Below are 1153433 nucleotides of genomic sequence, written 5' to 3' on the forward strand. Positions count from 1 at the left end.
GTCCCCTCAGAGGGCCTGTAAGTTTCCTGCCAGGATCCTTCCAGCCGACATACTTCTACCAGGGTCGCTTGCAACAAATTTCAGCACCAGTCAGTCACGGTCTGACTCTTCCCTCACTCAGGGTGAGTCTCTGAAAGGTAGTGCCCTCTGAAAGTTCCCTGCCCTCTGAAAGGTAGTGCGAGGCTTGTGTATTTGGCAAGAAGTGCCAAGGAATTAGTGCCCGAGGAGTGATCTGCCACCCACATGGTCTCACTTCGGGTTGAGTCCCAGTTACCCACCATATTGGCTCTTTAGTGAGGCCACTTAAAAAAAGGAAGTGACTTTCCTCCCTTTCCTGTTTCACTGCCCTCCTCCCATGTTGTGCTTCCTGAGGTCACCTCTCAGTAAACTCCCTGCATACAGATCCTCATCTCAAGGTCTGTTTGCCGGAAAGCTGAACTACCCCACCTCACTCTTCCTCTTGGCGCCATCTTCATACTGTACTGAGAGTATCTGTAGCAGGACCCTCCATAGCCTTGGCCCTGCCTCCATAACCGAGCAGCCCCACCGCCCTCACACCTCACACGCCCTTCTACCGAGTGTTAATAACATCGCCTTTTGAAAACTACTTATTTAATAACTATTTATTCTAGTTTTTTAGAAATCTAGCATGTCTTTTTAACTATGCTGTATTTTTTAGAACACCTTTATTTATTGTGACTTGTGTTTATTAATGCTCTGGTTCCAAAATTGCCTAGGTTGTGTATTTGTTTGTTCATTTTTGGCGGCGCTGGGTCTTCATTGCTGCCTGCGGGCTTTCCCTGGTTGTAGTGAGTGGGGGCAGTTCTCTAGTTGCAGAGCGTGGGCTTCTCATTGCAGTGGCATCTCTTGCTGTGGACATGGGCTCCAGGGCACGTGGGCTTCACTAGTTGCAGCACTCGGGCATAGTTACCCCCCAAAATTAGTTGCCCCATGACATGTGGGGTCTTCCTGAAGCAGGGATCAAACCTGTACTGGCAGGCAGATTCTTAACCACTGGACAACCAGGAAAGTTTCCAAATCACCTAGGTCTTGAGTGGTCTGTTCTAACTTTATTTTACCTCCAAGTTCTATTTTTTTTTAACAGAATATGAGTCTTTTTTAGGAATACGTGTATTATGTTACAGCATAACCATCTGTGTTTAGCAAGGTGCCTGGCATTCATAAGTTGGTCAATAAATGGTGAATAAATAAATAGACAAATGGCTGCATGAGCATTCTAGTTGTCCCACCTAACTTTGGAGAAACTACAATTTTCCTTGTGACAGAGCCTTCCATTTATTCTTTTTTTCCATTTATTTTTATTAGTTGGAGGCTAATTACTTTACATCATTGCAGTAGTTTTTGTCATACATTGAAATGAATTAGCCATGGATTTACATGTATTCCCCATCCCGATCCCCCCTCCCACCTCCCTCTCCACCCAATCCCTCTGGGTCTTCCCAGTGCACCAGGCCCGAGCACTTGTCTCATGCACCCAACCTGGGCTGGTGATCTGTTTCACCCTAGATAATATACATGTTTCAATGCTGTTCTCTTGAAACATCCCACCCTCGCCCTCTCCCAGAGTCCACAAGTCTGTTCTATACATCTGAGTCTCCCCTTCTGTCCTGCATACAGGGTTATCGTTACCATCTTTCTAAATTCCACATATATGTGTTAGTATACTGTAATGGTCTTTATCTTTCTGGCTTACTTCGCTCTGCATAATGGGCTCCAGTTTCATCCATCTCATTAGAACTGATTCAAATGAATTCTTTTTAATGGCTGAGTAATATTCCATGGTGTATATGTACCACAGCTTCCTCATCCATTCGTCTGCTGATGGGCATCTGGGTTGCTTCCATGTCCTGGCTATTATAAACAGTGCTGCGATGAACATTGGGGTGCACGTGTCTCTTTCAGATCTGGTTTCCTTGGTGTGTATGCCCAGAAGTGGGATTGCTGAGTCATATGAGAGCCTTCCATTTAAAACTAAGATGCCAATTCATGTGTCCATCAGAATTTTTGGCAATATTTTCATTATAATGATTACCTATCTTATTGGATTTAATTACTTATCATTAAGGTATAAGAAAAAACTTTTAAATGCTTAAACAAGGAGTATATTCAGATGAAAAGACCCTCTCAGAATTTAGATGTGTATAATTCACTGTGTCTAGCTACATATTTATTTCTACAGAAGCACCACAACCTATAAATTGGATGGCAGCTATTTTGCTGTCTGAATGTAGGTTGCTCTTATTCCTACTATTTCTAAGTTTTAAAAAATATTTTTCACTGACAACATGCTATTATAAAGACTAAGTCAATTTATGCAATTTAAATAAATATATTTCAGCAACAAGATTAAAATGATCCACTTAACTCCATATAGCAGTCAATTAATCAGCATGTATGGAATTGATTAAACATATTTTACTTGGAAGAAATATACTATGAATTATGGGAGGATATACAAAAGTATAAAATGATCATAATTTAGGTTTTTCATGATTGGATTTCAGATATTCTACCCTCTTTTGCCCAGGAGTACATGAGCTGCATTTTGGGATTTGAGTCAGGTGGTACCCATAATAATCATTATCTTCCATCTTCAAGGGGCTTTTATTTACTTAGGAAGATAGACAGTTGTGGGAAGGAGAACAAATAGAGACAGCAGTGCAAGTAACACAGATCCATTTCCTTCAAAAATATGTTCCCCATGTGTCCCAAGTATTCTTTGGGAAATGAGGGGGGAGCTGAGTATGGAAGCCCTAGGATATTTCAGAACTCCACTTTTTTCACATGGGGCTTGTACATAATATTTATTGTATTTTTTAAAAAGATTCTACTGCTGAGGGGAAAGTTCAGATCCACAAACATAATCAATTAAGAACAAAGAACTGGGAGGAGGGGCTGGAGCTAAGGCTCCCTGTGAACTCCGATTGTGGAGAAGGCCTTTTGAGGGATAAAGGGTCTTAGGAGGGCCTTGAAGGAAGGGTAAAATTAAGATAAATGAACAGAAGGGAAAATGTTAGGCTAGTAATGAGGCCATCAATATACATACACACAAGGATGTATAGTTGAAATGAACAAGTTAATGCTGCCCTCTTCCCGAATACCAAACCCAAACCTGAAAAACCTGCCCCCTGACATATCTAAATATCCAAAGCTGAATATGTTTAACCTTAATTTTCCATTTTTTAAAAAATTTAAAAAAAAATTCACCTTGTTTACAATTATCTGAAAGTGATGAGCAAAAAGCATAGTTTGGGGGGATCAGATGTTCCTGGGTTAAAAACCTGCCTTTGAAACTTGTAAGTACTCAACATCTTAAGATCTTAGCTTCCTCATTTGTAAAATGTAGAAACACCACCTAATAGGCGGTAAAATTATTTACTCTGCAGAGGGTACAACACAGTGCACACTACATAATAACTTTTCATGTACTTTTTGAACATGAGTGAAAATAATTTAGCTTAATTTTAATGTTTTAACTAAGTTTTATGTCTAAAAATTTTTCACTATTCATCATCTGCTAAGTAAGAATAATATGGGCCCTCATGCTTCCTATAATGGAGAGGAGAAGAAAAATATCTCTGCAAAAAATAAAGTGCAAGATAGCATTAAGGCTAGGACTTCTCTGGTGAGCCAGTGGTTAAGAATCTACCTTCCAGTGCAGAGGAGTTCAGGTTCAATCCCAGGTCAGGGAACTAGGAGCCCACATGCCATTGGACAACTAAGCCTGGGTGCCATGGCTACTGAGCCCCTGCATTCCAGAGCTTACAAGCTGTAGTGAAAGATCCTGCATGATGCAACAAAGACTACAGGTATATACCTAAGATCCATCACAGCCAGATAGGTAGATAGCCTTAAGGCTGTGTGTAGAGGATCAAACAAATGACTAATTTTCCGTGCAGAAACCACCACGCTATTTTAGGTGTCTGTGCATTTGCTCATGCCATTTATTTATTTATTTTGTACTTTCTTACCTTCTACTCCTTCTTGCCCAGACCAGAGATTCTCAAATGTTAATGTGTTGCCAGGAATCTAGTTAAAATGCAGATTCTGATTCCCAAGACCTGGAGTTATGCCTGGGATTTGGCATTTCCAAAAGTTTCCAAGTAATGTTTTGTTGCTGGTCTATAGATGACACTTGGAAATAACTAAGACCTAGGTACTAGTTTTCAGTCTTCAAAACCCTGCCCTCAGATGAGACCTCCCTTGAGGAAGCCTTTCTACCTTGACATTGTCTCAGTGTTTGGTGAAATGCTAAGCAATGAAAGGTTCAAGACAAGTCCTGTGCCGTTAGTGTTGCCAGCTAAAATCCAAGGTTCTCAGTTAAATTTGAATTTCAGATAAATAACCCCCCAAATTTAGTATATTGCATGGGACATACTTATGCTAAAAAAGTATTTGTTGTTTATTTGAAATTCAAATATACCTTGGTGTTCTTTATTTTTATTTTCTAAATCTGGCAGCCCTACCTACCTCCTACTGCTCCCACCTACTCCCAGCGCCTGCAATTATATTGCTGCTCCTCAGAGTCTTAAACAGACATCCCAGAGCAGGTACAGCCTTTTGTCCACTGCAACATGCTAACATGGGGACACTCCTCTGATTTCTCGTTTAGCCCCCAAGAGGAGCTCGTTGTTCACTGGGCATCTGTCTCCCTGTGAGCTCCTTGAGTGTAAGGACAGCATCTTCACCTGTGGCTCCCCAGTTTCTAGTAGCACGAAAGATGCGCAAGAAACGCTTTCCAAATTGAAGTGAGTTAAAAGAACTCATTTTCCAACTCAGCTCCCTTGGGTGATGGCAGAAAATGACTTTGAGCAGAGAATGGAAGGCCCTGAAGCTTTGGGTTCAGAGACAGGGCTGGGGTCTGAGAAAAACACTATAATCCTCCTTTCAGCAAAGATCTTTGTTCTAAAAAGCATATATGTTTTGATTAACCCAATCATGGATTGTTTGTCTACAGATCAGAACCAAGCTCTCTCTTAATTCCAGCTAGGCTAGATGTATACTCTACCACCCCCAGGATAAACTGTCCCCACCTCACCCCTCAGCATCTCTCCCAGAGGATCCTCTGTTCATTATCTCTATCTCCCTCTTTACTTGCCCAAGGACTAAACTCACCTTTACTCCAGATGATATTATGTGACCCCTATTTTTTGCCTCTTCAGTGATCTGTAGGGGTGACTGTCCAGATATTATAGAATCAAAGCAAATTTAAGGACATGGGGACTTTAAATACTTTTGAGGGGTTTGGATAAAGTGGCCTTTACCAGTTCCATTCCATTTATGTGTTTGAAAGCTAAACATTAAATAGCCCTGAGTGTGTCCTGAGACATGTAACCCTTTCCCATCTGTGCAACATTCAGCAGCTGTGTGTCATAGATCTGAGAGCAACTCTGAAGAACCTGTCCTATGAGTTTCTGGCACCTAAGTATGAAGATTTAGACAGCTTATATTTGCAGTCAGGGGAATAAAGAAAGAGCCTCTGCTTATCTCTAGAACTTTCTCCATCTTTCAGCCAAATGGAGCACTGACCAGGTTGTTTCATGTGACATCTCTGATGTTCAAGGAGGCTGATTGCCTCCAAAACCACACAAAGTCATGGAAGGCCCGTCACAAGCAGCAATTTCATTTTAATTCATTATTCAACATTTACTCAAGCTTAGGTTCATTTGGTATATGTAATCACTAGCAAGCCAAGTTTCTTTTATGAAAACTGAGAGTCCAAACACAGAGTAATTACTCTGCAGAGGGAAAAACCACCTTCGGTCAAATAGTGCAACTCTAAATATTGACACTGTATACTTTCTGCCCTGGGTTAACCATGTGGATCCCACTGGCCTCCCTGTGTCATGCTATCTCTGCATACAAAGAAGCAAGGTGTTAGATATAGGAAAGTGATAAGGGGAGGTTGAAAGTCAAAGCAGCAGTCCAGGAGGCAGGAGTAGAATGGTCAGTACAGTAAGAGGCAAAAAATAGAAGTTGTGGATCACATTTACAAGTTACAGTAGCCAGAGCTACTGTAATCCCCTATGCTTATCAACCCCTATGCTCGATGGACATGAGTTTGAGCAAGCTCCAGGAGCTGGTAATGGACAGGGAAACCTGGGGTGCTGCAGTTCATGGGGTCTGAAAGAGTTGGACATGACTGAGTGACTGAACTGACCTGACTGAAGTGCTTTATATATATATATATATATATATATATATAAAGATAGAGAGAGAGTACTCACAAAAAGTCCTCTAGAAAGTTGCACGATACCCATTTCACCCCATCATCCCTGAGGTCTACCTGAGCAGACCATGCATATCTACAGAACAGAGATCTTCCAATCCCAGGAAGTCGACCTTCAACATCCTCTTGCTCCGGATATCTCTATCACCTGACCTCCCAAAGTGAATCTCTGTTAGAAATTTGCTTTGTATTTTTTTCCCCTCATAACAATATACGCTGAACATCCTTTCATATCAAGAATGTTTCTGTGAGAACTCTGGATCTCTGGCTGAGCTCAGGGTGGAAGTAGAGGATCCCTTTGTCCCCAGGGCAGGAGTGCCCCTCAGATCATAGACAGGCAGTGACTTTGGGTGAGAACTGTCAGAGGTCTTCAAAACCAATCAGTTCGGCCTTTCTTGTTTTAAGAGGTCAAACCCCAAGGGGATTTCACTGTGGCAAGAGAATCCCACAACATTTATTATTCCAAGGAAAAATTTAGTGATCATGTGCTTCAGTCTCCTTATTTTTCCAGGGAAGAAATAGTCTCGGGGATACACAAGGCATACCCAAGCCCACATAGCCAGTTAACCTTCCATCTAATCTGTGCCTGGGCTCCACCAGTCTGCCACCTGGCTTATCAGGATCGTCCCCACCTGAGTCTCCCTCACTGCAGGCAGATTTTTTACTGACAGCCACCAGGGAAGCCCTCTCTCATGAACTCAGTGGTAACAAGTGCCAAGCTAGTCTGAGTCTCAAAACTGCCCTGACCAAGAACCTAAAACTATGAACACCCAGCACTCACTGTCATACAGATATGAAAATTCAACTGGTAAACTCACAGCTTGAGTACTATTTGCTCATTACTGAACAGAAGCTCCCTCTTTCCCCTTAATATCAAGTTTCCATGATACCAGCAACAGTGCTTCTCCAGTCTAGAAAGATGTAGATGCCTCTATTTCCAGGCATGTGGGGCTGTTGAAATGTATGGCTGATAAGGGAAATGGCTTCTAGTAGCATAAACACGTACATATTAGAAGACATGCATGGTTGGCTCAGTGGTAAAGAATCTGTCTGCCAATGCAGGAGATGTGGGTTGGATCTCTGGGTTGGGAAGATCCCCTGGAGAGGGAAATGACAACCTACTCCAGTATTCTTGCCTGGGAAGAATTCTTGCCTGGGGTCTCAACGAGTCGAACACAACTTAGCAACTAAACAACAATGACAATGGTTATTATCAATTAAGAAGATAAAGATAATGAAATCAAACTTAAGGACATCTGAAGTCTCATTGCCCAGATATAAACACTGCCAACATTTTGTCTAGGTATTCTTCTAGGATGTATGTGTGTATATGTGCTTCTCTGTACTTAAATGTATTTCTCTTGCAAAAGGAAGATAGAATATGTTATTGATGTTGTTTAGTCACTAAATCATGTCCAGCTCTTTGCAATTCCATGAACTGTAGCCAGGCTTCTCTGTCCATGGGATTTCCCAAGCAAGAATACTAGAGTGGGTTGCGATTTCCTTCTTCAGGGGATCTTCCTAACCCAGGGATCCAACCCACATCTCCTGCATTGGCAGACAGATTCTTTACCACTGAGCCACCAAGGAAGCTCAAGATAGTATCATACTTACTGCTTAATCATTTTTCGATTAATAATAATAGCAGATTTCTCCTTATGTCTCTAAATGCATTTTTAACCTGTTTTGGTGAATGCAGAGCATTGTATTATTACATATTCAGTAGCAAACATATGTTGAGCACCTGTTTTGCCCCACAAAGTAATGCTTGGTACCAAGGATACAGAGTTGAATAAGACACTCAGCATCCCAAACTTCATGGAGTCACACCACAATGCAGTATACTCAGTCTGCTTCCCAGAACCACTCTGGGGCTCTGAAGATTGAACTTCTAGGCCTGTGTAGCAGGAGCAGTAGCTGTCACCCAAGATGTTGAGATAGCAGCCTGAGGACACAGGTGCCAAAGGCCAGGAGATCTTTAGAACTGGTTTTGGAAAATATGACTTTCTCATGTCTCTCCTCTTCTCACCTTCTGACCCTATTCTTACTATAGAGTCTGATGCATATAAAAAATAAATTCTTATTTATTTATACCCAATTTGTACCCAATAAATAAATTCTTGTAGAACTTAGTGATGCAAATTATTGTTATGTGGTATATGAATGTGTTCTCTGCTTTTAAAATATACATTTTAAGATAATTTACTCCCCCACAATGTAATGTTAGCAAGCAGAGAACAGTGCACAGAAGGTACCTTGCTGTTCTTTATACTGTACTATACTAGTATTTAATACATACTATACTCATCTGTTCTGTACTATATGTACTAGTATTTGATACATACTATACTCACCTGTTCTGTACCATACTATGCTAGTATTTAATTTGAACTATACTCACCTGTTCTGTATATACTATGCTAATATTTAATATATCAGAGGGATTGGGTAGAGAGGGAGGTGGGAGGGGGGATCGTGATGGGGAATACATGTAAATCCATGGCTGATTCATGTGAATGTATGACAAAACCCACTACAATATTGTAAAGTAATTAGCCTCCAACTAATAAAAATAAATGGAAAAAGTATATATATATATACTGTACTTGTCCTGTACTGTACTATGCTATTATTTAATATGTGCTGTACTCACCTGTTCTATACCATACTATGCTAGTATTTAATATGTACTATATTTGTCTGTTCTTTATACTGTACTATACTAGTATTAAAAATGTACTATACTCGTCTGTTCTTATACTGTACTATAATAGTATTAAATACGTACTATACTCATCTGTTATTTATGCTGTACTGTATTAGTATTTTATACTTATTATTATACTGTTCTGTACTGTACTATATTAGTATTTAACACATACTATACTCATCTATTCTGTACTAATACGTACTATTCTCATCTGTTCTGTACTATACTATATTAGTATTTAATACATACTATACTCATCTATTCTATTCTATACTATGCTGTGCTATAATTAGTACCATGTGAATAACTTGTCACATAATTGTACTTTTGACCTAGCAATGAGTCTGCAAAAAAAAACAAGAATGCTTTTTCATTCACTACCGTAGGTGGGAAGGATATTAGTGCCTTTAAAATATGGAAAAGTGCAGCCTGGAAACATTAGGTAAGTCACTGAATTTCCTAAACTAGGAGCTATTGGAACCCGAGCCAGAATACAGACTATTGCCTTGCCTGTTAGTTTAGCTGCAAAGCATCAGTAACAAAGCAATTAAGGTCGAGCAAAAGCAAGGCCAACATGCTGAAGTGGAGGATGGGAGACAGCAGAACCTCCTCAGTCTATGATAGCAGAAAGAGTGAGACTTTTAGAATCACAGAGAAGTGGGTTCAGATCCCAGTGCCGGCACTTACCAGCTCTGATACCATAACAAATTTCTCAATTTCTGGGACTCAGTTTTGTCATCTTTAAGTAGGAACTTGCAGAGGTATGATGAGGATTAAGGATAATGTGTACAGAAGTGTCTTACATGGGGCCTGTATGTCATAATGCTCAATGTGTACGTGCATGCTAAGTCGCTTCAGTTGTGTCCTACTCTTTGTGACCCTATGGACTGCAGCCCACCAAGCGCCTCTGTCCATGGGATTCTCCAGGCAAGAATATGGGAGTGGGTTGCCATTTTCTACTCCAGGGGATCTTTCCAACCCAGGGATTGAACCTGTGTCTCTTATGTCTCTTGCATTGGCAGGCAGGTTCTTAACCACTAGCACCACCTGAGAAGCCCCATAATGCTCAATAAGAAGATGCTATTGTGGAGAGCATCATCATCATTATTACTATTAATATTATTATGGCTTCTCTAAGAGGGAGGATATTCCCTTCTCCGGTCCTTTATTAGAATATTCAGAAGCTGAAGAAGTTTGGAACTGCTCATCTGCCATGGGGCTCTGTTTACATCTTGAATTACTCAAATGAAATGTAAAAACAGCTTCACTGCTTCGGAAAGTGCTCATTACTTTAATTCAAACAGCACAGAGTTCCCCTCAAAATAAATGACTCTGTCCATCTGTTTATTTCCCTCTGCTAAACTGATTTCCTGCTTTTCTTGGGCTGGTGAGAAACACTTCAAAGACAGCTGATGTAAACTAAGTAAGGAAGTCCCTGGCCCACATTACCAGTCTCTGGAGGGTCTCAGACAGCCTTGGCAGAAAGGCAGTCATACAACATCCAGCCTATATGTTGTGATGTCCATGGTCCATAGGCATTGTCACTCAGAGGTCCACTGCAGTGAAGGATTTGTTGGGATGCCATTTTTTACATAGATTGCATTTTGTATGATCAAATATAATTTTATCTTTGTAATCCTCTAGATCATGACTGTCATAGGACACCATTTCAATCAAAATCTTGATGATAACATATCATAACTAAATGATTTTGTGTATAAAGACCAGAAAAATAAATTATATGGAATTGATACCTAATTTATTAAATGTATGTGTTAGTATCTTATTAATCTTCTAAGCACCGAAAACTCATCAAAAGACCACTCAGGCATAAGCAATTATTAAATTATCTTCAGTAATTTTCTTATTTTTAGTCAGACAAAACCCATAAATTTTCACATATTTTTCAGTTCTGTCATTATTTGTCAAAACATAATTGATTAAACTGTTCATTAGACAACTGATGCCTTTAAATATTTGGACTTGTTATATGTGGGCCTCCACTTGCATTCATGCCGCAGACCCAGCAAATGTTAGAGACAGGCCTATTCCTGAAGCATAGTGACCACAGTGATTATGTGAGTCCACATGTCTGATGGTACAAGTGTTAGACTAACCAGGAAGACCAAGAGACTTTGACACAATAATTGCTTCTTTTATGATTTCTACAAAGAATTGACCCTTCTAATCTTTTTTAAAACTTGAAGAATAATTGATTAAAAATATTCTATTAATTTCAGGTGTAGAAACTTATATTGCCTTTCCCTCTTCCTCTGCCCACTGAAAACCACTAGCTTGTTCTCTGTATGTGTGAGTCTGTTTCTGTTTTTATTATATCCACTACTTTACTGAATTTATATCATTTCCACATATAAATGATAACATACACTATTTGTCTTTCTCTGCCTGACTTATTTCACTAAGAATAATTCCCTCCCGGTCCATCCATGTTGTTGCAAATGGCATAATTTTATTCTTTTTAATGAATTACTAGTATTTCACTGTATATATATTTATACACAACATCTTCTTTGTCCATTTACCTGTCAATGGACACAGTCATTTTCATATATTGGCCATTGTAAATAATGCTACTATAAACATTGGGATGCATGTCTTTTTTAATTAATGATTTCATTTTCTTTGTATATATATATGCAAGAGTGAAATTGCTAGATCATGTGGTAGTTCTTTTCTATTTTTTGAGGAACATCCACACTGTTTATTTGTGGTCTTTTTGATGATAGCCATTCTGATAGGTGTAAGGTGATATCCCATTGGTTTTGACTTGCGTTTCTGTCATGATTAGCAGTATTGAGCTTGTTTTTATATGCCTGTTGGCCATCTGTAAGTCTTCTTTGGGAAAACGTCCATTCAGGTTGTCTGCCCATTTTATAATCAGGTTGTTTGTTTTTATGATACTGAGTTGTATGAGCTATTTATATATTCTGTGGTCATATCATTTGCAAATATTTTCTTTCATTTAGTATGCTGTCTTTCCATTTTGCTGGTGGTTATCTTTGCTGTGCAAAAACTTCTAAGTTGAATCTAAACAATAGAATTTAATAAAATCATGGAAAAGATCCATGAAACTAAGAGCTGGTTCTTTGAAAAGATAAATAAAATTGATAAACCTTTAGCCAGACTCATCAAAAAAAGATAGAGATGGCCCAAATCAATAAAATCATAAATGAAAAAAAGTTACAGTTGACACCAAAGAAACACAAAAATCATAAGATTTTACTATAAACAACTATATTAATAAAATGGACAACATAGAAGAAATGAGCAAATTTCTAGAATATACAATCTCCCAAGACTAAATGAGGAAGAAATAAAAAATATGTACAGACTAATTATGAGTAATGAAATTGAATCAGTAATGAAAAACAAAAACCTCCCCAAAAGCAAAAACCCAGGCTCAGATAGCTTCACAGGTAAATTCTACGAAACATTTAGAGAAGTTCGTTTCAGTTCAGTGACTCAGTTGTCTCTGACTCTTTGAGACCCCATGGACTGCAGCACACCAGACTTCCCTGTCCATCACCAATACCTGGAGCTTGCTCAAACTCATGTCCATTGAGTTGGTGATGCCATCCAACCATCTCATCCTCTGTCGTCCCTTTCTCCTCCTGCCTTCAATCTTTCCCAGCATCAGGGTCTTTTCCATTGAGTCAGTTCTTCGCATCAGGTGGCCAAAGTATTGGAGTTTCAGCTTCAGCATCAGTCTTTCTAATGAATATTCAGGACTGATTTCCTTGAGGATTGACTCACTTAATCTCCTTGCAGTCCAAGAGACTCTTAAGAATCCTGTCCAACACCACAGTTCAAAAGCATCAATTCTTCATACTCAGCTTTCTTTATAGTCCAATACATGACTGCTGGAAAAACCATAGTTTTGACTGGACAGACCTTTGTTGGCAAAGTAAAGTCTCTGCTTTTTAATATGCTATCTAGGTTGGTCATAGCTTTTCTTCCAAGGAGAAAGCATCTTTTAATTTCATGGCTGAAGTCACCATTTGCAGTGATTTTGGAGCACCAAAACATAAAGTCTGCCACTGTTTTCACTATTTCTCCATCTATTTGCTATGAAGTGATGGGACCAGATGCTATGATCTTTGTTTTCTGAATGTTGAGCTTTAAGCCAACTTTTTCACTCTCCTCTTTCACTTTCATCAAGAGGCTCTTTAGTTCTTCTTCACATTCTGCCATAAGGGTGGCGTCATCTGCATATCTGAGGTTATTGATATTTCTCCCAGCAATCTTGATTCCAGCTTGTGCTTCCTCCAGGCCAGCATTTCTCATGATGTATTCTGCATATAAATTAAATAAGCAGGGTGACAATATACAGCCTTGACGTACTCCTTTTCCTATTTGGAACCAGTCTGCTGTTCCCTGTCCAGTTCTAACTGTTGCTTCCTGACCTGCATACAGGTTTCTCAAGAGGCAGGTCAGGTGGTCTGGTATTCCATCTCTTTCAGAATTTTCCACAGTTTATTGTGATCCACACAGACAAGGGCTTTGGCATAGTCAATAAAGCAGAAATAGATGTTTTTCTGAAACTCTCTTGCTTTTTCGATGATCCATTGGATATTGCCAATTTGATCTCTGGTTCCTCTGCCTTTTCTAAAACCAGCTTGAACATCTGGAAGTTCACGGTTCACATATTGTTGAAGCCTGGCTTGGAGAATTTTGAGCATTACTTTGCTAGTGTGTGAGAAGAGTACAGAGCTAGTGTGGTTGTTTGAACATTCTTTGGCATTGCCTTTCTTAGGAATTGGAATGAAAATGGACCTTTTCCAGTTCTGTGGCCACTGTTGAGTTTTCCAAATTTGCTGGCATATTGAATGTAGCACTTTCACAGCATCATCTTTTAGGATTTGAAATAGCTCAACTGGAATTCCATCACCTCCACTAGGTTTGTTCGTAGTGATGCTTCCTAAAGCCCACTTGACTTCACATTCCAGGATATCTGGCCTTAGGTGAATTCTCACACCATTGTGATTATCTGGGTCATGAAGATCTTTTTTGTATAGTTCTTCTGTGTATTCTTGCCACCTCTTCTTAATATCTTCTGCTTCTGTATTAGGTCCATACCATTTCTGTCCTTTATTGAGCCCATCTTTGCATGAAATGTTCCCTTGGTATCTCGAATTTTCTTGAAGAGATCTCTAGTCTTTACCATTCTATTGTTTTCCTCTATTTCTTTGCACTGACCCCTGAGGAAGGCTTTCTGATCTCTCCTTGCTATTCTTTGCAACTCTGCATTGAAACTGGTATGTGTTTCCTTTTCTCCTTTGCTTTTGGCTTCTCTTCTTTTCACAGCTATTTGTAAGGCCTCCTCAGACAGTCATTTTGCTTTTTTGCATGTCTTTTTCTTGGGGATGGTCTTGCTCCCTGTCTTCTGTACAATGTCACAAACCTCCATCCATAGTTCATCAGGCACTCTGTCTATCAGATCTAGTCCCATAAATCTATTTCTCACTTCCACTGTATAATTGTTAGGGATTTGATTTAGGTCATACCTGAATGGTCTGATGGTTTTCCCTACTTTCTTCAATTCAAGTCTGAATTTGGCAATAAGAAGTTCATGATCTGAGCCACACAGTCAGCTCCTGCTCTTGTTTTTGCTGACTGTATAGAGCTTCTCCATCTATGGCTGCAAGTAATATAATCAATCTGATTTCAGTGTTGACCATCTGGTGATGTCCATGTATAGAGTCTTCTCTTGTGTTGTTGGAAGAGGATGTTTGCTATGACCAGTGCGTTCTCTTGACAGAACTCTATTAGCCTTTGCCCTGCTTCGTTCCGTACTCTGAGGCCAAATTTGCCTGTTGCTCCAGGTGTTTCTTGACTTCCTACTTTTGCAGTCCAGTCCCCTATAAAGAAAAGGACATCTTTTCGGGGTGTTAATTCTAGAAGGTCTTGTAGGTCTTCATAGAATCATTCAACTTCAGCTTCTTCAACATTATTGGTCGGGGCATAGACTTGGATTACCGTGATATTGAATGGTTTGCCTTGGAGACGAGCAGAGATCATTCTGTTGTTTTTGAGATTGCATCCAAGTACTGCATTTCGGACTCTTTCATTGACCGTGATGGCTACTCCATTTCTTCTAAGGGATTCTTCCCCACGGTAGTAGATATAATGGTCATCTGAGTTAAATTCACCCATTCCAGGTCATTTTAGTTTGCTGATTCCTAAAATATCTACGTTCCCTCTTGCCATCTCCTGTTTGACCACTTGCAATTTGCCTTGATTCATGGACCTAACATTCTAGGTTCCTATGCAATATTGCTCTTTACAGCATTAGATCTTGCTTCCATCACCAGTCACTTCTACAACTGGGTGTTGTTTTTGCTTTGGCTCCATCTCTTCATTCTTTCTGGAGTTATTTCTCCACTGATCTCCAGTAGCATATTGGGCACCTACTGTCCTGGGGAGTTCATCTTTCAGTGTCCTATCATTTTGCCTTTTCATACTGCTCATGGGGTTCTCAAGGCAGGAATACTGAAGTGGTTTGCCGTTCCCTTCTCCCGTGGACCATATTTTGTCAGAACTCTCCACCATGACCCATCCATCTTGACTTTCAGGCAACCTTAAATTCAGTGTCATCCTGATATTTCCTAAATAGTTTAATAGCATGCAGATTTTCTTGTTTAAATTAGGAAAATAATTACCTAAAATCTTACTATTTACCCAAGTCACTTGTTTTTGTTCCTATATATGTCCCCTTAATCCATAACATTTGCACTACCAAAAAGAGCAGTATATTTTAAATTCTGACCTGTAAAGACTTTTATATCCTATTTTTTTCTGCTTAACATTGTAGTATAAGTATTTTTCTTTATTGTTACAGAATCATCATAAATAACTACAGAAATTTTATCAATTTAGTAGACTGTATTTTATGTAATTGTTTTTCTACTGCAAGTTTTAGTTTATTTTCAGTTCTTCACTATTAAAAAAATATTGGCAATATATTATTCTCCCTTTCTCTGACTAGTTTTATTTGGGGGACTTCTTAGCAAAACTCATAGTAATGATGGTAGTAGAATGCTATAATCCATTATGGAAAGCCCTTGGGGAAATTATGTTTTGGAATTCATAATCATTCAGACTTTAGAAAAATCATGTGATGAATATGCTGTGTATCATATAAAGTTTCCAGCAGTGTCTGAAAGCAACACCTCATAGTCAGTCTCATTGGTAATTCAGTATTGAGATATATGAGTATTCACTATTTTTTTCGAAATCCTTTTTATTTTTTAGATTTTAGTATTAAGTATTACACCTGATCTATTGTTTTAGGTTTAGTCTTCAGACCACAATTATATTTATGTAGAATCTCCTTTGCCTGACTTCCATTTCAACCAGTTTCTCCCTAACCTGTTTTACTTCTTACTTAATCTTGCTTTCATTCTCTTGGTAGTTTACCTGCCTACCTTAGTACTCTTAAATTACATTTGTATTTTGATATTGTTTTGTCTTTTTCTTCTATTTCATTCCTGAGTTCCATTAGCTTGTATTTAATATTTCCTTTTTCTGTCCATTTGGGTTCTTAGCTTTTGTATTTCTGATTCAAGGTTCCCCCCTACCCATAATCTTGACTGAGGGTATTTAATTCCATTTAGAACGCTGTGTTAAAGTTTTATTCAGATTTGCGTTTCACTGGAGTAGGGGGGATTTTTTAGCAGCAGAAGAATTTTATTCACATCCTTTGACTTTTTGTAGTAACTTTGTATAGAAAGAGTATTTTTTTTATTAGTCCTACTGATTTCATGGATAGATTTTCTAGTTAGAGAACAGCTTTTTCTATCAGCTTCATCTTCTTTGGAAAGGTTTTTTCAATGATGATTTTGTTGATGGACAGAGAAGTTCACATTTAGTTTCTGTTTCATTTCTTAAGAATCCTTAATTTTTCTCATAATTCCTTCTTTTTTCATCACTGCATCGTCACTAAGGGATAACACCTTCTCTATATTTACCTATTCTCCCTCCAGAAGCACTATTTCTCCAAGGCTGATACTTCTGATTCTATAACACTCTTAAGCCCCTTCTTCACAGCCTGGGCTTTGAATGACCAGGCCCTTATCTATGTTCAAATTTTGGCATTTGTTGCTATGCTTTCCTTTTTTAAAATATGTTTTTATTTCTCTTTCTACTTTTTAAAAATTTTGTTTATTATTTATTTTTGGTTGTGCTGGGTCTTTGTTGCTGCAAGCATGCTTTGTCTTGTTGTGGTGAGTGCGAGTTACTCTTCATTTCAGTGCAGGAGCTTCTCATTGCAGTGGCTTCTCTTTTGCAGAACACAGGTTCTAGGTGCACAGGCTTCTGTAGCTGCAGCATGCAGGCTCAATAGTTGTGGTGTATAGGCTCAGTAGCTGTGGATCATGGGCCCCAGAGGAGTCTTCATCAGTTGTGATGCATCAGCTTAGTTGCTCCATGACATGTGAAATCTTCCTGGACCAGGGATCAAACCTGTGTCCCTGCACTGGCAGGAGGATTCTTATTCACTGTACTACCAGGGAAGTCCTGTACATTCTTTCTTGTAGGTGATTTTGTCAGAGCTTCCTCTAAGTCATCCACTCTTGTCTGCTTTTTTATCACTGAATCTTTTAAGCCTTTCCTCATCCAGTCTTTGCATCTACAGGCTTCAGCAGTGGATCAACAGCAAGATCTCTTGGATATTATTTTCCCACTCATAGTTAATTTGAAGGCAGTAGAGTTTTCTTTCTCCTAGCAATGCAGAAGGTGTGTTTTCTTTGGGAGTAGTTTTATTTGTTCTCTTTGTTGATTTTATGTTTTGGGGAGAAGGAGGAAAAGAAGATTTATAATCAGATTACCATTGTTCTGCAAACCTGAATGTCCCACCCTATTCTTTATTTCACACTTTTGAAAGTATATCTTTTTATTTTTTATTGACCCAACAAAGAAGCCTGGTATGCTTTTTAAAGATACAATTTCACATCTCCTGAGCTCATAGCTACACCATGGAGATTGTTTAAATATTCACTCCTGAGGTTAGGAAACACCTGCTAGTCAACACTGTTTTCCTTTATACAGAAGCTCCTGGCATGATTGAACATAAATTGTTTCAAAATATAATAAGGTGTTACATAGAGAGTTATTGTTTGCTTTTGTTATTCAGTTATAATTCATTATTATTTCTAATTTACTAGCCTTATAAGACTTGTCAGCTTTCAATACTTGAATACATTCGTACAAGTCATAAAATCTCCAAATGTTATCCCAGGCATTTCTGCCCTTCCTCAGCCCAGAAAGGGCAAACAATCTGATGGGGATGCCTCAAGGCTCATAGGCTCCAATTTTCTCTCCTCCTTCACTAAGAATTAATGATATTAATGATTGATTTTTATTAATTTTTATATTAATGATAGTAAGTATTCCTGTTATAAATTTATTACCAGGAAAAGAGGGACATTCAATTATTATGATCAATGAACATTTCAGCTCTCGAGTATATCCCTGAGAAAAGGAGATTTAGGACCACTGAGGCTCTCAAGGGGAAGGCACTGAAGGGGCTAAAAGCAAAAGCAAAAACAATAACAGCAAAAGTAATAGCAATAGCAACAGCAGTAGTATTGTCTACCATGTTACTGTTCTAATCACAGAATTCCATCCTTTTGACAATCCTATGATTTTTAGTTTAGTATAATTATTCCTGTTTTATACATAAGAATATAAGACTGTAAAGAAGAGTCACTTTTCCAAGATACTAAAGAAGTATAGACATGATGGGTATAAATTATCTTACTTAATCCTCTAATACTGTTATGAAGGATTTAGTGTGTTTTCTACTATTTAACAGGTTCCTCAGTGTCTCACCGATAAAGAATCCACCTGTAATACAGGAGAAATGGGAGACCTGGGTTTGATCCCTGGGAGATGGTGATCCATTCCAATATTCTTGCCTGGGAAATCCCATGGATAGAAGAGCCTGAGGAGCTAAAGAGCGTAGGGTTCTGAAGAGTCAGACACAACTGAGTGACTCAGCCTGTTACTATTTTACAGATAAGAAAATACACACTCAGATAACAAGCTGTCCAACTTAAGAAAGTTTAGAGTTAGTTAAAAACAAAAATAACACAGAGACAAGTTTAAAAAGAGAGAAAAATTAAATGACTCATATTTTCACACTTTTGTAGTTAGTATTCTCAATGTTTTGCTGTATTCCCTTTCAGCAAATATATGGATGTATACATGGGATCCTACTAAATTAATTGTTTGTAAACTGTTTTAATAACTGCATGAAAATTCCTTATGTGCAAGCATTGTTCCTACAGTTTTCTATTGTTGATCATTTAGGTTTTCTTTTGTTTGTTGGTTTGTAAATATTACTGTGATGAGTATCACAAAGGGCAAAATTTTTGCATATGCCTAATTATTTCCTTTGATTTTGATCCTAAGCATTCATTTCATATTTAAAAGTATTGCATCTTTAAAAGATTTAATACTTAAATCACAATTCTAATAATCTAACATGTTGCCATTTTATGTCACAGTTTTGAACTTCACTCAATACATTGAGTTGTGTGATCACAGAACTCTATACATACTTGTGCATTCATACTAGAAATGTGTAACCATGCCTAATAATATATTTCCATTGAAATAATTTTAAAAGACCTATCACTGAAAAAAGTAGGCAAACATTTATGTAGATCAGAAATACCCAAAGGCAAATGGCATCTAAAACCTTGATCTTCTATTCTGCTTCCTGAATAGAAGCAGGAAAAAGGCAGTCAGAGTTCATTCCAGGAGAAAGGAATCAAACACAGCTATTCATGGTTACAGATCATATTTAGTCACTATGTGAGAAAGGTTCTAGGGTAGGGCTCTCCTAGTGAACTGAGGTTGAAAATGTTTAAGCTCTTATTACCTGGGTCTGCTGAATGACTGTGTAATTAAAGATCTAGTCCCATGGGACCAGAATTTAGGGGTTCCAAATACGAAACCTATTTCTGAATGAGGGACTGTACATTGAGGGCCTCTATGAAGACAACCAAAAAGTAAAAATTAAAAAAACCACCCAATGGATAAGACTGAAATCAGAGAGAAAAACATAATGAAACTTTCACACAAATGAACTTGCATGTAAAAATTTCAAAGTTAATGTGGGAATTTGAGTTGTGAAGGATACCCCATCAACCAAAATAATTTGATTTTGAGGAGATGGATATAAAAAAGGACTCTGAAAGCAATTTCAAAATATATATGTTTGAGATCTATGAAGAGATTAATGAATCAATGACAATCATACATATAGTAAAGAAGTTACAGAAAACAAAGCAGCCAAATAAAAATCCTAGATGTGAAAAATATAGCCATGGAAAGGAATAACTCGTAAGACTTAGAATAAACATCTTTTGACCAACAGAGTTGAAAATAGATTTGATGATTGAAAAGATAATACTGAAGAATTTATCCAGATTGCAGAATGTAGAGATAAAGAAAATAAAAAATTTGAAAGAGAATTTAGGAATTATAGATAATAGAATAAGAAATTGTAATGTATATTAGAAGTTCAAGAAACAAAGGACAGAACTGCAGAAAGGTAGTGTTGAAGAGATATTAGCTCAAAATTTGCAGAATTAAACAAAGATTTCAGTTATCAGAGAAAAAGAACATTGAATTGCACACAGGAAAAAAAAATAAAAATGTGAATAAAACTAATGAACCACAAGTTTTCTATTATGGAGTATTTCTATTATTATACATTTACATGCTTTATTTTGTTATATTGGTCACTGTTATTGGTTTTCTTCCTCTTGAAACAGTTATAAAGTACACATTACTAAGTAATCAAAAAATACCTTGTGATATTCACAACCCAGGGATCAAACCCAGGTCTCCCGCATTGCAGGCAGACACTTTAACCTCTGAGCCACCAGGGAAGTCCTGATACTCATAATACAGTGAACTAAATGACATGAATTTTTCCATACTGAACATGAAAGACTTCAGTATATAGCTGAATTTCTCCAATATTTGGCCACCAAGTACCACTTAAATGCTATTCTTTAAATCTACATAAAGCCTAGTCTTTACATCTCCATAGAGACAACTAAGTTTAGGTTAATTTTCAAAAGATTCATCATAGATTTTATAATAAAATATTGACATTTTCAAACTAAAGCATTAATGGTATTTTTATGTCAGTCTCTTGTATGTCAAGTGTATATTGATTGCAGTCTATCACCAGCTTATCTGTACCATGGCCACTATGAACTTCCCCAGATCTACCCAATCCCACTTAAAGAGGTGACTTGCCTTACTTCCTGGCCAGAGTTGCTCTAGCCACAGTTTACTCCATTCCCCAGATTATAAAGCCTAGCTGCTGCCAGCAAGTGCATGGTTAGGGAGCACCTGTGTATGCTGTCAGTGGACAAGAGGACTCCACACCTGTGTACTGGTTGGAGGGGACCCATGCAGGCTTTGGCCAAAGTAGAGTTGCCACTTTTTAGGTGGACCTCAGACTGGAAGAGAAAAGGCAAAAGGGAACTAGTAGATAAACCTGTCAACCCTTCTCCCACTTCCAACCCACTTTACCTCCCCTACCCGGGGTTGTTCTGAGACATGCATGTTGCATATGGCCCCAGTGAACACTGGAGATACTTCCCTAAGAATGAACAACTGAGCTGTGTTATGGAATTTAGCCACTTCAGTAACGCACTCCCTTGTATCTGCTCTCTCCCCTTCCCTTAGTTCCCTTTTTCCCTCACTCTTAATTCCCTGGAATTGTATTTCCTAGTGAAGTGTGAACAGATTATCTTTTTGCCTTAGGCTCTGTTTTCTAGAGAACCTGGTCTAAGAATGTATTAATATCTTGACAGATAACCTGAGCCATAGGCCGTGTTCTGTATCCAGTCAATTTCTCTTTTTGCTCTTTCTGTTCACTATATTAGAAAATCCAAATTTACAGTCGCAGGTTGTCAGGAATGGCAGCAGGTTTTTGGTGGCTCTGACAAATGGTTCTGGATTGAATATGGACATAGAAATTATGAAGAGATTTCCCACTGAAGACTACTTTCATCATTCAGTCAGATGCTAAATCAATGAGCATATCACATTCAAAAGCCAGAAGGTTGAATATTTCAACTTGAGAGATGGCAGCAAATGGATTCCCAATTTTGCTCTCATTGTATTTGATTTTGGAAAGTATGTCTGCATATCCTTATGGTTCACATTCTTTGATGAGTGTAGAAAACCAAGTGATAGAAAATGTCAAATTCTTGGTGGTAATGTTATTTGCACCACACTCTCTTCTTTGTAATACATCCTAACTTTTATCCTTGATATTAAAAAGCATTTTTTTTAAACCTGAAATAATAGGTTTATCTTATTCAAAAGGTTTAAATTATTGCTAGGAATCACTATATGATTAAAAACATAAATTCATAAAAATGGTCTTTATGAAAACTATGAGAATCATTATTTTATTTACTTTTATTAGATACATTTAATATGTTATTATGAAAATTCTTCAGACATAGAGAAAAGTTGAAAGATTTGTACTATGAGAACTCATATATTATCCAGATTCTACAGTTAACATTTTACCTTATTTGCTTTGTTATATATGTCTCTCTCTATTCACATTTCTATCCATTCCTTAATTCAACTCATTTTTGATACATTTCAAAGTAAATTGCAGCAGCATGTTATTAAATGGAGTTCAAATTTTTGTATAGTTCCTTATAAAAATAAGTTTTATTGTATATAATGAATATACAAATCTTTAGTATACTCTTCTATGAGTTTTGACAAATCTAAGCATCTATATTATCCAAAGCTCTATTGATATGTAGAAAAGTACCATCACTCCTGGACATTCTTCATGCCTCTTCCCAGACAGACAGTTTCTACCTCTTTCATTCAGAGACAATCACGTTCTGACTTTTTTCTCTACAGATTAATTTTGCCAGTTTTAGAGCTTCGTATAAGTGAAACTATTAAGTATGCACTATGAACTGTTTTTTCCTAAGAACTTTTCCATTCAGCATAATCTTTTAAAGATTCACCCAAGCCATTGGGTACATCAGTAGTCTATTATTTTATATTGTTGTGTTCTGTTGTATTGTATGAATATACCATGGTTTTTGTAACCATTTTCTTGTTAATGAACGAACATCTGAGCCATTTCTAGTTAGGCAATCTTATGACTAAAGCTCCTATGAACATTCTTGTATCAATCTTCTTGTAGATATATGTTATAATTTTTCTTAGGTAAATATCTAGGAGTAAAATTTCTGGGATATTAGGTCAGTGTGTATTTACTTTGATAAGAAACTACCAGACTATTTTCACAAAATGATTGAAGCACTTTTTACAGGCTACCGACACCATGTGAGAGCCTCTGCTGCTTCAAAGCCTTGCTAACATTCGATGGCATCCATCTTTTTAGTTTTGCCATGTTAGCCAGTATGTAGTGGTGGTATCTTATTATGGTTTTAACTTGTATTTTCTTGATGATGTTAACACATTCCCATGTGCTCATAGCCATTTCTGTCTCATCTTCTGTAGAATATGTGTTCAAATATTTTACTCATATTGGGTGAATTTGTTTATTATTGGCTTATAGATGTTCTTTATGTATCCCAATGCCAGTTTTCTGTTGGACACATATTTCTGTGATGTTTTATTCTGTTCTATGTCCTGTCCATTTTCTTAATTGTGTCTACTGATGAAACAGAAGTTTTTTATTGCAATCACATCTAAGATACCTTTTTCTTTAAGTTTATAGTTATCGTGTTCTGTGACCTAAGAAATTTTTGCTTACCCCCCAAAATCACACAAAAGATATTGTTTTCTGTTTTCTGTTGTAAGTTCTAAAATTTTACATTAAACTTATTATCTTGAATTAATTTTAAGGTACTTTTTAAGGGAAGAGTAGAGATTCATTTTTTTCTGAATGAACATCCAGTTTTCCTTCACCATGTATTGAAAATACTTTGCTTTCTCTACTGGATTGCTTTTTCCATTTGTAAAGGAATCAGTTGATCCTCTATAGAACACTCTACCCAACAACAGCAAAATGTGCATCTTTCTCTGGTGCACAAGGAACATTTTCCAGAGTAGACCATATGCTAGGCCACAAAACTAATTTCAACAAATTTTAAAATGTTGAAATCATGCAAAGTTATATCCTCAAACCACAATGGAATGATATTATAAATCAATTTAAAATGGAATTTGGAGTTTTCAGAAATCTGTGGAAATTAAACAACAGAATTCTGAATAATCAATGGGTTAGGGAGAAGAAACTGCAAGAAAAAATTAGAAAATATTTGAGATAAATCAAAACAGAAACATAGCTTTCCAAAACTTATGAGATACAGTGAAATCAGTGCTCAGTCAGAAATTTATAGCTAGAAATGCATACATTAAAATAAGAGAAACCTCATTTCAGTAGTCAGACTTTCCACTTTAAGGAACTAGAAAAAGAAGAGCAAGCTAAACTCAAACAAAAAAATAGAAATGAAATAATAGAAATTAGAGTGGGGATAAACACTGTAGGGTTGGACATGACTGAAGTGACTTAGCAGCAGCAGCAACAAACACTGTAGAGAATAGAAAAGCTATTCAGGAAATCTGTAAAGCCAGAAGTTGATTCTTTGAAAAAATCAACAAAATTGGCAAACCTTTATACAGGCTGAACAAGAAAGAAATTACTAAAATTAGAAATGAAACAGGGGCTCTTACTACTGAATTTACATAAATAAAAGGATTCAGAAAATTATGTCAATAAATTAATAATCTAATAAAGTAGATAAATGAAATGGACAAATTTCTTGGAATATACAAACTGCCCAAACTTACTCAAACAGAAATACAAAACCTGAATAGACCAACATCAAAGGATTGACATAGGAAAAAAAACAAACAACACATCTCCAACAAAGCTATGACCAGGTGATTTCACTGGTAAATTCAACCAAACCTTCAAGAAAGAACTAGCAGCAATCCTCATCAAACTTTTCTAAAAAAAAATAGAAGAGAATACATCCTAACTTATTTTATGAGGCCAGTGCTGTCCTAATACCAAAGACAGACAAACACAACATATAAAAAGAAAACTAAAGGCCATTATCCCTTGTTAATATATATGGAAAAATTCTCCACAAAATACTAGCAAATTGAATTCAGCAGCATATTAAAAGGATCTACACCATGACCATGTGAGATTTATTTCAGGAAATCAAGACTGGTTCAACATACAAAAGTGAATCAATATAATATGCGTCATATTGGTAGAAACCAACACAATATTGTAAAGCAATTATTCTTCAATTGAAAATAAATAAATTTTTTAAAACAGAAATTAAAGGGAAAAAAAGTGATCATCTCAATAGATTCATAAAATGTATTTGAGAAAATCCAACACCTCTTCATGATAAAAACACTAACAAACTTGGAAATTCCTCAACTTAATGAAAGGTATCTATGAAAATCCCACAGCGAACATCATATTTAATAATGAAAGACTTCAAGCATTCCTTCCAATACTACAAACAAGTAAAAAAAAATGTCAGCTCTTAACACTTCTATTCAAAATTATACTGAAGTTCTAGCCAAGGAAGTTAGGCAATAAAAATATATAAAAGACACCTATTGGAAAGGAAGAAATAAAAACCATTCCTGTTTGTAGATTGCATAGTCTTATATTTAGAAAATTACAAGAAATCCCGGGGGGAAATGTATTAACACTAATAAATAACTTAAGCAAAGTTGCAAGACACAAAATCCATGTAGAAAATCAGTTGTATTTCTGTATATTAGCAGGAAACCATTAAAAAATGAAGTCAAAGAAACAATTCGATTTATAATGCTATCAGAAAGAATAACCTACTTAGGTATAAGTCTAACCTTTACAGTGGAGACTATAAAATATTGCTGAAAGAAGTTATAGAAGACCTAAATAAATGAAATAATACCCATGAATTGAAAGGCATAGATTATTAAGATGGAAACGTTCCTCAAATTCAGTGCATTCCCGTTCAAAATTCCAACTGCATTTTTTGCATAAATGAACAGGCCAATTTTAAAATTTATTTGGAAATATAAGGAATCCCAAGTAGCCAAAATTGTTTTGAAAAAGATTAGCAGATTCATGAAAGGGTTCTCACTCCCTGATTTCCAAATTGATTATAAAGACACAGTGTTAATAATAAAGACAGTGTACTATTGGCAGAAGGATAGATTTATAGAATGAATATAAGAATAAAATGAAACAGAATTTTTCATTGGAATAGAATTCCAATGAAATAGAAGAGTCTAAAAATAAACCCAGACATCTATGGCCAGTTTATTTTTGACAGTGCCAAAATCATACAGTGGACGAAAAAATAGTCTTTTCAACAGTATTCAGACAACTGAATATCCACACACAAAGGATGAATTTGGAGCCCAATCTCACACCATATGCAAAAATTATCTTAAAATATTGAAGAAAAAAGTAAAACTACAAAACTTTCAAAAGAAAATATGGATGTGATGCTTCATAATGTTAAATTAGGCATTGATTTCTTAAGTGGGATACTAACAACACAATCAAAATAAAAATTAGTAAGTTGGACTTCATCAGAATTTAAAACTTTGTGCAACAAAGGTCACTATCAAGAAAATAAAAGACAAGCCATAGAACAAGAGAAAATACTTGCAAATCATGTGTGTTAAGGGTCAATCTAACATCCAGAGTATAAAAAGAACTCTTACAATTTAACAATAAAAAGATAAAGTGAAGTGAAATCTCTCAGTCATGTCCGACTCTTTGCGACCCCATGGACTGTAGCCTACCAGGCTCCTCCGTCCATGGGATTCTCCAGGCAAGAGTACTGGAGTGGGTTACCATTTCCTTCTCCAGGGGATCTTCCCAACTCAGGGATCGAACCAGCGTCTCCCTCATTCCAGGCAGACACTTTAACCTCTAAGCCACCAGGAAATCCCTGACCAGCTAGTTAAAAATTGCTCAAATAATTTGAACAGACATTTCTTCAAAGGAGGTATACAAATGGCCAATAGGCACATGAAAATATTCTCAACATCATTAGCTGTTATGGAAATGCATAGCAAAGCTATAATGAGATACCATTTCATGTCCACTAGAATGGCTGTCATCATAGTAATTTTTTAATGGAAAAATAAGAAGTATCAGCAAGAATTTGTTGAAACTAGAACTTGCATACACTGTTGCTGGAAATATAAAATGGTATAGCCATTTCCAAATGGAAAACAATTTGGTCGTTTCTCAGACAGTGAGAGATTCCGTATGATGCAAGAATTCTTCTCTTTAATTACAATGCAAGAGAATTGAAAATATTTGTTCATATAACAGTAAATGTTTATAGCACCATTATTCATAACGGACAAGCAATAGGAAAAAAACAAAATGTTCGTCACTGGATGAAAGGATTAATGAAATGTTGTATAGATGTACAGTGGAATATTATTAGCCATAAAGAAAGAAATAAAGTACTACTATATTCTACCACATGGATGAACCTGGAAGATATTACACTAAGAGAAGCCAGGTCACTAAAGTCCATATTTCATATGATTACATTTATATAAACATGCAGAATAGGCTACTCCACAGAGACAGAAACTAGATTAGTGATTCCTGGGGGATAAGGGAGATGGGGACCAGGAGTGTGTGTTAACAAGTACAGGTTTTGTTTTGGAAGACTGAAAATGTTCTGCAATTAGGTATTGGTGATAGTTGCCCAATGTTGCAAAGATACCTTAAAAACCCACACAATTTAAAATTATATATTTTAAAATAAGAAATTATATGTCATGAATTTTCAGTTCAATTCAATCGCTCAGTCGTGTCCGACTGACTCTTTGTGACCCCATGGACTGCAGCACACCAGGGTTCCCTGTCCATCACCAACTCCTGGAGCTTCCTCAAACTTATGTCCATGGAGTCAGTGATGCCATCCAACCATCACATCCTTTGTCATCCCCTTCTCCTGCCTTCAATCTTTCCCAGCATCAGGGTCTTTTCCAATGAGTTGTTCTTCCCATCAGGTGGCCAAAGGATTGGAGCTTCAGCTTCAGCATCAGCCCTTCCAATAAAATTATATGTCATGAATTTTATCTCGATACAAAAAAAAAGGTTGTGAAAATAAAGAAAATCAGCGAAGATGTAAGTGTGGGTCTATTTCTGGGCTTTCTGGTCTGTTCCATTGATCTGTTTGTTTCTTATACCAACACCACCTTATCTTGATTATTGTAGCTTTATTGTAAGCTTTTAAGTTAAAGTAAGTTTTCCAACTTTATTCTTCTTTTTCAAGATGACGTTGGATAGTTTGTGTAACCCTTGCTTTTAGTAACCCAGGTGCATGCCTTTCCATTTCACGGCAAGCATGCATCAGCACAGCACATTCTTGTACCTGCTGTCCATTTCTTAGCATAGCAAATTGAAAAAAAAAATGTGCTTTTGTGGCTCTGATTTGCTTATATTCACAGAAGTCAATAGTTCCTTCAATATTTTATCAAAGTCAAAAGGAACATCATTCACTCCCAATTGCCTTTTTTGAATAATCAGTCTGTGGACTGGCGTTCAGATAAAAACCTTTGAGTGTCTGTGGTAATACATTTTCTTTTTAAAATTTTTGTTCATTTATTACAATTTATTTATTCATTGTTGGCTGTGCTGGGTCTTCATTGCTGCATTCAGGCTTTCTCTAGTCGCGAGCAGAGATGACTTTCTAGTGATGGTGTGCAGGCTTCTCATTATCACGGCGCGTGGGCTCTAGGCACAGGGGCTTCAGTAGTTGTGACTTATGAGCTCTAGAGCATGTGGGGTCAGTAGTTGTGGTGTGAGGGCTTAGTTATCCCTCACATAGAAGTTCTTCCTGGACCAGGGATCAAACCTGTGTCCCTATATTGGTAGGTGGACTCACACCACTGGACCACCAGGCAAGTCCAAGCTAGTACAATTTCTTTTTTGAGTACATGCCTGGTGTTCCATCAGTATTTATTACAATGTACCTTTTCCAGTTTTATCTTAGTTCAGAAAATGCTATTACCTAAACTTTTGTACCTGAATTTGTTAGTGATTCACAAACAAAAGTTTATGTCATAATATGTCAGGGCCTGATTTGTACACTTTAGATGGCTGGGTTTTTCCCCCAATTGTGAGCCTTTGCTATGTGAGAAAATAATTTTTTTTACATCGTATGCCACTGTTGTCTTGCCATGTCCATCTTTATCCCTTGATAAAGGAATTTTTCCAATAGCTTATTCTAAGTATAATATTTGTTATATTGGGGATCACTTTTTAAGCTTTTCAGGAGTGACACTTGCTCCCTGTTATGCTATAAAGAATATGACTTTGAAGGACACTTCTGTAGTTTTGCTTTCTTCTTTGCCTTTAGCAACAACAAACATCCGTTTTGTGCTGGAAAACATTATTTTGTGTTTATTATGGAAAATCTAAATGTGTTTACTAGAGAAGTTAGTATGTTTAGAGTTTTTTAATGTGTTTTCTATCACTATTTGAAAATTTCACATCAGACGAGACATTCAGAATTGAGAGTGAACGGCTGGCTGGCTCAACAAAATCTAATTTTCGGATTCATCACACTTCTCTCTATTATCTTTTTCTTTTTTTGAATGTGTGTGAAAAACCATCACACTTTTAGCTATATGAGACTAAAATTTATTGTGTATTTAACATACAGACTCACAGTGTCTGTTTGCACTGGGACTGTTCACTGTTCATGTTTTAGATGTTATTTGAATTCTGTTTTTTCTTTTGTCACCACTCATGTGCTTCAGTCAGTGACTTCTGAATTAGTGATCATTTTAATTTACTGGAAATATAATAATAGACTAACAATAATAAATGCATATTTCATAAACAAATATAATGACATATAAGAGACACAAAAATGTTTTAGCCAATAGTAACTGTGGGTCGAGAAGATCGCCTGGAAGAAGAAATGGCAACTCACTCCAGTATTCTTGCCTGGGAAATCCTATGGACAGAGGAGCCTGGTGGGCTTCAGTCTATGGGGTTGCAAAGAGTTGGACATCACTGAGCACACACACACACACACACACACCTGTACCAGTTACCTGAAATTAGCTACAACAGAATAATATAATTCTATTAGTGCATAACCAACATTTAAGAATATAGTGATTCAGATTATAACTCAATTTCTAGAAAATCATAATTAAGCTCATATTTCAAATGTATATAAACAGAATGTTTAAAACCTTTTTCTCTGAAACTGCAAAAGATCTGGAGAAGATTTGAGAGATTACCAGAGACCAAGATGTCCAAGACCCACCTGAGAATACTGGTTTATAGGCTGACTTCTCTATTGAGATACATAAAGTGTTTAAATGTGGTGAACTCACAAGCCTGTCTTTTTTAAATGCTTCACTAATTTGTTACCCAACTTTCCTAACAATCTGTCCCCTTGCTTGTTGAACAAGCTATAGTTCTTAAATACCTCCCAGGCTGCTGAACTTCATGCGTGGCTAAACTCCTGTCCAGAAAGCTTCTATAAACTTATATTTCCTACCAGATACGTGTGAAGAGTCTGTCTCCCCAATTTTTCACCAGCTCTGGGTAAAGAGAAGTTGCCTTTCATATTCTAAAGATAACACTTAACACAAAAAATCAGATGCAGCCCAAATGACTCTTGAAGACCTTTTACATTGTTCATGAAACATGGAGAGATAGGGCCATATCTCCTTTCTCCAGTGCAATGGAGAGCTCAGGCTTATTGAGTAGAATATGGGTTAAAAAAAAATAGCTTTCATTGTGATGTTTTTCTCTCTTTATATCTGTTTGTTTTTGACTATATTATTGTTTTGTGCATTGCCCTTTGTCATGTTTTAATTTGAAACTGTCATCTTTTCCTTATATTAAGGATGTGATTACCTTTGTATTATGTCTGTAGTTTGGATATGTTTCCTAATATGCCATCTCTGTGCATGGTGTAGCAAGTGTGTTATACATATGTATGTGTGTGTATGTGTGTTCTGTTCATGACCCTTTCCACTTGTAGATTAAGTATGTAACATCCTAAGTGTAATCATAGAACACTTCTATTTTTCATATTTGAATCTTTAATCTTTATGAAATCCCTTTTTATATGTATAGCATGAGGTAAGCATCAAAGTTTACTTTTCCTCAAGAACTTAAACTGTTATCTCCCGGAGGGATATCCTTAAAAGTTCTCTGATATTTTTATATTTTCCTGTTCGGGTTTTCATACAAGACTTTCAGCTGTTAGTAATCTAAAAGATAGGGAAAAAATCAAGACATATTTTTTTCTGTAACACACTTGTGCCCAGGGCTTTTCCTTCCTCTTGGAGGAGAGTGGTGCTACTTCAATGATTTGATTACAAATAAGACAATGGAGAAAAGAAAGCAAGCTCTTTAATCCTGTGACAAAAGATTTTATTTATCCCTCAAAATCAGTTCTTGCCTTCCTCCTTAGTAGCAGAACTCCCAATTCTTAGCTGACTACATGACCAATCAGAATAAAGACTATTTAATTACAAACTTCCTGGAAGCTGGGCACTATCTGGTTTTTCTGAAATGTCTTTAAAGGTAGGAAGCATGACCTGTCTTCCCTCTACTTCTTTGTTGCTGGCTAGGATGTGGACATGATGGAAGGAGCTAAAGCAGTAATGTTGAACTCTATGGCATCATGTTAGAAGAGTCCAGAGCAACCAGACAAAATTAGCCTGAGTCCCTGAATTTGTTGAGCTGGTATTTTAGTCCTGGACTGCCTGCTCCTTCTCTCCGAAACAAAATTAATGTCTAACTAGGGTAAAACATCATTTTTCTGGATTAGATTTCTTTTATATATAGCAGAACTTAATCCTAAAGGACATAGAAACATAGAAGAAAGCTCATGTTTCATTCACAGGGAGCAACGCTGGGGCTGGAACATAGTAAACGCTCAATAAGTGCTTGTAGGAGGCACATATGTCCATTTACGGGCAAGATAATAGCGATTCTGAGAATTTCAGGAGGTTGACATATATACATATTGCATCTTTCACATTTGGGCATGTGACTTTGAGAACTTAAAGGAAATATTATATCCTCCTAGCCATGTTTTGCACAATAATCACCTTTCATTGGCAACTCTTTAGAAGGCCCTCTTTTGTTTGACTTTTATTTTCTAAGAATGGGTGAATCTGGGAGTGCTTGCACCATTTTGATACATTTTTCCCTTGGCTCATACTATAAATGGGGGATGGTGAGTTATCTAGAATAGAGCCCAGCCAAGCTCTGGCCCTGTGGTGACAGCTCTTTGCTAGGTTTATGCACCTATTTAATTGCAGTTACATCCTTCTCCGTTCCCTGGGGGCCCATCTTTATGGAGAAACAGGCAGTTGGCCGAGGATGTTGGAAGTGAACATTCTTTGCTAATTATTTAATTTTCGTCTGGCACAAACTAAAGCCTCTTAAGTTTAGTGAGAAATGTAAGTCAATTACCTCCTTTTGCTACCAAGGAGCCTACCACTTAGAACTCAAAAAAACACACAGCTCTATTTTTGCCCTTGTCCTCCACCTCAGCCAGTGAAACTGCTTTTTTCTTTTACCTGCTGCTCATGGAATAATGAGAGTGAGCATCTCCAGGTTTCTGCTGTAGATTTGAGGCATCTGTAAAAATGGAGGGTAGACAAAAGTACTGGCATCTCACACCACCATTCTTGCATGTACTCACTCCTTCCTTTATTTCATCTCCAGTTTACCAAGCACTGGCTGGGAATATAATACCCACAATAACTCAGCAAGGAAGATGTCAGGAAAGTGGGACTTAGAGAGCTGAAGTTACTCACCCAACCCCACACAGCTAACAAGTGGCAAAGTTAGGGTTTGCAGACAGTTTGCCCAGGTTCTGATGTTGGCCCCAGACCATGGTTATGTTACCTTTACTGTTAAGAAGGTCTTTACCTTCCTTCTTTTCTTAACAAACTCCTATTCACCTTTAAACACATAGCACAGGTGCTGCTTTCTCAGAAAAAAGTGAAAGGGAAAGTGTTAATTGCTCAGTCATGTCCAACTCTTTGCAACCCCATGGACTGTAGCCCACCAGGCTCCTCTGTCTGTGGGATTCCCCAGGCAAGAACACTGGAGTGGGTTGCCATCGCCTCTCCAGGGGATCTTCCCAACCCAGGGATTGAACCCATATCTCCTATATTGCGGGCAGATTCTTTATCATCTGAGCCACCAAGGAACGTGATCCCCAATGCTAGCACGGAGGCTCTCCGTGCTCCTGCAACGATCAGCACCTTTATCCAAATAAAATGTTTATTTTAAACACTGCATTTACTGTGCATCATAAATGTTTACGTGGATTACCTACTTTAGTTCTCACAAGTCTTCTCAAGGAGGTTACTATGTCTGTGGGCAATTTCTGAAGAGGAAACTTGAATAAACAGAACTAAGGGTGCAAATCCAGGTCTTTTTGATTCTGGAGCCTGTGCATCATGGTGTACTGTACTACAATGAACTTATTTATTCAGATGTCCCTCACAACTCTACGTTCTGTAAGACCAGAGACAGTTTGTATTCACTCTGTGCTCTCAGCAGGTAGCAAAGGATAACACAGAACAAGCACTAACTTACCTGATTTAAATCTCCCTCCCTCTCTGCTGGCCCTTGACTGGGTTACTATTGTAGGAGGTGGGAATTAATTTGTGGGAATAGACATAGTTCCCCCAAAAGTGCACATACCATAAAAAAGAGAGACCTGTAGATTCATCTTCCTAGGCATATACATACTCACAACTTGGCTGAACCCTTCTCCAGGTACTCCTAGATATATGACCAAAAATATCTTTCAAGGAAGTTCTCGCACAGGATTGCCCCCTATAGTCTGCTCATCATTAGCTGGTTTACCAAATATTTCCAGTGCTTCCTTCTGAGAATGTGTTAGGATCTCCCTCCATTGCCCCCTGAGTAAGGCGAGCCCATGTGACTTGCCCACGTGGTATAGATGGAGAGCCACATGTCACTTCAGGTGAAAGTTTGAAGGGCCCTGACCTGATTTCTCACTGGTCCAGTGACCAGCAGTATTTGAAATGGTATTATGAGGGGTAGCTTCTTACTTCTGACAGTCAATGAACAATAGGATGAGCAAGACACAGTTCTTGGTTATTATAAGCTGTTAAGACTGGACAGTTGATTGTATTCACTGTATAACAGTCTATCCTGGTAGAGATACTCTTAAAAGTCTTTGGTAAGTGGTTCTTGGCATTTTTATCTTACATTGAGGAATTAGAAAGAGTCATTAAGTTGAGGCCTAACCCCCAAAATTTAGACCTACAAGTTTAATGACAGTCATAAAGCTGCAGAAAGTTCTGATTCGGAGAGTATGCCAGTCATCCTTTCTCATCACCACTGGAGGCAGAGAAGTTTGTAATGAGCCCCATCTGATAGGGTCTAAATTAGATAAGCAGAAATATTCTGAAGGTCAATGGGTGGAAAGATCTTCTGGAACCTCCTTCCTTGTGCTCTTTTGAAATCAACAAACATGACACCATTGCCTGAGACGGGGTGGTAACAGTGTGCTGGGAGGGTGGGGAGAAGCTGCTGCCCTTGAGAGCCTTCTGGCTTTATGATTTCATATCTTCCATCTTGGCTGCTTAGAAGATTCATTTATACATTTAACCAGATTTTTCCCAGGGAGTAAGTTCCCCCCAGAGATAAATTAAATGCTTTTAGGGATACAGTCAGTCTGTGAGGCCACTAGGGTACCATTTGGTGCTTTGCAGCAGCAATTTACCAAATGGTACCCTGGTGACTTGAGGAGTGAGAGCGCATCTTCACATCCAGGGATGCACTCTCAGAATCCTCCCTGAAATGCATGCACAGCCTAGAGTGGGAAATGGGAAGAGCAAGGCCCCCTGGTTGCTCTTCTGTTTCCATCACACTCTCATGCTGGGCTGCTGTGTCAGTGGGAAATAAGCCAAGGTGAATGAGTGAAGGAGGGAACTCAGCTGAGTATGTGCTGGTTAGAGACACCTCCCTGGGGATCATCTCTCCCTGAGGGGCCTGCTGTACTGCCCAGGACCCCAGATATCAAGGGTTTTTCCTGGACCATGGTCCCAGAGAGATGTCTCCAGTGCCCATCAACATATAACCCTGTTACTTTTCCTTCTTTGAGGATATGAAATTCATTTATTCATTCATTCAACAGTTACCCACTACTTATTATATTCAGCATAAAATCTTAGCTAATTGAAATGAATTAGCCATGGATTTACATGTATTCCCCATCCCGGTCCCCCCTCCCACCTCCCTCTCCACCCCATCCCTCTGGGTCTTCCCAGTGCACCAGGCCTGAGCACTTGTCTCATGCATCCAACCTGGGCTGGTGATCTGTTTCACCCTAGATAATATATATGTTTCGATGCTGTTCTCTTGAAACATCCCACCCTCGCCTTCTCCCCCAGAGTCCACAAGTCTGTTCTTTCTATATATCTGAGTCTCTTTTTCTGTTGCCATCTTTCTAAATTCCATATATATGTGTTAGTATACTGTAATGGTCTTTATCTTTCTGGCTTACTTCGCTCTGTATAATGGGCTCCAGTTTCATCCATCTCATTAGAACTGATTCAAATGAATTCTTTTTAATGGCTGAGTAATATTCCATGGTGTATATGTACCACAGCTTCCTCATCCATTCGTCTGCTGATGGGCATCTAGGTTGCTTCCATGTCCTGGCTATTATAAACAGTAATTGCACAGTTTCTTGATTGAGATGGATCTGTGTTTAAATCTTGGCTCTACTACATATTAGCCTCCTGCCTCTATGCCTCACTTTGAAGTGAAAGTCACTCAGTTGTGTCCAACTCTTTGTGACCCCACAAACTATACAGCCCATGGAATTCTCCAAGCCACAATACTGGAGTGGGTAGCCTTTTCCTTCTCCAGGGGATCGTCCCAACCCAGGGATCAAACCCAAGTCTCCTGCATTGCAGGAGGATTCTTTAGCAGCTGAGTCACAAAGAAAGCCCAAGAATACTGGAGTGGGTAGCCTGGCCCTTCTCCAGCAGATCTTCCTGAGCCAGGAATCGAACCAGGGTCTCCTGCTTTGCAGGTAGATTCTTTACCAACTGAGCTATCTGGGAACTTTACCCATCTGTAAAATAGGGGTAATAAAATTGCTGCCTTCAGGGCATTACAGTAAGGATTAAATGAATAAATTTATGTAAAAGGTTTAATAGTGTTGAGCACAGAATAAATATTAATTCTTCTTACTTACCATCTTACCAGTTATTACCAGTATATGCCAGGCTCCCCTGGTGGCTCAGTGATAAAGAATCTGCCTGCCAATGCAGGAATGAATTGGTTCAATCCCTGGGTCAAGAAGATGCCCTGGAGAAGGAAATAGCAACTCACTCCAGTATTCTTGCTGGGAAATCCCATGGACAGAGGAGCCTGGCAGTCTATAGTCCATGGGGTTGCTGAGAGTTGGATATGACTGAATGATTAAACAATACCTGTATGTGCCAGACACTGAAGTACTAGGGATATAAATATAATAAGATCCTGGTTCTTACAGTCAAGACACTCACAGTCTAGAGCTGTGCTTCTTGAAGTGTGGTCTGGGACCGCCAGCAGCAGCATCGCCTGGGAACTTGTTAGATGAATTCTCAGACCCCCACCCAGACTTACTGAATCAGAAACTCCAGAGCCCAACAGTCTGTTTTAACAAGCCCTCCAGGGAGCTCTGACCCTCACTCAGTGTGAGGGCCTCTGCTTTATATTAGAGGAATACAAGTATCTTCTATCTCCAGAGTACTTAAACTATAGGAAATGTTGTTACATGCTTTTAATGTAACAGTCCTGTGAAGGAGCAATGGTCATTTCCCCCATTTCCAATTGAGGAGTGGAAGGTTCTGTAGCAGAAATAGCTGGCTCACTAAGCATTTGTGCTTGAGTGTCCCTCCCTCAGGAGTCGTGACCTTCCAACAATTTAGGATGACTCTCATTTAGCCTTAGCCAGTTCTGATACTCCCATTCCCTTTTTCAGTGATTGGTTTAGGAGTGGGCTTGTGATTCAGTCTAGCCAAGAGTCATGAGTGAAAATCTATTCAGAAGTTTCTGAGGGTTGTTCTCTCTTTAAACAAACAAACAAATAAAAAACTCAGAGGACACGATGGCTTTCTTCTCCCAACTGGACATGATGCCTGGAGTAACCATAATGTCATTAAGAGGTAGGTTGCCTGAGGCTCAAGTTGACATTCAGAAAATGCAGAGTTGGGAGATGGAAAAGCCCTTCTTGATACCACTGAGGGTGGAATTAGCCAAGCCCAGGACCATCCTATCATAGGACCTCTTGTATTATGATACATTTTTATTCTTAAGACATTTCAAGTGTGTTTTCCAGGTTTTGAATTGGAACACAACATGAAGGACCAGAGCAGGAAGTAGTGGGATGTTGGGAATTGTAGGGAGGGAGATGCCACCACTCCCCCATCTACTCCCTACCTCACCCTCCTCCAGTCCTTCTGCTTCCCCTTCCCCTCAAGCAATTTGTCCAGGAAATCTGAACCATTCTAGTGGGCAGTGAAGGAAAGTCTGCTGTCATCTAAAGTTGGAAAGGGGGTCAGGGTTGTCACACATCAGCTCTGCCACCCATGTGTTGTATGATCTTGATCATGTTACTTATCTTCTCTCTGTGCTTCAGTTTCCTCAAGTATTACAGGGAATGATAGCAGTAGCTATTCATTGCATCATTATCTGAGAAATATGTATAAAGTACAGCAAATCTGTTTAAAGAACTTCAAGGCTTAGTGCTCAGTAGCTCTTAGTTGTATAATAATATCCAATATGTGCTGATGAGGTGGATAGGGTGATGATCAAGAAGAAAGACTGGAACCTGGACCCAGATTTTTAAGTTCTTGTTTATGTCAATGAATCCACCCATCTTCCCCCTTTTCTTCTTCATCCTCCCTAGCTCAATATTTAAGGTTGGTTTTTATTTTTCATTTTATTACTGTTTGCATTAGAAAGAAAATATCGTGTAAAGAACATGGCATTGCAATTAAACAAACCTAGACTAAGAGTCTGTGCTTGCTGAATATTAACTATGGAGCTTCTGGTCAACCCCTCTAAGAATCAGGGCTAAATTTCTCTGGAAAACAGGGATTCTATCACCCAGGTGTTGGCACTGTGATAACATAAGAGATACTCCTTGTGTGGTTCAAAACATGTTGACTTTTCCGTGAAGCCACAGCCTAGCACACATGCAGGTAAGGAGTCCAAGTTGCAACTGTGTCTTTTCTGGGACACCCCTGAGATTGAAGAGTGGCTCTATTTGCCCAAATGGGCCACGTTCAAATTAACTCAAATCCAGTGTGATCGTTTGGTTAAAGTTGAGGCCGTCTGCTGACCTTATAGGATCCTATGGTTAATGGGTGGTTGACAATGAATGTAAAATATTGGCCCCATTTGGGGCCACACTCATTGGGATCACATTGTGACCCATCTTAAAGGCTCTGTCTGCCCTCAAAGATCCTTCTTGCTCACAGTGAAACCCATGGTGCTCTCAAGTGAGCTGTCAGCCAAATGAGAACTTGTCAGCCAGTAAAGTCTGACTTGTTGAACATGGGCCCATGAGGCAGCCTGGGGCAAAGGGGAAGGGGTGCTAAACAGGGAGATAGAGGTCCTGGATCCTTCTTGCTTTTGACCACCAACTCTGTGAGTGACTTTGGCCAAGTCCACACTGACCTCTCTAGTTTCCTTGCTGACAATTAAGAACTCGTCCTGTTCTCTGGGTCCACAGTGTTATTTCTCCATTTGATGAACTTCCCTAGCACCAGAACATTCCACCAGTAACATCTTCCATATTGAACATCTGCTTGTTTCTATCTCTTGTAACATAGCTCCCTCCAACACTGTCTTTTGTAGTGCCAAGAATTCTTTAAGCAATTAAATTAAATTGCAGAGGGCCCTTGGATATCATCTAGTTCATCTGATGAGAAAACTGAAACCCAGAGATGTTGGGCAACTTCTCCAAAGCCACACAGACTTTTGGCAGCTGTTTTTTGACTCCTACCTTCATCCTCCTGCAGTGACAGAGTGGTTTGTGCATGATGATGTATACTTTTGGGTCATTATCCTCACGGAATAAGTGCGAAAGGTAACAGCTGGTAGACCCAAGGCTTTATTTTCTTTATTATGACAACATGTCCCTGGGAAGAAAATATTTGTGGATCTAACTTTTGGATGTGAAGTAAGTGTCAAATTGAAATGTTATTGACTCTATAGTGCTTCCTACTCTGATAAATGTATCCAATATGTTTCCAGTGACTCATCTCCAGGGCGGATGTATCTTTTTTTTCTTCCTTGACACTGACATTTTTGTAGTTTAACACAGCACTCCCCACCCCAAATCTGCACACGCATCCACAATTAGCCACAGCATTATGGAATTTCATCCAAAAATTAATAATTTGATTGGTTATTCAAAATCTCAAGTATCTTGACAGCCAGCATTCAATTGAGGGAGAAAATAATATGCAAACTGATTATTTATCTTCTTTTTCCAACAAATGAGCCCATCTATGAGCCAGACAACATATTGAGAAATTATGGGAGGATGCTTTGCTTGATCACTATTTCTAGATGATCTCTGAAAGATATGAAGAGTTTTCTAAAACTCAGGTTGGTCCTTAAAATATTAGCTTTCTTACACACAGTAAAAGAAAAAAAATTCAGGAAGGGGAGTAACATTGCCATATTTTTCTTTTCAGAGTGTCATAAAGAGGTTTAGAAAGATCCCAAAATGAAAACTGTGAAATAAAATTAGTGATGAAATAAATGACATGAGTGCTTTAAGAGTAAATATACGCTGAGACCCTTAAGTGGCTAAAACTCTACTGGGAAGAAGCATAGTTTACAGAAGAGTAAACCTGCTGCTTTTAATTAGCCCCAGGTATCCTCTTTCCAAAATATATGGCAGAAAACAACTCCCTTAGAACAGATCTTTATAAGATCAGTTATAGGGTCCTTTATAACTTCCATGCATTTATAGAACTTTGAATGCCAGAAGGCACAAGAAGAAAGAAAGCAACAAAGAGAAGAGGGAGTGAAGGAGGTAGGGAGGAAGAGAGGAAGAAAGAAAGAAAACGTAAAACTCTCAATGTACATACGTACTGAAAATATGAACATACATGAAAAGTGGGCCTCCCTCGTGGCTCAGATGGTAAAGAATATGCTTGCACTACAGGAAATGCAGGTTCAGTCCCTGGGTCTGGAAGATCTGCTGAAGAAGAGAATGGCAACCCACTCCAGTATTCTTGCCTGGAGAATTCCATGGATAGAGGAGCCTGGTGGGCTACAGTCCATGGGGTCGCAAAGAGTCAGACACGACTGAGCAACTAACACACACACAGACACAGACACAGACACATGAAAAGCAAAATGTGTGTGTTATCTATGGAAGCATCCTATGCCTTGAGACTGTACATCCTGCCTTCTGATAAGAGCAGTATTCTATACACCTATACACAACTTCTCCAGAAATACAGACATTAACAACTAGCACCCACACCAGTGTTTTCACTTTAATGATAGCTAAGTGAGAAACAGACTCACCAGCAATTCATTAGAATTCAATGCTAAGAAAACCTTTTTATGAATTTGACCTGAGGCTGCTCACTGGAGGGAACAGAAGTTGCATCTGATACAATAAATGTGCTTTAACTGTAAAAGGTCTTAAAAGACAGGGAGTTCCCAAAATGAATAGGAAAGTGACCTCTCCAAAACAGTGGTCAAATTTTTTTCATTTGTTTTATTGATAGCATTTGGTTTAACACCAGTCTTCTCAGACTTGGCTGAGCAGAGTGGGCTGTTCTTTAGAGTCACCTGAGGAGCTTTTACCACTCCCAGCCTGAGCTGCACCCCAAACCTATTAAATCAGAATCTCTGAGGATGGGACCCAGGCAGAAGTAATTTTTAAAACTCCCAAGTGATTACAGTGTCCAGCTAAGCTTGAGAACTTCTAGTCTACAGATAAGCCATCTCTGATTATTGAATTATTGGTCCCTGTTGTTCAGTCTGCTACAGTAAGTAGTGCTATACATTTTAGATCCTTGCTCTCACCTCTTGGTGGGCTGAGGATACTTCTTCACCCCTTGACTTTGGATTTGGTCATATGACTTGTTTTAGCCAACGGACTGTTAGCCCATGTGATGCATGCATGTTAGACTTATGCTCGGTTGGGAGGCTTGGTCTGTGCACTTGGCTTCGAGCAGAGCAGGTCTCAGTCAACTGTCCCAAGAGCAATGAGAGACGTGTAGAACAAACCTAAACCCAGCCAGCCACCAGAAGCCAAGCCCAGTTGAACCCCGACATGCCCGCAGACATAAAAAGGAGAAAGAAATGTTTGTGTCGGTAAGCCACTGAGTTGCCGGGTGCTTTGTTATCCGGCATTGTTGTGAAGTAACAGATATATGCAAAATTGAAAAAATTATTTAGTGAGATGGCTAGCTAAATTTGGGGGGACAACTACATTTCTTTTGACATGAAAGAGAGGATCAACTTAGAACTATTTTTAAAGGAAAGTTTGACCCATAATATCTACTATGATGTAGCTTTTTGAAACAGTGCTCCTGTCTTTGTCACCCTTCTGATCTGTTAAGCAGAAAATATTTCCTGCTGATTTCTTACTTAGTTTCACACAGGCTCTCCATCTAAACATCTATCTTCACCAGGACAGAACTGGCATTCTGAATCATCAGTGCCCCAGGCTACTTTAACAGGTTTTTATTTTTTTTCCCCCTTTTTCTTTTTAATTTTAAAATTTAAGCTCTATCCAAGTTTTTGTGGAAAAATGGGGAAAAAGCCCTCTCTGTATAACTATGACCAACATAATGAGCCTGGTATAGATTTAGTTATGGTAAGATTCCTTATGGGGAGCAGGTAGGGGGTTCTGTGGTTGTGTTGGAGACATAGGCCAAGTTAAGCCCACAGAGGCATGGATGTATTCTGTCACAAGAAGAGCCCTTCTTTAGAATTCATAGTTATTTATGCATGTGCATTTACCAGTTAGGTGGTCTTTGTTTATATATTTTGGAGATTAATTATTTGTCAATCACATCATTTGCAAAGGTTTTCTCCTATTCTGTGGGTTTCCTTTGCTATGCAAAAGCTTTTGAGTGTAGAAAGTTCCTACTTCTAACAAATTTCCAGGTGGTGATGATGCTGCTGGCCTGGGGACCATCTTTCGAGAACCACTGACTGGAATGCACAGTATATATGTTTGAGATATATTCTGTTTGGGACATTGCCTTGTACAGAAAAAGATTCTTACATAGTTCCTCAATGGAAAAATACCTGTATATAACATTGAGTGGGTCCACCTGGAGAACAAAAATGTAGTCAGCGGTTTCAATTCTCCTTGCAAAAAGCTCATCTATTCCCACAACCACTTCCTAAATGTGTATTTTTAGTCCTGACTCCAGGAAAAATAACTCATGGAAAGCTCCTTTTTCAAAGAAGCCTTCCTTGATTTCTCCAACAGGGGACATTGTCTCTTTCTTTAAAATCCTAGCACTTGATCTGAACCTGTCCCATGGCATTTAATACTACATAGCTTAGAATTCAGGTGCTGACTGACTTGTCTTGGTTTCTCATAGAGGATATAAAATCTACCTGATTCATCTTAGAATCTCTTACAGCATCTTTCTGCAGTAGGTGTAAAATAAATATTTATGGAACCTAAAACCTATTAGTGGCTATCCATGTGAAGGTGGCTCAGCAGTTCAAAAGATTAAAACTTGAAATGAAAGGCCTGCACCATCCTTGCCTTGGTGCACCATCCTCCACCATCACTACAATGACCACTAGCTACATATGGCTATTTCAATTTAATTGGCATAAAATAAAATTTAAAAAATCCACTTCCAAGCTACAGTAATCAAGACAGTGTGGTATTGGTGAAAGAATAGACAAACAGACCAAGAGAACATAAACAGAGAGCCCAGAAAAAGACCCACATAAATTAAGTCAGCTGATTTTTAAAAGAGGAGTAAAGACAATACACTGGAGAAAACAGAGTCTTTTTAATAAATGGTGCTTGAACATTTGGACATTTACATGCAAAAATAGAACCTAGACACAGACCTTACAACCTTTCATAAATATTAACTCAAAATGCATCGTATTCCTAAATGCATCACACAAAACTATAAAATTCTTAGAAGGTATCAAAGGAGAAAATCTAGATGACCTTGGACACAGTGATAACTTTTTAGATATAACATCACAAGTATGATCCATGAAAGGAAGAACTGATAAACTGGATTTCATTAAAATTAATATTGAAAGATAGTGTCAAGAGAATGAGAAGACTAGCCATAGACTGGGAGGAAATACAGTATTTTTAAAAGACATATCTGATAAGAATGGTATTTAAAATATACAAATAACTTAAAAATCAACATCAAGAAAACAAACAGCCCACTTAAAAATGGGCAAAAGATCTGAACTGATGCCTCATTAAAGAAAGTATACAGATGGCAAATAAGCATATGAAAAGATGCTCTACATCATATGTCATTAGGGACATGCAAAGTAAAACAACAAGATACCACTACAAGCCTCTTAGAATGGTCAAACTCCAGAATACCAAATACTGGAGAGGGTACAGAGAAACAAGAACTCGAATTCATTGCTGGTGGAAATGTAAAATGGTATAACACTTTGGGAGACACTCTGGTAATTCCTTACAAAATTCAACATACTCATACCATGCATGCATACTCAGTTGCTTCAGTCGTGTCCGACTCTGTGCAACACTTGGACTGTAGGTTCAGCCTGCCAGGTTCCTCTGTCCACGGGATTCTCCAGGCAAGAATATTGGAGTGGGTTGCCATTCCCTCCTACAGGGAATCTTCCTTACCCAGGGATTGAACTCACGGAGTCTCCCACATCTTCTGCATGGCAGGTTAATTCTTTACTTCTCAGCCACCCGGGAAGTCCCACTCTTACCATATGGCCCAGCAGTTGGGCCCCTTGGTATTTACACAAAGGAACTGAAAACTCAAGTCCAAGCAAAAATGTCCACGTGAATGTTGAAAGCAGCTTTATTCATAATTGCCATGACTTGGAAGCAACCAAAATGTCCTTCAGTTGGTGAATGGATAAATGAAAGTATCCACTGACAGTCACTCAGTCGTGTCCAACTCTTTGTGACCCCATAGACTATACAGTCCATGGAATCCTCCAGGCCAGAATACTGGAGTGGGTAGCCTTTCCCTTCTCCAGGGGATCTTCCCAACCTAGGGATTGAACTGGGGTCTCCTGCATTGCAGGCGGATTCTTTACCAACTGAGCTATGAGGGAAGCCCGTGATATATCCAGACATGGAATGCAATTTGGTGCTAAACAGAAATCAGCTGTTAAACCATGAAATCACATGGAAGAAACTTAAATGCATATTACCAAGTGATAGAAGCCCATCTGAAAAGGCTGCATACTGTGTGACATTTTGGAAAAGGCGAAACTATGGAGACAATAAAAAGATCAATAGTTGCTAGAGGTTGGGAGGAGAGAAGGATGAATAATAAGTGGAGCACAGAGGATTTTTAGGGCAGTGAAACTACTCTGTATGATACTATAATGATGGATACATATCATTAGACATTTGTCAAAACCCATGGAGTGTACAACACTAATGTAAACTAAGGACTCTGGGTGATAATGATTTGTCAATATAAAAGTTCATTGATTATAACAAATGTACCACTTTGGTGCGGGATGTTATTGTGGGAGAGGCAGTGAGTGTGTGGGAGCAGGAAGTATATGGAAAATCTCTGCACTTCTTGCTTAATTTTGCTGATCCTAAAACTTCTCTGAAAAAAAATAATATATTTGAAAGGAAAAAAAATATTAGTTCACATTAACCATGTCTCAAGTGCTCAATAGCCACATGTGGCTAGTGCCAATCATATTGGGTAACACAAATACAGTTCTACTGGAGGGACTCCGCTAAGAATTCCCAAGTCACTTTCATCTATCTTATCTGACCCTCACCAACTCTGCTTTAAGTGGTCAAAACAAAAAAAGGTAATCAAATTCATTTTATAGAAAGAAAGATGGATCTTTAGAGAAGTTAAATAAATTGCTTCATGACAAAGTAGAGGAACCCAATCTATAAAGTATATATGAAACATAAAAGGGTGTTTAGAATCTAATATTAAATAGGTATTCAATAAATTGTACTCCTATATTTGTTGATATATTCACAGCTTCTTTATAAAAAAAACAAAAATACCTCATCCACTCACTCAGTCAACAAATACTGCAATCACCAATGTGCTAGACGCAGGGCAGCACTGAGAATGTACCGGGCAACAAGTGAGCCACAACGCCTGCCTTCAAGGAGCTTACAGTCTAGGCTTCTTTCCCCTCGTGTTTTCCAAAGCCAGTCAAAGAGGGTAGTGAGCTCAGTACCAGTGGGCTCCTGGTGGTTCTTTCTCAAACACTGACCCAATACATCACCCCACCTCACCCCACCCAGGGGAAGCTTAGGTGTTTCAGGTTGGAAGCGTCAGACGGCAGGATACCTGGCAATTGCATGTGGTCAAGTACCTTTTTTTCTTATCAAAGTCCACAGCCTCAGTCTCAGAAGCGAGAAAAGGGAACATTAGCTGCTCAGGGCAGAACCCTTACTATTTCATTCCCTGAGGGAGATTATTAGCTCTTTTTGCGGTGGTTTCTAGGGCAGCTAGAGCCTTCTCACTGAATGCCAGTTAGTTTTGGTGAGCACATTACTTTCCCTGTAAAACACACTAGTTTTGCTTCTGTTTTGCTTAGCACTCAGCTTAATGCCCTGTGAAAAGCAGGAGCACAGTTAACATTTTGTAAAATGACAAGATGGATGCTAACTCTTGGCCCAACGGTACCCTCAGATGAAACCTAGCAATTAGTCTAGTTAAATCATTAGAATGCCTACTATGTACCATATGTTGATATATTCCATACCACCCCTGCCCAGTAGATATATAATGTGAACCACATAGTAATTTTATGTTTTTAGTATGTTTTTAAAAGTTAAAATAGATGAAATAATTTAAATAATATATTTTATTTAACCCAGTATATCCAAACTATTGTCATTTCAACATGCAATCAATATAAAATTATTAATGAGACACTACCTTTTTTGTACTCAGTTCAGTCACTCAGTCATGTCCGACTCTTTGAGACCTCATGGACTGCAGCATTCCAGGCTTCCCTGTCCATCACCAACTCCCCGAGCTTGCTCAAACTCACGTCTATCAAGTCAGTGATGCCATCCAACCATCTCATCTTCTGTCATCCCCTTCTCCTACTGCCTTCAATATTTCGAGCATCAGGGTCTTTTCCAATGAGTTAGCTCTTGGCATCAGGTGGCCAAAGTATTAGAGCTTCAGCTTCAGCATCAGTCCTTCCAATGAATATTCAGGACTGATCTCCTTTAGGATTGACTGGTTGGATCTCCTTGCAGTCCAAGGGACACTCAAGAGTCTTCTCCAGCACCACAGTTCAAAAGAATCAATTCTTTGGCACTCAGCTTTCTTTATAGCTCAACTCTCACATCCATACATGACTACTGGAAAAACCGTAGTTTTGACTAGACGTACCTTTGTTGGCAAAGTAATGTCTCTGTTTTTTAATATCCTGTCTAGGTTGATCATAGCTTTTCTTCCAAAGAGCAAGCATCTTTTAATTTCAAGGCTGCTGTCACCATCTGCAGTGATTTTGGAACCCAAGAAAATAGTCTGTCCCTGTTTCCATTGTTTCCCCATCTATTTGCCATGAAGTGATGGGACCAGATCCTATGATCTTAGTTTTTTGAATGTTTGTACTGTCTCCAAAATCCAATGTAGATTTGTAACATTTATCATATATTACAGTTTGAATTAGCCACATTTCAAGTTCTCAGTACCCACATGCAGCCAGTGGTTACTGCATTGAATAGTGAAGTTTTATATCGTTTTTTAAATTAAAGATGTGCAATCAGGGCTTCCCTGGTGGCTCAGATGGTAATCTGCTTGTGATGTAGGAGACCTGGGTTCAATCCCTGGGTTGGGAAGATCCCCTGGAGAAGGGAATGGCTACCTACTCCAGTATGCTGGCCTGGAGAATTCCATGGACAGAGGAGCCTGGTAAGGTACAGTCCATGGGGTCACAAAGAGTTGGACATGACTGAGTGACTAACACTAAAAAGAACAATAGCAACATTTTGAGTGGCAAGCATTTTGGAAGGATTTAGAAGGATTGTTTTATCTAACTCTCCTAATAACCCTCATCTATAGCTGAGGAAATATCATTATAAAAATGGTGAGTGACATCCTTGTCCACAGTGCTAGTACGTGGCAGATTTGGGTCTTGAATTCAGGTAATCAGAGGATTCCACATCCATGGCAGGATGGATTAACTGGGTGGTCTTGAGCAAGTCACTTCCCTGCATTTCGGTTTCCTCTTGTACAAAATAGGAAGAGAGGTGGAGAGGATTATCCAGAGTGGGGGCTGCAGGCCTTCGTCTTCCTTTTTATTTGCAAGCATCTGGCAAGACTGGCTCTCCTCTTCCCCTCTAAGGGGACTTGAGATTTACATTGTTCCTTCTCCAGGTTGAACAAAGGGGTCTTCATAATCTGGACTTTTCTAGTTGGGATGGCTCTGACTATAAACCTACAAACCTTGCAGCAGGATGGGGGAGCCCCTCCAATCAATGCCGAAGAGCTGCTACATTTTCTTTTGACTTTCTTCTATTTTGAGCATCATGTCCAGCTTCAGTTTCTTGATGCTTTGCTGAAAGGAAGGAAACTTGTTGCCTGGGCACTTGGTTTTAATTTTCTGTCTCCTTTGTTCTTAGGCATGTTGTAGAAAGCTCCCCTCTCCCGAGGAAATTCTATATATTTCCATAATTTTCCTTCTCTTTCTCTCCAAGAAACGCAAAGAAAATAACTGTCAACAATTTTTTTGCATATATAAATTTTAACAGCCCATACATGTCAACTAATCTTTTACCCAGGAAAGAAAAGCTTATTTCAAGTGATTGAAAATTGAAACACTTAGGTTTTCATTCATGTTGTGTAATGGAATCACTGTGTGGACATGCTACCTTATGATTAAGACCATTTCTCAAATCCACTAACTCTAATGTGTGCCTACTGTGTGCAAGGGTAAACCCCTGTTTTCTAGGACAGGGAGGGTAAGGCAGATATTCAACCAGCCACAGCACAAGGTGGACCAGGGGCCTTAAGAGGGGTGCAAAGAACTAAGACAGTTCAAATATATAGTTTGGAGTAAATAAAAGTTGTATAGAAGAGTCCCCTCATGGACAAAGGCATGACAATCCACTCTGGAATCGACATTTTGGCTAACCCAATAGAACAGACCTTTAAAGAAATGTAGGGATTCAGTTAACAGAGAAGGCAGAAGGGACATTTCAGGAGAAGGTGTTTTGTTGCTGTTGTTTAGTCTCTAAGTCATGTCTGACTCTTTGTGACCCACTAGGCTCCTCTCTCCATGGAATTTTCCAGGCAAGAATGCTGGAGTGGGTTGCCATTCCCTTTTCCAAGGGATCTTCCAGACCAAGGGATTGAACCTGCATCTCCTGCATTGGCAGGCGGTTTCTTTACCACTGAGCCACCAGTGAAGAGGCAGAAGCAAATGTCTCTGCATGTACCCTGCATCACAAGTAGAAGGAGAGGGAAGCGGCACATGGTCTGGTCTGAGAATGACACATGGATTGCAGGAAGTATGTAAGGATGCTAGGCAGTTTGGCAGACTCCTGGTACCAGTATCCTGCTCCTAGAACTCCACCCAAGGGAGACAGCGTTCCTCATTCACAGCCCACACCTTTTCAACTGACCTCGGGAGTGCCTCATGAGATGAGATCAATTTGCCATCCCTGGTGCGGGGTAAGTGAGGTAGAGTCTTGAATACCTTGTTGACTAGTTAGTGGTTAATTGGATAGGCAATAGGGAGCCATTAAAGTCTTGTAAGCAGGGGAGTGACATGGTGGGAAATGAGAGCTGTAGTTCAGGATAATGAACTTGGCACTGCTTTCTGGGATGGATTAGAATAGTTATAAGAATGAAGGCCAGTTATTTGGAAGGTTATGGTTTAGGCAAGCTATAATGTCTGGAACTGGAGTGATAATGGTAGCCAAAGATAGGAAGGGCAGATATCACAGTTAGAATTGAAAGCATCTGGCAAGTCTGCTGGGCTGTGGAAAGTGAAGGGCAGAAGTGAGAGAGGGGAGTCATAGCCAACCCTCCAGTTTCCCCGTAATGACCCTGGAATAAGAAAAACATAGAATCATCATGGTGGGGGGAGCCTGTGATTGAAACGGAGGTAGGGGAGTTGCGGTGAGTTTGGTGAGGGCAAGAGGAGTCTGCAAAGAATGGGTTTTAGGCTTCTCTCTTCTACAAAGCATAGATTTTTCTAAGCCATTGCCTCAACTCAGTAGTGCAAAGTAAAATAACCATTTTTACGCAAACAGTACTGCCCTTTCTCAATGAACAGAGTCTAAGGAAACCTGCCATCTTTCCAAATATTTGGAAAATTGGAAAGCCTTAATTAGTAATCAGGGAAGGGACATGAGGGAAGGAAAGAAATATATTCCTAATCACTGCTTCCCCAATCCAAGTAATTTACACTTTAGTAACAATGATTGACAGCCAAGCAATGTATCTAACTCACTTTTATTTTTCCCTTGAGGAAAGCACTTGAGTTCCCAATTGTTTTAAATTGCAGAAGCAGTAATTGTTTTAGGAAGGCAGGAGAAGCGGCTTTTGGGAGCTGCAATTTACCGCTGAGGGGAATATGGACTCTATCTTTAACTAAGGTCACTAGGGCCATATTCAGGACAGTCTTTCCTGGGTAAACAGATACCAATCTAGTTAAAGAAGAATAGCAAAGGAATCAATTAAAGGCCCAAGGGAATAGATTTCACCCAAAATGTTAATAAGCTGCTACTGGTAGCTAAAATGAGCCATAGATATTTTTTAAGCTGCTTGCATCCCAAATATAATCATTAGTGAAATTTAACAGGAAAAGTTTTTTTTCCTCCCAAATATTTAAAAATCAATATGGGGCTATGCATGTGTTTTGACATATTTACTGTCCCAGAGGAACGTGTTCATTAAACTATGCACTTTGATATATTTGTTTACTTAGAAAAGTCAAATGTGACAAGCTGGGTCAAGTGCATCAAGAACTTTCTTAACAGGCTAATGCTAACCTGTTATAAAAGGTGTGAACACTGCTCTGGAAATCTGTGCTTTGATGTATTGGGAAACCCACACATCTGATTTGGGGGGCAGGGAGAAGACAATCATTGCATTGTTTGTAGGCGCCAACAGACAGGCAAAAGCCAGGGTTCCTTGCAGAGACTGGATTAAGGTATCAAAACTGTTCACATCTCATTTACATCACTCCGAAGAGTGGACCACAGGTTTTGCTGATTAACACACAGACCATGGCAAATAGCATTGTGTATCTGAAATCAGACCAAGATCAGTAACGGTAACACAAACCATGTGTGAAGTTGGGCATATGGAGGTTCCTCTTAGGCTATTATCTAACTAGGTTTTTTTTCTCTTATTTTTGAAAAGTCTTTTTTTCCAAACCAGGAAGTTAGCAAAAAGCAAAATGTTCCCTGATTCCCTCCCCATCCCACCCCCTAAATACACATATTTATGCCACCTTCTGGTATATAACAATATTTTTTGTTGTCAAAATTTGCAAATCTTCCGAAAGAAAGGTGGGGGTATGTGTTAAAAGTGTACTGATTTCATCATTGTCTCTGCAGGCAATAGGAAATGGTAGATTGAGTACTGAGACAAGAAAATCAAGCTACTACCACCTGAATATTTTCCACTCATCCAATGTGTACTGTTCCTTCATACTGGAGTTTGGGATCAAAGTAACACTGCTGCAGTTCTTTGCCACCCTTGGGTTTCATTCAGCACCTACTATGTGCTGGGGAGTTTCAGTGAAAGCTGGGTGTGCAGAATGATGCCTACAATGATGTGACTTATTAAAAGCTGTTAATTATCTGAATGTTATCATCCAGATGTTATTAACGCCTCTCTAGTATATCTTTTATGGATGAGACTGTACATTTAATAGCAGTAGTACCATGGGAATTGACAATTAGCAGCTACGCATGAGCGAGATGCAGTGTGGCATATTTCATCCAGCTTAGATAGCCATCGACCAAACAGGCCAAAGTTTTCTCCAGTAGAAATTGCCCTGCCAAGTGGTTTCTGGACCCTTCTCGGAGAAAACAGCGAAGAAGCTGAAAGCGATCTCTTCCAACCATACCAGAAATTGGCTCTCCGTGGCAGTTCTAAACTCACACAGTTACATCAAAGCGATACGGGAAACCCACTGGACGTCCCATCCCAAAGTAAGAAGTGCCACACCCTCAGTTCCCCCACCCTCTGCCTTCCTGGGGATGTCAGCGCAGGTCGAATTCCTTTTCAGTATCTCCTCAGTCCTGGACTGGGCTGGCGGGGAGCTACCTGCGAGTCCCCAACGTGGATAACCGGATTTGTCTCTTCCCAGGCTGGCTGCTGATGGGGACGAGTTCTGCTCCCGAGAGAGTCCCAGAAGTAGGTACAGAATCAATCTCACCAATCTTAATTGCTGTCCCTGGGCCGAGGAGAGAGGAGGATTGGGGCACCGGAGGCTCTCCCTTCCTCCTCCACTCTTTTCCCCACCTCCCAAAATTGGCAGCCAGTCCTCGCCTCTCGGTCTGGGGTCTGGAGGGTGGGGAATGTGGGTGTGGGGGCCGGCTGGAGAAGCTCTCGCTAGCGCTGCCTGTGGCCAGACCCGCCTCCCATCCCCTCTCGGGCGCACACTCACGTCCACCCAGACACACTCCGCGCACTCCCTTGCGCTCTCGCTCGCCCGCCCGCCGCCGCCTGCTCTCTCCCTTTTGCTCTCCCCGGTCTCCTTCTCCCTTTTTTTTTTTTTTTTTTTTTTTTGGTACCATAGAGTTGCTCTGAAAACAGAAGATAGAGGGAGTCTCGGAGCTCGCCATCTCCAGCGATCTCTACATTGGGAAAAAACATGGAGTCAGCTCCGGCAGCCCCCGACCCCGCCGCCAGCGAGCCGGGCAGCAGCGGCTCGGACGCGGCCGCCGGCTCCAGGGAGACCCCGCTGAACCAGGAATCCGCCCGCAAGAGCGAGCCGCCCGCCCCGGTGCGCAGACAGAGCTATTCCAGCACCAGCAGAGGTAGGAGGCTGTGAGAGGGGCTGAGGAGGGGGCGGCGGGAGCCCCGGCGCGGAGCGGGGGGCGGCCGGGAGCGGGCGCCTGGGGCGCAGGGTCGGGGGCCGCGCGCGAGCCGGCCGCGGCGCCCCGAGCTCGGAGCACCCCCTTCCCCTCCCCCCTCCGCCCCCCAGAAATGTTGCAAACTTTTGCAGCCCGTTGTCGGGTTGCGGGAGGAGAGGGGGGCGGGGGAGGCGGCAGGAGGGTTGACAGCCGGCGGGCTCACCCCCTGGCTTTGATTTTTTTCTGCAAAGCGAGGAAGAAAGCCGCGTCGCTCAAATTAAATACTCTCCCCCAAAATACGGAGGACCGGAGAGTGGGGGCCCGGGAAAGAAACTTTTAAAGCGGCAGTGTCCTTTTAAGAAGGGGGAGAAAAAAAATCCTTTTGATGGCCCTCCTCCTCCCCTTTTACCTTTTCTCCTCTTGACAGTTTCGGCCCGGGCAGCCTGCGACGTGGTGGGTTTTCGGCCCCCCGCAGAGGTGAAAGGGGCTTTAGAAGTGAGAGATCAGGGCAGCCCCCCCCCCCCCGGGGGGGACGGTGGAAAGGGAGCGCTTCTGGACTTGGGGCGGGGAGCGTCGTGGGTACCTTCCCTGGAGCACAGCCATGGATTTGGGATTTGGAGATAGGGCTGGGGGAAGCGGGGTGCGGGCGTGTGAGGTGCTCGCTAAGTTGTCTGGCGGGCGCGGCGAGGGGAGGTGCGCAAGTTTGCAGACCCGGGGTTCGCAGCCCGGCGCCCAGGCTGGCGGGGGGCGTGTGCGCGTCAGCGCGCCCGGGGCGGCGGCGGCGGCGGTCCTGTGGGGCGCTCCACGCGCATTCGGAGTGAGCGTCTGCAAAGGCAAACAAGCAGAAAAAGAAAGATCGCAAGGCACCCAAACTTATTTCTGCCCTGGGAAATCCTTCCCTCGCTAAGCGTTTCTTCAAGAACATGGGAATGGTCAGTGCGAGTTGAATGCTTGTTGGATAGTGCGATCGATGTCCCCCGCCCCGCCCCGGGCAATTTTTTACACACTTCATTTGTAGGATCTGTGTGCGTGTGTCTGTGTTTGTTTGGTGGGGGGGGGGGGGGTGGCTCCATGACCCCTCCTTGGTTTTTTTTCTAATTAAAGTGGAGTATTGGGAAAAGCTCACCCTCTTTCCTCTTTCTTAAAGGTATGGGAACCTGATGTGGGGTTTTTCTCGGGGGTGGGTGATTATTTGAAAACGCCCAGAGTTTATAAAGAACAGGAGGAAGCTACGGCTTTAATTACTGTTGTAAATAATGTATAAATCACGCCTGTCACTCTGGAGGAAGCCAGCTCGCACGAGCTGCCCAGGGCTGGGGGACAGAGAAGATCTCCAACCCTGGTTGGGCACTGGCCCAGCGGGCCCCCTCCTCTTGTCACTCAGCTTCAGGTAGAGATGGGGAGAGCTGGGAGAGGCAAGTGGGGGCCCCAGAGCCCTCCTTTCCTCTCAGTGTTAGAGTTGGAGGTAGGAATATGGCTGATCATGTGCTGGCTGTTTTACAGTATTCCCCCCCGCCCCCCCGCCCCACCTTAGCCACACCCCCTGTCCAGGCGCTTTCCCATTCACGGAATTCGAGTACAGTAAAAGCCATCAGGATGACACACGCGAAAAACATTTAATTAAAGGCGATTTCGGAAGAGCGAACACATCAAACCGCGATTTAAGGGAGAGGGAGGGGGCAGCGAGGGTCGGGAGTACAGGAAGGGGGGGTGGGGCGGGGGGCCGGGACCTGCCGCTAGCTCTGTGAGTTTGTGTGTAGAGAGCTTTTGGCTGCAAAGAGTATATTTAGACCTGAGACGGTGGATTTGGAATGCGAGCGGGTTATGTAACAGGGTTAATCAGAAACACTGGAGAAAATCCCCTTCATGTGTTTCTGAGGCTTATTTTTTTTTTTGGAAGAGGGGGACATAGTATGTAGGAAGCCACACTAATTTCTGGTTTGTGCTGCCACCCCCTCTGTCTTAGCCATCCCCCTCCCGTGTGTTATTAGCATCTTCAGGTGTCATTCTTGCCAGAAGGTGTTCTTGCAAGAGATCAGGGTGGCAGGCTGCAGAACCGACTAGCAAATCCGTAACTTGCTGTTCTTGCAAATTATATAACCAATGGGGCTTTCTCGGTACCACCAGCCCCGGAGGCTCAGGAACAAGGGAAGAGGGACGAAGTGCAGATAGGATGCATCTTGTGCAACTGACCTGCTGACCCACATCCCCTTGCCCCCTAGTGGGCCACCCCCAACTCCCTCTTCTTTGAACCCACCTCTTGTCCATCCCTCCAGAGAGTTAATGGGGGGAGGGAGAGGAGGTAAGGCCCAAACACTCAACTCACATCCTGCACGCAGGCACTCTGTTATATAACAGTCTGAATGGAAAAGGAAGGTCAGAGATGGAGGCATCCTTTAGCTAACACAGCAGTAGTAATAGCTTCCAGAAATTATGTGCATTTGCAGACTTTAACCTCAGATGTACTCTCTGCTCCTCGGGGGTACCAATCTTTGTGCATGTGAGCTAGGGAGAAAAAGAGGGAATGTGTAAGTATGCTCAGTAGATGAGAGTGATTTGAAAATGGGAAATGTTTGGGTTTTCAGATGATGTAATGGAATTGGCAGAATATGCAAGTCGGCTCCCAGAGTGTAAGCAGCAAGAAAATTGGAGCTGGCATCCAGTATTAATGTTGCATAAATTACAATATCGGAAAGAAATTAACCTACACACTAGGTGATTACGCCTTTTTAACACTTAAAGCATACAGGCACACAATGCAAAAGGAAAAGCAAACACCATCACCTTAAAATCAGCATTTTCAACCTCTAGGAGGGTTGAGTGGAGTCCTTGGCCTTGAGTGAAGAGAGCCGCTTTCTGATGTGGGGGATGCTTTCTGGGGAGGTAGCAGGGTTAGCTTCCAGGCAGCCAGTGTTTGCAGTCTGCAGAGATTGTGGTCAGGATTCTCATGACATTGAGGTGACCTCATGAGACATTACCTAGGTAGACTTGAAGCTATTGCTGGATTCCAAACTCCTGGGAATCCACGGGTGAATGGACTGTGCACCGTTAGTGCCTGCACTTCCAAAATCAAATATGTGACTTTATAATCTGAAAGATGGCCTCCCCTTCTTTTTACAACGGGGCAGGGTATGTTAGCATTTTCAGCAGAATTGTTTTGTTTTCTGGGTGCTTTTAATGATGGCTTTTGTTGTTCAGCCCCATCTTTTCAGCCCAGTGAAAGGGAAGAAAGGCAGGAGACAACATGGGAAGTAAGAATGAAGCGGCTGAACCACAGCGAATCTTTAATTTAACAAGGCTTTCAGGGACTTCAGGGAGCCCTGAGCATTGTGACATAACTGTTGTTAAAAACCCTCTTTCAGAATCTCGTTAGTATATGCATGCCAGAAGCTTACACATTCTACCTCCCTAAAGTTATCCTCAGGGGGCTGTGTGCCACACCGCTGGTCTGGAACACCGGTGCTGCAGGTGGATGGCTGTTAGGGCAGGGTGACCTAAGGGAAAAATCGAAGCCAAAAGATGGTATTAACACTGAAAAGCTCAGTTGGGTTGAGATCGAACCCCCTGGAAGCTGAGCTTAGATTGACTTAAAATCAGTTAACAAGTTTAGTTGTAGCCCTGAGGACTTCTAGACCCACAGGAATCTTTGCCTCTCAAAGTACTTCTCCACAATTCACTTCAGTCTTGGCTGATTCACTTTCTGGTCGGTGCTCTTGCCTGGCAATTTCGAGCGTTTTCTAGAGATTGATTCTCAGATGAGCTTTTCTTATGTGGACCTGGCTCTCCGCGGTGAACAAATGATGCCCTGTAGTTTGAAAGAGCTACTGGCTGGGATAAAATTCTGTGTCAGGGGGATGGAATAATTATTTTTGAAACGAAGGGACTTTCATTTTCCAGTAAATTGCTCATAAAAACATTTATAATTATACCCTTTAAAAATGTAATAGAATAATTTTAGAAAATACATTTGAGGATGATTATGAAAACCTTTTCTGTTGCTTCCCCCTTCTTTCTTAAAAAGAATTGAATTATTAATCCAGAAGTCAAATCCTGAGTGCCTAAAAACATTTACAGCAGACTTTTTTTTGTTGTTGTTAGTCACCTGCTGGAATTTTCCAAAATCTTCTGGTGTTAAGAGGAGCCCTTGGCTTTAGAAAATGTCTCTGTTTCTGAAACTGAAATATGAAGGCTGCAGGGACGGACCGCCCCCCCCCCCCCAACCAAGAGACATTAAGCTCGTGTTTTCAAGTCGGTAGAGCTGGGGGCGTATAGTCTATACTGCTGTTTCTACACCAGACTCCTAAGAGGGATGTAGGGAAGTGCGGGATTGTTAATTGCAATAGATAATGCCTCCAGATGCAGATGTTCTGAAGGTCTTTGGTGACAGCTGAATCATTTTTGAAAGCAAACTGACTCCTGTCCAGAGCTAGCCTTTGGACTGTGAATCAGGCAAGCCCAGGTGTTCTTCTTCACGCGCCATACTCTTTGTCACTTCTGAGTTAAGATGCACAGTTTTCTCTTGAGTCTTCCTTTCTTACCTTGAGGAAGTTGTGGTGTGAGGTCGGAAGACTAAGTTGGGTGTTGCTTAGAACCCTGTTGATGGAGTGTGGTCCATTATAGCATGTACCACTTTTTCTGAGGGTGGTCTCCCCAACCCTCACCATTTTTCCAGTCTCCTTCTAAGCTCATCTATGCATTTCTGTCTGTGGAAGCAAAATCCTTAACTACATTTCAGGTATCTGGGGAGTGAGTTGCAATGTGATCGCCTCACATGCAAAATTTTTTATAGAAAATGTCACTGTTCTCAAATGTCGTATCCTCTTTGTCTTGTACAAGCCAGTGTGCAGAGACTCTGAGGTAGACAGCTTCCTTCCTCCTGGAGGGGACCCCTGACCCATTCATCCCAGATTAGAGATAGGTACCTGTAGAGCAAGAGGAGTCTGCTTTGAAAGGCCTTCAGGTGCCAGAGCGAATACCAAGCTAGAATGTGCAGTACCTTTCTGCAAATGAAGACTGTCTTCTTTGCTGGGAATTTAAGAACAACCTCCTCTCTGCTTCTCTCTGTCTCTCCAAGATGTTCTCCCTTCCATCATTTAAAATAAAATGTTTTTTTTTAAATGAGGATTTGTTTTATTTTTCCCTTGGTATCTCATTCAGAAGGGCAAGTGTTGATTTGAAATGGGCTGTTAAAATGTTCACCCATCTTATTAAGCTGTATGTTAAGAAAAATAGAGTTGAATCCTTGTGAATTAATGCTTGCCCAGAACTCTCCAGATAGAGTGTTCAAGCATTGATTAAGATACAATAAACCATGATTTTCCTATAAGAGTACCAAGGCATCACTGATGAATTTGTTTTTCTGGCACAGTGAGCAGAAACATTTTTTGTCTTTTCCTTGTCAAATGTGTTTTGAAAGTGTGCTTGTCCCCTTTCCTGCCCTGGGAAGAACACTGAGGATGTAATTGAATCTTTCTTAGAGATTTGGGGATCCTTAGGGTACTGCAGTGGAGAAGGCAATGGCAACCCACTCCAGTACTCCTGCCTGGAAAATCCCATGGGCAGAGGAGCCTGGTGGGCTGCAGTCCGTGGGGTCTCGAAGAGTTGGACACGACTGAGCGACTTCACTTTCACTTTTCCCTTTCATGCATTAGAGAAGGAAATGGCAGCTCACTCCAGTGTTCTTGCCTGGAGAATCCCAGGGACGGCGGAGCCTGGTGGGCTGTCGTTTATGGGGTCGCACAGGGTTGGACACGACTGAAGTGACGCAGCAGCAGCGGCAGCAGGGTACCGCAGGGTCACTGTTCTGAGGATGAGTTCTGATTGTATATTATAGAGCTGTAAATGGAGACGGTGTTAGAGATTGGGCTAAATCTGTCCTGATTGGAGCTTGGGAAACTTTTTTTGGGGGGGTTAAATCCTCAATATCTGTCTGTTTTGTTATTTGCCTCCCTTGCTCTCTGAGTTGCAAGTGGCAGAATAGAAATTCATGTCAGTTAGTTGATTCTGGTTAGTTGAGGTTTTTACTTTAAAATTTCAATCCAAGTCTGGACTCTAATTCTTTCTCTAGAAGATGTAAACTCATTCTCAAAAATTTAGGAAAGCTATTGTATTTACAAATAAGTTATGTGCTATATTACCATAACATGCAGTTTTCCCCTGTGTAATGGGACACAGAAATATCAACTACTTTTGCTTCTTCCTTATATGTATTGATAGGGTTTCGTCAAGTTAGGAAATTCTAGAGTTAGAAGGAAGAGTTTCAAAAATGACAATAAGGAGCATGTAGATTTCCCCAAAGGAAGCTCTCTGTCCAAGCTTAGGCCTTTGTTCACTGGACCAGTGTGGTACCGTATCATCAAGAGCTGACTTTCTCAGGGCTGTCCCACCTGTGGTCATCTGTAGTTATCTTGTGATATCTTTAATATCCTACTGTTGAAAATTCAGCTTGGGAGTCTTGGTGTTCTTTTGTGACAGCCTTGTTGTTGTTATTACTTTGCTTTTGGAGTAAAGACATCAAGGAGATAGTCTCAAGAAATGGCTAGAAAAGTGGAGTGAGGCATAAAGAAGTATAAATGTACCATAGCCCGTGGGTTAGGCAGGCTCCATTCCAGGTCTGGCTCTTACGTACGTGCTAATGTTAAAAGGAATTATAGGTAGCAATTCCCTTGTGTTGGTGGAAGAACATATTTTTTTCCCTAACATAACGTTTATGGCCTCCGCTGACACATCATTATTACAAACTGTCTCATCACTTTATGTGCTGTGGCACATTGGCAGTGGTGTGGCCCTGCAGTCTCCTGGTGATTGTCTTGTCCACAGAATGCAGCCTCCGAGGTACTGTCTGTAGGGCCCACAGCAATGGAGAGGATAGGTTTCACAGTCTGAGAAGTGCTGGAGGCCTCCAGGCCCTCCCAGGTAGTTGCTACACCCATGCTGCTTTCCCTGAGAGCTCAGTCTGAGGCTGAAAATAAAGAGGAATAATCAAGGTGTTGAGGATTTATAATCACCAGCCTCCAGTCATCTCTAACAAAGTGATTGGGCACTGGAGTTTTGATCATCAATGATCATGAAGTTTTTGAAAACAATTAGGAAGCGCCTGCATCCGTGAGCAGACCATGATAAATGAGGTCCTTCCTGGGTACCAGGAAGGGTACCACCCAGTACAGGATTCTCACGCCTGTGAAAGAGGCAGCACACTGTTAAAAATACCTAGCTTACTTCGGGGGAGGATTTGGCTGAATACTGATGAAGTTTATGAAATATGAATGTTGTGAAGTTGCTGTACGTAAGTGGTAGGCGTGTGTGAAAGAAGTAAGAAGCAATAAAATAGTGTATAAATGACACTCTGAAACTTGATGGACTTGTGTACGTGACAAGAATGGTGATGTTTGGTTCTGTGCCTAATGGGGGAGAATAAACTGGCTTAAAATCTGTATGTCAAACTCGATGTGGTACTAAAAATTAATACATACAGAGTCATTTGACTTATAAGTGAAGGGTGCTACTGAGGAGAAACTGGCAGGTTGAAAAGAATAGAGGTGAAACAGAATGGGGGAAAAACAGGAGGGACCAACAATTGAATTTATAATAAAGTATGGTAATCACTGTTTTAAATAATCCAGACTATTAATGACTAGGTAGAGAATTGCTGCTAGGTAGAGAATTCGTTATAGCCCAACAAAAAGGTATCGCTGCGAACTTTAGGTTGTGCGCAGAAATCCTCTTGATCCCCAGAGCATAAATGCATGTACCAAGAAGCAGAAACGCACACATTGTAATTTTTTCTGTCTTATCCTGATTAATTGACAGCCAACTGTATGCCTCTTTCCTGAAGGTGACTTTACAATCTCCAGACACAGACATTTCTCTCAGAAGTGGTGTGAAGGAAGGAGAACCACATACTAAAGTGTGTTTCACTGGGTGAAGTATTTGGGAGGAGGGAAGATGAGAGTGGTGAAACAGGGGAAGGGGGTCGTGGCTACAGAGATTAAGGATGCTGGCTTTGGGGGGCTGGGGAGTGGGGGCTGCGAACCAAGGAAGGGAATCTCTAGAGGGAAGGAGACTTACGTGCAAAAGAGAATGAAATTAGCATTGACTCTGTAATGGCTGGGAACGTGCCTTTCTAATTTTAAATTATCTTGAACAAGGACGATGAACAGAGGAAAAGTTGACACTTTGAGAAGTTATGACGAACTTGTCGAGAATGCCAATTGACAAAGGCAGGTAAGGGAATACTTGGAGCAACAGAACAAGAAACAGGTCTGAAGGGCAGGCCGATGTGCTTCCGAGTGTGTTAAGGGAATTGGCGGGCATGTTTATTGACTCTTCTAATTAGTTTTAAAGAAACCTGAAGAAATGGACAGAGATGGAGAAGAGATGCCCTGATGGGATGCCGCCCTTCCAGGAGCAAAGAGACCTGTATCATCCCTTATGATCGATGCCAGTCATGGGGAAGAGTGACTGCTTAAAAGTTAATGGATTTCTGAGAGTCAAATCAGAGAATAAACAAGGGTATATTTCACAAGTGTAAAAACTTTTCAATAAACTGCATTGCTTTTCATTTTCATGGTACAATCATAAAGCCAGTGGATGATGGTAAGAAGGCCATGGGGACAATACAACATGTAGTCCAAGGAACGTTTGCATGACAAGGATAATATATCTGAAAGGACAGGGCACCTGGAAGGGTGAACTGCCCATAACTCTCAATTGTGCAGGTAATGAAGCAGGGGGAAAGCAAGGCAAATGAAATACTTTGATAATCAAAGACGATGCTCCTTTCAGTGATCATATTGGTTGACTGATGCTGACAAGGGTGAAATTGCCAGAATTGTATTTTACCATTTCTGGCACTCATGACCCACTTTGGATAAGCACATTTCTACAGAAAGTGCCTCAAGATTGGTGAGCTGCTAAACTTTCTTGAGACCCCCAGGAGAATCAGTAGAATAAATGGGGTACTCCTGAGAGGACTCTAGAAAATTCTGAAGCTTGATTTCTAATGTTGAGCGTGAGGGTGCATGTTCACATATATGTAGGGCTCACTCACGAGACTGCCATCGGTCATGTTTTATTAGACTAAAGCCTGTTAGATCCAGGAGTGGTCTTATGAATCATCTCATCTACCCTCTCCTCCCATTTAAACTGGTTCTCACAGAAGTCAGAATATGCCTGAGGCCCCATTCCTAGTAGGTAACAAGGCTGTGACTAGAATGCAGATCTTCTTCCTCCCTAACACTGTTCCTTCCACTTGCATGCTGTGTCAAGATGCTCAGAAGTTCCTTTCCCCCAGGAGATGCCCCCCTCCGAGGCTATTACAATAGGTATGCAGGTTAACCCAGCCTTAGGTGGAGATACGTTTGAAGATCAGCACACTTTGTCTTGGCTGTGCATCAATAGCAGAACATTCTCAGTATTATTATTTTTTAATCCCATCGGGCATTTTTATTGTTCTTTAAAAATTAGCTAGTGAACTTGTGGCTCTGCCAGTAAAACCATTCAGGAGCATAGTGAAAATTGTGTCTGCATCTCCTGCTCTGACTTAATAGTAAGTAAAATAAGGGACATAGAGTGGGGCATCCTGTTCTTGGAGCCCTTAAACTCTCTGGAGCTGGAAGCAGCCAGCCCTAGCTGTGCAGTGGGGGAGGGCATCTCTCAGCAGCTGTCATCTTTCCTCAAGGCAGAGGGTTTGTCTGGACCTTTTATGGGGATGCTCCTGAGCAAGTCTGTAAATGGAATACTATGTAGTCAGTAAAACTCACATTGTAGTGGAAGATGCTTGGGATCCTGTGCTTAGTGAAAAGTGACAGCTTTCATAGTAGTGTGCATGGAATGGGATCATTTTTACAAAAACTCGTGTGTATGTGTATTAACATGTGCCCAAATGTACCTAAATGATGAAATGATAAAGTGATCATCTCTGGATAGTGGGGTTATCTATGAGTTTCTCTGTGCTCTTCTCTATTTTCTGAGTTTCCTGAATTATTGTGTGTATTGTTTTTGTAACTGGAAAAAAAATAAATTCATTTTTTTCAAAAAGACTGTGTGTTCTGAAACTGATGCTACTTTGAGGGAACTGATTCTGAACGTAGTATATTGCAGAGAATTTCATGATGTTTCAGGATGGAGCAAGTTTTCTGGCCCAAAGAGCAGCACCTTTGATGGTTGTATTTAGCTAGGAAAACAAAGGTCATTCAGCTTGAATATGAAAACAAGTGCCCTTGTATTTGTTTTGTCCCTCTAGTACAGTGTCCTTCATGTATTTATTATGAGAAAAACACAGTATATTGAAAGCCAGTACACAGATATATCACATACATCAGTAAACTTTTCATATAAATTATCCATTACCTGCAGTGCTCTGTTATTTTTCCTCTGTTATTTAAAAACAAAATACAAGTCATGAGCCACCAGATTGGTTTCACAATCTATATGGGTGGCTCCATGAAGTTGAAAACCCATGTCCTTGGCATGAGGCTGAAGCAGCCTTTCTGTGGGCCGTGGCCGGACTGTGGGAGGGAAGAAGGGACGGAGGGAAGGGAGGAAGGAGGGAGGGAGGTCTTCCATAGTCACTGATGTGGGACTCCAAGTGTTACTTTATTATAATTTCAAGGAAGAGTTAAGGGAGGGAAAATAAGGTAAATACTCGTTATTTGTAATCATTCAAGATCTTTATGCCCTTTTAGTACATGCTCATTAGCATCCTATTTCATTTAGACATGCATCTGTCTAGTCTGGTTCAGCATATAGATTCTGGGAACCTCTTTGCTTGCAGTTTGACATCACTGTGTACAGGCGCAAGGGTGGTATTCTTTCAGTCGACAAAAATTTACTGAGCACCTTCTCTGTGCCAGGCACTGTGCTAAGTAAGCTCTGGGGAGAAAGCAATAGACAAGGGAAGTCAGACTCGCTGCCTTGCTTGATCTTAAGTCCTCCTGGTGACATCATGGTGTAGCCCTTTGTCTGGGTCGCCTTTGACCAAAGACTTCTAAGGTTTCTCCTGCACATCTGTCTTGACCTCAGCCTCTATTACCTCTACTCCTAGCATGGGCTGGGGCTAAAGAATCTGCCAGAAATGCAGGAGAGCCAGGTTCGATCCCTGGGTTGGGAAGATCCCCTGGAGAAGGGAATGGCAACCCACTCCAGTGTTCTTGCCTGGAGAATCCCATGGACAGAGGAGCCTGGCGTGCTACAGTCCATGGGGTTGCAAAGAGGCAGACACGACTGAGGAACTAACACTTTCACTTTCTTTTTTTGCTAGTATAGGCCCTCCTCCTCCTCTTCCTCTTCTTCCCCATCTGAGTTCCCACTTTTGATCCAATCTCCTTGCTTCCTGAGATCCTACAGTCATTCTAGCTCCTGATAAGACTCACCCTCTCCCTCTTATAGTTCTCCTTTACAGTGTTCAGACACATAGATGACCTTGCTCGTTCAGTCATCATGTCAGCTCTTCCTTTGCCAGGTTTCTTTACAGTGCCTTCTAGTATTATTTCCTGGGCAAGAGTCAGGTCCTCCCAAGAAGATGAGCTCCATGGTGTATTCTTTCACACCTGCTCAATACATTGCAAAAAGTAGGTGCGCATGAATTGTGCAGATTGTCTCCCACATTGCCCTGGAGAGCTGTTTGTCATCTCAGAAGATTCAGGTCTGCACTTCCAGCTCTACAAGCACAGCTTCTACTTGCTCCTACCTCCAACAGGGTCTTGGGTTTGGACCCAGCCACACTAATTTGTCCCACTTCTGTCTCTCTTGGATCCACCAATACTGCCCTCTGTTGTGGCAGGTCCAGGCCTGCTCCAGTCTAGAGCAACTCAGACCGTGATGAATAGCTTACATGGTTGTTACAAGCCTGCTGGGAATGGGGCCCAGGTGTGCTAACTGTGTGGCCTTTGGTAAGTTCACTCACCACTCAGTCTTTTCCTTATGTCACCTGAAAACTGGGGATGTTAATGATGCCGGCATCCCAAGGTGCTTGAGAAGCTCACCTGTGAGGATGCCCATACAGCTTCTGGCGGGATGCCTGGCTCACCCCCAGTGTCACTCTGGTGATGGTGTTGACGGCAGAGTACACCCAGAAGAAGGCCCCTCCGGCTACCTTTCTCCGTCTCCTCCGAAGGTCTGCAGCTCCTTTTGCTTCCTGTTTCTGATTGGTTGCTCTGTGAAATTAATGAGTCCCAGGACATCAAGGGCCTTTCATTTAACTACCAGTCCTCTCTCCTGGACTGGATCCTATGCCAGTCCTTCAGTTCAGCTGCCATAGGCCAGATCCTGCCAAGTTCAGACGAATCACTTAAGTTGAAGCCCATCAGCCACTTGTTTGGTTTCCCAGAGGTTACACGCCATACCTGCAACTGAACAAGAGGAGAGTCCCACTTCTGCCTGCTTTCCTCGCCTTTGCCCTCCCTATTCCTGTGGTCCTGCTGGCTGCCCCCTCCAACCATCGAGACTGGGGGAGCACCCTCCACCCCACTGTGCTCGGGGTTCTCTCATGTCTCATTTCTCAGCACCCCATCCTTGCCTGCCCTCCCTTCCCCCGTAGTCACTTTCTCCTCCCTGCCAAAAAAAATCACATTGGAGAAGCCTGTCTGCAAGGGTTCCATTCAACTTGCTCTACATTAATGCTCCACTATGGTGACCCACTGCTGAGTCTTTCACTTGTAATGTAATCTAATAATTTACATGCACTTTGCAAGCAATACTCTCTGAGACTCACAACCTGCTTGAAATCACTCTGCTGTTACAGTATTTGAGCTGATGAGAGAGCAGCGTGAGAAAGAGTAGTTATTGGTACTACAATGATGTTGGGTAAATCTGGGAAAATAATGTTAGCACAAGATGAGGGTGTGCTGATGGATTATAATATCCTTTTTTAGAGAATCAATTAAGCTTGCTAAGGGTCTTTGATTGATTTTTGCCTTGTAATTGGACTAGGTTAGGTCAAAGTATGGTGGGGTAGAAGCGTAGGAAGCTAGAGGAAGTGAGTCAGGCATGGAATCCTGTCTTCCTGGGATGCTGTGAAAATGTTTTCGTTTTGATATACTACATGACTTTTACAGAATTAATTGGCACTGTGATTAGGTTGTTTTATTTCTTCACTCAAACATGTTGGAAGCTGATTCTAATATGCAGTAGTAATGAAAATAGAGTAATGCTGTAATAATAGTGCCATTGTAAAGTGAATTACACCATTAAGCATCTATTTTGTCTAATCTGTATTGTGATGGTGTGGGTGATACACACACATACAGACTTAGAGTAGCTGGTCCTTAAGAAGCAGACTCTAGCAGAGAAGCCCCGATCCTATAATACTGAACAGTCAGGGAATGGAAATAAACCGTTGTTCAGTGAAAAAGTAAATTTTTATATCTTCAAATATACATACATATTTACATACACATATACACACACAGGCACATACATATTGTACCAGTCAGGCAGATCAAAAAGAAAATGCATGATTAGCATTAAAGTGCTTGCTTGTGTTGGCTTTTTAACAACTTGGTTGGCTTGCCTGGGGACAGGTATCAGTTATGGCTGACCAAGTCAATTATAGTATCAAGGATAGCATTTGTAAACAAGGCTTCGTGTATTCGTTGCAACCTTTTCATCCTTATTATCATGTCTGAGAGCCTCTATTAATGGACATGTCTCAAGCTGGGGAGAAAGCATTAAGGACCCAAGAACCACAGTCATTTTATTCTGTCATTCATCTCCCAAGAAAGAACATTGGCCAAACAGCTTCTGCCACAGCAGAAAGATAAAGACATATTTTTATGCCTTAAGTCATAAGCTAACCCTTGAGCAGAAATGAGATCTGTGAAGGCAGCCTCAGATATGGCTGCTCCCAGTGGGGCATGTGAATTTAAAAGTCCCAGGGTGAATTACTCTTCACTTTGGTTCCAGAGACTTTAGCCCTGAACCTGCAGGAGGACTGGCATCACCGGGGAAGTTTGGCAGTAAATGAGCATGGATTTCCAACCGTGTCCGGGGAGGTCCTGAAGACTTACTTGGTTCATCTCCGGACTTGGTTTCTGACTCCATGACCTCCTCTCCATGTTTTCGTGCAGAGGCCATCTGGAAGGGATTTTGCTGGTGCTCTGCATTTCTCACCTGCCCTCACTCCATTGTTGTGCATCGGCAGCATTGTCAGTCAGCACCCCCACCTGGTAATCTGAAACCCCAGAAACTCCTCATCCGAAGAGTTGAGATTTTATGTGAGCATGCTCAGTTGCTTCAGTTGTGTCCAGCTCTGAGACCCCATGGACTGTAGCCCACCAGGCTCCTCTGTCCATGGAATTCTCCAGGCAAGAATACTGGAGTGGGTAGCTAGTCCCTTCTCAAGGGGATCTACCTGACTCAGGGACTGAACCCAGGTCTCCTGCATTTGCAGGCAGATTCTTACCATCTGAACCACCAGGGAATCTGAGATTTTATATGGTTTAAGATATATTTACCTTTCACTATATATTGCTTACTCTGATGATCTAACCAGTCCATCCTAAAGGAGATCAGTCCTGGGTGTTCATTGGAAGGACTGATGTTGAAGCTGAAACTCCAGTACTTTGGCCACTTGATGCAAAGAGCTGACTCATTTGAAAAGACCCTGATGCTGGGAAAGATTGAGGGCAGGAGGAGAAGGGGACAACAGAGGATGAGATGGTTGGATGGCATCACCAACACAATGGACATGGGTTTGGGTGGACTCCGGGAGTTGGTGATGGACAGGGAGGCCTGGCATGCTGCAGTTCATGGGGTCGCAAAGAGTCAGACATGACTGAGCGACTAAACTGAACTGAACTGAACTGATGATCAAAATATTGAAAGCAAATTTTCTTCGTAAATAACTGAGCATTTTCTATATCTCAGATCAACTGTGTTGATTTTTAAACTCCATGAGCATTTGAGGAAAAACTACATAGCATCCATGGTTGGCATCTGGATTAAGAAAATAGTAGAGAAAGTTTACTGCAGACTTTGGTAAAAAACAATATCAGTATCATATTGTTCCCAGTAAAATATTACAATGAAAATTACCATGGTGTTTGACAACATGTTGGTATTAATTGGTCTTGTCCGTTACTATTTCTTAGTAGCAAACACACTCTGGTTTTAGCGTTAATTAGTTACAGTCTTTATTGAAGTCACATTTTGCTGCATCAGCTCAGTTTATCTTCTCATGGGTCTCAGTACCTGGAGGGCAGTGTTGTATACTGTCTTGAGTCTTCTGTACATCTCTGTCTCTTATTTGGGGATTCAGTGACTGCCCTCAGGATTCTAGTGATGGTACAGTTTAGAATCAATATGTGAAAAATGAGCCAGCCAAGGCAAAACTGGGATGAGACAAGAAAATCTGATATTCTTCGAAAGCTTCAGATGTTTAAAGGTGATGCAATAAATTGCCTTCTTTCATTGATGCATCAAGTATTAATTGACCACTTACTATGTGCCAGATCCCCTCTTGGTCAGTGGAGGTACAGAGTTGAATGAAAGGAATTGATGAGCAGGAAAGACACATTAACTAGTAATTAAAAAAAAAATACAGAGTGCTATAATATTAAAAAAATTATAATGCACATAAGAGGGCAAAAAGACTTCAAAAAGAATCAGGGAAAGCTCACTGTATGGGTTCATCTGCCTAATTTTTTGAAAAATGGCAAGTGATTAGCCTAGAGGGCAAAATGTGAGCATGCATTTGGGGCCAAGTTTCATGAAGTGCAGGTTCATGGGACATTTAGGTTGGGTGAGTGCAGCTGAGCCTTGCTGAAGCAAGGACCAGGAGATGAAGAAGGAGAAAGAAGGTAGGGACCCAGCTAAACTTTTTGGACCTTTTTCTAGGGCAAAATTTTGAGCAAATGAAAAATACCTCGTTTCTTTTTGATAAAGTACTTAAGGGCTTCCCTGATGGCTCAATCTGTAAAGAACCTGCCTGCCAATGCAGGAGACTCGGGTTTGATGCCTAGATCAAGAAGATCCCCAGGAGAAGGAAATGGCTACCCACTCTAGTATTCTTGCCTGGAAAATCCCATGGATGGAGCCTGGTGGGCCAGTCCATGGGGTTGCAAAGGGTTGGACATGACTGAGAGACTGTACACACACACACACACACACACACACACACACACACGAGTACTTAACTCTAATTATGTTGAAGTTGGGGTAGAGGATTGATGGTGAGAAGGAGCCCAGTTAGGGGATCTCTGTGGTGATTCTGGAGAGACATACTGCAGCCTGGGGCTGGAATGGGGCTCAGAGGTGGGCTCGGAGGTGAAATTGGAGGTGCATGATAGAAGTAATGACAGCAGTGAGTCAGCCCCAGAGTTGGGTGTGATTATTGGCTGGGATGGCTTGACGATAGAGGTTCCATTTTGGATGACTGAGTTGGAGGTGCCGGGGACGTGTCTTCTGGGCAGCTGGAAATGTGGGTCTGGCAGGGAGTATGAGACAACATGTCAGCTGTGGAATTAAACAAACAAGCAATCATTTAACCAGGAGGGATAGCTGGGGTGGAGATGTTATGAAGCAGCATTTTTGAAGGTGAAATTTTTACACCAGGTTTTGTTGCTGGATTTTGAAATGCAATACTGAGAAAATAAGCCTAAGGTTCAGGTGGGTATGGTTGAGAAAGTAAAGAGGAGGGATTGGTACAGTGACAGAGAAAAGTATCATAAAAAAACTGGCTTTAGACTCAGAAATCCTACACAAGGCATGCATGTACACACACACACACACACACACACACACACACCCAAACCAAGAATGTCTTTAATTCAGAGTGAGGTTTTAATGTATATTGATGCTCCGGATTGCATTTGAGTTTTATCTGCTTGGGTGGTGGTCTCTTTCCCAACATGTCTAACTGATGATTGTAGAGCTGTTGCCCTTTACCCCCACCTTTTAAAAACTTTCTGCACAGCCCAGGATTGATTTATCCTGTCTCTAAAGGGAATCTGCCTCACGCTTGGCAGAACCTCAAGGTTGGGAGAAATAGAATGAATAATCACTGTGGAGAGGTCTCCACACTGCCCTGGGAGAAAGACTTCATGGGAGAAAAACTTGAAAGAAGGTCTTGAGAAAGAGCATGAGATCTTCAAAGGATGGGTCTAGTCATGGGAAACTTAAGGGAAGATAAGGGAAGAATTTTTATTTTTAAATTGACCATTAAGAGACAGAGAAATGCACAACACAAGTGTTTGTTGGTAAGGAGGTGGTGACAATGTTGATGATTCTAGTGGATTTGCTGGTCTGCACATTGATGGCACTTAGTTTGCAGGTGCCTTTCACATATTCAGTAGCCTCTGAAGGCCTTGGAAAGAAGTTGATAATGTCGCAGACCTTGGACGGACTAAAGAATAAAGAAAGTGAAAGTGAAGCTGCTCAGTTGTCTCCGACTCTTAATGACCCCATGGACTGCAGCCTACCAGGCTCCTCCCATGGGATTTTCCAAGCAAGAGTACTGGAGTGGGTTGCCATTGCCTTCTCCAAAATTATAAAAGTGTTGTGTAATTAGGGAGACCTGTTGACTTGGAACAACTCCAAGGAGTGAGACAGGAGGGGGCTTAGCCTGTTGGAAGGGCCCCCTCTTCACCTTCTGATGTGGTGGCCGAGCTCCTATTGTTTTCAATGAGCTCTAACAAAACACTTTCCCCACAGATACTCTGCTAATATGTCACATGAATTATTTGTGTTATCTCCAAGCTGTGAAATTAGAGTCCTTTCCCCACCGTGCGGTAAGTAGATTAACACGAAAGCCTGTTTTGTATGGTACGGGGGAAACCAAGCCCGTATCAGGAACTGTTTTGTGTGTGTTTGATCTGACAGTGGGGAGGCCTTAGGACGCCGGTGTCTTCTAAGACCTGAAAGCTGATCTCTGGCTGGACTTTTCTTCAAAGAGGTTTAAATTTTATCCATTGGCACTTATGTGGGGGAAGGAAGGTTTGGAGTGGGTGATTTCTTGGATGAATCTTTTCTTGCTGCTGTTTTCTTCTCAGTCTTTTTAACTTTGCAAGAAAGCCCTTCCAGTTCTACGGGCAGACCCCGTTCAGCACGTTGGTGGCCAAACAGTTCCCTTTTGTTCAGCGAGCGTCCTATTTTGGTTTCTCTTGAAAGGTGCCCTTCGAGACAGCGGAGCCTTTCTTCCGGCTGTTTAGAATCAAGGCCTGAAGAAACCTAAACAGAAATCATTCTCAGCCCAAGCCAAGTGCCTCCTTGGCTTAGCGAGGCTAAACTCACCCACGCAAGATAAAATCTAACCAGCTGGTTACCTGAGACCCACCTTGGGGAGTTCTCCAGCTTGACTTTTCACTTGGCCACCATCCCAAGAGCCAGGGAAAGCTGAGGGTCATGGCCTTTCTGTGCAGAGATGCAGGAAGAGAGTTATGGCTCCTGCTGAAGAAGCATAAGTTTGGATTATGTTTTAAAGCAAGGGTCCGTTACCTCTGGGATCTATTGCCTGATGATCTGAGATGGAGCTGATGTAATAATAATAGAAATAAAGTGCACAATAAATGTAATGTGCTTGAATCATCCCCAAACCACACACCCCCCACCCCCGCCCCGCCCTGGTCCTTAGAATTGTCTTCTACAAAGTCTGTCCCTGGTGCCAAAATGGTTGCTGAAAGGGTCCAATGTCAGCTTTTAAATAGTTGAGGCTCTATAAGCATCCTGAGAAGAAATGGCTCAGAGGAGATTTTTATGACCATAAAACTAGTTGTCTTAGAGTGGTGTAATCTTTCCTCTTTATTACTCAAGATTTCAGTGAGTTCATTTTATTCCTTTTACTTTTAATTTTTTTCTCAAAGAACAAGATATCCATAACTTTAGCCCACCTTACATATTTCTATTATTTCCAGTTCTGTCTTTTTCTTTCACAAATTAAGTAAACTGTGTCACCTGAGAAAATTAGGGTGTACATAGGATTTGATAGTTTAGAGATTGTGCTGTTTGAGGTTATTTTATTTGCTCCTGTTGTAACAGGTATGGTATTGGGCTCTGTAACAGAGAATATTGTTCCTTCCCCAAAGATTCTCTGCTTTAGGGCTCACAGACCTACTTGTACAAGTACTGCCTTCAGTTTTGGAATTTTTCTTTCTACTTTAGGTATCGCCTGGGTCAGTCAGGTGGAATAGGGGAATACTTTGGGGCTTTGTTAGACAAAGACTGGCTAGACAAGTTTGATCCCTTGGGCCAGTTTGGATCCTTCTTGAGTCTGAGGTCATTGGTATATTTAAATTCTGAGCTTCCACTCATACTGGTCAGCACAGTTCTGTCCCTCCTCATTAACTGCATATTTTCACCTGTATTTTCAGAGAAGGAGATACCTGCCTCTCGGGGGAACCCCCAGCATCCTGGGCACATCCATCCAGCTGGCCCCAGTGAATACAGACAACTGAAAAGTGAAGTAGTTTGGAGATGGGCATCGTTTTAAGGCTAAAGTCATACATTTTAGAAAGTTAAGGACTGGTTCTGTGACAGGGAAGTTGAGCTAAATATGCAGTTCTATTTTAATTTTCACTTTATGCCAAGGCGAAAGCATTGGGAGATAGGCTATAAATGTATAAGTAAGTCACTGCAAGAATAGCCCCTTGCAAAATGCAAATTTAGGAAGGCTAAATATTTTCTCACGTACTTTAATGCACATGGATAACTAACCTCTGGTCGAGTTCCTGAAAAAGGGGTGTTGTATAATCACTTCACCTTGATCACTGTAGTGAACTGTACAGAGGTCTGCACAACTGTAGGAAGTAGTTGGTTGTCTTAGCTCAGGCTACAGTGACAAAATACCATAGACTGGGTGGCTTAAACCATGTTTATTTTCTCATGGTTCTGGGGCTAAGAAGTTCAGACCCAGGTGCTGGCAGAGTTGGTTTTTAATGAGGGCCTTCTTCCTAGATTATAGAGGGGGCATCTTTTTACAGTATCCTCACATGATGGAGAGAGAAAGTTCTGGTGTCTCTTCCTCTTCTTATAAGGGCACTAATCCCATTGAGGACGCCACCCACATAACCTCATCTAAACCTGATTACCTCCCAGAGATCTCACTCCTAACATTATCATAGGGGGCAGCGGTTATGGCTTCAACACTTGAATTTGGAGGAGGGGGGGCACATACCTATAGCCTATAATATTGGTTGACACTTAAAGCTTTCTAATAATTTCCAGGGTGGTCAATTTGTCTCCAAAAGTTGTTTAAAATTCTTAACTTGCTCATTTGTTTGTTTAAGCAGAATCCTATTTTTCTGTGTATGTTTTATCACAGACTGTGTCTCATCCTATTCCTGTACTGTTTGAAAGCTACATTAGTAAAGCCCAAGGTAATTAAGGCTGTGGCATCATTGTTTTAAATTAGTGTGGGTGATTTTTTTTAAATGTAATTCAACAACAAGTCCCTTCCTATTCTGCATAATTGGATCACATTTTAATTTTGTGGCAAATAAAGATCTATTTTACATTTCTATTAGAAAGACAAGTCCCTGTGGCTAGGTCTGAATTAGGATGTTTGCTGTTGGTGGTACTGAAGCAGTGAGAACTTTAGAGTGGATTCAGCTTCTAAGACACACATCTGTTACTCTTTTGGGTTAGGAAAGAATCTTCCTTCTGAAGGTCAGACACCGGCATATAAACACATATAAACACATATAAACAAATATTGAGAAGACGAGAAAATGAAATATACAAGCACTGAAGCAAGCAGAGGATAACTAATTCATAGGTTGTCCAATATTCTCTACATTTCCCAAAATGTTGACCTTTGACTCAAAGCACATCAGTCTGACTGGTTATCTGTATGGTTAATGCCTTGGGAGTTTGCATGAAGCAAAATAATGAAGATAAGTCGGGAATAGTATACTAGACCAGTCATCAAGAGGCCTGGGTTCTCATTTTAGCTTGACTAGTAATTATGTAAGCAACCAGTCTTCACCACCACTACCACTTCTCACCCTCCCTAGAGCCCCAGCCCCACCTTCTTCAGGTGAGCTCTGAATGTATCTCAGGGAGGCACGAAGCTACATGTTCCTGCCAGCGCTGACATTCTGCAGTATGACCTTGTGACTAAGACCCAAGTTTTAAAGAAATCCAACAACAAATGTATTTTCCCTACTTTTTCCTCCCTTTTACAAAAAGTTGAGGCATAATCTACATATCATAAAATTTATCCTTAAGGGTAGTTGAATGACTTTTAGTAAATTTATACAGTTGTATAACCACCTTCACAATTCAGTTGTGGAACACTTCTATCACCCCTAAAACATCCCTCATGCCCATGTGTTGTTACTACCCCTTCCTATGGCCCAGGCTAAGGGTCTTTTACCTACTTTCTAGAGTTTGTTTTTCCTGGATGTTTATTTAAATGCACTCATATACTATGCGGTCTTTTGTGTCTAACTTACTTGACTTAGTATCATGGTTTTGGAGTTCATCTATGTTGTAGGAGATGTTGGTATGTGGGTCCTTTTTATTGCTGAATCCTATCTCATTGTATGGATGCACCACATTTTGTTATCCACTCATCAGTTTGGTAGTTTACTTTTTCTTCCGTTTTCGTCCTGTGGAACACATATTCTCAGTGTGCCTTCTCACTGTAGCCTGCGCTGTATGGGGAACTAACAGATCTCCCTTAGCAGAATGCTCATTCTGTATCTCATGTCTTCTTTAGTAGCTGCTGCTGCTGCTAAGTCGCTTCAGTCGTGTGCCACTCTGTGAGACCCCAAAGACGGCAGCCTACCAGGCTCTTCCGTCCCTGGGATTCTCCAGGCAAGAACACTGGAGTGGGTTGCCATTTCCTTCTCCAATGCATGAAAGTGAAAAGTGAAAGTGAAGTCGCTCAGTTGTGTCCTACTCTTCATGACCCCATGGACCGCACTTACCAGGCTCCTCCGTCCATGGGATTTTCCAGGCAAGGGTACTGGAGTGGGTTGCTGTTGCCTTCTCTGCTTCTTTAGTAGAAGAGGCCAGAATTTTGTGTTTTAAACCCCTTAAAACCTTCCAAGTCAGTGGACTGATCCTGCTGGGTCCACTGTGATTAAACAACCACATAGTGGTTTAATCACTGTGAAACTGTGATTAAACAACCACATAGTAACTATCAGTAAATGGAAAGCACTAGACCCTTCTTTGTGGTATACAACTAATATAAAGGTACGATGTCCCATTAGGGAACTTGACTCAAATGCTTTCCCAATGACAGTCTGCTTGTTGTTTTACATGCAGGGTGATGAAATACTTGGAAACAAGAGATAAGAACACTGGACACTGTGTCACTTTCAGCATTTTTCTCTGAAAATCATCAGAATTATTATGAGCAACAAATCCAGAGAGGGGAAATACTTGCAGATAAATTCATGCTTTATTCTTTAGCTATGAATCACAAAGACAACTAAGTATAATTGGAAAGGAAAGGTAGATAGAATGAGAAGATACTTGAGTTCAGTATTCAGGCTCTTAATTTCGAGAAAAAAAAATGCCATAGGCTAGACAGCTCTAGAGATTTCAATATTTGGTGTTCTTTTTGTGTTGTGAGTGAAGATGGGATGTGTAGGCCATTTGATAGCCTCTAGCTAATGAAGGGTAAGCAACTTAGTATTCTGGATGCTTCTGAAATGATTCTCCAGTTTGGAGTTTAGTTCTTGAAACGTGGTTAATCTGTATTTCCATCTTTAGCTGTTCCCAGGTCCATTCAGTTTCATGGACTCCATCTTTGGCCAGGGTGCCATGGAGGGTGGAGGGGAGAGCTACTCCCTCTGCCCTTCCCACTTCCAGCGGGGTGAGTGTGTTTTGTAGCCATACTTTAATCTGTTTCAGAAGCTGGACCCATGAGTAGTATGTGTGTATTTGTGTGCACACCTGTGCATGTGTGTCTGTATTCATATGTGTATATATACACACACATAGATTCACACACACATTTATTCTTCCAACTGCATAATACTGCTCAGCCTCTGAAAGCCAGCAATCTGATTCTGTTTTATTTAGCATGCTAATTATAAACAGTATCAGTAATATCTTTTGGAATTTAGATGTTAGACTGTTTATTATTCCCAGAGGTGGAAATATGTTTAGAGCATCACACCCTGCCTCTTGGGTCCTGGGAAAGCTTTGCTTTGGTTGAATTCATATGGTAGGTTGGTGCTGAGAAAGATAAACCAGGACGTTCTTTAGTAGACCTTAGAACCTCCCTTGTGCCGGGTCTGAGCTGTGGTAGCTGTGTGGGCAGAGAAGCCTGCCCAGGGCTGGGTGCTTCCAGACTTTCCTGAGGATGAGCAGGCCCTGGGTATATTGAGCTCGGCCCTTAAACTTCTCTCTGACTCCCTCGGAGACAAGTATTGTGATCCCCCATCTTGCAGATGAGAAGACTGAGGCCTCTGCCAGTGGCTTAGTCAGAGCCCAGAACGTGGACTCTGCCGACCACAGCTCGCCTCCCTTTCCGCTGACTGTGATAACTGTGTCTAGACCGCAGCCCTGGGACCCCGGGGCCCCTCCATCTCTGTTTACGCTCCTCTCCATCTGCAAAAGCAGGAGGCTGCAGTCTGGGCCGGCCGAGCTCCTTGAGTTGTGCAGTGTTCAGCCGAGTCAGCTGACCAGAGCTGCCCCTAGAAATGGCTCTTTACTCTCTCTTGCCCTCTGGCTGTTCCTTCCTCTGGCAGCTTCTTCATCCTTGTGGTTGCAGGTTTTCCTTTCATTCCTTAGTATCCCATTGCCCTTCCCAGGCCCAAAGTGGTCCTCCCAGAGAACTTGCAATTTAACTCTTCCTCACTGTCCTGGCTGACTTCTGGCTGACTGGACGGAATGAAGCCCCGGTCTTGATGGAGGAATTCCTGCTTGTGATCTTGACAAATAACTTTAACGGATCGTTGCGAGCAACCTGATTGTGGCTTGGCAGCCGCATGTGCCGTGGGCTGTGAATATTAAGGATGCTGAGTGTACCACGTGCCAGGACCCGTGAACACATCCTCAGAACCTCCCCTGCTCCTTCAGCGCTTTGCAGTCCCAACAGGAGCTTCCAGCAGAGAAGCTGCTGAACTTGGCATTGGCTGGGGCATGGTTTTATTCAGCTAGGCTCTTTTGGGCTTGCCACCCCTGTTATGGAAGCTGTTCATACAAGGAAAAGTCATAATTATTACCATAGACCCTTCTCTGGTTCACTGCTTTTGCAAGAAGAGGAAAAACCCAGACTTCATAAAGTTAGTAAGACTTGCCTGGACTCATATGTGATATGTTGGTATTTTGGGGCAGGGTTTGGCCCAGTGCAGGGCAAACAACATGAGAACAGCAACGGTACCGACCGGCACATTGAAGTTTTTAGATTGAAAAGCCTGAACAGAATGTTCAGCTGGAGATGGGGACATATTCTTTTCCTATTTTATCTCTGCCATAAGCCTCAGGGCTGATCGGAAAACACACCCACTGCAGGATGTGGATAGCCAGAATTTTATGTGTATTTCTTAGACCTGTTCACGCACAATCTCTGGGTCTCTCCTTCCTTTTCCTGCTCCACCTCACTGCCCCTCTCCCCTGCCTTCCTTCTTCCCTTTCTCTTCTTCCCTCCCTTCTTCTCTCTCAGGCTCTTTTGGGTGGAAATCTGAAAGCTGCTCCTCACATTGCTGGTGAGGAAATAGTCTTTCTCCTTATAGAACAGTGCTAACTTCCCTGACATTGACACTAGGGACTTGAGTGATTTTGCAAATGCAAATCTAATATACCACTCCCTTGCTTAAAACCTTTCCTTGAATTCCTATTGCTTTTAAAATAAAATCCAAACCCTTTACCATATCTTAAAAGGGTTCCTGTCTAGCTTTCGAGCTCATCTTGCACCTGTCTCCCCATCATCCCATTCTCCCCACACTCACCTCCATACTCTATTCTCTAGCCGTACTGAACTTTAGGGTTCAAACATACAGTGTTTCCTGCCTCTACCTTCTTTCCCTTATACCTGTATTCTGGCCATTCTATTGGTTTGCCCACTCATTCATTCATTCAGTAAGTAATTATAGAACCCCTTTTGGATGCCAGGTACTATTCTGAATCCTAGGGATACAACATTGCAGGCAATCTTCCCTTGTTCTCACAGAGTTTAATGTCCTCCCTTGCTACATTCATCTGCTAGATCTCAGCTTGGATGTGCTTCTTCCTGGAAACTTTCCCTGACCTCTCTCTTCTGGGTTAGATATACTTCCTTGTCCTTTTAGAGCATCTGTATTTCTCCTGTCAAAGCATTTATCACTCACCTGAATCCAGAGTTTTGAGCGCTTAGAGAACAGGGAAGTTCCTTGACCAGGCTGGCACATAGTAGGTGCTCAGTAAAAACCTGTTGAAGAAATGAATGAAGGATGCATTTAACATGGAATGTTCTTAGAGAGAAAAATGTTCTAGATGGAACATTTAATGTTAATGTTTAATTTATTAAACATTAATAAAATGTTAATAGACAGAAGCCCACCAAGGCTCCCCGTCCCTGGGATTCTCCAGGCAAGAACACTAGAGTGGGTTGCCATTTCCTTCTCCAACCATAGGAGGCACCTATTGTGTGGAGGATATATTGGCTGTCAGTCAAATTGTTGCTCTTTTATAGGTAATTTGTCTTACTGGTTGCTATTAATATTTTCTCTGTCTGTTCAACAGGGTCACCATGATATGTTTAGGCATATATTCATGAATTCTTTCTGCTCAGGATTTGGTGTGCTTATTCATTCTGATAATTCTCTCCTTCCCTTCAGGAAAATTCTCAGACTTTTCTCTTTTCTCTCTTTCTGAAACTCATTTCAGATGTGTGTGAGATCTCGTTTTATCTTCTGTTTCTCGTCTCTCTCAACTTTTATCTCTGTTTCTCTCTGTTCAGTGTTCTGGGCTGTCTCCTTGCTTTTTTTCTCTGAGTTCACTTATCTTCTTTGTTCAGTTTGTGTCTAAACTACCCATTGAATGTGGTTGTTTAACATGCATGCAAGGAAGTAATTATGGTATTACCTGTGAATACTCGTCTGTGACCATCATCCAGGTCAGGAGAGAAGTCATTGCCTGCTCCCTTGAACAGCCTCTCAGGCAGCACTCTCCCAAGGGTCAATGAATGTTCTTTCAACTTTCATCATCATAGATCAGTTTTGCTTGTACTGAGTTTTGTATGAATGGAAACATACCAGACATACCAAACACATCTTTTTGTCTCACATTCTTTGAGTTTTTAATTTTAAATGACTAATATCTGTCCCTTGAGGAAATGTTTTTGAATTTTGTCTATTTTTTGCCATAGTGGCCTGTCGCTTCATTATTTATCCTCTTTCTTCTTTTTTAACCTCTAGTAAATTCAGAATTGCTTATTTTATAGAACCTGCTATAACATTCTGTTAAGTTCATATGGTGCTAGTTTTTTTAATTTGTGTCTTATGTATAATAGATTTTTTTCGTTATGTACTTGTTGTTTGCAAATTCATCTTCAATCAGAATTTTTCATCAGTGAGTCCTGAATATATGGAGCTATAGAAGTGTTCCTATCTTAACAGCACAAGAGTAGTATAAATTCAGAACCTGGATACATTTGCATATTGCATTGGTGTAAGATTTGCAACTTCTTATAGGAGACTTTTTTTTTGACCCACCTGGAATTCTCAGTAGGTGGCAAGTTTCTTTTTCACTTCCCTGGGTCAGGGGTAGAGTCTTTGTAGTGCTTATTTCACGAGTGGGAAGCATTTTATGGATCTCTGTTTTGGTAGAGATCTCGGTTCTAGCTTTTGTTCTGTCACGGGCACAAGGTGACGTCTCCTGTCCCTGTGAGGGTGTTAGGACCCCGGCCTCTCTGCCCTTCCCCAGGGCGTGTGTATACAGAGCATGTGTCCCCCCACAACCCAGGCCATTATTGGATCTTGTTACCATTGCTTTTCTGCCTCTAACGTCTTTGCTTTGTGTCTGGCCTCTGTGTCTTACCCGAAGTTTTAGTCTCTGGTAAACGTGCCAAACAGAAGAGATTATTGAGACCTAGCCCAGACTCCTGAATCTAAATCTTTAGGAGGAGGATCTAAAAACCCTATGTGTTTATCAAATGCTTCAGGTGGCTATTAAAACCAGGCAAGTAGTAGAAATATTACATATGGTAATCTCTCAGGTTCTGTTTAGTCTGTGATGTTATGGGGACCTAGTAGTCCTTTCTCTGCTTCTGTCCATCTTCCTTTCTCTTCCCTCTCATATCAGTTCTCTACAAAAGTGGACCCTAAAATGTCTAATCTGGATATTCAGGCAAAAATGAGTTGGTCTCATTCTATTTTGAGTTACATTAATCTTTCCTGGTCCGTGGCTGGAGGAGGCCCTGTGAGACAGTGGTTCACTATTTTCTGTCTCTGTCTCATCAAAGATGTAAGGATAACCAAGTGCTGTGCAAACTTCTGAAGAATAGTAGAATTACTAAATACTTTCGTTAATTCAGAAATATTTCCTGGGAAATTTTGAGTTAATATGCAAGGTTTGAAAATCCTTGTGCAGTGAAGTACCCAGAGGACTGAATCTGACTAGAGGCAAATCACCCAATTACTGGCAGGGAATGAAATCATGTTTACAGAGAAACCTTCAGAATCCTATGTGCTCGATTCGTCTCTTTACCTCCTTTTTTCTTTTTGGCTTGCAGCATGATTGCATTATTTTGGGGGCCTGGTTCCAGATTTATCACTTAGTGCGTTATTTTACCTGCCTCTTTCCCTGAGCTTTTCCAGCCACCGTGGCTACTGTGGGGTATATATTTTTTTTAAAAAAGTCGATAATTCTTTTCCTTTATTTTGGAGAAGTAGCAGGTTCGTGGACGTGCCAACAAATTCACTGAGACTTTGACATTCACGACATTTAATAAGACTGGTCAACCTGGTCTGACCTTGCTTGGAACCTGGGTCTGAAGACAATAGCTACCCATCCTTGGAGTTTGCACTTGGTGCTTGCAAGAAAATGCCTCAGCTTCCAAAACAAAAACCCGAATGTAAATGACGAGGGTGGCATGGAAGATAATAATTGTTGTGAAGCCTTATTTAGAAAAATCATTTATTGTGCTGCTCTATCACTGTGAAAAAATATGTAGCTTCTTGTATTTGTTAAAACCAGCCAGTTTCTCCTTTCTGGTCTCAAAACATACTTTGCATTGTTTTTTTTTTTTTTCCCTGGGACCGTCAATTTAATTCAGGAATGATCTAATTATGAGGCAGTGAATCTAGTCCTCTGGATGATAAGTGTTGACTACCATGGGAGAAGCCCTGGCAGATGGTTAGTTCAGAGTGAATTTACCTTGGGATCGGGGCTTTAGACTGACAGCTTTTTTCACTCAATTAAGTGCAACAACTGCCAAAAGGACAGCATTGAACTTGATGCAAATCACGACTGTCAAAGGCCTTGATAAAGTTTAAGCTGGTGCCCTGAGTCAGCCAAACTTCTTAGGGTGTTTCAAGACACCACACTGTGAATGGAAAACAAAGCTGGGTGAAGCACAGAGTACGACCCCCCTCCTTTAAAATGCAGGTATTTATTTCCTTTTCCAGGTCAGCTGCTTTATTTAGGGCCTCTATTTTGGTGTCCTGTCAGTGATTCATTAGGTATCTCCTGCAGTTGGCTTTTGCTCTGGGCCCCGCGGATCCTGCAGTGACTCTGTGTTCCCCAGAGTTAACTTATTACTATTTGGGATGCACAGTGACCCCACTCTCCACAGCCTGCCTGCCCTGGATGGCTCTCTGAACCCCTGAGAGGTGGGGTCCCCAAAGGAGAGAGACCTCAGTGTGTGGGATGCTTCCATCCATTGAGAAGGCCTACGTAGCTTTCTAGGCCATTCCTCAGTAAGTCAGCTTAGGCCAGAAACCTTGCTTTCCTCCCTGCCTTCTGCCGGGTGGCACTCAGCAGTCGCCAGTCGTCAACCACAATGGACAACTTTGCCTTCTGTCTGTCTCTTTCCGGCTCCCCAAAGAGTCCCCTGACTTAGTGCTGTATTTTCTGTGGTGTCCAAGGTCAGGACCCATTAAGATGTTTTTGAGTAGTGCAGTGAGAAATTGCTTCCTGCAAACCACGGTCTTGGAGGTGAGCCTTTCAGAAGGGCTTCTTTGCCCGTTCCCACTGCCAGCACCAGGTGCTTGCTCACCTCCCAGCGTCGGCCCAGAGGTGCCCAGGTGCCCGACAGTGCTGCACAGCTTGTTCTGTGTTGTTATTTCTGTTTTACAAGCCTGGGGAATCTGAGCCTGAAGTTCCTCAGTCAGGTAGATGCCGTTGTCAGCCTGTTATCAGTTTCCTGATTTACTGTGTAAGCAGTTTTGATCATCCCTGTCATATGTGATTACATTCCCCCCCACTTCCCATAACATCTTGGCGTAATTGGTTTGATAAACCCAACCTCAGTCCAGTAGTTTGGTTGGAATATACTTTCACCTTCTATCTATGTGACTAAGATGGTTTGGAATTGCTCTGCTCAGAGAAAATCAGGCTTTGAGCACCAGGCCCTTAGCTGCAGGAGCAAAATCACCCCAGACAGGCGGTGCAGGCCTGGGAGAGCTGAGGGCTTCAGTTGAGCTTCAGGACTCGAAATGGAATTCTTCTTTCCTCCCCGGCTTGGGCTAAGAGTGGTATGTGTTTCAGTGTGTGTGTGTGTGTGTGTGTGTGTGTTCTTCAGCATCCCCAGAGAATATCCCTGTTGTATCTGTATCTGGGACTACTGGACAGATCTTTTTTTCCATATTTCATCTTTCCTAGAAGTTGGATGTGTTTGTTTTTTCATTGATTGGATACTTCCTTTGTTCTAGGACGAATCAATGAGGAAAAGGAGCTTTATTTTTCTTTTTTCTTTTCTCCCCTTCAGTGGTGTTGCTCCTGGGGGCAAAGAAGGAAAAATCAGTATGCTTTGATAGTGGGGGCACTTTGGGTTAATTAAGTGCCTTGGTTAATTTGGGGTTAAACTGAAACACAGAAGGTACTTGGAGCTCTTTCTTACTAAAGTTAATTCATCCTATAGTTTAGCACCCAGCAGAGCTCTAAGGCTTCATGGAGAAGGCAGTTGTAGAATTGAGATGGGAAGAATGAGTAAGATTTGGAGGAGAGGTGACCAGGCAGATGAAAGAAGGGTTTTTCTGATTCTAGGGGGCACAGCAGAGCCAGGAGGACTGGAAAACCAGAGTAGGGAAAAGGACAGGCCTGCTGGCATGTGGGTGGAGGAAAAAAGAATAAAGCTGAATCATAGGAATTTGTGTAGAGAGTAAAACTTTTGATTACTTTGGGCTTTGGGCTTTGTGTTTAAGTCTGTAGGCACTTGGGAGCCATGGAAGGTTCTTGAGTGAGGAGTGACATCCTCAGAATTATGTTTCCAGCGAAGTAAAATATACAGCTACAGAGAGAGTCATCTTTTCCTTTTAGAGGAAAACATAATGCAGGCCAAAGCTTTATCAATGCTTAAATAGTAATTATTTTGAAGAGTTGTTATTTTAGAATATACCTTTTTTGGGGAGAATATTTCCTTCCAGGACACAAACTTTCCTGGGAGTCATCTTTGAGGGTTTTTGCACAGTCCAGTCTTAGCAGTAGAAGCCAGGTCCCCCTCACTGGCATCTCCCACGAGCATGATTCTGCAGAATCATACTCATTCCTGAATATCCATGATCAGAATGTGTAGCCTATGCAGATGTGCATGGGACAGGGATGGGAACGTGGATCATTCATCAGTGGTCATTTGCCCAGTTATTTTCTTAGATCTAAATTTAAAACGGAATGGGAAGATGTTATGATGGTTTATTTCACACAAACTAGACTTAGTGCTTTTAGAAGAATCTGGCTGTGTGCTTTTTCCTGAACTGCTTGTCTCTTTATTTAAGATTCTGATATGTTGCTCATCATGATTTTTTTTTCATGACATTAAATTTTAAAGTATTATATTAAAATACTATTTATCTTGATCACTAAGTTTTTTGGCTCCCTTTAAATTTTGTGCCTGAGGTGAGTCTCTTGCTTGCCCTGGCCCTGTTGACTTTACAAAACAGAATGGAAAATCTTCTCCATGCTATGAGTTTTTTCAGCATCTCTTCCAGTCTACTCTGTCCTTGTAAAATATGCCCCTCACACCATGTGAAACAAACAATAAATAAACCGACACATCTCTCCAGCCTCCCTTGAACTCCCGGGGGGTGTCTTGTGGCCATGGGGTCTTTCCTGGCCGTAGCCCTCAGCATCAGGTTTTGAGCTGTGCAGGACGAGAACTTCTTATCAGTGGGCACCTCTTTGTCTGGATGGTGTTCACCAAGGCTCTTTGGATGGGGTCCAGGGCAAACCCACTTCATAATAAGTTCTGCTGGGGAGTGAAGAGGCTTGCCAGCATGGTCCAGTGGATTTATCTTTTTTGACATCTTGACAGTTCCCAGTGAATGTCCTTCTCTTGGCCTCACCTGACACAGCCCAGTTTAGAATGAGAGGTTCCCTGCAGAGTTATTCCTTGTCTGTAATGAATAAAGATCTGCTGATTTAACCAGAGGGAGAAATGATAGATTTGGAAGGACCTCCCAGAGAGTTAACCCTCATTCTTATTTTGCATTTGACAAACATGTGGTTCAGGGAGATGGCCCAGCTCCTCCTGAGCCCCATGGCTGGCCTCTTCGGGCCCAGCCTAGAACCCAGGCCACAGTGCCACCCCCTTCAACCTGGGCCATGCCAGGGCCATGGTGGAGCTCTCGCCTGGGGATGGGGATCCACTTTGTTGTCACTGCAAAGCAACCTGTTATTAAAGCCTCCCCCTGATGCTGGGTTTCAGTGTCTTTCCTTCTGAACTACATCAGGCCCCCTAAGTGCCTTTATTGCCATGTAGGGGGAGAAAAAATGCAAACAGCTTGGTAATTGAACAACCATGCTCTTGTCAGCCCTCATTGCTTTCCAAGCAGCTATTACAGGGAGCTAGCACCCTGGCATGGCACAGGCTGCCTAGGGTGGCCTTCTCCAGCTGCTCCTAATCAGCCCTCCGCGGCCCACAGGGCAGTGTGGCTTTAAATTTTTGTTGTTTCCTAAGTTCTGCTCTGGCAAGCCAGCTCTGCCTTAAACCTGCAGAGTTAAATTTACCCAGACTGACAACTGTATATGCAGGGTTTAGTTACATAACAGCAGTTGCTGCCTTTCACATCGTGGTAATCCAAACACGGGGCTCAAAGAGACCATGAAAAAGCAACCTTCCGTTTGGTGTGCTCCGTGGGTGACCGGCTTATATGTCTTTAAATTTTTTTAAGCACTGTAACAATTATCCCATTATCCTGACTTGGGTGCCATTAGGTGACTTTTTGTAATATCTTAATTATTAGGTTAGCAGATGCTGTGTGCACATGTGCAATTTGTTAATTTATGCTGTTTGAAGTGAAATCCAGTTGTTTGCAGCGTCTTTCATAATATTATGGCTAACCGAACCAGAGTGCTGCTGGAATTGTAAAGCTCCTCGCAGGGAAAATGTGCGTGTGAAGCTCCGTGTACTCTTTGATCATCGCCTCATGTGCTCCTGTGTCACTTCCCTGTGGCTCTCACCTCCCCAGCTTTCATCTGGGAAGATCATTAGGGCCCTTGCAACCTGGAGTGGGCTGGTGGACCAGGCATGGGGTCTTCAGGGCTGCTCCAGCCGGAGAAGGAGGCTTTTCCATCTTTAAGCAGCCTTGGCTCGTTGGGGGACTGCTGGGCTGCTTGAGTTGTCACACAGAGACTCAGGGGTACTCAGGACTGTGACACATGTTACTGCTTGGTTGATGGTCTGATCTTGCCAGATATTCAACACAAGCTGCTCCTTAACTATTCAAGTAAGCCCTAAATATTCATTGAAGAAGTACTGCTTGCGATGCTAAATAGATGTGATTTAATGGGCAAAAATGCATGACTTTTGGGGGTCATATTTACCTTTGAATTCTGGCTTTTGGCTTACCTACAGTGTGGTCTTGAACAAGTAATTTTATGTCCTTAAGGCTCAATTTCTACAAAGGCAATAGAAATATCCATCTGATAGGCATGCTGATTGGGCTTCCCCAGTGGCTCAGCTGGTAAAGAATCCACCTGCAATGCCGGAGACCCCAGTTCAATTCCTGGGTCAGGAAGATCCCCTGGTGAAGGGATGGGCTACTCATTCCAGTTTTCTTGGGCTCCCCTGGTGGCTCAGTTGGTAAAGAATCTGCCTGCAATGCAGGAGACCTAGGTTCAATCTCTGGATCAGGACGATCTCCTGGAGAAGGGCATAGCAACACCCCAGTATCCTTGCCTGGAGAATTCCATGGACACAGGAGCCTGGTGGGCTAATCCATGGGGTCCCAAAGAGTCGGACACAACTGAGTGACTAAGCACAGCACAGGCATTGTGATCAAGATTATAAAATGGCCAGCAATGTGCTTAGTACATATGAGATGCTCACTAATGGTCAGACTTTTAGTTGCTCTTGGACACTCATACAGCGTATAAAAGACCTCTGGGGCCTTAGGAGATTAGTCTTATTGGAGAGGCAGAGCATGAATGTGTACTGATTTAAATCAAGGTACCAAGTAATTGTTTGAAATCTGTCACAAATAGTCCAGGACTCATTGGCTAAGGATTGATACAGACCTGAAGTTCACTGAGTTCAAAGGAGGGACTAGATCACTAGTAAGTTGACATGCAGATGTACCTTGACGAGTCTTTTAAGGATGAAAAAAATTTGGGTAGATGGAAAGACCAGTGGAGAACGTGTGGATGTGGGTGTGGGTGTGGGTGTGGGTGTGGTGGGTGTCATTTGACTATCAGTGGGGGCAAAGAGTGTGTGTAAATGTGCAAAGATGAAGAGGCCCAAGGCTGATATGGGCGACAGAAGAATATGCTTTGTCTGGGGCTGATGATTTGAATATGGTTAATAGTGGACTAGAAGATTAGAAATATAGATCTGAACCCCACTGTGCAGAGCTCTGAATACCAAGTTAAGGAAATCACTGCACTATCTAATGTGGTTTGGTCTGTTTAAACAGGAAAGTCAGGAGACCCCAGCACACCTCTGGGAAGCCCAACAGAGCAGTGAACCTCTAAATAGCAGGTAGACCTCTAGTGGCCGAGAAAGTTACTGCAGAACCTAATGTTAAGAATCTTAAGTTTGACACCTAATTTTCACAAGCTTGGCTATATGGTGAATCGGCAGCAGAATGTAAATAATGTCCAGGCTGACAGCAGTGATGGCTCACAGTCTGAAAACTTGCAGAGTCAAAAGACCTATAGAAAGCAGAGAAAAAAATTATAAAGCATCCTGGGGATCATGTAGGGATAGCATAAACCCACCTATATACCACTGCAGATCCTAACAAAATCACTGTTTTACCAGAAAAATAATACTTGATGACATAAAATAACAACATTAACAATTTTATTACTTATAATGACAAAAAAAGACTAATTTTTTTTGACTGGCATAGGGCTAAGCATTATACTTATTTAATTCTCTTGACACTTAAATGAGAATTATCCTGTTATTATCCTTGTGTTACAGATGTGGAGAATGGAGCTTAGAGAGGTTAATTAACTTGCCCAAGGTCACAACAGTTGGAAAATTGTTATAACCAGAATACAAACCTAGACAGTATGGCTTTACCTACGCTTTTAACAGATACTCTCTACTTCCTAATAACCTCTAAACCTGAAGTCATGATAAAATAATATTCGGGAAACTCTTTTAATAGCACACTGAAATGTCCAGCGTTTCATCCAAAAATACTAATGGTGAAAAACTAGACTGAGTTTCCGTTATCTATAAAATCACTTTTGTTGCTTTCTCCAACAATACGGTCTGAGAGATTATTATACGTTTTAAGTCATTGTAAGAAGTATGTGTTGCTTTGCACCTGTTCTCCCCATCCCCTACCCATGTGTATTTTCCTTTCTTCTCTGGGAACTTGGAAGGGCACAGGGTTGTACATCTCTGAACTGTATTCAACTTACCTTCTGCTCTAGAACTTGAAGCAATTTCATTAGTGCTCTCATTGATTCATGTTGGACTTCAGTGTACTTCTCACTGGCCATTCATTATGAGTCTGGCCTGGCTGCCAGGGTGAGTGAAGGGCAGCGGGAGGTGAGCTTTGTAACAGTGCACTCCTCGGGGCTGTGGAGAATTGCTATGAGGGCCCTTTCAACTAAGGCAGTTCTTGAAAACAGGGCATTAGAAGACAGGCAACCCTTCCTATGCCTCAAAGCCGTCCATTTCGGTCAGTGGCTCCAATGACTGATGGTGGTAGTGGAGTGTTAAGCTGCACGTCTTGGCATTTGACACTGGCACTACTGTGCAACCTTCGGAAAATTATCAAGCCTCTCTGGTTCTTAGCATATCCACAACTGTAAAAGTGGAGAATTAAAAGATATACATGTAAAGAAATTAACAAAATGTTTTTCACATTCAAATAGAGCTACTGTTCATATTGATATTGATCACAATTCTTCTGAGTTCAAAGGAGAAAAAACAAACTCAGGCTAGCCAAAAAAGGAAATTAATGGGCTCATGTAACTAGAAAGTTTAAAGGGAAGATCAGGACAGCCAAAGAGTTTCTGAGTTGGCCTTTCTCTGTTCTCAGGCATTTCCTCTCCAGCAGGAGATCCAAGGAGAAAAGTACAGCTTCGTCTCCCCTGGGACTTAGTGAAATCCTTAAAACCATGCTCATTGACTCAGGCTGGGTCACGTGACCCCAACCTGCACCCTCAACAGCCTCAAATGGGGGCTGTATGACCTTCAGCAGCCGTCCTGAGTCCTGTATCTAGCCTTGTGAGCACACAGCAGAGTCTACAAATATGTTATTGTGTGATGAAAGGATAGAATTTAGATAGGCTGAGCTGGGAGGAAGACAGGTCTATTTCAGGATGATACGAACAAAAATGAAAGGGGTGGGGATTGGCATCATGTGTTTTAAGATTAATCAAAAGACTTATGTTTGGAATACTTGGTTCATCCTGAGAAGGATGGAAATATAAGGTGGGGGGGAGAGAGAATATGCTGTGGTGGGTCTTGACAGCTGGGGTTTTTGTTAATTGTCTTGGTGATAGAGAGTTGCTGAAAGTTTCGACACTAAGGAGTTGTGACAGTAATAGCAACAACTAATATTTGCAGGCAATTCTGTACTGGCCAGTTGCTGCCATAGATACCTTGTCTGTTGGACCTCACAGCAGCCCTGGGAGGAAGGTGTAGCTCTCTTTTACAGATGAGAAAATATGTACTCTGAGATTTTAAGGGGCTTGTTAGAGCTCTGTGAGAGCCAGAGACTTGGAGCTGGGTGGTGATCTGCTCACCAACTCAATCACATATGATGGGTGAGGACAGGGGGTCGGTTTGAATGGAACTGGGAGTCCCATGTGCCAATCATTCCCTGACTCACTGTTGAGTGCTAAACAGAGAAAAGTATTAGTTGCTCGGTTGTGTTGGACTCTTGGTGATCCCATGGACTATAGCCCACCAGTCACCTCTGTTCATGGAATTCTTCAGGCAAGAATACTGGAGTGGGTAGACATTCGCTTCTCCAGGGGATCTTCCCCCGTGTTGGAACCTGAGTCTCCCGCATTGCAGGCAGATTCTTTACCATATGAGCCACCAGGAAAGCCACAGACTAACTCACTGTCCAACTGACTTTGAGTCTCAGCGAAGTGAGGAGCCACCTTGGGTCCTGCGGGCACCTGTACTTGGGATGCTTCCAGGTAGATAAGACCAGGCTCAGCACTGCGCTGCAGATGAGCCCCGGTTACTGAGCACAGTCCCCTCTATTTTGTAGCAGGTCTGCCTTTGCAGATGCATGGAGCACCTGGGGGCCCCAGGTAGGGGTAGTAGACCTGTCATCCTTTGCCTCCCATTTGGATTTTCTCTTGGACCAGGGGGTCGAGTGGGCTGGAACCCTTGTAGTCTGGCTGGGAAACCGGCAATCCAGAGCAATTTTCCTGGAAGCACAAGCCAGTACAACATGACACTTTTGAAATAAAACACATTAATTTACAGGATGACTATTTTATGATGAAGAGCAGCCTGTCTAAATGAGAGGAATTAAGGGCCAGTGGTCAGGTCCTCTGTATTATTGACACCACCCTTCTCAATAAATCACAATGGCTGAAACCACAGGTTAGCACTCACTTAAATAGCCATGTGTTGGTTAAGGATGACCCATGCTGATCTGACCTCTGTCTGCACACAATATGCTCTCTGGAGAGCTACCCCCTAAAAGCTGTGCATCTCCCTCAGCTATCACCTCAGTACCTTGTGCGCCAATAAGCAAGGCTAAAATTGAGCCTGGCCTGCAGTTGTGATCTTCATTCCAGGCAGCCTCTTCTATGAGAAGTGAAGCTTGAATGGCAATAGTCGTTGGCATTCAGACCTGATAACACTTTGCAGACCTGATTTTTAAATATTCCTATCACCACCAGGCTTCCAGAACAGAAGCCAGACTCACAGAACACGGGGAAGCAGAATTCATGGATGAGCCCATTGGCAGCATGGGTCTTGCTGAAGCTGCCTTCATGGACAGAGCTGTATTTGGGGTTACGAGGGTGTGTCCTTGTGTTGGTGAATGAGTCGTGGCTGCCTCAGTGTCACTTTATTGTGTTTATTGTTTAGAGAGAGAGAGCCTAGATCAGCAGTTACTCTCTCCATTCCACTGGAAGGGAGGGTAGAAAGGGAAGATGAATATTTTAAAGCTTGACAGCGTGTTCATCTGCACAGCTCTGGTTTTGACTAAAGTGGTTTGGACACAGTCTGAGAAATCCAGTAGCCAGCCTTTTAGTGTCCTGGTACATATCAGTGTGAGCCTGAAAGAGGCTGGGGGGTGGTGTCAAGTACCCGTTCCACTTTTCAGAGCCCTAGATCAGAGTGAATCTCTCTTTTTTCTTTCTGATGATATCACAAATTTGTGAAACAGTCATGTAGGTAACAATTAAGGAGTGTGTGCTCTAGGCCAGGAGTGGTACTAGAGGCTTCCTATGTAGTGTTTCCATTCTGCTAAGGGAAGGGCTTCTGTTTCTATTTTTAGGTGAGGAAACAGAGTTTCAGGCTTTGCCCAAAGCCACAGCAGTGGGGCCAGCATTTCAACAAAGGTCTCTTCGACTCTTAAGATTATGTTCCTTCCACTGCACAAAACTGCTTCCCCAGTGAAAACCCAAATATACAAAATATCTCCCTGACTCATTTAGTCGTTGTTTATAGGCCATTAATTTCTCAACTGAAAGGCCAGAAACTCTAAAAATTACACTGTTATGAGCTACTGAAGATCAACTGAGTGTTCATTTTTCTAAAGAAAGTCAATAGGAAAATAGTATTCTTATATATAATATGAAAGCATTTATGCTTTATGTAAAAGATATATGAAATTATGCATACACACACACATATACCCAAGCATTCTTTAATATACCCATTGGGTCATATATAGGTTCTTCCTTGAATTCTTTATGTAACCTATCTTTCATGGTTTAATTTTTTAGCAAAAGCATCTTCTGATATTTAAAGGTGGGCTTTACCTTATGCAGAAAATCTCTGTAAAGTTTAATCTATTTAGTTTCGCGAGACATTATGCTTTCCATGTACCCTGGGAAATGCTCCATTTTAGAAAACCTAGTGAGGTTCCCTTTGTTAGTGGCCACCCTTCGCAAGGTGGGGAGGTGTGTTTCCTCAGTTTAGGTCTGAGCACACTGATGTTCTTAAAGCATGACACGCTGATTTTTTTTCTTAGCCAAAGTACTAATTGATGGAGAAAATAATTTTTATTTATATACATGAGAATGTGCTTCAACAGGCTTTTGGAGTGAGGAGCAGATAAACTTCAAAATGTATTATGGCCTACAAGACAACATGTATAAATCTAATTTATTCTTTTTATTAAGAATTGCAAAATTTCCCATAGTATAGATACATGTTAATTTATTCATCCTTGTGGATGAATATGTATATTGTTTGCAGTGCTTTTCTTTTTTTTTTTTTTTCTTTTTTCCTCTCATTGCAAACAATGCTGGAATAATTACAGATAATAGTTCTATGTTTAGCATTTGCAGCCCCTTTTGGCTGTATCTCTCCTTCTTACTGGGACCTGGACATTGTGCTAGCCTCATGTGGCTCCTTCTTCTACTATCCTTTGAATCATATACTATGGATCTACTAGGAGCTGGGAAGCTAGATAAGAAGGCTAGAGTATATTCTTTCTAAGACAGGACCCAAAGATGCTGAGTGAGAACCTGCAAACACAGCACCTACATATAGATGCTGTGTATTATTTATGTCTACATCCTTTTAAATTCTCTGTTATTAGACCATTAACCCTGGGAAGACAAAGTTCATCTCACATTCACTTTTGAATCTTTTATAACATCAAGCATGGATGTAAAAATCTATTCATTTAAGAAACATATAAGTATGACAGAAACCAATACAACATGGTAAATCAATTAACCTCCAATTAAAAATAAATTAAAAAAAGAAACATTTATGTACTGTGTTAACACTGAAGAGTCAAAGAGGAATAAGATGTGTTTTTTATCCTCAGTTATCACTCAGTAAGTCATCAAGAGAAGCAGAGCCTCCTTACTTGTTTTCCTTCCCCAGAGCTGTGTATTTTTTTCATTTTCTATTCAGTTCTAGAAAATCTGTGCCTTGGTTGGTAGTGCCTTTTGGTTCTGGAAAGGCTTGTAAAATATTTCCTTTCTCAATAAGTCCTCCAGATATTCCTTCTTAATATTGGTAATGATGATAAGGCATTTTCATACTGACCTATGTTACTAGTATGTTAGGAGATGATGTCCTCCTTCATTAAAACCGTTTTGAGCTGCTTGAGGGAATCTTGTAGAGAAGCATGCGCTGAGATGCCCTGTTTGCATATAAGCAGTAGGACCACTTTTACTATCTGCCCTCTTCCCATTGTGGACCCTGTGCTTTGAAAGATTTTGATCATCTAACTGAATTTAGTGATCACTTCCCAATATTTGTTAATCAGACAATGGGAGGCATATATTATCAAACTAAGTAGTTGATATGGTTCCAGCCAGGAGATCTGGGTGAATCTGAGCTATTATGGCCAATGCAAATGCCCCTTTTCTAGCAGCATTTTGGAAACTTTCCATCCAGTTTTGTAGAACTCATTAGAACCTGGATTCCTGGATCAGGCCCTGCTGTTCTAGAGGAAGAGCCAGCTAACTGCAACCCACAGGTCATACCCAGCCCACCCTCTGCCCTGTAAGGAATAAAGTTTTATTGACACACAGCCATGCCCATTTATTTATATATTGTCTACAAATGCTTTCAAGCTACCAGGGCAGAGTTGAATAGTTGCCACAGACACCCCAGGGTCTGCAAAGACTGAAATATCGGGATGAGTGGAGGGATAAATTAGGATCTTGGGATTAACATACACATACTATTGTATATAAAATAGGCAGCCAACAAGAATCTGCTGTATACCACAGAGAACTCTGAGTATTCTGTAATAACCTAGGTGGGAAAGAATCTGAAAAAGAATGGATAGATGTATAACTGAATCACTTAGCTATACACCTGAAATTAACACAACATTGTAAGTCAACTATATTTTTAATAAAATTAAAAAACTGTATCTGTGCTAAATTTAAAGCAACAACACTAAAATATTCATTATCTGGCACTGGACAGAAAAAGTTCTGCCATCTCTGGCCTGGTCTAGAGGAAGGCTACTGAGGCGGGTGGTATGGGAAACCTCTGAAAGCATAGGGGACTTAGGGTTGGGTTACAGGGCAATTGGGGGACCACTGGGAATGTGTAGGATGCTTAAAGAACAGGCATGTGGGAGAATGCACTGCCCAGAGTCTGCGAGGAACCCCTTCACGAGGCAAAGGAGGAAGGTCTGGAAGGCCTGGGGCAAAGAGCTCTGCTGTGTTAGGTGCTATCTCTGGGAGAAGCTGTTTGGGGACTGTCTTTAAATTCCTGCCTTCAGACCAGCGCAGAGCAAACTAGAAACCCTGACAGAGTGAGACGCTGGGCAGTTCTGCCTTCTCCCTCACAGGATGTTCTCCAGAGCCCCCCAGGGGGCTTCTGGGGAAGCGACCGGATAAACAGCAGCTCTTGCCAAGAGTGCAGGCTTGTAAACTTTTTCTCCTTCCTTTTTATGCCTGCGGTGATAAACATATGCTTTGAAGCATGAGATTTGATTATCCTGTCTTAGTGCTTATAAATACAAATGTGATTAATGGTCATAAAAAGCAGGTTGACAGTGTAAGACTAATTCTCCACAAAGTAGCCCCGCTCTGCTCTCTGGAAACGCTCATTTCTCGCAGGGGAACTTGGAGCAGCATGGATGGCGCAGGTCTACCCCCGTCTTGTCCCCACCACAGCCCCTCCTCCTGCTCCTGGGGTTCCCCTCAGATGCCCCCATCCTCTCCCTCTTCCTCCTCGATTGTTGAAATTGTGGATTTTCCCCTAGAGAGCTACCTGAGGTAAGAACCCGAGCCTCTTTGTCACGCCATTAATAGTCCGGAACTCTGCAGAAAGGCATTTGGCTGCGTCCTCTGTTCCCCACTTGGGCCTGGCTGGCCGCCTGTACATGTTGGGGAACAACACAACCTAAATCCGGACAATTTGTATTTTAGTAGCGACGGGGATCTTCGCGCTCTCCCTCTGTCATTTTGCATTAAAGACCTGCCACTAATAAAACTAATTAATAACTGCTGGCTCGGTGTGGAATAGTTGGACTTCTTAAACCTGGCAGGCTGCCACCGCTGCTTTTGAAAGAAGCACTTCATCTCTGTCATGGACAGGATGAATATTTCTCCACACTTCTAATTGGACAAAGTGCCTTTCAAACTCACTGGCATTTTGGAGAGAGCAGAGAAGTAGCTTGTGTGCTCTCTAGATACGATCACCTCTCTCGGCTGCTGCTTAGAAAAGGTGAGGAGGCAGTTCCTGAGGGAAGCTGACACGGAGGGGCCTGGACGTTCCCTCAGTGACTCCTTCTGACATCACCTCTGACCCCTGACCCCAGGGGGAGGAAGCTTGAAGGGCAAGCAGGTGACTCAAGCTCCTCAAACCTGATGGGTGAAGGAGTGGGCAGTTCTTACATTTGGGGAGCAGCACAGTTTCCTCGGCTGGTAAAGAATCGGCTGGTGTGGCTCAGCTGGTAAAGAGTCCTCCTGCAATGCAGGAGGCTTTTGGGTTTGATTCCTGAGTTGAGAAGATCCCCTGGAGAAGGGAAAGGCTACCCACTCCAGTATTCTGGCCTGGAGAATCCCTTGAACTGTATAGTCCCTGGAGTCGCAAAGAGTCAGACACAACTGAGCGACTTGCACTTTCACAGTTAACTCACAGGCGTGGAGGACCTTGTGGAAAATACTGATTTCTAGAACCCTCCCTAATCCTCTGAGTCCGAATCTGCAGAGGCCTTGCTAAAGCACTTCCATTTTTAACAAGCTTCCTGGCTGTTTCTGATTCACACAGGGGCTGAGGACCACAGGTATAATCCCGGATGCTTTCATCTGCTGGTAAAAGATGGTTTTTCGGTCATTCCCCACCCCAGCACATCTTTTTAAATGACCCCCGTAGGCAGAGCGCTGTGCTGGGAGATATGAGGGAGGGAAGAGCTTACCATCTAGTCAGAGACACAACACATATGCATGTGAAAACTTCAGTGACAAGGGTTAAACAATTACATGAAACAGAAAAATTGTACCCTGGAGACAATTCATAGATGGGCCGTTCTTCATTATGTGGTGGTGGGCCAGCCACGGAGAGAGCTTTAATGTGGAGTCCTGAGTGATTCTGTGTGTTCGTGTTTTCTCCAGGGTGAAGGTTAACCAGGTGCTTTTGAACTGGGCCGCACAGGGTGTTTAGGAGCTTATCGCTGAGAGAAAGAGAGTGGAACGTCCCGGGAGAGGCGAGTGGAGGCAGAGCAGGTCTCAGCCTGAGCCTTCCAAGGAGCTTGTAACGTAAGACACCAGAGGGAGGAGGAACTGCGGACCGTCCTCTGGTGGGGCGCTCAGAGCTGGGGGAGGAGTGGACACTTCTGCTGTGCCTGAGTCTCAGGTGGGGTGGTCTATAGGGAAACCAGTGAGGCCCCGTCCCAGGCTGAGCAGGAGATAACAAAGGATGGGATTTGAGCCTTGTCCCTGGATGGAGGGGCGTGTTCATTCAGGTTATTGCAGTGTTTGATCGATAAGGTGAGGTTTTTGCCTGGTCGTGGGGGTCAAGGGAGAGAGACACAATGAAGAATGGAAGATTTCTCGCTGAGGAGACCAGTGAGATGGCCGAGCAGCTGGCCTAACGACGAGGAGCCTTAAGAAGGCACGAGTGAGAGGACAAACAGAGGAAGCCCATTCACTCTGTATTCTGGGCTGGCTGAGATGAAGTTTCTGATGAGGAAATTCTGGGTAGATTTATATACTTTTTCTTTATACTGTGGTGACCCTGGCATCACTGGACACCCTTTGGGTCTGGTTGCCCAAATCCATTTCCTATCCCTCTTACTGAGCGTGAAGACTCACAGGGAAATAAGAAAAGCTTGGATTGACAGGTCTGGAGGCCAAGTATCAGTGAGTTGGCTGTGGAGGCTCAGCCAGATCAGAGTCAGCAGATCATCCGTTCATGTCTCACACCTGTGCTGATGTCTCCAACCTGCCAGCTTGCTGTGGTCATGAAAAAGACCCTTGGAATGTCTTTGTAGCCCTCGTCCCCTTGTTTTGGGTAGCGCCTGCATGGCCTGTGTGTCTGCCATCACAGTAAATTCCTGGGCAAGAGTCAAGAAATGGGAACAACAGTGACTGTTTGATTCAGCAAGCATTTATTGTATCGCTGACTACATACCAAGTACGGTCCTCAGAGTTGAGGGTACACGATAAATAAAGCCAAGTTACTGCTCTCAAGGAGCTCCTGTTATAGTTGGGGAGATGGATGTGTAAATAGGTAATTAACAGATTGTTATGAGTACTAAAGCAAAATTATGTACCAGGTACCTAAGTACCACAGGTGAAAGTGATTACTTCTGAGGAGGAAGGGGTTAGTCTACAGGAAAGGCTGAGGGGTGGCCAGAGGAGGCTTACTGGAGAAGGTGATGCAACGCACAAAGTTTGGGAGGATGACTCAACACATTTCCAAACTGAGAAGGAGGTGAAAGGCAGTCTTGTCAAAGAGCAAAGGGGATTTTGAATAGCATTTGCTTTTTAAACATTTAGTGGGTGAGGGCAGTGTGCTGTATTAGATGCTGTGAAGCAAGAAGTGTGGTTTTAAATGCAGCTTGTGCATTTTAACTCATGGGATGGGGAAGACTGGGCACAATCATAAAATACAGCAAAATGTGTGTCTCATCTCATCCAGGAGAAGCAGGTGCATTCACTCATTCATTCCTCTAGCCGACTTTCTGAGCATTTACTTTGTGAAAAACATAGGACATGGGAATGCTCTTAGCTCTGCTCTTAAAACATCATCATTTTTTGAAGATATACAAATAACCCAGAATAAAGGAGAAGGAAAAACTTGTGCCACGTTCTTTCCAAACAAAGAGGAGAGAGTGATTGATTCTAACAAGCGGTTGAGAGGAGGGACCAGAAAGTCATCAGCTATGTCTCCTACCCAGCCATGAGCCACTTTTTTTTTCTTTAACTTTTAATATTTGAAATAATGTTAGATTTGCAGAACTGTTACAAAGATAGTACAAAGAGCTCCTGCCCGCTCCTCAACCAAAGTTAGCAACCTCCACAGCATTCCCATGCTACAGTTACCAAAACTCAGAAATGAGCATTGGCATGATGCCACCATCTAAACGACAGACTTTATTTAGATTTCACCCGGCTTTCCACCAATCCTTTTTTCTGTTCCAAAATCTAATCCAGGATCCCTCATTGCATTTTATTGTCTTGTCTCCTTAGTTTCCTCCAGCAAGGACAGTTCCTTGGTTTTTCCTTATTTTTCATAATGTTGGCCCTCATGAAGAACACTAGTCAGGTACTTTTTAGGATGACGAACCCCAGGTTGGGTGATCTGATGTTTCCTTCTGGCTAAGTGGAGGCTAGGGCTCTGGGGAAGCCAATAGTGGGGCAGTGCCCTTCCTGACACATCAGGGGAACAGGATACCACTTTGCTCCATTTCAGGGAATGTAGATCTTTGTCCCCTAGAGAAGATGAGGTCTACCGTATTCTCCACTGTAAAGTCACTCTTTTCCCCTTTGAACAGTAGACACTTCAGGGAGATACTTTGGGGCTAGACAAACAGTCCATCTTCCTAAACATCCAGAAGTGTGGCAGCTCTTCAGCCTGGTCTTGGGCTCCCTCTCGCTGCCTCCTCGTAGGAGGAGTGCTTCACGGTCATGGTCTGTCTTCCATCATCCCGCAGTCAGCTTGAGGGAATAAACACACATGCTATGGATGTTCCCAGGGTAGCGGTGGCAGGTGGAAAGCATTGCTTTTATTTATGTAGGGAGGAAATGGTGCTTGGGGCTAGCGATTTGTCCAAACACACATTTCCAAATGAGCATCTATACTTCTTTGCTTTGGTATGATGAAATAGTACTGTGTTGCAGGAAGGGCTGTGTTGAGGCCCTGTTTCTGACAGTCCTTAGCTGTGTGACCCCAGGGTAAGGGTTCTCTGGGCCTCAGTTTTCCCAAAGTGGATGGGTTAGATTAGTCACTTTCTGTGATGACTTTCCGCTCTAGCACTCTGGGGTTCCATAGTGAGAGTTCCCCTGGGCTAAAACTCGTAACTCTAATGAGGAATAAAGAAAACAGATATGGAGAGGGTCCAGTTGTTAGTTAACGTTGGAGTCTCAGATAATTGAGATATCCAGTAAGGGTGGTTTGAAATCAGACTGATGAATGAGAAAGGGCTAATTTCAAAGTCCAGCACAAGGATACATACACAATTATAGAAGGGTGGTTATGAGGATGAATTACGGAGAATGGCACCCCACTCCAGTACTCTTGCCTGGAAAATCCCTTGGATGGAGGAGCCTGGTGGGCTGCAGTCCATGGGGTCGCTAAGAGTTGGACACGACTGAGCAACTTCACTCTTACTTTTCACTTTCATGCATTGGAGAAGGAAATGGCAACCCACTCCAGTGTTCTTGCCTGGAGAATCTCAGGGACGGCGGAGCCTGGTGGGCTGCCGTCTATGGGGTCACACAGGGTCGGACACGACTGAAGTGACTTAGCACCAGCAGCGGCAGCAGCATGAGGATGAATAGGCTCTTTGTGTTTCAAGACCTTTACTCTCTGTAGCTTTTCATAAGATTAGATGGCCATTAGTTACCCAATCTCAAGTTTCCGCTTAAGTGCTACTGGTTTTGCCCTCACCTTTTGGAGGCATGGAGACATCTCTTCCATATTAGATTCTGGGCAGCATCTTAATTCTTACCACACGGCCACATTCTTAAAGGTAAACATGGAAACAACCTACTTGACCCATTTCTTTGCCAATGCTAACCATAGGCATACAAATACAAATTCTTTCTTTGCTGTACTAATGAAAATGTGTGTTCTTGTGTTCTTTGCTGATGAGTATGCCACTTAAAAGGTGGTGATGAAGCCTGGTTGATTTTAGAGCATGACTTTCCAGCTTTCTTTGATGTCATATAAACATTCAAATAGTTAGATTTCCCCTCTTCTCCAGTCCTTTCCTGTTAATTGACTGTTAGTCACTTTAGCACATCTATGCCTTGTGAGTTTTTACCTTGGTTTGATTTATCTTTTGCAATACTTGCCTATGCCATTTGCAGTTTGTCTCCTTTCAGAAGGGATGAAAAGTTACACTTCCTTCCAGGAGACAGATTTTTAGGAGATGGCTTTCTTTCAGTGGGCACCTGTTCATTCTCAAACATGGCAAGACTAAGCCACCATCACTAAGACACCCATGCTGGATTTCTAGTTGGCTGGAAACAAGTGAAATTTCGAGTAATAACTTCCTTATTATTCTTTTGCCTTGTACTTAATTCTGGTAGTTGTCTTCTGCATCTGTAAGGTGACTGACTAGGGCTTATGTTGGTTTTTAAAGCGTCTACAATGTTTTGGCACCGATAGGTACTGGAACACAAAGGTCGACTGTACATGAGCTAAGGAGACAGTGAAAATGAGGAATTTCAATAGTATGTGCTACATGCTGCCAGAGACATATGTGCACGGTACAGAGGTTAGGCAGAGGAAGGAATTTTTAATTTGTTCTGGGAAAGAAGGAAAGGAAAACTTTTGGAGGAGGTGTTGTCTGAAGTGGATTTTGCAAGATGAAGAAGACATTTCCAGGAATAAAAATTGGGAGAGGCACATGAACACTATGGAACCCAAGAAAGTTAACTAATTGGTCCACACAGATGACCCTGTGACCTTGTGAGATCTTAGCACTTGAACCATTCAGAATGTTACATAGTTTAATTAGTGTGTGTATGAAGTCCCCATAAACCCCTTTGGAAGGACATTGTCTCTGAATTAATAGATGATATTTTTTCCCCTGAAATGAAGAATAGGTGATGAGAGGATGGATAAAGGAAACCCACTGATTGTCAGAACCCATCCCCACCAATACCTGTTCTCCTTTCCTTTGTTTGCCTTAACCTGTCTTTGAGCCATGTTTACTAGGGATATTCTGTCTTTGTTTTGGCTCTACACTTTTGTGTTCTTATCATCTTTTTTAAAAAAAAAATCATGTTGTAAGCTGGTGCAGAGGCCTGAACATGGTCATCCCAGGGTCTTTACTGGCCATATTCATATTCGGAACTCTGGAGTCTGTTGCACATTGAAAAATATTCAGAGCCCTTTAATCAGTAAATTTGCCACACATTTGTGTATTGAGAATTTACTATAAGTCAAGAATTGTGCTACTGAATCACTGTCAAACTTGTTGGTTTCAGAATTATTGAGGACCTTCAAGAACTCTTAAAGATTATTGAGGACCTTCAAGAACTTTTGTTTATGTGAATGCTACTTGATATTTGCCATATTAGAACTGGAAATGGAGAAAATTTTAACAGTATATTTATTTTTAAAAAATAAACCCATTGCATCCTACCTTAAAAAACATAATAAAGAATAACTGTTTTCCAAAACCAAAACAGAAGAATGGCATTCTTTTGTGTTTTTGTAAATAATCTCTTTTATGTCTGGCTTAATAGAAGACAGCTGGATTGTCAACTCTGCTTCTGAATTCAGTCTGTGGCCATTCGCATCATGTAGCCTGTGGAAAACTCTACTTCTGGTGACAAGTATTATGATAAAAATAGTTTTGACCTCATGCGTTTCCTTGAAAGAGTCTTGGGGACCTACAAGGATCCAAGGACCACACCTGTGGGAACTGCTATGCTAAATGATGCCCTTATTCTCCCTAGAGGGGAGATGCTGAAAACTGGAGGTATTTGAAAAGAATAAGAGGAAGCTAACTACAGACTAGTGGTCTCCCATCTACCCTACGCTCCAAAAGAGAAGTCCACGGATAATTCACGAGACTGTTTTTATGGGTTTAAGTCCACATAAGAAAAGAGACCTCCTGTATTTATGTTTTCTTCATGCCAAAGTGTATGAATGAGGGATAGTTATGGAAAAACATTAAATAATGTGCCGGGTGTATGAAAATGTTTCATCCCATCAAAAGACATTTCGAAAGTTGCATATATTCTAGGCAGTTAGCTACTCAAGGGCAGTGCCATTTGTGTGATGTTTCTGCTTATCCGATGTCTCTTGGCAGTTTTCTGTTTGTCAGTTATATGTGGGGTTATTTTCCATTTAAACTAATTCATAAATCATTTTTTTCCCTGTCTGGTGGTGGTGTGTTTATTGGTAAGAGGGGTTTCATAATTTGTAGTTTGTTCCTAGAGAGTATCTTTTATCTTTAGGAGTATTTTGGGGGTGATGGTTTATTTTAGATGGATGGTTTAAATTAATCAAAATATCAAAAAGCTTTCCAATGTACTCTAAAAGCATTTGAATAGACACAGTACTATCAGTATTTTTCAATACTTGTGGAAGAAATGGGTATACATATTCCAGATAAAATTGACATATTTATCTGTACTGTTCAACTCATATAATGGAATTTGATCACTTTTGGATTATATTCGGAAATATTTAGGGCAGAGTATTTAAAATGTTTTAAAAGTTAACTAGAGAGAAAAGATGAAAGACTTAATTTTCTTGGACCTGAATAATTCAAGTTGAAAGCTTCTGTATTCAATTTTCCTTGACTTCTGTTGGTTGGTTTGGGATTTTTCTTGGCCTAGGATTGAATATTTTGTGTCACTTTAGGAAAGGCAGGATGTATCTAGCTTTTGAAGTAAGAACCCAGATTTATAGTTGAATGGCTTTAGAATCAAAGGATTTTGAAAAACACACATTAGGTCCATTGCTCTATCTCTTTTTTAAAAATACCATTAACAGAGAATCAGAATATTCTAACACACTTTCCAGCGGAGCTCTTGGAAGTTTTTCTTGAGAATAAAGAAATGGAAGGAAAAATTTTTTCTCTCTCTCTTGCTCTTTCCTTCCTCTTCTTCTTTTTTTTTTTTTCACTTTCTATTTCTTCCTACTTTCTGCTTTTAAAAAATTTCTTTATTCTTTTCTCCTCAGATTTGCAACATTCAGAGGCCCATTAAATTGTAAAACAGTGATGTGATGGAAACTGGGCCCTGGTGCTGACAGCAGTATTTTTCACATGGTTGTGAACATGTGTGCAACCACAAATTAGTCTTTGGTTTAATTATTTGTAGTAATAATGCAGTGATTTAAAAGTTCTCCTTGCAAAACAAAATCTGGAGTGTGCAGATCACACAAATTGCAAACATATTCAAAGATGTAAAATTTTCTCTAGGGTGAAAAACCCAAGGCTATTAGTATTTTACAAACAGATTTCTGGAAACACAAGTCCCCACTTACCTGCTTTCCTAATTACATTCTCCACGAAGCCCTCTTCGTGCTCTCCCGGATGCTCTAACCTTAACCCAGAGCAGCAATTTCTCTTCCGTCCTGCTACAGGTAGCATTATTCATGGGTGCAGAAGTGTTCTAGACTCAAACTTGAGAACTCCTTCTGTCATTTCACTGCAGGCCTGTTATACACGCTGAATGGCTGTGTGGGGATTAAATCTCTTCAGTGTCTTAACCTTCAACCACCAGCATCCATCTGAGGCCAACTCACTCTGGTCCTTTCTTGTTCACACCTATGGGAAAAGGTCTTCCACAAACATGTGTAACATAGAGGTCAAGACAAAGAAAGCAAAAACATTCATAACTTGTGTCCCTCTTTTGATCATATGTGAATGTCCACCAGAAGTTCAACAGCAACCATAATAGTGTAACCTTTTTTTTTGCCACACTATTCAGCATGTGGGATCTTAGTTTTCTGAGCAAGAATTGAACCCATGGCCCAAGGAATCTTAACCACTGGGCTGCCAGGAAGTCCCATGTTAACTATTTTTGTTAAGTGCTTATTGTGTGCCAGGCGTCATATTGGGCACTCCATATGTATTATCTCATTTGATTTTGAAAGCATAGCTTCTATAGGGTAAGTACTATCATTTTCCCATTTTGCAGATGCAGAAATATCAGTTCATCCAATTTCATGCCACTCAGTAAGTAGATTTTTAAATAGTAAAAATATTTTATTTTCATAGACTGCTTTACTAACACTGCTAGCCATCAGATGTGCCAGGAAATGGAATCTCTCTGAAAACTCAGTGAGATCAGGTGAGTTCAGGGGAGTGTAGTCATAGACTCCATATAGACCAGGTTTTCATTTTGATCCATGTAAAACTAAATGAATTAGAACTAGCCCTGACCCCATACTGGCAGAGTTCATTACTTCAATGGCAGTGGGATGGCCTGCAGAAGGCACACCCCATGATCAGACTGTCCACCAGTAACAGGCTGTCTGAATGTACTGTGCCCCCTCCTCACAGTGGAGTGATGTGCATCACTGAGTAAGGAGGAACTAAATCTTGTTGACCCGGGACTATAGTCAACACATTTGCTGTGCTCACTTGCTCAGTCATGTCCAGACTCTTCATGACCCTATAGACTGCAGTCTGCCACGCCCCTCAGTCCATGGGATTCTCCAAGCAAGAATACTGGAGTGGGTTGCCATTTCTACTTCCGGGGGATCGTCCCAACCCAGGGATCAAACCTGGGTCTCCTGCATTGCAGGTGGACTCTTTACCATCTGAGCCACCAGGGAAGCCCCCTAGTTAGCTCTATGAGCTGGGCAAATGCCTAACTTCCACGGACCTCAGTTTCCCCCTCTACAAAATGAGAAGGTGAGACTGAGGATGTCTAGAATCTCCCTGGCCCTTCCGTTATGTGAAACCTTGTGAGACTCAGTGCTGAACAAGGTTTCAGGTCCCCTTGAGTCCAGGGTTCTCAGCACTGAGGGCATGGCCCTTGCAGCATCTTTAGTTAGAAGAGTGCCTGAGCAGACTCAAACCTTTGCCTGATGAGTCTGTGACCCTGGCTGGTGAGGTCCCATGATGAAGCTATGTCCATTGAAAGAGTGTTTTCTAGCCTAGATCCAGAGCCATTTCTTCCACTAGTATTTTGATGTCACAACTTAATACTCTGAAAAATCGAAAGGATGTTTTTATTTAAAAATTAGTAGAGTAGCTAAGAATATGGGCTTTGCAGTAAGGCATATTTGAGCTCAACCTGCAGCATTGCTAACTATGCAGCTGTGGGCAAGTTATTTAACCTCCTGAATTCAGATTTCTCATCTAGAAAATGGTGATCACAATATCTCACAGGGCTCTGATGAGGATTAGATATTATGTATATAAATAGAGGCTTTGGTTCCTGGAACACAGTAGGTGCTCAATAAACGTTAGCTAGAAATCAGTAAATTCTGGCCCCCTAGGGGACAGATGCCAAGTGAAAATGTGGAGTTGGATGGCTGATGCTTCCTGGGGTCTGGGAAGGTGCAGCTGGGCTCAGGAGACGTTTGCTCTATTTTGGGTGTGAATGAAGTGGTTGATAATGATGACAAATGCAAACATTAAAACTTTATGTCAGAGTTTATTACAGGAAGTTTTGATCACAGTGAAATACTAGTTCCTGAGACCATTTGTACATTATTAATCCTGGCTCACATTCTTAAGGGAAAAAATGAACCATTATTTTTTTTTCTCTTTGTTTAATTCCTGTGTGAGCCCCTCTCCCTTCTCTTTTCTCCTTCGTCCTGTTCCTAGTATAGTAGCTACTCCTGATCTCTGGTGACAAATCAGACCTGCTAATCTTTATTAAGAACCTTCTTTGGTCGCTGCCTGTGCTAAGAGCAGGGGGCAGCAAAGAAGGTTAGTGAGAACCAGCTCTGTGCTTAAAGAGCTTACTGTCCACTGGGTCAGACTAGGCGGCAGCTCTCTACTAGAAGGCAGAATGTGAGCAGGGTGCTGTGGGGGCAGATGGGACCTGACAGCTTCTAACAGGAGACAACAGGCAAGGTTCCCAGAGGAGGCTTGGGAGCTGAGCCTAGGAAGAAAGGGTGGGACAGGCTGGAGAATGGTCCAGAGCAAAGAACAAAGCTGAGAGAGTAGGCAGTGTGCCTTTTATTAATATATGGTGAGTTGCCCTGGAAGATGAGAGTTACCATGTCTGTGTAAAGTCATGATCAGGATGGAGATGCTGCCCAACCTTACCTGCCTGTAAAGATCTCCTGGTTCTGCTTCACATTCTCACTCCTCTCACTTCTCGTTCCAGACTCTGGATAACACGGTTCTAGAAGATGGATTTGAAGAGATAGCGAGGGCCAGGTTAAGAAGAGCCTTGAACGTCATTCAGAGTTTGGACTTGATTTGTCATAGATCCCAGGGAAGCAAGCAGTATTTTAAACTAGCTCTTTGTGTGCAAACATAGAAGATGCATGTGGCAAATGATATGTGAATGGTTCCAGGTTAGGGATCCCTCATGGGAGGTCTGGGAGAGCTAGGGGTCCACAAAGACTTCACTGGGATCTTCAAACTGTGTTAAAATGTTTCAAAAAATCTAAATCAATTTCTGCATTTATCTTTCCTAAGTTTGTAACTAGTTTATCTAGCCCTTACTTTGGTCTGTGTTAACTTTGGAACTGTGTTAACAAGGTGTGGCAGCTTGTAAGGTAAGGCCACACTGTGCAGTGGTTAAAAGCATGGAGTTTGGAGACAGAGCTGAGTTTCAGACATGTTCCACCGCCTTCCAGCTGCACGATCTCAAGCAAATTACTTCTATGTGATTTTATTCCCTGCATGTAAAAAGGGAAAAACAGTAGTGCCCAGCTCAGAGTCATGGAGAGGATTCCATAGAGAATGCATGTGCAGGACCTGACATAAAGAATTTTTTTTAATTTTTTCTTTCTAAGCTCAAAACTGTTATTCATATTAATCTGTCTCATGGAAAGATAATTATATATGACGATCTGTAATTTGTCTAGTAGCAAAACTCGAGGGAAATAAAAATAACAAAGGAGCCTAGAAGGTGAAAAGCCTGGAAAGCTTCTCAAAGGGCTTGTTTGGACACAGCCTCTAGAGTGGAGAGCAAAGATGTAGCTTTTCTGAGCTCCCTGGTTTAGGATGGAGGCTCCTTAGAGGACTCTCACACTCAGGCTCACACTGGAGCATGATTTATCCTGGAAATGGTTCTAACGGAAAATAATAGAAAATTACTCGCCGGGAGAAGAATCAAGGGAGAGTGTGTATTTACTTTGGGCGATTTTCCCATTGCACGGGGTTAGCCTGCCAGGAAGTTAAAAATAGTGGTGATAAGCAGTCTGCGAATTGGTCCCTCTTGGGGTGGCAGGGGTCAACAGAAAGTGGACTTGTTCCTCCGGGCTCATGAGAGCTCCACTGTACCCCCCTCCAAGTCTGTTTTGAGAGCCCCTCTTGCAGCTTCTTTTGGCTGATCTCCTGCCATGTGCAGACCCTGCCTGACTTCCCCTGCCTGTCTTATCAATTCCTTGGACTCGTTCTCGGCAGCCTATGTTAAACCAGCCCGTTCTGGATGGCCTCATGCTTTAAATATGCTATTTATAACCAGTAATTTATGTTTTCATGATATTTCATGTAGCAGCTGGTCTTTGTGCCACTGTAATAAGGGAATAATGAAATACATGGTATTTATATGGGTGGCTGTAGTGTTTGGTGTTTTGTGTATGGATTGCTGTTGTAGGAAGCATGTCAAATTGCAAAGGGTCTTTTTTTCCCCCGTAAAGATAAGCCCTAGCATGTTAAATATTCATCTGCCATGTAAGAAAATGACACCATCTTTTCGTTTCCTTCATCCTTATTTTCTCATGGAAATATATTCAGATGTCTGTGATATGTATTGTTCTCATAAAAAGCTCCTCCTTGCAACTGGTCCCCCGAGCAAAGCATAAAAAATTCTTCATCAACAGCTATTCCAAAATAGGCTGATGTGCATGACCTTCAGCCTGGAGGGTCATATCTAAATACCACCATGTATTTGCAAAGCAGAAATAGAGACACAGACACAGAGACTGTTTGTGGGGGGAGGAGGAGGGATTGGGAGATTGGGATGACATATATACACTATTGATACTATGTATAAAATATATAACTAATAAGAACCTACTGTATAGAACGGGGAACTCTACTTGGTGCTCTGTGGTGACCAGAATGAAAAGGAAATCCAAAAAAAGGGGGACAGATGTATACGTATAGCCGACTCACTTTGTTATACAGCAGAAATTAACACAATGTTGCAAAGCAACTGTACTCCAATGAAAATTAATAAGAAAAATAAACTAGAGGGCTGGGATGGGGTGGGAGGGGGAAGGAGGTTCAAGAAGGAGGGACATACGTATACCTATGGCTGATGCATGTTGATATATGGCAGAAGCCGACACAATATTGTAAAGTGATTATCCTCCAATTAAAAATAAATTAATTAAAATGGAGCACACTGGAGAACTTGGCTCCCAAATTCTTCAAGCGCTGGCAAACTTGTGACTTTGAGCTGTGGGTAAGGTGTTGAGGATCTGTGACCCCAAGAACTTCTGCCCTTTTAAGGGCATCTTCCCACTCCCCTACTGACTTAATTCTCAAAGCTTATCCTTGGTATCAGGTTTCATTGTTTGGCTGAGCGGCAGACTGTGAGGACCTGCCCAGGCCTCTCTTCTGAAGATGTTACAAACCTAAGGCTTTCAGTCAGGGCCACCTGGAGAAGTGGGGGTGGGGAGGCTGCTGATGGAGTGAGCAAGCAGTGTGCTGTGGGTCCCATCCCTTCTGCGGGATGTCTTAGTCAGGTGGCTCTAGCAGGCCTGTGAAAATAAAAAAGTGGGAAGAGTGAATGGGGTTCAGGGAGCCTGGATCCCACAGACCTGAGCCACTTGTTCTCTCCTAAATTTACCTCCATACCTTCCAGAACAGTGTTTCTCAAAGTGTCTGCCCGGACCACCAGCAGCAGCAGCAGGAGCAGCACCTGAGCGTTTATTTGAAATGCAAATTCAGACCTATTGAAGTCTGGGGGTGGGGCCTACAGTCTGGCTTCCCAGCCCCTCCAGGTGATTTTGATGCCTGTTCCTGGGAAAGAGGCGATTGTCCATCTCATCAGAATCACCTGCTCCTCAAAAAAATAACCAAGGCGCCACAGCCCACACCCCCGTGTGCTCATCGCTGGGTGGAGGGCCAGGAGGACACGGGAGAAGCACAGACCTGCTCTCTGCCCTGAAAGAGCGTGCTGGTTGCCAGCCTGGTCGGCCTTGCAGCGTTCCCAGGACCAGACTGCCAGTGAGCCAGCGAGTTACTGGGTCCTGGTGTCTGTGAAAAGGACGGGCTCTGTCTTTTCAGGGTTGGACCAAAAGGGGTTCAAAGCCTCTCCTTGCCAGTCACCAGCTGAATAACCTAAGCAAACTGTGCAGGCAAGTACTACTACGAGGAGTGAAAAATAGTGATATTTAGTGGGTGCCTAGTAAACTTTTTTTTTTTTTCCAAAAAATGAAGGATGAGGGTGTGAAACCAAAGGGAGGTCTCTGGGGCCCCAGTGGTACTTACTGTGGCTTGCATTAAAAGTTGACCACATGGTTCCAGTTTACCTATGTAAGAATGAACAAGGGTTTCCCTCACTCCTGTCGAAGCTACTGTTGCTTTATAGCGATAACCGTGGCTGACATCATGGAAGTTCTTTCAGGGAGCCTGGCAGTGTGCAGGGTACTAGACATGTATTCTCTTCTTACATTTTCATAACATCCTTCTCTTACATAGAGAGGCACAATAATGACCCTGTGACAATGTTCACCTCCCAATCCCCTGGACACGTGAGTACATTACTTCACGGATGTAGTAAGTTAAGCACCTTGAGGGGGGAATTCTCCTGGACGATGTGGGTGGGCCCAGTATAATCACGTGGATCTTGTAAGATGGAGGTGAGAGGTCAGAGTTAGAGAAGGAGACTGATGTGGGAATTAGAGGGGAGGGGTGAGGAGACACAGCATGCCCGAACACATGAGCAAGAGGGAGGCAAAAATTTGAAGATGCTACACTGTTGGCTTTGAAGATGACAGGAGCGGGCATGAGACACACACTGCAGGTGGCCTCTTAGAAGCTGGAAAAGGGAAGAAAATGAACTGTCCCCAGTGCTTCCAGAAGGAACACAGCCTGTCAACGCCTTGCTTTGAGGACTTCTGAGCTCCAGAACTGTAAGTGATACATTTATTATGTTATTTAAGCCACTAAGTGTGTGGTCGTTTGTTCCAGCAGCCGTATGAAAATAATGTAGGTAGTCTCACTACTGCGTGCATTTGACAGATGAGGAAACTGGGGATCAAAAAGACAAAGCAGCTCTCCCTGGGTCACTCAGCCAGGGAAGTGGTACGCTGGGCAGTCGTGCTGAAATCAGGCTCCAGAGCCCATGCTTGCTGCCCTCGTGGTACACAAGGCCTCTCTGCAGGAGGGGCCTCCGGCACAGTCTGACTGCCTTCTGGGCCCTCTTTTCTATTTCATTTGCTTAGTGGAGTTGGCAGGAAGGTCCACAGCAGACTCAACGCTGGGGTGAAATGAGAGGAATTTTTCTTCCCAAGTATGTTGTACCGTGAATGTGAGCCATCTCTCTTTTCTAAGGTGGTTTGTAAGGAAGGCAGTTTCTGGGGGTGGTGTTGAGAGGAAAACAGGAAGAGCCTTCAGCATCCAGTGCAGATCTCTCAGATGACTCAAAAAAGAGCTCCCCCAAAGTGCTTTTTTATAAAAGTGGGGACAGGGGAATATAACACTTAAGATGAAGTGAAGAGAGCCTTGTAAGACTGGAGCAAGCCTGTATGGTGCAGTTCACAGCTGAAGGGTGTTGTTCATCTCCCAAATGGAGGGGGGCGGAGGGAAGACGCTGCCTGTCCTCTCACTTAGTAAGTTTATCCTCTGGGATCAAAGACTCAGGAGCCTGGAGAAGAGGCAGCAAAACTGCCAACCAGGAGAGAAGCTCTGGCTGGAGGAGCCTCTGGTGGAGGATGCCAAGAATAGAGGCATCGTCAGGACCCCCAAGACCCAAGCTCCAGACTGAATTTATATATATATATATTTCAATTTATTTATTTTAAATGAAGGACAGTCACTTCACAACACTGTGGTGGCCCCTGCCACACATAATGTTCTTAATATCGAAGGCAAGGGAAAGCCTGAAAGAAGCCCAGACTGTGTTTGAAGCTGTGAACAAGGATGCAGAAGGGAAAAGGCCAGAATGGCAGTGGTTAAGGTAGAAGGCAGTGAACACTGGTGGACCAATTCTGTGTTGACAGCTACAGGACCTAGTTACTGGAGTCAGGCCAGCTTCTTCTTTAAGGGTCTTCTGAGGCCCTGAGAGGAAGAATACAGCATTTGCACACATTTCTCTCAGGGAAGAACTAGCAGGATAGAGTCAGGGAGGCCCAGAGAAGAATGGGGGTTGGGAGGAGAAAGAAACCAGTGACTGAGGTGGACAGGAAAGAAATGACTGGTTATAGAGGCTAACTCTGAGGCAGGTTCCGTGCTAGACGTCATCACTTAAATTCTCTCGTTTAGGCAGTCAGAGATGCTGAGGTGGGTGTTACACTGTTTTGTAGAATGAGGCTCACAGAGGTTCAATCATTTGCCCAAACCCAGCGAGTCCATGCCAGAACCAGGAGTGAAACTTGGTTTTGGTTTTGAGCCCAGTATATTTTCCACCACACTGCGTTGACTCCTGGGGGGAATCATAAAATGCCTCATGAGTTATTTAATGACGTGGAAAGCTGTTCAAGAGATATAGCTAAGTGGATAAAGCAGGTTATGTGAGCCAGCTCATATTAACACACATTTATCCTAAAAAGATTGAGATGGATATGTAACATAGCCTAATGTCGTCAAGTGGATACCTCAGAGTATTGAAGTTGGGGGGGGGGTGATTTGTTAAAATTCTTCTTGTTGAGTCTATTTTACAAATTTTCCATGGGAAACATTTAATGTATTGATAAATACTAACAGCTCTGGGCTTCAGTTGAAAGAATTTGGTCTGAGCAAAGGTTTCCAAGTATTTTAGAGGTACCTGAAAGGGGATGACCTTTGGGGAATTTCCAAGCATATAAGAAGAGCAAGAGCAAATGTCGAGAAGCAGGGCATGTTAGGACTGTTTTTGTGTCTGTGTGACTGTGCAGGAAACAAGGAATCACATGCGGCTGTAGTAATATGTGATATATATGTGTAGGACAATAGTGGGGTTGAGTATGGGTTGTGGAATTAGTGCCACCTTGCAGGGCCTTGAATGCCAGGTTAAGATTTGAAATGCTTTGCTGAAAATAACAGTTAAACTGTGGCAAGGAATTAAGAGAAGACTTTGTTTTGGAGGTTGCTTTTTTGGTAGAGGAAACCTGGGGAGAGCCCCCTGATCCCAGCACTGCTGGTTCTGGGTTGTGGCACACTATCACCACCTAGTGGTGGCACAGCCAAATTGCAGGGCTAGTGGTCTTAAGAGTCCTGATTGTAGAAAAACTGCATCAGAAGTCAAAAATCCTAGTCAAGGTACCTGTATCTCCAAAGAATTCCAAAGGTTTATAAATATCTGTATAAGGCATGGAATATTTTAGTCTTAACCTGGGTATCTCTAATGATGTGGGCACTGCTTCTTTGAGTAATTCAAAATTGTTCAAATCCAGCAGATAAAGAACATTTATATCCTCTGGAATATATGAGTATCTGGGTTCAGCTGGAAGTTGAGAACACTTGATAGTTTTGAGACTTGTTATGAAGAATAAGGAACTTTAATTCCTACCAGGTTGACATTTAAGAGACTTAACTGCTGAGTACCAAATGAGCAGTGATTTTCACAGAAGCCCTCATTTCAGCTGATTCCATTGCCTGATTAGATGTCATTGCAACAAGGACTGGATTTTGAAGAGAAGAAGAGTTGGAGATGTAGCTGATGTAGTGATTTTTTTTTTAATCAGTATAACCAATTTGAGACATCTTCTGGCAACTAGGACTTTTTCATTCTCTGTTGTAATTCTAAGGAAGGCTGAGCTGAAAGAGTGAGCATAGCTTGGCTCAGATAGTTGTTGTTTCAGTAAGGATGTTAGGGAAGGTGGTCGGGGAGGCATACATGTGATCAAGAAGATGTAGTAAGGAAAAAGTCTTTAGAAAGAAAAAAAAAAAACAACAGAAGACAACTGTGTTGGCTTTTAGCCGGCAGAGTAGCTGTGGACAAATGCACACAGAATCTGTCTGCTTTCCATGGAGGCCTCTTTGTGTTGGGATGAGTACTTTGCAAAGAGTCCTGAAGTCTGGGTGCCAGCTCTGGCTCCACCCCTAATTAGCTCTGTAACTGGGCAAGGTGACTTAAGGCCACGTGTTCCTTAGCTGTAAAGCTTGGTTTTTTAATCCATCTCTCTCTTTTTTAATCTCATACAGTGGTGCTGTGAAGTTCAGTCAAACAACTCTTACAAGGTGATGTAATAGTTATCCGGGATGTGCAGTTTCTTTGAAAAGTCCAAATGCTGTGTAAAGTTTACCTCTGATTCCCTCCCCATTCCTCTTCCTTTCTGCTGCTCCTGCTCCCAGTCTATGTCAGTTCTTATTTCTGCCTCTGGCCCCAGCCCTTTTCTCTAGTCAGATTCAGAAGGTGGTCAGGGGAACGTTTTTCTGGCATTCCAAGTTGTCTTATTTCACCTCTTGTCCACCAATGCCTGGTCCTGTGGTGTATATCTAGTAGGTGACTGGCCAGTTTACCAGGTCCTGAATACTCTCAGTATTAACCTTGTCTCTCTTCATCAGCTTCCTCAGTAACTTCTTAAAGGAAATGGTTCTTTGAAAAGGTTGGTAGGGCCCCAGCCCTTACTTAGCTCTAATCAGGCAGCCCGCCTTTGGTCTGTCTGACATTGGAATTTGGAATGGGATTTCTTTGGGGTAAAGATTCTTTGGAAAAAAGAGTCTGAAAATATCAGCATTGGCCTTGGTCTAGGATAAAGGTGTTGGATCATAACAAAGAGATAAAGGACTAGACTCTGAAGAGGTGGAACAGCTATAAAATGCCACAAATACCTTGGGAATAAACAGTGGACCTGGGTAGATGTAGCTACTTTAGAACGGTTGAAGGTGGGGCTGTCATTCCAGCAAGAAATAACCCCAAAGGATGAAGGCTGGAGTTGTATATATGATCAGTTTTTCAGTTGATGGTCTTTTTCTAAAGTTGGTGAAAAACTGACTTCTGTCACTGGGTCCTTGGTGTGATGTTGACCTGGAGATGCTCCTCTCCAGGTTGGAGTAGCAAGAAGGTGAAAAGAATGAAACTGCGTTCTTCCTACAAGACACAAATGCTGTATTCACAATGAAAGCAGTTGATTCTTTGGGGTTTGAGAATAGAGCCTGGGAAGAGAAACAGGATGCCTATGCCAAAGTAGGAGCTTCAGGAGTGGGGTAGGTAGTATCGGGTGCAGGCTGACTGGGGGCAGAATACCTAGTCTGGCTTGTGAAAGATTCTCTGTTTTAAAACAGCACTGTATTCATTAGTACACATGAGCACTTGGAATTGAGCGGGACTTCTTTGGGGAGCACTCCTGTTATTTGCAGCAGTCTAATTTTTCTGTTATACCTCCATACCTCTCTTTTAATAATTTAAAAAATAAAAACGTGCAGCTTTCAGAGCTTTTGAGCTCATAAAATGAGAACCTTCTTTAGAATCTGCAGATCTGGGGCAGAGGAATAACTATTCGTTTAGGCCTGATAGATTCAGAATTTGGGATTACTATGTCAGAGGTGGAGCAAAAGTGGTTCCAGTTCTGCTCAGGAGGAGAGAGCTGTCCAGCGCAAGTTCACGGGAGCAAGGGGCTTGTAGGTATTTGAGAGAGTGCCAGGTAATGTCATGATTGTAAATCCTTCTTGCCTTTTCATTAAAGCAGAACCTTTCAAGGCAAGGCTGTGTTATCTAGGCTTCTGTTGTTGTTCTTGATAAAAAAGAATGATACCTAATTGTTCAGGAAAAAACAAACATTTTTCCTTTTATTCTGATGGTCCTCCACCCCCCACCCCCTTCTCCCTAATTAGTCTGAAAGAGAGCAGCTTTACCACATAGAAAAATTAGTAGCCTGGCAGTTTTGGGGTTTGAGGACTGCCGAAAGGCAACAAATATGGGAAATATCTTTAAAAGTGCTGGTGAAACCTTTTCCTCAAAGTCAGAAAAAAGCACACATGAATACATAGTTAAGAATGGCCTCCCCACATGTTTTTGATCTGAGAAGTCACTGCGCCACCTGGCTTAACATTGGCTGTTCCAGGGATAGACACACTGCAGGAAGAGATGAAGTCTCTGATTTTGAGAGCTTGTCGGGGTTTTCCCTTGTTGTTTATTTTGGGCAGACATGTGATTACATTATCCAGAAGTTTATTGAGCCTCAGTAATCTGACTAATTTAGATCAAATTAGTCTGTGTTACGCTGGGCAAGTCACATGATTTCAGCCAAGCCTTAGCTTCTCCATGTGAATCAGGGAGGTAACAGCCTCTTTTTGAAAGGAAACAATACCTAAAGAGCTTAGGGCAATCCTTTGCCTATGAAACGCTCTCTGAAGGATATTGAATATGATGGTCAGCGGGCTGTGCATTGGTTCGAGGTGAGAAGGTGACACCAGATTTCCTGCAAGAATTCTATATAAGTCATCTTTGCTCCAGAGCTAACCTGCAGCTCTAATTTCTCTCCTCCCTAACCAGCTACCACTGAGTTTTAGCTCAACGTGTACCAACATTTCCACACATCTGGACTCAATTTTCTCTCTTCCTTCCACATCCCCGCTGCTCTGGGAGGAAGTATTGAGCACAAATTGTTCTTACTTTGAAGGTTAGGCTCATGTCTGAGTGTTAGTTGCTGGTGCTTTCTTGCCTTGTCTAATTGTCAGTTTCTAGAACCTTCTACATGCTCTGCCCTGAGGCCTTGATGATTTTTGGAATGATGACTTGCCCCGGAGAAGATCATAGTAGATGCTCTGGTCTGTGGATTTTGACTTAACCCGGTGCGAACTGGAACACGAATGCTCTTGGTTTCTCCTCCAGGACCTAGGACCCTTGCCTGCTTAATTCCCATGTAACCATCTGTGCTTTGGTAAACTGATACTGAAACAACTGATATGTACAAGCATAGACATACAAATAAATGGAGGTCCAGATACCTGCAGAAGAGGAAGCAGAATTTGGTAACCCCTCCCCCGCCAGTCCGCCTGCCCCTCTCCCCGGGAATAGATAGAAAGAAGCCGTCATGTGCAGCTATACTGGATGTGATTCTTTGGCTACCTGCGGCCACTGACATTGATTCACTGATGTGTTGACTTACCTGGGCTGTATCGGGTCTCAGCACCTTGTGAGCTGTTCTGCCGTGTGCAGCAGGTGACACAGATTAGACGGCCCGTTCCAACCCTATTAAATGGAGCATAACACGGTTCTACACTCTGCCAGATTCCTCAGTGATCATGCGCTTTTGTCTAGTTTTATATTGAAGAAGTATAATGAGGATTGAGTAGTTAGAGAGTGGTCACAAAGTAGCTTGTATGCAGCTGAAGGAGCACCGGGTTGTGTGTCTGGAGACCTTGTTAGTGGTCTCAGCTTGTGACTGATGGAGCCTGTGGATAAAACACTTAACCTTCGTCTTGGACTTTGGCTTCTTTAGCTCTAAGATGAAGCTGCTGGTCTTGGTGAGCCAGCCCTTGAACTCTAATAATTTAAAAAAAATTAATTTGAAATGTCAGGGCTAAAAGAACCCTGGATTGCTCTCGTCTTGCCCTTACGTTGCTCAGATTTGGTGGAGTCCGTTACCAAGACTATTGCTTATGAGCCTGGTGTGGAAGTGCCCTTGTGACTCGAGCAGCAGAAATGCTGCTGCCGGAAGGATCTCCTTCATGAACGGTCCTACACCTGTAGCTGGTCTTCAGGGTGTAGCCGGACAGGCCTCTTGCCAAGACTGGTTTCTATAAAAATACACGCAAATGTGTTCCTTTTCTTTTGGCGTTACCATTTTTTCACTTCGTTTGGTATAAACACCAAAGTTAGCTGTTATAAATTATCACCATTGTAATGTGACCTAGATTCAGAGAGTCCACAGAGTGGTCACTGAACACATCTTTTTCTGGGTCTTCTGATGACCCTGGGCACATTGACATGGGGAAAACTGCATGTCCATTTCAGAGCAAGTTCATTCAAGCTGTGGAAACTTGTTGTTACACTGTAGAATATTGGCATGTGTACATATGGGGGAAAAGTATATGTCCATTTCAGAACAAGTTCATTATAGTTATAGAAACTCGTTATTACACTATAGAATATTTTGAAAACCATCCTTAATTTCTTATTATAGGCAAAATATTTGCATATTTTGCAATAGAAAGCACTAAAGTATCCTAGAAATGGCATATTAGTATATGTATACATTTCTGTTTTGTATCTATGTTCAACCTTTTATGTTAAATATTAGAGCTTATCCATTTCCCATATGATTAAAAGTAGTTCAAAAACATAATTTTCAATGGCTGCATATATCGTCCGTAATAGTTTCATAATTCATTAACTGTTGCCACAATGTATCAAAACAGCTTTTTACTTTAGACCTTGCAAAGTTTTTGTTCTAAAGTGGCCTCTGTAGGTAGGAAGACAAATGGTCTTCAGACTAATAGATTTAAGTTCATGTTGTGAGAAGAAATTGCAGGTAATTAACATCTTAAAATTTTATATTCTAGCCACAATCTAAGATGTTTAAGAATTCATAAGAACTTCTTTTGAACATTCTATTTTTATCCTTATGTGTGACTAAACACAATAATAGAGTCAAAACAATAAAACATGAAGGAAAGATAGGAAGGAATGAAAAGTGACATTAATGGAATACAGGCTATATGGAGGCACATACGTCATCTCATAAGGTTGTCACTACCAGTGAGATAAACGGTACCTTACTTCAAAGAGACAAAACTGAGCTCGAAAAGTTTTGCGTTGGCCCAGGTTTATCCAGCTGGAAAATGGCAAAACCAACGTTTGAACCTAGGTCTGTCAAATCCAAAATAACAAATTCTCCAGACTTTCTTGGCAGTCCAGTGGTTACGACTCCGTGCTTCCACGGCAGGGAATGTGGGTTTGATCCCTGGTTTGGGAACTTAAGATTCCACATGTCAGGCAGCGTGACCAAACCACCCCTGCCCCAGAAAACAAACTAAAATCCCCTATAAAGAAACAAAAATACCAAATTCTCCTAAAATGTATTAATGTGAAAGCCTGACTTGAGGTAACTGCTACCTGCTTCGGGGCCCCACATCACTGCAAATCTGTTGGAGAAACTCAGAAAGACAACCCCTGTTCTTGAGGATTCTTGGCTCCTGAGACCCACTGGGACCTGGGAGGGTGGGGTTCACATGGGATCCAAGTAGATGCTCAGGTTCCAGCATCTCCCCTCCTTTAGCTTCAGTTGGAGCAACCCAGCTTTTCCTAGTATTGCAGACCTGGCTTCTGAGTCAGATGTCCCACCCCCTGCCCCACTTGTGCATCTGGGCCCTCCTCAAAGCAGCAGAATTCCTGTCCTGGTGTTGGGTGAGGATGTGATTGGCTTTTCAAGCGAACTTGGCTTGAAGCAGATCTGTGCTCCCCCAGTGCAAAGTGGGCATGTTAGAGTGGTACGTCCCCTGAAACATCTTCCCCAGATTTCTAATGGAAACTCCCTTCATTGAGCAGATTATTGGTTGGGACTCAGTGAAAAAATTTTCTCTTTGTACTAACTCTGTATTTGTGACTTTCACATCTTCATTTATGAAGACAGTTGTCTTCTTAACCCCCTAAGAGTTCCCACTCAGAGATTTGTCTGTCTTGGCTATGATCAATCATGATGGCTCTAAAATAGCATGCAAGTCTGAAATGCTTCTCTTGCCACTTTGTCTTATCACCTCTGCAGTGTACTTACTTCTCCATTTATTCATCAAGCAGGTACTAAAGACCACCTCAGGACCAGGCCTGGAGCCTGACTGCCTCCTCACCACTGTCTCTTTTCTTACCATTTGTAGAATGCGGTTTTATGAGGGATTTTTTTTTTTTTAATTTCATTGAAAGTACTAATAAGGATAAACTTATTTACTGAGTATTAAAGTTCAATAGTAAGACGCCATAGTGTGAAATGTTTCAACATTAAAACAACAGTGCTGTGAAAATAAATTTTAACATAGCATGAACTTGTAAATTATGAAAAAAAAAAGCATCTTTCTCACTTCAGTTACTTTACATATGTTACCTTAAGCTAAAGACCTAGCAAGCTAATATCTATAAACAGGGAACTGCTTTTACTAATATCGGTAATTAGAGGCAGGTTTATGCAGCTTTGCGGTTTTTTGTTTTAACTTGGTCTTGTCAATTCTCGTATTAGTGCTCCCTGTCACTACCATGAAAGCTTATGTGGTGTGTTGCTTTAAGTTTATAAAACTCTCCTGTTTAAAAAATCCATCACAACAGCTTTTGAGGTACGTACATACTAGTGTTCCCACTTTACAGACAAGGAAACTGAGGTCACCTCGCCGGTGATCACAGAGAAGGAAATGAATCATTTTCTCAGGGTCCGCTACATCCTAGTTTGATTTTTCAGAATTGGATAGGAATGGTGTTTGTTGTTGTTGGGGTATACTTGTCCCTAGAGCCTCACAAATGAAAATCTCAGTAAACAAGTATTCCCGCTTGAATGCACAAATGTTTTTCATTTACAGTAGAGAGCTAAACCTCAAAAAATGAATATGGTGATAGCTAGTATTCTTTATGGGCAACTGCCCAAACTAGTGAAATATACATAATATGTCATGCCACTGTCCGTTCAAAATACAGTGTGATTGATGTGAAGGTACATTATTACCCTCAGACAGTATGTTGCCGGAATGGATGAATGCAATGCTGAGGGGTATTTTGAAACACAATGTGAGGTTTCCTGATTAGAAATGTTCTTGAACTAAAATATCCTCTCAGTGAAAAGCTTTTCTGTGGTTACAAAAAAAGATCAGCATCTCGCAGGTTACCCGATTTGCTAATTACTTAAAATTCAGATCAGGCATTTGTGGTGAAATTAGTATGCAAAAACCATCATTTTTTGACAAGGACTTCTGATGGAAGAAAGAGAGAGCTGTAGGTGATAACGTGGTAAGAAAAAAACGGGGAGTAGATTTTCAGGATTAAATTTTGTCGTCTAGGTTAGATGATGGCTTAATGTTTTAATCATGGTTTGCCAGAGTAGATGGATACATAGGAAAGGCAAAGCCATTTCTTTACGAGAAGGGTCCCAAAGGCTGGGACTTTTCCTTCTAAAAGACTAGTAACTGAAACTCTCGATATGGGATGAGTTACCCCCTTGCATTTCATGTAGGGAATTTGCCAGAGCTGGTTAGTTTCTAATTAACAAAGGGTAGGAGGTAGCTCTTAATATATTGACTCAGAGGCCCTGCTTTTGTCTATATCGATTTATATATATATATCTCCTGTCTGTATACTTATATGTGAGTTACTCTGTTTTCTTAAGTCTAGTTCTCAAATGGCTGAGGCTGAATCCAAGGGAAAAGCCTATGATATTTGGGTCATGTGCTTCCCTTTGTAGCCTCTGTCCTTGGCTACAGGTGCTAATACAAATGTGAGTGCAGTGTTAATAGTATGCTTTTTTATTGTGGTCCTTGCTGCTTCATCACTGGTCCCATCCTTTAAATACAAGAGACTTTTCGCTTCAGAATGACTCACTCCTAAGAAGGAATGGAGCTCTTTTATTCTCAAGTCTTTCATCAAATATTGTTTTACCTGACATGACAGTTCTTGCAATTACCCAGATGGTGAGCTATTTCTTAGCTTCTTGGAGCCTCGGTTACTACATCTGTAAACTGGGTAGTGGGGGGAAGGGGAATAATGGCACCAACCCCAAAGGCTTAGATGAGAAGTGAATCAGTAACATTTGCAAAGCACTAGAAAGGTGGCTGCTATTAATATATAGCAAGGGCCCAAAGACTTGATTCAAAAAAGGCAAAGATTGCTGCCCAGAAAGTAATGAGCTTCCTACCTATGTAGACATAGAATAGGTTAAAATAATGTGACTGTGTGCGATATTATCTACCCTGGAGGGGGAATGGAAGGTTAATATCCAATGAATGTTCCAGCTTGCCCATCCCCTACCAGTTCTCCGTAGTTGAGAATGCAGGACTTAGAAAAACATCCTGGCTGACTTCCAGGAGAGATGACCCTGCCAGGGAGGAGACTGTCAGACTTTCCTTTAAGCCACGTCAGATGAGCACGTATTCCCCTGCTGTCTGGAGGAGCGGAAAACTCCGCACTGTCACTGCAGGCACTCTGGAGATCAAGTCTGTCAGGATAGAATTGCTCATCCCCAACTCTGGATGAGAGCTTGGTCTCCTAGTCTGCCATGTGATCAGCACTCTGTTGGGGATAGTGGTCCTGCAGCTTCTCCTGAAAGGGAATTGGGGAAGTTCTACGCATCCACATGCAGCTGGAATTGGGTCTTGGCACATTCTCTCATGGATAGTCAGTGGCTCTCATGCTCTCCAGAGGTTGGGGTTTGGCTTCAACCAAGGAACATACACATACCTCCAAGGCCTGATGTTGTAGCTCTCTGCAGCTCCGTGAATTATGGGATTTTACTGACGTGGGTCTGTAGCGTGTGGTGGCTGGCTGGTGCTGCTTTCATTTTTATCCATTCATCCTTCCATGCGTGCATTTACCCATCCATTTACTCAACAGTCCTTTAGTAATAGCCTACTTTGTGGCAGTCACTAGTCTTGGGCTAGTCACTATAAACACTAGTGGGACAGATCTATGTAAAATGAATCACAAGGATTTTATTTCAGCTGTGTGTGCCAGTTACTTTTCATAGTGCCTGGCTCCTGAGGGTGGGTATGTCCCTTAAATCTTGGCTATTTGAGAGCAGTTGGATAAGTATTATAATCAAGCTGCCTGCAAGGTGCTCTGAGAACCAAATATATGGTATTTGTATAGCACAAATACCTGATTTTGCCCAGTATTTAACTTTACACTTTGGTTTCATATTCACTACTTTATTCGCTCTACTCAGTAACTCTTAGATTAAAAAGTGTGTTTTTTTTCCTTGATAGATGAAATACCAGGAGCTAACTGAGCTTTCCAGTATCAGACAGTGTTGGTTACTGTGACCAGGATGACCTGTCTCTTGTTTGAAGTCCCTTTTTTGCATTCATGGCATTGCTTATATCAAGCTAAAGAGCTATTTTCCCTCACAAGAGGTGGTAAGACCCAATGTTTCCAGTGATATCATCTGTTCCCATTTGGCCAAAGTATTTGGTTTTGATCATTTATTAATCCCATAAACATACTGAATATCTTCCATATGCCAGGAGCTAACATAAGTCTTGTGTTTTAAGATTTACTCCATGTACCAATGTGGGGTTTGTGTGTGTGTGTGGTTTGTTTTGTTTTGTTTTTTTTTTTTTGGTTTCCTGAAGGTGGGAAAAGAATTCTGCCTTGAAAATTTTATTAATCTTATTTACATATAGTCGATTTACAATATTAGAATGTTGTGTTCATTTCTACTGTACAGCAATGATGAGTTAACCATTACTTTGAAAATGTATTAATTGTACTGTTGCTGGGGTGATTGGGAAGGGACTTGGGGCTCCGACAGTCCCCAGGTTCTTCATTAAGAACACCCTTCTTTCTTCCCATTCATTCCAGAAGACAGAGGGTGTTGAGCCGAATCTGCACAGGTTGTGGTTTACATTCTGGAAGATTGTTTTCAAAAGCAAAGCCTTGTTAGGGGTGACTCCTCAGTCATAGACGTGGTGATCTAGAACAAGCTCATTAAGCTCTCCTCACTCAGCTTTCTCATAATCTGTAAAGTGGAGGGGTCTGGAGGAGTCTCCAGCTCCATGGTCCGCTACAGTTCCAAGCCTTGGCTGCATTTCATGGCCCTAACCTAGAGGATGGTACGTAGAATGCCGTCATTCCCCAAATTTTCCTCCTTCCCAAACTGCCCCTACCTCCTAAGGTCTCAGGCTTCCTGTTTGCTTTTCACTCCCACAGATTCCTGCTGGGCTGTTCTCTGGCGCCATCTCTCCCCGTCTCTGGGGAACATAATAGACAAGACTCCATGGAGCAGCCTCTTCCATGAGCTCATTTATGACTCATGTGCTGTAGGGGGTTCAGGCCTCAGGGGGGAGAAGGGAGACTTCCCTTTGTTTCTTCCTTTTGCTGGTAAGAAACAACTCAAGGAACCTACTGTCTCTGGCAGACTCCTCTTCTACATAATATTGGACCCTTTGCAAAAATTGCAAAACAGCAACAACAACAAAAAACTCTAGAATTATCCTAAACATGGTAACAAGAACAGCTATTTAAACATTTAATACCTCTCTTGTGACTACCCCCCTTTCTTTTTTAAATCCTCTTTGCTTTGCTTTATACTCTTAAAAAAAAAAAAAAGACAAGCAACTGGCTTGTCACCCAGTAAAGAGTAGGAACAGCCCTTGACTTTGAGCAGCTCATGAGATTTTTCGTCTGCAAAAGTTTTCTTCCAGAAAAGTCATGTGGCGGGTAAATGGTTGCAGCTGGATTAATACCCCCCCTGTTGGATTCCGAGGCATCAGTGGCATCTGTCTCTCTCTAATTGATCCCATTTTCCAGAACACAAAGCCTGGAAGACATCCTTGCCCATTCCTGCCTTGAAAATGCTAGGGTCACCCTTCTACCTTGAGTGTGAGGAGGAGAAAGTCACTCTTTTGAAGTGTCAGAATCTCTGGAACTGCACCAAGTGATTGACCACATTTGCTATATCTAGACGAATCATCAGCCTTTGTCAAGTTTCTGCTGTAGTTGGATAATTAACGCTATTGGAGGAAACAATGAATTTTATCCCCCTCTCACAGCTGACTAGAGTTTGTCAAGCATCACACACAAGTGTATTTTGCTTTATCTTTCCCATTTGAATGATGTCTATTGCCCAAGAGCCTGAGGTTGTAACTCTCCAAACAGCCAGAATCCATTTAAAGAGGAAAAACCAAGCAACTGTTCTAGCTTTGCTCTTTAACTTTTCTCCCTTCTCTCTTTCATTAGAACGGAAACACTTTTGGTACCTTAAATTGAGTCTGGCTGTGTTTACAGTTTACATGTCTAAAGAAGTGTTGGTTCCAATATTGTGAACCAGGAAAATGATAATGTGTGTATCATTGATTAGCCCAAAGATCTCGCCCCAGTTGACATCCCCTCTGTAACGGAGGAAGCAGAACCATCATTTTTCATATTTCTCAGTTCACTCTTTACTGTTGGACCAGTGTGTATCTTCTGCTGGAATACATGGCAGACATAATGGATGACATAACCAATGACATTTCCATGCAGGAGACACACCCATGTGGAGGCATAGATAAAGTGGGAATTTTAGCTCCCACATCACTGTATTCTTTCTCATTTGAGAATCCATATCAGAATATAGGGCTGCAAGAGGAGCTTTATTAAGTGATAGCCTTTAGTTCCTTTTTGTAGGAAACCTTAATTGAATGAAAACTTGAGAAGGTGTCCTGTTCTTAGCTACAAATAGTGAATGACACATCTGGAATGACAGGTCATCTAGAGTCACTGAGAACTATTTCTTTCCATTCCAGAGATTTTCCATGGACCTTTTGCCCAGAAGTTTGGTTGGTAATGGATCACTGTAGCTTGGTTTCTTAGTAATGGTATTTTTCACTTTGAAAACCAGGGCATGAAAAAGCTTATGGGCCTGAGAGTCAGTGCAGCCTGCCTGGTATATATTATATTAGCGATATATTAGTACCTGGCAGATGGCCTCAAGGAAGTTTGGTGTAAGCATCAAGTCAGTTTATCTGTGGCTCCTTCCTGTGTTGCCCTAGGTACTGCATGAATGTGTACTCAGTCACATCCAACTCTTTGCGACCCCATGGACTATAGTCTACCAGGCTCCTCTGTCCATGGAATTTTTCAGGCAACAATACTGTAGGGGGTTACCATTTCTTCCTCCAGGGGAAGCAATTCCCAGGTGACACAGTGGTAAAGAATCTGCCTGCCAATGCAGGAGACACAAGAGACTCGGATTCCATCCCTGGGTCAAGAAGATCCCCTGAGTCTAATGGCTGAGAATGGCTCTCCAGCCTGGGCCTCCATGTCATTGTGTGTCCTTGCATAACACTCTGCTCCTTAGGGTTCTGAGCAATTGAAGAGGGAGCCCATGCATGAAACTCATGATCCAGAATGCACAAGGTCATCACCGATGCACGTAGCCATAGAGAAGAGTCATGGAGTTTTAGAGCCAGAAGAAAATTTAGAGCTTGTCATGCCCAAATCCCCTCATGCAAATCAATTAACAAAAATCATATAGCCAAACATTCACATCTATGCCCTGTAATTAGTAACTGGAGTTTGAGGTACTCAACAAGGTAATAAAGCCCATTAACAGTCATCAGACCCATGGAGTCTCTTTGGCACAGCTAGTGGATTAGCAGCTGCTCACTGGATGAAGTGGTTGAAAGGAAGAAAATACTATCTCTCTGGGTGTGTTGAGCCCCATCCAGCCTGGGCCGGTCATGCCAACATGTCCTTTCCTGGTAAGAATCAGCAGAATTTCCCTCATTTGTCTGGAGGCTGGAGAAGATCAATATCTTGAGAGACAAACCATCCCATCCCACTTAAGGAGTATACAGAGTAAGCTTATTGAAACAGGATATTAACCAGAAATGGGTTTATCATGTGATTTTCCCTGGTTCAAGGACAAACTCCTGGATTTGGTATTAAGACCCAGCCCCCTGGGGCTCCAGCTTGCCCTTCCAGAATCCTTTCCCACCCTACATGCCTGCTTCAGGCTGCAGGACTTCTTGTGGATCTTCCAGCCTTCTCTGCCCTCTCACGATGCTCTTTCTGACGGAACTGTTAGGAAGCCTTTCCTCCCATAGTTGACTCGGCTTACTCCTGTTCCTCCTTGAAAGGCCAGTCCAGCTGTGGTTTGTCTTCCCCTAAAATGTCAGGGACATCGATGACTCCTCTGTCTGTAGTGCTTTGTCCACACCCGCCTCGTTGTTGTTTAGTGGCTCAAGTCACGTCCGATTCTTTTGAAACTTCATGGACAGTAGCCCACCAGGTTCCTCTCTCCATAGGATTTCCTGGGCAAGAATACTGGAGTGGGTAAGCTTTTCCTTTTCCAGGGGATCTTTCTGACCCAGGGATTGAACCCACGTCTCCTGCATTGGCAGGCAGATTCTTTACCACTGAGCCACTTGGGAAGCCCTGTTACTTCCCCTGACCGTCGCCCATTATCCTGTAGTTGATTGTTCTGAGCTGATTGTTCATTTGAAACAAAAGATCAGAGAATCTTTTTCTTCTCCTAGCTTAACCTAGCAAGGCATGTAGGTCCCTAAGAAATACCTATGAGTGTGCAGGACAGATGAATAGACACAGGAACTGCTTTCCTGGTTTATCTTTTATATAAGTGTAAACTCTGTAAGAGCAGCGAAGTCTGTCTGGTTTTTCACTGCTGAATGATGGCCCAGCTTCTCGAATAGTAGTTAGCACATAGTAGACTTGAATACATATTTGTTGAATGAATGAAACACAATGGAATTTTTTTTCAAAATTTTAACTGAAAAGATAGTAGATTTCTGTTCAAAAGTATGGTCGATTTAGAAGAAAATATGTTAGACCTATAGCGATTCTTTTTTTCACAGTGGGTTCACATCTTTGTCATCTTTTTCAAGGACTGCCACTTACTTCTGGTAGCTTCTTGTCATTCATAGTCGGGCAGGAGCTGATCTGTTTCTCTGTGGTAGGAACTGGGGAATCTTTGAGGGAAGGGGAGTTAGGGTCACAGACTTTAGAAAAATGCCCATTTAAAAAATGTTTTTAAAAACTTTATATTGAAGTATAGTTGATTAACAATGTTGTATTAGTTTCGGGTATGCAGCAAAGTGATTCAGTTATCCATATACATGTATCTATTCTTTTTCAAATCCTTTTCCCATTTAGGTTATTGCAGAGCACTGAGCTGAGTTCTCTGTGCTACTTGTAGGTTTTTGTTGATGATCTGTTTTAAATATAGCAGAGTGTACCTGTCAATCCCAAGCTCCCCAAAAGGTTAATTTAAAATGTGTTTATAACACTGACTTCTCTACCATGGCCTTTCCTGGTTTCATTCCCTACTAGGACATTTGAGGGAGCAGACAGCAGGTATGTGCAGATGTGTTTAGTTTAGGTATAGAGGAGAGAAGCTACTGAGTTGCAGAAAGTGTTTGACATAGCACTAGGGTTTTCCCCAAGCTACTATGACTGACAGCTTGATGGAGAAAGATGAACAGCTATTTTCACCACCTCTAAAGCAAACTGGGCCTTCTTTGCAACATGAATATGGCAAGTGGCAAAACAAGTGCAAGGCACATGGCAAGGCAAGGCAAGGCAAGAGCAAGTTAGTTGCTCATTCCTGTCCGACTCTGGGACCCCTGGACCGTAGACTGCCAGGTTCCTCTGTCCATGGGATTCTCAGGCAAGAATACTGGAGTGGGTTGCTGTTTCCTTCTCCAAAAATCTTCCCCATCCAGGGATCAAACTCAGGTCTCCTGCATCACAGACAGATTCCTTATGGTCTGAGCCACCAGGGAAGCCCAGCTGTCTGCTAATAGCAGACACACAGATTGGAGGGCAGTATCCTGTTTTGTTGGTTGATTTTTGCCTTGCACCAGTCATAGCGCTCTGCTTACACTAAGCTATGAACAAATAGGTGTTGTATTTAAAGGAAATGCTTGTTTCATCATCAAAAAGGTGTTAGACGTCAGATCTTGAAAACTTTCCATTTAAAAATGAAAACGATTTTGCCCAGGAAAGGGAATATTCAGTTCAAGGTGTCACAGATCTCTAGTGGCAGAATCAGAACAGGTATGCAGTACTTAGGCCTTCCCCGATGGGTCAGCAGTAAAGAATCTGCCTGCAATGCAGGAGATGCAGATTTGATCCCTGGGTGGGGAAGATCCCCTGGAGGAGGGCATGGCAACCCACTCCATTATTCTTGCCTTGGAGAATCCCATGGACAGAGGAGGAGCCTGACCTGGCTACAGTCCATAGGGTTGCAAAGAGTCAGACATGATTGAATTAACACACACACATGCAGTACTTATCCTGCGGGATTTAACTAGTGGTGTACTTGGATTGGCAGTCGTGAGATGTGTAGTCATGGGATGCTCTGTATTTTTGAATAGCTTCTTTTGGTATCCAAATATTATGACTTGATAATGATTAGGAGCACTGTTCCATATCAGTCTTCCCAAAAGAAAGCAAAAGGCATTAATGAACACAAGGGAAATGTTTATATATTCACTTATCCCGTTTGATGATGACTTACTAGGTCTACAACACTGTCTTTGGTGTCTAGTGAAAGAGCAGTGAAAGAGCACTGAATCAGGAGTATAGAGATCAGGGTGTAGTCCTGACTAAGGCTTAACCACTGTGCATCTTAACCAGCTTGGAGTTTGGTGTTTTCTTGTGGTTCACGGGTTCGCAAAGAGTCAGACACAGCTGAGCGACTGAACTGAACTGTCAACATCAGACTTGTTGACATCACAAATGCTGAAAGTTTCACCTCATGTGTTGTCAATTGGTATTAAGTGCCTACAGTGCTGGGTTGAAAGGAAATCTGAGTCCACATTTGGATGTGGAGTAAATGAATGCTATCCATGTTTGGCCAGTGATGTCTGCTGTGGACAGTGGATAGGAAGTTACAGCATGTGTGCAAATTAATTGTCATCCTGGGTCATGTAATCTGTCAAGTTCTAATGCCTCTATGTTGTGTCTCCATAAGGTTGTCATTGCCTTCCAAGAACTAAAAACCTCTGCAGATAAGTATAGTTGTTTACTTTAATTGAAAAGAAAACCACCAAAGGGCACCTGAAGCAATGTAATGATTACAAATTCCTAAAATTCCTACTTAAAAGTAGAAAAACAACATTTTTTTTTTTTACAAGCACTTTTTTTTTTTCCTTCAGACCATTGGCCTTAAATAGAACAAACGAAAGTGTAGTTTGCCCTGGCCAATCCTGTTTCCGTGTGTTTTGCTGAAGAGTATTGAAACTAATCCAAATGCATCAGTAGAATTCTTCCTGAGTTACTGTTTACCCTAAATGAAAGTTTAGTCATCTCTGCGTCATTTCAGTGAAAACCTTGAATCTTTAAATAAGTCACATGAAGTTTAAAAATATAAGCAAGAACCTTTTGTATATTTTGGTCTAGGAGACAGATTTTAACTCTAATTTGAAAGTGTGTTTCATTAGGGCTGTTTTCTTTTGACTGTAGGTTTAAATTAAGGTTGTTATACATAACAGTGTTAGCATGGGGATGGCTGAAGAAGGTCATTAAATATGGACCAAATTTGAGATGATCTGTTGTTATGTACATGCTCTCTATGTATGTTCATCTCTGTGCAAGTAACTCCAAAAGAATTATTTTTTTTATTTTAAAAATGTATTTTTTTAAATTGAAGGATAATTGCTTTGCAATATAGGCTTGATTTATTTTTGGAAGCCTGGGGTCTTCTGCTGTCATATAGAAGTTTCTCTGTAGAAGTTGTTCCTTATTTTGATGAGTTTTTGATGCATTTGTGGGGAGGCAGGCAATCTCCCTGTCTTACTCTTCTGCCATCTTCTTCCACTCTCCAAAAAAATTATTTTAATTTGTACATCCCATTTAGAAGATGGGCAGTTAATATAGATAAGCTTGAAAAGCCCAAGCAGGATCAATCATGAGGCTGGTAAATACTTCACATGTGATTTTCTAATAGTGTATTTCTTTTACTTCTAAGAAATATGGTAGAATGCCCACCATCAGGTGTGGCTTATTGCTGCATAAATTGTAGACTGCCATATGATTTCTCCAAAAATGTAAACTTCAGAGTTAATAATTTAGAAGGAAGGTTTAGTCCTGTTTCTTCAGATAAAAAGTTCTACCATGTGTGATGCTTCTAAACTCTTCAAAAGGAGTGATGGTCATCTTAAAAGCCATGTAATGTTGGCATTAGAAGGACTGTCTTGATTCTTGTCTCTTAGTTTCCTGCAAAGGTGAGGCTCTTTGCCTAAGGCTCCCTGGCTAGTTACGGCAGAGCTAGGCATCACACGAGGACTTCCTGTGCAGTATCTGTTCTTAAGTCAAATAGTTAAGAAAATAAAGAGGGTATAAAATAGAGCAAGTCACGTGGATATTATAGAGACGAAATGGGAGTTCTTAGTCAATGACTCAGCCTTCCCAAGTCGATGCTTTGAAAGCTGCCCTGAAGCTCTCTCCTCTGGGGTATTAGTATGTTTGATCATTTCTGATACTAAGAAATAGACAACTTTGCACTAACAGTTGTTTCACTTTTGTTGTGGCTCCTTGGAAGCCCCTGGCTAATGTTTGTCTTAAATCTCAACAGTTACTAATCATTTTAAAAACAGTATGTTGACTTCTTCCTTGTGTGGAACTGATTTTCTTTATGGCATATCTTCCCTTTGCTCTAAGCTGCTTCAAACCCTCTCTGGGAGGAAATGAAAAATAAAAAAATAATTAAAAAAGGAAATAATTTAGAGAGAAGGGTTTTTTTTAGCAGCTTGAATAACTTTTAGTCATTGGTGGTGGGGTTCTTTTGATGAGACACTTATCTCAGTGAGCTCTGTGTAGGAGAGAAGGAAGCCTTTGGGGCACCCAGCCTTTAAACCAAAGATAAGTTCCCTCTGTAGGTGAAGAGGGACAAGAGGGACCATGGATGGGCAAGCTGGGCACAGCAAGATGTGGAAGAAGACTGTCCAGTGGAGACTCGGCCTTACAGCCCCGCAGGTCTTGAGTAACATGCACAGTCACCATAGCCGGGAATGGGTGAGTTTCTCATGGAAGCTGGTGAAGGGGTTATCACTGCTGTGAGTGGTAGCACAGTCACCCAACTAGATGAAGTCCTTAACGCCTGAGTTACATTAGCTTCTGTAAACTTTAGCATCTGGAATCCCCAAATGTAGCTTCTGTCCATTTGTCAGAAGTATCACCAAAGGGAACAGAGCAAGTTGCCTGATTGGAAGCCACGGCAGAGCCGGCAAGCGAATCCCATCTGACAGGCACAAGGGAAGGGGTCTCAAATGGGTGCATCTAGATCGAATGCATTGTACTCAGGGTTTTTGAGCTTCCTTTGTTTCATCAGCTTTCAAAAGGGATCATGTAGGTAGATTTTTGACCCATGTAGAAGATTACCCAGTCCTCCTTTCCTCTTGGACTACTAAGACTTCCTGATTTCATTATGAGTATGTAACTTTAAAGTACATAAGTACTGAGGAGGCTTACAAGGACCTTGTAATAATATGGAACATTTGATCAGGGTGTTACCTGCTCTACTTTTTGACCTGAATGAATTGGCCATGAAATTGCAAGAATGCTATAAACATTATTAGGCAGTTCCTCCCACTCTTCTTTTGTTATGGGGGTGGGAGGGGTGGTTTGAATTAATTAGGTCTTTTATTAATACTTCAGAGCAGTAGATCAATTGTATTTCATGCCTAGGCTCTGTTCCTGGAGACAAAGGGGATCTTTTTGATAGTGAGTGAGGTGATGCAGTGACCGAGGTAGCAGGTCACCCTTTCCACGCCTTTGTAGTCTAGCAGACTGTTTTTAATATCTGGGGAAGTGAAACTGCAGGCCAGAAGTCCAGTGTTGGCTTCTGAAACCTTCAGTTGGGTGTACCTTAGGCATCAATAAGTGAACATGCGCAAAGCAGTGCTTGCCATTCACCTCCTCTTCCTCCTCTTGTTTACCTTTATCCCTGAGAGAGTAGCATCACCTTCTACCTCCCTATGCTGGTCTGATATTCAGAAATGTGATGCTGCCTCTCTAAGCCTATACTGCCGCCCACCTCTCTGTCCCCGACAGCTGTACCTTGGTCCTCATCTTTAGTCCCCTTCTCCCTGGATTGCTATGACAGCCTCCTCGCTGATCTCTGTATCCCCTTCACATCACTTGTCACCTTATTGCCACAGTGATGGCTCTAGGAAACAAATCAGAGAACCTGTCTCTCTTGGTTTAAAATGCTCTGGAAGAAAAAAAAATAATTAAAAAAATAAAATCCCCTTGTGGCTCTCTATAACCTTCCTAATAGTGCATATTTCTTAAGGTGTTTCTGAATGAGCTGTTCTTGTTCCTGCTTCTGTTCTATTTCTCACCATTTCCTCCATATGATATCTAGGCTTTAAGCAGCTTGAGCTTATACAGTGAAGCAAGGAGGTCAGAACTCTGGAAATTGGGGGCACACACATACACGCACACGCATACCCGTGCACACACACCACACACACACTCTTGCCCACTGACTGATGGCTCCTGAGTTTGAACTGAGATCAGTGTGCCTCCACTCAGGTTACCTGGTCTTAGAAACCTGAAAGCAGTGTCACCTGGTTAAGAGAACATACCTGTGTACTCTTCTTACCCTCCTTTGTAGTTTGAGTTACTGATGGAGGGCCCATGTTTCTCTTCAGTTTCATCTTTTTGTCTTTGGTCTCCAAGTCTTCTGTTTTCTGGGAGGGCTGGAGTCAGGACTTCCTGAACCAAAATCAGCCAGCACCTAGCAAGAGCTGGAAATGCCCAGACTCCTCCGTCAGTGTCCTTTTGTACCCGTTAGGTGACCCTCCTTTTACTTTCCTGAGGGCTGGGGAGGGCGGCTGGGACTTGCTGTGCCCTGGGGACTTGGCTTCCATCAGGAGCTGGAGGAGCCAAGCCCAAGTGGACTGGCCAAGTCCCAGGGAAGGCCACATCATGGCTTCCCAGCCTAGAGGTTCCTTCAGTACTCTTCTGCCTTCCCGCCACCGCCATCCTCACCGTCCCCTTGGATGGTGACAGTGTCTGCGGCTCAGGCCATGGCTTTGTGGGTGACTCATGTGAAAGTTCTGGGAAATAAAAGAAGACAGCCTGAAAAGGGCCAGAATGCACGAGGCATCTGCCAAAATTGGACCTGCTTTGATGCTTGGCCTGCTCACTGCTCTCCAAGCACTCAGGGGTGGCAGAGGAAATGGAATCCATTTCGTTCCCCCGTGACTGCCCCCTACCACGAATTGCCTGGAGAGGGCTTTCTTGTGAAAACGTCTGCTTCAGCCTTCTGTTTCTGGCCTGTGTTTTATGGTCTCCCCCTACTCGGCTGCTTTTTTACTGCCTCTGCCCTGACAAAGCACCAGGTTTATTCTCTTGCTCTGTGTGTCTGCCCGCTTGGGTGTCTAACCAATGTATCAGCTTCAGCTAATACATTAGAATTTGAATAAATGTATAACAGCAGGTAGCAAGTGACTGGTGACAGGGTGACATATTGACTTAATATCTTGTGTAATGTGAGATGAAGGATGTGCCTTTTGGTGTGTATTTTCATTTTAATTATTTTTTGTTGCTTTTCTTAGGCAGACACTTGTAGGCAGTTTTGAGTAATTGTCTGAAATCATTAACATGTTTATTAAATAAGGAAGCAGAGTGCATTATCTAGCGAATCAATTATGTAAATGCACAAAAAGCATAAGGAATCAGTCTTTAACTGTTGCCGAGCTGCATCCATTTTCTAAATTATAGCTGAAAGTTGCTGGGTGTATGTGTACATGTATTGGGAAGAGTGGGAGTGTTTAAATCCGCCCCCTCCCCCACCCTGAAAGCAGCAGCAATTAATTTATGTTTTTCTTTGGGAGGGGGCATTTCTGAGGTGCAGAAACTAGTAGGGATTTATGTAGATCCTTCGTTTCAATGACAACAGATGGTCGGCAGTGAGAAACAGCAATGTCTATTGAAGGGTCTGGGTGAAATGATAAAAAAGTGTCACTGCAGCAGAAGTGATAGTATTCCTCCTCTGGAAACAACACTATATAGGTTCAAAATCCTCAGTATATACATTGAAACCAACCCATTATTCACTCTGATTGCTTATGATTAGAATCCTAAAAAGATGTGTCATTGGTTCAAGTCTGATTTTCGGTAGCATTGGCTATTTTCATTTGGGAAGCAGTTGCTTCCAGCATTCAGGAACTCAGAGTACCCACCATCCCCGAACTCTTTAAATGATCTTGACATGTAAGAATCATCCTTCATTTTGTGCCCTTCTTGTTTTGTTTTGTCTCAGAATTTGGTTCATCTCCCTTGTCTCCTCAGATTGAAATAGCTCACCCAAACATACATGGGTTTCCCTTGTTCAACCTTGAATTTAGTGACTAACAGGAAAACAATGGTGTTGGACCCCTGCCCTTTCTCTTGGCAGAACACACTTCCTCTAACCCTTCGTCTAATAGCAGTCTGGACAGGAAGACGGGCAGAGATCCACCTACTGTGAATTCTCTTCTAGGGAAAGGTTTAGGAGCAGATGAAAGTGTACTCAAAGGAGACAGTAGGAAGATGAAGACTTGCATTCTAGAATGTGAAATTTTAGCTTCCTCAGCTAGAGAGAGATACTTACCTATTACTCTTTCTCAATTTTGTTCAAGATGAAAATCATACCACTTAAAATCATACCAACCACTTAGGACACCAGTGATTGCTTCTAAAATATTTTAAGCGGCAAAAGAAAAATACTGTGGGAGATAGAAGGATTTCATGGAAAGAGGTGAATAGCTAGATGTCAACCGGACCTGGCCATTTTGAGTCATTGCCTCTTTGTGTGCTCTGCATATCGGTAATGTGGACATGATGAGACGTAACTCATAGTGTTGTAAGAATTAAATTAGAATATATATTAGAGTGCCTATTAGCATAATTAGTGCATAGTATTTCAGTAGCTCAGGTTTGCTTTCCGAAAGTGTTATGAACGATCAGGATTTGCATTCAGATAGTGTAGTTTCTTATGAGAAAGTAAATAAAGCTAAAAATTCTAAACGGATTCCCTGCATATAGAAGTAAGTTTACCACAGTGATAGTAAGAGAATCCAGGTGATGTCTGACTATAGTAGTATGGAAACAAAAAGAGGGTACTTTTAAAGGTAGAAATATTTTAATATATAACAATATCTCTTTAGGTAGATACTTAAATTTCATGTTCAGATTTTCTTTTATATCATTACTTTAAAAGTAATACATATACAGGGGGGGAAAATCAGCATAGTATCAAAAGGTATACAGTGAAACACATCTCCTCTCCTTTTGTTTCTGGATTGAATCCCCAGAAGTAACTAGGGTTCATAGACTTTGTTCATACTTGAGATATACATATGAATCAATTGGTAAGAGCAGTTGCTAGAAGTGGAGATGCTGGGGCAAAGGATGTGTACATTTTGAATTTAGCAAGTTAGGCCGGATTTTCCTCCAAAGAAGTTTCTCGTCAGTTCAGTTCAATTGCTCAGTCGTGTCTGACTCTTAGCCACCCCATGGACTGCAGCATGCCAGGTTTCCCTGTCCATCACCAACTCCCGGAGCTTACTCAAACTCATGTCCATTGAGATGGTGATGCCATCCAACCATCACATCCTCTGTTGTACCCTTCTCCTCCCACCTTCAATCTTTCCCATCATCAGGGTCTTTTCCAATGAGTCAGTTCTTTGCATCAGGGTGGCCAAAGTATTTTAGTTTCACCTTCAGCATCAGTCCTTCCAATGAATATTCAGGACTGATTTCCTTGAGGATTGACTGGGTTGATCTCCTTGCTGTCCAAGGGACTCTTAAGAATCTTTTCCAACACCACAGCTCAAAAACATCAATTCTTCAGCACTCAGCTTTCTTTATGGTCCAGCTCTCACATCCATACATGACTACTGGAAAAACTATAGCTTTGACTATTTGGACTTTTGTCAGCAAAGTAGTATCTCTGCTTTTTAATATGCTATCTAGGTTGGCCATAGCTTTTCTTTCAAGGAACAAGCATCTTTTGATTTCATGGCTGCAGTCACCATCTGCAGTGATTTTGGAGCCCCAGAAAATAAAGTCTGTCACTGTTTCCATTGTTTCCCCATCTATTTGCCATGAAATGATGGGACCGGATGTCATGATCTTAGTTTTTTGAATGTTGAGTTTTAAGCCAGCTTTTTCACTCTCCTCTTTTATCAAGAGGCTCTTTAGTTCTTTTTCACTGTCTGCCATAAGGCTGGTGTCACCTGCATATCTGAGTTTCTTGATATTTCACCTGGCAACCTTGATTCCAGCTTGTGCTTCATCCAGCCCAGCATTTTGCATGATGTACTCTGCATATAAGCTAAATAAGCAGAGTGACAATATACAGCTTTGATGTACTCCTTTCCCAATTTGGAACCAGTCTGTTGTTCCATGCCCAGTTCTAACTGTTGCTTCTTGACCTGCATACAGGTTTCTTAGGAGGCAGATCAGGTGGTCTGGTGTTCCATCTCTTTAAGAATTTTCCACAATTTGTTGTGATCCACACTGTCAAAGGCTTTGGCATAGTCAATAAAGCAGAAATAGATTTTTTTTTGGAATTCTCCTGCTTTTTTGATGATTGGCAATTTGATCTCAATAAAGCAGAAATAGATTTTTTTTTTTGGAATTCTCCTGCTTTTTTGATGATTGGCAATTTGATCTCTGGTTTCTTTGCCTTTTCTAAATCCAGCTTGAACATCTGGAAGTTCACAGTTCATGGACTTTTGAAGCCTGGCTTGGAGAATTTTGAGCATTACTTTGTTAGCATGTGAGATGAGTGCAATTGTGCAGTAGTTTGAGCATTGTTCAGCATGGCCTTTCTTTGGGATTGGAATGAAAAATGACCTTTTTCAGTCCTGTGGCCACTGCTGAGTTTTCCAAATTTGCTGGCATATTAAATGCAGCACTTTCACAGCATCATCTTCTAGGATTTGAAATAGCTCAGCTGGAATTTCATCACCTCCACTAGCTTTGTTCGTGTGATGCTCCCTAAGGCCCACTCGATATCGAATTCCAGGATGTCTGGCTCCAGGTGGGTGGTCACACCATCGTGGTTATCTGGGTCATAGAGATCTTTTTTGTATAGTTCTTCTGTGTATTCTTTCCACCTCTTCTTAATATCTTCAGCTTCTGTTAGGTCCATACCATTTCTGTCATTTCTGTGCTCATCTCTGCACAAGAGGTCTTGGGGTTTCCGTTCCTCTCACCAGTGTTGTAAGGCTATCAATACTGACCACTCTGCGTTGGCTGCCATCTACTCTTTGCCTCTCTGATAGGAAAAATGGTACTAATTTTAACCTTTTCTTAGTTGTGAATGAAGTGGAGTATCTTCTAGTATGTTTATTAGCCACGTTCTTTGCTTTTGGGGAACTGCATCAGCTGATGAGATCCCCCTAAGACAGAGGTCTCTCTCCCCTGCCCTGGAATATCCATATTCCGCTCTTAGTCAATAAGACTGGAGAGGCCTATCTCCTTTGCTGCCAGTTTGGTATTCCCAGCCCCTGAGCCGTGCGTGGAACTAGTTGACGTCTTTGTTGGGATGTCATCACTGCCCAACTTCTTTTGCGTGGCTGTGGTTCCTTCCCTTCCCCAATGGGTGTTGATCCTCAGAACACTTTCCAGTGAGCCTCCTGCACCCTATTCTCCATCTCTATCTGCTTCCTAGAGCACCCAAAATGCAATATAATACTAACTTTATTCCATGGTCTGGGTCCTTTTCTAAAAGATTTGAAGATACTCTATTTAGGAGAAATGAGACACTTGTCTCACTTAAGAGTTTTAAGTATTTTTACTTCTTTGTCATTTGCTTCTTTGTTTCTTGTTGCTGCTCTTTGCTTTTTGAACATTTCAAATGCTGATGCAAATTCATCAATTTTCTTTCCCTTTATTTTTAAATTTATGGCATTTGTTTTTTTGTCCCTTGCCTAGGAAGGCCTTCTTATGCTAAGAATATTTTTTTAATGTTCTTTTTTTGTTCTAACAACTTTATTTTTTACATTTACATTTTTGAGCCATCTGGGATTTATTTTGATGTAAGACATGAGAATGGAACCAGCAAAGTTTTTCCCCCTAGGAACTGGCTACTTGTACCCAGGATATTTATTGGGTAATCCATCATTCTCCCACATCTTTAATGCCAACTTTATTATACAATTCTATATGTATTGTCTATTCTGAACTATTCTTATCCCATTTTTCTGATTTTATTTTCTAGCAACAAACTGTTTTAATTACCTTAGCTTCATAGTATGTTTTAATACCCAGTGAGGTTAATAATGATATATTTCATGACAGTTCTTACAGGTGAGTTTTTTATGTGCATTTTAGTATTAACTTGCCAAATTTCAAAAATATTCTTACTAGCATATTTACTGGGGTTGCTTTAAATTTATAAAGTAACTTAGGAAATAACATCTTTATAGTGAGTTTAACATTTGTAAACAGTTTGTCTATTTGTCATGTTACATCTTGCTGTGGGAATTTGATGTTTTTTCTTAGGAATTCTGCACACTTTGAAATTTCTTGAAATCCTGTGTTCTCTTGTACATACTATCTTTCTTTACATTTAATTGACTTCTGTTTTTATAAGAAAAGCTGTTACTTGCTATATAATTTAATAATCATCTAGCTTAATTGTCTTTCAATGGTTTTATTCATTTTTGGTTGATTTTCTTTGATTTTCTAGATTTGTAAATGTATCATCTGCAAAAATAATATTTTTGCCTCTATTCAACTTTAAGTGTTCATGACTGTGTTACTCTGCTTGGACTGCCATACAAAATACTGTAGACAAAGGAGCTTAGAAAACAAATTTATATTTCTCAGTACTTGCAGCTGGGAAATCCAAGGTGAGAATGAGAAGAGGAAAAGCAGAGCTCATGAGGATCTCTGTGTGAGGACTAATCTGACTGCATGAGAGCTCCACCAATAGGACCTCATTTTACTTCACCTAAAGCCACACCTGGGGGTTTAGGGCTTTATATGACTTCAGGTAGTGGCACAAACATTCTGCTCACAACAATGACTTTCTCCTAATTGCACTGGCTGGTGCTAATTGGAAAGTATAAAATTATTAATATGAGGTATTGGTAGTGGTGATTCTTGTCTCAATGAGAGTGCTGTTTATGTGTCACTGTTAAGCTTTGTTCTGGCTTTTAAAATATTTTTGTTTGCTTCTTTTTCACATTAAGTAGTGTTTTTAGGGGTGGAAGGGGTAAATTAGGAGCTTGGGATGAATAGATATACACTACTATATATGAAATAAACAACAAGACCAACTGTATAGCACAAGACCTATTGTATAGTATAGAGAAGTACATTCAATACCTTGTAATCCACAATGGAAAAGAATCTGAAAAAGAATAAATATATGAAAAATGCATAACGAAACCACCTTGCTACACACCTAAAGCTAATACAACATTATGAATCAACTATACTTCAGTTTAAAAAAAATTATGAAGTGTTTATAGATTCCTAGTCTGTTAACACATTGATGACTATGAGTCTTTCAGATGCATTTTTAGCATCTGTAGAGATGATTATATGGTTTTCTCCTTTAACTTCTTGAATTAAATACTATGAATTATCAAAGTAGTTTTCCTGTTCTTGAAAGAGCTTGGTATCCTTATACTTAGTCCTATTGGGTCATGGTATGTTATTCTTTCATTGTGCTGGTAGATTCTGTTTGCTAATATTTGAGTTAATATTTTTACAGAATTACTTATAAGTTGGATTTGAATTTTCATTTTTTGGAGTATTTTGTCAGGTTTGAAATCAGTGTTTTGAAAAGATACATCAAGAGTTTTCCTGAATATATATTTGAGTATTTTAATGTGAATCAGCATGAAACAGTTCATTGTTAGTGTCTTTTTCAGTGCATCCCTAAATATGTTTTGGGAGGAGAGTATTTGACAAGTTACAGTTAATAATTTTCAAGAAGACCCATCCTATTCAAGCTGAAGAAGCAAGATGGAAGGCTAACAGATAGGTCCCTCAGTTAGCGAGAGATGCCAGAGGAGATGAGAAGTGTGTGTGTGAGTTCTGTGAGAAGGTGGGGAGCTGGGGAAATCAGCCAGAACACTCTGGAAACCCACTGAAAAATCTTGGAGATATTTAGGGTAACAACACTCAAAAAAAGCCTTTGTAAATTGGTCTGCATTGTGTGCAGTCTGAAATCATAACTCTTTATTCATGTAGTTATCCTGTAGGGAAATGAAGGGTAAATGGTGTCAGAGTTCCTTTGGGCACCCTGCTTGACAGACCCCATACCCTAGCCTCCTGCCCCTCCGCCATGTAGCCCAGGACCCACCTGGCAGTACTCACCAGCCAGATGCCACGACTGTCATTTCTCTTCCCCACAAAAACGTGACCTTCGTGCGACAGCTCCTAACTAAGGATCTATTAGGCCAATCCAAACTCAAGTGCAGATTGGTCATGGTTTGGTTCTGTGTCTACCAAACATGACCTGTTTGTATTTGACAGGGTGATCTGATAACATTTAAACCCAAGAGCAGGCAGTGACCTCCCAGGTGGGCTTGCTGGGTCTTTTTGTATGTCTGATGTGACCATCTTCCCAACCTCTGACTGACTGTTAGCGGTAGGGTTGATCTTAGAAAGTCAAGTCATCATACCATCTGATTCAGCCTCAGCAATCTTTGCTCTCCTCCAATAGATTTCTAAAATTAAAATTTTTTTCAAAAATGGCAATTTTTTTCCCAGTGTTTTTTCCCCCTCTTTTTCATGCAGGACAGTGGGATTAAACTAGATCATTTTGCTGGTTTTTCAGATTTTTCTTTTGCTCTATGCTAATTCTGAGAAATTGCGTTAGACTTTATAACAGGGCAGAAGATTGCTTAATGACAGGTATATTGGTTTAAACCTGTTCCAGTCACACATAGTTCTGATAAATTCATTCCAAATTCTACATTAATTCCAAATTTAACTGATCATAAAAATTTACTTATAAATTGAAGGACATCATACATAAGACAAATCTATGCATGTGGTTTCAACACCAGAAATCAATATGTATGCCTTTCTAAATTATGCATCTCTATCTATATATCTGAAATGTGAATACAGTCTTTTGAGATGTGGACAGAACTCTTTGATCAGTTTTTGGCTTTAACAATGAAGAGGATTTTTTTTTTTTTAAGGGTCCAATTTGCACTTTTCCGTTGTGATACTAACAGATAAGGGTACTGCAAATAGAATGAGAGTTTAGGATTTAGGGTTCTGAAAGGAGGTTTCTTGTGTGAAAAACAGCTTTTCTTGACAGGCTGCTTGTCAAGGTTTTCAGCAGCCTCTCTTTTCATTTATTTATTTGGTTTGAGGGAGTTAGGAAGGTGTTTGGTGTATTTTGTGCTGGCAGCTCACACGTCAAAAACACAAGACTAAAAATATTCCCCAAATATGAATATATAGTAGGGTTTGGGGTTTTTTTTTTTTTTTTGGTACAGTAGTTTCTTCTTCCTTTTCTCTCTTCCCCCAGAGAGCCAGTGTTAAAACCCTGACCCCTGTGGAAATGCCCCTGAGGTGAACTCCTGTGTCTCTGCTCTGAATTTCCTGGGTCCCCTACCCCTGGCCCCACATTGGCTATTTTTTTTTAAATAAAGGTTTCAGGGTTCTCTATCTGACCAGCTCCACCCCTTCCCCCATGGTTTGAACAATTGCTCATCTTTCCATCTACCACTGCAACTTAGCTTCCCTGGTTCTACTGCTTTCTATTAAAAGATAAACTGAGGCCTATTAAATTTGAGTTGATTTGGTTAGATGTATAAAATTTGAGTTGATTGATTTGACTGAAAAATAGATTGGAATTTGGTAGTGCCAAACCAGAAGTGGAGAGAAGGAAAGCCTGCCTGCAGGAGCCAAGGGTATGAGAAGTACAGAAGCCACATGACTGGCTAGAGCCTCAAGCCTAGTTGGCTGTTTGTAATTGGTCAGCCTTAGCATTTTGTTTTTGTAACTTTGAGACATTTACAGGCTCAGGTTTGATTTGCTTATGTAGGCTCTTAGGGAATTAGAGCCACTTCAGTCTGAGGCCTTCTTGTTTAATTACCACTATGTAAGTCAGACAGCAAAAGACAAGTATCATATGATACTCCTTATATATGAAATCTAAAAAGAAAAAAAAAGGATATGAATGAACTTATTTACAAAGCAGAAATAGACTTATAGACGTAGAAAACAAATTTATGGCTGTCAAAGGAGAAAGGGATAGGAAAGGATAAATTAAGAGTTTGAAATTAAAAAATACACACTACTGTGTATAAAATAGATAACCAGTAAGGCCCTATGGTATAGCTCAGGGAATACTGCTCAATAACCAAATGGAAAAGAGTCTAGAAAAGAAACGTATGTGTGCATATATGTGTATGAACTGAATTACTTTCCTGTACAACAGAAACTAACACAACACTGTAAATCAACTCAATTTCAATAAAAAAACATTAAAAACCAACACTCTCAAGGCATTGTCTGAGAGTTCTGGCAGATCACCATTAATGACTGAGGGAGAACTCACATCCAGGTGGAAACATCGTAGAATGTTTGTTGAAGATGACATTTAAACTGAATCTTTACCATGAGTAGCATTTGGACAGAGAGTTGTCAGTGAGGCACAATTATTCGAGCCGGTCTGTTAAATACCCCTACCCGGCAACATAATTCCTAGCTTAGTTGAAAAGCACCCAGAACACAGAGGCCTTGAAGGAATCACGGTACTGCTGAAAATTTTAGGGACTCTGCTAGACCTTCTGCCTAAACATGAGACGAGTGAACTCAGAACCAAGTTTTCTTCCTCTGTCTTTGCATTTTTTGAAAGTGAGCAGATTCTGGTCAAATGAGATAATTGACATGTAGAGGAGCAATTTTCTCTCTCAAAAAATAAGTTTGGCATTGTACATTCAGTGTACCGTGAATGTATATGCATACTGGTGGTTACATTTATAGCAGTACAACTGAGAATGTGCAAATGAAGTCTTGGGAGGTGCCAAATGGTGTCCTCCAGCATAGAGCAGAACTTTCCTGGGATGAGAGGAACTTCATTCAGGTAGCAATGCCTTTCAGTCCAGTTTTTTGAAAATAGTATTTTTAAAGAGAGCCTAGAAAAAAAGCTAGAATTTGTGGGGAGGGGAAAGCTTTTGGGGAGCATTGTTTTTCTTGTGATTTTTTTTTTTTAGGTTGTTTTAGGTTTTCTCCCTTCAGCTATTATGGCAGAACAGCTGGATTTCATCAAGAGAAAAGTGAGCCAGGGGTTTACCTGAAGATCTTGCAGAATCATACTGCTAGGCTTTTTCAAGGGGATCTGCTTCCCTGGGTGAGACTATAGTCCCTTAAAGCTACAGGGCTACCACTGGGCTGCTGACTCAGGTGGTCCCTGCCTTGGTTGCCTTGATGACTTTTTCTCACCTTCAAATCAAAAATCTTTCTATTAATTTATTCATAAGTTGAGATGTTAAAATCCTCTTCTTCCTTTTTCCCTAGTCTGATTCCTTGAATAGGAATATTTTGTGTTCCTTTATTTGTTGGTGTGTTTGTGTTTTTATTTTGTGAGGAAGTAAAGAAGACTTGCTCTTTGTTTTTTTTTTTTCCCCAGGCAAATTGACCAATTCTTCTCATCTATTAGGTTAAACAAGTGTTACCCTAACTGCATTCTATGAAACACTGGTAATCAGTGAGGGCATTAGTGTTATCCTGTGGATAATATATCCGAGTTCAGTTTAGTTTGGGGAAACACTACCTGCCTTATCTCCCCTTGGTTGCTCCTCATTGCATATTAGCATGTGAAAGCCTGACATGTTTGCAGTTAAAAGAAACAATTTGTAAAATTTGTGGAGTCCAGTATTTGCAGAACTTTTTTTTCCCCCCTCAGCATGTTTTTTTCACTTATAGTACATCTTAATATCCAGGGCACACAAGTGTTCCACACAATAGTCTAGACTGTGCAGAGTAAGACCTTCCCCACATCTTGTGGGAGCTTTTCTATGTGTGGTTCACAAGTTTTTTGCTGGTGTAGTAGTTTGATTTTAAGGCATGAAGGGACTTGGATTCCTTGCAATATAAAAGCTCACACATTTTGCAAAAGATTTCCAAAGATCTGTGCTTAAAACAGGCAGCCATTGAAATTTGAACATTTTCAGAGTGGTCTTCTTTGCCCCAGGGAAGTAGTGACAGCCAACCCGAAGCAGTAAGTTTTCATACTGTGTAAAGTCTGCTTGCTCTGAATATTTTTATTCAGACATCATTCAGCTTACACAGAACCATCTAGCTTCATCCCACGTCTATGTGTCATTTTTTTAAAAAGTACTTCTGAAAAAAGTGTCGCAGGCACATAGATAATTAGTAAAAAAAAAAAAAAAGTAAAAATAAATCACATTTAATTAAAAAACCCAAATGAACCTTAAGCACCAAATACATAGGTTTCTCACTTTCTTGGATTGCCAATAATTATCGCCTTTGCTCTTATCCTAATCCAAGCATGCAAATTATCATTTCTTAACCATAAAGATGAATGATACTGCAACAACATGTCAAAATAGAGATGATACTGTATTGAATTCTCCAATATAAACCAAACCCAGAAAACTCCATTATAACCATATGCTCAGGTTAGCAGCTCCTTGTATTTCTCTTTGCAGAAGAAAATTATGTTGTCCTAATGGACAATAACTTTGCAATTTATTTGTTGCTCTTTCAATATTGTTTCCCAGGAAATGGGATATTGAAAGTTATTCATTACTGTTGAGTGGATTTACTCATTGTGTGATATTTATGTCAGAATTGTAACCTGTTACTACCTATTATTTCATCATTAAATTCAGTGCATGAAAAGTATAATTTTATAGCTGTCTATTACTGTGTTAATTTAACTTAATGCAAATTGATTGTTCAGCAAGAGTGGCATTCATTTCAGACACGTTTTAAATTTAAAAAATGGTAAATATATTTGAGCTCTGTTCTGAGCGTGGAGAGGAGCTGTGCTGTGTGGTGCTGGAGAATGTCTGCATTTAGAAGGCCTGGTGTGCTGACAGGAGCAGGGTGGCTCAGCCCTGCAGTCTGATGCCTTTCAGCTGTGAGCTCAGCCAGGCTACAGGCACATGTGTCCGACTCTGTGCGACTCCATGAACCATAGCCTCTTAGACTCCTCTGTCTATGGGATTCTCCAGGCAAGGATACTGGAGTGGGTTCCCATTTCCTTCTCCAGGGGATCTTTCCCACCCAGGGATTGAACCCGGGTCTCCTGCTGTGCAGGCAGATTCTTTAGTATCTGAGCCACCAGGCAAGTCCAAGAAAGGAGATATTTAATAAATGAGAACAAGTGTGTGTGTGAGAGAGAGATGAATTTTGTGTGTTTCTTTAGGAAAGATCTTAAAGAAAGATCTTGAAGTGTGTTCCTTTAAGACAGTTACTATTCACAAACACAAAAGGCAGTTGGACCTCATTGTCCAGAGGGACCTCATTGGCCCCTTTCCTTCATTGAGAGAAAACACCTTTGAATGTTAGACCAGCAGCTACTATTGCTTCTGCATTGTATATGCTGTGGATCAAATGAGTGATCAAGAGCCTGCAGAGAAATACAACTGAACAAGTTGGTAGTATTCAGATGACAGTTTTAGTGTAAATCTAGGTTTTGTTCAGGGCTTCCCTGGTAGGTCAGTGGTAAAGAATCTGCCTGCCAATGCAGGAGACACAGGTTTGATCCCTGGGTCAAGAAGATTCCCTGGAGAAGGAGACAGCTACCCACTCCAGTGTTCTTGACTGGAAATCCTATGGACAGAGGAACCTGGCAGGCTACAGTCCTTGAAAGGGGTCACGAAAGAGTCAGACACAACTTAGCGACTAAACAACAACAGGTTTTGTTCAAACCTTGTTTTTCATTTATACTGAGAAATGTGGATCATGTTTATCTGGGTCTGAAGAGATACATGCTCCTCCTTTTCACTAGCTTTGGTCTCTGCTCATTGGATGTTAGACCATGCCTGCTTGGCATGGGTGGATGCCTACATGACAAATCCCAAGAAATAATCTATATGTGAAAGTGCGGCCATCTTGACTTTGGCTAAAGTAAATATGACAGCTCTGAACCTGATTTTAAGAGCATAAACTTGGGGAAGAGATAATATCCAGTACATGAAAGCACTGTGAATGAAGTTTCAAGTGCTTCACAAGGGCTTTGTGTTATAATAGCCACTGTTGTTGTGACCATCATACTTAATGCCAGTCTCATGTTGGTTGATCAGTACTGGTGTCTCTGAACTGTTTTCAGTTCAGTTCAGTTGCTTAGTCATGTCCAACTCTTTGCGACCCCATGAGAACCACAGCACGCCAGGCCTCCCTGTCCATTACCAACTTTTGGAGTCCACCCAAACCCATGTCCATTGAGTCGGTGATACCATCCAACCATCTCATCCTCTGTCATCCCCTTCTCCTCCTGCCCCCAATCCCTCCCAGCATCAGGGTCTTTTACAATGAGTCAGCTCTTTGCATCAGGTGGCCAAAGTACTGGAGTTTCAGCTTCAACATCAGTCCTTCCAGTGAACACCCAGGACTGATCTCCTTTAGGATGGACTGGATGGATCTTCTTGCAGTCCAAGGGACTCTCAAGAGTCTTCTCCAACACCACAGTTCAAAAGCATCAATTCTTCGGCGCTCAGCTTTCTTTATAGTCCAACTCTCACATCCATACCTGACCACTAGAAAAACTATAGCCTTGACTAGACGGGCCTTTGTTGGCAAAGTAATGCCTCTGCTTGGTGTCCCTTAGATTATCCAGTTGTCACTTTCACCTGTCTCTGCGTTCACCACCCGTGATTCCAATCGTCCTGCTTTACACTTACCTGGTCAAGTACTTGTGCATAAGGATATGTTGGTGTGTTGTAGCTACATGGTTTTAGTATTTGGTGGTAGGTTTTATTTGACTTTTTGAAATGTAGAAATAAAAGTCTGACGCTACAAATGTGAGAATAGCATCAAAGTGTGAGAAAAGCTCTCACACTTAGATATTATTCTCACACTTTGGGGAAAAAATAAGGCTTTATTGGTAGGTTGTGTCTGCACTTGCTGTAAGTGGAATGTATCATATTATTCCTCCAAAGTTATGATATAAACAGATAACAACACAAAAGTTTTGTTAAAGCAAACATTTAACTAGTACACATGCTAGAAACAAAACAATATAAAGAAGAACAAGAACTGGTTACTGTTAGAAAAAAGGGAAGGGAGCCTACTTTCTGTGGTTTGTAAGGATTCTTGATCTTCAAGAATGGTTCTACCCTCAAGAAATGTACAGCTAAAGTGAGTTCTTCTACTGCTTAAGCACCGAAAGTCTGTATTAGATTCTGATTGAACTATTAAAATCATGGTGCCTCTGACTGTATTCATTCCCTATTAAAAGGAAGGAAGATACTAATTTTTTAAATTATTTTTTTAACCCCTGGGTAAAGATGCTTGCTCCTTAGAAGAAAAGCTATGACCAATCTAGATAGCATGTTAAAAAGCAGAGGCATTACTTTGCCAACAAAGGTCTGTATAATCAAAGCTATGGTTTTGCCAGTAGTCATGTATGGATGTGAGAATTGGACCATAAAGAAAGCTGAGCACTAAAGAACTGATGCTTTTGAACTGTGGTATTGGAGAAGTCCCTTGAGAGTCCCTTGGACTACAAGGAGATCCAACCAATCCTTCCTAAAGGAAATCAGTCCTGAATATTCATTGGAAGGACTGATGCTGAACCTGAAACTCCAATACTTTGGCTACCTGATGCAAAGGGCTGACTCATTGGAAAAGACCCTGATGCTGAGAAAGATGGAAGGCAGGAGGAGAAAGGCACAACAGAGGATAAGAAGGTTCAATGGCATCACTGACTTGATGGACATGAGTTTAGCAACCTCCGGAAATTGCTGATGGACAGGGAAGCCTGGAATGCTGCAGTGCGTGGGATAGAAAACAGTCAGACATGACTGAGCAACTGAACTGAACTGATTGAGTTTGAACAAAAAAACTTTAAACTGGTTTCATAAATAGATGTGTTCTACCTCTGTTTGGGAATTAATGTAAATAAATCACCCATCTTCTCATGTATTTATAATATCTGGTCTGAGTACCAGCTCTGATATCCTTTGACTTTATTTCTGTTCCTAAAAGTGTCCCCATCTTTAATGGGAAGCTAATTATTGACTGTGATATTGGGAAAGATTGAGTGCAGGAGGAGCAGGGACCAGCAGAGGATGAGATGATTAGATAGCATCATTGACTCAGTGGTCATGAGTTTGAGCAAACTCTGGAAGATCAGGAAGGACAGGGGAGTCTGGCGTGCTGCAATTCATGGGGTCACAAAGAGTTGGACATGACTTAGTGACTGACAACAGCAATTATTGTTGTGACTTAGTGACTGACAAAAACAACAGTTATTAACCAGGATTATTAACTTTTGTACACAGTTTCCAAAACCAAGGAAAGAATGGAATGATTATCTTGATACTGAAGAATAAAAACATGTTCCCCTTGATTAAACAGGTAGTTAAGGTCAAAAGAAGAATTCTTATGTGCTTTCCCTAATAGACCAAATAATTGTTTAAATTTTCAACTCTATCACTCTAGGAAAAAATAAACTTACATGATAAGTTCTCTTAATCTCTCAGAACATGGGATGTTGGAAGGGGCCATGTTTCTGGAGGTGATAATCAGTGAAGGATGGGAGCTGTCGAAGTGATATATTGATGAAGGAAATTGCCTGCTCTCCTGAAGGACCGTCAAAACATAGATAGAAGCACTCCAGGTGTGATCACACCAGTCAGACACGTAGTTATGTTACCTTTCTTGGGCCAAGGACAACCAGAACAGGTCTGAGTGAGGTTTGAAAACTGTATTTGGTTATCTAAAAATGAGATGCACATTTGCCTTTTTTTAGAAATCAAACTTGAATCGTTGCATACTTGTGTATTTTTCCTACTCAAGGGACTGAGAACAGGAATTCTTGCTCAATTCCTTATGGGTTAATTATCAAGGCTAATAATTGCTTAGTTCCCGCTCTGTTCCTGGTACTCTTCTAAGTGACTTATGTGTGTTCTTTTGATGCTGCCGTACGAAGCTGTCCTCTGGCCTCATCAATGAAAAAGCAGGGTGCAGTGTTACCAGGGACCTGGTTTTCAAGCACTGTTGGTAGCTGCAGGGCCCATACTCTCTGCTAACCCTAGACTAGCTGTTCTTGATGGGAGAAGTCTTTTTTAGGCCAGCCTGACTAAGAAACTTTTATATTAACACTATTAACTGTCAATAAGCCCTGAAAGTCCAGCAGACCATTCAGCACTTTGAGAGTGGCCTGGCCAAGCCTGTTCTCAGACTGGAAGATTTCCGAGGGAGGGAAGTAAAGTTTCAATGAGCCGTAAATGTCTAAATGAGGGTGCTAAATGTGGGTGTGAACTGAGAGTTCTAATGCTGAAGAAAAAATCTCAGGGCTGCTCACTTAGTCAACTGTGATTCCAGAAATCCATGATCTCCCTGCCTGAGCCTGCTAGGAGTCAGGCATATCATAAAAGAAACTGGCCAGTGCTTTCGACAAACAAACTGGGCTTCCTGTTTCAGTTGGGATTTGGTAAGATGTTCACAAGAATTTGCCTTCCTTGGGGAAAATGTCACTGTATTGTGCTGCCCTTAGAATCATTTTCATTGAACCTAGTGATAGAGTAGAAAGAAGGGTAGGTGTTAGAAAATGTAGGACCAAGGGTTTGTGGCATGAAGGCAAGTGTTCCCAAATTCTTGGAACTTGCAAGGAACCATTAGTAGGATTCTGTAGAAAACCAGTCCATTTCAACAAATGGCTGATTGATTTCAAGTTGCAGGAGAGCAGAGAAGGTAGGTTTACCTTCTCTGTGTCCATAGATGTAGTCTATAAATGTGACCATAGATGTAGTCGTTATCTGAGAGTCCTTCCCTGGGAGCCAATGGACCTTGGGTCTGTCAGGGCTTCCTCTGGCCACTCTGACTTCTGACTCCGCCCTTTTCCTGGCTTGCGTGACATCACAGTGCCTGCTGAACTTCCTCTCCCATCAGTCTGTGGCCCCTTCCTGGGTTTCTTGCTTGTTACATATGCTTGTCCATATTCTTCTTGCTTTGAATCATTTTTGCTTTAGTTTTGTTTTCACAGTAAGATCGTTATGTAAACCTGCTGAAAGGGTAAATTTAACTCATTGTACTGTTACTATAATTATTACTGAAGTGAGAGTTAGGCAGTGCCAATTTGTGTTGCTGTCCCATAGTAAAAAGTTTCAGGAAGGTGTTCAAAACTGCTTTCTCTTTATACTCCCAGAGGGCATTAGCAGTTACGGTGCAGAACCTGATATATTATTTGATTGACAGTATTTTGCATACATACTAATAATTTGGAAAGTACTTCAAAAAAAGACAATGTGGGTTTGGGGATAGGAAACAAAACTGTTTCTTTTATATATTTCCTAATATTTTCAGTTTTGACGAGTTTGCCTTTTGAAGCATGCTTAGTTACTATCAAACTATTGTGTTCCCATAGTTGGAAAAAATCTAATGAAAAGTAGGCTATTTTTATTAACTGCCAGATTTCACAACAGTGGAGTGTTCCATTTTGATCCAAAGAGATATATAGCAGGATTTATTCAGTGAGTTCTTGATATTTATAAAAGTGTCACCAGTGAAAACAGCACACATTTATACAGGTCAGTCATATAACTGTACCCGGCACATGACGGTACCAAACGTATGGACTATGTTTCCCCCGCCAGCAGTGCAATTTGACTTTATTTATAGAACAGTAGGTAAAGTCGATGTTTGTGTTCTTTCAGTTGTTTGCATTTCTGACAGCAGTACTGTTACAGGCGAATGTATCCAAAAGTCAGAGGAAATTCTATTTATGTTTATAATCACTAAAGAACAAGTTCTTAAGTATTGCACTTCATTTTCAAAGAATTATAGCACATTGCAATTTACTTTTTATCATTCATCTTTCAACATTACTTATTGCAGTACCATGAGATTATTAAAGATAATATTAGGAAGAAGGAAAAGCCTGAACTGGAATGTTTGATGCCTATAAAACAGGAACAAAGATGATTATACTTTACTATGGGAGACAATATTTTTTAAACAGCAGCACCAGTCTAACATAGGAGACACTTTGCTGAATTGATTTTGTTTTGCCATGATGGAGGTCATGGTTTATTGATCATTCAAACATCCGTTAAGATATAAAAAAATTAATAGTTTTCTTGTTGACATGTATGTATGCTAGATTTAATGTGATTATACGTTGGGGAAATTAAGATGAATTGAATTTCTTTTTCTGGAATGGCGTGGTTTCTGTAAACCACTCTGAATTATGCATTTCACTGAATTTCTACTTCCATTTTATACAGAGAATAGACAGATGAGTGAGCAAAGTACTTCTTTTTTAAAGGCTTGAATGCAAATCTGATTTCTCTTTTGTAAAAAGAGGGAGGGCAGGAAGGGGAGAGAGAGAGAGAGGCGATGGGGAATGCCCAGAGGGACATGAAGTCTGCCCATATGTTCCAGATCCTCTAGTAATCAGGATCTCAGCACCCACCCCCCAGTTCCAGTTCAGTGCTGTTTTTCCAAATGAAAACTTCTCCCTTTGCCAATGATGACATTTTACAGAACAGTAATGACACTTAGAACCATTCGGTGGCAGGAATCAGGAGTCGGGTCTGCGTTCTCTCAATAATCCCGTGCTCCTTCATTCTGACTCTGCTGTGAGCACTGGGACTTCGGCTCAGGCTGTTAGTACACTGTCCAAAAGTGGGACTCGGATTTTCAAATGTTGACTTTCATTGTGTATTTAATGTATTTATATATCAAAAGTCTTTGGACACCATCTAACAGATGGTAAAGAGTATAGCAACATTGGCTATTAATGCTATTATTTTTGTAGCATTAGTAATTTGACTCTGGTTTCTGGATTTTCCAATGAATGATCAAAGCCACCCCCATGGCACCCAACACTAAACTGGCTTCCGAAGAGATTGCAGCTGTGTTCCCTCCAGAGAAGCTGGAGTCACTGCCCCTGCTGGTGCTGCTTCAGTCTGCTAGAAGTTTCCTTAACAAAGAGTCTAGATTGACTTCTCCCACATGCGGATCCAAAACTTCAAAGACAATTGTATTAACAGATAAATACACAAATAGCGGAAACATTTGCTGAGACATGAACAGGATCTGGTCCACTGGAAAGTTATTGAAATAGGCCCAAGTAAAAGCAAAGTGGGAATGTTTGAGACTGTCATGTTCACACCTAATGTTCAAAAGTGGTCTGACCTTGCCACTCAAGCAGAGCATGCTAATTCTTCCCCTAAAACACACTGGTGAGGTAGCTCTGAGATGATTTCTGTTGTGTGTCACTGAATACTGTAGAGGGTTTAGGTAGTGGGTGCATCCTGGGAAATATGTATATGAGCTAAAATTATTTATATGCATGGAGTATTGGGAAATCTTTTATACTGGAGACAAGAGACCTGGGTTTCATCCACTGTTGATGAGCTGGGTCTTATTAATACCAGAACTACAGATGTCAGCCTGTTTTCTTTGTTGCTTCTTGAAGCCCTCACTTAGTTTTTTTTGTTTGTTTGTTTGTTTTCAATTCGTTTCCTAACACTTTATCATGAATATGTTGAAATATACATAAAGTTGAAAGAAATTTATAGGGAAAAGCCACTGCACAGTGGATTTCAATAGTTGCCATGTCACCAACAACTAGTGTATTGAAGATGTATGTTCCAAGTCCTGGGCTAACCCTTGATCTGTATTTTCCTCACCTAATCCTATTGGTGACATTAAAAATAAATTAAATTCCATTTTATAGATGAGAAATCAGACTGAGAGAGATGAAATTATTTACTCAGAGTACTTTTAGGTATTAAGTGGCAAAATGCACAGTTTGAACCCAAGTCTGTTAATTCTAAATTTTGCATTTAACCACCACCCTACTGCCAAAACATCTCACACTGCTAATGACAAAGTTTTCACTTTATTCTTTGATTTTCATAGTCTTGATCTTCAAAGGCATCGTAAGACATTGTCCTGGTAGGTCTCCAGGTACCTTCTTTCACCTACTTGGACCTCTTTTCCCATGTGTAAGATGAGGGGATTGTAGAGGATTTCGAAGCCTCTTCCAGCCTCTTCAGAGATCATGTGGAGACAATTACCATTCCCAATCATCAGATATTTATGTGTATATCATCACTTCCCAGATACATCTGACTTGCTACCATCGAATGGATGAAGAAACTGTAAAATACCACGCCAACATTATTGTAAACTAGGATTATTATGCCTCTTCTTCAGATCCATGGAAAAATAGAATTAAGCACTCAGGGGTCAAGAGAAGGTTTCTACAGATACTGTCATCTCTCCTTCTTCATCTTCTACTCTTCATCTTCTTTCTGCTTCCTTTCCTTCCTTCTTGATAAGGGAGCTATGATCAGGTCGTAAACTGTCAGAGCATTTTGGAGTTGATGAGCAGACATCTTCAACTTCCTGTTGTTTGCAAACAATATTAAGAAATTTAAAACATCTGAAACTTTGTTAGCTGGCTATGGTTTGGTTACCTGCTTAGCTGGACTCTGAGGACTTTTCAACAAAGAAGGGAGGGAGAGATGGTGGTCTTTTGTCCTTACTGTCTTCTCTGTCTTGAATCTCTGAGCTTCAGACAGATAGGATAAGAAGGTTGAATTAGGAAAGAAGGTCGATGGAGGCATTTCTTTCTCTAATCCTTCAGGAAGCCAGTGGGGTAATCAGGTACCCAGAGTTTTTGATCCTTTGATTCATTTGCCATTCATTTTAACCCAAACTTTGCACTTTACCATTTAAAACTCTATCATGGTTTTTTTTTTTCTTTTTTCTTTTCTACATGGAGGGAAGTAGAAGGAGGAGAGAACTGAGAAGGTAGCATTGACTATATACCCTATAAACACTATTGAGAGAGTGGCATTGAGTATATGTGTTATACACGCTATTGACTATGTATACACCAGGGAACCCCCAACTATATACACTACCATGTGTAAAGGGGCTTCCTATAGCGCAGATGGTAGAGAATCTGTCTGCAATTCAGGAGACCCAGGTTCAATCCCTGGGTCAGGAAGATCTCCTGGAGAAGGAAATGGCAGCCCACTCCAGTACTCTTTCCTGGAGACTTCCATGGACAAAGGAGCCTGGCAGACTACAGTCCATGAAGAGTCCGTGAAGAGTCGGATACAGCTGAAGCGACCTTGCATGCACACACACATGGCTGATTCATATCATTGTACAGCAGAAACTAACACAATACTGTAAAACAATTATGCTCCAATTAAAAAAGAAATGAAAAAAAAAAACCTTGTCTCATTTTAATTGTGATAAAATAAGCACACGTAAAACTGACCATTTTAGCTGCTAAAAAATTTGCAGTGCAGTGGCATTAAGTACTTTCACAGTGTTGTGCAAACATCACCACTCTAGTTCCAGAACCTTTGCACCCACCCAAATTGAAACCCTGTTCCCTTTGCAGTCACTCCCAGCACTCCCATAATTCCCTCCCTCCAGCCCCTGGCAACCACTAATCTGCTTTCTCTGTGTGTTTGCTTATTCTGAACATTTCATATAAATGGAATTATATAATAAGTGGCCTTTTGTGTCTGGCTTCTTTCACTTGTCATTATTTTCTTAAAAACATGTTATCTTAAATTCCCAGGTAGTTTACTTTTTTCTTAATTTGCCCTCAGATCACACATGGTGCTTGATTTTTTAAAGCCTCTTCAGATACTTGCAGTAATCCACAGAAGAGAAAAATATCTGGGAGTGAAGACCATATCTAGAAATAGGAGATCAAATAAAGAGTAGACATATTTCCATAATGACTTGTAAAACTGCCAAATGCAGATTTTGATTTTCTGCCCAGCTGGAAAGTCATTTAGTGTTAACGAGACATGTGAATTCTTAAATTATTTAAAAAAATATTTTCAGCTATTTTAATTCAGGACACTAAATTGTTATTGTCCAAAGGATTGGGGGCATTCAAAGAAGGGAATGGGACATCAACACATGCCTGTGGTGGCCTGTGTTTCTTTGTGGGTGGCATAGAAGTTAGTGTGTAGGACTGAATGGGTGAGTCTCTTTTCCCGGCCACAGTCTGCTCATGCCCTTGGACTTCACTTATCATTTGGTGTTCTTTCTCTCAGGATGCTTTGCCAATGTTGGCTTTTGCCCTGAGAGAATATATCCCTTGTGATCTGCTTTTATTCCCCTGGAGGAAATTCAGAAAGCATTCTCCTCTCCCCTTTTCAGACAGTTACCACAGCATTCATATGTGTTCCTGGCAGTTGAGAACCACAGAAAGAACACCTCAGCCCTTCTGTAAAGCTGCAAAGACCTAGGGAGTATATGCAACAAAATTCATTGCACACCCCAGGTTTTCTCTCTCCCAGCATCCCTGAGTTACCTAATGTAATCCACAGCCTCAGAGGCCCGTGCTCATGATATCTGTAATTAAATTCATTTGTATGGGTACCCGGGGAATTCTAGTGATGAGCCCTGTGAGTGGTTAACTACAAACAGAAGCCTGTTGGAATAACAGCATCATTTGGGGTCTTGCATGTTTCACTGAATTGATCTGGAGTTTGTGTGCTATTTGGATTTTTTTCTTTATTTGGAAAAAAATAAAGATTAACTGGCCATCCTCAGGTCAGTTTACCATTTTTTTTCCTTAGTGTTTTTTAGGTGTACACCTGGAAGAGGAAAAAAAAAAGCTACACAGCAATCATGATATAGTTCAGAGAAATAAAAAATCAATCTAACTAAAGTAGAAATGACAAGGAAGCTGACTCCTGAAATTGTTTCGGTGTGAAACCAAAAGCATTTTTACTCCCTTTCCCCTTCCTTTTCTTTTTTTTTTTTCCTTCTGAGTTAGAATCCTATGGGTAAGCCTCTTCCACTGACTACATAATTAGGTAGATTAATTAGCACCTGTCCTGTAGTGTAAGAAGGTGCATATAGTGTAGACCTAGAGTCTATGCCAGACCACTTAAAAAGGAACTGTGGGGGTTCAACTTCTGGCCTTTAGACATTTTCATAAATTAAAAATTTTGAGAGCCAGCCTTAGTGTTCTGTCCTCACTAGAGAGCCGGACAGCTGAATGGAGTTTTGCTGGGTGATTTTCTGGATGGCCCATGTTAACGATGACAAATGAACTTGAAGACAACTGTTGAAAAATACTGGAAGCCTGAGTTCTGTAGTTGTAATGTCCTGTCAAATTAAAGAAAATCAGCCTAAATGCCAGCAGTGCAAATCTTCTAGAAGGCCACCGGAAGGAAATTATTACATCTTCAGCTAGACTCTTTATTTGTTATTGCCATTAATTGGGTATGTAAATCAAGTGATGGGAGAAGAAAATCTTGGGAGGTGGAGAAATGACCTTCTATTTCTTGGGATAGGTATTTGCTGAACATTTTAAGTTATTGAAATGACAAGTTGTTGAAACAAAGGGTGTAGAGGATGTCAAGTCACACAAGGGACATTTTCTTGTGACCCTGATTTTCCTGACTGCACACAAGCTCCATCTCTTGATTCCCACCAGTTGAAATGCTGTGTTTAATTTTTTTAATAATATACATGAGGAAGACTTAATATTCCTCCTATGTCATCCTCTGAGGTGAATTGGTAATGGTGTTATTAAAGTTACTCTATCATGAGAAATAAACCAAGTCCTTTTGCTATTGGAGAAAGGCTGCCAGGCATTGTTTACCACATGCTTGGGGTCAGAGGGCAGAGTCAGAAGCACACTTGGAAGCAGTTTGAAGACTGTGACATGCTGCCTTCCAGAGAAGGTCCCTGCTGAATCTTTCCTGGGTAGGTGTCTAATATTGTAATATAATATAATTGGATTTTAATTGCATTCTGATTTTAGTGTGTGTGCTTCTGTTTGCTGCTGCAGAAGGATGATCCTCCAAATGAAATTATACAATACCTCTCCCAGGGCAGTTTGTTCTCCACCAAACATATACTGGGAGAATAAAATGCATGCTGTGTTGTTTGCCTTAGTTTATTGACTTAACATCCTAAGTCACTTTATTGTTGTGTATTTCATCTTGTTTTGTGGTTCACTCCAGCTGTATAGGGCTTCCCTAGTAGCTCAGACAGTAAAGAATCTGCCTCCAATGCAGTAAACCTTGGTTGGATCCCTGGGTCAGGAAGATCCCCTGGAGAAGGGAGTGGCAACCCACTCCAGTATTCCTGCCTGGAGAATTCCATGGACAGAGGAGCCTGGTGGGCTATAGTCTGTGGGGATCGTGAAGAATCGGACACAAATGAGTGACTAACACGTTCACTTTCCAGCCCTACAGCCTGGTGAAGAGAGCATGGGCTTCATTGTGGTCTGTTGAGTTCCAACAGTAATTCTGCTTCTTCCCAGTCTTGAGTCCCTGGACGCAATACTTAGCTTCTTAAAATTTCAGTTTTCTTTTTTTAAACCTGTAAAATGAAGATAAGCAGTTTTTTATCAGGTCTGTGTACATGTCTGTGTGTGTGGGGGGGGTGGGGGGGGCAGGTATGATGATTAAATGAAGTAAATCATGAAGCTTATGTACTTGGAATCTGGAATAGAAAGTGATTTCTATTAACAAGTAGTAACTTATTAATTACAACTCTCTGGATAATGGTAATTTTCCCATTTAAGCATTCTTCACTGTCTCCATATAGTAATTACAAAAAAAAAGAAAAGGAGGGCCTTTAGTTGATTCAAAGATAGGGAAAATCAAGGTCTGACTGTTGACTGGAGGTGTGGTTAATGACAATGAAGATTAATTCCTCATAGCTTTTGAAGAGGGAGTTTCTAAAGAAAAGTGACCAGAAATCTTCCCAGAGCTCATTTCACAGCTGCAAAGCTATAACTTAATGTAATATAAGACCTCAAAAAATGACACTAATACTGGTGTCAACTGGTATTACAGTATGGTTTCTTAATAGGAAATTTTGCTTTTTTGGTTTCTGTGCTACAGTTCTGTGGCTATTACAATACTGCTCACAGTAAATGAGACAATTTCTCACTACCTTTTAACTAACTGAATTTTTTAAATGTGCTAATGGCACTGATTTTATTCAAATCAAAAGCATTTGATAGCAGAGCTTGATGGAAAACAAATTTTAGGTTCATCCTTGTTGGTAGTTGTGATTCAACTAGGAGGAGAAATGGGGAAGCACAGAAAAAGAAGCAAAAATTTAGCAGTATTTGCTAAAGGAGTCAGAAGCATTGTCAATTAAAAAAACTGCTCATAGAATAATTTGAACTAGTATAATAAAGCTATGTTATTCTAATCTAGTTTTTATGAAAGGGAATACTTGGGATCAAGTAATAACATATCCATTGTAATCTAATAAATGGAGTAGTTTGATATATAATTGAAATAAGCATGAATTCTAACAAAACTAATAGACTATGCCCACTTGTTTGAACACCATTCAGAATAGTGGAATGTACATATCTTGTGATCTAAACTGCTCTGCAGAAAAACAATATCAGCAGTCTTGAATTTTGTAATTTGACAATACCTCTCTACTTGTAATACCAAGAATATTACAAAACTCCATTACTTTACATATAGATGTAGAGTATTTAATAACGTCTTGGCATTTCCTCATCCTTTTTGCTCTCAAAAGGTGTGCTTTTTGCAACTATGTAATAACTGGCTTTTGATAAGAATACTAATGTTAATAAATGTAAAATATGACATTTAGTGGAGAAAAAGAAGTTTTATATTTTATAGCCAATTAATTTTCATACCACCCGTGCTATAATAATAGGAAGAGTTGATAAAGACTTTTAAAAATTTTAAGTATTTTGATTCTCCACCCTCTGGAGGAGGAAATGGCAACCCACTCCAGTGTTCTTACCTGGGAAATCCCAGGTGAGCTGTAGTGAGCTGTAGTCCATGGAGTGGCAAAGAGTTGGACACCACTGAGCGACTGACTTCGCACGCAGCTCCTCTGCCAACCGAAACACACCCTTTTAGAGATGGACTGCACAAGGAAAGATAACAGTGTCAGCTCCTGCTGTAGATTAGATGCTGGAAAGAAGACCTAAAGATGATAATGGAATAGAAAGGGATTACAGTCTCAGAGTCCTGTGAGGTCAGCGTGGAAGATTAGCAGTCACCTAGTGAAGTGTGATCTCCTTATCCGATGGGGGAAACTGAGGCTCATTCACTGCAGTACCTGGGTTATGATTAGAGGTTTTTTACTACTTCTAGGCCAGATTTGAAAAATAATTAGGGAAGAGTGATGCTGATTTTTTTTTTTTTTTAATAAAGAAAGTTAAAAACTGGTTGAACAAGTGCAGAGAATAGGTCACTTGTAGTGACCTATGTCAGGAACTCCAGGATTTTTCCCTTTTGTGATTCTCTGGCTAGAAAGCCATGGTCAAGTTCGGCCTTCTGCTGTTAGTCTTACTGAGCTGCTTTATGAAAAGCTGGCCGTGTGCAGCCCCTCCAACCTTCACTCTTCAGGGGGCAGAGAGGGTGCTGAATCGGCATTTGAGGCAGGCAGGAGCCTCCCCCACTGCCTCCAACGTGCATGCATTTTGTTCCTGCCTGGAGGTAGACTGCAGTCAGGATCCGCATATATGGGAAACAAAACCTACCAGCATGAATTATTATAAGCTGTACCCACTGGAATATAAAAATAGTATTTTCCTAGTGTTGGCATTATCTCTGAGCCCTGATAAGGGAATGGCTTTAAGGAAAAGGAGCTGATACCTTAATGGCAGGGGTTGCCAGGCTGCATAATTGGCCAAGAGGTGGGAGCCTGGCCTTGGGGAACAGGGAGAGAAATGTGCTTTGAAGGGAATCAGCAGAGCCACGTGGTCCTGGCTGCCGAAGGGTAAGGAACCTTGCATGGGCTGCCAAGGGCTGTTCATGTGTACTTAAGGAAGTCTGAGGCCTGATAAGCATTTTATTTAGTAGGAAAAGAAACTTAAAGGACTCAGAAGCAGTCAGTGAATTGCCCCTGCCTTCTCCCCAGCATCCTACCTGGAGATGGCAAGTGGCTGGAAAGGTTGGCCTGGGCATGGAGGGTGTAGACAGCTTTCTCTCTTCCTGGGTAGAGGTGGGCAGGGGGTAGGGAACATTTGATGTCAGAGGCATGCTTCAAAGTTTCACCTAGGCCAGAGCGTGGGTGCATGCTAAGTCGCTTCAGTCATGTCCGACTCTGCAACCCCATGGAGTGCAGCCCACCAGGTTCCTCTGTCCATGGAATTCTCTAGGCAAGAATACTGGAGTGGGTTGCCATTCTCTTTTCCAGAGGATCTTCCCGACCCAGGGATTGAACCAGCGTCTCTTAGGTCTCCTGCATTGGCAGGTGGGCTCTTTACCACTAGCGCCACCTGGGAAGCCCCTAGGCCAGAGTAGTGCTCCTCAGACTTGCTGGCTTATTACAGTTACCCTGGGAGGAGGGGAAGGGGTGGTTTAAAAACCCCGTTGCTTAATGCTGCACCCCTAGCCAGTTAGGAGGGACTAGAGAAGCTGAAGGATCAGCAGTTTTTAAAGACCACCTGGGTCCTTCCTTTCCATACCCATCTAAGTTTTAAGAGCCAGGGGACAGGAACATTCCTAATCTGTAGACAGTTTTATTTATCTGAGGCATTTGGGGGGCAGAGTGGGAATCTGCTGTTTTGAGCCCTAGGAAACTCTTCAGAGGCTCTTCACCTGCATCCTAAAGTGGATTAGACACACTGGTCTACCTCAGGGGAAGGGAGAGGAGGAAGACGACCCAGACACAGCGGCTCCTACCTCCACTATTTCGGCCACTATTTCGGTCGGATGGTGCTTTAGCTACTGTTTTGAGGTATAGTTGTCAGTGAGTCAGTAGAAGCTCTGTCCCCAGCGCATGTGTGTGCACACCCACACAGGCAGTAGCTGAGCCTTTGGTGTATTAAGAAAAATTCTCACTACCTATATAGGATGCACCCTGCCTCCCCCCCCATAGTAAAGCAGAGCCAGACAGGGGAGTGGAGCCCCAGGAAAGAAGTTTCATCATGAGTCGATTAAAACTCCAGCCTCCTGACCTGCAATCGTAAGTTCCTAGCCCTGGGAAATAGCTCTCTAATGGGCTTTAGGCAATAAAGCAACAAGGTTGAAATTGAGGTTACATTAAAGCCTAATTTTCTTATGAGGAAAAATGTGCAAATGAATATGAAAGTGATGTACCTTTGTAATACAGCTTCTTGCCTCTGCCCAAACACCCTTAGCCTTTTGTCTAAGTTTTCTCAGTACAGCATGTGCCTGAAGCAACCCGAATATATTTTACACAGTAATGTGGTCTCCCTTAGCCGAGATGTGGACAGAGAGGGATGCCTTAGTTCCACTTGGGATGAATTGGACTAATGAAGACTGATGCAGGTAGGGACGTCTGTCTACCAGCCACACACCTAACCTAAGTCCTTTTCTGGATACCAGAGGAGGATTCCAGATACCTGGCTTTAAGATCCACCCCTAACTAGCTTAGGAAAAAAAGTCACACTGTCTGTGTGAGAGATACCCTCGGTACGGTATTTATAAGATAGCTGGGAAGGATAGAACCACATGGAAAGTGTAAATTATGACTTTATTAGATCCAGTTCTGGCCGGGAAGCCAGTCTTGTAATCTTAGGCAACTCATTCCACTGCCCTGAGCCTAGTTTCCTCAGTTTTAAAGTCAGGACTTTGGAATGGATGCTTTTCAGTATGTTCTAACTTTCTCTATGTAGTCCTTATGTCTGGATTCTACGGAGATGGTGGGTGTATAGGTTTCCACACGTGTCCTTTTTCAAGTGCATCTTAGTTCTTGATGCCCCTCCTCCCTGTCTCTGTTATCCATTGCGAATTGTAGAAATAGAATGGGAAGTGAAGGAATAAGATAGAATGAAGGCAGCCAGAACATTTCAGCTCAAACAGCAGAGCTGGGCTTGAGAAAGAAGGAAGTTGTGTGAATGCAGGGAACTACTGAGATGTCATCTGGAAACACTGTTTATTCTCCTGCAAGCACCAGGAAAAGTGATCCAGAAATACCAAGTGAATATTTTTTCTCTTGCATGTGCTTCTTATTTCCCTGGTGTTTCCAGACTCTGTTAGCCTTTATGCTTAAGCAACCTGTCTTATATTGTCCAGGATTTCATATACACTAGGTAATATTACACTCATCACTTTAAATGCTGCAGTAATGTTTATAACCTGTGGTATGTATATGGATCCTTATTATAACTTGGGCCTTTGTGTGTGTGTGTGTAAGAAGTCTTTTTTTTTTTTTTTCTTTTCTTTTGGCAGCTACATTGCTAGGGGCTTTGAGGATTTCCTTAATGCCATCACTCCATGGGTGTACGTTATAAATTGTCATTTTCTGCTTTTGTGCAGTTTTTCCTGTTCCTGTGAGCTTCGTTAGCTGCTTTTGCAGAATATGACTCTTTGAAAGTCTAGATTGCAGGCAGCCCTAGTGTTGCCCAGAGTCTTGTTAGGAGGGTATTTCTTCTTGCCCTTGGCATGGCAGATTGGATATTCTGGTAATAGACTGAAGATGAAGTGAACTGCAGAGATGAGACCCCCCCCCCACCCCACCCCCGACCAAAAACAAAGAGGCATGCAAGTGGCTATGGGCTTCAAGGAGCAATTTAAGCATTGCTGACTTCAGATTTACTGGTTTGCAGAAATAATTCCTATAAGCAGCAAAAAGCTCCTGTTTTAAGTTGTTAGAGCTTGAGTCAGAGAGGGTGATAGGCTCCCTGTCATTTGATGTGTATGTCACTTGATGGTATTTTCTAAATTCCCTTCAGAATAGATGCATGGATCCTTCAGAAAAATTACTCACCCCTGCACCACACAGAGTCTCCCGGTTCTGCTTCTTAATGGCTGTGTGCCCTTTGACAAGAAGGTAACCGCTCTGAGCCTCAGTTTCCTCATCTGTAAAAGGGGACTCAACCTATTTATTTTACAAGGTGGTATGAAAGGATTGAAGCTAATGCTTGTTTAAAAAAGATCACTGAAAGGACTCTCAATATATTTTATTTTTGTTAATTTCTCCCTAGCAGATAGTGAAATATCACTTTTTAATTCCTGTTAAAAAAGATTTGTGACCTTAAAATGAGGAGACTTAAAAAAAAGAAAAAAAATTCTCCCCCAGGACAAGGATCTTCAATCCTGCTTTTGCGTATTCCACTGTGACTTCACTGGGACGTGGGGATTTTAATTGTTTAGGGAGGTGTGATTTGAGACAGTATAGTACACAAATCTTTAGGGCATGGCTTGAAGTTTTACATATGAACACAACCATGTGCTACCACCCATAACACCACATCGGACATTTGACATCTGTATTTTTTTCTCCTGTTGAGTCTAACGGGCGGTCAGGGCTGAGAACCACAGCCCAAGCAGATGGCCACCCACACTGGATCTGACACTAGCTTTTCCTTCCTCCTCAAAATGCCCTGTGTGTTTTCACACCCCTGGGCCCAGGCTCTTTCCTCTCATCATCTGTTTCACAAAACTCTTCTTCTTCCCTGACTGGGTGCCCCCAGCAGCCACACCCTCCTCCCCTGTTGCCCCCAGCTCTTTGTGCTACGGAGCGTGTGGGTGGCTCTGGGAGCTGGGAGCTTCTTTAGCACAAAGACTGGATTTCTCTGGCTCTTCATCTCCCCAGGGCAAGCACAGCAGAGCATGCGTGGAATACATGCATCAACTCTGGTACTCTCTTCTCATCCTGACCATTCGCTTCTCAACACAAGAATTAGATGTGATGGAGGGGGTTCAGGGGACAGGGGCAGTTAAGTCTAACTCTTCTATGTGGAAGCAGCAGTGGGGCAAGCCCTGGTCACGGGCGACTCCTGATGACATCTCTGGGAGCTGTCTTGTCTCTGGATGAGGCTATCGCTGGTCCCTGCGCTTTGGTTCATTCTGCCCAGTGGCTGCCCCTCCATCTGTGTTCACTGAATCTCCCCAGTTCGTGTTGATATCTTGTCTTTACAGTGTCTTCCAAGAATCCCAACCCTCCCAGGTTTCTTCTTTCTTTTCATTTTATTTCCTCTTGTATTTCAAATCCGTATTGGGGCGCTTATGACAAGCTTGTCAGGGCCACCTTCATCTCAAGTGAAAGATGAACCGAGTCTTAATACCTGCTGTGTTCTGTCTGCCTTGGAAAGAGGTGGAGAAAAGTGTTTCACAGGTATTTGGGATCTTTATAATGTGGATTTTGTTTACTTTCTGATGTGTTTTTATGAATCAAAAAAAAGAGAAAATCACTCTTCCCATTTTTGGCAGGAGTGTCATCCTTGAGAAGAATATGTTATTTAAGGGACTTCCCTGATGGTCCAGTGGTTAAGGCTTCGCCTTCTAATGCAGGGAGTGTGGGTTTGAACCAAGACTGCGAGGCTAAGATTCCACATGCGTCAGGGCCAAAAAACAGAAACATAAAGCAGAGGCGATATTGTATCAAATTTAATGAAGACTTTAAAAATGGTCTGGTCTACATTTAAAAAAAAAAATCTTCTAAAAAAGGAATATGATTTAAGAAAAATGCCATCTCCCACCATCATCACCCCTTGGGCCTGAGCGGCTTACCTTTTCTCCTTTGCAGTCTTCCCCAGTTCTTGGGGCTCTTTGCTGAAATTTCTTCATCTGTGAAATGGAGACGTATAGTCCTTTCATTTTAAGTCCTCTCTAAATACAGATAAAATTGAGAAAATCGGCTGAAACTGGGTTTTTAAAAACCCTATTGCAAATCATATTTGGATGTTTTCCTTAACAGCCAGAGATGCCAAAGAACTCATTTATTATGCTGCTGCTTGCTATTTCTCACCATGGAAAATAATCCCAGTCCCGCTCTTTTGTGCTTTAGTTCACAAGGCCCTTTCCCAGGCTTTATCTTACAAGAGCCTCACAACTGGCCTGGGAAGCCAAGACAGGGCAGATCTTAAGGCTCCGTGGAGGCATCCCCTTCTTTAAAATACCATGAAACCCTGACATTCTGCCCTCATCACACCCACTTTTCTTCCTTATACTCTCTGCAGGTCTTGATCAACATACCCACCACATTGTAGCATTATCTGTTTGTGTGTCGCTTTCTCCCCCAGACTGTGGGCTCTTTGAAAGCAGAGACTATCTTCTTGTCATCACCAATGTCCAGAGCAGGGTCTTGCTGTCAAATTTAGTATGTCTTAGTTGAATGAAATAATGAAATAATGAATGAATAAGGTTACAGAGTTATCAAGTGGAAGAGAAACTAGAATCTTGGTATCCTGAGACCAAGCAGTTTGAAGACATCTAACCTATTTCTTTCATATGATTTTGTGGGTATTTTAGTGCAGAATTTTGAAAAATTTGTGGTTACAATTTGTTTATTGTTGTATTTTGTAGAATCAGTAATTTAGAAGACCTTGATTTAGAAGATTTTGATGGTTCACAATCTGGAATTTCAAAAGCATCAGTTCAGTAGCTAAACTGAAATTGACTCTTTTGTCAGAAAATGAGTTTGAAAGATTCGAGTGATTTCAAAATCCATCTTCTTAATGTCTGAGAGAACCTTCCTCAAACACACTTAGCAGTCAGAGCAATTCTATAGGGTATAAACGATGAAGGGATGGCATTTCTATTTCAAATTAAAGTTTGCTAATTCTATAAATGAGAAAGGTTGAAGACTGGATGGCAAAATATTTTTAGCAGGAAAGAATTTACTCTGGTGGCACTCAGGCATATTAGACATGTTAGACTAATGTACAACAAATTCAGCAACTGATAGGAATAGAAAGAACCTGGAGTAAGATAATGAACTCTTTCTCTGTTAGTATTTACACACGAACATGGAGAAAGGTGTGTGAATATGAACTTAACGAAATTATGGTAGATGCACAGGAGAACAGAACTATGAATGGTTTTATTTTGGATTTACTTACTGCCATTAACAGAGTCTTTGTGCCTGCAACCTAGTGGGGTTTGATTTTGTTTTAATCCGATTTGTTGGCTGAGGCAGTTATGTTGTTTAAAAAAAAATGTAACTTTTAGCATCCAGCTGCTCTTCTAAGAATTACCCATCTATGAAGGGAAAAAGTGGAACCATTAACATTTATGAGAAGCAGACTTAACATTATCATAAATTATACAGTAAACTATCTTGGCCTTGGATTGAAAGGTGTGTGTTTGTCTTTGAAGCTGATGTATTTTGACAGCACTCCAGGAGGCAGCTCACTCTGAATAATGGGCAAGATGAGAGCCTCAGAGGGAAGAAATCACTCCCTTTTGTGAGCGTAAGCCAGATAGGGGGTAAATGAACTTCCCCACCTGGACACAGCCCAATTTCAGAAGCACTGATCACACGAGAAGTTAGTGCTCGCAGGGACCTAGGAGCCATTTAGTTATATCTCTTCTGTTTACAAATACAGAATCTCGAGGCTCAGAAAAATCATTCTTTCAGCTTTATCCGGTGTGACAGTGGCAGAGGCCGAAACGGGGCTCACCCAGCGCCACAGAGCCCAATTCTAAATTCCCCAGGGAAACTCTATCCTCACGGGCCTTCAGGGCCTCCTTCATAGAGTGAGTGCTTTGTTTGAGCTTCACTTCCCTCCAGCTGGAAAGGTCACATTGCAGTGATGCTTGTCATCAACTGGGTGACTTCTCTGTTTTACTACATCATCGTTATCAATTCACCTCAAAGGAATGGCCGCTTGGCATGGGGTATCTAAGAATGGGGTGTTAAGGGATGGTGCTGGTGCTGGGAGGGTTTCAAGAGAAGAGACAAAATGGGGATCCTTTTATTCTGTGGTTATCCTAGAGTTTTCTTTTCTTTAGGCCAGTGGGTGCATATGGCCAACCCCTATCCTATCGTGTCTACACCTAAAATGCTACAGTCAGATCCACAGTTGGGCAGTAAGTCTGATGTCTTGCTTGGAGGGGGAAGGCATCTCTCTGGGGTTCCATATTAATTCACATTTCTGTATCCACCATCTTCATTCCAAAGCCATCTTATATCACACTTGAGTGATGACTGCAGACTTATCCCTAGTCATCTTGCCTTTCCAATTTATCTGGCCCATTACTGCTAAAATGGTTCATTCTCCATCAAGACAGTGTTTTTGAGAAAGTGTTGAAGGACCAGCAGTGGGTTGCCTACAGAGGCATTTCACTAGTGGTAGGTCTGTATTTTACACTGAGCCACTCAACCAGTTTACCTACACATGGCTCACTCTTCTTCACCCTGTCCAAGTATCTTTCTTCTCTGCCAGCACAGAAGTGAGCTCATGATTCCCCCATCAAGGAAGCCCCTTCATGGATAACTTCATGTCCTTTTGGTTTGTGGGTGGTCCTTGTGGAATAATCACTGCATAATTCAGTTCTGGAGTCCATGTTCCTTTGGCTTCAGAAAAGTTGTGGTGCTGAAATTGCTTCTTCCTTCCCAGGGTTCTTGGGAGCCCACTTGTCTCCCAAACCATGTGGCGCCTGAATCATGTGGTATTTTTCTTCCTATTGCACTTCTCTTGGGAGGCTGGCTTGCAGAGACTGGTACCCTCTGAGGGAAAACCAGTCCATGCATATAGCAATGCCATCTCTCTCTAATAAAGAGAAACCTCACTTCACTCCGTAGCCACAAAAATGTGCTCTTGGCTTTGTTGGAGGGTGTCTGTTTTGGAAATTGCATGGTCAGAACCAGCAGAGCCGTGGCAGGAAGCCGGGTGGTGCAGTGCATCCAGGATCAAGTATCCTGTCTTTCAAGTCAGCCAGGCTCCCTTTAAAGCCAGTGGTTTGCCCAGAGATCTTGTGTGGGTTTTCATTTTAAATGGCGCCCTTGAATGTGGCTCATATTTGCATTTCATTGGAATATCCGTTACAAAGCCTTCATAGTGGAGCACATCCCAGTTAAAGGAGCAAAATTAAAAGACTTGAAAGCCAGCTCCTTCCTTCACTCTGGAGATATGAAAGAGAGCAGTGTCTTCATGCAGCCAAGCCCGAGATGCCAAACCTGTGGGTGCTGGATCCCCATGGACCTCAGAGTCTTCACCAGGGATGTGGGAATCTGTGTACCTCCCACTACAAACAGCACCTCCCCACTCACTGCACACACATCTTCTATAGTCTTCTTTGGGAAATAAATGTAGATGGCCTTGCAATTTATAAATATTTGAAGCACGGCTAAATAATTTATGAGCGTTCTCAATTAATGGGCTAAGATAATAACTTTAATGATTTGGAAGTCAACATCATATTTTGATGTCATGAAGGAGTCCTCACACCCTTTGGGAAAAAAGCCAATGTCCAGAGACCCTGGGGAGCTGTCTGTGGCCATGTCCCAGTGGACGTACATTGTCCAGGACTGTAAATCAGAAGGAGTGAACCTGCTAAGTGGGCTTCCTCAGTGGCTCAGTGATAAAGAATCAGCCTGCCAATGCAGGAAACACGGGTTCAATCCCTGGGTCAGGGAGATCCCTTGGAGGAGGAAATGGCAACCCACTCCAGTGTTCTTGCCTGGAGAAGCCCGTGGACAGAGGAGTCTAGCAAGTTATGGTGCATGGGATCGCAAAAGAGGTTAGACATGACTTAGCAACTAAGTAACAGCAAAACCTACTTAGGCTAATTGCTGTAACTGGAGCAAGGTGTAGGGATAGTTGTCCTCACAGAAAATCCATTTATTTATATAACCAACTTCCTCCTGGGCAGTGAGGGCGGGGGTGGTTCATGGACCAGCACCTATTCCACCCTTTTTTAGGTATAGCATTCTATAGAATTTTTCCTGGAGGAATCACCAGTAAGTTCTTTCAGGTGTTAGAGGTATGTGTTAATGGCTTTTTCTTCTTTTTAATCATGGCAACAACCATTATAGTAAATATGGCTGTAGTAAAGAAATTGGAGAACCCTGCCTAACAGCAGTGCATTTTTCTGCTGAAAATCATATTAATAGTGTTGTCCCCCTCCTATGACACAGACACCAGTGGAGTCAACTATCTAGTCTTTATCCTCACCTTGTTTTTTAAAGCTGAGACTTATCTGAGCACTAAATGAGTTTGGAAATACATGCCAGCCATGGGATAAAACTGAAATCTCAGGTCTTTGTCACGTTCTCCAGAGCTCACTTGGGTTTTGGGAAGTGGTGACATTGGAGAGGCAGAACCGTGACATCAGTCTCCAGGCGTTTCAAAAAATAAAGGTCTCTCGTTGCTTCTGCGGTGAGACAGATTTTCAGTCTCTGCAGTGAAGTTTAAACCTAGAGCTCTGTTGGCCGCAATGAGAATTCTGTGGAGTGACATTTCTGTTTTAAGGGCTTCTGTGGAGACTGTCTTGCTGGCGTAGGAATTTAGCTTCATGGGGCAGGAAACGGTTTCAGGCCCTGGTGAGTAATGTTCCCCTCTTTTGGATGGAAAAACATTGAAAATCATGATTCTTGGCCATTCAAGAACAGCTATTCGTGGCTACAACGGTTAACTCTCTGTAGTTTTGCTTTGGCAATGAAGGCCAATTTACCACAATAACAGGAACTTTGATTTTATGGTACTTGACATCTTAAAAGTTGCTGAAGTGTCTCCCAAATTGGTAACTGGAACAGACAGACCTTCTTGCGTGCAAGGGTCTCAAGAAAAGGTGGAGGTGTATATATGTGTGTGTATATGAATATATATATGTGTGTGGATATTTTGATACTATAAATTTTAATTTTAAATGTTATGTTTGGTATTTTAATATATATAAAAATTTAAAGCAGACTCAAGAATTCCCTAGCTAGACATTTTAAGTCTCTGTCTGCAAAGTGCAGACTTGGGAATGTCTGAGCATCATAGGAACCTGCTTTAGGAAGAGCTGACTGTGTTATTTCAGCCCAGTTTTCTTCCCCCAAGATGACTGTGACCTAGGGCCACATGAGTAGCTTGGTCATTTTCACAGTATTGTTCTGTTGTGCCAAAGAATGTTCTTTGTGGAAGCAAAGAGCTACCCATAGGATTCTTATGCTCTGCATTAACTCCTTCCTGTCTTCAGGCTCCAAGTCCACATCCTGGATACAGAAATCAGGGCCTCCATCCATCTCCTGGTCCCTACCTGCTGTGCCCGGATCTCTTCTTACCTCTCGGGAGGCCATTGGGCTTAAGATCAAATCATCTATACACATTACATCACACTTAAATAAAAGCAAGTACAGCATTTCTGTACTAACTGGTAGGTTGCTGTTTTTGTTCAGTTGCTAAGTTCTGTCCGGCTCTTTGCGACTCCATGGACTGTAGCCCTCCAGACTCCTCTGTCCATGGGATTCTCCAGGCAAGAATACTGGAGTGGGTTGCCATTTCCTTCTCCAGGGGATCTTCTGACCCAGGTCTCCTGCATTGGCAGGCAGATTCTTTACCACTGTGCCACCAGGGAAGCCCAACTGGTAGATAGCAGAGTATGTATATTTTAAGATTAGAAGAATATCTATGTTTAAATAGCTGTTGGCACAACATCTCACCAGCACGAGGTGGCTACTCCGAGCGGGAGCCAGATGCAGCCAGCTCACTGGAGCTTTCAGCATGGCACTAAGAAGAGGTAGGCTGCAATGGGAATCTTCCTAGACCTGGAGAAACCCATGTTTATTGCTCATCTGTTCATTCATCCTTGGGCTTACCTTACCCTTTCAAAAGAACCCCCAGGATAACTTTCTGTCCTTCATTGGAAGAGATTATTGAGTAACCCGACTCCGTCCCAGTGAGGCCCCAGCCTCATCCAGTCGGAGGCACAGACTGGGGCCCACCCGTCCCTGGGTGGCGTGTCTCCTGCCTGCCCACGCTGCACCCTTGCCTCCTCCATCTATCTGGGAACCATTTTCACAAGTCAGTGTCCCTGGGGGTCACTGGAAGGAACCAAGAAGATAATTCCCACCATATTCTCAACACAGAGCCCATGTCACAGTACATGTTCTATACATATTTGCCGTGATTATAATTATTATTCTCCTCTTTGCTTTACAGAAGCTTCAGTACTTGTTGTACCCTATGTAAACCCTGTACTTCCAAACCTCAACCTTTCACTTGGCCTCAAAAGGTCTTTTCTCCCAGGTTTGGCCCTGTTCTGTCAGACTTTCCTCGAATGCCACTACCTCCAGGAAGCCTTTAAGGACTGCTCATTGCTTTCTTGTTCCAGCTGAATGTGTGCCCCCTTTCTTGCTTACTCTCTGTCCTGTTGTCACTTTCTCCTGGGTTCTATGCCAGTTTTCCTTCCCTCAGGCAAGGTTCTCGGTCTCTCTTTGCCTTTAGTCTATAGTGGATTGATAACTTTAATAGGATAAAATTAAAAACAAAGACAATTAAAAAAACACAAGCCCCCATTAACTGTTAGAGTTATCAAAGGTAAAATTACACTGTCAGATCTATGTGAAAGGTTATAAAGGCTTACTCTCAGATTTTGTACTTTTCCTGCTCCAGACTGGTAATGCCCAGTTTGAGGACCTGTGTGGTTCCTGGTACCCAAGTGCTCTGAAAAGTGAAGGGTGACATCATCATGCAAGCGCTCTGAAAAGTGCACGGTGACGTCATCTCTGTCTCTGGTGACGCTCGTTACTCAGCTGCACGTTGAATCCAGTGACCCCAACCTCCCACACCCAACAGTAGCTGTCCATAAAGGGTACTTGGTAAATTAGTTGAATTGAATGAATGAATAAATGAATGCACAACATACATTAGTTGAATGAATGAATGGATTGTTCAGAGCATGTTTAAAACTCATAATCCTCAGGAAGAATTTGCTTAATGGCATGCCAAAGGGATTATAATTTTTTTATCTTTGCCTATTATAAAATTCACTCATTTGCATTGCATATTAAGACTCATTCTTTTTGCTTAGTTTTTAAAATCTTCCATCTCTGATAGCTAAGTGGAGATAAGGTTTGTACTTTCCCTAGAATATGGACATACTTGATAATATCCTGAGAAACAAGGCATAGATGAGAATCTTAGTAGAATACTTACCTTGTGCTTTAGTGACAGAATTTCTGAGTTTTTAATGAGTGCTAATTAGAGAACAGAAGGAAGAGATTTTTATATATGTGTATATGTCTGTGTGTGTATACATATACATATATATTTAATATATGTAACAGACTTGACATGAATAGTCACAACTCAAGAACCATATTGAGTTAACAGAGTAAAAAATTACTTTGTATTATAGTATTGCCTTCGATGACCAAATTAATGTTGAATGGAAAAATCTCCCTCCCAAGGTTTTCTCCCTCCTTGAGGAATGCACTCTGGTAATTTTCAGAGATGTGTAAAGGAACCTGTGCACCAGCTGGCATGGATGTTCTCTGAAAATCTCACTTTCGTCTCAAAAGAAGAGACCCGGCTCAGTCGTTTCCATTAACTACCTAAAGGAACCTCTGAGATTGAGGATGAGTTTGTATACATTCTTCTCAAGAAATGACATACTGCTGCTGTTTCTTACCTTAAAAAAAAAAACAAAAACTTAAGACCTGCAAACCAGTCAACTTTCTTCATTTCTTCATTTTGCTCTCTTAACTAACCCCAGTTTCACCTCCCCATAGACTCTTTAAGCCCACAATGCTCTCTGCTTCCTTCAGGTTCCATACTACACACTCATTCAGTCCACTAAAGTTTATGGAGGTTTCCTGTGTGTGAAGATGAGACACACAGAAACCAATAGCTTCATACATGCTGTTGACAGTCTGTTGCACAAGTATTTTCAGCAGTGCTGTCTCTACAGGAAGGAAGTGCAGGGTGCAAAGAGGATGGGGACCATACGGTGGATATTGGTCCAATCGGAAAATGGATTGGTCAGGGAAGGTTGCTCCAGAGAAATGACATTGAACGTCAGACTTAACAATGGGTGGAAATTAACCAAGGAATGTGTTAGGGGAAGAGCATTCCAGGACTTAGAAAGGATTCTGTCCTCTAACTATAAACCCTACCAACACATGGAATTTCAAAATTATGAATGATAAGTTATTGCTCACTAATTGCCTCAGTTGCAGGTTTGTTATTTTCCCATAGAAAATAAATATCAAAGAAATATAATAAGCCCAGGAGACTATAGAAGAATAAAAGGAAGTAATTCTATTTAAAAAAAAAAGGTATAGTAAGCCACTCATTAATATAAGTGTATTTTAACTACTTACTATATGACAGGCACTGTAACTGTGCAACAACCCTTAGTTAGATATTATAATTGTTCCCATTTATAGATGGAGAAACAGAGGCTTGGGCAGTTGGATAATGTGCCCAAAGTCCCATAACAAATGGATGGAGCCAGGATGGGAAGGTTGGGCAGTTTTTTTTTTTTTCAGAGTTGAGGCTTTTAATAGCTTTACTGTTCTGCATGTGCTGTAGGCAAAAAACATCTCGTGTTTCTTTTTAGTTTGTAGTTTCTAATGCAGTACTAAGTAAATCAACCCCCAATAAATGCTTACCATTTAATCAGGTTAGATTTAGTTATCCCATTGCCAAGGGGTCTTTATTTAATTGAAAACAAGATGGGCTAGAAGAGGGCTTGCTGATTGAACCACGTATTGGCACAGGCAGTGAGCTATTGAGAGATTGAAACCATGGGGTTTCACATCTCCGCTTGGCCACTTTGCCTAATGCCAGAATGAGCTCTGTGGCATTTTTGTGAGAATTCTCACTTATTTCTCAAGCATTCTTTGAGTACCGGGCTTCCCAGGTGGTTCAGTGGCAAAGAATCTGCCTGACAATGCAGGAGTCGGAAGAGATGCTGGTTCGATCTCTGGATCAGTAAGATCCCTGGAGTAGGAAATGGCAACCTGCTCCAGTATCCTTGTCTGGGAAATCCCATGGACAGAGGAGCCTATCAGGCTTCATGGGGTTATAAACAGTCAGACACGACTGAGCGACTGAGCATACACACATTTGTTGGATAACTACAATATGCTACTCACTGTTCTAAAGTACCGAGAAGTCTACAGTGAATACAGCCAGCAAACCTGCCCTTATGGAGCTTATATCCTGATGACCTGATGATGTATCATGTGTGTACTGCCTCTGATTGGTTGTCTATTTCTGTCGTTATGGTGCTGCTGTTCAGTGTTTTTTACAGGCAGTAGTGGTACATTCCCAATTTTTTGATAAGTCAAATGAAAGGGGCAAAAGTGGGTTTGCAGATGCTGATGGTAAATTGGATCATATGAGAAGGTGACCATGTTGGTTCTTTCCTGGTCTTCATCATTATCACTGTTGCATTCAATATGCATCAGTTGGCCTTGGTTTTTAAGATAGCCAAAGGGTTCTCCTTGGGCCTTAGACTAGTATTTTGAAACTGTGCATTTTGGTGGTAACAAAGGACTGCATACTTTTCCTGTAAATAGCCAGATAGTGAACATTTTGGGATCTGTGGGCAGTGGGGTCTTTGTTACAATTCTGTCCTTCACTGTAGCAAGAAAGCAGTTATAGATAATACATGAACAAATGAGCACAGCTGTGTCCCAAGAAAACTTGATTTATAAAAGCAGGCATTCAGCCCACAGTTCATATTTTGACAACCCCTATTCCAGAAGAAAGTAAAAATTCTGATAGTGATGGCATCTTGGATGCCATTAGTTTTTTAAGAGAAAAGAAAATGTGAGCTTATAATGAAGTAACATCGACTGAGTTCAAATCCACAGGATACTCCTTGGATACTTTTAGGTTTGGATTTATTCAACTTTTGATGGTCTCAGTTTCGTACTCTGCCTGACCTTTCCTGATTGGTTTGAGAATAAGACCAGTACAAGGAAGATGTTTCAAGAACCCGGAAAGGGCATCTTTCCTGGAATAGAATCAGAGTTAAACTGTCCCGGGGGATTTATGTTGGTTATGAGGAAGAATTTTCAGCAGTGAAGGCTTTGCAATAGATTGAAATAGATTACTGAAGTGGGTTATTGCTGAAAAGGCTTTTCCTTCTCTAGATATTTGCAATTCTAGATAGGGCCCACTCTGGCAGCTAGTCAACACAATTGTTAATCACTCAATGGTGAAAAAGTCTGACTTTCTTCTTATCTGAGATGATTGGTTCCTTATCTGGGCAGAAGGCTGATGGTGGATGAACTTAATGGGTTGTGGCGATGAACTTTATAATGTTAACATCCTAGTCAGATGAGGTCTCACTAAAGTATATTAAGGGAGAGGAAGCCACTCTGAAATAGAGTAAAGGAAGCATTTTCTAATGACTTTCAAGAAATGAAATTTTATTCAAGAGGCCGAAAAGTGCCACAGGGTAATGGGACCATGACCAGCAAACACCTATCCTAGATAAAAGTAAATTTAATTAGCATATCAATAGTTCCTAGATCTTAGGTGCTTCCAAAGTGCTGGAGGGTGTTTGACAACTTTTTTCTTCCCTTAAGCTTTTTTGCTTTCTCTTTGAAGAACTATTTTAAACAAAGAGAACCCCTGTTCCAATCTATTTTGATCTCAAGGATGTCTGATTTAATATAATTTTCTCACGTTCCTACCAACTTGCCCAAGGTGAGGAATAATTTATTTTGTTAGAGCAAAAGAACAAAGAACTTTTGGGGAGATGGAGAATAGTGGACTTCCTTAAAAGAATACTGTAGTTCTGTACATATTGGCAAAACTGCCACTTATCATTTTTAAGCCTCTATATTCTTATGGTCTTACTGGCACTCAGAGGCCTTTTTGAATTTGTTCAAATAGGCAGTCATGCAAAAATAGCTCATGCTCTATCACTGGTCTCCTGTGTGTTTAGATTTGGTTGATGGGTGTATTAGGAAGAGCAGAGCAGAGGTGATTCCAGCCCATTGGATACAGCAAGTAATTACTTTAGTGATTTTGGAAACAGGGAAATACACGCCCACTTTAGAAATAAATGTAGCCAGGGCCAAGGCGGACAAATGCTGGCTGTTCAGTGACCATGCTCAGAAGATGTGTGTAGGAGGAGAGCAAGTCTTCTATGAAGACTCAGTACCTTCTTCTGGGATTATTAAGACTTAAATGAGTCTGAGGAAAGTACCTAGTGCATAGCTGCTTTTCTATAATTTTCCATCCTTATCCTGTCTTTCTGCTTTTAGTTGCTCTTAGGAAGTCTTGTTGGTCAGTAGCTAAGTTGGGTCCGACTCTTTGCAACCCCGTGGACTGCAGCACTCCAGGTTCCTCTGTCCTTCCCATCTCCCGAAGCTTGCTCAAATTCATGTCCATTGAGTCGGTGATGCCATCCAACCATCACATCCTCTATTGCTCCCTTCTCCTCCTGCCCTCAATCTTTCCCAGCATCAGGGTCTTTTCAACTGAGTCAGGTCTTTGCATCAGGTGGCCAAAGTATTGGAGCTTCAGCATCAGTCCTTCCAATGACTATCCAGGGTCAATTTCCTTTAGGATTGACTGGTTTAATTTCCTTGCTGAGTCTTGATAGAAGCTAGGATTTTGTTGGGCACTTTGGGAAAGAAATCTTTGTAACATGAATTGCTTTGCTACCACAGACAGCATACCTACCTCTAGGCTCTGTATGACCTCAGTGGAAATGAGCCCATATACCTGTGATGAGGGTTTCCATGTCAGCTAGTGACAATAACCCTTGATTTTCCTGGCAATGAGTTTTGTGTGTGAACTTGACTCATGTTGCTTCTATAGTATGTCAACTTTTAGTCATATGGACTTTGGTTTATGATGGTCTAACCTGAAAAACGAAGGCATTTTTTCACATTGTATAAGGGGGCTGGTAGTTAGATAGTATCTACTATGTGCCAGGAACTGTGTTGAGTGCTTGAAAAAATGTCATTTATCTCTCACAGGGGTATGTTGGTATGACATTTTCCATTTTATAAGAGAGAAGTTCAGGGCATGGAAGTGCCATGTCCATGGTCACAAAAAATAGTGAAGGCTGGATTTCAATCTAGGACTCTAATCCAGAGTGACGCTCTTCCCACTGGGTTAACCACCTCCTATGTAATTACATTTTTATGGGTTGATTAGGTTTGAACAGGCAGAGGGGGAGAAAGAGATCAATTCAGATGAGGTACAATGACCTTGGCAGGAGAAGGATATTCAAGTGATAAGAAATCCACTTGAATTCCTGTGATTTGGTGAGATTACTTCAGACTTTGTGAAATGTCATGGGAGCTACTGGAAAATTTTTAACTACAAGAATAACATGATAAAATAATTAAATACTTACTGAGCACATACTATATGCCAAATTCTGTGTTAGAGCAAATTGTACATTGTTCCTGCTCTCAAGAAACTTATATTCTGATAGGGAAGATAGAGTTTTATTTAAATAATCTTATAAATGCTGTGTATAGTTACCAGCTATAGAACACACTTTAAAATAAATATATAAAACCTATGACATGGTAAATGTGAGTCGTCCCCTGGTCTGAGGAAGTGATTTTTGAGTTGATACCCAAAGGGGTGAGAAAGGGTTAAGTAAGTGAGAAGAGGGCCCCAGGCGGAGGACTGGTCTGTGCAAAGGCCCTGGGGCAGATGGAACTGGAACTATTTGAAGAAGTGAGGAAGCAACCTTTTGAGTATGGGTGGAAAGGAGATTGCAATAAGATATGGAGGGAGAGATGAATAAGACCTCCGTCAGACCTTACAGACAATCGTAAGGCATCAGTTTTTATCCAGTTAGGTGGTTGTGTGCCCCATAGGTGGCAGTGGGTGATGAGCAAGGAGATGGAGGGTGAAGATAAAGGTGAAATCTGCTAGTGACTGGACCCTGATACTTCCTCTATTTCAAAAGAGAAGACTGAATGCAGAGGTGCCATCCTCCTGTTGTGTTTGCAAGCTGTTGACACAACCTGGAAAGGTTAAGAGTTTTCAACAGACTTGTCAGAGTTTGTGTTCTATGGAAACTGACAGAGCCTACAGGCTGAGGGGCTAATTTTAATAGAAATAACCTAGGTGGGTTTGTTAATTTTCTGCATTCCCTCGATGACCTGTCTGCATAGCGTGAAGGTGCTTTGATGTGACTAGGAGAACAGAAGGATATTTTGTGCATAGCCAACCGTGAGAGGAATGCTGGTTTTGCAATGGAGAAGAACAGAAAGGTGGCAGGTGAGTGGTGAGAAAGGGGGAGGGGAGGATAAGAACAGGTGTGGCTTTTCCCACCTTCCCAAATGCAGCCTTGTTCTTATGAGATACATCTTCCTTCCTGCACAGAATTCACTTTTATGAACTCAGGGTGTTCAGAGTTTTAAGGAAATTAAATAAGCTGGTGAACTATTTTGTAATTGGCATAGTGTGAACAACATGGGAGGGGAAGAAATCCTCTTTTATGTCCTCTGGATTCGTTGAGTTGGTTATTGTTCCCCTTTCATTCTGCAAAACTTGTGGTGCTTGCAGAGGGCTTTTTAGGTCCAAGTCCCCGGGCACATTCTGCCCATGTAAATGGACGGGATGGGGCATGGCCTCTCCCCAGCATGCAAATGAACTTGGTGTTGCCTTCGTCCAGTTCTTTGCTGGCCGCAGTGTCTGGGATCTGTTCTGGGGGTGAGTTGCCAGGAAAGTGTAAGCGCCATGGGAATTAGAATGGATCCCTGAGCTGCCTGCACCCACTGCCTTCGGGTCCGTGAGCTCCCCTGCAGTGGCCCACAGAGGCTCCCTGGAGGAGGCAGAGCTGGACACCGGGGAGGCATGGGTCAGTGCCTTAGCGGTCCTTTCTGTGTTTCTGGTGTCTTGCCATTGTGTTGTAGTCAGCTGGATGTGAGGGAGGACTCTGCTTCTGAGCGTCCCACCCACCCTGCGAGGGCTTGGAGAAAGCCCCCAACCTGTGGTTGACATCATGTGAGGGGAAGTCATTACTCTCAGCCCTCAATGTAGGGGGGTGGGATGGGCAAAAACTCCCCTGCTCCAAGTTCTCATCCAGTTAGCTCTCAATTATCCGGCAGCTGATAACCCATGCAACCGTGATTCTGACTTCCCTCTCCTTTCTCCCGTGCTCATTGCCGGTCCTCCCCACCCGGCGATGCGGCCCCGCCCCCGTGGGGACTGGACCGCGTGCCCCATTCTGCCTTCCTGTGTTTAGCCAGCACGCTGTTTGGTCTTCCTCGTCCTCCCGCTCCGGAGCACCCTATCTCCAGTTATCCACCTAAAATTAGTGCAGGGACTTAGAAGTGAGAAAAATGTGAGGGTATTTGAATAGAAATAGCATTGATACCCTATGCCAAATACACAGTAGACACTCCATAATTTTTGTCAAGCTTTAGCTCAACTGAACATTCAAAGTTAAGAGACATTGTAAGTCAGAGATCAAGTTGATTCTGAGATAGCGGAATTGGAGTGGGATTCGTGGCTTTCTGGGGCTTTTATCTGGTGGTCCCTTTTAGGAAAGCACCCAGTTCTTTATTGGGAGGAATCTGGTTTTGTAAAAAATACTGTCACAGAGGAAAGAGCAGTCAAGCAAGGGAAAGGTAAAAGGACTGTTTGATATTAACAGAAGGAAAAGTGGGGGGCATCTTTCAGAGGAGGAGGTGGCGCCGGAGAAGAGCGGGCTGGGGGCTTGTGAGGACGACCAGTCTGGCGTGAGGATGGAAGAGCACAGCTAGGAAGTGGTGGGTGCGCAGCAGAAAAATTTGGATCAGTCCTCCAGCGAGAAAACAAAACCGTGCTTTTGACAGTAGGGGCCGTATGAAAGGGAAACTGGATATCAAAGGATGTTTTAAGAAGAGCTTTGGATGTCAGGGGAATGGAGCAGAGGGAATAAAGAGCAGCCACTAAAAGCTTGGAAGGCCAGAGGTCCTCAGCTGTAGCCCTGACCGTGGGGGCAGCCAAGGCCAGAACTCACAGTGGGAAGCAGGGCTTTTATTTTGTTATTTTAAAGGAAGGATGTTTACAGGCCACTCCAGGAAGAGGAGAGATTAGGTTTCACTGTCCATGTGACATTGTGTAGTCAGTCATCGGCAGCACTGAGCATGTCGAGTTGGTAGGGCTGAGGAGGGGGCTCCTTACCTGGAAACCCCAAGACCACTGTTGACGAGGATGAGCCCAGCTACTTTCTTTAGGGCAGCCAGAACCTGGACCAAGTTATGAGAACTTGTGACGAGGGCTGGAAGAAATGTACGTACTGCTTGTGTAGAACTAAGATCCAGACCTCGGGCTGTTACCATGCATTCCAACAAACCTCCAATCCCAGGTGTGTGCTTGGAGGGTGGTTTGGGAGTTGGGCCTACTGCCATTGCCCCTGGTGGTCTAAGGTAGCTTTGAGAATGAATAAACCCACAGACACACAATGTCTACTTCACCTCCATATCGAATCCATCCCCCAGGACCTTGGAAGTTACTTCTTCCGACATTCATACCAAACCCACACCCCCCTCCCCACTCTGGTCCAGGCCTGGTCCCCACTGATTCCCAGGGCCCTCTGGCTGAACTCCCACGTTTGCTCTTACTCCCCACCTTTCCCTCCACCAAGACAGAGAAGGGAGAATGTTGTTTCTGAAATGCAGGTCTGGTTCTGTCCCTCTTCTGTTTGGGAGACTTTCTTTAACCTGAGGACAAAATTAGAAACCCTTCAACAGGTTTACAGAAGCCTTGCATAGATTTTGTTTTGTAATTTTGAAGGAACCTTGTGTTAGTCACTCAGTCATGTCCAACTCTTTGTGGTCCCCATAGACTGTAACCCACCAGGCTCCTCTGTCCATGATATTCTCCAGGCAAGAATACTGGAGTAGGTAGCCATTTCTTTCTCCAGTGGATCTTCCTGACCCCGCGATCGAACCCAAGTCTCCTGCATTGCAGGCAGATTCTTTACCATCTGAGCCACTGGGGAAGCCCAATTTTTTTTTTAAAGGAAGGAAGGTTATTTACTTGGGAAAAAGGAGGAGAGAATAGATTTCCACAGTCATTCCTGCTTCACTGTCCTGCTGTTAAATTATAGTCATCCTTACTTATCAGTTTGTAGAATGGGTCAAGCTTTTTCCACCTCAGGCCCTCTGGACATGTTGTTGCCAATGCCCAGAAAACTTTTTTCTTATCCTCTCTCCATTTTCTCTCCCCCTGCTGAATTCCTGCTCTTTCTTCCAGTCTCTGAATGAATAGTCTTTTCCTCAAGTGTCTCAAGGTTTCTTACTACCTCTACATACCCCTGCTTTTTCCTTCATATGCTTTGTCAAAGTTTGCAGTTGGATTATCATTTGTGTGATTGTTCAGTGTCTTTCTTCTCCATTGACTGTCAACATCCTAAGAGCAGGGGCCGTATCTGTTTCATTCATCTTAGTGTTTCCAGTCCACTTTCAGTGTTGATTACATCAAAGAATGAAGGATTGAATGGATACACTATAGTGGGTTGATCTGTTCCTGTTGGTAATTCCATGTAGATAAATTTAAACAGTTATTAGCTTTTAAATTTGTTCATTCTGCAAATATTTAATGAGTGGTGAGCATGTGCAAGCAAGAATAAGACCTGCCTGCTTTTTCAAGAGGATTTGGGTGGAAGCAACTATAATAAGCTAATATTCCACACAGTAGGAGAACTGTTTCAGTAGAGTAACAGACAAAACGGCCTGAGAGTGGTCTCCTGTGCCGGGCTTCCAGGTAGAGTATTAAGTATATTTTTCTGAAATTAAAGCTGCTAAGAATCCGTGTACCAGGAAAGTGATTAACCATTCCCAAATCTCATCAGACAGACATTAACCTAAACTGTAAGGAGTGTAAGATAAGCTGTGATCTAGTTAATTGTAACATGAGGGCACATGTTGGTGACAGATACTGTGGTGGCTGATAAGTAACATTGAGAACGAGGGTTTGGAAGTGCAGGAGTGTGCCATCGCCCTTCACCTTCTGGGGAAGTGGGGACCCTCATTCCAAATGAATGCCTGCTCTCTGGGTACTGGGAGCCCTGCCATGGAGCAAGGGCAAGCCATTCTGCTGCTTTCGTGTGGAACCCCCATTCTGCCAGCTTTTCAAAAATGCTCTTTCCAGTTGGGAGACATTTAAAAACTGACCCTCTTATAACTAGATGTGGCAAGGAGAGGAAAGGGCTGACTTCTGCCTCTTTTAAAACTTTTTTTAACTTTTTGAATTGTATGCACCAGCTGTTTTGAATTATGTTTTATAATTTAGGGTGATTGACCACTTTATTGAGTATATTAAATGTGTTCTCTCCTTTATAGATTATGTATGACAGGAAATAATAGTACGGACTCCAAGTCCATCACTACTAGAACTCTCTTTACTAACTCTAGAAAATGACCTTTAGATAGTTACTCTGAGATTGTCCTGCAAACGGTTCCCTTCACCTAAGGGCAGAAGGCTTTGAACTTTATTTCCTGACTTGATGAGTATTTCATGATAAACCAGTTCTGGCCCATTAACTTCATTTCTCAAAACGCAGGTTTTGAGTGTTTCCTTAAGGAGTTGCCACTAAAAATGGAATGAATTCAACTTGCTGGAAATAAAAATAGATCTGAACAGGGTACACAAACTTGATGAAAATAGTTTTGGAGATTTTTTTTTTCTTTTGATAGGGGATATATGTATGTTTTACTTTTGAAGTCCTAAGTGACATTTTAATAAATAGCAACCAACATATGTGTGATTAACAACAGCCTCATGTCTGATAACTATTAAGAATGCCTGTGAAATATGAGGCTACATCTCTCATTCTCCTTCGGTCTTCCCTAATTTATGTAGAAAATTAAACAAGGGAGGCAATGTTCCAAGGAAGCTGTTCTCTCTCCTGTGGGGGATCCAGTGGAGGACAAGATAGACTGTATTTTTGTAAATAATCGAATGAATTCGCCATAGCAGGTTGTTGTGTCCCTGCTGCTGCTTCCATATAGATAAATGTAAGCAGTTGTTACCTATTAAATTTGTTCACTCTACAGACAATTAATGAGTGGTATGAACAAGCCAAGAATAAGGCACTTTTCCTGTATATCTATACATAGATTACTGTTGTTGCTTAGTCACTAAGTCGTGTCCAACTCTTTTGTCATCCCATGGGCTGTAACCCACCAGGCTCCATGGATTTTCCCAGGCAACAGTATTGGAGTGGGTTGCCATTTCCTTCTCCAGGGGATCTGTCTGACCCAGAGGTTGAACCCATTTCTCCTGCATGGGCAGGAGGCTTCTTTACCATTGAGCCACCAGGGGAGCCTATATGTAAATAGATGGATGCAAAATGAATCTGCCCAAACCTGCCTGTGCTGGGAGTTTGAGAACCAGAAGCACATTGTAGAATTCCATACTGGAAGGAATGCTATCTCAGTCAAGAAAAATCTGCAACTCCTACTTCAATTTGAATAAATAGGCAGATAGGAATGATCACTGGGGTGCACAGTATTTAGGTGTGTTCTTGAGGTTTTTAGAATGATTCTTTCATACCTTTTTAAAATCGAGAGTATATGAAAGATAAACTTTCCCAGATGTTTCAGCTAATTGCTCCTTCTAGGTAAAGAATGGCCCCATTTCTTGATCTGTCTGATGATGACTTTTCATTTAGCCCTTTCTGCCATAAACCAACCTAATTTGAAATGAAAAATTTCACTGAAGCATACATAGCCTGCAAACAAATCACAGCCGTGCACCTTTGGAAGGGTTTGGTAGAACCCGTGATTGCATTTTAAACAAAAGACTTGTGATCTTAATTCACAGTTGAAATAACAATTGCTCCTAAGTGGTACTTATTATTTTAAAAAGTTTAGACATTCCAATAACAGTAATCAAGAGGACTTATGTTTGCTTTTTAAAGCAAACACTTGCTTGGTTTAACACCTGCCTTGTTCTTTCCTGACTGTACCAGGAGGGAGGTTTTCCTCCAGTCTTCACCACATTCCCTTGTTGATACGGTTCACTGATGGTCTTTCTAGATAATCAGAGACTTAGAAGTCCCCATGGCTTGGTGTTAAGCACATATGTGCTAAGTCACTTTAGTCGAGTCTGACTCTTTGTGAACCAATGGACTGTAGCCCCCCAGGCTCCTCTGCCCGTGGAATTCTCCAGGCAAGAATACTGGAGTGGCTTGCCATGCCCTTCTCCAGGGGATCTTCCTGACCCAGGGGTCAAACCCACGTCTCTTACATCTCCCTCATTGGCAGGTGGGTTGTTAAGCATTGGAGGAGTAATTCTCTTCCAAGACCAACATATCAGCTGGGGGTTAGTATAAGCAAATAGGATTTAAACCAGGCACAGGACTTTGAAGCTTAGTTCCTGGCTGCTCAGGAGACTGTTTGCCTTGGGTATCAGTTTTCTAAACTGTGAAGTAAGAATGAAAATGCCCAGGCATTTTGCACATAGATGACCCTGTATTCGAGAGCTACATCAGTACCCTGGGAATGGAAGGCCAGTAGTGTGTCAGGCTTAATACTTAGTATAGTGCCTTGTGGTTTATGGTAGGTGAAGTGATTGATAGCCCACATAGAGCTTTAAATGCATATATGTATGCGTGTGTGCATATATATATCCAGGTGAGTTACTCAAGGAAAGCTTTTGTTTTGTCTGTTCTTTCCTACTCTAGTTTAGAACTGTACTTTATCCATTTATTCTAAAGATACTTACTGAGCTCCTACTGTGTGCTCGGCACTGAGGATAAAATTGTCAACAAGACAAAGGCCCTGTCTGATGGTGTTAATCCTCCAGGCAGAGGGGAAGCATCAGTGAAAAGTCCTGGAGGCCGGATGAGCCTGGGGAGCAGGGTGGCTGCAGTGAGGGTAGGGAAGAGGGGGCAGCTGGCACTGAGCTTGGAGAAGGAAGTAAGTTGTGGGACATGCAGGCCTGGGAATTTGGGGGTGAGGGTGTGGATTATATTCCAAGTTGGTGGCAATGTCTTGCATTGACTTTGCATGCAGAAAGTCCTTGAAAGTTGGGATTTTCTAAATATCCCAACTGGACTGGCCAGAAGTCCATAGTGCCAGGACAGCAAAATAGCAGGACAAGGCAGACACCTCTCTAATTCCCCCCCATCCCTGGCTGGTCAGTCTAAACTTTCTGCACCCTCTTTCCATCTTGTTCTTCCCCAAGATCTTCCAGTCATCCTGTTGAAACTATTCCCCCTCCCATTTGCTTGTTCCTTGGCATGGTGTTCCTCCTGTTCTGCTTTGTTTGAAAGGCGTGGTGTTGGTCTCCCCTGGGAGAGGAGGAGCCTGGAGATGCTAGACTCTGTGTCCTTCACTTTTTCTCTTGCATCCATTGCCGTGCATGTGTGCCTTCTTTATGGGAAATGCCCAGTAGATATCCATTGAGTTGAAATAAATCTGCATATCAGGCCAGCAGGGGCTAGTTTTCCAAAGCATTGTTTGTGCCAGAGAGAAGCAGATCTAAAACATGAGGGAAAATGTCCTGAGCCCTCACAGAATGGTTCCACTGTTTTGTCTTTGTATTTTAAGGAACTTGTTGGGTCCATAACAGAGTGTTTCATCTACTAGATGGATTTGATTGTGAGGATTGTTAACCTGGACACCTCTATTAAATTTCACTTACAGAATGAGTAAAATAAAAAGGTCTTACTCTATAGCACAGGGAACTATATTCAATATCCTGGAATGAACCATGATGGAAAAGTATATGTAGATGTATAACTGAACCACTTTTACTGTGCACTGGAAATGAATACAACATTGTAAATCAACTGTACTTCATTTTTAAAAAAATTCAACTTAATAGAAATTTTGAAATCCTTTTTAAAATTTGTCAAAAATTTTAAAAAATATCCATTTAGAAAGTTCCAAGCATAATACATATTTGTAAAAATTCAAACTTTTAAGAAAATGCATAGGATGGAAAAATTAGAATTAACCTCTCAAATCTGCAGTATCATTTATTATTCCAGGATAATTATAGCTAAGACTTCTCTATTTATTTTTCCATTATTTTCCACACGCTATTCCATTTCCTTTGTCCGTGTCAGTAACATAGACCTGCCTCTATCAATAGACTCTATCGGTGATTGCAGAGTCTTCCCTAATGTGGGCAGATTATTTACACTTCATCCTATTGAGGGCTGTTTAGATGGTTGCCAATTTCTTGCTATTGCAATGAACTCTTCACACATCCGACTATGTCACTCAAACGGTCTGTTTTGCTGAATCAAGCTAGGAGTACAGTCTCCATTTTTTTTCAGCATACATTTTCTGACTACCTGCTGTGTGTCTGGCACTTTGCTTCCAGAGTTTTCCAGACCACACAAAGATAAATTAGACATTGACTGTGCTGTCAAGAAACTCATCGCCTGGTGGGGAGAGCTGACTCTCCACAAGTAATTGTACATGGTGAATGGGAGTGGAGACTAGAGGGACTTGTGAGGTGTGTGGTTCCCTGCATGGAGAACAGTCAGACCTGCTAGTGGGTTTCAGGAAAGGCTTTGCCAAGGAGGGGCTGGGCTTTTAAATCAGGTGAGGGGGGTGGAGGTCTGGAGAAGGGCATTTTAGGACAAAGGATAAAACAGTGGTGCAGTTGGGTTGTAGGATGTTGGGGGGGAATCTTGGGGGGATGGGGAAGAGGAGAATATGGGGGCTGAAGAGATGACCCGGGACCAAATTGCAGAGCGAATACCCTTACGCTAAGGGGTTTGGAGGAAACCTCTGAATCAGAAAGAATTTGGAGTTTGTTGAGCTTCTTTCTCATTCTACTGTATTCAATGCAAGTATGAAAGACGTTGCTGCATATTCAAATCCATGTTTTAGAAAGTATACTCAGCTGCTAAGTCATGTCTGGCTCTTTGCAACCCCATGGACTGGAGCCCACCAGGCTCCTCTGTCCATGGGACTTCCCAGGCAAGAATACTGGAGTGGGTCACCATTTCCTTCTCCAGGGGAATATTCCTCATCCAGGAATCGAACCCACATCTCCTGCTTGGCAGGCAGATTCTTTACCACTGAGCTCCCAAGAAAGACCCCTTTTAGAAAATAGTTCCCCGCTATTTCAAAGAAGCCTTGATAATAGGCCAGTTTAGGAGTAGACTTGCTGTTACCGTGGGCACTGCTTTTCAGTAGGACAGCCCTGGATTCTGGTAACCCTGCTGTCTCTCTTGCTATCCGCCACTCCCTCTTTCCTCTCCATCAGCTTAGAGTCTGTGTGCAGAGAGGGCGAGCATCTTCTCTGAATCCTACACGTAAATGGATAAGACTGGTCCCTGAGGATGTCAGCCTGCAACCTTTAGAGTGTGAAATCCATTTAAAAAGGAATCAGGAAAAGAAAATCAGAAAGAATGGGGAAAGACTGTTTAGATGGGGTGGTTTATACAATTAGTGGCCTTAATTTTTATTTCCTGGAAAGGGTTTGCGAGAAAGACATGAAAGGTAAATTCTCCTGTGAAGTGCTTAGAGAATTGCCACTCTATCAGTAGGGAAAGCGCAGACCAGGGCAGAAGTACTGTGAATTTAAAGCACCCTTGGATTAAATTCCTCAGGTAAGCCCGCTAGTCATGTCTCCCCAGTGCGTGTTTATCCAGATGTCCTTTTGGGATGCGACAGGACTGATTTTTAATGACTCCGAACTGCCTTCCCTAGGCACCCAGAGGCTGCATTTCGCTGACTGTGGAAGCCCTTTGTGTTTGCTCCAGGGCTGCTGTGCAGGAGGAAGATCCGGCATTCGTTCCCTGTCTTGAAGCCTGCCCTTGTCAGTTTCTCCATCTCTGAAATGGGGATTATAACCTGTCTCATAGGTCCGTCTCTGCTGTAACAGATAATTTTTCTTTTATTAAGAAAAATACAGATTTATGGTGTTAAAATATGCACGTCCAAAATAGCTTTCAGCGCTGTTTGGCTGCCTTTGCCTGAATTTCACCATGTCTATAAGTGAGATTCAGCATTTTCTGGTGGACTGTGAATGGATGCTACTAAATGAGCTTGTCAGTCTCTGCTAAAGATCCAAACGTCCTTGGATTCACCCCACAATGCATTGCTTCGCATTGCATGCAGATGCCAGGGTGCTAGATACAGGATATGCCCAGTTTCAGTTTTTCCCTTGAAAGCAGCAGCTCCATAAGGGACCCTGGCAGACACAGCCACCATGCCTCAGAGCCCTGTCGAAGTCCTGGGGCCTTGGGCTCTGGCTCGGCTGCAGCCTTCCCCCATGTGTGTGAGTACCTGGGCACGTGCTGCCCCAGGGCTCTCAGCGTCTCACCTGCAGAACCCCAGCTCCAGGACTCATCAAGAGGAGCCACCTGGTGCCACTCTCACTTCTCCCACGTGTGGACAGATTTGGGGAGTTTTCCTTTGTCGTCCGTGATTCATATTTCCAGACCTACTGGTGGTTATACAAGCAGCAGCCGGAAGTCTGATCCAGATGGCTTTGGAGTACATCTTGTCATTCTGAGGACCCAGATCTCTGGTGTGGAAGCTGGGCCAGTTGGGAAGTCTTCCTGAATTGAGGAGAGTACTTGGTGTCCCAGGGGGACTTCAGGGTGGGTGCATTCAGGGTCTCGGTGGGCTGCCTCCAGGGCTGAGAGAGGACAGAAGATGATGCCCCCTAGGGTCCCCCAGCCCCTACTCTGCCGTCTCAAACGAACGTTCTTGTTGCATATCTGATTTGCCTGCCGGTTATGGCCTATGATTTTAAGGTAAGGGTTCTGCTGCTTTAAAAAATAGTGTTTAAAACCTCCAGTTTTTGTACTCTGCGATTTTGTATCCTTGCACAACCTTGGCGCTGTCTTATCTCATTCTCCATGAAATTGGAAAATGCATTTGTCACCAGGGCCCAGCCCCCAGACTGAGTTGATATTTACAAAGTTGCCAGGATTCCTCAGATGGGTAGCCACTGACCTTGTTTAGTTGTATCAAAGTCTTTTGGTTTTGTATATAGCTTATTTTTAAATCATTAGTATGTGTTATGAAAAGCTCTTTATTTCCAGAAAATAAGTCTTTTAAAAGGTAATGCCTTTAAAAAAGAGAGAGAGACAAATACCCTGAAAAGTATCTTTTTGGTAATAAATCCCTGTATTTAGCATCTGAAAAATTTCTGGAAACTGCCTTCTATGATCATCTCTGCACATCCCGGTCTTCCCGACCCTTCAGACCATGTATAGCATTCTGCTACCCGACCCTTCTAGTTTCTCCCTGATGGAGCCAGCTCACTCCCACGCTCTAGACTGCTGGAAGCATTTTTCAAAAACAAGAATCTTTGCAGTGACTCCCCTGATTACAGTTTTGCCCCCAAAGGGTATTCTGTCCATCTGTGTCCTAATTCTCTGACTCATTCAATAACCTTGATTGAGCATCCATGATGTTTCAGGCAGTGCTGGACCCTCAAGAATCAAGGCTGGTAGGGAAGGAAAAATATAAAAAGAGCCCTCGTGGAGATGTAGTGCCTACTCCCTGGAATTCTTTTCTCTTTTCTGCTTGGTGAAGTGTGGGTTTACCTTTTCAGTAACCAGCTCAGATAGCATCTCTAGTGAATTCATCTCTTCACTTCGGTAGAAGAGCTCCTCTTTCTCATTCCTCAGGCACTTTCACATATGTCCATTCTCAGTCTTCTACATCACGGCTATTGTAGACAGTTGTCTATTGGATGCACTACACCCCTCAGAGTGCAGCGCATGACTTATATGTGTCACTGTATCCCCAGCATCTTGTCCAACTGGATACCTACTAGTTGTTCAAAGCATACTTCCCATTTCTTCCTGATCTTTCCTATCTAAGCTGAAAATAACTTATTCCTCCCCTTTATGACATGTATCTTTCTCCATGTTTACAAGTTATTTGTGTAAACTGTTCTCTATTCCCTACTAAAACATAAGCACCAGAGGGCTGGTCACTTGTCTAGTGCATCATTGCATTCCTAATGGAGCCAACAAATAAGATGTGCTTGGTGCATTTGTGGATCTTATCACAGCTTGTTGGAGAGAGCTGAGGCCGTCACTGAGGAACTCCCTTTCTGAGAATGTGAGCTGCCTTCCTTGGTTTGCCATCTAGCCAGAGGGTCATCACCTAGGGATGAGGCCTAGAACAGGCTGGGCTCTGTACTGTTATCTATTCAAATAGACCAGACAAGGGAGTGTATGTTACATGGATTCTGCTTATACCTTGTAGTCACTTGATTAATTAGAGTGTGAGGGATTAAAATATCACTCTAAACTCAATTTGATGGTCTAGATCTTCTTGTGACTTGAAGGTGAATCTCTGCCACATAAATTTACAGGTTTGTTTCTAGGGGCAAGAGTTTACAGTACTTAGAGATCTCCTTGGAAGATATAGAAATCTCAGCATTTTGGCTCACTCACCTAAAGGAGGAGTCACCCCTTTTTCTTAGAGAAATGAAAGCCTCTTCATCCTCTGTCCTTAAGAGAAAAGTCTGGGTCTTTCCAATGAATATTGCACCTTGAACCTGCCAAGTTCATCAGTGTTAGGTTCTCTCCTGGGCTCAAGTCCTACAGTTGGGGCTTTGGTGAAGTCAAAGCCCTGGGCCATGTTGAGCTTTGGTGAAGATCTCAGGCCATGATGGGCCTCATGGGACTTGGCAATGGAAACAGGTAAGTCTGTAGTTCACCCATCACCCCACCCACCGCCACAATCATCTCTGTTCTCTTCTGGTCTGTGAGTGTGATGGACAGTGTTTTACTTTCATTCATCTCTTGCCCTGCTCAAACCCTGTTTCATGGAGCTCTAGACCTCTGTTGATGGTGAGTGATTGTTGACGGCACATAGGCTACTTGGAGACCTTGTGGGGCAAGAGAGCAGTCATGCCTTGCATGTTCTTCCCCTTCTCAGTTTGTTAGCTTTGGAGATGGCTGTCAAGTTGTCAGTCATGATGAGGACAGCTTTGTGACAGTCACCCGCCATACACACCCCCCGCCCACCCCCAGGGGTTGATGTGAAATCTGCTTTCCTCAAGAAGAGCTACAACCCTGCATGTCCAGATGATCATTCTTGCTTACTTTTGTCCTACCTGCAGTCACCACTCTACCAAGAAATGTACTGTGGGTAGGCCACTCTCAGCTGCCTGTGAACCAACAGCTCAGCCATTGGTGATAGAGACAGAACTGTGTTGCTTGGCCATATCTCCAGGCTTAGGGGATAATGCCCAGATAAGCTGTGTGCCTTTGGGCTCACATCATTTGCTTGACTCATGCCCTTGATAGACCCATACCTGATGACCTCCTAGTGCTCAACCTTGCTCTGTGTCTTGGGGAAACTGAGTCCAGGATGGTCTCTAATGGCACCTAATGTATTCAAATTAAAAAGAAAGCCCAGTAGGGCTTCCCTGATGGTCCAGTGGCTAAGAGTTGGCCTTGTAATGCAGAGGACACTGGTTTAATCCCTTGTCCAAGAAGATCCCAATGCCGAGGAGCAACTAAGGCCGTGAGCCATAACTGTGGAGCCCATGTGCTGCAACTGCTGAAGCCCGTGCCCTGGAGCCCTTGCTTCACAACCAGAGAAGCCACTGCAGTGAGAAAGTGGACGCTGCAGCTAGACAGTAGCCATCACTTGCTGCAACTAGAGAAAGCTGCATGTCTCAGTGGAGGCCCAGCACAGCCATAAGCAAACCAATCACTAACATTACAAAATAAGAACAAAAGCCAGTCCTTTATTTAAAAGAAAAAAAGAACAGTTGTAGGAAAGAAAGTTTTTCTCTCTCGTTAAGATTTAGAAAACTACTAGAGATGGAAAAATATTGTCTTTTTTTTTTTTTGTACACTTACCTGTTTGTAGGAAAATAGAGAAAATATTGTAACCTCAGTCACAGGAGAGAGCGCTCAGCCATCAGTCTGACCAGAGAGTCCAAGAAAATGAAGGTAGTTCTACTTCAGAAAAGAAGTCCAGGAGAACTAGGCAGCACTGTTCACAGTGAGTAAAGATGGCAGTAGGAGACTGGGTCTGGCGGTAGGGGGTGTTTTAAAGGGCAAGAGGACTGGGGGTTAAAAGTCACAGTAGGTCTGCACCTACATCATCATTCCCCTACACAATTGCCTGGCTCCCTCTGGGATGTATCTGGAGAGAAGAGCTGGGGAGAAGCCCCTGAGTCTCCAGTTTGAACTCCCTTAGCACAGTGCTTTGAAACCTCAGATGGTATCTGCCAACTGGAGGGAGAGAGATTCTGACTGTGGTTAGTACTCACCATTCCTTCCACAATGCCAGCACCACCCAGAGCAGTTCAGAACATTTTAATTTCCTCCTAAAATGTGATTTTGTTTTGCACTGTGTAAGCCCATCAGATTGTAGAGATTTAAATAAGTGGAGAATGTTATTTAAGTGGAATCTCGTGGAAGACACACCCAGGGATCATTCTCATTCATATTTTTCCATTTCTTTTGGCAGCAGTGATGCGGTATTTCTAGTTTTCATTATTATGTAGTGTTCTGGGGCATATCCTTTGTGGGTTTAGATTCCAGAGTAGCATATCTGATTTATACTTGATAAAGCAGTATTTGCCAAGTAATTTTGCTGAAAAGCAGCCACTTCAGTGAAAAGGAAAGAGCATGCTATAAAAAAAGAGAGCATGTTATGGAGCTGCAGTCAAGTTCATTGGAATCAAACGAAGTTGGCTACCAAGAAGTCTGGAGACTGATAATTTGTTTGATTAGACTTAAATTTCTATTTTATTTCAGATTTTTTGGATAGTCTGCCAGCCTTTAAGTAAATTGAGTTCCATATTTGCTTATCACCAAGACCCTTAATCATTTTTTCCTATAGGACTGATCAAGCTTGATCACACCAAGCTAAACAATATAGGTGACTATACATCTGTTGTAACCATGGAAACAATAGTCGATGATTTATTAAACATTCTTTCTCCTAACCCCAAACAATACATTGTGTTGGCACAGGTTCCCTGGAGGATTGGCTTTTGCCTTATCTTACAGACCAACAGTAGCCTTATTTGTCTCTTGGTTTGTTTGATTGTTTGACTCTTGTGTTGACTTCTTGAAACGTAAAAGCCCATCCTTGGGATCACCAGGAAGTATTTAAAAGTGTTTCTAACAAGTATTTCAAATATAATTTTAACCTGTGCCCTTGTATTACAAATAATGAAAAAGTGAACCTTTCATTCTCCTTTTGCTTCTGTTGGGTATGGAGCCATAGAAACAGTGCTTGTGGTATTAGCAATGGATGGATCAACAGTACCTAGCTAGGTACTCAGCAAAGGTGTGTTGACTCTGCTTTCCTTGAAACAGTTCTCTTTATGTGAAGTTGCATGTGAGTCAGTAGAGACCATCATGTGAACGCTCCCTAGTGTTAACCTGTTAGGCTTGTCAGACCACGGGGGCTGGGTGGGATCGATAACTCAATCCCAGAACTCTCATCCCAGAGGGCTCTGTGGTGCCCTTTGTCTGGGCACCATTGCTGAGGCCTGCCTCCGGGAAGTAGGAGCCTATGCACCAAGCCCCGGAGCAGCCTGGGCTTCCTTCATTAAACGAGCTCTTGAATCACGCCCAGGCAAGTGGCGGTTGTAGCAGCGCTGACGGACGCCCATTTTGATGGCAATTTGGCAGGAAGTCAAACTTTGGCCCTAAAGCAGAGGTGGTGCAATTAGACAGCTGAGATGCATTCTCTAAACACACACTTTTAATTGATTTCAGCTTGTTCAGTTCACAAAGATAGAGCTCTGACACATAGCAGCCTTCTTAGAGGGGCTTATTTTTACTTTTCCTTTATTCAGCAGCGTAATTCAGCAGCAACAGAAGCAACAATAATACAGAACTCTAAAGAGCGCGTATTTGGCATGGCTTGGATACAAAAAGTATTATTAAGAACTAATGAGTGAGATAGTTAGATGTTAACCGGAAAAGCATTAATGAGCAGAAGAGAATTCTGGCATAAACATCTGTTTCTGAAGCAGATGTTACCTTGTCAATCTGCTGAAGAAAAGGCTATGGAAATGGAACAGTGGATCATTTTAGGTACGAGGAGGGACAGAGCTATGTTGGAAGGCTTTCAGACTCTGTTTTTGGCTGTTCTGAAACTCACAAATGCTGGTGTGTGTTGAGGCAGTGAATTTGGGGGGTCATTTTGGGAGTGACAGAAGGTATCAAACAGAGGCATGTTATGTATAGAGGCAGATGACAGTGAGTTGGAGGCCGCTGATGTCTGCTTCACACTGAGAGATTGAGAATTCACATTAATTCAGTAGCCGGTCTCCTGTTCCATCTTGTGTAGTGTACCACAGTCATTCTGATATACACATACTTGGACTCGTGGCTACTGTCGTTTTCCTGGGCTGCAGACTTAAGATCTCTTCTGCCCACCTTCCCCCCTCCACCACGACCACAATTACCTAACTTTCGGCTGACTTGCTGGATAGCTTACTTCTGTAAATGACGAATTGACTGGTAATGGTAACACTTTCTGAGAGGAAGCAATGAGTGCATTTCAGCAGCTTTCAGTCTTTCATCCAAGAGTCAATAAATGGCAAGATTTTCAAGGATGCCCAGTGAAGACCTGTTTCCACCCCCACCCCCCAGAGCCTTATAAGTGACACTGAGCTGGCAACTGACTCATTCACATCCACCAAGAGTCAACTTGATTTGCATTACTTTCACTTAGTATCATGGAACAAATTTAGAGCTGGCACGTACTTTTAGTATCATCTCTTGGTCCAAACAGTTGAATAGAATGAAAAATAATAGAGGTCCTGAAGGTAATTCACTCAGCATTACCCTGGTGAAAAAGTTAGTCCCCAGAACCCAGGCTGAGGTCTGAAGCTATCCCCACTTCACCCCATTCTAAGGCAAAACTTCATCCTTTTCTTGCCTATTGAAAGTCAAGAATGGGGAATCTTCTCTTGAGGGAAAAGTAAGTCTTTGGGGAGAAGACCCTGGACTTGCCCTATCTGGTGCTCTGTACTGGGAAGTAGGGACCAGGGCTAGTGCGAATTCTGGCCTCTGGGCAATATAATTAGAGGTTGCCTTTGCATGGTTCATTTGTTTATTTCGATCTGCCCTCAAAATGGTCATAGGCATGATAATTGGGGATTTTTTTTTTAAGCATTCATCTTTGGAAAGCTGTGTTTACCACCAGAGTGACGTGGTGTGGCTCCCCCAGTGGCATACTAGGACCTTGCTGCTTGTTATTGCTGACGGGCTTCAGAGAAACCCCGCAAATCAATCCTGAGTCTAGGGACCTGGAGTCTGCAGTGACGGTTTTTACTGCAGTTGGATGGGCCTTCCTTCCTTTAAAAAAAAAAAAAAAAAAAAAGATGGTCACTCTAAGCCTTTGAAGGATAATTTCTTGATTAGGGGGATCTTCTCCATTTGTGGTTATGCCACAGCTTTCTTCCTGGGCTCCACGGGCTTCTGCCTGGAGACTGTTTAGAAGACGTCCCCAAGGATGGTCTGCGTATTTAGACATCCCTTCCACCTTGCATGATGTTTATAAAAGATAGAGGTCTCAACCCTGCAGACATGATGATTCATCCCCTTTTCTCCATGTGTGTGTGTATGTGTGCGTGCGTGCGTGTTGTTCATGCAAGAAAGAGCATGAACAAAGCCGTAGCTGCAGGAGACAGGATGATTTCCCAAGTTAGCAAGGGCTGTATTCTTCTGCAGACTTCCCTCTCACACAGAATTAAGGAAGGCCTTGGTGAAGAGTAGCCGCTCATCTTTAATGTTTCCCCAGAGCACAGGCATTTACTCATCATCATTAGGGGCTTTTTATCCTCCCTAAGAGAAACTGGCAAAGCTCATCTTAACAGAAAGTTCTAAATTAATTCCTCTCCCCCCCGCCTTTTTTTTTTTAAATGCTTGAGGTGCTGATTCATTTGCTTGAAAGAACCTCTGCATCTGTCACATAGCTCCTGGCGAGTCAGAAGTGGGCTTTATGTTGCGTTGAGGGGAGGGTTCTTTCACACCCCGTCAGTGTTCGTGCAGGGCCAAGTACTGGGCTCACAGTGGATGCACCTGGAGCTCGTGTTGGGTCTTAGGCGCTGGGGAGGTCCCCCTAAGGCTGGCATTTTAAAGGTGTCACTTGTGTTCATGATTCATCGTCTCCCTGATGGCCTTTCACCTGCCTGACAATGACACAGGAAAATAGGAGATTCAAGCAATGTTGCCATGCCTTTGGGTTTTCTTTCTTAAATGACTCCTTCCATCATTATTCAGTGTTGATGGAAGAAGCTATGGCTGGAATTCCAAAAAAAAAAAAAAATCTTCTTTCTTGCTTTACAGGGTGGGTGTATGTCCTCCCTGGTGGCTGTGTTGGCCTTTTATAGTTTACTAGCCCATTTTGCTCTCAGGACCCAGCCGTCACCTCCCTTGACCCTTATACCAACTCCCAGAGGTATATGTTACTAACCAGACTTTGAAGGTTATGGAAATTCTAGAAGTTACTCACGGTCACACTGTTAGTGGGTGATGAAACTAGAGCTTGAACTGAGATCTTTTTCACTGCCAAGGCCATAGTCTTCCCACATGACGCATCTGTTTTCCCCCAAACCCCTGCCCCTTCATGCTACACCAGTGCTGAACTCCATGGATACTCTGGAGCACACCAGCATGGTTCTTGCACCTGGGGCTTTGTTCCTGCCTTTCTTTCATGGATAGCACTGGCACATGCACGCGCACACACAGAGCTCTCTTTGTTTATGCTGCTGAAGCTGCTCTCTCAAGTCTTGGCTCAGACATGACCTCCTGTGAGCAGTGTTGCGCAGCTCTTGTCTTGGCCCCTGCTCTTGTCCGTGCAGAGCCCCCATGACACTCTGCCTTGCTCTCTGGCGGTTACAGCACTTTGCATACCATGCTATTGCCTGTTCATGTGAGCGCCTTTGAGATCAAGAACCTTGTCTCAGGACCTAGTCCAGAACCTGGCACCTACGGGCCTTGCTAACTCACTGCAGATCTGAACTGAAGCAAGTTGATAATGGGAGATTGCAAACCTGTGTGGCATTGATAATTCAGATGGCCTGAACTTGAGGAGCTGACATAGGCTGCATCCTTGAGTGGGTCTGGAAATGGCCCACTAACACAAGACATCTGTGTCTTTCTCCTTTTCAATCACTGTGACAATCTCCACAAGCAAAAGGTTTGAAGAACTATAACATTTATGGCTCCCTGACCATAAATTCACTGCAGAACACATAAAAAATGCCATTCCCACAGGGTTATGGCAGAGATTCAGTATAGCAAACATCTGCATGTGAGCAGTAAACCTAACCTCTGGTGTGCGGCGCTCGACTCTTATCGACATATATTAACATTAGTGACAATCAAATGTGATTATCTGAGATGGCATTTTATCTGCCAAGTGAAGACTTATGGCTTTAAAAACCCCATTTGCCTTCCTTCTCGTATGTTGTTTTTATATGACTCGAATCACATGAAGAAATTCATGTTGAGTGTGGCTGTGCTTTATTTTTTGGTGTATCTGGCATAAGTATAAATTTTCAGTCATTAGACTGATTTAGTCTTTCAAAAGTTTGTTCAACAGCTGAGTGAATTTCAAAGCGTGGTTACTTTACATTTGAAGACGCTCCTAGGAATCAGGAAGAAGTTGTAGACTCTAATAATGGTGGATAGTTTTTTGATTGAACAGGTTTGTAATTAATTTATAAGATAGTTGGAGTATAAATTGCTGTCATTATTATTATTTTTCTATTATTTGGAGTTGGCAGAATTTTTTCTGTAAAGGGCTAAATAGTTAATATTTTAGGCTCTTCAGGTCATTATGCTCTCTCAAGTGTGCACTTGTAGACTGACAATAGACAATCCATAAATAAGAGAATTTGTGTTCCAATAAAACTTGATTTACAAAAGTAGGCAGCAGGCTATAGCTAACCCCTGATTCAAACAAATACAGATTTTTCAAAAAGCTTTTGAGTAGTTGTGGAAACCTTTTCAGACCTTTTGGGAATGGACCTCTTATCTGACTCCCATTCTACTTGGCAATTTCTAAAGTGGCCAAATCAAGTTGTAAGTTACAGTATTAAAAGGTAATTCAAAATTTTATTCTTTATCATAGTGTCCTGGTTCTTTTTTTTTTCCCCGTGATTCTTAAGATTTATTTGATTTTAGTTCATCAGTTGCATAGGATGCACTCCTCATAACAGCTGCTCACTACAGCGAAAAATTGAAGAAAGGAGAGGACAAACACTGATCTGGTGGGCATTACCCTGAGTTCTTTAAGTTATCTTTTAAAGTTTTGTCTTAGCATGAGCTCTTGTATTTGAATAAGTAGAGTTTCAGATGAGCAGAAATGTTTAGGCGTCTGAATGCAGGAGCTTAGAATCAGAATTCCTCTTAGACTTAATCCCAGCATCTCTATGCAGTGCTTTCTCCATTTCACACCAGGCTACATAATTGTAAAAATGGACATCCTCTAGCAGGACGTTACAGAGACCTCATGGGTGATGGTTAGGTTGCTGTATGGCAGAAAGGTTTCTGGTTTCACCATATGAAAAGGATTGTAGAGCTAAGAGCAAGGTAAATATCTGGGAGTGTACCTTGTAATACTACTTTTTATATTGCTTTGGAGTTATTTTTTATGTGTCTCCAAACAGTGAGTGAGACCACTGCATTTGCATTGTACCCTTCCAGGTGACTTATGCAGCTGGCAAAAAATATGACCCAGGATAACAACTTGGCAAGTGGAGCCTATGTAATGTATTCTTATGCCTCCTCCTTTGCTATTTTAAGTTGTTCCCATCTTGTAATTTCACATGGATTTCAAGTTGCCCTCCCAGGTGTAGTAGCCGCTGCCAGCTAAACGCTAAGCCAGTGACACTCCTCATCCATATCTTTGCTGCTTATCTTTGCAAATAAGTGATCAAAAGTTGGGACTAAGAGAAAAATGCTAAATGTGGAAGAGGCGTGTGACTTTCATCACAGGACCAAGTATTCTGACTTTTCATGTGCCAGTGCCTGTGGTGATAGACCAGTAGAACAGTTGGAAGATAGCTTGGGCCGGTGATTCCCAAAGTGTGGTCCTCAGATCTTCTATATCAGTATCACTAGTAAGCATGTTAGAAATGCAAAATTTCAGGCCCTATGGCCAAACTACTACCTTAGAACCTTTGCATGTTGTCCAAGGAATCTGTCTTAATAAGGCCTCCAGCTGATTATTCGGCACGGTCAAGTTTGAGAAGTACTTGATTCACAAATCAGCTCTATGTAGTCTTTTTTTTTTTTTTTAAACCGTGCCACCTGGCATGCAGGATCTTGGTTTCCTGGTCAGGAATTGAATCTGTGCCCCCTGAAGTGGAAGCATGGAGTCTTAACCACTGGACCACCAAGGAGGTCCCATCTCGTCCATTCTTATGTTTATGGAAATCGAGGGCAGCAAATGTGCCACTATAAACCAGCTAGCTGGGCATGGGGATCTGGTGATCTGATTTCTAGTCCAGCACTCTGTTCAGTGACAGTGCCAGTCTAGATGAACTATGAGGAGGCAAAGGGTCCTAAAAAGAGTGATGACATGAGGCCAACATTTATGCCATGGCAGAGGGGTGCTGGAGGCGGGAAGAAATGGGAGATTCGTGACTGTGAGCTCTAGCTCTCCTCCTTCCCTGGGCAGCCTCAGTCCACTTAAAAGCCTGGTGACCCTGCTGTCAAACTTCATCCTGTAAATAAACAGTTCCCTGGAACATCCTCGCTGAGCTTAGCAACAAGGGAGGAGGGAGTGAGGTGGGGCGGGAGGAGCCTGGGCTCTCCCGTTACCATCATGTCAGTGCGATCACTGGGAATTACTGTTGAGGATTAAGAGTCACTTGGGGATAATTCAGCCAGGCTGGAGAGGGAAACACACACAGGCGTGCGCGCACACACACACACACACACACACACACAACATAAACAGATTGCTAAAACTCATGGCAGAAAACAAACAGCACAGAGGAAAAAAAATGAGTGGAACTAAAAGGGCCTGAATTTTGAATAGGTGGTAGAGTCTCCCGAATGATCTGTTTCCTAAACACTTTGGGTGAAGTTGTATACACAGTGACTAGAGCAGAGCAGCTGCTTCCCCAACTCGGTGCATTGCTCTGTTGCAGAACTCCTAGCTTCCTTCTCCTCCAGGCATCTGTTACTGAGAACACTTGAAGGTTCTGCCAAGAGAACTCAAACTGGCAAGAGACTACTTGAAATTTAGAAAATCTCTCTCTCTCTCTCTCTCTCTCTCACACACACACACACACACACACACACTTATAAAAAGATACAGCAAGTCCCAGAGAAAAGTGTGGGATGTTTCCCAATATCCAGACCTCTCTAAGAAAGGTCAAATACATTATCCTTCTCCGGTGATGACCCTTGACCTTGAAGAAGGGACCTCAGCAAGTCTGTGCGGTGCTTTTCCCAGAGGCTTTGTGATTTTTCTCTCATTTTTTGACTTTGGATCTGTACGGTTGGTCCCTAGAAGGTCTTGTCTTGCCACATGGGGTGAAACCAGCCTGATGGGCTTCTTGCAAGCATGGTTAATGGAGTCTAGAAGAATCTTGTGCTTTCCCAATGAACCTGAAAAGAGCTAAATAGACCACAGCTTTCTAAAGTAGAGGAGGGAAATAATTTGTTTGCCATTACAGAGAGTCTTAGCAGAAAATTCGAGTGGAGAAGTGGCCTAGACAATCCCTCTTGGGCCCCATCTGGGTGCGAGAGCTCCCTGAACCCTTGGGTGCCCCTCATTTCAAGTGGCCACAGGGAATCCTCTCCGTGGTGGAAAACCTCTTGCCCACTTCCATCCAGCTGAGTTCCTGGCTTTGAACACTAGTAAAACCAGGAAGGGGCTGTCTGTACAGGTGACTTGGAGGCTTGTGCTGTTAATATCACTCTGAGCCAAACAGAAATGACTCTTGAATTATCCTGTAATTTTGTGTTCTTTATTATGCAGCTTTTGGATTTGATCTAGAGGTCTGTGTACTCCATCTTCTCTCTGTCCTGTTTGTTAAGGCTGATGCATTTTATTTCCTGGAGGTGAGCAATCCCCATAAGGGAGAATATGCTTGGGGCGGGGGGAACTTGGCCAAGGTGTCTTTTCTTTTTTCTCCCAATTTCCCCTTTAGCATTTGAGTGCTATAGATTCCTTTTCCAGATGAACAAACACTGCAACAGATGTGCCGTCCACAGCGTATTTGGGGGTTATTTGGGTCTGTTCAAATCGGGCTTTTCCTGCACCAGAGGATTTTGTGAAATGCATGGGGTTTTTGAATACGGAGAGATTTCCAGCCTCAGACTTAGAGAGGCTGAGAAATGTACTACCCCATTCCAGAATGTCCGTGAGTGTGCACAGCTGTGTTTTGGGGAACAGCTTCAGGCCCAAGTGAAGATGAGGAACAGAGCTCCTCTTTTATCTGGTACCTTCTGGAACTAGACATTTCATAATCTTGATCTTTCTCTTTGGATTCTGCCTGGGATTTATTTTTAATTTATTTGTTTTTTAATTGGAGGAAAATTCTTTACCATGTTGTGTTGGTTTCTGCCGTAAAACAAGGCAAATCAGCCATAATTATACATATAGCCCCTCCCTTTTAAGCCTCCCTCCCTCCCCCATCCCACCCCTCTAGGTCATGACAGAGCACCGAGCTGGGCTCTCTGTATTATATACCAACTTGTCAGCAGCTGTCTGTTTTACACATGATAGTGTGTATATGGGAGAAGGCAATGGCAACCCACTCCAGTACTCTTGCCTGGAGAATCCTAGGGACAGGGACAGGGAAGCCTGGTGGGCTGCCGTCTACGGGGTCACACAGAGTCGGACACGACTGAAGTGACTCAGCAGCAGCAGCAGTGTGTATATGTTGATGCTACTTTCTCCATTTGTCCCACTCTCTCCTTCCCCTGCTGTGCCCACAAGTCCGTCTCTACATCTGTGTCTCCGTTCCTTCCCAGAAAATAGGTTCATCAATACCATTTTTCTAGATTCCATATATATGCATTAATATGCAACATTTGTTTTTCTCTGACTTACTTCACTCTGTATAATAGGCTCTAGGTTCATACACCTCCCTAGAACTGACACAAGTTCATTTTTTTATGAAAGCCACCTCGATGTCCATCTACAGATGAATGGATAAAGCAGATGTGGCACATATATACAATGGAATATTACTCTGCCTGGGATTTTGACAACATGGTCACTATGGTTGAAGCTGATTTGACCCATTGAGATGTGGAGGGGATGGGGAGAGAAGCCAGGTCAGGCCTCAGGGAGGGGGTGTGAGTCCTGTCTGCCCGTTTTGGACATACAGAGAAAGGATCCCACAGTGAGCCCTCGGATACCATGAGCAACCTTCAAACTCAGCTTTCACAGCGATTCCATACCTTTTTGAGAGGGCTGCTTTGTGGCCTCAGATGCCGGCTTCATGTGGAAAGCTGAAAAGGAAGGTTTTGTTAAGCAAGAGCACTGACGATGGGACACATGGCAGGAGTCAGGAGCCCTCCCGTCTAAACCTGGCTCCATGATTCTCTATGTCATCTTGGGGAATTTATTCAGCCTCCCTTCACCTCCCTTTTCATGCTGGTCAAATGAAGAGGTTGGATTAGAATAGGTTGTTTTCTAAACTTCTTCTAATGATAATACTTTCTGACTCTTTGAGTCAGTATTAAACTGACCAAGTCAATGATTTGTGTTGAGTCATTTCCCTTAGGATTCTAGAATGTCCTAGCCAAAAGAAACCTAAAGAAATCATTGATGGAGATTTATTTATAAGTATGATTTAACATTTTCAAAAAATACCTTGCTGTAACTTTCTCTGAAAGAGCAACCCCATTGACATTTGCCCTTCAATCACGATGAGGAACTGGAAAGATCTCCGTTACTACTGAGACATACAGCACTTTATAAAATTCTGTTACGTCTGATTATCACAGAGCTCTGTGAAGGGACTGTTTGTTATGCCCATGTTTCAGGAATGATTAGTAGGTGGTAAAGCTGAAATCTAAATATGGATCTTCTGGCTCCCAATTCTCTAGAATTTTAGTTATTATTCCCCAGGCTAATTCTAACTAATTATGGATTATAAATTCTGGCTACTCTGTTAATCAAGTCAGTTTTTAGCACCTGCTATGGGCCCCTCTCAGTTTTCTTTGGAAAGTAAAATATAATCAACAAAGGTATGGTACACTGAGAAATGATGGAACAAATCAGTTCATCATATTCAATATCTGCAAATATATATGTATTTTTCCATCCCAAATTTGTAAATAATTTGAAAAATGACTCACCTTCCTGCCCCTTTTTTTTTATAAGCTGTATCTAGTTCATTTCCTTTTTCCAAATATAAATCCCTAAAGGTTAAGAGTATTCTTATTTTTAAGGCAATATGGAACAGACAAAGTTAGCCTTTTCAGGTATTTTCATGTAGTCAGGGAAGCTCACCAAGGGAGTGGGGACAAGATGGCCCAGTGCCCTTGGGCCTTTAAAAAACATCTCATGGGGGGTAAATGCTTTGATTCCCAGCAGAGCAGGAGGTAACAAATGTGAGGCTCTCCATGGTGCTTGCCAGAAATATGTATGTTCTGTGGGACAGAACAAGGTACTTTGAAGATTGGAGAATTCATTGGCCCTGTGTTCACTTTATTGCTTTCTTCCTGTGCAAAATGTCTCTGGATCCAGAGGGAGAGGCACCGGCCAGACAGTGAGGCAAATGACAAGTTGACAAAATGGTTGTAATTCTAGAAGCTGCAGTCCTCTCCGGGTCTCTCTATGTAGGGGTGGGGATGCAGCCGAAATCTGAAACAGCTCCCAGGAGAGCAAGAAGATACTGTTACTAATGGTTGGACTGACCTGAATTCTTTCCACATTTATTTGTGCCCCACGTTGGCATAAACATCTTAACTGCATCCACATGAACACCTCTGTTGACCAATGGAGAACTGACTAAGAGAAAGTTGGCCAAACCTCCTAACTCTGCCCACCATGTGCAGGAAAAGCAGCTGATGTCGTCTCAGAAAGGCCTCAGAGTGACACCTGTAAGTGTCTCTACTTATCCAGAGATGTAATGACACCAGGTGTGAGACAGGACAGCAGAATTTGATGCCACACTTGAGCCATGTACTTTTTATTACGGGCAGATTTGTGCAGGTTTAAACATGGTGTCTATTTGCGTTCATTCATGCGTCTTCTAAACAAATGGTTGCCGAGCACCTGCTACTGTCCATTATCACACGAGGAGCTGGGAGAGAGCCCCGTGCGTGTGGTCCTGCCTTCCAGTTTCATCCACTCTGGGAGGGGATGTGGGCAGGCACGCAGGGACTCTGAGCGACAGCTGCTGAGTTACGGGTAAGCTCAGGTGCTTGGAGAGCATCAGGGATGACTCATGCCTCTTGTGATGGAGTGGGAGTTTCAGTGAGAAATGGAAAGGGAGGTTCAGGTTGGGCTGAAGGATGAATACAGGTTCACCAAGTGAAGTTTGCACGAGGTTCAGGGATAGGGAAGGGGGAGTTGAAACCAAGCCAGAGGTCTGAACCCTGGAGAAGTGAGAGAGGGAAGCTTTCAGGAGCTAAGTGGCTTCCTGAGCTACCTGCGATGGGACAGGACCAGCCAGCTCCCTTCTTGCCAACTTTGTGCTGCCCTTAACTTTAATAGTCCTGGCCATGTGCTGGTCATGTGCTGACCCCTTTCTACAAGACTGGCTTCCTCCTTCCTGCCCTGTTATAAGTACTGGCGTCTCCATTTACAAATATGGACACTGATTCAGCAAGAGTTCAAGCAACCTGCTCACAGATGCACAGGAAAGAAAGCAACAGAGCCAGGTTTTAGATCAAGTCTGACTCCAAACATGAGCTCTTTAGCACCTCCGTCCAGAAGTGCCCCAGCCAGAGAGAGGGAAGTCCATGAACCCGATAACCCTGAGCCAGCTCTTTGAGGATGAGAAGCAGAGTGATTCTTCAGGTAGCCCTCCTGTGCCTAGGATGGAGCAGGCACATTTACACCTTCTCAATCAATGCTTGCTAACTGAGGGGCTGCTCTATCTCTTACCCCCTTTTCTGTCCTTCTTGTATGAGTTTGGAAGGAATTCAACAATGACATTTACACTTGGGCCTTTTTTACATAGCTCTTCTGAAACTGGGTACATGACTCAGTAGTAGATGAACGAGTGAATGTATGAGAAATTTAGCCACTGTTAAGAGACCCTTGAAATCTTCATAAACTACTTAGTAATGCAAGTGGCAACATAATTGCTCGAGAGGGAGAGAGTGTATCCTGCCATCAGGGAGTTAAAGTCAGGCTTATGTCAGGAAAAAAGTTAGACAAACTAGATGAACAATGTAGAACTACATCTGAGATCTGGTAATGAAATAAGTGACTTACGTCTCTTTAATTGATCTATTAATAAATTTCCATTTTATTGCTTTTTTAAAAGGTGAGTACCTTTTATATGAAAATTTGAAGACACCATCTAAATGAATTGGTGGCATCATTTTTGATGTGTAGAATTCAGAAGATCCTTCAAGGTTATTGTCTTAAAATAGTCCTGGATTATAGTTAGTTTTTTTTTTTTTGTACTAGTCAGGAGGATGATGGTAATACATATGCAGTGAGTTAATAAAGCACATGGGATTTTTAATTTCATATTCTGTCCCTACCACCGGAGGAACTTAGGTGAGTTATTGTCACATGGACTCAGGGTTTTCTTGTTTGCTAAATGAGGATAAAACAGCTCACCTTTTAGAATTGTGAAGTGTACAGGTAAGATATAAAGGGCATCAAGTTCTTTGCCCAACATGTAGTAGGTATGTAAGTGTTTGACTCTATGAGATAGGTGAGAACACATACCCTCCTGATTGTCATATTGTCCCCGGGCAGCACGTGCCCCATTTATGGTCATAAATAGATTATAAAAGCTTGGACGCTGAACTCAGAGATGTGGATTCACATCACAAGCTTACAGCTATCACTATGACTTCTGTAAACTTATTTACTCTCTCTGCACATCAGTTTTCTTCTCTTTAAAATGGGGGTCATGGTTGGAGAGTTACTGTTGGGATTGATTGAGAGAAAGTGTTTAAAGCCCTTAATATGGACTCCATGCATAGTAAGTAATCAATGCTAATTTTTATCTCCTACTCTTCTGATTATCCAGGGGTTGCTTTTCTAGGAAGTCAGTATCCCTCACTTGCTCTCGCCACTGAGGCTTATTTGCAAACAGGGTTGTACTTGAGTGTTATGAGGCTGTGACCTAGCCACTCTGTGCGGAGCAGGAGTGGGCCCCTCCATCTAACCTCCCCCAGCTCAGGGGATGTAGGTGCAGTGAGTGGGCTGGTTTCCATGGAAGGGTAGAGGAATGGAGGAGCTACCCAGCAGGGGGTGCAAAAGGCCTTTATGGAAAAAAAGAGATCTCTGGATGGAGTGGGATGAGAGGCTTCAGAGAAGTATTAGGCATTACTGTTTATTTAAGGGGCCTAACGGCACAGAGAAGTTAGAAAAGCACATTTTGGAAAAGGAGAGTTCCTTGGAAGGTCCGCTTTCTTCCTAGATGAGCATGTAGGCATGTAGTTGGCAGGAGGTTTCTCAGTTGCTGGCACCCCTTTCCTAGTCCCTGTTGCCATGACCTTGAATGGAATGGCTGGCAAACTGGACAGTATGGGCAGAGAGTCGCCGCCTAAGTCTATAACCCTTCCTAGGTTGATGCATTGCAGGAGGGAAATGATTCAGACTCCTTCAGATGTCATGTATACCTGGGATGTGGATGTAGAGAGATAGGTAAAGAGTAAACAACTGAATTCAGAATTCAATTTCCTTAAACAGTGTCGTCTTCTTTAAGGAATCTGAATTTGCTAGGTCATCTGTAATGGGGATATCCTTCTAATATGACTTCTATTCCATTTTCTTCCCTCTCTTTCTCTCTCTCACCCCCTCCCCACTTAAAAAAATACATCTCCCTTGACCACACTGGTATCATCTACAATGAAAGTTGGCTTTGACTGCTGACCGTATATATACCAAGCGGTTCTCAATTCTACCTAGCAGTGTCCTGTGCGTGGTGAGCTCTCTGCAGCATCTTCTGTGTTTAAGACATTGCCTCAACAAAATCCGTTTTAGACTTTTCCTTGCCTCTCGGCTGAATTACAGTCACAGTCAATGGCCCACTTGTGTGTAGTTCAAGAAGCAATTAAGGGCTCTTTTCTTTGAACAAGCGAGGGAGGGGGTAGAGAGAAATGATCATTATTCTGATGATTCCTCTGTGTAGCTCAACAGTTCACAGATCTTTGATGCCATGAGTCTCAGCATTTAAACCCATTTCTATCACTGCCTTCTGCAGCCACTTCTGCCTGTCAGAGCGACTCCGTGGAGGCCAAGGACTCGCATGTCAGTAGGTCAGAGCCACTCAATATGACGGTAGGATTGTGATTAAACACAGCTGTAACAGCTGCTTAATGATCCTCGGGATCATGATGGTATCACTGAAAATTAGGAAGCACAGTCTTTGGAGACCCCCCCAAGGAAACTTGCGGTCACCACTGTGAGCCTTTTGTTTTATTCTGGGAGAGTTATAGTCAGGACGTGGTAGTATTATCTTTCAACGCCTGTCCACATGAACTTTGTCCATGTCTAGCTTCTATGTTTCTAAAGGGCAGAGACTTTTATCTAACTTCTATTGCACTGGGTCTAAAACAAAGCTGAAGAGAGAAGCTGCTTAAATGATTTTGTTAAGATGATCAGTGAATGCCCTCCTGGATGTGTCTCAAGAAGCATTTGGTGTGTGTGGCCCAATAAACCAGGCCCTTGGGAGAGACAACTCACTACATGTCAGTGGTTCTCAGGGTGGTCCTTCGACTAACAGCCTCTGCATCACTTGGGAACATGTTAGATGCACATTCTTCTGCCCTACACTGGGAAACTCTGAGGCTCGGGCCTAGCAACCTGTGCACTAACCAGCTTTCCTGTAATTCTGATGCGTGCTCATGGATGAGAAGCACAGGTCTACACCCTACCTGGCCCTTAAATGCCTCTGCAGACTTTCTTCTGTGCAAAGGAGACTTAGAATACCAGCAAGACTAGAAAGGTGAGAACTGAGCTTCCTAGAGACGAGGACCAACTTTGATATAGCCTTCCAGGGTGTCAACATGATGAATTCTGCCTTTGGATGTTTTAGGGCTGCCTGGAAGCCCAGTATAGTTCCACAGAACCATATGGGTGAAACTGGATGTTTCTTGCCTTGAAGAGAATGTCTTCTTGCTTCTCCACTGGGTATGCATGTTGAGGTAGAGAAGGGCACTGATTTCTTGTTCAAAACCAAAGCAGCAGTGGTGTGAAGAGAGAGGGAGGTTTAGACGTGAAAGACTTGGGTCAAGGAACTGCCCTGCTCTGGGAGCTTGGGGACCCTGGGAAAATCCATTAACCTCACTAAATTCAGGTGGACCTGAGTTTGCTCATCTCAAAGCCAAAGCTAATTATATCTGCCCTATCTGTTTCATAGGACGTTCTGCTCAATTGAGAGACAGGTCAAGATGGGATTTCGCCCAAACTCACTCATTTCACTCAAACAGACTCCAAGATGAAGGTGCCCTGCCAACAAAAATCAGAGCTCAGTGGGGACAGGGCACTTTGTTAGTTTATTATACAGATATATTTACATATACACATACACACACTGTAGGGCTTTTCTGGTAAGGGGTGATAAAGACAAGGCTGAATCATGTTAATCTAAGTGAGTCTTCCCATCTCCATTTTGTGGTCAGACTCCCCATCCCAATGCCTACCCACCCAGCTCAGGCATGAGCAGCTGCAGCCCCAAGCCTGTGACCAGTGTCAGGGTGTGAATACCAGATATAGGCAGGAACCTGAGTTGAGTCTTCTCCATAGATGCCAGTAAAAGAGTGGGAGGTGAGCCTAGTAGGCTGTGTGAGAGGACAACAGTTTTGCTATTGTGATCATGTCCAGTGACAGCCAGGCTCTAACCCATCACACTGGGCATGCCCCCATTACAGAACCAAGTTTGAATCTGCTTCTCCAACAGGCAGCAAAGCCAAGCTACTGTTGCCACGTTGTGGTGAAGGATAACATACTATTTATTACAGGACATCAAGCAAGGAGAATGGGTAGCTCATGCTCAAATGACCCAAACTCCCTGGTGGAAGGATTTTTAATGGAAAAGAATGTGTGTGTTTATATATATGTATGTGTGTGTGTGTGTGTGTATATATATATATATATATATATATAAAATGTATATATATTACATGCCAGGCACATACATGTTTGAAGAACATCTTAAGACTTCTTCTAGCTATGATTCCACAGGACCATCTCTTTTTACTAAATCAGAAGTGACATGTTACACAGTGATAGTCTATTAAGTCTCTCTTAGAACCTCCCTTCAAGGTGACTTTGAAGAGTAGAGACATTCTTAAACCTGCTATCTGAGGTTATTGTGATATGATGGAGAGAATCTCCACCCCCCACCCCCAACCTGCTGCCCAATTCCTAAGGTTCTCAGACATTCTCAGCTCATGGTGTCTTTGTGTCTCAGTAAATTTTTCACTCTCTGGACCAAGAGAAACAGCAACAGTTCTATATATTAATAGTTTCAACTTACTAGTAGCAGTGTCTGCTACTGACAGAGACTACCCTTGACTTTTAAAAATATCCCATGGCTTTCCTGTGAGTTAGTTGTAGGCCACAGCTTGGGAACCATAGCCTCTACCTCACCTGAAGCAAAGGAGAAAGGACTTCAACACTGAGAAGCATCCAAGGACTCTACCACCTTTATGACATTTATCTGAAATAGTCCAGTAGATAATGAGAATTTTTACCCATTCCTCATGAGAAGAAAGTTTGGTGGAAAGGTGATTTTGATAAATTGTAAGCAACTGGTAGACACGATCTGTTTTTTTAAAGATATTTCAATATCAGAATCAATTCCAGGTCAAGAATTCCTTTGGACCCATTTGTAGATGTGCTGCCTTTAGTTTAGTTTAGAAGCAGTGGTTTCTTTTTGGAGTAACAGAATAATTGCCTATGTTTCATGTCTATTTCCACATCCATATCACTGATTTACACCTTTGACTACTTCAGGGCAGAGTCTGGAAAGAGTAGGTGCTTGGTGTATATTTTCAAATTACATTACTCTTTTTATGAATGACTTTTAGATCAAAGTGTGTTGGCATGACTGTGGAGGTCCTGGTGGAGCTTGCTTTGCTTCCCATGATAATAGCAAGCAAGGGGAATGCAGAGTCTTAGCCACTGGACCGCCAGGTCTGGTGTGAAGTTGCTCAGTCATGTCTGATTCTTTGTGACCCCAGGGACTGTAGCCCGCCAGGCTCTTCTATCCATGGAATTCTCCAGGCAATAATACTTCAGTGGGTTGCCATTCCCTTCTCTAAGTCCCTTAATATTTGCTTTAAGTTGGATACCTGACAAATTGGGATGAGAGCTTTTCTTGGGGCTCTCCATATGTCCGTTTCCCTTTATCCCCTAGGCCCAGTATCCTTGAAACTCCTTTGGGTTAAGAGAAGTTACTAGCCCTACAACATAAACAGTGGTGCCATTTATAGGCAGTTCATGCCAGTTGAGAAGTTTGAAGCACTGACCTGTGCCCAACAGTTCTGCAAGGTGGTTGCAGCTGCAAGGCTGTGCCTAGACAACATACAATATCCATTCCAACCCTGAGAGAGTTTAGGCATCTGAGATGGGAGCTGTTCATAATCCTACAGGGTCAGTGAATATCTTGGTTTTAAATAACAGGAGCATTGAGGAAGCTTGTTGTGATAAACGGTGCACCTGCACACTGCCTTCAGCCTTGCCTTAGAATCAAACAAGAGTCTTTTAGCATATGAATCCAAGAAAGCTGTTCAGAGGGCCATTTATAGCATAGACGCCCGTTTCCAGGTCTCTGCCAGTTGTGGTTCAGAGCACAGGTGATCTGCCTACTTGGATTCAACTCCTTTTCTGCAGTGAGTTAAGAAAAGATGCCTTCAATGGTGGACAGAGTGGATAGGAAGCCATACCTTTATAAAAGTCTTCCATTCATTTGCTGCAGAACTACTTTGGGCCTGCCCAGATATAGATTCCTGGAACTCCAATGGAATGAAAACACTGAACATGTAACATTATTCCAAGACTTTTACTATGGTCCATGCCCTGTTTTGAGGACTTTATGTGTATTAACTCATTTAATCCTCAAAATAGTGTTAGAACTAAAAAGAAAGATGCTGCTTCTGTGATCTTTCAGTCCTCTTTAAGGTCATATGGTAGCCTGAGGTAGATATATAACTTGACCCTATGTTAGTTCACAAAAATACTATTTCCAGGAGCAGAGCACACTTTATAAAGTAGATACTATTGATAAGAAAGTAAAAACAATATCACTTACTTTTTATTAATAGAAATGTGCAGAGAAAAGACCCCATCTTGTACAAAACTTCATTCAGGTTCTTTTAAGATTCAGTTCTTTATGTTAAATGGTCAGCCTTTTAGGAGGGATTTATTTAAAGGTCCTAAATGTATGTAGTTCTTGGGATGGATGATTTCTTCATCCAGCACTTAAAGTTAAAATCTTTCCACTCTAATGAGTCATAGAGTAGTTTGAAATATGGAAATGTGAGTGATTTCACTCCTATCACTGGGGTATTACCCTATGTTCTAAAATCATACCATAAAAACATAAACTCACTACTCTAATCTTGTAGGGTTATCCATGCCAGTGTCCAGTGAGGGAAGTGAGAGAAGGCGGCATGATCCAGGTAACGATATTTTTTCATGAAAAGCAAGAAATGGAAATGTTTTGGCTTTCTTTCAATAACATGTAATTTGTAATGTTCTTCCCCTCATTTATAATCCTATCTGTGTATAAATAGTAATTTGCTCTTATAAACATGTACTGTAGTAAGAGTTCTGTGGGGAGCAGTTGGTGTTCGTTATCTGTGACATCATGAGCATTTAAAAAACAATAATTATAAATATTCTCTAGAGTGAAAAAAATAGTGGAAAGAATTGGAGAGTCTGTCTAGAGACTTTCTTATTGCTCTGTTTCGTCCTGCCTCCACCCCAATTACTTTGAGTTTGGGCTTGCTTAAATCGTACAAAACTCAATGTAGATGTTACCTACTGCAAAGGTCAGAGAATGTTATGGTTTGAAGAACAGTATTTAGTAATATGACTTCTTTATATCTGAAATAAGTTGCTGTTGTTTATGTTGGCCTTCCAATTCTGAAATCCAAAGAATAAGCCGAGGTTCCTTTGCCTGACACAGTAAATTGTGGTTTGTTTGTTTGCTTTCCTTTGTTTTTTAAATCCAAGGATATACCAATGGAATGAAGGTTTGTATTTCTCTGAAAGGTCCCAGTTACAGGGAAACAGTTAATTCTAGTAATAGAGATTAGTCTATGAAACACAAGCAAAAGGATCCATGTATCAAAGGCATACTTCAGTTTCATAAAATTTACAGAGTGGCATTTCAACCATTAGATTATTAATGGGATGCTTAGAAAGGAAAGGAGCAAAGTTAGAGTGGAATCTGAATATATGAACTGCTTATGTTCTTAAAGTCCTATTTGTACCCAGTTTTTTGTAACTTGGAATGCATTCCCCTATAGGAACTATATTTTGCTTGCTTTGGGGCTCCCTAGCTAGCTTATGAAAATCTATGTTAAACATAATGTAGTAACATGGTTTTTTAGAAAGTGAACCAAATTAGATATCAGGTGGCCTTGGGTTTGAGTGCAGACTGGAGCAAACTCTTTCTATGGCCTTAGGCAGGTCCCTAAACCGTTTAGTGCTTTTGCACATAGATAAAACTCTAATGCTGAAACCCAGTATTGGATATGGGGTAAACATTCAACAAATGTTTGCTGAATGAGTGAACAAATGAGTAAGCCTATATTTTATTTCTGTGGGGAAAAAAATCCATCCAAAGGATGTCAGACTTTCATAGCTTCTGTGGTATCACTGTGGAGATTGCAGACCAAGTACAAAATTGGAAACTTCTTAAGGCCTTTCGTAGCCACTTATGTAGTGTCGAGATCGCCTCTGTGTGCCTGGTGGCTGGATATCTAGCCCTGCCAGCTCCAGAGGCAAGGCCAAAGCTTCATGAAAACCTTAATAGGCTCCCATACAAGCAGAGGAGGCATGGCAGGGGTTGTGGTGGCCATTTGTATATTTGACTCATGAACAAGTTGCATGTTTGCAAATCAAGGACTTTGTGTTTACTTCTCCCTTTGTGAAATGTGACAAAAGTATTAAAAATGTCTTGATTAGAAAATATATTAAATATATATTTTGATGGGAGCAATGCATTTAAAATAATGAGAAGGAAGAAGAACACTTAAGAAAAATGAAATGCGTAGTGTTATACCCAAACAGGAGCAAAAAGACACAAGGTACTCTAGACTTGGAGGCAGCTCATTCTGATTTTGGGAATGGACTTTCGGTTTATTTTAATGTAACCCCTGCTTTTCGAATTATAGTCGTTCGTTCTCAAACAGGCACTGGTAGAAGCAGTTTTAAATCTGTTTTCTATTTCAGTAGGCATACCTTCTGAAAAACCCCTAAAATTTCAAGAGGAGCTTTTTCTTCCTTTCTTTTTCTTAAGCAATTGCTGTTTGTTTGTTTGTTTGTTTCTTTTTTTTTTTTTGAGCTCCAAGGGCTGACAGCTGTTCTTGTCTTGCTTGGGGATTTTTTCACAATGTGGATTAATCAATGTTATGAACTGGGTCGTGGGGTTTTGGGAATGTAATTGGTTTCAGATGACACTTTGCTAGTCAATCTGTGAAACAGCCGAATGTTGACACAGCTGAACAATTCCAGCTGTTTCCACTCGCCCCTTCCTCTTTCCTTGGACGCTGCATGCATCCTCTGCCTTTATTTGTGTCTGCCCTCTCTCATTGTGACTTTGCTAAACTAATTTGTTATCCTTTCTGAAATTTCTTTTTGCTTTTCTCTTCTTTGGGATATCAGGGCTCCCCCTTTATTATAGCCTCCACCCAATTTTATTTTGCAAAACTTCTTTCTTGGCTTGCATAGTTTTTTAAGGAAATAATAGTTTTACCACTTAAGTTCGTTCTCTTTTATTTGTGGTGATCCCCTAGTTTGTTTATATAAAGGTGCAGAGCACCAATTTAGGCTTTGCACAAGTGCTTGGATTCTGTGAATATTTGGTTTCACAATTGCTTGATCAACCTTTATTTTTAATTACAAGAGACATTTCCATTGAATAAACAATACAAACCATTAGCTTCATTCAATGCATAGTGATATTTGCTACTGTATATCCTTCTGAAACTATGAGAAAAGATTCAGGTGTCGGTATTGCTGCTAGAAAGATGCATGATTAGAAAGGAGGAATCAAAAAAGGACCGACCCTGAATTATGTACATTATATTAACAGTTTATATACTGTCAGGGGAAATGGTTTGTAAATTGCTTTCAGTGGTTTTTCATTATCAGACTAATTTCTCTTTGTTTTTTCAAGAGTACTTGTTTCTGCATCTTAGTCAGTAGGGAAAAGGCTTTAACTATTTGGGTGCCCAATATAGTTTCGTTACTTTATATAATTTTTGTTACAGTGGGCTGTAAATCCAGGGCTAAGTGAGCTAAACCGAAGAATAGGGCTGCACAGATAGGTACATATTTGAGTGTGGTCATTCCCAAAAGCTAAGACTCTTGATGTGGGTGAGGTAATCTCATTTTTCCCAGAAAGGTCTGTATTGACTGAATGAATGACTCAGGCTTACAGGACAATGGGCAGTACCTACTCTGCCTTCCTTGCAGACTTAAATGCACAGCACAATTAAATACTCCTAAGTCGGAGTCAAGTCTAAGATGTCAAAGAACTTGGAACAATTGAGCAACTGTCATGAGAATTTGGTGAATAAATGCAATTGACATAGCACATTTTTCCAGATACGCCCTCCTCTTACAATTGTTAATGAACATGGTATCAGAGGAAAGAGTCTCAAGGGTGGAGATTATCTCAGAGACAGGAAACAATGGATAGATAGAGAATGTCATTTCTTTGAATGAAGACTATAAACAGTACAGGCCTCTAGACGCTGGTCCATTTTTCGCTTTTATGTAATCTTGTGTCTAGTGAAACTTCTGGATGTAATAGTGAAATACTGATCTGACATGAGCCACGTGTGCAGAAAAGAAGAAAAAGAGCATCTGTATAAACAAAGCACATGGAAAAAGTAACTCAAATTGCACTTGGAAGTGAGAAGCCAGAATTATAGATGATAACCCAGCAAATGGGTTTATATGTTACTGGGGTTACATTACATGGGGTTACATGTAATGGGTTCACATGAACAGTTCTCTGAAGACTGACAAAATTGTGGTTATTGTCCAAAAGGCAGGCTGGGTGTAATTGTGGAGGGTGTTGGAATCAAAATCAAAAGCATGTCTCAGGCCATTTATACTGTGATCTTCAGCTGGACCAATATACCTTAAGAACAACCTAATGAATCCAAGAAAGGTTTGGGAAGGGATAAAGGAGCTAAGGGATTTTAGATATACTGCAAGAGCAAACAGATGTATCTGGTACCCTTCATCTAAGAAGTTGAGAATGGATAGGATGAAGGTTTTTAAAATGGTAGAGGTTCAGGCACTGCTCCCAAGTTGGTTTAAATATTAGAAATTTCTACAGTTCCACTTCTCTGCCAGGAAAGGGGATGGACAGATGGTGTTTTAGTTTTTCTTGCTACCTGATGATGAGGGGAAGTGCAGAAGCCTCAATTTCTGGTGGTGATGGTTGCTCAGGCACTCACATGGTCTCCCCAAAGCTACTCAAAATGAATCTTAGAGTGCTTTTCACAGAGGGCATCACTGATGTCAAGAATCTGGGGAGGCTGTGAAAATGGCACATCACCGGGCTCCACAGTAGACCTGCAGAATCAGTATGAAGGGAGAGGGTCTGCATTTTTAACAAGCCCCCTAGGTGAATCTTGAATCCTCCAAAGTTTAAAAACCATAAAGTCTACACTAGGATTTTAGGCTAAGTGGGAAGTACCAGGTTACAGCACAGGTGTAATGGGATATAGCTCCCCAGTTTAATATAAAGCCAATAAGAACGGGCAATGTAAATGTGCCCTTTGTATTGCCAGGTATTACAAAAATAAAGAGCTGTTCAAATATTTGGTGCTAAGAAGGTGCAGACTCAAATTACCTGGACAGCATTCCTAGGTGGAAACTGGGACTCCAAGGAATGAGAGTTGTTTTTCTTTGTGATTTGATGTGCCTTAGTGCCTTTCCTTTCGGAATGTGATTGCATAATTGTACACAGGCACTCCCTCCCTTGAGGCAGAGGGCTAATTACATAACACAGCCAATAGGCCCCATCACACTGTCCTCTAATTATGGTTTATGAAATGTACTGAGTTGACCTTTGCCATCACAGCTGCCCTGAAGGTTGACTCCAGGATATTATGGCTGGAAGGGGTTTGAGACATTATCCAGCAATAACTCTACCAAAGCTTATTCTGAAGCTAGTGGAAGGCCCAATACAGAAAGGCAGTTCAGGACCAGGACCAGAAGCTGACTTTCCCAGTGTTTTCCATAGTTTAACATCTAGACCAACATGTTCTTACTTTATTTTGCAATTTCATTGTTGTTTTGTTGTTGTTTAGGCACTAAATCGTGTCCAGTTCTTTTGCCATCCCATGGACTGTGGCCCACCAGGCTCCTCTGTCCATGGGACTTCCCAGGCAAGAATACTGGGGTGGGTTGCCATTTCCTTCTCCAGGGGATTTTCACAGACCAGGGATCGAACCTACGCCTCCTGAATTGACAGGTGTATTCTTTACCACTAAGCAACCAAAGAAGCAATACTGGCTTATTTTTACTGTTCTCATAGGAAACTCAGTTTGGAATCACCTAGGAGTCTTAAGTTGAAAAGGTATCATTTAATGTTCCTACTCTTTTATACTCATAATAGTTAATATTTATTGATCTCATGCCATGTGCCAGACAGTGCATTAAACACTTGATATACATTAACCATCTCAGCCTCTCAGCAGGCCCATGAGGGTGAAGATCCCCATGTTAAAGATGAGGCTTTTGAAATATTGAAGATTTTCCAAGGACATACAACTGGTAAATAGGAGACCAAAGATTTCAATCAGGCCAATCTGATTCCAGGTTATTATTTTATTTTACCAAGTATTAGTTGACTATGTTGATGTACAAAAATTCTCTTTTGTGCAGATACAAGCCCAGGGAACATTATCTGAATTACTCTTTACATTTAGATAATACAATATAAAGTGTGCTCAACATTTACACCAGGTTCTGAATGACACAACTTTTGCATTATCAGGTTACACTGATAGAGTGTTAATACTCTAGTGTTGTCTCATGGGACTATGTCTGTCTTCTCCCTGCCTCCTTCCATGCCCATCTTTCTTAACAAGCTTCCTTTTTGTGAAATAAGATAACCCATGATGAAGGGAGTCTTTTTTTCTGTGGAACTTGAATTTCTATTTAGGGACAATAGCAGCTCCACACATGAAGGCATTGGATACTATACTCGTTCGTCTCTAAGGGGAGCATTGTTGTTGGCAGCACTATTGAATGGTGTGTCATGATTGGTGGGCTTTGTGTGGCCATCCTGGTGCTCGCAGATGTGTCCCATGGGTCAGCAAGCACACCGGTGAACATGTTTGATCTGAGTGCCCACTCCTGACCTTTTTACATTACAGTCTGTTTGTGGATCTTTGTCTCGGGTGAGATACCCAAGCTTTGTAAATTCTGTTGCATTCAGCTGATTGTGATAAATCAGAAGAGTCCAGTATGGAAGGAGAACTCACTCGAAGTGGGATGCCTTGTTTTACTTTATCACAGGCTTTTCGAAGGGAGCGTGTCCTTGGACCTTGGTAGTCAGCGTAGAAACACTCACCCTCAAGGATGGAGACTATTTCCCTGTAGACACAGAACTCCTATCCCTGCCCTACATATGAGGGAGATGAAAGGGGATGCCGCTGTCATCACTCCAGGTGCAATGCCATGGGGACACCAAATGCACAACTACACACGTGAAATGCACCTACTGCCTGCAAATGCCTGAAGGCTGCTCATCAAAGCAGCAGTGGTCACAAACATGCAGAGCCTTTATCCAGGCTGTTCCCTCTGCCTGAAGTGCCCTCTTGGATCTTCTCTATTGGGTTTACTCCTTTTTTCAGCACTCTGCGCCAGGTCTCCTCCTCTGAGACCTCTCCCCTGCCTCCATACCGGCCAGCGCAGCCCCTCCCCACTGCTCTGTGCTGACCTTGGTCAGCTTCTGCAGCATGCTGGTTTAGAGTGGTTCATATTCTTAAGCATACCTGATTTTCAGGACTCCCAGAGGCCTCTCCAGGGGAACACCAGTCCAGAAAAATGCCCCTTTCCAGCCAAGGGAGCAGAAGTAATGACTTTTCTTTTCTTTCATTGGTATCTGGGCCACTCAGTTGGGTATAGAGATGGGGATCATCAGCATGACTGGCTGGGAGCCACTGCGTGTCTCTCCTGAGGCTTTATCACTCAAACCTCACACCTTTTCTCCGAAAGTAAAAAGGGGTGCTTATTCTGATTTGTAAGTTCCGCATGAGGTGAATCAACTGTGCTGTGCCATCGAGAAGTGGGAAGTCCCTAGGAACATGAGGCCTTAGGGAAATAGCACTGGATCTTGAGGAAAGGATTGAGAAAGACACAAGAAGTGGGAAGCATGGCCCGAGGTTTGGCCAAACACAACAGCGGAAGTGCTGTGTGGGCAAGTGACTTTGTCCCTGTTGTTGCGTGGCGTTACCCTGGTGCCATGTCAGGATTTGGGAACTAAGACCTAGTGAAGAGGGGACAGTGCCCTTGGTGCAGGGTGCTGGCTTCACTTCTAGTATTTCTATGTAACTCATTAACATGTATTTATTTAGTGTCGGACTTCCCTGATAGCTCAGTTGGTAAAGAATCTGCCTGTAGTGCAGGAGACCTGGGTTCGGTTCCTGGGTCAGGAAGATCCCCTGCAGAAGGAAATGGCAACCCACTCCAATATTCTTGCCTGGCCTGGATAATCCTATGGACAGAGGAGCCTGGTGGGCTACAGTCCATGGAGTCACAGGAGTCAGACATGACTTAGCGACTAAACCACCACCAACAACATTTATTGAGCACGTACTGTATGCAAGGTGCTGATGCAGTGATGTATAATGCCTTACTCTTTGCAGTCCCCTTCTGCCCAGCAGCTAAAGCAGTAGCTTAAATTTCCTTTAAACTCTTGAAATTTAGAGAAAGGCTATGTAAATTTGAATTATTTTCAATATAAGTGGGATGAATAAATCATAAAGGGCTTGTGCATAGGAAGGAACCTTAGTCAGAGAACTACACGTTAGAGTGAGGAATGAGACAAGAAGGCTGTGTACCAGGTGCCACCCACACCCAATAACATCAAGCATGCCACCTATCTCACACGAGAGATATGCCTGCTACCCGCACCTTGACTTCACTTCTTGCCTTGTCCTTCAATGCCAAATTCTGGGTTGGGGGCAGAAAATAGCACCTCGTTCCTCATAAAGACTTTGGGGATACCTGCCTTTAAATTCAGGCTGGATATTTAAATTGTCTAGGATGCTGGATTTTAGCCATTTTGCTTATTTTAATAAAAAGAGTTAGGTGATATGACCACTGATGCATCCTGTTTCTCCCACAGGCTGTTGGGATGGAAAAGTGGAAACTCCAGAGACAGAGTCCCCACTTTCCCTGAGTAGCTGAGCAGTCTCTGACCGAGGGAGGTGATAGCCACTGGGGATAGGACTTCCCCATTTCCTCCCCTGCCGTGGGTCTCAGGGTCTCCACACTGCCTCCTGTCCTGAGGAGTAGGGGAAGGCCCTTCTCAAGTGCCTGCTGTTAGGGTGGGTTGTCACGGCAACCACTTGGGACTGGGCCAAGGAGAAGGGGCTCCTACAGTGCATTGACGTAGACAGAGCACCATGGGGAGGGGAAGTGGGCCAGGAGAACAGTGAGACAGGGTTCTGGATGCCAGAGGACCAGCGAACATGATTATCACGTGCTCACTTGACACAGCATGATGCCAGCTATGGTGGGGGGCGAGCCTGGGAAAGGTGAAATTTGCCTCTCCCTGCAAGGAATTAGTTTACAGTCTCTTCACTCACCAAGTATTTATGGGATACCTTTCTGGAGCTATACTCTGCAATAGGTGATTCGGATTAATCAGATAATAATAGAGACATCTGCCTCCTTCTGCCTCCATGGAACTAATCATTGGGTGGCACTTATCAGAAGGGCATTGTTTTTTTTTTTTTCAAATGCAGAAAGGTTTTTGATCCATCTTGTATATTTTATGGACTGAGTTACTGAATGTAACCAAATCCCCTTCTCTTGATTAGAGTTATTGGCTGCTCAAACAGGAGCTTTGTGTCTACTTTAATTTTTCTCTTTGATACCATCTGTCCTTGGCTCAGCTTTTCGACTGATCTCTATTAAGTTAAGTTAAGTGAAAATTGCTCAGTCGTGCCTGACTCTTTGCGACCCTGTGGACTATACCGTCCATGGAATTCTCCAGGCCAGAATACTGGAGTGGGTAGCCTTTCCCTTCTCCAGGGGATCTTCCCAACTCAGGGACTGAACCCAGGTTTCCCGCATTGCAGGAGGATTCTTTTATCAGCTGAGCCACAAGGGAAGCCTTATTACGGAGGGGACAGGTAAAGAAAATTGCGATGAATAATCTTTTATTATATGCCATAGGTAGTAGAAAATCCTGAGCTCTGATTTTCCTATGAAGGAAAGGTTTCTGTTGATAGAAATAAGAATAACATATCTCAAAGCAGATATTGAATGGAGTAAGGAAGGTAACTGCAAACTTCTGTTCCTCCAGACACAAACATGTAATTGCTCATACAATGGTCTTGTAGTAAGCTGGCACATTTGAATAACTCTTTGGTGGGTTTCTGTGGTAGCTCAGTGGTAAAGAATCCGCCTGCCAATGCAGGAGTCATAGGTTCAATTCCTGATCTGGGAAGATTCCACATGCTGGGAAAAACTAAGCCTGTGAACCACAACTACTGAGCCTGTGCTCTAGAGCCCAGGAGCCACAACTACTAAGCCCACATGCTGCCCTCGAGCCTGTGCTCTGAATCGAGAGAAGCCACCACAAGGGGAAGCCCACACACAGCTAGAGAGTAGCCCCCTGCTTGCTGCAACTAGAGAAAGCCTGCACAGCAATGAAGGCCCACCACAGCCAAAAATAAATGAATAAAAATGAATAACTCTTTGGCAGGCAGGGAATCAGAAAGTGAACTATCCTTCAAAGCGTGAGAAATAGGAATTATAGCTGAGTCAGCGTCACTCTGAGGTATGCAGTGAACATCTTCTGAGGTCCAGGGGTTCAGGGGGCCTGCATGTTAAGTATTTCCTTCCATAGGCATGAATCTTGGTGGTTCTGACTTCCTTAAAAGAACTAGATTACCTATCTTTTCCTGCTGCCAAGGTGGAGGCACCCTTGAGGTTCAGTTACTGGCTTTTTCATCTCCTCTGTGTTCCTCCAGGAGAGGGGTGTGTCCTGATAGCCAGAACATTCATCTGTACCTTAGAAAACAAAGGATGCCCCTGATAGACATTAGGAAGGAAGATGCAGGAGTAACTGGATATTTCTCATCAGGAGAAGGCCCACAGTTATGAAAGAAGTCAGAGACAGCCTCTCTATCCCCAGTGTCACCATTAGTCATGTCTATGGAGATGCTTCATCACCAGAAACTCACCTAATTTTGACAACTTCATCATTCTCCACAACAGAGCCTCCCCGTACTTGCTAATATTTTTTGAACATCTGAACTCTTTTGTGTCAGATGCTGTGCTTCCAAAACTTGGAACAGATGAAGGCAAGTAAGATGCAGGCCTTGTCCTTGTCTAGATTATTGTCTAATGGACAACACTGACTAATGATAATGCAAGGTGATTTATCTGGTTAAAATACAAAGTGATAGACCCTGAAGTCAGGGCCCAGTGACCATGAACTCTGTGCTTCAGTGCTGTCATTATTCTTCTGGTCTCCTCAACGTAGCCACCCAGTTATCCACAATTTTGTCCTCTCTTCCCAGTCTCACCCTTTGATATTCTATTCGTCTGCAACCTTCCCGACTTTCCTAAGATCACCCACCTGTCTCTCTTCCGTGACTGCCTGGACCAGGGCCTTTCTCCCACTTCCCTGCATCCTGTTCCTTGATTCCTGCCCGTGGACCAACTCCCTTCACATCCATCCCAGACTTGGCAGCAAGAGTAATGTGCCTTCAGATATGTCCTTCCTCCTGAACTTTGGTCCTGCACATTTAGCCATTTAGCTAACGGTTAAGAGGTCCTTAGAAGCCCTGGAAGCTCCCTGTGGCTTTGGGGATGAACTCTGAACCTTAGCCTAACCTCCTGTCTGGCCGCACCATGCCTGTCTGACCTTCATCTCCCCTCTCTACAAACGGACCCTCCAGGCAATGCTTTTTCCTTCTTCAGACCTTGTCCTCTCCTCCTGGGTTCTTGCTCTGTTTCCCACCAGGGCACCAGATCCGCGCCCCTACTCCCCCCACTGCCACAGCCTACCCATCCCCCCCCCCCCCCCCCAGTATGGTCCAGTTGAAGTTCTCCTCTGTGAGGCCTCCCTGCCTGCTCCAGTCATAAGGGGGCAGAACTGAAAAACAGAAAACACACTATCCAGTCAGGAACAGACCACCTTCATATAAGAAGTGCCCATGAAACCCTTAGTACCTAAATCTGTGACTGAACCTCTCCTTAAACTTTCTTCAGAACTAATCAAGCATCCTCTAAGTTTCCCCATCCATGGTGGTCTATTTTAACTAGTGTTTTGGTTCAATCCATGAATGAAGAGAGAAATTTTCAGAACTGTAGAGTCCCAAATGTCTATTATTAGCCTAATGACTGCTCTGTCAGTGATGGATCCTGAAGGTGACCTTGAACAAAGATCAATGTCTTTTGTGTGGTTTCTTCTGTGTTTCTGGTATTAAGGAAAGTGAAAGGGAAGAAAAACTGGAGGTTTCTACATGTGTGTGACTCACTGTGGCCCTTAGACACTAACTATGGGGATGCAAGAACACGGGTGTCTTAGAGATGAGCATAATTATTTGTTCTTTCATTATTATATGACTGTTATGAGCTGATTCCAGATTTCATGTGCTTTCATTTTTCAAATGCTTCTTGACATCTGAAGAAATGCTGAAGGCACTTGCCTTCCCAACAGAAAATACTAAACATGATCATTCTGAAAACTGCCAGCAGAAAGATTAAGGTGGAGTGTGTAGGGGTTCGAAGTCACGTGTCCATGTATTTCTGCGTTTGGGGGCTTGGCAGTCAGAAATAATGTTCTTTGTCTTTCATCCTGTCTTTCCCTTTTTTACCTAAATGTTAAAAAGCCAGGCATAATGAAGTGCATAAGATTGAAGTAGAAGCGGGTTGAAATACCTTGCTTTTGTGTGGAGGATCCGGCGAACTTGCTTAGGTTTCCTTCCTCTTTGCTTCGCGCCTGTCGAGACTAAGGAGACCTGGCAGCTAGAGGTACCCTTGGGTGTTCAGGGAGATGGTTGGAGGCAGGCGCCTTTGATGTGCTCACCTACCAAAAATGTCACATCACCACTGCTTCTGTTGTTTCACATTCAATGTGAAAGACTCACTAAAAGGTTAATTTCCAGTCTTGTCAAGTATAGATTATTAAAGGCATTTTTGCTTTTTTGTGACATACCTGGAAAAGTCAGGGGGCACAAGGGAAGGCAGATGGAAAGGTGGAGCAGGCCAAGTGCTGTCAGAAGCCCTTTGGATGCCCACGTCAGGGGACCTTTATCTCCACACAGCAGAAGTAGTGACTGATGACTCTCTTGCAGGAGGAAACTGGAGGGGTGACTGCCTTTCTTCATGGTTGTTGTTCGTTGTTCAAACACTAAGTCGTGTCCAACTCTTTGCAGTCATCTGGACTGCAGCGCACTGGTCTTCCCAGTCCTTCACTGTCTCCTGGAGTTTGTTCAAACTCATGTCCATTGAAGCGGTGATGTCATCTGACCATCGCATCCTCTGTTACCCCCTTCTCGTCCTGCCCTTAATCTTTCCCAGCTTCAGGGTCTTTTCCAGTGAGTCAGCTCTTTGCATCAGCAAAATATTGGAGCGTCAGCATCAGTCCTTTCAATGAGTATTCAGGATTGATTTCCTTTTAGATTGACTGGTTTGATCCCACCTTGCTGTCCAAGGGACTCTCAAAAGTCTTCTCCGGCACCACAATTCAAAAGCATCAATTCTTCGCCGTTCAGCCTTCTTTATGGTCCAACTCTCACACCCATAAATGACTACTGGAAAAACCATAGCTTGACTAGACAGACCTTTGCTGGAAAAGTGATGTCTCTGCTTTTTAATACACTGTCTAGGTTCATCATAGATTTAGGCCTAATCTCTTATGGGACTGGTTTTGGTAACTATTTGTCATTCTTTGTCTTTACTCTGGGGTACAGATTGCCCATATTTTTTTAAAAAAAGATTTTTATGTTTCTATTTGTTTTGATTTCTAGGACCGTGTTTAAATGACAAAAACACCAGATTGAAAGACGGTCCATCTGGTATCTTTGGCTTTCAGAAAAGCCAGTTTGAATCACATCATAGTTGATCCAATGGCTGGAAAACACATATTTACTCAAAATATGGTTAATTCAATGTCTCTGAGTAATCCTAGAGTTTGTTGTCTTGGATGGATCAGGCTTTAATTTCTCCCCTTCTTGTCTTCAGTTTGAGAGTCATTGTGAATGATGAAAGGAACATGGAATTCAGAGAGACCCAGATAGAAGTTCTGGCTTTTCTATGTGAGATCTTTTACCCTTGGGCAAGACACTTATTCTCTCTGAACCTTGTTTTCTTCATTTGATACAAGGCTGTTGATACCTACTATAGGATTTAGGCTAAATCAGAAAACTATATAAAACTGTCTAATGTAGGAGCCAGCAAGTTAGTAGCTTACTGTCCAAAACTGGCCTCCATTTTCTTGATTAGTTCTTTTATTTTTCTGTTTTCCTTCTTAGTATTTTTCTTTTCCTTTACTTTTTTCCCAAAGGTAGTAAGAGTGTATGAATCTTTTAATGCAATTAAGTTGGTAACATTAATTGAATATTTGTTCTTTGTTATAAACAGTATGTTTTTCTGAGACATTGCATTTGAAGTACACTTTTTAATAACAGTGCTGTTAGCTTGAACTTGAAGTTTGGAGTTAGGGCTTCCATAAAGGAATACTCCCTATCAAGAGGCATTTACTTTACTAGATACAGAAGGGAGGAAGAATGCCCTGGTGTTAATTATTTAAAGCCACTTTTTCTAAAAAACATTTCCCAAACCCTAATGATTCTATTTGTTGCCTATAGACATTAGCAGTGCTATTCTACACTGTCATTGACGTGGTTCTAAAAATACAGGAGGGGATGTTTTGATGGGTGGTAATATTTCAGGATGATCCAACTTTTCTGCCTGCGTACTTTATTTAAATATTGTTTTTAAACACCAGCTAGAATCTTTAAAGCAGCCTTTTTCTTTCTGAATTTATTTTTTATGGTGGACCTAATAGTGGCCTAGCAGATGACCTGAATATCTGAAGGTACCGTAAGAAGCTGAAACACCTGCATGTATTGCCAGGGACGAGGTAGGGGAGTAAGTAGGCAAAGATGTGTTCTTCGGGAAATGAAGCGATTTTCTGTTGAATAGTGTTAGGTCCTCTATAAAGAGAAGCTGCAAAATAAATATTAGTCCTCACAGTGGCCCTGGTCACTCAGGGAAGCCGTGCTTGCTTCAGGAACTGCTCTGAGGAACAATGAAGGGAAATTTGAATGAAAACCAACCCAGAAAACATACTAAAACCCACCATATTAAACTTTACTACAGAAAGGGTAAATTCAGATTTCCAATCTTTAAGTTTTTTTTGCTTTGTTTTTAATTAATTTTTATTGGATCATAGTTGCTTTTACAACGCTGTGTTAGTTTCTACTATACAGCAAAATGAATCAGCTGTCTGTATACATATATCCACTCTTTTTTGACTTCCAATTTTTTAAAAAGAGAACTGGGAAGGAGAAGAGAAAGTTTAGGATGATGAGGGTGGCATAGATAACTGAATGAACTCAGATAAAGTGCAAGACCATGAAGACTGTGTCTTTGTGTGTGTGTGTGTGTGTGTTTTCAAAATTGAAATATAGTTGATTTCTCAAAGAGTTGGACACAACTGAAGTAACTTAGCACAGTGCACATAGTTGATTTACAGTGCCTCACATATACAGCAAAGTTTTTCAGTTATATGTAAGAATCTGAAAAAAAAAATTTATGTATTATTTCTCAGATTTTTTTTCCATTTTAGGTTATTACAAGATATGGACTATACAGTTCCCTGTGCCAAGGACCATAACTTATATGGAAGAAAGTTCATGGGCAAGTCAGCCATTACTTAACAGTACAGCCCAGAGACTTTGGCCTTTTTCATAAACAGTGCGTTGTTTGATGGTATCATTTTCCCATACTTGTGCCTCAAGTTTCTCAAAAATAGATTATTTAAAATAATTACTAAGAAATATATAAACACTCAGTGGAGGGACTCTATTGGAACACTGAGTATTGATTGGAGCCTAATTCAGAAGGGCAGCTGTTTGTTCCTTTGTTTTTAAGATTTGATTGAACGTGTTACAGTGTCGCTTTTGTTTTACGTTTCGGTTTTTTTGACCATGAAGCATGTGGGATCTTGGCTTCCCTGCTGGGTATGGAACCCATACCCTCTGCTTTGGAAGGCAAAGTCTTTACCACTGGACCGCCAGGGAAGTCCCAGGGCAGCTGTTTCTTAAGTCTCGGTGGGATGAGAAAGACAAGGTCTGGGCGTTCTCATCGTGATCCCGGGCCCCTAGCCTTGTCCGCATTACCCTTCGTCTCCCTCTCTGTGAGGAGATGCTAGATATCGTTGGAGGCATTTCAGAAATAGAATATGGCTGTGCCAGGTGATGAAGGTGGACTCTTCTGCGTCTAAGGGAGGATAGTTGTTTAGAAAGCAGAAGTTCTTTTCAGTTGTTTTCAGGGACTCCAAGGAGACAACCCACTCCAGTATTTTTGTCCGGAAAATTCCATGGACGGAGGAGCCTGGTAGGCTGCCGTCCATAGGGTCGCAAAGAGTCGTGCACAAGTGAGCACACACGCGTGCACACACAAGGAGACAACATAGCTCATGGTTATTTTTTGCTTCCTGTGTTACTCTTTCTATTCCTCACCTGATAATAATACATGTCCTCTTGTCTTCAGGGGAAACTATATACATGTAAAAGCAGCAATTAACTATGAAGATGCTAAGTCCATCCTAAACCTTGCCATTTGTTCATCACCATCCCTTTTGCCTTTTTTTTTTTTTGCCTTCATGCTCAACCCAAGTGGGTTTGCTTGCAACAAACTGCAGATTTCCAAGTCACACCTACCACCCAGCAGCTCTGGGATAAAAATGTCATGTCGTCTATTTTACTTTGAAAGGATTCCTTTTAAAGAAATAATTTTGCAGGAAGCAGAACAACTCAAGCAGGCTGTTCCCTACTCTCCCTTTTCTATAAGTTTTGAAATTTTTTGTAGAAGGAAACCTTCCCCAAGGATGCAGTAGGTATATTATGCTCTGGGAGTATTGAGGGCACAAATGGGATTTAAGCAGACTCCACTGCCGTGCAGATTGAGGAGTGCCTTGAAGGAGCACATTTGTCTGAACACATGCCCGACTCTTATTCTACTTGTTCTCTGGCTGCAAAAATAACCATCAGCTGTGTTGTCTCCCCATAGCCCTTCCAAAAGGGAGAAGCAAGAATTTTGTTTCCGAGAGCCATTCTCAAAGGCGGTACATCCAGCTTTGTTGTGGGGGTTCTTCCCCAGACTCAAACTTCAGAGCCACCTGTGATGGGAGGTCCAGGACAGCCGTCCATGGGTCTGTCCATGTATGACTGCTCAGGGTCTGCGTGGTGGCCATCATGAAGCTGTGTTCCCAGCGATGACGCCTCTCGCTGAGCTTTCTCTGAAGCAGAGGGGTCACCTGCGCACAGGGAATCTGTGTCCTTTTTGTCAGCGTGAGTCAGTAGGCCACCGTCGAGTCTTGGGGGGGAAGGGGGCAAAAGTCAGATTTTTGTGTCCAAAAAAGAATGTTTTCACAGCTGACAGCTGTATGCAGAGAGTAACAGTCTACTTCGATGAGCATTTTAAAATATGAGGATTTGAGATTATTGGCTTTGGATGAAAACCAAGTGATCTGGGACCAAGTGATTGAGTAGTTCCAATTGTGTGTCTCTTCCTGACAACACAGGTATGATGATTCCAAGGACAAAAGCAGGGCTGATACACCTGGATAAACCTTTGATCGTATAAAGGAAATGAATGAGCATGCATATTAAAGTTATTTTTCTCTAGGATGCTTTATTTATACCATGCTACCATTTATTCCGCAAAAGACACTTTGGAAGGGGAATTAGACAAAAAGATGTTCCTTCTGTAATCCTGGACCAGGTTCACAACTAGGTAAGTGGGATACAAACTGAGCATTTTTGTGCATGGCACAGCATAGCCAGCCACACATGGCATACTGCCTGGAGCTTTCATCTCTCTCCCCTATTGAGCTTTATGTACATCTTTTGTGCTTTTGTGTTGATGAACTGTACAGAGACCATCAAGAATGTCCCAGAGTAGAAACAATCAGAAAGAGAATCAGCTACCCTGTCTCAAAACACACGCCTAGAGTGTCTGCGATGGTTCCCACAGAATTGATGATGATGTGTAGAAATGGGCTGTCTTTGATCTACTGAAGCAAATCCGTTTTCAGGAACTGCAATCTGATAAATGTCATTCATCCTTCATTTCTCTCCTGGACTGATGTTTTCCTTCCTTATGGAAAACACACAGTCATAGCTTATTATCTCAGCATCATATGATACTAGAACCACTATTTGAAAGCTGTGTTAGTGCTACTGCTGCAGTTCACTGTATTTTGCAGGATGAAAAACATGCATGAAGCTTGGCCATCCAGATTTCGAGAATTCTAGCTGTGTGGTAGACTTCTTACAAGGAATCTGAAATGAAAGGGAGAGAAAAAGTATGGTTTGGCCAGAGTTTCTTCTAAACCTTAATGAGGCTCAAAAGATCTTCCCCTCTGCCACTAGGTTTGGTGGAGGAGTGGTCTCATTTTATGAAAACACTGATACTTCTCTGTATGTGAAAGCTACATGCACATGGAACTAATAACCAGGACCTCTGACTCTTGCCAGTCTGGAACGGTGGTCAAATCCTCACCACCTATCCTGTGTCTTTTCTCTTTCTGACTGCAAATGATAGCATTTTTGTGTAGTTTAGAAAGCAAATGCTGTATACATAAGACTTTGAGGCTGTACAATCAGGAAAACAGGGTATTGCAGCCAAATTCATATACAGGAGATGTATCTTCCTTCTCCGTTGAAGGGCAGGATGGGAGTGTGTGTATGTGTGTGTGCTGTAAATTCCTTGGTAATTTGTGCTGCAAAACTGGGCTGCTCCTTGTTAGCAAGAAGTCAATCATATCCTCTGAGCTTTGCAGGGAATGGCTAATGCAGCCACCAGGAATGTTTCAAAGTTAAGATGAGGCTTCGGACTCCTTTGCATGTGGAAGTGTTGGCCAGAAATAGCAAATGCCAGGCCTCCCAGAAGCTTTTCCAGCTCTGTTCAGGATGAGAACAGTACATGCAAGCATCACTAGGTGGCATAGCTGCCCTGGTGTATTATTCTCGTGGAGCCTAGCTTGTAACTGCGGTGGGATGCTTCGATGCTATACCTGATAGGATACCTATCCGGAGGCATCAATACAATTCATTCGGGTCAAGCAGAAGATTCCATTAGCAGCGGATCACTGGATTGACTCCAAGTCAAAGAGAAGCTATGGGTTAGGAATCCTAAGTGTAAGCCTCTGCACACCACCATTCATCCTGCTCAGGCTGCTGCTGAAACAAAGTCGCTGCGAGAGCTCAGGCTTTCAAGTTCATGATCAGTATGCCCCCCAAGACCATGTCTCTGCTTCATCCTTGCCAGCTCACACCTCACCCCCACACATACCGTATGTATGCATTCATACATATATCCTCCACTTTGAAGTGATCAGGGAGATTTTAGGAAAAACTACACGTATACATACATACGTATACACATGTGGGCTTCCCTGGTGGCCCAGACGGGAAAGAGTCCACCTGCAGTGCAAGAGACACAGGTTCGGTCCTAGAGTTGGGAAGATCCTCTGGAGAAGGGAATGGCAACCCACTCCAGTGTTCTTGCCTGGGAAATCCCATGGACAGAGGAGCCTGGCAGGCTATAGTCCATGGGGTTGCAAAGAGTTGGACACAACTGAGCGACAAACACTTTCATTTCACATTTGTACACTCAGGTGTATTTAGATATGGTAATGAGCATTATGACATTGAAAGACTCAAATCAGTATACAGCAAACCCATTTGATTTGACCACTAACCCATTTCCCTGAACCACACTTTTTACCATCCTTATAGTTGGGGTCAGAAAACTGCCACCACCCATGGGTCAAACCTGGCCACTGCCTGTTAAGTGGTACTGGGACAGAGCCAGCCTCGTTGTTCTGTTCATTGTCAGTGGCTCCATTCACAGAAGGGCAGAGCTGAGCCCTGACACAGGCACACCTGATTCACAAAGCCTAAAATGTTTTCGCTCCGGTCCTTGACTGAAAGCATAGCCAACTCCTGCCCTCTAGGTAACAGTTCGGGAAACCCACTTCATTCCTAGGATCAATATTTCTAACAAATTTCTTTTTTTTTTCCATTTATTTTTATTAGTTGGAGGCTAATTACTTAACAATATTGTAGTGGTTTTTGCCATATATTGACATGAATCAGCCATGGATTTACATGTGTTCCCCATCCTGAACCCCCCTCCCACCTTCTAACAAATTTCTTAAGTCAACATTGAGACACTTCCCGTGGCTAGTAAAATTTGTTTAATGACTATAGTAAATAACTTCTTTGTTGACAATGAAAGCATTTTGACAATAACATGGGAAGGCACTCGGCCATTGTATATGGCCTCTGTCTTTAAGGAGCTCACACACTAGGTTGGAGGGCATATATGTGAGAAAGAGCGCAAGGCACAGACCAGTGGGTACCAGTGGGTGTTCTCAACAGTAAGAGGAGGCAACCTGGCATAGTGGAAAGAATGCAGGAGAGTGAATCAGGGAAATGATCACAGAATTTAAGCCAAAAGTTTGGAGTTTAGTTTGAGCTGTAACACTTTAGCCTGTGATAACAATGCTGCTAAGTGGCTTCAGTCGTGTCCGACTCTGTGCGACCCCATAAGACGGCAGGCCACCAGGCTCCACTGTCCCTTGGATTCTCCAGGCAAGAACACCAGAGTGTTGCTATTTCCTTCTCTGTGATAACAATAAAACCTACTTTTTATCAAGCACTTGTTATGTGCCAGGAACTCTCCCAACTGATTGACATTGTTTAAATTTCCTTTGATATTTATCACAGTGGTATAGTGATCCCAGGTTATCATTGAGGAAACAAGGTTTCAGGTTAACTAGCTTATGAAAACAAAGCGTATACCTAGGAAGTGATGAACAAGGACCAAATCAGGAATGTGTGACAAGTGACCACTCTCTTAGAGTGCTACCCCATACAGATATTGCTTAATTAACCTCAGCACTTCCCTGGGGTGGCAAGGTGTCCCAACACACCTTGCTCACACACATGCTGCAGCATTTCATGTGCTTAAAGCTCCGACACTCTGCTCTGAACAACCACAAAGCAGACACCACGGCCCCTCAGGTGGTAGGAAGGTTACTGAGCAGTTAATGCAGATGGACTGCCTCTGAGTTGGGTATTAAAGGATAAAGGAAGGAAGGGAGGAATGAGGTATTTAGGGTGGGTAGAAAGTGATGGTGCCATGCATCAACTTTGAAGGCATTAGGAAGGTTTGGGGGGGGAAACGATACATATTAGTAGTATTATGCTACATACACACAGTATATACATATATATACTGATTCAAGTCTTTTAAACATCAAAACACCTACTACCATATTAAGAGCTCTGAAGAGTCCTGTAGTTAAACACTATTCACTGTGATAACCTCCAGCTTCCCTTCTTCTGTGAGCACAGAATGCCTTTTTCATAGGATGTCACTTAATTAACCTCATATCTACCAATATGTCCTGCATGACCAGTTGGAAATACTGGATTTCTTGGTGTTGACTCACTACAGTCAAACCCACTGTATCTTTTATTGGTAGAGTATTTGCCTTTACAGAAGTGTTACTTTCATTGGAGGCCTTGGACCTGTATGATAACTGATTTCTACAATTCCGTATTTGTCCACCAAAAGAAGTTAGCATCTCATCCAAGACGGGCCAGATGCACTAAATCCGAATGGGAGGATGCCGGAGTAGGGGATATGGCTGTACACTCCCTGTGTTGAGCTCCAACATTAAGTGGGAGTTCTTAGAAGCTGTGTGGCTTGATACATCTGTCTCCTTGGCTGCTATGCCAGCTTTTCATGACAGTGCTCTTCATCATCTGAAACACGTAATTGCTTTTGACGACAACAAGAGAATTGTGGCAAGAGAACTCTCCGTAGTCTCCAAAATCACCACGTTGCCAGTATTTCAGGTCCAGTCAACTTCAGCAGATGTGGTGTTTCATACCCAAAGGAGTATGCAAGGGGCCACCTTGGAGTGGCTGCCTCCATGGGCATCTCTTTTCCTAGTAAGGATTTGTAGATGGAGATTGATCCACCATACAAAAACATAATGGAAACTGGAAGGGGAAGTTGATGTGGAGAAAGGGGTTCAAAAGTGATTCTGTTTTGCAGCAGATGACCCTTGGCTGCACCTGCGGCTAGAAAAGGGTCTGGTCTCCCGTTAAGCTTCAGGATACGGTATGTGCTCTGAGTCTTAAGTAGAAGAAACTGTAAATAGTAAGGCCAAAACTCACTCTCACCACCAGCCACTATTTAAAACCCGCGTTAGGCCTCCCACACAGATGAGAATTGTTTGAGGGGACTGTATGGGTTTTGCTGCAATTGACGTCAAAATCTCCTTGTGTCCTGAGCTGATGAAATTTCTAAAACTGTGCATGCCAGCAGATCGACTCTGTTGAGGAGAATAACCAGAAACAGGCAGGCTGCTCAGCCCTAATGCTCCCAGGGCTTTTGGGGCAAAGGCCACTATGAGGTCTGGGGTGTGGGCAAGAGGGAAGCAGCTCCCCCAAAGAAAGGGATCTCATCCTCCTCTCTGTGTGACCCTTCACAGAAGGCAGAGACCCCGTGTCAGAAGATGTCTCCGCCTTCCTCTGTTCCCAGGTCTGGCTGAGCTAGAGACCTCCCTGGAGGCCTGGCTGATGGGAAGGCGGAAACCAGGCTTAAGTCTTCAGCTCTCATTTGCTAGGGGAACATGTACACTCAGATCAATGGAACTGGGTGACTTCGGAGCAAGTTCTCACAGTCTTATGGATGACAACAAGCGGAACAGACCTGCATATGATTTAACCAGTGATACCATCGTAATCTGACTTTAAAGTGCTCTTGGTGCTATTTATTTTTTAATACAGTTTACAAGGAAGACTTCATGAAGGATGCCGATTTTAAATGCACTATGTCAGATGAAGCTCAGCTCCATTTTGAACACATAGATCACACATTCTATTTGGATGTTGGTATCCTCTTTTAGGCCAGTGCTCATTTCCAAAGCCATGTCTACATCTCTGGTTACATAAACACATGTATCAGTTCTACTGCTTGGAGAATTTTAAAGTCCCACATTTTGTTACCTTGAGAATAAGCATTTTGGTTAAGATGGTCCATCCTGGCAAATAGGTCTGCAAGAAATGCCAAATTAATAACTCTATTCTGTATTTATAGTTGGGGAAACCACAGCAGAAAGTTGTGGCCAACTTTACTTTTCTTTCCAAGTCTATTCAGGATACAGACAGTTATGGGGCAACAATGGAGTGGGATATTTTGTGTACTATCAGACATACAAAAAAGGAAAAATATAACACTGTCATTCTTAGCAAAGAGCAATGCAGTGAAAGGAAAGCGATGCCTGTGAATTTGTCACTGGATTTTTCCTTGAGCACTTTGAACACCCTCATTCTGATTTATTTCTCAAGGACACAGTGAGAGACACTCCACGGAGAGGTTCCAGTTGCCCTTTGGAGAAGGTGGGGAATGCATTGGAGGCTGTATTACAGGCTCTCTAGAGGCACTTCTGTGATCTTACTGCGTTTTATTCCTTCTTACTTGGAGAAACCCAAGCCTTGCTATTTTCCTCTTCAGAAGTGAGTATAGAGTGAGAAAAGTGGTCTTCCTCTGGAAATCCTTCAGAAGTCAGGGGGCAGAAGTCTATCCCCTGATCATCCTGGGTTATTTCCTAGTCCTGTGGAGGGCGGATTCTGGAGGGGGACCCAGGCCATGGCCACATGCCTCTCTGTGAAGAGAGGGTTCAGATTGTGGACATGAGAATATAGAGAACCCCTTGATGCCTGGCATCATAGAAGATCCTCCCTGCTGCCAGGTCAAGGTCACATGGTGCCACTTTACAGCAGTCTGGAGACCACTCCTTCTAGAATCTAAAGAGAAAATCCTGACAACTTCATACCGCAGGTGGCTACAGTATGGCTGGCTGCCCTACTGAAGGAAGAAATCAAGGACTTTGTGTCTTCTGGGTGTGCGTGTATGTGTGTGTATGCTCAGCCATGTCCTTCCTTTGTAACCCCGTGGACTGTAGCCCACCAGACTCGTCTGTCCATGGAATTTTCCAGGCAAGAATACTGGAGTGAGCCACCTAAACTGAGTCTCATCAGACCCAGATACCGTTTGAAGTAAAAGATGCCCTCAAAGAAGAGAGGTCCTTGAACTGGAAAATGCCGACTCCACCTTGATAAGATGCGCTGTCTGGCAAGAAGCTGGCTCTGAATGCCCCAGAGGGTCTTTGTTTCTCATCAGAGCAGCCTCAAAGTCAGAGGAACCCAGAAGCATTCACACTGATGAGGCTGTTCCTTCCTTCCTTGCTCAGAGTACACGGATCCTGCTGGAGTCCTTGCTAGGAGCAATTCTGGCTGCTTTTCTGCGGTGCCAGTACTGGAGCCTGGTACATAGTACTGCACCCAGGCCAAGTGGGGTTGGTTGGTTTTCTTAAAAAGATATTGAAACATGAAACACGACTGGCAAAGGATTCCTGCTGCTTGGTGTTGGGAGGTGGGGAACACCTTCCTTTCACCATGAACACCTTGGCTGCACCTCTCTGGCTTCCTCTGGCTTGGGCAGGCTGAACTCCAAGCTGCACTAGTGTGGTGGCAGGCAAGCTGGCTATGATGTACGTTCTGTGTGCCCAAATCCGCCTTCCCCCTCACACGAGGCTTATCTCTAACCGAAACCTACAGGCTGTATCCCACCACCTGCTCTGGGGAGCCCATCCCCTAGGACAGTTGTCAGAGCTAAGAAAGAGCAGATGATGCTTTACAGGAAAGGGAGGCAAGAAAGGTGAGACTGCAGGAGTGCTGGCCCTATTTGTATGCCCTCTGGCCACACACAGACTGCTCTTCCTCCTCTGGCTCACTTACAGGGAGATATTTTTAAAAGACACTCCTTTATATTGCCCCACCTCCATTTTCTCTGTGTCTCCCCATCATCTATTTGCAGCTTCTGATGGCATTTTCAGGACCTCATTTTTTTTTCTCTCAAGGTCTCTTTTTCTTCATCTTTTGCCTTGTTCCCCGATTTCTTAGTCTCTGCTATTTTTTCTGTCTACCCACCACCTGCCCCAGACCTCTGTTTTTCTGGCCTGAGGGTGGCTGGGTGGGGAGTTGTGGATGTCTGGGAGTGAATGCCAGGAGACAGAGACAATAGTTGTGACTTTTGTTCTCCGCAGGCCATGACGTCCCTTTCCCTGAGCATTTGCTTCTGATTTAGAAAGATCAGCTTTACGAGTGTATGTTTTTATAGCTAATGTGATCAGACATTCCAGTTGTGTTGAGGATTTTAGGTCTAGGAAAGGAATGAAGTGCCGAGTTGGGATGCAGAGCAATCCTTTGTCAGTTCTCTGCTTGGCCAAATGCTGTCGTGTGCCCTGTGCCGTGGGGTCTGCCTTGCCCTGTCCTCTTACTCTGCTCCATCTCCCCTCTCTAAGGCCTTCTCCTCTGTGCTTCCCCTTGGATGCTCTGGGTACCTTGAGAGGCCCAGAGAAGCAACCTGCACTGTTTGGTTCCTTTAAGTCCTCCTCTTCTGATCTCTGCTTTCTTGCTTCTGTGAAGTTATTGAGAGCTGGCCCTTAGCTTCTCAGTACTGTGCTTACCATTTACCTAGGAGGTCTGTTTACAGTCTTGATGCCAAACCAGAGAGTTTGGTGAGAGATCCAGGATCCTGAATTTCTGACCGGCTCCTTGGACCTAGGGATGTAGAGACAACAGTTTTTCTCAAGACCTGATACTATGCGCCTGCTAAAAAGAAAGGTGATTAATCTGACAAGGGTATCAATATTAATGAGCTAAAGAGAAAGCCAGGAGAGGACCTTCCCTTCTCCCCTGAGTGTTCTCTGTGCAGCTACTTCCTAGAGATAGCTCATTTCCTCATTTAACAAATATTTCCAAGTGCCTACTGAGCTCCAAGCAATGTTCTAGGCCCTAGGGCACTGCTTCTCAAACTCTAAAGTTCATGCAAATTACCTGGGAATCTTGTTAAAATGCAGATTCTGATTCAATAAGTCAGTTGTTGTTGTTCTGTCGCTCAATCATGTCTGACTCTTTACGACCCCATGGACTGCAGCACGCCAGGCTTCCCTGTCTTTCACCCAGAGCTTGTTCAAACTCATGTCCATTGAGTTGGTGATGTCATCCAACCATCTAGTGCTCTGTCATCACATGGATCACAGTCTTGTCTAACTCATGAGCCATGCCGTGTAGGGCCACCCAAGATGGATGGGTCATGGTGGAGAGTTCTGACAAAATGTGGTCCACTGGAGAAGGGAATGGCAAACCACCTCAGCATTCTTGCCTGGAGAACCCCATGGATGAAGAGGCAGTAGGTCAAGAGGTGGGACTTAAGATTCTTTGTTTCTGACAAGCTCCCAGTTGATGTTGCTGTTCCATGGAGCACATCACAGCTGATAAGGGTCTAGACCAGTGCTTTTCATAGGAAACATAGCCTGAGCTACAAATATTAGCAACATGTTGTTGTTTAGTAGCTAAGTTGTGTCCAACTCTTTTTACCCAATGAATTGTAGCCTGCAAGGCTCTTCTGTTCATGGGATTTCCCAAGCAAGAATACTGGAGGGGATTGCCATTCCCTTCTCCAGGGGATCTTCCTGACTCAGGGATCAAACCCATGTTTCCTACCTTGCCAGTGAATTCTTTACTGCTGAGTCCTCAGGGAGCCTGATTAGCCACATAGGCAATTTAAAATGTTTTCATGGCCATGTTTTTAAAAAAAAGGTGAAGTGGATTTTGAAGAACTGTGTTGCTTAACCCAGTGTGTTCAAAATACTGTCATTTCAGCAAGTAATTAACATAAACGTTGTTGAGAGACACACATGAAGCCTTCAAAAGCAGCTGTGGGTTTTGCACATCTTGGGCACATTTCAGGTGGAAGTAGCCACATTCCAGGTACTTGAGTTCACGTGCGGCATTTGGCTCTTGTGTGACCCAGGGCAGGTCCAGGCACTGCCCTCGTCACTGGGAAGCACAGCACAGTGACTCTGAGAAAGGCAGATGGTGTCACCATTGGGCCAGAACTCCACTTCCAGGGCTATGTGATCTCCTTTCATGAGGAGCAGCCTCAGTGGTATGAATCACAGACCAGCTCATTTCCCATCCCCATGTGAATAAGTGAAATAGAAATCCCAGTGCGCAAGCCTTGTCTTCCTATCAGAGAATACTCACTGTTCGTGGGTGGATGGGATTTCCTTCCCTCTCACCTGGTAAGCCCATCCTGCTCCATTAAAATGGACTCTCCTCAAACCGCTGCTGAGTTAAGGGATGGGAGAAGCTGGGGCCGCATTCTGACTCTGTCCAGGTTTGTGTCTGATGTCCAGTTTTTTAAAATTTATTATTTTTTTATTTTTTATTTTATTTGGGTGTGTTGGATCTTAGTTGCAGCACATGGGATCTTCGTTGCATTGGGCAGGATCTTTCGCTGCAGTGCATGGACTCTCTAGTTGTGATAAATAGGCTCAGAAGTTGTAGCTTGAGAGCTTAGTTGCTTCCTGGCATGTGGAGTCTTAGTTCCCTGACTAGGGATCAAACCTGTGTACCCTGCATTGCAAAGCAGATTCTTAACCACTGGACCACCAGGGAAGTTCCTGCTGTCCAATTTTTTGAACACAGATTTACTCTGGGTACCGGATCCTACCTTGTGCACCACTGTAGGTTGTCTTGACGCCCTGGCCCGTGTGGTAAAAACATGAGATGAGAACACAATGCACAGTGCTCATGAGTCCCCACTTCACCTCCTGGTTCCACCAGTCAGAGCAAAAGGAGCAGGTTGGAGGACATTTAAATAGAATCTTTACCTTGCTCAACTCCTGCTCTCTCCTATATTCCCCATACCCAGTGCGCTGCTTCTATAGTGTTTTGAAGGAACTTTATCCTTGGTGACAATGCCCTGGGATGTGGCCAGTATGGCTGCTCTGGGAAACACCTGTGTTACAGGCATGAACCTAGAACATGATGCATTTCCAGTTTTCTCAGACCCTGTACCTGGTGCTTGACTTTAAATGCCTCTATTTGATTAAAATAAATTCTGAAATCAGGTTTAAGGGCTGGTGCAATGATAGCAATTAGCGTTTATATAGCACTTTTTGATTTATGTAACTTTTTAAACTTCTCTCATTTTTACAAAGTTCTTGACAGGTAAGTGTATACCTTGATTATGTGTGTTAAGTCACTTCAGTTGTGTCTGACTCTTTGTGACCCTATGGACTGTAAGCGGCCAGCTCCTCTGTCCGTGGCATTTCCCAGGCAAGAATACTGGAGTGGGTTGCCATTTCCTTCTCCAATACCTTGTTTATAGTTGTAAATAGCATGAAAGAGATGAAAAGTCTACGTAACCTTGCTCTTGCTTAGTTCTATATTTTCCTGCTCGTTATGCATACCAATTGCCTGGTTCTTTCTTGCATTGTTTTAGAGAGGGAGAATCTGGGTGTCTTCGCCTGGTGTTTTCATTTTTAAAATGGCCCATGAGAAAATTGAAACCTACACATCAGAATTCATTCAGGCAGGCAAAAATGAGGTAGTAAAAGGCTTGGCTGATAACTTCCACAGAGGCAGGCTTGGGAGGGATGGTGAAGGGTGAAGAGCTGGTGGGAAGGCTTCTAAAGAGCAGCCTCAGGTCCGTGCACCGGCACCATCCGCTATTGAGTTATCACGGCGTCTGTTCAGCCAGCTAAGTACAAATTAATCTCTCGTGGCTGACCAATTACGCACAGCCTTTTGTGAGCAAACAAGTTAAAAGAAACGCGTTAGGTAAAGCAAGGGCTAGCAGTTCTTGTAGTGAGAGAATGGGTGGGCCTGTAGTGTCAGAAGGCATTTGATTTCACAGCTGTCATCCAGCTAAGCTTATCAGAAGGTCTGAAATTGACTATATCACATCACGTTTGTGGACACATATTCATTACTTGGGTAAACACACACCCTTGTGCACGTGGGACGTTGCCAGATTACAACTGTAGTCCTTGGATAATTATTAATAGCACACCCTTTCACTCTCAGATGCGTCTTGGATTGGACAATGAATTATATGGTTCCTTTAATTACAACTACACAGGATGTCTCTATGTATAATAAAGAACACATGATTTATAATATTGGCAGAGTCTTACTAGGGCTCTGGTTAAGCTATGCCTTTTGTTTGTTTTCTCCAGAAATATAAATCAATGTTGTATCCTGGAAAAAATCTGGCCTTTGGAAAAAGCCAATCTAGACCCTATTATAGAGAGTGATGGTGTGTGGTAGTTAAGGCACAGGGTCCAAAGCTGACCATCTGGATTCCAATCCCAGCTCTGTCACTTACCAGCTGTGACTACTTGGGCAAGTTACTTAACCTCTCTGTGTTTATTCTCTGACCCATAAAAAGGATATAGAGGTACCTACCTTATAAGGTTGAAAAGAGGATCAGAGGAGTTAATATTTAATGTACATGAAACAATGACTGATGTTAACTAAGCCCTTAGTAAATATTTGCTATTACTTTAGTCTCAGCTTTACTGTTCTTCAGCAGTTTGGCCATGGGGATGGGGCTCTCTGAGCCATGGTTCCCTGTAAAGTGAGCTTACTGATTTCTACCTCTTGGAAACACAGTGAGAATCTACTGGGATCGGGTGTGTGAAGAGTCTAATGTGGTACCCAGTTTTCAATGGAGTCTCAACCAATGTTGAGACATCCTTTTCCTGAAGTTCAGGGATCTTTCCCGCCTGAGGCGAATGTGATAACCACTAGACTACGGAAACAGGACGACATCCTTTTCCCTAATGGGATGAGAAGAATCTCTGATAGCTCATGGAGCTCATCTCTCCTCTAGTTTGCTTGTTTCTTGCAAAATTTAAAGTTGTTTTCAGTGACGTCAGACTGTGAAGCACATAAGTAAATTTCCCAAGGGTTGTCTCTGTTATCTGAATGATGTAGAGAGAGCATGAACCTGGGAGTGATTGCAATGGAGGCAATAAAGAGAGTTTTGAAAGTTACCTGAATTTTTACAGGCTTTTTAGATCACCAACTGCTAAATACCCTTTGGAGTTTCAGCTTTAGCATTAATCCTTTCAATGAACATTCAGGACTGATTTCCTTTAAGATGGACTGGCTGAATCTCCTTGCTGTCCAAGGGAATCTCAAGAATCTTCTTCAACATTACAATTCAAAAGCATCCATTCTTTGGCGCTCAGCTTTCTTTATAGTCCAATTCACACATCCATTCATGACTAGTGGAAAGACCATAGCTTTGACTAGATAAATATTTGTTGGCAAAGTAATGTCTCTGCTCTTTAATATGCTGTCTAGGTTGGTTGTAACTTTTCTTCCAAGGAGCAGGAACCTTTTAATTTCATGGCTGCAATCACCATCTGCAGTGATTTTGGAGCCCCAAAAAATAAAGTCTGTCACTGTGTCCATTGTTTCCCCATCTATTTGCCATGAAGTGATGGGACCAGATGCCATGAATTTTTCAGTTCAGAAAATATTCAGTTTTCTGAATGTTGAGTTTTAAGCCAACTTTTTCACTCTCTTTCACTTTCATCAAGAGGCTCTTTAGTTCTTCTTCGCTTTCTACCATAAGGGTGGTGTCATCTGCATCTCTGAGGTTATGATATTTCTCCCAGCAATCGTGATTCCAGCTTTTGTTTCATCCAGCCCAGTATTTCTCATGATGTACTCTGCATATAAGTTAAATAAGCAGGGTGACAATATACAGCCTTGACATGCTCCTTTTCCTGTTTGGAACAGTCTGTTGTTTCATGTCCAGTTCTAACTGTTGCTTCTTGACCTGTATACAGATTTCTCAGGAGGCAGGTAAGGCAGTGTGGTATTCCCATCTCTTTAAGACTTTTCCAGAGTTTGTTGTGATCCACACAGTCAAAGGCTTTGGCGTAGTCAGTAAAGCAAAAGTAGATGTTTTTCTGGAACTCTCTTGCTTTTTTGATGATCCAATTTGATCTCTGGCTATTTGATCTCTAGTTCCTCTGCCTTTTCTAAATCCAGCTTGAACATCTGGAAGTTCACGGTTCACATACTGTTGAAACCTGGCTTGGAGAATTTTGAGCATCACTTTACTAATGTATGAGATGAGTGCAATTGTACAGTAGTTTGAACATTTGAACATTGGCATTGCCTTTCTTTGGGATTGGAATGAAAACTGACCTTTTCCAGTCCTGTGACCACTGCTGAGTTTTCCAAATGTGCTGGCATTTTGAGTGCAGCACTTTCACAGCATCGTCTTCTAGGATTTGAAATAGCTCAGCTGGAATTCCATCACCTTCACTAGCTTTGTTCATAGTGATGCTTCCTAAGGCCCACTTGACTTCACATTCCAGGATATCTGGCTCTAGGTGAATGATCACACCATCGTGGTTATCAGGGTCATGAAGATCTTTTTTGTATAGTTCTTCCATGTATTCTTGCCACCTCTTCTTAATATCTTCTGCTTCTATTATGTCCATACCCTTTCTGTCGTTTATTGTGTCCATATTTGCATGAAATGTTTCCTTGGTATCTCCAATTTTCTTGAGGAGAACTCTAGTCTTTCCCATTCTATTGTTTTCCTCTATTTCTTTGCACTGATCACTGAGGAAGGCTTTCTTATCTCTCCTTGCTGTTCTTTGGAACTCTGCATTCAAATGGGAATATCTTTCCTTTTCTCCTTTGCCTTTCACTTCTCTTCTTTTCACAGCTATTTGTAAGGCCTCTTCAGACAACAATTTTGCCTTTTTGCATTTCTTTCTCTTGGGGGTAGTCTTGATCCCTGCCTCCTGTACAATGTCACAAATCTCCCTCCATAGTTCTTCAGGCATTCTATCAGATCTAATTCCTTGAATCTACTTGTCACTTCCACTGTATAATTGTAAGGGATTTGATTTAGGTCATAGCTGAATGGTCTAGTGGTTATCCCTACTCTCTTCAATTTAAGTCTGAATTTGGCAATAAGGAGTTCATTATCTGAGCCACAGTCAGCTCCCAGTCTTGTTTTTGCTGACTGTCTTGGGCTTCTCCATATTTGACTGCAAAGAATATAATCAGTCTGATTTTGGTATTGACCATCTGGTGATGTGCATGTGTAGTAGTCTTCTCTTGTGTTGTTGGAAGAGGGTGTTTGCTATGACCAGTGCATTCTCTTGGCAAAAGTCTGTTAGCCTTTGCCCTGTTTCATTCACTCCAAGGCCAAGTTTGCCTGTTAGTCCATGTATTTCTTGAGTTCCTTGCATTCCAGTCCCTAAAATGAAAAGGACATCTTTTTTGATGTTAGTTCTAGAAGGTCTTGTAGGTCTTCATAGAACCATTCAACTTCAGCTTCTTCAGTGTTACTGGTCGGGGCATAGACTTGGATTACTGTGATACTGAATGGTTTGCCTTGGAAACGAACAGAGATCATTCTGTCGTTTTTGAGATGGCATCCAAGTACTGCATTTTGGACTCTTTTGTTGACTATGATGGCTACTCCATTTCATTGAAGGGATTCTTGCCCACAGTAGTAGATATAGTGGTCTTCTGAGTTTAATCCACCCATTTCAGTCCATTTTAATTTGCTATTTCCTAAAATGTTGATATCAACTCTTGCCATCTCCTGTTTGACCACTTCCAATTTACCTTGATTCATGGACCTAACATTCCAGGTTCTATGCAATATTGCTCTTTACAGCATCAGAATTTACTTCCTTCACTGGATCCATCCACAACTGGATGTTGTTTTTTCTTTGGCTCCATCTCTTCATTCTTTCTGGAGTTATTTCTCCACTGATCACCAGTAGCTTATTGGGCACCTACCGACCTGGGGAGTCCTATCTTTTTTGCCTTTTCACATTGTTCATGTGGTTCTCAAGGCAAGAATACTGAAGTGGTTTGCCATTCCCTTCTCTAGGGGACCAAGTTTTGTCAGAACTCTCCACCATGACCTGTCTGTCTTGGGTGGCCCTACAGGGCATGGCTCATAGTTTCATTGCATTAGCCAAGGCTGTGGTCCATGTGATCAAATTGGTTAGTTTTCTGTGATTGTGGTTTCCATTCTATCTCCCTTATGATGGAGAAGGATAAGAGGCTTATGGAAGCTTCCTGATGGGAGAGACTTACTGAGGGGGAAACTGGGTCTTGTTCTGATGGGCAGGGCCATGCTCAGTAAGTCTTTAATCCAATTTTCTGTTGATGGGTGAGGCTGTGTTCTCTCCCTGTTATTTGACCTGAGGACAAAAATGGTGGAAGTAATGAAGATAACGGTGACCTCCTTCAAAAGGTCCCATGCATGCACTGCTACACTCAGTGCCCCAAACCCTGCAGCAGGCCACCACCAACCCATGTGTCTGCCAGAGACTCCTGGACACTCATGGGCAATTCTGGGTCAGTCTCTTGTGGGGTCATTGCTCCTTTCTCCTGGGTCCTGGTGCACACAAGGTTTTGTTTGTGCCCTCCAAGAGTCTGTTTCCCAGTCCTGTGTAAGTTCTGGGGGCTCTATGGTGGTGTTAATGGTGACCTCTTCCAGGAGGGTTTATGGCATACCCAGGTCTACTGCACCCAGAGCCCCTGCCCCTGCAGCAGTCCAGTGCTGACCCATACCTCCACAGGAGACACTCAAACACAGTTAAGTCATAACAAAAATGAAACAAGCTCAAGACTGCAAAGAACAATCTATATGATAACTTGCATTACAAAGGAGGGCATGTTTAAAATATTGCATTTCCTTTTGGTTTCTGTGGGATAACCTAACTAAGAGTTTCATCAGTCAGAACAACCTTTGAGAAAATGAGTAGTCATTGATTGATATAATAAACTTGATATTTAAAACTAACTTTATTCACTCAATATCCAGACAAGTGACTTTTTACTTACTGCACACCATCCAGTCATCTTTCGTTTGATTTATTTATTCAACAAAGACTTATTGAGTGTTTACTCTGTGCCAGGCAGTCTGCCATGTTCAGAGGGTGCAAGTGTGAAAAAAAGCTGCGTCTGTCCTCACAGGGTGTACCATCTACCTAGTGTACACACAACATACTTGTCATTGGCACACACTCCTGAAACATGAACTGTCTTGAAACACACACTTGAAAGACAAAGACTGAACTAAGAAGGAAATTCAGGGAAGGAATCAGTATTACTGATCTAGAAATAAACAAAAACCTTATATCAGTTTTGCAAGAAGATAAAGCAGGAATTTTGAGACCAGATCAGGCAGACAGACTAAAGAAATGCAACAGCCCTTTCACGTTAAAGTTACCACATGACTCTTGTTCTAATTAGTGGTCTCATATTTAGCCTGAACCCATATCTGCGTTGCTTTTCCACCTCATTTGACTTAGATTTTGATGGGATGAATTAGTGCCTCGTATACCATCTACCTAGTTAAGAGAATGCCTGTGTGTGTGTGTGTGTGTGCGCATGTGTGTGCTCAGTCATGTGAGTCTCTTTGTGACACCACAGACAATAGCCTGTCAGGCTCCTCAGTCCATGGGATTTTCCCAGCAAGAATACTGGAGTGGGTTGCCATTTCCTCCTCAGGGGCTCTTCCCAACTCAGGGATTGTACCCACATCTCCTGCATTGTGGACAGATTCTTTACCATCTGAGCCACCAGGGAAGCCCAAGATAGTGCCTACTTACAACAAATAGAAAATGGTTATAGATGTATAAAAGCTTGTGATCAGAGGCCATTAAAATTGTGTTCTTCTGATACAAGTGATACAAGTCATGAAGTTGAAAATGTCTGGGGAGAAATGTGCATGAAAAGTCTTCATCAAAATAATCACCCAAATCTGCTGCCAGATATCATTAGTTACTGACATTTTCCAGGATGGTTGAAGAGGAAGTTCATTGGTATTACCTGTCCCCTTGATGAAAAGGTGGTTCCTGGACCCAGCCCCTTCCCCCTCCAACTAAATGAGGATTTCTAGAGGAAGGGTCTGGGGATCTTTAGTTTTAACAACTTTGGTGGATTCCCATGCATATTGAAGCTTGAGAACCATTAAGTTAATCCATTTTACCAAGAAAGAATGTAAGCATAAACCTCAGAAAATTGTCTCCCTAAGGAATGGGCACAGCAATAATACAGTAGGAAAGAAAAAAAGAAAACTAATAAAGCATCTCTTTGAGAAAATACAGAGGAATCTTGGAATATTTGAGATTTTCATGATGAAATCTATATTTACAAAGAATCCCTGAACCAAATATCTTGCAGGTTTTTGAGAAGTCCAAGATAACTTTGCTGTTTGAGGTTGACAAGAGCCCAAATATATTTGCCGGAAGCAGACTGGGCCCCTCAAATTTAACCCAGCATTTTTAAGGAAATGCAACCCATGTGTTCATGATAGTCCTGCCTGAAATTCATCAAAATGTCATTTTTGTAACAATGATTTGGTAGCCCTGTAGTATTTCAACATCTTTTGTTCCCTGCTTAGAAACTGGAAGTAGCCTTTGGCCAAGAACTAACTAACCCCAAACAGAGAGGCTTGAGATGATTCCAAAACACAAGCCCCACAAGTATCCTGTGAGCCTCCTGCAGGCTCTGGGCACTCTATTTAGAGCTGGAAGCTCACCTTCAAATATCCCACTTGCCTTACCAAAGAAGGCATTTAATAATAGCAGCCTGACATCCTGAAAGAGCGTTGGGCTGGGAAAAAGCACATGTTTTCTCTCTGGGGTTTTCCACCAATTAGCTGTGTGGCTTTGGGCAGATATTTTAACCTCTCTGGTCCTCTGTCTTTTCAGGTTTTAAATGAGGGGATTAAACTCTATGACCTTTGGGGCTAAAGTACTTTTCTGTCTTAAGTATTATAACCATTACTGAAACTGCTGCCTAGAAGCTTCCACCATCAGTGTATTTTGGTTGCCCTATCTGTTTATTGCCTTTGCAAACACAATGCATCGCTGTGTCTTTGGCTTCCTGCCAGGGAAGACAAGCCAATTTGATCGTGTTGCTCCTGGATGTCAAAACATTCTCGTCTGACCACGGCACAGAAGAAGTTTGTCGAAAGTGTGACTGACTGACATGATGACTGATTGGTTGATAACGGCAGCTGACAGTGATTGATTGAGTGTAAAATTATCTGCTCTCATTACTTCTGAAATTGAATTCAGATTGGTTCTATTGGAGGGTTTCCATGGAGACCATAACCTGCTGTAGCAGTTGTTTGTGGATGTAGTGGCTTATTGTGATCAATACCTGTTTCCTGTGCTGGTCTGAAGAAATTATTAGTGATTGTAGTCAGGTAGAAAGAAGCAACCATCTACAAGGGGAAAAAAAAAAGTCAGGTTTTATTGCTACATAAAATGCGGGCTTTGTTTAGAGTTATGCTTTGGCAAACTAGTAGGTGATACCTTCACTAATTCACTGCTCTTGAATTGTTATTAGAGGATTTGCTTTTGAAAAAGAATTATAGGATTTTTTTCCCTTTGAAGAAGATGGAATAGTAGATAAGTGTTCATTTTCGTTTTTTAAACTGTGATGTAGTAACAACAAACATTTAATCAAATCACACTCATGTGACTACAGAGACAGGACTGGTCCCTCAGGCTTTTCCTGGGTTGTTTCTGTGAATGAAAAAGTCATTAAACTGTTTCATAGACTTGCCTTATTGATCTCTTAGAATGGCATGCTACGTCTGCTCTTAAGGAAAGCCTTTCCTAATTGCCCCCATCAGAGTTAATTACTGCTTCCTCTCTGCTCATATGGCATTCTTCTATCTTGTGTTACAGTGTTCATCTTGAACCTTACGACTACATCCCCTTCACACTCTAGGTTATGATTTCCTTGAGGACAGGTTCATTTTCTTTTTTCTCTTTATATCATCCTCAGCATCTCGTGGAGTTCCTGATACATCACAGGGGCTCAATAAATGCTGGTTGAGCTGAATGAACTGGGTTTGCTTTGCAAGCTCATCTCTTTTGAGACCAGTGTTTAACAGGATTTCCATACAGTGACGTGGTGGAGCCTGTGCCTGGTGGTTCGGTGGCTTTGTTTCCTATCCCATAGCTGTGTCTGTGCCAGGGAAGGTTGCTAGGAAATCTTGTGTTGTAAGAGGTTCATGTTATACCTAAAGCTTTCCATATACATGAGTAGTTTTGTTTTGTTTTGTTTTGTTTTTTGGCTGTGTTAGGTCTTAGCCGCCATGTGAGGGCTTCTATCTAGTTGTGGCACATGGCCTCCAGAGTGCAGTCTCTGTGGTTGGGGCCTGCAGACTAGTTGCCCTAAGGCGTTTGGATCTTAATTCCACAACTCGGGATAGAACCTGTGTCCCCTGCATGGGAAGGCAGGTTCTTAACCAATGGGCCACAAGGAAAGTTCCCATGAATAATTTAATGATTTGCTACAGCTTGTAGAACACCACTGATCATACTGAGATGATAATGGGAGGATACCTAATAAGGATCAAACTTTATGCTTAGCCATATTTGTTTATTGTTTTTACTGGACTCTGCTTCGACTTACCCTCTCCCCCCACATTTGGCTCATTAGTTGAATGTACCTTTGGAGGAATCCACTATTAAGAGCAACTAAGGTATTGGAACATTTACCTCATGCCTGGGGTTACGCTTAGTCCTTGACATCTTTTCCATTTATTTCTCACAGCTATCATTGTCCCATTTTGAAGAGAAAAGAACTAAAACACAGAATGATTAAGTAATTTTTCTAAGGTTACACAGCCTGGAAGTGGTAAAGCCTAGGGTCTGGCTCCAAACCCTGCTCTTGAAATTTACCATGTTGTGTCTTGGTAAAAGAGCTTCAGCATTTAGTTTCTCAACCACCTGCATCAAAATATGCAGAATCACATAGAGTAATCCTACCAAGGTCAAAATCACCTCCCATGTTTGTTTAAAATACAGATAACTCCAGATCTGCTGATTCAGACTCTTTTGACTAAGGCCAGTGAATCTGCACTAAGATGTTTTATTCTGTTCTGAACTTTAGGAGCTTCGATACTAGTTTGTGTTCTTGTTTTGAGAGGAGGAAGGATTTCAATACCACAACTTTATGAATCTCTGCTCTAAGGTAGATACACTCCTTGAGACTTGGAAATGAAAGACAAGACTCTAGGGGTTTTTGTTTCTTTGTACTGCTTAACTCTAGAAATAACCATCAGTGATAACATGAAAACATTTTTAAAGAGAATTACCAGACTTTTCTGATAAAATGAGTTTTTAATGGAACAGTCTGAGAACTCATTCAAGGCATTCATTAAAAGTCATGTCCTAGTTAAGACTTGACTAGTTAAGGACTAGTTAAAGACTTGTCCTAGTTAAGGGCTCAGCCAATGGCGTTAGCACTGCAGGGAGTATCAAGGGGCACATTCCACAAGAATCCTTAGGCAATATGCCCATGACTTACCCTTGAACTTGATGGCCTTCCCGTAGATCTTTCTGAAGTATACATCCAGTTTTGTACTCTTTCCCTCACTGTAGTAAATGCAAATGGAGAAGGAAATGGCAACCCACTCCAGTATTCTTGCCTGGAGAATCCCAGGGACAGAGGAGCCTGGTGGGCTGCCGTCTACGAGGTCACACAGACACGACTGAGCGACTTAGCAGCAGCAGCAGTAAATGCAAACCAACGGCAGTATGTCGCATCCAGTAGTAGCAAGACAAAGCTCTACCTCTTCTAGAGGTCTCTTGATCTTTGCTTTATTTCTGCTGATGCTCTTCTGTGTCTCACCCGTGTCAAGCTATCTTTCCTATCTTTCTAGCAGAGTTCTGCCCTCTTAGCAAGAATTCTCCCTGCCAGGTGCTGCATCCAAGGAGAAAGCATCCCTACCTGAAAGTTTTAAGAGGCTTATATCTCTGGGATTAATTCAGTCCCTGCTTTCTGTTGCTAGTTACCTTTCTGTGCCTGATTTCATAAACTGCTCTGAAGGGGAGAGACTGTTTCTTTTAGGTTCTTCTATTTTTCACCCTGTCCCTCACCCCAGGAACAGGCACTGCCGTCACCACATGCCAAGGCTGCCATAACCTCTTGTTTCTTTCTTCTCCCATGCCCCCATTTTATTGAGATTTAAGTGACACACACACTGTGTAAGTTTAAAGTATACAACTCAATAATTTGAGAGAGAGATATATATATATATTTATATTGCTGAAGGAAATGGCAACCCATTCCAGTATTCTTGCTTGGGAAATGCTATGGGCAGAGGAGCCATGGGTTGCAAAGAGTTGGACATGACTGAGTGAACACACCGATATAACTGAATGACCACCACAGTGGGTGTAGTTGACATCAATTACCTCATATACTTAGTAGCATTTCCTTTTTTTTTTTTTTCTTTTGCAGGTTGGAGGTATTTTCTGCCTTCTACTATTAGAATATTTATAAGACAAATGAATGCTTATAGGTTAATGGATTTTCTCCATCTCTCCTTCGCCAACTTTTGTTTCCCCGGTCTCTTAGAAATGCTTCTGTTCTTGTATGTGTAGCCACCTTCTGTGGGTAAAGTCTTAATCCTATCTTGATGCACTCAGTATGGGAATTTTGTATGTTATCTAAACTATTTTTTAATGATGTCTTCTAGTGATTCAGACAGCTGTCATTCAGCTTACCTTCTGTGGCCTTTCAAGGTGACCAGGAGACCTCTGTTTTGTTCCAGGAGCTAGTCATAGTTGAAAAGCCTCCAGGTGGTTGGCCACAGGGGTCCACCGACCTCCTCGTTGTCCAGGGAGGCTTTTGGCGACCTCAGCTGTGTGATTCAGGCTGGATTCTTAGGACTCTTAAGTGAAATGGTCAGAAAATGACTTAAAAATGTATTTTGCCACATGAAGCACATTTAACCGCCACTTGATTCTTTGTACTGTTTGGCTTAAGAACTCGCCTACCATTGTGTGGGGAAGTAAAAAATCCTTTTTTATTTTATTCAGTTTAAAAAAAAAAAAAGGAAAGTAGAGAAAAAAGTCTAGGCACTGTCAAAATATTTGCTTAATCTTGCAGATTTGGGAAGTTGTGTAGCTGCTTGCTCTGACAGACCAGAACAATGGTCATTAAATGAAAAGCAGATGCAATAAAGTGCGCAGTAAAAGCCTTCTATTATGGGCTGTAAGGGAAAAAAAAAGAGTTGTTAACAGAACACAGTAAGCGTTATGGAATAAATCAGAACAAAACCATTCCCAATTACTGTACAAAGATAATTAAAGTCTACAACGCTAATTAAGGTCTGTTTATATCTATTTCTGTTTGTGTACAAACATATGCACATAGTTAAATATTTTCGATTGTTTTTTATGCGATACTAACTTCAGAGTTGAATCGCTCTGAATTTAACTTTTGTTTTCATATCACCAGGAAGTACAGTCCCCAGAAATTGAAACTACAGCTTTCCTTCCTTGATTTTACTTTATTTTTCTTGACTAACTTAAGAAAATTCTTCAAATATATAACACTACTTCCTTGAGTGTGTTTTTTTGGGTCTGCTCTGTTTTAGGTGGGATCAGCTAGGTTTCCCCACCACTATCACCACCATTTTTCAAAGAAAATGAATTTTTCTTTGAACTTGACCCATATGCCAAATTATATTCACACGTTAGCGTTCCATAAGATTACAAAATGTCCTTTGGATATGAATCTCAAGAAGACTCAAACTTGAAGAATGAGAAATTGATAAATAATCCTCCCTACTGGCAGTTCCCCAGGGTTTTCTTCACAGGCTATAAATATCACATAAATATTCCCTGAACTGTAAGCTGTAATTTTTTGGATGGATGTCAATGCTTTTTAAGAGGGAACAACAATGAGCTATAATTATCATTCAAAAGTGATCAGCTAAACAATTGGAAAGGCAGTAGCTTTCAACGAAGGTCCAGGAATAGCCTCTGTATATACTGTACTTGACTCAACCTTGGGAATTAGGAAGAAACTTAATTCCAACTGGATGTTGCTATTTTTTTGAAAATCACCTGATACCAACCAACAGATCACCAATCATGTTTTTTAAAGAAAACAGTTCCTTTTTCCCTTTCTCTTTCCCTTTCTTTCACTCCTTACAAATTCACCTACTTTATGTTTTTTCCCCCTAAGTTGCAGTCCACCCAAGATTTAATATAGTTGCAATCTTAGTACAGTTCTTCCTTTTAAGACTAAACAAAACAAGGACTTGTCAGTGTCTCAGAACTGTACCAGTCTTTAAAGAGCAGTGGCCAGCCTTCATTCTCGACCAACACTGTCCAACAGAATTATTTTACAAGTGACATAGATAACTTTACACTTTCTAGTAGTCATATTTTAAGAAAGCAAAAAGAAGCAGAGGAAATTAATTTTGATAATATGTTTTAACAATATATTTTACATTTTTTTTTCATACTTAGTCTTTGAAGTCCAGTGTGTATTTCACACTTGGAGCATATCTCAGTTTGGACTTGCCTCATCTCACAAGTTTATTAGCTCTATGGATTAATGGTGAGCACATTGAACAGCTCAACTGTAAATGATGCTTGGAGAGGACCCGGTGTTAAATTTACAGAGTCTGGAACTTTGAGTGTCTTATTTAGGTGGAGCTACTTCTTTAAGTCAGTTTGAAGATAATGGAAGAATCAACCCCTGCTTCTCCCTTGGCTGACGATGGAGTTGGAGAAAAGTATATGGCAGGAGGTCTTGTAGATTTGGAGGGCCCAACTGGTAGCATAACTTGTTTTTGTTGGAGTATAAAGCTATCCATTTGGGGCTGTAGAGTTCTACTTGTATGAGAGTCTTCTCTTATTGGGCTTATGTTCTGATTAGGAATGAGCTAGGTCTTAACTGGAAGGATCACGTTGGGAAGAATTACTTCTCGCCAAACAATCTGAGAACAGAAGGAACATGAGAATTACAGGAAAGTTCAGCAGTCCTCTCTCCTATTTTCCTGAGGCTAGTCCTGCTGTATCAGAGACTCTGGTTGCCTTGTCTTGAACCCATAGCCTAGAGCCTAAACCTATTCCCAGCTTAGTGATAAACACACACGGAGCCCTTGTGGTGGAGCCAACAGAGTGAGGACTTGGAAAATTGAAGAGTCCTCTGTTTGAACAGCTGGGTGACTTGAAGCAAATTGCAGATCTGAATCTGTTTCCAACTCTATAAAACAGCAAAGAGAGTGCCTACCTTGCAGAGTTTTTGAGGAGTAAATACTACAAAGTGTATAAACACCTGGCTGAGTGTCTGACACATAGTAGGCAGTCAATAAATGATAGCTATCATTGCACTATATTGTATAACTATGAAGTGTTTGTGTGGACATTATAAATGGTCCCATATTGAGTTACTGTCCCAAGCTGCCGCTGTGACCCTGTGCAGGAAGATTCCTTGTATGGCTCTATAGCCCATGAATGAAAACTAGGTTCTCTAGTTTATGATCTGTATGAAGGTACTTCTTGCTGAAGCTAGGGCAGGAATCTGTAGATATCTGGACTATGTTAGAAAACTAAATGTTAAACTCCTATCTCTCTTCATTTTTCAGAATGATTTCAAACTGTGAATGTAAAATGTCTCAAACGTGTATACTTGGTCAAGCCTGAGTGTATTACTCTGTGATTAAGCTCCTTGTGGTCGTCATCTGAAAAGATAGGACAGGCATGCTTTGGTCTACTCTTGTTTACCAAATATAGATGAAATTCTGGGTTTTTACTTTTTAGGAGCTTGGGGTTTACTTGAAAACAACTTTTAATTTTTTGTATTCTCTAAAGGTTGCAAATTAGCAAAATCTTCCACAGACTCCTCCTCTGGGCTGGAGAGACATGATTTGCAGGACTCTCTTTCATTTGCTGGGAGAGGGAGATGAGGGTCTTTATCATTCTGATCAAAACTCTTTTCTTTAGATGACTTTGGTGCTACATTTTATAGCTTCTTTTATGATCCATAAAAGTGGTGACCGCAACTGGGTAAATGTGATGTGAGCCACTTGGAAAGCTTCTCTTTGTAATTCCTCTAGCTTCAAGTGCCCTGCATGTAATTTTGCAGACCAGTAAATTTACTGAAGTGTTCTTCATGGGCAGAGCATACGCTGAATTTGACGTACGTTGCTTACGTAAAATGTAATCCCTTTCATGGTGTACTTCTCTTGTGACACAAAAAGACACTGTTTCAAAGACAAACCTTTTCTGATAATTGGTGATTAAATGACTGTTCTTGGCAGGATGAATGGGAGGGACAAATCTCCTTGAACTCTTCAGAAAGGAGGACACTAATATTGAGAACAAAATTGTGAACATTTTTATCTGTTATACAGAAACATCTGTATGTAATACTTTACATAAGAAGGTTCTATATCTATTTCTGCTCTCACACCCTGGATCATGATGGAACAGTAATAGTAAACTGTTGTCTAAACCTTTTTCTCCTTGCTGACATATGTGGACATATGCATGGATATAACTTACGGAGGTATCTCTGGGAATTTTTTTGATATGGAAATAGAATCATACAACACATAGTTTTTGTTTTTTCAATTTCATAGTACATCATGTACACACCTAAAATTCAGTAGATCCAGTTCTAATTCTATCCTTCACCTCTAATATGTTAAGATCTTTAACAGCCTCCTATATGTAAATTTAAAGCATACAACTACATTATGTTCCCAGTCTTGATAGTAGTTAGGGGGTTGCTAACTCCAAGTCAAGTATTAGTTCAAAAAATGTATCGAAGCTGAAACAAAAAGAGAATAGAAATAGACCATTCTGTAGACCAGAAAGGAAGTAACTGAAATAAACTAATTGGATGCATTGTGTTTTGCGAACATTATAGATCTTAGGTGAAGATGTTTCAAAGTAAAGTTACACTTTACCTGAAGGCTAGTGAGATCTGGAGAAGGAAGAATATAAATTACACTGTTATAACCATCTCGTTTCAATGAATTTGATATTTAGAGAAAATTTATTTATATCATAGTTTCAGCTGGCTAAACAACTTGGGATTTCATGTTTTTATGCAACTGTTTTTCCTGACCATTCTTTCCCATTGCCCAAAAACTGTCAAGAGATTAATAATTGGTAAATAGACCTGGTTTGGTTTAGAAACTATTTATTGAATAGTTTCTAAATCAAACAGTTTTGGTTTTGAAGTAAGTGTTTGGATAATGTTTTACACAACCTGTGGAATAATTTGTTAAAATGAAATACATGTGTATATACATGAATACATACATATGTATATACTCTTATTGAATTTTACTGCTTTGTGAGTTTTAAACTGTCTTTCCTAACATCTTTTATAATTGTTAGTTTGAGTTTCCCTCAAAACTGAAGAAGAGACAGCTTAAAATATAGTTTGTTGTTAGAAATAAATGTGTTTTCTAAGTTGTATATACATGTCACTTAAGGCAGGGGTCCCCAAACTCTGGGGTCTAATGCCTGATGATCTGAGGTGGAGCTGATGAAATAATAATAGAAATAAAGTGCACAATAAATGTAATGTGCTTGAATCATCCCGAAATATCCCCCCACCCCCACCACCCACCGCTCTTATTCATGGAAAAACAGTCTTCCTTGAAACTGGTCCCTGGTGCCAAAAAGGTTGGGGACCATTAGCTTAAGGAATCAGTTTAAAATGATTTATTTTCAGAGTCCTTGAATGTGGTTCAAAGGTATGTTGCTTTGTCGATAATCACCATTTTGATAATGAGCCCCAAACCTGCCTAGCAGTCTCATTCTCCTGCTTATCAAGTCTTCTCAAATTTCCTTCCCAGGATCCATACACCACTGATTGTCCCTTCTCTTCTGTAATCTTGTCCCAAATGCACCATGCCCACTGGCATATAAGAAAGCAGCAAGACTAGTACAAAGAACTTAATTTTCCTCTGAATCATTTGAAAAGTTTCCAACCTCTTGCCCTACTACCTTGGAATACTTTAGTATATATAATCCCTGTATTACAAGGGACTGCATATCTATGATAATAACCATCAAAACCAGGAAATTAGCACTGATACAGTACAATCTTCAAGTCCATCAACCCCATTAAGTTTCACCAGTTATTCCAATCCTTTCAATATATGTAAATATATGTGTATGTAAATAAAATATAAATAGTATAATAAATTGTCTCTTTATAGCAAAAGTTTGTACTACCGAATCATTTATTACATTTAGTTGTTATGTGTCTCTGGTTTCCTTTTGTGTGGAACAGTTTCTCAATCTTTCTTGACTTTCATGACCTTAACACAGTTGGAGATTATAGGTTGGTTGGGGCTTCCCTGGTAGCTCTTTACAGTTGGTGAAGAATCTGCCTGCAATGCAGGAGACCCCGGTTCGATTCCTGGGTCAGGAAGATCCACTGAAGAAGGGATAGGCTACTCACTCCAGTATTCTTCCCTTGTGGCTCAGTTGGTAAAGAATCCACCTGCAGTGCAGGAGACTTGGGTTCGATCCCTGGGTTGGGGAGATTCCCTGGAGAAGGGAAAGGCTACTCACTCCAATATTCTGGCCTGGAGAATTCCATGGACTGTATAGTCCATGGGGTGGCAAAGGGTTGGACACAACTGAGTGACTTTACAAAAAAGATCTTCATGACCCAGATAACCACGATGGTGGGATCACTCACCTAGAGCCAGACATCCTGGAATGCTAAGTCAAGTGGGCCTCAGAAAGCATCACTATGAGCAGAGCTAGAGGAGGTGATGGTATTCCAGTTGAGCTATTTCAAATCCTAAAAGATGATGCTGTGAAAGTGCTGCACTAAATATGTCAGCAAATTTGGAAAACTCAGCAGTGGCCACAGGACTGGAAAATGTCAGTTTTCATTCTAATCCCAAAGAAAGGCAATGCCAAAGAATGCTGAAACTACTGCACAATTGCACTCATCTCACATGCTAGCAAAGTAATGCTCAAAATTCTCAAAGCCAGCCTTCAACAGTATGTGAACCACGAATTTGCAGATGTTCAAGCTGGATTTAGAAAAGGCAGAGGAACCTGCCAGAGATCAAATTGCCAACATCCATCGGATCATCAAAAAAGCAAGAGAGTTCTAGAAAAACATCTACTTCTGCTTTATTGACTATGCCAAAGCCTTTGACTGTGTGGATCACAACAAACTCTGGAAAAGTCTTAAAGAGATGGGAATACTAGACCACCTGACCTGCCTCCTGAGAAATCTGTATGCAGGTCAAGAAGCAACAATTAGAACTGGACTTGGAACAACAGACTGGTTCCAAATTGGGAAAGGAGTACATCAAGGCTGTATATTGTCACCCTGCTTGTTTAACTTACAGGCAGAGTACATCATGAGAAATGCTGGACTGGATGAAGCACAAGCTGGAATCATGATTACTGGGATAAATATCAATAACCTCAGATACACAGATGATAGCACCCTCATGGCAGAAAGCAAAGAAGAACTAAAGAACCTCTTGATGAAAGTGAAAGAGGAGAGTGAAAAAGTTGGCTTAAAACTCAACATTCAGAAAAGATCATGGCATCTGGTCCCATCACTTCATGGCAAATAGATGGGGAAACAATGGAAACAGTGTCAGACTTTACTTTTTTGGGCTCCAAAATCACTGCAGATGGTGACTGCAGCCATGATGCTTGCTCCTTGGAAGAAAAGTTATGACAAACCTAGACAGCACATCAAAAAGCAGAGATATTACTTTACCAACTAAGTTCTGTCTAGTCAAAGCTATGGTTTTTCCAGTAGTCATATGTGGATGTGAGAGTTGGACTATAAAGAAAGCTGAGCACCAAAGAATTGATGCTTTTGAACTGTGGTGTTGGAGAAGACTCTTGAGAAGTCCCTTGGACTGCAAGGAGATCCAACCAGCCCATCCTAAAGGAAATCAGTCCTGAATATTCATTGGAAGAACTGATGCTGAAGCTGAAACTCCAATACTTTGGCCACCTGATGAGAAGAACTGACTCATTGGAAAAGACCCTGATTCTGGGAAAGATGGAAGGCAGGAGGAGAAGGGGATGACAGAGGATGAGATGGTTGAATGGACTCAACCGACTCAATGGACATGAGTTTGAGTAAGCTCCAGGTGTTAGTGATGGACAGGGAAGCCTGGTGTGCTGTGGTCCATGGGGTCACAAAAATTCAGACGTGACTGAACTGAACTGGACTAAGCAACTGAACTGAACGTGACTTTCACTTCACTTACTTCACTAGTTCATAGAATGACACTTACCTTGGGTTTGTCTTACAATTAGATTCCAGTTATGTGGGAAGTATCAGCCTATTAAGTGTTGAAATTCCTCAAAGCTCAGTTTCAGGCCTTCTCATCTTTTCCCTGAGCCATGTTCGTACACATGCATTGTTCTACTTATCCCTCTCTTATGTTGCTCACAAATGCACATCTCAAGCTTAACATTCTCCAGTGAGTTGTGGAATCTTAGAACCACTCTCTCCCTAGTTTCTTCTCTTGGTTATTAAATACCAATCTACCACCTTGTCCTTTTGATTGACTGTCTTAAACATCTTGCTAATCTGTTCATTGCATCCTTCAGTACCCTCTCTACTTGCCATGGACACTTAACAGCCTCTTAACTGGTTTGTGTGTATGTACCATACTTACTCCTGTCTGGCCCCCTGCAGTGTATTCTCCTTACTTTAGCTCAAGTGATCTTTTAAGAATGTGAATTTGATTGTGTCATACCCCTTGCTCTATTTAAAACCTTCTAATGGTATCCCAATGTGCTTAGGACAGGCTAAGATGAACTTGGCTGTTGGATCCTGTGTGGACTGGTCATGTCTGCCCTGCTCTGGTCACACTGGCCTTCTTCCTGTTTTTCTGAGCATGCTTTCCATGCTTCCACCAAATGCAGCCCCTTTGCTTCCCCACTCATCATCTTCTCAGCCTTCCAATATTTTAAAATAGCTTTATTGAGATAAAATTCACATACTATACAGCAAACACACTTGAAGTGTAAAATTCTGTGGGTTTTTTTGGTATATTCTCAGAGTTCTGCAACCATCACCACTGTCTAATTTCAGAATATTTTCATCACCCTTCAAAATAAATCTTATACCTGTTAGTAAGTACTCCTCCTTCATACCCACTCAGACTTACTCTTTACTCTGCCCACTGATCTATTTTTGTCACTTTAGATGTTCCATTCTGGACATTTGAATTAAGTGGAATTCTACAGCACATTATGTTTTATGACTGGCCTCTTCCACTTAGTATAAAGTTCATCCATGTTGTAGTATGAAGCACTTCTTTATTCCTTCATACAACTGAATAATATTCTAGTAGGTGGATGCATGGGGCTTCCCTGGTGGCTCAGCATTAAAGAATCCACCCATCAATTCAGGGGACTTGGGCTCGATCCATGGGTCAGAAAGATCCCCTGGAGAAGAAAATGGCAACCCACTCCAGTATTCTTTCCTGAAAAATCCTATGGAGAGAGGAGCTTACTGCCTACAGTCCATGGGATCGCAAAGAGTCTAACATATTTTATCCATCAATTGATGGACACTGGGGCCATTCCTCAAACCTTGAATTGAGCATCCCTTTTTCAAAGAATTTCCCTGATCTGTGGAGGCAGGCTGATCATGCTGGATTGGATTTCACTGCACTGTTTCTGTCTTCTTGCTGGTGTCTCTCATAGCTCCAGCTTTACATTTGTTTGCACACTTCTTGGCCTAATGGGATGCTGTTCTTTTCACTATAAACTAGAGGAGCTAGGGATCATATCTGTTCGGGCTCACCAAGGTTTCCCAACCGCTAACACAGGGCCGTGCACACAGTAGGAGCTCATTAGATACTTGTTCAATAAATAAATCCTAGTTCTGCTCATTGAAACAAGATTGCATCTGGCAGTGGAGATATTTGAGCCATTTGTATGAATTTCCCTGGCATGGCCTCTATTGTGCTTTAGATGAGAAGGGCCCGCCATAAACCATTCTGTTCTTCTTCTTGCCTCCAGCAGGCCTTTACTCAATTGTATTTCTTAATAGAATTCAGCATTTATTGTATGTATTTATTTGAATTAAGTTGCAAAAATATGGAAGTAACCATGACAGGCAGAAGCAGAGAAGCGTGCAGAAGTTAATGCATTGCTAGGCACTCATAGAGCTGGAGTGGCCTAGGTAACTAGCAGATGGGAAGAGAAAAGAAATTATTACTGGGGCAGGCTTCTGTCAGTTGTCTGGGGGATTTTTTTTTTTTTTTTATAGTGAGTGTCCTCTTTGTCACTAGAATGTGGGAAATAGTTTATGGTCAATGTTTTGCTTGAATGGCACTTTGCTGGAATGACAGTAGCTACCCCCTTTCCCAAATTGCTTCCTGAATTCCTGGGTTAGGTGCTGTGAGCTTCAGGTGTGAATGTTAATTTCATTGTCTTAACCACCTTGTGAGACAGGCACTACAGTTAACCATTTTACAGACGAGTAAACTGAGGCTTTGAGAGAAAAAGTAATTTGGGCTTTATCCCACAGTTCTTCTAATATCAAATCTCATGTTAACTTACACAATTTTAGATACTGCCTGTTCATTTTGGCAGATTTGGGGTCTCCTTTTAACTATAGATTTTCAAGTAGAGAATTAAAGTTGAATATTGAAAATTATTAAGGATTATGTGTTAGTCGCTCAGTCATGTTTGATTCTTTGTGATCCGATGCCATCTGAAGTCCGCCAGATCCTCTGTCCATGGGATTCTCTGGGCAAGAATAATGGAGTGGGTTGCCTTTTCCTTCTCCAGCGGATCTTCCAGTCCCAGGGATCAAACCTGGGTCTCCTGCATTGCAAATTCTTTGCTGTCTGAGTTACCAGGGAAGTCCCATTAAGGATTATGGCTGAATCTAAGAACCTTTGTTGTAACAAAGGAAATAACTTGCACTCTGGAGTTACATGGATCTGGATTTAACTTCCACTTCTACCCTTTTTTAGTTTTATATGACATTTACTTTCCTTGAACCCCAGTTTCCTAATTTTAAAAGTGAGAATAATTATTATCAATTGCAATAGGATACTTAGGGATTAAACAAAACAAACAAAACTCCAAGCCAATGCCTAACACAAAGTAGGTACTTAAAAAGAAAAAGGAAAAAAAAAAGGCCACTTCTTCTTTTATTTCTTTTACTACTTCTATATTTACATACAAATGTATTCCTTTAGCATAAGATTTTCCCAGCCCTTCCAGTTAATACTTTTTCATGCCAAGACAACAAAGAAATTATCTGCTGAACAGTTAATATGTTTATTAGAAACTTTCATTCTCATCTTAAATATTTCTTCTCCTTCATTTCGCCCTGAATATCAATTCAACTAATGCTGTTTGAGCACAGAAGTGCGTGTGGTAGTAATGGTGCTTTGCCCACACTGGACTCATATTCCAACAAAGGATACACACACACACACAAACACACACAAAGGCATTTGTAGTTTAACCAAATACAGCTCAGTTACTATGACAAATGCCTTTGAAGCTGCATGGGGACATTTGACAACAGTTTTTTGTTCACCGGCGGCTTAGACGGTAAAGAATCTGCCTACAATGCAGGAGACCTGGGTTCGGTTCCTGGGTCAGGAAGATTCCCTGGAGAAGGGAATGGCAACCCACTCCGGTATTCTTGCCTGGAGAATCCCATGGACAGAGGATCCTGGGAGACTACCATCCATGGGGTCACAAAGAGTCTGACTCGACTGAGCAACTAACACTTTGTAGGCCAGAAGGCTTTCTAAGCTTACTTCTGATGGAGTTAAAACTCAAAGGTTTCTGGGAGCCAGTGAAAATCCTCACCTCTTACTTAAATGTAATTTCAAGGGAGAGGAAGTGCCACGTGTTTTGTGAGGCCAAGTCTTTATTGGGTGTAAAGGACAGCATTGCTCAGATGTACCCCCTAGCAATTCCTATAGAAACACAAAGTCATCAGTCATAGGTACTTCCTGTGTCTGGTTTTTAAGAGTTGAAAACAGAAGTGGACTAAGGACAAATTTAGAAGCCAGCTAGAAAATTTTAGTTCTATTGATAGACATTTCTCACTACTTTGTTGTGAAATAGAATTTGCAAGGCTGTCAACTGACTTATTTCATGACTTATTTCACTCTTCATAGGGCAAGCATATTAAATATTACATAAACCAACTGGCTTCATGGATGGTAATTCATGGAATAGTGTCAAATATTGAGGGCGAGAGAGACAGGGAGATGAAGTATACTCGATTTTCTTAGGAGTCAGTTTGCTCTTAAATATCCAAATACCCAAAGCATAAACACATTTTCACAATTCCTTTGTATAAAAATCTAACAGAATGGCTACTGTTGTAATTGTGCTGCTTCTAGCAATTTGCCAGCAGAATACATCCCGAAATAGCAGATACACAATGCAGCATATGCTTTAGTGAATCTCGTAATCTCATGAACTCCTTCGCTGCTGGGTTGGTAAATGACACAGCTTTCATGGTGAACTTTATAAAATTTGGAGCCTCATGAATCAGACAGGAAAAAAAACAAAAGTGGACACTTTGAACAATGATGGATGAGTTGCTCGGGAGTAAAATTAAATGGTTGATAATAATTGTGGTAGCTCACAAAGACTGATGTTATTTACAAAAGCTACATTTTGCATGTAATCAGATGTCTATTCCCATGAGCTGGGTCATAATTCATATTCCACTTTAATGTTCGTGGAAAATGTGCTTCTCTCTGTGTATGTATTATTTTTAGGATGTTATGTTTCCTTGGTGCATACACAATGAGCCTGAAATCCTTTAGGAATGTGTTTAATTTGAAAGTTTTATCCTCTGGGTCTGGTTAATTCAAATACACGGCAAGGAGCATTACTGTGGGGCCTGAAAGAACGTGGGCATGGTGAACTGTGCGCACAAAGACAGCCCCATCCAGTCTTGCTGCCGCTCCTCCGGTAAAAGGCGACCCCCCTCCATGTTGCCCACACTCCTTTGATAAACGGTAGTAGGGAGAGTTTTTTTCCCTCAAACTTTTTTCTGCATCTATTCATTTAATTTTTGTGCACTAATTCTTTATCTTAATAAGCTTCGTTTACGCTGGACCAGATTTCTCTGCCTTTAAACTCAGAGCTGTTCTCTGGCGGCTCTTTTGAGTTTAAAACGTTCAGCCCAGGGACTTCTCATAAATGTGTGTCTTCTGCTCCATAGCTCTGGGCTGTCCTGTGGTCTCCGCTATATGCTTTAGTCACAGAGATGATGTGAACCACATTTTCCTGTCTAGAAGTTGTGAAGAATGCTAAGACTCAAGGGCTCTTGCTCTCAGAAATGAGCAGGGCTTGCCCCACCACCTCAGAGATGGTGAGCCTGCATCATGTCATCACAGAACTGTGCGGCCTGGGAATCTGGCCTGGCTGCCCTGCAAGAGGATGAGTGGGAGCTGAAAGGTCTCTCAGGTGACACATTTCCACAGGGCTCAGTGATACCCTGCCTGACATATGGACAGAGACGCGTCTTATGAGAAGTCTGAGGAGAAACCAGGTCTTGTGGTGCTATGCTGAGGAAGTGATTAGAACGTTCCAGAGGAACCACAGTCCAGCGTGGGCTCGTCATCTTGTACACGACGGGGCTTTAGCATCACAGAAACCTGGCTCTGAGTCCTGGCTGCTGGAATTATGAGATGGGTAATCTGGGCCTGGACCAAGACTTTGGAGATTTTAAACACCAAAAAGGTGATAATACAAAAACACAGAGTGTGAAAAAGCAAAACAAAACAAAACGTTCAACCAGAATCTATCAGGAAATGAAGCAGATTTCTGCTTTTTCCCAAGGTGATTGCCACTTGAATGATTTTTTTTCAGAATATGAAGTTATTTTCCCCCAAATTTTGCCTGTGACTCTGCTAGGCTGGTGTCCTCAACTGGGATCCAAACACGTGGGATTACTGCCTTCCTCTCTAGGGGTTGTGTGTATTAAAAAATCAGGAGTATGTTATGAACTTTGTGCAGTGCCAGGCATGCACACAATCAGTTTTCTTTCTCATGCCTCTACCTTTTCCCCCCATAACTCTTTAGAGACCAGTTTAATGGGCCCCCAGTGCAGTGTAACTGGGCCTTGAACTGAACTTAGGTAGGAGAGTACCATGACTGTACACATCCATGTATTCACACTGGCTGCTTTCATTTTCTTCTCCAGCACCTGGGAGTTACCTACTGATGAAGTGTGGTGAGCTCTCCCATCCTGTGTACAGTCTTGAAACTTCCCTGGCAGTCTAGTGAAAGACTCCATACTTCCAATGTAGGGGGCATGGATTCAATCCCTGGTCAGGGAACTAAGCTTCCACATGCCGCTCAGTGCAACCAAAATAATAATTAATAATAATAATACTTCCCCAGTGGCTCAGTGGTAAACAATCTTCCTGTGATGCAGGAGTCCCAGGTTTCGATCCCTGGGTTGGGAAGATCCCCTGGAGAAGGGAATGGCAACTCACTCCAGTATTCTTGCCTGGAGAATTCCATGGACAAAGGAACCTGACGGACTATAGTTCATGGGGTCACAAAGAGTCGGACACGACTGAGCAACTAACACTACTTTCACTTTTCACCAATTCTTAGTGCTGGACATCAATTTAAATGTGGCTTTTGTTCAGTTCACTTTTAAGGCCTTGTGAAATGGAATTCTCTAAGTGCACTGTTTGTTTTACAGACGTCTTGCTGAGTCTACAGCAGATATCAGCCCAATGTGTCTGTGTGAGTACCATTGACGATAGTGGCATGAAAACAGAGATGGTCCTCTGAAACTTGAGCTCATCAAAGCACTGGGGAAATAGTATTGCCCTTCAGCTCAAGCCCAGTGGCCCCATAGCCAATCTTAACTTATCTTGTTACAGTATCTTAGCATGTGACACGATTACCACTCACATTTCTACTGAAATACATGTGTTCACACAGATTAATTAATGTGTCTGTGAATTAATGGTTGCCAAAGTTTTTAGGATATCTGCATCAGGCATTTTATATACACTAGTTTATATAAAATGCCTTAGTTCATGCAGTGCTTGTCAACACCCTGTAGGGTAAGTGTCTTCGTGTTACCATGATTTTATAGAAAGGGACACTGAGGCAACAAACTGGTGAAGTAAGTTATTCCAAGTCTTAGATCCCACAGGTGGTCAACATGGTATCTGAATACAGGCAATCTGATTATAGAGCCTATACCTCACCCTCTCCTCTTAGCTGCCACCCTGTGGCCCTTTGCGTAAGCAAATCCTGCCAGCATTCCAAGGTTCCCTCAGATCAGCACATGGCTGATGAACCAAGAGCACTTTCTCTGAACAGAACATCATATAAAGCCTACCAGGTGGGATGCACACACCATGCGCATCTAGCCCCTGCCCACAGACCTCACTGCACAAGTAAGATATCAGGTATTAAGTCCACAGGCATGCTTCTGGAGGTTAAAACCCCTGGGTGGGGGGAGATGTTCGCATACCCTGGTTTGCCCAGAACAGCATGACTTCCTGGTGTCATTGTTCCTTGTGCTTCCATTTGCTTTCACACATGCCCTGCTCTGAATGACATCATTGCCTCAGCCATCAGAAATACCTCTGAGAGCTGAAGGAGGGAAAGTGTGTAGCTGGTGAGGAGGACTGCGTGCAGAATAGTCTCGATGGAGAAGGTTGTCTTTAAGCTGTCCTTGCAGGGCGGCCAGGAGTATGGAATCTGGAATCAACCTGCCTGCTTTAAATACCTCTGCCTCAGTGTCCTCACCTGTGAGCTGGGTGTAATAATACTGTTATGGTGACTGTGAAAACTTAAAGCTAATACTATAAAGTGTTTGAACCAGGGTTAAAGCCTAGCTTACTAAATATTCTTACTGGAGCCAGGGCTTACTAAATATTCACTGTAACTGTTGTAGACAGGTTCAGGCAGGAAGATTTTTTGAGTTAGGCAGTGACATCTAGAGTGCATTTAGGGAACTCTACTGATTGGCTGCTCAAAGCCATTCACAAAGCTCCTTCTCCCTTTCCAGCCCCCTGCTATCGAGGCTCCACAATAGAATTCACCTTCCCAGCCTCTTCTGTAACTGTGTGACTCAGTTATTGCCAATGAGGCAAGAGAGGAGACTGCCTGTGCAGATCTTTCCTGCTTTGGACCATGAGTGTGGACTTGATGCTTGAAGCTGCAGCTGTCATTTCTTCTCCGTGAGAGAAAGACCACGGGAATTACTGCCTATGGCCTAGAGCCCTGACATTGTGGAACCTCTGACACAAAGTATAAAGCTTTCTGCCTCAAGACTTCATCAAGTGAAAAACAAAAATAAATGCTAATTTGTTTAGGTCACTGTCAATTGGATTTTTATACTTACAACTAAGTTCATCATGATGGATAGTGACCAAGAAATAACCTAATTTGTAACAAGAATCAGTTACCATTGGGTAGCTAGAGAAGATGGGGAGGGGCACATAAATGTCCTCAGAAAATTACAGAGCACTTGAAGGTTTCTTAACTTGAGAATAGTGTGACTTGAGTTATGTTTTAGGAAGGTAATTCTGACTCCATGGTCTATGATGGATTAGAACAGAGCCTCCAAAATCAAATTGTGCACCAAGATGCCCTGAGAAACTTTTCAAAATGTAGACTGAGGGGGCTTTTGTTGACATTGTGAATCAGAAGCTCTAAGGGTGAAGGTTTGGGAAATACCTTACTTGGAGGAGGGAGACTTTGGTGGTGGTATAGCAGGATGGCATCGTTATTTTCTATAAGTCAAAAGAAAAGTGCCAGGTTCCTATTTTAGAGATGGAAGAATAGAGACTGAATGGCGTGGAGACAGCGTCCGAAGCCAAATCGTGAAGAGGCAGCAGCTTGGAATGGGGATCCTGGTTCATCTTTGTCCGGGGCTTGTGCACGTCCCACTGGTACGGGGCTCACTTCTGAGTCAGAGGGCTCTTTCATCGTGGCCTCAGGTGGGAAGGTCTGCATGTGAATGGTGGGAGAGAGGATGTGTTGTAAGTGACACATGAGAGGAGATCCACGGAGGTGATACTTGCAAGCTGACCTAATGCGGGAGCCCAAAGAAGAGAGAACCAAAAAGGCTTTGTGAGGCATTTTGCACTCACACATCTCAGGGAGTGGTAGCCCCGAAGGGATCTGGAAGGAAGAGGCAGCATTCAGAGCTGATTTCACAGGCTCTTCACAGAAGGATGTTCTCTGGGGGTGTTCAGCTGATGCCTGGAAATGTGCCTAGGGAACTCCTGAGAGAAGTTAGCCATTCCTCTTGATGGCTAAAGGCATCAGAGAGATGGTGAAGGATGCAGGGGAAGGAGGAGAGGGCAGAGGTCAGGAAGTTGGCCACGGATGTGTACTTGGAGCCAAGCAGGAATCAGGAGATGTTTGAGAAGTGAGAGAGGACCCTGGAGGGTGCTGTGCTATGGAAGTGGCGGGGATGAAGGAGGGGATGGAGGCACAAGGCGATTGACAGGCTGCTGGAGAGGACGCCTTTGGGAACCTCCTGAAGAAGGTAGCTCATCATCAGAGTGAAGAGCATGAGCGCATCTTGCTTCATGGGGGAGGGGTGGGACACCGGATCACTCAGTTCCCAGCTCCTCCCCGTGGCTCATCCCAGAACGGCCTCTGTGTCTTCTGAGCATCCAGAGCAGTTGTCATTTGAACCAAGCCATTCAGCACAAAGACTGAATCTTCCATTGGTCTCTTATCTTGTCTCTTAAAATCTCACAGATTGTTAGGACAGTAATATTTACTACATACTTGATAACTGAGTGATAAAAGCAACCGGAAATTAGTCCACCAAATGGCAGAGGAACCCAGGGGAAGACGTTTTTCCTCTTTAAAGAAAGGGCATGATGAAGGACGGACATGGGGAAATTTCTGTTCCTTTAAAATGTGAGCGGCACAGCCTGAGAACAAATGGGGTTATCATGACAATGTTAGAAATTTGGGGCGAGTGATGCCGGCAATATCAATTTCAGAAGAGCCGTGCTGGAGCGAGCGGTGTGTAATGTATTCCGCTGGGCATGTTCCGTGGAGCTATGAAGCCAGTGCAATTCTTGTGCCTCGCAGCAACTGGGTCCTTTTGTATTAGAGAGCTTTGGAGATGTTAAGAGCATTTGGGGATCTTAGCAGAACTAAAAAAGATCTTTCCTTTCAGAGGGTGTATTAGATAAGATGGAAGAAAACTCAGAGGGGAATAGAGCAGGATAAGCTCTGCTTGCTTTAAGCCCTTCAGTCTGGGCACAGAGGTCTAGATTCAGTCCTGAGCCATTTCAGGTCCCTCTGATGCCAAGGGCACAGGTTAATCAGCTCAGATACATGCACATGTGATGTGTGAATTGGCACATATAGGCATATATATGTACTAATGAGCAGTAAGTATATGAGTAGATCTGTGATAGTACATCATATACATATATGTTCGTATGTCTTATAAACATCTTTACTTTGAGGTTAGTATATTCATCTGTATATCTGTATTTGCCCATAGGTATGCATGTGTATATACATGTGTAGCTGTACGCATACACAGGCATGATATGAGCTTGGTATATACATGCGTGAGGATCAATAAATACTCATGGATGAAAATACATATATGTGTATACAAGTAATATATGTTATGTATTTTCTTCACTACACACACACAAGTCCATTCACAGTTTGGAGCCCTGTGACATCTTACATTTATGAGGTACTTTCAATTCGTTTTCATTTTAGCATCTCTTTTCCCCTCTTTGAATTCCTAAAGCAATCCTGGAAGTCAATGGGAAGAGAAAAGTCCCTTAAAAGAGAGAATAACCTCTCAGATGCTATGTGGCTCCGGAGCCATTGGAGTACAAAGAAGAAGTTACAGTCAGAATGCATCAGGGAACCCAGGAAGCTGTGACTTTAACCCCAATCCACATGGCTGAGGAATCAGAAGAGGGACCCCTCTGAGTTTGTGAGCAGCCTGGATTCAGAGACAAATATAAACACATTCAATTGTATCACTTTCCTACTATGCACTGAGAATTATAAGGGGTTCACAGAGTATCATAGAGGAGAGTTTTAGGGGGAGGGATCCATTGTAATGAATGGAAAAGGAAGTTGAATAGTTTAACCACTTTTCTGTAACAACATTTGCAGAGGCTGGAGAAAGGCTTATTCCCTCCAAAATGGAATATGTGAGCTTCAGTACAATGTTTATTTCCTTTACCAACCCTCTTCCCCCATAGGTAAAAGGTCAGCTCCTGCCCCACCCCAGTCGGAATGCTCAACATAGAGAATAAGCAGAGCTGAAATTCATAAGGTTTTACTGTACCAGCAATTAGGAAGGAATGCACACGTGTTTGTCTCTGGGAAGGTTAGAAATGGAAATAAATGCAAAAATATGCTTTTCTGGCAAGTCATCATTTTTAATATGAAGACGGAAAGCACAGACAGCTTTGTTTTGCTTTTTTGGGGGGGAGGGTGTTGCTATTGATTTTCTGTTTCCTGGTTTTTGCTAGAAAGTTATTCCTTTCCCACCCACTCCACACCCCCTCTCCCAAGCTGAAATGTCTGTCCAAAATCATCCTTTTAAGTGCTCAGTCTTAGAAAAGGGAGAAAAAGAATTGTGGTTTAAAATATATATGTACATCTTTTTTCTAAGCTTGCAAACTGGGATTTCTAGACTCAATTTGTGTTCTTGAGACATTGGAGTCAAGTTTATATATAGTTTTTGATGTAGGACCTAATTAGGCTCTCAGCATATCTTAATACTTTCTGCTACATCTGCATTAAAGATAACATTGCATACATTTGCATTTCATTTACATTAAAAAGTTAGCCATGCTGTATGTAACAATCACTTTAACCAAGTACCATTGACAGCAAATATTTTGAATAAGCATGTGAAAATAAACATGTGAAAATCCGTGTCTACCCAAAGCCTGTCCTGGATTCTGTCACATCTCTCTTATTTGGAACTTGTTTGTGTGTAACGCATTCCAACAGAGCCCTTGAGGTTAAGCCAGCAAATAAGGACATGGGAATCAAAAGGATCCAGTGTATGTGATCTACTCAAATAGGAAAAGAAAGGCTCTGCTGTTACTCTTTTTGTTGCTATTTATAATTTTATCAGTGGTAATAATAATGGTGTGACTTTTTTTATATGCTTTAAAAGAAAGGGGATAACCTTGAAATAAAAGTGTTCATTCATTTCTTTTTTCATTCATGTGTGTTTGGATGAGTCTATATGGGGCAACCTTATTTTCAGGCCTCACTTAATGAATCTCAGGTTTATCTGGGCCATTTTACTTTAAAAAATATCTTTTACCAGGGGACTGCTCTGCCAGTTTCTTCCAAATGAGCTGCTTCTTGACTTATGTCCTGGGCTCCCAGGCACATTTCCTGTGTTTCAACCTGCCCAGTGGTGCACCTTCCAAATATGTCATACTGGGCCCTTCTTTCCCTCTTATGGGTCCCGAAGCCTCTGGGCAGACTCTCTGGAGTGTGGGTTATCGACATCAAGTGATGATGTGCATAGCTTCTGATGTGTAGGCTCTTCTGTAATGAGGGGACCCAGAGCTTGTCCTGCAGAACACACACTTTCCAGGGAATGTTCTTCAAAAATGGTTCTAACCAAACATGTCTGAGAATTGTTACCTGCTTTTACCTCTTCTTGGAGAGCCACAATGCCTAGAGTAAAAATCTTGCTGAATATTCCTTAATTTGATATTTCCCAAATCTTTGGGACCATGGAAGCCTTTGTTGACATGTCACCTATTCACCCTGGGAACCCAGTTTCCTGCAGTGATTTTGGAAATTGCGTATATATTTCTTATATGATTGGATTGGCCAAAAAGTTCATTTGGGTTTTTCTATAACATAGGGGCTTCTTGGTGGTTCAGATGGTAAAGAATCTGCCTGCAGTGAGGGAGACCTGGATTTGATCCCTGGGTGGGGAAGATCCCCTGGAGAAGGGAACAGCAACCCGCTCCAGTATTCTTGCCTGGAGAATTCCATGGACAGAGGAGCCTGGCCAGCTATAGTCCATGGGGTCGCAAAGAGTCAGACATGACTGAGCAACTAACACTTTCCACTTTCATAAAATTGTTATAGAAATATCCAAATGAACTTTTTGCTCAACCCAATATCACATCTGATTCCCTCAAGAACCCTCTGAGCTAAAGTGCCATGGTTGTATCATCTTAAGAGGCGAGAACGCTGAGACCTAGAGAGCTTAAATAACGTACTTCACATTATGCTGCTAATAAGAGAGAGAGGTGAGACTTAAAACCAAGTCAGTGCTCTTACTTACTACCCTGTCTGTGATCTCTCACTAAGCCTAGCCCTGTTCTTTGTCCAAGCGACCACTGCTAGTTCCTGCAGTCATTTCTCAGGTATCATGACTCAAGTCTCATTATCTCAGCCCATCAGCCCATAGTTTATCCATATCCCATGTATTTAATAACTGTGTTCACACTCCTGAACACAGGTACCCAGATGGATGCTGAGGTCTTAGGAGTTAGGAAAGACATCACCTCCTTGGTCTTGGACCCTTTAATTCAAATAATGCAGCCTAAGACTGCAATGACTCTGTTGTTGTTATTCAGTTGTTCAGTCGTCTCCGACTCTTTGTGACCCCATGGACTGTAGTCCACCAAGCTCCTCTGTCCGTGGGATTTTCCAGGCAAGAATCCTAGAGTAGTGGGTTGCCATTTCCTTTTCCAATGGCTCTATCACAAGTGTATAATTATTTTGTGTCATTTGGCACATATTCTCAGAACTGGATAGTATCTGCCCATGTATGTGGCTGATTTTAAAAAGCTGCTGTTTGTGATCTGCAGCAAGTCTGTCAACCTCTTTAAGCCTCAGTTTTCTGATGAGTAAAGTGTGAATAATGATAGAACGGGCCTCTTGGAGCTGTGGGGGCGAGAGATGAGCAGGTGAAGTTCTCACACGTGTGCCTTGTACTTGATAACTATTCAATCAGTATTGACCAGCGTAATCATTATTGTTGTTATTAGAAAATTAGAAGTTGCAATTGAGCAAAAAGACTTCCTTCCAAACATTTTTCTGTGCATTTCAACAAAATTAATGTTTCTTAAAATTTTTTGCATTAATATCACTTTATAGGAGCGGCTTTGTCAACACCTTTAAAATGATTCCCACAATGCTGATTTAGGCATTTTCATAGGCGTTTTTAGCTGGTTTTCAAAGTTGCAAAACTCTGAGGGGAAAAGAAAAAAACACAACTAATCCTCAGTTGGCAGGCAAGTCCCCCTCCTCAAATCCTCAGATTAAAATAGAATCTGCCGCCAGGGCTTTCCTTGTCTGCTGTGATTGAGATCTGTCTCAGGCGGTGAGGCATCCAGTACCTGGGCATGGCAAATACATTCTTTAGAGATAGAATTTGCAACTTTAATATTTATCGATAGGCTCACTAATTCTCTTGATGATGGTAATTAATGAGGTGCTTATATCTTATTTTGCGGTAGTTTAACAAGCTCCAGGCTAGTGGGGGAGATCTGGTGCTGGCTGTAAATGCCGGGAATCAAAGATACTGGAGGAAAATGCAGAAAATGGAGCAGAAAAATTAAGGTTTTAGTAGATAAAATGTCTCAGATTAAAAAAATCCCAAAACAAACCTTAGAAAGGCAGCAGCATTTAAAAACTTGTGAGAGTTTCTGGAGAAAAAAGTCACATGTTTCCCATTCATTTCTCCCCCCAATCCTACTGCTCATTTTGGCCACCCACATGTCCTTCTGCCCCTTCTGGTCTGTGTTAGCAGTGTGAAGTGGAAAATTGAGAGGAAAACATATTTTACTTCTTAAGGCTCTGTTAGAGCCAAACTGTTTTGTCATATTGGGTTTTGAATAATTGTACCAAATCTACACTTAACTTTTACCTTAGACAGCTAGCCTTATAACCCTAGTTAACCTGTGTTTTCTCTTGTTCTTTCATCCTTTGGAAATAAGGTTCACAGAACACAAATTCCAAAAGGCATAAATTCTAACTCCTCAGAAGACAGAAAGAGAAGTCAGAGTGACCTCAATAAATCAAAAGCAAGTTGAAGTTCAATAGGAACAAATGTAAGGCAGGATTCTTATGTCCAATAAATGGACTCACAAATTTAAAATTGTGTGAATGCTACTGTGGCAGAGAGGTCAGGGATGTGTTGAAGACATTCATAGTCTTGTCCTGGAACCTACTATGTGCCAGGCATTCTTCATAAGTCAGTTTTGTTTACAAATACACTGTTATCATCTCTATAATAAGTCTCCAAGCCCATATAATTTTGTTCTCTCATTTTCTAGCTGTGGAAGCTAAGGTTGAGAGAGGTTAAATCATTTGCTGAAGTGTTCGCAGTTCATGAATGACTTAACAGGTTTTGAACTGTGCTCTTTCTACTCGACCAAGAGTGCTTCATTACAGAGCAGTTATTTAAAAAGCCAACCCAGTTCTTGACTGTATTAACTTGAATTTCACTTGAGAACCAGATAATAACCTTTCCAGTATACTATACATTAATTAAAATTTATAAGAAAAATGAACACGGGAAACTGGAGCAAGTCCAAAAATACCCCACCCAGGAACAAAGGCAGGGAAAGAAATTTAAACTTGACCTAATAGGAAAAGACTGGAGGTGGCTGGGACTGCTTAGCTTGGAAGAATGCAGCCACAGGATGAATGGCACAGTAATTGCCTATAAACACTGAAAAGGCAGTAATAAAAGATTTACATTTTACATAAATATCACAGTTTACAAAGCTCTTCCAGATCAGTCATTTTATTGGTTTTTCACAGCAGTCTTCCAGGGCAGGAGTCGGCACACTTCTTCTGTAAAAACAAAGGTCAGATGGTTAAATATGTTTGGCTTTGCAGACCGTGTGATCTCTGTCACACCTTGTCACCTCTGCTATAATAGCACAGGGAAGCAGCCATGGGCAGTTGCTAAACACATGGTCATGACTGTGAGCCAATAAAACTTTATTTATAAAAAGAGGTGGCACAGCAGATTTAGCTCCCAGGCTATATAGTTCCCTATATCACGGGGATGTATTATTGTTCCCATCAAAGAGATGAGAAAATTGAGGCCTGCAAATGACTTGTCTAACACAACTCAGTGAGTAAACAATGGTCCTGGAAAGAGAATTCCATTTCCTTGGCTCATAGTTTGGTGTCCAATGCTCTAAATTGAAGATGTGATCCCAGCAAGATTTCAGAGAGGTTTGTTATCCCGAGATACTGTTTCTTATGATGGCGATTAACATTTGGAACCAACTCATCGGGATGTTCGGTGACTACCTGGTGTAGTGAAAGTTTTTGCTGAGTTCTTGAGAAGCAGTATCTCGTTAAAAAACATTTTCTGGCTTTACCTGAACTTTTCATTAAAGCATTCCCTTAAGGATCTTCCTGAGACATGTGAATTTTATTTGAATTATAGCATTCCTGTATCTGTGAGAGGAAATATATCAGGTGGCTTACAAATTCCTTTGGTTATCACGTTGGCACTGAATCTTAGCTAGTTAAGGGGCGGATTGAGAGAGAAAAAGTTAGTATTTTAGTTTTGGGATTCAGGGTGGGGAGGATGATTGTCAACAGAAATTCTTATCCTGGGACTTCCCTGATGGATCTGGGGTTGAGAATCTTCCTTGCAACGCAGGGGACGTGGATTTGAGCCCTGGTTAGGGAGCTGAGGTCCCACATGCTGCTGAACTGCTAAGCCAGTGCACCGCAACTACTGAGACCCAGCTCCATAACTAGAGAGAGTCTGTGTGCTGCAGTAAAAGATCCACATGACTCAGTGAAGATCCTGCATGGCACAACTAGACCCAACTAAATAAATAAATACCCAAATAAGTAAATTTTTTTAAAGAAATTCTTAATACCAATATGGGTGTCTGATAGGAATGAATGGAGAAAGCATTAATATCTGCTAAAGCATGGGATACTAATACCATCGTCCAGTACATGTTCTAAGGGCTGCGCTTGAATGAATTCATTTAATCCTCCAAACAGTTCTGTGACATAGATGCTGTCTTATGTCCATTTTAGAGGTAGGGAAGCTGAGGCCCAGAGGCTCACAATAAGTATGGTGGAGGTATCACATTACAGCCAAGTTTTCTCTAATTGTCTAGTGGGGAATCAGCAGCTTTTCACTGAGAAGCTTGGACTGCCTACCTGTGCTTTCCATGCAGTTGGCTGGATGAGGTCATCTTTCAGCCTTTCTGTAGCTTTGATAGAGATGTAAATTGAGGTAAGCTGTGGAGAAAATGGAGGGCACATTCTCTAGAAGTTAATGCATCATTCCTGGCAAGGCCTGAACTTTAGCTTAAGAATGTTTCCTCTTGTTTGCTGAAAGAATCCTTAAGTGGGCACTTGTAGCAGGCTTGGTTAAACCTACCCTGCTCGGGGTTAAACCCTCATAAATCAGAATAGCTCAAGTGACCTGGGTAAATGCAAGGTACCCAGCACTGGCTGGAGTAATTCAATCTACTTTATAAGTGTCAGGTCGCTAATACTTCTTTAAAACCTTTTTGGGGGGTATGTATGGGAGAGCTTTCGCAGATACACTTTCAGTAAAAGTATTTTCCCAATATCTCCCTCAAGAAAATAGAAGGGAATGTCACTTCTGTCTCCTCTTTAGATTGGAGTTTCTATTTGAAACCACTCGTCTAGCACACAATGTAGAAAAGATTTATATATTTAAAAATAAACAACAAATGCAAAATGTCTTATTATTATCTTAGTCTTGACATCGTTAGTTTTGGGATGTCATTATTATTAGAATTTCTTTTCAAATTGCCATGCTTCTCTTAGGATCCTGGAACTTTGATACCTGTACAAAGTGAGAGAAACAGTTGAATAATGAGATAATGGATGCTAATAAAGGAAGAGATAAAGCTCTGAATGGTGAGAAGACAAGTAAGTAAATAGGAAATGGAGAGAGAAAAGAAAGGCTAAGAAGCCAGATGTGTATGCAGTGGAATCAGGCAAGAGGAAGAATGCCATACTTGGAAATCAGAAGATCTGTTTCTGATTCCCAGATCTGCCCCTTCCTTGGCTGCATGACCTTTGACTTGTCTCTTGACCTTCATCAAACTCCTTTTCCTTCACATGGGAATCATCATGCAAGCCTCAGAGTGTTGAAGTGACATGATGGGGTGGAGGTGCTTGGTTTAATCAAGAAGGTGAATGAAATCTAAGTCAGGGTCTTGAAATAATAGCAAATAATAGCAAATCAGAGCCAGGCTCATAATGTAAACATCTCAAGGAATCAATTCATTTCATTGCTCCCAGTCAGCAGTCCTCATTTCCCAGCTCTGAAAAGTCATGGATCATTCTTTTTGTTTGCTGCGCGTTACACAGTAGCCGTGTGCAACTGGGTCCTAGTATTACCAGGTCACTAGTTTTCACCAGGATTTTACAAGCCAGGAATACAGTCTAGAGTGTTAACCAGCTTATAGATGGACACTAAAGGGAACATTTCAGTGCTTCAAGAACCTTTTCAATGGGGCTCAAGATGACTCTACTCAAAACAGAACCTCTCCATGATAGGATTAGATTCAGGCTCTAGTGTGCCTTAAAAAATTCTCTATAGAAGTGATCCAAAATTCTTTCAACCCTCAGCTCTTCCTCCCCAAAGCTAGGGATTTTCATAAGCTAGATATAAATTTAATTCTTCTCTCCCAGTGTCTTTTCATTTTAACTCACCATCTGACAGGGAATAGTTAGTATATAACCCAAAGCATATGTGGTAAGCTTGTTCCTCTCTGGCTAAATATGAGTTTAATAAAAAATAGCAGTTAAACATATGTTAAAAATGAAGCAGTGCAGTTGGGGGCAAAGACTAAAAGGCGACACAACTGTTTATTAGTTGTGTTTTTCATTTTCATGTTCAGAGAATTTTAAACCCTGATCTTTTTCAAGCTGTGGCCAGATCTGTATAGTTATGGTTTTTGTCTTTATTTCCTACTAATAAATACTAGACTGTCAGTGTTGAAGTCCATGTCCAAAACTTTGAATGTCGATTACTAAATTAATGAATTAGGATACTTTTATGTGCCAATTGTCTGAGTTAACTCAGACAATAATTTCAGGACTTATAGTGTTTACCTCAAGGGGAGCTTTGGCATTATGTATAGAAATCAAGTAAAGAAAGTGTTAAGTGATCCTGGCTCCTGCACTGCAGTTGAAGATTGGTAAGATCGAAACATAGTCAGGACAAATCAGATGTTTCTGTTTCTCATTGTTGTTAACACTTTTATTAAGACAATCCATCTGACTTGAAATCAGTGTTTAGTCTTGACCTGAAAAGGGAAAACTCATTTGCCAGGTTTTCTTTTCTGTGTCATCAGGATGAATCAAGGCAGAAATGTCTTTTATCGTGATGTATCCATCTACACAAAGTATGCCTGTTTAAGAAGAGGACTGTGCTCATGTCGTGGCTGTTTCTTTCATTGTAGTGAAATGAGGGCTTCAAGCTTTAGCCTTTCATTGTGGTATGATTTTTCCCTATAGTAAATTTTTGGTCTGTGTTTATGACATCAGCAGCACCTCTCTGTATCCATCCTTCCATCCTGATGGACTGCTTTATAGAGAATGAGGTGATAGCAGGACAGAGAAGGGAATGGAGAATACTGAGTTAAGGTTGTTCTTCCAAAAATGTTGGCATAGAAAAGCATTTAAGACTCAGTCATGGTGTATGCTATTCTTTTGGATTGTACTCTAATTTGCTATTCAGAGCAGTTATGCACAGCAGTAGACAGGTGTCCTTTTGAACTCCAGTTTAGAGATGGGAAAACCAAGACTCTGAGAGGCTAAGATGGTGAGAGATAGGACCTGATTCTCTCACACACACCCCATCTCTTTAATTGTGTTGAGTGAGTAATTTCCTATTGCAGAAGTTTCCCCTAGTCATAGTTGGCAGAGAGTAGGAAAGGCCATGTGTGCATCCCGCTAAATGTTCTATGTTGTTTATCTCCATGTCTTCTTGAGGGTAGGTGCATGCATACAACTTCCTAAATAACGTAGTATGCTTTTGTGGAATTTTTGCCTAATAAAGTCAAGGATAAAGCATATGAGCAAAAGAGAATTCCATGTGCATGCTGATTTTTTCCATAGGATTTTTTCCATTCCCCCAAATGATAAATACTAATTACTTGACTATTACTTTAAGTCACAGGTGGGAAACCTTCATTCTATGAATCAGATTTATCCCACCATCAAGGAGCTCCCCAGTGTTAGATGTCGCCCTTGGCCTCAGAGCTGCCTCATGCTTGTTTATGTACTCTAAACACGCTTCATGGGAGAGGAAATCAACATGTGGCCTGTGGCAGCAGGGTAAGGCCAGATCTCTTGAGAGGACAAAATCGAGTGTCTTCTTTAGCCCCTAAAACCCGGTAAAATGAATGACGTTCTCTTGGGTCTCATAGAGGAAAAGGGATAGCCGTAGAATGAAGTAGACTGAATTTCACTTCTTTTTCAGTCATTTACCCCTAATAAAGAATTTTGAAACTTACAAATAGCTGAGAAGAGAAGAGAAGCTAAAGGCAAAGGAGAAAAGGAAAGATATACCCATTTGAATTCAGAGTTCCAAAGAAGAGCAAACAGAGATAAGAAAGCCTTCCTCAATGATCAATGCAAAGAAGTAGAGGAAAACGATAGAATGGGAAAGACTAGAGATCTCTTCAAGAAAATTAGAGATCCCAAGGGAACATTTCATGCAAATATGGGCACAATAAAGGACAGAAATGGTATGGGCCTCACAGAAAGTGACAGTGAAGTCGCTCAGTCCTGTCCGACTCTTTGCAACCCCGTGGACTGTAGGCCACCAGGCTCCTCTGTCCATGGGATTTCCCAGCCAAGAATGCTGGAGTGGGTGCCATTTCCTTCTCCAGGGGATCTTCCCAACCCAGGGATCGAACCCGGGTCTCCTGCATTCCAGGCAGATGCTTTAACCTCTGAGCCATCAGGGAAGCCAACATTTGTTGGATCATCGAAAAAGCAAGAGAATTCTGGAAAAACATCTAATTCTGCTTTATTGACTGTGCCAGAGCCTTTGATTGTGTGGATCACAACAAACTGTGGAACAGTCTTAAAGAGATGGGATACCAGACCAGCTCATCTGCCTCCTGAGAAATGTGTATGCAGGTCAAGAAACAACAGTTAGAACTGAACCTGAAACAACAGACTGGTTCCAAATTGGGAAAGGAGTACATCAAGGCTGTACATTGTCACCCTGCTTATTTAACTTACATGCAGAGTACATCATGAGAAACCCTGGGCTGGATGAAGCACAAGCTGGAATCAAGATTGCCAGGAGAAATATAAATAATCTCAGATATAGAGATGATACCACCCTTATGGCAGAAAGTGAAGAAGAACTAAAGAGCCTCTTGATGAAAGTGAAAGAGGAGAGTGAAAAAGTTGGCTTAAAACTCAACATTCAGAAAAGATCATGGCATCTGGTCCCATCACTTCATGGCAAATAGATGGGGAAACAGTGGAAACAGTGAAAACAGTGAGAGACTTTATTTTGGGGGGCTCCAAAATCCCTGCAGATGGTGACTGCAGCCATGAAATTAAAAGACGCTTGCTCCTTGGAAGAAAAGCTATGACCAACTTAGACAGCACATTAAAAAGCAGAGACATTACTTTGCCAAGAAAGGTCCATCTAGTCAAAGCTATGGTTTTTCCAGTAGTTATATATGGATGTGAGATTTGGACTATAAAGAAAGCTGAGCACTGAAGAACTGATGCTTTTGAACTGTGGTGTTGGAAAAGACTCTTGAGAGACCCTTGGACTGCAAGGAGATCCAACCAGTCCATCCTAAAGGAAATCAGTCCTGAATATTTGTTGAAAGGACTGATGCTGAACCTGAAACTCCAATACTTTGGCCACATGATGCGAAGAACCTACTCCTTGGAAAAGACCCTGATGCTGGGAAAGATTGAAGGCAGGAGGAAAAGGGGATGACAGAGGATGAGATGGTTGGATGGCATCACTAACTTGATGGACATGAGTTTGAGTAAGCTCTGGGAGTCAGCGATGGACAGGGAAGCCTGGCGTGCTGCAGTCCATGGGGTCACAAAGAGTCGGACATGACTGAGTGACTGAACTGAACTGATCTGAAACTTACCATTAACATTTTTTTCATCTTAGATTTAAATAGTTGAAAAGGATATAATTATAAATATTGACTTTTTTTCAGTAAAGTGGTTTGATCATCTTCGAAAATCATTCAGTGAAATCTAAATAATGTTTATAGTGAATATTCACCATCATTCATTTTTATTTTTTTTTATTTTTATTTTTTACTTTCTTTTTTTTTTTCCATTTATTTTTATTAGTTGGAGGCTAATTACTTTACAACATTGCAGTGGTTTTTGTCATACATTGAAATGAATTAGCCATGGATTTACACGTATTCCCCATCCCGGTCCTCCCTCCCACCTCCCTCTCTACCCGCTCCCTCTGGGTCTTCCCAGTGCACCAGGCCCGAGCACTTGTCTCATGCATCCAACCTGGGCTGGTGATCTGTTTCACCCTAGATAATATACATGTTTCGATGCTGTTCTCTATCATTCATTTTTTAAAATACACAAATAAGCTATTCTTTAAAGGCAAAAATTTCATATCTTTTTTAAAACTTGTATTTCTACTATATTTCCCCTGTGATATTTTATCCTGTTATATATTTTTATGCTTAAAAGTCTTTTATTGATACTGCCATTATAATCCTCTGCAATAAGCATGTGTAAAAATAAATTTAAATTTAGAAGTTCTATGATCAAAAGCTCTAAGTAATTAAACGTATTCCAGACTGATTATTGCAATGACTTTTAGTACCAAGTTGATGAAAACAACATAAGTGTATTCAATATTTTGATAATTATTAAATACACAGAGTAAAAATTTATTGAAAATGTCTTTCTTAATTAATGAGATGAATGAGGCTTTACTTCCAATTAGTTTATCCTATGGATGAATATTGGGCTTCCTTGGTGGCTCAGATGGATTAATATTATTTATTGCTTAAAAGGCTCAACATCAGTTCTATTCCTAGTTTTGGTTTTTATGATGTAAGTTGTGAGAAACATTGTCTACATATTATGTGATGGCACAGATGGAATTCTGTGAGACCAATATCATTTCTATCTTTAACCCCTAAATTAGCCCAAACCAAACCCAAAACAAACCTTCCCCAGCAGTGACATTTAGTCATCTCTCAGTTGGATAGCTCTTGTTTGATTTTTGTTAAAAACAAAGAATTAGTGGGCACCTGGCTTCAAAAAGCATTTGTTAAATGTTAAACTTTCTCAGTGTATACCCCAAAATGTTATTAGAAAGGTGTTACTACGACATTAAATAACTAAAAATTGTATTCTTTAATTACTCTTTCACCTAGTAATACGCTGCTTAACTTTATCTACTTAGAAACTGTTGGTAGTTTTAAAATGTTGCTAATTTCAATAAACCTTGGCCTGACAAACAATATTTTTATATAATTATGGTAAAAAATGCTTTTTATCACATTCTATAAATACACATTCATCAAACCTTGGATCAGCAGATTTACTTCATTCAATGCATAGATAATATACCCTAATTATCTGTCCTCATTATTTAATCAGCCAGCCAAGTCAGATTTATTTTGTGTCAGAAAAAATCTGACTTCATTTTTCAATGAATGTGTTTCTCGATACATTAATAGGCATCTCTGTGATAACCACACCTCTTCTGAACTCAGATTTTGACAGAATTTGACTAAAATGTAGCTCTGTGAGGATAGGGTTTTTTTTAAAAAATATTTTTTATTGGAGTATAGTTGACTTACAATGTGTGTCCCTTTCTGCTCTATGGCAGAGTGATTCAGTTATGCATATATACACGTATATACATATAACACACATATACTTGTTTTAGATTCTTTTCCCATAAAAATCATTACAGAGTATTGAATAGAGTGTACTATAAAGTAAGTCCTGTACTATAAAGTAAGTCCTTATTCTTATATTTTTGAGGGAATAATTATTTGTAACACTTCTTTTGTGTACATTTCCTAGTTTGAAGACCAGTGTAAAACAGAAAGAAATAATCTTTAAAACACCAAGGACTATAATTCACAGAAGGCTGGAATTTTGGAGGAGAAAATAGGTCAGTTGAATCTAACTGACTTTGATAATCAGGCATTTTTCAGGCAGGGTGTACTTCCCTTTGATTTTGAGTCAGTGGTCTTCCATAGGACAATGACAATTATGTATTAGGCATAACTTGGAGAATACCACTTCTAGAATTGGTATGTTGCAGTCAGGCTAGAGAAAGGGGAAATAGTGTTTATTGAACCGATATTATGTGGGATGCCTGAGCACATTTATTTCTTACTTTACATTAGAGGGCTAAGTGACCTTGCCCAGGGCACATGGTCAGTAAGTGGCTGCCTGGCTCCAGAGTCCATCTGGAAAAGAGTCTGTTTGCTATTTCCTGGCTCTTCTTGAGTCTTCCTGAATCTCAAGGAGTCAGACAATTATAGTCAGAATATCATCTCGGAAGGAGAGCTCATTTCATTTTTTTTTCCTGGTTGCAAAAGAAATACATGCTCATTGTAGAAATCATGAAAACTGCAGAAAAGCACAAAGCAGTAATCAAAAATCCTACCTCTCAGAGATGACTGTGGATATTTTAGAGTGGATGTATTCCCAAGGAAGGTCACATGTTCCCAAACTTACACATGGGCGTTGTCATGGCAGAGAGTACACTTGTGTGGTTGAGATCAGCCCCCACTTGAGTTTAAGCTTCCCTTTCCTGTTTACCAGTTTCTTTATCTATGAAAAGGAGATAATAGTACATACATACTCCATGGGATTGTTGGAAGTGTTACAGGAGGTAATGCAGCTGTCCTTAGCTAAATGCTTAGCACTCAGTAAGCAGGATGGTTGGTAGGATGGGTGCATAGATAGGTAGATAGCTTTCTTTTAGACTTTTTCCCACTTTGGTTAGTAACATTTCCTGAACAGTTTTTTTGTTTCATTTGTTATTATTGCTCTAAGTATGACTCTTAATCACGTCCATTGTACACATATAACACAATTGACTTAACCGGTTCTCAGCCGTTGGTGTCTTGGATTATTTCCAACCATTTTCTATTCTAAACAATGATGGGATGAACAATTTACAGAATATGACTGATGCAATTACCTGCTAAAAGTGTGATTGCTACACTGAAATCCATACATTTAAGGCATTTCCAACATGTTGCCTAATTTAACTTCAGAAAATTCCACTAATTTATATTCCTACTCTAAATAGACATGAGAGTGTCTGTTTGTATAAACTCTCACCAACATCAATATTATCTTTCTTTTTCATCTTTGCTAATTGGATAAGTTTTAAAAAGTGTAACATATTTTAGTTTGCATTTCTTTGATTGTAAGTGAGGTTTGACATTCTTTTTTTATTTTTTTGGAATTAAAAGACAAATTTGACACCGAGAATGCATGCAGGTGTTTGTTCTTATGATGCTTACTGTTATTTCCTCCCAAGTTGTATCATCTCTTTCCTGCAGGAGGCATAAAATTAAAGTTCAGCTTTCCTGGAGCGGGTGTGTATGCATAAGAGGTTTAATCAATAACTGACAGAGAAAGTTGGGTTCAGAGTGCCCCCCCCAACCAGGTCTCTGTGGATTCTTTCTCTTGATTCTGGCTGCTGCTTCTCTGACAGGTGTACTTCTAGCTCCGGGGACCTGGACCAGACAGCCCTCAGCTCTCACACTGCCTGGTGTATCTTGGGACTCTGGATGTTGCAAAAATACATATGGTCTGGAGAATGCAAAAGGTCATAGGCTTATTTTTAGATAGGAAGAATAGATTCCATTTTAAGCATAAAGAATCCTTTAATAGGACATGCCCTCTCACTGTGTTGTTTGAATTCTGGTATTAGTCTCTGTCTTCGTCTCTCCCCCTTCCCAGCCTGCCTGCCCCTCCCTCTCTTCTCCCCGTTTCCCTTTCTCTGCCTTTCTTTCCAGCAAATTACACTTACCCATGACAAGAAGTGCTGTCAGTAAAGAAAGCAAACACATACCAAGGAATTTAAATAATAGACAAAAAAAGTCCTAAACCTGGAAAGATCTTCTTCTTTGCAAATTGACAGGGTAAGAAGGGTTTTTCTTGCTTTGCAGAGTTGAAACCTCATCTCCTCTGAGCTCCCTTCACTCTGGGAGCTGAAACCTGTGAGAGAATTCCCTCTTGCTTCAGACCCTCCATGTTGGGATATTGGTTTCTTTCCCCCCTCCCCTCAAAAACTTTTATTTTTGACCTCAAGAAAACATGTCTCATCTTTTGAGAGGTTATGAGAGAGAGCCAGAGACAGAGAGATGGGGAGACGGAGAAACCTCAGCCCGAGCAAGGCCTGGGCCTTTCTCCTACCAACTCCTCTGTTCATTTCCTTCCCACCAGGGACAGAGGCTGGACCTTGTTAGCCACTGCTGGGGTGAACTGAAACTATTTTCTGTACCTTTTCTCACATTTCAGCCATTGCTTTCTTCCTCTGAAAGCAATCTGGGATAAGGATAAAGTCTTCCTCAGTGCTGGCTCTTTTCTCCTCCACCTCCCATGGTGACCTTGTTTTGCATTTTGTAGTTGAAAGGACATGAAATAAACTTTAAAACTTGCCTGATTCTATAATAATCAGGGGCCTCATAGATACACACCAGCCCACATGGTCAGTAGGACCACGCTCAGCATATGAAGGCACCAAAGATAAATCTAGTTTGTCTTTGAATTTCAAAAGTTTGCATCTCCCAGATGGAACCCTCAAGTGGGCCTGCCTTCATATATATTCAATACCAGCACCAACAGGATCCTAATTAATGAGTTTGTTAATTCTCCTTGCCAGCTGGGGACAAAAACTATTGTCTGGTCTCTAGCCATTGTGTATGTGTGAGTGAATATGGAATCTCCAGATTTCAAATCACAGTATCAGCAGATTATATAGTCGTTTCTATCCCTTAAGATATTTTTGTAAGGGTAGCTATTCTTTCTTATAATGGTTAATCATCAGAAACAACCTTTTTTAAAGGCTACCTGCTATATAGCTTTTCACAATGGACATGCAATGATAGATGTTAGATAGTTACGTCCTTGTATTTTCAAGCGACTTACAGAAAACCCATTTTGTGACATTGGTAAGCACAAGATATTTATATTCTCTGGCTGGGTGCATCCAATAACTCCTTTTCAAATTGGAGCATCAGCTCCAAGGATGAAAGGATCTCTTCTCAGAGTTTAAACCCTACAGTGACATCATTCATGAGAATGATTTGCTTGCAGAGATTACCTCTCTGACTAGATGATGCTTTGGATAAAGTAAGAAGTGGGCTGACTAGTTCCTAAATTACAGATGGGCTGTGCTCAGAAACTCTAAGGTATTTTTTCAATATGATACAAGTCCTTTAATCTCTCTGCATGGCATTGTTTTAGCACTGAGCAAGGCTCCTCAAAGCCCAAGATTAAATTAGGAGAAACCCCCCTGCTGCTTCTATTGAATTGAGTTAATATAATGAGTTTATTGTTAAATTAAACAAAATGAAACTTGCCATGTGGAAGAAATACAGCTGAGATCGCAGTGGGATGTTTTTCCTTCCTACCTTGCTTTTGTGTTACTTAGGGGTGGTTTATAGGATCAGAGGCTACAACTCCAACACACTGATGCACCTTTCCCTGGGAGATGAAAGCTGAGAGATGAAGTTGGCACATGAAGCAGAATGCAGCTTTAAGCTTTCAGGATGCTAAAATGTGGTACCCAGGCTTCCTACACTGAACTCCTCCTTTGTAGGTGCAGCTGCCCCTGTAATGTGGACATGGCTTCTGTGTCCCTCCCCTTGCTTCTATTAAAAATCAAGGGTGAAACCAGATGCCCCACCTCAGCAGCCCAGCAGACAGAGGACCTTCTTAATCAGCAGCCACCTTCCCAGCTGCCTCTCCTGCCCATTGGCTGCCTCTTCCGGCTACCTTCTGTTTGATGTTTGCTGTCTCCGTCATATAACCCATGCCCTTTTCTCTTGTTCATTTGATCTGACTCTTGCCTGGCTCTATGCATGGCTGGTCCTTCTTGTCATTCTGCTCTTGATTAAATGTCACCTCTGCAAAGAGCTATTTTTCCCTTTACTATGTAGAAGTTGCCCCTCAGTCACACTCTGTCGTATTCCCTGGGCTTATTTATGTCATGTCTTATGCTACCGAGTGTATCTTCATGGTTAGCTAGTGTGTTCACAGCTGTTCACTCCTCCTGTCTCCCCTAGTAGGATGAAAACTCTTATCAGGTACAGGCCATGGAGGCACCACCCACTGTACCCACTGTACTCGCTAGATACTTAAGGAGAGGGTGACTTCTCAGTCTGTTTATGTGGCCCAGGACAGGCTTCTTGACCTCTGAACTTTAGATCCCTCACTTAAGATGTGGAGATAATAAATGCCCATCTCCCCATGGTACTATGAGATTAAATCCATTCCAAGCAAACTGGCCCAGGACAACAACTGATACATTCTAGTGTCATTCTTTGGGCTCTAAAATTTCAGCTCCAAATGCTTTTTCTTGGAGAAAGAGAAACAGAAACCCCCCTTTCTCTTGCCTCTTGGAGACCAATCCTTATTCAGCCAGCAATCATATTGTTAACTGGTTGCTGTTCCCAAATGGGAAGTTGACTCCAAGTTGAGTTATTAATGACTTTTCTATTGCACACTCTTCTTTTCCCACAAGGATTTGTAATTCATTTTTCAAAAGCATCATTTCCTCAAACAGATCGTGGATTAGAATGTATCATCTTAATCACAACAATGATGGAGTGATGGGTGGGCAGTGAAAAGGCAGCCCAGAATCAGAATGATGGGAGGATATTCAAGAAACTATTGGCTCAGACACCTGTTATTTAGTAAGGAAATTTAAAATGAAGAATCATCAGCAACCTACTTGATAGTCTTTATTAACCTTCTCATTTGAGACAAGGTTTTTTTATTTTCATTTTTAGGTTATTTTTAATTAAACAATTCTCTTGAATCTCAACCTGAAAAAGAATATATATGGATAATTGAATCACTTGTTGTACTCTTGAAACTAACACAACATTGCAATTACACTTAAATTTTCTTAAAAATAATGATCAAATTGTACACTGTGAATATATATGCTGTTATAACAATTAACCCTCAAAGCTGTAGGAAACCATTTTTTAAGATATCTATTACAAGTTATTGCAGCAATCAATGCAAAGAAATAGAGAAAAACAGTAGAATGGGAAAGACTAGAGATCTCTTCAAGAAAATTAGAGATACCAAGGGAACATTTCATGCAAAGATAAACACAATAAAGGACAGATATGGTATGGGCCTCACAGAAGCAGAAGATATTAAGAAGAGGTGGCAAGAATACACAGAAGAATTATACAAAAAAGATCTTCATGATCCTGATAAACGTGATGGTGTGATCACTCACCTGGAGTCAGATATCCTGGAATGTGAAGTCAAATGGGCCTTAGGAAGCATCACTATGAACAAAGCTAGTGGAGGTGATGGAATTCCAGATGAGTTATTCCAAATCCTAAAAGATGATGCTGTGAAAGTGCTGTACTCAATATTCCAGCAAATCTGGAAAACTCAGCAGTGGCCAGAGGACTGGAAAAGGTCAGTTTTCATTCCAGTCCCAAAGAAAGGCAATGCCAAAGAATGATCAAACTACCACACAATTGCAGTCATCTCACATGCTTGCAAAGTGATGCTCAAAATTCTCCAAGCCAGGCTTCAACAGTATGTTCAAGCTGGATTTAGAAAAGGCAGAGGAACCAGAGATCAAACTGCCAACATTTGTTGGATCATCAAAAAAGCAAGGGAATTCTGGAAAAACATCTAATTCTGCTTTATTGACTGTGCCAAAGCCTTTGACTGTGAGGATCACAACAAACTCTGGAAAAGTCTTAAAGAGATGGGAATACCAGACCACCTAACCTGCCTCCTGAGAAAACTGCATGCAGATCAAGAAACAACAATTAGAACTGGACTTGGAACAACAGACTGGTTCCAAATTGGGAAAGGAGTACATCAAGGCTGTACATTGTCACCCTACTTATTTAACTTATATGCAGGGTATAGCATGTGAAATGCTGGGCTGGATAAAGCACACGCTGGAATCAAGATTGCCGGGAGAAATATCAATAACCTCAGATATGTAGATGACATCACCCTATGGCAGAAAGTAAAGAAGAACTAAAGAGCCTCTTGATGAAAGTGAAAGAGGAGAGTGAAAAAGCTGTCTTAAACTCAACATTCAGAAAACTAAGATCATGGCATCTGGTCCCATCACTTCATGGCAAATAAATGGGGACACAGTGAGAGAATTTATTTTGGGGGGCTCCAAAATCACTGTAGTCATGAAATTAAAAGACTTGCTTGCTCCTTGGAAGAAAAGTTATGACCAATCTAGACAGTATATTAAAGAGCAGTGACATTACTTTGCCAACAGAGGTCCGTCTAGTCAAAGCTATGGTTTTTCCAGTGGTCATGTGTGGATGTGAGAGAGTTGGACTATAAAGAAAGCTGAATGCTGAAGAATTGATGCTTTTGAACTGTGGTGTTGGAGAAGCCTCTTGAGAGTCTCTTGGACTTCAAGGAGATCCAACCTGTCAATCCTAAAGGAAATCGGTCCTGAATAGTCATTGGAAGGATTGATGTTGAAGCCTAAACTCCAATACTTTGGCCACCTGATGCGAAGAACTGACTCCTTGGAAAAGACCGTGATTGAAGGTAGGGGAGAAGGGGATGACAGAGGATGAGATGGTTGGATGGCATCACCAACGTGATGGACATGACTTTGAGTAGACTCTGGGAGTTAGTGATGGAGAGAGAGGCCTGGCATGCTGCAGTCCATGGGGTCACAAAGAGTTGGACACAACTAAGTAACTGAACTGATTACAAGTTAAATAAATAAAATATTCTCTTAAACTGGTAGGGATCTTAGAAACCATTTGCTGCAAGCTTCATGCCTTACAGATGAGGAAACTGAGGCCTGTAGAGAGCAAGCTGTTTATCTGCAGTGTCCTCACTTATTTGTGACCAATGGAGCCAGCCAGACCTCCTAATTGCATGACTCACCACTTTCCTGTTGGCTGGCTTTCTTCCCCAAATGCCCATCTGAATTTCTCTTGATTTCACTTAATTTTCCAAAAGTCTCTTAAGAAGTCAGTCATGTACATGATGATAGTCAAGTAGCCTGTTTTTTAAAAAATTATTTTTAATTGAAGGATAATTGCTTTAGAATAATGTGTTAGTTTCTGCCACACATCAGCATGAATCAGTCATAGGTATACATATGTCCCCTCCCTTTTGAACCTCCCTCCCACCCCTTGCCATACCATCCCACCTCTCTACATTGTCACAGAGCTCTAGTTTGAGTTCCCTGAGTCATATCGCAAATTCCCACTGGCTGTTTGACATATGGTAGTGTATATGTGTCCTTGCTACTCTCTCCATTCTTTTCTTCTGAAAACCACCCTAATTCCACTAATCTGTTCTCACTGGATCTGTTTTCCGCCTAGTTAGCCATCTAACTCTGCCTGCCAGTATATCCTCTCTTCTCCCTCTGCCCCTCCTGTTCCCAAAATTCAGCCTCTACACCAGTGCTGAATAGAAATGCAGAGACAGAGTTTTGGGTGAAGTAGAAAAAAATAGCTTTGTTGCTTTGCCAGGCAAAGAGGGCCACAGCAGGCTAATGCCCTGAAAACTCTATGCCCCACCTGGAGGGTGTAGTAAAGAGTCTTACAGTGTTCAAGGAGCAGGGTGTGATCAACTTGTGGACATTCTTCTGATTGGTTGGTGGTGAGGTTAATCGTAAGTCAGCCTCATCAACCTTCTGGTTCCAAAGGGTCTGATGTCTATGTGCTTGTGGGCAGCAAATAGTTAACTTCTTCAACCTGGTGGGAGTTTGTCTCTGCAAAACAGTTCAAAGGACTTGGCTCAAAATATTATCTATAGACCTCGAGGAAGAACTAAATGTTCTTGACTTTGTTTAATGGCCAAAGTATTATTATTTTGTCTTGCTCAACTGTTTTCCTTTCCACAGTCTCTCACTTCTCTGATTTAAATCTATTCTCTGACTAAAGTTTTCCTATAGACAAAAGTCAAGCAGAGAACATGGGTGTGGGGGCCTGTTCTGGAAAGGCCTCATAGGGTCCTGCTCAGTTACACTCCTTAGAGGGCAGTGGCCAGCCATCACCTCCCCCTGATCTCCTGAGTGTTCTCCTTTAAGCCTCTGATCCTGGACATCTCTTATCTTCAGACTTCTCTCACCAGCGTGATTGTCAGTTTCGGTCATAGAACATTTACTTTGCGTCCGATGGCATTTCTAGCCTCGCTGCCTCTCATCTTTTACTAGTTGGCTGGTCAGTAAGATGGTCTCTTCTCAAACTTAAAATTTGTGTATTTATTGCCTTAAAATGTTAATCTTGAGTAAACATGTATAAAACACATGTAAAACTGACTGAAATATGATTTAGTAGAATGAACATTTTTATTTAATGTAACGAACATTTAAAAAAAATTCTTGCCATCATCATCAAGAAGGACTAAACATCAAATGTATTTTCCAAAAAGATCTTCTTTAGCTAATAATAAAAAAAAAAGCCCTAAATGCTAAGTATATCCTATAATTTTACATCTGTTAAGTGATTCGAACTGTGAAACATTCATGCTAAAAAAGTTTGCCTTTCCAGCTGTTGCTCTGCTCTAAACATTGAACGTTACTGAACAGGAAGTCTTCCTTGTGGCCTCAAAGTAGATCTCACTGTTAGGATGCCTTTGAGAAGGGATGAGGAGCAGATTCTTTTTTTTTTTTTTTTTTTTTTTGCCTGAAGTTCAGCTGTTTTCATTTTCTTTTAACATATTAAGTCTGTTTAGAATTTGTCCCCAGAGTCTGATGTAATTCTAAATGGCCACAAGCTGGTTTTCACGATCCTCTGTTGAGAAAGGGTGAACTCCACTTTGAAGCTAGCAGAAGAAACAAGAAGCCAGCAGCAAAATCCCTTCCTCCTCCTCTTGTCACATCCCCAGTCAAAGGCTCCTTGGGTCTTTTTGAAAGCTGAGCCCCCAGCCTACACAAATAGTTGAAGCCACCATAGGACTGGGGCCAAGGAGAGGTGGGGAGCAGAGGTGGTTTGAGCATGGGCAGCTTGTGTGAGGACAGGTGTGTACACAGCCTCCTGTATTATGGAGAGCATGTCTAAGATACAACACATCTGCTCCTTTTGAATATGTGAAGATTTTCCCCTGTGAAATGGGGATTTTAAAAATTTGGCCTCAAAGGTAAACTAATATCCATGAATTAAGAGCTAGCAGGGGAAAGATTTCAGCTCTGTGTTGTGGAAGGAATCCTCAGAGAGTCTGGGTTGCCAGTGGTGGGAAGGACCTTAGCAGTTGAAGCTCCCCATTACTTTTAGAAGAATTCCCACATTTAAGTGCTCCAGGAAACCTCCCACAGCAGTGTTTTAAGGTCCCACCAACAGGAAGATGAATCTTTCCATCCAACAGTGTGGATTTTTAACTACCCTACAAACAGCTATTACTCAAATTTGTTTTCTATGTCAGATGTCCAAGTAAGATTTAATTTCAAAAGAAATTCTGCTAGGAAAAAAAAAAAAAGAACTGCTCAGAATCCACCGTGCCTTGTGATTACTCAGCTCCCTTCTTGTTCTGTGTTGCTGTCACTACAGTATTATCCAGGATAGTTGGACATTGGATTCTAGGTCCCCAAAACAAGTACTGTCTCTGGTGGGTTCACTTTTGTGTATGGGTAGCAAGTTACCCATCTTCATTGTGGCTAGTGGGGATCTGACCATCTTATCGGTATCTGTTCATTGTGACTCATTCTCATGAAGACATGAGCAAGAGTATTTTTTTTCCTATTAAACATAACTGTTGACTTCCATGAGATTATGATTATTTTACCTTATCATGGGCATTTCTTAGAGCTACAGAGAAAAGGATGACTTGGCAATCAGTGAAGTAAAGTTAAAGGATAACACTGGGCTCCAAACAGGAGAAAAATGTGGGTATACGGTGATAAAATTGCTCTTGGGAATCATTGTTCTAGAGATGGGATATCAGCAAACATGAACTAGAGCTTTAAAAAGCTCTAACTATTATAGAGAAGGTATACATGGGTGCTTTCTAAGAAGGATAAATGTGAGTAGTTGAGTATAGCACTAGACTCTCTTAATTTTAAGAACGTAGTTTATTTGAGAAACAACCTCTCTCAGGGGAAAAATATTTTTCTGAAGATATTTTAAAATATTAGTACAAATATTATGTTTTGGAGAGTTGATAGATATAAATATCATACTTGCTTTAAAATGTTATTAAAGGACAGCATTTAAAACAGGAATCATGAAAAACTAGACAGAGAAACAGACTTGAGAGTCAGAAGATCCGTGTTTGGCAGAAAATGATGATGTGTTCTTGGGAAAATTGCTTTCCTTCTCTGAGCCTCAATTTCTATGTTGATTAATGAGGGAATCAGACCATATAACATACTGCCTTTTCACCTCTTTTTTTAAAGTTTCTTTTTAATTGGAGGATAATTGCTTTACAATGTTGTGTTGGTTTCTGAAATACATCAACATGAATCAGCTATTGATATACACATGTCCCTCCGTCTCGAACCTTCCTCCCACCTCCCACCCCATCCCACCCCTCAAGGTCGTCATAGAGCCCCAGGCCAAGCTCCCTACTCTATAGGGCAACTTCCCATTAGTATCTATTTTACATATAGTAATGTACTTCACCTCTTAAATTTGTTTATTCTCTTACTGGATTAAACAAATGTTCTCATTTCATCTAAAAATCAATAATAATTCAAACAGACACATTTTGTTTTTCTGTCCTCCACACTACTAGCCAGTGTTCCCTACATCAAGGTTTTTGAGACCAACCCAGTCAACCTTCACTTTCAGGTTATAAGAAGAGCAGTAACTAGTCAGTTCATATGTAACATGTGACATAATCATTTCTCCCTCTAAAAATAAATACTCTGGATTATTACAAGCTCCTAAAAAGTATTTAAGGATCGTATAGGAATTATTTTTGTTTCTTTTGGAAGTATTCCATTATATAAAGGATAACTGATGAAGTGACACAGTGTATGTTTTACCCCTGCAGTTTTGTACAGTGGCAGCTGCTTCAGTAGGCTGGTATAGCTGTAGACACAGAACTGGAATGTGAGCCCTTACGTTTTAAATTTTTATGTGGGTATAATTAAAACAAAATGCACAGATCTTAATTATTCAGTTCAGTGAGTTTTGACAGTTATTTACACTCATGTAACCACCACTCAAAATAAGATCTAGAACATTTCCATCCCTCTAGAAACTTCACTTAGGTGAGCACTTCTTTTAGTATCCTAGTTCCTAATTTTTGACCTTTTTTTTTAAATTATCAAATAGACCATGAGTAAGAATCACAGGAAAAATGGACAGCTTAATAAGGAACTTGGACTGCTCCTTACAATAATACTCTTTTTGTCTTGAACTTGATTCAAAGTAGTAATTGCTTTTCTTGAGCTGAACGGTCAGATGTATTTTCATGTTCATATTCCACGTGGGGACATAATGTATACATCAATGTGTGTGGCATACTCTTTGGTCTCAGTGACCGTTCCCAGAGCGGACTTCACTATCCTGTGGGGAAACCCCAGGGTGTTCTGCCTGGGTGTCCACAGATTGCAGTTTGATGTGGTGATCTGAAAAGGAATAGGGGCTTCTTTGGTGGCTCAGATGGAGAAGGCAATGGCACCCCACTCCAGTACTCTTGCCTGGAAAGTCCCATGGACAGAGGAGCTTGATAGGCTGCAGTCCATGGGGTAGCGAAGAGTCGGACACGACTGAGCGACTTCACTTTCACTTTTCACTTTCATGCATTGGAGAAGGCAATGGCAACCCACTCCAGTGTTTTTGCCTGGAGAATCCCAGGGACGGGGGAGCCTGGTGGGCTGCCGTCTATGGGGTCGCACAGAGTCAGACACGACTGACGTGACTTAGCAGCAGCAGCAGCAATGGTGGCTCAGAGAGTAAAGAATCCGCATGCAATACAGGAGACCTGGGGTCGATCTCTTGGTGGGGAAGGTTCCCTGGAGAATGGAATGACTACCTGCTCCAGTGTTCTTGCCTGGAGAATCCCATGGACAGAGGAGCATCAGGCATTTTTCTGGAGGCCTTGAGTTGTGTCATCAGATGTGCACTCAGATGCCTTGGGACAAGAGTCCTGGTGTTGCAGGCTTTTCGCTGAATGAGCTGGAAGAAACCTCTGCAGGTTGAAAGAGGTTGTCAGTTAGGGGAGGATGTTGAAGGCAGGGCAGGGTAACAAACAGAGGAAGAGCCCTCCCTCAACGTCACCTTGGCCAGAACCTGGAGCCCAGAGGTGGAAGGGGGTGCTGCTGAGTTCCTGGAGTCCCGGAGGACAGGCTCTGGCCAAGAATCTCCCAGCAGTGTCTCCAGGAGACCCACCACACCTAAGGCAGCCCCTTATGTATCTGAGCCTCTGCCCGATGGCTAACAACCAGCTCAGATTGGCTGATTTTTCCACATTTGTCAGGGAGCCAGCTGTACTGGCTCAGCTGAGCATCTGCAGAAAGGAAGCAGAGAACCAGGGAAAAAAAAGCTTTTAAGTCATTATTCTTATTCATTTCCCTATTCTCTGCCCCACCCCCTCACAGTCTCTACTGCCATGCCTCTTTCTTCTTCTTCTTCTTTTTTTAAAAATCTTTTTATAACAATCTTTCCCTTTATGTGGCGAGAGCCCTTGGCATCCGTCCAGTGACCTGTCTGTAGAGAGATACTCCTCCCTTATAATTAGGCCTTTGTTACACCACTTCCTGATTTCCTTCTCTTTCTTTCCTTTTTAAAGCTTCTGGCCCTTGACACCCCAATGCCCCAGTGGAATAACCACACTTGTTAAAACGAAGGGTCTTCAAAAGGGTGATAAAGTTGGCTTCCTCCAGGAGGCCTGTGAGTTCATTCAGGCCCGTGGTTACAATAGACAAGGGCATGGAAGGACCCAAAGTAAGACGTGTGTTGAGATGTCTTCATTTCCGTCCCCACCTCACCTGCAGAGCTCGCCCTGCATCCCAGGCCCTATTCTTGAGCCTATTCATTTCTGGATAGCAGTTTCTCTATTTCATCAATCCTGGGTTAAAATCATACAGCTTTCTGGGAAGGAGGATGGGATTTCTTGTTGTCAAATACTCCTGAAAAGATGCGGGCGTGTGTGCTCAGGCGCTTCAGTCGTGTTGACTCTATGTGACCCTGTGGACTGTAGCATGCCAGGCTCCTCCATCCATAGGATTCTCTAGGCAAGAATACTGGAGTGGGTTGCCATTGCCCACCTCCAGGGGATCTTCCCAACTCAGAAAGAAAGGATTAAACCCCAAAGAGGTAGAGAAAGCCAGTGATGGAGGACACAGGTGAACGCAGCTAGACCCCATTGTCCTGTGGCTCATGGTCAGAGGAGAAGGGACACACTTTGATTAAACTCAAGAAGAGGGGTGTAGATCTGATTATTTACACAAAGACTTGGTTGCATTCCATTAAGTCCTTTTAGAGAAAATTGTATTAGGGTATGTGTAATAATAGCTGCCACATTTGAGGGGACTTAGAGTGTAAAAGCCTGGAAATCTGACATTGACTGAAGTCTCCAGAATATAAAGAAGAAATTATGAGAGGTTTTAGTCCTTTTGCATCAGGATTGGTGGTGTTCCATTCTGTTTCCTTTGTTTTGAAATCTGTGGCTCAAAAGCAAGTAAATGCCAAACAGCCTAGACAGCCACACTTGGTGATCACTCTTTCTTAAAGGTGGCTTTTATAAATGAAAAGCTTGGACATGATATTGGATTTTTGTTTGTCCTCAGATTGATTTCCTCATTAACCCAAAGTGTTAGCAAATAACACTTGGTGGGCTTAAATCCAGTGAAAGATAAAACTAAGGTCTTATTTCCCCTTTTATGGATTTTAGAGTTTTGGGGTATGGATTGTATTTCATTTTCCTTTGAAAATTGTATGTCTAGTGGAACATTATAGGAAAAAGTGGATTTTTTTTTTTTTTTTGGTGGAGGGGGGTGTGGTGAACAGAGATCCACCCCCCACCAAGTTGTCTTTATAACCAGCCTCCTAGTAGAATTGTTTATAGATGTGCAGTTAAAGAATACCAAATACTCTACTTGATGGCTTAAGAGATTGAAGTTACGTCTCTTGGACAAGCTTGGATTGGGCTGATTGAAAGTTAAATGGGGTATTGATTGTAAAGGCATGTCTAAAACATGGAAGCTAGATCCCAGGTTTGTAACTTGCTTTGTAAGTTAGTTAGCCAGTCTTTGAAAGGGTATCATTAATACTTTCCTTACAATAATTTGGTGACGATTAATGAGATTCTGTGTATGAAGTTCCTGGTGGGATGCTAGAAGAATGCACAAATGAGCTATTTTTCAAAGACTTGCAGTGTGCTTTCTCAAGTTAGAAAACTTACCACTTACCACTTATCCAAGTAACAGCTGAGCTTAACAATGAGAAACTATAGGTAACCAACTTCTATCTACATTGTTAGATATCCAGTGCCACAGACAGGTAAGTTGTGTAGAAGAGTGTGCCCATTCCTTCCATCTCAGAAGGACTGAAGTCATTCTGGTGACTAATGAAGAGGGTGTGGGTGGGTGAGATACCTTCGGTCTATGGACTACTTGTTTTCTGCTGAAGTACTTGGAAGTTTTGAGTCCAAGAGAGCCTTCTATAAGCACAGTGAAATGGTATTTTAAGTATCGGCTAAGTACCCAAACCAGCCCAAAGTAAACTTTCTTATAGTCCAGACTGATTTTTGACTTGCTTACCATCTCTAGTATTTCTTTCTGTGAAACAGGGCATTCTGATTTCTAAACAGAAATTGTTTACCTGCATCTCCACAACCTATGGGGGTGGTTCGCTGACAAGTTCCATGGTGACACGGGCTCTCATTGTGAAGTTTGAAGTTACACATGAAGTTTGACAACAGATGGATAGGTGCTCATGGGAATAAACTTGAACCTTCTCAACAATAGAGGCTGCAGGAGAGAGGAGTCATCCCACTGTAGTTGCCCAACAAGATCTAGACTGAATCCTACTCTCTAACTGGGGGACAAAGGATTTCTAACTATCTTTGTTCCTATTCTTGAAAAAAAAAAATAGAGCTTAAATTTTTACTTTAAAGTATGTTTTTTTAAAAAATGTTAAAAATTCAGGCTGTGCTGTTGCAACATGCAACATCTTAGTTCCCTGACCAGGGATCGAACCCAGGCCCCCTGCGTTGGGAGCACAGAGTCTTAACCACCAAATCACCAGGGAGGTTCCTGTTCCTATTCTTTTACATGAGTTATTCATTAGTTGAAAGTGTGTTGTGTCAGTTAGGACCCACCCTATGTGAGTTGTAGCGGCAGACTTTTAATGCACAGGTAATGGAGATCTTTAATCCTCTGGAAAATGAAGGAAATGCAGGTACCTAGATTCCCCTCCATGAATGCCAGTGCTGCTTCAACTATGATCCCTGGGTGGTCAACATCTCTTGAAACTTGTTAGAAATGCAAATTCTAGAGCTTCCTGCCAGACCCCCTAAATCAGAAACTGGTGATAGGACCCAATCTGCTAAGGGAGTCTAGTGGATATTTGATTTTGAGGGTTACTGGTTTAAGAATTCAATTGAATTCTTGTCTCTACTGCAGTCTTTGTGGCAAGGGATTTCTCTGGAAAGTAGGGTAAGGAGAGTTCTATGGCAAGGTGAGGGGCTTAAACATTTATGATTTTTATTAGGAATTTATTTCTAAATGTGGGGATGCCAGATAAAATCTAAGATGCCCTGGTTAAATTTGAACTAAAAATAAATAAATTTTTAGTATACATATGTCCCATTTAATGTCCTGTGTTTTCATTTGTTAAATCTGACAACTCTGAAAGTAAAGTTAGGTTGTGTAGGAGCTTGACAGACCCCATCTCAAACAAGTGATCAAGGTTAACTTTACCACTGGTAAATCATGTTAATATTATGTGTTCCCTGATAAGTCGCGATTAGAAGGGCACTTTGCCCCTTGAACTATTTTTCTTCAAGCTTTATTACTTCAATTTAATCATTAGAAAACATCAGACACACCCAAATTGAGAGACTCATCAAAAGTATCAAAGTCATGAAAAACAACAATTGAGAGACTGTCAATAATTGAGGGGAAAAAAAAAAGAAAAAGGCATGGATGATTCAATTCAATGTGGGATTCTGGAAAGAAAAAAAAAGACATTAATGGAAAAACTGGCAAAATGTGAATGAAGTCCGAAGCTTAGCTAATAGTAATATACTAATATTGATTTCTTAATTTTGAGAAACGTGCTGTGGTTATATATGAGGTTAACACTAGGTGAAGCTGGGTGAAGGGTTTATGGGGTTTCTCTGTACAGTGGGTCCTCCTTACTCAAGGGTCCCACCTCCATAGACTCAAGTCTGAATCTATGGATGTGGAACCTATGGCTATAGATGGCCACCTGTGCTGTTCCATTTTATTTAAAGGACTTGAGTGTCTGGGGAGTTTTGTATCCATAGGGGGTTCTTCAATGAATCCTCTATGGATACCAAGAGACAACTAAGCTATTTTTGCAATTCTTCTGTAGATCTAACATTACTTCAAACTGAAAGTTTTGTGCGTTGTTTTTTTTTTTTTTTTAATTGGGTTGGGTATACATTAAACAGCCTTGTGAATACCACCTTCCCTTTTTATTTTTCTTATGGAAACAAATATTTTACTTAAATGTTGAACTATGTGGGAACATTTAGATGAATTACTAACACATGGGACATGGCTCATCCAACACCCTTGGGGCCAAAAATGTTACAGTGGTTTTAAATCTGCCAGAGCAAATGTAGTCTTTTCCATGAATGTCCAATGTGTTTTTTCCTGGACATTCATGGGCATCCATATCTACTGTTGTGGTTTACTCACCCAGAGTGACTGAGATGGATTGTTGGGCAGGAGGAGAGGGACAGTGGGGGTGACTTTATAAGAGGATATTGCAAAAGGATGGCTACTCAGGTATCTTGATTGTTCTGGAAAATTCTGTTTATTTCCCCAGTTTAGAATTATATCTGCAAAGTTTAGTCTGTGTAAGCCCCTGAGCTTGGGGATGAGACAGTAAATTTTTCAGTTGAAGAGAAACCTTGCAAGAAATCAGCGCCATCTTACAAATTGTTTACCAGTTTGTCCTGGAATTAGTGGTTTCAAATAAAAGCCTTCTGGTGGTAGTGCCTCTACTTGTAGGCATTTGAAATCAGTCTGTGAATTTAGTTTATTCTCTGCCTCATCCACCCCATCTCCCTGCCAAGTAGTTACTGCCTTTCCTTGCATGGGGAGGTACATGATATGGTAAGTCCCCAAACCATAAGGACTGTGGTATCTTCTTCCTAGAAGCTGAGATGCTCATAGCCCTGCCCACAACAAAAGGCCTAAGGACTGCAGTTAGCATCTCTGTGGAAGTTTAGGTTAACTTCATCCCTAGCTCAGTTCTTAAGCAGAAATGAGTATGGCCTAAGTCCTACCATTGATTAGAATGCTGTCCCAAGACAAGTCTCATTTTCAAACTCTTCACCATCATTCCAAACCCATGGGCTTTCTCAGTGCCATTTCCTCCAGCAAGAATCCACTTTTCTTCCCTGTTTGAAACTCTTGTGCTTCTTAGTAAAATATTTAGAAGCATATATTATATTAATAATAGTTAGATTGGTATATGATCTTTTTAACTTAACATTGGTTCATATCTGCCTCTCCAAGGACTTAATTTTATTTACTCACTTATCATAATTCTCTAATTTTATAATGTTAGACAATAATTTATCAATAATTTATTAATATTAAATGTTTAATATTTCTTAGTAATGTATTCCAGTTCTTGTTTGTTTCAACCTTTTTATCATTTTAAATAACACTGGGGACTTCTATTTTTAAAACAGTACTATTAATACTTCTAATTTTTTTTTTCATCTTTTGAGTCACTTTTATTAGGAAAAACTCTTAGGTTTAATATTATTGGACACAAAATTCTTAAAACTTTTAGGATTTTTTTATGTATATTGCCTGTCAGTTTAATCTTTGCACGACTAAAATGACCTGGAATGTCCTCTTTTATTGTCAGTAATCCACACCCATCACTTCCCTGACCACCCACACTGAGACTCCCCTCACCCAGTCTCTAGTTTCCTAATAAGTTCTACCTACTTCTTGGTTCTGTCTGTAGTGTTTCTTTCCTTCATTTATTCATTCATTCAACAAATAGTCCTACTTGCTTTAATGTTATACTTTGATCTTTGGTTTTTGTCTGTCTAGAAGTCAACTTGATACTGGAAGTTTGGCTCTCTTCCCACTTGCTTCTAGGAAGAAGAATGAGATGGTTATTTATTTTCTCCTAGGTATAATTGATGTCTTCTCAACAGGGTCTACATTTGTTTTTAAATGTTTTATTTTTGCAGTAAGCATCCAGTAGTTACTGAAAAAATGAAAGTGAATAAAATTTGTTCTTCCTAATCTGAAGGAAACAGTTTTCTGTTGTTTTAGTTAATATATAGATAAGGATGACATGGGATTTGAAGACACAGAACTGGACATGGAACACAGATTGGTTCCAGATTGGGAAAGGAGTACATCAAGGCTGTATATTGTCACCCTGCTTATTTAACTTACATGCAGAGTACATCATGAGAAACCCTGGGCTGGATGAAGTACAAGCTGGAATCAAGATTTTAGGGAGAAATATCTATAACCTCAGATATGCAGATGACACCACCCTATGGCAGAAAGCAAAGAACTTGATGAAAGTGAAAGAGAAGAGTGAAAAAGCTGGCTTAAAACTCAACATTCAGAAAGCTAAGCTCATGGCATCCAGTCCCATCACTTCATGGCAAATAGATGGGGAAACAGTGGAAACAGTAAAAGACTTTTTTTGGGGGGGGCTCCAAAATCACTGCAGATGGTGACTGCAGCCATGAAATTAAAAGATGCTTGCTCCTTGGAAGAAAAGCTATGACCAATCTAGACAGCATATTAGAAAGCAGAGACATTACTTTGCCAACAAAGGTCCATCTATTCAAAGCTATGGTTTTTTCAGTAGTCATATATGGATGTGGGATTTGGACTATAAAGAAAGCTGAGCATTGAAGAATTGATGCTTTTGAACTGTGGTGTTGGAAAAGACTCTTGAGAGACCCTTGGACTTCAAGGAGATCCAACCAGTCCAACCTGAAGGAAATCAGTCCTGAATATTCATTGGAAGAACTGATGCTGAAGCTGCAACTCCAATACTTTGGCCACCTGATGGGAAGAACTGATTCCTTGGAAAAGACCCTGATGCTGGGAAAGATTGAAGGCAGGAGGAAAAGGGGATGACAGAGGATGAGATGAGATGGTTGGATGGCATCACCGACTCAATGGACTTGAGTTTGAGTGAACTCCGGGAGTTGGTGGTGGACAGGGAGGCCTGGCATGCTGTAGTCCATGAAGTCACAAGAGTTGGACACAACTGAGCAACTGAACTGAACTGAACTCCCTTTTTTGTTGTTGTTCAATTGCTCGATCCTGTCTGACTTTTTGTGACCCTACGGACTTCAGCATGCCAGGCTTCCCTGTCCTTCACCATCTCCTAGATAGCCTCACTTTAGCTAAGTAGATCTAAGGTTTATAATTGATTTCTGCCTGTGCTGAATTTTGAGATTCCATTTACTTTAACTCCTTTACAACATCTAGTGCTTGGTACTCTCAAGTGTTGAACTGGTGCCTGTTAAAATAATGGTCCAAGTTAGAAGTGTTTGCTTTGTTGGAAGCCTAGGAAACTTTCTTGTGCTCTTGGTGGGTGTCCAGGTGCAGGTGCTGTATGTTCGCACATCGGAGGGTATAACTTTGTAATTATATACATGGGTATATTACACATAGCTTCCCTGGTGACTCAGTGATAAAGAATTCACCTGCAATGCAGGAGACCCGGTTTCAATCCCTAGGTCAGGAAGATCCCCTGGAGAAGGAAATGGCAACCTACTTCAGTATTCTTGCCTGGGAAATCTCAGGGAGAGAGGAGTCTGACAGGCTACAGTTCATGGGGTTGCAAAAGAGTCGGACATGACTTAGTGACTAAACAACAGTTATTAGTACACATTTTAAACTGTTTGTTGCTTCATTAAGAGAACCCAAAAATCTTCCAGAGTTCACTGTCTTACAAGTTTTTCTCAGAAATGGTCAGGATAAACGTGTTTACTGTTTGATCAGCCTTTTCTTATCCAGGAATAATAGGCTTTGAAGGAGTTACTCTATTTCTTGACACTGTATACAACTCTACATTGTATTTTGTTTTTTATTGTTTCCTCAATTTACTACCAACAACACCAGAGTAGAAATTTTACTCATTTTCTACCTCTTAATGACTGAGTTACTGCCCAGTCATAATGTGAGACAAGTGTAGTTATACCTTAAAACAATGGCTAATAAAAATAAAAATCACATGCAAAGCTTCCTAATTCCAAACTATCTTAATACTTTTATACTATTAATTGTCAAATTAAGATTTTATTTATTGTCTCCTGAAGCCCTCTGAGTACCTAAAGGCTGCATTAGGGTATAATGGTGGCTTTTTAAAATAAAGGTTATATTTGATCTAATAAGATAAAGTATATTGCTATTGATTTGCCTAGGAAACAAAAAGCTCAAATCTCAGCGAGAACTGAATGAAACTACTAGTTCTATGAGTTCAAGTTAGTGTTATTAATCATATGACTTCAGGGTGTTTTGAGTTGAGGTTAAAAGTTAGTCATAGTCTACAAAATAACTCTTCAGTAAATTTTTAGCCCAAGAAATCCTAGATTTAGTGGATGGACTATAGAGTTGACAACCAGGTTGACCTGGGTCCTGGTCCTGGTTTTGCCAATAATGAGTTGAATGACCCTGGGCAGGGTACCTATTTTCTCTCAGACTCAGTCTCGCCATCTTATAGTGGCTTCAGAAACAGTTCTACTCCTAGATACACTCAAGATCAACAAAAACATATGTCCTCCTGCAGTATTATATGTGAATATCTATGGCAGCATCATTTATAGTAGTCAGAAAGTTGAAACAATCTAAATGTCAATCTATCATCTGATAAATGGATAACAAATGTGCAACTTAGTATGTATATATATATATTAATATGATATAATATATGCTCATTCACTCAGTCGTGTCTGACCCTTTGTAACCTCATAGACTGTAACCCACTGGGATCCTCTGTCTGTGGAATTTTTCAGGCAAGAATACTGGAGTGGGTTGCCATTTCCTCCTCCAGGGGTTCTTCCTGACCCAGGGATTGAACCCATACCCCCTCAGCTCTTGCATTGGCAGCTAGATTCTTTACCACTGTGCCACCTGAGAAGCCCTCAATAATATACATACACACACACACACACACATGTTTTATACATATACACACACACACACATATATATATACACACACACACACGCAATGGAAAATTATTCCATATAAAAGAATGAATTACATGCTGCAACTTGAATTAACCTCAAACGCTCCACCAAAGAAAGAAGCCATACCCATAAGTTTACAAATGATATGATTTATTTTTTATGAATTTCCAGGATAAACCAGTCCATAAAAATAGAAAGCAGATTAGTGATGAGGAGAGAGAAGAGTGGCAATGATTGCCTAATATGTTTTGGGGTATTTTTCAGGAGTGATGAAAATGTTTTAAAACTATAGAGAGGGACGGTTGCCCAACATTGTGAGTATACTAAATGCCACTGAATTGTACACTGTTAAGTGCTTAATTGTATGCTGTGTGGATTGCAACTCTAAAAATAACGCCATAAGGATACCTCTCACTCTGAAGGTTATTAGAATTTAAGTGGGGTGACATGCGCACGTAAGCACTCAAAAAATACCCTGTTCTTTATTCTACCTTTATTGTTGTCCATCCCTCCCTCTTTCTGGGTGATGATTCATTCTTTGGTGGAAAAGAAGAATGAGATGATAGTATTTTCAACTGAGAGTGAGTAGAAATGATGAGGGGGGGATGCAAATACCGGTCTCTGCGCACTTGGAGTAGGTCAATAGAGGTCAGCCCTTTTCGATGTTGTGTCTATTAAAACACATGTGTACCTTATCTAGAGTGTTTCAGGTGGCCTTTAAGCACCACCCCATAGAGAGATGGGGAAGGATGCAGACAGCTGCAGTGTTAACACTTCATCTCAGGCAGGCATTTGCCAAAGAAGCAGAGAGTCATAGTTCTAATAGTTTAGCAACAGGATTTGCAATGGTCGATAGGCTGTTTGTCAGCGAGGCAAGTGTTCTGCCTTTGGCTATGACTTTTATATATTCTTTCCAACAGAGGCAGAACAACAGAACAACAAAAATCCCCAAACAGTACACTTACTTATCGAAAAATAGGCATTTCCTGAGCCGAATGAAGGTAATTGCCTTTTGACCCATGAGGTTATGGGTCCGTTTCTAGAAGCATCAAATGTAACTCCCCTGCCATTAACATGCTGTGACTGATGGCAGGTATGTTTGCTCCTGGTTTTTCCACCCCAAGGGAAATTAATATTTCCATCTGATCTAGAAATAGGTGATCTATCATTTGCCATCAGTATCTGCTCTCTCCTAAGCACTGTTTTGACCCTACCAGACCTGCTTAGGGGTTCTGCCTGCAACCTTGATCTTGCTCTTCTCAGTTAGTTGCCCCATGAAATGTGGTTTGCTAACTGCCTGGGTCTTTAGCATTGTACATCTTTGTGCTGATGTTCCATGCAGTGGCAGGAGTGAAAATAGAGCTGGATTGGGTATGCACTTCTCAACAACAAGAAGGACAGCAAATAAAGATGCCATGAAGAGAAGAATGCAACTGGGCTAGGGGAATGAATGCAGTCCAGCTCATCAGTCATTCAGAATTTGTACTTGAACATCTACTGTATGTAAAACACTTGCTATGATTAAAGAGGACTTGAGCTCAAGGCCAGAGAGGCTCACTACGATCTGCATGACCTCCAAGAGGCCTGCACTCTGGGCCTCAGTTTCCTCATCTGTAAACAAGGGGTAAAAATCTATTCCTTTTAGGACTCTTTGGAGAATTAAATGAAAGCAGTCCAGTTCAGTTCAGTTCAGTTACTCAGTCGTGTCTGACTCTTTGCAACCCCATCGACTGCAGCAGGCCAGGCCTCCCTGTCCATCACCGACTCCCAGAGCTTGCTCAAACTCATGTCCATTGAGTCAGTGATGCCATCCAATCATCTCATCCTCTGTCGTCCCCTTCTCCTCCTGCCCTCAATCTTTCCCAGCATCAGGGTCTTTTCCAGTGAGTCAGCTCTTCGCATCAGGTGGTTAATGTGTTGGAGTTTCAGCTTCAACATCAGTCCTTCCAAAGAATACCCAGGACTGATCTCCTTTAGGATGGACTGGTTGGATCTCCTTGCAGTCCCAAGGGACTCTCAAGAGTTTTCTCCAACACCACAGTTCAAAAGCATCAATTCTTCGGCACTCAGCTTTTGTAACAGTCCAACTCTCACATCCATACATGACTACTGAAAAAACCATAGCTTTGACTAGACAGACCTTTGTTGGCAAAGTAATGTCTCTGCTTTTTAATATGCTGTCTAGGTCGGTCATAGCTTTTCTTCCAAGGAGCAAGTGTCTTTTAATTTCATGGCTGCAATCACCATCTGCAGTGATTTTGGAGCCTAAAAAAATAAAGTCTTTCACTGTTTCCATTTTTTCCCCATCTGTTTGCCATGAAGTGATAGGATTGGATGCCATGATCTTAGTTTTCTGAATGTTGAGTTTTAAGCCTACTTTTTCACTCTCCTCTATCACTTTCATCAAGAGTTTCTTTAGTTCTGCTTCACTTTCTGCCATAAGAGTGGTGTCATCTACATACCTGAGATTATTGATATTTCTCCCAGTAATCTTGATTCCAGCTTGTGCTTCATCCAGTACAGCATTTCACATGATGTATTCTGCATTTGAGTTAAGTAAGCAAGGTGAAAACAGTTCAGTACCTATCAAAAGCAAGCATCCCATTAAGTGGATACTCAGCATAACGGACTCTCTGCTTCAATGCTGTCACGGTCCTCAAGGATTCTTAGGGAGCTAAGGGCCAAACTGCTTAACTATTGCACCATTGTGTAAGTGTGAAGGATGTGGCTCTGATTGTTGTGTTTGAGCGTTCATGAGAAAAGACCATCAGCCAAGTAGATGGCTGGAATAATAAGTTATAATACACACCATATTTTGCACCTCAAATCCTTGTACCTCACAATGATCCAGAATTTTATAGTTATGAGTCTGTCACTCAGATTAAGTAATTTGCCCACTTCTGACCTGGCTAACCTCAAAGCCCATGGTTTTCTTACCACCAGTAGTGTTTTAGAAAGAAACCTTTGTAGACGAGGTCGAGCATGAGTTGAACCTGGAAGAATGAACACACTTGTGTAGATTGTGAGTGTATCTTGGGTAACCATGACGGGAAAGACCATCCTCAGGCAAGGAGGAACAGCTAGGATAAAGGCCTGGAGAGGAGAATGACATCACCAACAATAAAGATAAAATCCATGTGGAGTGGGAGGAAAGAATGAGGCCTTGCAACGCCAAGTCTTCAGTCTTATAATGTGTTCTGAGCATCAATTTTCCCAGCTGACCACAGCATGTTGCCAGCATCATCCCATCCGTTTCATGTGATTATAGTCTTTCCATAAAGAGCCTTGTTTAACTTCTGCCAAAGAAACATTTGACCTCTCTAAACATCAGAAATAACCTGGTCCAAAGTGCTTCAATCCCCCAATCTGAGGATTGTGTTAAATGCAAGTGTCAACGACTTTAGGTACTTCTCTATGTCCCCTAAATGGAGACAGAGTCAATATTTCAAGGAAAAAAATGGAAATTGGTGTGGGCTTATGCCTCAACCAGACCCTTGTGCCAATAGCTTGGAAAACAGCCACCCTGTGTTCAGAGACAAATATACATCAATAATAATTACAATGTGTGATGGACTTTATGATCTAAGCCCTTTCAGAGCCTTTTGAAGACTTAAGGTTTATGTATTGCTGGGCAAAGTGAACCTGAACAGAAGATTTCACCCTACCCCTAACAGCCTTGTATTGCCACCTGGTGATCCCAGGTCTGAAGTTCCATTATCCAGTGACAATTGCCAGCTTCTTGTCATCAGCCTTGACTAGTTGATGAGAAGACCTTAAATTGTTCAGGAATGTGAAAAAGCAAGTAGCTGGAAACAGATGATTTGCAATGTTGAGTTTTAGTGAGAGAAGCCTACACAAGGAACTGTCATGGGTTAGAAATTTGGTGATCTCAGTGCCTTTAAGTCCCAATCCAGGGTCCTGTGTCCTAGTCCTGCCTACGTCTGTCTTACACTGGGCCCCCTGGGAAGTCTTAGCTTCTCATGGACTGGAACTCTTCATCTCTAAGTGACTTGGTTTGGCTTAGCCATGGTACAGTCCTGTTCCAATAGGCTTCATGTGCTGTAGAGGTTTTAATTTAAAGTTTTATGTAAATTCTTGATTTTGAATAACTCCTTGATTTAAGAAAACATATCAGGCTGAGCCCCTTGTCTAGCTTTTAGCACAAGATTAATTTTTCATACATGAGCCCAAACACTGTCTTTATACATTTTCAAATAGAAGGATGACTTTTGAAAATAAAGGTACCGAAGTTTAAGATGGGTTTAGTTTTTCTTAATTTGATCAAATATTCTGATTACTTTCAGTGCCAAACATTTTAATTTAGTTTTTCTTTCTCTTAGTCAGAAGCAAGCTCTTCTATTTAATTTTGAAAATGAGAAGACATTTAATTCACGTTTTCTCCTTCACTCAAAGATTCTACCAATCATACTATTTATATTCTAAATCCCTTCTTTAAGGAACTTCAAAGCCAAGGAGGAAATGAAAAGATTTTAATCCACTTCCTGATCTTAGTCATCATAATGGAAAGGGGTGCCTTTATTAAGAAAAGAGAGATGCAAAACCTTAGGAGAATTTATAGGCCTTTTTTTCCTAATTTTAGGCAACTCAATCCTGGGATTTTCTCCTATTCTTCACCTATAATTTGTTACAGTTTAAAGTGCTGCTTGCTCCATAAATCCTGCTCAAACCACTAGAGTCCATAGTGATCACTCTGTTCCTCCAACATGAACAGAGTTCCTCCACTCTGTTCCTCCAATCTACTATTTACATATACTATGTACTATGTAGTACCTTTGCTATATAGATTTGCTATATAGTGTTATGTACTATATAGCAGATGTCACTCAAACTTTTCATTTCCCAAACCAAGTAATATAGATTGTCTAAATTAGTATTTCTTAAGCTTTCTATAGTGAAGGATTTGTTTCTCCCTTCCTCTAATTTATTGCAGAGAATTAGTTTTTCTTTTTTTTTAAACTCCCCAGTTGCTACCTAAAGCACTTCTGTTGGGCCCTGAACTATTTATAAATGTGGCTTTATACACTCACACACATCTTGGCCTCAGTTTTCTCCCCAGTGACAACCTCTTGTGTTTGAGGTTTTAAAATCCTTCTCTGACTCTTTGAGATCAACCATCTCTGTCTAGGAGTAAGTGTAGACATAGGAATTTCATTTAACAAAATTTTGGTTTACATTTTGGGTCCTTATTAAAGTTATCTCCTGCATTTATGACTCAAAAAATTACACTATAACAATGAATTACCAGAAAAATGAAATAAAAAGACATGTAAAATATAAAAACCTAGATTTATTATTACCAAATTCCTTAATCAACACTTTTCATTTTTGAAGGAATCTATCACATTCTCAAAATGTTGTAAGTTTCTAAACAATTCTCTCAAGTTCTAAGTTTATCTTACCTTGAACTGGTAGTGACAAGCTTATAGATAAGCTCTGAACCATGAACTATACTTTGTATGAGTAGCCCTGGTTATTGCATGCAACATCTTATTATTTTTGCATGTCTTACATTCTGCACTGTGTAAATTACTTTGTGGACAAACCTTACACGGTACATACTTCTCCAGTAAGACTTGTAAGTAGATAATTGTTAGTAGTAATTATAAAAATGAGGGTGGTGATAACTCAAATTCTTAAAAATAATTAAAATAATTAGTAATACTATCAGTAATATCAGTGAATTGCTATTATTATCATTGTTCTTTTTTAAAACAAAAATCTTTTTAGAACTGTTTTCAACCTCTATTTTTAATATTATACTCCAGATGTTCAATTGTTTAAAGCTAGATTTTCTCATTAAAAAATAGGAAAACCTTTCTTTTCATTGGAAAATATTTTAAGTGAGTATGAATAAACATTTGGTTTTAACACAATACTGTTAAATACAGGGTGCTTTGTTATGCTGACAACTGACATTTGTTTTTAGAAAAGGCTATGGAATACCATTCTTGCTTAAAATCTTATAATACTAAGTTGTATTTAATATTCCTCCCCCATCTATTCTGTGAACCTAAATATATAATAACGTCTACGGGCAAAAACTTACAGTCTTTCTGATTTTGGAAAATAGTCTTAGAGTTTAATCATCAATGGTTCTCTACCCTCTTTTGCTTCCCTCTAACAAACTTTGAAAACAACTCAGTGGAGCCTGTAATCACCCTAGTTATTGTCCATAAGGGATGCTTGTAGAACAGGCATAGACCACAGTGTCCTGGGCAAGCTGGATATATGGCCATCTAAGCAGAGATGACATTTACTTCCGGGCACAGGCTGGATACTCAAAACATACTTGAGTGGAAAGGAAGATTGCTTCCAAGGTAATAACGGTGCTGCTGGTGCTGCTTCTGCAGCAGGTGGTGGTACTGACCCGTGTGGCTTCCTCTCCCCAGCAGCAAGAATGACTGGCTTCTGTGGAGCCCCTTGTCATCCCAGCTTACTGGGCCAGGATTTCCGTGGATGCCAGGGAGAGTGGGGGTCTTCTAAGGGCTGCAGTGTGCCTGTTGAGAGTCTCCTATGATGGTTACCTCTTTTCCTGTTCTGCATCTAAATGGGTCTTTGGGCTTCGCCTGGGCTGCTTTGCTAACGTTTCTCTCTCCATCATCAGCTGTCATGCGTGTGAGCATCCATGTGGTCAGATCAAACTGGCAAATTTGAACTGTGCCTGTAGATGTGGGCCTGGGCTGCTCAGACACAAGCAGAATGGTTGGGTATGAAAAATCTGTCTTCATTTAGCTCTATGCTGATCTGCATTTGTCTGGAGACTCTGGGATTATTTCATCTGACTCCCTCATTTTATAAATGAGGAAACTGAGGCTCAGAAATGGTCAAGGTTTTTCCATTTGATAGCCCTTCTACTGGAGTAGGAATTGATCTCTATCTTTTCAGCTTCCATTTTACTGGGGTTGGAGAGTTGGATTCTTAAAAGGAGAAGAATTTGCAGAAGTGTTGGGTGAAGATCCAGAGGGTCCAAGGCATGGAGTCCTTTAAGGGGATTTTGCTGTCCTGGGAGTCAGGTAGCTGAGGATGCTAATCTCCCTGCACATCCACCACCCTCCCCCTCCATGCCACCCAAGCTCCCACCTGGCCCATCCCAGGCTTAGAGCCACAGCTCAGCAACCTCATTAGTGGAATGGCAATCCGCTCTGGCCTCCCTGGGCTGGGTGGTGGATTAATTGCTCAGTGATCAGAAGGTACCTTAAAGAAGGAAGGGATTACATGAATCCTTCCAACTGATCCCATCACCCTGGCTAACCCCTGCTCAGGGGTGGAGAAGGGGCGGGCAGGCATTGTGGGAGTCAAGGCCTCTGAAAAGGCCCCACCCCAGAAAACCTCTCAGACTGTAGGCCCCAACTGTTGACTGAAAGTGGGAAGTGAAATAGGTTTGTGTGTGTGTCTGTCAGTGGTGGCAGAAACTGTGAATTAAGAGGGGACACATGCCAGCCATGTAACCATCAGGGAACTATGTTGGAGGCCACATATTTGGCACCCTGCCTGGCACCGTCTTTGTTATTTACAACCATTCCCTTTTTTAATCCTCTGAGTTTTTAGACATAGGCATTCTCCTCCCTGCTTCCTAGATGAGAGAAAGTTTGCCCCAGAAACCAGCTTAGCCTGGCTGCAAAGGTGTTTCATCACGGGTGACCCATGTTCCATACACTCCTCGTACCCAGAATGTGGCCCCACATGTTTGTTTCACTGCTGTTCATAGTGCGTTGTGGGACCAGCTTTTCTTAATTGTCATTTGAGTACAGCGAACTGGGAATGAGCTCCTTTGGGAAGTTCTGTAAGAATTTGTTGAAAGGGATTTCCTGGTGGTCCAGTGGCTAAGACTCTATGCTCCCAATGCAGGGGACCCAAGTTTGATCCCCGGTCAGGGAACTAGATCCCACATGCCACACTAAGATCTGGTACAGCTAAGTAAATAAATAAGCTATTAAAAAATGGTTTATTGACAAGCCCAGGAAGATGCTATGACCATGGCAAAACTTAGCCTGGGAAGAGACTTGACAGGCCAGGTGATATAGGAACAGGAATCCACTGCTTGGTTTCTCACTTCCTCTTTCCTGACCTGACTTAACGTCTGCCTGTCTTTGCTACTCTATGCTGTGATGAGTTGCATTATCGAGGCCTCGTTGCTCCTTGCCCAGATCAGGGTAGCAGCTTCCAAGAGGCACCCACAGGCAGTATGTACACTCACCCTGCCCTATCCCCTTCCTCCCTCCCCTATCCCCACAGAGTGACACTCCCCTTGTTGAAATCCCGCTGGTCTCCCCCTCCCCACACTCTCCCCCACAGGTGGATTCAGGGCTGTCTGCAGGCTCTGGCTCACCTCTCTGACCTGCTCTCTCCAGGCCCAATACCCATTCAGCCAGCCCAGCCTCACACCGCCACCTGCACCTGGCCCCGACAGGTCGGCCTTTCCTGTCCTCTTCCTAATGTCTAGGGGAGCCACCTCCCCTTATCCACAGGCTGAATCCTGGCAAATCTCAAATTACCTTCGAGATTCCCTTCCTCCAGGAAAATGTTCCCAGTGCCTTGGTCCTCTCAGCCCTGGTCCAAGAGGGGTTGTCCATATGATGAGACATTCTATTTAAGTCACATAATACTGCTGTTAATCCAAGGCTCCTTGGAGGTCTGGTTTGTGATTTCTTCCCACCTATGTCCTTGCACAGAACCTGAACCTGGGACAGAGACCAGGCTCAATGCATGTGGAGTAAATGAGGTCTTTGCATGCAAGCATGCTAAGTCGCTTCAGTTGTGTCTGACTCTGTGTGACCCTATGGACAGCAGCCCAACAGCCTCCTCTGTCCACAGGATTGTGTAGGCAAGAATACTGGAGTGAGTTGCCATTTCCTTCTCCAAATGAGGTCTTTAGAACGCTAAGTTTCTCACATATTTTGACTCTCAAGGGTCTTGATAACTCAGAAACCACAAAGGTAAAGCACAGAGTGAATAACTTCCCTGCTACCCAAGGGGGGCAGTAACATTTCCCTTAGTAGCACATAGCCTTCTGTCCCCAATCTCCTGGTGGCTGTGTAAAGAGGAGAGGTTTGAGATTTGTCTGGTGGTCCAGTGGTTAAGAATCCATGTTCCAGCGCAGGAGACACAGGTTCAGTCCTGGTCAGGGGACTAAGATCCCACGCACCACAACTCGAGAAAGGCCATGCGCCACAACAAAAACCCAGTGCAACCTAAAAATGGGGAGGGGGTGGAGAGAGATGAATAAGGCAGACATTTTCCCTAGTTTATAGACAAGGAAGTCGAGAGGTGAAGCAGGTTGATCCACATAAGCTGGCAAAGGGGAGCTGGTGAGAAAGCTGATCTGGGGTTTTCAGGTATGGATTCTGTTGGCACACTTCCCACCATACTTCCCTAATAGCCTGAAAGGATGTGAAACCCAAGCTCATTCAAGGTTTCCGAGGTGAGTCATGGGGACCTGATGCTCCTTCCATGGGGGATCAGGCCATGGGCGTCATCCTCCCAGGCTGTCCACAGACTTTCTCCAAAAGGATCTTCATCTGGGTCACTTAGTGCTGTGACTCAAGGAGCAGCCTGTTAGCTAAAGGAAATCAATGAAAGGAAGTGTGAAATGCAGGGTTCTGCAGGTAGGGATGGGAGGAGTAAGTCCCCAGTACCATGGCTCCTGTTGCTGATTGCTGAGATTGATTCCATACAAAAGGGTCTCTCTTGATTGGCCAGAGGCAGCATCTCATATCTGTAAGGCACAGGTACAGGATGGAGAGGAGGCAGGAAGCTGGACTGAGCGGCCAGTGGTTCCCAGTCCCTCAGAGCCAAGGTGACTTTGCTCTCTGTTCTTCCTGAGGCCTGGCCCTGACAGGGTCGCCCCCTCTCCAGGGCTGGCTACAAGGGTCTTAAGGGCAGCTTCTGTTGTAAGCAGAAGAATGTTAACAGCTGGGACGTGCCGGTCTGTCAGAGGTCACTGCTGTTACAAGTTTCAGAGTGAACTTTATTTAGTAGAAGGTGAGACAGAAGGACTGCAGGCTGTGCTTTGAGGCTGCACACTTGAAAAATCAGAGCATTTTCAGAGCAGCAGGCTAAGGCTGCCCACCCTCTGCCGCTCGTCCCTTATAGGCAGTGGCAGTTCACAGAGATACCACTCTGAGTAAAACTGGGCAGGTGGCCAGGAAAAGTCAGTGGCCCATGAATCTGGAGGTAGGAGCTTTTATCCTGTTCTTCTACCAATGAGCTGTGTCACCTTAGGCAAGTAACTAAACCTCTCTGGGCCATACTGTCCTATGGACGGAGGGAGGGCTCTCACAGATCTCCCTTTGACATTCAGTAAACCTGTGATTCTGGAATTCTCTCATGTTTCGCCATCTTCCACATTCCTTTCCAGAACGTTCCTGATGGCTCTCTCACATCTCCACCCACTGAGACGAGGCGGCTAGGGCTTTAATTTATGTCCTCCCCTTGCCCAGCTGCTCAGACTGCCTCTTCTTTTGAGTTCTAATCCCAGATTTCCTATGAGTCATGTGATGATTTTAGCAAAGCTGCCTCCATTTTTAATTCTTTTTAATCTATGAAAACAGGGCCTCATCTATTATCTGAAGAAAGATGAGGATTCTTGAGAAAGCTGGTTAGATATGGCAGAGAATCCTCAGGTCAGAGGATAATGATCATGATCATAATAACAATAATGGCAAGAACAACAAATATTAAGAGAACTTACCTAGTGCCTGGCCCTAGGCTGCTGAGGTGTTAATGTGTTTTACCACATTTACACCTCCACAAAAAACCCTCGTAAATTAGGTGATGTTATTTCTGCTTTACAGATGAGGAAACTGGGTTGAGAGAGGTTAAATGATTTTTCTGGAGTCACACAACTCATAACTTTCGGAGCAGCATTTGAACCCAGGCTAAACACTCTGGCCTTCTTCCCCCAAAGCCTATCTAGAGAAATTCTGAACTGTGATTTTAAAGTAGTGAGACTAAATACACACACACACAGCCATACTCATGGCCAATAGGAAAATTTATGTAAGTGCATGCATTCTAAACAACACTATCACCTTATTGGGTCAGTTTATGTACTTGTTCCAACAATGTCACACATGATTGGTTAGGATTCTTTCTCCTAGAGGGATAGGATACTTCATGTGCTGCACACATGTACAGTGTTTTCATATCATGGCCACAGTCTGCTTTTTTATTCCTTGTGCTCACATCTTTTCACCAGTTTTGACTCCAAGTGATCTTTGGCTGTTTCCAACAGGCAAATTCCATCTACTTTTAAAGGAAAGATGTGCCACCATTCAACCAATCTATCTGGCTATATGCTTTCCCACTCTTCCAGTGGCTTGCAAAATATTTTAGCAGTAAAACTATTTTTTATTTCCAATGGAATCTTAAAAAAAAAAAAAAACAATAATTTTTGAGGCAGATAAAAGCAGAGCATCTGTGTTTGAAGCATCAATAGGAGGCATGATCCCTGTCCACTCTTCTCTCCTGCCCTTCTACTTCTCATTCTTGGCCTAGAGGGTACCATCAAGGAGGTTTCAGGTTCCAGAGAACCCAGTTTGTAAACCACTGCCCTGGCACAGGCTGTCCAGTGGTGGGAAGGACAATGCCAAGAGCTCCAAGCCTCCTTGCTGGCCCAGTGTGAGCAAGTCCTGTCTATGAACTGAAATAGCATACAGGTCTCTCCTGAAAATTCTTACCTAAGGCTGCAAGAAAGGAGAATGTGACTCCTTGGTGAAAGACTCTTCAGAGTCCGTTCATATTTGTGGAAGAGGTTTCAGAGGTTTGCAGAAATGCTTTAAAGAAGGAAGAAGAGGGAGCTTGCTGGCTATAAATAGAAAAGCTAGTTCTGAGGTCAAGAATGATAAAAGAGGAGAGAAAATTGAAGAATTGCAATGGAACAGGGAAAAGAATCACAAAGATACTGAGAAAAAGCATAGAGAGTGGGGATTTCCAGCAGAAAGCGGAAAGCCCAGTGTGTCTCAACCCCAGACTGAATGGTGGATGTCTGCTGCCCCTGGCAATGTATCCAACCTCCCACTGAAGTTAGGGGCTCTCAAAGTCGGGAGGGTGAAGTACAGACCTGCTTCATGCTGGGCCTCGGGGGGCACCAACAGGGATCCCTTTCATCAGGACAGATCTAAATAGGGCTTATACTCAAAACTCTCAGTCCTGGAGGAAATCGGGAATCAATGGTAAGATACACACACACACGGAGTATTACAGATTGGAAGAGCAGCCTTGCATGAAAATAACCTGAGCCAAAGCTAGAAAGTCTAACGCGTGACTTCCTTTTAATGCTTAAATATGAACTTCGGGCAAAATTTTGCACTCTAAAGATTTTTATCTCATCAAACTTTATTTTGACTCCTTCATCTCAACTTAGTTCAACTAAAAAAAAAAAAAAATTGAAAGTTACTTCTTTGTTTATACCCCCAGAGGACATATAAAGTTATAACCATGGTTTTTCTAACATGAGTCACTTGCTGTAAGTCATGTTTGCTTGCGGCTCAGGAATTTTTCTGTCCTCCCATCTGAATGTCAGTGTAGCCCAGCAAGGCGTTTCTACTTTTGCTTAGTTGGTTTAAAGTTGCTTTCACTTTACAATGTCATTATCTAGTATCTCAGACCAGCACACAGGGGGAATAAAGTTCTCTTTAACAGGCAAGGCAAAAAAAAAAAAAAGACCTCTATTAGTTTGCAGGCCTTGAACTAGTTACTAGGAAGCTGGGGGAGGACTTTGTAACCATATGAATATAAGAAAACCGAGGAAGTGTATGGAAGGTTGTCTCATCATATGATTTACTCTCTTTCTCCTTAGGCCAAAGCCTTGAGACAGGTTTCAAACCATGGTGAATCAGATCCTTTACTATGGATGGAATTTGTAACAACTCCTGACCTAGGGCAGCAGTGGGCAGCCTTTCACTCTTGGATTTGGACCTGAGGCAGTGCTTTGCTGTATTCTGTATCGCTGGGCCTAGTACATTGCTGGCACACAGTAGGGGCCTGCTCAGACAGTGTTTGTGGGACTGACCTGATTGTAGACAAAGGCAGGGGAGTGGGAATTTGCCAGGTGTGTCTGAGGATGAGTCAAGGAATACAGATAACTCAAAGGCAGTACTGTGCTAAGTACTTGATGTTTTCTTCTTATTTAAACCTCATCAGACCTCCAGGAGGTAGGACCATTAGTATCTTTTTTTTTTTTTTTTTAAGGTGGGAAACAGACTTAGGTCAGATAAGTTTGCTGGGGCTACCAAAACAAAACACCATAGAATGGGTGACTTAACAGGAATTTATTTTCTCACATTTCGGGAGGCTTAGCATCCAAGATCAAGGTGCCATCAGGGTAGATTTCATTCGGAGGCTCCTTCTGTGGCTCACAGATGGCAGTCATCTTATTGAATGCTCACATGGCCTTCTTTTTGTGCAGGAGCATGGTTTGGAGTGGGCAGGTGGGAGACAGCAAGGTCTGTTCCTGTAAGCATACTGTCTCCTAAGATCAGGGTCCCACCCCGGGACTGCATTTAACTTTACTTCCTTGGAGGCTCCATGTCTAAATACAGCTACCCTGCAGGTGGAGGCTTCAACATAAGAATCTGGGGTCAGTGTGGGGACCATTCAGTCCATAGTAATGAGCTCAAGATTGTGTCGTTAAGATGTATCAGAGCAGGAACTCAGACCCCTTTGCCTAAAGTCTGTGCTCTTAACTGCAAGGCAGCACTTCCATGATGTATGGGCTTACAGCCTCATGTACACAGAGGGATAGAACATCACTGGATTTTTTTATTGTTGTTTTAATGAGACTTTTATCTATTTACTTATTTATTTTGGCCACGCTGCAGCGTGCAGGATCCTAGTTCCTCAACCAAGGATCGAACCTGCATCAGAAGCACAGAGTCTTAACCACTAGACACCCAGGGAAGTCCTAGGATCTCACTGTTGGAAAGGATGATGATGGGATAGTCTGGGCTCAAATGAACCCTAAATCTCTTGCCACTCCACCCCATCTCCATCCTGCCCACCAGTCACGCTGAAACCTTGCAGTTCCCTGAAGCTGTGTTCCTTCTCTTTGGTTCTCTGAATATGAAACTTTGCTCTATCTACAGAAGTGGTTCTCAACCTTGGCCGCACATTAGAACTGACTGGCAAGATTTAGAAAAACCAGGAATCAGAGCCAGATTAAAATGTTCCCACTGGCCTCAAACAAATAATGACAGGAACAGTATAACCTTCAAAACAAAATAAGAAACCATGGGTTCATGATGATGTAAATTACCTTAATGAGTACATTAAAAGTTTAATGATAAATAGGATATTTGCATAATTCGCTGATGAATTACAAAAGGAAAATGAGTAAATTGACAGAGGAGAAGCCTAGCAGTCACCCCCTTAAGCAAGAGACAAAAGTGAACATTATCAATATTGGGGCAAAGACAAGCCAGGTACTACCTTGTAGGTTACAATAAGAAGGCACCGCATCATGACTGTGATTGCCCTGTCAAAGGTATATAACCTGGGTCGCATCATGAGAAAACATCAGACAAACCAAAGCTAAGTGATATTTCTACAAAATAACTGGCTTGTCATCTTTAAAAGTGTCAAAGGTTTGAATGTTCAGGAAAGACTGAGAACTTTTGGCAGAATAAAGGCGACTAAATAGAAACATGACAACTAAAGGCAACATGTAATCTGAACTAGATTCTTTTGCAATTAAAAATTTGGGGGGTGGGGAACTTTCCTTATGTTCCAGTGGTTAAGAATTCCCCTTGCAGTACAGGGAACACTGGTTCAATTCCTGATCTGGAGCTGGTATGCCACAACTAGCGAGCCTGGAAGCCACAACTACATAGTACGTGCCCTGCAACTAAAGATCCCTCATGCTGCTACTAAGGCCCTGAGGCAGCCAAATAAGTAAATATTAAAACATTTATTTTGAACATTTGGCAAAGCTTGAATGATCATAATATATCCATGGCACCAGCCCAGGTTGGATGCATGAGACAAGTGCTCGGGTCTGGTGCATTGGGAAGACCCAGAGGGATTGGGTAGAGAGGGAGGTGGGAGGAAGGATCGGGATCGGGATGGGGAATACATGTAAATCCATGGCTGATTCATGTCAGTGTATGACACAACCCACTACAATATTGTAAAGTAACTAGCCTCCAACTAATAAAAATAAATGGAAAAAAAAAGATATATATATATATATATATATATATTTATATATATATATATTGATTTGTAAGTATGTAGGAGAATGTTCTTGTTTGGAAGAAAATATGCACTCTATAGAAGGGGAGATGGGACACCAAATCAACAATTCCTTCCAAATTGTTCAGTAAAAAAAAAAAAAAAAAAAAGCTATTTGTACCAAATTGTAACTTTTCTGTAAGTTTGAAATTCTTAAAATACAAATGCTCAAAATCCCTGATGTCCAATTTGGATACCAAACCGATTAGGATACTCTCTAGAGAAGAGACCCAAGCGTTCAGTAGTTGTTGAAATTCCTGGTGGTTCCACTGTGAACCCAGGCTGAGAACTGCTGGCTTTTCCCAAAGTAAAGTTCCTGAACTGACAGAATTAGAGTCAGTGGGAAGCTTGTTAGAAACACAGACTCTTTGGTCCCACTCCAGACCTCCTAAATTCAAAAATCCAAGGGTAGGGCCCAGCAATCTCTACCTCAACAAGCTCTCCAAGTGGATTTGGTTCATGGTTAAGTTTGAGAACTGTTGGCTAGGAATCTTCCTCACTCTCCTGTGCATACTTGCTGCCAGTTATTTGTCCAGAGTCAGGTCAAATCTTCATCAGGTCCCACGCCTGGGGCTACCTCCTTATTCTAGTGTGCAATTAGAAATCATCTGTTGACACATTGTCACCCCCGCCAGAGCTGGTCCAAGCCTCATTCACACAGTCGCTGGCATAGAGTAGGCACCAATGCATGCTTAATTAATTGATGCTGATCAACTAAACGGAGGGACCAGCCGTGATGGTTCATGGGGTTCCCGTGGGCCACATTTACTTCCATTGGCATGCCCTTTAGAAGCATGCTGTGTTGTGTCTCAAGTTGTCCGGTGATGGGAATTTGATAAGGGGCTTTATGGAGGCAGGGAACATGGGAAGCATTTGAAACCACATTCAGAAGCACCTCTGCCTTTAAGGGAGCTGGTTCTGAAGCCTTTTACTAAAAAGGTGCCTGTGAGCTGCTGGACTCGCTAATTAAACCAGATGGACTGCATGATAGCTGATTAGATTCCTGACTTACCGATCTTCCTCCTATTTACTCGAATAAATATGTTCATGAGCCAGAAACCATCTCATTCAGGAAAAGCACCTCACTGAATATTTTTAGAAAATTAAACTTTTATGGATGACCCAGTCTGTGAGCAGCTAAAATGCCAAAGTCTGTTTCCTGTGGCACTCGGATGGTTGAGCTTTCAGCAGGGGAACCGTGAACGAGTTTGTTTCTGCAAATGTGTGCCAGAATAACAGCAACAACAAATTACAGACCTATCCATCACATGGATGGAGCTGGGAGCATGTCACAGTGATCGACATAACCAGGGACTCGGGTCCTTCTTTGCTGTGACTGCCGCTGACTCTTCTAGCTCCATGTGGTGGTGTCACATCTTGTGGATGCTGATTCCCAATTCCCTTGGCTCTCTTGATGGGAAATTTTGGGGTAGGGGTGATGAAGTAGATGCTGCAATGAACACATGATACATTAAAGCATGTATTTACAAATACATGCATATAAATATAGCTACATCTGCCCATGCATAAAAACGTGTGCATATTTATATCAATAATTACATGTTATTTTGAAAAACCTACTCAAAATATACTCACGTAGCAAGGACCTTAAGTAATGATGGGGCTAATTCTTCACTTGAATTCCTGCTATGGATTGGGATCCATCTGCATGTGTAGGTGGCCAAAATTGGACCCATGGAAGGTCATTTTGTGTAATCTATTGCTTTCGAGTATTTCCAGGATAATTCTGCTGAGATGACAGAAGAGTGAGTGGAATATTCTGAAGATATGACCTGGGATATATGGACCTGAAGAACATCATGGTGGCTGAGAGGACAGACCTTAGTTCTAAGTGCCCAGTTTGACCTTAATGCAGTGAAAATTGGTGCTAAGCTGAGCTGACTTCCTTGGTGAACTATATAATCAGAATGTTATTCACTCACACTCAAAGCATATTTTTGCCTGCCTGATGGAGTGCTAGTATGTGTTTACTTCCATGGCTGAGGCAACATATTTACAAGTTTTCAGGCTTAACAACCATACAGAAGCATTTCCTCTTATACCGAAAACAAACATTAAAGTTGTTTTGTAAAGGCAAGATGAGTTTCAGGGAGGTCAGAGGAATGTAATTCCCAGCGTGGAACTTTCTGGTCCTTGTCTCGTATTTAATACATTCTTATTGTGTGGCAGATACTGTTATAGGGGTAAATAGTGATTAATAAGACAGTCACAATCTCTTCTCTCATGAAACTTACAAAATTTTTTTGTTTAATTTTTATTTTGTATTGGAATATAGTTGATTTATTGTGTTGTGTTTCAGGTGTATAGCAAAGTGATTCAGTTATGTTGTTTAGTTGCTAAGTTGTGTCCATCTATTTTGCCACCCCATGGATTATAGCACACCAGTCTCTTTTGTCTATGGGATTTCCCAGGCAAGAATGTTGGTGTGGGTAGTCATTTCCTTCTGCAGGGGATCTTCCCAACCCAGGAATCGAACCTACGTCCCCTGCATTGCAGGTGAATTCTTTACCACTAAGCCCCCAGGGAAGTCCCAATTCAGTTATACGTATACATACATCTGTTTTGTTCAGATTCTTTTACCATATAGGTTATTGCAGAGTACTGAGTAGAGTTTCCTTGTGCTGTACAGTAGGTCCTTGTTGATAATCTATTTTATATGTAGTTGTGTGTGTATGTTAACCCCAGACTCCCAGTTTATCTATCCGCTCCCACCTTTCCCTTTAATAACCATACTTGTTTTCTATGTCTTTGAGTCTGTTTCTGTCTTGTAAATAAGTTCATTTGTGTAATTTTTTAGATTCCACTTGTAAGTGATATCACATGACATTTGTCTTTCTCTGACTTCACTTACTATGATAATCTCTAGGTCCTTCCATGTTGATGCAAAAGCCATCATTTCATTCTTTGTATGTCTGAGTAATAGTCTATTGTATATATGTACCACATCTTCTTTATCCATTCATCTGTTGATGGACATTTAGGTTGCTTCCTTGTCTAAGCTGTTGTAAACAGTGATGCATTGAACATTGGGGTGCATATATCTTTTCAAATTGTGGTTTTCCTGGAGCTTATAATTTTTGCTAACTCACTGTTAAGTTTTGTGGAAACGGAAATGAATGATGTTGGTAGAATTTGCAAACTAACTAAGGAACTAAATACTGTCCTCCAGAAACCCATCAGAAAACCATCTCTACAGAAGATTGTTATGGGTCAAATTGTGTTACCTTCCCACCTCAAAAAAATCCATATGTTGAAATGATCCCCAGTACTTCAGAATGAGATATTACTTGGAGATAGGGTCTTTAAAGAAGTACTGAAGTTAAAAAGAGATGATTATAATGGGCTCTCATCCAGCATGACTGGTATCCTTATAAGAAGAAATGTGGACGCGGATAACATAGCAGGAAGACAATGTGGAAACAAAGAAGATGGCCATCTGCAAGCCAGGGAGAAAGGCCTGGAACAGTTCCATACTTCACAGCTCTCAGGCAGAACCATCGCTGCCAACACCTTGATAGCAGATAGTTCTTCTAGCCTCCAGATAGTAAATATCTATTGTTCAAACTGCCCAGTCTGCAGTACTTTGTTACAGCAGCTCTAACAAGCTAGTACAAATATATTAACTGCTAAAATGTGGACAAGGAATGGACCAGCCTGCTCAAGCAGCACCGAATAAGGTTTTTAGTAAGAAGGGAGGATAATGTTTCGGGGGGATAAAAAGAGAAATCAGTTCTTGAAAAAAAAATAAAAAGCTCTTGCAAACAGAGAAATCAAGATGCAACTCTCGTTGCATCCTGATAACATCATCAATGTGAAAGAGGCTTCTTTTGCCTTCTCCAGAGGGCACCTTCCCCTGATGTCATGTTTATTGAATTGTCTTGTTTTACAACAAAGGGAAATGGCTTTGTGTTAGGCTTGCTCCTTCTTTCGTTCAGACATGTTCAATTCGTGCCGGATAAGGCTGGCTTTGTCTCTTGTGATTACGCACTTAGATGTTTCCTTAATGCTTGGACTTAAGAGTTTAAGCCCAGTGGGCAGAGACCATTGCTGATTCTGCGTTTGGATTTGTGCCTGACCACTCAGGACAATATCAAGACACATACTCAGTGGTGAGAAAGCAGTACAACTGAGAAGAGGGTGGTATGCTGCCATGCTTTTTTCTATTATCGGGATGCTGTGAGACAAGGTGTTGAAAATTAAAGCTGGGAAGGAAGGGTGGAGCATGTGCTCAAAGATGTGAAGTCAAACACTGCAAATACTTGTGGACATGGTACTGCGCTGATGCTCAAAGGACACAGAAATTGGTGCAGTTACAAGAGGTCCCTGTGTCGGTCCTGCTGGCCTGGAAAGCTGACTTCATGGAGATCTTTCAGGCATCCATGTGAAAGGTTCTGATTGCCTTTAGCACTATCTGAGAAGTCCATTGTCTCTCACTGAATAATAACATGGCTCATCTTCCTTCATGTCTTGAACCGCCGTCCCAGTGGTCATCAGGAAGTCCCATGCAAAGGTGCAAGGAGTTGTTCTGTTCTGAGAGGGGTGGATGCCAACATGACCATGCCATCACCACTTGCTCTCCTGAGTTACATTTGCTAATTAATTACTTCACTGTCTCCCCCCAGATGGCAAACACTCACTTAAGGGACCCTCCCTTCGCTCTTTCAGTATCTTTAGAGTCTAGTCTATGCACAGTTCCTAGTTGGTGCTCAAATGTGGGCTACAAGGAGAGGAGGAGGAAGAGAAGCTTTCTCTGTTTGGTCTGAAGAACACGCTTGCAGCATAATTAACATGGTTTAAATCTGTGTAATTTATGGTTCCCAAGAGCCTCCTCCAAGACCTTGACCTGCTCCCCCACCCTCTTGTAAGTGCTCCACCCAGAGGTGACTCAGGTGTGTTTCCGAAGCTAGTTCTCCCACAACAGCACCTTCACTACCCTTCGCCTCTAGGGCTGCAGCGCGTGGAGGCAGAGACCAGTGTTCCCCCCTCGTTTCTTCTGCTTCACTCGGAAACTGGCCCGGCACTCGGGGCATTTTATTCTGTGCCAGCAGGACCCCACACTCCAACTCCTGGTGGCTGTACTGACCCGGTTTGCCAAAAGACACCACTGCCTTCCTTTCACTCTTCAGGCCCCAGCAGTTTTTCTTAGCTCTTTTATTGTAGTATCAGGACTCAGGGCTCACATTTGAGGCCACAGGGAATGGAGCTAGATGAAAGCTCTGAATGATGTCTTTCCCCTTGGGCCCTGGCCCTGGCCCTTAGCACTGTGGCTGTCAAGGCTCGTTCCCTCAGGAAACTCCCAGGGCCTTCTGCACACACAGGCCCCCACCCTCCCTTCCACCTGCTAAACCTGCGTCCTGGGATCAGTGCCAGTGGGACTCAAGCTGGGATCCCTGTTCCCAGAAGAAAGCAGACCAGTCTTCCTCAGCTAGAAGCTATACCTCTTCTTGCCCAGGAGGGCATATTGATGCCACAGTTACCAAAAACAATCCATATGAGTTCCAGAAGGGCTTCAGCAGGGTAGGAAGGCCATGTCGGCTGGGAACCTGATAGACTTCTATTTGAAACTAGATGGTACCACTTCCAAACTTTGTAACCAGGACTCATTACTAGGATTTTATGGGCAGCGTTTCCCAGTCTATTAAATGGGGTCATTCCCACCCCGTGGGGCTCTAAGAGGTTACTAGGAGTGAAAATGTGAGATGAGGGTATGATGTTGCCGGCAAATAAGAGGTGCTAAATTCATCTTGCTTTTCTTGTCTTTCCATTCCCTCAAGTCAGGAGTGAGGGATAATTTATATATATATATATATATATATATATATATGCCATACCAAGTGGCATGAGTGATTTTAGTTCCCTGATCAGGGGTTGAATGCCTCCTGCATTGGGAGCATGGAGGCTTAACCACTGGACCAGCAGGGAACTTTCTGTTATAAATCTTTGATTTTAAACCACCCACTGATGAACCTCCCCTTGAATATCCTAGCAGCAGGGTTGGGAAAGGATCCCCATCCCCCAGCAGCTGAGACACATATGTGTCTGAGCTTCTTAGTGGTAACCAGGACTGAGGTCCACACCCGCCCATCAGAACCTCCCAGAATGTGCTGGCAGAGCTAACTGGGCCATTCCTGCTGAGTTCTGTAGTGTTCAGAAGAACTCTTTCATTAAGATGCTCAGAAAGATTTTGGATGAAGCTGAGGGAAGCACCATGAGCACAGTGGGCTGAGCAGGGAGAAGAGGGATGGGAGGAGATACTTACAAGTAAATGCAACCTCTTCTTCATCAGTTGACCACCGCCAGGAGGCCAAGGGGCTGAAAAGCAGAGGAAGCCAGTTTCCTGTCCACCACCAGCCAGAAACAATGAATAGCTTTACATCTAAGGGAAATTGATGGAAACTTCTTGAGCTTCCCTCCCAACTTGTTCTTTTTTCTTTTTTAATTATTTTATTTTGGCTGTGCCCTGCCACATGTGGGATCTTAGTTCCCTGACCATTGGAAGCATGGAGTCTTAACCACTAGACCACAGGGGAAGTCCCCTATCTTGGCCCCTTTCAACCATTTGCTCCCACTGTCCTCATCACTGCTACTCCTGCAGAGGGAACAGGGCCTCCGACCCCACGCCCCTCACCTGCACTCTGAAGCTCCCATGTCCTGTGTCAGACAAGCAGAGTAGACCCTTCTAACTGCTGTGCATTAGGGCACAAAGAGCACAGCCTTTAGAATCAGAGCTGACCACTTTTATCGGCTCTTCTATTACCCTCTGAAAGCTTCCATTTCTTCCAAGTTTAAACAGAGATAGTCACATCCACCTTACAAATTTGGGAGTGAAATGAGATGGTGTATGTATGGCATCTGAGTATATGGCATGTAGTACAATGGCTATTTCTAGGTGTTGTGGTGCTGGAATGTATGGCAGTTGTTAGATGCATTTATTCATACCAAGAATACTGTCTCCCTAGCTTTCAAAACTATCTTTTTCATGACCACAGATGGCATTACCTCCATACCATCTTCCTCATCTTCTCTAACCATTTCATTTCTTCTGAATTCACACTTACTTTCTACCACTTCTTTGGCCTTTATCTCTTGCTTCCAGTTATTCTGAGCAAGTCTTATATTTTCCCTGTTTGACTGCAAGCACCTCCAGACAGAGACCCTTCTAATAAGTCACCCTTTTAATAAATGTTAGAGTATAGGCCTCCTGGCAGCTGTGAATATCAGTGAATAGCAACAGCCCTATTTGGACAGTTGGACGTCTTAAGGCTGCCGAGTGTTCATTTCATGATGTACAAGACATGGTACTAGTGTGTCCAGGACCATTCACAAATGGCTAAGATAAAGTCCAATAGTGGGAGAGCCTCAAAGAGAACTCCAAGGGCTGGATTTCCCTGGTGGTCCAGTGGTTAAGAGTCCACCTGCCAATGCAGGGGACACAGGTTCGATCCCTGCTCCAGGAAGATCCCACGTGTCAAGGAGCAACTAAGCCTGTGCGTGCACTACAGCTACTGGGCTTGCGTGCCCTAGAGCCCATGCTCCGCAACTAGAGAAGCCGCCGTATTGAGAAGCTTGCACCACTAGAGAGTAGCCCCCACTCACTGCAAGTAGAAAAAGTCATGAAGACCTAGCACAGCCAAAGGCAAATTAAAAAAAAAAAAATCCTCCAAGGGCCCTGTCAAGGGACTACTCTCAAAAAAAGGCCTCCTTCTTTGATCTGTTTCTTTGGAGACCAGGTGATTATAATTTAAGATGGGTTTGGGAATTTCCATGCTGCCGGAGACACCATCTGAGAACCTTCCCAGTATTTGGTTCTGACAGCAAATGCTGAAGCGGAAAAAATATTTCCATCCATCTGCAGTAATCTCTTGTTTCTCTAGCAGTTAGAGAGAGGGGGTGGGGGGAAATAAATTAAAGGCTACATCAGAAAGGAAAAAAAGAAAAAATGGAGCTGAAAAGCCAGGCTGCTGCCAGGCCATTTTTTAAGCAGGTACAGGAAATGCCAAACTTTTGTGGCTATTGGGTGGAGGTGCTGGGAATATAATCATTTGAACTGTGATAATTGAAGGCATTAAAGAAGAAAAGCCCAACTGAAAAACTTCCAGAAAAGCAAAGGCTCTCAGAATTCAAAGCAAGCCACTCACACCCTCCTGCCTCACAGCCGCAGCCGCAGTCAAAGAAAAAGCTGCACCAGGTCCAGATTGGGGCCACTTTCCAGGTCCCAAAAGAATCCACACATCTGTGGCCGTGCTCTGTGCCAAACAAAATTCTAGCTCCACCACCTTTCCCCATCCTTATGTGCAGACCTTCCATGTTTGTGTGTCTAAGCTGGTCCACGTGGTGCCTGTATCACTTACTGCTTTCAGGCTGGGACCCCAGGGAGCAGAAACCTGCTGAGGGCTTTGCGCTTTCCTTAGGTTATACAATCTGTGTCTTGTTACCCTGCCTGTCAACTTAGCTGGAGCTTGTGTTGGCTTGAGCTGGCGGTTCTCAGTGCTCCGGGAGGTAGGCCAGGCTGACAACATATATCTGAGGATTAAACCATTAAAACCATAATGGCTTCTTCCCCCTCCGGCCTTCTCCTTGCCTTTGGACCATTCAGAGCCAGAGACGTCTCAGAAAGGGAAGAGGCTCCTGCCCATTCATATCCTAGGCCAGATCTAAAGTAGCAGCTCAGATGCATCATGGTGACACAGAAGTGTTTGCTTTAGAGGATTGGCACTCGACTTTGAAGTGTCTGTCATGTATATCGTCGAGTGATAAACATCTTGTTAGCTTCTGTTTCTTTGCTGTGGATGTTGGCTCACAGGACCTGGTATGTCTATGTTGTGGGAATGGGGAGATTGAGCAAGGTGGTTTAGTGCCTCCAAAAGGCCATCACAGAACTCACCTGTGAACAGGTTTCTTTTAGAGCGTGATATACCCTGTACCGCTTTCTGTACAGGGCTTTATAGCAGATGTAGACCTAATACTTTGCCTGATTCCTGACTTCAGAAGGCTCACGGTCAGATCAGGAGCCATTCACACACACGGCTCAGCATGACAACAGCAGGAGTCAGAGATGGTGAGTGAGAGTGTAGCAAATCCGAGGAAGACAGACTGAACTCTGTGAGTGTGCTTCATGAAGGAGGTGGATCTGTGCTTGATCTTAAAGGATTGGTCAGATTTGGAGAAAATGACAAGATAGGCCTAGTCTCTTCACTTAAGAGTGATGACTGGAGAGAGATTGCTTGGTCTTTAATTCCAGCTGTACATCTGCCTAACAGTGTGACCTCAGGCAAGTTACTTGCTCTCTTCATCCCTCAGTTTCCCTAACTGTAAAAAATGATAATAATATTGGGTTGGCCAAAAAGTTCGTTGGGATTTTCACAGAAGATATTATGGAGAGACTCGATCGAATTTTTTGGCCAACCCAATAGTAACTGTCTCAAAGGATGCCTTTGAGGATTGCCTGAATTAACACCTAGAAAGCACAGAACTTCACAGCAGTGATAATGATAGTGAGATAAAGCTTGTTTGAGAGCAAAGAGCAGAACTGTGGAGAGTGAGGGGAATGCATTTCAAGCAGAAGGAATCAAGTGAAGCCAGCCTTTGGCGGGGGGCGGGGGGGGGCGGCATCAGAGTCACCCAGAGGAGTGAGCACTTTGTGCAATAGGAAAGGAGAAAGTGTTTTTAGATGCTGTGTGTGCGTGTGTGTGCACGCCAGGGTGTGGCAGGGTGGTAATGGATTTTAAGGGAAAGCTAGAGTGCCCGCAGTTTATCTTCCCTGGCCATTTAAACCTCCAGTCCCTGCCCTCATCATTAGATCCCTGGACAGGCCTCTAGTCAGACGTCCAGTGACTCAAACCTTCAACCAGACCATTTTCGGAATGGTGCTTTATTTTTAATCAGGTGCATAAATGTGTGAGTTAAATCAGTACATACTTAAAGTGCTACATCATCTCTAGCCCTGCTTCCGACAAGAGTCACCCAGCATTGAGGATGGCTTCAGGAGGACAGGGAAAATGAAAATGAAAAGCACTTTTGCTTCCAGAGGCTCCCTTGGCCATGGGAATTTTATAAGAGTAATATTTTTGTTAAATATATCAGCCATAGGCTGACGATGTTATGATAAAGTCTATCTACTCATCTGTATGGAATCATCATCTTGGAGTGGGAGGGGGGTCCCAAAACTAGTCTCTGTAGCGGTGAGCAGGGGATATAAAACCAGGTGGATCCATCAGCTGGGAAGAAGTGACTAAAACCTCAAGTCTTAGTTTCAGGAAATGTTTTCCTCATTCCACAGAAAGTCCTGCTTCCATGTAGTGTGGGGACTTCAGAGGACAGTTTTACAGCCCCTCTGGGCTGCTGGAGAGTCTAGAAGCACTGAACTTTTTCTCCTGTGCCGAGCTCCCTGCCTCCCATTGCCAATCCGAGTCATGGGCAATGCTGAGGTCTTAGGTATAAGATGGAAGAAGAACTGAAAGAGATGTTCACAAATCATGTGTCTCTACCATAAACCTCCATGGCAAAAATGAAACCTTCTCTGGAGGATCATGGGATCCAGTGTCACAGGGAACCTCCAGGAGCATTTAATCCAATATTTCTAAAAATGTGTCCCACCAGTTTCCCAAGATGTTTAAAGGTGTCACGTATCACGGTCCACTAAATTTGGACATGGTGACTTGAAGAGCAATAACAGGTCTGTTTGCATCTGGAATTTCAGAATCTTCAATAAACTACCATTAGCATTGTGATGGGCTTCCCAGGTGGCGCTAGTGGTAAAGAACCCACCTGCCAATGCAGGAGACATAAGAGACCTGGGTTTGATCCCTAGGTTGGGAAGATCCCCTGGAGGAGGGCATGGCAGCCCACTCCAGTATTCTTGCCTGGAGAATCTCAAGAAGAGAGGAGACTGGCAGACTACAATCCATGAGGTCACAAAGAGTCAGATACGACTGAAGCGACTTGACACTGGTACTGGCCTTAGCACTGTGATACTCTTAGAAAGGGATGTAAATATTAGCCCTATTTATGGGGTTTTGTTGTTGTTGTGTGTGTGTGTATGTGTGTGTTTTTGGTAAAGAAACCCTTTTTGTCAAGTCTCCCAGAAATATCTCCCAGCATTTGTGTTCTGTGGCGCTTAGGGACACTCTGAGTTTGTTGAAAACTTTTTGTTGACAGATGAAGAAATGGAAGCAAAGTCACTATCAAGTTTTTGGTCGAAGTAAGACTCAAGCCCAGCTCTCCTAAGCCTCTCCTTCAGAGTTCCAAAATTCAAATTAGGCAGGCTAAGCCACCCACTTTAACTGCCATTGTCTGAATGTTTCAGGGAAACAATGTTTTTTAAAAATATTTTCTTTGACCTCTTTGGGGTTTTTTCTATTTCTGTTTGTCTCTGTGTGTGTCACACAGAGACAGTCACAGAATAGCTAATAGAGTCCTCTGTCCAACAGACATAAAGGGAAAGAGGAGGAACACTGAATTACTATTCCTTCTGCACAATAGTGCCCAATAGGAATGGCTGTAGTATGCAGGCTAGTAACCCTGGTGTTTGAAGTTTCCAAAATATGGCACATAATTAGCTTTGGAACGTGTCCATGGGATCTATTAGCAGGTACAGGTCTAGTAGATGTGCCAATATGCAGACTTTGGCAGTGTCTGAAGACTTGTGATAATTTGTTTTGTTGGGAGAGAATCTAGTCCACATGACCCAGAAAGTGAGAGCCGTTCCCTGTCTTGGGTCTTGCCAACCCCTCAAGAGTGTGCCTGCACCAAGTTGCTATGCAAACCAGTCGAGCAGACGTCAAGCATTGTGTCACACCCTGACCAACAATCAGGAAGCTTATTCCCACATGGTACATTTTCCAAGGGATACATATTTGTGGACATAAGTTAAGTTAGATTTTCTTAATGATGACAGTGGCCAACATTATTGCTTAGTTATCCATCACCGTACTGAGCATTTAACATGTTTTATCTCATTTACTCTCCCAACAACCATTACAAAATCCTAGCTATGTGACCTTGAATAAGATGTGTATTCCTCTGTGGTTCAGTTTTCTCTGGGGGGAGGTGGGTTTGGGAAAAATAAGTACTCTAAGGTATCACTGAATGAACATCTGTGTTACGCTAAGCGTATACTAGGCAATTAATAAATAGTTGTATATTGGGGCAGAATTTATATCATGTAGGTTATTATAAAATCCCACTTCCTTCTTTCGCCACCTCTTGCCAAGGCAATTAGGCCACAGTAATATTTTCGACAGTCATATATTTTGGTAAAGAGGCCGTGGACCACATTAGCCTGCTAAATCCAGAATGACTCCCCAGGGCCGCTTCTTATCAGAATGAAATGGAATTTGATCTCCATACATGTGAAGGTTCAGGTAATTTGAGTCTGATGTTTAATCCAGGATGAACATTCTTTGTGTGAAAGCTCTGCCAGCACCACTTTCAGAAAATTAATATTTATATCAAACATCTTCTATAATGAGAGAGGAACCTTTGACCACCAATATTCTAGCTCAGATTTTAGATTTGTATGCTCCCATAGTCAGGTTTCTGAATAATTTATTTATGCAACTGGAGAAATAAAGCAGATGAATGTTTTCAAAGGAGACATTGAATCAAAGTGGATCAGTAATTCTTCCCTTCTGGTTCAGGAAAATAAAAAGACGATTCTGATATCAAACATACCTCACAGGTAATTTTGACTATTAGTTATGTTTACAAAGCTCCTTATGAGACAAACCATGAAAAGTAGGTGACATAATGTGTTTATATTTTGAGACCAGGTATTTATATTTGAGGGAAAAAATGTAGCAGTTCACTGGGCTAAGTGGTTTTCTTTTGCAGAATAGTTTTTACCTTTTGTTTGCATCCTTCCCTTTTCTGTCCTACCAGCCCCCCCTCATCATTTCCTTTCCATCTACCTAACTTTTAAAACTAAGATGAGATATCACCTCCTCCAGGAAGTTTTCTCTTCTCCATTTGGGCCAAGGGGCCTTTCACCATTTTAACACTGAGCACTTTGCTTACCTGTATCTCATCCATGAGTAGAATAATTAATATCTGAGTGTGCCTGCCCCACTGAACTGCAGTCCCCTTGGGGTCTGAGCAAGTTGTCCTTTCCATCTCTATTTATCAGACACAAAGGCTAGCACATAGTATATCTTCCATAAGTGTCTACTTGAACTACAACAAATCCTGGGACATCAGGTCTCACCACTGCACTGATGGGAGAAAGAGCTGAGGAATCACATGGTGTTATAGACCTGATGGGACTCTAGGTACAGAGGCCCTCTGCCTCCTAGAGCTTCTTCCCTCTTCCCGGAAGAAAGGTAACAGGCACAATGGTGTCTTCACCTGCCTTTCTTGGCAAAGTTCCTAAATGGGGGTGTTATGAGAATGTTAATCTTTCCAACAAGATTGCAGTCTGCCTTCACATTTTTAAAGTGATCTTGGAGTCCCCAAGGTGTCTACTTCAGCCATAGGCACATTGTAATAATACCTTATTTGAATTCATATCCTAGTGTAATCGTTTGTCATTTTACATGTCTGTCTCCTCTGCACCCTTAGGGTTTTTAGATCACCAATGTTCAGCACGGAGCTTGGCACTCAGCAGACGTGCTGCCACAAGCTGTGAATGAATGAATGAATGTATTTGCATCACACCTGATAGACTGTGTAGTACATTCCCTTCAAATGTCACTTGACTTCACATAGCAACACTATGATTGTGACAGGACTAGAGTTACTGTCCTGTTTCATAGCAGAAGGCCACCCCAAAGGTGAGAGAAGTTCTCATATCTTGTCAATGGTAGAGGGCAGAACCAGGACTCACACCCAGGCCTTCAGAGGCTTGAGCCATAGACTGCACCCTGAACTCACAGTGTATGTGTATGTGTGTGTGCGTGTGCTCATTCATGTCCAACTCTGTGGACTGTAGCCTGCCACCCCAGTGGACTGTAGCCCGCCAGGCCCCTCTGGCCATGGGATTCTCCAGATAAGAATACTGGGGCAGGTTGCCATGCCCTCCTCCAGGGCATCTTCCCAACCCAGGGATTGAACCCGTATCCTTTTCATCTCCTGCACTGGCAAATGAGTTCTTTATCACTTGCACCACCTGGGAAGCCCCCTAACTCACAACCTGCTCTACTATTTATAGCAGACTAGATGTGATGATATTGAATACATGTCTTTGAAAATAGACTAGTAGTTATAATTTGCTTAATCCAGGCTCTCAGTTGGGGATGCTGGGTAGTGGTGATGGTTGCACAACAGTGTACTTAATGCCACTGAACTGTTTACTTAAATATAGGTAAAATATTAAATATTGTTTTGTATATTCTGCCACAAAACTTTTTTAAAATAAATAAGCTGAAGCAGTTGGAGTTCATAGCCCAAACTCTTTTTTTTTTTTAAAGATTTATTTTTGCCTGTGTTCAGTCTGCTTTGCTTTTCTGTAGTTGGTGCGAGCTGGAACTCCTCCAGTCTTCTTTGCTTTTCTGTAGTTGCAGTGAGCTGGGACTACTCTCTAGTTTCAGTGCATGGGCTTCTCTTGTTGCAGAGCGCAGGCTCTTGGGTGTGCGGGCTTCAGCAGTTGTGGTTCCTAGGCTCTAGAGTGCAGGTTCAGTGGTTGTGGTACATAGGCTTACCTGTTCCACGGAGTGTGGCATCATCCCAGACCAGGGATTGGACCCGTGCCCCTGGCATTGGCAGGTGGATTCTTTACCACTTGAGGCACCAGGAAAGCCTCCAAAGCCCAAACTCTCAATCACTCTGCCATACTGTCTCCCCTGAAAGACCTTTTTCTTTTTTCCTAAATTGTCATTGTGTCCTAACAAATCAACACCTTGTGAACAGTTATGACCTTGAGCAAATGATCTAACTTACCTAGGCCTCTGCTTCTTGATTTGTAAAAAGAAGAAATTAATATCTACCTTTTGGAATTGCTATGAGAATAAAATGGTAATACATGAAAAATATGCTTTGTAAGCGGGAAAGCATTATACAAATGAAAGTTATTATTGCCCAGTGGAAAAAAGCAACAAGCTATTGTAATAATAATTCGATTGAATAAGCATTTATCGAGTTCATACTGTGGGCAAGGCATGATCAAAATGAGAGAAATACTTCTATTCATCCCTGCACATAATGCTATTAAATTTCTAGTGAGAGACACTACTTTCTCTGCTTCTTTTTGTTACAAACCTGCTGGTGAAATTATCTAACAGGAAAGAAAACAAAACTAGGTAAAGCAATCTTGTTTGAAATTGTGCCAGCGATTACAACGTTGTTTATGATTTTCTGTTTTCAGTAATACACCATCCCGCTTAAAAGCTTGCCTACCATTATTGCAATTTCAGACATCATCTGGCCCCTCCAGAGAGCGTACATATGTAAACTGTCCTTTACTCAGTGGAATAAACAAAAACGGATAACTAAAGACATGTTAGAACGCTGCAGACAAGAACCAAAGAGGCTTTGGGACATCAGGATTGGAAGTCAGACTGCTTTGCTGCCTCTGATTCTTCCTTTGGTTCCATCCTGGCTCTATGGCCTTGAGGGACACACTTCACTGGTTGAGCCTCCATTTCTTTACCAGCAAAACCCAGCAGTTGAAACTTTATAAAAAACAGCTCATACATTTTTTTATACTGTACACATCTGAATTTGTGTTCACTGTTGAATTCCTGAAAATATTTAGCAGCTTTTTGAAAATATTTGCATGATATATATGTTCTGAATATCAAAATTCCAATACTTTGGCCACCTAATGTGAAGAGCTGACTCATTGGAACAGATGCTGATGCTGGGAAAGACTGAAGGCGGGAGGAGAAGGGGACAACAGCGGATGAGATGGTTGGATGGCATCTCTGACTCAATGGACATGAGTTTGAGCAAATCCTGGAAGATGGTGAAAGACAGGGAAGCATGGCATTCTTCATTCCATGGGGTTGCAAAGAGTTGGACATGACTTAGTGGATGAACAACAACAACGAAGTATGTTATATATGGTAACAATACAACTAACAGTTAATATGTATTAAGCACCTACTTTGTAGCCACAGTATGCTGAAGGTTTTACATGTAAAATACTATAATGTTCGTAGTTCTTCATCTGAAATTTCAATAATCTAAAATAATACATGTAAGTGAAATCACCTTTAGAGAAACAGAAAACCCACATAAATGTCAACACAAGAAATAGCTAGAGTAAAATACCCAGTTTTCTTTCATAACTACCTTGAATTAAACTCTGCCAATTCCTGGATGGGTGGTGAGAGAAAGGGTGGCCCTGTACTCAAGGAGCTCACCGTCCAGCTCAGAGTGTGATGAGAGCTGATTAATACCCACACAGTGTTTGAGGGACTCCAGAGAAATAATTAGTTCTGCCTGGGCTCGTAGAATGTGTTCAAGAAAAAGTGATGTTTCTCCTTCCACATGGAGGTTGAATAGGATTTCCCCTTGAAGTTTTTGGCTGCAGGCTGTTTCCACTCTTGTTAAATCCAGCAGAAACCCCATATAAGCCCATAGGTGATGGATACCAGATTCACTGGGGACCAAATCAGAACCTTCCTCCCAAAACATATTTCAACCGAACAAAAGCCTTCACCATCCACATCTAAGGAGAATGGGAGTCCTGCCCTTACGTTTATGGAAAGTTTCCCTTTGAGTATATCCAGAGACTCTTTAAGATTTAACCTCTAGCCTGCAGAGCTTGAAACTATTCAGAAAGTTTCCATAGCCTTAAAAGATTCTTTTCATCCCTTTTGCAAAACCAGTGTTTGTGACACATAACAGATGGTATGAAATTGAAGCTTTATCAGTTGACTTCACTTAGAAACCAAGTGCAGATAAAGATGTAAGGAGGCTGCAGAGTGGAAAATGTAATGCTGGTGATTTGTAGGAGTGTGTCAATGCCTTTTCTAACACCCCAATATGGGGTCTGCAGCCAGACTCCAGGTACTGAGGAGAGGGTTAGAAAGCATCCCCTTCCCCTGTCCCCAGAGTCCTGCAGGGAGAATTCAACTCCAGGATTCAGACAAGGTCTCAGCGATGAGAACAGGAGTGGAGCCATCTCTGCATTGATGCCCCATGTTCTCATTCAGAGCAGCTGCTCTAGTGATCAGGTTGCGAGCTATGTGGCCTTCTCCTGAGTGGGATGATTGTTGTTTTTTAGCTGCTGAGTCTTGTCCAACTGTTTGTGATCCCATGGGCTGTAGCCTGCCAGGCTCCTCGGACCGTGGAATCCTCCAGGCGAGAATGCTGGAGTGGATTAGCTTTTCCTCCTCCAGAGGATCTTCCCAACACGGGGATTGAGCCCATGTCTCCTGTACTGGCAGGCAGATTCTCTACCACTGAGCCATCTAGGAAGCCGTGGCGCTGAAGTGAAGCTGTGAGGAAATGCTGTTTGGGCAGTTTGTTTTTGCAGGTCGAGTTTTTTCCCCTTTAGCTCTAGACTGAGAGGTTTTATCTCTGTGAGGCAGTGCTGATAAGCAGCCTGACTTGAGAAGCCAAGCAAGATTTGGACTGAGAACTGACAACATTTTCATTGTGGATAGGAAAGACAATTTGGCTGGCCTGGGAATCACGTGGGGTTCAACTGCCTCCCCACATGAGGCTCAACTGCCTCCTCACATGAGGCTGTGAGCTTTTTGGAGAGAGAAACCATGGCTTAGGTGGATGTGTACTCCCGGACATAGCAGAGGGCCTGGCACATGCTAGTGGCTTTGGAGCTGTCTGTGAAGGAGAGAATGAGTGGCGGGCCACACCGTCGTGTTGTACGCCGTCACTCTGGTTCACCTTAGGAAGAATATTCCTATTTCTTCTCCTCATTCACGGCTTGCGCCCAGTCACACAGACATGTCCGATTCTTTGCAACCCCATGGACTGCAGCCCACCAGGCTACTCTGTTCATGGGATTCTCCCAGCAAGAATACTGGAGTGCGTTGCCATTTTCCTCCTTCAGGGGATCTTCTTGACCCAGGAATCAAACCCACATCTCCTGCATTGGCAGGCGTATTCTTTACCACTGAGCCACCAGGGAAGCCCTGAATCAGTAATACTTATTGGCTAGGTTCCCTGTGCTAAACAGTAAATTCTCATCAGTTATCTAATTTATACATAATATCAATAGTGTCTATATATCAATTTCAATCTCCAGTTCATCCTACCCTCTGTTTTCCCTAGTAGTATCCATATGTTTGATCTCTACCTCTGTCCCTATTTCTGCTTTGTCTCATGTCTCACTAAAAGCTTGGAATAGGGCCATATTTTTGTACTCCACATGGGGGTTACTTAGGGGTGGAGGGATGGCAAAAATCTGCATCTAGAATTGGAAAATCCAAGTATGTGACCTGGTTCTGGCCCCTTGATGTTTTGTTTTATTTTGTTTTCTTTTCATTTATTTTTATTAGTTGGAGGCTAATTACTTTACAATATTGTAGTGGGTTTTGTCATACATTGACATGAATCAGCCATGGATTTACATATATTCCCCATCCCAATCCCCCCTCCCACCTCCCTCTCTACCCGATCCCTCTGGGTCTTCCCAGTGCACCAGGCCTGAGCACTTGTCTCATGCATCCAACCTGGGCTGGTGATCTGTTTCACCCTAGATAATATACATGTTTCGATGCTATTCTTTCGAAACACCCCACCCTCGCCTTCTCCCACAGAGTCCAAAAGTCTGTTCTGTACATCTGTGTCTCTTTTTCTGTTTTGCATATAGGGTTATCATTACCATCTTTCTAAATCCCATATATATGTGTTAGTATGCTGTAATGTTCTTTATCTTTCTGGCTTACTTCACTCTGTATAATGGGCTCCAGTTTCATCCATCTCATTAGAACTGATTCAAATGAATTCTTTTTAATGGCTGAGTAAGATTCCATGGTGTATATGTACCACAGCTTCCTTATCCATTCGTCTGCTGTTGGGCATCTAGGTTGCTTCCATGTCCTGGCTATTATAAACAGTGCTGCGATGAACATTGGGGTGCATGTATCTCTTTCAGATCTGGTTTCCTCGGTGTGTATGCCCAGGAGTGGGATTGCTGGGTCATATGGCAGTTCCAATTCCAGTTTTTTAAGGAATCCTCACACTGTTCTCCATAGCTGGCCCCTTGATGTCTGTATGATCTTGGTGAAGCCACTTAACTTCTCTCTTCCTCAGTTTTCCCAGCTTTAAAATAGATAAACAATGCTTGTCACAGTGTGGTCATAAGGAGAAAATGCAGTTGCATGTGCTAAAATGTCTGGCATGAATTACGTGTTGTGTTTTGTTGTTCTTATTTATCCCCGTCAGAGGCTGGCACTAGCTGGGAGCTTCATCTCTTTTTACTTACTCTTTGTTGAGTGACTGAGGAAATGAACCATGGAGAACGTTTTTCCTTCCAGAAGTAAGCTCTATAACTCATTTATAAATGTTGGCATCTTGGAGGGGGAGAGAGAAAAAAAAAAGATTTTGTTTCTTTGGAATAGATGTGTGCTAGGTTGCTTCAGTCGTGTCTGACTCTGCGATCCTATGGACTACAGCCCGCCAGGCCCCTCTGTCTACAGGATTCTGCAGAAAAGAATACGGGAGTGGGTTGCCATGTCCTCCTCCAGCGAATCTTCCCAACCCAGGGATCAAATTCACATCTCTTATGTGATAGATGATGCCTTGCATTTGCATCACCAGAAAAAGAAAAATTTCCATTCAATTTTCTTTTCCTTCTTTAACTCCTGTATCTTGTATTTTTTGGGTCATGTTTGCCTGGGAATAAAAAATAGGGTCACCAAATCATTGTGTTCCCACCGATTCTGGAAAGAGCTTTAATCCCTCCCCTTCCTAAATGATCTTTTAAGTAAGTTGGGAGTCTCCGGATATATCTCAGGTGACCTAGTCATCTTGGCTGCCTTCATGTTCCTTGTGGTCTTTCAGTGGTGACACCTTCTGAATCTACTGATGCTAAAAATAGCAGATTAGTTGAAAGCATCATCTACTGCCAGAGATGCCCATGAGTGGCCAAGGGGATGGATAGCTGCTCCCTATTGAGATCATTGATGACACTTCCAATGCCCACAGAAAGCTTCCCCAGGGTCCCCGAGACCCTGTGTCCTGTCTGTTCAAGGTGCCGTCAGTGCTGCAGCTCCCCCAGTACCCTCACCTAGGTACCAACTCCCTCTGCTGAGGTGGACGCAGCAAAGCAGCCAGAATGCCCTTGTGCCAAGAGGCCCTGCCCGTGGGTGGTCTTTGCTCGTTTTTGTTTCATTTTGTTTTTCCTCACTCATGCAATTGTGGCCATTATCCCATGAAGCACAGGACAGTTGGGGCCAGAGATGCTGTGGTCCACTCAGAGTCACCCCTCCCTCAGATCCTGGCCCATTCTCTGACTCAGATACATGCACTTTGATTCACTCTCTCCTTAGAATGCATGTTCTTCCTGGAGGCTCCTTGGTCTTGCTTGTGCAGACCTCACACTGAATGTCATAGTGTGGGAGAGTCCAGACTTACCTGAAGCTTAGGGTAAACCTGGTGGCTGGAGGTGGGAACCCTGCCACACCCCTACCTTCAAAGTGCCCAGCTTCCTGGAGAACCCATTACCACCATTCAGTTCAGTTCAGTCGCTCAGTTGTGTCCAACTCTTTGCGACCCCATGAACCACAGCATGCTAGGCCTCCCTGTCCATCAGCAACTCCCGGAGTCCACCCAAACCCATGTCCATCGAGTCGGTGATGCCACCCAACCATCTCATCCTCCGTCATCCCCTTCTCCTACTGACCTCAATCTTTCCCAGCATCAGGGTCTTTTCAAATGAGTTAGCTCTTCGCATCAGGTGACCAAAGTATTGGAGTTTCAGCTTCAACATCAGTCCTTCCAATGAACACCCAGGACTGATCTCCTTTAGGATGGACTGGTTGGATCTCCTTGCAATCCAAGGGACTCTCAAGAGTCTTCTCCAACACCACAGTTCAAAAGCATCTCTTTGGCGCTCAGCTTTCTTTATAGTCCAACTCTCACATCCATACATGACCACTGGAGAAACCATAGCCTTGACTAGACTGACCTTTGTTGGCAAAGTAATGTCTCTGCTTTTTAATATGCTATCTAGGTTGGTCATAACTTTCCTTCCAAGGAGTAACCATCTTTAATTTCATGGCTGCAGTCACCATCTGCAGTGATTTTGGAGCCCAGAAAAATAAAGTCAGCCACTGTTTCCACTGTTTCCCCATCTATTTGCCATGAAGTGATGGAACCGGATGCCATGATCTTAGTTTTCTGAATGTTGAGCTTCAAGCCAACTTTTTCACTCTCCTCTTTCACTTTCATCAAGAAGCTCTTTAGTTCTTCTTCACTTTCTACCATAAGGGTGGTGTCATCTGCATATCTGAGGTTATTGATATTTCTCCTGGCAATCTTGATTCCAGCTTGTGCTTCCTCCAGCCCAGCATTTCTCATGATGTACTCTGCACCATTACCTGGGGAAAAGTGCAGGTAGCAGACCCCGTTCATCTCATGAGTTGAGAGTTGAGTTGAGAGCCTGATTTGCTTCTGGCTTTTCAGGCCAGTTGGGTGATTTAGATGGTCCTAGGCTTTCCCAAAAGTGTGGGCGACCTCATTATTTCAGATATTACCATTTGTTCTATAATAGACAAGCATATACCCTGATGTGAGCTGTCTTGGGTTTGCCAAGGTGGTGCCCCTTGCCTGAACCAATTATTTTCCCTTTTCCAAAACATAGTTGTGACTCTATTCCTTATTTCTAATACCACTTCTTAATGGAATGTCTTTTTTGCATGTTGGGACGTTAGTGAATGGAAGGAGTTTGGAGAAAGAATCCTTTCTTTCCCCTATCATTGAGAAGCCTTATTCCTTCTAACAAGCTCTGTTTTTGGCAGATGTAGAGTTGTAGCCTGGAGAGCTTCCTCCTTCCCCTCACCTTCTTGTCTGCAGCAGCCACCATATAACAGTGGTATTTCTTGCTACACGAGTTCAAGCAAGCTCTGTCTCCTGGATGTGAGCCAGGCACCTATGCTGGCCAGTTAGTACCACCCACCTGCTTGCAAGAAGCCTGCATTCTGCTCTGTCCCCATGTCAGCCTGGCAGCACCTAGCTCCTTTCAGCAGGAACCTTGGACTCCAGATATTTCCCTTACAAAAGAGACATGAGAGTTCCTGCCCACCACCTCCACCCCCGCATGACATCAGTGGTTGATAAGATCATGAATTTGGATCTTCAAAGATAATGGGGAGGGAAATGATCTTTTATAGACTGTCTGTCCATTGCAACCCCAAATTTCTGAATTTGCTGGGAATGTTCAGGCATAGCCCCCCTCCCCCCACCCTCTGCTCTTAAGGCAAGCAGCTCCTGGCTTGTTCCATTCTAAAAACAAAGTGAGCTGTTGGCTTTTGTTGTTGTCATTAAGTCCTCTTGGTTTTGCTCATCTCTAGCACCTATTATATCTTCTCGCTTTGGACCCTGTAGACACTCTGATATGACTGTATCCTCTGCCTGCTGCTAAACCCAGGTCACTGTTGGAGGGAATTTAGACTCTGCCGGTCCTGTGGCATCTGGGCCACAGGCCCAGTGTTCAGTTTTAACTGTCACTCTTGTTGCTGACGTGTATCAGGTCTCCTTCGGAAGCAATCACTGGAAGGGGTTTCCTGCCCTCTGGGACTACAGGAAGAAGCAGTGAGGAATTTGGGATGCTGCTGCTTACCATTCACACACTGGGGACTTTTCTTCATGCAACCGTGTCCATTAAGCAGTTTGTGCAATGTATCTAGTGCCAGGTTCACTCAGGCGCTGGATTTTGAGCAGGCGCTCTGGACCTAGATGCACGTGAGAATCACCTGGGGACTTTGAAATAATTCTGAGCCCTAAGCCCCATTTCAGACCAGTTAAGTCAGACTCCCAGGGTCCAGGAGTGGGATAGGCTGGGCTTCAGGAGTTTGTAAAGCTCCCCAAGTACTTCTCATGTTCAGCCCGTGTTGCACTTCTTCAGTTTATAGGATTTCTCTCACGGTTGGATGACCTTGTGTGAGTGTGTGTGGTTTTCCCTTCACAGTGATGGTCAGCTGACAGAACGTGGCAAAGGCCAGTTTTATGCTTTGTTTAGCTAACAGGGGTGATGTATTTATCCTCATGTTACAGACCTTCTTACCTAGCCCCCTAGATGGCCAGCTGAGGTTGAAAGATATCCTACTTGGAGAAGAGGACTCATGCAGGTCCTCCCTGGCCTGAGACTCTTGGTCTTTTTTATTTTGTATTGGAGTATGGCTGATTAACAATGTTGTGATAGTTTCAGGTGAACATCGAAGGGGGTCATCCATACATATACATGTATCTCCTCTCCCCCCTTCCCATCCAGGCTACCACACAGCATTGAGCAAAGTTCTATGTGCTATAGAGTAGGGCCTTATTGGTTATCCATCTTGAATATAGCAGTGTGTATATATCCATCCCAAACTCCCTAGCTATCCCTTCCCCCCAACAATCATAAGTTTGTTCTCTAAGTTGAGACCCTCAGTCTTACCCTCATATAAGTCCAGTCCTCTAAAACAGTAGCTGAACCTTTACACTGAAAACATTACCATCCCAGAACTCCAATCAAATAAAATCCCTTTTTAAGTGTGACCTTGATTACAGCGAAGAGCATGAGCATCTCAGAAGAGTGACTGCAAGAGCCAGAATAAGATAGAATAGAACCACAAATGAAGTTCTTAAGTTAATTTAATGGGTGAAAAATAGAAGAAGAAAAAAAGTGAAAAATGAAACTCTAAGCCTAGCAGTCCACTTTTAAAGTGTCCTGCAGAACTTGGCAGCCTGGGTTTCCCTACAACATCATTGCAAAATCACCTCTCTGAACTACTAACCAGTCTCAAAATAAGAAGATGCATAGCTTCTTGGACATAGACTTGAACTTGATGCCAGCAAAGATGGATACAAGTACCCTTTCTCAGTTTTCTTGGTTTAGATGAAGGAATTGCAGAAGAGAGTGCATGGTAAAAATTGGAAGTTTTTCTTCAACCATCCTGCAAGGTTAAAAAGGAGAATCTAATAAATTTGACCTTCAGTGAGCTGCTGTTTCAACTGTAACAGAGTTTTGTGGGCTCCGTGATATCACTAGCCTTATTTGTTCCATAATGGGTAAGAGCAGCAAGGGCTAGGCTTGAAGGAGTGAGATTTTACCTCTTTTTCTCTCTTGTGATGCTCAGCTGCCTATGTCCTCCCCATCCCCATCCCCATCCTAGGGTCTGTCTGTCTTTGCATTTTTGCACATAAACCTAAAGGTGAAAGATAATGTTTCAGGGGAAGATAGGGAGATCCAAGTTAAAGAGAAAACAGAATGTTGGTAGATATATGCACATAACAGTCACACAGTGTTCTAGTAGCTGGGTTTCAAGCATCATTGGTAACAGGAAATTTCTTTTACACAATCATCTTATGAACTGATTACAGGTCACTCATGAATGGATGCTCACAGGAACACATGCCTGAGGCTACATCGTTAATGGGAAATAAAGTGCAAGACATGAGAAGCCTAAACACACACCTTTTTATCCATGGACAAATAATTGCAAAATATCTTGCTTAACACACACAATGAGACTTGTAAATAGAAATGTAAACAGAATCTTGGTTCTCAAATTTGAAAATAAGCAGAGAGAAGAGCATTGAATTTGGATTTGGTCTGACATGGGTGTAAGCTTTGCTGCTTACCAACTGAGTTGCTTTTGACTTGGGACATGAACTCACTAGGACTCAGTGTCCAAATTAGTTGTATGGTTTGAAATATCTACTGTATTTAGAGTATCGAACATTAATGGGGAAGGGGGCACTTCCCAGGTATCTCAGACAGTAAAGAATCCACTTGCAATGCAGGAGATGCAGGTTGGATCCCTGAGTCAGGACAATACCCTGGAGAAGGAAATGGCAACCCTCTCCAGTATTCTTGCCTAAAAAATCCCATGGGCAGAGGAGCCTGGTGGGTCACAGTCCAAGGGGTTGCAAAAGAGATGGACTCAATTTAGCAACTAAAGCAATAGGAACAGATTACTTTTACAGTTAGCTATGGATTTTGCTAATATGTTAGTTTGTGGCCAGATCTATTAAGTGGGGGAAAAAAAAACATTTTCAGAAAATTAAGAAGAATCTTCTCAAGATATTATGGATTAAGTTTCAGTCAACTCTATAGAAAGGAGGGCTTGCTTGAAAACTTAGCAGGTTTTATGACAAAGGAGATTTGTCTGCTCCCTGAACTGGTGGATGAAGCAAAGACCAGCAATGAACTTTGTAAAAGCTGTGCTTTTGAAAACCATTTTCTTGCAAATAACTGCAATCAGGTTCTCCTGTCTTTTCAAGGGCAAATATTTAAAGCCCTTCCTTACCTGCAGAATCTTTGAAGAAATGAAAAAGTGATAAGAGGGGGATCTTGGGTTTCTGATGCTAATGTGCTTAATGACTCATAATTTCATAAAAAGTGAGATTAAAAAAAATATTCCTTGTCTTGAGACCTAGAAGATTTCTTGAACTGAAAAGTAAGCACTCACCCAGGAACTAAAAATAAGGGAGATAAGTCACTGGAGATCTTATACGAACCCCTCTTGGTAAGAACATAATAGAAACTGGCCACAGGAGGGAAGTCAGACCGGGAGTGTCTCATTTTTAGGGTCCACTGTGGACTAAAGCACTGATAATCATCCTTCCAACCTCTGTAGGCTATCTACTCTATTCGACAAAATGCCCACATTGAAACCAGCCAGATTTAGTTAAGGGGCAAGGAGGGGAGTATTACAAGAGCTAGATGACACAACTCTACCATTTTTAAGTTTTAACGCCATTATGTCCAAAACGTCATTTTTGAAGACAAGGAACCTGAGGTCCAGGAAGATTAAACCCCAACCACTGGTTATTAATCACTCCATCATTTTAGTGCCTTTTATTGTTTTTTAACTTTTAATTTTATATTGAAGTATAGCTGATTAACAATGTTGTGTTATTTTCAGGTGGACATCAAAGGGATACAGCCATGCATATACATGTATCCATTCTCCAACAAATTCCCATTCTATCCAGGCTGCCAAATAACATTGAACAAAGTTCCCTGTGCTGTACAGAAGGTCCTTATTAGCTCATTTCAGTTGCTCAGTCATATCTGATTCTGTGACCCCATGAACTGCAACATGCCAGGTCTCCCTGTCCATCATCAACTCCTGGAGTTTATTCAAGCTCAAGCCCATTGAGTTGGTGTTGCCATCCAACCACCTCATCCACTGTCATCCCCTTCACCCACTGCCTTCAATCTTTTCCAGCATCAGGGTCTTTTCCAATGAGTAAGTTCTTCCCAACAGGTGGCCAAAGTATTGGAGTTTCAGCTTCAGCATCAGTCCTTCCAATGAATATTCAGGACTGATCTCCTTTAGAATGGACTGGTTGGATCTCCTTGATCCACTCTCAAGAGTCTTCTTCAACACCACAGTTCAAAAGCATCAATTCTTTGGTGCTCACCTTTCTTTATAGTCAAACTCTCACATCCATACATGACCACTGGAAAAACCATAGCTTTGACTAGATGGACATTTGTTGGCAAAGTAATGTCTCTGCTGTTTGATATGCTATCTAGGTTGGTCATAACTTTTCTTCCAAGGAGCAAGCATCTTTTAATATCATGGCTGCAGTCACCATCTGCAGTGATTTTGGAGCTCCAAAAACTGAAGTCTGTAACTTTTTCCACTGTTTCCCCATCTATTCATCATGAAGTGATGGGGCCAGATGCCATGATCTTAGTTTTCTGAATGTTGAGCTTTAAGCCAATTTTTTTACTCTCTGCTTTCACTGTCATCAAGAGGCTCTTTTTTTCTTCTTCACTTTCTGCCATCAGGGTGGTATTATCTAAAATGATATTTCTCCCAGCAATCTTGATTCCAGCTTGTGCTTCATCCAGCCCAGTGTTTCTCATGATGTACTCTGCATATAAGTTAAATAAGCAGGGTGACAATACACAGCCTTGAAGTACTCCTTTTTCTATTTGGAGCCAGTCTGTTGTTCCATGTCCAGTTCTAACTGTTGCTCCCTGACCTACCTACAGATTTCTTAAGAGGCAAGTCAGGTGGTCTGGTATTCCCATCTCTTTAAGACTTTTCCAGAGTTTGTTGTGACCCACACAGTCAAAGGCTTTGGCATAGTCAATACAGCAGAAATAGATGTTTTTCTGGAACTCTCTTGCTTTTTCAATGATCCAACAGATGTAGGCAATTTGGTCTCTGTTTCCTCTGCCTTTTCTAAATCCAGCTTGAACATCTGGAAGTTCACAGTTCATGTACTGTTGAAGCCTGACTTGGAGAATATTGAGAATTACTTTACTAGTGTGTGAGATGAGTGCAATTGTGCGGTAGTTTGAGCATTCTTTGGCATTGCCTTTCTTTGGGATTGGAATGAAAACTGACCTTTTCCAGTCCTGTGACCACTGCTGAGTTTTCCAAATTTGCTGGAATATTGAGTGTGGCACTTTCACAGCATCATCTTTCAGGATTTGAAATAGCTCAACTGGAATTCCATCACCTCCACTAGCTTTGTTCGTAGTGATGCTTCCTAAGGCCCACTTGACTTCTCATTCCAAGATGTCTGGCTCTAGGTTGGTGATCACACCATCGTGATTATCTGGGTCATGAAGAACTTTATTGTATAGTTCTTCTGTGTATTCTTGCCATCTCTTCTTAATATCTTCTGCTTCTGTTAGGTCCATACCCTTTCTGCCATTTATTGTGCCCATCTTTGCATGAAATATTCCCTTGGTATCAATAATTTTTTTTTAAGAGATCTCTAGACTTTCCCATTCTGTTTTTCCCCTCTATTTCTTTGCACTGATCACTGAGGAAGGCTTTCTTATCTCTCCTTGCTATTCTTTGGAACTCTGCATTCAGATGGGTATATCTTTCCTTTTCTCCTTTGCCTTTCACTTCTCTTCTTTTCACAGCTATTTGTAAGGCCTCCTCAGACAGCCATTTTGCCTTTTTGCATTTCTTTTCCTAGGCGATGGTCTTGATTCCTGCCTCCTATACAGTGTCAGGAACCTCTGTCCATAGTTCTTCAGGTAATTTATCAGATCTAATCCCTTGAATCTATTTGTCACTTCCACTGTATAATCATAAGGGATTTGATTTAGGTCATACCTGAATGATCTAATGGTTTTTATTACTTTCTTCAATTTAAGTCTGAATTTGGCAATAAGGAGTTCATGGTCTTTGCCACAGTCAGTTCCCAGTCTTGTTTTTGCTGACTGTATAGAGCTCCATCTCTGGCTGCAAAGAATATAATCAATCAGATTTTGGTATTGACCATCTGGTGATGTCCATGTGTAGAGTCTTGTGTTGTTGTAAGAGGATGTTTGGTATGACCAGCGCTTTCTTTTGGCAAAACTCTGTTAGTCTTTGCCCTGTTTCATTCTGTACTCCAAGGCCAAATTTGCCTGCTACTCCAGGTATTTCTTGACTTCCTACTTTGTGTTCCATTCCTCTATAATAAAAGGAACATCTTTTGAGGGTGTTAGTTCTGGAAGGTTCTTGTAGGTCTTCACAGAACTGTTCAACTTCAGCTTCTTCAGCATTACTGGTCGGGGCATAGACTTGAATTACTGTAATATTGAATGGTTTGCCTTGGAAACGAACAGAGATCATTCTGTGATTTTTGATATTGCATCCAAGTACTGCATTTTGGACTCTTTTGTTGACTATGATGGCTACTCCATTTCTTCTTCTATATCTACACTTCTTGCCCACAGTAGTAGATATATAATGGTCATCTGAGTTAAATTCACCCATTCCTTGTTGGTTACCCATTTAAAATATAGCAGTGTGTATGTGTCCATCCCAAACTTCCTAACTATCCCTTCCCCCCATCCTTCCCCGCTGGCAGTCATAAGTTTGTTCTCTAAGTCTGTGAATCTGTTTCTGTTTAGTGTCTTTTAGACCCAGCTTGAATTAACCAGAAGTTGAGCTGAAACTTACCAAACTTTGCTGTCACAGTGGTGGTCTATGTAGTTTATCATCATACAATAGAGATTATGGAGTGCTTGTTCTTTACAATGTTCAGGCCCACAAGTTGACTTATTCATTTCTGCCTAGTGAGTATAACTCACTTCCCTATACAATACCAATGCTTGCTTCTTGCTTTTTTTTTTTTGAAGTATAGTTGATTTACAATGTTACAGTAGTTTCAGATGTACAGTGTAATGATTTAATATTTTTGTAGATTGTACTTTCATGGCTTCCCTTGTAGTTCAGCTGGTAAAAAAATCTGCCTGCAATGTGGGAAACCTGGGTTTGACCTCTGGGTTGGGAAGACCCCCTGGAGGAGGGAACGGCTACCCACTCCAGTATTCTGGCCTGGAGAATTCCATGGACTGTATGGTCCATGGGGTTGCAAGAAGTCAGACACGACTGAGCGACTTTCACTTTCACTTTCATACTCCTTTTAAAGGTATCATAAAATATTGGCTATATCCCCTTGCGGTCCTTGTTGCATATTTATTTTATACATATTTATCAGTACTTCTTAATGCCTTTTCCTATCTTGTCTCTTCCTGCTTCCTTTTCCCCATTAGTAACCATTGGTTTGTTCTCTGTATCTGTGAGTCTCTATTAAATTCATTCATTTTATTTTTTAGATTCCACATATAAGTGATAACATACAGTGTTTGTCTTCATTTGTCTGACATTTCACTTAGCATAATACCCTCTAAGTCTATTCATATTTTTGCAAACTGAAACATTTCAGACTTCTTGATGGCTGAGTAATATTGCATCCTGTATGTGTACCACATCTTCTTTATCTATTATTCTGTTGATGGATACTTAGTTGTATCTGTGTCTTGGCAATTGTAAATAATGTTGCTGTGAACATTGGTACATAATTTTTGAATTAGTGATTTTGTTTTCTCCAGATATATAGCCAGGGGTGAAATTCTTGGATCATATGATAGTTCTATTTTTAGTTTTTTTGAGAAACCTCTATAATATTTTCTCTAGTGGCTGCACCAATTTACATTTTCACCAATGGTGTACTAGGATTCCCTTTTTTAAACACCCTTTTGCCATTTATTATTTGTGGTCTTTTCAGTAATGGACATTCTGATAGGTGTGAGGTGATATCTCACTGTGGTTTTGATTTGCGTTTCTCTGATGATTTAGTGATGTTGAAAATTTTTTCGTGTACCTATTGGCTATCTGTATGTCTTCTTTGGAAAAAAAAAATGTCTCTTCAGGTCTTCTGCCCATATCTTAATTGGATTTTTTTTTATTGAGTTGAATGAGCTGTTTATTTTGGATATTTATCCCTTATCAAATACCACTTCTCTCTTGTTGGGCTTCTGTCACATAGGAAGAAAAGTCAGTGCCCTTTCTCTTATTCAGCAATGTTTGCTTGTGGGTTTTGTTTTGCCATATTTCCATTTATTAAGGTCCTATTTATATACAATATAATTCACCAATTTGAAGTGTATAATTTGATGAGTTTCTGTAATTGTATATAGTCTTGTAACTGCCACCAAAATCAATATAGAGAACAGTTCTCTTATCCTAAAAAAGCTCCCTTGGGCCCACTTTCTCTTAAGTCCCTCTCCCTACCTCTGGCCACTGGCAACCACAGATCTGCTTTCTCTCACTATGGTTTTGGTTTTTTTGTAGAATTTCTTAGAAGTGAAGTCCTATAGAATATAGTCTTTTGTGTTCAATTTCTCTCTCTTAGAATAATGTTTATGAGATTCATCCATGTCATTTTGTGCATTTATATTTCATTTCTTTTGATTCCTAGAATGGTATTCCATCTCATACAGTATATAAGGTATACAATTGGTTCTTTTCTTCACCAGTTGATGGCCATTTGGATTGCTTCCAGTTGGAGGCTAGGCGGAATAATCTTTGTCAACAGTTTTATTCTTGACTTCTCCTAGTCACTTAATACTTGACCCAGTTTCTAATTTTTATGATCCTAGATTGTTTGCCTTTAGTATCACAGTCAAAGATTTTCAAAAAATGCTGATGGGGTGGAGGTGTTGCCCCTGATGCTCCAACCTGCCACTTGGGAAGTGATCTTCTACTCATCTCAAAGCACCAGTGCCAAGGCCCAAAATTGACACAATGGCCTATTTAGTGAGCTATAATGCAATTTACCATCGTGACAGGCCTTTGGGGACATGACAGAGTGCAACAAAATGTGGTATTCAATATTTATAGTAGATAGAGTTGAGTGGGTTTTTACCTTGCCTTGTAGAAAAATGCACACACTTTGTTTTTCACTCATTTTAAGTGCCAGGGAGGGGGAAGTGGGAAAACCAGTGGGCGATACCGTCCCAGGCTGGTGTAGCCGACTTGGAACAAGCTGGGATGAGTTAGTGCTTAGACCTAACAGGAGAGACTCTTCTGAAAAATGTGCTGTCCCCCTGTTATAATTCACTGTAATGAGCAGGGAACAAAAGGTTGTGAAGGAGAGAGGTGACTGATGGCCGACACGGCCGCCCCGTGCTGCAGCTGGCACGGCTCCCGCTGGTGAAAAGCATAATATATTATTGCTCCAGGTCGCAGAGTGGTAAATGAACACTTACAGCCGCTGTGGCAACTGGATTGATTATCACAGCTACCCCAGGACCAGCCTGGCCCGGCGTTACAAGTGAGCACGTGCACTCCTGCCAGGCTGCAGTCAGAAGAGCGCCTCAAAGGCCGTTTGTACAAACTGAAATCTCTGATTGTTGCAAATCCCTCCTTTCTTGCACCCCTGTCCAGTGGGGAATTGGGGTCACGCTGGCCCAGATGGGTGGGCCCCTCAGACCAGAGAGATGCAGGACTGCCTTGTCCAGAGAGTGCCTGTTTTATTGTGAGTATAGGGTCACTGTTGGATACAATCAAGTCAATGAGATCAATGAACCTGTGAGTGGAATACCAGGTCAGGGGAAAGATGGGAAGTGAGGATGGGGAGACCAATGATGGGTATCATCGGCAGCCGGGATGCCTAGGCAGGATGTCAGAAAGAAGGAAAGGAGGAGAGCGGGATATAGTAGGTTAACTCAGAGACACTTGATTCGCCATTGACAGTGACTGGACTTTTACCTGTTGCTGAGAGCATGTTTCATGAGTAAGCTTTGTGTGTTTAATGATCAGGGGATGGACCAGTTCCTTTTCTCTTAATCTACAGATACTGGTAGGAATTTACACATAAATCTCCAGTTTTTCCAATAGCAAAGGAAAGGGAGAAATCCATCGCCCCACTGGCAGATCTAGTCAGAATCGTAATAACCTTCTAAATTATTTTTTCCCAGTGTTTCATTGGGGGGAAATTTGGTTAGCCAATAAGTTCTTTCATTTTTTTACCATCCAGTGGCTTTGGTAGCTCTTAGTTGTCTTTATCGTCATTCAAAACAATTTTGTTAAGTTGTGTTCTGATAGTTGTCATATCAGCATACATTTTAAAGGAAACATCAAAATTGGTAAATTTTTGTGTAGCCATTTAAATGTTGAAGATGGAAGATAAAAGCAACATTTTGGGCATACTATATTTTATTATTGCCAGAAAGGTAAAAACGTAACTGAATGGAAAAAAAAAAAAGTGTGTGGTGTATGGAGAAGGTGCTGTGACTGACTGAATGTGACAAAAGTGGTTTGCAGAGTTGCATGCTAGAAATTTCTTGTTGGATGATGTTCCATGGTTAGGTAGACCAGTTGAAGTTGATAATGATTAAGTTAAGACTAGAGATCTCTTCAAGAAAATTAGAGATATCAAGGGAATATTTCACACAAAGATGGGTTCGATAAAGGACAGAAATGGTATGAATCTAACAGAAGCAGAAGATATCAAGAAGAGGTGGCAAAAATACACAGAACTGTACAAAAGATCTTCATGACCCAGATAATCACAATGGTGTGATCACTCACCTAGAACCAGACATCCTGGAGTGTGAAGTCAAGTGGACCTTAGAAAGCATCACTACGAACAAAGGTAGTGGATGTGATGGAATTCCAGTTGAGCTATTTCAAATCCTGAAAGATGATGCTGTCAAAGTGCTGCACTCAATATGCCAGCAAATTTGGAAAACTCAGCAGTGGCCACAGGACTGGAAAAGGTCAGTTTTCATTCCAATCCCAAAGAAAGGCAGTGCCAAAGAATGCTCAAACTACCACACAATTGCACTCATCTCACACACTAGTAAAGTAATGCTCAAAATTCTCCAAGCCAGGCTTCAGCAATACATGAACTGAGAACTTCCAGATGTTCAGGCTGGTTTTAGAAAAGGCAGAGGAACCAGAGATCAAATTGCCAACATCCGCTGGATCATCGCAAAAGCAAGAGAGTTCTAGAAAACTGCAGAAGTTCTACTTCTGCTTTATTGACTATGCCAAAGCCTTTGACTGTGTGGATCACAATAAACTGTGGAAAATTCTGAAAGAGACTGGGAATACCAGACCACCTGACCTGCCTCTTGAGAAACCTGTATGCAGGTCAGGAAGCAACAGTTAGAACTGGACATGGAACAACAGACTGGTTCCAAATACGAAAAGGAGTACGTCAAGCCTATATATTGTCACCCTGCTTATTTAACTTATATGCAGAGTACATCATGAGAAATGCTGGGCTGGATGAAGCACAAGCTGGAATCAAGATTGCTGGGAGAAATATCAATAACCTCAGATATGCAGATGACACTACCCATATGGCAGAGAGTGAAGAGGAACTAAAAAGCCTCTTGATGAAAGTGAAAGAGGAGAGTGAAAAAGTTGGCTTAAAGCTCAACATTCAGAAAACTAAGATCATGGCATCTAGTCCCATCACTTCATGGGAAATAGATGGGGAAACAGTGGAAACAGTGTCAGACTTTTATTTTGTTGGGCTCCAAAATCACTGCAGATGGTGACTGCAGCCATGAAATTAAAAGACACTTACTCCTTAGAAGGAAAGTGATGACCAACCTATATAGCATATTAAAAAGCAGAGACATTACTTTGCCAACAAAGGTCCATCTGGTCAAGGCTATGGTTTTTCCAGTGGTCATGTATGGATGTGAGAGTTGGACTGTGAAGAAAGCTGAGAGCCAAAAAATTGATGCTTTTGAACTGTGGTGTTGGAGAAGACTCTTGAGAGTCCCTTGGACTGCAAGGAGATCCAACCAGTCCTTCCTAAAGGAGATCAGTCCTGAGTGTTCATTGGAAGGACTGATGCTGAAGGTGAAACTCCAGTACTTTGGCCACCTCATGCGAAGAGTTGACTCATTGGAAAAAGCCCTGATGCTGGGAGGGATTGGGAGCAGGAGGAGAAGGGGATGACAGAGGATGAGATGGTTGGATGGCATCAACAACACGATGGACATGGGTTTGAGTAAACTCCGGGAGTTGGTGATGGACTGGGAGGCCTGGCGTGCTGCGATTCATGGGGTCACAAAGTGTTGGACACGACTGAGTGACTGAACTGAACTGAACTGAAGTTTAGACATTAATTGAGATCAATCAACGTTATACCATGCAGGAGATAGCTGGCATGCTCAAAATATCCTAAACAAGCATTGAGAATCATTTGCACCAGCTTGGTCATGTTAATCGCTTTGATGTTTGGGTTCTGCATAAGTTAAGCTAAACATAATGAAATGTTCCCTCTTTAAAATTAATCATGCAGGTAATGAAAAGTGGATATTGTACAATAATGTGGAACAGAAGAGATTGTGGGGTAAGTGAAATGAGCCACCACCAACCACACCAAAGCCAGTCTTCATTCAAAGAAGGTGACGTTTATATGGTGGCGTTGGAAGGTAGTTCTTTATTATGAGCTCCTTCCAGAAAACCAAACGATTAATTCCAACAAGTACTGCTCCCAATTAGACCAACTGAAGGCAGCACTTGACAAAAAGTGTCTGAAATTAATCAACAGACCACAGATTATTTTCCATCATGATAACACAGGACTGCATGTTTCTCTGTTGACCAGGCAAAAACTATTACAGCTTGGCTGGGAAGTTCTGATTCCTCCACCATATTCACCAGACACTGCCCCTTCAGATTTCCATTTATTTCAGTTTTTATAAGATTCTCTTAATGGAAAAAAAAACTTCAATTTCCTGGAAATCTGTAAAAGGCACCTGAAACAATTCTTTGCTCAGAAAGATAAAAAGTTTTGGGAAGGTGGATTTATGAAATTGCTTCAAAAATGACAGAAGGTGATGGAACAAAACGGTGAATATGTTGTTCAATAAAGTTCTTGGTAAAAATGAAAACAAAATTTTTTTATTTTTACTTAAAAACCAAAGGAAGTTTTTGGCCAATCCAAATATTTAAAGTGAATTATTCCCTCTTTTGGTCTGTGTAAATTAATCTAAATAGGTACCGTTGATGAGGGAAGATGGGATACATTAACTTTCTCTTTTGAATGGCAGAAGATTTACCCTTTGGAATTTAAATGTAAAGATTTTTTAATTCTTTGCACATGACCTCCAACCTGGACCATCCACAATGCCCACCACCTTCTCTAGCACCATGTTTGAACCTAGCTTCTGAGCTTCCATTGTAGGAGCCTAATAGCATACTAATAATGATCTTTATTAGTTATGGGAGATGGCATGATGTAGTTAAATTAGACAAGTATTTCTCAAATTTTTCTTCATTATTACCTCCCAAGGACCCTTTTTAGAGATTGTTTTTCCTAATTGCCTTCCCCATGGAATGTTAATACTACAGATACACAGTATTTTTCTTTACATGTTGTATGTATATCTGTGCTGAATACATTGAAAAATAAGATTATTTTTTTGCCCTTAAGAACCAATTTTTCAACCCTGCTAAAAATGCATGAGTTAGAAAAACCTGGGTTCTTATTTCACTTCTGCCAGTTCTTTTCCTCTAAGCCTCACCTTCTTCCTCACCAGCAATGGAGATATCAGTGTCTACTTAATTGGAGTTTTTGGCACATAAGAGGAGATCAAGAAATGTTAGTTATCATCACTGCTATTATTATTTTTGCTCATATGTTTTCACATATAGTATCTTCATTGATTCTGATTGTAAACTTCTTGAGATTTGTGGATTTATATCAATTATAGCTATCATCTCTACTTTGCTGATAATAAATAGCACAGATGGATGGTCAGAGTGCTTTGTTGACCAGCTCGAGGTCATGAAGATAGTAACACTGGTTGGGAGTGGTGGGGGAGGCTGAGACTTGAGCCCCGGTGTCCTGGTTCACGCCTCTCTGGTTCAGGAATCTCTCTGCTGCCCCTTGCTGACTGTGGTGCTGGTGGACTCGACTGTGTTATGAAGACCCAGGTTGAAGTTCAGGGGATTGAAGGAATCACCCCTAAGAATAGGCTCTAAGGACCAGTCATACATTTTTAAGTGTAGAAAACTATTACCAAGGCTTTGAACCAACTGGTCATACCCAGTTTCAGGAAATCTGCAATAAGCTTTTCCTGTACTGCCTGGTAACACATGGCTTTAATGAGGCAGGATTTCCTCTAGCTTGGAAGAACTTGGCTCTCCAACTGGATGAGGGTGAGTCCTTTCTCCCCAAGATGAAAGCTTTATGAAATGAACAGTGAGAATCACCTGGAGAGAAAATACTCTTGAGCATCTCCCATGTTAAAGCTCTGTGCTGACCATCAGAGAATGCCTACACTGGGCCTGGTGAGCTTCTGAGCTCAGCCAAAGGCTTTGTAGCAGAAGGAGGCAGTCAGTTATGGTGTCAGATCTTGGGTTTTCATCCCAGCCTGGCCACTTGCCATGGGTGTGCCTCAGTTTCCATATCCATAATTCAACAAAAAGAACTCCATACACTGCCTGGAACACAGTAGTAGGTAAATGCTCACGATAACAATCCGAAAAATAATAAAAGACATACAACCCTCCCATCACAGAATGTAAAGTCTAATGCTCCTTTTATCTGATAATCATGCCTCATCTCAACCCGGTGCTTTCTGTTTGTTAAAGTGATATCACTTGAGTGGTTTCAGAAAAAGAGTCCTTGGCATCTGGAAATTCCCCCCATCTTCTCCTGCCCCATCAAAATGCCTGTCTCATACATTTCACCAGCCCAATTTTTCTACCTAGCTAAGAGGTATTTAATTCTCTGCACTAGAAAAAGAGGACATAATGAAGACAAGGGCTTGTTTCTTGACTGCTGCCACCACCCTGGTCGAGGGCAGAGCAGTCCGTATCGGTTCCTCCACACAGTTGCTCTTGGGGCTGGGTAGAGCAGCTGTGATCTGTATTTGAGATGCTTGATTGTAGCGAGGGTGACCTGGAGGATGCTGAGGCAAACGTTCCCACTTCTAAAGCTGTGGAGGCTCAATGCCTGAAGGGTATATTAGGATGCCCTCTGCTTCCTCATCCAGGATGTCTCTGGAAATGTACCTCTGTTCTGCTCATCACACCAGATCTCTGCAGACAAGCCATTCTACACACCAGGCTACCCTGAGAATGGGGTGAGAGTAAAACCTAGTTTGTTCCAGCTCAGGGAGGGCTGTTGGGAGAAGCCAGAGGAAATGCAAGGCAAGTGATGTTGCTCCCAGAGATGTGTTTTCCCTTTCCTCAGAAGGTCTTCCTCCAATGCCATAGATCCCACAGGGACATCCATTAGGCTTGAAACAGGCATAGGTGTCTTTCTGCTGGAACTTCACATGGAGACTCTGATGACTTCTCTCATGTATGGACTTCCCCATGGCTCTGTTAACCCTGGTGAACTCTGAGGCTGGATGACTGCAGGGAAGGCCAGTGGGGAAAGCTTTGGAAGGGATCCAGAAACTTCAGCTGGTGATGAATTCAACATCAAGCTCAGTTCATTCAACTCAAGGAGATTTGGGTTCAGACTCACTTTGCAATGATCGTCTTCCATCCACAGCCAACAGGAATGTTGTCCAGAAAGTCAAAGCTGAATATCCTTGGAGAAGAAGACATACCTTAGGAATGACCTGCCTGCGCTCATAGGATTGCATTTTGCTGGTCATTTGTATATCTAGCTGCTGAAGGCCACCCCCTCCAAGGCAGTGAGGGCTGAAGCTACCAGTGTGAGTCTGATGTTTTATTTATCTATACTGGTAGCTTTATGTATGGTGTTTTTTTCTGTTTGGGCCTGAAGGCTGGTTAAGCAAAAGGCGGGAAACATAAATAAGTAATAGACAGAGAGGGCTGTCCATTTATAGACTTTCAAAGATGACCTGGTTTTCTGTTCCGATGCAGGCATTAGGCTGCATTAGAGTAATATGCATCTGTGGATGTTTTGCCGGTGCACTTGGTGGTGATAATCAGGAGAGACATATTCATGTTCTATTTTTGCAATAAAAATTAAGAAACCTCAGGCCCCACTAGGGGCCCTTGCTGGCAGGATGGGCACTGGGGGTCTGAATGGTCCATTTTCCTCAGATTGTGTGGGATCATTGTGTTCCTTTCTGCTCTTCTCCAGTTTCTGGTTATTATTAAACAACCCTTTGTGAGGGATTAACTCTGGCTTTCCTCCCAGCCAGGAGATGTCTACACAAAGCCAGAATATCCAGCCAATGGCAGGCAAACGGGTTATTTGGTGGAATGCAGGAACAAATAACTAGTTGGCAAGCCAGTTCTTCACTTTCTGCTGGCTTCCCTTGGCATGGAAACAGCCTCCTGTAGTACATGGTGTCAATGCTTATGCGTGTCCCTTTATCCATTCATTCAGAAAATATTTCCTGAGGGCTCACTGTGGGATTCATTATTTCTAAAATGGGGATAATAATAGTACCTATTGCATAGAATTATGTGGATTAAATGAATTAATATGGGCAAAGGGTGTAGAACAGTGCCTGGCACACAGTTAGAGCTTTGTCAGTAGAAGCTTGGCTGCGAAGTTGGAGTTTTATTTATAAGGAAGAGGCAGTGAAGCCAATGGTCTCAGCAGGTGTGGGCTTCCAAAAGGTGGTTTCTGAGGCAGAGGAGGTGGCCCATCATCATGGGGCAGAACCTGGAAGCAGAGTTGTTTAGTCACGAACTCATGTCCAACTCTTTTACGACCCCAGTCTGTAGCCCGCCAGGCTCCTCTGTTCATGGAATTTCCCAGGCAAGAATACTGGAGTGGGTTGCCATTTCCTTCTCCAGGGGATCGTCCCAACCCAGGGATCAAACCCATATCTCCCGCATTGGCAGACAGACTGTTATATAACTCTTGTCCAACCTCTGATATCTGTCACTTGCCTTTCTGGGCCTAGAGCAATGGTTCTCAAAGCGTGGTCCCTGCACCTTCAACGTCAGCATCACCTAGGAACTGGTTAGAAATGCAGAGTCCAGGCACCAATCCACAGCCACTGAATCAGAGGTTCTAGAGTTTTGGTCCAGCAGCCTATTTTTAGCAACACCCACCCAGTGACTCTGACTTTTGCTGAAGTTTGGGAACATTGATCTTTTGAGGGCAAGTGGAAAGGAGACCTTTAGAAATTCTTTCTTCCCTCACCTGTCCCCACCACACACACAAATTTGGATGCCCTTGGGCCAAGTGTACAAGCTTTGGAGAGGGTCTCCACGCAAGAAGCAGGCCAGTCTCCTTGTTAACTGGTCACTCAGAAGCAGGAGCCTTGTTTAACGCAGATCAAGGCCACCCAGGAACACAGCAAAACCAAGCCTCTGATCACTAGCTGGCTTGCTGCCAGGAGGGCACTGTGACCCCTGTTGATCCATGCAGTGTGGAGGTGGAGTGGGGCTCTGCTAAGTAGGTATTTCTTTACCAGGAAGACTGTCATCTCCAAGACTCCAGTGTACTTCTCATCATATTGAGAAACGAGGGAGTCCAGGTGCTCTGGGCCATTTCAGAGCAGATGCGGCTTCTGGCTCTCAGGAGTCTGTGTGCACACACCCAAAGGCACCGCAAAGCCAACAGAATGGATCGCACCAAGGCTTCTGCTTTTCCCATATGAAAAGCACGTGACTGGGTATGCCTTCTATTATGGGTGTATGGCTACCTATGGAACAACCTACCACAGTGTAGATAATTTTAGAACCCTCATCTGCATCTTCTAAATTCATTCATTTGCTAATTAGTACAAATTGTAAATGTGGGCATAATGGGAAATAGGAATAGGGTATCCTCCCTCCTGGGCTTTCCAGGTGGCTCAGTGGTAAAAAAAATCCACCTACCATGCAGGAGACATAAGAGACACAGGTCCGGAAGATATCCCTTGGAGAAGGAAATAGCAACCCACGCCAGTATTCTTGCCTGGGAAATCCCATGGACTCAGGAGCCTGGTGAGCTACAGTCCATGGGGTCACAATGAGTTGGACATAACTGAGCGACTCAGCAACAACAATAATTTCCTGCCTCCTCACTCCCATCATTTCCTAAGGATCATATGCCATACAAGAGGAGATGTAAGTCATTCATACAAAGGCTGGCAGTTCAGGACTAGGTGCTGTGGGCCGATGGGAAAGTACCAACACTGTGTGGTGTGAGATCAAAGGGGCTGCATGAAAAATGATGGGGAAAGGTGTGTGGGGGAGGAAGTGGCCTTTGACCTCAGCCTTGAAGGGTGGGCAGAATTTCAAGAGGCAGAGAGAAGACATTTCAAGTTAAAGGACCTGCACAGCATGATGGATGGGAAAGCCAGTTGCTTGAGAGAAGAGTGAGTGTCCAGTTTTCCCAAAACATAGGTTACAGGTAGACTCAGAGAGAAAGAGGAGATGTGAAGGATAGATGGGAAATTGAATATTGAGCCAGGAAGTTTGGACATGATTCCATTGGTAATCTGTGGAAAGTTTGAGTTGGATATTGGTGTGATTGTCATGGTGCTGGAGAACAATTGAACTGATGATTAAATTCAGATGGGCAGAACTTGAGGCCTCCAATGAGTGTCTTGCTCAGGGTCCTCACCCTAGGAACTTAGAACTAAGTATTTTGTGTCCACCAGTTCATGACTTTAGGAGGCAACCTGGAAGCCCTTGGTAAGAAGGAAAATTGAACTTTTATCTGTCTGTCTATTTACTTATTTAGGCTGCATCACTTGACATGTGGGATCTTAGTTCCCAGACTAAAGATCAAACCCTCAGCCACTGCATTTGAAGCACAGTCTTAGCCACTGAACCTCCAGGGGAGTCCCTAGAGTGAGCTTTTAAAGTAAAAGGTCACCTGATGTAGAAAGCCATCAAAACTCAAGTTGGGCTTGATATAGAAAGCCCAACTCTCCAAGAGAAGGGCCACTGAATGATGTCAGCGGCCGTCCTGGTCACTTGTCAGAAAGAGAGTCCATCCTTCTGTAGGTGAACACCAGAGGTCCTCAGTATTTCAGCCAAGCCCAGAGCATCTCAACCGTGACAGGGAGCCTTGGCACAGGGACCATGGGCTTGGTTCTGACTCAGAGGAGTCGAACCACCTATTGAGTCATTTACAGGAGCTGTGGTTTCCTGGGAGGCTTCCCAGCCAGGTATCACCCCGCCAAATGACTGGTAGCTTGTGAGATCAGAAAGGAGCCGCATGTCACTGTGCCATGGCTTCAGGCAAACACACGTTGCATCTCTTGAGCTGTTGCATGGAAATTGTTCCTTGTGCTTCATAGAGAAACTTGGCACTTGGCAATGACAGATAAACAGATGGGAACTTCTTTACATACTTATTCACCTGTTGGGTGTTTATTCTTAAGGTGGTCTCAGTTTCCCCAACCATGACTGAACAATTCCCAATGAACAGTTGTGACTACAGAAAGAATTGATGGTTCCTAATGGTTTCTCTTTAGGAAGATCCAGAATGCCCCGCGTTTTACAAAGATCTGCCTTCCTCTGCATGCCACATGGCTGAGGCTCCTGGTAGGGATAGAATTGGGTCCAAGTCTGCTCATGGCCTCTCTGTTTCTTACATCTGTATTTACTGCCTCTCAAGACTCTGCCTTTTCCAGTTTCCTTTTAGTTATAACCTTAAAGTTTCAAATACTGGGTTGACCAAAAAGTTCATTCAGGTTTTCCCATAAGAATTTATGAAAAACCCAAACAAACATTTTGGCCAACCCAGTACTGTGAAATCTTGCCATTCAGAGGGCCACCATGATTTGTTTTTCAGGGTGATTTCAAAGACATTGGTACTGCTGTCTTATTCTAAAGACGAGATGTCCATCTGCTGTTGGATCTTTGTTTTTTTGGAAAATATCTCTTGATTCAATATCGTTCTACAGATTGCTTTTAGGATTCAGGATGAGAACAGGTACCAGGGGCTAATTCTTGATCCTAGTTGCCAGCAGGTATTAAGCTGGGGTGCCAAGCCAATACAGTGGCTTTACACTGAGCTGATGTTGATCAAGTGAGTATTTAGCTGGAGATCTCAGCCAGATGTTTGGGCTCTAATTTGTTACCCTCACAAGGCAGCAGGGCTCTTACAAGGGAGAAGGCTGAGAGTTTCCCCTTCTTTTCCTGCCATTTCATTTGGTGGCCTGGGGCCTCTAGGGAGCTCTCCTGTAGGAAACCCTCTCTCTCCCCTGGAGGGAGAGGCAGTTTTAACCTAGCACAAGCTACTCGGGAGCCCAAAGTGTTGGCATCAGGTACACACTCTTGCTACCAGTGCCTGTTTTCTGGAGGCAAAGTAAAGTCACTCGATGAAAAGAAAGGAGAATTGAATGCCGGAGACTTGAAAGACTCCAGGAGCCTGGGAGCTTGGCAGAGCAAGACCTTAGCCAGCTAGAGCCAGGCATCTCCTCTCCCCAGCTCTTGCCCTGCAGCTACAAGCCTGGGTGCTGCCTTCCCAGGGAGACAGGTGTGAGTTAGGAAAAGCGCTTGAGCAGGGAGGGAATGTCTAGTCGTGGTCTATGGGTTACCCTTTCCCCCCCTTGTGGAAAGGGAGCCCTGTGCCTCTGGCCAGCGGGCAGCCCACCTCTGGAGGCCTCCTCCCTGATGGGACCTGGCTGGCCCCACTTACTGTAAGGCCTGAACCCTTTCTGCAGCGGCAGTCAGATACACCCTTCACTCTCCCAGGTGGGGTTTTCTCATGGGTTCACAGTTCCTCCTCACACCCTTGACCTCTCTCCCCTCCATACGGCTTTTACTGAAAGTGAGTGTTAGTCACTCAGTTGTGTCCGACTCTTTATGACCCCCATAGACTGTAACCCACCAGGCTCCTCTGTCCATGGAAATCTCCAGATAAGAATACTGGAGTGCATTGCCATTTCTTTCTTCGAGGGATCTTCCTGACCCAGGGATCAAATCCAGGTCTCCTGCATTAGCAGGCAGATTCTTCACTGTCTGAGACACCAGGGGAGCCTATATGGCTTTTATACCCCTCTCCTTTACATACACACACACACACACACATACACACAGGGTGCATCCCTCTCACGTCCCTATAAAGGGAGAACGCCTGTATTCTTTCACCATCAGGAATCAGACCAGTTTCTGCTTTTCAGGGACCATTTGTCTATCGACGGGCATCCTTAAGGAAGACGCAGGGAACCTCACTTCAGTCAGTATGAGGCTCTTTCATTTCAGTCCATCCTGGCTGTGTCACCACCAGCATCAGCTGCTGGGCGAGGCCCTGGGACTTAGAGAGGACCCTCTCTCTCCATAGGTCACCCAGTCTTGACAGGCTTGCAGGGAACAGGTGAGGACAGTCACTTAGGCTGGTGTGACTGTATAGGTGGGACCCATCTTATCATGGCAGAGACAGTAAGCGCCCTGCCTTGGACACTTCAAGGAGGGAATTTAGTCTGAGTTCTCTCTGTGAATTGGGCACCATTGCCTGATAGGTGTCTGGTTCATCCCATCGTGGAAAAGGCAGCGCTCCTGTCCAAGTGCTTACAACATGAACCAGCGGGGAGCTAGACTCCTGGCCCCATGCTTCTGTCAGTGTTTTCTGTTACAACCCCAGGGCTGTTCAGAGCATTGATCACTGTGCCATCTGCTGTTGGGTCACTTGCGTATTTATCTTCTCTCCTGCATTGGGAAGGGAAGGACCTGGTGCTAAGAGACCAAGACTGTCTCATCTAAAAGGCTTCCCCCTCACCCCCACATAGCAAGTGCCTAAGGGATTGGATTGCTCTGACCCTCCATCTGTGTAGACTTCGGGAATGGAGGATGGAGGAGCTTAAGTGACTACGTGGGACACCCCCAGGAGTTTGCAGTATGTTATTAGCTGGCAAATCAGGAGGAGTGGGAGGAAACTGGTATAGTGGGTCTTGTATGAATGGTGAGTTTTCAGTTTGTACCTGCTCTTCAGAATTCAAATATGCAGAGTGATGGACTGGAGCCATTCTGTCCAATATGGGGGCCACTGGCCACGTGTGGCCACTTAAATGTCAAATAAGTAAAATGAAGTAATTCTCCTCTCACACTCACCATGTTTCAGGTGCTTGGGAGCCACAAGTTGACTCTTGGCTACAGTATTAGCACAGACAATGAACAGTCCTGTCACTGCAGAACTTTCAAATGGATGGCCCTGGAGATGCCGAGCCACATTTCCTGATCCAACGTGTACACCAAACATCATATGCATCTGAGTTATGCGAAGGCAAAAGGAGAGGAGAGTTTATCAAAATATAAATTCCTGGACTCCTCCCTAGACTTCCTGAGTCAGGATCTCTAGAAGATGGGGACACTGGGGGTCTGTATTTTAACAAGCACCCCCAGACAGCTCTTCTGCAAACTCGCATTTCCACGCTCTGAGCGAAGCCGGAAGTTGACTAGCGAAGGCGGGAAGCTTCCTGGCGGGGGCATTCTGAGATCTGAGATGTCTCACAGTGCTTTGCACTCCCTTGTCAGATTTCCTTGCCCAAGACTTCCCAGCGTTTGTGACCAGAGCTTCCAGGCTGGCAGCTAAGGGTGCCCTCTCAGAAAAGTCCTGGCTCTGCTTCCTCAAAACAGTAAATAATGAAGAAAGAGGCTGTCCAAGAATTATCTCCTTCGCTCCTCTTGCAGAACCAGGACGATGGAAATAACCTCAGTGTTCCCCTTGAGCATGTTTGAATCACAAGTATTACCTTCTCTCTCAAATAAATTTATTTCCTACTGCCTTCATCCCAACAAAGACCAGCCCGTGATGAATACCAGACTTCATAGCTTATTTGTCAAAGCAGTACACCTGTGAGGATTCCCGTGGAAGATAAATTTTGGTCGGGGGGAGGTGGCGGGCTGGAGGAGGAGGGACCTGGCCAGGAATAAATCTTAACATGTTGCACCAGACGGGTGAATGAGCGTTTGCCTAGCCAGGCTCGCCCTCCTGACAAGGTGTGATAAATTACCCTCTTTGTTGACACCTTCATTGGGTTATTTATGGCTCATTAATTGAACCGAAAAGGGGCCTTGTAGACCCAGCAGGGGCACCTTACAATACTCCTCCCGTGGACCCAGCTCAAAGCGGAGAACAAAGGAGAAAAGAGGGGGAGGGCTGTACTAATGTTTCTGCTCCTTGGCTAGAGAGGCTCTTCACCAAAGAATTCAAGATTTGTTTTTGAGAGCTCAGGTGAACCTCTCTGGGGATAGTTAGCTGGGTACCTCATGCTCAGACTCTGCTGTTGTCTGGCAACTTCGAGAAAAGAGAAAGTCTGTGCTGACAGCTCTGTGCATGGTGGCCCACCTTGCTCGTCTGGGATGACCATACAGGGGAGACCCTTAGAGGAGCTGGACACTGGCCTCGTTCATTCATGAACTTGCTGCGCCACCTTGGGAAGGTCACTCAGTTTCTCTGGCTTCAGATTCGTCCCTTGTGAAGTGAGGGTATCAGATGGCATGATCTCAGAGTTTTTCTTTCAGTTCTAAGAAAACAAAGAACAGTTTGCCCTTCACTTCCTTTGGTATTGGTTTAACCCCTCCATGTCTGGTTATTAATTAGTTTATCCATTTGGCAAATCATTTTTGCTGGGATCCTGCCATGTATTTTGTTCCGAGGGGGATGTGGGCATACTGGGTATGTATGGTTGTGCTATCGGCCTCCATGGGTTTTCAGTCTAGAATTTTGTTTGTGTGTTCAACAACTGGTTAGCACGTAAACACTAATTTAATCCCTAAGTGAAGTACTTACTGGGCTTCCCTTGTTGCTCAGCTGGTAAAGAATCCACCTGCAATGCGGGAGATCTGGGTTAAATCCCTGGGTTGGGAAGATCCCCTGGAAAAGGGAAAGGCCACCCACTCCAGTATTCTGGCTGGAGAATTCCATGGACTGTATAGTCTATGGGGTCGAAGAGTAGAACACGACTGAGCGACTTTCACTACACCACACTACTACACTAAAGTACTTACTGGACAGTCCCTTGTCATAAACCCTCCTCTATGTGACAATAGGGGGCCTGCAGGGTCTCTAGCTGTTTCTCCAGGGGCCACTGTGGTCCATGAGTAAGCTGTAAAAGCCTGTCTTTTTAAAGTGCCTGGTATTTTCCCTGTTGCCTTCTAGAAGGCTCCACCCAGTGGAAAGTACTTGTCAATGAAAGGAATGATAGCATCATTTCATTCATTTCTCCATCCATTCATCCATTGAGTCATTCCTTTATTCCATAAAATCTTACTGAATATGTATTCCCATCTTTGTGTCAAGACCTGTGTTCATAAGATGAATGACTGAGCTAAAACTCAAGAATTCAAGGAAATTACACTCCATTGGGAAGGTAAATGCACGCCACAATCATGAATGCTATCATAGAGTCATTCCCAGGAATCTGCAGGACCATGAGGGAGGGAGTTTGACTGTGTCCGGGAGCTTTGGGAAGGCTTCCAGGATATTTAAGTTGGGTTTTAAAGGAAGGCTAGGAGTTCTTTGGGCAAACAAATTGTTGTTGTTGTTCAGTTACTAAGACGTGTCCAACTCTTTGCAACCCCATGGAATGCAACAGGCCAGGCTTCCCTGTCCTTCACTATCTCCTGGAGTTTATTCAAACTCATATCCATTGGGTCAGTCATGCTATCCAACCATCTCATCCTCTGCCATCCCCTTCTCTTCCTGCCTTGAGTCTTGCACAGCATCTGGGTCTTTTCCAGTGAGTCAGCTCTTCACATCAGGTGGCTGAAGTATTGGAGCTTCAGCATCAGTCCTTCCAGTGAATATTCAGGGTTGACTTCCTTTGGGATTGACTGGTTTGATCTCGCTGTCCAAGGGACTCTCACGAGTCTCGCACCACAGTCCAAAAGCATCAGTTCTTTGGCACTCAGCCTTCTTTATGGTCCAGCTCTCACATCCATACACGACTACTGGCAAAACAAATTGTAGAAGGCTATTTTAGATTGGGCAAAGGGTGTCTGTAAAATTGCAAATAGTCACCTTAGCTGTTTGAGAAATTATAGATGGTTCCATCTAAATTGTAATATAGGTGTGTTAACGGGGAAGTTGGTACAGGACCAGATCTTGAAGAGGCTCCTGTGAAATGTTGAGGAGCCTGCACTTTGTCCTGAAGGCCAGGAGGAACATTTGTAGAGATTTATTCAGAGGAGAGAGATGATCAAATCAGTATTTTATGGAGATCCTCTGGTGCCAGGACGCAGAAGTCTGGGCGAGGAAAAACCTGCTAGATGACTATTGCAATACTGCCAGCAAGAGGAAATATGGGCTTGAAGCAAAGGCCTGACTGTAAGGGAGGTGAGAGAGCATAGATAGGAGTAGGAGCTAGAAGACCTGAGTTCTAATCCAGTCTCTGTCAACATCCACCTTGAGTTCTTTTCTCCAAAATGTGTGTACTGCTCTGTAACATGAGGACATTGGACTGGATGGTCTCTCATGGATCTGACATTCTGTAAGGAATGGGTTTTCTGTATGTTAGAAGTGGAGAGGGGGTGAAGGTGCAGGGTCAGTATTAACAATTGATAGAAGTACTTTTCATAATAATGGTTGGAATATTCATCAGCTGCATCCTGCTGAGAATGTAGATGGACCATGATAAATGCACATTGCAGTGGATAGATGAGTAGGTTCTTTGCCTCTATTCCACAATTCAGAAGGCTTCCTTAGGACCTGTACAAAATTAGGGGTTTGTAAAACCCTTGTTCAGCTTCAGGAATTGATAAGCGGGCAGCTGGAAGGGGAAGGCCTTGGAAGAACTGATGCATACCTGCCCAGTACTTTAGTTAAGTGAGAAGGATGAGCGTGACTAATGCCTACAGCTTTAGAAATCCATGTCAACTGTTTGGAGAGAGATCTCCACTCTTTCTTTTTCTTTTTTTTTTTTTTTTAATTTTTTATTAGTTGGAGGCTAATTACTTTACATCATTACAGTAGTTTTTGTTATACATTGATATGAATTAGCCATGGATTTACATGTATTCCCCATCCCAGTCCCCCCTCCCACCTCCCTCTCCACCCGATCCCTCTGGGTCTTCCCAGTGCACCAGGCCCGAGCACTTGTCTCATGCACCCAACCTAGGCTGGTGATCTGTTTCACCCTAGATAATATACATGTTTCAATGCTGTTCTCCTGAAACATCCCACCCTCACCTTCTCCCAGAGTCCACAAGTCTGTTCCATACATCTGAGTCTCTTTTTCTGTTTTGCATATAGGGTTATCGTTTCTTTTTCTTTTCCAAGGTTGCCAGTGAAATTCTTTCTTATTCCAAAATGAAAATTATTATTTTTCTAGTATTAAGAAAGAACATGTTCATAGTAAAGAGTTCAAGCAGTTGGAAGGAAGGAAGGGAGGAGAAAAGGACAAAGAAGTACAGTGTAAGATTTTTTTGAAGATGCTTACTTCAATTTTTATTTATTTATTTATTTTTGGCAGTGCCACAGGGCATGTGGGATCTTAATTCCCCAACCAGGAATCTAACTCGTGCCCCCTGCAGTGGGAGCATGGATTCTTAACCGCTAGACTGATAGGGAAGTCCCACAGAGTAAACTTTAGTGCAAATCTCAAGATCTAGGTGATTAGTTAACATTTCTGAGAGAATCTTTTTAGTTATCTCTCCATGTGTAATAATCTAGATGTCTTTATATGTATGAGCTCTATCACATAAACTCTTTTATTCAGTCATTATATCTTATACACTTCTTTTATGGTGTATTTTTGCATCATCCTTCTAGGATGCATAGTATTTTCATCAGTAAATTATAATGTATTCAACTGACATATCAGTATTAATGGACACTTTGGTTGCTTTCAATTTTTCTTTTATAAATAAGACTAAGGAGCAGCCATGTACATGTACTTTTGTGCACTTGTAAAAATTTCTCCTACAAATGAAGCCAGAAAGCAAAGTATATGCACATTTTGAAGTTTTTACATAGTTTTGCTATGTATTGCCAAACACACTCTCTGCAAAGATTTATCAATGCACTTTAAATGTAATTTAGTGTTTTGTGTTACTGGCAAACCAGGGTGCCAAGGGTTGGGTTGGGGCAGGATAGAGTCAGGGAGAAGTATGTGGTTTGCCCAGTAAGTTTTCTGAGCACTGCCAAATCCATAAGCCTGATGGGAATCTGAGACTTTGCCAAGGGCTCATGGAAGGTTCTAGAGAGTCAGGGCAACAACTGATACCAGGCCAGGTAGGGTGCTTTCTCAATTCTTCTCCAAGCTAGCTAACCCTGGATCTTGGGATATTTGGTCTTTGAATAGCCATGTGTCACTACACACAGAAGCTATAAGAGATGCATATGTAGAGAGGCCTCCAACAGCAAAATGTGTACCTGTCTGAAATACTCCCTCTTCTGAGCCCTTGTGCAATGTTTACTGGTCCCTGATCGGACAGCCCTCTGTCCTGGGTGCTCAAAGCAGTCCTGGTTAAATACATTCCATCTTGCTGCCTTCGGGGTGCCCCCATGTATGGCACAGCATGCAGGCCAGATTTGGCTTCAGTATGTCTGGTCATCCCTTGACACCACGTGATGAGCTACAGCAGAATTCCCCAAACACTGTTGCCATTTGTGATGAGCACGGAATTTCTGTTTATTCATGGCTTGTTCATCCAACAAATATCACTAAGAACTCAGGTTATTACAGGCACTGAACAGAACACAAAAGCAAGCAAGAACCTACAGGTCCGTGGTGTTTTGAGTGAGGAGGAATCCTGACATGTATCAGGCCCACCCCCCGCATAGTCCTCCTGAGGAAACTGAGGCCCAGAAAAAGGAAGTGCTCCACTTCCAATGGCCCGTCTGCTAGCTACTGCCCCAGTTGGTGTGAAGGGCTGCTCCTAAGGTGTGGAGGGGCTGGGCCAAAATTCCACGTGGGCCCCTCTGGGGCAAGGATGGCCTGACTCCCCTGTGAGGCTAACCAGTCCTACAGGGCCAGAGTCTTTATGACTAAGCCCTGTAGACACGGTGGTGTTGTTCTGTGGGATCTGGGAGGTGCGGGGGCAACAGAGAAGTGCTCTGTGGCTCCTGACAATGTGTGTAACTTGACCTCTCTCCACTGGCCTTGCTGGGCCAGCCGTCTACTGTAGGCTTGAGTGTGGGAGCATTTAAAATACTCATTTGGAAGTTGATCCTATTTAGAGAGGCTGCATAGCCTGAAGGTGACTCAGTTTGAGCTGGGAGATGCTCCATCACTGAGCAAATGACAACTTTCAAAAGAATGCTACTGAAGGAGCATGCTACAATTAAGGCTGCAGCTAGGATCAACCTGCCAAGATGCGATACAGAAGTGCTTTCTCAATGGCGAGATTACCTTTCAGTTCTGTTCAGTCACTCAGTTGTGTCTGACTCTTTGCAACCCCATGGACTGCAGCATGCCAGGCTTCCCTGTCCATCACCAACTCCCAGAGTCTACTCAAACTCATGTCCATCGAGTCGGTGATGCCATCCAACCATCTCATCCTCTGTCATCCCCTTCTCCTCCCTCCTTCAATCTTTCCCAGCATCAGGATCTTTTCAAATGAGTCAACACTTCGCATCAGGTGGCCAAAGTACTGTAGTTTCAGCTTCAGCATCAGTCCTTCCAATGAATATTCAGGACTGATTTCCTTTAGGATGGATTGGTTGGATCTAATCTAACTGGTTCAATTACCTTTGAATCCTTGAAAACAGTAACCTGTCTTTCCAAGAATCACTCCTCATATCTCTGTGATCATTAGTTTCCAAGGTATTTTCCCCACAATAGCTGGTTCCTTCTTTACACTGCCCTGTGTATTAGCAATTCACTAATTTATTTCATTGTGTATTGGTGCTTTTAGGACTCTGAATGAATCAGTGAGTGACTTGTTCAAGAGCTAACGAGACACAGTGTTGAATTGGAGACTAGGTTTTCTTTTTTCCAATTCTTTTCTTTTTGCAGAACTGCCCTTGGTGTTTCCTGGGTTGGTACACAGACCAGTTAGGTGAATGGACCAGTTAGGTGAATGGTTAGTTGAGAGGGTCAGCAGGGAAAGAGGCCTCTCTACCTGGAGATCTGAAGGTGGGCTAGGAAAGACCTTTTGCCTTCAAAATTTGTCTTTACCATGAAACAGTCAATCCTTTGTATCTTAGATGCTTTCTATTATTAAGAATTCCTTTTTAAAATGTAACTCTCCACTTCAGCAAATTAAAAATGCAACCATATAATAGAACTGCATGCCTTCTATTCTATTGGAATTAGAATGAAACAGAATAGAATAGAATTTGTATTCCATTAGAAATAAAATAGAATTGAGTAAAACACAGTAGGTAAAATATGATTATGGGCATGTAAGAAATATACACACTTAAAAATGTATAAAAAATAAGAGGCTCTCATTTCAAAGGCCTCTGTGTGTGGACAGTATATGGCAGCTTTAGTGTTCTTCTTTATTCTAATCTTCATTTTTATGTTTTTATAGCAAGAGCCTATATTAATAGTAGTGTCATAATAGTTTTTAAAAATTAGGAGAAGACTACTTCCAGTTGTATGTTTAATTTTCAACAAGTAGAAAAGACTGGAATAAAGATAACTGAATACCTCCCTTTCATTCTCCCAGGACCCATTTTGGTCACACCCTAAGCCTCAGAGAAGTTATCAGCTAACACTTTCAGGAGATGACTAGTTGGCCAGCTAAGAGCCAGAGTTATCTTGTGGAATGGGATAGTACACAGAAGGTCTGGGATGGATGGCAGGAGAGGAAAGTTAGTACCTAAGTGGGTTTCATCACTTGGTAAGATTTCAATGGGCTGACCTTCCTGTGCTCACTTCCGCCTGTGCTCACCTCCTGAAACTCAGTGGCCTGTGCCTGCACCTACAGATGGCTAGGCCTCACAGTTCTGTGACACAGAGCCAGACATGCACTAAGCAGGGGAAAGGAGGCTTCTTAGTCCCTACTCAGCGCAGCATCCAGAGCAGCTTGGTTAAAGCCCGATGAGTACACAGCATGCCGTGAGTGAGTTAGGTGGGATGGTTCCTCCTGGCCATCCTGGATGAGCTTGTTCGTGTATCATCTGTGCTGGGAACACAACCAGGACAGAAGCTCTAGGGTGACCAGCAAACAGAGTTGGGCTGCTATGGGGGTATCTGAAAAGCATCAGAGTTTTGCCCAGCAATTAGGCCTCAGATATAAATTAATAAATGGGTCAACACAGCACAATAGTAATTAAGTAAGTACATTCTAGAACTGGAGACTCTTTTAGAGTTGGAAGAGATCCTAGGAATTGCTGAAAGTCCATGAAAGTTAGTAGTTTGCTCTGGGTCACCAAAAGGGTCAGAGGCAGAGATAAGGCTAGACTGCAGGCCTCCAGCTCCCGGTACAGAGCCTGTCCCATGGACTCTGCTCATTCCTGTTCACTCATTTATCTCGCACACATTTGTTTGGGGGACTCTGTTGTGCTGGACACTGTACTGGGGTAGGGAATCCACAGGTGGATGAAATGGGGGTCTTTTCCTCAGTGCACTCATGATTTAGTGGGAGGAGACATAAACATGAGCTGGTGATTTCATAAAATGCAATAAAATGCCTCCGTGAAATGAAGGACCTTCAGATGCATGCAGTCCAGGGGACAATCTTTTTTTTTTAAGGAATCATCTTGAGACTTCACCTTCCAATGCAGAAGGTGCAGATTTGATCCCTGATTGGGGAGCTAAGATTTCACATGCCTCGTGGCCAAATAAATTAATTAAGCAGAAGCAGTATTGTAACAAATTTAATAAAGACTTCAAAAATGATCTACATCAAAAAAAAAAAATCAAGAAATATTTAGTTGAGACCAGATGACACACCTGCTTGTCTTCCAGGGAACGTCCTGTACAGTGTATTGTGTGACGGTGAGAGCTGCTCTCCCAATTGTTGTCACAGTCTTGTGTTAGAGGGTCTTTCCTTTGCTTCAGTGTTAGATCTGGTTCTGACAGTGACAGCATCCATTCGTGGTTTTAAAAAATCCAGAAGAGTGCTATAGACAGAAACTAGGGCTGTTTTTAGGAGCTTTCATCCTATTTTTCCCCCCACAAAAGACTTCTGTGATTGGTGGGCACGTGTCAGAGACATTGCTCTTGTGATTTGTTAAGAGATTGAATGAAACAATGAAAAAAAAACTACACATCACTATATCTCATTTTTTGAAGAAGGAAATGGCAACCCACTCCAGTATCCTTGCCTGGAAAATCCCATGGACTGAGGATCCTGGTAGGCTACAGTCCATGGGGTCGCAAAGAGTCAGACACGACTGGGCGACTTCACTTCATATCTCATTTGGGTTGAGCTGATCGAATCAGTTATCAATGGTTATATGGTTAGGTACAGTGGTAGTAGCAGTACTTAGTGATAATAATATCATGGTGATATTTTTAAAAAGTTATTTTTAGAGGTACAAAGTGATGTATACATGTTGTTCAGTCGCCAAGTAATGTCCGATTCTTTGTGACCCCATGGACTGCAGCATGCCAGGCTTCCCAGCCCCCCACCATCTCCTGGAGTTTGCCCAGGTTCAAGTCCAATGCCTTGGTGATGGCATCCAGCCATCTCATCCTCTGACGCCCTCTTCTCCTCCTACCGTCAATCATTCCCAGCATCAGGGTCTTTTCCAATGACTTAGCTCTTGGCATCAGGTGGCCAAAGTATTGGAGTTTCAGCTTCAGCATCAGTCCTTCCAGTGAGTATTCAGGGTTGATTTCCTTTAAGATTGACTGGTTTGATGTCCTTGCTGTCCAAAGGACTCTCAAGAGTATCCAGTACCACAGTTGGAAAACAGCAATTCTTCAGCACTCTGCTCTTTTTATGGTCCAGTTCTCACAACCATATGTGACTACTGGAAAGACTATAGTCTTGACTATGCGGACCTTTGTCAGCAAAGCGATGCCTTTGGTTTTCAACACACTGTCTAGGTTTCTTATAGTTTTCCTATCAAGAAGCAATTGTCTTCTGATTTCATGGCTGCAGTCACCATCTGCAGTGATTTTAAGAGCCCAAGAAGAGGAAATCTGTCACTGCTTCCTCCTTTTCACCTTCTATCTGCCATGAAGTGATGGGTCTGGATGTCATGACATTATTTTTTTTTTAATATTTAGTTTTAAGCTGGCTTTTCACTCTCCTCCTTCACCTTTATCAAGAGGTTCTTTAATTCCTCTTTACTTTCTGCCGTTAGAGTGGTGTCATGCACGTATCTGAAGTTGTTGGTATTTCTCCTGGCAATCTTGATTCCAGCTTGTAACTCATCCAGCCCAGCATTTCTCTTGATATTCTCTGCATATAAGTTAAATAAACAGGGTGACAGTAAACAGCCTTGTGGTACTCCTTTCTCAGTCCTGAACAAGTCAGTTGTTCCATGCAAGGTTCTAACTGTTGCTTCTTGACCAGCATACAGGTTTCTCAGGAGACAGGTAAGATGGTCTGGTATTCCCATCTCTTTTAAGAGTTTTCCACAGTTTGTTATGATCCGTGCAAAGGCTTTCAGTTCAGTTCAGTTCACTCACTCAGTCATGTCCAACTCTTTGCGACCCCATGAACGGCAGCACGCCAGGCCTCCCTGTACATCACCAACTCCCGGAGTCCACACAAATCCATGTCAATTGAGTCGGTGATGCCATCCAACCATCTTATCCTCTGTTCTCCCCTTCTCCTCCTGCCCTCAATATTTCCCAGCATCAGGGTCTTTCAAATGAGTCAGCTCTTCGTATCAGGTGGCCAAAGTATTGGAGTTTCAGCTTCAACATCAGTCCTTTCAATGAACACCCAGGACTGATCTCCTTTAGGATGGACTGGTTGGATCTCCTTGCGGTCCAAGGGACTCTCAAGAGTCTTCTCCAACACCACAGTTCAAAAGCATCAATTCTTTTGCGCTCAGCTTTGTAGTCCAACTCTCACATCCAAACATGACTTCTGGAAAAACCATAGCCTTGACTAGACGGACCTTTGTTGACAAAGTAATGTCTCTGCTTTTTAATATGCTGTCTAGGTTGGTCATAACTTTCCTTCCAAGGAGTAAGCGTCTTTTATTTCATGGCTGCAATCACCATCTGCAGTGATTTTGGAGCCCAGAAAAATAAAGTCAGCCACTGTTTCCACTGTTTCCCCATCTATTTGCCATGAAGTGATGGGACTGAATGCCATGATCTTAGATTTCTGAATGTTGAGCTTTAAGCCAACTTTTTCACTCTCCTCTTTCACTTTCATCAAGAGGTTCTTTAGTTCTTCTTCACTTTCTGCCATAAGGGTGGTGTTATCTGCATACCTGAGGTTATTGATATTTCTCCTGGCAATCTTGATTCCAGCTTGTGCTTCCTCCAGCCCGGCTTTTCTCATGATGTACTCTGCACATAAGTTAAATAAGCAGGGTGACAATATACAGCCTTGACATATTCCTTTTCCTATTTGGAACCAGTCTATTATTCCATGTCCAGTTCTAACTGTTGCTTCCTGACCTGCATACAGGTTTCTCAAGAGGCAGGTCAGGTGGTCTGGTATTCCCCGTCTCTTTCAGAATTTTCCACAGTTTATTGTGATCCACACAGTCAAAGGCTTTGGCATAGTCAATAAAGCAGAAGTAGATGTTTTTCTAGAACTCTCTTGCTTTTTTGATGATCCAGCAGATGTTGGCAATTTGATCTCTGGTTCCTCTGCCTTTTCTAAAACCTGCTTGAACATCTGGAAGTTTACGGTTCACATATTGCTGAAGCCTGGCTTGGAGAATTTTGAGCATTACTTTACTAGTGTGTGAGATATTGTGTGGTAGTCTGAGCATTCTTTGGCATTGCCTTTCCTTGGGATTAGAATGAAAACTGACCTTTTCCAGTCCTGTGGTCACTGCTGAGTTTTCCAAATTTGCTGACATATTCAGTGCAGCACTTTCACAGCATCGTCTTTCAGGAATTGATTGGCTCAACTGGAATTCTATCACATCCACTAGCTTTGTTCATAGTGATGCTTCCTAAGGCCCACTTGACTTCGCATTCCAGGATATCTGGCCCTAGGTGAATTGTCACACCATTGTGATTATCTGGGTCATGAAGATCTTTTTTGTATAGTTCTTCTGTGTATTCTTGCCACCTTTTCTTAATATCTTCTGCTTCTGTTAGGTCCCTACCATTTCTGTCCTTTACTGAGCCCATCTTTGCATGAAATGTTCCCTTGGTATCTCTAATTTTCTTGAAGAGATCTTTAGTCTTTCCCATTCTATTGTTTTCCTCTATTTCTTCACAATGATCACTGAGGAAGGCTTTCTTATCATAGTGAATTTAACAGATGTTTTTCTAGAATTCCCTTGTTTTTTCTACATCCAGCAAATGTTGGCAATTTGATCTCTGGTTTTTCTGCCTTTTCTAACCCCAGCTTGGACATCTGTTAAGTTTTTGGTTCACATAATGGTAAAGCCTAACAGGCAGGATTTTGAGCATAACCTTTGTAGCATGGAAAATGAGTACAATTGTCTGGTGTTTTGAACATTCTTTAGTACTGCTGTTCTTGGGAACTGGGAAGAAAATTGACCTTTTCCAGTCCTGTGGCCACAGCTGGGTTTTCCAAATTTGCTGGCATATTGAGTGCAACACTTTGACAGCATCATCTTTTAGAATTTTAAATAGCTCTGCTGGAATTCCATTGCTGTTGGAGTATATTTATTTAAAATACACTTTGAGTTTTTAATGGCTGGGAAGACACATTTAGGTAAAACAAAATTGGCCATAAGTTGATAAACATTAAGGTTGGATGATGAGTCCATAGGGGGTTGTTATATTATTCTCTTTAGATTTCTGTGTATTCAATAATTTTCTGTTAAAAAGCATTTAAATAGTGAATGTAATTGAGCAGCTACCATTTGTCAAGTTCAGGGCTGGTTGTTTCATATGCAGCCTCTTATTATATTCTTACATCTCTGTAAGTGGGTTGTATTACGCTGATTTCTCAGATGAAAAAGCTGTAGCATAAAGGAAAAGTGAATTCCACAAGTCACACAGCACGTGGCAGAGCTGGGAATTGAACCCTGATCTTTTTCTTTAACTTTTATTTGAAGTATAACACAGAGAGAGAGATGTGCACAAATCATATTTGTACATCTCAATGACTTTTTATTTGACCACATCAAATAACCTAGACCAACATGAAAAAAGTGAAATAGCAGCAGCATCCCCAAAGCCACCTGGTGACCTTGCCCATCACAATCCCTCCTCGGAGGTCACCACTGTCTTGACTTCTAGCACCCTTGATGAGTTTTGCATGCATTTTGAACTTGATGTGAGTGGAATCGTGCTCTTTTATGTGTGACTCCTTTTTCCTAACAGTATGTGGGTTAAATTTATCCGTGGTGATGCCTAAAATGGGTCTTTCCCTTTCATTGCTATATATTTCATGGTAGAAATATGTCAGAATTCATCTGTTCCATTATTGATGGAATTGGGAGTATTTCCACTTTGGAGTTATCATGAGTAGTGGATTTATGAACATTGTGATGTATGTCCCTGGGTGGATAGAAGGATAGATTTTTGTTGGGTGGATTTTTTCCTTAAATGAAAAGGGGAATGACAGGAGCACAGGGACACACATGTGAACCAGGAGCTCTAGTTTTTTCTATCACCCATTTCTGTCTAAATAGACAAAGAAATTAGCTATTTTATATATATATATATAATTAGTTCCATAAGACTGGGGATTAACATGAGGTCCTGAAAGGCTCTGAAGGAGAACCAGGATTGAGCTTTGAGCCTGAAATATTGTGGTCCAGCATTGCTGAATCCCAAGTCCCAATTCAGGCCTTCAGGGCTTCATGAATCTTCCTTGAAATAAGTTTAATGCAAAAGAAGCACTGCTCTGAAGTGCCCTGCATCTGTGATTTAACATAGTTCCTGTCATTCTATAATAGGGTACCAAAAATCATATAACAGAAATATGGATACCCCTATCTAAATCATCAACAAAAGAAACAAATTTTTCATAAGATAAAAATTTTAATAAAACCCATCTTGATGGTAACGATAACCCTATATGCAAAACAGAAAAAGAGACTCAGATGTAAAGAACAGACTTGTGGACTCTGGGAGAAGGCGAGGGTGGGATGTTTCAAGAGAACAGCATTGAAACATGTATATTATCTAGGGTGAAACAGATCACCAGCCCAGGTTGGGTGCATGAGACAAGTGCTCGGGCCTACTGCACTGGGAAGACCCAGAGGGATCGGGTGGAGAGGGAGGTGGGAGGGGGGACTGGGATGGGGAATACATGTAAATCCATGGCTAATTCATTTCAATGTATAACAAAAACCACTGTAATGATGTAAAGTAATTAGCCTCCAACTAATAAAAAAATAAATAAAAAAATAAAATAAAACCCATCTTGACATTCTGCATACTTGAAGATTTGCCAATATTCTAACAATGGTTAGAATGATTAGAATATTATTTTAGCAGTAATATTCTATTTCATTTGGAAGGATGAAAAATAGCTATTGTATTAATAATAGCCCGTGGTTAACTATGAACCCCAGAAACAGGCTTTTCCCCTTGGTTTGCTGGGTCATCCTTATCTTTCACATCTGTAGCTCCCAAACTGTTCTTCCCGGGAGTCCAGTTTGGGTACTGGGAAAGCTTGGTGACCTTAGGCCTGAGAGAGATCTAAAATGGGTGCCTACTATTGACAATTTCTAGGTGACAGTGATTATCTGAGGATGAGTGATGCAGTAGAAATTGAATGTCATATACACATGAGGATGGGTTTCAGACCCTACGTCTATTTATTCTTTGACCTTGAAAATATTAGTTCCAAATCTCTGCTTCCTTATCTGTCAAAGTATGGATGAAGATGTCAATTTTAGAGAAAAATAAAGCTCCAATACTTTGGCCACCTGATGTGAAGAGTCAACTCACTGGAAAAACTCTGATGGGAAGGGTTGAGGGCAGGAGGAGAAGGGGGCAGCTGAGGATGAGATGGTTGGATGGTATCACCAACTCAATGGAGATGAGTTTGAGTAAACTCTGGGAGATGGTAAAGGACAGCGAAGTCTAGTGTGTGCTGCTATATACAGGGTCACAAAGAGTCGAACATAACTTAGCAACTGGACAACAACAACAAACTAGAAAGGTGATAGAGGGGGATGATAAAAGGATACATATTGATAGTTGGATAGCTAGATCCCACATATAGCACCAGGCATGCTGCAGCCATCCAGGAAATGTCAGCTGCTTTTCTTTGCTGTTAGTAAAGTATGTTTCAGGTTATTATAGGTCTGTCTTCAAACTGCACACCTCCAAGGTCTCCAGGATATAATGTTCTCAGTATAATGGTTAGTGGGGCAAGATGGTGCTTCTGGCTGAGAAAGGGAACTAGCCTCTTCCGCCTAATGTTCCTTTTCATGAAAACTGAGCTTTCCTCCTCTTGCACGTTGTATATCCATGGCGCTAGAGTAGGTGCAGTCCTTTGCAACATGGTTGTAAATTCTGTAAGATTTAGTTCTTTCAGCATTAAACTCCAAGGTTTAAGATTATTGCTTGTTTATTTATATTTATGATTGGTTAATAGCTGCACCTCCATCTGGAAATTTTATATAATGAAAACACAGGTACAGAAAGATCAAAACAATTTACCTGATGTAAAAGCAGGTATCAAGTGAAAGAGAAGCAGAGAAAAGGATCATGAAAACTCCTTCCTGAGGAAAATTTGAGCAAATGAGCCCAAAGTATAGCCTTCAGCCTTCTAACAGCGGGGAGAAAAGGGGGCATTGTTGTGGACTGTGGAGTTCTGTTATCTTGATTATCTCAGGGTGGGAGGCATTTCACATCAAGAGGAATAAATGTCTCTCTGCTCTTGGCCCCTGGAAGGATTTGATCCAGGAGTCTTTATGTAGGGTTATTTTAAAAGGCAAGAGAAAAAAAAAAGATCCCAGAGCAGCTTTTAGGATGGCTGCGGAGACACACCCCATCCGGCCATTATTTATATTAGTCTAAGAATATTCGACAACATCCACAGCTCCTCCCTCACAACAGAGTTGCATTATGGAAGATCATTTGGCGGGTGACACATGTGCATTCCAGGCCTGGCTCTTCCATTCATCTGCTGGGTGACTTGGGCCCTTAAGTTCACCCCTTTGGGGGCCTAGGTTTCTCTCCCATTCAGTGAACTCCCCTTGCAGTTCTAAGGGCCAGTGTTTATCTTATTCTACATGTGCTGAGCGGAGAACCATCTGAAGAGCAGAGAATCATCACATTGCGTGGGTTTCTCCTCCCCTTGCCCCCACCTTACAAACAATAAGCACAGCCTCAGAACTACCAGGGAATATAGAGGAAGAGAAAGGGGAACACTGGTCGAGAAAACCAGCCCTGGGATCATTTTTGTTTTCTGCGGGAGAGGAGAGGGGTGATACATGCACAGTAGAGTTTATATAAGCTGCATGCTTTCTCGTAGCATCTCGTGTATATGGAATCCACTATCTCCTCTCCATCTGGCCTCCTTTCTCCAGCTTTCATTCTGCTCGTGGAGCAGATGACCAGGACTTCTGTGCCCCTTAGCCCAAGCCTAGGTTCTCTGACTTTCCTCACTCACTCCTTCACAAGTCACAAATCGGTATTTCCTCCCCATGCCCAGGTTCAACAGAAGCAGAGACGGACCTGGTACAGTTCAGCGCTTGCACCCTTCACTAAAGCTCACACATCTCTTTCTGCTCCCTCCCTGTCACCAGAGCACCCCAGACATGCCCACAAACAGGATGAACCTGCAGAACTGCAGAAGTCTACCAGAAGAAGAAGAAGAAGAAAATAGTTCTGGTATCTCTGAGGTTCCTGCTTTTTCTGTCATTTGGGAATGCAAACATAAAGTCCCTTCCAATTAACAACCTTTTTTATGAGGGCTCAACTACTCATGTCATGAGTGGGTAATTCCAAGGTAGCGAGTTGTTGATAAACACACACCTCCAAAGTGCCTAGTTTCTACCTGGCAATTCCGATCATAATTACCTTGAAATTATATAACTGCAAATTATCCTGCCATGTGAGTGGTGTAAATAAGTATGTTCCTGCTCTGCAATAATAAATTTGAATGACATAGCTAGTTAATTAATAGCCATTGGAAATTCACTGATGGCCTACCAAAACAATAAATTTCTCCTCAAGGCGGGGTAGAAGGTATTTGGAGTTTGTTCCATTTGGTTTAATGAAGGCCTTCATGCAGGCATGGATTGTCCCTGCTCTTTCTTTTCTCCTGGTCCCTGCTCTTTGAATTGGGAAAGTGAACTTCTGTTGAGTTGGCAGCAAGGGTTCCTTAGACTGAAAGCAGAACTCTGACCCTAAAGGTGATGAGGCCAGGCTTTGTCATGGCCTTTGTGATCTGGGGAGAGTGCTTAATCCCTCTGAGCCTCAGTTTCCTCCTCTATGAAATGAGAGGGAGGCCAGATGATGGGGACCTTGTGCGGTTGTCACGAGGATTAGATGGTTACACACACAGAGGGTGCTATAAGCCCACAAACCTCTCCAGGGTTAGCTGCTATCCCTGACCAAGACAAGGAGGAGAGCCCTGCTTCACAGGCTATATGTCTTCGTCCTCCCAGGGCCGAGTCTGATTCAGCTGGGTGTGAAGCGCTGTCACAGCAGAGACTCGGTCACGCTTTGTCACTTGAAGGTGGCAGATTGAACCCAGCTCTGAACTTTTGCCATTTTCCAAAAGGAGATTTTAACTCCATTCCCATCAGGAAATAAGGGGCGTGGCTTGAGATGCGTGAGAGGAACGGATTACACCTAAAGAAATTTAACTCTGGAGAGATTACGTTCTCAGCCTTGCCTTTAGCTGAGAAATCAGCCAAGAGTGAACAGTCTAATAACAACTCTGGCTGGCTGTGCAATAGGAGGGCTCCTGCCTAGCAGCCGGAGCTGCCCTGTTGCCAACTTTTCTGAATCTCTCTCAGCTCACTCTTCCTATGGGTGCCTCACTCAGGCAGGAAAATCCCCTGGGGGAGAAAGGGGGATGGCACCCAGCAATTTCCAAGGAGTGTCCACACTAGACTCAGAGGACTTTCAAATACAATTTGGCCAAGAAAGGCCACTTTTCCTTAGGACAGAAAATGAATGCCACTGCTTGGCTTGCTCTCTGATGCGTGTGAGGGCTGCACCTTGACAAATAGAAAGCTGCTTTTGGGAGATGATAGATTTATATTCCAAAGTACTGCCTAACTTGTAACCATAGTAACAAACAAAGCTATTACATAAAATGGCTTCACCATGTGAAAGCAATAATTATATTAACCAGATGGGAGGAAAAAGGAGAAGGAAGTCTGATCAATGTGGAAGGCACCAGTAAATTGGATTGAAAATGCATGACATTTTCCTAAATTACATCTCTTTGGGGGAGGGGGCGGGAGCCCAAGAATGAGGAGCCACGATCAAGTTGGGAGCAGGCCCCACCAGGTGGCAGCATGCAGAAGTTGTTGAAGCAACTCCTCTGTTGATGGTTTTTGGGCTCCGGAAGCCAGCTTAATACTTCTGCACGGCTTGATTTTGAAGCACCAACCCCTCCCATCACCAATTCCGTGGGGAATTTCCCTGTCAACGCTAACAATATGGAAATGGCCCAAATTAGACTTTATTAAAGAGCATGTTGGTTGAGAAATATGCTAGTTGCAGTAAGCAATGTGAGCTAAATAGAATATCAGCGTGATCTGATGAGGCCTGGAGTCTGTGATATAGATCAGGGCTCCCCGTGGACTTAACTCCTGAGTTTCTACTCAGATCACTCCCTCTAAATGCCTGATGCTCAAATGAAGCTGTATATTAGAATCATTCAGGACACTTTAAAAAGGACTGGTACCTGGGTCCCACCCTCACCCTTTCTGATTTCATTGTATGTGGTATATCTTAGGCATTGGGATTTTTAAAAATCCTCCAACTGATTTAAATGAGGTTTGTATGAGTCAGATGGATAGGAAGCTATTTATTGAGATAGAGGTGATGCTAACTCGTCACAGCTGGCAACTTTGGGAGCAAAAGAAGTCGGAAACTTTCTCATGAAGTGCTTTCACTTTAGCCAACTGGGTAGGCCTCTGTTTAATTATTCTTGCTAGAAAACACCAGTTAAAGAGCACAGAAAGTGTCATCCTGATGTATCAGACTGTTTGCAGGTTTGCTGTAGACTGTCAAGGACCCTCCCCTTGTTTGCCAGAAATCTCAGTGAAGGTGTCTCCTGTAAAATCCCTGGCCAGTCAAAGCTGTTCCTTTTCAGGGGTGGGAAGATTACACAACACAGGTACATCTCAGGGAATCGAAATATCTAGCGAGATCTTGTGTAACTGGACCCAGTCCGTCACACAACACATACAGGACAGCCCTGGGAAAAAATGTGAAATAGGCAAAACTGCCTTTTCTTCCCGGGCTCCTCCCTCCCCTATCCCTTCCCCTCCCCTAGGGTCTCACCCAGGGGATTTTGAACCTTCTCTCTTTTCACTCAATTTTCGATGTGACCTTTTGGTGAATGAAATAATGGATTAATCAGAGAAAGAAACTCCCCCACCCCTTCATGTGTAGAGCCCTCGTGTGATAGACGGCACACTTAGAGCTCTATCTCATTCAGTTTTCACACAAGTGTATAGAAGCCAGTATTAGCTCCATTTTATAAAAGAAGAAACCAAGGCTTAAAGAGGTTAAATACCTTGGACTGGGTCCCATCGCTAGCAAGTGTTAGAACGGGGCTTGAATCCACATCTGTGTGAGCTGGAACATTTAATCCTACCTTAAGCTGCTTCCTTCTCTGCTTCTCAGAGCTGGAGGTTTCTTCTTGCTTCCCTGTCCAATAGGGAGCCACTAGCCATGTGTGGCTATTTAAATTTAAATCTAAATTAGTTAAGATTGTATAAATTGAATATTAGTTAAAATTATATAAATTATATAAAATTAAAATGTCAGCTCCCAGACTTGTGGACACAGTTGGGGAAGGAGAAGGTGTGGCAAATTGAGAGAGTACCATTGAAACATATACTTTGACCTTTGTAAAACAGATAGCCAGTGGGGATTTGCTGGGTAACACAGGAAGTTCAAACCAGGGGCTCTGTGATAACCTAGAGGAGTGGGTTGGAATGGGAGGTGGGAAGGAGGTTCAAGAGGGAGGAGACATATGTATACCTGTGGCTGATTCATGTTGATGTATGGAAGAAACCAACACACTATTGTAAAGCAATTATCCTCCAATTCAAAATAAATAAAATGTCAGTTCCTGAATCACACCGACCACATTCAAGTACTTAGTATGTATGTACAGATAGATAAATAGATATAGATAACCAGTGACTACTATATTGAGCAGTGCAGAAAGCAGAGTATTTGTGTCACCATAGAAAATTCTACAATGCTTAGGAATTACCTGTCAAGTCTTTTCAATTGACCGATGAGGAACTAAGGGCCAGGGAGTAAAAGTGACTTGCCTCAGCCCTCCCTTGCCTCAACCCTGCTCCTACCAGTGGTCAAGCAGCAGCTAGAACCTAGCTTCCTGATGCTCAGCCCTTGCAGTCTTCACACTAGACTTAAACATGCTACTCAAAGCCAGTCTTGAACGTTGAATAGAGGAAGTCAGCACAACCTGGGAGGCTGTGTGTTGGCTGTGCTGGGTGGCCAGGGTAACCACAGGGAGGAGATTTTGCACCCTGCCTTTTGAAAGTGGAGAAGGATCTCCTGAAGCCCCCAGTGTTATTGCTGCTAAGGTTGAATCACAAGGGTCTGTGTAAATAGACAGGAAACATCTCTGCACTCCGTGATCCGTCAGTGAAACTAGTGCTGCCTAAGCACTTCCTCCAGGGCCAGTGCTGGGTCGGTGTGTGTCTTCCCTCGGATGTCTGGGCTATAGTCAGACAACTTCTCTGTCAAGTGTCAATGCTGGGACTTACCTGGAGATCCAGTGGTTTAGACTCTGAACTTCCAATGCCAGGGACACAGGTTCAATCCCTGCTCAGGGAACTAAAATCCTATATGCTACATGGCAAAAAATTAATAAAAGATCATCATAGATCACTCATATTTTTTTTAAATGAATAAGAATCTAAAAAGAAAAGAAGAATATTAATGCTTGTGATCTGCGGTGCAGCTCAGGAAACGTGTGGTATTGCTTCTCATGGTCCAAACTGAGGAGGACGGGCTCCAATTATGAGTAGGACATGTCCCTGTCCTGTGGGTCCAGATCTAGAGGAACTTTAGGGCCTGGATACATGGTGAACTGGAGAGAGCCTCAGCTTTAGAGTCAACGAACCTGTGTGCAAATTCTAACATGGCCACTTTCTAGTGGATGACCTTGGGTAGGATATATAGTCTCTGACCTTTCCCTTCTCATTGATATAGGCACGATGGCCATAACCAGGCAGTAGTTTCTATTATTAGAACTGACATGAGAAATGGGGTCTGTGGCCAGATACCTGTCTCAAAGTAGGTGCCAAAGAAGCCTTAGTTCCCTTCCCTCCTCTTCATTCCTGCTTCTTTCTGGCTATCCCGCTAGCCCCCAGAATCCTCTGACATTTCTTCATTCAAAAGGTGGATACTCACTTTAGGATGTCTGAGATTTTACTGCATTTTTTTTTCTAAATGGTGGTACTCCCAGGCCTTGGTTTGCATGGATTTGCTAATTTCCCATTTGTTAGCATATTCGTGGATTGCTTCCTAGACAAGTGAGATGGTCAATGGAAAATTCATTCCATCACACTTATGTTTTTAGAGCACGGAGGAGCAAAATATACACATTTTGTGGGGAAGGAAGCCAGCCAGACTATAAAATATTCTTTCATATCTCCAGTACCTACTAAGTGCTTTCTGTGTCCTGGGTACTGTGCCAAGCATGCGGGGTGCGATAACTGGACATGAGAGACAAAATTAAAATCGCGAAGGCGATTCCACAAGACACAGATGGAAAGCTCACCTTTATATTGCTTGTTGTGGATAAAACTCTGACTGTAGATGTTTGTAAGGAGGTGTGTTTGCCTTATTCTTCCAAATCTGGGAAGACTGTAAATGTCTTCTCTTTCACTAGGAGTCTGCACACCCTGACTTTCCCAATGGACAAGTACTTCTGGAAAGCTCCTTTCCCAGAGCCTGCAGCCCTTTTTCTTGGAATCTAACACTGCCCTTTATGTTTAATGCTTCTTGGGTCCAAAAAAATTTCTTAATTCACAAAATTATCACACACTATTCCCTGGCATGTAAAGTCTGGCAGATTAGCACAGCTGCCTGAAGAAGGAAATAATTACTTGGCATGTGAGCCCCTGTTTGTCTTCATGATCCTTTCCTCGTCAGTTGAGTGCAGAACATCTTTGGAGTGTCTTTTATGTACCAGATACAGTATTAGACACCAGGGTTGAAAAGGACGTGGTCCTCTTCCTGTAAGATTCACCATGTGGAAGGATAACAGACACCAAATAGAAACACTTGATCCATCAGCCCAAGTTCTACAGGAAGGATGACACTGGGGAAAGAAGTGGTCAGTTGTTAGGGCTTGCAGAACAGTGAGATGGAAGGACAGACAAGAGGAAGAAAGAAGACTCTCAAAAGAGAGAATAGCATGTATAAAGGCTATATATAGCTTTTGTTCAGACTCTCTTAAACAGACTCCCACTCCACAACTGTAACTTTGAACCTAAACAGTCAGTCTAAAAGTGTTTAAGTAGGTTCTATACTTAACCAAATTCACACTCACACTCATTCTTTACCCATGTCTGCTGCTAACCAATGGCAGCAAAACAGAGCGGTATCTTCGTTCTAGCATTTGCCTTAAAACAGGGCTACCTTTCTGTCTTGCTCCTGACTCACAGTGAAACAGAAAGACCTGGAATGAGGTAGGTCATTGATTCGGTCTCCTGAGAGAAAGGACAGTGTGACCTGTCACGTTGTGGGCAGGAGAGGGGGGTGGTGTGTAGTTGGGCTGATACTCTCTAAGAAGTGTAGAAACAACCAGAGGACCTGGCAACCAGAAGGGAATGCCATGATGGCAGCCAGTTTCCTCCATGCCTTCCCAGGACAGGTTGGTGTAGGAAGCTGGGGTGGAGGGGCTGACCACGTGCTTGTTCCCCTGCTTCTGGAAACCAGAGATGTGACCAAGAGCTCCCTGTAACTTTCCAAGGAGTGGGTGTGGAGGCTGTGGAAGTGATGGTGGGCCAGGAATACCTCCTTGAGTCTGAGTACTGAGTGGCTGGGCCCTGAGCTCACCTCAAATCCCAATGCATAGGAACCACAAAAAGAGGGCAGATTTTTTAAAGCCTTGATGCAGTGTTCCAGTGAGACCTAACTGAAACAGTTGTTCATAAGAATAAATCCTTGAGTTCACAGGACAAAAGGAAATACTCTTTGTTATGGGAAAGAAGTAGACATTTTCAAAGCACAATTTCTTCAAACTTGTTTCTAAAACTAGATTCTGGTGATGGTTATACTAATGATTTACTAAAAATCACTGGACACTCGCAGTATGTGGGATTTATGGTATGTAGTTTTATCTCAGTAAATCTGCTTAATTTTTTAAAAAAGATCTAACAAATTTTAACAAATCCAACCTGTTAATAGATCCTCCAACCAGTTCTCTAGTGCCTAGAACATTCAATAGGCATTGTCTTAAGCAAAATAATGCAGTCAGTGGACTGTCTTGAGTGTTCCTAGGACCCTTGTTCTGCCCCATTCCCACCCCTGTGATCTCTCCCCACATCAGTTGACTGAGACCCTCTTCTTGGATCTCCGCACCTCTTGTTTCCACGCCCCCTCCCCCACCCCCACCAAATTGCTAAGTATTTTACTTATTCATTAGTGAATGAGTCCATTGCCCTGAATTGATTCTTTAATATATTTGTACTTCATGCCTGTCTCTCATTGTAGAATGATTATTTTTAGATCCCCATTCGAGGGATTTAAAGCCTTAGGGGAAGGGCTAGAAGAGAGTTAAAGAAGAGGTTGTTTCTCATAAGAACCTGGAAACTACACCAGGAAGGCAGCCTTGTGTTTTGTCTACAAATAAAATCAACAGACCAAGTGTGATGAAAGACTGGGTTGGTGCGATGTTCTTGGACTTGGCCATGTAAGTGGCCTTGGGAGTAGAGGGTAGGCTGCAGGACTGGTCCAGCCATTTCATCCATCCATCAGTGAAGCAGAAACAGCCAGCTACTGCCATAGCTAGCTGTAGTCATACGGGGTGATTTATGTTGGTGGAGAGGGGCTTGGACTGCTAAATAGTGACATGACTAACAGGATGGGGATGCCTTTAATTAGTTATTATGGTATCACACTTTTTAACCTTTAAAAGCATCACATGTGTACCAAGGTAGAAGCGTTGTGATTCCCTGCAGAGAAAATCAGTTGTGGAACTAGCCAATCTAGGTTTGTCCCGCCTTTGTTGTTCTCTATCTGTGTAACTTAGATGGGCCACCTAACCCCTCTGAGTCTCAGCACTCTCATCTCTAAAATGCAGCTGTACCCCCAAATACACAGGGCTGTTTTGAGGCAGGTGGCATTCACCTGTTTACAGATATTACAAGGAGTAATTGAAGTCAAAAAACAGCATTTCTACAAGTTAAAACGCTCTACAAGTAGAGAATATTATTGTTTACTCAATCTTTCCGATCAGTTTCAGAAAAAGATAATGTAGATGAGTGAGTGAGTGAGTGAAGTCGCTCAGTTGTGTCCGACTGTTTGCGACCCCATGGATTGTAGCCCACCAGGCTCCTCCATCCATGGAATTTTCTAGGCAAGAATACTGGAGTGGGTTGCCATTTCCTTCTCCAGGGGATCTTTATTACCAATCTCTCTGATGGCAAAGCAGGATATTCATAGCTAAGTGATTTGTCTACCCAGGATTAATAGTCACATCTCTTGCTAGAAACATGAGCCTTTCTGGATGGCAACATTTTTAAGATTCAGGGTTAGTTTCCACTCTGATTCAGGGAATCTAGACAGGGGACGTCAACACTGACATTTCGGAACCCTTCCAATTAGTCTCAAGAGTTCAAATAGCGCTCTGTTCAATACAACCCGGAGTGTAATCGTTTGTTGGTAATAACCTAGCCCTTGTTTAGCTTCATAGATCCGACTTTGAACCTGGACATCCCATGGACAAAAACATCAGTTGCTTTTTATTGGCATGTTGGGTGGAATGGCTCCACACAGCTAGGAAACAATTTTATTTTCCCCTTTGCAACTCAATTATAAGGCTGAAGGGCACATATAGATTTTTCTGTGGGAAGCAAAGGGCTTTCAGGCTTACTTTATTGGTAGATTTCTGCATCACCTCCATGGTGAAGGGTTAGCTGCTTTTAAGAGGCAGAAATGCCCGGACTGAAACAAAGAAGGGAAAAATAGTGATATATTCCAGTTCGCCTTGTGAAAAAGAGGGAGGTATTCTAAATCTTGGCCTTTCACTCCTGAGGCCCTTTTCTTTCCTGAGGTTCCATGAATGAAAGCAGAAACCCTGCCCAGGGCCTGGGATGGTGGTAAGAACTCTGAATTAGGAGCCAGAGCCCTGGCCAGAGCACTCTCCTAGCTCCAACACATGCTGAATTCAGAACCTTCAACTTCTGTTCCTCGGTTTCTGCCTCTATGAAATGCAGGAAGTGGACCAGCTGCTTTATACATGCCCCCCTGATAAGTATCCTGTGACTCTATTTTCTACAGATTTTCTAAGAGTACCTCTGTTTTTATGTGTGAGAGAATTAAATACTGTGATAAAGTTTTCAAGAAGATGGAAAAGCAGGAATAAATTTTGGCCCTGGGATTGCTGCTCATGTGGACTTTGTCTACTAGGCCACTGTAGGTACAAGGGAGCTGCTCTCCAGTGCCTTGACTCCTGAGGCTTAGGGCTTGGTGAGAGACTCTTCTTCTCTTTCTGATATATATATTTTTTAATTATTCAAATCCCAGAAATGCCCAGATGCCTGAGTACAGGTCAGCTGAGAGTCCACGGCTGAGGCTGGCAGATGCGTCCAGCATGGTGTCTGGAACACACAGAGCAGGTGGAATATTGGGAACCAGTGTCCTTGCAGTGATAATATTTGCAGTCAGCTTTCCAGCCCAGTAGAACTGTCGATGGCAGGCATGACTTCTCGGGACATGTTTCGACCTGCCCTGAGAACAGTGGTGTGAGTGGACCCGTCCCCCACCCCTCCCGGAGGTCAGGATGTCAGGCACCTCATCCACCGCGGGCAGAACAGACTGAAAAGGCCATCCAGTCCAAGGGGGACATCCTTTCTCCCCTGCACTGGGTTGTTTGTCTACAGCAACCTTAGAACTCTCTGTAAAACATAAAATAAAGGAAAATAATTCTCATCTCCAACACCAAGCAGAGCATAATGGCCCCAGTACTGTGGCATTTGGCACAATATTCATTTGGCAGAACCACATGGTCTTGTGTGGGTAATAAGCTTGATAATCAGTCTGCATTGCTGGGGCAGTGATGAGGGGAGGGTCGAGAGGGGGATAGAATGGGAGAGAGACCACTCTGGAAATGAATGTTTAATCCAAAGTATTATTGTTGGAATCTCTGGAGAAAATGGCTTCTGAATATACAGAGTTTTCAATGCAGTTTAAAAACGGAATGACTTCTGGTTTTTCCATTTATTGTCGCTTCCCCAAGCTTATTTTTAGTAGCGCTAATAGTGCCGCCTACCCCTGTACTCATTTGCTACAGATTTTAAAATTTGGTATTATCCTGTCTCTCTAGAGGTGCCTTCTATTTCTAAAACATTAGTACCATGGAGGGGGGAAAATAGGGCATTTCTGAGAAAAAGGAGCCTGGGATAGTTACATTCCATTTTGATTAGTATTTTTGCTTCTCGCAGTTCATTCTGAATCAAGGGAAAGCATATTTAAATGGAGATAAATTGATGCCAAGGATCTCTGGACACCAAAGTCCCCTCTACGCCTGACACACGAACAACACAGTTAACTCAGGCATGAGTGTCCCCTCAGAGCTGGGCTGATGGTGTCTCTGATGCAGGGGCTTCACTGAGATGGAACAGGGTGAGCTTTGGGCCAGAAAAAACCACAGGAGCATGTGGCCTGTGTGCTCCTGGGTGGAAATGAGGAGTACAGGCTTAGAGGCCAGCACCAGGCATTTCTAAATGGACGAAGTCAAGAAACTGCTATCATAGCAGGACCCTCGATACATATTGTGCTCCCAGGAATAGGATTCTGACAATAGAGTCTGCTGCTGAAAAATTACAAGACTTCCAGTCGTAGTTGCAGACCTCAGTGGCTTTGTGAAGACCTCTTCACAAACTGGGCAGTTTTGCCCAGTTACACATGGGAACTAGAGGGAGTGCAGCCTATATTCTCTCTCCCTGTTGGCTCCTGGAGTGGTTGATTATTTCTCAAAGTTACCTATCAATGTGCATCCTCAGCTCAGCATGCCCCCTTTTATAAAGCAATGGTTTTGTGACCACATGGTTATCTGGGTTCTTACAGGGACAGTACAGGGCAAGTTTTGAGAAAATAATGCTGTTAGATTTCTGTGTATGGCCTCTCCTAGCTCAAGGAATTCACCATTAGCCTAAAATGATAGATCTGGAAGGGACCAAGAGAGCTTTTATCTAATTCATTGTTATGAGCTTCCGAAGTGGCTCAGTGGTAAAGAATCTGTCTGCCAAGGCAAGAGAGGAAGGTTGGATCCCTGGGTCGGGAAGATCCCCTGGGGAAGAAAACCCACTCCAGTATTCTTGCCTGGAGAATTCCATGGATAGAGGAGCTTGGCAGGCTGTAGTTGATGGGGTTGCAAAGCATCAAACATGACTGTATGACTGAGCATATTACGTAGTTAAGGTCCCTGAGCCCAGAGAGAGGACCTCTGCCTGAAAGTCTTGTACAGATGTCCTGCATGGGTTAATCGGCTATGTTTCTGGGCTCTTCAATTACTGAGCTGAGTGATAAGTCACATGGATCCTGTTCAGGCCCTAGCCCAATGAAGCTCTCTGCCTTGGAGTGGGAAGGTTCCTTTTGTTTTAGGGTTGGAGTAGGCAAATAATGAAACCAAAGCTGATATTGACATAGCACAAGCTTTTTTTGGTGGCCAAAGAAGGGAGAAGCAGAAATAAGTTCACAGATCAACACCTCACCCACCCAGCAAGAGGGATTTAATTTTAAAGAGAAAAGACAAAGCAGGAGGAGTGAGGCCAAGGATGGGGAGGTGTCTGCCTTAGTCTACCGGGAAGGGGCAGGGTTTTTTCTGACCAATCCTTCTTTGGTCCTTAATGTCTTATCATGGCCACTGGTAGGTGTGTCATATTTAATATGCTAATGTAGTCAAATCAATGAGACTGAGGGTTTGTGGAAGTTCCTTGCCATCTTGGTCCCAGCTGGTTCCATCTAGGCTTTTGTTGTTGTTTATAGCTTCCTATATTATCTCTGGACCCTTTAACTTGAAGATTGATGTTAACTGTTACTTGAAGTTGAGTGGGGTGGCAGGTTTTGAGCAAGGACACTCCTGCTAAAGGTAGGGGTGGGAGGAGAGTTGATGGTTTTTTAGCAAAGACGTGGAGGAGCTCTGGCAACGCCTCCCCTGGTTCTTGAAGAAGACAGAAAGGCTGCTGTGATGTGCATTTAGAGAGTCAGAGATTCCACTAACCCCCCATGACTGGGTCTTCTCTCTCCTTTGAAACTCTGACATGCTGAGTATCCCCGAGTCAGTTGCTTTACCTCTCTCTGCTTCATTTACCAAGTGTGTAAAACGCGGGCGTTGCTGGTGATAGTGATGATTATCAGTCCCTTCCATAGTGGTTAAAGAAGGACCTTTAGACTCAGAAACTGGGGTTCAAATTCTGGCACTTCATTATTCCAGATGCTTGGAGCATTTGGAGTCATGCTCTCTGAACCTCAATTTCCTTGATTTTAAAATAGAGGTAATAATTCCTAATTCATAAAGTTGTTGTGAGAATTAAATTATAAAATATATATATAAAGCTTTTAGCCTGTGCTCAATAAATGGCACCAATAACAATAATACATTTAGAAGATGTAGGTAGAAGTCCTTAAAAAATCCTAATGAGTGGTAGAAATATTAGTTATTATTAACCAAAGTGACCATAGCATCCATCCCAAGCTCCTGTCAAGTAAGATTTCTGCATATCTAGCAGCTAGATCAGCCCAAAGCTAAGACAGCTTAAACCACTTGTTTGCCTCTGACACAGTCTGGCTATTTCTGACATGGCCAAGGAGACCACAGAGGGCATTAAGCTGCAGAAGAGAAACTACAAACAAGATTTCCAAGAGGAAGAGATTTCCTATAATGGTTGGGACCACCTCCCCGCCAGTTTGATTTCCTGCGCAGATGAGTATGTTGAAAAGATTGATGTGGGCATGACCTTCAGACCCTGTTTGGAAATTACACGTACAAATGATACTTTAATGGTACATGTGGCAGTCGGGGGGGGTTGTGTTAATTACATTTGAATAGCGAGCTGGTGATAACTCACTAGCTCAGCCCCTGGTAGTTAATTCTGTTACATCCAGGGGAAAATTCTGTTGGGGTCTATGAGTAGCTGTGGTGCAATTAGGCGTCCAGAAGGTTTTTGTCGGCACAGTTGCTATTGATTAGTATTTACTTTTAAAAGAGTAAAAGCTATTCCCTCACGCCAGAGCTGCCTAATCTGTCAGGGACGAAGCTACACATTTCAGACTTGCATTCACAGGCTTTTTCATATATTATGAGCCCTCCCCCCACTCCAAAAGAGTCCAGTATAAAAATTTTCCCAACTGGTGTTAATGATTCACAAATAAAAGACATATACCACAGCCAAGATCTCATTAAAAGAGGGAAGTCTTTTTGTAGATTTGCTTATTTATTTATGAAACACCTCTGAAATATTTATAAATGCTTCCCTGATATTTGTCTGAAAAGTTTTAGGGCTTCTTTCGGTGGAAGGCAGGGGGAAGGGGAGAAGAGAGGAGAGGATGTAGGTGGAAGAAAGAGAGGTGATTTGGCCCAGTTCCTTTCTGTAGCAACGGATGCGCCAGGGTATACAAATGTGTCACTAGGGGGTGCCCCAGGAACCAGCAGACTAACCGGCTCAGCACAGGTGACCCACTCGCTTGGATCTCTTAAACAGAAGCAATGACAATCACGAGCACTGTGTTTAATTTTCCTGACAGAACCGGGGCAGATACGGACGCTCCGGAGGCCTTTATCACTTCCTTCACTTTTAGAGCTATTTATTAATTGAAATAATAGTTATGCTACCCCTTGCCTCAGACCTACTTTCATCTGTTTAGCAGTTGCTTTCTACGAAATACAAAAGAGCTCAGCGATGACACCGGTGTCTTAATTAACCATTGAACACCTTCTAGAGCAGCTGTCACAATTCTTGTCACTTGAAAGAAAGCACAGTGGTTCCTGTTTAAACACACACACACACACATACAGCGGTGGTGGTGGGGCGGGGGTGGGGGGGAGTTGATCTAATGAGCTGTCTTTGACGTGCGTGAAGAATTACATTTTTTATCATCATGCTTTGCACTCACAGAGCAATGCAAATTAGGGAATCTCAGGCCACTCTGAAAGAAACCTGTGAATTTACTTTTCTCCCTGCCTTTCAGAAAAAGATCATGTTGCACAGTGGCTCAGGGAAGTGGTCCAAGATCAGAGATGATAACAGGGCTAAGATTTTGTGTCAGTTAAAAAAAGAGGAGGGGCTGATGTAAACTTATGTAACCACAATGTTTCCAAGCCTTTCCAGCCCTGGGGTGTGAATGAATCTCATTAACGTCAAGATCAGAGCCTCAAGCCCTCACCTGTTAGCGCAGGTAATACAATCCCTTACAAAACTCATCCCAACCTCAGCATTTCTTTGAGTTCCCAAAGGGGTGTTTTATGTCTGTTGAGGAATTAGCCTAGGCTTCCACAGTTGACTAGACTGCTTGCTATTCCAAGTTCCACTAGTGTCATCACCATTGTCTTAGCCCACCCGAAACCACACCACTCTTATTTTTCTTGAATGTTACTTATGGGCTTCTGTTTCATCTCATGATTAACTGCTGGCCCAGGCTACTAACCTGTTCAGATCTTTCATTACCGTGACAATTAAATAGCAATTTGTGTTGAAGTGAGGAATATTTCTGTCTCTGGGCTCATGTAGGAGCACATCACCTTAGTAAAGTAGTTTGAGCCCCTGAGTGTTCTGGAAATTGATGAGAGAATTCTTTCAGTTCATACACATAGCCCTTTTCTCTTCAAAGTATGTACAACTCCTGGGAAGCAGGGCTGGGTGGGTTTAAACACCAGCCACCATCATGAAGGGCTTCCCTAATAGCTCAGTTGATAAAGAATCTGCCTGCAATGCAGGCGACCCCGATTCGATTCCTGGGTCAGGAAGATCCACTGGAGAAGGGACAGGCTACCCACTCAAGTTTTCTTGGGCTTCCCTTGTGGCTCAGCTGGTAAAGAATCCCCCAGCAATGCAGGAGACCTGGGTTCGATCCTGGGTTGGGAAGATCCCCTGGAGAAGGGAAAGGCTACCCACTCCAGTATTCTGGCCTGGAGAATTCCATGGACTATATGGAATCACAAAGAGTTGGACATGACTGAATGACTTTCACTTTCACTTTTCACCATCATGGAGTGGGGAGCATCTTCCCATCTGACTCTCAGAACTGTGGCTGAGTCTAATTGACCCTGTCAGATTTTCCCATGATGACCCTTGTTTTTCATCCCCATCTCCTGACCTTCATCCCTGCTCTCTTCTTCAAGCCATCATATTTGTAGGTACACATCTGAATCTCCAGTGTTCCTAAAGATCAAGTATGCCTCCCCTCTTGAGGAAGCTCCTTAACCCTCATGCAAATTAATACTTACAGGAAAGACTTGTCTGACACCACATACCATGTATCTGCAACTCCATCCTGTCCCAGCAAGGACCTCCAGATCATAAAGGTAAACCTAGTAAGAGAGGAAGCTCTTGGGAAAATCCAGAGTGAATCTTGGGATGGGTAAATGTGCAAATGGCATAATGATTGAGTCATTTCAAATATATTACTACAAGTTACGTAGGTAGCCAGGAGATGGACACCAAGTAACTGGTCTGAAAATTCCTCAAGAGCCAAACAAATGCTGTTCCTGACACTGGGCTTCAAGTCCAGACTTGGCACATAAGCTGAGAATGCCAGGAACATCATGGCAACCCAAGGGTTATTATTGGCCTCTTGTTTTTCAAAACAAGCAAGATACTTGATTAACACTATATGTGAATGCCAAATGCACCTCTGCAGGCTTATTGAATCAATGGACCAGGAAAGCGTTTTATAGCAGGAGTTTGCCCTGGAAATGCTAACATGTTACAAGGTAGTGTATTTGATTCTACCTCGTATAAATCACCTTAGTTGAACTTGGAGGCTGGTCCTGTTCTATTTTTCCTACTTCCAAATTCAGGGTCCCTGGGAAGATCATCACCTCTGTAATAACAGCCGCATTTCTGTTTCCTTCTTTCTATGTGTCCTTGTCTGTGAATTCACATTGGGATAACATGGTGCATTCTGAACGGCGAGCCTCTGATTTTTCCACCTTGAGTTGCACAGTGCTTGGAGAAGGAGTTGGTGGAATGGAATAGTTTTTGCCAGTTGAATTTCAAAATGAAACAGAGCTTTGACAGTGGGTACCAAGTCCCATGCCTGGGGCCTCGGGCACCTGAGGAGGTCTTGGTCCTAGCTCTAGTATACAGAGCTAGGACTCTGAGGCCCCTGATGCTCACTGGGCAGGATGATTCCAGAAGGCATTTATATATATATATATATATAATTTATATATATATATCTTATAGGCAAATAGGCCAATAGGGTCCCACACATGTGTTCATCACTAGGAGCAGTGGGTCCTGGTCGTCTCTGCCAAGGGTATCCCCAGGAAGACAGTGTTGCTTAATTTCCTTTAAAGTTGCAGGAAGGAGAGTCTGGAGGTGGGTTTTTCTTGCTTCTTGTGTAATAAGCCTCTGGTTCCAGTGACCTGGTCCACTCCTCAGGACAGAGTCTATGCTGTCTTCTCCTGGGGCCCTCCAGAACAGCAAAGAGACCTCTGGGCCTCCGCTTGGTGCCTCATGAACAGTGGTCCCCTTGGCTCTCCCCTGGACTGCAGGGATCAGCCAGCAAGGTCAGGATGGTTCCCCGCACACACCTTAGGAGGACCAGGACTCACCCCCTCTGTGCAATGCTTCGGGTTAGCCTACTTCCTCACCACAGTACTCTTTTTAGCGTTTTCTATTTTATTTTATTTTATTTTATTTTATGTGTCTAAGAGAGATCTTTTACTAGCAGCTAATAAATTTGGACATTTGGATCTCTCCCTTTCAGCAGAGAGCACGTCCCTCCATTCAGAGCTTTCTGGAAGCAGGTGTAGAAGGGAAGGAAACCCCTCTGCCTGGGAGTGAGCTGATAACTCTCCCCTCCCTGAACTCAAGGACCTCACCCCTCCCCATGGGGGTCCTGCTAACAGGGAAATCAGCCAGCACTGCGATGCAGGGTCTTTCCTCTTAGCCTTCCCTGAGCACATGCAGCATATACGTTCGCCCCACCGCACCTCTCCTTACCACTGTCTCCCTGAACAGGTTTCTAAGCCATCATTCAACTCTGTAGACATGCCTACATAACACAACATTGGAGAGAGTCTAAATGGGAGCAGGGCTAGCCCTGTTGCTTCCTGAGGCCTGGATTCTAGATGCTGAAGCATGTAGGTGCCAGCAGAGTTGTTGGGTATTGAGCTGTTTCCACATGTGAAAGGAGATTCTCTTCCTTCACCTCGAATGACCTTACAGGAAGCTGATCCACAGAGCCCACAAATTCCCACTAGTGGGGAGGATCATCTGGTAAACTTTGCGTTGCTCTGTTTTTTAAGGTAAGTCAACATTTGAGATCAAGATTTTGCTGTTGTCATTTAGTCACTCAGTCATGTCCAACTCTCTGTGATCCTGTGGCCTGCCAGGCTCCTCTGTCCATGGGATTTTCCAGCCAAGAATACTGGAGTAGGTTGCCATTCCTTCTCCAGGGAATCTTCCCCACCCAGGGATCAAACTTGCATCTCTTGTATTGGCAGGTGGATTCTTTACCACTGAGGCACCAGGGAAGCCCCAAGATAAGTAGATGTTTATCCTGTTCAAAGGCCCAGAACCTTCTGGAACTGCACAATCTGGTGACCATATGACACAAGTCAGATATCTTTGAATAGGTGAAATATTAGAGGCTAAAATGTGCAATAGAAATACAGAACTCCATTGTAACAAGTCTTATTACTGTTTATTTATAATGTTGTCTGATTTGTGTTTCTTATAGTACAGCAGCAGACGAGAAGAATCTGATTTGATGTAATTGATTACTTTTTTGGTTCCCAGACAATGAGCCAAGGCACCCCAGGCATAGCAGCAAACTTGAAAGAGTGCTGGGAAATGCTTTAAATAGTTGAGGAAAATATATCAATTCCTGACATCTGTCAGACAGCGTGTGAACTACTAGCTCAAGGTGGTTCATAGTTTCACTATTGGAATGCATGACATTCTTCTCAGTGATGTCATACCTTTGCAAAGCTAGCGTTTGGGCAGTTGTGCTGTCATGTAAAGCAGCACCACATGGTACAGTGTGGAGCAGGAAATGAGGGCGGGGGTTTCCAGGCTAGTGCCCATGTTTGAGAATTTGTCAAGTGTCCACCAGGCACATGTGTCTCCTTAGTATTAATAGATATTTGTGATTATTTCACAATGAAATGAAATATTATTTCCTTTACATTTATTGGATTTATTATTTTTCTGAAAAACTACTGAATTGTTAGGACGTAAATACTTGTTAACTTATTTGGATCTAATTAGTTAATAAACTCCACTGTTGGGCCTTTCTTTTTAACTTGGGGTGTTATAAAAAATTCTGATCCATTAATCATGAAACAAGAATGTTTCGGGGGACTTCTGGGTCAGGCAGTACAAAAGGTAAATAATCAATGTTTGTTATTGAGTAAATGACAAGAAGTATTTAATATATATCCATTATGTGACCTCAAAGCTAAATGCATGACTTCAAAGCTAAATGTATACACACACACACGAGATCTCTCTGCTCAAAGGATTTGGGGGGACAGGGATAATTTTATAGTTGTAGTGTGTGCCATGGCCAGGTACTATACATGTAATCCTATTGTATTTGTATGAAAACCTATGAGGAGGGCCATATGGTCTGCATTTTATGGCTTGTAAGATAGTTTCAAGAATAAGATTCTTTTCCCAAATCAAATGTTGGTAAGTGAATGTCGCCTGGTATCTGACTTAGCTCTATTTGATTTTGAAGAGTATCCAGTCTGTTGTACAAGTGTTCTGGACTATATGACGGCAGTAATGAAATATTCCATGTGTTTCCACGTAGATGAAAAAGATGACATTTTTAATAATTTTAATTTTATATTGGAGCTTGGTTGATTAACAATGTTAGTTTCTGGTGTACAGCGTGATTCAGTTATACATATACATGTCCATTTTTAAGACTTCCTTGACAATCCAAGTGACTCTGTACTTTTGAACTGCTGTTGTTTATATTTTCCTGTGTTGATCATTTTATGAGCATACTTAATTCTGTACGTGAGTATACATTTTAATTCTTTCTTCTTTTCTTCATGATGTGAATTAACCATTTCACTTTGAAACTTTCCATTTGGCAGACCATAAATGACCCTTTTAATCTTGGACTTTGTAAGTTATACCCAACAAAGTTAAAAAGCACCAAATGATCCCAGTTGTATTGTGGTTGTGAAGTTGTGTGATGTTCAAGCTTAACCCACATCAAGCTTAAACCAGCGCAGAGAAGAATTCCATTCAGGCTGATGAGAAAGGGCATCTTGCTCTTTCCAGGAAACAGTGAGAATAACTCTGTGGAAAATTTGCTTCCCTGATCTTTACATGAAGAGAGTCAGGCTAGAAGGTGGAGGCTAGCAGACCCTAGGCCTCCCCTGCTATCCTCTGTTGGGTGGACTATTGTGTTAGTCACTCAGTCATGTCCAACTCTTTGTGACCCTATGGACTGTAGCCCGCTAGGCTCCTCCATCCATGGGATTCTCCAGGCAAGAAAACTGGAGTGGGTTACCATTCCCTTCTCCATATTGGCTGGATTAGGGAGCCCTTAATAGCATCTCAAAAAAAGAGTTTGACTTTGTGGCCTGACATTTGTATAATGGATATTCTGTACACACATTTCCCAGACTTTGTTGATTCAGAGATTACACAAACTCCTCCTGATAAAGCTGTATATAATCTAGGTTTACTTAGTCGTTTGTTTAGTTTGAAGTGTGGAGGGTTGTTTTGGAAAGTGGGTCGCTACTTGCGCTGAAATGACTTTTTGCTGACGTCGCTACCTGGTGAAATGGCAAGAGGTGGTTTGAGTAGATGGTCAAGCACTGGGTCAGATATCTATCAACTGAAGTAGAGAAGAGCTCCATCAGAGTAGCATGGCTAAAACTGCCAGGGTATGCTTGCTCAGGAAACTCCCTGTCTGGGTGACTTACCTTTCATTACTAACTTTTTACCCAGTCACTCTACTGGATTTCCCCTTTTTCCCCCTCAGAGAGTTAGTGATCATGTCATTTCTAATCCACATTTGTGCACTGCAATCAGATAAGAACTGTGAAGGTACCATGTCCATATTGGGACATATGCTTTGAGTGACTGCGTGATGATCTGCTTTCAACCAGCCCAGGTGGCTGAATGCAGAGTTCTCTATTTTCTGTGTTGAGGACTTCTGAATATGATGTGTTTGTATTCACATCTCCATGATCTTGTCTGTGAGATCCTAAAGCTGGATAGATGAACATGAGGTGGGAAAATAGCGTTTTTGAAACATGTTTGCATTTGGCTGACCTCTCAAGTCCAGGCAGGGTTTCTGTTGTACTGTGGACAACCCATGATAGCCTGGAGATGAAATGCTGCTTATTGTTCTCCTAAGTAGGATGTGGGTCACCCCCGATCCTTGTATTGTTAACAGTGGTGTAAGGATAAGTCGCTGCCCATGGGGACTCTTTGCTAAATGTTTCTAGGGCATTTCTACCATGGTCTTGTCCATCAGTAAGCCAATGATCATGGCTTGTCCTCCCCCTCCCAATCTCTTATACCCTCCTATCAGATCCCTGAAAACTATATGCTGCGTAAAACTTCTTCACATTAATTTTGAATAGTTGTTTTAGTAGCACTTCCCCATCCAAACCCATGTGATATTTCTCAAAATGTATTATTGCCTTGTTTTCTGAGGAATTCTGCCCTGACTGCTTCCATTTTAACCACAGAGGACCTGAGCCACACAGAGATTCACCAGTTCTGTCTACTCCTATTCCTTAAGCCCAAGTTTCCAGGAAACAATCCCTCCAAAGCCTAAAGACCATCTGGGCCCTCTCCCACATATGTTTTGGAGTCACTGGAACTCAATTTGAATGCATTCTGTCACTTACTAATATGAACAAGAAATAGAGCTTCCTTTTCTAATCTTATAGTTTCTTGACTCCTACTTAAGATCCATCTTCAACATTGTTCATCCAGGATAAGAAGGATGTAGGGGTGGAGGGGAAACATCAAATCCTTTCTCTAACTTAGTAAGAGATAAGTATCTCTAACTCCAGAGATAGAGATAAGTATCTCTATCATCTAACTTAGTAGAGATACTTTGGCTACCTGATGCAAAGAATTGACTCATTTGAAAAGATCCTGATGCTGGAAAAGATTGAAGGTGGGAGGAGAAGGGGCAACAGAGGATGAGATGGTTGGATGGCATCACCAACTCAAAGGACATGAGTTTGAGTAAACTCTGGGAGTTGGTGATGGACAGGGAGGCCTGGCGTGCTGCAGTCTATGGGATCACAAAGAGTCGGACACGACTGAATGACTGAACTGAACTGAACTTAGTATGGGCCTTGTCTGTTCTTTTCACAGAGAGATCTTCATCTCTCTCTTATGGGCAGTTTTGCTTTCCCAGATGCATGACTTTGTGATTAAGATGAGACTCAAGAATATTGAGGTTAATGAATCAAGATGTGAGACTAACAATTGTCAGCTCTTATGGGGTGGAGGTGGTTCCATGGTAAAGAATCCTCCTGCCAATGCAGGAGCCTTAGGACTTGTAGGTTCGACCCTTGGGTTGGGAAGATTCCCTGGAGGGGGAAATGGCAATCCACTCCAGCATTCTTGCCTGGAGAATTCCATGGACAGAGGAGCCTGGTGGGCTAAAGTCCATAGGATTGCAGAGAGTCGGACATGACTGAGTGACTGAGCATACACATACACAAGCATTATCTGTGTACATACACATTATCTGTAGACAGGCGTGGTGATATTTCCAGGTGCATCTCTATCATTTAAACTTTGTCTTTTCAATAAACGTGCAATTTCATAGTGACATAATGAAAACAATCACGTAAATAAAGTTCATAAGTCATTTGGAAAACAAGTGCTTCAATTCAGGGCTCAGAAATATGTATTTAACTACAGCAGATCTACCCACTGGGTGAGGAGCATAAAAACAGATTCTTCCCTGAAGAATGGTATATCAGGCTGCCGGAAACTCATCCTCACCCACCCCATCCACCCCCCCACCTCACTCCCCAACTCAGCCAGCATAGGCATTCATGGTCTCTGGACATGTGACCAAGATTATTGAGTCAGGCTTTCCATTTAGCAGTCATGCCCCCTCCGCACAAGAGAAAGATCTGCTCACCAGCCCAGGTTGGATGCATGAGACAAGTGCTCGGGCCTGGTGCACTGGGAAGACCCAGAGGGATCGGGTGGAGAGGGAGGTGGGAGGGGGGATAGGGATGGGGAATACATGTAAATCCATGGCTAATTCATTTCAATGTATGACAAAAACCACTGCAATGTTGTAAAGTAATTAGCCTCCAACTAATAAAAATAAATGGAACAAAAAAGAGAGAGAAAGATCTGCGGCAACTCTTTAGTTTGATCGTTAGTGAAGAGCAGATGGATGTGTACATCCTGATTACTCATTAATCCCAAAGGCAAAGATCTCGCGATGTCATTTTTGAGATAACATATGCAAAACCCTTGTATGTAATCAAGTTAGGGCAGAACTGGAGTGAAACTTGTAAAACTGAGGATAGTGCTGGCAATCAGCTGAGAACGGGGTAGGCAGAAGGCTGTCTTCTCTCCTCTGCGGCTGTTTACTCAGCTCTGAAGTCTGCTCTCTCAAGTGACTAAGACTCTTCCTGTGTCCACTGCTGTTGGTGAGTTAAACAACTCACACACACACACACCAGAGTGGCCCCCTCCTGGAGCTCCCATTCCAGAATGTGCCCTGTTTCTCTTGCCGCTGGTCAACCTCAGGAGGATAACCTACCCTGACCTCACTCTCCGCACCCAACTGGCCCCTGGAATTCACATTAGTGAGCACTGTCCAGGGGGCAGACCCCACGCAAAGTGCTCTTCCTGTCTGTTTATTCCTGGCCGTAGGTATTATTATTCCCCTTTTATAAATGATAAAACTGAGCTTCTTAGAGATGAAGTAATTTGCCCAAGACTCCTGGATGCCACCTCAGGTCTGTATAATCCCAAGCCTAAATTCTCTTGGCTTTGCCACCAAAATAAAAGACTTGCTAAATTCTCTATAGTCTTACTGATTCGATAGATTAAATAGGTTCTCTTGGAATAATTTAATATGAAAAGGATAGTCCCGGCACTAAAAATTGTAAAGGATTTCAGTGGCAAAATTTTAGGTATAAGGTGGATTGGGACAGGAACAATCTGGGGACTATTTTTGGTCACCTCCTTACATACACTGCTGAGGGATGGCCGAGTCTGTTAATGCCTCAAAACAGGTTTGTAACTAAGATTTGTGTTTGGATGTCAGGAAAAGTATTTTTGCATGGCAGATGGATGTTTTTAAGGGATCCAATGGTAGAAATGAGAAATTCGAAACATAGTCTGTATCCAAAGGAGTGAAATGAGTCCTCCTGACTCACACAGGGAGCATTTTGCAAGTGTGTTAGCTTTCCATTGATTGGTACCAGTGACATCTAGATGCATTAGCTCTGAGAGCTGATATGAGAACAAAGATTTGGTCAGAAAAAATGGAGAATAACCATCTAAGAGGCAGATAGGAAAATGGCTTTGCCTGGTCCCCCTCTTGTGGGGATAAATGCCAGTGTTTCTAAGAGCTTATGGTGTAAGTACATCCTTTCTACACACTAGCTTAATGAAAGAGACAGACCTCCATAATCCAGTGACAGGAGCTCCAGCGCAGACTGTTCCGAAATAGAACACAAGTCCTGGTGATGGTTTAGAGAGAGTGAATAAGAAGACCCTTTACTGATAGAATTAAAATGTGTGCTCTTCATAGGCTACCATTGGAAAACATATAGTGTTATTAGGGTTTGCCTTTTTCTAATTAAAAAAATAAGTAATCAGCTACCCATGTTCAAAAATGAAATTTAAATTTCAGCTCTTGCCCTTACCAAACAAATTGAGCAGTTAAACCTTAAGGAAAGAGTCCAAAATGAAAAGAAAAAAAAAAAGATAAAAAAGATAAAGTAGGAGTATTAGCTTCTAACAGCCCTATATTAATTTTTCTCAGGGAAATTGCCAAGAAAAGAAAAGACTGTACTTGAACATGTGTGTTGTATGGGCAAGCCTCTGAAATACAGTGCCTGTAATGATTTATTTCCAGCCACTGACTCTGCCATGAATGACAGAGTTATTTTATTTTATTTTTTAAAGAAGAAGTCTCAGCCTTAGGAAACACCGTGCTTCTAGAAGATGCCAAACTATTGAAAGAGCCGTTCTGAGAGGAGGGTGGGGGCAGGGGAAGTATATTTTCTAAGATTTTCCGATACTAAAACCCATTTACGACTGTTGAGAAAAATCTCTCTGACGGAGGATTTAGCTCTCACTAATCCTTAAGTGACTTGTTTTGACAGAGCCTTTATAGGAGATTTTCTCAGTAACTTTGGTTTGCTCTGAAGGAGCAATTACTGATTTGTCCTCCAGCACCATTTTTTTTTTTCCTCTACCTTTTCCTGTTTAATGTGTGCCAGTTAATGAACTTCATGTATGTTCCAAAATAGCAAGAGGATCCGATCAGAAGTGTTTACTGTAGAAATTCAGGAACGTTTGGATTTTCTCGGATCTTCCGTTCCCTTTCTGGCCTCTGGGTATCAAGGACCTGGGTTTCATTTCGTGTATCATGTGGCCTCCTCAGCAGATTCTTTGACTCGGGCTGGTGGAAATCAAGCCCTGCTTTCTATTTACACTGCACTTTCTTGACATAAATATATTTTCTGCTGGCTTGAGAAGCAGGCACGGGGACCCCAGGTTTTTAAGCCTCCTGGTGTTTGCTTTTGCTAAGAGGGGCATTATCTTTTTAGAGGTTACTCACGAAGCTGGAGTGCTCACCTCCTGTAAGAGGGACTGCTGGATGCTGATGCTAAGACAGTGGGACCCTCACACCCATGTGCTGAGGTTTCTCACCCGCCTGCTGCACCTGTGAATGGATTTTTAAATTCCACCTCGAATCCTATCTTCCACTTTGTAATGAAGTCCGGCCCCAGTGGAGGCCTGAGGGGGTCTTTCCAGCCCAGAGGTTCTCTGAGTGTGGTCTCAGACCAGCAGCAGCAGGGTATCCTAAGAACTTGTTAGCAGTGCAGATTCTCAGGCCCCACCCCAGACCTGAATCAGAAAGGCAAGGGGCGAGGGGCTTGGCAATCTGACTTTTAACACACTCCCTTGGTGATTCTGATGTAGACTGACAATGAAAGGCAATATTTTCCAGTCCCATTCCCATCTTATTTTTCGGGAAAAAACTACTAAGGCAGAGGTCCCCAACCTTTTTGGCACCAGGGACCAATTTGTAGAAGACAGTTTTTCCATGGACCAGGGAGAAGGGATAGCTTTGGGATGATTCAGGTGTAGCACATTTACTGTGCACTGGGCTTCTCTTGTGGCTCAGCTGGTAAAGACTCCACCTGCAATGCGGGAGACCTGGGTTCAATCCCTGGGTTGGGAAGATCCCCTGGAGAAGGGAAAGGCTACCCACTCCAGTATTCTGGCCAGGAGAATTCCATGCACTGTATAGTCCATGGGGTCACAAAGAGTCAGACATGACTGAGTAACTTTCACTTTCACTTTATTTGTATTATTATTATATCAGCTCTACCTCAGCTCATCAGATATTAGATCCTGGAGGTTGGGGACACCTGCACTAAGGAACCATGCTCCACCTTCTGCCTCAGAAACCCCCAGATTTATGACCCCACACTCCATTTTGGCTTATAACTTCCAAAACTTCCTCTTGCACAGTTAGGTGCCTGGTCCTGATTTTTGACTGGGTTCACTCTAATTTTTTTTTCCTCTTAATTTCTGTAAACCACACCAGTGATGGGATCGCTGATTGGGTGTGGCAGGTGAGATTTATGTTTTCGCGCAAGTGTACAAAACTCCAGACAAGGATTAACATACAGAGTTTAAATTACTCTTGATACTTTTTGGAAAGTTGCCAGCTTTAATCCTCTTGTCAAGGAGCTTCTGTGCTAGAAAAAATGATGACCAAAATGGCTTTGCCAGCTTTACAGTAGAAGTCAGCCATGAGAGCTCTTTACAGGGAGAGCTGTCTCTGTGTCCATGTGGTCGACAGACAGAGAGAGAGTTTTTATGGAAAGTGGGCAGCCTTGACATTGTTTTTTGAGGAGAAAAGCATGGTGGGCCACCTCTTGGAGTTGGACATAAGAGTCCTCCTATAAGACCCAGGTGTGGACAATGGGACCCATAATCCATTTGGGTGGCTTATGGGAAAGACCCTGGATGGGGACCTAGGAGAGCTAGATCCGGATCCCGCTTCTCTCTTCACAAATTGTGTAACCTTGGGCAAATCCCTTGGCATGTCTGACTTTTAGTTTTCTCTGTTGTAAAATGCTTGTGTGCTAAGTCGCTTCAGCCGTGTACAACTCTTTGTGACCCTATAAACTGTAGCCCATCAGGTTCCTCTGTCCATGGGCTTCTCTAGGCAAAAATACTAGAGTTACCGTGTCCTCCTCCAGGGGATCTTCCCCACCCAGGGATCAAATCCATGTCTCTTATGTCTCCTGCATTGGCAGGTAGGTTCTTTACCACTAGCACCACCTGGGAAGCCCCATTTGTAAAATAGAGGGGGTTATAGCAGGTGACCTCTGAGGTCCTTTCATCCTTAGTATTTATGACTTGGGGATCTCATCTCCCACCTGCCTCCTTGCGCCTTCCTTCCGCTGAGGCACAGGTACAGTTGAATGTATTGATCGTTCACAAATTCTCTTGCTCTCTTTTCCTTCCTCCAAGCCCCCCTTCCCTTCTGAGCCTCTTTCTTACAGGACCTGAAAAAAAAAAAGAGAGAGAGAGATTCAAAAGCATCTTCTCTTTTCAGCCAAATTTAACTGCAGACTGGCTGTTTTGATTTCTTGTACAGAAGTAAGGTGGGCACCCAGAGGTAATAGCGCCTGAGTCAGGGAAGGGGATTAGTTGTCCAGAAACCCTTCAGAGAAACCTGAAATGAGAACGTGTAATGCCCTCTTCCCTCTGAAAAAATCAGGGCTCCCAGCTTAATCCCATTTCCTCTTGCCCTGTCCTCTGAGGAAACTGAGTTGCTAAAAACACAGCAAAGTGAGACAGAGGACACAGTTGCTGATTGCTGGTGAGATCCCTGGATAGGGGGTCAAGGAGGATGTCCTGCCATCATCTCTCACTTGCCATCATCTCTCACTTGCTTTCAGTACTGGGAATTCACCCATCTTTGCTCAGAGCCATGTCCTCAGGTAACCTGGTGAAGCAGGTCATTGATGTTAAAGCGTGTCGCGGTGGGACACCCTGGCGATTTCTCTCTAGCCTAGTTTGCCAAAATGAAGTTGAAAGGTTAGATGATCCTTTGCCAAGTTGAGTCATGCTGGGAGAGTTCATCTCTAATCACAGACCCTCACGGAAGCAGGGATGGTGGGAGAGGGGATGGGCAGGTGAGCAACTAGCATTTCTCACCATTTAACATCTCAGTAAAGTGAATTATTGAATCACGAGATGGTCCAGCTAAATTTAAGTACAGTGGTAACATGAAAACCCCTTGTCAGACTGAGAGCGTGCCAGCTTTCCTTCCCTTGTGCCTTGTAACCTCCTGAAACTGGAACCCGCTGGAAAATTCCTTCCGTGGTAAGACAGGGAAGGAGTTTATCAAATGAAACCATTCCAAGTATATTTCTTTCTCAGGAAAAGTTTCGGGTTGCAGAGTGAGGAGTGAAAGATGAAGTTGAAAAGGTGACTTCAGCTTTCTCCACTTTCTTGCCTGACACCGGGGACTGCATCATTTTGATGGTGTATTTATGTTATCGGGAGAGTCAGCTCAGAAGTCTTCATTTTAACTTGGGTAACAGGCACTGGCAGTGCCAACAGCACTGATTAGAGAAGAGCATGAAGAAAGGGACTTGCGGAGGATTAGGCAGGAGAAAGCATTGTAAGACACAGAGGTTCAGGTGAGGGGTGTCTAAGCAAAACTGCCAAACCTCTAAGCTTTGCCTCATGGCTCCATCACTATGTAATCCTCGTCCTCTGGGAATAGCTAAGGATCTGTTCAGAGTTTCAATATCCCAGCTTTAGAATTTGGGGGAACCTTATCACTTAAAAGAAGTACTTGGTAAGGAATCACAAGACTTTGTGTTAACTAAGCAGATATTTCACATCTTTCAGACTCAGGAGACTTCATCTGGCAAATGAGATGCTGCTGTAGATCAGGAACGACAAACTGTGGCCCATGCTCCTAAGTGGCAGTCATCCTTGAGTAAGTGCAGTGTTCTTTCCAAATGGGTCCAGATGAAGCTCACAGTCCTTCCGAACACAGTGCTCAAGTCAGCCATGACCCTTTCAGAATTTACAGTTTTCACATGAAAGCTCTTTGCCGTCTTCCTTAGGCAGAAGCTGGGAAATTAGCATGATGTCATCAGAGCCTTGAGGGTGTGGTACTTAACCCAACCTAAAATTTGGGGGACCAAGGAAGGCTTCCAGGAGGAGGCAACTCTGCAGCTAAATCTTCAAGAATGAGAGAGATTATTAGGAGAAGGGAGCAAGAGCTGCCTAGGTGCCGAGTACGGAAGGAACACAGGCAAGAATGGAGATGAGCACAGAGACTGCTGCATTTTTAATGTGGTGGCGTATAAAATGTCACACAGGGGACGGCAAGAGATGAGGCTGGAAAAGCAGGCAGACAGTGGTTTACGGGGGGTCTTGGAGGCCAGGCTTTGGTGGTGTGCTTTCACTGACCTGCTCCTCTAGTCCTTCACCCTCCTGCCTTGCCCCCCACTTGGCCGCTGCTAGTTTCTGAGCCTGTGTCTCTCTGCACCTGTTTCTTGTTGCCCGTCATTCATCCCTGACTACGACTCTCTGTGGCTAACTTTGTTCCTCTTATGACCTTCACCCATGTGGCCCAACCAGGTGCTGACCTCTTGACCCGAGGCGTGCCCCGGACGCTTGTTTGTTCTTCCACACTCTGGGCAGCTCCCCATCCAGTTTCTCTGCTTTGTATGTGCATCTTATTCTCTGCTGCCCCCTCACACTCTCCTGCTGTGCACACACATGCACGCACACACACTCAGACCCCAGATCTGAAGCTTACATCAAGGGTGCCTGGGAAATATTACATAATGACCGCTTCCTTCAGATAGAGTTTGGGCTGGTTAGAAAAGGAAAAATGGGCTCATTTGCAGGATCGTATCAGCTCACCCATGGAAAAGGGTCTTTTGAGGCTCTAATGGGCAGGCGGCTGATTCTGACAGCAGAATTCTGGGTCCTTGATCTTCCCAAGACATCGCCCCCCTGTTTTGAACATTAGCGGTGGTGTGGGTTCTTCCCATGGAGAACTGTGAATCCTATTCAGCCGCCTCCTTATGATTTGGACACGAACAGGGAGCTTTCTCTGTCTACTTAATTCCCTTTGAAAGCTTTCTCGTCCCACTATTGGGCACTTCAGAGAGAGCACTGCATTAATATCTTCTGCTCTGGTTTCAACTTGGTATGGTTTTGTGATCTTAAAATAGATGGAATTACCACGGCAAGCATTGTTCTGCCTTGAACTTAAAGTCTCAAGAGCAAGTCCTTCTAAAAAAGTTAATCCTTTTCTTATTTGCAAGGATTCTGGACTGCAGTTTACAAAGAAATATGCTAAATTATTTATAATCCAGGATTATTGCAATGCCCAAGATTTCCTGTGCATAACATCACGACTCCACTAAACTGGCACAAGCAGAACAACCCTTGGCCCCACCTTATGACAGCTGCTCTCTGCAGTCCCCATGAAGGGGGCCCGGAGCATGCGAGGTGGCCTTGGAAACACATGTTGTTTGAACGTTACCTTCCGTGGCTCACACGCTCAGGATTCTGCAGCTGAGGCCTCTGGGGCAAAGAGAAAAGCTGAAATGGTGTGGACAAGTGATATTCCAAGTGTAATTTCTTTCTTGTTTAAGATCTGTACCCTGTGTCCTTCTGAGAGGAGTTAGGACAGTCGACATTTAAAGAGTGACATTAGATTAGACATATTTTAGAAGCATGCGGTGTTCTAGGCCAACTTCTACTAAAACTTGGAGAAAACTCCTTGAGCTCCCAATTTTCCCAAATATCAACTAAGGGGGTTAAGATAACTCATCACAAACGGGCCTTCCCTCTAGCATCAGATGACTTAAAACAAGTGCCGAGGGACTTCCCTGGTGGTCCAGGGATTAAAAATCCACCTTGCTTTGCAGGGAATGAGGTTCCCTCCCTGGTCAGGGAACTAAGGTCCCACATGCCACGGAGCAGCTAAGCCCATGCGCTGCAACTATTGAGCCTGTGTGTGCACCTTAATGAAAGCTCCATATGACACAACAAAGACCTTGTGTGCCACGACTAAGACCCAACACAGCCAAATAAATAAACACATATTTCAAAAGCAACGAGTATTGATCTGATACAGAAACACTTAACACGTATGGCACAGACAACCGGAAAATAAGACAATGACCTCTGAATTTCTTATTAGAGAAATATGGAGCCTGAGAACTAGAAAGGAGGCTGCTGTGAGCAGTGAGCCTTCTGGAGTATCTCTTCCCTCTCTTTTCAAAATTGGGAAATACTTAATGCTCTTTTAGAATCTCTTTGTAACTTGCCCCCAGCTTGCAGAAGTAATCTGACATTTTGAAGGCATTCTTACATCTGTTGCCATGCGCAGGGTTGTCGAGCTTCCCATTTCCAGCAGTAGAGCATTTCGGATTCGACATAGGAGTTCCACCTGGTATAAATTTAACTCTGCCAACGGGCAAAGGTGAAGGGGGGCAAAGTAGAAGCTGGGCGTTCCCCAGTTTGGGTCTGTTGCCCTTTAACATTTTAAATCCAAGGATTCTGCATCTTTGCCTGCAAGGCAGGCCACATGTAAATTCCAGGGAGGACTTGGTGTCTCTCAAACTTCTTCCCCTGCAAAGCCCTGCTCTCATTCCAGCTCACCGTGAGGCTTGTGACTCTGGTCTCTCCCGTGGTCACTGTCCCAAACTGTTCAGCCTTTCCCTTTATGCACCCTTGCATATTGTTCGCTCCCAAGTAAATGGGTGTCCCAGTGCCCATAAGGAAGTCTGCAGAGCAAGGAGACCTAGTTCACTGGGATTCTGGGAGAAACTGAACCAAGGAATGTCAGATGCCTAAGATGCTGTCTGTCCTGTGAGTTTTTCAGAAAAGTTGGCTTCTTTCCGTTCCTCCTCCCCTCCTTTTCTCTCTCTCTAAGCACTAGCTTCCTTCTCAGCAAAAGGATGCTCTAGAAAACTATCTTTCCTTTTTTTAACAGTCTGCCATTCAACAAACATTTAGGGAGCATCTCTCTCTGTTGGAACCGTGCAGAATGCTGGCAGCACAGTCCTGGGGGACCTAGTCCTACCATCAGGAGTTGCTAGTCTGGTGGGAAGTAGGGTCAGGATGATGGCTGGGGAAATACAGGATGCTTGTGGGGCTCTGGGAGCAGACCCAGCTCCAAACCAGGTGCTGGGGCATGGCAATGAAGAGTCAGAAAGGCGCCTCAGAGGCGGCCTCCTTCATCTTAGACTTCCCTCACGGTGGCAGCATCTTCTAGGCTCCAGGGATTCTCAGAGCACTGGAGACACACTTTCTTCCGGTAGTGAAGGCCCATTCTCTGCTCCCACCCTCCTGCCTCTTGGAGCAGAAGGCACGTGATAGTCCAATCCAGTCTCTCTGCCCGTCCCCCAGTAGGAGGCCTGCTGCCAAGTCAGGAAAGACTTGCAAAGTTGCATGCTCATATCACAGGAGCTAGGACAGCTTTTGCCTCTCTGCTCCTGGAACTGACAGGCACCCGCCTGGAATCTTAAAGGGGAAGAGAGTCTGCGGGGAGCCAGAGACAGCAGTGCTGGATGGAGTTGCAGGCAAAAGATGCCACCGACTACCCTGTGCCTAGAAATGCCATGTGTAGGTGGGGCTGGCGGTTTCTGTTACCTGGGGGACTGGTCTGATTTTCTTCAGTAGAGGAAAATTGACCATGAGCTGCTGACCCCAAGAAGATCATTGTGTTTGAGTGTGCCCATGTACACCTGGCCACATGCCTTTCTCTGCCTGCCTGCCCTGGCTCCCACCCCACGTAACACGTGATGTTCTCTCCTCCACACTGAAAGAACTTACTAGTAAACCTACTCCAGAGGTCAGTGCCATCGGGACCAGATCCAGTGTCCTGCTGGCCTTGTGTCAGCTCAGTCCAGTGCCCCTGGGCAGGGGGTGGCATCCTTGGGGCTGAAATGCCCACCTCTAGTGAATGGAGCAAGAGTCACATGAAACAGCAACAGCAAAACCAGACCCGCATGCTCAGATGAAAGGCTGTGCATCCAGGCAGTGAAGCAACCATGTGCGCGAGGCTGGGAGAGGAACAGCAGAGAGGGCTAGAGAGAAGTGATCCTGGGTTCCTTCCCATCCGCAGGTTGGGTTATCTCAGGATACCTTTTGTTGGCTGAGTATGGCCAATTTTCAGTTTATCTTTGTTTTGGTTCTCACTAGCCTTCTTTTCAGATGTCCATGATTAGACTATACGAAGTACTAAGTGAAGGGCTTCACTGGTGGCTCAGATGGTAAACAATCTGCCAGCAATGCAGGAGACCTGGGTTTGATCCCTCGGTCTGGAAGATCCCCGAAAGAAAGAAAGGGCAACTCACTCCAACATTCTTTCCTGGCGAATCCTATGGACTGCAGAACCTGGCGGGCTACAGTCCATGGGGTTGCAAAGAGTTGGACACGACTGAGTGACTAAACACATGCACGTGTGAAGGGAGAGGTGAGGAATCTGGTTGTTCTTGGGTGAAACGCAGCATCATCGCTGGGACCTTGGTGTCATCTCTTACCCATCACTACAGACAGACCCAGGTCGTGGTGTGGTACCTCTTTGAAGACAGCCCATACTAGTAGTTTGGAACAGCCAATGTTTCATGCTAGTACTGTGTCTTATGTCAGAGAGAGTGGGCTCTTTTTCAAAATGTCTTTGCTACCCAAATGACAAATAACCACAAATGTATAACATGAAAAATAATAGATGTCCCCAGAGTTCCATCGACTGTGAATAAAAAGGTGCTTTTTTCCCCTACCCATCTTGTAATCCTGCTTCTTGGCCTTTTCATTCTCTTTCTGCTTACTCTTCTCCTCTTGTCTCTCATATGTAGAACACTTTGGTTTACCGGACTCAGGTTTCATCCTGGTATGGGTCTCTGGTAATACTGAGACTTCTGAAATTCCTGTAAAGACCCAGTTTGGTTTCCTTTTATCATGAACCAGCCATGCACCCTAGTGACAGAATGAAGTCAGAGTAGGAACAAGAGAATGTCTTCACAACTGACCAAATAACTAGATCCCTTCAGGCCAGGAAGGGTTGCAAATCTGATATACTTTACATCTCTCTTAAAAGATCACAGACGTCAGAGAGGTACTTGAAACCTTTTTTTCTCTAATTCCAGCAATTGGTCTCTCTCAGCTCCGGCAAAAGAAAGTGTCTTGCTAACACAGAAGCCAGCTCTCTTCTGACCTGTCTTGGTTTTCATTCGTGATAACCTGATGAAAAGCAAATCACTTCCAGAAGCAATTAAAAAAAAAACTATCAAGGAAGGCAATCTTGTGGTCCAGGAGAAAAAGAGAGTCACAGATGATGCTATTTTAATGGGCTGTTAGGTTTAAATATGGTGACCGCAAATCTTGTCTTTACAATTGCAAGCATTTTAATGTTTTTAGTTGTCACCCAAGTCTGTGCCACAAACACTTAGCGGGTGTGCCAAACTGTTTCAGAAATAGACCTGGTTGTCTAGGAAGAAGTCGTAGCTATAAAATGTATTCATTGCTCAACCCAGATAAGGACACAGTCATTTCAGTAACATCTTAAGTTCTTTTTTAAGGTTTTTCATCTTTTCATCATACTTATAATTGTTTATGCAGAGAGGGTTGCTTTTTTCATTACTGTTGACCCACCTCAGATGGAGATCAAAGCTGTGTAGATTGATTAAGCCAATGGGTTGACATTTTTGCAGGAGAAATAGAAATCCATGGTTGTAACTGGGTGGCCCTTGGCAAGCAGACTCTATAAGGAGTTTAACATAAGCAAGTGTAAGGGAAAGCACCACAGGAACCACCCAGGCATGGCATTGGGGCCTTTCATGTGGAATATTTCTACACTTGGTCATTTGGCAAAAGACATTCCACATTGCCTTTGAGACCTAGTTTTACCTTAACCCTCCTGTGTTGTGGAATGAAATGCAATAATATATACAGAGGGGTGCTGATTTGCTCATTTTTGTCTAATCTCTTACTAAAACCCCCTATCAGGACCTTCTAGTTCTTTTTCTTAATATCTCAATTCTCAGGTCTCCTCTGCATCTTTTTTTTTTCTTTTTCTTTTTTTTTTTTATTTTCTGCTGTCTCTGCATCTGATTTGGTTTTTAGATGCTCTGCCTTCTATTAGAAAATTATGTTGTCTGATTTTGTTGGGGAAATGCCTATATAACCAGATCTTGTCTCTTTCACTTTAAGGACCTTCTATGTACCAGAGGGGGTTCTTTGAAAGATCCCCTAGGTTTGCTAGTATTCTAACAGTGAGTCAGGCTGAGATATAAACAAGACAAAAAGCCAGGCAGTCAGTCATCAGGAAAAATCAGAATGTCCAGGAAATGAGGTGGCAGAAAACCTAGTTGAGATTTGGAGAACGGAGGCAAGGGGAGGCAAGATGGTGCAGAGGTCTCAGCCTCTGGAAACTTCTGCCGTGAGTAAGCTGCTGTGCTTCGTGTGTTATAGTTGCTTTCTTATATAACAGCATAATGACAAGTGGGTGTAATCATTCCTGTTTTACAGATGAGGAAGTTGAAGATTAAAATGGTAAATGATTTGCCTGAGTCATACTACCAGGCAAGTAAGAATGCTAAAACTTAAGCCGAGGCAGACACTATTTGCACCGCATCACATTCAGTAAAGAGCACAGATATGTTTTATCTTTTATTTCAGATAGGTAGGTAGGTAGATAAATAAATACAGTGATTTCTTTTTGAAGCAAAGCTAACATTGAAGGTGGATAAACAGGACCACCCATTTGCCTGGACCAGACTATCTCTCACTGTATACATGCTACCTCAAATCTTTGGACTTATAAACATAACCATTTTATAAATAAGATATACATATATATCATATGAAATATTACTCAGTCATTTAAAAAATGAAATAATGCCACTTGCAGCAAGTGGATCGACCTAGAAATTATCATACTAAGCAAAATAAGAAAGAGAAAGACAAATACCATACAATAGTGCTTATATGTGGAATCTAAAATATGATACAAATGAACTTATCTACAAAACAGAAACAGACTTAAGAGACATAGAGAACAGACTTGTGGTTGCCAAGGGGGCTGGTGGTGGGAGAGGGATAGATTGGGAGCTTGGGATTAGCAGAGGCAAACTATTATGTATAGAATGGATAATCAACAAGGTCCTATCATATAGCATAGAGAACTATATTCAATATCCTGTGTAAGCCATAATGGAAAAGAATATGAAAAAGAGTCACTTTGCTGTGCTGCAGAAATTAAAACAACATTGTTAATCAACTGTGTTTCAAAAATTCTTTAAAAAAAAAATCACAACCATTTTATCCCACCTCACAATTTTGGGAGGGTGGGTGGGTTAGGAATTCAAGCAATACTCGGCTGTTACTCTTCTGTTCCACATGACATCTATTGGAGTCATTGGTTGGTTTTCACCTGAAGCCAGGCTTGTCTGAAGAGTCCAAAGTAGATTTACTTGTGTGTCCAGTAACTTGGAAGGGACAGCTGGAAGCCATGGGCTTAGCTGACCCCCCTCAACCCTTTTCATGTGTTCTTAGGTCATCTCCATATGGTCCTACCACAGAGTACCAGGGACTTCTTACATGGCAGCCCAGGGCTCTGAGACGGCATGGTGAAAACTACTATCCTCTTATAGGCTGACCCCAAGCAGGTATCAATAGCATCACTTTGCTGTAATCTGTCAATAAGACCATCACAAGCCAGCCCAAATTCAAGGAGAGAGGAAATTGAGCCCACTTGTTACTGGATAAAATGCCAAAGAATATACTGCCATCTTTAATCTAGGGAGTAGTCAAACATGTCCCTTTCCCTGGAGTCTAGTGAAAAGCCTCCTTCTTAAGACAGAGCTTGCTGTGGGTCAAACTATAAAGAAAATAGTACTCGTTTTTGTAGCCTATTATCCTTTCTGTGGCTCCATGCTTTCTCTCACCCTTCCACCATGTCCCTAAAATGTGCACTTAAGAAAGATGAGACACCCATGACCCACATGCCCTTTTGGGGGCCATTTTCATCCTGAGTTGTATCTCTAATAGGAGAATGAAAGGAGTTTTCTCTTGTTAAAGAAATGCATTGCTTCTCAAAGTTTTGGGGGGAAAAAGAAGACAAGAGAGAACAGGTTTGTGCAAAGGGCCTTTGACAGAGCCAGTGACTGCAGACCACTCCGATAATTGCTGATTCTACCCTAAGACAGTGGTGGCTGTGTCCACTCAGTTTTGTAAGCTTTGCACATTCTCCTTGTCTCTCTCTCTTTCTCTCTGTATCCCTCTTTCTTCACTCTTATTTTTTTACTCCATCACCACACACACATGTGGGTTTATATTTTAAGATTTGTTTATTTTCTTCAGTCACCCCACCAGGAGAATCACAAGTAGTCAAATACATAACATCACCATGATTTTTTCTACCTAGGTGACATAAGGATCCAGCCATCCCAATAAAGGGGCAGATGACATTTTTCAGGGTTGCAGTCCCAATGAGGCATTTGTGAAAAGGAAAAAAAAAAAAAAAAAAAAAACTTCTACAAAAGATGTGAGAATTATATTCATGGGTCTGGGTTAATGTTGGTCTTTTTAGGTTGTCCCAGAAGCTAGCCTCTCATGTCTGTGTCATTTTCTTCTTCTTCTCTCTCTCTCTTTGGGATACTTTTTTCTGTTCTATTTTGAGCCCCACAGCACAGCTCTTTTATTCCATTTGTCAGCCACAGACGCACATCCAGTTGAAAAGCATTCCCGGCCTCCACCACCACAATGCCTCTGATCCTGTGGCCACTGGAGCCTCTGACCACACGAGTCTGTTGATTTGTGGCTTCTCTGTTGTTTTAGTTCTTGGTGTTACCAGTGGGAGAAGAGCTCAAATAAGGGAGGAATGCTGGAAGAGTAAACCAGTGCTGACCAAGGGGTGCTGCCCATCTAGTCGGGTACACACAATCCCCATATTTTGAATTCATGGTGGCTGTATCATGGCTTCCCTCAGGTGCGTCATGGGCTCGGCTTCCCAACTGCTGAATGGTCTTTCCAACGACCTTTTCTACTGCCTACTTTTTTCCCCCTTTTGTCCCTAAGTTTTACTACATTCTTTTACTTTGTGTATAAACAAAACAATCTAAATACTATAGGGATGTACTATCCAATATGATAAAGATAATTAACATTGCTGTACATTATATGTGAAAGTTGTTAAGAGAGTAAATGCTCAGAGTTCTCATCACAAGGAAACAAATATTTCTATTTCTTTAATGTGTCTATAATGAGATGATGGATATTCACTAAACCTATTGTGGTAATCACCTCATGATGTGTATAAGTCAAATCATTATGCTGTATATCTTCAACTTGTACAGTGCTATTTCAATCATATCCCAATAAAACTGGGGGGAAAAGAGAAAAAGTAAAATAAGACATTATTTTTATATTTTACTAAACAGTCTCTCTCTGTCTATATATATATACACATATTTCTGTTTGTAAAAGTAGCACAGGCTCATTGGAGAATCTTTGAAAAATATAAAAACATTAAAAGATGCTGATCATCTTTAATACTGTCATTGACTGGTAATCATATTCATTGATGCATTGCAATGATTCCACAATAATGATTACTTACCTATTATATGAATTGCTTTGGATACCAGTAATGCAGAAGGAATCAAAAGGGCAGGATCCTTGGACTCACAGACTTCAGTTTTTTTAAGTTTATTTATTTATTTTTGGCTGTGCTGGATCTTTGTTGCTGCATAGACTTTTCTCTAGGTGCAGTGAGCGGGGGCTACCCCAGTGCGTTGCCCAGGCTTCTCATTGTGGTGGTTTCTCTTGTCGCGGAGCAGAGGCTCTAGGACATGCAGGCTTCAGTAGCTGCAGTTTCCAGGCTCTCGAGCACAGGCTCAATAGTTGTGATGCATGGGCTTGGTTGAGACCCTACAGTATGTGGCTCTCAGTTCAGGAATCAAACCAGTGTCTCCTGCATTGATGGGCAGATTCTTTACCACTTTACCATCAGGGGAGCCCCCAGACTTTAGTTTATGGAAATACCAACACTGAAGTAATAACCTGATTTTTAGCAACTGTGTGACATTTCATAATTTTCATATCTTTAGTTAGTTCAGTCACTCAGTTGTGTCCGACTCTGTGACCCCGTGGACTGCAGCACACCAGGCCTCCCTGTCCATGCCAACTCCCGGAGTTTACTCATATCTTTGGGGTCAGATTAACACTTTTTTAGTAATTTATATATTTTGTTAAGCCCAAATAGAATTTATTAATCATGTTATTAGATATTTGGATTATCCCCAGTGTTTTGTTATTAATATTATAAATAAAACTTCATTTCGCATTCTTGTACATAAAATATTTGAAACTCTTTCTTTCCTTGGCATACATTTCTTAAGAGATGATCCCTAGGTGAAAGACTGACATTTTAAAAGACTGAACACATGTTATCAGTTTGTCTTCCAGAAGAGTCACCACTTGACAATCTTGTAATGTTGGTCTTGCCATATCCTTGCCAGCAATAAACATTAAACAATGGAGTGAAATCTGCATTTCATATAGTTTTTCAAAATGAAAACAGTTTCTCATTCTCTTGACTTATAAAAGCAGTTAATACTTGTAAAAGCAAAAAAAAACAAAATGGAAAAAAAAACAACAAATAAATCCAAGCTGGACATATCAGAACAAAGAAGAAAAATCAGTACAGTCCTAATCAGAGGTAATCCCAGATTGCATTTCGGTATGTGTCCTTCCAGATTTTCTTTTTTTATTTTCCTGAGATTACTGGCCGTTTTAAGAGTAAGTCCTTTTAGAATAAACATATTCTAGGGAAAACAGAGAATCCCTGACCTGGGTACCATGCTCGGCTGTGCTACTTAGCTGGCTGAGTTCTGGGAAGATCCCAACACCCTTCCCCTTCCTTGAGCTTCAGCATCTTTGTCTGTGAAATGAGAGATTGGCCTCACAGATTTTTATTGCTATGTTTCTTTTAGGCCGGGGATTCTCAACTTCAGCGATGTTGACATTTTAGGCAGGATAGTCGTTTGTTGTAGGGGCCGCCCTGTGCCTTTTGGGCTGTTAAGCAGCATTGTGCCTCTCCTCGCTAGACGCCAGTGGCTACTACCACCCCCCCACCCCGCCTCCCCGGTCATATCAACTGTCTCCAGGCAATGCCAAGTGCACCCTGGGGAACAAAGCTGCTCCCGATAGAGAAGCTGAAAACTACTGTGACTCCATAATTACTGCATTTTAATGGCTACTACAAACAAAACTTTGAGTGAGAGCCAGGCTGCTTTGTAGGGGGAGACAGAAAAGATGGTAGATACGGAAACAGCAGGGCTGATGGAGGAGGAAGCACCGCTGGGTACTGGCCCCGACAGCGTGCTGGGGACAGTTCCAGAACACGTACACATGAGGACAATGCTCTGAGCCACATTTGAAGTCTCAGGTGCCCACTCATGGTCAGCAGGTAGGAAAACAAATTTCTTTTGGAGTCCTTATATTATACGCCAACAAGGTGATAAATTATTGAATGGGTCCTTTTTCTGTAAACATAGTTATCATCTTTCTTCTTCATCCATCCCGTGGTGAACAAGGGGAGGCAGAAATGGGGAAGCATTTTGCAAAGAGCTTCGAATGTTCCCTCCCTTTGTGAATGGCTCCCTGGTTTGAGGTGTTATTTCCTTCCCGAGTGGTCTCTGCCTCAAGGACGACTTTTAATGCCGCTATTGTTCAAAAGAAGAGTCACCCTGTTTTCTAACACTTTCTCTTTCACTGGCTGTCTTTTTTATTTTGATGGTAAAAGGAAGCCCAGGGGTTTATTAAAAGGTGGGAGCACAGTGGCTTTGAAATATGCTTTGAGCCTCAGCTGTAATGGCCAACCTAGTAGTGGAAATAGCATCCTGCTTTTCGAAGTAATGGTGTTGAGTTTACTGAATGTTAGAGCAGTGTTTCGTCCAGTGGGTGGAACTTGAGGAGAGTGGAATGTGTTGAGAACAGCCTTCCGGAGCAATGATGGGGCAGCGGTGGGTCCTGCCGGGACTAGTGAGCCTGCGTCTGTCTGGACCACAGACGGTCGAGTGAGGGACCTCTCTCCAGCAGAGATAGCCCCAGTTGGTATGCCCAGGAGGGGCACCATGTCGGAGACCCCAGGAGTTCAGGATCTCAGGTGCGTCAGAGGCAAGTGCAGCCGAAAAGGCAGAGGCCAGGCTGACAGGGATAAAGTTGCTCCACGAGTCTGAAGGTCATAATGAAGAGTCTGTAAGACTCATTGTGAGAAAGGCAGGATACAGGGAGGACAAGGTTCATGACTCGGTCTCGTAATTAATGTTGTCTGTTGTGGTTATTTGTTTAGATCACTATTCAGAGTGTGCTCTGAAAAAACTTTAGGGGGTTCACAGAACAAACCTCAAGGTTGAAACAGGATTGGAAGATGGTGGCTGAGGCATTGAATGGTCAGGGGAATGGCAGCATGTTTTGTGTATTAGTACTTGCCTCAATTTTCATTTAAAGAAAGAAATCCTATAATAAAGGTTAAAAAGTTAAGCCCATTGGCAGATTTTTATATTTCTGGTTTTCTCAAAGTAGACACATATTAAGTTAATCATTTTATTCCAGAATGTTAATGTCTTTAAAAACCAAACCATTTGTTTATACCTTATCCCCTTTTACAGAGCCTTTGAGCTAGTCTACCACATTTCTATAAACTAAAAAGGGTAAAAGTGGGTTGAATCAAATGAAATTGTTAAATTCATTGACTTTTGACCTACAAAAGTGATGGTAGCTTTAACCTAATAGAAGTAATTGTTGAGAGATGAGGGTCAAGGAAATGTGAAGAGAAGGATACCAAACGGATGCCAAGGAGAGGAGGGAGAGGGAGACAGACCTGCAAGCTTGCTAGTCTTTGAGCCTTAAATGCTCCTGGAAACCAAGGAGTAAAATGAGATGTAGTTGGTTAGGTGAAAGTATTTTAGTCTCGGAGGGTGGCAGACCTGCTCCTTATACTCTTATGTAAAAGAAATTTTATGTACAAGCCCTCTCAGGGGACCCATGGCTTAATGAAGTAGATTATTTCTTCAAAGCATGCTAACAGGAAACACAAATGCACTTTTCATACATCTCCTTCTTCTAATGACTCAGATGATACCACATTCATGATGCTAGCTTCATATTTGTCTTTAAAGGAAATAGGATTCTAGAATAGCACATAGAGGTGAAAGGTTTATGTTTGTGTCTTTTTTGGCAAGTGGTGAAAAAGGAGAATTTTTTTGCTTCGTTAAACAACATTTAAGAGCATTTCCTCTTAGTATATGAGGGCTTTCAATAACCCTGACTCCAAGTCCCACTTGTATCAGTCTGTCAGAGAAACATTTTTTGTTGTCCTCTTATGTCTAGTAACCAATCACTGATGTCACTTCATGTTGTCTTAAAGCAAGTGCTTACAATTTGTTTCTATATTCCAAATAATTGATTGTGGAAACTAAATGCTATTTTGTAGGAAAATGCTTCAAGTTATATAAACAATGTATTTATATGATGATCAGGTTGTGACTAAGTAGATGCTTGGTGTGTCATCTATTGACTTTGGATAATTGTCTGCTTTTTCTTCTCAAATAACACTAATGGCTAGTATTTCTGAGCATTCACTGTGTGGCAGACTCTGTTGTAATGGTTTTACATTCATCATCTCTTGAACTCTACCTGACATTCCCATGTAGAAGGTACTAAAATTCTTCCCATGCTATTAATAAACAAACTGAAGTTCCAGAAGCCTGAAAAAAAAAACAAAACAAAACAAACAGGCAAAGACCTTCCCAAGGCTCCCTAGCAACTAGCAAAGCCAGACTGTATACTCAGCACTGTGGTCCACACAACTCTTGCTCACCATCGTATACTCCAGGACATAGAGGACTGTTCTTTGCGGCTGCTTGTGGCTCAGTTGGTAAAGAATCCACCTACAATGCAAGAAACTGGGTTCGACCCCTGGATCAGGAAGATCCCTTGGAGAAGGGAATGGCTACTGACTCCAATATTCTTGCCTGGAAAATCCCATGGACAGAGGAGCCTGGTGGGCTACAGTCCATGGGGTTACGAGAGAGTCGGACCCGACTGAGCGACTGAATCACCACCACTGGAGGTTACGCATGCATTTCTAACATGTGGGAACAGCTTGACCATGTCACACAGAACCTTGAGCAGTAGAGGGACTGAAGGATCCCGCAGAGCATGACTCTAAAAGCCAGAAGGATCATTGGAGGTGTTTGGGTCCTTCTCTGAAACCAACTCCAGCTGATGGGTGGCTGAGTTGGGGCTTGAAGAGCAGGTAGGTCCATGGTGGAGGTCTGGGGGGTGTGGAATCCCAGGAGCTCAAATGAAGGAAAGGAAGACTAATGATGGTAGGACAAGGCCCCAGTTATGGATACCTAGAGGGAGGACTGCAGAGTGGAAATTTTCCTTTAACCAACCCACTGCAGAAACTTGTGGAAAAGGACCTCACTTCTGGGCATGAGTTACTTCATCTGGAAAGATAAGCAGAGTAGGTCACTATAGTGATGCTGCTTGTGATAGCCGATGCTTCTTTGGGGCCAGGATTTCAGACAGAGGAACTCGGGGGTTTAACCACAAAGCTAAATGAACAGGGTACACATGGAAGGAAGAACAGAGCTGCCTACCAAAGCAGCTTTCAGGAATCAGGACTGGCCTCAGCAAGTGGCCAGGACTCAGACGCCGGAGGCCAAGCAGGCAGACCCACGAAGGAGCAAGGCAGTTCTAACACATCTTGAGTTTCCAAGCTCTGAATTTCCTCCCTTCTGAGTCACACCAGCCACCAGCACGGACATGCTGAATCTGCAGCTCTAGCCATGTCCCGAGAGGGTGAGTGCTAGACAGAAAGTCACTTTGTCCTCCTTAAAATGGGAAATTTTTCTTAGCTTAATTTAGGCTCCACGCTAGATTCTTCACCAGCCCAAACTTACTTCAGCGGATTCTGTTTTGAAAGTTTGTGTACTGTGGTGAGCTATTAGATATTTCTAGCATTTTAGACATTTAGTTTGCATTGACTAGAAATGAATCTAAATCAGGTCTCATTAGAGCATGACTAGTGTATGATTTAGGCAGTTTACCATTATCCACAAAGAGAAGAAATTGTGGGTACACTCAGGCATAATTCTGTAGCATAAACGTGGAGTCTCTCTTTTAGCGGTTTGACTGCTGGATTTTATTTATCTTACTCACACTTCTGAAATAGTAAGCATCAGGAACCAGGCAGTAGGACTGGTTCAAATTGTTAATGAATTTTTAGACCTCAGAATGAATAAATGACTTTAAATGTGAACTTTTGTATTTTTATTTAAAAAATTCTTGGTTATTTCTTGGATTCAGAAGAGACACTGGCTTTTTGATAATATATTGTCAGAAAATATTTACTGAATTCTACTCTGGGCCCAGGCCTGGGCAAGGCACTGGGGAAAGATACCAAAGAGATAGAATATATGGGCTGCTCTAAAACAAAGTTCCCGTGGGCTCAAGTTTCAAAAGAGAAATCTAATCAGTAGTTATTTTGTGAAGCCATCTGCTAGCAGGAAGTCACTGTCCAGTGACATTTGATACAGTAATGGTAACAGTGATGGTAATGATGAAGGATAACATCTACCATGATTTTTTTAAACTAACAGCTTTATATAGATATAAATCACATATCATAAATTTTCATCCTAACAAATTCTGCAATTCAGTGATATAGTCAGAGTGCAATTATGCTATCAAATGAGTTCAAAATGCTTGCATCACCCCCAAAAGGAAGCCCAGTATCTACTAGCAGTCACTCCCCATGTTCTCTCTCTCTAGCTCCTAGCAGCCACTCTCATCTACTTTTTGCCTGAATGGATTTACCTATTCTAAACATTTCATGTGAGTGAATTAAGAGGACATCCCTAGAGGGATGGGAATGGGAGCAGGAGAGGCTCAAGGGGGAACCTTGACTCTTTTCTCTCAGTAGCCTGTTTATGAGGCTTATCTGTGATACATGTGCATTCTTTTTTATTGCCTAATAATATTCCATTGGATGGATATGCCACATTTTGTTTATCCACTCATCAGTTGATGGGCATTTGGGTTTTATTCCCATTTTTTTACTATTATGAATAAAATTGCTATAAATATGGACATAAAGCCTTTTGTATGGACATGTGTTTTCAGTTCTCTTGGTTTGACTCCTAGCAGTGGAAATGCTGGATCACACGGTAACTAACATCTTGAGAAACCGCCATACTGTTTTCCAAAGTAGATGCACTGTTTTATAATCTTGCCAGAAATGTTTGAGAGTTTCAGTTTCTCCATATCCCCTCCAACAGTTATTACTATCTGTCATTTTGATTTTAGTCTCTCTTAGTGAATGCGAAAGATATATCTCATTGTGGTTCTGATTTACATAATCATTAATGAAGCTGAGTGTCTTTTTATGTGCTTATTGGCCTTTAGTGCATCTCCTTTGGAGAAATGTATGTTTAAATCCTTTGCCCATTTTCATCTTTTTATATATTTTTTAATTTTTTAAATGTATTGACTCTGCTAGGTCTTCATTGCTGCGAGTAGGCTTTCTCTAGTTGCAGCGACTCTGTGGTTGCTGGGTGTGGGCTTCTCACTGTGGTGACTTCTCTAGTTGCAAAGCACAGGCTCTAGGACATGCGGGCTTCCATAGTTGCAGCCTGAGGGCTCAGTAGTTGTGGCTCCTGGGCCCCAGAGTACAGGCTCAGTAGTTGTGGTATACAGGCTTAGTTGTGGCATGCTGGCTTAGTTGTGGCACGCAGGCTTAGTTGCCCCATGGCACATGGGGTCTTCCCAGACCAGGGATCGAACCCGTGTCTCCTGCATTGGCAGGCAGAGTCTTTACCACTGAGCCAAAATGGGAAGCCCTTTTGCCCATTTTTAAATCGAGTTGTTTGGTTTTTTACTGTAGAGTTGTCAGAGTTCTTTATACATTGTGGATACAAATCCCTTTCTGATATATGACTTTCCAAAATTCTCTCCCATTCAGTGAATTATCTTTTCACTTTCTTGACTGTGTCCTTTGAAGCACATATACTTGCAGTTTTGATGGAGTCCCATTTTGTCTGTTTTGTTTTGTTTTTATTTTTCCTTTGTCATTTGGGCTTTTTGTATCAAATTTAAGGAACCATTGCTTAATCCAAGATCACAAAGATTTACTCTCATATTTTCTTCTAAAAGTTTTATAATTTTAGCTTTTATAGTTAGGTCTGTGATTTATTTTGAGTTAATTTTTATACACAGCATGGTAGAGGTCTAGCTTAATTCTTTTATATGTAGATACCCAGTTGATTTAGAATTGTTGTTGACAAGACAGTTCTTTGTTGAATTGGCTTAGAATTCTTGTCTAAAATCTTGATTGTTTTTTACTCATCAACTAGGTATCTTAGATCACATCAAAAGAATCCCATTCCCTGTCTTTGGAGAACTTGTTATCTCCAGGGGAGAAGGCCTGCAAAAAAAAGTCATAACACTCATTCATTCTGCATCATAACAGTATTCTTACAAAATAGCAGCCCTATGCTGGACCCTGGGGAGACTTGGATATATAAGATAGATAAGTGTACCACAATGAAGCAGGTGAAGAAAAACACAAGGTTGAAGTTCATAGGGCCACCTTAGGTCCCAAGAGGTTCTAGAATCTGTATTGGTGTTTATGCATACTTAGCCTGGCAGGTGCTTGCCTGTTTTCTTGCCCTAATGAACTACTTCTCACCCTCGGATTCAGATGCCATTTCTTCTAAAAGGTTTTCATCAATATCCTGAGAGTTATAGCTACCTCTTTAATAGCACTTAGCAAATAGAATTGTACCAAGGCATCTATCAGTCTCACTCATCCTTGAGGAAAGAAACATGTTTTTACAACATCATTGACCTGATAATTCTCAAGAAGATGTCTCATATGTATATATTAAACAAATGAATATTTGAATCCCAAATGCTAGATGGAGTTCCTCTTTTGAAACTTCCTAGAAATAGTAATTTATGGATCTTCCAGGTGATCTCAGAAAAGGAAGTAACAAAAATCTCAACAAGTACAATATATTGTGTCACTAGTAGACTGAAATCATGTGACTCTCTGACATTGCCTTGATCTGATAACAAATGTTTTAAAAACAGGTGAGAGGATGGTATGCAGGGGCACCAGGGCAGTGATGGAGAGGACTTCCAAACAGAACATTGTCTTTGGCCTGGGAAGAAAGACTTTAAAATCAAATAAAACCCAATATGGCCCGGATATCTCAAGTCAGCAAAATCATTTGTCAAAAGGATCATTCTACCAACTCTAAAAGTGTTGTGGTCTTCTAGCCCTTCTACTTCCTGTCAGAACCCACAAATGATAGATCCCAGAAAGCAGCAACCTCAGAAAAAACACTTTTTTTTTGGTACACCAACCTCAGGAAGTTAATTTTCTGTACTCTAACTGTCACATTCACAATTAATTAGTTTAAGGTTCCTTGAGAGAATATTTATGCTGTTGTGGCTGATTTATTTGAAATAGTAGAAATACGTGGGCCTTCAGAAGAGTATAGTGGTACAAAAACCTTGGCTCTCAGAGCTCTAGATTTTTTTTCTTTCCCTGAGGATAACTTACATTAAATACACTGAACAACTGTGGTCTTCAAAGGAGCTTTTGGAGAATCTAATCCTTAAATGAAACAAGCAAAAGGTTGAAAATAATTATCATGAAAAGTAATATTTTGAAGGGCTCATTGGGTGGTCTCCTCTAGCATGCCACCAGGTGGAAGAAGCCAAAACATTTAACCTCATCCAGGCATTCTGGTCCACAGTGAGTCTGCTGAAGGCCTGGCTTCATTCATGAAATTCAAGGAATTGGGTTCTCTTGCCCACCTGAGGCCTCTACTGCAGAGTTTATCCTCTGAATGACCATGGGTAATTTCCACTGGTAGTGTCACCATTGGATGTATTGATGGCAGCATTGATTTTCTAACACACAGGTTTGGATTGGGCCTATTTCCCCCAAAATCCTTCTCTATATATCAGAGGGAAGGTCTAAAATTAAATGAAAATTGACCTGAGTGAGTCCTGCTACCATTTGTAGCATTTCCAGTTTTCATTACTCATGGATAGTGTGGTTTTAGGTAGGGTCTTGACTTTGGAGAAATAGTGCCTGGATTTCCACTGGGACTGTGATACTCACTATGGGACCTTTTGCAAGTCATGTCACCAGCCTGAACTTAGTGTTTCTGTTTCTATCATTATTGCCATTGTTGTTCTGTTGAATAACTAGACTTTGTTGTTAGTTTCTTGTGAGTCATGTGCTCATATGAATGTTTACCTGGATCATCTCAAGAGCCTCCTGAGATGTAGGTGTTATTCTCCTTTTCCTTTTATCAGTGAGAAAAAATGAGGCCCAGAGGCATTAAATCACCTCTGGTAAATGGAAAAGACAAGATTTGAACACTACCAGGCTGACCCCAAAGACCCCACACTTAACCATGGTGCTACCACATGAGAGGAAATGAGGCTTAAAATAAGTGAATATCGTTTTTGAACTCTAAATTTCTATAATTCTATAAATCATTCCATAGAGTCTGTAATGCTGTTTAGTTTCAGTGATTTATAAGCAATTTCACAAACTGCAACAAAAGTTGTGAACTATAGCCCACAGGTCAAACCAGGCCCCCTGCCTGTCTGTGTTAAAAAAATTTTATCGGAGCACATCCACATTCACTCATTTACATATTGTGTATGGCCGCTTGGGTACTTCTGTGGCATGTATTTGAGTATTACAAAAGACAGTCTGGGTACAAATTCAAAATATTTACCCTTCTGGCCCTTTACAGAGAATTTGGCTGAACCTTATACTGGAATGCAAGTCTATAAAGCTGGGGACTTTCTTATGTTTACTGCTGTATTCCCAGCAGCTAGAACAATGCTTGATACATAGTAGGTGCTTGATAAATAGTTTTGAAAAAAATAAGGTAAAATCTTTTGTTTGTAACTTCTTCTACTTTGCCCTAGACACAGCGTCAGTCGGCAAATAAACAGAATTTTCATATAAGCTATCCCCTAAAGACTAAAGCCTATAAAATTTAATATTCAAATATATGAATTTTATGAGTAGTGAACTCATAAGATGAGATTTTTTATCAATTTTCCTGAGTATTTACTGAAGGCTGGGAAACTCTAGATGTAAAATAAGCGGTTGATTTAGGTTTTTCTACCACCTCCACTTCAGGACCTGATGCTTTGGCTTGCTAAAATTAGCATCGATTAACACTGACATTGAAAACTAGTTTGTTTTAGGTGGAATCCCTGTAAAGCTAATTGGTAAGTAATATGTCTAGAATAGACAAACTTCTTTACATTTGATATTTACCCCTTCTTTTGTGAATTACTCTGCAAAAGATAAATTCCCTGGTATTTTACACTTGTCAGTTACCTGCAAAATTTGTTTGTTTGTTTGTATTATGTGGGGATGTTACGAACAGCAGTTGGTATCTCTAGTTGGAGGTTTAATAGAGCTAATACAGCTAATTGAAGGTGGGAGTTGTTCAGAGGAAGGTACTTTACATTCCAGAGCAAGCTTAGAAACATAATAGCTACAGTGGCTTTCTTCCCTGCCCCCCTGCCCAGTCCTTACAGTCATTTATCTTTGCAGTGAGTTAATTAATTTCCTTTCATTATCAGGTACTTAGTCATAAAATGTTGTCATTCTCATGTCATTCTGCGAAATGCTCTGAACATAGTGTTAGTATATCTGAACCATATCAGCTCATTTCTGGTCGCAGGAGCATATTTGGAAATTATTCCAGTAGAAATAACATGTAACATTCAATACCAAGTTCTCCTGGCCTCAGAAGTATGTGGAATTTTTCTAGAGAATAGATCTAAGTGACTGGACCATTTTATTCACTGATATATTTATCCCTATAACCTAGTTTGTGCTGAATATGTGGCTAAATGATTAGGATACTGGAAACACACAGATCCTTTACCCATAGAAGGTTGCACATGGTGTGAAAGATGGTTGGAAGACAGTGAGAAAATTGGATGAGTAGTTTAATCAAAGATTAGGAGGAGGTACCAGCAGATGTTGGAGGAGGGGAAAAATCAGAGAAGAAACTTTTAGGACTGGACACTTGATGTGAAACCTGAAAACCAAGAAAGAAAAATGGAAAAGCCTATGAGATCACAAATAAAGGATTATGAAAGATGGGAAAGAAAGAAAAGATGAAAGGTGCTCTTAAGAGAAAGTGGAGAAGGGCATTCCAGGGAAAAGGATAGCCGGTGAAGGGCACCTAGCATTGAACACTTGAGAAACAAGCAAATGGGAGATAATGGCTGACGGAGAGAACAGGAGATGAGCAGGGGAAGGACCTTTGGGTCTTGTGAAGCAGTTGCGCTCGACAGTCTAGGTGGGGGGCACCCTGAAAGAATGACTGGATGTCCGGCCAGAGGGAAAGAACTGACTTGTTGGAATGACAATTCAACAAGCAGTGCTGCTAGAGTTTGGGGCAGCAGAAGTCCCTCTGCCTGGGAAGGAGCCACCTCTTTCATCACTAGATAGTGGGGTGGTTTCACTGGAGTCTCAGAGCTTCTAGGAGCTGGTAAAGAAAACCTTTGCTGCTGTCACTGTCCTGCTTTGCCCTTGGCCGCTGAATCCCCTCTGTGCGCCTTGAAGCTGCTCTGGTGTCTTCTCTTGGGGACCATTTGAAAACTTGCTCATGTACAGCTTCCAGAGTTGAGATCAAACAGTTTCCTCTCTACACATTTTCCCATCGTGTCTCTAAATGTTGCACAGTGGCTTGTTCAGACTACCTTTCCAGTCTGTTGTGTTTTTAGGTTTTCAGTGAATTCTCTGAAGCATCTTTGCATTTGGTCCTCATGATGCCTCTGTGACAGATGCAGAACCTCTCAGAGGTGACTGCTACAGGAGATTACGTGGCTGCTCCCGGGTCATCACTCCAATTATAGGTATTCCTGAGCCTTTGACACAGAGTCCCTGTCTCCCAAGCTGGGGTTCTGTCTGCTCTGTCACACTTGCCTGAGAGATTCCCTCAGAGCCACTGACTTATTCTCCAAAGTATAGATTCATCCTTCACATTTTCTAACAAACTGTTCATTTTAGAATAATTTTAGATTTACACAGAGCAGCAGAGAGTTCCTGTATACCCTTCACCCAGTTTCCTCTATTGTTAGCATCATAATAATGATTCACTTGTTAAAATTCAGAAATTAACACTGGCATATTACTATTAACCAAAGTCCAGACTTGATTTGAATTTCTTTGGTTTATATGTTAATGTTCTTTTTCTATTCCATGATCCAATATAGGGTATCTCATTGCACTTACACATTTATTTACTTCATTGCATCCTTAATATTTTTAATTATATGTGATTGTGGTTTATGGAAACTGACTATTCTGCATACGAGGCTTTAAACCTGGTGAGACTGGAGAGAGACATTTCTATAGAAGGAAGAGGTTTTCCTTTTTAAGTAGTAATACCTTTGTGATATAAGTGCTACATTTCCTTCATGAACTTTCCTAGGGTGAACGGTTTTAGCAAGGCAAACAAAAATTGAGTGAGTCAAAATCTGACATAGTGATAGGGCAGGTATTATAGGTTTGGCTAGCCATGACCTCTTGAAACAGATGGTGCTCATAAAATACTTCAAACCTCACATAGATGTAGTCTTCTAGTCCCACAAGCAATGCTTTGCTTGCTAGGTCACGTAGTACACCTTGAGCTTGTAAGCTGAACTCCAAATTTAACAGGAAAGTTACCAAATACTTCTAAAGTGCCTTGAAGAGTTTGGCCTCCAAACGTATGCTTTGGTGTGGTTGATAAAAAAAAAATCTTTGATCTGCAGCAGGAATGTAATTTGGGAAAATGTGCACAACGTCTGTTGCCTGAATCTCTCCAACCACCTTCTTCCCTAGACCTGTTGTGCACTGGAGCCCCTTCTAATTACCACCTCCCAGACTTCTTCTGATGTGCCACTTCCAAAAGTTCTCACTTTGAAGTAGAAAGGGTCTGGCTATGTTTCCACAGACTAGTAAAGCCTCTGCATCTCAAATTTTCTGATAAATGTGTCAGGTATGTCTTATGACAGGACTAGTGGAGTAACTGAAAGTGTTAACAAGTTATTCAAAAAATGCTTCTTGGCAGAAGAGCACATTGATTGTCTTAGAAAAGAGTGACATAAGGCTGTGTCTCCCACGAGGGTCAGAGTCCGGCCTGTTCTACTGTCACAGGGACAGATAACCTGCTGTATCGATGATGCATCTCTGACTAGTGAAGATGAGGACTGAGCTAGCACAGTATGCAGGGAGCCACTGAGAACCTCTGGTTCTCAGTGAGGAGGAAGAAACTCAGGTCATTGCCAGGTCTTGTGCTTTTGTGACAACAGGCAGGTCTCTAAGCAAAAGTGTTGGAGCATTACCACACACATAGTCATCAACTGCCTGCCTCCTGCAGCAGTAAAGAATATTTTTTGCCTTTGGGACATTGGTATCTCCTGGCAGAAGATCCCTCTGCCACTGCACCACCACCACCACCTTCCCATGTCCCATGTCCAGGTTCTTTTGATTCATCAAGAACCAGCATCTGAGCTCCCTCCTTTATGCAAGCTGGGGATCCCTGTAAAGAATAAACTCATCATTGCCTCCTCTAACATCCCCCAAATCTCTGCCTGTGGCTCTTAGATGCACTTCTCTCTCCAGTTATATAAGTAGGCAGCTAATTCCTCCTCATTTAGTACAATTAATTTGCGCACAGGATTTATGTTTAACTCACCTTTGTATATCCCCACAGCACTTAGCATACTGCTTGGCACATAACAGCCATTCAATAAATATCTCACTAAATAGCACCTGGTTTCTGTAGCCAGTTCTGCTGATAACAGAATAACCCTAGCCTTACTCATCACCTTATGAGTGAAATCATAAATAAGAAGAAATCCTGGCCAGAGGTCTGATTGAATTCTAATGCCATGGTTGCAAAAATCACTTCATAGAGATCTTTTCTTTGGCCTAATCAACCATGATGAATTTTCAGCAGCAGGTGAGAAAAGATAAATAGGCAGAGGAAGAATGATAGAGTGTCCTAAAGTCATTTTGTCTTGCCATGACTGGGAGCTCTGAGTCCATCACTGTGTCCTAGCTTAGTTGTCTCCACTCTCCTGCTTGTGGGGAGGGGAGCACGGAAGGATGGGGTGGAAAGATAACACACTCAAAAGCCAGAGGGGCCCAAAGGAGGATGATACACTGTCAGGACCAGTGTTTTCCATGGTTCAATGTCACCTATGCCATTTCTTATCCATTTTGTGGTTTTTCAAGAAGAGGGGTAACTAAGAGTTTCCTGCTTATCCTTTGAGATTTATTCCCACCCTCTCTTACCTCCATCTGAAGACTGGAGAATCTCCTTTATAAGAGCTTTTGGAGAGCCCTAACCTGGATTACCTGGAGAAGGAAATGGCAACCCACTCCAGTATTCTTGCCTGGAAAATCCCATGGATGGAGAAGCCTGGTAGGCTACAGTCCACGGGGTCGCAAAGAGTCGGACACAACTGAGTGATTTCATTTACTTACTAACCTAGATTAGGTGAGGTAGTTTGAGACTTTTAACAAATATTTATAGCACCTATCATGTAACTGGACAAGGTTTGTCATCAGACCTGCCCATTCATATTTCAAGAAGCTTTACCGACAAGAAATTGCCGGTCCTGTTTCCAACCAAAGGACTGACTGAGCGAGGAGTATGAAATTCAAAGCCTTCCTTCATGACTGGGATTGCCATTTCTTGTCCATTTAGATGCATGTACACTTGGACCATCTACATTGTATACTACTGGGATGACCCCTATAGTTCCAGCCTCTAAAACAGACACTCCTTCTGGGGTTTTCACGGAAAAGAAAAGTCTATCTTTAAAATCATGAAGTCAGTGCCTGGCTTTTGCATCTCTGGAGAATTCCCCATCAATTCATTCTCCCCATTCAGGTACCTGACAACTTCTTAGACAAAGGTCAATGGGAAATGGTTACCATGGTTGCATTGGATCCTGCCATTTTCATGGTCATTTCAGCCAAAATGCTGGGAACTGAGCATTTGAGTTCTTTTTCTTAGATGTGGTACATTTTCTGAAGGACACCACCATCAAAATCCAGGTATCCCCTGCTTTTCAAAAGTTCAGCTTCTGCCAGTGAATTTTTACATAAGACCTGTATCCACTAGCCAGAAGAAATCAAAGAGGATTTTCACTATTATAGAAAAGGGTGAAAAGTGAAAAAATATGTACATGTTTGTTTTGCAGTGGATCTTACAGAGGTAGTGTGTACCCCTGAGCACCAAGGGTGTCCCCGCCAAGCTCCTTCCCCAGGACTATACTCAACATCTTGGGCTTCCTCTGGTGACTCAGCTGGTAAAGAACCCACCTGCCAATGCAAGAGACACAAGAGATGTGGGTTCAATCCCAGGGTTGGGAAGATCCCCTAGAGAAGGAAATGGCAACCTGCTCCAGTATTCTTGCCTGGAAAATTACATGGACAGGGGAGCCTGGTGGGCTACACAGGCCATAACACATAACTGAGTATACACACATGCATACTCAGCATCTTAGCATCAGGTTGCCATAGCTTCTCACTGTGAGCGTCTGTGCTTTCCCTCAATTTATTTTCCCTACCCATTACCAAGATGCGTCCTAAGGCGATTGCTTCTTCGCTTTACATCATTTCAGTTTTCTAAAGGTTTCATAGGAACACTACTTTCAAATAGTGGGGGAAACCTTGACGGTACAATAACGGGGTTACATAATGGGGTGATGCAGTGTGAAGTTGGCAGTAATGAAATCGGAACGTCCATCATGCTCGGCATGCATCCAGACAGCTTCATAGGTTGAAGTGTGGGGTCTGTGCCTTCCCAGAAATAATCGGGTTACCAGACTGTGTGTGGCAGGCCACGGAGAAAACAGCTCTTCCCTTACAGTTAGACAGCAAGGCATGAAGCACTGTCCGATATTTCCTCCACTTTTTTCTTCCCGGGTACTTTTCCCTGGAAGATGCTTTCATATCCAATTGATAAGGTCACAAATGAAATTTACACATGAAAGAAGAAAGAATGCCTTATAAAATGACCCCAGAATCTTTTTTTTCTTTTCCCAATGCCCTTACACTGCCTCTGAATGAACAGATTTGAAATCCGAGTATCATGAACTTTGGATTGGAAAGAAGCCTAAAAGTTACCTCATCCAGCCCCTCATCTGCTGTGGAAATCCTCACAGTAGCCACACTGGCAGGGTTGGTCCACGGCTCCACGTCTGAGCTTCTTCTGATGACTGCAAGCTTGCTAACCCAACAGAACGGTTGAGTTTGGAAGTGAACGTAGGCTAATAAAACGGCTTTCTGTGCATGAGTAGTCTTTAATAATAACTGCTGCTTTTTTCAAGGGCTCGCTGTATGTGTCAGACGCTGTGCTAAGAGCCAGAGTGCTTGACATGCGCTAACTCGTACGCTATTCACAACAACCTCAAAGGGAGATACTATTATTCCCACTTTATAGATAGATACTGGAGCTCAGTAAGCTGGCTAAAGCACTTACCCAGTTTTTTCACAGATACTTCCCGTGACAGGAACCATGCATCTCTTCTCTAAGCAGCTCTGACTCTCAGAAAGTCCTTTTTTATGAGCTGTGTCTCCCCATAAATCAAGCAGTATGTATTTACTGCATATTTGCTGAATTTCAGGCATGATGCCCCCATTTCAGAGTTAAAGAAGCAGCAGGTTTTATTTATGTATTTATTTATATTTTACTTCATTTTAGGGAATATTGGAGAAAAAGGAAAAGGAAACACCTGATATACAGCTGTGGCAAAACGTAAAAGAAATCAGAGCTAGTACAAATAAAATTGAAAGCTATCATGACCAAGTTAAGAATATACTATACAGATCACATGGAACAAAAAAGATGATTCCAGTTCATTTCCTGTTTGACCTGGACTTCTTGGCAACCAAAACAAAAGGAGAGACACTCTTGTCAATTCACAACTTTTATTAACAAAATAATCATTGAATTGGGATAGTTGTATTCCTGAAATTAAATAGTGAAAGAAAGCTAGCTCCTAGGATTTCACATAGGAAGCATTGAGAGAACTGGTTTAACTTCTCAGCAGAATTTCTATAGGATATGCATTAATATACTTCATGTGGTCATTTTTGCAGCATCCTCTGTTAAAAAACAAGAGTAGAATATTAAAATAAAAGTGGCAAACAGGGCAATAAAGGTCATGTGTGTAGCCTGTGGCCTTCTGTCCATTTCACCTCACCCCTCCCCTCACCCCCAGCCAAGAACATGAAATATTGTCTCTGTCAAAAGGATCTTCATTATAAATCTCAGATTTTGAAACATATAGACATGTCTAAGTCCTAGACTATAAATGTTTAGAGTGTAGAGAGCCAGAACTCTCTTAAGGTTCAGAAAGACAACTTATCACTGAGGGCTGAGCCTTAAAGGGATGCAATGGATTGGCCTTTGCCCTGAGCTGGTCTGAACAAGCATTGGGAAGAAGATGGATGAAAGATGAGTCAGCCTGAACGTGGCTGATTTGATTTATTTCTTTTACTTAAACTGTGTTGTGCTTCACTTTCATGTGTCCGTGGAGGATACTCTTCCTTGGCACCAACTGGGAAGTGAAACTGCAGGGCATTCATAGGCTGTGGCCAAGGAGCCATCAGCAATCCCATTACCAATGCTTAGAGTGAGTCTCCTAAGGCAAATTTGGCTCCAAGCAGCAATCACAGCTCTGTTTTCATAAAGTAATTTCACTTGTTTGCCCCAGTTAATATTCATAAGCCCAGGGCTACCAGCTCCTACTTATCAGAGCACAAAGATAATAGAATAATGGGATATTCCAGCTGAAAGAGACCTTGAAAACCATCTCATTCAACCTCCTCACTTGACAGGTGAGGAAACAGAAGTGTGAGGAGGTGGAGGGCAAGGTTGCACCTTGACAGACTGGCTGCAACCCAGTTTCTCTGACAGCGAGCCCTGTACAGGGTTCATCAGGTCTGCCTGACATCTTCCTTCCTCTGAGAACCAAAGTGTGGCGGAAAAAGCACCGGACTAGGCAGTAGGAAAACTAAGATTGAAACATACCTCCACTCATTTTATCCTGAGTTTCTCTAGCCTCTTATTTTCTCCCCACAACAGCAAGTTCATTGTGAAAGTGGATGCCTCATATTGTTCCCAAAGGAAGAGATGAGATAAGGCAAAGTGTCCACAGTAACGGTAGCATCACGGTCCTTTTTAAAAATAATTTATTTTATTGAAGTATAGTTGATTTATGATGTGTTAATTTCGGATGTACAGCAGAGTGACTCAGTTATACACATATACTTTCTTTTTCATATTCTTTTCCATTGTAGTTTATCATAGTATTTTTTTAAAATACTTTATTTATTTAGTTACTTTTGGCTGTGCTGGGTCTTCATTGCTGTGAGGGTTTTTCTCTAGCTATGGCGAGTAGGGGTTACTCTCTGGTCAGGGTATGCGGTCTTCTCATTGCCGTGGCTTCTCTTGTTGCAAAGCACAGGCTCTAGGGCATGTGGGCTCAGTGGTTGCTGCTCCTGGGCTCTAGAGCACAGGCTGAATAAATGTGGTAAACGGGCTCAGTTGCTCTGCGGCATGTGGGCTCGTCCTGGATCAGGGGTCGAACCCATCTCTCCTACTTTGGCAGCTGGATTCTTCACCACTCAGCCACCAAGGAGGCTCTTATCATAGAATATTGAATACAATTCCTTGTGCTATACAGCAGGGCCTTGTTGTTTATCCATTCTATATACAATGGTTTGCACTGCTAATTCCAAAATCCTAATCCACCCCTCCGCTATTCCCACCCCGTTTGGCAACCACAAATCTGTTCTCTGTCTGTGGGTCTGCATCTATTTCCTAGATAAGTTCATTTGTGTCCTACTTTAGATTCTACATTTAAGAGATATCATATGATATTTGTTGTTCTTTTTCTATCTCCATTTAGTATAATGGTCATTTTGAATGAGCCCAAATTTGGGACAGACCCTATGCTGGCGGTACTTCATGGTCTGTGACTTTGCACACATGTTCTAGCCTCAGTAACCCTAGGCTTCACTAGACTGTTGCAATTACTGAGTGAGTAAATGTATACCAAGTACAAGGCCTAGCACCAGGATGCTCTTATTGTTCCCCTGCTTCCCTCCTTCCTGATAGATCACATGTAAGTCCATGTGTATCTTCAAGGTACATGGATCATTCAGAACTCCATGTAGTCAGAATGTGGAGTGGTCTGATGTTCCTAAGTTACTTACCTCTTTCCACTGAGTAAATCAACCTCTGGGTCTGAATTCCATTTCTCTTCGACTATCCAAACATCCATTTTCACCTACATGGAACCTTCTACTGGCCCAGGGACAAATTAATCACATTTTGAGTGGTCCCAGGACAGTTCAGCTTTATAGCAAAAGAAAGGTTGGCAACATGAAGGACATTTGCTGTGTTGGGCTGTCACTGGGTCCCCATTGGAACCATGAAAAATTATGGCCAATAAAATAACATTTTTCAAAATGTGGCACTATCCTTCAATTTATCTTGGGCAATAAATGGATTTTGAAGAGAATATTTGAGAGAAATTCATTCTTCAAGCACTGAATAACACATCATAAATGAATTGCTTTATTAATTTATAATAGGATCATTGTTTTTTCTCAACAGTCATCTTCACAAACTCTGGTGTAAATTTTTTTTCCTTTTAAATCATCTAAAAATACTACCACATGTACCACCCCTGGCTTGCCACCCAATTCTCTCTACCTCCTCCTACAAATACAAAACTGATTCTGATTGGTTGGCATGCCAAATCTTCTGGCTATCCTTTTGTGATGATGAAAAGAAGAAAACAAAAGGGGCTCACATTGATTGTGACTGAGTGCCAGGTAGTATTTTAAACAGTTTAACTATATTATTTTATTTAATCTTCCCAGTAATCCAGTAGTGAAGTTGCCGTTATTATGCCAGTTTTACATTTAAGGAAACTGAGGCAGGACTCCTTTCCTAAAACAACAACAAAAAAAAAACCTCATCCCCATCTGTGAAGTTTAATGAGTACAAATTTCATAGACCATATTTGCTTAAATCAGCATATGTTTCAGTGCTTCTTCTTTTGTTTAACTCAAAATGTAACCATCCTCTTTAACTGTTCTCAAGTCTAAGTAGTGAAGAGGAGAGAAAAATTCAGTATTGACACCTATTGAATTGAGACCAACAAAACGTCATCTTTGGAAGGGAATTCTTCTGCTCTTTTTTTTTTTTTTTTTGATAAATTATCCCTTTGGGTTACTTGCCTATATTGTAGCCGTAAGATGACCTCACTGTAATGCGTACCTGTGTTTTGATTGTTTTGCTCATGGCAAGTCAGAACACTGGGATACCAGCCCTGGCTCTGTCAGTCTGTACCATATCAGGGAGGTCACTTGATCTTTCTGAATCAGTTTTCTCAATTATGAGAAATTCACCCCATGATCCAACTTTTCCAGAGGTTTCCATTGACCAAAGGGTAGATCCAAGGAGCTCTTGACAAACTCACCATGAAGATGATGAGGGGAAAGCTAACCATCGTTAATGCATAGTCATCGACCTACAAAAACTTAGCCTTGCATTGAAAGCTGTCTGAAGGGAGAAGCAGTATAATTGGACTGCAGAGTGGAAAAAGCCTGTATGAAAGCTTAATAATAACAATAACCAAAAAAAAAAAAAAAAAAGGCAGTCTTGAGGCATCATGACACTAGAAGCTCATTAAGATCTCTGTCCCAGCTATTACACTCCTAATTGAACAGTTACACAAATAGATGTATAATATAGTCATGACTCTAATTAAGGCTCCGACCTCAGAATCTAGTAACAAACCCATACAGTTCATGCACCCCCCTTTAAAAAGTTGTTCTGGGCAAGCTTGCAGAAGAGAAACTGTCCTGTTGTGACTTCACTAAAATAACATGAAAATTCATACAAGCGCCTCTTTTTGTTTCTTCTGCTACTGCAAAACACACCTGTCACTCTCCACTTCATTCCTTTCAGTGGCTTGTGTTTCTTTAGCAGGAGAGGATGCAGTTTCAACTCTGGTGCCTTGGTGCCTGCCATTTCGCTTTCAACAGTTTTCTACAGTGCCCTCCTCCCACAGTGTGTTGGTCCTTAAGACTGTGGGTCTGAGAGATCCTTGTCCTCTGAAGCAAATCTCTCTCCTTATTGGATAATTGACTTTCTTGTCTGTTATTAGTTTTGCTTTCTCTTGCCCACTTTTCTTTGCCAATGTATACGTCCCATTGTTAATGTTAACAGATAAACAGTTTCGAGGTTGTTCTGTTTGTTCTGTTTTGGCTGTGCCATGTGGCATGTGGAATCTTAGTTCCTTGACTAGGAATTTAACCCATGCCCCCTGCAGTGGAAGTGAGAAGTCCTAACCACTGGACTGCCAGTGAAGTCCCAGGTAAACAGTTTTGAATGTTTCTTTACTTTTCCCTCTTCCCTCTTATCCTGACCTTTACAAGGAAGAGGAATGCCAGGACCCATAGGAGGGAACCTCGGGGAGAGTAAAAATCAAATGCTGCCTTTGAATAATGGAGAGTCCACAGGCTTAGAAAATTCCCAAAGAGGTTAAATATTTGTACACAAAAGATATTCATAAAATGCTCAGTTCCTGTCTTTCTGGGTTGGTCACTTTCCATGTTAATGGAAGCTGGGATAGTCACCAGCTGGAACCAAGATAAAATCTAGAGTGAAAATAATTTAAAATTAACCACCTCCATGAATTATTATCTTTCCCATCCTAAAACTATGGAACTATTTTTAGGGCAGCATAGGGTACCTGTTGAGGAGAGCTCAGAGACCTAGAATTCCTCTAGACCCTTCTGTCCTCTTAAATCTGAGTGCCATTTCCTTCTGCAGGGTTGCTAGACTGTGGAGGGTCTAATACTCCAGGATGCATGCTGTCAAATTATATAAAACAGAAGGCAGTTTAGAAAGATGATCCATTCCTAGGAATTAAAAAAAAAAAAAAAAGATCTCCAACACTTTTTAAGTGAGAAATAGCTGCCTTTTGTTGCCTGGGAGCATGGTATAAGAGAGTTCTCATCTCAACCCTGCACATAGTAGCCAGGTCACATTATAGCAAGCCATCAGCTACTCAGGGTGACTCTGAGAGCAAGATGAATAAACACTTATAGAAAGTGCTCTTCACTAGAAAGGTGGCTTACCAATGAAGGTGGTTGAGTCTACAAACATACCCGTTTCCTCTACTGGGAGTTGATTTACAAACATTAAGAGGGAAATTGGGGCTTCCTTGGTTGCTCAGTCCGTAAAGAATCTGACTGTCTGCAATGCAGGAGGCACAGATTATACCCATGGGTCAGGAAGATCCCCTGGAGGAGGGCATGGCAACCCACTTTGGTATTCTTGCCTGGGAAAAACCATGGACAGAGGAACCTGGCGGGCTACAGTCCATGGGGTCACAAGAGTCAGACATGACTTAGTGACTAAACCACCACCACCACATATTTCTGAGCTGTGTGATTGGCATTAAGCTACCTTTGTTATGAATAGTTGGCCTCTTTATCAGCTCTGATGTGCATGTGATATCCTCGCAAATTTTCAATTCCATAACTTAGCAGCAGCAGCAGCAACAAGCATGCAGCATTGTGGAATGGTGTCTTTGGGATCTAGTTTTATTGTTGGCATTCTTGGTTACAACTGAAAGTCTTTTTTCAGGGACTCAAGCTGGAGCATGATTGTTAAGGATATCCCTAAAGACTGCACTCATCATTCTTAAAGGACTTTTCCCTCTACATTATTGGCTGATGAATCTGTTTCACTCCCAGGTGGGACATGAGGGGCTCAAGGAGGATTTCCTGCCCCAAACCTAGCACAATTTTTGGTACCTGGTCACTGGATGTTTGAAAAGAGAAAGGCAGTGATGGATAAAAAAGGGCGGGGAGTCCTGGACTGAATCTTAAATGCCCGAAACTTCCCCTAGAACACAGGGAGTGCCCCCAAAATGTACATTGAATTGATAGCTTTGATAAATGTAGCAGATATTTTAGAATTTTTGTAGTTAAATAATCCTTAGTAAGGGCTTCCCTGGTGGCTCCATTGGTAAAGAATCTACATGCCAAGCAGGAGATGCAGGTTCAATCCCTGGGAGGGGGAAGATCCTCTGGAGAAGGGAAATGGCAACCCACTCCAGTATTCTTGCCTGGGAAACCCCATGGACAGAGGAGCCTGGTGGGCTACAATCCATGGGGTCCCAAGAGTCAGACACAACTTAACGACTGAACAACAGCAATCCTTAGTAGCATGCCACGGTTAGGGGAATTTAAGAGATAAAGCTAAAGACTTTGGCTTTAACTTTTCGGATTTCGTCAATATCTCCATATTTCATGGAGCCATAGCTAGGGGTTGCCATATCTTGAACCATAGGTGGGCTATCATCTCCTGGGGCAGAAGACACTGCTTAGGCTGTTAATAGCCTGTCAAACAGTCCCACTATTTTTGAGGGACAGTATAATTCATGTGTATTTATGCTGGACTTTGGGTCAAATAGCCTCTATTTTCCTCACATAGTTTGACTTGAAAGCGAGTATTATTGAAAGCTTGAGGTTTGGCATAGTCTCAAAGGTGTCAAGTTTCTCTCGCAACTTTTGACTTTTGATGCTACAATTAGATTTTCCATTGATGACCAAATAATGCTGTTAGAGAAATCACTATATTCTCTTGGACTGGGTTGTACAGCAGACTCTAACCGGTGATCAACACGTTTAGAATGGTTTGAGAACACAGATTTGGTTTCAGTCCCCAGCTAAAGGTTTGGATGGTCCTCTGACTCATCTGATCTCGATCCGGACCATTGAATTTGCAACTCAAAAGCTCGAAACCCCAAGAGCAAAGACTCTTAACATTTCTGGTCATGCCAGCTTCCCATAAGGCCAGCCACAGTTCAACGAAATGTCCTCAGGCTTTTTGGCACATCCAGTTCTGTTCCAGGTCCAGGTTGTGGTTTCTTTGAAAGTAGTAGGTGTAGGTGGTAGGTACATGGAAACTGGCCACTGAGTTCTACAGAGTTCACGGCAGGGAGCCACTGCAAGGCTAGGAGAAAGGGCTGGAGGGTTTGCTTTCCCTTAACTGTTGGTTGTATCCTCTTGGAAGAGAGAGAACTTCATCAGGAATAATTGATTGCCTCAAGTAAATTCCAGGATCACTGATTAAGTGTTCCCCACCCCATTCCATTCAGCGTCTCAAACTTGAACATGGCCATGTATTAGTATTACCCAGGTATCTTGTTCAGTGGAAGATTCTGATTTCCCTGGTCTGGGTGGAGCCTGAGACTCCTCTTCTCACAAGGTCCAGGTAACGCTGATTCTGCTGGACCATAACCATTTTGAGAAGCTAAGCCCCACCTGTGAAGCTCTATGCCACATGTAGAGAATACAGACGTGACTAGAAGAGGAAGACAACGCTATTACCTTTAGGCAACCTCATGGTGGCTGAAGACTGGCGGGTGAACAGTACTCATTCAGCAGGTACTCAGCACAGAAGCTGAGTTGAATGGAGTCCAGGGAGGCTCTAAACTTGGCCTTGGAGGTGAGCAGAAGATGAACAGGTAGGGAAGCCAGAAGAGAGTATCTCAGGGAGAAATAAGAGCCTGGGTAAGAGGAGAGACCTAATACGAGCTTGTCATCTGCCTGCAAAGAAGACATCTAAAATAGTGCCCAGTTCATTCCCAGGCCCGGTGCAGGGGAGGCGGGGCGAGGGGCCAGGGAATGAAGCCTATGAAAGCATAGAGCATTCCTGTGGCAAGTAAGCAATCACTCACATCTACGAGCACCAGGCCGTCTTTTTGCTGCACAGTATAATTAGAGTATATGAGACGTGGAGCCGGGAGAAGCACCAAGCTGAGGGGATTGTGAGCCAGCCAAAGCTATGAAAAACGTCCTGCAGTCCCATTCTCAGCACTGTTTACAACCTTGCTGTTATTTCTTGTGTATTGACCAAACTGAGGTTTTGCTTTTTTTTTTTTTTTTTTGGTGTTTTTATTCCTTCCTTCCTTCCTAACCTCTCACCTGCCTCCCTTCCATCCTCATCTGAAAACTCAGAGGGAAGCTCAGGCAGAGTGTACCATTTCCCCAGGATTTTCCCTCTGCTTTCTGCTGCCCATCTCTGCTTCACTCCAGTCCCACTCTGGAATTCCTCCCAGAAATGAGAACCATTTTTATTGCACGTATTTGCAGGTCTCTTCTCATACATGAACTCCTATCAAACTCTCTGATCTGATGGGGAGAGACCAAGCATTGCAATCCCACAATTTTTTGCTCAGAAAAAAATCTCACCTGATCTTTCTCTTTCAAGACATATGTCTGGCGTTCCTGTCCACTAACCAGCAGGGCGGCCCAGAACGTACCTTGCCATACAAGTAACAGCAACAGTTTGCTTAGAAATGTACACAAGTCTCATTTTCAAGCCTTGCACTGGCAAGTAATTAGTGAAAGAACTAGCGTTCTCATCCCCATTTAATAGGTGAAAAAACTGAGGCCCAGGAAGCCACAGTTCCTAACTGGTGATTCCTAAGAAGCTAAGGTGAGCTTCTTAGATCATTCTGCAATCCATCCTGTCTTCACTTCATTTCCCTGGGCCTTATTTTCTCTCTTGTGAAATAGATAACACTGTGTGAGATCTGTGAGACCCCTTCCCAGCTGTAATAGGCTGTGATCTTGCCACTGAGTTTCAGAAACTGGAGTTCTTCACTGCCAGCTTCTATTTAGTGCTAATCATTTTGTTTAATTATGTTTAACTCCAAGTGTGTTTTACTGCAGCTGTCAACACACTTCAGTTGTCGCACTGATGAAGTCGCTAGCTGCATGATAGCACCTGTGTGCCATTTTGTAGGGCGTATTCAGCAGCCAGGCAGGCCTTCTCCTTGGCTACATGCTACCATGTTCTGTCCTGATGCCAGCTTAGTTTCTCTGTTTACACTGGAAAACAACAGGCTTACCTTCAGCTACAAATTCCCGGAAAGCATCGTGGGTAACCTTTGGCTGAATGTAAACTGCTGGTTTTATTCCAAAGCCTGGCAGGTTGTGTCGATGGGATGCTCAAGGTGAAGAGAGCAAAGACATATATGGCATATTACTTCCATGTTGCGGGCATGAGCAGAGAGAATTTCAGTCTCCGACTTCTCCATGATCACCCCTCCCCCTATGGTTGAAATCTCTGCTCATTCTTTCCCTTCAAGCCTCATGGGTGCCACCTTATCTAGAAAGCTTTCCCCAACATGTTCTGTCTGCAGTCACACTTCCTCTGTATGTCCTTGAATTTCCATTTGCCAGAGCCCTTGCCCCACTGTAATGAAAATGTATTTCATTATTTTTCTGACTGAGAGCACCAGCCATATGTCATTTACCCCTGGGTGTTTTCCCACAAAATGTTTATTGAGTGAAGAGTGAACGAATGGATGAAATCATCACATTCTCAGTGTTCACCCCTCTAGTGTTCAGGTAAGGAATATGATTTTTCTTTGTCTTTCTGATGCCCTTCCATTATTCCTCCTCCTGTCTCTTCTGGCAGATTTGCAAAATTTTTATCCAGTCACTCGATCTCTGCTCTGAGCTTTCTCCCAAGCTTCTCTATGGCCAGAACAGCATCTCTTTTCCCTCTGTTTTCTTACCCCGTACACTCCTCTGATGGGCCAGGCTCTCTGTCCTCCACCTCTAAAATGATACCTCAGTCTCTGTCATTTCACCACATGTTCTCTGATTGGCCAGACAAGAGACAATGCTTTCTCTGTTACCCTGTTTGAAGTAAAACATACAATTTCCAGGACTAGTCTGTCTTCACACTCTACAGAATACTCTGTTCTTTCCCATTGATCCATCCACAATGTACAATTCTATACATGTGTATTTTTCAAGCTGTTAAAATTACCAATTTATTTTCATCCATGGCTTTTCTAAAATTTGGCTTTTTTCAATTAACATTTTGGTATAGTCTAGGGACATTTTCAGTTCTGGAACACAAATTTTAAAGTCAATGGCTCTGCAAATCAGGGATGGGTCTCCATTTAAGGGATCTGCTACCAGAGCTTCTATTTTAACAGGTGACTTGGTCAAAGGGAGACCTGGTCAATGTGAATAGGTAGGGTGTTGTTGCTGGAGAGAGAGAGTTGAAAGAGAAATAAAATAGCAGTGAGAGGTACCTGGAGTTCTTCCTCCTTAAGATACAAAACCTATCAGGCCACTTAATTGTGGCCTCAAGTGTGCCAAGAAGAGAATCATACCGAGTTTTTCTCATTATCTCCCCTAATTTCCTCCTCAACTTGATGGGCTTCTTGGATTGGTGGTGATGATCTTCAGACCTGTTAAGGGCTGTGGTTGACAAGGAGGGATCAAGTAGCCATATTTACCTTCAGTGAGTTTAAGGATCTCTTGATGTTGCTAAAAAATTTAGATTCCCAGGCCCTTCATCAGGATTCCTGATTCAGTATACTTGGAATAAGGCCAGAAATATGCAGTTTAGTTTTTGCACTTCAAATTTAATATAGGAACCATTTTTTAATTTATTTTTTAATTGAAGGATAATTGCTTTACAGAATTTTGTTGTTTTCTGTCAAACCTCAGCATGAATCAGCCATAGTTATGCATATGTCCCCTCCCGATTGAACCTCTGTCCCATCTCCTTCCCTACCCCACCCCTCTAGGTTGATACGGAGCCCCTGTTTGAGTTCCCTGAGACATACTGCAAATTCCCATTGGCTATTTATTTTACATATGATAATTAAGTTTCCATGTTACTCTCCCCATGCATCTCACCCTGTCTTCCCCTCTCCCAGTGTCCGTTAAGTCTGTTCTCTATAGATGTTTCTCCATTGCTGCCCTGCAAATAAGTTCTTTGGTATTATCCTCCTAGATTCCCTATATATGTCTTAGTATACGATATTTCTCTTCCTCTTTAAGACTTACTTCACTCTGTATAATAGTCTCCAGGTTCATCCACCCATTAGAACTGACTCAAATGCGTTCCTTTTTATGGCTGAGTAATATTCCATTGTGTATATGTACCACAGCTTCTTTATCCATTCATCTGTCCATGGACATCCAGGTTGCTTCCATGTTCTAGCTATTGGAAATAGTGCTTCAGTGAATATTGGAGTACATGTGTCTTTTCAATTTTGATTTCCTGAAGGTATGTGCCTAGGAGTGGGATTGCTGTGTCATATAGTGGTTTTATTCCTAGTTTTTTCGGGAATCTCCATAAGGAATCTTCCATAGTGGCTGTATCAATTGACAGTCCCACCAACAATACAAGAGGGTTCCCTTTTCTCCACACCCTCTCCAGAATTTATTGTTTGTTGACTTTTTGATGATGGCCACTCTGACCAGTGTGAGGTGATATCTCACTGTTGTTTTGATTTGCATTTCTCTAATAATGAGCAACGTTGAGTATCTTTTCATGTGTTTGTTAGCCATCTATATGTCTACTTTGGAGAAATGTCTGTTTAGGTATTTTTCCCAGTTTTTGCTTGGGTTAGGAACCAATTTTTTAATGAGCCAGCATTTCAGAAGAATGAGCAGTAAAAGGTAAGACAGCATGTTTGTTCCCAAAACTAGAGTTACATTGCACCTGCGTGGCGGGAGAACCATGGCACCATCAACTCAAACGTAATTCAGCATCACTTTCTGCTGGTGCCCCCTTCATAATTATATCACTGAGTCTAACCACTTCCCCCAGGGGGAATTCCACTGCACTGATTCTTAACTTCTGGGGGGATGAGAAAGATAAGGGATCCATACATGTCGAGTAAAAAGTCTTGCCCATGATAAGCACTATTTATCTCCTCCATATGGCTTCCTGTAGCTATAGACAGAAGAAGCACCAAGGAATGAATCAGAAGTAAAGGAGGCGCCTGGACAATCTGTCATGTGGTTTCCATATTACCATAAAGTTGATCCTAAATTTTCACAGCCTGGCTAGACTGTCTCTGTCTCTCTAGTTGGCAACTTGAAAGGCCAGGAGACATCTCATTCCTTTGATACCCAGTGCTCCAGGGAGCTTGAAAGAATAGACTTTTCCCACATGTTACCAAATAGCTTGTTTCTACCAGTGAGTTATATGCAGGTCAATAAAGCAGCGTTGTCAATGTGGTCAGTCACACAGATGAACGTGATCTGAAGCTCTGCCCCGCTCAAGCCTGAGTCAGCTACTTTTGGATTACTATGCTAGGCTCAAAACTTCTACAAGCATCTTTTTCAGATGTATTTACCAGTGTCAGGCTCAGAACTTTAGAAAGAAAATCCTGGTTTCTATGTTGGGTAATTCTCTATGTTTGTGAGTGTCGCTGATACTACAATTGATTTCCTTCTGGTAAGAAAGGGGGAAGATTATTTTAAATGACCCCACTCTTGTTCCTGCTTTATTCTGACTACTTTGCAGCTTTGAACATCAGATTCTTCACTACAGGATGAGTTGAAAAATGCCAAACATCTTTAGCTAGGGCATATTTGGAGGGACGAGTATCAGATCCTAATGTTACTGTGTTTTTATGGATAAGCATCAGTGTTTGTTATTTGTATGTTTCTGTTGCTAGGAAGCTTAGCTGAAGGGCTGCAGGTTGCTAATTTTGTTTATGATACCCATCCACCAAAGGCCACATTAAGTCACATCTCAGATACCTGTTATGTGCCTTGATTTATTTTTCTTCTTGTGTTTTATGTATCATCCCACCTAAATAGTTGTGTGTGTAGCATTTCCTAGATTCCATTTAATCATCAACAACAGAAAATTCCTCTCTCCTAATTTATGTCTAATATAGAAAAGCAGCCTTACGTCAGAGTGTATATGAATTACCTCAGCATGGACATTATCACTAGCTAATAATAATGACAACTATTATTTGTATTTGTATTGTACCTGATAATGTATAAAGGACATTTCCATCATTGAATCTTCACTAGGGCCTTAAGCTGAAGATATTTAGATCATTCCAACTTTCCAGATGCAAAAACTGGATTCACAGGAATGATAAAAGATTATATAAATTTCCTATCAAATGTGGACAGTAGTTGAGATTTCAATATCTGTCTGACTCCAAGTCCAGTGTCCTTCCAGTTCATTCTGCATTTAAGTTCCTGGAATTTTTCCAATGGGATAGGGGTATCGTTGCCCATTCTGGGCCACAGTGATTGGACTCTTGCTGGAAGCACATGGCAAACGCCCTGCACTATTGTATCAAAACCTATCCAGACACATTGTGAACTTGTTGCCACACCAACGTGCCCTTGCAAGATGTGTTAATCATTACTTCCTCCTCCTTTTTTGACATCTTCTTGTTGGCAATCTTTAGCCATTTGCTACACTACCCAATTAAGTCGGCAGTCTTGTAGTCTTTTGTAGAATGTGGAAACTTCTCGTTTTATGCCTTGTGACTCTGCTTCATGGAACTGACTAGAGAGATGGTGGAAAAGGTTACAGTCACTCCATTTCTCTATTATCATCTTCTCCTCAGAGTTTATCACTAATTTTGGTGTCAGAACTGTAGTCATTTTGAGGGCTTATGAAAGCCAACACACTCCCCAGAAATGCAGACAGCCCCCCTGACCTTTGCGGCTGGAGATGATGGCCAAGGCGGAGGCACAGTGACCTTTAGGCCACGAGTGGGTGGCAGCACTTTCTTTTCTGTGACATTCGTGCTGCTTTTTCCTCTTAGTGCTGGTTTTAATTGGAAGCATGTACAGTGTGAATCTGCCTGGTTCCCTCCACGCACACACCCTGAGTGCTGAGAGACTGTGTGGGGCTGGCTCTTGTCATAAAGGAGTGCTCTCAGTGCTAAGTTGGGGACATTACTGATTGCCACCATTAGAGACATAGAAGATATCATGGACAACCTTTCAGGGGGAAATGCTGTTTGTAGAACAGGGCCTTTGTACCACCTGGCCCAGTCCACACTTCTTTCTCATATTCTTTTTACCATTATGGTCCCAGGAGATGAATCTGACACTGGGATTTTTTTCTTTTACTATTAATTAATTAACTAGGCTGCACTGTGTCTTAATTGTGCATGTGGGATCATTGATCTTCATTGTAGCACGTGGGACTTTTTAGTTGCATCACATGGGAACTTTTAGTTGCGGCATATAGGACCTAGTTCCCTGACCAGGAATCGAACCCAGGCCCCCTGCACTGGGAATGTGGCAGCTTAGCCCCTGGATCACTAAGGAAGTCTCGGATAATTTTTTCAATCAGCATATATTTTTGGCCTTCAACTCTTATTATTCAAGGGGAGCCACGGTTACTTTAGCCTCTTTTTCAAGTCCCATCTCAGTTTTGTGTCCTCCACAAAGCTGGTTGCTCATCCAGCACCATCATTCCTGCTCTGGGCTCCAGACAGCTCAGTCCACACCAAACATCCTGTCATCTCTTCCATTTAGTTTTTTATGACTTTCTGATTCTGTCATGTTCCCAAATGACTTTCTGCATGCTCGTCTTGTTTCCTGATTTTTTTATTTTTTATTTTTCTTTTTTTACTATTTATCAAAGAGAAGCTGGCAACCAGAATTTTCTAAGCAACTACTATGGGCTGATCCCATGTTTGGTACTTTATACATGGCTTCATTGAGTCCTCACAGCACTCCTGGGAGTTGAGTGCTGAGTATTTTATAAATGAGAGACTGGAAGTTATACACAGTATGCATGTTATAAACTTGTCAGGGGTCCCACCCTGCTTGTCAGCAGGGGAGCCAGGCTGCTGACAGCTCTAGGTACCAAACACCAGAGCCTGCGTGGGGATGGGTGGGGGAAGCTCAAAGCGTAAAACAGTTGGCTCCTAGAGGACCCGAAACATGAGTTACATTACCCTTGTATCATGGACTCCACAGTGCCAGGCACATGGTGGGTGTTCTGTAAGGATGGTATTCTTTTATTATTATTATTATTTTATTATTTTTAATTGGAGGATAATTGCATTACAATGTTGTGCTGGTTTCTGCTGTATAACAAAGTGAGTCAGCTATAAGTGTACATATTCCCTCCCTCTTGAGTCTCCCACCCCACCATCCCACCCCTCTAGGTGATCACAGAGGCCGAGCTGAGGTCCCTGTGCTATGCAGCAGGCCCCCACTAATAATACATCTTACGCACGGTAGTGTATGTATGCCAATACTATCTTCCAGTCTGTCCCACCTTCTCCTTCCCCTACTGTGTCCACAAGTCCATTCTCTACTACTGCGTCTCTTTTCCTGCCCTGGGAATAGGTTCTTAAAGGTGATTTTATGGCTGAATGACATAGAGACAGGCTGCCCACTGAGCTTCAAGTAGCTGGGCTGGGGGTTCCTCTGACAGGGCCTCACAGAGACTGAAATCAGAAAAATGCCACCATGAGGCCATGATGTTGATCTTTCAGCAGTTCACTCAGCAAACACAGTGTTGGCCCAGGCTGGACTCTGGGGAGACCTAATGGGAAATGTGGCAGAGACTGGCCCTCAGGGAGCTGAGACATTATCAAGGGAAAAATAAATGGGGAAAAAAAAGTAAGAACCACTTCCCTTTCTTCAGAACTGTCCAGTGATCCAGTAGAGAGGTTCTCAGAACTTCTATCTGGTTGGCACAGTGACTATTTTGAAAACAGTTCAAAGGAGAGAGGAAAACTGTTGTGGGGAGGAAAAATTACTCGCTCACTCTCTCTCTCTCTCTCACACACACACACACACCCAGAGCTATCAGCCAAAGCCACTGAATTGTCTTTCATAAAGGAAAGCTTGCAGAATGCCAACTCCACGAGGTGGTGAAGGACAGGGTAGTTTGGCATGCTGTAGTCCATGGAGTCATAAAGAGTCGGACACGACCTAGCAACTGAACAACAACAGCACCAAAAGGAAAACCTGCAGAATGCCAAAATCTGCTTCCTCCCCCTACTGGATCTTGCTTTTTATTTTCAGAAAACTCTGAGTAGGAAACAGTAGTTCTCTCTTGAGTTGTGTGATTGGACACTGGGACCAAAACTCCCTAATACCCAGGTACCTTAAACATGCCCCCCCACCCAGCCCTCGTCTCCAAGGACAGGGCTGCTAACTCTCCCACCTGCTCACCCTCATGCCCAGAGACCCCTCTGCATCAGGAACCGAGCAATCCTGCCTCCTTCCTCGGGGGCAAGAGGAGCAGCATTTCCCAAGTGGCTGGATTGACGCTTAAAATTGTCAAAGGGAATGACAAGTTGCGAACATTTTGGGAGAACACTGTGCTTTTATATTCTGCCGACTTTTGAAATCCAGCTCCTGCTCATAAATCGTCATGTAACCGTGTCAAGGATTAGGTAGGGTTTTTATATTTATATGTGTGTGTGCACTGTTTTTCCTGATGATTCAAGCAGTGGGGCTGGCAGGGAGGCTTGGTCCACCTCACAGAGCACTGAACAAGAGACCTGACAACAGCAATATGTTACTTCTTTTGTTTGTATGGCATCTTCACACCCACTCCCTGGGCAACAGTCTGAATGAAGTGGGCCCTGGTGCTTTGTGTGGGGGAGAAAGAATGAAAATAATGGCCATTCAGGCAAAAGAAAGCTTTTCAGTGCTTTTCAGAAAGCAGTCTTGTTTTCATTGTTGCCCCTGTGTTCACATAACGGCCTCATCCTTGTCCTTCATTGAAACACACCCAAAGCCAGGAAAACATCTCCCCTGCACACAACAAATGTGTGCTCTTAAAGTAATCAACAAGGAAGGCGTGGGCCTGGGAGGGTGTCAGACTGGGTGTCTAGAGGGGTGTGAAGACGGCCTTCCTTCTCAGGGTGAAGGCAGTGGACGGGTGACTCTGGATGGCCTGCAAAGCTTATTTGGAAACTAACTTCTGTCTGGCAGGACCTAGAGAAAGAAATACATGACTTTTACATCTTATTGCCTATTGGCCAGGCCGTTACTATGCCCCAAGCATGGTGCTGCATGTATTTTATGCATCTTATAATCCTCACAAAACTGTATGAGAAAGATATTATTACTAGCATTTTCCATATGAGGAACCTAAAAGCCTAGTTCCACTTCTCTGGTAAGTGGCAGAACCAGGATTTGAATCTGGATATCACCTGACCCTGTGTTTCCCAGATGGTGCTAGTGGTGAAGAATCTGCTTGCCATTGCAGTAGACATGGGTTCAATCCCTGGGTCGGGAAGATCCCCTGGAAAAGCAACCCACTCCAGTATTCTTGCCTGGAGAATCCCAGGGACAGAGGAGCCTGGTGGGCTACAGTGCACGGGGTCACAAAGAGTGAGACATGACTGAAGCAACTTAGCACACAGACGTACCATCTGGCCCTATACAGTAACCTCTTCAACACCACACTAGTATTCTCAGAACCATTTCTCCCAGCCTTACAAATTACAGAGGATGAGGCCTGGATGACAGTGGAGATTTTAGAAAGGGTTACTTTGAGAACCTTGCGCGGACTGTGCCAAATTCACTTGACAGCTCGTCTTTAGGCTAGGAATGTGGGGAACTGCATACAGTGGTATCAATCCATCAAGTATACGAGAGGCAGAATGAGTGAGGACATCAGCCTAGTTCAGATCTGGGTATTGTATAACCAGACCACTGAACACAGGCTTTTTTCACTGTGCATCCCTCAGCACTGGTGTTCTGAAATCTTAGCTCTCCCCCGTGCTCATTCTCATTAAATTAGTGCTGGACTGAAATACCATCCGAGTCCTCCTGGAAGTATGGTTCTCTGCTCCTGCATCTTTCCAGGAAGTCCTCTTCTGCGTGAGTTCTGGTAGATGCTTTTTTTCTGTTTGTCTCAATGACAGGAAACCCACTGGAGCCACAGGGACTGTTAAGACCCCACTTTGCAGCCCTGAAGAGATTCTTGCATTTGTGTGCATCAAGCCTCATGCCCCCTCCTGAGAACATCATCAGTCTACGAATATTTTCATATCCAGCTGGAATCCCACCTCCTCAACAAGGCTCTGCTTGTGTATAGCCGCATTCCGGGACATTGTGATGTTGTTCAGTTGCTAAGTCACGTCGGACTCTGTAACCCCATGCACTGCAGCATGCCAGGCTTCCCTGTCCTTCACTATCTCTCAGAGTTTGCTCAAGCTTGAGTCCATTGAGTCGGTGATGGCATCCAACCATCTCATCCTCTGTCACCCCCTTTCCTTTCAGTGGAAATTACCCTGATGCTGGAAAAGATTGACAGCAGGAGGAAAAGGGGGCGACAGAGGACATTACAATTATAGCTTGAAATTGGTCATAGTAAGAGCCTTTACACCACAGAAATTGGCAAGCACTACAGACCAGGACTTTGTTGTTGTCATGATTATTGTTTTGATAGCTGATTTGCCAGCACACTGCTGTACATACCTAATACCTCACCAGTCATTTGACCCCAACAGTTCAGCATCTCCCTGCTGGTCATTACTTTATCATGTGCCCATGTGTGTCTCTTACAGAGACTGTAGGGAAAATAGGATCATTAGGTTCTTTGTGTCTCTGCAGTACCATCGTGATACCATGTGAAAGGTAAACACTCTTCAGTGTCTATTGATATTCTTCATTTCACCTGCTTGGGTACAATTTTCCTCTACAAATTTTCAGATGTTATCCATTTGGTTGAAAAAAAAATCTTCCCTGTAGCCAGTGTCTGTCATTTATTGACTGATTCATCCATCAACCATTTATGCACACCAAGGAGCAGAGACTGTGTGTCAGGCACTAGTTCACAAGGCAGAATCATAGAAAAAGCAAGAGAATTCCAGAAGAACGTGTGCTTTGCTTCATTGGCTACACTAAAGACTTTGACTGTGTGGATCACAACAAACTGTAGAAAATTCTTAAAGAAGTGGTAATATCAGACCACTTTACCTGTCTCCTAGAAAATCTGTATGCAGGTCAAGAAGCAACAGTTAGAACCAGGCATGGAACAACGGACTGGTTCCAAATTGGGAAAGGAGTATGTCAAGGTTGTGTATTGTGACCTTGCTTATTTAACTCAATATGCAGAGTACACTATGCTAATGCTGGGCTGGATGAAGCACAAGCTGGAATCAAGTTTGCAGGGAGAAATATCAATAACCTCAGATATGCAGATGACAACACCCTGATGCCAGAAAGCAAAGAGGAACTAAAGAGCCTCTTGATGAAAGTGAAAGAGGAGAATGAAAAAGCTGTCTTAGAACTCAGCATTCAAAAACAAAGATAATGGCATCCAGTCCCATCACTTCATGGCAAATAGATGGGGAAACAATGGAAATGGTGAGAGACTGTATTTTCTTGGGCTCCAAAATCGCTGCAGGTGGTAACCGCAACCATGAAATTAAAAGACACTTGCTCCTTGGAAGAAAACCTATGACAAACCTAGACAACATATTAAAAAGCAGAGACATTAATTTACCAACAAAGGTCTGTATAGTCAATGCTATGGTTTTTCCAGTAGTCATGTATGGATGTGAGAGTTGGACCACAAAGAAAGCTGAGCACTGAAGAATTGATGCTTTTGAACTGTGGTGTTGGAGAAGACTCTTGAGAGTTCCTTGGACAGCAAGGAGATCAAACCAGTCAATCCTAAAAGAAATAAGTCCTGAATATTCTTTGGAAGGACTGATGCTGAAGCTGAAGCTCCAATACTTTGGCCACCTGATGTGAAGAACTGACTTATTTGAAAAGACCCTGATGCTGGCTGGGAAAGATTGAAGGCAGGAGGAGAAGGGCACGACAAAGGATGAGATGGTTGGATGGCATCACCGACTCGATGGACATGAGTTTGAGCAAGCTCCGGGAGTTGGTGATAGACAGGGAAGCCTGGTGTGCTGCAGTCCATAGGGTCACAAAGAGTTGGATATGGCTGAGTGACTGACTGAACTGAAATGGTATGTAAAGAATAACCTAGAAGGGTGGAATGGAGGAGCTGCGGGCTGGGTAGTGCACAGTCTCAGATGAGGATATGTATTAGTTTCCTGTTGCTACTGTAACCAATTACCATAATTATTTTGGCTTTAAGCAGTGGAAATTCACTGTCTTATTATTCTAGAGGTCAGAGGTCCAAAGTGGGTTGGCAGGTCTGCGTTCCTTCTGGCTACTCTAGGGAGGACTCCATTTCTGGCTTTTTCCATCTTCTGGAGGCTGCCCGCATTCCTTGGCTCCAGACCTGCAAGTCTCTGACCTCTTTTGTGTCATCACATTGCCTTCCTTGACTCTCTATTTTGCCTTCTTCTTTTCCTTGTAAGGACCCCTGTGATGATTTTGGGTCTGCTCAGATAATCTGGGATATCTGATTAACTTAATTATATCTGGAAATTCTCTCTTGCCTTGTAAGATAGCATAACAGCAGGTTCCAGGGAGTGGGACATGGACCTCTTTGGGGAGCCATTATCCTGCCTACCACAGGAAGGAAGGGAAGGCCTCTCTGAGGAGGTGACATTTGAGATGAGGCCCAGATGAGAAAAACATATGAGGGAAAGGATCTCAGATAGAGAGAACAGCCTGCAAAGCCCTTGAGCCTGGTGAAAGCCTGGAGAGTCTTGAGAAGGACAGCCTGGCTGAAGGCAGCCCCCAGAGAGAAGCTGGAGAGGTAGGCAGAGCCCATGTAGCTTAGCATCATCCACCTCATAGGTCGGAGTATGGTCTGCCTTCTCAGTGTGATGAGGAGCTGAGAGCTGTGTTTTTCACTGGGTGAATATGTACTTGAATGGAAACAAGTTTTTTGGTAATTGTCTAGAGTGGTGCTGTCCAGGAGAAATATAAGGCAAGCCACATTTGTAATTTTGAATATTCTCATAACTATTTTAAAAAGTGAAAAGAAACAGAGGAGATTAATCTTAATAATCTTAATAAAACATTTAATCCAATACAACCAAAATATTAACATCCCCCACATGTAAGCAATATAAAAAAAAATACATATTTTACATTGTTTTTTTTTAAGTACTATGTGATCAACATCCGGTGTGTGTTTTATGTTTACAACACTGCTCAGTTTGGACTAGCCACATTGTAACTGCTCAGCAGCCATCTGTCATGACCATTTTTGGCCGTACACATCCAGACGGGGTCTTCAGGGTCCTGTGCAAAGTCTACTCCAGCACTGTTTGAAAGAGTGGTCGACAGTGAAGTGTCACAGAAATTATAGGGCCTGTGTCATGCCTGCTAACCATCCCGAACTTCAGGGGCTCTGAGTAGACCTTGGGAAGCAAAGGATGGATTTGCAGATTCTGGAAAGGAGTATGTCTCTTGGTGGGGCTGGCAGGGCAGTGTCCCAGACCTGAAGTGAGCTCCTGCCTCTTGGAGCCTCCAAGGAACACCTGTCTGTATCCATATGATCGGTGTTAAAGTTCACCTTGCTACCCACACCTCATATGTTTAATACCTTGAAGAGTTTTAGCAAAAGTCAGACCTCTCCAATTTCATTATAGACAGAGCCATTTATTCATCTTACTATACCAATATTACTAGGAACAAGGGCAGAGGTCAAGAACAGGAAGAAAATCAATGGAGCAAAGAGAGGATGTCAGCTGTGAGGGCAAGAACTCTCTTAGGCACTTCCAAGCTATGACCCATGCTCTCTTGTGCTCCTCTGGCCACCACCCCCCCACCCCCCCCGCCCCCGCCAATACTAACTATAAAAGTCTAGTCTGAAAGGTTTAGTACCAACAGAACGTCATGTACATTCATTTAGATTTTTGCAGTGATGTTAAATTAAGCAGGTTTGTGAAACAGAAAATAAAGATCTGAATTAAACATATAGGTCATGGTGGTTTATGTATCAGCCAACTTATGAGAAACATTCAGTACGGTACAAGACAATAAAAATAACAGCAGCGTTTATTAGAATATCCTATGTATAGCCAGCTATCTGTACAACACGCTGGGCTTTCAGAAGGGCTGGTGCTGAGTTCCCTTCAGATGATGGATTTGGTGGACTAGCATCTGGACCCTCACATCTGGTCTATGGAAAGGCAGACCCATCAGAAAGCAGCTTGGCCATTTTGACATGGAGTGACAAAAGCCCTAATGTGCAAGGACAAAGGTGGCTTCAGTAAGTGCTTTGGGGCTTTAGAGCATCAGTCAAATTATCAGTGTCTCTAATTATTGTGCCTGCAATCTGGAGCAAGCTTTAGCTGCCTTCCAAAACAGGGTGGAATGTTTCCCTCTGACGCACGTTAGTACAAGTCCTCCTTGGATGAGTTTTCCAAAATGATGAGGACATAGTGCTGTGGGGGAGAAACGTGTTGCCTTGAAAATCAGTTGTGATCTTTGCAAACAATCAGCTGGCTAACAAGCACATATGATGTGTGCTCTCTGGAGAAATTTCAGAAGTAGAAGGTCCCTACTTTCCACAGGCTAAAGACCTGGTTGGAAGAAAGTGACCACTCAATGAGAAATTCAACAGTACGTGGTGCCAGTGTGGTGCATAGGTTCAGGCTCTGGCCTGTGAATCAGTAGATCCGAGTTCTGGCCCTGACTCAGCCACTTACAAGTGTTACTACCTTAGTCTGGTCATCATGTAGCTGGGGCAATAACTACTGGATCACTCAAGAGTAATTGCCTGGGAATAAATCACCAACTCTGGACCTACAGATCCTCTTCTCGACATCAGAAGAGTTTGAATGGATTATAATGATGGTGATAATATTAATAGCTCTGTTTAATAAGGTCTAACTTTGTGCTCATGAAAAAAAGAAAAGTTAAAGTGCTATGTACTTTTCAGGAATTAACTCATATTTCGTAAAGGAGACTTAACTGGGAGAAAGTTTCTGTTTATTCCCATTTATATATGAGAAAGCTGAGATGTGGGCTAAGTAACTTATCCCAAAGGACTGATGCAGAGCTGGGATTCAGTAGCGACTCTTTGAGCCTGTAAAGCTTGGGGTCTAAATACCCTGAAGCCCATCCCAGCTGGCACATTCTTTAGTTGTGGGAGCCTTCCCAATCATTCAAAGATTACTTAGGGAACTGGGGAAGAGTGAAGTCTGGTAAAGGAAACCATGTTGCCATAAAACACGGACCAAGTATTAGTAGAGCTTCAAAGAGGAGAAAGACCATCGTCATCTGTTCCTCGGAGAATTCAGACTTAACTACGTCAGTATCCCAGGATATCAGCATCCTGATCCGTCCACACTGGTATCTCAGTTTGCATTCATGGGCCACTGGCCATTCAACAGGCATGTCACACACCAGAAAGGGACTTCGAGGCTGCTGCATGAAAACAACCTCACCTTTGCAACCTTCTCCTTTTACACCCATCTCAGCCACAGGTGGGGGAGCTGTGAATTTCACTTCAGCCATCATGTGTAGTGAGGACACACACACGCACACAGATTGTCACCCACAAAGTCTTCACTTTGAGACAAGGGTGGGTTCAGCTTCCTCTGCTTACACAACCCATGCCGCCTGAGGACACTTGGGTTTAGATGGCGTGTTGGCCGCAAGCTGTTTCGTTATGTGTTGCCTGGTCCCCTCGGCTTCCTGCACCTTCTCTTGAACAGATAGTTCATCTCCTTATCTCCGAGAGTTGTTTCCCCAAGTGTAGCCCGAGTCAGTAGCTTTGATACCATCGAGGCAAGAAGGTATTAAACCACCTTTTGTGTAATCGTTTTAGTTGTATTTTTTTCATATCTGCTTCATGAAAAGATGATGTGGTTAGATTTGAGCTAGGCCTTGCCGAGGATATCGTGTGTGCTTGGGGTTACCCACATCATCATGTGACTCACCTTCTTCTGCAGCGTGGTGATCTTATCTTCTTTTCTGCACTTTGCCACCAAGCACCAGCTTCTCTCAGCTTCTGTGTGTGTATGTGTTTGTATACACATGTGCATTCATGTGTGCATGTATATATGCTCATGACAGCAACTTGTAAAATGATGCTTTACCATTCCTTTGTAATAAGGCTTTTACTATACTCATAGCAGGGGGGTGGGGGGAAGACACCTTCATTGGCTTTTCCACTTAGGAATTTGAAGCAAAATTTTGCTTAAGCAGACACATTTCTATTTAATTTAAATTGGTAATTCTGCTGTTCCTTCTGTGTGCTAGGAACTGAACTGGCTACTTAAGGTACAAAAATACGTATGACTGTCCTTGCAAGATCATCTGTGTATCTACAGAAAGAGAATGCATTATCAAACAGCTAAAATTTGACCCAGCAGGGGCCAGGGAGGTGCCAAGAATGGCGTCATGAGGGAAGACAGTTGAGGGGAATGAGAGGGAAAGGACCAGGTGTCTCTGTGAAAAGGAGTGGGGGGATTCACTCAGTGGCCCTGTGAGGACGCCCCTCCCTCCACCTCCCTGGGGCAGAACAACAGGGGGTGGGAGTCAGAACCCCACCTCCTGCCCGAGTGATCCTTGAGTTTGGAAATTTGGGGAGCACACCCAGGGAATGGAGCTTCCTAAAAGAAGCAGGAGATGAACAAAGAGGGCGGAGTGAGAAGGAGGTGGCAGCCCCAGGACTGTGTGGAGGACGGGTACATGAGAAGCTGAACCTAGCTGAAGGGACGTGGTGAGAGGTGGTTATGAGTGGGGGTTTTAATATCATTGTGCGCTAAGTTGCTTCAGTCATGTCTAACTTTTTGAAACCCCAGGAACTGTAGCCCCTAAAGCTCCTCTGTCCATCGGATTCTCCAGGCAGGAATCCTGGAGTGGGTTGCCATACCTTCCTCCAAGAGATCTTCCCAACCCAGGAATTGAACCTGCGTCTCTTATGTCTCTGGAATTGGCAGGCGAGTTCTTTACCATTAGCACCACCTGGGAAGCCCCTTTGGTATCATAAGACCTGGGTTGAAATACTGAAGCCGCCACTGGCTCAATGTATAGCCTTCTGTAGTTCCTTCATCTCTGCCGGCCTCATTCTCTCATCTGTGAAGTGAATGTAAAAGGGCTTCGTAGGACTCTCCTGAGAACAAACTCAGATGAAGTGCTTAATGCCGTTTCGGGAGTGTAGAAGTGTCCCATAAACGGTAGCTTAAACAACAACAACAACCAAAAAAACCTCTTGTTTTTAGTGCCTAGAAAAGTTAAGTTCGGGCCAGAATGTAGAATCTCCTGTCTGCCAAGGCAAGGAATTTGGACACTGTCCTGCAGCCTATGGGTAGCTAGTGAAGGTCCTCCCAGCAGGCAATGGCATTAAAAGAAGCTGGTGTTTGGGGAACTCTCCACTCGTCATCAATGTGGGGTGGATTGGAAGAAGGAAGGAATGTTGGTAAGGAGGCTCTGTCAGTGGCCAGGCACCGTGGATGAGGGCCCAGGGAGGTGGTAGGGGGAATGGAATGGAAAAAGCAGAAACAAGCGCTTTAAAAAGGAAGGTGAAATGTGGGATGGAGGTTCAAGAGGGAGAGGACACGTGTACCTGTGGCTGTAAGGCAGAAGCCAGCACAACACTGTGAAGCAATTTTGTTGTTTTTCAGTCGCTAAGTCGTGTCCGACTCTTTCCTACCCATGGACTGCAGCACTCAGGCTTCCTTTTCCTTCACTGTCTCCTGGAGCTTGCTCAAACTCATGTCCATTGAGTCGGTGATGCCATCCAACCATCTCATCCTCTGTCACCCCCTTCTCCTCTTGCCCTTAATCTTTCCCAGCATCAGGGTCTTTTCCAATGAGTTGGCTCTTTGCATCAGGTGGCCAAAGTATTGGAGCTTCAGCTTCAGCTTGAGTCCTTCCAATGAATATTCAGGATTAATTTCCTTTAAGATGGACTGGTTTGATCTCCTTGCTATCCAAGGGACTCTCAGGAGTCTTTTCCAGCACTGCATTTCTAAAGAATCAATTCTTCGGTGCCCAGCCAAAGAATTATGGTCCAACTCTCACATCTATACATAACTTCTGGAAAAACATAGCTTTGACTATACAGACTTTTGTTGGCAAAGTGATGTCTCTGCTTTTTTAATACACTGTCTAGGTTTGTCATAGCTATTCTTCCAAGGAGCAAGCATCTTTTTATATCATGGCTACAATCACTGTCTGCATTGATTTTAGAGCCCGAGAAAATGACATCTGACATTGTTTTCATATTTTCCCCATTTATTTACCATGAAGTGATAGGACCGGATGCCATGATCTTAGTTTTTGAAAGTTGAGTTTTATGCCAGCTTCTTCATTCTCCTCTTTCACCTTCAACAAGAGGCTCTTTAGTTCCTCTTCACTTTCTGCCATTAAAGTGGTATCATCTGCATACCTGAAGTTGTTGATATTTCTTCTGGCAGTCTTGATTCCAGCTTGTGATTTATCCAGTCTGGCATTTCCCATGATGTAATCTGCATATAAGTTAAATAAGCAGGGTGACAGTATACAGCCTTGATGTACTCTTTTCCCAATTTTGAACCTGTCCATTGTATGTTCAGTTATCCTCCAATTAAAACTTAAAGAACAAAGGAAGGTGGCTTAGAAGTGAGGGATGGGAGTTCAGCCTTCAGACAGTAGAGCAGGATAAAGGAGGGATCCAAGTTTGTTTTAAGGATGTAGCTTTGTTACATCCACCCAAACCGAGGTGTGAAGGGAAGAAGGATGACACTTTGCTGTCCTGGAGCAGGGCTGCTATGGGCGCAGGGGAAAAGGGACCCTGGTCTTGGAGCCCCGAGGGCATCTTTGGCACCTTGATTGGCTTGTACATTTGTGTCCTGCTTGTCCAGAAAGAGGTTGAGATGGTTTTATACCCTGAGGGAGTAGGTGGTTTACACTATCCTCATAAGTAAAATGGAGAAGGAAATGGCAACCCACTCCAGTACTCTTGCCTGGAGAATCCCATGGAGGGAGGAGCCTGGTAGGCTACAGTCCATGGGGTCGCAAAGAGTCGGACACGACTGAGCGACTTCACTTTCTTTCTTTCATAAGTAAAAAGGAACTGAATCACCAGGGGGAAAAGGACATAGAAAATAGAGGGGAATGATGGGACATGGAGAATGAGATAGAAATGACTGACAAGTGAGGGGTAGTGTTGAGTCCCAAAATGTTGACTCTTTGGCCTTAGAATTAAGATTTCAGCATTTCTCATCTCCCTTTCTGAGGGAAGAGTCCCTCCCAAAAGGGACAGAAAAACCAGGTCCTTTGACCTCTTTTCTGACTTCCAGAGTAACAGTGGGATATCTCTCAACCACATTTTAAATCTTCCTTTTCTTTGCAAGGGAGGAAGCAACAGCAGGTGATTCTTCTGCAGCGCCAGTACAGCTCCCAGGACAGGATGAGAGGGAGGGAGGGAGGGAAGGAAGAGACGAGAAAGAGCCTCAAAAAGGAAAAAAGAGGAAGATCATGACCCATCACCGGTAGGCACTGCCAGCTGACCTGCTGGTTGGACGGCGGTGACCGCCGCAGAGCCATCCAGCCTGTGACTTTGCTTCCTCTTTCTCTCTCTCTTTAGTAGCACAGAATCACTCAGCCCTCGATTCCTCGGGGTTTCACAACCTAAGAGGTCTGGGAGGGCACCTTGCACTGCCTGAGTCTCCGCGAGTGTTCAGAGCAGACACAAAATATATGGAGTCTCTAGACAAGCGGCCTTTCTGTGGATGGGATCCGCCTCTGGGAGGCCAGGGGAAAAAACAAAAACAAGTTGTTTCCTGCAGTTTTCTGCTGCAGTTGCTAACAGAGAGTCACTCGACACTTGGTAAGTGCCGTGAATGTTTTTACTTTCAGTGCCCAAATTTCTCTGGCTTCCGGGAGCTATTGTTGTCGAGGAAGGAGGTGGTAAGATCATCCCCTCCCTCCCTATGTGGTGTGACAGTGCAGAGATGGTTATCTGCACACCCAAGTTGGTGTTGCTTTTTTGGGGGGTGACAGCTTTCGAAAAACCATCCACTAGGCTCCAGCCGGCCAGGCTTCAAGATCAGTTACCACGGTGTGAAAAGGCAGGTGGCTTTGTCAGGCAGGATGCGGGCCGCCAATGCAGGCTTCGGGAGGTGGTGAACGCATCCTCTCCCATTACAGACCAGAGTCCAGACCCACTGATTCCCGGGATGTGAAGAGAGAAGGGCTGGGTGAGGAGCTGTGCTGGTTAACATAGACTTCCTTACTGTCTCTGCTCTGTCAGTCTGGCCGTGGCTGGACTTGTGTAGAGCCCCTTTCTAGAGAGGAAAGAGCTTAGCCATCATCTAGCTCTCATGATCCTCTTCTTAATGGGACCCCTGAGGCTCAGAGTAGGGAACTAGCTTTGCCAAGGTTAAGCCATGGCCACCTAGAGCTGGGAAAGGATGTAAGGTACTGTGGCTCCAAATCCAGTGTTCAGAGACTTCTCAGTTAAGTGCAGAGAGTCAGGCTTTGCAGCCAGGTGCACCGAGACCAAATCCAGCCTCAGAACCTGGGAGATTTTGTCTTTTCCCAGCACCATACTGAGCCCTCTGCACCCCTCCCCCCAAACAAGAGACCACGAGATGCCGAGGACATCTGGACAGGAGGACAAGACACCTGGAGCCAGTGAGTCACAGGAAAGAGGACTCCCTCTTCCCTCTCCCCCCATGAACAGACCCTCCTAGGCTCAAATGGACCACCCCAGAATTGGGCAGCCTAAAGAAACCAAGGTGGACCCCAGGTTAAGGTAGCAGTTGGCATCATGAATGCTCAGCAAAGTAGGGCTCAACCTGCAAGCAGTTCTCACTACTGCTGCAGACCCAGGCCTTCCTCTGCCCACTGAGAGCTGTCTCAGGGCAGCTCCACAGGCTGAGCCCCCTGCCCATCATCACAGCTCCCATCTCTTGGGTGATCCTTCTGTGAGGAGGTCCTTCTGGCCTGACCCTGCTCCAGCGTGCTAAGCACAGTAGAATGTGACTCTCAGTTCTCCTTCCGGTCTAGGCATCCTCCGCCTCCATTTACCTTTTCAAATGCATTCATTGAATTCTGCACACAGCAAAAATGTGACAACACCTCTTAGTTGCCAGCCTCCATATTAGAGATGATTGGTGATACAGAGACTTACATAGCCACCCCCATATAGCATGTTTTCTCCAGCACTTCTAAAGCTTCTACATGAGCCAGGATGGGTCTGCTTTGTCTCACAGCTTGCAGCAAGGTGGCGGGAGGCAGGGGTCATTTTCCTCATATGCTGTAGAGCACTTGACTCTTGTAGGTGGCAATCTCATGGAACACCATGCATGGTGCTTCCCAGAGTTGAGAAACTGTACTGATTCAGGGTCCTCTATGCCGCATGTGCTGTGCGGATGTGTGATGATGGTGCAGTGGTTGAGTGTGTGGTCCCCAGAGGCAAGCTGATCTAGATTTTCTACCCTCTATAAACTGTGTGGCCTTGGATCAGTTACTTAATCTGAGTTCCAAGAAGATAATAACTGTATATTTCAGCATAATCTGATGAATTCAATGAAAAATACAAATAAAGAGATTATTATTCAGTGAGACACATAAAGAGTAGAGTTTCCCTGGTGGCTCAGTGGTAAAGAATCTGGCTGCCAGTGCAGGAGATGCAGGTTCAATCCCTGGGTCAGGGAGCTCCCTTGGAGAAGAAAATGGCAACCCACTCCAGAATTCTTGACTGGAAAACACTGTGGACAGAGGAGGCTGGTGGGCTACAGTTCTTGGGGTCACAAAGACTCGGATACAACTTAGCAAGTGAGCACATATGCACACACATAAAGGGTCCATGCCTAATAGCAATTATTACTGTCATTACCATTAATGTAATTACTGCTTGGTCTTATTGTCATTATGTTCATTAAAGGTAGGCTATACTATGCTGGCAATGCCCAGTACATAAGCACTTAATAAATATGTGTTGAATGGATGTTTTTCAAGGATGATCAGGTGGAAATCCAAATGTCCTCTTGTGTGAAAAAGAAAATTATTCAGGGGAACTGAATCAGAAACAGAAGACACTCAGCTTTTTAATGTGGTTTTGGTTAAACTGTGCTCCCTGGGAACTGAAAGCAGAAAGAGAAATCTTGACCTGGTCATACTTGGGGCACCTACAAATATGAGACAGCTGTATCTGGTTGGGTGGGTTGGTTTTGACTGCCAGCATGCTTCTTTACTAAAGGAATCTTCCAGAAGGAAAGGCTTTTGGTCTGTGGTATTTAGACTGGATTCCGCCCTGCTCAGAGACAGGGCAGCAGCCCTGGACCACAGGAGTCTGACTCCACAGTCAACATGGGGCTCCTGTCAGCCCTCCTGCTTGGAGAGCATACCATGGTTAGTGGGATAGATGCCAGGATATTCCTTGTCCCCATGCCAGACATCAGTATGTTTAGGAAGAGCTGGTTAGTTTTTTTCCATTTTGTTGCAGATATTTGGTGTGCTGCAGACACAGCCAAGGTCAAAATCCCACATCCAGAGAGAGCCTTGGTCAATCTTTCGGGGGCAAAATCAGGATGAGAATCTTGGCCGCTTACTGGCCAGGCCAGGCTTAAATCAGCTGGCAGGCATCAGGCCTGAGCTTGTGGGGTGGACTGCACCTGTTTCCTAGGGCTGTTGGTAGATGAAACTTACTGAGTGTGGTTTCAGAGGAGCAGCATGCTAAGGGAAAGGATGGCATTAGGGTAGTCAGGTAGGTAGAGGGCCCAGGTTATCCATAGCCTATGAAGGCTCGAGAGGACCTCAAAGATCAATATAGGCAAGAATGGAATCTCTGTTCAAAGAAGAGCTGGGACACCAAACCTTGAAAGTTCTGGAGAACCAGCAGTGCTCCACCCCACAGCATATGGCTGAGTTTCTTGATTTATAAGGTCCCTTCCAAAGTATTCATGGGCACTTCCTCAGCCAACCTGCATGCCAGGGAACAGAGATGCAAAGATGAGGAAGATAGCCCATCCATGAGGGAGATAGCCCATCCTTCAAGATACACCTTTACAATACCAAGTGCCCGCATGCAAAATGAACAGGTAGCTTCTCCAGAGGCTTCCAGATATCCAGGATTTGGGCACCATGAGAAGAAGCAATCAGATGCTAACTTGATAGGTGGGGCCCTTTGTGATTTCAAAGAAAATGGAGATAATGAAGACTTTGCCCCCACTTGACTCTTTAGACTAGTAGATGGTACGCTGTCTCCAACTTTGTGGTTCACATGGAAACCAAAGGTAAGGCTCCAGACTGTCATGAGACTTGACTTGGAGCAGGTGCATCTCTGCACTCCAGACTGCTTCCCATGGAAGGAGGTGGATCATCCCTTTTGTTTTTCACATGTTGAACTTGTAGTACCTGCTACCAAGCCTGTATTGATGTGAACAGGGAGGGGTGGGGTTGGCTGTGTGTAGTGCCCATTGATAGATATACATGCATCCTCCTCATTGCATAATTATCAGAGCCCCACCTTTGGATGAGCTTGCATTAGCCAAGCTCCATCCTGTATCTAAAATTTCCTCAGTCAAATAGTCTTTACTTTTTTTTCTTCTAATCACTTTCTTTTCCTATTATAATGCAATGATCAAAAAATAGAAAATATGAAATAGAAAACAAACAAGAAAGAAATGGGCTTTGTGACATAGAAGATGGGAAGATAAGACTTCTGGGCTTTAGCCCAGGATCTACCTCTAACCAACCAGTCCTTTCACTGTTGTGGTCCCCATTCAGGGAGGCTAGGGAGAGGGGAAAAGATAAGGTTGAGCTGAGTCATTGAGAAAGCAAGAGAGTGCCAGAAAAACATCTATTTCAGCTTTATCGACTATGCCAAAGCCTTTGACTGTGTGGATCACAATAAACTGTGGAAAATTCTGAAAGAGATGGGAATACCAGACCACCTGACCTGCCTCTTGAGAAACCTGTATGCAGGTCAGGAAGCAACAGTTAGAACTGGACATGGAACAACAGACTGGTTCCAAATACGAAAAAGAGTACGTCAAGCCTGTATATTGTCACCCTGCTTATTTAACTTATATGCAGAGTACATCGTGAGAAACACTGGTCTGGAAGAAGCACAAGCTGGAATCAAGATTGCCAGGAGAAATATCAGTAACCTCAGATGACACCACCCTTATGGCAGAAAGTGAAGAGGAACTAAAAAGCCTCTTGATGAAAGTGAAAGAGGAGCGGGAAAAAGTTGGCTTAAATCTCAGCATTCAAGAAATTAAGATCATGGCATCCAGTCCCATCACTATGTGGCAAATAGATGGGGAAACAATGGAACAGTGAGAGGCTTTATTTTCTTCGGCTCCAAAATCACTGTAGATGGTGATTGCAGCTGTGAAATTAAAAGACACTTGCTCCTTGGAAGAAAACCTGTGACCAACCTACACAGCATATTAAAAAGTGGAGACATTACTAACAAAGGTCCATCTTGTCAAAGCTATGGTTTTTCCAGTAGTCATGTATGGATGTTGGACCATAAAGAAAGCTGAACACTGAAGAATTGATGGTTTTAAACTGTAATGTTGGAGAAGACTCTTGAGAGTCCCTTGGACAGCAAGGAGATCAAACCAGTCAATCCCAAAGGAAATCAACCTTGAGTATACATTGGAAGGACTGATGCTGAAGCTGAAGCTCCAATACTTTGGCCACCTGATGCAAAGAGCTGACTCATTAGAAAAGACCCTGAGGCTGGGAAAGATTGAAGGCAGGAGGAGATGGGGATGACGGAGGATGAGATGATTGGATGGCATCACCGACTCAAATGGCATGAGCTTGGGCAAGCTCCGGGAGAGAGTGAAGGACAAGGAACCCTGAGTGCTGCAGTTCATGGGGTTGCACACGATTGAGTGACTGAACAAAAGCATATATGTATGACTGAATCACTTTGGTGTATACCTGAAACTAACACAAAATTGAAAATTAACTATATACTTCAATTTAAAAAACAATTAAAGAAGAAATAAAGTAAAAAAGAAAGAAGAAAAGAAATATACCCATGGATGGACATAACTGAAATAGAGCATTATAGTAATTAAACAGACAGTCCAAGTTTAAAATGCAAATACACCACTGAGGAATTAGCGAAAGAAGGTAGGAGTCAGAAGACCTGGGATCGGGTTCCACCCCATCACCACTGCCTCTCTGACCCTCAGACTCCTCATCTGTAAAATAGGGATGATAATAAAAATCACAGGTTTTCATAATTAAATGTGTGAAAATGTTTTCTTGTGTGAAGTGTATTGGACACAGGTTTCTTTTATGGGTAACTTATCTTTCGGGGGAAGACTTCACTTTCAGGTGTGTTTCAGGCCCCTGGAGGACCAATCAGAGAGCTGATGATCTTCCTGCAGGTTATGTTTTTGAAACCTTATTTGGTCCACAAGGTTGTTGCTTACCCTCTCCACTTTACAAACATCAGAAACATTATATGATTGACTGACAGAACACCAGCAACCCTTAGAGATATTGTACCACAGCCCAGGGCTATACTTTCCATTTTTATTAAAATTCTTATTAACTCATAGCCCAAGAGCTTTTAAGCCAAGCCTGATCCCCTTTAGGGCCCCTTGATTTGATCAGAGCAATTTGTGTGCAGTGTTCTGGTCCTGCTTTGTGGAAAGACAGTGCAGACAGCAGTCAGGTGATGTTATTCTGAAGATACTGGAGTCTTCTGTCCATCCGAAACCACCTTCCCTTACAGGGCTACTCCCACCCTATCCATAGAGACATACTTGAGCTCCATGATGACAAGTCTACCCCGAGTTTAAGACCTCCTCTCTCTTTGAAATTCTAAATATTTCTAGGAAAAAGAACTATCAGTCATTTATAGCTTAGTGATGCTGAGTTCGTTGGCTTCTGTTTTGAATGCCAAGAGAGCTCTGTGGAGGGGGGAATCATGCAAAAATAAGGATCCCTGTGGAAAACATGCCTTGACAAAGTACAAGAGGAAAGGGGGATCAAGAAGGAGAACTTGCACCATTGGATCAGCTCATAGCCTCATTGAGAGGGAGTTATGTCTAGGATGCACTTGTCCATCTTTGTGGCCAACAGATGGCTTTCTCTCATGAGCTGAAGCTCTGTATGTGTCTGTGATGGGGTGAGGTCCATCTTCTGAGCTGTTGGAAGAAGCAGCATCTCTCTTCTTCTGCCTCAGGCTTTGTGGTGATTTTTATCCTTCAGTTGTTGTTTGCTGAAGAGGCCTCCCTGAATTACTCACATTTATCTTTCCATTAATAGGTAGTCTTAAACTTAATGTCATCACCTTGGTAATCTGCAAAGCTGTACAGCACCTGAAAATAGCAGCTCGTTTTTGCAGCTTGCTGAGTAGAAATCATTTCTTTTCTGACATAAAATGTGCCTGGGCCCCATTTGATTTTTTCTCGTGTCATGTTGAGGTAAGGGACACAGAATTGAGGCTGAGAAGGGAGGTGTCATTGTTCATAGACACTAACCTCTTATCACTAGATTGTGCACTGTATTGCCATGAACTAATTAGTAATGCGGCTTTTTAAAACCTCTCACAATGGCAGACTTGGTCTGACGTCTCAGTTTGATATATGCCAAACATTTCATGACTTCTTTGCATTTGAGGGAGTAGATGACCAGGAAAAGCCTTATTTTGTAATATTTAAGGAACTGTTACATTTACCTTTTTCCCCCTTTATTGATTTTGTGCAGATTCATGGAGTTGTCATTTACTCTGTCCCTGGCACTATGATAAGTGTGTTAGGGATATCTGGTGAATATTAGAGAGAGGGCCAGTTCTCAAGAACAGTTACCGTGGTTATGGTGCTTGATGATTGATGAACGATTCTCACAGTATTTAATCTCAAAACAACATAGTATAATAGGAAGAGGAGGTATTATAATCACTGTCACCTTACAATGAGGAAACTGTCACTCAAGATCTCCTATGTAGCAGTGCTGGAACTCAAATTTGAACCTAGATCTTCTAAACCCTAAGCCATGTTCTCAACCATATTGCCTCTCTGGATATTAGAATCTTCCCAAGAGATAGAACCTAAACATGTAAATAAGATAAATGACTATTCAAAGAAGCCTGTGGTTAATTATCATTGACGTGGTAATGACAGGTGTTGCCAGAATCCACAAAAAGGACAAAATCATCATGGTAGCCCAAAATGGTAGAAGAGATGGATGGGGCTTGGTGGGTTAGATGAGCTGGAGAGAAAGTAATAGAGACCTTTAGCAAGATAGAAGCAGGTTGTCTTTCACATAAAAATCTGAGCTGGTATGGCAGTTGTGCTCCATGAGGTTGACAGAGACCCAGCTCCTTCTGCCATTCCAAGGGTTTCCCTTCTTCTCCATGTCCAAGATGGCTCACCACCTGGTTCATGCTCCAGGAATTAGGCTGAAAGAAGTGGTCATGGGGAGATAATGGTCAAATATTCCACTTTTTCCAGGAACTAAATTTTTCAGGATTTTCAGTGCTAAAACCAGGAAGTCCCTGGAAAATGAGAGGAGCTGTCCTGCTAGTTTGAGGGCCCTACCTGAAAGTCACAAGCTTCAGCCTTGGTTACATACCATTGGCTAGAACTTAGTCACATAGTCACACCTAGCTGCAAGTGAGGCTGTGAAATAAAAATTTTTATTTGGGGTGACCCTGTGCCCAGGTAAAGTCTTCATACCTACAAAGCAAGGGGATTGTTGATATTTGAGCCATAACTAGCTCTATGTGCCATTAACAAAGAAAAATTTTTATTGGCAGAAGAGAATAGTGTTAATAAAGATCAACAAGCATTTGTGTGACTTCTGGTGCTGTATCCATAATGGTAGTTTGGCAAGTACTGTCCCAGGAGTCAGGCTGTGAGCTTTATGTACATCCTACCATATTAGCTGGAACTTTTTTTCTATTCCCAATCCAGGAGCCATAGCTGTGAGTGATGTTTTATAGGGATAACTTTGGACTTTATTCATTTATTTTAAGTATTAATAGATCACAAATGTTTCTTGTAATATCCTCACATTGATTGCAACACACAATGTGGCCGGACGTGGAAATTCAGATGCACTCTGGCATGTCCTCAGGATGGTTTTGAGTTCAGGAGTCATGAAATGACATGATGAGAAAGTACTGGAGAAGGATTCATCTGCAGGGATGGTGTGTCTCTTTCCTTAATCCCTAGATAACTAAATGAGGTGAGGACAAGCACATGGATCTAGAGTTTTGTATTTAAATGTTATCAGAGATATGTAACTGCATGTTTCCAGAAGACTCCACTGTAGGAAATGGAGTGCTTGCCTCAACCCTGCCCTCTGGAGAGGACTATCCCTTTAGAAAAAGGTGTGCCCAACACTATTTGGAGATGGATATCAGTCCTAAAGCCGATGTGTCGGGGATAGGATGGGGACTATGGTTCACAGGTGCGGCCAATGAATGGGGAGGTCACTTACTTCCACCCTGCCAGACATGTCATCTAGCTTTGTCCCGGCTATATTGGGGTTGGTTTTCCACATAAAACCCTCCTAATTAGAGTTTCAGATTCGCTTTACAAAAGCTCAAACTACAAGCCAAGGAAGATTGGATTGGGGTGAGATGGGACCTAAGGAATGAAAACACCTATGACCACATTAGGAAGCCAGTCATTCAGTGAAAGAGAACCCAGGACAGAACTTATTCAGGACTTCCTTGAATAAGGGAAGTCAAGGCCCTTGACTAAGTCTGGTCAAGGCCCTTCATTCTCTCTTCCATCCTCATAGCCTCACCTGTATTCCCAGTCTCACACTGATGATACAAGCCTATGATGAACTGTGTGAACTGTGTGTCAACTTAAAATTATGTTTTTCTCTTCTTGATACCTTAAGATAACTTTTTAAAGCAAAATCACTTTGTGGTAGAAAACAAAAATATTTCTGTGCCTAAAATGAGGTGTGGTCCCTCCTGCCCAAGTAAATCTTGAGTGCTTGAGTATTTTGTGAACCAACTAGACTATTGCCATGTGTTTCTCATCATGCTCTATGCCTATTTTCTTGTGTACCCTGGAGCCTCTAACTTGAAGAGAATAAACATTCCAAAGGCCTTAGCGTGCTGGTATAAATTAGTAACTTTGAGGAGGGAAAAGCTGAAGATGAGATCCAGCCATACTTGCAACAGCTTTACTTGCCTGGAAGTATTTGTCATTTTGTAAAGATTTTCAATCCACATCAGCTGCTAAAATGGTTACAGAAGCCTGGGAACAATTTTGATTGTGCAGTGATTCAGGGAGTTATTAAGGACAATAAATCTGTATTAGTTAAGAATTGAAGAGCTGTAATGTAATATTATGTAGCCATTAAGTGTAACATTTTCAAAGAATATTTAATGGTGTGGTAAAATGCTCATGATAGAACATTCAGTGGAAAAAATCAAGATCTAAAACTGCATCTGCAGCATGATTCCAATTTCATTGATTTGCACATATAGAAAAAAAGACTAGAAGGAAATTCTTCACAGTGTTACCATATTGGTGAGATTATCGACAACTTGTTTTGTCCTTGAAAGGATCGATCTTTTCCACGTTGTCTAAGTAAGCAGCTATTCTTTGTGTTTTAGCGCAATACATACCACATTTGTAACTATAAAAAGCTATTTATTTTTTTAAAGAATAAAGGCAAAAATGCCATTGAATAAATATGTGAAAATATTTGTGAAAGTAGATAATTTTCTGCAGAAATCCTGGGTGAATATTTGACTCTGCTTTTGAATGAGTTCTAACACAAAACTCATGTGCTCAGTGGAATACTTTAATTTTTTTCATTCATTCTCTTATTCATTCATCTGTTTGTAAACTGTTTATTATGCTCCCACTATATGCCAGGCACAGTGCTAAACTAGTCAGGTCTTGGTCCCACCCTTGAGAAGCCAAACATATGGTCAGGACATGTTAACCACTATTAATACAGAGATAGCATGTGCCTTGTCTTACAGTGTTGTGCGTAAGGTATGAGTTTGCTGAATGAATTAATTGGGAAGCCAATTGGGAATTAACTGATGGTTCAGTTAATAAACAGAGCAAGAGTTTGTCTCCAGCGCTGACCTTTCCTTCAGGAATTTTCTGAAACTTTGTGAACTTTCTCCCATCTCCTTGTAGGAATCTCAAGTGTCTGGCCCTACCCTTTCTGTTAATTGCTTCATAAAATGACAAAGTCTTATGGAAGAACTGACCAGTTCTTTCCATGTGCTGTCCTGGCAAGCTTATACTGATTAAAGAATGGATGACTCTGGAAGGAGTCAGAGCTGGAGGCCTCCAGATGCAGTTTCTCCCCAGTTATTGCAGGGTTCCTCTCTGGTGAAAAGTCAAGCCAGAGACAGGAGTGGACCATGATTTTTGGCAGAATTGGGCCCCGCAGGGGATAGAAGTTAGTATCCTTCCAATGTGATGGTGGAAGCTCTTGAAAATGCCCTTCTGTTACCCCCACTGTCTCCTGATCACTGATGCAACAACCAAGGACAGCATCTTCCACTCCAGTGAGGGATAGAGTTTAACAGGTCAGTGCCCCAGGAAGCAGCGACCCACTGAATTCCATCAGCCCTAAGGTTTAAAGAAATGCCAAGGGAGACTAACACGTCCTGCTGTGAAACTCCCTGAGGCGTATCCTGTCTCCGGCCTGGCAATAATCCAAGTAAGCAAAAGTGAGGCCTGAACCAGGTTGGGACAGAAGAACAACATCCCCTCCCTGCACCATTCTCACTAATTGCTCTGCCTGACTGGCTCTCTTGCTCAGTGGGACACCACACCCCCACCCCGCCACCCCAGGGAGACACCGCCACCCCCCCTCCCTCTTCACCACCCCCTCTCAGGGCTTTCAATTCTACAGAAAGTCTTAGCGGGAGGGGGATTCCTAATACTGTCTTTGCATGACTCCTGGAAAATCCTTAAATGATCTAAGTAAATGAGTAACTCTTTGGATATCACAAGATGAAAGTAAATGAGTTGCCCAGGGACCATAATGAATGCAGATGAATTCTGTACCTTTGCACAGGTTTGAGAGAGACGAGAGGAGCTTCCGGTGGCAAGACGTTGTCTGAAGATGAGAGAGAATCAAAATCAATGGGAATCAGGAAGAAGAGAGGAAAGGAGAGTGTAAAGTCGTAGTCCTTGGAGAAGCTATTAACCAAGACTTGACTTTTATTACTTTATTCCTAAGGTTATAAAAAATATATATCCTGGGTGATTTCTGCCAAGTGCCTCCCAAGAGCTTTCTCTTCAAGGGTCCTATGTCTCCTGTGGTTCTGGACCAGGGTAGGGAGTGCATCCATTTGCTATGCAGGAGGATGTAGGTACCAGAATAGACACCCCCTGCCCCCCACCTACTATGGTTGATTCCAGATTTGACAATCACTGGAGAGTGTCTCCACCTCCCCTTCCACTGTCGACCTCTTAGACTCTGTTTCCTTCTGGGACCCCAACCCAAGCTTTCCCTTCCCAGAATTGACCACCACATCCGCAGGACCACCTTCCTATCCTACCTGCCTCTTCCTCTTCTGTCTCCAGGCTGAGGTCTGGAGTCAAGGCTTCGAGGGCAGGGGAGTGAATCTCTGCCCATCTGTGCTCCCTGCTCCTCACACTGCGCATGCTCCCCTCTGACTGTCTGCTCTGTTCTCAGCTCCCTCTCCATCTGCTTCTCCTCCTCCGGGAAGCCTTGCACTCTGTTCCTTTCCCCACCGCTCTTGATGTCCCCTATGCTTCACCCTCATGCTGCCCTACAAGGACATGCCCACATAGTTGGTAGTCGCTTGTCTCTGAAATGTACACACTTCTTTCTCACTTCATCCAGTTCTTCCTGAGCACCTAACACCTGGCATCCAGTGTATCATGGATTCCAAACCTGAAGGAGAGGTTGTGTGTGTCTGGCTGCTTATAACACATCGGCTACTATGGAGTATTCTGACTGCTATAATACTACTGACTGCTATAAAGAAGGCTTTAAGAATCCTGTCCGGAAACAGCAGTCATAAGAAACAGTCCATATCTGGGGAGCAGACAACCACGGATGAAACTGGCCTGTTCTCCGGGACCCATGCAGGCATTTTCTTCCTCCACCTGGATTCCTTCAAGACCCCTGTCTCCCAGGAGGCAGCTCGGTGTCCCCCACATCATTTTAGTGGGAAGATGGAGTCTTGGCCTCCAAACTGGTCCCTGAACACACTTTGCTGTGGAAGCCTCACCAGGAAAGTTGGCTTGGGGAGACCTTCAGGATTGCACTCCAAGTGCCTTATGGTTGAAACATACTTTTTTAGACTGACTTTGGGGAATATAACCACCCTTCACAATTTTGCATTTCTGGGGAAAAGCTTCCTTCCAAATAATAAATGAACAAATGAGTTCTTCTGGGATTTTATATACACCAGACATTTTCTTACCAGCCCTAGATCCTTCAAACTCTCAGTCTCTCAAGGCTCCCTTTCTGTAACCTAACTCATCTTTCAAAGTCATTTATGTCAAGGTGTTATTGGGTTAAAATGTTCCTTTCTTAAGTAATAAGCTTTTTAGCAGAGACTTCTGGTAGACTAATGCCTTAACTCTAGAAAAGATTTCTTCACTCTGTAATGAAGGGGAGCTCAGACAGACAGTAAGGCAAGTTGGTAATAGAAACATTTAAGGCACTCTGAAATATATTTTGAGTCTGGTGCCCAGTGTATGTAAGCACATTACTACTGTTTTCCAGTTAGGTTCACTGTTACACCTTATAGGATCCTTGACATTATATCTCTACCACAGGTAGGGGAGGGGAGGGCATTGGTCTACCCAATAAGATCCATCTAATTCCAAAATATAATTGGAAGTTGTAAAGATTCTGAACTGAGATTGCACACCTTTCCTTTCTGTGGTTGGTCAGGGCTTGGGAACTAAAGCTAAACACAATAAATAATCTTCAGTTTGAAATTTGATAGGAAGAAAAAAAAAGAAAGTGTGTCTTTAAAAAAGAGTGAGCAGGTAAAATAATGTCCCCGGGCCAGGAAAGTACCAGTCATTTTCAGATAAATTATACCCTCCTCCTCCTCCATGGGAAAAAAAAAAAAATCATACTCAGACTTAACTGTCCCTTTGGCACTTTTGTCAAATGAGTTTTAGTAGCAGGAGCTGCTAAAAATATAAGCCAATTTCTTTCTTCATTTAAATCAAGTGCTTAAAAAAAGTGTAGCACCTAGAACTGGTGCAGGGCTCAGCATAGCAGCAGCTGGTCTGCCAGAGTCCCTGAATAGTCCTCAGTGACAGCCAGCACCCTCTCAGAGATCAGGGGAGGCAGTGGCCGGGCTGGACATTGCCCCTCGATGTGGGGGCTGTGAGCACATGGGATCCAAGTTGGAATGGTGCCTTTGGGTACATACTGATGAGGGTTGATACGGGAGGTACTCTCAAGAATACTTTGTTGTTTGGACATTCATAAGTCCTTTCCCCAAACTGCTCTCCCTCTCTCCTTCCCTCCCCACCACCTCGATCCCTCCCTGTCTTTATCTCTCCCTTCCTTCCCTTTCTTCTTTCCTTCCTTCCATTCTTCCTTCTAAAAATACAAGAACATTTACAGATATCAAGCATGTGCCAGTACTCGTATAGAGAGAGGATAGGACTTTGAATGAATGAATGAGACTGAGTCCCTACTCTCAGGGAGGGTGGGACCCACCACATCCCCAAGCAGTGTTCTGTTCCCATAGGGCTTTTATTTTAGTTGTGTTTGGAAAAGCATCTAATCAACTGGCCCTGCCTATAAGGTGAGAACTAGTAGAGGCTTAAATTGCTTTCAGCGTTATTTGCCTTTAAGAGAAGGCTCTTAACAATGCAAGCCTTTGAAGACCAGAGTAATACATGTATCGTGGTAAAATATCAGTAATTGCATTAGGGAGGAGGGGTGTGTTTTTCAGTGGGGAGACTCTTCATATTATCTTTTGTGGCGGTTGCTATGCCCAAGAATCATATAAATTAGATCTAGAGGACTTCCCTGGTGGTCCAGTGGTTAAGACATCACCTTCCAATGGAAGCGGTGCAGGTTAGAGAGCTGGTTGGGGAGCTAAGATCCCACATGCCTCGCAGCCAAAAAAACAAACCATAAAACAGAAGCAGTATAGTAAAAAATTCAACAAAGACTAAAACTGGTCCATATTAAAAAAAAAATCTTAAAACAATAAAATAAATTATATCTAAATTATGCATATCAAAGATCATCTTAAATTCACATTTTGGGGCGGGAGGGGGTGACTGGAGCTATAGGGTGAGGAAGAAGGCCTACTCGGAGCTGGCTGTGGATTATGCTAGGAGTTCTCCAGCCTTAGGACTTATAAACGAGGCCACCTTGAATCAGACCCCTTATGGAGTTCCAGTGATTTGAACAAACCTCCTGAATGAGCTCTGAGATAGTTTGTCATAGTTCAAATTCTGGTGTCTAATGAATAATGAACATAGTTATTAGTGTCACAGTGACTTCCGTAGAAAAGCTTCATTTTACTACTCTTATCCAAGCCGACTTTCCTATGCAGTCATTGCATTAACACCTTCCGTGTATATGGAGGGTGCAGATTTAGAAGTACCTACATGTGTGCTAGAAGCAGTGATGGATTGTGGTAAGCCATCCCTGCTATGCTTTCTTCCAGTTCTACTTGGTAACATGGCACAGAAATTTAGAAAGCTACCCAGCTATCCCTATTATCATGGCACCAGTGGGTAGGGGGTGGATAAGGAAAGCGAGAGAGGAAGTCAACTGATTCCAATTAGGAGTAACTCTGTAACCTTGGAGAAGGAAATGGCAACTCACTCCAGTATTCTTGCCTAGAGAATCCTGTGGATGGAGAAGCCTGGTGGGCTGCTGTCCATAGCGTCACACAGAGTCGGACACAACTGAAGCGACTTAGCATGCATACATGCATTGGAGAAGTAAATGGCAACCCACTCCAGTATTCTTGCCTGGAGAATCCCAGGGACAGAGGAGCCTTGGTGGGCTGCCGTCTATGGGGTCACACGGAGTTGGACACGACTGAAGCAACTTAGCAGGAGCAGCAGGAGCTGTAACATTTTGTTCCTTACAATGAAGCCCTAGGCCCCTGAAATCATCCCCAAGTATCAGCACAGACAGTTCTAAAAGTTCTGGGCTATCTTGTCCTATTTTAATCTATTCAGACCTTCTTTATTGGCGTTGTCGTAAGATTTTGTTTATTTATTTATTCTTGGCTGTGCTGGGTCTTCATTGCTATACAGACTTTAGTTGCAGTGAGTGGGAGCTGCTCTCTAGCTGGCAGTACACAAGCTTCTCATTGTGGTAGTTTCTTTCTTGCAGAGCATAGGCTCTAGGGCAAGCGGGCTTCAGTATGGTGATATTTTGTATTCCATCACTGAAGATACCTCTGTGACCTTTTCCATAAGTATCAGGTTATTTTGTCCTTAACCAGCTGCTCTCGTGTCCCTTAGCTGAGTTGCAGTTCATTTTGAATGGTCCTTTGGTTAAGTATATAGATCTAAACAACAGATTACATGGGTTTGAAATTGAATAGCAATTCTTATATGTCAGGCACAGTCTGAAATTTTATATAAACTACCTCAGTTCATCTTCACAGTAACAAGTAAGGTACTATTATTATTATCACAGTACAAGCAAGGTACTATTATTTTCTCCATTTTTACAGATGGGGAAACTGAGGCAATGGGAAGTTATGTAATTTTTCCAAGGTCATACCTCTATTAAGTGGCAGAGCTGAGATTTGAATCCAGCCAGTCTGCTGGATCCAGCCAGTGAGATCCAGCCAGTGGATTCTCACTACTAGTTCACTGAGATTTGAAAAACTGATTTTATTATTAAATGTAATACCCCAGTTACCAGAACTTTAGGATCCCTTTTACAAAGGATTATGTGTCTGAAAAGAGCCAGTTGGCCTCTGTCAGCAAAATGGTATTTAATGCTCATAGAGATAATTGTTCCTCCTCACTTGAACCCCCAAACCCATTCAAGAACAAAGTTTGTCTTGACCTCATAGATTAAGCCTGTTCTCCATGCAATGCTAGGGAGAAATGCTGACTAGGTTAACTTCCAAAAGCCTGGTGGAGTCAAGAATGTTTCCACATCCCAGACCTCTTCCTCCTCCCCAACGTACCCCTGATTATGCCAGCAGGTCCTGTGTCCTCTCTCTCTGTATCTCTTTTCTTGGATCTTCCCTGAACCTGAATTGGGACAGCTGATCGGACCAGCACTCATATTTATCAGCATTCGACAGGTCTGAATATTGGAAATCACACTTCACTACTTACTAACTTGTATTATCCTCTTTATAATTCCACATCAATAAACTCTGCTTTCATAACAGTTTAAAGGCCTTGAACCATGTCTTAAATGTAGCTTTTTTCACAAAGGGCTTATTAATATACTGGATGCCCCGAAGCTACAGTTAATAAATAGCCAGGCACCTGACCTGAAGCAGCAGTAGTGATTAAGGCAAAGCTAGTGTCTTTCGGCCAAGACACTTTTGCCAAGATAGTGTCTTTTGGCCAAAGTTTTTACATCAGTTTCTTTTTTTTTTTTCTTGTCAATATCAGTTCTTTACATTTTTTTGTCGTTTCATTTTCATGGTAGATGTTTAAAAAAAAGCCTGCTCCTTGAGTTGAACTCGCTTGCTTGTTTCTGGAGGAGATAACCATGTTACACATGATTTTGTTCACCCAATAAGGCTAGAGCAATTAAACCTGAAATAATGAAAAAAATCAATAGTACCTCTGTCTTACCTATATATACTCAACATTCATTCACTCACTGAATCTGTATTTGTTGGGTTCTCCTGCTGTGTGCCAGGCACTCTGAGTAATGCAACAGGCATGGCTAGAACCTCCATTCATCAAGGCCACTGTCTGGAGTAGAGGAGGGTAGGCAAAGACATTAAATGAATGAAAGCATGACTTCACATCATGCTGAATGGCATGAAAGCTAACAGTAGAGTATGATGAGAGAAAATAATGGAAGGCACCTAATGAAGAATCCAGATTTTTAACAAGTCACCAAGTGATATTGCTGGTTTGGGGCCTACCCTCTAAGAGTCACTACCCTAGTATTATATATTATGGGTGGATTACCTTATGGATTAGCTCAGAATGTATTAGAATCACCTGGAAGCCTTTAAAAAATAATCATGCCTGATCTCTTGTCTATGTCTCCATTGTTGCCCTGAAAAACAGGTTCAGTAGTACCATCTTTCTAGTTTCCATATATATGCCTTAATATATGACATTTGTTTTTCTCTTTCTGACTTCCTTCACTCTTATAATCACCTCTAGGTTCACAGCAATGGAGACACAGACCTAGAGAACAAACTTACAGACATGGGTGGAGGGTGATGAGGAGGGAGAGGGTGGAACGGATGGAGAGAGTAATATGAAGCATATATACCACCATGTGTAAAAGAAATAACCTATGGGGGAAAAAAATAATGATGCCTGGCCCCATCCCAAGAGATTTTGTTATCATTGATCTGGGTTGGGATCTGGGTATCTGCCTTTTCCAAAGCACCTAATGTACATGAGGATGAAGAACCACTGATGCTAGATGGCCTCAGGGAGGGTGAGTGTTGCTTGCCGAGTGCTGGCTAGGGTACACATCCTCAGTTACTTGCAGCACAAATGCTGACTCACTCAGTCACCGGTCAGTCTACTGGTAGGGAGTTCCGCCTTCTTCCAGTGTAGCTTTCACAAATCCCCAGTTGCAATGTGATTCAGTAATCCTACCCACCTGTCATATGAAAGAACTGGAGCTTGATGGACTTGCTTGCCGTGAATTTGAGCTCCAGCATGGAGTGTTTCTAATAAACTTGAGTCATGGACAGTTGGGCTGACTGTCCCTGCACTGAGAAGCCCAGGCCAGGCGGGTGGTGGGGAATGGGCTGACTCGCCGGCAGTTCTGTAACCGTGCAGCTAGAGTCAGGAGACCCAGGTTCACTTCCAGCTCTGCCTTGACGAGGGGGAGACTTTGGCAAGTCATCTGACTCCTTGGGATACAGCGTCTTCGTTTGCAAAATGAGGGCATTAAACTAGGGGGTCACCGGGCATTTTTTTTTTTTTTAATGAGCAGATTCTAGCAGTGCTAGTTGTGAAAGGAAACGTGAAACTGAAGCTTCATTTCCTCCTCGATAAAATCAAAGTTGGACTTGTGACTTCAAAGACTATTGTCAGTTTGAGTGTGGCAATTCTAATAATGACAATAGCTGACATTGAAAGAGCGCTTTTTTTCTATGAATTTATTTTTTATTTATTTTTGATTGAAGGATAATTGCTTTACAATATTGTGTTTGTTTCTTCCATACATCAACATGAATCAGACATAGGTATGCATGTGTCCCCTCCCTCTTGATCTTCCCTCCCACCTCCCACCCCATCCCGCCCCTCTAGGTTGTCACAGAGCACCAGTTTGAGCTCCCTGAGTCATGCAACTAACCCCCACTGGCCATCTATTTTACATATAGTTGTTGTTACTCAGTTGTGTCCGACTCTTTGCAACCCCATGGGCTGCAGCACGCCAGACTTCCCTGTCCTTCATATAGTAGTGTATATATTTTCATGCTACTCTCTCCATTCGTCTCACCCTCTCCACCACCCCCATGTACACAAGTCTATTCTCTTTGTCTGTGTCTCCTTGCTGCCCTGCAAATAGGTCCATCAGTACCATCTTTCTGGAGTCCATATATATGCTTTAATATACACCATTTGCTTTTCTCTTTCTGACTTACTTTGGTCTGTATAATAGGCTCTAGTTTCATCACTGCGTTAAACTGACTCATATGTGTTCCTTTTTATGGCTAAATAATATTCCATTGTATATATGTACCACAGCTTCTTTATCAATTCATCTGTCGATGGACATCTAGATTGCTTCCACGTCCTAGTTATTGTAAATAGTACTGCAGTGAACACTGAGGTACATGTGTCTTTTTCAATTATGGTTTCCTCAGGGTATATGCCCAGTAGTGGGATTGTTGGATCATATGGTAGCTTTATTCCTAGTTTTTTAAGGAATCTCCACACTATTCTCCATAGTGGTTTTATCAATTTACATTCCCACCAGCAGTGCAAAAGGGTTCAGTTTTCTCCATACTCTCCCCAGCATTTATTGTTTGTAGACTTTTTGATGATAGCCATTCTAACTAGTGTGAGGTGATCTCATTGTAGTTTTGATTTGCATTTCTCTACTAATGAGTGATGTTGAGCATCTTTTCCTGTGTTTATTAGAAAGAGCATTTTTTTATACCAGTTGTAAGAAATTTGCATTATCTCATTTAATCCTTATAACCAAACAATGAGATAAATTCTGGTGTTACCATCCCCACTTCATAGATGAAGAAACTGAGGAATGGGAAAGCTAGGTAACTGGCCCAGGCTCACACGGAGAGTAGGCAATAAGAGTCATACCCTGCCCCCAGCCATCTCATCCACAGCTGGCAGACCCTCATCACCACACTGCTCTGACCCTCAGTTTTTCCAGCATAAAATCAGAGTTTGGACTAAATGGCTTCAAAGTTCCTTTTAGCTCCAAATACAGTGCTTCTGCGGCTGCTTCCTCTTCCTCGCTTTTTTTAATTTACTCAGCAGACTTTGGATGAACTCTTACTATGAAACTCAGGAGTCAGACTGTTGGCATTCTGATCCTAACCTGACCACTTACTACCTGTCTTACTTGGGTCAAGTTACCTAAATTCTTTGGCCTTGCTGGCTCATTTGTTCATGTGGAATTCATGAAAGTGCTGCTCTTGGAGAGTTGTTCTGAGGATAAGGTGGCATATCGCCTGAAAGTACCTAGCACAGAGCCTGCCTGGTAGTAAGCCCTCAGTAAATGTTGCTCTCAATATCAAGAGATCCCATACTCATGCAACGATGAGTAAGCTACAGTACTGGGCATCAGAGAGCTCACAGCCTATGTAGAGATAGATAATTGAAGTATGATATGAAGTGATAGAAGTTTGTCCCAAGCCTTTGGGGAATGCCGTAGAGGGAGCTATTATTTCTAGGTCTGGGGTAAATGTGGTGAGTTGCCAGTCACAGGAACCTATTCAGGACACTTTCTTGATGAGAGAAAGACTAGTGAGCCCCACTTTTCTGGGGGGCCAAAGGTTTTGGGAACCCCAGGCACTAGGATCTGGGTAGCTCAAGAAATGAAGCACAAAGGCTAGGAGTTTCTGATCCAAGGAGATTCAGACCATGCTGATCAGAGGAGTAAGTTAGGAGTCAGCCTGAAGGTGATGGGCAGGCTGCCGGAAGCAGGGAGACAGAAGGAAGTTGCAGCAAGGTGGGGCGTTGCCTAGAAGTGGAGCACATACCACCTCCAATAACTGGAAAGCTTGGAGGCATTGTGGGCGTCTTCAGTGGAAGGTAGATCCCTTGGATAGCCAACCGGCCAGCTTCTGGAATCTTCTTTGGGGCTGGTGGGAGGAGCCAATCTTGGCCAAGGCTGGAGGCACTGCAGAGGGGACTATGTAACTGGAACACCTGGCTGAAGTGAGATGTACCCGGATAATGGGGTAGCTGCCGATCTGGTCGTGCTAATGTCCAGGAAGTCTAAACTCTCCAGGCAGCAGAGCTGGGGTGGGCTGGAATGGGGGGTGGAGACTAGAAATCAGCTGTCTCCTTTCCAGATCTCTGGACCACATCCAGCATCCTTCAGAGCAAGGCCTGGGAATGTGCCTTTTCATAAGCTTCCCTCACCATCATTCTCACGTCTGTAAACTACATCTTTGCTTTGAGACACACATGGTGGAGGGAAGCTCAGAAAGGAAAAACTGAGACAAGGCCGGCGGGTAGTGGAGTTGGGACCTCCAGACGTGCCGTTCTCACAGCTTAGGGGAAACCTGTGTTGTTCTCCTCTGCGTTTCCTGTAAGACCTGTACACCTGCCCCCCTCGGCCCCTCCCCCCCATGCTCATTCTCAGTGTGAAAGCTCCAGGCCAGAAGAATCACATTTAGCTCAAAAATCATTAAAAAAAACATTTAACAGGAAAGAGAGTGCACCTTCTTGACCTCAAATCTTAAACTCCCTTCAAGCAACGTAGGCCTCATTCTCACCAGCTCTTTTCCTGAGTGTGAAGCATTTAATCAAGGGTTTGCCTTCTGTGAGACCTCTGGCTCGCTCAGAGCTGGGGCGGGCTGGGGGGCGGGGGTGGGTTCTGTCTTTCCTCAGCTCTTCTCAGCCCCTGGAAGGCCAGCTCCTAATACTGTCTGGTCTTTTATAACTTAAGGGAGCTAGCATATAGTTTTGATGGGCAATGTTTACCTATCTCTGGGAAGGGGAAAAAAAAAGGCCACTGAAAGAACACATGCTGGAACCTGTGTGAGCAAAGAGAAAGCCTATAAATTCCCTGAGCCACCCTCAAGTCCCTGGAAGGCAGAGGGCAGCGTCCTGACTTGTAGCATCACTTGTCAGCTTGTCCCAAATGACAAGCTTCCCAATTGCAAGATAGCAGGATAGCTTCAGACTTCTGTGGCCCAGGAGAGGACGGAGCTGTGTGAAATGGTGCGTGCGCATGTGCGTGCACACACACACACACACACACACTTTTTAAGTTGTCAGGAAGTGGAGGGCTTGTGTAAGAGAGTTTTCCTTCCAGGTTACCCTGGAGTGTTTGCAGGAGTGGAATCACCATCCCAGAGGCAGGCAGGACGCTTCTAGCCCATCCTCTCCACAGAGAACCTCCCCCTTGCCTCATTTGGGGTACAGGGTCCTCACTCTGAGGAGATAGAGAGGCATGATGTGAGCTGCACCTGCAAAAAGATGAGCGTTTCCTGGGTGCATCCTGCATGACCCCAGTCCCTGGATGATAGTGTTCCCAAAGCTCTCAGAGGTCCTTTACTGGAATTCAGCGTCCAGCTGTCCCGCGCTCCTAGGGAAGACGGAGGCGGCTTGCACTGCCTGCCTTTCACTCCACAGACAAGCCCCAGCCTCCGAAGGGCACCGGCAGCCGCCCAGACGCTGTGGAAATTTCTCTAGGGAAATCTCACAAGCCTGTAAGAAACTTGACCTCATTTGCATTTTCTGATTGAATCACAGATAGGTTTTGGTTCTCGTTCTTCCCTTTACAAAGACAGGCCCAGGAATGAAGAAAGGCAAAGTTACCTGGTATTTTCAGGAGAAACGTGTTATTATTGATGATCAGCTTGGTTCTCTTATGCAAGGTATTTCTAAGCCTCAGCTCACTTCATAGCAGATATGTATCTGTATCATGTTATTTAAAATAATCTTTCTTTCTTTTGCATTATTGTTTCATGAAAAGTTCAACAGCATCAGAGCAGTCTCTTGAAGGATTTATTAGTTAACTGCATCTCCGTCCTCAAGACGGTAGTGATGGAGTTTCTTTCAAGGACCACAGTTCCTGTAATAGCATAAATCAAAGACAAGACAGTTGCTTGTTCTATGCAAGACTTTTGTTTTTAATCTTGTTCCCTAAAGGGAGGGGAAATTTAGACCTCGAAAACCAGAGACTGCAACCAAGTTATTTAGATGTCAGTAAGCAAATGGACTTCCAGCATCTATTAATTGGTGTCACAGAGCCTTTCAAAAGGCAAACAGTGGTGAAGGGTATATTCTGTTGGGCTTTGTTGAGCTAGCTTTGCAGAAGTGCATAAGCATGGTTGTGTCTGCCAGGCCCAAACCGTGGCAGAAAATAGTGCTGTGATGAGGAATTAACAACGTGCTTATTGGGCCTAGGTATGCAAAGGGACTCAGAGACATGTACCTAATAAAAGCAGAGACAAACCAAGAGCCAAGGAAAATCAGTTCAACTCATTTTCCTTCTGATGAAAGAAACTAGAATTCTTTTATTCTTTTTTGTTTTCATGCTAACATAAGAAATCACTCTTCAAAGTGTAGCATTTAACATGTAACTGGATGCTAAGTTTTGGTGTTTTTTTTTTTCTTTTTGGTTATGTTACCCCTTTCTCTTTTGCATCGCAAAGAGAACGGACACTTGCGGGTCCCAGAGTCCCAGAGAAAAAATGCTCTATCAGTGGAGTGGGCATCTTGCTCTTTTAAGTGGATGGGATTCACTCACATTTGGGTTTCATGCTGGGCTTTGCCACTTATTAAGCTGTGTGACCTTGAGCAGGGCACTCTACCTCTCTGAATGTTTCTGCCTTCTTCTGTTACCTTTGGCAATCATTGCTGTCTAATAGCGTGAGTGAAATAATAAAGGAGATAATGTACATTAAGTATGCTAGCAGGTTGCCCCTTCCCTCCCCATTCTCTTGTATGGAGAGTTATTCCTGAAAAAGGAAGTTTAAGGATGGTTATCACCTAATCTTGGCAGATTAGAATCCATGTGCTGGTCCCTACTTTCACGTCAGATCGTCCCCTCCCAGATAGTCCTCTTCCTTGTTCCTCATCCTTCCCGCTTGCAATAAGTCTCTTCTTTAAGGAAGTTACTCCTCCTTTCCTTTTCTCCCTTTTTTACCCATTTTCCTTACCCGTGATTGGGGAAGAGTAGGAAAGGAGAAGGGTAGAGTCAGAGCATTAAATGTAAGTGAACAGAAGAGGAAAGAGAGTGACACTCTATTCTTTCACACATTCAGCAAATACTGATGAAGCACCTACTGTGCGCAGACTCCAAGCACAAGGTCAGCATGCTTTGTGCTCCCACTCAGTTTCGTGGGCAAACCTGGAATTCAACAGGAAAGTGCGATCCTCACTGCCAAGCACTTTGACCCAGGAAACAAAGGCTGCGGTGGGACACTGGGGAGAACTGGGGAAGGAGGACCCCTCCACCTGAGAGTCGGAAGTAAGGACAGGGAAGAAGGAGTTGGCAGAGGCTGCAGAATAGCTTGTTAAAGGACCGGAGAGAGAGAGAGAGAGATCCTGCTGTGTTTGGAGAAAGAAAACATCAGGATGGAGGTGCTGAGCACGCAAGGGAGGATGTCTAGAGATGAAGTCGGGGCGCAATCAGGGTACCACTTGAAAGGAGGGCATGCCTTAGGGAGGCGTTTAGGTTGGACTCTGAGAGCGGGGGGAAATCGTGGAAATAAGTTGGGGGGGCAGCAATGATTGGATTTGTGATACGGGAACCTTGCTCTGGCTGCTGGGGTAGGCCGGGCCTGCTGATCTGGGCTCTGCGCCTATCTTTTCAGTGCTGGGTTGGGCCCTCGGAGTTGCCAAGCCCTCACTTTGAAAGCCGGCTGCCTTGTGAAAGTTAAGTGCTTTCAGGGGTCCAACGAATTGAAATCAAAAAAGGTCCCCCTTGGCCAGGCTCTTTTAAGGACTCTTCTGAGGGTTTGAACTGTCTAGTTTTGAAATGTGAGACAAACCATAATCACTGGGCAATGCTCCCTTGTTTTGCCAGGGAGAGACATTTATAGGTATTAAACTAGATCCAGAAGGCCTCTAATACAGTTCCTTAAATGCAATAATAACACAGAATTATTAGGGGGAACTATTATTATTATTCCAAGTAATAACATAATTTTGTACCCATGGAGGGCATCCAAAGTGCTGAAAGAAATGAGCATTGGTTAATTAAGCCTCGCCACTCCTTCATGAGTTGGGCGAAGTATCATTAGATTCCTTTATAGAGGAGTCAACTGAAACTCTGTTGGCTTAGTTGACTTCCTTGAAGTTAAACTGTGGGGAGAGAAGTTGGGAAATTTTACATTTTAGCAACCCCTTTCTCTCTACATGACCCACTTCTGCACACAGAGTCAGAATTTCCCAGTGCCTAAGCAAAGCATACCCCTTAAGGGTTGGGAGAAGCTTTGGGGAGAAGCACTCAGATCCCATCCTGCTAACTGTACCCCCTGCTCCTCCACATTCATGGGCTCTCTGCACACAGAGAAACAGATTCATTGCCATGCCAAAGGCAGCACTTTGCAAGAGATTCACAGTGTGGGTCAGGTCAGAATTGGTGAACAAAGGACTTCCCCGGTGGTCCAGTGGTTAAGAATCTGCCTGGCAATGCAGGGAATGCAAATTCAGTCCCTCCTCGGGGAACTAAGACCCCACATGCAGAGGGGCAGTCAAACTCAACTGCTGAGCCCTCGAGGTAAAACTAAGACCCATTGCAACCAGATCAATTAATTAAAAAGAAATGGTGTACAAAGTCCAAAAGCATAGAGAGGGGGTGGGAGAATAGAAGGGTCATGCGTGGGGGCTCTGTGTTCTGGTGACAGGAGTATTTGTTGTTCAGTCCCTCAATTGTGTCCGACTCTTTATGACTCCATGGGCTGCAGCATGCCAGGCTTCCCTGTCCTTCACTATCTCCCAGAGTTTGCTTAAACTCAAGTCCTTTGAGTTAGTGATGTCATCTAACCATCTCATCATCTATTGCCCCCTCTCCTCCTGCCCTCAATCTTTCCCAGCGTCACGGTCTTTTTTAGTGAACTGGCTCTTCACTTCAGATGGCCAAAGTATTAGAGCTTCAGTATCAGTCCTTCCAGTAAATATTCAGGGTTGATTTTCTTTAGGATTGACTGATTTGATCTCCTTGCTGTCCAAGGGACTCTCAAGAGTCTTCTCCAGAACCACAGTTCAAAAGCATCAATTCTTTGGCGCTCAGCCTTCTTTATGGCCCAACTCTCACATCCGTACATGACTACTAGAAAAACCATAGCTTTGATTATACTCAACTTTGTTGGCAAAGTGATGTCTCTGCTTTTAATATACTATCTAGGTTTGTTGTAACTTTCCTTTCAAGGAGCAAGCATCTTTTAATTTCATGGCTGAAGTCACAAACTCCAGAAATTTGTAAGTGTCTACTAATGCAGCCTCTTTCTACTCTTCCACCCATTTTCTTCAGCTCTGGTCCCCTGCCTCCAAAATTCTAGAATTCAAGCTTAGGAAAAACACCTAATGGGACTATACTGAGCACCTTAGGAAGCTCTGTCCTCTCTTCCAGATTGTTTATTTTTTCGTTCCATGAACCTTTCACTCATGTCAGCAAATACACTGGACCCTAGAGATGCAAAGCCAGGAAAAGGCTTGATTCCTACCTTCAGAAAATCAAAGACTTAACTAAAGGAGAAAAAGATGCCATACACCCTCTCTGTCCTACCCACCTCCACCCAAAATCAACAATATGAATATATATGTGGTTTGCGCTCAGGACAGAAGAGGCATGTGCAAGGTGCCTTGGAGAAGGCAGACTGACTGACTCTGCCTGGGGAGCTTGGGGAAGGGAGTAGCGTGTGAGCCAGCAGTAGCTAGATGAGAGTATTGGGCTAAGAACCAAGAGAAGGTCCTCAGTACGGAAGGAGCACTGGACAAGGACATGAAGACATGAGACTGTGTGGGATGTGGGGACCATTTCAATACTTCAGTCTTTGTTGCGCAAAATGATCCCTTTGGACCGGAAGAATTCAATTAATCCCTAATTATATAGTCTCTCCTAATTTTTTATAGATTGTTTTATGAAATGCAGTAGGCCTCTTTATCCAGATGACTTCTGAATTACTTAAGTTCAAAGACCTTATTTACCTCTGTAGCACAGAATAAGGTTTGTCCAGCATCTAAGACACAGAAAGGAAGAGTCAAAGTTAGACATGAGTGAGAAGACCCAGGCACCAAAATCACTTCCAGCAGCAATTTATGGAGTGACCTTGAATGTGGTGCTTCCATTCTGTTTCACTTTCTGATATGTAAAATTATGATAATTCTGCTACTTAGTTCTCAGATGATTTTGATGATAAAATGAGGCATCAGAGATAAAACTACTTTGTGTAAACTATGATACGTTATACAAAATATTGTTTTCCTTAGGTCTGACCTAATAATTATTGTAAAGATATACTTTTCTAATTTCTTTTCTTCCTATTCCCTCAACTGTCATCCACTGGAATCTACGTTCAGCCACAAGGCCGAACTGGTGGGATGAAGGGCAAGGGATATAGTGGTGTAGGGCTCATTTTGAAGACCAGATTTTAGTCAGCAAATTCCAGACCCACTCACCTCTAGAGATGGAGCTCCAACTATATTGTCTGCCTAGGTTCTCACCATCTTGAGTACTAATCACAAAGGTTTCAGCTTTTTGGCCCCTATGGTGTTCTATGGGACTTGAACAAAGAGATTGGCAGTCCACAGTGCACAACCATGAGTATTCAGTGAAGAGACAGAAAAGTGTTCCCTGGAGAAAGCAGCTGGCTGTCCAGATAGATCTCCACAAAGGGAGTGGCTTGCGTGAAGCTCCTACTCACCACCCTGTCTCTCGTTCCGGGTACATAGGCTATAGTTTTCCCAAGTCTCCCCAAGTTAGGTTGTGGCCAAAAGACTGAGTTTTGGCAAAGAGAACATTAGTGGATGTAGTACAAGTTCTCAAGCAAGGCATTGCCGAATTGATGTGTCTTTTCTATCTTGCTTCCCTCCTCTGGGGACCCAGGAGACCATGTGCTCCAGACAGTAGACAAGCAAGATAGGGAAGGACTGCTGATACATGTCAGACTTGGTGGAATCAAGAAATAAAGCTTTTTCTGTTAAGCTACTGAGATGTAAGATTTCTTTGTTACCCCAGAGCCCAACTTTTTCTGTCAGTACAGCAGAAATGCCTTGGTTATTGTCACCATAGTTCAGACTCTGGCAATATCCTTTTTAAATATAATAGCAGGACACACCTCTGGATGCTGTTGACCCATCTGATGTGCACATTCCATCAGTCATATCCCACTAGGGTTCTGACCTGAGACCTTGTTTTACCTGACTGTATTTCTTCTTGAACTTAACAGATGCTAAATTTATAATTTACCCATCACATAACACTATGATTTCTCTTATATCACTGAGGGGTGAAAGAGTGTCTCATTGTCAAGTCATAGTTACACATAATGCATATCTATTAATTTTATTCCAAAGTCCTTAAAACTATGGGATAATAATGATTAGAATTAGCTAACATCTACTGAGGTTTTTTTCTGTGTGTCAGTCACTAGGAAAAGTGACTCTATCTATATTTCCATTTACTTTTCCTAATAAACTTACAAAAGTGATATTGTTGCTTCTATTTTACAGATGGGGAAACCAAAGCATAGGGAGGTTAATCAATTTTTCAAGGTCATATAGAGGGAAGCAGAAATTCAAATGTAGGCAGTGTGATGCCAGGGGCCATATTCCTCAGCACACTTTTCCACAATTTGTATAATTCTTCAAATTAAGGAATTCTATGCCTTAATTAAATTTGGGAGCTTGGGATTTTTTAAAGGTATTCCATTTTTTTAAATGGAATAGCCATTCCAGAATTAAAATAATGGACATGCAAATGATTCAACTTTCGTAAATAACCTGAGAAGGAAAATTGTCCATTGCCCAAGAGACAGTAAATAAAATTGACATTGTTTGGTCTTGGCTGGCTTTGCACATTGCTCACCATGGATTAATGGCCAAGTAGATATTTGAAAGGCTCCAATTACAAATCCACTGGGCAGGACCAGGCCTACAGATAGGTACTAGGCAGAAATGAGAGCTGAAATATGGACAATAGTAAATGACGCAAAGGGAACTGTTAGTTTTCCAGTGGATTAATAGTCCTTTACAAATAATGTTATTATATTGTTGGTCCAAAGTATATTTGACTATTTTACTATGTCAAAGACAGAATAAAGGAGATTAAACAAAAGGGTTATAGATAACAGGTTAAACACACATATTTAATTCTATCCTGTCCTCAAAATCCACAAGCATGATTTGCAAAGAGCCTTTTTAAAGGATAACCCACAAGACCACATTCTATTGTGAGAATATTCTACATGTGAGAATATATCAGTAACTATTTTGGAGGCTGGAAAGCCAATGGAATACAGGTCACTGACTTACCAGATAAGAAAGCTGAATCCCAATCCAGTAATGGAGAAAATCTAGAACATCACCGAACTCACTGCCACAAAGGTCCAAGAATTGATGGCACCAGTTATGTCTGAAAGTGGTGTCGAACATAGATTAACAATAGAATGTTGTTTAAAAAAATTTTTTATAAGTAGCAATTTGATCCTAAATTCCCTCTGAGAAACTGCCCCACTCCTCTGAGCTAAATCATTCTTTGGATATGCATACTGGTGGTCTCTCGAGTTGGGCCACCATGCACAAACAGTGGAGTTAAGAGTACATTTATCTGTTTAATTGGAGACTCCCTGCTTTCCTCCCCTAACTTGGTTCCGAACAGGGGCAGCCAGATGTGTACCTCCTAGTAGGAGCTGGAAACTTTGCTGAAACACTGAACAAACTGACTTTGGAGTTCCCCCGAGGAAATGGGCCAATCATTTAGGTAACAGTGAATAAACCTCTCTCGTCCACACCAAATCATACTCAGCTTTTTAATACCCCAGTCTTTAATATACGTAGATAACCAAAAATTACCAAGCATTTAAGGAAAGCATCTGATATGAAAGACAGAGAGGGTTTTGTTCGTTTGTTTTTAAAGTAACAAATTAGAGGAAACAAACATGAAGGGAGGAGGGGAAAGCTGAAAGGAAAACACTTCTGTTTTTAACAAACACAGAGAAATAAATGGAGATATGATATCCATGAAAGAAGAATAGAATGGTCTTAAAAAGAAGGAATGCTCAAAAATAAAAGGAAACTATTAACAAATTAAAAATTTAAGAGTAGAAATGAAAAACAAGGGGAATAGAGGGATGGAAAGGGTAAAATAATTGGAGATGATTCAGAAAATTTTCAAGTAAAGGACACAAGTTTTCTGTCAAGTCTTTTGAATTCCTATTATAATGAATGAAGTTAAATCCATACTAAAGTGGGATTATGATGAAATTTCAGAACACCAAAGACAAGGAGAAGACCCTTGGTTCTCAAAGAGAAACAGCAGGTTTCCTATAAAGGATCTAGAATTAGACTCATATTAGTCTTCTGAACAGCAATTTTGGAAACTAAAAGATGATAGAGGAAAGTTTTTAAAATTCTAGGGGAAAATGATTTCCCATGTAGAATTCTGTATCTCACCAAACTATCAGTTATATGTGAGGTTAGATGAAAACTTTGTCATACATATGAGATCTCCAGAATTTTACCTCTCACACACCCTCTCTCAGGAAACTATTGAAGGAAGCTCTATCAAAATGAGAACATCAGTTAAGAGAGCCACAGACTCTAAGAAACAAGGAAGCCAACAAAATAGAGAATGAAGAGTTCCAGGATCAGGGCAAGAGAAATCACGGGACAGTAGTTGTGCAACAGCCCAGAGCAGCACTAGTCCAGGTTAGAGTTGCTCAGAGGCTCCTGGAGAAATCATTTCAAGAAGGTGAAATTGGCAGAATTCCTGATGTGTTTGAATGTACTGACTTGCACAACTAGAGGAGAGTTAGGGGTTGAATAAGTAATCAGTAGGTAGAAAATTAAGCAAACCAGTTCATGATTAACTCCAGAGAAACATAATATTGTACAGAAAAGGAAGATGACTCATTGGGTACAATAGAACCTAGCAGTGTGTAGCGTTTTCACTGTCGTTACACCGGAAGCACAGAATACTGATCCATTCAAACTGTAATAGAACTCCATTGGTAGTGTGGGGGACAGGAAGTGTGCATGTGTGTGGTAGGGGTGGGAGTTGTTGAAAGAAAGCACAAACCTCATCTTCCATAGTGGAAGGTCAATAGATAAAGCCTAAAACTGAAAAGTTGAGAAGAAGTTACATAAACATGTTATTTAAAGATATGGAGGGAAATATCTAAAGAGCAGCTAAAGGAGTTGAAAGTGGTTGCTCTTGGGGCATGGAGAAATGGAGGAAGAAAACCATTGGGTTTTCTAGAATTATCTTTTTCAATAATATGCAGATATAACTTTCCACCATGAATTTTTTCAAACACAGAATTAAAATTCCCCGTGCACATTTCCACTGATGGTTGTCGATTAGACTGCTATTACCATACAGTTTACCAACCCAAATGTAATGTCAGCTTGGTCATTCCAAGGAGGCATGGAATGAGTTTCGAAATTTAGAGCTGAAAAACATTGTTTTCTAGATAGGAACCTTTCTCCAAAGAAGGCAAGTAACTTGTCCAAGGGCCCCCAGCTCAGGCCAGAATCAAAACTGAAACCAAGCCCCTCACACTTGGCCCAGTATTCTTTCCTCAATACCTTCAAGACTCCACTTTTCTCCTTTTCGTGCGTGAGAGGGTGGTCAGTTGGTGGCAGGGACCCATGATGATAGTGGAGGGAGTGAGCCCTGACTCCCGTCCCAGCTCTGCTCCTGACCTGCTCATCTTTAACTTCACTCAATATGTTTTCATCTGTGAAATGGGGATAATAATACCTGTGTTGGCCATTTGGCAACATTGTTGTAGGGATCAAAGGAGAGCATAGCGATAAAAGCATTTTATGAAACTGTAAAGACTTCCCGGATACTGGGAGGTGCTGTTATTCTCATGACCATCTCCTTGGGTGAGGCGACAATGAAGGTGATCTGAAAGTTCCCATTAGTAGTACGGATGAGCAACTCCTCTTGAACTAAAGGATGGCATTCCAAAAGGCAGGCAAGAGAAGTTTGAAATGTTCCTTTCCTCTCTGGCTCAGAATTAGTCTGGTGCTGCTGCTGTGCCCAGAAATAAGCTTGCAGTCAGAGCGTGGGTGCACTGGACGATTTTTGATCCAGCCAGCCACTAGAATATGGACTTGCCTCTTGCCCTGACGGTTCTGTTTTTGTTTTTTTAAAACCCCTTGCGGTTTTTTTCCCCTCTTGAGTTCCTGCCAAGAAGTCAGATGCAGAAGAGTTAAACTCCTCTGACAGTTTCAACTTTCCTACTGAAAGGAAAAATTTCAAAGTGGCACATCACTGCCTACAATGCTTATTAGAGATGCCGCGGTGGCCTTGGCTGGAGAACTGCAGGGGGAGGCAGGCCTTGCAAACAGTTCCCAGGCACTGAGCCCTGCCAGTCCGCCCTGACATTCCTGGGGGCGGAGCAGGCGTGGAGGAAGAGAACTTCAGGTTCCAAAGGAGACAGATCCTGAACACCTAAAACGTGTACCTTTGCCACTCGTGTTGACAATCTGGTCCTGAACAATAAGGAGAGGAAACAATGCTGTATTAGACAATAACACATTTATCTGGCAGAGATGAAAACTGATACCAAGTTAAGTGACTGTCTCAAGTCCCTCATCTGGTCAGAGGCAAAACCAGGACTGAAGTGCAGGCTTCTTCCCCATCCTCCTTAATGGTGCAGCCAGCAGTTTGCCAAAGAGGGGCACTCCAGGCTCCAGAATGTTCAGTAATATACAGGGGAGGCGGACCTGCCATGAAATCTCAATTTAATAATACAATGAAAGTCAATGAACTCAGATCAAATGGCAAGTGCTTCATTTTCTATTTAAGTGCTCGGTATCTTAGGACAACCCCATGAGTTGGGTCCTGTTGTTATTCCAAGCTACAGATAGGAAAACAGGCCGAGAGAGGATCAGTGTTTCCCAAGGTTGCATCCCTAGTAAGGAGTCGTACTCGGCTCAAAGCCAGTGCTTTCTGCCTGCTCACTCTTCCCTCTGGGTGCAGTCTGAGTGTATCTCCCAAGTCACAGCGCGGGTGACTGTGTTCTGTTTGTGGCAGTAAGGCGCGCGCTCTCTCTCTCTCCCCTCTTCTGTGACTCTGAGTTCCGCAGCCCTGTTGCACTGTTGTTTGTGGTTTCAATGACATGGTTTTATTTGGGCTGTTGTCAGAGTGATCGGTGCGGTGAAGTCACCCCCTGGCAGGTGTTGCCTTGCCTGTCAGTGGAGAGTGGCGTCATGGTCAGAGGGGACTGGCCACGTGAGGGGGCGGGAGAGCAGAGAGGAGCCTGGGAGCACTCGGGCTGCATGCTGGGGACGTGACTGGTGGAAGCACTGATTCATCACCCTGGATGTGCTCAGGACTGGGCCCACGGGATTTTCACAGTTTGCACGCCCTCCACAAAGCTGGTGCCTTTAAAAACTGTGGCTGGAAAGTCGTTTCCCCCGGGGTTTACTTGGGCCATGAGGAAATCATTTTTTTAAACTATGTGTTTATAGAGGCCATTAAAAAAGAACAATGAATAAATTTGGATTTTAGGTTTCTTCTGTTGAAGAGATGATTTTAATGTAAAACCTGTGATCACAGGCTTATTAAGAGGAGTAAACTGAGCCAGGATCTCCAAATTTACAATTCAAATGCATAAACCCTGGCCAGAATGAGAGGGGACTAGTTTTTGTGTGTGGCTCCTGCAATCAGTCGTTTAATCTCATGCATATGTAATTTTATAGTCACACCTCTCTCATTTGTGGAAATTCAAAAACATTTGTAATCCCACTTGACTATAGGTGATCATAATCACCAGGGGAGCTTAAGCAATCAAACTTACTAAACCACATTTTAAAGGACCCTGGTACTTGCACTTGCTCCCTTCAACACTTACGGAAATAGCACTCATTTGGAAGTCAGATGGCCCTGGGATCAGATTCAAATTCTGCTATTCCTTGTGAGATCTTGGGCAAGGTACCTCTCAGTCAGTGTCTCAGTTTCCTCACCTGTCACATGGGAAGGATTAATGGAGGCCTCCTTAGGCTATTTGGAGCATTAAAAGAGATAGTTGTATTCAAAAATGATGAGGTGATCCCTAAGACAGAGCAAGCTCGTCTTGAATGCTTGCTAGTATTAACACCAGCTCCTGCTAATGTTTTGTCTGTTCTGAGATATATGGAGGAAAGAGATAGTAAAACATGAGGCAGGGCAGAGGGGAGGAGAGCAAGAAAAACAAATAATAAAGTGGAGTTAGAAAAGGAGAAAACCAAATAAAGTTTTCCCAACCCAGATGTGTAAAAACCAATTCTTCAGATTATGGGTCAGAAACTTACAGTCATCTCCACCTCATCTATTTTGGGGTAGCTGGAGAAAATAATTACATTGTAGGGGTTGCAGATAGGAATAAATAATTGGCTGTAGTAATAAACAACTACTTTCTCATGAATTAGAGCCGTGGAGTGTCAGTGACGGACCTTGGAGATCTTTTATTTTATGATTAGAGATCCTGAGGCTCAGAAAGATGATAGTGAGCTGAGCAACAGGACCCACAATAGCAGCAGCACCAGGACCCACACATCCTGACACCCACTCTGATGTCCTTTCCAATCTGTGATGCTGCCTTACGGGGTCCGCATCCCTCCATCACACTCCTTTTCAGTTCCCTGTCTTTTTTTAGAGCAAAAATTTTAAAGCTGACACATGTGTTGTCTGCCCTTTGGGGTGGAATTGTTGACTGTCTCATGATAGATACCTTCCTTGGACAAAGAACGTGAGGAGACTGAACAAGTCAACTAGACAGGACTCGGGCCACTCACTTCTTCCTCTTCAGCTGAGAGTAAAGAGGTCCCGATGTTCCTCCCTGCCTGGGCTGTGCACAGTGGGTCCCCAGGGGCTGTTGCTCAGGATGTACAGATGAGGGGGAAGATTTCAGCCAACCTGAGTGCTAATTTGAGGCATAAATTAATGCGCACCTGAACAGGTGACATTATCCAAATGATAAATTGCTATAGCACAGACCATTGTGTTCATAAGGGTGATTTATGGCCCAGGTTTGCAAATGAACAGAGAAAGAAATATTTAAATGTAGCCATTTAAAAACCAAGCTTAGGTGGAGGGCTGTCTTTTAAAAATTGAGGTGTCTTTCCTCTGTCAGATTTGTCCGTATTAATCAAAATCGAGTGGAGTGACTTTGTACATTTTTTTGAACAGAAAAAAAAAGCATTTATGTTTTAAATAGAACATAGAAGGCTCTTTGTTATTGTTTTATTTTTTTTTTCCAGAACATAGAACCCAGAATGAAACCTCCAGGAATCTGTACACATTTTCTTTACTTAGGCCTTCTCTCATTGTCTTGCTTTTGCGGCTGAGCAGAAAATGAAAACCTTAATTGATTTCCTGCCTTATTGAATCTGGGCAAAGGATTTCATTTCTGTAGACACAGAAATATCTGAAAAAGACAAAAATGGTTTGTCAACAACAAGTGAATATCGTTTCAAAATTTTAGAAGAGTGGAAGAGATAGGCCGCCAGGCTTATTCCACCCCAACACACACACACACACACACACACACACACACACACACACACACACAGAGTATCTTGGACAGGCATGGTTTTTCTTTCTGAAAATGCAAGCCAGATACTTGAACAACTTGTCTTTTGCTTAGCCCCTAAAGGGGTAAAAGAGAGATGGGCCTCATGAAATATTTAGGATTTCCACCAGGCAGAATCTCAGAGGACGAATGAAATTAACCCTTTTACAGGGCCAAGAGCCCTCGGTCAAGCTAGAAATAATGATAATATTTTTTTAATCTCTACCATCTACTTTTTCTTCTACCTCTTACCCACCTCCAAATGGTCCTCACAACAGCCTTTGAGTTGGGAATGCTTAATCATATTTTCAGGTGGGGAAACTGTGGACAGAGGAGTGAGACTTGGCTGCTGACCAGGAGACCTGTCCTTGGGAGTACCTGGGCGCAGATTCAGGTCGGCCTGACTCCAGCCCTTGTGTTCTTTCAAATTCTCTCTACTTATAGAAATGCTTCTCCTTCTCTACTTCCCCACCCCCACGCCAGTCCTACCAGCCATCATGAAAGAGCTTTGGGTCCATTGCCCAGTAATTACCCCTGGAGCCAGCCAAGGTACCTCTCTCAACCTTCCTTTCTACATCTGTAACATCAGTAATTCATTCCCTACCTAGTGAACATGGTTGTTAGGTCTAATAAAAGGGGACAGATATACATGAAAACAGCTTTTTACACGGCAATACACCACCACCACCATCATTTTCTTCTGTGAAACAGTTAAGGAATTATCCCACGCTAGCAGGCTTATATTTTAGGAGGAAATGCCTGAAAACTAAAAAGCCCGTGAACGATGATGCAACTCATCTGAGATGGTGAGTGTACTCTACAAGGGTCTGCTCACAGACTCCACACGGTGGCGAGCTGCTTCTCTGGGCTTTGGGCAGCCACATCAGGGCATTTGAGGCCAGAGAGCTCCATGTCTTTATAACATTATGCATTAAAGTCATCTGTAAAATAAAGAGACATTCCAAATAGCCCTTATGTTTTTCATTTTTTCATTTTGGCATGGGGACACAGAGCAATTTTCCAGAATGTTTTAAGTAGGAAAAAATGGTCATTCTCAAGACAGCCGTTCTGTATTCCTGAGCCTCTGGGTTGTATTCACATTCTGAAATATCTGAGCCACTAATGTCTGTGTTCCTTTAAATGGGCTGTTTCTTTTATTAAAACAAATGAAGGCAGAATTTGTTCCTTATATAATATTCTTACCTCTGAGCCCTATGGGCAGGGAGGGTTCGGAACATGGAATAAAGCTGTTGGAACACATTGGGAGAAGGAGGAGGAGGCCACTACTGAGAAGAATGCTTCTGTAGTTCCTAATTGATCCTTTCCACCCAAGTCCTCCAGGTGTTCACGAGTTTTATCTGGCAGCTATGGGATTAAACGCTTTCATAGGGTCTGTGCAGGCAAGGGCCATCCCTAAGGATTGACAGTAATGTGCCCCACTTCTGTGCTGGCTGTCCTTGATAATAATGCTTTATATTTTATATATTGCTTTGGCTGAAAAAGTTCATTTGGATTTTTTCATAAGATGTTACAGAAAAACCCAAACCAACTTTTTGGCCAACCCCATACATAACATGTGCCGTTTTAAGGTCCCCTCACTTCAAAGTTTTCAGTGGTTAACTTCAGTAAACATGAAATGATCAATTACTGTGTGCCAGGCACTATGAAAAGTACTGACAGTGCAGCCTCAAGGTGGCCCCCTGCCCTTGAGAAGGTCATAGAATGACAGGAGTTGCAGGGACCAGATCTCTAAGCAACTCTATGCAGCTCAGCATAGTTAATGCTGGAATCAAGACAGCAGTGATGTGAAGGACCCCAAAGAGCAAAGCCTTCTTCTTCTGAAGCAGCAGAAGGAGCAAGAGAACTGGGTTCTGGAGGATGAATAGGAGTTCAACAGGTGATTACCCTCTAAGTTAGGCAGAGGAAGTATTGTTTATTAGTTAATAGCAAGGAAGCCTACACTCAGAGAAAGTCACTTGCTCCCTGAGGTCATAGAGAGAAGGTTGCTATATGTGATTGCTTTCTCTCAGCCAGGCATCCTTCCTCTCACAGCCCTGTCCCTACACTTAAAACAATTCTCTTTTTAGCATCAAAAGAAATGAGAAATGATGTGAAATCTTCTCCACTTCCTTGTGGGTTTATAAGGTTGTTACTTTCCACCAGAGCTGAGTCAGAGACACTATTACCAAAGAGAAATGTCGTTTTAACTTAGTCTTCCTGGCATTTCTTTCTCTGCTTCATAACCAAATCCTAAGGTTTGTCATCCTGTTGTTGAGAACTTACAGAGGGTATGCTGTGGGAAGGGACCGAGAGGTGCTGGAAATGGCTGCATTACATGCGACAGCTTGTCATTCTTCCTGTGTTTATTTAACAAATATTTTTGGAAGACCTATTATCAGTATTTTGCTGATAAATGTTTAATAATTGGCTCTCTGGGTGGGTGGGGGCAGGGAAGTCCTGATTTTCAGTGCCTGCCAATTTCTGTGGTGTAAACACTTCCATTGTAATCGGTTTCAGGCAACTAGTATAAATATTCTTGCAGGCAACGTTGAGAGGAATTAGGCAGAATTGGTGCAGACCCTTGTCCAGGTACTAGAGATAGACTAGTGCATATAACAGACATGATTCCTATCCCCCTAAGAAATCAGAACCTCTATCATTGGGAAGATTAGATATGGACAATATTTTCCACTTGATCCTAGCGATCATTTTAAAGAGAAAGCCAGAGTCAGAGGTACTGAAAGACAGAGACAAAAAGACTGAGATATTCCTTATACACATCTTGATAGATTCCAAAATCCTTTGGCCATCTGTCTATTCCCATGTCCCTCCATCCTTATCTGCCTCTCTGCAGTGGCAGTCCCAGCACATGGGTATTTAAAAGAACATCAGATGGCAGAGGGAAGTGCAAAAAGGACAAAGACAAGTGTGTTACTTCTCGGTGCGTTTTAGCATGAAAGCATCACAATAAACTTAGTAGTTCAGGGGTGGGATCTTCTTAGCATAAGACCTTGTTTCCTTTAGAGATTCAGAACTCCCCTCCACTATGTCTTTGGACCAAAGTAAATTAGAAATAAAATCACTGTGAACCAATCAGAAGGAGAGCTATGATGTTTTGAAAGGATACCCATCTCACTCTCACTCTGATACGGAACACATGTAACCTTCAGGATCCAGGTCTTGAAACTTATCAGTGCCCCAGACTCCTTATGGTAATATTTTAGCCAAACAGAAGAAACTTCTTATCGGTGTGATTGAGAAGATGTACCTTTGCTGAAATGTCACCGCTGAGGATGGATTCCTTTGACTGATGGCAGTACCCCTAGTTAACCAATACCCACGAAAACTTTGCTTTGCTAGGATCAAGTGTTGACACCTTAGGATAAACTAGTTTACTCAGATAATACATAGAAGCATAATTAGCTGAGAATAAACTTTGAATAGAGAAGGAATAAGTCAAAGGAGGGCTCTAGGGAAGAGTATGAAGGAGTGAATGCTTGAGGTACCAGGGTCCTGGGGAGGGAGGAAGGGGATGAAGTCTTCTTGGAGGGAAAGTCTCTGCCCTCTCACTAAGAACCAGCAGAGTACATGTTAGCCTGCTCTCCGATAACTCAGGATTCTCACTTCAAACATGGATAACCACACCATATTGTGGTACCCTAATGTCCACAAGTCTTTAAGATAAAATATCTTTTATTATTTTTTTTTTGAGAACTTTCTAGGTGCCTTTGTTATCTTGTTACAGAAATCATCTCACTTTCACAATAACCCTGCTATGTCAATATACCTATCCCCACTCTAAAATGGGGCTGTCTTGTTCATTAAGAGAAAGAAACCAGCCAGCAGAGAGGGGGAGTAACTTACCCAAGACTGCACAGCAAATAAGTTGCAAACTCTGGCCTTCAGACTTGGGTCTGCAAGACTCCTAAGTTTATACTCTGTCAGGCCACCTGTTGGGGTGGGTGAGGTTTGCTGGCTCCAGGCTATTCGATTTCTGATTACTTCTGCTTGCTCCAAGTCTTGGATCTTCCTCCTTCAGTGGTCAGGTGTCACCTATGCTGCAGTCAGAGCGTCTGGCCTCTGGGGCTTCCTCTTGCCCTTCTCAGAAGCCAGTGTTTGGTTTTAGGAACCAGATAACCAAGTCTGTGGTTTCTCTATGAAATAAGAGTCCATGAATTCTGAATAGCACCCTAAGGGCTTCTCCAGATTTAAGTACTTGATCTTTGAGACATACCTTGAGCAGGCTTTTTTTTTTCCTTCCTAACTTGTTTTCTGTTTCCTTGCTATTTTCTAAATAAATGAAATTACGAAGTATTACATCTTATTGGTAGAATATTCCTTATATATTTGGATGTATCCTTTGGAGATACACTCTCGGTTAAATGTGTGTGTATGTCTATAGGAAGAAGAGAAAGAAGAAACAGCTCATGAACATAGCAACTTGTTTAGCGCTCATTGGTTTAGTGACTGTTGCCAGGTAAAACTTTTGTAATATGTGTCTCCTTCATGCCAGAATTCAAGCTCCATTGATCAAAGCAGTCACCCTCCTAGTTGAACTGGGGCTGGTCTATGCCACAGCTCTGCAACAGTGATGACTGTATTAATGTTTTTGATACCTGGTTGATTTTAAAGGCTTCAGTATCCACACCCAAGTGTCAACCTACCCCCTGGAAAAAGTCTGGAATGTTAGTAGAACTGATTTCTGTGGGCGAGTCCCTTCTTCCATTCACCTGTCTGGGTGCCTCCATGGCCTCAAGTGGAGGAGGAGGATGTGTCTAGACATAGGTGATGGTTTGATGGGCAGGCACATCCAGATCCATGGCCAGATGACTGATTCTCCCCCTCAACCACATGCTAGTCTTGGCAGAGGCCAAAGTGTGCTGCTGCTTTGCAAGTGACATCTATGTCCTTGGCTCCGCCAATACAGAGTTAATATCTCATACGCAGAGTACGAGGAGGCTTACATAACTCATTCAGTCTCATCTCATGGGTGTTTTTCTGTAAACTCTGCCAGAACTAATTTCACGGTTTTAAAACAACTCATGGTACCAAAAGAATGTGTAATGAGCTGCCAGGAGATATGATCGTTCCCTGTTTGTAAGGAAAAGACCTGTATCTCCTTGGGACTTATTAGGAATAATTTCTCAATTAAGCCAACAACACGGGTCCTTGGAAGAGCAGTCATGGTGTGGCAGAGATGGTTTTTGAAGGTTCTCCCTCTATTGGCGCTCTAGAACCTCCCCTTCCACCCAGCTCATCACCATCTTTGTCTGGTTTTCTTTCTTTCTTTCTTAATTTATTGTGGTACATGACATACAAAATTTACCACATTAGCCATTTTAAACTGCACAGCTCAGTGGCATTTAGCATATTCAGATTGTGCCACCATCACCACTATCTAGTTCATAATGTTTTCATCACCCCAAAAGGAGCCCCCCTTCCCGAACTAAACAGTCATTCCCAGTTCCCAGCCCTTGGCAGCTACTAATCTGCTTTTGATGTATATATATTTACCTATTTGAGATCTTCACGTAAATGGAATCATCTGTTGTGCAGCCTTCTATGTCTGGCCTCTTTCCCTTAGTGCCATGTTTTTAAGGTCCATCCATCTTGCAAGTTGTATCTGTTTTTTATTCCTTTTTTGTGGCTGAATAATATTCTATTGTATGGATACACCACATTTTGTTTATTCATTCATTCATTGATAGAGGGTTAAAGTTGTTTCCACCATTTGCCAAGTGCAAGTTGGGCTGCTATGAAGATTTATAATCAAGTTTTTGTTTGAACACCTGCTTTCAGTTCTTCCCGGTATACATTTGGGATTGGACCTGGGATTGCTGGGTTATATGATAATACTATGTTTAACCTTTTGAGAAACTGCCAAACTGTTTTCCAAAATGGCTGTACCATTTTATATCCTCACGAGCAATGCATGAGGGCTCCAATTATTCTCCATTTTGCCAACACTCTTTATTTTCTTTTTTCTTTTTCTATTTAATTGCCATCCTAGTGGGTGTAAAATGGTATTTGGGTTTCTCCGGAAGGGATTTATTTCTCAAAACAGTTTATTTTTTCAGTGCTAAAAGGCAGTGCTTGTACAGGCCAAATCATTGCCATTGCCCAGCCCAGCCTTTCCCACTGAGTCCTCATCATGTCTCTAAGTTTAGAATCCAGCTCTTGCATTTAGGAGAATCTAGGGAGTCACCTCTAAGATTGCAGTGTGCACCAGAACTGCCAAGAGCTGCTTAGTTTTGTGTCCTTCTGCCGTCTTGGGAGTCCCTTCGAGCTGAAATAGTCTGTGTATCCCACCAGAGCTAGCCTGTCACCCTCTCCATAATCCAGAGAGCCAGGCAGCCTTGTTCCAGCACACAGAATGAGATGGAGAGAGAACCACAGCCAGACCCTGGCTCACTCCGCATGCAGGCTTCTTTCCACTCTGTCATGAACCAAGATTCATTTCACACTTCCTGTTTGGAGGATGCGGAGGTTAGAAAAATATTGCAGTGATGCTGATAATATTTATATAGGCTTTAAATATTCTGATACAGTAATCCTGGGATATAGGCCAGATGTTTGGTAGTACTGTTCCCATTTTAAAGCTGAAGAAACTAAGGCACAGGGCCATTTTTGTCATTGTCCAGAGCTATCTCCACTGTAATAAGTTGCTGTAAATAATGTCCCATGGTGATCAAGCCTGTGAGGTACCTTTGCCTTGAGTGGGACTGGAGGAAAAGGAAGGATGAGGGTGTAGATGAGAGGAGTTGGCATACTTAGGGAGTATCATAAAGAAAGTCTCCTCTGACTTGTGAGGTTGGCAAGTAAACCTGTTGTTTCTGGCTGGCTCATTGAGGAGTGAGGGAAGGGAAGAAACTGTTTAAAGTTGTAAACTTAAGAGTTCAGTGGCTGCTCCACATCCTTCCCTCTTGATTGCACCCTTAGATGTCCATACACCACCACAGTGCCATGCTGTGCCCAGAAGAAATGAGATCAAGAACTGAGCCTGCTTCCCTCTAGGAGCTTATAGTCTAAACCACTGTCAAGCTTTGAACCCCCTCCAAGACTCTCCTGAGGCTTGGCCGCTTTTTCTGAGACAGTTTTTAAGAAGATTGTGAAAGCAATTTACATATCACAAGCCACTCATCTAGGAGCTGAGGTTTTATCGCTGCCGCTACCGTTGTTTCGTGGTAAGTAGAGCAGTAAAGTGATCATTGCTGCCAGCCTGCACATGGTGAATACCCCACGCTGAGCACCATTGTCTTGGAGGCACCGTGGTGAATTCTCTCTATTCCTGTCCTCACTCGCAGCCTCTTCGCCTAGGTTAGTTCCATAGGTATAAGGATTCTTTGTCTTCATTCCTGAGCCGGAAGACACCAAGTGGGTGGTGACTGTGGATAGCTGCCATCTCCCAAAAATGTCCATGCCTGAATGGTGCCGTGCTGTGTGCTAAGTGGCTTCAGTCGTGTGACCTCATGGACCTCCAGGCTCCTCTGTCCCTGGGATTCTCCAGGCAAGAATATTGGAGTGAGTTGCCACATCCTCCTCCAGGGGATCTTCCTAACCCAAGGATCAAACCCTGGGTCTCTTGAGTCTCCTGTGTTGGCAAGTGGATTCTTTACCACTGTGCCAGCTGGAAAGCCTAAAATGATGCTAGATAAATAAATTATGATGCTCTAGCAGTATTTTCTTGAGGCTTTTATGTGGTTGGCAAGCGGTGGGAGGTGGTGTTGCATTTTAGAAACTGAGGTCCAGAAATTGGTTTCAGACAAACATATCTGAGAACAGTCCCACTGCCTCATGTTTCCTACATGTGCTCGGGTGAAGATCTGGAAGTTGAAAGACAAAACTCCAGGCCTAATTCACTGCTTTGATCGGTGAATTCAAGGACATGGGCAGATGGGTCAAAGCACTCATCTAAACAGAAAACAGGAAAGAAAGCCAGTTGTTTTCTGCTCAAATTCTAATTCATTGGTGACTCTGCACTGTCAAAAATGAAACAGTGGCTCATGGCTTAGAAGATTCTAGTTTTTGTTTTGAAAATATATTGGGTTTTACTGTCAGAAACCCATAGGCAGTTTATAGCAACTAGAGTGACTCAGTTGCCTTTGACATCAGTGGAGATTTGGATATGGGAAAGCAGACTTTAGCTCGCTGGTTATATACCCAGATTTTTCCCCTACGGCTTTCGTGTTATCTTTCCCCAAAGGACAGCATGAAAGTAGGTATAATGGTCCTGAAGTGGCAACTTTCAAATATGTCTACAAGCCCTTCAAAACACAAATGATGTGTTTACCACACGATGGGCATGGGTTGGGAAGCTGGAACAAATTAAAAAAGAAAAATTTAACCTGGGATGTATGCAGAGGAGGGAGAAAGGGCTTATCAAGAATGCTGCAAAATAAGCAGAAAATTATTCAGCATTTCTCTGCTCTATTCATTAAAGCCATGGTGTTAGGCTTCGAAATTTTCTGTTTTAGTCAGGCCTTTATTTCATTTATACCAGTATTTGTAAATAATTATATTAACATGACATTTTAAGCAGAGCTGTTGCCAAACAGCAGGTTATTCACAGTGACTGTTTTCTGGGGGAGAAAAGAAACAGCTGAACACACCATGCTCAGCAGAATTTCACAGCTACTGCCGGTCAAGGGATGAAATTATTCTATCTTTCTTCTGCCACCTTAGAGGGCCAGCCTGGACCCAGGTCCTCAAAGAAGCCATTCTAGAGTACACTCAATCGAGAACCTTCCAAGGCTGGCTTACTCCGGCAGAGTGTCAGAGGCACTGAGGCGGGAGGGAATGGTCCCCCTGCTTAAATGTCACAGAGCATCGTAACTGTGGAAGGTCACCCCAGAGGCAACCTGCCAGAACGTGGTGGCCAGTAAGCCTTGGAGTCTGGCCTGGCTTCAGTCCACCTCTGTGGCAAATCACCAGGAAGCTCTCTGAATGCCCACGGGCTCGCCCCCCAGTGAGGCAGGGACACGCTGATGTTTAATTAACTGTTCCTAGTCCTTGGGGCCTTACTACTCGCTGCTTCACACTCAGACTGGACTTGTGCGGTGAACTTTTGCGCTCGGCTGAGCACATGCTGATGTGGTTTAATGTAGTTCCTCCAGTGTTCCAAGATGACTGAGAAACGGGCTTCCAGTGTCGCTATGTTGCAAACGTGAGAGAGGATCTGACAACTGGGGTCATCGAACCACCTTACCTTTATCTGTTTAAGGCTGTACCATGTGCAGCACGTATGTACTGTGGACTTAACCTCATCTGGTTACTTGAGCAACAGGAGTACCTTTGGGGTTATTTTTGAACTAGGCATAGAAGGATTTGGTGTGTCTGAGAAGCTTCTGAGGTTCATACTACCTTGGGTAAATGTTACGAGTTCATCTTATCATTAACAAAAGTTACCTTAACTATAATAATGAAAATACAAATAATAATTAGTAAAAATGAAGTTGAGAATATTATTAATATACTGCTCCAGTTTACTATAGAATCACTGTATGTACAAGCCGAAAAACACTTTTGAGATTTAGTCCATCTTTTTGTTTTATAAATGGAAAAACAAATGCACAGGTAAGTTCAGTTTTTGCCTGAGATCACAGAGCTAGGTAACAAAACCAAGTTTTCTTTACTTTTTTTGAAAGGAAAGGGATTCTTTAGGGGCAGGAAAAAGAATTTATAGGATTTATACATTCTGTTGGGGGCTTCCCTGGTAGCTCAGACAGTAAAGCGTCTGCCTACAATGTGGGAAACCCAGGTTCGATCCCTGGGTCAGGAAGATCCCCTGGGGAGGGAAACGGCAACCCACTCCAGTATTCATGCCTGGAGAATCCCATGGACCGAGGAGCCTGGTGGGCTACAGTCCACGGGGTCGCCAAGAGTCGGACACGACTGAGCGACTTCACTTCACTTCATACATTCTGTTTAGAGGTTACATGCCATTTATCATACAGTAAAATATGATTATATGGGATACATTTGCTTAACACTGAAAATATGAATAATTGGGTACATGAAAATTTTTTTCTTCAGTGGTCCTCATTCTTTCTTGTATATCTATTTACCATTACTTGACTTGTCATTTCCCTTCAAACTAAGGAACTTCTTTAACATTCCTTTTAGGGCTGGTTTCCTGATAATGAATCTCTGAGTTTTAGTTTATCTTAAAATGCCTTTATTTTGCCTTTACTCCTGAATATAGAGTTCTGAATTTTTTTTTCTTTATTTTAATGAGGTCATTCCATCATCATTTGGACGTTGTTGTTTTTAGAGAGAAGCTGCCTACTATTCATTTTGTTGTTTCTTTTGAATATAATGTCTGTTTTTCTCTGGTTGCTTTCAGAATTCTCTATCTTGGATTTCAAAAAAAAAATTGACTATGTTTGACAAGGTATGGGGTTGTGTGGGTTTATCCTGCTTGGGATGTGTTGAGCTTTTTGAAGCTATAAGTTGATATCTTTCACCACATTTAGGAAGTTTTCAGCCATTCTTTCCAATATATTTTCTGCTCATTATCTCTCTCCTATCCTTCCAGGACTTCAATTTTATGTATGTTAAACTGTTTGCTGGTCTCTGAGACTTTACTCACTTTTCTCCAATTTTTTCCTCTCAGTTCTTAAAGAATGTATACTTTGAATTGATCCATATTCAAGTACACTGACTCTCCTGCCATCTTCAATCTCCTGTTAAGCTCATAATTTTTTTTTTCATTGTAGTCATTTTTCTTTTTAATTCTAGGATTTCCGTCTGGTTTGCTGTCAGTTTCTGTTTGTCACTAAAGTTGCACATCTGTTCATGCATTATGTGTATATATACATGTATGTTTTTTCAATTCTTTGAACATACTCTATGTTCTTACCTATTGAATGCACTATCTGAATATTCTTGGGGTTGATATCTATTGACTCCTTTTCTTATGTTTTCTTGAGTATGGGTTAAAGTTTACTCTTTCTTTGCATGTCCAGTGACTTTGATTAGGTAATATATAATCACATGTTACAGAGAGTCTAAATTCTGTTATGTTCCTCTGAAGAGTTTGTCTGTTTTTAAAGCAGCCAGTTAACTTGACCAACTCCAGCTTTGTCTTCCCTGTGATCAGCAACAGCTAACCCTTTTCTTTTCCTTAATCCTTCAGTTGTTGCTTTTGTACTGAATCCCTTGTGATCTTCCCCATGCATGCAAAGTTTAGCAGTTAGCCAAGAATTTGGGCAGATTTTATACATAGGTGGTGTGACTTGTTCTGTAGTTCCCACCCTTCCAGAATTGGTCCCCTAACTTTCTAGTTTCTCTCCAAACCCTGATCATATCTCTAACAGTTTAAGCTCTGCAGAGTCAAAAACTAACTAGGGTATGTTTTTAGGCAAAAATCTACAAATCCATAAATTTTACCAAGTGGGGGCCCTATCTTTCTGGGTAAAGGCTCTTTTCCAGTTTCTGTTTGCTTTTGGTTGTACTCCATTATCTTCAAATAATTTTTTAAAATTATTTTGTATAGATAGTTTCATTGTTATCTGTGGGAATGTTAGTAGATAATTACCAAAAGCCAATATTCTTTATATTTAGATTTAGATTTTTCAAAGCACTTTGGCTCAGTATCACAGTTCTGTGATGCAGAAGTCATATTATTAAGTCCATACTATAGTTGAGGAAACAGATTCAGGGAGTTTAAGTGACTTGTCCAAGTTCATACAGCTGATTATGCCTGAACCAGGCCTGGCACCCAGAGCCCATGACCTTGGCCTGGGTTCAGTCCACAGTCAGTCTTATGCACATTTGAGTCTAAATGAGGCAGACTTTTCTTAAAAAGCTCCTGTTGAATTCTTATCCCACTAAACACCACTGAATAAACAAATGCCAGTCCATCATTTTGAAGATTTTTGGTCCAAAGGAAGGATCTAGGCCCTCTATGAATTAGACATCTCTGAGAAAGTGTGCTGTGCTGGTGTTGAAAGCAAAAAAAAAAAAAAAAAAAAAAAACCCTGTGTAATTCTAGAACCAACTGATATCTACAAGCCCCAGCATGCATGATTGTGAAACTGAAGCCAGCCCAGAAGTTTCTTTAGGGGGAGCCGTGTACAACCATAGCATGAATGTTGTGTGTTGCATATGCATGACTATCTACTAAAATTCTTAGTGTTGCAAAGCTGAAAACTCAACCTACATTGGCCCGTATGGTGGGAAGGTATTCTGCTCTTTTCTCTCATGGCATCTTGATGCAAAGTGGATATCTGCAGGTTGAAACTCACAGGAGGACAAGAGTTGGTCTGAAACTGGGATTTACATAGATGTTTCAAAGTAAATCTAGTCTCCTCTACTCTCCAGGTTTTAGACGCTTGTTTTCCACACCCTCTGTCAGTCCTGATCTTTTTCAAGCTGTGATGCCACATCATGTCCAAATCTAATTCCAGCTTCCTCAAGAAAGTAGAGTTCTCTGCTAGCCCTACCAACCAGCTCCCACCCCATTCCCCTAATCCACTCCTTCTAACATCACCAAAGTTCTCAAAGTGTGCTCTTAGAAAATCCACGGTAAGATGGTGGGTCTGTGGATCTTGGTACAGATGTAACTAGTTCACTATAGTGTATTATATACGTAAAAGTTGCTATGAGAGTTGAGTTTTAATGTTCTCACCATGACAATAACAACAAAATGGGATTATGTGAGGTAAAGATGAATTAATTAACTTTAATAAAAATATAGCAATAGGTACGTGTATCAAATTATTATGTTGTGTATCTTAAGTTTCCACAAATGTTATGTGTCAGTTATATCCCAATTAAGGCAGAGGATGGATGGAGGAAAATCATGGTTAGGCATGCACATTTGAAATGCAGGTTCTCAGGCCCCACTCCAGTTATTTTTAAAAAAAAATTACATAATTACAACCAGTGGGAGAAATAGATATAAGAAATAGATTATTAAAATTCACTGTGGTAAGTGCAATGTGGAACCTCTTCTAGGTATTCTTTTGAGGAAGGATGATCAAGGAAGACTTCCTGGAGGAGGTGATGCCTGAGCTTGACTATGAAGTTGGGGAAGGAATATACTTTTAGAGAAATAGCTTGAGCACAGTTACAGAAGTAAGATATATCATAGTGTGTGTGGGGGGTGGGGAGGGCTCTGATAATAGAATGGTACACAGATCCCCATTTCCAGGGAGCTGTGTGGACTCTGTGGGGCTGTGTCCCCAAAACACAGCTGATCCTCCAGATCCTGGAGCCCAGCTGACCACTCTACTTGACCTTCAGGAGACTTCCTGGTTGACCCCATCGGTAATTGTTCAAGGAAAAAGCCCTTGTACCCCTTACTTTTCGCCCTCTTCCCTCTAACACTTCTCGACTGTCAGCCTTGCAAATCAATATTTCATTTTGAAGAGCCTTGTTTGATGCCAGTTCTGCTTATTTGCTTTGCAGCCACTGTGGGTAACGCTTTGTAGGTCTGTCAGTATGTAAATTAAACCAAGCATAGATAGCTTTGTGTTGCTTAATGTTCAGCTGATAAAAATTAATGTGGTGTGAAATGAGCATTTTATCTGACTGCAGATACAGTGACGGAGTTAATTAGACAGGCAGAGGGAAAATGTTATTAAGCGAGTTGGGGGCCTTTCTCCTCGAAGGGGGCCTCGACCCTCAAACAGCAGGCCTGGCTGGGCCTCGGGTGTGGCCAGACTGCCTGGGCTGAGGCAGGCTCAGCGTGGCGAGGCAGGAAGGCTGCCCTCTTTGAGCAATCAGCCCCACGGTGCTGATGACAGTGTGGATCCTGCCTGGGGAGGAGGGGAGGGCGGCACAGGCCAAGCCAGGCCAGCTGCTTCCAGCTCACTGCAGAATGCGTGCATCAGCATTTGCTGAGCTGGCATCTTCTCTGTGCAACATCGCTGCCATTGGTGGAGAAAGGAGTTTCATTCTTAAGCAAGGAAGAGCATGATGAAGGGCCAGGCAGCGCCCCATGCAGCCGTCGACCAGGGGAGTGAGGAACCCCCGACCTCTGTCTCACATGTCTTGAGCTCCGCTCTCCTGGCCTTTGCACATGCGATGCCCTCTGGTGGGGAAGTGTTTCCCCCTCCCCAACTATGCAAGTAGCACATCCTGTTATGATGATCTGCCTCCCCCGCTACACTGCACACTCACTGAGGTTTCTTGCTCATCATGGTGACCACAGTACTGAGCACTGTACTGACACACACACAGATTTCATGAACGTTCAGGGAATAAATGCATGCACGTGAGGTTCCCTCTGCTCCGTCTCTCTGCCTGCGCTTCCAGCCCCTCGGCCTTGTACACCCTTGAGCATCCATCCCATCTCAGCTGAGTGCCACATCCTTGGCAGAGCTTCTCCCATCTCCCAGATGAGACCGGCTCCCCAGGTAGACTCTGCTGAGACACTTCCTACTTTCCCTTTGTATGTGCTTCTGTGCTCAGTTGTGTCTGACTCTTTGACCCCATGGACTCTAGCCTGCCAGGCTTCTCTGTCCTTGGAATTTCCCAGGCAAGAATATTGCAGTGGGTTGCCATTTCCTTCTCCAGGTGATCTTCCCAACCCAGGGATCGAACCCATGTCTCCTGTATCTCCTACATTGGTAGGTGGATGCTTCACCACTGAGCCACCAGAGAAGACTCCTTTCCCTTCATAGGACTTCCCAAATGTGTGGTTAACTTTTTGTGTGCTTTCCCAGCCCTACTGGACTGTGAGCTCTATGAGGGTAGGGACAGGGCTGTTTCGTCACCACCGTATCCCAGAAAGGTTGAAAGTCAACAGATTAATGACTCAGCGATGGTCTTTCTGATGCCTGGTAAATTTCTAGTCTTTCATCAATACCTTGTTTCAGGAAAGTTTACCAGGCTCTCTTGGCAGAGTTTCTTCTTTCTCTGAGTCCTCACAGTACCTTGCATATAACAGCAAAAGGCGTGCCAAGGGGCAGCTGTAAAAGGTGGTTTCTGCACCCTTCTAACCAATTAGGGTATAGCTCCTTGAGAGCAGTTGTGGTGTTTTATTTAGCTTTGCATTCTGAGTGCTTTGCACAGTGCGTTGTCAGCGCTCCACACAGGACAGCAGAACTAGTGAAAACAACTGCACATACCACTTGGTTAGATAGGCAGCGTCTTTTTCATTAACTAATTGATTGATTGATTTTTTGGCTGGGTTGGGTGCTGGTGCTGAGTGGGCTTTCTCTAGCTGCAGTGTGTGGGATTCCCTTCGTGATGGCTTCTCTTATCTCAGAGCCCAGCGCTTCAGCTCTAGAGCACAGGCTTAGTAGTTGAGGCACATAGGCTTAGTTGCCTCGAGGCATGTGGGATCTTCCCAGACCAGTGATTGAACCCTTGTCCCTTGAATTGGCAGATTGAATTTTTAACCACGAGCCCCCAGGGAAGTCCGATAGGCAGTATCTTATCTAACCAGTCAGGAGATGAACAGATTCTTAACCAATATTGTAGCTCTCCCGACTCCACCCCTTGTGAAGGGACATCCAGAAAGGATGACTGGCCATGGCCATCCCTTCTCAGTGGTGGCTGTAGCTGGGGTGCAGTGTTGTGCAGAAATGCCACATTTAGAGGACTCTTCCTGATTCCACATTTTCTTGTGAAGAGGGAATCTTTCTAAGTAAGAAAGGGACTTGAGCAGTGTTTAATCCTGTGACAGCCACATCAGTCTCTTGGCTGGGTCAGGGTGCCTGAGCTCCCACATGATGCATAACGGGACCTTCCATTCTGATACTCCCATGTGGTGACCCAGCACTTCTCCCACTTGTCGCATTAGGTCTCATGGGATGAGCCTACACCTACCTTCCCAGCGTTCAGTGACTAGTAGTAGGCTTGCTAATTTACCTCTCTGCTCCTCCTTTGTCACTCAGTCACGTCTGATTCTTTGTGACCCCATGGACTGTAGCCCATCAGGTTCCTCTGTCTGTGGAATTCTCCAGGCAAGAATACTGGAGTGGGTAGCCATTCCCTTCTCCGGAGGATCTTCCCAACCAGGGATTGAACCTAGGTCTCTGGCATTGCAGGCAGATTCTCCACCATCTGAGCCACCACGGGATGACATTGCCTTTGGAGAGCTATGGACTGGAAATCTTGACTATCTTCAGAAACCACTGATTCAGTTTCACTCACACCCCACCCAGTGGTTCTCAAGTCATTTTATCCTGAGCAAAGCCATGGTTCCTGCTCTGTGGTCACATGGAACTCTCCACCCTCCTGCCCCTAAGATTGCTAAATGGTTATCACACTTGAGACGCCAAGAGGGAACTGCCCCCAAGTGAGGGCCGGATCTGGTCTGGTGAGAATCAGGTAGAGAGGAGGCTTCCTGTTTGTTTGCCCAACGCAGTTGAAACAGGGTCTAAGAACCATTAGAGAAACAAAGGAGCTCAGGGCAGATGGGTAGTTTGCTTTTGAGACGAACCTGCCCCCTCACTCACGGCCTCTGGTCCTCTGCCATCACAAGATTGCTCAGTATCACTGCTGACATCCAACCACCATCCTCCTCGGGAAGCCCTGGTGGCAGGAGGGTAGTCTCCCCCAGCTCCCTGCTGTATCCCCTTCTCTCTGTCTGTCACTGAGCTGTGCCCCCAACTTGGCTAAATCCCCCTCCTGCTACACAAGCCATATCTCACCTAAGAAGATTGCTTCCATCATCTTTTTCTAGGAAGGTCCAAGACTATAGAGGTTTCAACCTCTAAATCAACATTTCCATTTGCAAGGCATTTTCATTTCTCTTATCTGTTTTTATCGTCTGGCCGTTCAGCAAAGGGCATGCTGATCTAGTTACCATTTGACACATGGGGAATGGAGGAAGAAAAAGGTATTAGGGTTTGTCCAAGCAGTAGGCATCATCTGGAACACACCTGGGTTCACTGATGCCACCGCAGGGATGCTGTTTACATTTGAAGAGCTTCTCTCCAGCTACCGAAACCACCGTAGGCCTGGAACCAGGACTTTCAAGTTGTTCCACAGGGTGCCTTGAAAAGACAGATCATTAAAAAGGGATTTTGGTGAGGTTGTCAGGGATGCATTTATTCCATTCATCAGAACTTACATAGTCACTGGCACCTGCCATGTTCAGATGGGAAGCAAAGACAGGCAGTCTCTGTTCTGCCAAGCTTACAGTCTTGTGGGGGAAATGGAATTCATCAGACTGAAACCAAATAATTGTAAAATAACAACAGCAACAAGTATTATAAAGGACACATCGTGGAAGAATATATAACAGATTTGTCCCAGCATGAGAGGGAGGAATGCTTCCCTGAGAAGAGCATGATGGGAAACACAAATAGGGCTGAACCAGGCAAAGGAAGTGTCCTGTGCAAAGGCCCTGTGGCAAGGTAAAGAACATGTGTTCAAGGAACAGGTTGAAGACTGCTGAGGCTGGAGTCCAGGAATGCAAGAAAGAGCAGCATGAGATGCAGCTGAAGAGATGGGTAAGGGGTCTTACTGAAGCTTCCAATGCTACAATGGACCTAATATCTAATTTTTCTCTTCGCTCCATGTGATATAATCTTCCAATGAATTTTAAAAAAATAACAAATGGCAGTTACAACACTCTCATTGCCCCTTCATGCCTCACATGTCCAGTCGCTCCGTCGTATCTGACTCTTTGGGACCCCATGGACTGCAGCACACCAGGCCTCCCTGTCCTCCACCATCTCCCAGAGTTTGCCCAAACTCATGCATTGAGTCAGCAATGCCATCCAACCATCTCGTCCTCTGTTGTCCCCTTTTCCTCCTGCCTTCAATCTTTCCCAGCCTCACTTATCAGCCATTCAAATTCAAATCCTTCCTCTATTTATTTAAAATATTTATCACTGGAAAGGGGAGGCTTAAGGTTCTTTGTTTGCATCAGTGACCAGGAAGAAAGCACACAAGTTTCAAGCCCTCACAAGTCCCCAGGCTGGAGTCTCCAATAGACTCGTTTGAAGATAAGGACCAAAGCTGTTAGAAAGATGCTCACTCGTGTTTAAGTTTCAAGTGCGTGAAACCAGACATTGAAACTGTTCATTCAAAATTCCTATGTTCAAGCAGACAAAGAACAATCATTTCAGAAGCTCTGTAATGAATGTGCAAGTGGGTGCAGGTTATCTTGTCAAACACAATAATCATGAGTCAATGTGAGCGGATGCTGCTTCTATTTGATTTTGTCTTTTACTGGAGCTCCCTGACAACTGCCTCTGACCCTCTACCTTGCTTGGTGGGTGGGGGGATCTGCCCATTGCTTTGGGGTCCCCTCTGGCTAGCGCTGAGGTTGGGATGACGTGGGAATGTGAGAAGCATCCGATCCGGGTATAAGGTAGTGAGAGCTGGAGCTGGAGAGAGTCATTAGCTGCTTAATCCCACAGCCGTTAAGTGGCAGAACAGGGTTCAGATCGGGTCTGCTGAACCCACACCAGAAGTTTCTTCTCAGTTCCACAGCTGGTCTTCAGATCTCACCCACTTTGTCTGTCGAGCTACAGACTGCGTTTAACAGTGGTATACTTGATGCGGTGTTAGTTACCAACCGCACAACGCAGTGGTTCCCGAGCAAAGATGCTTACAACCCAGAAGGACAGACACAAGTGGTGATGAAAGCAAAGCTTATGAGAGTCATAGAGCACACGAAAGAGTCACCGCAGGACCAGAACCTTTCACTAAACTGTTTGGTGTGGCCTAATGAGAATGGCCAGAATCTCCATTTCCTTACTGGATGGGAATTCAAGGTCAATGCGTGGGATTAAGTGGTTTGATTTCACTAATGTTTTGAGGGCCAAGGAGGTTTCCCAGGTGGCAGTAGTGGTAAAGAACCTGCCTGCCGTTGCAGGAGACATAAGAGACGTGGGTTTGATCTCTGAGTCAGGAGGATCCCCTGTAGGAGGGCATAGCTACCCACTCCAGTATTCTTGCCTGGGAAATCCCTTGAACAGAGGAGCCTGGTGGGCTATGGTTCATAGGGTTGCAGAAATTCAGACTGAGGCAACTTAGCGTGCACACACACACACACACACACACACACATGTATTCTACCACACAGGAGGACAAACAACAAAAAAAAATTTTACCCATCTATAGTCACTATCTTTTCTCAAAAGGCTGGAGTTTTAACACCAAAAAACTGGAAAGGGCATTATCTTACAGTAAGAATTTTTTTTCTTTTTTTTTTACTTTGACTGTATTTAGCATCATGAAAACTCATTTTCCCCAATTGGATACAGACCAATGAAAACTAAAGCATAGACCTGCCTACACTGTTTACTGGCAGTCACAGGAAGCTACTGATCCATAGTAAAGGCATGGCTGCACTTGCTTTGACTGGAAATCGTTGTGTTAAACCACTTGTAGGACTGGTTTATTATCATGGATAGAGATTTACTTCTTTGCCTGTCCATGAGCAGTCATGTAGACCTGAGTTCCCTTAATTTCAGGATAGATAAGAGACAGATTTGTCCATGTAGAGGTTCTGAAACCCTGGCATTGAGAGTTTTCTTAGGCTTCCTCCAAGGGTGCTTCCAGGACCTGAATGGATGCAAGCTAATATGACTGTTATAGGGAGAGTGGGCTCCATTTCAGCACCTTTTCTAAGTCATCCTATTTGGAATAAATGGAAGAGGTCCTGTACAAAGAAGAGACTCCAAGGCCAAATACCAGGCTTAGACTAGAGAATAAAAGATACAATGTGTTAAGCCTTCCCCCACCATAGAGGTGACTGTTTATATTTCAGTATTTTCATTTGGGAGATCCTTAGTATCATAAAAGCCCATTTGTACCAGAAAATAATTGTCCGAGAGGCCTCCCACTGCATTTTCTATAATGCTCTTCACTTATTTTATATATTAAAAACTGATAAAGAAAAACATTCGAGTAAATCCTATCATCCTCATGATATTAAATCTTAAATTTTTCCCCTGTGCCTTTTGGAGTTTAATAGTTGCATAATATTCCATCATCAGTACCCCATAATTTGTTAAGCCATCCCCAATTACCCAACATTAGGCTCCTTCTGGAATTTTGTGTGTATGTGTGTGATTAGATTTGATCATTAGAGACCCGCGCTTCAGTTTGTATAGCTTTCTGCTTCTTTCAGATTATTTCTTTCGTATACATTCCCAGGAGAAGGATTACTGGGTCAGAGGAAGCGTATCTCTATGATTCCTGTTACACATTGCCTTAGTTCTTTCAAGAAGAATTATGCTGATTTGACTCAGTGCCTATAGCATTTGAGTCTATCAGTTCCACTGCAGCCTGACCAGCGTTAGGGCATTATTTAGTAAGACTAAAATGCTACCTTTTCAAAGTTGCTTTAATTTGCATTTTTTATTACTGGCAGGGATGAACATTTGCCTATATGCTCACTTATCAAATGCCATTCATTAAAAATGTTTTAGGGCCACATGTGGGTGCGGAGGTTTGAATGGGAAACCACTTCGCAGAGCTGGAGGGCAGATGACAGCTATGGATAAATAAAACTTGCATTGATTTCTATGATATGGAGTGACTACATAGCATATGACCACTTTGCCAATTAAAAAAAAACAATGGTTTTAACTTTTGTGTAACCCAAAAATAAGTCGCCAAAGTAAGTACTTGTTTGTTTCTTCTGTTGTCCTTATTGAAAAGTTTCAGGGGACTTCTGGAGGGCCTTTCATGTTCCAATCTTTCAATCTTTCCAGTTTGTCCACATTAAGACTTTAGAAGCAAAAGAATAAATGCAAAACTTATGACAAAGTACACTTCCCTTAGCTGTAGTTGGTCATTAATTTTCACACATTCTTCAGCATCGGATTCGGTCTACCAAAAACCAGTCATACAACAGGGCATTTTTAAAATTTTATTTATTTTTAATTGAAAGATCATTGCTTTATAACATTGGTTTCATTTCTGCCATACATCAGCATGAATCAGCCACAGGTGTATTATACGTCCCCTCCTTCCTGAACCCCCCCCCCCCCCCCACCTCCTACCCCATCCCACCCTGCTAGAATGTCACAGGGCCCTGGTTGGAGTTCCCTGACTGATACAGCAATTTCCCACTGGCTATCTGTTTTCCATGTGGTAGCGTATATGCTTCCATGCTACTCTCTCCGTTTGTCTCACCCTCTCCTTCCTCCCCCACCCCGTCCGCCTGTGTCCGTGTGTCCAGCAGGGCATATTTCAAGGCTAAATAAGCTCACTACTTGAGAGGGCCTGAGCCCCTTCGCTGTGCCAGTCTCTCCACCCACAGCCATCCGGGCTCAAATGGGCAAGATTCAAAGATGACAGAATTAAATGGGAAACAAACTGGAGGGGACCCTACGGTTCCAAACGCTGAAGTCTTGGGAAGCTTTCACAGTCTGTTTTCTTAACATTACACTAATAATGTCTTTCCTGCTCACCCGCCCCATCTCCCTCTCCAGGGAGGCACTCAGCCCAGTGGTTATATAACTGACTTGACACCACAGCCAAGGTACCGGAGCCCAGGAGCTCGGCTCACTGAACCGTAGCAAAGGCGTGCGCTGGTCTCCCCTAGACTTGCCAGTGAGCAGTGCAGCTAGAGGATAAATAGATGACTTCGAGTTACAGATCAGTTGCACCGAACACTGCGGCCAGGCCGGCACTCTGAGCTGCTGAAACGTGGGTAAGCAAGCCAGGCAGAGGCCCACCCTGGGGAGCTGAAGGAAATGACTCTCAAGTACTCCGCTCAGCCCAGCATGAGGACTCCGGGCTGGTTGTGTATTTTCTCCGCCGAGAGAGTGGTACAAAGGCATTGCTGACCATCATACTGCCGGGTCTGTTTGAATGGGCAAGTTCAAGGGGAAGGAGATTCCTTAACACCGATCTTGAAAGCTGCAGGCACCCAAGATGCTGAGTTGACTCTGATGTGGAACAGTGCTGATGTAACAAGAGAAAAGGATGTGCTCAAATTTCCCCACCCCACTCCAAAACAGCCCCCCAAATGAGCACCCTATGCCCGTCCCGGAGCCCCCCATACCTTCTGTACTTCTGAAGCAGAATAAGATGGAGATATAAATTTGGCCTGCTGTATCAGAAAGACCCTTATAGATTTTATGACCTTGAAGAAGTTACTTAAGCCCTCTAAGTCTCAGGCTCCTCATCTGTAAAATGGGTACAATAATAGAACCTGCCTAATGAGATTGTCGAGAGGATGAAATGAGATATGGAACTTGAAAGATTACGTGACCCATGAGAGGAGACAGATAAAAGCCAGTTTTTATCATAGCACTTTTCTTGTTGTTTCGTCACTATGTTATGATTATGCTCACGGTTACGGTAAGCTCATTTCTGACTCTTTTGTGACCCCAGGGACTAGCCCTCCAGGCTCCTCTGTCCTTGGGATTTCCCAGGCAAGAATACTGGAGCAGGTTGCCATTTTTTTTTGTCCAGGGGATCTTTCCAACCCAGGGATCAAACCCACATCTCCTGCCCTGGCAGGGGGATTATTTACCACTGAGCCACCATGGAAGCCCAGCACTTATTTTACCCACTCCCTCACTAGACTGGCTGACCCTGTCATGTGGCGATTGTGTTTGTTCCATCCCAGTACTGCTAGGATCAAGCCCATTTCCAAGCACACAGTGGACCCTCAATGAGCATGGTGCTTACATAGCTGTGTGGATGCAAGCTGCCTGAGGAAACCAGGCCCCACAGGGCACAGATGCAGCCACGTGGGTCTCGTTTCATTTTGTTTTTTTAAATAACTTTTCATCTTAAATTATTTTGGAGTCAGTCATATAAGCTCTCATTCTGCTCATCTATCAAGCAAATAGTTTCTTTTGAGTCCATTTAAATGAAAATAAGCATGAAGGATTTCTTATTTTAAAATAGTTTCTCACATGAAGCGTCAAATAAAACTAAATTACTAATGGAACAATGATGCAATTTAGAGGCAATTACCCAAAGAACCCCCCCAAAACAATTATTTTCTGTTGTTGTTACTGTGTTATTTTGTATTGAAGTATAGTTGACTTACAATGTTGTATTAGTTGCAGGTGTACTGCATAGAGATTCAGTTATTTTTTTTCCTGATTATCTTCCTTATAAGTTACTATAGGATACTGAGTGTTACTCCCTGTGCTATATAGTAAATCTTTTTTACTTATCTATTTTATGTGTAGTAGTTTGTTAATCTGAAACTCCTAATTTGTCCCTCCCTCTCCTCTTTCCCCTTTGGTGACAGTAAGCTCATTTCCTATGTCAGTGAGGCCATTTCTGTTTTGTGTATACATTCATTTGTATTATTTTTTAGATTCCACTTGTAAGTGGCTGCCCAATTCTTTTTAAAGGAATATCTCTCTTGTTTATTCCCTGGCAGGAGGTAACTCACATGTAGGTGTTCACAGTCTACATTGTACTCCCTAGACTAGCCCAGCGGTTCCCGGACTTGTCTGCACAGCAGAATTACAAAGGCAGCTTAACAACAAAAAAAATCCCTCTGTCTAGTCTTACTCCTGGAGAAGCTTATTCAGTAGGACTGAAATAGACATGAGAGTTTACAAAAGTCCTCCAGATGGTTCTGATAAGCAGCCAGGGTTGAGATCCACTAGGCTAAAGTTTCCCACTCCCAGCATGGTAGTAAAGAAATTTCTTTCCCTCTGTTTTCCCTTAAATTTCCATATTCATTATGGCTCATCTAAAGCTCTTCTTCCTACCATCTCCCCATGGAACAGACACGTTTCACGGGTGTTCTGTGAAGGATGACTGTTGTTGCTTCTGAAGGTACTTCTGTGAGATGTATGAAGATTTGCCGGAAACCTCCAAGTGCTTTGGAAAATATGTATCCACATGTTTTTGATGAGGGAATGCTGAAATCTTAGTATCACCACCCTCTGTGAGGCAAAACCCCTTGGTGCTTATGAACTAGAAAGATAATTCTTCCCAGGACTCTATTTCACAACGTTTTGTCAACAGAAAGACTGTCTGTGCTCATCAGTGTAAGGCATGGCATGGGGTAGATGTGGAACCATGTCAGGGTTATCAGAAGCTCTGACAGCTGGGGCTATCTTGTGGAAAACCTTGTATGGCTTCCCACAAAGTGACCACCAGCTTGGTCTTTGTAAAGGAGATGTAGATGACCAAGATTAGCCAAAAGGTTCATATAGTGAAAGGTTATAAAATGTATTAACCTGTTTCTCTGTATTCTTCCTAACTATGTATGTACCTACCTACCTACCTATCTGGGCTTCCCAGGTGACGTTAGTGGTAAAGAGCCTGCCTGCCAATGCAGGAGACATAAGAGACACAAGTTTGATCTCTGGGTTGAGAAGATACCCTGGAGAAGGGACTGGCTACCCACTCCAGTATTCTTGCCTGAAGAATCCCGTGGATAGAGGAGACTGGTGGGCTGCAGTCCATAGATTCGCAGAGTTGGACATGACTGAAGCAACCAAGCACTCACGCACCCACTTATCCGCTTGTGCCAAATGGCATTTCCCTTATATAATCCAGCCACTGGCTTACACCTCCCTAGGATGCAGGTCCAAGATGTGGTGAGGTTCAACCTGGGTTGAACACGACTTCCACCGCAGAGCTAGGCTAATAAAACTCAGGGAGTCTTATTAGAGGGAGGTGTTGGACAAGCTTTGTCATTTAAATGACCCATTGGTGAGACTTTGATCTGAGTTTCTTTGAGTTGTGTTGGAGGAAGGCAGTCCATTCTGGCCAGAAAACTAAGGGCAGAAATTGGTAGTAGCCCTGCTGAGCTGAGAGTTGCTATTCTGACCAAAGCAAGAGATCAGCTGAGCTAGGCTCAGATGCCTGAGCCTGGGACAGGGTTTTCATCAATTTCTGTGAGTGAGATAAGTCATGCATGCCCTTACTATGCACAAGGATCCAAGCTGCTCATGCCTTCACTGACGAGCAGGTCAGTCATACTCTCCACTCTAAGTGTTCTCATCTATAAAATGGGGCTAGTAGTTTATACCTCACACGGTGTTGGCAGGGGAACCGATTAATTAGTGTTTACCCTCTACTTTGAACTTGAAAAGGATTCCCTCGAAGTTGTTATTAAGCCTATATCATTTTTACTTTGAGTTCTGGGGTGTGTCCAAACTGAAATTCAAAGCACACTTCACAATCCACTGAGCCCCCAAAGGGGAGGCAGAATGTAATGAAATTAAGACAAATTCCCTGAAAACGGCTACCCTTTGACCATTAGACGCTGTGTTCTTTCTAAGGCTCTAAGTTAGGAACCCTGAAGCAAAAGGAGAAGAATAGCCACCTTCCATGCAAAGAAGCAGACAGCGGTTCTTAGAACTGAGGAATGGGAAATCGGGGGTTGGGGGGGAGGATTTTATTCTTTGGTAAAGGGAGTTGGTTCTCAGAAAATTTTGTTCTCAGCCCCTCTGCCATCATTAAGTCCCTGAGGAAACCAGACAGTCTGCCAGGCAGAGGCTTTACACATAAGGCATTAAAGCATACTCAGTATAATTTAATTTCTAGCTCTTCTAATTTATCTTGTTGTCACTCACCAGCCAAATAGTGATATATAGACACTGGTCTACAACCAAGTAATTGGGTTGTGCTATGGGGCTAGATTTGATGCCAAAGTAACACGTGACAGAGAGCACATTCATGGGCAGTGCCTCTTAGGAGCTGGGGATGTTTAACCCTTCTGTCAGAATAGGGGCAGGAAGAGGAATCCTTATGCGTGGGAACAAAATCTTACCATATCCCATTAGAGAATTTTCCTAAACTGTGAAGTTCACAAGCCCATGCTTGGCTCTTCAGTAAGCAAGATCAAAAATTATTAGCCACATTGATCACTGAGCACTGACCATTCCCACCAAATACAGTTTGGGATATTTGTTTCTTACAACTACCTGTGGTGTGTGTCAATACCAGGCTGCACTGTTGCATTCGACTTTCCTTGCCGAAGGCGCTGGCTTGAGTTTTAAGCCAATCAAGTCTGCACAGCAGCTTGTATTGACTGTTGGATTAAACAGCAAATCGATTTGGTTTTCTGGGTTCAATATTCATGGGTGCAGGTGAACACAGAGATCCTCCAGATGTGCTTTTGTAAGACAGTGGTAAACCCACTCCCATTGTTGTGATGCTTTGTAAGCCGTTTGAAAGAGCATGGGCACGCCCCTGGCTCAGCAGTTCCATAAGCCCCTTGACTATTGGCACTGGACTCGTCCTCTGTGCTCATGAGATTGCTGTTGGATTCTCGGCTCTCAAAGTGCCGATTAAGAGGTGAATGCTAGACTCAACTGCACCAGGGGCTCTCAGCACCTGTCCTCTCTGAGTAAATGTGTGCTCTGCTGAGTAAGGTCTACATGAACGTGAAGTCCCCTCATCCACTCTGATGAGGGGAGGGGATGCAGCTTTAATTTCTCACCCATGAATGATCACATTTAGATAGTAGTCTATTTTAGCATCTTAGTATCCAGTGGGACTGGGTAGGGTTATGTCATCTTAGGACTAGAGGTGATTAAGTGGGCACTCATTGAATATTTGCATTGAATCAAGCTAAATGTGGATGGAGAAACTGAGGCCCAGAGAGGAAGAGTGACTTGTCTGTGGTCACAGCTGGTTTGTGTCAAGCTGGGTCTTCAACGAGGGTCTCCCTATATCTAGGCTAGTGAATTTTCTATATCATGAGGCTTCTCCTGATGAAGAAGGAGATTTTTCTGTGTTTAGCTCAGGCATATGTGTTTCCTCCTGAGTTAATATTCTGGGTTTTTTTGTTTGTTTGCTTTTTCAGCTTTTCACTTAAGTAATTGGAATACAGTATACATTTTTAGAGAGGACTAAATTATACTTTGTTTTTGTTTTGAGTGGTCTTGTTTTTACTACCGTCTTAAATGGGCTCCAGTGTTTTAGCATGAAGAACTGTGTTTAAGAACAACATTCATTCATTCATTCATTGATGTAGTAGATATTTACTCAGCACATACTGTTAACCAGGCACAATTCTAGGTACTAGGAATATATCAACAACACAGACAAATATCCATACCTTTGAGTTGCTTCTATTCCTATAGAGAGAAGACAATTAGCAAAATCTATAAGAAATAAGTAAATGATACAGATGTGTTAGAAAGTTTTAAGAGCTAAGGGAAGGAGGAAAAAGAACAGATAAAGGGGAGGCAAATTGCTGGTTTAAGTACGGTGCTGAGAATAGACCATCAATCCAGAGACAGTGATTTCACTGCTCTTGATGTTGCCTTTGGACAGTGGTTGGTGCAGATAATGATTCAGAGAATTTACAATACCTCTACTCTCCCAACTAGATCTGGACCCCAAACTTTGAGAACCCAGACCTTTTCTCTGCCTTTTGCATCCATGGCTCGATTGCAAACCTTTAGGCTGGGGATCTAAGCTCTGCTGTCCCGGTTTGGTTTGCTTAATTTAAAAGGAGCAGGGAAGACACATGTATTTCAAGAAAGCGGGGTTGTGAATTATGTAATGCTCCCTCCTTTCTTTCTACCCAGCACTCACTCAACTCTAAGCTTGTGTTCCTAGTTCCTCAGCCCTTCGCTCTCCACCTGGCATCCACTGGCATCTCCAAAGGCCGGGACAGAGTCGCCCTACTCTATTTTCTTCCTCCTAAAGACCTTGTTAGGAGATTACCTAGCCAGCCGTCTGACAGACCCATTTAACATGAAGGGGATGCGATAATACACTGTAACACTTCCCTCCTGAGTGATATTTGCATTTGAACAACGATGACAATAGCAAACACATACATCCCTTTTGATGTAGGCCAGGTAGTGTTCTCAGCATTTTAGAATACTAAATTGTTTAACACTCAAAACATATGAGAAAGAGATTCTAATTGTCCTCATTTTGCCCTTAATGAAACCAAGGCACAGCATAACTTGCCCCAAATCACACTGCTTTTAAGTAGTGGAGCTGAAATTTAAGCCCCTGAAGTTCAGGCTTTCTCACTGCCTTAACCTAGGAAGGTAAATAGAATTCAAATGCCATGTCAACTCCAGTGGATTGGTGGTGACTGCTTGAAGTATGAGGAATGAGAAAGAGTTCTGTGATTGATTAGCAATGCCTCCCATGGGTTCAGGATGGTGGAATTCATGGTGTTAATTCCTTAACTCAGAGGAGTACTGGAGTCAGGCCCAGGGCATGGCCAGTGAGGGAGGTGCTTAAGGGCCAGTTCCTATTAAATCATATTGCAAAGTCAACTGTCTAATTTACCAGCTGAATTTGATTCTGTTCTCTTATTGTGGACTTTTTTTTTTTTTTTGCCCGTGAGTGTGGGGTTGGAAATGCAGAGGACACAGCATGAAGTGCATCTATGGAAAGTGTCAAGGGAAGGAGAGCAGAACAGTGACCGGGAAGGTGTGAGTTTGGGGGCTGGGGAGATGTTCGCTCCTGCAAGCTGGTTTTGAGTCCCTCCACCTACCTCAAGCTTGTTGATGATCACAATATCCTGGGTGCTGTTTGAACTAACTTCTCACTGAGCTAGCAAAATGCCTTCCCCTTCAACAAAGTTTCAGGTTCCCATTGAATCACCGATAAGGACTAAGCCACAGAATTTGAGGTTGAACTTGTTCACACACCGGCATTGCTGACATCCGCAAATCTGACGCCTCCCCTCAGCACTTGAGTATGGAGAAGATGGAGTCAGAGTTGAACCCCAATGCAGGCAACATTTTCCCTGTGACATGGTGCTCCATAATGTCCCAACCGTGAAAGAACATGACATGGATGCTGCACAAGATCATTCTTCTATGTCAGTAACTTGAAAGCTAAGGAGGTTTGATGTCCCATAAGCATATTCATCTTTCTATGTTTATTCAATTAAACCCTCCATGAATCTGCAACAACATGCTGTTCATTAATAGGAAAAGAGACCACTGGACCCCCAGGGAATATGTTGGCTCAGATCTGTTCCAAGGTAGGCACAAATAAAGTGTGTGTGTGTGTGTGTGTGCACGTGTGTGCTTATGTACACAAATGCCTTGAGTAGGGGTAATAAGGGTGGGATGAAGAGCAGAGAGGGAAAGTAGGAAAAGACGTCTTTGAGCTTAGGACAGAAATATCCAAGAGGAATTTTTAATCAGAACTAAATCTAAGTACTCCTTGTGGAGTGCCTCACAAGATATTGGTTTTTAGATAGGGAGAAAAACAAACATGTAATTTTAGTGTCTCCATAGGAAGAAGACTGCAGATCTGTTAGGAGAACCCCTCATGTAAATTTGAAAATAGCTTACATATAGGAAAATCAGGTTTTTTTGGTGTTTTTTTTTTTTCTTCTTCTTCTTCTTCCTTTAGCAACATTAACATAGTCAAACAGCAGAAGAGAGAATTCTATTAACGAAGTCAGTCTCATCAAGTTAAAGCCTAGTAATACTGCCATCAGGGCTCGGTAGGGAATCTAATCATTTGCAGCTCAGACCAGAATAACATGGAAATCCCATTCGTTTAGAGTCATGTTACTGCAGATGCCGAAGGCAGATCCAGGAAATACAAGTGAAGGGAGTTTAAGAGAGAAGGATTGAAAGAAGAGGGGAAAGATATTTTGGCAACCATGTGATTCATAGATGAGAAACCTTAGAGGTGTGGGGTGTCTCAGACCCCACTGTTTCAGGACAACACACTTTATTCAGAGAAGGTTACAGTAATAGACTCAAAATATCAGTCATAAAGGAAGTTGAGGAAATGTGTTGAGTAATCATGAATTGATACTACAATTACCCTAAATTTTCAAGTTTCCAGTTAAAGCCAATAGTTGTTTTGTAACAGAATCTAAGGAACATGGCTATCATGTGGGTTTAAGAGAGAGAGAGCTTCGTCCTCAATTCTTATGCTCTGCTTCAGGATGAAAACAGGATTACCGTGGGAGGGGGCAGACTAGAACACTTAGAGACCATACATGACTTCTGTCCATTCAGAAATACTATTGACAGTTGTGGCCTATCTCAGGACTTCAGTGTAAAGAAAGATGAAAGCTGTGAGATATTTGAGTCGCGTTGTACAGGGGTACATCCATTGGAACTCTCAAGTGCTGCTAAGGCTAGTGACTGGTGACTCCTCAGGTCAGTAAGTGAAGGAAGGAAATGAGGGAGTGACTTTCTCTTTTCCAGGAGTAAGCTCTCCTAAGAAGAAGCAGGAATGCCAAAAACCATGTGAGGAGGAGTCTTTAGAAAGGTTGTTTGGTGGAGGATCCAAGAAGGAGGCTAGCCTCCTAGGATCCTCCTGAGATCTCTGGTGTCAGCTTTTCAAAATTAGCAGTTTCCAGTAAATGAAGACATTCTCAGATGAAGACATCATGAAAGGGGGCAGTGCATCTGAGGGAGAAAAGTAAGGCTGACCTTGACATTGATAAGCACTACACAGACTCATCTGACCCATGTACTCTGAGAAAAAGCTGATTCATCTGAGCAGTAACAGGATTAGGTTCCCTGGTGTATAAAGCAGGGGATTGCCCTGTTAGGACTCTCAAAAGCCATGGCCACAGGCATCAGCCAGCTTCTCAGATTGGAGTCAGGCCAGAGGTACATGCTATCATGAAAGGGCCTCTGAGCTGTGTCCTACCTTAGTGGCCTTCCATGGCTGCTGAACATGCCTGATATATGCCTCCCCAGATAGCTACACAACATTTCATAAACAATTACTATCATAAACCTAAGAGAAAGGATATGAAATAGGCACAGCTATCATCTTTTAAAAATTAAGCAATTTATTATTTTTGGCTGTGGTGAGTCTCAGTTGCGGAGCCCTGACTCTTCGTCATGGTGCTGGCTTCTCTCTAATTGTGGGCTCAGTAGTTGGCAGTAAGTGGACTTCGTTGCCCCATGGCATGTGGGATCTTAGTTCCCCGACCAGGAATTGAACCTGTGCCTCCTGCAATGGAAGGCAGATTCTTAACCGCTGGACCACCAGAGAAGTCCCTATCATCAAGTTTTTATTACACATCACACAAATGCCTGAGCACACCAATAAAAAGAAATGAAAAAATAAAAAAAGCCTTCTTGGGCTGCTGCACTGGGGAAGTCTCCATATCTAGACAGGGCAGTGTCAAGTCCAGTGGGGCGGATGTCTCTTAATGTTTGCAGAGTCGAGGCTGACCTGTTCTTCCTTGACTCCTTAAGCTCTTATCAATTCGACGGCCAGAGGTTGGCCTTGCTGGCCTTTTATTTAACTACGTTTGCTCCTTCGTGACCAGTTTTGAAATGCTTGTTAGCGATGGCATTTTTTTTTTCCTTCAAAAGACAGAGGCAATGGGTGGGAGAGAATCCAGCCACTCTGCCCTCCCCTGCCCTCCACCGCCCACCCCTGAGCGCCCGTGACCCTGGGGCCCTGCAGAACACTGTCTGAGAGGCTCTAGCAGGACAGAAAAGCTGACTGCCTGAGTTCCTGAGCTTCTCTTGACTCTGCTGCTGCTGTGTAAACTGCAGATTGTTTCTCATTTCTCTTTCTTCAAGCTAAAGAGTTTTCTTACTCTTCCTTGAAAATATTCTTTCTTTCTCTTGATTTCCACCTCTCTTTTGCAACCAGATCTTAACAGATACCCTGTTATTATTTAGTGAAGCAGATTTCAAACTGAGTTGATAGAGTAGATACAGTTCATTGTAGTCATGTAACTTATGAAGTTGATACCTGTGGTTATGTAAGAGAATATTTCTATTCTTAAGACACTGAAGTATTTAGGGCTCAAGAACCGTGCTGTATACATGTAATCCTCAGACAGTTTATAGCACAAAGTATGTGTATCCATTTAGAAAAAGAGAGAGGAGGGAAAAATATGTTTAAGCAGGTCACTGTGAATAATAAAGTCAAAACTGTGTGGATCAGAATATCATTCCTCAGACCAAAATTCACCATAGACATTTAGAGCCAAGAGCCCACCCGAAAGCCTATGGCTTTCTGTGCTGCAGCTTGCATAGACCTGTCATGATGGATCAAGGCTTCTTTATTCCCCCTGAAACTTTAGGTGCAAATGAGCTGTCAGGGTCGTTTTCAGAGAGCAATGAAGAGCCCCTTCCTCAGAGGCTGGGAGAGTCTGGATCTCCTATTTTAGTCCAAGGAAACTGAATGGCACTCACAACCCCAAATATTCAGTGATTCACCCCACGGTAATACAGCAGCCTTGGAAAACTCCCTAGAGGGATTAATCTTAATCGGCAATTAAGATAAAGTCAGGGCACATGCTAATCCAGGGCTTAATCGAATACGTTTTAATGTGCTGCTGTGGTGTGGATGTGAGACTAGATTTCCACTCACTGAGCCTGGAATGTGGGCATGAGGAGCGGGTACGCAGCGGACGGACAGCCTGCCCATCCACTGGCTACAGGAGGTTTTGTGAGAGCACTGGGCCCTCTTGGCTTAGCTACCCCGTGGGTTGTTCGCCCTACTGTATGGCTCCCAGGTGGATGAAAGTCCGACTGTCTTTGCAGCAAGGAAACCAGAGCAAAAAGGGAAAGCAAGTTCCTAACAAGGTGTGCGGATCACCTGTTGTCTGGCTACCCTGTTTCAAGAGCCCTGGTTCTTGAGATGATTAATGGCTCCCACGAGGTGTGGTGACCAATAGGCATACAAAGAAAAGCAGAATCGAAAAATGAAAACAAAATAGCTTTCCAAGAACGTTAAAGCCAGCATTATTGTTGTGTTCTTCCTAGAATTTCCTTCTCTGAGTATTTCTAAATCCAGACCATCGTTCAGTCTAGTTTGTGAGTGTAAATTCCCAGGGACCGTCACATAGGACCCCGGCATAGCCTGGCACATGCTGTCGAGCTGGCTTTCTCTCCACTTGTGTCATTTTTAGGACACATCTTGTCAGTCATGATGTGAAGCTATAATGCTGGCATTAAGTTGAAAAATCCTCTTGAGAAACCCAAACATCCAGGTTAAACAGTATACACTTTTAAGAAGTTTATCTTGTGTTCTTATCCTCATCACTAAATGCACTCCAGACATCCTGCTACCTGTCTTTTTCCAAGATCATATGTATCCTCAGGACCTGGGAGGCAGGTGGGTACAAAGACCTTCTCCCGGATGAGGCATCTGACGTTGGAAGACGGAGTTTTGCAGTACTTACTTGTGTGTCCATGAGTAAATCCATGAAATGGATCTGGCCGTGAAACTGTTCATCATGCCTGTAGCTGAATGCATGTGCGAGGGCTCCCACTGTGGCCAGTGGCTCCTACTGTGGAGAAGGTGCTATGCCTCCCCTCCATGCAAGAAACCAAAGAAACTGGAAGCTGCAGAAGGGATGGACTCTGTGACAATCAGCAGTCACTTTTGAAACCACTAGGTATCTGGGGATCACTGACCACAAAGCCTAGGGCTGGACCCTATGAAGTGTACAAAAATGTGTAAGGTAAGGCTGCTTTCACCCAGGAGCTTGTGCCTTCATAGAAAGAGTGCAGCATACAGGGGAAATGATTACTCAGGCTCCTCGCGTGTAAGAGGCACCAGTGTATGGTCCAGAGAGAAAGTTGAATCTAAATGTAAGAGGTTACTTTTGGCTGGGTGTTCCGGGAAGGCTTCTCGGAAGAGGTACCTTTGAATAATCCAGGGAGAGAGAAGGAAAGGAGGCTTTCCAGATGGAAAAATAACCCAAACTCAGAGGCTGGTAAGTGGAGCACAGGAGGAGGGAGGAGAGGTCGGACATAGAAGAAAAGAAGGCAGAGAGAAAAGAGTCAGAGTCAGCATATGAAGGAAAGGCTTAGAAGTCCTTGTTTAAGAGTTGAGGCCTGTCTTCTTACACACTGCAGATAGGGGTGTCAGATTTAGAAAAACACACAAAGCAAAACAGAGCATCTAGTTAGATTTCGATTTTAGGGGAACAGAGAATAATTCTTATGTCTCAAATACCGCATGGGACATACTTATAGAGAAATTCTTCATTATTTATCTAAAATTCAGGGGTAAGTGGTATCCTGTACCTTACCAGGTCACCCCGTTTTGAAATAGAAGAACCTCATGAGGATAAATCTCTTCCAAAATGAAGTCTAAAAATCAAATATAAAGACCTGAGGTATTATGAAACCGTCCTCATCATATATGTTTCTTTATGGGAAAGCTCAGTGGTAATATCAAGCCCCATCTAGGGGACTCCCTATAGGTGAAATGTATGAATTAACTGGTTATAAGGTAATTACCTGGTTATAAGATGTGCCTTAACATTTACCATGAATTCAACAGTATCACCAATGAAGAATTTGACCCTACAAAGGCTGATTAATATCGAGCTGGGACTGGGCTTTGAAAACATCATTTCTGACAAACCCCCAATTTCTAGGCTTTCTCCACCTGCCTGTGTGTGCTGGAAAGTTAAGTAAAAAGGAGATCTGATGTAATAGTGAAAGTAAAAGTCACTCAGTCGTGTCTGACTCTTTGTGACCCCCTGATAAGCTCCTCTGTCCGTGGAATTCTCCAGGCAAGAATACTGGAGTGGGTTGCCATTCCCTTCTGCAGGGGATCTTCCCAACCCAGGGATCGAACCCAGGTCTCTTGCATTGCAGGCAAATTGTTTAAGCTTGACGTAAAAAGGCATGATAGGAAATTAATATTGGACCACTACAATTTTCAGTTTTCATTAAAATCTTTTTTTTTTCTCCAAGAACATGTCATCTATTTCTTGAACATCTGTAGTTTTAAGAATATTAATGGGCAGCATTCAGAAACAAAACGTCCCTTAACGGAGGTATAAACTGTGCCTTTTAAAATGACTTTTCTTCCGTACCCTGGTACCACGATAATGAACACTCCTACCCAATCAAAATAGGAAAACAAAATTGGAGCTGTGTCAGCATCTTGGCTGCAAATAAAACTCAAAACAGGTTATAGCACATGCTAGGAATACAAAATAAGGTTAGAAATAATGCTTCAGCTGTGAGTTCTTCAGGCTGTGGAAATAACAGCGCATAATTTAGTAGAGGGGAACTAGGGAGTCAGCATACACAGGAAAAATGAAAGAAGCTTGAAAAATGCAGGGGGTAGGAAACAGTAGGAAGAGATTTGAGGGGGACACTGGGTGGTTTATTATTAGAGGAGAAGAAGGAGAAAGACCTACTAGCCTCTTCAGAGAAGGCCCAGGAGGATAGAGGCTGGACTGTTTGTGGTTTTTGTTTTTTAATAATTTTATCTATTTACTTATTTATCTTTGGCTATTCTGAGTCTTCGTTGCTGCGTGCAGGCTTCTTTCTCTAGTTGCGACAGTGGGGGCTGCTCTTGAGTTGTAGTGTGCGGGCTTCTCATTGTGGCAGCTTCTGTTGCGGCAGAGCAGACGTCAGGGCGCAGGCTTCAGTCATCGTGGTGCAGGGGCTGAGCTGCTCCGCAGCATGTGGCGTCTTCCCAGACCAGGGATCAAACCTGAGTCTCCTGCACTGGCAGGTGAATTCTTTATCACTGAGCCACCATGGAAGCCTGATGGTTGAGTTCTATATAAACTGCTCATAGTAAGTTTTCAGGATGGTTCTCAATGGGCCTCAGATTTCAGAGAATCAAGCCAGTTATGTTAGGGTTTAGACCATCAATATCTTCCTGGAAAGACCAGAAAGAAAGAATTTACTTCTGTTACCTAGTGGCTGGTACATTCAAGGGATGTTAATTCTGTTAGTCTAAGATCATCCCCTAAATCCTAACCAAATATTGGTCTACATATTCAGATGTCAGCTCACCATTTCAACAGAATAGATTTTTTATTTCTTTTTACAAACTTCTCAAGATATCACTGGTCCAGATTCCTCTCTCCCCGACTTCCATCCTTTAAGAGCACCTGATCCTGGTGAATAAGGAAGAATCAATACAGTTAACAGGTTTTCTGCTTCATACTGTACTTGGAAAGAGCTTATCGAGACAGTTATCTTAAATAGCAGTTTGCACATTTACTTTCATTCTAACTCAATTAAAGAGTATTTTGCATAACAAATATTGATCATGGAAGCTAATTTCCCTTTGTACTTTTACTTCCGGCACTAGATTTTTACTAAAACAGTAAAAATCTGTTACTAAGGGAAAATAATGGACTTTCTTTGCCCTCCCTTAACACTAGGAAAAATAATTCAAAAAATGTGATCTGTGCCATATACCAATCCACCATACATCCAGTGATACAGAGGGCATCAGTGGCCAGGTAATGATGTTGGCCATAATTCCTCAGGCTCTGTTCACGTTTTAGGAATAACCACACCGGCAGTGCACATTCAGTGAAGCTTTGTTCAGGCTGAGGAACAAAAATGTGCTGATTACAACTCCCTCCAATGTGCTACTGCCTCTCCTCTGTATCCTCTCTTGAAATAATCCTTCTGTGAGAAGACATGTTTCGCACCTTTAATAATTCATTGCCAAAGTCAACTCTTCCCTCTTGCCTGGTCATTCCTTTCTCATTGTCTACATGTGATGAGTTCATTAGAGAGAATACAAATCCATTTTATTAGGCCAGCCTTCCTGCTTTGTCTGTGTGCCTGCTCTTAAATTTACCACTTACTTACAAGTCAGGCACGAGATGGAGTTTAAGCTTTGGGCTCTGGTTTGGTTTATTCCATGTTTATGCTATTCTGTAAGTTATTTAATGAGACCTTTAGTGGTTTGCTGTCAAGATGATTATTTTACATGTTCAGAGATAGCATGGGATTAGAGACTAAAATTGGGAAGGTCAGTTGAAGCCAATGATTTGGAGGGAAATCTGTCTATTCAGAGTTTCCCATACCCTGTGGGAGAACGAGATGTTTGGCCAGCCCTCAGCTCACACCTGGTCACACCTGCCATCCTTTCGTGTATCTTCACAGGCTCTTGGTAGCATCGGTCATTTCCTGATTGAGTTTACAGCTGTGCCATGATCCTGCAGTGCACATATGCCAGTTTCTCATTATCCATGTGATACCCAGCAAGTTTCCAGTGTGTTTTCATTCTGAAGCCACTTGATAAACTTATCTGGGTATTGAAAGTAGTGCTTGTACACAGCTATCTGACACTGGAAGAGTGAGTGGAAGTCTTGTTAAGTGTTGAGTGTGGAGGATAAGTCAGCATTCAGTGATGGGGCAGGAGAATACAAACTAAAGCATACAGGAAATGTACTGTTGACCCTTCCAAGTTAATTTCACTTCCCCAGTGAGACTTGGACAGGTGTATGGTTCAGCTCACTCCATTCCATAGACCACCCTGAGTTGAGTACTTACCACATATCAAGCACCTGTGCTAGGCATGTGGGGTACAGGGATGAATGTAATATGATCCTGCTCTTAAGGACCTGGCAGTCACCCAAGAGGAGACTTTGACCTTCTACTGTAAGACACTGAAAAAATAAGAATGGAGGCTGCAAGAGCTCCAAGGTCAGAATGACGGACTCAGGGTTTCATGAAAGCCTTCACAGAGGAGCTGACAGTTAAACTGCTTTTTGCAAGATGGGGAGGCATTTCCAAGTCCAGAAGGAAAGGTAAGAAGAGAGTATTCAAGGCAGAGGAAAAAGGCTATGCAAAGGCAAGAAGAGATAAAATGATATGGACTATCTGGGATACAATGAGACGTTAAGTGTGATTGAGCCCTGGCATCCCTGAGTGAGAATGGGAGAGGAGAGGGTGGGTCCAAGAGCTCTTAGTACACCCTTCCCAGGAAGTGTGCATTGCTCATTGGAAAGGATGCTTCAAAACTAATAGCTCTATTTCCAACAGCCAACTCTGTACTCATCAGCTGTGTGAAATACTGCATGTTACTTAAGAGCAGGGAGCCTCAATTTTCCCTTGTGCAAAATGAGTATTAGAATCCTGTGTGTTGTGTGTTTTCGTTGCTCTGTTGTGTCCGCCTCTTTGCGACCCCATGGACTGAGGCCTGCCAGGCTCCCTCTGTCCATGGAATTCTCCAGGCAAGAATACTGAAGTAGGTTGCCATTTCCTTCTCCAGAGGATCTTCCCAACCCAGGGGTTGAGCCCGTTCTCCTGCATTGCGGGCAGATTCTTTGCCACTGAGCCACCAGGGAAGCCATTATTAGAATCCTAGCCTTGTCGATGTGTTGGGACAATTAAATGAGATGACATCTCTTTAGCATCTGCTGGTATTTCCCAAATATGCCAGTTATCATTATCTGCCTTTGTGTGTGTCCTTACCACAGGTCACCAACTCAAAAGGCCAGTGGCCCAGCAGGTAACATAAAGATAACAAGGCAGCCGTGTCTAAGGTGCTTAATGTCATCTGTCGCTCACCTGAGTTGAGAAAGAACATCTAAAACAGGCCACATGCAGGTAGAAAGCCCCATGCAATCACATCTTCCAATTTTCCAGGAGAAACTGGAAGTACAGACATCTAACTAAAATTTCCCAACTTTCTTATATATATTGGCTACTAATCCGAATTTAAAACACAGTGCAGGCAAAACAGCTCTGTGGGCCATCCATGACCTGTGGGCCGCCAGTTTATGGCCTTTGATGTCCGTCTCCTCTCTCCCATCACATTACAGGCTCCTACAGGGTGAGGGCTGTGGCTGTTAATGATTTGTATCAGGGCCGGCTCATGGCGGATGCTCCAAGGCTGGAGAGCTCTGAGCGGAGCCACATACAGACATGGGCACCGGGGTGAGGAAAAGCCAGCCAACAAGTGAGGTGTTCAAAAGTGCAGAATTCAAAGGGTGACCCAGTGCCATAGCGCAAGCCCGGGAATGAAAAACTTTTAAAACTCGGCCCCAGCAAGAAGCTCCTGGGAGAGAAGCAGATCCTTGGGAAAAAAAAAAAAATGCAGTCTGTGAAGGGCAAAGTTTGACCATCTATTAAACAGCAAGTTACAATAGGCGAGTGTGGAGATCAGAGGAGCCGGGATTAATGTACACACATCTATACAGGGAACTTTGATGCTTTCAAATGCCTGCTCGCCATCTGAAAATCAGGCAGCAGGCATCGCCTACATATTTCACAGCAGTCTACCTGTCTGGGTGTTTGGGCTTGACAGCGGGAAGCTCTTTGAAATGAGGCTCAGGCATTTCAAACACTTCTGCTTGAATATCCAGTTTGTATATTCTGCTGATAGCTTTTTAAATTTTTTTATCTTTTTTTTTTTTTTTTTTACTAATTTTGGACTTGCTTATGAAGTCGGAAGTCTGCAAAAGAACAAATTACAAAGCTAAGATGCCTTATGTCATGTCAGTAATCAAATACAGACTCCCATGCTCACATACAATCCTGGGTAACGAGGAAGGAAAAGAAGTTTTATTCACAGATCAGAGCTGTTTTCAACAACAGTCCGGTTAAAAAAGTGCCAAATGTTTGAACCATTTGACTCCTGCCCAGATAATTTCATAATGGTTTAGGCAGGGATGTTTATGACTTTCGATGAGTAATAAATAATTTAGAAGCCACTCATTAAAACCTTCTAAATTACAGACACTGCAGGCAAATCCCTTCTTTTAAGAAGGAAAGGATGACCTGAAAATTGGTCCCCTGTCTCTTGCCTCCTTGCCTTTGATTCTCTTTTGTTTTCTTCTTCTTCTTACTAGCAGAGTAAAATACCAGCATTAGAAGGTTTACAGCCCCATGGCATAGGTGGAAGTGAAGCTGGGACACACTAACCTAGTGAGATTCTGGGGGGAAAGCTGAAGATTTTAATCTTGATTCTCAGGTGCACTCATGTCCTGTTCATCCCCTTGAAATGGAGGGGCTGATGTCCTAGCTGAGAAGGAGAACCTGATGATTTGCATAAGCGAGGTTCTGTGACTCAGGTTTTCAAAGCTGCTACACAGGAGGCCAAAAAAAAAAAAAAAAGATCCTTGTCCACATCATGATGGAGGTGTGGTGGCTTGGCTCTGTCTTCTGCCACCACATTGTAAGGCCTTGATTGTGGGGTGTGGGAATCTTGCACAAGACCTAGCCAAGCCAGAGAGGATTAGTTTTAATTTCATTCAAAAACTGTAAGTAGGAGAAAAGGTTGTCAGTACCCTAGGGCAATACCTAGGAACTGGTACAAGTAGGTATGAGTTTGGAGAATGACAGGAAGACTGTGGTTCTGAGGTGATCTCAAGTTCTCCCAGGCCAAAATCAGTGGGTACCCATGGAACTAATTTTCACTGGGTTCAGTGGGGAATCTTGGGAGCAGGGACCCAGAGATCTCAAAGGTACAAAACCAAACTGTAAACTTGATTCTCCTATTTTCCAATAGCCTGTTTCAGCAAGAGAGAGAGAACGGAATTAGAAATATGCTGTAGATTGGAGGGTCTTCCCATTCTTTGCCTAATGTAAGCATTTGATTTCCACTGTTTTGCCAACCATATTGAAATGTAACATCCACATGCCCATTCAGATAGAATCAAGACTACACAGGATGCTGTCTTTGGCAGTAATGATCTCTAGGCTGCCCTCCATTCAGTGAGGCAAGACATCAAGAAGGCACACTTCTGGTTCCAGGCAGAGAAGTCATCTCAGCTACATGATGAACACATTTTTTAAGATGTCCCTTTTATGGTTTCTTAAATGACAAGGCATTTTAAACAAAACATGATAAGGCGGCACGTTCGTAAAGTAATGTGGTTGGGAAGGAAGGTATATTAAGTGAGCAGGAGTGTCAAAGCAGAGCTTTATCAATGAGTGGGATTTCCTGTAAGTCAAAAGATAAATGAATTAGTAACTCAGAGTAATTAAAAAAAATACATATCTAGATGAAAGCTTGGATAAGTTTGATCCCTTTCAGCCAATGAAGTATGATCTCTAATTAGATTTCCACGTAGACGGTGCAGGCTTGGAGTACATTTCTGAATCTAGTTGACCTTTTCAGCTGGAGAAGTCAAATGATTTCCATTCCATGCTCTTTAATTCTGGAGGAATTTCTAATTTGTTGCCAGAGATAAAGACTCACTCCAAACAGGAAAAAAGTTTTAAATAGTCCAGAGGCTCATTTATAAAATATTAAAATCTCCGAGTTGGGAGAACCCTAAGAGATCACTTTATTCATTCCCTTTGTTTTACTGAAAATAAAACAGAGGACTGGAGAAAGTCAAAGACAGCCAAGGTCACTCAGAGATGTAGGACCCAGGACTAGAACCCACATCTCCTGCTCTGGACCCCAGACTCCCTGAGATCTGCCTGCCAGCCTTTCTAGAGTCATCTTTATTGTTACAAATCAAAGCTCCCTCTCAGAACTCCAGCATCAGGCCTGCTTTTGGGAAACTTACACGGGCCGACACCTACCCTCTTGCCTTTCTAATTTCTTTTGGAAATTCTCTATTCTCTCACCTTATTAATGTTAAAACAAAACGGGTTCTTTTATTGCCACAGGCAGCAGGAAAGTGAACTTCTTGATGGAAGGAAGTGTCTTCCCTAGTGAGAGCAAGTAAATTAGTTCTGAGGTCCTCTCACTCACTGTAACTGTAATGAGAGAGACACCAGCCCTTCTTCATTAATGAGATGCCAATCACAAAGGGAGCAGCCTCGGAGAGCCTTTGGGGAGGGGGGTGGCTGGGAGAGAGTGGTGATTGGCACTGGAACCAGAAGGTAGAGAGCAGAACAGAAAAGCCTCCCAAAGTGAGAAACACACATGGATGATCTAGAATTGGAGGGGCAGGTCCAGAGGGAGCTGGCAGTGTTCCTGAATGGGCCCATCAGTGAAGTTTATTAGAAACATCTCTGAAATGGAGCAGGAGAACCAGGGAGCTACCATCTGACCCGTGTCCTCACACGGGCTTCCCGAGGCAAGGTTGTGATCACATTAAGCGTGTCCCACATGAGGACCCATAGTATTGGTGCCAATTGGGGTTGGTTAATAATGGGCTACCTTGGAAGGTTGGCAGCAGCGTATCTTGTCCCTCCTCTGCCTCAGGCCTTTTCAAGAGGTTAACATACTCTGTAACCTCCTAAACTTTGAGAAAGAAACTTTCTAAAAGAAATCTAAGGATGGGACTTCCCTGGTGGTCCACTGAATAAAACTTCACCTTCCAATGCAGGAAGTGCAGGTTCAATCCCTGGTCAGGGAGCTGAGGTCCCACATGCCTCCAGGCCCAAAAGCCAGAACATAAAACAGAAGCAGTATTGTAACAAATTCAATAAAAACTTTAAAAATACTTATTAAAAAATAAAGCTAAAGAGAAGGAGTTTGATCCTGAGGAAGTCTCTTCCTTGAATGAAATAATTTCCCTGGTAGGAGACCCTAGTTTTTTGTTTGTTTGTTTTGGTTGTACTGGGTCTTCATTGCTGTTCACAGGCTTTCTCTAGTCGTGGCGAGTGGGAGCCACTCTTCATTGCAATACGCAGGATTCTCATTGCAGTGGCTTCTCGTTGTGGAACGTGGGCTCTAGGGTGCATGGGCTTCAGAGTACAGGCTCTAGAGTACAGGCTCAGTAGCTGAGGCACATGAGGTTAATTGCTCCATGGCATGTGGAATCTTCCCGGACCAGGGATCAAATGCAGGATCTGCCCTGCATTGGCAGACAGATTCCTAACCACTGCGTCATCATCAGAGAAGTCCAAGACCCCAGATTTAAATTTGCCTGAGGACCAATTAATCCAGGGCAGAGGATGCATGTAAGTCCTATTTGTTCATCTCTCACTATCAAAAGATGCTTTGGGAGTAAGTCCTGCCCCTGGCAAGACAATGCTCTCTTTCCCCCTTAGCTACCCAGAACAGCACTTAACCACATTGTCAAGACAGGTTGCAGAAAATATCTGTGCAAGTCTGTAGACTGCTTTTGCTTTGGTAGATTAGTAAAATTCTGTACGTTTCGGAAATGAATAGAACTTCAATTTGGAATTAAGTGTCTTTTTTTTTCTCCAGTTGTTTTTTTTTCCTCAAAACATTTATTTTTTATGAATATGGGTCTCTCTGAAGGTTAAGAGACTTTTAGCACTCAAAACAACTTAATAAAATGGCTGAGCACACAATTAGGCATGCTTATGTCCTTCAAGAATCAGGTAGCGGAAGTTCTAATTGGCAAAGCAGCATCTTGAATGTCATTTTCTAAACCCATTAGACCATGTCTAACAGACAGAGAGGGGAAGCAGCAGCGCTTTACAAAACACCGATAGTGTCTCTCTTGGAGACACAATTTTAGTGTAGCAGTTAGCTGGTATTGAATTTGTAGATGTTGCAAAAAACATAGCTACAAAGCCACAATCACTTCAAGAAAAAGGACATTTGTTTAGATTATGTGCCGGCTGACCTACTCATAGTAATAGGAGTAAATACGTATGCTAGCAAGCTGGAGACCCGCTCCAGTATTCTTGCCTAGAAAATCCCATGGACAGAGGAGCCTGGTGGGCTGCTGTCCATAGGGTCACAGAGTCAGACACGACTGAAACGACTTAGCATGCATGCATGCATTGGAGAAGGAAATGCAACCCACTCCAGTATTCTTGCCTAGAGAATCCCAGGGACAGAGGAGCCTGGTGGGCTGCCACCTATGGGGTCACACAGAGTCGGACACAACTGAAGCAACTTAGCAGCAGCTGGAGACACTTATTCATTCTCTGTGTGTGTGCACACGTGCACACATTTCACACAAGCTTTAAATATGTTTAGATGCAGTAACGTGTACTCCTTTGGCTAAATTCTTGGTAATCTTTCTCAGTAGATTAGGTAAAACCTGAGCTTGTCATTTCACAGAAACACAACCACCTATGTCTTGAGTTATTCAAGCCTGGTGTGATACCACAAGGTTATGATACCATCACCTCATGGTCTGACTGCTTTGGGTCTACTGCCATTAAATTTTAAATTAAGAAGGACTGGAATTTTTCAGTAGATCCATGTCAGAAAGCCTCCTAGAGACTTTATTTTGCCTGGAATCCCCTCATTTCATTTATTAGCCTTTTGGAAAATCTGATGAGACTCACCTAAAAATTCCATCCTTCTTTGTTGAAGGCCAACAGAAGGAATCCATGGAAAATAAAGATACATAAAGCCAACTATGTTTTATTTGTGAAAGTTTGTTTCTGCTAGAAGCCTGTTTTCAGAAACTTGCTTTCTAAAATCTTATGTATGTATTTTTGTCTTAAGTTTTAGACACCTGGGTTTTTTAGAGATAAAATCCTCACAGATGTTTTGAATTAATGTGTTTTCAAAAGTGCCCATGAACTTGATTTCCAAGGACTAGATTTTTTTTTTTTCTTCATTACCAGCCACCGTGATTTTCAAGAAGGGAGAAACTCAACTTGTGATTGATTTGAATGCAATAGAATTATGTTTTCTTGGGTTTTAGGAACATCTGAAACTAAGCAAAGCACCAGTGTATCACCTGACTCTGTTTATTTAAAAAATAATTTTGTCAGCTTTGTCAAACCAAATTTCTTATATAGTGATTTGAATTGTAATTAGAGGCCTAAGTAGATGGTTATGGGAGAAGAGTGGAAGTCTATCCAAAAAGTGGTTCCTAGGAAAATGCGAGGATTTCAGTTTGACCTACTCAAGCATTCTGTAGAATGGGTATTTTTCCAAGCTGATAAATGAACCCGTTTTGTGGAGAATAGAAGCATTATAGTCTTGGCAAGAGCTTTAAAGTAGAAAAGGCCTAGGATAGAACATATTTTTTAATATTGTAAGAGAATATCACCCAGCACTTTCTTAACTAGTACTTCTAGTGAACTGGCTCTTCCACACATTCACCAGAAAATAATTGATGTTTGTAATGCTGACCCTCAGGCACTACAGGATCCCAAAGTGCCTTTTGAATCATCAAAGAATGATTCATTGCGTTCTGGGTGGTTTTCTTGTTGAGCGTATTTTATTGTATATTAATCCCTTTGAAAATTGCTAACACACCTATGGCAGGTACCAGGGGTGTGCAGTGATGAGCACGCGGCCAGAGCTGGCAAGAGGGACGTTTCTTTGGTGTGCAGGCTGAGAGCTACCCTCACATCCTCCATCCCACTCCTTCAGAGGAGGGGATGCTGTCCAGGGAATCTGCTGAAATTGGTCTCTGTGAAAGTTTCCATTCAACTCCCCCCTCTCTACCCCCAACTCCTTTTCCTCTGCACAGCTTACTGGCTGGAGCCCACATGTAAGCGAGATTCCATATTCCCACCCCTGCCTGTGCCCAAAAGGAGAGGGGCCAGAAACTTGGGGCAGCATGAATTAAGTTAACCAGAAGAAAGTGCTGATATTTGACTACTTTCTGTCTACAAAAGGAGTGGTTTCAAATGGCCAGTTTCGGTGATTATGAATATCAGGTGCCTATTTGTAGTCATGCCTGTGTGTGTAGATATGCATATATCATTCAACTACTCAGAAGATGCAATTAACAAGAGCACTAAAGTTCCACCAAAGCATACCATTTGCTGCCGCCTGGTTTGTTAAGCAAATGGTTGTCCCTTCTGTGCTGTTCTGTGGCCATTCCAGGAACAGAACCCCAGCCGGTCGCAGCGCTGCTGTGTGTTAGGTGAAAATGGCCTGCCTATTTCTTGGTGTGTTCTGCTTATATTTTAATGCTGTTTACCAATGGAATGCTCTATAAATATTCATATAGTGGCTGTACAAAAGAAAGGCTCTGAAGAGCTCTTTATTAACAATCTCCCTCAAGTCAGGGTAACTATGGCAGAGAGGGCTTTATTCCATCCTCCGGAAGTCCTTGCACAAAAACAGCACTACCCTTTTTACACATAACGTTGGGGTGACATGGGAGTTACCAGCTAAATTCACAGCTGAAAGTGTCAGCTAATGAATTATTCCAATAAATTAACAGACCTAGGGAATCCTTTTTCAGTCCCCATACCCGTGCTCCTTCATTAGCAAATACTCTGAATGTAGGAGCCAAATCAGTGAGGGGTCCAGAGAATGTTTAGCCCACATTCACCTCCTCCACCATCCCCCTATCCCAACAAAGTCTGAATTTTATTTTAACATCAATCATCAATTGACATTAGTTAGAAAAACATTCTTCCAAAAGGTAGTTTGGAACATGAAAAAAAAAATTAAGAAAACTCAGAACTCATAGTGAAGCAAACTGAAACTTAAAAAAAAAAAAAAAACCCAAAAAACATTATTTTGGGTGTTACAAATTGAAAACTATGAAAAAATAGTCCAAATTCATGCATTAAAATTTTTTACATACTGAGAAACTATTGAGCAATTGACTAGTAAGTCTCAAATACTCTCACTGATCTTTTTGTACCAAAGAAATGAAAACAAAAATGGCAAATTATCTGGTATTTCCTTGATGGGAGGGAAATAATGGTAATATTTTTCGCTTGTCATTGTATCAGAGATGGTAGTCCATATCTTACTTTCAGCCAGATAGGCTTAACTGGCAGGATAATATTTGGGGAAATTCTAGGGAGAAGGAAGAATGAAGCCAGCAGCCCCTGGGATCCACAGGGCAGCATTTGGCATGCACTTCTTCAAGGCCTCCCCAGAAGTGGTTAATCAGAGAGCAGGAACGATGTCAGATTACATTAGAGGCAGATTTCTCTCTGTTCATGGGCAAATCTGAGACGGCCAGTCTTTCAGGTCTGGAGCTGCGGTTGCACGCAGAATGTGATCCTCAGAATGAAATGCCAGTGTTTAATCCTTCCAGCTACTCAGCTTCCTCATTATCCCCTTGTGGGAATTGTGGTTGCTACTGACTTAAAGCTGTCCCCCCGCCCCCTTGCCTGGTGATGCATTAATTGCTAGAGGTGGCCCTGAGGTTCACCTCAGCCTGGGCTCCAGTGAAGGGTCTTATCATGAGAATTCAATTAGTCTCAAGATGAAATCTAGTAGAATGCATGTTTAAACCTGGAAGTGCACAGTGCTGTGTATATATTTATGTGTGATGTTCATTCTCAAACACAGTCTGGACTGGCCTCTGTGGGTCAGGGCTCTCAGCCTGTTCCCTCGGGCTCTCCTTGGGGAATATTTCTTAGCAGAGCACATTTTTGTTATATGAGGCCATAGCTACATGTGGCCACTGAATCAACCATTTTACGTCAGTTAGTTCTTTCCAGTTGTCCTAATGACATTTCATTGAGCATTGGATTGAATTAGAATAGGTTGATATAGTTCAACTTAATCAAGGTGTAGTAAGAAAAAAAAAAAACAAGCAAACAAACAAAAAGCACTGCATTGTAAATCTAGAGAATTTTTCCAACCTCAGCTCAGTTACTGACTCAAATCTCGACCTCTCTGAATCTTGTTTTTGTTTTGAGATATTTTTTGATCCATAAAATGATAATCTAGCCTATCTTATCAATCTTTCAGGGTTTTTATGAAGATAAATGAGTTGGTAGATGTGAAAACTCTTTAATCCATTTGAGTGATCAGCCTGAATTTCATAGAGCTAATTGGTATATAGTGCTATTGAAGTGAATTTGAGGATGGCTTTGCAGAGAACTTCTGTGCCAATTAGAAAGCAATCTCTTAATATGTACCAGTAGCAGTAAGGAAATTAGAGTCAATTAGATCACTTGGACCCACTTGATCACCACCACTTTAAAGATAAGCAAAAAATAGCTGAGAGAGTCATGGTAAATTCCTTGCATTAGCTGTTACTAAAAGAAATGAAAAGGAGAATTCCCACTCCCTAATTGTATTTGCAAACAGAAAAGTCTAAATAGTTCGAACAAGCCATGGTGAGTGGACAGGATGTCCTGGAATGACACTCTAGGTGTGAATAAATCACTGGAACGGATGGCATCCGCCCAAGAGTTTTGAAGGAACTCAAGGGTGAAATTGTGGAACTGTTGGCCAAAATGTGTAGCTTGTTACAAACGGGTACTGTGCTCCAGACCTGGCAAATTGCCACTGCAAGTCTGAAAGCAGAGAAGGACAAATAGGTGAGTCTCACTTTCATACCTGGCAAGCTGGTAGGGACTGTCTGAGTGGATAGTGTCACTGAATACATGCTTATCATGACATAAAGCATTTATTGAGTGGTTACCTTCCCCCAGGCACAGGGCTGGACGATGGAGGTGAACAAACGAAGGTATCTAGGAGGCAGTGTGCAAGGGGGTCGGAACACTGTAGTGCTGCGGACATAGATATGGGAAGTCATTGGCATATAGATCGGAGAAATACCTTTCCTCTGGAGAACAACTCCTATCAGTTAGCAGAGCCTCCCTGGAGGGCCGTGCACACTAGAACTAGACATGTTTTAAAAAGTGAACTGAAATCCACTAGTAATGTCTGCCTGGGCAGATACTGTGCTCTGTATTCTCCATCTCCATATAGATGGGTGCTGGAATTATGAGGGTGGATGTGGTGACCCAAGGAAAGTGTGAAACAGGAGAAGAGGATGGAAAGGAGCGCGTGAAGGAATAAGCAAGCAAAGGAGACTGAAGCAGATCATCATTTGCTCATCTGTTCCTTTATTCAACAAGTAACTACTGAACTCTTTTTATGTACCAAACACCATTTTACATGCTGGAGTCACATCCAGGGAGCAGGCAATGCTTTGTTCCAAAACAAATAAACATTAGACAGTAATAAATACTGAGATTCAGAAGAGGATGATGTGGTGGAGAGGGATTAGATGGGCACTTTATCAAGGTTGGTCAGCTTGTAGAAGAGCTGAGAACTGAACTACAGGACTCAGACAGCCACATGAAGAACAAGGTGAAGAGCATTCCAAGTGACAGAAACAGCTGGTGCAAAGGCCCTGAGGCAGAGGGGAGAGCAGAAAAGTATTCTTCCCTGAAGTGTGTCTTGTAAGTTAGCAACTCAAGGGGAAGGCAGGACTAAGGAGGAGTTTTCCTGATGCTGCTTCCGGTTGGGTGGCTGGCTGTTTAGAACAGGGAAACTTGATAATGTTTGCAGACTGAGGAAAAGAAGAAAGTAGAAAGGGAAAAGTTAACTATACAGGACAGAGAAAGGATGATAGATGGTGCTGAGGAGGACATTCATCTTGAGAAGGAGCATGGATGATAAACGCAGAAATGGATATAAAGAGTTTAGAACAGCATTCTCTAACCATTTTTAAACTTGTGAATTCACTAAGAATATATATTATTTGGAAAAATTTTAATCATTTGATCATTTCACATGCAATGCAAAATTAAATGAGTTAATGTTTTAAAATATATGTGTCACTTTAGATCTGTATGTATTAAAGATTTTATTACAAAATTAACTGAAGATAATATTTGCTAATATTCATGGTTATAATAATAAATTCTGAATGAATTCCATCTAACAAGTGATGCACATGGTTTAATTTACTTTAATTATGTAAGAAATGACAATTTATAAAACATACATTAAAATGACATCTAATAGTGTGCTTAGTTGGAAAATCAAATAAATCTTAAATTGTGGCTTGAAATTTAAGTGTGTTACATCACATCAAATATTGACAAAAACAGACAAATCTACTTTTCTAAGTCATGTTTGGAAACTTTGCATTTGGGTAAAAGAAAATCTGGTTTATTTTTATTCTTTATCTTTATTTTATTCTTTATTTCTAAATAGTGAAATAAAGATTTTTGGTCATTATTGATAAGCACTTATATACAGATAATTGAAACTGAACTGGATATAATACCAAATTTTCTTTTATTGATATGTTTTAAAAATGATAGATTTCAGTGGGTTATATGAGAGATCAATCAAATGTAATTCTGAAATCTGGTGAAGAACAGCCTAAAGTATATTTACAGAATTTCTACCCTATGTATGCTCTTTTTAAACTTTTCAAGTTTTTGCTTCAGAATTCTTCTATTTACCTTTACCTAAGCAGTTGTGGGTAAAAGTTAGACAAGTTAATCAAGTTAATAACTAACAACAACAATAACAAAAAACCATTTTAAATAAATACAATTTAAAATTGCCACAGTGGCTAGTGATTTTCAGCTCAGTACTCTGTAGTGGGGACTTGGGATGGGGGCCTTCCCTGGTTGCTCATGGGTAAAGAATCCACCTGCAATGCAGGAGACATGGGTTTGATCCCTGGGTCAGGAAGATCCTGGAGAAGGAAATGGCAACCCACTCCAGTATTCTTGCCAGAGAAATCCCATGGACAGAGGAGGCTGGTGGGTTACAGCCCATGGGGTCACAAAGAGTCAGACATGTCTGAGCATTTTTTCAGATATTTAAGTAAAAATTACAATACCTGCCATCATTACCTAAAATGACATGAACACTTCTGGGGCAACTCTTGAGCTCTGAGTTCCCTCCCATTGGAGAACATCACATAGGAGGAGAAGCTGGGGACATTGAGGGCTGATGAGCTCCGAGAGGGTGGAGAATTTGCTTTGTTTGCTGCAGCATGTCCAACCTGGGATGGTGCCTGGCACAGAATAGGCACTTAACAAAGATTTCCTACAAAGTGAACGGGCAGATGAATGAACGTGTGATGAAGAAGAAGGCCATGCCCTCTCTGGAGGTGGGGAACACTATGGGTGAGGGAGCTTGAGAAACAGGGAGAAAGAAGAGATAGAACCAGCAGGGGATGGGGTAGCAGACAGTTTCCAAAGCAAATGCACCATCCATAGATAGAAATTTATCCCAGGCTATGTCTTGCATGCCTACTGTGTATTTGGACTTGTGAAAGATGCTGTACAATTCAGTGATAAGAAATACTCAGCCTTTGCCTTCCAGAAGCTCATTGGGTTTATGGGGGTAATGAGACAGATCTCCATTCTAGGCTGTGGACACACTATACAGTTCCACAAACGTCAGGGGTGAAGCAGAGGGTTCTGATGAAAACAGTGAAACTGATTCCTCAAGAATCAGGAAGTTAGGGGACTTCCCTGCTGGTCCAGTGGCTAAGACTCAGCATTCTCAATGCAAGGGGCCTGGGTTTGATCCCTGATCAGGGAACTGGATCCCACATGCTGCAACTAAGAGTTCACCTGCCACAACTAGAAGATCCTACCTGCCACAAACCAAGCAGAAAGTCATTTGATGTCTCTAACTCCAGTCTCCTCTTCTATATAAGAAGAGATTTGGACTGGATCTCCAGTAAGGTGCCTGCCCAGTAAACTAACAGTCAGAGTAGGGGAATGTTGGTGCTGGCAGAGTAATTGTAGGAGTATGTCTTCAAGGAAATGGGAGTGAACTGATCTTGGAGAATGGGGAAGGGTTGTAGAAGTGTGGTGGCAAGCATTTCGGCAAAAGGACTAGCAATTAACTCAGCCACAAAGGGTAAAATGGTACAAAAATCTTTCCAAAAACCATATTATGAATTCATTAGGAGAAGAGAGGTATGAACAAGGAGGATCAAGTTATATAATGGATTCTGTGCTAAAGTTGAAATTAGCACAAGTCTCTTTGTTGTAATATATGATTGCTTATATACAGGAACCACAAGGTTAGAATGATCTAATTGGAATAGTACCAACTTTCGAACTCCCATATACTGATATTAAGAATAGTCTTACAAAAGAGCTAAGTGAAAGAATGCATGATGAAATCTCCATGTTAATGAATGGTGATGATATTAATAAAAGATGAAGGGAAATATTGCAAATTTTTACAAGGTGGAAAAAAGCAGCAAGTGATATTCCAAGTGGACAAGTATAAAAATACTCCATGTTGTAGTTCATACGTGGATTTCTACCTAGACACAGGATGCCATGGAAACCCAAAAGACTGATACAAACAGACAGCGTCCAGAAATCTAGTCAAGCCCAAACTGGAAACATCAACTTCCACCTGTACATTCCCACTGAAAGGAGGTTGGTGATGGAAGGCAGGGGGTGGCAAGGGAGTAGCCCTTGACCAGTGTTCCTGTTCTAGGACAGCTTTAGGTCCAGTTTTGGCAGATTGTGTAACCTTGGTCTCCTCATCCATGTAATGGGAATAATAACACTGTGACAAGGATTAAATGAGACCATTGAAATGATTTGCCTTAAAACAAATGAAGAGCTAGATTTGCTGGAATAAAGCAACCAAAATTTTTACATTTGTGGTGTCTGTCTAGTACTTGCATAAACACAGTTAAAATAATTCTTTGTATGTGCAGAATGCTTTAGAGTTTATCAGATTCCAAAAGAGTATAAAGGGACCTAGCGGAGCTTTAAATTCAGAAATCCAGGTTTGAATTCCAATCTAGCCAGTATGACTTGGCATAGAGTTCCTTAAAGTATCCAGGCTCCCTTTCCTCCTTCGTAAAGTAAGAATGGTGATCCCTCCCCTGGTAGGATGGTCATGAGATTTAAAACAATCAGGGATGAAGGGTGATGAGGGGCGTGGCCGCCCGCATAGTGCACAGTGACTCTTTACTGTCGCGCTTTGTTAGTACATGAGCTCCTAGGGCTGAGACAATGTCAAATGGTATTCCCAGTGGCCAGGACAGTTCTTGAGTCAAAATTGGTGTTCAATCAGTATTTGCTGAATGGATGGATGAGCGGCGTGAACGGATGGGTGAACACCAACTCTGTAATAGAGATGCTTTCCTAGGTAAGACAAGATGAGGCTTAGAGACTTTATTTTTTTTTTTTTTTTTCATTTATTTTTATTAGTTGGAGGCTAATTACTTTACAATATTGTAGTGGTTTTTGTCATACATTGACATGAATCAGCCATGGATTTACATGTATTCCCCATCCTGATCCCCCCTCCCACCTCCCTCTCTACCGGATCCTTCTGGGTTTTCCCGGTGCACTAGGCCCGAGCACTTGTCTCAGGCATCCAACCTGGGCTGGTGATCTGTTTCACCCTAGATAATATACATGTTTCGATGCTCATCTCTCGAGGCTCAGAGACTTTAAACGACCGCCCAAGGGTTAATGTCAGAACTGAAATCTACAAGCCAGGCATCTGTTTACCCTCTGCTCTAAACCTCTGGCCTTGTGGACTATAGTGCTCTGAGCTGTTATTGCCTCTCTTTTAGAAAAGTGGAGACAATACTGTTTGCCTCTGCTTTTTCCCTTCTCTCTTTTTGTTGTGTTTTGTTTCAATCAGAGCTCACGGGGTAAAAAATTCAAGTCAACTTAATTTTTTTTTTCTTGAGAAGGGGCCAAAAGAAAAGAAAAATTATAAACACAATATCAAATATCTTCGGTTTTGACAGTCCTTGGTTGGCAGGACGTAGCCCGAGAAAATAATCTTCACCGAAAGGTACAGTTTGTTTCTTTCACCTGCAGACGGAAATGTGTGTTTGGAAGGCTGATTCATCCGATGGCCCTGGTGCCAGGCCTGGGACCAGCACTTTTCATTATTTGCTCTGTTCCTCTTCCGTTTACAAGGTCAGCGTCGATGTTTTGGTTGTTTTCCCAACAGTGTTCTACTGACCGACTTCGCTCTAATCCCTTGATGTCACTTAAATAAACTCAAGGCGGGTGGGGGTGGGGGGAGCGATTTGAGAACTCCAATGATTTCCTGCCCCTGTTGTTCTCGGCAGCAAATTAATTTGATGCTGTTATGTAAGTGTAATCATCCTCTCTAATCACATCACAGGATTGGGAACTGCCAGAAATAACAGAAGGGAACATTCGAGGTATCAAAGGGGAGCCACTAAAATAGATTGTTTATTTAGGTACCAAATTGAAACGCTATTATTGGGAGATGGAAAACAACCCTTGCCACACTTTCTTTTCACACGTCCCTGCGTTTTACATACTGTATTTGTCAGCGTGCACCATCCAGAAGTAAAAGGAGATACGAAATCAGAGCTTCTAGTTGTGCCATGGGGGAAGGAGAGACAGGGTAACGGAGGTCTCTGATCATCAGTGGGTTTTTGTTGATGCCTGAAATTTGGGTTATGTTTATGCTGTTCTAAGAGGTTTCTCTCTTTGCCTGAGGTTCTTCCTTTGTGTCTACCTCACTCTCTTATTTTCTCCTAACCTGTCCCATTGCCTGTCTCCCCAGTTTTTTTTAGCAAGCCAGAGAACCTCCACCTAATTCCAGCGACCCTTCTTCAACTCCTTGGTGGTACCCACCCACTCTGTGGAGGAGCCACAGGAGATGTACTGCATATTTCAGCTTGCCTATCTTTTAACATTCTCTGTCCATCCTTTCTCCTTCCTAGACTCTCACCAGCTCCTACCTGGACATGGAGTCCTAGACTCAAGAGAGAGAGTCCCATTCTTATTTCAGAATGTGTTTCTCAGGAAGGTCTAGGTGACACCAGATGAGTGGCTTGGGGTCCTATTTTGAACTTCAGCTCTGCCCTTCTCCTGGGGTAGATTATTGCTTCTGAGCCTCAGTTTCCTCACCTGTAAGAGGGGATAGCAACACCCAGCTCTGTCTGTCACTGTGAGGATGCAAGGAGGTGACATCTATGGAAACCCAGCACATGGTGATCATGGATGCCAGCTCTGCAGTCAGAATCCACAGTCAGACTTTGAGAGTTGAGTCCCAACAAAACCCTCTCCCAGCCAGTGACTGTGGTCAAGGTACTGACTTCTTCATGCCCCAGCATCCCCGTCTGGGAAGCAGATCACTGATAACACTGACCAGAATAGCAGAGGGTTAAATAAGATTGCATATTTTAAATGCTTGGCAGAGTGCCTGGCTTCCTAAGTGTTGGTTTATCAGCATTATTATCATTCTCATTATTGTTATTTATTGTTAGAATAGCAAAACCTAATTAAATAAAAATAATAATCATAATGATGATCCATTTCCTGCTCTCCCCAGTTCTTATTCCCACCATTTATCTTCACGCAACTGCAAATCGCTCCTGATGTTATTTGCCATAAGTCATGGGGACGTGACAGCCAAGCTGAAGGGGGTGAACAGTTGAACACGTGGAGAGGGTGTGGGGAGGGATGCCAGCCATGGGGAGCAAAAGCACGCCCAGCCAGAGGAGCTTAGAGGACCTTCCCCTTGGAGCCTCTGCCAGCAGCTTCTCCTGGCCCTCCTGGTCTCTGCATTCCTCTGCCTTGTTCCACATTCAGTTCTCCTGCTGCCTTTCTTCTCTGCTTGGATCACTACTGCTCTGAGATGCCCTCCACCCACAAAGCCCTCACATCAGAGTGGAGTCATTCCTTTATCCTAGTATAATACAAGTATGCCAACCTGGGAAATGGGATGCTCAAGTAGAGTAGCTGTGAAGACTGTATGAACTAATGAATGTAAAGCATTCAACACATTGAAAGGCTTTGATTAATATTAGCTATTATTGTTATTGGTGTTATTTAGATTTCCATCTTTACATGCCTAAAATTATGGGGCAGGTTTTCTCTCTGTCATACTCCTGGTAAAGGAGACACTGTATAAATTTTCCAACAAATACCCTGAGACATTAACCTGGACAGGTCTAGTTCATTCCCATTTGGCCCAAAAAGGTTATTAATTAGGTGACCATAAACTGTATTTTCCCTCTTTTAGATAGTGTAAAATTAGTCTTGAAATTAATCTCCAATGGTTCAAAATTTGAATAGATATATACATTCAAATATTTGAATATATATTCAATATTAAATATATATATTCAGCATTTGAATATGTGATATATATATATCATAACACCACCATAGAATATTAGTTAGCAAAATAACAATCATTTACAGAAATCTTATTAATTTCCATTTCATCCATTCTTAGAACAGTTTACAGTAATTCAATCTGGATCAAGCCATATTAATTTTTACATCTATGTTTTATAGAAATAATTTACTCAAAAAATTAATGGTGCAAATGAAATCATGGGGAACAAACTAAAGATTTTGTTGCTATTGTTGTAGTCACCAAGTTGTGTCCTATTCTTGTGATCCCACCAGGCTTCTCTGTCCGTGGAATTTCCCAAAGCAAGAATACTGGAGTGGGTTGCCATTCCCTTCTCCAGGGAATCTTCCTAACTCAGGGATTGAACCGGCATCTCCTGCATTGGCAGGCAAATTCTTTACCACTGAGCCACCAGGGAAGCCCACTAAACTTTTTAAAGACAGCAAATATTTTCCTAATAACAGTCTGTACGAAAATAAAACTTGTGATTAATACATGGATGTTGTTCACTGAATACATAGAGCAGTGTTTCTCAAAATTCCATCCCAAAAAGAATCATGGGGAGAGAAAGTCCAAAAGTCCTGAACTACACCCAAAACTTCTGAATAAGGATGCTGGTGGAAAGGGACAGGAGACCGAGGAATGTGCATTTTAGCAGATTCCTTGAGTGATGATTCCTAGGTTTACTGAAGTATGATATCAGCTGTTATTTAGAATATTGACAAATCACTTATACCTTAACTGAAGTATCACAGGAAATTCTTTTTAGCAGTTGAATAGAGCTCCTCTGTTTTCTTGCTGGAAAACACTGTTCTCATTAAAAGATTTCAGAATTCATACTTTTCTTGTGCAGACTTATCTTCCCCCATAATGAAGAGGTGTTATGAAAGTAGATCCAATTTCCCACAATCAATGCCAGACTTCCTATATTAAAACCCTCTGACAGTCAGAAAATTTAAAACATTGATGGTAAGATTGGTATTCAAGAAGATTATAAGGCAAGGAGAAGAACTAGGCTGTGATGCTCGGAGGCCTCGAAAGAAAATCAGGATAGAATATGGCAAAGACTTGATTACTGAATCAGGAGATACTCAGTCACATGGGACAGGTCAGGAGCCCAGTGATGGGAATGAAGGTTGGCAAAGAAACTGCCTTGATTCCAGCTACTGCACAATCCATCCAACCAAAAGATGTGAAACCTTAGCATATCTAAGAATGACATGAGGAGAGGAATATTCTTACTCTATTTGCATATGACTTTTTAAAAGCAGATTGCTTTTTCAATATTTGGATCCCATTCCTTTGTTAATAAAATAACCCCTATGTCTATAAAAAGCAAATCTATGGTTACCAAAAGGGAGAGAGAGAGGGAAGGGACAAATTAGAGTATGGGATTACAGATGCAAACTACTATAAATAAAATAGATAAGCAACAAGGATTTACTGTATATCGTGGGTATTTATATCCAATATCTTATAAAAACCTATAATGAAATATTATCAGAAAAAAATAATTAAATGACTATGCTGACTATGACTATGGTTTCAGGTACACCTGAAACCAGCACAATATTATAAATCAACTGTATTTTAATTTTAAAAAATCGCTAATGTCTGAAGGTCTTTGTTTATATCTCCTTAGATCTATATTAAATAATTGCACAAATATTGAATTGGGACTATTTTTTTCACCCATTTCTGTATACAGTGTATCGTGTAAACATGTCCATGTGCAATCACACACACATATACACACACACATTTCAATCCAGATATGTATATAACTTAATTTAATCTAGGCTTTGACTCAAAACTGAATCTTCATCTTTTTTATAATGGCAAAGAATGTACAGCAAATGCAAAATTCACCTAGTGGTCAATTTTATGCCCCTGTTTGCTGGAGATTCAGATCATGGGGTGAGCAAGTTTGCTTGTAACTAAAGCATGGACTCTTGGCTATTTGCAACATTTTAAACTTTAACAAGTGAGTGATGCAATATAAATGATGCTTTAAACATTTATGCATTGGGCGGGAATCTATATTAATTATAAAACAAAGGGCCAAGTCCTAGAAACAAAGAAGCATTAGTTTTTTCTTTCTGAGTTGTTTTGCTAAGAATTAGATCCCTAAAGAAAAGGCATATAAACAGGAAAGGTTCTGTCTACTTACCATTGCTTGATTTGTGTCTTACCTGGGAACGCAGGACGACTCATCCAAGAAGTTCCCGTGGCCTGTTTACATAGTCTCTTCTCTGCCTTGCTTGTGTTCTGCAGTCATCACATGTTGTGCATCTGAGAATGCTTCTCTCTGTGCAAGGCACTCCTTCTCAAGGTCCCTATGGTAAAGCCTCACATATTCTTTTTTCTAACCATTAATTTTTTTTATTGGAGGATAATTACTTTCCGATATCATATATGTTTCTGCCACACATCAACATGAATCAGGCATAGGCATACATGTGTCCCCTCCCTCCCGAGCTCTCTTCCCATCTCCCTCCCCATCCCGCCCCTCTAGGTTGTCACAGAGCACTGTTGAGCTGCCTGGGTCACACAGTATATCCCCACCCACTTTACTTATGTAATGTGTATGTTTCTATGCTCTTCTCTCGGTTTGTTCTACACTTTCCTTCCCCCACTGTGTCCACAGGCTGTTCTCTATGTCTGTGTCTCCATTGCTGCCCTGCAAGTAGGTTCATCAGTACCATCCTTCTAGATTCCACATGCATGTGTAAATATACAATATTTGTCTTTCTCTTTCTGACTTACTTCAATCTGTATAAGAGGCTCTAGGTTCACCCACCTCATTCACTTCAGTTCAGTTCAGTCGCTCAGTCGTGTCCAACTCTTTGCAACCCCACGAATCACAGCACGCCAGGCCTCCCTGTCCATCACCAACTCCCAGAGTCTACCCAAACCCATGCCCATCAAGTCAGAGATGCCATCCAGCCATCTCATCCTCTGTCGTCCCCTTCTCCTCCTGCCCCCAATCCCTCCCAGCATCAGGGTCTTTTCCAATGAGTCAACTCTTTGCATGAGGTGGCCAAAGTATTGGAGTTTCAGCTTCAGCATCAGTCCTTCCAATGAACACCCAGGACTGATCCCTTTAGGATGGACTGGTTGGATCTCCTTGCAGTCCAAGGGACTCTCAAGAGTCTTCTCCAAGTCCATAGTTCAAAAGCATCAATTTTTCAGCGCTCAGCTTTCTTCACAGTCTAACTCTCACATCCATACATGACCACTGGAAAATCGTAGCCTTGACCAGATGGACCTTTGTTGGCAACTCATCAGGACTGACTCCAATGCATTCTTTTTTATAGCTGAGTAATATTCCATTGTATAATGTACCACAGTTTCTGTATCCATTCATCTTAATGGAAATCTAGGTTGCTTCCATGTCCTAGCTATTGTGCTGTAATGAACATTGGGATACATGTGTTTCTTTCAATTATGGTTTTCTCAAGGTATATGCCCAGTAATAGGATTGTTGGGTTGTATGGTAGTTCTATTACTAGTTTTTCAAGGAATCTCTGTACTGTTGTCTGTAGTGGCTGTGTCAATTTACATTCCCAGCAACAGTGCAAGAAGTTTCCCTTTTCTCCTCATCCTCTCCAGCATTTATCATCTGTAGATTTTTTGATGATGGCCATTCTGACCTATGTGAGGTGATACCTCATCAACCATTTTTTTATTGAAATATAGTTAATTTATGATGTTGTATTAGTCTCAGGTATACAGCAAAGTGATTCAGTTTTACATATTTTTTTCAGATTCTTTTCCATTATAGGTTATTGCAATATATTAAATATAGTTCCCTGTGCTATGCAGTAGGTCCTTGTTGTTTACCTATTTTATATATAGCAGTTAATATTACTATAGTAGAAGTTTGTTAATCCCAAACTCATAATTTATCTCCCCTCCACCCGTCTATTCCCTTTAACCATAAATTGGTTTTCTTGTCTGTGAGTCTATTTTTGTCTTGTAAATAAGTTCATCTGTAGCATTTTTAGATTCCACATATATGTGATATCATATGGTATTTCTCCTTCTCTGACTTACCTTACTTAGCGTGATCACCTCTAGATATGTTCATGTTGCTGCAGATGGCATTCAGTTGTTCAGTCACTCAGTCGTGTCTGACTCTTTGCAACCTCATGGACTGCAGCACACCAGGCCTCCCTGTCCATCATCAACTCCCAGAGCTTACTCAAACTCATGTCCATTGAGTCAGTGATGCCATCCAACCATCTCATCCTCTGTCATCCCCTTCTCCTCCCACCTTCAACCTTTCCCAGCATCAGGGCCTTTTCAAATATGTCAGTTCTTCACATCAGGTGGCCAAAGTATTGGAGTTTCAGCTTTAACATCAGTCCTTCCAATGAATAATCAGGAATGATTTCCTTTTGGGTGGACTGGTTGGATCTCCTTGCAGTCCAAAGGACTCTCAAGAGTCTTCTCCAACACCACAGTTCAAAAGCATCAATTCTTTGGCAAATAGCATTACTTTATTCTTTTTTACGACTGAGTAGTATTCCATTGTGTATATATACCACATCTTTTTTATCCAATCATCTGTTGATGGAGTTCTAGGTGCTTCCAAGTCTTGGCTATTGTGAAAAGGGCTGCTATGAATATTAGGGTGCATGTATATTTTCAAATTAGAGTTTTCTCAAATATATGTCCAGGAGTGGGGTTGCTGAGGCATATGGTAACAAGTCTTATCTCTTCTGAAGTCCTAAGTCAAAAGAGGTAGCCTGAACTGTAGGAAGTTTATAAAATGTCTCTGGAAGATGATTGGTGTGTGTTAACCTTTTTTCTCTCTATGTAAAATAGTTGTTAGTATTACTATTTCTCTATTTAACAGGTCAAGGTTGAATAAAAAAGTGTTGATTATTTCCAGCCTGTTCTTTAAGTTTCCTCCACTTCTCATCATTCAAACTCTGTACCACAGGGAAAGCAGATTCCTCCTTACACTTCTATCTCTTGAGAACATTCTACTACTTCTCTGAAGTTGGTGGATGAGGAGTTTTGAATATTCCCATCTCCTAATTTACAATCTCTCTCTCAACAGCTTACATTGGTTCCCAGGAGTCTGACTTTTTTGGACTCTCCCGTGGTGGTTAATACATGGTTGCCCTCTGGAAGGTGGACCCTACTCAGCTGTTCTCACCTCAGTGGAAATTTCTTTGTTGGTTTCTTAGAGAAGAAAACTCCTAAGTAAGTTTTAAGTTGAGCAAGGGCCTTCTCCCAACCTGGGATGCTGCCAAGCTTTCAGACAGGGTCCCTAGTGGGGAAACAAGGGGAACAGAAGAGGATGACAGGGGGCTGTGAAAACAAATGGTCACCAGTTCACAGTTCAGCCTGAGGCTGACACTAACTAGAGTCGATGAGTGAGTTTGTGCTCACTAGTTTATTAATAGTCATCTGATAGGGAATTCAACTCCTCCTCACTGAAAACAAAGACCCTAATTCCACAGGTTTCACTAAAGTGGGCAGCCGACAATATGAAGTTAAAATAATAATCTGAATTATTTTTGCAAAACCACCAAGGGAGAGAGAGTTTTATGACTATGGATTTAAGATGGTGTGTGCAGATTTAGATGTCCATTAATTGTACCAGCGTGTGTTTCATCTTGTCTGTCCACACATAGACTTAGTGGGCAATAGTCACAATGAACTGAAGCCTGGAATCTTTACCTCTTCCGGAAAGTCAGTGGAAGCTTCTGTCTCCTTGAATTTCTCTTTCAAAAGGTTTCCGTTTACTCTCGGGAAAGACTTGCAGGAGTCTGGATCATTGATCACAGGTAATTTAAGGTCAGAATGTTTTCTCTCACTCCTTTTCCAACTTTCCACCATGTTTATACAGAGAGTTCTAAAGACTAGAATTTATGAAGCTCAAGGCTCATAAACCACTCTCAACCCACCTTATAGTTAGTTGTAAGCTATGACATACACATCTGTAAGACATACCTACCATGTTCAGCATCTGCAAAACTACAACTGAGCGGCAAACTGGAAAATCAAGCCTCCATTCATTAAAAAAAAAAAATTATAAAATAAAATAAAGGCATGAGGCCCACCACCCTGACAGCTGGCAGCCTCTGTTTTTCCAGCTGGGTTTTAGCTTAACACCTTTGGTGATGTTGTCCTCCAAAAGGATGTGTTTGTGCTTTTCACATCTGACTTTTCAATTTCGAAAAATGGAGCCCAGAGACTCTGTTGGACACATACTTATAAATCCATGAAGGCTTAGCCTACAGAAGCCACAGGAAATACTATGATATTTTGGAAAAGGTCGAGTTTCATAGATTCTGTAAGGCACTCAGCAGGTTGTAATTATTTTCTTTTATTTAAAAACCCTCCAGATATTTTTTTTTTCCAGAGGGTCTCGGCAATTGAGGGCAACAGACATTTTTTTCATACTGTACATTCTTTTTGGCCAAGTGCTGGAAATACACAGGAAATCAAGTGGTTTTGGAAGATCCAGCAGAGGCCGGGCCAAGGCATGAAGTCACCGAAACAAAATGGGAAATCTCCAGATCAGCAGCATCAGGTTTTGGCTGCCTCCGTCCCCCTCCTTGTGCAGGAAGGAAAAAATGAAGCAGGTGAAGACACTGATCTGTTGTGTTCTAACAGAAACCAAATGTCACCGTGTCCACAGGCCCGACTCAGCAGCTGGAATCGTTCAAGGGTTTTAGACGCAGGCCGACAAGACAGATGCGTTGAGGCGGCCAGGAAAGTGGAATGAGTTGCCTGTGTCTTAATTCAAGGCCTTGGTGCCGCTCTGGGCCGTGATTCCTGCTGGCCTGGCTCAGGGAGAGGGCAGAACCGGCCAGGCCGAGTCCAAGGAAAGCAGGCCAGCTCCTTGTCGCACCAGCCTTTGGGCTGCCTCTCAGGAAAATCCATTGCAAGGCCTCTTGCCTCAAACCAAGGAGAGAATGGGCCAGGTCTTTGGTCTCAGCTACTAAAAACAAAAAGGCAGGATCAGATTCTGAGACAGCAGGTAGACATGTGTCTGGCTTCTCTTCCATAGCGAGGTGCAGCTCCTGGGAGGGATGGGAACATATGGGGAAGAGACCTCCACGGGAGGCGGGCCCTCAGCGCCCGCCAAGCCCTTGCCTCTGCGGTTGGATGACATTCTCTTGGAATCCTGGAAAGCAGAGAAAACTCCCCCTGGAAACATACTTAGATTGTGCAAGGTCCTCCCTCATCGCTGTCTCATTCATTCTTTGTGGCTGCTTTGTGCCGAGGAGGGTTAACTTTGAGCAGAAAGGGGGAGAACTTCAGCCAGCATGAATGAAGTACTCCCAGGACAAGTCACAGAATGGCCTTTCAGAGAGAGCTGTCCATTGAGATGGGAGCCAGACGGTGAGGTCACCATCAGCATAGGGCGCGGTGGCCAGGCCTAGACTGGACTCAACAGAATGCTGGCCTGGGCCCATGATGCCCTCCAGCATTTCCATTTAATCAGTGGTAGAGGCCCTGGGTGAGATGAGGTAAGGAAGTTGTGAAGTTCCTAGTAGATTTCCTAGGACTGAGTTTATTCCTCCCTGGCTCCCAAGTCAGAGGAGATACCAGGAAGGGGTAGAGAGCACTTGCTAATAGCCCTGGGCAGAGTCAGTTCTGGAATCATTCCAGTTACCATGGCTTTTCTTTTTTATAATCTTGTTTGTTTGTTTATTATTTTTTTCATTTCTGGCTCTCCTGAGTCCTCATTGCTGTGCATGGGCTTTCTCTAGTGTGGCAAGCAGGGGCTCCCCTTCCTTGCGCTGCACCAGCTCCTCATTGCTGTGGCTTCTCGTTGCAGAGTGTGGGCTCTAGGTGCAGGCTCAGTAGTTGTGGCATGTGGATGTAGTTGCTCCACAGCATGTGGAATCTTCCTGGACCAGGGATCAAACCCTTGTCTCCTTGACAGGTGGATTCTTATCCACTGTGCCACCAGAGAATCCCCCAGCCACCATTGTTCTTGTGAGTTACAGTAAGTGGCTGAATACTGTGTTGTCCAGGAGGCCATACCACGTGATGATTTGGGTAGCTCTTTACAGTCCACAGAACACACTCGTATAATACTTTCTCGTTTGAACTTCGCAGAAGCCCATGGTGCAGGCATACGTCACCATCATTGCCCACAGAGTACTTTCGAGGATACTGAACTCGGGGAGTGGTATGTCCTGAGCCACATGGCTAGAAAGAAGGTGGACCAGGACTCAAATTCAGCTTCCTCCTTCACAGCTTTTCAAATGGTGGCAAGATGCCTCCTAGGATGTATATAGCTCAGATCAGCTCCATGGATATGAATCCCTGCCCACTAGAAACTGAGAGCTCAAAGCAAACGACACAAGTTTTTATAAGTTACCCATATAAGACTAAGCTGCCTAGTGCCCCGGGTGTCAGCAGAACATCACTTCCAAAGAAGCACGCATTGACTTCCAAAAAGGAGTTTTAAACCAATTTTTATCTTTTTTACTTTTTTTTCAGAAAATGTTAAAGATTCCATCTATAGTTTACAACAGATTTTCTGAAATAGCTCTTTGTTGTTGTTCAGTCCCTAAGTCACATCCAGCTCTTTGCAAACCCATGGACTGCAGCACACCAGTCTTCCCTGTCCTTCACCATCTCCTAGAGTTTGCTCAAACTCATGTCCGTCAAGTCAACGATGACATCCAACAATCTCATCCGCTGTCACCCCCTTCTCCTTCTGTCTTCAGTCTTTCCCAGCATGAGGGTCTTTTCCAATGAGTTGGCTCTTCGCATCAGGTGGCCAAAGTATTGGAAATATCTCTTTATCTTCCCCAAATGCTATCCATCACAATATGACAGCTGCCTTAATCACTTCCCCTCCTCAAAAGAAGAAAAGATCTTCAGACTTTTTCTCAAGCCCAGTGTATTCTGATTCTTAACCTTCCCTCACCTGTCTCTTTTCTTCCAAATCTACTATTTCCAATTCCATGAGTCTGGTTTCTCCAGGATGACCAGTTAGTCTCAACACCTTCTAGGCTCCTTCATCCCCAGTCAGTTACTCTGATTGGAACAAGAAGGCCCAGGAACAAATTGGGCAAATTCTGTCTTCTCCCTGGAGGACAGGAGGGAGACTGACCCTGTGATTCTTTTATTATCCTGGTCACATATGCATATGACAAAGAGAGGGTGGCCTCAGACAATCAAGGCAATGCATCAGTTGTGCCTGGCAGATCCTCACACTAGATTTGGACTTAGACTCATGCTTTCTGATATTAGGAAGAAAGACTGAAAGATTTGCTCACCAGGCCTGCTTGTATTTCTTCTGTCAACCTCAGTTACTCTTTACTCAAACCAGTGTTTCCCCCCTTTGATAGACTCATCAGTGTCTATGAGCAAAGGAATAACAGGATTGAACTTCACTCCTCTTTCAGTTCACAGTAGGTATCTTACTTCCATTCACTGTTTTCTTTTTTTTTTTTTTAACATTTATTTTAATTTATTTATTTGTCTGTGCCAGGTCTTAGTTGTGGAAGATGCAAGACCTTCTAGTTGCAGTATGTGAAATCTTTAGTTGTGCATGTGGTATCTAGTTCCCTGACCAGGGATTGAACCCAGACCTACTGCATTGGAAGTGTAGAGTCTTAGCCACTGGACCACCGGGGAAGTTTCCACTCACTGTTTTCTTAATGACAATCCTAGTCAAGCTTGAAGTTTCCGCTTAAGCATAAAAATGATCTTTTCATGGTTGGCATGTAAATAGGACCAATTAATGAGTAGCTACTTACTCTTTGCTATGTTAATTAGCTTCATTTTTGTCTGTGTCCTAGAGGCAATATCCACTATTTATGTAAAGAAGCCTATTGTGTAAAAAGTTATTTCTGTATAGTGGGTTTGTGTGTTTTGTTTTGTTTTTTGCATTCTTCAGATAAGTTTCTGCATCTACATATCTGTTTAAGTGTGAGCATCTGACATTTTTATGATGAATAAAACATTAACATTACTTTCATTTTTTAAAAAGAATAACAGCATTTACTGGCTGTGACAGAGAAGGGATAATCTGGGAAATTGGTGGTGGCTGGAGAAATATACATATATATCCCCCCCCCCAACCCGCCACCCAGTTGGGACCATGGGAATCATTTGCATTTCTCCCTAATCAATCTAGAGTGGCTTCCTGGAGGAGGTCAGATTGCAGGAGTAACATAAATGTTGTTAGAGAAACTTTTGTTCAGTTGGGAGGGAAGGCCAAGTTCTGAAGAAACTTGGCAAGGGATGACATGTTGGTTCCCAAGGAGATTTGCACAGTTAGTGTGAGGCATGTTGTGAGTAGTGTCAGCCGTGGCCTTGCAGGAAGTGGGGAAAAGCAGACAAAGAAAGTAAGGTTGCCAAGCCCTCACACATAAATAAAGAAGAGGTGAGGAGGGTAAGACAGGCCCTGAGACTATGAAGATAAGAATGGAGGGAGAGGGCTGGAGCCCCACAGCCAAATCCTTGGAACCCATTAAGTCGGTGAAGCTTGGCCCCCAGGTCTCTGCAGAGCATTCTCAATCTGACCTTATCCTCTGCCTCATTCCATTCCTTGGAAACTCTCGCCCCAAGGAGGTATTTTCCCATTTCACTTTGCCCTGATCCTGGTTATTATAGCCTGTAGAAGGAAAGCCTGAAGCAGGTGGCCTCATGCAAGCTGTTGTTATGAGACAGAGAGGAAACTGTCTTATTCCTTTTCTGGGAGGGAGAAACACAGACGCACAGGCAGCTCCTCCAAGGTAAAGGACAGCTCAAGGTCATAGGACAGAGAAGCCACTGCTCCTGAGGACACTGTCCTGGGAAGTCTGCCCTGCATGGTGTGAAGCTTCTGGCTGTAAGTGGAATTTTAGTTCATTTGTCCACTGAACTGTCTCTTCTTGTCACACATGATTTGTTCATGGTCAGTGTTGTACAGGTTTAGTTAGCTGAGGCATTTGGGGAGGACCTTGGGACATCTCCAGCAGTTCATCATATACTGACCCAGAGCTGAGATCATCCATTTCATCTGTTTTTAAAAATTTTTGGCCTACTGCATGGCATGCAGGATCTTAGACCTTAGTTCACCGACCAGGGGTCAAACCTGTACCCTCTGAACTGGAAGTATAGTCTTCACCACTGAACTGCCAGAGAAGTCTCTTGTGCATTCCTTCTAAAACATACCGTTTCTGCTGCCCAAGCAGGACGCTTGGGGTTTATATTTTATAGGTACTGAACACCATACAGGAAATAGAGATGATCCACGTGAACAGCCTCAAAAGGGACCACAGCTTCTTTGCTCAAGCTCTGGGCTGAGTCTGGTAGGTCAACCAACTTGAGGATCTCTTTTGAGGAGAAAGGAGAACTAGCTTCTTTCACAAGTCATTGAGTCTTGTGTATGTATGTAATTATATCACTTTAAAAAAAATTAACTGAGACCTGAGAGATTTATGACTCAAGAGTCACCATTGCCATTATTTTATTATAATTTGTGCAGAGAGGAAAAAGCCTTCATAAGGTGGTATCAAGTGCTCCTCCATGAGAACATGGAATGCTCGTGTTTGGCACACATGCTCTCAAAGCCGTTACTGTTATTTACTACTCTAGGAGACCCTTCTTTCAGGGACAGCCTGGCTTTTGAACGGCCCAACATTGTCCTGGGTGCCTTTAACCACAGCTTAGGCTCCAGTTCACATCCAGGGCTGTGAATGGTGCTGGCAGACCCAATTGTGTGTCTGCAAATGAGCTGGAGCTTTTGCAGTTTCAGTGGGATAGGCCAAGTTCACGGACTGTTCAGTTCTCACTTTGTGGGCACCAGGCTGTGCTGCTTTATTTGGCTGTTTTTGTGTGAGATGATTTTTGATTGGGAGGGGGGTGGTTCAAGAAGGACAGCCAGCACTTTGTTTGGGTTTCTAGAATCCTTTGGGAATGAAATCGTTGAACCAGTGACTGAGAAAGAATTTGGAGGCCTTTGCTGCCATGGGCTGATAGTAACTTTAAAAATGGAAGGAGCAGAGGGAGTGATCATCTCGGGTATCCTTCCCAGTCTCACTCAGCCTTTCTCTCTCTTTTTCAATAGAGGAGAAAGGAAAAGAGGTAGTGTCTGCGGGCAAAGTACACAGCTCTCTCTTCAACTGGATCATCCATTAAGACCCACGGGCAAGTTGAAGGTTTTTTGCAGGAGAAAGAAAAGGGTTAACATGGGGAAACGAGCATGAGAAGTACATTGCCTCTGTGAAGATCAGATTTTTTTTTTAAAGGAAGAAAGAAATTGTGTCCATCCTCAATTCTTTGGAGGGCACAGCTCCAAGAGGCAAGCAGCAAATGTTCAGGATGGGAACCTCAGAGTGAAGGAAGGTTGGCTCCTGATCTGCATCTGAGGCAGGTTAGGGCTCCCCTGGACTTATTGGAGGTGGGGCCTTGGGAGAAGTTAACTTTCCTCTAGATTGAGCTGATCCACAGAAAATCTCCCTGGAAGTATTCTGTTTTAAAATTTTTATATTTAAAAACCTTTTTATTTAGTTTTGGCTGTGCTGGGTCTTCCTTGTGGCGGGAGGGCTCTCTCTGGTTGTGGGGTACGGGCTTCTCTTGGCGGGGCCTCTCTTGTTGTGGAGCCTGGGCTCCAGGGCACAGGCTCAGGAGTTGTGGCATGCCGGCTTGGTTGCCTCATGCGGCATCCTCCCAGACCAGGGATCAAACCTGTGTCCCCTGCATTGGCATGCATGGACCACCAGAAAAGTCCTCCCGAACTGTTTTTTAATCTTGAAGTATTTCTTTTAAAAATAGGATCAAGCTATTTGATAAGCTTTGACATATGTATGTGTAAAGCCCTTTAAATCTACACAGTTTGTTGTATGTCAGTTATACAAAAAACCTGTCTATTTACTTATTTTTTAATAAAAGAGGTTAAAACAACATGTAAAACATCTCCCTCTTTCACCTCTGGGCTCTTATCTCTGATACTTTGGAAACCCCAGAACTGCATCTTCCATTTAGCATCCCAGAGAAATCTTTGCGTGGACAATTTCTCCAATAGACACAGAGCATGGACTGTGCAGTGGGTTGAATTGTGTCCCCTCAGAATCCTTAATCTCTAGAGCCTGAGAATGTGACCTTTGAAAAGAGGGTCACATTCATAGTGATTAGTTAAGATGAGGTCATATTGGAGAACGGTGGCCCCCTAACCTGACACGATTAGTGTCTTTATAAAAAGGGGAAGTTTGAAAACAGATGTGCACACAGGGAGGACACAGGGTGAGGATTAAAATTCTATTGTCACAAGCCTAGGCAGCATGAAAACCTAGGAGAGGGGCCTGGACCACAGCCTTCCCTAACACCTCCAAAGGGAGCACAGGCCTGCTGACAACTTGACCTTGGACTTCTAGCTTCCAGATCTCTAAGATAGTAGATGTTCTTCCTTTGCATTTTTTTAAATTGGAGGATAATTACTTTACAATATTGTGATAGTTTTTTCCATACATCAATGTGAATTGGCCACAGGTATACATGTGTCTCTTCCCTCTTGAATCCCCCTCCCGCCTCCCCCCCCGCCCCCTCCCTTCAGGTGGTCATACATCAAACTCCCACTGGCTATCTGTTTTATTTATGGTAGTGTATATGTTTCAGTGCTATTTTCTCAAATCATCCCACCCTCTCTTTCCCCTATTGTGTCCAAAATTCTATTCTTTTTTGTCTTTGTCTCCTTTGCTGCCTTGCATGTAGGATCATCGGTACTATCTAAGATAGTAAATTTCTGATGCTTAAGTCACCTACTTTGCAGAACTTTGTTACAGCAGCCCTAGGAAGCGACTGACAGGCATGCAATACTTCTAAGGATCCAATAAAATGTTTAAATTTTGAGTGACTATGATAATAAATATATAATAATGAAACCCAGCCTGGGTTATATTTGTCTTTATACCAATTGAGTACTCAAATATAATTACAAATTTGCTGTTGTTGTTGAGGAAAGGGCTTGTGAAAATAAAAACACTAGGGGCCCACCAGTGATGTGATGCAGCCCTGAGGCCTGGCATTGATTCGGAAAAGGAGTTGAATTGAGAGGTCTCTCCACTGCTAGAGAGAAGCCCTGAAATTTGTGGCTGGGGAGGGAGTTGGCCCAGGTACTGAGGGGAAAAAAAAAAAAAAGATCAAACGTCCAATAGCTTGTGTAACTGTGTTGCAAAATATTCCTGAAGCTTTGCTGCTCCGTCCCTCCTCCTTACCTCCGGCGTATTGAGCTGTTTTCACTTTTGATTTCTGTGGAAAGAGAGACTCTGGAATGTCTCCATTTGGTAGACTGTCTTCGTGCCGATACTTTTGTGCTGAAGCACAAAGTGAAACAGAATCCACCACGGTCTCAGCTAGTCCCCTATGGATGGCTTGCTTCACGAAAATGAGAAGGTAGGGCTTAAAATTAAGTCTGGCCTCCCTCCTTCAGCTCCCAATAGGTCTTTCTTTTCAACTGTCTCTTTTCATTCACTTTTAAAGCTATATGACTTATTTATGACCCAATCCAGTGGAAATAATATGCACTTAACTTGCACTTGTAACTGTTATCCTATTAATTACTCAGTTAAAATCCATAAAAGTGGAGGGCTGTCACTGAAGTCTTGGCTAAAATCCTCACAAAGGGGAACAGCTCTTGACAAATTCATTAGTTAGGTTGTGGTACGACATATTTGACTTCTTGGGAGTCAGATAGCCAGAGCTTCCACAAGCCTAGTGGCCTATGAAAATGTATCCCATCCTCTCCAGCTGACAGTTCACACAAACTGTGAAATTAAAGTGAATATTTCTTCCTGACAAGCAGCTATAAACAGAGGAAACTTGCGTCAAACAAAAGGTGATTCTGCATTGATGAGCAATGTGTACACTTGAACCTCCCTACTCCCAGTCCGTACACCAGTGGTTCTCAAACTGTACTGAGCATCACAGTCACCTGGTGGGCATGTTGAAAGCACCAGTGGCTGGGCCCCACCCCCAGAATTTCTGATTCAGTAGGTCTGAGAGAGGGCCTGAGAATTTGCATTTCTCCCTAGTTCCCAGGTAATGCAGATGCTGCTGTTATAGGGGCCATACTTTGAGAAGCCCTGGTCTAGACATCAGCCTTCAATTGGTCTTTGTGGCTAATAGATGGAAGAGAACACCATCCCACAGTTCATAGTGAACAGAATGCATTTTTAACATAGAAATGGGCTGCCTGAGGTCATGGAATCTTCTTTCCTGGAAACTGGAGTGGACACCATCACTTTCCTAAAAGGGACGTCATGTAGTTTAGCTACAAGACATGAATAACATGCTGGTACCCTGCTCCCAGTCCATGCAAACTGCTCCCTTCCTCATTACCCCATTAGCATCCTCTCTAGTGATATATCAGAGAAGGCAATGGCATCCCACTCCAATACTCTTGCCTGGAAAATCCCATGGATGGAGGAGCCTGGTGGGCTGCAATCCATGGGGTCGCTAAGAGTTGGACACAACTGAGCGACTTCACTTTCACTTTTCACTTTCATTCATTGGAGAAGGAAATGGCAACCCACTCTGGTGTTTTTGCCTGGAGAATCCCGGGGACGGGAGAGCCTGATGGGCTGCCGTCTGTGGGGTCGCACAGAGTCGGACACGACTGAAGTGACTTAGCAGCAGCAGCTAATGATGTGTAACTGTTAAATGATTATAGCAGGGTGGTCCAGGATCAAGGCATTGCAGGGGTTCAGGTGTGAAAATATACTTGGTTGCTGAGAAACTAGGAACAGCTACATGGTGGGGTGGAGGTCTAAGAAAAGGTACAGAGGGTGAAAGTGGGAAGGATCAATTAATAAAGATTTAACAAGACTCTGTCTTCTGCAGTGGAGAAATTGAAAGAACCTGAAGTCTCCCTGCTGTGTATTCATTGAGCACTTTTGCTGGGCACGTTTCTGTATTGGGTAGCTGGAGAATGCCAAGGTGATTAATCCAGGGGAGCTGATGTTCTACTGGGGGAGAGTGAGTCAGGCCCACAAATTATACACTGTAGACAGTGCCACAAAAGCAGACTCACAATTCCTCAAAGATGCTCCGGAAATCATCATACTGCAAATGTAATTAGCTTTCAGGAGGGGGAAAAAAAAAGAATATCAGATCAGAGTGTGTCTAAATCAGAGAATATCAAATTAGAGATCATGGACTGAGAAATGGAAGCCAAAGTCTTCAGCTGAATGCTGGCATATGCAAAGGTCTTCCTCTGGGAGGAGAAGTCCTTTTTCTAATATCACTAAGTGCCAAAGGGCCCCTCTTCGCAATGCCTTTCAGAGAGAGAGACAGAAGGGGTTGTGCTTTGAGATTTTTTTCCTTGATAAATCTGACCTCTTCTCATGCTGCTGGCACCTGTCATCTGCCTTAGGTCCCTATAACCAGCTGACAGTGCAAAGATGAAAGCTCTTAGCACAACCAGGAAGTACTATTCCAGGATACTCTGGGACCAGGGGGAAAGGCAGAAGATTGAATCTGGGCCCTATACTTAACCAGCAGTGAACTGACATCCCTGTTCACTCCCTCCAGCCCCCACAACCAGCACAACTCTTCCCCCAGACTCAGTCCTTGCATCTGATAGCATCTGTTTGATTCCTCTGTGATAGCATCCGTTTGATCCCTGGGTGACTTCTTAGAGGTGATGAGGGAGCAAGATAATTAGGAACGTTAAAAGCTAAAATGTGATAGATGATGCCCTGGTGTGAAGGGCATGGATACATCTCATCTACTTTGTATTTACAATCCGAAATAGAACATTCAGTTGGGTGTGGACAGTCAAGTCAGTACATCTTTCTCTGGTGGTGAATAATCAACCTTCCTATTGGTGATTTTGCTGCTTGTGTTTTTTCCATCCCAAATGGAAGTGAGAAATTGAATTTTAATCTTAAAAAAATGCTAACTCTTGTCTTGGTTATTCTGCTTCACTTTTAATTCCTGCCAAACCTCTTTGTTAAATTTTACTTACTGAGCAAAGCTCATCTCTTCCATGGAACTTTCTCCTGCCACATTCCAGTTCACATGAGCCTTCTCCAAACACAAATGTTTCAGCACTGAACTTCTGAGTACCTTATCTCTTCTGTAAGCCAAAGTGGTACCTGCCTTCTATTTTCCCTAAGAGTGCTTAGCACTATTCTGCAGTTGGTAGGCACTCAGTAGTGTAGCTGTTTTGCTTTGTTTTTGACTAAATTGCATTAATCTCTATCTCTAAATAACAAATTAGTCAGGTAGGTGTTACGTGTGATATACTTTCCCAGACACAGATTAGAATGATGTCTGCCACAGATTCAATAACACTAACTGGTCTCTCTCTTCTTCAAAGAGCTACAGAAATAGTGTTTGGCAATATTATATAAAAAAAAAAAACAACCTTTTATAAAGCAAGCTATGTTTAGTTAGGGGTCAGATGATGCTTTGTTCAGTGAAAGACATTTCACAGATGTCTTTTATCGTAAGCAACAAATCTTTCTGTGTTGGTGAACATTTCTGAAGCTGATGTCCTGTGACCCAGGGTGGAGGTTCAGCCTTTGTTCTGTGATATATTTGCCTTCTCTTGAATTGCAGGCTCAGTGACTCAGCTTCTTTCTGTCTTCCACAGAGATATCAGTGACTGTTTTTTTTTGTTTTTTTTTTTTTTTGCTCTCTGATGCTTTATACCTCACACAGATTTGCTTTTGTAAACTGCATGGCTAAGGTGCACACCTGAAATAAGACCATTAAATAACTCTTTTATACCCAACTGTGCTGCCCACAGTTGTCTACAAGTCAAGTCTGAGTGCACATAGCAAAGAACATAATACAAGTAGTATAGAAACACACACCAGAGTGATATATTGGATTGCAAGAAAACAATTTAGTTAGCCATTGTTAAAAGCATCACAGAAATTTGTAGCCCCACCTGAAAGTGCCCACAGGGTTACCATGATGTTATACATAGAGCTGAATGGCCTTTTGGCAGAGTGCACTAGACCTTTCTGAAGTGTGGTACCCAGGTGTGGGTCTCTCTTAAATCACAGAAACCTATCTTTCTTTAAGTGTCTAAAAATGGAGGAGAGCCTCCCTCCTCCCGAGCTTATGGAGAGATCAGGTGTCCAGAGATTAACAGTAGGTCATTACCTTAGTGGTTCTCTCCTCTTAGCCATGATCACCTTTCAGCCCTCTAGGCTCAAAGACTTGTCTTTGCAATATTCAGAGATGTGAAGACAGATCCAAACCCCACAAGCTCTCAAACTGATGTATAAAACCAGCATGTTCCTGTGTTTATGTAAATCAGAGATTCCTCCAGCTATTTCTTCAGTGGAGCTCCAAAGATGCAGTAGTTGACTTGTGTTTTAGGCAGTCGTCCTCAAACTTTATCATGCATCAGAATCACTGAGAGAGCTTGTTAAAACACAAACTGCTGGGCCCCACCCACAGACTTTCTGATTTAGTAGGGCTGGGTGGGACCCAAGTTTGCCTGTCTAACAAATTCCCAGGGGATGCTGATGCTGCTGGCTTAAGGATCAAGCTTGGAAACACTGGTTAGGGGTCATATTGAACAAACAATAGCTTTATTTAAGCGTTGATAATCATGAAGCACAGAGAGATGCTAATAAGGATCAAGAACAGGGACTGGTTGAAGATTCAATAGAGTCACATCTCCTGTATCCATCTCATTCTCCCTTTTTCTCTCCTCCCCCTCTGCTTTCCTCTCTTCTCTTCTTCTTTCTCCTCTCAATTGCCCTCTCTCTTCCTCTTCTTCCCTCCTTCCTTCTGTCCACCCCTGCCTCCCTTCGTTCATCCACCCCTCCACCTCTCTCTCTCCCTCTCTCTCCTAACTCCAATACTCATATGCGTGCATGTAGTTAATACACATAAATTAGGCAACTAAACTTATTTCCTTGCCACTTGCAACAACTGATTGTGGTCTTCAGCCTGAAAAGTCCCTAGAAGTGCATTGCCCAAGCTTATCTCCATAACTTTCCTTTCTCGCTGCTTCCATAGCCAGACTTGATGGTCATACCTTCTTTTGATGTATTTCTGAATTCAAGCAGGTATCAAATTTTGTTTCCAGAAAGACCTGTATAGGATAACTGCATATCTCTGCCATGACTATGTGGGATCATAGAGTTTAACCTTTCAGGTCACGTTCTTTTTACCTCCCTAGACTCTCTTGGGAGATACCTCTGTAATCCCCAAGTGTTAGCAACATTACTCTTTCCTGTATTGAAATGTTTTCTTTCTTGGGAAACTCACTGTGATTCTGATTACCCTTGAGTAGACTCAGCATTAATGTGACTTAGCTTGGGCTTTACTTGCCTGTGAAGCCTTAACCATATGCTGATCATACCTAGAAGACCTATGTTTGGCATTTATTTTTTCCTCTTTCTCATCTCAATACAGTGCCCTGTATATGGTGCTACAATTGGCAGTTTTACTAAGTCAAATCACCCCAAGAAAGCAGAAAGAAAAAAGATTGAGAAACAAGTAGGGGAGGAGGTTGAAAAGGACATTAACTAATGTATTTCCTTATTTAGCTCTATTTCCAAATTTAGGGAGCCCTTAAGAAGCATAATTGAGTCTCCTACTTATAAAAGTTCTGAGCCAGAATTCCTCCAGAGGAACAGGCTAATACCATCTTGCCAATAAAGGGGCCAATGGCAGAGCAGCTGTGTGCTTATTTTCCACACAGTCCCCGGGGTTTGGTGTTGATGACACTGTCCCTTTAGAAGAAGGTGATTTCTATCAAAAGAGAGCCATTTTTGTTGAGCAGGAAAAGAAGATGATGGGGAGGGGCAACATCTGAGTCTGCTTCTCTGGGAGCTGGCGATAGGACAAGGACAGTGTGTGGATGTGTGAGTGAGCAGGTGTGTGAGTAAATGTGGCTGTGCGTGTGTGCGTGTGTTTTCATGTGTACATGTGTGTGAGAGTGTATGTGTGTATCTGTGTGTATGTGTCAGTGAGTGTGTAATAGATGTCAGTGGATGTCTGTGTGAATGCATGTGTATGTGTGTGGATATGTGAGTGTGTGAGCATATGTGGATGTGAGTATGTGTGTGTGTTTCCATGTGTATGTGTGTGGGTGTATTTGTGGGTGGCTGTGTGTATGTATGAAAGAGACAAGGAGATTGTTTATCCCATCTTAAACAGGCAACATGGCCCTGCCTTACCTCCCTCTGCTGTGATGGACAAAACTGGTCAAATCAGGTGAAGTCTTTTTGTTTGCTGAATTTTTTTTTTTTTTTTTGACTGGGACAGTTTCTGCCCTGAACCTCCAAGAAGGCTTCCTTAGATGTGATGGAAAGTCTTCATGTGCACTGGGTGCAGGAAGTCGGTTACTGGTTAAGGCTTCAGCACAGAGAAGAAAGCTTCAGCCTGACTATGGAGTAGGCAGCCAGCTTCACCATGTCTCCACAATCTGGAACGTGCTGGCTTATTCTCACCTCCCAATCCATCTCACATTACCCAACAACTGGACACTCACATGCCCTTCCTGTCAGATTCCATTTCTGCCTTCCTTAATGATTGCCTTATTTTAAAACATAGTATCATCATTTTAGATAAGAGATCCTTTGACAATATCTAATTCACAGGCAGTGGAGGGTGGTGTATTTGTAGAAGCTGCACTGTCCAAATGAGATGTTTTATGGCAAACTTTTTGTTAATTCTCAAGACTTCTTGGACCAAGTGTCTGCTGGAGATGTGTTTTATTCTATGGTATGCTTGATTTGGGTGATCATTCAACTCGGTACCTGCTAAACACACTGGATGTTCTCTTGGGCTCTAGGGAGATGCAGTCTTTTCTCACACAGAGCTTCCAGTCTGGTGGGGAAGGATCCCAGTTCATTAGCTCAGAGATCTGTTTGTCCTGGGATGTGTCCTCTGGAGATGCTTGGCTGACAAAGAATCCCAACAGCAACTTTAAGCTTATGCCATTACTCCATAGACAGAGGAGACTGGTGGGCTGCAGTCCACGGGGTCCTAGAGAGTGAGACATGACTAAGCATGGAGGCATGCACGCAGTTACTGTCTACTTGTGAAATTCAAGCCCGTGGTTGGTCTTAATGGAGCCAACAACTCCCATGACTGTATGACAAACTGGCTTTCGTTTGGGGCACCAACTAGAGTCACTGGGTCGTAACTACCTGGAGCACTGAGTCCAGAAGAAATCTGAGGCCAAGTCCCGGTTCAGTGGAAAAGAATGCCGCAGTAGATTAGTGATGGCATATTCACTGTATTTCTCCATCTCTCCTCTGTTTTCCACAAAGGAAAGTCACCACCTTCATAAGAGTCTCTTTTTATTGGTTTGGTGAAATTAACTTTTGCTTGTAAGCAGTTGGGACCCATCTGTAGGCAGGGGGCTGACATTTCAGCTAATTTGGAAATCCTACTGTTTTTATTTTTGTTTTTTTTTTCCTTTAGTCACATCCCCTCTCTCTTGTTTCTGCCCCTCCCCAGTTTTAGAATTCTCTCCCACCAGAAACATTCAGCATTTTCAGATTGAATCATACTTCCTGGGAAGGAAAGCACCCAACCAAGTGGTCACTCATTTGGAAAACATGGATGTTTAAAGAGAATGTTCAGAGTTAGCCATGTTTAGACCAAAGGAATGAATTTCTATTGGTGAAATTCAGGTGTATGATTTGGAGGTTTGGGGCATGGCCCTTTCCTTGACACATGTTCAGATGACCATATTCATCATCGCTAATAGCTGTTCACCCTAAATGGCCCATCAGAGTTCTCAGGTCTCTTGAGGTAAAAATGATGGACTGATTTGCTATTTTCTTCACCACTTACTACTGCTTAACCTTAATATATGCCAGATTATTGTCAAGAAGCAATGTAAATACTGTTCTTTCTGTCGAAAAAGTATTCCTTTCCTACATAAAGTAGCTGACTGCTGAGACATAACAGTTTAAACTTTAACATGCCTTTCAATTTATTCCAAGTAATACTATACAGCAGTTAGAAAGAATGATGCAAATATAGATATATCAACTTGGAAACCAATCTGTGATATACCGTTAAGTAAAAAAGAAAATTACAAAACAATGTGCAAAGAAAAATATAAGTGAACACTTATACATATATGTGTACATATATATATAAGCCTATATTTAAAGCCTATAAAGTACCCTAGAAAACTTTATATTAAAAGCTTTTAGCTTAGGGACTTCTCTGGTGGTCCATGGCTAAGACTCCACCCTCCCAATGCAGGGGGTCAGGATTCAATCCCTCCCTGGCTGGGGAACTACATCCCACATGCCCCAACTAAGACACGACACAGCCAAATAAATAAATTAAAACAAAACCAAACTTTACCTTAGAAGAGAGAAGAGGTATTGGGGAATGTGTGGGGAAATGGATGGAGTCTTTTGATTTTTTATTTCTACATCTGACTGTATTTTTTAGCTTTTACTGACAGCGTGTATTACCTCTATATTTTAAGAAAAGAATGATTGAAATTAATTGGAAGAGAACAGCAAAAGAAATCAGGCCATAAAAAGTTAAGGTCATTGGACCAAATACAGTTATTCAGAGTGAGGAGAATGGCATTTCCTATTGTCCTTGATAACACTAAACTTTCCAGCTGCTGACGATCAGCTCCCAGGGTCCTGTACACACACATGAAATGAGCGAGGAAAGAGATCTTCCTTTATCATGAGGAAGGCTTTCTAGCATCTTCTGCTTTAGGCCTTCTCCTGTGGTCAGCTGAAGGAAGATAAGATGCTGGGGGCCTCGTTTGGAACTGCTCACTATTTTTAAATGATATCAAGATCTACTTTTTAAAAACTGATTCCCCCGCACTAGCTATTTACTCTTGTTTGTGGCTTTACTTATTTTTTTCCTTCTACAACAAGAGAGAAATGTAAGGAATAACAGGTCATGACAAGGGCCACTTTGATTTAGGGCTTTAGTGTTACTACCCCCAAGAGATGGAACCAGCAATGAAGGAAATGAGCAGTTTTCTTAATGCTGACACTGAACCTTTTGTCAGCAACTAGCCTTAAAGCAGAGAGGGGGATTATCCAATGGAAAACATTATATTATTATCCCTACTGCTGACTGTATAAAGTGTATGTTGAATTAAATGCATAGTTAGAGGAAGAAGTAAACAAATGACTATGTTACATTATTGCAATCCCACTGGGATGGATTCAGTGCCATTTGTTGGCACAGTAGGGCAAACCTACTCAAGGCACTATAGACAGGACTCCTATCAAAAAGATTCCCTGCATGTGACTAAAGTTCCCACCTATGATTGTCTTCAAATGTGTTTGTATAACTCATGACAGCTTTGTATTACATAATACATATAACACAGTAAATCTGCTACAGTTCAGTTTTAACAATGAACAAAAGGGAAGTTCAAAGAAATAAAAGGGTTTGTCCAGGTCACTATAGTGAGTAATTAATGTAAGATTTGAACCCAGACTCCTAACCCTACTCTCTTCAACTCTTCTCATATGGAGTTTTCTTTTGGTTTAGGAATCACCTGCAGAAGACCTTGTAAAATATATATTGTTAGAGGTTGGAATAAGGAAAGTGACCGAGATATTGAGCCTTCCTAGTTAATGTGTTATCCTCTTCATTGGCATTTGTGAGTCTCCTTAGTGATGAAGCTGTGATGAAGCAGAACAGAGGCGGGAGGCATCCAGAGTATGGGGTAGAGTGCAGGGACCTGGAAAGGATGCCAAAGTGGAAGACTGCATCCCAAAGAGAGGGACACTGAAAAGTGAGAGGAAAAGATCAGCACCAGCTTCAGCTCTTTCTATGGGCTTCCAGCTCCTATTGCTAATATTAATTAAATAGAGAATAAATACCCCACCAAAGAAAGTTGTAAATATCCTATCTATGGAGACAATAGTGTCACTTTCTGTCCAGATGGAATAATTAAAGAGGAGACCTCTGCCAAATGAGATGAATAATATTTTATGCTTATCTAGCAACTTCACTGAGGCTTCCCAGGTGGCTCAGAGATAAATAATCTGCCTGTGATGCAGGAGACTCAGGTTTGATCCCTGGGTCAGGAAGATCCCCTGGAGAAGGGAATGGCAACTCACTCCAGTATTCTTGCCTGGGAAATCCCATGGACAGAAGAACCTGGCGGGCTACAGTCCATGGGGTCACAAAAGAGACACAACTTAGAGACTAGACAACAAAAGGAACCTCAAATTTATTTTTTTTTAATCTTCACGTCTCTTGTAATTATATGTAAGTGTGAATTTGCAATTTGACTATATGTAAGTGTGAATTGTTCCCTCTCAATCACACTCTAAGCTTTCTGAGAGCAGGATCTATGCCTTCCTCATCGTTAGGTTGAGAAATGACTAGAGCTCAGCATGGACTTGTTGAGTTAATGAATAGAGCGAAGATGTCAACACAGATCTTCTTTTTCTTAACACAGATCTTTTTCACTCTCTTATATTTGTATGTGCATTGTACTTATGAATATTAAAAAATGGGAGACTCATAATCTATTCTTCATTTTTAATCTGCTTATTCAACTTTGTGAGTGAATTGTGTGTCTCTATAGGTGTTTTGGACAAAACAAATGATGATTTATTTAGCAGTGATATTTTAAAGTGCAAATGAACCAACATCCTATGTTTGTATTAACAAACTATAACTTGCTGCTCAACAAAATATATAATCACATGGGAGTAGCATAGTCCCTGCACAAGCAGGGACAATATAATCTATTTCATATTGCCTCGATCCCAGGGCAGTGGGCATATTAGAGATCATTAATCAGTACTATTGAATGGTAAGAGAACATTTGTCTCTCAGTTATGGATTTGAGTTTAAAAAACAAAAACAAGGAAGCATCTTCTTATCATGTTAAATTCTACATAAAGAATAATCACCCAGATGGAAAGTAGAAGTAAGATTTTAGTTCCCATAACATGCAAGAAAAAAATGGAAAAATTCCTTTGGCATGCATTCTCTTGATAAAGAGGAAAAACACTGGGCTCAGTGTTCCATAGACCTTGTTTTCCTAATCTCTGGTTAAAGCAAGGAGGCAGACTATTGTGAGAAAGCAGACCTTTCAAACCCATTTAACGTGTTTGGAGGGAGGAGGGGAAGGCTGGTCCAGGAGGACATTCAAAGATGGGTTGGATGCCTTCTCGGTGAAGTGAATGTCAGGAGCCCTGTGAACCTCTGCTAGGGTTTCACTTGGCAGTCAGGTGCCCCATTGAAACTACTCCCTGGGGATCTCATGGGATCTGAGATCCTGCTCCTTCTCTTACTGGGTGGGATGAGAGCACAGGCCAGTTCATGTGAGGACAGGGACAGATTCTTTTCCTTGTCATGCCTTAAGAAAAAAAAAAAAAGACCCAAACAACCTATCCAGGCCATTTTCCTTTGCAGCACTGGTTTCAGCTGTCTTTCCTTGGCGTCTTTCTTCCCAAGGATCCCCACACACCTGAAGCATAGATCTGTCTGCAGTGCTTCCCTGCTCTCTTTCGCTCTTGAACTAGTTGACAGCTTGGAGCTTTGGTTCATAAGGGATCAGCTGTCAAAAACAAGGAGTGTAAGGCTCTTGAGTTTGGATGGGATTTGGGCAGAGTCTGTCTGAATCCTTGCTTTTGTCTGGAAATGTTAAGAACGATTGCAGCAATGTGTGCCCAGTGGCCTAGGAGTGGAGGTACATCCAAGCAGGGGTCTGTGAGCTCAGGAAGGTATGCTGGGAATTCAGTGGGTTTGCACCCGTCGGGATTCCAAGCCCTAGTAAAGGCTCAATGAACACAGGGAAGCAATTACAAGGAAGAGGCTGGACGGGGAGTTGCGCTTGGGGCTATTCCTGCCAAAAAAGCAATGGGCTGAGTTCAACTGAGCAGGGGAGTTAGCTGAGGGCAGAAAAATTTCTTTCTGGTTGTGGACATGTAATCGTCAGGCTCGCAGGGGAGGAAAGGTGGCCAACCCGCGAGGGCTGCTGTTTGTGAGGCGTTCACCAGAGTTTGCGATCCAAACAGTTGTGGATGTGAAAGTTATTACTGCTCAAAAAACACTTTATATCAGGGTTAATTATAAGGAGATTCTGGAGTATAATTAGTGTTCTTTCTATGGAGGATTAAGGGGCTCTCCTAAATGGCCTTTTTGATTGCCTTCTTCCCTTTTTTAATTTCCTCCTTGTCCTTTTTGATTATCTACCCCACGACCCTCAGGGCTCCTCAATGTAATACAATTAAAATAACATTTTTGTGTTAGAGGGTTTTATTTTATGAGCTATTAACCCCCTACTTGCCTGCAGTCTGGTTGCGGCTGCCACACACCGCTGTCTCCAGACACCTGGCGTGTCTGCCCCGTAGGAGGGAGGCAAGGAGGCTGGGGACCAACTTTGCTGGGTCTTTCCAGACTCGATTGGATGCTGACTTTTGGGTGGCAATGGAAGGCGAAGGGAGGCCTTCTGGGTCGGCTGGCCTGGATGCAAGTCTGCAACCCTGGGTAATCAGACTTTGTCCCCAGTCTGTTCCACACGACACTGGGGCATATTGCCTTGCCTACAGTAGGTGCTCAAAACCGGGCTATGGAAGACCTGTTGAGGACCATTTGCCATCTCTGTTTTTACAGTTGTACTGTGACTAGGGACTTAGACCTTTCCACTTCTCTTCCCCATTGGTCCTGAACTCATCCATTTGTTGGCCTCGCCAGCTGAAGGAGGATTCCAGCTGGTGCATGCATTTCAGATGGAGGTGACTCTGCGAAGCTTTATAAAGGAAGAAGTATAATTGTGGAGTCAGATAAACTTGGAATCATATACCAGCCCCACCACTGTGTGACCTCAGCTGAGTTACTTCAATTCTCTGAATCTCATTATAATCATAGGTAGAAGGAAAGAGGCATTATGTCAATATCTGGGAGTTGTTGGGATTATTAAAAGAAATCAAAGTGAAGGCAAGTATAAAAAGCATGTAGCCCAGTGCCAATCTTAAGCGGCCATTCAATAAACGTTGAAAACCCACTGCCACCACCACCCTCACCTTCTGCCTTTCTTGCTATTCATATTTGACCAGAACTTCTGCAGTTCTGCTGGTATCTGCTCCATAGAACCTCCTTCCACGTCACTTACAAATACCCAGGAGTGGAGGACATTTCTATTCAGTTTATTTGAGGGCTATCACCTTCTATGACATTCCATGGACTTTCCCAGACTACCACAGAATCAATACTTGAGTGACTAAACTATGTAGCAAGGCACAAGTCACAATGGTCTCTTGTCAAGAAGTTTCCACAGGAGACCAGCAACATGGAGACCATGACAACATGAGGGTTAAATAATAATTGAACACAATAGTCTATATCTCTAAGTAAAACGTGATTAATTGTTACGTAAAGTAGCCCAGGAAATAAGAGCACAGACGATAAGAGAGGGGAAAGACTAAGTCAGAGCAGGAGAGGAAAGTCTTTGGTGCTGGTGGCATTGCTTTAAAATGAATCGAGGTGGGGGCAGTGCAGGAGAAGATGTTGAAATGCCTGAACTCATAAGATAATTAAAAGTGCCCATTCCAATTTTTAATATGGTGCTTTTGAACATACTAAGTTAGATTGAAATCAAGTCAATTTCATAATCACTAATCAAGAAGACCTTTTCTCCTTGCAAAATATGCTTCTCTGTGTTTGATAAAACCTGGGTGCATGAGCTTTACAGCTCACAGATTAATAGTTGTTTAATTTTAGAAGCAGCACCTAGAGAGGTAGAACTATCCAAATAAAGTAGGTGACGCTCCCGACGGTTGCCATCGTAAATGGACCGGTGCGAGAGGGTGGGGGCCCAGATCTGGATGCCTCTCTCTGGGAGGGCTGTACAGTGTTTGTGGCAAAGTGATGGAGGCTTCATGCGTTCCTCAACCCACACCAGCTTTAATTAAACAGCTGCTGTGGCTCATATATGCTGTCAGGCACTGACACCTTGAAAGTGAGGACAACACAGTCTGTGTTCTTTAAAGAGCTCACCCTCCAGAGACACAAGTGCTCAGGTGTGGAAACCTCCTGCTAACCCAGCCACAGGGTCAGGAAGGGTCACAGAGAGAGTGAGGCCAGTATTCAAGAAGGCCCCAAGGCTAGCTGGGCCCCAGTTTAGGAATCCTAGTGTCAAATCTAGGGTGAGTCAGACCAGGAAGCACGGGGCTTATGTTCTATCAGGAGACCTGGAAAGCTCGTGAACCTGAGTAAGCCATAAGGAGCCCTTCCACAAGCAAAGTGTGCAGGTGTGAGTCCTGGCTTCACACCTCCTAGCACATTACATCAATTCTCTGTGCTTCATTTTCCTCATCTGTGAAATAGTAATAATATTCATGACAGGCTCACGTGATTATCATGAAGGAAAATGAGAAAATGCTTATCAAGTCCTTAGAATGATGCCTGGCCTGTTGGACTCCTCAATAAACATTACCCGTAATAATAAAAATTACCATCATTGTTGTTGATATTGTGTGATTGAGTAGGGCAGTTGTATTTTTTTTTGAGAATTTAAATCTCTTTATTTCCTTAGAGGCATTGAGATGGCTTATAATAGTACAGACAATACACAAGATAAAAATTCAGTGAATAAATCAGGGTGGAAAGAAAATATGGGTAAAATAATAAAATGAAGCCAGAAGTGAAGTGTACAAATTGCATGCTGTCAGATCTTGCTAAGCTTTGAGAGGAGGAACACCTTTACCTAAGCATATAGTCTCTCTAAGACAAGGTCAAGGGGTCCAGAGTTAGTTGTGCTACAGATAGACCTCTTAGTCTCTGGGATGGTGGAGGAGAACCCTGCAAATATGCACCTTCTCCAAGCTGTCGCTTTCATCTCACCCTTCTGAGGACTGAGGCCTTGCTGTGCTCCATCTTATAGTCCCTAGTACTCACACAGGATCTTATGCATAGTAAGCACTCCTTAAATACTTCTTGATTTGTTATTTGAATGGATAGATGCATGGATGCATGGATGGTGTTGAAGACTGGCTTGCCTTGAGCCATCACTCTGAGCCTGATAACATCTCAGGAGTTTTTGTTTTTTTTCTAGACATATATACATTTATTATTTTGTTTTACAATATTGGCCATGCCTTAAGACGTGTAGGATCTTAGTTCCCCAACCAGAGATCAGACCCATGCCCTCTGCAGTGGAAGTCTGGAGTTTTACCCACTGGACACTAGGGAATCACCCTGTCAGGAGTCTATACCACATTAACTTGATGTATGAAAATCCCCAGGAAGAATTATTTGTTTAGAATCTGCCATCTGTTTTGTTTAGGGAGATTCAAATCTTTTCAAGTAATCTTTCAAATTATGTCGTTGGGAAAGTGCTCAACTAGTCCAACCTACCTTCTTTTGCCTTGCTCTTCCCTTCTCCTAACTTTTCAAAGAAAATGGCTGTGTGTGTATGTGTGTGTGTGTGTGTAAGTGGTTTGGGAGGCTCACATTTATCTATCTCTACCAGTTCTAAGTTACAAATGGTCTTTATTTTTCTCTTTTCAGTCAATCCTTTGACCTATTTACTCATCAAAACCAAGGGCAGCTGCTATTGTTGAAGTAAAAGTCCATGTATTAAGCCATATGTAGCTGCTTAACTGTTAAATTTTTAATAAAATCTAGCCTTGGCCCTATCTTACTTGGCTTCCTTCCTTAGATAAGGAGATCTGTAGCCTAAGAAAATTTCTGTTTTATTATGATTTTTGGGAAAAGTGAAGTTCCATTATCTCCACACCCTTAAAGATCTCAGGAGCTTGAGGACAGAGAATCCAATCATCTAGGGTTTTTTTCCAACTAGACTTGTTCCATCTTTGCAAAGATCTGGTGAGACAAACTCAGTAGTCCATGGTAACATGTTCATGGGCAGGAATCCTGTGGCTCCAGGTCTCACTGCATCCTGATCACCTCTCTGGGAAGTGTTCTCACTGTTTGTGAGACATGGAGAGAGAAGGGTGAGAAATGGGAAGGAGGACCCTGGGGTCTGATGATGGGCATCATTGATGCAGAACAAGAAGGTCTGCATCCGCCAAGGATGTGGTCTTCCTTTTCTGTATTCTTCTGGGATGACAGCAGGACCCGGCCACTCAGGAATGACGAGAGTCCAGCCTTGCTGGAGGGATCCAGTGTGTAGAGAGTGCAGGCCAACAAGGAAATGAGTCCAGGGAAGTCAGCTGAACCACAGAGGAGCAAGTGGAGGTGATACTCTAGGTGGGCAGGGCCCAGAATCCAGGAGGTCAGACAGTGACAGGAGTAAAAGTGAGCTACGAACTCTGATTCTTCAGAAGGCAGTTTTCTTCTGGTGTCATCAGCCTCTTGCATGTGGGTCCAGGTCCCTTCAAGGTTAATCAGAATCAGAAGTTCAGAGAACTGCAGGTGAGTCCTCTATAGGAATAAGGCAGGACAGAAACACTCAATTTGTTTATACATATGTATTAAGTTCTAAGAAATAATGTAGCAGATGACGGGAGAGAGCTACCATTTCAGCTTCACCTCAGTTTGCTGGGTTCTCTGATTTCATTTCCACTTCAGTTTGCTCACTGCAGCAGTAACTCAGTTCTTCAATGACAGGTGATTTCATTATGTTGGTAACAGAGAAATTTTCTTGAAATTTAGGACTTTAGAAAATAAACGGTATTTGGCAAACTAAAAGAGAATAGAGTCAATAGTAAACAGTGATATCATGAGCTATTCTTTGATAGGTTTTCAGTAGGAAAGGTATTTGTATAATGTAGCCAGTGTGATCATGTAGACTCTGGGTTAAATCCATGACCAAACGATTTACTAAACAAATAGAGATGTATAGCTTATTTAAACAATTGATGTGTTTCTAAAGAGCTGGTTGTATATCTTCTATAGTGATTTCTTCCTTAAAATAAATCACCAGCATGTAAGGAATGACCCCTAAAGAATGAAGCTCTTTTAGTGTTGGGGGGGGGGGTCAGTTGCTTCTCACAGAGATGTCTCTTTGCTAAAATCATCTTTGCTTGAACTACAAAGGATTTTGTCTTTTTGTTTTAATCAAGAAGACCTATTCTGCTTCATCTGTTATAGTGTTTTTTAATTCATAAATGTTTCCTGTATCTGGTTTCTTTTAAATAGCCTCATATATAGATAGCAGAAATAAAATTTCTAGCAATTATTTTTTCAACCAAAGGCACTTAAAAAATAACTATTTACCAAGTTCTTTGAAGATACCCAGATCTGCCTTCCGCATGACACATTTTACTATGACTTACATACAGTAGTACTCAACAAATCTGGTTTCTATGAGTAAATAACTTACTGAAATAATGTACATAAGAATGCGTAAATAAGAGCGTTATTGTAATGGAAGCAGACCCTTGCTCTCCTGCAAGAGGTACTTGGCTATTGTGGTTTCAATTTCCTCTTATCCTCTTATCTGTTGGTGAATCAGAACTTACACCAGGCAAATTTATTTGTCTAGCTCTTGAGACCATATGTAAAATAACACAATAGTATTTTGATAGTGCAAAATTTTGTTCACTGGGACTGTCCGCTCCCCGGCGATCAGTCCATTTTAATGAGGTTATTTTTCTGTACAAGCTGATCTCTCTGAGACACGGAGTCAAAGAACCCGTGGCCTCTTTTTCTCTCTTCTGCCCCTGACTCATTCTGTGACCTTCAAAACGAACACAGAGCTACCCCAGGAAAGGTGGTTGTATTGATTGCAGTTGAGAACTGAGGTTTCTGCGTTTCTCTGGTTGTTTGATTGATGATGTGTGATGCAGGGAAGGAAAGCAGCGTCCAGGGAGACTCTCGGATGTGGGGGCGGAGGTAGTGAGTTCAAGAGTACCACAAAGTTCTCCCGGCTGAACTGAGAGACAGCTGGGGGTTTTGGTTAAATTGTGTTTGAAAGCCTTAGAGTCCCCCAGACGAACTATGGCAAACTGAAACGCAAGGAGCACTGTTAGAAGTCATACCCGCAAACTCTGGGAAATTACAGCCGACAGTTATTAGTCATCCTTACGGGCAATAGAGACTGTTGTTTAAAAAAAAAAATTCAAATCTGATGCTATGAGTAAAGAGCTGTTCTTTCCTAGGCCGGATAATAATATTGCCAGGATCGATTTAAGAAATTAATAGGAGACCTTGCTCTGGGCTGCCAGAAAGCTTCCTTTCTTGTCAAGTTCAGCCAGCACACAGGTGTTTTTCATTGCATTGGGAACCATCAATACATAGAATTTCAAGGTACTTACTTATGTAGGCAAAAAATGCAGGCACTAAAGGGGATCGTTAAATTTGCTACTGAGAAAGATGATTGGTCCCATTCAGATGTTTTTGACTGGGGAGTCTGGATTTTTTGATTGCTGACTTAGATCAAGTTGATTATCTTTTGTACCTGTCTGTTTACTTTAAATTTAGCAACCCAGATAGGACCCTTGTTTACCATCTAGCTCTGGGGTAGCAGGGTTTAGGCCAGCATTATAGTGAGAAGGACATGGATGTGGGATGCTTTTCCCGTGTCCCAGAGAGGGCATGGAAGCAAGGTCATTACCTAAAGATTCACAGTAGTGCACACAGAGGGGAATGAATTCTAGGTTCGTGCTTCTTGGTTAGTCCATTTATCTCCCTTCAAGAATTCTTCCGCCATCCAATATTTTGGACAGAAACTGGGAGAGGAAAAAAATAAAGGAAGGAGGGTTTGTAGACCAACAGCACTCCAACAAGGTGGTCTGTCCTGCATTAGGTAACAAAGCTATGCCCCATACATTCAGAGCCATCTCTCTGCTCTTTCCCACCATATGACACAGCTATCTGACCTGTGAACATCCACCCCACCCCCAAACCAACGCTGCCAGTACCCAACCAACCCTTGAAGCAGGAATCTGCAAGGTGAATTTCCTAACAAGCTGACTTTTCAAAGGTTTTTCAGCTCTTGAAAACATGAAAGCCGTGTTTAAAAATTTAAGGGTCTGATATGTACCAGTTCTGTGGAGCAGCAGCAGGACGTAGCTCTTTGCAGTGCCACGATTCCCCAAACCCCAACTCTTTAAATTAAGATGTTTGTGACAGCTGCTTGGGCTTAATGGAATGCACGTAGGATTGGCCATTAATTATTGCTCTTGGGTTCTTGCACTTACTCCCTGTGTTTCACCACAAAAGATGGTATTATTGTGTAAACTATTTTTAGTGCTTTTTAAAGAAACCCTCTTTATTTGGGGGGCTTCCCTGGTGGCTCAGACAGTAAAGAATCTGCCTGCAATTAGGGGTACCTGGGTTCATTCCATGGGTTGGGAAAATCCCATGGAGAAGGGAACGGCTACCCACTCCAGTATTTGGGGGTGGATTTTTTTTTTTAACTTTTATTGTAAAAATGTCCCCTCATACTCAAGAGTTGAAAGACAAGCAGTGCTCCAGTGGACCCATCATACAATTTCAATAGCCATCAACATGGTACCAGAGTTGTTTCATCAACTCCCCCACCCCAAAAACACACATATACTTTTTAATTTTGCTGGAATATTTTAATAAGAATCCAAGACATCAGGTCATTTCACTAATAAATAGTTCAAGGTAGACATTTCTTTTAAATTACATACATATATGTATATCCATAAAGCCATTATCAAATGAAAGAAAATTAATAATTCCTGAATGTTGTATAATTTTGAGTCCATTTTCAAATTTACAAGAAGTTAACCAAGCAAGAAAAGCAGTGGATCATAACTGAGTGGTTTGCATGATGTGTTTAGCAGCTTTAATTTTGTTAACCATCATCTAAAAGTGCCACACACACACACACATACATGTGCACACACACATGTGTACACATACACCTGTAAAAACACATGTGCATATGTACACACACACAAGTGTGCATCTATGCACACATACACAAAACCACATATGCACATGTACACATATACACACATAGACACACAAATACACATAGACACACATAGACACGTACACACACTGCTGATCATTTGTTTTAAAGCTCAAGAAGTCAGTCCTTGAACTCTGACTTCCACACTTCACTTTCAGAAGGGATCCAGAGCCTGTACTAAACAGAAATTTTGCCTTGGTGATGACTTTTTAGTGCCCTGTGTCTATTGTGGAAATTCCTCAGCTTTGTGACAGACTTATTATTTTATTGTGATAAATATTTGTACAGTTCTTTCTGATGTTCATCAGTGACCAGTACGTGGTCTTGGTGTGCTTTTGAGAGATCCCTTGTCCACATATTAATGACTTCCCCACCTGCTGTCTGCCAAGTTGTGTGCTTTGGGTTAGAAGGAGATCAAGACACGGATGTTTAGATGAATTTCCCACAACCCAAGCTTTGTGTATTAAGTTCTCACTCTTCCACTGGGGCCCTAGTTATCTTTTTAAAGCCCATTTGCAACATGGTGACAATTTCGACAGGAAAGTCAAACTTAGAAAACCACCACTATTCATCTGAATGTGCTTAAACCCAAGACTTTCATTCACATCCAGTCAGAAAACCCTCTTCTAAAGTGGTTTTTCCTATTCAATTTGTAAACCCAACTTTTTTTTCATTTACTGGGTTCCTTTTATAAGTGGGGATCCCCTGTTTTTAGGTGAATGTCTTTACTTCTCCACTGTCATGCTCACTTTAAGTTCCAGAGCAAGAGAAAAGCATTTAGAAAATTGACAGACAGAGTGGCTGCATCTGAATGTCACATCAAGGATGAGGTGAGAAACTTGATCACTCGAGAAAGATTCTTCCATTGGTGACTGATGGATGAACAAGATAAATATATTTTCCTAGTCATGTTCAGACCACTGTTTATTTCTTCATGTATGTCAAACTAGTTTTTAATTATGCTGATTTTGCCATGCTGACCTCCCTTCACTGATAGGAAGGTCTCAGCTAGATGATGTTAAGTACTGGAATTCAGATGCAACATTTTGATCAGTTATCCAAAGTTTTCCTGTGTGAAATACAACTAACCTGAAAGCTGGCTACATTTGGAAGCTTCCTCTGGATATTTGATTCAGTGTCTACCACAGACTAGGAGCTTAATAATAATGTGTTAATTAAATCATTGATGAGATCCGAAGATGCCAATTTAGGAGTAATGACAGAAGTTAAAGCAGGATGAAGGTTTCATGCTTACTGCTAGAAAGGAAGATTGTACCTTTATTTCCACCCACCTTGTCTTCCAACTTCCAGTGTCATGAGCAAAAGTTAGTAGCATGCTATAGGTGTTACAGACCCCATCTTCTCTTCAAGTCTGCACTGACTAGGCCATGCATGAAGCAATGATTCTGGGCATGACACTTTAAACGAAGGAGGATAGGAGCCTGATATTTGCTGAACTCTTAATTTGCGCAAGGCACTGTACTGGAGTTTGTACATTTCCTCATTTATTCACAATAACAAGTGCCTGGGTGTCTTTAGCCTCATAATACAGATGTGGCTCAGAGATGAGAATTGTCTGGCTAGTAAAGGGTGTTGCTGAAACTTCAAACCCAAGTCTTGAATGCTCTTTTCCTTGTGCCAGTGTGATTGACTGCCTCCTTTAGGTTACTAACTGCAAGTACATTCAGAAGAGAGGGAAGGAAGATGGTACTGAGGAGGTCTGACAAGGAGGGAAGATTCACAGGGAACATAGTAGTTCATAGAAGCCTGATTTTCTGTAATTGCGTGTGGCCTGTTTCCAGCCCTGGTGAGAACAATGTTAAGTGGACTTCATCTAGAATTGTGTTTCCCAAAGTTAAGTCCATGGACTAGAAGTTGTGGCATCACCTAGGAACTTGTAAGAAGTATGGAATCTCAGAGCCTACTCCAGACCTACTGAATCAGAATCAGCATTTTTAACAAGATCTCCAGGCAATTCGTATGCGCATTAAACTTTGAGAAGCACTAGCCTAGAGGCTTGTGGGAAATGATAATTAAAGATGCTGACTGAGTAGTTGTAGTGTAGCGTAAGATCATTTCTGGGTAAAGGCGATTCTCCTGCATTAGCCTGAGAGGGAGAATCATAATTTTTTTATTAAAAAAAAAAGTGTAGCAGAATTTATTCCAACTGTGAATCTCTAGATTGGTGGCTTGAACTAGGAAACAGGTCTGTCTCTCCTCCAGCATTTAGGTTGCTTTTGGACTACTAAACCAGGAGTATGTGTGTGCCCTTGCACACATGGAATTTGAAAAAGCTAGCCTTTGAACTTGTTAGAAACTTGTTGGGCACTGTTTGCAGGGTTAATGGAAACTCAATTGGGTTTCATTATATTCCCTTTCTAAAAATATAATTTGGGTTTTGTTGTTTTTCAGCATGGAGACCAATTTGCACAATTTGTGTGAATGCAAGCCTTAAGGAATAAATAAAATTGTGGTTTTCATAGCTTGGTTTGCCCAGGTTGCTTCTATTCTCCTTAGACAATCTCAAAGTTAGCCCCCTTCAGAAGGCTAAGATCTTTGGAAAAATGAAACAAGAGTTTACCACCCACCTGTGGCCAGGACACTTTTCAAGGTAGTTAGCAAAGGAAAAAGATGTTTTGCATCTTTTTAAATGTGTCACATCACATTGTTTGTTCTCAGTATTCAGTGTTTTCAAACTTTCATCACAAGTGAAATTTTTTTTGCATTGTATTTGCTCATTTCCTCCTAGCTGTGTCTTGTATATCGGATTCCTGCTCCTGGTAGGTAGGTCTTTTTGTGGAAATGATTATACACTGGAGGCATGGCCAAGGTTGGGCATCACAGAACCTACTAGAGAAGATTTGGGATGTGTTACAGAGGTGTGGAAGCTGATTCTGTCTTGCAAAAAAGAGCGAGAGTTAGAATCTTGCAAGGCTAACATTTTCCAATAGCATAATCAGTCAAGCCAACTACCAGAGGTAGCCTGTAAAATGAAAAACTCATTTGATGGGAAGTCACATGATGTGCATTCTAGCCCCACCCTTGCCTCTAAACAGTTAAGAAATTTGGGTCCTCTTTCTTTAACTCTCAAGGGTTGGCTCTGGCACTTCTACAGAAAAAGAGCTGGTACAGCCTCTTCTGGCCTTGGAATTTCAGGATTCCATTGTTCAGTCTACAAAATAAGGAGACTTGATTTAAGTGCAGCAGTGGGCTCATTGGGTGATCTCTTTTTCTATCTGGTCACAATTCCCATCAGTATATTGTCAAACTGGGAAGGCAGAAGTCCGTTTTGACAATTTTCCATCTAGGAAGAATAATCCTTTAAACAAGAAAGAGAATTGCCCTTGGGGTTCTGAAGGGTCCAGTTTTGAGAAGTAAGGGCACCTCACTCACTCGAGATGGTGGCAGAACTGTATTATTCTGTGAAATCCTAACCTGAGACGCTCCAGGTCAGTGGTCTACTAGCTGGCAGCTATTCCCGTATATTGTAAGTCCTATTATAAGGTGTATGTCTGAGAAATCTGGTGCTTTCTTTAGAAAATTAAAATAATAGCAGTAACTCCTATTGAGTACTTCCCATATAACAGTTGGCAGAATCAGGGACTGATGTTAACTCTCCTTTACTGACATAGAGACTGAGGCATGGAGATGTGTGCTTACTTACCTATAGTGATCGTTTCCAACTCTTTGCAACCCCATGGACTATAGCCCGCCAGACTCCTCTGTCCATGGAATTTTCCAGGCAAGAATACTGGGGTAGATAGCCATTCCCTTCTCCCAGGGATCTTTCTGACCCAGATCTCCTGCATTGCAGGCAGATTCTTTATCATCTGAGCCACCAGGGAAGCCTTTTACTTACCTAAGCCCACCCTTACCTGAGTGTGGTGACTAGGATTTGAACACAGACAGGATGAGAACATTATATCATCTCCCTCTTATGGGATTATTCCTAAGTGCTTGGTTGGGGAAAAGAGAAAATTGAAGAGAGTGGAATATATGGGGAAGTAAATTTTAAGGTTTTTTTTTTTTTTTGAAGTTTGGATCTTTCCCTCCTCATTGCTGCTGTGTAGTGTCAGTTTCACAAAACTCTTCAAATACCCATTCAGTCCTCTCTGAGAACTGGGAACGCTGACAGTAGGAACCAGGAATTTTAAGTACAGAGTTAAACATTCCCTTTGTCTTTTTGCCAAACTGATAAAAGGCGCCATTGGTTTTCTTAGTGAGTAAAGAGGGGTAGGAGGAGGCGAGAAGCCATTTCCTTGAACCAGACAACCTCTTGAGCCTCCTTGCTGTGGTCAGAGAAATGAGTCTCCTGCTCCTGGGTGGCCAGGTGGCCTAATAAAAGGTGGAATTCCTGGGCTTCTCTGGCATGGATTGTTGGCTTTAGCACATTCATTTTCTTGTAGAAGATGACTGTATTAATGACTATAATCTTCCTACCTAATTTAGAACAATATAGTGTGATCATTTACAGTTACAATTTAGTGCCAGTGAAACCTTGGCCACAGTCTGAAAAAAGTAAAAGAAATGAAAAAAAGTTTGCATTGCTGATTAGTGTAACCTTAACTGTGGTTGTTTTTTGTTTTTTGTTTTTTTTCTTTACTGAGGTTCAAAGTATCCACCCTCACTGTTGAATAGAGGTCCAATATTCTGGAACATAGAGATTTTGCACTTCCTAGACTGAAGGACAGGATTTCCAGGTACATGTAAATGTTAATACATAGATAGATAGATATTCCACCTTTTCTTGAATATAGCAAGATAGCAACAGAAAGCCTATATTCCATCATCATGCAGTTATATTATATAGTTGATCTGAATTATACACTATATATTTTTCTTAAAGGAAATATATGAATGATTAAATATTGGAACATTCTTCAATTTTTAAATGTGCTAAACAGCCATTTTAATCCAAATAGAACATCTAGGAAACCACTAGTATGTTACTTCTGGAGTAAATCTTCCTCCCTAAACCAACACAAGGATGTTTTCAACATATCCTGTTTAGAGTGTGAGTTCTGTTTGAAAATATCAGCCATTTTTTCTAAGATAACAAACATCACTTCTAATATTCATAGAAGAAAAATATACCATTGTTGACATTTCAGATTTCATGTCTAAAAGAGAAAAAAAATCCATGTATTATTAGATTACCTACAACAAAATAGTGTTATTGTACTGTTGGAGGAAAAAAAGAGAATTGAAACTGCTGCTACTATAATTTATAGCATCTTGAGAGTGAGTGTGGGAAGGCTGAGGAATTTGTCCTTTCATTATTATCTAATTTGTTTCAGTAAAGGTGTTTTAAATTTTGGGATTTTCTAGTAGGTCTTGAATGCAAAAGTGTGTTGCTGAACGGTTTTGAAAACCGTTGAACACTAGTCTGAAATTGGAGAAGGGAATGGCAACCCATTCTGGTATTTCTACCTGGAGAATCCCATGTCCATGGGGTCGCAAATAGTCAGACACAACTAAGTGACATTTTAATCTGAAATTAAACCATCTGCCCCAGAGGAAGTATCGTCTGCCCAGAGACCTTAAATTAACGGGTCTCAGGACCAGGGGAGACTACAAGGTTAAAAACAGTGAGAGGGAATAAGGAATGAATGAGAACAAAACCAAACCCACCACTAGGGGTGTTTGTCACAAGATGAAGTGTTAGACTCATTGGTGTCTGACTCTTTGCAACCCCATGGATCATAGCCCGCCAGGTTCCTCTGTCCATGGGATTCTCCTGGCAAGAACACTGGAGTGTTCCTTTCTTCAGGGGATCTTCCCAACCCAGGGATCAAACCCAGGTCTCCCAGATTGCAGACATATTCTTTACCATCTGAGCAATTAGGGAAGCCCTCTCACAAGATGGGCAGTCCTCAATCTAACTCCCTTTTCAACCATAGAATAGATCCCTAAAAATAAACCTTTCTGGTTCATGGTGTGTGTGTTCATGGAAGGCAGGGCACAAGTAATGGGGAAGAGTCACCTTATATTACCCCTTCTTTCTCTTGGCTTCTAACTAACCACTGCCTCAAGCTGTCCATCTTCTTGAGTACTGTAGGCAACTTTTTGACATTTATTCATTATACATTCATTTATTTAATAAATATGTATTGATTGCCTGCTCTATGCTGGCAGTTGTTTGGGCAAAAAGAAGTTGGCAGTGAGGAGAGAAAGAAATGTAGTCCCAGGCCTGCAGAAGCATGCCTTTAGAAGTAGGAGTGAGGAATGTACAGTCATGACTAATTCCAGGTGAAAGAAGAGATGCATGGACTTTGAGGGCACGGAGGCTGTGTTGGGAGCTGCACATAGAGAGGGCACCAGTGACCCATTGTTATGAGGCGTTACAGAAACAATGCCTCTCTATTCTGAGATCAGTTTGCCTAAAATGAGCTGCAGGGGAAAAGAGAGGCTGGGCAAGCCCTGGCACCATGGGGTAGCAGGAACTCTGGGCTTCTAGACTCAGTGCACCTCTCCCTAGCCGTGGGACTGATTACACAAGAAGCTTCCTTCCCCATTGCCTTGGTTGGTTTCCCACCTTTAAGTGATAGAACTGGAGTAGCCATCACTGAGGTCCCTTTCTGCTGTAGGGGCTTCCGGTCTTGACTGCTTTTGTGCCCCAGAGGGCAAAGGTTGGCTGGGGTTCATCATGCTGGGCCTGCCCTCCCTCTTCTCTGGTCCGGGACCAGTAGACCATGGAGCCATCATGCCTATCCCACTGTTCAGGGGGAACTTGGGCCACAACGAGAGTATGAGTAAATATGCCAAGTGAAGGCTACCTAGCCATTAACAGCCAACACCTCGTCTTACAGTTCTTGCCTTGGTAGAGACTTAAATGTCTCCTATACCACATCCTAATTGGATATCTAATTACAGTCTGCTTGAGTATTTACAGTAGAAGGTTATCTGTTCTGTTTTTGTTTTGTCTTGCTTTGTTTAGTTTTTATTTTATATTATAGTGTAGCCAATTAACAATGTTGTGAAGAGTTTCAGGTAGACAGCAAAGGAACTCAGCCATACATATACATGTATCCATTCTCCCCCAAACTCCCCTCCCATCCAGACTGCCACATAACATTGAGCATAATTCACTGTGCTATGTTATCTGTTCTATTGTTTGATATAGATCATTCCTAGGGTAAGGAGGAATCCTTCTCTCCAAGTCCAAGTGCAAGGCAAGACAGGGTCTTTGTCCAAAGTGGCAGAGCCTGGCTTAGAATCTAGTCTCCACCTTATCAAGTCTCCAACCCCAAAGTGTGCCTGAGACATAAAATCAAGGTTAAAAACTCCAGTTAACCCAACACTTGATATTTAATTACTTCTTCCCTTCACATCAAAACCCTCAGGCCCCACCCTCTAGCCATGGTCATGGCCTTATTTGCATCATGCAAAAAGGAGGATGGTCTAAAGAAAGGCAATGAAATTTGGAATCCACAGGCATGAGTTTGAGGCCCTGGTCTGTTACTTCATAGCTAGGAGATTTTAGGGAGTTATCTTGCCTCTTTGGATTTCTAAATCTGTAAAATGAGAGTAGTAATAATGATTTCTCAGTGATGTAGAATTAAATGAGATCCGTATGTAAAATACTTGATGCGTAGTAGAAACCCAAGTAATAGTAGTGGCTGTTAATTACTGCTGCTTAAGAAACTTAAATATAGTTAGTTCAAAGAGGAGTATACATGTAGTTTGTTAAGCACAAGGAGGAAAGTTTAGAGTATATTATATTGTAGGATCCTACCACTGAGCTTTCTGCAGTAAGTTTGGAAGTAGGATGACCTGGAGAAAGGGACTGCAGCTCAGTGGTTTCTTGACGCCTCTGTGGTTCTCCCCATCCTCGTGGATTTCAGGAACTGTTGCTGTTTCTGCTCACACACCCTTTGCTGGCTGCACTGACACCACATCAAGCCTGTTTGCCTGCATGGCCTGTGTTGTTCAGGGTCTGCAGTGAAGCCGACTGTGTGGGATGGGGTTTTACCGTATCATCAGTACTTGTTTTCAGCCTGACCCCTGGATGCCCTGCTAGCGGACAGATCTCCTGATTCACTTCCTCTCAGAATTCTCCTGCATAAACAAGTCTAAGCGGTAAGACGTAAATAATTCTAACTCGAATACCAAACAGACTTGGCCACCGTGTGGCTGCTATAACCTGGTGGGAACAGGGAGGGCGAAAGTGTAGAGAGAGGAACAGGCCTGGGAGGGAGGGGAAGATGTCAGAATTTCTATGGAGCATCTGGGGAGCTGAGGGAAAGTATTTTTATCCAAATAGTATGGAAAATTCCTTCCTGGCCCTTTATATAATAGAAGCTATTTCTAAATGTTCCTCCCACCCACCTTGGGACACACACAGGCATAAAATGACAAAGAAGCTCAGCTCTTAATGCGGAGCCACAGTGGAATGCTACTTGAATGAGAAGTTGGTGACATTTTGATATTTAAAGGAAGGTAGGCACCACAGACATGTGGACACGGGAAGGGGAAGGGAAGGTGGGATGAACCGGAAGAGTCGCATCGACGTATATACACTCAGTTCAGTTCAGTTCCGTCACTCAGTCATGTCCAACTCTTTGTGACCCCATGGACTGCAGCACGCCAGGCCTCTGTCCATCACCAACTCCCAGAGCTTACTCAAGCTCATGTCCATTGAGTTGGTGATGCCATCCAACCATCTCATCCTCTGTCGTCCCCTTCTCCTCCCACCTTCAATCTTTCCCAGCATCAGGGCCTTTTCAAATGAGTCAGCTCTTCACATCAGGTGGCCAAAGTATTGGAGTATATATACACTATCATGTATTGGTAGTATGTACATTACCATGTGTAAAATAGATAGTAAGAAGCTGCTCTATAGCACAGGGGGCTCATCTCAGTACTCTGCAATGATCTGGGGGGGGGGGGGGGATGGAGGTGAGTAGGACAGGCTCAAGAGGAAGGGGATATATGTATATATATTGTTAATTCATATTGTTGTACAGCGGAAACTAATACAACATTGTAAAGCAATTATACTCCCCCCCCGTTTTTTTTAATGAAGGTAGATGCCTAGGAAACTTCCAGTTGGGCAGTAGACACAGATAAAACAGAAGGATCCTCTGTGGCCTAAGTGCTGTGGGGAGGTTCAGAGGGCCCATTGGATACCCTTTTCCTACCAGAGCCTTAAGTTGAAGCCTCAGTCGAAGGAGCCAAGTTTCTTTGCCAGGAGCACGTTGAGCAAACACCCATAATCATGTGTGCAAATTGGTGATGAACATGAAATCAAGTATGTATGCAATTAGTTTTATGTAAATCTTACAGGGCTCCTGAGATCATCAGAATGAGGAGCAGATCCGGGAGCCCAGTATCAAAGAGGAGATAGAATAAATTCGAAGGGATGGAGTGATATTCTAGGCTGGAGAATGGCAAGTGTATAAGCTAAGAACTGGGCACAAGGTGGGAATTCAATGAAAGAAGAAAGAGTTGTTGGAGGAAGTAGCCAAGGAGAATCTTAAAAGAGGACTGATGTGGGAGTGAGAAAAGGGGGTGGTCCTAGGGGACCACAAGAATAACTTCAAGTAGAAGATCATGGATGCTTAAAGGGAATTCTTGCTTTCTGAGGGGCAGATTAGAGTCAGTGAGTTAACTCAGGGATTAGGGAGAGGTCTTCCCTTTGTAATAGCCAGCAGTAAACTAGTTTGTCATTCTGAGTTGCTTCGACAGGTACCCAATTCAGCACTAGCAAACCAAGACCCACAGATGCCCACAAAAACTGAGGGCTGTCAATCACCTGGTTAAGTTCCAAAGTTGAGCAAAGTGATATCTTTCCTCAGAACACACCCTATATCTCTGTTTGCCAAACAAATGACATTGTTACTATCTCAAACACACACACACACAAAACAAGTAACAACATCTCCTGAGCTAGGTAAGAATCAGAAACTATTTATTATAACAATGTGTCAAAAAATGTAGTTCACATCAGAGGCAAGTAGTTTATTAATTGGAATTTTCTCTTGGGAGTTTTTCCTTTTTTGAAAGTGATTTTAGCTGAGGCCTAACTCTCTAGAGAACTTGGCCCTAGAAGAGTTTGAAGCTGAGAAAGTGCTACTCGGGCTACTGTTTTCAGGCTTGCTCCATCTTTCCTGAAGCACCGTCTTCGGTGCATCAGTTATTGATCAACACGCTGGTATAGGCTTCTATCTCCAGGGAGGTTGTGTAATGATGGGAAGATGGATCCTGCCCATAGAATTTTTACAAAAAATGATCCTTAAGACAACAGGGCCAACACATTCTCTCTCAGGACTCCCAGGATCAGATCCCTCTCAATTCAAGAGATGCAGACTTGTGGCATGGTTCCTGTTGATTTAGTAGAGAATACCAAACCCATCATTCAAAGCCCCCTGACCCCTTCTTCCCAAAGGCACCTTGCCCCAAAATACCACACACAAACACACATTGCAGAAGGCCATGGACACCAGCATGATCCACTACACCTAAAAAGACAATGAGAGGCAAAAACAGGCACACAGCCAGTGCACTATTTAAGAGTCCTATGTCAAGCAGTGCATAGAAAGATTGAGTTATCCACACCATCAGTGGGATCCAAGTCTGCCTTCTGAGGAAACCACCAGGTTAAAAGTCAGGAAATGTGGATATTTCCACTGGCAGCCCCATTAAAGCTCAGGCCACATGAGCACTCTGTGGGGAAGGGCAAATCATCCGGTAGAACTGTCCTGTCTTGTTGTTCATTTAGCAACAGTATCAAACTTGATTCTTTTTTTCAATGAGTTGATGGGGTGCTTAGAGGTCATGCAGAGCGTGTGTGTGCTGAGTTGCTTAGTCATGTCCAACTCCTTGTGGCCCCATGGACTGTAGCCCTCTAGGCTCCTCTGTTCATGAAACTTTCCAGGCAAGAATACTGGAGTGGGTTGTCATTTCCTACCCCAGGGGATCTTCCCAACCCAGGGATGGAACCTGCATGTCTTGCGTCTCCTGCACTGGCAGCCGGATTCTTTACCTAAATTACTAGGTGTGTGCTGTTTTCACCGCTCTTGGTACAGTTCCATTTCCTAAACTGAGACACGCTGATGATGTTGATAAACCTTCATTATACTAGCCACCTCCCTTCCACCTGGGACCCTAGAGGATTAGTTAGACAGTATCTGTAACATACTTCATGCTCCTTAGAGAAAGCTTCTACATAAAAGCAAAGTGTTATTATTTCTAAGAGGGATGATACTTATTAGCTCCTTATAGGATCATTAAGCAAATAGATTATGCTTCCCTTTAGAGGAATTATCTCCCAGTTTTCCTAATTCTTAATGGTCTCCAGAATGGAATATATACTCATAGAAAAAAAAAAAGCAAGTTGGTTGGTGAAGGAAAATGGGGTGGATTCCTAGCCATAACTCAAGAAGCTTGTTTTAAGGACTTAGTTCCCAAAGAAAATAGACACTACTATCACCTTCCCTCTGATCTTATAAAATGCCCTTGTCTCTTTCATAACAATTCTATGGTAAAGATAGCTCTGCATTTCTCTCTATGTTCATTTTAAGGCCTTTTGACCCTTAAAATTGTTGAATCCTTTGATTAAATCACATTGTAGTTGAGTAACTGCTTAGAAGTCATAGGGTCATCATGGCGCTCACACTTGTATTGATATCTTACAAATTAATAATGTGAGTTATGAGTAGAATTTTCTAAATCCAAACTCCAGTCCACAGAAATTTCAGGAAAGACTCAAATCAGTCTCCATTTTTCTATTCACCTCTTTTTCCAGATCGTGTCAGAATGCCTTATTCGGCATTTATACAAGCCCAGCCTTCTCATGAAACCAGTTTGACGTGCCCTGGGTTTTGGATAACTTACTGCAGTGAGGTGCGAACTGCCTAGATTTCTTCATTATGTATGTAGGGAACTGCTCATTTTTTTCTTTTTCTTTTTCTTCTCTTTCTTCCTTTTGTCTGGCAAGAAAATTCCATGGTGAGAATAAGAATCTTGCTGGAGGCAAGCGAAACAAATCACAAAGTAGGAAACAAGACCAAAAAAAGAGAGAGAGAGAGACGCCTTAAAGTAAGTTGTTGAGTGAGTTTTAGAGAAGAAAACCCACAGCCAGTGTCTGTAGTGCCTCTGTGAGCCCATGGGGAGCAGCTGGCCCCCAGCATCACAGGTAGAAGCTCACGCAAATCAGATCTTAATCCATTAAACTCATTCACAGGAACATGTAATGTAGGTCAGTGTGGAGAGCAATGTGGCGTCGTGTGCAAGCTCATTCACTATGTAGAATGACGTGAGTCAGGGGCGTTCGGTGTGGAAGATCGGAAGCCAGTATCTTGTAATCCGAAAGGTAACCGTGGGATGAACTGAATCAGTCGCCATTAATGCCTGCTGTAGTGTCTATAACACAGCATGCTGTGAACTGGCACCCGTCCGACCTAGATGATGCATTTGAAACACTCACAACTTCAGTTCTAGCTCCTCATTCTTTCCAGAGCATTTATGGCCATGTCTTTCAAGTGTCTATCTTTTCCATTTATTTTATTTTCTAAGAAAGTTAATGCTTCTCTGAGTGATTTAAGCAAAACTCAGTCAGCTTCTGTGAACAGTAAAGGCAGGGAGAAAGGAGACAACAGAAACCTTTGCCTGAGAGAGCTCGGGTGATTGTTTTTATTTTTGCATCTCAGTCTCCTCAACCGCACCCTCTAGGAGTGTGCCTTCAGCATCTTCAGGGAGCCACCCAGGCAGTCTGACAACAGGCTTTGTGGGTTGTGTATGCTCTTAGGATGGGTGTGATGAAAGGAGTGCGGCCACATCCTCCTTTCTTCATAACCACAGCCTGATATAGCTCCTCCCACAACTCCTCTCCAGCCCAAAACCATGAAAAAGCACCCCCAAAAAAGCCAAAATGTAGACACTTTGGAAAAATCCTTGACTTTAAGCTTTGCCTATTCACGTTTGGAGCCACCCATCTTTGTCACAACTGTATTGCGGGGGTTTAAAGCATATTTTTTTAGAATCAATTTTTTAAGAGATTTTAATAAAATATCAAAATCAAATTCATTTCATTGCCCCCACTATAGAAGTGAAACAACATTCATTATTGAAATAACAGAAAAGCTATCAAAGCGGAAAGAAGGAAAAGCACTAAACACACAGTTAAAAGTTTTATATTTCCTTCTGGACCTTCCTCCTTCCTTTCTTTTCTTCCTTCTTTCCTTTTTTCTTTCTTTCTGCACAGCAAAGGAAACCATCAATACAGTGAAAAGATGACTTACCAAGTGAGAGAAGATATTTGCAAATCAAATACCCAATAAAGGGGTTAATATCCAAAATATATAAAGAACTCATACAAGTTAAACAACAGGAAAAGAACAACCCGGTTTTAAAAATGAGCAGAGGAGATGAATACTCATTTTTCCCAGAGATGTACAGATGGCCACAGGCACATGAAAAGATGGTCAGTGTCACTAACTTTGCTGCTGCTGCTGCTGCTAGGTCACTTCAGTCGTGTCCGACTCTGTGCGACCCCATAGACAGCAGCCCACCAGGCTTTCCCGTCCCTGGGATTCTCCAGGCAAGAACACTGGAGTGGGTTGCCATTTCCTTCCCCAATGCATGAAAGTGAAAAGTGAAAGTAAGTCTCTCAGTCGTGTCCGACTCTTAGCAACCCCATGGACTGCAGCCTACCAGGCTCCTCCGTCCATGGGATTCTCCAGGCAAGAGTACTGGAGTGGGTTGCCGTTGCCTTCTCCACACTAACTTTAGGAAAAGGCAAATCAAAACCACAATGAATTGTCACCTCACACCTGTTAAAATGGCTATCATCCTTCTTTTCTTTCCTGTGAGTCCTCTTTTTTTTTTTCTTAAGTCCCAGGTAGAATGTTTCCAGGCTCAAATATATGGTATTTGGATATATACTGCTTTAATCAACACTCGGGGGTGAGTAAGGGTGAACCCTACATCATCCTCTTCCACCACCTCTCCAGCACCTTCCCCACTCACATCAGTCAGAAAAGGTGTGTGATGTGAGCTGGCGTCTTCTTGGTCCCTAAAGCAACTGGAAAAAAAAGGTTAGAGTGACAGCAGCCTAATTGCCCTTAAGCAGATTAAGTCTCCTAGTTCTAGTGGTAAAACCTGCTGGTTACTGTCCTCATCTACCCTGCTCAGCATCCACTGTTGATTAATTGCAAATATCCGTGCTTCAAGACAGAGGGGTAAACACTTGTGCCCCTCTGGCGTTCACTGCATGTTCTCTGTTCATTGAGGAAAGTGGAGCCAGATGGGAATGTGGCCAGCAATGCAGCTGGCTTTTCTATGCATGTTTCTGTAACACATCTTAGTGCTATATTTGTCAATGGACTTAGGGCCTCAGAGAACTTTCCAAGGTGAAAACCTAACATTGCTTCCATGGACATTGAGGGTAAAGCCCTTAACCCTGGGACTTAATGAGAACAAAATTAAGTACTTCTTTAAGCAGCTTAGATTTATCTTGTCAATATAAGTGATGGGAGGCTTCTTTGTGTGCTTTCGAAAAGAGATTGTATGTGTGTGTTAATCTAAAGCATCGTCTCCTTGCTTCATTATATCACCATCCACACTGTTCCTTTGTGATAGACAGGGTTCATCTATTCCCCTGCTCTAAACTTAATTACTTTGCAATTAATTCTTTGTTGAAAATAGCAAGGCTCCTAAACTCAGAACATCTCATTGTGAGAAAGGCTGTTTATGGATAGAGGTCAAGAGGACGTATCAGAATATTCCGCAGCTCTGCCACAGATATTTTGAATGAAAATGGCAGGAGAGAAAAAGCCCATTCCAAACGAGTTTGCCATGGAAAGTGAGGCTTCCTCCCAAATTGAGTTAAGAATTTTAAACTTAATCTGATAGAAAGATCTCAGCGCAGTCATCTTAACAGCTTACATTTTTCTAGGGCTTGCCTTGTGGCAAAAACTAGCACATGAATTATTTTACCTAATCCTTATAAAAATCTCCCCAGCAAGGTATTATCAACACTATCTTATAAATGACAATAATTTCTTAAGATTATACAGCTGTCCCCTAAAGGGGTTCATTTCACATGGTTGTTACTGAATAGTTTGCACACATAGGTTGTGGACACCACCATGCCAGTTTTGCAGATGAGACAAGTGAGGTTTCGAGAAATGACTTGCCTAATATGTCACAGATGGCAAGTGCTGATCCCAGCCTCAGACTCTTATTATCTGCCTGCACTCTCAGCTATGACCCTAAATTACCTCCCTCCCAAAGTCCTTGTCCTTATCCTCCACCAGCCTGGGGAGACAGTCTTTTAGGGGGTGGATCCAGTATGTCGATTGGGTCAAATTAAGTCTTCCTTGGAAGGGATTCAGAGGAAATTGCAGAAGTGTGTACTTTGAAGAAGATGCTGCTGCCTCATGTATCCTGGGGTCTGTGAGGATCCGAGGCTGATGAATCAGTCCCTGTGGTACCCACAACCCTTTCCAAATATTACTTCATCAGCCTTCCTCCCAGACCTTGGAGGTCAGTGGTGAGCACACCAGTGACACAGTGGAGGAGGGTACCGTCTTTCTCTTGTACAAAAATGGGTGCCTAAGACAAGATCAGGCAAAATCAGAGCCTCTAAAGAAAGGGTCAGGCACCTCCTGTATCATGTGCTATGGAGCAGGATCTGGGTACCGCTAGGGGTTTACACATGGTAAATAACAGATGAATGTTGTTGAGTGTGTGGCTGACTGAGTTCTCACAGTTATAGGGACAGAGGGGAGGCAGTACAGTGGTGAGTTCTGAATACATTTCCCACTTTACCCTACCTTTAGAGAAATTGAATCTCCAATTAAAAGTTTCTCAGTCATACCAGCTCACTTCCTCTGGGAAGATTCTTCTCACTTCTTCAGAGCCCTCTGATCCGTGGTGGCTCTCGTCCAAGCCATTCTTCAGAAAGTTAACATATAAGCATTGTCTTGTGTGTCATGGTGCTTTTAGGAAGATACGGTACTCATATAGAACTGTGCATTTCTTGAAGGCATTCACTGTTTTTCCTTTAATTGTGGTGTAATGGACAGAAGGCATTCACCTTTGATTCATTCAGCAAACATCCCAGAGAGATTTTCTAAGGAGTCGCCAAGTGCCAGGTGCCATGGCAGGAGCTTAAGATTCAGAAACAAAAGTCTCTGTACTTAATGGGAAGGGGTAGTATTTTCTATCTTTGAGAGGGAGTGTGGTGGGTGATAGAGGGTACATAAGAGATGTGTTTAGACAATTAAGTAAATAAAAGATAATGTGGCATGACAGCTACGAAAATGGTAAGCAGGGAGAAGAGAGGCAACTTTGGGGGAATTTAGAAAAAGCACCCCTGGACTTCGCTGGTTGTCCAATGGTTAAGCATCCACCTACCGATGCAGGGCACATGGGTTCGATCCCTGGTCTGGGAAGATTCCACGTGCTGCAGGGCAACTAAGCCTGTGGGCCGCAACTGCTGAGCTCTAGAGCCTGTGTTCCTCAACAAGAGAAGCCACCGTAATAAAAGGCCCACACACCACAACTAGAGAGTAGCCCCCATCCGCTGAAACTAGAGAAAGTCCACGTGCAGCTTGACCCAGTGCAGCCAAAAAATAATTTTTCAAAAAAGAAAAATCACCCCTTCCTAGAGGTGGATGCAGACCCACACCTGGCCTCATAGACTCGTGGAGGAAATATGTCCCGCCCATCCTTTAACCAGCGCCTGTGAGCTGTGATCAGGCTGCACAATAAACCGAGGCCCGATGAAGGGTGAGCTGGGTGCCGGAGTCAAGCAGCAGAGTCTGAGTGTGCTGGTAAACGGAGTCTGCGCTGAGTCTTTGGAGGTTTTGTGGGAATTAGCCCAGGAAAGAAAAAAGGTATACCATTCCTGGCAGAGAAAACAGAAGACCAGAAAGCTCAGAGGTCTTTGAGAACATGACATACTTGGGGAGTTGTAAAGGCTGAGAAACCAGGTGCCTTTCATCATTAAGTAACTTCCTTGATGCCTTGAATAATGCATTCTTTTAGGAAAATGTTTATTGCTGGTGAAATATATCAGTGAAGATTCCTGACTTTTTCCTTGCTTTATCTACTAGCCTGTCCTCACACACATATGCACAAAGTAGAGAAGGACAAGTTTATACTCAGTTCCCACATCCCTTGGACTTCAGTTCCCTGTGAATGGAGTAAAAATTGTCCCTTATGCATCGTCATGTTGGCTCTGCCTCCTCCAGCTTCTGCAGCACTGACGATGTCAGGTTTGGTGGGACTGGATCAAGGTCAGCCTGCCTGCTTCCCTCCCGTGACTGTAGGCTTTACTTCACCTTAAGGAAAGCACTGCTGCTGAAGATCGGATTCTTTATTCCCTCTCTGCTGGCAGTTGTCCTTGCGAAAGGGAATAATAAAGAAGAGTTGTTATATTTTAGATGCTTTTGAATAGAATGGGAAATTGTTATTCAAATCCCAATTGATGCCCAGAGTGCACATTACTTTTTCCCATGTTCTAGGTTTTTTTGGTTTTTTTTTTCATAACATGTGTGCTTTCCCCAGCCACCCACCCCCCCTCATGTCTCCTAATGAGCACAGTTCCCACATCTGGACAGGACAGCCCTCTCTGCAAGGTCCTTCCTGTCTCTCTGACCTCCCTGGCTTTCCTCCTGGACAAAAAGCAGATCAGCTAGCGCAATAGCATCGGGAGTGTCACAGCGTGTTCTGTGTACTGTGGGAAATCAGTGAATGGAGCCTGCTTAGCTTCTGGAATATAATTCTGATCTAAGCAAACTTGGGTAAGGAGCACATGGGCCTAATTTATAAATCGGCTCTATTTGGAAAACTACTGGTAACTATTAAAATGTCACCAGTAGTTTTCACTGGGGGCAAAAACAAAATATTCTACAGATAAGAGGGAAACTTGAAAGTTTCTAACACTGCTATAGAAAGTGTTAGACATTGGTACTACAGTTCTCTGCTTCTCCCTATGATCACCTTTTTATGCACAAATCATGTGCCCAGGCTTTCTTGGTGAAAATGAGTTTAAGAAATGAATGCTTTAAATCTTAATGTTAGCCTCATTTTCTAAGGAAGGAGTGAACTAACTCAAATTCTATACATAAAACTTTTGGTCTAGAATTTGGATCTAAGCCTTTTGATATTCCTAACTTTTTCCTGACATGACAGACACAGTGACATATCTCACTTGGGAGGAGAACAAAGAAAGACATAAGATAGTTGGTGTATTGTTTAGACTCAAATCTCAGGAAGTGGAGTAGAATAATTTATCTACAAGCTTAAGCTAAAGAAAGAAAAACAGTGCATCTTATAGATAAGATTAAATAGATAAATTCCATTTAAATTTTAAAATTGGCTATAAAGAATACAATCACAATAGTAATTTTTTTTTTTTTTTAATATAGGCAAATGAGACTTCCCTGGTGGTCCAGTGGCTAAGATTGTATGCTTCCAAAGCAGGGGACCTGGGTTTCATCCCTGGTCGGGGAACTAGATCCTATGTGCCACAACTAAGACCCAGTGCAAAATAAATTTTAAAAAATTTTTTAATAAATAAAATTTTAAAAATAAAATATAGGCAAATATATTTTGGGGATAGACAAAGTCTTTATGGGCATATAAACAAAGACAGAAACTATAAATAAAAGACTACTATATTTGATTCTATCCCCTTAAATAAAATAAAAATTTTTAAATTGCTCATGGAAAAATAATAATCCAAACAAAATAATAACCCAAACAAAGACACTTGAGAGTCCCTTGGATGGCAAGGAGATCAAGCCAGTTAATCATAAAGGAAATCAGTCCTGAATATTCATTGAAAGGGACTGATGCTGAAGCTGAAGCGCCAATACTTTGGCCACCTGATGTGAAGAACTCAGTCATTTGAAAAGACCCTGGTGCTGGGAAAGATTGAAGGCAGGAGGAGAAGGGGATGACAGAGGATGAGATGGTTGGATGTCATCAGCAACTCAATGGACATGGGTTTGAGCAAGCTCCAAGAGTTGGTGACAGACCAAAAAGCCTGGTGTGCTGCAGTCCATGGGGTCGCAAAGAGTCGGACACAATTGAGTGACTGAGCTGAAACAAAATTTAGAAAAAGAAATAAACAATATATGATTAACTTTGCAGAATTATTATAAATTGGTAGGACTAATAATACAATACAAAAATAAGCAGAAATTATGAACAGGTAACTAGCAAAAGAGGAATATAAAAGCAACAATCTTAGACAAAGCAATCTCATAAGTAAACAAAGATATGTAAATTGAGAGGAGATAACTTTTTAGCCAACTGAGTATCAATTTCTTTTTGATGATGATGTTCTGTGTACTATACTCTAGGAATTATAAGTTGATGAACACTTTTCCACAGGATATCTTAGTGATATATATTCATTTCTTTTTAAAAGTTAAGCTATTAACAAGGTTCTTTTAAAAAAATCATACATTAATAAAGATACATGTAATAAGGATACTTAGAGTAGAATTATTTTTAATAACAAAAAAAAAGAAATGGCATAAAAGACTATGATTATTAATAAGTGGTAGAGTTAATACGTTTTAATTTTCTCCTTAAATCTTTAAAAATCTGTCCAGATATTCTACAGTAAATGTACATTACTTTTATGCTCTTAAATGATGATGGGTCTCAAGAAAATACTGGAAGGCCTTCCCAGTGGCATATCAAACAGGGGCAGGTGATGGGAATGGCTGGCCTGAGGAAGGAATATTTTGTCACTGACATTGTTTAGAATTGTCAGCCCGTGGTAAAAATCAAAAGCAAACGAGCATCTACCTGGGCTTTGTTCTCAAACCATCCCCGGCATGCTGTGCTGGCCTGCTGCTCCTATGGCATTCGCCCCTCCTTGGTATAGGACTGTGGCTGCTGACACTTCTGAAAAGAAAGAAGAAGGGCAATGCATCAATTTCAGCATTCAAGTATGTAAAAATCACGTGAGATCGGTACTTTTACCAGTTCTACAATAAAATACATAATCATTTCATGAGCACAAACACAGGAGCTTTTCCCAGCTCGCCTGGGTGATCTGGCTTCAGGAGTGGAGGGTACCACGTTCACACTGTCGCCTTTCATGTTCTGCGTGCGTGCAGAATTCCACAGGAGCCTCATTTGTCCCGTTAGACAGGAACTTCACAGGGGAGAATTGTTGGCTGACTGAGAGGTACAACTCCGCATTTCCATCCCGGAGGAACCGTGAATGAGATGCTATACAGTATGAATGGCTATCCCCCTAGGCACTCTATAAATTTATCATAAAGCACTGGATTTTGCAATAACAAAAATAACCATGAAATTGGAACAAAGTGTAAAAATGAGAAATTGATGTCTCTTCACGGTCACCCTAGACCCCAGATTGTACTGAGCAGAAGGTCTGGTTGCATTCACAGAAGACCAAGCCTTATTTGTTTCAGGGCAGGTGGAAACTCTGCAGTGTGTGAGTGGCTCTGAGTGTTGGGGAACAGAAAGTTAAACAGGAGCCCACCAGTTTTTCTAGAAGGAGGGACAACTCTACATGTTGAGGCCTGAGGACAGCTAGTTAGATGATACCTTGTTAGCTTTTAATATCCACTGTGTAACAGATCCATAGAAAGGTCCAATTTGGAGTTTCGGCTGTGATTAGGAGATTGGGGTGAGGGGAGGCCTCATTTGGGCAGCCGTGTAGGACCCAGAGCATCTAACTTGGAGCTCGTGGGTGTTTTTTTCTTTTCTTGGTTGAGCTGGGTCTTCATTGCTGAAGATGGGCTTCTCGAGTTATGGTGAGCTGGGCTACTCTTCATTGCGGTGCACACACTTCTTTCCTTGCACTGGCTTCTCTTCTTGTGGAGAACACGCCCTGGGCTCACTGGATTCAGTGGTAGAAGCATGCAGCCTCAGTAGTTGTGGTACATGGGCTTAGTTTCTCTTAGGCATGTAGAATCTTCCCAGACCAGGTATCAAACCCATGTCCCCTGCATTGGCAGATGGATTCTCATGCACTGTACCACCAGAGAAGTACCTAGGCTTGTGGTTTTTGGAAAAGCAGTACGTTTGGGTTTATGTAGCTCTGTAGATATTTGTTGTTGCAACTGGCCTGGCACTTGGTTATCTTTTAAGGAAGTCCTAACTAGAGGTAAAATTTGTGATACGGAAATTGCTCAAAATCCTACAAAAAGGAATCCATCCCAGCTGGAGTTGTGTTTCGTTCATTGTATCTCAGAAATCTCTCCCCCTGTTTATCATCTCAGCCAGCCAAGAGTGAGGGCTGAGCGTAAGTCTCCTTTTAGACATCAGACCCTCACTTTTGGTCCCCTGTAAAACCCTTTAGAATCTCAGGAAACAGTTTCTATGTTTCCCAGACTAAATTTAGGTATTGTTTCTCTATTGTATCAGTTTAAGGAAAGGACCATCTCACACTCATTGATTTAGAAATGATTAGAAGACTGTCATACAGAGTGAAGTAAGTCAAAAAGAGAAAAACAAATATTGTATACTGTCACATATGTGTGGAATGTAGAGAAATGGTACAGACGATCTTATTTGCAAAGCAGAAATAGAGACAGATACAGAGAACAAATGTATGGGCACCAGAGAGGAAAGCAGGCGATGGGGTGGGCGGATGAATTGGGAGACTGGGATTGATATGCATACACTGTTGCTGCTATGTATAAACTAGATAGCTAATGAGAACCGACTTTATAGCCCCGGAATGCCACTCAGTGCTCTGTGCTGAGGTAAAAGGGAAGGAAATACAAAACAGAGTGGATATATGTGTGAATATAGCTGATTCACCTTGCTGAAAAGCAGAAACTAACACAACATTGTAAAGTAACTCTACTCCAATAAAAATTTATATTAAAAAAAAACCTACCAAAAAATGATCAGAAGAATTGCTTTACTGTGTCCTTCAAAGTATTAAATGCCTCCGAGGCCATCTCCAGTTTAGGAAAATCAGGTCCTTTACTTTTGCTCTTGCTTCCCCTCAGCATTTTCTCCTGCGGCAGAAATAATGCATTTAGTCATTTTGGGACAGCAGTTTAATACATTAATGATTGTAGGTGCTGTTTCTAGAATCTTGGCTCTGCAAAAGTAACCTGGTGAGAGGGTCAGTGGCAGTGAGTGAGGGTCCTGAAAAGTGAGGATTTTTGGAAGCCAGGATGCACTGCAGTGAAAGCACAAGCGTCCCCATCATCAAAACAGATGAGGAATCCTTGCTCTGTAGCCTGTCAGAGACACACGTGGCCTTGCAGCGGGCTGAGGCAGGGAGAGGAGAAAGTGAAAGGGGTATTAAAATGATACAAAATCAGAGAAATGTGGGCCTCCTGTTCTTCAGCTTCTGGAATTGGGAAGTTGATATCTAATCCAAGCCAGCTGCTTGAGGGGATTTGGCTAATTGGTAACTGAATTTTTCTGGAATGTCCTTTTTTTTTTTTTTGTAAGTCAGCCTAAGTGGAAAGAAAGTAGAACTCTCATCAGTGAATCAAATGGTGGGCAGGGCCAGCTGGGACGGCCAATTCTCCCTGGATCATGTACATATCACTCCATTCCTTGGCTGTACTTCCAGTGCAGGTTAAATGAATTGTTCCCATTAGCCAGTGGATAGGGCAGTTCCTTTAGATGAAGGAGACTCTGCACTTTGAATGTCACTGTGAGGAGAAGGTAGTCCTCACAGAAAAGTTGACAGTGCCACTTGTGGCGAGATTTGACTGTCATTGTTCCAACTGTATAAAATGATGACTTACCGGAAGGCTCAGAGTTTCAGCATAATATATAATAATAATAAGACTCATGTCAGCTTAGAAGTGCTGTCGGATTTCTCTGCAGCTTGGTACTTTATCTGAGACACGGTGGTCGTAGAAGAAGTAGCACTTTGGGCGAGACGCTGTCTGAGGCTGATTCATTCTGCTGTGGATGTTCCAGACTGAGTCACATTCACTCTGATTAGTCACTTTGCTTTCATTTGCTCAAACTAAAATCCTGAAAGTTTACCTGCTTCTTTAGTATGTTTTTTAGAGCCATATGGAAATCACCCTTCAGTAAGTGACACCAAACATGACTAGTGGGGAAAAAATATTAACAGTCAGGAAGATGTTAAGTTGGCTGAAAGGTTCCTGATGTCTAAGTTTAAGGCCATGTGACATATTGACATCCCACAATGGCAACAGGGAAATGGCTTGTTTTATTTGTTCTGCAACTTTGGAAATTGAGGCACAGGCTTGATTGGTGTAAATAAAGAACACTAAGATCAGTTATGTTCATCATATCACAATTGCAGGAATTATTTGTAATATTTAGATCATGCATAAGAATCTTTTAAAATGCAAAATAAAAACCAAGATGTTTGTAGGGAAAGTATATAAGCAGGAAGAAGCCCCTGTTGTGTATATTCTTTGATGGCCCTAAAAAAAGTCAACAGGCCCTCAAGTGACTAACAATGCAAAAGGAATATGCTAAGGGCTGCGCTAATAACATAACCTGCATTTTTCAGTGCCCTCCTCCCAAACACTTTCTGTTCTTGAATTTCATGGTGGTGAAGGGCAGTCATTGGACTTTCCTGGGGAGAAGAAATGACCTCCAGGAGCATGAATGGGGCTGATGTGAAATGGATGACCAGAATGGAATTTGGGTCACTGGTTGCGGCTTGGACTGATACTCCCGTATTGTAGGCATCTCCTCCTAAGCACCATTGAGTACAGGGATCATTGCTATCTTGCTGTATCCCCATCACCTAACTTAGTACCTGACAACATGGTCTGGGAGAGAACAATCATCCAGTCAACCAGGTTGTGTAGATGACAAGTCTGAAGCTTCATACTTGAGCAAATTCCACTTTGAGCTGAAAGATCTGTTTGTCCATATGTTGTCTATTTATTAGATGTTCAAATAGTTTCACATTTTCATTTGGTTCTGGGACCAAATAAGTGACAGTTCTGAAATTAGATAGAAGAGAAGGAAATGGCAACCCACTCCAGTGTTCTTGCCTGGAGAATCCCAGGGACGGGGGAGCCTGGTGGGCGGCCGTCTATGGGGTCGCACAGAGTCGGACACGACTAAAGCAACTTGGCAGCAGCAGCAGCAAAGCTATGTCACTGGATATGGGTTGATTTCTGAACTCATAGAGACCTTGAGAGTGCTGTTTTAATACTGTGGGTTGGAAGGGCAGAGAGCAGAGCAGAGGCCTGTATGTGGCAGAATGGATCCCCATGCATTTGGATAATAAAATCCGAGGGGTCCCATCTCTCCTTCTTGCAGCAAGGAGGGCCCCAGAGACTTGGGCAAGGCTCCTCCATCTTGTTCACAGATACAGGGAGTAGAACAAGGGGTACCCACTTGTGCAGGAGTAAACCATCTAAATTCTGGTTTATCCAATCCTAACTGCACAGAATGAGAAGGACAGTCAGACTGTAAAGCCAGAAAGCCTAGTGGTGAAAAAGTTAGCACTGGTGTGCATGATGGGAGAACACAGGGAGCTCCTGGAGCCAGGATTCAGATGTGTGTCTCTGATGCTGTTTGCTGGATGCTTTTTGGCTTTTCATGTGGGCAGGCAGGGAGCCCTTAAAGGATTCAACCAGACGAAGGAATAATTGCATGGACCACTGAAAACATCACATGGCTGAGCTCTGGCCCCAGCTCTACTGTACAGAGACCAGTTGACCTTGAACATGCCCCTCCATTCTTCTGACACTGTTTTCTTGCAGAAAAATAGTGTAACAATATCCTCACTGCTTACTTCACAGAGGGAGGTGAGGGAATCAGAAGATGGGTGGAAAATCTGCTGTCTGGTGTACAAGAGTGAATACATTGTTACAACAGCAAACTGCAAGTTGCCCTTGAATAATCTTCAAATGAGTTTTTTTTTTTTTTTTAATGTAGGACTCAGAGAAGAAAAAAAAAGAGAAAAAGTCCTCATGGAGATTGCTCCATCTTGTTAAATGAAGATCAGATTGCTATTCTAGATGATGAACTGAAAATTACCTGCAGAGGGGCATACCGTCCAAAAGAGGAAAGGGAGGTGGGGGAGGGTTGGGTTGGGAGTTTGGGGTTATCAGATACAAACTTACATATAGAGTGGGTAAACAACAAGGTCCTATTGTATATCACAGGGACCTATAGACAATATCCTGTCATAAACCACAACAGAAAAGAATATGAGAAATACATACACATACACATACACATATATACATATGAATCACTTTGCTGTATAGCAGAAATTAACACAACATTGTAAATCAAGTATACTTCAATAAAATAAATTTTTAAAAAGACATCCTACTTGCACAGTGGAAGGGACCACGGCAAGGTCCCCACCAAGGTTGAACAAAGCTCGGGCTCAGTTGTGCTTCCTGCTTGTCAGCATCTTGCCTCCCAAACGCATGCCATTTCCACTTGATGTTATCATGCTGAAGGGAGTTGAAAGGGACTTGGTGACAGATGTAGAGATCAAGCCCTGAGCCTTTGGAGCGGGAGCACTGACTCCAAGACCCTAGACTACCAGAGAACTAACCCTGGGGAGTATCAGATAGTGAGAACTCACACAAAGGAAACTACGATCGTACTTCAGTACAAGACCTGGCATCACCCAACCACCTGCACCCTGGGCGGGACTCCTCATCTAATCTAAACAACAAAGAAAACAAAAATACAAACCAAATCATCAGCAGACAGGATTACCACCTCACTCAACCTTACCCATCAGAGGAAAAACAAACAAAAACTCAGCACAAATCTCACCCTATATAAAGCTTACACAAACCACTAGACCAGCCTTATGAGGACAGAAACCAAAACGAAGAAAGAATTCAAACTTGAAGCCTGGGAAAAGGAGACCTCAAACACAGTAAGTTAAAAAAAAATAATAATGAAAAGGCAGAGAAATACTACACAAATGAAGGAACAAACTAGAAATACAGAAGTCTAAATAAATGAAGAGGAAGTAGGCAAACTACCTGAAAAAGAATTCAGAATAATGATAGTAAAGATGATCAAAAGCCTTGAAAACAAAATGGAGAAAATGCAAGTATCAATTAACAAAGACCTAGAAGAATTAAAGAATAAACATACAGAGACAATACAATCACTGAAATTAAAAATATTCCAAAAGAAATCAATAGCAGAATATCTGAAGCAGAGCAATGAATCAGTGAGCTGGAAGATAAAATGGAGGAAATACCTTCTGAAGAGCAGAATAAAGTAAAAAGAATGAAAAGAACTAAGGATAGTCTCAGAGACCTCTGGGATAATATCAAATGTACCAACATTTGAATTATAAGGATCCCAGAAGAAGAAGAGAAAAGAAATGATATGAGAAAATTTTTGAAGAGATTATAGTTGAAAATTTCCCCAACATGGGAAAGGAAATAGTCAATCAAGTCTAAGAGGCACAAAGAGTCCCATACAGAATAAATCCAAGGGGAAACATGCCAAAACACATGCTAATCAAACTAACAAAGACTAACACAAAGAAAGAATATTAAAAGCAGCAAGGGAAAAGCAACAAGTAACATACAAGGGAAACCCCATACACTTAACAGCTGATCTTTCAGCAGAAACTGCAGTCCAGAAGGGAATGGCAGGATATATTTAAAGTACTGAAAGAGAAAAATCTACAACCAAGATTACTGTACCTGGAAAGGATTTCATTCAAAATTGATGGAGAAATAAAAAGCTTTTCAGACAAGCAGAAGTTAAGAGAATTCAATACCACCAAACCAGCTTTACAACAAATATTAAAGGGACTTATATAGTCAAGAAATACCAAAGAAGAAAAAAGATCTACAAAATCAACACCAAACAATTAAGAAAATGACAATAGGAACATATATATCAATAATCACTTTAAATGTAAATTAAATGCTCCAACCAAAAGACACAGGCTGGCTGAATGGATACAAAAATAAGACCCATATATATTCTGTCTACAAGAAACCCACTTCAGTCCTAAAGAAACATATAAACTGAAAGTGAGAGGATGGAAAAATATAGTCCATGCAAATGGGAAGCAAAAGAAAGCTGAAGTAGTAAACCTCATGTCAGACAAAATAGACCTTAAAATAAAGATGATTACAAGAGATAAGGAAGGACACTACATAATGATCAAGGCATCAATCCAAGAGGAAGACATAACAATTGTAAATATCTATGCGCCCAACATAGGAGCACCTCAATACATAAGACAAACACTAACAGACTTAAAAGGAGAAATTGACAGTAACACACTAATAGTAGGAGACTTTAACACCCCCTCACACCAATGGACAGATCATCAAAACAGAAAATTAATAAGGAAACACAAGTCTTAAATGATACAGCACCTGGGATGGATCTCATTGATATCTTCAGGACATTCCATCCAAATGCAGAAGGATACACCTTCTTCTCAAGTGTACATGGAACATTCTCCAGGATAGACCACATCTTGGGTCATAAATCAAACCTCAGTAAATTTAAGAAAACTGAAATCATATCAAGCATCTTTTCTGACCACAGTGCTATGAGGCTAGATGTCAATTACAAGGAAAAAACTGTAAGAAACACAAACACATGGAGATTAAACATGTTTCTAAATAACCAACAGTTTACTGAAAAAATCAAAAGGGAAAGTCAAAAAATTTTCTAGAAAGAAATGACAATGAAAACAAGACAACTCAAAACCTATGGGATGTAGCAAAAGCAGTTCTAAGAGGGAAGTTTATAGCAATACAATCCTACCTCAAGAAACAAGAAAAACATCACATAGTCAACCTAACTTTACACCTAAAACAACTGGAAAAAGAACAATAACAACCAAAAAAAAATTAGCAGAAGGAAAGAAATCATAAAGATCCAAGCGAAAATAAGTGAAAAAGAAAGAAACAAGAGTAAAGATTAACAAAACTAAAAGCTGGTTCTTTGAGAAGATAAACAAAATTGACAAACCTTTATCCAGACTCATCAAGAAAAAAGAGAGAAGAATCAAATCAACCAAATTAGAAACAAAAAAGGAGAGCTTACAACAGACAATGCAGCAATACAAAGGATTACAAGAGACTATTATGAACAACTATGTGGCAATAAAATGGATAACCTGGAAGAAATGGACAGATTCTTAGAAAAGTTCAATCTTCTAAGACTGAACCAAGAAGAAATAAAAATTATGAACAACCCATTTACAAGCACTGAAATTGAAGCTGTGATCAAAACTCTCCCAAAAAACAAAAGTCCAGGACCAGATGGCTTCACAGGAGAATTCTATCAAACATTTAGAGAAGAGTTAATGCCTATCCTTCTAAAACTCTCAAAAAATTGCAGAGGAAGAAACACTTCTAAACTCACTCTACAAGACCACCATCACCCTGATACCAAAACCAGACAAAGACAACACAAAAAAAGAAAACTACAGGCCAATATCACTAATGAACATAGGTGCAAAAATCCTCAACAAAATTTTAGCAAACAGAATTCAGCAGCACATCAAAAAACTGATATACCATGATCAAGTTGGGTTTATTCCAGGAATGCAAGGATTCTTCAATATTTGCAAATCAATCAGTGTGATATGCCATATTAACAAATTGAAAGATAAAAATCATATGATGATCTCAATAGATGCAGAAAAAAGCCTTTGACAAAATTCAGCACCCATTTATGGTTAAAACTCTTCAAAAAGTGGGCATAGAAGGAACCTACCTCAACATAGTAAAGGCCATATATGATAAGCCTACAGCAAACATTATTCTTGATGGTGAAAAACTGAAAGCATGCCCGCTAAGATCAGGAACAAGACAAGGGTGTCCACTTTCACCACTGTTATTCAACATAGTTTTGGAAGTCCTAGTTACAGTAGACAGAGAAGAAAAAGAAATAAAAGGAATCCAGATCAGAAAAGAAGAAATGCTTTCACTGTTTGAAGATGACATGATACTGTACATAGAAGACCCTAAAGATAGTATCAGAAAATTACTAGAACTAATCAGTGAATTTAGCAAAGTTGCAGGATACAAAATCAATACACAGAAATCACTTGCATATCTATATACTAACAATGAAAAGTCAGAAAGAGAAATTAAGGAATCAATCCCATTCACCATTGCAACAAGTAATTAATTATCTAGGAATAAACTTAACTAAGTAGACAAAAGAACTGTATACAGAAAATTATAAGACACTAATGAAAGAAATCAAAGATGACATAAACGGATGGAGAGATATTCCATGTTCCTGGGTAGGAAGAATCAATATTGTGAAAATGACTATACTACCAAATACAATCTACAGATTTAGTATGATCCTATCAAATTACCAATGGCATTATTCACAGAACTAGAACAAAAAATTTCACAAATCATATGGAAACACAAAAGATCCCAAATAGCCAAAGCAGTCGTGAGAAAGAAGAATGGAGCAGGATGAATCAAGCTTCCTGACTTCAGATTATACTACAAAGCTACAGACATTAAGACATTATGGTACTGGCAGATAAACAGAAATATAGACCAATGGAACAAGATAGAAAGCCCAGAAATAAACCCATGCACTTATAGGTACCTTGTTTGTTGACAAAGGAGGCAACAATGTACAATAGACAAAGACAGCCTCTTCAGTAAATGGTGCTGGGAAAACTGGACAGCTACATGTAAAACAATGAAATTAGAACACTTCCTAACACCATGTACAAAGATAAACTCAAATGGATTAAAGAGCTAAATGTAAGACCAGAAACTATAAAACTCTTAGAGGAAAACATAGGCAGAACGCTTGATGACATAAATCAAAGCAAGATCCTCTATGACCCATCTCCTAGAGTAACGGAAATAAAAACAAAAGTAAACAAGTGGAACCTGATTAAACTTAAAAGCTTTTGCACAGAAAAGGAAACTATAAGCAAGGTGAAAAGACAACCCTCAGAATGGGAGAAAATAATAGCAAATGAAACAACTGACAAAGGATTAATTTCCAAAATATACAAGCAGCTCATACAACTCAATGCCAGAAAAGCAAAAACCCCAAACAAAAAGTGGGGACAAGACCTAAACAGACATTTCCCCAAAGAAGACATACAGATGACCAACAAACACATGAAAAGATGCTCAACATCACTCATTATTAGAGAAATGCAAATCAAAACTACAATGAGCTATCACCTCACACCAGTCAGAATGGCCATCAACAAAAAGTCTACAAACAATAAATGCTGAAGAGGGTGTGGAGAAAAGGGAATGCTCTTGCACTGTTGGTGGGAATATAGACTGATACAACCACTATGGAAGATGGTATGGAGATTCCTTAAAAAGCTAGGAATAAAACCACCATATGACCTGGCAATCCCACTCCTAGGCATATACCCTAAGAAAACCAAAATTGAAAAAGACACATGTATTCCACTGTTCATTGCAGCACTATTTACAATAGCTAGAACATGAAAGCAGCCTAGATGTCCATCAACAGATGAATGGATAAAGAAGTTGTGGTACATATACACAGTGGAATATTACTCAGCCATAAAAAGGAATACCTTTGAGTCAGTTCTGATGAGGTGGGTGAACCTGGAACCTATTATACAGAATGAAGTGAGTCAGAAAGAGAAAGATAAATATTGTATTCTAACAAATATATACGGAATCTAGAAGAATGGTACTGAAGAACTTATATACAGGGCAGCAATGGAGAAACAGGCATAGAGAATAGGCTTATGGGCATGAGGAGAGGGGAGGAGAGGGTGAGATGTATGGGAAAAGTAACATGGAAACTTACATTATCATATGTAAAATAGATAGCCAACGGGAATTTGCTGTATGGCTAAGGAAACCCAAACAGGGTCTCTGTATCAACCTAGAGAGGTGGGATGGGGCAGGAGGTGGGAGGGATGTTCAAAAGGGAGGGGATATATGTATACCTATGGCTGATTCATGTTGAGGTTTGACAGAAAACAACAAAATTATGTAAAGCATTTATCCTTCAATTATAAAAAGAAAAAGAAACTACCTACAGAGAGACTGAACTGCAAGTTGGAGACATCCATTTACCTTAAAAGAACCACTTAATAGGGTTGCCAGGATTTCTCAGGTTTTTTGTTTGGGGTCATCAACCAAGAGACTTCTGATTCTATTTAGGTCTCTGTGTAGTTTAGCTGGCCAGCTTTGAAGGGTAGGCTGCTACCATATGCCACCAATGGGACTCCTTATCCAGCTAACAAAATGTGGCCTGCTGAGGACAAAGGGATGGTGGGGTTCAAAGTCAGGTCTCCTGGTTTATGTTCTATTGAGTGCTTCCTTCATGTGGCTTTAATGCATTCCGATATTACCTCATCAGTCAATGAGGGTATGTTCCTACAATGTATCATGGTTGAGAATGTCATGATTGGAAAAACTAAGACCTCATTGTAAATGAGAATTAAAGAGGAGGAATAAAAGTGATGACATATTCCTTTTCATAAGAACATAAATTAATAGCTCAGTAAATAACTAAATATTCTGCAGGTACCTGCTCTCCAAAGCGTGAAACCTGCTCTAGTAACACTTTCTTTGCCTGTTGAGGAAATATGACTGCTACATATCCACCTGCACAGGTAGAGTCACTCACAAACTCTGTGTGAGGGAGACAGAGCCACTGTTTAAAGTTTTCCATCAATAAGGACTGTTTTATTATGGATACTTCAAACATGCATAAAGAGAGGCAACAGTGCAATGAACTCTGGTACACCCAACACTCAGATTCAACACTTAAGGTTTTGCCACACTTGCTTTATCTCTCCCTTTTTTCTTTGCTGAAGCATTTTAAATCAAATTTCAGACATTGTATCATATCTCCCCTACATATTTCATGTTCAGTAGCAACTAAATGCCTGGTGCACCCACATTCCCTCTTGTTTCCTTTTCAAGGCCACTCAGAAAGGTTTTGTGATATTTTATTGTGTGTTCTGAACCTGCTGTGTGGTGCAAACTGGTTTTTCCCTTTCTGTACTACTCCCATAGACATGCCCTGGACCATATGGTCCAGGAAGATATGAATCAAGAAATGAGGCTGCATTATTTAAGAAGAATAATGCAAACTCACATATAAAATCATAATAATACAAGGATTTGAACTTAGGGACATAAAAATATAAAACAGAACTATCTTTTTTTTTAACCAGTTAACTAGTGTGATTTTATTTTCTTTCCTTTTTTCATTTTTTATCAGCAAATACTTAACAATGTTGCATTGGTTTCTGCTGCACAACAATGGGAATCAGCCATAACCGTACATTTATCCCCTCCGTCCTGAGCTCGCTTCCCACTCCTTGCCATCCCACCCTTCTAGGTCATCACAGAGCACCAGGCTGGCCTCCCTGTGTTATATAGCTGCTTCCCAAAACAGAGCTATCTTTGGAGAAGAAAAAAAAACTAAGTTGGGCAAAGAGTCTTTTGCCAAGTTGCTATTTCTTCTTGATCCCAGCATAATTCAGTGGTGGTAGCATCCTGGCTTTTATTTTTAAGTCACTTTGAATAGAAGGGATATTGTTAAACCCAACCTCTAAGCTGTTGTATCTGAGGACCCTGAGTACTGAAATCATTGCTTCCACAATAGCTTCCTCCGTCTTGGCAGTGGGAGAGTTAAACTGTTAGCCACACAAACCCTTACTTCTTGCTGTAGCATATGGCTAAGTGGGAATTTTTCTGTAGGTTCTTTATTATCCCACAGCCAATGTGAGATTAGCTTTACAAGTTGGGTTATAACCTTTACAGTTTCTATGTCGGGATCTGTTAACAAGATCATAAAGATCTTGCTAACAGATGAGGCCGACATGCCCCGTATTCAGCTCCGGTAATGACCAAATTGATTTTATCAGAGGTGTTTAAAAGGGTCATTTTAACTTTGCTATTGATTGCCTGACCTCTGCTGTGGGTGCTGGGGTCGGTATGTGTTCTCTCCCCATCTCACTCTTTGTATGGAGCCTTCCGGTTTCTCCTCACCTGCGCAAAACCTTTCCTGTGCTTTTAAACCATCTCATTTAGCACTTGCCTCACCGTCTGTATTCCCCTTGGGCCCTCTGTACGTTTCTGAAGGACTAAGCCTTGGGGTCACAGTCGGTAAACTAGACACATGGCTTTTGGGAGCCATCTTCATTCACTGAACAAATTTTCTCAAGATCCTCCTTTGTGCCAAGCACCCTTCTAAGCACTTAAAAGCGCAGTGATAAATCAAGAACACGCAGTTCCTGCCTGCAAGAGCTGGCATTGTTGGAAAGACACCTGACAATCATTTGATATACTGTCAGAAGAGAAATACTGTGAAGAAAACTAAAGCAAAGTGAAGAGTGGGGCAGGGAACACGGCTCTGGATGAGCTGGTCAGGGGGCATCCTGGGAGGAAGTGGCCTGTGAGCGGAGACAGGAGTGGTCGTGACAGAGGGGTCAGGAGCAAAACTGAACTGGGCAGGGGGACTCATAAGCATAAAAAACTTAAGACCAGAGCAAGCTCAGTGCCTTAGAGAAAAATCCAAGGCCAGTGTAGAGGAGCGACCTAGGCGAGGCAGAGGGCAGAGGATGTGAGGTGGAGAACCAGGTGGGCCGGGTCCTGGAGGACCTTATGAGCCATGGAAGGAATTCGAGCAGGAGACCGACGTGCTCTTATTCATAGCTGCAAAAGTCAGTCTGGCCTTACTGACACTTCTCAGTGATGCTGGGGGTACTGCTGAAGTGTCTGGTGTGACTGTGGGCAGACTCGGAGGTTGCAGAGCTGAGCACTGTTCTCTGTTCTGCTTCTCATTGGTCGGTTGACTTGGAACACATCACCTAATAGCTCTCAGGCCCTAACGTTTCTGAGTCCTTATCCAGGGCAAGATACAGTTTCTTGAAACTCTTCTGGATCTAACATTTGGTGGTTCTAAACTGTAAACAAGAGTTACTTCATAATCAGATGTATTTTTTAGGATAAAGCCTAAAAACTGCTGTAGCAAAGAGACCCAAGAAAACAGTGGCGTCTGTGAGGTAGAGATTTGCTTCTCTCATCTGTGGGGTTTGAACCAGTGGAGGCTGCTAGGGAAGCCCAGCTCATGAGCTCCAGTGTCCTGCCTCCAAAGATGACCCTTCCCCATGGTTGGAGTTGGGTCATGGTCTCATGCAAGTTCCAGTCCATGGGAAGAGAGAGAGAGGAGCTGGGCAAGTAGCTTCCTTCATTTCCTTTTAAGTGACATGGGAGTTAAACATCCAGTTCTTGGGGAGAACCTAGTATGGTGGCTGTGCCCAACCCAAAGGGACTCTGGGAAATGCAATCTCTAACTGGCCCTCTGTTCATCCATCTGAAATGCACCTGCTGTGGAAGATAGCAGAATGGGCTTGAAGGGTTAGCAGGAAAACTGCCCTGTCTTGTTTTAGAAAAATCCAGCATATTGTCATGATTCCTTAAACTCAAAATTTTGTGGACCCTTGTATTAATTCCTGGAGCTTCTGTAACCAATTGGCACAAACCAGGTGGCTTAAAACAGCAGAAATGTATTCTGTCACAGTGTTGCTAAAAGTCCAAAATTAGCAGGGTTATGCTACCTCTGAAGGCTCTAGGGAAGAATTTCTGGAAGCTTCTGTCCTAGCTTCTGATAGTTGCTGGCAATCCTTAGCATTCTTTGGCTTGTAGTTACATCACTCCCATCTCTGCCTCCATCTTCACACAACCTTCTCTGTGTGTCTTCTGAGTCACTGGATCCAAATCCCCCTCTTATATATATATATTTGGCTGCACTGGGTCTTAGTTGTAGATCTTTAATCCTCTTTGCAGTTTGTGGGATCTAGTTGCCTGACCAGGGATATAACCCAGGCTCCCCTGCATTGTGACCGTAGAGTCTTAGCCATGGGACCACCAGGGAAGTTCTCTCCTTTCTCTTATAAAGATAGCAGTCACTAGATTGAAGGCCCACCTTAATCCAATATGACCTCATCTTGATTACATCTGTGTAAAGACCCAATTTCCAAATGTCACATTCACACATTAGGACTTGACCATGTCTTCTTGGGAGATATAACTCAAGTCATTACAAACTTCTTAAGACTAGAGGGAAAAAAGAGATGGAAGAAAGAGGGAAGGGTGGAGGGAGGAGGGCTGGGTAAGAAATTTAGCAGAGAAGAGCTGTGTTAACTGAGATCGAACAAATTATAACAAAGTATATCAGTCTCAAAAAGAACCTATAGTTTATTCTGAAGCTCAGTGCCACCTTAATGCCTCAATCCAAGGTCATATAGGCCCTTTTTCCTCTCTTCTTCTATGGGATCATTCCAGTGCATTGGTGTAAGATACCTAGTTTAGGTAATGGAATTCAGGAACCATTGACAGCTCTCAGCTTTGTGGTGTGTATACTTTTGTTGACCATAGAATCCCCACAAAGAAGATATTCTTACCTTCACCCCACAGATATTGAAACTGAAGCTCAGACTAAGAAACTTGCCTAAAGTGACATGATTTCACTGATGATGGTGAAGCCAGTCTCGCAAACTATGTCCTTCTGTTGTCAAAGATCGATCACATTACACGGTGTTTGAATCCCAGAGACTCTCAGGGCATAGTGACGAAAGGGCCGCCTCTTATCTTGAGGAATTTGTGAACAGTGTCTGAGGTCACACCTGCTCTGCAGAGGTCTCCACAAACCTATGGGGGCCTGAGTGTTAGAATGTGCTACTAGCAGAGTCAGATACCCTTGGTCATCAGGATAAACAAAATCTCTATTAAGTAGCTAAAGGATGCTTGTTTGCCCAGGAGTCAAAATTTGTTCAACATCAGAGTCCAAGTTTCTCACTGCATTCTAGAACATTATGTAAAATACACTGAACTTAAAAGTCTTATTTTTCATAACTTCATCAGCATATTGATTGGTGATTTGATTACTACTTTACCAAGTCCAAATGACCCTTTAAAAAATAAATTTATTTATTTGTTTGGCTGTGTTGGGGCTTAGTTGCTCCTTGTCCTGTGGGATCTTAGTCCCTTGACCAAGCATCAACCCAGCCTCCCCTGCATTGCAAGGTGGATTCTTAACCATTGGACCACCAGGGAAGTCCCTCATTTGACCCTTGAACAGCATGAGTTTGAACTGCAGGTCCACTTACAGGTGGATATTTTTCAATAGTAAAGACTGCAGTATTATGCAGTCCGGTGTTGGGTGAAACCATGGATGTGGAGGAAGCACAGAAATGGAGGGCCAGCAGGGCCAACTATTAGTTTTATGTGGTTTAACCCTGAGTTGTTCAAGGGTCAACTATACTATGAGACTGCCCATCACCATGGGGCCTCCTATAGTTGCCAGCTATGCCATCACACATACACTAAAGGCTGCAGATAGAATTTCCTGGAATGTATAATACAATTAGTAGTTGCCATAAGAAACTTGGCCTCCTACTGGTCTCAGAGAGGTGATGTTTGTCATACTGAAAACCAGTTTTGTCACATTTCCATTCATAGTTTCATTGCAATGTTGACTTTTCTTTATTATTAAAATTTTATTCGTGAGGCTTTATTATAGATATTTTAGAAAAGTATAAACAATAAAGATTAAATAATAATTATTTGTAATTTATCCACTCAAAAATAACCAGTGTCATTAATTTTGTGTATTTTTTTAGTTTTTCTCTTAAGACATCTTTCTATGTGCTTAAGTTTTCACTATTTTAATGATGGTAGGGTATTCCATTATGTAAACACACTTTTTTAAAATTTAGCTCATCATCTGCTATTGACATTTGAGTGGTTCCCCCGTCGTGTTTTACTAATAGAAACAATGTTGTGGTGAAAATCCATAATTACTTCCTAAGCCTACATTTCCAGTAGTTGAATTGCCAGATGAAGAAGAAAAAAAAAATTCCCTTGTTTCAGAGATGAGGAAACTGAGGCTCAAGAGAGATTAAGTACTTTGGCCAAACTCACACACCTGGCAGGTGACAGAGCTTGAGTTGTGATCCAGTTTTCTCGACTCTAAATCTCATATGGGAAAAGAATTTCTGCATCTACTCTAATAATGATCACACTCTACCAGTTCTGTGAATGCAAAGTATATGCCCTGGTGGCTACTGTCTCTTCTTGAATTGTCACCGAGAGTGATCAGTCCAGACAAACTGCCAAAAATTGTCCTCAGAGGAGAAGAGAAACGCTATATAGATAGTTGACTTAATTGGACTTTTCATCTTTCTTCAAGATGATAATAATGTTGACATTTTTCAAAAACTTTACAGACTCTTGGTATCCTATACATTCAGGAATAACTGAAGCCATCTCTCCATTTCTGAATATTCATTTGATATCCTCATTGAGTTCTGGAGTTTTTAGTTCTGAGAGTGGAGCTCATTTCCTCCAGATTTAGAACCAAATTCTCCTTGTTTCCACTTCATTAGATTCTCTCTCCTTTCTAGGTGAGTCAGCGCACAAGTGAACATGTGGAATTGTTTCCTCTTTTGACATAACCAATATACCCTTGCTCTATCCACAGTTCTTACATTAGTAGCAAACTTGGTTTGGGGTGGCTGCAGACCAGGTGAGATTTCTTCAATCATTACTTGCCTTGACCTGATATGCTGACCACAAAACATGGTCCATGAAATATTATTATGTTGAGTGTACAAAGACATATGTAATATATGAGAAGTATCCATATACAAGGACATAATATATGAGAAGCCTGACTTGTCTTGGGGCCCCAACTTCATCATCTTTGATGAGGAAGCAACCAACTAGTTCTGGTAGCTTCGATTGTGGGCTTTAAAACTGTAGCCATGAGTCTGACAGCATCCAGACAAGTCTCCTACAGACTGTACAAGTCAGTACCTGCCCTGTTAGTGGCAAAGATAAGCAATTTCAACAGATTTCAGAGACAAATAAGTAAAGCATTTGCTGGAAAAGCATGGTAAAAGCTGCTGAATTTTACCTGAGTTGGATCATTCACTTATAAGCGGCTGCTGCGGCTGCTGCTGCTAAGTCATGTCAGTCGTGGCCGACTCTGTGCGACCTCATAGACGGCAGCCTACCAGGCTCCGCTGTCCCTGGGATTCTCCAGACAAGAACACTGGAGTGGGTTGCCATTTTCTTCTCCAATGCATGAAAGTAAAAAGTGAAAGTGAAGTTGCTCAGTCATGTCCAACTCAGCGACCCCATGGACTGCAGCCTACCAGGCTCCTCCGTCCATGGGATTTTCCAGGCAAGAGTACTGGAGTGGGGTCGCTTATAAGCTAAAACTACTCAATTTCAGAAGGCTCAGCTGTAACTGTTAACAGTTGTCCATTCATGTCTCTGCCTAGAGCTCCAAGATCAACTTTAAGTCATCCAAGTAATATCTAATGGGTAGCTCCATTTTCAGGATAGAGACCTGATAAAAGGAAATAAATTTGAAAGAATAAAGATTCTTATTATTATTACTATCCATTAGTACTGATCATACATTTGGCACCAGCAAGCCATAAGAGGAGAAATTACCCTCCTTAGGTATGGGCTTTTCATAATGCACTGAATAATCATCTCAAAGAGAGAAGATGGATGTTTCCCAAATACATTTAGTCTCAGAATTTCTTTCTAGGATAGACCATGGTCTCTTTATGTTACTTTCGCTGGGGTACCAGGAATAAGGTTTTGTCCTTGGAACTGTTTTGTCAAAGATAAAGGCAGGACTTGAAAGCGAGTATAGCTCTGGCCTGCCTGCCCAAAATTAAAAGATATTTCTGGGCACATATGTCAGGAAATATGACCTAGAGATGGAGGGCAATAATAAGAATTTTTTTTTTAATTCAAAAAACAGAAAAAAAAATTCTCTTATTCATTCCCATAATTGTTTTTCAAACTAAACTGTAAATTGTGTGTGTGTGTGTGTGTGTGTGTGTTGTAAAATGTTACCTTGATTGGCAAAAGAGCCTAAGTTTTATTATCGAAATTACTCAACCTAGGCTCAAATCTAACAGAAAAGAAACTTCACATTAAAGTATTATTTATTATCATAATTAGTATTGCTGATGATTTTAAAGGCTTTTTAATGCAATTACAAAATGTTTGATTGTCGTAACATTGCTAATGCTTTGTTGCCTTCCTCATGTTGTCCTTGGTCCCCACAACCCTGGCGCATAATTTATTTCTCTTCTGAGTGAACCCTAAGCATTAGTGTCCATTAAGAAATTTTAAAACAAAGTCCAGAGATTACTTGGAGCACTTTCAGTAATATGTACTGATTATCATTAATAGCTCTTTTGTCCTAGGCAAGGACGTTGTTTTGTAACATCATTTTGTTTGGCCAAGACCTTCTCGGGCTGTGTTCCTGATCTGAATCCTATGTTGATTCTGCCCTCCACAGTGTGGACTGGAGCGAGCTCGCAGGACAAGTCAGAATGGGGGACAGTGGGGCCAGATGCCAGCACAAAGGGATATGTTTTCTTTATGAAACAACTGTTAACCATTCAAAAAAAAAATCCCACATGCTGGGCTTTGTTTCTTATTTCGTGTTCTTATGCCGTATAGATCACTGTTTTAACTACCAGCTCCTTACGATGAGGAAGTGAAACAGAAGTGCAGGAGGGAGCAGGCGGACCCAGACAATCTCAACCTTATCACAAGGCTTGTTGATAATATGGCAGAAGGGAGCCCTAATTTTCCAGATTGTATTTGAAAGTTCTGCCCAAGCTCTCAAATATTTATTTACCAGATTATCCACCCGTTAAACAGCAGTGCTCTAATGGGTATCGCCTGAGTCCCCCCACCCCGCAGGGATTGTTCTCTGTTTATCCAGTGCAGAGTATCTGCAATTAAAAACATCTTTAGTAGGAAAGAGGCACTATACTGGTGTCCCATGTAAATTACATTATTTAAGTCTTATTATAAACCTAGCACTGAGAATTTTATTCCCATTTTATGGATAAGAAAACAGAGGTTCAAGAGAGGTTAAGCCATTTTCCCAAGACCACAGCTTGAACAATGGGCATCTTATTTAATGCAGGCATCTCGTGAGGAGGGAGAATGAATCTTGCAAAGGCCTTTATATTTGGAGCCCTCCTTTTCTAGAAACAAAACCAAGAGTCAGTGTGCTGGGGTCACTGCAGACACATGAGACAAGCTGGCCCAGTGAAAATTTTGGTAATATCTTTCAGCACCTCTTTTCCTCCCCACCATACACAGTCACTTGAAATAGGGAAACATTGATATATTTAAAAATAAAAAGAAGAAAATACAAATTCCACAATATCTTAAGTTTTTTTTAAATTGGAGTATAGTTGATTTACAATGTTGTGTTAGTTTCAATTATACAGCAAAGTGATTCCAGATATGTATAGATATATGTAGATATACATATATATTCTTTTCAAATTATTTTCTATTATAGGTTATTTCAAGATATTGAGCATAGTTCCCTCTGCTAAACAGTAGGTTCTTGTTGTTTATCTCGTTTGCATATGATAGCATATCTGTTATTTCAGCTATTTTTTGTTGTGTTTGCTTTTCCTTTTGTTTTTTATTCTAACACATACCTTATCAATGTTATGAATATCTCTATCTCAACAATTGTTATCTCATCATAAGGGAGGGCAAGAGAAGGTATGTGGGCTAAATATTAGCAAAGAGACAAAGGGCCATCTTTGTAGCTAGGGGTTCATCCAGCGTGCAGGGCCTCTGGAAATGCCAGTATGGTAATTGGCATGTCTGGAGAGGAGGAAAGATGCCATTTCTTACCCAAAAAAAAAAAAAAAAAAAATGTTAAACTTGGTACTCGTACCATTGCCTGGAAACCGAGACAATAAGAAGTCCATTGAGGAAGTTAATTGGTCAAAGACCTGGCACCAACGGGATATATCAGATTCCATTCCTCAAGTGCGCTGCTCCATGATAACTGGAACTCTGAAACTACTGATAACCGTGACAGTGATGAATTTGTGGTATTTTCATGACATTTCCTTTTCTTTACTCTGAAGTGTGGTCAGCTAAATAGAGTCAAGGAATCTTGCTGTATTAAAAGTTCTAGTTTGGGGAGAGATGTTGTGGAGATTTTTTTTGCCCTTAGTTTTAAGGATATTAATTGGCAATTTAAAATCGTTATCACACTGTTAAGTTAGAAATTACTCTAAAGCATTACCTGGGGATCTCTCTCTCTCTCTCTCACACACACACACACACACACACACACAAAGACACACACACACATACACACACACAGACATATATATATATATATATATATATATATATATATAAAATGAGCTGGGTAAGATTATAAGGAGTCTCACAATTTTATCAAAAGGTACCATTTTTCTCTAGCCCAGATAATTTTAAAATATCACCCAAAAGAAGTGTATCTTTTCCTTATATAACCTTTTGTGGATACTGCCTTCTTTCTTCTTTGGTTTTTAAAGGTAAAAAGAAGAAAAGTTTCAGGGGGTTGCCTTTGATTATGAGCTCCATTAGATTTTTTTCGCAGTGAGAAATAGACCTGGCAGCCTGTTGCATAGAGAAAGTTTGGTTTGATAGCTTGAAAGCAGGGCAAGGATCACTGATCAAGACACTAGAAGGGAAATCGAGAAACCGTGTAGTTCAGCTATCTCATTCTGCAGATGAGAAAACTAAGCCCCAGAGAAGTTAAATGACTTTCCCAAATCATCCAGTGAGGTCACTTTTGGCTCAGGGTGTATGAGTGGTCTGTGTTTAGAAAGTTAGTTCCAGCCATCCCTCTTCCACAACTCATGAAGTCCCAATCTCTGTTGAGTGCATGCCTCTCTGCAGATCTCTGGGGAAGGAGATTGCTGTCACTTCCCAGATATTGGGAAGTGGATCACAACCTTCACAACATCTGGACTTGGTTTGACATGCTTTGGGGGTGCTGATCCAAGTCCTTTGTCCACGCAGGCCAACTGCCCATGTGCAAGTATCTTCTGTTGATTTTAAAAGAGTAAAATCCAGTGGAGTTTGGGGTCTAGAATAAGCATCCACTTACTTCTAAAAACTTGGTTCTCTGTCTTATGCTCTCCTCCATCAGATACGAACTTTGAAGTCAGAGTCCTTGATCTGATAACCACTATGAAACCCAGGATATCATGAGTAGCTAAGGCATAACTTTTGGTAGAACATTCTAATTCATCTTTGTTAGAGTAAGACTGTATGGGTTGCCCATCTTTTATCAAAGTTAATAATTAACATTTGTATCACATTTCCCACTTTGTAGAGCTCTTTACACATTTTTATTTCATTTTTACTTTCACAACAGCCTTTTGAGTATCATTATGATTATGTATAATTGTAGAGACTGGAGAAGTGAAGTGACTTGCCCAGGGTCTCTGCCAAAAGGAAAAAAGTGAATGGACTAAGAACATAAGTTCAGATCAGCTGGACTCCAAATCCAGGTATCTGAAAAGCTACCTTGGAACTTTCCTGGTGGTCCAGTGGTTCAGAATCTGCCTAGGAGACTTAGGTTCGATCCCTGGTCTAGGAACTAATATCTCACATGCCACAGGGCAATGATGGCTATGCACCACAGCTACAAAGCCCCTACATTCTGGAAACTGTGGGCCCAGCTAGAGAGAAGCCCATATGCCACAGCAAAAGGTCCCACAAACCACAACTAAGACCCAATGCAGCCGAAAATGAATAAATTTTTTTAAGTTGCCTTTTATTTTTTTTTTTCCATTTATTTTTATTTGTTGGAGGCTAATTACTTTACATTATTAAGTTGCCTTTTAAAAGTCTATTCTTTTTCACATCTGGGTTGAATTAGAGCTGTTTTTCACTTAAACACTCATACTTTATCTTTAGAAAACCCAACTATCCTGGAATTCTTGACTGAGTCACTGCTGGGAGCGTTAGGTTTGAATAAGGCTTACCCCTTCCACCTGAGAACAAAAATGGGCAGCGTAGATGGCCTTGATCTCAGGGTTGATAAGCTCTATAGCGAGAAAGACAGGGGTCTTGCAGCCTCTGAGGAAATGACAAGAAAGCGAAATGGAAGACCAGCCAACCCATTTAAGGGAGAGGGGGATGAAGAAATGGCTGCTGGTCAGAAACCAGGGTACACAGGCCTCTCAAGTACTTCTTTCACCCAAGCACTGGTGGGGCTTCCCAGCTTAGCTAAGGCTGGGGGACAGGGCCCTGTACATTTAAATTATTTATAGAGCTGGTTGCTGAGTGATGTGCTTTGAGAGTAAATCTTTTATTTTTTTTTAATATTTATTCTTTTTAGAGGCACTAGCTATACCAAGGGTTTTCTGTTTTTCATTGAAGTATAATTGATGTACAGTATTATATGAGTTACAGTTGTACAAATAACAGTTCACTATTTTGGAAGGTTTGCAATTATTATAAAATGTTGGCTATATTCCCTGTGTTGTACAGTATACCACTACCACTATCTTGCCTCTCCCCACTTCCCTCTCTCCACTCATAACCACTAGTTTGTTCTCTATATCTGTAAGTCTATTTCTTTTTTGTTATATTCACTAGTTTCATTGTATTTTTTAGACTCTGCAAATGAGTGATAACATACAGTATTTGTCTTTCTGTCTGATTTATTTCACTGAACATAACACCATGCAAGTCCATCTAAGTTGTTACAAATGGCAAAATTTAAGTCTTTTCATGCCTGAGTAATATGCCACTAGATATATATAGAGAGAGATAGATAGATACCACAGCTTCTCTATCCATTCATCTGTTGATGGAAACTTAGGTTGCTTCCAAATCTTGACAGTTGTAAATAATGCTGCTGTGAACATTAGGGTGCATGTATTTTTTTGAATTTTATATATGTGTGTGTGTATATATATATATATATATATATATAAACCCAGGAGTGGAATTGCTGGGTCATATGGTAGTTCTATTTTTAGTTTTTTGGAAAACCTCCATACTGTTTTCCCCAGTGGCTGCAGCAATTACATTTCTACCAACTGTGTACAAAGGTTCCTTTTTCTCCACATCCTCACCAATATTTGTTATTTGTATTCTTTTTGATGATAGCCATTCTGACCAGTGTGAAGTTATATCTCACTGTGGGTTTGATGTGCATTTCCCTGATGATTAGCAATTTTGTGCATCCTTTCGTGTGCCTGTTGGCCACGTGTGCCTGCCTCTCCTCTTTGGAAAAATGTCTATTCAGGGCTTCTGCCCATTTTTTAATCAAGTTGTTTGCTTTTTTGATGTTGAATTGTATGAGCTGTTTACATATGTTAGATATTAACCCCTTATCAGTCATATCATTTGCAATTTTTTTTCCCATTAGGTAGGTTGTCTTTTCATTTTCTTGATGGTTTCCTTTCCTGTGCAAAAGCTTTTAAGTTTAATTAGGTCCCATTTGTTTAGTTTTGCTTTTATTTCCTTTGCTTTAGGAGACAGAGCTGAAAAGAATATTACTACAATTTATGTTAAAGAGTATTCTGCCTACCTTTTCCTCTAGAAGTTTTATGGTTTCCAGTATTATATTTACATCTTTAATCCATTTTGAGTTTTAGTATATATGTTAGATAATGTTCTGGTTTCATTCTTTTACATGTAGCTGTCTAGGTTTCCAAGTAATGCTTATGGAAGAGACTATCTTTTCCCCATTGTATATTATTACCTCCTCTGTCATAGATTCATTCACCATAGTGTGGGGGTTTATTTCTGAGCTTTTTATCCTATTCCATTGATCTGTGTATATTTTGTGTGTGTGCCTTTACCATACTGTTATGATTACTGTAGCTTTATAGTATATTCTGAAGTCACAGAGCATGAGTCCTCCAATTCCAATTTTCTTTTTCAAGGTTTGGCTATTTCAGAGTCTTTTGTATTTCCATATAAGTTTCTAAATTATTTGTTCTAGTTCTATGAAAAATGCCATTGGTATTTTGATAGGGATTGCACTAAATCTGTAGATTGCCTTGGGTAGTATGATCATTTTAACAATATTATTTTTTCCAGTCCAAGAACATCATATATCTTTCCGTCATTTTGTGCCATCTTCAATATCTTTCATCAGTGTCTTATAGTTTTCAAGTACCGATCTTTTACCTCCTTCAGTCAGTTCAGTCACTCAGTTGTGTCCGACTCTTTGCGACCCCATGAATCACAGCACAGCAGGCCTCCCTGTCCATTACAAACCCCCAGAGTTTACTCAAACTCATGTCCATCGAGTCGGTGATGCCATCAAGCCATCTCATCCTCTGTCGTCCCTTCTCTTCCTGCCCCCAGTCCCTCCCAGCATCAGGGTCTTTTCCAATGAGTCAACTCTTCGCATGAGGTGGCCAAAGTATTGGAGTTTCAGCTTCAGCATTAGTCCTTCCAATGTACACCCAGGACTGATCTCCTTTAGGATGGACTGGTTGGATCTCCTTGCAGTCCAAGGGACTCTCAAGAGTCTTCTCCAACACCACAATTCAAAAACATCAATTTTTCGGCACTCAACTTTCTTCCCAGTCCAACTCTCACATCCATCCATGACTACTGGAAAAACCATAGCCTTGACCAGACGGACCTTTGTTGGCCAAGTAATGTCTCTGCTTTTTAATATGCTATCTAGGTTGGTCATAACTTTCCTTCCAAGGAGTAAGCGTCTTTTAATTTCATGGCTGCAGTCACTATCTGCAGTGATTTTGGAGCCAAAAACATAAAGTCTGACACTGTTTCCACTGTTTCCCCATCTATTTCCCATGAAGTGATGGGACCAGATGCCATGATCTTAGTTTTCTGAATGTTGAGCTTGAAGCCAACTTTTTCACTCTCCTCTTTCACTTTCATCAAGAAGCTTTACCTCCTTAGATAGCTAAATACATACTGTGGATTCACTTCCCACCAGATATTAAGTTTCCACAGAAAACTTCTTATTGTCTCCCTTAAACTTTCCAGAGTTGACACATTTGTGCAATGAAAAGGACATTTTCTCCTTTTTTTTCCCCTCACTTCTGTGGAGTCAGTTACTCTGAAGTACTGGAGCTTCTATAGAGAAAAGGTTACCATAAGACATTAGAGTAATCACAGTTATTTTTAAGGAAATGAGAAGTAAGGAATTCCATGAAATTTTCTGATTGTTTCATTAAATTTGTCTTTTATGTGTTCAAATTGTTTCAGTTCATTTTCCTTTCCTATGAAAACAGAATTTTGACTTCATAATGGCTCTTAAGTTAAAAAAAGAAAAAGAAAATTAACTGTTATACACAGTTCTGTCTCTATAAATAGGCGTTTTAATGCATTTTAAAAGATATAACTTAAGTGAGAGGGATGTGTTTTTTAAGCCTTTCTCCATGAAAGTATATCTACTAATTTATTGGTATATTTTTCCTTGCCATAATGAATATAATTTTTTTTTAATTTTTTTTTTTTTTTACATTTTATTTGTATAAGTTAGGGTTGCCAGATAAAGTACAGGATGCTCAGTTACATTTGAATTTCAGATATATCTGAAATTCAAATGTAACTGGGAATCCTGTATTGTTTCTGCTAAATCTGGCAGCTCTTGTATAGATATATCCCCCAGTTATTTATACTGATCACTAATTGGCAGCTTTAAAAAAAAAAAAAAAAAGAGGCTGAGTTTGTGCTGCTGCAGAAGTCATGCTTTCTTCTGGAGACAGACATGAGGAGTTTTAGCTCCATGCTATTCTGATCGCAAAGACCAAGCAGTTTTCCTGGATTTTCAAAATCTATTATCATTATAATCGTCATGAAAATATTTGATGAGAACACTGCATCACACTGTATAATAAATTTAAGTAGAAAAGTCAAAGCAGTGGTATTTTCATCAGGCCTTTGGATGTCAGGAAAAATTGTTCCACACTCAGCGAATATAGATAGGTGCGTTTGGGGCTGTGTTAAATCCAATTGTGTGAAGGTTCTGAATAATCAGGAGTGACAGCATAAGCACTTTCTCTTCAAAGTGATTTTTACAGAAAGCATTATTTCCTAAGGAAAGTACACATATAGCTCTCATAATGCTGAAAGAGCACTAATATATCAATTTATTGGTGCTGGTATCATGAGCTGGAGTTGCAAATGGTATTCAGATTTTCAATTTGACTCCCTGTTGCTGTTGGGAGAACTTCCCTTCCCATGAAAACGCTCATTTCAAAAACTCCTAAAACCTTTCGGTTAGTTCCCATGTGAGAGAGTCTTTAAGACTCTTTGCAAAGGGTTTTAACTTCACTCTCCAAAGCCAACTCAAACACGATGAAAAACAATAGTTTCGTTTTCCTCAATAAAAAGGGGGGAAAAAAAGAATTTGAGTTGGGCTATGTAATTTCAGCTTCCCTAAATAAGTCCTTTGGAAAGTTGTGGGGGGAGCAAGTGTGTGATTTTGGTCTTGGCGTACAACTTTGGCACTAACTTTTTTTTTTTTATGTCTACCATGGATTTTCACAACAGATTTCTTCCCTGTATGATATGTCCCATAGCTAAGTAATAGGTCTGATGTGGGTGCCAAATTTTTCAATGAGGTTACTTTCTAGAGGAGGGTTAAATAGTTCTCTTAATAACTTGAAAGAAAAAACACATTCATGGTTTACCGCATTTCTTAGTCACAGGCTAAATGTTTTCAAGAATTTTATGACTTTGAGCCTATTTAGTCTTAAGAATATCCCCCAAGAAGAATGAAGCATACAGAATTTATAAGTGGAACACTTCTGAAACGGCAGTAGCACTGTTTTCATTGAAGGATGCGTTCACATTATCTTTCTGAGGTCCTCATGTGCCAAATCTTGCCTAGCTCCATCCCTCACCTGCTCTTTGTGAAGCAGCTTGGAAGCCTCAGGGGTGCTGACTCATGAATCCCTCGTGTCTTCATGTGGTTTCTGTGCATTGCGCTGCCATTTGCAGAAGTAGCATTCATCCCCCTTCTGACTTTAATGAGTACGGACAGAGAGGTGCATTTTGTGGATGTATTTGCCCTCCCCATTAAATGTAATGCTTCATGTAAGCAGCAAGAGTCATTTTCATTAAAAAGTGAACATGAAATCAATGGCCAGAGCAAATTAATTGCTCCGTGGCTCAGTTCACTCTTGTCTGAGTAAGTTGGCATCACTCTCTTAAATCTTTCCATTAAATCTTTCCCACTCTACTTATAGATATGATCATCTTCCCTATTTAAAATAAAAAATAAGAGTCTTCCCTCATTCTGTTTAATGACTGTCTATGATGCTATTTTATTTTATTTTATTTTATTTTTGCCACAAAATCTCTTAAGCCAGTAGGCAATGCTCGCTGGCCCCATGGCTAATGATTTCATTATTCTGGGGTAGATCCCATGATGTTGTAGGTGAAATGAGAACTCATCTTCCTTCTCCATCCCCATCTGAACAAAGTGCATTTCAGAGTACACTGGGAATGATGTATGTTCTAAGAAATACACATAGGCTGCTTTCTCACCTTTGTCCTTGTTTCTTCTCTTCTAGGTATCTCAGTAACAAAGAAGACACATACATGTAAGTAATGCATCTTTTTTTCTTGTCCAAAGTTTTCTGCAGAATTGGAATTCGCATATGTCTGGCTGCTGTGGCCCTTCCAAGTATAAACTAATGTTTCAACTGTGATCCATGGTCAGTACAGGTCATACTTCTCTACCTGTAGTGGTTGGAAGTGGTACATCTCCACCTGTTTGTACTGAGTGTGTGTTAAAGAGGGTCTAGGCATAGTGTGATACATCCTAGCAATTTGAGGCATTCATCTTTAGAAAAACCATACAATCTAGCCAGGAGGATCAATTAATTACTTACTGGTCACCCTTACTCTAGATCCTTCTTAGAGGAGTTGGTATGTTTCTAGGAAACATCACCTTGATTTCTTTTAAACTTGGGTTTCCTTTTCCTCACCATTCACGATGTAGGTCTTTTTGTACTTGTGTCTGTGGAGCAGAGATACTGACCAGGAATCTGGGTGCTGCCGGTTGACCCTGAGTGTGGCCTTTGTGGGCCCTGGTAAATCGCATGGGTAGTTTGATGTGGAAACGTGTGCTGAATTTATCCTCTGTATTCATTCCCACCTCTCAGGTTCAACTGCTTTCATCAATTGCCTTCATTCGAACTCCACCATAAGTTTGCAAACTCACGTCAATGTAAAGTGTTGTGATTTGCATTCTGAGCAAATTTGACTGTGCCTTGAAGCTCAGGATGAAATCAATACGTCATTGATGGCAGGCAGTCAACTTTCACTGTACTCGACCAGCATATTATTTAGACTTTGAATTAAGAGTGTCATTAGAATTTGATAACTATTTCAGACCACAGATACGTGCTACCTATGAGATATGTTTGGGCATCCTTCTAAGGCAAGCAATGGAGATACTTATGGCACAATTTAGGGCCAACAGAGATGTGTCCCCCAATTTTTCCTATGTATGCTTTGAAAAGTTTTGATTTTATGTGAACCATTTGGAGGGGAAAAAAATCTGTGTACCATCAAAGTAGTTTATCTTGTGCCTCGGTTGATTCTTAAAACCTGCTCTTGGATTTGTCTGTCTGTCTATCTGTATTTGTAGAAAACAAACATAAAAAGCAAAACAACAAAAGCCAACAACCCCACCCAGTTTGATGGTTGCCTGACTCTTAGGTCCCAGTCCTGCAGTCTCTCCACGTGGCTCTCCTGTGGGCTCCAGTGGAATGTTAGTTTGAGGATAGAGGGAAGTTCAGGCCCGTAAGGGACACATGCTCAGGACAGCACCTCATCTCTCAACGCATAGTTCCAGCTGGCTGTCCCTCCACCAGGATAGTCTGTGGCCCTTAGTTTTTTGGGGGTTGTTTTGTCGTCGTCGTTGTTGTTGTTCTTGCTGTTGTCGGTGCATAATTGAGCTCATGATGACTGAGAGATTGACAGTGCAGGAGACTGAAGTCCTCTGTATATCCGCAGGGCAGGCATGGTACAGAGCGCTTCCTTGCACAGCCTTGCCCATGAGCTCGTCCCTGGCCTGGTGGGACCCACTCTAGAGGTGGTAAGTAATTCAGTCTTTCTGCTAGCTCAGTCCTGGGCCTCTCCCGAACAGGGGCGGATGATTGTGCCTACTATTGATGGCGGTTTGGGGTATGGACTCCTGGCCACCTGGCAATATACAGAAAGCCGCTGACTGTTTGCATTATGACTTGGCTCCTGGATAAGCAAACAAAACCACTAGTTCAACTCCATTGGATTCAATGACTAGGACAGAGAGCAGAGATGTTACTTAACATACAGACCATCTATCCATAAGGACCTTCAAGGAACTGTCATCCCTAAGGATAATTTCATTGGCCTGTTGCAGAAATAATAACCTGTGGTTGGATTGAAATTCATGGAAGGATTTGGATGACAGCATGAGAGTGGTAGCTAATGAGAAAAGGTGGCACTTCAGGCAATGTAACAGGTTGGTCTTTCAATGGAGGCTTACTGAACTCTATCAGATATACCTGCTTGAAAACAAAATCAAGATTTAGCCAGAGTGGGTAGATTTTGAGTGCCTTTCTAACTATGAAAATCAGCAGGAAAATTCTTAGGGATTAAGCATAATGTAAATGTAGAAAGATTTAACACTTCCTTTATTGTGTAGCTTAGATATTACATTTATAAGAACAATTTAGATTAGAAATCATCTTGGTTTTTTTGGTTGATGTTTACTTTCATGATGTGGGGACAGGGCCCAAAATAAAATGTCCCAATGACAAGCTGGGAAGAACAGCATCTGAATAGAGAGTTGACACAAAACTTTGCACATGTCAAGGAGAAATTGAACTGTCCAAGTTGCATGTTAGTGAAAGTCTTCTATGACACTTAAACATGGAGATTGTTTTTGTCACTAAGCTTAGCAGACAGGCCATCATATTTCTGATCTTAGTGTCTCTACAGGCCCTGCAAGTTGTGAGGAGGAGGAAAACAAATCAGTTCTTCCTCTAATAACCATCACCCAAATGACTTCTTTAGCATCTGTCTGATTTTTCTTGAAAACTGAACTTTCCCAACTTGCTGATCAGTTTTCTTAAGATGTTAAATTCCAGCTCCTCCTAAATCATCTTGACATCTATTCTTCAAAAAGTTTCACTCTTAGGGAAGTGTGTGAATTCGTTTTTCAGACTGTCTCGAGACTTCTACTTTTAGCCAGGGTTTGGCAAACTTCGGTCAAGGCTTGACTACACAATCACCCACAGCTGAAGTCACCTCCCATTAGCAGTTTCAACCTGAATTTCCTAACTGCCCTCACAGAGAGATTGTTCCACTTACAAATTAACATGTACAGCTGCAGAATATATTATCAGACCTGAGTGTCAGCTCACAGGTACACCAGTCAGAGGTGCAAGAACTACAGAATGAACTTGAATAGTTGTGACACTTGATAGCATTTTAGGCCACCTTGTTATCTGGAAAGTACAGGTATTGCTTCTTTAAAAAGAAAAGTGTTTGGGGTGAGTTAAGCCGTAAATTCCCAGGAAAAGAGATCTGATTGTTAGCCTCACAGAAATCCATAAGCTTGGTCTTTGGAGACCACTGATTCTCCTCAGTTCCTGGGACAGCACCGTCAGCGTCATTAGCCTTACTTGGCAGGTGAGGAAAGGCCAAGTTTGGGGACTTCTGCTATGAAGTCATCATGACAGATCAAGGAATTCTTACGCTTGCGATGTTCTTCACTTGTCAACAGGAAATGTTCCTGATGGGTTTTGATGTGTGAACATAAAACGGAGCTTTTATTTGTGGGATAGGGGTGTCCTCGAGAAATTTTACCATGGTGTAGAATTTAATTTTTGCGGTTGATTATATAGCACCTGTATTTGGTTGGACACTTCCAAGATTGCTTTAGCTTTGATGATTCACAAGTTTGTTCCGGTCTCTTTCCTGCTGAGATAGTACTGTGTGGATAAATATGTTTTTTCTTGGAACCCACTGCTGTCTTGGTTTTTATTATTTGCCAAGGACAACTGTTCATTTGCTCCTGACTTCTTAATCTAATTCTGCATGGGTAGTTCTGCATTCACTAAAATGTTAGAAGATGACATATATGGAGATAAAAAAGTGAAAAATATGACAGATAATAATCTTGGCTATTTCCAGCTACTAGAGAGTTTACCATCATTGTCATCATCTTAGGGAATATAGCATCTAATCACCACAGCATAGACCAGAGAGATACCTGGTTGGCTCCTGGATTGCCTCCAGAGTGTCAATAGACCATCGTCACTTCCTCCTGTTCTCATCCTTGTTTATATTCTTTATTCTTTTTTTAGAGTTTTTTGTTTATTGAAGTATAGTTGAGTCACAATAATGTGTTATTTCAGCTGTACAGCACAGAATGATTCAGATAGATAGATAGGGAGGTAGGTAGATAGATCTTTTTCAGATTCTTATCCCTTATACATTATTATAAAATATTGAGTACAGTTCCCTACTCTGTGCTATATAGTAGGTTCTTGTTGGTTATCTATTTTACATATAGTAGTGTATATATATTAACCCCAATACCCTAATTTATATTCCTAAATCATATCTCTTGTATTTCTTGTTTAAGTCTCCTTGCTTTCTTCCACACTCAGGGACTTCCAGACATGCAATAATTACAAGTTACTCAGTAAGCAATCAAGAAAATTTGTCAGTGTAGTCCCACTGAGTGTCAGTTTTCCCTAGTAAATAAAAATAGAATATGCTTCTGAACCTTCTGGAACTTTTCATTTTAACCCAAATAACCATCAAAACTGAATCTAGTACATTTGCAAATGTTTGGTTGCATCAGGCTAACACCTAAGATAGAAAATTAAAGGACTGTATTATTTATAAATAGATTTTAGTTCTTAGAAGTAAAAATATTTTAGTACAAATCAGAATATTTCTTTGAGAACTAACCCTTTTGTATCTTTAAAGAAAAAAAACTATTTACTATGATGATTTAAAGCAAACTTCGTTAATGTATTCACTATTTACCCCTAGAGACTTGGCTTTAAATTTGACTTAGAGAAAATTAGTTTTGAGGCCTCAGCCTCCTCTCCATGGATATTTGCTGATATCGCAAAGTGAACCCAACAGTTTGTCATGGTTGTTGCTGTTTACTCAGGAGGTCCGAGAACTAGACTCGCCTTATTTTCTTGTTTTCTTTTCCTTTCCTTGAGGCCATTCCTTTTGGTTGTAGACTCTTAGCAACCCCAAACTTGGGGCTCACCCACAGTGTTTTCACAGTCCAGGAAAACTCAAGAACCATTCTTGGCAAAGTGAATGGAAGGTGCTTTGGTTGTATAGTTAATTGGTTGCTGTGACAACCAATGTGAGTCATGGTGTGACTCACAGCAATTATAATTTCAATTGCTGGCTGGATGTTTCATTAGGACAGACCTGAGAAGAAGCCACACTGAAGTTCTTTCAGTCGGCTTTCATCCAGCTCTCATCCACCCATTGACCAACAGCCACAAACTAGTGCTCACTAGTTGCCAGAAGTTTCATTTCTTAGCTTGCTGAGACCACTAGCCATTCCAGACACTAAGTTTTCTGCCGATGGAGCATGACCAAAATACAAGTGCTGGCCTCTTTAGAGGGCTACTCAATGGACAATTGTTTATTAAGGATTTACTATGTACTGACAGATTCTTTGACCCCAAGGAGCTTACACACTTAGTTCAAGGTTGGGACTGCAGGAAAGTGGGAACACATAATCACAGGAAATAATCTGAAAATAACAAAGGCTAAGTGTACAGTTTCCAGAAGTTTCAGCTCATACCTGGAAAGCAGATTAAGCCAGAAAAGTGAAAGAGGAGAAGAGAATTAGAGAGACCTCCAGGATTCTGCCATTGTGACCCAACCATACAGTAGCAATGAAGGGAGTGGTGAATATTTAACCCTGGATGCTAAAAACAACTCTTGCTCCTCCTCCTGTCCCCCTATTCTCACCCAGAGGAATCCCTACTTTGTTCCTTCAAGATCAGTTAATCCAAGGAAGTAAAAATCCCCCAAACCTTCTGGAGACGTTTGCCTTGTTTAGACTCAGCTTGTCTGTCTCGAGCCAAGGTCTTTGAACTATACAGGATTCCTCTGTCTCATCGTATTAAGATATAAATGGATCACATTTGGCTCTGCCAGTCAGTTCTTCCATGGTAGGAGATTTGCATAGTCTAAAAACCCACCATTCATGGTGGGGATCTGTGAATTCCATTAAAAATCTGAATCTTTAGCTAAGTGTTTCCATCAGAGGATCCAACTGGTTCATATTTGCTGTTTATGGACCTCAGATTTGTTAACTGAATTTGGACAAAAAGTATTTGTATTCTCATTTCGGAACATAGATTCAAAAGGGTGAACTGAGATGAGGAATAACTCTTTTAAAGTCCATGATCACAAGACTTCCCTGGTGATCCAGTGGTTAAGACTCTGTGCTTCCAATGCAGAGGATGTGGGTTTGATCCCTGGTCAGGGAACTAAGATTTCACTTGCCACGTGGCATGGCCAAAAAAAAAAATTATGACCAGTACTAGAAAATAAAAATGCTTAACCTACCAAGTACTGGTGTCTACTTGATGGATTTGTTGTATATTTAATGAAACTCTTGTACATGATTGGGCTGATTGTTAAAGAAGAGCTGTATATCTTTTCAGGATTTTGTGTTACTTCAAGTTCAATAATAATAGTAATAACAGTGGTGATAGGAATGGTGAAAATTCCAGTAGGTGCTATGGTAGCAATAGGAGCTATCACTTACTAAGCAGTTCTGATATTCCAGACATTATGTTCAGTGCTTTACATGAATTATCTCATTTAATCTTCTCATTGGCCCCATGAGCTTTGTTCTACTTGTACCCCCAAGTTGAGATGAGAAAATTTGTCTGCGAGATCAGTCACTTAACTTAGAGAAGTGAGACTACTTGCAAACTCATTCATCTCGCTGGAAATGGGCAGAGCTGGGACTCAGAGTAGATTGATTTCTTGCACACACATGAGTGCCACATTGTTATCTCCAATATCGACATTGGGTAATTGCCACAGAGCACTTGCTAAGTGCTAGATGCTTTTCTAAACCTTTTGTATGCGTTATTTCATTCCATCTTTCCCATAATCTTGTGAGCGAGGTATTGCTACTATCCCTCCTCTACAGGTGGAAACTGAGGCCCAAGGATCTACAACCAGCTGGTGTGTGGTTTAAGCCAGGGTTTAAGCCAACCCACAGAACCACAGAATGAAGTAAAGAACTTCATTCCTTAGAGTGATCATTTCACTCAAAAATATAGGAAGAAAGTCAAGTGTAATAGTCATTCCTACAATCGACTCAGATTTTCTTTTACTTTACAATTGTTTTACCTATAAAGACTTCTAACCTTGGTGAACCAGCTGATTACAAAAAAAGGGTATGTTATTCCCACTAAAGTTCATTTAAACCAGTTGAACTAAAATGATCATTACTTATCTTTTTTCAAAGAAAACTGAGTTTATTATTGCACATGTTTGGGTATTCTGTTTATGAACCAAGTCTGTTTGATGACTAATAATATAAATACATTATTACTTATTTTTTAACAACCTAATCTCATTCATCAAAGAACAAACCTCCATTTAACACCACTATTCATACACCTCAACTGATTCCATGATAAAATGATAGTTTAAAATGCTTATTTTTGCTTCTAAGATAGTCAGGCTCCTTGCACTAGTAGTAACATGTATTTCTGACAGCAGGAACCTGTTTTCCACTGCAACAAAACCTTTAACAGTTATTTTTGGCATTTATAAGAAAATTGCACATTAGCATTCTTTTGTCAGATCAACTTGATAATTCATGTATAACTATCATTGCCACTAAGGTAGAATAATTCAGGATACTGTGGTTTCCCTAAACCTAACCAAAAACAAACAAAACCATGAAAGCTAAAAGTTCCTTAGGGAACTGAAATGTATATCAAAGGGATGTGTAGGAGAATTAAACATCTGGGTTTCAAGTACGCTTGAGAGTACCTGAATTTCGGGTTGGGTTTGCAGTTATACCAGCTTCTCTCTTTATCGAGATCTGCACCCAAAGGACTAAAAAGAAGCAGATATATTATCAAAGTGTCTGAAATATGGAGAAAGTTACTATCTACATGAACTTTATGAATTACACAAAAAATTGCACACTAGGTCTATCAAATACACTTGCAGGAAGTTAGTGAATTCAAAGTCACATGGTCCTTTTCTTATAATTGATATCCATAACTGCACAAATGATGACTAACTTTTTCATTTCCACGCTATTCAATTACCCTTTTTCCTGTGACTGCTAGAGTTTCCTCCCAGTTCTCCACCCACTTCACCTCTACCTCTGGGTACACATTATTCCTATGTAGGACTGATAGCTCTTTTTGTCTTGTTTTGCCTTGTTGAAATTGTAGGCATGGATTTTAGCCCTGCATGTCTTAAATGCTTAACCTTCAAGCATACATTAGAGGGCATATTGAAGAAAAGAGCAGAAACGGCAAGAATGTGCAAGATTCAGGCTTGGATTCAGAGAGACTTAATCCATACATCTTTTACTTTAACCATCCTGTTTTGGAGAAGAGGAGGAGACTCTATGGTGATGATCCAGATACCTGTGATTCTGGAACCTAAGGAGGGAAGGATAGAAAGCAGACCACAACCCTGTACCAAATGCAGGTGGTCGGGAGTCAGAAAGATTTTATTGGCTTAATATTCCAAACACCTACTCTGTGTGTGGCAGTGTGTTAAGCACAGCATAAAACAGAAAGTTTAACTCTTAATCCTCACTTTCCAATAGTTCAGTCTACATCTGAGTAGAAAGGACACTTGAGGAACTTTCAGTAATGAAGAAGTTGGAGAAGAATGCAGGGCTGTGATTCAATCGGGTTGTCTGTCTGAGTGGGCAACCCAAGCGTGGAGCTGAGCTGGATCAGCTGGAAGAGTGGTGAGTAGCTGGAAGATCAGCAGGAAGGCAGACTGATGGAGGACTTGGGGTGGGTGGTTGTATAAACCTATCCGACTAGAGTAGAGTATTAACAAGAAAAAGAGAGGATGTGAAGAACAAAGATAAGATTTTGGCTTTATCTCATAACCAGTGGGAAGCCACGAAATGGGTGTGAAAAGCACAGTGACCTGTAAACAATGTTTTTATTGCTGCCATTTAGTGAGTATCATAGGAATCACACATTCCTTACTTCCATCCCTTTTCTGAACTCCAACAAAATTCTTAGCCTCAGATGGAGGTTCTCTTCTGGTCTTTCCTCTGATCACCTGTGTAAAAAAATGTGCTTATTGAGCAGGAAAGATTTAGTCCAAAAAGAGAAGGCTGTTCTAATTATTAAAGAAAAAGTGTTTCATTTTTTTTTCTCTCCATCTTCCCAGTTTGAAGGTCTAATTTTAAGACCAATGCTTGCCATTTCATTAAAATCAGAGGAATGAAGCAAACAGTGAAACCTGAAAAATACATGCATACTTTGAATTATGTGGCTAATGCTTCTTTTTGCTTTCTTTCATTCGTGCTGCTAATTGGCTGAGGCAACTGTAATATACCAAGAGCCTGTATCTTTCCAACCCTTTTCAACTCAGCCACATAGAGCTTTCTAAAAATTTGAACCCTACATTCCCAATCTTAATCACTGCTTACATAGACAAAGTAAACAGCCTTATTATTTTTCATAAGCACAAAGAATTATTTCCCTCACATGACTGCACAGTACAGTTCAAAGCTAGCTAATGATATGTCCTTTTCTCTTTGTTTTTCTTTCTTAATTCCCCAAGAATGAGTTTCTATTGTTTCACTTAACGCTCAGGTTCAGATGTAGCGTTCTATTGGTTGCACATTCAGAAAAGTCTTCAGTATATAATGAACCATCTCACGGTAATTTATCTGTCTCTCTTCACTGTGTCTTTTTGCATCGACAAAACTGAAAATTCACTTTCCCTCACCAAGTTGGGGCATCGAGATAATTGATTGTTACCAGTCTCTGCTGTTCGTAGACAGGATAACACCAGTGCCTCTAGAGAACAGGTGAAAACTAAACTCTGTCCCCCGAGGCCAATGAAATAGCTGTTTGGTCCCTTGTGTGAAACTTCCTAATAACTTAACTGGGCAGCCTCTGGGTCCCTGGAGGCCTTCTCCACAAGAGTATTCCCTCTCTTTGTTAAGATTGCTTATTAAAAATGATTTTATAATGAAGTTGCCTCAAATAGCAGCTCTTTTCCTGGTTGTCCTTGAAGCTGTGGTGAAGAATCTCAGAGACAACTGTCTAGGGTTTTCCTCCTTGTTAAAAACTTCTCTCTCACCACTGTTACTCTTGATTTTTAAGGAGATAAAGTCTAACTGACACAAGTCCCTCTCCGGTTGATTATGTCGCTTAAAATCCTGTGCAAGGCATTATTGCTAGTTGAGCTTGTCATTCAGGCTCAGACATCGAATTGATCAACATGGATGGAAGATATTTAAGTCTGCGGTGGGAGCAAGGCTGTCGGGTTTCCCTTGGAAAACCGCAGCAAAGGAATGTGACTGCTAACTCTGCCCCAACGCCATCAAAACCATGATGTCTAATTATTTTATTTCTTTGGTCCTAGGTGTCTATCTGCAGACTAACCACTTTCCTGCCCCAAGGGACTGTCATGAAGGGAAATCAAAATAAAAAATTAGTGTTGCTTTCTTTGCTACCCATGTACTGTATAAATTCAAAGACTTTATGTAAATGTAGGCTATTAGGAGAAAAATCACTTGTTGATGGTTCACATCATCAGCTTGGCTTTCTGGCTTGAAAGAGCTTTGATGAACTGGTATATGTCATGTGAGGAATGATAATGCAGTTGTCAGGAAGGCTCACCATAGGAAATGTGTTCCTCAGACTTGGTCTCCCAGTGGCCAGGTGCTCAGGAAACAACAGACCGTATAAAGCTGTTAGTGACAGATTCCACTTGAAATATTTTTCTAACTTTAAGGCTTGTCAGGCAGTAAATCTGCAGAGCAGGGTACTCAAGATGCAGCTTGGCACCCTTCTCACTTTGCTATGTGAATAGAGCAGAGCGCCAATAATAAGGACTGTTGTGACTCTTAGCGGAGATGTCAGTCTTGTGGTGCTAGGATCATGTGCTAAGAGCATGCCATGGCTGGGATTTCCCTGGTGGTCCAGTACTTAAGAAGCTGCCTGGCAATCCAGGGGAAGTGGGTTTGATCCCTGGTCAAAGAATTGAGATCCCACATGCTACAGAGTAACTGAGCCCACACGCCACAAGTACAGAGCTCATGCGCCACAGCTAGAGTCCTTGTCCACATTGGAATATCCAGCTTGCTGCAACTAAGACCCCATGCAGCCAAATACATGAATAAATAAATATTTTTTTTAAAAAGAAGAAAGAACGTGCCTTGGCTGAATTCTGTTCTCTGAGACCAGATAAATTAGAAAATACAACCTTTACATTCAGCAGTTTCTACTCCCTCTTCTCCCAAAGAAAAAGAAAAACTATGTCTTGCACTGGGATTCCACTGTCAGCAGGATCTTATTCCACCTCCTTAACTTTTGGGGCGCTCTGTTGCCTGAGGAATCGAAACTATCAATACTTAGTATGGGAAACAAGGCCCTTCACAATCTGGTGTTAATCTTTCCACTGCTCGATCCCTGATTTCTGTGCTGGCAGTTTTTGCCACTATCCATGACTAGTTCTTAGATGACTCTGTGCATGGGTTTACCTCAGTGCCTTTGATTCTGTTGCACCTTGTTTGTCCAGGAATGGCCTTTACCGAATTCTATTCCTATGGAAATCTTACTGTTCCACCAAAGGCCAATGCAAATAGCAACATCTGTGCAAGGCCTTCTCTGATCCCACCTTGCTAAATTAATTTAACAGCTCCTCTGCTCCCAGGGGACATTGTTAAGGTGACAGTATAGAAAATATATTGTAAATTAGTTGTACTTCTGTAGCTTTTCCTCACTAGATATGCTTTAATTATCCTGGTGTATCTTGGTCTTAGCAGAGTTATTGGTATTTACCATGTGCTCCATTGATTTCTGTAGACTTTATATTTCTTTTTAAAGATTTTTTTTTTATGTGGATCATTTTTTAGAGTCTTTATTGAATTTGTTACAATATTGTTTCTGTTTTATGTTTTGGATTTTTTTGACGCCAAAGCACGTGGGATCTTAGCTCCCCAACCAGGGATTGAACCCACACTCCTTGCATTGGAAGGTGAAGTCTTAACCACTGGACTGCAAGCAAAGTCCTTTCTGTAGACTTTAGAGGTGTGTGTGTTTGTGTGTGTGTGTGTGTGTGTGTGTACATACAATTTTACACCACTCTTCTTGCACATTTGATTATAGGAAAAAATAATCTTTTCCTTGTTAACAGCTATAAGAGAGAACAGATATTTATTATTTGAAATGATACTGTGAGGTTTGTACTATATTATTTTGGAAACCAATATTAGAACTCAAAGGGTTTCTTAATGTCTGACAATTTACTAGATGTATTCTGAGTCTCAGTTTCAAGACTGCTTGCTTTATTTTTTTTAATAATTGATCAAATTGCTCTGTTTTATTTTCTTTTAATTTTTTAAATTGAAGTATAGTTGATTTATATGACTGCTGGCTTTGAAGTTTCCATGAGGAGTTTGTAAGATTTAAGCCAGAATCTCATCCAGAAAATTTTTAAATATTCATATAGTATCTAAAGATGCAGAGTGTGTTATTTTTTGGAGTGACCTTTTTGACACTGTTTGTTTGCATTATCCACACAAGATTTTATAAACCAGATCATCAAATCTATAGAGTAAAAAAGAAAGAGACATTTTCAGTTACCATTGGCATCTACTGAAATGCAAAGGAGAAAACTACCTACTAGAAAAGAGAATTGGCTGATCTTCCCAAGAATGGAGAGTATGTTATATCAAGAGAAATATCCTGGATTTGTCTGGTCTCTAGAAGAAAAAGCGATCTTGATTTGTCAAACAATTTAGGAAGAAAGTGTTCTGATAATCCTAGATTACTTACTGAATCTTAAAGTTAATTCTGGAAAGAAATGACATTTATTTTACAAGGTCAGAACATGTGAGATTGCTATGTGTGTCTGGTCTGGAATGTTTAAATATGTTTCCTTAACTTAGCAGGGACCATTGATTTCAAAACCGTTGTCCACTTTGTAAGTAGCTGCATACAACCATGATTTCTGTCTGCTATTCCTTGGAACCCTCTATTTTTCAAGGTTTATGTGCTGCTTCCTCCCTAGTTTTGTTTGTAACTTTTACTCGAGACAAAACATCAGGAGCAAGATTATTCCCTGCAGTATCAATTCCTTGAGTGGAAACCTTGCTTATAAATGAAAGGATGAGATGTGACCCAATAAAAGAATCTATTTTAATTTTAATTTATTTCCTGATGGCCTTTTCTGCCTCCTTAGGCGATGACCTAACCAATTCCACCTTAACACTGATTTTTTTCTTTCTTCCAAGGTCAAAAAGCACTTTGGGATGATTATACTCAGAGAATGAAGGTTCTTTGCCTCTAATGTAAAGTCCATCCCTTCATATGAAATCTACATCCTAGTTTTCTCAGCTTCACGATAATTCTTCTTTTGTTATGCGTCTGTTAACAAGCTGAGTGACAACAGGATGGACCTAGGAGATTTTTAGGGACTTGAAGTTGTTTTTTCATAGAAGCATCATCTCTAGTAGCCTCTTTCATCCCTTTTCTTTCTCAGATGGGAGGGGTTTGTTTGTTTTTATTTGGAGGATAATTACTTTAAGATATTGTGATGGTTTTCGTCATACATCAACATGAATCAGCCACAGGTATACATGTGTTCCCCTATCCTGAACCCCCTTCCCACCTCCCTTCCCACCCCATACCCTCTGAGTTGTCCCAGGGCACCAACTTTGGGTACCCTGCTTCATGCATCAAACTTGCACTGGTAGATGGAGTTTTTTAATAACACAGGGAGAGGGACTATGTTCATTTCATGCTGCAATTTCACACAGCAAAGTGCAATCAAAGTAGAAACTGTCCTAAAAGGCAGCTGAACCTGTGGTTTTCCAGGCTGGAAAAGGAAAAAGTGTTATGCCTTCATGCATACACACCACCATCCCCTCTGCCAAAAAAAAAAAGTTCTGACTGATGCCTCTAAATCAAAGAACTTTCCATGGCCTGATTTGTGGAAGTTACCTAATCCTGTGTATAATTGGGGTGATTTGAGAGATGGGAAAATGTTCTCATTTTCATTATGGGAGCCACTGGGGGACAGTATCACTTAAAAGACTATGTTTTTATTGCCCTAAATTGCTTTACCTGAGATTCTATTGATGTGCTTCTCTTAAGTTAGATTTCTAATGAATAAAATGACCAATATGGGTCCCATTCTCATAGATTCTCCTAGTGCTTAAGCTCCTCTTTAATGGCTGATCTGTTCCAGAACCTCACTTATAGGGAAGAATTCTGAACAGTTGGGTTAACTTCTAACCCAAGAGAGAAGAGCCAACTTCTAACATTCTGTATATAGCCTAAGCATCTACATACTGTCCATCATTTGCCTGTATTCATACAAGAGTAAAACCCCATGATGAAATTTGATCACCATTATGATCTTATCAGCATATGATCACCATTAAGTTAGCTCACCTCGAAATGCCAGACTTAGGAAACTTCTGGAACCAACCATCAGCATCAAGATGAGGCTGGGATAACTTCACACTGAATAAGTGAAGTTCTACCCTGTTCTCATCTGAAATTCATCACTGTTCCCAACTTGTCACTCCACTAAGGTATCCTTAAAGAAATGGATATCTTAGATTAGGTTCCCTAGAGAATAGACTCAGAGACACTGAGATTTATATACAGAAAGCTGATTGGGGAATACTCTTAGGAACAACAGCTATAAGGGGTGAAGGAAGCTGGATTGGGCAGGAGAAATTAAACTGCCATGTAGCTGCAACCGGAGTTCAGCAGACACCACAGACAGATCAGAAGCAGGCATACAGTTTTTGAGAGATATCCTAGATTGAGGCAAAGGGACTGGATATTTTACCCTAAATCAGCTAGCCACTGGATGCCAGCTGCCCCCAGGGAAAAGCATCATCTTGGGCAAGACAGCTCCCATTAGCTAAAGACAAGGTTCAGAAAACAACTCAGCTGTGAGCCACTGGCAGTCAACAGTCTGGGTCCCAGGGGAAGTAAGGGCCTCCATCCTGCAGGGAGGAATCTGGGTGGCACACCATACCATTTGTAGGGGAGCCAAAATGGACATTAAATTTTGTGAAAACATGTTTTCTTTATTTAAAATGATACACAGTTTATTGCTTAGCTAGGATTTAAACTAATAAAATAAATGCTTGGCTTCAGCATTATGGTATACCAGAACTGCAAGTGCTAAAGAAAAAAATATATATATTTTTTTCTGTTGAATAAGGTTCTTCATTAGAATTTCTGGTCCTGGATATGTGCGTTATAAATCATGTGTGTGCAATTCCACATAATGCATTATTTTTCCACACATGGACATTCCAGAGAGTTAACACATTTTTCTCAATTAAAAGAAATAGATAACACATTTCCAACTCTTTGGGCTCATGTGAAACATATTCACATATGAACAAGAAGATGCCTACTTAACACGTGTTACGTATTACTTTTCAGATTTTGACAGTCTGCTACTGTTTTATAATTGAGATACAGTATCTGAAATATTTTGCAGGGCCATTTTATGTACATAATGTCTCTCTTTATTTGTAGTTTATGGGGCTCCACCCTCATTTTGCCTTATGGCAACTACTTGCCAAATAAACTCCAGAATTAGGCTGGAGATTAGTGGTAGCTGTCAGTGATGAGAACCATGATGAGCCAATAATCCCAGCCCCCAACTGCTGATGTAGAGGAAAAAGTTTCTCACTAGTGATCAGTGGTCAAGTACAGAATGAATTTTAGTTTCATTCCTTAAAATCTCAACATAACCTCTGATGTAGTGAAATTTGATTTCAATTCTACTCCTGAGAGATTCCCAATCTGAGGAAAACCAATCCAAACTGTCTTCATGGAGTATTAAAAATGGGAGAGAAAATCTAAATGTTTCCACTCTTTTCACCTTGGTTCAAGATACACCCCCACCGCTGCAACACAACCCCCTGCATTCCAAAGCCCCAGCTTTGTCTTTATGTTTTTCTGAGATTTCCACAGATCAACACCCCTGTTGCCTCCAGAACACAGAAGCTCAAAACACCTTGCAGATCTGAACAAGAGCTTTCCAGTTTCACAGATGCTGAAGCTACCAACAAATTCCCTAACCTGTCGAGTTCAGATGGAGTCAGGGTTTATCTCAATGACATTCAGTCTTCATTACTTTCCATGGTTCAGTTTCTGTGCCTCTGCCTTGGAAAAGAGGGCCCCTTTCAGGTTAATAGTGAAGTTAATTCAGATTATTCTGTCCTTTATCCAAAGAGAATTAATAGATAGGAGCCACCGGTTACCTTGTCTAAAAGTGTCCATGGTTCCAAGAGGTCCTACCTGGGAAAATGCCCAGCTATTATGTTGGAAATCCTTGTGTCTGAGGTCTTGTGAAAGGAATTCTGAAGCTGCCCATGAATGTCAATGGCAGCCTGATCAGTCTGCCCTGGGTATTACCATAATAATTACAAAGTCCTGACAGATGGCATCTTTTCAAGTGGCAAAATCATTGGGAGGACAGTCTCTTGTAACTGACTCTGTGGAGAGGAGTCTCATATATGCTATATCAAGTAACCCATCTAAATTTGCCATTTCACAGATTGTGTCTGACCCAAATCATCCCATTGCACGAGCTGTGTAACCACGCCACTTCTTTGCAATACAAGTTGATAGTACAATTCACAGTGATTTTTTTTTTAATATATATAAAGTTAGCTAATGAGCTGAAATGTAAAGTAATTGCTATTTTCAATGGACAGGATGAATCTGCTCCTTAACTTTTTCCTGGAAAAAAGTAGCTCCATATATATATATATATATATATATATATATGTATAGCCAGAATCTGTGAGTGATTCACATTACTGTCAATTACACGCCCTTATTATGTATTACAACCACCAGGCAGCTGTCCAGGAAAACACAAGTCTGAAAATGCTTCTGTTTTAAGAAAATTAAATTCATGGTTGTTCCTCATGTGGGCATGTGCAGCATCAGGCAAGAAGCTTCTACTTCCTTGCCAAGAAAAGGGATAGAGCCTTGTCTACTTCACCTGGATTGAACAGCCACTCTGACATCCTTGATACCAATGCCCAGCGGCAGGGCTTAGTTTGGGTTTCTAAATAGACATGTTTGTTTGTTTGTTTGTTTCAGTTGTTCTAAAACACAGACTTGTGTCATAAAGCAGTGTTTCTAGTTATATGTCACAGCAGTGCCCGTGTGTTACCAGAAAAGTCAGAGTCCATGACAGTTTAGGGCTCTTCTCCCTATTTAAAAGCTGGCCTCTTTGTGGCTATGTTCCTTCAAATGTCTCTTTTTTAAAGGATAGATGAAGCTACAAATGAAAACACTACATTTGCTATTGGGCCGCTGTACAGTTTATGGCATTCAGCTTTTATATGGGTAAAATAAAGGCCCAGGACGCTGGAGCCTGGTGGGCTGCTGTCTATGGGGTCGCACAGAGTCGGACATGACTGAAGCGACTTAGGACTTAGCAGCAGCAGCAGGGTTTATCAAACGGATTCCTCCTGCGAATGTTATAAAATTTAACAAAATATCTTTAAAGCATGCAGTTAAAGTTGCCCAAATTGTTTATGCATTAGAGAAAGCTGTGAGAATTACTTGATGTCTTTCCAGTAGTGAGTCTTTAACTACATTTGTATCTGATTCATAGAATAGGGCATTTCAAATAATGAAATATTTAGTAGCAATGAAAGCGGCCTTCACATTATCTGTGACCAAATACACTGTGTCTAAGTCATGTAAGCACCTAAAAGAAATAGTTGAAAGACAAAGGATTGTGAGTTGGGTACAATCAGTTTCACTTCTGCCTTTTTTAGATGCTGATTCAAGCTAAACAGAAAAATAATTTTTTTAGATGGTTGATGAAGTTTGAATATGAACTGGTAGTTTAGATGATGTTAAAAGGTTTTTAAAATAATATTGTCAGGTAAAATAATGGCCTGGCAGGGTTTTTTGTTTGGTTGGTTTTGTTTTTCTTTAATCTCTATCAGAGATGAATACTAAAAATTTTATGGGTAAAATGACAAGATATCTAAGATTTACTTTAAATTGCTCCAGAAAAAAAGTAAACTAGGGATAGATGAAATCAGAGTAACCAAATGTTTACCAGGGAGGAGAGGAGGAGTACATGAAGGTGTATTATACTATTCCAATTTTTAATAAACTGAAAATGTTTTAATAGATTACTTTTTTTTCACCTTCTTGTCTGGGACTTATAAGAAGATGATTTTTACATTGGAGATTTGATCAGCTTGGAAAATTAAGGAGAAAGAAGTGATACTGATGAGCCTGTCAAATTCAGAAAGTTGATAATAATCTCTTAAAATCCATGCATTGCTATAAAAATTCTACATGAATTGTTATCATGCCTGTAAGAAAAATGGCCTTTTGTCTTAAGGCTTCCACACCTTCACTTTATGTAGGGAAAAGATATAAGTGTTATACTGCTCTATTTAAAATGGATAACCAACAAGGTCCTGTTTTATAGCACACGGAACTCTGCTCAATGTTATGTGGCAGTCTGGATGGAAGGGTAGTTTGGGGGAGAATGGATACATGTATATGTATGGCTGAGTCCCTTTGCTATTCATCTGAAACTATCACAACATTGTTAATCAACTATACCCCAAAACAAAATAAAAAGCTTAAAAAAGAAAAAGATATTAGTGTTAGTTGCTCTGTTTATAAACCTTTTCAATGGTCATAATGCTCAGATTTGAAAATTGAATGGATCAGAGTGTTTATTTGTTGATCTCCCCTCCTGTATTTGAGATGTGGACAGTTTCTCAGGGAGTTAGAAAATGTCTTGTTGAAAGTCAGTTCCAGTTACTTTTACAGAAGTGGAAGCAAGACTGGAACCCTTGGAAACCAGTACCCTTTTCGACTCTTATCATGCTACCTCAATCTTGTCCTTAAAAATACTCATTAACAATCTAGTCTCTGGGGATCAAAGCAGTTTTCTAAATCCAGACCAGTGACTATGTGTCAGATGTTCATTCTGGGTAGTGTGGCCCCAAATTATCTTTTCTTTTATTGAATACCATTTTCAAGTTGGACGATAAGTCCCAGAAGTGATAATGTTTAATTCTGTTCTTGTTAATGCTTTGCAGCAGGTTTATGGCCTGTTCTTCCTCCTCTGGCTTTTCAGACTTTCCGTCAGGAACAGGTCAGTATAATCAAACAACAATCCAGGCTGACAGGAAGATACACTTAGCCTAGGGGTTCCACAGCATCCTCAGCCTCTGGTACAAGGCCTCTCCCAAGGCCTTTTGTAATTTAAGCTGAAATTCCAAATATCACATTTGAAATAGCGGTGTTTTTCTCTAACTGGAAAAATGGATCCTGTTTAGCATTTGTGGCCAAATTCTTTTCAGTACAAACTTCCCTGCTAAATTTCCTCTTCTTTGCATTGTACATAAAAGCAGCTCATTGGGATAAAGTAGAGGATCAGACTGGCATGTATAAATAATGTTTACCCAATATTTTCAAGACTTTTAAAAAGAGCAACCTTCTAATTCCTAAAAACATAATTATATAAATAGATGGGAAAATAGAAATATAGATAGATGTTAGTATTGTCTATAGACAGACTAGCCACAGGGTTTGTGTTTTCATTCAAGAATTGTCCTGCAGTTACTGACCTCCTAATGTGTAGAAAGTACTGGAGACAGAGAAAGAAAACACTGAATCTTTATTACTACCTCCACTCCCCCCCCCCCGCTTTTATTTTTTGGAGGAGGCAGGGGTGTGGAGACAGAAAAGTACACAAATCTAAGTGTTTTGGAGACAACTGCTGCAAAGAAAATAGATGGCATAGGACTCCCCCTGCCCCCCCGCTCAAAACTGGGGGCTCCTGGAAATCACTTGGGATGATGATGTAGCTAAGTAACGTTTCAGAGCATGAAGGAAGGTGAAGGGAAAACTGAGAACATTCCAGGCAGAGGTAGATGAGCGTTCGGTGCACGAACATGGCTATTTGTCTTGTCCATGGGATACTTCATCCTGAGGATTTGAAAAATTCATTTCAACTTTTCCTTTTTTCCCCTCAAATTATGCCTACTAAAAGAATCAACTTCACTTTTTAGAACTCAACAGAACGATCCTGTAGAAGAGTCTATCTTTGGACAAATGAAAACACGGCAGTGCTTGGTTCCCATAACAGGCTCCCAAGAAGTTTTTCAAGGGTCCCTCCTCTAGCTCAGCATCTCCACAACTGGCTTGTGGATAGAGGAAGGTTTGTCCCTTTTTCAGGCCTTTGAATGCAACATAACCTGATAGAGGAATAACTCCTCTAGTCTTTCAGGGGCAAACAAAAAAATCAGTTCCCCTTGGTTTTGCTCATGGAAATGTGGTCTGTCCCATTATCCAGAGCTGCTGGTGGATCCCTGGTTGGTCGTTGTCATGGAGAGGGCCTCTTTCCTCTGGAGGGGTTGGCAGAAGCATCATTAGTTGCAGTAAGACCCCCTGAGATGCCCATGTCCAAAATGAGAGGAGAAGGAGGGGAAGATGAGGAGGAGGAAGTGGGGGAGGGGGAGAGAATGAAAAATATAAAATGCACAGGTAGCACTGGCACTCACCCAGGGACTTTTTTCATGAGCTGCCCTCCAAGCTGGCAATCCATAGACAAGGCCTTTTACTTTGTTCAGGAAACTCTGGAGATTTGTGGTTTCTAATATTCACGGTACCATGTGCCAACCCACACAGCCAATTCTGCAAGCAACTAGTGCTGTGGACACATGACCCGTATGTCTCATAAATCCCACTGTTCAGCGGCCTTTCTTTTCTTCTAATTATACCTAAAAGAGAGTCTCTAGTGGGTAATAATCTCTCTTTGCTAATACTTTGTAGTTGGGTTCCAAACCAAGAGCTTTCCTCTATCACAGCTTGAGTGTGTTATTTTTATTTTGAAACCAGCCGTGACTACTCAGGAGGAGAGACTGTTTTGGCCTCCTTGGGTGGTGGTCAGTGGGTTTATCCTTTACCCTTCTTCTTTTTTGACACAGTGCCTTCTTTGGTTTGGCTTTCCTGGATAAATGGGAGACACCTGCCCAGAAGACCTCATCCAGTGTGTGTTGTGTGGTCTGGCTCAGTCGTTTGCTTTTTCAAATCAGATACCCAAGTATGGTCTGTTGTGAAATCCTTAACTAAGTTATAGTCCACAGACTTGATTTCAAGGAATCTTAAGTAAAGGAAGAATTTCACTATTTCACAAGTTTAATTACTATTATACAAAAAGCTTGGGGGAAAAAAAAACTTTCAGGGGTCAGTGACTTAAAAGTTCCTCTTGAATCTATACCACTTTTATCGAGCTTATCTCTGTTTATTTTGAGTCATAATTTTAGATATAGATGTGTTATCTCCCCTGCTAAACTATAAACACCTTGAAAGCGAGATTGCTGTCTATTTATTTTTATGTGCTTCAAACCCATTGTCCCATCATTGAATGACTCGAGGCAGACAGATGTGCATATTGGACTCAGGACTCAGAAGGCCTGGGTCCCAAGGCCAGGGTGATCTGAGAAATGCCCCCAGGGCCTCAGTTTTCCTCATCTGGGAAGTGAAGAAGCAGGACTGGGTGAGTCCCCAAGGCTTCTCCCTTCCTAAATTATCATCTTCAGAGTCAGCCAGATCTTAAATTGGAAAAACTGGAGTTATTTTTAGTCTTTATCATTTATTATTTTTCTCTCCCTATATTTCAAAAGTGAATCATCTAAATTTCTCCAGTTTGGTAGAAGGTATTGATTTTACCTCTATGATAAATCTAAAAGAATCCTGAGTGAGAAGTTACTGTAAATCACTAATATGATCGTTAAGTATTAAATTCCTTAGAGGAACTATTCTACAATCAGCCAGAATGGTTTAATTCATTTTTCTTTAGATTATAAGACTTGTAAAAACTGAACAGGTGAGAGGGTCCCAGAAAAGCTGGGGTATATTATTATGGTCTGCAGCCCCTGTGGCCAAAGTATACATGGCATGTTGAGGTGTCTGTGTGTGTGTGTGTGTGTGTGTGTGTGAGGTTAGAAGGTGCCCTCCTTTGCTCTTCTTTAGTTTATACGGGTAAAATCTGGTAGAAATGACATGCAAACAGAGAGAGCATGCACAGGTGGTGGGAAATTGATGTCTGCTGTAAAAGGTTTTGGGAAAGAGGTTTGGGGCAGGGGTTCAGGGTCACGTTTATACACTGGCTCTAAATGTCATTCACTCTACAATTTTCTTCCTGAGAGCCTACTGTGTACTAGACTTTCTTCAAGGTTCTGGTATTTGTATTATACAGTGTAGACACTGCCCCTTCTTCCTCCCTGTCTTCCTGGGGCTTTGAGTCCTTCAAAGCACTAAATAAGTTTTCTTTCTTTCTTTCTTTTGGCCATGTTGCACAACATGTGCAATCTTAGTTCCCTGACCAAAGATCGAGCCTGCACTCCCTGCATTGGAAGCCTCGCGTCTTAACCACTAGCCAGCCAGGGAAGTCCTAAGTAGGACTTAGGCAATTGACCTTTGAAGGCTGCTTATCATGCTCCATGGCCTCCTGGACCTGCTCCCAGGAAAGAGCTTGCTAGCCCTGAAAAGCTAATACAAAACTGCCTAAACTCTGAGGTCTTGTCATAGATAACTGGGTAATCATCCACCCAGCTGAGCTTAAAGAACTGTTCTTCTCGTCCTTAGAAATAGGGGAATTTTTTTAAGTCCTCTTTTTATTTGTTTATTTGCTTTTATTTATTTTTTAATTGAAGGATAACTACTTGACAGAATTTTGTTGTTTTCAGCCAAATATCAACATGAATCAGCAGCCACAGGTATACATATGTCCTCTCCAGAAACAGGGAAATTTTTAAACCAAAAAAATGTTGCCATGAACTGGACATCCCATTCACATGACTTCCTTCACTTACATTTTCAATTCATTCAGTAAATATTCATTTTTGAGTCCAGATTATATGCCAAGCACTATGCTAGACATAAGAGATGCAATAAATGATAGCCAAGTTTATTAGTTTCCTATTGCTTCTATAGCATATCACCACAAGCCACAAGCATGTGACTTAACACATACTCATTAAAGTTCTGGAATTCAAAGGTCTAAAATCAATTTCAGTGGTCAAAACCAGGCTGTTGGCAGGGTTAGCTCCTTCTTGAGTCTCCAGGGGAAGTCTGCTTCCTGACCCTTCCAGCTTTAGAGCTACCTATATTCTGGGCCATATGACCCCTTTCTCCATCTTCAAGACCAGCAAAAGAGCACCTTCCAGTGCCTTTCTCTGTTGCTCGGCTTCCATGGTCATTGTGCCTTCTCTATCTCTGACCCTCTCACCTACCTCTTAGAAGGAACCTTGTGATTATATTGGGCCCACCAAGGTAATCCAGAATGATTGCCCTATCTCAAGATCCTTAACTTAATCACATGTGCAAAGTCCCATTTGCATCTAAAATAACACAGTCACAGGCTTTGGGGATTAAGATGTGGACAGTTCTTGGGGAGGGAGGGCCATTTTTCAGCCTTGTGCAACAAAGTACACAGCATTTCTAACCTCAGAGGCCTTAGGTTCTAGTTGCCTAGCAAAGGGAAATGGAGAACGTTTTTCATTTGTTTGCTTACTTGTCTGCCTGTTTGTTTTGATGCTTTATTCCAGTCACATAGTTTCAGTGGAATACATTTGGAAAATAAAATGTGGAGAAAATATGTCTGTTAAATTCAAATTGTGTCAAGTTTTAAAATAAATCTTCCTCTTACAAAACTCTGCCTTGAAGACCAAATGTGAACAGTACCATTGAATATTTTAGAGTATAAATCTTAACTGTCACATTATCCATATTTCCATGTGAAAAGATTGGAATCTTGATTTGCAAAGGAAAGAAAGATGATTGCTCCATTCTTAGCCAGTGAGAAACTTTGGTCAATGAGTCTTTATTCCATGGCATCTTTGATTAAGATGATAGACCTTCTAAATCCCAACTATCCACAGAGGCAGCATCCATGGCAGAGGAAGAGAAGCTACGCTTGCATCTTCAGTGTTGACTGCACAGATAGGGGTCTCCAGGCAGAACTGATGCTCCCATTGGGATATTAATTGTCCCTAAAGTAAAGTACTTTGTAGCTTTCAAAGTTAGAATGTGAAAAATGATGTCTTTGGGTATCTGAAGCATGAATTATGACATTAGGAAATAAGAGAACTGACTTGGAGGGGGAGGAATCTGGCCATAAATAGCAAGGAATAGTAATAAAATATCAGAGGCAAATGTGAAACAAGGTGCTCAGACAGAGCCCGAGAGGCAAATACAGTCAGACTCTGTACTGAAAAGCTGGACAGTGCCATGAAACCTCAGAGGCACTGTCGTGGGGTCACCTTCCACCTCTATCACCCCCTTGGGGAGTATGGATGTGGGCAGGCCGTGTAACCTTTCTGAGCTTCATCTGTTAAACAGGGATGACAGCACCTAGTCAGATAACATCGTGTGGGTACAAGCACCTGCTTCCTCAGGGCCCGGCTGATCAATGTGTGATCATTGTGTAACCATTATTTTGTGATGAGGGGGAGGCTGGCTTAGTCCTCCTCTCTTCCCCTGTTGTATGGTATCCTTTATCTTTTGTGGCCCTCCTCCAGATTAAGGCTGCCCTTGACATTCCCTTTAGCCACCATTTGTAAGATCCACTTATGATTCACTTCCTATCCTGAATATGTTCATACACACACCCAAGCACAGGTCCACACTCTCCCAGAGGATGACCCTGTCTCTGTGACTCATACCTGACAGCCAGTTTTCTAAGCAAACTCAAGAACTGGAACAAGGGTTTTTGTCTTTGCCCAATCTGGTGGGATTTGTCTGTGGGCTTATAGGTCATTTCTCCTAGCAAGCTAAAAAATTCACTTTCAGAGTGGTTCATCACCTATAGAAATGAAAGCCCATGGTGTAACATCTCAGGTGAAAAACTCAGTGTCACTCAGGTCGGGCTTGCTGGCTGAACCCTGGTGATTACAGAATGAGCTCTGTTGTTGGATACCTGCGTGAGCGTCCAAGTCTGTCATCACTTTTATTGGCAGGTGCCATGGGCTCAGACAGTGCGAGGGCAGGATAGGAGAACACTGCTGGGCTAGTCCAAGAGAGAAACACAGTGGAGAGAAAGAGAGCAAGAGGCAGCGGACAGAATTTTGACTCTTCTAAAAATGGAACTATTTGTATAGTGGGAAGTAATTAAAATGTATGGCCATGTGATTTGTGTTAAATGTTAAGTGTTTCAAAATGGTTAAATACGTTCTGTGCCCTCTATGGAAATGTGCTTCTCTATGAACTGAGTGGAGGGGGAAAACCATGGGAGGGATTAGTTTTCTAGAAGGAAAATGAAAGGGAGAAAAAAATAATGTCATTTTACTTTGATTCTCCACTGGGGATTTTGAGAGGATTTATCTCAGCTTTTCTGGAAAGACGCATATACAAATTGTAGAACTGTTGAATTTCAGGATTAGCAGGGAAATTCTCAGTAGCCACTCTCAGCTCCCACGTCTACCCAGAATGTTCCACCCAGCATCCAGGTTAAGCACAAAGCCTACAAGTGATGATGTTTACTTCTTCATCTCTTTTCACAGCAGCCCATTCTATTTTGAGCCAGTCTGGTTTTTAGCAGGCTCTTTTGTTTACCAACCAGGAAATCTGTCTCCCTACAACCGCTCCCTAGTGGCCCTAGTTATAGCTTTCTTGGCTTCTCTGGTGGCTCAGCAGTAAAGAATCCACCTTCCAATGCAGGAGACGGGTTTGATCCCTGGGTCAGGAAGATCTCCTATAGAAGAAAGTGGCAACCCACTCCAGTATTCTTGCCTGGGAAATCCCATGGGCAGAGAAGCCTGGTGGGCAACAGTCCACGGGGTTGCAGAGAGTAGGATATGACTGAGCAACTAAACCACAGCAGCATACGTTTCTTATACCATCAATTACCTTTGATAATTTTACGATTGGAAAAACTGGGCCTAAGATGGCTTAAGTAACTTATGCATTATTTCCTGGCTACAAATGGCAGACAAGGATTTAAATCCAGCTCTGTCTCACTGCCAGTCTCCTATTTTTTTCCATATGTCACCTAGCCTTTCAGTCTAGTAAGAGAAAGGCACCCTGCTGTCTCACAGAAAAGACACATGCTAAGGACGGAAGGAGACCTAAGTTCCAAGGAGGGAGGGATGAACCGGTGAGTGGAAGGGTGATCAGGAACTCTGATCAGGGCTACACTTTCTTATGCCTGGTCAACTGTGGTTATCTCTGTGTAGCTCACGTCCAGCTATTGACGGCTCTCCACCTGGTGACACCTTAATGGCCCATGAAATTCTAGCTCTCAGGGCTCAAGCCTGATATTTATGGTTCCCCACGTAAACCTAAAGTGGACTGTAAATTTATCTCTCTCAGATTTAGGTGACTAAAATGGCTGTTGGAAATTCTGGAAGGGATAGTCAGCTTTATGGACATGTTGTACCATTGTTAAAAAAGATTAGGGTGGGAGGCGGGTGCCTCCTGGAGTGGGAGCCTTCTCGTGTACTTGAGGGTATTGATATCTTGGGAGAAGGGAGTCCAGGTAGGGGGTACACATCAATGTCCTACTGTAAAAGAGTTTTCAGAGGTTGTATTACCAAAATATATTCTTCTATAATGAAAAGGGGGGAGTTGTTCAGCCTAGGTAGGAAGTTTTTTTTAAATTCCAGGGTAAGCCAAGTGGCTAATTACATAGTGAGGCATATATGGGGTGAGAGATACCTAAACAGAAACACTATGTTTGTGGAAGATTCTCTTTTTTTTTTACTTATTTTATTCAAGTGTAGATGATTTACAATGGTGTGTTAATTTCTGCTATATAGTTAGTACAGTGATTCAGTTGTACACACACACACACACACACACACACATATATACATTGTTTTTCATATCTTTTCCCTTCTAATTTATCACAGGATACTGAATATAGTTCCCTGTGCTATACAGTAGGATCTTCTTCTTTATCCGTTCATATAATAGTTTGCACCTGCTAGTCCCAGACTCCCAATACATCCCTCCCTCACCCCACCTCCCTCTTGGCAACCACCAGCCTCTTCTCCATGTCTGTGATTCTGTTTCTGTTTTGTAAATAAGCTCAACTGTCATGTTTTAGATTCCACATATAAGTAATATCACATTGTATTAATCTTTCTCTGTCTGATTTACTTCACTTAGTGTGATAATCTCTAGGTCCATCTATGTGGCTGCAAGTAGCATTATTTTGTTCTTTTTTTTTGGTTGAATAGTATTCCATTGTATATGTACCACATCTTCTTTATCCATTCATCTGCTAGTGAATATTTAGGCTGTTTCTATGTCTAGGCTATTGTGAATAGTGCTGCTATGAACATCGGGGTGCATGTATCTTTTCAAATTGTAGTTTTGTGTGACTATATGCTTAGGAATAGGATTGCTGGGTCATATGGCAACTCTGTTTTTAGTTTTTTTTGAAGAACCTCCATACTGTTCTCCATAGTAGCTGCACTAATTTACATTCCTATCAACAATGTAGGAGGGTTTCCTTTCCTCCACACCTTCTCCAGCATTTGTTATTTGTAGATTTTGTTTTTTTCTTAATGATGGACATTCTTAACTGGTGAGAGGTGGAACCTTATTGTAGTTTTGTTTTGCATTTCTCTTATAATTAGTGACAACGAGCATCTTTTCACGTGTGTTGGCCATCTGTATGTCTGTGAAAGACTCGTTCTTGCTGCCACGTAGATAGACCTTACTGAGACCTTCTCCAGAGCAACATGGGTATTTATGTGACTTTAGGTTTGCTTGTCCTTCAGACTTGACTCTTCTGAAGATAGCAGCTTTTTAATCTCTTGTGTCTCTGATGTGAAGTTGTGAAGTTGCACCATTTGGAGAATGGGACTTAAATTTTACCACCATGTTCCAACGTACAGATTTTAAGAAGAAATCTCTGTATATGTCCATGAAAAGGTGAGGACATAGTAACAAAGACCAAAGTGTCAACATTTCCCTCTGTCTTGTGCCTACTCCCCAGTCAAAACTCTTTTCTAGTTCTCCAAAAGTTTCTCTCTCTTCCCAAGGATAATACACTTTGTTAGGAAGGATGCAATTAGGAGCTGATGTAGCGTGTTGGAAAGACCTCAGGCATTAGAGGCAGAAAGACCCAGGTGTGAATCTCAGCTTTTCTACATGTTTATCGTGTGACTTTGGGAATCTCCAAGCCTCAATTTCCTAATCCATCAAATGGGGGTTAAAAACACTACCCAAAGCATGAATGATGCCAAGAACTAAAAGGTAATAGGTTTATAAAACAAGAATATTGTTTGCAAGGGGTTGGCCTTAATTTTCTTTTATTCTAGAAGATCATTTGCTTGAAAATTCAACTGTCTACCAAATCCTCCTTCCCAGGGACCAGAAGAAAATTGTGAGCTCTTTCTGAATGGAAACCTCCTCGAGGGTTCCACAGATAGCCTCTGTCATCTCCTGATTTCATCCCACAAGAAGAGACGGTCTCCTCACAGGCACGTTCACACCATGAGAAAGCCTTCTTGCTCTCGCTCTCACTGTGTGTGTGTGTGTGTGTGTGTGTGTGTGTGTGTGTGTGTGTCTGTAATTTCTCTATCCGGTTTTTGAGATATCTTCACCTCAAGGACAGAGTGGTGGTTTGGAAACAAATTCAAATCCACATGCCTCCCCTCCCCCACGCTGGGGTTGGGATGCTCAGACCTTTTCTGAAGATACTCTGTGAGTAACCTGAAGTTGGAATGCCCTCCTGAGGTCAGTGTATAAAAGCCAGCAGCATAAATAGGAACTGAGACTGAAGTAAGCACCAGTGTTCTTGAACAACTTCAGTAGAGAAAGGCTTGTTTGATCCTCTCTAAACTTCCTGAAGCCGAGCTGAATATTTGTTTGTTTTTTGGTGTGCTTAGAGCTCAGCTTTTTTTTTTTTTTTTTTAATGCCTCGTAGTGCCTGGCTGTTGGTTTCTCTGTTTAAAAAGAAAGTGCCTTTTCTCAGTAATGATGCTCGCGTTCTGAACTCCGCGATACCCACTTCTAAAGGCTACTTCATCATAAAGATAAACTTCTGCTAACTCTCAGGTCCCAACAGATAAAGGATGTGGCCAGTTTACCCTGACTCGAGCTTACCTCCTGGAGTGTGTCATTCGGGGGCACTCACCTAAAAGCGTGTGAACAGAGAGTTTCTCGATTTATTTTCACATTGAAGATTGGATCCCACAAGGGGAAAACAACGTCAATGACTATGCAAAAGTGACCAAATAGCATTCTGACCTTTCATGTGCCAGAGAAACAAAGGCCAGGTTGAGATGAGTTTGTGATTCTCTTGCTTTTTGAGGAACCTACTGGTAATTAGTACTATTGTTTATTATTTTAGTATTCATTGGAACCTCAAGGCCACAGATGCTCAATTTAGATTAGACAAACAGCTCAAGAAAACACCCTGGGGCAACATAGGGGGCTCATTTGCAGAAGATAGCGATGGAGGCAAGCCCTTCCTTTTGCCCTCCTTTCTAGTAGATGTGTATCAACATCATAAAAACCAAAATATGATGTCAAGCTGACAACTCCTAAGGCAGAATGTTCTGAAGCTGAAAGAGCTCGTAAGTGGCATGTCAGGGCTAAAGTGCTTGGCAGGGCTTTCGGATGCATGTAGAGCCTTTTTCTACACTTTGTCTCCCAAATGCTAATGTCCCCAGGTTTCTGGGTGCCACGGGACCCCTCAAACTGTGTCACTTAAGGCCGTGACAGCAATAGTCAGATCTCCTGCCTGTGGCCTGTGAACACAGGGGAAATTTGCCAGGTGTCAGATGCAAGAATCTTATATGCCATTTTTTTTTTTCCTGGAAGCAACTGGAAACCAACTGAGTGACACTTAAGTCCTTCACCTGCTGCATTACTGTAGCCAGTGGGTGTGAGCCAAAGTGGTGCTAAGAAGGGCCCTCATCTGAACAGCCGCAAGAGTTATGGACTCTGGCTTGGAGCGGAATGTTATATACTACGTTCAGAGTCACGGCAACTCGCACTTGGCAGCCGTATCTACTTCTGAGATTACGAGTGCCTCCCAGTCCAGTGCACCTGTGACGAGAGTTGACCTCGGAGTGGGATGTAGATTGAGAAACCTCTCTTTTTTAACTAACAATTCATTTGAACTCCTTTAACAGCTAGATGCTAAAGTAGCCGTTTAAGTGTTGAAACTGTCTGACTCTGCTTTCCATCCTCCATTTCTTGAATTTAAGATATATATGTAGAATCACCGAGAGTTCCTCTCCTCCCAAAAAGAGAGGAGGTTCTTAGAACTAAAAGTATGTTTCCAGAGTGTCTTTTGTTTCCATCATCCAAGTATGTAAAATGAACCTTATTTGAAACTGAGAATCCTCCGTGAAGTTAAGTGCCCCATGCAAAAGAGCTGTTTTTCAGAGGATTGTTAAAACCATATTTTGCGGCAGACATGTTTCAACATATTTGCCATTCTCAGAACATACTACATTTCCTCTCATGTGTCATGATTAGCTGGTTTCTATGTTTATCTATAGCATGTGATATTTTTCTATAATAGTGCTTCAGTAGAAATTTTTACCCTAGGCATATGGGAGACCAGTTACAATGCTTTGGCTTGAAAAACAATTTAGTATTTTCAATAGCCACATTTTCCTAAGAAGATGATCTATGGGAACCCAAGGTTAAAATTCCAAAAATTATTTTTGCATTTTCTTTTTTTTTTTTGAATTTTTATTGGAGTATAGTTGATTTACAATATTCTGTAATTGATATACAATGATTTACAATTGATTTACAATTGATTTGCAATGTTCTGTTAATTTCAGGTGTATAGCAAAGTGAATAGTTATACATATATATATATCTTCACTCTTTTTTAAATTATTTTCCCATATAGGCCATTTTAGAGTATTGAGTAGAGTTCCCTGTTCTATACAGTAGGTTCTTATTATTTATTTTATATATGCTAGAGTGTATGTATCAATCCAAGTCTCCCAATTTACCCCCCTTCTCCTCCAAGGTGACTGTAAGTTTGTTTCTATGTCTGTGACTCTGTTTCTGTTTTGTGAATAAGTTAATTTGTGTCATTTTTTCTTAGACTTCACATAGAAATGATAACATATGACATTTGCCTTTCTCTCTCTGACTTACTTCACTTAGTATGAAAATGTCTGGGCCCATCCATGTTGCTGCAAATGGCATTATTTTGTTCTTTTTCTTTTTTTCTTCATTTTCTTCAAGTGATCTTTAAATACATCTGAGAAATTGTATTAACAATCCAATATCGATGTAGTTAGGATATATATCATATTCTACTAACAGCAACCTTCTTTAATATGTGTGTATATATTTAGGGTAGCGTATGGTTTACTGCATATCAAACTTCCTATTTATCCTGACCTTCTTCAGGACTGTATTTGGAAGACATCTTCATAGTCCCTCACATACATATGGGACACTGTCTTGCTTTCAGAAGTGTTTTCTCTCCCGTTCTCCCCGTCCTCCCTCAGTCAGCCTCCTGTCAAGTTAGCCAATCAAAGTCAACATTACATCTTCCCCTTTGGCCCAAATTCTCTCTTCTCCTTATATAAGCCTTGGTGGCACCACAGCCACTAGCACACCTGGCCGGGCACGTGCGATAGCTGTCCCATTCTTCTACCTCCTCACCTGATCCCTATGGCTGACCCAACTGCCTCCTTGGGAGTGAGGTCAGGGATTCTGAAGACAGCCAGGGTACACAGGAGGCGCTGTGTAAATAACAGGCATCTTCTGGCCTGACCCCTGGAGAAGGAAATGGCAACCCACTCCAGTACTCTTGCCTGGAAAAATCCCATGGATTGAGGAGCCTGGAGGGCTACAGGCCATGGGGTCGCAAGAGAGCTGGACATAACTGAGCACACATCCTATCCTAACCTATCCTATCCTATCCTATCCTATCCTTCCGGCCTGATTTTTTTTCTCAACAACAAACACTGCATGTGAAGTTTGTTTGGGGTATATAACTTTGGAATATTTTCCTCTTTCTCAATAGTTTTGGTCTTTGAATATCCCTAGTACAGCAATGGCCTCTGTGATTAAAACACTCAAAAACATGCAACAGGAATAAGTTTTTCAAGGCAGTAACTCAATCCATTGTTTTGGTTTGTCTTAGTGTCTCTCCTGCCTTCTCACTGTTTCCTCGGGATCAGTTGTTCTTTTGCTCAATCGTTCAGCAAAAAAAAAAAAAAACTGGCAATGAGACTTCAGGCTCTGGCAGCGATGGGAACTGTGACTCTACTGAGGTCTCCAAGTGCTCAGAAGAGAGGTGGGCATTTACGAAGCCAGGCACAGTTGGGGGTTCACCTGTGCAAGGCTTCACAAGCTCCTGTGTCTTCTGGCTCAGGGACCAGCCCCTACAGATTCATTCACAAACTCTTGTGTACTATTGCTGAACCTTGTTTCTAAGAGAGGTTTGAGAGTGCGGGGACTGAGATTAAAGTTTAAGGCATCATAATATATCTGAGGGGCTTCCCAGTGGCTCAGTGGTGAAGAACCCACCTGCCAATGCAGGAGATGCAGGTTCGATTCCTGTGTCTAGAAGATCCGCTGGAGGAGGAAATGGCAACCCACTCCAGTATGCTTGCCTGGGAAATCCCATGGACAGAGGAGCCTGGCAGGCTACAGTCCTTGGGGTCACAGAGAGTAGGACATGACTTAGCAACTAAACAACAACAATACATCTAAGCATAAAGGAAACATACAGAAGGTCCTTGGAGTCAGGAAAACTGAGGCTAGTAGGTAGCAAACTGTACATATGAAGTTAACAGTAAGGGTCACAGAATGTACTGGAATAGAAGAAACAAGTATGAGGTCCATGCCCCAACCAGTACCAAGGGAGTCATTTAGGATGAGAATAGTAGTCACAGTTTTTGCTAGACTCTTCTTCCAGGTCATCAACATTTCCTACCACAGCCTACTGAGCCCAAAAATAAATATGGGGAGAAAAATCCTTTGCATGTATGAAGCACTTTGTATTTTCTGCCTCCTTCTCAATCCTTAATTAAGCTTTGCAGCCACCCTGTGAAGCCAGTCATTACCACAGGGTGAGGAAAGGGAGGCCCACAAGAGCTATGTGACTTGCCCAAGCATACGAGCTAGACAGGCCAGGCAGGGTGAGACTTCCCAGTTTCTGATGCCCACACCCCATGTGCAATCCAGCCTTGTCACCCTGGGTCTTGGCTCAGGGAATAAACAAACAAATGACTATTACATTGCTTTTACTTCTGGGAGCAATAAGTTCTTATTCAAAATAGGAGCAAGGGGCAAGACAAATGGCATCTAATAGCAAAGAGATGGAAGAGAGAGAGTGGTACCACCACTATCTTTAGGGGCTTGGAGTTCTGCTCTTTCTGAAGTTGTGTGTCCACTTGTAAGATTCCCTTTCTTACTTACATCACCAGGTTTTATTCTGTAAATGACCCATATGTCTTGCTGGGCTGTAGGGAATCAAAAGCGTCATCATGTGCTCTACTTGGTTGTACATAGGTTCGATTGTATGTGATATCATGTCATATATGGTGCACTAGAGAAAGATAATGTGTGGAGAGATATGGAAATTCAGAGGAAGAAAATGTCCCTCCCTGGGGGTCAGGGAAGGCTTCACAGATAAGTGATATTTAAATAGAATCTAAAAAGATGAGTAGGTGTGTGCTAGTTGGAAACAAGGGAAAAGAGCATTTGGGCAACTATGGTAGGGGTTTGATAAATCATGACTTCAGAATCCACCTCCAGATTCAAATCATGTTCCCTATTACCTACAGTCTAAAACTGAAATAGTAAGCTCAGATCCCAACTGTGATATCAAATAAGCTCTCTCTGCCCTTTGAGACATCTCTCGATGCACTTTCCCTAGGCCACATGGAAAGCCAAGACCTTGTCGGATCTCTGAAAATTCTAAGGTTTGAAAGCATAAGAGGGAGGCACCAGGGCTGTTTTCATGGGCACCTCTGGTGCCGAATTTCTGCTTTTCACTGATGCACTTCAGTTTATACAATGTCATTTAGGTACATATATGTGGACATATTTGTGTATGTATATACACACACATATATATCACATGCACATATATATATACATAGAGAGCATATTAAAAAGCAGAGACATTACTTTGCCAACAAAGGTCCGTATAGTCAAAGCTATGGTTTTTCCAGTAGTCATGTACAGATATAAGAGTTGGACTATAAAGAATGCTGAGCACTGAAGAATTGATGCTATTGAACTGTGGTGTTGGAGAAGACTATTGAGAGTCCCTTGGACTGCAAGGAGATCCAACCAGTCCATCCTAAAGGAGATCAGTCCTGAATATTCATTGAAAGGACTGATACTGAAGCTGAAACTCCAATACTTTGGCCTCCTGATGCGAAAAACTAACTCATCTGAAAAGACCCTGATGCCGGGAAAGATTGAAGGCAGGAGGAGAAGGGGACGACAGAGGATGAGATGGCTGGATGGCATGGCCGACTCAATGGACATGAGTTTGAGTAAACTCCGGGAGCTGGTGATGGACAGGGAGGCCTGGTGTGCTGCGGTTCATGGGGTCGCAAAGAGTCAGACACAACTGAGTGACTGAACTGAACTGTACTGGTATGTGAATATGTATATAAAATCCACCCCTTAATTGATTAAAAATCTATTTTACTGGGGTATGGAGAAGATACTGAGCACCAAGCAACAGATTTCTTTCATAGAAACACAGGTAACTTCAAACTGACCCTTAGTGAGCTTGTTATTGAAGCCTTCCAGTAGCTGAAACACTGTAGCTTTTTCTTCACTTTAGCCGTTTGTCACATGTCCTTTTCTCTCACCCCTTTGTTCTTTTTCCCACTCCGTATCTCTGCCTCTCTCTTACCCTGAGATCCCTCGTGATTTCTTTCCTTCTCCTCTCTCCTCCTATACTCCACAGTCCTGCTCAGTTCAGTGGAGTTGTCTCTAGGTTCTTATTGCCCTCCTTGTCAAGGTCATGGCTTATCAGTGGATTTTTCCTAAACAAAGACATTCCCTTTCCTAAGAGAAAGTTTGAAGTATAGTGTTTATAATTTCCATCGTCTATGACTCACCATATCTCTACACAGAGCATGGTCCCTGGCAATAAGTGGTCAGTCAATACATTTGCTCTATGAATTGATTAATCAATTAAATAGTACTTTGAAAAGGTCTGTCTTATCCTAGTGTTTGACTGTACTGTCCTTCTGTCCTGAATGATGGATACAAGGAAGTTTTGCTGTTACAGTAAGACAGGCCCATTGACTGCCCACTGCATGGTACTGTCCACCCATCATGGAAGCCTGGCTGCCTAAATATCCCAAAGGCCAAGTTTGTTAAACAAAATGGTTATTTGGTAAGGCCTGCAAAAGAGCCAAGGGTGGAAGGACACACACCAGTTGAAGCACAGGGTTTGCCTCTCAGGAAAAGAGGAAGAAAGAAGCATGGGAATAGGAAAGCACCGCAGTAGCATTTTTTTTCTTTAAAGAAGAGATCAACTAGCAGTTGTGACATCTTGGGAATAAGGATATGCATTCACCAAGTTGCTGCATTTTTGTAAGTTTTAGATATTTTGTAGTTGTTTTTTTTTTTTTAAGTCTATCACTGTAAAAGGAAAAAAAAAAATCCCATATCAAAGATGGCAACTGAAAATGAAGTTGCCTTTGCTAACAAAGAGACATTTCAAAATATGATGCTCTTCCAAAAGAGAGGCCCGTAGCCCCCCAAAACAGGATACTGCTTCCAGGGAATGTTATCAGCAAGAGGCAAAAACCTCGTTCCACAAGAAATCTTTGTTGCTGGTAGTCTTTGTCTTTTTCCACTGCAATGTGATTACTTCATTACCGACCCATGATAAAGACTCCCATACTTGTCCACTGGGTGTTCCCAACTCTTAAAAATCCTTGATGAGGGGCTCCCCTGGTGGTCCAGAGGTTAGAAATCTGCCTTTCAATGCAGGGGATACCGGTTCGATCCATTTTCCAGGAAAATCCCACATGCCACGGGGAAACTGAACCCATGTGCTTCAACCACTGAGCCCACATGCCCTAAAGCCCATGCTCCACAGCAAGAGAAGCCACTGCTCACGGCAACCATAGCGTAGCTCTCCTCACTGCAACTAGAGCAACTAGAGCAAGCCCATGCAGCACTGAAGAGCCAGTGCAGCCAAAAATAAAAATAAATATATATATTTTAAAACTCTTGGTAAAATCATCCTCTCCTCCCTCCCTCATCTGCCATCTACAGGGAACCTTGCAAAGGGCTCTACGGAATTTTCTCAAACTAGTCCTGTCCCCAAGTCATTTTCAAAGCAGTGTGAAACTAGGTTTTCAAAATGAATCATTTAAGGGAAAAAAAAAAAAATTCCTGATGGCTTCCCATGTTATTCTAGTAACTTCCCAGGAAGGTGAGAGAAACATACAGACATTCACACAGCCGCTTTGGTTACTAATAAGTCTCAGAGAAGCCCATGTCATAAGATTCTGTCCAAGTGGCCACACACTGTCCTGAACCTTCCTTCTCAGTTTTTTGTTTGTTTGTTTGTTTTTTCCCATTCTAGAAGAGTCAGCAAATGATTTCACACCTTTTTGTTTAGCTGCTAAAAGCTAGAGAGTGACTTCCCTCAGGGCTACCTCTGTGGGTTCCAAAAATACAATGGGTTCATTTTCATGCTAAGTGTGCAAAGGCTCCTGGGGGTTGCTAATGAAAGGCCAGGAAGGAAAGAAAGGAGAAAAGAGGGGTCAGGCTGGGGGATGTCCCTGATGGGGGCAGAGGGTCAGCTTCTGCCTAGAATTACCATCCCCCTCCCCACCCCCCCCACCCCCAACCATGGCAGGAGAGAGAGGTAAAGCCCAACAGATAGCTCTTAAGCTGCAAATTAAAAGGCGATCTAATTCAACCCTTCAGCCTGATCTTCTATCCCTAAACCCAGGGTTATTTTTGGAACACACACTATTGTTCATCAAGAAGAGGAGTCGCCTGCTTCAGCCTTCCAGATAAGAAATCTCTTGGGTAGGAAAAATAGCCAGTAACTTGTTTCCAGGTCAGAAAGTAAAACTGTGGGTCTATGAGATTCTAGCTTTACTTTTGAAATTCAAAATCTCCTGGGCCTAAATTATTAGCCATAACAGACTCATCATGTTCTCAATATTACATACTAGAAAGAACACTATATGATGCAAATCACACCATATCTGGCCCAACTAGTCAGCCAGGAATTTGTGAAAAGAGTTCCAGGAGAACTTGCCCATCTATAATTAGAAGAATTTTTGTAAGGCACTGCTGATAGTCGTCTGCCTGTCTAAAAGTTAAACATCCAGTGGTGGTACCTGTTCACTGTATTTCTAAGCAGGCCCTTGGGCAGACTGACTGTTAGAGAGTCCCTCCATGGTTATTGTTGTTCAGTGGCTAAGTAGTGTCCAACTCTTTGCAACCCCATGAACTGCAGCATGCCAGGGTTTCCTGTCCTCTATCTCCTTGAGTTTGCTCAAACTTCTGTCCGTTGAGTCAGTGATGCCATCCAACCATCTCATCCTCTGTCGCCCCCTTCTCCTCTTCCCCTCAGTCTTTCCCAGAACAGGGTCTTTTCCAAAGAATCAGCTTTTCACATCAGGTGGCCAAAGTACTGAATCTTCAGCATCAGTCCTTCCAATGCATATCCAGGGTTGATTTCCTTTAGGATTGACTGACCATCAATCCTCCATTGATGGCACCAAAGTCTGCCTCCCAGTAGCTTCTACTCATCAGTTCTAGACTTGTCCCAGGGCATGTACAGCATAGCATCTTTTCATTAGAAACCTTCAAATATTTGACAACTATCAGACTTGGGTTCAGTTAGGCCTCATTTCAATTAGTCCTTCCTGTTTTCTTCCCCTACCAGAGTTTCCAGTTCCTTCCCTAGGATTAATCCAGTTTGCACAGTGTCCCCCTTACAACCCAGCCCCAGAAGTGGAATGAATAACTCCCTGAACTGAACAACTATGCCAGGCGTGCAGCCTGTGCTCACCTGGGCCGTTTCCTTTAGCAGATTTGACATGCTGTAGAATCATATTCCTTTTCAAGATCTGTGGACTACAGATATGCTAAGCAAACTGTAAATAGGATTGTTGGGGAAACAATCTACAATGCTACTGAAAGAGACATAGCTTTTAAATAGTAGTTTAAGAGGATCCCTTCATATACAAATACTTGACATGCAAATTATAAGTCCTTCCACACTTTTCGTTAAAGCTCATACCCAAAATGCTTTGACTGGGTAAACCTCATATGAATAACTATATGTTGGGTATGTGACAATTTCCTAACTACATTTCTTTAAAATTACTCTGTGATTCTGTCTTGCTGTTCAAGGAAACATAGACTCTTTAGAAACAGAAAGACACAGAAAGACTGTCAAATCCAGTCACAAACTTTTAGGAAGATATTATTACCCCATTTTACCTATTTATTCAGAATTCATTCACCACATGCTGACTGAGTGTTCTGGGCATATTTGGAGGTAAAAAGTATAGTCTTCTTCTTTCATGAAGTTTACATCCCTAGTGGGGAAATCAGAGAAGCCAAATTTAAAATAATTTCATGTAGTGATAAGTGTTATGAAAAAACAAAATGAAATAGGGCTGTGATAGAGTCTTGACCAGGGAAGACAAATTTTAGAAGGGAACGTGTGACCTAGCTGTTGAGAAGGTTTCAGCCACAACAGAATACGGAAGGAACTTCTTCCAAGCTATGGAAACAGCACATACAAAGGGCCTGAGGTACAAGTAAATATGATGTGTTCTCGGGAGTTAAATTAGGCCAATAGAGCTGGAAAATATTAATAAAAGAAGAAAGTGATAGCAGATGACATCAAAGAGGAAAGAGGTAGAAAGGGCCAGATCTCATGGAGCCTCGAAGGCTGTGATGAGGTCTGGATGTTATTCTCAGTAAGAACTCATTGGAGGGTTTCAGGTAGGAGAATGGCATGATTTAACATGCAGTTTTTGAAAGTTCTCTCTGCCTGTTCTGCAATGATGGATTGTACAGGGTTTAGAAATAGAGAGCAAGTTGATAGAAAGCTGTTGATAATTGGCCTTGGTGAGAGAGTGACTTGTACTAGCTTGGTTGCCGTGGGGTTGGGAAAAAAGGGACAAATTCTGGATATACTTTAAAGGTAGAAGCAGTAGGATTTGATAAGAGAAAAACAAGTTTTTTTTTTTCTTTTCAGGGAAGCTTAAATTATTTGCCTCAATTGGGATAAGGAGACAGGCACCAACAGAAGTTAAGCAATCAGTAGTACCATCTAATTTTTAAAACAAGTTATTGGTGTATAATTGCTTTACAATGTTGTGCTCATTTCTGCTGCACAACAAAGTGAATCAGCTATATTATACCTATAGCTGCTCCCTCTTAAGCGTCTCCACCACCTTCCCCCCAGCATCGAAGCCCTCTAGGTCATCACAGAGCACGGAGGGGAGCTCCCTGTTCTATACAGCCCCTTCCTGCTAGGCATCTGTTTTACATATGTCTTGTACTTTAACCCTAATGTTAATCCTAGTAAGACCATGAGATATTATTTTACCTGGTATTTTATGTATTAGGACTCTGAAGCTCAGAGAAGTTAAGTACCTCAAAATCAAACAAAAGTTTAGATTAAGCCAAGATTTAAACTCAGGACCATCTGACACCATATTTCATAACTTTTATTTCATAACTTTCCCCTTTTCCCACATGGCTTGCAAAGCAGTATTAGAGGAGGAACTTGAACACAGATTCCAGGGGAAGCACTCCTTCTGTACATCTTTTCTTCCAAGTTATCACTGTTTAATGAAGTTTTAAGCCAATACCATCATTTGCTTTACATCCTCCCCCATAGTGTGTCCTTACATATTTAACCAAAACCTAGATTCCTTTCTCCCCACAACACCCAGGTAAGGGTGAGATCTTCTCTATGCATTTTAACGACCACAGACATAAGCCGTGTGCCGGCTTCTCTTCCAGAGGAGCTGTAGCTGGAAGTTGTTTGTGCAACCCGATAACAACTCATCTATATTTAGCAGAAAAAGTGGTGGCAAGGATTTGTCCAGCTCAATTTTTTTTTTACAATGTTCAGAATCTCACAGACAGCGTCCTGAAAGGCACATTGGCCCTGACAGTATCTGAGTTGAAAGAAGATACTGGGTTATCCATCTCCCTGGGTTATCCATTAGAAGCCTTGTTCCAAGAAATTATGTGGACATCCACAGTAGAGCAAACACCTTACATGCCCAACACTCCCCATGCCCCCAAAATGAAGAGATACTGGTTCTGTGGGCGCTTTGATAGCTTTTAAGTGTGATTCTAAGACAGGAAGACAAGCATAAAATGTTTAAGGGGGAAATGGACTATTACCTAATTGTTTATGTGTTGAAGAGATATGTACGGCACTTGACTTTTATTTCTTTCCAATGTGGCATGGAAAAGAAATACCAAGTGCAGCTTATGGTTTAAGAACAAAGATAAACTTGCTTTGGGGGGTGGAGGGGCGGGTGTGTGAAAAAAATTACACCAGGTATTCTGAAGTGCTTACAAAACTAAATGATTGCCACCATAGAGGCTGACTAGCACTTATGCTTAAAGTGACTAATTTTAGGCTGAAGCACAGTTTTCAGTTTTCTTGAGGGAGACAAAACTAGATATCATACATTGTCTGTGACTCTGACCCCCATCACTGTTGGTCAACCAGAGAGAATTATCTACTAATGAAAAGGCAGAACAATTAAACACTAAGAAAAGAGGAAAGTAGAGACCATTAAAGAAAAATGGAAAATTTTAAGACGGTAAAAGAGCACCAATTGCATCACAAAAAGGGAAATTACAAGGAAAATAAATTGTAGCGGGTCAATGCTTACTGATAGTCTACTTTTTAACATGCAAGATGTATCAATCCTTGGTTGTCAAGAGGAGAAAAAAAAGCTACTGCAAAAGATATATAGCTTTAGATATAGAAATTTTAAGAGGTAGTTTTTCATACGTTCTTCCAGTCCCAAAACTCATTTTGGGTTAAATCTTATTCAGAGGAAAAGCACTTGGTTTAGAAATGTCCTTTCTCATTTTCACAAAATCTGTTCTAATGAGATGAGTTTTAGTGTTGCTGTGTCTATTAAGGAAAGAGGTAAAGAAGCATAAAATATACTTTTGGTACTATTGCACTTTTGGGGACTAAGGCTTCCAGTACTGTATTTTCAGAAGTTAATTAACAGACCATTATGAAGGGGAAAAAAAATTATGTAATTTGAGGGGAAATGAAAATATAATGAAATTAAAGAAGAAAAAAGTCAACTATAACTCTGTCATCCTAAGATACTTACTGTTAAGCCTTAAAAACAAAAAATTATTTGGCACATACCTTATAGAAACCTAGCAGGACCATCGGGCTTTCTCTCATTTTTCATTTTGTGACAGTTTCTGGCAATTTTCTGCAGATACATGGGTTGAAATCTTTACTGGTGCCCTAGAAGCAGAGATGATCTTTCAACATTAAACGTCTTAATCTCCTCAGTGGAAATTTTCTTCTCTTGAGATGAATAAAAAAATGCGTAATTCTTCTTCTACAAATTACTATTACTATGACTGTCAAGAAACTAAGAAAGTCCTTTCTGATATTCTGTGTCATAGCAGGAACTAACACTGTATCTTTTTCACCTAAGACCCAAAACTATAAAGGCAGCAATTGTCTTTCTCCAGTAATTTGAAACAATCTTCTTTGTGCATCATCTTGGCCACCTTTTAAGTGGAAAGAGTCTAATGCAAAAGATAAAAGAATTTCAAAAAAGAAGAATTAGGGGTGGAGAAACTACTGGTAAGAGAATAAGAAAAGAAATCAGTAGAAAACCCTGAAATGCAATCTTGCATTTTTAAGAATAGTCTTGAATACGTGTATAGAGAATACATATAAAAACTGTGGGGAAAACAGTAAGTGGTGCCAGGATGTTAGTTTATTAGGAAAAAAGGAATTTTTCCTCATGCCATGTAACAAATTAGGTTCTAGGTAGATTTAAGAAATACTATTTTTGAAAAATTTATTAAAAAACTAGAAGAATGTTATTTCTGCATATTTATCTAGTCTAGATGGGTAAAGTTTTTATATACATTAAAGCAATGGAAGAAATATCAGGGTAAAAGGCCAATAAATTTAAATACAGAGAAATATAAAATTTCTGTACCTCAGAAATAATCATAACAAAATCAGAAGGCAAAAGCAAACTGGTAAGAAGATGTATTTTTTTTTTCAAAACTTGAGACACAAAGAAAGCTAATAACTGGTTTATAAAGTGTTATAGTAAATCAATGAGAAAATGGACAAAGATTATGAGCTGATCATTCACAGATGGGAAAATACAAATAGCTAATTATATACTGAACAATTCTCAGCCTCACCAGCGAATATGTGTATAGACAAAGTTAAGTAATAGGGACATGACAAAATAGCAAAGATTTTTAAATGACATTAATCAGTGCAGTCAGAGCTTTAGGAAGACATTAATGTATGGTATTAATGTAAATTGTTATAACCTTCCTGGTAATATGTACTAGAGACTGAAAAAATGATATTCTTTGATCCCATCTTGCTGCTTCTAGTAGATTGTCCTAAGGAGATAATTTGAAGTGCTAAGATTTGTACACACACACAAAATATTTATTTAAGTATACCTGAGATGTCTAATATTAGGAAAATTATCAGTAAATTTTGATATACTCCTATGATAGAAAATTATATTGCCGTTAGAATAATATTTAAAGAATGAATAATAGCATGAGAAAAACATTTTTGATTGATTGAACAAAAACATGGTATGTGAAATTCTGTGTAAGGAATGCTCAGCTATGTGAAGCAAAAAAAAAAGAGCATAGGAAAAATTACTGGAACCATTCCTAAATGTGGCTGCATGTGACTAATAAGATTTAGTCATGTTTGTGCATGCTTTTTGAAACTTCTGTATACATTGCAAACTTTCTACCATGTATATGTCTTAATTTTAGGAAGGAGAAATTGAACCTGAATGGGCTTCAGAGTATGCTACCCAAAACTTGCTTAAGGAAAAGAACTTATTTTGAACTGAAAACAACTGAGAAAAAGCAAGCACAAGACAAGCCCTGTGACCTCCCCATTACTACCAGGAAGAACAGGCTGATTCTTAACCACCAGAGGCAGCTCTAGACTCTTAACCAGCCTAGAAACTGCACCAGAGGAATCTACATAACAAACTTTGCTGAAACAATCTTTAGTTTCCATTGGTTCCCCCATGTATTTACCTTCCTACTGTTTACCACCCTTGGAAATCTAAAACCCTTCACCTTGGCATTGTCACTTCTCTATAAATTTATTGTTCTTTCCTAAGATGCCATAGAGTGTTTAGAATGCTTTTCAGATGGCAAGAATGGTAAAGAACCCATGTGCCAATGCAGGGGACAGAAGTGACACGGGTTTGATCCCTGGATTGGGAAGATCCCCTGGAGTAGGAAATGGCAACCTGCTCTAGTATTCTTGCCTGGGGAACCCACAGAGGAGCATGGTGTGTTTATAGTCCATGGGGTCACACAGAGTCAGGCACAACTGAAGCAGTTGAGCACACACACACACAAGATGCCACAGAAGCTCAACTTGGAATCATTCCTTTGAGTTTCTCATCACTGAGTATCCTATGTGTAGAGTTCAGAAACTTGTTTTTCTCTCATTCATCTTTTATCATTCTAATTTGCAGAACCCCAGACATGAACGAAGGTGGGTAGAGGAAAAATAATTATTTTCTTCCTCTGTAAATTATCATAATAATTTTTAAAAGAATTGATGGTAGGCATCTTTCTTCAGCAATCTTAGATTGTGTTCTGCTTGAGAGTAGAGACCACTGGATACTTCAGATCCGTAAAGGTACTCTAGCTATCGTGAGTCAGTTTCCTCCAAAGGGCAGATTGCTAGGTGATTTGTAAGGTGGCTACTTTCCCTTCTTCTCCTTCCTCAAGGTTTAGTTTCCTCTTCTCTTTCACCCACACTTGATCTAAATAAAAGCCAGGGAATATGAGCAAGACACCACCACCACCACCCCCAACACCTTTCCAAGAGTGGCGAGATGGAGTAGTTTCCATCTCTCGTTTCCAGTCTGAGAAGAGAGACTTGAAAGGAATAAAACACAGATTTCCTGCACAGTGAAAAGGAGTGGTCTCTGTAAGGACCTGGGTGAACTTCTCTGCCCACCTGGTAGACCATTTCTAAATACGCATAAACATGCTTCACCGGGGAGTTCATTTGAGAAACAGGCAGAGGGAACGTTGAACCTAAAAAATTTTATTTTGGTGTTTTAAAATGGTGACTCTTAAAGTGATAAACCCTGTGATCACTATCGCTATTAACAGCATTACAATCACAGCGAGAGCCAGATCTGAAAATGAAGGAACTGAAAAGGCACTCAGTCATACCAGAGTTGATTTGGGCAGAGGAAGGGAGATAAACAGGCTCAGTATTTTTCTCCGGACAAGTTCAAAGTGAGTTGGGTTTTGTTGTTTTTTTTTTTTAGTTGAAATTAAAAGCAAAACGCAGATTGTACTTTGTCCATCTCATTTACTCTAACAATTTTAAGCATGTTTCTTTCTGAGGAAATGGAGGGCCAAGTCTCTGATCCATTTCTATGAGACCACACAGCATCCCTGAATGAAAGTATCACTGTCCAAGAAGCCTTAGATGTTTTTGGAAAGCTGTTTAGCTGGTTCTTTTCCCTTTAAATCTTGTTGTTGTATTCTGATTGCAGAAAGCATATTTTAAATGGATAGGGACAAATGTAATTAAAATCTAAGTACACAGATTTGGGGTGTCTGGCCAGGAAAAAAATGTCAGTGATTACAACTTCCTCCAGTTTGATTATATTATTCATTGCGGCTGTGTTTTCTTTATATCTAGAACCCAGGAATTAGGAAAATCTAGCTTTTTCATCTAATTTTCTTTGGATTCAAAGCTCTCTTTTTTCCTCTCTTGCCAACAACAACAACCACCAAAACATCTAATTTATTTGAGTCAGGACTAAAAGACATGATTCACCACCTTCCATTGCAGGGAATGCAGGTTCGATCCTGGTCGGGGAGCTAAGATCCCACGTAGCGCAGGGCAGCTAAGCCCACATGCCACAACTAGAGAAGCAATACAGTGAAGACTCAACACAGCCAACACACACACACACACACACACACACAGAGTTCATTTGTTAAAAAAATATGATATTAAAAAAAAACACAGTTCAGCCATATGCCACCATCACCCTAAGATTTCATATTCACTCCCCTGAGAATAAATAAAAATAGCACATTATCCTCACACTTGGTGGTTAGGAAGAGAAATACATGGGAAGGGTGTAAAGTAATAGCTCTCCTTACATTGCAACGTGAGGGCCACGGTTATTTGAACCCCTCCACCTGCCCTGAGGCAGCCCCCTTGTGCAGAGTCCCAGCCGCAGCAGCTTGGCCCAGGTGACAGAAAACATTCAAAAGAAGCAGAGAGCCGGCCACACTCCATGGGTTTCATTAGCTCACTTGTTGTGTAGGAGGGAACGATGTCTGAAGAGCTGTGCACTTGCTAACCAAAATGATCATCGCTTAGAAACAGCAAGAAGTTAGATGTTTATCAAGTACCTGGAACCAGAGCTGACTTTCTGTGAAACATCAGTGTGGAATCCAAGCCAAAATCTCGCACTTCTATTTGGCTGAGCCTGAAAGAAGTCATCATGTCAGAATTAGTAAGGCAAATAACAAAGAGGGGAATGAAAACAAGCTGATGTGGAAAAGGGCTGGGAGGAAAATGCCTGCGCTACAGTAATTGCAGAAGAGCTGAGATTGAGAGGCTAAAAAAAAAAAGCTGGGTGCATTTCTCTCAGAAAGACAAAGTCTCAAATGCAGAAGGGGTGTTGAGTTTCTCAGGTAGGCCAGGAAGAAGACCGTGGTTAACGGGGTAAGCTTAAGTGTGGGCTTCCCTGATAGCTCAGCTGGTAAAGAAGCCCCTGCAATGCAGGAGACCCTGGTTCAATTCCTGGATCGGGAAGATCCACTGGAGAAGTATTCTGGCCTAGAGAATTCCGGGGACTGTATAGTCCATGGGGTTGCAAAGAGTCGGATACAACTGAGCGAATTTCACTTTCAATTATGAGGTGATACTTAAAATTCAGATTGAAATTGGTTTCGATAGAAGTGCATGTGTTTTTTATCTTTGGTTTTTACTTAATGTGAAAGTAATAAACAATTATTTTACTTATGAAAGTGCCATCATCACAGGAAAATAGAATGTATAAAAGGCCCTCAATCCCACTGCCCTACAGCAGAGATTATCTTTTGTTAAAATGAGGGGTAAAAATATTTTTCATGTGATTTGTAGTATATGTTTTAAAATAAAGCTATGGATAGTTATAAAGTGGGAAATATTTTTAAGATAATACCAACTTTATCAAGTGGATATGTAGAATCAAAAGACACCAAATAACCCTATAACTAGGAAAATAAAAGTGCATCAAAATATTTTAAAAGTTGGGGGTATTCTTCATATTTTTAAACATATGCTAATGTATATTTCAGTGTGTGTGTGTTGTGAGTTCAGTGCCTACTACTTTGACTCCAAGAGACCCTAAAAAGTTTCCAACTTTCTAGCCATGGGGAGAAGGAAAGAATATCTGAAGATCATTGGTAAATAATACTTTGGATCTCTGTGGCTTATAAAACTGAATTTCAGTCCTATTTAAAGAAAAGTTCCTGTGGCAAGAAGTCTTCATATGTGTTTCTCAGGCAGAAGAAGGACAGAAAAAAATTACCCACAAGACTTGGATTGGGCAATTAATGGTTTCTACTAATTACTCAGCAATTTCAGGCAATTCTCCATGTTCATACCATCCCTTTCCTTTGTGTAAAATGGGAAGGGTGATGGAAACTCTGAACTTGGGGACTCCGTCTCCCAGCACTGCTACCAACTACACCTGCCTTTGGGCCAACTCTTCTCAGCCAGGGTCACCACTCTGCTAGCTCACGGGAGCCAGGAGGCTTCATTACCTGTGGTTTCAAAGACCTCTGAACTCTCTTAGGAAGGGAAGCTGTTGAAGTTCAATGTCATATTATCCATTTCCTGAAGCATTCATTTTAGAGAGAAAGAGAATGGAAGAGCACATACAGTGTGCTATGCTCCAAAGGAAATTTAGAAAAGGATTTTCTATACCTTTTAATTTGAGAAAATGCTTCCTGGTTTGAGAAAAGTTACAACAGACTCCCATACAAATAAGATGCTTCTCAGAAATTAAATTTTAAATTAGCTATTAATTTAAGGTCATCGAAATCCAAACTGACTGTGTTCACCTTTTCTTTCCTTTACTAAAAGTTGTTCTGTGATTACCCCCATTAGCCCAAATCTGTATGATGTGCAGTATCCCTGCAGGTTTTATGCTCCTATGGCATACCTGGTACCACACTGCGACAAAGTTTCCACAAAACTAAGGATGGGTTCATCGGAAGCCTGCCAAATTTAAGAACTTTTATTCTTCTAAGAGTGCATCTTTCCTACTTTGGAAATATCCAAATGTTATTTTCTTTTATGAATTAATGATCATTGAAGATGGCAGTTGTGGTATTTTTAACATTCTTATTTGATCAAAGTTAAACTTGGCAACCATATATTGATCTTCTCACAATTTCACAATTTCCTTTTCTTTTTACATTTTACTGCTCTGCAAAATCCAAACTCTGGAAAACATCAGTCTGTGACTAATTCTGTCTATATGGTAATGGGGAGAATGCAGATAATCACCATTTTCAATCCGAAGTATCAAATTCCTCCCCTACTAAACCATGAGCCTCAGCTGATGGTAAGTAGGACACCCAATGTGCTTGAATTGTGTATTTCTCTCCACCCTCTAATGGGGTTCCTAAAATTAAGCCACTGAAAGGCCAAAAAAGGAGAAAGCAGAGGCAAAAATTATCTGAATAATCAATAAACTGGTTAAGCAATGGACCCAGTGTTGATGAATAAAAGTCTGTCCTATGCAGTGTTTGGAACATACTTACATTAAAAATTTATTCAAATTTATTTTGATTCAAGTCTAACTGAACATTCTGTGTTTGTCTGGAAACCCCACACCCAATACTATCTGACCCTTTTGAAAATACATAGGAAGTGAAATCTGACTTTAAGTAGCCCATACCTATAAATGACTATTAATGAAATACATCTAAGTGGTTACTAATGACATAATCTTACGGTTGTCTTTATGTTGTCTAGTTTTCCTATCTAAATGTGAAATATTTAGATGACTGGGTTTTTTATAAAACACAACAACCTTCAATTTAATGCAGAGGAGCGTAAAACACATTAACTTGCCGCCAATTGGCTTACCTTGCGAATGAGCTGATAACCGATGTTTACAGGCAGGTCCTGCCAAGTCATCTCAGCTACCCACCTCCGTGTTGACAGTTCAGGTGCTGCAAAGCAACTCCCTTCAACCCACGTAATGTTTCAGGATCTGAAAGTTTGTATGTGGCAAGAGAAGCAGAAAGCCAGGATCCTGCAAGGTGCTCTTCCATTCAGCACACAGCCGACATAACTTGTTCTTTGTTTCTTGTCTTGCCCTCTGATGCTAACACTGATACAAAGTTAGAAACACTACCTTTGGAAATAATGTCATTTGCAGCAACATGGATAACCCAGAGATTATCATACTAAGTGTACTAAGTCAGACAGAGAAAGACAAATAACGTAAGATATCACTTACATGGGGAATCTTAAAAAAAAAAAAAGGATACCAGTAAACTAATATGCAAAACAAAAATAGACCCATAGACATAGAAAACACCCTTATAATTAGCAAAGGGGAAAGGGGAGAGAAGGATAAGTTAGGAATTTGGGGTTAACATATACATATTACAGTATATAAAATACATAACCAACAAGGACCTACTATATAGCATACAGAATTTTACTCAGTATTTTGTAACAACCTGTAAGGGAAAAGAATCTGAAAAACAAATATATATATATATATATATATATATATATATATATCTGAAAAAGAAATAAATATACTTACATATTTATATATGTATATCTGAATCACATATATATCTGAATATATATATATATATGAATTACTGAGCTGTATGCCTGCAATTAACACAACATTGTAAATCAACTACAGTTAAAAAATAAAATTAAAAGAATTGAACTCTACCTTTTTTCACCAAACTACCTGGCAAATGTGGAGTTCCCCACCTTACCTTGAAACAAAAGTAAAAATAAAACTGTCCAGTAGTGCTAGTAACCTGCCTGGTAATATCTGCAGGGAAATTTACTTTCCATCTGCAAAGTCGACGCCTATTTTCTGATAGGGAAATGAATTGATACAAGCTGGAGATTGGTGGGAAAGCAAGAGTCTCATTTAAACGAATGTGAATGTGAAGAGTGCTTTGTTTTGTTTTTTTGCCCCTGGCCACCTCAAGGCTGCTGTAGAAGTAACGTATGGGGGGCGGCAGGGGGCGGTGGGGGGGGACCTATATAGTGAACAGTGTTTGCTATATTTGAATATATTCAAATGAATGGAAAGTGAAACCCAAAATGTAGAATCAGAGGCAGTTTTCTGGTCAGTCTCCAGGTGGGTTGCTGAGGATTGGGATAGGAAAGGTGAATTAGATGGTCCCATCCTGGGACCCAAAGCCATCTACCAGGTGAGTCTGGGCAGGTCATGTTGTCCTCTGGACATTAGTTTCTCTCCTTCTCAAATGAAGGCATTGCAGCAGTTAACACTTGCATTCCTTTCTACCCCTGATCTAAGGTGGTACAGAGGAGAGGAGAAATTCCTACAAGTCAGTGAACAGGACTCATCTGCTTACCTTCTGGGGGTTCGAAGGCTGTCGATTTAAAATGGCAAAGACACGTTGATTGATCTCGTGTTCTGACCTTCAGATGGAGAAGTGCAGCCACTCTTCATGCCTTCCTCTGCCCACTCCTACCTTGTCAGAGGGAGATTGGTTGTGTTCTTGGTCCTCCCAGGGACCCCATGAGCTCTGTCACCAACAGTCCCTCTGGACTTCCAAACACACAGATCATCGTTATCTTTCTTTTTCAGGGCTGTTACTTGGGTTGGATGAGAAATAGGCAGAGTTCAACCATTGTAATTATTTATATAGGTACACAGAGATGACACATACTGCTTTAGTTTCTAAATCATACTGTGGACTCAGAGTCTCTTTGCCATATACTTTCTAGTCCCTTTCCCACTGGGCTTGTTCCAGTCAGAATCTATGAAACACTGCCCTTTGGTCAGCATTTGAAAATTGAACTCATATGGGGACGTGTATACTTTTCAGGGTAATCAGCATATATTCCAATTCTGTCCTTTGTAACCATGTAGACAACATGGTGGAAATTATCCAAGATTTCAATGAAATCCTTTCCGTCCTGAGTCCAGATGCTCACTGATTTCCTCATGCTTCCACAGATGGCTGTTCTTTATTAACACTAAATCCTAGAGCAAAAATCACAAGTCTTCATCTTCCATTTTATATTTCTCACTAGGGAGCATTGATGTGAGTCCCCTGTTTTTCCCTTTGGGCTCCTTGGATTTATGCCAACACCAGAGCAGTTAAACCAGGCACTCCATTCGCCTTCCAGGAACTTCTGTGTTATTCTCATTGGTGGGGTGCATTCTCAACTTGGACATACGTTCCCATAGCCCCCAGCCCCGCTTGACCCCAGTTTTTCCTGACTTTCCACTTTTTCACTGTGAAATCTTCTTGGCCTTCCCAAGATGGAAAATCACTGGATGGCCTCTACCTCTTTGCAGCCCACACCTATTACACTGCTGGCATTTGCCCAAATTATGCCACCCCTTCAGGATCACCTGACACCACTGTGATCAGTCTCATGAGCTGGCAGCATCCCACTGCCTACCCAGGTATTGCTCCATCCCAGGGCCTCTCAGGGCTCATGGATTTTCTCACTGTCTCATGTCTTGACTGACTCATCCAACATCAACCCTTTATCGATTCAGCGAGATAAGTTGAGTGCTTCTCTCTGTGGGTCATGTGCTCTGCCAGAGGGAATTAAAAAATGCAGTCTTGTCCTCAAGGAGCTTAGAGTGCAGCGAGAGAGACGGACAGTAAAGGAATAATCATACTTTATGCAAAAGCTGTGAAGAAAACAATTGCTGAGAGAGATTGGTGAAGCCTATTTTTAAATTGTTATTTATTGGTTTGTTTTTGGCTGCACCGGGTCTTCGCTGTTTTGCGCAGGCTTTCTCTGGTTGCGGTGAGCAGGGGCTGCTCTTCATTGTGGTGGCTTCTCTTGTTGAGGAAGGAGCTTGGGCTCTAGGTGCCCGGGCTTCCGTAGTTGCAGCTCACAGACTTGGAGCATATCTTTGATCATGTGGTCTGCAGTGAGAAGCCAGCCGTGAGAGGAGAGGGGTTGGCAATGTCTTCCAGACCTTGGGCTCAGCAGGTAAGCTGACCATAAGGCAGGGGGGAGCTAGGGCGTGTTTGAGAACTGAAAAGGGCCTCTCTAAATCCTGCCTGCTTTTCCAGTCCCTTCTTTCAGAGATGTTGCTGGCTTCACCCACTCAGGCTGAGCTGCCGCAGGTAATTCTCTGCGGCTCTCCTTCTTCAACACATGCTATCTTTTGTAACTGAACTGTGTGGGGGATCTTGGCAAGACTTGGCTTCCATACTTCATCTCTCCAAGAGCATTGATCAAGATTCCATTTATAGGTACCGTGCTAAGGAAACAGCTGAATTCCAGTCAGTTCATTCACCATGAAGTCAAAAGCCTGGTCTGTTGTAGGTGATATATTCTAGATATTTTGCTTAGAAATAAAGAAACCGCAGTCTAACCATGAGGAAAACATTGCTACTACCGCTAGGTCACTTCAGTCGTGTCCGACTCTGTGTGACCCCATCCCTGGGATTCTCCAGGCAAGAACGCTGGAGTGGGTTGCCATTTCCTTCTCCAATGCATAAAAGTGAAAAGTGAAAGTGAAGTCGCTCAGTCATGTCTGACTCTTCGCGACCCCATGGACTGCAGCCCACCAGGCTCCTCCATCCATGGGACTTTCCAGGCAAGAATACTGGAGTGGGATGCCATTGCCTTCTCCAAGGAAAACATTACAAAACCCCAAATTGAACAACATTCTATAACACACATGATCAATATGCCTCAAAATGGTCAAAGTCAGGGCTTCCCTGGTGGCTCGGCGGTAAAGAATCCACCTGTCAATGCAGGAGACAGGTTTGGTCCCTGGGCCGGGAAGATCCCACAGCCTCAGGGTAACTAAGCCCTTGCGCCACAAGTGCTGAACTTGTGCTCGAGAGCTGGGGAGCCACAACTACAGAGCCAGTCAATGTGCTGCAGGTACTGAAACCCAAATGCTCTAGAGCCTGTGCTCTGCGAGAAAAGAGGCAACCACAATGAGAAGCTGGTGTACCTCGCCGAGAGAGTAGCTCCCGCTCACTGTAACTAGAAAAAAGGCCACGAGGCAGTGAAGACCCAGCACAACCAAATAAATAGTTTTTTTAAATTGTCAAGGTCATCAAAAACAAGAAAAGTTCAAGAAACTGTCACAGACCAGAAGAGGCTAAGGAGACGACTAAATGTGATGTGCTTGGATGGCATCTAGAACAGGAAAGGTCACTGGGGGAGAAACTAGTAAAATCTGAATAAACTATGAAAATCAGCTATTAGCAACAACCCAGGAACTTCCCTGGTGCTCCAGTGGCTAAGACTCTGTGCTCCCAATGCTGGGGTCTCAGGTTCCATCCCTGGTCAGGAAACTAGATCCCACATGCCACCACTAAGAGTTTGCATGCTACAACTAAATATCCTGCATGCTTCAATGAAGATCAAAGATCCTGCATGCTGCAACTAAGACCGAACACAGCCAAATAAATAAATATAAATAAGTAAAAAACATTAAAAAAAATAGTAACAACCTATTGTTGATTCCTTAGTTTTAGTAAATATACCATCATAAAGCCAGATATTAACGATAGGGGAAACCAGGCAAGGGGTATAGAAAAACTCTCTGTATTATCTTTGTATCTTTTTTATAAATCTAAGATTCTTCTAAAATAGTTTATTTAAATTCAAAATAAATAATCAAGACATGGAACCTGTCTTCTGTGAGTTTACACTAGAGTCAAGACAACACACTTTTAAATAGACACTTGCAATATAGCACAATAAGAGTAATAATGAAATTATGTACCGAATACAGAAGTAGCCCAAATGCAGCCATGATTGTCACTAAGAATTTAAGGACTGATTCACTGAGGAGGGAAATGCCTGGAGCTGGGTTTTGAAGGATTTTTGGAGTTTGAAGAATGTAGAAGACAGCCTGGAAAGGTCAGCACGGAATCCTCTCAGGCAGTTTGGCATCAACAGAAGAGAAACAAGGAAGAAAAGCAAAGAGCACCACTTGGGTGTTTGCTGACCAGTTTTGGTAGAACCGTTGGTAACCTCATTATTGGGGGCTCAGGCTTGAGCATTATTGTCCCGCAGAATTCCCTCCCATTACTCTCCACCCAACTGTGCTGGCCATCTGCTTGGTCATCTTGGACTTTGAAGTTCACGGGACCAAGTTTCGGGAGGTGGATAGGAAGCCAGGAAAAGACAAGAGTGCAGAGAAGCACAGGAGCTGTAACATAAGGACTGAGACAAGAGCTCAGTGGTCAGGCATGGTTATTATCCCCTAACTGGCCAGGCCAGAGTGTCTGCCACCCCCATGACTGCAGGTCCAGGAGACACAGGGTGAGTCCACGGAGAGCAAGGGCTTTGTGCTTTGTTGGTGCCGCACCCCCAGTGTCCCTGTGGCTGGTGCGAGGTCAGTTCTCAGAAAAAGATTTGCTGAGGGAAAGAAAAGGCTGATCCCCAAGCCCTCAGCCACAGGGAAATGAAGCCGAATGGGAACCTGGCCTGGGACAGCCCACCCTCGAGTCTGGAGGTGGCTGACCCCCAGTGGGGATGGCTTCTCAAGTCGTCTCTCATGAGACCAGAACAGGTGGTCCAAGAAGAGGAGGCAGTCAGGAGGCAGCTGAAGCACAGAGGAGAACTGGGGGTGGAGAAGCGTGTCGAAGGACCATGCTCAAAGGACTCGAGAAAGCAAGATGAGTGAGTGAACCCAGTAGATAGTGAACAAACCAACTGGTGTCAGAGAAGAGAAGCCAGCAGACAGGCAGGAGCCACGGCCCTGAGAGATGCTGCGCTGCCCAGGGCAGTGAGACTGGAGCAGCGGCAGATTTTCCATTTGCAAGGGCCCCCTGGCTCCATGGTACCAAGGACCTCTACAATGACCTGTAAAGTGGAGGGAATTCCACTGACAGCATCATGGTTTGTGGTGGGATTGAAGCAACGTTATCTGCACAAAGCTCCTAGCACAATGCTTGGCACCTAAGTGTTCCATATTTCTTTTTGAGATCATTATTATTTTATTGTTCTTATTAGATTCTCAGGAGAACAGAAATCTTATTACTCCACCTGCAGCCTTGAGATGAGCATCCCCTAGCCTAGTGTGTCTTTGTTCCAAGGCTGACCCACCTGAATTGAGCTGTGGGTAACCAGGGAAGTAAGGTGTTGAGAGAGCTCTGAAAATACATCTTACCCAGCCCTACCCCCAGAAAATGGTAAAAGGTTCATCTTTTTACTTTGTCATTTAATCAGTGGTTTCACACACATTAACACTGTTTATTTAATTGTTTTGAAAGGGTACATGATACAATATTTGAAAGCATGTAAAGCAGAGGTGTGTTCATGCTTGGTCACTTTGGTTGTGTCTGAATCTTTGCGACCCTTTGAAACATAGCCCACCAGGCTCCTCTGTGCATGGGATTGCAAAAATAGGGGAGTGGGTGGCCATTTCTTACTCTAGGGGAACTTCCTGACCCAGGGATCAAACCCATGTCCCTTACATCTCTTGCATTGGCAGGTGGGTTCTTTACCACTAGCACCACCTGGGAAGCCCTTCAAGCAGAGGTAAGCCCTATCTTTTAGCCAGCTATCAGTTTCTTATGCAATCTGTTAGAAACAATCCATTCTATGAATATATGAGCATGACAAACCCAAACATATGTATTCAAATATATTTATACACACACAAACATACACTGTTCTACATACTGGTTCTTCTCAATTAACACTATATATATATGTTTTGTTTTTAATTGTCTGTACTGGGTTTTAGTTGTAGCATGCAAGTTCTTAGTTTCAGCACACAGGATCTAGTTCCCAGACCAGAGATCAAACCTGTGTCCCCTGCATTGGGAGCACAGTGTCTTAACTATTGGACCACTAGGTCAATGAACACTACATCTTTAGAGCTAATTCTGTAGAGTCCATACAGAACTGCATTATTCTTTTTAATGACTGGGTAATACTCCATTTATGGATATACCAAAAGTTACCTAATCCTTTACTAATCAACTTTTAAGTTGTTTCAGACTTGACTGATACAAACAGCACTGCTGCGAATAGCTTCAAGAATATGCCATTTTGTATATATGCAAATAGATGTACTTGATAAATCCATGGATGTGGAGTTGTTAAGAAAATGGGAAAGATGAATGTGTAATGTCAGTGAATACTGCCAAGGGATCCTCCATAGAGATTTTACCAGTTTACATGCCCACCAAGAATGTATATGACTGCCTATTGCCCTACACCCTTACCAACCAGAATGCATATGGTTTTTTGTTTTTTTGTTTTTTTTAAGGATCTGGTTTTGTAGCAAATATAAACATATGAGCAAAAGCCTTTTGCCCAGCTTTTTTTTTTTCCTGAAGGCCAGTCTGTCCCTCTGAATGTCTCTCTCCTCTCTGCTCCTGTACAGATATGTACATGACACAAAGCCTTGCCTTCTCCCTTGTTTGATTTTAAAAGCTTTGATTCCTGCTTTTTCATATTGCAATAGGTTTTCATCTTTGGTGGTTTCCATTTGCAAAAAAAAAAAAAAAAAAAAAGGTAATTCTTGGGTGAGTATTTTCACTGAGTACCACAGTCCTCAATGCAGAGGGTCCCTTAATCTTTGCAGAAGCGATTACTGCTGCCAGTATGTCAGGACCCATTTCTTCATTAATTTTTCCAAAGCCCTGATAATACTGAGGGGATGGATACTGGGGCCAGTAATGCCCAGTAATTCGCAGTATTTACAGAGTTTCTTTGTCTGAGATCTCAAAGTACCTGACAACAGTAAATCATCATTCCCTTGGCTCTCTCAAAAGCATCTTTGAACCTAGATGGATAATGCAGAGAAATGAAAACCCTGCTTTCTAGCCAGATTGTTTGAAAGGTGACCTGGAAGAGAATGCAAATGGATCAGCATAGTTTCTACCATAGCAGCAAATAACTTTGGTTGCTCTCATTTTTCTTTTCTTTTCTTTTTTTTTTTTTTACCTTTTTCTAGATGCTTTTCCAGTGGACTGTCTGTGTATAAGCAACAAATAGAAAAATGTCTCTTCCATGCATGTGGTAAATGAGTTAAATGATATCCAGGAGTGAGTTCCTGGATGCAAGCAGACATGTGCTTAGGCCTTCAGGCCACTCACATTCTCAAAGGTCTGAGTCTCTGCTCATCTTTTCTATCTGAGAAAATGTAAATACAACAGAACACAACTTCCATTGGCCCAGGAAAAGAAAGGAAGAAGGGAGACAGGGCAGAGGGTGGAAAAAAAGGGAGGCACATAAGCGGAGGGGAAGGTCTAATTTGGATCTGATGTTTTCATCCCATGTTGGACTGTCAGAAAGCCCAGTGCTGCTTCATGCATATCTGATCCCACCAGTAAGTAACTATCTTCATAGATATTTGCCTCACTCCACCCCACTCCTCCCTACATTTTCCCTACCCCATAGTCTCCACAGTCTCCATATTCTACACATATTACGCACAGAATATCAACCACAGAGCAAGTATCTTAGTGAGAAAATGTTAGCAAATAGCATCTCATATTTCAGATACAGAAACCAAGGCACAGAGAAGCTGTAATTTATTTAGTGACAGAGATTCAGTGTTAGACACACATATACCAAACTACATCTACCAGATCAGGAATTATCCATGCATAGGGTTGATTTTTTTAAATTATATACAAATAACACTGAAGAATGAAATGAAAGTAAACATTACTGCAGTCCCACTGCCCCAACCAAGCATACTGCTTTCATCCCCTCTCCATGTCCTCTGAAATTCTGAGTCTACATGCACATGAACTAGTAACTAGAACCTTGAGAGTATAAAATTGTGGGCAAGAGCCCAGGCACTGGAGCCTGGCCACTTGTGCTTATATATCCAATTCCACTGTTTGAGTAGCTGGGCCTTAGTTCAGTACCCACCTCATGGAGCTATTATGGAGAACCAATGAAATATCCATATTAAGTAGTTAGCAAAGTGCCTAGAATATAGTCTGCTTCTGGTATAAGTCAGCTGCTGATGCTGCTGGCATTTATATAATTATAAAATTTTGCTTTCTGGTTTTTAAAATATATTGAAAACAAGTATAGAAAAAATTGTTTGATAGATCACAAACCCTTACTAATCTGATTGCCCACTCCTGGTGGCACTATTTCCTTTAGGTTCCTGGGGGAGGGGGGGTTCCACTGCAGAGGAACAGGCAGCATCTTTTAGGCCCTTTCCTTCAAGACCCTCAGCAGACCACACCTGCTATGGGCTTCACCACTGTCCTGACCCTCTCACCCTTCAAGTCTCAAAGGTTTTAAGAAAAAAGAATAGAGTGGGAATATTGCACATCAACTATACATCAATTCTAAAAAAAGAACAGGGTGGGGGAGTGAAGAGGGAACCACAGAAGATGCTGCACTCCTCAGAGTTCCCCAAGCCTAGGTGGCTCGCTGCATCCATCTGGCCTAGGTGTTCTGATTATTGCCTTTCAGAATGATGGTAATGAAAGACATTATCATTCTGGTAGTTTTCAAACAAATTGAGTATGTTTTGTACTTTACATTTTTTTTTTAGCTTTTTGTATTGCTGTAATTTCAAATTTATAGAAATTTGCAAGTATAGCACAAGTGCTCTTTATCCAGATTTATCAGTTGTTAATATTTTGTCCTATTTGCTTTATCAGTCTCATTCTCGGTCTCTCTCTGCCCCTCACCATACACAAATGTGTGGATATGTGTATATATACATATATATTATGCATCTATATGTGTGTATATATATTACATATATATATATATATATATATATATAGAGAGAGAGAGAGAGAGAGAGAGAGATGGGGAGGAAGAAATTTCCCTTTACTCTCTCAGTGTGGATTTCCTAGGAATATGGTCTCTCTCTTCTGTGACCACAGTACAATGATCATAATCAGAGAATGTAATGTTGATACAAGACTTTCCTCCAACCTCCAATCCAGTTTTTGTATTTTTAAAGCTTCCCTTGAAAAAGCAGGTATGGGACAAAGATGATAAATGTATATCACAGCCTAATTAGGCCACTTGTTCACCTGGTGACCTTCTCGCCAGAGTCATTCTTCAAAGCCCCAGCTCTAACAAGGCTCCCCTGAAAGCCTTTGTGTCTTCTCTCCCATCTGGCAGAAAAAAACCATCTCTGCCCGTCAGCTCTCCGTGCAGAGATAGCCCTTCTAACACAGAGCTACCATTTATACTGTCTGTCCACACCGGACTGTGAGCTTCTCAGGGTTCCCAGGGCCCCTTGCGTAACTGACAGATCGCCGGTGCTTAGGAAATGTTTGTTAAAAAAATGTATGAGCAACTTGTATGTCCTGGCTGTTGTAAATAGCACTGCAGTGAACACTGGGGGTTCCTGTGTCTTTTTGAATTATGGTTTTCTCAGGGTGTATGCCCAGTGGGATAGAGGGTGGAGGAGGTCCAAGAGGGAGGACATATATGTATACATATATCTGATCACCTTCATTGTACAGCAGGAGCTAACACAACATTGTAAAGCAACTATATCCCAATTAAAAAAAAAAGAAGAATGATCACATAGACAGAATGGAAGCCTCAGGTTAGTTGAACTTGATAAAGAGTTAGATTGTTTCTTTAAATCTATATGCTGAAAATTCAGCGGTACACAATACAGGAGGTAAGATTATACATCCATTTTAGGAACATCTTGGGGCAGGCAGAAAAAAAAAAAAAAAAAAAAAAAACAGGGGATCTTGGCTCCTGCCTTCCGGCCACTCCCTCACACTCTCTTCTCCTCCTTCTGCTCCAAAATACAGTAACTGCTTAAAAGAATACAGTTATGTGCCGGAGACGTGTATAGACTAGACTCTCAGAAGAGCCTTGCCTGTGAGCATAAGAAACGCAGCCCAGGATTTCAGCACTTGGCAGCCCCGGGCGCTCCACGGTTCCTGCCACGTTAGCACGCAGTAACTTTCCGCGCCGGCTCCAGGCGGGCGGCGAGGCGGGGGCGGGGCTCCAAGCTGTCCCCTCGCGGCGCAGCCGCCACCGGCGGGCGCCAGGGCGCTCCGCAGCCGCTCTTCCTCGGGCTAACCCGAAAAGCCACATGTCCCTATCCAGGGAGCGCTCCAGCCGAGTTTGTGGCGGAACCTGGGAACTTCCAGAGCCCTTGCACTGGAACGTGGAGCTCACTGTGTTTCCTGGAGCTGCTCTTTCTGGAAGGCGCTGTCACCCACCAACCCTGGCAGCGCCTCCATGCTGATTTAGATGTCTGAAAACAAAGACCGTGGTTGAGTTCAACCTTTATTGAGCAGGACTAGGGTAGGTTTGGGTATTGGGATGGTATTTCATGTTCATGTAACAAATGCCTGTGTGGCAGTTTGCTGCCTGCCTGTCACGTGTTCTAAACAGTTTACAAACATGAACTCATTTAATCCTCATGACAGCCTATGAAGTCTGTTAGTATTGTTATTTCAATTTGGGGCCATTCAGAAAGGTCAAGAAACATAGAGGGTGGGACTGGTTTTCTGCCCTTTTTTAAACTAATACTGCAATATTTTTTCCCCTTTCATATAGTCTACGTTGTTTTTTACTTACCTACTTTTCCATTTGGCAATGATCTCATCCACATTGTTGTTTGGATCAATCTATAAATATGCGTTAATACTTACCATGCTCTCCAGAGAAGTCTAAAGAACATTCCTCCCTCTAAGTACAGTAGAATCTGGTTAGGGAGGTGAAACATCTACACTTTAGCAACAAAAGGAGAAGGTGAGAGATGGTGACCTTGAGAGCTTCAAGGAGTTGAAAGTGAGAGAGAGTCCTCTTACGGGCAGGAATGGTTGGGAAAGGCCTTAGAAAAGGTGGATGGAACTCTTTGAAAATTAGATCACCTTTGGATAAATGGAACCAAAAAGATCAGCCTTGTATGGGCGATAGCTTCCTGGGCTTTGAGGCCTGAAAATACAGGCAAAGATGTTATATACCTTGTGCAAAAGGTGTCTCAAGTAATGTCTTTGGTTCTACAGCTGAAAATTATAAAGCCCTAAAGTCTTGGGTAGCTTGCTTGTTCTGCCATCTCGTGAGCCCTAGTGATGGTTTAGGATGCCTGACCCTTGTGCTCCAATCCGTCATGACTCATATGGTGAAGTGATAATATAGAGAAGCATGGGGAAGTGTGGAAATACAGCTTAAATATAGACAGATTTCAATTCAAGGAGACCCATGAAGAAGGAAATTAATTAATGTGCTTAAGTTTCCAGGATTGTGAGTTTCTCAATTCCCTTTTATGTTATGGTATTCTTATGCAGTAAAATTTAATTTTTTTAACAATTAAAACAAAAAAAATATTTTTCAAATCCACTAATTACAAATGCTTCCCAAAGGACTCATCATGATACATTATCTGTAATACGGGATAGCCATAGTGGTAGCCCCAAGATATTTTACACAAAAATTGGTCAAAAAAAGCTGAAATGAATGCTGAAGTGTAAGACTCTAAATTCAATCCTCTATCATCAGAGTAATCAGAACTCGCTTTTGTCTCCAAAGAAGGATAATCTACTGAAGAAGATGTGTCAGTTTTTGTCATGATTTTATTACCATAATCATACTTTAAATCAAAGAAGCTATGACTGTGTGTTGAATTCTGGAGAATGTGCTTTTCATTATGAAACGTTACAGTAAGCAACTTATGTTGGACATGATTGCAATTAGAGTTTAGTGAACCACAAGAAGGGATGATCCATGTAGGATACATCCATGTGGAGTCTTTTGTCAGGAACAAGTTTTAACCTTTGTACAGCTATTGAGGGAAAGGTTCCAGTATTCCCTGTGAGAATATCTGTCAAGTTTTCATTTGAACAGGGAACACCTAATTTATGTTTTCGAAGACCACTCCCTTCTTAAGCTGAGTACCTTTGGGCATGTATCAGCAGGTGGTGTTGGGAAAGATAAATAAATATATATGTGTGTGTGTGTGTGTGTGTGTGTGTGTGTGTGTGTGTATACCAGCTTCAACCCCAGCAGATTAATGAGATTTGGAGAAATGGGCAAGATAGAAAAAATAAAATTTTTTTTCAAAGAAATTGTCCTTTTGTATCTCATTTAACTAAATTTTGAGAACTGATATTTGGAGGGTTATTCTGGGTGGGGGATGGGGGGGATGTGAGGAAGGGATTGTGTTTCAAAAATAAAATTCACAAGAAAGATGACTTTTCTCTTGAAATGGGAAAGTAAATTATTTTTATTTTTGTCACCACAGTATGAAGAACATATTACCTATGTGTCCTAACTTTTATAAAGCTCTTTTATGGACAATAAATATGTGGAGAAAGTTGTATCCACCTAATTTTATAAGTCAAAGCTTGGTAGGGTCAAATACAGCATGAGTAGGAACCCTGCCTCCTAATATTTTAATCCAATCACTCAACATTTGACATGCAGTTCCACCTTCACTGGTTCAAGTAACCACCAATGGAAATTACTTGGAAAAACAAATTCCAGAAAGTTCCAAAAAGGAAAACTTTAATTTTCCTTGGTCCCGTTAACTATTTACATGGCATTTATATTGTATTAGGTATTATAAGTAAGCTAGAGATGATTTAAAGTATACAGGAGGATATGCATAGAATATATGCAAATACCATACCATATTATGTAACGGACTTGAGCATCCTTGGATTTGGGTATCTGTGGGGGTCCTTGGACCAATCCCCCATGGATACTAAGGGACAGGTGTATTTATTGGACAATGCTGTGTGCCAGTTGCTGGAGTGTACACAACAGGACACACTTCAGAAAGTGTATATGTATGTGTGTAAGTGCTCTGTGTCAGCAAGTACTCTTGAGTGTTTGTGGGAGGCTATATGTGTAGATGAGAGGCAGAAAGGGGAGGGAACATGGCAGAGGTCCTCTCTTGGGCTTGATCAAAGTTGGGAGAGGCTGGAGTCCTGATACCCAGGCATTGCTCCATCACTATTTCTGAGCATGGCGTTGCCATCACATTCTTGAAGTCCCCATTTACATATGCCTCACCTCCAGGAACATAATAGGGAAGATCCAGCCAAGCAAAATGGTTAAGAAAAGAAAACATATGTGGTAATAATTAGAAGGATATTTAACAACTTATCTGTGGTCTATAGTTGTCCTGTCCCAACTGGATCATTAAAAATTGCCCTCAGATACAAACCCCAGTCACTTCTCTATGACTTAATAGTTTTGAGAATCAGAGTTTGACTTAACCATCATCACTCTTAAGAGCACAACACCCTTTCCAGGAATCTCTCATTCCCAGCTGCACACAGGGCTACCCCAGTCTCTAACACAGTAGCACCCTACCTCTGAAACAGCTCCGCCCCCAACTTAAGCCTAGCAACTGTTGTCAAGGACCAGAGGAAGCCAGGCTTGCTGCCCTCCGTGGGGCAGGGTTTTTTTTTTTTTTCCTTTTTTTTTCTTTCATTTATTTTTATTAGTTGGAGGCTAATTACTTTACAATATTGTAGTGGTTTTTGCCATACATTGACATGAATTAGCCATGGATTTACATGTATTCCCCATCCCGATCCCCACTTCCACCTCCCTCTCCATCCCATCCCTCTGGGTCTTCCCAGTGCACCAGCCCTGATCACTTGTCTCATGCATCCAACCTGGGCTGGTGATCTGTTTCACCCTAGATAATATACATGTTTCAATGCTGTTCTCTTGAAACATCCCACCCTCGTCTTCTTCCACAGAGTCCAAAAGTCTATTCTATACATCTCTTTTTCTGTTTTGCATATAGGGTTATCGTTACCATCTTTCTAAATTCCATATATATGCGTTAGTATACTGTATTGGTCTTTATCTTTCTGGCTTACTTCACTCTGTATAATGGGCTCCAGTTTCATCCATCTCATTAGAACTGATTCAAATGAATTCTTTTTAATGGCTGAGTAAGATTCCATGGTGTATATGTACCACAGCTTCCTTATCCACTCGTCTGCTGATGGACATCTAGGTTGCTTCCGTGTCCTGGCTATTATAAACAGTGCTGCGGTGAACATTGGGGTGCACGTGTCTCTTTCAGATCTGGTTTCCTCGGTGTGTATGCCCAGAAGTGGGATTGCTGGGTCATATGGCAGTTCTATTTCCAGTTTTTTAAGAAATCTCCACACTGTTTTCCATAGCGGCTGTACTAGTTTGCATTCCCACCAACAGTGTAAGAGGGTTCCCTTTTCTCCACACCCTCTCCAGCATTTATTGCTTGTAGACTTTTGGATAGCAGCCATCCTGACTGGCGTGTAATGGTACCTCATTGTGGTTTTGATTTGCATTTCTCTGATAATGAGTGATGTTGAGCATCTTTTCATGTGTTTTTTTAGCCATCTGTATGTCTTCCTTGGAGAAATGTCTGTTTAGTTCTTTGGCCCATTTTTTGATTGGGTCATTTATTTTTCTGGAGTTGAGCTGGAGGAGTTGCTTGTATATTTTTGAGATTAATCCTTTGTCTGTTGCTTCATTTGCTATTATTTTCTCCCAATCTGAGGGCTGTCTTTTCACCTTGCTTATAGTTTCCTTTGCTGTGCAAAAGCTTTTAAGTTTCATTAGGTCCCATTTGTTTATTTTTGCTTTTGTTTCTAAAATTCTGGGATGTGGGTCATAGAGGATCCTTCTGTGATTCATGTCGGAGAGTGTTTTGCCTATGTTCTCCTCTAGGAGTTTTATAGTTTCTGGTCTTACATTTAGATCTTTAATCCATTTTGAGTTTATTTTTGTGTATGGTGTTAGAAAGTGTTCTAGTTTCATTCTTTTGCAGGTGGTTGACCAGTTTTCCATGGGGCAGGTTTGAAGACTTAATGAAGACTGGGCTTGGAGAAGCTCACAGTTACAGTTTTTCTGTTTGAGTGTGTGTATATATATATATATATATTTTGCTTTATTCTCTCTTCCTGAGTAATAGGGCTTGTCGCCCACTGTGTTATGAAACCATTACAGGCATCAGAGTTGGCACATGACAGCTCTGCTGTGAGCCCCTCTGAGGGAGCCTGTGGATGGGGTGTTCTCTGAGAGGGCTTCTCACTGTCTCTGTTCTACTTCTTGGGAGTGGCTACCTCAGACTTTGCTACCCTTCGAGACTGTACAAGGTTCACCTTTTGCTTCTGTATTTCTCAGGTAAATGTAGAGGCCCTGCATTTCACTGGTGCCAGGTGTAAATTTTTCCTTGATTAGTGAACAAGCACTTACTGGGAACCCACTGGATCCCCCACACTGCATGATTGATCAGCAATTGTGCTCAGTCGTGTCTGACTCTGCAACCCCATGAACTGTAGTCCACTAGGCTTCTCTGTCCACAGGATTTTCTAGACAAGAACCCTGGAGTGGGTTGCCATTTCCTTATGAGCAACAAAAATGGCATGCCTTGTGTGCCTCGCACGGCACAGTGGGCTCTGAGACTTTGCACCGAGTCAGACAGAGACAGTCCCTGTCCTAACAGGTTCACCAGCAAAGACTACGTATAAGCCCTGCCTTTGATAAGTTATGGTAAGATTAAAAGGAAAAGATCATGGGGCTGTTGGTGGTTTTTGTTTTCTGGTTTTCGATGTTGTTTATTTTAAAGCATTTCTGTATTCCAGAAGTTTTCATGAAATGCATTGTCTTTTTAAATGAAGCTTGTCTTTCACAGTAAGAGCATTTCCATCAAAACTTCTTTAAATTATTCTTGCAGAGAACTGCTCAGAGGTGTGCGCATGACACTGGGCTGAGAACAAGGGGCTTTCTACAGCCTTGTTATGGACTCGGCACACCTTTGGGTGAGCCAGACTCACTCTGGATCTGCCCCAGGCATAGAATGGTGTGCTCATTTTTACTTGTACAAAGTACAAGATTGTTCAGGGAAAATCAGTTTATTTTTACCTGACAGGCTTCCTTTTTCCAAGCCCTTTTCCCGGAACTTCTTTCTGACATATTTGGGGTCTGTTTTGTTCTAAGATCAGAATCTCTTAAACCCTGTGACCACAGGAATTCCTTGAGACTTCCCCTCAACACTTCTCTGGGGCTCTTCCAGACTCTTGATTTCTCTCTGAACCTTTCTGAGGATGACATGGATGTTTTCCAGTGTTTGGTTAACAGCAGATATGGGTAAAGCAATGAACAGAAGTCAAAATTTCTCAATCATCGTCAACCAGCAACACCCCTGGTGCAATGGGGAGGGTACCAGGCAGGTGTGAGAGACAGATTTTAATAGACAAGAAGGGGACAGAAAGGGGAGAGCAGATGCATGTGCTAGCATCTGTCTCATACTCCCTGAAGACACGTCACCACACCACCCTGGAGAGATGCACACCCTTATGGGGTTTGATCACCACTTGTATTTAATTACCACTCTCAAGTCACGTGTTCTCGAATTGACCTTACTCTTGTTGATTCCCCAAACCACAGCTACACATATGTGAATGTATATATATGCACCCATGCATGAAATAGGAGAGAAAGTGTGTTATGTACATAAGGGTGTCTGTATTTACAAAACTTTCTGTATTTTCTAATCCTGTTCCTATTGCATCTTATGAGTCGAACGGAGTTGCACTGGCTTCCCCTGGAGCAGTGGCACTTTGGGGATAAGGTAAATTCAGCTCACCTGAATGAGACATGTCCAGATAGGCATTCTTCTAGGCTAGGGCTTTCCTGGTGGCTCAGACGGTAAAGAATTCGCCTGTGATAAAGGAAACCTGGGTTCAATTCCTGGGTTGGGAAGATCCCCTGGAGTAGGGAATGTCAATCCACTCCAGTATTCTTGCCTGGAGAATTCCATAGACAGAGGTACAGTCCAGGGCGTCGCAAAGTGTCGGACACAACTGAGTGACTAAACTGACTTTACCTACACTTTTGCTTCTGGGTTGCCCACATGTGAAGGAGTGAGATGGAGAGTGAGAAAACAGACCCCCCCTTTCAAAGCAGCCCTGTTACCCTTGGTCCACCAGGTTCCAGGCAGCTAAGGGTTTTCACAGCAGCGGGGCCTCATCAGTCCTTCTCTGCTCATTAACAAAAGGACTTGTCATCTGGAGAACTGGTTGCCATGTGTTTGTTGTTAGGAGTTCAGGACAAACAGGTTCAGCAACCCACAAAGGGTTTTCTGGCAAACAGAAAACATAAACAGTTTCCGTATGAGCTGTGCTGGACGGAGCAGCCGCCCCTGGCAGACCCTGGCTCTTGTGTGGTCACGTTCTTCCCCTGCCCACCAGGCTGTGCCTGTCGAGGGTTTTACTGGTACACTCACAGGGCGTCACTAGCCTTCTGTGCCCCGGCTGCTGACGGAGCCTCAGGTATAGTCACCTGCCGGCTCCCCGCTCAGAGTCCTCATCACACGAGACTTAGGGGAGAACCTCCCTTCCTTTCTCATTGTATACATGTTGCAAGGTGCAGGCAAGAGATACCGGCTGGGGTGTTATTCTTTCCTCTTACCAGCCTCCCCGAGGAGATAGGCAGACCTCCAGGACTTAGAAGCAATCTATGTCGGGGCTCAGTAGAGAACACAAGCCACCCCGTGCCCCTTTATCTGTATCCCCTGACCCCAAATGTGGTGTATTACAGGGTTCAAAATACAGGAATCAGAGCGATCAGCTCAGCCAAGTGCTCCAGCTCTAAGATGAACGAAAGAGCATTAGGACTTTTGAGTGTGGATAATGGCAACTAATCCACCACCGCGTTCGTGGAAGCAGAGTGGGGGCCTGTGGGGTGGCACTCCCTCTTTCCAGTGGCAGCTCCTAAAGCATGGCTTCCTTCCAGAGAAAACTGTCCTGGTCCCTCCTTGGGCATAGAAACCTGGATGGAGACACAACCTTAACCCTACTAATTTGCCTGTTATCTCAGGATGGGAGTTCTTTTTTTTTTTCTCATCCATATAGGGAGAATAGGTATGTAATTTACTATGTTGCACTCATTTTATATGTATGTGGGTGTGTATGTGTGTTTGTGTGTGTAATCATATTTAAAGCTCATGGTAACTATTAAGTATAACTATGAATATTAATTGAGGAAGCTGAGTTTCACATGTTAAGCAACTTGCCCCACCCACATAGCTAGTGAGTGGTAGAGGTGGGCTTGAACCAAGCTGCTTCTGTCAAGCCCTGAAGCCTTGTCCTTCCTGCTGTGCCCCATACCTCCCAGAGTTGGTAGTACCAAAGGTAGATAATGCCTTTGTAAGCCAGGGTGTCAGTGAGCTATACTCTTTTTTTTTTTTTTTGGCTGTGCCATGAGGCATGTGGGATCTTAGTTTCCTGATCTGGAATTAAACCTGCACTCCCCTACTGGAAGTGCGGACTACCAGGGAAGTGCCAGTGTGAACTATATTCTAAACTCTTGAATACTTGGGGCCTTCTCAAGAGGTATTGAGCTCATTAATGCATTTTAACTGGGAAGTGTTAGTCACTCAGTCCTGTCCAACTCTTTGTGACCCCATGGACTGTAGCCATGCTCTTCTGACCATGGTATTCTCCAGGCAAGAATACTGGAGTGGGTTGCCATTCCCTTCTTCAAGAATGCACTTTGTGGGTGCCTCTTTTCTTCAAAAGTATACATACACACCCCCAAAATAATCAATGCTTTAATGTTCCTCACTGTATTACTTGGCTTCCCTCTACAACTTTTCATTTCTATTTTCCACCCACTCGACCTCTAAATATAGACCATTTTCTCTAAGTCTGCTCCCCTCAGCAGGTGGCCATCCTCCAAAATTGTCCTTCCTTCCTCTTCCTCAGCTCGATCAACACTCACATTCAGTATGTGCTCTTAGGAGGAAAACGTTCCATGAAGCTAAACTTGATTTCAGTTCTACTTCTCAGATACTTACCTTTTGACCAGATAGCCCACCAACCTAAACAGACACCCAATTTTCCACCTAAACATCTAACTTCATTGTATGGATGATAAAACATACAGGAAAAAGAATGTACCCATTTTTTTCACTCATGTACCAAAAATATTTCCAGTTTTACTTTCATGTTTTATCATATACATATAGGTCACTTTTATGTTTTTGTAATTATAGTATAGATTCTTAGTGGTATTACTTTTTTCCTATATAATTTCCCCATGTCAGGCTTCACCTGTCTGAAGGAAAGGCTAATGGAAGTTACAGAGGCAAATTTTTTTGTCCCCCTAATGCTGCCTTTTCATAAGTTATCAGCATGGAAATTTGAAGGTGCTCCTTTAATAAACAGTAAAAATAAAGGGAAAATATCCTTCTCTTTGGCACCCTCTTTTCAGGTCTGTTTAATGACCCTGAAAGTGCAAGTGAAAATGTTAGTCACTCAGTCATGTCTGACTGAGTGTGACCCCATGGACTGTAGCCTGCCAGGCTCCTCTGTCCACGGGATACTCGAGGCAAGAATACAGGAGTGGGTTGCCATTTCATATTTGAGATGTTATGATTAACATACTCTCTTCCATGCTCACGAATCTGATCTTTTCAAAGCTCAGAAAGAGACAATCATTGAACACCATGTCCCTGACACCCTGGTGGGCACATTGCAGTGAGTTGCGTTTCAGTCACACAGCAACCCTGGGGGGAAAGTACTGTTGCTCTCATTTACAGGTGAGGAAACCAAGGTTCAGAAGGATGGTGCTCCCTGCCCTGCTGACAAGTGACAGGACAAGATTCAAAGCTCTTTTCAACGTGCCACCTGACTTTCCTCTTGGAAAAATCTTCACTAAAAAAGTGTCAGTCCGTGTGTCATTTCCAAGGCATACAAGAGGAAAGGCAAGGAAGGAAAGGAAATGGACAAGGTTTTACAGTCGGTAACACGTACATATATTACAGGCACACAGAGAATATGAAACAAATGTAAATGTACTCAAAAATTATGAGAGAGGCAGCTGTAGTGATACATGTTAACAGGAGACCTATTACTCATAATTGATTTTACTAATATTTTAGCATCTGACCTGTTTCTCTTAATTGAATTGAAATGTCTTATGCAACACATTTGTTTTACTGACTTTGGAAAGATATAATCACCTTCACCTGCACTTTTCTTTTTAAAATAGAGGTCTTTTAAAAAATAGTAATTTCTGAACAGTGGCCTTAAACATAAGTAAAATGTAATTAGAGTTTCCTTCGCTACAAAATGCCTAGAAAATTGTGATGATTTTGTTTTAAAGGGAAAAAAATAAAGAAGCGGCATTTTGCACAATGATCAGTGAGGTCACCCTGAACGAAAATAAAATCTGTCCATTAAATTCTTCCTAAGAATCACAGATCGAGTCACTCGGGAATCATTACTCTGCCCTGTTTAACTTAGTCGAAATTAGTCATTCCAAAGCCCTTAAAATATAAACTAATTTTTTACCACCGGGAACAGGGTAAATCAGAGAAACACAGAGAGATTCTTATGGGAGCAGGGGCGTCTCAGATCTCGGCTTCTAGGGACAGATGACTTGCTCTGCTAAACTGCGAAGAATGCCAGTCGTCCGGGCTTGCTAATTCCTGGGCCTGGAATATACCAAGGATGAGAACTGAAGAACGTATCAGGAGATTGTTCGCTAAAGCAGGTAAAAAATGATGGCTCTCACCTCAGGCTTCCACTGGGCTCATGTCCACCAATCTCTGCCTGGGGTTAGTTGAGACTTGCCAACATTAGGGGTGGTTCATTTTTGTTTTTCAAGTTGGCAGGTCTTGTCTTGGAAAAGAAACTGAATTGGTATACCAGGTTGAATGGATTGTAAGATGACTGAGCGTTGGGTGAGAGCAGAAGGGGGGAAAAAAGACAAGTGAAAAAGGAAAAAAAAATATTTTCGAGAACTTGCAAGAAAGAGGTCTTGCTGGCCAACAGTGGCCCTGAGTTGACATCTGTTGTACGTTAGTTTCAAGTGTGTCTGTTTCTTAGTGCATGATCTCAGAACTTCAGTGATAGCATCCAAGGGAAAATTACAAAATGAGCTTGAGGAAACATTTTTCTGGGTTCCTTCTCCCTGTGCCCAACAGGGAAAGAGCGGAGAGAAGCCCTGACTAGTCTAACTTGAGGCCACCCATTGGCTGGTAGGACTAGGATGAAACATGAGCACCTTTAATGTGGGGTTGAAAAACGGAATGCCAGGAAGTTAAAAGGACTTAGGGGAAAATGTCCTTTGGCCTTCCGCTGCATGACAGGATTCTGAAGTGACAGCTAGTGAGCAGAGTAGACTCAGTTAGTCCAGTCAGAGGAAAAAAGCAGCTAAACCAGAGGACCAACATCAGTAATATCTTTGAGTACAGTGATGAAAGAGTGAGGATGGCTCTGCCAGAAAGGCGGGCCTCTTCATCAGGTTTCCCAAAGCAGTTTGCGTCTCTGGGAGGCTGTCGGAGGAAAAGAGCCCTGTCTGTTGGCTAATATTTATTGAGCACCTACTAGGTGCTCAGACGACTCTAAACCCATCGTGCAAAGAAGACTCCATCCTTCTTTATTGTTGCTGAGCTTAAGATTGTTTGAGGTGGAGACAGGTGGTGATTTTATTTTCTTCTGGGACAAAGAAAGTAAAATGTTGAGTGGAATAATAACAAGAAACATGTTTTCATATCGATAGGAATCCAGTAGTGTACAAACACCAGAATCTTTGAGGACAGTTAAAGATATGCTGAACTGAATGCCCTTTTCCCTCCTTCTGTGCCCTTTTCTCATGCTGATTCAGTGCTGGATGCCTGATGGGGTATGGAATCAACAGCCAAAAGTAATGGAAGCAATCAGAACCAGACTCCAGCCACTCCTGTTCTAGAGACTTGCTTGGAGATCTTTTGCAAGATTGAACCCATTCAGGAGTAGCGAATTCTCTGTTCCCCACTGCCTCTGTAATGATACCTAGCCTGACAAAGTGAAGATAATCAAGTGGGAAAGCTTGGTTTATATCCCTTCGTATGCAGATCTCCTTTGACTTATCCCTTCTAAGGAATATCTCCTCCCTCCCTTTGGTCCAATATTAGGTTAATGGTTAGCACACGGAAAACCACTGTCTCATAAACTGTAGATAACATGATTTCTTAACTTGACTACAAATACATACATCCCTTTTGATCATCTGAAGATTTTGTACCTTACATGAACCAAAACTCTTTCGACCCAGAGGTTTTAGAGACAGTTATCTGCATAAAAATAGAATAATTTTTAAGTCTATATATCTAAACAGTGAAATTTATATGCACTATATTTGAGTGAAATTGACACCTTTTTATTCGGATGTTTGCCCTGGATAGGACAGTCTTCAAGAGTCTCTCTGATTCTTTCATTTTCTCCTCTACTCTGTCTCTTTCTGATCTGTGTGTGATTGCTCAATTGTGCTGTTTCTGTCATTGCCTACTTAGTAACAGCAATGGGAAATGAGCCATAAAAGTGATAACCCATTGTATTTTTTTTTTAATTCTGCTGGTCTCATAAAAAACTACCAGTCACTTATTTCATCTCACTTATGGTCGATCAGTCCTGCATTTTTCACCTCCTTACCGTGGGTTTCTTTGTGCTGTGGTTCCAAGCCATGGCCTGCTTCCTGCTGAATTAAACTGCAACCCAGACAAAACCAAAGAGCACATCTCTCCCAAGTTCACTCAGAAGGTCGCCCCTGGTGAGATGGACATTGCAGATGTGCTGGAAGGATTAGAGGCTGCTTTGATAAAACCCGCGTCTGTTCTCTGCTCCGGGTCCTCAGAGTGGAAGATCGGATAGATTGCCATTGCCTTGCATTATTTAAGAGTTTTGATGAGCAGCTCCCATCAAAATTCCCCACAGACTCCGGACCATGTGTGTGTGTGTGCGCGTGTGTGTGTGTGTTAAACACCACTTTAGAATGATTGAGATGTTCAAAAGGACATTGCCGTGTGAGCTCTTAGCAGGGCTCACGTTCCATTAGGTTGTCCTTCCTTGAGGCCTCTTAGTGGCCCTTCTGTTCTATTTGATGGCAAATTCTGTTCATTCCAGATTGTATTCAATCCCTTTAGCAGCTTCAAACAGCTCATTCGTGCTGCAGTTTTAGCATTTGGGTGCTGATCGCACCAGTCCCTGAACTTTTGTTATTTTCCACGCCTTTGATGGTTTTCCTCCGTTCTTCTGTTTTCGTTGCTTTCCACTTTCATCTCTGCTGTCTGTTCCGCGATGGTGTTATCTATTCATCCGAGCGAGTCCGGTCATTCAGCCCTCTGAGGAAAAGGCCATTTCCTCCCCTCTCTGGCCTGGCTGCCCCAGTGGGTGGTCCATGATTTATGCCTTTCATCACACCACTGTGGAGACCCCTCTTTGGGCAACCACTTTGGTGATAGGATAAGGATGAGTATATCATGATCTCGTTTTTATCAACCTCTTCTCTGTCTTCCCATTTTTAGTTGACACGCAGAGGTTTCTGTTATGGCCGGTATCTTTATAAATGGCTTCAGCTCTGATCATTGCAAATGATGAAAGTCAGACCACCTCATTTCCATCTCTGGACTTTCCATGAATGTGTATTTATTGTCTCTTCCTAGAGTGTGGCCAAATGATCAGAACACTGAATAGGAATGAGACCTTGAGGATTTTATTTCTGGGTCTGGCTGTATCTGTATCTCTACTTGAGACTTTTACCCTAGAACTGCCACACTTTTGTTCTGTCTATAATCCTTGCCACAGATAAATATCACCTGTTATTTTGCCCAATTAAAATTTTAACATTTTATTTCAAAAGCCCTGCCATCAAATAATATAACTTTTAAAGGTGACTTATTATGGTTCTTTGATAAACTAATTTAGTATTTTATGCCAAACAAAGGCTGGTAAGAGCAAGATTATGGGCTGGAGCAGAGATGTCAAATGAGTACCCTTTCAATATGGAAGGAATTTTGGAATTAATCATAAGAATCCCTCCCTTATGCTATTGGAAAGCACATGTTATACAGCCTGTCTGGACCACCCCCTTCCCAACTTGAATAGATAAAATATTAAAAAGTACCAGAAAAGTTTAAGTTGATTAATGAAAAGAAGATATATAAAAAATGAGATATAACTTCGAAGTATGCTAGTCTTAACTTCGAGGCCATTGTAGTAATGTGTATTGGGGCCCCTTGCAAGCGCTCTGTGTATTTCTATCACTCAGAAAGGGCTAGAAATTATGAAACAACAATCATATGATCAGGCTTGATTTATAACCTGCATCATATGAGCTAGTTTTCTGTGGATTGTCATGAGGTCCAATAATTAACATTTAATTGGTGATTTATTGGTGGCATATTGTTGAAGAGCCATGTAAATTATCTCTTGTGGCAGGAATAAATAGATAACACAAAAACGTAATAACCAAAAAGGAAGATATATGACCAAAGTTTTCTGAAAAAATATGACAGCCTCATGTTTCACTTTCAGAAATACTACAGTGGAAATTTTCCTTACACTTGCCAATCTGAGTTTCTCAGGATGTAAATTCCTAAAGAATAAGAAATCGGTTCTCAATATCCAGCCTGTAGCAAAATTGATTGAGCACTGGACCAAGAGTCAGAAACCCAGGCTGAAGTCTCAGTTCTCCCTTTCTCCATGTCCCAGGCTAAGCTGGGAAACCTCTGCAAGCTTCAGCCACCCCATCCGCGAGTGAGGATGTTGACCCTGCCTGCTGTCTTTCCCCAGCCATTGGTGAATGCCCAGTGGTAACCTTTAAGCTGCATTCTCATTAACAACAGCAATAGTGATGAAGGAAATAATACATTTAATAGCAATTTAAAGGTGGCCATGGTGATTTTAATGCAGAAAGCATTATTTTGGAGCCTGGACAATAGATGGAGTGAAAGCAGCAGAAATCTGAAAGTACAGTCTTGGCCTGAGCAGCGGCTCCCTTTTCCTCCAGCCAGCCTGGAGCGAAGAGAATTCATCTCGGCACCTTCGGATCCTGCATTGTGGAGTCTGCACAGTGTGGATGTAGCTGGCAGGTGTAGAGGCAGCAGTTTCCATGACTCCAATAAATTAACGAGTGTTCACGGATGTTTTGCAGCTGCCCTGGAAACAGGCTTGCAGTTTTGAAAAAGAATTATCGCAGCCATGAAGAAGGGTGTTGGTGTCATGTGTGTGCATGTAAAAAGCGTCCTTTTCGAAACCTATCACTTCACCTGTCCTGAATGAAAGCAATGCCAAGTTAGGCTGATGTGTTTTTTCTTTCCTTTTTTTACCCCTCCTTGAACTTATTTGACTAACTTTTCCTTCTCCAGAATAAGGGCAGGTTAAACATTATTATATAAATAGCCTTTACTAAGATATAAATAGCAAGTATCTTAATATAATGATATATATTTAAACCTCAGCCCTGAATACTCATAATTCAAGTAAACATTTACAAAAACATTGTTGCTTTAAAAATAGAGGGGGTGTTTAAACAGTTTTTATTTTATTGATATTTGGCTATGATACAGTTGAATGAAATGCCGGTGTAGAACACAGTTATTCCTACTATGGAAAGGCCTTTATTTTTCCTGCTGGCTTCAGAGTATTGCTTACTGAAACTGAAATAACCTAGACCCTAATTGTAAGGTCTTAAGTAATTAGGGTTATTATTTGAAGTATTTATATCAATACCACATTCATAGCCTGATTAGAAAATGAGATTCTACATGTAAATTAATTTTCTGGAGTCTATCTAAGTGCCTAAATTATTTCACTCTGTTCGGTGGTGGGAGAAGCCTTTCAAAATATATTATGTAAGTCCTTGGCTTCTTAGAGATCATGGGTTAATCCATTCTTAATGTTTCAAAGTCATTATAAACACCAATTATGATGGTGTGTGTAGTATGCTGTAATACAGGATGTCCTCGGAGACTTTGCAGGTGTGGTTCATTGTTTGCCCCTATGCTAAGTCGTCCCATGCTGCTAAATTTTTTTTAGTCTTAGGTCTAACTTTTAATCATTTTTTATCTCTTCCTTTAGTATTTACCATTTCTCCTTATTCCTATGAGCAGAACTCTCTACCCCTTTCTGCTGGGATTTTTTAAAAAATATATTCTGTATACTGGAAAATCAGATATCTAAGTTGTCAGAATGTGCCTTACATAAGAGTAAATAGTCTCTGAGCAAATGCCTGAGGGATTTTTTTAAAGCACAAATACAAGCTTTAGGTATTCGAATTTTAGTGGTATCTTTGTGGATCTTTCTGTTTTGTTTTCTTCCATGTTGGATTTCATAAGGTTTTCAACTGAGACCTCTCTAATTATGAAAAGTGTGATAGCAATTATTTATACTACTTTGATAGCAGTTCTAATTTAGTGACACTTAGATAAACATTTGCCTCACCTGTGGATATTCCGGACCCTGCACACTTTCTGCTAGTCTTAATAACACTTCTTGGTGCATAAGCAAGAATAGGATGTTTTTAACCTTATTTTTCAAATATCTCACATAGTGTCTCCCCCACAGTCTGTTCTCAGAAAATATCTGGTGATTTACTGAGATTTAAAAATAATTTTCATGCACAAGCTACATACAAATGAAACTTTCCAAGAACTACACTTGTCTTTCATATTCTGAAAAATGCTTCAGTGCTTTTCACGCCTTAGTTTTTTGTGTTTTAAAAAAAAAAAAAAATGAAAGATCAGGTTGAGCAGAAATAAAGAAAAAAATTGTAAAGGAGCTGAAAATAGAACTCTTCATAAATATGAATTCCAAATCCATTGCCACTTTCCTATGGGATTATTTTGTTGATGGAGGAATTTGTAGCTCCTAATTAGGAACTCTTTCATTCATTCATTTGTTCCAACAATAGCATTTATCGAAGCCTGCCGGGCCCCACCAGGGATGCCCAGGCCCTCAGACACAATCTCAGGAAACAGACATTTTGGCCAGAATTTGAAGGTTGCTGTGAGTCAGAGCCCAGCAGCCATATGTTAGAAGCATTCCCCCAGTTAAAACTGACGCTTAATGTGAAACTAGCCTTGATTCCATTAGAGCGATCCCAAATATTTCATGTTCTGGGAAGAAATCTGGAGAAGCGGTGTCATAATGTTTTCCTGTTCCCTGACAAGTCACTCAGTAGCCCTGTCCAAGATCATTTAGAATAGCCTGGAAACAATCGGAAGTGATGTCTCTCTGTGGAAAACACTTGGAGGATGCCTGTCAGCAAATAATGTTTTAAACTCTAGGTTTAATTTAGGCCTGTGGTTAGGTTACTTATAAGAATGTATGTGTTGAAAAAAAATGTCATCGCCAAGAAAATTACTAGGAATCTAATTTAGGAAACAATGAAAGTTTCATAGAAAATGGTAATTATTGATTCTGAGGCTTTACTATCTGTTCTGCTTTGTAATCAAAACACAAAGTTACATCTCTCCCTCCCTACCATTAACTTGCTTTGCCGGTGAGTCATCATGCTTTGTATCCACTAAAGACCAATAATCTTAAATAGTGTCACTTAATCATATCTGATCATCATGATTTTGTAAGGCAATCCTCTGTATAAATTTTGAGTGATGTAACCATCGTATTGTTTATGCAATTTCTTTTCAACAGGACTTGAACATTTAGTTTATTTTGTTACCCTTAGTTACACACAAAAAAAGGATTGTGACAATTTTACAGAAATGATTGATTTTTATTGCCTTGAAGTCTTAAGGGACATAATAGATCTTTGTAAGAAAACATTTCAGGCAGAATCATTATATGCTTACATTTAAATTTAATTCTTTGTTTTTTCAGTAGTGTTTGAAAGAGAAAAAATCTTGTTGACAAAGAATACGAACACTCTGTTATTGAAGAGTGACTTTCAAACATTCAGAAAATACTTTTGAAATGTAGCAGGTATATCATCAGTTCATATGAAGATATATTCATAGTATATAGTATACATAACCTTTGATCCTGAAGAGTGTGGCTTGATGAAGTGCCAAAACTTCTACTTCTAAAGTGAAAAATCATTTTCATTGTTCATAGTAGTCATCAATATATTTTATTTTGCTCATATAGTTATAAAAGTTTAGTTGTGGTTCATAAAACACTCCAATCCAGTGACTATTGGATACCAACAGTGTGCCAGATACTAATGTTTTCATGTTTATTGTCTGACTTTAAAGCTTTAATATTTTTATATATTTATATGGGTATTGTTTTTTCCAGTTTTACAGGTGAGAAAACTGAAGCTCTAGGATTATAAGTAACTTGTCACCAGTCACACAACCAAGAGGTATTAGAACTAGGATGGGAAGATAGATTTTCCAACTCTAATTCTAGTTCTCTTTTTACCATATTTGCTGCTTTGAAAGAAGCATTCATTTATTCAACAAATATTTATCCAACATGTACCAGGCACTGTGCTAAATCTTCATGTTACAGGAGATACAAAGGTAAATCCTTGCCTCTTAGAGTGTAAAGTCCAGTGAAAAAGACAGAAAAGAGAACAAATGATTATAAAATACAAAAACAACACAATGTGAAGAATCAGGTTTTTAGAAAGGAAAGTACAGGATGCCAGTGGGAGCCCAGAGCTCATCTGATGGAGGCTAACAGTTTGGACATGATATCCTGAAAGTTTGTTACATTTAAACTGAGACTATAGGATGGCAAGACAGATTAGATTAGGTTAGATAAGATAAGATATAGAGTTAATTGATATTATTGGCAGGTTCTATATTTGCATATTTGCCTACTCACCAAAATTTATTTATAACTCCAGGATCAATATGTGCTGCCCTGAACATTACTGAGCCATGAAAAAGAATGAAATAATGCCATTTGAAGCAATGTGAATGGACCTAGAAAATATTATACTTAGTGAAGTAAGTCAGAGAAAAATTAATATTTAATGATTTCTCTTATATGTGAAATCTAAATAAAACAAATGAAACTAAATACAAAACAGAAACAGAGTCACATAGAATGCAAACTCTCCCAAAGAGGAAAGGGAGGGGGGTTTAGAGGCATGGAGTTAACAGATACACACTGCTATACATAAAATAGATAAGCAATAGGAATTTACTCTATAGCACAGGGAACTACATTCAATATCTTGGAATAACCTATCATGGAATAATAATCTGAAATAATGTATAACTGAATTACTTTGCTGCATACCTGAAACTAACACAGTAGTATAAATCAACTATACTGTAAATCAACTATACTTCAACTATTAAAAAAAATACTGCCTTTTCTCACACTTACGCAAGCACAGAGCATCCTGACACGCATGTTCCCAGCTGAGATCAGATGAGGCAATGCTCTGCCTTCTTGGTTCAGCTCTCATCCTGTAAACAAGTGTCCCGTTTTTACAGTCTTCTCAGTGCCACACTTTTCTCATTCGTCTGCTTTTTGTCGGTGATACTGCTGTTTAAAGTGGACCCCAAGCATAGTGCTGAAGTGCTGGCTAGTGTTCCCATTGTGATGTGCCCTACAGAGAAAATAGACGTTTGATAAGCTTTGTCCATTGCTGTTGCATGTGGGTTCAATGTTAATGAATTAACAGTAAATGTCAAATAAGATGTCTTTAAGTAGAAGCACAAAAAAATAAGGTTGTATCTTGATCAACTGACAAAAATGTTACAAGCACAGACTCATAGGAACCTCACCCCATATTTCTCCTAGAGAAAATTATTCAGTATTCACTAATTCAGTGATCCCAGGAACTTTATACAACATAACTACCTCAGATAGCAAGATAGATAAATATCTGCCAACACCAAGTGCTAATGAAGATCTGAAGCAACTGGAACTCTCATATTGCTAATAAGGAATGCAGAAATGGTGCTGCCATTCTGGAAAACCATTTGACATTTCTTTTTAATATTTCCTTGTTTTTTATTTCTTTTTTGCTGCATTTGGTCTTAGTTGCAGCACACAGGCTTCTCTCTAGTTGTGGCACTGGGGCTTAGCAGCTGTGGTGCATGGGCTTAGTTGCCCTGAGGCATGTGGGATCTTAGATCCCTAGTCAGGGATCAAACTCACATTCCCTGCATTGGAAGGTGGATTCTTAACCACTTGATCACCAGGGAAGGCCCTGGCATTTCTTACAATTAAACTTCTATAGCCCATATAATCTAAAAGTCCCATAACTAGATATTTATCCAAGTAAAATAAAACCTTACATTCACACAAAAACCTGTACATGAGTGTTCATAGCTGCTTTATTTGTGATTGCTAAGAAATGGATTCAATGTAAATGTTCTTCAATTAGGAAATGAATAAACTGCAGAATGGAATACCACTCAACTATAGAAAGTAGCAAATTATTGATTTGTTCATGGAATGTGTGTGAAATGTATTGTGCTGAGTAAAGAAACCAGAGTCAAGGGCTACATTAATATATTTTTCCATTTAAATGCTATATTTTAAGGGCAAAAATATAGGGACAGAAGACAGATCTGTGGTTACCAGGGTTTGGAGAGGGGAAATAAGTTGACAACAGAAGGGCACAAAAGAATTTGGGAGGTAAGGGAGATGGAATTCTTTCATATCTTGAGTGTGTTGGTCATTACGAAATTAAAACCCTTTGTCAAATTCATAGAACTATACACTAAGAAGAGTGACTTTTACTGTAAGTTATATTTTGATAAGAAGTGAAATAACATATCTAAAGGATGAGTTTTGATCAAAATATAGTTCTTCTAATTTGCCAAGGTAACATCAGAAAATACTGTTAAAGCCTGTGTTTTACCAGTGTTCTTGTTGATAAAACACTATGAGTATAAAACAAATATGATGTAGAAATTTATGTTACACTATAAATTGAGCAGTGGATGCTGTGAACATATAAAATATGTTTTTCTTTCTATTCTTTCATAATGCTCAAATTTAATGAAGTTCTTAGTGGTTTATAGGAAATAGCTCCTTACTGTATTTTGGCAAGTGGTGAATTCTGTAAAGTATAGTATAACTCTCCCTAGAGAAGGAAATAGCAACCCACTCCAGTATCCTGGAGAATCCAATGGACAGAGGAGCCTAGTGGGCTACAGTCTATGGGGTTGCAAAGTGTCGGACACAACTGAGCGACTGAACAACAATACTATAGCTCTAATATACGTGTTATTCATAGGAGAACAAAACTTTCCTTTAACTTAAATTACCCAGTGATATGGCATATTGCTGGGAGGGATTGGGGGCAGGAGGAGAAAGGGACGACAGAGGATGAGATGGCTGGATGGCATCACCGACTTGATGGACGTGAGTTTGAGTAAACTCCGGGAGTTGGTGATGGACAGGGAGGCCTGGCGTGCTGCGGCTCATGGGGTCACAAAGAGTCGGACACGACTGAGCAACTGAACTGAACTGAACTGAACTGATGGCATATTGACCCTGGGGTAGGAAAAAAAACACAACAAAAGAAAAAAAATGTAAGATCATTTTTCTTGCTTATATATGATTCTTTAATGATAGGCACCTGGAGAAGGAGATGGCAACCCACTCCAGTATCTTTGCCTGGGAAATCCCATGGACAGAGGAACATGGCGGGCTACAGTCCATGGGGTCACAAAAGGGTCAGTCATGACTTAGCGACTGAACAACATCAGCAAAGATAGGCAACTGTCACACATGGAAACTGTTTAGCAGCTTATGGTCCTGGAAGCAGGATGCATGACGTCTTTGAGTGTCTCCCAATTCTGATGTGTCTTTTTTGAAATCTTTCCTTGTTTACAGTGGCTCTGCCACATTATCTCTGTTATATTTCAAGGACCAAAGATGTGGTAAAGTAAAAAAGAAAATACTCTATATTACTTAAGATGTGTTGCTAAAACATCTTGAGGCTGTATATGTACTATGTCTTTATACAGATAACGATGCCATGCAGGACTGTAGTCACTTAATAAATATAGACAATGATTTATTCAAAGTGTATTGAAAACTAAGTAGCTCTGCTGAAGATTATTATGCTGCGTAAACCATTTGTTTGGTGATTAAAGTAGGTGCAGGAAATGCCATATTATATCACATGTTACAAAAGTTATTTATAAAAAGAGTAGCCTTGATACAATTTGGAAAAGTAAAATCAGTAACTATCTCTATCTTGTGCTTTTCCTGTAGAAGAGCATGAAGTCAAAAATTGTTATTTTGTGTGTGTGTTTCCAGCAGATTTGTTATTTTGTCTGAAATCTTTTGGAAATGCCAGCTTTGGCTTTTTTAAGTTGTTAGTTTTCTTCTGTTCCTGTGTCCCATTCTGTTGCCAATATTTAGAGTTGTTTACTTTTTCCAAAAGAGGATAGAATTCCCCTCAAGAGTTAATTTAATGTGTAGCAAGTGTTTCTTAAATGGACAAATGACAAAGTTGTTTTCAAACAGGATAATTGCAACCGTGTACAGTATGTTTCTTCATTAGTAAGTAATTAAATAATTTACTAAATTGTGCAATAATTCATAATGGCACATGCTAACCCTGCTCAATTACAGGAGCTAGTGATAAAAGAAGTTCTTGCACACATGCCTACATTTTATTAGTCAATTTTAATTTCTGAAGAAGTCAGCTTGTCTTTTTCAAAATACTGAGTAGTGCACAATTCAAGGAAAATTCAGAAAATGTTTGAGAGTCATAACATATTGGTTAAGAGTACACACCCCAGATTCCATTCACGTGAATTTTTCTTATGGTTCCTTGTGTTCTTGGACAAGTTACTTAATTTATCTGTCTGTCAGTTTCCTCAAAAGAGAGTTTTGAGTGAATTCAATGTGTAAAAGTGCCTGCTAAAGAATGACTTCCAAAGAATTGTGAACCAACAGGTGAAGTAAAAGCAAGAACTGCAGTGTGATATAATTATTGGAAAGCCATTTTGATTTCAGAAAATCATCTTTGGGGGGCACAAGGTTTAACTGGATACTCAAAATCTCATGTGAATTTTGGAAACTCTGAATGGAATATATAATTTAATCAACCTCCACCTTAAAAAATGTAGGAAACTTTTTTTTTAATTCAAGAGAAAAGTATAGAATTTTAATATGAATCTAACATATTTAGAAGAGTTAATATTTTTTTAATGAAAGTAGAAAAACACCCTCAAGTCTGTTCTTGTTTCGGTCCTCACAGCGTACTTCCGCAGTGCAGGATTAGAGATAAATAATAAGTGTACTTCTGAGGGCAGCGAACAGACTCCTGACCTGACATTGCCAGCCCAGTAAATTCCATCCTATGAGCTGAAGCTCAAATGTGAGCCTCCAAACCACTATTGACATGTGGCACAACTGTCTGAAATGTCAATAGTTATAAAATGAGTATTTCATAATGCAGAATAATTGATTACTTTGCTTGACTGAACAGGAACATATTTTCTCTGTGAAAGCAAAATAATGCCAGCCTTTGCTCCTGGAACATTCCTAGCTGCGAGACTCAGATTTCCCAGTGAAGCCCACGTTACACTGTGGTCCTTGATCATGCATGACAAAAATAGGGAAAACCATCTGTAACTGCTTATCTTCTCTCCATTATTTGAAATATATATATATCTATATTTAAGAGTGTTCTTAAAAAATATGGCCTCTACATGAAGCATCTGTATTAATAGAACTGTCTCAGATCATTTTCAGAACTGAAATGGATGAGATACGAAATCAAATAACATTCAATTTATCTTGTTCCTCTTAAAATGCTCTGCTTAGCTTTTCGCTCTGATGAAATAACACCCATTTCCAGTTTTATTCTTCCCCGGTGTGCTGTGATGTGGAACTCTTTTGCTCTATGTGTTTTATTAAGTGTAATTTAACTTTATGACTATCAAACCAACTATTAATCCTTAGAATAAGACTATGAACTAGGCAAGCTGTAAAGAGATTTATTTTTGAAAGTGCGATTCCTGTCTCCTGCCCTCAATTCTTTTTTCAGAACTTGTTCTCTGAACGTATACAGTATAGTTTGCAAAGCTCTGTACTAGGCACTTTGAAGGAAAGCAAAAGGAACACCTACAGCCTACATTTTGAGCTTTCTTCCCCTCCTTATCTATATGTACTTCATGTTACTCTAAACCATCATGTTTTCTTAAGTAAAACATGCATGATTTCTGTCTCTATGTTCTTATGTGTGTTCTGCTCTCCTTCTTAAATGGCCTTTATTCTTTTTTTTTTTTGTCTACTAAAATCTGATTAGTCTTCAAAGTCTAGTTTAAGTGGTACCTCCTCCATGAAGTCCTCCTGCTCATAAAGTTTAAGATTAACCCTGCACAAAGTAACCTCTTTTACTCTTGGCCCACATAGCACCTGGCTTAGAGTATGTGTCACATATTCTACCTTACAATATAAGCATTGCATTCATTTTCCAACTAGATTGCAAGCTCCTTGAGGGAAGGTCTGATCTTTTTTTCTTTCCTCTCCATGTCCCAGCACAATGTAATGCACAGATGTTTATCATTGTTCATTGGATGGGAACTTGCATCCTTATAGGAAACAAGACATAAAAAAAGCTTGCAGTCTTATAGAAAATAGTGCATAAAAAGAGGTCCCTTATGCCAAGGGGTAATTTAATTTTTATTCATCTTTATATTCCCAATACTTAGCAGGTGCATAATAAATACTTATTACACACATGTGCATTCACACACACACATTTCCAAGCTTATCAAAAGTACTTGCTGATAATCATTTCAACATATCCTTATTAAGGTCAATAATTTTTTACCAGGCACATGGTCTGTGTGTATAACAATATGGGGTGATGATAGTATTTCCTCTTGTAACCCTACTAAGAGATAATCACTTTGCCCTTTCTTTAAATTTTTTCATTTACTCCTTCCAATGTCCCTATAAGGCTCTACTATCCTATTTCACATATGAGGAAACAAAGGTTTGCTCAAGCTCACTCAGCTAGTGAGTAGGATAAAGGTTGGTTTGGAGCCCAGTTTAATGTAATGCCAGAACTCATGGTATTGTTCTTCAGGGTGCAGTGAAACAAGGAAGGCTCCTTGGAGAAGGAGGTCACCGTGGCATAGTAGAGAGAAAGGGATGAAGGTGTTTCTGAGGAGGAGCTGGAACCTGGTCCTGAAAGTAGTCATGGGGTATCTGAGCTGCAGGAACCCTTTGAAGTCTTTCCTATTCCTTCATTCTACATTCAGGGGCCTGACAGCCTGAGGAGGGAGATGACTTGCCCAGGGTGACATAGAACACTAAGTGGCAAGTGTGAAACTTGAACCCAGGGCTCCTAGTTCTGAGTTCGCTTCTACTGCCTATATTCCTTTAACGAAAAGAAAAATCTGAAGTTCCTGCACTCCTTACAGTAGCTAAGACACGGAAACAACCTAACTGTCCATCAACAGACAAATGGAAAAAGATGACATGGCACGTATATATAATGGAATACTACTCAGCCATAAAAAAGAATGGAGTAATGCCATCTGCAGCTATGTGGATGGACCTAGAGATTATCATACTAAGTGAAGTAAATCAGACAGAGAAAGACAAATATCATACAATATCATTTATGTGTGGAATCTAAAATATGAAACAGATGAACTTATCTATGAAACCAGAAGACTCACAGATGGAGAGAACAGATGTGTGCTTGCCAAGGGGCAGGAGAGGGTGGAGGGATGGATTGGGAGTTTGGGATTAGCAGATACAAACTATTATACATAGAAGATAAACAACAGGGCCCTACTGTATAGCACAGGGAACTATATTCAATATCCTATAATAAACCAAATAGAAAAAAATATGAAAAAGAATATACATACACACACACACACACACACACATATATATATAACTGTGTCACTTTGCTGTTTAGGAGAAATTAACATGCTGTAAATCAACTATACTTTAATAAAACAATTTTTTAAACAGACTCATTTCCCGAATGCCTGTTCCACTGCCAGATGTAGGAGTAGGGTGAAGATATCCCATGGGGACACAGTGATGGCAGTCCCTCTGGCTTGGGATATGAGTCATCTTCCTTGCTGCTCTGAGCAGGTGTGTGTGTAGTGAGGCATCTGCCACCTACCTATTCTGTGGAGGCTGCTTAGGTCTGAAGGCCTGTGAACTTTACCCTTTCCCTCCTTGTGATGGTTACAAAACACCTGTCAGCTCTTGAGTTTCCTAATATGTGCGACACGTGGTTCATAGAATCTCAGAATCCCTTCACCGTTGTCTCCATTCAGCCAAAGCCTCCACTTCCAACTTCCTATCACCCTAACCGCCACACTAATGACTCAGAGCCATTCATTAACCCAGAGAGGTAAAGCACTGTGCAAACATCTTTTCAGCAGGCGGCCGGACACTGCCTTTCTTTAGGGAAGTTTGAACTCAGGGAACTGACTTCTGTATGGAGTTTTCAGAGCAAGGTCACCTGATTAGGAAGCTTCTCAAGAGCAGAGCTTGTTTCATTCTTGTTTGAGTCTCTAGTAAAGGGCCAGTCGTAAAATAAGTATTCAGTAAATGTGCTTGATGATGTGAAATATAAGAAATATATATGTGTGTGAGTGTGTTTATAAAATTGAAGATGTCTCTTGCCATCAAAATACCATTAATTTCACTATTTTCATGGACTATGTATGTGTACATGTACATTTAAATCTGGCATCTATATTTGCTTTAAAATCATGAATAAAACAGGTTATATTAATCTGATCACCCCTCTTCCTTAACACACATAAAGAAAGAGACCCCTCTGTCACCTTGGTGTCCAGGTCTTATCAACATTATTCCATTTATAAATGTTTCTTTATGAGACACTTTCAGACTCAAAATTAAGCAAGGCTGTAATCTATTATAGGTAAGTTTGTGTCTACTCTTTAGTTTCCCAAGTAATCTTACTTACAGCTCTCTAGGTCTCAGACCTAGAGACCAGGGTCTCAAACTCTCAGACCTTGTTTGTATGTAGGAGACCTGGTCCCCTAGCTTTATGTTGGCCCAAACGGCTCAGCTCCTACAGATCACAGTGCCATGGAAGCTAAGGATTCAGCTGAATCAAGCTGCCCAGGACCATATTAACCTTTCACTGATCCCTTTCTTGTTCAGCTAGAAAGAAGTTAATTGAATTAGCAAGCTGCCACACACTGGAGAGAGAGAACCAGGACCCGGGCGAGACAGAACCTCAGAGTCAAAATGTAGCTTCCCTCTCACGTGCATCAGTCAACTTTGAAAACATCATTCCATGGGGAGCCACTTGGGGATTCTGGATAAGTTTTTCAGCCCGTCATTTTGCCATTCTCCCCAGTAGCACTCCAGGTGTGAATCAATGTGGTGTACCATGAGATCAGATTCTGTTTGGCAGAAAGTCAAATGTATTTTTCTAAAGTCAAGTGTCATTTCCTTATTTAACTTCTGAAAATGGGAAGATAGGCACTAATTTACTGATTATACTCCAGCCTAGACTCCTGCAGAAATCCAGCAAGCTTTCCTCATGGGCATTTTGGGATAACTTGCCATCAGTCATATCCTTCCACTTCCTGGCTAAGTGACAGATCCAATGTGAAACCCAGTACATAGGGACACCACATGGAGCTGTCTATAGAAGATTCTGAGTTGAATTACATGTTTTTTCAAGTATGCAATATGCCTTCTTTTTCTGAGTTTAGCCAACAGAAATATTTGACTTGAGATATTCATGTATGATATAATCCCATTCATGGTAAAGAGTTCTCATCTGGTTTAATTGCCTTCCTGTAATCAATTTTTTTTAAGCTTTTATTTTTCCTTCAGAACACTTGGTAAAAATTTTTCAAATGGGAAAAGTAAACTACTTAACACTGTTTTACCCCCATAGTTGGTACTCCAGGAGTGTGTGTTTTATGGAAACCAAATAATTATTCCTGTATTTTAATATTTAGCTGGGAAAAGTCTGCACCGAAATGTGCTTCCTTTTTGGCTTCAATGTGGAAGTACTGAAGGGAAATACAGATCCTTTCATTCCTTACTGATTTACTTGGTTGAGGACTTATAACTCTGTAGAAAAGTTGTATTTCAAGAGGGTTTTTAAAGAAATAGAAACCTCTCATATTTACCTTTGAAGTTTCATGAGAGTTTTGTGTTAATATGAACACTAATATACTCTGGGTTAAAAGTTGTGTTGAAAATGAAAAAATGCATTTAATAGAGGCATGTATTACAAATAGCATCTGGCCACACAGGAAGATTACTGTGACTTAATATCTGAAATTCTGTTGCTCATTAGTTGTATGGTGAGAATGAAATACATTTCTAAAGGGCAAGGTCGGTGTTACCTTATCATGGAAATGTCTTTGTTGAATAAAAGTATAAATATTTCAAGTTTAAGTATTTATGACATTATATTTCTATTGGGGACATATATATAGGATGAATGATTCTTCTCCTTGTAATTGCAGGAGCATATGTCATGTTACATGTCATTCCCAATTACTGATTTCATTTGAAATGGTCTGGAAATAAATACCGATTACTAGTAATGTAAGACTATTTACCTTGGAGTCAGATGTCTGACAGGCAGGCTGGAGCTAATGGATTTGGTCATTTTCAAAGCATTATTTTCTAAAGCAGGATGCTGTTTTAAAGTAACACTGAATTTTCAGAGTCATTTGTCTGGATTCATTTACAGTGAGTATGGAAAAACTTCCCTAGGAGTATGCAGTCTCTGATGTTTTTCCATCCTTTAACAATACAAAGGAGAGAAAACTGTACCCAGACCTACCAATAGGACAGCTCGGCATTACCTGTCCTTATTAAAGTCAGTAGGACAAGGGAAATCAAGAGCCACATATGAAGGACAGTGTCCGTATAACTGAGGGGCGTTGCCTCACTGGGAGATGCAGTTGCATCATGGGAACGTGGTGTGATTTAATTTCATCACTGTAAACATCACAGTGGGTATGGTTGATTCATTTGAAATTCTTGTCCACTTCGCTATGGCTGGACAGCTGAGTTAACATGGGTAGGTCTTGGCTTCACACTGTTATGATTTCTGATTTTTGTGGTTTTATTAGGGGAAAAAAACTGTTAGGATAACTAGCTGAAATCAAACTTTTATAAAGGTATGGCTTGATTTAAGGTATCATGAATTTTTTTAACCTTCTAAATTAGAGCACTCTGTAAATTTTGCCTTGAAGGGGGGTCGGGGGGTGGGAGAGGTATAAATCTTAGTTTTTGCAGTGCTGATTGTCTGCGTGTGTTTTAAATTACGTCCCAACTCAGAGGCAAGGACAACTCAGTTATATGGGAAAAACTGTTAGGACTCTTCGTGCTTAATTACCATGAATGCAACAACTAATAACCATCTAATATCTGAGTTGTAAATGGAAACATAGGCCATCAGAAAAGAAAGCAGAGTTGAAATTGTGTGAAGGAACAGTAGTAAGTAGCGATCTTGGCTTTTGATAATTTTTTCTGCTATGCTAAATACTGTTGACAAGCCTGCTGAAATTTTAAATAATGTGGTCTCTGGGTATGTAGCATCTGAAGTTCATAGTAAAGAGATTCATCTGATAATAATATCATGATTTTAAGTTTCCGTAAGGCCAGTTAAAAGGATTAAGTTTCAAAGTTTGGAGGGAATTTAGCCTTAGTTGCAAGTTAAAATTCACAAAGTTGACCTTTAGAGGTTGCTTGGTTATTTGGTGGTGGTGGTGGTGGTGGTGATGATTTTATTTTTTTTCTCCTGTCTAAAGTACCGAAACATCTCACTTTTAGAATGTGAAAACTAGAACCTTTTCCACTTGTAGATGGGTTCTCTGGAGAGAATGGTGGATATGGAAGAGTCTGGGAAATTAGTGGCTCATATCGGCTGGCAACTGGAGTACATTTAGGTGATTCACATACAGTTGTCTCTTCTCCTCCCAGGTATCGGTGGTCCTGCCGAAAGGGAGAGGTGTAAACCAGGACCTTAAATGTTGGTGGGATGAGAAATATCAGTGTCTCGATGGGCGGAATTCCCTTTTCTCAGGCCGAGTCTCCCAGGAAAGACTGAGGAAACTATTACTCCTGGAACAGTCAGGGTGACTCCGTTCTCCACCGCCCCGGAGGGGGCTCTACCTTCCGAATAAAACTGGGGTGATCTGAGAAGTTGGAAGTGAGGGAGACTATAGCCCACCCCTCGCCCCGCCAGACCGAACAAACCCTGCTTTTCCGCCTAGGAGTTGGCGCTTTTGTCACCCCTGGAAGGGCCGGGAAGGGAGCGGGAAAGTAGCGTCAGGTTGCGCCCTTCTTGCCCAAGGGGTCGGAGGAGAAAGTAGATGCGCGATCAGAAGGGCGCTGGGCGCAGAGAGCGCCCGGGAGGCCACAGGTGCCCTGGGAAGCGGGCAGCAGGCTGGGGGTCCGGATGCGGGCCGGGGGTGCCAGAGGGCAGCGCCAGCCGGGGTGCGCCCGGGAGCCGCGGCCGCTCACCTGCCCGCGGGGGCGGGGCGGGGCGCGGTGCCGGGGCGCGCCGCCTCCCGCCGCCCGCCTCCCGCCCGGGGAGGAAGTGGAGGGGCGCGGTGTAAACAGAGCGGCGGCCGTGATGTCAGCCGGTCACATGGAGCCTCTTATGGCTCGGGATGGCTCTCGGCGGGCGGGCAGCTGCTGCAGCTGCTGCTGTGGCTCGGGCGGCGGCGGCGCGGCGGCGGCAGAGGGGGCTCCGGGGTCGGACCATCCGCTCTCCCTGCGCTCTCCTCACCGCGGCTTAAATGATGTATTTTGTGATCGCAGCGATGAAAGGTGAGCCCGGGCGCCCCACCGGGGCCGGGTGGGCTGGCTGCTCCGGGGGGCGGGGAGGCGGGCGTGCAGGGGGAGGGGTGGGCGCGCCTGCCCGAGCGCACGTACTGCCCGAGGCTGGCCGCGGGAACCCCGCCAGGGTTTTTGGGCCCCTGCAGCGGCGCCCCCTGAGCCGGGTCACGGGATCTGCCTGCCTCCTGTCGGGGCAAAGGCGCAGGGGCTGGACGCCCCCCCCCCCCCCCAACTTCTGTCCCCTCTAGCTCCTGTCAGTCGCCCGGGTCCTCCTGGCACCCGGCGGGGCTCCCGGAAGAAAGTTTGCTAGGAGTCGCCGCGCTTCTGGCAGGGAGGGGAGGGTCTGAGGAGCTAGGAGGAAGCCGAGGGCGCCCGCGACGGGTCCCCAGGGCCCGCACCCCGGACAGCTCTGGCCTGCGTAGGGAAGGCGCCGCGGCCAGGCCCGGCTGAGCGTGCGCGCGGGTGCGGTGTCATCCCCGGGGACTGGTCAGCGCCCCGGGCCTTGGGCCCTCCCCTCCTCTGCGGCCGGGCAGCCCCGAGCGGCCGGTCCGCTCTGCGTGCCCGCCCGGGCCACTTCCGAAAGCGCCCAGGCCCTAGCGAGACGGGCTTCTGGAACGTGCCAAGACTCCCTCGGGGGCCGCCCGCAGCCGCAGCGCACCCCGACTTGATACTTTTGGGTTGTGGATGGATGTGGGGAAGCAACTTCACCCCCCACAGGATTCGCGGGCAGTGGTGGAGGTTAGACGGCGGCGAGGAGCCGGCGGGCGCAGATTAGTAGTGGTCAAGACTCAGTTGAGCCTCCTCGCCTGGCCTCCGGCCCGGATCAGAAGTCCTTAGCCGGGCTGGTGGCCGGATGGCAGGGGGCACTGGCTGGAGAGAGGACTGGCTTCAGGTCCCCCTAGGTGAGGAGGAAAGAAACCGTGGCAAGTCAGGGAAGTTTCTAATGAGAAAGCCAAAGTTTGGAGATGTGCAGGAAGTCGCCTGCGCGGTCGGGAGAAGCCGAGACCAGCCAACAGCCCGAGAGAAACTCTGCCCGCACCCCGCCGCCCGCTTGTGCGCCAGCAGGTTCTTCGGGGTGGTTAATCTGCCCGAGTGGCCTCACAGACCCGGCCGCTGGGAGCGGGGATTTAGAGCCCCATCTGTTTGCCGCGGCCCGGGCTCCCTTAACGCGCCGCAGTTTCTCAGACCTAGACAGTCCTGCGGGGTCTGCCCGTCAGAGTGGGCGCGGGGCGCTCGTTAAACGTTTGCTAAGGTGGAGGTTTTGTTGCAATCCTGGATGAAGGAAACAGGTTCGGTATCTGGCCTAGGTTTACTTTCGGATCACCGAGCTTTGCCTTTCTTCACTAGAGATTGGGTGGCATCTCTTTTATTAATTATTAACAGGCCGAAACGTACTGGACGCTAAGATGAGCTGCTTGAGATGAAATCTTCTTTTCCGACGTGCCCAGAGCAAAATTTTTGTCCTTTCTCCGGTGGTTTGAGGGAAATGGAATTTAATCATTTTTAGAATATGCAACGGATAAAGGGAAAGGGAGGAGACCTCCCTGTGATCCACGTTCTTAAGCCTGAAGTTTTTTTTTTCCCCTTCCCAAAATGATTTTAAGATTTTCTTACCGACTTTTTCTGTAGAAGTGTATGCTCCTCCCCTCCCTCTCAAAAAAAAAAACAAAACTTTTATGCTATTTCCTGCAGTTCATTAATCCTGTAAAACGATTCAGACAGCCTTTGTAGTTAAGACATTTTCTCCTTTTTTTTTTTTCTTTACGGCATGAAATAGATTCAGGGGAGGTGTTAATCCTAGTCCTTATCTATTTTATTTGATACAATTGGTGTCCATTAGGGAAGGGTAAGAAGCAGAGACTGTTCCCCCTAATGAACAGTAACCACCAAACAATTAATAAGGAAAGTGCGTTTTAAGATTTTAACTTAATTTTGATGTTTCTAAGTACTTAGGCTTTTGCTTTTGTAGTTCTAGTACAAAATGAAGCTCCATACTATCACTTAGTGATTATTATCACCGGAATCACACCACCACCGTATCCCCCCAGAGCTCTAGCCCACACATTTGTCTTGGAGTGACCTCTGGCTGCCAGAAGATAATAGATTCAGAGTATTGTGCTTTGGGAAAAGTGGCTCAGATACACTGGCAATGCAGTTTTTCTATAAGCTCAGCTGGAAGGGGGGGAGGCGGGGGAAAGGGGGCGATGCATCTAGGCAATTAGAATATTTCATTCCAAGTATCATAATATCCTGTGTCTTAATAAGGTTATCTTGCTCTGATGCATATTTAAATTGAAGAAAAATCGTTTCTGGGAAAATAAGGAATGCTGTAAATATTTCCATATCAGATTTAAGGGGGGGTGGGGTAGGGAAGAGGACAGCGGAAGCTGGCCCAGAATCATATTAAATACTTCCCTGCTGCCTCTCAGTTTTAATAGTTAAATTGGTTCCATATGGAAGGGAGTTTGTATAATTAGATTTTTTTCATACGAAACAGAAACACTCTTTACAATATAGCTTTTCAGTATGTGTATGCATGTAGCAAGGGGAGGGTAGAACAAGCCACCATGAAAGAGAAACATTCGCTTTGTTGGCTGATTTACTGATGTTTTTTAAACATCATTAAATCGGGCCTTTTGAACTCACGAAAGAAGAAAATCCTTCCTCTGCGTTCGTTGTCAAATAAGTTTAGACTTAAAGTGGATTCATGCTTAGAAGTAATAAATCTTCATTGGAGCAACTCTAGGCTCATCTTTCAGTTTTGTTTTTGTTTAATTAACAACAGAATTCCAATACCATTTGGATGGCTTCTTGGGCAAACGGAGAGAGCCAGCGATAACATTTATAATCAGGGGAGCACTCGTTCTGCTCATCACAAAAGTGCTTTGGCCAAATGTCAGGCGGCCGCCAGTGCTGAGAGGAAATGCGAGTGCCTCATCAGTTTCAGTAGATTGTGCCCCCTTTGCTTCCTAGGAGCCCTCAGCCAGTGTTCATGTAAATGGAGTTAGGAGAGTGCAGGGAGGCTTAAGGGGAGTGTCTGTCCCATAACAGATTGTTCCGTGTGCATGATCCACGTGCAAACACAAGGCGCGATACTGCTCTGAAAATACTGTATATGTGGGTGACTAGGGCTATTTCCAACTCTAATAAATGTGATTCTATAGTTTTGAAGAATGTGGATTTTCTCTTTCCCAAATGAAGTTTGAATTTATCCCTCATCTTATTTTAAGCACTGTGTCAGTAGTATATCCCTCAGCTGGGACTTTTTGTTCCACTTTCATGACCTTTGATGGGTAGGATTGGGAGAGGGTAGTGGCTGGATCTTGGAAAGAGAAAACCCAAATGGCTATTCCAGTGAGCGGAGTGCTTAGCAGGAAAGGAGAGGTCACTTCTTTTATAGACAAGGAGGATCTGTGAGTTCATTTGCCCATGGGTGATAGAGGGAGTTCAGACCATCTATGAAGTTGAGAATATTTTAGAAGCACTGTTTTCATGAGCAGCCTCTTGATTTCATATATTTCAGTCACATCACTTGAAATGCAAAGCAATATCATACTCAAGTAAACCACTTTGCCCTCGATTTGAATTGAGTACTGTATAATTTATTTAATGCTGCCCAGTTATAAAGTGATATAGTCTTTAATAGACTTAGTCCTTTAAATATGTCTACATACATATATATTTAAATATATATGTAATTTAAATGTTAGGGTTTTTTACTATCTAGTAAATATATAAGTAAATATATTAATAGTTCTTACCAGACTTCTCTTTCTCCGTCCCAGTCAAGTGAATCACAATAAAATGGGTGAGATCAGCAAGTAGATAATTGCAGAGCATCTGCAATAGCACCCAGCTATTTGTAATTTGTTCTGGGGCACCTAAAAAACTAACATTTACAAATGACCTTTTATGGGAGAAAAAGTTACTGAATGGATAGATAGATCTGCAGAAGTAGAGTTCAGTTATCTTAAAATTTTTCTGGAGTTATTTTAGTGATCAATAAAACCCCTTGGGGAAAAGGAAGGTGGGATGATTTGGGAGATTAGGGTTGAGATATATATATATATATATATATATATACACACACATGTATATATATAGATACACATGTACACATACTATTGATACTATGTATAATATAGATAACTAGCAAGAACCTACTATATAGCACAGGGAACTCTACTTAATGCTCTCCCGTGACCTAAATGGGAAGGAAATAAAAAAAACATGGGGATATATATAAACCTATAGCTGATTCACTTTGCTATACAGCAGAAACTACCACAACTTTGTAAAACAACTGTATTCCAATTTTAAAAAAGAAGAATAAAATAATAAAAGTAACATTTATAAAATAAAAAACATGAGTGGAACAAATCTATAAATACTTCATTGTAGAAATGTTTTCTGCATGGATTCTAAATTTTCAGTGTTTATTAATAAGAAATCAAGCCTACATTAACCTATATGTTTTATATTTATTAATTTTATAAATCATAATTAGATGCTCAGAGTTAGCAGCTACACTGTATTTATATTTCTCTGCTTTAAAAATAATAATTTGGAGAGGTCCACCAGTGACAACACAGGTGTGAATTCACATTTGATATTATCTCAGAGACCACATATTGACCCACTGATGAATGATTTACTCATTCTTTCTCCCCCCTCTAGCTCCTCCACTAAGGATACCTCCCTTTCACACCAGCCTTTGAGGCATGGACTTAGAGATTTGCAGTCAGAGCTTTCTATATCTGTCATATCATCTGTAACATGATGGAGCATGGTTTTTCATTGTCAAAGCACTATATCCAGCGATAAAAGGTCTAAACTGACAGACAATAGCGTATATTAGCCAACAGGCAAAATATTAATACAAGAAAGCAGTTGAAATCTTTTGTTTCTAGATTTTCTTTTTCTAAGTGACATTTGTTAGCCCTCATCATTATTATAAGGAGGTAACCCAATAACTTTAAAATCTTTGTATAGGAAGTAATGTCAGGTTGGGTGGGGAGGGAGATGGGAGGGAAGTTCAAAAAGGAGGGATATATGTATACCTAAGGCTGATTCATGTTGAGGTTTGACAGAAAACAACAAAATTCTGTAAAGCAATTATCCTTCAATTAACAAATAGATAAATTTTTAAAAGGAATGTGAAACCTATTCCCTAGGTTTGCCAGCAATTTGATTTTTTGCTTTTGATTTCATTGCCTATGAAATTTATGAGGCATTTCATAAATAAATAGAGGGAGGATGTTAATCTATATTTGTTTTTTGCTTTATGGCTTACATTCTTGTCTCATTTAATCCTCCCTAAAAAGTCATTGACTCTGTCCTGGTTTTTAGTTGGAGAAACTGAGGCTAACAAAGGTTATGCCAAACTCTTCCAGCTGGTACATGGTGAAGCAAGGACTAGAGTCCTAATTTCTACTGTCTTCCTGCTGCCTCTCCTGGAGGAAGCTGTGAAAATGTCCTGGATGTAACTTTGTCTCTAGTTAGTAGAAATTATAACTCTGGCATTTATAAGAAAAAAAATAGATTCAATTATGTAATGCTTTGCTGAGCTTAATATCTTTAAATTACTATTTAATAAAATCAATTTGCTACAAATGGGGTTATTCTTATTTGGTTGCCATTAGTCCTCTTCATCCACGATTTTCATTAAGTCTGCATGTTGTAAGAGGATCTGGGTGAAGTGCAAGCATTATTTTCCCAAAGAATATGGAATACTGTGATACACAGCTAACCTGTCTAACCTATCTCCATCATGGTAGAATCAAGCTGGAGATTTATCTATACATCCACATATCTTTAGGCAAAGGAAGCGTTCACAGATAATCTTTAATATCCCTTTATGGAGTAGAAAGCTCTTGATTCCTTGGGCTTGTGAGCGCTGTCCTGGTTGTTTCCGTGACAGTTAAGGGGCATGATCATGGATGTAATCTTGAGAAATCTGTTGTCTTTTAGGAAACCAGAGTCAAAGTTTCCGAGTAGATAGATCTGCAAAAGCTTACTTCTCACTTGATTGGGGTTTATTTCTCTGGCAACTGGATTGAGCTGTCTGCCTGAAAGCAGACAAGCATCATCTCATAGAGTCCTGGGAGGAACAGAAACCTAAAATGTCATTTCGATACACACCCTATTGGCATTCGGTTCCTCTCTGCAGCCTTCCTGCCAATAATTGTCTGGTTTTGCTTGAACACCTCCTGTGATGGAGAGCTCACTATCATTAGAGGAAGCTTATTAAATCTTGAATATGAAAATTCTTTTTATTTCAAGTGTAGCTCTCTCTTTTATACTTTTAATCCTTTGATTCTATTCTGATTCTTTCTTTGGGGGTAATACACAACACATTTAATCCATCTTTCATATGAAAGAAAGATTGTCAGTTATCTGAAGACTGAGTATGAAACACACCCACACTACATTCTCAGTCTCTGCTTTCCCTCTCCACTCCATTCTATTCACAGTCAGCCTTCCAGCATCCTTGGTTAGCTTCTTTCTCAAACACATTTCAGTTTGTCTAGAATTTCTTAAAATTTTTATACCAAGTTTTCGTACCACAACCCGAATCCTAGTTGTGATATGACTGACTCAGCACTTAACCCACTAGGTAGTAAAGAGTAAAGATTTTAAATTTTGTTTTAATTTATTTGAGATACATGAGCTAGGCTGTTATCTTTTGACCATATCATGAATGGCCTTTGTGATGCCACTGTAATTTTTGGAAGTGGACTTTTAACCTGCTTAGAAATACTTCTAGATGAGCTGAAGTTGATACTAAATATCCAAGAGAATCAAGGATATTGAAAAAGGAACATTTGGAGCATTTCTGAGGATTTTTTTTCTCCAGTGTCAGAGATGAGATAAGGCTGCCCTCTAGTGGGTACTTTCCCATGGAACGCTGAAAGCGGTAATGGTGCCAATGAATTTCCCATCAGGCTAGTGGAGAAGGTCAAAGGTTGAAGTTATTTTCTCGATTGCTGTGGGGCATTCTACATCAGATTCAAAAGTGTAATATATCATTGTGCATGGTTAATAGAAATGTATCTGTAGTAGAGATAATAAATTTTTTAAATTTTCTTGAAGAAAGTAAGGTAATATTTTTTAAAAACTTAAGATAGGTTAAAGTTGATTTATAAAATTCCATTTAGCTTCATATTAAGTGTAAATATTTAAGTGATATTTCGTTTGTAAGTAAACAATTATTATGACTTTTGTGGTAATCCTTTAAAAAAAAAAAAAAAAGAATTTCAAACTTAATTCTATTCCCCAACCATTAAATATTTTTTTTAAAATAGAGATTGTCAGTCATCTTGATCAGAGAAATCCAGCATTTTCCTTTTTTAAGTCTAAAGCTTTGGGAGTTTTTCATTTGTTTTCAAAAAAGGGAGACACTTAGAAAGAAGTCAACTACTATAGCTCTTTTTGGCAGTAAAACTGTTTGTCAGTGAATGAAAATCTATTAACCTGTTTTGTTTCTGAAGATTTAGTGCTATAGCATCCTGCTCACCTAAGTATACACAATTTGCCAAAGAAATTGAGCAGGTTATATAAACACAGGTTTATATAACATTATATCACATATGCTTTAAAACACTGCACGAAGTAGAGGTAAGCATTCATTTGTGTCATTTTTAGGATAAATTGAAAATACAAATGAAATGTGTGCTTAGATTTCTGTGGTCTACTGAGTGTGAAACAGTTATGAAACAATTCGGTTTCTGTATTGGAATCAAAGAAATAAGTATTGATTTTGCTATTTCCTTAAATATCATTTGTCACTGATGGCTTTTGGAAGAGAGGAGAATGCAAGTTTACATGAATTTTGCATTGCTCAAATAGTCGAGGTTTCTGAGCTGAACCATGATAACCAGGGTGATCGCAATGACAGATAATCACCAGGATTTTAAAGGATGACAGTGCTGGCTTGTTCCTACTGGAAAGATGAAATTTATGTGAAAAAGAAGGAAGGGAATTTTTTTAAAAAGTCAGGAAAACATACCGTTTAAACTTTTTCATCATAGTAATAAGGTAGTGGTTCAGAAGTGAAGACTTGTGGTTAAGGCTCAGATCTGGTCTTGAAGCAGACCGTTTTTCAAACTGCGCCACCCAGAAGTGTGATTCTTTCACCACATGAGAAATATCCTCTTTTTCACAGAATGTTATTTCCATTTTTCAGTCATTGGGTTTTTTATTTTTATCTTCTTTTCTTTATCTCATGTCATATCTTCAGTAGAACTCTGGATGTAAATAACAAACTGAATTGGTCTCAACAAATATTTATGAAGTGCCTACTGTGTGCTGCGTTATTCAGGTGCCACCCATGTGATTTCATAAGAGAACAAAGACACCTCCCTCCCCATCTTAAGCCATGAATCAGCATTTAAAGACACGTACTGAGCAACTGGCAGCCGTGCTTAACCAGGGAAAGCTCTCTAAGACTACTGAGCTTATAGGTTTGTAGTTTCTGTGAGCTCCACGCCATTTAAAACAAAGACTTTGCAACATGCAATGAAACATTAATGTAACTGGATAAAGTTAGTCCTTCAGTTTACATGTGAACATGATTTCCTTCCAAATAAGCCACAGAGTAGCTCTAAAATCCTGCCTAAGCAGTGGCTCCGAAACTTTGGAGAGCAACCCATAACCCAGAGAGTTACAAAGGCAGACTCCTGGGGAGACCCTGATTCCGTCAGCCTGGTCTCAACTAGGCAGGTGAGTTTTTAAAAGGTGTCTCAGGTGTTGCCAATTCAGATGGTTCTCACTCTCTCTGCAAAACTTCCCTCTTGCTGTCAGAGCACAGTTGGGCCGTGGAGTCCTCCAACCCTTCCGTGGTTCTCAAATATCATCAGTCTTCACAGTTAGCTGAGAAACATTTAAAAAATAAATGCCCAGTCGCCATCACTACCTGCCTGGTTCTGATTCTGATGGTCTGGGCTGAGGCCAAGGAATTTAAACTTGTAAAAGCTCCCCTTGGGGACTGAGGATCTGACGTGTTTGGGAACCGCTGCTCTGGTCTCACCCTCTCCTCGCCATCGTGAGGGAAGGATACTTAGAAGGTCAGGGATATTAAGGTAAGCAGACTTTGCTTTTGAGGCCACTGAAGTCTACTTTCAGAGTGGAAGAGGTGACCACTATGAGTAATTTCTACCATAGTGTGCATGTTATTAACACATCTGAGATACTCTTATTACTTCTGGTTTTTCTATCAACTAGTGTGTAGGAACAAGTGGTCAGACTCCCAGTCTGTTCCCTGAAATGGCCCGAACAGGAAAGGACCATATTCCTCTTCTGCAGAAATCTTGCTCAGGGTTTCCATCAGAAAGATGAAACCAGTTTCTCTGGCTTTCTAGCCCTCGGTGAGCAGGCTCGCCACCGTGGTGACCACTCAGTGGGGGCAGGCTGAGGACTGTGCTGCAGAAGTCAAGGCCGACTCCAGTGGAAACAGTGATGACTTTTTTCTATGTTGCTTTTTTTTCCAGCAACAAAGTACAGGTTTTAGAGCCCTGAAAGTTTGCAAATGTTTCCTATTTACAAGATGGTGTTTCTGAAGCCCTGAGCACCGTGCTTGTATCTGCCAGTGCCCAGGCTCTAGAATGGCAAAATCTGAATGTCAAAGACACAACCCTGCCTTCGTGCAACTTAGATTCTAGTCTGGTGAAACAGATACAAGTGGAACTGTGCTGGGTGAGCGGGGGAAGGCTGACCCCCTTCCGCACCAACACCAGCCTGCTCCTTCTTTGGAAAATGTAGGCGCCATAGCCTGTCATGTGGCAGACATGACGCTGTGGGAGCGACGCCGAGCAGAGCAATGTTCGTCTATGGTCTTGTGAGTGTATGTTCTGACGGAAAGAGGCAGATGATACCCCTCTCTCTCTTTAGTCGCTCAGTCGTGTCCAACTCTTGCGACCCCATGGACTGTATGTAGCCTGCCAGGCTCCTCTGTCCATGGGATTCTCCAGGCAAGAATACTGCAGTGGGTTGCCATTTCCTTCTCCAGGGGATCTTCTCAACCCAGGAATCAAACCTGGGTCTCCTGCATTGCAGGCAGATCCTTTAGCAACTGAGCTGTGAGGGAAGCCCAGATGAAACCTAAGTAAACATAAATGAACTAGAGAAATACAGATCGTGACAACAGCATGGCCAACACAAAGTGGAATGGCTTAGAATTGCTTATGGCCTCATGGATGAACAGGAGGCAACAAAATCCGAGATTTTTTTTTTTTCCCTAACAGGTGGTGAGCGTTCTGCCATAACCCAGGAGGGAATCTAGAGGTCATCTGTTCTCTTAGTGCTCAGCTTTGTCTGCCCATTAGACTTGTCTAGAGAGCTTTATGAAAAATACAAGCCCAGGCTCCACTCCTGGAAGCTCTTGATTTTATTGGTCTGAGGTGGGTCTCAAATATTGATAATGTATTAAAAAATACTGTCCAGATGACTGCGGTGGAGAAACCTCCAAGGTCCAACACCCTTACTTATCATGTGAGCCATCCATCCCAGTACAGGGCAGCAGCGTTGGAGAGTGGAAACCACCACCCCTACCCCGTAGGGTTCGGTGGACACATGGATTCTCTTCCCAAGTCAGCTACTCAATACTTGTCAGAAGAGCTCAACTGCTCACTTTTCCCTTTTGTAAAGTTGGGGAAATTTGATAGCCATCAAGAGCTTTTCCAACTCTCCCATTCTGTGGAAATGTTTCCAAAAATAAGAAAAGGGTGACGTTTATTGTCCATAACAATTCCCTTCTAGTTTCCTTCTTCCTTGTCTTTTATCTCCTCATTGCTAGGGATGCCTCCATCAGCTGATCAGCTCCTTTGGGGAGTGAAAATTTAAGGTAGAAAGAAGTGATTGCTTTTTGCCGATTATTTAAGTTTAAGAATGAACAAACTTTCATTAATATTAATGCCTAGACTTAGTTCTGGTAAATTACAGTCATATATTATCAAATTCTAGCCAAAAGCCTTTTCCATTTTTGATGGTTGAGTTAAAACCGAGGAGGTTGGGGTAGAGAGACTGCTTAAAAATGGAAACCCTGGAATAGTCTTAACCATTGCACACCGCAGAAATTTTATTCCTTCCCAAAAATTCCAGGCCAGAAATCCAAAGACACTGGGTCTTCTCCGTATATTGTTTGCATTTTTTTTTTTTTTAACAAGCAGAAACCGTGTATCTCCTGTGTTGCCAGCTTATAAGAGAGAACTATGGAACTAAAGTCTGTCATTGAAAAATATCATTGTACTTCCTCATCTGTGACCCTGTATCTCTAAGAACTTGGGTTTCATTGAACATTTATTCAGAAAGATCGCAGTTCATTATAAACCAGCATGGTATGATGTAAGCACCTTAACTTATTTCCTTTTTGTGTGGAATCTCCCAGTGGGGTTTGATAATATTAGGCAGTTGCACAAGTGATAAAGGAGTTTGAAAAGTAAATCTCATAGGAGCTGGCACTTGAAATTAGAGCCATGTCTTTTTCAAGAGTGTTTTTTTTTTTTTTTTATAATAAGCACATTGCCTATTTTGCATGTATCTATTTAAGAAATTGGACACCCAATAATATACATCCATTTATTCTCCTAAAACAGAAAATTGTGGAACACCATCTTCCTGTAACTGAAGTTTTATCCATAATAGCAAGCACCTTCTGAAAAATGATACCATGTAACAAAATAATTGGCCGAAATCTATTTCAAAAGCAATGTTTCTATCACAAGCATAATCATGTAGAACAGAAGTGTTTTTGTTTCCACCACTGCAGAGAAACAAAGTCGTTTAATATGAGTTAAGATGTCTCAAAGTTTTGGCAGACTTTCTAAGCCCCCTGCTGCTGTTGCATTCAGAATCTCTTTTAGAAGTTTCCATGTGATTTCAATGGCTGCTTAGGGGAAATATTGGCTAAACTCCTCATTTTGACTGTTAAGATGGCTTGAGTGTTTTCAGAATGTTTTCATTTGCTAGAAATATGTTTTGCACTCAGGCTTCTCTTGTTGAAGAAGGTTGGTTACCAGCCATCCGATGACGCCTCAGGGTGTTTACAGAAAATGTGGGTGCTGTAGTTATATTTGAACACAGCCCTCCCCCAACAAAGATAGTGTGGTAATCAGCAGAAATGGGGAAACATGTACTTAAGGATTGATGCTTGTAAAGAGGTGCCATAAAGAAACATGGTTGTTCAGATGTAAGACATGACTGACAGCTCTCCTTGTAGGCATGCTAGTAACAATAAAGTCTAGAAGTTCAACATCAAAGCGATCACAGCTTACTCCACCAGTGACTTGCACATCAAAGAGGGAGCGCAAGACAAAGGAAGTGCGCGGAGGTGTGTTTCTGCCTGGTAGCCAGATGTGCACGGGGAGCTCCCAGAGCTCCTCTCTTGAATGCAAAATGATTTTTTTTGCCGATCATAGTTTTCATCTCATAAATGACCAGGAATGTGAAAGGAGGGCAAATGAACGTTGTAATTGCTCCCCATCACTCTAAGTTTGGTTAGGAGAAACTCATCGTCGGAGAGATTGGTCCCTCTGGTTTCCTTAAAGAGCAAATTCCGTACCGACATGGGCAGCTCTGACTTCACCTAATAGGGTCGGGGAAATTATTCACAAGATAAGAGAATACAAATTGGATACATTTCAGGTTGGTTGTTTTGAATTATGCTTGACAAAAAGCTGGACCTAAGTTTCTGGAGTTCTCTCTGTCTCTTAAATTTTTTCAACATTCGCCTTGTGGGTGGATTTTTGCTGAATCAGGTGTGCGTTACCTAACAGGTGTGTGTGATAATGAAATTTAGACCTGTTAAACCGGCTCTTCATTAATCACCAAACCTGTACCTCAATCTCTAAAGCCAATGGTGTGTCCTCCAGAATACCAAGAGTAGAACAGGAAAAAGAGTAGATTTGATTCCCCCCCTCCTTGTTATTAAATTGAAAATAAAATTAACTATGCAAGCATTATGGGTATTTTGAAATAATATGCTTTTTTTTTTTGCTTGCCTTTGAAATCTGGAGTTCTTTTATCATTCATCTTCAGTAATTTACTCATTTTTAAATGCTATTGAAAAATAGTAGTGCTCTGTGTAATCATTAATAAATACAAAGCAGCTTTCTCAAGGCTCTAGGGAGACCTAATAAACACAACTGTGTTACTAATTGATGCTATACGGAGCTGACAAAAGTAGTGCATCGGTAAACAGAAGTTAGAAAGCAAGAAGTTAAAGAACTATAGGGGATTATGTAGACATCAAGGGTTGGAAATTATAATAAGGCCTCTTTAGGGGAGCATTAATTTGCATGTGGCTGAATTAGGACACCCAATTATTTCTGAGGACACTATGAAGAGCTCATCCAAAATGTCCCCGAAGTGAAAGGTTTGGGTGGTTTGGGAGTTAGATGGGATAGAGAGGGGACTGAGCATGTCATATTTCCTATAACTCACCATAGTTTTCCCAGTAGCTTGTTGGAGTAGCTTTCTTTGTCAGGGAGAAAAATGCTGATGAACTCAAGAGTACCACTGTTTCTTTGTTCTATACACACAATTTATGTTGGATTGCCACAATGGAATTTTTTTTAAGCGGGGAGCGCAGGAATGTGGAGACAGAAATAAACCTTTTAAATCTTCTTTCTGTGAACCCCACAAGGACATGAGCATTGAGCGGATTAGAGAGTGGATTTATACCGATGCTATCCTCTACAGCAGTGGTCCTCCACGTGTGATCCGGGTACCCCCGGGGGTCCCCAAGGTCTTTTCAGAGGTTCCAAGAGATTAAAACTCTTTGCATAATAACACTAAGACATTATTTGCCCTTTTGACTGTACTGGCCATTTGCGTTGATAGTGCCAAGGCAGGGTAAAACTCTTGGTGCCTTTGCAGGAATCAAGGCAGTAGTCATTTTCACTATTACTATGGACTCTCTGACAACAAAACATTACCAAGTTCATTTGAGGCTGTCCTGATGAAGCAGTAAAAATTATTAAGCTTATTAAATTTTGACCCTTGAGTACAAGTCTTTTTGACGAAATGGGAGGTCCACAGAAAGCACAGAGAGCGCTTCTGCTCCTCACCGAAGAAGGATGTTGTTCTCCGGGAAAAGTACTTGTGCCGGTATTTGAGTTCCGAGCTGAGCCCGGACTTCCCTGGTGGTCTAGTGGTTAAGACTCCACCTTGCCAATGCCAGGAGATCGGGTTCAATCTCTGCTCCAGGAACTAGGATCCCACATGCTCTTTTGGTACAGCCAAAAAGATTTTTAAAAACAGAAAAGCTGAACTCACTGCTTTTTTGGTGGAATGCCATTTTCTTAAGGGCTTCCCTGATAGCTCAGTTGATAAAGAATCCGCCTGCAATGCAGGTGACCCCGGGCCATTTTCTTGTTAGAACAACTGACTAGAGTTCTCTGACTTACATACATGTCCTACATTTTCTCAAAAATGAATCAAGTAAGCCCATCATTTTAAAAAAATGTTTGTTGTTTAGTCTTTAAGTTATGTCTGACTCTTTTGCAATTCCATGGCCTGTAACCCGCTTGGCTCCTGTGTCCATGGGATTTTCCAGGCAAGAATACTGGAGTGAGTTGCCAGTTCCTCTTCAGGGGATCTTCCCGACCCAGGGATCAAACCCACATCTCTTACGTTGGCAGACAGATTCTTTACCACTGAACCACCAGGGAAGCCCTCAAGAAAACTGTTACCAGTATCTGTTACCAGTAGATATAAACTTTCAGGCAAATATTTAAATTTTGGAACACCTTTATCCAACACCATGAACTTCACAGTATCCCAATATGTAGAGTTTTCTGTTAATGTAGGTGGTGATATCAATAAATGTGATTATTGGATATAATTCCATTTGGTAATGAAATTAGGTAATGCAACATGTCAGCATCTAAAAGAGCTATGTAACTCATTTATCTAATACTGATACTTTCACAGGCTTCCCTGGTGGCTCAGATGGTAAAGAATCCAAAGGACCAATGCATGCTATTATAAAAATATGGATGGATATAAAAGATCATTCACAGTACAAAGTATACGAATGTATTTGAATTTAATAGAGGGTATAGAAAATTACTGATATAGTTTCAGGTTCCATATTTCAACTAACCTTTAAGAAACTGCCACTCGTTGAGTTTTGGTATAGTATCAAAGCAGAAAATCCAGAGTTACCTGAAAAGACTATTAAAATGCTCCTCCCCTTTCCACCTTCATATCTGCGTGAGGGCAGATTTTCTTCATCTACTTCAATGAAAAGAACACAACAAATCCAGTGCAGAAGCAGATATGAGAATATACCTGGGTTATTTAAGCCAGAAATTAAAGATACAAAAATAATGGCTTTTTTACTAACCTTTTGTTTGGTAAATATCTATTTTTCATAAAAATACCTTGTGTCAATATGTAATGAGTTTATTATTATTATTTTCAAATTAATTATAGATACATATTGTTCAGTGTTTTCAGTTTTAATTTCTTATATGGTACTGATATTTAGCCCACATAAACAAAAGCTCTTATAAGAGCATGAAATAATCCAGACAGCCAGAGTTTGAAAACTGTTCTCTACAATTTAAGAGGCATAAAAGATTTTGTGACAAAGCACAAAGTAACAATAGAGATGGACTTTATATTTAGGCAGAATTTAGCAGACAATTCCCAGGTTATATATCAAACAAAGCACTTTCAAATGTAAGTTCAAGAACAAATTTTCTCATCCCCATTTCTTTATAATATTTTCCTCTTTGTTGGTTGTGGACAGCCATTGCTTATGGTGGCCTTTTTGTTCTCTCACCCTCTTTATTGTTTTAATAAAAAATATGCAAAAAAAAATTTTGTACAATGAGTACAACTTCAGAAGGATCTCAAGTCCTGGTAGATATGAGATGTTTGTCATTAATACGAGTGCTTTGGAGAACTTTATTGCTATTTGTAGAGGTGGAAAACTCGCAAGATTCTGCCACCTCTCAAGTGATGTGCACCTTCCTTTGAGATTCACCAGTCGCATAGATCCTCTCCAAGAGAGAAGAGTTCTACCCAAATAGCCATTGGCACCTAGAGTGTGACAAGAAGGCTGAGTCTTCAACTGACTTCAGATGCACTTGGCAGAATCGGTTCCATTATACTGATGAACTATAGGAAAGTCCGACCTTCCCTGAAACTTCTTGTGAAAAATAATTAGAAAGCAATGCCCAAATGCTTGTTCTTAATTTTATAATCATGGCCTTTTGTTGCTGGGCCATCGGCCTCTTTGTTGTTATCAAATAAGGGGCACACAGTTCTTGGCTCCATTTGGTTTCCTTTCAGCAGATGGTCAGTTGACTAGGGGCAAAGGCATTTTGACAGATCTGCATTGCCAGGGTCTTTTTTCTCACTCCTGCAGCTAAGAGAGGAATTGGTGCCTCTAGAGCCAGCTCAGTGTCAGAGTAATCAGAACCCCTCACTCCCGTCATGGTTTTATTAACCAATTAAAGGTTAAGCTGAAACATGTGTAAATGGAGGTTCTGCAATGGTCCAGAGCGAGCCTGGCCAGGAGAAAGATCACCTCATTTCCCCTTGGATCTACTCAAAATCAGGAGGGCTGAGGAGAGCAGGAGAGTAAGGTGACCTCGCTTCAGAACAACACACGGTGATAACATGAGGGAAGGATGGGAGTGGAGAGGAAGGAAACGAAGATAGCATCCTGTCTTCCTTAGAAAAGCTGTGGGGAAGGCCAAGTCCTCACCTCTGTCAGAAGGGTTAGAGATTCAACTGCAGGCCTACTCATGGTTACAGAGAAAACAAAATTGCCTCCAAATCTCTGAGATAATTAATTCTCTCTGAAGTAAAATGGCCCTTCATAGACACTGTATTTTATTCAATTTCTAACATTTTCCTCCTAACTTAAAATCATAAATTTTATATGTTTAGCTTTGCATTAGTCAGTAGTTTTGACCCAGGCGTAGAAAAACTAAAAACCCCAAAAGGCATTTTTTTTCTTTACTTGATCTGAGAGTTGTTTACTGTGAAAATTCATCAAGCTTACATTTGTGAGTCGGGCCTATTTCTGTGTATGTTGCACTTCGATAAAAAGCTTACTAAAAGGTGGGGGCATTCTAGTACCCTTTTGTAAATAAAACGCTCACAGTACTGAAAATATTCTCGAGACTCTAAGCTTTGGGATTTTTCACTGACTTAACACACATTTTGTTTATTCTCAATTCCTTCATACCACCACTTCATAAACAGAAGACTGAATCTGTGACCTGATGCAAGAACTAATGGCATTTGTAGATTTCAACTACATGTACAGAGGCATAACTGTATCACAGTAGCCACTTTACATTGTTCTTTCCTTTTCTTTTTTTCTAATGTTGGCTTTTAACGATCCAGGAGGAAGATAGGAGGAGAAAGTGAGTCAGTTGATACTTCGCTAAAGGGTCTGGGTTTAGGTAAGGATGGGCTGAGCCCACTGGCTGTGTTTTCAAAGTTTATCATCCGTTTTCTCGGTGCTCCCAGTGGTCACCTCGCTTAGCAGCCGAGGGCAAAGTTGCCCCTGCCCTCCAGAACTTAAAGGCTAATGGTGCCTCTTTCCAGACCACCTCCTCTTCCCTCTTCCTTAAACTCAGTGTTTCCTCTTGTATCCCATTCTCTCCCAGGTCTTCCAGGTGATATGAGGGAAACAAAGAAAGAAAGAATATAAGAAATTTGGCATAAGTATAAGACCGTGGATGGATTTGGAAATTTTTCCAAGTAGAAAGTTTAAGTCCCAGTAATACTGCATGCCATGCCAGCTGAAAGATCTTAGGCAAATCATGTAACCTCTCTAAACCTCAGTTGTTGTTGTTATTTTTTAAAGCTGGCAGACAGTTACTTTACAATGTTGGGTTGGTTTCTGCCATACAAAAGCAAGAGTCAGCATAAGTATATGCATATAGCCCCTCCCTCCCAACCCCACCCCTCTAGATCATTACAGAGTTCCAGACTGGGCCCACTGTGTTATATAGCAGCTTCCCATTCATTCTCTACTTTACACATATACCTCAATTATCAACTGTAAAATTAAAGAATAATAACATGAACCTCATGGGTCTTGAAAAGTAGAAAGTAACACATCCAAGGTGCTTTCTACAATGTTTCACCTCTTATAGGTGCTTGGCCCATCGTAGGCAGTGAACAAACATTATGATAAATAATACCATCCACATCATATTCACATGGGGGAATAGGACACACATAAATTTAAAGTCAGGGTAATGACTTCATCCCACCTGATCTCAGCTGACGCACGCTGGCATTTTAACAGGGGCCTTTGCTTGTGCCCAAAGACGTGAGTTATGTGAGCTGGTCAGATAGGGGCTTATGGAAGTCAAACTCTGATGGTATTTCTCATCATACAGCCTAAGAGGTTTTAAATTTTACACCAAGCAAGCCCTGCCACTGTGAACAGTAGTACATGTCCTCGGCCTGTCATTTTTTAAAGTGGTTCCTCTGTGCCAAACTGTGTGAAATGGATTCCCACATTTCATGCCCCTGTGAGCCTTTCATGCCCCCTTGGAGGCAGGGCAACCTATCCACAACCACAGAGCCCAGCACGTAGCAGCCTCTGGAGGTCAAACCTATCTGACTCCTGAGCCTATGCATTGAACCTCCTTGCTACTCTGACCCAACAGAGGGCGTCTCACAGAGATACATGGTACCAGACTCTGGACTTGAGTTGCCAGCAAACTGGGGTTGTGAGCTCCTTCAGAGCACTTTGGTGGAGTGGCAGGTAGGCAAAATTTGCACAGGTATCATTGAGCATCTGCTGTGTGGCAGTACAAAGTGCTCGAAGCAGAGAGAAGGGACGATGGAGTCCATGCCTTCAAGGGGCTCACAGGCCAGTGAGAACCCAAGGGGGAACTAAAATCGTGATACAGTGTAATTGCCAGATTGGAGTAATGGGGCGGGGTGGGGGGGGGTGGGGGGGTGGAGGCGGTTGTTGGAAGCACACAGTAGCAGCCAGAATCAGACTGAGTCAGGAGCAGCTTTCTATAGGAGGCCAAGGCTTAGCTGAGCTGTAAAGCGAAGGAAGGTATTTCCAACAAAGGGTAGAGCTTGTGAAAATTCTCAAAGGCAATACAGCGAGGGAGGTGAGTTTGGGGGCAGCAGGTACTTGAGTGGCCTGCAGGGACTGCAGGAGACGAAGCAGCTAGAGGAGGTGGTGGGGTTCAGACCATGAAAGGCCCCAGCTGTCGCTCTGAGGGGTATGTTCTCTTAAAACAGGTGATGGTAAACCACGGAGGGAGGTCACCCAGCATTTTTAAGGCACATGGAATCGCTAGGAAGAATCAGATGTTCTCAGTATCCTCCTTTCTCTTAATCATTTCAGTGAAGAAAAAAAAAAATACTTTTCGGATGTAGCAAAAGACACTTCTGTGGTACAATTTGGGTTTCTGTGCAGGCACTTCACCTCTCGTGAGCTGTTGATATATGAAAGGCATCTGCCACAAGATTCCTTCGGTGGATTTTTGTGCTTTGCTTGTTAGAAATTGATTCGGGGACTTCATTATGATGTCGCCAAGATGAATGGGGCAGCAGTGTTTGTGCTGCCGGGAGGAGGAAAAACAAGGTTCTCTGGCGCTGCAGTTCAATCACGCTGCTTACAGAAGTAGGGCCATGAAAGGATGGAGGAGCGTGGCTTTGATACTGGAAACCCTGTAGCCCTGTTGGTGCTACAAGCGAATGCTTAAATTAAAGGTTGGAGCCCGCTTTCAAGTATTGACTAGCAAGCAAAAAGCTCAGCCCACACGCGTGCACCTACTCAAGCTTGTTAAAATAAAAATCCACTCTCGGCTAGGCTCGTGTCACAGCCAGCGTAATTATGACATGGAAGCCTGCTGTTTGAATTCAAGAGGCTGGAGCACACGTTTATTTAAAGATACACTTGGTAATCGAATCCGTGTTAGTCAGGACTTAGGCCCAAACTGTGAAGCAGTAAATACCATTGCCAGCTGCCTCTCAGGTTGGTTCTCCTTCATGGATTCAAGATCAACACTTGGCACCAGGCAGACACATCCAGAAGAGAGGAATTTGACTCCCTGACCTGAAAACGGGTTACTGACCTCTCTCAGCTCTCATCTGCCAGTGGGGATAATAATAACCTCCCCCTCAGTGGATTGTTTTGAGGACTAAATGAGATAATACCTTTATGGTGCTTGGCCCATCCCTGAGTGCTTCATAATATAGTGTCTCTTTAAGGTGACTCAATGTATATATTTATTGACATTGTTGATTTGCAATGTTATGTTGATGTCTGCTCTATAGCAAAGTGATTCACTTATACGTATATCCTTTTTTTAAAGTACTCTTCTTACCCATTATGGTTTAGCTGGTGCCAGTGATAAAGAATCCACCCGCCAATGCAAGAGGCGCAAGGGATGTGGGTTTGAACCCTGGCTCAGGAAGATCCCCTGGATAGGAAATGGCAACCCACTCCAGTGTTCTTGCCTGAAAAATTCCATGGACAGAGGAGCCTTGCGGGCTACAGTCCACGGGGTCACAAAGAGTCGGACACAACTGAACGCAGATGCAATGGTTTGATCTCAGGGTATTCAATACAGTTCCCTGTGCTATACCATAGGACCTTGTTGTTTATCCATAATGTAATTTAATTTTATTGTTTATAGATTTTCTTAAACAATGGGCAGGAGTATGACTTACATGCCACCCTTTTTTTGCTGGCTACCGTTGATAAAGGCAGAATAGTCCAGCTATCTGTAATAGCTGTGGGCTTATTAAATTCTTTGAGTTAGACTTCCTACATTTCTGGTGGTTAGATAACATGCTCACAGTATCCAAGTGTTTGGGAAAGCCATGGTAGAAATCTGCAAATGTGAAGTATCATGCCCATTTTGTGATTGGTTTCTCATGTGTTCTTCCCCTCGTCATACAAATTTCAGAGTGATTCTCCCCGCTTGCCCTGTATGAGCCATGTGAAATGCAGGCCAGCATCTTCTCCAACCAGTGAATCCACTTTAAACCCACTTTATACTGAGTTGCTCTCTACATTTACGGCTACTCAAGTTCGTTGTGTCATTTAATCATTAAATTCAGATTATGGGTACTGAAAAACAGAGGAGAGTACACTTGGCATCTTTTCTGCAGAATCTGTGGAATCTCATGCATGGAACTTAGAGCTGAAGCCTCCTTCTCCCCATCTCAGAGTGCTGGAATTTGTGACCCGTGCAGCATGCTCTGGTATATGTAAGTTAGGGCATTATTCTATTTATATAACTCACACTCTGCCATTTTGCATGGATTATTACATTTTAATGAGAAAAGCAGTGAGGTCAGTTTAGGAGTTGGCGTAGTGTTCTGATGAGTTTTGATAACTCCCCAGATGGAAGCATAATTCTGATCGTGGAAAGTGACATAGCTAAAAACAACAGTCCCTTGGCTAGTCGGGCATTTTATAGGATATTTGACACATAGCAACTTCAAAAATCATCTAGTCCAATCTGTACTTTACACAGTAAGTCCTTGGGAGATGAAATGCCCTGCCCAGGATAAGCTAGTGGCAGGTTAAATAGACTCAGCACCTCCTTACTTCTCTTCTAGAATTTTTTTTTTACTGTTTGTGTTTGTGTTTACTGTTTGTGTTTTTTTACTGTTTATGTTTACTGTTTGTGTTTCATTAAGAGATCTGCAAAGACTTTACTGGAAATAATCTTATACCAGAAAGGGCTGTATGAGTGATGTGATAGGTCTGTTTAACTCTTTAGTAACAAGACCACTCATTTTTATCAAAATGCCCATTTGTGTCATTATTTGTATTTTCGTGGAAAATGAACAAAAATTAATTCCAGTTAACAGCAGCATCACAGAGAAGCCCTGGGCTTTCATTTAGTTTTTTAAAACACAGAAAAACACAGGAAACCGCTTCAAATACACCATCACAATGAGTTCAGACTGTGTCAGAGAAGCCCGCAGAACTCTGTCCCTTCCTGCTGAGTACTGTGAAAATCTATCCTCATTGTTTGCTGTGGTCTCCTGGCAAGGGGCACATCGAAATTCCTCCCCAAGGGGGAAAAAAAATAATAGCAGGAACAGTAAATAACAACCCTTAGATAATACAGATGGTTAAACATTTCCAGCATTGATTATATAAAATACTGTTGACAAGCCACGAGCAGGCAAAATAAGGAGAGAGTGGAAAAGATGACTTTTATCTGCCATTCAACTCTGGGCTTAGGAGGCAGGAGCGAAACAGAGCAAAAGACGTGATTAACATGGTAATGTACATCATCACATGCGTAGGATCACAAGAGGGTCCTGAGCCTGAGTGTTATCTGATCTGGGCCGCTCCTGTTACTCCAGAGGAAACAGAAACTCAAAAAGGTTAAGTGGCTGGCCCAGCCTCATACACTTCACAGCAAAGCCAATTTTGGAACCCTGGTCTCCTGCCTGTCAGTCCAGTGTTCCAACAGCTGTAGCATGACCCCCTAATTGAATCTATGACAGGAGTGGCATCAGGGGTACAAGATGAGGCTCATGGATATTTCTCTAAATAGATAGATGTTTTAAAATCATCTCCAAAGGGCAAAAACTTGTTAATTTGATATTGCTTAAAACCGTAAGCTGTCATCAGATCCAGAAAGGAAGGAACTGTTCATGTCTAGTTATGCAACAAATATACTGAGTGCCTGTGCAGTGTTTGTGTGACCTGTGGTCCAGGCTCAGTTATCTTCTCTGTCTTCTCAGAAGGGGATCACTGGATCTGTCCACTTCACCTCCCTTCTGTCTAAGGATGTCATGCTCACATCGTCTCACTGTCCTCTACGTTTTCCTATCCTTTTAATCTAGTCTCTAAATGTCAGTCTCTGTTCTCTTCTTTTCTGGCCAGTGTGGGTTTCTCCTGTTTCTCTTACTCTCCACTCGCTGACGTATTTGCATGACTTTAGCTGCAGTTAATATCTGCTAAATCAAACCATATTGGATTGAATAGCTTCTATTGATTTGTGCATAAAAGGATGCTTCAGCTGGCCAGCCCTGCTCTCTGTCCCTTCTTTGTCACCAGTAGGTTTAACTTACTCAAAACCCTCCTTGTCCTTGTCCCTCTGTTACCCCTGTATTGTTCATCCTCCTCCTGTTCAAGCTGGCTCATCCTTTTGGACTGTCGTTACTATCAACATGATATCTGTTTGCGGAGGTGCCTGAGATTTCATTTACTTATTATTTACTGAATGAGAAGACCAATTGTCATTTTTCTTTGCTGTTGTCCAGTTTTTACTTTTACCCATCACCCCTCCTCAAATTATCATGAGGACCAGAATCCTTATTGTCATGAGTTAAACCATATTGAGTATCTATTCCTTATTTGCTAAAGGGAAGACTTGAATTATGTAAAATATGAGCCTTTGGTTTCTATTGAGAAGGAGGGCACAATGAGCAAGCCACTTTCATTGATTAATTTAATTCAACCAATTTTCTCTGTATAATACCTCTCCCCAGAGAGAAATTAGATTAGATTCTATATGCCAAAAGAAAGAAGTGTGAAAAGCACTAACCACAAAAATTTGATTTTGTAAGTCATATCATCAGCTTATTTTACAGTCTATTTTATACTCCAGGAAATGTCATAATCTTAGTATTTTTTTTTTTAGTTCAGAACCAATCCAACCTGAAATCCATGCATGCGTACATGCTAAGGTTGCTTAAGTCATGTCTGACTCTTTGGACCACAGCCTGCCAGGCTCCTCTGTCTATGGCATTTCCCAGGCAAGAATACTGGAGTGGGTTGCCATGCCCTCCTCCAGGGTTCTTTCCAAACCAGGGATCGGACCCTCATCCCTTATGTCTCCCGCATTGGCAAACAGGTTCTCTACCAGTAGCACCACCTGGGAAATCCATGTGAAAAATATAAAAACTCTCCCATCAACTTTTACCTACTTCTTGGCTTTGTCATTCAAAAGTGTACTCTTCCACCATGCAAAAGAAGCTCTTCTTTTTTATGTATCCTTGGGAAGCATGCAAAATCACCCTGACAGGTTGCTTATAGGAGGATAAGGCTTAGATGCAAGGTACACTTATATTCCCAGAAAAATGAAGGATGCTCTCAGATAAGTGAGCTCTGTGTCGGAGGCCTTACTTAGATTTGGAGGACAGGGAGGCCCTGGAAATGGTCAAATGTGTTCCAAGATTGTACGTGGCTTCTCCCAGGAGTTAACACAGCAAGCTCTGCCCTCCCTGGTCACACCCAGTGTGGACTCGCCACTACCTTGTTGGAGTGGAGAGGGATCCTCTGTCCTCAGAGGCTTTCTAACACTTGGCCAGGGTATATGAATGGAGAGGTTTGGGTCTTGAGAGTAAATCACGTCAATTCCTGTCTTCTTTCCCTCAACGATCCCAGTAATAAAGAGCATAGAAGGAGGATCCCTCACCGCTGCATCACCTCCTGGAGATGTTTGGAGGTTCTCGCAGGTAGGAGGGGCCTTTTGGGCCAATTTTGGCATCACTAGCTGAGGCTGCCTGGCTGTTCTGCCTCCCAGTGGTTGGGGCAAGCTTTATTTCCGCAGAACGGAAGGGTGCCCAGAGGCAGAAGCTACAGCAGGAGATACAGGGCATCATCCCATCCCTTTCCAGCAGAGCTCCGCTCCTCTGTGCGTGTGTCCTGAGTTGCTTCAGTCGCGTCAGATGCTGAGCGACCCCATGGGCTGTAGCTCACCAGGCTCCTCTGTCCATGGGATTCTCTAGGCAAGAGTACCAGAGTGGGTTGTCATACCCTCCTCCAGGAATCTTCCCAACTCCTATATCCAGAGCCTATTTTCCTGGAAACCCTCTTCCCTACAGAGCAACAGTTTTCAGCAGGGAGCGATTCTAACTCCTTGGGGACATTTATCAATGTCTGGAGACTGGTTTGATTATCACAGCTGGAAAGTACTACTAGCATCCAGTGGGTGGAGGCCAGGGATGCTGCTAAACATTCCACAATGTCCAGGGCAGCTTCCCAAAATAAATAATTATCCAGCCCTAAATGTCAATAGTGCTGAGGTTGAGAAATCCTGCCACAGAGCATGTCATTTACCCTGTGTTCACTGTGGGCCCCTCACACATGACATCTGCCTTTTCAACCCAAGTACATTTTATTTTAAAGTGTTTATCTTCCCTTTTAAATAAAGCTATAAATGGAAAACCTCACTGGCAGGAGGAACCCCAAAGAACTCAGAGATCATCAATGTAAATTAACTCATTAAAGTCAATTCATGCTGCTTGCAGTGGTAGAAAGACATGTGCTGTTGAAAGAGGACATCTCTTTAAAAGGAAGGCACAGACTCAAACACTCACTGCCCCTGGGCAGGTGATATGAGGGTGGCAGAGAGACGAGGCACCTGGGCCACTGGACAGCACATGTGCCATCTGGAGCAAGCCACCTCCCTTGGCTCTGACCACCTGTCCCCATTTAGAATAACTAGTCCACCATTGCCAGGTCTTTTGCTTTTTTCAAGAAAAACTGGAGATCTTGGCTTTTATTGAAATTCCCTGGCTATTAACTTTTGAAAACAAATTTTAAAATTCATAAACTTTATGCCATTGAACACAGAGCAGATGAGACAGAATCTCTTTTAATACATGAATCTAAAGAGGCTGCTCACTCGTTCCATTCAAAAACTCTCAGAAAATAAGTTCACATTCTTTTGCAACGTGTTCAAGTCCCCTTAAGATTAGGTCTCACCAACCTGGCTACCTAATTTCCAGACATTAGCTTGTCTCCATCTTTTCTTAGAACACACCACACATGCATATGTGGGGACCTCAACCTGGCTTTTTCCTCCCTCCCATCTCAACTTTCTTTGTCTATTGAACTGTGATATTCATTACTCATTGCCCAGATCAAGTGACAAAGAATCTTCCTGAATTCTCTCAAAAAGAAAATCTGGTTTGGTGTTCTATGTTATCATGATCTTTACAACTTACCATGTATTCATCTAGTCATCTCTCTATTTCAAGAAATATATAAGACTTGGAGACTAGGAACTCAGCTTTATTTATTGTTCTCTCCTGCATGTAAACTTAGCTTTCAGTAAATTTAAATCACCTTCCTCTTAACCATCCACCAATATGCATTGTGACTAATACAGCAGTTTCTGTCAAACTGGCAAACTTTCTCTCTTCCCTTCCTATGACCAGCTTTCCCCCCAAATTAAAATAACATTCAGATAATGTTATTAATGGCAGTAAGGGAATTGTGAAATTTTTGCATCATCTAAGTCCTTTTATTAAGAGAAAAAAATATAAAACTTCAGAGATGAATAATACTTATTAAACATTTGAAATAGCATTAAAATAGTGTTTTTACAGAGTTAAGTATTTGCGTCTATACTTAGACATATAAATTACTATTCTTTGAACTTGAAATGGATTTTGAACTGTACTCTTCATAATTATAATAATCATACAGTTTATTTATATATAGTTGGGCTATATAGACATTAACCAATTAATTCTTGATCATATTGCCTAATAAGAAGACTTTCCTTGGTACCCTATTTTTAGAGTGTGTATAGGAGCATATGTTAATTATAGACCTCTGTTATTAACTTTGCATTATATTACCCAAATGCTTACTTAACAGTTTACCAACATCAAGGGGATAGGTGGGCAAGAAACTTATATCAGTCTTAACTTCTGTTTTCAAGCCAGAAGGCAAGTGGTATTTATAAATAGATCAAATACCTGGCCTGAATTCAAGGACAATTTATTTTCTTTAAGTGTTTGAGTGGTTGTTCAAAGGGATGTGTTGACTTTCTCAATTCAGGTCACATCACAATTATCTAATTTTTGTTTAAAAACAGGAATGATAGATATATGTGTTTGAGCCAAATTGAGTTTTATTACAATCCTGGTTCTGTGTAGATGATACAGTTAATAATTAAGTCATCCCCATTCAGTTATGCTTTCAGAAGTTGCAGTCGCCTGCTGCCTATCACTTTAAAAAACTACCTTTATTATTAATTTTAACATGAAACAGATTCATTTGGGGAAAATCCATTATGAAGGAGACAGAGTTGTTTGTTGAATAACATAGGCTCAGGCTCAAGGCTAAATATAAATATGGTACAAATGGGAAGATATTGGACAAATGCAGTATATTTCATTATTCAGCAGTGAGGTATTCCAAATGCCTAATGAACACATAAAAATAGATTTGCATATAGCATGCACACTGTGAGTCACATTTGCAAAATTATTTTTGCCACTTCTACCGCTGTCTGAAACCAATCCTGTTTGAATAGCAACAGTTCTTGAGCTTCTGGTTATAAGAAACAGCTCCTTTAAAAAGAAAAAGATCAATGTCTTTTCGGTGGGATTTACCTTTATGGAAGAATTCTTGGGAATCCACCAGTTTTATCAACTTTGATTGTAGTATCTCTGTGCAACCTCTGTGCCCCTTGAAATCAGTCCGTATGGGAAGAAGACAGTGTTCTTCAAAGCGCTGGAGGATGAATGCAGAGGCTAAGGCTTCTGGGGACACTTGGTCTCTTTGCTAAGATACTGGTAGAACACAATAGATAATGTCCACTGAGCTCATGGTGAGGACACTGCTTGCCCATAGCAGTCTGTAAGCAATTGGTTGTGGCACTGAAATTAAAAGCCCCAAAGATTGAAACAAAAATGTATAATGATGCTATTATTGCCCTGGTTGTAGGGTTTTAACTCAGGTGTCATTTGGGTATCGAGTGATCTAAATATCAGTATTTGTAGGTTCTGCTATAATTTCCTGAGAGTAGCCATTGTTTTACTTTGAGAAAACTATTTAATCTAGAATCCTCTCTGGTTCCCATTCTCCCACATATATTTGAACAGTACATCTGTTGAAAGTTCAGCAAGTGGAAGATAACTTGCTCCTGCGGGCCCTTATCTTTCATGGTTAGAGGATTGTCCTAATGAGACCAAAAGATCAGATTTATGTCAGCCCAGGAGACTTCAAACAAAAGAAAGCAATTTGTTTGCAGGCCTCCATTGTACTCCTAACCCTAGCAAGCTCTCTCCTAAGTGGAAGTAAAAGAAACTGGATGAGAGAGTGTGGATGATTCTCTGCAAGTTATCACCCCTGCAAGTTAAAAACCAGCTCCAGAAGAAGATCCTAGTTGGAGGGCCAGCTGTGATACTACGTTAGGATAAAGTCAGCAACAGTGACAACACAAGCTGTCATTTATTGCATCTTTTCTATCTTTCAGGCCCTGGCCTCAGTAGTCAACATGCCTGGTTACATTTCACTTTTAACAGCTCCCTACGTAGGAACCATGGTTACTTCCCTCTTCCAGATGAGGGGAACTCAGGATTGGAGAGGTCAGAGTGACTCACATGAGGCGACATGGTGCAAGGGATCTGTGAACTGGGATTTACGTTTGGGTGTCTGACCCCTAAGCCTCTCAAGCGTGTCTCCATAGCCGTGCTGTGAGCTGACTGTAAGCATACACATTTCTCAACAGTCAGAGTCGTTGTCTGGACACGTAATTCACAGGCTAAAGCAAAGGAGTGTGTGGTGACAAGCAGGCTTAAGTTAGAAGGCTGGTGGGGGGTTGCACATGAGAAGACAAATGAAGGCTGGGTCCAAGGCCATGAAATACCATGAGAGCATTTCACCCAATCCTGAGAGCCGTGATCCCTGCTGAATAAATATATAGGCCACTGTTATAAATGTCTATGTGGCTTCCCTGGTGGCTTAGATGGTAAAGAATCTGCCTGCAATGCAGGACACCCGAGTTCAATCCCTGGGTTGGGAAGATCCCCTGGAGAAGGGAATGGCTACCCATTTTAGTATTCTTGCCTGTGAAATCCCGTGGACAGAGGAGCTTGGCGGGCTACAGTCCATTGGGGGTCTCAAAAAGTGGGACACAACTGCGCAGCTAACACTTTCACTTTACCAATGTGTGTATCCACCATATTGGAATCAAAGTTCCCAGTGACAACTCAGAGTGAACCACAGTGAATTAAAACCCACATTCTCTGATAAGCAATGTCTGTGATGTCGCTACACAGGAAAAGCCATGATTTGAACTTCTGGAAAGCCAGTTTCCTACATTTACTCAGAGTCCTTTGTCCCACAAGCACTGTACTATCTCATGTTGTTTTTAGAACACCATGAAATGAAGGGAGTGGTAAGACACCTGTAAGTCAAATTTTTAAAACTTAAAAAAAAAAAGCTCTGCAGGCTATATCCCTCTTAATTTGTTCATTTTTCTTTTTTACTTTTCCACTTTTTCTACATATTTCCCTAGGCTATGGGATATGGTAAAGAGGAAAAAAATGTATGAAAATATCAATTAAAAAACTCTCTTTATGATGTGCTGTTTGTATTTACAAAGACTTTTTAAGGAAAACCTTGCATATTGGTAATACTTTTCATCTGCATCATTCTTTGAAATACATGAATTAAAGGTGTTGTCCAAAAAAAGAAAAAAGATCCCCATGCTACACATGAAGAAACCGAAGCTTAAGGAAATTTTCCTAAGATCTATTTATATAAGTGGCAAAACAGAAGTCCTGTGATCTTCAGCACTACCATAGATGGAAAATATACACAGGTGCTAAAATAAAATCTCATGAAACTTTCCTATCAAACTCTTAAGGTAGATTTCATTTTTTTTTTTAGTGAAATATAGTTGCTTTACAATGTGTTAGTTTCTGCTGTACGACAAAATAAATCAGCTGTATGCTTACGTCTATCCCATCTTTTTTGGATTTCCTTCCCATTTAGGTCACCACAGAAAGCAGACTTTCTTTTGAAGTGAAATGAGATACCTTCTAAATCAAAGCCTATTTAATATCTTCTGTCCATTAGAATAAATGTACACTTAAGCCAAAATACAGGGAGTGTAATCCCACGTGGAAAATGGCAGGCGTATCCATTTAGGCAGAGAAGCAAAAAAGGCTGGGAAGTTGTCTGGCACACCTGGTATTTGCATAGTCAGCATCTTGCACATAGTAGGTGTTTAGCAAGTATTGTGGGTTTTTTTCAGTAATGGAATTTTGTCTGAATATTTGAATACTTGCCTCATTTTGGATTTGCTTTGGTAGACTGGCTCTGTGTTCATTTTGGGAGAATTTCAACTTGTATGGATATAGTTTTGGATTTATATTTATTTTCCTTCTGTTTTACTTGACCCTTTAAAAAAAAATACTTTGGTATTTTACACTTTGGAATCTATGGAAGGAAGTCCAAAACCTCGGGAGCCATCTTGTGGTTAAAGCACCTTCCTTAAGTTTTCCTGGATCGACAACACTGTGTGAAATTATTGTATTCATTTCAAAGTTAAAGAGTTTAAAATTTTCTTTATCACTTTTTATCACAATTGCAATTGTGTCAATTATTTATGAATATTTGTGTTTTCTAATATTCAAAAAGTTCAAATTAAAATTGTGTGTATGGGAGCACTCATATGTTAAAATATCACCATCACAATGTATATGTGAAGATATATGCATAAAGGCATGCACATATTTAAAACCTTGATTATCTCTAGGAGTGAAGACTGTGAAAAAAATTTTTATACTTTATTTTCTAAATTCTTTTCAGTAAATTCTTTTCAGTAAAAATAAGCCTGCATAAATTTTAAATAGGAAAAAAGATTTAGTCTAAAATTACAGTTAAATATTACCAGCTGCTGCTAAGGGCAAATCCACAAATTGCCCAAGCAGCCACATTAGAGGGAAGATAACTACTTGAATACAGTTATTAAGCATACACATCTAAAAAATGGAATGGCAGCTCAGGTTCTGTGTTCATAAAATATTAAGGGTGTGACTGGGGCAACTTGACCCTGGTTAGAGCACATGATTTTTGATTGTTTCAAAAAGCACTCTTGAAAACAAAAAGAAACCCAAAGAAAAGAAAAACAGTTTTTTAAGTACTCCTGTTCCTCTGTGTTTTTAAGTGATGTAGATTTTAACAGAGGAGAAGAGGGCAACAGGGAATGAGCTGGTTGGATGGCATCATCAACTCAATGGACATGAGTCTGAGCAGACTCCAGGAGATAGTGAAGGACAGGGAAGCCTATCATGTTATGGTTCTTGGGGTCGCAAAGAGTCGGACTTGACTGAGCAACAGAACAGCATAATCATTTTCAACCTAAATTTCCTTCAGAAGTGAGTCAGATTCTCTATAGAGAGATTTAAATTTAATATAGTCTCATAGGAAACATAAAGACTTGCTCCTAATAAACTTCTTTCTTTGCTATATATGAATGACAGATGATTGGTTGACAGATGATGCTTCAAAATGGAATCAAACGACACATTCAAATCATTCATAGACTTCTTGTTATAACTTAAGTGAGCCCCTTACAAATATCAACAATAGTAGCTTTTGACTATGTTGTTGTTATTGTTCAGTCAGTAGGTTATGTCTGACTCTTTGCCACCCATGGACTGCAACATGCCAGGCTCCCCTGTCCTTCATTATCTCCTGGAGTTTGCTCAGATTCATGTCCATTGAGTCAGTAATACTATCTATAACAAAGGAAAAAAGACAGTAGCCAGAATTTATAAAGTCTATATATTTGGCTTGGAATATTTGGGGAGAGCATAAAATTTGTCTTGCTAAAGTAATATCAAATCAATTTGCTGTTTCTTAAAACATATCACTTGAAGGCATTGAGAAGTGTCTGAAAAACTTTCATAAACTGAATGAGCTTTCTATAATTATCAGGCCTTAATGCCAGTAACAGAAGGTGAGTGTTATACTCTCTGCACACACTTTCTCTGGGTAGCTTGTAGAACATGGTCTTACAATAACTTTGCCTTCCTGCATAGCAGTACTTCGCCTGTGGTAAATCTGTCCTTTTGCAACCTCATCTATCGGGAACTATCTGAGGACTTAGGCAGTAAGCAAACAGGCCTTTTGGTTGCCAAAACAGAGTCCCAAAGTTCAAGTTCGACAGCTCATGAGCTTGACTCAGAGGAAATCCCTGTAGACCCAATACATCCTATTTATAACTGGTTTTTATATGGGTCCTCTGACAGGTTTGATTATCTGGTAGGGTTCCAAGCACATAGATAATTCTAAGAGGAAATATTAATTATAAGTAGAAAGAAAGCCTCATAACACGTAGCATATGTCTATGGATAGAAGAAAAAAAAAACTGGTAAAGAACGAGAAACTATAAAAGGGACAAGAGACTAAGGCATTTAGCTTTGGGGCAAAATGTCACAGAAACAGTCTTAAGAGTATTACAGCGTATAATTCTGTACTGTTTTGAAAAGTTTCTAATAAGTTTGAAAATAAGTTTTGTAATGACACTTCATCATCAGGAAAGAGCAAATTATATTCTAAATATTCTAAGAAGAAGAGACATATATCATGATTTTAGAAATGTTTCATAACAAAGATTTAGGATAACTACCCCCTTTGTTTTTATGTGTTTGTTTGGATAAAACCCCAACTATTAGAAAATTTAACTATCCCAAATTACTCAGTAAGGCTCCAATCATCTGAGATTCATTGCTGTTTGCTCTGGTGATGCTCTAAAATACATAATGTTCACAAAGGTTTCGGCAGTTAGGAGAATTTACTTCATCGCATTCTTTGAGAGGACTATCTAGAGAGTGACTTCTGTTTGTTTCCGATTTGTAAGATGTTTCTCTCGTAGCTCAAAGGAATATGTTCCCAATGAATGGTGGGCTTGACACATGGGAGGATGGAGGACAGAATTTCCTGTGTTTATCCTCCCATCCCAGAGCTTGTAACAGTTGACTCTGGTTATTTAAACTCAAGCAAGGCTGAGCTTGTACTTCATTACATAATAGTACAAAGTAACTTAGCCAAAACACAGTGTTCACCATCCTGGCCCTTCCTGTCATGTAACCATGACCTCTGATGTTCGCTGCTTCCAAATGAAGGCCAAACCACATCTTACACATCCTCTTCTAGGGCCAAAAAGCCCCACTGTCTAGTTCCCAGGTAACCATGACTGTTGTGTGCAATTTAGATCTTACTTAAGGAAGTGGGTTAATTTTAGGTATGACTGTAGAAGAGTAAGGCAGATTCTTCCACAACAACTTGAAGTTTAGCCTTCACAGAATCAGAATACTGGCCAGAAAGAATACAAGTAACAGAAAAATTTTCCCGCCAGCAAGAAGCAGGAGGAATTTCATTACTACAAAAGGAGAAAAAGATATCCAGTGACAGTGGAATTAAATCAGAAAGTTCAGTTCAGTTCAGTCGCTCAGTCGTGTCCGACTGAAATCCCATGAACTGTATCATGCCAGGCTTCCCTGTCCATCAGCAACTCATGGAATTTACTCAAACTTGTGTCCATTGAGCCGGTGATGCCATCTTCTGTCATCCTCTTCTCCTGCCATCTTCAATCTTTCCCACCATCAGGGTCTTTTCAAATGAGTCAGTTCTTCACATCAGGTGACCAAAGTATTGGCGTTTCAGCTTCAGCATCAGTCCTTCCAATGAATATTCGGGAATGATTTCCCTTAGGATGGACTGGTTGAATCTCCTTGCAGTCCAAGGGACTCTCAAGAGTCTTCTCCAACACCACAGTTCAAAAGCATCAATTCTTCAGTGCTCAGCTTTCTTTATAGTCCAACTCTCACATCCATACCTGACTACTGAAAAATATATATGGACCTTTGTCGGTAATGTCTCTGCTTTTTAATTTGCTGTCCAGGTTTGTCATAGCTTTTCTTCCAAGGAGCAAACGTCTTTTATTTTATTTTATTTTATTTTATTTTATTTTATTTTATTTTTGCAAATGTCTTTTAATTTATGGCTGCAGTCACCATCTGCAGTGATTTTGGAGCCCAAGAAAATAAAATCAGAAAGTTGGAGTTGACTGTTTAAAGGGGTACTGTGGGGTATTTGGAAAAGTAGTATGTCAAGGCTGTATATTGTCACCCTGCTTATTTAACTTACATGTAGAGTACATCATGAGAAACACTGGGCTGGAAGAAGCACAAGCTGGAATCAAGATTGCTGGGAGAAATAACAATAACCTCAGACATGCAGATGACACCACCCTTATGGCAGAAAGTGAAGAGGAACTAAAAAGCCTCTTGATGAAAGTGAAAGAGGAGAGTGAAAAAGTTGGCTTAAGGCTCAACATTCTGAAAACTAAGATCATGGCATCTGGTCCCATCACTTCATGGCAAATAGATGGGGAAACAGTGGAAGCAGTGTCAGACTTTATTTTTTTGGGCTCCAAAATCACTGTAGATGGTGATTACAGTCATGAAATTAAAAGGCACTTACTTCTTAGAAGGAAAGTTATGACCAACCTAGATAGCAGAGACATTACTTTGGCAACAAAGGTCCGTCTAGTCAAGGCTATGATTTTCCAGTGGTCATGTATGGATGTGAGAGTTGGACTGTGAAGAAAGCTGAGCACCGAAGAATTGATGCTTTTGAACTGTGGTGTTGGAGAAGACTCTTGAGAGTCCCTTGGACTTCAAGGAGATCCAACCAGTCCATCCTAAAGGAGATCAGTCCTGGGTGTTCGTTGGAAGGACTGATGCTGAAGCTGAAACTCCAATACTTTGGTCACCTCATGTGAAGAGTTGACTCATTGGAAAAGACCCTGATGCTGGGAGGGATTGGGGGCAGGAGGAGAAGGGGACAACAGAGGATGAAATGGCTGAATGGCATCACCGACTTGATGGACATAGTTTGAGTATACTCTGGGAGTTGCTGATGGACAGGGAGGCCTGGCGTGCTGCAATTCATGGGGTCACAAAGAGTCAGACACGACTGAGCGACTGAACTGAACTAATGGGGTATTTATTGCTGTTCAAGCATTTGGGGATGTTCAGACATTTGGAGATGTTGCAGAAATGTATGTTTCAACATGACAAAAACTGGTTAGAACCAACTAGGTCTAAGACAACAGAAGATTCAATTGACAGTAGACCTTGAGCTTCATTATACACTCGTTGTAATACCTTAGCATAGGCTGAATGACACACCCACCAGCACCATGACAGTTCTGAAGCCAACCATAAAAGGTGAAAAGTGGGCAGTGGCCCAATTCCTGGAAATGTCCACTCCTCCAAAATAGTTGAAATCATCCTCCCATTCGTCAGCCTGTGAAATTACCCAGCCCATAAAAACTAACCACACCATATTCCAGAGCTTCTTGTCTTCTGTGAGGGCCCACACTCTGTCTGTGGGGTGTGATTCTCTCTAAATAAATCCACTTCTTACTTTAAAAAAAAAAAAAAAAAGAAATACATGTTCCAATAAGTCTGTTCCTTGTCGTTTATTGTTGAATTAGTGTGGACATACAAATGTTCCTGGAGGGAAGAAGGGAAGGTAACATATTCATAAAAGGAAGATAAGGAAGTTCACACTGGATCCATGAATGGTGGAGGGAAACATCTGTTTTATATACAAGATTTCTTCATTTTAGAAGGCATTTTGGAGGAAGTACAGTTTAAATCAAACTTGGAGTCTCCAGTAGAACCTGGAATGATGGCTAGCAAAGGGAAAGCATGAAGTCCCAGGTGTAGAGGACCTCTGTGAATGGCCGTAGGTTCGTGGCTGCTGACTTTGATGGGCCCACAGCACTTTCACCTGCCCTACCTTCTCAGAGTGGGAGTAGTCAATGGTACTCTCTTCACCTACAGAATAAACAGAACTAGGGAGATAGCCTGCATCCTCAGAGTAGGAAAAAGTTTCCCTAAAATACTTAGCTGAGTTTTACAAAACATGTTTTCAGATAACTACCTTAGTTCTCTCTGTTTCTATGATGAGCTTGTGAAAGAGAAGGGGCATGGGATAAGGTAAGGATCAATGGTTTAAAATCAGAAGGTATCACTGAGGCCAGATTTCTTTCTCCCTGTTCCTATTCATAAAACTATCCACAGCACCTTCAGTTTTGTTGTTTGTTTAGTATAGTTGCTTTACAATGTTGTGTTAGTTTCTGCTGTAAAACAAAGTAGATCAGTCATGTGTATACATATATCCCTTCTCTCTTGAGCCTCCCTCCCACCCCCCCCCAACCCCTTTATGTCATTACATAGCACCAAGTTGAAGATGAAACGAACTGAGTTTTTTGTTTTGAGGATAGATTTCATTTGGAGATGACTAGGGAATGTAGGTGGCACTAGTGGTAAAGAACCTGCCTGCCAATGCAGGAGATGTAAGAGATATGGGTTCAATCACTGGATTGGGAAGATCCCCTGGAGAAGGGCATGGCAGTCCACTACAGTATTCTTGTCTGGAGAATCCCGTCGACCAAGGAGCCTGGTGGACAATAGTCCATAGGGCTGCAAAGAGTTGGGCACAACTAAATCAACTTAGCGTGCACACACACACACACACACACACACACACACACACACACAGAGGCAGTGCAGAGCACCACCCACGCCACCCTGCCACCCACAAACAATTGGATAGGTCTGAAGGAGAGAGAGCATGAAATAAAGATGAGAAGCACCCAAGAGGTATCCCATTTTTTCCCCGAAATACTCATCTGAGATGCCAGATGCTCTAAAAGCATCCATTACGGTTAATGGGAAACCCTCTGTCATCTGTGCTTTTTGGGAATGTAGACAAGCTCCTATTTCAAGTTGGGGAGATTTGTGTAACAGAAAGAAATAGCAGAAAATAGGTCAACAAAGTCAAGTGACCTACAGATGGGTGTTTTGAGATGTGTAAGCTGTGGTTCCACAGTCACTACCCAGATTCACTGAAAGTTAAAGGCCGGAAGCGGGAAGATGTTCTCTGGGCATGATGGAAAAGAGGGTTTATCATTTTTCTTTCAAGTAACTACTGCTTGAAACATTTTGTTTTAAGTTTCTTCAAAGTCATTTTGCTCAACAGATGACAGTCTTTCTTAGAAAAGCAGTAGAAGAAAATGTCAAGTGATAGGAGTGTTCTCTGGTCTTCCCTCTCTTCCCACCTGTAAACAGTTCTTTTTTCCTTTATTGGCCCCATTCTGCTTGAAGATCACAACGTCGTGCAATCACTTCTCATTTCAAACAGGAACCTAATACCAAACAGAATTTAAACATAGCCACTCATTCTTTTCAACAAGGCTGTGTTGGCAATTATGAAACAGGGCAGACGTTGGCAAGCGCTTTCGGAATAATTATAGGGTTCCTCGAGTAGTACAGTATAAATAATTGTGGGTTTAAAAGCGTTATTGTGAGCAGCAATTTATACTAAAATTTATATTTGCTCCTTGAAACCAATATACGTCAAGAGTCCCTCACCACCACCCCCACCTCTCCACCTTGAGATCTCAAGGGCTTTGGAACCTTTTGATTCCATTGCACTTTTAACTCAGCAAGGCAACTGCAAGGCACGTCTGGGCTGCAGTAAATAGGGGTAGGAGTAATGTACTTAATAAATGGGTATGAATGAAGTAATGAAACTCTTCCAGCTCTGGCCACCCGCTGTGCTCCCAGGGTACTGACATGCAGAAAGGCCATTTTGGTACAGAGAGAAGCTACAAAAGTGCAGTGGTATCACTTTTGCCTGGCAAGTAGGGCACAGCGAAGAAGATTATCACCTCTTCTTTGGCTGACGGTGGTGTGGATGCAAGGCACAGAGGACCGAGACACAGGAAACTGACGAAGATAATACGGCTCTAAAATAGCCACAGAGACTTATTTAAGTATCTGTTTTCCTCTCTGTGGAAACTTTCATTTTATCCTGTGGCACTGTAAAGATGGGTAGGGATATCAGGAAAGTAGGGGTGGGGCTGGGCCGGGGATGGGGAAAAGTCTGGGGGATGGAGGGAGCTGTTTGTTAGGGTGAATGCTCAATAGAGGCCTTTCTTTTCCAACCAGGTGACTGTCTGTGGCATCTTCTTGTCTTCCTCTTGATCCCAGGGGCTTCTCTTATCCAGTCTGAAAACTCCCCTGAGATGTTCACATCCTGAATGTTTCTCACCAAACTAGCTAGTGTCCTCAGATAGTGTGGTTTTTGTTTCAATTGCTGTTCCTGGTTTCTGCTCTCTAAAACCCTTTTAAACCATATTTTCCATGATCGTTCAGTGCTGCCTTTGGTATTTAAATCAGCCTTTCAATGGGTCATTAGCTCTGTAATTAATTTCAGCTATTTTTAAATGGTGCCTTGGTTATTAAAGAGCTGCCATATTCTCAATAGCCTTGTCTTTCTTAGAGCATCCCTAAGCACTAGCTGATCTTTCTTTTTTTTAGTGCCAAAAATATGGCAATTTTTTTTCTCCTTTCAAATCTATTCTGCATTGGTAGGAAGAGTCAAACTTTTTGAATGAGGACAGAAAATACTTAACTATTACACTTCTGTGTGACAAACTTGGGCTTTTATTTTTCGTTCACATGGTCTCAACAGATAACCATCAAGGACTTCCTGGAGGCCAGACCCTGCCTTATGTATTTTTTTGCCTGCATTTTAAAAATCAAAATTGGTAAATCACAGAATTTGAATAGAAAGTGATTTCATGAAGAAGCAGTGACTGGAACAAAATCATTTTAGCTAGTTAGTTACAGAGCTAGAGTTAGAACCCAGACCACCTGACTCTTAACCCCTTCTTTCTGTTTCTTTATGCTTTGTTATATAATATTAATGTAGCTGTTACTCTCTGACACTAGAAGAGGCTTACCACTTCTAATATTAGCACCAACAAACCTGGCTCCACACCTTTGGCAGACGTCACATCACAATCAGAGCACGGTTCATCACAACCAACATCCCAAGCATCCACTAGAAATCCATCTGACTTGGGAAAATGAGCTGAAGCCCACTTGCCGCCTTGACCTTATAGTAATCCCAGGGTAAAGCAGTAACGCCTGGTTCAGAAAAGCAGATGGAGGTTGACTTTGATTATTGAGTATTATCTGCAATCAGATAAAGAGACCAATAGCTCATGTAATAATAGTAATAGGGCTACCAGTGTGTAGCAGGCATTGAGATAGTCATTTATATATCTTCTTACATTGAGCCTTCTGACAACCTTGTGAAGTCATTACTACTACCTCTGAGGTACAAATTACACAGTGGAGGATGGGAGGTTAAATAACTTGCCTGTGGTCACCGAGTTAATAAGTGGCCTGCTCAGCTTTTGGGTCCAGATTTCTATCTCTAAAGCTACTTCTTGCCATCTGACAGCCCACACAGGCCATCCATGTGCTGACCACCTATGAACCAGCCTATGATATTAGAGAAGTATTACTATAATTCTCATCCTTAGAGTCCTCCTTGCCTCCCCACCCCTAACCCTGGCCTTTTTTTTTAATCCTGTAAGCTCCTTTGACAACTTTGGGTGGCAAATGTAGTAAATGTAGTTCAGAAAAGAATCACTTGCTTTCCCCAAGTGATTTATGTTTGTTTTGTTTTTATGACAAATTAGGAATTCTTTCATTTATTTTGGTTCTCTTCATGTTTCCATGAAGGAAATGCCTAGAACTGTCTAGGATAGCTTTAACAACCCTTTTATTCCCTCTAGAAGCAGGAGATGAAATTCTCTAATCTGTTCATTCCTATGTGTGTCATGCACGAAACTAGGCACTAGGGGTACTGGATGAGGAGGAAAGACTGGTCCCTGTTCTGTATAGCTTTCATTCTCAACATATGGAGAGTAGAGACAGCTAATAATTACCTAGCCTTCCAGGGAGTGGTAAAGGTGAGTTAAGTTTCTGTATCTCTAGGTATATCTACTGGAGAAGGCAATGGCACCCACTCCAGTACTCTTGCCTGGAAAATCCCATGGATGGAGGAGCCTGGTGGGCTGCAGTCCATGGGATGGGTAACACTCGGACACGACTGAGCGACTTCACTTTCACTTTTCACTTTCATGCATTGGAGAAGGAAATGGCAACCCACTCCAGTGTTCTTGCCTGGAGAATCCCAGGGACGGGGGAGCCTGGTGGGCTGCTGTCTGTGGGGTCACAGAGAATCAGACACGACTGAGCGACTTAGCAGCAGCAGCAGCAGGTACGTCTACAGTGCATGGTGGCCAGGACTGAGACTGGGAGAAAATGTTGAGTGGACACAGTTTTCTTTCAATATAAGTTTCCTCTTTGGTAACACCATAATTTTTTTCAATCTGCCAGGACCTTCTCCCCCTTGATAACTCTCTCCACCCCCAGCTGCCTGCTGTTGTGCCTGTGATTCCAAAGCCCTCTGCATCTCCCTTCCCACCACCGTGAACCATGACCTGTCCTGCGTTTCATGGCATCAAGGTCAGGCCCACTGTGGCTGCCAAGACCTCCACCAGCCACTCTGATAAATTAACCCCTGCTCACTCCTCCCAAGTGAGTGATTTCTGTTGATACCGCTTCTGTTTTTTCATCTGCGAAATGAGGAGGTAAGGGTCAACCTAGTGGGAAGGATGGCTGGAGACTGAGAAGATGTGGGTAGGAAATCTCTCCTGTGTCTCTCACCAACTTGGGAATCTCGGGACAGTCGCTGTACCTCTCTGAGCCCAAGTTGTCTTGGCCAAAAAGTCAGGGGTGTGACTGGGTGATCTCAGAGGTCTTTACAGGCCTGGAATTCTGTCTGAAAGGTTAAATTTAATTCCTTAGAGCACACTAAACAAAACAAAAACTATGATTCACAAGAGGAGAATCATACTTTTATTGTCTAATCCAGAGAAAGAGTTTCAGACAAGGAAGGTTGCTGGTGAGGTGTCATTACAAGGGCAGTAAGAGAAATTATTCAAGGTTTTCTAACTTTCCTTCCAGAGGAAGGAAATGTTAGTATGGAACAGTTAGTATGATGGACTCTTATGGAGACTGTTAATGAAATGAGAACAGAGATGACTTTTCATATACCCAAATCACCTTTAATATCTTAAACCTTAGAGATAGCAGGTTTTAATTAAGTCTGTCACATCTGCTGACCACGATGTAGGAACTGAGCAGAGACCAGAAGGAGCCAAACCATCAGAATCACTTGTGTAAATGCCTGGCTTCTACTTCCTTGGTATCTGTCATTTTACTCCACGTTGAGGTCAGTGTGGTAAGGCTCTTATGCAGTATTTGTTTCCTTTTGCTTAAAAGATATGAGATTATCAAGGCAAAGGGCAAGGGCACTGAATCACTCTTACCAGTAATTTCCAAATGCTGAAGATAAATGTGCGTCGATCTATTCTACAAGGGCATGTATTAATGTTCATACATGCCTTGTGTAGCTATAGTTGTCACTCAATCGATATCACTATGGAACCCTGAGACATCTTGTAGAAATGTGAAAGATGCAACTTGATTCATAGCTGTCTTATCTTCTTCTAAAGGTGTTGGTTTGGTGTGATAAAGAATAAGTGGTCCACACAGCACATCTTTTGCACAAGCTAAATAAGCAGAAAGAGCAGCAAAACCACTGTGGTTCTGCACAGTGCTCCCCTTGTTTTCTGTAAGGGTGGTAATGATTTCACACAACTGAAAACTTATTTTTATAAACCTGTGTTTGGTGTAATATTAAGTTGTGAGTTCAGCCATCGAACTGTTATTGTTTCAGAATGAAGACAGAGCTCTTTAGATTCCTTCATCTCTTTTGAAAGTCACCATTTACATGATAATATTTACCTCCATTTACATCTTTTTTCTGACTATCCTTAAGGAAAGCAAATGATGTCAAGAAAGATTCTTTTCCAGTGAAAGTTTATTATATGCCTACAGTAACTTTAATCTCCTTAATGTTCAGATGAAGAGGATTGATAACTGATAACATGTCTATTGATATTTTCCAGATATGATTCTATAGCCCAAAACAATTTTTTATGTCTTTTTGGTGAGCACTAAAGGAAGAAACTATTGATACATAGATTATAAGTTTTGCCTAGTCTATGATGCCTTCCTTGTTTCTTAATTCATGGGCAATGCGTGGAGGGGTGGGAATAACAAAAGCAAAATACACTGATGATATGATAGCAGATACCACTTCCTAACACTCTCAAACCTCAGAAAATAAGTTTATTTTCTTCTCTCTTGTGCCCAACTTGATTGCATAGAGGAAAAAAAATAGGTGGCAACTGTTTTTTAATGTACTGTTAAATTCCCCTTATACAACATGCTTAATTCCTCATTCCTCATAACTTTGAGATGAAGCATCATGTTTTTGTTGCTTATTTACAATATACTCAGGCAACAGACACTGTACATAAAAGATACTATACATCATCAACCATATCAAGAATGCCAGAGTTTTCTGCTATGATCAATAAGACTGTGCAACCATACATACTAAGAAGTTCAATGGGAGCAATGTAAAGCTACTTTGATATCCTGGTATTTGATAAAATCTGATTTTTATCCACTAAATTATTTTGAACCAACCCTATGTACCTTCTTTTTTTTTTTTTTTTCTGCACTGCACAGCTGTGGGATCTTATTTCCCCAACTAGGGATTGAATCTGTGCCCCTTGCAGTGGAAGCATGGAGTCCTAACCACTGGACTGACAAGGAATTCCCATCCTGTGCACCTTTAAATGTAGTATTTATACTTCTTGCCTTTCAAAGTTTGAGGATTTCATCACTCACTCTCAGTATTTCTCAGAAAGGAACATGTTCTCTCATGGAAATTATTGAGTAACTTCAGCAAATTCAGGCCACCTGTTCATTGAAGAGTGTTATATTATTCGAGTACCTAGACTGGATTGCCCAAAGATTCTCTTTTGGAAAAGTACCAGCACAATGTCCAAAATACCAGAGAGTGGAAAGTCATGGTCTGGATGGGGAGTGACTGTTGTGTTCATGGAGACAGTGTTTTCGCATGGCTGACATTAATGACAACCCAGTGCTGTGCACTCACTGAATGTTTTCATTTCAGAAGAGAATCAAAACCACTGAGTACTTTCAAGTCGTCTTCTTTTACTGTGAAACCAGAAACCATGCCGATGGCGACTTCCAGTAATAACCTGGGTCCCTGCTGCAGGCTGTATTGAACCCCTTGGCATATAATTTTCTAATTTGTGTGTAGGTAGTTGTTGCAAACAACTTAGTTTATTTCAGAACATGACATCAGAAAGCATATTTCAATGCAGCAGTGATGGGTCATGAAATCAGAATTTCCACTAAGTCCGCACGAATTGAACAGCAACTTAAGGAGGAGGAAATAGGCGACTCCCAAGTCCCTCCCAAAGTCATTTAGATTATTAGGTAATGAGGCTGATTTTATTTTAACAAATGTACTAGAAGGTATGCTTCCACGTGAACTTTGCCCCTTCAGAGCAGTGGACCGGGGAGGCTAAAGCTCTGTGTCAAAAACACTGTCATGGCCAAAAACTAATACGTGATTTCTTTTCTGGAACCACTTTCCATTCCTCTGGCAAAGTCTGAATATTCTCCATAGTGACCATTGTTCCTCTGAAAAAGCACATTTTATGTTTAAAAACAGCCAGTAGTTACTGGGATGAATAAAGAGACCACGCCAGGCTGTGCACCTTTAAAAAAAAAAAAAAAGCGACTTAAGTGACAAGTTGTCTTTCTCATCCCGCTGGCAATAAGAGCAGTTGCCGAAGGAGTTCAGAGCGGTCGGTGGTAATGATCGCATCATACTTTGAAGATCGGTCCTCCTTCTAGGGTAGCGGCTGGTGCCAGTGGCTTTGCTGGAAGAAAACATTGGTAGCTAATTGTCTTCTTCCAGAAAATTATTATGTAGATAATGGTCAAAAGGGGCTTCCCATGTGGTTCAGTGGTAAAGAATCTGCTTGCCAATGCAGGAGACACAGGAGACAGGGGTTCAGTCCCTGGGTCGGAAAGATCCGCGGGAGTAGGAAATGGCAAACCAATGCAGTATTCTCGCCTGAAAAATCCCGTGGACAGGGGAGCCTTGTGGGGCTCACGAGTCAGGCACCACTGAGCACACACACGTGGTGGTCACAGCAGAAACAAAGGGTGGTCAAAGCCGTCCTCTGTCACAGCGCGGGAGCACCTCCACACATCCAGCATGTGTCCGTTGTCCCGACAACCACCTCACCTCGATCGTACATGTGTTCATTTGTGTCAGAATTACTATTCCACTGACTAACACAGCTGGACAGCAAGCAGCGAGGGTGGGAAGCTGAATGGAGGGAAAATAGAAGGGAAACTCCTGCCTGGGAAGGCCACAGAGTGATGATTCCCACTGCCATAACCCGATGGTGGTCACAGGAGAATTCTGACTGCAGCACCAGTTGAGACATTACTAAGAGGAAGCAGAGTTAGGTTCTAAAGCCCTGTGGAGCCGCGTGGTGCTTTTACTGCTAGGCAATGCAGAGCTCCCTGGTTCCGGGCTGGGCGAACCTCACCTCCTTACTCAGCACGGGCTTCAGGACAAGAGCACCCTGGGGAATTTGATGGAAAATGGGACGTGTGGCAATGACGTTTTCTCCATGAGAAGTCCTACCCATATTTTATCTTGTTTCACAATTCAGTGTTTGGAAGTATAAAAATGGAGTTTCTTCAAGTTTCTTTTTTGTAAGGTTTCTCAAATGCTACTTATTGGATAATATGTAGAACTGTTACTGATTTTCTTGTCCCTGTGCCTTTCACCCAGGGATTGTTTTGACTTGTTGCAGATGGAGGAAAATAGCCACAGGGGCATGAAATATGGCAGCAATCCTAGACGAACTGTTCATTCTTACATCTACCCCTGGTGATCTCAGACCCTTTGGCCCTCTAAGCCCATTGCTAAAGTCTTTGTGGCTCATCTCCCCACCCCCACCCCCACCCCCATTTAGCAATTATTCTCTCCACAGACTGGCCAAACATTAATTCAAATAACAATGAATGCAATTTTTAATCCCTAGAATGTTAAAATACATCATTATGTTGCCTATTTTAACTTGTGCCTTTAAAAGCAGTTGAAATGGGGGCCTGTAGATTAAGAGGTCAGAGAACCAAGCTACAGTGCAAATAGGAATGGGTCAGAGAAAGCACATTGCAAATGTACAGATCTTGGGTGTGTTACATGTATTAAGCACTATTGATCTGAATCATGAAAAAAAACTGGTAGAATTTGTTTCTTTGAATTCATTGATATCACTGATGTCAAGATATTTGAAGAGCCTTTGGTTACAGTTAAAATAAAAAATAAAAAATGTTCTGCTGAAAAAGGTTAAAAAGGTAAAATAAAATACATCATGAGTTCAGGGAGTTCATTAGTTGACCTTCAGGGTTTTCAGCATTTTCCTATATCATCCTCTCTTACCTCCCCATCTCTCGGTTTTAGCTAAATAGAACATGGGCCTGGTAAAGTCAGTAGGGCTAGAGAAGCAACTTAGCTATTTATCAGGTTAGGAGAGGAGTGAAGAAATGTGGGATCTGGTGGGGCTGAGGGTTCCCCAACCCTTTGACCCTTTGACATAGGTTAGACCAAAGGCAGCTTTCAGAGAAAAGGCAGCCTTTCAGAGTTTGAAAGACTGCTTTCAGGGTTTGATTTTCTCCATTTTAGTCTCTTCCTGAAAGCCCCTTTAAGGAAAGCCCCTGGAATGACACAACATAAAAGTCACTCAGACCTTTTATAATCATTGCTCTCATTCACTATGCCTGAGAACTCCCTGCCTTATAGATAGCATTATGTTTTTGCAAAGTGCACTGAACTTTGATACAGGTTCTCAAAGAATATTTGTAGAATTATGCCCTGAGAAAACATTCTTTGAAATGAATTAGTAATGTCCAGAAGTCAAGAAGGAAAGGAATGAGGAAAGAAAGGAAAATAATAAATTCACTTTAAAATGAACTGTCCTGTCTAATTGGGCAATGAAGTGTTCCCTCTTGAGCACCATTTAGCTTAATAGACCAAAAGATGGGAAAGGATTGCTCTTTCATAGATGAAGTAATTCACTCTAAAGAAACATTTGGATATTTCTCTGGTAGAGTTACCTGCTTTGGTAAATTATCAGTTCATCTTGTCTAACTGACAACTCAAAAAGCTAATTCCAAGAACAGGAAATTGGCTTTAATAGAAAAGCTGTTTGTTTATTTTAGAGGGTGGGGATGGGTAAGGACCTAGTCAAGCTTATACTTGTGACATCTTTTCAAAATATTTTAAACAAATAATAATTCCTCATAAGTGCTAGCCATCTTTCTGATTATTGGTGGTTATGTTTGAGGTGTGACTGATTTTTTAAACAAAGTTACCAAGGATATGCACCTGAAAAAATCCTGTCCCATTCAGAATTTCAATTTGAACATCTGTACACTTATGCAAATGATTTTTTTTCTAAGCCTTAATTTTTTTGAGCTCTATATTTTTGGGAATTGCTTTCAGTGACTTGTTGTTTAGTCACTAAGTCACGTCTGACTCTTTTGCAGCCCCATAGACTGTAGCCCACCAGGCTTCTCTGTCCATGGAATTTCCCAGGCAAGACTACTTGAGGGGGTTGCCATCTCCTTCTTCAGGGGATCTTCTCAACCCAGGGATCGAACCCACATCTCCTGTGCTGGCAGGATTCTGTACCAGTGAGCCAACTAGGGAAGCCTATGACTGCTTTCAGTCCCTTAAAATAACAAGAAAGGCAAGATCAGGGCAGGAAATGGTAAGTAGTTAGGTTGATTTTCCTTTAGCACTAGACTACATCTCACAGGGAAGTCTCTTTTTGTCTGATGAGTACATTTTGATGTTACAGCCCAGACCTTGCTTCCGAAGTTACTTCTCTATGTCCTGATGGTCCCTGACATGGCATCCGACTTAGTCCTTGACTAAGAAAATTATTACTGGGAAGCATGTAGCTTGAGGTCCTAAAATGCTTCACTGATAGAGATAGTTTTGTTTTGAAAAATAAGTAACAATGGGAAGTAGATGTGCATTACTGATGTCATATAGTCTTTGCCTCTAAAGCAAAAGCACACCTATTGTGGCCTTCCATAAAAGGAGATCAAACCAGTCAGTCCTAAAGGAAATCAACCCCAAATATTCGTTGGAAGGACTGAATACTTTGGAAGTACATTGGAAGCTCCAATACTTTGGCCACTTGATACAGAGCCAACTCACTGAAAAAGACCCTGATGCTGAGAAAGATCTAAGGGGACGATAGCAAATGAGATGGTTGGATGGCATCACCGATTCAATGGAGTTGAGTTTGAGCAAACTCTGGGACACAGTGAAGGACAGGGAAGCCTGGTGTGCTGCAGTCCATGGAGTCACAAAGAGTCAGATGTATTATAGCAACTGAACAACAACAATGAAAGAGAGAAAAATTAACGCATCCTAATTCTGTCCTAGGACATTCAATTGAAATTGTTTACTATGAAGGGAAAAAAATATTTTCCATCCACATTGTGTTTGCATTTTGTTGTCCTGTTATGACAGGTGTGATATTGAAAGGAATTCTCTTTGATTGATAGTAATAAACCTTATTAAAAAATAAATAATAAGGCCAGAAAAAGAGGGGCAGGTGTATAGAAACAGAGTGTTCTAGCTCCAGTGGGTATTCTGCCAGAGCTTTTACTCTGGACCTTGGTGAGAACATTTCAGTGCACTCCCTTTCCTGAACCAAATGCCATTAACATGGACAAACTGGTTGCCAGATGGAGTTCTCTTCCACATTCTGTGTCTACTTCTCCTGACACCTTAGATGACATCTGCTGGGTTTTGCCATTTAAGATGTCCCAACTGTTAGGGAAACAAGGGTTCACCTCACTCTAAATCGTCATATCGCCATGAAATATAGCAGGACGGGATCTGGAAGATTATCCAGTACAACACTGCACCTTGGGGCAGGGGATATCTACACTGTTCCCTAAGAGGGAAGCTGAGCCCTGGAGAAAGAGGTTCACAAACTTTCACTCGTATCTGGTAAATTTCGCAGCCTCCTAATCCAGCAGCTGTGTCCTTTCCTCTGCTTCCCATCTCTTCGTGACGCCAGCCTTGCTGTGGGCTTTACCTAGAAGGTGGGGGAGCTGCTTGATCCCAGTGGTTTCTTTCCACCACATTTTGTACCTGCTTGGTGTTACATCTCATATAAGGCCTCTGCAGTAGAAATAACGCTGCTGAACTCACTGTCTGTATCTGAAAAGGAATATAATGACCTATCCCTCTTCTGCTCATTCCTGCAATTCCAGTAGCAGCCCTTGCCAAATGCTACTGTCCTTGAAAGATAGATGATGATGATGATGATGATGATAGCTAATACTTTTTAAGCACTTAGTACATACTATGCATTTGGTCTTCCCTGGTAGCTCAGCTGGTAAAGAATCGGCCTGCAAGGTGGGAGACCCGGTTCAATCCCTGGGTTGGGAGGATCCCCTGGAGAACGGATAGGCTACCCACTCCAATATTCATGGGCTTCCCTGGTGGCTCAGATGGTAAAGAATCCACCTTCAATACAGGAGACCTGGGTTTGACCCCTGGGTTGGGAAGATCCCCTGGAGGAGGGCATGGCAACCCACTCCAGTGTTCTTGCCTGGAGAATTCCCATGGACAGAGGAGCCTGGTAGGCTACAGTCCATGGGGTCACCAAGAGTCAGACAGGACTGAGCGACTAAGCACACATGTATTACGCACTTATTCTACGAGCACTGGTTACCCTATAATAAGGATGTGTGTGTGTGTAGGCTGTGCTCAATTGTGTCTGACTCTTGCGACCCCGTGGACTATAGCGCGTCCAGCCCCTCTGTGCATGGGATTTCCCAGGCAAGCACACTGGAGCTAGTTGCCATTTCTTTCTCCAGGGAATCTTCCCAACCCGGGGGTCGAACCTGTATCTCCTGCATTGCAGGCAGATTCTTTACTGCTGAGCCATCAGGGAAACCTAGTAAGGAGGTAGGGCTCATTTTAAAGGTGAGGAAAATAAAGCACAGAGATTTAAAAAGCCGCCCAGGTTCACAAAGCTAGTAAGTAACAGGGCAGGAATTCAATCCCATCCTCTAGAGTTTGCAAAGTGAGCCTCTCCACTTTACTTTCAAGGTTAGACTTTTCTTTCTTCTCCCTTTAAAAAAAAGGGGGGGGGGTTCACTGTCATCCTTAATTCATATACAGGAAAGCTGATGTAACAAGATGAAGTGTGCTTGTGGCTTCTATGTACCCTCTTGGCCTGCCTGTTGGTGCAGGTTCCCAGCTAGTGATGGTGAAACTTATAGCTGGAGAGACCCTCATGTGTGAGCGTGTGGAACGTGTGTGTGTGTGTTTGTGTGTGTGTTATGATGATTTAAGATGGTAGCAACCAATGGCATTAAAAAGGACCTGCTATTCTGAGCTCTGGCTCTGACAGTAAGATGTGCCTGTAGCAGCTGTTAGCAATCAGTATGTTTCTATCTGATGTGAAATGTGCTGCCATTGCTTGTGAAGTAGATTTCAAAACCTTTCCGTTCCAAAGTACCAAAGTGTGTGAATGGTGCATTTTTACTGCAAATTAGAAAGATTCACATATGCCAACGATAGTGTCATCATGCTCACTCAGGCTCTTTGAAATGACAGAGACACACATTGCTAAGTGCTGGCTAGCTGATAGGAGTCTGTGCAGGACAGTCATAAAATGTCATCTGAAATGTTTGTCTGCAGGCAAAAGAAACTCCTTGGATTAGAGGAGCAGAAACTGAAAATGGAATAGGAAGGAGAGTACTGTGAACCTTATCTTGCTATCTTTTAATGGCTGTGAAAAGATTCTTACCCCACCCCTATTGTATGACTTACATAAAAATAGATAATTTCAAAGTAAACCCCCAAGATATACATTTTTTTTTCTTGCAGATACATGTGACATTTATTAGGTGTTATGGTCTGGGAATTGATGCTTAGATATTAGACCTTCTTAGAATAAATCTGATGATCTCTAAGCTTGGTCTGGAGCCTCCATTCTCCTCCTGTCTCACAACCGCTTAATATCCTCAAGGTTCTTCTGCCTTTTTCTGTATTTCCCTTTCCAGTGAGGAAAGAGCTACACGCTCCTGCTTTCTCCCCTTGGGAACAGACATAAAAAACAACTGTGCTTCAGCTGTCAATGCATATTGTTATCTATTGTCTAATTGATGTTATATATTATAACTAAGAATGGAAATGTTTCTTTAATAAGCAAGTTTAAAGAACACGCATTTAGATAGTCAGAAAAAAATTCCTTGGGGTCTTTGTCTGGCTGAGTGGATTGTCTTAGAGGAACATTATAAAAGAGAATTTTTTAAAGAAAACTTACCATTGGCCTGTAATCCAGAAATACAGCACTGCTGTATTCAGAGGCTTAGAACTTGCCGTATCTGTTGCTTAGATGCTATTGGCTAGGTTCTGGAAATTGGAGGTGGAAACTTAGTAGAATTTGTCTTCTAGGAATTGGTCACTAATCCTTCAAGATCCTAAAGTCTTAAAATGATTAGTATGACAACATCTACACTTCTGCTTCTGGCAAGTCTAAATAATTTGCTTGTGATTTTTAATAAAAACCAGAGCCTTCCTTGATCTCTTGCCCAGAACTCCATTCTCCCTGTTAATTCTATGGTGACTTTGTAAAGTGGGGAACAGTGCAAAGGTAGAGTAGGGGTCTGGGCTGTGAGGGAAGCATCTTAACCATCATCACCCACTGAAATGATCTGTAGAGCAGATTTTTGGTGTCACCAGTCTGTGTTTCGGTGGCTATGCATGTGTTATCATCTTAGCCTTCAATGGCTTAATATAGAGGAAAGCAAATGTATTTTCAAGGTTTAAAGTTACAAGTTATTTCCTTTTTTTTTTTTTTTTTTTTGCCATGAATCCAAACAAGTTGGTTAGGGAATATTTCTTAAACAACATGGTCTAATATCCAGTGAACAGTAATTGATCTTCACCAGAACCAGGCTAATGGAAAGAAACAATAGGTTCCTTTGCCTGATGATCTATGATGACTTAACCTGGATTCTTGTTATTTCTACCTACTTCTGCACATCTTCAGCAGGTTATTGCACTGTTAAGGGGTCAGAGAAATTGTGCAGTTGGAATTTGCACTCAGTTGCTGACTTTTTAGACAGGAGACTTTGGCTCTTTAAAGAGGATTCTGAGACAAACAGAATGTTTTGATTGATTTATTCAGGGAACTGTGATGCTATGTGCTAAGCATGCAATGGACCAGACTCATGAGAAATCATATAGAACAAATAGATTTCTGTGGGGCTTCCCAGGTTAGTCTGGTGATAAAGAACCTACCTGTAATGCAGAAAACATAAGAGACGCAGGTTCGATCCCTGGGTCAGGAAGATTCCCCCTAGAGGAGGAAATGGCAACCCACTCTAGTATTCTTGCCTGGAGAATCTCATGGACAGAGGAGCCTGGTGGGCTAGTCCATACAGTCATAAAGAGTCTGACACAACTGAAGCAACTTAGCACACACATACTGTGTCAATGGATTTTTCTGTCTTTGAACTGGTGATTGAATCACCAGGTTTGTTCATTTTTATAACATTTTGATTATCCACTGAAAAATAAAATCTTGTAAATTGAATTACCAAAATCATAGGATGACTATAATTTGAGTTATGCATAGGCACATACAAAGTTAAGAGGGCTGTAAAATAAAGTGCTTATCTCTTGGGCTTAGGTGTGAGAATTTTGAGGTAATGGTGTAAAGTAAGGTCATTTCATAAAACGCAGTTAGAGTAATTTTGATGTTTTTGGTAAAGCAGAAACTAGATAAGATCTACAGATTTGCTTTGGTTTTAAAGATGTTCTTTTCTGTTGTTGTCAAAAACAGACCTTGAATGATGAAAGCAAAGAGCTGACCCCATTGCTCTCAACTGTGAGCAAAGGAAGACGTAACCTAAATGTGGCACAATTGCTCTTGTTAAGGGGAAAAAAGGAATTGGTATCTAGAGTGAAGTTGATCGCTAGAAAAGATTAGCTGCAGTTCTGTGAGTCAGATGACACTTTTTTTTTTTTGGTCTATATTATCCAGAATTATATAAGGGACATATGTCTATTGTCAGAACAAAAGTTTTTAAGAAATTCTCTTGATCATAGTCTAACCTGTTAGTAAGATAAGACGGATTCTTTTTCTTGCTGATATTAAATGACTTAACCCACACTGAGAAACTTAAGAGAAGGATTTTGATTAGATATATCTGATCTCAAGGTCCTAGAAACTCTCTAAGAACTTTATATTGAAAAAATGTAGTTAATTCTAGAATCTTAGAGGGGCATTATCTCAACTGAGAATAATTAGCTGAATGGCCAGTTACCTTTGTCTTCATCCTTGATTTCACATAACCCCACAAATCCTCAAAAACAAGTATATTCCGTTGTTCACAAAAGTGATAGAGATTAGATTAGGAAAGACCCCAAAAAAGAGAAAAATATTTCTGTTGCTGATTTTAACAGCATCATCTTTTGTTGGGTGAGAATTTATTCAGTATTTGACCTCCTGGATAAGTAAAATTAGAAGCAATTTCTCTTACTGTTCAATTATTTTGTCCAAAGTTTTAGTTGGTCACCAATAATTACCAAAAAAAATAAAGAGTATGCTGCCTTAAATTGAGGTCTTCTGTGCATGGCTGTGTAGTAGGAGAATTCAAGAGAGAGAACTTGGTCTAAAAATCAAAGCCATCCACTGATCTTGTATATGAAAAATCTGTTTCTTCTCCAATTTGACATAATTTCCCTGTCTAGGGATAAAAGTACCCATTTGGATTTGGCTTTTAGCAAAGACACATGTGCATCAGGGAATGCGAGTCAGTTTCTCTGGAAAGCTTAATCCAGCAGAGATAGAAACATATCACAAAGGATTAGTACTCAGTTCCCGTTGTCAGAACTACCTGCATATTCACAGAAAGCCACATGACAGCATGTGCCTATCTTCCTCATTCTTCAGAGATTTCCTGCATACACGGCTCAGCTTTCTCTGAATTCATATGGGGCCTTCTGGCCTAGAGTTTTAACTCTTAAGTGCCTAAATTTTACTTGCTAAAGACTGAAGGAAAGAGTTACTAAACTCTTTCAAAACTCTGATTTTGTCATATTTTAAATTTCGTTTGCAAATGCTTGATCTGTTGGAGAGTTTGAAGTATGTTTATGTGTAAGTATTTGGCAAGTATATGTAACACTTTTATTTTTAAAAATGATTTTTAAAAAGCTGTTACATTTTCAGCAGAAACCACAACCAAGTTAAAGCTTTTAAGAAGTGGCTTTAAATAGTACAAAAGGTATAGAACTTCGGTGGGGTGGGGGAAGGTGAAGTAAGGTACAGGATTTTTTTTTTTGCATGGCTGTAATTTAACAGGGTCCTTTGAGTCAGACTTCCCTGGTGGCTTAGACGGTGAAGAATCTGCCTGCAATGCAGGACACCTGGGATCGATCCCTGGGTTAGAAGATCCCTTGGAGAAGGGAATGGCTACCCCCTCCAATATTCTTGCCTGGAGAATTCCATAGACAGAGGAGCCTTGGCAGGCTACAGTCCATGGGGTTGCAAAGAGTTGGACAGGACTGAGCGACTAACACTTGAGTCAGACATAAACTTAAAACTGAGGATCAGAATGTCAGAGGGGAAACTCCAGTACTTTGGCCACCTCATGCGAAGAGTTGATTCATTGGAAAAGACCCTGATGCTGGAAGGGCTTGGGGACAGGAGAAGGGGAAGACAGAGGATGAGATGCCTGGATGGTATCACCGACTCGATGGGCATGAGTTTGAGTAAACTCCGGGAGTTGGTGATGGACAGGGAGGCCTGGCATGCTGCAATTCATGGGGTCGCAAAGAGTTGGACATGACTGAGCGACTGAACTGAACTGAACATGTATGTTTATTGTGTATAAAATGTAGAAATCATGCCATTTCCATGATCCCTCTGCAAGACAGCCCAAGTCCTAGTGAAAGGCTTAGTTCAGTGACTTTGCTTGTGACAGTGTTAGAAGTGACTTCTCCATCTATATGTCTGTCAAGCTGAGACAAAGATAGTGACATTTTAATTCATTAGTCACCTCGGGGCTTCCCAGGTGGCACTAGTTGTAAAGAACCCTCCTGCCAATGCAGAAGACTTAAGGAGACGTGGGTTCTATCCCTGGGTCGGGAAGATTCCTGGAGGAGGGCATGGCAGCCCACTCCGGTATTCTTGCCTGGAGAATCCCCATGGACAGAGGAGCCTGGTGGACTACAGTCCATGGGGTCACAAAGAATCTGACACAACTAAAGCAACTTACACACACATACTCAATCCCTCAGGAAGGCATTTTGAAAACCAACAATTAAAGAAAAACTTTAAGTGAGTCTAGTTAGCAGATGAAAATTACAGTTCTTTGGGTTTTTCTTTACTCTCTTTGTGGCAGAGCCTGTTGTGGGTAGTGAGGGAGCTGCGTCCTGGTCCTTGCCAAGGATGGTATGCCAAGCTTCCTAAAGCGTCCCATTTATATAGGTCTTTTCATCTTCAAAGAGTTTTGTGAGCATTCATTTACCACCACCTGCCTGGGAGGTAGGAGTTATTCCCATTTTATAGATGGAGGAAGTAGAGATGTAAGCGACCAGTTTGAGGCCACCCAGGGAGTTGAGGGTCAGAGGGAAACGCAGGATTGCCAATTCCATTTCTTAGCTGGGTCAACCTCCACTCTTCCTCTCTCGTGGCATTTCCCGTTGAGAGCCCCAGATTGATGATGACATAAACCTAAAGGCATCAGATAATTCTGAGGAAGAGACACCAAGCTTTATTGGGTTTTTTTTTCCCCCTCTTTGGTGGCTGCCTCTACAATTAAACCCTGAGAAATCTAGACATGGAGAAGAAACCATTTAACCCTCCTGAGGTTCATTTTCCACATGTGCAGAATGGGGCTTAATAAGACCCATCTGCCTACTTCAGAGTTGCTGTGAACACCAAAACCAAAAGAAGCCAATGAGGACAAAAACTTTAAAAACTGTTACAGAACTCTGCAAATATCAAGCATTACCGTTGCTGCCAGAAATGACCACAAGACAGCTCGACCAAAGGGGTAGGACTTCTCTAATTAGGGGAGTCATTGCTTTGGTGATGTTCAACTAGGATCAAGTAATATAATAAAGAAAATCCAAAAATCAGTGGAAGAAGAGACTATACCAGGGACACATACCAGTATTATATTTAGTATATATTTAGTAGACAAAATGGCAGAACAAGTTGATTATTAGTTTGCAGAGTATGTAATTGGAACTCAGCCCTCCTCATCCAAGAGGACTATTGACCATGCCTGGCCTGGGAAACAAATGCGTGCTATACTCCAAGCCTTAGGTTCAGTGTGACAGAATATGCCAGACTGTTTGAAGCCCACAGTCTATTCTCTCCCCCCATGAAGCTGCATTGCGAGCTCTCTGCAAACCCTGATGGTGGCCTGGGCCCTTGGGCAACAACAGTGAGAGAGTGGAGAGAGAAAAAGTCTCCCTTACTCCAGGCTACTCCAGCCACTCTGCCCCAGGGCTCACAAGCAGGTGAATTTCAGCCCCTACTTCTGCCCCTTCAGCCGGGCACAAGCAGACAGTCCTTGGAGACCCTGAAACTAGTGATGCCAGACCAGAGAGGCCACAAAAGTGTAGAAGTCAGGAGTCACCAAAGTCCCTCCAGGGAACCAGGTGAAGATTCCCTATTCCCCCCACAGCTGGCCTTGACATGCGAGCCAGACTGCCATCCAGGCAGCTGCTGAAGCCTTTAATACCCCAGCAGTTTTAAACAGGGGATAAAATAAAGTGACTAATCCATAAAGGACTCAGGCCATTTTTGCTGAAAATAAAATCAAATGCCTTAGGGTTTTTCTTTAATCTTTATTGGTTTTTCTGCTTACAAAAGTAATACATGTTGGTAGTAAAAAAATTTCAAACATTAGAGGAATATGTAACATAGCAGGTGAAAAGTCCCCCTTATTCTCAGCCTTCCAGGAAAAATACTGTCAACAGATTGGTGTAAAACTACTTTTTTTTTTTTAAAGCAGCAGTTCTTGACAGTTTTTGCAAGACACACACAATTGCTTGGCATTCATATATGTGACATACTGTCATGGGTGTACCCAAGGTTTGCCCATTTCCTAGCAAGGCTAGCAGTAATCCCACCCTGTTCAGCCCAATTCAAGAAAGTATATGGTTATGCAAGTGAGCTAGAGTGAAAGATATTATTGGGATAAGCTTAGGTCTGTATTAGTTTATTTTTTATATGAGCCATTAAAATCTTTAATTTTTTTTTTTTTGCTATTATTAGCAATGAAGGCCTTGTGAGACATCCCACATTGATTGCAACATGCTGCTGTGTTATACCAAACAGTTAAGTGCCAATGTTGTAAAGGATTGCTGCGGCAGCTGGTATGAACTGCCTGTCATATTATTTGGAGGATAAGCTGCTTTTCTCTATCTTCACTTTGGAAAGAGCTTAAAGTCTGCAGAAAAGAATTTCATTTCGCTATAAGGCAGGATTTCTTATCAACAATAACAATAATAATAACTGTTTTGAGTGCCAACTCTTTCTAAGAATTGTATGGTATGCATATATATGGAATACATATATAAAATGGTCGTATGTGCTGTGTCATTTAGACATTATATCATTGACTCTTCAAATAGGAAACTGAGACTGAAAGGTAGGTGAAGTAACTTTCCTGGTCTTAAGAAGTGTTCAGCATTGGTATTGGTCACCCTGAGGTCCAAAAACTCAACTTGGTATTTTGTAAAAATGAGAAGAATGGTCTCAGAAGGTTGATGATTATTTCCAGTTATAAACTAGAAAGACATCTTGACATCAGTTCTCAGTAGTATTAAGTTTAACTAGATTACCTATGGAATGTCTTTTGATCCTCAGTTAATGGTTTCTTACCAGGAGCAGTTTGTCCTGATGTCTGAAGGTATTGGAGACATTCAACTTGACTGTGCAGTATGAGGAAGGGGCAGGACCAAGGGGGTGCAAGACTTTGAGCTAGAGAAAAAGACAAAATGTGTCCACCTTCCAGCCTCACCTCTTCCTAGCTCTCTGATGTTGGGCAAGTTATCTAGCCTATCTGAGTTTCAGTTTTGTCATCTAAAAAAATACAGATAATGATCACAATGATACCACCTACATTGTAGGGTTGTTAGAACAGCAGATTAGATAATGCCTGATGTGTTATAAGCCTGAATATTTGTAGATATTATTGATTACTATCTATCCATTTAGATTATTGTTGAGAGATCACTCTTCACCCACATATTGAAGTGATGCATACAACTCTTTTGTGCAATACATTTTTTTTTTAAATTTTTTGTATTTTTTAATTCTTGGGGAGAATGGGCATTTTTCTCTGGACCAAGATAACACCAGAAATAAGTCTGAGAAACAAGTCTGGTGTTGAGAACACCAGTGTCTTGTTATCTTCTATAATGAAAAGTAGAAAGCAAAGTTTTTTCAGAGGTGCAGTGCTAAATGACAGCTCAGCCTAAGGACCACTTGGCTAATTAGCACACCTGCATTCCAGAATTTCCTGACGCCCCATTGCCACTTGTTGTTAGCTCCTTGAAAACTGCAGAAATTTGCCTGTGCAGGTGTGGAGAGCTGCTTGAATTATTTAGGGTGCATGAAAGAGCAAATTATTTAGGCAATAGAGCTGAAAATGTGGGCAAATTAGAATTTTTCATAGCAAGATTGTTCATTGTTAAGCCAATTCATGATTATATGTGTGTGTCTTGCTTCAGCTATTCCACGCTACACAATAAACTCTCTTTGCTGCAATGAATATGGATGTGGACTAATTTAATCAATATACTTGTGACAGTAGTGGTGTCTGACAGATTTCATCCTTTGAAATACTGGCTGAGTTAATATGTGCAGTATATATATGGGCCAAGACTCATAATTTTTGTTACAAGGAGATTATTTTGAAAAGATGCAACACTGCCTGTTAGAAAATGGAAAAGCCTGAGGGATGGAAAGCGAAGGGCAGGGAGATTTTTGTCCTGTTCCCTCTTATTGGTCTGAAAATGCCAATTCGTGAAGCTGAACTGCTTTCCTTTTGAAAAATTTGTGAGGCATTGACTATTTTTTTTCCCCTTTGATACGTCTGAATTCTGTACCTTGACTAAAAAAGGTAGAAGGAGGTGGGTTTTTTTGTGCATTGTTGGATTGAATGGAAGATTGAGTAAGTGCCCTGCTCTGATCTGCAAATGTTTGCTTTCTGGAAAGATCAACACATGTGATCAGATCACTTTCAGAGAATTTGCTTTTTGGGGCAAGTGGATTTTAGTCATTTCCTAAAGAGCACTTGCAGTTGAAATTGTCTTCTGAGCTACGAGAGCCACCCAAAGAGGTAGGCTAGAAGAATAGTTTAACCCGATGAATTAAAATATCAGAACCTGGCTTTGGCGAACCCTCCCATCACCTCATCACGAGATTCCTAGGGAAGCTTGTTCTAATCTGGAATCTTTGGCCAACACTGCCCACTGGAGCCAAGCACAAACACAGTGCAGGGAGCAAAGGTCTAGGCAGTTCACCCCTCACTTGACAGTACAGGTCAGTCTACCGTGAGTCCATTCATAGGAAGCGTCTTGGCTTCCATGAAGTCTTGTAAAATATGTCTCAGCTAGAGTGCCCTCCAGATCTGAAAGACCCTGAGAGCTACAGCAAGACTGAAGAGCAAGAGTTTGGGAGCCTGACTTACACTAATGGTCCTTTGTGGTAATAGCACCGAACTCTGGATTTATACCACAGTGACTTTCCCACCCCCACTCCCAACCTCTTCCCAGCCTGGTTGAGAGCCATTCCAAGGGTATAAGTTCTGGGTTGGGGTGTCAATCCCAGGGGCACCCCCATCATGAGCAGACACTTCGCTGCCAGGCTTCCAGACCACTTTCAAGATTCCAGGAGCCATTAGTAGGCATTTTGGTCACTGCCTTAATCTTCATCATGGCACTTCTCTTAGATCATCCATTAGGAGTCCAGGCAGTGAACAACTGTACACCATTTTCCATTTGATCCAGATACTTATAGTGCTACCCAGTGTTCCCTATCTGGCCTGCCTGGTGCTTTTCCTATCTTATAAAGGACTAAATAGGTATGCTTGATCTCCCCATTCCTAAGATGAAATAAAAATAACCCTTAGGCTTCCTTGGTGGTCAATGGTTAAGAATTCCCTTGCCAATGCAAGGGATATGGGTTCAATCCCTGGCCCGGGAACATCCCACATGACTCCAGGCAGCTAAGCCCATGCACCACAACTCCTGAGCCCATGTGCTGCAACTACTGAAGCCCATGCTCCACAACAAAAGAAGCCATCACAATGGAAAGCCCACAGGCCAAAATGAAAAACAGCCCCCTCTCACCACAATGCAGCTCACAACAATGAAGACCGGTTGCTAGAGAAAGCCAGCACAAAGCCATGAAGACCCGGTGCAGTCAAAGATAGATAAATAAACAGTTACTTTAAAAAAGAAAATAACTCTTGAAAGGCCTGAGTTTAGTGCTAGTATTGCTTTTCACTTTGATGCTGACTTAAACTATATAGACTAACAAGATTTGTCTAATTTTTCTTAATAACAGTTTGAGGTGAGGTATAAGCAGAAGCAGTTCAATGTCTGTCTTCCTTATTTCTTATATCAGTTGAATTTAATAGATGGGGCTTCCCTGGTGGCTCTGATGGTAAATAATTTGCTTGCAATGCAGGAGACCCAGGTTCGATCCCATCCCCTGGAGGGAGAAATAGCAACCCACTCCAGTATTCTTGCCTGGGAAATACCATTGTCAGAGGAGCCTGGTAGGTGACAGTCCATGAGGTTGCAAAGAGTCAGACATGACGGAATGATGAACACTTTCAAGTACTTTGTGTTGTCTATTTATTCTCTTCCTGAGGGTTTGGAATGGGGGAGGCTGGTTCTCATTACAGACTAGTTCATTCACATAGGAGAATCCAGGCATTAACTTTCAGTTGATACCACCTTTCAGGCTTTTTCTACTACCACTTGGCTTTTGTCTCTAAAAAACACTGGGCAAAACTATCTCTCTCTAGAGCTGCCAATGATCTGTGGCATAAAACTTTGCCTCTACCATATAGTAAAAATATTGGAGGAGCCATATTTGTGTAACATTACAAGAGTTTAGATTTAACAAAGAATTCTCTTTGAAGAAATAAAGCTAGTCTCCAAGGTGAGGAGGCCAACTTAAAGATGATCTTTTTGTTGAGTGTGATCTTATAACACATTAAGTTGCATAATTCCAAATAGACGTATTAATGTACAAAGACACCATTACTGGGGTATTAGAAGGTCTTGGGATTATGGCACATTTATTGGATGTGAGATTTTGAACAGTCTCTAACTCTGGACAATGAAACTCAGTATGTCAACACTAAAAGTGGTTAATAGGAAAAGGACTCACTAAAAGACCCTGCAGTACTTGTAGTCCCCTTGAAAGGAAGTTAACGGGAACACATCATGTATAATGAGGTTAAGTCTAGTAATGTGTGCTCTTTCAAAGTATCAAATATAACATTACATCAGATCTAGGGTAAGTGGTTGTGGAAATTATCCCTGGCTATGGTGTGATACAACATTGGAAGAAATTGGGCTCAATATGACCTTGGACTCTGTGTACGTGTGTTAGTTACATCATGCAATATCCATACATTCCATAGACCAGTCATTGCTTTGTGTGAGGCATGGCACTAGGTAGGGTCTTTATGAAAATGAAACATACTTGGGCACTTGCAATTTGTGTTTATGTGTGTGACTTAGTAGATAATCTAACATATCCAATAGTGAAAGCCGTGGAAATAAATTTAGCGTAATGGCGTGTTTCAGGTAAACTGGTGACTGTTACCATCCTGTATATTTAGCCTAGTGTTGACTCTTTATTTCACAGATAAATTATATTTAAGAGGTGGTCCAAGTACTTTGTTTTGCCTAATTATTCTATTTCTTAGGTTATTTTTTAATCCTTAATTATGCTCTTTCCAACTCTGCTCAAGATAAAATATGTTTGCTTAGAAATGTGCTTTATCATATTTGGGAACTTTGGTGTAATCTATATTAATTATTTGGTTATTCTTCCAGTATGAGACATCTTAAGTAATCAGTTAGATAGAAACACATGCATGCTGTACCAGAAAATCAATTTTCAGCATAAAAAACTCAGAAGCTATATATTCCATTTGTCCAGATTCATCACTATTAAATTCTGATAGGATATTAACGTTATGGTTGAAAGGTTTTGATCATACACAAGTGGACTAATTTTTAACACATGGCAAGTCCATTAATTTAAAAAAGATGAGTAAGGAATTCTTACCAACATATGTAACTTATTAATATCTTAAATTGAATCATTTTCCTAAGTAGTCTTAACTTTTTGGAGTCTATTTTTCTTCACCCGCCAAGCTACAATGCTCTAGCCAACACAGATTTATGACCTTTTAAAAATAATGATGGAAAATGAGATCGGAAGAAACATTTTAGTATCTGCTTTGCTCTGAGGCCTAAACTGCGAACTCTCCAGTTCTTGAAGGCTTTGAAATGCTGATTCCAGTCTTCTTGTGGGTTCTTAAACACCTTCTCAAATGACCCATTTTAATAACCCGAAAGCTATTATATAACGAGCAGCCATAATTTAGTCCAGGGCTCTAGGGGGACCCTCACAGTTCAGCAATGAATAGTTAATGCAGTATAATGTTTAGCAGGTTATTAGTTTTCACGATACAAATGCTGATCAGGGAACGCTTTTATAAGGTGTTTAAAAGAAAATGTAATTAACTGGTTGCGTGCTTCTGTTGCAGCTCAAATTGAAATTATTCCATGCAAGATCTGTGGAGACAAATCATCAGGAATCCATTACGGTGTCATTACATGTGAAGGCTGCAAGGTAAGCCTTTTTAATTGTTGTTGTTGTTTCTATTAATGTTCAGGGCGAGGGTATCTTTGTGACTTTTATTTTTTACTTCTACAATGCCTAAAAATTCAACCCCTTGGCATTTTGAGTGATGAGAAGCAACAGGATGAAATAAGCATTGGGGCGTTCATTATAATGAGGGAAGTTTTATATGTAGATATATGTGTGTATACACAAACACAGACACACACATATAAAATGCCTCCCATCAAAATAATGGGAGGCTAGAGAGAAGTGTTTGAGTGTGGCTCATTTGTCACTTCCAATCCCAGCACTGATATCTCTCTGGTTATCTTCTTTCAAAAAAGAGATGACTCCAGACTTCCATAATGTCTCTGTTATAAGCTTTATAAGAAGGTGTTTCCGAGAAGTTTAATGGGAATGCAGTTGAAAATCTTTTTGCTGGCACACAGATGTTGACACATCTAGTCAAACTGTGGCAAGGTTTTTGGGAAGAAGTGAGTTCTGGTCCCAGGACCGCCGCTTGTTCCTGTTGTTTTAGGCATGTCTTCATCTTTTAGTGACTCTGTTTCTTCACCCATAAAGTGACATTCTTCCTGTCTTTTAGAACTATTCCGAGAATAGAAATAAAAACTGTAAATAAATGTCCTTCTAAGCTGAAAAGTGCTATTTAAATCTGATAGTCTTCTTGCTGTTGTTGCTTTTTTAATCATTACTGATGCTGATCACGGGGCAACATGGACAGTGCGTGCATAACGTGGGAATGGAAAATAGAGATGTTTCTCCTAATCATTCAAGACCCCTGAACCTATATTGCCTCTGTTATTCAAATTTCAATTTATTAAGATTTAAATCCTCCTGCTTATCTTGGAAGGGCCTTGAGACAGCTTGCTTACAGGATTAAACAGTGCAAAATAAACAGGAGAGAAGCTATTTAGACACGCAGGAGGCCTCTGAGACAGTTGCTTGCTACTGAACCAGGCCTGGATTAGCCCTAAAGCATTTGGAGGCTGAAGCAAAAAAATAAAATCCACATATATGGTTAGCTTTCCCTTAGTGAAATTAGAAAATACAATGTCATAAAATGCAAAACCACCTTCACACACAAATAACTACTAAAAGACTTAATAGAAATTTCCCTCATAGCATCCTTATGTCTTTGTTTTACTGTTAATCATTCATTGTAACATTTACCACTTTGTAAGTGTACAAATGTTTCATATTGATCTCATCTTGGGGAAGCTTGAGATTTCCACACACCGACTACACACTTTTTTTTTTTAATTCACTCATCTTTAGAAATAGAGAACTTTTTACTCAAAGGAAACTGAATTATTCATCTCTGTGGTAACCCTCAAGACCTCAAGGTTCTGTATTAGCAAGGAAAATAAATTATTTCCTCAATTTGCCCTCCCTCCAAATTAATTACTGAATTAAAATTAAAACAAATGAAATCAGCTGCCTGGCCTATGTTACCCCAAGCTGTAAGGAAGAGAGGGGTCTGTCTGTGACAGCTGTCATTTCATTGATTTTTGAGGTTAATTTGGCTAATGTGACTGGACAGTTGTCAGACGTCATCCTCACCCACTCTGTGTTTGCACCTTCTTGTCCGTTGTAGGGGATGGCATAGCCTCTTTTTTTTTTCCTGTTTTTAATTGGAGGATAGTTGCTTGGCATGGCCTTTCTTGATGAAAGATGTACAGCCAGCAGTGCTCCTTACCAGGAGTTCCAAGCAGACTTGATTTTTGTGCACTGCCTATCACCTAGGTGTTTTCTTAAGTTGACAGGGTCCCAAGCATTAACCACAGGTACGTTTGTGCTGTTCACAAAGCTGCTCACTCTGTCTATGTCTCTCAGTAATGCCACACATAGTTTAATGTGGCAAATTGAATTGAATACAGAACCTAGGAATGGCATCCAGGGCAGGGCCAGGGAGAGGGCCCAGGCTACTTCATAGGAAACACCCCAGCAGTTCTGAAGATTAACAACTTGCTATTCAAAAAGATTTGAATTGATTCTCTGAGTACCACTGTTTACAGAGGCAGAAACAATGTGTGTTTTCTTTGTTTATTTATGACAAAAATGAAAGTGATAAGAAAGCAAAGGGCAGCTAATATTTCCCTGTTGTCATTTTCCTAGATTCCCTTCCAGATCTTGTGCAGCCTCAGTGCCAAAGTGTTTTTGGTTATCTGCAGTTTCTTATCACTATTGACTTTATACAATGGAAATATCAAAAACAATTAAAACTTAATTTTATTAACAGATTGGGCCTATGCCCAGTCTAGGATCTATACAGTGGTATGTGTTTATATTTGATGCATGTAGTATTTGCTCTGCACCATAGTTTCTGCCTCAATTAATATTCTTTTAATTAAAACATAGTTGATTTACAATGTCATGGTAGTTTCAGATATACAGCACAGTTATTCAGGATCTTTTCCAGACTATTTTCCCTTATGTGTGTGTTAGTTGCTCAGTCGTGTCCAACTCTTTGCAGCCCTATGGACTATAGCCCATCAAGCTCCTTTGTCCATGGGATTTTCAGGCAATAATACTGGAGTTGGTTGCCATTTCCTTCTCCAGGGGATCTGCCCAACCCAGGGATCGAACCTGGGTCTCCCACATTGCAGGCAGATTCTTTAACATCTGAGTATAATCCTCTAGTCTATACAGTAGGTCTTTGTTGGTTATCTATTTTATATATGGTGGTATGTACATGACAACTAACATTTTCATCTCTAGTAGCAATGAAGTCAAGAGGTTTCTACTTTTGCCAATGGTGTTAATAATTTATCATATTCTAACCAGATGAAGGTGGTGGTATCATGACAGATTGTCAATAATTTATCTCTGTGATAGAATCATCAGATTTAAGGACAATTTCTGATTAGACTTCCCTGGTGGCTCAGATGGTAAAGCATCTGCCTACAATGCGGGAGATCCAGGTTCAACCCCTGGATTGGGAAGATTCTCTGGAGAAGGAAATGGCAACCCACTCCAATACTCTTGCCTGAAAAATCCCATAGACAGAGGAGTCTGGTAGGCTACATGCCATGGGGTCACAAAGAATTGGACATGAATGAGCAACTTCACTTTCACTTTTCTGATTAGATATATAAATAGATATCTAATAAGAGAAAAAAAAGTGACTCAGTTTTTGTCTGAAAAAAATCACTTTGTGAATGTATTTTAAATTGCAGTTTAAAAGCAACAGCCTGAAGCCACAAGAAATCATAGAACCTGTATACAGTCACTGAAATGATTCTGTCTTCACCACATACTTGCTCAGATAAGCATTACACATGAACAGCCCAAGTGGATGTTTTGGTAGCTCTTTTTCTGGTTCCTGAGTATTCCCAGTTCACTCTAAGTCCCTTTGACTATATGCAGAGAGACAGCGTAGTGTCAGACTTGCGTTCTGATTCTTGAACCAGACTGCCTGGGTTCAAGTCAGAGTTGTGCTATCTACCAGTTGGAGCAGCTCCTCTGTTGTTGCATACGTTTAGGTAAAGCACTCACAAGAGTGCTGGTGTAAGAAGCACTCACTGAGTATTGGTTCTGGTCGTTATTCTTGGGCAAGCCTGCGTAATGTGCTCTGTACAGGCAGACACTATTTGCAGGACATCTGTGGGTCCAGTCTTGATTTTGTGACCATTCGTAATTTGATATGTAACTCTGCCAATAAAAACAACGAAAATACGAGCACCCCCTTGGGTGATTTATAAACGCTATAAGGAATCTAAAGACACAGAAGACGAGATTGGGTGCATTCAGGGTGGTGTGGCTATAGACATGGCAGTTTAGTGATTAAGATTCCGTGCTTCCATTGCAGGGGACTCGGGTTCGATCCCTGGTTGGGGAACTAAGGTCCCATGTGCCGCAGGGCAACCAAGCCCAACTACTGAGGCTATGAGCTCAAGAGCCCATGCTCTGCAACTGGGAAAGCCCCAGAAATCCCACCTGCCACAGCAAAGATGCAGCACAGCCAAAACAAAGGAAAAGAGATGACCGCATCCTTCTTTCATGCAGCTCACAGTCTACTTGTGGAGATGAGACATTTGTAGCATATGAAGAACACAATACTAGGGTGAGGCCACAGTCTGAGATGTGACCCACGAATCACACGTCCGCTAGGCAGCTAGAGCCTAAAAATGGGCAAGTCTTGGTTGTAGTTTAGGGACAGGATGTAGTAATCTGGTTTGACAAGAGCAGGGGGTACTTTCTCTAGACAGTGGAAGATAAGGTTAGACAGGTATGCCATCCCAAATTTTTAAGAGCTCTGTTATGCCAAGGTTTTTATTATAAAAATATTGTCCTTATTCTTTGGAAATAAAGAAGGAACAAGGTATTAGCACTGGGCAAGCCCTGAATATTGCATTTCAGAAGACTGTTGAATCCAGGCATAGAAGGGCTTAACTCTGTCAGAAAAGATGTTTCGGAGCTTTTGGAACAGAAAGTAGTCCCAGCCCTGGGTGCACACCAGCAGGGAGTGTCGTGTAGGCTGGGCATGCTTGCCAGGGAGGAGGGGCCAGCTCATGGAGCATGGAGACAGGAGAAGGCCAGAAATAAAATGAGAGGCTGCTTTTTAGGGTTCAGGTTGGCTCTTCAAAGTGAATACAAATGCTGAAGTGTTTATGGTTGAGGCTTTCTTTTGAGATATGGCTTCACTGGTAGCTCAGCTTTTTAAGAATCTGCCTGCAATGCAGGAGATCCCGGTGTGATTCCTGAGTTGGGAAGATCCACTGGAGAAGGGATAGGCTACCCACTCCAGTATTCTTGGCTTTCCTAGTGGTTCAGCTGGTGAAGAATCCACCCACAATGGGGGAGACCAGGGGTCGATCCCTGGGTTGGGAAGATACCCTGGAGAAGGGAAAGGCTACCCACTCCAGTATTCTGGCCTGGAGAGTTCCATGGATATAGTTCCATGTGGTCGCAAAGAGTCAGACATGACTGAGTGACTTTCACTTTCTTTTTCACTTTTCTTCTGAAACATGGTTCTGTTTATCATCCGACTTCAGTTCCTACCTTCAGTATTAGATACAGTGGCTGCTTAGGGGATAATGATGAAACATTTATCTCAAGATTAAAACACACACACACAGTTTTTCATCCATATTCTTTTAGTCTTTGGGGCTCTACCATAACTTTTCCCCCCAGTTTTATTGAAAAATAATTAGCATGTGCTACTGTATAAGTTTAAGGCATTCGGCATGATGGTATGATTTACATATCTTGTGAAATGGTTATCAAAATAATTTCAGCTAACATTCATTTTCTCGTACACATATGATGCTTGAACGACTTGAGTTTGAACTGTGTGGGTCCACTGACTTATACTCACACAGATTTTTTTCAGTAAACAATACTGAGAAAAAAAAATACTGAGGAGAAATTGTAAATAAATATGAATTTCTTTTTAATGTTATCTTTTCATATTTGATGTCTACTGTTGGTAATGCATATAACATCTCCTGTGTTGTATATGACAATATGGATGTAGATACTGACAGACAATTCATCTTGAAAACAAAGGACATAAACTTATAGTATTGATAAATACAATAGAGGACTGTCAGTATATTTTCTCCTCCCTGTGATTTTTTAATAACATTTTCTTTTCTCTAGCTTATTTTGTTGTAAGAATATGTTGTATAGCTCATACAACATACAAAATTTTTGTTAACTATTTATGTTATTAGTAGTCAAAAGTTAAACTTGGATTTTTAACTGAATGGGGGTTTACAACCCTTGCATACAATACATATACAATACAATAAATATTAAATATTAAATAAAAATAAAATTTAAAAATATACAGATACAATAAAAAAAAAAAGGGAAAATTTTTTCTCCTTGTGATGAAAACTCTTAGGATTTATTCTCATATCAGCTTTCCTACATATCATATGGTAGTGTTAACTATGATTATCATTTAACTATGGTTTCTTTTTTAAATTTTGAATGCTTTTGTCCATCATGGATTTTTTTTTTTTTTTTGCGCCAGTTTTAATTTTTATTTAGTTTTTGGCCATGCCATGCAGCATACAAAATCTTAGTTCCCCAACCAGTGTTTAAAACCCATGGTCCCTACAGTGGAAGCATGGAGTCTTAACCACTGCACTGCCAGGGAAGTCCCTAACTTCTTAAATAATATTGTACAGTTGAGTATTGAAGTTAGTAAATTGATTTCTGATTACATTTAAGACCCTTTACCTTGTGGTAAGTCTAAGAATAGAGTCCATGCATGTGTCAAATATTTATTCATTAATTAATACATTTAAGATGATGTCTTATGAAAAGCTTTCTCTTCCACCCAGGAAAGGGAGAACTTGGAATTTTTTTTTTCTTTGCATTGACAAATACTCTCTCTGAAATTAGCAAGTCTTTTCAGAGATATCCCAGAACACATAAATCAGTACTTTTTTTTTTTTTTTTTCTGTTAAAGAGTTAAAGCATTTTCTGGAGTTGTTTATGTTTTAGGTTAAAAATACATATCCACAAATGTTCCTTTTAGGCCCAAATTGTTTTTCTTTTTTAAGAGTTCTAATATTTTCATTTCAGTTGTAAAATTTCACTCACCCTGGGTCAATCTTGTCCAGTTTTCAGCATTAGTACATTTATGCTCAGTATTTTTACTTCAGTACTTTATAGCACTTGGCCCCAGTATTAGAGCTAGCCATTTAAAATGAAAATTAGATTTGGCTGTTATTACATCCTGTGACATCAGAGTTTCATTTCTGTTATAGACAGGTGGTAAGAACAAATTTTTTATTTAGCAAAATCTTCCAGGCCTGTGATGAAATAAATGCACAAGTGGTTGGATGTGTTAAACCCCTATTTGCATCAAGATGATTTGGATATTTTGAGGGGTTTTTTTGTTTTATGATTTTTTTTTTTCGGTTTCTTTGGTTTGGTCTTAATCATGCCTCTGCTCATAGAAAATGCTGGGCTTGTGAACTTGTGGTGCATAGGGTGTACCATGGCATCTGGCTCAGAGTAGGGCCTCTCATGCCTGCTTGGGAATCACTGTTGCTGAATGTGTCACTGGGATTGGATCTGAGCATGGCAGATCACCAGATATATGGCAAAACAGACATCTCCTCTTACCAAATACGACACATGAGGTCAGTTTTAATCAGAGAGCATTTGCACATACAATTCTACAGGGAGTTCAGTCACTATTGAACGGGAAAGTAGTTGAGAAGATCCATCTTGCCATGATTTATTGCTACCAGCTGCCTGAGTGTGGGGCCATACCAGCTCAATTTGGCAAATGATGTTTCCTGTTTTGCTTTGTTTTTTTCTAAAGAACAAATTTCCTTTTTCTTTTGCTTCCTTTGAAATGTTATTCCTGCCTCCCCCCACTTTAGTTTTATCACTTCTTCTGCCTCTTCCTTTCTTTGATTTTAATCTATGCATGCCCTCTCTTTTCCCCTCAGTAAAATTAAGTTGCCAGTTATATTCTTTCTTAACTTTAAATCCTTAACTTTCAAGCCCACGTTTATCCAAAGATATGTCTTCTTGCTCACCCCCATACTTCTGAACATTCCAACAGGAAGTTCCCAAAATAAAACTGAAATCGAATTCATACCCTTCTAGCCAGGATTCTCGGCTCTTCTCAGGCTCAGGAGTGAAATGAGAGGGATTCCCACTTCCATAGTCTCCCAGATCCCAACATTTCAGTTGGCTTGGAAAATACAATAATCCACTCAGGCATATGAGCATTCACAATAAATCATAGAGTTATGAATAAATCTTGGTTGTCAAAAGCAAATGTGTAGCCGTTCCAACGCGTCTGCCATTAGAATTCAGCAAGGCAGCTGTCAGCTGTTTTCTTGTAATTAAACAGCCAATGAGCAGCTAATTAAGACATATGTGTATACAGAAGTGGAAGTGGGTATGTTAATGAACTGTAGGAATCAATTCATTAAGTGAAAATTGTCAAAAGACCAAACATCAGATCAGCATTTCAGCCTGTGCCTCCCTGGGAAGGAGCCCCGAGCAGGAGGGGAGCCCCTGAGAGCCAGAAGCCCACCCCAGCACCTTCCCAGCCACACTTACAGGTCTCTGCCACTAAGGCCCACTTGGGGGCAAAGATATTAATAACTCCAATAGAAAATGCCACATCTATTTCAAAGTCTTTTATTAAGGAGATCTAGCAAAGGAAAGTTGTTTCCCTACTTGTGTAAACCTAGTATTTGATACCCTATAAAATGCCATCTCCCTCAGCTCATGTCTGAACCATTATATGGAACTTTGTACAACTGAAAAGTGAAGCTTTTTTGCCTGTTTGTTGTTCATCTGTTTTTGTTTGGTCTGCCCTGTATCTTTGTATGCATGTCTTCTGGGTAGTATATTAAGAAGTCTCTGGCCTTTGGGTTAAGATGTACCCAGAGTTCAAGAATTCAAATCTTGGCTCCTCTCCTTCAACTGCTGTGTGTCTTTGAAAAGATGGTTTAACCTCTCTGAACTGGAATTTTCTCATTTGTAAATAGACATAAAAATACCTGCTTTGTAAAGTTGTTGTGAATTGCATATGAATCATGTTTGTGAAGTGTCCTCCACGGTGCTTGGTATAGAAGAGGAGCTCACCATGTGGTTGTTACCACGGTTTTTTATCACTGGCATCATTTTTCCTCTGGTCCTTCATTCCACAGTGTTTGTTGACTGCTGCAAGTACTAGGCTGTGCAATAACCCATTCAGGAGATGGCAGGTGTGGGGACCTGAGAAAATTGCAATGAAGACAGAGAAAAGGAGATGGATTTGCGGAATATGAAGATGACCAGAAACAGCCTAATTTAGTGACTGCATGGATATGGATGGGGAGGGAGCAGGGAAGCCCATCTTTCTGCTTTGAATATCTAGGTTAAGGGTGGAACCCTTGCCTGAGCAAGGAAACACTGGAGGAAAAGAGACTGGGAAAATGATCAGTGGGTCAGAAAGTATCCTATTCGGAATGAAGATAAAGCCATTCAGTATGTATTGAATGAATAAACAATAAGGTCCTACCGTATAGCACAAAGGAAATCTATATTCAGAATCCTATGATAGGGCTTCCCTGGTGTCTCAGTGGTAAAGAATCCATGTGCCAACACAGGACATGGGTCAGATCCCTGATCCAGGAAGATCCCACATGCCGCAGAGCAAGTGAGCCTGTGCGCCACAACTCTCGAGTCTGCGCTCTGGAGCCCAGCAGCCACAACTACTGAAGCCCACACGCCCTAGAGCCTGGGCTCCACAACAGAGAAGCCACTGCAGGGAAAAGCCCACGCACCACAGCTAGAGTAACCCCTACTTGCCACAACTAGAGAAATGAAGACCCAGCACAGGCAAAAATAATAAATACATATATTTCAAAAATACATCCTATGATAAACATAATAGAAAAGAATATAAAAAAGAAGGCATATGTAACTGAGTCACTTTGCTATACAGCGGAAATTAGCATATTGTAAATCAACTATAGTTTAATTTCTTAAAAAGATAAAGCCATTCAGCTCAAGTTTCTGGAGAAGGTTTGTATATGTGTGTGTTGGTGGTGGGGGTGATGGGGCTGTGGAGGGCCTAGCCACAACTCTGGGTATGTGCCAATCCAAAATAGGGAGGAGCCACTCAGACAGCCTGTTGGAAAGCTGAGCATCCAGCAAGGACTGGGCTCAGTCCAGTCACCCGCTGGTCAGTTTTTAACAATCAGCTCTCTGGAACACAGTGTCTATACATATGTACATAACTTTAGTATGTATGTCACTGATACGATTTCATACAATTTACAGGTAGTGCAACTGACAATACATCATTATAAACCGAATATATAATATATGAAATGAAAGTGAAAGTGTGGGACTCTCAGTCGTGTCCGACTCTTTGCGACCCCTTGGACTGTAGCCCTCCAAGCTCCTCCCTCCATGGGATTTCCCAGGAAAGACATAGTGAGCAGCCATTCCCTTCTCCAGGGGATCTTCCCACCCCAGGGATCGAACCCGGGTCTCCTACATTATAGGCAGATTCTTTACCATCTGAGCCGCCCATATAATATATAGTATATATTATATATGTGATGTATAGTATGTATGTAGATAGATGATTCTCACTGAATACACTCATTGATTTTTGCTGAACTCTTATATCCACACTTGTGGTTGTGGTTGATGAAAGACTGTAGTGTCAGCGTGATTTTTCATTTACAATAATGAATAAGAGGAAAGTGAAACAAGGAAGAGCATGTTTTGGAACTTCTCTCATTCGTCAGTAATGATGTGAGCAACTACTTTCTGAATCAGATAATAGTTTTTAAAGATTGGAAGGATTGATCTTCACATTTTTTGTGCTCTTCACAATGTGATGGCTATAAACATTACATACTTTTAAATTGAACCTGCATTGTTCCATTTTTTTCACCAATTTTTAAAAAAAATTTATTGAAATATAGTTGATTTACAAGGTTGTGTTAGTTTCAGATGTACAGCGAAGTGATTAAGTTATACATATACATATATCCATTCTTTTTCAGATTCTTTACTTTATATAGATTATTAGAGAATATTGAGTATAGTTTCCTGTGCTATACAGTAGGTCCTTGTTGGTTATTTTATATATGGTGGTAGTGGTTTAGTCACTAAGTTGTGTCTGATTCTTTGCAACCCCATGGACTGCAGCCCACCAGATTCCTCTGTGCATGGTGGGATTTCCCACGCACAAATTCTGGAGTGAGTAACCATTTCCTTCTCCAGGGGATCTTGCGACCCAGAGATTGAACCCACATCTCCTGCTTGGCAGGTGGATTCTTATCCCTGAGCCACCTGGGAAGCCCATTTTATATACAGTAGTGCAATGGCAACCCACTCCAGTGTTCTTGCCTGGAGAATCCCAGGGACGGGGGAGCCTGGTGGGCTGCCGTCTGTGGGGTTGCACAGAGTCGGACACGACTGAAGCGACTTAGCAGTAGCAGCAGCAGTATGTATAGGTCATAAGTTAAAGTTTAATAATGGTTATGTTTAACAGTTGGTTCACAGAATTCCTGAAATTTTGACTTTCAGCTCTTGCAACCCAGTATCAGCCTTCTCCCATACTCATGGCCTCTGTCCCCATTCTGGGGAACTCCAATCTAACGGAATCAATGAAAATTTTCAAAGTATACAGCCAGATTTTTTTTTTTTTTTTAATAGCAATAGGGTCTTCCTGGCTAAGACTCTGCACTCCCAATGCAGGGGACCCAGGTTCGATCCCTGGTCAGGGAACTATATCCCACAATGATACACCTAAAGAGCCCATGGTAAAGATAGAAGATCTTGCATGCAACAACTAAGATCTGGCACGGCCAAATAATTTTTTTTAATTAGGCAATAGAATTTTCCAAGGAACAGAGGCAGAAGTTAGAAATCAAACTCAACAAAAGGCACTTTGAAAGGCCTGGTGAAATAAGGCAGGAAACACTGGCAAATTCTCTTTGAGGCAGTGGAAATGGAGGTGGAAGGTTGATGAATGTGAGAAAATCAAGACTGAGTAACAGGGGTTTTGTTAGCCCTAACACTGCAGGATAGATGCTTATGTGGGAGGCACTACACTTAAAATGAGGACACTGGAGTTCAAGTCCCAGCAATGACACGAAGCCATGGGACAGCCTTGGACATGTAACTTAGCTTTCTCAGCTTCATTTTTGTTGTCTGCAAAGTCAGAGAGCTAGAGTAGATCCCTGATTCTTAACAAAGGGAAGGCAGCAGAGTCTTCAGGAAGCTTTGTTAAAATGTTTACCATACAGAATGACGTGTCTTCTTTTTTGATCTACAAAAATGTTGTAGATCACATTGTTCAAACTAGCATGTATGTCAGTGACTATACCCTCAAACATTCTGGTTCAGAAGCTCTCAGGTGTATTTTTTAAAAGTCCCATGGGTGATTCTGATACACGTTCAGTTGGAGAACTACTGAGTCAAGTAATCTCAACTTCCTTTCATCTCTAAAGGCTGTGTGCATATTCTCATTTACTGTTTGCAATAACTGCATGTGAGTTTGCTGCCACGAGGTGGTGATAGCGTGCCACGGTCACACCGTATACCGGTCTCCTACCCTGTGTTTCATCATGGTGGCCCTCTGCTCCAACCCACCGTGTTTGTAATGGCACATCTCCATGTATCTTGACAGCCGTAAACAGTGAACTTTTAAGAAAGCCAAAGAAGTCATTCATTAGCTCAGCTTTTAGAAGTGGAGCTCCACCATTGCATATTTAACATCTGTCCCAGCTGACTCACAGCTTCTGTGCTTTCTTCCTTACACATACCTCCTCCGTTCCTCCCCCAAACTCCAAGCGCGGCCCTGTGCTGTCACGGCCTGTGACAACGGCTTCCAACGTCCCTAGAACCGGGGTCCTAGCATCATTTCTCAGTGGGACCCTCTCCAGGTCCCACTGTCAGTCAAGATCTGGCTTCTACATTTGTGAGCAGGCTTCTCTCTTTGTGAAGGAAGACACCTATCATACTTTCTCCCTTTCTTCCTTCTTGCTCTTCTAATCCTTCTCTTCTTATATGCTCATTTGCTTTAAATACTTTATCAGTTTAACTGCCCAAATCATCTGAGAAACCCCAAGGATATACTGAGATGAAGAGCTTTTATTTTTTTGTTTATTGGCCATGCCTTGTGACATGTGGCATTCATGTTCCCTGATCAAGGATCGAACCCAAGTGCCTTGCATTGAAAGTTCGAAATCTTAACCACTGTACCACCGGGGAAATCCCTGTAGAGTTGTGTTTTGTTTTGTTTTGTTTTAAAGGGAAGACAAGGGGCAGGAAAGGATCACCAAGCCCTCATTGTATCTGAAAGGAAAAGTTGGGTGTGTCTGATACACCTAAGCTTACCCTTTCCCTCCATCCGTGGACCTCACCTTGTAAACCTGCCTGACCCTCCCCTTTGGGATTTGATAGCTAGCCTTGTGGGCTGTCAGCTTAGTCCAAAAGAAAGGTTTCTTCTGTGGTTCTTAGCGCTGCCACTCCCTGAACTTTGCACAGGCACTTGCTCAGATGACTCAGTGAGAAGTAAATGGGGTTGTAAAGAGTAAGGTGTGTCCATTTGCACAGTTGCTTTCCCCAAGCCCTTCAGAGCCGAGACATCTACAAAAGTGGAGTCTTTTTTCAGATATTGGTTCCAGCCTCAGCACCGTTGCTCCAAGCGGGTGTGGAAAGCCTCGTGGATTTGTCTTGCAAATAGATGGTATAATTTCTCAGACATCTTTAAAGATAGTGACTGTGTCCTTGGACTCAGTTTGTGTTGTTATTGTTTTGTTTTCTAAATGAGCCAAAGCGATTTAGAAACAAGTAAGGTGAATTAAAGAGGACATAACCCTCCTGGTGAGAAATGAGGGAAAATCATGAAATGGTGAAACTGACTTTCTCGTGTGAATATCCCACATCAGGAGGTGGCTATAGAAGAGGAGTTTATTAAATGCCTGGGCAGTGACAACGTGGCCAGCTAAAGGGGTTAACCGGGAGGAAAACTAGTTTCAGAACAGATCAGTCTTGCCCCTTTATCATGCATACCTTGTGTCTTGACACTGCTTCCTTTAATGATCACCTTCTATAAGAACCCCCAGGTGGGAATCCTTTTTGACACACAAAAGAAGCAGAAGGACAACAGAAGGGATAAAAGTGTGAGTTCTGGAATTAAACCACCTGAATTCAGATCCTGACTTTATCCCACGCTGGGGAGGTAGGGGAGGGGGGTTTGGGTTCTGAGCTAGTGCCTCTCTAAGCCTCAGGTTCTTTGACCTAAAAACCGGGAAAATGATAGTGCCTGCCTGATGCTGCCCTGGTCAAAATTAAAGCCTCTTACACAGAATGAAGTAAGTCAGGAAGAGAAAAACAAATGTCATATATTAATCATATATATGGAACCTAAAAAATGGTACTGATGAGCCTATTTGCAGCGCGGGAATGGAGACACAGACGTGGAGAGTGGACTTGTGGACGCAGCGGGGGAAGGAGCAGGGCATGGACTGAGAGAGCAGTGTTGACGTGTATACACTACCACCTGTGAAACAGACAGCTGGGGAAGCTGCCTTTGCCCCAGGTTGCAGAGCCCAGTCTGGCACTCTCTGACGACCTAGAGGGGTGCGCTGGCAGGGCGAGGGAGGCTTCAGAGGGAGAGGATACAGGTATACTCAAAGACTGATTCATGTTGTTGTACAGCAGAAACCAACACAACGTTATAAAGCAATTATCCTCCAATTAATAATCTAGAAAAATTAAGTGATGGAATCCATAGAAAGCACAGGGTGACAAGCAAATAATAAACATATTTTAACGCTACCTGGGATTGGTTTTAATCAGATAGGGTAAGACACCTAAGGCACAAACATGACCGCCATGAAGGGAGAGAAACTGGTTATAACATAGGTCCCTAGAAATAGGAGGCACAGCATGCCACACAGGGGACCACAGTGAGAAGCCGTGTCAGTCAGAGGCAGAGAGGGAGAGGAAAACCTGGGAGGAGGTGACTGGCCTAGTCTCTGGACTGGTTGGTCTGCATGTGACAAGTATGCTCCCAGGCAAGTTGTTTGCTATTTCTAGAAACTAGGTAGCCCTGGGAAGTGCAATCTCCTCTGAATTAGCAAGACCTCAAGATGTCAAAGCATTAAAAATACAGTGTAAATAGATATGATTAAAAGACTTCCATGGCAGACCAGTGGTTAAGATTTCGCCTTCCAATGCAAGGAATGTGAGTTCAATCCCTGGTCAGGGAGCTAAGACCCCACATGCCTCATGGCCAAAAAAACAGAACACAAACAACAGAAGCAATAGTGTAACAAATGCAAGAAAGATTTTAAAAATGGTCCACATTAAAAAAAAAATTTAAAATAATACATTCATTAAGATCTCTCCTTCCATCATCATCATATCTTCCCCAGTATCATTATCATTATTCCCTCTCAGGGTTCCCTTTAAGCAGAGCAAACTGGTGGTTGTATATAGCTTCTGTGCTAACATTTTGGAACTTGATTAGTGATAGTTTGATGTTCACTTAAGTTTAATGTGTAAAAGCTAAAGAGTAGCTTTTTTTCCCTTTGATAATGACCCAAGCATTATTCAAGAGTGGTGTCTAGACGTGTATTTCTTAGTTTTTAAGAAAGTGGAGACATTGTAAAGGATCCTAAGAATGCTGAAGGTACAAAAGAACCTAGAAAGAAAGGTGGTAGATACTGTGATTTGGTCTGTAGATGAGGCCCTGGGAGATAATGGTGCAGGCTGTATGTACTGGCTCCATTCAAAGAACAAGAGAGAGCATGTAGACATTCTTCATATTCAGTGATTAGTGAACAAACTGGAGCAGACTCTTTGTGACGCAGACTCTTTTCTTTGCTATTTTCAGCAAAAGGAAATGCAAATAATTCGTGATCCTAAATCCTTGCTTAGGTCCAACTCTCACATCTATACATGATTACCGAAAAAACCATAGCTTTGATTAATGGACCTTTGTCAGCAAGTAATGTCTCTGCTTTTTAATATGCTGTCTAGGTCTGTCATAGCTTTTCTTCCAAGGAGTGTCTTTTCATTTCATGGCTACAGTAACCATCCACAGTGATTTTGGAGCCCAAGACAGTAAAGGTTCTCACTCTTTGCATTGTTTCCCCATCTACTTGCCATGAAGTAATGAGACCAGATGCCATGATCTTTGTTTTTTGAATATTGAGTTTTAAGCCAGCTTTTTCACTCTCCTCTTTCACCTTCATCAAGATGTTCTTTGGTTCCTCTTCACTTTCTGCCACTAGGCTGGTATCATCTGCATATTTGAGGTTATTGATATTTCTCCCAGCAATCTTGATTCCAGCTTGTGCTTTATCCAGCCTGGCATTTCACATGATGTACTCTGCATATAAGTTAAATAAGCAGGGTGACGATATACAGCCTTGACGTACTCCTTTCCCAATTTGGAACCAGTCTGTTGTTCCATGTCCAGTTCTAACTGTTGCTTCTTGACAAGGATACAGGTTTTCTAGGAGGCAGGTAAAGTAGCCTGATATTCCCAGCTCTTGAAGGATTTTCCACAGTTTGTTGTGATCTCCACAGTGAAAGGCTTTAGCATAGTCAGTGAAACAGAAGTAGATGTTTTTTCTGGAATTCTCTTGATTTTTCTGTGACCCAGAAGATGTTGGCAATTTGATCTCTGGTTCCTCTGCCATTTGTAAAGCCAGCCTGTACATCTGAAAGTTCTCGGTTCATGTACTGTTGAAGCCTGACTTGGAGAATTTTGAGCATTACTAGCATGTGAGATGAGTAGTTACGTGGTAGTTTGAACATTCTTTGGGATTGGAATGAAAACTGACCTTTTCCGCCACTGCTGAGTTTTCCAAATTTGCTGGCATGTTGAGTACAGCACTTTCACAGCATTATCTTTTAGGATTTGAAATAGCTCAGCTGGAATTCCATCACCTCCACTAGCTTTGTTTGTAGTGATTCTTCCTAAAACCCACTTGACTTCGCACTCCAAGATGTCTGTCTCTAGGTGAGTGATCACACCATCATGGTTATCCATGTCATTAATATCTTTTTTTATAGGTGTTCTGTGTATTCTTGCCACCTCATCTTAATATCTTCTGCTTCTGTTAGGTCCGTACCATTTCTGTCCTTTATTGTGCCCATCTTTGCATGAAATGTTCCCTTGGTATCTCTGATTTTCTTGAAGAGACCTCTAGTCTTTCCCATTCTATCATTTTCCTCTATATCTTTGCATTGTGCATTTAGGAAGGCTTTCTTATCTCTCCTTACTGTTCTTTGGAACTCTGCATTCAGATGGGTATGTCTTTCCTTTTCTCCTTTGCCTTTCACTACTTTTCTCAGCTATTTGTAAGGCCTCCTCAGACAACCATTTTTCCTTTTTGCATTTCTTTTTCTTGGGGATGGTTTTGATCACCGCCTCCTGTACAATGTTATGAACCTCTGTACATTGTTCTTCAGGCACTCTGTCTATCAGATCTAATCCCTTGAATCTGTTTGTCACTTCCACTTCCATAAAGAAGGCTGAGCGCCGAAGAACTGATGCTTTTGAACTGTGGTGTTAGAGAAGACTCTTGAGAGTACCCTGGACTGCAAGGAGATCAAACCAATCAATCCTGAATATTCATTGGAAGGCTGATCCTGAAACTGAAACTCCCATACTTTGGCCATCTGATGCGAAGAGCCAACTCATTGCAAAAGACTCTGATGCTGAGAAAGATTGAAGGCAGGAGGAGAAGGGGACGACAGAGGACGAGATGGTTAGATGGCAACACCTACTCAATCGACATGAGTTTAAGCAAGCTCTGGGAGATGGTGAAGGGCAGGGAAGCCTGGTGTGCTGCAGTCCATGGGGTCACAAAGGGTTGGACGTAACTGAGCAATTGATCAAACAAGCCCCTGCAGTGACAGCAAACATGGAGTGGTATAGTCTCAAGAAAGAATGAAATACCTTTCAGCCTTGGCAGAGATTATATGTCTCTGACTCAACTGAATACATAGACAGGTGACCTCTTGGTACCTCTTTCTAAGGATCATCTGCCTCTGTTACCATTTATATTTTCTTGAAGTCTATTAAGTGCCAAAGAAAGTTTTACTTCTCACTTTCTTGTCACAGAGAAAAGAAACACATTAAGGGAAAAAAAGAAAAACAGCTTTAGATATTTTGAGAAAAGAGGCATTGCCTCACAGAAGAGATCAGACTTGATATCAGGAAAATTTGAAGTACAGCAGAGAGACAGACTGAGATCCTGGGTCCCTAACCTTGCCCACGTTGGTCAGTAAATAGCTTGGTGGACATCAGAGAGTTGGTAAGAGGTCAGTGCCTACCACTCCCATCCTTGGTTGGTCTCCAAAAGGAAAGAACTGGGAACTGAGGTTATATCCATCATAACCATGACTTAATCCACAGAGTCCCCAGCTGTCAGGGAAGAAAGCAGATGTAGTGAATAGTTCTTCCTGAGTAGCTAGTATACCTTTCCACTCACATATTATAGAAAAATCAAAAAGCACAGATAAACAAAAGAAAAAGATCAGCATTTGTTTTCATTTGAGGGCATAAGTTTCCAAAGGTTTCTTCTGTGTTAAATATATGGATTTTGCTTCCAAAATTGGATTATATTGTGTTTAGTTCTTTAGCTGGTTTTTTTTTTATTCAGCAGTACATTTCTATCACCACCTTATCAGTTTGCCCAGCACTCGGTCATTCCATCCATTCATCAGGATTTCACCTTACCCTTCGGTACTGGTGTCCCCTGGGCCATGGCCAACTATCTTTGCCATTAAAGATTTGAAGATGATAATAGACTTTTGTAACCTTCATGGTTCTGCTTCATAGAAATGGCTCTGGCTACCTTCTTTTTTTTTTTTTTTTTTCAGAATACATTCCTAGTTTGCAAAACCACTGATGGATAAGTCATCAAGTGATAACCAGAAACAAACCCCACATACATTTGTAAAATAAAGGACTGTGCTTGTATAAATAACAAGTTTCTATTATATAGCCTAGGAAACTATATTCAATGCCTTGTAATAACCTATGATGGAAAAGAATCTGAAAAAAAGTATATATAACTGAGTTACTTTGCTGTACACCAGAAACTAATACAACATTGTAAATCAACCTTACTTTAGCTTTTTAAAATGTGCTTCTAAATAACGTATGGATTAAAAAAGAGATCTATTAAAAACCAGAACATGTTTCATATTGAATAATTATGAAAATACTATATACCAAAACTCATGGGTTGCTACCAAAATGTAACTAAAAGGAACACTGATGGCTTTAAGAAAAGACTAAGCAATGAATATTAATGAGCTGGAAAGAATCTAGCTCAAGGAGTTAGCAAAAATGAGTGAATCAATGAATAAATGAGTAAATGAATGAAATCCTTGAGGTCAGTACTCCTTATGCATCTTATTACACCTTCTCATTTACAAAACAGTGCTTAACAAATACATGGGACTTGATGAACATCAGATTGGATTTGTTCAATCTGAAAGTCCATGATTCTTTTTTTTTTTTTTTTTAGTTTATTTTTTTTTTTGTTTTTTTTTTTTTTTTCATTTATTTTTATTAGTTGGAGGCTAATTACTTTACAATAGTGTAGTGGTTTTTGTCATACATTGTGAAAGTCCATGATTCTGAAAAGATGGTTTTTCCAAACTCTCAAGGGTAGAGTATTCTCAGTCTGATTGAACTGCCAAGATAATCCACCCACGTGTCATTTAACTTCTTGGAGCAGTAGATTCTGACTTGGGGATACCTAAAGAGTGGTGGATGTATGTGATCTGGTTAAGACTGCCACAGTGTCCACTTAGGTTAGCATGAGGCTGCACTTTCTCATCTCGGGACATACAGAGGAGCATTCTGTGTTTATTCTACTAAAAATGTTTTGGAGATGAAGGTTAAAGATGAGTGCCTTTGTACCATTGTTATTAAGCATATAGCTTTCAATCATCAGAAGCCAAGAACAGGGCCTGGTCCTCTTCCTTCTACACAGGCAAATGTCTGTTGCAATTAAAGAAAGTTTTGCATGTGTAAGGGACAGAGGATTGGGCTCTGGGGACCCATTTTACTCAAGGAAAAAGAAGTGACTTTAATTTCATTAATGGTTTACAGGATGATTGTGCTACAAGTTTAATTCTCCATTAAATATTCATGCCGACAGGCGCTTCCTTTCCTGCCTTTAGTATCATTCAGCTCAAGCTGACACTAACCTGTTTTCTATTTCATAACTGAATCACAGGGCTTTTTCAGGAGAAGTCAGCAAAGCAATGCCACCTACTCCTGTCCTCGTCAAAAGAACTGTTTGATTGATCGAACCAGTAGAAACCGCTGCCAGCACTGTCGATTACAGAAATGCCTTGCCGTGGGGATGTCTCGAGATGGTGAGCTCTCGCGGCCTATGTTGCATAATAGCACAGGGTTGTGAAAGTACCTTCTGAAGCCTGAACCCAAGTTTGCCAGAATATGTCCCCTCTGTCCCTCACCACCCCCTGCAGTCTTCTCTCTTCTGGCATCCCTGTGGGTATCACAGCAGTTACTTCCTCCTCCAGAAACCATCCAGGTCAGCTCACTGGCTGATGCAGGGCAGGATTGGGGGGAGGGGGGGGGGGACAGGGGCAGGGCATGGAGAAGAAATGTCTATGTGGTCAGAACACCTTCAGGTTTTTGATGTTTAAGACATTGCAGGTGGATGAATTGATGGGAGGTAAGGTGTCACCTGAGGGTCTGAAAAAGGATACCTTCTAGAAGCATTTTTTTTTCCCCATAGAAAACACAAGGCAGAGCTAATTGTTATGCGCTTTATACTAATCAGCTTATTAGCAGTTGGGATGAATTAGCTTTTATGCTAACTGGATCCAAAGTCAAATATTTGTACATCCAGTATGTGTGAAAATAGTGCAAAGCAGGCCTCAATGACAAATGTTCTTTTCATTAAAACAAGCTATTTTAACAGTTGCAAAACAGTTTAGGATCTTCCTGGAAAACTGTCTTCAGTGCACTAAATAATCAACAGCAGATTTCAAGGCTATTCTTATATAAGAAAATTGGGCTGATAGCACAATGGATACAGTTTAAGGACTTTTCTGAATATACCGGTTGGTTGGCTCCCTTGAGACATCCCTCTGAAGGAAGCATCACTTGCAGTGGAGTTTCAGCCCCTGGAAAAATAACTTCAGGCTGCTAGCCAGGTGTTCTGAAGGTCTGCTTTCCCTAGAATCAGAAGTTCTCGGGCCTGTGGACCTACCCAGGCACAAGTTGTACACAGGATTGCCCCTTAGAATTCATAGAACCAAAGGGAAGTTTTGCGGATTGGAAGATACAAGTCATAAAACTTACACTGTAGCCTCAGAAATTCCTGTAATATGCAACTCTACAGATTTCAGCTTCCAGTGGCCCTGAACTCACACAACTAGGTTTATCTCTTACGAATCTGTAAGTTAAAAAATCACAGATGGGAGTGCATTTTCTCAAGACCTAATCCAGGGTCTTGAGATTTTAGACAGGGTCTCCCTGGTGGCTTAGCAGCAAAGCATCCACCTGCCAATGCAGGAGACATGGATTCAACCCCTGGTTCCAGAAGATCCCCTGGAGGAGGAAATGGCAACCCACTCCAGTATTCTTGCCTGGGAAATCTCATGGACAGAGGAGGCTGGCAGGCTACAGTCCACGGGGTCGCAGAAGAGTCAGACATGACTTACCGACTAAACGACGACAGTTTTAGGCCTGAAATTCATAGCCCACATCAGCCTGACTGCTATCTAACCAGTCCCACCCAATTTGTCACCTGAGCCATGGATGCTGGAAGTTGCCCAGAATCCTGCTCACTTGTTTCCTCGGTGCAAAAGGAAACCACATCCTCCTTGGCAGGAAAAGGATCTCACAAGTTGGGCTGGGCACTGGTTCCCAACTTCATTTCCATCTACCCTGCCTCCTGCCCCAAGATTCACAGAATTTTGTTGACGGTCAAATGGGTGAATTCATCTACCCAGTTGAGTGTAAATTTAACCATAATCAGGAGACCTTAGTCCCTCCACCAGAGGCTTTATTTATACCTACTTAGGCTGAGAAATAAATGGGTTAGTGGAGGAGTTCAGACCAGGAAATCACAGGATTTTTTTTTTTTTTCTCAGTTATCTGGATGTTTCAAGAGAAATCATTTGAAATGCTAAATGAACTGGAAAGTTACTCCAGTTGCTGTTCCACTTTAAATGTGAGGCCACATGGCACAGAGAAGGGCTGCAAACAAATTCTCCTGGCAGGGATTTTCCCCAGAGCCTACCATTTCCAAAATCCTAATATTCTTTTTTACTTGAGGCTCAATGAGAATAGCAGAAAGTATCCTTTTAAGAAGGGTCCAAGGGTTTCAAAGGGGCCACATGACCCAGGAGCAGGCGAGGGGTAGACTCAGAGATGTAATCCAGGGAATTGCAAATGCTTCATGCAGTCTGTTGAACTTGCTCTGGGAAGCCCCAGATCTGGCTATTTGATCAGAAAGAAACTCATCTAAGCATATGGATTAGTGAAATGAATGCATGTGGAGGTTTGACTGCTTGTGTCCTGTTGTAGACCAGTGAGTTTGCACATCCCTGTGCTCGGGTTTGAACACTAAGAAAAGAAGTGTCTAGACCAACTGCCTGGGTCAAGAGGGAACAAGCCCATCAAACTGCAGTTCAGTAGCTCCCACTGAGCATGGGGTTATGTGACAGCATGAAAACAAAGGTGATCATTGCTCTAGGTCTCTTCTACCAGCCCTGGATCTGTTTCTGAAACTTAGCTCCTCCAGGATATGTCTTTGCTATCAGGGATGTGGAGCAAGCCTATGTGAGGTAGGACCGTTTTCACCTCTGGATCATGTCCTTATTTGGTGGTTATGTGGTTTTTGATTAAAATTATCTGCAACTTCAAAGGAAGTCCTAAAGCACACCAGAGAGGATCATGGAGAAAAACATATTGTACATGGTGTGGCTTGACTTTTTTCTTCCAGCTGTAAAATTTGGCCGCATGTCGAAAAAGCAGAGAGACAGCTTGTACGCAGAAGTACAGAAACACCGGATGCAGCAGCAGCAGCGAGACCACCAACAGCAGCCTGGAGAAGCCGAGCCGCTGACTCCCACCTATAACATCTCGGCCAACGGGCTCACGGAGCTTCACGATGACCTCAGCAACTACATCGACGGGCACACCCCCGAGGGCAGCAAGGCAGACTCTGCCGTCAGCAGCTTCTATCTGGACATACAGCCTTCCCCAGACCAGTCAGGTCTTGATATCAATGGAATCAAACCAGAACCCATATGTGACTACACACCAGCGTCAGGCTTCTTCCCCTACTGCTCTTTCACCAATGGAGAGACTTCCCCAACTGTGTCCATGGCAGAACTAGGTAATGGCTTCTGTGTTTCCGTTGGGATGTATTGCTCATGCCCTTTGAAGGAAATGGGATATGTCTGACTTTCCTCTACTAAGTTATGGTATTAAAATGGTGCATCTAGGGACTTCCCTGGTTGTCCATGGTAAGACTCTGTTTCCAATGCAAGGGGTACTGGTTTGTTGCTTGGTCAGGGAACTGAGATCCCACATGCCCCACGGCAAAAAAAAAAAAAAGAGAGAGAGAGATGCATCTAGAAGGGCAGTTCACCTTTACCATTGGGAAAGTGAAAGTGATAGTTGCTCAGTCTTGTCCAACTCTTTGTGACCGCATGGACTGTAGCCCTCCAGGCTCCTTTGACCATGGAAGTCCCCAGGCAAGAATACTGGAGCAGGTAGCCATTCCCTTCCCCAGGGGATCTTCCTAACCCAGGGATTGACTCCAGGTCTTCTGCACTGCAGGCAGATTCTGTACCATCTGAGCCAGCAGGGTAGTCTCCCTTGGAAGCACTTCATAATTCCTGCCTTTCCCCTTGCTTTTGACTCTCCACTGTCTCCCATCACATATCCAAGAAACCGACTGACCTCTCAGCTTCAGAGCTGAGACAACATTAACTTAAAGTGGTCTTAAGTTCCATAGAAAACTGTAAGCTCAGGGAATGGCCCCACCAACTCCATTGCTTTCAATATGTTCTAAGTATTGCTTTATACTAAAAGTTGTAAAAATGGCAACCCACCAACTTAACCTGGCCCATAGGCATGGTTTTTAACCAGTGCCGAGCTTTACAATTTTTGAATTAGTTGCTGAAAATTTAAACCTGGAGGGTTCCATCTGCAAGTTCAGATTTTCAGTTTCTTGTGGGAGGGGGGAGAAATGATCTAATTATATTGGATCAGTATTTGTAAATGTCAACAACTAACTGGTTCCAGTCAGGGCCTCCCACCTTTCAATGGGTCCATCCCACTTGGCATTTATATCACTGCTCAGTCCCTGTATGCATCTAACCTTTGCAACTGTGATGTAGTCTATAAACATTAAAGGGAAATTGGCTTGTTTACTTTCCAAAATTTTGTTGATGGATGTTAATGACAAAACTGATGTATTTCATAGAAGACTCACCATGCAAAAAAAAAAAAAAAAATCCTGTCATTTCCTCATTCCTGTGACATTGGTGCTTCTTGGGAGATGTGACCTAGAAATGTTAGCACAGACAATGGAAAGCTTTTCATTTCAAGGGAGTCGTGTTATAACATCCTCTGTTATATTTAATCGATTTTTAAGTACAGCACTATTATTAGAGAAACCTTAATAAGGACCTTTGCTGTTTGCGAATTTGATCTGTTTCACCCCGTGGTTCCTCATACAAGGTCATAATCCTCTGGGATATTTCAATTAGTTGCCGTGGGGGTGACTAAGTTAAGGCCAGGAGAGAAGGAAGACTTCACGTGGAAAAGAACCAGCAGGTTCTGACTTGAGCACAGATGTCCTTGGTTCACAGAAATAACGGTTGTGTTCTTTAGACGGTTTCCTCTACCTCTGTACCCCACAAAACAGTTTTTAAGTGAAATTTATATTTCCAGTAAAATCTTTCTAACAAATTGAATGTTCTTTACGGTTTTTACACAAGTACCTTTTTATGGGTCTAAATTTAAATCCTCAAGAGCAGGGACATTTTAAGCCTGGTCTTTAACCACTGCACAGCATTAAACGTGTAGCACAGCTCTTTTGATTAACAGAGAAACCTCTGAACTAGAAGCCAAGCTGAGCAGAGGTAGGTTTGATTTTTTTTTTTTTTTTTTTTCTTGAACTAGAACAAAAACCTTCCGTTTTTGTCAGGAGATCTTGGTTGGCTGAACCTTAAGCAGAGCTGTAATGAAAGTAAAATTTTCAGAAATGAATAAGGATTTGATTGAAAGCTGACATGACATCGTGAAAGATGACCTGGCTCACTTTAGGTGTGCATCTACTTTATGATAAATACGAGTGAATCTCTCCTGTTTGCCTGTTGGATGTTCAATCCGGAGATAACCCACACAGCTTGGCCTGTGTGTGGCCCTTGAACATGGCACTTGGGCTGAAAGTGCACTCAGTTTCCCCAGCCCCTCTTCCCTGACCAATCTCTTTCCTCTTCCGTAGCTGTCACCTCCCCCTGAGCCTGGGAGCCCTGTGCTCTCATCCATTCTCCACTTTCTTCTAAACTAGGGACTGTTCACATGTATTGTGGCATTTTCCATGATGAATAAAATTAAGTCGTCATCAGGATTTTCTGCAAACCCAAAACTAAACAAGAATTTATCTGGAAAAAGGATGTAATGGGGCTCTGATTTTCTGTCCCATTTACATGTGCAAAATAGTTTGAGGGCTTAAGAGTGGCTTAAAAATGGTCAAAGACTTTGCTAATGCTTCTGTAAAGCTCTCCGAAATTCCCTGACATTTCCTTTAGGGTTTAAGTCCTTGCTCTTTCTTTAACTAATGACTTCATTTTAGGCTAAATTTTGTCATTAAATTTGAAACAAATGAAACCATTTGTGCAGTTGGAAAATAAATTATAAATTAACATATCCTAAGATCAATTCTTTCCTTAATAGTATCTACACTCCATTACTTTTAGTGAAATATATCTGACTTCCTGGCTGTGAAATTTTGCCTTTTGTGTATTGGGTGGGCCAAAAAGTTTGTTTGGGTTTTTCTGTAACATCTTATGGAAAAGCCCAAACAAATTTTTGGCCCACCCAATACACTTAGTACCTGAATTACATACTCCAGATAAACAATCTATGTTCATTTTTTTTTAAAGTTAACTTGGGAATTCACTGGCGTGCCAGTGGTTAGGACGTGGTGCTTTCACTGCCATGGGTCCTTGGTTCCATCCCTGGTTAGGGGATCTAGTTTCAAGTTTCATTTAGGTAATCCTGGCTCTGTTTTCATACAAACAAATCTGACTAGGGAACCAAGATCCAACAAGTCAACTGGTGTAGCAAAAAAAAGAAAAAGAAATTAAAAATAGCTAATTGCACTTATTACTATAATTACTAAGGCCTTCTATGAGAGACAACTGATATGTTGGGCAAAGAATGAGGCAAGAAGTCAGCTTATATGGGTGTTTCTAGCTTTGCTGTAGGTTGTACAACCTAGTGTAAGTCACATTACCTCTGTAAGCTGTAAACTCCCTACCCATGGAATATAAAGATTCAGAGCATAGATTCTGGAGCTTTTGTATATGTTTGAGTCACTGTCCACTTGCCAGCTATGACACCTTGGAAAGTCACTTAACCTCACTGTGGCTTGGTTTTTTCATCTGTAAAATGGGGTAATTAGTACAATTGTCATTAGTATCTTTCCTCCTAGAATTGTTGTCATGAAGACTAAAGACAAAATATGTGTGTATATATGTGTGTGTGTGTGTGTGTGTATATATGACTGTGTATATGTATATGTATGTGTGTATGTATATGTGAGCATAGCACATAGTAAACTCTACCTCAGTGTCAAATTTTATCATCATTGTTAATGTTATTATCTCCAAAGTGAGGAGAGTTTGGACCAGATGATATCTAAAGTTCCATCCCACTATGAAAATCTCTGACTTAGAAGTCAGGATTTTCTATCTGAAGTATCTACACCTTGGCTCTACTGATGCTCGGTCATGGTTGGGGACCTGAGCTGATTTGCTTGTCACAAAACGAGTTATCCTACTGAGCTCAGACCAGAAAACAGGTCTCATAACTCTTAGTTCCAAGGTATTTCACTATACCAGACTGTTTGTCTGAGAGACTGCACTAATTCCTTAGCTTTTACTCCATCTGAGCATTTTCTTCTCTGCTGAAATAGAGACTTAAAAATAGGAAAGTGTCTAAAATCTTACACTTGCCAAATCAAATACAAATTTTGTTCAAAGGCAGCTGGTGAGAATGCAGCCACTGCCCTCTACTGGTCATGGAACATTGCATCATCTGTTATTGCTTCTAAAAGCTGGACTCAAACAGGTAGGGGTGACAAGCTTTAGGATGAAATGAAACAAGAAGATGCTTGACCATGTTAACTAGAAAAAAACAGGATCTGGAAGCTAACACCAAGAGCTTCTTCCCATCCTTCTCCTTCCAGGATTCTCCCAGCTTCCCCATTATTTTTGTCTTTACTCACCAATTCTCTTCACAAGCATCACTGATTCTAAGACATAATTTACTGGTTTCTCCCTCTTTCTCTCTCTCAGTTTGTCTCTTTCTTTCCTTTATTTTTTTCTTTCAATTTATGTTTTATTGTTTACGAGGTTTCCTTATGTTGTTTTCATGTCTATGTGTTGCCAAGTAGGGTTGTTGAGGTTTACTGTGTTTCAGTTTCTCTAAGGAGATTCTAGTTTCAAGCTTCATTTATGTGATCCTGGCTCTGTTTTCACACAAACAAATTTGATTCTGTTTGAGGGAAGCAGTAACAAATTTCTAAATAAATAGTCTTATTAGTGTTGCTAAGTCTGCACTCGGCACCGTTGTTTTAAGTAACTTTCTTATATATTCAAGATGCAAGGAAGGGATCACTTTGGGGTATGATTTTGTATTCTTGGAATCTTATCAATTTTTCTTTAGAATACTTCTTTTTTTAGCCACACCCACAGCTTGCAGGATCTTAGTTCCCCAACCGGGGATTGAACCCACACCTGTTGCAGTGGAAGCCTGGAATCCTAACCACTGGGCCACCAGGGAATTTCCTTAAAATACTTCTTTAATTGTCCTTCCCTTCTGTAACAATTATTAGCAACTTATTTCAAGCTGTTAGTCCCTTACATCTAGATTTCAGCGGCCTTCTAATTGGTCCTCCAACCTCTCCATCCTTTAGTCCACCAGTGGCAGAACTACATGTTCTGTTTCCCCAAGTACAATGTTCATTATGTCAGCTCCTCCTTGAGAATCCCACTGACTCCTTTTGTCAATCAAGTCCATACTCAGTCTCCACGTTCAGGTCCTTCAGGATTTGGACTCTTACCTACCAATATTCCTGTTTTGAACCATCACTTTATCAAATCTTCCTATCTCCTACAAATGTCATATTTGTTCTTTCAATTACCATCCCTCGAATGTGGAACTGGCCCACTACCTCACACCACTGGCCTCTGCCTACCAAAACCTCCCCATTCTTCAGGATCCAGTACAAATCCAGTCTGCCTAGAAGCATCGCCTAATTTCACTCATCTCTCCCTTCCCTGATAGCACCTATTACCTTTGTTTTTCTTTCCCCTCTCATATAATTCAACCTCATGCTTTATTGTCTAATGTCTTAAATTGACCTTTCTGTGTGTCTGTACATGTTCACCAGATTATAAGTTCCTTGAGAAATTATTTGGCTTCTATTTCCTTAATGTCTTCAAAATCCTTACACTTCAGTATGAGAACAAATGTTTTCTGTAACAGGTGCTGTGTTATCCTCTCTATTCTGAGTGCTCAATTCCTTTAATTCTCACAGAAGCCCTATGAAATAGGTACTATTTTCTCGTTTTACAGATCAGGAGACTGAAGCAGAGAGGTGAAGTAACTTACCTAAGATCACAGAACTACTGAACAGCACAGCTGAGATTCCAACCCAGTCAATCTGGCTGCAAAGTCCAGCTCTTAACCACCACACTATATATAGCGACTGGGTAGGCTTTCAGCAATGCTTGTTCTGAATTTTGCAGGAAAAACAAACACCACACATAATTGTCGTCATAAAAAATACCATTGGCTAATTTTTCAAGAGTAATCCCCCCCATAAATGTATGTGGCAGATGTATCTTCATAAAAATGCCAAGTAGAGGTTGTGTCAGTCATTTTTCACACTTGTCTAGGTCGATATTTGCTCACACCCAGACACTAGTGTAAGGCACAGAAGGTGGTCAAGATTAGCAGGCTCTTTGAAGGCATGCAGTCTTATTGTTAAATGTTGGCTTTGCCTGTCCTTCTTCCTGCTCTAAAACGCAGAATAGTTCCAGATTACTTACTGAAATATGTCAAGATAATTAAACCTGGTTCAGCCTGTTGCTTTGTACTTGTTACATTTTAAATTGAATAACTAAGTAAAACACTGATTATCCAAAGAAGAATGACTTTTCATGTTGTGATCTCCTGTTTTTCTCCTTAGAACACCTTGCACAGAATATATCTAAATCACATCTGGAAACTTGCCAATACTTGAGAGAAGAGCTCCAGCAGATAACGTGGCAGACCTTTCTGCAGGAAGAGATTGAGAATTATCAAAACAAGGTAGGCTCTGAACAGTTTTACCTAAGATTGAGGCAACGCTGGGACATGTAGAAGATGTGAATACAAACAGACCAAAAAATGAATGTCTTTCATCAGATAGCAGATTTCTACTTAATAATCTTTCTTCCAGAGCTGATTATATTCCTGGGGCTTTGTTGCCTTACTGGAATGTCACTGTGCAAAATTTCAGAAATAGCACAGAGATTCTGTTGTTCTGATAACTGTACATGTTTGTCCCATCACTTATCTACTGGGGGCTAGATTAAGTTGCTTCCAAAAGCCTCAATGAGTTGGGATTTTTCCCAATGTCACAATGGGAGATTTCACGGTCTAGAAGTTGACGTAAAATAATGTTAGCCTCATGCTTTCAGAGGTTAAAAAAAGGAGTTTAGAGAATATGTGTTAAAAGAAAAAAAAGAGATTTGGAAGCTATGATCCTAACTCCAGCCTGAATCTAGCAATATGAGGCTGACAAGTAGTGCTGCTGGCACTCATTTTTTTCTATAAAACACACTGCTCAGGGCAGGGCTGGAGAAGGGGGACATTTAATTATCCATTCTGCCCTTAGTAAAAGAAAATGCTTTGATTTCCACACACACATACACACACACACACACACACACACACACACCCCGCCCACCCCCAAATCATGGAAATGCTGGCTTAGGAAGTACCGTGGAGATTATTGAGGTTAATCCTCCTCTTCATTTAACGTTCAAGGAAGCTAACATCCCTTAGTGTATGGCTGGAGATTGAAAACATCAGGACTAGACCATGAGCCCTGGCTCCTAATTCAGTACTTCTCCCACCCTCTTATATTGGTGGAAACAGCCTTAAACTACGATTGGGGAAGTAAGTGAGCAGCAAGACAGACCTAGGTTAGCCTGTAACTAAATTGGAGAGTGGCTATATAAAAAGGAATTAAGCACGACAGGTTGGGAAATAGCAGCATATCACCTTGTTTGCCTTTGAGATAACACCAGCAGCCACAGTTACAATGGGAAGCAGGAAAGCATTAAACAGCCACAAGGTGTGCAAAATAGGATTCAGAGCCAGAAATGCTGGGGTTTAAATCCCAGCTGCAGTACCTCCTGGCTGTGAAACCTCTTTGAGTGTTTGTGTTCATTTATGGCAAATGGAAAAACGTTCTTGTGAAAGTGAAATGAGACAAGGATGTCAGAAAGCACCCAGCTCATAGCAGGCGCACAGAAAATGTAACTGACTCCCCCTTTCTTGTCTTCCTCAAGTAAAGTGGTATGAAATTCCCCGAGGCTAAGTAATTGCTTAAAAGGAGATTCTACTTTCCCGCTCTCTGTGGCCCAGGGTTAAAGCAGTGGCATGCGTGACTTTCCTCACATGGGTTTTCATCTGCTGCTGCATATATGCCCATAACATCTCCCCCCTACCCTTTGCTAACAAGATGGCAAGAGAGGACTTGAAGGAGATGAGAAAGAACTTGGAAGCAATCATTGTAACCCAAGTAACTGGCCAACTGTTTATTCTTAAATCCTCTAGCTTTTGGGAATCTATTTCCAAAGAAGGATTGTACACAATAGGAAAACTTAGAACAACTGTGTCAAGGATATGGGTAACTGTGGATGTTAATGTATTTCCCTCTTCAACAGCAGCGGGAGGTGATGTGGCAATTGTGTGCCATCAAAATTACAGAAGCTATACAATACGTGGTGGAGTTTGCCAAACGCATTGATGGATTTATGGAACTATGTCAAAACGATCAAATTGTGCTTCTCAAAGCAGGTATGTGCTTTGCAAGTGAATTTTGAGATCTCTTCCTAACCTGCTTTCACCAGCTTATTAAAGAAATGCTTGGTAAGGAAGGTGTCATGAACAGTTTTTCTCCAAATGATAATAGCTCAGGTTTCACTTTGCAGAAACTAAGGGATTTTTTTTAAATGTTTGAGATTTTTGAAGGAAACATTCCCTCCATTTTGCTTCTTCTCTCTGTGAAAAGATTAATTTGAGGTGGGAATGCAAACTAGTACAGCCACTATGGAGAACAGTGTGGAGATTTCTTAAAAAACTGGAAATAGAACTGCCATATGACCTAGCAATACCACTTCTGGGCATACACACCAAGGAAACCAGATCTGAAAGAGACACGTGCACCCCAATGTTCATCACAACACTTTATAATAGCCAGGACATGGAAGCAACCTAGATGCCCATCAGCAGACGAATGGATAAGGAAGCTGTGGTACATATACACCATGGAATATTACTCAGCCATTAAAAAGAATTCATTTGAATCAGTTCTAATGAGATGGATGAAACTGGAGTCCATTATACAGAGTGAAGTAAGCCAGAAAGAAAAAGAACATTATAGCATACTAACACATATATATGGAATTTAGAAAGATGGTAATGATAACCCTATATGCAAAACAGAAAAAGAGACACAGATGTACAGAACAGACTTTTGGATTCAGTGGGAGAAGGCGAGGGTGGGATGTTTCGAGAGAACAGCATCGAAACATGTATATTATCTATAGTGAAACAGATCACCAGCCCAGGTTGGATGCATGAGACAAGTGCTCGGGCCTGGTGCACTGGGAAGACCCAGAGGAACTGGGTGGAGAGGGAGGTGGGAGGGGGAATAGGGATGGGGAATACATGAAAATCCATGGCTGATTCATGTCAATGTATGACAAAACCCACTACAATATTGTAAAGTAATTAGCCTCCAACTAATAAAAATAAATGAAAACAAAATTATTATTAAAAAAAAAGATTAATTTAAAAGACACCTGCATTCCCCAGCCCTAACCATCACCTGTGTTTCGTTTCTGTGCCCCAGGCCCTCAGGAGGTTTTGATAAGTTGTTAGGAAGATGGCTGTTTATGGAATTCAGAGAGATATCCCTGGCTTTTTGTTTGTTTGTTTGTTTTAATAACAGGAGTCTATGTGTTTCTGGGTTTCTCAGGTGGCTCAATAATAAAGAATCCGCATGTCAGTGTAGGAGACCCAGTAGTCGCTGGTTCCATTCCTGGGTCAGGAAGATCCCCTGGAGTATGAAAATGACAACCTGTTCCAGTATTCTTGCCTGAAACATTCCATGGACAGAGGAGCCTGGAGGGCTGCAGTCCATGGGGTTGCAAAGAGTCAGACACAACTGAGCATGCACGCATGCTTGTGTTTGTAGCAACTCCAAGACTGGATTATTGTAGGACACAATCTCTCTTACGTAATACAGGCCTTAGCTTAGGCAGAAGTCTTTAATTACTCTAGTGAACTCTGCCCTTTTAAGTAAAGAGATAAGGTGACTGCATGCCCATGGGCTAAGCCCAGCCCTGTTGACTCAGAAAGGGGTCTCTAAGGTCAAAATCTACTCACCAAGACAGAATAACCTATTCCATTTCTGCCTTTGCTCAGGTTCTCTAGAGGTGGTATTTATCAGAATGTGCCGTGCCTTTGACTCTCAGAACAATACCGTGTACTTCGATGGGAAATATGCTAGCCCCGATGTCTTCAAATCCTTAGGTAAGAAAACGTCTTCAAATCAGGGCTAGGGGAAAAGTTGGGAGTTGGGTGATAGCTCTTGAACAAAATGGAAATCATGGGTTTTTTTGGATATAAGAGTTAAAGGATGTTATACACTAATGCATACCTGTGTTAATAATACTTTCTAATTAATTACCATAGAAAATTTACACAGCTCAAATGCTTTGTGTCCATATGACATGTAAAGGTCTTGAGTTTCATTTTATCTATTTGGTCATCAAAGAAATTTATGTTATATATTCTTCCAGTTCCCTTCCAGATTTTAAGAACCAGGTTTGCAGGGGATATGTTATTCAGTAAACTGGAAGATATGATTTACTACATAAATCAAGCAAAGATCTGAAAGTCTGCCCTTCCATACCCCTCAAATAACAATGTTAATGAGATATCAAAGAAAGAAAGTATAGTTAAGTGAAACTATGGCATATACCTTAGAAATAAATTATTTTAGATGTCTATAATTTAAATAAAGTGAGATAAAGTCATTAAAATTGGGATAGTATCCAAGATATGTTGTTAAATGATTTCAAAAACAAGTAAATGGCATATATATACTTGAGAATATATATTTGAGAGGTATATATACTTGAGAATAGCCCATTGACATTTAATTATATGCACATAATATGGAAATCTGAAAGAACAGACACCAAACTTAACCAGTTTTGGGGGGTGGATTTTTATTTTATGGGACTTTCACATTCTGTGTTTTCAGTTCTATAATAATTATAATGGTTTTACTACCATAAAGTGTCATTTGTTTTCATTTTTAAGCATGTTGTTTTAACATGCTTGTTTGTTTTAAGGAAAACAAAAAATGAGTGAAATTAGCATCTCAGACTATAGCTGTTAGGCTCTGTGGTTGAGAGTGTGGGCCCTGAAGTTAGGCATCTAGCTTTGAATCTCATGCTGTTACTTCCTATCTGTGGAATCTTGAGTACATTCCTTTTCTTCCCAAGTTTGTTTCCTTGTCTTTACAGTGGGGATAGTAACAATAATACTTTCTTCATAGGGCTGTTGTATTATTGATAGAATGCCCAAAGAATCCTCTCAGAGCAGCACCTAACGTAGTAATCACCTAATAAAAGTTCACTGTCAATGGTACTTCCCTGGCAATCCAGTCATTAAGGTGCTATGCTTCCTCTGCAGGGGATACTGATTAAATCCATGTTCAGGGAACTAAGATCCCACATGCCATATGGTGTGATCAATAAAAGAATACATGTATATATCTTAAATTACAATATTTTTTAAAGTTTCCTCTCATTGTGAATGATGATATTGATAGTAATGGTGATGGTGGCTAAACTGTTTTTTTCTTTTAAGGTTTGAAAGTATTACACTACAAGAAATGTTATTAGTATTCTCTCTGATCTTCAACTACTAGATCTCTCTTCACTTTTTTCCATCTTTTTTTCTAGGCTAATAACTAAAATCCTAACCTATCTTTAATTTTGGCAGGTTGTGAAGACTTTATTAGCTTTGTATTTGAATTTGGAAAGAGTTTATGTTCTATGCACCTGACTGAAGATGAAATTGCATTATTTTCTGCATTTGTCCTGATGTCAGCAGGTAAGATAACCAAATACAACGGTTTTTAAATTGTCCAGGTAAAGAATTTTTACAAGTACACAACTTATAACGGCTATAGTATATTCAGGGGGATACAAAGAGAGACTGCCACCCTTGTTAAAATCTAATTTTCAGTTTTTCAGGTAACAATCCCTCTGATACACACATTTGTACATGTACTATTTTAAGAAGACCTCATGCCATTCTGATAAACTCTTAAGAGATGAGAATTGAGTAAAATCCTGTCTACAGTTAACCTTCTGATAACAAGAGAAAGGCTGTGGCAGAGTAGGCTTGCCGTCCTTAAACACCAATCTCCAAGAAAATGTGGTGTTTAAAATCTTCTCCTTTTTCTTAAAGTCCATTTGGATGTCATCCACAAGTTTATCTGAATTTAATCTCTGTTTTTAACCAGTACTGCTTCTTGGTGATAATCACTTTTGAAAACTTGCTATCTTCTTTTTGGAATTCTTAGTCATAAAGACTCTTGTAAGGCATAGTTCCGGCGAGGCAGAAAAGGAAAGACGACCTCAACAGAAGTAGGTTACCTTTATTCAGGCAAGGAGGGGCGACAGTCGGCCTAACGACCAGGCTGAGCGCCAGGGATCAGGGAGGCTTCATACTTATAGGGAGGTTTGTGGAAGCGATAAGGGAAACGTCAATCAGGCGGGATATTTTGAGTATTCTTTTGTTGAGATGACACTTGTAGTTGGGCAGGGGGTGATGAGTCTTCTGGGCGGGTGTAGGGGCTGGTAGGTTTCCGGACAGGGGGTGGTAAGTCCCAGATAGATGCAACTGGCCTGGAGCATCAGGATGGAACTAAAGTTATGCTTTGTTTTCTCCGAAGTTAGATGATTCAGCGAGGGGCCTTTGAGACTGTTGTCCTCTTTTCTAGGCCCAAAACACTCCTTCAACTCTATCCTAAACTAACAGCCCTTAATTAATTTGGCTTTCTCTTGACAATTTTAGTTGCCTTGTACTCTTAAGACAATTTTCATATTTTTTGGAATGGCTAGGAGAATTGATATGAGTATTTCCTTCAGAAATGTAACTTTCAGAAAGTGTTGAGGGGTGGTGGTGGTTTCATTTGCACTTGTTTGAGCATGGTTTTAGATTGAAATGACTATCTTTTTGGAAGAGGAGGACCCTCCTTCCCTTCAGATGTCAGTAAAAATGGAAAGGCTTAGCACTCTGTTTTGTGTCGTAGATTAGTGTTCTTCTTCTTTAGGAGCAAATTTTGAATGAGGGGTGAAAGTGGCCTAGTAGTCCCTGACTCTGTATTGTGGTGTAATAATCTATATCTAAGAGTCAGGAGGAATTGGGTGTTCTGACACCAATTGGAAGAATACTAAGGAGTCTGGTTTTTCACATTTAGATCGCTCATGGCTGCAGGAAAAGGTAAAAATCGAAAAGCTGCAACAGAAAATTCAGCTAGCTCTTCAACATGTCCTACAGAAGAATCACCGAGAAGATGGCATACTAACAAAGGTGAGAGCCAAAGGTTTCCAATTGACACAGCTGATTACCTCTTGCCAATGATCACACCAATCATGTTTGTAAGTCATCCCACCAGACCCCAGAATCCTCAGTAAGTGGCAAGCTACTGAAAAGAAAGAAGTATCTCCATTTCAGAAAATTCTCTTGTGCCAAAATTCAGGTTAAGTTCTATTTATTATCATTGGTTATAAAGTGTCCTGGAATAATGGAGCAATGATAGAATATTTTTTAAAGCACTAATCATTCTGAAACCCTCCCCCAACTATTCCATAAGAGATGGGCAGAAAGCAGAGTTAATGTTCCACACTGATATAAACTAGAGAACTTAGAATTTAAATCTTGGAATTTAGAAGAAGGAAGTGATGAAGGACTAAAGCAACCAGAGTAACCGTCTATTTTAATTTTAGTTCTATTTCCATTAAATTCATTAATAATCAACAGTAAATGACTTTTGTATTTTCTTCATCAATTTCTCATTACTACCCTGTATGCAAAACAGAAGATTTCATTTGTGCTTATTATCTTTCACAATAAAGATATAATTAGGATGGCAATTTAAAATAGGCTAATATCCTTTGGTGCTAGTGCTAGTAGTATGTATTTAGTCTTAGAAAAATCTGTTCTTCTTGGATTATTTTATTTGTTTTATTGTTCCAGATGATTATTTGAAAGGTTTGGGGTTTTCTTCCTGTTTACTTTCATTCTTTTCTCCTGATAGCTAGGCAAGGTCAGAAAGGAGAAGTTGGGGGTTAATTGCAATTTGTTTTTGATTTTGCATCTATTAAATGAGACACTGAGGCAGGAATGGGAAATGGAAGAAGAACCCTTCATCTTCTTGCCCCAGTGCCAGGATACCATTAGGGTCTTTGATTATAGAGAGCACCTAACACATAACACATGGTCAAGATCGATGCTCTGGTGAAACATTTCTTAGGATGATTCTGAGTTGGATATTTTGTGCTGTACAGTGCTTTAGAGTTTAAAAAGCATTTGTGCAAGTCATGCTACTGTCCTCAGCAGGTAAACAGTCAGTGCTGAGACTCCACCAGTCCTGTTAACTTATTTTTTTTTTTCAAACCAGGGCCTTTTGCTCAGACCCAGAATTGCTTTGTTCTAGGTAGAGCTCTTTCTAGCGAAGAAACTTGTTGTTGGAGTTGGCTAGTATTCCTTTTGCATAAAATATCTAAAGATGGCTTTGCCTGTAGTGGCAGTGACTTTGTCTCCCCGTGGCTGCCCCTTGGCCCACTTCTCTGTTCTCTCTCACCACATCTCTTCCTTTTCCCCAGGGGTAAAAGGCAGGGTTCAGGATGATAGAGCAGAAAGCATGTTGGAATAGGAGGAGGAAGTAAGAGACTTGAGTTCTTTTGCTTATGATCATCTTTTCGGGTTACAAATTATTGAAGACAATATTTGTCTTCAAAATCATATTTAACATATACCTGGTATTCTATGAGTATATCATTTATTTTTACCATCCCTCTATTACTAGATGTTTAAGCTGTTTCAAGTATGTTTCATCTTTGTAAACAGTGTTGTGACGATTGTCGAGATTCCCTGATTTTTGATTCTCACATCACTTCTCTTCTGACCCCGTGTCCTTTCTTGCACTTACAGCTGATATGCAAGGTGTCTACATTAAGAGCCTTATGTGGACGGCATACAGAAAAGCTAATGGCGTTTAAAGCAATATACCCAGACATTGTGCGACTTCATTTTCCTCCATTATACAAGGAGTTGTTCACTTCAGAATTTGAGCCAGCCATGCAGATTGATGGGTAAATGTATCACCTAAGCACTTCTAGAATGTCTGAAGTCCAAACAATGAAAAGCAAACAAATCAATTAACCGAGACACTTTATATGGCCCTGCACAGACCTGGAGCGCCAACACACTGCACATCCTTTGGTGATCGGGGTCAGGCAAAGGAGGGGAAACAATGAAAACAAATAAAAGTTGAACTTGTTTTTCTCATGCATATGATTTCCATTATGCCTACAGATATGGACCCTTTTTCTGTCTCGACTTCTTGATCGTTGACCTCTGTTTACAACAGAAGGCGGGTACTAAAGTTGGAAGATGTCCTTTTCTTGTAGCTCACTGCCCACAGACTTTCTACAGAGTCACCCATCTGTCGGTAACCACAGAGGGTCCAGCACTAATCGGTGACTGGTGTGCATAGCGGAGGTTGCGGCATTACTTTGCACAACTTGCTCTTTGTCTCATGAAGGAAGTTTTTATTTTTTTCACCGATTATTGCCAGTCAGCAGGATGGCACGAAAAGGGTCCATGGCACTAGCAACAATAGCATTATAATATATTACAGGGTAAATGGGCATGAAGACTATATATAGCTAAAAAGAGATATTGTTTATATATTGTTTTAATTAATATAAAATGTAGTTACTGGAGTAGCTTTTCCTGTTGAATTGATAAGGCACTTTCATTTTGCACCTTTTTTCTTTAAATTAAATGCTAGCGTGTTCACTGTCGTGTCGCATGTGCACCAGAAACACAAGTTTAACTGAGAAGGCTTGGAAGGTACGTCGGGAGGTATTTATGCTGCTGTTTACACAATTATTTTTAAAAGACTGGCTGGTCATATCTAGAAATCATGCTGTTGGATTAATTTTTTTTTTTTTACATGTGAATTTGGAATTAGACATAAAACTCTCCCTAAATTGTACTTTGCTTTTGGATAAGTTTAAGGATAGATGTGTTTATGCTTCATACAAAGTTGAGTGATTGATTCGGGTGGATTTACACCCTCATGCACAGTATTTTTCAAAAGTTTTTGAACATGCCACCTCATGGAGATTGGGGGGGGGTGCTCATTTTACACAGTTGAGTAGACTCAGTCTCAACTTGGAATTCTTAGGCTTTAAGAACAGATCAGTAACCAGAATATTTATCAGAATCTAGCTTTTAGTAGAAGAAGGACCCAAAGATTTCGTCTGGAGCAAACGCACACTCCCCATGTGTGAAGACATGAAGCATTTTGTTCATGAATGTTATGTTCTTGGTATCATCTAGGAACCCTGAGACTTTCAGAGTGAATGGTTTCTAGACTAACTGCCTCTCCATGGTGTCATTCTAGAACACTCTTCTCCATATTTCACAGTCAGTGGACAGGAGGGCAAAGGAAACATATGATGTTGAACCAGTTTCTGTTATTTAAATGTTGACTATTGTTAAGTCTTTAAAGTGAAGTCGATGCAAGCTGCAAACATTTTCTTTTGTATTTATCTTCACTAGAAAACTGTGGACTGTAATTTATTTTATTAAATCTTTAGAAGACAGTTTGGCTTTTGTATTCAGGTGAGAAATATTGAGTTGTTTTTGTTTAATTTTGTGTATGTGTGTGTTTTTTGTTTTTTACATAATTCCCAGTGGGGGGGAAGGGGAAAGGAACAGTCTGATAAGGCAAGTGTGCATATTCCAAAATAAGTGACCTTTGAGAATATAGGCGTTTAGATGATTTTAGTCACACTTGGAGTGGGATTCAAACTTCTGGCCTGACATCAAAGACCATGTCTATAGAGAAGAGAGAACATCTTCCCATAGTGTAAAGGTGAGCGTTTCCTAGCACCCTTTTACAGGGAAGAAAGGATCTCCTCTACCACCAGGGTTTCTTACCCCATCCTCCAATCTTCTGCAGGAATTCAACTCCTGCTGGGTCACCCAGAGCCCTCCACTCTGTTTTTAACTCCACTGACTTTCTGACTTGTTTCCTGAGGGACTTGGAAAAGGGGAAGGAACTATTCACACAGAAGTGTGTATGAAGCCTAAATAACATCTTTTAACAAAAGTTGTTTTTTTTTTTTTTCAAAAATACAGTAAGGGTTTAAGCATAAGTAGAAGATGAGAATAGTATTTACTTAAATTTCTTACAAGCATATAAAACTTTATGTGACTTTATCTAGAGAGGTAACAATCAAAGTATAGTATTTATATTTGGGCAAGAAGGGTTAAATCAAATTTTTAATTTAAATAAACATAGTTCCTTGAAAAATCAATAGTATTTATACTCTGAATAGAGTACCAACTTTAGTTCAGTTATTTATTCATCCTTCCCACCCACCCCACCCCCGCCCCCGTTGTTTCTCCTTTTGGGAAGAAACAGTGTGTTTTATTTTGCTTTGGGTTTGTTTTTGTTTTTTTGTCATTTTGATTCACTAAATTTGGGGATGATTTTATTAAAGTCTATTAACCTCTTTTTAACCAAAGCTTTCTGAATATGACCAGCCTCAGGTGCTAGTGCATTAAAGAGCAACTAAACCTAATTCCAGTGTCCATTTGTGAAATGATGAGAGCTAATTGGACTTCTCTGAGGGTGAGAGAGAATACAATGTTGAACATAAATTTCTTTTCCCAGAAAGGATTTTGCATGTACCTAATGCAAAAAACAAAAATGCTCTAATCTCAGTAAGTCACTCCATGGTGACATTGCTTTTGGAGTAAACCAAGATACATTGACATGATGCTGCTACTAGGTCTTTGTGAAAGAAAAACAGGGTGTGGACTTTAAGATGAAGTACATCGACAGTGTAGGAACAGAGTCGTAGAGGCGTGCTCGGTGAGATGAGGGAACAACTATTACACGGATCGAAGTTGGGATCTGAAGTTAAACAATTTTTGTTGAAAAAATATGAAGTGCAGAGAAGGATGTGAAAACTTTGTATTTTTAATTTCTTCCTTATTATAGAAATACCTGTGTGATGACACAAAATACTTGGTGATATAGAACAATTATTCTTAATCGTTCTTGTAATTAAAATTGCCTAAACGTAAATGTCCAATAGTCTTTTAAAGATTGGAATCACATCATTGTTATCCTGACTGCTATAATGCCTCTTATACAATTTTTAAACGCATGGTAAATAAGGCTTTTGCACAAAGCCTGAATACCTTCGGTTACAGTGGTGTCCAAATGGTTGCATTGTGTTGTGAAGAAACTGGCCTTGGTCACAATGAAATCAAAAGTGCAGATGAAAGTGCTTTTGGGGGCAGTTTGCAAATTGTGGTTAAAGCTATGGATTTTTTTTTTAAGTGTTCAGCATCCTAATTTGCTTTAAAGGTGTGGATTTTTTTTTAAGTCTTCAGCATCCTAATTCACCCTTTCTAACTTAAAGAAAACATTACTTAAGACACTGCTTCTAAGTTTGGTTGTTCTTTATAGTGTGGATATTCAGATCTCTGTGAGCGTATGGGGATGGGCTGAGGGTCAGGTGAGGAGGGAGTGTGTGTGTGTGTGTGTGTGTGCGCGCGCGCATGTGGTTTTTGTATGTATGATGTGTATGTGTCGGACCGCTTCTAGGCTACTAAGTGTCAATGGAAAAGAAAATGTATTCAAAATACTTAAATCAAAACTAGAAGATGGAAAAAAAAAAGATTTATTCTATACAAAGCCTTGTCTGGACCACTTTAGAGAGACTTCTATTTTTTTAACCCTTCTATAAATATTTGATGGCACTTGAAATATTCCTGCAATAAAATGTGATTTGTGTAAAGAAAAAAAAGATTTTGTAATGTGAAACAAAGAAAGAAAGTAATGTAATTTTCTAAAAAAAGAAATACAAACAAACAAACTTTGTATTATTTTCTTGATGGAATTTGTCTATCTGTCTTTGGAGAACTTTTTATTTCATTGAATGTGCCATAGTAGAAATACGTGTTTTTAGTTTTAGACTTAAGGAATAGCTGTTTGTGTTCCGACATTCCAAAATGCAAAACAACCTAGTAGAATCTTTAATGAAAAGGTTTAAGTAGGATGTAAGCTTCTCTCGTTGTTGCTTTTTTGCACATGTTCTTCATTCCTCTCTAGTGCAATATGTACATAGAGCACTTCCAGGTGTACTTTGATCCCTCAGGGAAAATTACATATTTGTACAGTTTTTTTGGTTTTTGTTTCTTGTTTTGTTTTTGGTTGTTTTTTTTTTGCCTTTTGTTTTTGGCTAAGGAATGTCGATTGAATCACTTGTTATTGTTGAGGGGCAGCCAGATAATAATCCTAAAGCCACTGTTTCAAACATTGATTGTTTAAATCATGTGTCCTTCCAATGCTATTATTTGAAGATAATAAAAAATTATTTTCTGACAGTTCTTTGTGCTGATTGGTGGGAAAAAAAATGGGTAAATAAGCACCTTACGATTGACTTACTGTGAATGACAATCCATCTTGATATCAATAATAGAAGCCCTATCATTTTGGAGTTCGGGTTATAAGAAACAAACAATGCGCTCAGGGATCTTCTAAAACTCTTAAAACAGGGTGGCCAGTACTACTGGGACAAAATTGTTTTGTATTGTTAATAATTATGATAATACTATCCCTCCAAGGCACAAGTGAACTGTGTAGAACTGTGTGTGTGTAAACCTCACTGTTGTTCATTTTGTTTTGTTCAAAATGTATATGTTCTTCAGTCTTATGTGCTTAAAAACATTGAATAACTTCCAGAGCAGTATAAAGTGATGCCAGTATGTTCAAAAGATAAACTAATAGGTCATAACCAACCAAGAGCATCATTCAACGTACACAGTCCTGCATACTTCACTCACTGTTTCTCTAATAATTAAAATATTATTGATAGATTTTATTTATAGCATTATATATTAAAAGGTATTTCAAATTCTATATAGTAGGATAAAAATTTTTAGAAGCAGTTGTGAGATAAGAGCCCTGCCTATCAGTGCAGTGAGAGAGGTAAAAGATGAAACTTTTTTTTTTTAATACCAGCAAGTAACTCCTTTTTTCACTGTGTTCTCCTCTAGAAACAAACAAAAAAATTCCTTTTGGGGGGATTTTAACTGTCTTCTACTTCCACATTTGTCATCTGTTGAGTTAATATAAGAGCAAATGGCTATAAAGACAAACAAAACCCACCAATGTAACAGCAACATGAGCCAGCTTTTAGGGTAACATTTTATGTTTTTGAAATATTTTGAAAGTAATTATTTCAATATGTTACTTTCCATAACCTCAGTGAACCTCAGTGTAATTGTTTGCTCTGATTCTTCCACACCTAGAGTACACTTTCAGAAGAAGCTTTACGTGTTTTCTTATCCCCAAGGAAAAGCAAAATTTAGGATAACTTTCCATGTTGTTTAGATAAAAAAGAAACCATCACCTTGTTTTGATGATAAAGACTATGAAAACTGGCAGAAATCTCTCTCTCCCCATACACACACATACACGTACACACACAGAAGTTATTGACATACACATTATACCATTTAGTTCCCAGTTCTTACAAAGATATGACACAGCAGAAGCCCATAAAAACAACTTTATCCTACAGATCAGGGTATATGCCCATAAATGCAGTTGCAACAGTACATCATCTATTACTAACTGTCCATGATACACATCTTCATTGTATTTCCAAAACACTAGTATTATTAAAGAGATTCCACCAGATTTGATGAAAGAGACTTTCCTATTATTGTTTATTCTTAAGATAAGGCTGGCAAGCACTATCTTTACAAAGTAGTTGGTTTCACTTCTGGGTCTGTTTGCTTGTGTAAGTGAGCTCATTTTTGTCAGGCTCTCAGTACAGTTTTTAAAATAATCCGGAAGCCTGGCTTCATGCTAAGGAGATATTGTAGATGGAGGGGATCTCCATGTTTAAGCAGACCCTCAGAACTTAGAGCAATAAATACGTTCAGTCATTTATTTATTTATAAATGAATGACAGAATATTCAGTCCAAATAGAAACAATGTCTTCTCAGCAATGCAACATAACATGGAGTCTTGTATTAAGAAGGTGAATGTGAGAATTTTAAGGAGATGCCTAGAAAATCCATATTTGCTGTTGACATTTAGTGTTTGCCACAACAAACATCACACATCTTTTTCTGTTTCCCTTCTAAGAACTGATGAAATATAGCTTCCTATTAGCTTTGACATGCTGCATGTGCCATTACGTTGTTCTCCGAGAGCAACTAAGTTCTTTGCAGTGTTCGTGTGTGATTCTTTTCTCCTCGTTATTACTTTAACATGGATGAATAGTATTCCTACGAACTTGGTTATCATTGAACAGATTGCATATGTAAATGCAGATAATTCTTGAGCAATATAGTGAATATGATTTCACACACACACAAATCTATATGTACTGTACACATCTTCCTGAATCTAAAACTCTCTTCTTAGCCACAATGGTTTGAAATCTCATATAAAACAGTGGTAAATTTTTAAACATTAGGACATTAGCTGGCTGCTTCTTTAAATGTACCTGTATTGTCTGCCTGCTCCTTTTGTGGAGATGTGTTTTTGTATTGGATGTTTGGGCCAATGGGAGGCTTCAAGCAACAACATATTTTCCCAGTTTAAATATATTTAACATACGACAAACCCCAGACAAGGCTTTTAATATGTATAAAGAACTGCAGTGTTAGGTGGTTTATTTGCAAACCGTTTTCAATGTTGTCCATTTTTATGGCACCTTTAACAATATTCTTGTTTCCAAAGTACAAAAAAAATAGGTTAAATAATCTAGCCATAACTGAATGTCAAGCAATAAAACAAATGACTTTTGTGCATAGATTTAAAAAAATACAAATTTTAGACATCTGCATGTAAATGCAATCTCTTGTTTACTGCTTTCTTCAACTTGAGCAATTGATTCCTTATTTACTATTAACTTAAGAACTTGTAATGGCCTGTAAACATTTTCTCTCTTACTCTTCTTTCAAATTTACCTTCGTCCCTGCTTTTGAGTCATAATATTTAATGTTGTTCTGCACATCTCTATACAGTTAACTTTTTGGCTTTCATTCTGTATAGATAAGAAAATGTTATATTATAAACAGCCTACTCAGTGCAAATATTTATCTGTTTATCAAATCCACAATATGCTGTATAATACTGGTTTTACTATATAATCTATTTTAGACATAGCTGTTTAGAACTAGAGTGTGCTATTTTTGTGTTTTTCTGATGTGTGGTGCTAGATAAGTTACTTTTGTGAACAACAACAACAAAAAAAAACCCTTTTATTCCTAGACAATACCACCTTTGGGTCTTGTTAATTTCACTGAGTATAACTATATATTTGTATATATATACATATATATATATCTACCTGTGCCCAACTGGCAGCTGTATCAGAGTGCTGGATTTGGGACATGCTTTTCTCTTTAAATACATAATATCATGATATAAATTATTCTAGAGTGTATTTAATTAGGATAAAATTACTTCCTTAGTATGGATATTTGACATCTATAGGGTGAATTTGTTTATAAATATGGATATATGAAAATGTATTAGCATTTACTTTATGTTTGCTACTTGGCTTTATACCATATCTCCTAAGCTGAAAAATAATTTGCCAGGCCTTCAAGATCCTAAAGAAACACTCTAGTTTAATGGAGTATTATTTTTTTTCTTACTAAGGCACCTTATTATTGGCACCTGACAGAGTTGTGTACTTAGCTCCTATAATAGATAATACACATTTATGTAAAATATCCTTGTTGGCTTGATGGCAGAATAAACCTTTCCCCTCCTACCTGAGCCATGAGAAGTATAGAGACATCTGCTATCATGGCAGAACATGGGCAATAAAGCAGCTTTGACAAGGGATGTTCTGTGTTAACTTGACTTCAACCAGTTCCATGAACTGAGTGAAGGACCTTCATTTAAAAGTCATTTAATAATGAGCTTAGTTAATTCTTTCACCTGTTCTCCCAAGACCTATTGGCTTTCTTTAAAAAAAAAATCCACGTATATCAAATATCTAACTAAGGATGTAGTTAACCTTATTAAATATTGATTAGAATTGTTCTGTAATATTACTGAATTTGTAAGATCTTTAGCAAAGATTTTTGAGCAATTTATAAATATAGAGCAAATGTTTCTGTTTACTGCACTTTTTGTAATTGAAGGTGATAAATTCTCAAGCCATGGTTATTGGCTTCCATGCACTGAATATTTACCCACAATTCTAGAATTTTCCATTTTTATGGAAGAGTTGCTGTTACCTTAATTATAAATGCAATCATGTGGTTAATGAGAGCTAATGCTAATAGTTAACCTTTTAAAGTGAATTGGCTACAGTTTAAGGAGAAATCTCTTTGAATACAAATCATTTCATTCCTTATTGCTTTGCTTAGAAAGGGATTGAAACTTTTTTTTTAGCACCATTTCATATCCTAAGGTTCCTAAGGATAGAGATAGTATCTCTTTGTGTCTGCACAGTGGCCAGCACATGTCAGCATTTGATAATTGTTAAATGACAACAAGTGTGCCCCAATTCCAACTTTTTTCCTGGGTTGTTTTGGTAAATTTATAAAGTATGCCAAGCCTTATGGTTAATACTTTCTTCTACAACCAAGTTTTAAAGCCACATTTTCAAAGACCACGTGAAATGCTGATTCTAATTGTGTGTAGGTCTTGAGGATTAAGCACACAAATTTCACAAAACTCTGTGAGTAACAAACTCAGCCTTCTGTAAATATACATGCAAGTTCGGAAACAGTAATACTGTACCTATAAATATGCGCTATCTGTTTTGTGTACAGTATGTAAAAACTCCTTTTCTGCCACACTAAAAATGCAAGCCATTTATGGGAATCCTAAAAAATAGTATTGTACTAAAACTTTGCTAATGATCTTTATTAGAGGATCATCCAACTTTTCACTGACATTGGGTTTTCTTTTCAATTCACTCTTACAGTAGTCTGCTTATTTCCAGCCGTTTGTTATTTTATTGAGTCCTCAATTTAAAAAAAAAAAATATTTTGATTCATTTTGTAAATACAAGCTGTAAAAAAGAGAGATTTAATGTTGTCTTTTAAATACTCCGATTTTCATTCTAATATGAATGTTGTTATATTGTACTTAGAAACTGTACCTTTAATATTACATTACCTTTATTAAAAGTGCATTGAACACATCAATTTTAGATGTGCTTTATGTACTGTTATCCTATAATAAAATTTCAGCTTCTAATGGACCACTTGCCTCATTTTTCTTTCTTTTTCTTGGTTCTTGAGTTGCATGTACAGTTTTCTAGCCTGTCTCCATAGAATGGAGTAGGACAACCTTGCTACCCAAAGTGGGTCCATAGACCTGTGGCACTGGCATCACTCATGACCTTGACCTTGTCAGAAATGCAAAAACCTAGGCACTATCCCAGACCTACTAAAACAGGATGTGTATTTTCACAAAATCACCAGGTGATTGGTTTGCATATTAACATTTGAGAAGTACTGGTCTATAAGGTAGTACTTTAAAAAAATATAATTCATCTCTATTTTGCAGGGAACAAAACATATACAAGGATCGAGCTACCCTTTGATCAGAAAAGGCAAAGGAAATTTCAACTTGTGAGGAAACGTCTATTGGTTGATAGTAGCTGCCAGAATTGCAGAAATGAGGATTCTCAAAGGAGTGCCATGACTGATTGGTGATATCTACCCTGAATGTAGGAGGGGAGAAAACCTGAACTCACATCACACTTTGTCATCTTTGCTTTAGAAATCATTAAAGGAGAATGTCAGAATGATACCACAGGCTTTAAGGATGCCAAAGACTTTTTAAAAATCTGACATTACCTGGGCTATCATTGTACCATCCCAGCCTGGCTCCTTCTCTTGAGTAGATCAGATAGGAGTAAACCAACAGAGTTAACTTCAACTAAATATCACATAATTTTAATGATGCAATGCCTCATCATAATTATTTTCAAAGTAATCTCAAGGACACTGACATTATAAAATATTTGGAAGTCAGACTGAAGTCAGACTAAAGGCAACTGAGTTGGGCTTTTGCTCCACCAACATTCCTAAGCATCTCTTGCACTTAGTAAAATAAATATTTGAAATGATCCCCAAAGTCACTGCATATAACAAACATCATGAATCACATTAATGGATCCTCAGTTTGTCTGGAGGCAAACCTAAACACCCAAGAGTGGCAGAAGCCTCTTGCTAGATTAACAGCCACTTTTTCCTTTCCCTGCACCATCAGTTGTGAGCTTGTTTTCCTGATGTCATTTATCTATGATTAAGGAGTTAACAAAAGTCTTTGTGTGTTTACTATGGTTCTGGATTTTTTTCTCTTTTGGAGGGGAAATATTGACTCTAGTAAGATATAGTCATGTCTCAGTAATCCATTTGTTATTTATCTGCCTGATCGGTTTCTCAAACAGTATTTTTAATTCCAGAATGATTTCTTTGTAGGGGAGAAGATGCTTCAACTGTGACTTGTTTTTTGCCTACAGAACAAAATTAATTTTAGCCTCCCTCACAGTTAATTACAATAGTCACCCCCTAACAAGTCTCACATCTATCTTTTACCATTTTTTCTTTACTGTTTCCATAAAATATACATTGTATTCTAAAGACAAATACTTATTTAGTTACCCTACTTGGAATTATTTCTGTTATTATTACCTTCTCTCTGTGGGATAGTTAGGGGCTACCTATAAATAACTAGCATCCATGGAGTGAATGTGAAGAAAAAAAAAAAAAACTGCTGAGAAATTGGTGCAACCAATGTGGAAAACAGTATGGAGGTTGGAAAAAAAAAACTAAACTAAAAATAGAGTTTCCATGTGATTCAGCAATCTCGCTCCTGGGCAAATATCCAGAGGAAACAAATTCAAAAAGATAGCAGCACTATTTACAATAGCCAAGACAAGGAAGCAACCTAAATCTCTCTCCTTTGACAGAGGAATGGATAAAGATAATGTGTACATACATACAATGGACTCAGCCATTTAAAAAAAGAGAATGAAATAATGCCATTTGGAGCAACATGGATGAACCTAGAGATTACTGTATTAAGTGAAATAAGTCAGAAAGAGAAAAACAGATACCATGTGTAACACTTAAATGAGGAATCTAAAATATACAAATGAACTTATTTACAAAATATAAACAGGCTCACAGTCATAGAGAATGAACTTACGGTTACCAAAAAGGAAAGGGGATAGGGAGGGATAAATTAGGAGTTTAGGATTAACAGTTAAAAACTATTATGTGTATCAATAAATAAACAGCAGGATCCTATGGAACAGCACAGAGAATTATATTCAAAATCCTGTGATAACCTAGAAAGTAACACAACATTTTAAATCAACTATACTTCAAATTTTAAAAATTAAAAAAAGAAATAAAAGATTGGCATTCAAATGAACAGTTAATTCTGGGTCTTATTTTAGCCCAGAGACCATCTAATAAAGAACCCAATAAAATATACTTCAAAACTGTTATCTTCTGAATAGAAAAATTTGAATACTTGAGTCATTCTGTTCTGACAGCATTTCTTTGGCTTTTCAGGAGTAATGATAATTCCTCCTCACTTGAAGTATCCTTTATTGCTGAAAAGCCTAATTAGAACAAACTACTATTGGCAACAGTATTTCTTCCATTAGTTTCTGAATCAATTACTAGATTGAAACATCTTTGCCAGGGGGCTATTTCTGGATTCTCACTTTGAAAAGACCTCATGGATAATTGTAAATTCCAGAAGAAATTCCCTGAATGAAGTAGTTAGCAGCTTCACTTCATGGCCAAGTTCATACCAGATCAAGCAAAGGAAGCTTGTTAGCTGAAGGGTAGGAGAATAACATGGTACTGATTTAAGAAAAAAAAAAAAAATAGATGACCTTGCACATTTCTCTATCTTGATTTGGTTGACAAGAAGAAATACACATAACAAGTCTGATAACTTCACTTAGCCAGGTACTTGTATTTTAAAGTTCTTTGTGAAATTGTGGTCCACTGAACCATTTTATAAACTCAAAATGAGTAACTACTCTTGTAAATTCTTTCAAAATGAAATTGGCTTCTTGTACCCCTTACGAGTTTATTTCTCAGTTTTTGCAAAAATGGAAATAAAATCTTTCTTCTGCTTTAATATCCACAGAATAAAATAGAATAATCACTTTGAAAAACATTTGGCAGTGTTTTAAAAAGTCAAACGCAAATTTACCATACAACCCAACAATTCTATTTCTATGTATCTGCCCAAGGGAAATGAAAACACAAATTTCACACAAAGACTTGTATACAATCATTCACATCAAGATAACTCATAATAGCCAGAAAGTGGGAACCATCTAACATTCATTGTGTCGACGGGATAAACAAAATGGGTATATACATAAATGTGCTACCATTTAGCAACAAAACAATTATTAATACTTGCTACAACATGGATGATCCTCAAAAATGGATGATCTACTAGGAGAAAAGAATCCAGGTGCAAAAGACTATATACTGTATAATTCTATTTATCTGAAGCATCCAGAAAAGGCAAGTTTGTAGAATTATGAAGCTACTTAGTGTTTGGCCAGAGATAGAGGTGGGAAGAGAGATTAACTGAAAAGGAGCACACAGGATTTCTCAGGGCGATGGAGATGTTCTAAAACTTGGTAGTGTTGAGAGTTGCACAGCTGTGCACTTACTGAAAATCAGTGAATAACTGAAGTAAATTTTATGGAACATGGATTACACCTCAATAAAAACTTTTACACACACACACACACACACACACACCGTGTTTTCCCTGTAACTCAAAGAACAAAGTTCTAAATTCTTTAGCATGGTAGGAAGACCCTCTTAGGCCCCTTCCTTTTCCCCATCTAAGGGCCTTCACTTCCCCAACACAGTGATACAGTAGCTGTTCTCCTTCCCACACCAGGCAGCACTGTTTCATTCTTATGTGCTCTTCACACCCCCAAAACCACAGCCCCTTTATCCAATGAACTACTAGTCCTACAAGACCCAGCTAAATGAAACTTCTTTTCTGAAGTAGCCTCTAAATTGTCTCAGTCAGAATGAGTTCCCTCCTCATTGGGTTCCCATAGTATCTATAGTGTGTGTGTGTGTGTGTGTGTGCGCACACCACTGAAATAAACACACAACATGAGAGCTGTGAGTTTCAATTTTATTTAGGGACTTACTGAAGAGTATAACCCAGGAGACTGCCTCTCAGCTCTGAGGAACCAAAGAGGTAAGGTGACAGGTCAGTATACATGTGGTATTCTGGAAGGGAGATGTAACCAAGCAAACCTCCTTGGTAAAAGGTTGCTGCTAGTCAAGAAAAACAGACAGCTTAATGGTTGTAGCGCTTTTCTAAGTATAGGAAAATGCATTTAATCCTCTCAAAAAACTGCTGAATAGGTGCTCCGTGCTCACAATATCTCTATTTTATTGATGAGTCAGTTAAGACACTTGAGTAAAGTCACAACAAAGTCTGGGTATTTCCAGTACTGTGCTTGTCCTTCCAACTTACCATACCCTCAAGGTGGAGGACTTTCTAGGACAATATGCAGCCCGGAGAAGGAAATGGCAACCCACTCCAGTATTCTTGCCTGGAGAATCCAAAGGACAGAGGAGCCTGGTGGGCTGCCGTCTATGGGGTCGCACAGAGTCGGACACGACTGAAGCGACTTAGCAGCAGCCGCCTCTCAAGGCGAGTGTCCAGCAAATCCTGTCTCAGCTTCCAGGGCAGACTACCAGGAGTCTGGGGATCTGGAGAGGGCCCCGCCCACTGCGTCACTGGTGACGCCATCACGCAGGGTCGAGGCGGTGCCGCCGCGTCCTTTAAATAAGGCCTTCCCAGGGAGCGCGCGGGCGAGAGAGGAGTCGGGTGGAGGATGTGTTTTTGTTCCGGGGGGTCGCGGTCTAGGCCAGAGCCGCCGCGGACCACGAGGTGGGCGGCAAGGCAGTTTTGTGACGGAGAAGCGGTGGGGAGGGCGCGCTCGTGAGAGTCGGGAGGCGGGAACATGGCGGCCCGTTGGCCGTGCCGGGACCCTGAACAGCTGGTGCTAGCGCAGACCTGTTCTCCGGGTTTGCTGGCCGTTTTCTTACCTCCCTGGAACCTTGCTTCTCCTTTGGTTCCCTTTCCCTCAGCCTTCCTTGTGTCTTCCTCGGCTCTCTCGCCCCAGCCTCTCTCCGGGCAAAAGTGTGGAAGGTGGGTTCAGTAGGAACAGGTGAGGCCCGTCCGTTACTGAGAGAGAGACTCTAGTATTTGACTGCGTTGCCCACAAACTCTTTATCTGGACGCACAGGATGACAGGAGACGCACTGAGCTTGGAGTGTTGATGTTCAGACCAGATTTGTAGTGCTAGTGATTCCTCTTCGTGATCCCGTTAAATGCCACTTAGGTTATCTAGACCTCAGTCTCCGCAAAAGTGAGGTTCTGTTTGAAAGATTCTTGGTATACAGAGCTTCTGTCCTAAGTCGCTCGCCAGAATTTGCCCCATAATTATCGTTGGGAAGGTGGAAGCATGATTTCTTTTGGCAGTAAGGGAGTCGGGGCAGGAGGCTGAGTGAAGATATGCATCCCGTGCCCTAACGGGATTTAGTATATGAGCAGTGAGAATGCCATTGTGTTTCCTTCTTATTTCGCGAAGTTCTTGGAATAAGTTAAATGGAGAAGGACTGATCCCGTGTCAGCTTCGCGGTTCTGCCTCAAAGACCTTGGAAATAGTCATCTGTCTGCCTTTTTTTTTTTAAGTGTCTGTGTCGGGTAAGGGTAGGTGTTAGGAACAGGTTCTTGCCTCATCTGAGTTAACAGTATCTGGCCTGCCAGTCACCTGATTTTGTTCTTGATCTTTGGTTTTTCCTCAGTTGAGTGCAAATTCTGGAGAAATCCTCTTCTTTTAAGAGCCTGCACTGCCAGGCAGCAGAATTGTGAACTAGAGTGAAGGAGAAATCTAGGAATATGAACTCCATGATGGCCATGGGTGAACCAAGGTTGAACTGGTGAGTTACATCTGTTTGTAATCCCCTAAAGTGGACTGAGGGGCTTTCCAGAATTCGCCTACCAACTTAGGAGACACAGGTGCAGTCCCTGGGTCAGGAAGATTCCCTGGAGAAGGAAATGGCAACCTGCTCCAGTATTCTTACCTGGAAAATGCCAGGGACAGAGGAGGTTGGCAGGCTGCAGTCCATGGGGGTCTTGAAGAGTCGGATACAACTGAGGGACTGACTAGGCACCTATGCAACGAGATTGAAGTGGGTCTGGTGACTAGTTTAGGAACGGAGGGTATCTGACCTGAAGAGATCTGGAGGAAACAAGAGGATAAGTTTCATAGCTTAAGAGTTTACAATTTTCATCCACACCTACGGAGCAGTTTTGAGTTACCTTTGACTGTACTTCCTCTCCTAAAGTGATGACATTTCAGCACTTAGATTTCATCTGTGTATAAGTCCATCCTGTATTTATTGTTGGTCTTAGTGAAGGAGAGATACTGGAATATTCTTGTATTCAAGAACCTAGCCCATATCTGTACAAGGAATAGACCTTTAAGAATTGACAAGCTTTTTTAAAAAATATTGGAATCTATATCAAGTGATAATGTAAATGCATAGACTATTTTAGAAATGTATGAGACCATCCCAAATAAAGGACTCTATTAAGTAATATAGTGGCAATAGAAATCTAATGTATGTGCTGCTGTAGGTCAATTTGACACACATTTACTGAACATCTATACTAGTGAAGGAGTTTGCTAGCAGAGGAGAATATAAAAGTTACAAGAGATAACAATGATAGCTAAGATAGCACCTGACTCAAAGATTCAATCAGTATGTATGCTAATATAATGTAGATGATGATATTGTGTATAATGATGTAATATTCATATTACTTCACTAGCAATCATATTACAATATAGAAATGTTATCGAAGTAACATGTTATACACCTTCAATTTACAAAGTGTAAAATGTCAGATTTATCAGATAAAATCAGTATATGCTTAATAAGTACATGCTTATTGCAAAGAGTGCTCCCTTACTCCAGGGAGCTCACAATCCCTGGGCCTGTGACTTTGTTTTTTAATGAGATGTCACAAATACATTGCAAGTAATAAGAAACTACCCTGGTGTATAGCAAATAAGACTTTTTAATTTTATTGTTTGTACATTAATCATTGTTTTTTAGATAAACACCTTTAAAAATAGAAATGAATATGGGGCAAATATGCTAGAATTTCCCATTTTAGGAATGGCCAGCTGCAGGTGCTATTTGATTAGATTGTTCTGTTGTAAGTTCCTAGAGATATGGTCATTTATGCTTCTTGCTATAAAGAATGTGTTCAAATGCAACACAGATGCTGTTCTATACCGTTGATATTGTGAAACCAAGTGTGGTTCAGGGCCTTTGCATTGCCTTTGCAATGTATTTTAGACCTTGGAACTGTTCTTTTCTATAGAATCCTACTAATTTTTGTCCTCCCTAGATTAATGGGTGTCAGTGTATTTAATTTTTAAAATGTTTCCTTAAACCAGCATTTATTTGACATTTACTAGATGGAAAGCCTTGACTACAGTATGTTAGTCTGTAAGTTAATTACAGTATGGAAAATCGTATATGACCTTACAAGTGGTTTTAGCAGAGGCACACTATTGATCACATTTGCCAAGTAAACAAAAATAATTGGATAATCAGTCTTTGTAGTGTTTTTTGGCTGAGCACAATAGTGAATGAGACGAAAATAAGTTGGGAAGCATTTTCTTTGAGCAATCAAACAGCTTAATGTTATGCCACAGAGCCTAAAATGAGTACTAAAGGAAAAAACAAGGCTGATTATTGAAATTGGAGAATTTCAGAATGGGCCTAGCTTAAAAACTATACAAGAAGTAAAACATCTAAACTCACACATCTGGTATGGGAAGTTAAAACGTTAAGAAGTGATTTTCTGGGAAAGGAGAGGTCGGGGACATGTAGTTTTAAATTGCAGTTGTACCATTATGCTTGTTAATCTAGCCTGATATTTCAGTTGTCAAATCCAAGTAAATTACTTTGTTTTTCAGGGATGTTTCACCAAAAAATGGTCTTAAGACGTTTTTTTCTCAAGAAAATTATAAAGATCATTCCATGGCTCCAAGTTTAAAAGAACTATGTATTTTATCTAGCAGGTAATATGCTTATTTATTTGGTTATTTATATACATATTTGATATTTTTCTGATACTTGAAGTTTTATATCTACCTGTCTATATCCACTGTGAAACATTTGAATTATAGGAATGTAAAAATTAGAAAATAGAAGAACTTAGTATCCCCAAAAGACCACTCTTTGGTGCACATATGTAACATCTTTTAAGACCTTTCTCTACACATGAACAGATACATATTAAAAATTAGGGGAGTTCCCTGGATGTCCAGTGATTAGGACTTCATGCTTTCACTGCTGAGGGCCCGGGTCCAATCCCTGGTCAGCGAACAAGCCATGCAGTATGCGGCCCAAAAAAGAGGGATGTAGGTTGGAAATCACACTATAAATACTATAAACACTATAAAACTTTTGCAATTTTGTTTTTTCATTTAACATAATACTTTAGGTATTTTGTGCCCCTATATTATCTCAGTCTTCTTAATGGCTGCATATTACTTTACTATACAGAGATACTTTTAATTCTTTTCACCAGTTTTACATTGTAAAATGTTTGTGCAGTTTTAACAGTAACATTTATAAATTTCTTGTAATTATTTCTATAAGATAAATTTATAGAAATTGAATTATTTGGGCAGATACTATAAACATTTTATATTTTAATAGATACCACCAAATTGCCATAAATTTCATGCCACCAAATTTCTGGTATGAGAATGTGTGTTGTGACAGTAATAATTTCCCCTTCTCACTGCTTACCTGCCTATAACAGCTCTTCTTTCCTTTGTGATTGGCTGCATCTACTCTCTTGTGGGTGAATCTTAAAACTGAGTCATGAAGTTTACTAGAAAGAAATGATAATATGCCAGATGAAGAATTGGGGAGCTCCCCTAGAAGAACTCAATGTTTACTTTCATCTTTTCTCTACTTCTTTTGCAATGGAGGAAACATATTTCCACCCTCTGCATGGAATGGGACCCCATTTTGTCCACTTTTTCAGTGCCCTGTCAATTAGCATCCCCTGTTACTCCCACTTCTCTCTCTCTCTTTTGTTTTTGGGTGGGGGGCTCTTTGGTCAAGTGGCGCAAACTTGAAGGATCTTAGTTCTTCAACCAGCGATCAAACCAGTGCCCCCTACAGTGGAAGCTCAGTCCTAACTGCTAGACCATCAGGGAATTCCCTCTTTCTTCTCGCTCTATCAGTATTTAAGCATGCTCAAGTTTGTCCTGTCTCAATCCCTGAATTTCACCTTCCCTCCTAGGTAGTGTTACCTCTTCTCTCATTCGTACTTAAGACTTCTTTGTACTTGTATATGGCTGCTGGGGGGACATGAGGGACAAAAAAGCTATAAGACCTACAGAAAACAGTTAACAAGGTAGCATTACCAAAAATTACCTTGAATGGATTAAATGCTTCAGCCAAAAGACAGATTTGGAGCATCTATTTGAGAAACAGAATGGGGGGGAAAAAAGAACACCTTCCCTTTACTGCACATCCCATTGCACTTGCTTTCACTGAACATCTCACTATGATCTGTCTCCTACCCTCACTAGGCCGTTAAAACTACTCCTGTAAAGATAATGAGCTATTTTCTATGGAGGTATCTCACTCGCCTCTAATTTTCCTCCTGGTTTTCTGGTGACTGGTATTTCTTAGTGGAATTAACTCATTACTACCACTGATATTCATTTAGGCTGTTTTCATTCCTTTGCTATTAGAAACAGTGAGCATCCTTTCTGTATACTTACTGGTATAAGAATAAGTCCCTATGAGAGGAAGATGTGTGTGTGATTTTAATTTTTATAGATATTGCCAGATTGCCATTAAAAACATTAAACAAGTCCTTTTTTGATTCCAACAGATAAATAGGTAAGTTCAAATAAAGGCAAGCAGAAGTTGTATTAATAAGACATTTTCAGAACTGCTTTAAAGAGGCAGTTTCAGGAGCAACATTTGTTGCCGAAGTGCATGATTATTTTCTTTGCAAGTATCAACTACAAAAGGTTAAGACTATAAATTCCTTATCAGTGTGCATCTATGAATATTTTTCAGAAGCTATTTCTATTATCCAGCTTGTACCTCTTCTTGGAGATAACTAACTTCTTAAAGCTTGTTATCAGTTAAACAATTGCCTTTGTTAATTTGAATCAAAGAATGCCTACCAATATTCATGTCCTGAGATTTAGTGCACATATATCTTTACTCTTAAAAAAAATAAACAAAAAAACTCACTTTTATTAACTTTTATCTCAGCCTCATCTTTCCAGACTAAAAATTTCCAGTATTAGTCATTCATTCTGCTTCTGCTTCTTAAATATTTTATGATTCTTTGTGAATCTGGTTCTATTCAGCATATCCCAAGTGTGGGTTATAGTCTGAAATATGTAAAGAAGAGGACATATTACTGGAAGCTGAGTACACTTAACTCCTAAAATCTTTTTTTCTTATAGTAAGAATGAATTTTCAGACTATATTTAATTACCAGTTTTCTTGATAAAAAAAAAACCAGAAAGAATGTAAATTTATTAGCCCTAATTTTGCAATTTTTTTATGTTCTATAAATAACATATTTGAGAAAATATTAATACCTCTGTTTATGCTACTTTCAATGTGAGGTTTTTAATTCAACCCTTCTCCCTCCACTAAAAGTTAAAAATTTTGCCTTTTAAAAAATTAGTTTCAAAAAAAAAATTAGTTTCTGGTTATAGATATTTATAACTGAGTTTTAAGGCAGCAAAAGGGAAAGTAGCTTCAAATACAAAAAAAAGAAGAAAAAAATTTTTAACATGTTTAATGTACATAAGTAAATCAAATTCAGTGGGTACAGGTAGACTTGAGATGGGAGCTAGAAGCACCATTTCCAAATGCTACTTAAAGAAGCTACCCAAACCAGGAGACTTTAAAGTATAGGAAGCAAAAAGTTTTGAATTCTGCCTTTTTTTCATAGAAACTTAAGGTAAAACAAGAGAGTAGGTAGTTGACAAAATGAAGGAAGAAAACTTCAAACTATCAACTTAAATTAAATATAATGCTGTAAATGTGGATAGAGAAACCCTGTCAGATGCTTTTGGCTTGCTCCCTGATGAAGATTTTGACAGCACTGCACACAGAAATGATCTTGATGCGCTGCCATTTCATTCTTTGCTGAATGTAGCCAATTTAAACTGCTAGAATTTCTTGACATTCCTACTCTGGCATATCTGAGTCAGCATCTTGTTGCTGCAGCAGCTTAATTAAATTTGCCAGTTTGTGCCACAAGGACAGACATGTTCTCATATTCAGAGAGACAGCTGTGAAGCAGTACTGTTAAGAGTTGCGGACACAATACTGTTAGGTATGAATAGCTCTCAAGACATTTTCTAGTGAGAAATCAATTTGCTGTATTACATTTCTCCCAAGATCAGCAGTTAATATTCATTTTGTTAACCTAAAATATGCTTATTTTTTATGCAGTTATTGGAGAAACTTTAGTAGCTAAGTATGTCTTCACCTGTATTTTCAGAGCCAATCTAAGCATCCTTATTTTAATTTCCAATATTCTTTTGCTGTTCACTAACCTGCTCTCTTGATTAGTTTTCCATACAGAGTTTAGTTCTAAAAGAGTAGTCTTGAATATTTTGCTTATTGGGGGGCCTTTTAAGTCTTTTTTTTTTTTTTTTTAAGAATTTTGAAATTTTTACCGTGTTTATTCTAGTATTTTAAAGGTGATCTAAAACACATTAGTGGTAGTTTTAGATGGGGTTTGACTCACCCTTCATCCAGACACAGATATTGGTAATCCTCAGACTTATGAGGCTGAAACTTTCCTACTTTGCATGACAAATGTTAATAAGAAATAAGACACCTCTTTGCTATGAATTAAAATTAATAGATATTAGTCGCCACAGACATAATACTTTAAAATAATGCTTTACATAAATGTGAAATAAAAGGAAAATCATTTTTGTCGTGTACTATAGTAGATGCTACTGCACTAGAAGATTTAATGAAGTAGTCAGATGCACCAGCTGACATGAAAAAAATTGGATTTAAGATAAACTATATCACAAAAAAATCATAAAAATAAAAGTAAAATTTATTGCTGGATAATAATAATAATACAGTAATAATAACAGACCACACTTACTTGTATATGAGAAAGGAAAATTTGAAATGACTTCTGAATGTTGTGCAGGACACTACCACACATTATAAAAATCTAGTGTTCTTGACCTCTAAAGGCCTTCTATTCTTCTGTTTTGGGAAAACCCGGATACATACACAGGCTTCCAGAATGCTCTGAGGGTTAATACTGTTAGATTGAGAATCATTGCTCTGGATATTTCTTTCCCCTCCCCTTTCTTCCTCTTAATCCCTGATTTCCATATCCTTAGGATTCTCCCCAGTCACCTATTCAATATGTTCAGTTTGGAAACCCGAGGTCTCCATAGTCACATTGTATTGATGTACGTATTTACTTCTGTTTCTTCCCCATTCATTTGTCTGATCCACTTAATTATAAAATCCTAGAGAGTAGAGACTTACCACACTCAGTGTTGGTTGTATGGCTGTATGTCTACTACCCAGCATAGGGCTGGCACATGGTAGTAGTCACTCAAAATAAATACTAATGAATGAAGAATGAATCAGCAGACATTCATCCTTTCATGAGTTTCCCTTCCTTTTGGTTATTGTTGTTTAGTTTAGAACCAAATCATAGGGTATGATTACTGTGGTGGAAATTAAAGTTGCAGAGGCTAAGAAAGTGTAGTTTTGTGTGTGTACTTTAAGACTCTTATGGAAAATGTAGATTATAACACTGAATAGCAGTAACAGAGACAGAATACGTACCAGGTAAGAAATTTGTGTTAATGTACCTTAACTGGGATAATAAGGTGATTTTTTTTTTAATTGGGGGTGGCGTTTCGTAAACAAATATGGTAACAGGTTCTCTAGCTACTCACTACTTTTTCCTCTAGTGCATTTCACTATAGATATGCCAAGATTTCCTGTATTCATACAAGACATTTCGATTGACTCAGCCATGTGCATGAGTGATAGAGGATTATACAACTTTTTTCAAACAACCATTGCTTCCATAGTATATATCCACACAGTGTTCAGACTTTCTTTTTAACTCTAAAATAATAAATGCAGGGGAAACCAGAAAATTTAGAATCTCAATGAATTTCTGAACTGCAAGTTTATGACCTCATCCTATCCTTTTCCTAGTGGCTTTTGTTCACTACATTAACTGATATATCTTATTGAAGAATTTGAGTATTAAAAAGCAACTTGCATTGTAATAAAATGTAAATCCAAAATACCTGCATATATAATTGGTAGGAGTGATTAACTCCTCTTCAGTAAAGGGGAGAAACTTCCAAACTGAATAACTTGTTTAAGAATATGCCTCTTCCTCTCCATCAGATAATTGAAGGTAGACTTGTGATATGATACTATCCTGCAGAATATTTAATTTATACTAAATGGCTAAATATCAAAATGCAGGTGGCAGAGTTAGATAATAATCCAGAATTTAGTCTGTTAATCACTCTATATTCTCCTTGGTGATTGAGAATCATGAAGTTTCATGATAGTAATCTTCTTATGAAAAGCACATATTTGTAAACTGTATTTTTTTTTGCCAGACGTATAGGAGAAAATTTGAATGCCTCAGCAGGTTCTGTGGGAAATGAGCCGACAGTTAATTCATCAGCTCAAGCAAAGGAAAAAGTTAAAACCACAGTTGGAATGGTTCTTCTTCCAAAACCAAGAGTTCCTTATCCTCGTTTCTCTCGTTTCTCCCAGAGAGAACAGAGAAATTATGTGGATTTATTGGTTAAATATGCAAAAGTCCCTGCAAATTCCAAAACTGTTGGAATAAATAAAAATGACTACTTGCAGTACTTGGTATGTATTCTGTTCTTCAGCTTCCATAAAAAATATTTAAAAGTTAGAAAGTATTTTAAATTTGCTTTTTAGGTACAATAAATATTATTAATAAAAATTAAAAATAAAAGGAATTTAACTGACAGAATATTAATGCTTTAATTCATAGTTAAGGCATTTTGCACTAGTTCTGAGTATGTTTCACCCTAGTTCATGTTAAGTACTGGTAGTAGAACTTTACCTTGAATCACTTTAAAATTTTTGTGTAATTATTACTTGTTTCCAAATTCTCAATTATGTGTTGCTGTGTTGAACATCACTGTTGCAAACTCATTGTTCATATCTGTGATATTTCCTTGAGATAAATTCTTAGAAATATAATTACCAGATGAAAAACTATACATGTTCTTAAGGCTTTGAGCTGCAGTTACACATGAGCAAATCGTTCTACAGTAATTTTAAACCAGTTTGTATGTACCACTATTGTACAAAGGTTTTTCCAGAATATCTTCACTAATACTGAACATATGGGAAAAAATGGCAATCTTTTGCTTTATATTATAGTGGTTACTAATGAAAATAAGCACTTTGCATGTGTTTATAAGTCATTTCTAATTCTTGTTTTGTAACTTGCCTGTTTATATGTGTGCTTATTTTTCCATTTGAGTGTTTGTCCCTTTTTATGTTAATTTAGAACATTTTATTAAATTAATTTATTAATTTCTGATTATAGTGTTAGTCATCAGCTTTTCTCTTTTTGCAGTTATCTGTTTTGTGATTTCTGCTTTGTAAATGATCAAATTATTAGTGCAGTGATTGAGAAGTGATTGTTTTTAACCAGGTGTCTTATTCCAAGATATGTCTATTTTTTTTTTTTTCCAAAATCAGGATATGAAAAAACATGTGAATGAAGAAGTTACAGAATTCCTAAAATTTTTGCAGAATTCTGCAAAGAAATGTGCCCAGGACTATAATATGCTTTCTGACGATGCTCATCTCTTCACAGAGGTAAAGAAAAATCACATTTATTTAAACTGCCAAGTGATAGGCAATAGCAGCATTTTAAAATGTGTGATGATTTTCCAAAAGTATATATTAATGTTATCAAATTAGAGACCAAATTGTATATAGGTCTTTTATTCATCATGTACTTAAGTGATGGAAATACTAGAAATAATAACACCTCAAAATCAGACACTACTTTTAATGATCTAGCTACTGTATTTGAATTGTATTTTACTCATATGGGTGATCTGATGTGATGAACTGATTTGCCTTGTGAGAGAATGGGATTTAAGGAGTTATCTTAGTCCTTAAAAATCTGAATGATCCTTTAGAACTGAGTCATAAATTTGTGTTCACTATCCTCATGGTAAACAGCCACCAGGTGATAAATTTCATCAGATAATTTTTTTTCTTCTTATTATTAAATTATTCATGCAGATTTATTAGCAAAAAAAAAAGCATGTAAATTGCTCTGCCTTGCAACCTCCCATCATTTAGTGGACATAGTAAAAATTTAGAGTTGTAGTATTCATCTAGAAACATCAACCCCAGTCTGAATTATTTTTAAGCCTTTAAAACTAGTCTCTGTACAAATCAATGTGATACTCTTAATAGTATTGAACTCTACACTTAAAAATGGTTAAGATGTAGATTTTAAGGGTATTTTACCACTTTTATAAAATAAGCATGTTTATTAACAAAGTACATTATTTGATAGCTAGCAATCAGCTTTAAGTCTTTTTACCCAGATTGACTTAGCAGCACAGTGTCTTGTTACGTTTTACATCTCACCCCAAAGACTCACTGATATTTATCTAATTTTTTATTGTTTTCAAATTTTAATTTTATGCTATGAAATGTAATGTACCTATGGAAAAGTATTTAGAGCAAATATATATAGCTTTCCAACAAATAATTTTATAGTGAACAGCTTTGTGACTCTTCCAAGTCAAGAAATAAAACCATTAACCTGGAAGCCCCCTGTGTTACCCCCCTAAATAATGTTTCCCTTGTTGAAGAAATAATCACTGTGCCAAGTGACTGGTTTGATAATTTCCATGCCTTAAAAAAAATTTTTTTTTGGTCGTTCAGGCTTTCTTTTGTCTGTTTTTAAATTTTATGTGAATTCTTTTTTTTTTAAATACTTATGTATGTATTTATCTGGCTGTGTTGAGTCTTAGTTGTGGCACATCGGATCTCTGTTGTGTCATGTGGGATCCTTCCTGGCAGGGCATAGACTCTCTAGTTGTGGCACTTAGGCTCCAGAGAGTGCTGATCTCTCTAGTTGCGGCGTGTAGGCTTGGTTTCTCCATGGCCTGTGGGATCTTATTTCTCTGACTAGGGATCAAACCCACATACCCTGCATTGCAAGGTGTTTTCTTAACCAGTGGACCACCTGGGGAGTCCCCTCTTTTGTACTATGTGGACAGAATTCTTGTTTTACTCAATAGTATGTTAGTGAGTTTCATATATATGTATATGTGTAGTTGTATTTCATTCATTTTCATTTCTGTACATTATGAATGCACATAAATAGTTTATTCTGCTGATCAAAATTTGGGCTGTTTGTACAGACAGAATAGACTTACGGACTTGGGGAGAGGGGAGGAGAGGGTGAGATGTATGGAAAGAGTAACATGAAACATACATTACCATATGTAAAATAGACAGCCAATGGCAATTTGCTCTATGGCTCAGGAAACTCAAACAGGGGCTCTGTATCAGCCTAGAGGGGTGGGATGGGGAGGGAGATAGGAGGGAAGCTCAAAAGGCAGCCATGGGTATATGTATACCTATGACTGATTCATGTTGTGGTTTGCCAGAATTTGCCAGAAAACAACAACATTCTGTAAAGCAATTATCCTTCAACTAAAAAATAAATAAATTTTTAAAAATTGAGAGTGTTTCTAGATTTGTGCTATTCAAGGTAGTGCCCCTGTGAAAATTGTCATACATGTCTCTTGGTGCACATGTGCACACATTTCTACTGGATATATGATTCGGAATGAAATTGTGGGTATAGAATAGGCACATCTTCAACTTCAATAGATAATGTTAGACTGTTTTCCAAACTGGTTATGCCAGTTTACATTCTACCCATCAGGTTTTGAGAAGTTTTTACTCCATATTCTCAGCAAATTGATACTTAGTCATGTTAGTTTTAATCAAACTAGAGGATGGAGTGCTATGTACAAAAGGCTGTATACGTTTTCACATGTCTTTTAGTCATGTCTTGTGAATTGATTGTTCAGGTTTTTCCCTTTATTCTGTTGGATTTTCCCTTTTTGTTGCTGATCTGTGGGAGTTTTTTGAATATTCTAAATGCAGAAGTTTTATGACTTGTATAGTAGTCCCTCCTTAAACTCAGTTTCACTTACTTTCCTCAGTTTCAGTTATCCACGAGTGGAAAATTGCAGAAATAATTCATCATATGTTGAATTATTGACATATCATTTTGAGTAGCATTGATGAACTCTCTCAGCTTCCTGCTTCAGCCCACCTAGGATGTGAATCATCCTTTTGTCTAGCCTCTCCCACCCATGAGTCTCTTAGTAAACCCCTCGGTTATCAGAAGACAGTTGAGGCGTCAACAGTGCTTATGTTCAAGTCACCCTTACTTAGCTTGATAATAGTCCAGTAGTGCTGGTGTAGTGACGCTGCTGATTTGGGTATGTCACAAGAAGCCACAGAGTGTTTCTTTTAAGTAAAAAGGTAAGTTCTCAACTTAGTAAGGAAAGAACAAAAATCACATGCTGCAGTTGCTAAGATTTACATCAGAAACAAATCTTCTATCCATGAAATTATAATGAAGGAAAATGAAATTTGTGTTCCGTTTTGTTGTCCCACCTCAAATTGCCCAAGTTACATCTGCAGTGCTTAGTTAAGACTGAAGAGACCTTGATTTTGTAAGATATTTTGAGGGCAGAGGCCACATGCACATAACTTATTACAATATCACTATAATTGTTCTGTTTTTATTTTATTGTTTTTAGTCTCTTACTGTGCCTAATTTTTAAGTTAGATTTATCATAGATATATAAATGGATTGAAATGATATTTGGTTTTACCTATGATTTCAGACATCCACTGAGAGTCTTGGAGTATATTCCTCCTGGATAAAGGGAACCACTGTATACATAGGAAGTTTTTTCCCTTACCTGATAAAACAGTTTCTTTTAATCTGCAAGTTACCCCTTCATATTTTTTTTTTCCCTTTAACTGTCTTTTCAAGAACCTGGATCATTTGACCTGTAGACTTTCCTACAGTCTGGATTTTTATAATTATATATTCATAATAATCCTCAGTATGTTTCTCTCTGCTCTGTATTTCTTAGAAATTGTCAGCTGGATCCAAAACTTGATCAGAATTATAGTCTTGCCAAAGGGCTTGAACATATAGATGGTGGTGTATTCTTTAATCAGGTGACACATAATGTCTGATTTTGAGATGTTAGGAGCTATTGAGGTTTAATGCCTGGATTCATTGATTCACTTGGTCTGCAAAATTATAAGATTCTAATTGCATCATTTATTTTTATTCATTAGTTGGAATAATTTTATAAAGATATTTTTCCTCATCTACTGTTTGGCTTCCCATTTCATATAGTAGGAAAAAAATGCTAGCTTCTTTATCAGTTTTCAAAAACATAATTGGCCCCATCTTACTTTACAATAGTGATCACTGTTTTTTGAAAAATATTATTGAATAATGAAGATAAGTATATTTGATGGGTTTTAGTCCACTACAATTATCCTTTTTGAAACTCAGATAATACCAGCTTTGAACAGTGATGGGTTCTTCATACTGGCTTTGAGTCACTCTAGTAGTCTTGTACAATATCTGACCGAGCCCTGGAATCAAGAATCTCCTAGAGCCTTAGTTTCTAGTGGTATTTCAAGACTACAGTCTGGGCACTGGGGATGCTCCCTGCACCTAGGGTGATCAGTGTTTCTGAGAACATTTCAGTTTATGGAGATAGGAAAAGTATATTTTAAAGAAAAAAATGGACTTCCCTGGTGGTCCTCTGGCTAAGACTCCATGCTCCCAGTGCAGGGGGCCTGGGTTCAGTCCCTAATGAGGGAACTATATCCCCCATGCCACAACTAAGACCTGGCACAGCCAAATAAATAAAAGTTTTTAAAACTTTTTATTTTGTATTGGCTTATAGCTGATTAACAGCATTGTGATAGTCTCAGGTGAACAGCGAAGGGACTCGGCCTTACATGTACATGTATCCATTCTCCCCCAAACTCCTCTCATCCAGGCTGCCACCTAACATTGAGCAGAGTTCCATGTGCATGTTCTTGTTGGTTGTCCGTTTTAAATAGATCAGTGTGTACATGACCATACCAAACTGCCTAACTGTCCCCTACCCCCCAGCAACCATAAGTTGGTTTTAAGTCTGTGAGTTTCTTTTTGGTTTTTGTTTTTTTGTTTTTTTTTCTTTTTGTTTTTCTTTTTGTTTTTTAAGTAAGTTCATTTGTATCATTTCCTTTTAGATTCCACATATAAGGGATGTCGTATGATATTTCTCCTTCCCTGTCTGACCTGTTTCACTCAGTATAACTCTTTCTAGATCCATCCATGTTGCTGCAGTGGCACTCTTTCATTCTTTTTAATGGATGAGTGATAATAGTCCATCATATATGTGCACCACATCTTCTTTATCCACTCCTCTGTCAGTGGACGTTTAGGTTGCTTCCATGTCTTGGCTGCTGTAAGCAGTGCTGCAGTGAGCATCGGGGTGCATGTATCCTTTCAAACCGTGCATTTTCTCTGGATATATGCCCAGGAATGTGACTGTAGGGTCATATGATAATCCTGTCTCTCTTTCAAACCAACCTGCATTATTATTTTGTATGGGCAATATTTGTCTTCATTTAACTACAAATTTGGACCTTTTTTCTACCTTTCCATCTCCTCTTACTTTTCAAATATACATTCTGAGATCCTCTTCATTATTTCTAAAATGCTTTATGTTCTAGATGTTCCTTTCGTGAAGATCTCCTGGTGGTGAACAGTCTTCTTTTTTGTTTACCCGGAAATATTTTTACTTTGTTCTCATTTTAATAAGATAGTTTAGTCCATACATGGTTCTAAGTTGACAGTTTGTTTTATTTCTCAGTGTTTGATGATAAAATTCTCCTGTTTCTGGCTCATGTATTTTTATTGAAAAATGTATTGTTTAATTGTCAATTTCTTTTAGGGAATCTGTCTTTTCTTTCTGACTGCTCTTTATTTTTGATATATTACAGTTTCATTACAATGTACTTTATAAAAAGAAAATCCTACTTGGTTCATTGTGTCTCTTGTATCTGTATATTTAAATTCATAATCAAGTCTTTAAAATTCTCAGCCATTTTCAATTAATTGCTTCTTTTTAATTTTCTCAAGTCTCATTTTGGGATTCCCAAACCTACTAGGTTTCAGTCTGTCTTATATTTCTCTTTTTTGGTGTGGTAAAATATATAACAAATTTTACCATTTTAACCATTTTTAAGGATCGTTCAGTAGCATTAAATACTTGAACACTGTTGTGAATAGATTTTCATCATTCATTCCCAAACTATTCCATCTTCTCAAACTGAAACTATATTCATTAAAAATAACTTATCATTTGCCCTCCACCCAGTCTCTTACAACCACCATTCTACTTTTTATTTCTATGAATTTAACTTCACTAGGTACCTTATATAAGTGGAGTCATTACAGTGTTTGTCCTTTTGTGTTTGGTTCATTTTACTTAGCATAATGTCTTCAGAATTCAACCATTTTGTAGTTTGTGTGAGAATTTCCTTACCTTTTTTAAAAATTCATTTTAATTATGGTAAAATACAGATAACATTATATTTACTGGCTTAACCATTTTTTAAATGTGCAGTTCTATAGTATTAACTACATTCATATTTTTGTATGGCCAATCTCCAGAACTCTTTTCATCATGTAAAACTGAGACTATCCCTGTTTCTGAACTGTTTCTATTCACAACACTTCTGAAACCATTTATGTGGGATTTTTCTCTCATACCAACCGATTCTCCAGCTCTTGAGACACTGAGCTAGGGCTTCCATGACTCACCCCTGCCTTGAGTTCAATAATTAGGTAGAATGGCTTAGAGAATACTTGCTATTTCCAGTTTAATGTAAAGAATACAACTGAGTAACAGCCAAATGGAAGAGAAAGACGCATAACGCAAGTTGTGAGGAAGAGGCATGGAGCTTCCATGCCCTTTCCAAGCACACTACCCTCCCAGACCTCCGTGTCTTCAACCCAGAGGCTCTCTGGATCCCATTTTTGAGATTGTTGAGGGGGCTTCTATGGAGATTACTTAGTGGCATGCTTGATCAAATCATTGGCTGCTTGTGACTAGCTGCCTCTGGGCCTTTTATCATCTCATTAGCATAAAGAAGACATTCTTATCACTTAGGAGATTCCAAGAGCCTTAGGAGCTATGGGTCAGGAATAAGGAACAAACACAAACTAGTTCTTATTGTATCACACACCATTTACTTTCTGTCTCTAAATTTGTCTGCTATAGATACCCCCATATAAGTGGAATCATAGTATTTGTCTTTTTGTGATTGAGTTACTTTACTTACCATAATGTCTTCAAGATTCATCCAGCTGTAGTGTGTGTCAGAACTTTCTTTCTAAGGCTGAATATTCCATTGTATGTATATGGACATTTTATTTATCTGTTCATCCATTGATGGAAACTTGATTTGCATCTGTTGTGAATACTGCTGCTGTGAATGTGGGTATACAGATATCTGTCAAGATCTCTGCTTCTCAAGCATTAAATGTAGCACTGTCATGTTCAGTTGCCTACCTAATCTTAGAACTAGTTGAGACATTTGCTCTCAAGCCTCTTCGTGTATTTCTTACTGCTCACTGCTCCTGTTTTTCCTCATTCCAGGTATTTGGAGTTTGTTTATTTAGTTATGGTTCTTGCTTTTACCAAGCCCAGCAATGCATGAAAATTGTTAGTTGTAACCTAGCCAGCATCTAGTGTTATTTGGATAGGAGTGCTGTTTAAGATACTACTTTAGCATATTGCCAGAAGTAGTGTCTGTTAAGTGTTAAGCTTGAAACATGTATGAAAATGTATTTTCTCTCTCTGGAGCATAGTCATTTTCATCTTTCTTTGTAATGATGTGTACATGTATGTGTTTTTGGTGTTTTTCATTTTCAAGGTACTTTGAGTGTTAAATAATATTCGTGGGTGGGTGATGGGGATCAGCCTGAATCTCTTAACCTCATTTGTTCACTCTTAGTTGTTTTTCCAATGTAAGTAAATTACTAATTAAAATTTTTAAATTAAATATTTTAAATAAGATCTTTTGGTTACTTAATACCTTCCAGCTGTGAAATACCTTTAAAACTATATATCTGAGTATAGGTATAAAACTGTCATAGATTTACACTGAATTTTTCTCTTGCCATGATTACTGAGTAAACTTACTTAACGAGCACTGTGATATTCAACAGAGTTTTACCAAGAAAGATGTTAAGATAAATATCGAATCAGGATAGTTTGTATGTCACATAGTTCTTATATATTGCTTTCTTTTGCATGTTCAGATTTTTTGTAATGACTACTTTAGGACAGGAATGTTAGGGGTGAAAGTTGACTAATATTATAAATGAGAAGCAAAGATATTATGCAGATATGAGTTTGCAGTTAACTAGGTTTTTTGTGTTGTTGTTAATATTTATTTGGCTGCACCTATCTTAGTTGCAGCATGTAGGATCTAGTTCCCTGACCAGGGATCAAACCCAGACTCCCTGCTTTGGGAGCACATACTCTCAGCCACTGGACCACCAGGGAAATCCCTTGACTCTGGTTGTTAAAAACAAACAGAACTTCCCCATGTTATCCTACATATGCCTTAATTGCAAGTAGTGTGTGTGTGTGTGTGTGTGTTAATTGCTCAGTCACGTTCAACTCTTGTGACCCCATGAACTGGAGCCTGTCAGGCTCCTCTGTCCCTAGAATTCTCCAGGGAGAATTCTAGAAGGAGTCGGTGGCCATTCCGTTCTCCAGGAGATCTTCCCAACCCAGGGATCAAACCCAGGTCTCCTGGATTGCAGGCAGATTCTTTACCATCTGAGCTACCAGTGAAGCCCAATTGCAAATAATATCCTGAATTAAATATCATAGTCATTATTAAAAAGCGTAGAATTGAAGGGAAAATTGTGAAAGATAGCAGGGAGAGAGGATTAAAGAAGAGAAGAAGAAATTATGTATGAAAAGGTATTGGAGTAATGATACTGATTTGTAATGACACATTTTATAAATGTCTGAAGGGAAAGGGGATATAAAATATAAAAGTATACTTATTGCTAAAAGCTTTTGTGATATAAACTATATTCTAACAGGTTCAGATTAAAGTTCATTGAGAGAAGAAGGAAAAACACATCCATTTGGTCCTCCATATCTGCCAGTTCTGCCAGTTTATATGGATGGCTGATGGTACTATATACCATTTTATATGAGCCATTTGAGCATCCTCAGATTTTGGTGTCCATGGGCAATTCCATAGATACCAAGAGACACCTGTATCTTAGAAGATAATGTAGTGTGTATGGTTTTACATTACAACTCCCCTACCCCCTCCAAAATTGCTGTGCTTCTTTGAGTTATTTACATGTCATCACAAGTGGCATATATTCTATTTAGGTGAAACAGTGAATTTTCCTTCCTCATTACATTTCCTTGTAAGTCATTAATATTTTGAGAACATTTTGGAGAGAAGAAAATACAAATTAGTTATAACCTTTCTCATTTTGTTTTTAGATTGAAGATTAGAATAACCTGTAAAATAACTACTTCATTAATTCATTGTGCTTGGGACTCTTTTTAGGGTATTAAACTTATTTCTAATCATTCATGTAGCTGATTTTATTGCCACAAAATGTGTTAAAAATTTCATGTCTCTATTTCTTTGACAGTTTCTTAAATAACGTAGAAAATATGTCTTCTCTAACTTTAAATTCTAGGGCTTCCTTGATAGCTCAGTTGTTAAAGAATACGCCTATGATACAGGAGACCCCAGTTCAATTCCTGGATTGGGAAGATCCACTGGAGAAGGGACAGGCTCCCCACTCCAGCATTGTTGGGCTTCCCTTGTGGCTCAGCTGGTAAAGAATCTGCCTGCAATGTGAGAGACCTGGGTTGGATCTCTAGGTTGGGAAGATCCCCTGGAGAAGGGAAAAGCTACCCACTGCAGTATTCTAGCCTGGAGAATTCTAGTACAATTTCTACTTTTAGTATTATTAAACAGCATTTTTTAAAGAAATTAAGCTAAAAAGAATTGTTGTTAAAAATAAGAGTTTGAATCAAATAAAAAATATACAGTATGCCTGAGTTATTAGAAGTTTAGTTAATGAATGAGGCTTATACTTGAAGTAAATAATTATATAGTCATATGTAACTAAATTATTTTTGTTTCATTGTTAGAGAAGTACAATGAAAATGAATTTCTCTTAATTTTTAGCAAATTTTAAAAGCTTGTATTGAACAAGTGAAAAACTATCCAGAATTCTATACTCTCCATGAAGTCACCAGCTTAATGGGATTCTTCCCATTCAGAATAGAGATGGGATTCAAGTTAGAAAAAACTCTTCTCGCATTGGTAAGGTTCGCCATATGAAAATAAAAATAAATATATTTTTGTCTGAAATATCATCTATATTTCACATAGAAACATAATTTAAATATATTTCAGTATTTATGCTTAAATTTTGAGAAGTAGCAAGATGTAATTTTTAAAATATGCAATATAAATGTGTCCCCTTTTATTGTATGGCTACAAGTATTTGATGTTTTAAAAGTTATTACTACCAACTTTATTTCTTGATTTTCTTAGTTTCTATTTTTTTTAATGTTCCTGAATACAAGCAAAAAGCCCCTTTAAAGGATTTTACTCACAATTATATTGGAAGTATGTGTGTGGAGAAGATATCTTCTCTTACACCCAGTTATGACTTGTACTGAATAAAATGAGAGGTTAGAATTTAAAGTGACAGAGAAAATTCCATGGCATCATTATCTTGGATCCTTTTTTTAAAAACACATATATGGTGATTGTTAAGTAAAAACATGAAAATCTTGTCTTAAGAAGGCTCTAAATTTGATAATTTGCATTTAGTAGAATGAAGAATTTTAAGTTTAATGAAAAGATACTTCAGGAAAAAATACAAGATTTCTCTATAAAACATTCATTTTTTTCTTATTTAGGGAAGTGTAAAATATGTGAAAACAGTATTTCCCTCAATGCCTGCAAAGTTGCAGCTGTCAAAAGATACCATACCAGCCGTTGAAACACCAGAACAAATAGCTGCAGCTATGCATTATGTAAGTAGTAAGATGGTTTTGGATCTTCCTTAAAACTTTATGAGGTAATCTTCTTTACCTCATAAAGTACATGTAAACTGATTGTTTTAAAGTACCCTTAATTTCTCCTTTCTCATGACTTAGTCAAAGTTTCCAATAAGTATAATCAAGTAACAAGTTTTATGTTGTTTTTCAGGACATTAGTAAAGACCCAAATGCAGAGAAGCTTGTTGCAAGATACCACCCTCAGATAGCTTTAACTAGTCAATCATTATTTACCTTATTAAATAATCATGGACCAAGCTACAAGGAACAGTGGGAAATTCCAGTGTGTATTCAAGTAATACCTGTTGCAGGTGTGTGATTTGCCATGTCAAGTAACGCTCTCAAAAGAGTTCAAACAGTTCTCTTTCAGCTCTCTAAATACAGGTGGTCATTTGTCAAATACAGAAAGCTTAAGTTTTGATTTAAGGAGGATGTATACTTGACAATTATGTTCAGGAGAACTTTTTAATATATAGTGCTGCTCTAGAATTGACTCTCATAAGTGAGTTATTAGATCTACAGGACCTGTATGCATGCTAGGTTTGTGAGAAGTAGAAAAGAAATTATAGTTTAGGGTGGCCAGAAACATATGAAATGGGAAAGATTGTTCTTTCACTGAAATAAAAGGAATGTAATATTTTATTAGACAGCCTCAAATGGATTAGTTTCCAGGGCTTGTTTACCTCCCTATTATTGGAATTCAGATTTAAAGTAAGTCTATACTTATAAACGTAAGATCATTTCTCTCTTGACGGTAAAATCAGTATTTGAACATGAATTCTGTATAAAATATTATTTCCCTTCTGTTTTTGTTCATATTTAATAGATTTTTGTATCTTCTAGAATTAATATTCTTATATGTAATAGCACAGTTCTAGTAAATGAAGGACTATGTCTAAAAATAAAACTACAAATTAGGGTTAAATATGGTATATTCTCTGATAACCATTTTATCACTTTTTGAAAGTATAACTCAAGCGTAACTGAGTAATAATGACAGTAAAAGCATAATATTAATAATAAACAACAGAAAATCCTCTAAAAACTTGTTAGAAACAGAACATATTTTTTTGCCAGTAATAATCTCTTGCCCTTAGATCTCTAAGAGTCTTTACATTTCTTCATGTTCAAGGCACATGTATGGGACATATGCTTCCACTTTCCTATCCTGTGTCTCTTTGTTTAGTAATTCTTCTGTTGTACATCCTATATTGTTTTATTTTTATATGACTACTACAAACTAATCCCTCCTATTCTTTTTCTGTTTTAAGGTTCAAAACCAGTTAAAGTAATTTATATTAATTCACCACTTCCCCAAAAGAAAATGACAATGAGAGAGAGAAATCAAATCTTCCATGAAGTTCCCTTAAAATTCATGATGTCCAAAAATACATCTGTTCCAGTGTCTGCAGTATTTATGGACAAGCCAGAAGAATATATATCTGAAATGGATGTATGTAACACTTCCTTTTTTTTTACCTTAAGAGAATGTATTTGTTTATCCTTTTAAAGTGTAATGTTTTACTACAAGTCTCTTAATCTGGTAATTAAAAATATAAACATTAGATTAAAACTTAAAATTGAACCCCTGGTGGATCTAGACTTTAGACAGCTAATTTAACCTCCTTCAGCCTCAGTTTTCTTCTGTTATGGAAGAAGGATGATAATATCTGCTTCATAAAATTACTGTCAGGATTAAATTTGATACTTACACATAAAATGTTGAGCACAGTCTTTAGTAGTATTTATATACTAAGAACTCACTAATGGTGGTCATTGTGGTAATGGTTTTATTTAATTGGTTTCATTAGTATTCAATAGTTTTTAGGTATGAAAAGGATCAGATGAGTTTGATTGATGCAGAAAGTATTTAGCTGAATTGTTAATCCTTATTAGTGTATACTTACTATCTGTGTGACCTTAGGCAAACTACATAATCTATCTGTGTCTAGTTTGCTGTCTGTAAGATGGATATCATGATAACGTGGGCTTCCCAAGTGACTCAGTGATAAAGAATATGCCTGCCGCTGCAGGAGACACAGGTTCCATCCCTGAGCAGGAAAGATCCTTTGGAGGAGGAAAATGGCATCCCACTCCAGTATTCTTCCCAGGATAATCCCATGAACAGAAGAGCCTGGCGGGCTACAGTCTATGGTGTCAAAAAAGAATCAGACACAACTGAGCATGTAGGCACACATAATGATAACCTAACTTGTAGAATTATTTGAGATTAAATGAGTTAATGCATCTAAAGCATTTAGAACAGTGCTTGGCATTTCATAAATACTAACCTTTATTATTTTGTGTATTGTAAAATATTTTCCCGTGATTATTAGAGTAAGACATTCTATTTTACAGAACTTTTATTTATCTATCCCACAAATATTTATTGAGCAGATACTATTGCATACACTGAGGATACAACAGTAAATAAAAATGAAGTCTCTTTTTTCTCAGAATTTACATCAGTGTCAGGACACATAATTGAAACAGTATCAAAAACAAATATTAATAAATGCTATTCAGAAAAATGGAGCAGGTTAGGGAAAAGAGATGAGAATAGGATTCATGGTCAGGAATGCTTTTCCAAGGACAGGAAATATGAAAAAGGACTTGAATAAAATGAGAATGCAAACCAGATTAGAAAATAAAATAGGAAAATGTTGTTCTTATTTACACATAAAGAATTCATACTATTTTAAGAATATTGACCTTTTGTTTTTCATGTTGGCCTATGCATTTTTTGGTTTACTATTTGCCTTTCAATGTTTTTATGATGTGTATGTCATAAAGCACTTCCAACTTTTCTTAAGTTTTTATAGGTTGTTTTCTGTTTTGTTTTATATTTTAAAATCTACTTAAAACTTACATTGGTGTGAGATGAATGTCAGTAAATAACAAGTACTATGAAAAAAATGAAGTAGGTTAAGAGGGATAAAAAATGATGGAGTAACTTCTTTCAGTAATGGCAGGCCAGATAATTTGGACCATCCATTACTGATGTCAGCTGAAAAACACTGTACATATTATATAAATTTATTTCTTAGAATCATCAAAGACCTAACAAGATAAGGGAAACTTATAGGACTGAGATAGTAAAGAAAACTGGAATCCAGGTTGGTAAGCCTGTCACGTAGGGTAATTTTTGCCCTAATGATATTTGCCAGTTCTGAAGAAGCAACAGAAAATGTGCTTTTTGGCAGCATCACAGGACCAGTCACTTTTCCACCATAAGCTTGGACTCTGCAGGGCTGTACCCCAGGAGTAAGGATGAACCAGAAATAAATCCACTTTCTCATAGATTGTATCCTGGGTTTTCAGGCCTTGAACTTGGATTCAGATGCTTTTGGATTGCTGGTATCTCTAGATACCTAGCAAAAGCAAGTGGAAATAATTCTGAGAGGAACAGAATAACATTTTGAGCTTCATATTATTTCTACAAATAACTTTCAAATATAGCATCCAGAAAGCGTTTAAAGATAACTAGACACTGAAGGAGACTGGATACTCTGAGAAAGAACCATCACAAACAATGATTTGAAAAAGAACTAAGTTAAAAAAAATTTAATGAAAAATATATCAAGTACAGTTAAGAATTCTGTAAAGATGGTTATTAGCACATTAGATAAAACTGCTAAGAGAATTAATAAACTGAAGTTGGGTCTGAAATAACTATTTGTAATGAAACAAACAACGAAAAGAAATATGGAGAACAGGGCACAAGGTATAGAGAATATAGTGAGAATGTCCAGCATTTGTATACTTTCACCCAGGAGGAGGGTATAAAAGAGACAAGGGGACAAAACCATACTTGGAGACAAAAACTCCTCTTAAAAGCCACCAAAGGACCAAAAGCACGTTGCCTGTAAAGGACTGAGCGTTAGACTGGCAAGTGGCTTCTAAACAGCAACGATGGAAGCCAGGAGACTTGCTAGGACAGTGTATTGTGGTGGGAGAAAATAGCCAGTGAAATATCCTTAAATAATAAAAAATTAAGTAAAGATATTTTCAGGCATTAATAAAAACTGCGTTTGCTACTCGCAGACCCTCTCTAATGGATGTTCTTTGTTGTGGTGGTTAGTTGCTAAGTCATGTCCAACTCTTTGCAACCCTCTGGACTGTAGCCCTCAAGACTCCTCTGTCCATGTGATTTCCCAAGCAAGAATACTAGAGTGGGTTGCCATTTCCTTCTCTGGGGGATCTTCCCAACCCAGGGATCGAACCCACGTCTGCTGCATTGGCAGGCAGATTCTTTACCACTGAGCCACCAAGGAAGCCTGGATATTCTTTAGGCACAAGGAAAATAATCTCAGATGGAAAGAGGATGGTGAAAGATGTAAGAATAAAAAAAGTGAAGATAATGTGGATGGACTCTAATTTGTAGGTGAGTGCAGGGACACTCAGGACCTCAACATAGTTCTGAGATAACCTGGGCCCTAAGAACTCGAGAAACTAACCAACCAAAGTTCCTTCCAAGACAGAAGCCTTCACTCAGGAAAAATCATTAGTGGTAAAGTCTGTATTGAGCAGAACAAGGACATTAAAGGTAAAGGAAAAATAAGTTTTCAGACAGTTGTGGTAGAAGAGAATAGAGGAAGCAGATATTAGAATGTACTAAAGATTTTATATGCACACAGGAGCACAAACCAACCTTCATGCATACATACATATCTAGTGGTAACAGTGAAACATGGGCTTAGCGCATTGAGTCTATGAATGCTGTCCTGGGACAGTCCCACACAGAATTGTTCTCCTACAGGTAACAATCTGAGGAGATAAACCCATCTCAATTAAACATGAGAAACAAAAGAGGATTGTTGATGGAAGTTCTTACAAAGTTATTAGAGGAAAAAAAGATGATTGCTGTAACATTTCTACAGTCAAAAATAGAAAGAAGAAAGATGTAACAACAGAACAGAGGAAAGCTAATATGTTCATCCTTTGCCCTAGAATTCTCACTTCTAGCAATGTAGCTCAAAGGTACACTAAGAAAAGAATGAAATATTTGTGCAAGATATTCACTGCAGCTCTAAAGTATTTATTGGAAACATTCCTCATGTCCCTTAATAGGGTATTTATTAAATAAACTGTACATCTTCAGTGGCCTACTATGCAGCTAGTACAGGCACACATTGCTTACTGTGCTTCAGAGATGCTGTTTTGGGTTTTTACAAGTGGTAGGTTTCTGGTAACCCAGCATCAGGCAGGTCACTCATCGCCATTTTCCAACAGCATTTTCTCACTTCATGTCACTGTGACATGTTTTGGTAATTCTCGAGTATTTCAAAATAATTATATTTGTTATGGTGATCTGTGATTTTTTATGTTACTATTACAGCTTGCTGAAGGCTCAGATGATTGTTAGTACTTTTTAGCAGTGAAGTATTTCATGATTAAGATGTGTGTACTTTTAAAGACATAATGTCATTGCACATTTAATAGACTATAATGTAAATATATCTTTATATGCGCTGGGAAACAGAAAATTTGTGTGAGTCACTTTTTTGTGATATTTGTTTTATTGGGATGATTTAGAACTGAAATATACAATATCTCCAAGGTATGCCTATAAAAAGAATCAGAAAGCTTTAGGTATGCAACTATAATGTGGTATCCAATATATATTAAGTGAAAATGGTCACTCAGATAATTTAGTGACTAAAATTTTATATCATGTTCAGAAAGAATTGCCAAAAAATCTAAAATTTCATTTAATAATCATATTGTTAGTAATGATATTGCTGTTCTTATTTTGAACATATTAGATAGTATGATAAAACACATAAGTACTTATTTTTGTATTAGATACCAAAAATTGTAGCATAGGAGGTACAAATGCCAATCAAAGAAGCAAAAATCTTATAATAATACTGGAATTGTATAAAAAAGATGCTTGAAGGTTTTCCCATTGGCCAGAGATGTGTTAGCTTGACTGTCACAAAAAACAACTCTGTGGTACATGGAAACATATGAAATATGTTAAAATCCATGAATTAAAAATAATATCTTTTTAAAAGAGTGTTAGTCACCTTCAGAGGATGCTAGTGTGTCAAGTCATTATTCTGAAAACTTTTAAAATTTCAAATATTTGTCTTTTCCAGTACAAACTGTATTTCATGGTAATGCTAGAATTTTACTGTCACCATTTTGCAGCTTCTAAGTGAATGTGAAAATGTTAGTCACTCAGTCAAATTCGACTCTGCAATCCCATGGGCAGTAGCCCACCAGCATTCCTCTGTCCGTGGAAGAATACTTTCTCTAGGGAAGAATACTGGAGTGGGTCGTCATTCCCTTCTCCAGGGGATCTTCCTGACCCAGGGATTGAACGCGGGTCTCCTGTATTGCAGGCATATTCTTTACCTTCTGAGCCACCAGAGAAGACCTTGCAACTCCTAATGAAATAGTAAATCTAGGCAGTGATCATCATCAATGACTGCTAAAATCATTAAAAGATCAGTAAAGAATTTTGATAGAATAGGTTGTTGACACTTGATGAAGCAACGGAACAATTGTAGTATCACAAGAAAAAAGATAACAAAACATCATTAGCCTCCCAATTGAAGTGGGAGGTATACATTACCACATACAGCATTCGAAGGTTTTTTTTAAATGTGCCTGAATCTGATCAAGCTACTAGATCATTTAATAGGAAATGTAGGGGAAGCATGTGTTAAATGATATCATAGAGATGCAAAATCCAGAATATGGAAAATTCCACAGGATAACTGATCTAGTTTCTTCTACAAATATCTGGTGGTATGGGAATTGGAAGAGCGTAAGGGAGAGGTTTTTGACAAAGAAAATTGAGAGGAATCAACCAAATGTAGAGTTAGGATCTTAGTGGGATCCTTATTGCAGTAAACAGTTGTAAAAAGAAATGTATCTATCAGACTAGAAAATTTTAACACTGATTAGGTATTTCATGACATTAAGGAAGTGTTAATTTTATTGATATAATTAATATGTTTAACAGAAGAATCCTTTTATAAGCACATATTTACAGGTAAATACCATTTTTAATTTTACCCAAATTTGTTCTGTCAGGGGTGAGAGCATTGTTTTTCAGTTCATTAATCTTGGTTTTATATTTATGAAATTTTATTATTTTGAATATATTATTCTTTACCTATTTCTTGAAAAGGCTATGAATGATACTTCTGATTTTTAATATTCACTCTTCTCATTTTTGTTACTTGTTAAATAATCAGTAATTATCACTCTAATTTCTTCTTTTATCTAGCAGTGTGGGCAGTTTTAAATTTCCAAGTGCTTGCATTTATTATTGTTTGTTGACTTTTTCCTTAATGATTTCTAATTTTATTTCCTTCTAAGCAGTCAGACCTTAGTAGATTCTGGTTTGTACTCTATTGATATTTTCTTTTGTATTAATTTGTAGTCCGTCTTTGGAAATACCGCTTCGATCCTTGGGCAGGGAAAGGTATATCTTTGTAGTCTATGTGTATGTTTTCAGTCATTCATGTATCTGATTCAGTTATTAAATATTCATACTTTCTACATCCCTTTACTTACTTTGAAACAGTGTATCATTGACCAAGTACAGTTGTTTCTTTCAAATTTTTCTTTTATTTTTCAGTTTTGACAATTTTATTTGGCATGTCACAAATCATTATCTATTCATCGTGGATTTCATCTTTTTTCTTTTAGGTTTTTTTTTTTTAAATTCAGTCGAGCCATGTGGCTTGTGGAATGTTAGTTCTCTGACCAGGGATTGAACCCATGCCCTTGGCAGTGGTAGTACAGAGTCTTAACCCCTGGACTGTCCAGGAATTTCCTGGACTTCAACTTTTTTTCAACATAGGATTCCTTTTTCTATCCAATGCTTTTTACATTGACTTTTCTCTAACACTTAATATTGTTAGTCCTTCTTTCTTTATTTGTTGATGTCATGTCCCATTGTTTCTCCTTGAACCTTTTTGTGTAAGAATGCCTCATGTAAACAGTGTATAGCTTTATTTTATTTTTTTACTAAATGTGGTATTGTTTAGTGACAAACTACTATGATTGACTATACCAAGAAATTTTCTATATATAATTGCATTTTTAATGCTTAGAACAAACCTAAGATGATGACCCTTTTATCATTATTTTACTGATGAGGAAATTGAGTTTCAGAGAGGTAATTTACACAGATCTCTCTTACTCACTGCCTGAGGCTGTCAGAATATTTTTCTCTCAAATCCTAAGCTATAAGACAATTTCATGGTGTTTATCTAAAATACTCTGCCAGACTGAGGAGAGATTTTGCTACTTGACAAGACAGTTTATTCCTGAATAAATTAAAACTGTCTGGAGTTCTTCCATGACTAAAACAGTACGTAAAAGACTATAACCTTCAATGGCTTCATGTCCCAAGATACAGTAAAAGCATTTCCTATCCATTTTTCCTCATACTGCTGAGAGCTGTTTTCCCTGAGTGGATGTGTGAAGAAAGGTACTGACTGATGTTAGAGGCTGGTGACTCTCCCACAGTTGCATTCTACAGTTCCACAGTTGCAGTTTCCTTGGAGTGGCAAGAGGCTTTCCTCCTGGTCACCTAAGTCCCTGCACGAGCATATAAAGTGGGTGTGAAGGGAAATCCACTGCCTTCTTGTTTGGCCTCACATTTCTTCTTTGAGGTCCTACCTGTTTTTGATTAGTGGGAATACCTCTTGAGATGTAGTAGTTCACAAGTATTTCCCGTTTCCTATGGTATAGCAACTTGGAAAATTTTTCTGTGTTTCGTCAGCATTTTATTGGGAAGATAAGGGTAATAGTTGCTAATACTTTGTCAAAGCAAGAACCTTTCAAAGCCATTCGACTTTTCTTTCTCCTTTTAAAGAGTATGAACTATATTTGTGATGGGTCACTGATAGGTGAGGGGTGGCCTAGAATTGTTGCTAATAGTTTGCCAATATATTTTCTTAAGATATCTTATGAAGTTAATGAGTGCCGAAAAATTGAGACCAGAGAAAATTTGGATCTGGAGTTTGATGATGATGTCACAGAACTTGAAACTTTTGCAGCAACCACCACCAAACCATCAAAGTCACCAAGTCCAGCAAGTACCTCCACAGTACCCACCATGACAGATACACTCAGAGCCCCCAGCATAGCAGACACATCTGAGGCACCAACTTCACCAGACATTTCTTCTCATTCTAGAAGTTTATCTCAGATTCTGATGGAACAGTTGCAGAAGGAGAAACAGCTGGTGACTGGTATGATAGACAGTGGCCCTGAAGAGTCCAAAAATAAAGATGATCAGAGAGTTATACCATGTGGTGAAAAGGTATCAAATTCTGACAAGTCTTTGGTGCAAGATAGTGACTTAAAAACATCTGATCCCTTACAATTAGAAAGTTCTATGGAAATCGAAACCTCTAATAAAAATGATATGGCCACTGAAATGGAGAGTGTTGATGAAAGAGTAAATGTTCTAGAGAATACGGACAATAATTCAAAGGAAAAGACTGTTACATCAGAAGCAGCTAATGCTGAAGATGTAGTTCTTGACAGTAGTGATACAGATGAAGACTGTTTAATCATTGATATGGAGTGTCAAAATAATAGTAATGGAAAGACAGCTGAAGTGGGTTCTAATTTAAGTTCTAAACCAGCTAGCCTAAATTCTTCCTCAGGACAGACTTCTGCAGGAAACCAGACCAATAGTACTTGTAGTCCTGAAGAGTCATGTGTTTTAAAAAAACCGATCAAACGAGTATATAAAAAATTTGATCCAGTTGGAGAAATTTTAAAAATGCAGGATGAACTCTTAAAACCAATTTCCAGAAAAATACCTGAATTGCCCTTAATGAATTCAGAAAATTCTAAACAGCCTCCTCTTTCTGAGCAACCCTCTGCTCCGTCAGATGCCTCTAGCTGGTCGAAGTCTATCTGGCCTTCTGCCTTTCAGAAGCCAAAAGGACGTAAGTAAATATTTACAAAGAATTTTATATTAACTGCTTTGCCTGTTCCTTATCCTTAGGTTATTTCCCCCTCATTCCCTTCCTTTCTCTTTGTAATAACGTTTATGATCTTTACATAGTCACTGATGGTTCATTTTGATTGGAAAATGAACTCTCATTGACTGTGTAAAACCCTTCACTCCAAAAATGCACTGACAGTTGTATGGATTTTTGTAATCTATGTTTATTCAACATTTACAATGGCCAATAAGCTATAGATAATATGGTTTGCTGAAATGATGAAGGGGAAGTGTGTCAAAAATCATGATAAATATGTATTAATATAAATTTACTTATTTTTGGTGTTAGACTGCAGTTTTGTACTTTTTCATTTTGTAAAATAGATATTAGGCTGCACCTCAGGTCTGTCTCTATTATGAATAACACTACTTTTTAAAACTTTTCTTCTTTTTACTTCGTATGTTGTCTCACTGATATATTTGTCAGTGAGGGTAGTAGGGTAAAAGGAAGAGAACCTTAAAGCTTTGATTTCAGCTCTTGCTGAAGTTGCAGTTAAAGTAAACAAATGCTAATAGTGTAATGGTCAGAGGAAATAGAAAGCTGGTAGTTCAGTAGTTTTATCTTGGATTATGATGGATAAAGGGCTAATGTAGTTTTAAAAAATAATGAATATAATTATCTTTAAAGGATTGCCATATGAACTTCAGGACTATGTTGAAGATACATCAGAATATGTAGCTCCTCAGGAAGGAAATTTTGTTTATAAGCTGTTTAGCCTGCAAGACCTGTTGCTACTTGTGCGATGCAGCGTCCAGAGGATAGAGACCAGACCACGTTCTAAGAAACGGAAGAAAATCAGAAGAGTAAGTTGTTACTTGGGGAGTTAAGATATCATAGCATAAGTAGGTGGGCAGCAAATATTGAGCATGCCATTGTGATGAAGTTTGATTTTAAGTTATTGATTATTCTTACAGTAGTTTTTTCAGGTTGAGATTTTTTAGTAAAATACTGAAAACACTTTTAATAAAGTTTAGTTGAATGTAACAGTCATGAGTGCTAATAACATTCTTGCGTGGACTATATATAAACTTTGTGAAAATCGGCACCATTATAGACTTGACCTAGACTGGCACATATGTTCCAGCTCTCTCTGTGAATTTGGATTTTCCTTTATTGGCCCCTTCCTTTCTTTCTTTGAGAATCTTTTTGAGTTATTTTAGAACTTTGCATTTTGAAAGGTGGGCTTTCATGCACATTTGAAGATGTCTTGCCAGGCTTGATAGAAGATTAAATGTCTTCTTTTCTTTTTCCTCTGTTGTTTCTTTGGGGCTTTGGTATAAATATTTTCCTTAGTTAAAGTTTTTGCTACAGTTTGAGTAATTGGTTCTTTTTGCAGTTTGTTATATTTGATATTTTAAGTTCTCTTTGAGGTTAGTTTGATTTTTGTGTGTGTAACCAATGAATTTAGGTAAAGAAAGAGGAGCTTTTATGCTATAAATGATTATGTAAGAAATAAGTCTCTCCTTTATTTCCTAATAAGATTTTTTCTGTTTTGTCCATTTTATCATAGTTCACTTTTTCTTCCTTTCTTTTCCTTTCCTTTTGTCTTCCTTCCTTTCTTCTTACCTTCCCCCCTCCTTTCCTCCTCCTGCTTTCCTTTCTTCCCTTCTTTTGTCCCTCCCTCCCTCCCTTTTTATTTTATTATTTTTTTAATGTTTTTGGCCATCCTGTGAGGCATTTGGGTTGTTAGTTCCCCAACCAGGGATTGAACCCACACCCCCTACATTGGAAGTCCCAGTTCCTTCCTTTTTTGATGTTCTCTGTTTCTTGCTATTTAACCTGCCACCCATTAAGAATCATGAGTGATCACTGTAGAATGTCAGTGTGTTTGGGGCTAAGAAACTGTGATGTTCCAGCATTGACCCTTGTGGATCAAGTCCCTGACTACTACTTTTATCATATTAAGGTGTAACTGAATTTAAAAAAGAATAAGAAGAAAAGAAAAGTTCTCATAATTGGTATTCATCACTGGTTCAGACTTGAAATTTTAGAAACCATCTGGTTTTGAATGAAACATATGGTAGAGAGTTTTTTAAAAGAGAACATTAGGGAATGACAAAATGCTATAGGTCTGATTTTAGTCTCCTTTTCGATAAATACAAGTAGTCTCTGTATTAGAAGATTTTATTTCCTAATTTTTTCCTGTCTCATCAGTACTTAACTGTGATTAAGTTCATGGCCATAGCATGCACATCTTAAATACATATAGTGTCAGTGCTTTGGATTGTATTTTCAAGATTTTATCTTATTCATTCTTACCTGCTATCTGGATTATTTGGAGGCTAACATCATTTCTGTGAGCCCATAACACTGTGTATTGATCTACCAGCTTATAACACTTAGAAATTACTGATGGGCAGGATCTCTTAAGTAAGCCTAGGAATATATTGGACCCTGATTTAGTTGTTCAATGAGATAAGCTGTTAAGGACATTGTCATTCACATGACCACAGTGAAACTTGTAAAACTTTTTAGAAGAGTATTCACTCTTAATCAGAATATATCAAAACCACCAAGTCCCAAAGAATAGCTAAATAGGAGCCTTCTGTTTCTGATTATGTCAGACCCTTAGTATAATTTTAAAATTTTCAGCAAATACTTATTTTATCTATTATTATATGTAATAGTTTAATACACATACTTTAAATTTCCTTAGTAGAATATGTTCCCTTTGGAATCATCTCCTAGTCATCTGTATTTCTCAAATGTTTTGTTCCATAGAAACTCAATAAATAAATATTGAATAAGTGAGAAAAAATTGAGGCATGAGGAGAGAGGAGGGTGTTAGGGAAGGGAAATTGAGGCATTAGTTGAAATTTTGAAGTGGTAATGTTTAAACTCCAATTAGGTAAGAATACATCCTCATTAACATTTCCTCCTTAAAAACCTACTGGTTTAGATCAAGTTTTAAAACACTCAGAAGTCTCTTCAACTTCTTCAGCTTCTATCCAAGAACCTCATTTCTTCTTTTTGTTTTCCTTTGGTTCTTCAGTTCTCTGTTACTGTAGTTGAGATTTTAGTTTCCAGTATCATTTATTTTTTTCTCATCAAGATTCTGCTTAATCTTGTACAACAGAGGAGAACCTAGAACAGCAGCCACTCTCAATTGATGAAAAAGAGGCTAATTTGGAACACAAGATGAAGCTAGAACTTACTCAGTTCTACATGTAGTTATGAAATCCATACCAAATGCCTCTAAGTGATTTAATATTATCTTATTGTCTGTCTCAGTTAACCAAATTTCCTTTGAGTTATATTCTGAAGTGATTAAAAAACTTAGATCCAGTTATCTTGAAGTTTATATTGGCATTCTTAGTCCAGAGAAAAGTATCCTGAAGGTGCTTGAATCTTAGGAAACAACAGAAATGTACCTATTGGGATAAGAGCTATGTCACTATCCTAGTGACAGGATACTAGCCATGAAATATTTCAGAATGTATGGAAAAATTTGAAAGGTTTACAAAGGTTGAAAGAAGACCAAGAGAAGCTTTTACTTAGAAGTAAACAATTAAGGGATAAAGAAAACAGTAAGTTTAATTTAATTTCACTTTAATTTTGGAGTACTGAGATAAAATATTCAGACTTTTCCTTCCCTTGGCTTCCTGGAGATGGCAGTAGAATACATAAATTAATACCAGATTCAAGACTTAGTTTTATAGATATGACAGTATTATCAAAGAAAATTCCCCAGAGTACTTTCTTCAGAAAGAGTAATGTTTTTTAATTTGAAAAGAAATCTTGAGTTAATTCTATTACCTATTCATGATCCAAAAGAGGATCTTCTTTCTCAATTATTCGTTTTCCAACTCTGCTGGGAACTGGTGATGTGTCCTTGAGCATGTATCTTAACCCTTTGAGCCTTCATTTCTTTATCTCTGGGTTTTATTTGCAACTATAAGCAACGATAAATGCAGATTACCAATTGCTGAAGAATTATTATACAATTAAGTGATTTTAGCAAGGCAGCCCACTCCAATATTCTTGCCTGGAGAATCCCACGGACACAGGAGCCTTGCAGGTTAGAGTCTATAGGGCCGCAAAAAGTCAGCCACAACTGAAGCGGCTTAGCACACAGCAATAATATTATCCTAATCATAATTTTTTTTTTAAATTAAGGCAACACTATAGGGAGCTTACTACTCAAACTTTGGGCCCAGAAACAACGGCTTGTTAAACATGTATAGCTTGGTTTTCACTTCAGATTCCACATTTATTTTAAAATAGTTATTCACATGCACATTGAAATTAAAGAAGCACTGCTATTGTAAAACTATTATTAGTTTTACAATATTCAAAGGTAATAATGAACCAAAGTTATTGTTCATAGACATTTTCCTGGATTTGAATTATTCTTAACACTACCATTATGTTAGGCCCACTAAATTCACCAGCTAGTGAAAATCGGTCATTCTGAATCATTTATGAAGTAGTTTCAAGTATAAAAGTGAAAGACAGCTTAGTATAATTTCAGAAGTTGTTGTTCAGTTGCTAAGTCATGTCTGATTCTTTGCAACCCTATGGACTGTAGCCCACCAGGCTCTTCTGTCCATAGGATTTCCCAAGCAAGAATAGTGGAGTGGGTTACCATTTCCTCCTCCAGGGAATCCTCCTGACCCAGGAATCAAACCTGCATTGCCTGCATCTCCTGTGTTGGCAGGTGGATTCTTAACCACTGAGCCACCTGGGAAGCCCAATCTCACAAGTACTAACTGGCTATATAAGTTCCTTCAATCATGTGTTTTTCCCTCTGCAGCTAGAAATGAAGAGACTGCTATTAAGATTAGAATTTTCTTTGACAGAAATGAGTTAATATGAGCACAGTGAACATGACTAGCATTATATTATTTTACAGGCATGGATTTCCTTACATCTCATTTAGACTAGTACAAGTATAGTCATTTTGCTTAATCTGTACAGTCCTGACCAATAAATGCTAAATGGCTAATTTGTCAAGTACGTAATGTCTGGAATAAAGTCTTTTGTATTAATGAAGAGAGCAACATCCATGTGTATTAATGTAAGTATTAGTGCTCATACATTCGTAGAATGAAAACAAGCTGCTCAGGGTATTTAAGCCTGAGACAATGTGACTAATGGTTTAAATGGGCAAAAAAAATCATACTTTTTTTAACCCTCTTGAGAATTATTAGTATGTATTACAGTCATGTTTTCCCAGCTTCTAGTTTTGAACCTTTGGGCAATTTATGTAACCCAGGCTTTATTCCAAGAATTCTGTCAGTCATGTTCAGTGACAGAAATAAAATATGTTTATGTATGAAGAGGTATGATTGAAGGTATGTATGAAGAGGTATGAAGAGGTTGATTTTGGTTGGGGGTAGGGGAGGCTCTCGGAGAAGGCAATGGCACCCCACTCCAGTACTCTTGCCTGGAAAATCCCATGGATGGAGGAGCCTGGTGGGCTGCAGTCCATGGGGTCGCCAAGAGCTGGACACGACTGAGCGACTTCACTTTCACTTTTCACTTTCACACATTGGAGAAGGAGAGAGATGGCAACCCACTCCAGTGTTCTTGCCTGGAGAATCCCAGGGACGGGGGAGCCTGGTGGGCTGCCGTCTGTGGGGTCGCACAGAGTCGGACACGACTGAAGTGACGCAGCAGCAGCAGCAGCGGGGGAGGCTCTTGGTTCACAATCTCTTTTTCATCCACCGCTGCCCATGTCTACTAAGGGTTCTACCCATATTTCTGCCTGCATCCAACTGTATTTGAAGGGATGAAATAAAGATTACCTGAAAGCATTTTGAAAAGTGGTAAACTTATATAGGCAAAAGTATTTACTGTTAATGGTAAATTAATAAAGCTTTATAAGAGTATAACCTTGAATTGCAGCAATTTCCAGTGTATGTACTACCAAAAGTGGAGTATCAAGCTTGTTATGGAGTTGAAGCTCTGACTGAAAGTGAACTCTGTCGCTTATGGACTGAAAGTTTATTGCATTCCAACTCCTCATTTTATGTTGGTAAGTTAAACAAGAGGCTTTGTTCTCCTTTTTAATTTCTTTGTAAATATACACAGTTTAATTCATCTGTAAATTCTGTACTTTTAATTTTCAGTTTTCTGATTGTATTAGTATTTCTTTCTATTAAAACATTTCTACTGCTGAGTTAAATAGCAGAGTGTGAGTAGTGATTATCATATGTTTTGATTTCTCTCTTAATCCCTTATTAGTTGTATATGAATCTCAGTGTAGTCATTTTATTTTTAAAATATTTAGGAGTGTAATGAAAAAATATAGATGTGTTTTCTAACAAGCTTCTTTTTAAAGTAATGTATAATTGATTTTAAAATATATTTTTTGAAATTTTCTTAAATTTATGATTTTATTTTTTAAATCTCACATATTATCTTGATGAAATAGTTTATTTACTTTGTTTTTTGTTAGGGGAATAGTTAGGCAGGATCTTTGTGTTGACTGGGTTCATGTACAGTTAACATACTTCATACAAAGGATTACTTGATAATCATTATTGATATTGTTCCATTCCATTGGAATGCTTACTCCTATACTTCTCAATTCATCCCTTATATTTCACTGCATGCCAGCCATCTCAAGCTGCCCTTCCTTCATGTGATTTCCTTCTTTTGATATCTCAATGCATTGCCTTTTTTTAACCACTTTTACAGTTTGTTGCTTTCTACTTAATTGTTTTTTTAAAGCCTGTCCTATCTTCCCATTGGGCTTCTCTTGTGGCTCAACTGATAAAGAATCCACCTGCAATGCAGGAAACCCGGGTTCCATCCCTGGGTTGGGAAGATCCCCTGGAGAAGGGAAGGGTTACCCACCCCTGTATTCTGGCCTGGAGAATTCCATGGATTGTATAGTCCACAGGGTTGCAAAGTGTCAGACATGACTGAGCGACTTTCACTTCACTATCTTGCCAGTAGACAATAACTGGTTTAAAGTCAGAGTCTGATGAAACTTTATATTCTTGTAGTACTTAGCATAATTTCTGGTATGTAATTAAGTGTTTATCAGTGTGCTTTTCTTGGCTGATCCAAAAATAGGTCACTCACTTGAAAACCTTTTCTGTATTTTGTTAATCAATAATTTGTCTTCATGTTTGATGAGAGTGTTAATAAGATCATTGATTCACTCTCTCTACTTAACCCCAAAAGGAAGTAGCTAAAGATTGTTGGTGCTCTAGCCTCTTTCTGCCTCTTCATACACACTGCCAGAAGTTTGTTTTAGTAGTTTTCAGTCAACAACCACAATTTCAGTGTTCCTCCAAAGACCTGTTGCCATGAAACCCACTAAGTCTTCATGTAAACTACTTGAAAACAATTTTCAGCCACGTCTGTGTTAGGAGGGGACCAAACAAAAACTTACTATTGAAATCCTTTTTAAGTACTAACAAAGAATAGACGTTCTTGACTTAAACATTTAAGTTTTTTCTTTAATGTAAAGTTTAACAAACCAAACTACCGTCATTTATATCTATGTGATTTACTTCATCAAAACTGCAATGGTCACCCCTTAATTGCAGTTATACTCTGTGGCTTCAGTTATCTTCAACTAGTCAACCGTGGTCTGAAATAGTAAATGAAAGATTCCAGAAATAAGCAAATCGTAAGTTTTAAAAAGCACACCAAAAAAAAATAAATAAAAAGTACACCATTTTGTATCTTGCCTGGGATGTGAATCACCCCTTTTCTAGTCTCTCCAGCCCATTAGTCACTTTGTAGTATCCCAGCTATCAGTGCTTATCTTCAAGTAACCCTTTTTTTACTTAACAGCCCCAAAGTGCAAGAGTATGTGATGCTGGCAATTTAGATATGCTTAGGAGAAACTGCAGACTGCTTCCTTTAAGTGAAAAGGTGAAAGTTTTCAGCTTCCTTTTCTTAATTAGGAAAGAAAATTTATATGCTGTGTGGCAAAGATCTGTGGTCAGAATGAATCTTCTATCTTGAAGTTATGAAGGATAAAGAATGTGTTTGTTTTACCTTCAAACTGCAAAACAAACCTCAAACTGCAAAGGTTATTGTCACAGAGCAGATAAATATTAGTTAAAATGGAAAAGGCATTCAATTTGTAAGATATTTTGAGAGAGAGGGAGGGAGAGACACACCACATTCAGAAATCTTTTATTATAGTATATTGTTAAAATTGGTCTATCTTATAATTAGTTATCGTTAAACTCTTACTGTGCATAATTTATACATTAAACTTAATACATATGTATGTGTAGAAAAAAACAGTATATGTAAAGTTTGGTACTATCAGTTGTGGGCATCTACTGGAGGGCTGTTAGATTGTGTCACCTGTGGATAAGGGGGGACTACTGTACTCTGTAAAGTCATAAGTAATCATTGCCTTACGTGCTGTTTATCTTCAGTGAATCCTATCTACTGATAGGCCATTCATTTTGATGTAATGAAGTGGTGTATTTAGTGTCTTTGCCAACTGTTTGGTGAAAAACTTATGCTGTATTCTTATATGGTGTGTTTGCTTTGTTTGGGTTTTTTGTTTTTTATGTGGGGGTGAATGTTCCAAAATACTATTTTAAAAACATCTGTTAGTTTTGAGGTTTTTTACATTTTTATTTTATTACTCTTCTAATTTAAGAGAAATGTTGCAACAGGCAGGGAGTTGAGGAGAATGGACTCCTAAATAAGGTTTTGCTGCAGTTACTTTCAGGAAATAAGATAAAAACAGAAAGTAATAGTCAGTTTGTCCTCGTGGTGTCTGGAATGACTGAATATAATTAAAAGAAGTTATATATCAGGTATGACTCTAAAGTACCACATGTGGCTTATTACTTAGGCTCTTTATTTTGTAGTTCTACCTTACACTGTGTAGACTTAGTGGTTTTAGTTTTAAAGAAGAGTCCTATCTACAGATGGTCAAGAGGTAAAAGATGTATACAAAATATTATTTAGTACGTCTCTCTTCAGAATTATTTATTATTTCCCTTTGACATCTAAATAAAGGCTAATTGAACCAATATTCAATTTTTACCTGTATGATGCTTTGCTAGGTATGAGTTACAGTATACACTTCATGTCAAATAGATGGGGAAAAAATGAAAACAGTGACAGATTTCATTTTCTTGGGCTCCAAAATCACTGCAGCCACAAAATTGAAAGACACCTGCTCCTTGGAAGAAAAGCTATGACAAACCTAGACAGCATATTAAAAAGCAGAGACATCACTTTGTCAACAAAGGTCTTTAAAGTCAAAGCTGCTGTTTTTCTAGTAGTCATGTACATATATGAGAGTTGGATCATAAAGAAGGCTGAGTGCTGAAGAATTGATGCTTTGAACTGTGATGTCAGAAAAGACTCTTGAGAGTCCCTTGGACTGCACGGAGATCAAACCAGTCAATCCTAAAGGAAATCAACCCTGAATATTCATTGGAAGGACTGATGCTGGGAAAAATTTAGGACAAGAGAAGAGGGTGACAGAGGATGATATGGTTGGCATCACTGATTCAGTGGACATGAGTCTGAGCAAACTCCAGCAGGTAGTGAAGGACAAGGAAGCCTGGCATGCTGCAGTTCATGGGGTCACAAAGCGCTGGACTTGACTTAGCAACTGAACAATACACTTGAAATTAGTAATGTCTTTCTTTTCAGGTGTTCTGTTTTTTATTCTGTGTGTCAGTCTTCCTGTACTTTTATGGTCCTTTTAGTTTCTGCTCCTCTCAGGCTCCCATTGTAACAGCTCTTAGGGTATTGCTGTGTATTTTGTTTTGTTCTCTCCTTTCACTTCCTTATGTATCTACCACTCTCAAACCAAATTATAATATAATACACTTGAAATACTCCAAAATTTTCCTTAGAAACTGTATATGTGTGTGTATATATACATGTATTTGTGTATTTTTCTATATATAAAGTTAATACAGCAGTATTTCTAATTGTCATTAATGAAGTGTGTGATGGAGGTCAAGGACTACTAATCCATTATTACTGATCCTCACTATTCTGTAAAATAAGTGTTGTCTTTGTTTTACAGATGAGAAAACTGAGGCTTATAGAGTTCATTGCTCAAGATTACAATTTGTGGGAAATCCGGGATTTATATCCATGTGTTTTCTGATTCCACAGCCTGTGCTTTTCCATTATAATGGAATGTAGAAATCATGCTGAATGTGTGAGTCAGAGATATGTATATGAGTACTTCACACTTTACAATTTTCTTTTTACTTTGGGTAAAATCACTTAAACTTGTGAGTCCTCAGCTTTTTCATCTGTAGATAATGGACATAATAATATTTTGTTCAAGGAATTCTCTGGCAGTCCAGTGGTTACAACTCAGTGCTTTTACTGCCATGGCCCTGTGTTCAATTCCTGATTGAGGAAAAGATACCGCAAGCCACACAGTGCAGTCAAAAAGTAATAATAATATTTTGTTGAATCTACCTCAGGGACTCTATACACAAATCCTTTTCTTAAAACGATTATGTAATTTTTGTTGTTGTTCAATTGCTCAGTCATGTCTGACTCTTTGTGACCCCATGGACTGCAGCATGCCAGATTTCCCTGTCCTTTGTAATGTAATGCCCTAAAAGTACACTTCTCCTTAATGAAAATAAATACCACAAGACAATGAAGTTATAATTCATATATTTTTGTACTGAGAAAAAAATAGCTATTAACCTAAAATTTAGATAAAAATATGAGAGTAAAAGAGGATTTCTTAACCAAAGATTAAAAGTAGGCTAAAACAAAACAACAAAAAACTGAGAACTTCTCTGTATTTATGCATAACTTTCAAAAAGATCTACATAGTACTACTTCTGTCCTAAAATATTGTCAGTAACATATACCTTTGCTTTGATAATATTTTTCTTTCCTATATGTTATTTTTTAAGTATAACATACAGTCAGAAAAGTGAAAAGAAAAGAACCTCCCAGGTGGTAAAAGAACGCACCTGCCAATGCAGGAGAAAAGTGAAAAATGTACAGCTCAAGGAATTACGTAACAAAGTCTGCACCTCTATAACTCACACCCAGATCAAGAAGCTTAAAACCGCCAGAGACCCATCTTGTGCCACTTCCCAATATAGTCTTCTTCCTCTTCTCCACTAGTAACCAGTGTCCCACCTTCTAATGTAATCATTTGGTTTTCACCATCTCTGTACGGATGGAATCATAAAGTTCTTTCATTTGTACCTTCTTTTGCTTAATAGTTTTTGAAGTTTATGTTGTATATAACAATATTTTTCTTTTTGACATTTTCCTTTTTAAGAACATACCACCATTTATTTATGCATTTAACTTTGGGAGCCTGTTTCGGTTGTTTCTATGTTCATGCAGCTGTGAACATAAGTGTCTGTTAGAGCAATGTGTATGTATTGCTATTGGGCACATACCTGAGAGAGGAATTACTGGGTCATAGCTTAAGCTACATTATCTTCAGTTAGATAATTCCAGAAAGCTTTCCAAAATGATTATACCAATATACACTTAAATCAGCAGTATGTGAGGGTTATATCTTCTCCATATCCTTGCCCACACTTGGCATTATCAGTTTAGTTTTAGTCACGCTGGTGGGTATATATTATTAACATCTCATTATTGTTTTAATTTGCTTTTCCTTGGTTATTTATGAAGTTGGACACTTTTTCATGTGATTAATAATCATGTGGATGTTCACCTTTTGTGAATTGCGTATTCAAACCTCTTTCACTGTTGTCAACTTTTTGTTTATTTGCGTGTTAGTTCTTTGTTGGTTTTAAGTGTTACAAGTAATTTTCTCCTGCTCTTACCTTTTCAGTCTCTTAATGGTATCTTTTGGATTCAATAAAAACCAATATTTAGCCATTTTCTTTATGATTAGTGTTTTTTTGCCTGGTTTAACAAGTCTTCCTTAGAGCAGCGTCATGAATATACTATCTTCTGGAAACCTTTCTAAAATTATTTTTAAATTTCCAGATACATAGTTTATGTGGTATTTATTTTTGCATGGAATATTAAGTGGTTTTTTTTTTGTTTGTTTGTTTTTTTCAGTTTTCAGCACCATTTATTGAAAAAGACTATCTGTTCTCTGCTGTCCCATTTTACTTGAGTTATATACATGAATCTAAGCTGGACTCCCTGTTTCTTTATCCTGTTTTAATTACTCTAGTTAGGGTAATTACTCTAGGTAGACAATTAGCACTGTCTTAATTACTTTAGCTTTATAAAATCTTTTACTGTTTGGTGAAGCAAATCTTGTCAGCTTTTGTTTTAAATTAACTTTTATTGGAGTATCTTGGATTTGCAATGTTGTGTTAGTTTCCGGTGTGCAGCATAGTGAATCAATTACACAGACACATGTATCCACTCTTTTTTAGATTCTTTAGTAGAATTCTGTGTCAACTTGTTTTTCTTCAAGAATTTCTTGGCTGTTCTTGGCTCTTTGCATTTACAGATTTGGGGATCAGCTTATCAGTTTCAGCCAACAGCAACAGGAGGATTGGGCTTTTTGTTAGGAAGTGCATTAACTCAGTCAATGTGAAACAGATTAACAGCTTTATAATAACCCTTCAATCTGTAAACTTTAGTTAGATATTCTTCTATTTATATCTTTAATTTCTATTAATATCTTTATGATTTTCTTTGTAAAATTCTTGTGCATCTTTTGTTAAATATTTTTGTTGGTGGCTGATATATTATTATAAATGATATTTCTGAAATTTTATCTCCTTATAGGCTGTTACTGATAATACAGGATTTATTTGCATATTAATTTTGTATGTTGATCTTGTATCTTAGTAACTTGGCTAAGCTCATTCTAATAATTTATATTTTCAAGTTAAACAATTTCTCAGCAAATAATGGCCATCTTACTTCTTCTTTACAATCATTATACCTTTTTATTCCTTGCTACCTTTGCCTGGAATTCAAATAGAAGGTAAATAATGGACGTCCTTGCCTGTGTCTAATCTTAAAAGGAGATTTTCAACATTTCACCATTTTATGTGGTGTTTTGTATGGGTGTTTGTGTATGCCTTTTGTTTGAAGAAAGAAGTTCCTTTCTATGCTTAGTTAAGGAATTTTAATAATGAACGGATTGAAAAAGAAATTTATCAGATATTTTCTTTGTATTTATTGAGATTATATGATGGTATAACTTTTTTATTCTACCAATGTGATGAATCATATTAATTAATTTTAAAATGTTAATCCAAACTTGTGCTCCTGCCATAATTCGAGCTTGCTCATGATATGTTACTCTTTTTAAATACTGGTGAAAGTGTTAGTCACTTAGTCATGTCCAACTCTTTGCGACCCCATGCCTCTGTCCAAAAATTGGTAGATTCAATTTATTAATATTTATCTTGACATTTGTGTTTATAAGTGAGATTGACCTGTAAGTTTCCCTGTGAGGTATTGGTATTAAGATTAAGTTTATGTCTTAAATGATTTGGGATCTATTTCTTCTTTTTCTGTTATCTGGTAGAATTTCTGTAAAAATCAGTGTTATTTCTTACTTAAATGTTTGGTAAAATTGACATGTGAAGCTTGCAGGCCTTGAGTTTTATTTTTGAGGCGTTTCTAATTATCAGTTCAATGTTTGCTCTGTTTTTAAATTGAAGTATAGTTAATTTACAGTGTTGCATTAATATCTGTTATAAAGCAAGATGATTCAGTTATACTACATATATATGTGTGTATATATATACACATTCTTTTTGTATTATTTTCCATTATATTTTAATCATGGGATGTTGAATATAATTCCTTGTGCTGTACAGTAAGACCTTGTTGTTTATCCATCCTGTATATAGTAACTTACATCTGCTAACCCCAGACTCCCAACCTGCCCCTCCCCACTCCATGTTTCCTGGGTTTGTTCTGTTGAAAAGTCAGCTGTTTATCCATTTATGCTGCTTTGCAAGTAATATGTTTCTTTCTTTTTTTTTAGTAGTATGTTTCTTTTCTTTGTCAGACTTTAAATTTGATCTCTCCCCCTTTCAACAGTTGTCCTACATTGTAGCTATGTTAAACTATGTTAGTCTTTTGTTGTTGTAAATATTCCTTTTTATATGTTGTTCATTTTATAACATATTGCTCCTTGGTATGTGATTTGATGGCCTTTACCAGTTTGGAAAAATTCTCAGTCATTATCTCACCAAACATCACTTCCTCCTCATTTGCTTTCTCTTCTAGGATCTAGGTTGTAGTGTTACATCTTACTGTGTTCTGAACATCCCTTACATGCTCTTCTGTATTTACCCTCCTTTTGACTCTTCATGCACGATTCTCAGTATTTTCTTCTAGTTTACTGATTTCCTCTTCAACTATCCTTAATACACTATTTTACCCATCACTGAGTCCTTAATTTCATTTACTGTATTTTTTAGTTCTAGACTTTTCATTTGGTTCTTTTCCCACATTTCTGTAGAAATTCTTTTGTATAGTTTCTACAAAAAGTCTCAATTATGTCTTAGGCACAGTAAATACATCTTAGGTGTATTAGGCAAAATTGCTTTAAAGTCTGTATCTAATACCTCTGTTATCTAGAGTCTTTGCAAGTCTTTTCTATTATTTGTGTGTGTGTGTGAATTTTATAAGGCTTCCATAACAAAGTACCACAAACTGGATAGCTTAACACAATAGATACTTCTTGTTTCACAATTCTGAAGGCTGGAAGTTTAAAATAAAGGTTTTAAAAGGCCATGCTCCTTCTGAAACCTATAAGAGAGAATTCTTTGTTGCCTCTTTTTCCTTTCGGTGTTTGCCAGCAATCCTTGGCATTCCTGGCTTGTAGATATATCATTTTCATCTCTGTCTCTGTCATCATGCAGGATCTTTTTTCCTGTATGTCTCTGTCCTCTTCCTATAAGGACACCATTCATATTGAATTAAAGGTTCACCCATCATAGCTAATTACATCTACAACAATTCTATTTCCAAGGAAAGTCACTTTCTGAGGGAGTAGGAATTTAGGGTTTCAACATATCTTTTTCCAGGGACACTTCATTCCGTGCCATGTTGTTTTTCTCTCTTCTTGTTTATTCCATGTTTCTTCATTGTATGTCAGAATATTCTTTATCAGGGGCCAGAAAATTGTATATGAAAAATTCTGGACATGATGTCAAAGCTACAATGTTGTCTTCCTGTATTACTTTTGACTACACTAGCAATCTGGATTCACTGTAATCCAATTACAGGGAGTTAGGTGGTTTGAAGCTTGGCTTTGCACCCTAGAAAGGCCAGCATGTTTCCCACTAACTGCTGGGATGTTGCCATTCATGGTCTGACATTGCCAGTCTCTTTGGAAAAGTCTGCTTGCAAGGCTGGCTCTCTGCTAGCATCTGGGAACTTGGCTAGTAAACAGTTTCCTATGCTGATGTAAGACATCCATTAGCTGATAAGGAGGGCTTATTGTACCTACACTGTCTGTATAAATAATATGGCTTATTCTGAACATCTGCTTTCTGAGTGTCTGGAATTTTTGTATGTGTTAAACAGAGGGCTACCTGCATGATGCATCCCCCGATAGAAGCATTGAGTGCAGAGTCTTCATTAAGTTTATCTGGTACAAAAAGAAGATGTTGCTGGAGGAATTAAGTAAATCTTGTGTGACTCCAGTGAGAAAGGCCTTTTTTTCTTAAATTGTAGAAAAATTTTTGTACCATAAAATGTACCATTTTAACAATTCCAAGCTACAATTCACTATACATTAAAAAAAAAATTATCTGTTTATTTTATGGCCACAGAATGTAGGCTCTTAGTTCCCCGATCAGGGATCTAAGTCATGCCCCCTGCACTGGAAGCACAGTGTCTTAACCACTGGATTTCTAGGGAAGTCCTACTGTACAGTTTTTAGTGTATGATTTACTGTGATTAAGTACATTCATAGTGCCATGTAACCATCATCACTGTCCATTTCCCGAGCTTTTTTATCATCCCAAATAGAAAGCCAAGAAAGGACTTCTGAGGATTGCATCTCATTTTCTCTGAACTTTATCCCACACTTCTTTTCCTTTTTTGGATTCTCCTTTTATTTGTATCCTTTTGCTATAATAAATCTTATGCATATGTGCCACTGTATGTTGAAGCTATAAGTCCTTGTAGAGAAGCACTGAGCCAGGGTCCCAACTCAATGTTTGTTTATCTAATTCACAGACCATTTTTGTTCTTCTAATCCCGAGAGGCTGTTAAAAACTCTGGTTCACCTCTTAGTTCTCAGTTGCTTTCTCTAGATTAACGGGTGCTCCTAAGAGAGGTACAGCTGTCAGTGCCAGACTCACATCTCCAGGTGTCTTTCTTCTGCTGGTTTTTGGCTCTGAATATAGTGCCATTCCCTTTTTCTGGTAACCACTAACATTATGTAGTTTAATCACTCATGGATTTATGGCCTGTCTCTGTCTGTTTTGTTTATTGATATATCATAAGCACCTGGAACAGTATCTGACACACAGAGGTGCTCAGTAAGTATTTTTTAGAGTGAAGTTGGCTTGGATAATTGGTTGAAGGAACAGTAAAAGTCAAGGAGAAGGGAAATGGTAGATAACAAACCGCAGAATTTATCCTTTATTCATTTTACTGTCCCTAGATGTGTGTAAGACAAGCCATTGGAATACAAGAAGAAAATATTATAGCTTTTATTTTTTCTCTAAAAAAGTTAAAAACTGAACATTACTCGCGTTAAGTAAGTGGACTGACAGGTGGTCCTCTCCTTTGAATGTTGTTGTAGAGTCCTGTTACATATAAAGTAGAATATTTTTTATTATCTCCACATTGTACACCACCCAGGAGACAGTGTGCCCAGTCCATTTCATATGAATGGTCACCCTCAGAGTTGTGCAGTGTAGCGTCCTCGGGTTTAAGGATGACTTTGTTGCTGAAAATGAAAGATGCTGCTTATTTAAAACAGCAGCAACAACAACAAAAAGAAACCCTCATATATGCCACAGAGTCCATCAGTGGCAGGATCAGAATTTAGTCAGTTTTTTTCAATTATTTATTTGTTTTTGGTTTTGCTGGGTCTTTGTTGCTGCACATGGACTTTTCTAGTTGCGGTGAGCAGGGGCGTCTCTTGTTGTGGAGCACACTCTTACACATGGGCTTCAGTTGCAGCATGCAGGTTCAGCAGCTGTGGTGCACGGGCTTTAGCTACTTTGCAATATTTTGAATCCTCCCTGACCGGGGATCAGACCTGTGTCCCCTGTATTGGCAGGCAGATCCTCATTCACTGTGCCACCAGGGAGGTCCTAGTCACAGTTTTTAAGTGTTTATAACTTTGCTGTCAACCTAAAAAGGGCTAGGAAAAAATTGGGGGGGGGGGGGGTCAGAGATAACAAAAATGAAGCACTGTGTGTATAACAATGTTAATCAGTGTGACTGAATACAAATAATTCATTGTGTCTTAGAAGCTGGGATAAAATCTTAACCAGAAGATTTCCACATGCTTGTATTTCTTTCCCATGCAATCATTCACCCTAGTCCTTTCTAAGTTGTGACCTGTGTTTTCCTCACTCAACCTTTGCTAGCCGCTCCTCCATTTAACTGTGGCATTTCATTGTCAGTTTTCCCTGCCCAGCTCTATGATCTCAAAATTTCAAAGAAATTTAAGACAATTTCTTCTCAGAAATCCAAGCTGGGGACCAGTGCATTAGAGCTTTCCTTTTTTTTTTTTTTTTTTTTTGCATTAGTTCTTTTGGAGAGAAAAGTGAGGGTAGAGTTTACATGTGTGATTAAGAGAATCAGATACAGTGTTTCATACAAAACACAAGAGATACAAAATGTCACTTACTGAACTGAAGAGTATATTGATTTATAGGACTCTAGTTCAGCAATTATCTAAACTGACTGTGTGTCACAGTCATTTGTAGAGCTTTTAGATTGAAGATTATCGGCCCTGACCCTAGGAGTGTCTGATTCAATAGGTCTGGATTGGAACCTAAAACTTAGCATTTGTAGCATATTCTCAGGTGGTGCTAATGCTGCTAGTCCAGGGACCATACCTTGAATACCTTTCCTATAACTCCTAGTCTCCTTTTCAGGTAGAATAAAAATACTTGTTTTTTGTTTGCCTGCTTCACTATGAACATGTTCTTCTCTTCCTTTAGATTGCTGTGTTCTTTTTTCCCCTCTTGCCCCAAACACTAATATGTACTCCCTAAAGAAAATTCCCAAAGTCATCTTACCACAACTTCTGTATCCACTTTTCAGTTATCTAATGTATATCAATTCTGCATAGTCAGCATACAAGCAGTCCTTCCTTTATGCTATTCTGATATCCACAAATGTCAGTTACAAAGGTATATTAACTGTAATTGTGTAAACTACCAGCTTTACTGCTGACTCTTCAGTCCACAGATCACTACATAAATAACAGATGTGCGTCAGGACCAGTCACCAATCATATCACTCCTTTAAGAGTCTGTCAGTGTTTTTGGTCATTGTGTACCTGTTACTGAGTTTGTGCATAGAAAGCAAAATGTCTAGTTGTGTTCCCTCCTTGTCTCCCAGTGATAAACTCACATGATGTTTTTTGTAAAAGTGGATAATCAGAAGAGGGAATTGGCCAACAAAGATTAAAGCACAGCAAAGAAACAAAAGATCGTACTGCTAAAAATGGGATTTGAATTGAATATAAATGGAGTTATAGAAGAAATAACTGGCAGTAGAAATGTTGACAGGGCTGAGGTTTAAGAGACAAGGTAAGCCACCAGAGGAACTTAGTGAAAGTGAACTGACTCACATAAATAAGGAAAGTGCTTGTGGCGTAAAGGATGAAGAAATGACCCTGGCACAGTGTTTTACATTGAAGGAACTCTTTGAGATATTTCATGACCTTAAAAGTTGCAAAGTGTGACCATCCTCCACAGCATAGAAAAGGTGCTTGCTCCCTATCATAAGTTTTAACAAGAGAAGGTGACAGGCACTATTCAGGTGACTCTTAATGAGTTTTTTATAATGAAATAACACTTTAAATCTCAGTGTTTGCAATTTATAGTCTACTAAATAAAGATTACTTTTTACTGTCTTCATTTCTCCATGCATTTATAACTGATTGGGAATTTATAATGTTTTGACTAAAAAACCTTAAAGGTAATAGAACAATTGTAATTTTTCCCATTGATTATTAAAATTGCTTGCATAGTTTTGGCTTATGCATGATTGTTTTTATCATCCCCTACTGCATGTAGAGTAGGGACTGCCTGTATATGTGTGTGTATGTATGAATTCATGCATGTATGTAAAGCCCTGATTTGTACTATCTAACCTTCCCAACCTTGACACAGTTAAAAAAGTATTTGGATACCATACTGTGATATGCAAAAGAGTCTAGGAGGGTTAATGGCCAGGAAGCTATTGCCCCAAAGACTGAGGAGATAAACATCTGAACTCATTTGAGGCCCACAGGTTAAAATGTTCCAATGTTGAGAGAATTGAAGCCCTCATAGAACTTAGTACAGTATTCTCTGTATATTTTTGACTAACTATATTTGACATATACTATAATACATACTTTTCATTGAGATTGCTTTAAAAAGGTAAGAACTGTGAGTTTCCTCAAAGACACATTTAGTAAATGTCTAAACTGTTTTATTGTACTTAATATTTATTGCCTTTTGACAGTCTTTAAACCATTAAACTGTGTCCTTTTTATTAGAAACATCACTGTGTAATGAGTGTTAGAAATGCAGAGGTGGAAACTGAAATTTGGCACAGGAAAGAACAAGTAGACATGGGGAAAGATTTGTTGTCTTAGAAGAAAAGTATCTGGTAAAAATGTTTCTAATTCTTTTTTATGAGCACAAAGCAGATGAAATGAAAGGAGGCAAGATAAAATATGAGATATTAAATATTTGCAGGTTTTTTTTGCATTGTGATTGATGTCAACTATCCAGGTCATGTGTTTTGATAACCAAATTTTGGAAGCTAAAAAAATTAAAGTGATATTATTTTCAGCATTGCTAAGTCACTTCAGTCATGTCTGACCCTGTGCGATCCCATAGACGGCAACCCACCAGGCTCTCCCGTCCCTGGGATTCTCAAGGCAAGAACACTGGAGTGGGTTGCCATTTCCTTCTCCAATACGTGAAAGTGAAGTTGCTCAGTCATGTCCGACTCTTACCGATCCCATGGACTGCAGCCTACCAGGCTCCTCCGTCCATGGGATTTTCCAGGCAAGAGTACTGGAGTGGGGTGCCATTGCCTTCTCCAATTTTCAGCATTAGTGAGTATTATACTCATGCGATTGATGTTTTTGACTGGTGCAATAACATGGGTTTTGTATTAATGTGATTATATAACATTTAATCTTTTGTATCACTTCCTGGAACATTCCAAAGCCTCAGTGTTGTGTCTCAATCTGTTTTGTTGGGGAACATGTGCAAGTGTAATCATGAAAGTTTGCTGTTTTGTTTCTTTGAATTCTAGAATTAGGTCATGTTTATAAGAAAGTAAGACTTGGAGCAGACTCTTTTGATTTTTTTTTTAAACTGTAGGAAATTACATGATGTCTGGGACTTAGTGCCTTTTGTGGGTGCTGGTTCTTTGTCCCCCTGGGTGGATGATTTGACAGTTTCTGACTGGTTGGCTGGTTAAAGGGAAGAAGTCTCCGAGTCCCTTCTCTCCTGGCCCTGCCAGATCATAACCCCTTGGTGAACCTCAGTACCAAAGGGGAAGGCTCACCTTGTCCTGGATCCGAGTGGCTTCCATCCCTGCTCTATCTGCCAGCACCTGTTTTATTTCCCCCAAATGCTTCAGCAGATTTCTTCTGTACTCTGCAGGGCACATCTGCATGTGTCACCCACACCCCTTCTCTTCCCTTTTTATATCCCATTTTTTTATATCAATTTATTTTACAATAAAACTTTGCTACCAAAAAAAATAAACCATAGGAAATCTTATCATATGCTTTAATTAAAAAGTAAGCCAGATTTTTTGAGGTTTATTGAGGTAAAACTAATAATATTTTAAGATATTCAAATCATACATCATAATGATTTGCTATATGTATACATTGTAAAAGAATTCCTCTCATCTAGTTAAATTAACAAATCCATCACCTTCAGGTTTGTTTTTTTTTTTTTTTTTTGATGAGAACATTTGAGTTCTACTCTCTTACCAAATTTCAGTTATATGGTATACTATTATCAACTAGAGTCACTGTGTTATACATTAGATCCTCAGACCTTATTCATCTCGTAGCTGAAGGTTTGTACCCTTTTAGCCCCCAACCCCTGAGAACCACTTTTCTACTTCTTTCTATGAGTTTGACTTTTATTCCCCCAGATTCCTCATATAAGTTATCATGCAGTATTTATCTTTCTCTTTCTGACTTATTTCACTTAGCATAGTGTCCTCAATGTCCTTTATGCTGTTGCAAATAGCAGTATTTCCTTTTTTCTCATGGATGAATAATATTCCATTATTTGTGTGTGTATCACACCTTTATCCTTTCATCTGTTGGTGGACACTTCGGTTATGCACATCTTGGCTTTTGTGAATAATTAAGCCAAGTTTTTACCTTAACCAAATCTGTCTGAGAAATGTATTTATCATACCCAAACTATAAATTTTATTTTATCTGCTTGCTTTTATAATATTACAGTATGTGCATACATGAATGCTAAGTCGCTTCAGTCACGGCTCTTTGCGAACCTGTGGACTATAGGCCTCCAGGTTCTGTCCATGGAATTCTCCAGGCAGGAATACTGGAGTGGGTTGCCATGCCCTGCTCCAGCGGAAGTTCCTGACCCAGGAAGCAGACCCACATCTCCTATGGCGCCTGCATTCCAGGCAGATTCTTTACTGCTGAGCCCCGGGAAGCCCAGCACCACCTGGGAAGCTCTCTAAAAACTTAATTTCCATAAAAATGCAAGTTTAATAGAAATTAGAAACCACTGTTTTAACAGTTGTTCTTAAATTGTAGACTTAGAGATGATTTTTTTGATGTGGATGTGTATAACCTTTTCTATGTTCAGCAAATATTTTAGAATTAATATATATTCCTTTATAATCTGACTTTAAAATATGTTACTTTAAAATATACTTTTACTTAATAAACTTAATATGTCTATTTCTCTTTTTAGAATATAAAGTTCCTTTACAATTATGACAATTGTGTAAAAAATCTTTAAAAAATTGGATAACTTAGCTTTTTTTATTTTTAAATACAGCAATTGTTCTTTTTAAGTTTGATCTTTATTTTAGGACATATTGATGCATTTACATCAAAGCTTTTCCTGCTTGAAGAAATTACCTCAGAAGAATTGAAAGAAAAACTTTCAGCACTCAAGTAAGAAATTTTGTGGTAGGAAATTTAAAAGCTTGTTAATATGATCATTAATTTTTCTTTATCACTAAATATTGCTTTAAATTATTTATTTTCAAGACTTTCATCCTTTTATAAATTGAGGCTTTCCTTGATCCGGTTTATGATCCATTTCACATTAATAATTTCCATCTCCAAATTAAATGTTCTAGTGGCACCAGTATTTCTACTTAAGACAAAGGAGGCTAGAACAATAGAGAGTCTTCCATCTTGGTGAACTATGGGCACACATATCTCACTTCTTTCCAGAGGTGGGAAAAAATAGGCCAGTCAGACTTTGAGCTCAGGGATATATACACTCATTCAGGTATTCTAACTTCTAAAAATTTGTTCTTCTACCAAATGTTACTGTACATCAGATTGAAATTAATTTAATTTGCGTCTCACAACTTTCCAGGAAGAACTGGTGGTACCTTTAATCTCCATTTTATACATAAGGAAACTGGAACTCAGAGTGACTTTCCCCAGAGCACACAGCCGAGCTAGGATGACAGCTTTGGTAGTTAATATATTTGATTCATCTGAAAGGGTGGGAAATCGCCCTGACTTACATTAGTTCTGTAGTTCCAGCTTTGGGGCCTGTCATAGTATTTGAAGGCTGCAGATTCAAGTTTGACTTCTTTGCTTATACTTAAACATCTGTTATAAGTATTACTTCTTTTGATGGGTAACTTTTTATTTACATACGTGAATAGAAAAGCTTTTCCATACATTTATGCACTGCCCGCTCTACCTCTCCCAGTGAAAATCATTTTTAAATAAATAATCAAGGGAATGAATGTAGGTCTAGAAGAGATATTTAAATCAGTGTCTTACATTTCATTTCCTTTTATTCATTTAAAATACCTGTCAATTTCTTTGAAATTCACCACCACCACCTCTCAAAGGCAAACTCTTCTGCAGATTAATTCTGCTAAAGACTTTTTAAACTTTTAAAATTTAAAATTTTTAAACTTATAAACTTATTAAAATGTTTATAGTTTGAGAGACTTTCCTGTCAGTCCAATGGTTAAGACTCCATGCTCCAGTGCAGGGGGGGTTTGACCCCTGGTGGGGCAACTAGGATCCCATATGCTGCGTGGTACAGCCAAGAAAAACAAAACAAAAACATATTTTTAAAAAACACGAACTCTAAAGGGAAATACATTTCTTTAAAAAAATCATAGCTTGAATATAAAATAGTGATCTCTTTACTGATCACTGCTGTGACTGATACAAGCCAAAATACTTTATGATTTTTAAGGGAAATCAGAAAATGGCAAAAATGAAGTAAATAACAAAATTCAGTCAAGTTAGAAATACGTTTTGATATTTGTTCTACATTATTTCATCTGTTGTTTTCTTTTGTTATTGAGACTTTTCTTTTCCCGAGGAGTTAATAGTTATTAAGAGTAAGTTTTTTTTGTTCCTTAATTTTATTTGGATTTCTTCTGTTTAATAGGATTTCAAGTTTATTTAACATCCTCCAACACATTCTAAGAAAATTAAGTAGGTAAGTACTCTGGAGGCATTTTTCATTGATATGTGTAATTTTCTTGGGTGAAAAAACTTTGAATACATGTTGTTAGGAATAGACAAAAAATAACCTAGAAATACAAAATTTATTCTGTTGTGTCAAAGTGGAATTGTGAAAATATAAATAAGAAGGAAATGTAATAGCATCTGTCTTTACTGGGCTTACAGTTAAACATTTTTTTCTGTACAGCTTATTATAATGGCTTCCTATTGCCACTGTAACAAATTGTCACAAACCTAGTGGCTTCAGACAACACAGATTTGTTCTCTTACAGTTCTGCAACTCAAAGATCTGAAATTCTCTTCACTGGACCAAACTTGTGTCAGCAGGGCTGGCTTCTCCTGGAAGCTTTTAGGAGGCAGTTGTTTCCTTGCCTAATTCTCAGCTTCTAGTGGCGGATTATATTTCTTTTTTTTTAATTGAAATATATATAGTTAGTGTACAATATTATGTTAGTTTCAGGTGTACTAGTGATTTGATATTTGTATACATTATGAAGTGATTGCAATAAGTCTAATAACCATATATCTCCATACAAAGTTGTTACAATAGTTTTCATTCTTTATGCTTTGTGTTACATCCTTGTGACTTATTTATAATTGAAGGTTTGCACCTCCTAAGCCCCCTGCGCCTGTTTCTCTACACACACACTACCCCCAGTCAGCAACCACCCTTTTATTTATGTATCTGTAAGTCTATCTTAATTTTGTTTGTTTCTTTGGCTTTTCAGATTCCATATATACATAAGGTCATATGGTATTTGTCTTTTTCCGACTTATTTCACATGGCACAATACCTACTAGATACATCCATGTCGCTGCAAATGCAAGATTTCATTTTTTATGACTGAGTAGTATTCCATTGTACTTATATCACATTTATCTGTTCATCAATGGACACTTGCTTCTGTATCTTGGCTCTTATAAATAATACTGCAATGAACATTGGTGTTCTTGTCTTTTTGATATATGATAAATACCCAAGAGTAGAATTTGCTGGATCATATGACAGTTCAATTTTCAATTTTTTGAGGTACCTCCCTACTATTTCCCATAGTGGCTGCACTAGTTTATAATCCCACCAATAGTGTACAAGGTTTCCTTTTTCTCCACATCCTTGCCAACACTTATTTATTGTCTTATTGGTGATAGCCATTCTGACAGGAGTGAGGTGGCATATCATTGTGGTTTTGATTTGCATTTCCCTGATGATTAGAGGTATTGGCCATCTGTATGCCTTTGTTGGAAAAATACCTATATTTCTTAGATTGTAGTCCCTTATTCCATCTTCAAAGTACATCATTCACATTTTTGCTTTTGTTGTTACATTGTGTCTTTAATCACGTTTACAAGCCATTGATGGGTAACATTCACAAATTCTAGAGAGGAAGAATGACTTATAAGTATGATTAATCCTTGTTTTTAATGATAGTTTGTGAGGAAGAACTGATATCCTCCATAGTACCTTTGTGCTGGAAGAGTGTTAAAAAAAAAAAAAGGAACACACAGTATGTCAATCATATCCTTTTAGCTCTTCATGTTGTTACACTGAATTCCTTAAAGCTTTCTAAAGAGAAAGTGTTTAATGTAGATTTGACAGAACTTATTATTGTGATAGTACAGGATCATAATTAAGGGTATGGGTTTTTTTTGTTGTTTGACTGCCTTGGTTTATATGCAGGTCCTGCACTCAGAACTTGGGTAAATTACTTACCATCTCTAATTTTTGTTTGTCTGTAATACGGAGTTAATAATTTTATCCCTTCAAGATTTGTTATGTAGAATTTAATGACAAAAAGGACATAAACAGTGCAACAGTTAGTTCATGATAAACATTCAATACCTGTTAACTGCTTAGGTTGCTATTATTCTCAGGGCCTCTAGTGTTGTGATTGTTCTGTTGACTGTTTCTGCCACTTTATTTTAAACTTCTCAGTGTAGTGTGTCACATTCACCTTTCTATCTCTGTTCACCTATTAGTAGACAGAAAGTAGGTACAGTGCTTGTTTAATTAAATGTTGTGTATAGGAATGTATGTATATGTTCTTACATACTTACATGTCTGTACTTTTCATTATGTGTTGTCCAGGAATTAGAGAATTAGACATGTGTTTCCCATTAAATTATTGAAAACTTACAAATTGACTGACATAACAGTGAAAAGAAAATAATTATACATCCTGAATTTGTAATAAGAACTAAAACTAGTTGCTGAAAAGGCATGAAAATATGAAAATAGATTAGAAGATTCTTAAGTCTTATATGATCATCAGAGTGTTTTTAGAGATGATGTCCCATTCCCCTAATTGTTTTTTAATTTTATTAATAGATCATGGTTAAGAAAGTGCTATTGAAATTGACACAGTGAATCAATGAGTTGAGTTTTACTGTGTGGATTTAGCTTGCAGGAGGGTTCCTACTTGTTGTCTCACGCCGCAGAAGATTCTTCACTGTTGATCTACAAAACCTCTGATGGAAAAGTTACTCGGACAGCGTACAATTTGCATAAAACGCACTGCGGCCTTCCTGGTGTGCCTTCTAGCCTCTCGGTTCCCTGGGTCCCTTTAGACCCCAGCCTCTTATTACCATATCATATCCATCATGGAAGAATACCTTGCACTTTTCCACCTAAGTCACTGGGTCCCACAGCACAACAAAAGGTAGGATCTTTTCTGAAGTAAAATGTTCCACTAGGTTGTTTATTATTAATCTGTTTCACTGACTGTGCATTTCAACCTGATGTCCGTATTTGCCATGTTAATCACAACACCATTCTAAAAACAATGTTTATTGGAACGATTAGGTAAAGTTATATGCTCTTGTGAACCCAGTCATTTTAGCAGAACTTTCTAGTTTTTGTAAGGTTTATGCTCAGCTAAAGAAAATTCTATTAGCCTGCCCAGTGAGGGCATGAGCAAGGCAACCACACAGTTAAATCCCTATGTTCCTATGAAAAGGAGTTATAATTTTTTTGCAGTTTTTATGTATACTGTTTTATTTCATTAAATATCTGAGGCAATTTGCAGAAGAATACATAGAATAAAATTATGGTGATGCAATTAAAAATTAATAAGTAGGATATGGGAAAATATAAAAGCAAGTGTTAGTAATTAGTAACTGCAGTGCCTTATTAAAAGTACAATAAAATGTTAAGTAAATTGTGTTTTAATGCTAAGTATTTTTTATAACTCAATATTTCAGATATAATTAATGTTACACTCTTTATAGCATCCTTCCTAGAAATAACAGTTGAATGATATTTCTCAGAAACTTTTGTAAAACCATGGTTTGAGATACTGTTTACTGTGTAGCTCATTCTTTATATCATGTAAGAAGTTCCAGTTCGAGTTTAATTGAAGGAAAACTTGTCTCCTCTATGAGTGAATCCAACTTTTCCTTCCCTGCTGCCAAAAATCTTTGAGTCAAAGTTATTGAGGCCTCTGTTCTCAATATTTCACTCCACAACATCTATCACTTGTATATCCTGTGGATATTTTCTGTTTGTTTGTTTTTTGTTCTTGCTGTATTAATCTGCAAATGTCCACAGTTCCTTTGGAGAAATAGCTAGAATGCAGATATTGAGGATTATTTTGTAATTTAGAGTAGTTTTATGGTTTACAAAAGTTGTTTATGTTTTTCAGTTCTCCGCTCTTATTATTGAGAGAATCCTTTTAGAAATGACAACTTCTTGTACATTGTTAACTTTGGCCAAGAGAATACATAAATGTGATTAATTAGTTGGAACAAGTAAAAGGATAGACAGAATGAGTTATTGGTATTTTAAGCCATTTTAGCTACAGTTTTTGTTGGGTATTTTTCAGTTTTCCTTTCAAACTGGAGTCTTATTTTCTCTTCTTTCACATTTATTCTTTGTATCTTTCTTCTCTTTTGGACTCTTATGTTTTTCTTACTCTTTGTCTGTTTCTCCATTTCATAATTTCTTCCCTGTCTTTACCATCTCTGACCTTCTTATAGTTCCTTTCCCTCCCTTCTTAGTTTTCATTTCTTCTTTTCTACTGCCCTTCAATTTCAGTATTGTAAGCACATTGCTCTAAAGGTCTGTCATTCCTTCCTTTCCTCATTTAATATTTCAAACTTTTCCAAATTTAACACAAAAGAGTGATTTTCCTCTTCACTCCTCTCAGATTACCCTGATCTGTCTGCTTCCCTGATTGTTATTTGAAAATGTCATACTTTAAAACTCTGTCAGATTAAAGCTTGCTTAGAAGCAATTAAGTGGCTGGAGGCTAAAAATATATGAAGGACAATTTGCAGGGTAATTATTCCATGTGTAAACAATAGAGTTGACTGTATTATAAACATGTTAAACTGTCCTGTTCTTTGCTTCTTCTCCTAGATTGGTGGAACAAGAATGCCTACCAGAAGCCACAGGAATTCAGTTTCCATGGAAACGAAAAGTCTGCCTGCTCAGCAAGTTGAAAATGAAGGAGTGGCTTCAAGTAAAAGAAAAATAACTTAAAGACTGTACCATGGAAAACAAAGAAAAACCAGTTATCACAACATTTAGTTTAGAAAAATTTGAGGGAAAATATGCCTGAAAAATCTGTAGGCAACAGGAATGTTTTTATTTCACTGTCCTTGAGAGTTCTTAGAGTGCCTTAAAAAAACACTTTGACTATGTGAAGCAGTGTTCCAACTCAAATGGGCCAATATGCCCTTAACACCTGAGGTTTGAGGAGACTATAGATATGTTTTAGCATTATCGTGGCAGGGAAATATAGAGAGAAGAAAATATTTTTATACTCGACCTTTAGCAAAAAATTGTAAGTAGGAAAATAATTTGCTCTTTCAGGAGCAATATTTATCATTATGTATTAGATTAATCCTCGAGGAGTAAATAGCAATCCATTCCAGTATTCTTGCCTGGAGGATCCCATGGACAGGAGAACCTGGCAGGCTACAGTCCATGGGGTCGCAAAGAGTCGGACATGACTTAGCAACAATTTCAGTTGTAATGCTGGTCTGTTGGGGTTTGCTCAGAAGGTTAAATCTTGCTACTGTCAGAAATAATTTTGACTTACGTAAACCCTATTTCTGACCCATCTGACAGTTCTTCTATACTGATTTAAAATGATGATTGTTGCAAGTTAGAAAGTTAATACCTTTAAAAACTTTGGTGAAATTCCACTGCAGAAGCCAAAAAGAAAAATAAAAAGCTCTCTGCCTATGAAAATTCACAAGGAAGTTAACAGTTTTTTGTTGGGCAATCATCAGTTTGTTTTAAACAAAAAAAGCTTGTGGTGTAACAGGATCGGTGACTGCCTCTGTCCCTTGGCACAAATCCTGGCTAGGTGTTGAAATACACTACTAAAAACAAAGAGATGAGTGTATTTTCCAGAAAAATCTCATATTTCAACTAGAAAGACTAACGTGTGGTAAAACAGAAGCTCTTTTTCCTCATCTATACTAATTAATTTAAAATTTTCAGGACCATGAAGGTAAATTTAGGAAAGGTTCAATCATTTAATGTTATAGTAGCCAACTATTTGTACTTATGAAGGGATGAACTCATTTAATTTTTGTATTCCTATTCTTTAATGTGCAGTAAATATGTGCATCATTTATAAAATACAAGCTTTATAATTCAAGGCAAAGTTTGTTTTTGGAATTTTTTATGCATTTTATATTAATATAGGAAATTAGCCCCAGCACCCTTCTCAACTGTTGTAAGTAGCATTTTTTTTTTGTAAGTAGCATTTAAATACTCTTTTTACTACCAAGTTTGTTTTGAGTTTTTTGGTTGGTTATATAATATTTTTAATTAATGACTAGTTATTAATGAAATTGTCTTATGTATTTTAATAAGTTTCCTCCCTTTTTAAAACATTGAGCCTTGTTTCAAGTGGTCATTTTTTTTTTTTTAACTTTTGTCACATGCCCATATTTCCTGAAATACTCCACTTGTGATTCATTTGGCAGTGAACCATGGGAGAGGCAGGGATTCCCTAGTAATTTGCTCTTTTAGAAAAGCTAAGAAAATGATTGCTTCAGACTTCTGAATGCCAGAAAGACATGGCTTTCATTTTTTTAGTATTAGTTTTCACTTAATAAAATGTGTGATAAGAGATTTTAAAATTATCTTAGCCATTTACTAGAGTAACTCTGATAATATATATAAAGCTAATTTTTGTTTTCCACTTGTGCTTAATCAAGCTGCTTTTTTCTAATGTATATTTGAACTTGTGTTCTTTTTATTGATTTTTAGTACTGAGAATGTATAAGCAAGAAAGTGACATTGTCAGTATGAGCAAAGATGTTTTTAAAAAAACAAAAACAAAAGCAGTCAGTGTTGGCAAGGATATGATGAGCCTGCCCCACTTACATCTGTAGTGAAGGCATAAACATTTCACTCAGTAAATGTTTGAGTCTATCTGTGTGCCACACAACCTAAAATTGGTCCCCATGTTTACTCTCGTAAAATTCTTACTCATATATCAGAATATTTGTTTGTTTTACTTATTACTGTCTTTCTTCTTAAATAGACTACAAGCTATGCCAAGGTGGGGCATATTTGTTTTGTTCACTTGTGTATAACATACATAATACATAGTCGCTCAGTAGATAGAACTTGAATATATGACTAGATGAATATCTCAGTATTGAAGATAGATTTTGGTTTTCCCATGAGCTAACCTTCTAGTGGAAGACACAATACTGATCTATGTGGTAAGTACCCCAAAAAAGTAATGTAAGGAAGTCATCTAACCAGGACCTGATAATTAAGGAAGTCTGGATAAACCTTGAGCTGAGTCTTTAGAAATAAGTAAGAGTTATAAGGAAAGAATGAAAGATCTTCCACACAGAAAGAAAGCAGCATATGCAGAGGTGAAAGACAGCCAGATTGTAGGCTGTGAGCATGGGAGATGAGAGAAAAGGCTATAGGACAGGAACAGGCGTGCTATGCTATGGCATTTGAATTTTGTCCTCTGTAGTGTCGGAACTAGTAGTGATTTTTAATAAAAATAAATAACATGATCAGGTATAATTTTGAAAAAGTTCTTGTTGGCATTAGTGTAGAGAATGGAATGGAGCTGGGAAAGACTGTAGGGAAGTAGATAAGTTGCAAAGTTATAATAATTGAAAACTGAATTAAAGTAACAAAAATAGGGTCAGGCTCAAGTGATAAGAGAAAAAAAACTGACAACTTGGTGATATAGTTGGTAGGGGGAGTAAAATATGGCTTTCAGGTTCTTCATGGGATGCTTTGTAAATACACTGCTTAGAAAGTATAAGGAGTGTGGCAGAGCAAGAGGAAAGCTTGCTCCACATGTCCATTCCCTTTCTCCACTTGTATTCCTTGAATTCTGGGCCGGGTGGCTATTATTACTGTATAATAGACTTACTATCCCACACTAGCTAGGACACAGAAGCAACAGGTGCCCACTGACAGATGAACAAAGAAGCTGTGGTACATATACACAATGGAATGTTACTCAGCTATAAAGAGGGACACATATGAGTCAATTCTAAATGAAGTGGTTGAACCTAGAGCCTGTTATACAGAGTAACGCTAGTCAGAAAGAAAAAAATACTTTATATTAACCCATATATATGGAATCTATAAAGATAATACTAACAAACCTAATTGCAGGGCAACAAAGGAGATGCTGACATAAAGAACAGAAATATGGACACAGTGGGGGAAGGAGAGGATGGGATGAATTGAGAGAGTAGCACTGAAACATTTATGTTACCATATGTAAAATAGATAGCCAGTGGGAATTTGCTGTATGACACAGGGAGATCAAATCCAGTCCTTTGTGACACCTAAAGGGGTGGGATGGGGTGGGAAGTAGGAAGGAATTTTTAGACGGAGAGGATGTAATGTATCCCTATGGCTAATTCATGTTGATATATGGCAGAAACCAACACAATATTGTTAAGTAGGTATCCTCCAATTGAAAACAATTTAAAAAAAAATATTAGCCCAAAACTTTGCTAGTTAAAGCCGCAAATCATTTTTTTTAAAGAGCAGGTACGTTTTAAGACTTTGTAAAAATGTGTTTCTTTTTGGCCCCGCTGGGTCTTCACTGCTGCACATGGGCTTTAGGGCTGCTGTATGGCGATGCATGGGCTTCTCACTGCAGCGGCTGCTCTTGTTCTGAGGCACAGGCTCCAGGCTCATGGGCTTCAGTAGTTGTGGTGCAAAGGCCTAGTTGCTCCTTGGCATGTGGAATCTTCCCAGACCAGGGACTGAGCCCATGTCCCCTGCACTGACAGGTGGATTCCTATCCACTGGACCACCAGGCAAGTCCATAAATAATTATCTCAGACTTGGCTGTGGGTCAGGAGTTCAGATGCAGCTTACCTGGGTGCCTCAGGCTCAGGGTCTCATCAAGTTGCAGTCAAGCTGTTGGCTGGGATTGCAGTTGTCTGAAGGCTTGCATGGGGCTGGAACATCTGCTTCCCAGAAAGCTCACCGAGGTCATGGTGGACCTCCTCAGTCTCTCACTGGTTGTCAGCCGTAACTCATCCTCACCACATGTACCTCTCCACAGGTCTATTTGAGTGTCCGCATGACGTAGCAACTGGCTTATCAGAGTGAGCAGTCCAAGACAGGGCAAGAAGGAAACCACGGTGTATTTTATGACTCAGTCCAAGTCAAGTACTGTCAATTATGCCACATTTTCCTTGTTAGAAATAAGTCACCAAGTCCACACTGAGGATTCACAAGGGAGGAGTATAGGAAGATTTAGTGAAGTTATTTTTAAACCTCCACGATGCCATTGAACACTCAGGCATATAGAAAGATTAGGTTTAGGGTGGAGAGAAAAGAAAGGACTTTTTTTTTTAAATGTCTTATTACCAACATATTAAATCTGAGATAGTGTCAAAGATAGTTGATCCTTTGAGTTTTAAACTCAAGTACAGATTTGGTTTATCTGTGGTGACTGGAATCAGAGAAAAAGAAGGCATAGCAAGAATGAAGAATGGACCATGAATGGGGTCCCAGGAAAACCATAGAACTTTAGTAACAGGAGGATTTTATTAAAGTGGCTAGTATGGAAGTCAGACTTATAATTGTTAAGGAATAAGAAACTGAGGTAAAAAAAATGAAAATCTTTATTGCAAAACTTGGAAATAGTTCTGTTTGGATCTTCTTTTGCAACTACAAAGGAAGTTAACCTATTTCTTTTCATTTCGTTTGGATTCTCTGTTTAGATACCATGAACATTTTAGAGATATCAGAAGGAGGCACATGTTTAGGGTAGAGAGAACACTTTTTAATATTTTTCTCCCAATTTGAAGTTCTTGATGTACATGAAGGTAGAGATATTAAGATAGTTTTTCATGTTTATAGATATATGCAGGTACTTTTTAATCGAGCCTTAGAATATTTTATGTCAGGATTTATCGAGCTGCTCATTGAGATGTGGAAATAAAGGCTATGTATTTCATTGATCCTTCCACTTCCCCTCTTGTGTTCCCTTGGCTAGTGTCCAGACTTCTTATCAGAGTACATAAGGGCAGACACATAAACATCTATCTGGAGATTGAGACTGATCTGCTGAGCAAAGCTTACTCAAAGTGTCGAAGCCCAGACATATATTTCTAGGATGGGTCTCCAGGTTATCTCAACAAATAGGAAGATTCAGTTACCTTGGCATATATGTTTGCTTTCTGTCTATGAGCTACTGCTAGAAGTGATCAAGCAAGGACCTACCAAGGGTTGGTTTTTCTTGTTGTACATGCATGGTATAACCTTGTTAATCCTCTGAGGAACTGGGGTTGTGAAGAGGGAGTATGAGTGTGACTTAATTGATGTTTTGAAAGTGAAGACACCTAAAGAATCTGTGGTTAGTGAGTTGAATCATTCCTTCCCCTTTCTTGAAAATGTGCATTTCTTAGAGGGGGAAAAGTTAATCTTTTCATACTCCCTATCTCAGGTTTTGCTTACTCAAAAATACACAGCACAGGAGAGTGTGTGCGTGTTCAAATTTAAGAAGCACACTCCAGTATGGCAGCACCATGCCATTGCCGTGGGTCTCAGATCTCTCCCAAAACCTGCATTAAGGCAACATCTGCTCCATCCCGGCTTTACCAACACAGAGATCAGCCTTTCTTGTCCCTACCTGCATATTTTCACCATGTAAAGCTATGTCTTCTTGCATTTATTAACACCTGTCAAAACTTTGTCCTCTCTTTAATTGATTGTGCAGATTTGAGCATCATTGGGATGTAATATACCAGTCTCTTGAGATTTAAAGATAATACTGGTTTCTGCCTTAAGGGTATTTCCTAATCTAGTTGGGAGGATGAATATACACAATTAGCTGTAACAGAGAAGGATATTCAAGTAGCACAATAGTGACAGGAGTAAGAAAAAGGGATAATTAGAAGTAAGGCAAACTCATGGTAGGAATGACCTTTCAGCTGTGTTTGAAAAACAAGTAAAATACTAATGTGGATAAAGAGGAAGAAAAGCATTAGAGCATGAGAGAAATTTTTATGAAAAGAACTGATTTTAGGAAGTAGCTAATATGCTCATTTAAAAAGCATGAGGGTAAAGAATGATAAAAGTCCATACAGTCAAAGCTATGGTTTTTCCAGTAGTCATATATGGATGTGAGAGTTGGACCATAAAAAAGGCTGAATGCCAAAGAATTGATGCTTTGAAATTGTGATTTTGGAGAAGATTCTTGAAGGTCCCTTGGACAGCAAAGAGATCAAGCCAGTCAATCCTAAAGGAAATCAACCCTAAATAATATTCATTGGAAGGACTGATGCTGAAGCTCCAACACTTCAGCCACCTCATGTAAAGAGCCAATTCATTGAAAAAGGCCCTGTTGCTGGGAAAGATTGAAGGCAAAACAAGAAGAGGGCAGCAGAGGATGAGATGGTGAGTTAGCATCAATGGACTCAACGGACATGAATTTGGGCAAACTGGGAGATAATGAAGGACAGGGAAACCTGGTGTGTTGCAGTCCATGGGGTGACAGAGTTGGACACGACTTAGCAGCTGAACAAAAACATAGGATGATAAATGGAGGATGAAGTTGAGTTAAGTTAAAGCTTGGTAGTGGAAGGGATTGACTATTATTCCCAGATTGTTTGATCTGATTTTAAAAGCAATGAAGAGGGAATTCCCTGGCAGTCCAGTGGTTAGAACTCTGCACCTTCACTGCTAGGGGCCGTACTGAGATCCCATAAGCTATGCAGCATGGCCAAAATAATAATAAATTTATAAAGTGAAGAGATATTGAAGGCTTTTTGAGAAAGATGACATCTTTTGTAAGAGTTACAGTATAATGGTTTATTCAGAAAGGAGAAAGATTTCATATTATATTATGAAAATATTGGAGAATATGGATGGGGTAAAAAGACAACTAGTTATGTTTTCAACCAAATGTTGGCAGTACGATTCAGGCTATTTCCTACAGAACCTATAGACTGAAGATGTGGGTCTGCAACTTAGGAGAGAGAAACAGGAAAGTTAGTGGCCCACCTTTGGGCTGACATACTAAGAAATTGGGACATGTCTGGGACCAAGGTGGCCTTTTTTCTTTTCTTTCCTCCACTTCCCCCTTTTTTTGGGTCAAGCAGCTGGGAGTTTCGTTATATACCAAGTTAATTGAGCAAGCAAATACACAAAGAATAATGGGAAAGAGGAAAGCAAGAATAAACCCTGTGGTATTGATTTGGAATTGGAAATGAATTCATAGTACTTAATAGAGAGATGGCGAAATGTGTGTTTGTGTACATATGCATCCATACTGCCTAATTCTGCTGATAGGGTCTAGAAGCAACAGCACTCTGGTAGTAATGAACATACCTAGCACGGTATCCAGACCTTGGTTTCTAAGTCCCATTCGTCACTAAAAGAAACTGATGCTCCTTGGATAAATTACTAATTCTGAGAATGGGGAAGGAAAACTATAAGATGAACCTGAAGGGTTCCCTGGTGGTCGAGTAGTTGAGGAGCCTACCTACCAATACAGGAGACTCCACATACTGCACCACCACTGTTGAGCCTGTGCTCTATAGCCCAAGAACTGCAACCGAAGAGCCCGCATGCTGCAACTGCTGAAGTCCAGGCACCCCAAAGCCCCGGCTCCATGAGAGAAGCCTGTGTACCGCAACTAGAGAGTAGCTCCCGCTCGCCACAACTAGAGAAACCCCGTGCAGCAATGAAGACAACACAGGCAAAAATAAATAAAACTATATATATATATATATATATATAAAAAGATGGACCTGGAACATCAGCTTGTACTAGCAAGTGTGGATATGCTCACAGAATGATGGTTCCATGTCAAGAGAACACAGGAGCTAGTTTAAAGGAGTTCCCAGGTCTGGTGACATTTGAGCAGGAATTAATGATAGTAACAGATTGAAATCCTTTGAGTAAAATAGTCCACAAGTTCATACTTATATGAATGAATTAAAAATGGGGCAAAAGGGAATATTCTGTAATAGAATGTCAATATACTAGAGAGAATGATGGAATTAGAAAGCTCACCAATTGGAAACCATTACAATAATAATAAGCTAAAAACCATCAAAGAATGCTAAATGCAATGGGTGAAAATTTGATAGCAGATGAGAATATTTGCGTAATCGTAAAGAATCTCACTGCCAGATAGTTATTAATAATAAGCATAACATGCTTACTAGTTTACTTAATGCTTAAACCTTGCAGAAACTATTTTAACCAAGTGCTTAAAGTTGATATCACCAGTAATGAGACAAATCAGCAGTGTGTGTTTTTATATGTGCACCTAAAAGACATCATTTTTGTGGTTTGTTCTTGCCAATATACATAAATTATAAGGAAATACCAGGGAAACCCAAAGTCATAGTCTGTGAAGTAATTGGTCAGCAATCTTAAAAAATGTCATGATCATGCAAGAAAGAGAAACACCGGAGGGCTGTTCTCAAAGACTGACTGCATGGGACTCATAATCCTGGTTGTATAGTCCAATAAAGGACATTATTAGAACAGTTGGCAAAATTTGAATGGAGTTTGTAGATTATTTATATCTTTGTTCATTTCCTTCGATGTGGTTATGTCAGAGCATGCCCTGTACTTAGGAAATAGACACTGAAGTATAATATGGTAATGAGACATCATGTCTTACAGCTTTGCCTCAAATTGGAGGGACTTGGGCAGAGAAAAGTTAACAGGGAGTCTTGGTGAAAGGTGTATAGGAGCTATATGTACTATTTCTACAGCTTCTTTATAAATTTGAGATTATTTTAGAGAAATTTTATGAAAAAAAAATGTATTGTTCCAGTGTTAATTATTATACGAAGGTCAAGAAGAATGAAGACTGAAGGGAAAAGGCTAATTAGATTTAATAATCAATCAGGCAATAGAAGCGTGTAAATGAAACGGCAGGGGTAAGGGAATTAGGGACTCCTGTTTTGAGAGTCCCAGACATGAAAATTCCTTACAATTGAACACCCTAAAAACAAAACTTTTCTGCTTTAAATTCCTACTCTGCCTATTCTAATACTACAGATTTTGAATTTCAGCTGTTTACCTACATTATTCTCTTTCAAGTATTTTGTAAAAGTCCTTAAACAGATGTTCCTTGGAGGCAACAATTACGTTTGTATACATGTATGTCTAACCTAAGACCAAACTCAGAACTCGCCAGCCTCCAGATGCGCCATTGACACCTACTAAATTGTGCTGATAAGAGCCTCCACATATTCCAGCATGTAGCTAAATTGTCTGTAACTCAGTCTTAGATCCCTTACTCAGAAGGGCAAGGCTATGGGCAGCTATGAACCCTGCATAAGAAAAGAAGTTTAAAACCTTGTATTTAGGGAATTCCCTGGCAGATCATTGGTTAGAACTCTACACTTTCACTGCTGAGAGCCAGAGTTCGATCTCTGCTTGTGGAACTAAGATCCCATGAGGCCCATTCCCCCCCACCCCCCCCACACAAAAAGAACAAATTTTTTTCTAATAAAAAATAAAAACTCATGTTTATTAAAGGCCATACCAGTCACCTCTCAAAAAAGACTGAAATTCCATGTTTTGGATACAGTTTTATAATACTAACTCATTTAATGTTACTATATCTCATTTAAGAGCAACAAGGTAAGTTCAGATTCAGGTTAGACTTAATAGTTGAAAGATATGGTATTTAAAACCTCTTAAAAACATTCTTTCTAGCACCCAAAACTTGTTTGGACATGAATATGTAACCTGTGATTCTTTCTGTGACAGAAAAAAAAAAAGTTTATCAAAGAGATACCCATGTCCACCCATGTCCAGTCACTGGCATGCTGAAAAGAAACCTACTCTTTCACACAACTCCGGAAGCCGTTCCGCTGCAGGGATGTTCTCAAACATCAAGTAAACTCAATTTCTCCCCACTCTGCAAACTGGCCTTTCAACAAACTTCTACCAACCTTAGACTGCAGACACTATAAGGCTTTTTTATTTTAACCTGGTAGATGAGACTCCAAATAAATAGCATGTTGTGTCCAGGAACAGTCTTACTAACTGCATAATCTTCCATGAGACAATATTTAAATTTAATCCTGAAGTTTGCAACCGAAAGAAATGAGTCCAAAATAAAGTGATTACAATCTTTATTTAATTGAATGAGACAGTAAACAATTTCTATACAAATAAGAAATGGAATGTATTTTATGGAGTTTGTGTTTTATTTTTAACTAGTCTTGGGTCCCAACAATATGCAAACAGCAGTTTTACTAATGTGAAAAATAATATAACTGAATACATTTCTCAAGTATGTCTGCTCTCTGCCCCACCAAAAGTGATGCAAATTATAGTTTCCCAAGTGCCACAGTGGACAGCGGGAAGGAATCTCTGTCCAGTTCCAACATGCAGCCTCATAGAATTGCACAATGAGTTCTTTTGAGTTCAGGAAGAGGATAAGGGAGACTGAAATCACAGTGCATCAGGCTTGAATGTCTCTATATGTGTGCATGTTGGGAAGCTAATAAAGTGGTAGGTCAGTTCCTAATTCAGTTTGGCTTTTTTTTAATGCTACACTCTAGTGCCTGAAAACTTTTACTCCTAAGGAGCAAGGACTGTGTAACTTACTAAGTGCCTAAGGCCAAAATGTCATTTTGCATATCAGGGAATGCTGAGTGTGCTGTCAGCCAAGACTTCCACCTCTCAGGAGCCCCTGCTAAAGTTAATTCACATCCAGCAGTTGGGGAATTGTCAGCTGTAACTTCGAGAGGTATGAGAGGCTGCATCTTAGAAGTAACCAGTCCAGAGTTTGTTGGAAGAAGCAAGCGATGAGTGGGAAGCAGAGAGCACTGAGTGAGTCTCAGCTGTACCATTTGCTAAGGCAGTATCTCTCCCCTTTTGAGCCTGGATCTTTTCGTCTGTGAAATGCAGAATTTGATGCCTTCCCATCATATTCTACAGACTCTAGTGGCCTTCCAATAAATAATATATATATATATATATATATATAAGTTATTTTTAAACTGTAAGTCACTGTATAAATGTGAAGTATTGTCAGATCACATCAATGAGAGATATCATTAGAGCTGAAGTTTGAAAGGAGTTTGTCAGATGGGAAGGGAAATTTCAAGCTGAGGGACAAAGTATAATCGATGATGTAGAGGTAGAAACACGCACCGCTTGTTGGAATGGCAGGCTTTCCAGGGTGCCTAAGACCTGGCCAGGGGTATTTATGGGGAAGGAACCCAAAGATACCTAAGAAAGTGTGCTGGGGAGCAGTTGTCAATAAAAAATCCCACGTGCCTTCTTAGAGACAGAAGCCATTGTCTTGAGATGGGGAATAATCAAAAGCTTTTTAATGAGGGTGGCAATAGAGGTGGGCCACGTGATTAAACTTCAATAATGGAAACTGTGGCTGAAATATGTCAACCAGATTGGGAGGCGGAATGGAAACCAGGGAAATCTGAGGGCAGAGAAATCAAGGGAAGCTATTTTTTCAGCCTAAACTTGAGGCTATAGTGATCAGTCTTACTGGCAATCTGTTCACCTGTGTTTCTGTGGCACCAAATACGCCTGCCACCACATATGTAAGGATGTGGCTGAGCCAATGAGATTGACAGTGCAGATCTTAAGTCTCTTGGAGTTGGACATGTCAGAACTGGTGGTAATCAGCACCACAGATCCTCACCCTAGTAAGTCAGATGGCTGTCCTTCCTCTAGAGCTCAAAGCTATATGAAATGGGATAAAGGTTCCTTTGCAAAAGTTGTTCTTTGGGGAATTAAATTCCAGTTGTATCATTTGGAAGTGGATTCTAAATCTGGGGGAAAAACAAAAAAGTTGGTATCCTTCCAAGAAGGTCACTTAAAAAAGAATGGTTAACTCTTTAAATGTTACTGTCACCTCCCTGGACTCTCCTTACCTTTTAAAGCTTGGACTCTGGCATCTAGAAAAGAAAAAAAGAAAAAGTGAGCCCAGCAGCTGAGCCCAAGCTGAAACCCAAGTTGCCCTCCCTCAGAGACTTGAGCATTTGGGTAAGTAATGGCATGATCTCCTCCCCATTTTAATGTTTGTGTGATATTTATGTTAATATTTAAATATGTAAAATGGCTACTACACCCTTGAAAGAGAAAATTGAACTTAACCAGCTAAAAACCCATGTGGGTCTCAGGCTATGCCTCTGTCTCCTCCCCATTCCTTTTCAGTTTGGTATCAAGTGTGTGCAGGCTTCTTTTTTTTTTTTTTTAAACAATACAAGGTGGATGACTTTTTTTTTTTTAGTGTTCCTAACATAAACAGACCAATTTGTTTAAAGACTAACATAAGCAATGTCAACAATTCTGAGATGATCTCTGTTTATGAAGGGTAAATAACTGCATTTCCAGGAGAGTGGTCAACCTTTGTAAGGACTGACTGGTGGAGGTCTCTGGACTGATCTCTATCCACTAACTCTGTGCCTTATCCTTTTCCTCTTCAGCTGTCTGGGTTTCCATCTTAAGTTTGCTGAAGCTCTCCAGAATGCCCACATGAATACCACAGGCTCTGGAAGGGAAAAGAGATTAACAGTATTGACTGAATTCATTTTGATGGAGACTTACAGGAAGATGATGTCATTCATTGGAGACTGCAGCAAACCTGACCATTCCATTGCCTGTGGGAGTATTGGGTTTTTGAGAATTTTTGTTGTTATATAAATACCTCATCCTCATTTATGTCATTATTGAAGATTCCATTTCAGTCCACTATATTTTTGGACATTTTCACCAAAAAAAAGAAGGAAAGAAACCACTTTTAAATAGCATTACATAATTGTGAGTATTTAGTATCTCAAGAACTCTGAAAACCTCATTGGGCTGACTTCAGACCTCATATCAGAACAATCAATTTCCTTAAAACTAGAAAGAAAAAAAAAAAGATAGTACTCATCCACTGAACAATGTGATCAAATGAGGACCTGATCACCCCTTCATGCATTTTTAACCCCTGTTGGCAGTATCTTCTGCTCTGAGTTATGAGCCTTGTCTCAGAGTGACCTTTAGCTGTTCCACAAAACTTCTCTCAAGTGACTAGGATTTGCCTTGGGATCTGAGGGAAATACTTAAGTGAAGAATTTTCAAAAATATTTCCACAGTTTTCACAATAGTGGCATTAAATAAATAGGCACCTTCTCCAGTGACTAATCCTCTGTACCTTTTTTTGTAATGGACTGTTGTTGTTTTTTTAAGAATTAACAGCTATGTCTCTCTACTTTGATCCTTCACATGGATATGGAATACTTTGGTATATGTTACATTTCCTCTTTTATGATTTCACAATGACTTCAAATGTTCATAGCTATGAGTAACCTGGAATGCATTGGTCTAGAGGGACTATCTCACTTCCTTTCTCTAAGGTTAACTGCTCCTAGGCTTCCCTAGTACTTTGATTTCATTTCTGATACATTTGTGAAATTACAATTATTCATTTGCCTCCACCAGATCTTGAAATTGGAGTTACTATGTTTTCTCCTGTCATGCATCTGCTATATACAATCTTGCCCTAGTGGATACTTCATGTTGGTTAAATGGAGTGAATTTGCCTTGATTTCTATAGTCAGATAGATTCTGGAGCTTTTTTTGGGATGTGAGTGATCAAAATCAAGTAGGCTTCTCTCTATAGTACATTAACCATTTTACCAGTTTTCATAGAAAAATATATGTATAAAACACTCAATAAGCAAAACATGCATGTAGTTGTTAATCAAAGAAGAAAAATCGGGGCACTGGATATAGGATGACCTCCTGGGAAAGATGAATGAATTAGGAGTATTATGAGTCATATTTTTTTTTTCATTCTTTGACTATCTTAACAGTTTTTCTCAGATTCCTTCCTTTTGAGCTACAGCATAACCTGAACATTAGCATTGTTTATTTTAACCCCACCCTGGTTGCTATAGTTGATGAGTCACAGAAACCAGAGAAGGGAAAGACCAGTGAAATCATCTGGTTCATCTCCAAATTAGGGAGTGGAGCACTGGGATTTGGGGAAGACTAACTTCTCATTTGAAAAAACGAAAAGGAAAAAACTGCAACTAGAGCTGTTTAGAGCAGCCCACCCATCTGTTTGCCTTTTGCTTCTAACACAGTCTTGAGATCCTCCCTGTTAGAAAGCAATCAGGAATTCTTATCAAGGGCCCGTGGACAACCAGGTGCCAAAGTGTTAAGTAGTCAAACTGAAGTCCTGCTGCTTGAGTAATAAAGTCAGATTATGAATCTTTAAATGATTGTTTCAATGGAATCTTAAAGAATTTTAAACTCTGTTTTTAACTAGATCTTATAAATTTAAGAGCTAGCAAGAACCTCATTGAAGATCCGGGCTAAAATGCCTAGTTCCCAGATGCAGAGACTAAGGTGGAGATGGTAAGAGGTGGCAGGTCTGCCAAGGTCACGAGTGCCGACTCTCAGCCCTTTTCCCTCTGTGTTACAGTGGACAGTATCCTCCCTCACAGTACTCTCCTCCACAGTCATCTTCTTCCTCTTCTCTCCTTTTTGTCTTCTTTTTTGCACTGTTGATTGAAGCAATGGGAGATATGATTCAGCATCTATGTCTGCTCTTCACATCAACCAAGCCTGACCACCAGGTATCACACGTCCATTGGCCACAGAGGCAAGTGTGGCAAGATGCCACTTCAGCTCACCTGGATCTTGTCTGCCAGGCTCCTTCTCTCCTTCTATTTGCTTCTGTGTTGTTCCAGCTACATAATCTTGGTTTCATCTTTGCTTTTTGTCCTTTGAAATTTTTAAAAGATCATAATGTCCTTTGCTCTTCACTTGATACCTGGCTTAGTTCTCTCCTAGTTTCCAGCATCCTTCTATAGCATCCCTGCACCAGCTTTGGCCTCTTGGGTTGCAAAACCAGCTTCCTACTGCTTGCTCTTTGCCAGTGTCCCCTTACAAAATGGGGAGGACTCTGAACCTTATCAGTGCTGATAGCATCTGAATATGCCAGTGTAAGTTCCCATATCTAGTTACCTAAGTATGTTATCACAGGTTCACATTATTAAAAATCTAAAGTCCTTTGCAACATGAGAGATATTCAACAGTGGCCTGTTATTTTTTTTTTATTTTGATAATATCCTAACAGCTTTATTTCACTTTAAATTGATGTTTCTCAGTCACAGCTATACATTTGAATAACTTAGGTATGAAAAACATGCTGGGTTCTCATGACTCAAAGATCTGAATTAAAACAACTTTATATGAATATATTCAGTTGCACAAGGGGTATGCTTCCTAATTTGGACAAAAATGGAATGCAGAGAAAGAAGGTGGTCAATTGTATTTGATAAAAAATGATCTATTGATATCCTTGTAAAGAGATGTAATTTTATTGTTCAAAATATTTCCATTTAGAAATCCTATTGGGTCTGTTTTAATGAATAGATAAGACCTGTTTCTGTTTAGTAACATCCAAGTGCTTATATACTTTAATGTGCCTAAATCAGTTACATTTGCATATTAAAGACTGAGTTTTAGAGTTAAAAGAGAATTTGAAGATTTTCTAGTCAAAGCACCTCATTTTGTTTTCCAGGTGAGAAACAGAATCATAGATCCTGGATGATTCGTTCAAGTAAACTCAATTAGGATCAGAACTAGGACCAGAACCTCTTCCTCCTGAGGCTGATGATTACTAGCACAGGACTCAGCAATAGAGAAGAGTCCGGCAAAGTCGGACCTTGAAAGATGGCGAGCCTGTCATGTGCCCACAATGGGTCAGGTGCTGGAGTTGCAAAGATGAACAGGGAGCTCCCAGTCTGATGGTACAGCTTGATACATAAGCAGTCATGGTGCCCTGAGATAAAGTACTACAAGTGAGACAAAGGTTATCTGAATAAAGATACTACTCTACTTTCCACAAACCTTATGCCACAGTATATCTTATTTATTATATCAATTTATCTAGCAAAGCTTTTTATTTCTTTATAGTATATGAACTATGTAAGCATTGGCCCTGCATAGGTTGTATTATCATAAATTATGATCAGAAGAATCAAAATCAAATGAAATTTTACTAGATGGTTTTCTCACAGATTGAGTTTTTCACAGAGGGTCCTGTGATATAAATTTTACTCTATTGTTTGTTAATTGTATTTTCTTGAATATATTTGAAAAATACCATCAAGAGGATGGAAGTTTTTCCCGAAGCCTGGCATAGACTATCATAATCCTAATGTGTCATAATCTTAATCTTTTAAAGAAGGAAGCCCTCTTTTCACTAGCTATATTTATTTTTTCTATGTAAACCATGTTGACAATTATAGAAGTAACATATATTCATTGTTAACAAAAATCAAGTAATATAAAGAAGTGTATAAAATAAAAGGCGAGCATTCTCCTTTACACATATACACCAATCTTCTTTCCCAAGAGCTAGCCAGTATCAGCTTGGTGTATTTCCTTCCAGTATATGTATACACTTAGACACATATGTAAACATATAAATGTACATATATAACTATTAATATAAATACTCAAATAAAATTAGTATTATTAGTCTAATTGACTTTTTAACTCACAAATCATAAGGTCTTTAACGTTTAAAAATATTCAAAACACTCAAAAAAGTATCTAGTAGATATTTAATAAATATGAAAATATTCAAGGTGTAGCTATCTCTGTATGTTTTTATACTCATTAAATATTTTACTTTATGAAGAATACTATTTTGAGCAAACTGTTATGACTAAAAGATACATTTTTTATTATAGAATTAAGATCATTCCAAACACTTGGCACCTAAATATTTGTATATATGTTGTGCAACATTCTGTGGAAAATACTGCTTGAAGGAATGATAGAGGCTGGGAGAATTTGAAATATTTATCCTCTGACTTGCCAAACCATAAACATGCAGCAAAATGTGCTGAGGTAAGAACATGCCACTATGATGATTCGGGAAGTATCCCAATATCTCAGCAATTTAATGTAAGAATCATCACGATAGGGTGGATGTTTATAGCCAAATCTGTTTTTATAATGTTTTATATATCAGTATTGTAATTTAGCATGCCAACAAGACACAGGCTACACTGACATTCTGCTTTCTCTTGTTTTACTCTATATTTTTTAAATTTTTAAAAAATATTTTATTTATTTGGCTGCACCAGATCTTAGTTGAGGCATGCAGGATCTTTGATCTTTGCTGCTGCAAGCGGGATCTAGTTTCCTGACTAGGGATTGAACCCAGGCCCCCAGCAGTGGGAGCAGGGAGCTTTAGCCACTGAACAGGCTAGCTTTAGCCTAGAGTAGGGCCACCAGGGAAGTCCCTACTCTATATTTTTGAAAACTGTCCATATTGATCTATTCGAGCTTCAGTTGATAATACAGATATTTTATAATTTTAATTTAGCCTCACTGATAAGCATTTAGGGTATATCAGTCTTTTAATGCTACAATAAAAATCCTTACACACATATGTTGTGATCATATATGACACACCCTTTTCGGGATAGCTTTCTTGCAGCAAAATCACTCAGTCAAAGGGTATGAACATTTTAAAAAGCATTTAATTTATTTATTTGGCTGCTTCGGGTCTTAGTTGTGGCATGCGGGATCTTCATTGCTTCATGCAGGATCTCTCATTGCTGCGTGGAGACTCTTAAGTTGTGGTGTGTGATCTCAGTAGCTCTATGGCATGTGGGATCTTAGTTTCCGATCAGGGAATGAATCTGTGTCCCCTGCATTGCAAGGCAGAGTCTTAACCACTGGGCCCCCAAGACTTCTTTATTTTAATTTTTAAAATTTTATTTATTTTTGGCCACAGAACATGTTGGATCTTAATTCCCTGACCAGGAATCAGACCCATGCCCCCTGCATTGGAAGCACAGAGTCTTAACCACTGGGCCACAAGGGAATTCCCTAGTATGAACATTTTAAATATTGATAGATACTCCTAAATTGCCTTCTCACTGGTAACATTTGAAAATTCCTATTTCAGCCATTTCCAGCCACTCTGGATACTAATAGCCCATTAATATTTAACAGGTAAGTTTAACTTTGAATAAGGACAAGGTAATGTGTTTCTGGAGAGAAATACAATAACAGCAGGTACTGGGTAAAAACAATATCAGCACAACCAAAGGCCTGTCCTCAAGGAGCTCCTGCCTCGTTGCAGAGACCAACAAATAAAAGAATAACAATACAAAGTGATAACTGAGAGAGGAGAGGGACACAAAAATATCAAGAGAAACAGATTAGAGTCAGAGCTACCTGAAGGGCTTGGGAAAGGCTTCCCTTCATGAGAAAATGCTTGCTCAGAGGCTTGAGGGAAAAGAAACTCACTATCGAGGAAAGTGAGAAAGGGCATTCCTGGCAGGGAAACAGTCTGAAGAGGCATGAGTGTGATTGGCAGGGATGCATCGTGGGAGTGAAGGGAAAGATGTGGGGAGTGAGAAGGACTTCCAGAGAGGGCTCATGTAGTCAGAACTATTTCTTAGACAGCTTTTCTGGATGCCTTGTATAGAATGAGCTGAAACAAAAAGTATATGTTACAACTGGGAAAAAGAGGCATACATTTCCCTGAAAAATATCTCAAAACAAAACAGTGGTTTGTCCACACTCAGTTCAGTTCAGTCGCTCAGTCGTGTCTGACTCTTTGTGACCCCATGAATCGCAGCGCGCCAGGCCTCCCTGTCCATCACCAACTCCCAGAGTTTACTCAAACTCATGTCCATCGAGTCGGTGATGCCATCCAGCCATCTCATCCTCTGTCGTCCCCTTCTCCTCCTTCCCTCAATCCCTCCCAGCATCAGGGTCTTTTCCATTGAGTCAACTCTTGGCATGAGGCCACACTGAAAGCACCTTAATTCAACACGAGTTTATTGAAGACTTGCCATTCAACAGGGCTAGTGCTGGAAGAACTCAAAAAGCCAGTGAAATACCCTTTTTTTTTTTGCAACAGTACAATACATTAGGCAGTTTTTAGTACTTTGTCTAATCTTTACATTTGTCTTGCAGTATCACAAGTGAGAAAACTGAGGTTGTCAAAAAGGCAGACACAGAACAAGACTCCAGGACTGGTTCACTTCAAGCCCCATTCTTGTTCACTGACTCATTCTCTCTGATTCTCCTCTTTCTTTCCTTCCTCTTTCCTTCCTTCCTTCTCTCCCTCTCCCTCTTCCTTTCATCTTCCCTCCTCTTCTGATTTTTATCTTCAGCTAAGTTATACAAGAGAATAGTTGTACAAGGCACATATTCACAGAAGAATTCTATATAATTCTATGTAAGTTAGTGTTAAGCTTATTTATTAGTAACAGAGACTGAATGTAAGTACTTTAAGGTATAAATTTACTTTTTTCTTTCATGTAAAAGAAATCTGGAGGAAAGCAGTCCAGGATTGAACTGATGGCTTAACAATTATCAGGAAAACAATCTCTTGACTTTTTGTTCTATGCTTCTGTTTTCATGTTCAAGTTTTTTGTTCTCTATCCTTTGTGCCTAGTTTCCATCTTCCAGTTTTTCTCAGCGCCCACAGTAACTGCAAGAGCTCCAGACATCACAGCAAGTATTAGGCAAAGGAAGCAGGGAGGAAAGGGGACTTCAGGGTAAAAGTTACTGACCAGACCAAACAAACCAAAACCCCATGTCAACTGCTGTTTTCTTTTTAAGGAGGTTTTCTTGAAGTTGAAAACTGCAATCTTTTAGCTGAGTATATTGCTGCCCACATTAAAGAAAAAGGTTGCTAAAGAAAATAATCAGAATGTATATTGAGTCAGGAATTTGGATCTTCTGTGATAGCATACACACACACACACACACACACACACACACACACAATTATTCATCCTCATCCCCAGTACTCACAATTTCTGCTCCAAGAAGCCAAATATTTTTAGCACTTACAGGTATTTCTTGTGGAGTTTCACCAATTTATTTCTGAATAACATTCCACTGTTTCTTAATTTTTCAGTTTTAAGTAGCATGTATTATGTTCTAATGAAAAGATATCTTTGAAAAGAGATCTAATGAAAAGAGATCTTTTACTCCTTACCTATGATATAAATACAAATGATTACATTATTCTTCTCTAATGTTTTTTATAGAATTACAATTACAGAAACATAACCGTAGCATAACATAATGTGTTATGTTTTCATTATCTTCTCACGGCGACTGTTTTTGGCTCTATTGCTGCATAACTAACCACCTCCAAATTTAGTTTCTTAAAACAGCCATTTGTTTTGCTTACTCATTTGCAGTTTGGACATAACTTGATGGAAGAGGCTTGTCTCTGCTCAACTTCAGTTGCCATGGTCCACTTAAAAAAAATTCATTTATTTTAATTGGAGGATAATTGATGGTTTTTGCCATACATTGACATGAATCAGCCATGGGTGCACGTGTCCCCCACCCCATCCCCTCCCCACCCCACCCTCTGGGTTGTCCCAGAGCCCCAGCTTTTGAGTGCCCTGCTTCTGGCATGACCCACTTTTAAGATGGCTTTATGTCAGGCTGGTACTGGCTGTCAGCCGTAGACTTTGGAACCTCTCCAAAGGCTGCTTGCGCTTCCTCACAGGATGGTGGCTAGATTCCAAGGCAAATGTCTCAAGTAAACAAAGTAGAAATGTAATCATGATCTAGCCTCAGAAGGCACACAGCATGACTTATGCTGTGTTCTGTTGGTTAGATAATTCACAACAGGTCATGAGATTCAAGGGAACTGGGCATATCCTCCTCCTCTTGAGGGGAAAGTGGTAGAATTCTAGAGGAGCATCTGGGATGGGTCATCTTTGGAGAATATAATATGTGTGTCTTAGTCCATTTGGGCTGCCACAGCAAACTGCCACAAATTCTCATAATTCTGGAGATGGGTAAGTCCAAGGTCAAGATCTGATGAGGACCCATGTGGCTTTTGGGATTTTAGTTTCCTGAGCTGGGATTTTGAACCCAGGCCCTCAGCAGTAACAACACAGAGTCCTAACCACTGGACCAACAGGGAATTCCCTGGGCTCTTTTATAAAAGTACTAATCTCATATGAGTCTTCTGCTCTCATGACCTATTCACTTCCCAAAAGCCCCGTTTCTAAATACCCTCATGTAGAGGGTTAGATTTCAAGATATGAATCATGGGTGGGATATAAACATTCAGTTTATAGCATGCTGCAACAAGTTTTTGTTTTCCCAGAGCTTTTCATTGATAGTTTTCCTTATCATGCTCACATTCATGGAGCTGTTAATTTCTTCTCAGTAACTTAAAACCCCTGTGGTAATTGCTTCCTCCTACTGTTTCCGAGGCACGTGTGCTAGAGCCATTGGTCCCCTTCTCCAAGCTACACTGGTTGCCCTGAATGCCTGTTGCACAGCTCTCGTTCCAAGTTCTCTCCTCCCCATCATTCTGGGAATTCTGTTCACTTATTTTTGCATTGAATCCCTTGTTTTCTGAATCCACTGCTTCCTAATTTTGCTTTATTCTCTTGTTTTGCTGAAGTATACCATTCAGAAGTCTCCTGAGACTAGGGTGTATAGTGGGATGAATGGTGGTGCCCTAATGCTATGTCTACATCCTCAGTCTTATAGAATCTGTGAATATTTCCTTGTTGGGAAAAAGAGTCTTTGCAGATATAATTAAGTTACAGATAAGAAGATAAGTTACAGATGTGAAGATAAGATTATCCTCAATTATCTAGACAGCATATTACAAAGCAGAGACATTACTTTGCCAACAACAAAGGTCCGTCTAGTCAAGGCTATAGTTTTTCCAGTAGTCATGTATCGATGTGAGAGTTGGACTATAAAGAAAGCTGAGTGCCAAAGAATTGATGCTTTTGAACTGTGATGTTGGAGAAGACTCTTGAGAGTCCCTTGGACTGCAAGGATATCCAACCAGTCCATCCTGAAGGAAATCAGTCCTGAATGTTCATCGGAAGGACTGATGTTGAAGCTGAAACTCCAATACTTTGGCCACCTGATATGAAGAGCTGATTCATTTGAAAAGACCCTGATGCTGGCAAAGATTGAAGGCAGGAGGAGAAGGGGAAGACAGAGGATGAGATGGTTGAACGGCATCACCGCTTCAATGGACATGAGTTTGAGTAAACTCTGGGAGTTGGTGATGGACAGGAAGGCCTGGAGTGCTGCACTCCATGGGGTTGCAAAGAGTCAGACATGACTGAGCAACTGAACTGAACTGAATCTAGGTTGATCCTAAATCCAATGAGAAGTGTTCTTCTGAAAGAAGAGGAGAAGACACAGGAACAGAGAAGAGGGCCTTGAGAAGTTGGAGGAAAAGATTAGAGTGATGCAGCCACAAGGAATGACTGGAGCCACCAGAAGCTGAAGCTGAAAGAGACAAGAAGAGTTCTGCCTTAGCGCCTCCGGAGGGAGTGTGGCCCTGCAGGTACCTCAGTTCACACTTCTGGCTTCCAGAACTGCAAGAGAATACTCTTCTGTTCTTTTAAGCCACCAGGTTGTTGAATTTGTTCTTGGCAGTCTTAGGAAATTAACACAGGACACCTAGGCATAAACAATATTTTTGGAAAATGTTAATGATACATGCATTCTTTTTTAATTTGTGTATTTTTGGTTATGCTAGGTCTTTGTTGCTGTGTGCACGCTTTCTTAGTTGTGGTGACCTGGGGCTACTCTTTGTTGTGGTGCTCAGACTTCTCATTGCAGTAGCTTCTCTTGTGAAGCATGGACTCCAGGCGCATGGGCTTCAGTACTTGTGGTACATGGGCTTAGTTCTTCCATTGCATTTGGAATCTTCCTCCACCAGGGATCTAACTTATGTCTCCTACACTGACAGGTGGATTCTTATCCACTGTGCCACCAGGGAAGTCCATTCTTGATTTATAGTTTGGCTGGGTATGGAATTCTAGTTGCAGAATAATGATTTTTTTTGTATTTATCTTTCCTGATACATTTATAAGTTAGCATTCTTCTCTAATTAAGAATTTCTCCTGTCCACTCCTGTATTTTCTATTTTACTACTAGACTATTCAATGTGTATCATCTGTTCCTATCACTATTCAATATGATGCTCAAATTACCCCCAATTTTAACCAGTGAGAACTCCTTTAAATCTTCTCTTGTGTCTTTTTGATTTTTTACCACCAGTCATTTAGAACAAAGCTCACCACGGATTTTCTCTGTTCCACCTCTGGATCCAGCCATTGCTTTAAGAACTGGTTTATTTACTGGGAATAATATTTGGAAACTAAGATCTAAGTTTTGAATATCATGTCAGTTTTCTTTGTTACCCTTCATAAATGAGTTGTTTTTTAAATCCCTCTGAAATCTTTTAGGATCTTTCCCCTGGCCCCACTCAGTGTTCTGAAATTTCACGATAATGTGTCTTGGGTTTGTTTTCCCATTACTTGTGATTTTTCCAATCTAAAGCCTCATAGCCTCCAGTCCTAGAAAATTGTCCTCAGTTATTTCTTGGTGATGTTCTCCCCTTCATTTTCCCTATTTTTCTTTATAGAACTCTGATATTCTGTTATCTGATATATCTGATAACTGAATATTCTGATATTCTGGATATCAAGTTTTCCAAATAGGTATTTTTCCTCTTCTGGCCATGTCTTCAAATATGATACATTATTATATACTGATTGTATATAACAAGTTTCAAGGTAAAAACAGCTTTATGGTTAGTGAAACTCTAAACCATATAATGCAGAGGACTTGGAGACAGCCTGCTTCTTACTGAAGCAGTGGTGGTGTGTGAGAGAGATGGCATGATGGAAAAAGCAGTGGATTGAAAGGCAGACGTAGGATACCCTTAGTTCTGCCACTTACTAATTTAAGGATTGTGGTGGATTGTATGCAAAAGTGGTTGCCAACAACTCCTTCCACTCATGTAAACATATATCGCTCCCTTTATGAAAAGGTGGAAATTATTTCCCCTTCCCTTGAATCTGGGTTATACCATTTCCCTTGATCCATGGGATGCAGGAAAGTGCCACTGTTTCACTTCTGGGCCTGGTAGCTTCCACTTTCACTCCTTTGAAGGTCATAACTACTCTGCTGGATGGAGGGAAGCCCCTATGGATCTTCCAGCCTCATTTGAGTCTCCCTAAACAATGCTAAATAGACCAGAGATGAGCTGATTCCATGAACTCTGCCCTTTATAGAATCAGAACAAATACATTCGTTGCTGTTCTAAGTTTCTAATATTTGGAAGTGGGCTTATTTCCTAGTAACAGGAGACTGAAACAGAAATTAGAATGTGGACATGAAGTGTTGCTGTAAGAAAAACCTAAAATATGTGACATGGACTTTACTTCCAGACAGTAACTGGAGAGAAGACTGTTACTAGAGTTTGGAAAAGTGGTAAGGAAATTGCCATGGAAGTTTGGAAAAAAAGGCAGCCCAGGTTATGTGTTGGCAGAATGTTTAATGTTACTGTTGCCTGTGGTAACACAAGTGATAGAAAATGTGCCTAATGAACTTGTGAATCTAGCCAAGGAGATTTCCAGGCAGAATGCTGAAAATGCCAGTGGTCTTCTTTTAGCTGTATATGATAAAAGTTAAAAAAAAAAAAAGCACTAAGTAAACATATGTTTGGTTTTTAACCAGAATTCTAGCCAATGAAAGATTTGGAAAATAAGAACTGGCCCCGGGATAAAGATCAAATCATGTGTGGTCGCAAAATCTTTTTTTTTTTCCAAAAAATTTTATTTATTTATCTATTTTTTACTGCACTGGATCTTTGTTGCTTTGCCCAGTCTTTCCCTAGTTGTGACAAGTGGGGGCTTCTTTTTGTGGCAATGCATGAGCTTTTCATTGCAGTGTCTTCTCTTGTTGCAGAGCACAGGCTTCAGTAGTTGTGGTTTGCAGGCTCAGTAGTCGCGGCTCAGAGGCTCTAAAGTGCAAGCTTAGGAGTTATGGTGCACAGGCTTAGCTGCTCCAGGCATGAAGGACCTTCCCAGACCAGGGATGGAACCGAGATTCCCTCCATCGGTAGGCAGATTCCCATCCACTGTGCCACCAGAAAAGTCCCTTTTCTTTATTTTTAAGATTCCAGAAAGATTTAATGTGTTACTTTGAAGGCCATCTCAGGGCTTCTAAGAATCTTAAGTGCATTGTTCTAGCTTGACAAACTCAAAGTAAAGAGAGAGATCTTTTTTAGAAAGGATAATCAATATGAATAATCAATGTGAATTTTGGAGCATTTGGATGTTAAGCCTCATTAAAATTTACAGAAATTCCTCAAAGGTTTTGAGAAAAATTCCATCGGATATAAATTTTGGAGCACGGAATGAACCTCAATAAGATGTATAGAGCGCCCACGGAATTTTAAAGATAATTATATTAATGAAAGGACTGCCAGGTTGGACACAGAAACAGTTCAAAAATGAAAAGAAGTTTCTGGGCCTTCAAGTCTCTACTAGCATGAAGCAGATTGACAGAGCTACTCAGGAACAAACATGGACCATTCTTAAGGAAAAGGAAAGACATCTCAGAGAGTGGAATCAACAGTTCAAAAATGAAAAGAAGTTTCTGGGCCTTCAAGTCTCTACTAGCATGAAGCAGATTGACAGAGCTACTCAGGAACAAACATGGACCATTCTTAAGGAAAAGGAAAGACATCTCAGAGAGTGGAATCAAGAGGCCAGAAGGCAAAGCCAAAGACTGATCAGATGACAGATTAAAGTGAAGATCAGCAAACTATAGCCCACAAAACCAATCCAGCCTGTTTTGGGGTAGCCCACAATAAGAGGCCTGGCAGCTCCAGCTTTTGCTTCTTGAGAGCTGGCTGCCATGACTATCCTGGTGTAGAGGAGGACCTGGCAGATGACAGTCCAAGGGACAGAGAGATTCAGCCTGCTCCCAGGCATTCCAGCAACCCCAGCAAAGGCACCAGACAAATGAGTGAAATGCCTTTCCATCCTGCAACGCCAGTTGAGCAGCCCCACCCAACATTACAGAGAAGAGACTAGCTGTCCCCTGAGTCCTGTCCACATTGCAAAATCACGAGCAAACGGTTTTATTTATGTTTGAACCACTAAGTTTTGGTGGTAATTTGTTAAACTGCAATAAGTAACTTGTGTGCATTTTTTCATCTCTGGACTGAGCAGAAGACCTTATTTGGGCTCCAGTTTCTACATCTATAAAAATCAAGGACTGGATAAGTAGCCTGTTAAGGCCCCCCTCTGCTCTAACATTCTATTATTGGGAAAATAATTCTATCATTTACTTTTAGTGAGTGCCTATCACTGCTAGCTAGCTAGGCACAATTAGTAGCGCTGAGGTGCAGCAGATGAAGCGTGAACAAAATAAAGTCAAGGCTTTGGAGGACAGAATGCACAGCAGCAGAGACATAATCTGAAATTTGTTGTTGTAAACATTCTTCCAACCATGAGGGGAAATGAAAAAAAAAAAAAAAAGGATCTTTGCACAGAGTTTCAAGAGCTCATTTCAACTGGCAGAACTGGCCCCACATTCCTCAGAAAGAGCAATCCATGACCTGCAACAGCTTTCTCTTTATGAAAACACCAGTGTGAAGTTCTGCAGTATGAAGCAGACTCTGGCTATTGAACAGATCTGTATGTTTGGATTTGCTAGATGCCCTAGATAAGCAAAAACATTCTTTTGGATACTTGGCTCCTAGGTATTCCACATGATTTGAATTAAATCTTATCTTCTGTAGAGTGCCTATCACAGCACAACTGGAATCAGAGGCTGTGCAACCAGCCGGGAGAACAGAAGGGAGACAGAATCCAGCCCACCATTATTGTCAGTCTATGGTCTCTTTCTGTTCCAAAATATTCAGGGAGTAGGCAGAAAAACACAATTTCTGGTTGTAAAGCTTTCAGCCTGAATTGAGGAGCTATAAATGTATATGGGCTTCCCTGATAGCTCAGTGGTAAAGAATCGCCTGCCAATTAAGGAGAGGCAGGTTTGATCTTTGGGTGGGGAAGAACCCCTGGAGAAGGAAATGGCAACCCACTTCAGTATTCTTGCTTAAGAATCCCATGGACAGAGGAGCCTGGAGCACTACAATTCGTGGGGTGGTAAACAGTCAGATAGGCCTTCGCAACTGAACACAAATGTAAATCAGAGACTGTGTCAACAGAAATGCTTTATTTTGTATTTGTCCTTCTGATGGTGTCTATTATGTTTCATTATGAGTGGAAGAAACAGGTAACAGTGAGCTCTGGGCTGAGTGTTTAGAGACCCCATTTGTGGTCTGGACTTGACTGAGCTTGGCAATGATGTCTTGGCCTCACCATTTCTTAATTCCCAGGAATGAAATGACGCTCAACTGGAAAGTAAAAACAGACCTTAAGGGAGACAGGAGACTAAAACACAGAAACATCAGGAGAAAGAGCTACCTGAGGTGTGTGAAAGCAAAGAATTCAGAGGTGCAGAGCGAGATTTTGGGGATTCTTAGCAAAACATTCTGGCTACTTTGAGGTGTGAGTACAGTATTTTCACAATCACACACAAAATCATGTTTGCGTGCTTGTTGCCACGGTGGTTCACAGAAGCAGAGAATGAAAAACAAAAACAAAAACGGGAGAAAGAGCAAAACCAAGCCAGGGAGCTGAGGTTGGGGGTGGGGGTGGGGTGGGGAAGCCAGTTAGGAAAGAAGGAAGGGAGGAACTTCTTTGTTGGAACTCGAGGTTCAAAGCCACTGGTCCCACCCAGCCTGGGGCTGCCTGCCACGAGGACGCGCACAGCTGCCCGACACGCGGGAGGCCCGGCGTCTCGGGAGGTTTGGGGAAAGGGCGCCTCCCCGGGCTGGAGGGTGGGATCCTGCTCCTGGCTTCGGCCTCCCACCCGCTACCCAACGGCCACAGAGGCTCCCTGTGTACCAGCGCGCCCCAAGGCGAAGGAATCCTTTGCCAGCCAGGACACTGCGGAACTCCCGCCCAGCGCTCCTCCCGGGAATGGCCGGTCAGAGGTTAAGCTAATATGTTTGCAGACGCTAACCGGGGGCTGGATGCCAACGGCCCAGCTCAGGGGAATCACGATTTATGTTTCTTGGAACTATTCTTCCTTACACTGCATCGACGCCTTAAAAAAAAATGACTTAACCAACCTCATAGTCGACTAAAGTCTTTCAGCTGTACTGATATGAACCTGAGGCAGGGCTGAGAACTCGACGTGGCACTGGAGAAACAGAGAAAGGGAGGAAAAGGGGGCCGCTAATAGGCCTCGGGGAAGTCTCGGCGGCGCTCTACCGGAGGGCAGGGCCGTGGGCGCGGGGCCACTCCCCCTGGCGCGGCCCAGGGAATGTTCCAGGGCGAGGCGGCCCTGGCGGGCGCGCGGGGCGGGACGGGTGAGTCACCCCCAAGTCCGGGTGCGAGCAGGGGAAGGGGCGAGGGAAGGCGGGGCGGGGCGGGCCTCCAGCGCACCGCGAGGATGTGGTGACTATAAAAGCCCCACCCAGGCCAGCCGGCTCCGTTCGGATTCTGGGGAAGCTCAAAGCGCACTGCGCCCGGCCCAGGTAAGCGGCGCCCCGCCCGCCCATCCGCTACAGCCCGAGGCCGCCGAGCTAGCGGGGGTTGCGGAGAGGCAGGGAAGGAGTCAGACTTGCAAAGAGAAGCTCTGGCGACGGGGACCCGGGAGAGGGCCGGAGGGGTGGTCTGCCCTAGGGGCTCGGCGGGGAGGGTGCCCAGTGGCGAGGAGGTCTGGACAGGAGTGAGGGGCGCCGGGTGTGCTTCCGTATGGGGGGTGCCAGGCAGAAGGAGGGGTCGGGCATCCCTCCTGAGTGCTCGTAGGAAGCCAGACGAGGTGGCGCCGGGGAGAGGGGCAGAGGGAGGCCCCACATTCCAGACGCGCCAGACGATGAGGGGGGCTGGGTGTGGCCACCCTAGGATCCCCCGGTCGGGAGGAAAGCAGACGGTGCGGCAGCCTCCACACTGAACACGAGCCTCACGGCCATCTGAAAGTGATCCCCATCTGTTGCAAGTTAACTTGACTTGAAACAAATGTGCATTTGTGGAACTTGTGCCAACCAGCAGGAGGGAAGCAGCTGGACGGACGATAAGGGGTAGGGGCTTTTAGCAGCGACCTCCTGCCCCTACAGAACAGAACAGAACGAAAGAACCTCAGCTCCTTCTCCTTTGTCTAGATTATCCTGTAGGAGAGCATTTCTGATTTCCGTGTATCTGGAGAGTTTCCAACTTGGTTGACCACTTTTGCTTGAGGAAGTAAGTGTCCCCCGTGGCTCTGTGGGCAGAGTTGTCACTGACTTACTGGCGCAGATGCGACTATGAGTCAAAGACGGAGGGTACAGAACAGGGCGTGGCCCCCTAGGCCTCTCCTTGTAGCTCTGTGAGATCGGTCCTAGCGCCTGGTGTGGAGGGCTGTTTTCCATCAAGGCACGGTTAAGACGGTGGGAAGTGGAAATCTATTTCCTTATCCATGAAAGTGGTTTAAGAATTGTACCTGAGGGTTATTATCAAAGGTTCCAAAAAACATGTTCATTCAAAAATAAATTTGTAAGGCACCTTGAAAGCATTGTGTCATACCAAAGCAGTATCATTCTTTTTGTATTAAGATTTTGTCATTTTAAAGCTATTGGAAGGTATTCTCAATTTGTGTATAAAAGAGCAGTACCCTCATAGAGGCTTACTGGGTCTTTATCCAGAACCATAAGGTCATGGAGTCCAGGGTTCTGGACCCTTGAGCTCATACTGACTGTTTTGATAGGTTCTATCCAAAATGTACCATACTGTGCCTGTCCCGAACTTGGTCATTTGGGATGTAGAAGGCACTTCTGTAGAAAGTACTGATAGTACAGGCCCAGCTTGGGGGTTGGGAGTGGTGGGAAGTGGGAAGGAAGATGTGTAGGTAAGAAGAAAAAAAATCACTGAAATATTTTACTGGAAGTCTTCTTAGTTTTAATCTGGCCTTGATCACATTATTGTAATTGTAATTATGTCCTTATCACCATCTCTACTTTTCTCTGTGTTCCTCCTGCCTCCTTAGAGATCCTCCTCCCTGACATATTGCAAAAGCCCAACCATGCTTATCCAGTTCTGATGCATTCCCCCCATCCCTTCTCCTTCATTGTACTTATACCCAGCTGGAGAGTAGCAGATTGAATCAGTATTTGTTAGTATTCAGTATTAGGAATGTTGGTGGTCCTAAACTCCTTAGCAACTCAAGGGAGTTGTGTTATTTAAAAAATAGCGAGGCACCTTTTTGAACCCAAATATCCGTAATTTACAACATTTGATGCTATGGAATCAGAGAGCCACATAATACCCAGGCAGTGTGAAGGAAGATCTCATATGAGGCTAGGTTTCGGTGTTCTTATTGGTCAGGGGCGTTTAAGACCACTGTCTGTGGAACTCTCCTCCCTTCTAACTCCATCTGCTATCTTAAAGGTTAAGCCAGTGCTTTCCCCAGAAATAAATTGCATCTGCCATGGAAGGGTGTGACCATCAAGCTAAATTTTTTTTAGTTGGAGTTTTATGATTGGGGGACTGCCTGGATTTTGTGATTTCCTGTAGTACCAAATGGCTTGCCTGTTGTAAATGCTCAGGAAATACTGCTGACTCACTGGCTTTGATCATGAACTTGGTTTGGGACTGGGGTGTCAATATTCAACATCCTCTGTCTTTGAGCTATTAAAAATACTGTATCAATTGATGTCTGCAGTCATGGCCATTAGTTTCCTGACTGATTTCTAATTTAAGTATTTTTCCTGGCAAGGTAGATATCCTCCTACAATTGTTATTGATTTTGGGGTTTGTAGGCTCTTCCTGCACGGATGGGCCTAGAGTCTGGCCTTTGTCCTTCCTTTATGTGGGACTGTGGGCCTGCTGAGGCATCTTACAAACTTACAAATCCCAGGCTCTCCTGGGCTGCCTTAAACATCTCTTCGTTCAACAATATTTATTAAACATCTACTATGTTCCACTATGGTTTCCCTGGTGGCTCAGATTGTAAAGACTGCCTGCAGTGCAGGAGATCTGGGTTCAATCCCTGGATCGGGAAGATCCCCTGGAGAAGGAAATGGCAACCCACTCCAGTAGTCTTGCCTGAAGAATCCCATGGACAGAGGAGCTTGGTGAGCTACAGTCCACGGGGTCACAAAGAGTCGGACATGACTGAGCAACTAACACTTCATTTTCACTTCATGTTCCACTCACTAGTATCAGCACTTAGGGATACAGCAGTGAACAAAACAGACCAAAAGAAAAAAAAGCACCACTCTGCTCCCTAGGTTTTAAATCTAGTGAGGAGAAAAACAAAAATGAGTGAATTGTATAGGCAATAATTGATTGTGAACTTTACGTTTTCCCGAATTAATATTAGCTTCCGAACTTGACTGGGGCTCATTTCCCCTTTAATCCAGCTGTTCCCGAGACCTGAGCTTCATGTTTAACCTGCTCAGCAGTGTGTTGTTGCAGGTTATCATGACTTAACCTGCCTTTTGGATTTGACTGTGAGAACAGAAATGGAATGCTCTTTTTTTTTTTTTTTTTTTGCTTACAGGAATCCACCTCCTTTTTTTTCTCCCCTGGTGCCACACCCTATTCTCATTGTAGGCTATATCAGAGGACAGCAGTCTCTGAATAAAAGATTCCCCTCACTCAACTTGTTCACCGTCAGGTCTCTTCTTCCTCCTCCAGTTGCCAGATGTGGCCCGCATCTACTTAGCTGGGGAGCAGGTCAGCAGAAGGGGTTAGGAGGTGCCCAGGCTTGCCCTTCTCAGTGCGTCCACTGAGATGACCTCGAAAGCTTTCTTGTAGGGTACAGCCTGAAGCTTTTTAAACCGTCTTAGTTCAGTCTTGTCAAGAGAGAAGTCAGTGGCATACAAGTGGTCTGAGTTATCCTCCCAGGCTGGGTTCGGAAAGTTCTGAGGCAAGGGAGTGTCTGTCACATGGACTCCCTGCCCTGTGTCCCCTGCCACACCCGTCTCCACACTCCCAGCTCACAGGAAGTCAGAGTCCCAAGGCCACTTGCAAATCCTTACTCCCTCCTTCCTCCTTTCCCACTTTGCTTGCCATGGCAGATGTAGGTTACTTTTCCACCTTGTCCTGTGGACAGAGCTAGGCCCCAGGGGGCCCTGATGGTATAAAGGTGGTATAAGTGAGGGGCTGTGGGAGTTGGGAAGAGCTGCAGATCACGAGAGAGAGTCTGTCCCCTGAATGGACCTACTGGGCGCTACAAAGATGTGAATGGAGGCTGGGGATTGACGCCGCCAGCTCTGTGTGTGCGGAACTAGAACTGTATTTGAGATATTCAGTCTGAGGAAGAGAAAGAAAATTGAGAAAGGAGAGTGTATTGGAAAAGAAGGGGAAAAGGACAGAATGTGGGAAGACCCAGTGTGTGTAAAACGTACCAAAATGTCAGTAAATACCTTCAGTGTGCTGAGCACCGTGCTCAGACCTATGGGGAAATGGCAATGAATAAGATGGAAACCCTGGGGGCGAGTCGAGTGGAAGACCAACTTTCTGCTCTCAGCTCTGATACTCACAGACATGCCAGGAGAGACAGGAACCCGGAGCAGGGAGAGCTGCAGGAGAAAGTTCACAGTAATTTTTGTACCCTGAAGTTGCATGAGGATGTCAGCTGATCCGCATTGAGCATTCCCAGTACTGGGGACTTGAAAAACCCAGACATGGAGGTCACAGAATAGCACTGAATGTGTTTGGAGAATTACCAGTCCAGTCCGACTTTGGTGCTGAGTATGTGTACGTGTGTGCGTGTGTGTATGCATGTGCTTTATTTATGGAAAAGTAGGTAGAGTCCAGAGTGTGGAAAATCTTGAATGCTGTGTAGACTTTTTACTGTAAGCAGCAGGGCCCCACTGGAACTGAAATATGTGGGCCATAAAACACTGAAATTGAGTTGTAGATGCGACGGACGACCTCGATTTCTCAACCCTGAGAGTGCTTGGAGCCAAGTGACATCATTCTTCTGCATGTCTCTTTCCGCCTACTCTAACCCTGCATCAGGAGCATCAGGAGATTGACTGAGAGGCTCTGAGAGCTCGAGGCTGCATTGTGTCTGAAGTTAGCAAACAAATATTGATTCAGATCAGGCAGCAAAAGGGACAGGCCAGAGCAAGTGCTGCTGTGTCCATCCTGCTCTGAGCAAGGCCACTGGGCAGAATACCAGGATTTCTCGGGAATGACTTGCGCCTGTGACTCAGACATTAATCAAGACCATAAAAACCAAGGAGAAAACTGGGTGCTTTCAGAAAGGTTCTGTTAAATAAAAATGGTTTGGGGAAGGGGTGGAGAGTGGAGTATAGTGGGAGCTCCACCTCTTCCCCCCCACTCATGCATTGTTTTTTTTTTTCTCCTTGCTTTTGATTTAAAATTTCAGTCTGGTCCTGTAGACATAGGACTGCAAGCAAAGGCTTGGTGGGGAATCCCAGCCCTCCACCCCCTCACCCTCACCCATTTTTTTTTTTGGTTTTAAAAGTCGTTTGTATCATCCAGTTCCTGATTGATTCATCATGGTTGCTAGGGATGTGTTTTGCAGTAACACATCAACACTCCACATTTTCAAAGTGGGTGTGCCCACGAAGCTGCTGGGTTATACTCACGTTGTGCTGTGCAGATGAGCCTGTTGCAGTGTGTTTTTGTTTGTTTGTACAAATTGCTCTTTGGGCTTTCTGGATCTGGTTCTTCATAATTCATATCAGTAGAACTTGTTTTTAGTATTTGAAATGCTAACTTCTGGTTTTCTTTTTTTGTTTGTTTTCCACCTTTTTGCAAGCTTTGTTTTACTTTTTACTGGGTGGGGGTTAGGGGAGAGTTTAAGGCTGTTTTACTTGTACGACTTGTAACTCTGTTGTGGAAGTGAAGCATTGAAGTACAGTATAATCTTTTTTTTTTTTTAAGATAAACCCTTAAGTTATCCTTAAGATAGTCTTTATGTTCGATGTAAGTTGCCTGTTTTCCAGCAGCTGCACAGCTTTCTTTAACGTCTAGCTTTGTACTCTAAAATCTTTGGTAGTCAGACAATTAACAGCCTCATTAATGTTTTCAAGGCCAGAGGAAACCATTCTGTTCCCTTCATTAGGGTGGGGTGTCTGAGTTCCCTTCCCAGTGATGACTTATTTCAAGCCAGTTTGAAATGGGTGTGGCTCTTTCAGTCAGTCTTCTTGTACCCCTCTGGTTATTTTCTTAAAAAACTTTACCTGATAAAGGTAATTTTAACAGTCTTGACTAGTCACCCAGCCCTTCTCTGTTATGTGTAGGTACTCATCAACAGATTGAATTTGCTGATTTTTTTTTTTCCTTTCCTGCAAGTTGAAACCAGTTGGAGATCTGGGTGAGGCTGTAGTGTTGGAAAGAGTGATGCAATTTTCATGTTCCATAGAGAGATCTGCCAGAAAAGAAGTGGTGGTTCTGCTTATAATGGGCTTATGAATTTTTCATTGTAATGAGTGGTCAGTAGGGGTGGAATTGTCCCCTATGGTATGGACAGTTACCTTCCTAACAGTAGGTACACCATGGCAGAGCTATTGTTTCAGTAAGAAAATTTAGCCTCCAGAGCAAATACTGTGAATGGATACTGTGAGTATTGGGGTCAAATCCCTTTCCACGGCCACAGTTAAATATGCACCATTCAGAAACTTACCTCTCAGGCCCCCACATGCCACCACATTAGACGTGGCTGGTTATATACCTGGCCTTGTGTCTTCACACCCCCGGAATACTCATCCGCATATCATCTCCTCTGACTTTCCCCTGTTGTTCTATCTTGAGCCTTCCAGAGTGAGTGATTGCCCTTCTCAAACTAGTCGGTATGTCAACTCTCAGATATTTAGCCAGCGTCATGCATGCTGCTCTTATCTTTCTCTTCTCTTATCTTTCTCTTGGAATGAAGACCCAGTGTGGTGAAGCTGAAAGGGCCCTTGAGTCTGAGGACCTGGACCTGGGCCCCTGCCTCCCTCATTAGCTGGGTGACCTGGTCTTGTCTTCCTGGGCCAAGAAAGGAGGAGAGCTGGAAGGTCCTGCAGAAGTGCAGTCGGTGTTACATAGTTTTGTGTGTGTCTGTCTCAGCTTTTAATGAGGGGCAGGCTGAGAGAGAGAGAGTGTGTGTGTGTGTTAGGAGCTTGTTGATTGATTTCCTGGGTGTCACCAGTGTTTGTAACCTGCAGTAGCCCTGCCAAGACTTTCTCTTTCCACTTTCAAGGGTAGCAGCAACCTGACATCTTCTCATTAATCAAATGCACTATATTAAGCTAATGTTTTAACAAATATTATGAGTGGCAAAGCCGGCTGTTTCTTCTGGAGATTAATTAGTCATCTGCAAAATGACTTTGCATTGCCAGGAGATTGGATGTAGTGAAGAGACCAGGATATGGGGAAGAAATAAATGGATTGGCGGTAGTGAAGAACTGAGGGCCATGTTTATTTCTAAGGTGAAAATGTCTTTGCTGTTAAGCTTGCATGAAGTAGGAAGTATTTATATGGATGCAGAAGGACAATTGCATGGAGAAATAGCAAGTTTCGTGGATCTTGTTTTTTGGTTATTGTGATACTCTTTCTCTGCAGAATGCTTGTAAATAGTAACATATCAATGTTAACTATGCAAAATATCAATTCATTGTTTCTGAAAGTTTATTTAGCATCTAAAGTGTGAAGAGCCCTCTTAAATCTGTTGGGGAACTGGGACTCTGTCCAGCAGATGACTGTTTTTGTTGAATTGTACTGTGTAGTTGCCATTTGAATATGTGATGCATGGCAGGAACTCAGGATACTGTTTCACGGCAAGTAAGTTGAGTGGCATCAGAAAGTGTTTCTGACACCGAAAGGTGGGAGACAGGGTTGCGGCGAGGGGGCTGCAACCACTCTATTGAAGCGTATGCCAAAGTGCTAGTGACTTGAGAAGTGGGCAGAGTCAGTAACTAGGAGAAGATGAGGGGAAGACAGTGAGATAGGAGACACGAGTGAAGATGCTGTGGATTACAGTAGTTATGGTATGTGTGAGGAGAAGCGAGGAACAATTTGGCTCAAGTCCACTTTGTTTTTTTTTCTTTTTGAGGGGGCTGTGCCGATTCTTCCTGGTACCATGCAGGCTTCAGTAGTTGCAGCATGTGGTCATCTCTAGTTGTGGTGTGTGTGCTTAGATCCCCCCCGACGTGTAGGATCTTAGTTCCCTGACCAGGGATCGAACCCACAACTGCTGCATTGAAAGGTGTGTTCTTAAGTAACTGTTGGGCCACCAGGGAAGTCCTTCAAGTCCACCTGTGCTAGGGAATAGCTAGCGGGCTGGATGGAGCTGTAGTAAGAGAGCATCACAGAAGGGTGGATGGTGAACTGTTGTGACACGATAAAATAGAGGAATGTAGTTGATAGTGGCATGAAAGAGGCACTGAGTTGGTGAAAGAACAGAACGACTATGGATGGGAAGGGAAATCTGTGGGCTTTTTAAAATCCTGATTGTCTGTGTCCATGTGTGTGGGCATGAGAAGGATTAGTTGAATCACATGTCCTGTGGTTTGTCCAGCACCAAGGGATCCATCTAGGGCATGGTGAGGCAGCTGTCTCCCAGGCTGGAGCTCAGAGCCGGAAAGGCAACTTGGAAGAACTACCTGGCAGAACCTCATCTGCCTCTGTGGCTGCGGATTCCTAAATATCAGAACTGATGTGAAGTGCCTGGTCTAATAAATCCATCCAGAAACAGTTCTGATTTACTGGTCTTCTTTTTTTTCTTTGGCATTCTTATTTCTTAGCTGCTTACAGTGAGGCCTAGAATTCCACAAGGCAGAGGATAACAGTTTACCCCTCACTGCAGACCTAGTCCAGTTCTGACTGAGCCCCATGAGTGAGAGTCAAGGCCAGGTGGCCCGTGTCCTAGGGGATCCAGCTCCGCTTTGGTGAATCTCAGTGGGATACTGAGGTGACCCTATAAAATGTTTCTTGGCCCAAGGTGAACTTGGGAATTATTAGATTTTACATTCTTCTCTCACACTAAGTCTTCCAAACCTGGTGTGTACATTACTCTGACTTAAGCACGTCTCAGTTTGGACTGAGCACCCTTCAGTGTTTGATAGCCGGAAACTATCAAATGGCTATCCATGTCTGGTAGCCATGTGGTTGGTGGCTAGTATATTGGACAGTCTGTGCTGTGTACTGTGTTTAGTCACTCTGCTGTGTCCGACCCTCTGTGACCCCATGGACTGCAGCACACCAGGCTTCTCTGTCTGTAGGGATTCTCCAGGCAAGAACACTGGAGTGGGTATTCATTTCCCTACTCCAGGGGGTCTTCCCAACCCAGGGATCAAACCCAGGTCTCCTGCACTGCAGGCAGATTCTTTACCAAACTGAGCTACCAGGGAAGCCCTTGGACACTCTAGCTACTCTTAAAGAAAGTAGACTTTTGAGGGCGGTTTTAGGTTCACAGAAAAATTGAGTGCGAAGTACAGAGTTTGTATGTGTTTCCAGCACCCCCTCTACACACACAGCCTCCTTAACTCTCAAGATCCCCCACCAGAGCAGTGCATTTGTTTTAATTGCTGAACCTACATTGACACATCATTATCACTCAAATCCCATAGTTTATATTAGGCTTCACTCTTGGCGTTGTAAATTCTATGGGTTTTCACAGACGTATAATAACATGTATCCACTGTTAGAGTGTCACGGCCCTAAAAGTCTCTGCTCCGCCCGTTCTTCCCTCCCTCCTTACCCTCTAGTCCCTGGCAACCACTGAGCCTTTTATTGTCTCCATGGTTGTGCCTTTTCATGAATGGCATATAATTAGAATCATACAATATGTAGCCTTTTCACACTGACTTTTTCACTTAGTAATATGCATTTGTTACCTCCGTGTCTGTTCACAACTTGATAACTCATTTCTTTTTAGTGCCGAATAATGCTACATTATCTGGATGTACCACAGTTTATTTATAGAGGACAACTTTACAAATTAGGACTACATCCCAGTGGTGGGGTATATTGCAGGGATTGGGTGTATGTGTGTTAGTGTCTGAGAGTTGTGGGAATGGAGGAGTTGGAATAGCTGTGGCTTTCTTTTTTGCCATGCTTAAAAAGTTTCTAGAAGCATCAGTTGAGAGAGAAGAGTTGGTGTAGGACAGAGTTCATTGTGAAAGTCTTGGAGAAATATTTCCATAACCATAAAGGCAAATCCTCTTCTCTTACTTTCTTATAACTTACTCCCCACAGAGCCTGGCATCTGCCTAGTCCAGAGCCTTCTGATAAATGAGAAAATGTCTGTATCAAAATACTCCTCCAAGCCAGTTATATGAAAACATGTAAACTAAGCAAACGGTTGGAAGAAAACAGAAAGCTGAGTTGCATGGGCACTATTTCTTGATCAAAGAACATTAAGCAAAAAGAGCGGGGACTTCCCAGGTGGTCCAGCAGCTAAGACTGCACTCCCAATGCAGGGGGCCCAGGTTCTCTCCCTGGTCAGTGAACTAGATCTCACATGCTGCAGCTGAAGATTCTGCTTTCCTCAGGATCGGGGATCCCACATGCCATGACTGGGACCTGGTGCAAATGTATAAAAACATAAAAATAATAATACAAGAGCAAAACAGAAGTTGCTATAGTTCAGAGGTCATGTCCACCATTTGAGGACACAGCTCTGCTCTATTTGCTTTATTTTGGGGAGGCTACTGCTGAATGACCTGTCTTGTCTCAGCTGAGGTTAATTTCCTGCCAGTTGAGCACTTTTTTGGCAGGGGTTGGTGCATCAATTCCGAGAACTGTGATCGCAAAGCTGGAAAGCCAGTTCATCAGGCTGTGGTATCACTGCCCAGTTAAGTGTATTAACTGGAAGATGACATCATTTCAGCCATTTTGAATCTTAAATACAAGGATTACTCTTTCATAGGATGAGTTAACATCAGAAGATAGGTCCATTGTCTTTCTCATCAACAGTTTAATATCTTCTAATACCTCTTGTCATTGGTGAGCTAAGAGAATCATTAGGGATAGTAATAAAGGGCTCTATTTAGGAATGAGCCACCATGAAAATGCTGCTGATTTCAGTTCACATCCATAGTTTCAGACCCTTTTCAGTATATTAAATTACTGGTGAAAAATACCAAAGTAATGGCTAGTTTGACAAGATTACCGTTTTTTAAGAGAACCAAAAGCTTCAGTCTTATCCTGTTTGAACAAGTTGCACTGCTGTTGGGAAGCATTTTGTTTTTTGTATTTACAAGTCAGTCATCCCAAGTTTTCTTTAAGCAGAGCAGGAACAAAACTAGCTAGTTTTGTAGTCCATCCCAAACAATGCAAACCATCTCTCAGCTTTAATTTTCTCAGTCACAAGATGAGAGTTGCATCTATTTGCAAATATTACTCTAATATCACCAGATGAAATGGTCCAAGAAGTAGAGATTAGCATAATGAATTACTGTGCTTCAGGGGAAAGGGAAGGCTCTTCATAATAAGGATGTTTTGTTGTACTTTTTTTCCAGCTTCTTTCAAAATGTCTACCGTTCATGAAATTCTGTGCAAGCTCAGTTTGGAGGGTGATGTAAGTATATCATTTTCATTTGGTGTAATTTTTGATGGTTGGGCATCTTTGGGTAACTGTGTCCCTTCTTTTCCTTGTGCATCTAAAGAAAATGAGGACAGAATTAAGATACTCGTTCCCCTGTTGGTTCCTGTCTTCCCCATTACTTTAGCTATTCCTAGTAGTTCAATTTGAAAGAAATGTTATGGCTTCAGAAACTGTTTTGGTGTCAGATCAAAATTGGGCATACACTAGTGACATTGATGTGCCTGGAACTTTATCCTGCTGTATACTTAACATGCCAGTGATAGTGCTTGTTATGATGACACAGAACTTTTAGCATCATACCCTCAGCTTTTATTAATGGCTGCATCAAGCTGCAGCCATATTGAAAATGATCTTGCATGTTTTAGAGAAGCTTTTCTCTAAAACCACTAGAATTTTTTTAAACTAATAAAAGTATTCTATATTCTAATTCATCATGATGCCTTTTTTGCTTTGGTTACCAGGGAGCTCAGAATTGTATTTGTCTTTCACAGGAACCTAGAAATTCTGATGCATTTGGTTTGTTTGTTTGTTTTATGGTCAAAAATTTTGAAAGCTATATGCAAAATTATAAGTCATTGCAAATGCTTTTAGAATAAAGTAGAATAAAAGTTGTGAATGTGTAAATTACCTAGTAATACCATACATCATCCAGGTCATCTTGGCAGAACTGGCTTTTACAGAAACTCAGCAGTGACACTGGTCTGTAGGCATATCTTACAGATATTTCAAAATATGCTGTCACTAAAAAAATATATATGTATATATGCTGTCACTGAAAGTAAAATACAAAGCACTCAAGTGGGTCGACAGCAGCCTGGGTCATGAGGAACAGAATCCTCCGTCCCTGGTGCTTACCAATAAACTGTTCCAATGATGTCATTGGTGTAAGCACAAGTTGTATGGCGTATAAAGCCTACGTCATTTTCATCTTTCCTCTTGGACCTTGTGCATACTGTTGCTGGCAACCATACAAGTGGCACATTGAGGTCCAGACAAGTCTAAGAGCTAAATAAATTTTTTCTTAATGGAGTAGATCATTAATTCGTTTTTAGTATCAGGTTTCATAAGAGTGCTTTTCATGTGGCCTTTGAAGTTCCTCAGGTATGATGTGTTTCTTGATGTGCAGAGATGGGACTGCAACAGAAAACATCATGTATGCTTCAGTACATTGAGGGAAGAGAAACATTACTTTTGCCTTCTTAATTTGATATTCAGATAAATGGATTTTACAGATGATTGCTTCAATTGCCCATTTAATTTTATTTCCAGAGATAAAAGTATGCAAAACTTTTCCCTACTCACTATTGTTTCTGAAATGAGATGACATAGCACCTGCTATATGAAGCCACATTTCATATGGCTCAATGACTAGACTGCCTGCCTTTGTAAATAATGTTTGGAATTGTTAATAAATAAGAAAATGTGTTCCCATGGATTTCTTAACTTATTTTGTAGCCACTCTAACATATGTAGTAAGTATTTCAGAATAATACTTTGTCCTTACCTTTTCTTGATTGTGTGCTCTCTTTCCATTGAGTTAATCTTGCTGGAAAGTTTAGTGAAATTATAATGAAAACACCTTGATAATCCACTGTGTTTCAGTTATACATATTAACTGGATTTACCGCTTAGCCAAGATGATCACAAGTTAGTTTGAAATATTTTGTCCAGTCATGAACTTAGATTTGTGGGTTTGTCCTGGGAGACACTTGAAAGGATGGCATCTTAGTTGCTTACCTGTGCAACCTCAGTGCTATTAATAATACATGCTGGGATGCCTTGTAACATGATGTGTGTGTGTGTGGAAAGGTAAGTCAGGGTGACTCAGTCTCTCTCTCTTTCCAGAAACTGAGCCATGGCAAAGTCATGTATCATGGGAAGTATATTCTGAGAGGAGGTAGGATGGGGGAGCCTTGATGCTGAAGGTGGTAGATAGCTCCACCACCCTTCAGCCACCCTAAAGAACATTGTCAGTGCTGTTTAGTCTGTCCTTTGCTTTCAGACTGGATAGCAAGGGGGAATAAAGCTGCAGGAGCATTTCAAAGGAGAAAAATTAACATTTTGGAAAGGAGAACTGATGTAAAACTGTGCTATTACTTCAGTCTAGGGTGGGTCCCTCAGATCAAGAACAGTGTCAAGAACAGCTTTCCAGGGCTTTGAAAAGCCCTGGAAAGCAAGAGTGAGTGCATGGTTTAAAAGACAGAAAAACAAAATTCTAGGAAGAGTAGTTGGTGGAAGGGATTGTGTGAAAGACAGAAGAGAGGTTTTATGATGATGGCCATTCTGACTGGTGTGAAGTGGTATCTCATTGCAGTTATGATTTGTATTTCTCTAATAATTAGCAATGTTGAACATCTTTTCATGTGCCTCTTGGCCATCTGTATGTCTTGTCTGGAGAAATATGTGTACAGTGGGAACTCAGCTTCATGTTATGTGACACTGAGTAGAGCTCAGTGAGCCTGGATAGGAGGGGAATTTGGAGGAGAATGGATACACATCATGTATGGCTGAGTAGCTTTGCTGTGTGCTTGCAACTATCATAACATTGTTACTTGGCTGTACACCCGATATAAAGTAAAAAGTTAAAAAGAAGAAGAAAAGACAGCAGAAGGGAGGGGAGAGAGAGGAGAGAAAAGAGGAAGAACTTGGCCAACATGTAGAGGATGTGGGCCACACGGCCTGACCACCTTGGTGGAGGAAGAAGCTTCCCTCACTTGCCTGATAGTCCGAGACAAGCAGGCAGGCACTCTGCATTTGCTTTCTAAAGAACTGTGATACAGGCCCAGTGGAAATTCATGTACCTGTAGCAAAAACTTGGCGAAACACGCTTGTCATTCAGGCATTTCCACATTTCCAGCTTGTTTCAAATTGTTGCCAGCCCGGTTTTGTGCTCTTCAAAGCCTTCCCCAGAGAAACAGGTGGTTTCAAGTGCCCAGCTTTGCCTTGTCCACTTTGAGCTTGCACACAAAGTAAGATGAAAAGTAAAAATAGATTTATCAAATTCTTAACTAGTTGAGCCTTTGAAGAATTCTGAAGGAAGTTTTATATCCTATGTGTGATGGCGTGTTAATACTTACAAGTTCCCTGGCCTAAGAATGATGTGAATTGCTAAAAAACAAAATAATAGGAGAAAAAATTTTAGTAATTGACATTTCAACAAAAGGATTTTAAATGTGTATGACTTCAGTGTGTTTGCCTTTTAACCTCAGCACTCCACACCTCCAAGTGCATACGGGTCAGTCAAAGCATACACTAACTTTGATGCTGAGCGGGATGCTCTGAACATTGAAACAGCCATCAAGACCAAAGGTAAGCCATATGTTTATCCTCTTGTCAGACTCTCATAAAAATGTTATCAGTCTCTGTCTTTCCTCTTCATACATTGGTCATTTGAAATTGTCATCGAGCTTTAATGAAGTGATCCAAACCTACCCCATCCCATCCTTCCCTTCTTCCTTCCACCTTCCTCCCTCCCTCCTCTCCTAGGAGAGAAGAAGAGGACTTAAAGCGTGAGAAATTAACCGAATGGCCTAGTGACATGGAAATAGGCTTATATCTCAGGGCCAGGAGGCCTGATCCCGAGTGTGTGCTTTGGGCTCAGAGGCTTCAGCCTCTGAGGAAGGAATTGGAAGAGTTGGAATTGGAAGGAAGAAATTGGTCATGGTGATCCCGCCGGGCCCCTTTTTGGTCTTAAGTCCCCTTGAATTTCATCACTTTTGTTGGAAAATTGCTGGGTACATTTTGCTGCTTTGCTCTTAGATTGATCTAATGAGCAAAAAATCCAGGCTTTTTTTTTTTTTTTTTTTTTAAACTCCACAAGTTATGTCACTCCTTAGGCCTAGAACTCAGATTTAAAGAGCTGTCGGGATGACTGTATTTCCTAGAGTTCCAGGATGAGTGAGAGAGGATCAGGAGGCATAAAATCTTCTGTCCTGAAATAAAGCAGATAAAACATTCTGCGGGTAGAGTTGAGCAAGGACCTGTTCAGGTCATCATGTTGTTTTCTGTGTCTACAAAAGCCTGTGACCAGACTTTCAGGCTTCCGTTGATGAAGCATGTACCTCTGGGGTTGCTCCATCCCTGGATCCCTGGAAACACTGCGATGATTATGGTGATGCTTGTGATTCACCACACTCTTTCCCCGCTTTGGACAAAGCACTTCTTTACATGCAAAGCTTGTGAGACACAGATGTGATCCAGCAGCTATTCTGACTGCTGGTTCATCCCCTGCTTACGAGCGCAGGACATTAGGATGATGGAGTGTTTTTACTTGTTGACACACCGCAACAGTTCACATACAGGTCACTGCAGACTGGGGACCTCAGTCAGGGCAACCTGGGGGGCCTAAAACTGGGATGACCATATGTCCCCGTTTTGCCTGCATATTTACTGATTGTGCCCCCTTGCACCCTCAGAACTGTTGTATTTTGCAGGATAAATTGCATAGTCACCTTTCCTAAAACCCTTGGAAAAACTGGATACTGTGTTTCCAGGGATAAGAAGGAATGTAGAAAGATCCTTTAGGTCCTGTGGTTCTGATGCAACATAGGCTTGCATCATCAGCCTCAAAGCAACCTTAGTTTCCATGAGGACACTGTGGGCACATCTGGCCTGGCCAACTAACTAGCCTTCAAAAAGCCATCTCTCTTGGTGCTTTTAAATGACCGTACTTGTCAAAGGCCAGCTGGGAAGTCAGGAAGTCACTGATCAGGAAGTGAAACTAAAATCTGCAGGTCTTATCTCCCAGCAGTCAGTTCTACTTGGTGGAACCTGGTGGATGAGAGCATATGTGTTTGTGGTTTCACATCTTAGCTCTGCCACTAATTTACTAACTGCAGACTCTGGGAAAACATTTAGCTTCCTTAAGCCTGAACTTCCTTACTATAAAGGGGGAGCTAATAAAAGTTCCCACCTCACAGGGTTGTTGTGAAGTAGGAAGCACGTAGCGTGGTGCCTGCCATATAGACAACTCAGCGTATATTGCCTTAACACACACACACACAGCCCGCTCTCCTATAAACTCACTCCGCTCACTGCGTCTCACTATTTGGATGTGCCTATATTCCTAGGGTTTCCCAACAAGCCATTGTAGAGATACAATCGAAGTTTTAACAGCTCACTCATCTGACAAAGATGGTGCCTTTTACAAGCTTGAGACAAAGGCTGCTTTTATCCCGGCATGAGAAAGCTTTTAGTGCACTGGAATGTAAAGATTGCACAAGTGAACTCTGGCAACAGCTGAAACTCCCAGGGTAATAAAAATACCTTCAGGCCCTTTCTGAGTTAGTAGAAAAATACTCAAGTTTCTAAGCAGAAACGTCTGGAGAGCTAAGATTTGGATTCCTACATTCCGGTTTGGTCAAATGCAGCTGACATCACCATTATCAGGGTTGCAGGAGCTGCTTATTGAGTGCTGCTCATTATGGGCTGGCATGGCACCTAGCACTTCAGGAACATTATTCCTAGGTGAACTTTGGATTAATCCTCTCATACTAGGTGCTGTCATCCCCAGTTTATGGAGGACACAGTTGAGGATTAACATGCTCCGGGTCTCTTGACTGTGGTTCAGACTGGGATTTGAATGTGACTCGGTCCAGCCCCAGGGCTGTGTTCTCACGCACCCTAATGTTACGCCACCCACTTGGCAGGACCAGACTTCTTACTTTGCCATAAGTTGTGTTCAGGCATGAGACCATTTTCTATCTGTGATTCTAGAGATATCAGATATATGTCATATTTGTAGGTCCAGCTTTTGGTCCCCTGTCGTCTTCTTTCCCAAACTTAATGCACCGTGAGTCCCACTTAGGACTGCTTTTTATTTACTTATTTTTGGTGCCTAGTGGTTTTAAAGAGTAACTGAATTTTCTTAAATCTGTTGACCCTTTAAAATAGTTTCTAAAAAATAAAATAGTTTCTGGATTGTTGGTGTATTTAGAACCTTAAATTCTTCTAGGACACTCTTGAGAGGAAAGACTGTGATATCCATACAGAGCTCAGTGATGTAGCCAAGATGTTATTGTCAGTATTGGTCATGATGGTGACAAAACTCAGGTCTCTCTTCTGGCTGGGGAGTGACTTAGTAAATTATGATAGCTCTCTATAGGATATCTGTAGAATGTCACCACAATATGAAAAGTAAAGTTTATTAACAGTTGTTTTACATTGCTATTGAGATAAAATTCACATCTCATACAATTCACCTATAGAAAATGTACAATTCAATGTTTTTTTTTTCCTAGTATATTCACAGACTTGTGCAACCATCCTTGCAATCAATTTTGCAACACTCATTTTATTTTTTTTATTTATTTATTTTTTACTTTAAAACTGCCGTCTTCTGCTTTATTGACAGGTAAATTGTTCAAAAATGTTCTCACGATTCAATAATTACAAAGACTCAGACTTACATTAAAAAAGTAAAAACCAGAACCCCCAGCAGGTGCCAGCCCCCGCAGAAGGCCCGGGGGGCGGGCAGGCAGGTGCTGGGTGTGTGGCACGCACGGGCAGGCCGTGGTGCCCATGTCACTCAGCGCCGACTCACGGCAAACGCACGTCTTCCACAGCGGCAACACTCATTTTAACATAAATTTCACCTTAGATTTGTCAGTTGCATAAAAAATGGACATAAAATAGTAAATACAGGGAATTCCCTGGTGGTTCAATGGTTAGGATTCCATGCTTCTGCTTCAGGGGCTTGAGTTCAACCCCTGGTCAGGGAACTAAGATTTCACAAGACTTATAGTTAAGCTCCCTCTCCCCAAAATAGTATATACAGTATGATCACACCACAACAATTTTTTTTATGTCAGAAAGAAAAAATATGGCATTATTCTGTGTGTGTGTGTGTGTGTGTGTATATATATATATATATAATTCAATATATTCTGTATTTTCGAATTTTTCTATGATGACATATATTACCTTTGTAACGGGAAGCAATAAACCAAATTAAAAACAAATGAAGTTATTACAATTGACTCCTGAACAACATGGGTTTGAACTACACTTACATGGATATTTTTCAATAGTAAGTACTACACAATCAGAGGTTGGTTAGATGCATGGGTGTGAAATCAGTTATGTGGAGGGTTGACTGTAAGTTATATGTGGATTTTCCACTGTGGGGAGGGTCAGCGTCCTAAATCCCTGAGTTGTTCAAGAGTCAGCTATAGTTGAGAAAGTCACATCCCTTTTTGTTTTGTTTTCTCCTTGATCTTTTTAGATATTAACACTACTTTAAAAAAAAAAAATGAGCTAATTAAGATCTTACCTTCCCTTTTAGAATGCCTTTCACTTTAAATGTAATTAAGAGGCTTGTGCCACGCCTTACCCAGCTTCTACCTCAAACCCTTTTCCAGAACACAGTGCAAATTAATTGGTGCTTCCTTGATAGCAAAGGAAAGAAAGGGTAAACCTCAAATGCTGATAGAAACAAAAGCCGAAGGACCATGGAAAAGTGACTGTCTGTGGCCTCCCTCTCAGATGGTGTAGCCCAGGTGTGTGTGCATACTTGTGTGTGTGTGTGCCAAATGTAGAACTTGCTGGGCATTACTTGTGCTGCTAACATACATCGACCGTCCCGTCGTCTGAGTGCTCTAAGCAAGAAGGGCTGCGAGCCGGTCACCTGTGGCTGAGGGTCACTCACTGCTGTTAAACGCGAGAACTGTGAACTGGGGCAAGCCTGCAGTGGGGAGGGTGAGGAGGGGCAGGCCTGGCTGAGATCTGTAGGGTGGGGCTGCAGAGACTGGTCAGAAGGCCTCGAAGTAGCTCTCATCCCTCCCTTCCCCTCTGCCCTTACAATCTCTCATCTGGGCTGCGAGGGCATCTGTCTTTATTTCTAAAGAGACTCCTTGCCTCATTCATGACAGATTCTCTGTCTAGCCTCATCTCCAGGCTATTTCATGCCCCACACAGAGCCTTTGCTCTCTTAGGAGCATGCAGCCCTCCTCTAGTGGGAGTGTTATCCCACTTCTAACATCTGGGCAGTTCCCATTTATCTCTCTCTCTCTCTCGGCAAACTTTTTTTGGCCATGCCACGTGGCATGTGGGATCTTAGTTTCCCAACCAGGAATTGAACCTTCCTACCCACCACCCCCTGATTTGAAGCGAGGAGTCTTAACTACTAGACTGACAGTGAAGTACCCCCACTCATCTCTTGACTTGAGGCAATGCACAGCCTCTTCTCCAAGCTTTCTCTTAGCAGGAAGGCAGAATCAATAATTCCTTGACTGTGTCTCATAATACTTTTCATCTCATTTATAGCTCTTGTCACATTGTATTAAAGTTATTTATCTACGGATTTGTCTCCTCCTACCAGCATGTGAGCTCATTGAGGGTGAGGGCTTCACTTCATTAACCTTTTCTAACACCCAGGCCACTGGGATCATGTGAGAACGTACATATTTAACCTGAATAGTAGTGAAAATGTACACAGATACCAGAGCTTAAAGGTGAGTGTGGACACGTGGCTGGCAAGATAAGGCAGCAAAAGACAGATCCAGAATCTGGACCATATCCACAAAGGATTAACAGTCCCCTAGAGAGGTTTGATCCTTTTTTCCAAAGTGAATTTAGTTCATGCCTTGGAAGTCTGCTTTGTTTCTGGTTTTAAGGGGTCTCAGTATTCTGTGTATCTCACCTCAACCAAATGCATGATTGTTTTGTGTATGTTGGCCTGAGGTAGACTCTGCAATTACTTACCTCAATTAATGTCTAGTTAGAAACTGAATAAAGTCGTGCAAAAGTAGTAATATTGCTTAATTAACAAGAGGTTGCTGAGACTTAAATCTGTAGGCGTCTCTTGGTCTAGATTGGCCTTGGGTTAAATATATACTGTGGAGTGTACAACACAGCTGTGAGTGGTTTACCATATGGATCCAAATAACTAGAAAGGAAAGTCAGCTAAATTAGAAAAGGATGAATCTAGACTCCATAAAATAGATTGTAATTAGAAGCAGCACAACCCAAGAGTTAGAGTAAGTGCCAATAAATTGGTACAGCTTTGGTCTCTCTCTGGAAGGGGAGGGTAATGAGTTGCCCTATTATCATTGCCAGTTTTGATTTTAGCTGTATTTGTGTTCTCCGGAAGGGTTGCAATAGCGGGTGTTTTTCCCCCACTTCTTATTAGCACAAGTATAGAAGCATAAATGCTGCAAGTTTTTGCACTTTTTTTTCCTTATACTTTTAAAATGGAACTGCTTAAGTTTTCCAGCATGGCTAGAAGACTAACATCCCATGGCAGTGGGAAGCAAGCCAGGATGTGTGTTTTGCGTTTCACCTGCATACCTGTAGGTATATTCATTCAATTGAGACAGCAGTTAGGAATATATTTTCTTGAATATGCTGGGAGGCAGATTGGCTGGGAAAAGTAGCCTCTCTCCTCTGGGAGGGGCTTTGGAGGTGGGGGCCCAAACCAAGAACCCCCAAGTTTGAGTGCGAGCCAGCTTGTGGGAAAGGCCTTTGTGACTCACGTAGCCCGGGGCCTTCTCACCATCCTGGAAGTTGAACAGAAGGGAACACAACCTTCCCGTTGAAGACTTTCTCTTTGTGTTCAAGTTTACTCTAGACTGAGTTCTCATCTTACAGCACTGCTGGGAACATAGGGACCAGTGCTGCTGAGTCATAGCCACCTTTATTCCGGGCACAGATTTTCTGATTTTCCTTAAGAAGGTCATTGTCTACTCAGGTATGTAGAGGCCACACTCAAGCTAAGGAGCCTGTGAAACCTGGGGAAAGGAGTCCCTGGTGCCTTTCTCATTGTAGGCCTTGGCTGTTGTCGCCTGCCTCTCAGTTCTTTCTTTTGTAAAAAACCGTTACCTCTTGTCCATTGAGGAAATCAAATAGCAGTGATGCCCAGGGACCATGGAAGTCACTGTATTCCTATCTGGTGTCTGCAGAGCTGGGACAATAAATAGTAACTTCTCTGTTAGCTGAGCTCAGGGTGAGTGTGGCAGTGTCTCTTGCATCTGTTCAGATGTTTCACTTTCTGACTCAGGAGGCTGATAGAGTGACAGGGCGCAAATTGCTGCTTGCATTTTATGCACGATCCTTCATTTGCAGTTTTACTTGGTTTGGATCTTGAGCAGTGGCCCTTGTGCTTTTCTGCTGGTTCTGTAGTATCACAGAAGTGTAATTATGCACAGAGGCCGGCAGGGTTCTAGATTATTAAAGAATCCAGTGGGAATACCAAAGAGATGATGCTTAAATCCTTTCTAAGGGACTCAGCTGAGGTGAGACCAGAGCAGAGTGGAAACAGAAGAAATTTAATTTCTCAGCCGAACCTCCTCCTTTAGAGGTAGTTAGCTAAACTGTGCTTTCTCTGAATCAGGCCAGGTAGCACCGGGTCAGATGGTAGGAAGGATACTTTGGGCAATGGTGTGTGTGTGTGTGTGTGTGTGTGTGTGTGTGCACGTGCGCGTGCATGCGCATGCTTCCCTGTCCCTAAAATCACTCTTGTTGGCACTTTAGGTTCCCGCCGAGTTATGAATGGCTATTTTCAGAAGAGGGTCTTCTAGCTCTTTCTCTTAAAAAAACCTCAATGGGGTTATCTCATCAGTGGCTGGGCATTGTTACTGTGTGGCAAATGTTATCTAAAGATTATTTGATGGTTGTACCTTTGTATGTTCTGAACAGTAAGTCCAGTTCTGTAGACAAATAGACGCATTACTGTCTCAGATGCTTTTTAGGAACAAGATGGAGGAGTGTCGTGTAAAAAAGCACCAAAGTATAATTTCAGAAAGGTACAAATGTGACTCATTAGAGTATACAGGATACTCACGTGATACAGAATAAACACATGTCAAACATTAATTCGTTGAGATAGGGCTGGTTCAAAGGAAATTTGAGAGGCTGGTTTATAAAGCACTGAGAAAAGAAGGTTAGAAGAAGTTTACTGGGCTGGATACAAGACCGTTCATGAATTTGAGGGCGCTGAAGCCATAATCTTGGGAACTGTTCTTTCTACTGGACCAAAATCTACAAGTGAACACCTAAGGCATAGAGCCTGTGCCATAATCAGTGATGAGTAGCCAGTCGAATGAGAGCAAGCCCTGGAGAAACAGTCTTGGAGGGCGGGTAGCCACACTCAGGGACATGTTCCCTTCCTCTTGCCCCGTGTTTTAGTTCTGGATGGTTTTCTCTAACAGGAAGCAGAGCAGCCCAATGCAGCTCTTTAATCCTGACTTGAACCCCAGCCCTGCAGATGACTTACTTGTGTGACCTGGGGTGAGCCCTTGCCTCGTGAGCATTGGTGTCCTCATCGGGTGCAGTGGAGGCGACCGTAACACCCCTCACACACAGATGTGGTGACAATTGCGATAGAGAGTGGTTTGTACAAAGTACCTCGTAAAATGTCTGGCACATTGTAGGTATTCAGTGAATAGTTGATACTGTTTTAATAAAACCCATGGGTCCGTGGCCTTCCTCTCCCAGTGGCCTTCCTTTGACCTTGTTCCGAGGTTTGATACTGACATGCCCAGTAACCTAAGCCAAGTCCTGGTTTTTCCTCTGATCTAGATAAGGAGCAAATCTGGGCAGTTTTCCTTTATTTTCTAGCCAGTCAGCCCTGCCCTGAGGGCCTCCTGAGTCCTTTATCAAGCAGAATGAAATCTATTTTCTCTGTGTAACCATTGTGTCTTGGCAGATGTGAGTCAGCATCCTGTTCAGAATGGCCTCTTGGTTCCTTGCCATGGTCAGTAAGGATACACATTTTCTATGGAATGCCACGTGTGGAGCAGGGCTGGGGTTTTTACCCGCAGAGAGGAGGAGACTCCAGGAGGCCCATTTTGTGGATTTGGATTCAGCCATTATTTTAGACTGCAAGTGTTCTTTGTTTTAAAACCATGACTGATGGTTTAGGAGACCCACGACCCCTGAGTCTTCTGTGTGAACCCTGCTGTCACTGGTGCCTTCCTGTGGTGTCACTTGCCAGAAATGTGGCTTCAGGTGACTGACACTTAGATCAGGGACTGATTTTCCAGATGCCCTAGCTCAGAGTGGACTATTTTTATAGTTAGCTGAGAAGATTGGCCGGCCATTTTCATTCAAGGAATAAATGCTTAAAAACTTCTGTGCTGTTTTCTCTCAGGGGCCAAATAAATGTGTGTCTTAGATCCTCACCAGTCTTAAAAATTTTAACTTCTATTAGTGCTGAAAAGACATTTTGATGTCCGTTGACAGAGGACTGGATAAAGTAGATGTGGTACACATATATGACAGGATATTACTCAGCCATAAAAAAGAATGAAATAATGCCATTTGTGGCATCAGTGATGGACCTAGAGATTATCATACTAAGTAAAGTAAGTCAGAGAAAGACAAATATCATATGATGTCACTTACATGTGGATTCTAAAAGTATGATACAAATGAATTTATTTGTAAAACAGACTAACAGATTTCAAAAATAAACATATTTAGCAAAGGGGAAAGGTTGGAGGGAGGGATAAATTAGGAGGCTAGGATTAACATATACACACTACTATACATAAAATAGATAACCAAGAAGGACCTACTGTGTAGCACAGGGAACTCAATTCTGTAATAACCTATATGGGGAAAGAATCTGAAAAAGAGTAGATAGATGTACATGTATAATGGAATCTCTTTGCTATACATTGAAACTAGCTCAACATTGTAAATCGCCTATATTCCAATATAAAATAAAAATTAAATTGAAAAAACATTTTAAAGAAATCTGTCTGAATCACAGAATTTACTGTGTTTGCACCACGTTCTGTGGGATTGCCCATCCGTGTGACTGTTTCCCAGGGTGAGGCTTTGCTCACATTACTTTGTGACTGTCCATATCCAACACAAGAGGAATGGGAAGAGGAAAGAGGCGTTATTCAAGTTTGTTGTTTTCTTTATGCTTTTGCTTCACTCACACAGTTTATTTTCGAGCTGGGCTTCTTCTCTTGGCAAACACTTCCCTTCACACGGGCACAAAAGAGCGGATCCAGAGTGGCAGAGGCATCCGCGCTGGGATTAACTTTGTTCAGTGTAAAGGTTTCCTGGAGTGCTGGTACTCTGTGTATTTTTTGATGGTGATTGTGCTGTCATAGGTAGCTGAGTGTTCGGCCATCATCCTTCAGCTGTATCCTGGGCAGAAGTGATGAGTCACCGGATGACCCTTGCAGCTTCAACCTGGACTGAACCATTTTCCGCAGGAATTACCATCTTACCAATTACGATAGCAGGTCGAGAGGAAGCAGCAGTGTTCTGAAGATAAGATGGTTAAATCCCACTGGCAGATGTGTGTATTCTGCTGTTCCAATGTACAATATGCCTTAAGTGGCTTTGACTCAACTTTTGATCCTAGACCCTGTGATTTTTTTTTTCCTCTTTCTAGTTTGATTTGAAATTTGAAGACAAAGGTAGGGGAGAAACAGCTGATGTAGGTGAGGGTCTCAGAAGGAGGAGGGGCTTCCACTGGTAGACAATTTTCAGTTGTTTCTACAGTTGCTGGTATTAGCATTTGTGTAATGTATCAGATCCTTCACTGGTCAGGGGTCCCAGCATGCTCGATACTGCATCACAGCAGGCTGTTTGCGTGATAAATAATTCAGGTAAAATACACTGAGACGCCTTCAGGCTATAGCCATTGCTGTCTCCCAGGTGAGATTCAGGTTAACCACCCAGGCTCTTTATGGGGAGTTCCAGTAATTGGATTGGATTCTGACTGTTGGCTAAACGCTAAGCTGCTGTGAATAGAAAGTTTCATTGTTTGATTGCTAAGAGAGGTTTCATTGATCAAGAGCATGGGGCTACACTGAAGTTTGTGGAGTGAACTTTCTTCAGGTGTTATTTCTTACCTGGGTTTTTGAACAAAGGTAAGCATTTCTTTCCCTAAGATCGTAGCTGATTCTGCACCTCACAGAAGCAGTTGGTCAGTTCAGTCAGTTCAATTCAGTTCAGTTGCTCAGTCGTGTCAGACTCTTTGCAACCCCATGGACTGCAGCACGTCAGGCCTTCCTGTCCATCACCAACTCCCAGACTTTACTCAAACTCATGTCCATCAAGTAGGTGATGCCATCCAACCATCTCATCCTCTGTCGTCCCCTTCTCCTCCTGCCTGCAATCTTTCCCAGCATCAGGGTCTTCAGTGAGTCAGTTCTTTGCATCAGGTGGCCAAAGCATTGGAGTTTCAGCTTCATCAGTCCTTCCAGTGAATATTCAGGACTGATTTCCTTCAGGATGGACTGGTTGGATCTCCTGGCAGTTTAAGGGACTCTCAAGAGTCTTCTCCAACACACAGTGCAAAAGCATCAATTCTTCAGTGCTCACCTTTCTTTATAGTCCAACTCTCACATCCATACCTGACTACTGGAAAAACCATAGCCTTGACTAGAGGGACCTTTGTTGGCAAAGTAATGTCTCTGCTAATATGTTGTCTAGGTTGGTCATAACTTTTCTTCCAAGGAGTAAGTGTCTTTTTATTTCATGGCTGCAGTCACCATCTGCAGTGATTTTGGAGCCCCCAAAATTAAAGTCTTTGACTGTTTCCACTCTTTTCCCATCTATTTGCTATGAAGTGATGGGACCAGATGCCATGATCTTAGTTTTCTGAATGTTGAGCTTTAAGCCAACTTTTTCACTCTCCTCTTTCACTTTCATCAAGAGGCTCTTAAGTTGTTCTTCATTTTCTGCCATAAGGGTGGTGTTATCTGCATATCTGAGGTTATTGATGTGCAAAAACAACACTCAGTTGTGGGTGTAACTGGTGATGGAAGCAACGTCCGATACTCCGATGCTGTAAAGAGCAGAAATGCATAGGAACCTGGAATGTTAGGTCCATGAGTCAAGGTAAATTGGAAGTGGTCAAACAGGAGATGGCAAGAGTGAACATTGACATTTTAGGAATCAGTGAACTAAAATAGACTAGAATGGACAAATTTAACTCAGATGACCATTATATCTACTACTGTGGGCAAGAATCCCTTAGAAAAAATGGAGTAGCCCTCATAGTCAACAAGAGAGTCCAAGATACAGTACTTGGATGCAATCTCAAAAACGACAGAATGATTTCTGTTCATCTCCAAGGCAAACCATTCAATATCATGGTAATCCAAGTCTATGCCCCAACCACTAATTCTGAAGAAGCTGAAATTGAACGGTTCTATGAAGACCTACAAGACCTTCTAGAACTAACACCCCCAAAAGATGTCCTTTTCATGATAGGGGACTGGAATGCAAAAGTAGGAAGTCAAGAAACACCTGGAGTAACAGGCAAATTTGGCCTTGGAGTACAGAATGAAGCAAGGCAAAGGCTAATAAAGTTTTGCGAAGAGAATGCACTGGTCATAGCAAACACCCTCTTCCAACAACACAAGAAAAAAAAAAAAAAACACTACAAGAGAGGACTAGACCTGGACATCACCAGATGGTCAACACCAAAATCAGATTGATTATATTCTTTGCAGCCAGAGATAAAGAAGGTGTATACAGTCAGCAAAAACAAGACCGAGAGCTGACTGTGGCTCAGATCATGAACTCCTTATTGCCAAATTCAGACTTAAACTGAAGAAAGTAGGGGAAAACACTAGACCATTCAGATATAACCTAAATCAAATCCCTTATGATTATACAGTGGAAGTGAGAAACAGATTTAAGGGAATAGATTTGATAGACAGGGTGCCTGATGAACTATGGATGGAGGTTTGTGACATTGTAGAGGAGACAGGGATTGAGACCATCCCCAAGAAAAAGAAATGCAAAAAGGCAAAACGGCTGTCTGAGGAGGCCTTTTAAGTAGCTGAGAAAAAAAGAGAAGCGAAAAGCAAAGGAGAAAAGGAAAGAAATACCCATTTGAATGCAGAGTTCCAAAGAATAGCAAGGAGAGATAAGAAAGCCTTCCTCAGTGATCAATATAGAGGAAAACAATAGGATGGGAAAGACTAGAGATCTCTTCAACAAAATTAGAGATCACAAGGGAATATCTCATGCAAAAATGGGCTCAGTAAAGGACAGAAATGGTATGAAGCAGTTGGTAGAAGCAATTTAATATACACAGACAGATTGCTAGCAGCCTTTCCAATCCCTACCCATGCTTTTCCACCTCTAGTGGTGATTCTCAAAGAATCACCAGGGAGCTGGTTGAAATGGTGCTTCCCAGGTCCCGTGTCCCCAAGCGTCTTTAATCAGATCTCAGGATGGGGCCCAGGGTGTTGTGTTTTTAATAAGAGCTTCACATGATTCTCATTCAGGTGGGCTCAGGACCTATTCTGACACAAACACAACCTTGTATTTGTTTCCAGGGGAGAATAATTGTTTATGAGTCAGTATTCTTGGCCTGCATTCAGGTTAGCAACCTCAAATTGGTTTCAGGACGTATTAGAGTTGAGGTTAGAGAATATAATTATATTTTGTTATTTCCCAGCATTTTCAGATTTGGGTAAGAAAGCTAAGTGTCAAATAAAAAGACATTTATAAACAAGCAGTTCTTCTAATATAGAGCTGTAGAATATTGAGAGAGAGAGCACCTGTGAACACACTTGTGTGGGTAGCCATGCATACCCACGTGCCCAGACACACCCTAAAGTAGTCCCATAGCCTTAATGAGTCTGTGAGGAAATCTGTCGGGCTTGTACCTAATTGAGACTAAATGTAAGTTCAAGTTCAATTTTATGTGTTAGTGTTTTGTGGAAGCAGAACTGGAGGTCATGGTTCAAATCCCTTCTAATGCAGGTGTAGAGACCGGGACCCCAGGAAGGCAGATGTTTCCCTGGGTAACAGTAGCTGAAGCCTCAGCTTCCCCACCTGTAAACTAGGAAGAGAAATAACCACCCTGCCACGTTGTTGTTGTGAAGGTTACGTAAGATGGTTTGCGTTAGGATGTTTTAGAAAGCAAAGAGTACAGAGACAGTTCCTGACTATCATGCATATCGTGTTTTATTCTAACTAAAGTATTTAGAACCACACTAGGAGTCTCGTGAGGTGAAATCACTAGTTGACTCTAAATCAGTGGTTTTATGCCTTTCACTGTATGTATTTTTAAAAAATTCCCTTTTTATGCTCATCATGGTGAATTTGGAAACTCTAGATAATTGAAAGGATGAAAACTTGAAATTATCTATAATCCTACCACTCAGATGATCACTATTACAATGGAACACAACACTGTAAATCAGCTATACTCTAATAGAAATTTTAAAAAATTTATTTTTGGTTTAAAGAGGTTTTTATGTTTTCTAACACACAAGCATTCATTTTACAAAAATCAGGTTAGATTAGGCATACTGTTTTGCAACCCATTTTTTTCCTTAACAGCATATTTTGAACATTTTTTCCTGTCAGTTAATACTTAATATCATCATTTAAAATGTCTATATAGTACCCCATGATATGAACAAAAACATTTATTTAATCAGTTATTAGATATTTCCCTGTTTATTTATTATATGCGGTGCTGAAATAAGCATCTTTGAAATAATTTCATATTCAGCAGTTGGGTTTCTACATTGACACTGGCTAAAGGTATAAATGCAGGTAAGGTAACTGACTAACTGGTATGTTGTTTAGTTGCTAAGTTGCATCCTAACTTTTGCCACCCCGTGGACTACAGCCCCCCCAGGCTCCTCTGTCCTTGGGATTTCCCAGGCAGGAGTGGCAACCAGAGTGGGTTGCCCTTTCCTTCTCCAGGGCATCTTCCTGACACGGGAATAGGACCCATGCCTCCTGTGTTGGCAGGCAGATTCTTCATTGCTGAGCCACCTGGGAAGCCCTAACATGGGCATAAAATTACTGAAAAATGAGTATATAAATACAAAAATAAATCTTATTTATTTTTATACCCAGAAATTCTAACTTTCTGCTTTTGATCTTTCTAAGACACTTGAGAGTTTCGAGTATCTTCTCTGTCAGTCTGCTCATGACCTCTGCCTCAGAGCATGACAGTTCTGACCTTGGCAACTCCTGATTTCCTTTAGGCCAGGCTGTTTGCAATTCATGTATGACCCTGTAGGCTTAACCACTGTGCTGTCTCTCACTCAGAAATTACCTATCCTATTATGGCGAAGGCTCTTCCTTTTATTAAACAAAGTTCATCATCAGTCAGGAGAGAGACCTTTTACTTTCTGAATTTTTTAAATTGTGCTTTCTTCAGTTAAATGGCATGTTAGGAGTATTTCTGATGTAAAATTGGAAACTTTCAGATACCAGAAGGCATTGCTTATCTTTGTAAATACACATGTTTCAATTAAAATAGGTACTAAAATATTTTGGTGGCACTTCAAAGCTCCCAATTTAGATTTAATTTAGATTAAAACACTTACTCTTTTTAATAAAGTTATAAAATTGATTATTAAAATTGCCTATTGAAGATTAAAAGCAGTGGAACGTTTATTTTCCTTACAAAACAATTTAGTCTTTGGTAAGTAGGATTGTATTAATCAATTACGCTATTAAAATACAACTGCCATATTAAATCTGACTCATTTGTCATGACGGTTTCTATAATTATAGAAATTATACCTAGCTCTTATATAGCCATAATCCTGCAATAAATATAAATAATTGTCTCTATTAATTCAGGTCGCAGTTACTGTCTATTAAATCCCCAGTTAAATGGCAATTCGGGGACCTTCATTTAAAATCCTTCTAAATCTTTGTTGTTCATTTGACTGCCAAAGCCCCACAAATGCACCTCCTACTGTTGATTTCAGAAAGCAATTTAAGAATAAAATAGTTTTTTTTTAACACAGATATTTTAGAGGTCCAATTGGACTTGAGGTTTGAGCCTGTCAGGAAAAAAAAGAGGATGTACATATTGGGTGGAGGGTGCTGACAGAAAAAAAGAGAACAAATCTTAATGTCTTGGTATTTCAGTTTAGAGAACAATATATATATATATCAGGTTAAAAAAAAAATGCTTAAACCCTTCTTTGTAAGCCCAAAGAACTAGAGCATATGGTTGAGTAACTCTTCACAACTTGTATCTTTGTAGGTGTGGATGAGGTCACCATCGTCAACATCCTGACCAACCGCAGCAATGAGCAGAGACAGGATATTGCCTTCGCCTACCAGAGGAGGACCAAGAAGGTACAGCAGGCTCAGGGCTGTAGGGCATTGCTTGTTGAATTTCAGTTCCTCAGCCATTAGTTTTTCGTTTCATGAATTCTGGCTCTTACCAGCAAGCGCCTTCAGGACCCCTAGGGGATCCAAAATTTTCTCCTTAACATCCTTGTAAGAGTCACAGCTCACACATGTGTGGCCCCTGGGGTGCTTGGAGCTCATTCATAAAGACCACAGCCTCTTCCAAGCCAGAGCATGTAGAGGCAACAGTTCTGGAAATAGAAATAGAAACGCTGGGGAAAAGCAGCAGCAGGTATCATTTACTGCATGCTTACTTTGTGCTGGGCATGCGCTTCTCTACATGTAGCCACTCATTTCATCTTCATGAGTTCTGCTGGCTCTTGATAAAATGTTTTTAATTTAATCTTAGGACACTAACCTCTATTGAGTATTGATCCTGACATGCACCTCTCATTAAGGTAAAAAAAATATTCACTTGAGTTCTTAAGACCTTTGGAACTACCAGGATTTAGTTAGTGTGGTTTATTTGGTCTCCAGGCTATCTTCAACATGCCATGCTGCCATTGCTGAAAGGGTCTTCTCTGGTTTTTTTCACTTGCTTGTCCACTAGCAGTTAAGGATCAGCCCAGCACTTATTCATCCTTTATTTTGTCCCAGTGTTAGGAAATTTTATTTTTAAGGACAAGCTGCTTTATTTTTAACTTCTTGCTATTAAAAGCATTTGATTTATTCTTGGACAGTGCCGTAGGCATGGCTTCCCGCAGCTCCCGTTTTATAGTTTTCACTCATATTCACAGTGGAGGTGAGCTGAAAGGATTATAGAAAAGATGTTCATACAGTTGGGGTGACATGACCCCCAGGGTCCAGGGAGTTGCAGGTCAAGCCCAAACCCAACCTCTCAAACAGTTGGAAAGGACATAAATAGGAAAGTATGTGGTTTCTTTCCTCTCATATGCAATAAAGCTGTTCTTCCACCTAGACTTATGCTAACCTACTGTAGTGAGGCATGGAAGGGAGTGTTTATTTCCCTACTTTCCCAAAAGGATCTGTGAACTGGTAGAGCTGAGTTCAGTTGGAGCAGAAGGCCCAACTCTTTGGAGAAAATACCTGTAATTGCTCCTTCAGCTGTTGCTTACAGGGCGTGATCTTCGAACACAGTTGGGTGTGAACACACAAGTGTACATTGAATCACAGAAGCCTGGATCTCAATTTCAGATGAGATAGATGGAGAACCAAGCTCTCACATACCCTGCTGGAGGGAAGATACTACAGAATCATGCTGAGTTTGGTGACGTCACAAGCTTTGCTGTGGGCTGGGGTCAACTCACTGTCCTACTGATTCTTGATGTCTGTCAGCCTTGGACTAAGGAGAGCTGTCATATTTTAAAGTGAGATACATAAAATACTTAAGATAACTTTCTGCACACTTATTTTTGTTTTATTTTTCCCACACTGTGCGGCATGTGGGATCTTAGTTCCCCAAACCTGTGCCCCCTTCATTGGGAGCATGGAGTCTTAACCACTGGACTTTCAGGGAAGTCCCTTGAGATGAAGGAAATCCTCAAAGCAGAACTGTGTTGTTTGCATAATAATGGGGAAAGCCCTGTATTGTAGAATCTTTAACAATAGGGACCAAGTCTGCCTGGATGAGAGACAACCACGGGCACACTCATAGAAGTGGACAGGCGCTGGGACAGAGGATTGATTTTAATGTTTCTTTCACGTCCGAGCAGATGCCAGGTTTCTCTATACAAGGAATGGTCCGTATTTTATTTGTCAAACATATCTGGAGTTTCTGTAGAGTGCAAAGCCCTGTGCTTGACAGTGTGAGAAGCAGGAAGTTGACCGCCCATGAGAAGTTTATTATAGAAGTGGAAGAAGTCAGTAGGTGCCCAGATGCTATTTGAGATCTGAACAGAGAACGGATGGAGGGAAGACTAAATTTGGAATTACCTAACCTCAAGGTTCCAAGTTAGAATACTGATGCTATAATTGGAAGGAGTAGCTTTGAAAGTCCCCTCCTAAGTGCTAGGTGTTACTAGGACTTGGGGAAGCCAGAGAAAGTAGGTGATGAAAGGGTTGGTCCAGATGATCTCTAAGACCCATCTCAGTCCTTGACGTTTGTGAATGATTTAAGAAGATTCTCTGAAGCAGGCTGCCATCACCTCTTAGAGCCTGCATGCACCTCTAGAGGCTAAACATCATAGATGTCATGGGTGCTGCTAGAGAGCAGGGGAGGAAGAAAGAAGGGACAGAAGAGGGAAAAAGTGAAAAGAAAGAAAAAAAATTACTTTAACAAGAGAGTTCAGCCATCACTCTGCTCATGGTTTGTAGGAAGTTTAATCCCTGAAGAAGCATCTGTAAAAGCCACATCGAATTGGGATATCTGTCTGCATATGTGTTGCTGACTCAGGCCTCTGACTTGAAATCAGTCAGTGGATTTTTTATGGTGACAGTGGAACCTTTAAGAAACAGTACACACACACACACACACACACACACACACAAGAAACAGTACACAATGGGGAAGTTAAGAAGTGAATGGGGGGACTTTATCCTCACTACCTCTGTCAACACCATTCCAACTTGGCATGGAAAACAGAGGTTCTCTTAATAGGTGAAATGTTTTGCATAGGAAAACTTCATGAGCCTACTTCCAGCCACGTGGTAGCCTCTGGTTTCAACTGGAGACTTTCTGGAACCGCCTCTGGCACAGTTGCACAGAGTCTTTACAGGAAGTTAGCAGCAGGCCTCGAGGGCTCTGCTTCCCTGGCAGCTCCCTACTCTGACCGCCTCCTTCTTAGCAAGGCCCTTGACCCTGGAAAGGGCCCTGCCCTCTGTAGGCTGAATGACGGGTGAGTGTAAGCAAGTTGTGATGAAAGGCATTCACTCATAGCTTTTTGAGGCTGTGTGCTGCTATGGTTTCATTTTATTTATGGGGGAGAAGGCAAAATCAACTTGGATATTATCAGAGCAAAGTCTGATCTTTCAGTTTCTGACCTTTGGGTCTGGCCAGAGGGAATGCAGTTGAAGAATACCTTGACCCAGCACCCCCAGAGTTGTCAAAAGAATCACAATCTGCTTTACAAACACAGGCCTCTATTTTTGTCTTATTAGTTTTAAAGGGACCATTGGTTAACAACCAACTTTTCCATGTTCTCGCCCGTTTTTCTGAAGGAACTTGCATCAGCACTGAAGTCAGCCTTGTCTGGCCACCTGGAGACAGTGATTTTGGGCCTATTGAAAACACCTGCTCAGTATGATGCTTCCGAGCTGAAAGCGTCCATGAAGGTAAACATGTGTAAGATGCAATCTCTGTCAAATCCGCCATTAATATTTGTGAATTACAGCTTTCTGAGTATAATTAGGTGATTTTCGGTTTTGTTGAATTCTCATTTGGAGTCATTTTGGGGGAATGAACTGAAGCTTTAAGTCTCAGGATTTGTACCAAAAATATTTCAATTACTTTTTTTAAGACTGTAAAGAAATTTCATGATGCAGAGAAGTCAGTTACCAGCTGCTACTGCTTGGCACCTGGGCAATTGGAATACCATTTGGAAAAACTACTTCCTTGATTACACTTCCTCCTTAAAAAAGATTTGTTATGACATTAAGGCAAAAGTAAAACTCATAGCTTTTGTTAAGTGAAGCTTAACAGAAATCTGCTGATGCTTTTTTGGTTGTTTCTTCTTCTGACCTTCTCCTTGCTGGTCCCATTGTTTGATTCAGATTTTGGGCAAAATCAGAATATCACTGCGGATATTAGGGGCGATTTCAGATCATGAATGGTTCCTGTGTTTTCAAAGCACATACTACTGAGTGTTGTTTGTATTTTTGCAGTTATTTTGAACATGGATTTTAAGGTTAAAGTAGATAGTGAAAATTCTAGGTTGCAAGTGCCCCTGTATTTTATGTGTACCTAAAACATCAAGTGTTATATAAATGCAATAGATACAGAAACATAAACGCATGTTATAGCAAAGCATAGAATCCTTTTCATAAGGTTTCTGTGACACTTTGAATAATGTGTCACTGCCCTCTGCTGGTAAAGCTGGTTAAAGCCTCAGTATAGAGGGAAAAGCTGCAGTTCTGATGTTTCATTCTAAGTCCGAGTGTGTTTTCTGTGATGCCACCATTTCTGAATTAATGGAGAGACAGACCTGTAAGCCTGTCACTAGCTAATGTTACAGTTCAGTTGTCATCACTTTTCCCACAGAACACTTCGAAAGGGAGGCAGCCTCCCAGCCAGGCATTTCCAGGGCCCAGAAGTTGATAGCTCAGGGCTGCTATTTGCTCTGAAATCAGTTTTCCGGCTTAAGTCTAAGCTGTTTATTTGAGCAGACTTGCTCTGAGTTATCTAAGTAGACTATGTTGTAGGGAAGGTGTAATTAAGAATAAGATGTCAACAGCACTTAAAGGTCTTGCTTGATAAAAAGAACACTGAAAACACTCACTCTTGGGACCTTTGGAGCTGTGGATGAACCAGCCTCTCCTAGATTTCTTCTGACCATCATCACTTCAGATCAGTTTATCTTATTTTCTCCAAGAATTCATTTAGTTGTGATTTGTATAATTTTACTTTTGTCTGTTACTAGGTATCAGTGACCTGAAACAGACCTGTAAGAGCTGTCCATCACCATTGTAATCTCTGTGACTGGGTCCAATGAAAGGTGCTTTGACTGCTGGATCTTTGACCTTGGGCCAGCTCGTCCATTAGTTATCACAGCTGAGTACCCTTCTGAAATCCATAAAGCTCCGAGTGACATTAACTGAACAATGCTTAAAAAAAATCTGTTTTGACTTCTGGCAATACCACTGGCAATATCTGCCGTATGTTACTGTAGACATTGCCCTTGTGATGGGAGCTGTGGACAGTCTGTGGAGAGCTTGGGCCAAGTTTGAAATTGCCAAGGTCACTTTTAAATATAGAGAAAAAACACTGTCAGAATTTTCCTACATTAAAATGGGCATATCAGTGATATAAGAAAACAAATCTATGTTGCTATACCTGTTTATATTTCAACAACGTTAAGAAATAACATTTCTTCCAATGCATGAGTTATTTTTTAGACTATATTTACATTCAAGATTGACAAACTGCCCCTTAAAATATCTGAAGATGCTTGGTAGTCTCTCTATAATATTTATATAGAATGTTGTGTAGACCTTTTGCTAAGGGAAGGAATTTTGGTTTTGCAAGCACCTCTACAAATCATGATTAAAAACTCTGGGAGAAGAGGCCTTGGCTCATAGATTAGATTGAGGAATAAAATTCAGAATTAACTATTAACCTGAGGCTTAGCTTATATTATACAAACCACTTTTTTAGGGGCATATAAACTCTAATAAGTTTAATTAATAGCTGACACACTTTTCATGTGGATAAGTAAGTTTCTTATTGTATTAACACCTTATAATTGATTTACATTTTAAACAGTTGTAATTCTGCTTAGTTCAAAGTGATATTTCCATATTCGGTATTAGAGAATCCTGATTATTAAATCTTGACTTTGATCATGAAGCCAGCTTTGAAATACATGTTTCATTGAGTCCTTTCAAGCTATCTGGCACGCCAGCTCAAAAGTGTATATATTAAATTTGAATACATCACCCATCAAATTCTCATTCCTTAATAAAGTGTTGGTGTCTAGGTTTATTTGGCACTTCATTATTTCCTTTTGCTTCTCTAAAATGCCTGAAGAGTGCATAGTAATCAAGCAAAAATGGAAGTACAAGAATGAAATTTTTAACATTAACCCAGTTTTACATTTCAAAGAGGTAAAGCTAAAAATTTTATCTTATCTATACCTTTCCCTCATAAAAGACTTATTTCAATCTAACAATGCTGGCCGCCAACAACAGCCCAATATCTCTATATTCCTTTATTTTAAATTAATGAGCAGAACTCTGTAATAAAGAAAATGATTTCTTGTCTATGAAAATAATGGCTGATTATTAGAGGAGTTGAAAAAATAAAGAAACATAGAGAGAAGATGAAGTTATTCATTTTATAAACCCATCACCAAAAAGGGCTGTATTTTAACATTTTGGTGTATTCCATTACTGTCTCTTCCCATTTCACTATATGTTTATATATGTGTATATATATATAGTTGAGCTAAAAAAAAAATGCCAGTTAAACCATCCTTTATTCTAGTGAAGCTTTTTGTTTTTTTTTTTTAAAGGAATAGAATATAACATTACCTTGTGTCAAGGAATCAGTACATATCCCTCAGGTGGAATGCAGAAAGGGGCGCACTGCAGACCAAGCCCGTGCGTGCAGTTTACCTGATTGAGTTCAGAGAAGTGGGCTAGTGGCTAGGGGGTTTCCCTGCTAATGTCTGTGCTGCCTGGTTCCCAGGGGCTAGGGACTGATGAGGACTCTCTCATTGAGATCATCTGCTCAAGGACCAACCAGGAGCTGCAGGAAATCAACAGAGTCTACAAGGAAAGTGAGTAGCCCCAGGTCCATGGTGCTCCCACTCCTGGCCCCCTGGTCTGGTGTTCAGGATAGGATCCCTGGATTACGTATGTAGAAACACCTGCCCTCTGGACTGCCCAGGGGTTTGCTGTGACCAGGTCACTCTCCTCCATCTCCTGATGGCCTGGGCGTTGTGATTACATCCCCCTAGAACTAGTGCAAGAGGATATACAAGAGGGAAAGCAGAGACTATGAAACAAAAGAGATCTGATGGGGAGAAGTAGAAAGTATCCCCCATGGATTTCATGTACTGAGTGCTGTCCAGTTTCTGCTGAGGAGATTCCCAGACTTGACTCCGGATCATTGTTTCAGGAGGCAGGAGGACCCATGTGCACCAAGCAATATAGGAGGCCAGAGGTGGAGTAGATGATGCAGCTTACCTGATAGGTGGTACTTCATTTCAACATAGGTGTTATTTTGAGTAGTAAAATACAAAGTCATTCAAAAGTACCCTTTAATTCTTACTAGTTTTTTGCCATTGTGCATTTTCTCAATCAGTAGATATAAAGCACAATTGTGTGTGTGTGTGTGTGTGTGTGTAGTCCTCCAAATATTTTGATGTTCTAAATAAGTATAATGAAGAAGTTTGGGAAATAGTATTTTAGCTAGACAGGAGGTCCCTGATCAAAGGTGAGCTTGAGGATCCCCTGTCTAATCCTGCGCTGTGTATCCCCTATCACTGATAATAATTTAATAATACTAGTTCTGATTTTATGAGGGTAAAATTCCTTCTTGAGAATCCACCCTCCTTTTTAGGGGTATACCCACGCTGCCACAGATTTCTGCTTTTCAGAGGCTTAGTAGGCAGGGGATGGGTGGGGTGGCTGGCTGCGTAAGCAGGAAGTGTTAAACCAGATGTGTTGTTTTCCAAGTGTACAAGACCGATCTGGAGAAGGACATCGTTTCCGACACATCTGGCGACTTCCGCAAGCTGATGGTCGCCCTCGCAAAGGTTAGTTTCCGGTTCTTTTCTTTGCCCTTGCTTCCTCCCAAAGCAAGTTGCATACCTCATTTTATACTCGGGAGCGAATTAAACTCAGTCCTCTGGGCCTGCATCAGAAATTCCAGCTGTATTTTGACAGTGGGTTTGCACTGTCAACTGCAGAGTTGTCATTTTTGTATAATAGGATTTCTTATCCTGCAAAACCGTATGGTGAGGTGGACTTTGGGGCCAGAGGAGGAAGAGGCAGCTCTTAGCTCCTGGCCTGGATTTCTGTGCCAGCCTGGTGACTCGGGGAAAGTCATTTTGCCTCTCTCTGTCGTCACATAGGACCCAGTGGGAAGTGACCCTCTTGTTTCTTTCACCTGTTATCATTTCTTAAGGGATGGTTTGCCCAGGTAGTGGTTTGCCTGGAGAGAAGATCTTTACTTGTTTGCCAAGGTGGACACATTAATTGTAGGTGAAAGGCATTTCCCTTCTGAGTTCTGACCCACCTGCAGTTTAATGCCTGTGAGCACTGCAAGGGAAGAGGAATTTCACCCAGGAACCCTGAAGACAAGTGGGCACGCTCCATCCTGGCCCCCACACCTCCATTGCTGTCACAGCTCCATACCGCCCTCCCTAGCTCCCTTCTCTACCACCTGCCCTGGGTACGGCCACCCACCCCTCATTTTGAAATCCACTTGTACCGTTTTAGTCCCCTGTCAAAACTCATTACTTCTGTATCAAATACAAACTCTCAACTGCCTTCAGGCATCCTCTGTACCCTGGCCCTCCCTTAGTCTTCCTCCCCAGGCCTCCCCCTGCTCACCTCACTCCTCTGAGCCGTTCCTCTTGCGTGGAGCGGCTTTCTCCCGTTCCCCCGTACCACCCTCATCTGACGCATCCTTTGGGTTTACCTCAGCTGTAGCCCGTTGTCCATAGACTTTGCTGATGATACTGCTTGACAGATTTCTGCCTTCTTTTGCATTTCACATCTACTTAGAGCCACAGATACTGTGTTGCTTTACCATTTATCCCATCCTTATTTCTCCTGGATTGTGTGCTCTCCGAGGAAGGAATTTAAATATCATTACCTTTTTGGGGGGTGGACAGAGGGTGGATTCTATAAGGCGCTTAGCCCAGGAATGGGTACCACAGAGGGTACAGCCCCCCACTTCACTGCCTCAATTATTGTAACAATCTTTGGTCTTGCCTAGACTTGTAAGTGAAGAAGAATTTTCAGAGGGTGTCCATTCAGTAAATAGTGGCTTACATGAGTTGGGGAGAAATCAACATTTTCATTTTAAAATGTACATAGCTATATATTTGATGTTCTTTCTTTCTTTCATTTTTTTTTTTTTTAGGGTCGGAGAGCAGAGGATGGCTCTGTCATTGATTATGAACTGATTGACCAGGACGCCAGGGTCAGTGCCAAGCTTCTTGGTTTGATGTTTGGTTTCCTAGTCTCTGGATAGTCAATGTAGTCATCTGTCCTTTGTGACAAATTCCCTTGAAATTCAGTGGCATAGAACCACAAGCATGTATTATCCCTCAGTGTCTGTGGGTCAGGCACTGGGGAGTGGCTTGGCTGGGTGGTTCTGGCTCAGGGCTTCTCATGAGGTTGGAGACAAACTGTTGGCCAGGGCTGAATCCTCTGAGGGCCTGACTGCGTCAGGAGGCTTCCCGGATGACCCACCCACGTGACTGTTGACAGGAGGCCTTAGTCTCTTTCCACATGGGCCTCGCTAAGGGGCTCAGTGTTCCCACAGCATGACAGCAGGCTCTCCCAGAGGGAGTGATCCGAGAGAGACAGCGTCCGGAGGAAGCCAGGTGCCATTTAGGATGTGCTCTCAAGAGCCACACACTGCCACATCTGTCACACTCTGTTCATTAGAGGCAGGTCCCTAGGTCTAGCCTCCAGACAGCGGAAGAGGAGGTAGGCTCCATGTTTGGGAGGGGGAAATGTCAAAGAACCTGTGGGCTTCATTTTCACTTTCTGGGAGCCATAGTTATAAGACCTTATAATGGGATCGGCATCTGACTCACATTTGCTCGTTCAAGCTTTGCTTTGTATGGAGGAACCAGTTTCCACAGGGTGTGCTACCGCTGTGTGCACTGGTGTGCGGTTGCTCCAAATGAACCCTAATACAGCATACAGCACGCAACGGTGGAAGGAGGTGGTGGCGTGGCCAGGGACAGGGAGGCTCACGGCCCTGGTGGCGGGGGAGAAGACGAGGGAGGCAGAGGTCTTCCTTTCTGGCCAAATAGAAGCCCTGCTGCTTCCCATCCCATAGTCACTGAGAACTAGTTGGGGAGCTGATGCAGATCACTGTGAACTGCCTGCCTTTCCCAGAGGCTCGACAGCTGTCTCGATGTATTTCACAGGAGCTGACGAACAAGGTTAATTTTAATTCGTTTTAGTTTTAAAATTCAGTATATTTCACACAGCACTTTTAGCAGGAGGTAGAAAAAGCTTTGTAATAAAGAAATGGAAGTTAGACTTTGCAGCACCCAGATAGTGAACGGTCACTCAATGAGTACTGGCTCCTGCGTAAGCCTTTTTCCCTCCTTCCTTGACATTCTTAGCATTACTTGTAGCCCCTGAGTTTTCTAGAAACTGAGAATGTGGTTGAAGCAGCTTTTTTTCCCCAGCTACATCATTTTCTCAATCTCTAAGAAGCCCAGGGTGGGTACCTGACCTGCAGCTGTCTTCAGCAGATGGAAGGCGCTAGTGAGCATTGGCTTGTCCTTCTGTGGATGAGTAGAAGCTCTTGGTTCTTCCCTTGGCATTCAGGGAAGACTAGTTAAGCATCAGCCTCACAAACAACCTAGTCTCATACTGCATGTCTGTGCCTCGGGAAGACTGCTCTTGATCAAGACTTTGACACTGATCAAGAAAATAGCACATTTTTCCTGCGCCTGCAGTGCCATCCTCCTTTCTCATTTGCCATTTTGAATGCGTAGATTTGGTGTTTTTTTTTTTTTTTTTTTCCCCCTGCATGATGTGTTTTTAATGACCTTGCTCTCTGGATTGTGGTGTTTACTTTCCTGGCTGGTTGTGCTCATAGGATCTCTATGATGCTGGTGTGAAGAGGAAAGGAACTGATGTTCCCAAGTGGATCAGCATCATGACCGAGCGGAGCGTGTGCCACCTCCAGAAAGGTGGGTGCTGCTCTGGGGAGGTCTTAGAGTGCCGGGGCCTGAATGAGGGGCCCTCTCAGTTGGGCCATTGCTGACAGGTGTCTGTGTTGGAGCTCGGGTCTGCCGGAACAGAGTTCTTTCTCCACTCTGTACCCTGTAATCTCATGCATTTTTCCTCACCAAATCCATTCAACCTTCTCTTCCATTTTGGATCCTTTTTTTCCCCCTAAATATTTTCCATGTTTAGTGCCTGTTTGGTGGGCTGCCTCTTCTTGTCTAGGTCATTTTATCTTGCCATATTTTTTTAAATAAGGGACTTGGCTGGGTGCTACGTACTGTTTCTTGTAGCTTAAATAAAATGGGTTCCACTCTATAGAGATGAAGATGGTCAAAATACATGCCCTGGGCTGTGCCATTCAGGACGGATGCATGGTAGGGCTGTCCCAGGGCAACTGGAACAGTGTTGGCCCTGGTTCACAAGGCAGTCCCTAACCCCTAGAATGCTGTGATCATCCGTGTGTGTGTGATGTGTGACTGTGTGGGTGACCACTGACAGCTCTCTTACTGGCTCTGTTAACAATAATTGTTGCTCTTCTTTAGTATTTGAAAGGTACAAGAGCTACAGCCCTTATGACATGCTGGAGAGCATCAAGAAGGAGGTCAAAGGAGACCTGGAAAATGCCTTTCTGAATCTGGGTAAGCAAGTGTGTACTCCTTCCACGCCCCGGCCCCGCCACTGCCCCATCCTAGTGGACGTCAGCTTTCAGTCCACTGTGCTGAAGCAGAGAAGTAACGAATGACCATCCTGATCATTCAAGTGGCTTCGGGAAGTGTGACTTCTTTACGTGTTGTAGGTAGTTTCATAATCTTCACCATATGAATTTAAGATGTAGGACTGAAGAAGGGCTTACGTTGGTAAAATGGAGAGCTGCCCAGGCAGAATAAAATAATCAGGGAAAGGGCTCTCTCCTTGGGGGGAACGCACATATATGCATCAGCTTCTGTGGCCCTCAGGCTCCCCTGGTTTAAAAGCACTCAGGGTTTTAGAGGATCCCTGGTTTTCCCTGAGCATTTCCCATTGTGCAGCCCATGTGCTGACCCTTTTCTTCTCCCTGCAGTCCAGTGCATTCAGAACAAGCCCCTGTATTTTGCTGACAGACTGTATGACTCCATGAAGGTAAGAGCAGCCGGCTGAGAGGTCCATGTTTCCACACTAGGCTTTCCTTTCTTTGTGGCCCAAACTAAGTCTCCTTAACTAGTGGATGGCAAAAGAGACCCCATTGTCGAGGTGACCACTCTGGTCAGCTGTGCTCGCCCCTGACAGATGGAGACCCACAGTCCAGTGGTTTTCAGTCTTCTGCCTCTCCCAGCGACTTCAGTGCGTTTTTGTGGACAGGTAGAGAACATAGTGCCACAGGAGAGAAAATGCCAGATGGTGATCACATTAGATTCCTGCTCAGAGTTCTCAGCGATTCCCTCCTGGTGCCGCAGAGCAGGATGGGCGAGGAAGACAGAGGTTATTAAGCAGCCACTGTGCAGTAGGCATTGTGCTGCTGACTTCATCTTTAATCATTACTGGAAAACCTATGGGGCTTGTGTGGCCAGCTTCTTTCCAGAGGAGGAGAATGGAGCTTGGAAAGCTTTCGGCTTGCTTGAGGTTGCATAGCCAGACTCGAACCTTGGATCTCTATGAGTCCAAAGCCAGCCCTGTGATTTTCCCTTCAGTGGCCGTCTCTTCCCACAGCCCCATCCCCTTTTCCACTTGTCACATGTGCCTCGTGCTTTCCGGCTTCCGAGCCCTTGCTGCTGCTTCCTGGGCCACCCTCTTATCCACACGGCCTCTCTTCCCTTTCCCATGTCACATTTGACCTGTTCTCTGGTATAAGATTCTGGAAGTAAACGCAGTGGTCCTTATTGTCTGTGCCATTCATGATGGCGCAGAGCTGTGGTGAACGTGGTTACGTGTGCTCCCCGAGGCCCCCAAGAGCCAGGAGCTTTGTGTTACACGTGTGAATGCTCATGCTTTAACTCTGAGCCCTGCAGTAGTTAGTGCTCAGTTCACGTTGGTTAAATGCGTGGTGTGCAAGGGTTTGTGCCACTGGTGTGTTTGGAATTCCAAGATGCTCATTGTTCTTTAGGGAGCAGTTTCACTGTTATTGTAATCTCTTAGGGCACCATCAAGAACCTAGATCAGTTCCATGTGCAAGAGAACTGACTAGACTTTTATTTTATTATTATTTTTTTTTTCTGGGCAGCAGGCAGGATCTTAGTTCCCCAGTCAGGGATTGAACCCCTGCCCCCTGAGTTGGGAACTTGGCATCTTACCCACTGGATCACCAGGTCCCCGCTAGACTCCTTTTTAATGATTAACACTGTCAGTGCATTGTAACTTGGAGTGTGCATTTGGTTTTCAGGGCAAGGGCACTCGCGACAAGGTGCTGATTAGAATCATGGTCTCGCGCAGTGAAGTGGACATGTTGAAAATTAGATCTGAATTCAAGAAGAAGTATGGAAAGTCCCTCTACTATTACATCCAGGTGAGGCCCCCGGCCGTCGGGGGCTGGGGTCCCAGGCAGGTGTCCGGCAGAACAACGGTAACATGGTGGTTTTCTGTTTCCCAACTCCCCAGGGCAGAGATGCTACTCATCAGATATCAGGGGTTTATTCTCAAATGCTATTACGACGTGTCCTGGAAAGTTAAAGAATCAGGCAGATATTTTATATTTCCCATACCTATTCTACTGTGATAGTTGGCGTTCATGACAGTGATCCTGTAAGACTTGCTGACATCCTGAAAAGACTTCAGTCAATTCAAACTGCATTTCATTATATTTCCATTTCTTGAAACTCCTCTGTGATAAGCCCGGGCCACATTTCCTCACTCAGAATCTCCGTCTCTTCCCCTGGTCTAGCCTGTCCCCGTTTTGGAGGGCTGGAGCATCCTTTTATAAGCACCGATTGCAGTCACCGTGGTCCCTCCCACTGTGTTTAGTTCAGACGTATGCTGCCAACCCCTTTTTCTGAAAATGTCAAAGGCATGTCAGTGGTCACCAGGGATGAATTCAGAGCTGAGTTCACTACAACTAGGTTTCACAGGGCATATGTTTAAAATTCTGGGGCCATTTAGACTCTTAAGTAATTATGTCCTTAATCTATCAGCGTCTTCCCATGTGATGTTAAAAGTCCACAAAACAACACAGGGAGACAGGAAGGGGCCTCGTGTGTCTTCTCTGGAAGGGTGCAGGCCAGGGAGAAAGAGGGTGGTGTCTGCAGAACCTCACTGCAGGAGGAGCAGACCAGGGTCTGTACTCTGGTCACTTACCACGTTAATCCCCAGAACCCCCTGTTCTCGACGCTTGTGGCAGTAATCCCCCTGGACCACTCTCTGAGGAGCCTCTGGTGGTCTGGGGGCATCTGGGCAGGTCCCACGGGGCCTTCATGTGCCGTGGGCCTGCTTCTCTGTTCTGCAGAATTTGGATCTTTCTCCTGACCCAGAATTTCTTTTTTTCTCCTCGGCCATTTAGCAAGACACCAAAGGCGACTACCAGAAAGCGCTGCTGTACCTGTGTGGTGGGGATGACTGAACCCCCGCGACGGCCCAAGCGTCCAGGACGGCTGCTGCGTGCTCCAGCTAACAGTTCTCCACAATCAGCTTGCAGCTAACAGCCCCCTGTGCCCATCCCTGGGAGGATGACATTAGCGCTGCCCACCCCGCCCGCTCTTTTGTTAGTTTAGTTTCCTATGCATTACCTGGCTTTCCCGGCTAGTCCCTCTTTATAGCCAAAGAAATGAACATTCCAAGGATTTGGAAGTGAAATCTATGATGTGAAACACTTTGCCTCTCGAGTACTGTGTCATAAACAGATGAATAAACTGAATTTTTACTTTAGGAACAGGTACTTGTGGACCTTGCTCTCAATTAATTGTTTCAAAATCAAGACATGCTTCAGGGTTGTCTTGTCCAGCTGGTAAGGCTGTCCCCTCGAGGAAGAAAGCTCTTGAAAGGAGCTGTCCAGTATGGTAGCTACTATCCAGATGTGGCTGTTTACATTTACGTTCACTTAAATGAAATGATTTAAAAATTCAGTTCCTCAGTCATGCTATCGACATTTCAAATAATCAGTGTCCATATGTGGTTAGCACCTAGTGTATTGAACAGCACAGGCAGCATAACAAAAGTGGATGGGTGCACTTCTCATTATAAACAGAAGGTTGTATTGGGCATCTGTTTACCCAAGGGATTTATTGTACCTTTGGGGGAAATCCCAGAATGACCCCCTTCATCTCTGCTCATCTCTATACAGGTGAAAACCAGTATCTGCAGGGGCCTCAAACTGGGCAAAGGGGCGGGATGGTGTGTTCACCAAATACTGCAAATGTTCCCAGAAGAGTCAGAGGAATAAACAACATCCTGTCCCAACCTCGAGGGCTCACGTGTCAGTGAGTCAGGCTACAGCATTCTTATCCAGGCAGTGTAACGCAAGTGGACAGGGGCACAGAGAAGAAAGCAGTTTTCCTGGGAGGATTGAGAAGGATGACCCAGAGAAGGAGACGTTCCAACCTCACCCTGAAATCTAAGGGAGAGCATTACAGCTGGGAGGAAGCTCTCCACACACTTCACATGGTCTTGATCGTGGAGGAGAGCTAATCCTTACACCTGGTTCACATTTCACAAGGCACAAAGGGTCAGAGCAGTGAAAATTACGTCCCTCTTACTCTCCTCCCAGCCAGCCAGGTGCCTTCCTAGAGTCACATGGTTTCTGGTCCTTCCTTCCATGGACAGGCTGGGCTGCAAGCTAAACAGGTATGTGTATTGATGTACCTATCTCCATTCACCAGGTGAAGACGCTGTTCTTAAGCTTCTAGCCTAGGACCCTGCGGGCAGCTTGCTCATGCAGGTACCTCCCCTCAGCTGGGGGTAGGGCTGGGGCAGTGTTGATAACTATCCCTAAATTCTTACATTTCCTGTTTGTAGAGGATGCTCTGGCAGTTGCTAATTCTTGACTTCTGGCTAATGTCCAATGCACTTAGTGCCCTGCAGGTCTAGGCAGTAATGGAAATGCAGGTGTGAAATGGGCTGGTTGGACAGAGAGGGGAATCTGGAGAACCTCTGCCCCACTTTTCAGCTTTCAGATCTGGTGAAAACAACACCACATTAAGCACATGATGAGACATCTGTGAGCTGACTGATTTCCTGTTTTGACCTTTGGCAAACTTTAGGTAGAAACTCAGATGGAACATGACTCTCTGAGTCCCTAGTGGTCCATGAAGTGCCTGTAAATCCAATGAGATATTCTTTAAAATGCCAGTTAGGGGGGAGAACAAGATGGCAGAAGGGTAGGTGGACCTGGAGTACATCTCTCTCTATGGATACATCAGGAGTACACCTTCAGACGCAGAAGTGCATGCAGAACGCCACTTGAGAGTGAACAGGAGTACCTGACCAGTGGACAAGAATAGAGTCATGTCTGTTGGTAGGACGAAGGAACCAGGGGGAAAAACAGGAGTGTTTGTAGGACTGGACCTGCCCTCGACAGGTGGGGGAACTGAAGCAGGGGTCTGATCCCCACATCAGGGCAATTGAGGCAGAGGAAAATCATTCAAGGCTGAGAGTAAAACAACTGATCTTTGGCAGCCTAAATAGGATGAAAATCAGACAGTCCTTGCCGCCGCCACATATACCCCAGACAGGAACGCTGGTCCCCTGGAGGGTGCAGCGGCTGGGAGCTGGAGTTTGGGGGTTGTGCAGCAATCCCAGGGTGAGGGCTGCTGTTGACTGTGGAAAGAGGGATCAAGGGGATGTGAGGGAGGAGATTGGGGGGGGGGTGGAATGCCTGTGGAGGAAAACCCAGCAGCCAGGGAAGCAAGGCGATACCACTGAGTCCAGCATAGGGGGTGGAGCCAGCACCATAGCCTCTCTCCGCACACGCCAGCATCGGCAGCTGAACAATAGAGTCGCTGGCCCATCAAGCGCCCAAGGCACTGAACTACAGAGTTGGACCCCACCCAGCGTGCCCCTTTAAGTGCCTGCCGCCTTGATCCACGGAGTAGGACCCCAGCCAGGGGGCCCCTCTATGTGCCTGATGTGCCGAACAGAGAAGGACCCCAGGCAAGGATCCCTTTAAGTGCCTGAACAGGCGGAGCTACAGAGAAAGACTGGCCCAAGAGGCCTGATCGTCAGCTACAAGAGGCTGGAACAAAGACTGATAGGGCCATAACTCCTGTGGCAAGGCAGTCCATGTCCCTGCACACTTGGCACTGACAGTGTCCCCGCAAGCCAAGCAGCTGCACCAGCTTCACGCTCAGCTCTCACTGGGGCCGAGCTGCCACAGGCCAAAAAAGCCTTGTGTCTATGCACGCAGGGTCGCTTCGGTCGTGGCTGACTCTTCGCAACCCTGTAGACTGTGGCCTGCCAGGCTTCTCTGTCAGGGAGGGGGTGTTCTCCAGGCAAGAATACTGGAGCGTATGGGCCAATACTGGTTGCCATACCCTGCTAGAGCACTATATTTCCTGCTGCCCTAGCCTCCAACTCCCCTGAGTACCTGGTGCTGCCAGAACCCCTGCGAACCAAGCAGCTACACCACCTCCACACCTGGCACTCATAGGGGCAAACCCAAGTCCTCCAGGAAAGCCTCAGGAGCAAACCCTAGTGGGCGACCCACATGCAGAGGTGGAAATAAAACCACATTTGAAACCCAGGGGCAGTGTGGCTAAGGAAGAAGACCGAAAACCTTCCCACCAGCTGTTCAAGCTGCAGATTAAATCCACACAGTCAACTAGACAGCCTCCGTGTCTTTGGAATATATAAAAAGCCATTGAGAGCTCCCACAAAAGAAAATGCACTAGTGCTGATAACTGTGGACATTGGAGGCAAGAATACACAGGAGTAGGACCAGATTAGAACCTGAGCTGCCCCCACAGCAGGCCCAGAGATCAGCACAGTTTTGGAGGGCATCCTAGGGAGGTGAGGTGGACTGGGACTCCCAGTGTGGGAAAGGACTCTTGACAGCAGTGACTCAGTAAAAACATTTATTATTCTTATTTTTTGACTTGTTCTGTAGAATCTTTTGGATTTTTGTCCCCCTTTTCCCCCTCTGTTGTAGTTGTTGATTTTATTGGCACTATGAAATCCAATTAAGCTTTTGAGTTTTTTTTTCCCCCCTCAGTCACATTTTTTAATTGTTGTTATAAATCTCTGCCTCTACGTTGGGCTTTTGCAGTTCTGTGGAGTTTTCCTTTTCCTTTTTTTCTTCTTCCATTTTTTTTTTTTAATAATTTTTAATTTTTAAACCTATTATATTTTTCCTACATCTATTCCTTTGTTTGCCTTTCCTACTGTTCTTTTCCCCTTGCAGTTGATCTTTAATGTATGAAAATCTTCTTCATCAACTGCTATTTAACTTTGCATATCTATTCTTTCTTTTCTTTCCTTTCCTCTCGACATATTTGTTAGTTTTGCTTTCATTGCGTTATTCCTCACTTGTCACCTTGCTTTAGTCTTGTTTTCCAGTTTGTGCTTTAATTAGTTTCATTCTTAACTGGTAAATATAATTTTTGATTTCCTTTGTTTGCCAGGTCAATCTACTGTACTCTGTTTTTTGGACTGTTTTGACTTTGCTCATGGGTGTATATTCCATTATTTTAATTATCATTTGCCTGATTTTGGAACTGCCATCATTCTGGGGTTCATCTTTCGTTTCTTGTTTTTGGATATTTGTTTTCAGTTCAGTTCAGTTGCTCAGTCGTGTCCGACTCTTTGCAAACCCATGAATCGCAGCATGCCAGGCCTCCCTGTCCATCACCAAGTCCCGGAGTTTACTCAAACTCATGTCCATCCAGTCGGTGATGCCATCCAGCCATCTCATCCTCTGTCGTCCCCTTCTTCTCCTGCCCTCAATCCCTCCCAGCATCAGGGTCTTTTCCAATGAGTCATCTCTTCACATGAGGTGGCCAAAGTATTAGAGTTTCAGCTTCAGCGTCAGTCCTTCCATTGAACACCCAGGACTGATCTCCTTTAGGATGGACTGGTTGGATCTCCTTGAAGTCCTAGGGACTCTCAAGAGTCTTCTCCAATACCACAGTTCAAAAGCATCAATTTTTTGGCACTCAGCTTTCTTCACAGTCCAACTCTCACATCCATACATGACCACTGGAAAAACCATAGCCTTGACTAGATCTTTGTTTTAATCTCACTTAATTCCACAATTATAGTTGTCTTTGCTGGGCAAAAGCTTTCAAGTTTAATCAGCTCCCACTTGTATCCTTTTTTTTTATTTCCATTACTCTAGGAGGTGGGTCATAGAGATTCTGCCTATGTTTTCCTCTAAGAGTTTTATAGTTTCTGGTCTTACATTTAGGTCTTTAATCCATTTTGTGTTTATCTTTGTGCATGGTGTTAGGAAGTATTCCAATGTCATTGTTTTACATGTAGCTGTCCAGTTATCGCAGCACCATCTATTGAAGAGGCTATCTTTGCCCCATTGTATATTCTTGCCTCCTTTGTCAAAAATAAGGTACCCATACGTGCACTGGTTTATTTCTGGGCTTTCTATCTTGTTCCATTGGTCTATATTTCTGTTTTTGTGCCGGTACCATAATGCAGAATCTTTGCTTCTGACCAGAGATAAACCCCTGAGCCTTTGGAGTGGGAGACCCTAGACTACCAGAGAACTAACCCTAGGGGGTATCAAATAGTGAGAACTCATACAAACAAAACCACTTGAATACAAGACCCAGCATCACCCAACCACCAGTAGTGCCCTGTGCAGGACACCTCATCTAAACAACAAACAAAACAAAAATACAAACCCAATCATCAGCAGACAGGATTACCACCTCACTCAGCCTTGCCCATCAGAGGAAAAACAAACAAACAAAAACTCAGCACAAATCTCACCCTATATGAAGTGTAAACAAACCACTGGCCCAACCTTAGGAGGGCAGAAACCAAAAGGAAGAAAGAATTCAACCTTGAAGCCTGGGAAAAGGAGATCTCAAACACAATAAGTTAAAAAAAGAATAATGAAAAGGCAGAGAACTACAAAAATGAAGGAGCAAACTAGAAACACAGAAGTCCAAATAAATGAAGAGTAACTAGGCAAACTACCTGAAAAATAATTCAGAATAATGATAGTAAAGATGATCAAAAACCTTGAAAACAAAATGGAGAAAATGCAAGAATCAATTAACAAAGATCTAGAAGAATTAAAGAGTAAACATATAGAGACAAACGACATAATTATTGAAATTTCAAATACTCTAGAAGGAATCAATAGCAGAATATCTGAAGCAGAAGAACAAATTAATGAGCTGGAAGATAAAATGGTAGAAATAGATTCAATGCAATCCCTATCAAATTACCAGTGGCATTTTTCACAGAGCTAGAATTAAAAAATTCATAATTCATATGGAAACACAGAAGACCCTGCATAGCCAAAGCAGTCTTGAGAAATAAGAATGGAGCTGGAGGCATCAATCTTCCTGACTTCAGACTATACTACAAAGCTACAGTCATCAGGCAGCTATGGTACCAGCACAAAAACAGAAATGTAGACCAATGGAACAAGATAGAAAGCCCAGAAATAAACCAGTGCACCTGTGGGTACCTTATTTTGACAAAGGAGGCAAGAATATACAATGGGGCAAAGATAGCTTCTTCAATAGATGGTGCTTCGAAAACTGGACAGCTACATGTAAAACAATGACATTAGAATACTTCCTAACACCATGCACAAAGATAAATGCAAAATGGATTGAAGACCTAAATGTAAGACCAGAAACTATAAAACTCTTAGAGGAAAACATAGGCAGAATACTTGATAAAATAAATCAGATTCTCTATGACCTACCTCCTAGAGTAATGGAAATTTAAAAAAGTAAACAAGTGGGAGCTGATTAAACTTGAAAGCTTTTGCACAGCAAAGACAACTATAAGCAAGGTGAAAAGACAACCCTCAGAATGGGAGAAAATAATAGCAAATGAAACAACTGACAAAGGATTAATTTCTGAATTATACAAGCAGCTCATACAACTCAATACCAGAAAAACAAACAACCCAATCAAAAAGTGGGAAAAAGACCTAAACAGACATTCCTCCAAAGAAGACATACAAATGGCTAATGAACACAATGAAAAGATGTTCAACACTGCTCATTATTGGATAAATGCAAATCAAAACTACAATGAGATAGCACCTCATACCAGTCAGAATGGCCATCATTAAAAAGTCTACAAACAATAAATGCTGGAGAGGGTGTGGAGAAAAGGGAATGCTTTTTCACTGTTGGGAATGTAAATTGATACAGCTGCTATGGAAGACAGTATGGAGATTCCTTAAAACTAGGAATAAAACCACCTTATGACCCAGCAATTGCACTCCTAGGCATATACCCTGAGGAAACCATAATTGAAAGAGACACATGTATCCCATTGTTCATTGCAGCACTATTTACAATAGCTAGAACATGGAAGCAACCTAGATGTCCATCGACAAATCAATGGAGAAAGAAGTTGTGGTACATATACACAATTGAATATTATTCAGCCATAAAAGGGAATGAATTTGAGTCAGTTCTGATGAGGTAGATGAATCTAGAACCTATTACCCAGATTGAAGTGAGTCAGAAAGAGAAAGATAAATATCGTATTCTAACATATATATACGGAATCTAGAAAAATGGTACTGAAGAATTTATTTACAGGGCAGCAGTGGAGAAACAGACATAGAGAATAGACTTATGGACGTGGGGAGAGGGGAGGAGAGGGTGAGATGTAAGGAAAGAGTACCATGGAAACTTACATTACCATATGTAAAATAGATAGCCAACGGGAATTTGCTGTGTGGCTCAGGAAACTCAAACAGGGGCTCTGTATCAACCTAGAGGGGTGGGGATGGGGAGGGAGGTGGGAGGCAGGTTCAAAAGGGAGGGGATATGTGTATACCTATGGCTGATTCATGTTGAGGTTTGACAGAAAACAAAATTCTGTAAAGCAATTATCCTTTAATAAAAAATAAATACATTTTTAAAAAAAGAAAAATGCAAGTTAGGCTAAAAATGGGTTTTTTCCCTCAACTGTCTCCTCCTATGCGTATTAGATTTGATTCCTCTCATCCCAAAATAGACTTTTTCGTGTGCTTGAGGCCAGAGTTCAAAGAACTGCCTAAAAAGTGGAGACTTTCTGCTTCCCCCTACAGCCTGGTGTTGGCCTCAGAAGGGATGGGGCTGAGCAGCATTTAGGTTCTGTTCCCCAGCAGACAGAAAACTGGAGAGAGAAGGCAGGGCTGGGCAGGCTCTCCCGGCCACTGGTCTGGCTGGTCTAGACCCCCCCAGCAGGCGTGAAAGGAAATACAAGAGACAGACTGGCAAAAGGAAGGCCCCTAGAGGACCATTCCAGATACTGCCTGCTGTCTCCCCTGAATGGGGCAGTGGCTGCCTAGCGTTTTCCAAAGCCAACAGAAATGCACATGGAATTCGGTCTTGTATTCTGGATTCCAGCCTGTCCTCCACAGTCCGCTGTCCAAACTGTTTCTTGAAGTGAAGAACCATCTGGGGATTTGACTCTTCTCCCAATTTTACTTTGGCACCTGATAATAAGAACGCTGATTGTATTCTTGGAGAAGTTAAAAATAAATGCATGCAGTGTAGCCATGGGAACTTATTAAACTATGATTTAATAACTTACTAAACTATGAATGAGAAGATATGATTTTTTTTTTCCTCTCCTGATCCGCATGGTGGGCTGGACAGGACTGTCACATTACACAGCTCCAGATGACACCCTTCACGTTGCAGTATATGTGAATGGTATGCCCCCTCAGAGTTACACAGTGCACGGCCTGAGCACCCATACATCACAGCCCTATATGGTGACCCTGGGTGTGTGTGAGGCGGCCTACTAAACCTCTGTGCCACGTTGTTGGCTTCCAGATTAGAGTTGGAAGACAAATCTTAAGAAACAGATGGCTAAAGCTCTCAAGGCCTCATCTTTTCCATGGACTCTGATCTTTGGCCCTGTCTTACTGTGATATGCACCAGTGATTGTACATACGATTCTTCCCAGTAGGTGAAATTCCCTTGGCATAAATTATTAGTAAAGATAGCTGGAGCAGAGGAAACCAGGCTCACAAAGTGGCTACATTTAGCAAGAAAAATGATTTGAGGACAGAAATCTTTTAAATCAATTTTTAGTTTTTAAAATGACTCCAATCTCCAGGCCTCTCCCCACATTTTGACAAACGGCTTTGGCTTCTTATCCACATCAGTTTATCTGACCTCCTTTTTCCATCAACTACCAAAATGAAAACTGCGCTGCTTGAGAGAGAGAGAGGGAGCAATTTTAAACATCTCTTAGCAATGAGGCAGAACATGCTATAGCCATCAAGTTCTAGTTGTTCATTCTATTTATTGAAAAAAGCCTGTAGCCTGATTTCTTTTATGCGAGTACATTTGAGCAAGCAAAGTTTATAGAGATGACTTATCTCATTACATTAGAAGAGTGATTTGCTATCTCAGCATCTATAAGCAATTTTAACAGACATTTCTGGATGAAGAAAAGCTTTTGTAAATATATGCGAAAGACACGATTTCATCAAGCATTAAATTGGAGGTGCCCTGGAAAAATATTACATTTGTGCATTCAATTAGCTTGATTGTGACTGAATTTTGTCCACTGAAGGCACCATTTCTGCAGAAAAACGGAAGCATTCCCTATGTCAGCAGGTTTCTTAAAACAGAAAAAAACACACTTTACCCTTTGCAAGCCCTCTTTTGCATTTGTGCTGTTACCAGCTATGCTTCCCTAATCATCCTGCCCAGTCTCGTTCTCCACAGTATAGGGCTAAGGGAGAGTGAAACAGAAGCCACGTTCTATAGGCTTTAGAGAAATCCCAATCCAAGGATTCTACCATTAAATAGCCTATGTCTAGTCTGAAAGCTAGGTAAGCTCTGGGCAAAGCTGGGACTGATTAAGGATAGACTTAAGTTCTCCAAACTTCCCTGCTTGGTCTCTGCAGGGCCTCTCTCTCCTTTCAGCATCTGTGGGATGCTGCTGAACTCTTGACAGCATGGTTAGCCATGTCTCTTTCTTGGAGGTAAGTTTATAGGCTAGGCTTTATCTTGGAATGAAGGCTTTGTTCCCGCATCATGGAAACAAAAGGAGTTAGTGAAGAAATGGAGAATGGCTGGAGTTCAAGAGGGCATTCTTAAAACCCCTGAAATCACAATAGAGAAGTGGGCTGAGTATTTAGAATGGTCACTATCCCTTCCCTGCAACCCTTGTTGTTCGGTAATAGAACCATCAGTTTTCTATTAATAAGAAACAAACCATAAAAGATGTTATGTCAATGGACCCTGGCTGTGGAGGTGACTGTCCTTTTTAAGTAGTAGGTAAGGACAATTAGAACTTTCCTAGCTGTAATCCATTAGAGCCCAAGGCTATCATACTTCCAAGTATGACTAATTAATTATTAAAGATAATAATTTTAAAAGATTAATTAATACCAGGATTAACAAGGAGTTTGGATCAGGAATACAGAAATATTTCAAACAAGTTTTAGGTTTCTATCAGCAAGATAGCCATATTTCTTGGATTCTTAAGCTTGGGAAAACCATCTTGGTCTTAAAGGATCACCTTTGTCCTAATAGATATGAAGTCATCTATGACTAGGAAACATTTTAAAGTCCAGGGTTGAGCAGGTAATACAGGATCTGTCAGTCATTCACTTATTCATTTATTGACTCACTAACATATTCAGTAGAAAGCCTACTATATGCTGGTGACTGAACTAATCACTGAGAATTGGAAGAAGAACAAGGCAATGCTGACTATATAGAGTGATAAAGGCTAAGATGGAGGCACAGGTAAGACACTTGGTGGTCCACAGTAGCTGATTCTCACCTGGGATAAAACATCTGGAAGGGTTTTATGAGAGGTAGTCCTTAAAGCCTTTGAACTGTGGTTCTGGAGAAGACTCCCGAGAGTCCCTTGGACTGCAAGGAGATTCAACCAGTCAATCTTAAAGCAAATCAACCCTGAATATTCACTGGAAGGACTGATGCTGAAACTGAAATTCCAATACATTGGCTACCTGACATGAAGATCCAACTCAGTGGAAAAGGCCCTGATGCTGGGAAAGAATGAAGGCAAAAGGAGAAGAGGGAGGCAGAGGATGAGATAGTAGGATGGCATCACCAACTCAGTGGACATGAGTTTGAGCAAAATCCAGGAGATAGTGAAGGACAGGGGAGTGTGGAGTGCTGCAGTCCCTTTGGTCACAAAGAGTTGGATACAACTTAGCAAACGAACAGCAACAATAATCCTTAAAACAGGAATTTTATTATTTTTGTACTTTTTTCCTGACATACAGGAAGAAGACAACAGAATCACTATAGGAAGTTCAAAACTACAGAAAAGTATAAAGGAAAAAGTGTGAATCAACTGGAACTCCAACTAGAACTAATCACACTGTTAACATTTTGGCAGGACAACCTTTTGAGAATGAGCTCTTGCTTCCTTGGCAGTAAGCTCATCAGGAAAGAACAAGAGGCAGGCTTCCTTCCCCATCCTGAAGAGGGAGGACCAAGGTTCAGGCAGGAAAAGTCAGGCTCCCCTTGCTTCATGGAAGAGTTAGGCAGCTTTTGAGTTTCCAAAGTCCTGTTCAAGAAGATGTATACCTGGATTGTCTTCAAGGGAAGGGTTCTGGAGTAAAGGAAGACACAACTAGCCTTTAGCAAGTAGCCTAGCCCTGGGACAGCTGGGTTCGGAGTCTAAACACGGCTGAGCCCAGAGATGAGGAACAGTACCAGCCTCCACACAGCGCCTGGAGTGTCCTGACCTCTGACGGGGGAGCCTGGATGTTTGCAGGGAATTAAAAACTTGTCCACTACAGTACCGGTTCTATCTGGGAACAGCTTAGTGACTGGTGTAGTGAGTGGGGGAATGAGGCCCTGCCTAATGGTAAAATCTATTTTCCAGTCTTGCTCTGATTCTATACCATTTCTTCCCTCAGTCACCAGGACAGCCTGACATCATGTCAGGATGAACTGCTGGAAGAGAATCTTTTTATGTTTACCTCCCGACTTCTTTCTCTTTTGAAATTTTATAATTTACAACATCTGTCCCATATAAATCCTAAGTATTCCAGATACTTCAGAGCTCCATGATTTAGATCTAACTTTGTGCTTTGAAGAGCCTAAGTTAGGGGTTCCGTTTAGAGTCTTCAAGCAAGAGAAGGAAGATGATGGATGCTCTCTGGATAGTGTATTCCAAATTGCTGGGAAAACAAACCATAGAAAATGATTTCAGAGCATATATGAAACAGAGGAGGAGGTGGAATCAAAACTTCTCAGCTCTTCAGTGGGATAACTGCCAGTTCTATTTTAATGTGAGCTTTCTGCATAGTTCACATCTAGTTTCTAATATGAACAGATGCAGAGAATGCACGTCAGCCTTATTCCTCGCCTCTGTATCCTTTGTTTATTCCCTTGGCCAAGACCTCCAAATCTGCACATAGGAATCCAGGCCTTTGCTGGCCTGAGAGTGGAATATTTCACCAGCTTTGTCTTCCACTTAGCACTATCCCAGTCAGTCTCACATGGCCCAGCTCTTCCAGGAAGAGACTACTTGCTTCCTCCTTTCACCCCAGAGCCCTCCCCTTTGAGAGAACCTGCCTCTCCTGGGCCCCCAGGGCTCCAATCAGCTTGTATATCATGTCCCTACAAACCCTGCAGGTTGCTTTCCAGACTAGATGATGATCAGCTTATGCCCTGAAGCGACAGAGACTGAGATGACCAAAGTTAACAAAATAACGTAGAAATCATGCTTCCTGCAAAATCAGTTGGCTTTGTAACTGTCTTTTCTCCTTGTCTAGCAACTGCTTTCTCCCATGTGAATACAAGTATTTATTGCCTTGTACTTGAAATGGAAAGGCAATGGTTGAACAGGAAATGGAAGGAAATGAAAGGAAATGGAAGAACAGCGGCTGGTCAGCACAGGCTGTGCTCTTGAAACGACTGTCCCTTTCTTCCCTCTGAGAACCTATCCTCTAGGTCCGTTTGACATTTGCAAGCCTGGTGGCCACTCTCTCCCGCTGGGGCAGCCTGTACAGTGAGGTGTGCAGTACTGCACAGGGATGAAATGTCCATCAGTTTATAAATCAACCACAGCTATTCTTGGGGCTGGGCTGGTTCCCCATCCCAGTTTTAGCAGGATGGGGCTGTGGCCATGGGGCTCCTGCTGAGCTCTGGGACTGTCCAGGGGGTGGGCACTGGTGCCCACCGGTGGGGAAGGGAATGTGCCGTAGGAACCCTGTGCACAGGGCTCAGTATCTGCACATGGGCCTTACATGAAGGGCCGGCTGTGTCCTCCAGGCAGCAGGGAGCCTGGAGAAGGTCGTGGGATGGAGCGTCTCAGGTTCACACTGCAGGGCTGGCCCAGGAAGCCGACTTTGGGGGAGATGGCAGTTCTCCTCTGCTTACTATGATTGAAGGCCTCCTTCAGGTGGAACTTCTGGTCTCCAAGAAGTGAGCGATGCAGAGGGCTGGCTAATGCCAGATCCCCGCCTCACAGTGGACCGGGCGGGCTCTTGCCTCCCTTTTCCCAGACCCAGTGAAGCCTGTTGCTTTTTGGAAGCAGGAGCGAATATCAGCCACGTGGGCCTGTCTCCAGGAATCCATCTGTAGTGCAGGTGGGCCATGCAGGCCTGAGAGGCCCTCCCAGACACTCAGCAGGGTGTGGTCATGCGCAGGGTGGCGGGGAACTGGCCCTGGAGGGCTTGGTAGGTACCTTCAAGGTGGAGGAACAGGATTGTTTCTGAGCTGCCGCGGTCCTCAGCTGATGTTTAGCACTGATGTTTAGCCCAACATCAGCACCGTAGCTGCTGTTGAGCACTGGTTTCCCACACTGGCTGATGAGGGCGCTCTGGTTTCAGTCCTCTCTGGTGAAATGCGTTTTACAGCCACGCAACCCTCAAGATATTCCAAGTAGAAAGCCTCCTATCTTCCCCTGGAGGAACCACACTTGCTGGCGGGTGGGCAGGTGCAGGAGAGGCTAGGTGGGCGGGATGCGCCCTTCGGTCCCCTAGGCAACCTCGCCTAGCGCGCTGGCCCGGGGCCTGAAGCACACCGGGAAGTTGGCGGGGAGCGAGCGGCACACGCCCCCGGTTGCCAGGGAGTGGGGGTGGGGTGGGGGGCGAGCGGCTCCGCCCACGCCACGTGCAAGTGCCCACGGCTGCCCTCCTGCAGGTGGGACTCATCACAGCGCTCCTTAGTCCCGCACGCTCGGAGTCCTATGAGCCGCTCGCTATCCCAGCAGCCTGGCCGGGAAGTTTTGCGCTGGGCCTGAGGATAACTCAGTATGCAGCGTTACTGGAAACTAAATTCAAGACATTTAACTGGAAGAACCAGGTAAGATAGGTCATTTGACCCTTGAACCAAGCGCGGGTTAAGGGCGACGACCTCCCATGGAATGGAAATCCCTCATGCTCTATCTCTGTCTTGAAAACAAAGGGATTGATACACGATTCACCTAAGAGCAGAAGCTTAAAGAATTTGGATAGAATCCGAATTCAAGCCCTCGTTGTTCACTCGACTCTTTGCGACCCCATGGACTGCCTGCCGCGCGCCAGGGCTTCCCTGTCTTTCACTGTCTTCCCTGCTCAGCTCATGTCCATTGAGTGGATGATGCTATCCCGCCATCTCATGCTGTCCGCTTCTCCTCCTGCCTTTTTTTCCATATTCAAGCCCTAGTTCTTTGGATCCTGCATAGTGCGATCTCTAATTGAATGCAGACTCCCCCCCACCCCCCACCCCCACACTTAATTAAAGATCTGTATAGTGTAAAACACAGGTACTATATATGTTGGAAAAAAACCTACCTGTAAGCACAGTTCAAACTGTGGTTCAAACCTGCCTTGCTCAAGGGTCAGCTATATTTTAGGATGAAACTTTGGCTTAGATATCAAAGGTTTATGAGGGCTCCCTTTCAGAGGTGAGTTAAATAATCAGTCATTTTCTACCTCTGCCCCAGTAAAGAATATAGATTTGGGGGTGCCCAGTGGGTAACCTGTGTCTAGATCTAGGTCTTCTGTTGTAAGTCAGATGGCTGAAGTTAAAGATAATCGTAAAAACTGTAGGGACTAGCAGGCCACCTAGATTCTGGGGAGTTTTGGTCCCACAAGCTCAGCAAACATGGAAAAGGCCAGAAGCCCGCAGTGTGTGGTGTCTATTTCAGATGGATGTGTTAAACCAGCGTGGTGAGTCTTACCTCCTTGCAGTGCTGAATTCACTCTTGTTCCTGGGGCCAAGCCCCTAGGAGTCACTTCTGGGGACATCACAGAATGTGTTATGTAAATGAGAAGTAGGTTTATGGATGGGGAATTTTATAATCATGTATGTAGAGATTCCATGCCTCCCAAATATGAGTGTAAAATATTTCTAGGAAATGAAGTGTGTGTGCTGGCTCTTCCTGCACTGTCCTCTCCTCCCGTCCTGCAGCCTGCCTTGCTGGGGCCAAGGAGTAGAAGGAGGCCTTTTACAATGCAACTCCCCTGTGAGCGTCTTCTTTTCCTTTCTTCCTTTTTTTAAAATAGTTTAATCATAAAAAATCAACTTGACTGTCGCATATACAGCATAACCTTAAAAGTAACCTTTCTGTTTTGGACGAATATAAGCAATTGTTACAGTAGGCTCCACAGCTTTAAGTTTTTTTCCTGACTATAATAGTAACATGATGTAGAAAACATGAAAAATATTTTTTTTTAATTATGAAGAAAAACATGTAAAAATAACAGGTATCCAGTGAAAACCATTGTTACCATTTAGGTCTAGTATACTTTTTTTTTTTTAATCCCCATGCATGTTTAAAGATATTAGCGAACATAATGTATATTAAGTTTGGGGACCTGCCTTCACTAAATATGAAAACATAAAACATAAGCATTTCCCCACATTGTTATGAGAGCTTTCTAAATGTCCCCGCTGAGTTTCGTAGTATATAAGGAGGCTTGCTAGTGGGTGTGAGTCATTGCTGGCTGTAGGGTTTTAGTTTCTGGACTTGACCATAAAGCAGGGGCGGATCTCTGCAGACAGGCCTGGGAGGGAGGTTTGGGGAGAAGAGGAAGTGAAGGAGCAAGAGGAGAGACAGAAAAAAGAAGGCACAAGGGAAGGGTGAGGAAGCACCTTTTTCAGGCTGCACCCACAGAGCTAGAGACTAAAGACCCATCAGTATGGGCTTAGCCCAGGAGCCAGACTGAGCTGATTAGAGGAAAAAAAAACACAAAACACCCATATCTCTCCCATAGAGATTGGCTCTCTATGAATTAGACTGTATTGCTTGAACCTGGCTGTCTGTGAATTAGATTGTATTGCTTGAACCTGGAGTAAGTACCTATTGAATATTTTTCGGGAACTGATGGGTTGATGCTTGATGGGTTAAGAGTAAAACTTTGTCATTCACTCCTCCACAATAAGAAACCCAGTCTAGAGATTTTATACGTTCTGAGTTTTTCTGTTGAAATCTATTTACTACCAGGACATTTGTTTTATTAATCAGTCCACACTGGCTAGCTTGTAACAGCAGCAATCTCTTGAACTTACTCTATGTCAAGTGCTGTGTTATGAGTTTAACATAGATTATGATGCTTAATTCCTCCAGCACACCTGGAAATAAGTATCATGAGCCCATTTGACTGATGAGAGAACTGAGGCTCAGCGAGGTTGACTTTCCCAAAATCTCATGGCTGGTAAGAAGTGGAACCGAAATCTCTTACTCTCTTACTCAGAGTTGGTAGTTAACTCATTCATTGCCTCTGCAGCAGAATTTTAATAAAAATGGAAGAAAAATCTGTTCATTAATTTTGTGTGTGTGCATGTGTGTGAAGTGGGAAAAGACTGTTAACACTTCCTATAGCAAGCTTTTAATCTTAGAATAGTTTAATATTTACAAAATTACTGTGAAGATAGTAAAAGAGTACCTGTATTCCCACATCCAGTGTTCCCTTTTTAAAAACATGAGAGTGTGATATGTTTGTTACAATGAATAAACCAACATTGATATATTGTTATTAATTTAAATCCATAGTCTATTCAGTTTTCCCCTTACGTCTTTTTTCTGTTCCATGATTCCACCCACGATATTACATGTAGTAGTGTCTTCTCAGGCACTTTTATATGGTAGTTACTCAAACTTTTCTTGTTTTGGGTAACTTTGGCGGTTTTGAGGATTGCTGGTCAGATATTTTGTAGAATGTTCCTCAGCTGGAATTTGTCTGATGTTCTCCTTGTGATTAGATCAGTATATTTTTGGAGGAAGACTGCAGAGGTAAGATGCCATCTTCCTCATCTTGTATCACAGGTCCTCCCATCACTGTAACATCACTTAGATGTTAACACTGATCACCTGTCTTAGGTTGTCTGTCTTACTCCTTCCTCCTGTTTCCACGCTGTCCTCTGTGGAAGGAAGTGACTTAAGAAGTGTGGAGTTACGTGCCATCTCCTTGAGGATGGAGTATCTGTATAAGTTGTTTGGAATTCTGCAGAGTGGCTCTGTCTCCTTTCCCTTTTTATTTATTTAATCAGTAGTTTATATCAGTATGGCCTCATGGATATTTATTTCATGTTTTAGGTTGTAATGCAATGCTACATAATTTTCTTGCTCTCATTGTTCCCGTTTTGGCCATTGGGAGCTCTTTCAGTTGACTCCTGTTGTTGTAGGAAAGGGGACCCCTTCTGGGGCCTGAAAGGAGGCTCTTCTCTAACACTCAGAAATGAATTGTCAAAAAAAAAAAAAAGAAAGAAAGAAAGAAATGAATTGTCTAAGGAGAGTTCAGCACGTTCAGCACATGTGCTGACAAAGCAAGAGACTGTATTAGGGAGGGGCGCCTGGGCCGAGAACAGGAGAGTAAGGGAGCCCAGGAGGACTGCCACGTGGCTCACAGTCTCGGGTTTTATGGTCATGGGGTTAGTTTTTGGGCTGTGTTTGGCCAGTCTCTCTGACTCAGGGTCCTTCCTCATGGCACATGCATTGCTCAGCCAAGGTGGATTCCAGCAAGAACGATTCTGGGAGGTGGTAGGACGCGGGGCATCTTTTGACCTTTGACCTGGATTCTTCTGGTTGGTGGTGGCTTGTTAATTCTGTGTTCCTTACCAGAGCTTCCTGTCGGAAAATAACTCATGCTGATGATTCAGTCAGTGTGTTTCCCATAACACTGTGTCCCTATGACACATCAATTTTTTTGAGCACTTCTTTGTTTCTTGGAGTTACATATGTTCCAAACTCATCTTGTGTATTTCCTGCTCTAGTCCTTGAATCTACTGCTTCTCCAAGCAGCCCTGTTTCCTTTCAAGGAGAATAGTATCAGAAACCAGGGTCTGGGCATCAGGTGTGCTCGCTGCTGTGGGGATGGCATTGCTTCTGGGTCCTCTCAGCTGAAAGAGCAAGGAAATGTGTGTGTACTGATCTGTGTATGTGTGAAGTGGCTCAGTCGTGTCCGACTTTGCAACCCCATGGGCTGTACAGTCCATGGAATTCTCCAGGCCAGAATACTGGAGTGGGTAGCCGTTCCCTTCTCCAGGGGATCTTCCCAACTAGGGATGGAACCCAGGTCTCCCACACTGCAGGTGGATTCTTTTACCAGCTGAGCCACAAGGGAAGCCCAAGAATCCTGGAGTGGGTAGCTTATCCCTTCTGCAGGGGATCTTCCTGACCCAGGAATCAAACCGGGGCCTCCTGCACTGTAGGCAGATTCTTTACCAACTGAGCTGTGAGGGAAGCTCTATCTGTGTATATCTACATGCCTATAAAATTTTCTGTATGTAACCATCTGCATGTGTTTTAAGCTGAGTATGAGTGCATACTAATATCTCCAGCTCCAGTCCACCGCTGCATGGCTCATTCTATCCATCTCCCCTTCCTTATCTGTAAGTTCACACTCCAGTGGTGAGAAGTCTGGTCCTGCCATCTGCCATCCGTTAACTTAGCTGTTCAATTCCAATATATTTATGTAGATATCAGAATTATTAGCTCGCATCCCCAAGGAAAAGTCTTTATTGACTGGAGTGCAACACTGTGCGCAGTTCCTGTTTCCTTTTGTGTTACAGATTCTACTCATTTTTAGAGTTACCAGGATTAGAATTATTGCCCCCCCTCCCCCCACCGCCCCAGCCTGTTTAATAAAATTGTTTCATACATTTGTAATACAGTTGGGTTCAGTTCATATCAGTCACTCAATCGTATCCGACTCTTTGCGACCCCATGGACTGCAACACGCCAGGCCTCCCTGTCCATCAAAAACTCCTGGAGTTTATTCAAACTCATGTCCATTGACCTGGTGATGCCATCCAACTGTCTCATCCTCTGTCATCCCCTTCTCCTCCTGCCCTCAATCTTTCCCAGCATCAGGTCTTTTCCAATGAGTCAGCTCTTTGCAGCAGGTGGCCAAAGTATTGGAGTTTCAGCTTCAACATCAATCCTTCCAATGAATATTCAGGACTGATTTCCTTTAGGATGGACTGGTTGGATCTCCTTGCTGTTCAAGGGACTCTCAAGAGTCTTCTCCAACACCACAGTTCAAAAGCATCAATTCTTCGGTGCTCAGCTTTCTTTATAGTCCAACTCTCACATCCATATATGACTACTGGAAAAACCATTGCCTTGACTAGATGGACCTTTGTTGGCAAAGTAATGTCTCTGCTTTTTAATATGCTGTGTAGGTTGGTCACAACTTTTCTTCCAAGGAGTAAGCCTCTTTTTATTTCATGGCTGCAGTCATCATCAGCAGTGATTTTGGAGCCCCCAAAATAAAGTCAGCCACTGTCTCCCCATCTATTTTCCACGAAGTGATGGGACCTGATGCCATGATCTTAGGTTTCTGAACTTGAGCTTTAAGCCAACATTTTCACTCTCCTCTTTCACCTTCATCAAGAGGCTTTTTAGTTCTTTTTCACTTTCTGCCACAGGGGTGGTGCATATCTGAGGTTATTGATATTTCTCCCGGCAATCTTGATTCCAGCTTGTGCTTCATCCAGCCCAGCGTTTCTCATGATGTACTCTGCATATAAGTTAAATAAGCAGGGTGACAATATACAGCCTTGACGTACTTCTTTTCCTATTTGGAGCCAGTCTGTTGTTCCATGTCCAGTTCTAACTGTTGCTTCTTGACGTGCATACAGATTTCCCAAGAGGCAGGTCAGGTGGTCTGACATTCCTTCTCTCTAAGAATTTCCACAATTCCACTGGTCATCCATACAGTCAAAAGCTTTGGCCTAGTCAATAAAGCAGAAATAGATGTTTTTTGGAACTCTCTTGCTTTTCTGATGATCCAACGGATGTTGGCAATTTTATCTATGTTTCCTCTGCCTTTTCTAAAACCAGCTTGAACATCTGGAAGTTCAGAGTTCAAGTACTGTTGAAGCCTAGCTTGGAGAATTCTGAGCATTACTTTGCTAATGTGTGAGATGAGTGCAATTGTGCAGTAGTTTGAGCATTCCTTGGCATTGCCTTTCTTTGGGATTGGAATGAAAACTGAACTTTTCCAGTCCTGTGGCCACTGCTGAGTTTTCCAAATTTGCTGGCATATTGAGTGCAGCACTTTCACAGCATCATCTTTTAGAATTTGAAATAGCTTAACTGGAATTCCATCACTTCCACTAGCTTTGTTCATAGTGATGCTTCCTAAGGCCCACTTGACTTCACATTCCAGGATGTCTGGCTCTAGGTGAGTGATCATACCATCGTGATTATCTGGGTTGTGAAGATCTTTTTTTGTATAGTTCTTCTGTGTATTCTTGCCACCTCTTCTTAATATCTTCTGCTTCTGTTTGGTCCATACCATTTCTGTCCTTTTTTGAGCCCATCTTTGGATGAAACATTCCCTTGGTATCTCTAATTTTGTTGAAGAGATCGCTAGTCTTTCCCATTCTGTTGTTTTCCTCTATTTCTTTGCATTGATCGCTGAGGAAGACTTTCTTATCTCTCCTTGCTATTCTTTTGGAACTCTGCATTCAAATGGATATATCTTTCCTTTTCTCCTTTACTTTTCGCTTCTCTTCCTTCTACAGCTATTTGTAAGGCCTCCTCAGACAGCCATTTTGCTTTTTTGCATTTCTTTTTCTTGGGGATGGTCTCAATCCCTGTCTCCTGTACATTGTCACGAATCTCCATCCATAGTTCATCAGGCACTCTGTCTATCAAGTATAGTCCCTTAAATCTGTTTCTCCCTTCCACTGTATAATCGTAAGCAATTTGATTTAGGTCATACCTGAATTGTCTAGTGGTTTTCCATACTTTCTTAATTTTAAGTCTGAATTTGGCAATAAGGAGTTCATGATCTGAGCCACAGTCAGTTCCTGGTCTTGTTTTTGCTGACTATATACACCTTCTTCATCTCTGGCTGCAAAGAATATAATCAATCTGATTTTGGTGTTGACCATTTGGTGATGTCCATATGTAGAGTCTTCTCTTGTGTTGTTGGAAGAGGGCGTTTACTATGACCAGTGCATTCTCTTGGCAAAACTCTATTAGCTTTTGCCCTGCTTCATTCTGTACTCCAAGACCAAATTTGCCTGTTACTCCAGGTGTTTCTTGACTTCCTACTTTTGCATTCCAGTCCCCTATAATGAAAAGGACATCTTTTGGGGGGTGTTAGTTCTAGAAGGTCTTGTGGGTCTTCATAGAACCATTCAACTTCAGCTTCTTCAGTGTTACTGGTCGGGGCATAGACTTGGATTACTGTGATACTGAATGGTTTGCCTTGGAAACGAACAGAGATCATTCTGTCATTTTTGAGATGGCATCCAAGTACTGCATTTCGGACTCTTTTGTTGACTATGAGGGCTACTCCGTTTTTTCTAAGGAATTCTTGACCACAGTAGTAGATATAATGGTCATCTGAATTAAATTTGCCCATTCTAGTCTATTTTAGTTTGCTGATTCCTAAAATGTCAATGTTCACTCTTGCCATCTCCTGTTTGACCACTTCCAATTTGCCTTGATTTGTGGACCTAACAGTTGGGTTATCATACTTTTTATTCCACTCTATTCCACTCTGGAATCTTGTAAATACTTTTTTTCCCTAGTTTGTGTCTGCTTTATAGTATCACACAGACTCACCCCCCGCCCAAATCCTCTGCACCTCACCTCCTCAGCCTTACCTCCCCCCTCAACTCCTGGCAGCCAGTGATATGTTTATCAGCTTTATAGCTTTTCCTTTCCTTAATATTATATATTTGGTACCGTAGAGTAGGCAGCTTTCCCAAACTGACTTCTTTCATTTAGTGATACGCACTTAAGATAAATCCGTATTTTTCAATGACTTGATTGCTTGCTTGTTTTTATCAAATGAGGAATGCTTCATTGTCTGGGGGTAGCACAGTTTATTTATCCATTCATCTATTAAGGGACATGTTGGTTACTTCCAGTTTTTGACAGGGTCCATCGAATCGATGATGCCGTCTTGGAACACAATTCTTAGGAATACAATTGCTGAGTCAGGCGGTAAGACTATGTCTAGTTTTGTGAGAAACTACCAAAATATCTTTCACAGTGGCTGTACTGTTTTGTGTTTCCAGTTGTCTTTCAGAGTGACTGTACTGTTTTCTGTTTCCATCAGTACTGAGTGAGTGTTCCTATACCCTGCATTCTTGCCAGCATTTGGTAGTGTCAGTGTTTTTTTTTCAATTTTGTCATTCTAATCATCTTGCAATGGTATCTCATTGTTGTTTTCACTTGTGAACACCTAATGACCAGTAGTATTGAGCAATGAAGAATTGATGCTTTTGAACTGTGGTGTTGGAGAAGACTCTTGAGAGTCCCTTGGACTGCCAGGAGATCCAGCCAGTCCATCCTAAAGGAGATCAGTCCTGGGTGTTCATTGGAAGGACTGATGCTGAAGCTGAAGCTCAGTACTTTGGCCACCTGATGCGAAGAGCTGACTCATTTGAAAAGACTATGATGCTGGAAAGATTGAGGGCAGGAGAAGAAGGGGATGACAGAGGATGAGATGGTTGGATGGCATCATAGACTCAATGGAGATGAGTTTGGATAAACTCTGGGAGTTGGTGACGGACAGGAAGGCCTGGTGTACTTCAGTCCATGGGGTCGCAAAGGGTCGGACACGACTGAACTGATCTGAACTGATTGAGCACCTTTCATATGCTTATTTGCCGTCTGTATTTTCTTTGGTGAGGGGTCTGCTCAAATTTTTGACTCCTTTTAATTCTTTATTTTAAATCATTGACTTTTAAGAGTTCTTTCAGATTTTGGATATTAGCCCTTTATCAGGTATGTGTTCTGCAAATATTTTCCTCTAGTCTGTGGCTTAGTTTTGCATTTTCTTATCAGTGTCTCTCACAGAGCAGAAATTTTAAGTTTGATGAAGTCTGACTAATTTTTCTTTTCATCGACTATGCTATTGGTATTTAAAAATTCATCACCAAATCCACAGGCATGTAGATTTTCTTCCATGTTTAAGAAGTTTTTTATTTTTCCATTTTATGTTGGGGCCTACGATCCACTCTGAGTTAATTTTTGTGTAAGGTGTAAATCTATGCTTTGTTGTTCAGTCACTAGGTCGTGTCCAATTCTGCGACTCCATGGACTGCAGCAGGCCAGGTCTGTGCCTACGGTCCATCTTGTGTGTGGGCATTCAGTTGTTCCAGGACCATTTGTTAAGAAGCCAGCACTTTTTTTTTTTTTTTATTGGCAACACATTTCTGTCTAGTTTGTGGAACTGGAGTGCTGTGAAAGTGAGCTTTGAGAGCTCTGGCCTGGTCACTGAGGTCTTCTGATAATGTCCGTCTGTTATTTTCCTTTGTCCATCTTCCTGCCAAATCAGATGTTATCTTCCACCTACTAAAGAGAACTTGGTAGTTCCCCACTCCCAGCACAGGAGAGGGAGTGCTCTGTGCGTGTATGTGACAAAGACAGAAAAGCTTCTTCAGAGGGGACTTTGTGGAGCAAGGCACAGTAGTTGGAATGCCTCTATTTTGGCCTTGAAGATAAATAAGTCTTAAGACAGTAGGCACTCTAGCTAATTAACACACTTTTAAGACAGAACTCACCTTTTAGGAAAAATATGGAACCATATGGTACACACATACCCACAGACACACACAGACACACACACACACACACACCCTTTCTCCCAAGGCCTGGCATTTCCTCAGAGCACCAACACCCATCTTTCCAGGCCTTTCTGTCCTCCATCAACGCAAACCTCATCCTCAATGAGGTGAGGGACAGATTTTCATCACTGTGATGCATGTTACAACATTGAACTTGATTCTATATGGAGTTACCTACATATCCCATTTATTGTTAGACTGTGTAGAAAATTCCTTTTTGGCTTATGAATTAAAGGTAAAGAAGAGTGCCATCTTGTGGGCATCTGTGTTATGACCACAGCCACATCAGATCTTGGTGGATTTCCATCAACCTCAGAGAACCGCTCTGCTATGTACACATCTGCATGTAATGTATTGTCAACTGGGGGCAACTGATGATGCCCCTCTTCAGCTCTTTTACTTACAGGGAGTCATCCTGTGGGCTTTTATTTTCCTGAATGACCAATATCCTATAAAGTCAGTCATGGAGGAGTATTAACACTGGCGTTTATAATAAAAATGGCACATTACTGGTTCCCTTACATACTCTAATTCCATTTTGTATAAAAAGTTTGGCTGATGAGCTCCACAGTGTGACTCTTTGTGACCCTATGGACTGTAGCCCGCCAGGCTCCTCTGTCCATGGAATTCTCTAGGTAAGAATACTGGAGTGGGTTGCCATTCCCTTCTCCAGGGGATCTTCCCAACTCAGGGATCAAACCCAAGTCTCCTGCACAACAAGCAGATTCTATACCAGCTCAGCTACGAGGGAAGCCACCACAGTACATGACCCCACATGGACTGGGAATTCTGGACATTTCTGGGAAGGATGTTGTATTCAGTGTTGTATTGAGTTTGGTTGTGGTTTGCAATAGATGCTAGTCTTGTTTTAAAGACTATGGTTGTCATTTGTTTCTTTTTAAAAAAATTTTTTTATTGAAGGATAATTGCTTTACAGAATTTTGTTATTTTCTGTCAAACCTCAACATAAAGCAACCATAGGTATACATATGTCCCCTCCCATTTGAACCTCCCTCTCATCTCCCTCCCCACCCCACCCCTCTAGGCTGATACAGAGCCCCTGTTTGAGTTTCCTGAGTCACACAGCAAATTCCTGTTGCCTATCTATTTTACATATGGTAATGTAAGTTTCCATGGTACTCTTTCCATACATCTCACCCTCTCCCCCCTCTCCCCACGTCCACAAGTCTATTCTCTATGTCTGTTTCTCCATTGCTGCCCTGTAAATAAGTTCTTCAGTACCATTTTTTTTTAGATTCCGTATATGCGTGTTAGAATACAATATTTATCTTTCTCTTTCTGACTCACTTCATTCTGTATAATAGGTTCTAGGTTCATCCACCTCATCAGAACTGACTCAAATGCGTTCTTTTTTATGGCTGTGTAATATTCAATTGTGAATATATACCATGACCCTAGACTACCAGAGAACTAACCCTAGGGAGTATCAAATAGTGAGAACTCACACAAAGGAAACCACTTGAATACAAGACCTGGCATCACCCAACCATCAGTAGCACCCTGTGCAGGACGCCTCATCTAAACAACAAACAGAACAAAAATATAAACCCAACCACCAGCAGGCAGGATTACCTGTTTGATTGTCATCAGAGGAAAAACAAACGAACAAAAACTCAGCACAAATCTCACCCTATATGAAGCTTAAACAAACTACTGGGCCAACCTTAGGAGGGCAGAAACCAAAAGGAAGAAAGAATTCAACCTTGAAGCCTGGGAAATGGAGACCTCAAACACAATAAGTTTAAAAAAGGTAATAATGAAAAGACAGAGAAATACTACATAAATGAACAAACTAGAAACACAGAAGTCCAAATAAATAAAGAGGAAATAGGCAAAATACCTGAAAAATAATTCAGAATAATGATAGTAAAGATGATCAAAAACCTTGAAAACAAAATGGAGAAAATGCAAGAATCAATTAACAAAGACCTAGAAGAATTAAAGAATAAACATGCAGAGACAAGGAACACAGTTACTGAAATTAAAAATACTCTAGAAGGAATCAACAGCAGAGTATCTGAAGCATAAGAACGAATCAGTGACCTGGAAGATAAAATGGTGGAAAAAACTTTTGAAGAGCAGAATAAAGTAAAAAGAATGAAAAGAACTGAGAATAGTCTCAGAGACTTCTGGAACAATATCAAATGCACCAACATTCAAATTATAGGGGTCCCAGAAGAAGAAGAGAAAAAGAAAGGATATGAGAAAATTTTTGAAGAGATTATAGTTGAAAATCTCTCCAACATGGAAATAGTCAATCAAGTAAAAGAGGCACAAAGAGTCACATACAAGATAAACTCAAGGAGAAACACACCAAGACACATACTAATCAAACTAACAAAGACTAAACACAAAGAAAGAATATCATTTGTTTCTTAAGGTGAAGAGAGAACAAGGACAGACCACTCATTAGCAGAATAGTAGTTTTAGTATCTGTTCAGGGACCACTGAGCTAGATTGTGGACCCCAGGCCTCCACAGGGAATTGGGTGCCAGGATGCTCTTTGGCAGGGAGAATGGGCCATGCTAGTTAGTATACTAGGGAGATGGCCTTCTAGTCCTGGGCTTGCTTCTTTTTACCAGGAGACCTTGGGCATATCCCTACACCTCAGTGGGCTTTTATTAATTTATTTTTTTAACCTGTGATGAGACAAATTTGCAATTTACAATCTCCAGGTTCCCCTCAAGGTCTAAAATACAATGTATGAAAGAGAAGGTCTCATTTCTCAATGCTTCTTAACCCAGGTTTTCTGATCAAAGGCAGGATTTATCATAAAGGTCCTGATTTTCAGTGAAGCTTCTAGGTAGAACATTCTGAAACCACAGAAGTGGTTTTGTTGGTCAGTTGCTAAGTCGTGTCCAATGATTTCTGAGCCCATGGATTGCAGCATGCTAGGCTTCCCTGTCATCTATTATCTCTGGGAGTTTGCTCAAATTTATGTCCATTTAGTGGGTAATGCTATCTAACCATCTCATCCTCTGCCACCCCTTCTCCTTTTGCCTTCAAATCTTTCCCAGCATCAAGGTCTTTTCCAGTGAGTCTGTTTGTCGAGTCAAGTGGCCAAAGTATTGGAGCTTCAGCTTCACCATCAGTCCTTTCAGTGCTATTAGGGGTTATTACCTTTAGGATTGACTAGTTTGATCTCCTTGCAGTCCAAGGGGCTCTCAAGAGTCTTCTCCAGCACTACAGTTTGAAAGAATCAATTCTTTGGCACTCAGCCTTCTTTATGGTCCAACTCTCATATCCATACATGACTACTGGAAAAACCATAGCTTTGACTAGACGGACCTTTGTTGGCAAAGTAGTATCTCTGCTTTTTAATAGGCTGTCTAGTTTTTCATAGCTTTCCTTCCAGGGAGCAAGTATGTTTTAATTTCATGGTGTAGTCACCATCTGCAGTGATTTTGGAGCCCAAGAAAATAAAATCTATCACTGTCTCCACTTTTTCTTGTTCTAATTGCCATGAAGTGATGGGGCCAGGTGCCATGATGTTAGTTTCTTAAATGGTTTGTATTTTACATATTTAACAAATTATGGAACTACCTGAATATAATTACTTCATTCACTATTTTTTCATTCATTTGGATACCTATAGCTCTTTTGGAGCAGATAGAACAAAAAAGCTACACTTACTTCTACTCAAGGACTGAGGCAGCTGGGCCCCTGGTCCGCTGGGGATATATGTTCTCCTTGCAGATGAGTTCAGTCTGCATCACAGCACTTTAAGACATTTCAGGCAGTGATGGGTGACATCATCCATCTGGCCTACAGCTGTTATGTCAACCTCATGTTATAAATAGGTATCTGCCAGGGGTGTGGATGCTGGGAAAGAAACCCTCCCTTCCACGGCCTGCTGAAGGACTTTTGGGGATGGGTGTCATTTCATGTAGAAGAATTCTTCTGTTCCCAGATCACTAGGAATACTGTGTGTAACTTGTGCACGTGTATGTTAAGAGATCTCGTACATTTAAGAACTCTCATACATTTTCCTGTTCTCTTGAGTGAATGCATTATAAGTTGTTTTTGGAGAATAGGAGAGGATCCAAAACCGAACAAAAGACTAGAACGTTCAACTCTGGCTTGCAGCTTATTTTTGTCAGAATTACACTACGTGAATTGTTGAACTTGTTCTTTAAAAAAATGTGGAGCAGAAAGTGTGTTGACAATGTTTGACCACAAGAGGGCGCGCTAACAAAACACCTCAGCTCAAAAATCCTCACAGCTCAAAAATCTACATCTGCCTCCTCAAACATTTACACGCTACCATTTCTGCCTGGTCTTCTGACATAAAGCTCAATGTCACAAATATTGTTTCAAACTTTATGAAAAGATGTTTTTTTAAAGAATGTTGGGAACCTGGGAAGTGACTCCGAAGCACAAGTTCAACTGCTTGTTTAGCTGGAGGAGCTTTATAATTCCTACATCAATTTTCGGAAAAAAGGCAGTTTAAAAACCATTGCTTTCTTCAACAGGCCAAACAATACAAATTCAAAACACTTTAGGAACATTTGCACTTCCAAAACAGATTTTAGGGATTATCTTCCTAAGAATTATAGCTCTAGATATATGGTAAAAAAACAAAACAAAACAAAAAAACAACAGAACAAACAACTCATTCTCTAAGCTTAATACAAATATTAGAGAAAAACACCATTATTTCTTCCAGGACACAGATGCTTGAAAAAGAAAGTAGGGGAAAGGCTGTGTGATAATCTCTGAAGTAAATTTAAAGCACCCAGGCTACATTTTCCTAGAAATATTATTATTCAGATAATACTTGAGGGGGTAACTGCCAAAAAAGAATATCCTTTACCTTTAAACAGTCTTTCTTGATAGTAAAGTAATTAGAAAAATTTATATGCATCTCTGCTATTATTAATGTGCCTTTGCTTACAAGTGATTCAGTTGGTTATGCACGGATGTTACAGGAGTTTTCCCTCCCCCCTTCTCAGATGACATGTTTATACTCAGGCAGCACTTCTAAATTTTTAATAGAGACGAAGAGATTCCATTTAATTAGGCAGAGTGACTTGTTTATGTGCAGGTTATACATTTACGGGTTCTAATGAAGAACGGAAAATACCTATTGAACAGCCTTTGAAGTTTCACTGGTTTAAGGATAATTGTAAACCGGCTCAATGGACAGAGCATCTCAGTCAATCAAATGACTAGAGAGTTGAGAAGAGGGAGTTAAATCTAGGTAAAATAATTGCACAAATCGCGTGTCGATCAGTGTTCAAAGGATTTTTTTCTTCTCCCAAATCAAAGCTCTTCAATCTTACACTCATTTGGAATATGGAAACTGGGTTATGGGAGAAAATGGTGAAGAGGTAACCAGATTTTTTTCTTTCTTAAGAAATACCTCTACCATTTATATAAAGCTTTCTCCTTTTTTCCTTTCAGTTTTTATTTCCGCTGGTCTGTGCAGCCTGTTTTATTTTCAAACTAGATGACGTAAACACGTTACTGTCAAAAGTGTTCTTTTTTCACTTTTATAAATCCTTCCTGAAAATGAAAAGTTAATTTTTTCTTAATCTCTGACCTAAGGTAAAAATCTCAAATATTTGCCTGCCTCAGATGTGCCACAAAAAGGCCACCGAAATTAATGAGGTTTCTTGAATTGGTGTACAGAAATGAATTACAAAGCTTAAGAAGTCGAAGAGATTTCTTGTGATGTTTAAAGCAGTATTAATGATCGTGTGGAATGAGATATCAAGCTTTGTGTTATTACTATAGGATTAGCTTTTAGTTCCTGTAAGCTGGTCTATTTATGGGTACATAGGATGGAATTAAACTTTGAAAAGGTTAATTTTTTTTTTATAAAAAGTGTTCTGTAGAAGGTTTATTTCCTATCACCTTTTATAAGTTTCCCTTCAAATTGTAGTTGCAATCTACATTTGGAGTGGGTCCAGAAAGCTTGCCTAATAATCTAATCCCTGGCTGAGCCTGTCTTAGGGGAGGGAGTAGGGTAAATGAAATGCTACCTACAGGTTCCTAACAATATATTCATCTTGATATGATCGCAGCTGATAGCTTGTAGCAAGGCGACTCCTAGGACTTGCATTGGCTGTCATTGGGGTATGTTATAATTTCAGTGTGGAAAACAAAACACCAGTGTACTAGAGAAAGAAAGGCATCTCTGATCAAAAAGTAGTACCCTGAAAAAAATATGCATATTTGAGCATTTACCCATCCCAAGCATTCTACTTTTTTTTTTTAATCAGAATATATTTGATTTACAGTGTTGTGTTAATTTCAGGTGTATGGAAAAGTGATTCAGTTACTCATATACACATACCTATTCTTTTTCAGTTATTCATATAATCATATTTATTCTTTTCAGATTCTTATTTGTTGAAAGCAAAACATTGGTTGCTGGGAGAAGGGACAGTAGAGAATAAAAAGCTGAAGAAAATGGGAAAAGAAGCCATTGCCCTTTGCTTAGCTCACCAGCCACAGTGAAGGCTCTCAGATATTTTAGCAGTTAGTTGCATGTCCGTTTTCTTTCTTCCGTGTGCTAGTCTAATTTATTTCTTTAAGTCTCTTCCCCTTGTCCAGAGTCAGCGTTATGTGGCTGAAATCTTGGATGCTGTGGGTTTAAGATCAAATAGGACCTAATCAGGGGGGATTTGTTTTCTTATTGATCTTTTTATTGCTTGGGTCCTGCTGACAAGCTGCAGAATGATGGGGAGGAATTAGGGCTGTCAGTCTTCAGAGCAATGCGTCCTGGCCAGGGCTCCACCTCAACATGGGCAAGCAGGAGATGGTGAGCAGCTCCAGAGGAGGACCCTGGGCTTGCGGAGTGGGAGTGAGTTATGCCAGCAGCACCAGCATTTAAAGTGGAAGATGCTGATGGATTTGCATTTATTGATATTTGGTTCTGGTTGGTTGGCCAATGCTCTCGATTAGAGTTGACCATCATACCTAATTCAGGCCTAATTTAAGCAACAGAAGTCTCCCAGTTTTGTGGGAAACCCTGGGAAGAAAGGGATACCATCCCCAGAAGAGAAAGGCAGAGGACATGGGTACTTTTTTAAAAAAAGATCACTTACCAGTCAAATACATAGGAGTTGTTCAAAGGAAGATAAAGGAATTGGATGTGAGAAAAAGAATTTCATGAACATGTTAAACTTCCTGCCGGTAAATAGAAAGGGGTGGGGGAAAAGTATCTTTTGAGGGGAGGAGGAAGTGCACTATTACCAATAAGAAATCATTCTGGTTCAGTCTTTCCAAAGACAAGAGAATTTAAGGAGACAGCCTTTCATGGCCTTATTTGATAACTAAATTGAACTAGGGCCCTGTTCATGGTCTTATTCAATAAATTAATTGAATGGGGGCACATGACAGTCTGTCTTCTTTGAGGGTGGAGAATACATGTGTGATGTCCCCACAGAACAAGCGTATGTGCATGCTAAGTCACTTCAGTCGTGTCTGGCTTTTTGTGACTCCCATGGACTATATAACCTGCCAGGCTCCTCTGCTCAAGGAATTTTCCAGGCAAGAATACTGGAGTGGGTTGCCATTTCCTTCTCCCGGGGATCTTCCTGACCCAGGGATCGAACCTGCATCTCCTGCATTCGCAGGCAGATTCTTTACCTCTGAGCTGCCTGGGAAGCCTCCCACAGAACAAGAACAGCCACATGTTCATGTTATTGGCAAAGCAGAAAATATGTCTGTAGATCCAACATCTGTTTAAATAACCACTTCCATTAGCATTGGTGCTGAGGATCTCTTTCTGTTTCTGCCTGCCTTTAAGTGCTGCTGCAGAAAAGCTAGAGGGTAAAGCAGAACAAGAGGGCGCAGCCATGACGTGAAGTATCATCGAGGATGCGGGACTGCCTTTGCCCAGAGTTGCCTTCCGAGGCTCTTTGGTGAGATATTTACAGATGCGGTGTTTCTACCAATCTCCTCCCTCCTTCCCCTCTTTGTTCCTTTAATGAGCGAGTTAGCCTTAGGTTCTTGTTAAATCTCTTCTTTTTGGGAAGAGAACAGAGGTGTCTGTCATTACAGCTGGAGACTCCCAGGAGAAAGGTAGCTGGAGAAGAGTGTCCCCTCTCCGGGGTCCTTTCTCCTTGGGTGGCGGTGTCGCCAGCTGCTGGGATGTCCTGCCCTCTCTTGGCCTCCTTCCGAGTGCGGGCGGGTGAGCAGACAGGAGGAAGACCCTCGGAACCGTCCCAGGGTCCACCTAGTTCTCCTCGGGCAGGGAGACCTCGCTTCCCTGTTGGAGGTGAGAAGGAGCTTAGTGACCAGATACTCCATGCTTTTCATTTCGCGGGTGGGTAAACTGAGGCCCTTTGATGCTCGGGGAGCTGTTGTTATTGCTGTTTTTGTAATTGTCTTTGTTTTTGACTTTGCTGGAACCTCCTTGACGTGCTGGCTTTTCTCTGGCTGTGTGATTGGGGGCTACTCCCTGGTTACGGCACACACATTTCTCATCGCAGTGGCTTCTCTCGGGGAGCACGGTCTCCAGGGCGCACGGGCTTCAGGAGTTGTGGCTCGTGGGCTCTGGAGCACACACAGGCTCAGTAGTCGAGGCACATGGGTAGTTGCTTCAAGGCATGTGGGAGCTTCCCGGACCAGGGATGGAGCCCGTGTCTCCTGCATCGGTGGGCAGATTCTTGACCACTGAGCCGTCAGGGAAGCCCTCTGTGAATTGTTTAAGACAGCACACGGAGTAGGAGTGAGTGGTAGAGGAATTTCAGGCCTGCTGGGCACTTTTGAGGAGGAAGATGCTGGGGAGATGAGGGCATCTTTTAGGGGCTGGGAGGGGCCTTGAGATAAGAGAGCTATGCTCCTTGCTTCTTGAAGTATATAGTTAATGGACCAGAAGCTGGCATCACCTGGAGCTTGTTAGACAGGCAGCATCTCAGTCTCTACCCCAGACCTACTGACTCAGAACCCACATTGCAACACGATCCCAGGTGATTTCTGTGCATGGTGAAATATGGGAAGTGCTGAGGCCGCAAACTCAAACTGGGATGATTGGGCAGCTCACAGCTGCATAATTTCAGCAAATGTCATAGTTGCCTCTGAAAAAGATGCTCTTATAAACAACATTTTTAACTGAGGTGGGTACATTAAAATTTAAAAATATGGGGACTTCCCTGGCAGTCCAGTGTTTAAAACTTTACCTTCAAGTGCCAGTTCGATTCCTGGTTTGGGAGCTAAGATCCCACATGCCTCAGGGCCAAAAAACCATATATAAAAAGGATGCACTATTGTATTAACAAATTCAATGAAAACTTTTAAAATGGTCTACATAAAATAATCTTAAAAAAAATAAAAGTATGAAATGCAAAGAGTAAGAATGATGCTCTAAATCAAACATGGGGAAATGGTGATATTTAACGGTACAACTTTTCTGTAGGGCAATTTGGTGATAGGTATCAATGGCTTAAAAAAGATGCTGAATGCTTTAAAAAAATTTATTGAAGTATAGTTGGTTTACAATGTGTGAGTTTCTTCTGTACAGCAGAGTGACTCAGATATACATATGTATACATTCTTTTTCATAATTTCTATTATGGTTTATCATGATATTGAATATAGTTCCCTGTGCTATACAGTAGGACCTTGTCCATCCATTCTGTGTGTAATAGTTTGCACCTGCTGATCTGGAACTCCTACTCCATCCCTCCCCCATCCGGCCTCCCCCTCAGCAACCACAAGTCTTTCTCGAAGTCTGTGAGTCTGTTTCTGCTTCATATATAGGTTTGTTTGTGTCAATTTAAAAACATGCTTACCCTTTTGAGACAAGTGCTCGGGGCTGGTGCACTGGGAAGACCCAGAGGGATTGGGTGGAGAGGGAGGTGGGAGGGGGGATCGGGATGGGGAATACATGTAAATCCATGGCTGATTCATGTCAATGTATGGCAAAAACCACTACAATATTGTAAAGTAATTAGCCTCCAACTAATAAAAATAAATGGAAAAAAAATGCTTACCCTTTGATCCAACTATTCAGCTCTCAAGGAGGTTATTCTCAAGAAGTAACCTGGCTTTGAAAGGATGGGTGAACAAGAATTTCATGTTTATTATAGCCAAAAAAAACTGGAAGTGGCCTAAATATCAAACAGTAGAGGGAAGTGAAAGAAATGATGAAACTTTTAGTGGAATTCTATGTAATCACTTAAAATGATAAACTAGGGGAGCATTTACTGCTCCAGAAATACGTTAATATATGTTTGTGGAAAAGTGAAAATTCCAGGTTACCATACTCTGCATAAAATGATCTCATATCTTGTTCAGAAATAGATATCTATCAATATTTTAAAACCTAGAAGGCCATGCAGCTAAATGTTAACAGTAGTTATTTCAGACAGTAAGATCATATTTTTCTTTGTGCCTGTCTTCATTTCATGGGTCTTTTACAATTGATGTGTATTAATTAGTTAAGCAAAGTTGGTATTATAGTCATTTTGAAAGAGCGTTTTAAAAAACTTAGGTCTTAAATACCTTACTTCCCAGGCCAAATTCCAAACAGGAAAAATATTTTGATATCTTGTGGGTAACTTTTTCCACTATAATGACAACATCACATTAAAGTTGTCTGTTAAACATCTTCTTCCTCCAAGACTGTGAAGGCCTTGATGACAAGGACTAAATCTTTGGCATTTTTGTATCTAGAGTCTAGCATGAAGTGTGACACACAGCATACAGTAGTAAGTGTGTTTTAAATGGATGGAGGAAAGGGTTTAGGACCACAGTCTAAAGATTTTTTCCTTCCTGGGTTTTTTAAGAATATTTTTTATTTGTTTATAACCACCCTGGGTCTTCATTGCTGTGCGTGGACTTTCTCTAGTTGTGGCGAGCGGGGGCTCCTCTCTAGATGCAATGCACAGGCTTGTTTCAGCGACTTTTCTTGTTGCGGAGCACGAGCTCCAGGGCACAGGCTCAGCTGCTGTGATGCTCAGGCTTGGCCGCCCACACCATGTGGAACCGACCTGGACCAGGGGTTGGACCCATGTCCCCTGCGTTGGCAGGTGGATTCTTAGCCCCTGGACCACCCGGGAGTTCCCTTCCTGAGTGTGTTAGAGGACTAATGTTCCTAGCACACAGGAATTGATTGCTATGTATCTAGGTAATATGTGTGATGAAGTAACTGTGGAGGGCAGAGTTCTGCTTGACTTGTTGGTTTAGCTGCAGTCTCCACTTTAGTAATAAATTGCCCTGTGAGATGTGGGCCAGGGCTGAACATATCAGGAGGCCAGGCTATTGTCTAGTGGCTAAGCCGTGTCTGACCCTTTGTGACCCCATGGACGATAGCCCACAAGGTTCCTCTGTCCATAGAATTTCCCAGGCAAGAATACCGGAGTGGATTGTCATGCCCTGCTCCAGGGGATCTTCCTGACCCAGAGATCAAACCTATGTCTCTTGCATTGGCAGATGGATTCTTGACCACTGTGCTGCCAGGGAGTGCAGAGGTCAGGCTATAGAGATCGCGAACGACTGACTCAGAGGACACCTACCTGCCGTCTGCTCCGTGGGGTGATGGCTCCCCTGGGGGCCCTGCGCGCTTCCTCGGGTAGGACTGTGACATTCAAGAACAAGCTCAAGGGCCGTGGAAAGTGCACGTGTTTTAGTGTAGTTGTGGCTTTGGGTCTTGTCTCATTAGGAAACAGAGTTTGGAGAGGCTTGAATGGTTCACCCTCACTGTGTTTCAGCATCACGCTAAGAAGCATTTGCATCCGTTCCCCCAACTAGTTCCAGTTGCTTCCTTATGAAGTGGGTAGCCAGCCATTCTACAGAGCAGGAGACTGACTGAGCAAGGCTAAGCTGCTAGCCCTCAGTTCAGACATGGAGAGGGGGAGCTAGAGTCCACGTGGGGTCTGGATCCAGAGCCCAGGCCCTCCTGCAGAGCTAGAAAGAATCTGGGGGATGCTCTCAGGATTCCCCCCAGCTCTAGTACTTTTCTGTGTGACTGTCCCAGTGAAGATGTCCCTGGGCCTTCCTGAATTTCCCCAGTTCTCCCTGTGAAACAGATTCTATTTAAGAATGGGCCTCCACATTCTGTGGTCAAGAATTTCTTTTTCTTGCTCTTGGCTCTCAGTGAAGTCACTGGAAAACCCATTTTATAATTTTAAAAAGTTGAATACAAAAGTTTTTAATCAAGTAATTTATATTATTTAGAAATAGTTATAATGTTCAAGAAAGTAGCATGCATACTTAAACCTTAACTTTAATTATGAATTAATTTGAACAGATAAAGTTCTAAGAAAATTCATGGACGATTCACTGAATATATCTGAACACAGGCTTGTTTCTTGGGATATCTCAGTTTCTGTACTGGGAAATGTTAACAGTATTACAAAAATAAGTTCTTATCTACAAAATTAGTACTGTGTTTCTGATGTTGAGTGGTACAGTAATGAAATATGAATATTTGTTTGCAATTTTGGGGGCTGTTTTATATTTGAAATTTGCATAGTAATACAGAAGGCTTTGGAAATATCTGGGGAGGGGCTCGTGATTTGGTTGAAACTAAGTATCCAAGAGGTTTCAGAATCATAAAATGATACAGAACTACTCTGGGCTTTTCTTAGTTTGCATCCCCCATGGGTTACATTTTAATTGTTCAGTTTTTAACTTACTTTTAGTGAAGATTATTTTTTGGTATATGTCTCTGCTGCTAGCCCGTGAGCTTCCTGAGAACAGGAGAGCCATATCTGTTTTGCTTTTCACTTCATACTTTTAGCGCATAATAGCATGTAATAGTGCATAATCTAACAGTAACAGCTACAGTAACAACAGTAACAAATAAGAATGGGAGCTAACGTTGAGCCCTTGCTGTGTGCCAGGTCTTGTTCTAAGTGCTTGGTACTCACTCATGGCGTGGAACTTTGGAGAAACGCTGGTTAAGTGATTTTTATGTAAATGAAAAGTATATTTAGAGTTTATGCATTTGGGAACCATTCAGTGTTGTGGAGGTTTGGGCAACCTTATTACAGTGAGAACTGGAAGATATTGGACTCAAAGTAGTTCTGTAGCTTTTTCTTACACCTGACAAACATTTAAGGTTTCGTGTTTTCATATTCTTTTTTATTTATTGGCCTCCAGAGCAGATCTTTTTCTCCCAAACTTTAAACTTTTTATTTTGTAATGGAGTATAGCCGATTTAACAATGTTCTCATGTTCTGGTAGTTTGAGGTGAAGAGCAGAGGGACTCAGCCATACTCATGCATGCATCCACTCACCCCCAAAGCCCCCTCCCATTCAGGCTGGCACATAGCATACATAACATTGAGTAGAGTTCCATGTGCTGTATAATTGGTCCTTGTTAGTTATGCATTTTAAATATAGCCATGTGTACGTGTCCATCCCAAATTCCCTAACTGTCCCTTCCCCTGCAGTTCGTTTTCTAAGTCTGTGTCCAGAGCAGATTTTTGAAGAAACAAGAGTAAAGGCTCAGCATGATCTAATTACTTAAAGAAATAGAATGGCAGTGCCCTTAACATTTCATTTTAATGGCTGCATCTTTGACTGGCAGCTCTGAACTCTGCCAGTGGGAAGGGAGGATTGTCTTTCCAGAAAGTTTCAGGCTGACGCCTGTGTTGTGGCTGCAGTAACTGCCACTTAATTTATTGTCATTTAGTGCAAAAATTGATGAGAACATAACCTTTGTAAGGTTTTTATGTTTTATTGGCTATAAAAGATAAAATATGGAGTGAAAGGAAGTAAAATAGTATTTTGTTAGGTCCGGGGATGGATTTATGCCTTAACTAACTGACAGAAAAATCAGAGGGTCATAAAGATCTAGTCTCTGCCACCTATCTCTTCTCTTTTTTATGTGTGCATTCAACAAGCTTCTCTTTGTGGCAGTCAGTCCCATGGGAGCTCACCCAAACACCAGGCCCCTTTGTCCCAGGGCATTAACTCAGCTGTTTAGATCAAGAATATCACGGAGGCTTCTGTTGCAGACATTAAGCAAGTGGGATAAGTCTAAATGAATCAGGTACTTGACATGTTCTAATGGAATGTTGGTTCACAAGGAACTGGGGGCTGCATTGTGTCCTGAATGAACAGGCAAAAACAAAGTGTGCAAGTTAAATTGAATTTTGTGGGAAACACACAAAGAGATCTGAAACTTCGGGAATTGCTGGTGATTGAGCTGTTGCAGGGCAAGAAGGGTGATGCTGGGAAGAACCTGACCCTCCATCAATTCTGCCAACACACCCTCCCCAGCCAAAAAAAGAAAAAAGAAATAGAATGATAACAAACATACTTCAGTGATAAAGTGATTAAATTTGATCATCTAAGCTTTGCTGTTCTTTAGTTGCCAAGCCGTTGCCAACTCTTTTGTGACCCTGTGAACTGCAGCTCCTTGGAAGGAAAGTTATGACCAACCTAGACAGCATATTAAAAAGCAGAGACATTACTTTGCCAACAAAGGTCCATCTAGTCAAGGCTATGGTTTTTCTAGTGGTCATGTATGGTTGTGAGAGTTGGGCTGTGAAGAAAGCTGAGCACCGAAGAATTGATGCTTTTGAACTGTGGTGTTGGAGAAGACTCTTGAGAGTCCCTTGAACTGGAGATCCAACCAGTCCATCCTAAAGGAGATCAGTCCTGGGTGTTCATTGGAAGGACTGATGTTGAAGCTGAAACTCCAATACTTTGGCCACTTGATTTGTGGCCACTTGATGCCAAGAGCTGCCTCATTGGAAAAGACCCTGGGAAAGATTGGGGGCAGGAGGAGAAGGGGACGACAGAGGATGAGATGGTTGGATGGCATCACTGACTCAATGGACATGGGTTTGGGTGGACTCCAGGAGTTGGTGATGGACAGGGAGGCCTGGCATGCTGCGGGGTCGCAAAGAGTTGGACACGACTGAGTGACTGAACTGAACTGTAGCTCACCAGGCTCCTTTGTCCATGAGATTTCCCAGGCAAGAATACTGGAGTGGGTTGCCATTTCCTTCCCCAGGGGATCTTCCCAACCCAGGGATTGAACCTGTCTACCTGCAATGGCAGGTGGATTGTTTACCACAGAGCCACCTGGGAAGGCCATCATCTCGGCTAGTGGTTCTGAAACTAATCACCTGCAGGACTTGTTAAATCCAGATTTCTGGGCCTACATCCAGACCTTTTCAGTAGGTCTGGAGCTGAACTTGAGAATTAACATCTCTAAGAAGCTCCCAGGTGTTGCTGATGCTGCTGGGCTGGGGGCCACACTTTAAGAACCACAGCTTCAGGCACTTAGCTGTCCATGGCGTGTCCAGATGGACATTCCTCAGGGAGCTGTAAGTGTCCAGGAAGACAGCTCATCTCACAGGGTGTGGCTAGGTGAGTCTATAGGGGTGTTGGCGTGTATTTCATGTGCAAGCAAGCCAGAACCTGTCCTAAGGATAAGTAAGTACTTTAAGCTTTAGAGCTTTCAGTCTATCATCAGGCGAAGGAATAAAACAGGCACAGTGATATCTTTCTTTGAATGTCCTGTTTGTTATGTAGAACTTGCTTCCCACGTAATATACTTACGTGGAGTTCCCTGAGAGTACTGGTCTGTTTTATTTCCATGTCCTGGACACTAAGCACAGTGTTGGGTTCTAGGCCTCCTGCATGATTTGCAGGACTCAGTGCAAAATGACAGTGCAGGGTTCCTTGTTCAAAAATGAAGAAATGGAAGACCACGGGACCTTAACCCCTGCGTGGGCTCCTCTGAGTGCAGGAAGCTGTGTGGCTGGTTGGGGTGCCCCTCCACCACCTGTGAGGCTGGCATGCTTTCCCCTGGTAGGCACTCAACATGAGTAGGTGGTATATTAGCTCTTTTTCTCCAAAGGACCATTGACTAAACATGGATCAAGAAGGGATATTGAAGGACCTCCCGGGTTGACTCCCTCTGTTTTGAGGGGTAGGTTAGGGGCATAACCTTTGCTCCTGTTACCCACCCCCTCCAGCAGTTCTATGACCTATGTGCTGTAAACTCATTTGCATAAGGCTCAGCTCTGACTTGGCCACCAGTTTTCTGAAGTCTAGTGCTTTTTAAAAATTTTACTTTTCCATTACCACATTTGCCTCTCACAGAGGTTTAGCTATTTGCTTGAAGACATTTGCTTCTCACAGAGGTTTAGCTATTTGCTTGAAGACTCACAGACAGTGAGAGTTGAATTGGAATTTGAACCTAATTTTCTAAATCCTAGATGGACTTTCCTTTTATTCCCCATGATGGAAGAAAGCAAGTTTGGGGAATTTCCTTCTATTAATCAATACTACTTTTTAAATGTTTTTTTTTTTTTTCAATTGTGGTACAAGTCAATTATATAAAACATTATTTTGACCAGATTTAGCAGTATAGTTCGGTGACACTAAGTATTATTTTGTATCCTACAACTTTACAGATTCATTGATTAGCCACAGTAGTTTTCTGGTGACATCTTGAGGATTTTCTATGTATAGTACTGTGTCATCTGCAAACAGTGACAGTTTTACTTCTTTTCCATTTGGATTCCTTTTATTTCTTCTCTGATTGTTATGGCTAGGACTTCCAAAACTGTGTTTCATAATGGCAGTGATACTTTTGAGTTCTGAAACTTTTATAGTGAGCTGAGAAATCTCATTGACTACTGATCTATAATCTTTCTGTCCCTGTGTGCTGTCTTCAATTTCTTCATTTTTGAACAAGGAGCCCTTATGTTTTATTTACTGAATCTATTATTGATGACTTGTTCATAATTTCAAAACCTATGGCTCCTATGAACATTCTTGCCCTTCTCCTATGAAACGAGGCTCCTATGAACATTCTTGCCCATATCTTCTGGCGAACAAGGAGGTTTGGTAACAGGATAGATGTAGCTGGCAACAGAACACCTGGATGGAATATTCAGGAAGTTGAACCTTTGCCAGGTTTTTTCAAACATTTGCCAAACTAGGTGTACCAGGACTGTGTCTTTTTAATCTTGTATCCCTGGTACCTACGACAGTGAATGGCCGAGTATAGTTGCTCACTGTACCCGCTGATTGAAAGGATAGCAGTAAGGTAGGTCACACCCTTTGTCTGTGAATAGCTCTCGGAAATAAAGTCAAAGGAAGCACATTTTCCAGCCCAACTTCAGCCTACAGGGTAGGCCTGTTGGCTTGGTATAGAATGGTGTATTTTAATAATAATAGAGATAGAAGTAATATAATTATAATGTCTTTACACAGCTTTAAAGAAGATTCTTAGAAGACCTATTTGAAATTACGGCTATAGCAGGCCAAACCTTCAGAACAAAATTGGTCTCAGTTACTCTTTTAAAGTAATTTTATTCCATATTGCTGTGGGGTTAGAGCTTGGGAGCTAACCTGCCTTAAAATGTGAGTTTTTCTTCAGTGCATCTTCTGCAACTTAGAGTATAAAGATCTTTGACAGAGGAGAGACTAATGCTTCTAGAATGGGTGTGAAAGACCACAAATTTCCAGTGCTACACAGAGAAAGACAGAGAGAGGCTTTCTGTATAACAAAGCACTGCTTTAACTCTGTTAAAAGGCAGGTCATAAATTTGGATAAAGCATGAGTTAAATCGTGTTCCTTGAAATAACTACCTCTCTAGAAAGCAATATTTTAGGGAGTCTTTCTCTTATCCAAGCCTTATTTAAAATTGATTGTCTTTTTTTTTTTTTTTTAACCGTGATATGCTTACTGAAACTAAAAATTTAACATTGGTGCGATACGGTACTATTGACTAAATTATAGACTTTATTCTGATGTCACCACTTTTCTACCAATGTTCTCTTTCTAGCCAGGATCCCATCTAGGACACCACGTGCATATAGCTGCTGTGTCATCTCCAATATGACAGTTTCTGAGTCCTTCTGTTTAGGCATTTTGTAGAAGTTACTTCAGTCTGGGTCTGTGTGATTTTTCTCATCATGAGACTGAGTTATGGCTTTCGGGGAGAAATGCCATAGACGTGGCAGTAGGCTCTACCATCATGGGGGGTGGACAGCGCTGTCACAGGACCCACCACTGGCCATGTCAACTTTGATCTCTGGTTCAGGTCATGTCCACCAGGCTTCCCTTCTCCAGAGGTACTTTTCCCCTGTCTGTACTCTAGACTGTAGTCAGCAAGTCCAGCCCACACTGAGGAGAAGAGTGAGGAGTATCAGAGTTTGTAGAGATATAGTACACCCAGACAGTAATAAATATTTTGGAAGATACCTTGAAGTTATGCAAGTACCCATTTTTTTTCCAAATTGTTTTTTTATATTGGGTGAAAATGGAACATTCAGAACCCCAAGAATCTCTTACTCTTCTTTTAAAAAAATGTTAGGTTATTTATTTCTTACACTTTTCTCTGTGTAAACCAGAGGTTCCTAACATAGGGGATATGAATTCTTGGCAGTCTGGGTTCTTATTTGCTAGTTACAGAAACTCACTCTGCTCTTTTTAAACCAAAAGCATCTATTTAAAGGATATTGAGCTTATCCCTGGTTAAAAAAAATAATAATAAAGGATATTGGATTAGGTGCTTAGATTTTCTTTTTTCTTTTTATTTTTTTAATAATAGGGGAGATTTTCTTTTCTATGATAGGAAGGGTTCATCTGTCAGTGGGGGTATTTTAGGACCCTAAGGTGGAGGCTGGTGGGCTGCCGTCTATGGGGTCACACAGAGTCAGACACGACTGAAGCAACTTAGAAGCAGCAAGGACATCAGAATGGAGTATCAGTCATCTGTTTCTGTTTGATTGTTTGTTTTTTTTTTTTTTAACAATAATATGTCTTCAGAGTTTTTGCCTTAAAATCTAGAAAAGAGTTCATTTTCTTATTTCAAACCAGTTAAATATTCTGGGTGAAACTGGTCACTGGTTTGCCTGTGACCTTTTAGAGAAGCTGTTTTGTTAAAATACTGAACCTATTATTAATCTGAATTAGTATTGACCATGTTTTAGTGTATTTATAAATGGTGAACTCAGTATCTGAAATTAAACTTTTTATTGCAATTTTTTAAAACAGATATTGAATAGGATCTGAGAATAGATTTGGCTAGCTATGCAGCTAGACACTGTCCTTCTAGTTAGGCTGCAGAACTGATCATTGAAAGTACACTGCTGCTGACACTCCAGCCATATGGATCCTAGGCCATCCCTGGTTCTTTGGGCCATTAGTTTCCAATTCTTGGTCTAGGTTACATGACTCTTAGCAAAGCTTGACCTATTTGTGCACCATAGCTGTGTTGGAAGCTGGTTAGGTGACTGCCTCCTTCTGTGGTGGAATGTGCTTTGACTCATGAGGTATGCTGTCCTATGAATGCTCTATAATCATTATTACATCATCATCATGTAAGAAAACCATAAACAACTTACTTTTCTAAACCACGGGTTGACTTTATTCTTAAGACTACTCTCAGTCTTTTCTTCTTTTGAGTATAATATAAGTCCCATCTTTGTGGGCCTCTTTGGCATTTGTTTCAGTTTTTTTTTTTTTTTTCTCCTAGAAAAACTACATCTTTTCCTTTAAAAAGTTGGTATCCTAAATTTATTTTTCCTTCCCTTTCACTTAGAAATGCATTTGGGGTTAAAAATGGTGATTGAGTTTAAACATTTATCCCTGGTCCCTCCTGACACCCCCCCAACATGGCAGTAATAAGACGTAGAGAGTAACAGAAAGAGTGGAAGTGGAGAGGTTAACAATAGCATTTTAGAAACTAGAAAGCAGGGAAGATGAGTAGTTAACTGACTTAGCAGATCTGAGAACTCTGAAGCTAAGTCACCTGTGAGGGAAGACATTTACACAGCATCCCATAAGCATTATGGAGTATCTACTTTGCGCTAGGCCCTCTTCCTGGTCCTTTGACTGATCAGTGACCAAAACCAATATCACTGTTTGTATGGAGTTACTAACCTGATAGGAAGAGCCAAAACCCAACCAGATTTGTGCCTCAGAGCTTCCAGTGGGCTCAGGAATTGGGGATACCAGATATCTCTGGAATATAGGTCTAAAACATGAGGATTGGTCAAAAGTGTATTTCAGAAGCAATTAGAGCAGTGCTGGCCCAGAGGACTTTCTGCAGTATTCTCTATCTGTGCTATTCAATACAACAGCCACTAGTCACATGTGGTTAATGAGCACTTGAAATGTGACTAGTGCAACTGAGGAACCAAATTTTAAATTTTACTTAATTTAAATTATTTTCAATTTACATAACTTCAGCGGCTTGTAGCTCCTATATTGGACGTGCATGTGCTTTATATGTTGTAAGTCACTTCAGTCATGTCCGACTCCTTGTGACCCTATGGACAGTAGTGCACCGGGCTCCTCTATCCATGGGTTTCTCCAGGCAAGAATACTGGAATGGATTGCCATGCCCTCCTCCAGGGAACCTTCCCAACCCAGGGACCAAATCCACATCTCTTTTGTCTCCTGCATTGGCAGGTGAGTTCTTTACCACTAGCACCTGGGGATGCAAGTTAAATCATCTGTTCCCTCCCCAACCAAGAACAGCTTAATATTGCCCCTTCCCCAATAAAACAGAAAGTTTTAAAGTTTATTCTTTGAACTAAGGTATATAAAGTATTTAAGAGGGTAGGGATACCATATAGAAATTGGGAGAATTTCCTGAATTTGAGAACTTGGTTTTCTTTTTCCATTTGATTCCTGTTAAGCTGGCAGCCAGTTTCTACTTCATGCATGAGATTGTGAATTTAGTATCTGAATAGTCTGACTAGGCTGTGAGAAAAGATCTAAAAATATTAATGTTGGAGACTTCCCAAGGAAACAGTAAGAGCTGAAAATCTAACCTATATACTCAAAGCTTCCATCAGTGTTTTAGTGGTGTAATCTTAAATGTGATCAGACAGTGAAGGATCAACCAGGCATCTGAGAATCTCTTCTCCCTAAAATGAAAGACTCTTATGCCAAAAAAAAAAAAAGAGGAGATGTCAGGAAGAATCAGTTAAGAGATGATTTTGCATTCACAAAGCAAGAATAGAATGTTGTAATAAATGGAAAATCAGAAGAATATAAACCAAAATGGTCTTGGAAAAAATTATGATGCGAGTCATAAGCTTAATATAAGATAAATAAGATTGTGAAAAATTTGTAGAAACCAGAATAAGAAGGCAAGAAAACATAAAACAGTAGAAATGGGGATAAGAAAATTAGATGAGGAGCTTGAGCATCTGAATATAGAAACTCCTGAAACTGAGAATTGAGTGAATGAAAAGGAGGGAAAATATCCAATAAATAATTCGCGGACTGGAGGTTTCAGGATAAAAAGAACTTAGACCTGAAGTTTTCAGCATGAAAAGATCCATCAAGTATCCAGAAAAAGAGATGAAAATAGATTCCTTCCAAGGGACATCATGAAAATATTTCTGAATCCTTGGGGTCAAAATAGTCCTAAAAGCTTTCAAAGAACAGGGGGAAGATTACAGTCAAATAATCAGGAATCCAAATCACTTTAGACACTGCATGTGCTCTCTAACATAGAATTCTATACCCAGCTAAAACATCAGTGAAGTGTACCAATTGAATAAATATATATATATATATTTTAGACATGTGAGGCCACAATATTTTGCCTTTTGTGTAGATTTTTCTCGTAAGGCAACTGGAAGAAGTATTTGTCAAAACAAAGGAATAAACAAATGATGATGAAGATACAGATAGTGAGAAAAAAGAATTCAACCCTAGTGAGAGGTGAAGAAAGTTTTCAGGATGGTGGTGGAGGGAGACTCCTGGATGAATCTGTGTAACAGAGCAAGGGAGCAACCAGAAGATTGGAGCTAAAGATTGGAGCTGGTCAGAAGGTCCAGGAAGAGAGAATTCCAAAAATAAAATGTTAGTGTTTGACTGAATTGAAAGGAAAGTTGGGTAATCAGGGGAGTCTGAAGATAATAGTAGTGAGAATTCCTAAGAAACTAAGCAAACCAGAAAACTAAGCAAAACTAGGGAAAACAGAAAGTTATACAAGAAAGAAGTAAAATTATAATAGACTTCATAGTTCAGCAGAATAGCATTTACATAATCATAATGTAAAAGTGGATAATGAGTAGACCAAAAAGTGTGATTAAAATAGGTTGGGGCACAGAGAATTGGGAAGTATGCCTGTGTGTGTGTGTGTGTGTGTGTGTGTGTGTGTTGGGGAGCTGGGGCAGAGAAAAAGTGAAATATTTATTTTTAATAGGGGAAATCAATAGGTAATATTTAAAAAAAATTATTTGAGTTGACTCTTAGTTGCAACATGCAGGATCTTTTGTTGTAGCTGTGGGGGCTCTCTAGTTGTGGCACACGAGCTTAGTTGCCACACGGCATGTGGGATCTTAGTTTCCTGACCAGGGATCGAATCCAAGTCCCCCGCATTGCAAGCAGATTCTTAACCGCTGGACCAGCAGGGACGTCCCGATAAGTGATGCTTAAAACTAAAAATGCAAAAGGAAAAAGCTTATACTTGCTGTTAGAGTTATGGAGGTAAATACTCAATTAAATAGTAAAGGTGCTTTACTGGCATGGAGGGGAGGTTATAGAAGAACAATTATTTTCCATAACCATCCCTTGCAGAACTGTGTGCATTTTAAAACTCCTACTACATAGGATTTCAATTGAGACAAAAACAACAGCAGTCAAACATTAGAAATGAGGTATGGGATGGCAGAATTTCTGAATTTCTCATAAATTGTTAGGGTAAAGATAAAAAATATTATCAAGAGTCAAATCCTTGTCCTCACTCTCCAGTGTTGTAGAAGTAAACTTATTTGAAGCAACAAACATCTGACATAAAATAATAAAAACATGTGTTGCATAACTCCCCCCCATCTCCCCCCACCACCACACATACCATATTATAAGAGAGGTAGGGCTTCTCTACTGGCTCAGCAGTAAAGAATCTACCTGCCAGGGCTGGAGATGTGGGTTCCATCCCTGAGTTTGGAAGATCCCATGGAGAAGGAAATGGCAACCGGTTTCAGTATTCTTGCCTGGGAAATCCCATGGATGCAAGAGCCTGGTAGGTCCATGGGAGTCCAGTTCAGATCAGTTCACTCAGTCGTGTCTGACTCTTTGCAACCCCATGAACTGCAACACACCAGGCTTCCTTGTCCATCACCAACTCCCAGAGCTTGCTCAAACTCATGTCCATTGAGTTGGTGATGCTATCCAACCATCTCATCCTCTGTTATCCCCTTCTCCTGCCTTCAGTCTTGCCCAGCATCAGGGTCTTTTCCAGTGAGTCAGGTCTTTGGTCAAGTGGACAAAGGATTGGGGCATCAGGCCTTCCAATGAATACTCAGGACTGATTTCCTTTAGGATTGACCAATTTGATCTCCTTGCAGTCCAAGGGACTCGCAAGAGTCTTCTCCATTACCACAGTTCAAAAGCATCAATTCTTTGGCACTCAGCTTTCTTTATGGTCCAACTGGTACATCCATACATGACTACTGAAAAACGAAGTCCTGTAGCTCTGACTAGACGGACTTTTGTTGGCAAAGTAATGTCTCTGCTTTTTAATATACTGTCTAGGTTTGTCATAGCTTTTCTTCCAAGGAGCAAGCATCTTTTAATTTCATGGCAGCAGTCACCATCTGCAGTGATTTTGGAGCCCAAAAAAATAAAATCTCTCACTGTTTCCATTGTTTACCCATCTATTTCCATGAAGTGATGGGACCAAATGCCATGATCATTTTTTGAATGTTGAGTTTTAAGCCAGCTCTTTCACTCTCCTCTTTCAACTTCATCAAGAGGCTCGTTAGTTCCTCTTTGCTTTCTGCTATAAGGGTGGTGTCATCTGCATATCTGAGGTTATTGATATTTCTCCCAGCAATCTTGATTCCAACTTGTGCTTCATCCAGCCCAGCATTTTGCATGATGTACTCTGCATATAAGTTAAATAAGCAGGGTGACAATATACAGCCTTGACGTACCTCTTTCCCAGTTTTAAACCAGTCTGTTATTCCATGTCCGGTTCTAACTGTTGCTTCTTGACATGCATGCAAGTTTCTCAGGAGGCAGGTAAAGTGGTCTGGTATTCCCATCTCTTTAAGAATTTTCCACAGTTTCTTGTGATTCGCACAGTCAAAGGCTTTAGTGTAGTCAATGAAGCAGAAATAGATGTCTTTTCTGGAATTCTGTTCCTTTTTTAATGATCCCACAGATGTTGGCAATTTGATCTCTGGTTCCTTTGCCTTTTCTAAATCCAGCTTGAATATCTGAAAGTTCTCAGTTCATGTAGTTGAACCTAGCTTGAAGAATTTTGAAGCCTAGGTTTGAGAATTTTCAGCATTACTCTGCTAGTGTATGAGATGAGTGCAATTTTGCAGTGCTTTGGACATTCTTTGGCATTGCCTTTCTTTGGGATTGGAATGAAAACTGACCTTTTCCAGTCCTGTGGTCACTGCTGAGTTTTCCAAATTTACTGGCATATTGAGTACAACACTTCCCCAGCATCATCTTTTAAGATTTGAAATGGCTCAGCTGGAATTCCATCACTTCCACTTTGTTCATTGCAATGCTCACTTTACTCCGCACTCCAGGGTGTCTGGCCCCAGGCTCTAGATGATAACACCGTTGTGATTATCTGGGTCATGAATATCTTTTTAATATAGTTGTTCTGTGTATCCATGCCACCTCTTCTTAATATCTTCTGCTTCTGTTAAGTCCATACTGTTTCTGTCCTTTATTGGGCCCATCTTTGCATGAAATGTTCCCTTGGTATCTCTGATTTTCTTGAGGCTATCTCTAATCTTTCCCATTCTTTTGTTTTCCTCTATTTCTTTGCATTGATCACTTAGGAAGGCTTTCTTATCTCTCCTTGCTGTTCTTTGGAACTCTGCATTCAGATGGATATATTTTTCCTTTTCTCCTTTGCCTTTTACTTCTCTTCTCAGCTATTTGTGAGGCTTCCTCAGACAACCTTTTTGAATATCTTTTTCTTGAGGATAGTTTTGATCACTGCCTCCTGTACAATGTTTCAAACCTTTGTCCATATTTCTTCAGGCCCTCTGTCTATCAGATCTAATCCCTTGAATCTATTTGTCTCTTCCACTGTATAATTGTAATGGATTTGGTTTAGGTCATACCTGAATAGCCTAGTGGTTTCCCCTACTTTCTTCAATTTAAATATGAATTTAGCAATAAGGAGTCTAGCCAGAGTCAGCTCCCGGTCTTGTTTTTGCTGACTGTATAGAGCTTCTCTGTCTTTGGCTGCAAAGAATATAATCAATCTGATTTTGGTATTGACCATCTGGTGATGTCCATGTGTAGAGTCGTCTCTTGTGTTGTTGGAAGAGGGTGTTTGCTGTGACCAGTGCATTCTGTTGGCAAAATTCTGTTAGCCTTTGCCCTGCTTCATTTTGTATTCCAAGGCCAAATTTGCCTGTTACTCCAGGTATCTCTTGACTTCCTACTTTGCGTTCCACTCCTCTATGATGAAAAGGATATATTTTTTTGATGTTAGTTCTAGAATGTCTTGTAGGTCTTCATAGAACCATTCAACTTCAGCTTCTTTGGCATTAGTGATTGGGGCATAGACTTGGATTAGCTGTGATGTTGAATGGTTTACCTTGGAAATGAACAGAGATCATTCTGTCATTTTTGAGATTGCACCCAAGTACTGCATTTTGGACTCTCTTGTTGACTATGAGGGCTACTCCATTTGTTCTAAGGGATTCTTGCCCACAGTAGTAGATACAAGGGTCATTTGAATTAAATATGCCCATTCCAGTCCATTTTAGTTCACTGATTCCTAAAATGTCAATGTTCACTCTTGCCATCTCCTGTGTGACCACTTCTCTTTACCTTGATTCATGGACCTAACATTTCAGGTTCCTATGTGATATTGTTCTTTACAGCATCAGACTTTATTTCTATCACCAGTCACATCCACAACTGGGCATTGTTTTTTCTTTGGCTCTGTCTCTTTATTCTTTCTGGAGCTATTTGTCCACTCTTCTTCAGTAGCATATTGGGCACCTACCAACCTGGGGAGTTATCTTTCAGTGTCATATCTTTTTGCCTTTTCATCTTGTTCATGGGGTTCTCAAGGCAAGAATAATGAAGTGGTTTGCCATTGCCTTCTCCAGTGGACTACGTTTTGTCAGTCCATGGAGTGGCAAAAGAGTTAGGCACGACTTAGCGAACTAAACAACAACGAAGTAACATAGAAAACGTTGTGTCGGCCCAGGCTCTTTTCCTGCCTTCTCCTGGTAGCAGCACTCCTTATCTTTGAAAAGGATCCTTCCCTCTTCTAACTGGAACTGATGGAGAGAAACAGTCCTTTTTTTTGCAGTCTTGTTTGTGTGGTTAGAGGGATGTAAGCCTGGGTTGCCTGTGGCCATATCTCCAATGTGTGGGGTCAGTTGTATAGAGAAAGTGAAGCAAGTATGCAGGCCCATACAGAAATTCGGGGTGGGGAGGAGAAAGAGAGGGAGGGGAGAACTCTGTGTTCTTATATCCACCCAACCCCTAGTGTAGCTCCATCCATTACCTTTTTATAGTTTGAATTCAGAAGCCAACCCATCCCTACCCCCTTGATAAGAATAGAGTTGGGATTTTGTACTTGCCTCAAAGGATCTGGACTAGTACTAGCAGCCAGCATTTTTTATATCCTTAGGCAAGAAAAATTTTCCACTTTCAAAAAGAAAGCATACAGGCATGTCCGTTACTCTCTGTTTAGTTTTTTTCTTAACAGTTGGGGTTATATCTTTGAAAGGAAAAGACTCTCAGGTGGGATGGAAAAGAATCTGATGTTTGGCAGTCAACACGCAGAGCTGGTCTGTGTCGACCCCAGCAACAAGAGCTTTTCATTTTTGAAATTTGTATGGAAATAAATTTGATTCAATTCACAATGTAAAGTTAAACATTTTATATTCAGTCACAACATTTACTGAAGAGTTAAAAACCATGCGTAAGAGTCTAACAGTGATCTTCTGGACACTGTTAGGTTGGTACTTTGGAAAAATTAAGAGTAAGTATAAAGCATGTTCCATACTCTCATGTTGCTTGGAATCAGTTCACGAAAGATGATGTAGATGTGTGAAATATATAAGTATCATAGCTTAAGGTCTGTAGACACTCACTCAAAAGGAAGGAGCCATTCTCTTGATGCAACTTCTGGCCAGTTGAGTCTTGAACTTGCGAGTGTCTCCCCTGTGTAGACCAATGGTTTTTCTATTTCCTTGAACCCAGGCTCAGGGGAAAGAACCTTAGCTCTGGAAAGAGAATAGAGCAGCAAGGCTGCTTTTCTGGGTTGGGTTGTAAACAAACACCCTTGGAACGAATGTGGAGGCCAAAGAACTCCAGTGCTTTGTTAGGAAGGAAGTGAAAAGCTCAGCTGTTCTGTGGGCCAGAAATGCTGAGCCTGCAGGATCCTCGGCAGAAGAAAAGAAACTGCTTTGCAATGACTCGATGCCTCCAGGGTTGCCCAGCTCTCATCAGATGCTTTCCTTGTTCCTACGGGCAGCCATCACCCAGAGGAGGAGGGGATGGCAAGGTGCCAGCCGTAAATAATGAATAGCACCCTCATTTACATTCTTTTTTAGTGGAGACTGTTTGCTCACAGCATCGCAGGGACCTGGAGCCTGAGGAAATAGGACTCAGACCCTCCCTTGGATGCCCTCCCTCCAGTGTGCCTAGCTCAGGAAAAGGCAGATTCTTCCCGTCAGACCATCTGGTTCTCTTGAATGTGCTTATTAGTAACAGTGGAGGTGGATCTGTTAGCCCAGGACAGCATCTCAGAGACAGATGCTGAGTTTATGTGTAAAATGTGGCTTCCAGCCAAAGCACTAATCATGATCGCCTCTGAAGTGGTTCCAATCGTCTGGATGAGGCGCTCCAGCTCTTATGTTGTTTGTACAAGCTGGTAGTTAGAGGTGTTGTGTACAAGATATTTGTAGTCATAATTTCTCCAAACAGGTTAAGGCAAACATTATGAGAATCAGCATATTAATGTGCTGTGTTTCAAATTAAAATTATAAACACACTTTCCTCATTGGAGACCTAATCTGCTAGGAAGAAGCCAGATGTTTAATGATGAAACCATTATTTAGGAGGACCTATCAAAGTAAAACAAATTGTTGTTGTTTAAGTGGAGGGGAAAACCTGCTTTATGCAGGGGAACTAGGAAAAATGGCTTTGAGAGGGTTCTTGCTGGAGTTGAATTTCTGTGAATATCTTGTTGCTTGCTGCTCAAGAGCAAGAGTTTCTTTGAGAAACATCATTTAGCAAATGGGTATACTGCCCTCCTAGGACAAAACTATATCCCAGGACAGTGCATTTTCCAGTGAAGAGGTAGTAGCTGATATACTGGCGCACTGGCTCAGTATTTGGGGAAAAATTGGGTCTCAAAGGCTTTTTGATGTTAGCTTATTTGGGGGGCTGCACCGGGTCCTCACTGCTGCACCCAGGTTTTCCCTGGTTGTACCGAGTAGGGGCCTCTTTCTAGTTGTGATGTGTGGACTTCTCATTGTGCGGGCCTCTCTTGTTGCGGAGCACAGGCTCTAGGGTGCATGGGCTTCAGTAGTTGGGGCACATGGACTTAGTTGCCCTGTGGCATGTGGGATCTTCCCACACCAGGGATTGAACCAGTGTCCCCTGCATTGACAGGCAGATTCTCAACCTCTGGGTCACCAGGGAAGTCCTTGATATTAACTTTTGATATCGACTCTCTTTCCTGTTTCTGAGGTGGAAGGCAGGAAGCAATGGTTTTTTGTTTGTTTTAATATTATTTAGGCTGCACGGCATGTGGGATCTTAGTTCCCTGACCAGGGGTGGAACGTGCACCCACTGCATGGAAAGAGTGGAGTTTTAACCACTGGACTGCCAGAGAAGTGGCAGCTGACGTCTGTGTCTTCCACTTGTATCCTGAGCTGCTTCATGTAGACTTGGCTCCCCCATTCTTACAGTTCAGCTGTAATCATTCCATTAGTCCCTTACTATCTTTAAGGGGGCACAATCCCACTCTTTGCATCTGTCTGCAAATGTACCTTTCTTTCCTCTTCTCTTTTTCCTTCACCTCCACGCTGCTCTCTGCTTTCTTATGTGCCCTTCATTCCCTTCTCTCTCTCTTCCTTGTAGGAAGCACATCTTAGATAGCAGATCCAATTGCTCCTTTAAGCAAAGAGCACATGAGAGGCAGGAAGAAAACTGAAGATGGGCTGTGGATATGGTTTCTAAAATCGAACGCCATCACATGTCTTGTTCTAAATATCTAAAATACTCCAAGTACTATTTTGAAGAATTCCAATTTACTCACTTCCCCATAGTTTTCTTTGCTGCTGGCAGGGTTTTGGATTTGTCCAAGGCCTTTCAGAATACACGAGGCTGTTTTGGCAGGCACACAATTGTAATTATTATAGCCATGAGGGGTATAGCATCTTGAGGTGGTTAGAAACCATGGGGATTTGGAGACTTCTTCTGGATTCTAGAATCTGGCAGCTATCAAATCCTAAAAGGATCCAGAGAAGCCAGCACATCACCTGAAATTTCTCCACAAAATTGGATGGGTGCATGTGGCCCCAGGGCTCACTCACCCCATCGCCTTTGCCGTTGCAGGAGACCAGAAAGAAACCACCCTGTAGAAAGACTTTGTTGTGTTACTGAAGACGTCTTGATTTATATTAATGCCCTCTCACTTTCCTTGAAATAAGTTTCAGTTTTTCCTTCACGTCTGTTTCGTGTTCCTCTGTTTTCATCCATTCAGAAGCCTCTATTAGGCCTTCCTTGTTTATATCTTTTTTATTCCAGCAAGTACTAGAAGGGACTTGTGGGACCTCACCCAGCTCCCCATTTGCTGCTCGAATTCTCTCGGCAGCATCCTCTCACCTAGGGTTTTCCAGCACATAATCGGTCATAGGCAGTGACAAGACAGACACCGGCGTCTTTCAACATAACCTATTTCATCTCTGGTGACTAATTGTTAGAATATTATTCTGTGTGTTGGTTTTATATCTGTTTCTTGGTAACTGCCACTTGTTAACATCAAGATTGCTGTGACAATTAAATAGGGTACTGAATATAATGTACTTATATATATAATATAGTGTAGTATCTGACACAAAGAAAGAACCCAATAAAAGGTAACTACTTTTATCATTGCTATTATTGGTTCTTGTTCTGCCTCTTGAAGTTGTATAACACAAACCAACACAAACCAATTCTCCACATGGGAGCCCTTTGCGTAATTGAAAACAATTATTTTCTGTCCTTGATCCCTGGTCTTCCTTTCAATATTTGCAGCTGAGTATTCCCATTAACTGAAATCATTCCTCATATGACAGGGCTTGAATTTCTTCACTGTCATGATCACTTGCCTTGAACAAATTATAGCTATTCTAGGCATAGCTTCTAGAAGTGAAAGCAGTATTCTTGCTAAGGGTGGGAGTGGGTGAATTCTTTTTTTTTTTTTTTTTAATACTATTGGGGATCTTAGTTCCCCAACCAGGGGTCAATCCCAAGCCCCCTGCAGTGAAAGGACAGTCTTAATCACTGGGTGACCAGAGAAGTCCCTGTGTTGTATATTCTGATTTGTGCACAGTAGTTATACTGAGGCCCAAGTCATGTTATCTTCCGTGGAAGTTACATTAAATTGGTGATACAAACTGGGATTGGTGGTGGTGGTGGTTAAATTGCTAAGTTGTGTCCAACTCTTTGGGACCCCATGGACTGTAGCCTGCCAGGCTCCTTTGTCCATGGGGATTCTTTAGGCAAGAATACTGGAGTGGGTTGCCATTTCCTTCTTCAGGGGATCTTCCCAACCCAGGGAATGTACCGGGGCCTCCTGCATTGCAAGTGGATTCTTTACTGACTGAGCCACCAGGAAGCCCGCATATTAGGTTTATTGTTGACCAAATCTCTGTTTTTCTTTTTTAACAGGATAAACCTATATACATCTACATTTTTTTCAACTAAAGTCAAAACACTTATTTTTATCACAGCTGAATACTGTCTTTGTAAAAACCTGCATTTTATTATTCTAGCTCTCAAAGACTTCTTTTGGCTATATCTACATTACATTTTGCTATTGGACCCACATAAACAGCTTTTTTTGCTTGATTTTTTTTTTTTTTTTTTTTTAAAGAAACCCTAGGTTTCTGCACAACAATGTCCTAGTCAGTTTGGGTTGCTACTCAAACAAAGATACTATTGATGAAGTCACTTATAAGCAAAAGAAATGTATCCCTCACAGTTCTGGAGGTTGTAAGTCCAGGATCATAGTATACCAGCATGATTGGGTTCTGCTGAGGCCCTTTTCCAGGTTGCAGACTGATGATTTGTCATTGAATCCTTACATGGTAGAGAGCCAAGAAGGAAGCAAGCTTTCTCTGTTTTTGAGATTTTTGTTTTAGTTTGGACCATTTTTAAGGTCTTTGTTGAATTTGTTACAATATTGCTTCTGTTTTATGTTTTTGTTTTTTGGCTCTGAGGCATATAGGATCTTAGCTTCTCAACCACACACCCTTTTACTGGAAGGTGAAGTCTTAACCACTGGACTGCTAGGGATGTCCCCTATCTCCTAACTCTGAAAAGGGCACTAATCCCATTCATGAGGGCTCCTCGCTCATGACCTCCTCTAATTCTAATTACCTCCCAGAAGCCTCACCTCCTGATACCATCACATAGGATGGTGGAGTGACAACTTAGCAATTTGAGAAGGAGTCATACATTCAGTCTATAACAGATAAAGAGACTGATGGGGCATTGGTTAGGAAGGAGAACAAGGAGTCTGGGAGAGCATAGTTGTTCAAATAGCAGAGTTACTCCAAATTCAATTAGAGTGAAAAGGAAACAGAAATAGGTAAACACAAAGACTGAGTAACCAGGAGCAATGGATTTAGAGACATCATGAAAACTTGAAAATAACCTAGCTATTCTGGTGGAATGCAGTCTCTAGCACTGCATTTAATTGACCAAGCATCCGAGCAACTGTGAAAAAACTCGACATTCTCCCTGGAGGGGTTGTTATTAGGATCAAATGTGATCATTAGGAAAGAGCTTAGTGTGAAGCTAGAAACCTAGCAGAGAGTCAGTAAAAATGTGTCTAGTAGACATTCGTCCTCCTCTGGACGGACTTTGCCGTCCAGTCTTGCTGTCAATCTTGACTTTGCCCTTCATCTTTTTCTCTTTAGTGATTTTCTCTTAGGTGATTACATCCAATCCATTATCTGTCTTCACTTCTCGTATTTTCCATCTCCAGTCTTTCATCTTGTGAATAAACCCATGTTTATGGTCTCCTTACTCTTCATGATTTTATAGCCTTTGATCATTCCCCCTTTCATTCTTTCTTCCCAAGCTTAAGAGCTCACTGATTTTTAGCTCACCAAATTCTCTACCTCCTCACCCCAGGGACCCTCTCAGGATTTTGCCTAGGTTTCTGCCTTACTTGCAGAAGGGCTTCTTCCTGAACATATGGCCTGGTCCCCCTGCTTATTTCCCCTGGTCTCCTAGTAGTCTGTTTAGCATCTCTACCTATAAAGTGGGGCACGGAGCCAATATTACCACAGGAGGAAGTGATGAGAATATAAATTGTCTAAAGCAGAGCATGGCATGGAGGGTCACTCAGAGATGCCATGGTAAAATTGTCCTATTCATAATTAAATCTCCTTTTGTAATTTGACTTAGAAGCCATTAGTGTGTAACACACAGGCCTTCCTTAAAAAGTCATACTATAGGTTTCTGATGACGAGCACAAGAATCATTTTTTCTAACCAGTAACAACTCACTTTAGCCTCACAGTAACATGCTTCTGTGACTTGTGTGAAGAACTGTGACGGAGAGAGCCCTGATGAGGTCATACACTGTGTCCTACTCCTGCCTAAACCGTCCCCTGAGTAGCTGACAGCTGTGAGAGTCAGGACTTTTTAGATCCCCTGGAGAAGGGAATGGCCACCCACTCCAGTATTCTTACCTGGCTAAGTCCATGACAGAGGAGCCTGGCGGCCTATAGTCCATGGGATTGCAGAGTTGGACATGACTGAGTGACTCACACACACACACACACACACACACACACACACACAGAGTCAGGACTTAGGGCTTCCCTGAGCCTGATAGGAGTGCACCTCTGAAAAACGTTGACCTCTGTGTCACCTTTGAATGCCTCCACCATTAACAAGAGTGATGACGATGATGATGCTATTTTTGAGCCACCTGCTGTATGCCAGGTACCATGCTATTTCCTGGGGTCAAAAGAATGAACAAGATAATCATAGATGAATGACTATCTACATAGAGCTCCTACCTCAGTGCCTGGCACATGGTGTTCAAAAAATATTTGAAGGAAAAAAAGAAAAAAGTGATGCTCAGAGTGTTTAAGTGACCTCCAAGGAGATCTTTTGGATTCTTGAAAAAAATAATAACTTTAACTTTGTATGAGGCTCAAAATAGCTCCACTCCATACCAAATTCAACTCCTTGGCGAGTGATGTGACTCCAAGATTATGCTGCATATGGGCCCCTTCAGTTCAAACAAGCTTACAGGATCCTGACTTTAGGTTCCTACTTATTTAGTCCCTTCAGACTTGTCCTTCGTGCCCCATACTGTAATAGGGAGCACATCTTTAGACCAGAGTGTGTTACAGAAAAGAGATGGCAGAAGCAGGAGGCCATTCAGTTCATCTGGATAATTTTTCTTAGTATGCCAGCCAGAATTTAGGAACACAACGCTTTTCTCCCTTTTCTTTCCCCTCCATTACTGATAGCAAAGGGCTTCCCAGGTGGTTCAATGGTAAAGAATCTGCCTGTTAATGCAGTAGATACAGGAGACACGAGTTCAATCCCTGGGTTGGGAAGACCCCCTTGAGAAGGGAATGGCTACCCACTCCAGTATTCTTGCCTAGAAAATCCCGTAGACAGGAGCCTGGTGGGCTACTGTCCATGAGGTTCCAAAGAGTCAAACACAACTGAACACCCATGCATATTGACAGCAAATGGTTCTTAATTGTTAAGCAAGTAAGCAGTTCTTAAATTGCTTTGAAAATAGGGATGACATTGACAAATCTGTCTAACACTCTCTCTTTTTGGTTGACACATAGCAGTACTATTGCTTAGCAAGGCTCTATGTGTGTGTGTATGTTGTGTGTGAAGAACAGTATGTTTGGTAAACACTCTTGATTAGCTTAATTCATGCTTGCACAGGTCTTTGTGGCTTTAATTTCAGTTTTAAATGACATTTGGTGGTGGATACATTAGATACTTAGCTCTTTCTGCCTCTTAGGGTCCATTTGTTAAATTACCTATTTTCACTGCACCCGATAGCTTCGGGTCCTAAGGAAGTTAATGCTCCCATTGAAAGTGAGCAACTTTATTCCTGAGCTTTCTGCATTAGAAGGATCATCTCCAATGTTTCTGAATTACTTAAGGAGGTGAAGAATATCTTTATTTTCTATTTGATGACACTTCTAGGTAATGTGAGGAATTATCGTATAATACCTTAGCTCGGAAAGGATTTTACTCCAAAATAAAATCAAGTCAGATTCTCAGCTGCTGCCTGTTAAGTGCCAGTTTGACATTCGAAATGATCTGAATTTAGTGATTTAGAGAACCCCACAACCAGCAGCGATAACCTTCATCCACTCAAAACCCATTTGGCCATGACTGATGAAGGGGCTCATTGTGTTTGGGAGGATTGAATTGGAGCAGTTGGGGATGAAAACATAAGACCTAGTGATGGAGTCGCTTCTGTGCAACTCCAAGGTCCAGATTTATGTGCACTTTAAACACTCTTATGTTTGTGCCTTTTTTTGCTTGGGAAAGTTAGGATGGAATAAAAATAAACTAATGTTGAGAAATGCAGAAGTAAGACTTCCGTATAATCTTTCAGTCTTAGGAGGCCACATTGTGTTCTGGCTAGCCATAGGGTGTTGGAGTTAGGTGCTAACTCTATCCTCTATGGCACAGTGACCTTGGTTGGACAAGTTGCTGAACCTTTTTAAACCTTGGTATCTTCAGTTTGCAGCAAAGCTAGAAATAGTGCATTTCTCAGAAGGCTGGGATGATGATTAAGTAGGCATCCCTCTGTAATGGGTTTAACATGTAGAAAGTACTGGTAGGAACTCTTAGGAAAACCTAGGTGGGAGGTAGTTTACCATGAGGCTTATGAAATTTAATTTTCAGGACTCCTCACTTTGCACATACCCATGTTAAGTAAAGATTTTCTTTTATACCTAATTTTATATTCATTATTGTTGTGTTTTTTTTTTAAGATTTATTTATCATTTTTATTTTTGGCTGCCCTGGGTCTTCATTGCTACACTCACTTCAGTTCAGTCACTCAATCATATCTGATTCTTTGTGATGCCATGGACTGCAGCATGCCAGGCTTCCCTGTCCGTCACCAACTCCCGGAGCTTGCTCAAACTCACGTCTATCAAGTCAGTGATTGCTACACTCAGGCTTTCTCTAGCTGAGGCAAGCTGGGGCTACATCTCTAGTTGCAGTGTGCAGGCGTCTCATCGTGGGGGCCTCTCTTATTGCAGATGATGGGGTCTAGGCACATGGGCTCAGTCGTTAACTAACACAGGCTTAGTGGCCCTGCAGCATGTGGCATCTTCCCCGACTAGAAATTAAACCCATGTCCCCTGCATTTCCAGGTGGATTCTTAACCACTGGACCACCAGGGAAGCCCTTGTTATGTTTTCTTTAAACAAGGGTTCCCAAATTACATGTTTTGGCAAATCCTTGAGCTTCCTTTGTCAAGCCTTCTTCATAAGTTGGTTCCATTATCCCTCCTACTAGGGTGCAGACTCCAGAATCCATGAATTTAAAAATGCTTTTAATGGCTATTAAAAATAAGACACTATTTTTTAAGCATCTGCATGATGTATGTTATGATAGAGCTGTCTTTGGCAGGAATTATGTAGAGGGAGGATTAATTTGTCTCCTCACATATATTAAACAAGGGATTTATTTCTGCCAAGGAAAGCAAGAGTGTAGAATCTTCTTTGATGAGATTTAATAATTTGTAGACTGATCCACTGATGAATGTTACCTGGTGTTAGAACGATAAACTCAATGAAATCAAATACATGGTCCTTTATGGATGTCTGTAATCCAAACCCCAGTTACATTTTATTGTACTTGGTTAGGTTGATGATTTTTTTTTTTTTTTTTTTTTGGCAGTCTTGGTTATCTGTTTATTAGACCTGGAAAAGCTGTGTATCTTCTTTAAGGAGAAGAGAGGTATAGACCATTTTAACTGGGACCAGGAGGGAAAAACATTCAGAGATGTCCGGAGGTGAGAGATACATGATGTACTGGCAGAGGATGACGATTTCTGCCTGAAGTGTGAAGACTTTTTCTTAAAGGAAAAAAAGAGTTTGGTTAGTGAGGCATTAACTGAGAGAAGTTTTTCATTGTAAGTTACATCTCATGCTGAAGAAGCACTCCGATTAAATAGACACGCAGAAATTCACACTTGCTCAGAGATTGAGAGAAGTCAAGAGGAAACTGAGGGAGATACATCAAGAAAGACTGAGCAGTTTGAAACAGAAATGAGAACAAAAATAGTGTTCCTCCTCGCAGATGAAAGCAACCAAAGCTGGGGCTCATTTTCTTTTATTTTTGTTTGTAGCAGCATTATTTATAGTTGCCCAAAATGAAAACAGTCCAAAAGTCCCTCAACTGATGTATGGATAAACAAACTGGGATACTTGCATACAATGGAATATTACTCAGTGATAGAAAGGAACAAACTACTGATGTGTACAACAACATGGATAAGTCTCAGAAGCATTTATGATGAATAAAAAAGGCTAGACACAAAGAGCTACATACTCTATGATTCCCTTTATCGGAGGACATGCTGAAAAAGGCAAAACTATAGGCATAGAAATCATATCAGGGATTGCCAGTGGCTGAATATGGAGGAAAGAGTTTGACCACAACAGGGTTTAAGGGAGTGTTTTAAGGGAATGGAAATATCCTATCTCTTGATTGGGCTAATAGCTGTGTACCCATGTGCATTTGTTAAAATTCATAAAATTGTATACCTAAAAATATAATTTTTACTGTGTATAAATGTTACCTTGATAAATCCTGCATTAAAAAAGAAACAAGCAAAAACTCAGGGTCAGGCTTATCTATATAGGAAACCTCCTGTGACTCCATCCAACTCACAGACTGTGTTTAGTGACTTCCTTTTAGTTCCTACAGCATCTACTGCCCATGTGTTTCCCTGTTGTATCATATTATATTCAAATTATCTACTTAAAATAAAATTAAAATATTAGTTTTGTTTGTTTAGCTCTCCTACTGGGTGGCAAGCTTGTTAAAGTCAGAAAACATATCATATTGTCTTAATACCCATGCATCCTACCCTCATCTTATCACCAGCCCCATGACTGACATATTGATCAACGAATGATCAATGAAGTCTCTCCACCAATTCACTTAGCAGGAGATCCAATGTAGTCTCCTGCTAAGTTCAGAATCTTTAAGCTGGGTCTCGTTTTAAAAGAGGAGGGAAAGAAAACAGATTTCAGGCAGAGATTTCAGAGACTAATTTTGCTAAGCAGAAAAACAGTTCAAAGTACATTTCTGTTTCTGAGTACCTTCAGAAAAGTTTAGGGAGAGCTCAGTGAAATGCAGGGAGACAGAACCCCCAGAGTGACCTGCTGCCATGCCCAAGTGGCTGAGGCAGCATGCCCTGGGAGGGACCTAATGTGGGACTAGGACTATTAGTAGATCAAGAGGGAGTTGATGTGGACCATTCAAGGACAACAGGGCCTTGAGTCTGTGTAGAAGGAAGGCTTCTTCACAAGAAGAAATTATATTAACTGAGAATTCACTAAGTGTTCTAATGCTTTGTGGTTTTTTCTCTTGAGTGACTCATATTCATTTCATTTATTGCTTTGTGTTCCTGGTTTATTAACCCATAGTATACATTTTATTGGTGACAGTAAATACCATAGCACCTAGTTTTTGTTTATGGGCACATACAGCTCCCATGTATCTTGTTATGACAAGGTTTTCTGCTAGAGTTACAAGTAGAATTCCTTGGTCATAGTGACGTAATGAATGATGAAGAGGTCAAATTCTTGGCTGGGAGAAAAACTTGATTATTTTACTGAGAGTACAGGTGATGGTGAATGGATGCTTCTACTCCCAACAGTCATGTACCTGGCTCTCTGCTGGCCATTGTATAAAATCATTTAAGGTTTGGCCCATTTTCAGTTCCGTAATTATTTACTAAATGAATCCAGTCATGGACTGGAGCAGCTTTTACAGCCCCTAAGAAAGGAAGATGTGCATCTCTTCCCAATACCATTTTCAGTGACATCATCTTGGTTGCCTGAACTTCATCCTGATGAGGGTATTTATACCATGGAAACTGGTCATCACTCCATGTCAGTTTTCCCCATCCCTGGAGAGCTGGTTGTTTAATGTTGGCCTGCAGACACGTGTTCTCTGAGCAGGGCACTGTGCGGGAATTAAAATGTGAATGAGATACAACCCAGGCTCTAAGAATCTTGTAGTTTGGTAGAAGGAATTGATGATGATGATGTTGATAATAAGTAGCCATTGATCACTTAACATGTATACTCTTCTAGAGCTTTACAGATATTAGTTCATTTGATCATTACAAAAAGGGAGGAGGCTGGAGGAAATTATTTGCTTACATCGATTTCCTGTGGAAAGCACTGTTTTATCCTAAATGCTGCTGTTTGCAATGTCAAAATTGCCCCTCTTTTCAGGCCCCCAGCCGTTCCCTAGTTCTTACTTATCTGGCTATGTCGGGTCTAGTTGCAGCTGTGGGACCTTCCTCGCGTCATCTTTAGCTGCAATGCGTAAACTCTCTAGTTGCGGTGTGCAGGCTCAGTAGTTGTGATGCTTGGGCTTAATTGCTCTGCAGCATGTGGGATTCTAGTTCCCCAACCAGTGGTCAAACCCTCATTCCCTGCATTGCAAGGCATATTCTTTACCACTAGACCACCAGGGAAGTCCCCCCAGTTCTATTCGAGTCGTGTGAACAAGCTCTTGTTGATGCTTTCTCTCTTCCTAATGAGCGTAAAGACTTTGGTCATCCTTGGTCATCCCTCTGTTCATTCTACATCTTCTCAGACTGAAGGACCCTAAGGCTTTGAGCTCACCAGGCTACCTGTTTACTTCCTCACCCCCCATTCACCTGTCTCAGGACTTTTGCTGTCCCTCTGCCTTTGTTGGGAATGGTAGGTGGACACCCAGTCCCCCTGCTTATTTTGAGGTTGACATTTTGAGATTCAGACATAACATCCATATCTGTATTTCTTCATCAATCATTTTAAATGCATCCTTGAAAAGGAAAGACAGGAGATACTAATGATGATCACATCTTTAGAATGAAGGATTTCAGAAGTCTTTACAAACACTTTACATTTTTATATTATCTAAGTCATATATGAACACAGAGGGCTTGGGGAAACAATTTTCACTGAAGCTGGCTAGTTGAGAAAAGTCAGTACAGCCAGTGCATATCAAGGCTTGGAGTTGGAACCATGCCTGTGTAAACCACCAGGTGAAGGTGAAAGTGTTAGTCATTCAGCTGTGTCCGAATCTTTGCGACCCCATAGACTGTAGCCCACCAGGCTTCTCTGTCCATGGAATTCTCCAGGCAAGAATATTCTCTTCACCAGGGGATCTTCCCTGACCCAGGGGTCAAACCTGGCTCTCCGGCATAGCAGGCAGATTCTTTACCATGAGTCATGGGGAAGCCACCAGGAGGAGTGAATAAATCTGCATTCTTCCTTGATTGTTTGCTGTAGGTTCAGACAAAACCAGGATTAGAGTTGGGACTGCTGCTTCAAGCCCTCTTACTACTTGATAGACAAAGACATTTACAAGTAGGATATTCTTATTCATCTGAGGCGGAAATATGCTATAGCTCCTGGGAATGCATCAGGATTCTTGCTAAGGGAATTTATTTTAAAACCTGAACTTGATCCATCAACTTTCTTTGGCCAGAAGGGAAACCAGCAAGTGTTTGATTTAAAATGGGAAAGGAGAAGCCAGCCTTCCCTTTGGAGTATGCAGTGAATAGCTAATTCTTGTCTTTCTTCAAGCTTCCTCCTTCAATTAATGTAAATACGTTAATGTGGTATGATTTCCCTAATAGACAGCACTGATAAAAACAGGGGTGGGACCTAACCTTAATGGTTTCTGTAACATGTTTAATTTCTGATGCTGCTGTTAAATGTTGAGGAAAATTAGTCACATTTAGAACCATCTGTTTCCAAAAGTGGTTAAAGTGTGAACTGCCTTCTAAATAGCCATTTTATCGCTCATAATAATAGTTGTGGCATGAAATTATTCTTTTGATTCCCTTTGTTTTATGCTATGAATACTTATACATTTTGCTTCTAGGGACCTGGGATTAAAAATATAAAAGGAATCCTTCAAGTGTCCTGGCCATTAGAGATAGAAAAAAGAATCTAAATTTCTTACTTTCTTCTCAGTTCCAGTATACCTTATCGTTGATTTAGGTACAGTTGTGGTTTGGAAGGGCTTGTCAGGTAGCTCATTGGTAAAGAATCTGCCTGCCAATGCAGGAGATAGAGGTTCAATCCCTGGGTTGGAAAAAGATTCCCTGGAGAAGGGAAAGGCAAACCTGGGAAATCACAGGAACAGAGGAGTCTGGCGAGCTTCAGTCCATGGGGTCGCAAAGAGTTGGACCTGACTTAGAGACTGAGCATGCAGGCATGGAATGGAAGCCATAGGTAAGAAGTATTTGAAATCTTCAGTAGTAAGAAACACTGCATAATTGATAGATGAAGAAATGAATTTGGAGGATGTAATGTGTGGTGCCTTATACATTTTATTTCTTAGGTTGTTGCTGTTGACAAAATAGAAGAGGTGGGGGGCAGTGGACAGAGTCCTTTAAATGTATGAATGCCTTTCACAGGATGGAAAAACTTTAAAGCTGGCAACCAAAGAATTTGGCCAATGTAACCCTCACCTTTTTTTTTTAGCCTTCTGAATGGTCATTTCCATAGAAGGGGCATGAAATTTATATATGACAGCCCAAATGCTTTAGTGATTAGGCCAAAGTTCTGCAAGCCTGTCTGAATGTTTGTTAGGGTATTTAAAATGTCTACATAATGTGTTTCTTTAGGAAAGAAAAAGTCTTCCATTCGGGGTTGTGGATGGTGCTTTATTTTTGAGTGGTCACAAGAATGGTTGCACAGTTGCCTAATTTTGGGTTACTTTCTCACATGTACTTACGGAAAAATGAGACCCATATTCTTTTTCTGTCCTGAGTGGGTATGGATGTTCAAATCTGCCCTGATGGTGAAGCAGATACCTCTGCTCTATAGCACTCACACAGGGGAGGAAGTTGTTACTCAGTTACTAAGTCATGTCCAGCTCTTTGTGACCCATGGACTGCAGGCCTCCCTGTCCCTCACTGTCTCCCAGAGTTTGCCCAGGCTCATGTCTACTTGAGTCGGTGATGCTATTCAATCATCTCATCCTCTGCCGCCCTCTTCTCACTTGCCTTCAGTCTTTCCCAAAAAACCGCTTCGTGGATCACTGCCTTGTCATGGTGAAGGGGCTTGTATAACTCAATGAAGCTATGAGCCATGCCATGCAGGGTCACCAAAGACAGACAGATCACAGTGCAGAGTTCTGACAAAATGTTGTCCCCTGGTGGAGAGAATGGCAAACCACCGCAGTTATTCTTGCTTGAGAAGCCCATGAACCATATAAAAAGGGGAGGAAAACTGACCTGCTTTACCTGTGGCCTGTCTGCTTGGGAACACTGTTTACTTGATAACACAAGTTAAAAAACAAAACAAGCAAGCAATCTTTTCTGGGACAAAGAAGTTGAAAGAAAAAAAGAAGGAGTCTTTGGAAGGAAAAGTTTGTTTCTGAAACCTATGTTTAAAGGCCTGTTTTCCCACATATTAAAAAGGAGCATGACCAGCTGTGAAATGAATTAAAACTGTGGTATAAGGTGATGATCCCATGGATGGAGGAGTCTGGCGGGCTATAGTCCATTGGGTTGCAAAGAGTTGGACATGACTGAGAGACTTGACTTTCACTTTATAGGGTGATCATAACCTCCAGATGCATAAAGAAGCAAAACATTAAGCGGTAAAACACTTTTTGTGAAATGTCGCTTCATGTCACCAGGAGTGGCAGCAGCTGGGATTACTCGCTTGAGGCTGGATGTTACCTGGAGCTTTGGATCCTCAGTTAATGAGCTAATCCTTTCGAGGGTGAAAAATGGCTCCCTCACTTCCTATGTTCGTTGGTATGGGAGGAACTGGTCATCTTCTGAAACTACTTCTTGGGTCATTGGAATAGAGGTGAGGATAAAATTTGGCATTTTGCTAAAATTTGGGCATTTTAAAATTAAGAATTTGAGCTGCCTGGTGGAGAAGTCCAGTATCTAGGCAGGCAGGCATCTGGGTTGGTCTTTACCGAATGTTGGGTGAGGTGGGTTGCTGACAACTTGTCCAGTGCTCTTCCATGATGGTAATTTTTAAATGGCATTTTGCTCCTTGTAGGGTAGTGGAATCCATTGCTTGCTTGCAAAATTTGTAAATAGCAGCTTTTTATGGTACCGTTTATGGAACCATTGTGGACTGGAACACCTTAATTAGGCCACTGTGAAAATGAACTGTGGCTCCCTTACACCAGGTGGAATCCTCCATGGAAGTTCCGCAGAGAGAATTTCTGATGGCTTTAAGTTGAGTGTGGAGCAGAGCCACGTCACCAGCTGCATGTGGAATCGGTAATAAAAAAGGGCAGGAGCTGTTCAAAGAGAATTGATGCGATTAGCTTCACTTACATTCTGTTGGCATTCTTTGAATTACCTCTGGACTGACTCTCTCTCTTTCCACCTTTCTCTTGTTCAGAGCCAAATCAGCTCTTGTATAGCAAATAGTCTTTTATTCATGCCTTATGCATAAGGGCTTTTGCTTGGAATTTTAACAATTATTTTTTTTCTAGCTAAAAAATGAACATGAATGTGAGCAAACGAGGGATTGACTGTCCTTCTCTTCTGGAATATCTACTTTATACAAGCAGAATTTATAGTGCAGGAGAGCAGCTGACAATATTATATATTCTTTGCTACTTTTCTCTCTCAGACAAGTCCTCTGTTGCTGGTATCTACAGGTATATAGTTTATTTATGTAGAAACAGCTGACAATATGGACATGAGTAATGATGAACAATTAGTAAAAAAAAAGTGATTAAAAGAATTTATTCTCCCATCATGAAATAATGCACAAAAAAGAGCTTTGACATTATCTTATGTTACTAAAATAGTGTGTATGTATATATTTATTCTTTTTCAGGTTCTTTTTAAAAAATGTTTATTTAATTGACTGCACTGGGTCCTAGTTGAGGCATGCAGGATCTAGTTCCCTGACTGGGAATCAAACCTAGGCCCCCCTGCATTGGGAATGCAGAGTCTTAGCCACTAGACCACCAGAGAAGTCCCTCAGATTGATTTCCGTTATTGGTAATTACAAGATATTGAGTATAGTCCCCTGTGCTATATACTAGGTCCTTGTTGGCAATCTATATTTTATATATAGTAGTGTGTATATGTTAATCCCAAACTCCTAATTTATCTTTCCTCACCCCCAATCCCCTTTGGTAATGATAACTTTTCAGTTTTATTTTATATTGGACTGTAGTTGATTTACAATGTTGTGTTAGTTTCAGATGTACAGCAAAATGATTGTTATACATATACATGTATCTGTTCTTTTAAAATTCTTTTCCCATTTATATTATTACAGAATATTGAGTAGAGTTACCTCTGCTATACAGCAGGTCCTTGTTTGTTATTTTAAATATAGTAATGTATATCTGTCAATTTCAAACTTCCAATTTATCGCTTCTCCCCACCTTTCCTCTTGGTAGATGTTTTCTATATCTGTGACTCTATTTCTGTTTATAAATAAGTTCATTTGTATATATATTTTTTAGATTATGCATATAAGAGGTGTCATATGATATTTGTCTGTCTCTGACTTCACAACTCTGACTTCACTTTCTTCTGACTTCACTTTACTTGTATGACAATCTCTAGGTCCATCCATGTTGCTGGAAAGGGCATTATTTCATTCTTTTTTATGGCTGAGTAATAGTCCATTGCATATATTTACTGCATCTTTTTTATTTTTTATTTTATTTATTTTTTGGCTGCACCTCATGACATACAGGATTTTAGTTCCCTGACCAGAGATCAAACCCACACCCCCTACAGTGGAACCACAGAGTCTTAACCACCAGACCTCCAGGGAAGTCCCTACTATATCTTCCTTATCCATTCTTCTATGGATAGGTGTTTAGGTTGCTTCCATGTCTTGGCTGTTGTAAATAGTGTTTCTATGGATGTTGGGGTGCATATATCTTTTCAAATTAGTTTTCTCCGGATACATGCCCCACAGTGGGATTGCAGGATCAATCAATCAAATCTAAAATCAAGTTTTAGATTTTTGAGGAACCTCCAAACCGTTCTCCATAGTAGCTGTGCCAATTTACATTACCACCAACAGTGTAGGAGTGTCAGGTTATGAATCCTGCTGGGTGTCAGTCATTTACTTTTTCATTTATTTATTCATTCTTTCTATACATATTTGTTCTGTGCCTACTACAGGCCAGCTCTGCATGAGGCACTGGAGACAGACTAATGAATCAGTCATGTAGCTTACAAACATTGAAACTTGTTGACATAATGAACTACAATGGCGATGAAAGTTTGAGAGAGAGCTACAGTGGGCTTTATGAACATTAGTCAAGGGGCTATCTAATATGGATAAGCTTGGTCAAATGACAGTCTGGAAGCTGCCTCAAGTCTTGATTAGTACTTATAAAAATACATAGATGAACAGATAACTATGAAATGGCATTTCTAGAAAGATATTTATGCAAGCTCTGCAAGATATTCATGCAAGCTACCAGCTTCCTTTTTGGCTCACTGTGTTATTAATTTACATCACGCTGAACATCTTTGTTTTCTTGTACATGTTATGCTTCCCCTTCTCTGCATATTTTATTCTCTCTGGTCAGAACCTTATCTCCCTAAGAGCTTCCTTCACAAACTGCAAGCCTCACTTCCAGGACCGCATGCTCTGTGAAGCCTGGAAAGACTTTACAGAGAAGTCTTCAGAGGCTCTTTTGGCTGGCTCATAGATCCACCCCAATGCTCAGATTAAACCACCGATACTACCATTTTAGTGCTGATGATGGGTGTCGTAATTATGTTTTTCTCTTGAAGGCAAGGTCCATGTCGTTCCATCTTTGAACTTCTAGCACCTCATAGAGTCTCTAGCTCTTGGAAGGTGCTTATGGGATGCAGGACAGCTGAGTAAGACTAGAGCTAGGCACCTCTGGAGATGAAGGATGAGCAGGGACTATTTGTGAAGTTGGATCCCAAGATAAAGACAGAAGGACAAGTTTCCCCTTTGTAAATGTTCCTGCTGCACCTCTGTCATAGTTCCGCCTAATCTATCCTATGGCAGAGGTGGCTTGTGGTTCAGCTGTATCCATTGTTTAATTCTTCCTTTAGTAATATTGGGTTGGCCAAAAAGTTCTTTTGGGTATTTCCATAAGATGTGATGGATGAATCCAAATGAACTTTTTGGCCAACCCAGTAGAACTGCAAGGTTTAGCTGGTTGTGTGGTTTCCCAGCCAGAGAGTACATTTGTCACATTCCCTTACAAGATGTGGCCACGCAGTAAAGTTCTCACAAATATGATATGAAAAGGAGCTACGTGTGGCAATTTCATGTTATAACCTTAAAGGAATGAAGTGTAGTCTCCTCGGCATGTTCTTGCTCTCCCATTGGCTCTTCTGTAGAGGAGATGGAGACAGTGGAGCATCGATCTATTTTGTTATGGAAACATGGGGTTGAAGATGGCAGAACTGTGCTGCCAGTCCTGGACGACCAGCTCCTAGACTATGATCACAGAAGAGAAACTTATGACTTGTCTAACCTATTGTAGTTTTGGATCTCTGTACAGACTGGACCGAAATAACAAGTACCTTTTAAATAAATTGTGTTCAGGAATGACTCTGTTATTTAGCAGAACATGCCTTGGCATGTATCTTTATATGTTCATTTAGTCATGTTTGTTTAAAATTTTTGAAAAATTTCAAACATACACAGTTAAAATCTTTTTGTGATAGATACTTCATATTTTTCTTTTTATAAGTAATAAGATGTTATATTTAGAGTTAATACTCAACCTCTGATTGTAATACTATTTTTTTTCCTTCAGAAGCCACCTCTATTCTGATTTTATATTTATAATTCTCATGTATACTTTTATATTGGCTTCCCCAGTGGCTCAGCAGTAAAGAATCTGCCTACAATGCAGGTGAGGTGGATTTGATCCCTGGGTCAGGATGGTCCCCTGGAGGAGGGCGTGGCAAGCCACTCCAGTATTCTTGCTTGGAGACAGTGGAGACCAGAGGACTACAGTCCATAGGGTCACAACGAGCTGGACACAGATGAAGCAGCTGAGCATACACACATGCATACTTTTATACTTTTAACTACATTTTTATGTGCCTCTAAATATATGTAGCATTTTTTATATTAAAAATACTTTATTCTTATCAGATTTTTGTGAATTGTACATATTTATTTGTATATGATTGGTTCACATTTTAACTTCTATGTAATATTTCACTGAATGAATATAATTCACTTTAGTGATCCTCTTACTGATGAATTTTGATGTTGCTTCTCAATTTTAACTATTGTGAACATTTGCTGCAAGAACACCCTGTACATGTCTTTTGTGGTCACATGCAATAGAGATAATGAGGCAGAACGAATATTTGAATAGCTACTAACTAAGGGTTTCCAAAAATAAGAAAAGATATTAAATTAGCTAAAATTCAAGAGATTTATAAACCCCAGAACAGGTTGATGGAATGGTCCATCATTTTGAACATTTGTAGGTATCATGGCAACAGCAAGAGAGTTCTGGCAGGTTTTACACTGCCAATTAAAGCTCTGGCCTAAAAGTGATACATAGTATTTCTTCTCACAATTATTTGTCAGAACTAGTCACAGGACCCTACCCAACCATAGGGACCAGGAATCTGATCCAGCATGTGCCCAGGAGAGAAGCGTTAGGATATTTGACAGTCAACATGTTATTACCATAAGCTCAAACCATAGCTCTATTAAAATCAACTCCAAAAGCAAACAGACCAATTTCTACTTGACCAGACTGGGGATTGATAATAACAGCAAGTAAGTGGCATTAGTAAATGTTAGTCGCTCAGTTGTGCCCAACTCTTTGCGACCCCATGGACTGCAGCCCACCAGGGTCCTCTATCCATGAGATTTTCCAGGCAAGGATACTGGAATGGGTTGCCATTTCCTTGTCCAGGGGATCTTCCCAACTAGGGATCGAACCTGGGTCTCCCACACTGCAGGCAGATTCTTTACCGACTAAGCTACAAGGGAAGCCCAAGTGGCATGAAGTGCTGACTATCATCCCAGCTTGCCTGGTGGCTCAGACAGTAAAGAATCTGTCTGCAATGCAGGAGACCCAGGTTCGATCCCTGGGTTGGGAGGATCCCCTGGAGAAAGGGAATGGCTACCCACTCCAGTATTCTTTCCTGGAGAATTCTGTGGACAGAGGAGCCTGGGGTACTACAGTCCATGGGGTTGCAAAGAGTCAGACATGATTGAGAGACTAATGCTTTAACTTTCTCATCATCCCAGCTCTGGGTTTTATTTTCCTCATTTATTAAATATTTTCAGAGCCCTAGGAGGAGGTGGATTATTCTTCCCATCTTACAAGTGAGGAAACTGAGAAAGAATAAGTAACTAGGTCATAGAGCTCTAGGGGCTGGAGAAGGTGGGTGTAAACTCCAGAGCTGGCCTGGGACTCTTCACCCTACATAGACCACCTCAGTGAGTCCTCAAAGCCTCTGCTCTGAGGCCTCCTTGTCTAATAGAACCAGAGATGAAGGCCTCTCTCTGCCTCTCCTCACAATTTAAAGCCACTAGACTCCTCTCCAGAATAGAGTTTAGCAACGTTATGCTCCCACAGTAAGTGTTCAAAGCACCTCAGCGTTCTAGTCGGAGATGAAACAGCTGTTTCCTCCGAATGGCTTATACTGAAATGTAAATGAACAAGGACGTTAGGAAAAAAAGAGGAAAATAGATTTAAGTTCTTGCCTTTTAAAATTTTTATCATTTCCCATCCAAGCTTACTGTTTTTGTTTAATCTTGCCATTCCTTTTCTTCTTCCTTGGATGCTCCTTTTCTTAGGGATATGCAAACTTTATTAGTCAGCTCCTCTTTCAAGCTCTGTGTGCTTTTGTGTTTGAGAATTGGGAATCAGGTACTTTTACTGTTAGCCCCGGGGTGGATCTGAGCAGGAGGACGCTTTATGAATAATCAAGGTTGACATCTCCGACGTCGTTCCTTCATTATAAATATTGTTAAAGGAGCCGTGACCACCGTGGGCTCCCACTGAACAGAATGTGCACAGGGAGGCAGATGCAGCCTTTGATTTCAGCTCTTTGCTGGTTATCACTTCACTGATGACCCTGGCGTTGACAGGTCTCTTAGATTTGGCTGCCTTTTTAAAAAAATTTTTTCAGAAAGTTTCTCCTCAATTAGCATAAGTGTTTGGTCTGCAGGAAGCTGGGTTCATCTCGCCAACTCCAAAGGCTAAGAACCATAGTTAATATTAGTGCTTGAGCATCGCCTGTGCCCGAATCCCTAATGAATGCTGAGCTGCTTTGTGACTTTAACCATTTTAATTCCATTTGGGTTAGGTATAGCACTGTGATCTTTTCCAGGGAGAAAACATATTCTAGTGCTCCAGGTCTTTGGCCCCTCTTCTCACCTCTTGAGAAGCTCAAGCACCACATGAAGGCACCAGTATTCCATTCCTATCTCTATTCAGTGCCTCCTCCCGCCTAAACCCCGTTAATCACTGATCACACTGTTAGCCAACAATCCTTTGGATTGTCTTTGTTATCTTGACATGGTTTTCATTTTCAAAATGGAGGAGATAGGGAACTGGAGTTTATATCACAGGAGTAGAACTTTGTAAATTTCCTCTGTCTTCTCACCTCTTCTCACCTCCCCTTCTATTCACTGACCCAGTAGATTCCCCCAAATATTACAGAACCTGCTAAGAAATGTTATGGACTTCATCTCATTTAATTGTCTCAGTAACCCTGTGAGGAAGGTGATACTGTTGTTGTTCCCGTTCCCTTAAAAGATGTAAAAACCCAGGCCTGGGGGGTAAGAAGACTTGTCAAGGTCACAGAATCTGGAGTAAAATGCTCAGCCTCTGATTTCAGTCATGGGCTCTCCTGCGTCATCCAGCTTTTTAGCATTTGCCATGCATTCATTCTGCCAACATCACTGAGCACTTGTTTATGTCAGGCACTGGGGTTACAAAGATAAATATTAATAAAACAGTAGCTCAGATCCTGATGAGGGAGAAAGCTCTGTTAACTGGTGGGTAAGGAGAGTAAGTTACTGAGATATTCAAAAGTGCAATGGTTGAAATAGGGGGTCATGGAGAAGAGCTGTGTATTGTGCTCTCAGGGGCTCAGGGAAGCCTTCTTGGAGGAGCTGATGTCTGGGGATGAGTGTTAAAGATAAAAAGGTAAATCTCATTGAAAAGGAACTGAGTCTGCTTTCAGGTAGAGGAAGGGGATAGGATTCCTTCCTTTTCTAGGCCCTTTAAAAACATTTCAAACACTTTGGAGTAATCCTGCTAAAATATATGTGTGTGTGCTTGAGGTTCAAAAAACTCACATTTCCAAATGCAGAAGTGCATTTTTGATTTGTCAGATGTGGGCATAGGGAAGACAAGAGTAGTGGCAGATTTTGGAAGAAAATTTAGGTGTTTAGTTTCAGGTACGTGGAATTTCAGATGTTTGTAGGGCATTCAAGTGAAGATCGGAGAAGGCAATGGCACCCCACTCTAATACCCTTGCCTGGAAAATCCCATGGACGGAGGAGCCTTGTGGGCTGCAGTCCATGGGTCGCTAAGAGTCAGACACTAGTGACTTCACTTTCACTTTCATGCATTGGAGAAGGGAAATGGCAACCCACTCCAGTGTTCTTGTCTGGAGAGTCCCAGGGACGGGGGAGCCTGGTGGGCTGCCGTCTGTGGGGTCGCACAGAGTCAGACACAACTGAAGTGACTTAGCAGCAGCAGCAGAGAAAAAGTGATTAAGGAGGTGGGAAGAAAATAAGGAGACTATGGTATCATGAAACCCTAGGGAATAGAACATCAGGAGAGAGGGCTCAGTGTAGTCTAATGTTGCTGTCCAGAACATAGCTGTCAGTGACACATGGCCATTGGATCTGGCATCAGGGAAGCACGATCAGCCTGTGGAGAGCAATTTCACTGGAGTGTGGGTCAGTCTCTAGGCTGCCAGAGTGGAGAAATGAACAGAGGATAGGTGTAGAGTTTATAATCCTGTCATGACTTGGCCTTTGAAAATTACCACTTTTTCTATTAGTTTCTCTGAAGAACAAGATAGATGTAGGAAAGTATTTGCAGAGGGATATCATGTTGATGGAGGAGACTTTAAGGTGAAAGAGGGCACTGGGATGCTGAGTGGATGTGTGTAGCAGACAGGGAAGAGGTAACAAGCTGAGTGCCTCTCCAAAGTGAGGGAAGGATGGTGGAGTCCCAGGCCAAGATGGAAGGGTTAGCCTAAGCCGGAGGAGGAATCCTCTTCTCTGTTGATAGGGAGGTCTGAAGAATGGCTCTGGAAAGTTAGTAAGAGTCAAGGCCCCAGGATAATTAGCTGCATGCTGTGTGTCATGTACGTAAGTAAGCCATTGTAACCCCAGTACTACAGATGGGGAGACAGAGGCTGAAGAAGTCCAGTACGTTTCCCAAGCCACAGCTGGTGGTGCAGAACTGGGACTGGAATACGGGCAATGTCACAGCCTGCTCCCTGACCACACACCTAGCTGTGTCAGGCTTGTGACCCAGGCAAGAATCGGGAAGCTTCAGGAAACCATGGCAGGAGGTCTGACTTGGGTCTCCTTTGTTGTTGTTTATTTTGTATTTTGTTGTTAGTTGCTGAGTTGTGTCCAACTCTTTTTAACCCCATGGACTGCAGCACGCCAGGCTTCCCTGTCCTTTACCATCTCCCGGAGTTTGCTCAAACTCATGTCCATTGAGTCAGTGATACCATCCAACTATCTTGCCTTCTGTCATCCCCTTCTCCTCCTGCCTTCAATCTTTCCCAGCATCAGGGTCATTTCTAATGAGTTGGATCTTTGCATCAGGTGGCCAAAGTATTGGCGCTTCAGCTTCAGCATCAGTTCTTCCAGTGAATATTTAGGACTGGTTTCCTTTAGGATTGACTGGTTGGATCTCCTTACAGTCCAGGGGACTCTCAAGAGTCTTCTCCAGCACCACAGTTCAAAAGCATCAATTCTTTGACACTCAGCCTTCTTTATGGTCCAACTTTCACATCCACACATCATACATCCATACTGCATCCATACATCTAGTCAAACCCATAGCTTTGACTAGATGGACCTTTGTTGGCAAAGTAATGTATCTGCTTTTCAATATACTGTCTAGATTTGTCATAGCTTTTTGTGTTTATCAATATCCTTTTTAGTTTTTATTCATTTTCATTGGAGTGTAATTGTTTTACAATGTTGTGTTAGTTTCTACTGTCTAGCAAAGTGAATCAGCTATACTTTTGCACATGTCCTCTCTCTTTTGGATTTCCTTCTCATTCAGGTCACCACAGAGCACTGCGTAGTGTTCCCTGAGCTGTTCAGTAGGTTCTCATTAGTAATCTATGTTGTGCTTAGTATCAATAGTATATGTATGTCAATTCCTATGTCCCAACTCATCCCATACCCCCTTCCTCCCTGGCTGTCCTTTGTTGCCCTAGGTAGTTCTCTCCCTAAACTGGCTGTCTCTTTCTGCCTCATGAATATTAATTCACTCTGGTCCTTGAAGTTCAAGTAATGTGTGTATTTTGAGGGTGTGGATATCTGATACCTCTTTATCCATTATCAGCATCTATTCATCATCTCTGATTTATTCTGTGTAGTCATCAGTGTTTTTCAAATTAGAATGTTCAAATGAATTTTAGGGGAGCTGTGCCTTTTCTGTGAGATTTTAAAATTTTTTGTTAATTTTTGTTAGGAACTCTTAGTATCTAACTGTAGTTTGGGTCACTTCAAGAATCACCTTGTAATTACTCCTGTCCTACAATTCCAGTTCCAAGTTGAATTTGTGTTATAATTGCATTGGCACCAAGAACACAACAATGATGATTGATTTGGGCTAATGAGAAAAGATCAGAGGCTTAAGATAAAAATAATATATCTCTACCAATTGAAGTTTAAATGGCCTCAGTGAACAAATATTTAGTGCTGGGCACTATGAAAGAAAAAAAAAAGTACAGGAAGAATCCAGAAATCAGCCACATTTTCAGGGAGATTGTATTCTCTTTGGAAAGATTAGACTAACATAAATGAAACCAGTTGGCAAGTTTTTAGGGTTTAAGGGGATGGGGTTTTGCTAGAGTTCTCTGATAAAAGTTAGAAAGAGAAAGGTGACTTGTGCCTAAGGTCAAATGATATATCCTGTTCCATTCAAACCTATCTTATGACTAAGTTGAGCATTGAAACCAGGAATTCCATTGAGCCTGTGGGAGCAGAGTAGAAAGTGATCAGGTTTGTCATCCCAGTTGTACTCCTATCTCAGAGGAGGTAGAGAGATGAAGGCCATACCTGAGAGCCAGGTGACCGGGGGAAGGGGGCAAAGAGGTCAGTCAGACTGCTAAGGACCACCCTGTCTTGTGAGTCGTCTGTCAGGTGTCTAAATCCGACCAGAAAAAATAAATAAATAAATCTGGCCAGAGCAGGAACGCTTCCTTGCTTGGAGGGAGCAGAGTTGGTAAGTAGTGCGGAGGAGGGTCTGGTGGGGGTAAGGGGGCTCCAAGTTACTCCCCTCCTACATGGTCGGGGGGCCACCAGTACATAGGTGTTGTTGTCAGGGCTTCCAGGGCATTTAGAGTCACTGCCAGTGTGGGGGTCTGGATAGCACAGATTGTATAGCTCAGCTTTTCAAGAACAGAATTCAATTCATTTTCCCAGAGGGGATTAGGCTAAGGAAGCAATTCACATGTACAAAGCCCCCAAGAGACCAATGTGCAAACTGGAGTGTTGATGTATTAATTGGCGGTGGGAGAATGTGGCTGGCAGACTGTCCTTTGTGTTTATATACTCAGAAGATTGTGCTACACATGATAAGGTTGCTCCCTGAGTCCCAGGTTTGCGGAGAGGAACTGAAGATTCTTGAGTGATGACTTGATGAATTGCCCTTCTCCCATCCAAGGACTTGTCTGTCGTAGAAGTTGGCATTATCTAGAATTAGAGCACCAATCTCGTGGACAATTTTACTGTAAACTAGAAGCATTTGTCATTACATTTCTTAAGGTAATGCCTGTGGCAAGTTTGTTGATCATCTGATGATAGCTATTAATTTGGATTGACAGAGAACATTTTGGGTTGGCACCTTAAGTCTTACATCACAAGTCATCCATAACTGTGGGTAACATCCTAGGATGATTTCCCCAGATGACCAATGCAATAATATTATGTTGACTCTTATTTCAGTTTCTTACAATGATATGTTCTCTCCTGGGTCCATAATTCTGGATATACCCTGTATTTGGAGCTTAGCACATCAGTGTTTTGAGCACAGTTTAGAGCAGACTAAAAGAAAGGCAATTAATTAACATTGCCAAATACTATGTTAAGAAATTAAGAGCTGCCTGGTGAAGTAGAAGAACACCCATGTTAGTCCTTAGGAAGGTAAGCTCTGGAAAGGTTGGGAGGAATGGTAAGGAACTCTGTCCAAGGACACATGGCTGGAAGTAGAGGACCTTGGAGTCTAAATTAGTCCTGCATCCAAAGGAAGCACTTTGGGAATTCAAAACTTATCTCTGCCAATTAAGGTTTCATCAGCAGAAAATTGGATTAAAGATTTACTGAGCATGGCCCTGCCCATCAGAACAAGAACCAGTTTCCCCCACAGTCAGTCTCTCCCAACAGGAAGCTTCCATAAGCCTCTTATCCTTAGGTGTCAGAGGGCAGACAGAATGAATACCACAATCACAGAAAACTAATCAAACTGATCATATGGACCACATCCTTGTCTAATTCAGTGAAACTATGAGCCATGCCGTTTAGGGCCACCCAAGACAGATGGGTCATGGTGGAGAGTTCTGACAAAATGAGGTCCACTGGAGAAGGGAACCGCAAACCACTTCAGTATTCTTGCCTTGAGAACCCCATGAACAGTATAAAAAGGCAAAAAGATATGACACTGAAAGATGAACTCCCCAGGTTGGTAGGTGCCCAATAGGCTACTGGAGAAGAGTGGACAAATAGCTCCAGAAAGAATGAAGAGACAGAGCCAAAGCAAAAACAATGCCCAGTTGTGAATGTGACTGGTGATGGAAGTAAAGTCCAATGCTGTAAATAACAATATTGCATAGGAACCTGGAATGTTAGGTCCATGAATCAAGATAAATTAGAAGTCGTCAAACAAGATGGCAAGAGTGAACATTGACATTTTAGAAATCAGTGAACTAAAATGGACTGGAATGGGTGAATTTAATTCAGATGACCATTATATCTATTATTGTCGGCAAGAATCCCTTAGAAGAAATGGAGTAGCCCTCATAGTCAACAAGAGTCCAAAATGCAGTACTTGGGTGCAGTCTCAAAAATGACAGAATGATTTCAGTTTGTCTCCAAGGCAAGTAATTCAGTACCACAGTAATCCAAGTCTATGCCCCAATCACTAATGCCAAAGAAGCTGAAGTTGAATGGTTCTATGAAGACCTACAAGACATTCTAGAACTAACATCAAAAAAATATATCCTTTTCATCATAGAGGAGTGAAACGCAAAGTAGGAAGTCAAGAGATACCTGGAGTAACAGGCAAATTTGGCCTTGGAATACAAAATGAAGCAGGGCAAAGGTTAACAGAGTTTTGCCAAGAGAACACACTGGTCATAGCAAACGCCCTCTTCCAACAACACAAGAGAAGATTCTACACATGGACATCACCAGATGGTCAATACCAAAATCAGATTGATTATTTTCTTTGCAGCCAGAGATGGAGAAGCTCTATACAGTCAGCAAAAACAAGACTGGGAGCTGACTGTGGCTCAGATCATGAACTCCTTATTGAAAAATTCAGACTTAAAATGAAGAAAGTATGGAAAAGCACTAGACCATTCAGGTATGACCTAAATCAAATCCCTTACAATTATACAGTGGAAGTGACAAATAGATTCAAGGGATTAGATCTGATAGAGTGCCTGAAGAACAATGGATGGAGGTTCGTGACATTGTACAAGAGACAGTGATCAAAACCATCCCCAAGAAAAAGAAATGCAAAAAGGGAAAATGGCTGTCTAAGGAGGCCTTACAAATAGCTGTGAAAAGAAGAGAAGCTAAAGGCAAAGGAGAAAAGTGAAGATATACCCATTTGAATGCAGAGTTCCAAAGAATAACAAGGAGAGATAAAGTCTTCCTCAGTGACCAATGCAAAGAAATAGAAGAAAACAAAAGAATGGGAAAGACTAGAGATCTCTTCAAGAAAATTAGAGATACCAAAGGAACATTTCATCCAAAGATGGTCACAATAAAGGACAGAAATGGTATGGATCTAACAGAAGCAGAACATATTAAGAAGAGGTGGCAAGAATACACAGAAGAACTCTACGAAAAAGATCTTCAAGAACCAGATAATCACAATGGTGTGATTACTCACCCAGAGCCAGACATCCTGGAATGTGAAGTCAAGTGGGGCTTAGGAAGCATCACTACCAACAAAGCTAGTGGAGGTGATGGAATTCTAGCTGAGCTATTTCAAATCTTAAAAGGTGATGCTGTTAAAGTGCTGTACTCAGTATGCCAGCAAATTTGGAAAACTCAGCAATGACCACAGGACTGGAAAAGGCCAGTTTTCATTCCAATCCCAAAGAAGGGCAATGCCAAAGGATGTTCGAACTACCGCACAATTGCACTCATCTCACATGCTAGCAAAGTAATGATCAAAATTCTCCAAGCTAGGCTCAACAGTACGTGAACCATGAACTTCCAGATGTTCAAGCTGGATTTAGAAAAGGCAGAGGAACCAGAGATCAAATTGCCAACATCGAAAAAGCAAGAGAATACCTGAAAAACATCTACTTCTGCTTTATTGATTACGCCAAAGCTTTTGACTGTGTAGATCACAGCAAACTGTAGAAAATTCTTCAAGAGATGGGAATACCAGACTACCTGACCTGCCACCTGAGACATCTGTATGCAGGTCAAGAAGCAACAGTTAGAACTAGACATGGAACAGACTGGTTCCAAATTGAGAAAGGAGTATGTCAAGGCTGTATATTGTCAGCCTGGTTATTAACTTACATGCAGAGTAGATCGTACAAAATGCCATGCTGGATGAAGCACAAGCTGGAATCAAGATTGCCGGGAGAAATATCAATAACCTCAGATATGCAGATGGCACCACCCTTATGGCAGAAAGTGAAGAAGAACTAAAGAGCCTCTTGATGAAAGTGAAAGAGGAGAGTGAAAGAGCTGGCTTAAAACTCAACATTCAAAATACGAAGATCATGGCATCTGGTCCCATCACTTCATGGCAAATAGATGGGGAAATAATGGAAATAGTGACAGACTTTATTTTGGGGGGCTCCAAAATCACTGCAGATGGTGACTGCAGCCATAAAATTAAAAGATGTTTGCTTCTTGGAAGAAAAGCTATGACCAACCTAGATAGCATATTAAAAAGCATAGACATTACTCTGCCAACGTAAGTCCATCTAGTCAAAGCTATGGTTTTTTCCAGTAGTCATGTATGGATGTGAGATTTGGACTATAAAAAAAGCTGAGTGCCGAAGAATTGATGCTTTTGAACTGTGGTGTTGGAGAAGACTCTTGAGAGTCCCTTAGACTACAAGGAGATCAAACCAGTCATTCCTAAAGGAAATCAGTCCTGAATATTCTTTGGGAGGACTGATTCTGAAGTTGAAACTCCAATAACTTTGGCCACCTGATGTGAAGAACTGACTCCTTGGAAAAGACCCTGATGCTGGGAAAGATCAAAGGCAGGAGGAGAAGAGGACAACGGAGGATGAGATGGTTGGATGGCATCACTGACTCAATGGATATGAATTTGAGTAAGCTCCAGGAGTTAGTGATGGACAGAGAGGCCTGGCATGCTCTAGTCCATGGCGATCACAAATAGTCATATACAACTGAGCAGCTGAACTGAACTGAAATAATGTTTCACATAAGAGTTAAGATTCCAGGTGACTCCTGAAAGACAAGGAGGAGTAGGAAGAGGAGAAATATTTTGTTTAGTGAACCAGTCTGCATTGTCCTAGCTAACCCACTTTTGGGTTTTTGCATTATGTTTCAGCTGCTACACTTTTCAAAGAATAAATAAACTGGGGTGCATTTAAAATAATGGTTCTTGGCATTTAATCCACTATGGATCATGTGGTTTATCACATTCACAGAAGCAAAATACTCACCTGGGTATTTTTAGTTTCTTCCTGGTCAGTGACACAGAATAATATAGAAAGAAAGTGTTATCCTTAATTCTTGGTGTAGTCGTTACCACTGCTCACCCTTTCTTTTCTTATTGATCACAAGAATGGCTGTGATTCTTACAAAATCCTGGTTAAAATCATCTGACCCAGGGATTAGATAGCAGGGCAGTGATAGAACCAAAAATATGTTCTATGAGGAATAATTCAAGGAGCAAAGCATCTTTAGAATGGAGTGTTGAGGATATGGTAGGGGGTTTCACATATTTTGAGGACTGTCATAGGAAAGGATTATATTTGTCCAGTGAGACTCAAAGGACTATAACTAAGATCAAGGATTAAAGCTATAGAAGAACTGACTCAGAACAACGAAGACATTTTTAAAGTGGTTTGGGAAGACAGAATGATCTCTGGTCCAAAGGTAGGGAGCTCCCCATTGCTGAGGCTGTTGGAACAAGGGCTGACAACCACTTATTATAGATGTTGCTTAAGAGACCCAAGCTCTGGGTGGATGTGCCTTAAAGCTCATTTCCAGCATATCATTTCCAGATGTGCTTTAAAACTCATTTCATCTCTGGAATTCTAAAACTAATAATTTGAAAAACTATATTTTGACTTTCTATTACCTATCAAACACCACCATATTAGTAATCTGATTCATAATCCACAAATTAAAAAATTTAAGTATTTGGCCTGTAGGAATCCAGCTGTGCATTTTATCTTTAAAACTCCAAAGCCAAAAAGGTCCTGGTTTCCAAAGAGATTACAAAGTTGATTGTAGATTATTGATTGTGTTTGAAAAAAGTATCCTTGAAAAGGGAAGTTTTTCAGGAGCCATTACATTAGAATAAAGGAGTCCTTGAGAATAAAGGGGCTTTAAGAACAGAGGAGTCCTTGGTATTTGTCAAGAGTTTCACCATCCCCCCATCCCACGCTTATGATAAATGATTATTAAAGTAAGTTACCTGTTTTCCCGCTGAAGATTTAGTACATAAAAGCCAAGGGAATATATGAAATTACTTCCAGAAAGAGTATGAGGAAAGAAAGGGCTAAGTGGTCTGAGATTGTCCCTCCATGTGGCGTTTCCTGTTTATCACACATTGAAGCATTTGCTTGGTTTGTTACAAGTGATCTTTAGCTTTCAAGTGTGTGTAGAACAAAGCAGTCTTTCTTTTTTATTTTTATTGAAATATAGTTAATTTGCAGTATTGTATTAGTTTCCAGTGTATAGAAAGTGATTCATTTTTACATATATATTTTTTCAGATTCCTTTCCATTAAAGATTATTACAAGATACTGAATACAATATCCTGTGCTATACAGTAAATCTCTTGTTTATCTATTTTATATATGGTAGGAATGCAAAATATTCTTATCCTGGGGTATTATAATGGACAGCATAGTAATAAATTTTTATCATATGGATTTTTCCATCATTCAGTATTTTAATAAATACAAAGTTTCTGTCAACAGAAGGCAGTAATCTCATTCCAGTTACTCTTCAGAGCCAGTGAGATGTATAGGTATTGAGGTTTTGCCACAGCAAAGTGATTTTGGGTTAATTATTAGGGTTTTCTGAACAATAAGAAATATTTGAAAAGGAGCAGTGAGGAAGGCCCCTGGGTGCTGATGGCTTCTGAGAAAATTGCTTATTTGCATGGCAGGTAACATGAAGTTAAAAGAGAAAGAGTGTGAAGAATAGATTTCCTTCGAAACACAATTTGAGTCTTCTATCTCTGTATTCCCAACAGTAAGCAAAGTACTTAGGTCATGGTAGGCATTCAGCAAATGTTTGGGGATGGTTGACTTTTAGGAAAAGGAAAACTACCCTAAACTTCAGTTATTTCTTTTACCGAAACCATGTCTGTGTGACTGAATGAAAAGTGGAAATTCCAGTCATCATCCAGTTGTTAAATATTTACGCTGCCAAACCACTTATTTAATTGACGTTTATGCCTTTGGAGTTGACTGACGGCTTTGGCTGTGGGTAGGCACAGCATGAGTCACGCTCAGCAGTTCTTGTCAGGCAGTGGCTGTGTCTCCATGTATAAGCAGTTGACTTATGCCTGTTACATCAGGTACAGACATAAATCATGACAGTCTAATGATTGGCACTTGGGTCTTTTCTGGCTGGAATGATTTCTTGGCCACTCAGTTGTTAATGATGCTGACTACACTCAGTGATTGAACAGCATCGGCTAGTTTCCTACCCTGAAAAGACTTAAAATACAAAGTGAAATAGAACTGCCTAGTGAACGTGGTTTCATCTAAGTAAATGCAATTCTAGAACATGATGGAGAAGGACTCTCCACTGAGAAAAGCTGGGCAAAGCTGGGCTAGAGTAAGTCACAAATAATACATTTTTTAGGTTTCTTGTTGCAAGGGACGTACTTGAAGGTGGTCCCCATAAGCTCTGCATCCTGGTGTTTATGCCTTGGTATAACCCTTACCCCTTGTGCATAAACAATAGAATATGGTAAGGTAATGGGCTATCACTCCTGGGATTGTATTATGTTACATAAGACTCTGTCTTGCTAGCACAATTGCTAGCAAAATTGCTCTAAGGTCTTACTCTCCTTGCCAGCTTTGAAGAAGCAAGATGGCCTGAGTCTTATGACTACAAGCACATGAATTCTGCCAACAACCTGAGTGACCCTGGAAGCAGATGCTTTCCCATCCAAGCTTGCAGAGGAGAACCCAGGCCTGGATCACAGCCTCGCAGAGGCCCTGCTTAGCTGTGTATGGACATAACCAACATGTGTCTTAAGCTACTAGTTGGTGGTCATTTGTTATGCTATGTACAAGATGTGTCACTGTTCTTACATAAAAGGTTGATGGTGGTGTTGATACTCAAAATACATACTGAGGAATCAACTGGAAAATGTCCTAACATGTAACTCCCCTGGATTAGAAATACCAAATACTGACTTGTACAGGGCAGGAAGAAGAATGAAGAATAGCAATGGAGTCTGTATTCCTATGGTCAAGCCTAACCATTAGTATATTTGAATTATTACTAAATGGGCCATTTGTGTTTTAAGAAAATAGAAGTATGGTTGTTCCCACACATGGTTACACTTTGGATTTGAATTTATGGTCATTGTGGTGGATATCATTTGCCCACCATGGTTCCTCCCTCCCAGCCCTTGCCTGGCTTTCCTGTGGGTGCAATATTTCCCTGTCGTGTTGTTGAGCTTAGCCATTTGACTTGCTTTGGCTAATGAAACACAGTAAAAGTGATAGTGTACCAGTTCTGAACTGAGGCTTGTGACGTTTGGCAAATGTCTGACAGCAATTTTGTGCTTCTGTTTTATCCCACAAGAAAAGCACACCCACAGTAGCCACTGCTTTTTAGACTGGATTCCTGAGTGAGAAATGCCTGGAAAACACCTGCATTTGACCTACAACTTGAAGCCAAGCGGTTCCATCCCATTCAGAGATGCATCAACGAGAAGTAAATGTTGGTTATTATATGTGGGTGAGGTTTGGAGATCGTTTGCTCTGCGGGCTTATTGCAACAGTACCTGAACAATCCAAAATCGAGAAACTCGTTCATATCAGTTTGTAAATGAAGGTAGTACAGTTTTTGCCCCTCACTGTTTTTGATTGTTGGTTGGTTTGAATTGGGTATTGAGTTTTGGTTGTGCTGGGTCTTCATTGCTGTGTGGGCTTTTATCTCGCTGTGATGTGTGGGGGCTACTCTCCAGTTGTGGTGCTCAGACTTCTCATTGCAGTGGCTTCTCTTGTTGCAGAGCGCAGGCTCTAGGGCACACAGGCTTCGGTTGCTGCAGCACGCGAGCTTAGTCCTTGTGGCTTGAGGGCTCTAGGATGCAGGCTCAGTAGTTGGGGTGCATGTACTTTTTGCTCCGTGGCATGTGGAATCTTCTCAGATTAGGATCAAACTCCTGCATTGGCAGGCAGATTCTTTACCACTGAGCCACCAGAAAAGCCCCTACCCCTCACTTTTAAGTGTGAGTAGATAGATTTGTTAATTGTTCTTCCCTACTAGAGTAGTATATTGGATCTTTTATAGGGCAGGGCCTTTTAGAATAATGTTTCCATCTGATGTCCTGTTGAATACCAATGTTATTTATGATGTTTACTAGTGTTCTGAAGCAAGGATTCTGTATTCATGGAAATTAAAAGACTAATACTGTTTTTTAGACCTAAGAAATTCTGCCTTGATAAAAGGACTCCTAGTAAATGTTAAACCCAGTTTTGTCCCATCTCATTTGACCATGGAAATTTCCCTCTCTTCCCTGCCTCCTTCCCCCAGTCTGAAGAACAGTTCATACCTTGTTCCTCTAGAATCACTGGACACTGCTATTGAGGGCAGTGTATGCTTACTTCCCTGGCCTTGTCACATTACAGGCAGGGGCTGTGCTGTGTAAATTTGGAATGGTGCCCCTCAAACTGAAGGCTATTAAGCAGATAACGCAGAAGCCCCTGATGAGTACATCTCTCTTTTATATCTGCCCATGAGATACAAAACCTGGAAGGAAGAAGCCCATATTTAAGCAGATGACAAGTATAGGTCTTGTCAGTGCAAAGCCCTGGGTCTTCAGCCAGGTTTAACAGTAGTCTTCTGGAAAGTTGGGCAAGAATCAAGGTTATGGGGAGTCAATTCCACTTGGTCAAGTTGTAAGGAGGTTATTTGCATCCTATGAATGATCGATTCAAATCTAAAACAGAGTGACTTGGTATTTGGCCCCAATTGATCTCAAGCTGCTGATTTTGAGGTCTGACATGTTTGGAAGTGCAGAGAATCAGTTCGTAGAAGTTTGTAAAAATGTTGCTCAGACGTGTGGGATTAAAGGTGTTATGTCTATGGCTGAATTTACTGTGGGATGCATATTTCTTCTGCTTTATGGCTTGAAGGGTGGATGTCGACTGCTTATCAGTTCAGTTTAGTCACTCAGTTGTGTCTGACTCTTTGTGATCCCATGGACTGCAGCACGCCAGGCTTCCCTGTCCATCACCAACTCCCGGAGCTTGCTCAAGCTCATGTCCATTGAGTTGGTGATGTCATCCAACCATTTCATCCTCTGGTGTCCCCTTCTCCTCCTGCCTTCAGTCTTGCCCAACATCAGGGTCTTTTCCATTGAGTCAGTTTTTCGCATCAGCTGGCCAAAGTATTAGAGCTTCAGCATCAGGCCTTCCAATGAACATTCAGGACTGATTTCCTTTAGTATTGACTGGTTGGATCTCCTTGCAGTCCAAGGGACTCTCAAGAGTCTTCTCCAACACCACAGTTCAAAAGTATCAATTCTTCGGCACTCAGCTTTCTTAATAGTCCAACTCTCACATCCATACATGACTACTGGAAGAACCATAGCCTTGACTAGACAGACCTTTGTTGGCAAAGTAATGTCTCTGCTTTTTTAATATGCTGTCTAGGTTTGTCATCGTTTTATTTCCAAGGAGCAAGCTTCTTTTAATTTAATGGCTGCAGTCACCATCTGCAGTGATTTGGAGTCCAAGAAAATAGTCTGTGACTGTTTCCATTGTTTCCCCATCTATTTCCATGAAGTGATGGGACCAGATGCCATATTTTGAATGTTGAGTTTTAAGCCAGCTTTTTCACTCTCCTCTTTCACTTTCATCAAGAGACTCTTTAGTTCATTTTCACTTTTTGCCATAAGGGTGGTGTCATCTGTGTATCTGAGGTTATTGATATTTTCCCCAGCAGTCTTGATTCCAGCTTGTGTTTCATTCAGCCCGGCATTTCACATGCTGTACTCTGCATAAATTAAATAAGCAGGGTAACAGTATACAACCTTGACGTACTCCTTTCCCAATTTGGAATCAGTCCATTGTTCCATAACCAGTTCTAAATGTTTCTCCTTGACCTGCACAGATTTCTCAGGAGGCAGGTCAGGTGATCTGGTATTCCCATCTCTTGAAGAATTTTCCACACTTTGTTGTGATCCACACAGTCAAAGGCTTTAGTGTAGTCAGTGAAGCAGAAGTAGAGTTTTTCTGAAATTCTCTTTATTTTTCTATGATTGAATGGATGTTGGCAATTTGATCTCTGGTTCCTCTGCCTTTTCTAAATCCAGCTTGAACATCTGGAAGTTCTTGGTTCATGTACTGTTGCAACCTAGGTTGGAGAATTTTCAGCATTACTTTACTAGTGTGTGACTGCTTATAAGTGGCATTAAAAATGAACAGGTAAAGTACAAGATGAAAAAACTTTAAAACATTCCCTAAATATATCAACTCCTTACCTTGGGGACTGGAAGCTATTTCTTGCACTCCATCAAGCTGTTTCTTCAAATACAGTTGACAATTCCTGGTGCTCTAGTATCTGCCTCTTGAAGATACTCAGTTGTCAAAAGGCAATTAAAATGGAGACCACAGTTTGAATATACCCCTAGTCCAAACACTCATAGTCACATGTGTAAAATGCCCTGATTTCCCTGAACTTCTGACTCTGGCCTCAAATAAAAGTTAAGTAGTCCTCATGTCGGAGAAGGCAATGGCAACCCACTCCAGTACTCTTGCCTGGAAAATCCCATGGACAGATGAGCCTGGTAGGCTGCAGTCCATGGGGTTGCGAAGAGTCGGGCATGGCTGAGCGACCTCCCTGTCACTTTTCCCTTTCATGCATTGGAGAAGGAAATGGCAACCCACTCCCGTGTTCTTGCCTGGAGAATCCCAGGACGGCAGAGCCTGGTGGGCTGCCGTCTATGGGGTTGCACAGAGTCGGACACGACTGACGTGACGCAGCAGCAGCAGCAGCAGCAGTTCTCGTGTCTGCAGAACCTTGCACCTTCCTAGCTAAAGCAGCTACAAGCAGGTAAGCTTATGCAGTTTAAAAAAAAAGGTTTCTGGTAACTGATCAAAAGCGAAAACAATGTACTTATTCATCACCTGAGCTGTTATTAATAGTACTGAGAGCCAAGAACTTAACTACCTTTGGTTTGGGAATTCAGTAACAGTTTCTTGCTCAGTTAAGTAGATTAAGTAAAGCTCTCTGAGTTTCTTTTGACACAGTTTCCTTTAATGGGAGTTCTCCTCCTTTCATTTCAAACATTTTGGAGCTGGGTCTGTGCTTTCAGAAGGGAATGGCAAGGCAGTTCCAGCGCAGGTGGCAGTGACTGGAGAAGCCAAGGAGATAACCGCCTTAAAAATGGTTGTGATGGAGGAACGAGATTAGCATATTAATTAGAGTCTTCATATCTGGTAATGATCTCATTTGCTTATACAAACAGTTGACAACAACATTTGGAGAAATATCTTAATTCTTTTTCTGTTTACATATGAGTGAATTTTGGTAAAATGCAGGGTTGGCTGTTCTGGAGCTCTGGGAGGTAAAATCAGACAGTGTTTCCAGTCACTGTGCTCGTTTTCATGGGTAGGTCCCTCTTGTTTGCTTGCTTTTTCTCATCTATGAAACAGGGAACTGTGACCAGGGGACTGGTTATAATGTTTCTTGATAAACCTTCGTAAAGCAATGTGCTGTTGCGAGTAATGGGCTCCATTCATTATTAGCCCAGTTGATTTTCATTTACACTTGGCTCTAACAATTAGCTTGAGCAGGTGTGAAGGTGATGGAGGGGCTGGGACACCCAGAGGTCAGCCTCTGCTGGATGTGATAAATTAACCATTATTATCAGCAGTGAAAGTGGTTCTTTACGCTTGTCAGCAGCAAACAAAGGGACAACATATCTCACATAAACCCACTGCTAAGAGCTGGTTTTGCTGAAGGATCAGAGTTTCCTTCTGGGCCCTACAGACAGATGGGAGGGAGTCAAAGAACCCACAAAAGTAGAGGTGAGGGTACCTTGAAGGAGTGACTTTGCTGATGGAGAAGCATATAGATATCCCAACCTGGGTTTTATTTTTTTTTTTTGCAATCCTTACCCATTCTATTATGAAGCTGTCATCAGCCTCTGCTGATGATGGAGGATCTATCTGTGCTGAAGAATTATTAGGGAGTGAAGAGTTTGTACATCAACAAAGGAGACAGTTTTTACACAGGGTATATAGATAAATGCATATTTCTTATACCAATTAATAGATATTTTGGAACAGTACATTATAGTTGAGCACATTTATAGGGCCTCCCTGGTGGCCCAGAGAGTAAAGCGTCTGCCTGCAATGCGGGAGACCTGGGTGTGATCCTTGGGTTGGCAAGATCCCCTGGAGAAGGAAATGGCAACCCACTCCAGTACTCTTGCCTGGAAAATCCCATGGACAGAGGAGCCTGGTAGGCTACAGTCCAAGGGGTCGCAAAGAGTTGGACATGACTAAGTGACTTCACTCACTCATATTCACTGAAAATAGAAAGTTAAATCAGTGGTTTTCAGTTCTCCATCTCTACCAGTTTTACAAGACTTAATAGACTTAAACCTCCGAAAGAGGGCATAGCACTGTCCACAGAAGGCAACATCAGGTCCATCAACTCTAGAGCCAATGGAACTAAATACACTGTTTTTGAAACAAGAAGTGTTTTCCCACTTAGCTACCCTCTGGTTTGGAGACTCACTGAGCACACTCAGAGGTGAAACAGTCAAATAAGAAAGGAAGAGATGATGGTTGGGAATCACCATCTGTATACTGAAACTCCATAGATAGAGTTAAATTTGTTTTGACAACATTTGGGGGACTATTACGAACTAAATGTTTATGTGTCTCCCCTCCCCCCATTCACAGGTTGAAGCCCTAACTCTTCCAAGTCACTGTATTTGGAGATCGGGGCCTATGAGAAAGTAATGAAAGTTATATGAGGCCATCAGGGCCTGAGCCCTGACCCAGCAGGTTTAGTGTCCTTAAAATTGTGATACCAGAGATCTCACTCTCCTTCTTTCTCCATGCACATGTGCTGAGGAAAGGCCATGTGAGCCCAGAGCAAGGTGGTAGCTGTCTGAAAGCCAGGAAGAGAGCCTGCACCAGAAACTGAATTCTCTCGCATCTTGATCAGGGAGTTCTGGCTTCCAGAAGTGTGGGGAAAATAGGCTTTAAAAAGTCTGTTATTTAGGCTGCTCAATGTGTGGTATTTTGTTATGATACCCTGGGCAGACTAAGATAGGCACTGAAGATTGGTTTGGGCTGTTGGAGCCTGTGGGTGGACTCGGTAACCACAACTTTGTTTTAGAATGATTAGATTGAGCTTTTAGTGAGGAACCCATGGTGTCAGTATGTATATGTCTTTGCTCCTGGGCTGTTAAGACTGCATAGAATTGTCCAGGCTCTGCCTGGGGCTGACTGCCTGGCTGCCCAGGCCCTCTAAGCTAAGCCAAGTAAGGCTGGGAAGAATGTCTGTTCCATGTGATCCTGCTATCTCATGAATTATATATCCACCAGAAATTGTACCTCGTAGTTTTAAGTCCAAATTCCCTTTGTTTTAACCTCATCAGATAAAAAATTTTCAGTCCTCTATTATTATCAATAATAAGTAATAAAAAAGAAACTAGAACAATGTCTCTAAAGAGAAACTATAAGAAAAAGGAAGAGAAGGTGCAGCAAAATGTATTAGCAGATGAGTATTACTCACCAGAGATGTTGTCATGAAGCAGATAAGAATTATGAATAAACATTTTGATATCAAAACAACAACAACAAAAACTCAGTAAACCAATCACTTCCCACCAGGTGGAAGTGCAGTACTGTATTTGAAAAAAGAGGTCATAAGATAGGAGGAAGAGAGGAAATATAAACTGGTGGAAATCAGGAAAGAAGTAGAAGGAAAAAATAAACAGCACAGAAATAAAGACAAAACTGGAAGAAGTAACAAGCAATATGGAAAATATTGCTAGGGACGTAAAAGATAAAAAAAGAAAAGGGAACACAGTGAAGTAGAAATCAAAGAATTTAAAGATTAAAATATGCAAGGGAGATCCAATAAGCACTTTTAAGTAGGATATCCAAAGAAGAAAACAAAAAATGGTACACAACAAATATTAATATTTTAAAATACATTTCAAAAAAGAAAAAGATTTGAATCTCTATATTTAACAGTCATACTGTGTGCCAAGGAAACGTGACCCAGAATGATCAACACCAAGACAGATCCTGGAAAACTTGTTAGATTTTGAAGATAAAGAATTGTTACAAAAAGTTAAAAAAAGAAAAGAATTGGCTGGATCCAGACTTTTCACAGAATCTTTTTTTTTAATTAAAACATTTTAAATAAATATTTACTTTTTTATCTTTTGGCCATGCCATATGGCGTCTGGGATCTTAGTTCCCTGACCCTGAGCGTCTGGGATCTTAGTTCCCTGACCAGGATTGAATCTCTCGCACTGGCAGCATGAAGCCTTAACCCCTGGACCACCAGGGAAGTCTCTCTACAGTATCTTTTAGAAGATCATAAATCACTAGCAACCTGGAAGTTCCTCAAGGAAAGAAAGAGTGAGTCAGTCACACTATTCTTCAAATAAGAAACATGAACCTACAGAACCCAAGGAATATTAAGTGCTTTGGGCACAGAATTTAAGAGTGTACCAGAAAGTTCAATAATCAACAGTAATATTTAATGCAGTGTTAAACTAAATAATGAAAAACTCTATGTTAAATAAAATATCAAGACTTTAACAGGAAAACAGGATCATTACTACTGATTTTTCCTTTTGCCCCAGGCTCCCGTATGACTTGGTGCAGCACCATCAGGAGTCCTTCCTGCGGAAATTGCTAGAAAACACATTTTAACTAACTACGACTAGGTTAATACCAGCGACAGGACTGGAGGTAAGCACTGAATATATTTAACAGTATAATGGAGACTAATGTGGAGTATTAGAATGACAGAAAAAAATTGTTGTGTATTCTCTTATACTTAAATTCTCTAGTAAGCCATAACTGAGTCAAAGAAAAAGTATAAACTCAAATGCCAGGATAGCTAGAAAATGATCATATAAATACTACATATCAGAAACTATGGGATGTAACTAAAGTAATCCTTGGAAAATTTATATATGTGTATACACACACTATAAAAATAGAAATCATGATATAAACATCCAATTTAAAAGTTATAAAAAGAGAAATACATTGAGAGAATGAAGGAAAGAATACAAACAGAAAATAATCAATGTAGTAGAAATAATAAATCCAAAAACTTTGGCAAGATAAACTATTTGCAGATTTATTCAGTAAAAAAAGGGAGAGAGTACAAATATGAAAACTAGGAAACAATAGGGGAAGTTAATAGAAAAGGAAAAAACTGGAATAATTATAAGAAACTACTCTGCTAAATTTAATAATTTACTCTGCAAATTAATAGTTTATCAACTAGACTCCAAAGGATATTGGCAATCTAAGCAGCTCCATTGTACAAACAGAGGAAATTGACCAAGAACCAGTCCCCAAAATACTAAGACCCAATGGGTTCACAGAGCAATTCCAGGATGCCATTAAAGATCAGATCATTTTAAAGATAATTCAGTTGTTCCAGCACATCAAATAAGGAAGAAAGTCTCCAACATCTCTGTAAGAAGCAAGTGTAAAACTGATACCAAATCCTAAAAGGAATTAGACAAAAAACAAAATTACAGGCCAATCTCACTTATGATCATAGACCTTAAAATTCTAAATAAAATGTTCACAAGCATAATCCAGGAACATATTAAAAGTACAAATCATGTGCAGTTTTATTTCAGAAACACACATTTGAATATTAGAAAATCTTTTATCATAATTTATAATATTGGTAAATCTAAGGGACTTCTTAAAAAAACTTAACATTTATCCTTGATAGAAAATTCACAGTAAAATAATATATTTTTTTGAGAGAAAATATTTTTGTCTCAGCTCCCAAATTGAGGGGGCTCAGATAAAATAACAAGAATTATTATTATTTTTTTAAAAAACAAGACAAGGTTTATTTCTTTTCAGAGTGTATGTGGAACATTGGTTGCTGGTAAGAAGGAACTCTTTTTTCACAAGCCACACATGGTGAGGATGTTGGAAACATGGCATTTGTGTGGGTACATCATCTGAAACTCATGCTTTCTTCAGCTGCCATCAAAGGAGATAATAAGCACATAAAAATCTTACATATTCTCTTTTGTTCTTTGACTCAAAGGTGATAACAATTGGTCACAAGAAGCCACATGTCTTTTCTAAAAGCAAGGGCTCTAAGAAACATAGTCTTCTATGTGCCAGAATGAAATGGAAATTTCTTTTCACCAAATTATCTGGTCCCTCTCCCTGACACATAGAGAATTGGCTCACCCCCTTCCCAAGGAAGACAACCTCAAACCCACTAATTCAGAATCATGTTTTTCTTTGAAACAAATACTGTTTTTAATGGGGAGACTGTAGACTTATTCCTCACTTATTATTTATTAAAGTTAGGAATAAGAGAAAGATGTAGTGTAGTTAACATTGTGTTGGAGGCTGGAGATACTACTCCTCAGCATCTTAAAATAAATACATTAAAATTATAGAGGAGCAAACCTTATTTCTGTCGGCAGTTGCCATTGATGTATACTTAAAAATCCTATGAGAAAAAACAGAGTGTAGAAGAAAGCAGAGAATTTAGTAAGATAGTAGGGTGTAAAATGAACTGAAATGACTAGTTTTCATATATACAAAGAACGATCAGTACATAAAAGAAAGGAAAACACGCATCTGCAATGACCAACCCCAAAGATAGCACACTTAGGAATAAATCTAGCAATCAAGCCTTATATGGAAAAAACTTTAAATCATTCCTGGAGGACTTAAAGGAATTGAAAAAAATGGGAAAAGGCATATCCTGTTCTTGTCTAAACAGACTCAACATTGTAGAGATGTCAGTTAATTTATAAATTTAACATGGCGCCTCAAAAATATCAAAGAGGTTTTCGTTTTTTTCAGAATCAGGCAATTTTTTTCCCTAAAAACAGAAAACCTTCGTAAAGAGCAAAAATTAGTGAGACTAGATATTCCAGATGTCACTGTATGTTATAGACTCTTAGTTTTAAATTAATGTTATTAGTGCATATAGTTAGGACAATGGGATAGACTAGAAAACCTGAAATAGATCTCAAAATATATACAGTTTTGATATGTGAAAGGTGTCAATGCAAATTAGCAAGAAATAACCTTTTCAAAAACTATTGATGAGACAGTAGTGTAGCCTCTGGAAGAATTAAAGCTGGATCCATACTTCATACTGTATACCAAAAAAAAAAAATCCAAATGCATAGAAATTTTAATATCAATAAATGAACCCATTAAATTAAAGAAGGCACAAAAAATAACTCTATACTCAGAATAAGGAAGAAAGGTTTTGTAAACTATAACAAAATCTAGAAGCCTTAAAGGAAAAGATTAACACATTTGTGTGTATGTATTAATATGCATGTCTTTATGTTCATATTCATGGAAAAGATCATGATAAGCAAAATCAAAAGAAAGATGGCAAATTGGGTAAAAGGTTTTAGGCTCATACTGCAGATGTTGAATTTCCTTAATGTTTATAGAGTTCCTTCAATTTCAGTAAGAAAACATTTATTGAAGAGTTGACCTAAAAGGGAAGCAAACAGAATCCCTAAATACAGTATAAGATACTCAATGTTATACATAATAAGAAAAGTCTATCAAAAATATACTGAGATACTGTTTGTAACCAGTTTGGCAGAAGCTACAAGTTAGGTACCATATTATGTTGGCAAGATTGTGGAGAAACAAGCATTTTCACTCACTGGTGGTGGGCGTTTAAGTTGGTACAACTCCTTTGGAGAACATATGTGGCAATGGTGTGACAGTTAAAAACGCATATACCCTTTGACCTGGCAATTCAACATTTTACTTTGCAGTAATACTTAAGCATTTGTGTAATAATTTATGCACACAAGACAGTTTATCACAGCATTATCAAAAATTTGGAAGCACCCAGCAGCCTTTCAGTTGGGGATTGTTTAATTAACTATGGGATATTCATACAAAAAAACAGTGCAACTATGAAAAGAACGTGGATGTTCTTTCTATGCTCATTTTGGAAAGATCTCAAAGGTACATTGTTAAGTAATAAAAGAAGGTGAATAGCAATATAATATTTGGGGGAAAATAAGATACAATCATATACTATGCTTGAGTATACATTTAAAAAATTCTTTAAAAAAATTCTTTAGAAGGATAGACAAGATGCTAATAATGAGGACTGTCTGTTGAAGGAGGATGGGAACTGTGTAGTTAGGTATGTGGATGGGAGGGGAACTTCTACTTTTTGATGTTTAAGCCTCCTGAATATTATAACCTATTTTAAAAAGTAAATGACTATGTATTTTTTAAAATCTAGAAGGGGTTATAAGAACTTAAATAGAACTTGCACATTTGAAATGGCCAAAAATAAAAAAAGACATTACATTATAACAGGATTGCAACAAGAATCTCAAAGAACTAAACTCTTGGGAATTTGTGTTGCATTTAACTTTTGAGACAGACACCATGTAAACAAGAAATAGGAATTTAGTTACTAAATACCATTCCAAACTGTGATGCTTGAACTAGTGAATATTAAACCCTTAACACCAGCATTCATGGTTCTCTGGATATGATGAGTAATGTTTATCTTCATAAGTTGTAGTTCCTATGAGATGCTTTAATGAGTAAGTAAGGTATAATTGTGTGCACTTGTTCTGAATTTCTGTCAAGTTTTTTATTAGCTTAGTGATGTAGTAACTGAATGAAAGTGAAAACTTAACTCCTTTGGAATACCACATACATCAGAATTGATTGGCTGACTGATTTCGTAGAATATAATTATTTGTTTTTGGCTGTCCTGTGTCTTGTTGCTACGTGGGTTTTTCTCTAGCTGCAGCAAGCTGGGGCTGCTCTCTAGGTGCAGTGAGAGGGCTTGTCATTGTGGTGGCTTCTCTTGCTGTCGAAGACGGGCTTTAGGGTGGGCAGGCTTCAGTAGCTGATTGAGGCTCCTAGGCTTGGGAACACCTGCTCACTAGTTGTGTTGCACCAGCTTAGTTGCTCTGAGGCATGTGGGGTCTTCCCGGATCAGGAATCGAACCTCGGTCTCCTGCTTTGGCAGGCAGACTCTTTACTATTGAGCCATCAGGGAAGCCCCACTTAATATAATTAGATCATAAGGTTTTGTTGACCAGTAACCAGGATGTGGATGAAAATTCTTAAACCATTCTAAAGTTCTTTTGCCTACTTTTCAGTTAAACTAGGAAATATAATTAAGTAGCTTAATCACTTTCCTATCATTGTATTTTCTAACATTAAAATACTGAACATTTATTGTGTAATATTTAGAAAACTGAGATAAATGAAAAGGAGGAAAAAACCCATATAATGTAAAATAAACTTAGTCTTTTGATGTCTGTATAGTCTAGTTTTCTAGTCTCTATATATGTTTTTAAAAACACACACAAAGAAGTTGATCCTGCTTTTTTAATGACCTTTTCATATGTGAAGATTTTATATAACAACACTTCCATTGTCAGTTAAAATTCTGGAACATGATTTTTAATTATTCCTGTGTATTTTATTGTGTGAATGTACCATAATTGATTTAATTAATCCTGTAGTCTTGGATGCCTAAGGACAACTTATTTACAAAGCACTTAGTTACCTAGCTTCCCGGGTGGCACTAATGGTAAGGAACCCACCTGCCAATCCAGGAGAGACATGAGATGCAGGTTTGACCCCTGGGTCAGGAAGATCCTCTGGAGGAGGGCATGACAATCCACTCCAGGATTCTTGCCTGGAGAATCTAATGGGGTCGCAAAGAGTTGGACACGGCTGAGCGACTTTCGCTTCACTTGCTTAATTGAAGTTTTCCTGTATTTTTCTCATGATGAATTTAGTCTGCTTATTTTAAAAGTGCTTTGCAGAATTTTTACACTGGTTGCCTGAGAAGGATGTGATCCCTGGTTTTGTCTTGCAGTCCCAAAGGCCAGACTTTAAATGTGCCCGCCTAATTTTCCACTGGAGGGATAAGACTGGTAATCTGGAATGGACCGTGTTTCCCAGAGACTTTGAAAACAATGGTTTTGCTGGTTGATCTTGTTTAGGTTAGTCTGTTGATAAGATGTTTTAAGATATTATAGCAGCATGTTAAAAAAAAACTTAAGTGGATGTGGTGTTCTAGGCAGTGGATCTTTAATTTTTTAGTTGAATGATAAGGCCATCACTTTTGGAAAGCTAGACAGGATATTGGCAGGGTAAGAACTTCCAACCTGGCCCAGCCATTCTGAATCAGGAGCTTTGATTACATGGTTTTAGAAAATTATTCCTTTCATTATTTTTCAGCATTCTTTATTAAACAATATGTGTGTGTACATTTCCACTTTGACATCAGTTTACATTCGATTTGCAATTAGAAGATTTCAATAATTTTGCTTTAGTCATTTGTGATGTGATTAAAACTAGATGTTATGGCCTGTCTGTAGTTTCCTTTGCAGAGAACAAACTTCACTTCTATGATAATGAATATAAAGATTGCAAGTGAAAGTTAGGCTCTATGTATGCTATATGAGTGATAAAACAGTTTTTAAGTATTCCCAAGCACATTAAATAACTTTTCACTTACAAAAGAATAATATAGTACTTAAAAACAATTATTTTCTTTTTCCTATATTGTTCCCTAAAGCTTATTGAATGATACAATTAGCTTCCCGTGAGTTATTATGGATAGTGTGAGAAAATTATAAAAGTGGAATTTCTTTTAAAATATTCCTTAGTGAAGCTCATCACAAATGAATGGGACTCTATTATGTATTAGTCATTCTGTCCTTATGTGTATTTTTGAGTCTTCATACCTAAGATGTTTTGTTGAGGAAAGAGTGGTTCAAGGGCAAAAGCACTAGAAATTGTACCTTAGAATATGTGCCTGAGGCCAAGTAAGAGCAAGCTTGAACATCCAAAAGGGAACTAACGGTAGTCAAATTATGAAGCCAGAGGAGTGAGTGCTGTTATGTCCAGAATATCAAGAGCCAGAGCCTTTGCACATGTTATATGAGTGAGTGTAACATTGAAGCCTAAGGGATTCTTTCTACTTCGTCTCTCCTATCTAACTCCCCTTGAAGACTTCGGGATGGGGTCATCTTCCAGACTTTCCCTCATTAACCCAGGGTGCACCCCATGAAATAAATTCTGGCTTGTGGCATGACAGGGGAAGTGGCTAGGGACCTGCCTGAGAGGCTTACCCTGAAAGGGCAATGTGCCTTTGTCTTTGGGGCTGCAGAGAAGATAGCCAGTCCTGCCATGACGGAGAGTATTGGCCAAACCAAGAGAATGGACAATAGTTACACTAGCTGGGAATTCCAGCTTTGAGTCTGGTTGAACCCACAACAGCTGGGCATTGTCCTTTAGACCCTCAGATGTCAGCAAGCACATGCCCAACAGGTCCATTTGTCTCTCATTCACCAGCATATGTAGACACCATCCTGCCCAGAAACCCAGAATGTTCTCTTGAGAGAGAAATTGTTGTTCAGTCGCTAAGTTTTGTCCAGCTTGTGACCCCATGGACTGCAGCACACCAGGCTTCCCTGTCCTTTACCATCTCCCGGAGTTTGCTCAAACTCATGTCCATTGAGTCGGCGATGCCATCCAACCATCTCATCCTCTGTCATCCCCTCTCCTCCTGCCCTCAATCTTCCCTTGCATCAGGGTCTTTTCCATTGAGTTGGCTCTTTGCATCAGGTGGCCAAAGTATTGGAGCTTCAGCATCAGTCCCTCTGATGAATGTTCAGGATTGATTTCCTTTAGGATTGACAGGTTTGCTGTCCTTGCTGTCCAAGGGGCTCTCAAGAGTCTTCTCCAGCACCACAACTCAAATGCATCAATTCTTTCACAAGAGAGAAATAGTAAGAAGGAAATGCTATCTGACAGGCTGAACATTTTCTAAAAGGACTGAAGAAATAATCAGATCAGACTGAGCTTTGAATTCAAATATTTAGCTCTTTCTTTCTCACTTAACAGCAGATAAGAGCTTGTGAAGGAAAACATCAAATATAGATGAAACAAAGAAGTTACATTTGCCTCCACTTCCAAATCATCCTAAGTTAAATTTGTGATTCTAACATAAAGCAAAAAAAAAAAAAAAAAAAAAGACTCCTTTCATTCTTGGGTCATTTTGATCCTAGGCTATTAGTGCTGTTCACTAACTCTATTAGGCTTTTTCTCTGAAAGAGGAATAAATTGAAAGTATTATATGAGCTGATACCTGGCACTAGTAGAGGCAAGTAAATCCACAGATGTCGTGGTGTCCAACGTTTAAGTTCTGATATACACATTAAAAAAAAATCAGATATACACATTTTAAAGGCAAGGAAGTTCATTGTGATGGGAATGTGTGGCATAATTATAAAACCAGTTTAGAAGTCAGAATGGCAATAAACAACCTTGGAAGAAATACCATAGAAAGTGAAGGGAGAACAGAACTCTGTCAGATACTTATTCCATTTAGTTGAAAATTTAAGCTGAGAAAATTTTTTAAATGGAGCAACTTTCAGAAGGATATCAGGGAAAATAACAGATTTAAAATATACTACTGCAGCATATTTACTCTAGAGGAAAAAAATTTAAAAATATTTATTGGCAGTTACTAGTTTTAGTTCTTCAAGTACGCTTGGGAATTATTCCTTTGCATAGGGCACCAAAAGTTGATTTGTTTGCTAGAAAGTGAGGTTTGGGTATGAGGAATAATGAGGTAAATCAGTATGAGCTAGTTAGAAGTAGAATGAACAAAGCAGTGGAGGTGATTTTTTGTTAATTTTCACATCAAGTAGCTGTTATGTAGATAATTACTCAGAATCAAGAGAAGTGTTGTATTTGAGATGTTTTTATTCTACTATAGGGACTTCTGTCTTGAAAGCTCTCTGTACCAGCAGATAAAGGTTATCTGCAAATTTAGACACCAGATCTGCCATTGATGGAGTTTGTGGTAGGTGAATTCTCACCGGGTCATTTGCTAGTTGTTGGGGAGATGGGTCCTCTCAGCTCTCAATGAGTGGTCGTGGTACTAAAGGAGCAAAGATTGTGGGTTCTGTGCCAAAAGAGCTAGTCAGCTTTGCAAGGGAACCAGTTATCTCCTGGAGTCCATGTACCTATTGCCTCTTCAGACCACTTGAAATTAAGTTCATTAATGAAGAGAGGGAGGAAAAGACATGAAACAAGGTGGGGAAGAGAGAGTGGGTGACAACTCTTGGAAAAGCAACTCACACGACTGATTACTGGAGTCGGCTTCAAATGAGAATGTATTTAAAGCAGATGATTCATTAACCCTACCAGTGCATATGTTAAAGGACTTTAATTCTCCCAGAAAAAGAACAGGGAAGTTGCTCAGTCGTGTCTGACTCTTTGAGACCCCCTGGCCTGCAGCCTGCCAGGCTCTTCCATCCATGGGATTTTCCAGGCAAGAGTACTGGAGTGGGCTGCCATTTCCTTCTCCAGGGGATCTTTCTGACTCAGGGATCAAACCTAGTTCTCCTCTTCACTGTCTGAGCCACTGAAAAGTTCCTTTGCTTGGAGGCTTTTCCATACAGTATTGAAATAACACAGGTCTTTGTGTTGATGCCATTCTGAAAAATCCCAGAGCAACAGAAGGCAAGACTGCAGATGGAAAAATATAAAGAAAAAAAAATCCAATTGTGATGACTGTCATGATAGCAGTGCTTAAGTTGCACTGATCTATCAAAACTTTCACTGCTGTATCTCATATGTAGATTTTAGAGATGAGTAAAATTCAAGAAATAATCCGCTGTGAATTTGCACATCCGGAAATGATCTTGGGAAGCCTGTTTTAAATGACTTCTTTTAAAAGCACTAATTTCTCTTGTTCCTGTGAAACCACTTGATGAATATTATCTAACAGCATGTTGGTGTCAGAAGCGTTCAGAAGACTACTTAATACCTGGTTCAAAATAACTTGTTTTGGGTGTGGACAGTTAAGTCAATTGTATGGTTTCACCATCAGGTAGCTGGTTTTAATCCTGGTGGATCTTAAAGCTGTCTGTGATTTATCTTCTACAGAATTTAATTGTATTTATACCCTACAATCTATGGTTTCATTGTACAACATCTGTTATCTGCTAATTGCTTCAGGTATGTTCACTGGCTTCTACAAAGATTGTCTTTCCAGCGTTTTAAGGACAGAGGACAAATCTGAAACTTTTGTGTGCCTTGCATCTCCTAGTAAAAGTCAGTCAGTTTAGTCGCTCAGTCGTGTCCGACTCTTTGCAACCCCATGAATCGCAGCACGCCAGGCCTCCCTGCCCATCACGAACTCTCGGAGTTTACTCAAGCTCATGTCCATCAAGTCAGTGATGCCATCCAATTATCGTCCCCTTCTCCTCCTGCCTTCAATCTTTCCCAGCATCAGGGTCTTTTCCAATGAGTCGGTTCTTCACATCAGGTGGCCAAACTATTGGAGTTTCAGCTTCAGCATCAGTCCTTCCAATGAATATTCAGGACTGATTTCTTTTAGGATTGACTGGTTGGATTTCCTTGCAGTCCAAGGGACTCTCTAGAGTCTTCCCCAACACCACAGTTCAAAAGCATCAATTTTAGATTGGCTTCTTTCACTTAGTAATTTATAATTAAGGATCCTGTATATCTTTTCATGGCTTAATAATTTGTTTCTTTTTATCTCTGAATAATATTTGTTGTATGAATATAGCACAGTTTATCCATTCACTTTCTAAAAGGTAAATTAGTTGCTTCTATGGTTTGGCAATTATGAATAAAGCTTCTATAACCATCAATATGTAGATTTTTTGGGTGGATATAAATTTTCAACTACTTTGGGTAAATACCAAAAAAGTGAAAATGCTGGGTCATATAAAAAAGTATATAACTTTGTAACATAACCACCAGGCTGTCTTCTGAAGTGGCTGCACCATTTCGTATTCCCACCAGTGATGAAAGAGAATTCTTGTTGTTCCACAACCTCACCAACATTTGGTATTGTTACTGTTCTGGATTTTGGTCATTCTAATAAGTATGTAGTAGTATCTCATTGTTTTAATCTGCATTTCCCTGATGACATATGCTATGGACTATCTTTTCATATGCTTTTTGCCATCTGTGTATCTTCTTTGGTGTGATGTGGACTTTGGTCCCATTTTAAAAACTAGGTTGGTTGTTTCCTTATGAATGATTTTGAAGAGTTTTTGTATACTTTAAATAATAGTTCTTTATCAGATATGTCTTTTGGAAATATTTCTTCCCATGTGAGGCTTGTTTACTAATTCTCATGACATTGTCTTTCATAGAGCTGAAGTTTTTAAAATGAAGTCCAGCTTATCAGTTATTCTTTTCGTGGATGATGCTTTTGAGGTAATATCTTGAAAGTCATTGCCATACCCAAGGTCATCTAGCTCATGTTAACTTCTAGGAGTTTTAATCATTTTGCACTTTATATTTAGGTCTGTGATCCACTTCGAATCAGTTTTTGTGAAGGATATATATTCCGTGTCTATTCATTTTTTTGCATGTGCATATTCAGTTCTTCTAGCACGATTGTTGAAGAGACCATCTTTGTAACTTTGTCTTGCTTTGACTCCTTTGTCAAAAAATCAGTTAACTATATTATAGGGAGTTATTTCTGGGCCCTTTATTCTATTGATCTATTTGTTTATTCTTTTTCAGTACCACAGTGTCTTGACTATGTGGCTTTATAGTAAGTCTTGAAGTTGTGGTGCCACTCCTCCAGCTTTGTTCTTCTTTAATATTTTGTTGACTATTTTGGATCTTTTGCTTTTCCATATAAACTTTAGGATGAGTTTGTTGAAATCCATAAAATAACTTTCTGGGGTTTTGATTTAGTTTGCTTTGTCTGTAAAACAATTTTGGAAGAACTAACATATTGATTATATAGAATTTTCCTATCCATGAATATAAAATATCTATTTATTTAGTTCTTTGATTTCATTCATCAGAGATTTTATAATTTTCCTCAGATCTTGTACATATTTTGTTAGATTTATAAGTAATTCATTATTTACATGCTAATGTAAATAGTATGGTTTTTAATTTCAAATTTGACCCCCAAATTTTACCACAATAAATCTAATTTGCATCTGTCCTTCTGATTTACAAATTTTTTTTCTTGTGATGAAAATATTCAAGATTTACTCTATTAGCAATTTTCAAATATACATTACAGTATTCTTTAACTCTAATCACCATGCTGTACATTACATCCTATGACTTACTTATTTTATAGCTGGGAGTCTGTACTTTTTAACCTCCTTCCATTTCACCCACTCCTCACCCCCACCTCTGATAATTGCTGATTTGTTTTCTGTATTCATGAACTCATGCTTTTTAATTTTGAATTTGTTTGTTGTTTAGCTTCTGCATGTAAGTGAGATGATACAGCATTTGTCTATCTCTGCCTGACTTATTCCACTTAGCAAGATGCCCTCAAGGTCTTTATTCATGTTGTTACAAATAACAAAGTTTTCTTATTTTTTAAGGCTGAATAATATTCCTGGAGAAGGGATACTTCTTCATCAAAGATACTTCAGTATTTTTGCCTGGAGAATTTCATGGATAGAGGAGCCTGGCAGGCTGCAGTCCATGGGGTCACAAAGAGTCAGACAGATTGGGTGACTTTGATCTGGTCAATATTCCATCACATATATCACATTTGTGGATACTTAGGTTGTTTAAATTTCTTGGCTATTGTAAATAATGATATAATGAACATGGTATGCATATATCTTTTCATGTTAATGTTTTTATTTTCTTTGAATAAATACCCAGAAGTGGAATTGCTAAATCCTATGGTGGTTCTCATTTTAGAGGGATCATTCTTGCTTTGTACCTGATTTTAGTGGGAAAGTATTTACTTCCTCACTATAAAGTATAATATTAGCTGTAGGTTTTCTTTGTAGATCAGTTCAGTTCAGTTGCTCAGTCATGTCTGACTTTTTGCAACCCCATGAAGTGCAACAGACCAGGCTTCGCTGTCCATCACCAACTCCCGGAGCTTGCTCAAACTCATGTCCATCGAGTCAATGATATAGATATTCTTTATCAAATTGAGAAAGTTATCATCTATTCCTAGTTTACTGAGAGTTTTTATTGTAAATGGATATTAGACTTTGTCAGTGATTTTTCTGCATGGATTGATATAATCCTGTGATTTTTCTTTTTAATCTCTTGATGTGATGGATTACATTAATTATTTTTGAATGATGAACCAGCCTTGCATACCTGGGATAAATTCAACTTGCTCATGGTGTATAATTCTTTTTATGTATTTGTTAGATTTCATTTATTAACATTTTGTTGAGGATTTTTACATCTATGTTCATTAGAGACACTGGTCACTAGTTTTCTTGTAATGTCTTTGTCTGGTTTTGGTATTAGGATAATACTGGCCTCATAGAATGAGTTAGGAAATATTATTTCTGCTTTTATCCTCTGAAAGAGACTGCAGAGAATTGATGTCACTTCTTCCTTAAATGTTTCATAGTATTCATGAGTGAACCTACCTAGGCCTTGTGCTTCCTCTTTAGAAGAGTATTGATTATTTATTCAAATTTTGAAATAGAACCATCTATTACTTCTTATGTAAGTTTCAGCAGTTTATGTCTTTGAAGAAATAGACTCATTTTGTCTAGGTTATCAAGTTTATCATGGAACTGTTAATAATATACCTTTACTATGTTTTTGATGTCTATGGGATCAGTAGAGATGGCCTATCTTTCATTTCTGATTAAGTATAATTTTTTCTTCTCTTTTTTTTCATGATTAGCCTTGCTAGAGGTTTATTGATTTTGTTGATCTTTTCAAAGAAACTGCTTTTAGTTTTGTTTATTTTCTGTATTGATTTCATATTTTCAATTTCATTGGTGTTTACTTTAGTTTTAACTGTATTTTTCTTTGGCTTGCTTTAGGCTGATGGTGCTTTTCTTTTTCTGTTTCCCTTAAGATGAAAGCATGGATTGTTGATTATAGAGTTTTTCCTCTTTTCTAATATAGGCATTTGATGCTATCAGTTTCCCTCCAGACTGTGCTTTCTCTGTATCTCACAAATTTCAGTAAGTTGTATCTTCCTTTCCATTTAGCTTTCTTAAAATTTTGAAAAAATCTTCTTTGACCCATGTATTATTTAGAAGTGGGTTGTGTAATATTATGTTACTGATTTTTAGTTTAATTCCATCATGGTCTAAGGGGTTTCCCTGGTGGCTCAGATGGTAAAGAATCTGCCTGCAGTGTGGGAAACCCAGGGTTGATCCCTGAGTTGGGAAGATCCCTTGGAGAAGGGCACTGCAACCCACTCCAGTATTCTTGCTTGGAGAATTCCATAGACAGAGAAGTCTGTTGCGCTATAGTCCATGGGGTCGCAAAGAGTCAGACACAACTGAGTGACTGACATTTCACACTTTACACTGTGGTCTAAGATCATATTTTATGATTTCTATTCTTTTAAATTCATTCATTGTATTATATTAACCAAAATGGAATCTGTTTGGGGCTTTGTGCCAAGTTAGATTAAGGATATATATTCTGCTGCTTTGGAGTGAAGTATTCTGAGTGTCAGTTTATATTGATGGGTGCTGTTCAGTTCTGCAACATCCTTACTTATTTTCTACATGAAGGATCACTTGTCTATTATTGAGACAGGATGAAGTCTCCAATTAAAATAATGGATTTGGCAACAAATTCCACCCCCACCTGTTTTTTCCTTGATAAAGCCATTATTTCTACTTTACCATGAAGGATAATTTAACAAGATACAGAACTCTAGATTGATGCATTTTTCCTTTAACACTTTATATATTTCACTCTAATCTTTTCTCACTTGTGTGGCTTCTGAAGAAAAGTTCAGTGTAATTTTTATTCCCGTTCCTCTATATGTACATTTCTAAAGTGATTTCTCTCTTTAGCTTCTTTCATGATTACATGTTTGACTATGGTTTTCTGCAATTTCAATGTGATATTCCTCAGCGTAGATTTTGGTATTTGATATACTTGGTGTTCTCTGAGCTTTCTGGGTATGTGGATTGGTATCTGTCATGAATTTTGGAATATGCTCTGCCTTCACTGGGGCTTTCCTGGTGGCTCAGCAGTAAAGAATCTGCCTGCAGTGCAGGAGCCACAAGAGATGTGGGTTCAATCCCTGAGTCAGGAAGATCCCCTGGAGGAGGGCATGACAACCCACTCCAGTATTCTTGCCTGAAGAATCCCATAACAGAGGAGCCTGGCAGGTTACAGTCCATGGGGTCACAAAGAGTCAGACATGACTGAAATGACTTAGCATGCATGCACACACACACTGCCATTATTATTTCAAATGTATTTTCTGACCTTTCTTTTCCTTCTGCATTTTTATTATATGTATGCAACACCTTTTGCAGTTGTCCCACAGTTACTGGATATTCTGTTCCTTTTATTTTAAATTTTATTTTTCCTTTTCAGTTTGGGATATTTTTATAGATGTATTTTCAAGATCACTGTTTTTATAAACCATACTCAGTCTGTTGATGAGGTTATCAGAAGCATTCTTAATGTCTTTTAATGTGTTTTGACTCTCTAGCACTTCCTTTTGATTCTTTTTTCTCTTTTTTTTATTTTTAATTTTTTATCCACACCACACTGCAGGTCTGATCTTAGTTCCTTGACCAGGATTGAACCCACCCCCCTCCCCCACATTGGAAGTATAGCATATCAACTACTGGAGAACCAGAGAAGTCCCTGATTCTTTCTTGGAATTACCACCTCTTTGCTTATATTTCTCATCTGCTCTTGCATGTTGTCCATTTTTTCCATTTGATCCCTTAGCTTATTTCCAATGGCAGTGTCAAAGTTGTGATTTTGCTTTGTCTCTTCAGACCTTTTTTTTTTTCTTGCCTCTTAACATGACTTGTACATTTTTGCTGCAAGTTGAACATGACACATTGATATACAGGTACTGAGTTTAAAAAAAAAAAAAGGAACTTTAAGGGTATGGTCTTATGTTTACCTAGTTAGGAGTTGAGCTGTGTTTAGTGTTTATCCTGGATATATGTGCTGGAGGATTCAGTTTCATGTCCTTGTTGCAGTTTTCCCTGTTTCTTTGGGTTTCCCTAGAAACTTTTCCTTAAGTATAGTTGGGATCTTGCATCTCCCTCAGTTGTAATCCACTGTCATTATATTGTACCCTCGTTGATGTGATGGTAAGTATTGGAAAGGGTAAGCAATGTACAGTTTTATGATTAAATTTTAGGGTTTTTTTTTTTTTTTTGGTGGGTTGAATCCCTTCAGAATTATCTTTTAGCCTTTTCTTTACCTTCTCTGATGTGAGAGAGAAAGGCTACAGGGAGCTCAAGTTCTTTAATTTCCATTCTTCTAGGTCAGATAAGGGTCTGGTAAAGGGTCTGGAGAATCCCATAGACAAAGGACCCTGGCAGGCTACAGTCCATAGGATTGCACAGAGTCAGACAAGACTGAAGCGACTTCACAAGCATGCCTGTGCAAAGGGTCTGGGCAGGTAAGGGTGTTGAGAGCAGGACTTTGTTATGAAGAACAGAATACTGTGGTTGTATTTCATATTTTATGCTACTTTCTTCCTCTCCCAGCTTGAGGGAGGATAATTTCCTCTTGCTGTGAGAACCTGGTAAGGTCTGGAGGTAAAACTCGTGAAAATGTGGGCAACTCCTAAAAACTGAGTCCCCAGAATTTTTAACCCTCAAGCTGGTCCATGCTCAGCATCCAGCTATTAATCACCATTATTTAAATTAACATTTCAGTTCAGTTCAGTTGCTCAGTCGTGTCCGACTCTTTGCAACCCCATGAATCACAGCATGCCAGGCCTCCCTGTCCATCACCAACTCCCAGAGTTTACTCAAATTCATGCCCATCAAGTTGGTGATGCCATCCAGCCATCTCATCCTCTGTTGCCCCCTTCTCCTCCTGCCCCCAATCCCTCCCAGCATCAGGGTCTTTTCCAATGAGTCAGCTCTTCACATGAGGTGACCAAAGTACTGGAGTTTCAGCTTCAGCATCAGTCCTTCCAATGAACACCCAGGACTGATCTCCTTTAGGATGGACTGGTTGGATCTCCTTGCAGTCCAAGGGACTCTGAAGAGTCTTCTCCAACACCACAGTTAAAAAGCATAAATTTTTCGGCACTCAGCTTTCTTTACAGTCCAACTCTCACATCCATACATGACCACTGGAAAAACTATAGCCTTGACCAGATGGACCTTTGTTGGCAAAGTAATGTCTCTGCTTTTTAATATGCTATCTAGGTTGGCCATAACTTTCCTTCCAAGGAGTAAGCATCTTTTAATTTCATGGCTGCAATCACCATCTGCAGTGATTTTGGAGCCCCCAAAAATAAAGTCTGACACTGTTTCCACTGTCTCCCCATCTATTTGCCATGAGGTGATGGGACCAGATGCCATGATCTTAGTTTCCTGAATGTTAAGCTTTAAGCCAACTTTTTCACTCTTGTCTTTCACTTTCATCAAGAGGCTTTTTAGTTCCTCTTCTCTCTCTGCCATAAGGGTGGTGTCATCTGCATATCTGAGGTTATTGATATTTCTCCCGGCAATCTTGATTCCAGCTTGTGCTTCTTCCAGCCCAGCGTTTCTCATGATGTACTCTGCATATAAGTTAAATAAGCAGGGTGACAATATATAGCCTTGACGTACTCCTTTTCCTATTTGGAACCAGTCTGTTGTTCCATGTCCAATTCTAACTGTTGCTTCCTGACCTGCATACAGGTTTCTCAAGAGGCAGGTCAGGTGGTCTGGTATTCCCATCTCTTTCAAAATTTTCCACAGTTTATTGTGATCCACACAGTTGAAGGCTTTGGCATAGTCAATAAAGCAGAAATAAATGTTTTTCTGGAACTCTCTTGCTTTTTGATGGAGTAACAGGCAAATTTGGCCTTGGAGTACAGAATGAAGCAGGGCAAAAGCTAATAGAGTTTTGCCAAGAGAACGCACTGGTCATAGCAAACACCCTCTTCCAACAACACAAGAGAAGACTGTACACATGGACATCACCAGATGGTCAACACCAAAATCAGATTGATTATATTCTTTGCAGCCAAAGATGGAGAAGCTCTATACAGTCAGCAAAAACAAGACCAGGAGCTGACTGTGGCTCAGATCATGAACTCCTTATTGCCAAATTCAGACTTAAGCTGAAGAAAGTAGGGAAAAGCACTAGACCATTCAGGCATGACCTAAATCAAATCCCTTATGACTATACAGTGGAAGCGAGAAATAGATTTAAGGGACTAGACTTGATAGACAGAGTTCCTGATGAACTATGGATGGAGGTTCATGACACTGTACAGTAGACAGGGATCAAGACCATACCCATGGAAAAGAAATACAAAAAGGCAAAATGGTTGTCTGAGGAGGCCTTACAAGTAGCTGTGAAAAGAAGAGAAGTGAAAAGCAAAGGAGAAAAGGAAAGATATTTCCATTTAAATGCAGAGTTCCAAAGAATAGCAAGGAGAGATAAGAAAGCCTTCCTCAGTGATTGATGCCAAGAAATAGAGGAAAACAACAGAATGGGAAAGACTAGAGATCTCTTCAAGAAAATTAGAGATACCAAGGGAACATTTCAGGCAAAGACGGGTTCAATAAAGGACAGAAATGGTATGGATCTAACAGAAGCAGAAGATATTAAGAAGAGGTGGCAAGAATACACAGAAGAACTGTACAAAAAAGATCTTCATGACCCAGATAATTATAATGGTGTGATCACTCACCTAGAGCCAGACATCCTGGAATGTGAAGTCAAGTGGGCCTTAGAAAGCATCACTATGAACAAATTGACATTTAACTGCTATTAAATATTCTGGCACTAATAGGTGAAGTACTATCTCCCGTGGCTTTTGTTCTTATGATTCTTTGAATTGACCTGTCTCTCCAGTTTCTAGGGTGGTGGTTTGCCCTGTTTGTTCAATTATCTGATGGATCTAAGAAAAGCTGTTGATTTTCTGTGTGTTCAGGATGGGAGTGATGACTTCTGAGTTCTGTACATGTTGCAGTAGAAACCAAAAATTCTTTTCTTTTTTAAAAGTAGCTTTCTTGGATTTAATCTGTGGCATCTGTGTGCCCTGTGATGTGCTACCACTGATGATATCTGTGCTCTGATTTTTCAGTTGTTTTTATTTTTCAACCTGGTCACCTAGAGAGGTTTCCCATGGGCCTGTGTATGTTGTTGGTTAATCGATAATTGGCCAGGAACTTTGCACAAACACTAGGCTTCCACTCTTTGCAGTTGACCTCTGTGTCCATTGGAAAGCACATGGAATGTTCCTGTTGTTTTCAGATTAGCCTCGGTGTTTACTTGTTCTCAGGCCTTGTTTTGTCTTCCCCTGTGCATGAACATAATCAGGAAACCAGTCAGGGTTCTGTGGGAAACTAGTCAAGTACCTTCCCACTAAATTTCTGGTTCTTTTTGTGGTTGCTGCACTTCCTACCTAGGACCAGAATCTCAGACTAGAAGAGATACTGAAATTCCCTGTTCCTTTCTTTGAGTGGGTTTTCCATTCTCCCTCTCAAATTCACTGACCACTTGAACCTCATTTTCTAACAGTAATCTGCTGGTTTTCTTGAGTAGCTATGTCCTTGTAAAATTATAGTACATACTGACTGAGCTGTGGGGTGAAAGGGATAAGGACCACCCCAGGTAAGAATACCACATGCTCCCATTATTTCAGCACCTTTTCATGATTAAGCTCTTCCCAATTTGTTGTTTGGATTTGATCAATTTCTAAAGTCCTGATATGTTTGCTTTTTTTTTTTTTTTGGACAGTTTTGTCCAGTTTTATCATTGTTTTCTGGGGAGAGGGTTTATCAACTTCTTTACTATTTTGGAGAACTGGGTTTGATCCTTGAGTTGGGAAGATCCCCTGGAGAAGGAAATGGCAACCCACTCTAGTATTCTTGCCTGGAGAATTCCATGGACAGAGGAGCCTGGAAGGCTGCAGTCCATGGAGTCTCAAAGAGTTGGACATGACTTTGTGATTTTTTTTTTTTTTTACTATTTTATAGCCCAAAAATATCCACCTTCTAATACACCTTTGTTTAGCCTTTTTTTTTTATGGTAAATATTTCTTCCTCTTAAACTCTTTACTCATGTAAGCTACTTGTTACCAGAGTCTTTACTGTTCTTTCATATTCCTCTGCATACACTAATTTGTCAATATTCCCTTAAGAATGTGGTGGTTATAAATGGTGAAGAACCTCCAGGTGTGGCCTGACAACAGCAGAGATAAGTAGGGTTACTAGCTTCTTTGACCTGTACACTAATTTCTATCCATTTGGACTGAAGTGGCATTAACCACATTGAACTGTTGGCACCAATCAAGTCTATGGTCAACCAAAGTTCTGAGTCTTTGCTCATGGAAAATGCCACTCACTTTGATCCTTCATCTTTTATTTGTGCAATTGAAATGTTTGGACATGAGTGTAAATTTTGCAACCAAATTTTTGTTAAATTTCGCCCTTGACATTACTACATAGTTTTACCCTGTCAAGATCCCTTTGGATTTGTGTTGTCATTTATTACATAAAATTATGAAAAGCTTACTTTCTATTCATTCAAATTATTGAAGGAAATGTGTGATTTTGCATTCTTTGCTGAGAACACTTGCCGATTCTTTTTTTTTTTTTAACATGGGCCAGTTTTGAAGTCTATTAAATTTGTTGCAGTATTGTTTCTGTTTTATGTTTGTTTGTTTGTTTTTGCCACAAAGCATGTAGAATCTTAGCTACCCAACCAGGAATTGAACCCATATCCCTGCATTAGAAGTGCACAGTCTTAACCATTGGACCACCAGAGAAGTCCCTACTTGCTGATTCTTAATTATCACAAAATTTTTAAAATAAATTTTTACAAGCCATCTGTTTGATAACCTAGATAAGGCCAAAGACAAAACCTTTTGCTGTGTGATGACAAATAGAGCCTTAAAAATCTGTAAGCATTTTCCAAATTTTAATGCACCACATGCCTCTTTGAGATGTTCTTATTTTGTTCCATGTCTTAAAAATCATCTTTGGATTCAATATTATGAATTTACTTTATTATTTGTGATGCCTTCTTCTACTAGAACATAAACTTCATCAGAGTAAGAACTTTATCTGACAGTTATTAGCATATTGTAGGCATTTAAATATTTGCTGATTGAATGGAGGGGTAGTTTTTTGATCTTTTTGAAAGATTAACTTTTTTTTTTAGAACATTTTGAAACTTAAAAAAAAATTAAAGCGCTAGTACAGGAACTTTCTGTATATCTGTATCTAGTTTCCTCTGTTATTAACATCTTACTTTAAGATAGCACATTTGTTCCAGTTAATGAACCACTATTGATAGTCTGGCTGAACAATATGGATCCTTGGTAAGCATGCCCATACTTTATTCAGATTTCCTTAGTTCTTTCCTAATATCTTTTTCTGTGTTCAGATCCCATCCAGATACCACTGGATGAGATATCATACTACATAAATATCTACATACTACATAAATGTCATAACATTTAGTGGTCAGGTTTCCTTAATCTCCTTTTCACTGTGACAATTTTTAGGCTCTCCCTGTTTTTCTGTTTGAGAGTTTTGAAGAGTACTGGTCAGGAATTTTATAAAATGTCTCTCTGTTGAGATTTGTCTGATGCTTTGTCCTCACTAGACTAGGGTTGTAGGTTTGGGGAGGAAGACCACAGAGATCAAGTGCCGTTCTCATTATAGTAAATGGAGGCTCCATACCAGCAACATGACTTACCACTGCTGGTGTTCACCTCGATCCCTTGGCTGAGGTAGTTTGTCTGGTTTCTCCACGGCAAAGTCGACACTCAGCCCTCCATCCTTTTCACACTGTCCTCTCTGGAAGGAGGTCACTGCATGACTCACACTGGAAAGGTGGAGAGGTCGGCTCTACCTTCTGAGGCTGTGGCACCCATCTACATAAATTACTTGAACTTCTTCTGCTCAGTAGATTTGTCTATTCTCCCAAATATATTTACTTATTCAGATATTTATTTATATCAGTATGGACTCAAGGATTTTTATTTTTTATCCTGGTGTTATAATTCACTACTAATTTGCCTACTTTGTTGCCCAGATGTTTCAGCTTTGACCACTGGGAGCTCCTTAAGTTGATTTTCTTTGGATATTTTTTTGATATTCCCTTTTCCTACCTAAATTTAGTTGAAAACCCTCTCAGTCAGGTCGGATAAACTGGTACCAGTTTTCAGCCTTCTGTGAGAATGTTCTGTCACTTTTCAGGAGCTCTTTGGCAAAACAAAATGAAATGCCCCCAACAAACAAAAACTCTTGGGGAATAAGCAGAAGTGGACTAGGCAACATGGTTGTAGTATAGCACGAGTTTTTGTATACAGACTAAATAAAATGCATGTCATTGACTTCCTGACAGTTTCACAGTCAAGAGTTCCAACCATTAACCCTTCTTTTTCAGAGGCAGGCATGAGTAAATTCTCTGAGTTCCTTAAACCAAAAGAAACAAAATAGAATATGTGTTTATGCGTGTAGAATGTAGGTGCTTGATTGGACATTAGGATACTTCCACCATTTAGTCTAGGTCAGTTTTCTACATCTCATGCTTGAAGACTTCTTATGCCATTAGTTTCATCCCTCCCGACCCCACACACTTTTTTTGGCTACCCCAGGAGGCCTATACGATCTTAGTTCCCTTACTAGGTCTCAAACTTGAGCTCTTGGCAATGAAAGCAGAGTCCTAACCACTGGACCGCCAGGGAATTCCTGTTAGTTTCAGCAAGAAGTTGGAAATTATCTCCACAAAGAACCATGAGGAACCCTGGGTATACACGTAGTCTCCTTACAAACTGTGTGTCCTGTGAATTATCACATGACTAGACAGGAGAACTTAATAGTAATATTCTTTTGCATTTTATAGCACTTTATAGTTTACAAAGAGCTTTATTTAACTCATAACATTTCACGCTTACAACAGCGCTAAGGCTTATTGATGGCACTGACCCTTCTTTATGGATGAGTGAGGTGCAGGAAGTCTGTAATGCCGGGGTCGTGGAGCCAGGAGGTGCATCTAGACCTGGATCCTTAGCCAGGAGCCATAGCTCTTAGCATAGTTCTCTTTCCAGTATTAGTACATCATGTTGCCAAATTTGGGAAGATTTATAGGATACTCTAGATCAGTACTGAGAAATGGAGCAACTTTAAACACAAGTTTTCCCCCAGTGTTTGGTGGCACATTTGGTCCTGGGAGAATAGGAAGTGAGCAGCATACACTGTGACAACTCTGAGTGTTTTGGTCCTGTGCCCTTCTGCTCCAGGAACTCTGGTCTTCCCTCATACCTTCCTACCCCCATTCCTCTTTCAAAATCTTCTCCTATAGCCCAAGCAGTGAGAGTTGACAAAAGGACCATTAAACCATTGGATCCATAAACACAGAGCTGGGGGCTTTGCAATTTGCAAGAGCTTAATAACATGTTGGAATTCTGGAAAGGAATTACTGAATGAAAAATGTGAAACTATGAAATTTATAATAATTAATGTTTAAGCTTTTACAAACAGAAACATGTTTACCTATTAAGTGCAAAGAGTTTTATACACATCTCCTGAAATTATGGGATGCAGGGTATTTGGTATCATGTGAGAGAGGTTGTTGTTGTTTAGTTCTGTGCCACTCTTGTGACCCCACAGACTGTAGCCCTCCAGGCTCCTCTGTCCATGGGATTTCCCAGGCAGGAGCATTGGAGCAGGTTGCCATTTCCTTTTCCATGACATCTTCCCAGCCCAGGGACTGAACCTTCATCTCCTGCACCGCAAGTGGATTCTTTACCACCGAGCCACCTGGGAAGCCCCATGAGAAAGGTGGGGCTTGCACAAAAGCAAGAGTGCAGGGCCCATAGAGCAGCCCTCGTTGGTGGCTAGCCACTTCCTTTTCACTTTCCCAGTGGTCCTGAAATGATGCCAGACAACCTCCTCCCCTTGCAAACGATGGAGGCCCCCTGGCCTTACCCATCTCTTCTGGACCAGCCTACGTTATGACCAAGTCTGAAGGTGGAAGATGTTTAGTCCCAAGGTGAAAACTACTCAAAAAGAACAGCACCTTCAAGGAAGGGCATCAGTGCTCCATAGAGGCAATGGCTGGTTTGAGAGAGGAGGAAAAATACATGTTGTATCTTTTGATCTGTCAAATGGAAGACATGTTCCTCAAGTGAATAGATGCAGTATACAGGGGCTTAATTGCTGAGGTGAGTGCAGAGAGGTATAAAACAGACAAATGATATGTTCATTTCATGTGAGAGTATCTATGTGCAGGACATAGTCACAGAAATTTGAAGTCGATAATATGTAAGTTTTTTCTGGATGGTCCCTGGACCCAGCATGGAGTTGGTATCACTTTGTCTCATCTGATTGGCAGTATGGATAAGGATACTTTTGCCATATTTTGTTAAAAATTTGTTTTAGTTAAATTTTAAAAAATTGTGTCTGTGCTAGGTCTTCATTATGGCATGTGGACTCTGGAGCACATGGGCTCAGTAATGGCAGCACACAGGTTTAGTTGCCCTGTGGCATATGAGATCTTAGTTCCCTGACCAGGCATCGAACTCACATCCCCTGCATTGAAAGGCGGATTCTTAACCCCTGGACCATTAGGGACTTGCCTGGTGGCAGGACTTCCTTTTTTTTTTTTTTTTTTTTTATTGATTCTCTCTTTTTTTTTTTTAAGACTTTTTTAAAAAATTTTTATTAGTTGGAGGCTAATTACTTTACATCATTACAGTAGTTTTTGTTATACATTGATATGAATTAGCCATGGATTTACATGTACTTCCCATCCCAGTCCCCCCTCCCACCTCCCTCTCCACCCGATCCCTCTGGGTCTTCCCAGTGTACCAGGCCCGAGCACTTGTCTCATGTACCCAACCTGAGCTGGTTATCCGTTTCACCCTAGATAATATACATGTTTCAATGCTGTTCTCCTGAAACATCCCACCCTCGCCTTCTCCCAGAGTCCACAAGTCTGTTCCATACATCTGAGTCTCTTTTTCTGTTTTGCATATAGGGTTATCGTTACCATCTTCCTAAAGTCCATATATATGTGTTAGTATACTGTAATGGTCTTTATCTTTCTGGCTTACTTCGCTCTGTATAATGGGCTCCAGTTTCATCCATCTCATTAGAACTGATTCAAATGAATTCTTTTTAATGGCTGAGTAATATTCCATGGTGTATGTGTACCACAGCTTCCTCATCCATTCGTCTGCTGATGGGCATCTGGGTTGCTTCCATGTCCTGGCTATTATAAACAGTGCTGCGATGAACATTGGGGTGCATGTGTCTCTTTCAGATCTGGTTTCCTTGGTGTGTATGCCCAGAAGTGGGATTGCTGGGTCATACGGCAGTTCTATTTCCAGCTTTTTAAGAAATCTCCACACTGTTTTCCATAGTGGCTGTACTAATTTGCATTCCCACCAACAGTGTAAGAGGGTTCCCTTTTCTCCACACCCTCTCCAGCATTTATTGCTTGTAGACTTTTGGATAGCAGCCATCCTGACTGGCGTGTAATGGTACCTCATTGTGGTTTTGATTTGCATTTCTCTGATAATGAGTGATGTTGAGCATCTTTTCATGTGTTTGTTAGCCATCTGTATGTCTTCCTTGGAGAAATGTCTGTTGAGTTCTTTGGCCCATTTTTTGATTGGGTCATTTATTTTTCTGGTGTTGAGCTGGAGGAGTTGCTTGTATATTTTTGAGATTAATCCACCATTAGCAAGACTCATTAAGAAACAAAGGGAGAAGAACCAAATTAACAAAATTAGAAATGAAAATGGAGAGATCACAACAGACAACACTGAAATACAAAGGATCATAAGAGACTACTACCAGCAGCTCTATGCCAATAAAATGGACAACTTGGAAGAAATGGACAAGTTCTTAGAGAAGTATAACTTTCCAAAACTGAACCAGGAAGAAATAGAAGATCTTAACAAAACGATCACAAGCAAGGAAATCGAAACTGTAATCAGAAATCTTCCAGCAAACAAAAGCCCAGGACCAGATGGCTTCACAGCTGAATTCTACCAAAAATTTAGAGAAGAGCTAACACCTATCTTACTCAAACTCTTCCAGAAAATTGCAGAAGAAGGTAGACTTCCAAACTCATTCTATGAGGCCACCATCACCCTAATTCCAAAACCAGACAAAGACGCCACAAAAAAAGAAAACTACAGGCCAATATCACTGATGAACATAGATGCAAAAATCCTTAACAAAATTCTAGCAAACAGAATCCAACAACATATTAAAAAAATCATTCATCATGACCAAGTGGGCTTTATCCCAGGAATGCAAGGATTCTTTAATATCCGCAAATCAATCAATGTAATACACCACATTAACAAATTGAAAGATAAAAACCATATGATTATCTCAATAGATGCAGAAAAAGCCTTTGACAAAATTCAACATCCATTTATGATTAAAACTCTCCAGAAAGCAGGAATAGAAGGAACATACCTCAACATAATAAAAGCTATATATGACAAACCCACAGCAAGCATCACCCTCAATGGTGAAAAATTGAAAGCATTTCCCCTGAAATCAGGAACAAGACAAGGGTGCCCACTCTCACCACTACTATTCAACATAGTTTTGGAAGTGTTGGCCACAGCAACCAGGGCAGAAAAAGAAGTAAAAGGAATCCAGATAGGAAAAGAAGAAGTGAAACTCTCGCTGTTTGCAGATGACATGATCCTCTACATAGAAAACCCTAAAGACTCCACCAGAAAATTACTAGAGCTAATCAACGAATACAGTAAAGTTGCAGGATATAAAATTAACACACAGAAATCTCTTGCATTCCTATACACTAACAATGAGAAAACAGAAAGAGAAATTAAGGAAACAATACCATTCACCATTGCAACAAAAAGAATAAAATACTTAGGAGTATATCTACCTAAAGAAACAAAAGACCTATACATAGAAAACTATAAAACACTGATGAAAGAAATCAAAGAGGACACAAGCAAATGGAGAAATATACCGTGTTCATGGATTGGAAGAATCAATATTGTCAAAATGGCTATACTACCCAAAGTAATCTATAGATTCAATGCAATCCCTATCAAACTACCAACAGTATTTTTCACAGAACTAGAACAAATAATTTCACAATTTGTATGGAAATACAAAAAACCTCGAATAGCCAAAGTAATCCTGAGAAAGAAGAATGGAACTGGAGGAATCAATCTGCCTGACTTCAGACTCTACTACAAAGCCACAGTCATCAAGACAGTATGGTACTGGCACAAAGACAGATATATAGATCAATGGAACAGAATAGAAAGCCCAGAGATAAATCCACGAACCTATGGTCACCTTATCTTCGACAAAGGAGGCAAGGATATACAATGGAAAAAAGATAACCTCTTTAACAAGTGGTGCTGGGAAAACTGGTCAACCACCTGTAAAAGAATGAAACTAGAACACTTTCTAACACCATACACAAAAATAAACTCAAAATGGATTAAAGATCTAAATGTAAGACCAGAAACTATCAAACTCCTAGAGGAGAACATAGGCAAAACACTCTCCGACATAAATCACAGCAGGATCCTCTATGACCCACATCCCAGAATTTCAGAAATAAAAGCAAAAATAAACAAATGGGACCTAATGAAACTTAAAAGCTTTTGCACAACAAAGGAAACTATAAGCAAGGTGAAAAGACAGCCCTCAGATTGGGAGAAAATAATAGCAAACGAAGCCTTTTTTTTTTTTAAATCAAAGATTCTCCATGGAGGCGTGGGTGGTCATTTATAGACTTTTGGGGGTGTGTGTATTGTCTTCTGTCTTTTCCTTAAATAAAAAGTCCTTTGAGACCTTGGATACCCATGTGGTTTAGAGATGAAGTAGAGGAGAAAGCAAAACTCTTATCTCTTTCCCCTGAAAAATCCACATGTCCAAATTCTGATGGCAGGTGTGCTGAGAAGACTGATTACTCCAGCTCCAAGCATCTCAGACTGATTGCAGAATGGCTGTTGCTCTGATAACAGGCTCTTACAGTTGTACAGGCTTTCAAAATGTTAGTGGACTAAACACTTTGTCATCCAGTCTCACCTATGCAGTTCATAACAGCACTAGGAGGATAAGTCGGGTGTGACCCCTCTAATCCTCTAGATAAGGATGCGGAGTCAGAGAGGGTAAGTGACTGATTCAAGGTCTTATAGCTGGTGAGTGGTGAGAGAAGCCAAACCCAACCACCTGGTCCCACATCCAGGGATTTCCTCCATGTAACTGGGAAGGGGTTTTTGTCCCACTTTTCTTCTTTGGAAGGGTGCGAAGCTGGAGTCCCAACAGTGTGGGGAATGCTGGAGTGCTGTGTGTGCCTCAGTGTGCGCGGTCATCTCAGTATCCGTGGCGAATTGCTTCCAGGAACCTTCCCTGGATAACAAAATCCGCAGTTCTCAGGTCCATTGTGTAAGATGACGGAGTATAATGGACCACAGGTTCCGCACCTGCGGATTCAGTCCACAGTTGGTTGAATCTGAGAAGGTGGGACTACAGTGACCAGGGCTGACCATCTAAGAGAAAGTCCGGGAGGCTGTTTCAGAATAGCCACTCCTAAAGAGTAGGCTGCAGCTGGGGAGGGTCGCTAACCAACAGGGTTTGGTCCCTAATTGTTTCCATTTAAAAACCTTCTTGACTTTTAGGGATAGCAACGGAAAGTCCTGGAGGTAGAATGAAGTGAGCTGGGTCAAGCAGGCTCTGTAGTACCTGGGAGATTCTAAGAAAATGATTCAAGGTATAGTCCTTAAATCCTTGTTCCTGAAAGTATTTGCTCATTTTCAAAAGTGATTATTATGGTATAAGATAAAGCGCTAAAATAATTTTTAAAAATAGTGAACAGTAACATCAGGCAGGACGTTTTGAAGCTCCCTTAAGAATGAATCATGGGATGTGATTAAGGCCCAAAGATGCATTGGGTCAGGGACAACACCAGGGGTGTCTGTTGTACATTATTACTTGGTGGTAAAGGAACCAATGAGATTAATGGTTTTGTTTTAGGATTACCAGTGGTGGTCTTAATTTTTGTAAGCATTGAAAGAATCACATCAGACACTTCCTTTGAGAGCAAAATGGGAATCAGAGTGAAGTTCCCGAAAGACATTGCATGAAGTCCTATTCTATTGCTGGAAAAGGGCCATAGTTTGAACTCTTAAGTGTTCAGACTGCCAAAGAGAACCGCAGTTTGATTGAGGGGCCAGCAAACCTTTTTTTAAACAAGTTAGATAGTAAATATTTCAGGCTTTGTAGACCTCATACATCTCTGTTGCATTTTCTTGTTTGTTTTTGTTTAGTTTTAAAATCCTTTAAAATCCTTAACTTGTAGACCACCTGAAAACTAGTAGTAAGTCAGATTTAGTTGTAGTTTGCTAACCTTTCTTCAATTGTTGGTTGATAAGGTAAAAACGAGTTGCTGTGGGGAGATGCTGAAATTGTAGAAAAGTGTGTTTAGGGACTCCTTGTTGAATGGATACTGCACAGGAACAGTTATATGTGTTTAAGTTCATCTAGGGGAAGGATTAATACCCTCTTTTGAAAACTGCCAAGCCAGGCAAGATTGCTCCTTATTCCAAAAGTGTTTAAGCCCCACTCAAGGTGAGAGGCAGGTCACTTTACCTACCTGAGCCTCTTTTCTTCTCATCTAAAATGGGGATGATAATAAAAGTCCTGCTTGCCTTCTAGGGTAATTGTGAGGGTTAAATGAATTTCTGTATATGAAATTGCCTCGTAAATGATTCTAACAACCCTTAAACTTAGTTACTATTTATCATCTTAGCATAGTCAGTGCCAGGGAGCCAACCTGTGCTAACCGTATTCATAAAAAAACATACAGAATCCCTGTTCTGGAGATGATTCCAATCAAGTGAGACAAGAAAGGCAAGAGAGAAGACTTCAATTCAACCCACGTGCAAAAACATCTACACAGATGACCCCTGGTCTCCAGGAGCTCATGGGAGGTCAGACCAGAGAGACACCAGAATAACAAAACTAAATATTACTCTGCCATAAAAAGGAAAGAAATTGGGTCATTTGTAGAGATGGCGGATGGACCTAGAGACTGTCATATAGAGTGAAGTAAGTTAGAGAAAAAATATCACCTATTAATGCATATATGTACAATCTGAAAAAATTGGTATAGATTATCTTATTTACAAAACAGAAATAGAGACAGGCGTAGAGAGCAAATGTATGGATGTCAAGGGGGAAGGAGGGTGGGATGAATTGGGAGCTTGGGATTGACATAGATACTACTATGTATAAAATACTGAATACCAACATGTATAAAATCAGTGACTAATGAGGACCGACTGTGTAGCACAGGGAACTCTACTTAGTGCTCTGTGGTGACCTTAATGGGAAGGAAATCCAAGAAAGAGGAGCTATGTGTATTTATATAGCTGACTCACTTTGCCGTAAATAGAAGCTAACACAGCTTTGTAAGCTACTATTTGTTGTTCAGTTGCTAAGTCACGTCCGACTCTTTGCAACCCCGTTTATTGCAGCACGCCAGGCTTCCCTGTCCCTCACTGTCTCCCAGAGTTTGCCCAAGTCCATGTCCATTGTGTTGGTGTTGCCGTCCAACCATCTCGTGCACTGCCGCCCTCTTCTTTTGCCTTCAGTCTTTCCCAGCATCAAGGTCTTTTCCAATGAGTTGGCTGTTCACACAGTAAACAACTATACTCCAATAAAAATTGAAAACAAAATGAAAAAACTAAATATAATGTGCTAAAGTCTCCCAGAGAGAGTCACCCAACAACTTGGCTGTGGAGATTTATTTGCTCTTGTGACAATGGACAAGATAAAGGACTAACATCTTTCTTTAACTGAGCACTTACTTATCATATGTTATTATTTGTCAGATGTTGTGCTAGGCCCTTTACACAAATTATCTCCCCTGAAACTCACAGCCATCCTAGCAAGTAGATCTTGGTGTTCCTATCTTTTAGAGGGAGAAATGGAACCCTAAGTTGTCAGGCAGCTATCACGTGACTGGTCAGTGGAAGGGTTGGGATGCTGGGAAGAGTTGGGAGTAGGAGAGACTAGCCTGATGGGCTTCCTGGATGAGGCAAGTTTGAAGCACAGGTTTAGAAAGAGAAAAGGGCAAGGGCAAGTGAGAAGCTTTGGGCTTTAGGATCTAGCAAGTGACATGAACTCAGCTTCCTCCTGTTATTCGCATGCCTGTATGCCCCAGGTGCTTCCTGCCCCCTGATGTGATTTCTCTCTCTCCTTCAGAAGGTTAAGCTAGAAGGGCAGTAAGCTTGAAGGGACCAAATTTGTAGCTGTCTTTGTACACTGTACTTAATTTCATAGAAACCACTGGAGTCTTGGATCCTCGCTTCCACTTCTGCCCCTGCATCGTTGCACGACTTTGGGAGGTCCCCGCCTTGCCCTGGGCTGGCTTGTTTTCCCAGTGCTTGAGACCATTGATTTCTCAGGGCCCTTCCACTTGTGAAATGTCCTAGATTGTAAGATCCTCCAACACAGCAGGTGCATCCAGTGGTGAGGAAAGCTTTCTCAGGAATGTCAGAGCCCTAAGCATTGGTTCCTGGGCCCACAGGAAACTGAGACGTTTTATAAATGAATTTTCCAAATACCTGAGGCTGGCCTTTTTATTTTAATTTTTTAATATTTATTTATGGCTGCACTGGTCTTCGTTGCTGCGTATGGGCTTTCTGTGGTTGCCGTGAGTAGAGACTACTCTCTATAGCTGCGGTGCACAGTCCCCTCCCGGTGGTGTCTGCTCTTGTTGCCAAGCCCAGGCTCTTGGGCATGAGGACTTCATTAGTTGTGGCACACAGGCTTAGTTATCCTGTGGCATGTGGGATCTTCCCAGAACAGGGATTGAATTGGCGTTCCCTGCTTTGCAAGAAAGATTCGTAACTACTGGACTGCCAGGAAAACCCGAGGCTGACCTTTTTAAACCCTCAGACTTTGTTTTGTGTATGCAACTGAGGATACTAACCCTTCCTAAGATGTGTGGCACTCCTTATTACTTACTAAACGAAACATACCAAACATCACTAATCTTTCCATTTCTAGTCCAGCCCATTTTTATACTGCAAAATTCTCAGGTATATTTATTGAGTTTTATAAAGATGTGTTCCTTCACACTAAATAGTCCTTGGATATTGTTTTCAAGAGATTTTCTACCTGATTTTCTGGGGTTTTTTAGTCTCCAGTTTCCCTGGTAGCTCAGATGGTAAAGAATATGCCTGCAGTGTAGGAGACCTGGGTTCAATGCCTGGGTCAGAAAGATGCCCTGGAGAAGGGACTGACTACGCACTCTAGTATTCTTGCCTGGAGAATTTCATGGACAGAGAAGCCCCGAGGGCCACAGTCTGTGGGGTTGCAAAGAGCCAGACACAACTGAGTGACTAACAGTTTGTCTCTAGCATTGTATATATTACCTCTTACCTTTGTCTTCGTGCTGTTACTATTAACTTCTTATACATATGAATTTCTGGCTTCAAATATCCTCCCAGTTAGGAAACCAGATGTCCTCCCTTGTTTGGAAGAATAAATAAGAGTAACATGTGAGCCCAGTAGTTACTGGAATAAAGTGAGCTTTGAGGGAGAACTTTAAAGGAAGGATATCCATTTCTGTTCTTGTTAGCTTGATTTTGCACTCTCATCTCTTAATATGTTACAGATAATCGAGAATCACTAAAAAGCAAACTTTAGGAAAGTGTCTTCAGTTTGACATATAAATGCAAACAGCTTTGTAGTTTATTTCTGTTCTCAGAGGGCAGTGTCCCAGTAAACTAACGAGGTGTCATTCTTTTCATTTTTTGTTTCAATGTTCTGTGTTCTTTTCATCAGACCTCTTATGCTGGTATAGTTGCTCCTTGAATTTCTGCCCTCAGCATCTCTCAGGTGCTGGGCTATGCAGGAATAATTGTGTTACTCTGTGGACAAATATCTGCAGAGAAAGAGGGTCCTCCTTTGTGACAGTACCTAGGACTCCAAGTGCCAAATTCCTTGAATTTGACTTTATCATGGCATGTTAATTGCTAGTTGATTTCCTTGTCCTCAGTTTTGATAACATCTGAGTCATCGTCAAGCTCTGAAACACAGTATATATCTCATTTCCAAACCCAGTTCTTCCCTGAATGATACAGAGAGGGGTGTGGGTGGGGACTCAGTAAACAGGTTGAGTTGTGAGTATCATTTATATTCATTACCGCTAATTATTATGTACATGCAGCCAGAGGCTGAAACACATCTTTTATAAATGGAAGGAGTGCATAAATAAGTGGCTACTTTTGCATTTTATGTTGACTGTAGTTTCTCTTTTTCTTTATTTCCTCGTCTATGATTTCCATGTGCCACCTTCCCTCCATGAGGGAACTTGTCCAATTATTTCCGTTGTCTGATTTCTTTTTGATAGGAGGGGAAGAAAGCACAGGATATGATCACTAACTTTTCTGATGTTTTGGTCTATTAACCTTTTCCCACTTTCTTTTGGTAAAGAATTATCTTAGGAATTATCTTATTTTATCATCGTATCTATTATCTTATGCTTCTAGTGATTTCTTTGTCATCAGAAGCATGTTGGAAGTTGGTGTGATGAATTCTTCTCTCTCTACCACACATCTCCATGGTGGTACAAGGGAGCCTGACCGATCACTGCCCGAGGTGACAGTTAAGCCAAACTCTCTGACATGCACATGGATGGCTAGACCACCAGTAGCCATGAGGGTCGGCCACCGAGCCGATCATTGGCAGGTGGCAGTTCAACCTATTTTTACTTTACAAAGACGTGGTTTGTAAGGGAGTAGCATGCCAGAAAGAAAGGGGTCAGCTCTTTAGCACACCCCTTTTAAAAGGTTGCTGACCTCTCTTCTAATCCAATGGTTTATTTACTGCTCCTGTCACCTTTCCAAAGTGCTGTGAACTCAAAGGTTCTGTGTCTGTATCTCAGGGGGCTGACCTTCACCTTGGAGTTGGTCTCTTATTTCTGCTTGCATTTCTGCTCAACTTCAATCTTTTGAGAACAAAAGTCTAATGTGCTCCTTTCAGTATGCAGGTATCAAAATGCAGAAATATTGTGGGAAAATTTGTCAAACCACATGAAGCTCCTCCCATTCTTTTGAACCCAAACTGTTGACTAGTAATAGCATCAAATTCTTTTTTATGAGTTTGCTTTCAGTTTCCTCATCGAATTTCAGTAATAAACTTAAAAGTTCCATTTTCCCTCATGTGGGACCAGTTATTAAAACTTTGTATCTTAAACGTGGATGGTATCTACATGAGAGTCAATTCTGGCATGCAAAACTGAGACCAAAACAGAAAATGGGTGATTCTCAGCTAATTCCTTAGAGTAAATTAAAAGATGCATCTACATTTAAAATGGTAGAATCAACAGAACAAAAAGACATCGAAGGGTCACTTAAAGCAGTGGTGAGTTTTTAAAAAACTTTTAAAAAGTACTTAATTGTATCTTTTTTAGCTTTATCTATATTTATAAAGAGCAAATTTCCAATTAACATATATTGGTGTAATTCATTGAACCTATCAGTAGAGGTTAGGGATGATTTATCCTCTTCCGTTCTTTCAGTGCAGATCTTTGCACATGCAAGCATTAGTTTAAGAAGTTTATGATTTGGAGAAGATAGATAAGTCCACCTGGGCGAAGAGCCAAGCCCAGGCTACATGGACTGTGCATGGAGCCAAGATTGAAGCAGAGCCTGGATAAGGGATGTCACCAGAGCAGGGCTGACCCGAACTTCTGGCCTGCAGTTGAGAGATGGGGGCAGACAGCTGGGGGTTTTAGAACAGGTTATTACCATACAGGGATCTAAAAATCCACACTCGGCTCTGGCATTGTCATTGACAAGCTATGGGATCTTGAGCTTAGACACCAACTTCTCCAGGCTTAAGTTTTTGGTTTTTTAAGATTTTTTTTTTTTTTTTGATGTGGACCATTTTAAAAGTCTTTATTGAATTTGTTACAACATTGCTTCTGTTTTATGTTTTGGATTTTTGGCCACAAGCATGTGGCATCTCGGCTCCCTGACTAGGGATTGAACCCACACCCCCCTGCCTTGGAAGGCAAAGTCTTAACCACTGGATCACCAGGGAGGTTCCTTAAGCTTTTCGTTTACATTGTGAGAATGACAAAGTCTGCCCTATGGTAATTGTGAAAAGGCATTGAGACCCAGTAATAGAATTCCTGTTGGAATTCACGGGACCTCCTGATCAGGCAGTATGCTGTATTGACTCTTGGCAAACCAGCTTCCCTAGTTACTTTGTGAGATGTTAAAATGTGGAATAATAAACTAAGGCTATGGGTAACAGTTGTTGTTTTAGTCGCTAAGTTGTGTCTGATTCTGCAACCCCATGGACTGTAGTCCACCAGGTTCCTCTGTCCATGGGATTTCCCAGGCAAGAATTCTGGAGTGGGTTGCCATTTCCTTCTCCAGGGGATCTTCCCCACCCAGGGATCAAAACTGTATTTAACTCTTATAATGATAAGAGTAAATAACAGGTAAGAGCACAGATGGGGTTCATTGAGGTCTCAAGGACAAAGTTTGTTGTCAGATATCTACCTGTCATGGAAACAAAAACAAGGTAACGGATTTCCCAAAACTTTTCTTTTCATGCCTATCAATTTCCCCCATTTTCCTCACTGTCAAAAACAGAGTCATGAAAATCAACAGTGCCCACTAATTCCAGGTCAAGTTTGTATTAGTTCAGATACCATAGGCTGCACCTTGATTTTTTTAAACTATTTGCCACAGAATGGAAGAGTTTTGCAAAGTGCTTTGAGGAGAAAGAAAGTTGCATTGTACCTTCAGTTTTTATGATCTCCGAGTCCTCAATGGTGCTGTTAGAGGCTTTTGAGACCTTCATGGTTCCTTTCCCTGGCAACCATTTTTACTTTCCTTACTTTAGTCCAGTTCCATTGAAAATCTAGCAAATGTTCCAAATACTTCACTGGGAGTAGCAGCATTTGATGAGGCTGTATTAAAGTGACCGTTTCAAGTTGGCCAGCACCAGCACTGAATAAACACATATTGATATTATAGAACAAAATAATATATTAGCACATTGCTCATTTGTGCTCCGATGGTCACCCTGATACTATCCGTCATGTGGGGAGTGACAAACACAATTACACCCGAGTGCTAATAGAGTGGAAGGGCAAAACTGCCTGACCTCGGCATCCCGGGTCGATTTAAATGTTTGATGTCTCATTGAATTAGTATCACAGTGTGAAAGACAAAGCTCAAACTAATGGAAATGAGCCTGGACATGCAATACTGCTGATTGGGCTGACATAATTAGAATAATATTCTGCGCAGAGCTAATAACAAGCCGAAGAAATAAATAACCGAGAGATAACCTAATTGCTGCATGCTAAAACGTTCTTTTGAATATGCTAAGGTTAGCATTTTCTATTTACTTATAAGGCACATGGATGGGCTGAAAAGGAGAATGTAGTGAGTGTGGCAGAGAGCTGGCCATCAACACACACTGCCCTCCAAGGGTTCAGCTCTTCCAGTGTCCCTGTGCCTGTTCACCAATACCTATTTTTGGAGGCCTGCTCTGTGTCACAGCGAGTGTCAGGGAGAGTGAGACTGTGAACCAAATACACACTTTGCCTTCCAGGGGCTCCTGGCCTCACGAGGGTAATATAGCACAGAGTGGGGCCAAGTCTGCATGCGGAGACAGATTACGAAGAGTGTTAAGAAAATTTCATTGAGGGAGACTTCACTTTGAACCGATTTGCACATTTGTAGCCTGGGGACTCGAATAGAAAGTAGTATAATTTTTACTTGGTTTGTTATTCAGATACCTGGGGAAGATTCTAATTTGCACTAGATTCCAGCGTCCCAGTGAAGGAAAGACAGTATTTGGATTGGGTTGCCAGATCTGTGCTTAAACTTGAGGAGTACTAATAAAATATCTTACATTTGTGTTGAACTTTTAACAATTTTCACAGTACAGTTGATCCTTGAACAAGGTCAGGGTGAAGGGCACTAAATCTCTGGGTAGTCAAAATGCCATGTGTAATTTACAGCCAGCCCTCCAGTCCTCCATACATAAGGTTCCTCCATACCTGCCTGTTCAGCATCCATGGATTCAACCAACCATAGATTGTGTAGTGCTGTAATATTTACTTTAGAAAAATATCCACATATAAGTTCAGTTCAGTTCAGTCACTCAGTCGTGTCCGACTCTGCAACCCCATGAATTGCAGCATGCCAGGCCTCCCTGTCCATCACCAACTCCCAGAGAGTTTACTCAAACTCATGCCCATCGAGTCAATGATGCCATCCAGCCATCTCATCCTCTGTCGTCCTCTTTTCCTCCTGCCCCCAACCCCTCCCAGCATTAGAGTCTTTTCCAATGAGTCAACTATTCGCATGAGGTGGCCAACAATTCACACCCATGTTGTTTAAGAATCCACTGTAGTTACATCAAATTCTAAGGCAAAGAGGCACACTCTATTAACTTGAAAGTAAAGGGCCTGGGACTTCCCTGGTGGTCCAATAGAACCCACCCTTCCAATGCAGGGGATGCAGGTTTGATCCCTGGTTGGGAAAATAAGATCCCACATGCTGTGGGGCAACTAAGACTGTATGCCACAATGAAGATCCCACAGGCAGCATCTTAAGACGCAATGCAGCCAAAAATGGATGAATAAATAATTTTTAAATGAATGTTTAAAAAGAAAGTAAAGGGCCTTATTGTAAGCATCCAAACAGGAGTTGAGATACAGAACAACTCCCAAAAGTGAAATTCTGAAGCCTTGGGGAGATGAGAACTCATTTATTTTGGTTCAGTGCTCTATCCCCTCTACCGGGAATCCCTCCTGGAACAGGCAATGGACAAATATTTGTTGAGCGAATGCTTATGTGCTTTGTCTCAGTTATCTCATTTAAACATTGCAGTAACCTGGTTGTGGGAACTGTTAATAGTTCTGTTCACACAGAAGGAAACAAGCCATGGAGAGATTAAGTGACTTGCCCCAAGTTGCACAGCTGAGAACTGGTGACCCCACCTTTGACCCAGAGCATGTAGGGACTGTGAGTGTAGATTCTTTTGGGTAATTTGCTTATGAAAGGAAAGAAGGAAAAGGAGGTTGTAGGTTGAGGTGAAGACAGGGCTTGGAGACCCAGATTTCTGAGCAGAGGGGAAACTACTGTGGATGAGGAAGCAGCCAGCCTCATGGATAGAGCTGCTGGATTTACAGTTATGACCAGCAGGAATGTTGAAATTCAAAAACATTAAGTGGTTATCCAACAAGCAAGCATCAAAATAGGACTAAACATTAGGATTTTTGAGGCTGGTTTACCATTATTTACACATCTTTGACTTATATACCATCAAGTTTCTAATTATATTTTATTAATATTGTCACACAAAATGAGCAGGCAGCATGGGATAGTGATAAGAATACAGGTCTAGGAATTAAGAATCAGTCTTGCAAATCAAAACCACAACGAGGTACCATTACACGCCAGTCAGGATGGCTGCTATACAAAAGTCTACAGGCAATAAATGCTGGAGAGGGTTTGGAGAAAAGAGAACCCTCTTACACTGTTCGTGGGAATGCAAACTAGTACAACCGCTATGGAGAACAGTGTGGAGATTTCTTAAAAAACTGGAAATAGAACTGCCATATGACCCAGCAATCCCACTCCTGGGCATACACACCGAGGAAACCAGATCTGAAAGAGACACGTGCACCCCAGTGTTCATCGCAGCACTGTTTATAATAGCCAGGACATGGAAGCAACCTAGATGTCCATCAGCGACGAATGGATAAGGAAGCTGTGGTACATATACACCATGGAATCTTACTCAGCCATTAAAAAGAATTCATTTGAATCAGTTCTAATGAGATGGATGAAACTGGAGCCCATTATACAGAGTGAAGTAAGCCAGAAAGATAAAGACCAATACAGTATACTAACGCATATATATGGAATTTAGAAAGATGGTAATGATAACCCTATATGCAAAACAGAAAAAGAGACACAGATGTACAGAACAGACTTTTGGACTCTGTGGGAGAAGGCGAGGGTGGGATGTTTCAAGAGAACAGCATTGAAACATGTATATTATCAAGAGTGAAACAGATCACCAGCCCAGGTTGGATGCATGAGACAAGTGCTCAGGGCTGGTGCACTGGGAAGACCTAGAAGGATCGGGTGGAGAGGGAGGTGGGAGGGGGGATCGGGTGGGGAATACACGTAAATCCATGGCTGATTCATGTCAATGTATGGCAAAAACCACTACAATATTGTAAAGTAATTAGCCTCCAACTAATAAAAATAAATGAAAAAAAAAAAGAATCAGTCTGATATTAATTGGCTCTGTGACCTCAGGTAAACCCCTTCACCTTTCTGGGCCAAAAATCCTAGTGGTTTATGGAATATTTTTGAGTTATCTACTGTTTCAAGTGTCCCCCAATCCTGCTTCTTGTGATTGTGAGGATAATCAGGAATCATTCTTGTAAATCTTGTAAGTCCTTTAGCACTGATTGTCAATCTCTCTTGGTCAGTGAATCACCCTCTACAGAATCACTGTATCCCTGCTTCTACAATAAGGCATCCTGGTAAGAGACCTTTCCAAAGAAAAGAAGTAAAATGGCATGGACTTTTGTGAGGACATTATGGTTTGTGGACATGTAGGTTTGTGAAATATTAAATGAAAATTGTTCATGCCTAAGTCCAATGATACTCATTGGATTGATTTCATTTCTTTTCAATAAAACATGAACATCTAGTTTGAGCCAGGCATGGTATCACTTATCTGCACAGATATTGTAAGAAGTCAGCCAGCCTGTGACTTCCTGGTAAGTTATGGGCACTGTTTTACTTAAGAACCATGGCCCAAAATGAGACATAATATAGAGAGATATAGGGGATGTACTCTGAAGTCCAATGGTAAAAGTTTCTTCATGTAAAAGAGGATGATGATGGAAAAGATTTTTTTTTTATTAAACAGACATGAACTCTTAATGTTTTGATTAAATAGATACTAATACTATGCAATGACAATAGATAAGCAGTTGAGTTCTAGTGTAATAAAACTTGAAATGGTGAATTCATTTACATTTGATTTCAAGATATGATACTAACCTGTGAGTTCCATGGAGAAGGGTTGGCTGCAGTGAAGTACTCTAGCAATGGTCCCCAAAGTTTTTGGCACCAGGGCCTGGTTTCATGGAAGACAACTTTCCCGTGAATGGGGATGAAGGATGGTTCAAATGGTAATGGGAGTGATGGGGAGTGACAGATGAAACTTCACTCAATCCCTCACCTCTCACCTTCTGCTCTGTGGCCCTGGGGTTGGGGACCCATTCTCTAAAAGACAAGGACTTTAGGAATCCCCTATCTAGACAGGTATTTTTAATTAAAGCAGTATCAAAATGGTCAAGACTGATAATTTTCTCCTAAGTTTATAATAACTGACATTGACATTCAAACCCTTATTGTTTCTTACCTAAATTATGCTCATTATGCTTACCTAATTATGCTCCCAACTAGTTTCCCTTTCTTGGCTAGCATGACTGCCACAGGGCTACCAAGGGATCGTTCTGAAAAGGAAACCCATGTGTAACAGCCCCCTTAGTTTCACATTATTTTGAGGCTGTCATTGTTCTCTTTCAGGGTGCAGTCTGACTTTAGACGAGCCAGCAGGGCCAGCATGGACTGAGTTCAGTAGCTTTTACTTTTATCTCCTCCTCCTCCTCTCCATCCTTTGCTCTGACTTTAAAGAGCTGCCTGGAGTCCCCTAAGTCAGCCCTCCCCCTGGCTGTGTGTGCACCTTCCTCCCTTCAGGAGCACTTTGCCTTTTCTTTTCTCCCTGACTTACTCCTCCTAATCCTTCCAGACTCAGTCCTAGAGAAACCCCTTTTGAGTCCCTCTCTAAAGAAACCTGGAGATATGACTGCTTGCTCTAGGTTTGTCTTTCCCCTGGGATCAGAGGGCATGTGTGAACAGCAGGCTCCAGAGCCAGGCAGCCTGTGTTTGAAGTTCAGCCCCTTCACTTGCTTATGTGTTAACTACCCTCTGCTGTTTCCTCAGCTACGAAGCTGGGATAGTACGGGTTCTTATCTCCTGGGGGTGTTGTGAAGATTATGTGTGTGAGATTTGTGAGATAGTGCCTGACAGTGTGTGCCCTCAAGTATTAGCTGTCATTCTTAGAAATAGTGATGGTAGTAACACGTAAAATAATTTAAGAGAATGCCTAGCACGTGAAAGTGTTAGTTGGCTCAGTCATGTCTGACTTTTTGTGACACCATGGATTGTAGCCCGCCAGGCTCCTCTGTCCATGGAATTCTCCAGGCAAGAGTACTGGAGTGGGTTGCCATTCCCTCTCTAGGGGGATCTTCCCAACCCAGGGATCGAATCTCAGTCTCCTGCATTGCAGGCAGATTCTTCACCATCTGAGCCACCAGGAAAGCTATAACTCTTAAAATAATTGTTAGTGGTGATGACACATGTACACTCATGGCTGATTCATGTCAATGTATGGCAAAAACCACTACAATATTGTAAAGTAATTAGCCTCCAATTAAAATAAATAAATAAATTTTTTAAAAAAGAACTTACCACTAGATTCATTTTCCCCCCAAAGATCCCTCTAAGGAAAAAAATAAAATATTAGTGGTGATGATGAGAAGGAGAAGGAGGGGAAGATAAAGAAGAACTTCACAGGGCAAGGTGGGCTCGGGAGCATTAAAGTGAAAAATTTGGGGTTCGGTAGTGACTCCTAAAGTGAAGTAAGGCAGTGATTCCTTTGCTCCTGGCTCGGATGCCTAGTATCTCAGCTCTGGGTCATGACTGTGACTTTGCTTTTGCCCTAGAGATGCTGCTTGGCAAGTGGCAGAATTCAAGATCTATATAAGATGGCAGCAACAAATGTGGTTCACGGCTGACTGGGTGGCCTTGGCAGTGACTGAGAAAATCAATATTTAAAAAGCAACTTTTTCCCATCTGGCAGGAAGTACTATCAGTGTTGGAAGGTGGGAGGCTTCACAAGCCAGAGGAAACCTCTTTGTGATATGGAAGATGTACTTAATGAAAAAGCCGCTCAATGTGTTAAATCCCAGAAATGTCCTTCCCATTTTTCCCTGGAGTTCACCAAACAGTTCTGGAACTTGGAATGTCTGAGCACATGACCTTCAAAAGGAGAAAGACCCATCCTTGGTAGGGGGCTATTGACAAAACTCTTTACAGATGAAGCTTTGTTTTCCTTCTTGTCATAGCTTCTAATTGTCCACCTTTAAAAGCTATACATCTGTGTGTATATGAGCCTTTCTTGGAAAGGAGTACATGGGAGAGCTCGTGGTTTCATTGCATTAAGGGCTAAAGGCGAGGGAACTCCCAGAGGTCCAGAGGTTAGGCGCTTTCACTGCCAGGCCCAAGTTTAGGGAACTAAGATCCTGCAAGCCAAGCAGGGAGGCAAAAATAAATAAAATAAAATAAAATAAAATAAAATAAGATAAAGACTTTAATGCCATTTGTTACCAGTTAATCTCTGAGAGAGCAATGCTGGACACTCCACTTGTGTTTTACAGAAGAGTATTTCTTTGCATTTGGTGTGCTGATGAGTTACTTACAGAGGTGTATTCAAGGGGGACTCCCCTGGTGGTCAAGTGGCTAAGACTCCACACTCCCAATGCAAGGGATTCAGGTTTAATCCATGGTCAGGGAACTAGGTCCTACATGCTGCAACTAAGAGTTTGCATGCCACAGCTAAGACCTGGTGCAGCCAAATAAATAAATATTTTAAAAATATTTTTTAAAAAAAACAGTGGTATTGAAACAAAAAAAGAGGTGTATGCAAAAGAGGGAGCAGAAAGCCAAGGTTCAGTTCAGTTGCTCAGTCATGTCCGACTCTTTGCAACCCCAAACTGCAGCACACCAAGCTTCCCTGTCCATCACCAACTCCCAGAGCTTGTTCAAACTCATGTCCATCATATCGGTGATGGGGAGTGCAAAAGCCAGTTTCCACTTGCAGTATATTCTAACCAGCAGTGGAGAAAAGAGAAGCGCTGCTCTTTCCCATAATTAGTCCTTCCACAGACTGGCCATGCTGTAATGTGCTTGTCAGTAGGCATTGCTCTGGTTGCCCGGGTACAGAAGCACACCCCTAAGGGGCCCTAAGGATTCTTCCCAAGAGTTACTATGTGGATTTTCAGAACCCAAAGCATGCCCAAACATTTTGAAATGAACCAAATAGTAATACAGCTCTCTAATTGCTTCTGGCTAAGATTATCAGACTAAACAAAACAGGGGATTTATTAGATTCCTTGTATGACATATGTGTTTAAAAACTTGGGTGTGGAGGTTAGAAATAAATCTAAAAGGAATCATTTGACATTTGAGTCCCGGAGATATTGAAAAGATGCTGAATCAACAGCAGGGAGTAGGTGACCAAAAAAAGAGACAGTAAAAAATAATTAATGGTAACATTCTGACCTAGCGTTCATCCATTTAGGACTTCTAGTAGCCACAAAGGAAGCCCAGCTTCTGTTCTGTTCAATATGACATGGTCTGGAGTTTATATGGAAATGATGGGACATGGCAGCTAAGTGTTCTATCTTTAAAATGAAGAAGAGGCCTTGGCATACATGAATCATCCTTCTTCTGATGGTACCAACCCTGTGACCACATTTGCTCCATCAACAACCTTTACTAATGCTTTCTGATTGGCTTTGAACTCCAGTGAGAGGTAAGGGAAATAAAAAATATGATCATGGTTCTTGAGAAACTATAAGGAGGGTGGATGACAAAAGAGAGGGATGCGTAGCAATGCAAGTAATAGAAACAAGGGCACACTTGTAGGTGCCAACTGTAGGTGTATGCTTGAAAGGTTTCCTCATGTGACTGCGTTTAGCATTTGTGTGTTTGTGTGCTGAGTCTGTGGGGCGGGATTGGGGGGAGTGGAGCTGTTAGTCAGTGATGTCTTCGTGAGGGAGGAAAGGGGCTCTGTAATTATCTAAGCCCACTTGGAGCACTATTTCCAGAAGGAAGCTGCTTTGGTTAAAATACCAGCCCAGCTACTTTCTATCTGTGTAATTGCATGGTCTCCCTAAGTGTCAGTTCAGTTCAGTCACTCAGTCGTGTCTGACTCATTGCGACCCCATGGACTGAAGCATGTCAGGCTTCCCTGTCCATCACCAACTCCCAGATCTTGCCCAAACTCATGTCCATCGAGTTGGTGATGCCATCCAACTGTCTCGTCCTCTGTTGTCCCCTTCTCCTCCTGCCTTCAATCTTTCCCAGCATCAGGGTCTTTTTCCAATGAGTCAGTTGTTCGCATCAGGTGGCCTAAGTATTGGAGCTTCAGTTTCAGCATCAGTCCTTCCAATGAATATTCAGGACTGATTTCCTTTAGGATTGACTGGTTGGATCCCCTTGCAGTCCAAGGGACTCTCAAGAGTCTTCTCCAACACCACAGTTCAAAAGCATCAATTCTTTGGCGCTCAGTTTTCTTTATGGTCCAACTCTCACATCCATACATGACAGCTGGAAAAACCTCACTTGTCTCATCTATAAAATAGAGATTCAGGGAGTGACCTAATAGGAATGCTGTGGGGAGTTAGAGCAAAGAATGTATGTGAAACACTTAGCGCATGCCTGGTGTGGAATGCAGGCAGTATTATAGTAGCTCCTCCTTTTCTTTCTGGTTAATGAGAGGATCTGCTTGTCAAATGCAGTACTAGGGCTTCTCTCTGTGTTATCCCATTTAGAACTTTTACCAATTGTTTTTAGAAATTTTAAGTCACTCATATTCTTTTTTAAATTTTTTATTAATTAATTAATTTGGCTGTGCTAGGGCTTCATTGCTGTGCATGGGCCTTCTCTAGTTGTGGCAAGCAGGGACTGTTCTTTGTTGTGGAGCATGGGCTCTAGGGCATGTGAGCTCAGTAGTTGCTGTCCATGGGCTCTAGTGCACAGGCTCAGTAGTTGTGGCACATGGGCTTAGTTGTCCTGCTGCATGTGAAATCTTCCTGGGCCAGGGATTGAACCCATGTCACCTGGATTGGCAGCTGTATTCTTAACCACTGGACCACCAGGGAAGTGCTCACCAACTCTTAAGTGCTCATATAATGTTATCATACCCAATTTTTATCATTGCTAAAGCTGAGGGCTAGAAAGGTAAGTGATTTTCCCAACATCACGAGATAATAAGTGGCAAACTCACCAATCCAGTTAGGTCTATGAAATTCTAAGCCTGATCTTACCCTCCTTTGACAGTTGACCTCCCAGCAGACCTCATCAGCTGTGCTTTCAAGGAGTTGTAAAGTATGAATGACAGAAAGGAATGACAATAACCATAGCAATTGCTCTTAACTGAGCTTTCTGGTTAGTGGTGATTATGGTAGGCTCTCTCCATGAAGCCTCTCTGATCCTGATCAGAGTCTGCAAGGCAATGTCATACATCCCTGTTTATAGAACAGGAAACTGGTCCTCAGGGAAGGTAAGTGGGTCTCCCAGCATTACCCAACTGATAGGGGGAGGAGCCAGAGATTCTGTGTGTGAAGAAATGGGGATTGCTCTTATAATGCGATGTATTTGGAGGGATAGTAGGGATGAGAAACTCAGCTAAAGGCCCATCCCACTGTTCAGGAGAAGTGATTAGGGTGCATAAATTGTGAGGATGCTCATGATGAAGTGAAACAACTTGGCCACTAATTCTAAAGCACCCCCCCCCCATCCCATTTTAACTGATCTGTCATAACAGTCAGCAGGTATTAGTTCCAGTTCTGAAAATTATTGGCTGAGCAGCGTTGCACAAATTACATTACTTCTGAAGTTCCTTCACCAGTTAGCACATGTGGACAAAATATGCCTATTCCACAGAATTTTCAGGGTAATTAACTACTGTATGCAACATATGTCATTGTGCATAACACTTGGCAGGCCATCCATGGATGATGGCCATGACTGTTACACATGGCATCCCCATCTTGGCAAGCACAGCAAAGAGAGAGAACTTGCCATGGACCACATGGCAAGTGGACCACAGCTTATCGGCAGGCGAGCTGTAACTGCCATTGGTGGTGGGGAACGTAGGAGAGGAGGAATGTTGGAAGAGGGTTCACATTGGCCAAGGCTAAGGAGATGATGGGTGTCATTCTGGATACAGAAGAAGAAGGTCAGAACTAACAGTTGGAAGTAGAGATTGGGGGAACTTACTTGGATATGTGTAACAGTCAAAACCATGGATGTAAAGTAAGATAGAATGCTCAGGGCAAGTAGTATTTGGCCAATAGTAAGTAGTGGAGAATGTGTATTTGTGTGTGTGTGTGTGTGAGAGTGTGTGCGCATGTGTGCATGCTTGCTTATATTGGGGAGATGGGGGTTATATTTCTTACTATAAATGCTATAGAACTAGCACTGGCACTTCAGATCAAGGACACTTTCCCCTTTCTAATAGCTTTAAATAATTGCTACAGAATAGGAGAATAAAGTATGATAAATTTTGCATTTAGCATATGTGGAAATATTATGAATAGTTGCAGACTCAATTCACTTTGATGCCCTTTGACAATCTGATAATTTTTGCAAAGATGTACTTAAAATGCTGTTTCATGCAAAGTTCAGATTTTTTTCCCCTTCTTTAAAAAAATAAATGGCATCATTAATTTGCAGGCCTGTGTATTAATTTTGCTGAGAGTACCATTTACTTCTCTTTCCTTCCACTTTGTTTAAAGTCAGTTGTTGACAACTCTCCCGCGTGTCAAACTCTCACCGCCAATAATTGCTTAAGGACCCCGAACTTCTACAAATGTTGGTTCCAGCTCCAAACCCCATGCTAGCCCTGGAAGAAAAAAAGAGAGAGGGAGAGAAGGGGGAAGAAAGAACTTCTTCTGATGAATTTTTGATTTTCCTTCTTAACAAAGAAATGTCTGAGATTCAAAGCAATAGCTTAAAGTGATATTATAAAATAGAATATGGAGTGCACTGTTCTGAATGACTCTTTGCTTTTAATGTGGGGCTGAAAAATTGTCAGTGCCTTTTTTGATTAGATGGGGTTCTTTTTTTTTTTTTTTTGTTCTTGATCTAAGAATCGAGGAGAAAAACATGCTACTTGCATTTGAATATGGCATGAGCCGAGCTGTAATGTACTGGAGATAAAGTAATAGCAGCAACGCCTTAAGGCAGCACCTGAATCTCCGGGTCAGCGCCATCTCTCTTCAGATCGCCGTGGCGCCACTCTTTCTGCGGCTGCTTTATTAGGCCTAATTAGGCGGGCTGTCACTTTTATTGGTGATGGGAAAGGAAGATAAGTAGATCACTTGTGTCATCTATCTCTATCCAGACGTGTCTAAAAAGTCTAAAGTGATTGCTGTAGGCCACAAATAGCTACCACAAGAGGGAGAGGGAGTGGGAATAAAAAAATAAAAAATAAAAAAACACCCAGAACTGGAATAAAAAGGGAAAGAAACCTCTAGAAATGCCTTACCTTTGGCACTGCTGTGTATAATTTCAAACCCACAGAGAAGAGCCTGTGAAACATCCTGGAAGCCCTTTTGTTCTGAGGGAGAAGGTTGTCTCATGGATTTTCTGATCACTGAATGGAGCAGGGTAAGGGAACATGCTTCCAACTTAGGAGTGAAGGACTAGGTTCTCCAGAAAAAGTCGGCCCAAGTTGTCACCAGAGCCCCATGTAGGGTTAGACAGAGCAGGAAAAGGTCACATTAATGGAGAGTCCCACAGCTGCATTTGTGTGTATGTGTGTGTGGTGATTGTGATCGTAGTAGGGAGGAGATTTCTGTAAGTTTTAATAGTGGGGATTCTCTTGGGAACAGATACTTTATTTGCCTGTACAAGTGGTGCCGATAAAGATAAATAGCCCAGAAGACATGGGTAGTGTTGTTTTCAGCCATGGTCACCTGCCCAAGGCTGTCAGAAAATGGCTTCTTTTCTTCTCAAAAGGACTTCTTCCCTGAGCAGGTATTTCTTTCCAAATATTATTAATAGCTCGATGCCCTCTTAATACTCTCCTTGTGGGGTGGACCCTGGCCGCTGGGACCTGATTATATTCTGTGAATTTTGGCTTTTGAATGGAATCCCTTTGTCTAGTTGTAATAGAGTGCCACTGAGCATAGCCCTTAGCAACCCTCATTTGCTGTGGGCTGTTAAAACACCCACCCTGTTACCAGGCAGTGAGTGGTTACCTCGAGACCCTTAGTAGTCCTGCTCAGCCATTGGTCGGTGCTGCAGTAGGCCCCGCCCCCAAATGACCAGCCGTCACTGAGCGACCGACTATCAGTGAGTGACTGACTGTGAATGAGCGACCGTTAGTGGGGGGATTCATCCAACAGTTGGTGGAGTGGCGGCTGTCACGCGGAGAGTAAGATAAGAGGCAGGTCCCAGCCTCCTCCCCAGGACCCTCTAGCTCACCCTGCCCTGAGTCACTCGGCCCTGGGTGAGTGGGTGAGCTGGAGGGCCCAGGGAACAGTCTAGGGGCTGTGTCCTGCAGGGCTCCAGAGCCCTCTCCAGAGCCACCCGTTGGCCTGGCCCAGGCCTTGAGGTCTTGGTGAACCTCTCCCCAGTCCTTGTCTATGAGACCTAATGGCAGCTGCCATCTACATAGGATCAGTCTGCAGGACTGGCCCCCGCCATACTTGTGGCCTGAGGAGCCTGAGGCCCAGTTGGTTGGGCTCCTGGCTTCCTCAATAGTGACGGCTAGGCAGAGTCTGGGGATCTTGTCCTGAGGAAGTCTCCAGCTGAGATCTTACCTCTTGGCCAGTAATGGACCTCAGAGGGTGAAAGTTGTGCCTTGGAACCTTGCCCTTTCTCATCAGAACAGAGAGTAACTTTTATTTGGTGGAGATTCACAGGAACATCATTGCCAGACCACAACCTGACCTCAAGCACAGAGGTTCTAATACCAAGAAGTTTGCACAAACTAGCTACACTCCTTCCTCACCTTTCCTAGCAAAGGGCTTTACTGAAAGCTTTTGAAGAATTTGGGGTTTTAAGGCATGAGCCACCCATCTACTTGCATGGCCTTCAATAAACCTTTCTCTGCCCCAAACTCCAACGTGTGGTATTGTTTGGTCTTGCTGTGCATCAGGCACACAAACCTGTGTTTTGCTAACAGAATCACATCTCCTATGTGAGATCACAAATTATACATTGAAACCCTGTTTTATACTTTCCATCTGTCTGTGTTATGTGTAGAACCAGATTAAATATTAAAGGACTTGAAAATTCGTGCTTTCCTTAGCTTCTTAACTTTTGTGACTGAGTGTGTTTTCTAGTGGCAAGTGAGAACTTTACTTTGCAGTTTGCTTACCGAAATGATGATCCCCACCCCCAATAAAATGAGGTAAAAATATTTAGTGGTGCTTACGCAACACCAGAATGTTTGGACCAACTCGATCTGAATTTCTTCTCCTCACTTTAATGTTTATTATATATATATTCTAATAGACAAGATGGAATTTATCTCTAGAAGTCTATAGTTTACACTTTCTATTCTGGGCAGATAGAAATTGCACTGGGGAGGCAAGTTCACGTCAGTCCATGCTAGTCAGTGTGTTGGTAAACATCATCATTTTTTTCATACCGCTTTAGTTCATCCATAGTAACTCCAATTCATAGCACTCACTATGTGCCAGGAACTTTGGTAAGTGCTTTACATAATTAAGTTCATTTTAGTTTGATCAAACCCTAGTAAATACTAGCCATTTTTGCAGGTGAGTAAACTGAGGCTGTGAGCAATGAATAACTTTCCCAAGTCCACATGGTGAGTATATGAAAGCACTGGAATTTTGTTTGATTACAAAGTCTGAACTCTTTTATTTCCTTTAAATATTTATTTGTCTGCATCAGGTCTTAGTTGCGACATGTGGGATCTGGTTCCCTAAGCAGGGATCCAACCCAAGCCCCCTGCATTGGGAGCTCCAAGTCTTAGCCACTGGACCACCAGGGAAGTCCCCAAAGCCTGTACTCTTTACTACTGTTAGCCTCAGCTTCCGACTTCTGTATATTGCTTAAGAGAATGTTTTGCTTCTTTGGGAAAAAAAAAAACTGTGAATTCATAGCCTCATAAAATTTTAGAAACAGCTTTTACCACTGATTTTCATTGAGTTGATTGAATTACCTTTATACCCTCTCCGTAAGAAAGTCTAAAGTCTCAGTCTGGCACATATGACCTTTACCTTCCACCCTGCCATCTTGCTCTGTTCATCATTCTCTCAGTCTCTAGGCTCTTTTATGGTGCCAGTTCTTTCTCCAGGTAAACTGTCTTTGTACATTTAGCAACCTCAGAGTACCCCTCTTGGGGCTCTAAACGGTATTGCTTGGCAGAGCCTCCAGAGGGATCATTTCTTCAGATAGCTTGGGATGGGCTGCCCACCCATGTGCCTGTGTCTGGTAGTGGCATTTTTTGTGACTAGGGAGTGAGCCCCAGGGGACAGAAAGCCTGCCAGGACGGAGGCACAGTGTGGCCTCCAGCTGCACACCTTCACAGAGGGGCAATGTGGTTTCCCCAAGTCAAGATGCCTGAATTTCAGAAGAGTCCATAGAGGCTGTGGATAAGAAGAAAGCTGACTACATGGAAGGGAACTGGTTGTGCATATTTAAATTTTGGAGTAAATCCCTGTCTGCTGTTTTTTTGAGAGACATCATCCTTGTGCACACTTGAGACCATGGGAGCATGGCAGGACCCCTGCTGGTTGTGGCTGCCCAGGCCTCTCAGCAAACGCTCAAGTGTTTCTCCTTCTGTCCTCCTTTATCTCTACTTCTTTATCTTCCCGCACCACCCCCCCATAATTGGTAATAATTATAATGACATTTGAAAATTTACAAAGCACTTTCATGTACATCATTCCATCTGCCTAACAAACATGTGAAGTGTATTATTATTTTATCTCAGTTTTATGTATTTATTTTTTTAATTTATGGCTGTGCTGTATCTTCATTGCTGCATGTAAGTTTTCTTTAGTTGCAATGTATAGGGGCTTCTCTAGTTGCGGTGTGTGGGCTTCTCATTGCCGTGGCTTCTCTTGTGGAACGTGGGCTCTAGGTGCACGAGTTTCAGTAGTTGCAGCGTGCGGGCTCACTGGTTTCCGCTTGTGGGCTCCAGAGGGCAGGCTCAGTAGTTCTGGTGTGTGGGCTCAGTTGCTTTGAGGCGAGTGGAATCTTCCCAGACCAGAGATCAAACTTATGTACCCTACATTGGAAGGTGGATTCTCAACCACTGAACCACCAGGGACGTTCCCATCTCAGTTTTAGAGATGAGTCAATTGCGGTTCAGAGAAGTTAAATTATTTTCTTAAAGTCATAAGATTAGTAGGTTATAGAATTGGGATTTGAACTAAGAGTCTTCAACTCTAAATCTTAGGAGCTTGTTGTTTGTTTTTATAAAGTATTGTGACATCGATATTTAACTTGAAACTGTGTTTCAATTTGTGGCATCATTCTTAGAATTAAAGATTTTGCTTCATAAACTCTCTTAGAGCATCTTGGCTGGCTGCTGTAGATAAAATGCTGTTTTATGTACTTGTATGATATTATAACTCGCCGGTATCATTTTATTCCCCCTTCCCTTGCTTTATAAACCTCTCCTCATGTTGGTCTCTCAAGGACTGTAAGTAACCTTTGGGCAGAGTTTGTCACATATCATCAGGCCCAAGCACACAGGCCTGGAGGAGAATAGCAATATATGATTCAGGTTTCTTAAATGAGTGAATAATTAATAATAAACACTAACATTTGATGAACGCTTACTATTACTAGCCATTCTACTTTACTCTTTAATTTGTAAAGATATATTTGATGAAAGACTTCTATCCAGAATAAATAAAAAACTTTCAAAAATCAGTGGTAAGAAAACAACCCAATTTTTTTTTAAACACAAGCAAGACATTTCAACAGACTCTTCACAAGAGAAGATACATAGATGGCAAATAAACATATGAAGAGAGGCTCTATACATATAGGCATTAGAGTAATGCTAATTAAAATCACAATGAGACATCCATTAGGATGGCTTAAAGACTGACCATAGTAAGTGTTGATAGAACTATGGAGGAACTGGAACTCTCAGGCTGATAAAGTTAAACATACCTACCATGTGATTCAGCCACTCCACTCAAAGTTGTTTCCAGCCAAGAGGGAAGGATATATATATATCCATACAAAGGTATAGCTCAGATGGTAAAGAATCTGCCTGCAGTGCAGGAGACCCAGGTTCAATCCCTGGGTCAGGAAGATCCCCTGGAGAAGGAAATGGCTACCCATTCCAGTATTCTTGCCTGGAGAATTCCCTGGACAGAGGGGCACGGTGGGCCACAGTCTTTGGGGTTGCAAAGAGTCGGACACGACTAAGTGACTAACACACATACAAAGGTATATACACAAATGTTCATAGGAGTTTTGCTTATTGCAGCCAAAAACTGGAAACAATGCAAATGGCCATGAATAAGCCATCAACAAATAGTGATATACCCATGTAATGGCATACTATTCAGCAATAAAAAGAATTGAGCTTTCTATATAAGCAACAACATATATGACTCTCAGAATGATTAATGTTGAGTGAAAGAAGTCAGATAAAAGAGTACATACTATATGATTCTATCTAGCTAATGCTCTAGGATATACAAGCTCAATTACAGTGACATGAATCAGAATGGTATTTGCTTGGAAAAGGGAGACATCTAAGAGAAAGTGATTACAACAAGTTAAGAGGACATCTTTGGGAGCAATGGATATATGTTCACTATCTCTTTAAAAAAACATTTATTGGAGTTTAGTTGATTTACAATGTTATGTTAGCTTCAGGTATGCAGCAAAGTGAATCAATCAAGTATTTATATCCACTATTTTTTAGTTATTTTCCCATATAGCCCCATTTTGCTTTACTCTTGATATACATTATCATTTAATTTAAGTTAATTAACAAAAACTCTATGAGACATGTCCTGTTATGATTCCCATTTTACAGCTTGGAGAACAGGGTTAGAGAGGTTAAGTAACCTGCCAAGGGTTATCTAGCAACTGATAAATGGTGGAGACAGGCTAGGAACCCAGGTCACAGGCTACCCGCCTATGCCGAGGTTCTACTTGTCTAGCAAGTAAATAATGTCTGTGCCAAGGGATGTGATAAGAAGGAGGTACTCTGACATCAGAAGATCTGTGCCTCACCTCTCCAAGATTCAGGTACATTAAGTCCCCTACATACAAACGAGTTCCATTCGGAGAGCGTGTTTGCAAGTCCAATTTCTTAGTCCAAGAGAGTTAGCCTAGGTACCCAACTAACACAATTGTATGCACAGTAATAAGTTTTATAATACTTTTCACACAAATAATGCATAAAACGTAAACAAAAAGAAAACATTTTTAATCTTATATTTTACATACTTTGAAAAGTACAGTAGTGTATAGTATAAAATCTGGCATTGAGTGAACAGACAAGAAGAGTTACTGACTGGAGGAGGGAGAGAGGTGGAAGATGGTAGAACCAAAGGATCATCAGCAATAGGAGATGGAGGGTAAGCTACAGTTTCACTCATGCGTGGCATTAGTGGACATGCAAATGCATGTTTGCACCTTGGAAAGTTACCAACTTGAAAGTTTGTATGTAGGAGACTTACTGTACTGTTTCTCAATTTATCTGTAGACAAGGTGACACCTCACGGGTTGGTTTTGAAGATCCAATTCTGTGATGGCTAGGAGGCTTTGCGATTCTAATGAACTCTCTAGGTATTTGTCAGTAGTGTTACTGCTGTGGTAGTCACAGGGCAGAGCCACAGCTCCTGTGGCCTGCTTAGGGCTGGTTCCCAAGAGGCTTCTCAGTCCTGCATTGAGTGCAGCAGAGAGTCAGCGCCCCCTGGAGTCCTACATTAGCTGCCCGGGAGTGGCAACTAACTTGCTGCAAAAGGAAAAAAAAAATCTCTTTTGACCTTTGGGTGAGTTAATCTGAATTCTTGGCTTTTTTTTTTTTTTTTTTTTTGCCCTTTGCAGGAAAAGTAGGTGAGCCACACCCTTGTTCCAATTCCTCACCTCTGTTCTTTTTTTTTTTTTTAATTTATTTTTAGTTGAAAGATAATTACAATACTGTGTCCCCTCTGCACTTTATTTCTTTTGTTGCTCAGTAACAGCATAGATGAGAGATGAGCTCATGTAACAATTTGAGAATTAATTCTTTGGTGAACTACTGCTTCAGTCTCCTCATGGACAGTAGAAATTTTCAGGCTTCTTGTATAGTGTAGAAGTTAAGCTTGTGAGCTTTGGGGTCAGATTTACTTGGGTTCAAATCCCATTTCTGCAACTTAACTATTGTGTAGAGTCTGCTAAGCTACTTTAGATACCTCCTCTAAGCCTCAGTTTCCACATCTATGAAAAGGAAGTAACAGCAGTAACCATCTGTGGGGTTCCTGTAAAACCTCAGAGAGTTAATGTATGTGAAAAATTCAGAACCACACCTGGCGCCTCATAAAGACTCAAAACAGTTCTTCACTCAAAAAATACACCGTTGTTTTTAAGTTATACCATGTAGATAGATCTAAGCTTTGAGCACTTTGCAAGAATTTCAAAGGAGCAGGAGCAGTAAAATTTCCTCAGGCTGATTTTTGTATAATGCCCCAACCTCTGACTGCATGGAGAGAAATGGACCACTGTGCTTTTATTCATAAAATCCTCAGCATTTGGAGATTTTAAAGTGGTTGCAGTATTTCATAAAATTGTTCACCTGTTTAAGAAAAAGTATTTATTTTTTGGTTGCACTAGATCTTTGTTGCTGTGCTCGGGCTTTCTCAGTAGTCGCCGTATGAGGGCTTAGTTGCCCTCCAGCAGTTGGGATCCTCTTGGACCAAGGATCAAACTGGCGTCCCCTGCATTGGCAGACAGATTCTCAACCACTGGACCAGCAAGGAAGTCTGAAATGTTCATTTTTTTTTTTTCGGTGTTAGCTAGCATGTAGCATCAGCTCTGGGGCTTTGGTCTGGCTGTGGGTGTCAATTCATTTGTCATCGAGGGTCTTAAGCCCATGTTATCCCAGGTGTGCTGTGGTCAGTGGTGAGGTGTGATCCAAAGAATTGATCGCTATTGGTAAGGTACTCAAATTTCTGAATATTTTTTAATGTATTACCTTGGCAAATTAGAGTAGATTCAAGGCTGCCTCAGTAATATATCTAACTCTCTTGTCTTCTGTGAGGTTTCTTGAGTGGGTGAAGTGGGCCAGGTTAAAACCAGCTCTCTGAGACCTGCTTGAACTCTTAACACTTACCTGAGAATTTTGTGTTGCTTTACTTCCTCATGATGTTTTTTGGGGGAATATTTGAATCTGGATATGTACATGGGTTCAAGTTCTACATGTTAATTATCATTGCCCTGTGTTTCCCAGTATAGAAAATTTGAAAATTGCTGGATTAGTATGATCTTCCACATAGTTGAGCAATATTTTTTACAGCAGTGTTTTTAAAACTGTGTTCCTTGGAGCCTGTGGAGTTGCCTGAAGAGCTTTGGGAGTTAAAACTGAATGGAGTTCCATGTCTTCTACTTCAACCAGAGCAGAGCTGTTTCACTTGTATTATATTTTGGGATTTCACATGAGGTTTTAAAAAATGCACTAATGTTTCTTCCTATAAACATTGCTAGCAGTGTCCATGACAGATGCTTATTCACCCTTTCTTTGAAGATCCCTACTTAGTAAGTTACCTTGTTTATTCCATGACTGCACAGTTCTTTTTTAAATTAATTTTTGTTGAAGTATAGTTGTTTTACAATGTTATATTAGTTTCTGCAGTACAGCAAAGTGAATCAGCTATATGTATACATATATCCCCAGTTTTTTGGATCTCCTTCCCATTTAGGTTACCACAGAACACTGAGTAAGATTCCCTGAGCTATACAGTAGTTCTCATTAGTTATCTATTTTATACATATTATCAATAGTATTTATGTCATCCCCAATCTCCCCTTTCCCCCCTTGATGTCCATACATTTGTTTTGTACTTCTGTCTCTATTTCTTATCTCAAATAAGATCATCTCTACTATTTTCTAGATTGCACATGTATGCATTAATATGCAGTGTTTGTTTTTCTCTTTCTGACTTACCTCACTCTGTATGACAGTTTCTAGGTCCATGCATGTCTCTACAAATGACCTAATGTCATTCCTTTTTACTGACTGTACAGAATTGCTTGGAAGTTCTCATGAGGGTCCTGAACTTGCTTCATTGTATTTTTACATCCTGGTCCTCATTTGCTCTCTTTCATGCTTGGCAGTAAATGACCATAAATAGTTTTAGAATTAATATTCCTGGAAAGTGGCCCACAGACCATAGAGTTGTCATTTTAGAGACATGGGTTGGGGGTTGTACTGATGGAAAATGGTGATTAGAGCTGATCCTCTGCTAGGAAGTCAGTCACCCATCACCTGCATCTTCATCATTCCTCTTTCTGTGTGCAGCTATTCTGAAATGATCAAGAAAAAAATTACCTTGTTTCCTCATAAAAATCAGTACTGAAAAACACAGTTTCTACTGATGTTGAAAGAGAATAAAAAGCAATCATGTCTTATAAAGAGATGGTAACAATAGTTTTTGTGGTGGGCCCACTCAAGAATTTTCACATCTGTGTGCTTGATGTGATCCTGGGAATATTTATGTTAACATGGAATTACAGTTATAACCCAACAACTTTTAATGCTCAGTAAGAGCAAGAAGAACTTATTATATTAGCTTTTCCATTATTCAGAAAATGATCAAATTGTATTAATGATTTTCTGAATTTCCATATAATCACATTCACATTAGTTTTTACTCCTTGGATTAAAGGGGGGAAAAGCCACTGTTAAAATGCTCCAATATTGTACTGAATAATGGCTCCTCTGTCCAGTTAGTGAGCATTATTGTTGCAATACATTTACACTCACACAGCACACCAGAGAAGCATAAAACACTCCTGTGTACAAGCAAACATGGAAAAAAAAAATGGAAACAACAAATTCAAAAAATGGAAAGAGTAATTTCATTTTTTCACACTTAAAAAACAAAACCCCAAGGCTGATTTCCTAGTTACCACTTGCTTGGCTGCTGTTGGAGCTAACAACTCTACAAAGAAAAGGGCTGTTGATGGACTTTCCCTTCCTTTTAAAAAGCTGTTTCTAAGCAGTGCTGTGTTATAGCCCCTGTTTGAGTATTGAGAAGTGGAGCCCTGCTTGCTTCTTGCCAGCCCCCTTCAGACGGAAGAACAGGCCACCTCCTGGCCGAGGACAGCACTCGCTGCCCACTGCAGGTGAAGCAGCCTGTTTGTGAAGCACATTTTCAAGAGAGATTCTGTATTTTAATGGTCAGTTAGTAGCTGGCTACCAACCGTCTGCGCTCTCTGCCTGGGGACAGAAATGCCAGGCTTATTAAATATTGAGAAGTTGTTCATTACTATGGGGATCTGTGACAACAGCCTATCTGCATATTGAGAAAACAGCAAGTTTACCTTCTTCAGAATAGCTGTCCCACTTCTGGGGAGGACGAATGTTTGTCTGGCTAAAGATGCATAAAAATGCAAGCCCTGTCTTAGAGATATGCTTTGTTGCTTTTATTTTTTTTTTTCTTGAATGTGAAATTTCAAAAACCAAACTTGCTTATGGAGAGAGAATTTAAAACAAACAAACCTTTTGAAAAATCCAGTTTTCTCGTACTGACTGTTTTGGAGGACATGTCAAATGTTTGAAATACTTGCATGTTGCTACAATATAAGAAAATGCATTTTGTTTAATTCAGATTCTAAGCAACTGAGAAATTTCATAAGATGTAGGAAAGTTTTGGGAGATAAAGTGATGCGGTATTAGCTCTTTCCTTGAAATCATCTTAATAATTGGAATGCTATAATCACCAATGCCACCTGCAAATTAGAGACCCAGGAACATGTAACCCGTGTTACCTTCAAAGAGAGATTTTGTATACATCAGTGTAATTGCTAATTACCAATTAAATGTGAAATCTAATGAAGAGTATTGCATAGTGGTCCATCCAGCACCTTATTCCATTTCTGGCTGTAATATGAATCATGACTTCCCAATAAAAAGTCCCTGAAAAGGGAAGTCAAACCAGGGCTTTGTGACAGCCTAGAGTGTTGGGAGGGGGTGGGAGGTGGGAGGGAGGTTAAAGAAGGCGTGGACATATGTTTACCTGTGGCTGATTCATGTTCATATATGGCAGAAACCAACACAATATTGTAAAGCAGTTATCCTTCAATTAAAAATAAGTAAAATTTTAAAAATGTCTTTAAAAAGCCCCTGAAAATATCTGGGATGTAACCCAGGCATGCACAGCTTTCCTTCATGGTAAAGTATGGCTATATCACTTAGAGTTTCTATAAAGCCTTGCTGAGTCTGCTTATATTTTAGAAGAGTGATTCAATATGAGAGAGGGCTGATGCCAGTTTCTGCTGATTCTCATCAGTCTCCTTCGTAACCAGACACATCAACTTCACTGTTTAGCACAGGTTTTTGTGTATGTAGGTATGAGGATGGTGAGGCTGATGATCAAAGGAATAATTAATTCCTGGTGCATCATGAACCTTGCTCTCATGTTCCCTCTTTCCTCCCCACTCCTGTGATTCTCTCTTCCTCTGGCTGTTGCATATTGAGTCTTTCTCTTTAGGCTTGTTGAATCAGATCAGTGATCCTTCTGAGAGTTGTGTGATGGAAAGTTGGACTCCCCAGCATCATCCTTAGAGATCAGAGATGTGCTCTAAACATCCCTAACTTCTGCTTGTGAGCAGTCATGGAAAACAAAACTCTTTTTGAATTTGCATCTCCTGTTTCTCAGTGAATGTGTGCTGTGCTTCACTTGGCTTTCCATCTTGTTTTGTTCTCTAGCTGATAAATATCTCTGTTATCCCATTTTGGCTACTCTTAAATAACATAGTGAATAAGGGTTTGGACTCTGTGGTTGGACCACAATGTGCATCTCTTCTCCACAGCTTAGTGGTTCTGGAAACTTGGGCAAGCAAGTTGCTTCTCTGTGTCTCAGGATTTTAGTTGTGCTATGAAGACAATAATAATATCAGTCTATGGATTGTTATGAGGAAAAAATAAGTAAAATCAGATATTTAGTGTCAGTGTTAACCACAGTAAATGCTTAGTATATGTTAGGGATTAACACTAGCATTAAGGATTCAACAACATCGTCCAATGCTAATGAAATACCTTTTCTGAATAGGCACTGAGGATAAAGAGATAGTAAAACACATTATCTTGGAATAAATGTAGTCTAGTGGCAGAAATAGACAGGAGAGCAATAGCAAAGCAATGTGATAAAATACTTTTGTAATGGCATGTTCATTAATTTTTTTATTCTTAAAACAGTTCTGTGCGATATTAACCCCATTCTCAGCTGAGGAATCTGGGGCCTGGGGAAGTGAAATGAAGAGCCTGCAGTCGTGGGTATGAGATAAGCTTCTCTTTTAAGTCTCTTACCTCCAATCTCACCTCTTGTTTGTGCACCAGCCTTCCTCATGGCCACACATTCTTTAATTGTCATTGGTAATTTTGCATGAAACTTCTCACCTCTTTTTGGCTCTTGTAATTTTACATGTACTATAGTCTCTGTTGATTCCATTAGGGACCATGGTAAAAAGAACCGGGCAGGTGGTCAAGATTACTCTCAGCATGTTCTAGGTCTATTATGTTGCTTGCGTCCTCACCTCTCTGGACCCCATTTCCTGCAGGATTCTTTAGAAGAGTTCTGGGGTGGTGCCTCAGTTTCCATCTTGGGCAGTAAGATCCACCTTCTCCATTAGGGGGCTCTGCTTTTACTGCTGTTTTGTTGAAGATTACGTTTGAAAAAGGATTCTGTTGCTACAGTTTGAAACCCTGTGGACAAGATGACCTCTCAGATCTTTGTCTAAAATCCCATGATTTCTGTTGTTGGAAAAACAATGAGAAACCCTAGGAGCAAAAGTTGTGTAATATATCCTAACCGCCCCCCAACCCCTTCCAAGAAGTGCTCAAAAGCAAACTACGGATTATTTTTAATGGCTAAATGGGTGGTAATTAGGTTTCTTAAGATTATATCGCTTATGTAAAGAAAAATTATTAGTTCTAAACAGTTCTGCGAAGTTGCTATGTAGTAGAGTGATTTTGGAGTTGAAGGATATGGGCTTAAGTTCTGGCTCTAACGTTATGTTGATCATGACTTTTGCCGAGTCACTTATTGCTCTCCTCTTTGGTTTTCTTTGCTCTGCCTGCCTCAAGGGACTGTTAACTAGGTAGAGATAACTAGAGTGAAAGTGCTTAAAACGATTTCAGCTATGAAATGTTAATTCCCCTTCTAGAATTGGTTCTAACATATTGATAAAGTTCAAGTTAATATTAGTAAGGTTTTCAAATCTTGAAATTCTTAGTTTCCAATGTTTCTCTCTAACATGCTTCCAAGGCAGTGATGTCTCTGGAGTTTTGTTCTGACAGACAGGTCTTTAGTTAACAAAGAGGAGAGTGTGGGTGGGTGGATGGGTGGCTGTGTGTGCATGCTTGTGTGTGTGTGTGTGTGTGTGTGTGTGTGTGTGTGTGTGTATTGTCATTGCTGTCCAGGTTGACAAATGGGTTTAGGTCCAGACTTCCCCCTACATTATTAATGAAAAATTTCCTATCACCTAAGGCTAACCTAGTTTCTTTCACAAGTCTTTGGTGAATAACAATTTCGCACAAACAATCTTGCTGCCATAGGAAGAGAAATCTGCCAAGCAAAGAATCTCCTCCCTGCTCTTTGCCTTAAGAAACACTTGAGCAGGGTGAGCACATGACTGCTCCAAATTAGGTTAGAATAAAACACTGTAATATATAAGTCAGTGTCTCCCCTCCACAGATCGACACTTGTTTAGGGATTAAATTATCGATTTTTGAATGTTGCCGAGATTTAGACATGGGTTAATTAAACATTTACATATATGTGCTGAACAATGTATTGCATGGTACCATAATGTGCTCTTTAATCAGAAACCATGGGTGTTTGTGTTTGCTTTTTCCATGTTAATTGGCACCATGCTGGCTCAAGCTTAGGTATTTGGCTAGATGGAAGAAAAGAGACTTGGTGTTTTAAATATTTTAATTAGGACCAGCAGTTCTGAGCTCCCTCATTTCTCATTGGATTGTTTTTCATGCATGAATAAATTAGCTGGCATGGAAGTACTCTGTGGAAAGTGGTTGCCCTCTAGCCATAAAAAGAGTCCTGTTCATTAATACTTTAATGAAATTAGCTGTGAGCAAAATATTATTCCTTTTAACTGTGTTCTAATTTCTTAATTTTAATTAGGCACATAATTGTAGGGTGCTGAAATGATCTTCATGTTCAGCAACGAAAGTTCCATCATCGGGAGCCTGTGGCTGAAACACCACACGCTCCCAACACATTCCAGCAGGAAACTGTCTGTCCAACTCTTTTTCCCCATTGGCTTCACCAAAGATCCCCTTCACGCCTCCATTGTTGACCATGATAGGAGATGTCAAAGCTCCTGCTCCTGACTCAGGGCATTGGGAATAAAGCTATTGGACTCTGGATCAGTTTTGGTGTGAGACATGGTGAGGTATATCAAGAATCTGGCCTGGTGATTTTTTTTCTTTCCAGTTTTTCCTTACCCTCTTTAATTTTAGAGTTCTCTGGGTTTCTCTTTACTCCTTATTATTTGATTGGCTATTTCTGTGGGGGCAGGGAATTTTTTCTCTTTCAACCCCTGTTTGCGGCACATACTCCCGGCTTTATGCAAATGTAGTCATTGGATGCATGATACTTAATGGAATTTTGAAGCTCATAACACTGTAGTAGTCTGATACAAGTTGTGGCATTTCAGAATGCTTTAGGTAAATAAGAAAGGTTCACAGATAAACACCAACATGGAGCTTCTGAATTTGATAGAACATTCTGAACTTGCTGAGTTTTTATTTTAGAAGAAATAGTGTGGAATATGGATTAAAAATTTAAGTGAGAAGCCAGAAGCCTATGTGCATTACTTCATATTACCTAAAATTTAAACTGAGATGTGTCATGATGTGTACTGAGAATATATGATACAGTGACTACTGAGAGAATGAAAATTAACTCAATAATTATTTGCATTATTCCTGCTCATCACCCCCACCACCCTTTGCATAACATCATATACCCATATTGATGTTTTTTGTGTGAAATGAGACAATTGACTTAAATATTTTATGGGTGTTATATTTAATATTTCCTAGTTCCATCAAAAAGTTATCTATTTGATCTCATAAATAAAATGGGAATAATAATAGTATTTCCCTCATAGACTTACTGGGAGTATTAAATAAGATAAAGGCATGTTAGACACACAAGAGAGTACTGTCATAAAATGAGTATTCAAAATGTCAGGTAATATTATTGACATTCTTACTATAAATACTTGTGTATAGATTGTCATTTTGCAAACTGTATAACTGATGACAGTATTATTTTATAATGTGCAGAAGTCCTTTTACCTATGATCTCACTTAATTTCACCGCATCTATTTAATAAAAATAGAGATAAGATATCTAATTTTACAGAATGAGGCTCATCTTATCCCACCTGATTTCTTAAAAGATGATTCCATCAGTGAAACCATTTCTCAGATTTAACTGGATGCTTACTTATGCCAGGCTTTAATGATTCCAGTTATTGAATATTTAAAATGCTGTAAATACAGAGAAATCACCATCCCCATCACCCTGGCCCCTCTTTCTATGCCTTTGGTAAATAAGATCCCAAAGCCTACTTCGTATTCTTCCCACACATTTTCAGCTTTTACTGTATATGTTAATAAATCATAAATAAATAATATACAGTGGTCAGGGGCAGACCCTAATTTTCCATACCAGAAACCTATAAAACTTTAGTAGCTTTTAAAAAATGAATATTTCCTTATAATGGGAAAAGAAATTATAGCAAACTACAAATAAACTCATGAATATCACAAAATCTAGAAAAATATTTTTTTTTTTTTTTGTAATTAACTATTTGACATGCCTCTGTTACACTTTTTCTGTAATTTTTTGGCGCATAATTTTTATTTAATATGAAATGATTTAATACTATTGTCTAATTTTCTAAATTAGCTTTTTCTAAATAGATACTTTTTTCTGAACTTTTAGAGAAAGTCTATTACCAAAATAGTAATCTGAATACAAGATAGTTTTTTCCTTTAGCATGGTTAATCAATTTTTTTCTTGATAATTGAAATTTATACAGCATGAAATTTTGCAGACACAAATACTCACTTTGGTGTTACTATTACATGCATTTGCCTTAGAAGCACTAGAATCTGGATAAGTTCTCTTCTGTAAGATTTTCTCCCAAAGAAAACAAAATAATAATGTGTTTATAATTGTATAGGCTCAGTTGTGAGTTTATTCCTGACAAGAGGGGACTTTGTTTTGTTTAGACATCAATGAAAATGAAGTATCCAGTTTTCGGTTTTATGTATCTGGTGGAAGAATTTTCCACAGACCAGCTTCTCCACACATTCTAAATTTTGGCTTTTTTTTCTGACTCTCACCATACTTCTTGGACCTGGTGCTATAGGGTTTGTTTACGTCTTGATCTGACCTTGGATATGTACCTTTGAGTCATGGTGCCACTCGAGGGTCCACATGGTGAGCAACAGGAGTATCTCTGGGAGCACTTTCTGCGTTGGATGCAGTGAAGCCCGTGCACATGCCTCACAAAACCTAACCTAAATGTGTCCCCCAACTTCTCCTAAATCAGATTTCCAAATGCGTTCATGGTCGTTCCAATGCTACCTCATATGAAGGAAAGGGAGACAGATGATGAAGTTGGCACAGAAAGAGACAGTTGTCTTAACCAAGCATTGTTACAATATTTTACTTTTACAAATTTTTCACCTGCAATGCAGGAGACCCAGGTTCAATCCCTGGGAGAGGAAGATCCCCTGGAGAAGGAAATGACAACACACTCCAGTATTCTTGCCTGGAAAATCCCATGGACAGAGGAGCCTGGTGGGCTACAGTCCATGGGGTCACAAAGAGTCGGACATGATTCAGTGAATAAACCACCATGTGACCATGTGAACACATTGCCAGAGCCCCTCCCAGGGCTTTCAAAGAGGCCTAAATTGGAGCAACTCTGCTTCTGGTTGAATAGTTATGTAGAATAACAAGTTCTAGATGTGAAGAGCTGCTGCTGCTAAGTCGCTTCAGTTATGTCTGATTCTGTGCAACCCCATAGACCGCAGTCCACCAGGCTCACTCATTGGAAAAGACCCGATGCTGGGAATGATTGAAGGCAGGGGGAGAAGGGGATGACAGAGGATGACTTGGTTGGATGGCATCACTGACTGATTCAGTGGACATGAGTTTGAGCAGACTCTGGGAGATGGTGAAGGACAGGGAAGCCTGGCATACTGTAAGTCCATGGGGTTGCAAAGAGTCATACATGACTGATCAGTGTTATGACACTGTACTATCTTTTGGTAACTTTTTAATTAGTAAACATTAAGGTTTTCAGATTTATCCTTATCGATATGGATATGTCTTATATGGATATATCTTATACATATGTCTAATTTATTCTATTTAACTTCTATGCAACATTTCACTTAATGAAGGTATCACTTTTTTTTCATTTTCCTCTTGATGACATTTAGGTGTTTCTTACTTTTTACTGCTAGAGTTTTTTTTTTAATATATCTTCTTATTGTCTTTCAGTAGTAGTATAATTTTACCTATAAAATTTCTTCACATAGAATTTTGCATTTTCCATCTTTAAAATTTTTATTTTATGACTTTTCATTGAAATATGGTTGATTTACAATGCTGTATTAGTTTATGATGTATACCAAAGTGATTCATGCATATATATATATATTCCTTTTCCATATTATTTTCCATTATGGTTTATTATAGAATATTGAATGTATTCAATAGTTCCCTGTGCAATATAGTAGAACCCAGTTGTTTATCTACTTTATACACAGTAGTTTGTATCTCCTAATTCCAAACTAATTTTCCCTCTCCCACCCTTATTCCCCATTAGTAAATGTAAGTTTGTTTTCTATGTCTGTGAGTCTGTTTCCATTTTGTAAACAGGTTCTTTTGTATCATGTTCTAGATTCCACATATAAGTGATATCATATGATTCTCTTTCTGACTTACTTCCCTTAGTATGATAATCTCTAGGTCCATCCATGTTGCTGCAAATGACATTTCATTCATTTTTTATGGCTGAGTAGTATTCCATTGTGTGTGTGTGTGTGTGTGTGTGTGTGTGTGTGTACCACATCTTTATCCATTCATCTGTCATCCAGCTTTAATTTTTACTGTGCTCTTCAATCTGGGTTTTTTTTTCTTTCTCTCTTTTTCCTTTTGGTGAGCAATTTTCCAGTTCCCAGTTCTTCCCTTTAGCTATGTCTAGTCTGCTATTAAACCTGTTCATTGTATTTTTAATTTTAGTTATTGTGTTTCTGGTTTTGTCATTTCTGTTTGCTCCTTTTAGATAGTACTTTTCAGTCCTCTGATTAAATTCTCTGTCCTACCATCTACTTTCTTAAACATGTCAGTCCTTTTAAAGTCCTTCTCAGATAATACCATTACCTGAATTTCTGGCAAATCTGAAGCTATTTGTTTTCCTTTTAATTAGTGAGGTCATTTTTATTTTTATTCACATTTTGTTATGTTTTTATTGTCAGACAACATGTATAAAAATTTTAGAGCTAATTTGAAACTGGATGATTTTATAGTCCTTGAGAGATGATTGCTTTTTACCCGTTAAAGCATTAAGATTTAGGCTATTGCAGAGTAGCAAATTACTCCAAAACTCAGTGGCTTTAAATGAAAACATTTATTATCTTCATACTTCTGTGTGTCAGGAATCCAGGTGTGGCTTAGTTGAGTGCCTCTATCTCTAAGTCTCTCACATATTTGAAATACAGCTACTAGCAGGGGCTATGGTCTTATCTGGAGGGGGAAATGACAACCCTCTCCTGTATTCTTGCCTGAAGAATCCCATGGACAGAGGAATCTGGCAGGCTGCTGCCCATAGGTTTGCAGAGTCGGACTCAACTCAGCACAGATATGATCTCATCTGAAGGCTCCCCTGGGGAAGGACCTGCTTCTGACAAGCTAATAACTACTATGACTGTTAGCTGGCCTCAGGTTTTCACTGACTGCTTGCTGGAGCTATTAGTTCCTTGCCATATAGACCTCCTCTATAGATCAGTTCACAACATGGTATCTGGCTGTCCTCAGAGCAAAAGAGAGAAGCAGAGAGGCAGTGCAGGGCAAAAGGAGAGCTTCTCTGTAACCTAATCTCAGAAGTGCTAACCCATCACATTTTGCTAGTTCTGTTTGTTAGAATGCAGCCACTAAGTCCAGCCCATACTCACAGGACTACCCAAGGGCATGAGGGCCAGGAAGTAGGTTTCACTGGAAGGCATCTTAGAGGCTGCCTACACAAGGACAGATCACCTTGACCCAGCCTGAGATTATGTTGATTGAAGTGAAGTTCAGTCATTGTGAGGGTCTTCCTACATTTCACTGGAAAAGACCCTGATGCTTGAAATGGCTGAAGGCATAGGAAAAGTGGGCAGCAGAGGTTAAGATGGTGAGAAGCACCACTGACTCAAAGGACATGAGTTTGAGCAAACTCTGGGGATAGCGAAAGGCGGGGGAGCCTAGCGTGCCGCAGTCCGTGGGGTCTCAAAGAGTCGGATATGATTGAGCAACTGAACGACAGCCACCTAGTTCCAGCTCCCTCTTACCAGTAGAGTATGCGCTCTGAAAGAGTCCCAGTTGAAACCCTGAGATATTTAACATGGCTACTGTTCTCTGGTGGGTCCTAAATTACAAGTTTGCTTCCTACAGTCCTGTGAAGCAACTGAACATTCCGCTTGTTTTCTCAGCCCTTCAGCCATCACTTTAGGATTCAGTTCAGTTCAGTTCAGTTGCTCCGTCATGTTCAACTCTTTGCAACTCCATGGACTGCAGCACGACAGGCTTCCTTGACCATCATCAACTCTTGGAGTTTACTCAGACTCACGTCCATTGAGCCGGTGATGCATTCCAACCATCTCATCCTCTGTCGTCCCCTTCTCCTCCTGCCTTCAATCTTTCCCAGCATCAGGGTCTTTTCCAATCAGTCAGTTCTTTGCATCAGGTGGCTGAAGTATTGGAGTTTCAGCTTCAGTATCAGTCCTTCCAATGAATATTCAGGACTGATTTCCTTTAGTATTGGCTGGTTGGGTCTCCTTGCAGTCCAAGGGACTCTGAAGAGTCTTCTCAAACACCACAGTTCTAAAGCATCAATTCTTCGGCACTCAGCTTTCTCAATAGTCCAACTCTCACATCTATACATGACTACTGGAAAAACAATAGCTTTGACTAGACGGACCTTTGTTGGCAAAGTAATGTCTCTGCTTTTTAATATGCTGTCTAAGTTGGTCATAAGTTTTCTTCCAAGGAGCAAGCGTCTTTTAATTTAATGGCTGCAGTCACCATATGCAGTGATTTTGGAGCCCTAAAAAAGTCTCACAGTTTCCACTGTTTCCCCATCTATTTGCCATGAAGTGATGGGACCGGGTGCCATGATCTTAGTTTTCTGAATGTTGAGTTTTAAGCCAACTTTTTCACTCTCCTCTTTCACTTTCATCAAGAGGCTCTTTAGTTATTCTTCGCTCTCTGCAGTACGGGTGGTATCATCTGCAGATCTGAGGTTATTGATATTTCTTCTGGCAATCTTGGTTCCAGCTTGTGCTTCATCCAGCCCAGCATTTCTCATGATGTACTCTGCATATAAGTTAAATAAGCAGGGTGACAATATACAGCCTTGGCGTAATCTTTTCCCGATTTGGAACCAGTCTGTTGTTTCATGTCCAGTTCTAATTTCTCACCTGCATACAGATTTCTCAGGAGGCAGGTCAGCTGGTCTGGTATTCCCATCTCTTGAAGAATTTTCCACAGTTTTTTGTGATCCACACAGTCAAAAGCTTTGGCATAGTCAATAAAGCAGAAGTAGGTGTTTTTCTGATATTCTCTTGCTTTTTTGATGACATGATAGATGTTGGCAATTTGCTCTCTGGTTATTCTGCCTTTTCTGAATCCAGCTTGAACATCTGAAAGTTCGTGGTTCATGTACTGTTGAAGCCTAGCTTGGAGAATTTTGAGCATTACTTTGCTAGTGTGTGAGATGAGTGCAATTGTGCAGTAGTTTGAACATTCTTTGGCATTGCCTTTCTTTGGGATTGGAATGAAAACTGACCTTTTCAATTCCTGTGGACACTGCTGAGTTTTCCAAATTTGCTGGCATATTGAGTGCAGCACTTTCACAGCATCATCTTTTAGGATTTGAAATAACTCAACTGGACTTTCATCACCTTCACTAGTGATGCTTCCTAAGGCCCACTTGACTTTGTGTTCCAGGATGTCTGGCTCTAGGTGAGTGATCACACCATTGTGGTTATCTGGGTCATGAAGATCTTTTTTTTGTATAGCTCTTCTGTGTATGTTGCCACCTCTTCTTAATATCTTCTGCTTCTGTTGGTCCATACCATTTCTGTCCTTTATTGTGCCCATCTTTGCATGAAATCGTCCCTTGGTATCTCTAATTTTCTTGAAAAAAAAAAAAAAAACCTCTAGTCTTTCCCATTCTATTGTTTTCCTCTATTTTTTTTGCATTGCTCACTGAGGAAGGCTTTCCTGTCTCTCCTTGCTATTCTTTGGAACTCTGCACTCAAATAGGTATATCATTCCTATTCTTGTTTAGGTTTAGCAGATGCCTAAAGGACAGGCTCAGATGGTAAAGAATCTGCCTGCAGTGAGGGAGACCCAGTTTTGATTCCTGGGTTGGGAAGATTGCCTGAAGAAGGGAATGGCAACTGACTCTAGTATTCTTGCCTAGAAAATTTCATGGACAAAGGGGCCTGGTGGGCTACAGTCCATTGGGTTGCAAAAGTAGGACACTACTAAGTGACTAATGCTTTCACTTTTTCAAAGTACATAAGTGTATGATTCAACTCTCTGGGCCTTCTTTCTCTCTGGGATCCTATTTCTTCAAGTCTTGATGCCTTATAGTGTTCTTCTGCCTTCAAACAGATTTTTTCTTTAATAGTTAACTTTTCTAGATGTTTTCAATGAGAGGATTGTTCTGACCCAAGCTTGTCTACTTTAACTGTGAGAGGAAGAGCCAAATCTGACTGGAACCAGCTTGAGTCCAGTGTTTATTCCTGGTTCATTAAGCTGTGATCAGGAGGGTTATGTTTTATAGACTAAACTTAACTTTGGGTCTCTCTCTTTCTCTCTCACACAAGGAGAGGATGAATTAGGCAGACATTCTTAAAAGTATCTATTATATAGATAGATACCATCAACTTTTGTCACTCATTGTCGGGAGGAATAGATATTAGGCTAATCAGAAAGAACTTACAGTTGAATATATACCCATGTATTTATATATTAAAATTTAAGGACACATTCAATTTTTTTGATAAAGCATTTTTTTTTAAATTTAGAATACTGCACTCAATTAGGGTTTATTGGGATATCTACTAAACTGGGAGATTCATAAGGATGGGCTATGTCTCCTTATTTTGGAGTCCTTAGTGCCTCGAATAGTGTCTGAGATAAGTAACATGCCAATAAAAGTTTTCAAATTGGCTAAATTATATTCCAATAAAATTACATTTCCTAAACATACCCTGACTAATCAGGGGTAGGGAATTAGAAGATGATTTGGTGGTAAGTCTAGGGTGTAAAAATTTCTCCATATTACAATTTTCAACTGAATTGTTTAATTAAAAAAAATGTATCCATCTCAACAGTAAACCCTCAAAGAGTTGAGGTTTTTAAAATAAGTACAGGAAGAGAGAAAGAGAAGATAGAAGAGAAGAAGAAAGAATTGACGTGGTAAAGCCCTGGAAGTGAGCCCTTCGTCCTTCTAGTTAATATAGTTGAGACACGTTGGAAACTCTTCAGTATGCTCTTCTGGTTTTGGGGTGAGGAATGGTATAGTGACCACAAGTTTCTGTGGATGTCTATACAAAAAGGTCATACTCATGTGGCCATATTGCAACCACATGGACTAAATTGGCTATTAGATATTTTTATGTAAGTGGATTCAAGTGGTATCAGAGAAGGAGTTGGGCAGGGTTGAATATCTGTTCAAGAGCAGTTTGGTCATGGATTTTTACTGTGAGTTCCAGGTGCTCTGTTCTAGTTGCTGGTGGTGTCACAGCCCACCTAAGGCAGTTAGTACAGATGTAGTTCTTGGTTATGCCTTCCTCTGGGAACAAGATTCAGGTCAGTTTACAACTAAAAAAACAACAACAACAACAACAAGAAGTCTTCATATAACTTGCTTTTTCACAGATTGCTGCCAGAAACAAGAAAGTTAAGAGATTTGCCATTTACACTGGCAATCTAGTTTGCTGTATAAACAATTTAAATATGATGTGATATATGATCTGGGAACCTATTACATCACCATGAGAGTGTTTACTTTTTACCTATGGTCAATCTTCCATCAACCTGAATACTCTTAGGACTCAAGATGGAAAGACAGAAATAACATAACCTCTAAGTCATCAGTCATCACTTAGCCAGACAATTGCTTCTGATTGAACAAGCAGGAGTATTATTTATTGATAGAAGTAGTTGAAATGAAACTATTTTGAAAACAATCAGCCTAGGATTTAAATCATCTAGTACTCAAAATTCAGAGGAAAATATCTATCTCTGTGTCTCTCTATAAACTATCATCTCTTTTTTTAAAAAAAGATTTTTTTAATTTGGACCATTTCTTTTTTGGAAAGTACTTATTGAATTTTTTACAGTGTTGCTTAAGATTTATGTTTTGGTTTTTTGATCCCAAGACATGTGGGATCTTAGCTTCCTGACCAGGGATCCAACCCTTACCCTCTGCTTTGGAAGGTGAAGTCTTAACCACTGGACAGCCAGGGAAGTCCCTGTCATCTCTTTATCTTTCTATCCATTTCTCTCATTGTTCCAAAATGGACTTGAGACATACAAATACGTATAACAAATGTGCCTGCTGCACACTCACACACATACATGCACTTTCTCTCTTTTCTGTGGGAAAGATTGACAGATGATAGGTATATACATAGGCATAGAAATAAGATTAGAAGACTATACCCATATAAATGTTCAGTTCAGTTCAGTCGCTCAGTCATGTCCGACTCTTTGCAACCCCATGAATCGCAGCACACCAGGCCTCCCTGTCCATCACCAACTCCCGGAGTTTACTCAAACTCATATCCATCGAGTCTGTGATGCCATCCAGCCATCTCATCCTCTGTTGTCCCCTTCTCCTCCTGCCCCCAATCCTTCCCAGCATCAAATATTAACTAGTGTTATTTCTCCATGATGGAATTACAGATTATTTTTATTTTCTTCTTGAGCTTTTCTACATTTTGCAGTATTTCTGAAATGAATATCTATCATACTATGATATAACAAGAAATATATATTCGGTCTTCATCTCCACTGCTGGCACAGAGCTCCTAAATCTTTATAATTTCCTGTCTGGTAGGAGTGATAGGGCCATCTTTTGTTATAAAATGTGTTTTTAGTCCCTAGTTCCTGACCCCAAAGCTTCTAAGACTCTTGAAATCACTGGAGTGATCACAGTGTCTTTTGTATGTACTAGTGAGATGACTGATGGCTGGGGACTCATGGGTGGCTTCAGGATGGAGACTAGTCACCAGGAAGACCAAGCATGACTGGAAGCTTGGAACTTTGAGACCCTCAGTCCACTATCCTCTAGACCTATCCTTCATCCTCTTGGGTGGGAAGAGGATCTGGATTGAGTTATTAATCATGCTTACAATATGATGCCACTATACCAATCCCTATACTGCAGAGTTCAGAGAGTGTCTGGGTTGATGAACACATCTACATGCTGAGAGGGTGTTGTGACTCCACCTGGGTCCCTTCCGGACCTTATCCTCTGTATCTCTTCATTTGGCTGTTCATTTGTATCCCTTATAATATCCTTTATAATAAGCCAGCAAATACAAGTAAAGTGTTTCACCAAGTTCAGTTAGCCATTATAGAAAATTGTCAAACACTCAGAGAGGGTTGTGGGAAACTCTAATTTGTGGCCATGTATGACAGAAGTGGGGATAGGCTTCTATTACTTGTGACTGGAATCTGAAGTGGGACAGAATTGTGGCACTGAGCCCTTAATTTGTAGGGGTCTGCACTAACTCGGAATAGTTAGTGTCAGGATTGAACTAAGTTGTAGAACACTCACTTGGTGTCTTCAGGGAACTGGAAAATTCCTTAGGGTGGAAAACCCACACATTTAGTGACAAAAGTGTTGTAAATAGAAGAGCAATCTTCCCTTCTATATTTTAAATAGCAAAATAAGTGTTAAATAATAAATAGTTAAGAATAATTTCCTATGAAATCTTGCTAAATGGTAAATAACTATGTGTTTAAAATTACATATAGCCACTAGATAAAATTTTATTTTATTTATTATTTTTTATTTTTATTTTTTTTCATTTATTTTTATTAGTTGGAGGCTAATTACTTTACATCATTGCAGTGGTTTTTGTCTTACATTGAAATGAATTAGCCATGGATTTACATGTATTCCCCATCCCAATCCCCCCTCCCACCTCCCTCTCCACCCGATCCCTCTGGGTCGATAAAATTTTAAAACTTGAGAGAACAAAATAAGAATAGGAAAAGTAAACTGAAAGATATATTGAGTTTAGTCACAGAGAGGAGGGAAAGGAAAAGTGGTATGCTTAGAGAATGTGGGCTTGAAATTTGTTGAGTTTTCTCCACCAAGACAACAAAGGCACCAGAACTGGTGGTTGTCTCATGTGCCTGGGGCTAAAATAAGTCAATAGCTCAGGAGAGGCGAGAGAGTTTTTGGCCCTGAAACCAAAGATTACGGTCTCTTAGGAGTCTTCCTGAAGAGGAGCTTCTCTCTGTCCATGGAGACATCTCGGAAGGTAGCCCTCTCAGGACCCACACACTGCCGCACAGAAGGGAGCGTGGTAGTGAGCCAGCTTGTACGCCACCATGGTGGTTCTCCAGGCATGCTGTCTCCCTCCTGGCCCAGACCAACAGCAACTCTCACCTGGACGGCTGCCCTTGCCAATGAACTCATCTCTCGAGTATACTCTGGCTCCCCTCCAACACATTCTCCACTTGGTAGTCAGTGATCTTAAAAACTGCACATCAAATCATGTTGTCACCGGTCTTCCTATTTCTCTTCTTTGACCCCCTTTGATACATTTCAACATGACAGTCAGAATGATTTGAAAACTTAATTAGATCATGAATGCTAATATGCACAACCTTCCAAGAGCTTCAAATTCCTCTTCAGACAAAAACCACAATCTTTTACAGCATCCTACAAGACCCTTGGTGATCAGGCCCTGGCCCACTTTTCAGCTTCCTTTCTGCCTCTTTCTACTTGAATATTCTTGATACAGTAGGTACGCCATCCTCTATGACTTCCTGTTACAGGCCCTTGGCACTCATCATTACCTGGGCCAGTGAGAAGCCCCACTCATCCCCTGTAACTATTCATCTTTCAAAAGCCTGCTGCTTTTACAATTTCCGATAGGAGCTTATACTTTTCCTTCCAAGTGCTGGCTGTGGTTTGGAGACCTATATTCATTTGTGTAATAGTTTCACTTACGTTGGTCTTCATCCCTAGGCAGCTTTCATGAAGGTAAGAAATCTTGTTCACCATTATATGCTTGTGACCATAAAAGCTCAATAAACATTTGTTGAATGTGTAAATGAATGAATGGTGCCTTAAAGTTTTCATTGGTGGATCCTTCATTCACTCCTCTCAGCTGTCTTCTTTAATCACTAGTTTGGAAGCAAGGTTAAGAAGGAAGTTGTAAACCTGGTCCTTCCTTGGTCTGGAGTGTTTCTCTAAACAGTAGGAATTGTAGGTTTCTGGGCAACAAAAGAAAAGAGTTAGAAGAACACAGCTAGCAACATCCTCCAGTCAAAATTTTGGATCGTGGATTCAACACTGTTTTCTGTTTGTAGCTTTAGCTTTGGGAATAGGAGCTGTGTGTGTCTCTGATCTGTCTTTGCCTCAGTGTGACTACCTTTTCCAATCTTGAGGATGTCTCAGTTTTAAAGGGAGAGAGGCATGTGCTCCAGAATTGCACTGAAGTTCTTGCAGGAAATTCCAGAGTTCTTGCAGGAAAAGGAAATATGGGGTGGGTGGTGGAATTGTGTGAGGGTGCACAGTGAAGGTTGAAAATGTATTCAAAAACATCTAATAGTTTTCAAAGAAACAAGGTACTAACTTAATTTTACGTGTCAATTTTAATTTGCTGATGCCCCACCTTTTGCTGCTGCTGCTTTTTATTTTAAACTATGACGGGAGAACTTTATTTATATCCAGGATAAAAATCCAATTTTAAATCTCCAAATGTTCTCTGAATATTGGATGACAAGATGGTGTATTGTGTTTATAAGAACTTCCTATGGGAATGGCACTGTTCTGTTATAGTTAATGATCCTTGCATTTCTGTTCAGAATCCTTTTTTATTTTTTAACCTAAATGGTTGCTTCATGGGCTGGCATTGTTTTCAAGCTTATAGTTGAGAATGCTTGGTCCATCCCATGTCCACAAAAGAGCTGTTTGGCTCTTATTCGTTTGACCATTTTTGCTTATTATAATCATCTTGAATCCATGGTAGTGGTATTTTTATAGGATCTATAAAAAAAAATACACAAAAAAACAAAAAACCATGGTCTGTAACCCACCAGGCTCAAGATTGCCCAGGCAAGAATATTGGAGTGGGTTGCCTTCCTTCTCTGGAGATCTTCCTGATCCAAGGATTGAACCCATGTCTCCTGAGTTGGCAGACGAATTCTTTATCACTGGGCCACCAGGGAAGTCTGCTTCCCAGTGTGCCCACCCCTGCCCCCCAAAAAATGAAAATGAGGAAAACTTTCAATAAAGTGCAACCCCAGCATTGAAAATGCTGCCAAGAACAACTCCAGGGGCCAATGTGAGTTATGCAACACAGCCGTCTTGTCCATGGTGGATCGTCAGTGGCTTTGGTGGGTGGGAGGGGACAGTACCATGAATTTGATTGAGATACTTGAGGGGCCTCATCTGCCTCTGTCATGTATTTCCTTATGAAAAAAGATCTGACGCATGTTCATGTCAGAATGTCAAAATGTTCATGTGCCACAGTGAGTGGTAAGTTATATTTGTGATTCTTCAATGACTTTCTATCCTTATTTCCATTGAATATTTCATAATAAGAATAACCTTTGAGATTTCATAGAAAGAAACATGATAAGGAAAGCTCATTTTATATAAATGGCAGCTATAAGGAGGTACAAATGGGAGTGTCTGCAAAGGCCATGGAAGGTCCCCACTTTCAAAATTTTGCATTGAATATGAAGTTTTTGAGTCTCTTTTTATTTCTTATGTGTGTTAACCTTCAACCTGGATGAACTATATAATATGTTATTGTTGGGAGATGGTGATGTATGTGAGCTTCAAGTTGCGATTGTCACAGTTGCCTGTGAGAAATCAGTAATTTACTTCCATGTTCCCCTTCCTAGATCGGAGAAAAGAAGTTTGAGTCCCTTTGTCTTTCACTGTTAATCTCTTTTAGTTGCTTTTAACTTCAGAAATTATTCTCATCTATCTCTTGAGCAGAGAACAGGTTGCAAACATGATTAAAGTAAAGTACCCTTTAAAAAAATAAGACTTGTTTTAGTTTAGCATATTTTCATAATCCTCCTACCAAAGAGACTTTAAATCATTGATAGGGCAAATTTGTGCTTATTCCGTGTGGTCTTGAAGATTAGCAGATGACATGAGAGGTTTACTCAAATTGCCCAAACTTGCTGTTTATCTTAACGTTAGTGGCACAAGAAATAGAAATGCCAAACATGGAAGCTTCGAAAAGAGCTTCTAAAGAGCTTCTCTGGCAGCAGCCAGTTAAGTCAGTCTCTCATTTTTGATTCTCCTGTAAAAGTCCAAGTCTGAGCTTTACAAATGATGATGCAGAGCTGCCTGAAGCTCCCGTCTCTTGTGGTGAGGGGAGATTGTGGCGTTAAAGCAAATATCATTGATTTTTTAAGAAATGGAAACGAGTCATAGATGTGAATTGTAAGGACTCAAATGTGCTAAGCTTGTCTTTCTGAAACTAGGGATATTTTAAATGACAATCAATTCAAAAAGAAGGTTCTCTTGGGACAGGAAAGCTTGACTCCCTGGAAACATGTTCCCCTTTCCTGACCTTCACCCCCAGCACCGTGTTGATATGAAGACAGGCCAGCCTCACCAATGACATGATGAGTAGAGATTTGTTAAAGGGAATCCAAGGTTCTCAGTTAAGAATTGCATTTATCTGTTGAAACCTACACTTACTGTACTTCTGTTGGAATTCAGGACATGCTACTCCAAAATATGGCAACTTTACATATTGAAAATTTTAAGCTGAAGAAGTTTGAGAAAACAGCAGAAGCAGAACCATCACACTGACCTTTTCCTCGCCCTTCTCTGAAACAGGTCATAAAACCCTCATGTGAGAGGTGCCCTCCTTGTTCCCAGAGGAAAGGAGCATCCTTATCCCTGGATACAAAGAGAGGCTGAGACAAACAGAATCTGAACAAACAGTTCTTGCTGAGTTTCCCCCAGTTTACTTCCATTACCTCATACTGTGTGTCCCTGACTGCCCACTCCTCTTTAAACCCAGCACAAAAATACTAGGTCTAACTGTTTCTTTGGATCCACATTTCCTTATGAAGGCTCCAGCAGCGTACAAAACTTAGATTAAATAAATACATACACTTTTCCTTCTGTTAATCTGTCTCTGTCAGTTTAATTTTCAAACCTAGCCAGGCACCCTAAGGATTGAGGAAAACGTTTTTCTCCCCTACACTTCTCTTTTACTGTGAGAAACTTTTGATTTTGTTTGGCCATACTACGTGGCCTATGGGTTCTTTGTTCCTTGACCAGGCATTGAACCTGGGTCCCTGGCAGTGAAAGCACAGGGTCCTAACTATTGGACCACCAGGGAACTTCCTAGAATTTTAAAAACTTTGATTCATGGTAAATTGAACACTTACAATAAAGTATCTCCCTCCGCTTTTCCTTTCCTCAGCAATATTTAAATGAGAGTTCTGAAAGAAAAAATAAATAACGATAATTTTTATTAAATTTTCATCTGACAGTTTGACAGAATCCCTACTTGACAATTTTACTATTTTTTTTAAAAAAAAAAAGAAACCATAAAGCCTGTTTTGTATATTGTACCTAGTTGCAAAAAGCAACTTTGGTATTTCTTTTGTTGTTAGAATTATTAATTACTCATAGGTTAATAACTTATTGCTAACACAGCATACCGAGTCACTTTCTGTGTTGTTTCAAACATGTCAATATATTAAGCTAACTTGTTTTCTATCTAAATACAATTTGTGGTAGATAATTTGCTAACAGAAATAAAGCACTCGTTTAACAAGAAAGATCAAGATGTGTGTAACAAGTCCTCAAAAGCCAGAAGACTATATTTTGATGCCATAATTACTTTTGATGATCAGACTGCTGTATTTATGCTAATTGCTAAATCCTCTGAGATCTCACTAAAATGTGATACAGTGAATAATAGACATTGAAACCCCAAATCAGCAGAGGTGGTGATTTTAACATCTTGAAGACTATATTTAAAAGGTACATTATAGTCATGATGTTGAGTTGGCGGAAGCAGAAACCATTTCTTAGTGAATAACTGGTCTGGCAGGGGACATGTAGCCTGTATGATGGAGAAAGGGCACTTGATTTTTTTCCCCCCTCGAGGTCCTTTCCAACCCCAGGGTATCACAGATTCTGCTTCTAGATCTCTGTGAGAAAATTAAGTTGAAGACTTAGATTTAAATTTTTGCTTTCTTTCAATTTATCTACGTGATGGAAACAAAGTCATTTGTCTTCCCTCGACACCCATGCTTCTCATCCTGGACCGATGAAAAAAGACATTATAAGAGAAGAAGACAGAGGAAGAGAGAGTGTCTAAAGAAATGCAAAGAGAGAAGTTGTAAGAAAGAGTAAGAGACAACCTACGAGGGGCCATGAGCAAGAGAAATTTGAGAATGGCAGTGATCATTGTTCAAGTAGAAACATTCTGTTTGAGAACCACTTGAATCTCAACCTATGCTATTAGGTGCCAAAATAGGCAAACGTCTTTTAGGCCGATGTTGTCTGTGAAAAGTAACAGCAGAAAGTGATCTTGGGAATTTGTGTTTAACAGGCCAAAATCTCCCTGCTGGGTTTGAGCAAAACTTAACTGAAATTTGTAATCAATAAATGAACAGAATAAATGCTTTGAAATCACCTGTAAAGGCACCAAACAGAAATCCTGAAGATGCTGCCTTTATGACATAGCCATCATAAGAACCTTTAGAAAGCAGCATCGTTTTAGAAAGCACATTAATGGAATGAGGCATGATTAAATGGAAGTGAGTCTCTTGTTTGGTTTTATTAAAATGAGTCTCTCTCTTGAAACGGATCCATTTCCCATTTCTCACCATCTTATCAGAGGATGCCATTGCAGTGGGAACCAAGTGCTCCCTTTCCAATTTAATGGAAAATCAAAAGTGCAGAGCTACCTGCACGGACAAAAACCAACAACTCTGAAGGATGACCCTTCAGGGGAAATGCATTATGGGGCAGACCATGAGTTTTCCTGGAACTCACATTTTAACCCCAGCAAGATTCCTGTACTTTATCTTTAGTAAGAGCCTGGCTTATGTTATACCTTACATGGTGTCAGCAGTGGGCAAACAGTAATTGTCAGAGCTCAGGTTTCTCTAAGACCTCATATTCTCAAAGTGGATATTATCGGTATAAAGACCAGTGAAGTTGGTAATGAAACAGCAAGTATTCCTTTAGGATTTTGATGTCAGAGAAAGGAGCTAATCGTCTCTGTTGCCAAGAAGCTGTCAAATATGCCTTAATTATGATTAATAACATACACGTACCTGAGAAGATTTTTTTTTCTTTCTCATGCTGACTTTCTTAAAATGCCTCTTTGCTAAATATTATCTCAGGGGCTGATGCAGTTCTAACATTAGGGACAAACTAGGACGGTGGTATCTCTGTCTGCAGTGGTATTTATAAGGCGTTCATACTTGGCTAAAGAAGTCAGGATTCTAGCATCTCTCCATGTATATATTTCTTTTCTTTGCAAGTGCTAGTTTTACAGGGAAAAGAGTTTTAAATAGATAATTTAAAAATTTTCATAAGTGAGTGGTTTGATTTTAAAGCAAATTTTTCTATTATGTGCTCTTGAGGATGATGGTCATTATGTTTCTGAAGTGAGCAGTTTTATTGTTCACAGAGGAGGGGAAAAGGGGAGTTGTTATGATGTTGATGTAGGAGTTGAGAAAGAAGCACATACTAATCATGAATTGTGGCTAAATGAGTGTAATGGAGCTGTATGATAGTTGTCATACGATAAACGACACTAGTCAATGAGAATCGCAAAACACAAATCAAAATGGAAAACATTTACGGCAGAGTGCCATGTAATGATGTACATTTAGCTTTGTGTTATTTAAATGGAAAGTGAATTCAGGAGTACACACATTGAAAGAGTTGTGTATGAATTTGTTACAGGTTTTGACCTTTTTCAGTCCAGACATATCTTTTTGCAAATATACACCTAACATCATTCTGTTGTTTAGGTGAAGTTAACAGGCCTCAGAATTCAGTGAGTTGATGGCTCCCTCTCCGGCTTAATTAGACAGTTTAAGCTTTAATTGGCTGGCATTAAGTCGTTCAGTCAGTGAGAGAACTGCTCACTGACTCACTGGGAATTGTGGGAGCAGCTGATGTCGCTGGGACCAGACAGTTCGGGAGCAACTGCTTACTCAGAGTGGAAGTGCGTGTTACAAAGTGCCCTGGTGGCGAGAGTCTGTGAGGGCCTGGTCGCCTGCGTCCCACCTTTCTCCATGTGCAGAGTTTAAGGATAAACAGATTATCTATGCTAGAGAGGGAAACATGTTAGAATTCAAAGTGTTTGCTCAGCGAGGTGAGGACAGAGGTGACCGTCAACTATAGCAAAGACTGCCTTGGAGAGGGAAGCAAAGACAAATTGAAGTATCTAGATATTGTACCATGTGTGATCAAGCAGACTGGTACATAGGCACCAGATCCCCTGTAGTTCTCATCTTTTGGGTTGTGAGTCCTTAAGGAAAGGACTGTGATTCATGCACAGTCGTGGGATTATTTCTGGGTCTTATGTGCAATAGTCACTGAATAATTACTGAATAAATACATGAAAGCATTTATTCCAATAGTGGATAAACCACTGCTCAAAATATGTATTTAGTTTCAAAGCCACTTTCACCCAGTCACAGAAAAGAAGCTGTTTCCTTTTAAAAATTATTTGTTTTCAATATAGAAACTCAATATATACCATTTAAGGTTTACATTTATCATCTGAATGGTCATCTGCCTTATTCTTTAGCCTTGGTTCCAAACCATGTCCCAAAGTCAACCCTCCCCTGTAAAGAATATATGGAGGAGTATACTGCATCACTCGATAAGAAGATGGACTTTCAGAGCTTCCACCTTGAAGGGATGTGGATGTTTGGTTGTATAATTTGTGATGTACATGAAAAAGCTGGCCATGATGCGATGCTTGTAAATTTTCAAGATTGATACTGATTTCATGCAACATCACTATACATTCCCTCCACTTCTCTGCATGTTTTAAAATTTTCCTATTACAAAGTTAAATAAAAGAATCAACTATACAACTTCTATTCCCACTTTGTTTTGATGCATAGACTTGCAGGACTGCCAGATACTCGAAAGGTCGTTTAAGCCTCTGCCCTTTTACTTTGTTGAAGAGAAACTGAGGATGTGATGGTATGTTCCTCTGTCCATGGAATTCTCCAGGGAAAAATACTGGAGTGGGTTGCCATGCCCTCCTCCAGGGGCCCTTCCTGACCCAGGAATTAAACTGGAGTCTCCTGCACTACAGGCAGATTCTTCACCATCTGAGCCAACACAGAAGCCCATGTGATGTTACAGCACTTCCAAAGGTCAGTTGTAACAGAGGCAAGAGCCAGTTGCCATAAGGGACTGATGCTTCATTGTTGTTGCTGTTTCAAAGGTGGTACTTTGGGTGAGGTTTTCTTTTTCTTTTTTGACTGTGTGAGTAATAGGTAGTTGAGAAAGAATTCTAACAAGCATTGCAGCCCCACGGTTGCACCATCCCGAGTGAGGCAAGTATTATGATGATAAAGAAATTCACAAATTAATATTACTCTAAATATCCAGACCACTGAGGGGGAAAAATATTTTAACCTAGTCTTGAATTTTCTTCTGAATTTTCTTTGATGTGAGGATGTTAGATCTATTTAGATTTGTTGTTTTTCAGTCGCTCCATAGTGTCCGACTCTGCAGTTCCACGGACTGCAGCACGCCAGGCTTTCCTGTCCTTCACCTTCTCCCGTAGTGTGCTCAAACTCGTCTCCTTTGAGTCAGTGATGCCATCCAACCATCTCATCCTCTGTCATCCCCTTCTCCTCCTGCCCTCAATCTTCCTCAGCATCAAGATCTTTTCTGAGTTGGCTCTTCGCTTCAGTTTGCCAAAGTATTGGAGTTTCAGCTCCATCATCATTCCTTCCAATGAATATTCGGGATTGATTTCCTTTAGGATTGACCAGTTTCATCTCCTTGCAGTCCAAGACACTCTGAAGAGTCTTCTCCAACACCACAGTTCAGAAGCATCAATTCTTTGGCACTCAGCTTTCTTTATGGTCCAACTCTCACATCTATACATGACTACTGGAAAACTATAGCTTTGACTAGACGGACCTTTGTTGGCAAAGTAATGTCTCTGCTTTTTAATATGCTGTCTAGATTGGTCATAAATTTTCTTCCAAGGAGCAAGCATCTTTTAATTTAATGGCTACAGTCATCATCTGCAGTGATTTTGGAGCCCTAAAAAATAAAAGTCTGTCACTGTTTCCATTGTTTCCCCATCTATTTGCCATGAAGTGATGGGACCGGATGTGATGATCTTCACTTTTTGAACGTTAAGCTTTAAGCCAGCTTTTTCACTTTCCTCTTTCACCTTCATCAAGAGGCTCTTTAATTCCTCTTCACTTTCTTCTATAAGGGTAGTGTCACCTGTGTATCTGAGGTTGTTGATATTTCTACCTGCAATCTTGGTTCCAGCTTGTGCTTCATCCAGCCTGGCATCTCGCATGATGTACTCTGCATATAAGTTAAGTAAGCGGGGTGACAATATACAGCCTTGATGTACTCCTTTCCCGATTAGGAATCAGTCCATTGTTCCATGTCCAGTTCTAACTGTTCCTTCTTGACCTACATACAGATTTCTCAGGAGGCAGGTAAGGTGGTTTGGTATTCCCATCTCTTAAATTTTCCACTGTTTGTTGTGACCCACCCAGCCAAAGGCTTTAGCATAGTCAGTGAAGCAGAAGTAGAGTTTTTCTGGAATTCTCTTCATTTTTCTATAATCGAATAGATGTTGGCAGTTTGATCTCTGGTTCCCCTGCCTTTTCAAAATCCAGCTTGAACATCTGGAATTTCTTGGTTAGTTTATAACACCAGAAAATCCCTACGTGACCTGTCCCCTGCGCACGCCTCAAAGCTCTTCCCCTCGCCTTTTCGTCTTTGTTCACCACCATGCAACTTTCCTGGCTTTTCTGACCCTCTAGTATGCTGCAGTAGCCACCACTGCCAAGCCTTTGAACATGCTATTTCCTTCACCCGGAGCTCTCTTTCTTCCATGCCTTAACAATTGTGAGTCCTTCTCATTATTGTTTCACATATTTTTGGAGCGGTTTTAAGGTTCACAGCAAAACTGAGCAAAAGGTACATAAATTTCCATATTCCTCCTGCCCATACAGCATCTCCATTTTCCACGTCTCCGAGCATCTCCATTATCCACATCGTCACCAGAGTGGTACATTTGTTACAGCTGATGGGCTTACACTAATACATCATTATCACCCGAAGTTCATAGCTTACATTAGGGTTCACTCTAGGTGGTGTATATTCTGTGGGTTTTGACAAATATATAATGACATGTATCCACCATTATAATATACAAAGTAATTTACTTACCTAAAGTCTTTTGGGCTCCACCTGTTCCTCCTTTCCTTTCCAGTAATTCCTGCTCATTGTTATTTTAAATATCTGTTCATAGATTACTTTCTCAGAGAAGCCTTTTCTCAGCAGCCTAACAAGAATAGCAACCTCTTCTCTAGCATGAGAAGAGGTCTTTTTCTACCCATTCCTCTCTTTTGTTTTCGTTATAGCATTTACTAATACCTAAAATTTGTCCTATCACTTTGACTATATAGCTTTTACGTACTTCTTTCACTTTTACTGTCATTATAAGACCCCTGAGTAGAATATATTGTTCACTGCTTTTTTCCCCAGCTCCTAAAATAGTTTCTGACTTATGGTAGGTCCTCAGTAAATATTTGGATCTGCTAAGTTTTGTTTTTTTTTGTTTTTTTTCGGTAATGTTTTCAAGGACTATACTGGTGATCCAAACATGAGTCAGACATAAATTCTTTTCTAAAGGAGCTTACAATTTGGAAGGGGAGACAGTCACCGGTCACACTTATAACATGATCTGATTAGTGCCATGATTAAGCATCATGATATGAGAATCAAATGAAGGACCTTTGAATGCAGACTGGGGGAATCAAAGAAGCTTTCCCAGAGAAAATAATACTTTGACTAAGACTTGAAGAATATGAGGAGGGCTTGACCTGGGAAATGTAGGACGTCACTGTCCTACACACATCCCCTGAGCATTCACCATTAGGATATCCCTGACCCCGCTGTTCTTGACTAGTCTGAGAGCAGATTCAGCCCATGCAGGGAGCAGGCTGAAAGTGCGGGGGAGTTAAGTCCTGCCAGGAGCAGTCCACAGCCAATGACTACTTGCTTCTTTGCCTTTTGGGTAGGTGGGCAACCTGAAGTGCCTTCTATCCTGTCTCTCAGAGGTCGCCAGGAAGGTGGAGCCTCGACTGCTCACAGTTTACACGCACTCTTGAATTCCTTCTCTTCTCTGGCTCATATCCTTGTTCCTCTGCTTGTTTCCTGGGGTCACCTCCCAAATAAAGTCTTTTCCCTCAAATGCTTATTTTAGGTTCTAATTCTGAGAGTATCCAATTTAGAGTATTTGGCAAAGAGAAAAGAATGAGGGTATTCTGGACAAAGACAGCAGCTTTTATAAAAGACCAGACTTGAAAAAGGGCCTGACATATCTAGAGAATAATGAGAGATGAATTATGAATTAACTGAGGGAAGTGACTGGGAGTAGCAGAAAATGAGGCTGGAAAAATACTGGACTGGCTCCTTTGCCTCTTTGCATGGATCTTTCTAAGAATAGTGGTAGCAGATTTGCACTCATCTACCTATAGTTCCCCTTATGTGAACAGGAAAAAATATAGGCATATATAATATCATATAACACAAAAATTGCATATTTAGCATGTATGAAAACATGGGTTTTTATAAGTGCCAAAGTCTACACTTTTGAAACAGAGCACAAGTACTTGGCTTATGCTGGGGATGACACCCATAATGTTGTTTTCCTTCAGACTCATCAAATGTACTAATTAGTAACACAAGTGAGCCTCAGTTTTGTATGTGAAGTCAAAATGAGAACACAGAATTGGTCAGTGTGAAATAATGTGTAACTTGATCTGGAGTTCTCAAATGAAGACCCAAACAGCCTATCAGAAATAAAATAGTCTGTACCTGAGCCTTCCCTTGCTCCCTGGCAGATCTGATGGAAAGAAACTATCTGTGGCTTCCAAAGTGTTTTTGGTCCCCACGTCCCTGACCTCATGCATTTTTCGAAGGGGAGTCTTCAGAGAAACCCATGCTACATTTAACTTTGGGATCTCTCTTGTGAGCTTGTGTCTAACCAGACACAGCCGATCTGAATATTTCCTGCATGCTAAGCAGACCATTGTCAGCCGCTTCCTCTAGGCTAGATTGTTATAAATGCTGTTTATGATCCTGCTATGACAACTGTGAAGGACATGGCAAAGAATTTATCACAGGATTATTCATCCACCAGCAGAATACCTAATAAGATTCTAAATGACCCAAGATGATAATAAGATCTAGCTTGTAGCAATAAGGTATTAATAAACTGCTTTTTTCAATAAGGGAGAGTCCTGGCATCATTACCCTGACATATTTGTTTTGCTTATATTTTGCGAACAAAGTAGGGCTGCTGGATTGAATAGTAAATTTATAAAAACCTATGATGTATGAAAAATACAACCCACACGAAGTGGAACCCATAGGTTAAAGTCAAGAGCATAGTGTTTGCCTATGACATCCGAGAGCCAGACTCCCAAGCCATCGATTCTAGTTGTTCCGTGCCATTTGCCTTTGTATTTAAAAATTATATAAGAATAATATATCGCCCACTGTTGACCACAAGGCCATAATTCAAATGAAGAAATTTAGTAAAATCATAAACCAAGAAAGTGCAGTATGGATGAATAATGGATGAAACGGGTATGCTGAATTCAAAATGAAATCTGAGATTCTGCTGTATGTTCCTATTTTGAAAATAAAAGTATTTAGTTTTAAGTTAATACAAAACAATGGACCCTGTTCATTGTCACTCAGCTGTTCCTAGGGAAGAAAGCAGCAGAAGTTCAAGAACCTGTCGTTTGTGAATTTTTTTCAATATTAGAAGCCAAACAAGTTGCTCTGCCCTGGTTTTACTGCCTTATAGCTTCTTTCTCTGACAACACTGTGCAAGGACTTGACTTTTACTTTATTTCCAGGAAAGTAGCCTTGTGCCTTGGAAGGCGTTCTCAAGTGGATTTTCAATTCATCAGGGCAAATATCAGCATATCAGCATTGAAATCAGCAATTTTTTAAAAAATGAGATAAAATATATATACAGTAAAGCCTGCAACACCTAAGTGTATACAATATGAGGACTTTTGGAGATTGAGTTTTTGTGTCACTCAGAACAAAGTATGGAACATTTTCATCTCCCCAAGAAAGTTCCGCTGTTCCCTGTTTCACTCAGCATCCTCTGATTCTTAAACACAGGCAACCACTGTTGTGGCTTCTGTGCCTCCAGTCAGATGTGATTATTGTTGAACTTCATATAAATAGGAACAAACAGTATACTTTTTGTGTGTCTGCTTTTTTTTTTAAACTCCACATAATGTTTTTGAGATTAATTTAGGTTGTTATGTGTATCAATTGCTCATTCCTTGTTGTTGCTTTATGGATATATATGCCATATTGTGTTTTTCCATCATCTTGTTGAGGGACACTTAGTAGTTCCTAGTTTGGGGCCATTATAAATAAAGCTGCACTGAACTTATATGTACAAATCTTTTTCGTTAGCTGAAAATGGATCATGACCTATCTATGAAAGTTTATTTAACTTATATGCAGAGTACATCATGAGAAACGCTGGGCTGGTAGAAGCACAAGCTGGAATCAAGATTGCTGGGAGAAATATCTATAACCCCAGATATGTAGATAATACCACCCTTATGGCAGAAAGTGAAGAGGAACTGAAAAGCCTCTTGATGAAAGTGAAAGAGGAGAGTGAAAAAGTTGGCTTAAAGCTCAACATTCAGAAAACTAAGACCATGGCATTTGGTCCCATCACTTCATGGCAAATAGATGGGGAAACAGTGTCAGACTTTATTTTTAGGGCTCCAAAATCACTGCAGATGGTGCCTGCAGCCATGAAATTAAAAGACGCTTACTCCTTGGAAGGAAATTTATGACCAATCTAGATAGCATATTAGAAAGCAGAGACATTACTTTGCCAGCAAAGGTCCATCTAGTCAAGGCTATAGTTTTTTCCAGTGGTCACGTATGGATGTGAGAATTGGACTGTGAGAAAGCTAAGAGCCGAAAAATTGATGCTTTTGAACTGTGGTGTTGGAGAAGACTCTTGAGAGTCCCTTGGACTTCAAGGAGATCCAACCAGTCCATCCTAAAAGAGATCAGTCCTGGCTGTTCACTGGAAGGACTGATGCTGAAGCTGAAACTCCAATACTTTGGCCACCTCATGCGAAGAGCTGACTCATTGGAAAAGACCCTGATGCTGGGAGGGGTTGGGGGCAGGAGGAGAAGGGGATGACAGAGGATGAGATGGCTGGATGGCATCACCGACTCGATGGGTGTGAGTTTGAGTAAACTTTGGGAATTGTTGATGGACAGGGAGGCCTGGTGTGCTGCAATTGCTGGGGTTGCAAAGAGTCAGACACGACTGAGCAACTGAACTGAACTGATGAAAGCTAAACTATAAAGCTTCTAGAAGAAAATAAAATCTTCACAACCCAAGGATAGGCAAAATTTTCCTAGGTAAGATACCAAAAGTGTGTATTGTAAAATAAACAACCAATAAATTGAATTTTGTCAAAATTTAAAACTGCTGCTCTTCATGTACAAATCTTTTTTGTGGAACTACATTTTCACTTATTTTAAGTAAGTACATGGTAGTGGGCTACAGCCATGGGGTGGATGTAGGTTTTACTGTGTAAGAGATTGCCAAATGATTCTTCACAATGTTCCATTTTCCAGTCCCCCAAACAAAGTGGAACAGTGTTTCAAATGCTACATATCCTTGCCAACACTCAGTGTTGTGCATTTCTTTTCATTTTATCCATTCTGGTGGGTTTGAAATGGTAGCCAGTTGTGGTTTTCACAGTCAACAATGTTTTTATTTTTATTATTTTTTTAAAAAACTTTATTGGAGTATAATTGATTTACAATGTTGTGTTAGCTTCAGGTATACAGCCAAGTGAATCAGCTACACATATACATATATCCACTCTTTTTTTAGATTCTTTACCTAGATGGGTTGTTGCAGAGTGTTGTATAGAGTTCCCTGTGCTATACAGTAGGTCCTCACTTTGTTGTTGTTTAGTCACAAAGTTGCATCCATCTCTTTGCGACCCCATGAACTGTAGCCCACCAGGCTCCTCTATCCTTGCTATTTTCTAGTCAAGAATACTGGAGCGGGTTGCCATTTCCCTCTCCAGGAGATCTTCTTGACCCAGGGATTGAACCCATGTCTCCTGCATTAGCAGGTGACTTCTCTACCACTGAGCCACTAAGGAAGCTCTTAATTTGTTGTCCATTTTATATATAGTGTGTGTGTGTATATCAACCCCAATCTTCCAATTTATCTCTCCCCGCCTTACCCCCTAACCATAAGTCTGTTTTCTATGTCTGCTTCTGTTTTGTAGATAAGTTCATTTCAACAGTGTTCTGGGCTTCCCTGGTGGCTCAGACGGTAAAGCGTCTGCCTACAATGCGGGAGACCCGGCTTCGATCCCTGGGTGGGGAAGATCCTCTGGAGAAGAAAATAGCAACCCACTCCAGTATTCTTGCCTGGAAAATCCTATGGATGGAGGAACATAGTAGGCTACAGTCCATGGGGTCGCAAAGAGTCGGACACAACCGAGGACTTCACTTCACTTCAACAGTGTTCTTAAACTTAAAAACAATCAAATAGGCAGGTTGATTGGATTTGTGTTTAGCTTCTCTGTGAAGTGCACACCTTAAACGTTTAAAGCAGGATACTTGGACTCTTGCCTTTCAAACTGCCCGGTCACTTTCAAATTGCCATTGCTCACATTCCTTCTGTGTTTGTCTCCAGCTCCAGCTCCTTTGCTACTGATTAGTCGTAACTCATGAAAATATTTAATACTGTTAGTTAAGCATTCCACCTGACTAGTCTAAAAGACACACAACTAAAATGACCTAGCGCCTAAGGGAAGTTACTCAAGTTACAAGGAGTACTATTTCATGTGGAGGACAGGGATTCTAACGCTGCTTTTCTGTTAAAGAAGTACATTGTGCAAAGCCTGCACTGGGGAATTGGGTTTAGATGGAAGCTTAATGGAAACCACATGCTAGACTTTTTCAACAAATTTGAGTTTGGAGCCTCATGAAAGTAAAAAAGGTAAAATTACTGCCCGCTATCTAAAGGTTGTGGCATTTACTATAATAGAATCTTTTGGCAATTAGGGGCTTTAACTCATTTCTGAACATGAATTTAATAAACTTTCCATGGGGCATACATACACATGTGATGGGGCCTGTTGAGTTATAACTGAAATGTTTGTCTTCCTCCATTTATTTTAGTTTAGGGCCATATGAGAATGGTATTCTATACCATGATGGACACCCTTAGTGTTATTCAGAACAGTGAAGAACAGAACTTCACATTACTGGTCTTCAAAGAGCTGCTTTAGCATGATATACTATAAAGGCCAAGAAGTCTCCAAGTGTCTGATGGTTACCCTCACACCTTTCTTTTCGTGTGTGTGGTTTATTTTTTTATTTATTTTTAATTGGAGGACAATTTCTTTACAATATTGTGTTGGTTTCTGTCATACATCAACATGAATCAGTAATAGGCATACATATGTCCCCTCCTTCCAGAACCTCCCTCCTACTGCCCACCCCATCCCACCCCTCTAGGTTGTCACAGAGCACTGGGTTTGAGCTCCCTGTATTGTAAAGCAGTTTCCCACCAGAATATCTGTTTTACATATAGTAATGTATGTATTTCCATGCCACTCTCTCTGTTTGTCCCACCCTCTCCTTGCCTCACTGTGTGCACAAGTCGGTTCTCTATAGCTGCATCTCTTTCGCTGTCCTGCAGATAGAATCATCAGTACCATCTTTCTAGATTCCATGCATGCTCATTTGCTCAGCCATGTCTGATCCTTTGCAGTTCCATGGACTGTAGCCCCCCAGGCTCCTCTATCCTTGGGATTTTCCAGGCAAGAATACTGGAGTGGGTTGCCATTTCCTCCTCCAGCTAGCTTCCATATGACTTTCTTCACTCTGTATAATAGTCTCTAGGTTCATCCACCTCATTAGGATGGACTCAAATGCACTCCTTTTTATAGCTGAATAATATTCCACTATGTATATGTACTGTAACTTTATCCATTCACCTGTCAGTGGACATCTAGGTTGCTTCTGGTAAATAGTGCTGCAGTGAACACTGGGGTACATGTGTCTTTTTCAGTTATAGATTCCTCAGGATATATGCCCTATAGTGGGGTTGTTGGATGATATGGTAGTTTTATTCCTAGTTTTTTAAGGAATCTCCATAATGTCTGTATCAGTTTACATCCCCACCAACAGTGCAAGAGGGTTCCCTTTTCTCCACACCCTCTCCAGCGTTTATTATTTGCAAACTTTTTGATGATGGCCATTCTGACCAGTGTGAAGTGATATCTGATTGTTTTGATTTGCGTTTCTCTAATAATGAGTGATATTGAGCATCTTTTAATGTGTTTATTAGTCATCTGTATGTTTTCTTTGAAGAATGCCTGTTTAAGTCTTCTCTCCACCTTTTGATTGGATTGTTTTCCTGGTATTTAATACTGCCACCACTGAGAACAGTAGCCAAAAGCTGTTCCCTGAATATGAATCACCCTTTCTATGTGACGTGACCTTGCAGCCCTGGCCACAGCTGATAGCCTGGAAATAGCTGGCTGTCACAAGGGCATTTAGCTATAGGTTGAGTATGATGAAAATGATGGTGATAATGATGACAATAACAACAGACATTAACTGAACACATTTCTGTCAACTCTGTGGTCTGTAGCTTTGTATTTTTTGTTAGGAAAATGACCTAAAAGATAAAAAACTCTTTGGGTTGCCTTGCTCTGCCACTAGGGGGTAGCATGATTGCTGGTGTCTTGTGTCCATTAAATGCAAATTCTGTTTATGGTTCTTTAATTTTTCCAGGCTTATTTTTTCCCCCATTTAGAAGGAATATAAGTGATCCTCTGGTTAATATAGTAATTTTATAATTCAGCCTGGACCCGGTGTCTCATAAATGCTGTAAAAGAAGTATAGTGAAATAATACATTTTCTCTCTTTTCAAGCCACTGTTTTAAATCTTCATTATTTATTCTACTACTAATTCATTTTGCTTGTTAAATAAGTATTTACTATTAGTAATAAATTATTAGTATGCACTTTTTGTGCTTTGTACTTGTTATAGCACTTAGCCTTTCATCCATTATATGAGAAGGGGTTATGTATGATTACTTCGAGGGGTGGGAAAGTGCCTTTTATATACTGGGGGACATGGCAGAAGACTTCAGAGATTTTAGGATTTAGTTATGGAGATGAAATGTATGCACATCAACTAGACCTAGCAGACTTAAAAGTCTAATAGTGTTTAAGAATGGAGCATATTGGAGAATTTATCAATTTCTTCTTATAATTTGGTTAATTTTTTTTCTTTCTGTAGTTTGAGGCCATGTTGTTTGGTTTAGTCAATCTCATGATTATTATATTTTCTTAAAGAATTAACTGGACTTTTATTTCTTATAAGCTAATTACCCTTTTAACTCCTAGTAAGGTTTTTATCCCGTCTTAAATTTTTTCTGATCTTAGTGTTTTTAAACTTTCTTTGGATTAGTATTTGACTGGTGTCAACATTATATGTCATTCTATTTCATGTGTGTCTCTTTCAAATAGCATACAACTAAATTTAATTCAAAAATTTAAGAATATTTCTGTTTATTGGCCAACCTAATCCATTTAAATTTCACTTTCTTTAGACTTTTCCCCATAATCTTTTTTTTTTTTTTTCAGTATACCTGTCTTTTCTTGGCATCTCTTAGTTAGTCTGGCTAAACTTACTGGCTTCTCTTGGCTAACCTGAATTTTCTATATCCCTTTTCCCCTCTCCACTGGTTTGAGATTTATATTTAATAACTAAAAGATAAGAAATTCCATTAAAGTTTTTTAACATGTATATTAATACTTGTAGTCAAAATTTAATATTTCTTCCCTTTTCCCAATTTATACAAAGGCCTTTGTACCCAAAGATCACTGTCATCATTCATGATATTTTTCCCCTCAGGACTTTATTTCTTCCTTTGTTTAAAAGTAGTCTTTTTACTATTGGTTTTTCAGGGAGTGTTACTTAAATTTACCTTATATGTTAATTTCTTCTCTCATTGTTGCTCCTTGCAATATTATTCCTTCATTGTGGGTACAGTTTTTTTCCTGTTACAAGACATCCTTTAGTGGTTCTTTCAGCATAGGTGGTGAATAGTAAGGTTTCACAATCTTCATTTGGTTGAAAAATGCCTTTATTTTATTTATCATGTTACTTTATCATTTTGCTGAATTTTTCTCCTCAGTGCTTTGAAGATACTATCCTTTTTTCTTCTGGTTTCTCTCTTAAAAAAAACTTTTTGTGAAATATGTATATGTATACGCGCGCGCGCGCGTGTGTGTGTGTGTGTGTGTGTGTGTGTGTGTGCATATGTAGATTTTCCAGGTAGCACTAGTGGTAAAGAATCCACCCACCAGTACAGGAGACATGGGTTCAATCTCTGGGTTGGGAAGATCCCTCAGAATAGGGCATGGCAACCCACTCCAGTATTCTTGCCTGGAGAATCTCCATGGACAGAGGAGCCTGGCGGGCTATAGTCCATGGGGTCACAGAGAATCAGACACGACTGAGGTGACTGAGGATATACACATGCATATATATAGAAAAACACACATAGCATTATTATACAGCTCAATGAGCCCATGTAATCAAAACCTAGATCAAGAAATAGAACTTGACCCAAGAGTCCCCACCGTGAGCCCAGTCAGCCACCATCCCCCCACCCTCCAACAGTTAAATCCTATCCAAACTCTTACCGGCATAGTTTAGTTTTCATTTGGTTTCTATTTTTGCTGATGAGAAATCTGCCATCAATCTAATCTTTATTTATTCATAGTTAATATTTTAGAAGATTTTATTTTTGATGTTCTATAGGTTCATTGGGCTTCCCTGATAGCTCATTTGGTAAAGAATCCACCTGCAATGCAGGAGACCCCAGTTTGATTCCTGGGTTGGAAAGATCTGCTAGAGAAGGGATCGGCTACCCACTTCAGTATTCCTGGGCTTCCTTTGTGGCTCAGCTGGTAAAGAATCTGCCTGCAATGCAGGAGACCTGGATTTGATCCCTGAGCTGAGAAGATCCCCTGGAAAAGGGAGCGGCTACCCACTCTAGTATTCTGGCTTAGAGAATTCCATGGACTGTACAGTCCATGGGGTCACAAAGAGTCAGAAACAACTGAGCGACTTTCACTTTTACTAGGTTCATTATGTGATATATATATATATATACACACACATGTATATATGTATATATAATATATATAGCTTGGACATTTTGCTCTGCTTTCCTCTTGGCATGTTTCCTGAATCTAAATGCTTATTTTTCATAAATTCTGGAAAAAAATCTCATCGTTTATCTCATTGAATGTTGCTTCTCCCTCATCCTTCTGAAGCTCCTAAGAGATGTATGTTGAGTCTTGTTTTGTCCTGTGTACCTTTGAACTTCTCTCTTAGCTATTCACTGATGACTGTGCTAGGCCTTTGTTGCTGTGCAAGAGCTTTCTGTAGTTGCAGGGAGCCCTCATGGTGCACAGGCTTCTGACTGTGTGGCTTGGGCTGCAGGGTGCACAGGCTTCCCTGGTGGTTGCACGGGGGCTCGGTGGTCGTGGCTCAGGGCCCTGGAGCACAGGCTCAGTGGTCGTGGTACACACGCTTGGTTGCCCCATAGCGTGTCAGATCTTCCTGGACCAGGTATTGAACCTGTGACCCCTGCATTGGCACTTGGTTTCACTGAACCACCAGGGAAGCCCTGAACTTCTCTTTTAGATTGTCTATCTCTTTTTTATATTGCATTCTGGATAATTTTCTGATTTATCTTTTCTTTCCTTAATTCCATTCTGTCATATCTGATCTAATGTTAAACCCATTTGTTATGAGTTGAATTGTGTTCTCCAAGAAAGAATCATTGGAGTCCTAACTGCCAGTACTTTAGAATATGACCTTATTTGGAAGTTAAAATGAAGTCACTAAGATTGACCCTAATCCAATCTGACTGGTGTCCATGAAAAGGGGGGGATAGATTTGGACACAGAGACATGCCCAGAGGGAGCACTGTATGCTGAGACATGTGGAATATATTGTGTGAGACTGGAGTCACGCTGTCACCAGCCAAGGGACATTTGGGAACTATCCAAAATTGGAAGAGGCAAGCAGGGATTCATCTTTCCTCTACAGGATTCAGAGGGAGAATGATTGATTTCACACCTGTGGCCCCTAGAACTGTGAGAGTATACATTTCTATTGTTCCAAGCCACACAGTTTGTGGTACTTTTTATTGGCAGTCCTAGGAAACTAACCTGCCATTTATTTAGCTTTAACTTTCAATAATTCTGTTTTTGTTTTTTTCCAGAAGTATAACATGATGTAGTCAAAGCTATTTCTGATGTCTAATGTTATGGCTTCCAATCTTTCTTTTATGTCATTAATCATTTTGAATATACTTATTTTTATTGCCTGCTTCAGATTGTCCTATTATCTTAAATTCTTAGAATATTAGTCTCCCTTTTTTTTAAGTGTTTTTAAAATTTATTTTAATTGGAGGTTAATTACTTTACAATATCGTGGTGGTTTTTTAGTCTCCCTTTTTGTTCTGCCTGTCTGTTTACTGTCTATTTTAAAGGATTATTTCCTCTTGTGATTTGTAATTTTGTTTTCTTTGAATTGCAGGCTTACTTTTAGCAAGGGATTTTTCCCATTTAGGGGATGTCCCATGCCCCTAGGGTTGTGAAGTGTATCTACAGAGTAGTCTTACATTTTCTTATGATGGGCATCTCGGTGGTTTTATTGGTCCACAGTGATAGATTTTATTTTCTTGGGCTCCAAAATCACTATGGATGGTGACTACAGCCATGAAATTAAAAGACGCCTGCTCCTTGTAAGAATAGCTATGACAAACCTAGACAGCATATTAAAAAGCAGAGACATCACTGTGCCAACAAAAATCCATATAGTCAGAGCTGTGGTTTTTCCAGTAGTTAGGGATGATGTGAGAGTTGGACCATAAAGAAGGCCGAGCACTGAAGAGTTGATGCTTTCGAACTATGGTGCTAGAGAAGACTTTTGAGAGTCCCTTGGACAGCAAGGAGATCAATCCAGTCAACCCTAAAGGAAATCAACCATAAATGTTCATTAGAAAGTCTGTTACTGAAGCTCCAATACTTTGGCCACCTGATGCGAAGAGCCTACTCATTGAAAAAGATCCTGATGCTGGGACAGATTGAAGGCAAAAGGAGAGGGGGGTGGTAGAGGATGAGATGCCTAGATCTCATCACCAACCAATGGATGTGAATTTGAGCAAACTCCAAGAGATAGTGGAGGATAGGGGAGCCTGGCATGCTGAAGTTCATGGGGTCACAAAGAGTCAAACACGACTTAGCATCTAAACAATTATAGTAGCCAGTTGTTGTTTTATTTACTGCACTGAGGTTTCCTTTTGGGTGGATAACATGAGTTCAGACTCTGTACTCTGCATGCCCAAATATGCCTTCTAGGATCCTGACTTCAATATGGCCTTGTCAGTTCTAGTTCCCCTTCTTGCACGGGCCCCATTCTACCCTTCCTGTAACCAAGTGGGCAGCTGAACCCCAGCTTCTAACCATTTGAGACAGTATGTAGACCCAACATCCAACTGGGCCACTGGAGCATCAGTTTACAAATGCCAAGATGGCAACTCTGGCTGTGCATTTGTCTTCATTTCTGTTACCTGGGGATTTCTTCTTGTCTCTGCTTTTTCCTTCTCAGTTTTTCTTTCCTGTTTGGTTTGCTTTCAAAAGTTTTTGCTACATATCCTCCAGCATTTCCATACATGTTTAGAGGAAGGAGACTGGAGGCTGTGTTAGTGCAGTCTGCCATTTCACTGGAATAAGGAGGGACCAGCATTTGATACTGAATGATAGGGAAGAATTGGCAGTACATGCCAATACGGGTTTTAAGAAAGGAGATATTAACTCAGGAGTGGGAACAGCCAAGCACTGAAGAATGCTAGAGAGAGTTCAGATAAGGGAGGTTAGATACTTTAAAACATTTTTTTCCATGTCAATTAGATTCAGACCTGCATGTGAGGGCAGAGATGTCCATCTAATGTCCAGCATAATCCTACACATACAGCATCACTGTTTCCTAGAGATTGACACGTTTCCTCTTCTTCCTGCTCTTCCCTTTGCCTCTCCTTTGTAGAAACAGAAGTCTGCTCTGTGAACCACAGGACGCCAGGTTTTTGCAGGAAACCCCACATGGCTTCAAAACCTCACCCTGCTGACTTAGTCCTCAAGGCAAAGGACAGTTGGGAAGAAAGGAATTAGATATGTTCCTAGGGTGTTTCAACCTGTAGTTAATGGAGGAAGGAGGTTCAAGTCAGAAATCTTGTCTTTAATTTTTAATTTCATTAAATGTGACTTTGTTGTCTGAAAAAGAGAGTGAAAAGCAAATCTCTTGCTTCACTTTGGAAATGCCCTCAACAGCCACTCAAATGGGGACAGCTACCTAATCTAACTACTACCGCTCACTCACTCAACCATGTCTGACTCTCT

The 1153433-nt window shown here is 41.2% G+C and overlaps 3 protein-coding genes, 1 long non-coding RNA gene and 1 other non-coding gene across 12 annotated transcripts; 3 read left to right on the forward strand and 2 right to left on the reverse strand.

The window, feature by feature from the left end:
* The first annotated feature begins 51973 nt into the window (after nt 1-51973).
* On the forward strand, nt 51974-830169 carry RORA (RAR related orphan receptor A). Of its 2 annotated transcripts, XM_070469195.1 has the most exons (11): nt 51974-52219; nt 632359-632388; nt 783463-783548; nt 803267-803408; nt 806012-806407; nt 812504-812625; nt 814251-814383; nt 816016-816123; nt 817606-817716; nt 819092-819204; nt 820828-830169. In XM_070469195.1, the coding sequence occupies exons 1-11, from the start codon at nt 52054-52056 to the stop codon at nt 820990-820992; spliced, it is 1572 nt and encodes a 523-aa protein (XP_070325296.1). In that variant the 5' UTR covers nt 51974-52053; the 3' UTR covers nt 820993-830169. The 2 variants fall into 2 exon arrangements, with proteins under 2 accessions (XP_070325296.1, XP_070325297.1); XM_070469196.1 differs by lacking the exons at nt 51974-52219; nt 632359-632388 and adding an exon at nt 721809-721956.
* On the reverse strand, nt 276518-276589 carry TRNAS-GGA (transfer RNA serine (anticodon GGA)). Its single transcript has one exon. It is a non-coding gene; the product is annotated as a tRNA-Ser (tRNA).
* On the reverse strand, nt 603610-673806 carry LOC139035628 (uncharacterized). The gene is made up of 3 exons (XR_011488258.1): nt 673421-673806; nt 605917-606040; nt 603610-603944 (listed from the first exon to the last, which is right to left on the reverse strand). It is a non-coding gene; the product is annotated as an uncharacterized lncRNA (long non-coding RNA).
* Nucleotides 830170-834737: 4568 nt separating the features above from the next.
* Nucleotides 834738-894680, forward strand: ICE2 (interactor of little elongation complex ELL subunit 2). 4 transcript variants are annotated; one of them, XM_070469198.1, is made up of 18 exons: nt 834738-834878; nt 835079-835139; nt 835799-835933; nt 837988-838092; nt 843700-843961; nt 844829-844948; nt 854444-854581; nt 855187-855303; nt 855479-855638; nt 856599-856780; nt 862724-862765; nt 864254-865253; nt 865941-866116; nt 871161-871290; nt 887436-887520; nt 888998-889048; nt 891473-891731; nt 893429-894680. In XM_070469198.1, the coding sequence occupies exons 3-18, from the start codon at nt 835893-835895 to the stop codon at nt 893549-893551; spliced, it is 2991 nt and encodes a 996-aa protein (XP_070325299.1). In that variant the 5' UTR covers nt 834738-834878; nt 835079-835139; nt 835799-835892; the 3' UTR covers nt 893552-894680. The 4 variants fall into 4 exon arrangements, with proteins under 4 accessions (XP_070325299.1, XP_070325298.1, XP_020749774.2 ...); XM_070469197.1 differs by lacking the exon at nt 835079-835139; XM_020894115.2 differs by lacking the exons at nt 835079-835139; nt 862724-862765 and having other exon boundaries at nt 834739-834878.
* Nucleotides 894681-917718: 23038 nt separating this feature from the next.
* Nucleotides 917719-966395, forward strand: ANXA2 (annexin A2). Of its 4 annotated transcripts, XM_070469202.1 has the most exons (14): nt 921789-921920; nt 922548-922626; nt 932844-932902; nt 936139-936238; nt 951870-951964; nt 955136-955249; nt 958320-958410; nt 959312-959391; nt 960726-960785; nt 962430-962523; nt 963103-963198; nt 963621-963679; nt 964917-965039; nt 966027-966395. In XM_070469202.1, the coding sequence occupies exons 3-14, from the start codon at nt 932855-932857 to the stop codon at nt 966084-966086; spliced, it is 1020 nt and encodes a 339-aa protein (XP_070325303.1). In that variant the 5' UTR covers nt 921789-921920; nt 922548-922626; nt 932844-932854; the 3' UTR covers nt 966087-966395. The 4 variants fall into 4 exon arrangements, with proteins under 4 accessions (XP_020749772.1, XP_070325301.1, XP_070325303.1 ...); XM_020894113.2 differs by lacking the exons at nt 921789-921920; nt 922548-922626 and adding an exon at nt 917719-917797; XM_070469200.1 differs by lacking the exons at nt 921789-921920; nt 922548-922626 and adding an exon at nt 921734-921752.
* The last annotated feature ends 187038 nt before the right edge of the window (nt 966396-1153433 follow it).

The sequence above is a fragment of the Odocoileus virginianus genome, chromosome 6, assembly GCF_023699985.2.
Source record: "Odocoileus virginianus isolate 20LAN1187 ecotype Illinois chromosome 6, Ovbor_1.2, whole genome shotgun sequence".
In the NCBI taxonomy this organism is placed as follows: Eukaryota; Metazoa; Chordata; class Mammalia; order Artiodactyla; family Cervidae; genus Odocoileus; species Odocoileus virginianus.

What these genes read in the sequence shown, in the direction of transcription:
- RORA (XM_070469195.1), top strand. Translation starts at nt 52,054, where the DNA reads ATGGAGTCAGCTCCGGCAGCCCCCGACCCCGCCGCCAGCGAGCCGGGC. An exon ending in TTACATGTGAAGGCTGCAAG is followed by an intron (nt 783,549 to 803,266) that starts GTAAGCCTTTTT and finishes ACTGAATCACAG; the next exon opens with GGCTTTTTCAGGAGAAGTCA. An exon ending in AAGATGGCATACTAACAAAG is followed by an intron (nt 819,205 to 820,827) that starts GTGAGAGCCAAA and finishes TTGCACTTACAG; the next exon opens with CTGATATGCAAGGTGTCTAC.
- ICE2 (XM_070469198.1), top strand. Translation starts at nt 835,893, where the DNA reads ATGAACTCCATGATGGCCATGGGTGAACCAAGGTTGAACTG. An exon ending in GGTGAACCAAGGTTGAACTG is followed by an intron (nt 835,934 to 837,987) that starts GTGAGTTACATC and finishes TTTGTTTTTCAG; the next exon opens with GGATGTTTCACCAAAAAATG. An exon ending in GAAAAACTTTCAGCACTCAA is followed by an intron (nt 887,521 to 888,997) that starts GTAAGAAATTTT and finishes TCTGTTTAATAG; the next exon opens with GATTTCAAGTTTATTTAACA.
- ANXA2 (XM_020894113.2), top strand. Translation starts at nt 932,855, where the DNA reads ATGTCTACCGTTCATGAAATTCTGTGCAAGCTCAGTTTGGAGGGTGAT. An exon ending in AACAGCCATCAAGACCAAAG is followed by an intron (nt 936,239 to 951,869) that starts GTAAGCCATATG and finishes GTATCTTTGTAG; the next exon opens with GTGTGGATGAGGTCACCATC. An exon ending in GACTGTATGACTCCATGAAG is followed by an intron (nt 963,680 to 964,916) that starts GTAAGAGCAGCC and finishes TTTGGTTTTCAG; the next exon opens with GGCAAGGGCACTCGCGACAA.